The 1153433-nt window shown below is 39.9% G+C and overlaps 6 protein-coding genes, 2 long non-coding RNA genes and 2 pseudogenes across 59 annotated transcripts; 5 read left to right on the top strand and 5 right to left on the bottom strand.

Moving 5' to 3' along the window:
- Positions 1-26030: 26030 nt before the first annotated feature.
- LOC134808084 (uncharacterized) lies at positions 26031-115919 on the bottom strand. Its single transcript, XR_010150282.1, has 4 exons — positions 115889-115919; positions 90475-90564; positions 54103-54160; positions 26031-26633 (listed from the first exon to the last, which is right to left on the bottom strand). It is a non-coding gene; the product is annotated as an uncharacterized LOC134808084 (long non-coding RNA).
- Positions 115920-225308: 109389 nt separating this feature from the next.
- Positions 225309-268727, bottom strand: ARL6IP6 (ADP ribosylation factor like GTPase 6 interacting protein 6). Of its 4 annotated transcripts, none has more exons than XM_063791208.1 (5): positions 268540-268727; positions 266846-267083; positions 265676-265729; positions 251115-251247; positions 225309-226332 (listed from the first exon to the last, which is right to left on the bottom strand). In XM_063791208.1, the coding sequence occupies exons 2-5, from the start codon at positions 266955-266957 to the stop codon at positions 226239-226241; spliced, it is 393 nt and encodes a 130-aa protein (XP_063647278.1). In that variant the 5' UTR covers positions 266958-267083; positions 268540-268727; the 3' UTR covers positions 225309-226238. The 4 variants fall into 4 exon arrangements, with proteins under 4 accessions (XP_063647278.1, XP_024210626.1, XP_054535848.1 ...); XM_024354858.3 differs by having other exon boundaries at positions 268485-268696; XM_054679873.2 differs by lacking the exons at positions 266846-267083; positions 268540-268727 and adding exons at positions 239278-239398; positions 267318-267717.
- Positions 267716-333354, top strand: PRPF40A (pre-mRNA processing factor 40 homolog A). Of its 26 annotated transcripts, XM_063791197.1 has the most exons (28): positions 268395-268519; positions 268723-268992; positions 270222-270353; positions 271725-271804; positions 291731-291811; positions 293285-293315; positions 295363-295379; positions 307694-307804; positions 309252-309372; positions 309614-309667; positions 311245-311269; positions 311940-312314; positions 315029-315137; positions 315689-315753; positions 316110-316274; positions 317349-317457; positions 318346-318496; positions 319448-319581; positions 324419-324533; positions 324704-324795; positions 324900-325016; positions 325518-325655; positions 325994-326089; positions 329328-329414; positions 329496-329592; positions 329676-329737; positions 330665-330796; positions 332287-333354. In XM_063791197.1, the coding sequence occupies exons 4-28, from the start codon at positions 271757-271759 to the stop codon at positions 332377-332379; spliced, it is 2625 nt and encodes an 874-aa protein (XP_063647267.1). In that variant the 5' UTR covers positions 268395-268519; positions 268723-268992; positions 270222-270353; positions 271725-271756; the 3' UTR covers positions 332380-333354. The 26 variants fall into 26 exon arrangements, 25 of the variants coding, with proteins under 25 accessions (XP_054535842.1, XP_024210624.2, XP_016805320.2 ...); XM_054679867.1 differs by lacking the exons at positions 268395-268519; positions 271725-271804 and adding an exon at positions 267716-268357; XM_024354856.2 differs by lacking the exon at positions 271725-271804 and having other exon boundaries at positions 267716-268519.
- A 5483-nt stretch (positions 333355-338837) lies between these two features.
- Positions 338838-813049, bottom strand: FMNL2 (formin like 2). Of its 12 annotated transcripts, XR_010150095.1 has the most exons (29): positions 651901-652140; positions 466427-466510; positions 445888-445968; positions 439586-439662; positions 429860-429943; positions 427650-427802; positions 413449-413557; positions 409721-409797; positions 407634-407727; positions 381335-381409; positions 377128-377238; positions 373744-373893; positions 371551-371652; positions 369585-369897; positions 369022-369234; positions 366183-366203; positions 363172-363296; positions 362012-362214; positions 360207-360441; positions 359015-359083; positions 358834-358914; positions 356604-356733; positions 352094-352257; positions 351011-351112; positions 348629-348727; positions 347771-347894; positions 345125-345250; positions 343138-343231; positions 338838-340869 (listed from the first exon to the last, which is right to left on the bottom strand). XR_010150095.1 is itself a non-coding variant. In XM_054679872.2 (28 exons), the coding sequence occupies exons 3-28, from the start codon at positions 776698-776700 to the stop codon at positions 340760-340762; spliced, it is 3243 nt and encodes a 1080-aa protein (XP_054535847.1). In that variant the 5' UTR covers positions 776701-776715; positions 806157-806277; positions 812498-813049; the 3' UTR covers positions 338838-340759. The 12 variants fall into 12 exon arrangements, 10 of the variants coding, with proteins under 10 accessions (XP_054535847.1, XP_009441771.1, XP_009441774.1 ...); XR_010150096.1 differs by lacking the exon at positions 366183-366203; XM_054679872.2 differs by lacking the exons at positions 343138-343231; positions 345125-345250; positions 366183-366203; positions 651901-652140 and adding exons at positions 776623-776715; positions 806157-806277; positions 812498-813049.
- On the top strand, positions 340869-354239 carry LOC134808044 (uncharacterized). Its single transcript, XR_010150097.1, has 3 exons — positions 340869-342603; positions 351696-351839; positions 353271-354239. It is a non-coding gene; the product is annotated as an uncharacterized LOC134808044 (long non-coding RNA).
- On the bottom strand, positions 598022-599169 carry LOC134808043 (nuclear migration protein nudC-like; annotated as a pseudogene).
- LOC107966142 (histone H3.3A) lies at positions 788501-789573 on the top strand. The gene has a single exon (XM_016949824.4). It carries the CDS (start codon positions 788624-788626, stop codon positions 789032-789034), a length of 411 nt encoding a protein of 136 aa, XP_016805313.1. The 5' UTR covers positions 788501-788623; the 3' UTR covers positions 789035-789573.
- Positions 808322-868714, top strand: STAM2 (signal transducing adaptor molecule 2). 4 transcript variants are annotated; one of them, XM_024354638.3, is made up of 15 exons: positions 808322-808408; positions 810121-810224; positions 838851-838935; positions 840786-840861; positions 840964-841062; positions 841777-841923; positions 844125-844194; positions 845067-845253; positions 853461-853555; positions 855544-855626; positions 855768-855855; positions 856860-856914; positions 862653-862806; positions 865101-865270; positions 868330-868714. In XM_024354638.3, the coding sequence occupies exons 3-15, from the start codon at positions 838898-838900 to the stop codon at positions 868556-868558; spliced, it is 1491 nt and encodes a 496-aa protein (XP_024210406.1). In that variant the 5' UTR covers positions 808322-808408; positions 810121-810224; positions 838851-838897; the 3' UTR covers positions 868559-868714.
- LOC107973795 (large ribosomal subunit protein eL30-like) lies at positions 857080-857550 on the bottom strand (annotated as a pseudogene).
- A 20523-nt stretch (positions 868715-889237) lies between the features above and the next one.
- Positions 889238-1152424, top strand: CACNB4 (calcium voltage-gated channel auxiliary subunit beta 4). 10 transcript variants are annotated; one of them, XM_003309288.7, is made up of 14 exons: positions 889238-890137; positions 890673-890756; positions 1105095-1105214; positions 1107526-1107648; positions 1111871-1112001; positions 1114903-1114979; positions 1116534-1116553; positions 1116776-1116856; positions 1118151-1118209; positions 1126563-1126672; positions 1132020-1132171; positions 1133851-1133946; positions 1145298-1145483; positions 1148006-1152424. In XM_003309288.7, the coding sequence occupies exons 1-14, from the start codon at positions 890075-890077 to the stop codon at positions 1148264-1148266; spliced, it is 1563 nt and encodes a 520-aa protein (XP_003309336.1). In that variant the 5' UTR covers positions 889238-890074; the 3' UTR covers positions 1148267-1152424. The 10 variants fall into 10 exon arrangements, with proteins under 10 accessions (XP_003309336.1, XP_009441766.1, XP_009441769.1 ...); XM_515833.7 differs by lacking the exon at positions 889238-890137 and adding an exon at positions 890185-890445; XM_009443492.5 differs by lacking the exons at positions 889238-890137; positions 890673-890756 and adding exons at positions 1014496-1014805; positions 1016760-1016919.
- Positions 1152425-1153433: the final 1009 nt, after the last annotated feature.

The following is a 1153433-nucleotide window of genomic DNA, read 5'->3' as shown; positions in this document are numbered from 1 at the left end:
TACCTTCACTTACCTATATATGTTTAAATGTCATATTATAGATATTTTGAACATACTCACCCAAATTGTCCCTCCAATTTGATTACTTTTTTTTAAAAAAGTCCACATCACATTATGTTATTTTTTTCTGTAATTCCTTTAGTTTGAAAGCCTAAGGTCTCTTTTTTACAACAACAATAACATTATACCTTATAAAAATGGCAACCTTTAAGACTGCCTTAATGTTATCAAATATCCAAACTAGTCAAATATCCCCCATAAAATGTTTTGGGCTTTCTCTTGTTATTGTTGGTGTCTGTGTGTTTGTTATTAATTATTGCTTTGTTCAAATAAGTTCCATATAATGCATTCCATTGACGTGCTTAATTTTAAAGTTTATAATTTATTGGTTGAGGACATGAAATCACTTGACCTGTAGATTTTCCCAATTTTTATATTTTGCTCGTTGTACCTTCATATTATAATCTAACCTATTTCTCTGTCCTGTATAGTTCACATAAATTGACAGTTAGAATTAGAGGATTGATCAGATTGAGATTGAATTTTTTCAGAAATAGAGTTTTTTATAGGTTATCTTATGTATTGCCCTAGCATCGTATCAGGAAACAAATAATGGCTGATTGTTTCTCTTTGTGATATTTAGATTCTTGACTGAATTCATGTATTGCTAAGCCTAATCCATCCATTATAAAGTTTCCCAACAGTTTCTCACCTCATGATTTTATTATCTGTTAATAATGATTGCCTAGATCCATTAGTTCATCAGTACTGGGAAAATAATAATATTTTAATTCTATCACTCTTTCTACATTTATTAGCTAGAATTATTCTATTAAAAAAAGAATTTTCCCTTGGGTAGTTTGTCCAGGAAAGGTATAAAAGTTTCCAGTTTTCAGAATAATTCACTGGTTCCCTAGCATCCTCCAAAAGTGACCAGCTTTTTTTTAGTATACATATTCATGTATTTTAACATATTTGATATGTTTCAATTTATGGAAGTTTTTATTCTTTTTGGCGATAAAATTCTTTAGCCCATAAAAAGCTCATCATGTTATACCCTAATACTTTTGACCCAAGCCTCTCAGTTTTTGAAAAGTTCCTTGAATTCTTATATAAGATTTTTCAGGCTCATCTCATACATTCTCTTTTCCCAATCTGGAACCAGCTATTTCTCGAAAGATCCATAGTTTCTTTCAGTGAGAAATGGTGTTTAGAGATTACCAGTAGCCTCAAGGAGTACTCACTGCCACTGTTTTTAAGTTTTTCAGTAACTAGAACCATATGAAGCTGAATTTTTTTAAGTGAAAATGCATCATGAGTTTATACTAGTATTTCCAATCCAAATTTGCAATTATATAATTTTTACTTTATTTTTTACTTGTTTATCTTCTTTTCAATAAAAATTTTGGCTACTAATAAGATTACTTATTTGCATTAGCTTATTATAATTACAAAGTAACAATGGCAATATTTTTACTAAAAATATGATAAAACAGGCAAAGATGTATTTACAGTGACTTTACTCTTGGTATATATACCACTATAGATGTACAGACATATTATTTTGTTTTAAAAGTATTTGAAGTAACTCCTCTTTGCTGACTAAATTATCAACTCAATACATAGTTACATTCAATTATTTTATTTGCTTTATATTTTTAGACTTTTTAAAATGTTGTTTTAATTTTATATTATAATAAAATCTTTTCAGGATTCTGGAGTTAAATCTATTTATATAATCATTCATTTGCATTACCTTTGTTTCATATTCCTTTAACTTTTATTTACATTTATTTATTTGATAAATAAATTTAAAGATGACAAAAGAAGGCATCATTCATACATGTTCACGCCAAAACCAACATATTCCCCAATCTAGTATTCTCGTAGCCAGATCCCTCCAACCTCCCCATATACATGTTTTTTCATTTGTTGGTATACATTTTTTCACATAAGCAACAGACAGGTGAGCATGCGTGCATGCACACGCATACACACACATACATTCATAATTTTCCCATTTTAGGTAAAAGGTATTTTGAACACACTGTTCTGATCATTACTTTTGTTTATTTAGCAGTTCCCTTCAGATTCATTCCATGTTGATATAGACACATAATTCACTCTTTTTTATGGCTTCTTAGTACCCCTTCTGTGTGGGCACACCACAAAATATTAAAAGGCTTCAATGAAGAGAATTGGGTTTGCTTTCTCTGCCATTGCTAATTTCTTTCTAATGTTCTTTACAATGTAACAACTAAAATTTCCTCAGTAACCAAAACCTAATACTTAACATATCTGACACTCCTACTAAGTCTCCCAGCCCTTTGAACACCTCATTTTGTTTATATGACAACATTACTACCACAAACACCCATCCTCCCTCACAACTACTATCTTAGAACTTATTCGTCAGTAAACTTTAGAAATTATTTAGTTCAACTACTGTATTTTCCAGGTGAGGAGACCAGTCCCAGAGAGACCATCTGATTGTAATCAAGGTCACACAGCAGGGATGGCTCATCTAAGACCAGGTGACTTACCATGAAGTTAAGAAAGCACATGCTTTAATCTCATTTTCACAGGCCACTTCTAAGACCCAGGAAAAAACACCTAGCAATGTGTTTATGTTATCAGATGTCCTTGTGAAATTTTTAGAAATAACTTATTTTAGCTAAATTAGGACCACTGTCTCTGTTCACTCTGATTTCCCTCCATCATGTTTGGGTCAGGTGGCATTGGAGTGACAGTGGGCATCTTTGAAATCTAGCTAAGAGAATATTTATTAGGTGAGGAATATACTGCTCCTCATCTGAATGGATATGAAGCATGCCTTCCCTTGTCATATTTAAATTCATGTATTAAATAAATGAGATAAAATTTAAACTAAAAATTAAAGGAATATGAAATTTTAAAATGATACAAATGAATGATTAAATCAATAGAAATTATTCAGACACTAAGAAGGACATTATTACCAAAAATTTCAGGTTCTATCAAAAGTAGTAATTCATTAAAAAGAAGAGATAATCTTTAAATTAATTTAAAACAATTCAAGAGTAATTGATAAATTAATGAAGAAGAATGTGTCTCATGAATATATTAGAAAAATACATTTCTTGCTGACTGAACGTGAAATACTGACACTGACCAAGGTAACATAAAACAATAAAACACTGTTACAAGGACATTGATGAAAAACCTGCTCTAATGAGTATCATCAATTCAAAAAGTATTTAAAATTAGTCACTGCCCAAAATCTTTAAACACCCTGGAATGTTGCAACTCATGTGGAAGAAATTTGATCATACTTCTCCAACTTGACAATTTATTAACGTTACATGATCTTAACAATAACAAATTAAGAGCTGAAAGAAAATTTTCTAACTCTAAAAACCAATTTTGATCTATTGTAGGAGTTCTTTTCATTACAGATTACATGATCAATGCTTCTTTAAAATGAGGCAAAAGGAAAAGTTTAACAACAAGCTAGAGTAGGACTTGTCATTCTTGAAGGTAATCCTTATAAGAATAATGGAAGTAAGTAGAGGTACTCTGTGCTAGACACTATGGGATTTATAAGGATAAATAAGACTAGTTTCTGCTGCTGATTTAAGAGAATGTACTATGATAAACAATAAAAGTTTGTGGAAAACAAATTTACTGGAAAAAAAACAACAGCAATTCATTCACATCCATTCAGGAAGGCAAAATTTTTTAATATTTAATGTAGGTGCTGTTTCTTGAAGGATGAAAATGATTTCAATAGATAAGGATGAAAGATAGGGCATTCTAAGCAGAACTAATAAGATGCCAACAAAGATGAAAGCAAAAAATTATGCACTGTGCCAAGAAATCCTGTATGGCCAGTCTATAAACTGTACATTGGAAAGACATATTAGAGAAGGAGTAGGTCAGGATCAGATAGGACATGAAAATTTGAACTTTATTTGGCATTTCTGCAAGCAGAAAAGTACATGGTATATTTTTGATGATGCAGGGTGCAGCATGGAGAATACATTTGAGAAGAAAGACATTTGTGGCAGGGAAAGGAGTTAGAAGGCCTTTACAATATTTCTAACCAGGGCGAATGAAGTTTAACCTATGGTTGCAGATCAAAGCATAAATTTATGATGCACTGTGAGGTAGAAGCCAATAGAACTTTGAGAAAGAAAAAAAAACTTTTATCTGACAAATGCAAGCCCCTTTAAATTATCAGGCCCAGGAAGACATTTAATACATAGGTAGTCACATCTCACTCCCCCTTAAGCTAAATAACAACCTCTTGAAACCACTTGATCTGTGGGCTCTAGACTAACTGATGCCAAGTACACATTAAATGCCATGCATCCTCCAGTTCAGCAACATATAGCCAATCACTAATCAATGTTATTTCTGCAAACCAATGAGAATCCTTGATGAACAACTTTTATAATCACCCCTCTCCTGATTTGTCCCTTTTTCTTTTAAAACAAGGCTTTCTTCCCCAAGGCCCCTTGGAATTGTATCCCAGGCTGCAGTCTCAACCTTTGCGCTTGAATAAACTTTATTTAAACTACATTCTGACTCATTTATTTCAGATTGACAGCTTGACAATGGATTGGGTATTGGAGGTGTAGTAGGAGTAAATAGTCCAGGTTTTCAAATCTAGATGCAAATTTCCAGGGGCAAAATAAAAGCATTCTTTTTCCCTTTCAAAGTAATATAATAGTAAATTGTATGTTTCTTCCTCCAACTGTCGTTTTCAAAATCCTACTATTCATGCCCTGTATTATCTCGGGGAAATACAAAATTTTAAGGAAAGTGAAGGGCTTTCTATCACTGATTGCATCAAAAAGCTACTGAATAAAACATAATCTTATTTGTTGATTTTCATAGGAATTTTATGCTCATTTCATCTTAAATCTCTTGAACTGAAACTTTGCTGTCTTTTCTCAATTTTTATGTCCTTGTTTTTCCATGCGCATATTAAATTGCTTGATTGCAAGAACTCTCATCTGATTATAACAACACAAAGCTGAATGCAACATATTAAAAACTGCAGAGTGCCCTGGTCATAACTGTACTCTAGATTTCCCCTAAATTGGATGTGCAAACACTGTTTTCAAGCAGCCAGGATAACATGGGATGAAGTCACAGGCCTAGTGGACTGCCACTATTCAGATAACAATAACAATGATGTAGCTAGAGTTCACATCATACTTGATTCAGTTAATCAATCAATCCATCACTATGCTAGTCCTCATAATCAGTAAGAGAGAATTTTGAAAAATCATTTTTACCTTCCAGGAACTTTCTGCCCCTTTGAGATGAGAAGAAAAACAGTCTTACTGTTTCAGATAAGAATTTGATTAAACACCACAGTAAGTGGTTCAAACTTAGTTAAATAGCTATTTAGAAAAGAAACCATGTACACTGATTGGAGAAAAGGGAGAAATCTTCATGTAGAAGGAAAGACATAGTTGGTTCTTGAAAGATCAGTCTGCTTAGGACCAGCAGAGAAAAGAGAAAAAAGCACAAGAGCATTGAAGGGACACAAATTCGCAGCACTGACTTGAGCCCAGTATACACACAAAACAGAACCGATGCTGATTTGGATGAAAAGAAGGCAACTATTAAGAAAGAGGAGGATAAAAGATTGCCCAAACAGAAGGACTTTATCGTGGAAGTCTTGTTAGACACAATTCTATGGGTGAGGAAAGTTATTGAAATTAATGACTAAGAAAGTAAGATAATCCAAGTGGAATTTTTAGGAAGATGAGCTGACAGGTGTGTTGACAATCACTTGGATACTAGAGAGACACTAGAAGCAGGAAGGCAGTTAGGAAGCTACTCTAATAAGAGGTACGGACAGCAAAATGATTGGGATACATATGAAATGCAAATGAAAAGAAGGGAAAACTAAGTCCCCCAAAAGAGATTCTGTGACTCTACGAGCTGTTAGGACTGCTATGATTATTCAAAAAATGGAGAATTTTTAAAAAGGCAAATTTTTGGCTGCAGTCAAATGCTAAATTAAAATAGGTTATTTTCTTCACTCTTGAAGTACTATTTTATCCATTTTTTCATTTGGTTTGAGCATACCTTCTTGGTTAGCCATACCAAACAAGAGACACTAAGGCCTAAAATACAAATGTAAAGTTTCAGGGCAAAAAGAAGAAAAAAAATTTCCAGGATTGGAGGAGAAGAGTGTTTCTCTTAAAGTTAATAAAATAGAATGATGGGAAAAGAAAATATGGTAAATTGAAAGATTCTCTAAAAAAGAATAGAAAGAAAATTAATATTATATTTATTGGGCACCTACTTAACTACCTCTTCTTATTTAATTCACTACAACTCAAGAAACTTGTTTTCAAATTAAAGACTGAAATGTTGAAAATGTATCCAGATTTACAGTTTAAATACAGGAGAGGGAGGGTTGAAATCAAACTCAGCTCTATCTAGTTACAGAACCTGCTATGGAATGCAGCCTCGACAATCTAAGTCCTCCATGAAGGAATTAGGCTCCTTTCCCTCTTCCAGTCTCCTTCCTGGGAGCTTAGATGAATGGAAGCCTTTCCAGATATTAATAGGGGAGAGTCCTATGTTCAGGTTATTTAGAGAAGTGCTGACTAGAAACTATGTTCAGGTTATTTAAAGGAAATAAGCCTGTAATATGTTCCTCTCATTGACTATCCAAAGCAAAGATACTCCATACTACATGGTCCAAAATAATTTATCTACAGAAACTTTCTCAAGGTGCATCTTATGGAATTAGTGTTCTAATTAGGTTGGATAATATGATCTGGTACTTCTAGTGAGGAAAAAAGGCTTAAAGGGTAGAAAATAAGAAGGCTAGTGGTATATACTCATTTAAATGTAGAAATAGAAGTGATGAATATACATTCTATTGAATTTTACTATGTAGGAAACCAGATAGCAAGCTTGGGGATAGTTGTAAGAGAGATACTTTCCAGTGTTGCATGGCCTCAGATTTGTGGATAGGAAACCCACCAGAGCTTCTGATATGCAAACTCTTCCCATGACACCATAACAGGGCCTTCACCAAACACAATCTCTGACTTGTTATAACTGTTCCTGTTTCCGATGACTTCATTTTTGGCAAAAAGTGAAAGAGGCTAGCATTTGGAAACACACAAATCAAAAAACAAACATGAGTCAAAAGAAAACAATAGCACATAAAATTATAGAGGAGCTTTCCTCTAATTAGGTAAGATTTAAAATAAAAGAAAGACATTTAATTCTTTTTCTTTCACTTCTCTCTTTGCATATTTAACTATAAAAGTAATGCATGATTTTTTTTAGAAGAAATCATGCACAGGTACTGTATAACTGTATCCATAGAGCTGGGACAGAAATAGAAATAGGTTATTGTTGTTGTCTTTTTTTAAACTTTTTATCCTTTTATACAGACAAAATATTGTATACCAGGTATGTGTCACTCTTTTAATTTTTAAAGAAAAAAAAGAAATTAATTAGATGTCTTTATCCTGAAAAATACATGACCCTCATCTCTATCATGAAGATAGCTATGAAATTTTACTCCTTTTTCTAACAAAATTGTGATCATTTTGTTCTAAAGTTGATGTTTTTATTTATTTTTAACATGTTATTGATACATAATAATTGTGTGATACATATATTTTGATACATGCATACAATATGTAATTATTAAACCAGGGTATTTAGGATATCTATAACCTCAAACATTTATCATTTCTTTTGAAATTTGATTTTTTTTCATTTATTCTGTCTTCCTATGCCCATGTACATATGGGTATACCCCACTATTCTTAATAACTGCAAAGTATGTGACATTATACAATAACTTACTTTATAAAATTTTGTAACATATCAGTTGTTTTCAGCTTTCTACTGCAAGAAACGCTTCTATGAACATCAATCTGGCACCTCTGTGTATTTGTAAGATGAATTCCTAGAAGTAGAGTTGCTGAGTCAAAGGGCATGTAACTGCCTATTAAGTGAGCTGAATTCAGTGAAGTATGAGCACACCACCTTCATTCTGTCTCATGATGGTCTTCCTTCCTTACCCTTCGAGCAGACTGTGCAACTTTCCAGTCATTCTTACTTTCCAACATTAAAAAATCTAAGCTAGTCATATGTTCTTCCAATTTAAATCTTCTTTCTCCCAACTCAGACCTCATCTCGTTTCAAGATTCTCCGGAGGAGAAGGGAAACAAGGACTATTCTTTTAGTATTTATCTCCTCCAACAACCTGAGATTTAGGCAGTTCTCTTGAGGTTTCTTTACTGGGCTTGAGGTAAGGGAAGGGGAGAGAATCCATCTTAGTTTCAGTCTCTTTTCCTGATAATTCTTGCCATTTGGATGATACAGTAAAGATTTCAGAATCAGTTTGCATCCACTTTGGCAATTCTTTCATAGGTGATCTAAAACCTCTTTTTGGAATAAAGAAAAATTATCACCTATTGTTATTAGTTTTAGGACATTAACTCAGACCAGAAAAATGTCCTATTTAATAATTTGTTATACATATTTTAAATTTTAACAGATATTAATAAATAGTAGTAGTTTAACAAATTTTCACTTCCACTAAAATTATATCAAACACAATTTATCCTCATCCAAATTTTGAATCTTTGCCAATCTGGTAGGTGAATAATGTAGTATTTAATCTTTGTTGATTTTCATGTCTAGATGAGCAATTGAACACCTTTTTCTTTTTTATTTATTTATTGGCCATCTATATTTATTTTTCTGTTACCTGTCTACACATATACTTTTCCATTTTTGGCCAGGCGTGGTGGTTCACACCTGTAATCCCAGCACTTTGGGAGGCCAAGGTGGGTGGATCACCTCAGGTCAGGAGTTTGAGACCAGCCTAGCCAACATGGTGAAATCCCGTCTCTACTAAAAATACAAAACTTAGCCGAGCATGGTGGCAGGTGCCTGTAATCCCAGCTATTCGGGAGACTGAGACAGGAGAATCACTTGAACCCGGGAGGCAGAGGTTGCAGTGAGCCGAGATCACTCCATCGCACTCCAGCCTGGTGACAAGAGTGAAACTCTATCTCAAAAAAAAAAAAAAAAGAATTACTTTTCTCTTTGCCTATTATTTTTCCCCCATTTGTATTTTCATTTTTAATCTTGAGTACTTGTCATTTCCTGTTCCTTTTGCCTGCTTAGGCTAGCTAGCTGTTTTCCCAAATAAAGAATGTGTGATTTATTTATCAATTATAGCTTGTTTTCTGTTTTCCAATTTATTAATTTGTACTCTCATGTTTAATTCCTTTATTTGGTCTTCTTAGATGTATTTTGTTTAATTTTTCCTAACTTCTTAGGTTAGGAAATCTTAAATTTTTAATATATTTATTTATGTTTGTTTAATACTGTAATAGTTTCAACCGTAAGTATTCCTCTTAATACCACTTTAACTCATGTGGGGGTATTATTTGATTTCTAGACATTCTGAAATTTTATTTTAAATTTCATCTTTCATAAGAGTTACTTAAGAATGAAGTCAAAGATCATCGCATTGCCCAAGTAGATACCACTGTTTAAATTGTACTCTATTTGAATGTCACTCTACGGAACAGAACTTGGGCCCAATGTGAATGGTGCCCACAGAGCTGCAAAACATGGTGGCCCTGAGATGTGTGTTTCAACCTTTAAGTTCTTGGGTGTAAAAGTTCTGGGTTTTGCTATTAATTACTAGCTTGAGTGCACTGCAGTCAGTAAATGTAGCCTCTAGTGTTTCTAATGTTTAATATAGTAAGGATTTCTTTAGGCCTGATATAATGGTTGACTTTGTAAAAACTTGTCTTTATGGTACAAAGTCCAATATGTAACTATGAGAATATCTATATTAATTTTATTATTCTGATTTTTACAGCATTACTTACTTTTCATCTACTTGATATGTCAGGGGCTGAAAGATGAGACAAAATTTTTTACTAATGCTGAATTGCCAATCATTATTACTATACAATATGTTTTTTGGTACACAAAGTTTTGTAATAATTATATATTTGTTGTGGAATTTACCCTTTATCATTAAACTGAAAATTGCAGTTGCTTCCCTAATATCATTCAATCTTTCTCCAATTACATAGAAGCTATATATAGATGCTACATAGTTTAGGTGGAATTGAGTCACGATCCAGCTCCATGGATGCTACCTGATTAATCTAAATCAGTAATTCTCAGAATTTATGGCATCAGGTCCCCTTTATACTATTAAAAATTATCAAAAACTCCAAAATTATTTTGTTTATGTGAGTTATATCTATCAGTGTTTGCTATATTAGAAATTAAAATTTAAAATTTTTAAACATTTAGTTAAAACTAACAATCATATATATTACAACTAGCATTTTTATTTAAAAATCTATAATTATCATACTAAAATAAATGTAGTGAGAAGAGAAGCATGTTTTACATTTTCACAAATTTCTTTAGTATCTTAATAGAAGATAGATTGTCATATCTGCTTTTGATTTCATTTGTTGTGATATGTTGTTAAAATAAACTATATAGAGAAAAGCCAGCCACATACAGATAGGTAGTTTGAAAAGGGAAGAGTATTTTAGTAATTTTCAGATGATTATAGATATTCTTTTTTGATACTATACTACAGAAACAACTGGTATCTTAAATGTCAGTTGGAATACGGAATCTGAAACCATGTCAATGAATATTTTATAACCTTTAAATATTGTTACATTAAAATTTATTGGCCTATTTTGTAGTTCAATTGGATCTTTTACCAAGCATGATTTTGTAGCATCACACATTGATCATCTGAAAAATATTGATTCTCAAAATGTTACTTTTCTAATTCTGACACACTTTATTATGTTATATCCAAAAAAATCCACATTTGCTAATATTTGCATCAATATAACTGCAAAAGCTTCTCAATATTGGGAAGCTGTTGAGCTCAAGGTGGTAGACTTAAGTTTTCCAAAATTTGAATTTTTGCCTGAAAGCTTGAATTTCATCTTTGGCAAAAAATATTGTCAGTAGTTTCCTTGAAGTGACAGATTCGCTTCATTTGTTTTCAAGAAAATGTCTGTCAAGTACCCAAGTCTGAATAACAATCATTTGTCTGTCAGTGGTTCTCTGGAATAAAATGCTTTTACATGAAAAAAGCAGATAGTTCAGTCATGTCTCACACTACCTCAAAGTGCTTTCTTTGCAATGACCACAATACTCCCAGATGCTGTATTCATGCTGCATGCTTACTTCTCATTTCATCACACAAAATATTAAAAAGACATGTATTCAAGGGTCAAGATTTAATAAAATTAATAGTTTTTACTGCTTTATCAGGGACATTCTTAGGTGAAAATGGCATTTTTTTTTTTTTGGCTGCAAGTAACTGACAGTGAATGCCATGATCCCTGGTGCAGTTTGGTGCCATTGCCTTGAATCACACTGAGGTACCAACAGTCTTATCCCATCAGCTTTTGTATCATCATGGCCAATGTCAACAAAGGAAAAAGGGAAAATAACCTCTTAGTATTACTATAAAAATAGTTGTGCACTTGTGGACCTCTTGAAAGAGTCTTGGGAACTCCTGGAGATCTACAGTTCACCCTTTGAGAATTCTCGTCTAATTTAAACAGCTGACAATCCCTATCTGGTTTTCCAATGGGATTGGTTTAGGATTTGTTGGGGTTGAGGTAGGGAGAAAAGTGATGGCATTGAATGAAGAGTCACATTCCCACAGTTGTTATGGGAAGTCCTCTTGTGACCATGAGGAAGCAAGTCTGAGAATAAGCCATACAAAGCAGGGTGCCGACCAGGAACCTTCACAGAAAAATAAGGCCAAAGACCCCATGGTACCCACTGTTCCACTAGACTTTTTGGTTACATGAGCTAAATGGTCCCTTCATTTTCAAGCCAGTTTGACTTTTTCTGTGTTCTAGGCGTTGCCATGAGCAAAACAAACAAACAAAAAATCTCTGTTCTCACAGAAACTAATCTAAGAATCTTTCTCGTTACAAGTAATTTCTTTCATTTACCTTCATTTTTTAAAAGATATTATTTGTTCTTATTTCTGACATTTATATTTTCTGATTTTAGCACTTGCTTTTTTCCCATTTTTGCAAGGTTGTGTATGCCCTCTTTTAAGAAGTTTAAATTATACATTTAAACTATATTTCTTAACGTATCTACTTTAGAATTATTATCTGATTCCTTGATTTTAGAAAAGCACACTTACATTTCCTTCTACCTCACATTTTTTTCTCCACATGCCCCATTATTTGGCACTTTATTATTTTTATATTGTCTATATTTATAACACTTGGATTTTTCCCAGTAACCACAATTCCCATAATTGTTGAGCCTGAATTCTAATATAAACATATTAACTACCAGTCTGCTAATACCAGCTCCCTTACTTCTGAGATCTGTACCGTAATTCACTTTTTGACTGCCTGATTTTAATCACGTATTGTTTTCAAGGGCTAATTTGTGCTATATTTCCTTTTGCATATTTATCAATCTCTGATTGTAACCTTTATCTTTCATAGAATTAAAAAATCATCTAGTCACACGTCTTCCTCTCAGATATATGATGCTGTTCCATGACACTTTGTTATTGAAAGCCACTATTTCTGATGTCTAAATGTGTTAACTTTTTTTTTCTTTTGCCCTAAGAATTCTTTCTAGAACTTTGAAATTCAGGGTGCACATCCCACATCTTAAGTTATAGATGAACATCCTTAAGATGCACATCCGACATCTTAAGTTCCAATAACCAACAGCCATTGGTAAAAGACATCTACCTCTGGAGCTCCTTGAGAGGACCAATTAGCAGAATCAGCTCTACTGCCACCACCTTTTCATTGTAAGAACCAGACTAGAGAGAAGCCATTGCCTTTAGGGGAATCTGGTGTTCAGGAAGAAAAGCTACTTCTTTCCCCTTGAGTAAAGGAAGAGAGATACTCTGACTACCAAAAGGTTTTTAGTCACCTTGAGTGGGATGGAGATGCCCTTCTAGGACATCCAGGGGGGTGCTTACTTGTAATAGATATTGCAGTGCAAGTCCTTGAGTTCTCATACAAGCAGAGCCTATGTATACATGGCACATATATAAAACTTATTGATTCCATTCCTTTATTTTTTCCAGTTGTTTGTATTACACTTTAGGATATCTGCTTTTATTTGTCTATCCAGGATCTAAACTTTCTTCCTAACTAGAAGGAGCCCCCATTGTGTGAGACTTTATAGAAAGCAAGTTCCCATGCACCCACTATAGCATCAAAGAGGGAGCACCATAGTTCTGCTCCTTACCCCTGTGAGGCAGAAGAATAGGGTCTGAAGGCAGGGAACCTAAGGCCGATTTCAACTGACTTACTAGAACTGAATCAAAAAGAAAACCCCACCTCTCCAAGCCCAAGTAACAAAAGGATCAGAGGCTACTCCCTTTGCAACCACTCCCCTTTCCACTGCCTCACAGATAAAAAATGGAAAGTACCTCTGATTAGTCCCCTCCAGCAACCAATCAGACTGACCACAAGCCAATCCTTCATTTACATAGGGTGTAACAAAGTAACCAATGGAAACCTCTACAGAATATTTAAACCCCAGAAAATTCTGTAACCAGGGCTCTTGAGCTACTTGCTCAAGCCCATTCCTACTCTGTGGAATGCACTTTTGTTTCAATAAATCTGTGATTTAATTGCTTCATTCTTTCATTGCTTTGTTTGTGCATTTTGTCAAATTCACCTGGACAACTTGTAGTCAAGACCCTCCATCGGCAACATATTTTGGTGAGCCGGCCAGGAGGCAAACTCCAAGTCTGGGATTTATTTTTCTCTTTTCCCCTTTTCCCTCGGCTCCATACAGGGGAACCCTTTTTTCTCTCTCTCTCTTTCCCTTTCTAACTTAGGACCCTCAGTGGACAGCGCCTAAGCACAAAGACAACTGCAGGTTTCTGGCTGAGGCCACTCTCCCGTGAAACTGAAAGGTTTTCATGTGGAAACACCTGACCACCACTACCCAGTTTGGGTGAGAGACCTGCGTCCTTTTCCTCTATTTTTTCAGTCTTTCAGTGGCCGTATCCTAGTAGCTCCTTGGTAATTGAGGACAACTGACTGGGGCCACTCTCCACTATTACCTGAAGGCCAAAGAGTGAATGGGGATAGTTGCCGTGCCCATAAGGGGGAAGGACTCTTTTCTATCTTTTCTGGTTATAGTTCCCGATTGTTATGTGTGATACAATTGGCAGCAACAGCTCATCCAGGACAAATTCACAGACGTTTCAGATGACTTAAACCCTCTTTTCTTATGCTAAATTCTTCTTTAGAGTTAGCCCATAAAAGATAATGTCTGTTAGGTGTCTTGACCTCCCTTCTCCTAACTGGTGTATTCAACTGGCTAAGGACAAAAGAAACCCACCTAGCCCCCTATGCAAAGAAGGTTATGAAGAAAAGAGATTTTATATAAGAAAACATCTTGAAGCTAGGCACAGTGGCTCACACCTGTAATCCCAGCACTTTGGGAGGCCAAGGCAGGTGGATCATGAGGTCAGGAGATCAAGACCATCCTGGCTAACATGGTGAAACCCCATCTCTACTAAAAATACAAAAAATTAGCCATGAGTGGTGGCACGCACCTGTAGTCCCAGCTACTTAGGAGGCTGAGGCAGAAGAATTGCTTGAACCCAGGAGGCAGATGTTGCAGTGAGCTGAGATCCTGCCACTGAACTCTAACCTGGTGACAGGGTGAGACTCTGTCACAAAAAAAAAAAAAAAAAAAAAACAGAAAGGATCTTGCATGGTAAATTCTTGTCCTAAACTCAAATGACTGGTTGTTTAAAGATTTTAGGACAAGTCAGAGAGTCCAAGCATGTCATAGATGGTCTGTGTAAGTCATGACAAAGATTCATGAAAGCAAAGTATGCAAGAAATGTAGTAAAATTTAATGTGGATTTCTTTTTTTTTTTTTTTTTTTTGAGATGGAGTCTCACTCTGTCACCCAGGCTGGAGTGCAGCGGCATGATCTCAGCTCACTGCAAGCTCCGCCTCCCAGGTTCACGCCATTCTCCTTCCTCAGCCTCCCAAGTAGCTGGGACTACAGGCACCCACCACCCACACCTGGCTAATTTTTTGTATTTTTTAGTAGAGACGGGGTTTCACCACATTAGCCAGAATGGTCTTGATCTCCTCACCTCGTGCCTAAGATTAGAGGGTTAAAGGATTGTTTTTAGTGAGATAGGAAAAATCCAAAGGTTTGAACAAGTTGCAGTTTATGAAAATTAATTGTAAAAGAGATTCTGTGTATGAACATATTGGCTAAAGTCAGAAGGGAAAGCTTGGTTTATCAAATTATAAGGATGCTAAAAGTTGAGGCCTTCATCCAGTAACAAGAAGGAGAGTTCAAATTGGGTCATCAGTGGTGGAGGAAATTATTCCAAAACAATGCTGGTACCCATCTAAGGTCAGAGATGTCTGACAGACTAAGATGGGGGCCCTAAAGGGGGACCCCAGTCAGGGCCCAGGGTTTTTCCAGGGGGATACCCCGGATAAAATTTGGGTCACCTAATAAACCCTCCACTTTTCAAAGTCCTCTTTTCTGTACCACTATAGGCAACTTCCCATCTATTCCACCTGATTCCCTGCTTGGCTGGATCCTCAACCACTGGAATCAATTTGACCCTAACAATCTAAGGAGAAAACACCTGATTTTTTATTTTAATACTGTCTGGCCACATTGCCAGCTGGAAAGCCAAGAACAATGGGCAGTCAGTGGTAGCCTTAATTATGACACCATCCTGCAATTAGATCTGTTTTGCAAAAGGAAGCGTAAATGATCAGAAATCCCATATGTAGAGGCCTTTATGACCTATACCAAAACCCAAAAATCTGCAAAAATGCCATAACCTGCCCCCCAAAAGGAAAGTCCTAAGTCAGAACTAGATATTGTAAATGACCCCCTTTTACAAGGGCCACCTGTCTGTCAGGGGGAATAGCAACCACCCCCATATAACCCCTTGCTAAGTGCTCCTGAGGCTCAAGCCCAACAGCAAACAGTGGGAACCTTGCTAAGTACCCCTCACACTCAGAGGGGAACACCCTATTCAACTCCCCCTCCAGCCCTGCTACCCTTTAAGGAAGTAGCAGGAGCCAGGGATCCAGTCTGAGTTCAGGCCCCGTTCTCTATGACTAACACACAACAATGTAAATAAAAGCTAGGAAGCTAGAAAATTTGCAGATGGGTTCTAAACTTTGATCTTAGCCTTTGATCTCTCACGGAGAGACGTCCAATTCATGCTAGCAACCTCTTGGACCCCCTTGGAAAAATAATGAATCTTTGAGATTGCCCACTGCAAAGTGGACAATTTATTTGCCCAAAACCCTCAGGGCAATCACTTGGGCCCAGACATAGTCCCCACTACTGATCCTAATTGGGACTATAACACCCCTGTAAGGATGAACAACTGGGCTAAATTTCTTGAGGCTCTCCTTAGAGGAATGAAAAAGGGAATAACTAAGGCAGTAAATTATAATAAAATAAGAGAAGTTGCACAAGGAAAGGAGGAAAATCCAGCCATGTTTTACGGCAGGATGGAGGAGGCCTTTAAAAAATGTATCAGTCTAGACCCTTCCTCTTCTGAAGGTAAAATAATAATGGCACAGCATTTCATTAGCCAATCCACCCAGACATTACACATAAGCACCAAAAGCTAGAGATGGAAACTAATCAAAATCAGTTTCTTGATACTGCCTTTATGGTATATAACAATTGTGACTGGAGGAAGGAAAGGGGAACAGAGTAAAGAAAAACAGCAAGCCAAAATTATGACAGCCATCATTGGTGATGCCCTGAATGCCCAAAGAGATTCCAGGGGAAACCCAAAGGGCCATAAGGAAAATGCCAGCAAAGACTCTTGCTTCAAGTGCAAGAAAAATGGGCATTGGGCAAGGGACTATACTAAGCCCCTGCCAGGCCCCTGCTGTCAACGTGAAGGCACCAGTCATGATGCTTGGCACTGGAGAATTGACTGCCCCCACTCCCACAGAGGGGCTCAGTCAGTCAAAACTCTAGCACTGCAAAAGGAGGAATTAGATGAAGACTGAAGGGGCCTGGGACCTTCCTCACCACCCCTGTCCAGGAACATCATCATTACTACTGAGGAGCCACAGGTAACTCTTGATGTCATGGGCACCCAAATTCAGTCTCTTTTTGATATAGGGACAAATTACTCTGTTCTTACTCCCTATTATGGTTAAAATAGAGGCACTGCTGCAATTTAAGCACCACCACCAATTGAAATTGCTAATAGTCAATAATGCAGACAATGTCCCGGACTACATTAATAAACAGGTTAACATACCAACATGGTATACTGAGAAACTGGGGAAGGCTAAAACAGCAGTGCCAGTCAAAACACAGCTTAAAAACCCCAGCTATTTTTCTAATCAAAAACAATACCAAACTGAGCTTAAAGCAAGAAAAGGCCTATTACCCATAGTTGAGGAATAAATAAATAATAAACAGGTTAACATACCAACATGGTATACTGAGAAACTGGGGAAGGCTAAAACAGCAGTGCCAGTCAAAATACAGCTTAAAAACCCCAGCTATTTTTCTAATCAAAAACAATACCAAATTGAGCTTAAAGCAAGAAAAGGCCTATTACCCATACTTGAGGAATTACTTACCCATAGACTTTTAAAACCGTACAGTTCTCCCTGCAATATTCCCATCTTAGCTGTTCTGAAGCCTTTGGAGGAATACCAGCTAGTACAGGATGTCAGAATAATTAATGAGGTTGTTATCCCTGTCCATTCATTGGTGGTGGGTCCATATACCCTCCTGGCTCAGGTGCCAGGGGATGCAAAATGGTTCTCAGTCCTAGACCTGAACGATGCTTTCTTCTCCATTCCTCTAGCCCCAGGGTCTCAATAACTTTTCGCCTTTGAATGGGAAAATCCTAATACCAGAAAAAAAACAATATACTTGGACAGTACTCCCTCAGGGGTTTCGAGATAGCCCCCATTTCTTTGCCTAAGCCTGAGGGAGGGGTCTGAGGGATCTGCAATTGGAGAATGAGAGTACACTTCAGTATGTGGATGGCCTTCTTATATGTAGCCTGACCCAGAAGGTTTCTGACCAAAATACTATAAAAACTTTGAATTTCCTCAAAGACAGTGGATACACAGTGTCCAAAAAGAAGGCTCAGTAGGTCCGAAAATTAGGGTATGTCTTAACACCCAGAGCCAGCAAATATCCCCAGAATTAGTGCAAGTCATATGCAGTTTGTGACTCCACCACATCAAGCAAAAGCTTCATTCTTTTCCGGAAATGGCTGGATTTTGCAAAATATTGGTACCAAATTTGGGGCTCATATTAAAGACCCCATATGAAGCAACAAGAGGGCCTGAAAATGAGCTAATGAAATAGAACCTGGAAATGAAAGAAGCCTTCGTCAAGCTAAAATAGGCTCTCACCCAGGCTCCTGCTCTTGGCATCGCAGACCTCACCAAGCCCTTCTCCTTGTATGTAGCAGAGAGGAAGGGCATAGCTGTGAGAGTGCTAACCTAGAAAATAGGATCAGAACCCAGACCAACTGCCTACTTTTCAAAGAAGTTGGGCGGAGTAGCCTCAGGATGGCTGAGTTGCCTGCAAACATTTGCAGCCACTGCTATTTTAGTAAAGGAAGCCACTAAAATCACCCTGGCTCAACTATTGGAAGTTCAAACCCCACATCAGGTGAAGTCAGTCTTAGAAATAAAAGGACACATCTGCATGATGGGGGAAAGGTTAACCAAATACCAGGCCATGCTGCTAGACAATCCAGATATAACCCTTAAAACCAGTAACACCTTGAATCCAGCTTCATTGCTACCCACAGGCCCAATAACTGATCATTCCTGCGAGCAGGTTATCGCACACAAACATCTCAGCCAGCCTGATGTAAAAGATCAGCCTCTCCCAGATTCCAGAGGTGACTGGTTCACAGATGGAAGTAGTTTTGTGTCAAATGGGGAGCACTGAGCTAGATACGCAGTAGTGGGTCACAACATCATTACTGAAGCCCAACCACTGCCCGCTGCCACATCAGCACAACAAGCTGAAATCATTGCTTTTACCTGAGCATTAATGTTGGGACAATGAAAAAAGCTTAACACCTATACAGATTCTAAATATGCACTTCTCCTGCTTCACGACTATGCTACAATCTGGAAAGAAAGGGCACTACTTAAATAAAGCATGGTCCTGAACTGCTTCAGCTACTGGAAGCAATGTACCTGCCAAAAACATTCCCTGATAAAGCATGGACCTGAAATTCTTCAGCTATTAGAAGAAATACAGCTGCCAAAGGCTGTAGCTATTATCCATTGTAGGGGGAATCAAAGGGACTTAACCCCCATAACACAAGGTAACAGAAAGGCTGATAGGCCAAAGCTGCAGCCCTCAGGGTGTAAGTTCAACAGATTCTAACAACGATTCCTTTCTATGATTCCCCAATAGAACCTGAATATATACCACAGGAAAAACAGTTAATAAAGGAGCAAGAGGGGGCAAAAACAAGGATCTTGGTGGCATATGGGACTAAAAGTATCTCTCCCTCAAACAGCCCAATGAAGAATTATAAAAACCCTCCATGACTCTTTCCATATGGGGAGAGATGCCTCCCTGGCCTTGGTTAACAGGCTCTTCTTTGGTGGTTAAGCAAGTCTGTCAAGCCTGCTCGCTGTATGCAATTAACAACCCAGGAAACAAAATGTCTCCTCTAATAGAACCAGTCCAGAGGAGAGGAACTTGCCCAGGGGAAGACTGGCAATTGGACTTTACCCATATGCCAGCCTGTAGAAGATAGAAGTTTTTGTTAGTACTAATAGATGCCTTTACTGGTTGAGTCGCAGCTTACCCTACCAGAAAAGGCCAATGAAGTTGTGAAGGTCCTCTTAAAAGAAATAATGCCCTGGTTTGGATTACCTCAGAGCCTCCAAAGTGATAATGGCCTGTCCTTTATCTCCCAAATAACTCAAGCGGTTTCTAAGGCTTTAGGGATCAAATACTATTTACATTCAGCATGGAGTCCTCCAACTTCCGGGAGAGTAGAAAGGCCTAATCAAACTCTAAAATGGGCGTTAGCTAAGCTATGTAAGGAAACATCAGATACTTGGGTCAACTTGCTGCTCATAGCCCTCTTTAAGGATCCATAATTCCCCTAGAGCAAAAACTAATATGAGCCCATATTAAATGTTATATGGGAAGCCATTTTTAACAAATGATATAATTATTGATCCAGATACTGCCAGTTTAGTAAAATACCTAGTTAACCTGGGACAATTTCCGCAGGATTTACAAAAGTTTGTAACTCTAAGGCTCCCCATACTGGGAACTAACCAGCAATCCCAAATGAGGCCAGGGGATAAGGTACTTATTAAAACATGGAAGGAGGGTTCACCTGCTCAACAATTATAACCCATGCAAGGGTTGTAATGGAAGGGACCATTTTCAGTGGTACTGGCCATACCTTCTGTGGTCAAAGTACTAAGATTAGATCATTGGATACATCTTTCCAGAGTCAAGCCTGCGATACCTGAAGCCTTGGACCTGGAATCTGAAGCTCCCATCAGCCACTACACCTGTGAACCTGTGAAAGACCTCAAGTGCCTCTTTAAAAGCCAGCCAAAAAAATAAGTAAATGCCTACAAACTTCCTTGGTGTCTCTGTTGCATAGTTACTGCAGGCTGGATAATAGTAGCCATTTTTATATTTCTGCAATTTAATTGCCTTCTTCCAGGTGGATGGAATCACTTCCTTTGTAATAATTAAGCAGAGAGTTTTAATTCATTTTTATAACAAGAATTCCTGACAGCATAGGTATCCACCCCCTGAAGTTCCCATTCTATAGAACAAAATAACATATAAGTATTTTTTTGTTCTGTCATGGTCACCCACAGCCTGTGTATACTGAGAAGATGCATACCAGGAATCAGCCTTATTTTACAATAGAGCTTCACTTTACCCCTCCGGCTATTAATGGATTCTGGGTATTTATTAAGAACTTTAAATTCAACACAAAGACTATTCAATACCACCGGCTCAGCTCTGAAAAAGGACTCTTGGCTTTCTTTATCTCCATAATCATCCAAATACACTGCCATCCCAATCCCAGCCCAACCTGGGGCCCTTGAAAAAATAACCTATCACCCTAACTACAAGGGAGGAACTCCCTTCAAGTTAATAGGCCTGGATGACTTACATGACTTCAAAATTATGGAAATGACAAGGGCTACAAAGACAGGACAAGCACAGTCCTATCAGAGCAACGTTTCTGGGAATGCATCCCTACAGAAACCCATTTGAGGCCCAATATCAATGCACACAGAGGTAAAATTCCAGGCACCACTTTGTATTAAGAGAAGCCACATTTCTGGTCAGGCCCTGGGAAACTTGAAAAGTCATCAATGTAACTGCACCCTAGAGATTAACCCCTCACATAATCATGTAAGCTACGCAGTTACCCAAACTGCATCATTTAGAAAACCTGTATGGTTTTCATGGAAACCATTCCTAGATAAGGGCACTTTAAAGGATATACAGTATAAGTACTGTCAAAGTAAGCCCACTAGCTACATTCACATTTTGCCTTGGGAAGACTGCACTAATTCTGAGACATCAGTTGCCTTTTGGTTCCCCAGTATGAAAATACCTCTGGGTGGTTGTTAGTGGACTCTAAGTGTAACAACTTCTACTGGGAAAACACGACTGCTGGGGCAACTCAGGATACTTCCCAAAGTCCTTTCCAGTCTTTAACCAGGGCTACCTTAGCAGGGACCTTAACCACTTGGGAAAGTGAAAACAAGCTATCCCATATGTTCACCATAAGAAACGATTTTTGTCTGAAAAACAAGGAGTCTTTTTCCTGTGCAGGATCAGTTCCTACTTATGTTTACCAGCCAGTTAACCTGGAACCTGTACACTTGTTTATTTAGCCTCCGAAATTAATATAGCTCCCAACAACCAATCCCTCATTATGCCTTTAACCTCAACTACCGGACACAAATGTGCCATCCAACTCATACTCCGTTTGGTAGAGCTAGGAATAACAGTGGGAGTAGGAACTAGAGTTAGCAGACTTGCAACTTCCTTATCCTATTGCCAACATTTGTCCAAGGATTTTATGGAAAGCTTGAATGACACGGCCCAAAGTACTGTCACCATACAAAATAAAATAGACTCCTTAGCAGCAGTCACTTTGCAAAATAGAAGTGAACCAGATCTCCTGGCTGCTGAAAAGGGGTGCTTATGTCTTTTTCTAGAGTAAAAATGCTGTTTTTAGGTCAACCAATTAGGATTAGTAGAGATGCCACCCAAAAACTAGCCGATTGGGACTCTAAGATACAACAGCTGTCTGAGTCATGGGCTCCTGATCAAAAATGCTAAGTTGGGTTCATAGCTCCTTCCTCTGGCCAGCCAATTATTAATAATTATACATGCCTCGGTCTTTGGACCATGTTTGTTAAATCTTTTAATCAAATTTATTTTCTCTCGCCTAGAGACCATCAAGCTTCAGATGATCATGTGACAAGGTTTCCAGCCAGTTCCTGGTGAAGCCACCATCACAGCCATCAAGAAGCTACCCTGTCTCCACTAGACAGAACAGGGAAAGAATTCCATGATCTCCAGTAGGTAGGGACTGCACTTCAAGTCAGCATGAAGCAGTTACAGAAGAAAAACATCAGGCCCTCTGCCTCCCATAAAGATTTATGGGGATCACATCTCTCACGGGGAAATGAGGCAGGAGAATAGGGCCTGGAGGCAAGGAACCTAAGGCTGATTCATGCTGACTTCCTAGAACTGAATCAAAAGAAAAACCGCACTTCTCCACACCCAACTCACAAAAAGATCAGAGGCTACACCCTTTGCAAAAATCCCCTTTCCACTGTGTCACAGATGAAAACTGTCAAGTACATCTGACTGGTCCCCTCCCACAACCAATCAGACTGGTCACAGGCCAAGTCTTCATTTGCATAGGGTGTAACTTTGTAACTTCACTTCAGCCTCTGATTGGTTGCCTCCCACCTCTGGAGCAAATAATACAAAAAAAGAGAATGGCTAGAATCATTTGAGGTGGCATCTGTCATCAGCACAAAGTCCAGTGCTGGTCTCCAGCAGGGCTGACTTCTTTTTAGTGTTTAATTAATTAAAAATTAGGCCAGGCACAGTGGCTCACTTCTGCAATACCAGCACTTTGGGAGGCCTAGGTGGGCAGATCACCTGAGGTCAGGAGTTCAAGACCAGCCTGGCCAACATGGTGAAATCCTGTCTCTACTAAAAAAAAAAAAAAAAAAAAAAAAAATTAGCTGGGCATGGTGGCACACACCTGTAGTCCCAGCTACTGAGGCAGGAGAATCGCTTGATCCCAGGAGGCGAAGGTTACAGTGAGCCGAGATTGCACCACTGCATTCCAGCCTAGACGAGACAGCAAGCCTCTGTCTCAAAAAAAACAAAAATTAATTAATTAAAATTTCTTAATTTTAATTTCTATTTCTTACAATCAATACTCTAACTGTTCCACTCACAATTAGGACAAGCCAATGTTTTTTGGTTTTAGTGTACAGTTATCAGATTAACTAAAGAGTGTATGTACTAAATGAAGATTAAAAATACAAACAATAAAGCTGTAAAACCCTCATATATCTTACCTCTTTTCTCATATACTTCTCTTTTCTTGGGATCATAAAAAGAGAATACATATAATTTTTCTTATAACTAATGGATGCCTGGTACAAAGCCAAAATAGCAGAGATCCTTCTTCTGACCAATTTAAATTGGGTGACATGTAAATGAGGTTATATGTTTCCAAATTAGATTTCCTGAAATTTGTTTTATTATCATTAATCTTTGGCTCAGAACACGAGTAGTTGGTTCCAGAAGTCACATAATGAAGCTAGGTGAAAATGACTATATGGATACACTCCTCATACTGCTAAGACTCATTCTGTCAAATCCCTTCATGAATCACTCCCCCCGCCATCATGAGTCACTGAAATCTACTGCTATTTTGTGTCTTTTTCCAGGGAAAAAAAAATCTTTACCAGCTCCTCACAGTTCACACTCTCAAAAGTTCTGCCCCATTATTGTGGGGATATTAAATGCCAAGCTCTTGTTTGAAAATACAGGCTGCTTTCAATAAGGCAGTGAAACTGCAATCGATTCTCTGCCTTCAATGAGATTTAGACACTTTTGCTTCAATAAAGCCTGTTATTAAGACACTTCCTTTTCTAAAGCATTTCCTGACATTTTTTTAAATGAGCCCATTCTCATTTTATAAACCATCTTGAATCCTGTTACCTTGACAACAAGATAACATATTATGTACTTCCTGAAGACCAAGAACTAAAGGCAGGAGAGTCTAATCTAGCCCTTCTCACCATTTAAGAACTCAAATATGGAAAATTTGTGGCATGATGATAAAACATTTACCAATAGCTTCAAGAAGTGTAAAAATTATTGCCTCATTCACATTTTTCAGATACATGAAAGTATTTTATGCAACAATCAATACATATAGAGTGCTTATATGTTTCAGACAGTGTTATAAATCTATAAAATTAATAATTAAATTTTCCTAGCTCTCTGAGTGATATACCCTTATTGCCCCCATTTTAAGGATGAGAAAACTGAAGTATAGAAAGTTTAACTTACTCAAAGTCTCAGGGCAAGTAAATGTCAGAACCTGGTTTCAATTAGTTTTGTTCCTAAGGACCAAACAGAATCTCAAATTGAGTTATTTGTTGTTTGCCTATAACTGAAGATTATTTGTCACTGCACTTGAAATTTAAATCAAATTTAATGTTTGGTGGCAAAAAGTCAAAAATACTTTTTCCACATCACAAAGAGAACTGTCACACCAAAGGCAAGACAAACACTCCCACCTGCGTTACTCAGCTCCAAATACTTTGGTCTTCCTTACCCCATTAGATGTCAAAGAAAGCCAAACAAGAGATGAACAATAGCTAACATTTCTGGAAAGAACCATATTCTTGAGACCCTTTATACACATTGTTTCTTCTTCCTTTTTTTTTTTTTTTTTTTTTTGAGGCCAATTCTCGCTCTGTCACCCAGGCTGGAGTGCAATACTGCAATCTCAGCTCACTGCAACCTCCACCTCCCAGGTTCAAGCGATTCTTGTGCCTCAGCCTCCAGAGTAACTGGGATTATAGGTGCGCACCACCACGCCCGGCTAATTTTTGTATTTTTAGTACAGATAGGGTTTGACCATGTTGGCCAGGCTGGTCTCAAACTCCTGACCTCAAGTGATCCGCCTGCCTCGGCCTCCCAAAGTGCTGGGATTACAGACGTGAGCCACTGAGCCCGGCCTACATTGTCTTATTTTAATACTCCTAAAAAGAAAGGCATTTTTATCTCTGCTTAATGATTAGAAACTGAGGCTCCTAAAACCATTCAGAGGCAGAGCTAGGAAACAAATGTAGCCTGGCTCTGTCATACACCGCTACAGTTCTTACCAAACGTGCTACCACTGAAAACTCGAAAGCCTAAACTGAGGTGGGAATGCTCACTGATCCACATAATTACCTCCCTCTAAGTAAAAACACCAATTCCTCTACCCTTTGGTTCAGATGCTATGCCTTCAATCTGTTGATGTTTCACTTGAATCAGGCAACAGAGTCACATTCCGGAGTCTATTCAATTTCAAAGCTTGTATTGATTTCTGTTTGTTTCCAAAATATCTTCATTTTTAACATCATTAGCATTACATCCTCACAATAGAGTCCCCAAAGTTGAATCTGGAGTTTAAGGAAATAAACTCCTTATTTCCCAGTTTTTGTGGTCTTTAAAACACATTTTAAAATTATTTAACAAAAGAAGTCCTATCAAATTACGTTGCCACCATAAGCTTATGAATGTAATATATAATCTCAAGAATTTTATTGTATCTTTACAAAATTCAACATTTTGCAGTTTTTTTAAAAACCACCATTTTAGCAGAAAATAAAGGCATCTAGTTATCATTCTTTCCTTTTTTTTGTTGTTTTGTTTTGTTTTGTTTGTTTGAGACAGGGTTTCACTCTGGTTATCCAGGCTGGAGAGTAGTGGTGTGATCTCAGCTCACTGCAGCCTCGACCTCCTGGGCTCAAATGATTCTCCCACCTCAGCCTCCCAAGTAGCTGGGATTACAGGCCTATGCCACTATGCCCAGCTAATTTTTTGTATTTTCAGTAGATATGGGGTTTCGCCATGTTGGCCAGGCTGGTCTCAAACTCCTGGAATCAAGCAATCCACCCTCCTTGGCCTCCTAGAGTGCTGAGATTACAGGCATGAACCACCATGCCTGGCCGATTTTTTATTCATTAATATCCATTCTCAACACTCTCAAAGAAGAAAAGAGAAACTACCATTTCAGAAAGATAAAATAATAAAGTAGTTCCTTAATAAGCTAGTAGTTTCTAATAAAACTTCTCCCAATTTCCTATGAAAATATCTACAATACAGAGAACACAGGTGAGAAGTCACAAATGATGTCAAGTTTTCTACACACAATTGGTGGCTAATCCTGTATTGCTTACCCTCAATCACTGCCTCATTGCCAGCGCTGCTGTCTATTAGCTCTGGACCTTGAGCAAGTTACCGGCTTCTGTCTGTCTTAGCTGTCACATCTGTACAAAGGGAACAGAGTAGAACCTATCTCAGAGGTTGTTGTGAGAGCTAAGTTCGCACATGCAGAGTTCCTAGAATAGCACCTGGCAAAGAATGTCTAAATACATATGAACTGGCATTAGCTGGCATTATCATTGCCACTGTTTTTCCAGTGTTTCTGAAAGTGCAGAAAGTGTATCACTGCAGATATACAAGATTAGGGGTGATATTCAAAACTATTGTAGGGTATACCTGTAGGTGTCATTAAATGGCACAAATCACATATAATAAGAAAATTATACCTTCCTTTTTGAATTTTCATTTAGTACTCTGATTACGGCAAGATTAAAGTTTCAATTTGATGCCACAAATGTCTTTATCATCTATCCGACAACTGAAAATCTCCTTCACTACCTAAGAGAGTAGGTCTCAGACTGCAGGGAGTAGTATTCCCCTAAAATTTAATAACAAGTTGATTTGTTTTAAGCAATTTGCTTTCTTAAATATTTTCTATTCCTATCATGTTTTACTAATTTTTCTTTTAGGATAACGTAAAGCTTCTTTTATAAAATATTCTTAACCAAAAAAATGAAGGCTCTATTTAAAGAAAATATGAAATGGGCAGTAAGCAGATGTGGCAAAAATCAAGAAATATACTAAAAGATTTAGTTTGGGAAAGACTCTAATACTGTACTGATACTCCTAACTAGACATCAGCAAACTTTTTTCTGTTAGACAGATAGTTAATATTTTAGGTTTGCAGAACATATAGTCTCTGTCCCAATGACTCAACTCAGCAATCGATAATATGGAGATGAACATGGCTATGTTCCAATAGAAGCTTTATTTATAAAAATGGGTGATGGGCTGGGCACAGTGGCTCATGCCTGTAATCCTAGCACTTTAGGAGGGCTAGGTCAGCAGATCACCTGAGGTTAGGGGTTCAAGACCAGCCTGACCAATGCGGTGAAACCCCATCTCTACTAAAAATACAAAAATTAGCCAGGTGTGGTGGTGCATGCCTGTAATCCCAGCTACTCAGGAGGCTGAGGCAGGAGAATCGCTTGAACCCAAGAGGCAGAGGTTGCAGTGAGCCGAGATTGCACCACTGTACTCCAGCCTGGGCGACAGAGTGAGATTCTGCTTCCAAAAAAAAAAAAAAACAATTGGTGGTGGCTGCTGCATTGGGCCCACAGGCCATAGTGTGCCGATAGTGCTCTAAACTATGAGAGATTAGGATCCTGGAATAAATGTTTGATTATAGTCAAAGTATTCTTTCCAAGGTCTCACTACTGAAACAGAAAATATAATAAAATAGTTCATTTGAGATTGGGAGGTTTTTTTGAATAATGACTCTCTATTAATCTTTCAAAAGGCTGTGGCAGGGATGTCAGATAAAAAACAGCTTCCAAGTTTTAAGAAGAGAGAGAATGGATGAACAGCACCTAAACATCTTTTGCTAATTCGTATGAAAAATACATGTATAACACCAGATCTAGGCACTGTCCTAGCAGTTTACATGTGTTAAAACTCACTTATTCCACATAAAAATTCTTTGAGGTTGGTAGCAGTATATTCCCATCTACAGATAAGGAAAATGAGGCATACAAAACATCTTGGAGAGGCGAATACTGTGGGACAGTATTTGAACGCAGACAGTAGGCTAAGAGTCCATGTTCTCACTCTGCTGATGATGCTGCCCTCAGCATCATGCACAGTGGTTGGTTGTGTTTTCCTGCAAGCTTTAGCTCACCTTAAAATCTGCTTGATACGGCAGGAATTTTTTGCCTTGAGAGAAACTCAAGGTTTTGAACAAGGAAGAACATTCCTTGAGCAGGAAATGAGAGCAACTGAGAGCAATTTCACATAATGAGTTATCACAACTTTGTGAGCCTGCAGTAACTAGCTTTGTGGTAAGTTCTGACATCCATAGCCTCATATAGGTAGGGCCGAGGAGAACCTGCCAAGCTGTTTTCAGTGGTTACACAAACACAGAAGCATGGTGGAGGCTTCATTTTAAGTACTCGCTAGGCAAGAAGGACACCCTATTTCAGGTAAATTAAATATTGATTTAAAAACTTAAAATATTCTTCTCTTCCAAGTTCTGATAGTTATTTTTTTAAGCTAGCTATAAACTGATCTTAATGTTACATATCAACATGGATGGTGCTCATCTTCCCAAATTTTATGTTTATAGTTATGTTTTTGTGAAAACACAATTTCAGAGTGTGTGAAATATATTTCTGATGGCTTTCATACATGTCCCATTGGGACATAAGCCTGAAAGAGAACAATACCTAGCAGTGATTATGGAAATCAAAAATGAAGGTTTACAGCCTAAAACAATCAACATGAAGAAAGGCATGCCTTCTAAGTGTTCCCTACTCCAGCTATGGCAAATATTACACAGATGACAACAATGAAAGTACAAAAACCGCTTCCAAAGCTATTGTTATGAAATATTCCAAAAAATGAAAATATACTTTCATTTAGAAATAAATGTAAAACTTCTGTATCTTTTTGAAATTTAGAATAAAGAAAATGGTATCATTGAGCAACAAAACTGGGGTTTGAAGAAGTTTTCCTGTTGGTTTGCTTGTTTGATTTCAGCAATCATGTGAATAATGAAGAAAATAGAAGATATTTGGGGATATTAACTCATCACCCATTAATCACTGTACAATTGTGCCAGGAGCAGGGGTCGAAGAAGCATCTGGACGTGTTCTAAGAGCAGCAAGAAGGATACTAACAGTCTTGGTCCTTAACATCCTTCACATTCTGCTTTCTGATGCCCCTTTTTAATTATTACTCATCTTCCTTCTCCAGTGTTCTCACTCTCCTTCTCCACACTCTCAGAACTTCCTTCCTTCCACAGGAATGAATGCAACTGCCTTTCCTGGGACTTTTACAAGAGAGCAAAGGGAAGAGATATTAGGAATTTCCATGCATTGCCACATCTTTCTCCTCCTTATCTATTTACAAGGTTGGCCCTGTTACTGTAGCTGCTCTCTATTATCCTCTAGAAAGATGAAACTTTAGAAAACAAAGGACAACTACTCATGAGAATTAAGGAATAACATAGCTTTTAAAATTGGCTTTTTTATAATCACCTTTTTACAAAAATAATTTAAGGAAGTTTTCAGAGACATATTCCAATTAACATTATTAAAACAAGTAGGTGAAGTTTTAGGGCAACAGATTAAATGTAAGTAGGAAAAAAAAGATAAAACTGGATTGAGCTCATATACTCATGAAACATACCCCTGAAATTTCCTCTTCTTATATATGGGCCACAAATTCAGTTTTATAGAGGTCAGTTCAAAAAGGAAAGAACAATTTGTTATATTACTCATGGTAGGCATAAAAAGAAATTATAACAGCTTCTCAGAAGAAGCCCAAGTATTCCTGGAGACCACAGATAGAAGACAATGTTCTCAATAACATTATTACAGGAAGCACAGTAAAAAGTTTTGCAATACATATCACATACTACCTTCCAAATCAAAATTTATAATAAGCTATTCTATTCTACAAAAAAGTTCATAAGGAAGGCATCAAAATACGGGGATTCAAATCAAGAAACAGGCCAAAAAATGTGGCAATTACATAGGAGCTAGTGGCTAGAAACATTCCAGTTCTCTCTTTTTTTTTTTTTTTTTTTTTTGAGTCAGAGTCTTAACTCTGTCACCCAGGCTGGAGTGCAGTGGTGTCATCTTGGCTCACTGCAACTTCTGCTTCCCAGAGTTCAAGCAATTCTTGTGCCTCAGCCTCCTGAGTAGCTAGGATTACAAGCATGCACCACCACACCCAGCTAATTTTTTTTTCTTTTTTTTTTTTTTTTTTTTAGTAGAGATAGGGTTTCGTCATGTTGGCCAGGCTGGTCTCGAACTCCTGACCTCAAGTAATCCACTCACCTTGGGCTCCCAAAGCCCTGGGATTACAGGCATGAGCCACTGTACCTGGCCCCCAGTTCTCTTAATCTTAAAAAAATATTTCTCATACCACCAAAAATTAGATTCACCTAAACTTAGAGGATGCACATGTTAGCCAAGTCTCTGATATAGATCTGATATAGGTCCCAAATCCATAACCATCGACCATTTACCTATTGTCCTGCAGATTTCCAATGCATATCTTCTGCACTGAGAAGGGAAATGAACCCTTCACTCATCACTGGGGCTGAGGCCCCAGAGCCCTACGTGTTCTTCTATCCAGTGAGCCAGGCTGACCACCTATGAGCCACACATGAAAGAGGTGAATACCAAAAGTCCACTGGCTTTTGAAATTGATTTCTTCTAACTCATCAATATTTTATCCCTGAACAAATGTGAAAGCAGAGTGTCACCAAGGTTCAATCTGTATCATTTATTACTCCTTCAAATTAGCCTTTGTAAATATCAGACGCTGCACCACAGCACTAAAAATGAACCACTGCTACGAACAAGAACGGAGCCTGGTTAAACACAGCAGCAGAGTTTGCTCAGATAAAAAACAAACCCCAACTAAGAGAAGGATTCTAGCATTGGAGTCATAATAAGGTAACTCAGGTTGAGTAGACAGCCTCATTATAACCTCCTGGAATTCTGCCATTTGTAACAATAGTGACAAAAAATCCCTTTCAGTATGATATATCTTAGCCAAGTGCTTAACCCAAGGAGATTGTACATTAGTAAATTTTATGTGGCTATTTATACAATACTTAAAGGTAAATAATGCTCCCTCTCACATTTGTATGCACATGTGCCCCCCCCAACCCACACACACACATACACTGCCAAGTATGTTTTAGGGTGATAATGCAGAGTGTGAGAGCATTCTTCATGTCAAGGTTGCTCTGTAAACATTTACAACAAAATTTACAACACTTGCCAACTCCCAGACAAGTGCCTTTAACATGTACTAAAGAAGTTGGTAAAAATTAATGAAAGAAAAAACTATGGGAAAGCAAGTTGGGTCTAGCTCTGTGTCCCCACCCAAATCTTATCTTAAATTGTAATCTGAATTGCAATCACCATGTTGGGGGAGGGAGGAGATTAGATCATGAGGCCAGTTCCCCCATGCTATTCTCGTGATAGTAAGTTCTCCCAAGATCTGACAGTTTTATAAGGGTCTTGTCCCCCTTTCACTCTGCACTTCTCTCTCCTGCCACCCTGTGAAGAGATGCCTTTCACGATGATTTCCTGAGGCTCCCCCCCAGCCTTGTGGAACTGTGAATCAATTAAACCTCTTTTCTTTATAAATTACACAGTCTCAGGTATTTCTTCATAGTAGCATGAGAATGGACTAATACACAGGTTAATAAAAAACTCAATATGTGATGATATGATTAAATACTGAATGTGGTGAGTACCATAGTTTAGACACAAAAATAAACATATTAAATGCATTCATCAACTTTATCTCAGATTCATTCTACTTTTCAATCTATAGCATACTCTAACAGGCCAGAACACATACGGATTAAGGAAAAAACCCAAACATGTTTATAATTCTGCCTACAACTCCAATTTCCGGGGCTTTCTTGCAGGGATTTGTCTCTGAGAGAGCAAGGTCTTTCTCAGCTTCTTTCAGTTTTATTCTAGTTTGATTGAGCTTAGGTGATTCTTTTTTTCACCTTCTTCAGAGTTTTGTTAATTAGTACTGAGCATTAGCAGACCACACAGATAAGCTGACAAATGACCAAAAACATGTTAATGGAATGCTGCTCAAAATTCCCTTGCTGCCTGTCAGAAATAATTGGTACCTTTCTTCAAGCTTTCCTAGGAAAATGACAAATCAAGAGGAAATGCCTTTAATTTCAAAGGGTCTTATTGGCTCTGGATCATAAAGCATGGCAATTTATTTTACCTTTTTTATTATAAAAAATATAACAATACTTCTGAAGGATTACTGATCGAAGTTATGGAGTTTAATATCTGTCAAAGTACAAATCCCAGGGCGTATTTAAAAAATCTGAGGATACAAAGCTGCTAAATGCCTCGGTCTGGTTCCTTCACAGAAGTCACACTGTCTAAGCAAACCAACACTTTTGATATGAAGATGCAGATACACTCCACGCTGGTCAATGAAACAAATGATAATCTATCATCACGTAGAAGTAAATGTATAGGCTACTTTCTGATTACAATCCAGATAAACAAAGGGAAAAATATACTTTCTGCTCATTTAAAAAGTTATAACATGAAGCTATAACCACCTCTGTTTGTTGTCCAAGATAAAGACAAAAGAAGTTTCCATAAAGCTCAGACAAGACTGAGCAAAACACAGCATGGGGCTGACAAAATCTGGGGGATCAGTTTGTTGATAACAATGAAAACATCACTTTAGAATTGGAATCAACCAAAAATATATTCTTAACTTTTTAACTATTCTTTCATCTCCCACTTAATGTTATGATACATGTTTGCCATTTCCTTATTAACTATGATATAAAGTACAATTATTACTATACTTTATTACAGGCTGTGCGGATGTAGCCTGTATGAGGAGTGGGTCTGAGGCAACTGTGATCCACATTGAAGTGAAATCTTCCCTATGCTTTTTTAGATTGTATATGCTTCTTGGAGACCATCAGAACTGTTTCACCATGTCAACCTTTCAACGTCTAATGAGCTACATAAATACAGAAAATTTGAGTTTTAAAAATCATAGCATTAGTACATAAAATGCACATGGAGCCTCATTTCTAAATGTCCATAATTTAATTCAAGAGGTAGGCTGGCGTGGTGGCTCACACCTGTAATCTCAGCAATTTCAGATACTGAGGCAGGTGGGTTGCTTGAGGTCAGGAGTTCGAGACCAGCCTGGCCAACATGGTGAAACCCTGTCTCTACTAAAAATACAAAAAATTAGCTGGGCATGGTGGTGGGCCCTGTAATCCCAGTTACTCAGGAGGCTGAGGCAGGAGAATCGCTTGAACCCTGGGGGGCAGAGGTTGCGGTGAGCTGAGATTGCACCATGGCACTCCAGCCTGGACAACAAGAGTGAACCTCTGTCTCATAAAAGAAAAGGTAGTTGTGGCTATTTGAGCATAATTATGTATATTTTATGCACAGGAAATTAAGCCATCTCAGTTTGGAAATTGAAAGTCACCTACTATTGTATGCAATGCCTCTATTGGCATGGTAAGGTTTTTGTTTTAAAGACATCTAAAATCTTGAGCATATCAGTTTCCTACACTACTGAAGTAACACATCTGATCCTTGTTTTAAATTTCACCAAAGTATGTCTCTGTTTCTTGAGAAAGCTGATGTCCTGCAGTCTATTTATTGCTTTCAGAACCTGGATTTTTCCATCAGGAGAGTGGGATACTTTTCTCTTTTCTTTTTTTTTTTTTTTTGTTTCAGTAGATAAAGGGGGACTCCAAATGAGCAGTTAATACATGCAATTTTTATTACAATGTATGATCTTGTCCACTCTTAATGAAATTTCATACATTTGGGTTTTTCTTAACTCATCTTCATATATATATAGTAATTTCTGAACATTTGTTAGAATTCATCCAACTTTGCATGTAAACAATTAATAAAAAGGCTCTAACAGAATTTTAGCTGTGTGGGGTATAAACCTTACTTTAAAGGAATCCAGTTAATAAATACTCAAGCTTTTAAAAGCAGATTACTTAGAGAATGATTATTCAAAGACTCACTGAAACTTTTTTCCCACGTTTCTTTCAGTAGCAAATTCTCTAAGGGCTTTGAAATCAGTGATTCAGCCAGCATGTGTTGATTTCCTACCTTGTGCCAACTATTCTAATGAGCATGGGGTTAAAAAAGATGAGAAAGTCCCAGGATCTTCTCTCCTGAAGCTCAAGTTTAGTGGTTGAACAAACCCATAAACAAATAATAACAGTTGATACATTTAGACTCTATTTTGTCTCCAAAAGAACCTGAGTCACTAAATTAAAATTATTATAGAGTAACCACAACATTAGAAGTATAAACAAAGCCCAGAAAGTAGCAAATATAATTCAATTTATACTCAGATGTACTAGAATTGGTGATGAATAAGAGTAGAATCCCTATACAGAATCCATAGATTGGAATTGCAGAATGTCAAATCATAACTTTGAATACATTTATATAACTAAATTATATAAATAAGCAAATATCTATCAATCAATAGTTGGCAGATAAGTTGTTTATGCTACTTTGTCATGTCTATTGCCAATCTGAAAGGTTGCTGCTTTATAGATGGCCACACAAATACCTATTTGAAGCAGCACTTTGAGTGGAAGGCGGTTGGGGGAGCCCAGAAAAAAAGTAATAAATTTGCCTGTGTCTTCTCTTTGTTTCCTCATCTAATCTAATTTTTGGTGATTAAAATCCTTTGAGAAATATTAGACTTCTAAATGAATAGCTAAATAAAGCATCGGCCCTGTAAAGATTTGCTGAAATCATTACACTGTAGTTTTAAAACATTAGACCCATGATTCAATCTATATGTAGGACTGAAAAACAAACTTGTTTTATGTTCCACCTACAGTTTCCAGAAAGTTGCAAGCTACTGCTACAGGCATGATATATATAGGAACTTTAGTGGACATGGGTTTATGTTTGGCTAGAATCAGAATCTCTTTGGAAAAAGCAACGCTGCTGTCCTTGGTCCTGATACCCCTAGGTATGGGCATATAATTCAGGCCTGGCCACAGGAATTGAGTCAGGAATGAATTGAGTCAGGAATGACCACATAATCCAAGTCAGTCCAATTAAGGTCATTGGCAAGGCCTTGGCTGAGCTACAAGGAAAGAGATGATAGCTTTAAGAATAATCTATGTCTAGAAATGCTGGTGGCCAGCCTCACCCCTACATTGGAAGACCCTACCTATGAATGAAGCTGGCTCAAAGAAAAGCAGACTCAGGAGACAGAACAAAAGACTCAGATCCTTCATGATGTTAGTTATACTTCTATATACAGCATGCTTGATGCCAGATTCTCCTCTTGAATTTCTTGGTCAACTAAGTCTTGATTAACTAGTTTACATGTATAGTGAGTACTCTATATCCATGGGTTTTGCATCCTTGGGTTCCACCAACTATGGATCAAAAATAGTTGGAAAAAAAAGAATGGTTTCATCTGTACTGAACATGTACAGACTTTTTGTCCTGTCATTATTCCCTAACCAATACAAGAACTATTTACATAGCATTTGCATTGTATTAGGCATTATAAGTAACCTAGAAACTATTTAAAATATAAAGGAAGATTTGCATGGGTTACATGCAAAGACTACACCATTTTATATGAGGGACTTGAGCATCCATGAATTTCAGTACCAGTGTGGAGTCCTAGAATCAATCCCCCATGGATACTGAAGGACGAATGTATATACTGTGTACACATACAAAGTGTGTGTGTGTGTGTGTGCGTGTGTGTGTGTATTTTGACTTGGATTTTGGCATCTGCAACCCAGAGTTCTGATGAACACAGTGCTCAACAAATATGAGTTCCCTCCCCCTCTCTTCTTTCCCCCCTAATTTCTTCATGTCTGACTTAGAAGACTGCCAAAATTGGTACATTAGACTATACAGACTTTTTAACTGTAGACTATTAGATTATACAACAAATGAATTTATGTGAGAAAGAAAATTGTTAAAAAGGAATAAATATTATTGCATCTGAACATCATTTTTTAAAATTACTAATTTTATATCTGATTTGTCATTTCGAGGTAGAAAAATCCCAGTTTCTCTTTGACTAAAAGATAAAGTGACATGAATTTAAAAAAAGAACTCATCGTGGCACAAGAAGACAGATGAATACAAGCTTCACAAGCCTAATTCTAGAAACTCCCCGGAACATTCAAGAGAGCATACACTATAGCAGGGGTCCCCAACCTCCAGGTCATGGACTGGTACTGGTCTGTGGCCTGTTAGGAACCAGGCTGCACAGCAGGAGGTGAGCTGCAGGGGAATGAGCATTACTGCCTGAGCTCCATCTGCCTCCTGTCAAATCAGCAGTGGCATTAGATTCTCATAGGAATACAAACCCTATTGTGAACTGTGCATGCGAGGGATCCAGGTTGCACACTCCTTATGAGAATCTAACTAATGCCTGATGATCTGAGGTGGAACAGTTTCATCCTGAAACCATCCCCCACCAGCCCGTCTGTGGAAAAACTGTCTTCCACAAAACCGGTCTCTGGTACCAAAAAGGTTGGGAGCTGCTGCACTTCAGTATATGTCAGTATTTAATGAAAGCTCTTACCTTACTGAAAGACCTAATTCCAAGAAGATTTATCCATTTTTTTAATTCCTTTGTAGTCTGAAAAGTAAATGTGTGATATCTCACTCTATTCTTCAGAATAAATAAATAAATAAATATCTTAATGCCGTTTTCTTGCTAAACTTAATAGTGGATTAGCTAGACCATGTACAAAATAAGAGACGTCAGAGGGAAGAAAACTGGAATGGTCTTAGTTCTCACAGAATATTCTAAGGAGAAAATACAAAATTGTTTGTTTTTCTATTGATGTTTCCCCAGTGAAAAGCAATGGGTAAAAATTAGGGAACAGGTTATGTTGATGAAAGCCTGCACCCTCATGTCATCAACACTTTAGAGGAAATTAAAAGAAAAAGCACCTCTTTATTTTTGGCCCAGGTGGGCTTTGAGGAGTACTATGTAAAATAAAGCAAATTACTCAAACCCCAAATTACTTTTCAAACCCCTCTCCTTTCCATGATGTCCCTCTTGAAAAGGAATTGTGTGCTTTTCCAAGAGCATGCAACATATATTTGTTTGTATCTAATCAAGTCATTTATCTTCACTTAGTTTTATACCTCCTGTAGGTGCAGTCAACATATCTTATAAACCTACTCACAGTGAAAGCAGAAGAATGCCTATGCAGTCCTAGGATTTGGCACAGGCAATCTAAGCTTTAAATTATGGTATTGGTATCCCAATTAAAGCCAAGATGTGCTTCCAAACACCCTTGGATAAGTAAGCAAATACATGTAATGTCACCTCCTTTCTTAGCTAATTCTTATCCTTTATTTATGTCACTTACTCAGTATGTTTTCTACTTTTTCTTCTTTTTTTAATTGCTACATAAACCATCAGAAAAGACCATGCACAGCCAACCTGCTGCCCAAGCGAAATCTCTGTTTAATATTTCAGTGTTTCCAAAAATGATGTGCCACTGGCTTGGCTCTGCCTGTAATATTGTTTTCAATTTCCATCTGCCTTGGGCATCTTCCTCCTGCCACGTATCCATATGAGCCTAACTGCATCACATGCAGTGCTGGATGCTAGAAATGCCCTGATACCAAAATGTGATACAAGGATAATCTGCTTTTTCCCTTATAATTAAATGAAAAAACTGTGGGTATACTGTCTCCCACTCGGCCCCATCACAAATGCATCCAACAGATGCCACCACACATGACCCAAGTTAAGTACAAAGGAATGATGTAAATATGCCCCTTAAAAAAATTTCACTGAGGACTGAAACCCCATGAGGTTGGTTACCTTGTGAAGGAAAGCAGGTGTTCAGGTAAAAGGAAGGGCATAGCAATATCCAAGTTAACCAGCACTTTGTGGCCTCTGTACAAAGCCAAGTTACACACTTGCCTCATGCTTTAACACACCTGTCATCTCCTATTGTGAGCTATCCAGGCTCTGAGTTGGTGACAAATTAGGATTAAACCCACCGACAACTATTCACTCCATGCCCATCAGCATGTGCTCTGAAAAGCCCTCAGACCCCTTCAGACTCTTTAGCAGCAGCCATTGTTTCCTTTGATAACTGCTACCTTCCAGCAAACAGCATTCAGAAAGACAGCCCATCTGAGAACACATGCTTTCATCTCTGCACTCCCTTGCTGCTAACAAGCTTCCCTATAATAATCATATAAAATCTAACTATGTACATTGGGAAAAAAAGGCATTTTGTCAAAACCAAACCAAGCAGTGCAGATGAGGTCTGCAGCATAAATTAGAGCCACGAGGATACTGTGGATAAATTACTGATGATTCTGGTTACAAAGTGTAATCGTTTGGCTTAAGAGGATTAAGCACAACAAGAAATCTTGAATTTTACAACTTTACCCCCAAATTCAGTCCAAGGTCAGGCTTTTGGTCTTGATTTTACTGATTTATCTTTAATATTATCATCTAACCTCTCCAAAATTTTTTTTTTTCCTAGAGTTGATCCATATACCAAATAATCATCATTTAATACTGCATTATTCTCCAGACATTTTATGCTTAGGCTTGGCATGAGATACTGAAAAATGATCAGAAGATATTAGGCAGCTGCTAACAATTTTTTGATACGTACGCATTCCCTCTAAAAGAAAGTCTCAAATTTTCAAGTGTGAATTCACATTTTCAGGCAATTTATGTGGCCTTTAACATCTTGAGTAACAATGTAATTATATAATAATTAGCCAGACCCACCTCTCCTCATAAATTTTGTCTGAATCCATTTTGGGTTGCTATAAAGCAATATCTGTGGCTAGGTAATTTACAAGGAAAAGAGGTATACTTGGGCTCTGCAGGCTGTACAAGGAGTGTACCACTGGCATCTGCTTCTGGGAGGGCCTCAGGAAGCTTCCAATCATAGCAGAAGGCAAAGGGGGAGCAGGCCATCACATGGCAAGAGAGGGAGTGAGGAAGGGAAGGTGTAACAGGCTTTTTTAAACAACCAGCTCTCACCTGAATTAATAAAGCAATAACTCACTCATTAATCCAAGGAGGGCACCAAGCCATTCATAAAGGATCCTCCACCATGACCCAAATACCTCCCACCAGGCCCCACCTCCAACATTGGGATCACATTTCAACACAAGATTTGCAGGGAACAAATATCCAAAATATATCAAAAGTATATCTGATTTCTCTAAAAATTTTCTGTCATCTGCCATGGGTTCCCATGTGGTTCCCCACTTCCTGTCCCCTACTAAATAATCCTAAAGAAAGAAAATAAAAGAAAGAAGCAAGTCATAACTGTCTTCTACATTTTGGTGCTGTATGGCATTTCCATTTCTCTTTAGTTCCCATTCCCTGCCTTTCTTCAGCCTTTAGCATTTATGTTAATGCCCATCTGGTTTATGGACTTCACAATATGTATTTCCTCTTGGCTTTGATGGCCTCCTTCACAAACCAGCCACAAACACCTCTGAACATCCTCATCATAAAGCCCATCATGAAGCCTATAAAGGCCCACAAGACTGTAAGTTCCATGAGAGCAGAAGCTGTATCTTACTCATTTTTGTACTGCCCACTGCATCTGGCAAAATGACCATCACATAATACACCACTAAGTTTCAAAAAATATTTTTGACTTGAAGGTAATATATCTGAGATCCTTACCTTAGCATTCTCTCCCTCCTGATCACAATCTGGCCATTTGTCTTTATTCTCCCCTCCAATCACATCAGTACTTGATTCTTATAAAAACTTTTTTTCTTCATCTTTTTTTTTTTTGGAGACAGAGTCTCACTTTGTCACCCAGGATGGAATGCAGTGGCATGATCTTGGCTCACTGCAACCTCTGCTTCCTGGGTTCAAGTGATTCTCGTGCCTCAGCCTCCTGAGTAGCTGTGGTTATAGGCACGCACCACCACACCCGGCTAACTATTATATTTTTAGCAGAGATATGGTTTCACCGTGTTGGCGAGGCCGGTCTCAAGCTCCTGACCTCAAGTGACACACCTACCTCGACCTCCCAAAGTGCTGGGATTACAGGCATGAGCCACTGCACCCAACCTGTATAAAGACCTGTAATCACCAAGTCTTTTACATTTCTTCCAGTCTATCATGATCCCATCTCCACTGGCAATATAATCCCAAAGCAGTCCTGGCTGGTATCAAGCCACTTCCCTGCCAGCTCCATCACCACCATCAAAAGCTTCACTCTGTGGCTCATTGGAGAACCCATCACCAAATTAGTTTCCCTTATAGACATACCCTTCCAATCCACTTTCTGTTGCTAGGCTTATTAGGATATATAGAGAAAGGTATAGAAATGGCCCGGTGTAGTCTCATATTGGAGAACATCCAACAGACCTACTTGCTATTCACTATCCATCTCTCATCAACTCTTAGCTTACTCCTAGAAATTTCTCAGGAAGTTTTATTTTTAAGTCCCTAGCTCTTCACACTTCAAACATGTCAGATTTGTTAGTGTTCTACTTCAAGAGGCTGATGTCACATGTAAACTATATAAAATGGATGTTATACATCAATGAAACACATTCCATGCTGTTACAAAGAGAATAAAGGTTTAAATTTCTCACTGTTTGTAAATGTGACAATCCAGTGAAACTTATTTTTGGTAAGAAGGGTTTAGTTATGTAATAAACCCACCCTTTGGTATGTGAATTTATTCCCAACAAATAATTGATTTGAGAAGTTGAACAACTTTGTTACTTTCACTAAAAAAAAAAGGTGTTGACGTATACTGTTATCTATCAAGAGGTGAGACCACCATTCAAACTCTGAAACAAGAATAAAAGCTGCAAAGATTAATTTATTGTTCTCCTTAAGAATGGAGAGCATTACTGATTGGGCAAAGTCTCACAGAACTAAGCAAACTGCTGATATTACATAGAATTTTAATAAAGGAGGATTGGAGAGCAGGGACATTGTGTTAGTTACAGAGGCAATCTGTAACTACATCAATCTTAGAAGGTGACTCATGTTGGATAAAGAAACATACTCATGTTAGTTATAAAAGCAGGAGTTGGTTGACATCACCCTCAGATGCAAGCTCACTGGAATGAACCTATACTGATTGCTTAGGTCTCCAGAAGTATTCTTCGTGACTGTCAGAGTCTACTTAATTTTAATCTGACCCTCCACCCTGCAGTGTTCAGGTTTGGATCATGTTTGAAAATACTGTATCTTGAGTGTTATCTATGTGGCAATAGTTCTTGGTCTCTCTGCTTATCAGGATGTGAAACAAAGCAGAGCTCTTGATGATCCTTCTAGCAAAATGATGATTCTTTTATATTTCAAATAGTTAATTCAAGAGACGTCCATAAGCCCTTATTTCCATAGTCTTCTATAAGCACAGGAAGGAAGAACAATGGGTTGTATAAGGCTGTATTTAAAAGACACAGGTGAGCAAAAACAAACAGAATTTAATATCTATATATTACCAATTGGAAATGTGACAGAGTTTTCCAAAAAAGCAATGTTATTCACTAACTGTGTGACTGAGTAAATTTCTTAGCTTCTCTGAACCTATAATCTGCACTTTAAAAATGGTAACCTCTTTCATTGTGTATTTTTATTATTAAATGTGATCATTCAGTTTGGCCATTTGTCTCCAATACTTGGCACATGACAAATATTAATAAATATGAGTGGACTGGATGTGAAAACCAGGGATGGCTTCCTCAAGATGATGAATTCAAGGTACCTCTCAAAGTAAACTGCAAAGAGGAGAACAGAGTCCATTCTCGGTAAAAACATGACCAGGGAAATGGAAATGAAAATTTTCAAGAACAGCATTTAATGTATCTGAAAAGTATACACTATTGCCTAATTCTGCATGAGACCATATTAACTTTTGTTTTAATAATAACATGGAAACTGAATTGAAAGAGACCTTGAAAGGACAACCTATCTATTACACTGGCTTCAGACGGGCAGGATCATTTCTAAGCTACTTACATGTTACTTACTTGAGATGACAAAGAGAAGAAAAATTATGGCAATTTTCAAAATATAAAACCCTTTACTTGGTTGCCAAGCCTATCTTTCACTTTAAGGCTGAGATAACATCTTCTCTAAGTGCCTGCTGACTGAATTTACTCTACAAGGGCACCAGTGCATTTATAGACCTGCTTCCTTTCTCTAGAGCTGTCAGTTATCATTAATGTTCCTGACAGTCTGCTTCATCCGCGGCACTTGCTCAGGGAGAAGGTGTTATTCTTGAGTGTCCCATTTATAGGTAGAGAACAATATTCAACATGAAAACTTCAACCGAGCAAATGTCTAGAGAAAGTCTCCTTCTACAAACAACTTTTGTCTATTTTAGCTGATGGAGATGCCAAGTGTTTATTAGAGTGCATACATTGTAAGAAATGCAGGGGTCGATCATGAAAAAAAATTATTAAAGAATCAGTATATATTTTTGCAAATAGCCTCCAATCGCGTGAATTAAGACTTCCATACACTTAGTAGTTTTAAAATTTTGTTTTCAAAAGAATTCATATATCAAAAATGAATATGGAAATCCTGCTTATAGCAACAGAATAGTTTTAACAAACCAACACTCTCCCCAAAAGTAACTACAAAAGCTGTATAAAATAGTCTTTAAGGGTTGCCTGAAGAGTTCTGGGGACATTCAGGAATGGAGGGGCCAAGATCTCTGAGAGGAGGGAAATTCTTTGAGGTGAGCCCAATATTCTGCAGACAGTTTTTCCCCTTGGGGCATTTGCTGAGTCTTAAGTAAGAAGGGAGAGGTTGAAGGCAGAGGCTAAAAAGTTTTGCAGAATGCAAATTCTAAGAATCAAAGGAGCCAGCTGAGCTTTCTCATTGAGATAAGAAGAAAAATATTGTACTTTGGACCCACTAAGGCAGCCAGAAGATCTAGGTTTGCCAAGACCACGGACAGAGAAAAAGCACAGAGAAGTAAGTGCAAACTCTTGAGTTTTCCTCTCGTGGCACTGACCAATTCTTAAATTACACAAGGATAAGAAGCTGAGCAAAAAGCTGCAGGAAATCTCAGTAGAGGTTTTCCACTGTCTCATAGTGCTGATGATTAGAGTTCAGGCTAATGATTGGAATGCTAAAATGAGAGTTCGGGACCTGCCAAGTCCTGAAGGCCCTGGTAACTATCCTAGGTTCTCCTGAGGGTTCTTTTGAGTGCTGTCTTCTGAGATGGGAAAAAAAACCTGAGATCTAGACTTCAAAAGTCACAAACATAGCCTAGAGTCACCTTGATCCTACCTAGATTAAGGAGCCTGCCCCTCCCTTAGGTGCCTGACAGAGGATAAGGTGAATCCTCTCTGGAGGAAGATAACATCCTACAGAGCCTCTACAATTTTTCATATACAATGTCAGCATTCAATTAAAAAGAATTTCTAGGCATACAAAGAAACAGAACCAGGAGAAAGGCAGAAAGAAAAATACATTCATAGATGACCCAGTTATCATCTGTATAAATTATGTTTAAGATAATACATGACAAGTTGGAGAATTCTGCCTGAGAATTAAAGTCTATAAAAACAATCAAATTTCAACTGTAGAGCTGAAAAGTACAAAAATCGACATTAAGAAGGCAATTATTATTTCAATACAAAATGAATGCAGGTAGAGGAATAGTGAACAACAAAATAAGTTATTATAAAATACTCAAACCCAAGCACAGGAAAAAAAATGACAGAAAATACAAAAAGAGGGCCGGGCACGGTGGCTCACGCCTGTAATCCCAGCATTTAGGGAGGCCAAGGCGGGCGGATCACGAGGTCAGGTGATCAAGACCATCCTGGCTAACACGGTGAAACCCCATCTCCACTAAAAATACCAAAAATTAGCCAGGCATAGTCACGGGCACCTGTAGTCCCAGCTACTCGGGAGGCTGAGGCAGGAGAATTGCTTGAACCCGGGAGGTGGAGCTTGCAGTGAGCCGAGATAGCGCCACTGCACTCCAGCCTGGGTGACGGAGTGAGACAAAGGAAGGAAGGAAGGAAAGAAGGAAGGAAGGGAGGGAGGGAGGGAGGGAGGGAGGGAGGAAAGGAAGAAAGGAAGGAGGGAAGGAAGGAAATACAAAAAGAGTTTAAGAGACACGGACATAAGGAAAAAGTCATACATTCATAAAAGTGGCCATCTGGGACAAAAGAGACAAGAGAATCAGGCCAAAGCAACATTTGAAAAAGTATGGTTGAAAATGTTTTAAGACTTGTATAAAAAATTAATCTATAAAGTTCTAAGGAGCCAAAAGAGATTAAACAAAAAAAAAAAGCACATCTGAGCATATTATGGCCAAAACTCATGAAAAAGGATAATGATAAAGGAAAAAATATTAAAAGTCATCTAAAGGAGATGATTATATTAGCTTCAAAGGAGCTGTCAAACACTAAGTTCTTCACAGAAGTGATACAAGCTAGAAAACAATAGAATAACTGGTGAAAGATTTCTTTTTAATCCACCCTAGAATTACACATCCAGAGAAAATAACATTCCAAGACAAAGATACAATACCTAAATTTTAGCAAATGGCAATGAAGTAAAAGTTTAAGAGAATTTTAATTACAATTTACTCTAAAACAGTTTAAAAGAAAAACAAATGCATTTATCTATGCATCAGAGAGGATGAATATAAGTAAAAATTGGTGAAATGTTAATATTTAGAAAATCTTACTAAAGGATATACAGAAACTTCTTATATTATTATTGCAACTTTTCTGTTAGTCTGAAATTATTTCAAAACCAAAAGGGTTTTTGGGTTTTCTTTTAACTTTTATTTTAGGTTTGGGGGTACCTGTGAAGGCTTGTTACATAGGTAAACACATGTCATGGGGGTTTGTTGTATCTATTATTTCATCATCCAGGTATTAGACCCAGTACCCAACTGTTGTCTTTTCTGTTCCTCTCCCTCCTTCCACTCTCCGTCCTCAAGTAGACCACAGTGTCTGTTGTTTCCTTCTTTGTGTTCAGAAGTACTGATCATTTAGCTCCCAACTTATAAGTGAAAATGTGTGGTATTTGGTTTTCTCTTCCCGCATTAGTCTGCTAGGGATGACAGCCTCCAACTCTATCTATGTTCCTGCAAAAAACATGAACTCATTCTTTTTTATGGCTGCATAATATTCCATAGTGTATATGAACCACATTTTCATTATCCATTCTGTCTTTGATGGGCATTTAGGTTGATTCCATATCTCTGCTATTGTGAGTAATGCTGCAGTGAACATTCATGTGCAAGTATCTTTATGGTAGAATGCTTTATATTCCTCTGCATATATACTCAGTAGTGGGATCACTAGGTCTAATGGTAGTTCCACTTTCAGCTATTTGAGGAATTGTAATACTGCTTTCCACAATGGTTGAGCTAATTTACACTCCACCAACAGCATACAAGCATTCCCTTTTCTCCTCAATCTCACCAGCATCTATTGCTTTTTGACTTTTTAGTAATAGCCATTCTGACTGGCATGAGATGGCATCTCATTGTGGTTTTGATTTGCATTTCTCTAATGATTCGTTATATTCAGCATATTTTCATATGCTTGTTGGCTGCATGTATGTCTTCTCGCAAAAAAAAAAAAAAAAAAATGTGTTCATGTCCTTTGCCCACTTTTTAACGGGGTTGTTTTTTTCTTGTAAATTTATGTTCCTTGTAGATGCTGGATATTAGACCTTTGTCAAATGCATAGGTTGCAAATATTTTCTCCCATTCTGTAGGCTGTCTGTTTACACTGTTGATAGTTTCTTCTGCTGTGCAGAACCTCTAAAGTTTAATTAGATTCCACTTGTCAACTTTGACTTTTGTTGAGATTGCTTTTAATGTCTTTGTCATAAAATCTTTTCCCGTTCCTATATCCAGGATGGTATTGCCTAGATTGTCTTTCAGGGGTTTGTATAGTTTTGGGTTTTACATTTAAGTCTTTAATCCATCTTGAGTTGATTTTTGTGTATGGTGTAAGGAAGGGATCCAACAGTTTGCAGTGAGCCAAGATCATGCCATTGCACTCCAACCTGGCTGATAGAGTGAGACCCCATCTCAAAAAAAAAAAAAGAAAGAAAGAAAAACAAAAAAAGAAAAAGCAGAGAGAAAAGGGAGCATAGAACAGGTAAAACAAATGAAAACCAAATAGTAAAATGGTAGTTTTAAACGTATTACTATGTTATTACAGTGAGTATGTATGGATTAAATACCATGTACTTTTCATATCAAATTAAAAGTCAAAGATAGAAGGAACATAATAAAAGCTATATATGACAGATCCACAGCTAGTATCATACTGAATGGGGAAAAACTGAAAGCATTTCCTCTAAGATCTGGAACACAAAAAGGATGCTGTATTCGTCCATTTCCATACTGCTATGAAGAAACACCCGAGACTGGATAATTTTTTTAAAAAAAAGAAGCTTGATGGACTCACAGTTCACATGGCTGGGGAGACTTCACAGTCATGGCAGAGGGTGAAGGAGGGCCAAAAGCATGTCTTACATGATGGCAGGCAAGAGCACGTGTGCAGGGAAACTGCCCTTTATAAAACCATCATATCTTGTGAGACTTATTCACTATCACAAGAACAGCACAGGAAAAAGCCGCTCCAAGATGAGATTTAGGTGGGGACACAGCCAAACCATATCCGATACCCACTGTCACGACGGTTATTCAACATAACACTGGAAATCTTAGCTAGAGCAATCAGACAAGAGAAAGAAATAGAGGGCATCCAAATTGAAAGGAAGAAGTCAAATTATCCTTGTTTGCTGATGATATGATCTTATATTTGGAAAAACCTAAAGAATGCACAAAAAAACTACTAGAACTGATAAACAAATTCAGTAAAGTTTCAGAATACAAAATTAACATACAAAAATCAGTAGCAATCCTATATGCCAACAGCGAACACAACAGGAAAAACAAAAAGTAATCCCATTTACAATAGCCACACAAAAAAATTATATACCTAAGTAATTAACCAAAGTAAAAGATCTCTACCATGAAAACTATAAAACACTGATGAAAGAAATTAAAGAAGACACCAAAAAAATGGAAAAATATTCCATGTTTGTGGATTACAAGAATCAATATTGTTAAAATGTTCATACTACTCAAAGCAATCTACAGATTCAATGCAATCCTCATCAAAATACCAATGACATTCTTCAGAGAGATAGAAAAAAAATCCTAAAATGTATAACCACAAAAAAAAAAAACAGAATAGCCAAAGCTATCCTAGTCAAAAAGAAAAAAAATGGAGGAATTACATGACCAAACTCCAAATTATACTGCAGAGCTATAGTCACCAAAACAGCATGGCACTGGCATAAAAACACATAGACAAATGTAATGAAATAGAGAACCCAGAAACAAATCCACACACCTACAATGAACTCATTTTTGACAAAGGTGCCAAGAACATATACTGGGGAAAAGATGATCTTTTCTATAAATGGTGCTGGGAAAACTGAATATTCATATGCAGAAGAATAAAACTAGACCTATATACAAAAAATCAAATCAAAATGGATTAGATCTAAATCTAAGACCTCAAAGTATGAAACTACTACAATAAAGCATTATGGAAAATCTCCAGGACATAGATCTGGGCAACAATGTCTTCAACTCTATAGGAAAAAAAATCTAATAATCCAATCAAAACTGGGCAAAAGATATGAATGGACATTTCTCAAAAGAAGATCTGCAAATGGAAAACAGGCATATGAAAAGGTGCTGAACATCAATGCTTATCAGCGAAATGTAATTCAAAACTACAATGAAATATCATCTCACCACAGTTGAAATGGGGCTTATATCCAAAAGACAGGCAATAGCAAATGCTAGCGAGGATATGGAGAAAAGAAAACCCTTGTACCCTGTTGGTGGGAATTTAAATCAATACAACCACTATGGAAAACACTTTGGAGGTTTCTCAAAAAGCTAAAAATTGAGCTGTCATATGATCCAGTAATCCTACATCTAGGTATATGCCCAAAAGAAAGGAAATCAGTTTATCAAAGAAATATCCACACTTCTATGTTTGTTGCAGCACTGTTTACAATAGCTAAGATTTGGAAGCAACGTAAGTGTGCATCAACAGATGAGTTGATAAAGAAAATGTGGTACATATACACAATGGAGTACTATTCAGCCATAAAAAAAATGAGATCCAGTCATTTGCAACAACATGGATAGAACTGGAGATCATCAGGTTAAGTGAAACAAGCCAGGCACAGACAGACAAAGATTGCATATTCTCACTTGTTTATGGGATCTAAAATTCAAAACAATTGAACTCATGGACATATTTACCCGAAGCTTGGAAGGGTAGTGGGAGGGTTGGGGGTAGGGGGGCAGTGGAGATGATTAATGGGTACCAAAAAATAGAAAGGATGAATAAGACCTACAATTTGATAGCACAACAGAGTAACTACAGTTGGTAATAATTGTACATTTAACATAACTTAAAGAGTGTAATTGGATTGTTTATAACTCAAAGAATTAAATGCTTGAGAGGATGGATACCCCATTCTCCATGACGTGCTTCTTTCACATTACATGACTGTATCAAAACATCCCATGTACCCCGTAAGTATATACACCACTATGTACCCACAAAAATTAGAAATAAAAAATTAAAATGTATATTCTGCTCATAAGAACCACAACTTAAATATAAAAACACATAAATAAAATGGAAAAATTATATAATATGCAAAAACTAATCTTTAAAAAACCTGTTACAGTCATACTATCATAAAAATATACTTTAAGGCAAGATACAAGATGCCAACAAGTAAAGAAGGATTCCCATAATGGTAAAAGAGAATACATAATAAGAGGTAAAGAATGATTTTCATAATGGTGAAAACAGAGATACAACAATTTTACACTTGTATCTTCCTAATAGTACAGCTTTGAAATATATAAAGTAATATTTAACAGAACTAAAGAGAGAAATGGATGCATCCATAATCATAGTGAGAAAATTTAAGACAGCTATCTCAGGAGTAGATAGAATATGCAATAAAAATCTTAATGATACAAATAACTGATTTACCTTATTTTCATGAATATTTGAGCCAAAACAACAGAATAAACATTTTTCGTATGCACAGAAACACTTGCCAAAGTTTACTATATGATGGGCCATAAAGCAAATCTCAACGTCAAAAAATTGGAATCATTGAGATAAATTAACCTAGAGATTGGTAACAAAAAGATAATTTTAAAATCCCCAAGTACTTGGAAACTAAACAACTTAGGAGTCAAAGAAATAACTACAATGGAAATTAGAAAATATTTTAAATTTAATTATAACTAAAATATAATATAATGAATCTTCTGGAGTTCAGCTAAAACTATAATTACAGGAGGCATTTTAGCCTAAAATAAATATTTTAAACAAAAATACAGACTGAAAAGCAATTATCTGAATGTCTATCTCAAGGAGTTAGAAAACAATAGCAAATTAAATTCAAAGAAAAGTAGATGGGAAAAGTTACAAAGATAAGAGCAGAAACAGATGAAGTAAAAAATATGCACCACAGAGAAAATTAACAAATCCAAAATTGAATTTTTAAGAAAACTAATAAAATTATAACCCCTAACAAGAAAAGCCAAAAAAAAAAAAAAAAGACACAAATGACCAATGTCAGGCAAACAAAGGAGGATATCACTATAGACATTATGGACATTAAAAAGAAAAATTAGAAAATACTATAAATGTTTGCCAGTAAATTTGAAAATGCATATAAAATTAATAAATTTCTAGATAGCTACAACTTACAAAAGTAACACAAAAGAAATAGAAAATTAGAAGATTGCTATACTAGAAAAGAAACGGAATCTGTAATCAAAAGTTTACCACAAAAAAAATCTCCAGACCTAGATGGCTTTACTGGCGAATTCCTCCAAACACTTTAAAAGATATAATATGAATTCCACATAAATTCTTCTAGATAACAGGAAAAAAAGAACACTTCCCAATTCATTTTATAAAGCCAGCATTACTGAAACCTGACAAATGCAATTCAGGAAGAAAATGTATAGGCCAATTTCCCTCATGAAAATAGGCAAAAATAATTCTAAACAAAATATTAGGAAATAAGATCCAGTAGTATATAAAAGAAAACATATCATGACCAATTGAGATTTATTCAAAGAATACAATCCCAAATTAATCAGTATAATTTACCACTTCAACGAAGTAAAGGAGAAAAATCATAAAATCACATACATACATACAGTTAAAGGTATTTAATAAAGTTCAACATCCACTTATGATTTTTTGATAGGCTCTTGGCAAACTAGGAATAGATAGAAACTTATCTAATCAAATAAAAGATATTTATAAGAATCTATTGAGAACATAATATTTAATGTTGAAATTTGAAAGATTTCCTTCCCACCCCTACCCCAGATATTAGGAATAAGACAAGAATAGATGCTATTATCATTTTCATTCAACACTATAAATCTTGCAATTGAAAAAAATTAGAACATATATGTGTGCACATATACACACATATATTTATAATTTTAATATGTTACAAATACTGAAAAAGAAAAATAAATTTTTCATTTGAATAAATGATATAGATGATATAACTGCATACATAGAAAATCCAACGGAATGTTCAGATTAATAAGGGGATTTAGCAATGAATCTGTATAAGATCAACATGTAAAAATAAATATACCTCTATATGCTAACAATAAACTATGAAAAATTTTTTAAAATATCATTTTGTAAAGCACCTAAAACATAGGAATAAATTCAACAATATATATGCAAATCCTAAACACAAAAACATTATGAGAACAAATTAAAGAAGATCAATTTAAGTAAAGAAAAATACCATGTTCATAGATTTGAAGACTCAATGCTGTTAAATTGTTGCTTCTCTCAAAATTGATACTTAGACTAAATGCTGTGTCAATCAAAATTCCAGAATGCTTTAAGGAGGAAGCAAGAAACAAGCTGATTTTTAAAATTTATATAAAAATGGAAACAAACAACTAAAGTGTTTTCTTCAAGAATACTGAAGAAAAGCAGAGCTGGAGAACTAACAATATCATTATTAAGACTACAGATAGAAACTTCCAGCAATTAAGATACAGTATTTGGAACATAGATAGGACAAGAGAACAGAATAGAGTCCAAAAAAATACCCACACATATACAGCCACTTCTGGATTGATTTTATTTTGTTTTGTTTTGGTTTGGTTTGGTTTTGGTTTGAGATGGGGTCTCACTCTGTCTCCCATGCTGGAGTGCAGTGGTGCAGTCATAGTTCACTGTAGCCCTGAATTCCTAGACTCAAGTGATCCTCCTGTCTCAGTCTCCTGAGTAGCTAGGACTACAGATGCACATCACCTCACCTGGCTAATTTTTTTTACTTTTTGTAGAAACATGATCTCGCTACGCTGCCCAGGCTGATCTTGAACACCTTGCCTCAAGCGATCCTCCTGCCTTGGCCTCTCGAGTAGCTGAGATATCATGTGGGAGCCACTGTGCCCAAGTAGGGGCATTTTTTTTATAAGGAGACACTATGGTATAGAAAGAAGTATTTTCTTAAATAATGGTGCTCTGTTAATTAGATATCTAGTAATTAAATAATTCTTGATTCCATCTCACTTCATACACAAATATCCATTCTGGATAGACTGTAGATCTAAATTTAAAACATCAAAGAATAAAACTTATAGAAAACAAATTTTTTAAAATCCTTGTGAACCTGTGATAAACAAAGATTTCTTAAATAAGACAATAAAAGCACTAATTATAAATTAAAAGATAAATTAGACTATACTAAAATAGTAAAATTCTCTACATCCAAAGATACCATTACAAGAGTAAAAAAAAATCAAGCAACAAAATGTGGTGAGAAATTTGCAATTGTTTATCTATCAGACAACTCAAATCCAGAATTTAAAAGAATTTCTACAAATCAATAACAGCCTACTACAACAACCTATTAGAACAGTTAACTCTGACAAAAAAACGTTCTGCAAATGGCTAATAAACACATGGAAATTTTCTCAACATCATTTCCCTTCATCGAAATGTAAGTTAGTCTAAAGAAATGTAACTGAGAGTAGTCTTCAAGAAAACGTAAGTTAAAACCACAGTGTCATTTTATTATACACCGGAAGAGTTAATGGTAAATGACAAGTGTTGGCAAGAATAAGAAGCAACCAGAACACACATATGCTGCTGATGAGGAAGTAAACTGGTAAAACAATTTTGAAAAACCATTCAGTGATAATCTACAAAAATTGAACATACATATTCCTTATGGCCTAGCAATTCCACCTTTAGTTACATGTGCATAGATATTCAACAAAAGACATACAAGAATGCCTTATGTGAACATCCATGAATGTTCATAGCAGCAGTCTTCATAATAGTCAAACATTGGAAACACAAATATCCATAATAAATTAGATGGATTAATCATGTTATAGTCATACAATGGAATATTAAACAGCAATGGAAATGAATAAATTACTGCCACAACAACAACATGGGAGAGTTTTACGAACATACTGTTAAGTGAAAGAAGCCAGCCAAAAGGGTGTCCATATTGTATAATTCCATTTATATAAGTTAAGAATTGATAAAACTTACAGACAGTGATAGAAGTCATGATATTGTTACCATTGAGAAAGATAATGAGTGACTAGGAGAAAACAAGAGAAGGTTCTCTGAGGAGCTGGTAATTTTCTTTTCTTGATCTGGGTTACAGTTACACAGTGTATTCACTGCATGAAAAATTACCAAGCTTAGGACTTAACATACTTTTCTATATGTGTGTTGCATTCAAAGATACAGTTTTAAAAAAAAAAGATAAACGTGTCCCCCTGAAGTCTGACATTAAAGAAAGATAGACTCCTATTATCGAGGGACAGGAAAAACAGGCCTACAATGCAATTTAATATTCACAAAAAGAACACCACCATTTTTGGCTACACAGAAAAAGTATTATGTTATAATCAAGGGGAAGAGAGTGCCTCTGTAAAGATTAATGGCAGTACACAAAAAGATTGCATTTAGATTAGGACATCACCATGGCACAAAATGGAGTGCAGACAAAGTTTTTTTTTTTTTTAACGTTCAGAGGAAATACATTTTTGATAAAGGAAATAAAAGTATCAAAGTAATTTTTCTATTGGGAGAAAATCATGTCAATGGAAGAAATAAATTTACTGCAGATAAGAAAAGCATGGATTTATAACCATGAACAATCCTCCTTTTTTTCTGTTTTCTCTCTGGTCCTATCAACCCCCAACAAGTACATCAGCATATTGCCTCCTTTTCCCCCAAAACAACCACCCTTTGAGAAGTTGAAAAACAAAAGTGTTAAATAAGCACAGGATTTGTTTGGTCACAACTTCTCAAAATGGCCCTTTTTTTTGAGACGTTGTCTTGCTCTGTCATCCAGGCTGGAGTGCAGTGGCACGATCTTGGCTCACTGCAACCTCCACATCCCGGGTTCAAGCAATTCCCTGCCTCAGTCTCCCGAGTAGTTGGGATTACAGGCGCCCACCACCATGCCTGGCTAATTTTTGTATTTCTAGTAGAGACAGGGTTTCACCATCTTGGCCAGGCTGGTCTTGAACTCCTGACCTTGTGATCCACCCTCCTCGGCCTCCCAAAGTGCTGGGATTACAGGTTTGAGCGACCATGCCTGGCCTCAAAATGGCCCTTCTTACCAAGACCATATTCATCAAGCAGTTTTTTAGAAAACTGGTTAGAGAATAAGTACATGCACAAAGAGTTTATATTCTTTTCTCTTATAACATGACCTTATCTTCACATCGTGGAGACAAATGTGTCTATACTCTTACACACTCACCTTTCATTGGCCGCAGTATCTGTGTGCCTATGATTATGTTTATATCTCCTATCCTATCCTGAAAAACAAAAGGAAAAAAGAAAAACAATCAAGTAAATAGAGTGGATTCACTTGGAAATCCCCATCTCTTCTTCACTCTGAACACTTTACAATAATAGCTTAAATTTTTTTAATGTCTTTATAAGACACAGCTGTAATAAAAAATGTACAAACATCTTTGTGGTTCAGATATGGCACACCAACATGGCACATGTATACATATGTTACAAACCTGCACGTTCTGCACATGTACCCTAAAACTTAAAATATAATAATAATAAAATTTAAAAAAATACATAATAATAAAAAGTAGGTTGTAGCTCTAAGCATCCTATGCTCCAAGACAAAAAACAAGTGTTGGTCACTGGAAAGTCAGCTGCTGCAAGACAGTAAGGACAAAAGCACCCCATGCACATAGGAGCCTACATTCAGGTTCAATTTTGAAAAATATGAGCTGGAACAAACCTATGTCTCTCTGTGAACAGAGGCTAAAATAAAAGCCTGTTGGGCTTGGATAACAAGTAAGAACAAAGGCTTCCAACATTGGAGAGGCAATATCCCCAAGCCAATATAAGACATCATTCTGAACTGGGAACTCTCAGAATCCAAAGCAAAGCAACTGCCAAATCACTAAGGATTACATCAGGAGAGAGACGAAAATCTCTTACTTAAGATGAGCTTGCAAGTCAAAATTTAAAGTCTTACAAAGACAGCTAATCCATTAAATGAAACTCAACAATAAGAAGAGTTGATTTCTAAGGAGATGCAAACGATAAAGAAATGTGAAAGGTTTTTAAAATAAGCATTTTAATATCCTCAAGCTGATAAAAGAAGGAAAATTTCTTATTTATCTAAACAGGGGATTATGGAACAAATATAGGTACATTTGAAACAAAACAGGTTGCTATGTTAAAAAGTCAATTATAAATGCTAGAAATTACATACATATTTCTAGCATGTTTATATATATTATATATCTAGCATTCATTTATATATCTAACATTCATTTATATATTATATATATAATTTCTAGCATTTAATTGTATATATAATACATCAAGGAAAGAATTCAGATGACAAGATAAACTTTAGGCTGAATCCAGTTAAAGAATTAGTTATTGAACCACTGCTCAGTAATTCATTCTTAAATCTTGGTTCTCCCCAATGTTTCCTCCTTGGGCTCCTGGCCTTCTCATTTTACATGCTCTTATCAATCACTTCTTCTTTAAAAGTCATTAAAGTTCTATATATATCATGTAATATGTAATATGTTACATATTACATATATGTAATATGTTACATATTACATATATGTAATATGTTACATATATGTACTGTGCTATGTCACGTATATGTAATATGTGATGTATTACATATATGTAATATGTGATGTTACATGTATGCAATATGTGATATGTTACATATATGCAATATGTGATGTGTTACATATATGTAAAATGTGACATGTTACATATATGGTGTGTCAAATATATGTGCTGTGTGACATGTTACATATATATGATATGTGGTATGTTACATATATGTAATGTGTGGTGTGTAATGTTACATGTATGTAATATGTGGTATGTAATGTGTTACATATATGTAGTGTGTGATATATGATATGTTACATGTATGTGATATGTAATTTGTGCTATATTACATGTATGTAATATATGTGTAATGCATATGCAATATATTATAAAATATATATAATATATAATACATTATATGTATTATATATAAAATATATATTATAGCATATATTTTATATATACTATAGTGTATATGCTATATATAGTATATACTATATTATATAATTATATATTACAGTATATTATATTCTATATTATATAATATAGTATATATTATATATTACATATATAATATGTAATATATAATATGTAACATGTAATATATTGCATATATAATATGTAATATGTTACATATATGTAATATATATAATATATATTATATAATATATTACATATATTATAGTATATATTAAATACATATTATATATTTAGTATATACATATAATATATATTATATATTAAATATGTATTATATATTAAATATATATTATATTGTATCATATATTATATAATTGTATAGTATATATTATATAATTGTATAGTATATATTATATAATTGTATATTATATATTATATAATTGTATATTATATATAATATATTATATATTATATCATTGTATATTATATATAATATATTATATATTATATCATTGTATATTATATATAATATATTATATATTATATCATTGTATATTATATATAATATATTATATATTATATCATTGTATATTATATATAATATATTATATATTATATCATTGTATATTATATATAATATATTATATATTATATCATTGTATATTATATATAATATATTATATATTATATCATTGTATATTATATATAATATATAATGTATATTATATCATTGTATATTATATATAATATATAATGTATATTATATATAATATATAATATAATTGTATATTGTATATTATATATAATATATATTATATAATTGTATATTATATATTATATATAATTTATATGTAATCTATAATATATATTATACATAATATATCATATATATCATACATCATATATATTATGTATAATATATAAATGTAGCAGATAACATAACCAGTTGTCTCATGGACACATATATCTAGATGGACTTAGGTATCTCAAACTCAACACATTGCAAACTGCTCATTAACTTCTTTCTCCCCCATAGTCTATTTTGCTGTATATTCCCTATCTCAGTAATTGACTCATTGTCACTATTGTTTCCTTATCCAAGTCAAGAGCCTAAGAGTCATCCTTGACTCCCTTCTCTCTACCAACACATAAGACTATCTCTGAGCTGTCCTCATTGCTCCATCTTAATGTGAGCCCTCATCATCTTTTACTGGACCCCTTCAATTTCAGTAGCTCTTTAAGGGTCCCTTGCCTTAAGTTCATGATTCTTTTACCCATCCTCTAGACAGTTGCTAGAGAAGCAACCTCTAAAAAAGTAAAAATATAACATTGATTGTGCTATTTTCCTTCATAAAACTATTCAGTGTCTCTCCATTAACCCAAAATAAATCAAAAGTAAAGACATAGTCAAACGAGGAAAGGTATCCTAAGAGTAAGAAAAGGTATGGCTTAACTTTGATCCTTAAGGGCACCTGAAAGGAACAAATCATTTTTCTTTTGGAGCTGCACAGTTTCTGGCACATCATTAAATGTTGAACGAATAATTGTGTGAGTGAATAAGTGACTGAATATAGAAATAAGCTTAAAATTCAGACAGCTTTGCATTTTGTGGTCCGGCCTATATAAGCTCTACTCCCTGCCTCTCTAGTATTTGAGAAAGACAATTTGAAGTTGACATGACTATAAAAAAAAATGTATCAAATACAACAAAAATATAGAGCTTGTGTTTGGCCGAAGTTTGTTAAGAATTATGAGATTAGGAACTCAGGCTCCAGAGATCAATAGACCTAGGTTTACATTCCACCTTCACCATTAATAGCTGCATGACTTTGAACAAGTGGCTTACACTCTCTTGATTTTGATTTCCTCATCTATAAAAATGGAGACAATGATAGTACCTACCCTGTTATGTGGATAAAACGAAATGATGCATATAAATCATTTAGCAGGTCCAGGTTCCCAATAGGTACTCAATAAATGTTAGCTTCTGTTATTTTTATTATTCACTATTTGCTCAGTATCTCTTCGCAAGTTCTCTCTCAGAACACTGGAATTCACTGGCTGGTACTGGGCAAGGAAGCTCTGCCACGTAAGTGCCTTCAGACAAACTGGCAAGGCTTTAGAATTGCTCTGAGAATGACTATCTTTCAGTTCTTTTGTTAACTTTTTATAATTACTATTAATTGTAATGAATAGTAACTACCATTAATTGTAATTATTAGTAACTTCCAGTGCTTTATAGTTTATGAACTCCTTGTACCCATCTAACCCACAGAAAATGATGTGCCGTCAAGCTTCAGTGAAAATGACTTTTCTTTTAAGGATGACATTGATTCATAGAGACAACTTTAAAAAGTGAGGCATCTGATTATCTGGTCCATCTAATCTTCCTTTTGTGTTGACTCTCTTTCCACACTTGGATTAGTTTTTAATTAAATAAAAAGTTAAATTGTATAAAGACAAAAACCCCATTAGCAAATGTAAATGTTTAGTGAGATGTGTACTCTTTCTTCACTCGCTGCTTGATCTATGAGTCCAGAGTGTACGCTCATCAACTATATCAGAAAGACCCGTAGGGCTGCTTTTCAGTATCAACTTTTGGTATTCAAATCACATAAAACCCAGCATTTGCTTTCCCTAATTTACTTGGTTTCCATGACTTGCTACTGAAATCATATGAAGCCTAGAGTTTGCTTTTCCTAATTTACTTCAAATTATATACTTTAGGCTATTAACCCAATTGAACATTACACAGCAATTCAAAAACAAATAAAGCAATAAACAACAATATATAATAGACAAATTCTAGCAATTAAGTTAAAAAGTAAAAATATTACATACCATATATATCCTTTTCATAAAACTAAAACAACTATAATTAAAATACGTAATTTTTAGGGTTAGGCATGCCTATAAATATAATAAAAACTACATAAAAGGGACAAATAGGGAGTGATAAACATAGGATCAAGGCCACCAATTAGCATTTGTGGGAAGAGGCTGGAAAATGAAATAGGGAGTAAAGGCTATACGGTTAAATAAAGGTCATTTACAAGGACCTGCCTTTAGACCTGGTTTTAGGGTAGCAAATTCATGAGTGCTTCTTACATTATTAAAAATAATTATACAGACCAGGTGCAGTGGCTTATGGCCATAATCCCAGCACTTTGGGAGGCCAAGGGAGGAGGATCACTTGAGCCCAGGAGTTCGAGACCAGCTTGGGCAACACAGTGAGATTCTATCTCTATTGCATAAAAATAAATCAATAATAAAATTTTTTTAAATGTTTAAAAAATAAAAGATAATTATATCAATCTGTGTATCAGCTAGGATCTATGCAAGAATACAGAAACCATACTAATTATTTTAACAGAGATAACATACGGAATGGGTTAAATAAGTCTTTGAGGAATTCAAAAGCAAAAAAAGGAACATGAAGGTAGCATATATATGGTAACAAGAATCAGCTACCACTCTTAGGGCTAGAAAAATGAAAAAGGCCAGGATTATCAGAAACTGGAAACTCAGACAAGGCACCTCATGGAGTCTGAGAGGGGCAGCCTACCCATCTTGCGCTGGTGCCTCTGGCAGGGAACGATAAAACTAGTCCTGAACGTGCCAGAAGAAGCTGGAAACTGGAACCAACTGACACTGTCAGGGTGAGAAGCCATGGATGAAGCAATGCTGACAGGGACAGCAAGCAGAACAGGGAAGAGCCAAGAGCCCCTCCCTTTGCCCTATTCCTGCCTTCTGGTCTCTCTATGTGTGCTGCCCCCTACTGGCGAAACATAACAGGAGCAGCTGGCCAAGGAGGCACGTGAGGAGCAAAATCCCAGCTCCAGACACACGGGATTAGGGAAGGGTGGGTTAGGCACTGAGAAACAATAGCTTATTAACTGGCACAAGCAGGTAGGCGAGGTTATGCCGTCCAACAATTCAAAATCTCAAACACAACATAAGTGCATTTCCTGACCATACTACATGTCCAGTGCAGATCAGCCGGAGGACTCTATTCATCATAGCCACTCAAGGACCCAGGTTGGAAAATGTTTCCATGATCACCATAGCAGGGGGAAGGGTGTATGGCGGATCATACACTTGCTTCAGTGCTTCTGCTCAGAAATGATACACATCACTTCTGCTTACATTTTGTCAGCCCAAGCAAGTCACATGACCATACCAAATTTCAGAGTGTATAGGGAAATGCAGTCCAGCCACATGCCCAGAGGGCCAAGGGGCAGAAATATTTGATGAATAGTCACACTAAGAAAACAAATAAAAATGGTCCATGCATGAACTAATATCGAGAATGTATCATAAACAAAGAACTATAATCCAATTATGGGAACCTAAATATATATATATATTTATATATATATTTATATATATATATTTATATATATTTATATATATATTTATATATATTTATATATATATTTATATATATTTATATATATATTTATATATATTTATATATATTTATATATATTTATATATATATTTATATATATTTATATATATTTATATATATTTATATATATTTATATATATTTATATATATATTTATATATATTTATATATATATTTATATATATATTTATATATATTTATATATATATTTATATATATTTATATATATATTTATATATTTATATATATATTTATATATATATTTATATATATATTTATATATTTATATATATATTTATATATATTTATATATATATTTATATATATTTATATATATATTTATATATATATTTATATATGTTTATATATATATTTATATATATATTTATATATATTTATATATATATTTATATATATATTTATATATGTTTATATATATATTTATATATATATTTATATATGTTTATATATATATTTATATATTTTTTATATATTTTTATATATATTTTTATATATTTATATATATTTATATATATTTATATATATTTATATTTATATATATTTATATATATTTATATTTACATATATTTATATATATTTACATATATATTTATATATGTACATATATATTTATATATGTACATATTTATATATATGTACATATATATTTATATATATGTACATATATATTTATATATATATACACACACACACTCATACACATATACATACTGTATATATATCTATCCTCTTTAACATTTTGGCATGCTAAACATAAGTGTGCCATAGGAGCCACAGCGAGACACACCCAGTCTCCAAGAGAGGTTAATGAACCAGATTGCAGGTCTGCAACATTACCTTTAAAAATTTTGTTCCCCAAACTGAAGAACTAAAGGAAGAACATGTTGATAACTTGAAAGATGCTTTTAGCACCTGAAAGAGAACAATATGACAATGCAAGGAGGATGATCCTAAACATGGAAAATCTGAGCCCCAGTATTGGCCCCCTTGACAGGGCTGCAGTGAACAAGGCTGACTCAGGCCAGTGATTCAAACAGGTTTAATTTCAAGAGCCAATTTCTAATGTTTGGCAGTGGTTGCCAGGTGGTGTGCCAGCCAGCCTCCTTACACAACACTCCGACCTCATTTCCTGCAACTGTGGCCAGGAGTTGCTTCTTGAACCTCTGGGAAGCCACACCTTTCCAATTGGTTATAGCTAGTAATCATGTTTCACATTTACATTTAACAAGGCAAGAGTCACACATTTGAATCTCCAAATCTCTCCCCTATCTGACTAATTTTTTAAGGCATACATTTGCATTTTTCTTCTCTAAACACTTTGCAGTTTGGCCTGTATCCTTGAAGCCGTCAGGTATAAAGAATGGAAGACAGCACATACCTGCCAATTTCACATTTCCTAAAAATAGGTGTCTTGGAAGAGACAGAAAAATATAGAAAGGCTTTCATTTTCCTATCATGGGAGCTACTGTTCCACCCCCTCCTACTTTTTAGCCATCATCTAAATAATAAGACAATCTGGCTGAGCCAAAGTGTAAGCACACTTCAGGCAGGTGCTTATTAGCATAGGACCTGCCAGTGAGCAACCAGGCACTCATGGTGTGCTAAATCATCTCGAAGTGGCCCTCTCACAAGCTCAAAGTGTTAAACCCCCCAATTTCTGTCCTGAACCAATATGTAAACTTAAAAGAGAGGGACAGAGAGAGAGAGAGGACTTGATGCATGAGGGGAGGGATGTTAATGACCAGAGGCACCCTGGTATTTCCTGGCATCAACCCCAAATTTAATAAGGCCAGACCGCCTTAGTTCTTAGGTTTATTTTAGGATGCCCATTTTATAGACATTAATCCCTTGGCATTAGCTCTTCAACTAATCATCTTCCCAATACACCACCAGGAGCTGTGACTTAGGTGCTATGTTTGGCAGGGAACTTCAAGCAGCAGAAACTTAGTTCAAACTCGTTATGAAGAAAAGGTCCATGTGGACTTACAAATCTGAAGCGCATCTGGCACAGCTGGGTCCAAAAGTCCAACACTGTAGTCAGGAATCTGGCTCTTCACCTCTCAGGTCTGCTCTCCTCTGCTTGGCTTCCTTTTCAGGCAGTTTCTTCCAGTGTGGTGGCAAAATTAGCTACTAGCAGCTCCAGCTCCATTCTGCCCAGTTAGGAGTCCCAGCAGAAGAGAGCATACCTATTTCTCACCTTCATCAAAAGTACAAAGCAATAAGTTTCTCATGGCCAAATCCTGTGCCATATGAGAATCCTGGGAGCCAAGGTCAGGGTCAGCCTCACCCCCATGACTTGGACTTAGAGTGATGACAGGGTAGCTGCACAAAGAAAACCCAGGGAATGGGCCAGGCACGGTGGCTCATGCCTGTAATCCCAGCATTTTGGGAGGTTGAGGAGGGAGTATTTCTTGAGCCCAAGAGTTCGAGACCAGCCTGAGCAACATACTGAGACCCTATCTCCACTGGAAAAAAAAAAAATTGCCAGGTATGATGGCATGCACCTGGAATTCCAGCTACTCCAGAGGCTGAGGTGGGAGGATCGCTTGAGCCCAAGAGGCAGATGCTGCAGCGAGCCATGATCACACCATGGCACTCCAGCCTGGGTGACAGAAAAAGACCCTGTAGAGAGGAAGGAAAGAGAGGAATGGAAAGGAATGGAATGGGAAGGGAAGGGAAGAGAAGGGAACGGAAGGGAAGGCAGAGAGAAAGTGAGGCAGGGAGGGAGGGAGGGAAGGAAGGAAGGAAGGAAAGAAGGAAGGAAGGATGGAGAGAGAAAGATGGACAGAAGGAAGGAAAGGAAGAGAAGGGGAAAGGAAGGGGAAGGGGAAGGGAAAGGGGAAGGGAAGGGGCAGAGGAAGGGAAGGGGCAGGGAAGGGGCAGGGAGAGGAAGGGGAAGGGAAGGTAAATATAAGCAAAAAAAAATCAGTATATGCCTAGTTCTTGGATGGCTGATTTAAGGATGCAGCCGACAGAGTTCTCAGGCACTGTTTAGTCTATCCCTGAGGCCCATTCAATAACACAAAAAAATGTAGCAAAAAATTGAAGATGAGGTAAAGAAAAAATAACTATAGTCTACTTTATTTGTAATATCATGGAAACAAGAAAGGGATGGAGGGAGGATGGAATGAGAGGAGAGATGGAGGAAAGGAGCGACACATGGAGGGAAGGAGGAAGGAAGGAACCCAAGCATCACCTTTAGATCTAAATAAAATAGACTCTAAGCTCCATGCCTCAAATTGTAAAAATCCCAATACCTGTTCTAAGATTTCTGTGAATTTCTGGGATGTTTCTGTTTTCATGGCGAAGTCGCTGAGTGGCCTGTGCTTCTTTTGCACACCATGACTTCTACCCCCAGCATCTCTCTACGCACCAACAATGGCATACAGTTTAAGGGAAGCTTCCCAGATCTCAGCGGCCTGTGGATACTGGCTGTTATATTACAAATGGCAGGGTCAAAGAAACTGCCTCTTGGATTTCCAAATCTGTAGCAAGCAGCCAGGATGTCCCTGGAGTCTCAGTGCGCACTCCTCTCCCCTCTGATGCAGTGATGAAAGTGCCCCTTGATTCTCAAGTCTCTCTGGAAAATAATCTTTCCGCTTCTGCCTATAGCCCATCTCTCCACAGGGTTCAAACTCAAGTCCTTCAAACCAGTATGAGGACACAGCTGAGGCAAATACTATACTGTCCTCCACTCCTACCCTAATCCCTTAAGGAAAATTTTCTCCTTTCTTCATGGAGCAAAACCCTTGAAGTCAGTTCATTCAAGCACACCCACCCTCCATTCTCTTACCAGGTGACTAAACATTCCCAGACACATGAACCGCAGCTTGGACCTAGCCAGGAACTCGGCTAAGCACTGACTGATAGCAAAAGGACTCCCTATCTGTACGTGAAAGATGTCTTTAGAGTTGTAATATTTTGATAGAAGGCCTTATCAGGTTTCTTCCCTTGTCTCATCATAAAACACTAATGCTTCTGACTGCTTTCTAAAGTATTCTTACCTTAACTATATGAGGCATCCTTGATTGATCATAAGAAATGCCAGATTGCATTTTGCCATGATAAGTCTTTTATTTGTTGTTGTCATTATTATTATTTTGCCCTTTTTGTTAATTTTAGTTGAGTACATTTTTCTTCTATTTATGTCCACAGCCCCAGTCCAGATTATCACCTTTATTTCTGTATCTCTATATCTTACTCTTCTTCTCCAACTGCTATGGTATGATGTTTGTGTCCCCTCAAAATTATGTTGAAACCTAATCCCAGTGTGATGGTATTAGGAGGTGGGGGCTTTGGGAAGTGATCAGATCATGACGGTGGTGCCCTCATGAATGGGATTAGTATCCTATAAAAGAGGCTCGAGAGAGATCCCTTGCCCCTTCTACCATGTGAGGTTGCAGGGAAAAGACAGCTGTCTGTAAACCAGGAAGTAGGCCCCCACCAGACAGCAAGTCTTGCCAGCACTCTGATCTTGGACTTCCAATTTCTGTTGTTTATAAGCCACCCAGTCTATGACATTTTGTTCCAGCAGCCCAAACAAACAAAGACAGTAACTTAGCTTAGTGTGGCCAATTTCCTCAGCCTGAGTGTTACAGTCCAAATGTTCATCAGGCAAGGAAAAATAAGGCTCAGACTCAAAGGACAAGGAGAGCTTAGAACACCCTATGTAACCTGCACAGAATGAATCAAAGCAAAGGCTGGTACACCGTGGAAGGCATGGTGCTATGGCTCACCCATGAGTCATATGGGATGAGTGGAAAAGCTAGCAGCACAGCACTAAATAAGGAGCAGTGGTGAAAGGAGCTTCAGCATCACCTTGGCAGCCAGACACTGTGCAGAACACAGAGGCACCACTCCTGCTCTGAGCATATTAAAGTCTCCAAAAAACAAATCAGAGAAGCCCTCACCTAAAAGGCACATTGTCCTTTTGAGAAAAAGTGGCAGATAAGGAGCAGAAATTAGAGACCCACTTACTTTCTTTTCTATCCAAGCAAAGCCAGCTGAAGCAAACCAGAAACAGCTTCCCAGAGCTCTCCTTCTCAACCTGAAAGCGTTCTGGAGAAATGTAATGCTACCGTGTCATTTATTGTCAGAATTCACCTGGGAGACTTTACAAGCAAGACTCATACAGCAGATGTCTGGGGGCAGAGAAATACCATTTATTATTGCAATTAGAAATGGAGAGTCTATGAAAAGAAAAATTCAAGAACAGGAACCCAAACCAGAGCTAGATCAGATAATTTGATACGGAAAGTTGCAGAATCCAGATCCTTAACTTGGTAGAGATTAACTGAGACACTCCAATGACCAGAGATTCAAAGCCCTCCCAGGGAGCACCAGAAAGATCTGTATGGGGTGGAAATGTGTGCTGGAGTTAGAGTTCATAGTTCACTCCTTAGAAAGGCTTGGAGAGAATCAACCAGACATGGTCTCCTCACCTGAATTTATTGCCTGCTTTGTGCTTCATTGCTTCTGCTTCTTAATCCTCCCCCATATTTCCTTAATATACAACAAAAGTGAATTTGAAAAATAAACAAACAAGACCCACATTTTGTAGGCACCTGGCATATGTATTTAATAAATAGCTATTGATAGGAATAACAAAAGCAAGAAGGAGAAAGAGAGAGAGAGGAAGAAAGGAAGAGAGGGAGCGGAAGGGAGGGGAGGGGAGGGAATACAAGAAACACAATATTCCTCATATTGCACAGTAAAATACTTTACCACTTTTACTTTCTAAAGGAAAAACCAAATATCAGTATATGTTATCCTGATGTTTGAATTCATTTTTATTTACAATATGCAAAGGTATAGTTTTAGACCACTTTTGTTAACCCTTAATGCACTGCTTTGAGAAAGAACAAAACTATACAAAAACAGAATTGTTCTGGAAAGCTTGGATATGTGATCACAGAACCCAGGAAAACAGAAATGCCTCAGTATTCCATGAGGATATGGCTATAAAGCAGTTATTGTAAAGCCCTTTTCCTAAAGAACGTTTGTGAGAATTTTATGCTCAACTTTCTAGTCCAAGCTAAGACAGGAACTATAATGTGCTTATAGGAACTGACCACCTCTAGCTCCTACACACTCATGTCTTTAAAAGGTTACCCTGTTGTAAGGAGAAAAGGAACGTACTTTGTCAAAGGATTGATTTTATTATAGGCAATCCAACTACTTTTCAAATTTAAAGAAAAAGTTAATTTTTTTTTTTTTTTAGTTTCTGAAAAAGACATTAAGAAGAAATGTGAGTTTCAGACTTCAGAAAATAAAAGTAGCAGTGCAAAACATTCTGACCAGTTCATTTTCTGATTTTGGCTTTAAAAGGTCAGATTTGAAGTTTGTCAGCCATCTGCTGTCTCTATCATGGGCAGATACTAAAATAAATGAAGTCCAAATCATCTAAAATTTTATAGGTTAAGCTTAACATTGTGAAAATATGGAAATAAACTTAGTGAAAAGCAATGTGTTATAAGATATATGTATAAACTTTGTCTCCATTCATTTGGGCTGCTGTAACAAAAATACCTCAGACTATTTGCCTTTGCTTTGTTGATGTGGAAGAAAAAAAACACCTTAGACTGGGTAATTTAGAAACAACAGAAATTTTTGGCTCACAATTCTGCAGGGCACCCAGTCTCTGCTTCCTGGATGACACCTTGTAGCTGTGTCCTCACATGGCAGAAGGGGCAGAAGGGGGAAGCAAGCTTCTCAAATCCTTTAATAAGGGCACTAATGTCATTCATGGGGGCTCCACCCTCATGACCCAATCACCTTTCAAAGGCCCCACCTCTTAATACATCATGTTGGGGATTAATTTCAAACATATAAATTTGGGGTGGGGGGAAACAAACATTCAGACTATAGCATTCTGCCCTGGCCCCCCAAATTGCAAGTTCTTTTCACATGCAAAATATATTTATTCCATCTGAATAGCTCCAAGTGTCACAACTTAAAATCTGAAGTCCGTCTAATCGGATATGGGTGACGCTTAAGGTACAATTTATCTGTAGGCAAACTTCTCTCCACCTGTGAACTTGTGAAATCAAACAAATTATGTGCTTCCAAAATACGATGGGCAGGGATAGGATAGACATTTCCATTCCAAAAGTGAGAAGTAGAAAGAAAGGTGTAACTGGTCCCAAGTAAGTCCAAAGCCCAAAAAGGCAAACATTAAATCCTAAGGTTTAAGAATAACCTTCCTTGACTCTATGTCCTATTTTCCAGATACAATGAGGAGGGAGATTGGGCCCCCAAGGACTCAAACAGCCCTGCCCCCGTGGCTTTGCTGGGCACAGCCCATGTTTCAGCTCTCATGCACTGGAGTCAAATACCTGCAGCTCTCCCAGGCTGAAGTTGCATGCTAATGGCCCTACTAGGCTGGAGTCTCAGAAGCAACCTTCCCCTGACAACTCCATTGAGCATTGCCCTAATTGGGACTCACTGCTGTGGCCTCAACCCCATGGCTCCACTAGGCATTGCCCAGGTGAGAGATCTCTTGGTGCCCTCACCCATGTTTCAGCTCTCTGTCTGGGCTCTGGGGCTCTCTATGGTATCCTTTGACATTTAGGTGGAGGTCTACATCCACCCACAGACCTTACATTCTGTGCACCTGCAGACAATGCACCACCATGTGAATGCTGCTGTGGTTTACCACTTATGGCCTCCAGAAGGAAGACTACTATAGCCCGCATTGCATCTGGGCCCACTGGAGCCACATGTGGGGCAGCCAAAGAGCACTGCATCTGGATAGAGAGCAGAGACTTGAGATGGCACTGGACAGTGAGTCATGATGTCCCCTGGGCATCTGATTTGAAACTGTTCTGCCCTCAAGGCCCTGGAACTCTGGACCTATGATGGGAATGTAGCCCCAACATTCTCCAAAATGCCTTTGGGGTCATTCTTCCATTGTCTTGATTAATAGCATCTGTCTTCCTTATATCCATACTAATCTTATCAAATGTTTGCTTGGCCAAGCCCTTATTGCTTTCTCCCAAACATGCTTTTTTTATCTTTACAACATGGGTAGGCTGAAAATTTTCCAAATCTTTAAACTCTGCTTCCCTTTTGATCATATTTATTAATTAAATTATTATATTAATTTTTATAAATTAAATTAATTTACATGTCTCTTCTTGCACTTTAAGCAGCCAAGAGAAGCCATGCCACACCACCAACACTTTGCTTAGAAATTTATTTGACCAAATATCCTATTGCATCACTTGCAAATTCTACTTTTTACAAAGCACTAGGAAATGAACACAATTTCAGCCCAGTTCTTTGCCACTTTATGACAAGAATGGCCTTTCCTCCGTTATCTAATTACATATTCCTCTCTTCCATCTGAAACCTCATCAGAATGGCTATTAATATTCATATTTCTACCAACATTCTGGTCACAAACACTTTGGTAATCTCTAGGGAGACAGAAGCTTTCTCTATAGCTCTCCTCTTCTTCTGAGCTCTCATTAGAAAAGCCCTTCCTGGTATTTGTGACATCAGCACCCCACTTCTATGTATCAATTTCTGTCTCAGTCCATTCAGGCTACTATAACAAAAAAATACCCAATACAGGGTAACTCATAAGTAATAGAAATTTATTGCTTACAGTAATAGGGGCTGGAAGGTCCAAGATCAAAGAGCCAGCATATTTGGTGTCTGGTAAGAGTCCAGTCTCTGCTTCCAAAATGGCACCTTGTTGCTGCACAGTCACATGGCAAAAAGGAAGAACACGGTGTCCTCACATGGCACCAAAGCCAGCAAGTTCCCTCAACCCTTTTTATAAGAGCATTAATCCCATTCGTGAGGGCTCTGCCTCCATGACTTAATCACTTCCCAAAGGCCCCGCTTCTTAATAGATCACATTGGGAATTAAGTTCCAGCATGTGAATTTCAGACCATAGCAAAGTCATTCACAACTCCTCAACAATTGTTCCACGGCAATCATTAGGAGCTCAGAAGGAATAGAAACTGGGGATTACATATGCCTTTAAAAATAAACAATAAGAAATAAAAGAGCGCCAGCCTAGCATGTAAGGAGCTTAGAAGTCACCACTTCATCCTCACAAGAATCAAACAGCTGAACTAACTGAAAAATTAACAATTCTTCTTAGATGCATCAGAGAAGTGAGGTCACAGGGCAAACCAGCGCCCTCAAAATTGAAGAGACAGACAGATGGATACAGAGAATCACAACTTACCATACCAGAGCTTGGCAGGAACCAGTGCAGGGCTAGGAAAGCCTTAACTATAATTGGTATATTGCTGGAGACTTGGAGTAGACAAACTGAGAGTTAAAAACTCTGGAGTAGGGGAGGAAGGGGTGACCTAGTCATAGTGGGACCCCCATACTTCTCTGAGATTTACCTCAAGGAGTTCTACCAGGTCCTCCCAGTGAATATCAGATTAAAATTCCCTCATTCCTCTAGCAGGGGGAGAGGAAAAGAACCATTTTGAATACCTCAGAGCATTCTGTTCTTTACAAGGTCTGCCCCTCAGGAGAAATTTTTAACCAAAGCCTAACTTGCTGGGATTTTATCTGAGCCTAACTGAGCTGGGGAAAAGAAAATAAGGAAGTCTAGCTGACTCTCACCCTCCACATAGAGGAAGGGAATACTCAACACCAGTCCACTCGATCCTGTCCCACCTACGTGGGGAAGAAGGGGAAATACTGAGAACCGTGTGTGAAGTTCACAGTCCAGATGTACAGAATTAATAAAGACCTAATCACAGGACTACAGAATTCTTTCCCTCCTCTACACCTTATAATCATCTTACTAAAGGCTTATTTACACTTCCTTTTACCCAATAAATCATGTCTAGCTATTAAGAAAAAATTACAATACATACTAAAATAAAAAACACACACACTTCGAAGAGACAGAGCAAGCATCAGAACCAGACCTGACATGGTATGGATGTTGGATTTATCAGACCAGTAATTTAAAACAACCATGATTAATATGCTAAGGGCTCTAATGGATAGAGTAGACAGCATGTGAGAACTGATGGACAATGTAAGGCGAGAGACAAAAATTCTAAAAAGGAAACAAAAAGAAATGGTAGAGATCAAAAGCACTGCAACAGAATGAAAAATGCCTTTGAAAGGCTTTCAGTAGGCTGGACACAGCTGAGGAAAGAATCTCCAAGCTTGTGAATATCTCAGTAGAAACCTCCAAAACTAAAAAAAAAAAAACAAAGAGAAAAAACAGACTTAAAAAATGTATGTGTGTGTGTGTGTGTGTGTGTGTGTGTGTGTGTGTATATATATATATATATGAACTGTGGGACAGCTAAAAAAGATGTAACGTGTAATGGGAATGACAGAAAGAGAGAAAGGAATAGAGGTAACATTTGAAGCAATTATGACTGAGAATTTACCCAAATTAATATGAGATACCAAAACACAGATTCAGGAAGTTCAGAGAACACCAAGCAGGCTACAAGCCAGAAAAACTACACCTAGGCATAACATTTTCAAAATACAAAAAAATCAAAATAAGGAAAAAAAAATCCTGAAGGAAGCTAGAGAGGAAAAAAATACCTCATCTATAGAAGGGCAAAGGTAAGAATTACATCCAACTTCTCCTCAGAAACCATGCAAGCAAGAAGAGAGTGGAGTGAAATATTTAAGTGACTTAAATGTTGAGAAAAAAAACTAACAACAACTTTGAATTCTGTGCCCGAAAAATTATCCTTCAAAAATAAAGAAGAAATAGTCTTTTTCAGGCAAACAAATATTGACGGACTTTATTGCCTGTGGACATGCCTTGTGAGAAATGTTAAGAGAAGTTATTTAGAGAAAAGTAAAATAATGTTGGTCAGAAATTCAGGTCTATGAAAAGAAGGGAAGAGCATCAGAGAAGGAAAAGTAAAGGTAAAATGGAAACTTTTATATTTCTTATTCTCAATTGATCTGACAGATAACATTTTGTTCAAAATAGTATCAACAACTTATTCAAATCTACATGTATAAGTAAAATGAGTGACAGCAATAATGCAAGGGACAGGAAGAAGGAATTAGGATTATCTTATTATTACAAAGCACTTTCCCTACCTGTGAAGTTGTATAGAGTTATTTAAAAGTTAGCTTAAATTAGTTGTAAAGGTATATTGCAAACTCTAGGGCAACCCATAAAGAAAATAAAACAAGAAATATAATTGATATGCTAACAAAGGAGAGAAAAGTATATTAAATGCTCAATTAAAACCATAAAAGGCAGAAAAAGAGTAGAGGACAAAAATAGGGCCAAGAACAAGGGCAACAGATAGAAAACAGTAAAAAAAAAATGGTAGATATTAATCCAATTATATCAGTAATCACTTTGAATATGAATGGTCTAAATGCATCAATTCAAAGACAAATATCTGGGCACAGTGACCTGTAATTATAGCACATTGGGAGGCTGAGGCAAGAGGATCATTTGAGGCCAAAAGTTTGACACAAAGATTGTCAGAGTGATCAAAAAGTGAGGCCCAATTATATGTTGTCTACAAGAAATTTACTATAAAGACACATATACATCAAAGGTAAATAAACAGAGTGCGATATATCATGCGAACAAAAATCAAAATAAACTGGGATTGCTATATTAATTTGAGACAGAGAAGACTTTAAAGCAAATAAATTATCAGGAATCAAGAGATACATTACATAATAATAAAGGGGCCAATTTTCCAAGAAGATGTAGTAATCATTATCATGTATTTGCCTAACAAAAGAGCATCCAAATACATGAGACAAAAATGATTAGAACTTTAAGGAGAAATAGAGTAATCCACTATTATAGTTGGAGACTTCAATATTCCTCTATTAGAAATGGATCGATCCAGTAGGCAGAATATCAGTAAGGATACAGTTGAATTCAACAACACTATCAACTAACTGTATATAATGGACATCTATAGATTACACCTAATAACAGCAGAATTCACACTCTTCTCAAACTCATTTGGAACATTCACCAATACAGATGACATTCTAAGTCATAAAACACATCCTAACAAGCTTAAAGAATAGAAATTATAGAATTTCTGCTCTTAGACTACAATGGAATTAAACTAGAAATTAATAACGGAAAGATGGCTGGAAAATCCTAAAATGCTTAGAGATTAAGCAATGCACTTCTAAATCACAAATGTATGAAAAAAGAAATATCAAGACAAATTTAAAAATATTTTGAATTAAGTAAAAATAAAAATAAAACTTAAAATTTGGGGGATGCAGTGAATACAGTGCTTAGAAGGAAATTCATAGTATTGAAGGCATGTATTTGAAAAGAAGGAAGACCTAAGATCAATAATCTAACCTCCTATTTTAGAAATCTAAAAGCAAGAAAAGAAAATTAAATCCAAAGTAAGCTGAAGAAAAGAAATAACAAAAATTAGAGCAAAAAAAAAAAAAAAAAACCGCAAACAAATCAATAGAGAAAAACACTGAGACCAAAACCTGGTTCTTTTTTTAAAAAACCTTTATTTTCGGCTCAGGGGTACATGTGCAGGTTTGTTATATAGGTAAATTACATGTCGTGTGAGGTTGGTGTACAGATTATTTCACCATCCAAGTAATAAGCACAGTACCCAATAGTTAGTTTTTTTATCTTCAGCTTCCTCCCTCCCTCCACCCTCTAGTAGGCCCCAGTGTATGTTGTTCCTTTACCTCCCAAAAGTGGAAGCTAAACATTCAGTACATATGGACACAAAGGAAAAAAATACTGCATCCTCCCACATGCAGTATTGGTTTTCCGTACCTAAGTTAGTTCACTTAGGATAATGGCCTATAGCTCCATACATGTTGCTGCAAAGGACATGATCTTGTTTTTTTTACGGCTGCATAGTATTCCATGGTGTATATGTACCACATTTCTTTATCCAGTCTATCATTGATGGGCATTTAGGTTGATTCCACGTCTTTGCTATTGTGAATAGTGCTGTAAGGAACATATGCATGCATGTGTCTTTATGGTAGAACAATTTATTTTCCTTTGGGTATAAATCCAATAATGGATTGCTGAGCCAAATTGTAATTCTGCTTTGAGTTCTTTGTGAAATCACCAAACTGCTTTCCATAATGGCTGAACTAATTTACATTCCCACCAGCAGTGTATAAGCATACCCTTTTCTGTGCAACCTCACAAGCATCTGCTATATTTTGACTTTATTATGATAGCCATTCTGACTGGTATAAGATGGTATGTGATTGCGGTTTCAATTTGCATTTCTCTAATAATTAGTGATGTTGAGCATTTTTTTACGTACTTATTGGCTACATATGTCTTTTGAAAAATGTCTGTTCATGTCCTTTGCCCACTTTTTAATGGGGTTGGTTTTTTTTGCTTATTAAGTTCCTTATAGATGCTAGATATTAGACCTTGGTCAGCTGCATAGGATGCAAATATTTTCTCCCGTTCTATAGGTTGTCTGTTTACTTTGTTGATAGTTTCTTTTGCTGTGCAGAGGCTCTTTAGTTTACTTAGATCCCATTTGTCAATATTTGCTATTGTTGCGGCTGGGCACAGTGGCTCATGCCTGTAATCCCAGCACTTTGGGAGGCTGAGGTGGGTGGGTCACGAGGTCAGGAGTTCAAGACCAGTCTGGTCAACACAGTGAAACCCAGTCTCTACTAAAAATACAAAAAATTAGCCGGGTGTGGTGGTATGTGCCTGTAATCCTAGCTACTCCAGAGGCTGAGGCAGCAGAATTGTGTGAACCTGGAAGGCGGAGGTTGCAGTGAGCCAAGATCGTGCCATTGCACTTCAGCCCTGGTGACAGTGTGAGACTCCATCACAAAAAAAAAAAAAAAAAAAAAACTATTGTTGCAATTGCTTTTGGCATCTCTGTTATGAAATCGTCACCAGATCCTATGTCCAGAATGGTATTTCCTAGGTTAACTTCCAGGATTTGTATAGTTTTAGGTTTTAAATTTAGGTCTTTAATCCATCTTGAGTTGATTTTTGTATATGATGTAAGGAAGGGGTCCCATTTCAAACTTTTGCATATGGCTAGCCAGTTATCCCAGCAGCATTTATTGAATGGGTAGTCCTTTCCCCATTGTTTGTTTTTGTTGACTTTGTTGAAGATTAGATGGTTGTAGGAGTGTGGCCTTATGTCTGGGCTCTCTATTCTGTTTCATTGGTCTATATGTCTGTTTTTTGAGCAGTACCATATGGTACTGTTTTGCTTACTGCAGCCTTGTATACTTTGAAGTCAGGCAATGTGATGTCTCCGGCTTTATTTTATTATTATTAATTTTTTTTTTTTTTGCTTAGAATTGCTTTGGCTATTTGAACTCTTTTTTTGTTACATGTGAATTTTAAAATAGCTTTTTTTTTCTAATTCTGTGAAGAATGTCATTGGTAGTTTGATAGGAATAGCACTGAATATTTAAAATTCTTTGGGCAGTATGTCCATTTTAACAATTTTGATTCTTTCTATCCATGAGCATGGAATGTTTTTTCATTTGTTTGTATCATCTCTAATTTCATTGAGCAGTGTTTTGAAATTCTTGTTGTAAAGATTTTTCACCTCCCTGGTTAGCTGTATTCCTAGCTATTTTATTCTTTTTGTGGCTATTGTGAAAAAGATCAACAAAATTGAAAAGACTGTATGTCAGCAAATTCAAGGTTTATTTTTTAAAAAGGAAAGAAAATTGATAAGCCTCTAGCCAGGCTACTTTAAGAGAGAAAGAGATGACACAAATGACTAGTATTAGAAATGATAAAAAGGAACACCACTACATATCCCATTGATATTTAAAAAAAAAAAAGAATATTAGGAATAATTCTACGCTCACAAATTTGATAAACTAGATAAAATGGATTAATTCCTTGAAAAACACAATCTGTATGTAATCCTTACATAAGGAGAAATAAACAATCTGAATAGGTTTATACCTATTAAATAAATTAAATAAATAATTAATAACCTACTAAAATGGAAGGCACTAGGCCCAGGTGGGCTCACTTATGAATTCTGCCAAACACTTAAAAAAGAAATTATACCAATTTTCTACAATCTCTTCCATAAGATAGAAATAGAGGGAATACTCCCTAATTCCTAAGTTTAGCATTAACCCAATACCAAAACCAGACAACTATTATACAAGAAAACTAGAAACCAATATATTCTGCAAATATAAAAACAAAATATTCAACAAAATATTAGCAAATTGAATCAAAAAAAGTAAAAAAAAAATTGCACATCACTATCAAGTGGGATTTATCTCAGGTATGCGAGAAGACTGGTTCAACATTTGAAAATCAATTAATGTAATACATCAACAGGCTAAAGAAGAAAAATCACATGATTATATCAATAGACACAGAAAAAAGCATTTAACATACTCTAACACCCATTACTGATTTAAAACTTTCAGCATATTAGGTATAGAGGGAATCTTCCTCTACTCCATAAAGAACACCTATAAAAGCCTACAGCCAACATCATATTTAATAGTAAGAAAATGGAAGCTTTCCCCTAAGATCAGGAACAAGGCAAGGATGTCCTCTCTAACCACTGCTTAACATCATACTGAAAGTCCTAGCAAATGAAACTGGGGAGGGGGGGGGGAGAAATAAATAAATAAAAGGTATACAGATTAGAAGGAATAAATTAAACTGTTTTTGTTTACCAATGATGATTGCCTATGTAGGAAATTCAAAAGAATCAAGACAAAAACCCTTATAACAATAAGCTATCATGGGAAAATCGCAGGATACAAGGTTAATATGCAAAAATACATTGCTTTCCTGTATACTAGCAATAAACAAGTGGAATTTAAAATTTAAAACATACTAAAATTACATTAGCACTTAAAAATTAAATATCTAAGTATAACAAAATGTACATAAGATCTATACAAGGAAAACTGCAAAATTCCAACAAATGAAATCAAGAGTTCAATAAATCAAGAGATATTCCATTATGATGAATAAAAAGACACAATATGGTCAAGGTATCAGGTCTTCCCAATTTGATCTATAAATTTGATGAAGTACCAATCAAAGTTCCAGCAAGTTACTTTGTGGATATAGACAAATTGATTCTAAGGTTTATGTGGTGTGTTAGGCCATTCTCTCATTGCTATGAAGAAATGCCTGAGATTGGGTAATTTATAAATAAAACAGGTTTAATTTGCTTATGGTACTGCAGGATTTACAGGAAGCATGGCGCTGGCACTTTCTCAGCTTCTAGGGAGGCCTCAGGAAGCTTATAATCATGGCAGAAGGCAAAGCGGGAGCAAGCACATCACATGGTGAAAGCAGGAGCAAGCCAGAGATTGGGGGGAGAAGAGCCACACACATTTTAGTGACCAGATCTCACAAGAATTCGCTATCATGATGGCAGCACCAAACCATGCAGGATCTGCCCTCGTGATCTAAACACCTCCCACCAGGCCCACCTCCAACACTGGAGATTAAAATTCAACATGAGATTTTAGTGGGAACAAATATTCAAACTATATCACGTGGAGGGGAAAAGAGCCAGAATAGCCAATATAATATTAAAGGAGAAGAACAAAGCGGATGACTGAAACTATCCAACCCCAAGACTTAGTATAGTTACAGTAATCAAGATAGTGTGATATTGGTGAAAGAATAAATTAATCAGTAGAACAGAATGGAGAATTGAGAGTAGATACACATAAATATAGTCAACTGATCTTTCACAAAGGATCAAAGGCAATACAAAGGAGCAAAGACAATCACTTCAATGAATGGTGCTGGAACAAGTGGATGTACACATGCAAAAAATTTGAATGTAAATACAGATTTTACATCATTCAAAAAAAAACAACTCAAAATAGATAACAGAATAAATGTAAAATGCAAGACTGTCACAATCCTAGAAGATAACATAGAAGAAAATTCAGATGACCTAGGGTATGGCAAAGACTTTTAAAATATAGAACAAAAGTCATAACCAATGGAAAAAAGATTGATAAGCTAGATTGCATCCTAGCTTATGTTTATGTCTTCTGATCTATAAAAGATAATGCCAAGAGAATGAGAAAACAAGCTGGAGACTGGGAGAAAATAGTTGCTACAGGCACAGCTAATAAAAGACAGTTATCCAAAATACACAAAGAACTCTCAAAACTCAACAATAAGAAAATAAATGACCCAATTTAAAAATTGTCAAAAGACCTAAACAGAAACCTTACCAAAGAAGATATACAGGTGAGGATTAAGTGTATGAAAATATGCATATGTTGATAAGAAATTGCAATTTAAGGGAGGGCAAGGTGAGTGGATCACTTGAGGTCAGGAGTTTGAGACCAGCCTGGCCAATACAGTGAAACCCCATCTCTAGTAAAAGTAGAAAAAAATTAGCTGAATGTGGTGGCACATGCCTATAATCCCAACTACTTGAGAGGCTGAGGCAGGAGAATCCCTTGAACCCGGGAGGTGGAGGTTGCAGTAAGCTGAGATTGTGCACTGTACTCCACCCTGGGAAATAAGAGTGAAACTCCATCAAAAAAAAAAAATGGCAATTTAAAATAACAATAAAATGCTAGCACACACCTATTAGAAAGAACACAATTCAAAACATTGACAACACCAAATGCTGATAAGGATATAGAGCAAACTCTCATTCACTGCTGGTGAGAATGCAAAATGCTATAACCATTTTGGAAGACAGTTTGGCAGATTCTTATAAAACTAAACACAATCTTTCCATTCAATCCAGCAATTGAAGTCCTTAACATTTACCCAAATAAATTTAAAAATTATGCTCACACAAAAACCTGCACATGAATGTTTATAGCATCCTTATTGATAAATTGCCAAAACTTGGAAGCAACCAAGATGTTCTTCAGTAGATGAATGGATAAACTGCCATACATCCAGACAATGGAATATTATTCAGCGCTATTAAAATAAAAGAACTATAAAGCCATGGAAAGCCATGAAGAAAACTTAAATGCATATTGCTAAGTGAAAGAGGCCAACCTGAAAAAAATGCTACATACTGTATAATCCAATTATTACACATTCTGGAAATGACAAAACTATGAAGATAGTAAAAATATTGGTGTCTGCCAGGAGTTAGCATAGAGGGAGAAATGAATAGGCAGAGCACGGGGGATATTTAGATCAGTGAAATTATTCTTCATGATATTACAATGATGAACACATGCCATCATTCATTTATCCAAATCCATAGAATGTGAAAAACCATGAGTGAACCCTGATGTAAATTATGGACTCTAGGTGGTAACATTGCATAAATATAAGGTTCATCAGTTGTAATAAATGTACCACTGTGGTGAGGGATGTTAGTGGGGGAGTTTGTGGGGAAAGGAAGAAGGTTTAAGGGAATACTTTGTTTCTGTTCAATATTGCTGTGAAACTAAAACCGCTTTAAAAATAGTGTATTAATGTTAAGATACGAACAATCATGCAAAAACAATTAAAATCTATTGGGCAAGCATGCATCATCCACAAAGTTTGAAATACAGATCTGTTAATTCAACAACAACAACAAAAAGAGAATCAACCACATTGGAGGCACTGTCCGAGGCACTGTCCAAGGTACTGGTAGTACAAAGTAAATTACACCTATATCTTACCTACAGGGTGAGGATACAATTACGTAATTGTAATATATTGCGAGAAGTGCTATAATAAAGATATGTACAAAGTACTATGGGACACTGAAGTAGGAGTTTCAGCGTTTATCTATTGAGCTATAGAAACTACCATCTCTAAAGATGAGGTACTACTATAACATATGAATGTGTTAATTCATATAAAATTTACAGAAGCTTAACAGTAATATGAGAAGAAAGAAACTAAAGATAAATTAGTGCTTTAAAATTATCCACCTAGCTTCTATTCACCTGCTAGGGACTGAAGAGTTAGTTTAAAGACAATTCATTTGAATGCCTAGATATCTGCATTGTAGACTGTCCTACTGTTTTTTTTCCTTTAATATAGCTCAGTGGCTCTCAATCTCTGGCAAAAATAAGAATTAGCATACAGGGCCATAGACATAAATTATGTATATTATATTTTAAGGCAAGCTACAGAATATTTTAAGCTTCTTTAGAACATACAAATTTGCTGATCTCACATGCTATTCCATTAGCCAACTGCTAACTTCGTTTGGAGTGTATTCCCAGAGGAAGCAACAGTAGAGAAAAATCTAATGAAATCAAATAAATATTTCAAATTTAAAATAAGCTCACTCTTAGATCTTTTAAGATAGGTGATTTCATGCTTAGTTTGGGATTCAATTTTCTCATACAATCTGACTGGCAAAAATGCATAAAATAATGTGACATGTTGTCAAAAATGTTCTCATCATTGAGTGTGCCACTGGCAAAAACCTTTACACACAAAACTGAAACTAGTAAATAAGTAGGCAAAATGGAATTTTGGGATGAGCACAAATGTTAACTGACCATTGACGGAAATCGAAAGTACAATATTACATTCAAGTAACCATTTTCCAAACACTATGATACTGAATACAAAACTGCTAAATTTCACCTATGCTCTGGCATAATTCACCCTTAATCTCTGTACTGGACACCTCAGCCTTAGTTACGTCCACAATTTTTTAAAAATTGCAGTTTGTTCATACTACTTGATTTGTACATCATAATATATCCTATAAACATGGTGAGTTTTACGAATATTTAGATAATGACAAGTTGAAGTTAGGATGTCAACATATAGGCTTGTTTCCACTTGTTCTCAAGGTCAAGGGAGGTAGAGAGGAAGGGAAAGGAAGGAAGGAAGGAAGGAAGGAAGGAAGGAAGGAAGGAAGGAAGGAAGGAAGGAAGGAAGGAAGGGAAGAAACGAGGGAGACAGGATGGTTTATTTACTTCCAAGTCATGCAAAATAGATTGGAATTTCACACAATATGTTTTTAGAATGCCATCTCACCTAGAATTCTGGACAAATGACTTTGGTAAATGATGCACACCATATCCTTTTCTGGGAAATTCACAAGTCACGTTAAAATATTAAAATTCTTAGAGGCGTAATAGTAAAGATATGTGTTTGACTCTGCTTAATCAGTACTTCCCAGACTTAGTTGGTTATGGACTCTACTTACTTAATGCTTATTAGCAACACTGAAAGTGACTATTTTTCAGAATACATGATAGAAAATACTTCGCCAGAGAAAACCATAGAGCTATCCTGAAAAGTGTATTTCTGATTTAAGCAGATATTCCCACTGAACAAAACAGATAATGTAATTATTATTTAGTTTTCATGGCCACTCACCATAGAACTATAACCTTTTAAAGTTTTCCCTTAGACATTTCCAATGAACTAATAAACTTTCAGTTTGTTCTGATTAGTTAACTTATATGCAGTTCATTCTGAAAAATGGTAATTGATGTGGTCTTCTTGAAAGAATTCAATGTCAAAATAATTCTTCCTACCTGCTGTGATCTGAATGTGTGTGTCCCCTCAAAATCTGTATGTTGAAATCTATTCCACAATGTGATAGTATTAAGAGGTAGGGCCTTTAGGAGGTGATTGGATCATGAGAGTTCCATCCTCATGATTGGGATTAGTGCCATTTAAAAAGGACCCACGGGAGCTTGTTAGCCCCTTTAGTCATGTGAGGCCCCATAGAGGGCACCAACTGTGAGGACATAGGCCCTCACCAGACATTAAATCTGCCTGCATCTTGATTTTGGACTTCCCAGCCTCAATAACTGTGAGCAATAACTTTTTGTTGTTTATAAATTATCCAGTCCACGGTATTTTGTTATAGCAGCCTGAGCAGATCTACAAATACATTCAAGTCCCTTCTTCAATTCTTTGAGGCATATATCTAGAAGTGGAATTTCTGGATCATACAGTGTTTTTTTTTTTTCTTTTAAAGAAATGGGGTCTCACTCTGTCACCCAGGCTGGAGTGCAGTGGCACGATCACAGCTCACTGTCACCTTGAACTCATGGACTCAAGCGATCCTCCTACGTCAGCCTCACAAGTAGCTGGGACGACAGGTGTGCAACAACAAGCCTGGCTAAATTTTTTTTTATTTTTTTGTAGAGATGGGTTATTCTTATGTTACCCAGGCTGGTCTTGAATTCCTGGCCTCAAGCCATCCTCTCAACTTGGCCTTTCAAAGCACTGGGATTATAGGCATGAGCCATTGTGCCTGGTTGATATAAGTTAGTTCTATTTTTAATTTTTTGAGGTACCCCTATACTGTTTTCCGGTAGCAGCTATGCCATTTTATATTCTCACCAACAGGGCACAAAGGTTTCAATTTCTCCACACATCCTCACTAACACTTATTCTGTGTGTTTTTTAAAGATAATAGCCATCTTCCTCGGTGTGAAGTAGCATCTAAATGTGGGTTTGATTTGCATTTCCCTGATAACAAGTGAGGTTGAGTATCTTTTCGTGTATGTATTGACCATTTGTATATCTTCTTTAAAGAAATGTCCATCAAGTCCTTTGCCTGTTTTTCAATTGGGTTACTTGGTTTTTGTTGTTGGGCTATAGAAGTTCTTTATATACACTAGATATTAGACCCTTATCAGATATATGATTTGCAAATATTCCCCCCATTCCATTGGTTGTTATCATTGTTTTTATAAGGCTCAGCTTCATATTATCTGCATGATCATATTATCTGCATTTATATTATCTGCATGATCTCTTTAGGAATTTGAATTTCTGACCCCTGCCTAACATTTTCCTAGTTGCAACATCTAACACGCCTCCCTGAAGTTAATACAAGCCACACTGATAAGATTTTGGAAAATTTTCAAATTTGTCAGTTAATATTTGAAGATAATTTATTTTGCTGTACATTTGTACATGTGGCTGAACTCATCCATTACATTTTGAATCTACCTAATTTCATTTCTCCTTACCTTTAACCTGAGGAGTAACTTGCTGTAATCCTCATGCATATGTAATTTCAGCTTTGCTGATCCTATTACACCAGTTCATTTTGTTTTCATTTTTAATCACATGCCTTTATTTTGATCTTTCTATCAGTTCTTCACTCTGGAATGTTCTCAGCTGGGTGGTTCTTCTACTCATCTTCAGGTTACTCAGGCAGCTGCAGTCAACTGCAGGCTCAACTGGGGCTGGATAATCCAAAGTCACTCATGATTGGGAAAGCCAGAACACACTGGTCCTGCCTGGGCCGCTCTCTATAACTGGTTTATTCGGCAGGGGAGCTACAATCCTTACACAGCAGCTGAGAGCTCCAGGTGAGTAAAACCAGAAATTCCTAGACACTTTGAGGCCTGAACCTTTTCTGTTCACTCCTTTCTTACTCATTAGAAAGCTGAAAGTAGAGCATGTTGATAGAATGTACACCTGTGATTTTACTCTCTCTAGAGTAGCTGGACTTGAGAAAATACTATTTAACTTTTGACACATTTAATAAATGACCTCTTTCTTCAGATTCCATGATCAGTCAGCCTCTTCATAGTCTTATGGATTGTTTCAGATGTTCAGTTCCTTTACCAGAAGCTGAATGTCTTCCTCAATAGGCTTTCTCACGATCCATGTTGTAGGCTGTTACCGATTGTCTTTGTTCTTTGTTCTTCCTCTCTGGGCTCAACCTCTCACTGCTGTTCTCTCTTGCTTACACATTTTTAATATTCCATGAGGCAGCCCCCCGTTGTTATGCCTTCAGATACCATTATTTTTGTTAATGCTCTGGTTACAAAATTACATTGGTTTGAAGTGGTCTGCCCTAATTCTATATTCTCACAACCCTGTTATGTTTAGTATATAATTTTCTAAAATAGGAAATTTTCCAGGAACATAAATTTCATGTTCTACCAAAAGCTGCTGCAGTTATAAATTATTCCCTTGAAAGAATGAATGAGTACTATGTTTTGTTGATGCAGGCTGTTGTTTCTCTAACACCAAGGATATTGGAGAAAGGCAAGGAGTTGGGATTTAGTCAGTTAGCTATGCTGCAGTTTGAATGACTTTAATCTCTTCCTCACCTTTCCATTTGCTCTTACTTGTACTTTTTTCCTACTTCTAGAAAATTTCAAGTTCATTCCCACCTGAGAGCCTTTGCAGATATTCTTTGTCTTGCCATTCAAGTCTCAGACCAAATGTCACCCACTCCAGGTCGATCTTTCTTGACCGTCTTACCTAAGACTGTACTCTCCCAAACTTATGTCCTATCAAACATCTCTCTTTCATTTCTTTACTGACACTTAACATTTTGTAATTTTTGTTTACAACTTGTCAGCCCCATAAAAACCTGGACTACACTTGTGTTTTTAACTAGAGAGACAAAACCAGAGACCAGGGTGCTCATAGCCAGAAGAAGGGACACAGGGAAAAGAGCCCACCACCTGTAGTTCACAGCCTAGCCTGTGTCTCCTGCCTTTTGTTTAAACACTGTTTTCCCTAACAGCTTCTCATCACAGTCCTAACAATGACTGAAAATCTAGAAGAAACAAGCAGTCTCCTAGCTTGATCTCAGGCCACACCACACCCCTGCTAGATCACAGATACATTCCAATGTCTATAAAAGGACCTTGCTTCTAGGAGCCACTACAAAAACATTTCTCCAAAGTATGACAATAAGAGAAAAAATACTAATTTAAAAATAAACATTATTTCCCTGCTCACCTAAAACAACACTTTATAGTTGAATCTTTCAACTTTTGTGCTCTCTGGTGCTTTTGTTCTCACTATTTAATTGGCTCCCAATACATACAGATGAACAAAGCTCCCAGAGTTCCAAGTTCTATTTGTTTTCTCTGTCTTCTTACAGCACATTCTTCAGCTGTATTCCCTGTTGGCTTTGATTTTTTTTATATATACATACTTTAAGTTCTGTGATACATGTATAGAACATGCAGGTTTGTTACATAGGTATACATGGGCCATGCTGGTTTGCTGCACCCATCAACCCATCATTAGGTTGAAATAATATTAGGAGAAATAACATTAGGTATTTCTCCTAATGTTATCCCTCCCCTAGCCCCCCACTCCCCAACAGGCCCCAGTGTGTGATGTTCCCCTCCCTGTGTCCATGTTTTCTCATTGCTCAACTCCCACTTATGAGTGAGAACATGCAGTGTTTGGTTTTCTGTTCCTGTGTTAGTTTGCTGAGAATGATGGTTTCCAGCTTCATCCATGTCCCTGCAAAGGACATGAACTCATCTTTTTTAGGGCTACATAGTATTCCATGGTGTATATGTACCACATTTTCTTTATCCAGTCTATCATTGATGGGCATTTGGGTTGGTTGCAAGTCTTTGCTATTGTGAACAGTGCTGCAATAAACATATGTGTGCATGTGTCTTTATAGTAGAATGAATTATAATCCTTTGGGTATACACCCAGTAATGGAAATGCTGGATCAAATGATATTTCTAGTTCCAGATCCTTGAGAAATCGCCACACTGGTTGAACTTCCACAGTGGTTGAGCTAACGCTCCCACCAACACTGTAAAAGTGTTCCTATTTCTTCACAGCCTCGTCAGCATCTGTTGTTTCCTGACTTTGTAATGATCGCCATTCTTACTGGTGTGAGATGGTATCTCACTGTGGTTTTGATTTGCATTTCTCTAATGACCAGTGATAATGAGCTTTTTTTCATGTTTGTTGGCCACATAAATGTCTTCTTTTGAGAAGTGTCTATTCATATCCTTTGCCCACTTTTCAATGGGGTTGTTTTTTTCTTGTAAGTTTGTTTAAGTTCTTTGTAGATTTTGGATATTAGCCCTTTGTCAGATGGATAGATCGCAAAAATTTTCTCCCATTCTGTAGGTTGCCTCTTCACTCTGATGATAGTTTCTTTTGCTGTGCAGAAGCTCTTTAGTTTAATTAGATCCCATATGTCAATTTTGGCTTTTGTTGCCATTGCTTTTGGTGTTTTAGTCATGAAGTCTTTGCCCATGCTTATGTCCTGAATGGTATTACCTAGGTTTTCTTCTAGGGTTTTTATGGCTTTAGGTCCTATGTTTAAGTCTTTAATCCATCTTCATTAATTTTTGTATAAGGTGTAAGGAAAGGGTCCAGTTTCAGTTTTCTGCATATGGCTAGCCAGTTTTCCCAACACCACTTATTAAATAGGGAATCCTTTCCCCATTGCTTGTTTTTGTTAGGTTTGCCAAAGATCAGATGGTTGTAGATGTGTGGTGTTATTTCTGAGGCCCTGTTCTGTTCCATTGGTCTATATATCTGTTTTGGTACACATACCATGCTGTTTTGGTTACTGCAGCCTTGTAGTATAGTTTGAAGTCAGATAGCATGACGCCTCCAGCTTTGTTCTTTTTGCTTAGCATTGTCTTGGCTATATGGGCTCTTTTTTGGTTCCATATGAAATTTAAAGTAGTTTTTTCTAATTCTGTGAAGAAAGTCAATGGTAGCTTGATGAGGATAGCATTGAATTTATAATTACTTTGGGCAGTATGGCCATTTTCACAATATTGATTCTTCCTATCCATGAGCATGGAATATTTTCCATTTGTTTGTGTCCTCTCTTATTACCTTGAGCAGGGGTTTGTAGTTCTCCTTGAAGAGGTCCTTCACATCCCTTGTAAGTGGGTAGTATTCCTAGGTATTTTATTCCCTTTGTAGCAATTGTGAATGGGAGTTCACTCATCATCTGGATCTCTGTTTGTCTATTACTGGTGTATAGGAATGCTTGTGATTTTTGCACATTGATTTTGTATCCTGAGACTTTGCTGAAGTTGCTTATCAGCTTAAGGAGATTTGGGGCTGAGATGATGGGGTTTTCTAAATATACAATCATATCATCTGCAAATAGAGACAATTTGACTTCCTCCCTTCCTATTAGAATACTCTTTATTTCTTTCTCTTGCTTGATTGCCCTGGCCAGAACTTCCAATACTATGTTGAATAGGAGTGGTAAAAAAGGGCATCCTTGCTTTGTGTTGCTTTTCAAAGGGAATGCTTCCAGCTTTTGCTCATTCATTATGATGTTGGCTGTGGGTTTGTCATAAAGAGCTCATATTATTTTGACATACGTTCCATCATTACCTAGTTTATTGAGAGTTTTTAGAATGAAGGGGTGTAGAATTTTATCAAGGGCCTTTTCTGTATCTATTGAGATAATCATGTGGTTTTTGTCATTGGTTCTGTTTATGTGAAGGATTACGTTTATTGACTTGCATATGTTGAACCAGCCTTGCATCCCAGGGATGAAGCCAACTTGATCATGATAGATAAGCTTTTTTATTTGTTGCTGGATTCAGTTTGCCAGTATTTCATTGAGGATTTTAGCATCGATGCTCATCAGTGATATTGGCCTGAAATTTTCTGTTTTTGTTGTGTCTCTGCCAGGTTTTAGTATCAGGATGATGTTGGCCTCATAAAATGAATTAGGGAGGAGTCTCTTTTTTTTCTATTGTTTGGAATAGTTTCAGAAGGAATGGTACCAGCTTCTCTTATTACCTCTGGTAGAATTTGGCTGTGAATCCATCTGGACCCAGGCTTTTTTTGGTTAGTAGACTATTAATTACTACCTCAATTTCAGAACTTGTTACTGGCCTATTCAGGGATTCAACTTCTTCCTGCTTTAGTCTTAGGAGGGTGTATGTGTCCAGGAATTTATTTATTTCTTCTAGATTTTCTAGTTTATTTGCATAAAGGTGTTTATTCTCTGATGGTAGTTTGTATTTATGTGGGATCAGTGCTGATATCTCCTTTATCATTTTTTATTGTCTATTTGATTCTTCTCTCTTTTGTTCTTTATTAGTCTGGCTAGTGGTCTATCTATTTTGTTAGCCTTTTCAAAAGACCAGCTCCTGGATTCATTGATTTTTTGAAGGATTTTTTTTTATCTTTATCTCCTTCAGTTGTGCTCTGATCTTAGTTTTTTTCTTGTCTTCTGCTAGCTTTTGAATTTGTTTGCTCTTGCTTCTCTAGTTGTTTTCATTGTGATGTTAGAGTGTCCATTTTAGATCTTTCCTGCTTTCTTCTGTGGGCATTTAGTGCTACAAATTTCCCTTTAAACAATGCTTTAGCTGTGTCCCAGAGATTCTGGTATGCTGTGTCTTTGTTCTCACTGGTTTCAAAGATCATCTTTATTTCTGCCTTCATTTCATTATTTACCCAGCAGTCATTCAAGAGCAGGTTGTTCAGTTTCCATGTAGTTGTGCAGTTTTGAGTGAGTTTCTTAATCCCAAGTTCTAATTTGATAGCACTGTCGTCTGAGACACTGTTTGCTATGATTTCTGTTCTTTTGCATTTGCTGAGGAGTGTTTTACTTCCAATTATGTGGTCAATTTTAGAATAAGTGCGATGTGGTGCTGAGAAGAATGTATATTCTGTTGATTTGGGGTGGAGAGTTCTGCAGATGTCTATTAGGCCTGCTTGGTTGAGAGCTGAGTTCAAGTCCTGAATATCCTTGTTAATTTTCTGTCACATTGATCTCATATTGACAGTGGGGTGTTAAAGTCTCCCACTATTATGTGGGAGTCTAAGTCTCTTTGTAGGTCTCTAAGAACATGCTTTGTGAATCTGGGTGCTCCTGTATTGGGTGCATATATATTTAGGATAGTTAGCTCTTTTTGTTGCATTGATCCCTTTACTTTCATGTAATGCCCTTCTTTGTCTTTTTTGATCTTTGTTGGTTTAAAGTCTGTTTTATCAGAGGCTAGGATTACACATCCTGCTTTTTTTTTGCTTTCCATTTGTTTGGTAAGTAATCCTCCATCCCTTTATTTTAAGCCTATGTGTGTCTTTGCACGTGAGATGGGTCTCCTGAATACAGCACACTGATGGGTCTTGACTCTTTATACAATTTGTCAGTCTGTGTCTTTTATTTGGGGCATTTAGCCCATTTACATTTAAGGTTAATATTGTTATGTGTGAATTTGATCCTGTCATTATGATGCTCGAAGGTTATTTTGCCCATTAGTTGATGCAGTTTCTTCATAGTGTCTATAGTCTTTACATTTTGGTATGTTTTTGCTGTGACTGGTATTGGTTTTTCCTTTCCATATTTACTGCTTCCTTCAGGAGCTCTTGTAAGGCAGGCCTGGTGGTGACAAAATCTCTCAGCACTTGCTTGTCTATAAAGGATTTTAATTCTCCTTCGCTTATGAAGCTTACTTTGACTGGATATGAAATTCTGGGTTGAAAATTCTTTTAAGAACGTTGAATATTGGCCCCCGACTCTCTTCTGGCTTGTAGGGTTTCTGCAGAGAGATTCGCTGTTAGTCTGATGGGCTTCCCTTTGTGGGTAACCCAACCCTTCTCTCTGGCTGCCCTTAACATTTTTTCCTTCATTTCAACCTTGGTGAATCTGACAATTATGTGTCTTGGGGTTGCTCTTCTAGAGGAGTATTTGTGTTGTCCTCTGTTTTTCTTGAATTTGAATGTTGGCCTGTCTTGCTAGATTGGGGAAGTTCTCCTGGATAATATCCTGAAGAGTGTTTTCCAACTTGGTTCCATTCTCCCCATCACTTTCAGGTACACCAATCAAATGTAGGCTTGGTCTTTTCACATAATCCCATATTTTTTGGAGACTTTGTTCATTTCTTTTCATTCTTTTTTCTCTAATCTGTCTTCATGCTTTATTTCATTAAGTTGATCTTCAATCTCTGATATCCTTTCTTCTGTTTGATCGATTCAGCTATTGATACTTGTGTATGCTTCATGAAGTTCTCATGTTGTGTTTTTCAGCTCCATCAGGTCACTTACATTCTTCTCTAAACTGGTTATTCTAGTTAGCAGTTCCTCTAGCCTTTTCTGAAGGTTCTTAGCTTCCTTGCATTGGGTTAGAACACGCTCCTTTAGCTCGGAGGAGTTGTTATTACCCAGCTTCTGAAGCCTACTTCTGTCAACTCATCAAACTCATTCTCTATCCAATTCTGTTTCCTTGCTGGTGAGGAGTTGTGATCCTTTGGAGGAGAAAAGGCATTCTGGTTTTTAGGATTTTCACCCTTTTTGCACTGGTTTTTCCTCATCATCATGGATTTATCTACCTTTGGTCTTTGATGTTGGTGACCTTTGGATGGGGTTTTTGTGTGGACGTCCTTTTTGTTGATGTTGATTCTATTCCTTTCTGTTTGTTAGTTTTCCTTCTAACAGTCAGCCGCTCTGCTGCAGGTCTGCTGGACTTTGCTGGAGGTCCACTCCAGACCCTGTTTGCCTAGGTATTACCAGCAGAGGCTGCAGAACAGCAAAGATTTCTGCTTGTTCCTTCCTCTGGAAGCTTCGTCCCAGAGGGGCGACCACCAAATGCCAGTGGAGCTCTCCTATATGAGATGCCTGTCAACCCCTACTGGGAATTGTCTTCCAGTCAGGAGGCACAGGGATCACGGACCCACTTGAGGAGGCAGTCTGTACCTTAGCAGAGCTCAAGTGCTGTGCTGGGAGATCCACTGCTCTCTTCAGAGCCAGCAGGCAGGAACATTTAAGTCTGCTGAAGGTGTGCCCATAGCCACCCATTCCCCCAGGTGCTCTGTCCCAGGGAGATCGGAGTTTTATCTATAATCCCTTGACTGGGGCTGCTGGCTTTCATTCAGAGATGCCCTGCCCAGAGAGGAGGAATCTAGAGATGCAGTCTGGCTACAGCAGCTTTGCAGAGCTGCAGTGGGCCCCGCTCAGTTTGAACTTTCCAATGGCTTTGTTTACACTGTGAGGGGAAAACCACCTACTCAAGCCTCAGTAATGGTGGACACCCCTCCCCGCACCAAGCTCAAGCATCCCAGGTCAACTTCAGACTGCTGTGCTGGCAGTGATAATGTCAAGCCAGTGGATCTTAGCTTGCTTAGCTTTGTGAGGGTGGGATCCGTTGAGTTAGACCACCTGGCTCCCCGACTTCAGCCCCCTTTCCAGAGGAGTAAACAGTTCTGCCTCACTGGTGTTCCAGGCGCCACTGGGGTATGAAAAAAACTCTTCAGCTAGTTTGGTGTCTGCCCAAATGGCTGCCCAGCTTTGTGCTTGAAATCCAGGGCCCTGGTGATATAGGCACCTGAGGGAATCTCCTGGTCTGTGGGTTGCAAAGACCATGAGAAAAGCATAGTATCTGGGCTGGAATGCACCATTCCTTATGGCGCAGTCCTTCACTGCTTCCTTTGGCTAGGGGAAGGAGTTCCCCAACCTCTTGCACTTCCTGGGTGGGGCAACGCCCCACCCTGCTTTGGCTACCCCTCAGTGGGCCGCACCCACTGTCTAACCAGTCCCAATGAGATGAGCTGGGTATCCCTATTAGAAATGCAGAAATCACCCACCTTCTGCATTGATCTTGCTGGGAGCTGCAGACTGGAGCTCTTCCTACTCGGCCATCTTTCTCCACTCCAGCTCTGATGTTTTTAAAAAATCTGTATGGTATCAAAACAAGTACAGTTGAGTCAATGGATGCCTTAGTGACTCAAACAATACAGTATGTCTTAGTGGAAACAGTGGCTACAGAATAGGTAACAGGTCACAGATTGAAGAATCTTAATATCCATGATCAGAGGTGTTTCATGTCCACAGAGCCTTATGTCTTTTGTTGGCACAAAATAAAGTAAAATAAGTGAAAGTCACTAGGAATATTCCTTTAACTATTCCATGTAATTCATATTTTTCCTAATTGAAGAACCCATTCTTCAATTTCAAAGAATGATTCTCCAAAAACAGAATTATCTCTACATTAGAACTGTAAAATTGAACCTATAACTTTAGCTGGAAATCACATTTAAATTGTTTTTCCATAACAAAATTACTATTTAAGATATAAAAGCCTGGGTGTGGTGGCTTATGCCTGTAATCCCAGCACTTTGGGAGGCCAAAGAGGGTGGACCTCCTGAGTTCAGCAGTTCCAGACCAACCTGGGAAAGAAGGCAAAACCCTGTCTTTACCAAAATTAGACAAAATTAGCCAATGTGTTGGTGACCAACTGTGTAGTCCCAGCTACTAGGGAGGCTGAGGTGGAAGGATCACTTGAGCCTGGGAGGTGGAAGTTGCAGTGAGCCAAGATAATTCCACTGCACTCTAACCTGTGTGACAGAGTGAAACCCCATCTAAAAAATATAAAAGACATAAAAATTTTAATCAAATAGGTATTTTGGTCTACAAGGAACAATCTGAGATGAATATATATATATTTTTAATATGTTTGTTAAATATATTACTTAGGTTGGTGTCATGTAGCTGCAACCACAGAGCTAGGTTCGGGCATTGATTATAGCTGGTTCTTTTGTTCATTCATCCAATATCACTGAACAATTGGTGATGATTATAATGCTCAATTTAATACAGATAGATGCTTCCATCTATTTAATATACAAAAGTTCAGGTACATGGTACTTTGTTCAACTCAGCAGGGGCTTATGCCCCACCAGCTCCCACTGCTGCATCACTGTCACATTCTAATGGGGACATAAAGTATGTATTACCCTGTACACTGCCTCCAAATTAGGAAGAGCCTTTGCTTCTCCGAATACTAATTTCAAATCTAAACAATACCTTTACAACAAAAATATTCGGAAACTCTGAGTCTAATGCAACTGCAAATAAAAAAGAGGAGGAAATTGAATGTTCCCACTGCAATAACAAATGAATTCACTGTAGATGAAGCTTTTCTATTAACTGGCACCATGGGGGCTAGGTGGCTTAGCTGTCAAGAAATGTCCCATGGGGCTTCTAGGCACAAATCAGTCCAACACTAATGAATGTCATCCTATTTACCTCACTTCTAAAACCATTATATAAATTGGCTCAATTCTGCATGGAGGATAAACACTGTTAGCAGACTCAGGGATAAAAAAAGCATAGGAAGTACTGGTCATTTAAACACACTGGCAGTTGTGCATGGAGAAATTTTCACCAGATTAACTGCATAAATATAAGCTAATAAATAGATATTTATTATTAGTAGCAGTATTCTATTAGTATTATTGTTTGATGGTGATGTTAGGCAATAGTTATTGAGCTCCTAAGATGTATCAGGCTTTGCTCTGATAAGTGGTAAGTGCTGTGCATGTCATCTCATTAAATCCTAACATTCTAATGAGTCAGACACTAGTATAAACTCCACTTTAGATATAAAGAAGCTGGAGCTTAGAGAAGTTAAGTAACTTGTCAGTGATCACAGAACTAGTAAACAGAAGACCCTGAACCCTCTACTCCAACTCCAGAGTCTATCTTGTACACTGTTACAATTTCATAGCCCAAATAAACACTAAAATCCAGTAGAGGCCAGGCGCGGTGGCTCACGCCTGTAATCCCAGCACTTTGGGAGGCCAAGGCGGGTGGATCACCTGAGGTCAGGAGTTCAAGACCAGCCTGACCAACATGGTGAAACACCATCTCTACTAAAACACAGAAATTAGCTAGGCATGGTGGCAGGCCCCTGTAATCTCAGCTACTCAGGAGGCTGAGGCAGGAGAATCACCTGAACCCAGGAGGTGGAGGTTGCAGTGAGCCAAGACTGTGCCATTGCACTGCAGCATGGGCAACAAGAGCAAAACTCCGTCTCAAAAAAAAAAAAAAAAAAAATCCAGTAGAGGTGAAAAGTATTGGTGTCCTTCTAGTGATGCCAGGGCATATGCCTTCTATTCTTCCATCAGTTAAATATCAACAGGCATAATAAATGAAGAGATCTAAAGACAGTAACCTTAATTAAATTATATGTTGCTCATGCTCTTGGAAACATAAGGGTGAGATGATCTCTAAAGTCATTTCCTATTCTCAAATCTTCCTCATCATTCTTGTGTGTTTTGCTACAACCAAGTTCAATTTCTTCAACCACATCGGAAACAGAGAGCGTTCCTCATGCAAACTTCATCGTCCATTGAAATAACTGACTGCTATTGTGAAAATTAGGTCTTCCCCTAACATTTTCTAAAATTCCAGACATTCTAAATTTCTTGTGCTTTCTAAAGTACAGTCTTATCTCCTTGTGTACTTCCAAAGTTCATGGGTCAAACTGTAAGGAAGGTGAAATCTGGCCATTAAAAAAGCCTATGAAAGGATGTCTAGCAAAGCCTAGAGTAGGACTAGATAAGGCCATGGGTCCCAAAAGAGCAAATCAAGGGACATAAAAATGGTAAAGGTCAAAGGCCTATGCAGCAAATTCAGAAAGATTATTTACAGAATGCTCTCAAAGCCTCTGTAGCTCTGTAAATCAAATTTATCTTTAATAACTACTTTAAATCCAATAAATATTCAGTTATTACAGTTGTTATCTCCTAACTGAAAAATCAATTACTCGGTGTAGTGAGGGTGTGTCACTTAGTCTGATTTACCTGAAATATGCAAGGCCAACAAAGTCATGGTCAAGGAGGCAAGCTCTGATTATTGCCTGCTTTCTCCTTCTCTGTAACTAAAAAAAGGTTTTCAAGAAATCAGAGAGATGCTTTTTTTTTGTTTGTTTGTTTTTTGAGACGGAGTCTCGCTCTGTTGCCCACGCTAGATAGAGTACAGTTGTGCAATCTCGGCTCACTGCAACCTCTGCCTCCCAGGTTCAAGCGATTCTCCTGCCTCAGCCTCCCAAGTAGCTAGGACTACAGGCATGTGCCACTATGCCTGGCTAATTTTTTGTATTTTTAGTAGAGACGGGGTTTCACCATGTTAGCCAGGATGGTTTCAATCTCCTAACCTCGTGATCTGCCCGCCTCAGCCTCTCAAAGTGCTGGGATTACAGGCATGAGCCACTGCGCCCGCCCAAGATGGTCAATTTTTAAAATCCAAGTACAACTTACTATGTACAAATCTGAAGTATACACTTCAATAAATTTTTACATAGGTTTAATCCTCTTATACTGACCATCCTTTACAATCACACTGGAGTCTAGGACATCTCCAGCACCACAGAAGTTTCCCCTGCCTCCCTTCCAGGTCAATCCCCATCAAGAATAACCAGTATTCAAACTTTTATTCTAATGGATTAATTTTGCATTTCTTTGAACTTTAAAAAAAGGAACCATACAGATACAGTATGTATTCTTTCATATCTAACTTCCTTTACTTAACATTGGTTTTAAGAGTCTTCTATGTTGTTGCTTGGATCAATACTTTATTCTTTTTTATTGTTATACAGGTATTCCATTCTGTATAAGGATACTTAAGTTGTTTCTAGTTTGGGGCTACTCTGACTAATGCCAATATAAACATTCCAAATCATTTATGTTAGGTAATGCCCAGCAGTGAAATTGCTAGACCACACTGCTGGTATATATTTGCCTTTAATAGATTGCCAAACAGATTTTCAGATTGTTTGTATCAATTTGACTCTCACCAGCAACGTATGAGGGTTCCAATTGTGTCACATATTTGACTGGCATCTTAATTTTTAAATTAGCTGAAGGCAAAAAACATTCTCAAATTTATCTGTCAGCTGGAGTAATGGCTCATACCTGTAATCCCAACACTTTCGGAGGCCAAGGCAGGAGGATCATTTGAGTCCAGAAGTTCAAAACCAGACTGGACAAGAAAGTGAGACTCCCATCTCTATAAAAAGTAAAAAAATTAGCCAGATATGGTGTCACATGCCTGTGGTCCCAGATACTTGGGATGCTGAGGTGGGAAGATCAGTTGAGCCCAGGAGGTCTAGGCTGCAGTGAGCTATGACAGCGCCACTGCACTCCAGCCTGGGTGACAGAGGGAGACCCTGTCTCAAAAAAAAAAGAAAAAGAAAAAAAAAATTACCTGTGACCTCTAAATTTGTAGTCATTCCCTAATTATTATATTTCCCAGAATTAAAGCAATCTGAAATGTTTGTTCAGATAGTTAATTTGAACATCGACAAAAGGTAAATATTCTTTTTTCCTGCAGATCAAATATAAACATTTTCTGATAATGGCAACTGTTCAATGAGGAAAAAAATAAGGTTTCTGTTGGATGTGTATGAAAGAGTTTTACACTTGTTCTCTAAATAAAAGTCTGTGTATTTGAGCAGGCTGGCTGCCAATGGCTTTCAGCAGGAATTAAGCAATTAGATGATTCTATTTTTTTTCCTTTGAAACAAATTTGCCTTCAGCCAACACAGTGGGGAATGAGAGCTCCGTCCTCAAAGCACAGTCCCTGTTTTTCCCCCATTCGTCTTCATTAGCTGTCACAAGGGTGAATATAAGAAAGTTTCACTTGCAGCAATTTATTCTTGAACCAATTTGATTATGAGGCTTGTGCACAGAAGGCCCATTTGTCAAAAATATGGAAAGTACGTGGTTGGGAGACAGAAGATTTTGAGGAGGTGACAGTTAAAAAATAAAACGTTCCCTGAAATTAACATAGAAATGCCCATGTCTTCTCATATTAATTTAAAAGTAAACACACTGCATTTCCCTAAAATTCTTACAGAATAATTTGCTTTTTCCTGATATATGTTATATATGAAGATTAAATACGTGAATAAAATTTTTAAAAATAAAAATAAAAGCTACGTATATTCACGCTATTCAGCTTCAACTACCTATTATTCTTCCCGAGAAGTTTCTTTATGACCTTACTTACTCGAGGTCCAAGTGGGCTCACATCTGAACATTGTTTCATATGCAACATTTTTTTCACATTAAAATTGTGTGCAAGACCATTCTCCTAGATGATCACGCAAGGTGGTTCCCCAGATGTTTGATGTCTCTTCTTTGTCTACTGCTACTTCTGAAGAAATGCTCTGCTTCTGTAACTACAAACACAGCCTCCCTAAGAGCTTCCTCTGTCCATCTTCTCTCATAGTGAGTTTCAGCCCCTGAACTTCATGAAAGCATCTACTGTAAAATGCAGTCACAGAAATTGCTTTCCTTTATCCCAAAGCCCTTTTATCTTCTGAAAGACTGTGTACCAAAATGCCATAGTGGGCTTATTTTGGGCTCCTCATGCTAGAATCCCTAATTTTTCATCTTTTAACTCCAGGGTGTTCTCATGGGCTGCCCTGCTCTCTAATCCAGAGTTCAGGTTCCATCTTCACCTGAACATTATACTATGCAGCCATAAAAAATGATGAGTTCATGTCCTTTGTAGGGACATGGATGAAACTGGAAACCATCATTCTCAGCAAACTATCGCAAGGACAAAAAACCAAACACCACATGTTCTCACTCATAGGTGGGAACTGAACAATGAGAACACATGGACACAGGAAGGGGAACATCACACACCGGGGCTTGTTGTGGGGAGCGGGGAGGGGGAGGGATAGCATCAGGAGATATACCTAATGTTAAATGATGAGTTAATGGGTGCAGCACACCAAAATGGCACGTGTATACATATGTAACAAACCTGCACGTTGTGCACATGTACCCTAGAACTTTAAGTATAATAAATAAATAAAATAAAATAATTTTAAAAAACAAAATTACACAGCCTTTTCCCAAGATTAATCCATCATCATCATCATCATCATCATCATCATCATCATCATCATCCCCATCATTCTCTTTCTCTCATTTTCTCCACCTTGCCTGGATTCCTAAAACAGACTTTTAATGTATCTCCTTAAATTAATTGTCTCCATTTTCCACACCAAAGGGAAACTCCCAAAACACAAATCTGATCAAATAACTCCTGTTTTAAAAATTTGCAATGGTTTCTTATTGTCTTCAGGGGAAAAGTTCAAACTCCTTACCATGGTTTACAAAACCTTCTGTGATTTGGGCCCCTTCAGCATGTCGCTTGCCACTCTTTTTAGCCTATACACCAGCTAAGTCAAACTTGTCTCATGTGCCATGTGCACTCTCCCCACAAGACTATTACACCCAGTTTCCCCTGTAGAAAACACTGCCACACCCACCCTAGCCACCTGACTAGATCCTACATGTTCTTCAGATTGCCACCCACTCCGTGTCCAGCAGACAGGTCAGACTCCCTGGCTACGTGTCCCCACTGCATCCTGTCCTCCCCGTGACTCTCTATTGTAATTGCTTTTTTTTTTTACACTGTCTGCTTTGCTGCTACATTTTAAATTCCTTGAGGACAAAGGTAATGTTCTCCATTTCCATCACATGTTAGTGCATAACACAATGCCTGACACAGAGTATCTATCCAATAAATATGTATTGGATGAATACAAAATTCATTAATTAATGTTTATAACAATTGCTATTATTCTCTTTTTTTTCCTCCAAAAGCAGGTAACCTTCCCCAAAAGTCACTTGTTTCCCTCCAAGAGCAACTTCTAATGTTTAATTTTCCAAATATCCATGCCCTACACAAGACACTGCAAGAGGTACAGAGATACAAAGATAGAGTCCCTGAAAGGAGCTTATAGTTCAGTAAACAATGAGATAAAATCCAAATTAACTGAAGAAAAGAAGAAAATATTATGAAATCCACAATAGTTATGGGAAAGTGTCATTTGACATGAAACTGAAAATGATTAGACTGTCAATAAATGGAGATGGAGGCCGTGGTGCTGAAAGTAAACACAGTCTGAGGAAGACAGTGAAGACATTAAATGAATACGGAGAACACTTGCACGGCAAGGAGCGTGAGGACTATCAGTGGTTTAGCTCTCTAGAGCTTCAACAATGGAATAGATAAACCAGAAATATATTTTGGAGTCCTATCAGGGAGGGCCTTGATACAGAGGGAAGAACTGTACTCATATTCAGTAGTCAATGGAGAGCCAGCACAGAGTCTGAGTGAGAGTGACATGATTGCACTGAGTTTTAGGAAGATCCTCCCCCGCCCCACGGGTGTGTAGAAAGGATTAAGATGCTAGAGGTGGGAAAGTTTCCAGACTTTGCCAAATCAAGTTCAAAAGTCAGTGCTGTGAAGCGCCATTGTTTGATTTCAAATTGAAAAAGAAAACTACATGCCCAAGATAGAGAATGTATTAGGAGACTGAAAGTGGGCAATGTGGTCTCTGCCCTTGAGGAGCTTCTCTTGCAGTAACAGAAGCAGAAAACGTGGCAAAGAATTAAAGTAAAATATGATAGGGGAAATACAGAAGGAAAGAAAGAACAAGAATCTCAAACTTGGCACTGGTCTAGGAAAGAAAACAAATCTTCCCCCCCACCAAAAAAAAAATGAACTACAAAGCAATTCTTAAATAAATTGGTGGTCTGAATCACACTATCAGCGTGAGCCAAAAATCCTCAGGCAGAGAATTTTAAGGAAAGGACAAAAGAGACACTGCAGAGATGGAATTTATACATTTTGGTAGACAATTGGATGTGGTGAGGGATGAAGGAGAAGAAGAGGTCGAGATCAAGCAATTGATCCTCAAGAACTAGGATTATCGACAGCATCTATGGCAGGCAGAAGAAGTCAGGAGGATATGCTAGTTTGGGAAGGAATATGAGTGTACTCTTGTAAAGTCGCACTTTAACCTTCTATTGGGACAACCAAATGAAGTTTTATAACAGAAAAAAAATGAAAATACTGATTAACAGTTTAGGATTAGATTATTTGAAAAAGTCTAATCCTGTATGCTGTGCTGTTGTTTTTGTTGTTGGATACAAACACATAGGAAAAGCTGTACAACGCATGCTTTCCACCCCTGCTCCAGAGAAATAGCAGATACTGTAAACTAGGTATTAGAGAGGAGAAGAATTTTTAAATTTTACTCTGTATATATTTATATTGTTTGAATTTTTATAATGATCATGTTTTTCAGGTATGTAATTTTAAAAGCTTTGATTTTAAATATTTGGCCCTGGAAACATACATGGAGATGTCATTGGCATAAAGGTGATAGTAGCAGATGCAGGAAAGGATATAGTTGGACAAAAACACAAATATAAAGATGTGAAACAGGTGGTCTAAGGATTAAAACTGGCAACATATTCTTAGAGAATGAGAAGAAGCTAAGACCACAGAAAGAGGAAAACGTTTGTTTAAAAGGTGAATGAAAAGCCAATAATGTAAACATACATAAAATAAAAGAGAAGTTAGTGGAGGGAGATAAATAGAAACAAATTATTATGTGCTAGATATTGTGTTAGTAACCATATATATATAGTAGTTGACATAACAGAGATAACTGTCATTTGTTGAAGATTTGTTATAAATCAGAAACACATTGAGAATTTTTTTTTCATCCTAACATTATCTTTTTTATTTTTTTTAATTTATTCATTATTATTATACTTTAAGTTTTAGGGTACATGTGCACATTGTGCAGGTTAGTTACATATGTATACATCTGCCATGCTGGTGCGCTGCACCCACCAACGCGTCATCTAGCATTAGGTATATCTCCCAATGCTATCCCTCCCCCCACACATTGAGAATTTTACAGAAATAATTTTATTTTACCCTCCAAGTTAGCCTAAAGGTATGTATAAAAGTTCTCTTTTTGGAGATGTGGAAACTGAGGCTCAGAGAAGTTAATTTAAAATCTCACAGCTAGTTTAGTTGAAGAGCCCAAGTTCAAAGCCAGTTCTGAATTCAGAGGCCTTGCTCAGAGTTCTGACCACCTTCTTTTACCCAGTAAGGAGGAGGAGGAGAGTGTCAAGTAACACAGTGATTTAATGAAGATAACAACTAATAGAAAGGGATTACACCCAGTGTTTAAAAAATATCTACTGATTTTTTTGAGATCAGCATTTTAGTGAGTGAAAGAAATGAATGCCAAATGCAAGAAATTAAAATGCAATGAAAACCTTGGTAGTTATAGGAGTAAGTATAATTTTTACTGTGTCATGAAAGACAGGATTATTTCTTATTGAATAAATAAGAGAGGCAGCACAGGTAATGGAGTAATGTCCTGGAAGTGGTAGAGCCAAGACCAAAGATGCAAGTCCCAGTCTTGGAAAGATACCACATCCTGAGAGAAAGGAGTTTATTTTTAAAAAAAGAAAAAGAAAAGAAAAAGAAGAGAGAGAGAGAGAGCCTCAGTGTAATGAATTGAGAGACATTCTACTGAGAGGCTTCAACCAAATGTAAATAGCATAGGGTTGGGGGTTTGAGATTGTGCAGAACAACCATCGTGACAAATATCAAAAATCAACAAAATGTGATCAAAAACTTGTTGAGCAGCAGAATGGATCTAAAAAATTGCATGGATTTTACAGATACATTTATCTATATAAGCTTTATTTGGCAATAATATGCAATAGTCCGGTTTTCTAGGGAGTAGCCTAGAGTAGTTAAAAGTTCATCACTACAAAACGGGTAGTGGAGCCAGAGATCGGATAGAGAAATGAAGTTTATCCCGCCTTACATCAAGCTCTGGTTCTGCACCTGCTACCTCTGTAGCCTTGGGAATTTTATGTCATCGCTAAGCTTCAAATTTTTAATCAAGATATAACAGCACCTATTCCCATAATTTGCTTTGAGAAATAAATTTTTACATAGCACAGTATTTAGCACATTCCAAGTTAACAATATATAATAAATATTAAGTAATAAGACAACTGAGAGAAGCATATCAAAGGACTGAAAGAAAAGGTGAGGGCAAAAAGCTTGTTAAGAATGGGTACAAAGGCCGGGCGCGGTAGCTCACGCCTGTAATCCTAGCACTTTGGGAGGCTGAGGCGGGTGGATCACGAGGTAAAGAGATCGAGACCATCCTGGCTAACACGGTGAAACTCCGTCTCTACTAAAAATACAAAAAATTAGCAGGGCGCGGTGGCGGGCGCCTATACTCCCAGCTACTCGGGAGGCTGAGGCAGGAGAATGGTGTGAACCCGGGAGGCGGAGCTTGCAGTGAGCCAAGATCGCGCCACTGCAGTACGGCCTGGGAGAAACAGCGAGATTCCGTCTCAAAAAGAAAAAGAAAAAGAAGAAAAAAAAGGAATGGGTACAAACATAAAGTTTGATAGAAAAGATAAAACCTAGTAGTGTTTCATAAATCAGGAGGTGTTTGATAAATCAGTAAGGTAACTATAGGTTACAATAATCTGTTATATATTTCAATATAGCTTGAAGATAATAATTTGAATGTCTCTAGCATAAATAAAACACAAATATTTAAGACACAAATATTTTTAATAACACAAATATTTAAGATGATGAATAGCCCAATTATACTGATATGATCTTTACAAATTATAAATATAAATATATTAAGTTTATCACATTAACTCCCAAAATATGTACATCTATTATGCATCAATTTTAAAAATAAATAGGAGAGTTAAAGTGAAAGAAACTTCGGAATTTGAGGTCTTGCAGGCAAAACAATTTTGACTGATAAAGTGTAAGTTCAAACCAGGTAATCGAGCAATTTTAAAAATTAGAGGCCACTGGAATTGAGGCATCTGGGAATCCGGGAAAGAAACAGAAAGATATTCCCAAGGGAGGTGTCTCAGGATGGATAGTGAAGAAGACAGAGAGTTTCATAGGCAATGCATGAAATTATTAATAATGGTAGGAGAACGTGTGTGTGTTGTTTATAGGTGACTGAGACAAGGAATAAGAGAAAAATGGTATAAAGGAACTTCAAAATAAGACATTGTTAATACAGAGCAAAGAAAATGTACTCAACTCTCTGAGAATAAAATGTGGGAAAAGCATTGTCAAGAATCGTGAGTCATGTGCACAGATTATTTATACTTTAAAAAGAAGTAAAAGAAAAAGAATTAAGAAAGACAAGACCTAGAAAGGGCCATAAATAGAAGAGACAGGCTGGCGAGATTATGGGTGGAAAGGATTGTGTTCTATTTAGAGTCTGACGGTCTGCTTTCACATTGCTGTGTCATCAAAAAAAAAAAAAACAAAAGAAATGAGTGGTGTGAATTCAGATCCTATTTGTACCTGGTGCTGGGCTGGATGAAGACTGGCTTGACTGTCCCACCCTGCCCTGTTCTCACAGTCCACTGACAGAGCCCTACAATCAGTCCCTTTCCAGACTGTCAGAGGGTCGTGTAGCAAATATGGTCACGGGGTTGCATAGTTTTGTAAAATTTGCAAAAGAAAGTACTTACCACAGTTAGTTAAGATCACTGACTGTCTCTTCCCATTCTGGTTTGCTTGTCTGCACACTTATCCTCACATGGACTGGGGTACAGTTGACAAAGGTGATCAGGGGATCCAGCTCAGGGGAAATTGAGTCAGAGACCCATTTGGTTGGGGTTTAGTGGATATGTGTTCATGGCTGAGAGTCATTTCCACATGCCATGTGATATCCAGGGGTTCTCCCCCTGCCCACTGTACTGGCTCTCTTGGCAACACCACACAAAATCCTCGCATCACACATCAAATCTCATTACAAATGTTCCCAAGATGCCTGCACATCTAGATGTATGCAGTAGTGGAGAAGAAATAAACTTTGAAATGGAGGGAGTCAGAAAATAGTCTGTGGAAAATTCTTCCAATCATCAGATGTGTAAAACTGTAAGTAGAGGACTTAGCTTTCCTTCCTATCTTGTTAGAAATATACTAACTATAAACAGCACATACAATTATAACTCTCATGCATATATATTTAGATATTATATTTCATATGTATTTTTGATGGGAATATTGTGAAATAGAATTTTCTGAATTCATCTGCTCTTAAAACACAAACCTACAGCAGGCTTACAAACTAGGAGTAATCTGTGTGTGAGTCAGAGTTTATACATCCCAATTATTAACACTGAAAAAATTAATTTCCATCAACCATGCTAGAAATTTTCACAACCAAGTGAAATTTTCTTTTCTTTCTTTCTTTCTACAGAAAGAAAAGATTAGGATTACCAAATCCTAATCAAAAGAAAAAATAATCAAAGATTTTTCACCAAAAATATGAGGGGGTCTTCAAAACATTTGCAGAAAATGCATATTATGAAAACACCCATGCATGGATTTAAATTTTTTGCATCAAAATAAACATACCAACTTGTTATAACCTCTCTGCACAGGATCTAGCTTGTGGCACCAAGGATAAGCTATCAGTTTGAAAGGTGTCCCTATCAGAGCAACATGAATGCTGCTAAAATTGAAGCAAGAACAAAAATCTAATTTATAGTCAAGCTTGGGTGGAAGAATGGTGAAAAGTTTTTGATTTATGAAAAGTTTAGGAGAACCATGCCTGAAAGAAACCAGAAGTTTACAAGTGGATAACTTATTTTAAGAAGGGACAAGACAATGTTGAAAATGAAGCCCGAAGCAGCAACCATCCACATCAATTTTCAAGGAAAAAATTCATATTGTTCACGCCCTAATTGAAGAGGACCGATGGTTAACAGCACAAACAATAGCCAATACCATAGACATCCTAGTTGGTTCAGCTTACGTAATTCTGACTGAAAAAATTAAGTCGAGCAAACTTTCCACGCAGCGGGTGCCAAAACCATTGCACCCAGATCTACAGACAAGAGCAGAGCTTTCAATGGAATTTTTAAATAAGTGGGATCAAGATCCTGAAGAATTTCTTCAAAGTATTGTGACAGAAGATAAAGCATGGCTTTGCCAATACAATCCTGAAGACAAAGCACAATCAAAGCAATGGGTACCAAAAAGTGGAAGTGGTCCAATCAAAGCAAAAGCAAATTGATCAAGAGGAAACTTCACGGCAACTGTGTTTTGAGATCTCAAGACGTTTTGCTTGTGGACTCTCTAAAGGACCAAAGGATGATAATATTTGGCTATTAGGAGAATGGTTTGAGATAGCCATCGCTTTAGCAGAAAAACACCCAGGAAAACTTTATCAGAGAGTCCTCCACCATGACAATGCTTCTGCTCATTTCTCTTATCAAACATAGCCAATATTGCAAAAGTTTTGATAGCAAATCATTAGGCACTCATCTTACAGTCCTGATTTGGCTCCTTCTGATTGGTTTTTGTTTCCTAATCTTAAAGGGTATCCATTTTTCTTCAGTTAATAATGTAAAAAGACTGCAGTGACATGGTTAAATTCTCAGGACCCTCAGTTCTTTATAGATGGACTAAATGAAAAAAAAGGGACTAAATGGCTGGTATCATCACTTACAGAAGTGTGTTGACCTTGATGGAGCTTATGTTGAGACATAAAGTTCACAACTTTTATTTGCAGCTCTTAATTCCATTCTTCCACAGACTTTATCAACTCCCCTCATGTGTAGGAAAAGACATATTTTAGAGGTGTATCAGGCAGTTAACAAAAAATATAATGTAACTTTTGTGAGAAAAAGAAGAATCTTGAAGGGTCTGAAATTTTACCCTATTTGCAAACAGGAAATTGGCCTAGCACAGTTTCATGGATACTGGCAGAAGACATAGCCTCCTAGGTCAGAGACAATGGACTTTATTACTCACAGTGATAACAGTAGCCAGAATGTTATCATTTATTTTCTTGTGTCAGTTTGGGTGACCCAGTTTCCCCAGGGGGATGTGAAAGGGGCCAGGGAACACCTGCACATGCAGTGAGTTGAATTATAGGAGAGGGACCCTGAGCTTCAGGAAGCCAAATATTTTATAATGTGCAATAAATCATCAGTGCAGTAAAATGCCTGCCTTTGCTCTGAAGTAAAAATCCATCTCTACCTTCCCAAACTGTAAGCATATCTGCTCTTTTCCTTGCAGGGAGATACTGTCTTTATTGCTATCTTTCAAGGCTGTTTGCTATACAAACATCCTTGAACCAAAAATCTGAAACAAAGGCAACCAGTGCCTCTACTCACAAGATACACAGAAATGCAAGAGACCCGTAGACAGTTATCTCCTGACAAACAGACAATCTTCCAAGATTATCTCTTATGATGTCAGGAGATAACTCTCCATGGGTCTCTACTTTCCAATCTTCTCCCATTAGAAAAAGGTGGAAAAGAAATATTATCAGAGGAAAAAAAAGCTTTCCATTAATGCAAGGAGATTAAAATAGCGTTACCATATTTGTACAAATTTAACCTTATTTAAATGACAATCCCTTCTAGGGATTGTTATTTCTCTAGGCTAGCATGCTAGAGCTTGGAGCTTGATATTGTTTGGATGTTTGTCCCCTCCAAATCTCACGTTGAAATGTGACGCCCAGTGTTGGAGGTTGGGCCTAGTGGGAGGTGTTGGGTCATGGGGACAAACTCCTCATGAATAGCTAGGTGCCCTCCCCCCAGTAATGAGTGGTAATGAGTTCACAAGAGATCTGATTGTTTAAAAGAGAGTGGCACCTTCCCCACATGTGCTGCCTCTATCTTGTGATGTGCCTGCTCCCCTTTCCTTCCACCATGACTAAAAGTTTCCTGAGGCCTCACCAGAAGCCAAGCCAATGCTGGTGCCATGTTTGTACAACCTGCACAACCGTAAGCTGAATAAACTTCTTTTCTTTATAAATTGCCCAGCCTCAGGTATTAGACAGCAACACATAATGTCCTAACACAGGGATTATCCAGCTCTTTGGGGATTTTTACCCTCCATTGCTCCCACACTCATCCTCCCCTGTGGGACCCAGGGTTTTTCAGTCTCCCTGTTTATTTTCTCGGTGACTGTCATCATAAATCATGCACCTTCTAATTGTAGGAAAGTTATTTGCTACTTACAGAACTATGGCATTGTCATGACTCCCTTCCGTTATCTGTTCATTTGTGTATTAAATTGCCCCAAGCTGTGCTCTTAGCCTCTCAGAAGAAACACCATTTCTTGGAAACTTCCAAAACTGACATGGAAATTTTTTCTCTGAGAGTTAAAGGATTAGAACTGAGTTATGTGTATTTCTTCATGCAGTGTAAAATGAGGAATAGTGAAAATTCAGAAAAAAGAAACCTTTATTATAAATCTGAAAAATCACATATTAAAAGCAACCCGCCAGCATCTTCTCTGATCATATACAACATTAAAAATGATTCCACATCAACTTTGTAAATAATTGTTCTCATATGAGCCCATAACTTCACAAGGCACAGCAGTATTTTTCTGTGTGCATGATATTCAGAAAATCCCTGAAGAAGTGAGGGTTTAGCACAAATCCATACTTAATCTGTCTTGAGAAGAAGTCTAGATTTTTACGATCATCTTCTCCTAAGCCCTGAAGGGGCCCAATGTCTGAAAGAATGACAGCGGCTGTTTGTTGCTGTTGTTTTCTTTTTTACCAGCTTTATCGTGGTAGGATTCATAAATAAAAATTGTATATATTTATGGTGTTCAATGTGATGTTTTGTCGTACATATTTATTATAAAGTGATTACCACTATCAAGGTAATTAACATATTCATCACCTCAACTTACATAATTGTCTTCCTTTTTTGTGGTAAGAACATTTAAGATCTACTCTCTTGGCAAATTTCAAGTATTTAATATAGTATTCTCAGCTATAGAAGAGTGGCAGTGTTTCATTTTTTATCTGGAATAACACTTTCAACTCCCGTTCTCTTTTTTACCCTTCCAAAAAGAAAATAAGAATGAAAATTAAGCATTATTCTCCCCTTTAGGGAGGGACAATGTCCTTGTTATGCAAGGCAATAATAATGGTTACTGTTCCCATGGCCCTCTAAGCACTTCATATACATTCACTCAATCCTCACAACCTTAAAGTATATTCTGCTGTTTTCCCATTTTAAAGATGTGGAAACACAGGCAGGTCCTGGGTTCACGGAATTGTGTGTGTATGTGTGTGTGTGTACACACGTGTATGCACATGTACCCACACGTGCATAAACATGTGTCTTTGAGGAAGTGGAGCCAATATGACCACTTGTGGGCCATACACTTAGCTTCACTGAGCCCCTTTCTTCCAGTTCCATTAGCATCTCCAAGTCTCCTCTACCAGATGCAGGCCTGGTTTCAGCTGCCTGAAAGAGCTATTATGCTTTCACTCCCTGACTGTCAATTCCAACTTCCCAGCCTTATACCCAGGCTGTCTTTCCCCATTTGCTTCCTCCAGAAAAATCTCATTCTCTCTTCTTCTGCATCAATCTCCATTGGGCTGGTCCAGAGCTTCTCAATTCCTGTCCAGAGAGCTGTGTCTTATCTCCTCCTTCAGAAAGGGAAACAGGTATCTTCCTCTTTGCCCTGGGAGTCCTAACAGAGCCCATGAAAGAGTACTGGATGAAGTGACCAGAATAGGGGCTGAGGAGCCTGTTTCACTTACCCTTCCTTCAGAGTGTGAATTCTACCACTAATCAGGCTGAGGAGTGGGTGGGCGGTGAGAGGAGGTACAGACAGAGGAAGAAGAGAGTCACCAAAAGTAAACATGAGATGAACAAAACCCTACCTAGTGGTGCAGATGGAAGATCCTGTTTCAGAAAGCTAGATAGTTGGTTCCTTCTTTGATTGTGCCTGCCACTGAGAAATTTGAAGATTGTAAAAGGTGGTGTGGGACAAGGAAGCAGGACCAATCAAAATTGTGAAAAATTTTTAAATAGCTCTGCTCAGGGAGGACGAGGAGAGAAGATTCTGTTAGAGGCGCACAGTAAAACCAAAATGCTCAGACCTACAGGGTTGGGGCTCATGCCTCTAAAGTCACTTCAGCTGTTTGGAGAAGACGAGAGAGAAGAGAGAAGGGACAGAAAACTGCAGAGGATAAGATGTGACAGAGGAACCGAATGCTAGCATCAAGTGAGGGAGAGGCAGGAGGCACAGGCGAAGGGAATAAGAGAGCAGGGAGCTCAGGAGTCTCTCAATAGCTGAGTTGCTGTCTTCTCCTTTGGCAATCAGGGCCTACAGGTTGGCCCCACCATTGAGCTCATGTTGTTGAGCTGCTCCAGTTGCAGTTGCTGCTGAAATTTCGCTTCTGGTGTCTGCACCAGTGAGTTTCCACATCCAGCCAAAAGCTGGGTCATCTACTTCATGAACTACTGCTGGGCATCAGAAGACCCTGTTAGGGAAGTTGTGCCTGGCATGGCTGGGAAAGAGGTGGGAGACTTGGGCACAGACCTGATGCTGCTGTCTGCCAAGGGTGCTGGAGTCTGAAACATCCCAAAGGAATCAAGGCTGGGTACCAGCCAGAAGCCTCAGTCCACTAAGTCTCCAGTCCCTGCTGTATCTACAACAGCATCTGCAAGAATTGACAAAAAGTGAGAGTGACTCCACATTCTGCATCTGTTACAAGACTGAGAGCTGCAGGCAGTGCTGCTCCTGCACCTAGGGGTTCCCCAAAAAAGTGGCATCTAAGCATCAAAGTTAGGGTTTTGGGTAAGCATCTGCATCATGCTATCCATGCAGGGAGCTGAGATCACATTCTGCATCATCTGGGAGTTCTCAAAGATCTGCAGAGGAGGGCCTATATTCCTGGGCTATTGAACATCCCTGACCACAGACTAACTGCATTAATTGCAAAGAAGTTTGACACTGTCAAGTGCATCTGGCTGGCCCCCAATCCTCCAGTGCCCTCCCCACCAGACCCAGGAACCTGGGAGATATGGGGTGAGGGATTCCACAGGTTAGGGAGGGGCTCTCAATTCTCAGTTGGGAGGATGAGCTAGGTCCCTAGACAAGGAAGGGAAGGGATTGTTCCTGGTCAGCACTAAACATGGGCCCCTGTATGTCTGTATACATGCAGTAGAGAGCATTGCAGCCTCTGGGGGTGCTCTCTAAGTTGCTCAGGCCCTGGTCTGGTTCTGCATTATCTCCTGCATCATGCTGGATTCCAAACAAGCTCTATCACCTGCCTCGTGAACTTGAGTTGGGGAGTATAGTAGCTCATCTTGGGGTTCTTCCCCATCAGCTGCCGCATCTGGGTGTTGGCCATGATCTGTGGCACATCAGGCCAGGGATAAACATCATGTCTTGGACCAGAAGGCTCTCTAAGATCTGCAACAGCATCTCAAGTTTGGACATCAGCTGCCTCTGCATCTGCTGTAGCTCTACAAAGTTGATAGAGCCCAAGTCCATGCTGCTGAGCCCCAGGATGCCCCAAAACCAGAGAGTTTGGATGCAGTAGCACTAAAAGGCCCCAACCCAACCCCTAAAAAGGCAACTGCCTCCCCACTGCTCTTCTGGCTTCTACCACCAGCATCCAAAGTGGTACAGCCAGAGATGAAGGGCTTGCAGGATGGTGGGTAGTCACAGTGGAGGATGCTGAGGCAGGGTCTGGAGTTGAGGGTGAGGAAGCAGTAGCAGCAGCCACAACTTGAGCCTTCTGAGACTTCTGGGTGAACAGATAGACAGTGAGCCTGTCCTTGATCCCATGCTGGTTCAGTGTGTCCCCATCCTTGAGGATCTTGTCTGCAAAGATCAGGATCAGCTGATCCTGCTGAGCCTTAAACCTCCAAGAGATTTTGTCTTTGTATTCCTTGAACCAAGGTTTGGTCAAACAGCACAACTTCCTTCTTGTCCTTGGGAGTCCTGGCAGTGATCCAAATGGGGAGCCTTCATCTCAGCCCTGCTCAGCTCTGCCATGCTGCTATGCTGCCTGCCAGCTCACCCTGGTTCGTCCTCTTTGAAAAGCCAGGATTTAAACCCAAAGTATTTTTTCACCCCCCCGAATCCATGTTCCTTTCTGTTCTTGATCATTTTTAATCAACAAATATTTATAGTTTATACCAGGCATTGTGCAAGGCACTGAGGCTATAATGGTAAAAAAAGATCAACCCTCCCTGCCTTCATAGAGCTGAGTCTCTGAGACAGACCAGATGCCTACTGGCAATTGCAACACAATGTGATAAATGCTGCTATGACTAGAATGTGATGAGAGTAGACAGGAGGCACCTAACCCTGAATTGTGGAACTGTGGGAGGTTTCCAGAAGTCACAGAAGGCTTTTAAAGGAAACAACATCTGAGCACAAATCTGTATCCCCGCAGAAACCTGTAGAATGGGCAAGTGTTAGCCAAGAGGACAAAGGGTAAGAAAAAAGTGTTCCAAGCTGAGGGAAGAGCATGTGGAAAGACTCCAGGGCCAGGCAGAGTGGGTGAGTCAGCATGACCAGGGCCCAAAGCAGAGAAGAACACTCAGTGATATGCCTGGAGAGGTCTGAGTGGTCAGGATCATGAAGGGTCTTGTTGGCTAGCTGAAGAAATTCATGCTTAATTCCAAGAGCAGCAAGGAACCCCTGAAGGATTTTATGCAGAATAACATGATTCAACTTGTATACTAGGAACACCACTTGGGCTGTATTGTAAGACCTAGTCTCTGGAAGGAGAACCAGTCTGACTGAAGGAAGGCCAATTATGAGATGGTTGCAGAAATATAAGCAAGAAGGCAAGTGGCAGTCAGGAGCATGAGCAGTGGGTGGATTTGAAAGTGATTTCCAATGTATTTCAAAACTCCCAGGACTTGGTAATTGGTACGGCTGTCAGAGGAGGAATCGGATGACATGCAGATTTCTGGCTTGGAAACCTATTCAAAGAGGAAGGGAATATAAGAGAAACAGCAGGCTTCAGAGGGAAAATAATTATTTCTGCTTAACAAATGCTGAGCTGTATTTGCTCATGAGACACACAGGTGGACAAATTGCTTAAGCAGTTGGTAAGATTGGAGTGCAGAAAGTTCCAGGATAAGAATGTGGGATCAATCTTCATGCAAAGAGTAGCGAAAGCCCTTGGCTTGATGTGATCACCCAGAGAAAGTATGTAGGGTAAGAAGAAAAATAAGTCTGGGAGTGAGCCAGTCTTTAAAGGTCAAAAAGAGAAAGCTCAAAGGAGTTTGAGAAAGATTGGCCTGAGAGGCAGGAGGAAAGTCAAATGTGGGCACAGGGATCTGAAGAAAAAAAGGTTTCAAGGAGAAATGAGTGGCCCTCATGTCAAATGCTGCCAAGAGGACAGGTAGAAGACTACTGAGATTGTGTCCAGTGGGTTTGCCAAAAAGAATAAATTTGTTCAGCATGGAAGAAGCTGCTAGAAGGCAACTTCTCTCCCTGTCTTTTGTAAAGCTTTGAAGATTTATGCTAACATCCTGGGCTTAGGAGGTGGGTGTGGGTGAAGGGAGAGAGGTGGAGTCTTTGGGAGCAATAGGAGAAGAGAGGAAGAGTTTTCACATTAAAAAAGAATTTAGAGAATGGAAGTTGGGAGACAGAACACAGGCACTGCCTTGAAGCAAGCTCAAGTGACTAATAATGTAGTGACTAATAATGGAATATTGTCTAGGTTTGATTCACTGCTTCGCCACTTACAAGTGATGTGACCTTGGTCAGGTTGCTAAACTTCTTAACTCAGTTTCCTCGTTAGTAAAGCGAGGTTGGTATGAGGTTTAAATGAGTTATTCAGTCTAACAGTCTTAAACAATGCCTAGCATACAATAAGCATTTTGTGATAGCGCTTCTTAATATTTCCTTATTTCCTGGGAACTAGGTAAGCCTCAGAATTCTTATGAAATCTTTGAGAATAGGGACCCTCAGTACCAACTGTAATCAGATTCCCTCCAATCTGACAAAAAGAGTGCTTAGAGATAGATTTACTTTGATCTTAAAAAAGGAGGGAAGAGGCAAGGGTGACTGACTGTGTCACCACAGCAGGAAGCAGTGAAGACTGTGAACATAGACCAGGTGCTATGGTCTGAATGTTTGTGTGCCCCCGGAATTTATACACTGAAACTTAATCACCAACGTAATAATATTTGGAGGTGAAGCCTCCGAGAGGTGATTAGGTCATGAGAGTGGAACTCTCATGAATGGAATTAGGGCCCTCATAAAAGAGGCCCCAGAGAGCTGCCTTGCCCCTTCCATCATGTAAGGACTTAAGGAAAAAATAACCCTCAACAGACACCAAATCTACCTTGATGTTGGACTTCTCAGCCTCCAGATCTATGAGAAATAAGCCTCAGCTGTTTATAAGTGGCCCAGTTTATGATATTTTGTTATAGCAGTCTAAAGGGTCTAAGACACCAGAGATCAGAAAATACTGCCCACAGCCTGGTTTTGTAGATAACACAGCCATGCCAATTTCTTTACATAGTGTCTATGGCTGCTTTCACACATATGGCTGTTTTTCAGCAACATTGAGTAGTTGTAACAGAGACTGGAGGACATGAAAAGCCTAAAATATTTAGTATCTGGTCCTTGACAGAAAAAGTTGCCAACCCTTGATATTATATTTTCAAGCATTATGAAAGGACCTAGAGAAAAAAATTAATACTCCTGGGAGTTTTAATTGATCTTAGGTTCAATATGAATTAATGTTATGATTTGACTGCCAAAAAGTAAAATTTGAATTGCTAGAAATATAAGATCTAGAATGATAGATGAAGTAGCTGACCAAGCTGGTAATGTTATGTTGAGTTTGGAGCAGTACTATTACAATCTAGGGCAGCTCAGTCCGAAAAAAACTTTCTGCAATGATGGATATGTTCTGTCTGCACTGTACAATACAATAACTAGCCACTAGCCTGTGGCTAATATTGTTTGACCGAGGAACTGTATTTATATTTTTTTAAGAGACAGTTTCTCACTGTGTTGCCCAGGCTGGTCTTGAACTTCCAGACTCAAGCAACTCTCCTGCTTCAGCTTCCCAATTAGTTGGGACTACAGGTGTGCACCACCATGACCAGCTTTATTTAATTTTAATTAATTTAAACATAACTAGCTACATGTGACTATTGGCTACGATACAGGACAGCATCAGTATGTAGATAGCAACAGACAGATTTCTCAGCATCACAGAAGTAGCTGCATAATAAATATAAAACAATTAAATTCAATAAATCTGTTTAGTGCTTTATTACAGGAATACAAAAGTAAGATTCAATTAAAATTTAAAAAGTAGACAGCCACAAAACTTAAATACAAGGATATAAATGCCATAATGATAGAGAGATAAAAATATTAAGTGTCCACTGTATGCCAGCCTTTCAGGAATGTTCTTGATATTTACTATTTTATTAAACCCTTCAAGAAGTCAGCAAAGTAAATACCCTAAACTTCATATTTTTTTTAAACTGAGCCATAAAAACACTAAGTAAATTGGCCAAGGCAAGTGATAATTGAGCTAGCTTCAAGCATAAATCTACCTAACTCCAAAACCAAAGGTCCCTTCTACATAACAAATTTCTAGGGTAGGGAAGCCCAGAGAAAGAGAGGATAAGTGATATTTGAATCTTTTTTTTTTTTTTTTTTTTTTTTTTTGGAGACGGAGTCTTACTCTGTCACTTAGGCCGAAGTGCAATGACGAAATCTCGGCTCACTGCAACCTCTGCCTCCCGGCTTCAAGCGATTCTCCTGCCTCAGCCTCCCGAGTACCTGGGATTACAGGCACCTGCTACTATGCCCGGCTAATTTTTGTATTTTTAGTACAGACAGGGTTTCACCACGTGGGCTAGGCTGGTCTTGAACTCCTGACCTCAGGTGATCCACCTGCCTTGACCTCCCAAAGTGCTGGGATTTTGAGTTGAATCTTAAAGAAAGGAGTTCTCCATAAAGATAAAAAGAACAGAACAGTCTAGGCAAGGGGAAACTGCATGAGGAAAGATGCAGAGCTGTGGAAGGATACAAGAATTGGTGGCAGAGCATCAGTTCAGGATCTTCAATAGGTTACTTTTCGTGTTCCTTCTATATGCAACACACTGCTACAATACTATTAATACTCATACACATTGCCCTAAGCATTGTGGAAGGTAAAATAAAATAAATGGTCAAGACACAATCCCTGCTCATCATAAACAATCTAGTGGAGGAGGCTAACAATATACAACCAGGCTGGCTGAAATAATAGAGTTACAAATCAGCCCCAAGAGATCAGGGACTGGGCCTCTAATTAATTGGGGATCATGATAAAGCCTCACAGAATAGGTGAACTTTAAGTTTGTATTAAGTATCTGCTAGTATCTATTAGTGTCTCAATAGTAGAGGTAGAAGAAAAACCAACCAGAATCATCAATGGAACTCTATATAGAAGGAATCTGTGAAGATTCTAGGGCTATTTGACCTGAAAAAGGTCAGGACGATGGGACTTCCATCTTTTAACACTTGAAGGAATGTCACAGGGCAAAGGGATTAGTCTTGCTGTGTGACACAACATAGCAGAACTCAGACCAATGGAGGAAAACTCCAGAAGGCAGATTTTGGTTCAGTAGAGTGAAATCTTTGCTTACGGAGCAGTTTGAAAATGGTATGCGTTGCCTCAGGATGACACCACCTCTAGAACAGTTTAAGGAAAGGCTGGATAAAGATGGTGATCATATAGGTTGTCCAAAAATGCTACTCTAGACTCCAAGTTGATATTCTGACCCTGACATCTGAGATTCTGGCAAAGAGCTGGCATTAACATTGCTAGCTTTTCTCATAGTTCAACTTTGATCACTTTTCTGATCAGTTGTGGGGTTTTTTTGTTTTGTTTTTGTTTTTTGTTTTTGTTTTTGTTTTGAGAAGGAGTCTTGCTCTGTCACTCAGGCTGGAGTGCAGTGGCACAATCTTGGCTCACTGCAACCTCTGCCTCCCGGGTTCAAGCGATTCTCCTGCCTCAGCCTCCCGAGTACCTGGGATCACAGGCACATGCCACCACACCCAGCTAATTTTTGCATTTTTAGTAGAGACGGGGTTTCACCATGTTGGCCAGGCTGGTCTGATCAGTTCTTAAAATTGAGTTGAAACTTGTATTTTTGGGGGAAATAATTTAGATGTACAATTAATTATTTAGGGAAGAAATCCATTCTATTCTCCAAATTTATTATCTTGGCAAATCTCATTTTGATACTGAAAAAGGTTGCCCTAACTTGAATGATATCTTTGATGCCATCGATTATATACTACAGAAAGCAGCACCTAGAGTCTCTGGGCATCAAATCCAAAGTCCTGGCCTTTCTTCTTAGGACAACCTCAGAACCCTAAACAAAATGTCTAATATGGTATGCACTTTCAAATAATAAATCCACATTCCTTTTCAAGTATTCTACAATTCTTGAGACTTTTCACTAGTCCATAATGCCAGCCTTCTCTCACGTTCCCATGCTCTTTCATTTGTCTCTAAGATCCATTCAAAACCCTCTTCTACTCTGCGTTACAGGAAACTGATCCATGCAACCATTTCCCAGGCTCCATTGACAACTGGCTTCCTCTTAGGTTTGGTCAATAGGAGGCACTGGTGGAAAACGGGAAAACAAAGGATTAGAGAGTGGAAGGAAGGGAAACAACAGGATATGTGAGTGTGTGTGAGCATGTGTGAGCACGTGTGTGTGTTAAAATATATGTAACATAATATCCCCTTTATTCTTTAGCTTTTCCAGCACCTTTGTAAAATTTCCCTTGTAACTCTTAAGCTACCTCTTTGGTTCCGTTTTCCTTACTGGGCCTGACTGATACCATCCCATTCTCTACTTTAACAGAGGTCTTACGTAATTCTAAAGTGTGGGTTCAAAAAGCAGGTGGAAATCATCAAAAGAAGCTGTATTAATTTAAAGAAAACCTGTTCTTATACTTGGTCTAAATCTTAAGTGACTGCTTTTGTGGCCTCCTTCTCTCACCCTCACCATCTAGTTTTAAGTCCCTCTCCACATAGAAAATAGGCCATCGTGTCATCTTGTACTTGAACACTCATTATACCTCCAAGTGTCAGAGATTTCATTTTGGATTCTCTTATTAGACTTTAAATCCAATTAAATTCATATGAATTCTTCAATAACAAAATCTATTTGGAAAATCACTCACAGAAATCCCTTTACCTCTTTTATTGTATTTTCTCTTCCTATTTTTTCTTCCTGCCTATTGCCCTCTTCTCTTTTTCCCCACGGAAATAAAAGATATGATCAGAGCAACATTTAAACAGCCCACCAACATGACCTCTATCTTCCTTCATGTCATAAGAGGCAGATGTTGCCGTGGCAACTATGGAATAGACATTCGTGACTTCCTGTACTGCAGTCTCCAAAAAGAACTGTCTTTGAGATATTATCCACTCTCAGGTGGAAGGCCTGATATTGTTTTATATAGAATTTTTTTTAATGTGAGACCCACATTTGAAGGACAACAATTATGGCTAGTCCTCAGGCCACAGGCATTTGTCAGATGGGCACTACTCACCTGCAGACCATTTTGTGTTCAGTCGCTTCTCATTCTGCTAATGCTGGGATCATTCTACTGCCTCAAAATTGTGAATTGACAATCATCAATTGTTGAGCCTTTGATATGTAAAATGCTGATAAATAGTGGCCAGTCCAAGGCCCTTTCCCCAAATGGATGTTATTCTCTCATCATTTCCTCTTCTCTAGCCATTGATCTTTTCTGCATTATTTTTTCCACTTTATATTTTCCTAATACTAGACCCCTGTCTCCATGAACTCAACTTTCTGACCCGAATTGAAGTATAGTCATTCATTGGCTCCTGTGTCTAGCAGTTGTATACAGCAGGGGAACTGGATACAGCCAAAGTCAAAGGTCACCAATTTTGGAAATGAAGAAACCAAGAAGAGGGAACAATCCATTTCCTGGCAGAGAAATTATAGCAGCTTCTACATTGGACATACCTGACCCCTCCTTCAAGATTGCTACTATTTCAGGACTCAGAAAGAAACAAGGCAGAAAGGGCAACATCTTTCTTAATGCAACACTGTTTTGGGGGTTGACCTCCCTAGCAAGTTATAAATCCTACATATACCATGTGGTAGACCCATATCCCGGCATCTGCTCGGCCCCTGCCTAATTTCTCATTCTTCCTTTAGTTCTGGACTGGGAACTGAGATATTACACTAGCATGAACCAGCATTATTGTCTTCTGCATATTCTATATCCTCTCATTTTTACAAAATCCCTAAGATATAAATAGTGGTCTAATATTATAGTCATATTACAAATAAGGGCAAGTAACTTGCCCTAGGCCCCTCAAGCAGAAAGTGGCAGAAGCAGTATTTGAACACTGGTAGGGCTGAGCCAAAGAAAGATACTTTCATCTATATTTCATTGTATCCCCAAAGGAGAAACTTGGAAACACAGTATGAAAAGAACCCCTTCTGTCTAATTTCCTGCTGACCTATAAGCAATACGAGTGAAGGGACAATCCACATTCACTTCAGTATCCCCCATACATGGCACATTGTAAATACTCCATTAAGGATTTGTTGAAGGATGAATGAGTTTGTTAATTAATGCCCATCTCTCTCCTCTACCCTGCACCTGAATTACTGCCAAGACCTCTAAAATGGCCTTTTCACCTCTACTCTTGACCACCTCTAACCAAGCTTCCGCAGCCAAGCTTGCACGTGATTAACACTATTACTCTAAAATTACTCAGTAGCCTCCATCAAAAGGATAAAGTACAAGTTTCTCTTCCCTTATCTATCCCTAAAGTGTTGTCTCTTCCCCTTCTATACTCATGGCTTACAACCTACCCCTTCACCCCTTTGTTGAATTAGTGCCCATCTCTCTTCTCTATCCTGCACCTGAATTACTGCCAAGACCTCTAAAATGGCCTTTTCACCTCTACTCTTAACCACCTCTAACCAAGCTTCCACAGCCAAGCTTGCACGTGAGGCCTGGGACATTTCCAGACATAACTAACTTGAGGACTATGTGATAATAACAACAATTAGGAAGGTAGAAAATTAGGGAAGAGTAGAGGCAGCAAAACTAATTTATATATGCAACTTTATCCCAAGCTATCCCTGTCTGAAAGAATCATTCCCAAACCCAGTACTATGGCAACTCTTCTGAAATCATTATTTGTTTTGTACAGGTTCAAAAGTTTTGAGATATAAAATTATTCCTGTTACACAGCATGCGCTAATGTGTTGTCAATTGGTCGGTCTTCATGCCACTAATCAAAGAACTCAAGTACATATTTCTTAAGAGCCTGAAGCACAAAATATTAGATCTAAACAAAGTCAGAGATTTAAAATACTGACACTCTCTGTTTCTAGGGGAAGAGGAATTATATTTTGCCAATTATAGAAGACCTGGCTTATTTTATTATCTCCCATTTATAATGTTTAATATTAAAATAAGGTGTAGTATATACATAACACTAGCAGAAATCTGGTTATACTGAGTGAATAAAAGACAACTTGTAACAGTGGTAAAAGGGGCTTGCTGTGGTAAAATCCAGGCTCTGAGACATTTTTTATGACTGACATTTTTAAGATCAATAATAAAACTAGAAGATGTAATAAATGCAAATTCCTCAATTCCAATGAAGAGAGAAAGAATATGTGACGTCATGAAGGATTTATTACCACTAATTGGATAATAAATATCCTTTGGTCTTTATCAATATTTTAACATGGACATTTATATGGATAATATTTATGTTGAAGGTATTAACACAAGGCTTTTTTTCCTCTTAGTGCTCTGGTCTTTGGGTTGTTTTTTTTTTGTTTTTTTTGTTTTTTTTTGGTGGGAAGGGAATATTGATTACAGCATTTAGTAGAATAGAGGGTATTGTTTTTGGTTAGATGATTATTGTAGTTGTGTGTTAAGAGTCTACCATGTACCAGTCACTTTCCCAATACTATCACCATGACAATTCTTGAAGGGAATTGTTCCGATCATCATCACAATTCCTGAAGGGAAGTACCATCACAGCTCTATGCCATAGATGCGGAAATCAAGGTTCAAGCAGAATGAGTAATTTGCCCATGGTACCAGAGCTCATAAGGAAAGACTTGGAGCTCAGTGTCTCTGACTCTAAGTCCCATGCCTGTCCCATTGTTATTCACTCTGCAATGCTGCCACTGCTCTCAATAGAACATAGAAGAGTGTGGCACCTGCTCAGGAAAATGTGTTTGGAGACAAAAGCCCTTTTGCCTCAGAGAATTGGGTTGCAGAAGCCCATTTTGCAAGTCCAAACAGCTTTTCAAGGAGGAAAAAAGCACTAAAGTTAAGACAAGCTATGTGACATAATTGCTTTATAAACACTATTTTTTTTATTTTCATGAATATGAACAAAGAATGATGAAAGAGACTAAAAAGATTCCCTTGAAACTAAGCACAATCAATGACTCTTTGTAATTAGATCTTGCTTGGACAGGAATGATTGGCAACAAGCTTGCCTTTGCTATCTTTAAAATTAAGAAAGAATATGATGCTCTTTTGAGATGTTGCTTTGCTTTGCTACAGTCCCCTGTTTTTTGGTCCAACAGCAATCTAGATGTTGCTGTGAAGGTATTTTGTGGATATGATTCAAGTCCATAACTAGTTGACTTTAAGCAAGAATGATTATCCTTGATACGTGAGTGGGCCTGACTCAATCACTTGAAAGGCCTAACAGCAGAACTGAGGCTTCTCTGAAAAAGAAGAAATTGCACCTGTGAACAGCAGCTTCGCCCCTTGCTAGAAAGTTTCAGCCTGCAAATTCCTGACCACCTGACCTACAGATTTCAGACTTGCCTAGCCAGACCCCAAAATCACTCAAGCCAATTCCTTGCAATAAATCTTTTAATATATATCTCCTGTGGGTCTCTTTCTCCTATTGAACCCTGATGATACAAGGGATTTGGGGATTACAGCACAGCAAAACAGTATAAAAGAAAAAAAATTGTTTCGAAGGGGTCACTTATTTTGTCATGAACAACTTTTAGGTTCCTCATGATAGGTGAGAGTAGTCTACAAAAAGTCTAGGTAGGCAAAGTATAGTTATATCACAACCACCTCACTAATCTAGTTTTGATGAAAGAAAACCTCAGGCCAAATTTTGCCATATTATAAGCTTTGACTAAACAACATTGATTAGTAAAATAGGGGCAAAACTTTTTACAGTCTGTGCTGTAAACATAATGAAGTTCAGTTCTCTGTCTTTTTAGGTGCTTCATCATCATCCTGCATGAAAGTTCACTCAAGGCAGATGTGATTCCAGTGGCAGGATTTGGTTAGCCCTATCATCAGTATCAGGCTACAGAACTCTCTGACCCAATGGCTGGACACAAGCTATGTAAAGATCAGCGTCAGGTACCATGCCCAGGGCTATAATGCTTGGCAGTTTTCTTATACCTTCTTCATGCAATAGTGGCAACTGTCTCTAAAATATTTTAGCCAAGTCACACAATCCTAAGTACCACTAATTTCTCTAATGAGGGACTAATTGGTCAACCCATTATGCCGATTAACTAGATAGTAATTCCCCCTATGAAAACTGATTTCTAGCATTCGTAACACTTGTTAGGAAAATGTCTAATGTTGACCAAAGGTAGTTGCAGTGCTTGTAGTAGCCATTTATGGAGAGGTCATTTCTATTAAATGTTAACTCTCTTCCCCTGCCCTTAGAACATAGCCTAAACTAACTTAAACCCAAAATCACATTACTACGCTAAAGTATTTTGGAGTAAATTGCAGACATCATAACAAGTATTGTAACCAAATATCTTTCGAAGAAAAAAAAAACAGGTTTTCTGTAATTTATAATGCTGCTTTTGGTATTTTTCAGGTTGTAAAACACATTCCTAACCAGCAAGTTGGCACATTTGGTTAAGCCTATATCTATGTCTAATTTATTTTTTTAATTACTGCTTCTGAACCTTGATAGGCTAAGATAAGCAAGGATAACACAAATGTCTCCCTGAACAATTCAGATGGTCATTTTGGTGGAATTTTTCTTACATTATTAAGTTTGTGAACATTTAAATTTGTGCTTTTTGAGAGAATCTCTTAAAATAATAATTTTCATATGGGCATATATAAACCACTTAAAATTATCTGTTAAATTAGATTCATCTCACATTCTTAGAGAAATATACATATTTAGGATACTCAAAACATACAGTTAATGTGACAACCCTGACCATCAGAAATAGGAATATCTAGAGAAAATGAAAGAAGTACGGGAGCATCCTTTTTGTTCTGAAGAGTGAAAGTAAGATGGATGAAAAAGGGCCAAGCTATACTACTGTGGGTACTGGCAATCTTTCCCTAAATCCTCCATGAAATGCCTCTTTTCTTATCTTTACAAAAGCAAACTTCACAACTGCAGAGTGGAGCTATTCATCAGGCAGAGAGCACAGAATGTGTTACATTTTGGCCAAATGTCTACAAAGCATAATGTTAAATCATGAGCTGCGACACTGTGGAGTCAAACAGCTGACCCTCCTCACTTTCTTTTCATCTGATCATCAAACACGTAATAGGGGCCTACTTGAGTGGGAAATTCCCTGGGGTGAATGACACAGACACTGCTAGCCATTACTTTCACCAGGCTCAAGAACTGCAACCACAATATTTTGGGTAAATATGCAAAGGCCCTGAAGATTTGTTTGCTAATTTTTTTTAGTTGACATTTTTTGAGCATCTGCTATTTGGCAAACTCAGAACTTACAGGTGGGAGTTCAAGCATGTATAAGACGAATTATAGCTACCCTCAAGGATTTCACAGTCAACCACGAAAGATAAGCACAAAATGACATTAAACTAAATGAATAAGCACATTATATGTACATATACAAAAGGAGTGTTTGTGAATGTCAGGCAAAACAGGGCTGGTAAAAGTGATAATTTCTTTACTAGTTTGAAGAATATGGCCCAAAGAATGTGGCTTTGAGTGCCCACAGCCTGTAAAAAATGTGTCTTTGACACCCATTCATCTTCATGGTCCCCCTTTTGTTCCTCTCCTCCAATACTCAATGCCCCGAGGCCATCCCTCTGGCTTCCCAAAGCATTAATCCAACCCATTTCACCACTGCGTCAAACCCTCCAAGATCTTAGGGAAACTAACATCAATCAGTTAAAACAAATCCTCTTACAACGATTCTCACTGAAAAATAAGTTAGTGATGTGGCACGCTAATCCTCCCAGGAAATGAGGACGCACCAAGACAGAAGTATTTTTTAAAATCAATGGAAATACACTCAAGATTTGATTTAGGAAATATTGTTTACCCCATAATCTGAGAGTTTAACATAAATCTTGAGTACCAACAATTTAGTTTTTTCAAAAGCGTGATACACATCTCTCTTGATGTATGCTTGATGTTGCATAAAATTATTTCAGGTTTCACTTACAAAACATTTTTAATAGTTGTGTGTCTCTTTGTGTGTGGGGTGTGTGTGTGGTGTGTGTATGCTTCTGTAGTTACTTACATGTAATTATGTTGAAAATAAAAGTGGTATACTAAATGATACTAGATTTGCATTTAAGGGTAATAAAATTGAAAAACTGAATATACAAATAGACATATATAAAAATACAACTCTGACCCACAAATTGCAGCAACCAGCCCAGAAGCCAACTCATTATCTACAGGAACAAGCCCAAGAGGTTAAACTACTATCTATAAATCAGACTTGCAGGAAGTCAGACCACTATCTCTATCAACCAGTCCAGGAAGTCAAACAACAACTGCTGTAAACACTATTCACAATAGCAGAGACGTGGAATCAACTTAAATGCCCATCAGTGAGAGACTGGATAAAGAAAATGTGATATATATACATAATGGAATACTATGCAGCCATTAAAAGGAACAGTATCACCTCCTTTGCAGGGACATGGATGGAGTGGGAGGCCATTATCCTCAGCAAACTAATGCAGAAACAGAAAACCAAATATGACATGCTCTCATTTATAAGTGGGAGCTAAATGATGAGATCACATGGACACATAGAGGGGAACAACACACACTGGGGCCTATCAGAGCACGGAAGTTGGGAAGAGGGAGAGGATCAGGAAAAGTATCTAATGGGTGCTAGACTTAATACCTGGGTGATGAAATAATCTGTACAACAAACCCACATGACACAAGTTTACCTATGTAACAAACTTGCACATGTACCCTGGAGCTTAAAGTTTAAAAAGTTGATTTATGATATTTTCTCTCCTTTTCTCCCAAGGTCTCTGTATAGATAAAATAATTGAGCATATGGCCAGGTGTGGTGGTTCACACCTATAATCTTAGCACTTTGGGAGGCCTGTAATCCTAGCACTTTGGGAGGCCAGGATTGCTTGAGGCCAGGAGTTCGAGACTACCCTGGTCAACATGGGGAGACCTCATCTCTATTAGAAAAAAAAAAAAATTTGTTGAGACAGAGGCTCACTCTGTTGCCCAGGCTGGAGTGCATGATCTCACGTGACTACATTCTCCACCTCCCAGGCCCAGGTGATTCTCCAGCCTCAGCCTCAGGTAGTTGGGATTACAGGCATCCACCACCATGCCCAGCTAACAGAAAAAAAAATTTTTTAAATCAAATAATAATTGAGCATGTGTAAGAATTGTGTGCAAATTTAAAAAAACCAAAGGAAAGCACTACACAAAAAATAATAAAGAAATAACTGTTGTAAACCATGTCCTCTAAATAGCCAAGATTTGATTAATAACAGATTAATCAACTCTTGGTTACTAACTTCTCTATTTTTTGTCTCCACTTCCAACTTAGGACTAACCAGAGAAAGCCAAATATGCACCCCTAACCAATCATATAGGATGCTCTGCTTCTAGTTAACCTACCTTCAGCTTCCCTACTCCAACAGCCTCCAATCAGGGCATACCTAAGCCTTCCCTTTTTTCTACTATAAAGCTTTCCCACTTCTCTGCCTGCCTTGGAGCCAAACACAAGTGGTAGTGGCTGACTCCTTTACTATAATAAGCTCTGAATAAATAGCCTTTGTGTTTTCTCATTTGGGTGGTCTTTGCTTATTTTCACAAAGTCTCCTAAAATAAATGTACTTAAATATGAAAAGGGCATTTTACTTAAAATCTAATTACATAATAGTATGGATGGTACATGAATATTACAAAAATTATCACAATGGTACATAAATGAGTGAAGTTTGGAAATACTGTATTCTCCGCAAGGCTAGATGTGCTATGCACAAAATCTTTTACAGGAATGCTATGACAAGCATACACTAGGTGTTCTCCAACCTCAGGCTTTTGCACTGGCTGTTTTCTCAGCTTGGAATGATTCCTCCACATGCATAAGATATGCTCCCTCTCCTCTTTGGCTCTTAGCTCAAATGTCCTCTCCTTTGTGAGTATTTCTCTGACTAGTCTGGTTGTTTGGTTTTGTTTTGTTTTGTTTTGTTTGTTTTGAGACAGGGTCTCACTCTGTTGCCCAGGCTGGAGTACAATGGTACGATCACTGCTCACTGCAGCCTTGACCTCCAAGCTCAAGTGATCCTCCCACCTCAGCCTCTCGAGTAGCTGGGACTACAGGCAGGAGCCATCATGCTCAGCTAATTTTTTCACTTTTTGTAGAGACCGGGTCTCACTATGTTGTTCAGGCTGTGACTATTCTGTTTTCAATAACAATACCCTCTATCCTGTCCTCCTACACTCACACAGTCCTTTCCACCTTTTGTATTTTATTTTATTTTCCCCATAGAACTTACCACCATCCAATATACTGTGCATTTTACTTCTTTATTTATGTGTTATCTCCCCCAACACTGCTACAATGTAATTCCCTAAGGATAGTGATTTTTTTTCCCGTTTTTCTTTTCCACTCAATACTGAATCGTTAACACCTAAAACAATGCCTGGCACTAAGAAAGTCTTCAAAAATATTTGCTAACTGAAGAAAAGAAGGAATATTGTCAGCCTTGGAATGAGTAGAACCCAAGCTCAATTTCAGCTCTGTCAGTTACTAGTTGTGCTAGATGTTGAGGTGTGTCACCCAGACTCCCTTCTAGGGGTGACCTGTTGCCCCAGCTGTCAGCATTCAGGGTTTTCCTCAGCTGCAGAGTCACCTTACTGAGGACACACCCTGTAAAGACAGCCAACAACCAGTTGCTGATTGAGACGTTATTGACACAGGGGCATCACAATTTACTCTGATCAACAGAATGTACTCAGGAGCTCCCCCTGGTGTTGACCATAGCTAGTGGCGCCTGTGTCACATTTCAACTTCTTTCTCCGCCCAATCCTGCTTCCTACCTCTTTTCTTCCACAGTTGTTAATCCTTGATAAGTATCCTGCACACCAAATCCCATCTCAGCATTGCGTGGGAAAAACCAACCTGTAACACCAGCTAAGTTCCCAGAATCCCATATGCAATATCAACTAAAACTTCAACTTTCCTCAGCTTCCCTCTTCCCCAAATCTTAGAGGTGCCTCTGAATGGTTATGACATATAATTAGCAGCCAACTCAGGAGCAACTTGAACCTCTCAGGGCATCCACACTCTCCTGCAGATCTATATGTGGGCAGGGCTGAAGAATGGTTCAATGTAGCACAAATTCCTGAGATGAGGCCTGGCATGCCCCAAGGATCCTGCCTTGGGGGGCTCTTAGGAAAGTTTTCTTTCCACCACGGTGAAATAAGGGATCTTTGTTCTGCTGCTATTTATCCTCCTCCATTCTCACACTTCACAGAAACACGTTTGTTTTTATTCACAGTGTTCGTCTCCAGGTCGTAGCCCCCAGAGGCACTCTAATGACTTTATAGCTAACAACCCTCTGAGCCTGGATCAGGACTCTTCAAATAAACAATAGAAAATTGATAACAATAATTACAGCAACTAAACGTTGGCTTTCTAATGTATTCCAACCATTAGTAATGCCACAGACATCATGCTATTACACTGCAGTTAGTCATTTTCCGTATCTAGTTAGCTATACTGAGCTGGGAGGCAAATTACTAGTGACCACTGAATGAGTACAGTATGCAAATGTTGTACAACCCCAAATTCACGACTGTGTACCTAGTGCATAGCTGGAGCCGAACACTAAGATATTGGTTCTTGGAGATGCAGAGATGTATTCAAGTTGGCCAAAGCAAGAAGGCAGGGGAGCAAGAACTCTCAAATTTGTCTGTTTTTTGTTTTTGTTTTTGTTTTTGTTTTTGAGATGGAGTTTTGCACTTGTTGCCCAGGCTGGAGTGCAGTGGCACGATCTCGGCCGACTGCGATCTCGGCCGACTGCAATCTCGGCCTCCTGGGTTCAAGTAGTTCTCCTGCCTCAGCCTCCCGAGTAGCCGGCATAACAGGCATGTGCCACCATGCCCAGCTAATTTTTGTATTTTTTTAGTAGACACGGGGTTTCTCCATGTTGGTCAGGCTGGTCTCGAACTCCCGACCTCAGGTGATCCACCTGCCTTGGCCTCCCAAAGTGCTGGGATTACAGGCGTGAGCCACCATGCCCAGCCTCAAATTTGTCTTAACAGAAAGATGAAACAGAGAGTTTTTATACAGCTAGAGAAAAGGGGGAAGAAGTTTCAGGGAACTAAGAGGAAAAGTCCGTGTTTCCTCAGTCTCAGATAACACCTTATACAACCAGACTTCTGGGTGTCAGCAGCTGATTGCAACATCTTTAAAGGCATACAATCCTCCTCCCAAAATTGTTTGTGTCCCTGAAGTTATCTCTTCCTGCTTGACAAAGAAACAGTACACTGGCAATTTATAATTATATTGTGGGAACAAGGGATGTTTGGCAAAAAGTGAGAAGTTAACATGCACAAGCAGGCAAGGGCCTAATGAGAATTTTCATTATTTCAGCCACTAAAAATGCTGGGGTACTGAAATCTCAAGGGATGAGCTTACACATTCAGTATACAGATTTCTGCCAGGTTCTGTTTAGGTTTAAGTCCAGGTTCAGTACTACCCAGGAGTAAGAGACTTAAATCCCTATTAATGAATCCTCTCAGATATAAAATATCATAGAAAACATAATTTTCTCCATTCAAGGAGACGATTAGATTTTAAATATCTAGTTAGTGGGTACTAAGCTAAATAGAGAAAGGAAAGTACATTTTTTCAATTAAAGTCAAATAATAAAGGTGATGACTTTAAAGACAACTTGATTATCTGACATATCATGACTGTTCTCTTGTCACTAAATTGAGAAAAGATCTGAATAAATCACAAGGTCCAAACAAATAAATCTCATAGCAGAAATATTTTAAAAGAAAAAGAGGCTAAATTACCTGTAAACAACATTGTGTCTTCTCGGAACTCTTTCTTTTTTTGTGCTTTGTATGAAGGTATTAATAGCAGCTTTGCATGTCCAGGAACCTCTGAGCTGACACTGGTTAAGGTTTCAGAAAACCCATTAGGCTAGCCACAGTGTTAAGTATTCTTTAAGTAAGAAATGGGAAACATTGTTTCCATCATAAATATGCATGTTTGGATGTAATCTGTGAGAGAGAGAGAGAGAGAGAGAGAGAGAGTGTGTGTGTATACAGTATTGGGTAACAACGTAAAATGTATTCATTTCTCTGGGTCTTCATTTTTTTTTTTTAAGTTTGAAAGCCACTACTCTAAATCAACTGGTAAAAGCTACTCACCCTCACTCCTTTCTCTCCACACAGATATCAGCTCTTCTCCACAATTCCCAGGGGCAGCCAGCCTCTGTGCCCAGGTGGGGACACCCCAGTGGCAATTAATTTACTGACATTAATGGGCAGAATGTGTTCCCATGGCACTGTCATCACTCCTTCATTTGTGTTCCTTTATTCATTTCTGTCCCCAAGACAGAGAACCTCCTTTTCAGGCACAATTCGAATGCCAACAGCTGCCTGCCCAACACAGCTCTTGTGTGGCACAGTCATGCAGCACCAGCAGGGCGATGTTGCCATGAGCAGGATGTGACTTGACTGTCTAGGGCAGTGACTGAAAGGAATAGGACCCCAATCCACAAAAGACAAGTCATGGCATCCTAGGACAAGTGGCTCTTACATTCTGGAAGCTGTGAGATGACAAACTGGCATACAACAGCAGGAGGACAAAAGATTTAAGGAGTCTACAGTAATGCCAAAACAAATACAAGCATCTGAAGAGCCACTCACCACCAAGAGGAACAAAAGACCTAGTTATTTAATCAAAATGCAGTTTCAGAAAAAGCAAAGACTCTTTGTGTAGGAAGTCATGGTAACATTCTAAAAGCTTAATTAAGACACAGATGGTTGGGTGCGGTGGCTCACGTCTGTAGTCCCAGCACTTTGGGAAGCTAAGGAGGGTGGATTGCTTGAGGCAAGGAGTTCAAGACCAGCCTGGCAAACATGGCAAAATCCCATCTCTACTAAAAATATAAAAATTAGCCAGGTGTGGTGGTGTGTGCCTGTAGTCCCAGCTACTCGGGGGGCTGAGGCAGGACAATCGCTTGAACCCGGGAGGTGGATGTTGCAGTGAGCTGAGATCACACCACTGCACTCCAGCCTGGGCCACAGAGTGAGACGCTGTCAAAAAAAAAAAAAAACACAGCACAAATAAACCATAAAGAAGAGATCTTGAGGTCAATGGGAAAGGAGGAATACTGAATTTTCCATCCAGCTCCCTTTTCTCACATGGGACCAATAATTTTCATGTTGTCAAAAAAAAAGGAATATAGTATATTTGCAATGTAATCCATTTAATTTCAAAGCCTCAGAGTCTGTGCTTTTCAAACTGAGGATTCTAACCCATTATTGGGTCATGAAACCAATTAAGTATCTTTTAATGAAAGAATAGAACTGAATTGAACAGGATAGAATAGAATAGAAAATATCAGAAGGTGTTGGGCATAGTATTAGAACATTGTTTCAGTCATAAGTATTCATGCATGGGTGTAATCTGTGCATATGTGTGTGTGTATACAGTATTGGGTAACACACAGTATTGGTCTTGATTTTATTTTTTTAACTTTGAAAACCACTACTCTAAATCAACTGGGAGCAGCCAATAATCCTCACCCTCCTTTCCCTCCACACAGATATCAGAGGCTGGATTTCATTGTCACAGTTCTCACATAGAGCCCATCAATAAGTGGATTAAGGGTCCCTTGTGGTTTGCACACCTCACAAGGGACAGTGGAGGAAAGGCCTGTGACCAAATCGTTGGAAGATATGGTTCCCCATATTGACATGCATATTTTAAGCATGTCAATTAAAATAAGAAAATAAAATTTCTGTAAGACACCAGACACTCCCCAAGACACACTTGATATTTCAAATACATTAAATTACTCACTGTGTATCTAACATCTGTTTTGACACCCACTGCTCTTGTACAAATCGTATTTATCCTATTTAATACACATAAATCCTATAAATCCTATTTAATACACATTAACAGCACACGTGGAACTGGGGCAATTATCAGGACGTTGTAAAGTTTGTCTGATTTTTAGCCATGTATCCATATGAAGAAAAAACAATCTGTATAAGTACTTTGATCAGAACAGGGCCTGAGTGCAGGGGCTCATGCCTGTGATCCCAGCACTTTGGGAGTCTAAGGCAGGAAGGTTGTTTGAGCCCAGGAGTTTGAGATTAGCTTGGGCAATGTAGCAGGAATCTGTCTCTACAAAAAATTTAAAAATTAGGTGGGCATAGTGGCACACACTTGTGTTACCAACTACTTGAGAGACTGACATAGGATGACCACTTGAGCCCAGAAGTTTGAGGTTACAGTCAGGTATGATTGTGCCACTGCACTCCAGACTCCAGCCTGGGTGACACAGTGAGACCCTGTCTTTAAAAATAAAATAATAAACTAAAACACAATTTTTCAAAAAGAATTCAGGGCCCACAAACTTGGATAGGGAAAAAATTAATCTCTATTTGCATGGATATCTGATTATTTAGCATGTGGCTTCACTCTGAAAGTAGGCAACAAAACACAGTAAAATTAAAAGTACTGTGACTTTGTCAACAACATAAATCATATATATTTTCATAGTATATTACATTTATTGCAGCTATCTGGAAATATTCTGTGTGTTGCTACTTTAAAATTAGCGTACATATTAGAATTTATGCTACATTTTGTTATTAATGTGTTAATTTAAAAGGACATGCATTGTAATCACCTGATTTTGATAACTGCATTTCAGTGTAATTGGCTTCTTTGTAATCTTAGGTATTTTATGTATTTTATAGCATTATTCTGAGGAGTCCATAGGTTTTTCCAGCAACCAAAGGCGTCCATGGCATTAAAAAGAGTTAAGTGGTTGGCGAGGCAAAGAACAAAGCAGAAAGGAACATAATTATCCAGAACAATCAGTCATAGAGGCTGAATTGGTGTAACTTATTGGTGCTATTTAGACTAGAAACACTTGGCTGCCTGGAAGTTCTTAAGAACACCCCTAATTGTCCCTATTTGTAACGCTAATGGGAGACCATGGGGAAGAAACCAACATTTAGAGTCACGTTAGCTATTTGAGACAGTTCTTGGCACTCAAGCACTAGGAGAAGGGGCAAACATCCTAGAGAACAAGACTTGCATCCTGGTTGGCAAACATGCTCCCAAATTGCTAACTCTACAGGGCAACAGCCACAAGCAGGGTAGCTATGATCAACCTGTAAAGTGAGCCAATACCTAGTGAACTGCAGTTTATATGGGAAAGACCTAGAGGCTGCTAGAAACTCAGAGATTGGGGATTCCCTCGGCCACATGATGGGGACTATGCTTCATGTAGAGTATTATTTAATTATCTAAACCATCCTATAAGGAAGTGTCTATGATTAGAGCTTCTATTTCATACCTCGAAGAAACCAAGGTTTTGAAAGGTTACTGAGATGCCCAGAATCGTGAGTTCTCCAGAGGGAAAGTCAGACATGGATCTCTGCTCCCTGCAGACCCTACACTTTTCACATTCTGCTGAACTGTCTTCCCAACTCAAGCAGGGACAGATCTCTGGAATCCAAGGAAGAGAAGTTTCCTGCCCAAGAGATAGAAATAAGAGGCACCCAAATAAGAAAGAGGAAGTCAAACTATCCCTGTTTGCAGATGACATGATACTAAATCTAGAAAAGCCCACAGTCTCTGCCCAAGAGCTCCTTGAGCTGATAAGCAACTTCAGCAAAACTTTGGGATACAGAATCAATGTACAAAACTCAGTAGCATTGCTATACACTAACAGTACCCAAGCAGAGTCAAATCAGGAAAACAATCCCTTTCACAACTGCCAAAAAAAGAAACATACATAGGAATACTGCTAAACCGGGAGGTGAGAGATCTCTACAATAAGAATTACAAAACACTGCTGAAAGAAATCAGAGATGACACAAACAAATGCAAAACCATTCCATGCTCATGATAGAAAGAATCAGTATCATTAAAATGGCCATACTGCCCAAAGCAATTTACAAATTCAATGCTCTTCCTATCAAACTACCAATGAAATTCTTCACAGAATAAGAAAAAAACTATTCTAAAATTAATATGGGACCAAACAAGAGCCTGAATAGCCAAGACAATCCTAAGCAAATGGAACAAAGCTGGAGTAATCACATTGCCTGACTTCGAACTGTACTATAAGGCTACAGTAACGAACACGGCATGGTACTGGTACAAAAACAGACACACAGACCAATGGAACAGAATAGAGAGCCTAGAAAAAAAGCCACACACCTACAACCATCTGATCTTTGACAAAGCTGACAAAAACAAGCAATAGGGAAAGGACTCTCTATTCAACAGATGGTGCTGGAATAACTAGCTAGCTATATGCAGAATATTGATACTGAACCCCTTCCTTACACCATATACAAAAATCAACTCAAGATGGATTAAAGACCTAAATGTAAACCCTAAAAGTATACAAACTCTAGAAAATAACCTAGGAAATACCATTTTGAACATAGAAACTGGCAAAGATTTCATGATGAAAATGCCAAAAGCAATTGCAACAATAGCAAAAATTGATAAATGGGATCTAATTAAACTAAAGAGCTTCTGCCCAGCAAAAGAAACTAGCAACAGAGTAAACAGGCAACCTAAATAATGGGATAAAATATTTGCAAACTATACATCCAACAAAGTCTAATATCCAGAATCTACAATGAACTTAAAGGTACAAGAAAAATAAACAACCCCATTAAAATTGGGCAACCCCAGAAATTAAAATAAAAATGAAAAATTTTTTTAATCTTAAAAGTGGGCAAAGGACATGAACAGACACTTTTTTAAAGAAGACATACATGCAATCAACAAACATACGAAAAATGCTATGAAAAATGCTCAATATAACTAATTATTAGATAAATGCAAACCAAAACCACAATGAGATACTATGTTACACCGTTCAGAATGGCCATTATTACAAAGTCAAAAAACAACAGATGCTGGCAGGGTTGCAGAGAAAAGGGAACGCGTATACATTGCTGATGGGAGTGTAAATTAGTTCAACTATTGTGGAAAGCAGCGTGGTGATTCCTCAAAGAACTAAAAACAGAACTACAATTTGACCCAGCAATCCCATTACTGGATACATACCCAAAGGAATATAAATCATTCTGTTATAAAGACACACGCACATGTATGTTCATTGCAGCACTGTTCACAATAGCAAAGACATGGAATCAACCTGAATGTCCATCAACGGTAGATTGAATAAAGAAAATATAGTACATATACACCATGGAATACTATGCAGCCATAAAAAGAATGAGATCATGTCCTTTGCAGGAACATGGATGGAACTGGAGGCCATTACCCTTAGCAGACTAACACAGAAACAGAAAAGCAAATATTGTATGTTCTCACTTATAAGTAGGAGCTAAATAATGAGAACACATGGACAGAATGAGGGAGACATCAGACACTGGAGCCTACTTGAAGGAGAAGGGTGGGAGGACGGAGAGGTTTAGAAAAAAAAATTGTTGGGTAGTACTATGCTTAGTACCCAAGTGACAAAATAATCTGTGCACGAAACCCCCAAGTCATGAGTTTACCTATATAACAAAGCAGCACATGTACTCCTGAACCTAAAATAAAAGTTAAAATATTTTTTAAAGAAAGAAAAGTTGCCTACCTTTTTCATATGGCGTGAGCATTTCTTGCAAACTATACTCATGCTGGAAATTCAGCCAAGTAAATTTTGCCTGGGAAAAGTCAGAACACAGGAGCTGAGCACTGGACATGTTCTATTCTGACCCTACAAGTAAATAAGCTTAATTTCCAAGTCTGCACCTTCCCCTTAAAGGAGGCAAGAAATTCTGGAGAGGGGAAGATAGAGGAAAGACCATCTACCCAATAATCCTCTCTCTCAATGTGTGATGAGGGTTGGGAGGGGACACAGACATATGGGAGTGGGCCCTGACTAGCACAGAGAGAAGCTAGGGCACTGTTTCCTAATCTTTTCAGTGATTCTTTTTTTGAGTCTTAGGTAGCTCCTTTGCAAAGACCCTGATCAGTACTCTGTTGAATGCTCGAGGGGGACCTTCAGATATCTGGTTCTCTTCTCTGCTATCCTCTCCTGAGAACTCTCATTGCCTTGGACCCCTGGACTCTCAGCTTTGTTTTCCCAGCTCGAGGTATCTGCCAGGCTCCACGTGGTTTCACCCTTTCTGCACCATGGCCTGGAAATTCTCTCAAAACGGTAGACTGGGACAATCACAGGACTCACCATGTTTGTTTTTCATTTCTTGGGAATCACTTTCCTTCACTGCCTGATGATCAATATCTTGAAAACTGTTGTTTCATAGATTTTGTCTGGTTTATATTTGGTGGGAGGATAAATCATGACTCAAAATCTTTAATCAAAGTTTCTTATTAGATACCATTGAAATTTGTGTCTTGTGATTTCACTATAATCTTTACTTAAGTCGAATTTTTAAAAATTGTGGTTAGATACCTCTCCCGCTTCAAAGGACAAAATGGTGTGTAGAGATTCACACTGTAAACTTTTTTTCAAGAAACAACACAGATACTGAACAGGAAATCCAAATGAATCTATGGACCCTTTGAAGGAAGCAGGGGGCTGCAGCCTACACTGTGAGTCAGAGAAGGGCTGCAAGTCCCCAGACTGTGAAAGGGAGTTTGCCTCTGGGATACACACCCCCCCACCAGGGACCCTGAAAGTCCAGGACACAGAGTAAGGCCCTAACCCCACCCAGCACAGGAACCAATTTAGAGAGCATTGTGGAATATCAAAGTAGGAGCGGCAGTGGGAAGACACTTGCATGCACTCCCGGATCCCAGCACAGACCAAGGGTAGCTGTTCCTTACCGTACCTCACAGGGCACCCTGTGGAGGACAGAAAAAAAGTTCAGGCAGTGGTTGCAGGTTGAAAGAAGCCCCCAAGGGGGGTTCACAATAGAAGTCCCTTGGCTAGGGCCAGGACAGGGGAGAGTAAAAAGTGGGCTGTGGGTTCAAGAGTCCTGAGTGCAGGAGCCACAGGTGCAGGAGCCATGGGTCCAGGAGCTGTGGGTGCAGGAGCCAGGTGCTGGCTTTGCCGTGGACAGGGAGGGGCATGGCCTGAAAGCCAAAGTTAGCATTTCCACAAGGAAAGTCTATGACTCCAGGCAGAGGCGAGTTCTGATTACAGGCTGACTGGAATTCATCTTGCTGCTACCAGTAGAACACTGTGGGATTGGATCTGTCTTGCCAAGTACACGGGAACTGTGGGGCTTATCATCACCTGCTATTCCCCACTCCCTGCACAAACCTTTCTGAGCATCAGAGGCAGACACGCTTCCCTCTGGAACATCAACACAGTGGCCTGAGATCTGCTTCTGTCCCCAACACCCACAGGGGCTGCTGCTTACCCTGCACATGGAGAATCAGAGCACAAACCTGCCTGACCTAGACCCAACGCTGCTTTGCCCCACCACCTACCCAGGTAGCTTAACACAAAGGGCAGAATCTCTTGGGAGCTTCCTGGCCCTGCCCATTGCCTGGGAAACCAGAGTACCTCTCCTGGGCAACAAAAGGCAAGCAAAAATCCCACTGCTACTACCACAGCTGGTGCTCTCTCACAAGTGTCACCTCCTGACCGGAGGCCAACCAACACAGTCCATTACAGCATCTCCCGGTATAATAACACTGCATACCTAGGAAGGAGAAAATGGCTGCATGACCTCAGCTATCACCACTGTCTGCAGCACTCTGACTAACCAGGAGGTCATGAGTCTGTCCACGTGATCAGTTCATTACTGCTATAAGCAGCACTCAAGAAAGCCAACATGCTAAGGCTGCCAATAACCAAGGAATTTCACAGAATCTATGTCACTCCCATGCCACCCCCATTTAGAGGTGGTACTGCTAACCCACTGCTAGGAAACTTGAGGACAGGTCACATCACTGGATCCCTTGCAGACATTCCCCAACACCAGTGTGGAATGTGGCAACTTCACTGGGCAGCTAGACCCAGAGGAACAACAACACTTACAGTAGTCTGGCTCCCAGGGACTCCCATTCCTAGGAGAAGGGGGAGTGCATCACATCAAGGGAACATCCTGTGGGACTAAAGAATCTAGACAGCAGCCCCGTAAGCACCAGATCCTTCTACTGGTGGAAAGCTTCCTTCAGCAGAGGCACAGCTGAAGTGCTGGGCTCAGCAGAGAAAGTCTTCATCTCTATTCCAAGAGTCAGCCCTTGTGCACATGAAGGGCCTTGGAGAAGCCCTTGTCCACCACCATAGGCGGAGGTGAAAGAAGAGAAAGAGAAAGAAAGAGGAGAGGAGAAAGAAGAGAAGCAGAAAGTCCTTCGGAAATACAAGGAGGCAACGAGCAACAAGGTGTGCAAGTATTTTGATGAAGGACGTGGGAGCTGCCCATTTGGAGAGAACTGTTTTTACAAGCATGTGTACCCTGATGGCCATAGAGAGAAGCCACAGAGACAAAAAGTGGGAACATCAAGCAGATACTGGGCCCAACGAAGGAACCATTTCTGAGAACTCAATGAAGAGAGAACAGCAACCCCACTGACAATGATGAAGAAGAGGTTGTCACCTTTGAGCTGGGCGAGATATTGCTTATGCTTTTGGCTGCAGGTGGGGATGATGAACTGATAGACTCTGAAGATAAGTAGGACTTGTTTCATGATGAGCTGGAAGATTTTTATGACTTCAATCTATAGCGACCTTGTGTGGCATGTGAACTGGTCTGCTCACCCAGACAGCAGCTGTCCCCTATGGTGGTGTGGCAGTGCCTGTGTTCTCTCCTAGGCAGGCCTATCAACTGTAGGTACTGTCATAAGAATTTTTAACCAGAGCCTGTCTTCTCAACCTCTCACCTTTCTCCGAGGAGTGTGTTGTTTTCCCTTTTGAAAAAAGTTACAAAAATTAAAGTTAGTTTTTTGTAACACGAAAAAATTTGTTTTAAAAATCGAAATCATATCAAGCATCTTCTCAGACTACAGTAGAATAAAACTAGAAATCAACTCCAAAAGGAACCCTCAAAACTATGCAAATACATGGAAATTAAGTAATCCGCTCTTGAATGATATCTGGGTTCACAATGAAATTAAGATGGAAATTTAAAAATTCTTTGAATTGAATGTTAATAATGAGACAATTTATCAAAAATTTCTGGAATACAACAAAAGCAGTATGAGGAGGAAAGTTTATAGCATTAAATGTCTACATCAAAAAGTCTAAAAAAAAAGCACAAATTGACAATCTAATGTCACACCTCAAGGACCTGGAGAAACAAGAACAAACTAAACCTAACACTAGAAGAAGGAAAGACACAACAAAGATCAGAACAGAATTAAATGAAATTCAAAGAAAAAAAATACAGAAGGTCAATAAAACAAAAAGCTGGTTCTTTGAAAAACTAAATAAAATTGATAGACTAGCAGCTAGATTAATCAAGAAGAGAAGAGAAGAGACCCAAATAAGCTCATTTAGAAATGAAACTACAAAGGCCGGGCCTGGTGGCTCACACTTGTGATCCCAGCACTTTGGGAAGCCAAGGCAGGTAGATTATTTGAGGTCAGGAATTAGAGACTAGCCTGGCAAACATGGCAAAACCCTGTCTCTAATAAAAAAAAAAAAAATACAAAAATTAGGCAGGTGTGGTGGTGCATGCCTGTAATCCCAGCTAATCCCAGCTATTTGGGAGGCTGACACATGAGAATTGCTTGAACCCAAGCAATTCCATTTAATTCTGTTTCAGTGACCCGAAATCATACCACTGCACTCCAGCCTGGGTGACAGAGTAAGGTTCTGTATGAAAAAACAAAAACAACAACGACAAAAAAAAAGCAAAAAAGAAATGAAACTGGAGACATTACAACTGACGCCATAGAAATACAAAGATCATTTGAGACTACTATGAAGATCCTTATATGCACAAACTAGAAAAAACCTGGAGAAAATGCACAAATTCCTGGAAACATACAACCCTCCTAGATTAAATCAGGAAGAAAAAGAAACCTTCAAAAAACCAATAACAAGCAGCAAGACTGAATCAGTAATTTTAAAATTGCCACTCAAAAAATAGCACAGGACCAGATAGATTCACAGCTGAATTCTACCAGATATTCAAAGAATTGGTATGAATCCTACTGAAACTTTTCCAAAAGATTGAGAAAGAAGGAATCCTACCTAAATTATTCTTTGAAGCTAGTATCACCCTGATACCAAAACCAGGAGAGGACACAAAAAAAGAAAACTACAGACCAATTTCCCTGATGAACATAAATGCAAAAATCTTCAACAAAATATTAGCTAACCCAATCTAACAGCACATCAAAAAGATAATTCACCACAATCAAGTGGATTTCATCCCAGGGATGCAGGGATGGTTTAACATATGCAAGTCAATAAATGTGATACATCATATAAACAGAATTAGAAACAAAAACTATATGGTCATCTCAATAGGTGCAGAAAAAGCATTTGACAAATTCAGCACCCCATTATGATTAAAAACTCTCAACAAACTAGGCATAGAAGGGACCTACCTAAAAATAATAAAAGCCATATGACAAACTCACAGCCAACATTATACTGAATGGGGAAAAGTTGAAAGCATTTCCCCTGAGAACAGGAGCAAGACAAGGATGTCCACTATCAACACTCCTATTCAACAGAGTTCTGGAATTACCAGCCAGAGCAATTAGGCAAAAGAAAGAAATAAATGATATCCAAATTAGAAAAGACGAAGTAAAACTATTGGTGTTTGCAGATGGTATGATTGTGTATACCTAGAAAATCCTAAAGACTCCTCCAAAAGACTCTTAGATTTGATAAATGAATTCAATAAAGTCTCAGGTTTCGAAATCAATATACACAAATTAGTAGCACTGCTATCCACCAAAATGACCAAACTGAGAATCCAATCAAGAATTCATTCCCTTTTACAACAGCTGCAAAAAATAAAATAAAATACCTAGAAATATACTTAACCAAGGAGGTGAAAGGTCTCTACAAGGAGAACTACAAAACACTGCAGAAAGAAATCATAGGTGACACAAACAAATGGAAACACATCCCATGCTCATGGGTTGGAAAAGTCAATATTGTGAAAAAGGCCATACTGTGCAAAAAATCTACAGACTGAATGCAATTTCTCTCAAAATATCAACATCATTTTTCACAAAATTAGAAAAAACAATTCTATAATTCATATGGAACCAAAAAAGAGCCCAAATAGCCAAAGCTGTCCTAAGCAAAAAGAACAAATCTGAAGGCATCACATTACCAGACTTCAAATTATACTGCAAGGCTATAGTTACCAAAACAGTATGATACTGGTATAAAAATGGGACATAGACCAATGGAACAGAATAGAGAACCGAGAAATAAAGCCAAATACTATGTACTGCCAACTGATCTTCAACAAAGCAAACAAAACATAAAATGGGGAATGGACACCCTATTTAATCAATGGTGGCTTGCCAATTTTCCCAGCACAATTTATTAAATAGGGCGTCCATTCCATCATGGAATACTACTGGGCCATTAAAAGGAACAAAATAATGGCCTTTGTGGCAACCTGGATGGAGCTGGATGCCATTATTCTAAGTGACGTCAAAAAGTGTATGTGCAAACTTTTAAGTGGGAGCTAAGCTGTGAGTATGCATGGGCATATAGAGAGATATAATGGACTTTAGAGATCAGAAGTGGAAGGATGGGAGGGGGCCAGGGATAAAAAAAAATACACATTAGGTATGATGTACACTACTCAGGTGATGGGTACACTAAAATCTCAGAATTCACCACTGCGTAAGTCATCCATGTAACCAAAACCACTGGTACCCCAAAAGCTATTGAAATAAAAAGAAATAATTTTTTTAAATTGTGGTTAATAAGATTTTCTCACTACATATCCTTACATTAAGCTTCCATTACTTAAAATAACCTAAGCAAATGTTCAACGCAGTAGGAATTAAACTGTCACAGGCTGGTGGGGAATGCACACAGCCAGGAATTTTTGCATGCTTGAATCACATTAATTGCATGCACTAGGGTTCAGGAAGGATGACAAATGAAAGAAGACTAACTCCAAAAGGAATATTCCAGCAGTCCACAGGCCTTAACCACTAGCACATGCTGAGTCATGCCAGCTCGCTTTCTCCTTTCAAGGCAGTGGGATTCTATCAGTAGAACAGATACATCTAATTACTTACCAGGGATGCTGAGAAGATTGATCTGGATCAATTAATTCAGTGCTTTTGGAAAGTGCTATATTCTTGCTACATTATGAAAATTACCTAGAAACCACACTAATGATGTGCTGTTGAATTCAGAAAATGAGAATGTCAACAAACAACATAAAAATGAAAGACACTTCTTGGTAAAATGTATCACATCCGTTTATTTTGTCAGGCAAACTTGGGTTCCTCTCATTTAGGACAGACTGCTTTGTGGCAAACTGGCAGAGTATATATTTTATGGTTAGCAATAAAATCTTATTAGTATAAAATCTCATTACAGCTAATGATCCTTAAATCTCTCTTTTGGAGTAGGTCTTGCTTTGAAGGGAGGTGGCAGGTAGACGAATGGATCAAGTGCGGAGAATTCAAAAGGTCAATCACATCAGCAGGCCCTGCCTGGTTCCCGGTCTCTGCAGCCACTCTCCTCAAATCTGCCACCACCGGACCCTTGACCTCAGGTCCCTTCTCTATTCAGGTCAGTGGTTTTCAAACTGGGCCCCAGCGATCAGCCTCAGCTGCATCTAGGAATTTGTTAGAAATGCAGATTCTCAGGTCCCACCACAGAGCCACAGAGTCACAAACTCTGGGGTTGGATCCCAGTAATCTGTTTTAACAAGCCCTGTAAGTGATTCTGACACTCGTGGAAGTTTGAGAACTGCTGCTCTGCCACATCATCTTCTTATGTGTGACAGTTATCACAATTTAACTATAATGTTTCTTGATTCATTTACCATTTATTAACTTCCACTCTGGCTACCTATTAGAAACACCTGTGGAGCAATTTAAAATCCCTATTCCCAAGATGAGAATGAGGCCTAACAATACAAATGGGGAGAGGGGAACAAGTATCAGTATTTTTTTAGCTTTTTTTTTTTTTTAAGAGACAGAGCTCACTTTGTCACTGAGGCTGGAGTGGAGTGGCACAATCATAGCTCATATAACCTTGAACTCCCAGGTTCAAGTGATCCTCCCACCTCAGCCTCCCAAGTAGCTGGAACCACAGGTGTGCGCCACCACACCTGGCTAATTTTTTTTCTCTTTTGTAGAGACAAGTTCTCGCTATGTTGCCCAGGCTGGTCTCAAACTTCTGACCTCAGGCAATCCTCCTGCCTCGGGCCCTGAATGGGCTGGGATTCCAGGCACTAGCCACTGTGCCCAGCCATCAGTATTTTCTCACTCTTCCCGTGGATTCCTAGGTGTAGCCATGAGTAGAAGTAGAACCACTGCCTAAAAGAGGCTTGACCTTCAGCCAGATATAGGTAAGTGACTCTATCCTGCATGCAGGGACTCAGCTACACTGAGTTCTTAGAGACAGACTTTTGGGTCCCAGTTCTGATAACTAGACTACTGCCTTCTTCCTCCATCCACATCCCAGTTTGTGCCTCTATTCTGGTTAATGAGTTTCTGCTTATATCCCTGTGTTGGTAACCGACCATTGCTGTAGTCCTATGGGAAGAGGTACACTGTATGTAAAAGTAGACCGACTTTGAGGTCAAATACATTGAATCCTGGCTCTGCCACTTACCAGCCATGTGACATTAGCTAAGATACTATGAGAGAAACAGTAAAATCACCTGAAATCTCAACACCTTCAGATGATAACCACAGTTAATATTTTATAACCAACCTTAATGCACCTCTTCATACATGTCTATACAGGTATGTACATACACATGTATTAAGTTTCACATAAATGAAATTCTGCAACATGTGTTGTTTTTGTTAGTGTGGAAAACTCCCCTAGTCCTTCGTTTTTCATCACTTCATCCTCTAAATTCCACTTCTTCCCTCTCCTCCAGCCAGGAAACTATTGTTAACAACCTAGTGTAAACTTTCATTGCTTTTCTAGGTTCACAGAACACTCAATACACACATAAGGGTTTTCCCTCAATTTTTGGCTTTTTAATAGGATATTAATATATATATGTACTTTCTGGCATCTTTCATTTCATGCTTAAAAATACATTATATGCTGGGTGCAGTGGTTCACACTTGTAATCCCAGCACTTTGGGAGGTGAAGGCAGGAGGAGTGCTTGAGTCCACGAGTTCAAGACCAGCCTGGGCAACAGACGGAGACACCGTGTCTATTTTTTTTTAAAGTTTAAGATAGAAAAAAATTCATTATGGAACTCTCTCAAAGCAAAACTAGTATAAATCTGTATAGAACTAATACATTATTTTTATTGGTTACATACCTAATTCCATCCTATGAATTGGCAAAATATATTAATATGCATTAACTTATTTCCAGAAAAATACCACAATAAACATTCTTGGGGGTGGTATGTACATACACATCCTTACACACTGAAGCTTGATTTCTCTACAATAGAGTTCTTGGAGTAGGATTTCTGGGTCAAATCGTGTGTTTAATTTGCTTATTGTGGATATTGCCAGATTATTTTCCAAAAAGGCTGTAACAACACACAACACACATGTCCAGAAACAGTGCATGACAGTGCCCTTTCCCACATCCCTGCCAGCAGTAAGTTTATCCATCTTTTTAAGTTTTTGCCAATTCAATAGATGGTTGAGAAAGGAGAACTCAATATTTAATTTGCATTTTTCTTATTAGTACTAACGTTTAAAAACTGTTTCATATGTTCATTACTCATTCTGGATTTGCTCTTCTGTGAGTTACCTAGCTACAACTTTAATAGAAAAACTTCCAAGAGAGTTTGCTATTTGTTTTCTATTTATAACAGTTCTTTGCCCATCATTGATATTTATTCTTTGTCTGTTTTATAGAATGCGTATTTTTCCCAGTGTCTCATTTGTCCTAATTTTGTTTATGAAATTTTTATCCTCTAATTTCCTAATGTAATCATACATGTCTACTTTTATGGTTTTTCACTTCCATGTCTTGCTTAAAGGGCCTCTTCAATCTGGATTTCACTAATTTTCATCTAAGATTTTTATTTTTAAAAAAATTTTAAGTATTTGATGCAGCTATAATTTATGTTTATTATATAAAATAAGGTGTCTCATAGACACTGTCAGCACTTCCCTTCCCCTATATCCTTCAGAATATTCCATGTGCCCTTGTAGATTTCTAGCTGCCAGTGTCTGAATCCCTGGGCCTGAAAGCTTTATAACAAACCTATGAAAGGCCATTAGCACCATGCCCCACAGGTACATAGTACCAGGGAATTAGCAACATCACCATCACCACCAAGCAACCCTCCAAAATGAGTCTCCAGAATTGGAATAAAAATATCCAGTTTCCTTGACTGGAGCCAGCTAAATAATTTGCAGGGCCCAGTGCATAATGAAAATCTGAGGCCTGCCCTGGGAATATGGAAGTCAGTACCTCTTTCCCATATACCCACTGCCCCAACTGGTGGTGGATGGGCTACACTCAAGGGATTGCAACCTCTACATCAAGAGGCACTCAACCTAGATCAAGGGTGGGTGAAAGGCTCTCACTAAATTGCCCACCAAAAGTGCCAATGATGCTGCTAACCCAAGGCAGAGACTCTCAAGTCCAAGTGCAACCACCGCACACCCAACACATTCACCCAGGCCCCTGCTAGTTGTAAAAAGAAACAGCAGAACATGCTCCCGCTTCCTATCACACCCCAACCCACACAACCAGGTTACCACTATAGAGAGAGGGTGGCAGGCATTGCAGGGCAGCCTCTGAGCCCCCAGGTGGTAGAGAGCTAGCAGACAAGAAACTTCCAGAGGAGGTAAGGAGGCAGGAGAGGTGGGGTCTGTGAGCTAAGACTGTAAGCCCCTGGGGTACGCTCTATTGTCCCAGCAGACTTCACTTACTAAAACACAAATTCAAAGATAAAGAATTAAAAATGTTAAGAGGCTACTAGAATATTAAATACCAACAGCAACACCCTTTTGTATATCAGCACAGTGACATTAAACTTACTGAAACAAACAAAAAAGGAGATACAACATATTAAAGCCTTTGGGAAGTAGCAAAGGGAATTCCTCCAAAAGGGAAGTTTATAGCCGTAAATGCCTACATTAAAAAAAAAAAAAGATCTCAAATAAACAATCTAACTTTATACTGCAAGGAACTAGGAAAAGAAAAGCAAACTAAACCCAAAATTAACAGAAGAAAGGAAGTAATAAAGGTCATAGCAGAAATATAGAATACAAAAATTATAGAAAAATACTGCAAAATTAACAATTGAGATTTTTAATAAACAAAATGGACAAATCCTTAGCTAGACAAACTAAGAAAAAAAAGGTTCAAGTAAATAAAATAAAAAATAAAAGTGGAGACATTACAATGAATACTTCAGAAATAAAAAGTATCATAAGGGACTATTATGAACAACTACATGCCAACAAATTGGATAACCTAGAGGAAATGGGTAAATTCCTAGAAACGTACAACTTGCCAAAATTAAATCAAGATAAAATAGAAAGACTGAACAGACCAATAACAAATAAAGTGATTGAAATCATATTTAAAAGCCTCCAAAAAAAGAAGATCCCAGGACCAGATGGCTTCACAGCTGAATTTTACCAAACATTCAAAAAAGAATGAATACCAATCCCTCTTAAACACTTACAAAAAATAAAATTAGAAAGAATGCTTCCAAACTCATTTTATGAGGCCAGCATCACCCTAATAATACCAAAGCCAGGCAAAGACACCACAAGAAAACTACAGAACAATACCTTGGATGAACATAGACGCAAAAATCCTCAATAAAATGCTTGCAAACTGAAGCCAACAACACATCAAAAAGATTATATATCCTGATCAAGTAAGATTTATTCCTAGGGTGCAAGGTTGATTTAACACATGCAAATCAACTACTGTGATACCCAACATTAACAAAATGAATGAGACAAATTGAATGAGCATGTGAATGAGACACATGATCATCTGAATAGATGCAAAAAAAGCATTGGCAAAGTTCAGCATAATTTCATGATAAAAACTCTCAACAAAGTAGGTATAGAAAGAAATTTCCTCAACAAAATAAAGGCCATTTATCCAAAACTCACAGCTAATCAAAGGGGAAAAACTGAAAGATATTTCTTTAAGATCTGGTACAATGCAAGATTGCTCACTTTTGCCACTTACATTCAACATTTTAATGCTGGAAATACTACCAAAGGCAATCAGACAAGAAAAAGAAATAAACGGGATTCACATTGGAAAGGAAGAAGTAAAACTATCCACATTTACAGACAACATGATTCTATACATGGAAAACCCAAAAGACTTCTCAAAAAAATCTGTTGGAACTAATAAATGAATTCAGTAAAGTTGCAGAATACAAAATTAACATAAAAATTAATTGCTTTTCTTTATACCAATAACCTTATCCAAAAACATAAATTCAAAAAAAACCATTTACAATGCCATCAAAAACAATAAAATATTTAGGAATAAATTTAACCAAGGAGATGAAAGATCTCTACACTAAAAGCTATAAACCATGACAAGAGAAATTGAAGATACAAACAAATGGAAAGATATACCATGTTCATGAATTGGAAGAGTTGATATTATTAAAATGTCCATACTTTCCAAAGCAATATACAGATTCAATACAATCCTTACCAAAATTCCAATGGTATTTTTCACTGAAGTAGAAAAAAATTCAAAAATTCATATGGAACCACAAAAGATCCCAAATAGTCAAAGTAATCCTGAGAAAGGAAAACAAAGTTATAGATACCACACTTAGTGACTTCAAATTACATTACAAAGCTATAGTATTCAAAACAGTGTGACACTGTCATAGAAAAACACATAGAAATATGGAACAGAAAAGCTCCAAAATTAATCCAAACACATACAGACAAAAAATTTTTGACAAGAGCACCAAGAAGACACAATGAGAAAAGGATAGTCTCTTTAACAAATGGTATTAGGGAAGCTGAATATCCACATGCAAAAGAATAAAATTGGACCCTTATCTTACATCACACACAAAAATCAACTCAAAGGGAATTAAAGACATAAATATAAGACCTGAAACCATAAAACTCCTAAAAGAAAACATTGGGGAAAATTTTAGATGGGACACCAAAAACACAGGCAACAAAAGAAAAAACAAACAAATGGGACAACATCAAACTAAAACATTTCTACACAGCAAAGAAAACAATAAACAAAAAGAAAAGGCAGCCTAAAGATTGGGAGAAAATATTTGTGAACCGTATATCTGATAAGGTGTCAAAATCCAAAACATCTAAGGAACTCACACAACTCAATGGCAAAAAAAAAGATATAACACTATTTTAAAATGGGCAAATGATCTGAATAGACATTTCTCCAAAGAAGACATACAAATGGCCAACAGGTATATGAAAAGGCATTTAACATCATCCATCATTAAGGAAATGCAAATCAAAACCGCAATGAGATATCACCTAAAACCTGTTAGAATGACTATTATAAATTAAAAAAAGAGACAAGAGATAGCAAGTGTTAGCAAGGGTTAGCAAGGATGTGGAGATTTCTTTTTCTGAAATGCAAGGGTAACAAGTTATAACCCTTTCACAAGGTTATCATGAGACTATGTGGGGATAATGTGTGTGTTAGTTAAAAATCTTAGAAACACCATTCAAGGAATAAAAAGGGGGGCAATAAAAACTACTAGACCTAGAGGTGTAAATGACATCATTATGTCTTCTTTCCACTTTTTTTGCCTCTGATTCTCTGGGCACTAACATCATTTTCTCTTAATACAGAAGAGCCGTCCTCATCTACCTAGAAGACATAGTCACAGGCAGCTGAAGACTTAAATAATTTTAACTCAGCAACCCCAGTAAAAACAGAGATTATCTTTCTCAAGAATTTCTAAATAAATCCCAGTGAAGATGTTTAATTGGCCCTTCAGCAATTGCACGTCCACCTTTTAAGAATCACTAACAACATGGGATATTGTTTAATGTGACCATATCTGTGGCTTGGAGAGGTGAGAAAAAAGCATGTATACAGGAGGAACATTTCCCCAAAGTAAGTTTCCAAGAAGGGAAAGAAATAGTCAAACAAAAAAAAGATTTCCATTACACTTTGTAAAGCCCTTACCACCATGCACAGATATATTAAGGACTTCATTCTAATTGTCCATCTCATCATTACCACATGTTGAAACTTCCTGATGGTATTGGATGCCATGTAATGCCTGTGGCTGCAGACTAAACTTCCCACAGTGCCAGAGCTAGGGTTGTTCCCTTGTCCATGGCCAACTTGTCCCTGAGTCTGGTTCTGATTCTGAGTCCCGTTCAAACTGCTCCGACCCATGCAGCTGAGCCCAGCTGAAAGCATGTGCACTGTTTTTCAAACTGTGCATCTAACAAAGGACTAATATCCAGAATCTACAAGGAGTTCAAATCAGCAAGAAAAAAGCAAACAATCCCATCAAAAAGTGGGCAAATGTTATGAATAGACATTTCTCAAAAGAAGATACACAAATGGCCAAAAACATATGAAAAAGTGCTCAATATCACTAATCATCAGAGAAATGTAAATTAAAACCACCAATGAGATACCACCTTACCCCAGCCAGAATGGCCATTATTAGAAAATCAAAAAACAATAGATGTTTGTGTGGATGTGGGGAAAAGGGAATGCTTATAACACTGCTGGTGGATGCAAGTTAGTACAACCTCCATGGAAAATAGTATGGAGATTTCTTAAAGAACAAAAAATTTATCTACCATTCAATCCAGAAATCCTACTGCTGGGTATCTACCCAAAGAAAAAGAAATCATTATATCAAAAAGACACCTGCAGACATATGTTTATCACAGCACAATTGACAATTGCAAAGATATGAAACCAACCTAAGTACCAATCAACCAATGAGTGGATAAGGAAAATGTGGTACATATATACACGATGGAACACTCAACCATAAAAAAGAATGAAATAATATCTCTTGCAGCAACTTGGATGGAGCTGGAGGCCAATATTCTAAATAAAGTAACTCAGGAATGGAAAACCAAATACTGTGTATTCTCACTTATAAGTAGGAGCTAAGCTGTGAGAACGCAAAGGCATACAGAGTGGTATAACGGGTTTTGGAGACTCAGAAGTGGGGACGGTGGGAGGGGAATGAGGGATTTAAAAAACTGCATATTAGGTACAGTGTACACTACTCGGGTGATGGGTACACTAAAATCTCAGACTTAACCACTCTATAATTCATCCACATAACCAAAAACTGCTTGTACCCCAAAAGCTATGGAAATTAAAAATACATATACTTTTTTAAAAATAATAAAAAATAAAAGAAAGCCTGTCCACTGTTTTTCAAGCACTGCAGGCAGTGCTTTTTTAAAAAGTTTCAAACACACTCTTCTCAAGGCTAAGGAGACATGATGACTAAATGCAGTGTGGTATCCTAGATATATAGGAGGAAAAAAACAACGTAAAAACTGTGAAATCTCTTTTTTTTTTTTTGAGACAGAGTCTTGCTCAGTAGCCCAGGCTAGAGTGCAGTGGCACTATCTGGGCTCACTGCAAGCTCCGCCTCCCGGGTTCACGCCATTCTCCTGCCTCAGCCTCCCCAGTAGCTAGGACTACAGGCGCCCGCCACGATGCCCAGCTAATTTTTTTTGTAATTTTAGTAGAGACGGGGTTTCACCGTGTTCCCCAGGATGGTCTCAATCTCCTGACCTCGTGATCCACCTGCCTTGGCCTCCCAAAGTGCTGGGATTACAGGCGTGAGCCACCGCCTGGCCGAAATCTCTTTTTTTTAAGTTCTGGGATACATGTGCAGGTTTGTTACATAGGTATACACATGCCATGGTGGTTTGCTGCACCCATCAACCCATCAGCTACATTAGGTATTTCGCCTAATGTTATCCCTCCCCTAGTCCCCCAACCCCCGACAGGCCCCAGTATATGATGCTCCCTGTGTCCGTGTGTTCTCATTGTTCAACTCCCACTTATGAGAACATGTGGTGTTTGGTTTTCTGTTCCTTGTTAGTTTGCTGACAGTGATGGTTTTCAGCTTCATCCATGTCCCTGCAAATGACATGAACTCATTCTTTTTATGGCTGCATAGTATTCTATGGTGTATATGTGCCACATTTTCTTTATCCAATCTATCATTGATGGGCATTTGGGTTGGTTCCAAGTCTTTGTTATTTTAAATAGTGCTGCAATAAACATACATGTGCATGTCTCTTTATAGTAGAATGATTTATAATCTTTTGGGTATATACCAGTAATGCGATTGCTGGGTCAAATGGTATTTCTGGCTCTAGATCCTCGAGGAACTACCACACTGTCTTCCATAATGGTTGAACTAATTTACACTCCCACCAACAGTGTAAAAGCAGAACTGTGAAATCTTAATGAAGGCTATAGTTTGGTGAATAGTATACCAATGTTCATTTCTTAGTTTTGATAAGTGTATCAAGGTTATACAAGCAGTTAACATTAGAGGAAACTAAGTGAAGTGTATACAGAAACACTCTGTACTATCTTTGCAACTCTTCTATAGACATAATTTTTATAGACATAAAATTATTTCAAAATAAAACATTTATTTTAAAATGAAAAAAGTTACTAATACTCAATTCTCACCCTAATTCTACTCCAATTAACATTAGACTTAATTATTAAAATTAAATTTAATTCTATCCATGTTAGAATAACTGGTACTAGATTTGTCCTTCCACCATAAAGAATTTAAAAACTGAGCAGAAATAGAAAAAACAGTTGTTTCAGATATTTAAGATAGGCAGCACAGGACTGAGATCATTGATTAAAAAGAAGCAAATAGGTAAGGATCATCCTGGCCTTCTAAAAGTACCTTTCAAATCATTACACAGAAAGGGAAAACCCAAGCAGATCATGGTGGTCATACTAAATTGCAAATTGCTAAGACAGAGTTTGAACTTAAGAAGACCAACACAGCTGAAATATTAGGGACAGAGTACACCGTATAGCGGGGAGGAATGCAAACAAAGTGTCCCAGAAATCTCCATAGGAATCATAGTCTGTCGCTGAATACAAACTCCATCAGATCAGGGAAAGGGCTGCAGGGAAAGGACTGTAGGAAACTGACCCATTCCCAGAACTTACACAGGACTGAGGGATGATCAAGTCACAATCAGCCAGAGTGGGAAAAACCTTGCTGAACACCTGACATATAAGTTAGAAGTTTCTGGAGAGTCATGACTGAGTGCCAAGGAAATCCAGCCCTAATGTAACAACTACTCAGACTTACCCTTAAAAAAAAAAAAAAAAAAAAAAGACTAGAAAAGAATCTGCTAGCTAAAATTCAATATTCTTTAAAGGAACACAAAATTCAAACACTCAATACTGACACTACAATGTCTGGGATCCAATAAAAAATGACTGCAGATTTAAAAAAATAAAAGTTATAACAAAGAGACAAATCATTAGATAATAACAAGCCTCATAATGGTGGAAATGATGGAATGCCAGACCAAAATATTAAAACAGCTATATAAATATACAAAAGGAGTTAGAGAAAAACATGAAAATAAGAAAAAATAGAAGTTATTAAAAAGTAAATGGAATATTTAAAGATGAAAAATATAATATCCAAAAAGAAAAATTCACTGAATGAGCTTAACAACAGATTAGATACTGTGGAAGAAAAAAATCAGCAAACTTGAGTCCATAAAAATAGAAACTATTTGAAATGAAGCATAGAGTAAAAAATATTTTTTTTAAATGAACAAAACTGGCTGTGTGTGGTGGCTCATGCCTGTAATCCCAGCACTTTAGGAGGCCGAGGCAGGTGGATCACCTGAGGGCGGGAGTTCGAGACCAGCCTGACCAACATGAAGAAACCCTGTCTCGATTAAAAATACAAAATTAGCCAGGCATGGTGGCGCATGCCTGTAATCCCTGCTACTTGGGAGGCTGAGGCAGGAGAATTGATTGAACCGGGAGGCAGAGGTTGCAGTGAGCTGAGATCACGCCATTGCACTCCAGCCTAGGCAACAGGAGCAAAACTCCATCTCAAAAAAAAAAAAAAAAAAAAAAATGAACACAACCTCTGCTACCTGTGTGACAAAATCAAAGGGTCTAACAGGGATTTAATTAAAATTCCAGAATGGGGGAAGCAAAAGAGAGGAGTAAAAGAAATATTTAATGATATAAGAAGCAAAAATTTTCCAATCTTGATGACAACTATAAATCCCCAGATCCGAGAAGCTCAATGAACTATAAGCAACAACACAGTAAACCACATCAAGGCACACGATCATTACATTACTGAATCAAGGATGAAAACAGATCATTAAAAGTAGCTGGGGAGGAAAATAGGCATACAACATACAGAAACAAAGATAAGAGTGACAGCAGATTTTTCACCAGAAAATATGTGCGCTCCCACACGGGCAACAGAGTGAGACCCTGTCTCTAAAAGTTTTTTTAAAAGGACATTAAATAAAGATATTTTATTTTCATGTTGAAAAAAAATTCACTCAGCACCTGCACTATAGGAAGTATGCAGGTAGTAGGAAAACAATATCCTATGGCAACACAGATGTACAAAGAGCAATAAAGAGTGCTGGAAATGATTGATAAATAAATATAAAATTTAGTTTTCTCAGTTTTTCACTTTTATTTTTCATTTTTATTTATTTACTTATTTTGAGACAGATTCTTCCTCTGTCACCCAGGCTGGAGTGCAGTGGTGCAATCTTGGCTCACTGCAACCTCTGCCTCCCGAGCCCAAGTGATTCTCATGCCTCAGCCCCCTGAGTAGCTGGAATTATAGGCCAGCACCACCATGCCCAGCTAATTTTTGTATTTTTAGTAAAGAACGGGTTTTGCCATGTTGGCCAGGCTGATCTCAAACTCCTGACCTCAAGTGATCCTCCCACCTCAGCCTCCCAAAGTATTGGGATTACAGGCGTGAGCCACCGTCCCCAGCCTAGTTTTTCACTTTTAAAAAGGTTATTTATTAACTTTAGTAGCAATAATAATAACAAGGTATTTGGGAATGTATAACACGTGGAAGAAAAATGTAAAGAAACAATAATGGCAAGGATGGGAGAGGGAAAATTGAATTATACCTTTGTAAGATTCTTACATTATATATTAAGTGGCATAATATTATTCGAAGGTGAAATGTGACAAGGTGAAGTGGATACTATACATCTTAATTGCCACTTAAAACAATAGAAGAAATATAGCTAATACATTAGCTATAAATAGGGCAAATATAAAAAAGTATCAAGATTACAGGTTTAAACCCAGCTACATTGATAAGTATAATATATGTAAATGGCTAAACACTGCCTTAAAAGACAGATTGTCAGGCAGGATTTTGTAAAGCAGTATCTAATTATACATTATCTATAATAAACTTACTTTAATATAAAGACATAGGTTCAACATAAAAAGACCATAAAACAGATACCATTTTCTCCTAATCATAAGAGAATTAAAGTGATCATATTAACATTAGAAAATCAGGCTCCAAACACAAAATGTTACCAGAAATAAAGAGGGCTGTTTCATAATGATAAAAGGGTTAATTTGTCAAAAAGACATAATAATCCTAAATTTCTTTGCACATAATTACAGAACTTCAAAACACGTGGAGCAAAACTCACATAACTGAAAGGAAGAGCAAACTAATCTATAATTATAGCTGAAAAATCTCAACACTCCTCTCTCATAAGTGATAAAACAAGTAGGCAGAAAATCAGCAAGAATACAGAAAGCTTGAGCAAGACTATCAATCAGCCTAACTTAATTGACAGTCATGGAACACTACATTCAACAACTGGAAAAAAGACTTTTTTTTTTTTTTCCCAGAATTCACCATTCATCCAAATGGCTATATATATAGGCCATTATACAAATCCCAATAAGTTTTAAAAGATTGATATAATAAAAATATGTTTTCTAACCATAGCAGAATTAAATGTAAAAACAGACTGGGTGAGGTGGCTCACGCCTGTAATCCCAGCACTTTGGGAGGCCAAGGAGAACAGATCACTCAAGCTCAGGAGTTTGAGACCAGTCTGGGCAACATGACAAAAACCTGTTTCTACAAAAAATACAAAAAGTAGCCAGGCATGCTGGTGCACGCCTGTAGTCCCAGCTACCCAGGAGGCTGAGGTTGGAGGATTGCTTGAGCCCAGGAGGTTGAGGCTGCAGTGAGCTGAGACTGTACCACTGCACTTCAGCCTGGAAGACAGAGCAAGACTGTCTCAAAAATAAATAAATAAATCTAAAAACAATGGTACATAAAACACCCAACAAACTAGGAATAGAAGGGAATTTTCTCAACATAATCAAGAGCATGTATGAAAAACCCACAGCTGACATTATACCCAATGATGGAAGACTAAATTTCTCCTAAGATTATGAACTAGTGAAGGATTCCCACTTTTGTCAATTCTGTTCAATATTCTACTAAAAGTCCTACCCAGAGAAATTAGCCAAATAAATAAATAAATAAAAACCATCCAAATTGGAAACGAATAAATAAGATTATTTCTACGCTATGGTCTAAAGGTTTGTGTTCTCCCAAAATTCATGTTGAAATTCTAACCCCAAGGTAATGGTATTAGAAGGTTGGGCCATTGGAAGGTAATTTGTTCATGAGGATGATGCCCTCGTGAACCATAAAAGGGGCCTTCTTATAAAAGAGACCCCAGAGTTCTTTTCATCCCTTCCACCACGCAAGAAGAAAAGACAAGAAGGTGCTGTTTGTGAACCAAAAAGCAGATTTTCACCAGACATCAAATCTGCTGGTGTCTTGATCTCAGACGTCCAAGTTTCCAGAACTGTGTTTTTGTAGTTTATAAGCTATCTACCTTACAGTATTTTGTTATAGCAACCCAAACAGAATAAGACATCTTATACGTAGAAAATCTTAAAGACCCTACAAAAAACCTATCAGAGTTAATAAACAGATTTATCAAAGTTGCAGAATGTAGTAATTAAAGAAGATCTAAATAAATAGAAAGACATGGCCGGGCACAGTGGCTCACACCTGTAATCCCAGCACTTTGGGAGGCCAAGGAGTTCAAGACCAGCCTGGCCAACATGGTGGAAACTCATCTCTACTAAAAATACAAAATTTAGCCGATGTGGTGGTGCACGCCTGTAGTCCCAGCTACTCAGGTGGCTGAGACACAGGAATTGCCTGAACCTGGGAAGCAGAGGCTGCAGTGAGCCAAGATCATGACACCACGCTCCAGCCTGGGTGACAGAGTGAGACTCCATCTCTAAATAAATAAATAGAAAGACATTCATGTTCATGGATTGGAAGGCCTAATATTGTTAAGATGGTAATACTCCTCAAAGCAATCTACAAATTCAGTGTAATCTCTATCAAAATCCTAATGGCCTTTTTGCAGAAATGGAAAAGCAGATCCTAAAATTCATATGGAATTTCAAGTGACTCATAATAGCCAAAACAATTTTGAAAAAGAATAATAAATTTGGAGAAGTCACACTTCTGAATTTCAAAACTTATTACAGAGCTACAGTAATAATCAAAACAGTATGATGCTGGTACAAAGATAGATATATAGACCAACAGGATAGAATTAAGGGTCTAGAAATACACCCATACCCTTGTCAACAGATTTTCAACAGCAGTGTCAAGACCATACAATAGGGAAAAACAGCCTCTTCAACAAGAAGAAAATATATGGTAAATCTTTGTGATTGTGGATTTGGCAATGGATTCTTAGATAAGGCACCAAAAGGACAAAAAAGAAAACAGATCACTGAACTTTGACAAAATTAAAAAACATTTGTGCATCCAGGGATACTATCAAGAAAGTGAAAAGACAACCCACAGAGAGGGAGAAAACAATTACAAATCATATCTCTCACAAGGTTCTAGTATCCAAAATACATAAAGGACTCTTACAACTCAACCCGAAGAGACCAAAAACATTTTTTAAATAGGCAAAGAATACAAATAGACATTTTTCCTAAGAAGACATACAAATGGCCAACCAGCACATGAAAAGATGCTCAACATCTTTAGTTAATAGGGAAAATGCAAATCAAAACACAGTGAGATGCCACTCACTCACTCAAATCCACTGGGATGGCTATAATTATTTAAAAATAGAAAATAAAGATTAGCAAGGATGTGAAGAAATTGGAACCCTCATACATTGCTGGTGGAAATATAAAAAAAACAGTGTAGCCATTATGGAAAACCGTTTGGTGGTTCTTAACAAAGTTAATCATTGAATTACCATATGACCCAGCAATTCCACTCCTAGGTACATGCCCAAATTGAAAACAGGTCTTCAAACAAAAACTTGTACACATACGTTCATAGCAGCCTTATTCACAATAGCCAAAAGTTGGAAATAACACAAATTGTCCATCAACAGATGAATGAGTAAACAAAATATAGTATATTCATACAATAGAATATGATTCATTCATAAGAAGAAATGATGTACTGATACATTCTACAACATATATAAGCCTCAAAAAACATTGTGCTAAATAAAAGAAGCCAGACATAAAATGTTACACATTTTAGTACCCAATTTTCATATGAAATATCCAGAATAGACAAATCCATACAAACAGAAAAATATTAGTGGCTGTTAGAAGAGAGAATGTAGAGTGCTTGCTTAAAGAGTACAGGCATTCCTTTCAGGGTGAGGAAAATATTTTGGAACTAAATAGAGGTAATAGTTGCACAAATTTCTGCACGGACTTCAGATGCCAGTGAATTTTACATTTTAAAATGGTTAGTTTCATGTTACATGAATCTTACCTCAATAATAAAATAAATCAATAGCAAAAAGTGGAAAAATCTCCAGTTATTTGGTAATTGAACAAAAGACCTCTAAATAACTCTTGGGTCAAAGAAGAATTCAACAGGAAAATTAGAAGATATTTTAATAGAGTGATAGTAATATCAACATGTATGACATATCAAAATTTATGAGATGCATCTATAACATTGCTTAGATTAATATTTATCATTTTAAGTGCTCATATTTAAAATAATAAGAATCTAAACCAATGATCTAAGCTTCTTTCTTAATAAGCAACATAAGAATAAGAAGAATAATAAATAAAAAGAACATATTAAATCCAGAGTAAGGAGAATAAAGGAAATCACAAAGATAAGAGTGGAAATCAATAAAAGTAAAAAGTGAAAAAATAGAGAAAATCAGTGAAATCTTAACCTGGTTTTTTAGGGGAAAAAAATCAATAAATTTATAAACCTCTAACTAGTCTATTAAAGAAAAAAGAGAAGACACAAATAATCATAACTAAGAATGAAAGAAGTGATATTATTACAGATCCTACTAACATTTTTAAAGTACTAAGAGGCTGTCACAAAAAATTTAATGCCAATAAATCTATTAGATGAAAGGGACACATTTTGGGAAAGATGTTGGCAGACTGTATTTTTCAAAATTGTTTCAACAATAATTCGCATACCAAATGCTGTTTCAGAGCCTTCCTCTGCCCCATTAAGACATGAAGTCTGTATCTCATACCCTTGAAACTCAGCAGGGTTTTGCAACTGTTTCTACCACTATAGGACAACAGGAGTGACACTATGTAACTTCAGAAACAAGATTATAAAAGGTAAAAACAGCTCCAAGCTGACTCTATCAAAATTTAAAAGCTCTGCTCATCAAAACATACCATTAAATCAAACAAAAAGATAAACCACCAACTGGGAGAAAATATTCACAATACATATCTTTGACAAAGGCCTTGTATCCAGAATATTTACAGAACTCTTACAACTCCATGAGAAGGCAATCAACTGTAAAAAATGGGCAAAAGATTTTAACAAACACTACACAAAATAAGATATATAAATGACCAATAAGTACATGAAACAATACTTACCAAAGGATAGATATTGTATTATTCCATGTATATGAAATTCTAAAAAAAAAACAAAAGTCATCTATAATTTCAGAAAACAGATGAGTTATTGCCTGGGGCCAGGAGTAGATTCACCATGGCAATTTACTAGAACATGGTGTAAGTAAACTTTCGCAGAGGATGATAATTTTATATATCTTAAATTCAATATGTGTACATTTTAAAGTGATGCATTTTATGTTAAATTTACCTGAATAAAATTATTTGAAAATGTACATCATTAAAGTCATTTAAAATATTAGATATCTGATGTTTAATTTTTAAAACCTAGTGAACTATTATGTTAAAGTATAGCATTTACTACATATTAATAAAGGTTCACAATGTCCAAACTATTGTTTTCTTAGTGCAAAGCCTATATTTTCCCATAAAATGAAATGGAAAATAATTATCTACAAAGAATTGAAAGACTTTAATTGTGTCCCTGATTCTTCCTTTACATAAAAAATTTGGCACACACCCTAAATAAGGAGTTGGGGAGGAAGTAACTTTCTGTTCCAAGCAGTGAGACATATGTGGGGTCTTCCCCTGACGGTGCAGTACTTCAGATCTCTGAGTAATTGAAGGACTGGCAGGCAGCATGGGTTTCCATTAGGTTCATGTGTCACAAACTTCTAATGCCACTTAAAATCCCATCCTTTCCTTCTTCCACTTTCTTAGAATCTTCCCAGTGGTGCTGACCATGACATAAGCCAGCCTTACATCAAGCCCAGCAATGTCAGAAAGCTGTGCACTGACTCAAGAACAGTGGCTTTGCATTATTTATGTTACTACATGTAAAGGTGACCAAAAAAGGAAGGTCACTAAACTTTTTTTATTTGAATATTGAAAGTATCAAGCATAGTGATTATAGTGTTTTAATATTAGCAATCACTAATTCTAATATGAAACTCATGAGGAAGGCATTATTCTAAGTACTTTATGTATGTTAACTCAGTAATTCTCTTAATAACCATAGAAGGCAGGTACACTCTTCTTACCCCATTTTAGAGATGAGCAAACTGAGACATACAAAGTAATTTGCCCAAGGTTATGCAGCTGATAAACAGCATAGCTGAGATTTATACCCAGATAATGTGGTCCAAAATCTAAGCCCTTAACCTCTACTGTACATTTCCTATCCAGTGATTGTCATACCAGCATTTAACATCTATTAAAAGCAAGGATCTGGATTCTGACCTGTATAATTTTAACCTTTTTTTAAAAACAGTGACAAGCTCTCACTGTATTGCCTAGGCTGGCCTTGAACTCCTGGGTTCAAGCAGTCTTCCTGTATAGCTGGCACTACAGTTGTGTGCCACTATAGCTGGTTCTACTGTCTTGTATAATTTTGAGATGAGTTTTAGATCACTGTTCGGGCCCATTCCCTGTATTTAAGTATGTATAAACAAATATATCTCTATGTCTATACACACACAAACGCATTTGGAAATATATACGTATATTTTGGCTGACTTTACATACATATATAATATATATAATCTTAAATGCAAATAGGTGTATGTTTTAAAGTGATACATTTTATTATGTTAAATTTACCTCAATAAAGCTATTTGAAAGTTTACATCATTAGAGTCATTTAAAATACTAATTTAGGTATTTGATGTTCAGTTTTTAAAATCTAATGAACTATTATAATGCTAACACATAGCATTTACTACATATTAATATATTTACCACATATTATCTATATATGACCTGAAAATATGGGAAGAAAAAACATAAAGGTAAAAGCTGATGACCACGTAGGAGCCACACATTGTAACAGATCTCTTCTTTCTCGTATCTCCTATAGAACTTTCTTTCTACCATGCTCATCGTACATCCACATACTGCATTTAGATTGTAGTTATTTGTATATTTATCTTAATGCTTCTATTCCAGCATAAACTGAGACCCTGTCTAAAGCACGTATCTAATTCATTTCCTTTCATACAACAGCTGCTAATAAACATTTATTGTTGTTTCCTCTGACATTCATAGACCTGATATAGCAGACAGATACCTGAAAATAAAGCTGACTACCAAAAACAGTCAGTATAGAAAGGCAAATACGTGAGTACAAGAGTCCAAGGGCACAATTTTTACCTTGTTATGATCATAGAATAGCAGAAAAGGCCAAAGTAGACCTTGACTTGCTCCTTCCTCTGCCATGAGCTGTGTGACCTTGCTGGGGTTACTCATCCCCTCTGAACGTCAGCATTTCCATCTAGTAAATGTGCTTTGACAGTTTTGAGAGCTTTTTTTGTTCGTTTTTGTGGTTTTTTTTGTTTTTTTTTGAGACGAAGTCTCACTCTTGTCGCCCAGGCTGGAGTACAATGGCACGATCTTGGTTCACTGCAACCTCCACCTCTCCGGTTCAAGCAATTCTCCTGTCTCAGCCTCCCAAGTAGCTGGGATTACAGGCACCTGCCACCACACCCGGCTAATTTTTGTATTTTTAGTAGAGACAAGGTTTCACCACGTTGGCCAGGCTGGTCTTGAACTCCTGACTTTGTGATCCACCCACCTCGGTCTCCCAAAATGCTGGAATTACAGGCATAAGCCACCACACCCAGCCCTGACAGTTTTAAATAAATCAGGAGTATAAAAGTTTCAGCACAGAATAAGCACCTGATAAAGTCAGCCCTCCCACACCCCACTCCTTCATTTTATCCTTCTAGGGTAGGTGTCACAAATTAAATGCAGGTAAATGAGTTAAAATCGCTTGAGAATAAGAGATAGTACAGAATGCCATTTAAGAATATAGACCAAATACTACTATATCTTCTAATGAGAGAGGTGAAGCAGAAATCTGGAATTTAATGTGGAATCTTTCCATGTTTAAATGTTGACAGAGAAGTCAAAATTATTAAAACACTATATTCGCCAATGCTGTAAAGTCAAACAAAATTTGTCTGCTGTCCTGTGCCATCCAATAAACCACAGGTTTGCTGCCTTTACTTGTGGAGAAAGACAAAATACGCTAACAACGGCAATATAGCCTGAATTTGGTACATGTAGACAAATACATCTCTATAGCTAAACATACACACTTTGTGGCATGCATACATTTCTTGGGACATATTGTCAGAAATCACCTACTTCATTTTCTTTCTTTGAACTGATTATTTCCCAACATGATGACATGAATTTAATTCCAGCAGGGGACGTTATCATATTAAGTTTCTCTTCCATTTAGTTAGACAACAATTCTGCAACACAAGGTCAAAGTCATTCAGCCTTAGCCATTTTCCTGTGTTTGTAACAACTGCCTTTGTGCCCAGATGGTCTGAGTCACGGCCTTTGTCAACACACATGTGCTTTGCCATTTCTTTTGGCTTTTTTCTTAAGAGTTGAAGTCACAAGGTAAGTGATAATTTTTAAAGGTTAATTAAGAACCTTTCTGCATATGTCCTACTTAATTAGCTTCTGTCAACCTTGATTATACTCATTTTAAAAATTACATTTTACTTATGTGTATTCTGCTTGTATGAATAATGTGAAATAACAGAGGGCAGCTATTGTTCTGAGCCTTTCCAGTGAATCACTACTACGTTGCAATAACAGAATGATCAAAATAACATAAATGCTAACCTAGAGACTCTTTAATATGAATTTACTTCATGCTGATAAACTCCTATAATCGCTGTGCATGTTTAAGGGTGGGAAGGTATTTTTCTTTGGCGTGATAGCTCCCAGTGACTACTTTGTAATTTCATAATGTGAAGGTGACCCGTAAGGAGGCAAGCCTCTCAAATTCTAATGCTTCTCAAATTCTGGTGTGTATCAGACTTGCCTTTGGAGCCTGTTAAAAATTCAGATCCCCCATACTTACCTGAACCTGTGTCACCCTTATCCTGAATGAATCCTTACCTTATCCTCTCAGACCCTTAGTATTTTCATGTACAAAATGGGAAATCAGTCTACATTAAAGGTAGTCGAGAGTTTAAAACAAAATAATTAGTGCAAAAGTCTTAGCACAATCCAAACCTAGAGTACCTACGTAGTCCTAAAATTCCCAATCATTTTTTTTCTCTTGGAAACTCTTAAGTAAAAGATTCTGATTCCATGAATCTGGTGCTGGGCCTGGCAATCTGTATTTTAAAATCCAGGAGCGGTCTGCCCTGGTAATCCTGTTGCAGGTGATCTGGGAACTCTGGGAATTAAGTAACTATTGAGAAATTCTTAACCCTTGTCTCTAGAGATTGCATCCGAGTCCCTGGCTCTACATCACAATTACCTGCAGAGCTTTTAAGACTATGAATTTCTAGGCTTTACTCCCAGACATTCTAACACTGCGTGTCTGGCAAGGAGCTCAAGAATTAATGAGAGGTTTTTTAATTCCACAAGTGACTTTGATATTAGCCAGAGTTGTGAATCATTACTTAAAAGTCTTCAAATATTTTTGTCCATCTTCATAGAAGAAAAAAATTCAGCACATACATATCTATAGGATATGAGTATCTATTTGATATAGTTTGGACATGTGTCCCCTCTAAATCTCATGCTGAATTGTAATCCCCAGTGTTGGAGGTGGAGCCTGGTGGAAGGTGATTGGATCATAGGGGCAGATTTCTCATGAATGGTTTAGCACCATCCCCTTGGTACTGTCCTTGTGAGAGTGATTTCTCATGAGATCTGGTCACTAAAAAATGTGTAGCACTTCCCCCCACCCCCACCCTCTCTCCTCCTGCTTCCGCCATGTGAGATGCCTGCTTCCCCTTCACCTTCCACCATGATTGGAAGCTTTCTGAGGCCTCCCTAGAAGCTGAGCAGATGCTTCCTGTACAGCATGCAGAACCATGAGCCAGTTAAATGTCCTCTCTTTATGATTTACCCAGTCTCAGGTATTTCTTTACAGCAATGCGAGAACAGCCTAATTATGCAGCCTATATTTATAAAATATTAGGATGGTGAAAAAGTAATTGCAGTTTGCCATTGAAAGTAATGTAGGCATAGCTTCCAGTTTCCCATTAAAAGTAATGGCAAAACCACAGTTACTTTTGCACCAACCTAATATAAGCCATTTTTACTATACTATGTACTATAGATTTAGAAAACATACAAAAATGGAAATTCTTAAAATATAAAACAAAAATAAACTTGTTAAAATTTTTTTGTTTCTACATGGAATCAAACTCTGTCAGTGAAAATATTCTTCTTAATGAAATTCCAGAAGCTTAGTTCTTAAATGTCTGCTAACCTCCTAAGATGACCTCATCATGCCTCTAGTTACACTCTCATGGCATACTACACGCACTTTACATCTCAAAATAGTTCAAGGCACCATACATTTAATATGTAGCTATGTATCTGAAAACATGATTATTACTTTTTTTTTTTTTTTTGAGACGGAGTCTTGCTCTGTTGCCCAGGCTCGAATGGAGTGGCATGATCTCGGCTCACTGCAAGCTCCGCCTCCCGGGCTCACGCCATTCTCCTACCTCAGCCTCCTGAGTAGCTGGGACTACAGGCGCCTGCCACCAGGCCCAGCTAATTCTTTTGTATTTTTAGTAGAGACAAGGTTTCACCATGTTAGCCAGGATGGTCTCGATCTCCTGACCTTGTGATCTGCCCACCTCAGCCTCCCAAAGTGCTGGGATTACAGGCGTGAACCACCACGCCTAGCCAAAAACATGTATTTTTAATGATAGTGGATATAAAGTCATATTTCAAAGACCCTTCTTGATCATTGTAATCTTTTTGGCCGACTGCTTATTAGATCTGATTAGATTGTCACTGTTTTTCCCTTGCAATGTGCCCGATGAAGAGCCTGTACTAGGAGTCAAAGAGGTGTTGACGCTGACATTTTCTTCTTGTCTCCTTGTGTTTGTATTATTAGTATTATTTCTAACTGGCAAGTTTTTTTGCAGGAATCTTTTGGAAGCCATTATGATGCCTCCCAGAGGATCTTAAGGTTCTATGAAATATTCAGACTCTTGGACTATCTTAGGCCACACTTGGCTTCAGATTTATTCAGATAGACATAGGCTAGGAGTCACAGCCTGCCAGAGGACAGAGCTAGGCTTTGCTCTCCTGGAGTCCTTGCTTCAGTTGCGGGGATGGCCTCTGTCCTCCCTGTGTGATAGCTCAGGTTCAAGAATATGACATCCTCCACAGTGGCTTATTTCAGAATCTGCCCTGGTAGCCAACATCTCATGTAACAACTCTGTAGGCATAGCTTCCAGGTTCCCACGGAGACATACTCAGCTCCAAGAGTTACCACACTCAACCAAAAGCTAAGAACGTATAGTTCTTTGAGTCCAGTTGCAGCCTTTTACTCAGTCATTTTCACAGTAAGCAATGTTGCCTAGCAACGTATTTGACACATTACCTTTCTAGGCACTCTGAAGAAAGAGCTTGAAAGCTAACAAAAGGTCAAGTTTTTATGCAGAGGGAGAAAGAGTTTGCTAACCCTTTATTCATACCAATTTTGTGGTGATTTGCTTAGTTAAAACCAGAAGCTATAATCTTTAAATTCATCTAACTGGCACAGGTAGCATACATCTGACTGCAGTTTTCTGAAAGCAAACAAGTAAGAGGGTCACAGTCACTTAGCACCTTAATCCTTACCTCACTGTTCTCATCAGCATTACAATTCAATAACAAAAGGTGTAAATTTATTTTTACTTTCTGCTCCAATTTCCTGTAGAGCAGGGATCATGCCTGACTTGTTCATTGTTCTTGTTCACTATCCCCAGTGCCTAGCATTGTGCCCTGCACATAAGAACTCAATTAACATGTATTAAGTAAATGAATATATGCCTAATATAACCATATATATCTGAGATTGCCAGTATAATGCCAAGCAAACTAGAGAAACATGATACTTACATTTCTAAAGTATATAAGGAATGTGTATCATTATCTAATCCTAAAGATGACATTGTTATCAACATCATTACATTTGTTGAAAATCATATATTAAGCACCTATTTTGTCAGTCAACAGACAATGGAAAAGAAGATAGATAGGATCCAAGACCTAACAAAGACTGTAGTCTAGCGGGCAAGACAGATATTCAAGGGTTTGGAGTTTAAACTTATCCTCAAATCAAAGGAGACCAATGTCAAGAATCCCTCTCTTCTCCATAGTATGAAGGAGGTTGAAAATGACAAGTGTTGCACATTGATCTAAGCCAATTCATATAAATAATTACATCCATTAAATCAAATAATTTCAAATAGGCTAAACAGGGTGTTGTGAAAGCATATGATGAGGGCCCTGAAACCTAGTCTGGGGAGGTAGGAAGTCTTCCCTGAGAAAGACATTGAGACTGAGATCTAAGCAACCGGTTAGCAGGCAAAGGCTGAAGGTCTGGAGGTCTCAGACAGAGGGAACAGCACGTTCAAAGACCTTAAGGCGGGAGCCTAATGAAAAATACCGGAGAACAGAGTCTAGTGGGGCTGGAGCAGACATATGAGATAAGGCTGAGGAAAGAAGCAGGAAGTAGGTCTTGCAAGGCTCTGTAGACAATTTTGAACTTTACCTGGAGTTCAATGGAAGGTCCCTAAGCAGGGGAATTATGTGTTTTGACTAGAGTGCTTCCTGGCTCTAGTAACTACAATTACATTGGAATAAACCACGTAAGCCTTTCCTTCTCTGAATGATTTTTATTTGATTTTTATTTGTAATTTATTTTGCAGTTTTCTGAACCATAAAATATCTCTGCCCTTTGTAAATTACTGAGTGATTCTTCCTGAACCTTGTAAAGTTTAGCTGGAGGCATTCTGACACTTGTGTTCATCAGATTTTCCCTGAATCTAATCAAAAAGCCATAATTCAATGTCTGATTGTTCTCAGTAGGGAGTATTACCTTAAAATATTATTTACTCCTTTTGGTAGCAATTTTTTAATCAAATATTAAAGTTGCAGAAATTAATCTCATCCCTTCCACCATGTGAGGACGCAGCAAGAAGACACCATCTATGAACCGGAAAAAAACAGGCCCTTACCAGGCACGAAATCTGCCAGAGCCCTGATCTTGGTCTCTCCAGTGTCCAGAGTTGTGAGGTCAAGAATGATGAGAAATAAACTTCTGTTGCTTTTAACCAGTCGGTTTACAGTACTTTGTTACAGCAACCCAAATGTACTAAGACACCCCTTTCTCTCCAGGGAACCTGTACTTTGATTAAATCTGGATTTACTTGTAACAAAATAAAGAAATTCTCTTCGTTAGCAGTGTAATTCTTCCCAAAGAAGATTTTTTTTAATTGGGAGAATATTTGTTTAACCATTTGTGTGAGTAGGAATGAGGGTGGGAAGTGTGAGACCCTCTGTCCAAGGAGCATGCTTGTAGGCAGTAGGTAGTTCCTCCTTTGCTACGTCTGTTTTCCACTAAACCAGTGGTTTTAAATTCTATCTAGCCCCATCAACTTCTTCTTAGGATAATTATTAACTAATACTCCTTTAACATTAAGAAATTAAATTATTGGATATTTTCTATCCCCACATATTTCAAACAATTCAACAAAATTCCCTAAATGTACTATAAATAGAATTGCCAGATAAAATAGAAGGACATTGTTTAGGACATATTTACACTAAAAATTTATTGATTTTTTTTTTTTTTTTTTTTTTTTTTTGAGACACAGTCTTGCTCTGTCGCCCAGCCTGGAGTGCAGTGGTATGATCTTGGCTCACTGCAACGTCAGCCTCCCGGGTTCAAGCAATTCTCCTGCCTCAGCCTCCCAGGTAGCTGGGATTATAGGTGCATGCCACCACACCCACCTAATTTTTGTATTTTTAGTAGAGACGGGGTTTCACCGTGTTAGGCTGGTCACGAACCATGAACTCCTGACCTCAAGTGATCCTCCCACCTTGGCCTCCCAAAGTGCTGGGATTACAGGTGTGAGTCATCACACCCGGCCCTGAAATGCAAATTTAACTGGATTTCCTGTCTTGTTATTTGCGAACCTTGTCAACCCTAAATATAGAGGAGAAATAAAAGAAAAGCTATGTACAATCATATAATAGGCATTTGAATGTATAACTGCTCAGCCATATGGTCCATAATGAGGTAGTCAGACGCTTATATCTACAATGGAGTCACCATGATTGTAATAGCTACAAATGCAGATGGATGTTGGTAGGTTTCATTGGCCACTCAAATACCATTAAGTGGTATGGCCACTTCTGATACCATTTTCTGATATAACATTCTCAGAAAATTTTCAGACAAAATAAGCTACCACCTTCTAATTTGCATAGCAGCTGAATTCCTGGAAAATCTAGTATATTAAAACCATGCCAAACACACAGAGACACATAAGTAAGTATGTTTTAGGCCCAGAATAATGACAAACAGAATTTCTCACTTACATGAATATCCAGCAGGATATTCAAGAAACATGGAGAACATGGCACAATTCTTGCTATGTGGGACTTTGCTGCACATTGCAGGACATTAGCTTCTCTGGCTCCAGCTCATGATAACCAGTAGTACCCTCCCTCTATGGTAACAATCAAAAGAGCATGGCCACAGATTTCCCCCAATGGGTGGTAGTAGTTTAATTGAAGCTTTTAGTTTAAACCACACATAAAGGGAGAGTTTTCTAGGACAAATGAGGGAAGAGCTCAAAGAAAAAAAAAACTTTCATCTTTTGATATGTCATGAAACCACTGGCCGGCCTGTAAAATCTTTGGTGGAACATTTGTTTCTGTTTCTGAGAGCTTGGAGTGGGGGAGAAGAAATAGGCTCTGATACATATGTTCCCTTTCCTCTTCTAGGACCTGTAATCCAGAGTATGAGGACAGGAGGACAGATGGGAAGGCAGAGGTCATGAGGAGACTCCTTTAAGTATTAGTGTTATGGACTGAATGTTTCTGTCCCTTCCAAAATTCATATGTTGAAGCCCTAACTCCCACTGTAATGGTATTTGGAGATGGGGCCTTTGGGAGGTAATTAGGTTTCAATGAGGTCATGAGGGTGGAGCCCCATGATGGGATTAGTGTGCCTACAGGAAGAGGAAGAGGCACCAGAGATAGATAGATAGATAGATAGATAGATAGATAGATAGATAGATAGATAGATATGCACACCAAGGAAGCCTATGTGAGCACACAGAGAGAGAGTAGGCTCTACAAAGCCGGAAGAGGTCACGCATCCCCTAACCACATTGGCACCCTGATCTCAGACTGTCAGCCTCCAGAACTGTGAGAAAATAAGTGTCTGCTTTTCAAGCCATCCAGTTTATGATATTTTGTTATAATAACCAGAGCATATGAAGACAATTAGAAGGAGTTCCCCACCCCGCTCTGGTTCTGCCAGGTAGTCTTGATAGCCTTGGATGATATAGTTGCTACTGAACAAACATTGTACATGGTTTTCTTGGAATGGCATAAAACTTCACTCTGGCCCCCTCCACCATGGAGGCCCCTTTTGAAATGACAGCTGAATGGGCCAGGTGCAGTGGCTCATGCCTGTAATTCCAGCACTTTGGGAGGCCAAGGTTGGTGATCACTTGAGGTCAGGTTCAAGACCAGCCTGACCAACTTGGTGAAACCCCATCTCTACTAAAATACAGACAATTAGCTGGACATGGTGGCAGGTGCCTGTAATCCCAGCTACTCAGGAGGCTGAGGCAGGAGAATAGCTTGAACCCAGGAGGCGGAGGTTGCAGTGAGCCAAGATCGTGCCATTGCACTCCAGCCTGGGTGACAAAGTGAGACTCCATCGTTAAAAAAAAAAAAGAAAGAAAAAAGAAATGGCAGCTGTGTCCAAAATAAGGCCTCTCTTGGACCTTCTAGTGATAAAATTTCTACCCCTTCTCTAGCATACAGCCTTGAACTCCTTCACCTCCTGTAATTTTTGGATTCCTTCATGTGGAATCCTTTTCCATACCCTCTAAAGACCTTGGAAAATGGATGTCTTAGCAATTCGTCCTCTGCCCCCACTTCTCAGACACTATAGCATGTTTTTTTTTTCAGGCTTTGGAAGCATTTGTTACTCCACTGGCCTCCCTGTTTCAGAAATCTCCAGGCCCCAGCTGGACACCTGTCTTTAAGTTCAAACATACCCTCAAATCATAGAGGACAAACATCAAGCATCCCTTCTTCTCCATGGTAGGGAGTGGGCTGAAAATGATGTTTCATACACTAGTCTAAGCCAATTCAGAACTTTTTGGAAGATATCTATAGCCCTCTGAAGTTAGAGGTAGGTAAGGACTATATAGCTCCTTCCCCTCATCCTTGCAATCATGTAGCGTATTATGATAAATTTGCCTCCCCTACTAGCAAGTATTGCAGAAGGCAGGCAGTCTTACAACTCGCAGGCTTAAAACAGTCTTACAACCTGTAGGCTTAATAAAATTCTAGCTCTATGCTCATCCGTGCTTGAAAGGATCTCTTGAATCAGACACAACGATGTTCAGTTATCCTTCTGGTCAGAATCAGGAAAAAAAATATTCCATTGGGAAACTGAAAACAGTCTCACAATTTCCTTGGAATCCTAAGCCTAGAAGTCTATTCCAAATAGGATAGGCGCTTGAGTTCCCTAAATACTTATATACACTGTTAATGTAAGAGGGGAAATGCCTGTACAATATTTCTGGCCTATGCATGCATTTGAATAACACTGACTTCACTAATGAAAAATTTCTTATATTTTTGTGATGCTAATTAACAAAGATAACTGAAGCCAATGTCACCTTAGAAGAGGGGGCTTCTGATTAGTCATTCAAATGTTAACTCCTTTGAAAGCATGCATTCTCAATTAGGGTACTTCAAATATTAACTAACCACTTATAGAGTTTGTAGATTAAAACTAACATGCATATATCACACGCTCTGTGATAAAGTATATTAAACTAAATTTGAGATCGAGTAATCAGACAACCTGGTTATCCTTAGAGTGTCCTATTTTGCACTTATTATCCAGAGAAAATTATAGTGTCCCCTTTTACTCTCAAACAATCTAAGTTTGGGTGAAAACTGTGTAATCACCTCATAATAAAAGGGAACATCTAGGTTCACAGTACATTCTCCAGAAATTCTCTCCTCTTACAACTCTGAAGACATTCCAGTTATGCCTGTAGGTTCTACTGCTCATCAAGTATCTTGTAGATAACAAAATTCAGATCTCCCTGCTTGGAGGCTATCCCAGACTATTATGAAGAACTTTCCAGGAGATTCCATCTCTTGGCTTTGGAGAAGAAAGATGGCTGCTCCATAAGAAGAAAGAAAAAGTAAAATGACTCTTTGTGAACCCCCTAAAAGGACATGCCCTCTACCTCCCCTCCCCATCCTCCTCTTACATTGAGTTGGGGTACCAGGGCAGGGCAAAAGGTTAATGGTACTACCAGCTTCTTCTGTGCCATCCAAGAAGACTGGAAAACAAAACTTGGGTGCAGAAGGATCTGAGAAAATCGGAAAAACCCAACTTGACTTGCATAGACCTATAGCTTCCAAAATTTAAGCAGACATTCCAACTCAGTAGATTGCATGTTCATTTCATCCCCAGATTTTGGTGCCTATCCAGGGGGAATGGCCCTAGAGGAATGGAGACTTTGTATCTCTCAAAAATACTTTCCAGAAAGCAGATTTGAATCCACTCTTGGCCTCACCATTGTGATTGAGTCCCCCAGCTCTCTCATTTAGGCTGGAGGTATCCTAACCAAGGATGTGGTATAAATGAGGCTTTGTTGCCTACTCTTTGTCTTATCTCAGGGAGTGATGGCAGTCTGACACCCAATTCCTTTAGCACTATCCCTAAGATTGGTACATTTGATAACAGACTTCTTAGTGACAGAAAGAATTACACAGATCATGTGTTTAACTCTTTCATTTGAGGACCATTGTGATATTTACACAAAAGAATCAGGATCTAACATCAGAAAACTTGAGTTCTGTGACTTTAGGTAAGGCACTCAAGCCAAGTTGCTCCTCTAAACAATGAACAGTATTTACCATACAAAGTTGTCGGAAGAGATGTAAAAGCATATTTCAAAATTATTTTTAAAAAGCCAAACAAATGCATTTGCAGTTGATTAAATATTAACACAAAGAAGTAATGTAAGTTGTCCAAAGTAACACCCTATTTAGGGGAAGTATCTAGGTCTTCTAACTTGAGTAGTGGCAACTGATTGTTGATTGGTTACTGACACTGTTTCAGGCATTGTGATAAGCCCTCAATACGCACATTTAATCTCCTTTATTCTCAATATAGTTATTAATATACTCATTTTCTGATAAAGAAACTAATGTTAAAATGTATAATACACTTGTCAATGCCACCTAGGTAATAAGCAGAAAAGATATATTTCAATTTGAGTTTACCTAATAAAAGGAGCTGAGCTCTTGTAGCTAAGTCAGCAGATCTCAAAATGATGTACTAAAAATCAAATTAAAAATATGAAGTCACATGATTCTTCTTTAAAGTTTGAGAACCATTGTTGGGGGCAATTGGCTTTATTTAATGTGTGTAAAACACCTTAGCACAACATCTGGAACAAAGTACCTTGTTCTTACTTCTTTCTTCCTAATATGGTTTACCGGGGGGAATTATTCTGGGGTCCCAGTGGCTGCAGCATATGAAATGGGGGTAGAGATGGGAGGGATTCCAGGAAGGGACCAGACATAGGGTGAATATTCTGTTAAGTAAAAGTGGTAGGAGAATAGAGGAAATGCAGTGACTTATCTGACAGGGCTGGGGATTGAGGGGTAAGGTAGGAGGACTGCTTGAGCCCAGGAGGCAGAGATTGCAGTAAGCCAAGATGATGCCACTGCACTCCATCCTAGGCAGTAGAGCAAGGCCCTGTCTCAAAAAAAAAAAAAAAAAAAAAAAAAAAGATATATCCTGATAAAGTAAGGTTTTTCCCAACAATGGAAGGCTGATTCAGCATTAACAAATCTATTAGTATAATTCGCTACATTAATATAGCGTGTGTGTGTGTAAAAGCATCTAAGTGCTAAAAATTATTTTATTTTTAAAAATCTGATAAAAAGTAATTACAAGCAATAGCAAACATCCTATTTAAGACTGAAACATTAGAAATATTATTACTAACGTCATGAACAAGCACAGACTTCCTATCTCCAGCACACTACAATACTGTCCTCACCAATGCAATAAAATAAGAAAAATAGTTAAGAGGATTAAATATTAAAAAGTGGGCCAATTCTAGGTCTACCTGCCCTCAGATCCATTCCTGAACCACCCATCCTTTGCTCTCTATTGTAAGTTGGCCAACTCCTACAGACCACATTTACCATGCTTTCTTTTCAGTTGGCATCACTGACTCATACAGGTAGAAAGCACCGGTGGAGGATTCAGAGAGGCAGAAGGAAGAATCTAGGGTATTTCTCCCACTTCCTTTTTGCCTCTGACACCTTCTGTGGCAGAAGCTAAGTCTCCTTTATGACTCCTGCTTTCTCCCAAAGGACAGGTCTACCATGCTTCTGGCTTCTTTTGTGTGCCTGGCTTTTGGCTCCACTAACACTGCCTCCTTCCTTTACTGCTTCAGTCTAGAAGCTGCTATTCAGTCTGCTATTATTAACCCCTGGGTTATCTACTTGTTACTGCTGTGGTTTTTCAAGGGCCTTTTCACCTCTTTAACCACTTTCCTGTTTTAAATTCCCTTTGTGGTAAATACTCAAAGTAGTTTCTATTTTCTCCAGTAAGACTCTGGCTATACAGAAAACTGTGGGTATTTGTAAATTCTACAATTTTCTCCTAGAATCTCCAAAAGAATCAAATGAAAGGCTATTAAAAACCAAGGTGAAAAGTAAGCCAGGTGATACAAGCTTAACACACACAAAAAACGTTTATATATCAACAATCTCTAATCAGAAAATGTAATAGAAACATTTATTCCATTCATCATAATGATAATGAACTCATAAATGCCTGAGAGTAAACTAAAATAAATATGTAAGACCTACATAAAGCAAACTATAAAACTTTAATGAAGGACAGAAAAGTAGACCTAAATTTTTAAAAAGATACATCATGTTCCTGAATATTAAAATTTAATAGTATAAAGTGGTCAATTCTTGCCCAGTTAATCAATATGTTAGATGTAATTCCAATAGAATAGTTTACAGGACTTAAAAATCAGATTCCAGAGGTGCTTCAAGATGACTGACTAGATACATCTGGTACTCACCTCTTCCCCCAAAAAAGAAAACAAATTAGTCAGTAGATAACCACACTTCAAATAGATCATCTAAGAGAAAATACTGGAATTAAACGTAGAAGTGACAGGACACACATAATGCAAGGAAGGGGAAGGAAACAAGGCTAGCTGCTTGGCTGGAATCAGCCAGGAGCGTGGAGAGAATCCTTAGTGTGGGAAAAAGTTAGATGAGATATCCCCAGTCCACATTTCCACCACAACATCCTGCAGTCCTAGCCACAAGAGAGCCCCTTTATAATCACCCAATGAGTTAACCTTGCCCCCTGCCTACACAGAGCATTTATCAAGACAGGGGAATTGCGATAGAGAAAGGGTAATACATGCAGTGCCAGCTGTGTAGGAGACTGGAGTTTTATTATTACCCAAACCAGTCTCCCCTAGCATTCAGGGATCAGAGTTTTTATGGACAACTTGGTGGGTGGGGGAAAGACAGTGAGCCAGGAGTGCTGACTGGTCAGGTAGAAAATGAAATCATAGGGAACTAAAGTCGTCCTCTTGCACTGAGTCAGTTCCTGGGTGGCAGCTACAAGATCAAATGAGCCAGTTTATCAATCTGGGTGGTGCCAGCTGATCTGTGCGAGGTCTGCAAAATATCTCAAGCACTGATCTTAGGAGTAGTTTAGAGAGGGTCAGAATCTTGTTGCCTCCAGCTGCATGATTCCTAAATCATAATTTCTAATCTTGTGGCTAATTTGTTAGTCCTACGAAAGCAGTCTAGTCCCCAGGCAAGGAGGTTTGTTTTGGGAAAGAGCTGTTATCATCTTTAGTTTTGTTTTGTTTTCTTGTCATTGGTTTTGTTTTGAGAGTCTCGCTCTCCCCTAGGCTGGAGTGCAATGGCACAATCTGCTCACTGCAACCTCCACCTCCCGGGTTCAAGCGATTCTCCTGCCTCACCCTCCTGAGTAGCTGGGATTACGGGCATGCACCACCACGCCCAGTTAATTCTTAGTATTTTTCGTAGAGATAGGGTTTCACCATGTTGGCCAGGCTGGTCTGGAATTCCTGACCTCACTGATCCCCTCACCTTGGCCTCCAAAAGGGCTGGGATTATAGGCATATCATCTTTGTTTTAAACTGTAAAACTATAAACTAATTTCCTTCCAAAGTTAGTTTATCCTACGTCCAGGAAGGAAGAAGAACAGCTCAAAGGTTAGAAGCAAGATGGAGTTGGTTAAGTTAGATCTCCTTCACTGTCTCAGTCATAATTTTGCAAATGCAGTTGGTTTCACCTTGACCTTTACAGGTCCTGAAGCTAACATAGGGAGCTTCCTGGAGACTATACAATAGTATTGCTCAGGAGAAGAAGCTCACACTGAGTCCACAAACCCCAGAGTGTTAATCAGCTACAGCACAATCCCATTTTGAAAGCACAGCCCCCACCAGACTGCATCCTTCCCTGGGGGCCCAACAGCCCCTGCATCTACAGCTCCATTGACATTCCCTGCCCACAGCTGCCTCCCTGCTGGCAGCTGCCACCAGGGCCAAGGCAGAGTTGCAGGCAGTAACCTTGTCCACTCAACAGAGAAGCAGCTGTGATGAAAAGCTAACCCACACACAGCCGCCACCAGTGCTGGCTGCTGCTGCTGGCTGCTGCCACCACTGAGGAGGTAGCACAAGCCACAAGCAGCAACTTTCTCCACCCAGCAGAGAGGCAGCTGCAATGAAGGGATACCTCCCTCCTGCAGCTGCCACTGCTCCTGACTGCTGCTGCTGCCAGGGCTGAATCCAGAGCCACTGGCAACAAGCCCACCCCCACCCCTGAGGACAAACCTCACTGCCTTCAGCCCTGTTGCTACAGGCTATACTGTTGCCCCCAGGACCAAAATGCAAGTGAAGCATATACCCCCAGCTGCCTGCCAATGGCTGCTCCCACTGAAAACAGCCCCACCCGCCTCAGCAGCAGGGCCACAGTACAGCCACTGCAGCCACAATCTAAGCATTCTGCTAGTGGCCTAAGGATAACCCTACCACAGCTAGTGCCTGCATGCACCTCCAGGGTGCCTGATGATAGGTCCTCCTAGTCCACTTATTACCCACATACACTGACTGAGGCCTGGGGATCATGCAGACTAGTCCATCACCACTGGCACATGAGGACATCCCCTGTGGGCCTGAGGTCAGAAACACCCAACCTGCCACTACTACCATGGCTGACACTCACTCACACATACCAGTTATTGGCCTGGGGACTGGTCCACACAACCCATCGCAACTACCACCAACGCCAACATGGAACACTTGGGACCCAGAAGGTTGTCCCACCACTGCTACTGCCATCACCCACAGCACACCTGCTGCCCAGGGGCTTGAGAATCCACCTATTCCCCTGGTCCACTGCTGCTATTCCTAGCACCCAAACAAGCCATCTAGAGAACCAAGAATTGGCCTCCCAGGACCCGCTAACTCTGGTGTGCCAGCACACACAGCCCTGGGGCCCAAGGACAGGCACACTCGGCCTAACACTGCTACTTACTGGCATCCAAAGACTGGCCCATCTGTCATCCCAGGCCCCAGTAAAATGTCACCACAACCTGTACTAACAACCACACCCTAAGCCACTGAGGAAATCACAGATGCCACTGATTCTGTTTACAGTTAAAGAAATCATAGAGGCTAGACTACTGCACACACCCAGAATCAAAGCCAAAGTGCTCAACCAATACCATAGATACATCTTTAGAAAAAAGTCCTCTTCTCCAAAAGCAAATTCAAAGAAATTAAAAGAAGCAAGTGTTACACCCAATGGACAGAAATAAAGACACAAGAAACACTAAAAAAGCAAGGAAATATAACATCTCCAGAGGAACACAATAATTTTCTAGCAACATATTCCATTAAAAAATCATAGAATCCCAGAAATAGGATTCAAAATATTGATAATAAAGAAGCTCAGTGAGATACAAGAGAACACAGATAAATAATACAAAGAAATCAGAAAAACACTTCAGGATACAAATGAAAAATTCACCAAACAGACAGATATCAAGGAAAAGAACCAAACCGAAATTCTGGAACTAAAGAATTCATTGAATAAAATACAAAATACATTCAAAAGCTTCAACAATAGCTTAGATCAAGCAGAAAAAAAAAAATCTCATAACTTGAAGACCTAATTCTTTTGAAATAACCCAGTCAAACGAAAACTTTTTAAAAGAAGGGAAAAAAATGAGCAAAGCCTATGTGGTATATAAGACACCATATAGTGACCAAATACTCAAACATTTGGGGTTTTAGAAGGTGAAGAGAAAGCAAAAGGATTAGGAAACATATTTAAAGAATAGTAGATGAAAAATTCTTGAATCTACCAAAAGATTTAGACACTCAGATACAGCAATCTCAGAGACCCTCAAATAGACACAGTTCAAAAAAGTTCTTCTCCGTGGCACACAACAGTCAAAATGCCAAAAGTTAAAGACAAAGGAGAATTTTATAAGCAGCAAAAGAAAAACATCTAGTCACTTATAAAAGAACCCTCTTTACTTAACAGCAAATTCTCAGCAGAAACCTTAAACAGGCCAGGAGAAAATGGGATATGTTCAAAGTATTGAAAGAAACAAAACTGCAAGCCAAGGATAGTATAACCCCAAAAAATTATGCTTCATAAGTGAAAGAAAAATAAAAAAAAAACACTTCCCACACAAGCAAAAACAGGAAATTCATTACCACTAGACAGGCCCTACAAGAAATGCTTAAAGAAGTCCTACATCTGGAATCAAAAGAATAACATCTACCATCATGAAAACACATAAAAGAAAAAAAACTCACTGGTAAAGCAATCACACTAAGGAGGAAGAGAAATGAATCAAATGGTACCACTACAGAATTCCACCAAACCACAGTGACAAACAGTAAGAGAAATATAAAGAAACAAAGAATTTATAAAACAACTAGAAAGCAGCTGGGCACAGTGGCTCATGCCTGCAATCCCAGCACTTTGGAAGGCCGAGGTGCTGGATGGATCACTTGAGCTCACAAGTTCAAGGCCAGCCTGAGCAACACGGTGAAACCCTGTCTCTATCAAAAATACATAAAACTAGCCACGCATGGTGGTGCATGTGGTCCCAGCTACTCAAGAGGCTGAGACAGGAGGATTGCTTGAGCCTGGGAGGTAGAGGTTGCAGTGAGCCAAGACTGTGCCACTACACTCCAGCCTGGGTGACAGAGCAAGATTCTATCTCAAAAAATAAAAAATAGATTTTTTAAAAGCTATGAAAAAACAAGGAACAATATGACAAGCTCAAAACCTCATGTATCAACAGTAACCTTGAATGTAAATACATTAAATGCTTCACTTAAAAGATACTGATTGGGTCGGGCATGGTGGCTCATACCTGTAATCCCAGCACTTTGGGAGGCCAAGGTGAGTGGATCACCCAAAGTCAGGAGTTCGAGACTAGCCTGGCCAACATGGTGAAACCCTGTCTCTACTAAAAATACAAAAAATTAGCCAGGCATTGTGGCAGGCTCCTGTAATCCCAGCTACTCAAGGGGGCTGAGGTAGGAGAATCACTTGAACCTGGGAGGCAGAGGTTGCAATGAACCAAGATCATGCCATTGCACTCCCGCCTGGGCAACAAGAGTGAAACTCATCTCAAAAGAATAAAAAAAGATAAACATTGGCTGAATGGATTTTTTAAAAAGTGACCCAATTACACGCTGCCTACAAGAAACTCACTTCACCTGTGAAGTCATACTGACTAAAAGTAAAGGGATGGAAAAACAAATATTTTATGCAAACAAAAAGCAAAAGTGAGCAAGAGTAGCTATTCTTGTATCAGATAAAACAGGCTATTTTGAATTATATAGACAGCAAGAAGAAAGAGACTTTACATCAAAATGGTAAAAAGAGACAAAGAAAGGGTCAGGCGTGGTGGCTCATACCTGTAATCCCAGCACTTTTGGAGGCCAAGGTGGGCGGATCACGAGGTCAGGAGATCGAGACCATCCTGGCTAACACAGTGAAACCCCGTCTCTACTAATAATACAAAAAATTAGCCGGGTATGGTGGCGGGTGTCTGTAGTCCCAGCTACTCAGGAGGCTGAGGCAGGAGAATGGCCTGAACCCCAGAGGTGGAGCTTGCAGTGAGCCGAGATCGTGCCACTGCACTCCAGTCTGGGCGACAGAGCAAGACTCCATCTCAAAAAAAAAGAGATAAAGAAAGTCATTATCTAATGATAAAGGGATTAATTCAGCAAGAAGATGTAACACCTATGCACCCAATTCTAAATATATATGCACCCAACACCAAAGCACACAGATACATAAAGCAATTATTAAAAGACCTAAAGGGAGACATAGACTCCAATATTATAATAGCTAGGGACTTTATAAACCCTACCCTCAGCATTAGACAGATGATCTAGATAGAAAATCCACAAAGAAACACTGGATTTAATTGCATAGTAGAACAAATGAACCTAACAGACATTTACAGAACATTTCATATAACAGCTACAGAATACACATTCTTCTCATCAGTTTATGAAACATTCTCTAGGACAGACAATATGTTAGGACACAAAATAAGTCTTAACAAATTTTAAAAATTAAAATTATATCAGGTATCTTCTCAGACCACAATGGCATAAAACTAGAAATTGATAACAAGAGGGACTTTGGAAACTGTACAAATACATGGAAATTAAACAATTTGCTCCTGCATGAGCATTGCATCAAGGAAGAAATTAAGGAGGAAATCAAAAAAATTATTGAAACAAATGAAAATTGAAGCACAATTACCAAAACCAAAACCTACACAGCAAAAACAGTGCAAAGAGGAACATTTATAGCAATAAAAACCTACATCAAATAAGTAGAAAACCTTAAACACTCTAACAATGCATGTCAAGGAACTAGAAAAATAAGAATAAGCCAAACTCAAAATCTGCAGAAGAAAAGAAATAATAAAGATCAGAACAAAACTAAATGAAAGAGAGACTAAAAGATAATATAAAGGAGCAGCAAAGCAAAAAGTTGATTTTTTGGAAAAGATAAACAAAATTGAAAAAGTACTTGCTAGGCTAACCAAGAAAAAAAAGGAAAAAAAAACAAGCAAAATTACAAATGAAAACGGAGACATTACAATTCATACCACAGAAATACAAAAGATGATCAGAGATTATTATGAACTATAAACTAACAAACTGAAAAATCTAGAAGAAATGAATAAATCCTGGACACATAAAACCCAATAAGATTTAATCAAGAAGAAATAGAAAACCTGAACAGACTAAGTAACAAGTAATGAGACTGAATCAATAAAAAGTCTCTTAACAATAACTTAAACAAAAGCCCAGGACTAAATGGCCTCACTGCTGAACTCCACCAAACTTTCAAAGAAAAACTAACACCAATTCTCTTCAAACTATCCGAAAAATGGAAAAAGAGGAAATACTTCCTAACTTATTTTATAAAGCAACATTACCCTGATACCAAAACCAGACAAGTATGCAATAAAAAAGAAAACTAGCCAGACACAGTGGCTCATGCCTGTAATCCACACTTTGGGAGGCTGAGGTGGGCATATCACTTCAGGTCAGGAGTCCGAGACCACCTTAACCAACATGGTGAAACTCTACCTCTACTAAAAATACAAAAGTTAGCTGGGTGTGGTGGCAGGTGCCTGTAATCTCAGCTATTTGGGAGGCTGAGGAGGGAGAATTGCTTGAACCTGGGAAGTGGAGGTTGCAGTGAGCCGAGTTCATGCCACTGCACTCCAGCCTGGCAACTGGGCAAGAAAGATTCCCTCTCAAAAAAAAAAAAAAAAACTACAGACAAATATCCCGGATGAAGAGACACAAAAATTCTCAACAAGAGACTAACAAACTAAGTCCAACAGCACATCAAAAGATAATACACTGTGATCAAGTGGGATTAATCCCAAGGATGCAAGGATAGTTCAACATATACAAGTCAATAAACATGATACATCACATCTAGAGAATGAAGGACAAAAAACATATCATCTCAATATGTGCACAAAAGAGTATTTGATCAAATTCAACATCGTTTATTAATAAAAACTCTCAAAAAAACGAGGCATAGAAGAAACATACCTCAAAATAATAAAGTGATGGCATCCAATTATAATCTTCCTCCAAAACACCTAAACTCCTTAAAAATGCCTACATTTTTTCTCTGTGCCAAATTCGAGATGTAAGTTTGTATCCTGTTTTCTCTAAAACTTGGCAAGTGCTTTGGGCTCATGCAACAGATTAACTGTAATCTATTCCATTTACAGAGACAGAGTTTAATCTAACTAGTGAGTTTTACCTGACTCGTGGCTAAAATTTTAAAATCAAAGCTATAAAGTCTTTTTTTTTTTTTTAAGAGACAGTCTCACTCTGTCACCCAGGCTAGAGTGCAGTGGCGCGATCTCAGCTCACTGCAACCTCCACCTCCTGGGTTCAGGAATTCTACTGCCTCAACCTCCCTAACAGCTGGGACTAGAGGCACATGCCACCATGCCCAGCTAATTCTTTTTTTGTATTTTAGTAGAGATGGGGTTTCACTGTGTTGCCCAGGCTGGTCTCAGACTCCTCAGCTCAGGCAGTCCTCCTGCCTCGGCCTCCCAAAGTGCTAGGATTACAGGCGTGAGCCACCATGCCCAGCGGCTATAAAGTCTTTATGTTTGCCTATATTTTATGTGCACATGTGTGTACATGTGTGTTTGTATACTGCCTACATAGTATTACATTAACTTAATAAATAAATAAGTGCTCATAAATTGAGTAAAATAAGTTCAAATGCTTTTCAAATTCATGTGAGTTTTGTAATTTTCGGCAAACAAAAGTAGTTTTACAAGTCAATAACAACAAAAAATAATCCCATTAAAAAGTGGGCAAATGACATGAAGAAACATTTCTCAAAAGAATACATACAAGTGGCCAAAAAAAATGAAAAAAATGCTACATATCAGTAATCATCAGAGAAATCCAAATCAAAACCACAATGAGACACTATCTAACACCAGTCAGAATGACTATGACTAAACCCTCAAGAGATGACATGCTGGCAAGCCTGAAGAGAAAAGGGAACACATACAAACTATTGATGGGAATGAAATTAGTTCAGCCACTGTGGAAAGCAGTTTGGACATTTCTTAAAGAGCTAAAAAAAGGAACTACCATTCAACCCAGTAATTCCATTATTGGATATATACCAAAAGGGAAATAAATCACTCCACTTGAAAGATACATGCACTTTTATGTTCATTGCAGCACTATTCATAATAGCAAAGACATGGAGTAAACCTAAGTGCCTATCAACTGTGGACTGGATAATGAAAATATAGTAAATGTACATCATGGAATACTACACAGTCATAAAAAGGAACAAAATCATGGCCTTTACAACAACATGGATGCAGCTAGAGGCCATTATCCTAGGCAAATTAATACAGAAACAGAAAACCAAATACCACATGTTCTCATTTATAAGTGGGAGCTAAACACTGGAAACACATAGGCATAAAGATGAAAACGGTAGACACTGGGGACTACCAGAAGGGGGAGGAAAGAAAGCGAGTAAATATTGAAAAACTACCTATTGGGTACTATGCGAACTACCTGGATGAAGGGATCAATCATACCCCAAGTGTCAGCATCACACAACATACCCATGTAATGAACTTGCATATGTAGTCCCTCAATCTAAAACAAAAGTTTTAAAATAAAATTTGTAAAAAACAAAAACAAAACCCTAGTTTTTAAATTGTTGATAAAATGAAATTTGAACATCTTCAGAATTGTCAATATTAAATATAGTTCGTACGTTTTTACCTGGATCTATTGGTCAAACAGGTTTGTGCTGTCTGTGTTAGTTGTTTTAAGGCTACAAAATTGTTGCTTCTGTGACATTTTTGATAGTTTGATATTTCTGGAACTTATGTCTTTGGTTTTGAGCCTTTAGATTCTGTGGTGTAGAAAAGTAGCCATGGTGAGACCTACAAACACATGTGTGTCTTCAGCACCTGTGCCTCCTGGCCATGATGAAAGGGAGTAGGATCCCCCAGGAATCCTCCTCACAGCTCTGTTTTCCATCCTGAGCTCTACAACTAATGTTTAAATTCATGACCCAGACAGACCTTGCCTTTCACTGCTGTCCTATGTGTCATGTGACTTGAAAAGATGTTAGGTAGGGAGGGTACCTATGTAATAGTTTCAGAATTATTTTCAGTAATTTAAAATCTTGAAGTCAAATAATTGATAATTATAAAAATGTCTGTTACTTTTAACTAAAACACTGAAACATTTAACATGAGTTTAAGTTCATATAATTTGTCATATTTATATGAGAAAATCTAAATATGTATAGATCTGTCAATTAACAAAAAAATTGAGGAAACATCTTTTTAAAACATGAAATGATTTTCATCTACAAATACTGTTATAAAACAGTTCAAGATTATTTCCTAGATCTTTCACTAGAAATTAGGGTTACTAAGAGTTAATATTATAGTTAACATATGTGGTTAAAAGGACTAGATATAAAAGAAACAATTCTATATAGAGAGTGTATAAAGAAAATAAATGTGTTTTGGTGAAGGTTATTAAAGAAGATATGTCAGTGCAGTTTTGTTACAGGAAAAGTAATTTTTCTTAGTTTAGAGGTATATAAAGGTTGTTTTAAATTGGAGGAATTAAAAAAGGTAGATAAAATGAAATGGATATAGGAATTTGGGGAGAGTAAAGGTTTTTGCTTTATGAAATCTTTTAATTATCACTTTGGCTAAACAAATGACTATTATTTTACAGTGATCTGTGATCCTATTGAGAGGTGACAACATGCTAGCAGCCCTCGCTCGCTCTCGGCATCCACTCTGGCCACACTTGAGGAGCCCTTCAGCCCACCGCTGCACTGTGGGAACTCCTCTCTGGGCTAGCCGAGGCCGGAGCCGGCTCCCTCTGCTTGCGGGGAGGTATGGAGGGAGAGGTGCGGGTGGGAACCAGGGCTGCATGCTCCTGGGCCAGCGCAAGTTCCGGGTGGGCGTGGGCTCAGTGGGCCCCACACTCCGAGGGGTCAGCTGGTGCCGCCGGCCCAGGCAGTGAGGGGCTTAGCACCTGGGCCAGCAGCTGCGGAGGGTGCACTGGGTCCCTCAGCAGTGCCGGCCTGCCGGTGCCACGCTCAAATTCTCGCCGGGCCTCAGCTGACTCCCCGCAGGGCAGGGCTCAGGACCTGCAGCCTGCCATGCCCAAGCCTCCCCCCATCCCCCGTGGGCTCCCGCGTGGCCCAAGCCTCCACAACAGACACCACCCCCTGCTCCGCAACACCCTATCCCACCGACCGCCCAGGGGCTTAGGAGTGCAGGCACACAGTGGCACGGGACTGGCAGGCAGCTTCACCCACAGCCCCAACGCAGTATCCACTAGGTGAAGCCAGCTGGGTTCCTGAGTTGGGTGGGGACTTGGAGAACTTTTATGTCTAGCTAGAGGATTGTAAATGCACCAGTCAGCACTCTGTGTCTAGCTCAGGGATTGTAAACGCACCAATCAGCACCCTGTCAAAACAGACCAATCAGCTCTCTGTAAAACGGACCAATCTGCTCTCTGTAAAATGGACCAATCAGCAGGATGCAGGTAGGGCCAGATAAGAGAATAAAAGCAGGCCACCCCAGCCAGCAGCGGCAACGTGCTCGGGTGAGGAAGGTTTGTTGTTTTGTTCCTTGCAGTAAATCTTGCTGCTGTTCACTCTTTGGGTCTGTGCTGCTCTTAAGAGCTGTAACACTTACCGTGAAGGTCTGCAGCTTCACTCTTGAGGCCAGTGAGACCACGAACGCACTGGGAGGAATGAACAACTCCGGATGGGAGGAACGAACAACTCCAGATGGGAGGAACGCACAACTTCAGACATACTGCCTTAAGAACTGTAACACCACGAAGGTCTGTAGCTTCACTTCTGAAGCCAGTGAAACCACGAACTCACTAGGAGAGAAGAAAAACTCCAAACACATCCGAGTATCAGAAGGAAGAAACTGCGGACACACTATCTTTAAGAACTGTAACACTCACTGTGAGGGTCCATGGCTTCATTCTTGAAGTTGGTGAGATCAAGAACCCACCAATTCCGGGCACAGTATTTTGATCAAGTCTTCTAAATTTTTTTATCTTAATAGCAAGTGTTTTAAACCTTTGGTACTTGAATCAACTTTCCAAAAGGAATTATCAGATTTTTACATTGTCTTTTTTCTTAACCTCAAATTAACTTTCAAACGTTCCATAAAGAACTCCTGAAAGTTCAAAAGGAACATATTAGGCATTAGGCCTATTTTGCTATGTAAAAAATGGGAAGCCTTGCTAAACTTTAAAAAATGGCATTTAACTTTTTTGAGTTAATATTTGTATGAATGTGTTCTGACTATGTGTTCCAAGATTGTATGAGATTTCCTAAAAACTGATATGTCTTGGTATATGTATTCAGTCACAATTATGATTACTATGTTGAATTTTAGTTCACACAAAAAATAACCAAATTTCTTTGTCAGTTGCATTTTTAATCATGGCCATTTTAAGTCTTTTTCCACTCTTTCTTGGGGAATGTTATGGTTTGGTTCTGTGCACCCACCCAAATCTCGTCTCAAATTGTAATCCCCACATGTCGAGGAAGGGAGGTGATTGATTGGATCATGGGAGCAGATTCTCCCATGCTGTTCTTGTCATAGTGAGTATTCAGTTCTCATGAGATCTGACGGTTTTATAAGGGGCTCTTCCCCCTTCACTCCTCTCTCTCCTGACGCCTTGGGAAGAAGGCACCTGCTCGCTCTAATGTCATGATTGTAAGTTTCCTGAGGCCTCCCCAGCTGTGTGGAACTGTTGAGTGAATGAAACCTCTTTCCATTATAAATTATCCAGTCTCGGGTATTTCTTTTATGGCAGTGTGAGAACGAATTTAATACAGGGAAATGTTTCCAAGTTTCACAACAATCAAGGAACCCATTTCACTGGCCAAATAATTCAGTCTATTTGCAACATATGGCTGATTTTTTCAACACTTCATTGTGCATATCACCCTCAACCTTCCAGACTGGTAGAACACACACATGAGATAATACAGATAAACTGGCAAAGCTTATAGCAACTTTTAAACTTCCCTTGCCTAAAACTCTTCCAGTAGTATTGCTTAATTTACATCTACCCCATTTGAAAAACATCAGCTTTCTGTCTTTGAAATAGTAACAGGAAGGCCCATGTCCCTAGATGAAGGAGCCCTACAAACCAGCTCTCCTTAAAGATGATATTCTTCATTATTGTCAAGGCCTATAAAGCTTCTTACTAAAAAAATTTTACGTCGAGTAAAGATTTTTAACAGCAAGCTCCCAGGAGATGAAAACATCCAAGATTATGGCTTCCAACCTGGAGATTTTGTTTTTTGGAAACCCCACCAAATAAAGTACTTCCTCCAACCATGTTGGAAGGGACCCTATCAGGTATTGTTAACCAATCCTTGTGGAGCTAAACTCAAATGCATTGACTCATAAATTCACATTTCCCATTTTTAAAAGACAGCCCTGCCTGAGTGGACATTTTCTATTACCAGAGATCTCCAACTGAAACTGACCTGCCAGCAGTCACCTTGTCCTTCAGACCAGGCCAAGACAGGGAAAATCAGTTAAAAATTACTTGAAAGGCTAAATGGCTGCAAGATGTTAGAAAGACTTCTTACATGATTTATTTGATTGGTTATCTTTGGGAATAAGAACACTTTACAGCTCTAGAATACAAACTTTTGTTAATAATTGACCTTGGGTCATATTTTTTATCCTTAAATTGATTATGCTTTGCATATCTAGATGTCTAATGTCAACAACAAGGACTAAAATAATAGCTAGATGCTTAGAAATAATCCAACATGCAACAGGTCCTTTGTAAGAGGACAGCCTGAGATCCTATTGTTCTGTCCCTTCGTGTTGCCAATCAATTTTGCCTGGAGACCTCATTAAGTTTTTAAGCCATGGTATCTCTCCTCTTTCCCTCTGATGTAAGACTAGACTACCTAAAAATGAGCCTCATCAGAGACATGGGAAAAACTTACATCTGAAATGTTGATCATCAATGCTTTCAAAAAAGAAAGATCACAAGCAAAAGGAAGAAATGAGACCAAAAAGTAGCTCAGAGCAGTCTGAAGAATGTGAGGTATGAAAAATTTAACAGACCCATAGATACATGAGAAGAGTCTTCAATTATTCTTCCCCTACCGCCACACCCATGACTGGGTTTAATTGTTTAAAGGCATTTTGTTCTTTTTTTTCTTCCCTGTAGTTTCTACACTAGCTGATAAATTACCTGAAAGCTATCCCAAGTTGCACAGTGACTATCACCCATTATCTTCATATTCCTTGAATTTGTGGTACAAAAAGCAACGTGACAATCGATAGCTCATGTTCAACTTAGGAACTACCTTTTCTTTTTTCCTTAAAAAACCCACTTGTAAGTAATACTAGTCAGAGCATATATTCAAGGCAACTTGACTCTGTGTCTCTCAAGATGTGCTAGATTCTAATAACAAAACAAAAAGAATCTGTGTCTCCCAGGTTGCAGTCCTCAAATTTGGCCTAAATAAACTGTCTGCTTTATAATTTTGCCTCAGTTTCTTTCTTTAGGTCAACAACTTTATGTCCTTTGTGTTCAACAGTTTAACAGGGGGAGAGAGAGGGAGAGATCATGAGCATAGGAGTAAAGAATAAGCATGCCCAAGTTTGAGAAGATAAAATCTAACAAGTTTTAATTTATAAGATTTATCTGTTTTACAAGAAACTTACACTTTTCTAATGTAAAGGTAGAAACCATATAACTGTATTCAATTTAAGTTAGGAAACCCAAACGCAAAACTCCTACACATGTCCAGAAGTTTGATCAGAGTAGAGAAAGTGGCTTTTCTCCTGGTGCTGCTCACAGGAATGTGTTTAGCTCCTTTATTCTACCTACCAATGCTTCATCACATTGCATGTTAGAAGTTGCTATTGTAGGAGCAAAGAGGAAAAACTTCCCCATTACTTCCTGAAGGCTTGCTGAAAATGAACTGACAAAAGGCAGATTAATAAGAGAAAAAGTTATACAAATGTATTTTAATGTGCCTGAGGGGAAATCACAGAAGAGTGTTTACTCACTAACCTAATGAGGCCCAATTACTCATATCTTTCTTTATAGCAGAGGGGGAAGATTGGAAATGTAGGTAATTCTTTTGAGAATCCATAAATGATTATTAGGGAGAATCAACGGGAGATGGGAGACAGAAATAACCTGTAAATGGCTCTCTTTGAAACTTGAATGAGCCCAAAATACAGATCTTATCTTGTGAAAAGGTCCATCCAGATCTTTTTTTCTGAGATGGATAACAAGATTTCAGGGAGGGGTTGGAAAGCAATTGTTCTCCTTGGCAGGTCATCTTTACACAGATAAGAGAAATGTTTACTCTAGCATCTCCAAGGGCCTTTAATTGAAAATACTTATTATACTAGGGTGCCATATTTTGGGGTGAAATTCCCTGGGCAGGCTCCTTCACTATTGTGGAGTCCTAATAAGGCAAAAGGCATCAGGCAGGCTGGAGCAGAAGAAAGTAAAAAGAAAAAGCAGATAAGCTATAAGTCTGCCCTTCTTCATGGTCCAGGACACACAGCCTTCCTGCACAAATACTCAGAATCTCCCTGTGCCCAACTTATCACTAGACCCTTGGCTCATAGAAAAATGCAAGTTAGCCCCCTGCAACCTTGGCATTATCAGTACTGCCCATAGCCCTCCCCAGCACAAGCATCAACCTATATAATCCCCAGCAAGCCTTTGTCTCTGCAGTCAGCTCCTCTCTTGCTGATCTTCCCATTGCTTTCTTGCAACATAGTTTCATAGTTTTCTACCTTCTCTACTAAATCTGCCTTTCTTTACCTACAACTGTTTTTGGTAAATTCCTTTACTGCCCCTGCTACCTGCCCCAGTTGATTGCTACCCATGACAACTAGCTGGTGTTCACGACTACAAGTGTTGAGATGACATTAACTGTAATGTCTTGCCACCTCCTGGGTCTTTACTTTTGAGTAGTCACAGACCCCTTTGAGAAGCTGATAAAGATGATGAACCCAATCCTGAAAAAAAAATGCACCAGCACAAATATGCCCAAAATCTTGAAAACAATTTTAGGGATTTCCTGAAGTACAAACATGTATCCTGGGCTAAAAATCCCTGTTTAAAATGATAAACCTCCACCCCTAACATTTATATCCAATTTCAGCTCAGGCTGAATTGGATATAACAAATCCAATTTGTTCAGGCTGCTGTAACAAAATACCATAAACTGGGTGGCTTAAAATATGCAACATAAACATATTTCTTATACTTCTGGATGCTGGTAGGTCCAAGATCAAGGCACTGGCTGATTCAGTGTCTGGTGAGGGCCCTCTTCCTGGTTCATAGATTGTGGTCTTCTCATTGTATCCTCACAAGGAGGATTGAAACCATTTTTGCAAAAATTATAAGTGAGAAAATTATATCAGTGAAAGAGATCAGACCTAACTGACTACATCTTGCTTCTAACTTCCAACTTGTCCTTGTTCATTCCTCGGTGTAGGCCAAATTAACTTTGGGAAGAACTTATAGTTTGTACCATAGTTTAACTTTTATAGTTTATCTTAACTTTGAAACAAAGACAATAACAGCCCTTTCCCGAAACAAGCCCTGTTCCTGCCTGGGGACTAGACTGCCTTTGCAGGACTAACAGATTAGCCAAAAGATTAAAAATTATGGTTTAGGAGTCATGCAGCTGGAGGTTGCAAGATTCCGAACCTCCCCAAATTGTTCCTAGGGATAACATCATTATTGTAAAACCTAAGATCAATGCTTCAGATATTTTGCAGATCCAGTATCCAGTGGATCAGCTGACACTGCCCAGATCAATAAACTGGCTCATCTGGTCTTCTGGTTCCCACCAAAGAACTGACTCAGTGGAAGAGGACCGCTTTAACTCCCTATGATTTCATCTCCAAACCAACCATTCAGCACTCCCAACTCACTGGCCCCCTACCACCAGATTATCCTTAAAAATCCTGATCCCTGAGTTTTCAGGGAGACTGATCTGAGTAATAAAAAAACTCCAGTCTCCAATACAACTGGCTCTGCATGAATAAAACTCTCTATTGCAATTCTCCTGTCTTGATAAATTGGCTCTGTCTAGGCAGCAGGCAGAGAGAACCCACTGAGCAGTTACAGGAAGGGACAAGGCAGCTCTCTGGGACCTCTTTTATAGAGGCACTAATTCCATTCATGAGAGATTAGCCCTCATGACCTAATCATCTTTCCAAGGCCCCACTTCTTAATACCGACACATTGGAGACTAGGTTTAACATAAATTTCTATGATACACAAACATTCAGACCATAACATCTTTAAATACCAGCTCAAATATTACCTCCTTCAGGAAGCCTTCCCTGAATACTCCAGTCCATGCTGATTATTCCTTTGTTTGATCTTCTACTGCATTCTTAATATTCACCAATTTAGTATTTTATTTCTTAAATACATAAATGAAATTGAAGGGTCCTCTAAACTTATTGTGCCAAGGGAGAGGTTAAGTCCTGGAGACTGAGGCACATAGCATGTTTACAATTCAGCTGCTTAGGTTATAGCTTAGTTCTCTTCCTCATTGTCCTTGTTCTGTAAATGACTAAGAGAAACCAGAGCACAGACCCTCACCCTTCCAATCACTAGTCTTTCTTAGAGATTAACTGCCTCCTTTTTTGTCCTGTACTTACCTCAGACCAAATGGCACCCAAGACCCCATGACATTGCATCTTCAGCATAGAATGTTAAATATTCCTTTACCAAAAAAAGACCACCTTGACTAATCAGATCATTATAACCACACATTAAGCCTTACATTAAGAGATATTAAAATTCTATTAAACTTCCCTAAACTTTGTCTATATAAATTATCTCAAACTTCTACACTTGGGAATACTCACCTTCATTCCTTGAAATCCATGCTTCCTAGGTGGCCCGCCTTCAAACTTTACCCTTGAATAAACTCTCTTTAAACTACAATTCTGACCCTTGTCATTATCTTAAATTGACATATTGATTTCTGTTTTCTTACACCTTAATTTTCTCTTGCCAACTGGATTGTAAACATGTCTTGTCTTATACATCATAGTACAGGGGAAAAAAACATAATTTCTTTTCTTTCCCTCTAGGTTGTTAGTTGTGACACTCTCCTGAGAACAGACAGACTTACAAGAGAAAAGCCAGCAGAGGTCTATTGACATGTTCTGTACCCATCATGCAGGAGTGGCCTCAGTTCAAAATTATTCCTCTCTCAGGGCAGTGGCTTAGGGGCCTTGCTTAAACAATGCCCCATAAATCCTACAATGACAAGACAAAGAAGTGAGTATCTTCAGGCTTCCCAAATGTGTGGAATTATGGGAAGGTACATTTATGAAAGGAGTAAAGTCTGCTCCTAGATTCCCTAGCGTTACTGTATCTAAGCTGATAAGCAAGTGTGGCAAAGGGGCCTGTCTTGAGGTGGAAAAAGGCAGAAAGGAGACAGGATGACCTTTTGTCTTTGTAAATCACTGCCCTGCCATCAGGCAAGCAGAAGAAGGGGCAGAGTGTCCACCCCTGCGTTTCAACCTTCTTTAGCCCAAGAATCCTCATATTTTAGAGAGGAATATTTTGGTTTCCTCCAATAGCATCTTGCAGAGGCCTCAACATATACTAGGTGCTTAAACGCTTATTGCATGATGACCCACTTGACTAAGACACACCAGAATTCTTCCCATCATTCAGGAAAGAAAAGGGCCTTCATATTTTATTCTGTTAATCTCATAGTTGGCAGCTATGAGATTAATAGAAGACTCAGTTCTATACTTTACAGAATAGGATCTGGCCTATGAAAAAGGAAAAGCAGTTGCAGTGCAAAATGAACCGGTAGCATGCAGTTACCAAGATTACACTTGGGTAAACCCTACTTCCCTGCATCCCCTGCAGAGAAGACAATCAGACTGAAAATGATTGATTAGTGAGAAACTAATTAGAGCAGAAACTTCTTTAACATATTCACTAAGCAGAAAATATGTTTAATCAGTGTGGGAAAATATAGCATGCCATTGAAATAGATGTTCACTTCACTCATTTTGACTAATTGAGTGTACAGGAATTTTGTTTCCTAAGTAATCTTAAAGGACAATTTTTTAAAATAGTAAAACTGTGACTTTCACACAGATATAAAAATGAACACGTTAAAAACTTCCTTTAACTCATCAATGAGAGAATTAATAAGATGTTATAACCAGTAAAAGAAGAATTCAAAGAACAGACATTTATAGATAAGAAATCTTGAAATGAATGTGCAAATGGAGGCAAAACTAACTAAATTCCTCAGTGAGGGGAGGAAAGTCAATTGAATCCTCTACAGAATAGAGTTTGCAGGTCTATAGACAACTATTGTACATTGCTATCAGTTATGTACGCATTTCAGAGTAGTAAAATAGTTCCCATAGAATCATATATGCCAGCTTTTTAAATTTGAAACAGTTAGAAGGATCATCCTGCCCAAAGCACTAACAACTTGTCATTGGTGGCAATTTGGTCTTTACATCTCCTTCTAAAAGCCACATGTAGATGGGCCACATCAAGCATGTTTACCTTTGAATAAGTCCTGTTAAGATAATGAGCCTAATGAGTATGGCTTCCCAGTGAGCTCAGTGATCTATTCAATTTCATAATTATCTACTAAAAATAAACTCTTGAATACTTACAAGAGGGTGTTTCATTGTTCCTATCTTGAATATTGAATATCACTTGATAAGTCATCTTTATAAACATTTTCTTAATTTTAACCTTATGGCCTATTTTGTAGTGTTTAATGTTATACTTTCTCTCTAATTTATATTTTGCTTGCATTTGTTTCAAACCAAGTTTATATAAAACATATGGATCCAAATTATATGTCTTGTCTTCTCTGCTTCATCATCTCTCAATGTTATGAATTCTAAATAAAATGCCCTCAAAGATAAGTTTACTCCTTATTTTAAACAACCTTCAAATGTTATTTTTCACTCAATTTCTATTCATTTGTTCTTAGACCACTCTTTATATTGTTTTGTTAGTATGTAATCACATTTTTTGGATATATTTATAATACTTTACTATCAATACAGTTTCAGTTATTCAATTGCAGTTTCTTAAACTCTTTTCACAAATTATTTGAAAGTAAAAGTATCTATTGGGATGCCTTGAAAGATGAAGAAATTCTCACGCCTGTAATCCCAGCATTTTGGGAGGCTGAGGTGGATGGATCACGAGGTCAGGAGATTGAGACCATCCTGGCTAACACGGTGAAACCCTGTCTCTACTAAAAATATTTTTAAAAAATTAGCCAGGCATGGTGGCGGGCGCCTGTAGTCCCAGCTACTTGGGAGGCTGAGGCAGGAGAATGGCATGAACCTGGGAGGCGGAGCTTGCAGTGAGCCGAGATCACGCCACTGCACTCCAGCCTGGGTGACAGAGCAAGTCTCTGTCTCAAAAAAAAAAAACCAAAAAAAAAAAAACAAAACAAAACAAAAAAGATGAAGAAATGTAGGCACTGGTTTTATAATATTGCTTTATGTTATTTATCCCAAATCAAATCTTAAATTTAACTGATTGACTGTGGGTACCAGCTAAATCTAAATATGGGAGGACAAATCCAGATGTTAGCACATGGAGAAAAAGAAGAAAATCCTATTTCTTTTAACAGTAGAAGTGCCTCCCTCTTTCCTCCCCCATCCTCACCATATATCTTTTTGGATGTTAATATAGTCATGTACCATGTAATGAGATGTTTCAGTTATGACAGACTACATATACGCTGGTGGTCTCATAAGATTATAATACCAAGGCCAGGTGCAGTGGCTCACGCCTGTAATTCCAGCACTTTGGGAGGCCGAGGCGGGCCAATCACAAGGTCAGGAGTTCGAGACCAGCCTGACAAACATGGTGAAACCCTGTCTCTACTAAAAATAAAAAAATCAGCCCGGTGTGGTGGTGCGCGCCTGTAATTCCAGCTACTCAGGAGGCTGAGGCAGGAGAATCGCTTGAACCCGGGAGGCAGAGGTCGCAGTGAGCCGAGATCGTGCCACTGCACTCCAGCCTTGGCGACAGAGGGAGGCTATGTCTCAAAAAAAAAGATTATAATTATAATACCATATTTTTACTGTACTTTTTCTATGTTTAGAACTGTTTAGATACACAAATACCATTGTGTTACAATTGCCTATAGTACTCTGGTACCATGCTGTATGGGTGTGTAGCCTAGGAGTACTGGACTAAAGCTTCAAGGACAGGTTTGAGAAATAATAGATAGTCCCTGAACCTGAATTGATTTCTCAAGGGCATAAGGCTGGCTAGCTATTATGCTTTGTTTTGCAAAATGAGGTATGGAAAGAGCCGAAGGGCTCCAGAAGATAGATGAGGTTTTGAAGGCTGTGGGAAAGATAAGGGTGTGGGCATGAGGATCTGTCAACCAGAAAGCAACTTTGGGAATAGATCAGAGATGTAATATATTTTACTAAGCATTGCTGCAGTATATGTAATTTAAACTCCCTTCTCCATTCCCCATTACATCTTCAGGAAAAATGGACATTACTTTGGGGAGCTGGCCAGTTTCTGCTAAAGTAACATCATGCTAAGAACAATTAGGTGAGCATGAGCAACAGCTGCCCATGAGTCTCAAGGTTTTATACCAGTAAGAAGCTACACTCGGAGGGGACTCACAGCAAGAGTGATACCTGTGACTTTTCTAAAATGCTGGCAAGCCTGACAGGATGCATCGATGTGCACCTGACGTCTATTTTGGGCTTTTGATCAGGTCCTTTGTCATATTCATTTTGCCTACTTAAGAAGATTTCAAGAGATTGATTCATGTCACTATCCAATAACTCTACACTCTATTGAATAATCACAGTGCTTCTGCCTCTTAAAAATACTTTATAAATATTAATCCCCATATCACTCCCATAAATTCCATTTTAAATAAAAGAGAAGAGACAGCTGCTTCCCATTAATTATCATACCAGGAAATGGATTGGACCCTTCCTGAAGTGTTTGACTACAAAAACAGCTTTGACCTCTGGGGGTTGGGAGCCCAAAAGCTGAAAAGCTGCAGAGGTCCAAGCCTTAAGTCACGGTCCTGGGTTCCATTTGACTTGTAGAATTATGAATGAGTTACGGGTTCTAGTCCTGCCTCAGGCACTTATCTAGTTGTGAAATCCGGGGGATGTTGTCTCACTTCTCTAGATGTCAGTCTGTTCCCAGACTAAACCGAGGGTCGGACTGCTTATTCTTGTGGGCCAATAATGAGATGCAGGTGAACTGGGAAAGGAGGGAGTTTTTATTTCTGTAACTGGTTACAGGGAGAAGGCCTGAAAAATATTGCCAGACCAACCCAAAATTACAAAGTTTTCCAGAGCTTATATACCTTCTAAGCCGTATGTCTATGTGTAAGTGTGCCCTAACTTCTTTTAACCTGTAACTAACATCTGAATCCTGAAGACCTTCCTCTGGAGCCTCAGTAGATTTACTTAATCTAAATGGGTTCAGGTGCTGGGGAGATTACCCTTATCTTGTCTCCTGCTAAATCATGGAGGTTTGGGGAGTTCCTTCAGACCCCTAATAAAACTTGTTTGTGGAGGCCTGGGGAGTCTCTTCAGACCCCCAGTAAAACTTGTTTAATCCTAAATAGATCCCGTTAAGAATTCCTTCATTATCTTGCCATGCTTTAAGGCCTGGGCAAAACTCTTGGTGGGCTTTTGTTACATTCCAGCCTTTGTATAAGGGCACTGACTTTCTCAGCTTTTAATATTTAACTTAACCACTCAGTCAGTGCTGAAACAGTTGTTATGGAGGCCTGCCTTAGTGAGACCTGGCCTAACACAAGTCGTCTCATCTTAAATGACCACATCAGACTAATCTCTGGTTCCCAGATGTAATCTGAGGAGATCCTGCAATTCAAGAGCCTCCCTCAAAGAGATGGTCCCTACCCTCTCCTGCAGCAGAGACTTTCCTGTATATTGCTTTCCATTTCATCTAGGCAAAAAGGTGTAGAACAGTGAAACTCGCCAAAATTCCTCTCACAGAGGGAAGTATTTTAATGCTTGAAGTGGCAGTGAGATTCTAAAGTGCACACTTAGGGAATTAGGACTTCCTCTGCATAACAGGAGAAAGAGAAGGGGAAGTTCCCCAGAGAAAATTCACAGGAAGGAGACAGAAGCCCAGGGTCTGAATATTCTCAGGGAAACGGAAGATAAAAAGGAAGAAGATTGTGATGGTTAAACAACTGAACCCTTAAGAGTCTGAGTTGCAAGCCCATCTCTGCTTCTTACTAGCTGTGTGATCTTGGGCCACTTACCTTCTCTGGGCCTTGGCTTCCTCATCTGTAAAATGAGAATGGTAATGGTGTTAGCAGTGGAAGAGATCCAAGTAACCCCAAGTTACTGGCAGCGTATCCTTACGGTCCGTAGCAACTTCGGTCCTTGCCTCCTCAGCAGAAAAAATTTGACTGAAGGACATAAAGCAGAAAAAGAGAAAGGTTTCAGAGCAGAAAGAAGAAGGGCTTAGAACAGGAAAGAAAGGAAAGTGAGCTTGGAAGAGACCTAAACGGGCATGTGAAGGTGAAAGAGAGACGGTCAAGTGCCCCCTTTTAACTGTGAGCTCACCTCTTTTTCATGATTCTTTCCTTACGATGGGCTTCCAGTACATGCAAAGCCCTCCTTACCCTTGGGAAGTGAGCATGCACAGTGTGTTTGGTGAGTTATATGCACGCCCATCTGAGGCTCTCTTTCGTTTTCCAGTGGAGTGTACCCAGAAGATCACACTTCACCATGTTTGTCTCTTAACACGCATGCCCAGGAAGTTGCTTCTCCCTGAGGCCTGCATTCAATTAACATTTTGATGTTAACAGGTGTGGACCATCAGGAAATGGCCTCTCCCTAGCACTGCCAAGTTATTTTTAGAGATAATCGCTGAACCATCACCTGAGATTCCTAATGGGTGTGAGGAGAGCCTTTTCCTGCCCAGCTCATGCCTAACTACCTGTAACAATGAATTTATCTAGTAGAATGAGTTTAGTTAAAAAATACAAAGACCTTAATATGTATCATACAAACCTCTCTGTACATAAACCTCCTTTTTGAGGCCAAACTTAAGTGAGGCCTGAGAGAATAAAATTTTGAAGGCAAATTGTAAATGTATTAGCTGAGAGGACACCCAAATAAGCTTTCTTTCTGTCTCCTCTGTGCAATCCTCTGTGGAGTCCACATAATTCACTTATGGTTTTGTGCATGCTTATTTTATGTTTGTATTTAAAAACGACAGTTATCGTATCACTTCTGAATGTATAGGCCATATTTATTTTATCTGAACACATCCACTTATGGAAAATTTCATTAAGATAAATGTATAATAAAGTACAAGAGATGACTACTGAGACTAAGTTTTACAGGGTGTCTGTCTTTTGCTTTAAAAGTAAAAAAAAAAAATTTAAATTTTAAAAATTACATTTTAAAAGCCGTGAATAGGTCTGAGAAATGATTCCTACTAACTACATTCATAAAAAGCCAATTTAAGAATTACAAAGGCCAGCCTGGGCAACATGGCAGTGAAACGGGAAAAGTTCCCTTGTCCCCCTCGCAGGGCGTGCAATGGGCGTGTGGCTCGCTTCTTCAGGGCCCCGCTGCTCAACCCTCTAGGGGAGTATACAGACAGGCAGGCTGTGGGGCTCCGACCCCACGGCAGTGTCCAGGGGTGAATGTTTACAGCTGAAGCCCCAGTGGGCGTGTGTTACAGTGTGCTCTTTTAGTTTAGCTGTCTGTAGGTGGTTTGTGTTAACTAGCTCAATTAGACCCCTGCCTTATCTCAAGGACAGAGGGCTTTCGGTATCCCGGGGTTCTTGCCTTGGTGTACTGGAAGAATTGGATCACACCTGCGCTTGCAGAATGAGTGCAAGGTTTTATTGAGTGCAAGTAGCTCTCAGCAGACGGGGGAGCCAGAAGAGAGATGGTTTTCCCCTGGGCTCTCCTCCAACTTCCCCAGCCAAACTCCACCGCATTCCGCCAGTAGATAGCCTGCCTGCCTGCTGGCGCTCCTCTCAATGTCCTCTAGACATCCAACTGCTTGTCTCTGCCTGCTAGGGTCTTGGGGTTTTTATAGGCACAGGATGGGGACGTGGCAGGCCAGGGTGGTCTTGGGAAATGCAACATTTGGGCAGGAAAACAAAAATGCCTGTCCTCACCTAGGTCCATAGGCACAGGTGTGGGGCGGCGGGCGGATGGAGACCTAGCCAGGGACCACGCCTCCCCCTTTCATTTAAAGGGACCATGCCCTTCCCTTCCCAGCGCTTCCCTTCCGTATCAGCAGGACCTTTGTTTCTACAAAAAATGCAAAGAATTAGCCGGGCATGGTGGCACACACCTGTAGTCCCAGCTACTTGGGAGGCTGAGGTAGGAGGATCGCTTGAGCCCCAGAGGCTGGGGCTGCAGTGAGCTGTGCTTGTGCCACTGTACTCCAGCCTAGGTGAGAACTTATCTCAAAAAAAACAACAACAATAAAAAATTACAAAGGGAAGTATACTGTTAGAAAAGCCAGCAGTCATATTCACAAGATCCAAGTTCACTCAAAAAACACATTAAAGATAAAAAAAAATATTGATTGAGAGTCCAGAATTAAAGACAAGAAAACTGAATTACCTTTAAAAGGGGTATTTTCAGCAAAGTACAGCAGTCTGCCTAGTGAACTGTTTTATAGGCTCAAAAAAAAATGTAATTTCTTTTTCCACTGGTTGTCAGAACATCAGGCTTCTCCCAAAACCATGCCAGAGACACAAGAATGTGTGCACTTTCTTTGTTTGTTTTTGGGGTTTTTTTGGTTTTTTGTTTGTTTGTTTGTTTTTTGAGACGGAGTCTCGCTCTGTTGACCAGGCTGGAGTGCAGTGGCACGATCTCGGCTGACTGCAAGCTCCGCCTCCCGGGTTCACACCATTCTCCCGCCTCAGCCTCCCGAGTAACTGGGACTATAGGCGCCCACCACCACGCCCGGCTAATTTTGTTTTTGTATTTTTAGTAGAGACGGGGTTTCACTGTGTTAGCCAGGATGGTCTCGATCTCCTGACCTCGTGATCCGCCTGTCTCAGGCTCCCAAAGTGCTGGGATTACAGGCATGAGCCACCCTGCCCGGCCGCACTTCTTTGACTCTGAAGACTCCAGGTTAGAGGAGTATGGGGTAGTGGATACTAATTCACTGCAGTCAGAAATACTTGTATTTGAATCCTGACTCAGCTACTTACTAGTTTTGTGAATGGACAAATATGTAAATATTCCGCCCCTCCATTTTTCATGCGTAAAATGGGAGAGGTAGAGAAGCTACTTTATGTTTTTATTTTATTTTATTTATTTTTGAGATAGGGTCTCTCTCAGTCACCTAGGCTGGAGTGCCGTAACATGATCACAGATCACTGCAGCCTCCAACTCCTGGGTCCAAGTGATACTCCTACCTCAGCCTCCAGAATAGAAGCTACTTTAAAGAGACCGAATAAGACAATAAATGTAGTGCTTTGCACAGTGCACGGTACACATGTTTAAAAAATGTTCATTGCTGTCAATCCACTGCACTCATATTATGAAATATCCTTGGTTGTAATGAAATTAATTGTATTGTGGCCATTATTCTATTATTTACACTTTACTTTTCTTAATGGAATTTGGAAGACTCCTTAGTTCCTTGATGATCACTGGACAACATAAGTGGCATATTTACATTTCATCTATCTTAGATAACTTCAAATAAGTGAACACTCTCATCCATTACACTTTTTTTTCTATGAGCTTCATTCTATTTTAAAATTTAGTTATTATGTCGTTTTTTCAGAACAGTCTTCTCTGACCACCCCTTTTGTCATTCTCAAGTCTTTTGTCTCCAGGAAGGTAAAATCATGATTTTTCTTGTTGCCACTTATCCTCAGTACTTAGCACAGTGCCAAGCACACAGTAGATTCTCAACATATTTTTTCAAGATGAAAACATAGGAGTATTGCTTTTTCCTGATTATGTAAGTAGCCATCCCTTCCTACAAGTCACATATTGAATTTTTTATTTGGAGCATGCTTTTTTATTTCTAGGAAACCTAATTTGTGATTTACTCAAAGCCTTTAAGTGTTCTAATTACTGCTTTGGTCAAGTTCTTGTCTATCTCATCCAGCATCTCTATGTCATTAGAGACCTATTCTGATTGATTATCCCCTTTATCTTTTTCCACTGTTAGGCCTGCTTAGACGTGCTGTGATTTTTTTTTCCTCTGTCCATTGGGACTTTGGTATAACTGCTGACACCTTAAATAAGGACAGTCACAATAAGTGGAAGGACCTGTGTAACAACAGACAGGTTTTCAGTCCTCCTTCAAAGCATAAGCATGAAATCATTTGCTCCCTATTCTTCACCCTCCACCACAATGCAGAGAGGAATCAGCCCACCATTTACTTCCTCCTCCATTTCCTGGAGGCCAAAAAGAATAAGCACAATTCCATGACCAATGTTGACCTTTCCATTGAAGGTCAAGGACCTTTAAGGCCAACTGTCCCCAGGATCTCAACATGGAGTATGCAATGCTGGTCTCAAGACTCTCATTGGCCTCAGAAATTAAAAAGCACTGTAACATTTTCTAGGTGGAACCCTCTGAAGCCCACGACCCCTGCCCTAGAAGCTGCTAGGCTCAGGGAATTGGATAAGACAGAGTTAGAGGTTGTTAAGGTTTGCCTCTGTGTTTCCACCCAAATCTCGTCTCAAAATGTAATCCCCACATGTCAAGGGAGGGAGGTGATTGGATCATGGATGTGGTTTCCTTCATGCTGTTCTCATGACAGTGAGTGAGTTCTGATGGTTTTGTAAGTGTTTGGAAGTTCCTCCTTTGCTCTTCTCTTTCCTGCTGACTTGTGAAGAAGGTGCCTGCTTCCCCTTCCATGGTAATTGTAAGCTTCCTGAGGCCTCCTCAGCCAGGCAGAACTGTTAGTCAATTAAACTTTTTTCCTTTATAAATTACCCAGTCTCAGGAAGTTCTTTATAGCAGTGTGAAAACAGACTAATACAATAAATTGCTACTACAGAGGGTGGGATACTGCTATAAAGGTACCCAAAAATGTGGATGTGCCTTTGGAACTGGATAACAGGCAGAAGTGGAACAGTTTGGAGGACTCAGAAGAAGACAGGAAGATGTGGCAAAATTTAAAACTTCCTAGAGACTTGTTGAATGGTTTTGATCAAAATGCTGATAGTGGTACAGACAATGGAGTCCAGGTGAAAGTGGTCTCAGATGGAGATGAGGAACTTATTGGGAAGTGGAGTAAAGGTCATTCTTGCTATGCTTTAGCAAAGAGACTGACCACGTTGTGCCCCTGCCCTAGAGATCTGTGAAACTTTGAACTTGTGAAAGATAATTTAGGGTATCTGGCAGAAGAAATTTTAAGCGGCAAAGCATTCAAGAGGAAGCAGAGCATAAAAGTTTGGAAAATATTCAGCTTGACCATAAGGTAGAAAAAAATCAATTTTCTGGGGAGGAATTCAACCTGGCTGCAGAAATTTCCACAAGTAAAGTAAAAGGAAAATAAATATTTGGGTCCCAAAATCACTAAGCTAAAGGGAAAAGTCAAACTGGGTACTGCTTAGGGCAAACCTGCCTCTGATTCTATTTAAGTCATCCCTCTGCTCACTGAAATAGATGCATATCTGATTGCCTCCTTTGGAAAGGCTAATAAGAAATGTAAAAGAATGCAACCATTTGTCTCCCATGTACCGGTAACCTGGAAACCCCCTCCGTGCTTCCAGTTGTCCCGCCTTTCTGGAAAAACCAATGTATACCTTACATATATAAACTGAAGTCTGATGTCTCCCTAAATTGTATAAAACCAAGCTATGCCCCAACCACATTGAGCACATGTCGTCAGGACCTCCTGAGGCTGTGTTATGGGTACACATCCTCAACTTGGCAAAATAAACTTTCTAAATTAACTGATACTTGTCTCAGATATTTGGAGTTCACAGTAATGAAGAGCTGAATGTTAATCACCAAGATGATGGGGAAAGTGTCTCCAGAGCATGTCAGAGATCTTCACAGCATCCCCCCTCTTCACAGGTCTGGAGGCCTAGGAGGAAAAAGTGGTTTCTTGGGCCAGGCCCAGGGCCCTCGCTGTTCTGTGCAGCCTTAGGACATAGCGCCCTGTGTCCAAGCTGCTTCAGCTCCAACCATGTCTAAAAGGGGCCAAGGTACACCTCCAGCCTTGCTTCTGAGGGTGCAAGTCCCAAGCCGTGGCAGTTTCCACGTGGTGTTGGTTTTGCAGGTGCACAGAAGTCAAGAATCGAGGTTTGGGAACCTCCGCCTAGATTTCAGAGGAGGTATGGAAATGCCTGGATGTCCAGGCAGAAGTCTGCTGCAGGGGTGGAACCCTTATGGAGAACCTCTGCTAGGGTAGTGGAGTTGGAGCCCCCACACAGAGTCCCCACTGGGGCACTCCCTAGTGGAGCTGTGAGAAGAGGGTCACCATCCTCCAGACCCCAGAATGGTAGATCCACCAACAGCTTGCACCATGCACCTGGAAAAGCCACAGACACTCAATGCCAGCCTGTGAAAGCAGCCAGGAGGGGTGAAGCTGTCAAAGACTGTGGGAGCCCATCTGTTGCATCAATGTGACCTGGATGTGTGACATGGAGTCAAAGGAGATCATTTTGGAGCTGTAAGATTTAATGACTGCCCTGTTCAATTTTGGACTTGCATGGGGCCTGTAGCCCCTTTGTTTTGGCCAATTTCTCCCATCTTAACTGGGAACATTTAGGCAATGCCTTTACCCCCGTTGCATCTAGGAAGTAACTAATTTGCTTTTAGTTTTACAAGCTCATGAGCAGAACACATTTGACTTGTCTCAGCTGAAACTTTTGACTTGGACTTTTAAGTTAATGCTGGAATGAGTTAAGATTTTGGGGGACTGTTGGGAAGGCATGATTGGTTTTGAAATGTATAAAAGACATGAGATTTGGGAGGGACCAGGAGTGGAATGATATGGTTTGGCTCTGTGTCCCCACCCAAATTTCATCTTGAAATGTAATCCCTATGTCTCAAGGGAGGGACCTGTAATCCCCACGTGTCAAGGGAGGGAGGTGACTGGATCAGGGGCAGTTTCCTCCATGCTTTTCTCATGATTGTGAGTGAGTTCTCACAAGATCTGATGGTTTTATAAGTGTTTGGAAGTTCCTCCTTTGCTCATCTCTTTCCTGCTGTCTTGTGGAGAAAGTGACTGCTTCCCCTTCCACCATGATTGCTAAGTTTCCTGAGGCTTCCCCGGCTATGTGGAACGGTGAGTCAATTAAACCTCTTTCCTTTATAAATTACTCAGTCTCAGGGAAGTATCTTTATAGCAGTGTGAAAGCAAACTAATACAGGCGTCAATTTTAATTTTGAAGGGTGATATTTTCTTATCTCTTAGCCAAATTCTCGACATTAACCATATTTTATTTTACTGTTATTGTGACTGCAAACTTGTCAAACATTAATTATTCTCATTGATTTTGTTATCTCAAGAACAAGGGAAGAGAAAACTGTATAAGCTGGAATAAGAGAATAAGAAAGAAACCTTGCAAATTATGTTTGTTTTCTATCACTAGGCATAAATTATTGCATCCAGAACAACCAGCTGTTGGTGCTGTTAAGGAGAGAGACAGAGTCTAAATTATTACTTAGCACATATATTGCTCTAAAATTTTTGTTGAATAAATTAATAAATGAAAGAGCGAATGAATGAATGAATGATGATACACTTGAGAACTAAGACGACTTTGGTCATGTTTATACAATTGGCAGATAATTTTCCAAATTTGTTTTTAGTCTGAAAAGCTATTGCTCAAACAGTACCTTATGAGGAATCTTAGTAGGTAAAAGAGATTAATGACTCTAGTTAAAATGAGAACAGAGGACCCAGACCCTCCTTTTTTGGGTGTCCCTGGCCCCTAAGAGGGCTTCCCAGAAATGCTTTTATTCTGAGGATCACAACACTGCAGTATAGAAACCAGGCTCTGGAATGATTGTTGTACTTCTTTCTGCTATATTTCCTTGCCATGTCAGTCACACCAGTTGAACCACTGGGTTCAATGACTGCATCAGTTATTGAGATGGATAAAATAAATGAATGGGCCATTACTTTTATGAGCAGCCCAAGCCAGTCATTAAGATTAAATGGTTAAAAAGTCAGAAGACCTAATGTAAAATAGGGCAACAATTTAAAAAGAAGTTTAATGTATAATAAGATATCAATTACTATAATTTAACTAATTAGAATCCTTAATAAACCAAATTTTTACCCACTTATTTATTAGGAATGATGCAGATGTTAAGGAGATGTACTAAGAGCAGTCAAAAGTACTTACATGTTATGTCTAACTGTTCAGCACAGTGCTTAAAACTATGCAGGATACAAAGTTGTATAAATATATGGTCCTTAGACTTAACTTGCCTATAATTTAGCTGGGAACACATACTGTTTTCAGGTTTTATCCATGTTGTAGCATGTATCAGTACTTTTACAACTTAATATTACTCAATTGTATGGATATAACATATTTTCTTTATCCAGTTATCATTCCCTAGGCATTTAAGTTGTTTGCATTTTGGCCTAGCACTCCAAAATTTTTAAGTCTAACAATAAATAACAGTGTTGGCAAAAATGGAAAAGAGATGGAAACTTTCATACGTGACTCGTGAGAGGGAAAATTGATACTACCACTGTGTTGAGCAAGTTGCAATACCTAGTAGAGAACATGCATATAATTTTGACTCATCTATTCCTCTTAGGAATATACACCAAAGAAACCCTTGCACATGTGCACCAGTTGCGCACAGGGACATTCTATGCAATGGCTTTTTTAATAAATAAAAATTTGAAGCAATGAGGAAATGGATAAATGAGTTGTGGTACATTTATATAATGAAACACTATGCAGCTGTTAAAATAGATGACCTAGGAATACATGTAACAACATGGATAAATCTCAAAAATACAATGTAGAGTTTAAAAAAAAAAAGCAAACTGAAAATAAAATTGGTGATTCAGGGCCTGTGAGAAGCAGATGCCAAGACGGGATTAGACATGCAAGAAATTTTATAAGGTTTAATGAAAGAAAATACCTGTGAGGGAAAGTAGGGCTGGAGTTCAAGGAGGCCAGGAGTTGTCAAACTATGCTGTAGATCTGACTCTTGTGAAGCAGAGAGGGAAGGAGGAAAGCTCTGGTGGAAGGTTCTTAGACTACAGTGCAATTCTAAGAAAGTTTGGCAAAGAAGACAGGGCATCCTCAAGTCAATGTCACCTGTCACAGGGGTCCCTTGTCTCCCAAGAATAGGCCCACTTCAGTATTCCTGCCATGATCATCACTGGCTAAGCATAGCCCTCAGCAAATGTGGCCTCAATATGAATATGGTTGTGGATTTCAGAGCATAGCAGCTGGGGTACTCAGTCAGTTATACTCTTCATAATCAGAGACCCAGAGGTATACTGTTATGGCTGCCACATGTTATAATATGATCCCATTTATATTAAAATAAAAACACATACAAAATTATACTATGTATTGGCCAGGCTCATGCCTGTAATCCCAGCACTTTGGGAGGCCAAGGCAGGTGGATCACCTGAGGTCAGGAGTTCAAGACCAGCCTGGAAAACATGGCGAAACCATGCCTCTACTAAAAATACAAAAATTAGCTGGGCATGGGGGCACCTGCCTGTAGTCCCAGCTACTTGGGAGGCGGAGGCTGCAGTGAGCTGAGAGCACACCACTGCACTTCAGCCTGGGCAACACAGCAAGACTGTGTCTCAAAAAAATAAAAATTATACTATGTATTATTTATAAATGCACACATATGAATTAAAAATGTAAAAATCAGCCAGGCATGTGGTTTGTGCCTGAAGTCCCAGCTACTCAAGAGGCTAGGCTGGGAGGATCCCTTGACTCCAGGAGTTTGAGTCCAGCTTGGGCAAACACTGTGAGACCCCATCTCTAAAAAAAATTACATTCATATTTATAACTATATATCCACACATATATGAAACAGAAACAAAAGCACTCACAAACCTCAGAATTGTGGCTACTTCTGGACAAGGAGGAAGGGAATGAAATAAAGAGGAGAAATATTGCAGTCTTCAACTGTTTCTGTAATATATATATATATTTTTTTTTTTTTCTTTTTTTTTCTGAGACAGAGTCTCACTGTCACCCAGGCTGGAGTGCAGTGGCGCGATAGCTCACTGCAACCTCCACCTCCCAGGTTCAAGTGATTCTCCTGCCTCAGCCTTCCAAGTAGCTGGGATTACAGGTGCACGCCACCACACCCAGCTAATTTTTGTATTTTTAGTAGAGACGGGGTTTCGCCATGTTGGCCAGGCTGATCTCAAACTTCTGACCTCGGTGGTCCACCCACCTCAGCCTCCCAAAGTGCTGGGATTACAGGTGTGAGCCACCATGCCTGGCCAATATATTTCTTTAAACAAAAAAAGATCGGAAGCATAACATATGGCAAATGTTAACATCTGTGTTGGGAATCCATAAAGCTACCCTGAGGTTCAATGATTCATGAGGGTTCACAAAAGCTGTTATACTCATGGTTATGATTTATCACAGCAACAGGGCACCTAATCAAATCATCAAACAATAAATGTATAGGGCAAAGTCTGGGAGAGACCAGACACATGCTTCCAGTTGGCCTCTTCCAGTGGAGTCATACAGAAAATGCTTAACTCTCCCAGCAACTGTGTGTAACAGAGTTCCCTTTGTTGACAAAGGGAACTCTTCCAAGCCTTGGTGCCTAGGGGCACTCACATAGGCACAGAACAACCACATGATCAACCTTAACTATTCAGTCTCTAGCCTGCCTCCCCGGAAGTCAAACTGATATAGCCATAACACAGGTGAACAAAAACTAGCATTTCCTATAAATCACATTGTTAGCATAAACTATTTGACATGGCCCAAAGCCCCTGGTATACAGATACTTTTATCAGGCAGAATATTCCACAAGCTTATAGGTTATCTCCCAGGAATCAATTAAGGGCCTGGCCTTTCTTTGGAATGTGCAGGGTTTAAACACCACAAGTCCTCTGAGTTAATCCTTTTTAAAAAACCTGGATGGTGAGAATTTATATTATTCTGTTTATTTTTCGTTGTTCAAAATACCTTATAATAAAAAAGAAAGGGAAGAAAGAAGGAAAGAAGGAAGAAGAGGAAGGCAGGCTGAAATTATTGATATGGGCTCACAAGCAGAGATTCTGGACTCAGCAAGTTTGCTTGAGGGGTAAGAAAGGGCTCTGACAGTTTGGGTGACTGAAACATGGACCAAAAGATGTCCTATGCTAAATAAATTGAAATGCCAGAACTGCCTTGGTATATTGTATAGGAAGATATCAAAAGGCTTAAGGGGATTGGGATGTCAGAGTGGATTTATCAAGTAAGACCCGCTCATTCACACTGGGAGGGTCCAGAGGAGAATTGTAATAATCCAGAGGCTATTAAGACCCATTTTATGGCTACCAGCCAGCTTCTTTCCCTAGCCACTACTGTCATTGTCCAGTGGGCTCATGAACAAAATGGCCATCCTGTCAGGGATGGAGATTATACAGGGCTCAGCAGCATGGACTTCCACTCACCAAGGCTGACCTGGCTGCAGCCACTCCTGAGTATCCAACTCCAGCAGCAGAGAACAACACTGAGTCCCCAGTATGGCACCATTCCCTGGAGGGATCCGCCAGCTGCCTGGTGGCAGATTGATTACATTGGACTGCTTCCATCATTGAAGGGAATTGTTCTTACTGGAATAGATACTTACCTTGAATACAAATTTGCCATCTCTGCACACAATGCCTTTGCCAAAACTACCGTCCATGAACTTACAGAATGCCTTAGCAGCATCATGGTGTTCCACCTAGCATTGCTTCTAACTAAGGAACTCATTTCACAGCAAATGAAATGTGGCAATGGGCCCATTCTCCTGGAATTCACTGATCTCACCATGTTTCCCCATCATCCTGAAGCACCTGAGGTGTTTGCTGAGGACAAAGAGAATATAAAACGGGTAGAGAAAAAGGTAGTTATATATCAGCTACAGCCATGTGACCACTTGCTGAAATGAGAACTGTAATAGTTACAAGTATTTCTTGCTTATTTTGTTATGAGTGTAATTGATTGTGTATACATAAAGCAAACATTCCCTCATAACCCCCATCATCTAATACAATATGCATTAATACTAGTGAACTTTACATCACTGTATTTAAGCTACAGATATCAAGAAGGAGAGTGAACATCACCCAAAACAGTATGGAGATGCCATTAAAAATTAAAAATAAAACTACCATACAATCCAGCAATCCCACTTCTGAGTACATATCCAAAGGAAATGAAATAAGTATCTGAAAGAGATATCTGTACCCCTATGTTCACTGCAGAATTATTCACAATAGCCAAGATATGAAAACAACCTAGGTGTCTGATATGGTTTGGCTCTGTGTCCCCACCCAAATCTCATACCCGATTGTAATCCCCATAATCCCCACATGTGGAGGGAGGGACCTGGTGGAAGGTGATTGGATCATGGAGGTGGTTTCTCTCATGCTGTTCTTGTGATAGTGAGTTCTCATGAGATCTGATGGTTTTATAACTGTTTGACAGTTCCTCCTACATGCACTCACATTCTCTCCTACTGCTTTGTGATGAAGATGCCTGCTTCCCCTTTCTCCATGATTGTAATTTTCCTGAGGCCTCCCCAGCCATGTGGAACTGTGAGTCAATTAAACCTTCTTCATTTGTAAATTACCCAGTCTTGTGTATTTCCTTATAGCAGTGTGAGAACAAACTAATACAGTGTCCATCAATGGATGAATGAATAAAGAAAATGATATGTGTGTGTGTGTGTGTGTGTGTGTGATGGAATATTATTCAGCCACAAAAAGAAGAAAATCCTGCCATTTGCAGCAACATGGATGAAACTGGAGGACATTATGCTAAGTGAAATAAGCCACACACAAAAAGTGCTGTATGATCTCACTTATAAATGGAATCTAAAAAAGTCCACCATCTCATAGAAGCAGGATGTGGAACAGGGACTGGAGGAAATGGAAAGATATTGGTCAAAGTATGTAAGCTTTGTGTTGTAAGAAGAATGAGTTCTGGGGACCTAAGATACAGCATGATGACTACAGTTAATAATACAGTATTCTTTATTGAAATTTGCAGAAAGAGTAGAATTTAAGCATCCTCAACCCTGCTCCCCAATACACACAAATAGAATAACTATGTGTGGTGATAGATGTCTTGATTAATTTGATTGTGGTAAACATTACAACAATGTATATGTAAATCAAGCCATCATGTTGTATACCTTGACTATATGTAATTTTTATTTGTCAGTTATATCTCAATAAAGCTGAAAAACGTTACACATAGGATAGGATACATGAGATCCTCTAAGGTAGAAATATAAACTATACTTCTGTTAGGTAGAAATATAACCTATACTTCCGTTAGGTGGAAGTATAACCTATGGTGATTATACTTCCACCTAACAGAAGGTTAACCTTCCAGAAGTATAGGTTAACCTAACAGAAGTATAACCTTCCACCTAACAGAATTTAAAGAAGTGTTGTCTTTATTTTGAAGTTAAGTATGGTTTAAGGAGATGTGGACGGGTACCAAGTTGATGAAGGGTGAACTGTGATGTCAGTGTTATATATCAACTTGCCTAGGCTGTAGTCTCAATTATTCAAACTCTAATCTAGGTGTTGCTGTGAAGATATTTTGCAGACGTGATTAACATCTACAAATCAGTTGACCACCAGTAAAGGAGATTATCTTTGATAATCTGGGTGGGCCTGATCCAATCAGTTGAAAGATAGAAGTGAGATTTCCCTGAGCAAGAAGAAATTCTACTGCATCAGCTGCTGCCCAAGAGTTTCCAGCTTGCCCCTCCTGACAGCATGCCCTATAGATTTGAACTTGCCCACAGTTTTGAACGGCCCCAGAATGGCAAAGCCAATTACTTTCTGAGAGAAATGTTTGTTCTTAGGTTGCTACAAATTAGTTTTATATGCTTCTATTGTAAAGAAGTTAACCTTTTTTTTTTTCTTTTTGAGATGGAGTCTCGCTCTGTCCCCCAGGCTGGAGTGCAGTGGCGCGATCTCCGCTTACTGCAAGCTCTGCCTCCCGGGTTCAGCCATTCTCCTGCCTCAGTCTCCGGAGTAGCTAGGACTACAGGTGCCCGCCACCACACCTGGCTAATTTTTTGTGTTTTTAGTAGAGATGGGGTTTCACCGTGTTTGCCAACCAAGATGGTCTCAATCTCCTGACCTCCTGATCCGCCTGCCTCAGCCTCCCAGAGTGCTGGGATTACAGGCGTGAACCACCGCACCGGACCAAGAAGTTAACTTTTTTAAAGTTTAGATTCACTATTTCAAATCAAAGCAGGGATACCAGGAAAGAGATATTAAATATTATATGTGTATACGTATATTTTTCAACCTCTTTTACTACTGGGAAACCAGGAAGACATCTTTGAATTTATTGGCAATGACTTTTTAAAACATCTTGAAATTATTTCTCAGTTCCTTAAATTAACTTATTTCTTTTACATCTTTTTAATTTCAAAAATACCAGAAAACTCCATGTCTACAGTCACTTATCGCACTGTTCTTTAAAAAGAAAAGTTATATAAAAGTGTGAAAGACTCCTCCTGCTTGCTTCAACCCACTCTCCATTTATAACTACTATTGTGTGTGAATGTTCTAAAATTTTTTAATATGCTTATAAACACACACCATTTTTGTGTGTGTGTCTATAATTTATTTTAAAGTATTTTAGCATTTGCAATGTGATATTACCTATGTGTTTTTTTTATTATACTTTAAGTTTTAGGGTACATGTGCACAACGTGAAGGTTTGTTACATATGTATACATGTGCCATGTTGGTGTGATGCACCCATTAACTCGTCATTTAACATTAGGTATATCTCCTCATGCTATCCCTCCCCGCTTTCCCCACCCCACAACAGGCCCCGGTGAACACACACCATTTTTAAATAAAATATTTTTTAAAACAAACAAACTACGAATACCTAAGAGCATTATAATGATAAAATTTCCAGGGTCATAAGTATGTATCTGATGTACTCTTTGGAAGTTAGAGTCATATCTATTGTAAGAATGTTCCATAAATTAGTCAACCATCTCCATATTGGTACACTCAACCTGTTTTATTTATGTTTGTGATGTTCCCAAGTACAGTGCCCACTACAGAGTGGGCCCACAATAAATACCTGTCACCTGAAGAAACATCAATGAATATAAGTGTGTTTTTTCTGATAGCAGTGATCTTGTGCTAGATAGCATAAAACTGAACAAGTCCCATCTAAAACTGTCCAAAGGTGCTTTAAAAGCTACTTTGACACAGCTATTCTGCCAGAACTACTGTTCCAACCTCATAAAAGCATTATAGAAAACAACTCTGTCCCAAAAAGATCAAAAACCTTATTGTTATTGAAAAATAACTTTCCCTTAAACATAAAACAGTAAGAAATAATAATGTAATGGATAAGAAGAGAAGAATTGAGTTATGAATATGTTGCATGGTAGACTCAGAAATGACAAACAGTGGGAGATAGTAAGAACTTTAAATTTACAGCCCTTATTTAATAAAAGTAGTGCCCTCTATTTCTAATTCAAAAAGCAAGAGAAATAGCTGTGTGTCTTAAAAAAAAAGAGAGAGAGAAGAAAAAAGAAAGAAAGAAAAGAAAAGGGCTGAGAGCGCTAGCTCATGCCTGCAATCCCAGCACTTTGGGAGGCTGAGGGGGGCAGGTCACTTGAGCCCAGGAGTTCAAGACCAGCCTGGCCAACATAGTGAAACCCCATCTCTACCAAAAATACAAAAATAGCTGAGCATGGTAGTAAGTGCCTGTGGTTCCAGCTACACGGGAGGCTGAGGCAGAAGGATTGCCCAAGCCTGGGAGGTGGAGGTTGCAGTGAGCCAAGATTGCACCACTGCACTCCAGCCTGGGTAACAGAGCAAGACCCTGTCTCAAAAAACACAAAATTAAAAAAGAAAGAAAGAAAAGAATATACTGCTGCTGGTCTGGTTTTTGTTTTGTTTTGTTTTGTTTTTATTAATTTAGCCTGTGCATCTCCTTTCCCCTGAGCTATGATCCTCAGAAGCAGTGCTAACCTTGCCTGCCCATTGGATCATCTGCAGAGCCCTAAAACATATTTATACCTGGTCCCACCCTGAAGGATTCTGATTTACTATGTCTGGGGCATGTCCTGGACATTGGACATTTTTTAAGCTCCCAGATGATTCTAACATATAGCCAAGGTTGGGAAGCACTCCTTTACAAAGAGAAGATAAAATGATGCTGCCAGCCCTCACAGGATTCCCTATCATATCACTAGTAGAAGAAAAGAAAGTGGTAAACGGACTTTCAGAGTGACAGGCTAGAAGGAGCATGAGAGAGAAGAAAAATAAATCTACATCACACAGGAGGGAGCAGGTTGAAGCAAGCGGGGACACTCACAACACAGCTTCCTAGCAAACCTGGCCTATGGTGCTCAAATTGAGACACTGATTTTCTCTCTCTCTCTTTTTCTCTCTGTCATTCACTTTCTCTCTCTTCTCTTCCTCTCTCTCTATAGAATGAAAAGGAGGAATCATCATAATCCTGGAATTTTAGATCTTGGAATTGTAGTAGTCCTAGAGGTGTGCCATTCAGTTCTTTCTTCAAGATAGAACCTGCTGTGAGATTTGTAGTAAGTTAACTCATTCCCACCACTAACTTGGGGATCAATCAGTGTTCATGCTGAGGCTACACTCTTCCTGAGCTGCTCCTAGCTCATAATATTAAATACTTCAGGGCAAGAGGTGAAGTCCAGAAGAATCCAGGTGCAAGCTTCCAGGTGTCCCCTCACAGCAGAGTCCCATGGGGACATGCTTAATTCTTCCAGCAATGATGTGTGACAATGTGTGAAGTGTTGCCAAACAGGGAAACTTACCTGAGCCTTGAGATCCAGGGTTTTTATTGGGAATCATTCACATAGGCTCCAGCCCTTCTCACCCCAGAACAAAAGCAGATATTCACCATAGATCACATCCTTGGTATGAACTTACCTTGTCAAAGTGGTACAGCATGATCCAAGACTTAGGGTATACAAAAAGGCTTTGCATTTCAGCCTTTGTTTCTGAGAGATTACACAGCATCTATATAATAAAGTATCCCGAGCACATTTCTTTCATCTGAACCCATATTGTCTTAACAGATACTTTATTATTCTTTTTAAATTTTTTATTTAATAATTCTTTTTATAGAGACAGGGTCTCACTTTTCTGCCCTGGCTGGTCTCAAACTCCTAGGCTCAAGCAATCCTCCAACCTTGACCTCCCAAAGTGCCAAAATTACAGGTAGGAGCCACCCTGCCCATCTCAGATACTTTATTACTCTTAATAAATTACTGACGTCTCGCAGTAATAGAGGTAAAAAACATCTGAAGTATGCTATGCTTTTAAACATTAACATCTTAAAAGTAGTTGGACACTTTGGTATTTTCTCAATTTTTAAATCAGAGATTTAGTCATATATCACCTGTTTAGCCCATTAAAAGAGTACTGTATCAGACCCATGTGTATAACATGTAAGAATTTGTCTTTATTCTGTCTTTGACGAAGCTGGGATTATACAATACATTCTTTTTTAGCAATTTAGCTTTCAAGTACAGCTAAACCATGGATGTTTCTTTTCGATACCTACAGATCTACCTCATTCTTTTGAATGCTGCCTAGTATTCCACCGTGTAGATGAACAAAATAGATTTAATCAGTCCTCTGCTGTGATCATTTAGGTTGTTTCCTGCTGTTTGCTATTAAAACAATTCTTCAATGAATATCCCTGAAAATGTGTATAAATAGAGCTATAGAATTTGATTATATGCAGCATGCAGGGATTAATTTGTGTTACTTTCTTCTGACAGTAATAAAAGCAACTCTGATTGCTAGATAGGAGAGCCACCCCTTCTCTTATTGTTCCTAAGGTAACAGCATGTGCTAGACAATTTCATATTCAGGATCTTATTTAATCCTCACAAGAATTATAAGTAGCTAATTACTATTCCTAATTTTTAAAAATAAGTTTTCTATTTATAGAATATACATTTATAGCAAATTTAGAAAATGTAGAAATCTGTAAAGAAGAAAATTAACATCACCTGTAATTTAATGGCTCACAGAAAACCTCTATTTCAATGAATCTTCTTTACATCTTCTTTCTATGCAGTTATTTTACATGGTTGAAATACAGCTTCATTCTGTATCTTTCTTTTATTTAATGTTATAACATTTCCTACATTATTCCTCTTGACAGCCATTATTTTTAAATGCTGTGCAGTATTCCATTGTGTTTCTGTACTATGTTATTGGTTTTTTAGTTCACTTTCATTATTTTCTACCACAATAAATTATATGCTATAAAGGATATATCTGGTATATAGAATTTTTTTGTGCTCTGTATTATTTAGGATAAAGCCCTAGAAGTGAAATTAGGAGATCAAAGCTCTTAACACATATTGCCAAACCAAAAGAAATTTTCATTAGTCACTCGTTGAATTGTTCCTACAAGGCCTTCAGATATTTAACCAGGAAGGAGCATGTCCTAAACTACAGTTTAATACTCTTATATTCCCCTAGCTTCATGGTATCAACATCAGCCATTTGCTACACATTTTTTCCTTTTTCCTGTATTATAAAAAATGTTCTTAATATAGGAGTACATGAATAAATATATTATAAGAGCCTTGCTATAGTTACTTTTTAAAATTTTCCTTTGATTTCCCAGTTCATATTGCACTGGGGGGCCTGGGAGGGCATATTCTTTATTATATTACCTAAATCATTAAGATTTATTCTTTAAATACCAAGAAATTTCCAATTGCTTAAAATCTTCATTGTTGGTTTGAGGTGTATCTGCCCGTTTTGGGTAGTAACAAGTTACCAAAATAAAATTTCTTTTCTAAGATTTTTTTTCAGCTGGGCACAGTGGCTCATGCCTAATCCCAACACTTTGGGAGGCCAAAGTGTGAGAATCACTTAAGCCCAGGAGTTTGAGACCAGCTCTGTCAACATAGCAAGACCCTGTATCCACAAAATAAAAAAAATTAGCCAGGCGTGGTGACACACACCTGTAGTCCTAGCTAGTCAGGAGGCTGAGGTGGGAGGATCAGTGGATCCTGGAGGTTGAGGCTGCAGTGAACTGTGGTCATGCCACTGCACTCTATTCTGGGTGACAGAGCAGGACCCTGTCTCAAAAAAAAAGATTTTTTTCTATGGAAAACTGCTTATTTTCTTTTACATGTATATGTTTATGGCACTAAAATAAGCTTTTTTTCACTGACCTTATTTCTGAGACATTTCTACAAAATAAAAACTCAGTTCTTACTGGGAGACAGAGAAATAGGATCTACTAATAGTTTTGATTTATACCTGCCATAAGACTAAGTATAAAAATTTGTTTAACAAGAAAGGTTTTCAGGAAATTCACTCTAGTAGGTATTTCAGTTTAAAATAATTTATTCTATTCCATTGATAGCAAGAAACAGGTAAAAAAATTTATTCTATGAATTATATAAAACGTTTCTTATTAGATGCCTACACTATACTTAAGTATGACTCTTACTTTGTTTCTGTGAACCTAATACAAATAGAAATTTGCTCAATTTGAAAGTACAATTTTGTATAAAAACTTATGTAGAATATGTCATGCACTTTATATTTTATATCAATAGGAACTTATAACATCCAACAGTGTAAGCACTACCTGTATTTAATGCAAAGTGGAAAATTATGCTGTCATTACACTTTTAGAGTCAGCATTCTAACCTTCACTTTGGACAGGTTTGTACAGCACTAAGAATTGTGACTGATTATAACTCACCTAGAAGTAGTAATTACTTTTCTGGTATCTAGCTGAAATACAGATTTAAAAAGTCCTATTTTAAAATATATAAATTATGCTCACAGATTTTAAGATGGCAGTTTTTTGTTTTTTGTTTTTGTTTTTATTTGAGACGGAGTCTCACTCTGTCACCCAGGCTGGAGTGCAGTGGCACGATCGTGGCTCACTGCAACCTCTGCCCTCCGAGTTCAAGCGATTCTCCTGCCTCAGCCTCCTGAGTAGCTGGAATCACAGGCGCCTGCCACTGCACCCAGCTAATTTTTTGTATTTTTAGTAGAGACAGGGTATCACCATCTTGGCCAGGCTGGTCTTGAACTCCTGATTTTGTGATCCACCCGCCTCAGCCTCCCAAAATGCTGGGATTACAGGCGTGAGCCACTGCCCCCGGCTGGTAGATTTTTTTAAGGTTAAAATTTCAGCAGCAGTGCTAACACCTACAAAAATTTCGGGGGGATCAGGACTTTGTTTTTAACATTAAACTGGTCTTAGGGATTCCTGTTTTCCCCTTCATATTACACTGAACTGAATACCCAGATCCATTCTGGAGCGGACCCAAAGCCACCAAGTGGCTGCTCTTTAGTCTTCTCTAAAGAGAAGGAAAAGAAGAGCTCAGTGAGTCCAGAATGGGCCCAACTCCACAGTTAATTTCAATAGTAAGTGTAAAACACAGTTGATTTCTGGGAATAGAGGGAGGGGCAAGGAGTACCATGCTGAAAGAAGTGTCAAGAAAACAGTGTTACTAAGTTTTGTTGGAAAGAAAAGGCTGCTAAGGTAAATGTCAGAAAATAATCGTTCATCCATTTCAGTGTTCTTCATAGTGGTAACACAAAACAATTCTTCATTACTTTCCAGAACATTTTTCCTGTAAGATTAATTTTATCTCTGAAACATTCTGCCTTCAAAAGCTGCAGCATTTATTATTCATGGTTCTATAAACCTTTATCAAAACTATCTAGACTTATAACAGCTCATTCTACCTCTAGATAGAAATTATATTTTGTAAGTTTGCAATGCACTGAGAATTTTTTTTCTTCTAAAACTATCAATTAGGAGCTCTGAGGACCCCTTATTATTATATTTTGGGAATATATAATATTTTATATTGGGAATATATAATATTTGCACAAGCCTATTTTAATTCTACTTATGCCCTCTATGATTGAATAAACCACTAATTACTATGGCCCTCCCTCCACATCTGGAAAATACATACAGATGACCCTCCAGAACCCGAAGATTCAACCACCAATGAAAAATATTCAAAAAAGTTAAAAAAAAACCAAATAGCAATACAACAATAAAAATAATACAAATAAAAAATACTATGACAACTATTCATATAGCATGACAACTATTTATATAGCATCTACACTGTGTTAGGTATTATAGGTAATCTAGAGATTATTTAAAGCCTATCGAAGGATATGCATAGGTTATATACAAATACACCATTTTATAAGAGGAACTTGAGCATCCACAGATTTTGGTATCTGTGGGGTTGGGGTTGGGGTTGGGGGAAGTGGAGTCCTGGAATTGAGAACTCTTAAATTTGGTATATCTTTTCAGCAGGGATTTGAAATGTTTTTCTTGAGTACTGGAGGCCAGAACTTTAGTTCAAAGTTATGTATTTCAATTGTTTTTAATGCTTTCCCTGGTGGTTCCTGATGTACAAATTTGGGGGCTTTTTTTCCTCATAATGTTACCAAGTTTTGTCCACTCTCAAACATCTGTCATTTTCCTGCCCATTTGTATGGCTTTCTGAGGTATTCTTATAAAATATTTCCAAATTCCAATAACTAGGAGAGTTTAGTGTCATCTGTAAATTTGGATGTTTCGTTGTGTACAACTTTTTCAGGTTATAAATAAAATTATCATTCTAAGCACTGTTTTTTAATGGACTTTCTCATATTGCTGGATATGTCTTTACACAGAGAAGCGACCTGTAATTTTTTATAATTTGGGCTTTTATTCTAATGACTCAGTATTTAAAAATACTTTATTGTGGAGGCTTGCTCTGATATATTAATTTATAAAAATATGGATAAATCACATTATCTGTCCCTTAATCACATCACTTATCTGCTCAGTCCAATGAAACTGCAAATGGTCAGATCTTAAGAAAATCCGGAAATACACTTGATTTTTAAAACCATACTTATTACTTTTACCTTTTGTTTTTTTTTTTGTTTTTGTTTTTTTTGAGACTGATTCTCACTGTCACCCAGGCTGGAGTGCAGTCGGCTCACTGCACCTTCTGCCTCCCAGGTTCAGGTGATTCTCATGCCTCAGCTCCCAAGTAGCTGGGATTACAAGTGTGCGCCACCATGCCTGGCTAATTTTTGTATTTTTAGTAGAGACGGGGGTTTCACCATGTTGGCAGGGCTGGTCTAGAACTCCTGACATCAGGTGATCTACCTGCCTCAGCCTCCCAAAGTGCTGGAATTACAGGCGTGAGCCACTGCACCTGGCCCCTTTTTTGTGTTTTTGAAAAAAATTTAGTATTGTATAAAGATATTTGTACTACCATAGGAAATACTTGCTTATGTGCTTGTAGTAAGTTTTCTTATTGTCTATTTGTGCATTATAAGATGCTCAGAAAGTGAAGTCATATCTTCCAAAAATTTTTTCATTTTTTCCTTATATGACTTTGTAATTCTATGCACAGACTAGTTCAGTAAATGTCATAAACAGTTACTGAGGGTCAGGAACAGTGGCAGTAACTCATGCCTGTAATCCCAATAATTTGGAAGACGGAGGCAGGAGGACTGTTTGAGCCCAGGAGTTCAAGATTAGACTGGGCAACATAACAAAACCCTGTCTCTACAACAAAATTTAAAAATTGGCTGGGCATGGTGGTGCACGCCTGCAGTCCTAGCTACTCATGAGGCTGAGGTGGGAGGATCACTTGAGCCTGACAGGTTGAGGCTGCAGTAAGCACTAATCGTACCACTACACTCCAGCCTGGGTAACAGAACAAGACCCCAACTGAAAACAAACAAAAACAATTGCTGAGCGCTTGTTGTGTGTAAGCTCCAGGCTGTAGGGAAAAAAAAGAGAAATCAGACTGTTACTGTGTCTATGTAGAAAGGGAAGACATAAGAAATTCCATTTTGACCTGTACCCTGAACAATTGCTTTGCCCTGAGATGCTGTTAATCTATAACTTTGCCCCAGCCTTGAGCTCACAGGAACATGTGTAGTATGGAATCAAGGTTTAAGGGATCTAGGGCTGTGCAAGAAGTGCCTTGTTAACAAAATGTTTACAAGTAATATGCTTGGTAAAACTCATAGCCATTCTCTAGTCTCGATAAACCAGGGGCACAATGCACTGTGGAAAGCCACAGGGACCTCTGTCCTGGAAAGCCAGGTATTGTCCAAGGTTTTTCCCCATGTGATAGTCTGAAATATGGCCTCGTGGGATGAGAAAGATCTGATCGTCCCCCAGCCTGACACCCGTGAAGGGTCTGTGCTGAGGAGGATTAGTAAAAGAGGAAGGCCTCTTGCAGTTGAGGTAGAGGAAGGCCACTGTCTCCTGCCTGCCCCTGTGAACTGAATGTCTCGGTATAAAACCCAATTGTACATTTGTTCAATTCTGAGATAGAAGAAAAACCGCCGTGTGGCAGGAGGCGAGACATGTTGGCAGCAATGCTGCTTTGTTATTCTTTACTCCACTGAGATGTCTGGGCGGAGAGAAACGTAAATCTGGCCTACGTGCACATCCAGGTGTACTACCTCCCCTTGAACTTATTTGTGACACAGATTCCTTTGCTCACATGTTTTCTTGCTGACCTTCTCCCCACTATCACCCTGCTCTCCTGCCGCATTCCTCTTGCTGAGATAGTGAAAATAGTAATTAATAAATACTGGGGGACCTCAGAGACCAGTGCCGGTGCAGGTCCTCTGTATGCTGAGGGCTGGTCCCCTGGGCCCACTTTTCTTTCTCTGTACTTTGTCTCTGTGTCTTATTTCTTTTCTCAGTCTCTCGTCCCACCTGACAAGAAATACCCACAGGTGTGGAGGGGCTGGCCCCCTTCACAGCCTAGGTATTATGCACATAAAAAGGAGTCTAAAAGACTTTAAAAAGATGAGTCATTATAAAATAATAAGAGTAGATAGCATATTATACTTTTTAAAATTAGTATTATAAGAAATGAGTCCAGATGGCAGAAATCGTGGTGGAACAAAGGTTTTTTTAATGGGGCTTTGTGGATAGGTAGTGGTGGAGAGCTGAGATATGATGAATGTTTGGTTCTTGGTTTTAAACATGGAAATCTAACTTTGGCTAGCTTTAGAAGAAAATAATTTTGTTATAAGATTAGGGAGTTGCTCACAGAATTGAAGGAAAGGCCAGAGAACCAGGATCATAAAATGACAAGACACCAAGGAAAGGCTGGTAGCAGAGATTACAGCTAAGGTTTTGCTTTAAAATAGCTTGATTAGGATTCAATTAGTGGCCCAACTGCTGCTAAAGACAGCTAGAAGCCATTGTCACTACCACTGAATGGTACAACTGTGACTGAATCCTCAACTTTTTGTCAGTTACTGTGTCATTCATTCACAATTCAAAGACTTGGGTAGGAGCATAAAATTGGTGGCACCAAGGTTATATACACTAGCAATCAAGTTGGGAGAAAGCAAATATCCAATATTTAGCCTTCTCTAATGCATCCTGAAGACTTGTCTCCCACACTCATATAACAAGGAATTCTCGCAAAATAGAACTGAGTTTTGGGGTTGAGCAGTCAAAAAATGACAAAATATCCAGTAGACTCCACTTGTTTGCCTGTCCAATATTGATATGGTTTGGCTGTATCCCCACCTAAATCTCATCTTGAATTGTAGTTCCCATAATCCCCATGTGTCATGGGAAGGACCAAGTGAGGGGTAATTGAATCATGAGAGTGGTTTCCCCCATGCTGTTCTTGTGATAGTGAGTTTTCATGAGATCTGATGGTTTTATAAGGGGCTTTCCCCTACTTTTGCTCTGCACTTCTTCTTGCTGCTGCCATATGAAGAAGGATGTATTTGCGCTTCCCCTTCCACCATGATTGTAAGTTTCCTGAGGCCTTCCCAGCCCTGCAGAACTATGAGTCGCTTAAACCTCTTTCCTTTATAAATTACCCAGTCTCAGATATTTCTTCATCGTAGTGTGAGAATGGACTAATACCAATATACACAAGCTTGCAGGCTGGGTGCAGTGACTCATGCCTGTAATCCTAGCACTTTGGGAAGCTGAGGCGGGCAGATCACTTGAGGTCAGGAGTTCGAGACCAGCCTGGCCAACATAGTGAAACCCCGTCCCTACTAAAAATACAAAAATAACCAGGCATGGTGGCACACACTTGTAATCCCAGCTACTTGGGAGGCTGAGATGAGAGGATTGCTTGAACCTGGGAGGTGGAGGTTGCAGTGAGCCAAGATCAGGCTGCTGCACTCCAGCCTGGGTGACAGAGTCAGACTCCTTCTAAAATACACACACACACACACACACACACACACACAAACTCACTACTTCCCATGAGAACTCTTCCGCCAAAAAACTATTCCACCTTATACTATACAACAAGTTGTTGTTCATTTGACCCCTTCCTTACAGGAAGACAATCAAGAGCCTCATAGGTTACTATTGTATTCAGTGCCATATCCAGGATCTCAGGAATTGTCCACTGCCCCCCTGTTCTATAGTAATTTCATCACAATATTCTGTAACCTATACCCTACATAAAGTTATAAAGTTAGCCAAATGTTTAAAATCCTACAAAAAATAATGGAAGAAATGAAGAAAAAAAGCAGGAACACACATGCCATACAAAGGAAATGAGTAGAGGTTATGGCTCTTCATTTTTGAAATTGATAAGGCTCTAGTCTAGTATTTGACTTATTTTGTTCAATATCTATTCCATGTTCCCTTGGCTTTCAGCCAAAACTCTAACAAATATAGGGTTTTTTTAATCAAGTAGGCTAACCAAAACTTCATTCCTGAGGGATTTGAGCCTCTGCCAATGTAGGTGTTGTAATATTTCTCTAACTAAACATGAGAGTCTAACATGGAAGCAGCTGGGACCTTTGTCCATATTCCTTCTGGCTTCCACTGTATTGCAGTAACTGGATTTCCCATTGGTAGATGGATTATTAATCACTGCAATCAGTACCAGAATAGCCATTTTGCCTATTGTCTAGTAATATAAGGAACTTTAAATGGCCAAATGTAGTCTCAGCTTCAATTCAATAACAGCACTGTGTGTAACCTTACAGAAGTATTTTTCCTTTGAGAACAAAAATAGGCTGCCTATGGAGATGGGAAGAAAATTTTTTATGGGTTATGTTTTTTGGTTTTGTGAGTAGAATTATTTGGCTAGAGGCTACATTACGTGGGGAACTTTAATAATATACAAGGCCATAGTAGTTAAAAACTTTGGCAGACCTTGCGACGCAAAGGTCTGTAGGGTACTGGCAGAGAGAAGCCTTGTTTAGCTAATAACTCTTTAAAGAAACAGCTCTTTCTACTGGGGCATTTTCGAGAATGAACACCACATCTTAGAACTCCAGGTAACCCTATGACCTCAGCTGTCCATTCTGGACCAGATATTATCCGATTCACTTTGTCATCAACATAGACGAAGGTTTTTCAACCTTGGCACTATTGATATTTTGGACTGAATTATTCTCTCTCCTGGGGAACTGTCCTCTCTGCTGGGGAACTGTAGAATCTTTGGCAATCTGGCCTGTTGACTAGTTGCCAGTAGCAGCCCCCGATTGTAACAATCAAAAACATCTCAAAACATTGCTAAGTAATTAGCTAAATTTCTATGTTTTGCCCCTGGAAGGCAAAATTGCCCTTGCTTAAGAACCACTGACATAGATGCATCGTTTCATTTTCCTCAAGTCCTGAGTAAGTTGTATGATCAGATTCCCATCCTGCTTCCTACTATCATGCAGCCTCTCTTCATTCAGTCCGCAGCCTGGCCTCACGAGGGTTTGGTATAGATAATTGACTGATGTTGAAACTCAAGCCCAATTTATAGATGATTCTGTGTAATATGTTACTACCAGCCAAAAATGAGGTGGCGGGGGGCATAAACCCCCATTCATAGGTGGTAGCAATGTGCAGTGAAAAAGAAATTTTTCCTAGGGAGTTCAATATAAATTTCAAGCAGTTCATACTGTTGTCTCCTTGGCTAGAAGAAGTATGGTATGAAATAAGGATTACGTATATTCAAGGAGAGTGAACTAAGTTTGGCTGGATTGCCAGGGACTTGACAAAGGACTGGTGCCAACTTAAGAAAGGTTGGGAAGAGATATATAGATGGATCTCTTTAAATGGACCCAGAATTGAGAATATTTCTGAGCTATGTGAATGCTCACAACAAAGCCTTCATTGTGAAAGAGGCTCTAAATAATCAGGTGGACAGCATAACCTATACTGTAGATGGTAGTCTCTGTCAAGCCAATGCTTAATGGGAGCATAAAATGCTAGGATGGTGGGGTAGTCAGATGGACCCACACTTTCAGAGGCTTTCCTGGCTGCTGCTGCCTTTCTATCTCTGCTGCCCCACTCCCACCCCACCATCTTCTCTCCCTCTCTCTCTTTATGGCATCATATCTTGGGGGATGAGCCAGCTACCTGATAGCCAATTAATTGCATTAGACGAGGTAGCACTTAGCAGTTTTGTCCCCACTGGTAGATACATTATGGTCTTAGATTTGCTTTCCTTGCCTCTGGCAGCCCTACTATTTACTGCATAATTTATACATTATCATGGATTCCCACCACATTGCTCTGGTCAAGGACCTTACTACCCTGAGGAGGTAAGACAACGTGCTCAATTGCTCAATTCTTTTTTTTCTTTTTTTCTTTTTTGAGACAGAATCTGTCTGGAGTGCAGTAGTGTGATCTCGGCTCACTGCCCTCTGCCTCCTGGGTTCAGGTGATTCTGTCTCAGCCTTCCAAGTAGCTGGGGTTACAGGCATGTACCACCACAACTGGTTTTTGTATCTTTAGTAGTGACGGACTTTCACCATGTTGCCCAGGCTGCTGTTGAACTCTTGGCCTCAAGTGATCTGCCTACCTCAGCCTCCCAAAGTGCTGGGATTACAGGTGTGAGCCACCACACTTGGCCACACTCAATTCTTATTTTGTTGACTTCTCTCTTATAATGCACCTTCAACACTGAAATAATCTATTCAAGAGTTAGTTATTAAGCTAGCTGACAGTTAACACTAACATGGCATCTTTCTGGATGCAATGTATGTTTTTATCCAAGAACTGATTTTTGCTGGTTTCTCCCATGCCCATATTACATGGGTTCAAGAACCAAGACACTGCCGGATGTTTCTATTACACCCAGTGACCCAATAATAAAGTTTTTGCTTTCTGTTCTTCTGACTCTGAACTCTGTTTTAAAGGTTTTAGTACTTAAGGAAGTTCAAAAAGAAAACTGGTTCAGAAGAACCGGAAGTTCAAACTGCCATCTGGTAATTTTAGATTCTGTATGCCATGAATAATCATGCAAAAAAGAGGGTCACTATATTAGTTGGCGTGTTTTAACATTATAATACAAATGCTGCCACATAATAAGCAAGGAAGAATATAGAAGGAAAATATATTTGTTCTCGTACTGCCACATACAGTGGCAAAAGATGAACTAAGAGCTGAAATGTGTCAGAAATAAAGCTTTGGTCGCCATATCAGGGAAGAAACTTAGCCAAGGTAGTAGCCAAAGCAAAGATAAAATAGAATATATGTGTATAGAAGGGAAGGTGTCATAACCAAATGCTTAAATAAGACAGTAACTTCGATCTGTATTTTCTTGCTCTCATATATAAAGTGTATTTTAACAAGTTTCCCATCTTTTTGTCCTTCTTAAAAATATTGTTCTAGTTCACATAAAAAAGCAATGTCTTAATAAGTATTAAAATGACTAGTATAATTTGTAGAATATCAAGAAGAGAATGTGGCAAAACTAGAAGGGACATAATCTGAAGGTCCTGGCTTTGGTATTGGACATAGTATATAATGGCTACACTGTTACATGAGTACTGTTGTAAGCTTAAGGGTGAAAAGAGAAGCTGACCAGCAAAGAGTGTACAGTGATTATTTGTATTTGTGGTTGCTTGATATCCATTCAACCATCCCAAAATAATTTCAGATGCTGCCTTCAACTAGAGAAACCAAAGGAGTAGGCACACAGTCTAATCTTGGCCAACTGGGCACTCTCTGCAAGGATCCATCTATATACATTATCCTGACCAGGCTATTCCCACTATCAGACAGTCCCTTTGCTTCATTTTCCTTGACTCTCTGGCACTTTCTAGGTTCCTCCCCACCAGTCCTGATTCCCTTTTCCTTAGTCAGATGGTGTGACAGTTAATATTAAGTGTCCACTTCATTGAATGATGCAAAGTATTGTTCCCGGGTCTCTCTGTGAGGATGTTGCCAAAGTAGATTAACATTTGAGTCAGTGGACCGGGAGAGGCAGACCCACCCACAATGTGGGTGAGCACCATCCCCTCAACTGCCAGAGAGGCAATAATAAAGCAGGCAGGTGGTGGGAGCAGTGGACTTGGTGAGTCTTCTGGCCTTAATCTTTCTCCAGTGCTGGATGCTTCCTGCCCTCAAACATCAGACTCCAAGTTCTTCAGCTTTTGGACTCTTGGACTTACACCAGTGGTTCTCAGGCCATCGGCCATAGACTGCAGGCTGCACTGTTGGCTTCCCTTCATTTGAGGTTTTGGGACTGGGACTGAGCTTCCTTGCTCAACTTGCATACAGCCTATTGTGGGACTTCACCTTGTGGTCGTGTGAATCAATTCTTCTTAATAAACTCCCTTTCATGTATACATATATCCTATTAGTTCCGTCCATCTACAGAACCCTAATACAGATGGTTTCTGGCAGTTGACATAACCAAGAGCATGGGCAGAAATAGGAAAATAGACAAATATAGAAAATCTCTTTTAAATCTGACTTACCAGAAGTCTGTGAATCGTATCTTTTCCAGGAAACGACTTTTGGTATTGGATATTGTCCCCACTTCTTTGGTGTGAGTCTCCATTGATTGTATCCTTATCTTTCCTATTTCCAATCTTTCTTGTGTGTGTGGTGGGGGCGGGGATGTTACTCTGCTGCTTGTGCTTTTTATCTGCATTCTTAGCTCTTTAGCTTTCAATCGTACTTTCGTCCTGATAAATGTATTTGAAGTTATAAATTACCCTTACACAGTGTTTTATCTAGGTCCTACAAATTCTGACATGTAGTATTTTCACTGTAGTTTAAGTATTTTGTTAAGTATTATTCTTCCCATTCGACAGGTAAGGAAACCGGGAAATGCTAAGATATTAAGTAACAGTTGTAGTTTAAACTCATTACGTTGTATTAACTAAAGAATCATATCTTGATAACTACAGTAATATTCTTTCTGATAACACTTAAGGTAGAACTGAATTTGGGGACATAATAATTTCTTGATGAAACAGCAAGATTAATAATAGTTTAATTTATTCTAAAATGTCTTTTCAAGTCCCTGAGACTAATCACTAGCCACAGGAATACTTACACCCCGTTTATCTTTCACAAGTAACTAAATAGAATGCTGTAAGCTACACATAAAGAGATGAGATCATCTGAGTCAGTTTCACAATAGAGATGGATTCCAGCTGCTAGATAAGCTCATTTTGACTTGTTTTGTTGCAAATGACAAAAGCCAATGTAAACAGCAAAGGCCAAAAGACAGAAATTTATTGACTCACGTATCAAGAATGGCAGGATTGCCACTGGGCTTCAGGGACCAGGGTAATGCCATTAGCAATATACGTTATCAGCCTTACTCTTTCCCACTGAGCCTGGCTGAACTACAGCTGCCAGCATTTCCTGGGCTTGTATTTTCCCAGCTTCGTCACATCTTAATTTCAAGCTGAAAAATCCTGGGAAGAGACATACTTCACTGAAGTCATTTCTCTATTCTATTCATTGTAGCCAGGCAAAATGAGATTAGGATTAGCTCAGCCAGAGTTAGGTGACTATCCTTGCCTAATCATTCTGCATATAGATGATTTATATTTGGACCCTATGTCAGACAGGAGAGAGGAGGGTCATTTCCCAAAAAAGGGGAGTAACAGTCCAGAAGAATTAGGATTCCACAAAAATATCTTACGGATACATCTCTCTCTATATTTATCTATATTAATATACATCTTGTAGGTATATATAGTCATGTTTGGCTTAATGACAGGGATATATTCTGAGAAAAGCGTCATTAGGCAATTTCATCATTGTGTGAACATCAGAGTATACTTACACAAACCTAGATGGTATAGCCTACTACACACCTAGGCTATATGGTATAGCTTATTGCTCCTAGACTATAAACCTGTACTGCATGTTACTGTACTGAATATTGCAGGCAACTGTAACACAATGGTAAATATTTGTGTATCTAAACAGAGAAAAAGTAAAGTAAAAAATGCAGTAGTATAATCTTACGGGGGGATTCACTATCATAAGTACAGTTTGTTGTGACCAAAACGTTGTTATATGGCACATGACTGTCTAGGGTGTACATATCTCTGTCTAGGGCCTACTGTTAATAACTTTCCTAGTCATTAGACACAAACAATCTGGAGGGAGTTACTCACATTGGTGGTGGGTGGGAATACAGAGTGGTGGAGAGAAGATAAATTGATTCTGTTACTTGTGTACATCTTTGCAATGAAAGGGCTCTTTGGAGTCAAAGGGTGAAGAGTTTAAGCGTGCAGGAAGGAAGGCAGGGAGTGAAAATAGACTGATGGCAACCACTCTGGTAGGAATACTTAAGCCATGGGATTGATATTTAGATACACATACACACACACATTTCAGATAATTTAAATTGGAGCAGTATTAGTCATTTCCAACCAAAGAGTTTTGAATAGTAAAAGAAATGCGAGACTTTTAGAAACCTTGTTTAGTCGGTAACAACATTCAGTAGATAATAAGGGAACACACTGCACAAATTCATTTCCCACTTAGCCTGAATAAGCAGTTTGACTACTTAATGGTTTCTTATTGTAAGTTTTCCTACGGCCAGGGAGAACAGCTTTGTAAGTAGTCCATCTTTCTAAAACTGAGGTAACTTTCTAAACATTAAAAGTCTTTAGTAACAGAGGGGAAAAATTAAGGCTTAATTACTTAGAAAACAAAATATCACAATTACAGAAGCACATTTAATTACGAAAATTATAAAATTATATTAACTATATGTAGTTTTTAATATCTAGTATCAAAATGCCTTTTCTACTTTGGTAACTAAATTTTTGAGATTAAGAACAAACTAGTTCAATCATTCTCACACACAAAAATTTCATGTTTATATTTATTAAAAACAAAATAATGCAAGTTCTGTTAAAGTAACAATATATACACCAAGATAAATATTTGGAATTGTGGAAATAGAAATAGTAAAAATTTCAAATTTTTTCTCAATATCTTAATGACTTAAATAATTTAGCTTTTTTCAGGCATTTTTTGTTAAAAATAAACTTACTTAATTTTAAACTTAGGTCAATGTGCTTTTTTGCTTTTTTTAAAGAAAAAAATTAGTAAAAATGGCAGGTACTAGGTTTGCACTAGCTAAAAAAAATAATGTTTACAGTTGTCTAGATGTAATAATTTTAAAAACATACAAATTCAATATGTAGTATGAAAATACATTAAAAAACACATAAGGAACTATGCCCCATAAAAAATATAAATGCAACTTCTATTAATTATATGAATATCAAAAATTAAATATTCTGATTTAAAAGTAGCTTCTATAAAAGTCGGAGTAGTAGGCATTATTTGCTTTCCTAAATGTATAAATAAGAAGTATTTCTAGCTCAACTAAACAGAAATATCAGTATTTCTTAGCAAAAAATGTAGTACATACATGAAAAGGCAAGCATTGTCCTGTATTCAAGTTTTTGAGTTTAAATTCCATTAAAATGTTTCCTACAACTTGAAAGAACTACACACACAAAAGTAAAAAGATGAGGTAAACATCTTATACTCTGAAGAAAGTACTTAAAACTTAATACTCAGATATTCCCAATTAATCTGTATCTTAATACTCAGACATTCTAAAACAATGCTTTAAAAGGTCTTCCATAATGAGGATGATTGTGATAAATATCTGAACTACATAATGAACAGCAGGTTTCTCAGTCTTCTGAGTAGACAGTGATGCTCCTTCTTGTTATTACAAAACAATCATGATTAAGTTTTGCCAACAATATCGCTCCAGTGTGGGTTTACATGAGGCACCATGCTACAGTAAGAGCAGCTACGATGCCATTCAAAATCGCCATGCTATAGCCCATGTGGAAAGAATGTCCAGTCAGTTTCCTAGAAAAAAAGAAAAACACAAATCAAAAAAGAAAAATGTAATGTGGTATAACAAAGACACCAAAAGTTTTCATCGAAAATACTTATGACCTTGGAGTGTATTTCCCAAATGTTCACATATGAATACAAAACTTAAAGAATATTGGACATCTGCAGGATAAATAGTGGATAGATCTTATTAAGTCCTGTGTCAAAACTGTACTGGTTAACAATTATAGTTGTTTCAAATCATTACTGATGAGTAATGCTGAGTTTCATCCCTATTATTTCTTTACTGTGTTTCATTGTCACTGTGTGTAGCCATAACCTAATTCTAAGGTATAAGTTTTGTTATTTTACAAACAGTTCTTTCATTAATTAGCGGTGTGTTTCCGTGCTGTCTGTTCTTACTTTGATTTAACTTAAAATACATATTATTTCAAGTATTTGTTCTGTTTGCACCACTTTTAGGTTATATGAAGGAACTCCCTATGTCTTTCACAGATATTTCAGCCATCATTCTAATAGGTTACTTAATTGAAGTGGTTTTCAATGAGTTCTTAAGAATCAGCAAAGACACATCTCTTTTATGATTGCTAGGAGTGCCAACTAGTTTAATAACTCTTATGTGCATGAATATTCCCTGACATTTGTTTCCTTTATCTTGTAACAATCTTACAACAGTTTTTCCCACTAACTGTATTGCAATAATACTATTTGCTTATCCTAGTAAGAATGAGACATATTAAAAAGAAAAGAAGGTAGTATCCAACTGAGACTCTCTAGAAGGCAGAACAGAATACTCTCCTTTCTGGAGCAAAACAAATTGAGGACACACAGGAAGGTGCACTAGCAGAAGTAAAAGCCAAAAGACAAAAGCAGTAAGGGCCCTGGACTGAGACGGTCATAAATACCCATATCCTCTCCTCCTTTCCTAAGGAGTAGCCAAAGCCAGAGAAGCACTTAGCTGTGAATTAACACTTGAAGAGCAACTCATAGTGATTCCAGTCGCACAATATCTGTGGCAGAGATTGAAGAAGGTACATTCTTCAAAGAAGAGCCCTTTGCATTCATCTGAAGCTACATAGACCCTGATGCTTCCTGACGGTCCCCTGCTCTGTTCCAAGGGAGTTATTATTTACTTTCGACTCAACCTTTCTTTACCCAACTAGGGCTAGTCTAAGATGCTTCTCATGTGTTATTAAGGGTTAATCTACCTACCTATATTACCTATCTACATCGTAAAATAGGTATAATGCTTTGTCCCTTTAAAAAAGAAATTCCTCAAATATATGCTGATGACTAGTGAACAGAAACCTAAAGTTGAACAATCAGCATTATCATTCATCATAAAATATTTAGTGACGATCCAAAAAACTTTTAAATTAATACAGTTCAGTCTTCCATATCAGTGGGTTCCACATCTGCGAAATGAACCAAGCAGGTAGAATATATTTTGAAAAAAAAAAAAAAAATGCATCCGTACAGAACACGTATAGACTTTTTTCCCTTGTCAATCCCTGAACAATACAACAACTATTTATATAACATTTACATTGTATTAGGTATAATATTATAAATAATGTAGAGATGTTTTAAAGTACATGAGAGGATATGCTTAGGTTATATGCAAATACTAAGCCATTTTTGAATGAGACTTCAAGTATCCTCAGATGTTGATACCTGTGTGGAATCCTGGAACCAATCCTTCACAGATAAAGGGGGATGACTGTACTCACCCAATAAAGTTAATCATCAAAAGGTTTCCAGAGTTAATTGTTCTGTCTTAGTAGTTTGTGATCCTCACAATCCCACAAAAATAGAAAAACCTTTAAAGTTCAGTTTACTAAGCCGACAACTACAATGTTGGTAGAATTGAATTTTACTGAGATGTACATGCTCAAATGTTCAGTGACGTCCTTACTAAGCAGGCAAAGCAATGCATTTTAATGGCAATGAAAAAATGCACGGGAGTAGTGGTTCCTAGTCTTTGTCATCTCAAATGTACCATATTCCCACTGGGAACACTGTAGCAATTGTCACAGACTACTGCTAGGTAAAGGACTTAAATCTTTGAAGAATCACTTGCTTTAATTTAAAGCTTCTTTTCAAAATATTCACCATGATTTTCCTCTTTGGAGGAAGACAGACAATCCCTGCAGGCTTTCTCTCTTGTGACTCTCATTTGTGATCTCTAAAGTCTGTTAATAAAGACTGAAGGAATTATGGTTCTCCTTTGTCAAAACTCTATAGAGGACTTATTTAAAATTGACTCAAGTAAAATGAAAATATTATCTTCAATTAATGAGTTTAATATCTTCAATAAATGATAATTAAATACAATGTCTACCTCATCCAATCTATATCTATACATGCATTTCACTTTTTTAATTAAAGCATACCAGTAAAATGCAAATGTCTAACATTTATATACAGTTCAATGCATTTTTACTGTGGTAGACTCTCATATACTCACCAACCATATAAAGATAGAGAACATTTCTGGCATTGCAAAAAGATCCCTTTTAAATATTCAACTTACCTCCTGCAGATCTTGAGGTAACTGCAATACTGAGGGCTGTCACCAAGATTAGTTTCACTTGCTCTTGAAACTACATCTACATGGCATCATACAATAAATATTTTTCTGCGTCTGCCTTCTTTTGCTCAGTACTGTCTTTGTGAGATTCATCCATGTTGTATGTAGTATTAGTTTGTTCTTTTCTACTGCAGTATATAGCAAAATGTATTTACCCATTTTACTACTGATGGGTGTTTCCAGTTTGGGGCTCCTATACATACAGATACTATGAACACATCTTCGGTGGGTGGTGGGAATCTGCACTTATTTCTCTTGGATAGATCCTAGGAGTAGAACTGCTGAGTTACAAGGTAGATATACATTACGCTTTAGTAGAAAGTATGAAACATTTTCCCAAAATAGTTGTACCAATTTACACTTCCACTATCAACGTATGAGTTTAAGTTGTTCCACATCATCATGAACACTTGGTATTATCAGTGTTTTAAATTTTAACCATTTTAGTAGGTCTGCAGAGTATGTTGTAGTGGTTTTAATATTTATTTTTCTGATGATTAATGTACTTACTGATCATTCAGAAAGCCTCTTTTTTGATGTTTGTGTTCAAAACTTTTTCTCATTTTTTTCTATTGGTTTATAGAGTTCTTTACATATTCTAGATACAAATCTTTTGTTAAAGATATGTGTTGTGAATAATGTTTATTATGGTGTGTCTTTTTTTACTCTCTTAATAAGATCTTTTGATGAACAGAAGTTCTTAATTTGAATAAAGTCCAGTTAATATTTTAAAAAATGGCTAGTGCTTTTTTGGTGGCTTTTTCATTAAATCTTTGACTACTCCAAGGTTATGAAGATATTCTGTATCTTAATGAGGTTTTACTTTTCTTCTTTTGATATTTAGATCTATAATTCATCTCAAATTAATGTGTATTTTTTGTGTTATAGGACACTGAACACAAAAGAATGAATTTGGTCCTCTACCTTACACAATATACAAAATATACTCAAAATGGACCAAAGACCTAAATACAAGAACTAAGACTATAAAACTCTTAGAAGGAAACATAGGTATAAATCTTCATGACCTTGAATTAAGCAACAGATTCTTAGATATGACAACAAAAGCACAAGAAACTAAAGAAAAAACATAAATTAGACATCATCTAATTAAAAACCTTTGTGCTTCCAAGGACATTATTAAGTGAAAACCCATAAAATGGAGGTAAATATTTGCAAATCTTATATCTGATAGAGTCTACTAAGATATAAAATAACTCTTATAAGTAAAAAATAAAAAGACAAAAAGACAAATTTTTAAAAGGACAAAGGATTTGAATAGACAATTATCCAAAGATATACACATGTAGGGTCCAGCCCCACAGGGTCGGTGGGTTTTCTCCCCATGTGTGGAGATGAGAGAGTGCAGAAATAAAGACACAAGACAAAGAGATCAAAGAAAAGACAGCTGGGCCTGGGGGACCACTACCACCAATTCACGGAGACCAGTAGTGGCCCCAAATGTCTAGCTGCGCTGTTATTTATTGGATACAAAGCAAAAGGGGCAGGGTATAGAGTGTGACTCATCTCCAATGATATGTAAGGTTACGTGGGTCACGTGTCCACTGGACAGGGGGCCCTTCTCTGCCTGGCAGCCAAGGCAGAGAGAGAGAGGAAGAGAGAGAGACAGGCTTATGCCATTATTTCTGCATATGAGAGACTTTTAGTACTTTCACTAATTTTGCTACTGCTATCTAAAAGGCAGAGCCAGGTGTACAGGATGGAACATGAAAGTGGACCAGGAGCGTGGCCAATGAAGCACAGCATCACAGGGAGATGGTTAGGCCTCCGGATAACTGCGGGCGGGCCTGACGGATGTCAGGCCCTCCACAAGAGGTGGAGGAGTACAGTCTTCTCTAAACTCCCCTGGGGAAAGGGAAACTCCCTTTCCCGGTCTGCTAAGTAGCAGGTGTTTTCCCTTGGCATTGACGCTACCGCTAGACCATGGTCCGCTTGGCAACGCGTGTCTTCGCAGACGCTGGCATTACCGCTAGACCAAGGAGCCCTCTGGTGGCCCTGGCCAGGCATAACAGAAGACTCCCATTCTGTCTTCTGGTTACTTCTCACTATGTCCCCTCAGCTCCTATCTCTGTATGGCCTGGTTTTTCCTAGGTTGTGATTGTAGAGAGAGGATTATTATAATATTGGAATAAAGAGTAATTGCTACAAACTAATGATTAATGATATTCATACATAATCATATCTATGATCTATATCTAGTATAACTATTCTTATTTTATATATTTTATTATACTGGAACAGCTCGTGCCCTCGGTCTCTTGCCTTGGCACCTGGGTGGCTTGCCGCCCACATACATACAAATAGCCAATAAGGACATGAAAAGCTGATGATGCTCAATGTCATTAGTTATACGGAAATGGAAAACAAAAACCACAAGAGATACAGCACATCTTACTCACTACTTGGATGGTTATAATTTAAAAAAAGAAAAAGAAAACAAGTGTTGGTGAGGATGTGGGGAAATCAGAAGTCTTGAACATTGCTGGTGGAAATGTAAAATGATACAGCTGCTGTAGGAAACAGTTTGGAGGCTTCTTAAAAAGTTAAACACAGAGTTAACATACGACCCAACAATTCCACTCTAGGTATATATCCAAGAAAACTGAAAACAAGTCACACAAAAACTTGTACCTGAGTGTTCATAGCAACATTATTCCTAACAGTCAAAAAGTAGAACTACCCAAATGTCCATCAACTGATGAATGAATTTAAAAAATGGTATATCCATATGGAAAACAATGCAGCCTTAAAAAGGAATGAAGTACTGACATATGCCACAATATGGATGAACCTTGAAAACAGTATGCTAAGTGAAAGGAGTAAACACAAAAGACTACATTAAAAAAAAATCTGTACGATTCCATTTATATGAAATGTCCAGAATAGGCAAATCCATAGAGACGAAAAGTAGACTATGGGTTTCCAGGGGATAGAGGCAGGAGGAAATGGTGCAGTGATTGCTAATGGGTATGGGGTTTTCATTTTGGAGTGATAGAAATGTTCTAGCAGTGATGGTTGCTGAATATTGTTGTTCAGTAGTTTTTAGTGAAAATATTAAAAACTACTTAATCATTTTAAGAGTAAAGTTTTATCCTATGTAAATTATATGAAAAAAAAAAAAAACAAAAAAAAAACACTTTACTGTCAGACATTAAAAAGGACCTGGACCGGGCGTAGTGGCTCACGCCTGTAATCCCAGCACTTTGGGAGGCCGAGGCGGGTGGACCACAAGGTCAGGAGATAGAGACCATCTTGGCTAACATGGTGAAACCCCGTCTCTACTAAAAATACAAAAAATTAGCTGGGCGTGGCGTGGTGGCGAGCGCCTGTAGTCCCAGCTACTCGCGAGGCTGAGGCAGAATGGTGTGAACGCAGGAGGCGGAGCTTGCAGTGAGCTGAGATCGCGCCACTGCACTCCAGCTTGGGCAACAGAGCGAGACTCCGTCAAAAAAAAAAAAAAAAAAAAAAAAAAGAGGACCTGAATGAAGGGAGGTCTCCACCATAACCTGGGAATACTCAGCATTGTAAAGGTGTCAATTTCTTTTTTTTTTTAAATAAACACCTATAAATTCAATGAGCTCTCAGTAGCAGTTCAATAGGATTTTTCTTGGTAGAAAATTGGCATTTTGATACTCAGTTCAACTGATACAATAAATATGCAAAAAGAATAAATATTCTAAAATTTCAAATCATAACCTAAAATCAAAGTAATTTTAAAAAGAAGTAAACTGATACAGAAATAAAAAAGGCATCTGAATAGACTACAGCATCTAAAAACAGATCTATGTTTCTGAGCGTATGTATGTGGGTGGTGGTGATGAGATGTTTTACCAATAAGGCATTTTTAGGTCAGAGGAACGAAACCTAAAATTAATTCTTTACAGGTCCCTTCCTCCTTATTCCTAAGAATCAGTTTTTTATTTAGCAGTGTAGAAGTAATCAAGATTCAGCTTATTTTCAAAAGAGCTGTCATATCTACATGGAGTAAAAATGGTGGCTTCCTTTCAGTCTCCTGCTTTTATTTTTTTTTTGAGACAGGGTCTCACTCTGTTACCCAGGCGGGACTGCAGTGGCATGATCATGGCTCGTTGCAGCCTCCACCTCTCAGGGCTCTGGTGATCCTCCCACTCCAGCCTCCCAAGTAGCTGGTGAGGCGGGAGAATAGGGTCTGGAGGCAGGGAATCTAAGGCCAATCTGTGCTAACCTCCTAAAAGAGAAACACCAAGATCTGGGGGCAGGGAATCTAAGGCCAATTTCCTAAAGTTCAATCAAAGGGAAAACACTTGGGTCTAGGGCAGGGAACCTAAAGCCAATTAAGGCACACTTCTTAAAGCTAAACTGAAAGGAAAAGCCCCATCTCCCCACACTGGAGTAACAAAGGATCAAAGACTATTATTCTCCCTACAACCTTCTCGCTTCCACTACATCTCAGATGGAAAGGGCAAACATCCTGCATAGGGTGCCTATTCACCTCAGCCTTTAATTAGCAAAAGACCAAATCCTTCATCCAGATGAGAGGCAGCCAACAGGGACCTCAAAAGGAGTACTTAAAACCCAGAAAACTTTGTAACCAGGCCCTTGAGCCGCTTGCTCAGGCCCAATTCCACCCTGTGGAGCACTTTCTCACTTTAATAAATCCCTGCTGTCGCGGCTTCGTTCATGTATTTTGTTCCTTTGTTACTTTGAGGGTTTTGTTCAATTCTTTGTTCAAAATGCCAATGACCTGGACAACTTACTCAAGGCATTCCTACAAGTAACCCTGGTACTAGAGGCACACACGACCAAACCTGGCTAATTTTTTGTAGAGATATGGTTTTGCCATGTTGCCCAGGCTTGGTTTCAGTTTTGTTCAGTTTCATCATGGAGTCTACTATGGGTTCCAAAATGGTTCTTATTATTGCAGGTCATGACTTTTTATTTCCATACTCTGAAGCAGGAAAACACTGTTAGGCAAATGGTAACAGAAGGGTAGAGGGGTTTGAAAAGACTGAATAGAGAATATGTAATTTTTATTCATTGGTTCTTCTACAATTTCATGAAGAGAAAGATAAGGGAAAGGAAAGGACCTAATCCCAGAAGAATAAGCCTGATCAGAAGCAACTTACCTTTATTATGTAATTTAGATCAATAAAGCAAAATGACTATAATTTCTGAAATCCTGTGTAATAGTCTAACATGGTGATGGGAATACAAATTAATATAGCCATTATGGAAAACAGTATGAAGTTTCTCAAAAATCTAAAAATGAAACTACCATATAATCCAGCAATTCCACTACTGGGTATTTACCCAAATAAAGGACAATCAGTATATTCAAGAGATATGTGTACCCCATGTTTACTGCAGCACCATTCACAATAGTCAAGATATGGACTCAATCTAAGTGTCCATCAACAGATGAATGGATAAAGAAAATGTGGTACATATACACAACAGAATACTATTCAGCCATTAAAAAAAAAATGAAATACTGTCATTCCTGGCAACATGGATGAGTCTGGGGGACATTAAGTGAAATAAGTCAGGCATAAGAAGATAAATATCACATGTTCTCACTCACATGTGTAAGTTTAAAAAAAATGAGCTCATAGAAGTAGAAGGTAGAACTGTGGTTATTCGAGGTTGAGAAGGGTGGTGGGGTAGCCGGGGAAGAAACAGCAGTGGGTGGGGTGAGAGAGGATAGCAGGAGGTTAGTTAACGGATACAAAATTACGATCAGATAGGAGGAATGACTTCTAGTGTTCTATAGCACTTTAGGGTAAATATGGTTAAGAGTAACTTATTGCATATTTTCAGAAAGCTTTAAGAGAAGATTTTGAATGCTCACAATACAAAGAAATGATAAATGTTTTCAGTGATGGATATGCTAATTAGCCTGATTTGATCATTACACATTGTATGGAACTATCATTCATTCTGTATTCCACTAATGAATATGATTATTATGTGTCAACTAAAAATAAAAAAAAAAGTCAAACATGGGAAACTTGATCAGATAAAAATTAAAAAATTTCCATTCAAGTAAAACTACAGCATTATTTATTATTAATACTGCCAAACTTCAAAAGTGGGTAGTAGATAAGACTGCATTACTGAATGAGGTAAAAGAAAAAAACAAGAAAAAAAATCCCACGGTTTCATGGCAACATCATAGAAATGTTTCACTTTGAAGACCTTCCATTTTACTTCAAAATTTACAAGGCTTATATATTTTTTGAAAATGGCATGACTATTTGTGGAGATGTTACTACAATTATTATTTGCATATACGAATGTGACAGGTTAAAACAAATTCACAAAGAAATTCTAAGTTGCTGACATTCTCTCCATGTACTTAAATACATTGTACAGATGAATTTTCCTAAAACATTCCTTTGCTTTAAAATGCTTTTGTGTTAACTGGATATAAAATGTAAACGAGCAGAGCAAACAATATTATTAACAAGGTTAAGTTTCCTTAATGATACAAGTTTTGACCCAGGTTTTAAAAGGTACAGCAATGGATTGACAGACAAGAGGTATCATTGTGTAAAGGGAAAAGAAAAGAACCAGAAGTGGAACTCCAATTTAAGATTTCATGCTTATCAGGAGAAAAACTGGACCAGATGAACCTAAGGTCGCTTCTATTTCCTTCCATTTCCTTCCTTCCCCCCTCCCTCCCTTCCTTTCTCTCTCTCTCTCTTTTTTTTTTTTTTTTTTGGACAGAGTCTTGCTCTGTCACGTGGTGTGGAGTGCAGTGGTGTCATCTTGGCTCACTGCAACCTCCGCCTTTCAGGTTCAAACGATTCTCGTGCCTCAGCCTTCCAAGTAGCTGGGGTCACAAACACACATGTCACCATGCCCAGCTAATTTTTGTATTTTTAGTAGAGTCGGGGTTTCACCATGTTGGTCAGGCTGGTCTGGAACTCCTAACCTCAGGTGATCCACCCAGCACTCCCAAAGTGCTGGGATACAGGCGTGAGCCACTGCGCTCGGTCTCAGTTCTACATTTCTGTAAGTATCCCAGGTAGCAAGAAATAATCCTAAAAAACACCTCAGAAAGATTATATACAGTTTTTTACCTATTAAAACAGGTTATTGGTCAACATTACCTGTAGTTAAAACTAGAACAATGATGCAGAGGATATAAATATTTTAGTCCCAAAGAGTCAATTAAGGAGACCTATCTATGATGAAAATTAATGGATATAATTTAACCTGCTAAATCAACATTGTTAAGATGTGACTCTTCATTTGACCATATGAAAGAATAAGTAGTAAAATAGAGTACCCAATGGCAAAACCAGAATGTTTCTTTAAGTAAAAGTCAGGATTCCTAAATGTGGATTTTATTATGCTGAGATAAAGTTCTTTTATACTGCAAAACATTTCTGAAATAAAAATGAAAATAATTAAAAAATATTATTCAATAAGTCTAAAATGCCAATGGAGATGTAGTTACAGAGAAAGGCTCATTACAACAGATCTACTTCCATATCCTGAAAGATAAGCTATATAGAAGGTATGATCTTTTTCTGGTTCTAGAGAATTCAATAATAAAAAATTCTACAATGAAGTACTTATGTAGTCCCTGATAGTGGTTAAGAGTTCAAGCTCTATGATTAGATAAACACGGGTCTGAGTGCCAGCCTTGCCTCTTACAAGGGGTATGAAGATAGCAACATTGTTTGACCTCTTTGACCTTCAATTTTCTTCTCCATACAATGGAAACAAAAATAGAATCTACCCTTACAAAGCTGTTGTTAATACCAGGTGTCTGGCACATAGTAAATGATCAATACATCTTAGCTATATAGTAAAGAAACTTAGGTACAGAAGAGATTTTTAAAAATTCTTCTGACCATATACTTAGATTCTGCCTTCCAAGTAAAACACCTAAACCTAAGCTTGCTTTAAAACCAAAACAAAGAAACAAACAATAGTAGTATAAAAGCAAACCCAAGAAGTAGATGGAAGAAAGAAATGGGAGAATTAAAGGTCTCTCTCTCGTGCGTGCGTGTGTGTGTGTGTGTGTGTGTGTGTGTGTTTCTGCTTGATATTACCCTCTTCCTACATAACGACTTCTTTTATAATTCACTGGAGAACCCAGACTTCCATTATTTATATCTAGACTTTGTTCTGTGAAAATATAATGTCTAGCAATATATTTAGATTACTATTAAATAGTAACTTGCAAAGTGAATATATTATAAAAGAATTATAATTATTTTCATTTTTCAGGAATGGAATATATTTAAAATATAAGATTCAAATGAATTCAATGACTTTGGCAATTTAAGTGACTACATTCTTATATTCTGAAGCATAAATTAAAGCACTGAATAAGCAACTTCCAAAAATTCCAAATAAATTACCTTAAAAAGAAAGAATAACAGAACTGAGCAGGTCTCTTGTCATGTTTCAGGTGGTTTATTGTTTTTATGCTAGTTTTGGTTGATCTGAACTGAATCTCTATACTACAGTACTAAACACCAGACTCCACTCTGTTAGAATAATTGTTCCATGCCATATTTATTCCTGTATTTTCTTTCCCACACAGGTATTCCCACATGTCAGAGATGCTTTTATGACAGAACTCTTGTAATTTAAAATAATAACTTCATTTCCAGCTGATACTGCTTTAAGCAGAAAGCGCTCTATGCTTGCCAGAATAAGAAGATATGTTAAAGGCTCATATTAAGACCCAACTGGCTATTCGTTTCTGTGTCTGATTGGCTCAGAGGGAGAAGGGATGAGCAAGATGGTACTAATCTATTCCCCTTTCACACATCTGAGCTGCCTTTGATTTCTCATTCTATCCCTAGCCCAGGAATCTCCAATTGCTAAAAGTTTTTAAGCTGTATAAGCTTTGTTTGGAGTAACTATCAGTTAGTTCTTTATCTGGAATCAAAAGATCTTAACACTAAACCTGAAACTTGGAAAACAAAACAAAACAAAAAAACAAGCAACACCATATTTTATTAACTTAAAAAGCATTTCCTTTTTAGAAACATAAAACTACATTAACTTTATTATATCCTTTTGTCCTAAAAATTACTTGTTAGAAATTGCTGAAGAGCAGACAAAGTTGATTTCAATGAACTTGACCATTGTTATTTAAGAAATCAGGGTTGGAATTTTAAAGAGAATGCTTCCCTAATTTCACTTCTTTGCTATGTCTCTCCTTAAGGAAAAAATAACACACATGACTTTGCCTCTTACTTTTTACTCTAAAGTTCTTTATAACTTTCTCAATTCCCTTTTCATTCACCAAGATTTACAGAATACTCAGTATCAGGTATTAAATTACATACAGGAGATAGAGAAATGAGTAGGGCTGGATGCGGTGACTCATGCCAGTAATCCCAACACTTTGGAAGGCTGAGGCAGGAGGATGGCTTGAGGTCAGGGATTCCAGACCAGCCTGAGCATATAGGGAGATATTGTTTCTACAAAAAAATTTTGGCCAGGCATGGTGGCTCATGCCTGCAATCCTAGCACTTTGGGAGGCCAAGGCGGGTGGATCACTTGAAGCCAGGAGTTTGAGACCAGCCTGGCCAACATGGTGAAACCCCATCTCTACTAAAAATACAAAAACTTAGCTGGGTGTGGTGGCCTGTAATCCTAGCTCCTCTGGAGGCTGAGGCAGGAGAATTGCTTGAACCCAGGGGGTAGAGGTTGCAGTGAGCCAAGATCATGCCACTGCACTCCAGCCTGGGTGACAGAGTGAGACTATCTCAAACCAACAAAAGAAGGAAAAAAAAAAGAGAGAGAAATGAGTAAGGAGTCAGTACTGCCTTCGAAGATAACAGAATCTTGTGACGTAGTAGACTGTTTTGCAGGCAGTATTACTGGAACATAAAGGAGCCATTCAGCTTGTAGAAGGGGAGAAAAAATTCCAAAGAAGAGCTAATACCTGAACTAAAATTGAGTATGAGGGATTTAGTGTTCTAAACACCTAACAGTATGCGCAGAAGCAAGAGACAATGGAGAGAATAGGAAGCCCAGTTGTTTAATATGATCAGAATGAAAGACCTGGAAAGCTAGCTCTCTCCTCACTGGAGTTTAGTCATGGCTGTACTAGTCACAGAACTATTTTAACCTACCAGAAAATCTAATTCTCAATCTTTAAAATGAGGATAATAGTTCCTTTCATTAGGTTCTTATTAAAACTAAATGAGATAATATTAACAATTAGTTGTTGGCTGGGCGTGGTGGCTCACGCCTGTAATCCCAGTGCCTTGGGAGACTAAGCCAGGATTGCTTGAGCTCAGGAGTTCAAGACTGTCCTGGGCAACTTAGTGAGACCCTATCTCTACAAAATAAAAATAAAAATAAAAAATTTAGCCAGGCATAGCAGCACTTGCCTGTAGTCCCAGCAACTTGGGAGGCGGAGGCAGGAAGGTTGTTTGAGTCCAGGCAGTTGAGGCTGCAGTGAGCCATGATTGTGCCACTCTGCACTTTGGCCTGGGGCAACAAAGCAAGACCCTGTCTCAAAAAAAAAAAGAAAGGATAAAATCTCAGGATAAATAACAATTATCCAAGAAAAGATAACTGGCAACTTGTGGCAGGCCATGCTCAGACTTCCAGCTCAAAAAACCTTAAGAAAAGAAAACCTCTGACACTATGTCTGCTTTATCATCTGACGTATCTGTTGATTTAGTAAGCTTACACTTACTGCCTATGAGGGTACCATTATTTTTACTCCATTTTAGAGATGAGGAAGTTATAGCTTGGATATACTAACTGACTTGCTCAAATGTCCTTCTGCTAGGGTAGGTTGGATTTGGAAGCTACCTCTCCTGACTTCAAGACCCTTTTTAATTATATCAGGCTGCCTCTGGTAATTTATAGGTTGTTAAATAAACAAAAAGGGTTCCAAGTACAAAATTGGCAAGCACTGTCTCTCAAGTATTTCTTGTCTGTATTGCTCTGGGCATATGGACACTTGTGCCTCTTCAGCTACTCATATATAACACTGTAAATAGCACAAGCAAGAGCAGCTGGGCAAGGTGGCTCATGCCTGTAATCCTAGCACTTTGGGAGGCCGAGGCAGGTGGATCACTTGAACCCAGGAGTTCAAGACCAGCTAGGGCAACATGGCGAAACCCCGTCTCTATAAAAAATACAAAAATTAGCCAGATTAGCCAGATGTGGTGGCGCATGTCTGTGGTCCCAGCTACTCAGCAGTCTAAGGTGGGAGGATCGCTTCAGCCCAGAAGGCAAAGGTTGCAGTCAGCCAAGATCATGCCACTGCTATCTAGCCTAGGCAACAAAGTGAGAACCTGTCTTAAAAAAAAAAAAAAAAAAGGACAAAGCAAGCACTCATTAGCTGTATCACTTTATGAAAACAATAAAACCAATAGTTAATACAATTTCCTAGAGGATTTTGTTATATCTATGCATATCTCCATTCAGAACAGTAATGAAATATATCTTACACGATATGCATGTACTTTAACCCTTTACTTCAAGAAGCTGCAGTGCAATGCCATCAATATATTCATTAATAGTGACAGCACTGTAATTGATGGCTCTGAATAGTCCCCAGATAATGAGATTTCATGACACTCAAATATCAAGGCCAAGTTCCTGAACCATCTCTTTTGTCAGTAGCTTTTCTCTCCTACTGCAATTAGCCATCTGACATCTGTTTCATTAGTTCATGGCAATAAAGAATCTGATTCGACAAAGAGGCAGCTCTCCAAAATCTGTATCAAAGAGTAGTAGAGTCAATTCATTGTGCTCAATGTTAAATCTAGTCTGCGTGGAAAAGAAATTTCTAATTTGAATACTAACTAACCCACTGTTTTTGACCTCCAAGGCTTATATATATGCCCAAGTTAAGAACCTGTAACACTCGTATACTATTTTATACTAAAGATGTCCACATATACTTATTTCCAAGGAGGGAAAGTCAATGCCTGTATTTAGTTATGAGGATAGGCTAACTGTATTAAAGAAAATTGAGTGCTGCTGGAAATTTCAAATTTCAAGCAATTCAAACAAAAATCAACTTGTTCCCTTTTCTTGAATTGCATATTATGATTCAACTGTTTTATTTGTTCTCTATCTTCCTAACCCTCAATGTGAAGACGTCAGAGAAAAACCCTAGTAACAATATTTTAAAGACCCAAACTAATGTTGAATAGAAAAGTAACATTATAATACAGGATGCCAATCCTGAATCCTGAATGTTCCAGGAAATTCTCATGTCAAAGTATTTTACTATCTGCTGCTCCCTACTACAGTTAACAACACACTCTCACAGACAAATGTTAGCATCTAATTACATACAGAACGCTTTACATAGGAAGTAACACATGTAAAAGAGTAATAGATCATGTTACTCTCTAAAATAGTTACTAAAAACAATTTACCAAAAATTAATTCAAACGAAAATTAACTTGTTCCCTTTTCTTTCTCACTTACAATTTATTTTGCAGATTCCAGATTGCATTGTAAGGCAATACAATTTTTTTAAACAAGGATGCATATAAATAATGTTACATTAAATAAAAATTAAATTAAAAGCATGTTTTCTAAAATTGAGTGTCTGGATATTTATCAAATGTTATTTGTGGTTGGAAGAAGAAGAAATGGAAAGATGGATAATTCATAGTGATCAGACAATAAAGATTGATAGCATGAGGAAGGTAGCAGATACCCTCTGATTTGTATATTAACTGTGGAATAATGCAAATTGCCAATCTAATCTCATAGATTATATTTTAGCAGGCATTTGTGAAAAAAAGACACCACTCTTTACCTTGGCATATGCCTAGAAATCATGATATAACACTAATAACTGACGTTTCCCTGCATTTTGGCCATGAACCCTATATCAAATAAGCCATAAATACAACCAATAATATATGTAAAGAGAAGATACCAAACTTCAAACTTCTCTAAAAATGTAAGAGTAAATTTATGCTGACTTCTATAAAATAGACATTCAACTGTGTCTTCCAATCTGCCTAGGAAATGCACAAATGTAATTATTCAAAGGACACCTGAAGAATACTGTAGCTTAAAACTGAGTCTAGTTATGATAAAAATATAATAATTTTGCTTGACTTCTGGTAATTCAAAATGACTATCTGTGAGATGACTTTGAAGGTTTTGGTCTCTTTTAAAAGCTATCTAGGAAAATTTTAAATGATGCCTTTCAAAAATATTTTTAGCATAAACATAGATGTTCGAGGTCATTAAACTGAACAGAGTTATACTCAAGGTGGAGATTTCTTTTCAAAACAATTCAATCTATGCCTCAAAAAGACTCATGTTCACTTGTAAGATTCAGGATAAGAAATCTCTTAGCACAGAAGTCAACTGAAGATTTAAGAACTGAGACATGCTCCAAAAACTACAATGCTGTGACTGCAAGACATACTATTTCTATAGCATTTCTCAAAACAGAGAGAAAATTATTTAAAATCAGTTTCTCACTGGATGATTCAACATTCCAAGCTTTGGATTCAGATATCCAATTCACCAGAAATCTTACTTTTATATACCTTTGATCAACATAAGCTTGCAATTTGAAATTTCCAGCAGTACTTTATTTCCATTTATATAGTTGAACTATCCTCATAACTTTAAATACAAGCATTGATTTTTTTTCCTCCGTGGAAATAAATATCTGTGGATATCTTTAGCATAAAATAATAGTCCTATTAAGGAGCTTCCTTGGCATAGTAACTCCCTTCACAATGATTTCAGCTACGGAAATCATTACATGCTAGGGGCGCTTGCCACTTTACTCTGTATGCTTAGTTTATACAAATTAACTAGATTTAAAATTAATAAACCAACTTTACTTGCCAAAAATGACTTATTTTGGAATCCCCAGGTTGTTTTACATTCCTACAATGTTAATGTCCTACTGTGAAGGTTATTTGAGTATATGCTGTTAAATTTGACGTTTGATCTAAATAGTGAACATTTTTTCATGTCAGCAATACGACCCATCACTCATGTTATCATTTTTCCACTAAGCTTATTACTATAGAGTAACATTTCTATCCTAGATGTGACATTTATTATCAGAGTGGTTTTTATTTCTAGCACACTGAATAACTATTAACCTGCAGCTACATACTTTCACCACTAGATGAAACTTGAGCATAGGTGATGTGAAGTGTGGAGTGCAGTCTTAAAGTGGAATACAGGTACTAGGAGAAAACAATGGAAAAGACAGAGAAAGTCTGATGTTAAGAACAGATTTTGATTTAGCAATATTGTGGGGGCAAAACTGCCACATAGCAAAAGCTCAGAGTGCCTGTTAATTGTCAATAAAATGATGCTGTTTCAATTAGTGAAATTCCTCCTATTGATGATGAATTTCATAATGCAGAGGAGGTAAGTTAGCTAGTATGGTGAATAAAAATAAACAGTCAGTTGCAAACTATGTTACTTGCAAATTACTTGACTTTGTGCAAGTGGCTTAAACTTCTGAGACTTGGTTTCTTCATCTATTAAAAAATGGAAACACCAGACTAATAGTAACACCTACGAGATGGGTGGCTTAGGAGGGCATTAGTTCCCCCATAATGTTTAATAGGACTCTCTTAAGACATCCCTAGAAATCCTAGAATATTAGCTTAAAAGGTAGACTTGTTCAGGAAAATGCACTGTAAGGCACAGCTGGTATCCATAACTAACATTTTCCCAATCAAGAGGACTTTAAAGTTCTGCTGCCAATGGCCAAGCCTAGAATGAACCCCAAAGTTCTTTTTTCTTTTCTTTTTTTTTTTAAAGAGCATATCTTGCTCTGTCACTGAGGCTGGAATGCAGTGGCACGATCATAGCTCACTGCAGCCTTCAACTCCTGGGATCAAACAATCCTTCTGCCTCAGCCTCCCAGTGGCTAGGAATACAGGCTCATTTCACCACACCTGGATACTTTTTAAAATTTTTTGTAGAGGCAGCATCTCACTATGTTGACTAGGATGGTCTCAAACTTCTAGGCTCAAGCCATCCTCCCACCTTGGCCTCCCAAAGTGCTGCGATTACAGGCATAAGCCACCATGCCCAGCCCACGATTATCTTTAGAGTTCTAGCTTTTCTTTGTATGCAGTATTTTTCCATGGGTAGGTAACATAGATGCAATAACTCCTGAAAACTATAATTAAAGCTGATAACCAAAATGTTAAATACTGACTATATATACACTGTTACATTTGTCTCTTGGAAATCACTCACAAAACCCAGACAATGAACAGGGAAAAGTGATGAGAAATGAACTGGAGATGTTGAGTAGGTAGTGCAGAAGAAGCAGGATAATGAATTATAACATAATGAAACATGGGAATGCCTATTTAGATATTCCAAAAAATCTAAACTTACTGCCTCTGCCTCTTGTTCTTTAACACTGTTAACAAATCTTTAATAACAACCAAAACAAGACTTTCCATCCAGTCTACTGGATTAAATACACAAAGAAAAGGATAGCTTACTAATTGACAAGTTTATATATGATATTGCACTATACCTTTTGACTTAGCGAAGTTTACATATACATGGAACCATCTTTCCAAAAAATATGCCTGTTGAAGTCCATTAAGTACCTATCTGGAAATATATCTTGCAAAGTTCTCTATCTTGTATTTCCTAAACATCTTGTGCTTACGTAAAAGTGAAAATTGCTAAGATTTATCTAATATATAACAGTAAACATAAAAAATTTGAATAAAAGAAAATGCTTTTATTTCTAATCTCAACCTCTTCTTATGAATTATTGATCCAAACTGATGATTTCATTAAATATGTCACCTAATATTTACTAAACAGTAATAAATGTTACTTTTTTTCTTCCTCTGAGGGGTTTGTTTCTAGGGAAACACAATTGATAGTCACAGTAAATATGGTCTTCTCAAATGGTTTTCCCACTTCAACTATTCTGTTAAAAAAAAAACAAAACCCAGGTACTTAAGTCTGCAGAGATAGCAAAAGACTACTATTTTAACAAACCAGTTATATATGATTTATTTTACTCTCTTACGAAAAAGTATATACATTGTGATCCCAATTTCAATTTTTAAAATATGCATAAAGAATGGAAAAATATATGTTAAAATGTCAGCAGTAATTTTCCTTGATTATTTCCATTTTTCTTTTTCTTTTTTGGAATTTTCAATAAAGAATCTGAATTACTTTTATATATTTAGGAAAAATGCTTACATTAATATTATTACTTATTTTAGGTGATAAAATACATAACCCATCACAAAGATATTTTTATAAAAGTATGATGTCACATATTGATAAAATATATCAATTTAATTTTGAAGAAAATAAAGTCTGAAGATTTCAACTTTCTCAAAATGTGGAGAAGTTGTTTCCCTGTACAAGGACTCACTCTACTGGTGACATAGAGAATATACTTAATCTGACATTTCTGAAATAACGGCATATTTTCCATAAACACTAGAGGGCAGGGTTTTGACTATAAAACAACTTCATTTGTATTTGTGTGTGTGTGTGTGTGTAAATATTTCACTTCTATTTGGGTATATATATCATTTATATTTGTATACATGTACACATTATTTTGTACAAATACAAAATGTATATACACATTATTTTGTATAATAAACTCCTGGGCTCAAGCAATCCTTTTGCCTCCCAGTAGCTAGGACTACATAATATATACATGCATTATTTTGTATTTATACACATTTATAATGTGTATATATATTCTATTTATATACAAATATATACACATACACAAATATATATACACATCTCCTATATTTTGTATGTATAGAAATGAATGTGTATATTTTATATTTTGTATTCATTTGTGCATACACAACATATATTTTATATAATTTCAAAACCATTTTTAGAGATTTATTAATAAGTACATAATCTAAGGCTCTAATATGACACCATTTCATATTAAAACTGGATCACTAGGCTGGGTGCAGTGGCTCATGCCTGTAATCCCAGCACTTTGAGAGGCCAAGGTGGCCAGGCTGCTTGAACTCAGGGTTTTGGGACCAGCCTGGGCACATGGCAAAATCCTGTCTCTACAAAAAATAAAAAAATTATTTGACATGGTGACACGCCTATAGTCCCAGCTTATTAGAGGGTGGAGGCAGGAGGATCACTTGAGCCTGGGAGGTGGAGGTTGCACTGAGCCAAGATCATGCCACTGCACTCCAGCTTGGATAACAGAACCAAACCAGACCTTGTCTCAAAAAAACCCAAAAACAAAAAATGCTAATTATTAATTGATATGGTTTGACTGGGTCCCCACCCAAATCTCATCCTGAATTGCAGTTCTCATAATCCCCACATCATGGGAGGGACCTGGTGGGAGGTAATTGAATCATGGGGGTGGTTACCCCCATGTGGCTGTTCCACTAATAGTGTGTGAGTCTCTTGACACCTGACGGTTTTATAAAGGGCAGTTCCTCTGCACATGCTCTCTTGCCTGCTGCCATGTAAGATGTGCCTTTGCTCCTCCTTCGCCTTTTGCCATGATTGTTAGGCCTCCCCTGCCATGTGGAACTGTGAGTCAATTAAACCTCTTTCCTTTATAAATTACCCAGTCTCAGGTATATCTTTATTAACAGTGTGAGAACAGATTAATACAGTAAATTGGTACCGGTAGAGTGGGTTGCTGCTGTAAACATACCTGAAAATGTGGGAGTAACTTTGGAACTAGGTAACAGGGAGAGGTTGAAATAGTTTGGAGGGTGCAGAAGAAGACAGGAAAATGTGGGAAAGTTTGCAACTTCCTAGAGACTTGCTGAATGGCTTTGACCAAAATGCCGATATTGATATGGACAATGAAGTCCAGGTTGAGGTGGTCTCCAACAGAGATGAGGAACTTATTGGGAACTGGAGCAGCAAAGGTGATTTTTGCTATGCTTTAGCAAAGAGACTGGGAGCATTCTGCCCCTGCTCTAGAGATCTGTGGAACTTTGAACTTGAGAGAGATGATTTAGGGTATCTGGTGGAATAAATTTCTAAGCAGCAAAGCACTCAAGAGTTGACTTGGGTGCTCTTGAAAGCATTCAGTTTTGGCTGGGTGCGGTGGCTCACGCCTGTAATCCCAGTACTTTGGGAGGCCAAGGTGGGCGGATCACGAGGTCAGGAGATCGAGACCATCCTGGCTAACATGGTGAAACCCCGTCTCTACTAAAAATACAAAAAAAAATTAGCCAGGCGTGGTGGTGGGCGCCTGTAGTCCCAACTACTCAGGAGGCTGAGGCAGGAGAATGGCATGAACCCAGGAGGCGGAGCTTGCAGTGAGCCAAGATCGTGCCACTGCACTCCAGCCTGGGTGACACAGCAAGACTCCATCTCCCAAAAAAAAAAAGCATTCAGTTTTATTCATTCACAAAAACATGGTTTGGAATTGGAACTTATGTTTAAAAGGGAAGAAAAGCATAAAAGCTCAGAAAATTTGCAGCCTGACTATGTGACAGAAAAGAAAAAACAATTTTCTGAGGCGAAATTCAAGCCAGCTGTAGCAATTTGCAGAAATAACGAGGAGCCAAATGTTAATTGCCAAGACAATGGGGAAAATGTCTCCAGGGCATGTCAGAGGTCTTCACAGCAGCCTCTCCCATCACAAGCTGGGAGGCCTACGAGAAAAAAATGGTTTCATGGGCCTTGCTGCTTTGGGCAGTCTCAGGACTTGGTACCCTGTGTCCCAGGCGTGGCTAAAAGGGGTCAATGTACACCCCAGGCTGTTGCTTCAGAGGGTGCAAACCCCAAGCCTTGGTGGCTTACATGTGGTGTTGGGACTGCAGGTGCACAGAAGTCAAGAACTGAGGTCTGGCAACTTCCACCTAGATTTCAGAGGATGTATGGAAACGCCTAGATGTTCAGGTAGAGGTGTGCTGCAGGGGTGGAGCCCTCATGGAGAACCTCTCTGCTAGGGCAGTGCAGAAGGGAAATGTGGGGTGGGAGCCCCCACACAAAGTTCCCACGGGGGAACTACCTAGTGGAGCTGTGAGAAGAGGGCCATCAGAACAGTAGAGATCCACTGACAGCTTGCACTATGTGCCTGGAAAAGCTGCAGACTCTCAATGCCAGCCTGTGAAAGCAGCCAGGAGGGAGGCTGTACCCTGCAAAGCCACAGGGGCAGAGCTGCCCAACATCATGGAAACCCACCTCTTTCATCAGTGTGACCTGGATGTGAGATATGGAGTCAAAGGAGATCACTTTGGAGCTTTAAGATTTGACTGCCCTACTGAATTTCGGACTTGCATGGGCCTGTAGCCCCTTTGTTTTGGCCAATTTATCCCATTTGGAATGGGTGTATTTACAGTGCTTGTACCGCCACTGTTATCTTGGAAGTAATTAACCTGCTTTTAATTTTACAGGCTCATAGGCAGAAGGGACTTTCCTTGCCTCAGATGAGACCTTGGACTGTGGACTTATGAGTTAATGCTGAAATTTGGGGGACTGTTGGGAAGGCATGATTGGTTTTGAAAGGTGAGGACATGAGATTTGGGAGAGGTCAGGGGCAGAATGACATGGTTTGGCTGTGCCCCACCCAAATCTCATCTTGAATTGCAGTTCCCATAATTCCCATGTGTTGTGGGAGGGACCGTGTGGGAGGTAATTAAATTATGGGGGTGGTTACCCCCATGCTGCTGTTCTCATAATAGTGAGTGAGTTTCACAAGATCTGACAGTTTTATAAAGAGCAGTTCCCCTGCACACAGTCTCTTGCCTGCCATCATATAAGATGTGCCTTTGTTCCTCCTTGGCCTTCTACCATAATTTTGAGGCCTCCCCAGCCATGTGGAACTGTGAGTCAATTAAAACTCTTTCCTTTATAAATTACCCAGTCTTGAGTATGTCTTTATTAGACAGCATGAGAACAGACTAATACATTAATAAATACATTGAAAATTGAGGCCCTTTATTAAATTGATTCTAATTTAATACAAAATGCAAAGATAATTTTTTTTAAAATTAGTTAAATGCCCTCAGAATAGCAGATCTTTAACAGAATACTAAAACCTTCTCTAACCCCAGAGGCTTCTTACACTTATAAGGTTAATGAATCGTGACAGTGGTAAAAGACAACGTGAAAGGGAAAATGATAATCCAGGAAGAGAGAACAGCAAGAGTAAAATCATGACTTCTCAAAATTGCATAGTTTATGAGGGGGATGCCAAGCTAATCTGGTATGTGACTACAATACAGGGTGCAGTAGGGAAATAGCTGAGGTTGGAAAAGTAGGGTAGGGTCATTTGGGGAAGGACTGTTCTGCTATACTTAAGAGTTGGACTTTATTCTGAAGGCAACAGGAAAGCTACTGAAGGCTTTTAACCAATAGAGGGCTGTGACTGTATCTCTTTTTGTTAATGGAAAGACAGCAGTTCAGTTGCACCTTGGTATCCACTGGGAGATTGGTTCCAGGATTCCCACAAACACCAAAATCCATGAATGTTCAAGTCCCTTATATAAAATGGCATGGTATTAGCCTATAACGTATGCACATCCTCCCCTATACTTTAAATCATCTCTAGATTACTTATAATGCCTAATATAAAGTAAATGCTGTGTAAATAGTTGTCTATACTGTTTTTTATTTGTATTACTTTTTATTGTTGTATTGCAATTTTTTTCCCAAATATTTTTTATCCATGGTTGGTTGAATTCAAGGATGTGGAGCCCATGGATACAGAGGGCTGACTGTATATAGAGTGAATTAGAAGAGTGAGAACTTAGAGGACAGAAGGCCAAGAAGTCAAGCACACTAGCCTTAAATAGTACAAAAACAGTGAAAATGCAAACAGGAAGCATTCTAATGACATTTAAAAAGTCAGGAAGGACTGGACTTGGTGAATAGACAAATACAATGAATAAGAATTTCAAGCTCTGGTGAGTGAAATGGGTGTATATTGATGGCTTCAAAGCAAAGACAAGAGTTTTAATCACTCTAAGTGCAAAATGCTTTCTGAAATCTGGATAGCAAGCTCTATTAAACAGCGAGAAATGTGTGGCTAGAATTCAGGGAAGTGAGATATAAATAAAACGAAAAAATACGATTACTTTTTTGGTGATTTTTTGAAACGAGTCTCATTACCCTAGACTTATACCTGTTATTAAAGTAAACTTCTAATTGAGTGGTACCCATGTAAACTACGGGATGGCATTGTAATGTTAGGCTTAACTCTTAGTCAATTTAGATTATTATTTATCCACCTCAAAAACACATAACTAAAATTTATTGGAAAGCATATGACTTACATTTCATATACACATAGGGATTAAAACATTAAAAATATATACATATACATAATACACATATATACAAATTCACATTTCATTTGAAGTCGAGCCAAAATTTTAAAAGATATGAGACAAAAAAAATTGGGAGTTTACTAATAATGAAGGCCAGTAGTACGAATGATTATTAATAACTATACTAGTATAATTTTGATTTTATAAAGTCTTTCAAGTAAATGTTTTTATCTCTACAACCTGTCCATGAGGTAGGCTAGAGCTGGTAGTAACAATAGTAAGTATTAGAATAACATACATAAACTTAATATAATTTAGTTTCTTGTCTTCATGTCCTCCCCAAATTTCCAGAATAAACTAGAGATCTTAGATGTTCCTATTTCGGAATTTATATTTAAAATTGGAACTTTCCTGGCATCAATAAACTAGGTTAGAACACTACTGAATTTTCTAAAATTCTCTGAAACATGGAAAGTATAGACCAAAGAAATTTAATACTGTTCCACTATGAAAAGCATCCAATCTGGTCTAGACATATAAATTGGGTACCATAAATGTTTGCTAATTATTACACAAAGTTAAAATCCTAAGGAAAAGTCCAATCCAATTATTATGTTCTTGTAAGTCTGACCATGTGTGAACCTAGTAAAACTTTCAAATTGTTGGTATTAATTTTGCCTTTATAAACTGTTTTAAATCAAATTCTATTCCAAAAGGACAAATAGCCATCAAAGGTTCTTACTTGTGAAATAAGCCCCTGAATTTCAGTTTTTAGAAAACAAAGCATTATCTAGATATAGAATTTAAAATATTATTCTCATGTATCTAAAGGCTGAGCCTACAAGCTGAAAAGTCCTATGTTATTAGTGCTTTATAAAGACTGAAGCCTCAACATACGTCACAATCAGCCTTTTGCTTCTGTGTATTTTAGTATTTTCAAGAGTTGAAATGCATTTAAAAAATAAACAGGAAACAGGAATACTTACTTGAACCTGGCAGGTGAAAGAGGAGTAGGAGGAAACATTCCTGGTTCAAAAGAATCAAAGTAAGTCACTGTCCAAGAAAAGCTGCAACAGGAGAATCCAGCAGTTAGGGATATTATAAGTAGAGTCCAGAATCCTTAACAGGAAAAGAGAGGGGAAAAAGTACATTATTAACACCAAAACAATTTAAATTAAACCAGTATTCTCATGTCCAGATCATGTATATTTCTCATCTTCTAAATTATATGGATCTGATATTTTAAAAGATTTGAACTTATTGCAAGCTAACTTATGTAGAAATAAGTGTACATTACTAAAGCACAACTAGAAGTCATATCATTGAATATTTTAATTAAATGATAATACGTGGGAAAAAAGGGTAAATTCAACAAGAACATAACATCTTCAGTTTTATAAAATTCAACTACAGAAAACATGGTCAAAACATTTCACAAGACTCTTAAGATGTCTTGAGGCCAGACAAGGTGGCTCATGCCTGCAATCACAGTGTTTTGGGAGACTGAGGTGGGAGGATGGTTTGGGGCCAGGAGTTTGAGGTTGCAGTGTGCCTAGATTGCACCACTGCACTCCAGCCTGGGAGACAGAGTGAAACCCTGCTTCGAAAAAGGAAAAAAGTTCATCAGATTTTTCATTTAATTTCATAAATCATACCTTGCTATCTTTATTATTTAGTACTAAGTGATTCCTTTCATTCCACGCCATGCACTTTTGAAATTTGCCTCAATTTGGGGGTATCCCCTCTTTACAGTTTTCTTATGAACATTATAAACCTATTCTGATTCTTTAACCTTGCTCAGTATATGAACAAAAGTTGACTCCTGATTTACAAATGTGTGGGACCTTAGATTTTATTCGCACTGAGTTTGGAACTGTATTTTCTCACAGAAGTCAAGTCAAAAGAACAATATTATAATGGACTTAAGGAAAAACGGTTGAGAAGAATAGGAGGCATAAAGGGAAAAGAAAGGAGTAAGCTAATTTAAAGGTTTTTGGATACTATTCATAACCCATTAATAATAATAAAAGGATAATGACTTCTTCTTGTGGTTATAGGAAGACAGGAAATACTGATATTTAAGTGGTCAACTCCCTTTAGTAAGAAGTACAGCTTTATTTTGATGTCAAGTTTTCAAAAATTTTATAAATTAACTCACTTATTCACCCACTCAATCTATATTGAAGGGCTACTATGTGTTGGTTATTGTGCTAGGTAATGGGGATATAGGGATGAGCAAAATAAAAAAGATTGCTGTCTTCATGAAGTAATTCTAGTGGGATAGGAAGATAATAAAACATGTAAGTAAATTAACAAGATAACTATATATTGTGATAACTATTTTGAATAAATAAGACGTTACCACTTTAAGGAGGTAACATCAGAATTCAGATTGAAAATGTGAGCATATTTTTCTTGGAAGAATAATAGTTAATTCTAAAATTGACATGAAATAATAAGCAAAAATAGAGACTAGTCCAACCAAATATTGAAATAGTATAGGAACTGAATACCTAAAACGGTGTGTACTGATACACAAATAGACGACAGGGCCGGGCGTGGTGGCTCATGCCTGTAATCCCAGCACTTTGGGAGGCTGAAGCAGGAGGATTACTTGAGGCCAAGAGTTTGAGACCAATCTGGCTAACATGGTGAAACCACCTCTACTAAAAATACAAAAATTAGCTGGGCATGGTGGTGCATGACTGTAATCCCAGCTACTTGGGAGACTGAGGCAGGAGAATCACTTGAACCCAGAGGCAGAGGTTACAGTGAGCCAAGACAGCACCACTGCACTCCAGCCTGGGTGACAGAGTGAGACTCTTTCTCAAAAACAAACAAACAAACAACAGAATGAAGCAGAATACAAGATTCAGAAGAAGGCCCAAATAGATTAATAAAAAATGTTACTAATTCAATGGGGTGACCACTTACAAAAAGGAAAAGAAGTTAGATCCATACCAGACACCCTATACCAGACTAAATTCTAAAATGTACCAAATAATCTAAATATAAAGTTGTAGAAGCAATCACTGGAAAAACTGGAAAAGTCATTTATAGCCTTGGAGAGATAAAGACCTTTCTAACCATGATACAAAAATTCAAGACTCATATAAGACACAGAATTTCAACTATATACAGTCAGCCCTTCCTATCCACAAGTTCCGTATCTGGAATTCAACCAACCTTGGATGAAAAATATTTGGAAAAAAAAAAAGTAACAATACAACAATAAAAATAATGCCAATCAAAACCAATACAGTATAACAACTATTTACATAACATTTACATTATATTAGGTATTAGAGAGAGTAAATGGGAGGATGTGCATAGGTCATATACAAATACTATCCAATTTCATATAAAGGACTTGAGGATCCAGATTTTGGTATCCAGAGGGGGTCCTGGAACCAATTCCTCATGGATACTGAGGGACAACTGTATATAGGTAAACACACATATTACTATATATGCATAGCAAAATAAAATGTCAAATTGAATGACAAAAAATTTTTAAACAAAACATACCTTTGCAACTTACAGCATAAGGGAAAATTTCCTGTTAATACAGATAATTCCTAGAAGCCAATAAAAAAAAAGACCAGCAATCCAAAATCCAAATATAAAGTTAAATGCAATTGCAGAATAAAAACTACAAATGTTAAAACACGAACAGATGCTCAATTCAATACCATTAATAATCAGAGAAATTAGGTATCATTTTTTCATCAACTGACAAAAATCAAAAAGTTGGATAACATTCTCTGATGCTGAGGCTGTGAATAAACAGAAACTCTTCATGCATGGCTGTTTTGGAGAGTAAATTGTTTTAATTTCTATGGAGAGCAGTTTGGCAGTATCTGTTAAAATGATGCACATATATGTTCTTTACTCCAGTAATTTTATATGTCTTTAGGACAATATATCTCTGTATATTATAATATACAATTATATATATATATACCTTTGTACATTATACAAACCTGTATAAAATGATGTATATACAAGATTGTTCTCTGTAGCTTTGTTCATAATAACATAGATTGGAAACAACCTAAATAATCAGTAATGAAGGTAAAGGATTGGTTAATTAAGTACATCCATACAATAGAATACTATGCAGCTATAAAAATGAATGAGGAAGCTCTTTAGGTACTGATATGGAAAGATCCTGAAAATATACTGGTGAGCTGAAAAACTGAAAGTTCAGAACAGCTCTATGCATTTGTATAAATAAGGGGAAAATATGTATTATACACATACATACATACATATGTTGTATATATGAAGAAATATATATTGTACTTAGATATTTTAAAAAATTTCTGGAAGGATGTAAGAATTTAACACTGGTTCTCTGAGGAGGGAGGAAAGAGTGGGTGGGAGAAAAGAGTAAGCCTTTTCAGTCTATACTCTTTTACACTTTTTGAATTTTGACCCATATGACTATTCTACCTATTCAAAATAGAACTAAGTAAACTTGTAAAAAAAAAAAAATTCAGTCAGGTAGTACTTTTTGAACAGAGGAGCAGCAAGGAGGTCGTATCAGAATCTTTGTGGACTCATTTTTAAACTGCGTCTTTAAAACAGGTTTCTGAGAGTGTGTTCCATGCCTCAAGAATACAGGAAGAGTTGAGAACACTAGCAGATGACTTACGAATTATCAAATTTCCTGACTATACAAATTATCCACCAGTCTTATTTTAGCAAGAAGCAGGTAAAAAGTACATGCAATGGACTGTTTGTAAATCTTGTGAAGCTCAGTAACAGACTGAAAAAACTGTTAAAGTACAGACTCAGAAGAATTATTAATAGAAAGTGTGGTAAATTATTTCTCCTGATAGTTCCCTCCTCCCATCTCCCACCTGTTAAAGAGCTATTGGGCTCTGTGTTCATTTCTCCAGAAGAGGGATGTGGCAAAGCAGAAAGAAGAAATAGCCTGTTTTTCTACTTTTACATTGCACAATATTTACGGAAACCAGTGTACAGATATAATCAGGGATAGGAGTGTGGATAAACACAACATGTCTTGAATGCACAGCAAAGACAATGAGTTGATTGGAGTACAGATAAAATGTTTGTGTGGAACAGGGAGAGAGTGAGGGGCTTATCGACAAGTGAGAAAGATTTCCTTAGTTTAAATAAAGTATGTTGTATGCATGTTTGCACTTATGTGTGTAAATGGGGAAAGGGAGAAGTGCTACTGGGGCTTCCTGACAAAAGCATCTAGAAAAGCCCATGCAAAACCACACAGGGAGTATAGCTGTGTACAGTATCTTGGTAGGTAGGTACAGAGCCAAGCCTGCAGATGCCTCTGCCCTAAGCCTGGCATAGAAACACCACATGGTCATGTGGCTGAAAGTTGCCACATCTGAAACACCATCCTGACCACAATAAAAGATACTTCAATACTCACTATAGCATATGTCTTGAGGATTAGTCTGCACCTTCACCCCAATATCCTGGCACTGTATCCACCTCTAGCACCTCAACCCAACCTGGAATTGGGTGAACAGAACCTTAGAATAACCTTCCTACCAATCTATCAGGATAGAGGGTAAAAAAAAAAATTATAAGATTTAGTCTACAACTACAACTTAGGGGTTGCTATACTGCCAAATAGCTGTTATTTGCTATTATTTAGATGACTATGTCTAAAGAGGGGAGAAAATAATTGACAAGTTTACTCAAAGTTTAATATACTTCTCCAGAACAAAGATGATAGTTAAGAAAAATAAAGTGTTTGGGGACTGCTATAGAACAATGAAACTTCTAGATAAGTGAGGAAAGACACAAAGTAACATAAAAATAATCAAATGTGAGGCTTTCTAAAGCCTGTTGAACTTTTTCACTTGAGTGCTTTAATAGGGTACCTGTCAAATTTAATACAAGAATATTCTTGAGTTTTTCCAAAATTACTATTCCACAATCTAAGTACTTACTTTGCATTGAGCATTTTTATTATTTTATGTTCATTTTAAACTAATCAGAAGCTGCATCATGGGTAAGTCAGGTCACAATGATAGGGGTAAAAAAAGTACATTGCAATATTGTGGTCTAGAAGTGTTTATGATTCGGGAAATTACCTAATTCATTTGCAAATAAGCAGAAAAGCCACAGAAAATGGTAACTCCCCAACAACTAAATTTTTTACAAGTCAGTACCTGCAGAATCCTCATGCTAAAATTTTGATGTTTTATAAGCCCTTTAGAAAGAATTAACAACTTTAAAAAGAATATAAAAATGAAAGCATATTAAATGAAATTCTTCCTTCCTCAGTTTGCCAATTTTATTCCTAAAAGTGATCAGCTAAGAGTCTGGTGTGCATCTTTCCAAAAATTATATACATATCTAGGTAATACAGGTACATATATAAAGCTAGTTATATATAAAACGTATATATATCTTCTCAGCTTATTTTCCACAAGTGAGATTCTCACCAGAGAAATGGTTCTGCATTTTGCTTTTTTCACATATTCTGGAGACCTTTCCTATCAGTACCCACAGCCACAGTTCTGTTGTGTGTGTGTTTTTTTTTAATTCTAGCTTTTCTCTATTACAAACAATGCTCCAAGGAACATTTTTGTACTTAAGGGTACAGTTGTACAAGGACATAGATGTTACAAATTTCCAGAATAACTGCTACCAAAGGTTGCAGGCTTTTAAATAAATACACACATCCTTCGTTCTTCTCTACAGCTCAATATTCATCAGTTGATGAAATGATGTGAGTGCATATATGTGTGTATACACACACACACACACACACACACACACACACACACACACACACACACACAAAGTCTGGCTCTGCCACCCAGGCAACCTCCACCTCCCGGGTTCAAGCAATTCTCTGGCACAGCCTCCCGAGTAGCTGGGATTACAGGCGCCCGCCACCACACCCAGCTAATTCTTGTATTTTTAGTAGACACAGGGTTTCACCATCTTGACCAGGCTGGTCTTGAACTCCTGACTTCATGTTCTACCCGCCTCAGCCTCCCAAAGTTCTGGGACTACAGGCGTGAGCAACTGTGCCCAGCCAAAGTGATGTATATTAATTTTTTTTTTTTTTGAGAAGGAATCTTGCTGTGTTGCCAGGCTGAGTGCAGTGGCGCGATCTCGGCTCACTGCAACCTCCGCCTCCCAGGTTCAAGCAGTTCTCCTGCCTCAGCCTCCAGAGGAGCTGGACTACAGGTGTGCACCACCACATTCAGCTAATTTCTGTACTTTTAGTAGAGACGAGGTTTCATCATGTTGGCCAGGCTGGTCTTGATCTCTTGACCTCATGATCCGCCTGCCTGGGGCTCTCAAAGTTCTGGGATTTCAGTCAGAAGCCACCACGTCTGGCCAATGAAATGATGTATACTAATCTTTTCCATCAATTGAAACCTCTTAAGACTGTTTTCATCCAAAGCAAAAACAGGGATGGGTAGGAATTTCCTATCCCAATCCCTTTGCTGGAATTTTATAGACACCTATCTAAGGGTATATTTGTTTTGGCTTATTTTTCAAAATAAGCCATTCTGGTGTCAGGGAGCAGTTACTCTTCTAAAAATATGCTAGCAACTTTATTTCTATAAAACCTTCCAGCAAAAGAGGCTGTTATATGCTCTAAATATTTTCATTTTGTTTAACAGTTTTAGCTTACGGGGATGAGGCAACTTTCAAGAAGTTTTATGAAGTCAGACAGAGGCACCAATTTACACATATATAATCAGAATACACCACAAAAAAACAAAACTCTCATGGTTCCTATACTAGGGAAAGGTTTCCTATTAAATAAGTGTTAGGCAATCAATTGCACATACTTCATAAAACTTCATAAGTAAACAATGGGATTAAATGTGACTGTATGCTAGTAATTTCCAAGTCCTGGGTAAGAGTTTCTGACATTTGAAATGTTTAAATAAACTGGTATACTTATATTATGAAATACAATGCAGTCATGAAAAAATGAGGTAGATCTATGTATACTGATACAGAATATACTCCAAAAGGCACTTTAACAAGGCTGCAAAATATACATGATTCCAATTATATTTTTTCTATAACAGTGAAAAAAACATGTATTTTAAATGACTATACATATGTAAACAAAGAGAAAAGATGTAAAAAGACACACAGGTAGATCGGTGAAAGCCTTTGCTTTAATTGTTGGAATCTTTCCTGGTGAGATTAACTTACTTACGTAACTAATGCATTTTATGATACTAACAATGAAAATACAATACAATCATACACTGTTTGATGACAGGGATATGTTCTGAGAAATGCATCATTAGGTGATTTCGTTGTTGTTTGTACATCACAAGGGCGTACTTACAAAAACCTAGGTATATAGCCTACTACACACCTATAAGCTATACAGTTATATCCTATTATTCCAATGCTACAAACCTGTGCGGCATGTTACTATACCAAATACTGCAGGCGACTGTAATACAACAATAAGTACTTGTGTATCTGAACATACTTAAATATAGAAAAGGTACAGTAAAAATACAGTGTAAAAGATAAAATATGGTACACGTGTATAGGGTACTTACAATGAATGGAGCTTACAGGACAAAGAGTTGCTCTGGGTCAATCAGTGAGCGAGTGACTGATGAGTGAAGGTGAAGGCCAAGGACACTACTGTCCTCTACAATAGACTATATTATAAACACTGTACACTTAGATTACGCTAAATAAAAAAAATTTTCTCTTCATTAATAAATTAACCTTAGCTTACTGTAACTTTCTTACTTTATAAACTTTAAAATTTAACTTTACCCTTTTCTACTAACAGTTTAAAACAAAAGGACACTGTACAGCTGTGCAAAAATGTTTTTTCTTTATACCATTACTCTATAAGCTTCTATTTCTAATTTTTTAGTTTTTAAACTTCTTTGTTGAAATCTAAGACACACACACATTAGCCTAGGCCTACATAGGGTCAAGGTAATATCACTGTTTTTCACTGTCACATCTTTTTCCACTGAAAGGTCTTCAAGGGCAACAACATGCATGAAACTGTCATCTCCTATGACAACAATGCCTTCTTCTGGGATACCTCCTGAAGGACCTGCCTGAGGCTGTTTTACAGTCAACTTTTTTTAAGCAGAAGTAATATAATCTAAAACAATAAGAAGCATAGTAAATACATAAACCAGTAACATAATTGTTTATCAAGAATTATGTTATGTACTGCACGTAATTGTGCTGTATTTTTTTTTATGACTGGAAGGTTATATAAAACTAGATTGGTAATAGGTTGGTTTATGCTAGCATCAACACCAACATGTGAGCAATATATTGTACTACCAAGTTAGGACAGTTGCAATGCCACTAAATAGGAATTTTTCAGCTCCACTGTAATCTTATGGGACCACCATCATACAGGCATATATGCAGACCACTATTGACCAAAATGGTATGTGGTGTATGGCTGTACTTAGGTAACTTTAAAAGTTGTAAAAACTATTACCAGCTGGCTACTAATAAAACTTAGATGTATCATATGCATGAAACTAACCATCAATTTTTAAATGTTTATGTAAGCAAATGTTCTCAACTTTATTAGATTCTATAGTTTTCTAACTTGAGAGGATGACCATTATTTTAAATAATTTGGTATCCTCTCTAAATCACATTCTATAGATAGCTCAAGTCTTTAAATCCCTAGAGCAAAGTGTCTCTCTACACGTCAAAGCCAAGTGCAGGAGCAGAGGAAAGTGCTCTCTCCTCTCCTGCCAATGCAACATGAGCATAGTGGGTACACAGAGTGCATGGTAGCTATAGCAGTTACACTGGTTAAGGCCTTCACCCAATTGCCCGACCACCTGCAACCCAGCCTGTAGCACTTCTACATCTTTCTGTTGAAACAGATGAGGAAGGTGATCCTCTGACAGATTAAGTGACTGAAATTTCAAAAATAAATAACACCTGTAGTTCCCAACACTGGTAAATCATTAGATTCACATGGGAAAGTTAAAAAAAAAAAAACCCAACACTTTTATTACAGATCATTTCAAACACAGAAAAAAGTTGAGAGAAGTATATAAAACTCATATACCCATCATCCAGCTTTAAACAATTAATTCATGGGCAATCCTGTTAAATTTATATTCTCCTCTGAAGCTTGTAATCTTCAGTATAACAGGGAAAACAGTCATCAATATTTTTATTTATCATATAAGTCCAAAGAGGCTTTTTTATTTCCTTTATTTTCATGACACTTGAAGAATAATTTAGAGAGCAAAAAGACAGTGGGAAAAAAACTTTGTTAAAAATTTTCATAAGAAATAAATACAGCAAATCCGAATTTCAATTCCCAGTTTCCCTAAAGTCATGTACACCAAAAATGGGCACGACCTGAGTGCAAATAATTGCTTACTAACTTCATGTATGAATCTACAACATATCCATCTTGTAAATACCACTTCCAGATTTCAGATACATCTCAAATTGGTTACAGCTTGTCATTATTCCTGCTTTTTTTTTTTGCACTTGCATCATTAAAACACAATGTTTGAAGGAATTTTTAAGCCTTTCATGGCTTATTTTGATGAAAAGAGGACAACAATCTTCTTTGCTCCATAATTTGTAACATTTTCATTTTTAGATTACAAACAATTCAAATGGTCAACCCAATAATTCTTTTTTGCATTTTTTTTCCCAAATCACCTTTGTATACACATCTGCCCTTAGCATCTGTCCACTTACAAACAGTATCAAATAAATTAGGATGCAGACCTCATAAAAGATGAAAAAATTACTTAAAGTCTTAGGAAAGTCTTACTGGAATCCTAATTCCATCATAATTATTTTATTCTTTTGACCATAGTTGAGAATTGATGAGTAATACTAAAATAATGAAATAGGAAAATGTTTTGAGAAAGAACAATATGTGACCACTAAAATCCTAAAACGTATTTCAAAATTAAAAAATGTCCAATAGACCAATGTGGTAATTTCAAGATCAAATAAACTTTATGAGAAATACAGCTCAGTTTTCTTTATTCTTTTGAAGATCCCTAAGAAAGAATAAGTCATGAAATTTCAATCCTTACAAACAGAACTGCTCGAAATAATTCAGAAATGAAAAATGGTCCAATGAGCCCTGATTGTACAGTGTACACTGACACACACAGCCAATTAAGTTACTTCGATTCAGTAGATAATTATAGGGTCTGAGATTCTGTAAAAGCAAAAAAAGAAAATCTCCAGGGTCTTCGTTTTTTTGTTTTTTTTTTTTATGTCAGGTTTGGGAACTACTAGGCCAGTGGTGTTCAAAGTATATATAGCCCCCTAACTAGCAGCATGCAGAGCATCAACTCAAAACTTGTCAAAAATGAAAATTCTTGGGCTCCATCTCACACTACTGAGTCAGATATTCTGCACCATGTGAAGAGCAGCAAAATTTATCTTTCAGGTGATTCTGATACCAGCTAACTTTTGACTTCATTAGCCTAAGAAACGTCCCTCCCAACCACCAAAGTTGGACTACAGAGTACCACACAATGTCAACCCAATTTATTGAGATTTAGGGGTCCTAATGTCTGGTTCTTATTACTGCTTTTATGTGTTAAGAAGAGTCCTGTAATAATTTCATGACTAATAATTTAGCTGCACATGGCTAATTCTTGCTGATAACCCATTCTTTTTCTGCCTTGCTATACTACCTAGACTATCTATGGTATAAAAATTGTAATACATACTTTCTTGAGTTTTGGTTTAGAAGAAAATAACATTGATGGATACAGTGTAGTTGAGAATACTAGAGGAAATAACACACAAATTAATGGTTTTTGGCATATTGTAAAAGTGCAATAAATGGTGTTATTGTTAATTACTGAAACATATTATTCTCTAAACTTAAATTTGTGCTTTCCCTTAAAGTTTTTCTTATTGCAAGTTACACTTATACATTGTAGAAAATAAAAATAATAAATACAACCAATCAATTCGGAAACCCAGATAAACTAACATTTTGATTATATCCTTCCAGTCCTTTTTGGCTTTCTCTCTTTTTTTTTTTTTTTTGGCCTTAGTCATCATTTCTTGAATAATACAAATAGATAATACAATTTTACAAAAATTGTGCTATAGAATAGGATATTTGTGACTTTTTAGATGAAATATTAGAGCTACCCCACCCAGCCACAGATAGCACTGTAACACTTCCTTAATAGAGTATAGGTTCAAATTATAAAGTCCACACACTGGCTAAAAAGTTCAAGTTCAGAGTTTCAATCAATTTTCATTGTAAGGATGAAACTGAGTTTTACTCAACTTGTGTCTTTTTAAGAGAATGGGCCACCTCCAACACATCCTTTCTCTTGGACATTTTTTAACACTTCTAATGTTCTGTATCACGAAATCATGATGGCCAAAACAAAATCTACAGGTGCTTTTAAAAAAGCAAGTCCCCAAGTGATTGTTACCCATACTAAAATGAGAATTGCTGCTATAATCTGTTCTTACTGACTGCCATGCCAATCTTGGACTAGGATTAAATTGCAATTAAATTCTGCAGTGTACAAAATTTTTGTCAGTCTGTCTAGAAAAAGAAAGAGAACTCTTTCATGGTAGAGCAGTTACTGTGCTCACATTGCTTTTTCTAAAAACCAATCTACTTTCAAACAAAGAATGAGGCAATTTGCAGTAAATTTTAAATATGAGTCATGGAAATATTAAGATAATAGCATGTGTGGGCAATAATAAGTATGCCAAGAAATAAAGAGTAATATACAAAACAATCAAACATTATTACATTTGGCTACGAGGTTCCTAATAAACAGGGCAAAATAAATAGTGAAATATAATAAAATCGTTATCATCTGATAAAAGGCTGCATGGTACTTTTCCCAAACGTAATGGATGACTTCAACAACATTTTCTTATTAAATATTTCAAATTGTTTCTTCACGTGAAAACTGTCTTATTAATTGTAAAAAGGATGTAACTTCATAGGCATCTCCTCAGGGGTAAACTAATGAGGCAATTTTTCTTGATATCTAAGTTAATCAACTCAGCGTTGATTTAGATGGAAGTCAAGTTTGAGAGAACCATCCTACCTTTTCAGCTATCAATTATCTCAAGAGGAGTTTTAACCAGAGGACAGGAGTCAATTCAAAACATTCTGTAAATAGGCTAACTTGTATTTTTCTTGAAAACAGTAGAGAATTGCAGCTTAGAAAAAAAGGCAGGTGTTGCCACAATCACCTCAATCTTTTGTTTTGTTTTGAGTTGGAGTCTTGCTCTGTTGCTGAGGATGGAATGCAGTGGCACAATCTTGGCTCACTGCAACCTCCACCTCCCCGGTTCAAGTGATTCTCCTGCCTCAGCCTCCCGAGTAGGTGGGATTACAGGCCTGTGCCACCATGCCCAGCTAATTTTGTTTTTGTATTTTTAGTAAAGGCGGGGTTTCACCATGTTGTTCAGGTCGGTCTCCAACTCCTGACCTCAAGTGATTCATCCGCCTCGGCCTCCCAAAGTGTTGGGATTACAGGTGTGAGCCACCGCGCGCGGCCGATCACCTCAATCTTATTAAGAGCTTAATCATCTTGGCCCTGTTTCACTGGAACAGATTTTTAAGAATCCTCTTCTGGTAGAGACGACTATTCTCTATCCATATGTTATAATACATACATCTGCTATAACTATTCTTTAAAATTAACCCCCAGGAAACTGATTGAATTAGCCCATTAAATGATATTAACTATTTTTATTCTCCATCTGACCACTGGAGCTCATCTGACCATTGGTATAAAATAATGAGCTTTGTTTTGGCATAGCTGTTGGGTTTTTTTCACCATAAAGATACAACACTTTCTGCTCATTCCTGACTCTTGACAATAAATTCATGCCATTAGCAAAATCTTAATGATTTTCCTATTTGCTGTAAAAATATTAAGTATCTATCATGCATACCTAAAAGCAACATGGGATTATTTAACCCTAAGTGGAAAAGGAAGCAGGACCATCTCAAAAGACCTATCACATTCCTTTTGATATTGAGCAAGCCATTCCTTCAGATAACAACTGCCAGTCATTCTACTCCTAAATGAGAAATCAGGACAACTTTTAAACAGCAAAAGGTTTAGAATTCATGCCTAGTTCACAAGATTCTGTTTCCACTGCATCAAGAGGTGACAGATCAATAAAAGCTCTGAGAAGCCTAATAATCTTGGCTTATTTCTAGAGATAAAACAATGTAAAAACATACACTGATAAAATGAGTAACTAAAAAGTATGTTTTCTCATGCAAGAAGTTGACAACAGACAAAAGTTTCCATGCAATATCTAAGAAACCAACTTCTTTGCAATTTGAAGATAAAGGGTTCATGTTTCCCCTTCTGCCGAAATAAGGTACACTATACTTAGTGTCACCATAATGGTGATTAGCCATAAAGTGGTAGATTAGAGAGTTTAGGAAAGAATGGGAGAGGGGAGGACATGTGTCATAGTATCTCAACCACCTATCTACAGTGATCAAATCAAATGATTTAATTTAAAGCAATCACATCAAATGACTTGATTCATGTGATCGAATGTAGAGTGATTAAGTTTGATCTCCCCTCCCCAATTTAGAGTGATCAAGCAAATAGGAGTAAAATATACTGGACAGGTAAAGTTTTCAACTCTTCAGAATCATTTTGGTGGAGAGAAATATAGAATAACCTTTTTCACTGGAAACCTGTGAACTATAGCATTCTACAGACACTGCAGAAACTGAGGTCTGACTCTCCTAGTCATTTACCTGTGCAAGGATGGTCAATGCTTTAAAAAAAAAAAAAAAGCTGCACATAAAGATATTTGAACTTAAATTCCTCCTGAAGCCTACATAAGACATTATTTACCTTTGCTAAGATAGTGAGGAAGTTCTTTTGTTTTTAAATTCCTGAGAAGAGCTGTGGGAAGCCTCTTCCAGAAGGTAATTAGAAAATGTTAAATATTTCTCTGGACCTGAGTCACATGCAGTTGTGTTTAAAATGTATTACTAGTGTGTGTGGTACATACACATACCAGTACCCATTAAAAAAATTATTATTGTTTCAGACAGGGTCTCACTCTGTCGCCCAGGCTGGAGTGCAGTGTAACAATCACGGTTCACTGCAGCCTTGAACTTCCCAGCTTAAGTGATCCTCCCATATCAGCCTCCCAAGTAGCTGGGACTACAAGCATGAGTGAAACCATGCCTGGCTAATTTTGTTTATTTTTTGTAGAGACAGGGTCTCACTATGTTGCCCAGACTGGTCTGGAACTCCTGGGCTCAAGTGATTCTACTGCCTCAGCTTCCCAAAGTGTTGGGATTACAGATGTGAGCCACTGCACCTGGCCCCATTAAAAAATTATAGCAAACATACCATATTAGGCATACACATACTCCACACATATAAAGGAAATCTAATAACATTTATCACCAACATATGCAAATTAAAAACAAGACTGAATGACTGCACATAGAAATACGTTAAGTATTTTATCCCAAAGTTAGTTCCAACATGATCTGGAAACACAAACGTGAGCTCAAAACCAAAGCAAGCAGCAATTAAGTCCATACCTAATAGTCCAGTGTCTACATCATCTTCATTTTTCAAATTCTCAGCATGCAACTCTGCAAATACAAAGAGGGACTTAGGTAGGAAAGTAATACTATAATTTGAAAAGTAACTCAAGGGCTGTGAAGGCATTGTGGAGCTGTGGAAAGTGCTCTGGAGTCACAAAGAACTGGGTTCAAATTCTGATTCAATTTACCAGCTATGTGACCTTCAGCAAGCAAATTAATGTGTTGACCACTAAGGTAGCCAACAGCTATATACCGTACATAGGATGAGAGTACTGTTTATTCCCTAAGGTAGTGGTAAACACTAAAGGGCATACTCGGTGGAGTTCAGTTCCTTTCTCTATTCTTCAAAATAAGCACAGTTCAATGTCTTCTGCAATGGAATTCCACTTATCATGGTTTTGTGACTTTATGATACAATGGCAATGTCTCCGAGCAAAAGAGAAACCACCTAGGAGACAAAACTATCAGAATTGCAAAAAAGGGCAAAAAAGTGGGGAGGGGAATGATAAATGAAACACTGGCAGCCAATCATTTAAGACTGATAATTTACATTCCATGCACACTCAAAAAAGGGTAAAAAAGGAGGGAGGGGAATGATAAAGAAATGAAACATTGGCAGCCAATCATTTAAGACTGACAGCTTGCATTTTATGCACATTCATTTTACCATTTTATGAAGAGGTAAAACCCACATCAACTGGCCAAAGTGTCTTCTGTATGAAAATCAAGCATTGTAAGGTTTTAGATGCCATGCCATCTGCAGCCCACTAAACGCTAGGAAGCAATGAGGACAAATAAAAACTGGAGTTAAATAGATTTAATTATATTTAATGAAGTACAAAAATAACACTTCAGTGACAATGTTTTGGGTGCTTTTCATACAACAAAGTTCTTTTGGTTTTTTTTTTTTCAGTAACTTGGCAAAGGTCACAAACTAGTGAGAATGGAAATTTAAAGTTAACTCTGCTTCTTTCCACTATAATATACACTAGCCAACTAAATTATACAACCGTATGCCTTGCAATAAACTTCAACCGGCCAATATTTCAACTTCAGACAGAAAAACAAAATTATTAGAGGACGAGTGGACTATACTTTCTGCAACAGAACTCCGTGCACTACACCTGGATACAAACTTAAAAACTGAGAGGCTAATTATTTTACCTATAAAAGAAGAAATTTGGACTATGCGATGAAAATCTTTGTCCCTCAGGATTCTGTGTAGAGGAATTGGTGGACAGCACATCTTTATTTGTGGATGAAGGCCATTGAACATAGCCTATTTTAATTATATGCACTTTTCACTGTCTCCTTTTAATGGTGGGTGTTTCGCATTTTGTTTAATCTTGACAATATTTCATCCCCCGTGTTCAAGGACTTGAAGATATTTCTTCAAGAGTACCTATTTAATCAAACGATCCTTTTTAAAAATACGTCTCCTGATCATGGATCAGGACGCTCCACTTAGAAAAGGCAAAGGGCGGGAGAGCAAAGTAAGATGCAAATGAGGACTCTGGGTGAAAGCAGCTGCCAGCCTGCGGGCTTAGCGCGAGGGAAAGGGAGATGGGTGGAGGCGAGAGCCACACCCTGGCTCAACTTTACTCTGGACAGACTTTCAAGGCCTCGGCTTCAATACCTTTAACGATCAAGTAGGCGATGGCGAGGAGGAAGGCGAGAAGGATGGCGAAGAGCAGCGAGCAGAGAATAGAGAGGACCTGGACCGGCCACCGCCGAGGCTGGGCTCTGCTGCCCGCGGCCGCGAGAAAGATACCATTGCGCTTATCGGGCAGAACGGGCGACCCGTCCCCGTCCGGCGGGAGCACCGAGCGCTTTCTGGGCTCTGACCACGCCCCAGCCGAGAACTCCGCCCGCAGGTCGCGGGCCACTTGGTCGCATCCCTCCTCCTCGTCGACTTCGCCTTCACCCCAGCTGTCCCCCTGAGTAAAGGAGGAATACGATGGCCGAGCCACAGGGCCCGGGGTGCCGGGACCGCGGCGCCGCAGAGCCGACCGCCACCCGCTCTCAGCAAACGACATGGCGCGAAACACAACGAAACCCGCGGAGAACGAGCCTCTCCCACCTGCCCCGCCCCGGGTCCGCAACAGCCAATCCGCGGCAGTGGCCGCTACCACCAGGCCTCAGAGCCCAGGGGTAAACCACGGAGAGCAAGGGTGGGCGGCGGGTTGCAAACGAAGCCGTAGGGCCAAAGGAGAGGCGGAATGCGCTTCGACCAGAGTTCGACCCCAGGGCTGTAGCCGGAAAGGGGAGCAGGAAAGCGCGCAGGGAGAAGCGGGCGGAGGCCGAAGGCTGTCGAGTATCCACTCCCTGCGGGGCTTCGTCCCGGCCGGAGACCTCCGCCACCCCCGCGTCACCAACGGGAGCGCGCGCCCCGACAGCCCGAAAGCCGCATCTTTTCGACGCCGGGTCCTAGCGCCCGCTCGCGCCCTCGGAGACACATTCCCGAACCTATTTGTCTTCTCCCTTCTTCCCCACTACGCTCACACTCTTCTCCAGGTTCCCTCATTAAGGGCAGCTCTCTACCTGGCGGTCTCGCGGTTCCTTAACTGCTCACCCCCATCTCCCTTTAGTGTGGTTCTCCCCACCCGTACCACAACTTCCCTCACGCTACTCGACACGCCTCCTTCGCCCTCCGCCCAGGCGCGCGCTCTCCACCTGGTGCGTACGGAGATCGAACCCTCTCCTCCGAACCCCTCCTTTCGCCTTCCCCGCCCCCTCCCCTCCGCCTCGAGCACCGCGCGCGCGCATTCGGTCCCAGCCACCGCTAACACTAGAAGCTGCTTACCCCCGCCCCCTCCACCCTACTCCTGGCGGCCTCAGGTTTGTGGGGCGTACGTAACTCGGACGGGGAGGGTGAAGGTGGCAGACCCCCACTGCCCCACCCCCTACGGGGTGAGGCGGTCTAAGCTCGGGAAGCTGGGACACTGTTGTCTTCCTTTCCCCTGGGGAAGTTGGTAGAGTTTTCCCGACGGAGGACTCGGCGCAGAAACTTCCTCCGTCCTCCTCCCCCCCACCCCATGCAGGCGACGCCGAGTGAGGCTGAGGCTGGGGGCGAATCGCCGCAGAGCTGCGTGTCGGCGGCGCATTCTGATTGGACAGCGGGGAAGCCCGTCAGCCTGTTGGCCCCGCTGATCCCGCCCCGTAGCGCAGGGCAGCCTTTAACCTTTAGCCCCAGTGGGCGCCAGCCACTCAGATCGCTTCTTGTTGGTATGTGTAGCGGCAGTGGCCGCCGGCGGAGCAGTCTGAGCCCGACGATGAGGCCGGGGACGGGAGCTGAGCGTGGAGGCCTCATGGTGAGTGAAATGGAGAGCCATCCTCCCTCGCAGGGTCCTGGGGACGGGGAGCGGAGATTGTCCGGCTCAAGCCTCTGCTCCGGCTCTTGGGTCTCTGCTGACGGCTTCCTGAGGAGACGGCCCTCGGTAAGGGATCAGTGGGGCAGGGGGAAGGCGGCACAATGAAAAACGGAGTGAGAAACAGGAAGCTTTCTCCGAAAGGAGAAGAAGATAAGAGTGGACGAAGGAAGAACTCGAGATGGTGGGATATGTTCTGAGGGAGAGAAGTGGAGGGTGGAAATGCACAAAGAGAAGGATGTGAGACCCTGGAAGTTCCCCGTGGGCTTGGCCTAGACAGATGCGTGGTGAAGGTGCTGGCTCTTGGGCGGGGTGAGCGTCTTGGAGCTTTAGGCCCGATTTTAGCTGGGAGGGGGAGGCAGGGGCTTGATACTGTAAGACTTTAACAGCGGCTGCCAAAATTTGTTTTCATTAGTCGTCGGGGTGGTCTGCAGGGGGAACTGTTGGGACAATTGGCAGGAGATAATTAGGTGGTTTTAATTTAAAACATAGAACAATGGACTCATCGGTGAAGAAAGTAGTTGTCTTTTTAAACTGCGTTAAAAAGGATGAATTAGTTGTTTGCATTTAGTGTCCGTGAGTGACAGAACCTCAGTCTTTGAAAATGTATTTTTGGCAGAAGGAATTTTACCTGTCTTAAAGGTAATGTTAGGAAATAAGTTTGTTAGGAGTGAATTGTGCCTGGGTAGCCATACTGTTTGTGTTTTATAAGACCGACTCTCACCTGAGTTAATTGGATAGAGCATTTTAAAGTTTAAAATCAGTAGTGTTATAAAATAACAATAGCTGGCTATCTTTTATATCTGCATGAAATAGGAGAGTTGTTGTTTTCACCATAACAGTTTTAAAATTAGTATTCAATGTGTATCCTCCAAGCTTAGCAAGCCAATTAGTAGCTGGTTAAGTCAGTGCTTAAAAAATAGAGAGAGAAAACCTATGATCCAGCGGTCCAGGATTCATCTTAACTTTTCCCATTTTTTTACGGAATTTGCAAGCTCGTTTTAAATACTAGCAGAATGCGTTTTGTTTGAAACAAGGTATAGACTAATCCAATGATGTTATTACACATAAGCTTAATATTATGTCGCTTCAGATAACTGATCTGTTGAAATGAGATTTTTGAGAAGCATTTAGTATTATTTGCTCATTTAAAAATGTTCACTGTTTTTCAGATGGGGCACCCTGGCATGCATTATGCCCCAATGGGAATGCACCCTATGGGTCAGAGAGCGAATATGCCTCCTGTACCTCATGGAATGATGCCGCAGATGATGCCCCCTATGGGAGGGCCACCAATGGGACAAGTAAGACTGTTTTTGTTTTATTTTGCATTTATTTATTTGTTTTTGCCTCAGGTATTCTATCAAGATTTCAAAATCTAGGTCAGTAGTTATAGCTGTTTAATGATTAGTTTATGCCCGAATAATTTCAAATAAGCCAAATGTTAAATCATGTTTGTAACGGAAATTTGAATAATGGAAAAGTCTTCTGAGAAATTTAAATAATGAAAAAGTCTTCTGAGAAATTTACTGATGACCTCAAAACTAAGAATCTTTTTCTTTATTATTTAAAAGTAAAGTGTGGATCCAGGCTTTTATTTTTAATGATTATTTTTTCAAGAATGCCAATTGAAGTTGATGGTCTAAGAGTAAATATTATCTGATACAGCAACATAACTGATTTTGGTAGACCATGTAAATAAATAGAATCTGAAAATAGCTATTGTTTTGGTTTAGAGCGAATTTTATTCCTGAAATATCTTCCTCTTTGTGTGTTGGAGGAGGGTGAGGGAGGGTGGGGAGTTTGTGCTCTATAATTCTGATTCTTCATAGGACAGTGCCAATAGGTAGTTCATTTTCCACTTACACTATTTTTTTTTAATGCTTGTTGCTTCTACACTCCTGCTTATGAGCTGTCCCTTCCATCTCTAGCATAAATTGTAAATGGACATTTTGTAGGAGTGATTTGGATCAAAAGGTTTTAATGCTGATTCAGTGATTTCGGTAGAACTGAGTTTCTAGAGAAGCATCCAAGAAAGGTAACAGGTTCAGTTACCATGAGTAATTTTGTGCTTCATGTTAAGTTCTATAATAGATCTTTAGGTGGCTGGGTTATTTCCATTTGAGTATTTCCATAAATCATCAAAAATTTAGGCTAACAAAATATTTTGGAAGCCAATTTCATGTGATCTTTTGCTAATTAGTACTGTTTGATAATTGTTTAAGCTTTCATGGTTAAAGTTATTGGTGAAATTGCAGTGGGAAAAGGAGCTTGCTATGTGTCTGTCTCTTTTTACTTAACCTTAAGAGTAGAAGGGCTTAATGTCCAGTGATTTTCCTCTTTTTTTTTTTTTAATTTGGAATATTGCCCTTAATTTTGTTAAAAAAAACAAAACAAAACCTTTATTCAAAGGCACCAGCCCCAAAAGATTCTGCTTGCAGGAGTTCTTTAAATAAAAGAGCCTTTTATTCTGTTACTCTAGAATAACACAAATTTTAAAACTCTCTAGGTGATGGAGAAACAACTTTGATTCCTCTTCTGTTTCTTTCCATCTCTAAGCAGCAAGGAGCTCTTCTTGTTTTCTTGGTAGAGCTGCTCTAACTAGATAATGAGCTTTAAAAATATTTATTCTTTAAATGCTCTGGTTCTTATTTAAAATTAGTTTCTTTCCACAGAAAGATAAAATAAAACAATTTGCTACTGCCAGATGCTTCTCTCTTTTCTGGGGCCTTCTGTTTCCATTGGGCCAATCAAGGTAAGTTTTGCAAGGGATTGACCTGCTTACCCTTGCTGTAATGGTGCTATTGCACTACCAAAACCAAGATACCAGCTAGTCATATTTCTAGTTAAAAAAAAAATGCAGATTTTATTTTTTAGAAGTACTTTCATGTATCTCATTGACATAAGCTGGTCACAGTTTGCTTTATGGCCCTTTCTCTTTAGCTGTATCAGTGACCATCTTTCTAGTAAGTTTACTTGCTACTTGGTACACATCCATTCAAATAACTGATTTTTTTGGTGTGGTTTTCTTCTACTTTTTCCTAGGCTAATATATGCCATGTGCCTTTAAGTAGACCTAATTATTTAGATGTTTAGAATTCTTCTCCCTCTGAAGGCTCCTGTTAGTATAATAAATAAATGTTTTAGTAGGAGTTATGCTCTGAAAGTCCCAAAAGAATCTCCGCTGTTTTTGTCAGAATTATATAATTCCCTTTTATCCCCTTAATATTTCACTAACAAATATGGGTCCCAAATCTTGGTAAAACAAATTCTTGTTTTAGCTTTATAACAGACTGGGAGAGCATGGATAATTTGAATTCTCAAATCAGAAATCGTATTTGAAACTCTGTAAACATTGCTTTAAAAATTAAAGGTGATAATAAATAGGACAATTGATCCTTTTTCCTGCATTATTTCTTCTGCCACTCTTGGAAGTACTCAGGAGGAATAAGTGGTCAGAAGATAATTGAGAAGAAGCAGGATGTCTGTCTGTATCATTCACAGTAGTGACAGTTGGGAGGGTTCTGCCATGCAATTTAAAAAAGTCAGTTCACAAATTCTTTAGACTTTGGGACTGAAGGTTATAAAAACCTTCATGTGTTGACTGGTTTGCATGAACATCTCATGCTGGGACTAGCTAAAGACTAAAATTGGTGGCAGTCTTACTTGCCAAATAATTGTGGTCTTTGGAATGTTACCAATATGACATGAAACTGTAAAACTTGTTTGTAAAATAATATGCAGACTGGGTAGCACAATGATGTACGGAAGCCAGGGTTCATAATTTCTCAAATGCATCAAGCTATTTAGCTTAAAGAAATGGTGTGTTCAAATTTTTTTTTTCTTAATTCATGAGATGACCTAGAGTGCCATCTCATGCATTTAGGCTGACTCTTAGTAGTAATAAATATTTGATGATTATCAAATTGAGCTTAATATTCTTTCAGGTTTATTTCAATTTTCTATCTTGTAGATTAAATTTGCCTCTTATTCTATATAACTTTATAGGAAAGTCATACTTTTAGAGTTATAGGTTCTTATAGCTGAAAGGGACCTTACAGGTTGTTTAAGCGTTAAATAATATGTGATTTAAGATGCTTTGAGGATCACTGGTTAAATGTTAGTAAAGAAAGATAAAGAATTTTCCCTGCTGGATGGCAGTACTCAAAAATTTCCCATTGGGAGGCCGAGGCGGGTGCATCGCTTGAGCTCAGGAGTTGGAGACCAGCCTGGGCAACATGGTGAAACCCCATCTCTACAAAAACTATTTAAAAATAAGCTGGGTGTGGTGGCGTGCGTCTGTCGTCCCGGCTACTTAGGGGGCTGAGGCAGAAGGATTGCTTGAACCTGGGAGGTCGAGGCTGCAGTGAGCCAAGATCACGCCCTGCACTCCATCCTGGGTGACAAAGTGAGACCCTATCTCAAAAAAATAAAGATTTTCTGTAGAGATTTCTATCAATAAAATTATGTGTGAGGCTGTCTTCTTCCTCAGTGTCCATAGTAAATGCTGTTTTCATGTCTTTTGTGTTTTCTACACAAAGGACATGCAGGTCCTGCCATCTTTATCACAGATGATTATGCCTTTGCCCCAGAGTCATGCTAGCTGGCTCTTTTTTTTTCTCCCTATTTTGAGTCTTTATTTTCCTCTATCAGTGAGAAGAGTAGAGTAATTGAGTTAAGGTCCCTTTCAGCTCTAACAGCCTATGATTCAGTTCAGATCATTTGATAAGAGTAGATATCAGATTTTATGGGATGATATGGAAATAAAAGAACAGAAAATTCCTTTAGTAATGCCTCCCTAATTTTATTTATTCAGTGCTTTTTTTTTTTGGTCTTTGGTCAGTAAACTGATAAATGAATAATTGCTTTTTACAAATGAGTTTGATTTTCTTGCTCCTATATTGAGTAAGGCTGGCTCTAATAGATCTTATTTTATTTCAGTTCCTGCTACCACATGAGCCCAAGTCGTCACTCTCCCATGCCTAGGTTATTCAACAGTTTTTGAGTTGAGTTGGTTTTCTTGCTTCAAGGATGCCCCCCTGCCCCCACAAATTTTAGATTTCAATGTGTTATCTCCTTGCCCAAGAATCTCCAGTACTTTCAGTGCCTATAACATAGTATCTAAATTCCACAGCTTAACTTTAAAGAACCTCCCATAGTACATGTCAAAGCAGGATTCAAGGCTGCATGTCTTTACACTCCCTAATTTGAACTTAGGCTGGTCTTTTCACGGTGTCTTGAGTGATTATATTAGTTCACAACTTCAAACTTAGGCTGTTCTTCTTACCCTCCTGCCCCCAGCTCAGTATCACCATGAAGTTTGCTTACCTCTGTTGTACTATTTCAAGTCCTGCCTTCTCCAAAAGTTTCTCAAAAATGACTTTTGCCAACATATACCTCCCCTTCAGATTATTAAAGAAAATATATGTAATCTACCCATAACTCTTACCGTTTCACTTATTTTGGCACCTAGTTATTGACTTGTTTTATGGTTTCTTAATTTGCTTTAATTTTCCAACAAGTAATAGATTGTAAGCTCTTAGAGGGCAGGGGCTATGTTCTGTACTTTTTAAGAAGCCTATAGGTGCTGAGCACAGTTCTTGGCACATCATGGGTGCTCAGTAAAATACTTGTTGAATGAATGAAACAAATAACACAGATATTCTTTCCTGCAGTATAAACCCGTAAGTCAGTCAGTGTTAAATGTGACTGTTTCCAGTGGTTACTTGTGACTTTACGTTGTTACTACTTATTCTTGTTTTTAGTGTCTGCCTCTTTACTCTTACTTTTTCATTTGACAAAAATGGAAGATAAATAAGATGAAATAAATAATTTTTGTTTGGAGAATAAAACTAAAATATTTCCATTTGCAGTCGACCCTCTGTATCCAGAGATTCAAGCAACTGCGATGGAAAATAGTCTTTAAAAAAGCAACAACAAAAAAATACAAATTTTAAAAAATAAAGTATAATAATTCTTTTATAGCATTTACATTGTGTAAGGTATTATAAGTAATGTAGAGGTAATGTAGAGGAAAAAATAACAAAGTAGGATATAGGCCTTGCAGAGAAATTTAGTGTATTGGTACCTTAGACTTACCTGACTGATTTGACAAATTTATTTGTTGCTGTTCCTTCTGAATTACCCTTCCTTTTGAGTAGCTACAGGATCCATGCCATTGAATTGGGCATTAGCCAGTGACAAAAAAGAGATAGAATTTTTGTTTTTTAGGTCATCTGCTCATAATTCTTGAATCTGGGTAACTTCTGGGTACATGTGGATGACTCAAGCAAGTACTTTTAAAAAATATCTTAACTCAGACCTAATGTCTGTAAATTCTTGACTCAATGTGTAGATTTTTGACAAATGTTAATAGTGAGACTACAAATATGTTTATTTTCATTATCTTTAGATAGCAGTTCATTTAAATATGAGCTCATCTATTCACAAACTTAGTGTGGAAAGATCTAAGGAGGACCACATCAGTTGAGAAGAATGACCTGCATCCCCTGCTCCCCTTTTGAAATTCACAAGGCATAATATTTACTAAAGTGATGAGAAGTCTTGCAGAAGCCTTTTACAATTTTTACTTAGTATTTCTGTCTTATTTGACCATCTCCCCCATAAATCTCCCACATAAAGCATTTGTTTTGCTTTATGTAGCACATTGTATGAAATGAGCATTTTGTGAGAAATGCTGAATTAGGGCCCTTTATTCTTTTAGTTTGCTCTTTAGGAGAAAAAGGCAACATCAAAATAAGTTAGTGTTAACACACATATGCATAAATGAAACAGCTTGTGTAGTGCAATGAATGTATTCATTAGATAGTGGATCAAAAGAGGAAACAAGTCAATAGATTAACCTTTGATTTTTAAATTAGGCTTGTTGAATATCATGATAAGACTAATAGTAGTATTAATAGATAGTAAAGATTTGAGGCTGGGCACGGTGGCTCATGCCTGTAATCCCAGCACTTTGGGAGCCCGAGGTGGATGGATCGCTTCAGGTCAGAAGTTCGAGACCAGCCTCACCAACATGGTGAAACCCCATCTCTACTAAAAATACAAAAATTAGCGGGACATGGTGGCACACACCTGTCATCTCAGCTACTTGGGAGGCTGAGGCAGGAGAATTGCTTGAACCTGGGAGGTGGAGGTCTCAGTGAGCTGAGATCACGCTATTGCACTCCAGCCTAGGCAACAATAGCAAAACTGTCTCAAAAAAAAAAAAAAAAAAAGATTTGGTACATATGCATACACCATAGCAGTGTACTAGGGATTTTGGGGTTTGTTTGTTTGTTTGTTTTGAGACAGAGTGTCTGTCACCCAGGCTGGAGTGCAATGGTGCAATCTCCACTTATTGCAACCTCATCCTCCCAGGTTCTCCAAGTAGCTGGAATCACAGGTGCGTGCCACCATGCCTAGGTAATTTTTGTATTTTTAGTAGAGTCAGGGTATCGCCATGTTGACCAGGCTAGTCTCGAACTCCAAGGCGCAAGTGATTCTCCTGCCTTGGCCTCCTAAAGTGCTGGGATCACAGGCATGAGCCGCCTTGCCCAACCTGTTTTTAACCTAGAGAAATAGGTCCATGTTGTGAAGGTTTATAAGTAGGAATTAATAGATGACATTCCAAGTAGAAATTATTAGTCTCATTCTTATTTTTTTCCTTACCTTTCTTTTTCTTTTATTCAGTACACATTTAAGTCTGTTGGGTGTGGTACCTAGTGTACAGGTGATGTATGCCCTGCTCTCAAGGAGGTCATTCCTGAGATACCATTTTGAACTCATTTTTGTCTTCTAACTGCTGGTTTGGTTGTTATGGTATTTCCGTATATTTGGAAATCTAGTGGCTATGAATATTTTATACAGGTTGAGTATCTGTAATCTGGAAACCAGAAATGCTCCAAAATCTAAAACTTTGAGTGCCAACATGACACTCGAAATAAATGCTCATTGGAATGTTTCAGGTTTTTGAATTAGGGATGCTCAACCAGTAGGTAAAAAGGCAAATATCTGCAAATCTGAAAAAATCCCAGTCTGGTGTCAAGCATTCTGTATAAAGGCCTCTCAACCTGTATTTGCCTTCTTTCGCTGTCTGGTCAAGTACTTGTACATTATGTATCACTTATTTTAAACAAGTTAGTTGTACTTAGCAGTTATTAGAGATGTAATTGTTGGAAGTGAATGTTCAGTGTTGCAAAGTGGAAATAGCACTCAGGCAAAAGTTTTCTCAGCAAGGCAGTTTACTTCTGTAGAAGGGTGCGTCTTGCAGATGGAGCAATCGTGAGATGGACAAGGGAGGGGAAGAGGTTCTTATTCTTAACACAGCTGGTCCCCACTGTTGTGTCTTTCCCCTACTGGCTAGGGTTGGACCGCACAATCTAAAGTGACCCAGTTGACTAATGTTTGAAATTGAACCCAGCTGTCTAGGCTGGAAGGGAAAGGCTATCCATTATGACACAAGGCATGTCTAGGAGAAGGAAGAGTTTATCTGAATAAGGTGGAGGAGAGCTGAGGAAGGTTTTGGTGAGAGCTCTTTTTATAAGTCTTTGCACTAAACTATAAGTACAGGGTATGATACAGCATCCTGTAAGAATGAGCACACCTATAATGGCTGTAAGAGAAGGATTGAGGCTATGATTCCTTTTCATTTACCGAACTACCTCTCTAGCCATGTTGAGAAAGGGTTATCGACTCCAGAATTTTTAGTTAGTTCATTGGATAAAGCGGTAAGTCTTTGTAAGACGCTTATTATGTTCCCAGTGGGGTCAGTGTTGTTTGGGATAAAGGTACAGCAGTGAATTTTAATCATAACACAAACACCCCCTATTTTGGCTAATATATCTAGGGCCATTCTGTTTTCTCAGGCCATCTGGCTAGTGGGCCCCAATTGTTCTGTTACCCTTTGACAGCATCCGTGGTGTAATTATAAACCGCTGCTGATTATAATAAATGTAATTTATCCAATCTACGTTTTTATTAGTTGTCACTCACAAAAATATTGACTCAAATCCTGCAGCTATTTGATCTCAAGTTTTAAATTTAAGAGCATTCACATCTTGATATCCTGTCTCAGTTGCCAAAGTTTGTTTTAGGTCTTTAACTTCTACAATAGCTACCTTGGTCTTTTAATTAGATGGAGGAGGAGCAATAGTTTTGTTGTGAGAGGTTTTGGAAGAAGGCTTAGGGGAAAGTGTAGGCAGTAGGGGATCAATGCAGCATATTTCAAAGGATCCAATAGGTTCTATTCCTGAAACCTCAGCCCCCATGCCATAAAACTGGCTTAAAGAAGGGAACCGGCTTATAGAAGGGGAAGAACTTGGAGGGTTTGAGATAATAACCTGTATTGGACAGTACTGGTTTAGCTCACAGCTAGGGGAAGCTGTTTCTTTAGTAAAATGAATGTATGGCTTTAGGAAATTACAACTATTGGTTGGGGCAGTTTATCCGTGCTCTTTAGTGGTCTACAGAACGTTTACAACTACTAGTTGGGGCAGTCCATCTGTGCTCTTTATTGGTCTACAGAACATTGGACCAACTGCAGCATAAAAGCTCTGTCTTGGCGGGGTGTGGGGGGCAATACTCCCAGTTGACATTGGGGTCTTTATTGAAACCTTTCCAGACTAAATGATCCTGATTCACTAATGTCCAGTCTGAGCAGAGCCAGGAAGGACAGAGGTACTTTTTTGGAGTGGAGAGCTGTCTTCGACTTGTCAAGTCTCCACAGGGTATAACAAGGCAAGCATCAAATATAATAGTTTGAGGCGAAATTGACTCGGTTACATTAATAATGAGGTGATCAGCAATAGAGAGAGGAAAGAAGAAGGAGTAATAGAATAGATGAAAGAGAGTTAAATTTTCCTTAGCTTTAGTTTGGTAGGGTTTTCCCCAGGGACTATGGCCCATGACTCTGGAGGGGGCGGCACTTTTTTGACTCGGGTGTGATGGGTCCATCCTTTTTTGCTGTCTGGACTGTGGTTTCAGTAGTTAGGTGCACTAGGTATGGTCCTTTCCAGGCCAATTTGAGCTTTTCGTCCTAGTTTTTGATGAGGACGTGATCCCCAGGCTGATGTTGATGTACTGGGAACTCCAGGGACAGTGCCTGTGCTAGGGGAGACCTTTGGTTTTAAGAGGAGAGAAAGTAGAAGATATACCAAGTATATAATTTTTAAGGAATTGGTCTTTTGTTTCAAAGGTAGGAATGTCAGCAATGGAGTGTAAATAAGGCATTCCATAGAGCATCTCATAAGGGGAAAGATGAATATCTTTCCAAGGGGCAGTTTGGATTCTTAACAGGGCAATAGGAAGACATTTGGTCCATGGTAACCAATTCTCCAGAACCAACTTGGTTAAGTGGTTCTTCAAAGTTTGATTCATTCTTTTTACCCTCCGTGATGAAGGTGGGTGTCAAGGAGTATGATATTCCCATCTAATGTCTAGTGTTTGGGGTAGCTTTTTAATGATGTGTGTGGTAAAATGGGTTCCACTGTCTGAGTCAGCATTTTCTATTAACCCAAACCTAGGCACTATATTTTTAATAAAGGCTTTAACTACATTATTGGCTGTTGCATTTGAAAAGGGATAGCTTCGACCCAGTGACTGAGGTGATCTGTCACTAGTATGTATTTTAGATGCCCTATTGGAGGCATCTCTGTGTAATCAATCTGGATACTTTGGAATGGACTGAAGCCTGGACTCCTTCCCATAAGGGGTAATCTTTTTATAGTTTATTAGTTTTCTTACAAACTAAGCAACTATCTGTAACCTGTTTGGCCAGGGTATAAATTTCTGTGCTCCCATAAACTGAGGACTCCATCACACATGGCTTGGGGCCCCCAATGGATCTCTTGATGCAGTTAGGATAAGATTTCCCTCATAAGGGGTTTGGATAACATTTCTCTCTGGTTTGGCGACATCCGTTTTCCTTCTGAATTCTCTTTAGCACCTATTTTTATTAGGGTTTTTTTTTTTTCATTAGAAGAAAAAATGGGGATCACGGTAAGAGGAGGAAGGTAAGGAGTTAAGTGAAAAATAGGTGTTTTAGAGGAACGGCAGCCTGTTTGGCTATCTGATCTGTTAGGTTATTTCCTCGACTTTCGAAAGAAAGGCTTTTCTGGTGTCTGGGGACGTGGACAATAGGTATTTCTTCTGGCAACTGAAGGTTATTCAGTACTTGAGTGGTTAGCTCCTTATGAGCAAGGTCTTGACCTTTACTATTAATGAGGCCTCGTTCAGTCCAAATTTTTCCAAATGTATGAGCCACTCAAAAGGTGTACTTAGAATCTGTACAGATGGGTCTTTTCTGGTTCTGCAAGTACTTTAAGGTTTGGCTGAGTGTGAACAGCTCGCAAGTTTGGGCAGACCAATCACTGGGCAATTTTTTTGGCTCTCTTTCTTTGAGAGTTTTTCTGTCAATTACTGAATACCCATTGTGTCTTTTTCCCTCAATCACCTGGGAGGAACCATTTATAATAAGTGTCCTCCTGTCCTGAAGGGAGTTTCTCCTAGGTCTGGTCAGACATTTGTGTGGTAATCGATTAAATCTAAACCTGTGTGTTTTTTCTTTAGATTTGGATCCCCTGTTAGGAAACCTGCTGGGTTAAGCAAATTATCAGTGGTTAATGTTAAATCAGCTTTTTTTTTTTTTAACGGAATAGCCTCATATACTTTTAAGATTCTTGAGTCAGCAGGCCACCTCCCTGCTTTCTGGTTTAAGATAGTTCTAACTTAGTGGGGCGTGCGTACTGTCAATTTTTCTCCAAAGGTTAAGTTTTTGGTTTCTTTGACCAATACTGCTGTAGCTGTAATGAATTGGATGTATTGAAGCCATCCACAAGTAACTGGATGTAAGACTTTTGGCAGGAAGGCCACGGGCTGCTGACAGCCACTGTGTTCTTGAGTAAGCACTCCCAAAGCTACCGCATTATCCATGTTCACAAAAAGGTGGTACGCTTTTCTAGGGAAGGTAAGGCTAAGACAGGGGCAGTTATGAGCCTTTCGTTCAGCTCTTTGACCTGATCGACTTCCTCAGAAGTCCACAGGAGATGGTCAGGCTTCCCCTGGGGAAGTTTTTGATATGAAAGTTTACTGTGCATATGAGTTAATCCATAAGTGGCAACATCCAGCTAACCCTAAAAATTTCCTGAGTTCTTGTTTAGTTTGAGGCAAGGGTAGGGACACAATTCTCTCAACTTGTTCGGGCCTTAGTCTGTACTTATCAAGTGGGCTAAATATTTAACTTCAGGCTCCACATACTGAAGCTTTTCCTTTGAGACTCGTAACCCCTTGAACTGCAAATGGTTAAGAATATGTGTAGAGAAGCCAGTTACTTTCTGTATGTCCTCACCAGATATAAGAATATCATCAACATATTGGAGTAGGCATATTTGTTTTGGGATGACAACTTTTTCTAATACTTGTTCTAAAATTTGACCAAAAAGGTTAGGGGAGTCTGTGAACCCTTAGAGTAAGACTGTCCGTCGATAATGTTGTTTCCGCCCTGAATGGGGATCTTCCCACTCAAAAGCAAATATATCTCGACTGTCTTCAGCCAGGGGACGTGCCCAAAAAGCATCCTTTAAATCTATTACAGTAAACCATTGATGATTAAATGGAATGTTGCTGAGAATGGTGTAAGAACTGGGGACAACGGGGTGGGTAGTTTGGACTATTTGATTAATAGCTCTAAGATCCTGTACCAGCCGGTATGACCTGTCTGATTTCTTGACTGGCAATATTGGGGTGTTATAAGGGGACATACAGGGCTCAAAAAGCCCATCTTTAATAAGACCTTTAATTATAGGTTTCAACCCTATCCTGTCCTCTGGATATGGGGTATTGTTTCCTCCTTACAACTTCCCCGGGGGGTTTTAGCTTGACGTGGATTGGGGAGACTTGGAGTTTCCCTCAGTTCTCCTCTTTGGACCAGACATTAGGATTAATGTATTTTTCATCTGCAGTGATGAATAGGTTAAAGAGATGAGGAATCCTCTTGGGCTGACTTGTAGGCCTATGCCTAACTTCAGCATTAAATCCCTCCCTAATAAATTAGTCCCTGCCTCAGGGATTAACAAAAACTGAATATGAGCTGATCGATCCTGGTATCTGACTTCTGTGTTTTTTAAAATTTTTCTTTAAATCCTTCTCTTTTTACCCCAGTTACCAAAAGTTCTGTAGGCAATATTAGATGGGGGGAAACAAACAGGAATGAGCCACCCCTGAATTGACCAAAAAGGTGATAAGATCATGCTTAGGTCCCACTTCTAGATTTATCAAGGGCTCCTGGTGGGACTCTAGATAAAAGAGACAGGGCCCCTGACCCCCGTATTCTTCCTCGAAAGTCATGAGTGGAAGGGCTTCTTTCTCCTTTTTAAATTCAGGACATTCTGTCTTGAAGTGGCCTGTTCTTCTACATTTGTAGCACCTATCTTGCCCTTACCCCCTCTCAGTTCTGGGATTCTTTGACTTTGCTTCCCCATACTCTAGAGGGCCTGGTAAACAAGGTCCTTAGTCCTTTAAAGGAGTGTTTGGACCCTTTATGGTTCTGGCCCCTTGAAGCTCTGTTTAGAACTATATGGGTTTGGAGTCATCTGTTGGAAGGTGGATAACATAAGTTTTGTCTTTTGTTTTTGCTTTTCTTCATCTCTTCTCACATATACTTTTTGAGCTTCCCTGAGAAGTTCACTTAGGAGATGGTCTTCCCAATTTTCTACTTTTGTAATTTTTTTTGAGATGTCTGGCCATCTTCTAGTGACAAATTGGAGTTTTAATATTCCTTGCCCAAGGGGATCTTCTAAATTGAGGCCTGCATATTGTCTCATTTGCTCTTTCAGTCTATTTAGGAATCTCATAGGCCCTTCATCCTTTTTTTTTTTGTTGTTGTATATCAAATGCTTTAGAGGGGTTTGGGGTACTGATTCCTGAATTCCTTTTATTATCATCTCCGTTAGGTCCTGCATGTTTTTATTGTCCAACTGGGGGTCTCGGGCGGGGAATTTCTGGTTCACAGTAGGAACTTTTTGACTGGGAGGACACTCATGTTCCCAAATTACCATAGCAGCCCTACGAATCACACTCCTTTCTTTTCCTGAAAAGAGGATGTCCAAGATGGACATTAACTCTACCCAAGTGTATAACTGAGGTCCTAAAAATTGATCAGTTTGATCTGTCACTCCATGAGGGTCATCTTGCAGTGGCTTAAGCTCTTTCTTTAAATTCTGGACCTCTGAACTAAGGGAGCATTCACGGAGCCAATGGCTCCCCCTCTTTATGGCATTTCTCTTAAGGGAAAGAGAGCAGGTGCTGACTCTTGAGTTGTAGAGGGGAAAGGGAAGTTCTGGATATCCTTTTTACATTGCTCTATTTCACACTGGAGTCCCTTTAGGGAGGGGTCCTTAGGCTGATAGGGGACAGGCTCCTGGGATGATAATTTCTAAAAGTCAGGATTGTAAGGAGGAGGAGTAACATGAGTAGGTGAAGGATCTAGAGTGGGATCTGGGGCAGCAGCGGCTGCCTGAGGAGAGGGGTTGGGGTCACTGAGTGGGGGAAGATGGTCTAGGGGATCCCATGTGCTGGAGTCTTTGAGCATTGGAACTAACTTACTTAATTTTTCCTTTTGTGATGCTAGATCAGGTTCTTTCCTAGTTGTCTCAAAGGGAAAAAGGAGGACAGGTCCCTGCCTCCAACAAAGAGCATAGTCCATTTCCTCTTGAGAAGCTGGGCTTTTATCATTGACATATTGAATCAAAAGCTGACACATTGCACTCTCATTTGACCTAAACTTTGGCCAGAAGATTGAGGGTTTGAGGATGGGTCCCTGAGTCCAAATAAAACAGTAATTGCTGCTGCTTATGTTTAGTCTTCTCATTATCTTTCCAGTCTTTTAACATGAGACCTAGGGGACTATCGGGGCAATATCTTTACTGCTACCTTTATCCTTTTTACTCCCTGTCTTGCTTAGGGTATTTCCCATGTCAGGTCCTAGTATTAGAGACTTCTTGCCTATTCTCTGGAGGCTTGTTAAGGCTCAGTCCCTCGTATTAGAGATTTCTTGCCTATCCTTTAGCCCCGCCTCCTGGAGGATCCTTGCATCCTTCTTTTGCTTTGTCCACTCTGGCTACTTCCCTCATGGGAATTTAGGCCCCTCTTGGCATTGGCATGCCGGTATGAAACCCACAGCAGGATCCGCCCTAAGCTGTATGAAGTGACCACAGAACTGCAGATAGGACCCACTCACTCTGCACAGCAGTAGTGCTTGGTACCATTCACACAAGCAGCACTGCAAGCAGTAGTGCTTGTGATCATTCACACACACTTTCATCCTCTAGAATATCCCAACCACCAAGGAAATACTTTGTCACCCCTGCAACATTTCTTACCTTCGTCTGTGCACAGAGTTACCTGGTTGCTGCAGTATGTGAGAATCCTTTCGCCAAGCTGCTGGCCTGTATTTTTTCTTGTTGCCGAGAGTCTGGGTTTATTTGTTGCACTGGATGGGTTCCGATCTCTCACACTGAGGCCACTGCAACAAGGCAATGGGATGCACCTCCCCACGAGAAGTGACCAGAGACCGGTTCCCCGGAGGAGAATGGGAATCCTGGGTGGGCCCCCAAATTGTTGGCAGTAAATGCTTGGTGTCACAAAGTGAAAATATACTCAGGCAAAAGTTTACTCATAAAGGCAATTTACTTCTGTAGAAGGGTGTGTCTCACGGATGGAGCAATGGCAAGAGCACACCGGACAAGGGAGGGAAAGGGGTTCTTATTCCTAATAGCTGGTCCCTACTGTTGTGTCTTTCCCCTATTGGCTAGGGTTGGACTGCACAATCTAAACTGACTCGATTGGCTGCTGTTTGTAATTGAACACAGATATCTAGGCGGGAAGGGGAAGGCTATGCGTTATGGCGTAAGACATGTCTAGGCATGTCAGGGCGCGGCAAGGGCAGGAAGGGTTAGTTACAGCATGGATAACTATAGAAACCAGAGAAACAAAGAACTGGAAGAACTGGGAATTAAAACCTTTTGAAGAGGAATTTATCATCTCTGTCATGATATTTTGCATTGGTGGATTTAAAAGGAAATCCACTTCTGCTTCTTTCTTGCTCAGTGTACTCAAAGTGGGAATCTGAATCTTCTCCCAGTCTGAATGATTCTGTTAGTCATGAAGAACTAGTGAACACTGTCTTGAGTTGAAATTCAGTTTGCTCTGTCTTAGGCTTTGGTTTTTGTTTTTATTTTAATGAAATTCTTACATTTATCTTAGACTTTGAATTTTTTTTTTTTTTTTTTTTGAGACGGAGTCTTGCTTTGTCGCCAGGCTGGAGCGCAGTGGCGCAATCTCAGCTCATTGCAACCTCCACCTCCCGAGTTTAAGCAATTCCTTTGCCTCAGCCTCCCAAGTAGCTGGGACTACAGGTGCGCATCACCATGCCTGGCTGATTTTTTGTATTTTGGTAGAGACGGGGTTTCACCATGTTGGCCAGGATGGTCTCGATTTCTCGTGATCCACCCACCTTGGCCTCCCGAAGTGCTGGGATTACAGGCATGAGCCACCGCGCCTGGCCAACTTTGATCTTTTTAAACAAAATTCACATTACATTGTGAATGGGATCGTTGTCATTAGGTCTTAATCTTAAATTTAGGCTAAGACTTTTAAAACTAGCTTTTGATAAATGAATGAGCATTAAGTTCTTGTTTGCAAACACCCATTTGGCCATGCGGAATCAAGAAAGTTGTTACTTCTTTGAAAGATGATTTTTCAGTAATCTCTAAGTCATCGTGTATTTGTGATCATATATTTCTTAGGTATAGAAAATTAGACCCTTATACTGAAATAAAGTATAAAGATTTAGCTTGATACGCTACTGAATCTAATTTGAGAGACTTGGGGAAGGGGATAATAATGGTCTTGTGTCCTTGTACACTTTTGTCTAAAAGAAGGCTTTGATGACTTTTTAGAGTAAGTTTTAAAGTCATTCTATATGACTTAATTGAGGCAATACAATTTTTGTGTGTCCCCAGTTATGATTAGAGCTTTTTAAAATATAAAGTGATACAGTTCATTGTCATTTAGCTCTATTTCTAAATTGTGTCACATAATTTGTGTCAAGAAGAATTATAACTGTCACCATGCTTATATAAACTTTGAGAGATTCATGTAGCCTATTGAATTTGATCCTCCTGACTGAAAAGTGGATTGGCTAGATGGATTGGATGTCCAATTTACAAATGGGAATAGGAAGGCTCAGAGAGTTTAGTGAGTTATTCAGTGACATTGCAGAGCCAGCACTAAACATGATCTTAATCTGAGATTGACTTATTAACATGGATTGGTTTCTATTGAATATTATCATGGTTTTACAATATTTTCCCTAGATACCTTAAAAGAACTGAAGTACTTGAGAGCTAGATAAGGAATAGATGAGGGAAGGGATGACATAAGATATACCTTGATTAAATGGAGAGCACTGATAATGTCTATTATATTATTTATTAAGCCCGTTTCTAAGTGCCACGTCTGTATTATCCCATTTGTTCTCTATAATAATCTTATCAGATGGGTAATGTTTTTTCTCATTGATGAAGAGTTTGAGGTCCAGAGAGGTCAAATAAATTAGCCCAAGATCGCACCTTTGTTAATTGGGATAGGAATTCTTCCTGTCTTACTTCAGACTGCATTATCTATATATATCAGTATAAGATTATGTGATTGAGTTAATTTCGTTAGACCCTGAAGGGGTTGCTGTACTTCAGCAGTTCTAAATTCTGTAGGTTGAGAAAGTTTAGCAAATTATGAATACTGGCACTTGTTTTATTACATGGTAAGGTTCTATTTTGCATGATAACAATTTGTACAAATATTGTCTACCCTTTATCTAAATATTTCTTATCAAAAAATGATGTTTTGAATTTATATTGCTCTAGATCGGGGTATCCAATCTTTTGGCTCCCCTGGGCCATTTAGAAGAAGAAGAATAGTCTTGGGCCACTCATCAGATACACTAACACTAATAATATCTGATGAGCTTAAAAAAAAAAACAGCCAAAAAAACTGAATGTTTTAATAAAGCTTACAAGTTTGTGTTGAGACACATTCAAAGCTGTCCTGGGCCACATGTGGCCCATGGCCTGCAGGTTGGACAGGCTTGCTTTAGATGAAGAGGAAGTAGGTTAAATGATTTCCACAAAATGCCACCAGTTACTTTTGGTTGCTAAGGATATTTCCATTTATTTCCAATCGAATGAATGTTTAGTTCTCTTTAAAGATTCAGTTTGTGCATTTATTCAGGATTTTTGGTATTTATTTGTATGTTCATAAAATAATTTAGTGGTATATGAGATAGTTGTTTTAAAATACTAAACAGCCTTTGTAGGTTGTACTTATCTTACGGAATTTTACTTTAGCACACTTATGAAGAACCCCAAGTAAAAAGGTAGACATGAAACTTACTTAGATTATCAATTTGCTGCTGCAGGTTTGCAGCAAGAATGGTTTTTAAAAAACCACCAGATTTAGGAGTTAATTTTTTTTTCAGGTGATTTTGTTTGTAATACTAGACAAGAGATACGTCCAATTGTTTGTAATTTCTTTGCGGTAGGAAAAACTTCAGTAAATAACTATGAAGGAAAGAACTTGTGAAGTCCCCATGTGAAGTTCTTCACTTTTAAGGTGCTTTCTTTTCATATCATGGTAAAATTGGACCAACTGAATTTACACTTTGTAAAATTCACTCACTGTAGCATTGATATTGCTTCATTACTACCACTTTTTATTTTCATTTTTTAAAATATGTAGAGTGATAAATGAAATATGTTTGTTTATATCTAACATTAGAAACTTTCTGGGATGCTAAGAATGACTGAACAGGTTGTGTGATGCTCCCTAGTGTTTTGTTCATTTATTTTTTATTTTCCTCAAACTGATGATTCTTCTGAGAACATCTTGGTAATTAGTTTTATACTTATTAAAAGAATAGGAAACAGAAATGGTTTACATAGTATAAATATACATATGGTTGGCCACTTATGAATTGTATAAAATATATCAGCTACGTTTTTTAAAGGTGCCAAATTGTTCATAATATTCAGATGTTTAACATTTTAGGAAATTTAGTTTATGTCTCAAACAACTAAAAATTTTTAATTACAGCACTTTTACATATATACCAAAGTTGTTTAAATGGGAATTTGTAAAGCAGTACATGGTTTTGATTTTATAGTATGCTTCACATTAAGTAAATATGAACTCTACCACTTTGTAGCCTTAAGAATGATGTGGCTCATGGAATTCGTTGTGGCGTTATTGTAGCAACTAAGTTAATAATTTTTCACCTTCAGTATTTTGAAGCAACATCCCATTTTCATTGAACTTAAATGGAGAGACACAATATTACATTTGTGTGCCACATAGTGCCATATTGGTAAATGACAGACTACATACACAATGATGGTGCTGTTAGATCATATACTACCTTATTTTTACTATGTCTTTTCTATGTCTAGATATACAAATACTTAGCATTGTGTTACAGTTGCCTCCAGTATTCAGTACTGTAACATGTTATAAAGGTTTGTAGCCTAGGAGTAATAGGCTATGCCATAATAGCCTAGATGTGTAGTAGACTATAACCATCCAGGTTTGTGTAAATGCATTATATGATACACAATGATGATATCTCCTGATGACACAATTCTCAGAACATACGGTCATTAAATGACACATGACTGTATTTTATGTGCCTCTAAAAGTGGGGGAAAAAAAAAACACCTAAATGGAAAATCTGAAACATTCAACAGATAAAGTTGAGACACCAAAGGGCTATACCCTCCATGGAAAGAAGAAGTATACCTACCATGCCAGAGGAGACAGTAAAGAAATTTGAATGTTTTAACTCTTATTATTGGGATGAGGGAGGAAAAAATCACTTCTGAGGAGTTGAGCCGTAGCCAATTCTCATAAGTTTGCATCCTGTATTCCCATTAACAGTAAGTGTTATAGATAGCTTAGAAACTTTTAATGGTCTCAGATTGATGGTGCTGCCAAAGTGACTGGCATAAATCAACACAAATTCTTTAAAAGATTCAGCTTCAAAGAAAGAGATTATAAAAAGTATCTCTATGTTATGTATATCCTAGAATTAATAGAAAATGGGAATCATAACATTGCCACAAAGTAGATTTTTTAGACTTTGAAAAACAGACTTTTCTGGGATGCTCAGTCCTCTAAAGGAACTCTAAATTTCTCAAATTCTTACAATAGTTTTTCATACAAAATACAGTATTTTGCATATTTGTGGTTTTGTTCTTTGGTTTTATGTAAACATCACAGTTTTGGTTTAAATTACATTAATGAATGATCGATTTACTCTCAGGATATTCAGTTATATTTAATTTAGGACTTGCAGATAGTTTGTTGGGTAAAACAAGATTAACTAGTCTTCACCCCCAGAATTTACAGAGATACCAAGGGAGAATGTAGCTTTTTATTTGACATTAAATCTCATTCTATAATCAATACCATGATTTCCAGTCTGAAAGAACATTTTTGAGGTGTTTAAACATTTTAGGTATGGGAAGAAGAACAATTAAAGAGAGAACTCTGTCAAACTCTATGTTCTTCAGTGATTTTCAAATACTGCCTACTGGAGGTCTCATTGGCCTGGTCTACTAAACTCTTAAATATTTGTTTTTTTGTGGCTTTGGTTTTAAATAAGATTTTATCTTTATGTGTGTGATAAAGTCAGGATATTTCAATTTGAATTTATATTTATTTGTACAGTCTGCTGCTACGATAAGAGAATTTTTTTTTTTTTTTTTTTTGAGACGAAGTCTCTCTCTGTTGCCCAGGCTGGAGTGCAGTGGCGCAATCTCAGCTCACTGCATCCTCCGCATCCCAGGTTCAAGTGATTCTTCTGCCTCAGCCTCCCAAGTAGCTGGGACTACAGGCGTGTGCCACCACGCCTGGCTAATTTTTTGTATTTATAGCAGAGACGGGTTTCACCGTGTTAGCCAGGAAGATCTCGATTTCCTGACCTCATGATCCGCCTGCCTTGGCCTCCCAAAATGTTGGGATTACAGGAGTGAGCCACCACGCCCGGCAAGAGAATGTTCTATTGCATTATGCAGATTTTACTCTACTTTAAAAAATACCTTTAATTCTTCCGAGAAGTTACTTTGATTGCTTTTTCTCTTTAAGTTTTCAGACCTTGATCTCAATTTAGCTTAGAATTCTAGTTTTGGTTATGTTACTAGCTTTTGATTTTATATGTAGGTTACTTAAAGTAGCAGGCTGTTTCCCTGTTGCCTGTCATGCATCTTGGTTGCTTTCCCACACAACCAGTTACCTGATTCAGCGTATTTTACATAGGCCTAAAGCAATATTAATTATGAGGATATATCTGTTGGCGGGAGATGTATGGGCTGGGAGTAAGCCTAGTTGTAGTTCTTTCTCATTTGATTGTTGTATTTTTTCTCCTTACTTTGTAAATTATTTATCTGATTCTCTTAGTCTGGATGATGGAGGCTTGCCAGTGCTTCAGTTTTCAAATTCTATACCTTAGAAAAAAATACATATTATTTGGACCATATTCCAAGTCAGCCACCACATTCTTATAGTCACAATTTTTGTCAAAAAGTTCTTGTTTAATGATGTTTAGACAGTTTATTGGTTGTTTTTAAACCATTAACTCGATGCTACTTTATTTTAATAGGTACTTTAGCCTTGTTTAGCTTCATGGGTTGCTTTCACAAGGAATACAATTCAGTGTATGAATGTTCTTACATATCTTTAGAAGGCTTCAATCTATATGTTCCTGCTGGCCATATGCTTATTCTTTTCTGTTGTTCCTATTTCTCAAAATGTTCATTTACTTTGAAATTGTTTAATAACTGGTTACCTTGTTCCAATACCTGTGATTATTGTATGTAATTTTTGTCCGCTTCTGAATTTCCTTAGATCTTTTTAATGGTCTTTAAAATCAAAATTGGAACGTGGGATTATACTAATATAGATGAACATTGGGTCAAATTCTTGAGAAACTTGTGTTAATTTTCAGGATTTATATTCAAACTTAGTAGAATTAATTCATAGATTTGAATGGTAGTTATTGGTAAACTAGATTGAGCTCCCTAACTAATATCTTCAGATATTTATGTATGTGCCTTAAGTTTTCTGTACATGAGAGGGGATAAATGACTTGTGATTTAAAAAGGGTTTTTTTTAGATTATTTTTTAAGTCATTGTTTGGATATTAAGCACCTTTGATATAGGATTTTGAAATGTGCCACATTGTAAAATTTATTCAGTGCATATATTAAAAATCAAAGGTGAAAAATACAGAAAAAATTTTATCTTAAATTCTCGTGCTCCAAAGAAGTGAGAAAAATATGAATGTTGTGTTATAACTAAAAGGAGATTAATGTTTTTTTAAATTCAGGCTAGAAATAACATAATAGTCCAAACTTTTAAATTTACTTGTTAAAATAATTTTGACCATACATATAAACTGTGACATAAGTATTAAAATAGATTATCGATAAAGTACTTCATTCATTCAACAAGCACTTACTAAGCATACTATTCACATGGTATAGTGTTTAGTGGTTTTAAATCTTAAGTTATGGGATTCTTAAAGTCATATTAAGTGCTTTGGTCTTATGGTAACCTTTTTTTACTTTTATTTTAGATGCCTGGAATGATGTCGTCAGTAATGCCTGGAATGATGATGTCTCATATGTCTCAGGCTTCCATGCAGCCTGCCTTACCGGTAATCATGTGAAAATAACTATTTTCTGTGAAGTAATGTTTTGATTGATTGCTTTTATATATATGGAATAATATCTATGTATTTTATAGGCAATCATGTTAGCTGTTGAAGTGCCTCTGTAGTACTGTAATAAAATACAAGAATTACCGTGGACTTTCAGTTTCAGTTTCTTTTCTTTTCTTTGTTTTTTTGAGACAGAGTCTTGCTCTGTCACCCAGTCTGGAGTGCAGTGAGTGTCATGATAACAGCTCACTACAGCCTCAACCTCGTGGGCTCAAGTAATCCTCTGACCTCAGCCTTCTGAATAGCTGAGACCACAGGCACGTGCCACCACGCCGAGCTAATTTTTAAATTTTTTTTGTAGAGATGAGGTCTTCCTGTGTTGCCCAAGCTGGTGTCAAACTCCTGAGCTCAAATGATCCTCCTGCCTCGGCCTCCCACAGGGATGACAGGCATGAGCCACTGTGCTTGTCCTGGATTTAGTTTCTATAACTACAATGATAGGCGTTTACATTTTTTCCTATATTGATATTATATGTACATCCTTAATTACTAGGTTAATTCTGTATTAAGACCAGAATACTGAAAAGTATACATTGTGAGCCAGAAGCATTTTACTGGTCTGATAACATTGAAGTTTTAAACGGTAAACATTTACTTCACTGAATGCTAATTAAAAATTGGTATCATGTGATTTAATACTAGATTTAGGAATCAATATTTAATTGGAAATCCACATTCTGAGACTTCAGCTGTGGCAAATTAATTAGAAAATCTATTGAACAGCCTTACCACCTCTGTCGGGTAGTATAGCAATATAAATTACTATGAAATTCAAGTTAGTTTAACTTCTTTATTCTTTATGTGGTTGTGGTTGTAATAAACAGATGTGGCATACTCCTTGGGGTGGTAAGTTTGCAGTGTCTTTCCCAAAACCCTAAGACCAGATATATTTCAAAAATTCTTTATAATACTGGAAAGTAACACATTGCATATAATATGTAAACATTTCCTGTGGGGTCCAGGGCAATGCTGTCTAACTTAATAATGTTAATATTTTTGCAGCTAAACTAAACGGATATTCACTCTGAAGTGGGATAAATGAAGATGTGGAGTTTCATGTTCATGTAGGGCAGGTTTTGCCACTATAGTGAGTTTTGGTACCATACTTGAAAAAAGTTGGTTTTCAGAGGGTTTTGGTTTCCAGAATTGTGGGTAAAGGATTGAGGACCTTGTGTACACTTGGTGACCATATAACATTTAAACTACTCCCGAAGTCTCGGTTGCTGATCTCTTTTACAATTTATAGCAAGTTCGGGGAACTGAGACCACTAAAAGTTTTGCTAAGAATCTGAGTCAGAGGCTTGAGGATTATACATAGCAGGTACTGATTTCACTGTGCTTTATGAGGAACTTATATAAAATACACTTTTAAAAAGATGAATAATACTAATTTCATTTTTCTTCTTACAGCCAGGAGTAAATAGTATGGATGTAGCAGCAGGTACGTATACTCTGTATGGTGGTATGTGTTAGACCTCATTTGGACAGTAGCAGCCCTATTATGAGGAGTAAAAGCAGTATCTCTTGGACTTTATATAACCTCCTTTTTCTTTTTTCTGCAATAGGAAATTGGGATAGGATTGATAATTGAATTCTGTTTTTGTTGTTTTTTTGAGACGGAGTCTCACTCTGTCACCCAGGCTGGAGTAAGTGGCGCAATCTCGGCTCACTGCAGCCTCCGCCTCCCAGGTTCAAGCGATTCTCCTACCTCAGCCTCCCAAGTAGCTGGGACTACAGGCACATGCCCGGCTAATTTTTGTATTTTTAGTAGAGACAGGGTTTCACCATATTGGCCAGGCTGGTCTCGAACTCCTGACCTCGTGATCCACCCACCTCGGTCTCCCAAAGTGCTAGGATTACAGGCGTGGCCCACTGCACCCAGCGATAATTGAATTCTTAGGAAATTTTTACAGTTTTAGGTCAGGAGTTCTGGACCCAATTTGGTCTGCAGATATACTTTGGCCCACACAATGTTCTTCAATTTTGTAATTATCACTAACATTTATAGTCTGCAGATTTTGAGTTTGAATTTATTTTGAAAAGTTGGGTGATCTGGCTATTCAATACTTAACAGTAGTCCTGTCAACACAGTAGGTGCTCAGAGAATATACGTTAAATGAACTCTGGTTGAGTTCATATTTGTACTCAGCAAACACTAGAATGACGTAGTGGCTCCATTCTTTAGGTGTTTAGTCTGGGCTCTCCTTGGGGTTCTAGACTACTTCAGAGTTACTTTTCTGTCATCTCCTTGGCCCTTGTATTAATAGCCATTGGAGTAAATATCAGTTCCCAATAACTGGCCATTTTGACTAGTGAGATTTTAATATATAATAGTAATGCCTCCAGTATCATGATTACATAGTTTTCCACATAAATTGATATTCCAGATGCCGAACTTTTTGACACAATTATGACAAGATTTTTTTTGTTATAAACAGTATTGGTCGAAAGGTGTTGAAAATGTACTGTGTGCTTTTCTGTGGGTTCAAATGGGACTAAATTGATTTTTTTAAGATGTTTCACAGATTTCATTATTTAAAATGTTCTGAAATACCTAATACAATTATTTTCTTTTATTTAGATATCTAGAGCTGGGTACTGTTACCCTCAGTAATCTTGGAAAATTACATAATTTTTTTTTTTGTTACTTTTAATATGCTTTGGCTCTACAGTTATTTTCTATAGTAGCTTCTTTTGAGTGTACTCAGTATATATGAACTTTGTTTTGTTTTACATACAATCTCCGTCTTCTTTTTATTTACATGTTTAAATTACTAGTTTCTAAAGTTTGAGATTATTATTAGGAGTTTTGTGACTAAGATGCATTTCAAAATCCCTTGAGTTTTCTGTAGTAGTATAGGACAGTACCATCTAATAGAACTTTCTGCAGTGATGGAAATGTTCTGTAATCTGTACTGCTTAATACAGTAGCCACTAGACACATGTAATTATTGTGTATTTGAAGTGTGGCTGGTGCAGCTGAGGAACTGAATTTTTAAAATTTTATTTAATCTTAATTTAAATTTTAATTTAAAGGGATGTCTGGTGTCTCGCTACTGTATTTTACAGCACAAATCTGGAATTTAGATAAAGTTACCAGGAATCTAAAGCTATAGAATCAGTGGTTAGAGGTGTTATTGTGCTTTGATAATATACTTAGTAGAGAAGGAGGAATAAGAAAGATAGATACCTATTATAGTAGGGAAAAGAGAAACAAAAGGCTAAGTTGAATATTTATCAAACTGCCTCCAAGTGAGTCCAAGTAAGTTTGTGCATTGAAAGTTCAAACTCTGAAAATGTTTTGCACTATAGATGTTTATTTTGTGGGAAAGATAGCAAGCACTTAGGTTATATGAGACAGTCTCAAAATCTTTAGAGAGGATGAGGAGGAGTAAGTACTATGAATATATGAATAAATATTAAAGCTATTATGAAGGAGAGCATGATTTATCATGGTGTAAATATTTTGCCTGTTTTTTATTTTTTAGGTACAGCATCTGGTGCAGTAAGTACTCTTTTAACCTTTGTAATATTTTAATTTTACTATACTTTAACCTACTTTACAGTCATTCTTATTTCTGTTCTAAGGATTATCTGCTAAATCTTTACATTAATCCATAGTTTTCCCCTTTTTTTCTATGACAAGGATTGAAAATTTGATTTATTTTAAAATCTGGTTTTGGTGGGAATTAATGAGAGATGAGAATTACATGTATCAACTTTTAAAAGGATTTAAATTCTTCCCATCACAATTAGAAGGGAAGCAGAACTTGTAGGTACACAGTGCTTAACCTAGTAATTACAAGTTAAGCATTACATTAGGAGATAATCTTTTTTTTTTTTTTTTTTTTGAGACACAGTCTTGCTCTGTCACTAAGACTGGAGTGCAGTGATGAGATCTTAGCTCACTGCAGTCTCCGCCTCCTGGGTTCAAGTGATTCTCATGTCTCAGCCTCCCGAGTAGCTGGGCTACAGGCACCCGCCAGCATGCCCGACTAATTTTTATATTTTTAGTAGAGGTGGGGTTTTGCCATGTTGGCCAGGCTGGTCTTGAACTCCTGGCCTCAAGTGATCTGACCGCCTTAGCCTCCCAAAGTGCTGGGATTACAGGCATGAGCCACAGTGCCCGACAGATGTTAGATGATAATTATATATATATATATATATATATATATGTATATATAAATGAAAATTTATGTACCTTAATTTAAAAAACCCTTTTGTTATACCTTCTTAACACTGTGTTAGAAAGAAAAATGGAATATTCAGAATAGCATTGATTTTTATTTAGGAAAGGAGAGAATAATATTTAAAGATAGCTATTTTATGGCTTCAAGGATTTTTTTTTTTATTTTGCTATTCCTTAAAGATCAGTGAAAGGAAGAGTTTTGTTTATAATCTCATTTAATCATACGTTCCTGAGAGATAGCTGTTATGCTACTGTTACAATTAACGGAATTGATTGCAAATACGTTATTTTTCGCATTTGGGGAGAAAATTTTAAATTAAGAATTTTATTTAAATGTTTTTAAAACATTCTTGTGTCTTTTGCCTTAAAAGTTAAATGGTTGCAAAATATCCATTTGTTTTTTTTTTTTTTTTTTTTTGAGACAGAGTCTCACTCTGTTGCCCAGGCTGGAGTGCAGTGGCTTACTGTAACCTCCGCCTTCCAGGTTCAAGCGATTCTCCTGCCTCAGCCTCTTGAGTAGCTGGGACAACAGGCATGTGCCACCATGCCTGGCTAATTTTTGTGTTTTGTAGAGATGGGGTTTCACCATGTTGCCCAGGATGGTCTTGAACTCCTGTCCTCAAGTGATCCGCCCACCTCGGCCTCCCAAAGTGCTGGGATTACAGGCATGAGCCACTACGCCCAGCCCATTTGGTATTATTCTACTATAAGTACCTGCTTTTATTTTTGAGAAAGGATAACTTAATGGTTTGTTTGTTTGTTTTCTTATTTAAGTAATGCAGGCTCATTGGGAGGAAAACAATGCAGACATAAGTTAAAAAGAAAGTAAAATTCATCCTTAATTTTTTGACCATGAGGGAACCACCACCATTAATATCTTATCTGAAGATCTTTTTGCATGTTACTTAAGCATAGACAAATACATACACATTTTACATAATTGGTTCACATTACATATGCTTAAGTTACTTGTTAAATACACTTTTTCTTGTTTAAAACTTTATTGTGAAAATCTGTGTAAGTTCCTTAATGTAGATGTAATTTTTTAAATGACTTTATAAAGTATTCTTTGCCATAGAGACACATTAAACCATTCACTTATTAATGGAAATTCAGTTTACATGTCGGATCCCCTCCCAATTATGAATTTTTTTTTTTTAACACCTAAGAAGGATTCCAGGAATAACATATTTGGAATGGAGAGTATGTAACTAGTCATGTTGTTTTTCAAGAATGTAAAAGACATATCTAATAATGGTGTAGTAACATGTCTTTTTCTTCAAGAATCTCTAGCAGCAATAGCCAGTATCACTCACTTGAATTTTAGTGAGTGGACATGGGTTTAAAGTGATAGTTCTTCTTTGACTCTTAATGAGATTGAACATTTTATTTGGTATTTGGATTTCTCTTCTGTTAACCTATCCCTGTCCTTTCCTGTTTTTAGGTTGGGTTATTTTTTATTTTTTCTTGTAAATTTCATTTTAAGAGTTTTTTCTAATTTATTGATGTTAACCCTTTAATAATCATGAATTTCAAATATTTTTCTTAGTCTGTCATTGGTCTGTTGATTTTGCTTTTAATGATCTTGCCACACAACCTTTTAGTATGTTAATGTGGTAATTAGGTTATCGTTTTTAGCTAATGCGTTTATTGAAATTTTTACAAAGGTTTCCTCATTCTTACATTTTCTTGGAAGATTCTTATTGCTTTATTTATCATTAAGTGTTTGATTCATCTGGAATATCTGTCTATAAGATGGATAGCCAGTTGTGTCAGCTATCAAACCATTTTTTCTGACTTTAATTGAAAGCTCTTTATTGTCATATCTTTTTTTTTTTTAATATATATAAGTTAGATTTTTTTTTTCTTTTTTTTTTTTTTCTTTTTTATTGATCATTCTTGGGTGTTTCTCGCAGAGGGGGATTTGGCAGGGTCACAGGACAATAGTGGAGGGAAGGTCAGCAGATAAACAAGTGAACAAAGTTCTCTGGTTTTCCTAGGCAGAGGACCCTGCGGCCTTCCACAGTGTTTGTGTCCCTGGGTACTTGAGATTAAGGGTGGTGATGACTCTTAACGAACATGCTGCCTTCAAGCATCTGTTTAACAAAGCACATCTTGCACCGCCCTTAATCCATTCAACCCTGAGTGGATACAGCACATGTTTCAGAGAGCACAGGGTTGGGGGTAAGGTCACAGATCAACAGGATCCCAAGGCAGAAGAATTTTTCTTAGTACAGAACAAAATGAAAAGTCTCCCATGTCTACCTCTTTCTACACAGACACAGCAACCATCCGATTTCTCAATCTTTTCCCCACCTTTCCCCCCTTTCTATTCCACAAAACCGCCATTGTCTTCATGGCCCGTTCTCAATGAGCTGTTGAGTACACCTCCCAGATGGGGTGGTGGCCGGGCAGAGGAGCTCCTCACTTCCCAGTAGGGGCGGCCGGGCAGAAGCGCCCCTCACCTCCCGGACGGGGCGGCTGGCCGGGCGGGGGGCTGACCCCCCACCTCCCTCCCGGACGGGGCGGCTGGCCGGGCAGAGGGGCTCCTCACTTCCCAGTAGGGGCGGCCGGGCAGAGGCGCCCCTCACTTCCCCGACGGGGCGGCTGGCCCGGCGGGGGGCTGACCCCCCCACCTCCCTCCCGGAGGGGGCGGCTGGCCGGGCAGAGGGGCTCCTCACTTCCCGGTAGGGGCGGCCGGGCAGAGGCGCCCCTCACCTCCCGGACAGGGCGGCTGGCCGGGCGGGGGGCTGATCCCCCCACCTCCCTCCCGGACGGGGCGGCTGGCCGGGCGGGGGGCTGACCCCCCACCTCCCTCCCGGATGGGGTGGCTGGCCGGGCGGGGGGCTGACCCCCCCACCTCCCTCCCGGACGGGGCGGCTGGCCGGGCGGGGGGCTGACCCCCCCACCTCCCTCCCGGACGGGGCGGCTGGCCGGGCAGAGGGGCTCCTCACTTCCCAGAAGGGGCGGCCGGGCAGAGGCGCCCCTCACCTCCCGGATGGGGCGGCTGGCCAGGCGGGGAGCTAACCCCCCCACCTCCCTCCCGGACGGGGCGGCTGGCCGGGCCAGGGGCTGACCCCCCCACCTCCCTCCCAGACAGAGCGGCTGGCCGGGCAGAGGGGCTCCTCACTTCCCAGTAGGGGCGGCCGGGCAGAGGCGCCCCCCCCCCCACTTCCTGGACAGGGCGGCTGGCCGGGCAGGGGGTGATCCCCCCACCTCCCTCCCGGACGGGGTGGCTGGCCAGGCGGGGGGCTGATCCCCCGACCTCCCTCCCGGACGGGGCGGCTGGCCGGGCGGGGGGCTGACCCCCCCACCTCCCTCCCGGACGGGGCGGCTGGCCGGGCAGAGGGGCTCCTCACTTCCCAGTAGGGGCGGCCGGGCAGAGGCACCCCTCACCTCCCGGACGGGGCGGCTGGCCAGGCAGGGGGCTGACCCCCCCACCTCCCTCCCGGACGAGGCGGCTGGCCGGGCAGAGGGGCTCCTCACTTCCCGGTAGGGGCAGCCGGGCAGAGGTGCCCCTCACCTCCCGGACGGGGCGGCTGGCCGGGCGGAGGGCTGACCCCCCCACCTCCCTCCCAGACGAGGAGGGAGGACGCTCCTCACTTCTCAGATGGGGTGGCTGCCGGGCGGAGGGGCTCCTCACTTCTCAGACGGGGCGGTTGCCAGGCAGAGGGTCTCCTCACTTCTCAGACAGGGCGGCCGGGCAGAGACACTCCTCACATCCCGGACGGGGCGGCAGGGCAGAGGTGCTCCCCACATCTCAGACGATGGGCGGCCGGGCAGAGACGCTCCTCACTTCCTAGATGTGATGGCGGCCGGGAAGAGGCGCTCCTCACTTCCTAGATGGGATGGCGGCCGGGCAGAGACGCTCCTCACTTTCCAGACTGGGCAGCCAGGCAGAGGGGCTCCTCACATCCCAGACGATGGGCAGTCAGGCGGAGACGCTCCTCACTTCCCAGACGGGGTGGCTGCCAGGCAGAGGCTGCAATCTCGGCACTTAGGGAGGCCAAGGCAGGCGGCTGGGAGGTGGTTGTAGCGAGCCGAGATCACGCCACTGCACTCCAGCCTGGGCGCCATTGAGCACTGAGTTAACGAGACTCCGTCTGCAATCCCGGCACCTTGGGAGGCCGAGGCTGGCGGATCACTCGCGGTTAGGAGCTGGAGACCAGCCCAGCCGACACATCGAAACCCCGTCTCCACCAAAAAAATACGAAAACCAGTCAGGCGTGGCGGCGCACGCCTGCAATCGCAGGCACTCGGCAGGCTGAGGCAGGAGAATCGGGCAGGGAGGTTGCAGTGAGCTGAGATGGCAGCAGTACCGTCCAGCTTCGGCTCGGCATCAGAGAGAGACCGGCATCAGAGGGAGACCGTGGAAAGAGGGGAGAGGGGAGAGGGGGGGGGGGGGGAGGGGGGAGGGGAGAGGGGAGAGGGGAGAGGGAGCTCTATCTACCACACAGTCCTTCTCTGAATCGTTGCAACCTATTTTCAAGTAATTCAGCCAAAAAGCTGGGAGTGGGGGGAAATATCTGTAGGCCGAGCACGATGGCTCCTATTGTCATATCTTAAATTCTCATATATTCTGGGATTTATATCTGTGTTTCCTTTTCCACTGTTTATTTCTGTTTGTGTTTTTCTAAACCAATATTAATACTTTTCCTGGCCAGGTGCAGTGGCTTACACCTGTAACCCTAGCACTTTAGGAGCCAGAAGTGGGAGGATTTCTTGAGCCCTGGAGTTTGAGATCAGCCTGGGTAACATGGTGAAACCCCATCTCTACAAAAATACAAAAATTAGCCAGGCATGGTGGCACACACCTGTAGTCCCAGCTCCTTGGGAGGCTGAGGTGGGAGAATTGCTTGAGCCCAGGAAGATCCAGGCTGCAGTGAGCCGAGATCACGCCACCACCGCACATTAGTAGGGAGACCCCATCTCAAAAAAAATCTTTTTTTTCTTTATTAAGGGGTATGTTTTTCTTGGTTTCCAGACATGGGACTTTTGTTTAAAAAATAGATAACTGTTTTTTTAGAGCAGTTTTAGGTTTATAGCAAAATAAAGTGGACAGTTGAGTTCCCAGATTATAGCCCTCCCCCCCAACAAATAACTTACTGCTCTCCCACACTGTCAGCGTGTCACACCAGATTGGTACATACGTTACAATTGGTCAATATACATTGACAAATTGTTACCATCCAAAGTACAGTTTATATCAGGGTTTACTGTTAATATTGTACATTCTATATATTTTGACAAATGTATAATGAATATGTATGTATCAGCCCTTGCAGTATCACACAGAATAGTTTCATTGCTCTAAAAATTGGTGCTCTGCCTATTCATTTCTTCCTCTTCTACTCCAGCAACCATTGTTTTTGTTTGTTTGTTTGTTTTTCTGCCTCCGTAGTTTTGCTTTTCTAAGAATTTCATATAGTTGGAATCATACAGTATGTAGCCTTTTCAGATTGGCTTGTTTTACTTAGTAATATGCATTTAAGTTTCCTCCATTGTCTTTTTATGGCTTGATACTTCATTTCTTTTTCTCACTGAATAATACTCATTATCTGGATGTACCACACTTTATCCATTCATGTACTGAAGAACGTTTTGGTTGTTCCCAAGATTTGGTCATTATGAGTAAAGCTGCTATAAACATCCATGTGCAGGTTTTCTGTGTGAACGTAAGTTTTCAGCTACTTTGGGTAGATATTAATAACGAGGAGCACTATTGCTGGATTGTGTTGTAAGAATATGTTTAGTTTTGTTAAGAAACCTTGAAATTGTCTTCCAAAGTGGCTGCACTGCTCTGAATTCCTAACAGCAATGAATGAGAATTCCTGGTATACCACACCTTCACCAACATTTGATAATATCAGTGTTTTGGACTTCTGCCATTTTCGTAGGTGTATAATGTATCTTGCTTTAATTTGTGGCTAATTATATGTGATGTGGAGCATCTTTTTATTTGCCATCTTTACATCTTTGGGAAAGTGTTTCTTTGGATCTTTTGCCTATTTTTTAATCAGATTGTTTTATTATTGTAGAGTTTTGAGATAACAGGTTTTTATCATATTAAGTCTTTTGCAACTATTTTCTCCCAGTTTGTGGCTTATCTTCTCATTCTTCAGACTATCTTTAACAGAGCAGAAGTTTCTAACTTTAATGAAAACTAAATCTGTTATTTCAACTTATCAATTATTTCATGGATTGTACCTTTGGGGAACTTTTTTTTTAATGAGCTATCCTTATTGCATTATGATCAGAAAGTACAGTCTCTAAGATGTAAAGTTCTTTACAGTTTATTAAAGCTTCATGTATGTTCTTGTTCAGGGCTAGTTTTTAAGAATATTCTGTGTGCTATATAAAGTTACTTTGTTATTCCTGCATCTTGGCATGTCTTTCATCTGCTTGGATCTACATAAGAAGATAGTGAATTAAAATGTTTAACTAGAAAAGATGAGTCATCTGTTTGTCCCTGTATTTTTCTGTTGCCTGTCTGAATTTCAAGGTTAAATTGCCATATGCATATGTGTTTAGGATAATTTTTGATCTGTTACTTTTTACCAGTATATAGTCTCCCACTTTTCCATTATGATTTTTGTTTTAAATTCTGTTTAGGTAAGGTAAATAGGTACCCTATTTTTAAAGTTTCTGTTTGCTTTGTAAAAATGTATTACAAGCCTGGAAAACAAAGTGAGACCCTGTCTCTACAAAAAATAAAAAATTAGCCCAGCATAGTGGTGTGTATCTGTAGTCCCAGCTACTCAGGAGGCTCAGGAGGGAGGATCTTTTGAGCCCAGAAGCTTGAGGCTGCAGTGAGCTGTGATCTTGCCACTGCACTCCTGCCTGGGCAACAGAATGAGACCCTTTCTCAAAAAAAAAAAAAGAAAAAATTGTTACATTGTGAGTACAGTATTTTTCCTATTTTTATTTTAACCTGGTTATCGTCTATTCAGATTATTTTGTGTATTTGTCTTGTAACCAATGACATTACCAGATTTCCTTATCAATTCAAATAGTATTTTAAAACTGTAACTAGATTTCACTGGAATTTTATATGTATAAAAATAGCAGTAAAGGCAAGAGAACTTTACTTCTCCAAAATTTACACCAGTAATTTCATTTTATTGCTGTGGTATATTTGCTAGAATTTTAGTGATTCCAGGCATGTTTTTGTGATTTTAACGGAAGTGGCTTTAGGGTGATAACTGATTGCCTTTTAATCATTTAGGTTTTTTATTTCTTAAATTATTTCATTTGAGCATTTTGTTTTTATTTTTTTATTTTTTGAATACTTGTGAACTTAGTTTTCTGGGTGTGATTTGATAATACAAGGTTTAATAGTGGGATCATGTTTTTTTTTCATTTGATTAGATAGTGGAAATAATTTCTTCTGTAGATTTTCTAATATTGAACTACTCTTGCACTTCTACAGTAAATTCTGCTTGGTCAGAGTGTGTATGTTGTTAAATTTAAATTCATGATGCTCTTTTGGTATCTTTTCTGCTTCTTGTTAATTAATGGAGAGCATTTCATCTTTTTTTCCCCATAATCTGAAATCATGATGTAACATTGCAATTCTGTGTTCTTTAAAGGTTGTATAACATTCTGCTGTGAAACCATCTGGTTTTGTATCTTTCTGTTGTGTCTGTGTTGTTGGGATGTTCAAGTGTGATGTGCTTTTTCTGGGGTCAATTTTGGTTAAGTGATTTGCTTGGAAATCATTTTCTCTAGGTTTTGATTGGTTGTAAATCTGTATCTGTGATTGTATTTTTCCTCAATTCTGTTTATTATTTGGCTTTTTCTTTTCTTTTCTTTTCTTTTTTTTTTTTTTTTTTTTGAGACAGAGTTTTGCTCATTACCCAAGCTGGAGTGCAATGGTGCGATCTTGGCTCACGGCAACCTCTGCCTCCCGGGTTCAGGTGATTCTCCTGCCTCAGCCTCCTGAGTAGCTGGGATTACAGGATGCACCATGCCTAGCTAATTTTTTGTATTTTCAGTAGAAAACGGGGTTTCACCATGTTAGGCAGGCTGGTCTTGAACTCCTGACCTCAGGTGATTTGCCCATCTCAGCCTCCCAAAGTGCTGGGATTACAGGTGTGAGCCACCATGCCTGAACGGCTTTTTAATATTTTCCTTATTTAGAGTAGTGAGGGGATTTTTCTATTCAGTGTTTGGATTTAGCCATTTTTTCTAAGTTTTCATAAATTCAGTTTATACGTTGTACAAATGTGTGTGTATATGTGTTTGTCTCCATGACACACAGAAGGTTGAGTTTGAGTATATTGAATTTCTTTAAAACTGTTGTGTCTTGTTGACTAGCTTTTTCTGACTCTGAAGAGCTTATTACTTGTGATAGTTACATGTGTATGCTTTTTTCCTTATGCCCAGTTTTCTTTGCATTTCAAATGATTTTTCTGTATAAATTTTTGCCACTGTATCATTTGGCACTGCATTTTAGACATTTTCTATCTTATTACAAATAGGATAATCAGTAATACGAATGGACCATAATTGACCTGTTTTCCTATGGGTGTACATTGAGTTAACTGTTATTTTTCACCATTACACGTAATAATCTTATAAATAACGTCCTTGTACATGTTTGCAACAATATGAATGGAAGTTTTCAGAGTGAAATTTCAGGTTCAAGCGGTGATGTTTGCATTTTTAATATTTGTAAGAACTGCTGAATTGCCTTTATGCTAATTTCATTCCCAACAGTAGCACATGAGAGTGAGAAAAAGTACCCTTTTTCTCACACACCTTTCGCATTGTATATTAATGGTCTTTGTCATTTATCTGATGAGCAAAAAGTTTTTATTAATGTGTGGTTTTTTGATTGGCTAGTGAAGTTGAACATCTAATATAATAACTGTATTCTGTCTGTGGCCATGTTTATTTTTCCATTAGACTGTGTTTTCGTATTGATTGTAGTTATAGTAAGGATAATTTTATCCCTTATTTTGCTGATACACTCCCAGTTTATCTACCTACTCCCCAAAAAAAGTTGTTTTAATTCAGTTCCCAGAACTGCCGTTTCATATCTGATTTTTTATTAGCATAATAACTGTTGGTAATAAAATAATTGTGGTCTTGAAAAGCAGCTCGATGTTCTAGTGTCATTTCCCAAGTCCCTATGAGCAAGTTACCAGCCTTGCTAAACCTTGGTTTTCTTATCTGTAGAAAGATAGTGATTATACCTGCTTTGTAGTGTAATTAGTTATAAGGCTCAAATAAATAGTTAGAGAATATTAAGTTGATTTCTATTTGTTTTATTAGCTTGTGTCTCCTCTCCCTCCTCATCATTTGGTCAACTATACAGTGTCCTTTTCTTTTTTATTCTTTTATCTGCTTGTGGTTTTGCTGATTTTGCTCTTTCCTTGATGCTCCTTAGCAGATGTGACTTGAAAAGTTGAACATAGTCTACACAGTTTTGCAGCTTATGGTAGAACTCTGTTTAGGTGGTGATGGTGCAGTTTTGAGATGCTACTGAGATCATTAGTTGTTTTTAAAAGGAAAAGATAAACCCCTGTATCTGTCTTAACACCATTTAATTTGTGAAATAAAGCATTACCATATAGTTGAAGTTTCCACATTTGTGTTTCTAATTGCACCACCTTTTGATGAAAAGAAGTTAAAGCAGGCTAATAGCAGAAAGCCAGATTATTTTTCCACCACCTGTTTTTATATTTGCTTTGGAGATTTTTCCAGCACCTGTTTTATATTTGCTTTGGAGATATTATGGTGGTTTTATCCATTTTAAAGTGCTAGAATTTAACACAGCTTTGGAATTATCTAATTATCCTGCTACAGCATGCAGAAATTTATTGCAGATGGGACCATCTAGTTGGGAGACAGTGACAGATCATCAGGCATTAGATTCTCATAAGGAGCATGCAGCCTCACATGCACAGTTCACGATAGGGTTTGCACTCCTATGAGAAACTAATGCCACCGCTGATAGGACAGGAGGCAGAGCTCATGAGGTAATGCGAGTGATGGAGAGCGCCTGCAAATACAGATGAAGCTTTGCTCGCTCACCCACTGCTCACCTCCTGCTGTGCGGCCCGGTTCCCAACAGGCCACGGACTGAAACTGCTCCATAGTCCATGGCCTCGGGGTTGGAGACCGCTGCTGTAATCCATAGTGTCTGTGACCTCCGTTGTCAGGGTAGCAGTTGTGCATGAGTAAACAGCAAAAGTGCCCACATCAAAAGAATGGATGTCACTGGTTTCAAAGAAAATTATAAAAGTAATGGCACTCCCTTAGGAGCTAGGAATAAAATGATTATGGTGAAAAAATTGGTAAAGAAATGAATCACATATGTTCAGTCACATTCCCAAAACAGAAGTCAAAACTAGGTCGGCTCTTACTCTTTAAAGTTGATAAGAAAAAAATAAAAAATCAGCGTTTTAAATAGGTACAAAAGACATTAAGAACCAGTACCAGTGATTTTTCACTTGTTTTATGATTTTTTTTAAAGATATACTATATTACCAACATATTTGATGCTAAAGGGCTTATATTTGGAATATAATGGATATCAGCAACTCTGACACAGAAAGTCTCAGTGTGAGGAAATTTAAGGGATCTCTTAAGTACTTTATTTGCCTATTTTTCTCATTATGTACGCATAAAAGTGGTATATGGTAAAATTAATGTGGAAGTAAGACTAACTTTGAATAAGTTTGAAGTAAAATCTGAGTGGTAAAAAAGCATATGATCGTTTGACAGCGATTTTATTTTTTCTTAAGAGGTTTGTACAATAATATGTCTTAGATTTGAGGAAATATTATATAAATCATTTTTGTAACCCTTCAAGCATAGTTAAATTTGTCACCATCTGGAAAATCTGGTGCTTGAAACTAGATTTACTACCTTTGATATCATTTAGTAAATCATTCATTCATGATGCCTTTTAAAACTTAACCAACTTTTATCTGAGGGATGTCTAGTGTTGCCTGAAGTATCATTAGCAACTTCTAGTAGGTTCTTAGTGTGTTCTGTTGACCTTAATAGTGGATTTATATTCTGTAGTTTCATTCATGTAAAATTTTATCTCACCTATCTTGTTTTGAGGCATTCACATACACATTTTATCCCTGTTAAATTTCATCTTGTTGATAGTTAAATTCTGATTGTTGTCCAGAAGCTGTGTTTTGACAGCTGTGTCTTTCTTTATGGAATATCAATTAGAACTTTGTCTAAGTTGATACAAGTATTCCTTGGACTAGAGTAGATGAATAGATGATCACATAGTTCAAATATATTAGCATCTAGTTCCTATATTTTCTTTATCCACTAGGCACAGATTTGTATTCTGAAAGATTGTCTTTTGTATGTAAGCTATAAAGTTACTGTTCTTAGGAGAGTAGTCTTATCTTTGTAATTCAGAGAGATCCTGAAACTTGAATTTACCCTTGCTGCTTTTGAAGTACTCTAAAAACCTTGTTTTTCAGTTCCCTTCCTACTTGTATTGATGAATTATTCTAGATTACTTAAACTGTCAAAATATGCCCAGTTTTTACTTTTGATTGATTTCTTAATATATTTATTGCCTTGGAACTAATGATACTGATATTGTCAATGGCATTGTTACATAATTTACATCTTTTTTAATCTTTATTCTTTAGAAATCAATGTGGACTGAACATAAATCACCTGATGGAAGGACTTACTACTACAACACTGAAACCAAACAGTCTACCTGGGAGAAACCAGATGATCTTAAAACACCTGCTGAGGTAAAAGTTTGAGAGCTGGAATTCAGTGACTGTCAAGTAGACTGGGGCATATTTTTTAGGATTCTATAAGTAGTCGATTATCAACGAGCAGTACTGCTTAAATGTCAGAAGAGGATCTGTAAAGACATTCAGAAAAAAAGAGGGTTAGTATAGTCACACCAATCGGGAAGAAGAGCAATAAAACTCAATAGAATAATTTTATTTACTGATTTTGCCCCTGCTTAGAAAACCTAGTAGAGTGGGATCAATTTTAAAAAGGTGGTTTAAAGGATAAATTGGAAATGGGGAAGACTGTTTCTTTGCCTGCCGCTGGCTTTTTTTTCTAATAGCAAAACTGGGTGATTTTAAATGACTTCTACTGAGTTCTTAAATTTCCAGTAGGGTTAAGGGTAGTGGAGATGAAATTCAGTTACCTACAAATACTTCCTTCTCTTAGAGTGGGAAGTTTTCTCTTTGCAGGAAATGCCCTTTTAAAAAGTGTGTTTTTATTTTGTTTTTTGTTGTAAGTTTTACCATTCAAAATATACAGATATTGAAGAAAAAGTTAAGGTTGAAGGAATAAACTGAATTAAGCAATGTCACATGTTGTTTAATTAGAAACTCTGGGGTGCTAAGTAAGTAAGAGTTGATCTGGCACTCCAGGCTATGCTTAAGTTTCATCCTAGCTGGTGGTATACCTTTTTGTTTTCTTCTCTTCCTAATTAAGGAATTTGAGAAGGTAAAAGTATTTTCCAGGTTGCTGTACTAACATGCACAGCAGTGCTTGGGAGGGGAGGTCGGCCGATTTTTAAAAACATGTATTCCAGTACTGATTTATAGCCAATGATATTAATTACATACTTTGTCCAAGACACTCTGTTTGGATTCACACTTTGAATAGATTTCTCATACTACCCTAACAGGTTTTGTTTATTCGATTTTAAGTATATTATACCTACATGTTTTCTTACATAATAAGTTTATTCGTTCATAAACTGTGAAACTGAAATCTAAGCATGACTAAATTAGATTTTGTTTTTTTTGAACTTTTATGGTTTTCCAACTAATATTAGTATCAGAGAAGTCTGTTAAATGTGGATGATAATCTTGACCTATAATGGGGTGTGAATGGTTACAGTAAATAGGATTTGAAATTCATATAGAACTGGTTTTGAATCTTGTCTCTGCTTTTTAATGAGTATATTACCTTAAACAAGTTACTTTCTGACTTCAAGTAACAGTCCCTAGATACAGAATTATGTTACACATTTTGCAGTGTTATAAAGATTAAATAATGTATTCAAATGGCATCACTCAGTGAATATTCAATAATTGATAGTTTATATTATTACCATCATCTCACGAGTTTTAGAATTGTATCAATTGGTAATTTCTAGTGAAAACAACCATGCAAATGATCAGTGATGTTAAATATATTATTATTAACAAACAGTTTTTTCCTCTTTAGCAACTCTTATCTAAATGCCCCTGGAAGGAATACAAATCAGATTCTGGAAAGCCTTACTATTATAATTCTCAAACAAAAGAATCTCGCTGGGCCAAACCTAAAGAACTTGAGGATCTTGAAGGTAAAATGGGGAAAAGTAGTTTTCAATGTATATGTTTTACATATATATGCCATTCACTTTGAAACAATTCCTCCAGAATAGGATTGTTCAAACAAAGGCCTTTTTTTTTTTTTAATTAAATGATTAGAACATTTAAAATGGCGTATAACAGTTTTTTGGGCTCTTATTTTCTTGTTGCTTTAGATCTCAGTTCTATAGATTTTAAATAGATTTTTATTTGATTTGATTCCACTGAAACTAGGATACCAGAATACCATTGTTGCTGGAAGTCTTATTACAAAATCAAACCTGCATGGTGAGCTGCTTTGATAATTCATTTTCTGTCATACTTAACATTTTTATTAGAGTATGTCACTAATATTCACTAACCATAATTGGATAAATCTGCAGTGAAAAATCTAAGAATTCTTTTCATTAAAGGGTTATATTATAAATGAGCTTGTAGCTTTTAAAGTCGTACTTTGGTTTTTAGAAAAAAGATCGTTTATCATTCAATTGAACAAGGAGTTCATATACAAAATTTCCAAATCCTACTATGAGTGGTGCATACATAGAACATGTGTTTTAACTCATTTCATGGTAATAGATAGTGGAGAACCTTGAATCTGTATCCATTTATATTTTGTTAGTATATTGTCAGACTATATATTTAATGCTAGTTTTGTTTAGCACAGTGTTGCAAAATAGCCTTGATACGTTCTTTATGGAAGGATTAAGGTAAACCAAGTATCATGCCTCACTTATAAAGGGAAAATTTTTCAACATTGGAACTAATCAGAATAACCCTTAAAAATCTAGAAATACTTAATACTAAATATAAAACCTAAGACTTAAAATAGAGATAATAAGTAAGGATTGAAAATCTAGTTTTTATACTCACTTCTAATAGAATCTAGTGTCATAAATTATACAAAATTAGAAGCAGCAGATTGTAGGAGAATGGGGCTAATAAAGTAGATAGTGATGTGGAATGACATCTGGCAGGAAAAGAGAATAAAAATTTCCTAAAAGACTGTCATATTAAGCCCCTTTACCTTTTCCTTGTGCCACCTCATTAGATAGATAGATCATCATTGTATCAGAAAAATGTTAATTTATATTATTAATGATAACTTTGTAAGTATGTTTTTTCAGCCATCCTAAACAGATTTTCAGAAATGTTTTTCTTTAAAGGGTGATAAGTTTTTAAAATATTTTTATAAAGAGTTAGGCTTGTATTATTACTTAATGTGGAGAACCTCATTCCCTAGTAATGTTAAATAAAAGGTATTTTTGTTACATCCAAAGGAAAATGTACTGGAATGAAAAATGAAATTGTGCAGATCTTTAAAGCTCAATTTAAGTTACCTATACTAGCATTGGCTAATAATAATATTGTAGATAGGTAGATTCCCAGTTGATCATTTATGAAGTATCAAGCTCATTTCTGATATAACCCTACTACAAATAGTTGGTGTGCATAACTATCTATCTACTTGTCAATGCTAGTATATATGTGCTGGAATTTTATAATAAATTTGATCCCATTTTGAATTTAGTATCTTAAAAATATATCAAACTAGTCTCATCCCTGAAGAAAATACAGTTTTCATCCAGAATTATGCAGATACTTTCATAGAGTTGTTACAGCAGCCTTTGGGAAAGCAGCAGCATGGAATAAGCTTTCCTAGTAATTACTCTTATTTAAGTTTGTTGTATTCTTTATTTGCTATACTAGACTTTTGGGGCAAGAATTTGTTCTGTAAAAGTGATTTTTTATTTTTTAGGATGGTAAATGAAATCCTATTGTACGATACTTTATCTTCTTTTAAAGTTTGTTTTCAGTGATTATATTTTAAAACTAGTAGATGACTTTTTTTCTCTCTTTAATAGCAATGATCAAAGCTGAAGAAAGCAGGTAAGCAATTTTGGACATCAATTTTTATTTACAAATTTGGTCTCTCCTATGATATCCTTGTGTTTTCTCAATTTTCATAATACAAATAATTAACATGTTAGGCTTGATATTTTGATGTCCTTGTAGCATTTTGTTGAGGAAAACTTAGGGAGGGGGATATTTACTCAATTTGATGTTTTGCTATACAGTAATTATTAGAATTTGGACTGTATCCCTTAACAAATTAAGAAGACTGTGTTACAGAAGAGTCCCAAATTCAGTTTGAGTTGATTAGGGAATGGACGAAATATATCTGTGTATCTCTTCCTTTATAGAGGGTTTCCTCTAAATGGGCAAACTGGAGAAAATTTAAAGTTCTTAGAGAACTTTTTAATACAGGTCATTTTTCATGGTGTAATACAGTCTGATAGGTTGGGTATTTTATAAATGTGAACGCTTACTGAACTTTTGAGTGCCTGTAATACATTACCATGAATGTTAACGGAATTAAAGTAGTACAGTTACATTCTGTGGTTTTAAAATCTTTTTTAATGGGTTTGGCATTTCTTGCCATTTTTTCCTTCAATTATTTTTCTTATTATTTGATTTTATGACCATTTTAAAGCTACCTTTATTTAGCTTTCTGATTACAATAATGAAATGACCAGTGTTCTCTTTTTTTAATGTATAGTAAGCAAGAAGAGTGCACCACAACATCAACAGCCCCAGTCCCTACAACAGAAATTCCGACCACAATGAGCACCATGGCTGCTGCAGAAGCAGCAGCTGCTGTTGTTGCAGCAGCAGCGGCGGCGGCAGCAGCAGCAGCTGCAGCCAATGCTAATGCTTCCACTTCTACTTCTAATACTGTCAGTGGAACTGTTCCAGTTGTTCCTGAGCCTGAAGTTACTTCCATTGTTGCTACTGTTGTAGATAATGAGAATACAGTAACTATTTCAACTGAGGAACAAGCACAACTTACTAGTACCCCTGCTATTCAGGATCAAAGTGTGGAAGTATCCAGTAATACTGGAGAAGAAACATCTAAGCAAGAAACTGTAGCTGAGTAAGTTTAGTAACTTGTCTTCTGAAAATCAGTACCAGATTGCATTAATAAAAGTAATTGCCAGTTTAGTTAGTGGCCATTAATAGTTTAAATAAATTTTTTTGAGAATCGTAATATCAAGCCGTTAAGACAGTTGATCAGTTTTCAGGCCGAATTTTGGAGGGTTATGCCAGCAAACTTGAAAAATAGTTGAGTGAAATTTTAACAAGTAGAGCCAAGGCTAGGGAGTTGGGGCACAAATCTAAAAGATTGCCAAAAACCTTAGTAAGCAAGATACATCATATTTTGATGCAATATTTTACATCAGATCAGTGCAAAAATTCATGATTAACAAACTATCAATATTTTCAATTAAGACAGGTGTATTGTTTCTTCTTTGGTTATTGGTGTTTTGGGTTTCAACCTCCTATAAATCAGTTAAAAAAATACAGCTTTGTAGAAAAATGAATTATGGGGGAAAAAAAAGCAGTTTATGGCTGGGCATGGTGGCTCACACCTGTAATCCCAGCACTTTGGGAGGATGAGGCAGGAGGATCACTTGAGGCCAAGAGTTTAATATCAATGTGGGCAACATAGCAAGACTCTGTCTCTACAAAAAATTTAAAAATTAGCCAGCACTTGTAACCTCAGCTACTGAGGAGGCTGAGGCAGGAGGATCACTTGAGCCTAGGATTTCAAGGCTGCAGTGAGCTATGATTACACCGCTGCACTCCATCCTGGGTGAGACAGCAAGGCCACCCTGTCTCTCTTTTTTTTTTTCTTTTTTCTTTTTGGCACAGGGTCTCCCTCTGTCACCCAGGCTGGAGTGCAGTGACGTGATCAGGGCTCACTGCATCCTCGACCTCCTGGGCTCAAGCGATTCTCCCATCTCAGCCTCCTCCTGAGTAGCTGGGACTACAGGCACACACACCATGCCTAGCTCGTTGGCCTGCCTCAGCGTGCCAAAATGCTGGGATTATAGATGCGAGCCACTCCACCTGGCCAAGGAAAAAAGGCAATTTACAGAGAAAGAAAGTTGTCTAGGAAGTATATGAAAAGCCATTCAGCCATAATAAAGAAATACAAGTTAAAATAATACTGTGATTATTTTTCTAAGTGAAAGTCAAGTAGAGAAACATTTAAAAGATAACACCAGATACAAGAAAACTCTCTTTTCACTCTTAGTGAGACTGCAGTAATACAACTTTTTAATAAAGCAAAGCTGTTATCTGTCAGAGTTCACGGTTTGTGTGTACTTGCATACCCTGTAGTCTAGTACGTTTTATATGGCTATGCTTTATAGAACTTTAGAAAGTGAAGTCAAGCTAAATTTCTTGACTTTAAGGGTGGCCTCATGTTTTAAAAAAAAAATAGTTCACCATAATCTCATTATTGAAACATGATTATCCATCTTAATATTTAAGCATGTTGCCTTCATCCATCCATCCCCTATTTTAAGTGTTCTTTTGTTTTTTCGTATGTTAGTTTCCCAAAGTCAAAATAGATTTTTAACTTTTTCTGATGTTTCAAAAGTTTTAAAAGAAATCTGTATGGTGTATTTGAAGGCATGAAAATGAAATTAACATTTTATTTTATACTTTCTCCCCCTTTTCTCTACATTTAAGATACACGAATATATATCTAATATATCAGAGACATCTTCCACATTGATAGAAATGTGTACCCATCATGTCAAATGATGGGTTATTATCATTTGATTGTGCATAAATGGAAGTGCTCCTCTATCAATAGATATTTAGGCTTTTTGGAATAACTTTATTTTGCGTCTTGTCATACTGAAAGTTTTCTTCAATAATGTTTTCCATAAGTTTAACATTAAACAGTTGTTTCCTGCTTTTTTTCATTCCAGCATTTCCTTGGTATAGTGTCTGAGTCATAATACGCTTTTGATTTTAATTACTATAACAGAGATCATTTTTTGTCAGTATCTACTACAGTGTCTCTTCGCCTAAGCATTCTACTTATTTTTTTTTCATTCCCCGGCCCCCACCCATGCATTCCCTTATTATGTAGAAAGAAATGTAAGGCTTCTACCATTTTTTTCTCATCAGGAAAACCCCCAATTATTAAACAAGTTAGTAATTCTGGGTAGTATTAATTTTTGTTTGACATCAGTATTCAGCAAACTTTCATGAAATATTAGATTGGAAATATTTTTGGATTATTTGTGTCATACAGTCTTTATATGGTGACTCAATTCAGCTGTGGTAGCACAGTCAGCGATAATGTGTGAACAAATGAACGTGGGCATTTTCAAGTAAAACTATAATTACAAAAATGAATAGGCTGAATTTGTCTAGTGGGTTGTAGTTTGTCAATCCTGATTTAGATTGATCCTTACATCTTATTTATCTTCACACTTGCCCAAATCCTTAGAGTTATTATAGCACTAATGTGAAACCACTGAATGAGTTTAATAAGCCATTTAAAACTATTAACCTATGGGCCAGAGGAGCTAGTGTTTTAAGTCAGTTAAATGTTTATTTTATCATTTGTCCAGGGTCTTAAAAACTGATTTAATAACTGAACTTTTAGGAAACGATTATCTTTATTTCTTTGTCTTCAGATAAGTGTGTTTTTAGAGTTCATATAGCTTTTATTCTAAATGTCAAATTTTATTTCAACATCAAACATTTGAACAATTTAGACATTATTTTTCTAAATGAAGCAAAAATTTATTAATTGATAAATACCACATTTGAATTTCTCTCTAGTTTTACTCCCAAAAAAGAAGAGGAGGAGAGCCAACCAGCAAAGAAAACATACACTTGGAATACAAAGGAAGAGGCAAAGCAAGCTTTTAAAGAATTATTGAAAGAAAAGGTATTAATATTGCAGATTTTTATTGTTTCTTAGCTTTTTGACATCAAGCATGTATTATAGATTTTTATGTGATGTGTAATAATTACCCAACAAATGATGTTACTCTTTAATTAAACCTTGATGGTATTGATAATACCAGTCTCATGAACTGTTGTAACTGAAAAGCAACTAAATATGTCTTTTTTTTTTTGAAGTACACTTTTGTGAAACTTTCAACACAAAAACTATTGTGTACAAGGTACTACACAAGCACATTTCTACCCAATATTTAATGTAAGGGTTTTTTTTTAATTCATAATAGTTATCTTTTATCCGTAGTCTAAGAAAAAAGCATTTATGCTCTATTTAAATTTCAGTTAAAGTTTTCATTTTAGTTCATAGGTGTATTACACAGATTTGCCTTCAGTAAAAAACTATTTTTTATAACTTGTTTCAAACTCCTGCAAAGGGAAATGCTTGATGTTTGCAGTTAGTATTATACTCAGTTTCCTATTATGTGACTTAAACTATTCTTGTGTGAAATTTTAATTTTTCATTTAAATTATTTTCAGCGGGTACCATCGAATGCTTCATGGGAGCAGGCTATGAAAATGATTATTAATGATCCACGATACAGGTAGTACTTCAACTTTTTATTTACTTTTCACTTTGAGCATATAGCAGGCCTAGCACATTTAAAGTTGTGTAGAAAGATAAAACATTTAACTGTTGACTTCTGTTTAGGATACCAAGTATAGAGTTGTTTTATGTCTAATAACCAAAAAGTCAAAGGCTTATCAAACAATTTGAGTACTCTGCTACATATAAAATAATAATTTTAAAAGTAGAAATTACTTTCTACAATCATTTGTCTAATAAATTTTTGAAAATTTTTAAATTTATATGTGTAAACAGTTTGTTTTTTTTTTTTTCAAACCACTAATATTTGATTCTTTTGCCTGTGTTTACTCTTACATGGTATTTTTATATTAGTGCTTTGGCAAAGTTAAGTGAAAAAAAGCAAGCCTTTAATGCCTATAAAGTCCAGACAGAAAAAGAAGAAAAAGAAGAAGCAAGATCAAAGTACAAAGAGGCTAAGGAATCCTTTCAGCGTTTTCTTGAAAATCATGAGAAAATGACTTCTACAACCAGATACAAGTAAGATGTTTAGTGTTACATGGCCTATGTTTACTACATTGTTGTTTGTGTCATACTTTTCTGCCATGTGCAGTAGCTGATCCAGAGCTCATTAAATAAAACTAGATGATTATGAATGTGGAAACTTGATGAGGTACAAAATAAATCTGTCGTTAAATGTAGAATTTAACTTGTTGACTTAATAAGTTTTTGAGAGACTGGAAGAAGGGGAGAAAGACTGTATTCAATAATCAAGTTGGAGGCCAGATGTGGTGGCTCACACCTATAATCCCTACCATTTGGGAGGCCAAGGCAAGCAGATGGCTTGAGCCCAGAAGTTCAAGACCAGCCTTGGCAACATGGCAAAACCCTGTCTCTAGGGGAAAAAAAAAAAAAAATACAAAAATTAGCCGAGCATGGTGGCACGTGCCTGTAGTCCCACCTCCTTGGGAGGCTGAGGTGGAAAGATCACTTGAGCCTGGGAATGTCAAGGCTGCAGTGAGCCATAATTGCACTGCACTCCAGGGTGACAGCGAGACCCTGTCTCAAAAAAAAAAGAAAGAAAAATAAAATTTGATTGCCTTTTACTTAAAAACATTGAAATTATTGATATTTGTGGAGTAAAAAGAGGCTATTTTCATTAAGTAGGCATAGCATTTTGAATAATTGTTTTATATAGCATTCTTCATTTTAGATTGCTTTATTATGTAAAATTATGGGTAATATTAAAATATTTTTGATGTGTTATGAAGCCTATTTTCTGTATGTATTTCTTTGATCTCCTCAGTATTCCAGAGAAGTCTGTAATTTAGTTCTGTAGGCAGTTTGGTAGTCTGTGTAGCTGCCCTTAGATATAGAGGTAGTCTAGACTATAAGCAGTGCCTAATGTGAATTATCCCCTCTATCTCTAAGGAGAGAGGGAGGCATGTGTTTTTTGTTTGTTTGTTTTGTTTTGTTTTGTTTTTTCATAATTATCCAGGAGTTTGACTTTAATATATTTATGAACTTTGAATAGGAAGTATTCATTTTGTAGTTTTAAATTTAGTTTAAAAATTGGTTAAAATTAATTTTTATTGTATAATTTTTTTTTAACAGAAAAGCAGAGCAAATGTTTGGAGAGATGGAAGTTTGGAATGCAATATCAGAACGTGATCGTCTTGAAATCTATGAAGATGTTTTGTTCTTTCTTTCAAAAAAAGAAAAGGTATTCTTTATTCTTAGTTATTGGTATTTATAGATAACACAAGATGTTTCCTCATTCGGATGAGGATTGGTTTTATAATATGTACATTTTTCTGGCTTAGTTTATCCAGTTTATGTGGTATAGCAGATTTATTTATTGGAAGTAAAATTTAATGATGGAATGTATAGCTTCTGTAATAATCTTCTTTATCATTCATGTAGCATATTAAGTACTGATGTAGACTCAGTGGGTACTCATTCAACTATTTGTATTGTCATTAGTTGGCTATCTTATGCTTACTTTGAAAAGATGCCTTTTTTGCTCATTAGGTTTAAAAATGCTGGGTTTTTTTGCTTATAACAAGCATGATTGTTACAAGAATGACAGCAATGTGCAGTTGTTTCTACTAAACTTACAACATTTTAAAATACCTATTTTACTCATGTCTCTTTTTCATTGTGCACTATTATATTTTATGTTATTGTTTCCAAGGAACACATACAGATGCAAGTATTGTCAAATTTAAACATAGCTGAAGGTCATTGAAGATTTTAGCATTTACCTGCAATGTGACTTGTCCATAGTAACCTTAGTTTCAGACTGTCTGTAATACATACTGGTAGAAAGGTTTATGTAGTATGGGGGAAAAGCCAAAAACATGGTTCCAGATTCTGGCTTTTAGAAGGAGGTGGAAAATTTGAAGCTAAGTACCAAAGCCAAGCGCTTAGGCAAGAGCATTAGCAAAGTCAGCAGTGTGGCCATTTAAAGTAAATGAAATTTACTTAAAATTTGACTTAACCTTTGAAATTTGGTCATCCGTTAGAATATAAAGAAGCCGTCACTAATTGCAATTTAAATATCTTAATTTCTTGGAACTTTGAAACATACATATTCATACTTTTGCTATAGGAACAAGCAAAGCAGTTGCGAAAGAGAAATTGGGAAGCCTTAAAAAACATACTTGACAACATGGCTAATGTAACATACTCTACCACTTGGTCTGAAGCCCAGCAGTATCTGATGGATAATCCAACTTTTGCAGAAGATGAGGAGTTACAAAGTAAGAATAATGGCTAAGTAAGAGAAATAGTTTTAAACAGCGTCCTCCAGCAGCAAAGAATTATTTTCACTTTTTATATGAGATAACTAATTGAATTTTATGCAGTTGTTTATTTCTGAAAAAGAGTTTTATTTATTTCCAAATAGGATATTTCTTTCTGATTGAGTTTGTGATTCATGACAAAATATTTTTTCAAATTTAAAGTAGCTTTATCAGGTAATCCTTGAAATATTTAAATTATAGGTCAAATTTGAAATTCTGCTTAGCCATTTGTATGTAACTTGGTAAGAACTAAATGAATTACCGCATTTTACTCATGTTGTTTTCTTGAGGTAATAACATTATAGATTTTGTAAAAAGAAAAAAATGTATTAGAATTATCTTACATTAGGCTTCCCTAAGTACTCTTTCTGAGTTAACCAATTGCTTTTTAAATTATAGCTTTATCAGCTACCCCTCTAAAAGTCATGCTTCAGTAGATTTTTTTATAGGGTGTACAGTTCTATACTTTGAAAAGCTCCTGGAATAATTATGATATTGCAAACAGATTTTATCATAACACTTTTCATTAGTTTTGCCATATGCACGTCCTTTGTTTCATCCTATGACATGTTTCAGAATGTCTTTTATTGAGTTCTTTGTGAAATTTTCCTTAAAACTTTCCTATGCAGATGATCACAAATCATATTTGAGTTTAAATACAAGTTTGTTTGTTTGTTTAGAGACGGGGTCTTGCTGTGTTGCCCAGGCTAGTCTTGAACTCCTGGGCTCAAGCAATCCTCCCACCTCAGCCTTCCAAAGTGTTCAGATTACAGGCATGAGCCACCACACCCTAGCCTAACTACAAGTATTTTTGACAGGTGATTTTGAAATTTTGGGGGAGCTAATGCAAATAAACTACTTTACTTGTTGACATTTGACACTCTAAATTTTAACTGGCAAATACTTTAGATATGGACAAAGAAGATGCATTAATTTGCTTTGAAGAACACATTCGGGCTTTAGAAAAGGAGGAAGAAGAAGAAAAACAGAAGAGTTTGCTGAGAGAAAGGAGACGACAGCGAAAAAATAGGGAATCTTTCCAGGTAAAAACTTTGACAGTGATGCAAAGAGTTTTGAGACAACTGTTCCCAGATCATAGACTTAGGCTTTGTGAGGACTCATACACATTTAACTCTTTAAGTTCTTCAGATGAACATTGGTAAATGAGGTTTCGGTTGGGAAAAACAACAGCAGAGATGACTGGAAACGATATGTGTGGTGAGTCAGTAGTAGATGATATTTAGTCTCTGGAGGACAAAGGGACTGCTAAGGTATAGTTTGGGGATGGGCCATAATTTCTTAAACACTAAAAAAAGGACCCGGGATTGCATGTTTTTTAGCTAGTAGTTCATTTTCATCTTGAAGTATCATTTTTATTTTCAGTGATAGAAAATATCATGGAGCAATGAAGTTTTTGCATTTCATATCTCACCTATTTCAATAATTATAATAGCTAATATTCTTTGATTGCTTACTGTCAATACAATTTACATTTGTAATCTCAATTTTTATGACAGTCTTACCTTATAAGGGTACTTACTGTTTTTGTTATATAAGTTTATATAACTAAGGAAATGGAGAGGTGAAGTGACTTGCCCAAGTTCAACAGCTGCTGAATAGTGAAGCCAGAATTTGAATCCATGCAGTTTTGATTACAGGGTCTCTTCCATTAACCATTGTATTAGGATAAATGCTAGGTTACAATGGCTTAAATAAGTTTTTTTCTTGAAGTAACAGTCTTTTTGGTCTAGGGCAGGGCATATTGCCATCCCTTAAGGCAGTGGTTCTCAAAATTCAGTGTATCAGAATGAAGTGGAGGACTTTTAAAAAATTTCTTCTGGCCGGGCACGGTGGCTCATGCCCATAATCCCAGCACTTTGAGAGGCTGAGGCTGGCAACTGCTTGAGTGCAGAAGTTCAAGACCAGCCTGGGTAACATGATGAAACCCGGTCCCTACTAAAAATACAAAAAATAATAATAATAATTAGCCGGGTGTGGTGGTGCATGCCTGTAGTCCCAGCTACTCAGGAGGCTGAGGTGGGAGAACCTGAGCCCAGGAGATCAAGGCTGCAGTGAGCTGCGATGGTGCCACTGCACTCTAGACTGTGCGAAAGAGCGAGATCCTGTCTCCAAAAAAAAAAAAAAAAAAGTATTCGCGCTATGCCAAAGGTTACTGTCTTAAACATCACAGCCAGTAGAAAGATTTCAGTCCTTATTCAATGAAAACTTAACATTTACTACTCTTGATAGGTTCCTTTATCTTAGTGACTTTCTAGACTTGATCATGTTCTACAACGGTTAAAAACACAAATTGTTTAGCCTTACCTGAAGAATTTGAAATAGTAAGTCTGGGGTGGAGTCTGAAAATTTCATTTCTAAATTTCCAGGTGATATTGATACTGTTGGACCATAGTTTGAGAACCAGTGCCCTAGCATGTTAACCTTCTCTGCAGAGTTAGGGGTATGCTGCCCCCATTTCACATTTTAACTTGGAAAAAGTAGAAAGAACAGTTCTTTTTAAAACTAATGATGTAGAAGTTCTGCTCACCTCCTTCATTTGGGTTCAGTTGCTGAGAATTTAGTCACAGGGCCACAACTAGCTACACAAAGGAGGCTAGAAAACTTAGCTTTTAGCTAAGCAGCCATGTGCCCAGAAAGAAGGGGAGGACAGATTCTTAGGAGGGCTATTATACACTCTTCCACAACTTAAGCTTTAATGTCTCTGATGAAGGTTTTGCAGTGGTTTAAAATAAGGAGACATATATGAAAAAATAATAATACAGTGAAAATAAGGTCTGGGTCATAGAAAATACGAGACTATAATGTAAACAATATTGAAGATGGAGACTGTGAGGCAAAATTTTGATGTAAAGGCTGTTATGGTTCCTTAAATAAGCTTAAATGTGGCTTTGAATCAGATTGCTATGTGTCTGGCATAGTTTCTGATTACTACTAATATAATTGGTGTTAAGTATGTTGTATTAATATTCTTTCAGATATTCAGCCTGGTAATTTTCCTGTTCTGCTATTTCAAAAGATTTATTTAGGACTTTAGTGAAATGAATTAAAAGAGAAGATTGGCATTAGACAATAAAAGATCATTAATGGAGAGCTTCTCAGTAGTTATGATTATGATGATGACTATCTTTTTATTTAGTGTTCATTTGCTAACTGTGAATTCATTTGATGAATTCACAGAAAATTCATCACGTCTGTGACAAGGAAACTATGATCCTGTTTTTCTTATGTCTTAAAACTGGTATTTGAAGTCAATTTTGTCTGGAAAGGATTGATGTGAGGCTTTCAAGGAGAACCAGAGGAATGTATAGTGTCTCAGAAGCCAAGAGTTTGGAATTTTAAGATAGAGCATGATCCCCAGATGCACAGAATCAGTATCACCTGGGAAAATATGAAAATGCATATTCTCAAACTCCACGTCAGACTTACAGAATCAGATTCTGGAAATGGGACCTAACAATATGATTTTTTTAAACAGTCCTTCAAATGAGTCTTTGAGAAACCCCTGAGGTAAAGGAATCCACCTAAAGTAACATGTTAAGAAATTTTTATGGAATGAGGACTGAAAGAATACTGTTAAGAGTGGCATTTAAGGTGTTTAGTGACCATTGGCATGGTAGGGAAAGTTAAAGGTCTGCCAAATAGTTGAAAGATATTCAATAAGGTAAAATTCAAATAAGCTTGCGGTTAAGAGAAAGGCTTTTCTTGGGTAAGAGAAAACCAGTTAAGAGGGAGAGAATGAAGGAAGAATTGAAAAATAAGGGTGATTCTCATTAAACAAAATCTCGGAAAGTTGGGAATTCAAGCATATATATGAATACAGTTACATTGAGAACAGTATATAAGAGAACAAAAAGAAGGATGAAGATGGAGAAAAATTAATACCGATTTGGATCTAAGACAGTGGTGCTCAACCAAGAAAGATTTTGTGATTGTCACTATTTGTGGGGAACATGCTACTGGCATCTAGTGTGTAGAGGCGAGAGATGCTGATAAACATCCTGCAATGTACAGGGCTCAAACATACCCCGCCCTCAACCAAGAGAAAGAAAGAAAAAAAAATTACGTCATCCAAGATGTCATTAGTGCCACGGGAAGAAGAAACATCAAGCTCAGCGATCTTTGAAGCAACTTGCTTTCCATAATGTAAAAGGCAAGGCTTTTTCACCCCTAAAATGGGGCAAGTAAAATAGAATAAGAACCATACAGTTTTGTCAGGGTGGTTTTCAAACCTGAATTCACATTGGTCATCTAATATTCCAAATATCTGGATATTAATTCATATTGCTTTAAAAAAATATTCCTCAGGTGATTCTTTCAGGTTAGGGATCCACTATTGAAATAATTTCAGTCTCACAGTTCTTTGACTTTATCAGACATCTCACCAGTCTGGAAGTGTAAGAAACACTAGCAAAACAGGTATGATAGAGTGAGGTAAGTTCTAAGGTACTAGAGCATCACTGAAGATGGTTTCCAAACTATTTTAGATACTCAGGGAGCAAGTGAGGAAGCTGGTGAGCACAACAAGAGTGGTTAAGACAAAATTCCATTTATGTTGAAGGGTAAGGGTAGTTGACAAAAGGGTAGATACAGGCAGGGTTTGAGAAAAGAATTTCAGAGTTGTAAGGGAGTATGGACATATTTAGTCTTGTTTGAAGAGGAGTGAGTGGAGTTGTAAGTGCCTGATGTTACTTTGGGACAGCTCTATCCAATAAAAATGTGACTGCCACAAATGTGATTTTAATTTCCTATTTTAGTAATTTAACCCAATATAACCAGATATTATTTTAACACGTAATCAATATTTTTTTAAATTGCTAATGTTTGTGGTATTAAATCTTCAAGATCATTGTGTGTTTTGTACTTAACAGCACATCACAACTCAGACTAGCTACATTTCATGTACCGAGAAGCTACGTTTGGTCAGTGGCTACCTTATTGAACAGTGCAGGTATAGGAATTGTGGGAACAGAATATAGGGTTACAGTTTCTTTTAGGCACATTTGTGTATAGCAGCAGTCCCCAACCTTTTTGGCACCAGGGACCAGTTTAGTGGAAGACAGTTTTTCTTGGTGGGGTGGGGTGGGGAGTTGGTATCATCAGGCATTAGATTCTCATGAGGACCACACAACCTAGATTCCTGGCATGCTCAGTTCACAATATGGTTTGCAGTCCTATGAGAATCTGATGCCGCCACTGATCTGACAGGAGGTGGAGCTGGGGCGGTAATGCTTGTTCCACCACTCACTTCTTGCTGTGTGGCTTGGTTCCGGTTCCGTGGCCGGGGGTTGGGATCCCCTGGTGTATAGGATTAAACTCCCTAAGGATTGGGTTGGAAGCAGGAAGTGTGGAAATTGAAACTAGATATGGGTTTGAATCCTAGGTCTCCAAACTACTTTGGGAAAATTATACATCCTCCTCTTAAGGCCCCTTGTTTTTTAAAAGTAAATAAAAATACCTAGAACACATTAGGCACTATTTTTAAAGACAGAAAGTATATATTCAAGGAAACATGTATATACATTCTTTAGCCTCATCATTTGAGGTAGATATCCAGTAATTTAACTTTTACCTTTTTTTTTTAAAGCTAAAAATTAGGTTCTATCTTAAAAGGTAGGAAATAGAACCTTAGGAAGATAATGTGCTGTTTCAAAAGTTATTTTCTCTAAAGGACAAAATATTTTTTTGCCTAAAGGCAGTTGTTACTTTGCCCAAATAGCAAATATTCTTTGTGCCCAAACAGGTTTGGGATAACATTGGTAGAAGAGTTTTAACTATGTCAAAGTTTTTGTGTGTTTTCATGTTAGACTCTTATTTCTCATGTACTCGAGATGACTTTCCAAATATAATTTTTCTCCCTAGATATTTTTAGATGAATTACATGAACATGGACAACTACATTCTATGTCATCTTGGATGGAATTGTATCCAACTATTAGTTCTGATATTAGATTCACTAATATGCTTGGTCAGCCTGGTAAGATTATTTTCTTTCCTAATTTACCGTTATGGTAGTAGTTGGAATGGGCCAAATGCAAAGGTGATTGTGTTGGGGGAAAGGGTGCTTTATTTTTGTTTTTTAAACAACAAAGTAATTGCAGCTCTTTGGTTAGAGCTAGCTTTTGACTTCTTTAGTTTTTTCATTAGGATCAACTGCACTTGATCTTTTCAAGTTTTATGTTGAGGATCTTAAAGCACGTTATCATGACGAGAAGAAGATAATAAAAGACATTCTAAAGGTAAATATATTTGTTCTTACCTTTTAACCAATAGTATATCTTAAAAGTTAGTACTGTATTCCTTTGATTTATGCATTATTAATGTTAAGATTTCTTTTTTTTAGGATAAAGGATTTGTAGTTGAAGTAAATACTACTTTTGAAGATTTTGTGGCGATAATCAGTTCAACTAAAAGATCAACTACATTAGATGCTGGAAATATCAAATTGGCTTTCAATAGTGTAAGTTATTTTTTCTGTTGTAAGTAACTAGTTTAGTAGTATAGTTTTTAATTTATTCAGATAAAAGCAGCTAAGTTGCAGAGTGTTGGAATAAGGGAATATGAATAGAATTTTACAGAGTAGTAGCCAGTCTTTCAGGTAAGGTAAAACAAAAAACTTTATTTAGATGATGGATTGATATTAAACTTCCTTTGCTCAAATTAACTGGTATTATACATAAAATGGCCATTATAAATCAGGCCTTGGGCCACACATAGAGTACACTAACGATAGCTGATGAGCTTAAAAAAAAAATTGCAAAAAACCCTTATAATGTTTTAAGAAAGTTTACAAATTTGTGTTGGGCCACATTTCAAAGTGGTCCTGGGCCACATGTGGCCCGTGGGCCACAGGTTGGACAAGCTCGTTTTAAACAATGCGTGATTCCTAAATTAACAATAAATTATTTCAGCTAATAGTTATGATACTGTTATAACTGATTAAATATGATTTTCTTAATAGTTACTAGAAAAGGCAGAAGCCCGTGAACGTGAAAGAGAAAAAGAAGAGGCTCGGAAGATGAAACGAAAAGAATCTGCATTTAAGAGTATGTTAAAACAAGCTGCTCCTCCGATAGAATTGGATGCTGTCTGGGAAGATGTATGTATACTTGTTATTTTTTTCTAATGGAATTCTTTTCTTTACAGTTGAGAAATTTAAAATATTTTTATTTTTCATTTTATAGCCACCAAAATAAGCTAAATTTATTTGTAGAATATATTAAATGTATTTAGAATATAATAAAAGCATTAAATCAGCTGTTGACTCTGTGTTTAGGAATATTTGTAAAGAATGGTTTGGACTTTTGAAGGGAGGAAATAATGGACTTTAAGGGGACTGATTCATCACAGTTTTCACTTGCTGTTATGATTTATTTTAGATGTATTGTTGTACTTTTCTTGGTATTCATATATTTATTTTGTATCTGAATTTTTCAGATCCGTGAGAGATTTGTAAAAGAGCCAGCATTTGAGGACATAACTCTAGAATCTGAAAGAAAACGAATATTTAAAGATTTTATGCATGTGCTTGAGGTAATTTTAGAATTCTCATATACAAAATATATAAAATATAAACAAATTGAAGAACTTTGATGAAAGTATGTTGCTTAATATTCACTGCTTTTATACAAATGTACTTACCTGGATGGTTAGAGAATGGTTTTTTCCTATAAAAACTGCTTTTAAGTAAAAGAAACTATTAAGTTTCCATGGGAATATAAAGATTTGTATGTGAAGACTGTTCTGTATTTTTAGAAAGTTTTAGAAATTGAGCAGTTTGGCAGCCACATGGATTGATTGACTAATAAAGAAAACTTAAAATTTTTCTTGTAAAGCAGATAGAAGACAGCTTTTAGGCACATTTGAGGTATTATACCACATTAGCTGTGTAGAAAAGAAAGTTTCTGGAAAGTAATGGAATAAATGGTAAGTTTTTGTTAAAATAAGCAATGAAACAATAACATCTCAGGTCACTTTAACAGGTAAGGTTCACTGGGCACGGTGGCTCACGCCTGTAAAACAAGCACTTTGGGAGGCCAAGGTGTGTGCTGATCACCTGAGGTCAGGAGTTTGAAACCAGCCTGGCCAACATGGCGAAATCCTGTCTCTACTAAAAATACAAAAAAATTATCAGGGAGTGGTGGCGGGCACCTGTAATCCCAGCCACTCAGGAGGCTGAGGCAAGAGAATTGCTTGAACCCAGGAGGCGGAGGTTGCAGTGAGCCAAGATCATGCCACTGCACTCCAGCCTGGGCAACAGAGCGGGACTCCTTCCCAAAAAAAAAAAAAAAGTATTTTGATGACAGTTTCAGTTAGGCCCTTGTAAGTATGCTGAATTGACCAATAATTATTGAATAATAGTATTCGATGCCTATGTGGGCCAGTGTTCTAATTGCTTTATGTATATTATATTTATGAACTGAATCCTTTCAATAAGCCTGTGAAGTTACTAGGTGAACAAACTAAGGCAGAGAGAAGTAAAGTGACTTACAGGGTTGGAAGCCGGGCATGTTGACCTTGGTCAGTGCTTTTAACAAGTATGCCATGCTGTCAGTTTTAGAGTAGCTAATACTTTATAAGCTAAAAACTAGTATGTGCTTAATATTACAGTGTTGCATTGTAAATGGGCATAGGTCACTAAATTGACTATTTCCTATTTCTTGATTTATTGTTCTTGATTAATATAATGTTAACCACAGTTTTTTCTGTACCATGTACTCACAAAGGCCCTGTATTGTTTCACAGCTGCCTCTAGATGTGGTCCTGTTGGCCTTTTTTTTTTTTTTTTTAAAGCGGGGTCTCTGTCATCCATCCACTCCTAGGCCAGAGTGCAGCGGTGCAGTTATGGGTCACTGCAACCTTGAACTGTTGGGTTCAAACGATCCTCCTAAGTAGCTGGAACTGCAGGCACGTGCCATCACACTTGGCTTTTTGTGGGGGCTTTTTTGGTTTTTGTTTTTATAAAGATGGGATCTTGCTGTGTTGGGCAAGCTGACCTCAAGCAAGTCTCCTGCCTTGGCCTCCTGAAGTACTGTGATTATAGGTGTGAGCAACCATGCTGGGCCTCTAGATCTTTTCTGTGCCAAATGTAGTGCAGACCAGAAGCATCTGCATTACCTAGGAGCTTCTTAGGAATGCAGAACCTTAGGCCCCATGGGGCAGAAATCCTGCGTCTGACTTCATTTTAACCAGATTCCCAAGCATTAAAATATACATTTAATTTTGAGAAGCTCTGCTCTAGATAGTGACTAACCTATTTTCCCCCAGTTCAAGAGTCTACAGATTCATGATCTATACTGGGGGTAAAGTAGTTAGGTGGTAAATGGAGTAAAAATGGTACCATAGGGAAGGGCTGAACACATTCAGATTTTGGGGCCTTAATAATCTGAGGCTTGAGGTATTAAAGAAAGGTAGGTTAGCATTCAGTGAGATCAAAAGGAGAATAGTCCATTCTGAGATCCAGATTTTCCATTTCCACTTCTGTAACTGAGGTAGAATTTATTCTCAAAGCCATAGAAATGTTTAGGGGCAAGGAGCTTGTACTGTAGCACCCCCCATCACTGCTAACCTAGTAATTGTTTTAATAAGTAGAAATCCACAAAGACAGCATATGGATGTCTAACAGTGTCTTGTTTGAGGAGGAAGGAAATGGCTCCTTGGGGGAAATGAAAGAGGGGTAGCAGATTTTGCATTTATTCTGACATCAGCCTTATATATCTCAATTCAAGGATGGCTCTCAGGTTGTTCTTTATCTTAGTGCTTGGCCTAACTTGCTGCCAAAGCCAGATTGATTACAAAAACCATGTCTGAGTGTCATTGTATTTCACTGTCATTAAAAGCAGATGTCACTGCATATTATACTTTTCTTCTAAACCACACCATTCTCTTTCTTAAAAAATACTTTTTCAGGCTGGGCACAGTGGCTCACGCCTGTAATCCCAGCATTTTGGGAGGCCGAGGTGGGCAGATCACAAGGTCAGGAGATCGAGACCATCCTGGCTAACATGGTGAAACCCCATCTCTACTAAAAATACAAAAAATTAGCCGGGCATGGTGGCAGGCGCCTGTAGTCCCAGCTACTCGGGAGGCTGAGGCAGGAGAATGGCGTGAACCCAGGAGGCGGAGCTTGCAGTGAGCTTAGATCACGCCACTGCACTCCAGCCTGGGTGACAGAGCGAGACTCCGTCTCAAAAAAACAAACAAACAAAAACTTTTTCAGCTGGGTGCAGTGGCTCATGGCTGTAATCCCAGCACTTTGAGAGGCCGAGGCAGGTGGATCACCTGAGGTCAGGAGTTTGAGACCAGGCTGGCCAACACGGTGAAACCCTGCCTCTACCAAAAATGCAAAAATTAGCTGGGCGTGGTGGTGTGCACCTGTAATCCCAGCTACTTGGGAGGCTGAGGCAGGAGAATTGCTTGAACCTGGGAAGCGGAGGTTGCATTGAGCCAAAATCGCACCACTGCACTCCAGCCAGGGTGACAGAGCGAGACTTCGTCTCAAAAAAAAACAAAAACAAAAAAAGCCCTACTTTTTCTACTAACAGTTTTTAACATTGTTTTGTTTAGATGTCTAAATGAGTGGGTATAGGATGGGCAAGAAGGAAAAGAAAAAAAAAATTGACAATTCTTCGCAGTTTCAAGGGATTACATTTCTATATATTGTAGAGTTTTACTCTAAGAACTTACTTCCGTAGCTTTTTAAAGATTCTTTACAGTCTGTCTACAGTAAGTGTAAATTCTTGAATTTTTTTTTTTTTTTTTGTCCCCGTAGCATGAATGTCAGCATCATCATTCAAAGAACAAGAAACATTCTAAGAAATCTAAAAAACATCATAGGAAACGTTCCCGCTCTCGATCGGTAAGGGAATTTATTATATGGTGTCATGAGTGTATTAAAGTGTTAGCATTATTATGAATGAAATTTATTTGTGTTTTTTAGGGGTCAGATTCAGATGATGATGATAGCCATTCAAAGAAAAAAAGACAACGATCAGAGTCTCGTTCTGCTTCAGAACATTCTTCTAGTGCAGAGTCTGGTGAGCATTTCTATTTATTTGATTAAATCATTGACACTGATATACTCAAAGTCTGACACTTTTTATCCTTTTGTGCTACTCAGAGAGAAGTTATAAAAAGTCAAAAAAGCATAAGAAGAAAAGTAAGAAGAGGAGACATAAATCTGTAAGCAAGCTTCTAATTTTTACGTTTCACCTAGGCTTTTGCCCTTAACTTCCTCAGAGATCATAGAACCTTTTTCTATCTAGTTCTCTGCAGCCCAGGACAGTTCAGGTGGGCACATAAACTTAGAGTTTTGTTGTTGCTCTTCACCTTAATCTTCCATTAAAATCATTTGGTGAGCTTTGAAAAAATACACACACCAGTGTTAGGATCCCCATCCTGGTCTTTAAAATCAATATTCTAGAAAGAGACTCGTGTGTGTGCATGTGTCTCTGTGTATGTATGTATATTTGTGTGTATGTGTAGATTGCAGCTGTTGTTGAGAACCACAAGTCTAAATGTTAACACAACCACTCTACTCTTGCAGTTCTTATTCTTAGGTATACATTAAGATCCACCTAAGGAGCTTTTTGAAAATCTGAAGGCCTGGGTATCACCACAAACCTGTTGAATTACATTTTTTAAATTTGAATTTGTGCATATCTAATGAATAACCATTTAGGCACTAACGTTAAATTTTAAATAATTCCTACTCAGCAATTTCAAGAAAATAATTTTATTAATACAGCTGTCTGCCTTATGTGTTAAAGCTAACAGCAGTATACTATGTACATATATAAACCAATATTATATTGAGTTGGTGAGAAATGTAGTATCTGTCTGTATTTACATAATAGATACTACACATCTATTATGTGGTAGTAAGTCTCATGAGTGGTATTTTATCCTTCAGAATATTATCCTTCCCAAGGGAAAGCTGTCCCCATGAATCTTGGGTAAATTTTACTAAATCCTTGAGGTTAACAATTCACGTTTTATTTCATCTCTCTAAGAGCACATAACCTGTTATACATAGATGTTCTTAAATATTACCTATATAAGAATGGTATCTTCATCAAAATGCTAACCTGTTATTTTCTATTCATACAGGACTCTCCAGAATCCGATGCTGAGCGAGAGAAGGATAAAAAAGAAAAAGATCGGGAAAGTGAAAAAGACAGAACTAGACAAAGATCAGAATCAAAACACAAATCGCCTAAGAAAAAGACTGGAAAGGATTCTGTAAGTATTTAGAATTGTTTCATGCCTGTATTTTCAAAATGCAAAAATGTATTCTGTGGTTAAACCATGATGGTGTTGAAAGAATAGGCTTTTTTCCAGGTGTGCTACCATTGAAGAAAACAGTGAAAATTCAGTTAAGTACATTTCACACAATATCATAGTTTTTGGTCATGAATGATCCTAGGTTTTATTCTCCTAAATTTGATATTTTTTAAATATAGCATTTCATAACTATAGCCTTATTAACTCACTAAGAAAGGATATGGTCACTAAGAAGTGCCACTGGACATTTTTTACCTAATTTTCAAATTTTTTTTTTAAGTGAGAGACTAAATCTGGGATTCTACAGATGTCTACAGTTGTCACTGTTATTAAATCGTTTGTTTCAAAAGGTAGCAATTCCAGTAACTTTTAGAAATACTGATTTGGGGTGGAGGAAGGGCAAATAAATAGGAGAGGAGAATATAAGCCAAAGTTAGTATTTCAATAACAGATTACATAATTAGTCCTTTTGAAATATATGTATATATGAATGACAGAGCCTAATAACGCAAATGCTGTGGGTTTAGCAAGGGTAAATGCCTATGAATCATCACTGGAGAGCATAAACTATGTAGGTAAAACCCTATTAGGGATCTCTGGATATTCTGATTCGTTGGTATAGGGTGGGTTTTTTTTTAGAGCTGAAACAGGTGAGTCTGAGTCACATCGTAAGTGAAGAGTGAATGCTTCCTTTGTACTTTCTAGCAGCTTATGGTGGGTTAAATGAAATCCCTGGAGTGAATGAAAGAGGACGATATGGGAACTATCCACTTTTCAAAGGTTGTGTCTTACGGTGCAGTATTATTTTTGTTTGTTCAGCCTAAATCTTGTCCTGCTCATAAGTCTTGTGTATTTATTTGGCACAGGAATCCATATGCTTAAAGCATACTACTACTGTTTCTGTGACAATACTTTTGGAACCAGGGGGAAGCTACAAAATTAGCAAGGAATAGGCCAGGTGCAGTGGCTCACACCTGTGATCCTAGCCCTTTGGGAGGCCGAGGTGGGCAGATCACGAGGTCAGGAGTCGAGACCAGCCTGGCCAACATAGCGAAACCCCATCTCTACTAAAAATACAAAAATGAGCCAGGCTTGGTGGCAGGCGCCTGTAATCCCAGCTACTCAGGAGGCTGAGGCAGGAGAATTGCTTGAACCCAGGAGGCAGAGGTTGCAGTGAGCCGAGATCGTGCCACTGCACTCCAGCCTGGGTGACAAGAACAAGACTCCATCTCAACAAAAAAATTAGCAAGGAATATATTATCTAGGAAATGAATACCTGGCTTCCATTAAATGGAAATACTGCTTCATATTCACACAGTCTTTAAACCCTGTGAAATGTGTTTCTTTGGAAGAGAGTTTATATAGATACTGGATTCTTTTTTCAAAGGCTCAGCCCATAAACCTCTGAGTACTGATGTCAACTATAATTGTAATCAATGTCTTTTCAGGGTAATTGGGATACTTCTGGCAGCGAACTGAGTGAAGGGGAATTGGAAAAGCGCAGAAGAACCCTTTTGGAGCAACTGGATGATGATCAATAAATTATACCAAATATATGTTTACAGTATGATTTAAAGTCTGATTCAGACCAGGGACTCTATTTTAAGTTCAACTGAAATAACACTGGGTTTTAATTATATCACAGGAAAAAAAAAAGTGCATTTAAGTATTGTTATCGTGGACTTTATAAAAGCAAAGGAAATTGAAAATAACTTTTGATTCTGTATCAAGAATCATATTTTCATACAGTCATAACTGTCTGTGACCCTTTCACAGGGCACTGTAGGATGGATTAAAGGTGGCAATTTACTGATAACTGCAGATGTCTCTACTTTGTTCTAAAATCTAAGTCATGAGGTGATTTGATTTACTTTATAGAAGCTGGATTTTGAAGATCTAATGAAAAATTTTTTGATAATATAGTAGTACAAAAAAAGCACCAGCAACTGATAAAAACTGCTTTTTTGTGCGCTACCCAACTGGTTAAAGCCAATGTGATCTTTTATGGTGAAACTCCTAAGAAACAGGTGGTTTTGCTGGAAACTTGGTAGACCCTTAATTATAGTGGTGCTAATGAGCACTACTGTAATATAAAGCCACCATTATTTTTTATCAAACATCTGAATACATTTTACAAAGGCTATTGTGAGGGCATTATTTTGAGCATCTATTTTGAGGTGATGTTTTAAAAAACTTTAACATCAAATCAAATTGTAAATTAATTTAAATATATTGCCTTAAGGACCTACTAAAGAATGTGCCACCAGACTTTAAGTGATAGTTGCAATATCCTTGTCTAAAAAAAAAAAAAAGTTGACTTAAACATTTTCTTTAACAGTTGTCTTTTTTTTCTAAATTCAGTCTTTCTCTTGCTTTTTTTTCCCCGCTATTGAGGAAGTATTTTGCCTTCCCTACTCACTGAGAAGTATTGACTTCGTGGTACACATTCTAAAGCATTTCTGATTTGAATATTTTTGTACATTTTTATCAATTATTAAACCTTCTCTTCTAGTGTGTACTAGTATTTATTTCTACTTAAACTGCTCAGCTCTAAAGAAATTGTATGATCATTTTAAAGGTACTAAATCCCTGAAATTTTGCTTCATCTTATCCACACCGCTAGTTTACTTTCCTTTTTTAATATTTAAGAATATTATAAATCAGTGCATTTGAGGTCCCTAGATTTGTTTTTCACCTATGAATTTTTTACAGACTTTTAGAGAGGCTGTGGTTTGAAGACAGAATACTCTTTACATGCTAACTTTTGAAGGTTGGTAATGTAATTTATACTATTTTCCTTCAGTGCAGGAGATTTTTTAAGTAAATAAGTAAATTTTAGCACCTATTCTTCGGTATTATCTGTGTTATTCTTTTAATGTGTACACTTGAAGAGATCCTATTTCAAGTTGGGATTTTGAAGAACAAAAAGTTTTTTTCTTACCCATCCTAGTGAGTTTTGAAAGTGGGCCTGACCAGAATGTCTCTTTCCCATTTTGCCCCCTGTTTGAATTAAATATAATGTCTACTCTTTAAAGGCTGAAGGAGTGGGTGAGGGGATTGTTTCTCATTTTGTCTCCCAAGTCATTTTTCTGCTGTGAAATATGACCAGGCTTGTAGGAAGACTCATCTTGGAGAAAATGTGAAGTAATCAGATTGCTTGAGATTAGTCTCCTGTTGTATATTAGAGCCAAAACACATAATAACTTTGGCAACAGGGAGTTGTCTAGACTCAATTTTCAGAGGTCCCATTGTAGTGAGTTAATATTGCTAATCATGTCAATCACTTGACATGGAAGTCAGTGGCAAATCTTTATGCATTTGATACTGGCAAATATATACTAGTGATGTTTCACAAAAGAATCTTAGAATCTGTAGAAAACATTAATTACTTCCATGAATGATTTCTAAAGTATAACTTTAAAGTTTTGATTTTTCTATTTAAATAAAAAGCTATTGATGTGTTTTAGCATGTCCTCAAAATAGATTCCTGTATTTCTTACAGAGATAATCTTACTATAACCGCAAATCCCTACAACACAATATAAAGTTTCCCTGTAGTTCACCCATGAAAATTATTTGACTTAACAACAACCATAGTAGTAAACCAATTGCAATTCAAAATGCAACATCCTTGCCATAAAAGATGTAACTTAAGTGACTGTGATCCTTTGTCTACCTTTCACGATCCCATCAAATGGGATTTAGTTGCCAGAAAGATACTTGACAGTCTTGAAGGCACAGGTGATAAGATTTTGTTCTCTGTGAATATTTTTAAACTAATAGGTTATGTTTTTAAATCTTCAATTTGGTAAAAAACTGAAACGTCTTGGAATATTGGTTCTATTAGAGTTAAATATGGTAAAACAGGAAAGCGTGTTTATTTTCAGATAAGGGGAATTTATACTTTTCATTAAAGTCTTGGAGTCTTAGGAAAATGTTGAGGGTTTGTCTTCCCCCAGTGTCATTAATACTAATGAACTATTAGATCAAATTCACTTATACATTTAATATCATAGTTATTCAAAATCAGGACTTTAAATATTTTTTTCTCCCAGTTCATATTTCTTTGTGCGAAAATTGAATTTGTATGAAAAGTTAGATAATTAAGCTAATCAAGTATGAAGTATACACTCTTCCTAAGTGAATTTAAATAATGTAATGCTTTTAAATAAAAGCAGTGATCCCACCACATTTTTTTCAGCATAGTAGCTGGCATTTTGTTATTATTAGCCAGAGTAGCTTCAGCATATAAGTTATTGATGTTTTCCAACTTCAAAAGTGCATTTTATGCCTCCCAGTAAATTTGATAATGATTTGTCACAGCTTTGTCATCTTTTGACTTTTGCTTATGGGCCTCACTTCGTACAACTATAACATGAAAAAGGATTGTCCTAAAGTAAGGGAATCAGTTAATGGTAGGATGAAGAAACTGTAAAAACTCCTAGAAAAAAATCTGTGTGCATTTTTCTGGAAAGTTTTCAAACTGTGTAATTCAGTTTTCATTCAATTACATAATTTGGTTATATGCTTTAAAAAACATTTGTCTAAATGTTCCCGGTTTTCTTCTGGTCTTAGAGTCAGCTGAGTGCTGGCTATGCAGCCACTCGTATTTTTGCATCCAGAAAGGAGTAACCCCTTTATATGAAGATTTTTTTTTTTTAAGCTTAGATGCTATGTAAGAGAAAACTATTTGTAATCACATAGTACCCAGGGAGGAGTGATGAATGCTTTTTTAAAAAAGGATATTTAAGTATATTATGTAATTTAAATTATGAAACTAAAAAACTTCAGCTTTTAAAACTTTCTAAACAAAATGAAGCATAGTACATTAATTCCTTCTATCTTAAATCTGAGACTTTTTATTTTCCCTTGGGTATATATTTCTCTCAGTGTTAGGTAGATGTTAATTCAACCATCCTACATTCTCTACATAAAATTACACTCATTTTACACGAAAGCAAAATAATGTCGTTACTTTCATGGAACTGTGTTCTAACAGGCTTATAATCTCATTCTGTGCTTCTGGTAATGGCGTATACCAGTCTGATGATTCTTACCATCCTTATTCTTACATTACTCTTCCAATTGTTTCGACTTTAACTGGTGGTCATGTAAGTTCCTCGGTGGCAGGGATTTATCTGGTTCATTTACTGTTATATATCCTTGTGGAATAGGACAGTGCCTGGCATATAATAGGCACTTTTGGAATGAATGTAAAATACTAGTTGAAATATGTATTCATCTGGCATCCATGGTACCCATCATCTGTATTAAAGGGCTTAAAAAAGCATCATTGCAATAAACCATACTAACCCACCACTAAAGTCACAGTCATAATTGAAGTGCACCCAAAATAAGGTCCAGTGACTGTACCTTAGCTTTTACTTCAGACATGTCCAAAACTTGTGAGAACATACAATTTAAAGTTGAAAACTCATCATTTTGGGCTATTTTTGAATAGGGCTGAAATATGGTGACATGTCAGGCACTCAGTTTTTTGGAGCTGTCTTAAAGGTGAGGTGGAAAGTGAGAGATGATTTTGCTCTAATTACCCACACATTCTCCCTAACTCTCCATTTTAAGACACTTAGCTATAATAGCTTAAGACTATCAAAACTGCTTTTGTGATTCTCAGTAGGATCTAGTTCAAAGCCATCTCAGTGCTAGTGATTGGTAACTGTTAATTTGATGGTAATTACCCTACTTGTAAAGTTGACATTCATACTGGCTAATCCTCCCTGCCCCTAGTCGTGGACAATGAAACAGTGAGTGGCTGGTGAATTAGATCAGATTCAAACTAAGCCATTCCTTGATGCTATTCTTCACTACTGTTCCTTAGGGTATCTAAATGTGTTATTTATAAACATTTTTGGGGGCTCCTGCCTGCAAACTTCGGTAGGTGTTGGTCTTCCCCACCTCTACAACTGAGCCAAGGACTTGTTCTGAAAGGTGAGTAATAAGGGAACAAGGTTTCTATTTTCTGTGTTTGTAATTACCAGATTTTCACCTCTGTTTATATATTATTCTGATGTAAAAGAACCTCATAGTTATATAAAATTAGACCTTTTGTAAATAAATATAATTTATTAGAAAAAATGGTATCTTTTACTAAATTGGATTTGTGTCAGTTTTTTCCTTTAAGCACCACTCAGGCAGCAAGCTCTATGCTGTGAGAGTTGCTGGAGGCCCACGTTGTGTTTTCTCAGTGTAATTCCTCTTTTTCTTGATAAAAAGACTTAAAAAAAAAAAAAACCCCATCACTTATTTCACGTACATGTTTGTTTCTTCAGATTTTTCTTGGGCATAGATGGGCTATTAGTTTAAAAAGAAATGGAAAACAAATCCTTTTGATGAAATCTGATAAATTCATCTTTGGAGACATTTCTGATAAAAATTAGGAAATATATTAGGGTTAAGAAGAGTTATCAAACATTAAAATAGGTATGTGTGGCTGGGCACAATGGTTTGTGCCTGTAATCCCAACACTTGGGGAGGATGAGGCAGGCAGATCACTTGAGCTCAGGAGTTTGAGACCAGCCTGGGCAACACGGCAAAACCCTATTTCTAGAAAAATTAGCCAGGTGTGGTTGTGCGTGTCTACAGTCCCAGCTACTCGGGAGGCTGAAGTGGGAGGATGGCTTGAGCCCAAGAGGCAGAGGTTGCCCTGAGCTGAGATTGTACCACTGCATTCCATCCTAGGTGATTGATAGAGCCAGACCTTGTCTAACAAACAAAATGTGGATTATGGAGCGAGTATAAGAAATGTATCATCTATTTATTTTCCAGTGTAAAATCACCTCATTCTGCAGAGAAGATTCCAGTATGTTGAACCAAAGCAGAGTCAGTGATGGGTATCAAGCCCCATTCTATTGAGAGCAGAGTTGAGTCAGGATGGCCACTGGGCACTGCAGTGAATTTCAGTGTTAGATGATGGGGAGTGGGGAACGTGAGTATTTAATTCAAAGTCATTGGTAAATACCTTTTAAAAGAAAGATGAATGTTACTCTATCTGCCTCATTTGAACTTAACTGCTGTAGTTGAGTTTGAAAACATTCTGAATTTGTGGAATATTAAAAGATTTTTCTTTTACCATTAGGCACCAGTCTGATGGTAAAACAAAGTAGAGATCCTTACTGATCGCAAGACTTTTTCTCTCATAAAATAAAGCTTCTAACACATTGTATAACTGGTTTAGTGGAAAGTGCACTGAATTGCGAACAAAAGACCTAAGGCTTTATTATAGGCATTTATTAGATTGCCCCTGGGCAAGTCAGTTTGCTGAGTCAGTTTCCCAATGTGCACAACAGTGTTAAATACCTCACAGGCTTCTTGTGAGGAATAAAGATTATTGCCTTTAATCTGTAAGCAGTTGTGTGTGACAAATGCAAAGTACACTGTGGTAGTTGTGACAATAATTATATAAATTATAATTCCTTAAATGACTATAATTTATATGCCTCTAAATTTAAGCCACTTGAAAGGTATTCTAAAATTTAAAATTTTTCTTGTTTCCATAAAAAGAACATATGAAATGTTACACATAAACTTTTGATGACTGGGAGTTTTATTACAACTGTTTGTGCAATGGGGGCCAAACTGCTTCTGTACCTTGCCAACTGGTATGGTTATTGGGTGCAGGGTTAACTATGCAGTTAGTTAATATATAGCCTATTATCTTTATTTGTACAACATCCTAATTGTAACATTTGGTGGGGCTGCTGGGGGCGTTGTGGCATTTCACCAAACAAAGGTGCTGTTTACCTAGAAGGTGTATGTTTATAAATGCAATTTTGGAGATGTAGTCTCACTTCCAAGATCCATTGTCTATGTTTTATATAGCAAGCGGTCAAGAGTTCACATAGGGAGGAATCCTTCCTGACGTTTACCAAGTATATTTGGATTCTGAGTTCAAATAGCAAGATATATTTGTTTCTAGAAGGTAAGTCTACATAATATTGCTAAAACCCCCTAAATTGTACCATTGAAAGATTACAACATATTACAGAATAGTAGTGTAAATAGTTTATTATTTGCTCATATGCCATGAAAAGACCAGAAAAGTAACATGAATTGCTTTTATAAAACATTCTAATATTGCTAAGAAGCAGGCCCATTAATAGACAAACAGAAAAGAACATGCCAACGTTGTCTATTTGTAGATTAATAAATAGGCAATTATTTTAATATATATATATGTCAGCATTGAACTTTGGAAAACAGCTGCTTTGTAGTGGAAGTCCAACTTGGTCAAATTGCTATTTTTAATCGAAGTGAATGTTGAGTCCACAGAAAGACAAAATCTTGGCATGTTCTTTTTAAAGTACACATTTATGGGAATGTGCCCGCAGGTGGCAGTTTAATCTTTCTGTAAATAGGTACACTAAAGTGAAATGTGGTAGGTAACTTGTTCCCTAAACTGTCCTTATAGTTAAATATATATATTAAAAAAAACTATAAGTTAAAATAACGTTCAGATTGTATAGCATAGGCTGATGCATTTTAAAACAATATTTACAATATTACCCAGAGGCTTAGGTGGGAATTAAAGAGAAGTGTAAAAACCATAAAAAACTGCACCGATTTTATAGCAAAATATCTGTACATTTAAAAAGATCATATAACTACACATCCAAGGAAAAGGGACCTTCACCAAGGGGTTCACATAAGCACAACATAAAATAGGAACTTCAGCGGTTAAATACTATACAATAAACTTTACAATTAATATATTGATGTACCAAGAAGATAAGCCAGAAGCAGAATGTATATTATGAAAAGTACAAATTTAGCTTCAGTCCAGTTTTTGACTTTGGAATGGATCAAGTGCCCTGCCAGAGAGGAAGGAAAAATAACAGTGGCTTAGTGGGCCATCTAGTCCCATTACGTATTATTTAAGCTTAATACCATGTTAATACTTTTCAGCAACTTAAACTGCAATTCTCCATAAGTAGTCTGGGAAATGCATGAAAAAGTTAGCCTCGATACACGATGCCAAGTGTATCTTCTTGAATTTACAAAAAATAAGAAAAAATTGCGATTGTCAGAGGAGAATAAGGCCAGGTTCCTAACACTACTCTGCTAGCAGATGTAACCTTGAATGCTTGTTGATAGAGCTAGTAAACTTCCTTGCAAGGCACCAATTTCTGTTCTCAGAATTAATAATGGTCCTCAGAAATGCTAATGCTGATTACTGAGATGTTAATTTTAATGCTAATAAATACACTTGCATTATTTTAAAAGCTGCCTCTAGCTGAAGAACACAGTACTGCAAATAAGTCTTATACACTATATCCCCACATTCATACCAGTGAATGCCTCTCACAGAGCATCGTTCTCTAGCACAGAAGTAGTAGAATGTGAAACTGGAAACAAAGGATTGAGTGACCTTTGTGCCACTGCAGTTGCATCCTGTTTGCACTTTGCCAGGGCCTGGTTATAGACAAAAGGAGTTTCATCATGTGACTTTCCTTCTTCCAAATTGCAAGTAAAATACAAAGTTGATGGATATGGCTAAAACAAAATTCCTTCAAAGACATCTCAGCAAAGGACCCACAGCAGATGCATTGATGTTATTTACAACATCAGGAAACCAGGTGGGCCATGATGGGACAATCACAATGGCAGGTAATGAGTTTAATAAGAACTTTACATTTTGGTTAAAAATAACATACTGGTGTAAAAAGATACCTAGTCAAATCAAATCCTATTGCTTTGATTAATCTGAACAGGTACTTCCATTTTTAGGCACTTGTTAAGGGTTGAAAGGAGAGCTCATTTTAAAATTCTTTTGTGTTTGCTAAATCTGAGCCCTTAAGAATATTTTTTTGTGTGTTCAAGGCTGCAGTTAAATGGTAGCACATAAAGTTCATGTGGGCAGTTTCATTCACGCACACCCTGTATTCATGCAGGCCAGTCTCAGGTTCACATTGTTATTTCGGCACCATTAACAGAACGCAAGTTCTGATCATCAAAGCGCCGCCTGACGCTTCTCCTCACCGCATCGGCTCGTCTGTATGGTTGGTTTCTAAGATCTGTAAAGGGGAGAGTGCCAGTGAGAGAATAGCAACCTTTAATAGCATGTGTCTAAGCAAGACAAAGGCCAGCTGGCAGCCAATCAAAGCAGCTTGTGTAGAAAAGTCAGCTAATGGGCCCTTCAAACTCACTGAGCATTGAATCAAAGACATAAAACATTTGCCTTCAATATTTACAGTCAAACAAAACAGGATGTAATACTGGTAGGATTCTAGGACTTGAGAGAAAAATATATAGATTATTTCTGTCACTGGCCAGAGTCTAGCTGAAGTCTTATTTTGAAATGTTTCTTAAATTAGAAGCAGCTGTAGCTTAATTTTTTTGTTTTGTTTTTATTCTGGAAGCCTGAATGAATAAATAGTAACTGCAATAAATTTTAAACTGCAAAATTAATAAAGCAGACTGTCCTGTCCCATCTTTTCCTCGCAGTTTTAACAAGAACCTAAAGACCTTCAGTTTGCAGATAAGGGCTCTATTATTTTCATTCCATTAAGCTAGCTGAGTTTATTATTTTGTAAATTTTAAACAAAATGATGTTCAATTAACCATTAAATCTAAACCAAAATAATAGTCTATTCCCTGGCATCCTTTTCTGCCACCTATTTTTTTTTAAGAAATGGGGTCTTGTTATGTTGTCCAGGCCAGATTTGAACAAGTCTCAAGCAATTCTCCCACCTCAGCCTCCTGAGAAGTGGGGACTACCGAGCTCTACCACCCAATATTTTTTATGTTACGTCAGCAAGAAGTAGTTGTGTGGGCCCTCCTGCATAAGAAAATCCTTGTTAAATGAATGAGTCAATCACTGCGTACCAGTCCAAATAGGCATTGCTCTGTCAGGATGAAGTGGGAGGAGCAGAGGAATTTTATACAAGAACTCAGTATGAAGGCATGCTTTCTTGAGTAAGTCAGGTAGCTAGCCAGCAGGCTAGGCTATGCAGCCTCCCTTTGATGAAGTCAGGGCATAATGAAAAAAGTAAAGCAGGCTTTATACTTTTCCTGTTTAATTAGTATTTACTTCCGTTTCATTAACTTAGTATTGTTGACTTCTGCTAGAATACATGCTATCTTTAGAAAGGGAAATACAAACAAATAACAGAATTAAACCAAATTGAATCTTTTGTATCCCTTTATCTACTCAACAAGTTGAAAATGGAGCTGATGGACCACATTTGACCCACAGAATGTTTGCTCCACTGTGCCCCCCCACCCCCCGCACATGTACAGTTTCCTGATGTTTAAATTGGTAATTAACATAAAGACCAGGGTTTCTGGCTTCTTTTGAAAAACTGGAAGATCTGGCAAAACCGGGCCCCAGTTCCTACACAGCAAAAAGAAGCTGGAGCTAAGATCTGTGCTCTAGGTTCAGCACAGTTCCTACCAGGCCTGTTACCTTCCTGGCTCCTTGACTCATTGGAATTTGTGTGACCCTGCCCTACTCTTTTCTGGGGGGGCGGGGGTTGTGAGGGGAGGACAGTCTCTGTCACTGAGGCTGGAGTGTAGTGGTGGATCTCTGCTCACTGCAGCATCCACCTCCTGGGCTCAAGGGATCCACGCATCTCAGCGTCCCAGGTAGCTGGGCTACAGGAATTTGCCACCATGCCTGGCTAACTTTTGTTTGTTTGTTTGTTTGTTTTTTGTAGAGATGGGGATTTTGCTTCATTGCCCAGGGTGATCTTGAACTCAACAGATTTGCCCACCTCGGCCTCCCAGAGTGCTGGGATTACAGATTATAGGTGTGAGCCACTATGCCCAGCCTCTACTCTTAAATTTAAGGAAAAAATAGTTTTGCATACCCCAATCCTCTCAAGCCTCTGCTTCCTAGCCCACACTGGTAATGAAAGTCCAGAATTACACTTTTGCCTCATATGCAGCTTTGTGGTTCTTCATCCTCTGAGCAATTAGTTCTAAAGATCTTAATCCTTCAAAGGCTGTAATGTTACCTGGCCAGGACCTGCTTTCAGTCGCTTCAGATCAAAATGGGTTTAACTGAGTAACTCAAAGGCCAAGACAGGGGTAAGGGAAGGACAGCCCAACACTCAAAGCAAATACAATCATCAGCAAATACCCTTGCCCAAGCCATCACACTTGAGAACTTTAAAGCAGGCCGAGAAAGAGTCCAACAGAGAGGCTCAATCCCTGCATCATTGGAATGTGAGGTACAAAAACTCCCTGGTCAGATTCTCACCAGTATTACCCTCAGCCATAGATTGAAAACCATTGATCTGCATACAGAGAGAGGAGGAAGCTAAGTAAAAAGTGATGCTTGCCAGCTCTGTGTATCCTCCACCACCGGTGTGCTAGAAGAAATCCTTACCCTCGAGTGAACATTTGGAAATTTAGTGATATTATTCTTCTTTAAGGCTAAACAGAAAAAAACAAAAACACAAAATGATGGTTAAGAAAAAATGGGATGAAAATGGAAAGCAACTCAACTTAGTGCTCAACATTCCCAGGCATGTTAGCCAACAGAGGAAGAGAATGAGAAGCCATTACTACAAGAAATGTTAGATCAAATAAGGGAAGGATGAGTGCATCTTCCCACCCAGCTCTCTGACCACCCAGTTCCAAGCTGCTTTGAAGATTGGCTCCAGAAAGATATAGTCCAACAGCAAAACTGATAGCAAACATCAGCCAAGCAGATGACAGTTTTCTAGCCTGTTAATAAGCACTGGTGGGTAAGTACACTGCAGAGCAGGCAATGACACTCTATGTCCTTTGATATCAGAGATAGAAGAACATACATAAGTGCAATTCATAGAATAGTTATGCCACAAAATAAACACATACCCAATTCCATGTCAATCTCAGCACAGGAGTCAATGGCTACGTCCAATTAGAGTATGTGCTTCCCTTGTCTCTTTTCTAATCAACTAGACACGAGAGAAGTTCGTTTCTTATTAGGCATCAAAAACTGTGCCCAGGAGGTTACTTTGAAAAGTTTGATCCTTTTTTCCCCCCCCAATTTAAAAACAGTGGCATTTTCCAATGATATTTGCTGTTAGTATTTCTGGTGCCATCATCCTGACCAAAGAAGCAGGTCAAGATATGATCTCATCACAGAAGAAATAGCCTGGGTTTGACATGGAACAGAGCTACCGGTGAAGATGCGTGAATGAGATAAGACAGTGGGAGGACCTAAGCCTTTGTATTCATGTCCTGCCTCACAGCTTTGCTCCAACATGGAATTACTGATAGTTGAACATGGGCATGACATTCAGAAGGAATAGAGGTGGCCTACTAAAGTAGGGTGTCATAAAGCTATGGATTGCCTATATCTACATATACAAGCTAGGTTAAAAGGGTTCCCTGTGTTAAGCTCATATTACGAGTTCCATCATGCTATGGACGTATAAGAGAGTTAAGAAAGGCCTGATTTGCAGCTGTGCATAGTTCACAGTTCCTTCTGCAAGTCATTTTGCACTTTAGAGCACTTCGCATTCCTGAGCACTTTCATATGGCAGGTGATTATGCTATCAAAGCATATTAACTGGGTATAGGATAAAAGGGCTAGGTTAATATCTGTAAACCTACTTAGAACAGTATGTTTTGTTTTTTGTTTTTGTTTTTTTGAGACAGGGTCTCACTCTGTTGCCGAGGCTGGAGTGCATTGGTGGGATCTCCACTCACTGCACCCTCCACCTCCTGGGCTCAAGCAATGCTCCCACCTCAGCCTCCCGGGTAGCTGGGACTACAAGTGTGCACCACCATGCCCAGCTGATTTTTGTATTTTTTGTAAAGATGGGGCTTCCCTATGTTACCCAGGCTGGTCTCAAACTCCTGGGCTCAAGTGATCCTTTTGCCTCAGCCTCTCAAAGTACTGGAATTACAGGCATGTGCCACTGCATCCAACCTGAACACAGTAAGTTCTTAATACATGTTAGGTATAGCAGTTATTGTTATTAATGGATATGTTGAAGGACATTAGCTCAAAAATCTTATAAGCAATCTACTTGGTACCAATCCTGATTCTCAAAGAAGTGCTCTTAATATTTTTGCTCTGTTTTTCTGAAAATTTCTGTGAACAATTCTATGAATTCAGCTGTCAAACACACCCAGACTGTTACAGCAATGTGAATACATACATGTATTGAAAGTGGCCAGTGAGTGAGCAATAATAATTGAAATGCAAAACCATGCAGCATGAGAACAACACAAAATATAACATGATGGAGATGGCAATTCCATGCTAGCATGTTGGTGGGCCCTGACAGACACACAGGGGAGGACATAAGACATCAAAAAACCTGTAGCAACCTTTTAAGAGCATCAGGTGAGAAAGAGTAATAGTTTAGTAATGGTATTCCTCAGTGAGAACAGGTTCGCAGAAAAACCGAGAGCCACGCTTGGCGGTGCGAGCAGTAAAGGGCACAGTCTTCAGCACTGCATTGAAAATGACAGCCAAACAACACAAACAGAAGAGAATAAAAAGCCAAGATCTATTGCATTAGTACATGGTTAGTGCATTGTTAATCATACCTGGGGATGGGGGTGGGGGAGATGGGCAGGAAAGGGGGAAGGCAATATATACCCAAGTTAGTTCATAAAGGTACAAAGGAATTTATCTGGGGCTTTGGGGTGGGTCAGAAAATGAAAAATACTCCAAGGAGGATAAAAACTGCCCTATAAACAGATACTCATTCCCCTCTTCTAGTAGATTAATGACTTAGATCAAGCAAATAGAAAATGTACATTCATTTTATAAAGCCAGGTGTAATTGGGATGGAGGACATACTAATGAAAAAGGAACTCCAAGTTCTTTGGTTTTTGTTTGTTTGTTTTGTTTTGTTTTTTTTGAGACAGAGTCCCCCTCTGTTGCCCAGGCCGGAGTGCAGTGGCATGATCTCAGCTCACTGCAACTTCCACCTCCCAGGTTCAAGCAATTCTCCTGTCTTGGCCTCCCAAGTAGCTGGGATTGCAGACACCAGCCACCATGCCTGGCTAAGATTTTTGTATTTTTAGTAGAGATGGTGTTTCACCATGTGGCCAGGCTGGTTTCGAAGTCCTGATCTCAAGTGATCCACCTGCCTCACCCTCCCAAAGTGCTCAGGATTACAGGCATGGGCCACCTCGCCTGGCCAGAACTCCAAGTTCTTAATGAGCAAGGCTGGATGCTTCCCTAACTACAACTTCATTTTATGGCACTGAGACCAAAAAGTGCTTACCTAGGAAGGAGCTCTGCTCCTGGTCTTGCTCAGGGTGGAGTTTCTCCCCCAGCATGGAGGAGGCAAGGAGAGTGCTACAATGAAGGTTTTATCTGGGGGGCATCTATAAGCCACTGCAGTATGTACACTGAGATACCAATAGGCACACCTGTGCAGAGTGTGTGTGCCATGTGTAGAGAATGGCATTTTCATCAGCCACTTACTATCTAAGACCTACACTGCTTTAATCTGGAAGGGAATTCATTATTGACTTCCTTTTTAATCTATCTAATCTACCTAATCACCTAACCTATGTATTTAATTTCCCTGGGTTTGAGCTGTTGAGAAAAAAATTTGTGGTTTTGACCATTTAGGATCCCAATGTACAATGTTCACTAAGCTATAACAAGAAATGAGACAGGCTGGGCATGGTGGCTCACGCCTGTAATCCCAGCACTTTGGGTGGCCGAGGCGGGCAGATCACGAGGTCAGGAGATCGAGCCCATCCTGGCTAACACGGTGAAACCCCATCTCTACTACAAATACAAAAAATCATCCGGGCGTGGTGGCGGGCGCCTGTAGTCCCAGCTACTTGGGAGGCTGAGGCAGAAGAATGGTGTGAACCCAGGAGGCAAAGCTTGCAGTGAGCTGAGATAGCGCCACTGCACTCCAGCCTGGGCAACAGAATGAGACTCCATCAAAAAAAAAAAAAAAAGAAGAAATGAGACATCAAGAGTCTAGCAATTCTATTTTTAAAAATCAGGACAGTTGGGGAAATGTGAACTAATGACTAGATATTTGATATTAAGGGATTCTTAGATGTGATAATGGTGAAAAGTATGTTTTTGTTTTTATTTTTTAAGAGTCCTTATCTTTTGAAGATACATACTGAAATATTTCCAAGTGAAATTCTACGTCTTGGTTGTCAAGGGTTGGATATGGGGGTAGGTAGAGTGTACATGTAACAAGATTGGCCATCAGTTCGTAATTGTTGAAATGGATGAGGGATACATGGGACCTCATCATACTATTTTCAGTACATCTGCATATTATTGGACTGTCCCATTATAAAAAGCTATAAGCATCTGGAAGCTTATAAGCAACATTCATGTGCAACAGACATGAAGGAAAAGTCACTTGCTGCCTCTCCTACTAGTGCCCAAGTTATTACTCTGATCTGTAAAAGGAAGTACAGAAATTTGGGAGAATTGGTTCGAGGAGATAGCATTATGCTAATTTAATCAGACAAGAACCAGGCTGGGTTAACACAATTCTTGGCTGATAAAACCAGTTCCCAACCCTGGGCTGGAAGCCTGTTGGCTCACCCAAATTAAAGTACCTACTGACTTCAGTTACTTTGAATGAGTAAAGAGGCTCTTAAAGAGCATCCATGGACTGTGATTATTAGTACATTGCTGAATGGGTCTTGTCCACGGTGTTTGTTTATTAATCAGGCAGGTGGCTAGGTGTGGCCACGAGGAAAAAAAAAATGGAGCATGATGACATATCAATAACAATGGAAATCCTTTAAATGAAGGAGCTCTGCTGAAACTTACAGGGTTCCAATGCAGAGTATTGGGGCAGTATACATGCTGCTGTAAATAGACTTCAAAGCCTCTCTGCATCACTCTGGGTGTGAATAAAGTCAACTAATGAACTTGACAACCCTGGACAAAAGAAGCTGCAAAATCTGCATGCATCCCAGTCTAGGTGAGGCCAGTGGGATCTCCATGGGCCACAGTGAAGAAATATCTTTTACCTGTGATAATATCTTCAATGGCACCATCTTTTCCCTCATATACATGTCTGTTATCTTTAACTTGTCGTCTTCTTAATTCTGCAATTAACTCTTGCTGCTGCCTCTTTGATTTATGAGAAGGAGACTGAGAAGAAAGAAGAGCAGAGATTAGTGAGGCCAGCACCCATTAGGAGTTTGTGAAAATCCAAAATGTGCCTGAGCATTATGTTACTAATAAGCAGCTTCGGCCAAAAACACACACACATCCCACATTCTGCTCAAATGCAGAAAACTCAAGCTTCTGGGAAGGAAACAAAAACTTTCACTGGCGAACACACAAAACTTCACCTGGCAGCAACAAGAAGGCTGGAGTCTACGGCAACAAGAGACAACTGGTAATGACCATAGATGTCTTAAACTGTGTTGCCAGGGATCACAATGAAGAAAACTTTGGACTGCCAGCCTTTATGCTCTTTACCTACTAACGAGGTTGCCCTCCATGAAATGTTCCCTCCATTCCTGCTAGCAAGTCCCTCCAGCTATCAAGGCCAGCACCAATGGGCATCTGCATAAAGCCTTCTCTGGATGCTAAGCCTTCTGGTCACTGGGTCATCTGGTGTGGCCTCTCTGTACATCCAACTAAGTTCCAGATGTCTATACGCTTGGATATGCTACACAAACATGCTCTTAGCCTCATTCCAGTGGTTGCAGAACAAAGTAATCAATGAGCATATTTTCATTTGCCAAGTGTCCAGGCACCAGAAGGAAGTGGTCAGGATCCTGGGCACACCAGGCTTGCTGGTCCTTCGTATGGCTTGCTCTGAAGAGCCCTCTCAGCCTCTCCTCACGGACCTGTCTCATGAGTGCAGCACTTCTTACCTTTGGATCCTGCTGCTCCATCAGAGCTTCTTGCTCTAGGAGTTTTTCCATGAGAGCTTGTTCCTGCTTTTTCCTCAGCTCATTTTCCTCTTCTGCTTGCTGGGTAAATCAAAAGAACCAGAAAGATCATGTTAATGGAAATGAGAGCAGCCAAGATTTTTTAAAGTCATTCTTCAAGCATCCTTAGTGAGTTGAGAATTACAATAAATGGAAGGTTGAGAAGATCTACACTTTATGCCTGTATTTAGCTCTGCTTCTGGGCTTCGCTATCTGTCACATCTCTTTAAAAGCTGGGAGCTGAGATTCAACTCATCCAGAAGTCCTTTCCTCATGATCGCTCCCTGTTTGAACTTTCTCTTAGTCTCTGTCCCACACACTGGTGGGCACCTACCATCCTGGCAGCTGTGCTCAGTGATTTTGTTTTCCTTTCAGAGACAGTCTGCCTACCTAGAGCTCCTCTGATAGCAGGATCTAAGATTCTTCTGCCTTCTGCCTATTGTTAGGGGAAAACCCTCATTTCTTTTCAGGGCCTCACCAGAATGACACTCTTGGACTCTCCCATGCCTCACTCCTTCCCAAGGAAGGCAGTGTGACTAGTCTGATGAATCTAGAAGAAAGTGAATAGGCTCACCTCAGCTCAGCCCTCTTGGGCACTCTTTCTTTTGAAGCCGGCCTCCCCGAAGAGACCTCTAGTTGTCAAGCTGTGAACTGATGGATAGGTCATCTACCTAATTTGCAGCTGAAGCAGAAGGTCACAGACACCACATCCTCCAGCCCAGCTGTTATCAGTAATAAAGTTTACATTTGGGTCTCCATTGCTTTTGTTTTCATTTTGGTCTATATGAGAGGAATGATGTCCTAAATCCCCAACCTCTGCCTACAAAGTCCCTAGGTGAGTGCCAGGCTAGGAGGCTATTCATCACGTATAGGGCAAGAAAAACATCCTGGCAGTCACATCACTGCCTGGCACATGCTTCACTGAATCAGCTGTGAAAATCACAGGGAGGAACAGTGAGGTGGAAGGAGCACGCTGATGGACAGGCTGGGACCTCCAACACAGCCCAGACCACCAAGGGCAGCTTCTTTTTCCTCTGCTCCACGCATATCCCTGCTGATGCCTCAGGCTTTGAGACAAACCCCAGCCACTTCCCAACCTGTCTTAGCCGATTTTAAAATATATTTTCTCTTTTGACCTTAGACTTACGTGTTTTTATGTGAAAAAAATGGCACAGCACATGACAAGGGCCATCGCAGACTATCTCTACAGCACATAAACACAGCCAGCCAGTGGGCTTGGGCTACCAAGCACTGCAGACGGCAGCAGTTGGTGGCCCGCAGCCTTCTCATCACGAGCAAATCCTCAGAGTCTGGCACACGGAGTTTGTGCTGTGTTTCTGTTCACCCTGACTGCCACAGACGTTCCTTCTACCAGCAGCTTATAGCTCTACTGCTACATTAAGCCATGCTGAGGGAAGATGGGCTAAGAATATTTTGACTTTTTGAGTTTTAGTAAAAGGCCCAATAATGATTTTCCAGAGCCTTCAGCCCCTAGTGGTGTTAGGGAAGTGTCCCCCTATTTCCAACAGGACTTCTCAAAAGTGTGGAGAACCCTGCCACATCCCTCCTCCCCTCTGCAATAAACATTCCTCCTACCTCCACCAATGTTATCAGTGCTACATGCAGATACGCCTGGAGGATATAGATTGAGGTGTTTCCAAGGTCAGCTAAAATCTTCTAACAGCCTTCTTGTAATTTCTCAAATGGACAAATTCTTCTGATACATGTCTCTTTGCGTCATAGGCTTTTTCAAGACCACAGCCCTGGATTATGTCCAAGAGGGCCTCCCATTTAAAGGAAGGGCCACTTACTGATCCACACAAAGAAACAGAGAGTGCCCATCCTTAAAAGCACCATCCTTCAGTCCATACTAGAGAAATGCTGGTCTAAGAGGTCCTAAGCCCTGTGCTATGACTTACACAAGCAGGCTCTCCTTAACTTCAGCTATATCATGCACCTTCACCACAGCCCACAGCTCACTTCTACCCATTAAAGAATTCCACAAGAAGCCTGGATTTTCAAGTCCTTCACCTTCCCTGCCTAGGTGAACAGTCAATGGGGCAGCAATGTCTTTGAGCATCTCCCTTGCCCCAAGCGGGCTGCCAAGAGCTTTGTTTTCTGGCTGAGGCAGAGGACTGGCTAGGTGGAGAAAGGGACCATAATGTCCCTCAGCCTCCACAGAGCTAGGGACTGCTATCTCGTGAATGCCACCCAGATCTGCTGTCCACAGGAACTGGGAGGCCTCTGCAGAGAGCTGGGACTCAGACACATCTCAAGGAGGGCAATTGCTTGAGAAATAAGGGCAAGGAGGGCCTTAACATATACCTTATATGCTTTCACAAACCGGACAAAGACAGGAAAGAAGACAGAGGGTGGTGTTGTCTTGGGGTTTTCTCCAAAATACTTCACAACATCATCAAAGGCATCCTGTGAAGAAGCAGATTTTTCTTGAGTTTCATTAGTTAGGCATTTGAACTGGATGCTCTGGGGGGAACGCTGACGCAAAGCAGCAGCCACGAGACAGAGGCTCCCATGGCCTTGCGTTGCTGCACCTCCCTTACCTCCCAAGATTGCCTAACGCCTCCGTGTTTCCTCCAAACGCCTCAGCAGAGGCAATCCGAGGAATGCAATAGTGGGGCACAGGAATTCATCTGCAGGACCTCCTGCCACTTCTACACACAGGCATACATGCATGCATGCACACGCACACACCCCACATACAAAACAAGGAAACCTTTCTTACAAGAGTTTCCAAAGGCCGTGGCAGAACCCCTTAAAACCAACAAGGTCAAAAGGGATCTTAGTCACTCTGACCCTAAATTCCACTTCCTTGCTTCAACACTCCCTATGACAGCCTCACACAGGGGACACTCAGTCTCTGCCTGAACTCTTCCATGATACAAGATTGCCCCAAACCAGAGGCCCTTCCACTGAATCTGCTTTCTGAGTCCCCATCCCCCAACTTTGCCTCTGCCTCTTCTGATAGCGTACTGTTCATTCTGTTTTGCAGGCCTGCCTATCTATCAGCAACCCCCAGTATAGTGTAAGATTTTCAAGGACAAGATCTACAGAAACCCAATACACAGGAAACACTGCTTTGCCGAGCACAGGCCTGACGCATGTGGGCTGAACTGAATACAGCACCCACACTGGAGTGAGTATTGAAGTGAAAGGGGAGGGGGAGGGGACAGGGTAAAGAGCCCCAGATTAGAAAAGGACAATGAGGACGGGGCCCTTCCAAGAATAACCCTGGGAATGGTCCCCCCGTAATAAATAATAGTTACACAAGAAAGCTACCCTCCACAAACAGAGGGAAATGGAACATTTCTCCCCAAATACAGGGCCTGCACCACAGGCAGCTTTAATGGATGCAGCCTCTTCACAGGTTTCAGGGGCACCGATACTTGCCTGTGCGATCTTGGCATCATCCTGCAGCTTCTTCAGCTTCCCCTCATTGTTGAGGATGAACTCCTTCAGCAGCGTGTTATGGTCATGCATGGTGTACTCTCTCTTGGTCAAGTCCATTCCCCTCTGGAGCTCCTTGACATCCAGCAAAACATTCTCAAGGGAGACTAAAGCAGAGAAAGAACATCCCAGTGAAACTCAACGGGGAAGTCACAACCACAGCGAATCTGGCTGCTGGTCCAAGTTCTCAGGAGATTCTTAGGCTTACTGAAGGGCCCTAAACCTAGCTTCCAGCTTTTGGCACAGAGATCTTTTAATGCAAAGAAGCATTATAAGCACTACATTACATTCTTTGCATGCACTAGTTCATTTGCATCATTAGCTCATTTTGTCAATGAGCAAAAGCAGCATAAAGAGGTTCTGTGGCCTGCCCTTGGTCACACTGCTAGTAAGTGGCAGAGGAGTTCAGGTAACAAATGTGGACTCTAAATCCCACACTTGCACAAAACTATTCCATTTCTCTTACAAGAATAGCCTATGGGTGGGCCCGTAGGCTCAGAGGTCCTTATCTGCAGCAAGCCTAAGGTTTTGTGTGTTTTAGAGACAAGGTTTCACAATGTCATCCAGGCTGGAGTGCAGTGGTTCCATCATAGCTCACTGCACCTTCAAACTCCTGCCCTGACTTTCCAAAGTGTTGGGATTACGGACATGAGCCACTGTCTAGCCTATTATCTTTTAGCCTCTGCCTAACATTTTCAACTCTTTTTGCATTTCTCTGACTCTCCAGCAGGGGGCAGCCTTTTGTCTGTTGACCATAGGTTGTATTGATTACTAGGACCCAAAGCAGCCTTGCACAGCTAACAACCCCTCCCTATTCAGCAAGGTTTAGTGTGAACCTTTCTGTCTGCAGTGTGGCCCCTCCCGGGGCAGGCACTCCCCCACAGCCTCCTGAGCAGCTTCTTTAGGACGTCGGGTACCAGCTCTGGGCCCCCTTGCCTGACTCAACTCTGCACGTGGACAAATTATTGGTGCAAAAGTAACTGCAGTATTTGCTGAAATCTGCTGTTTGATATTGGAATACATTCTTAAATCAATGTGGTTATGTTATACATCATTTTAATGCACACTTCTCACTTTTTTTGCTAATGACGTATTAACTTGCTGTTTGTATTTATTTTAGACTACGGAAATGACGTTAGACAAAAAGCAAATTCAAGCAATTTTCTTATTTGAGTTCAAAACGGGTTGTAAAGCAGTGAAGACAACTCGCAACATCAACAATGCATTTGGCAATGCATTTGGTGGTTCAAGAAGTTTTGCAAAGGACACGAGAGCCTTGAAGATGAAGAGCTTAGTGGCTGGCCATCAGAAGTTGACAATGGCCAACTGACAGCAATCATCGAAGTTGATCCTCTTGGAACCACACAAGAAGCTGCTGAAGAACTCAACATCAACCATTCTACAGTCTTTTAAAGCAAATTTGAAAGGTGAAAAAGCTTGGTAAGTGGGTGCCTTATAAGCTGAGAGAAAACGTTTTAAAAAATCGTTGCTTTCAAGTGTCATCTTCTCCTCTTCTACACAACAACGAACCATTTCTCAATCAGATTATGACATGCAACAAAAAATGGATTTTATATGAGAATCAGCAATGACCAGCTCAGTGGTTGGACCAAGAAGAAGCTCCAAAGCACTTCCCAAAGCCAAACTTGCACCAAAAAAAAAAAGGTCATGGTCACCATTTGGTGGTCTGCTGCTGGTCTGATCCACTACAGCTTTCTGAATCCCAGCGAAACCATGACATCTGAGAAGTATGCTCAGCAAATCAATGAGATGCACCCCAAACAGCAACGCCTGTAGCTAGCATTGGTCAAGAGAAAGGGTCCAGTTCTCCACGACAACACCCAACTGCACATTGCACAACCAACGCTTGAAAAGTTGAACAAATTGGGCTACGAAGCTTTGCCTCATCCGCCATATTCACCTGACCTCTTGCCAACCGACTACCACTTTTTCAAGCATCTCGACAACTTTTTGCAGGGAAAATGCTTCCACAACCAGCAGGATGCGGAAAATGCTTTCCAAGAGTTGTTGAATGTAGAAGCACAGATTTTTTTCACTACAGGAATAAACAAACTTATTTCTCATTGGCAAAAATGTGTTGATCTTAATGGTTCCTATTTTGATTACTAAAGATGTATTTTATTTGTTTGTTTTTGAGACGGAGTCTCGCTCTTTTCACCCAGGCTGGAGTGAAGTGGTACAGTCTCAGCTCACTACAACCTCTGCCTCCCGGGTTCAAGCAATTCTCCTGCCTCAGCCTCCCAAGTAGCTGGGAGTACAGGCATGTGCCACCATGCCCAGCTAATTTTTGTATTTTTAGTAGAGACAGGGTTTCGCTATGTTGGCCACGCTGGTCTCAAACTCCTGACCTCAAGTGATCCGCCCGCCTCAGCCTCCCAAAGTGCTAGGATTACATGAGCTACCACAACCGGCCATAATAAAGATATGTTTGAGCCTAGTTATAATGATTGATAATTCACGGTCCAAAATCACAATTGCTTTTGCACCAACCTACTAAAACAGTGCAGTAGGTTTTTCCCTCAGTAGACTCACACTGTCTTATCATCCTTGATTCTCTAATACTTATGATAGTGCCAAGTACATGGAGGGCACTCAAAGGTGTTCACTGGATAAATGAAGGAGTGAGTGAACACATGAGTGAAGGCATACAGAATCTGTGTCGGGCAACCTGGGCACCAGAGAGCAAACAGAAAGAACAGCTCTGCCAGGGAGCAACCCAGTCTCCCATTTTCCCCACCGATGTTTTTCAAATGACACCATTTGCACCAAACAAAATGAATTAGTACCCATTGGTCAGGTAGAAATTATAATAGCTTTTTAACATTTTTCTTAATTAGAATTGTGAGGTGTAATAACTAATTTAGGCAAAGGGAAACTTAAAAGGAGGAAAATCATTTGGTCAGAACAGAAATTCTGCCTACTGTCTAAGTGAGCCCCGAACTCGCTCTAGGTACCCAGCCTGCGTCATATAGTTCTTCATAGTCAGAGAGTCATCTCCATCTGCCTCTCAGTCTCCACCACAGCTTCTGCAGCATTTATCCCCGTAACAGTGCATCACCTCATTCATTCATTTGTTCACTTGTTCATTCATTTATTTCCAACATCCAATTTTCAGGGGCTGAGAGAAATAGAAAGATAAATAAAACCTGATATACCCTTAAGAAGTGCACAGATTGGCCAGGCATGGTAACTCACACCTGTACTCCCGGCACTTTAGGAGGCTGAGGCGAGAGGATCACTTGAGCCCAGGAATTCAAGACCAGCCTAGGCAACACGGAGACCCCATCTCTACAAAAATTTTAAAAATTAGCTGGGCATAGTGGTGTGTGCCTGTGGTCCCAGCTCCTCAGGAGGCTGAGGTGGGAGGATCGTTTCAGCCTGGGAGGTCAGGACTGCAGTGAGCTGTGATCATGTCACTGCACTGTAGCATGGGCCACAGAGCAAGACCCTGTCTAAAAAAAAAAAAAAAAGAAGCGCACAGATTGCAATGGACATGCAAATTGTTGTAATACAGTATGAGAAATCTTGTAGGAGAGGGTAGACCAGAGTGTTCTTTAGTGAGAACACAGAAGCAGCAGCCATTTACCATGGCTGAGTTAGAGAAGGCCTCACCCTCCAAAATTCCAGATGCCTGAGGTACCCCACAGGAATCTGAATTTATAATAAACACTGGCTGCTTATGGTTCGATATCACAATTTGAGAATCACAGCCTATAAATGACTGTAAGGTCAATCTGCATATCATTCCTTTTGCTAATCGAATATGCTTTTGAGGGAACATGGTACATTGGATAATACACTTCATGAGAAGTAAGACCAGGTTTCTAGTCCTGTTTCTATCACTTTCTACTCATGTGACTTTGGGCAAGACATTTAACCTCGAAAAATCTCAATTTTCTCACCTATAATAATGGAGATACTATTACCTTGTACATCCCAGCTATCTTAGAGTCACAGATGACTTAAATGAGAAAATTTATACCTGTCTTAGCAAAGTAGCAACCAAGAAGTGCTAATAATTTAACTAGTGTCCAGGCAAAGGCAAAATGTTTACAACTACCACACTTGAGCAAGTAGAATGGCACAAAATCAAATTAAAAGTGTTTGTTGGGTGATGATTCTCAGATTCTCATTCTCACATTTCATACAATAGCAGCAGAATAAAAAGGGCAGTGAATAAAAGAGGGAAGGGACATGACGCTCAGTGGCCTGTGTCTTACAGAAAGGACACAGAGATCACCTTTACACCCATGTGCTCTTCAGCTCTCAGGGGTGGACAACACCACGGCCGATGTGTTCCAGCTCAGTGTGTCTGACTTCTTAGCCTTGGCTTTTTAAATGGGTTCTGAAAAGTGTTTAAGCAGGGAATGGCTCCACCACAATTAAAGGCATTAAATACCCAAGACGAACGGTAATAGCTGAAATCAAGTACCTGCAGCAGCTTTTTCCACATAATGAAGCTCATTATAAAACAGGGACACTTGGTGATATTTTTCTTTCACCACATTGGATATATAGTGCAACAGTGTTTGCTTTCTGTCTGTTGACTTTGTATCTAAGAGCTGAAAACAAAAGGGAACATGGGTTAGGTACAAGAGTAAAGGGTAACAAGAGACCTACCCCTCAGGTGACGATTTCCCACCCAGAGTCACTAACTGAGTAACAGTCGCCCAACAGGCTGGAGCATTCCCAGAGGAGGGTCAGGATTCCATTTGTTCCTTAGTGAACCAGTCCATTGATGCTTAACTGGCTCAAGGACTTTCCAACCAGGGCACATGCTTAACTATAGGAATGACTCTAAGCACCTAAGAATGATTCGCAGCTTTCCTCTACAGTAGTTCCTATTTACCCACAGGTTTACTTCCCATGGTTTCAGGAAACCCACAGGTTTCAAGTATCCAAAAATACTAAGTGGAAAATTCCAGAAATAAACAATTCATCAGATTTGAATTGCGCACCACTCTGAGCAGCATGATAAAACCTCGCACGTGCCATTCCCATCCACCCTAGACTGAGAATCACCCCTTTGTCAAGTGGATCCACGCTGTAATCATTACCTGCCATTAATCACTTAGTAGCCATCTGGGTTATCAGGTTAACTGCCGCCTATTGCAGTGTTTGTGTTCAAGTAACGTGTTTTATTTAACTGCTCTATTTTTTTTTTTTTTTTTTGAGATGGAGTCTCACTCTGTCGCCCAGGGTGGAGTGCAGTGGCACAATCTTGGCTCACTACAAACTCCACCTCCCGGGTTCAAGCGATTCTCCTGCCTCAGCCTCCCGAGTAGCTGGGATTACAGGTGCCCGTGACCCAAAAATTAGCCCAGCTAATTTTCCTATTTTTAGTAGAGACAGGGTTTCGCCATGTTGGCCAGGCTGCTCTCAAATTCCTGACCTCAGGTGATCCGCCCGCCTCAGCCTCCCAAAGTGCTGGGATTACAGGTGTGAGCCACCAGGCCTGGGCTATTTTATTTTTTAGTTATTGTGAATCTCTCACTGTGCCTAATTTATAAATTCAACTTTATAACAGATATGCAACTCTAGAAAAAAAACAGTGTATATATAGGATTCAGTACTATCTGAGGTTTCATGCATCCACTCGGGGTCTTGGATCACAGCCCCCATGGATAAGGGGGACACTGATTACTGGACTTACATGAACTCTCCCAGCCCTGCATCTGCTATCCCACCTTCCTTGCCTTAAAAGCAGGACGGCTCTAATTTTAGTGCTCTTCAAAGTAAAGAGCCGGAGGAGAAATGGGGATGTACAGCCAGCAGGTGCATGCAGGTGCCTCCTACACAGCAGGGCTCCTATGCTCCAGTTTTTACATTTAGCTCAGGCCCTCCCTTATTTCCTAGCCTGTGAAGACCTGAAACAGACATGCTTAACTGATCATGATCTGCTGGAGGCCAGAACTGTGACTGACTAGACACTCCTTATTAAATAACTAGCTCCCTGGTCGGGGGACTCAACCCACTGCCCAGCCTTCTCATGTGACAATCACATTAGGCCTGCACAGTCTGGAGGGAGTCCACGGAGGATTTTCTCTAGTCTTGTTCACATTAGTTAGGTGACTCTGAAAATTACAGCACCCTGCATGCAACAACAAAAATTTAAGAAAATATAGAAAAGTACTTACAAAAAGCAGTTTGAAAAAATTCCCTGATTCCATCCAACCTCTGCTAATATTTTAACCTATTTCCATTCAGTCTTTCTCCCCACATAGTTTACTTAGCTGAGATTCAACTGTACATGCAAAGCATACCCTGCTTTCTTTTCTAAACACAAATCTTTCTTGGGACACTCTTCATCAGTATGTTAACGGTGGAAGAATAATAGTTCACTGTATTAACTAGTGTTACAGCACATTTAATCATTCCCACAGTTAGACCTTTAGATTGTTAATTTGCAATTATAAATAAAATACAGGATTCAAAATTCAGACACTTGAGAAAAAATTCCTAGAAATGGAAATACTGAGTCAAAGGGTATGAGTGATTATAGGTTCTATGTGCTCTCTGTCAAATGGTGTTCCAGAAAATTAGTACCAGTTGATCCTCCCATAGCAGAAAATATTCATCAAAACATCCTCCACCACCCTAACTTCATCTCTGCCAGCCATCTGTCCTTCAAACAGCTCTCAAATTTCTTTTAGTCCACTCACCAGATCTAAACTCTGAAGTTTAAATCCATAAACTGCTCCTCTTTTACTGCTATTCATGTAGTTTCCAAGGGCTAAGATGATCTGCAAAAGAAGGTGAAAACAGAAGCCCATCAGTACAGCACATCAGGCACTGAACGCAGCTGAAGTAGTCCTTCATACCTACGAGAAAAACTGCACTTGCCTCCAGAATTTTCTTGAGTTTTTGGGACGACTTTATAGAGACAGATGCTGCTATAATCGCATGTAGTTGCTAGATTCCAATCAAAGAAAGAAAAAGGGGAAAAAAAGACATGTTAAAAATGGGAAACTAATTGGCAAGTAAATATTAACACAGAAGAAAACAGGCCTGCATTTAGAGCATACAGTCTTCATGGTGAGAGTCTACTTTTTCTAAGTATAACAAATTTAATTGTCTTGCTAGGTCTCAGGTAATATTGTTACATGCACGATCTTTACTGAAACTGTTCACAATAGCAAGTAACATAGGAACTTGCTTATCACAAAATCTGTAACCAATCTATAACCACTAAGACTCAGAGTTAAGAGTCCACAGCTTCTTCTGGTAGAACTCAATTTCCTGCCCACCACCTCTAATCATGTCATACAATTAATATTTTTAAATCAATGGAGGAGGCATCAAAAATGAAAAAAAAGGGAGGGGAATATAACACCCTCCAGAAGTTCTCAGAACATGTTTTCAACAGACATACTACTATAAGCAGAAACCAACAAATTTATCTAGAAACAGAATTGGGAAAGAACTGACTACTATAATCAGTAACAAAGTCTATTTAGAAACAGAATTGGGAGAGAACTGAAGTTTATGATATTCATAAATCTCCACCAGATTAACACAAGGGAATGAGAGATGGTTGGCTATTATGTCTATATCACCACAGTTTATTATAACAAACTTTCAAGAAAGAAAACTCTTATGATAAATATAAAGCTTTCAGCAAAAGCTTGTAAGTCTGCTCACTAAAGATGAGGCAACATTTTTAGAAATGAAAGTCTTATTTTCAGTCTTGCCAACACTGCCAGAAAACTAGTATCTTCAGAGAGGAACCAAGTTTGAGAAAAGAACTAAGTTTCTTTGTCCCCTGTCCTTTTGAAATCTAGAGAACATCTGTAGACACAAAAAATGGCATTCTTTTGGAAGAATGGCAATATGGAATATGAACATTCCCCATCTTTTAAATTTACTTTGCATACATAATGTGGAAAAGATGGTTGAAATAAAAATGCAATTTAGAAAGTTCTGGGAAGGAGTCTTTAGAACCCATCACACTCAGTACGATTCTGGGAGAGACTTTAAAAAATAATGATTCCACATTTCTTTGGACCCCCTCCCCTGCCAGAGTCAGTCCACTCACAGGAGTCAGCATCTGAATGCTTTCAGCAAAGTTCCCAATGAAGGCCATGATGGTCATCTTCTGCATGAGCCTCTCGATTTTACTAAACTGCATCATGAACCGATCTTCATCTGACAAGTTTTCCAGAGGCTTCCTTTCCCGCTCGTAGAGCCGAAGCACTTTCACTTCATTCTCAGTTGGCAGGAACCGCATCAAGCATTCCACAAAGTCTACAGGCAGTGTCTTCAAGTCAAATCTAAAGACAGATGTGGAGAGATTAGCATTAGAGAGAAAAACCTCCTACCCCCTTTTCAAGTTAATCCATCTTTTCAGGTTCATCCATCCATCATCCATCTGGTACAGCTCATCAAATACCAAATCAACGAGTCTAAGATTTCTCCAGCTGTCCTGTGAAGTCCCACCCTGGTGCTGGTTCTTGACTATGCCTCAGGTAACTTAACTGGTTCTTCCTGAAAACGTGGACCTTGTCACAACTGCCATCCTCAGTTTTTAGGGTACTGGCATAGCTCTAAGCCTCTGGAATCAGGAGTAAATGAAAATAGGAAGAGGTAGAACCAAGGCCAAAGCATCTGATGGTTTCGTGGTTCAAGCACATAGTTGACAGGCATTGTGAAGTACAGCTAATTCAGGAGATTAACACTGTACACATTATTACAGAATATCTGGTGAATTATGTAAAATATTTCAATTAAACCAATAGTCTGGTAGTATTTTTTCTTCTTTGGAAAAAATGCATCCAAATGCCTGTATTATTGAATGTTTTAGGTTAAGTGCATACATTCCTTGAAGTTCTTTTTGGATATATGCTTAATTTGAACAAATGAAGTATTTGTTACAATCTCTATTCTCTATTATTCTCTGGACAATCTTTGTTCAGCTAAATAATAGAATTACATTTAATCATCATGACAAACAAGATATATAAAGATTTAAAGCCAGGCTGCACTTCAGGATTCAATGACAGAAATCAGAACAGACTGTAGGAGGCACTGGACTACCAGATTATGACCCTGGTTGAGGACACAAAATTGGAACAAAGGATTTCTTAGGGTCATTTACACCTCGAAGCCTCTAACCAAAATGTATAAGATAATCAATTTATAAATAATTAGTTCCTAAAACATTTAATAATGTCTTCATCATATTTGAAAGTCACCATGACCACAAGAAGAATAGAAGGATTCTTCTAATAGAGGAGTAAAACCAATGCCTTCTATGCAGTTCAAGAGTAAAAAATGAACTTTGTTTAAAATGTCCTGAAAGTACTAAAAGCAAAACAATTCACATTCCTGTTGTTATAAATTAAAATATGCATCTGTATCATATTTGCATCTGGCATTGAACTGTATCATTCCACAAATGCCATCAAATTTGTATTCAACAAATCTAGATAAAATCCAGATACTCCAGAGAAAACTGACATTTTCTACCTTTTCTTAACATCTGCCATGCTCAGCTCAACTTTCCTTTTATGTAAGCATTGCTGGAGGCCCGCATAAGAGAGTAGACCCAGATAATAAATGATGTCACAATCCAGATGTTATTCTTCTAAAACAATTAGTTACTTGTTCTAATACAACACTCCCCAGGGTGATTTCTGGTCCACCTCTTTCGTGTTGGCATCATATTCAACTTTGAAGTAGCACACACAGAGTTCGGATCTCTCAAGTGTGGATATCAAAAACTGCTCCAGCTTTTATCTTAGGTCTTGTCTCACTATTGAAATATTTGTCATTTACTAATTCATAACTTTCTCATTTTCATTTTATCATAAACTAACTAGAATATAATTTTCCTGAACTTACACATGAATAGCTTTACATATTTCATCAGCAGTCTTTCCAGCTTTCCTTAAAGTTATGGCAAGATTTTTGGCCCTGTTTGCTTCTAGTAATGTCACTTTGTTTGATCCCTTCTGTGGTATCTTCTGTTTGCTTGAAGAAAGATCAATGGCAGGACCTTGGGCTTTTGTCTTGAATATTTCCTCAAATTCATCCACATTTAAATCCTAAGATAGAGAGGAATGACCATGGAAAATTGGATTATATTTAAAAATGAAGTCCGGAAGCCACCAGTTAGTTTCTTAAGCAAAAACGTTACTTTTTCTATTAAGCACTTGTCTTTGGCCATGGCTTGCTCTATTTTTCTTGTTTTTGTTATAGTACAACTTCTGGCACATACACAAAAGTGAACATAGGTTGGATGTGGTGGCTTATGCCTGTAATCCCAGCACTTTGGGAGGCCAAGGCGGGTGGATCATTTAAGGTCAGGAGTTTGAGACCAGCCTGGCCAACATGATGAAATGCGCTCTCTACTAAAAACACAAAGAATAGCCACACATGGTAGTGTGTGCCTGTAATCCCAGCTACTTGGGAGGCTAAGCCAGAGAATTGCTTGAACCTAGGAGGAAGAGGTTGCAGTGAGCCGAGATTGCGCCACTGCATTCCAGCCTGGGCGACAGAGTGAGACTCCGTCTCAAAAAATAATAATAATAATAATTAAAAAATAAAATAAAAAAATAAGTGAACATTAGACTACCGATTCTAACCCCCTAATTCAATTACTTTTCAATAATTAGCTTGCATAGACAGCTGCCACAGATTAAAATTATCCATCAAATAAGGCAGTGAGTGTGATAATTGAGTTCACTTGCAGTCCAAAAGTTTTTATGTCTTTCTCTCAATTAAGGGAAGGAATTATTATGTCAGATCTATATTCTGTGGCATACACTAAAGATGCTCAAAAGCATTTATTCCAATTTAACATAACTCTTTAAACAGTTTTAGAGCCACCTTACAAAACAGTGTCAAATGTTATTCTCCAATATTACATACATGTTTCTTCTTTACATCAGGGGACTTAAAACACTAGTACTTTATCTCTGACACTTCCAGGTTAACAGAACACTCATGCTGGCTTTGCTGCACAGAGTGCACCTCTAGTTTCTAACCAATGAGAAAAATACCTCCAGAATTCGCTCATCATCAATTTCATTGAAGACTGTGCCATTGATCTGATTGGGCTTCAGAGCAACCCAGTTAAACACTGGCATTCTGAACTTCGTCTTGATTGGCTTCTTAATTTTCACAGCTAAAGACGTCAAAGAGAATGGAATTAAGATCCCACCAAAAGCCTACGACCCTCAGGAACAATCAGACAACAGTCCTTGCAGATGACACTTTGACACTGGAGGAAGGTTGGCAAGAGGCGCGCAAGTAGGTTTTTAAAGCTGGAAAACAACACACGTGGCCTTGGCCAGAGCCATTTGAGGTCATCATTTGGTTGACTAACACATCATTGTATTAAAAGACGTCTTAAGGGCCAAGGGTTGATTTTTTTTTTTTCTTTTAACTCAGGCAACTAATTTGCTGCATTACAGTTACAATATTAGGACAATGGTTGGGACAAATAAAAAGTGTTGGAGAGCAAAGATTATTACTCATGTTACTAGATAGCAGAGAGGGCAAAAACTTGCCATATTTGGACATCCTAAATTCTTGGTTGCAGACCACATGTTTACAAACAAACCTTAGAAGTGGATCAGGGACTGCAGATAGTGGCTGACTAGACTACCAGAAGTACAACGTCATGAAGGCTGACTTCCTGTGGGTGATTCCGATAATGAAGATATATTGGCTGCTGGGTTATTTCAAGCAGACTAAGGGATATGAATGGCCTAAATAAGAAAAATAGGTTTTTGAGGTCTTGCTCTGTCACCCGGGCTGCAGTGCAGTGCCGCAATCATGGCTCGCTGCAGCCGTGACCTCCCAGGCTCGGGCAATCCTCCCACCTCAGCCTCCAAGTAGCTGGAACCACAGCTGTGTGCCACCATGCCTGGCTGATTTTTATATTTATTGTAGAGACAGAGTTTCACATGTTGCCCAGGCTGGTCTCAAACTCCTGAACTCAAGTGAGCTTCCCCACTCGGCCTCCCAGAGTGCTGGGATTACAGGCATGAGCCATCTTGCCCAGCCTAAGAAAATGTTTAAGACAACAGAGCGAACAAAGGGGTACATAAAGACCAAGACTCTGTCTTAAAAATAAATAAATAAAAGGGGCGGGCGGGGAAGGAAAAGAAATTGCTGGGCGTGGTGGCTCAAAGTCCTAGCACTTTGGGAGGCCAAGGCAGGTGGATCACCTGAGGTCAGGAGTTCAAGACCAGCCTAGCCAACATGGTGAAACCCTGTCTCTACTAAAAATACACAAATTAGCCAGTTGTGGTGGTGTGCACCTATAATCCTAGCTACTCGGAAGGCTGAGGCAGGAGAATCGCTTGAACCCGGGAGGCAGAGGTTGCAGTGCACCGAGATCACGCCATAGCACTCTAGCCTGGGCAACAAGAGCGAAACTCCATCTCAAAAAAGAGGAAGGAAGGGAGGAAGGGAGGAAACTCCTCTTTTTTGAGATGGGAGGGAGGGAGGGAGGGAAGAAGGAAGGAAGGAAGGAAGGGAGGGAGGGAGGGAGGGAGGGAGGGAGGGAAGGGAAGGGAAGGGAAGGGAAGGAATTGTATGGATTCTCAGACTCAGAAATAGCCACAGTCCCTTGCCCTTCTTTTTGAAAAGCAAGTTCTTCCCAGGAGTCAGCTGTGTTTGACTAGGAGGTATCTACACACTCATTAAAAATACTGAAAACCTCTTAATAGAGAGAATGGGATGTATCTTTAAGGGACTATGGCGAGTGCCAACTCCTCTCACTGTGAGGGAATATGCCAAAAAAGGTAATCCATTTAAAATTATATTTATCTATTATATATCATAAAGAAGTCTTCCCAAACCATTTAGCCATACACATTCAGCTTCGTCAGTCTGTTCTGGGTAGCCTACCACACTACTTGGGAGCTTCACTATTTGTCATTATTAGCAAGACAGGGAGGAGAACTTCAGCGCTTCAGTGCAGAACAAAATAAAAGCAACACACGACTAAGCTTGTAGCTGGCTGCCTGCCTGCCTGCCTCAGTTGGCGTTAACTGAGACAGACAGTGCCTCTCATTCCTCCAGAGTTACAAAGGCCATTTAAACAGCAGGAATGTCATCTGATAAATCCACACAAAAGCATGCAGAAAAACAGACACAGCTTTAGCCAAACCAGGCCTCTCCACCACCGAACATGACACCTTTGTCCCCACTACGCCACAGTGTCAGATTCCTCGCCATACAGCATTTTGTCTACGCTACCCAGGAAAACGGATGTTCTCGATGGGACAAAGGAACAGACTTTCCTCTAGCACTTGCCCTAGCACTGCCTCTGGCACTTCAGCAATGTTAGGGATCTGGGGAGCAGCAGAAGGGCTGCAGAGGAGTCTTTTCATAACCTGAGGTGACAGGTTGGTGCCAATGGCTTCCTACCTTCCTCTCACAGACATGGTAGGCTCATGACGCTTGCTAGAAGTTTGCCATTTGCAACCACCCTTCTAACTATTTAGCAAGGTCAGGAATAAGCCTGAGATCAGAACACAGGCAAGAAAGTTCTCCTCCTTGGAAAGGTTTTCCTGGCTTTAACCAGGGTGGGAGTGGGAAGAGGAGGAAAGCACATAGGTGACCACTGGACACACTGTGTCCCCATGGCTCGGGCTAAAGGCAGGTGAGTGCTCCCTGGAGTGGGCCAGAGACCAGCATGAGGGAGGGAATGGAAAAGGGGCACCTGGCACCTTTTTTTTGTTCTTAGAGTTGAAGCCTCAGATACAAATATAAAAATTAAAAGAAGAAGAAGAAGAAAAAAACACCTTTTCTCAGAGGAAATGGAAGAGGGCATGTGAATCCAGGATGTCTGCTTCAAGGACAATAGTCTCTTATGTAGATTCAACTAGAATGTGTGGGCAAACCTGGAATCATCATCAGCCACCACCAAGACTTCCCACAGACACAAAGTCAAAATGCAATGGATCAAAGCAAAATGGAGTGGAAAGATGTCAAGGCACAGTGTGACCAACAGAAACACATGGCAAATACTCAACACACTCAGTGAGGAGCAACCTACAGAAAAGCTTGATTGGCCCATCTTTTGTGGAAGCAGAAAGAACAGAGAAAATACAAAAAAAATTAGATATGGTTAGAGTCAAGCGGCTCAGCAGTTCACGCACTCAGCATAGAATTTCATGCTTCTTGGACACATTTCACGAGGCGGCACAGAGCCAAAAATTCATTTCCATTCAGGCCTGCCTCCAAGACTCAACTATTTCATTTTTAAAATTATCCTTTTTAGAAGAGGGAAGAAAAAAATTATTTCATCGTAGTGGTACCAAACAGCAATACTGAACTGTGCTAGGCATTCCATAGGATAGGAATAATTTTTACATGAAAAACAATCAACCAAAGTCCAAATTCGCATTGTGAGGATCCGAGCACATCCTCCCAGACAGACGGCAAAGGTTCCACCTGCTCAGCAGCCTGTCTCAGGTGACCTACCGGGGGAAAGGGAGCCAGGTTGTTCTATCACAGACTTGAGAGGAAGGAAGCCTTATTCTTCAAATGCATATTTCACACTACTACTATTTTCTCTATAAAATACAAAGAAAACTCTCAACTAGATAAACTATGGGGCTCTCCTCTTGGTCTTCTGTCTTGGTCTCCAAGAACACACCTGCCCATTGAAGAGATAAGACCCTCGTGTTGCCTGTGGATCCAGAGGCCAAGTGATGTCATAGCTTTCTGACTTCCCAGGAGGCTTCAGAATATTAGCTCAGCTCTGTCTCTTCATTCTACTGGGCATCCTGATTCTGTCTGGCCTCTTGGTTCCAGAGTGAGAGAGAGAGTTACTGAACACACTAGCAAAACATCTCACCAAATGGGCTTCAATCACTAAGTATTAACAGTCTAAATAAGGATGAATAATAAAGAAAGATTAAAGGCCTTGTAGAAATTGCCTGATCTCGAGCTATCAAAGACTCATAAGGATCTTATAATGCTTCCAAGACATCCCTCACAATCATTTAGTGGACACTTATGGAAATAAAGAGTTCCTGTATTTCCACCTACAGTCCTCTAAATTGCATGAGCCACAACAGGGACCACTTCCAAGTATAGCAAACCCTAAAAGCAGTTGGTTATCAGCCAAGCACAGAGCTCTACACCTTAAAATATTGAGGCAATTGACAGAGCCAACACATTTTTAAAATCAAGTAGTGGGAAGAACCCAAGCAAAACAATTAATAAATAGATCAATCACACAGGACATGGCCCCTTGGAAGGAAGCTCTAGACACATCTCAGCCTCTGGGCTCTCACTTGGCTAAGGCGGTTCTGAGGTCTATGTTAGTGCTCAGGTGCGTGGAAGTGGGTGCTAAATCACACATCAGCGTTTGTCAGAGACAAAGGAAGCAGCCCCAAATGAGATACCACAGCAGACACATCTCACAGCAAGTGCGCCTTGGGGGCTACCAAGAGTGCCTAATCAGGGTGGCCAGGTGCACGGGACGATAATGGGTTTCCACACCCAGTTACTGACAACAGCCTGGTGATGGAACACATTCCCGGGGCTTGATATGAGGTTTCTTGTTTGTCTGTTTATATTCCATAGTCCATCAGTTCCACGATGACTCTGCTCCAACTTTTCTCCTTCAGAAGTAATAAAAGTTCTAGAAGAAAGTGGTAGACGGGGAAGATCTTGAAGGGTAGAAATAAGTCACCGATTTACTGTGGACCTTACTGTGAACTGGAATCTTGTTTCCCTGACAGTTTTATATAGAAGTCGGGGTGGAAGTAAAACCATGGATTTGATGTGGAGTGAATTTATTCTAGGTGACTCTGGGGCATCCAAAAGGGCTCCAGTCATTGGGATGAATGAGCCCCGATGACCAGCTGGCAGAGCTGCAGATGGGATCCTGGAAGGGATGGAGATTGGGAAATCTTTACAGCTAAGACTGGCTTTTAGACTTTGGGCAAAAGGCTCTGAGAACTATCACAGCCTTGGAAATGGAGGCTATTAGAGTGGTAGTTCTTTATTGTAAATAAGAAACCTCATGAACAGGCTGAAGTAAATGAGGAGGCAGAATTACCCCACGTCACAGGGATGGCAAAGCTTAGAGCAATTCCAGATGCCAGGGAAACACTTCAGGACTGGGAAAACGGCTGGTAGCATCATCTTTGTTTCCGTGAGTCAAAACAAAGAGCTTAGATTTCAAGGCATTAGAGTGACTCTTCCTCCTGCTCTAACCCCTACCTCCCATTTTATTTCTGGTGAGGTGAGGATGCTGTTTTCTATCTTCTGGTTGGCAAGAGGACATGAATTATTTGGCAGCATTTTAAGGCATGATAATACGGCTGTTGGCAGCACTTCCTCCTTGAAGTTTAAATCCACTCTAGCAAATTCTGATGTTCTCGAATGCTCAGAAGACATGCCTGGAAGCCTACGTCAGGCAATTACACATAAAAGCATGTTTCCCTTTTATAGATGACATCAAAAATACCATTTAAAAAAAAAAAGATCCAGAAGCACTCAATGTCTGTGCCTAATACTGAGCTTTGAATACTACAGATGTCCAGAAAGTATCTGCTGAACCCACAAAAATGCACTGATCCTCAAGCAGGTAGCTTGTCTCTCTTCCATTCTCTCGGTGGGGCCAGTGGAAGGCAGGAAGATGGTGTAGGAGATCAGAACCTCCCATTGTGGGGTGTGGTTGTGACAAAGACTACTCAGAGCAAAGTGCCTCCCATGCGTGATGATGTTCCCTCTATCGGCTACATCAGCAGGAATTTCTTATACTAGGAAGAGATACACATCATTGCAAGAGACCTGGACTTTGAAAGAATAGCTTCAACTCTCCGAGATAAGACAGCATTTCTGATATGAGTACCTGGGTTTGAATTCTGTGCTCTTACCTGCTAATCCTGAGTTGAAAACCACTGTGGGTGACGATGTTCCAGGCAGCGGAGGTGCAGAGGGAAGGGGAGGTGCTAAGGGAGGAGCTGGTACAGTCTCAGCTGCAGGGCCTGGGAGAGGAGGAGGCGGAGGGGGCGGTGGGGGAGGAGGAGGTGGAGGAGGGGGTGGCGGCGGCGGCGGTGGCATAGGTGGTGTTACTGGACCATTTTGCACTAGCAAAGAAAAAAGAAACAGATGGACTTTGAAAATACGGGAATGGCTTTCCTGCAATAAGCCATGTGCATATAAAGCCATCTGAAAACAACACACTTAAAAGGACAAAGGACTGTTTTCAAAAACCAAAAAATGTCCTCATTGACAAATGGGAAAAATATTTCAACATACGTGAAATGAGGATTTATAAATTTAATCTCAAAATGTAAACAGTTAAGAACTACTCAAGAAAACCAATTCTTAAAGAACATGCCAACAAAAACGGACAAAGGACAGAAGTGGACAGTTGGCAAAAGAAGAAATACAAATATTCCAAAACTTCCTCAGTCCTCCTGCCAAGGCTTCTTACCTGTTTCAGGTGTGTCTGATGAGGGAGGCAGTGGTGGTGGAGGAGGGGGCAAGGGTCCTGAGGAAGCGGCCCCCATTGTGGGTCCCACAGAGTTACCTGCTACCACTTCTGACCCCATGGACAATGTGCCAGAAGCCACAACTGGCAGTATGGCGATATCCCCATCCCCTTTCTTCTGAATTTTAATGGTCCCTTGTTTCTCTAGCTCATGAATCTTTTTTTCCAGGGTAGACTGTCTTTGAATTGCTTCTTCTTTTTCTTTGACCATTTTTCTTAATGTGTGAACTTGAGTATTTGCATCTTTGTAGATTTCCTGCAATAAAGTCCAAGGTCAAGAGTTTATCTTCACATAACATTCATACTTAGTAGCATCAGATTGGCAAACTGAGGATAAAGAGAAAAAAAGATACTCATATGAATGGGAATTCTTTGGAACTCAGCCAGAACCTATAAAGTCCCATTAATTATTAGTTGTATGCTAGTAATGCATGTAATATATTCTAGCTATTGTTGTTGGTAATGAAGTTCTTTCCATTTAATAAATGCAGCTAACTCAATTTTCCCTGCAGGTGGAAAGAAACAGAGCAGAAATGACCCGGAATGCTGACTCTGGAATCTCCTGAGGGTGTTCTGGTGGTGCATGTTTTCCTTCCTTTTATTTTAACATTCATTTGTAACTCTTAGATACACGTATCAGCTAACAATAGACAAAAGGGCCCTAAATCAGACTTGGATACAAATCAGACTGGGATTAAAAATCTGCAAAGCATGGAATAATCTACTCATGAGTAACCAGGGGCTGACTGTTCCTGAATGGCTTTCTCTGGCCCTCACAACGCCCCCTTGACCAAGCTCAGGATAGTGATTGTTGTAACATTTTCCCATCGGTAATGCGGTTAACAAAACAGGCCAAAGCTTCCCTTCACTAATTAGTTATTTCTGTCTAGCTTTTTAGCAGAAAACAAAGAAGTTACAATTTTCAATTCAAAGACTGTCCTGGTTCCTTTTATAAGGGGGGGCCCATAGAGGTTCTAGTGAAAGGGTTTTATGGAACTGAACTTCCTTGCTGGGCCTTGTACAAGCGATCTCTCACCACAAACCTCCAGCAAGCAGGGAAACATTCTTCACACCCTGTCTATTACTAATAATCTAAGAGTCTGAAGTTGAATTGAGTCCATATGCTACAACTCTGTCTCGAAGGCGTGCCAGAAAATAAATTTCCTGGACTGAACTGTAGGACATGTCAGGATATCAGACACACACAGACACGATAACCATCACATAAAAGGTGCCATTTCATTAGCAGTGGTGTAAAGTCAAGCCATTTGCCTTAAAGCTCTCCAGGCATTTTGGTGTTCTTATGTTCAGCACAATTCCAAGCACAGGGATGGCACTCCATAAATACCTGGCATGTAAGGTAAACAATACTAAGGCCAAATAAAATAGCTGGGATTAGCTGATAATAAAATGGATTGGTTTTGCTTTGCACATCCCCCCCCCCTTTTTTTGGTGAATGCCATTAAGCCTAGCCTGTGTTGTATTTCACTGTTTACACAGCAACCACCAAATCTGGTTTTGAGTGGAAGCAAAGCAAAAAAATACAAAGAAGCTCAAGTCCTAATAAAAATAAATAAGTGGCATGAATTAAATCCATGCTGTGTTTTTATTTCCAACCAAATGGGTGTTCCACAGAATTAACTCAGCCTCCTCCAGATGGGAAAACACTGTTGCTCCCAAAATCTGTGATAAGGAAATACTGAACCCCCAGTATCTGATTGCACACACATGTGTATACATACGCTGACTATGTGTAGTTTTCAACTGAGCATCACCTCTCAAAGGTTTCCAATAAATATGCTGCCTCAATGCATTCCTCTGAAATGAAGGTACTCTGCGTTCCACTGGACGAAAGCTGGAGTACATTCCCTACCGTGCCCATCTGGGCAGCTGTCATCATTACACTTACCCGAACGACATCCAGCTCCTTGTTCCTCTGCATGAGTTGCTTTTCCAGTTCCACAATCTTGGACATGGCTTCATTCTCTGTGTCTTGCAGTTTTTCAGATAACTGTAAAATTTTGAAAAGAAAGCTGTCACAATACAGGATCATCTTGATCAGCCCTCAGTTCTCAGAAAGTGCAGCTCCAAGATGATTAGGGACCAGGGCCCTGCATGTGTTCCGCAAGTTGTTTTCTGGAAATGGTAATGTTTATAATATGGTTCTGAATACATATTTGTTTCTACCAGGAATTGATAACTTAGACATGATTCTTAATAAGACCCACATGTCCGCTCCTTAGTGTTCAACATACACAGTGTGCCTCCCTCCATTTCTGCAGGGGCTAGCAAGGGTAGAGGAAAGTAAGGAGAAAGAGGAGGGAAAGTCCACCTCCATCCCCCACTCCATGCCAAGAAAGGGCCATCAGCCTAAAGCTTTTGAAAATTGGTAACACAGTAAACTTGGTTCTTTCAATCTAGGTAGCCAGTTGAAAAACAACTACTGCTTGGTTTGACCAACTATGCAAGTAATAAAAGTTGGTTGCCACGCCTGTAATCCCAGCACTTTGGGAGGCCAAGGTGGGCGGATCACCTGAGGTCAGGAGTTTGAGACCAGCCTGGCCAACATGGTGAAACCCCATCTCTACTAAAAAATACAAAAATTAGCCAGGTGTGGTGGAGTACACCTGTAATCCCAGCTACCAGGGAGGCTGAGGCAGGAGAATCACTTGAACCCAGAAGGCAGAGGTTGCAATGAACCAAGATCGCGCCACTGCACTCCAGCCTGGGTGACAGAGTAAGATTCCATCTCAAAAAAAAAAAAAAAAAAAAAAACCCACAAAAATAATAATAATAATAAAAGTTATTTGGGGGAGGCCATTCAAATAGATTGCTGCTACAAAAGTGGACATGTAAGTATGGTCATGCAATGTTGGCTAAGGCTTCAGGAGAAAGACAGGGTGAGCCATGTGTTAAACAGCTGCTTTTCACATAGGGCTCTAACACTGAGCAACTTCTGATTTCTAACATCTCCTTTAAATCCATTACAAGTAAAGAAAACCAGGGAGGCAAGGTAAGGAGGAAGAGTGGAGATTTACACTGATCGGGTTCAGCATATAACACAAATCTTCTAAGGGAAGATATACTGGGCCTGTAAAATTCTCTTTTTAAGCGGATGCCAGCTGGGTCATAGCGGCACTTTTAAAGGGAGGGTTTTTGGCTCACCAACTTGGCTTACCCACAGCCATGAAGAGACCCATTTTCACAGTGATGGGGAAAGGTGAAGGAAACTGAGCATATGCAGCACTCTTTAAAAAACATGTGGAGAAAAATAAATGAACTGTTCAAAGGAGAAAATAATAATCCTCCAAAAGGAGACACTTCATTTCATAATCAAGGAAAGTGCTCACCAGACTCACCAAAAGAATTTGGTCTTCATAATGCTTGGGTTTTTGAGAAGCACCATTTTTCTGTTAATTCTTTTACTACTGAAATATGTGGTTAATGAATGAACAAATAACCTCTAAAGGCCCTTAGGGTCATATTCAAATCAGTCTATGGCAAGAAAAATCCCTCAAAGAAAAATGAGACCCTGTCCTGTGATAGAGCTGACAACGATACTGAGGACATTCTTCAAAGAACAGGATATATGAGAAAGCACACTGATGTCCTTGAAAATGCCTATTGTTGAAATGACTCTATTAAGAATTTGAGTACCGTAAGACAGGAATGTTCAGACATGCATCACAGAGACACCAGCTAATCCTGTCCATGGGTTTGTGTGGACATAGTTGATAAGAAGATACCTCTTCGCCTCAGGCCAAATTCTCATATTTAATTTCCCTCTAATCATTTACGTAATGCCAATCATCAAACACCCCCACTCTGCTTGAGCCTGTAACCAAGACTGCCAGGAAATGCACCTCAGCAGAAACTGAGCAGGTAAGTGAGCTAAAGCAAAGCAACAGATTCTATTTCATTTTACATAACACATCTGCTTTTTGGAAAAAACACAGAACAGCTTCTGATAGCTCTCTCTTGCAGGGTATGGCCTATTCCTATACTCCAAATCCTTTAATTTACCACCATAAAAGCTGACATTAATTCTGCTTTGCAACCAGCTGAAATGTAAGCAATTTTTCCTTTTCTGAGATATAGTTACATGAGAAATGTTTTCTTCCAGTTCTTCCACCCTCTCCAAGGCAGCATTCTTAGTTTCAGCATCTTCCAGTAGAGCTCCTACATCAAAAACATTGTCCAGGTAAGCCTGGATCTGGACTTGAAGCTTGTCACTCTCAGTGTGTTTCAGCTTCTAAAAACCAGAATAGGAGAGAACATGGTGTTAGCTCATCTATGGAAATAGAACATCATTTCCTAAGAGTCTGTCTTTTTTGTTTTTTGTTTTGTTTTGAGATGGAGTTTCGCTCTGTCACCCAGGCTGGAGTGGAATGGTATGATTTCAGCTCACTGCAACCTTCACCTCCTGGGTTCAAGCGATTCTCGTGTCTCAGCCTCCCAAGTAGCTGGGATTACAGGCACGCACCACCACACCCAGCTAATTTTTGTATTTTTAGTAGAGACGGGGTTTCACCCTGTTGGCCAGGATGGTCTCGATCTCCTGACCTCGTGATCCACCCGGCTCAGCCTCCCAAAGTGCTGGGATTACAGGCGTGAGCCACCACACCCAGCCAGTCTATGTGTTTTCTTTTCGACAAATAGTCCAGCCCTTTCCGAGAGAGCTTAACATGTCATCTTCCTTAAGAGAATTATGGAGTGACTGCCTAAGCAGTATCATCAGATGACTTTCTGGTGAATACCCTCTCCCAAATGCACACACATTTTCCCCCAAATCCTTACTGCCCCATGTAGTTATATTCCTATGTTAAACATTTTGATATACATGAAATTGGGACAACAGAAAAATTAAAAGCAGCTTTAACAGGTTATAGTCATGGCCACATAAAACCTGAGGGGTATCTGTGTAGTGGAAAAGACTGGAGTGTTTGGTATCTTACCTGGTTAGTTACAGTGGTTCCAGTAGGGGAAGAAGGTTAGGCAAGAGGTGGGGCAGACACTGACAGAGTTTATACTTAGCCTTGGGGATTATTTTAGCACAAATTGCTAGAGCCCAACCTCCACACATCCCTCCGTAAATCAGTATACAGCATGAACAGCTCAGGGCTCCCCAAGGCAGATCAGAAAGCTTTCCCCAATTCACTGCCTCCCAAACTAGGCATCCTGCAGGGACTCAGCTAGCTCTGGAAATTAGAGGTCAAATAAATCAGTGAATCTTCCCTACAAGTAACATAAGTCATGACTTTCCCTGGGGAACAGATGAGTGATTAGAATAATACCTGGTGCATGGATGATGCCAATCAACATTTATTGAACAAATCAATGGCTACTTACAAGGCTGGGTTTTTGTAAACTAGTGAAGCATTTATATAGCATACATTTACATTACTCTTCTAACCACCTCTATTAGGTTCCAGAGTCAACACATGATGAAGTTAAAGAAATACAGAGTTTTGACAAAAAATCTTACATTTTTAAGAGAAATTCCACTCTACATAAATTTTCAGAAAAATGGATTTTCCCCTAGGTTTAATCTGGAATTCTACAATACAGCTTATTCTGAAGAGAGAGTGTTCTGTTTTCATTTATGAGTCACAAGTGAGAATGGCTTCTAAATAAGGGCAAAGGCTAGAACAAAAGGAGAAGCAGCTTAATGGGATTTTTCATGAGATTCACAATGAATAACAGGTGTTCAGTGATAAGTGGGTACCTGCCGTTATATTCTAGAGCATAAACAAGCGCTGCTCAGACACCACAAAACCAAACCCAAAACACCGCTAGGAATTTATACATCCAATTTTTGTTCAAATACTGATACTTTTAGAGCATAGGAGAAAAAGGGATAGACAAACCTTGATCTCAAAGTAAGAAAGAGTCTTTCTGTACAATATTCTGCCAGTGATATAAATGAGTCTTTAAATAAAAAGGAAAGCAATTCAAACAACATTTTAATGGAAATCTATTACGCCTCTCCCTGAGTAGTCTTTAGACAACAGTAGGCCCATCTATTCAAGGGCAGCCCAGCCAGTCTAGGAAGCAAGGCCTTCAGGTTGAGAGTAACCACCTCTGTGATTCCGTCTCCTAATAAACTGAGGGTACAGTCTGTGTAATCCCTTGGGTTTATCTCTAACAAAGATGGGCAACTGAATTCCTGAGATGCCCAAAGGAAGTATTCTATATTCTTCACAGCTGGAAACAGGCTTGAAATTCAGGTCGCCGGCTGGGTGCATTACTTGAGGCAGGAGTATGAGACTAGCCTAGCCAACATGGTGAAACCCAGTCTCTACTAAAAATACAAAAATTAGCCAGGCATGGTGCCTGTAATCCCAGCTATTCAGGAGGCTGAGGCATGAGAATCGCTTGAACCCAGGAAGCAGAGGTTGCAGTGAGCCGAGATTGCACCACTGCACTCCAGCCTGGGTGACAAAGTGAAACCCTGTCTCAAAAAAAAGGAAGGAAATTGAGGTCAACAATTCTTGCTCTATCACTAGACCATTCCTATACAAAAGGGAAAACAAAACTGCCTGGGTCCTCAGGTCCACTTCTTTTCCTTTTTAGACACAGGGTCTCGCTCTGCCACCCAAGCTGGAGTGCAGTGGTGCAATCACAGCTTGTTGCAGCCTGGAAATCCTGGACTCCAATGATCCCCCCACTTCAGCTTCCCAAGCAGCCGGGGCCACGGGCACATACCACCACACCTGGCTAATTTTTTGGTTTTTTGTATAGATGGGGTCTCACTATGTTGCCTAGCCTGGTCTTGAACTCCTAGGCTCAAGTGATCCTCCACCTCAGCCTCCCAAAGTGCTGGAATTACAGGTGTGAGCCATCAGCCTTTTCAAGACCATTTCTGATTTTCACAAGTTTCTGTTTCTTAACTGAAGAACTTCAGGGAACTGGCTAAACTCTTCTGCAAGGGAGTGAGAAAAAGGGAAACTTTAAACCTCCTTCTCCTAAGAACTAAAAGTGGAACTTCTAAAGCCACAAACACTTGAAGCAGAATTTAGCAGCTTCAGGAGGAAGTCTCTGATGTCCATTTCCTCATTATTTTTTTTTTATGCTCTAAGCACTGACTCATCACTCTACAGTCTTGGCTTGACTTTCTCTGCCCAGGTGGGGTCCCCGGAGTAACCAAGAACACAAATTGCCCAATAGCCCAGATGAAGGATGCAATGAGACTTGACCCAGACGAAGCTCAAAAGGAGAGGAAAGCTGCAGCAAGGCTGCAAGAGGTTATCTGACTCCCGTACTAAAAGGCTGCTAGCAGAAGATGACCTGAGATCCCAGGAGCCCTGCAAGAATCCAGCATCTCTGGCAGAGTACATCACTCAGCTCAGTTCCCTTTAACTAGCACTACAGTAGTTGACTGCATAGAGCTTTAGGCATTCTTTAGCTGCTATGGAAGCATACCTTTGAGGGCAGGCAATAATAAGTCAATTCTTATATTGGAGCCAAAGGTCACAGCTATACTCACGTCCAAGTATTCGTCCAGGCCTAATTTGGTAAATTCATACTGCAGGTGAACTCTGAAATTCATATCTTCTACTGAATGGACTACAATATTAATAAACTGCATAGAAGCCACCTGAAATGAAATTGTCAAGGGGTTAGATGGGCTCCAAACTTTTTTCTCAGTTTAACTGCAGACATGTGCTTTCAATTTCATAAAAAAGGCTCACTTACCGATTTCCTTTTCCTTCATTTCATTGGTTCTTTAAAAATATATATATGGTTTTTTTTGGAAATGGAGTCTTGCTCTGTCGCCCAGACTGGAGTGCAGTGGCATGATCTCGGCTCACTGCAACCTCCGCCTCCTGGGTTCAGGCGATTCTCCTGCCTCGGCCTCCCGAGTAGCTGGGATTACAGGCAGGTGCCACCACGTCCAGCTAATTTTTGTATTTTTAGTAGAGATGGGGTTTCACCATGCTGGCCAGGCTGGTCTCAAACACCTGACCTCGTGATCTGCCGGCCTGGGCCTCCCAAAGTGCTGGGATTACAGGCATGACCCACCGCGCCCGGCCTCTTTAAAAATATTTTATACTTATTTTTAAATTCAAAAGTCACAGAGGTACCACAATAAGACACCACTTCGCACCCACTCAGATGGCTATAATAAAAAAGAAATACAGTAACAAAAGTTGGGAAGGATATGGAGAAATTAAAACCCTCATCCATTGCTGGTGGTAATGTAAAAAAGGGTGGCCACTTTAAAAAGTGTGACTTTTACTCAAAATGATAAACACAGCATTATCATATGACCCAGCAATTCCGCTTCTAGATATACAGTTAAGAGAAATGAAAATATACGTCCACATAAAAATCTTTACACAGATGTTCAGAGTAACATTAACATCATGTTGTTATTAACATCATTAATAACAACCAAAAAGTAGAAAGAACCCAATGTCCATTAATCGATAAACAAAATGTGGTATATCCAAACAATGGAATATTATGAAACAATAAAAAGCAATAAATTACCAACACATGTTACAACGTGAACTTGAAAACATGTTAAATGATAAAAACCCATTATAGAAGACCACATGTTGTATGATTCCATTCATACAAAACATCCCGAACAGGCTAAACTATTGAGATAGAAAGCAGGTTAGTGGTTGCCTAGGGCTGAGGGTGGGATAAATGGGAGCGACTGCCAATGGGTACAGGACTTTTTTGTGGGGGGGTGACACTGTGTCCTAAATTGTGGTAAGGATTGTACAGCCCTGTGAATAGGCTAAATAGGCACTGGATTATAAATAAATTGGATGAATCTGATGGTATGTTAATTATATCTCAGTGAAAGTCATATAGGTATATAAGATAAACTGTGGAAATTATTATAGTTATGTTGTACAAAATGTGAAAATTATTACAAAGAACATTTTTTAAAGAAGAACATTTAAATCACCTACAATCTCACCACAAGGTAACTACATCTAAAAATTCCCTGTGAACTCTTCCCTATCAACAGGATAGTAACAGATCCTTGACCCATCTTTCCATATAATCAACGAGTTTGCATTCCCTAAAAGCTTGGGATTTACTGCTTTCTCCCCACAACTTCACCACTGGCCCTGAGACCTGCCAAAGAGAAAACCAGTCCCCGGTTTGGTAAATAAAAGGACAGCATTCAACAGATCTATTTTGCTTTCCACAGTGACTATCAGTCTATTTATGGTGGAAACATCTTACTAATGCTTTCCCTTCATGGCTGTCACCCAGGAGAGTCTCTGGCAAGGAGGGAATATGATTGAGGGATGCAGAGTCACACTTATCCTGAGAACCACCTTATTCCTTGTCTCTCTCCAAACCTAATTTCCTTGATCTTTTAAAAAATTTTTTTATCAAGTTAGATTCTTCTTTGAAGATACGGTATACATTGGATATCTTTGGAAGATGTGTAACCTCTCTAGCTTACAAAAGGACTCTACTGCAACTTACTAAAAAAAAATTAAAAAATAAAAATCATCTCGGGTTCTATCACTAAATGAGCTTTAAAAAATATATCTTTACAAAGGCATGTACAAAATACAAACTAGAAAAATATTTTTTAAAGAAACAAAATGGTTTTTGTTTTCTTTTGTCCACAAAAAAATACAGGAAAAGGGTAGAAATGTCTTATACTACATTAGAAAAATTTATATTATATGTTATGAGGAATATGTTGTTTCAGAGGTTGTGCAACCTAATTGCATTCCCAAGGCAGTTTATCAAAAGCCTCATTTTCTGGAGAGAAAACATGGTTAGATTCTGGCATCTTTCCATTTCTCTTCGGAAAACAGGTCTAAATGATCTACTGAGCTTTATGATATGCCTAAGAGGCAACTATCTGAAGGTGACACATGAATCTAGCACATAGAACTTGTGTAACAGCAGCCTCTAAATAAGGTACCTCATTGCATGTATATGTGAATAAACGAACTGACAGAAAATGGAACCTAGTTTGTGTATGGATAGTACAGGTGTTTTAAAGGGCTTTATATAATTGTAATTTCAGCAGAAACTCAAATGGCAAGGAGGTCTGGCACGTATCATAAATGAGCAGGCTGGGCTGTGTGTCACGCAAAGGGAATGGTGTGGACTGTGACAAACTAGAGAGGACATCTTTGGACTAAAGCAATAGGGGCTGCTTGGCTCCAGCAGCTGACACTCTGCAGGAACAGGGGCCTAGTGTTCTCAAATATTTTCAGTTTCCAAGCAAATCAGACGTGTATTTTTTATGCATCATATCCAGATTGTTTAAGTAGGGTCATCACTGTCGGACTGAACTCATAAGCCTGTAGGTTGGCTTTAGCATGAAAGCCTACAGTTTGCAACCTCAACTCTAACAGAATGAATAAGTTCCCCTAAAAAGGCACAAGAAAGAAACTCACATCATGAGACAAGGCACCAATCTCTTTACGTATTTATCACCAGGGCCAGCATTAGCCTTAACTTCTTTAAAAAATCCTAATAACAAGATTTTAAAAGTCAGTGTAAAAATGTCCCTTGTTTCATATATGTGTGTGTATAAAGTATATAGACACATATATATACATATATATGTATATATATAAAGTATATATATATAGACACACACACTTTGAAAAGCAAATAACATGCTTTATGCAACAGAAAATCTTCTCTATAAAGGATTTCATCTTTCTCACTGGTTTTGGAAGGGGCTGAGGGCTAAGACGCATATAAAACTTGAGGACTCCAAACATTTTTTTTTTTTTTCACAAAAAGGGTTAGAAATCTGCGAAGCTATGTTTCATGTTTTATAATCACTGAGGCAATTCAAATGAAAACTTCACTTGGCATCCTAAGCATAGGCTCTGCAAGGTAAGGAGTCATTGGTACGTCTGCTTCAGGTTAGAAGTGATCTGGGAAATTACAGCCCGGTTAGGATCTCCTGGGTCTAGAATTTCCCTAGGGCAACTGGATTGGGTCAACGCCTACAGATCTGGGTGCACTCAAGCGTAAAACTTCTGGAGAAATTCACTATGGTAGATTCTATCTTCCTTCCAGATTAAGATTTACGTGTATGAATGCAGAAGTGCTGCAACTCACTTTGATGTTCTTACCCGAGAATGACAGGACTGCTGTGGAACCGCATGTTCTTGTATGTCACCTAACCTGCCAAGGACAGCCCCAATATGATTACACCCTCACAGAATTACCAAAGCAGGAAAGAGATCAGGGAGGAAAAAAAAAATCACTGCTGCATATTCATTTTGGAGATACATACAGTCAACTCTACAAACCAAAGCACTTTAATTTTTAAGAATATAGTCTGGAGAAGGGCACTGGCAGGGGCCTGCAAAAATAAAAAAGGTCAAGATTGCTTCTACCTTAAGGATTCTTACGCAGCATCATCAACAATTAAACAATGGCAGCATTTGCACCAGGCATGGCTGTTTCCAACTGCACGGCTTCCCCTTTATTTGCTATGATTAGTACTTTTGTCTTTACTATACCGTGTATGTAAGGAATAAAATGGAAATCAAAGAGAAATACAGATTAAGAGGGACATTCTAGATTGGATCTATAGCATATTAATTGCAATTCCCTGTCCTTTGTAATATAAATACGTGTGTGTGTGTGTGTGTGTGTGTGTGTGTGTGTGTGTGTGTGTGTGTATTTAGAAAAAAAGTATTGAAACTGAGTTTGCTTTATTGAATACTGAAATAACTCACCATAAAATCTATGTTATTGTCTTCATTCCTGAAATGTTCCATCAACTTCTCAAAGCGCTGTTTTTCTCCACAAACCTGAAACACACATTTTCATTGTGCATGTGACTTTCTAAACATAAACATTCCAAAATTAGATGCAGAAATTTCAGCTTAATAATGATTTCCAGAATATCTATCTTTTTCTCTCTCATAAACTATTTACTTCCCTTCTAAGCTAGTTAACTCACAAACAGCCATATGAGCTGCAACCAAAAGCTGATCTTGGTTTCCTTTCCAGATTCTCTTGATATTTTGAAATCCATATCAAATGTGTTTTTCTTTCATTGGTTGCCTTTGCAGTCTCACCAATTTTTTAGCATGCATTTGGAATCCAAGAATGCAGTCATGGTAAAAAAAAAAAAAACAAAAAACAAAACAAAAAAAACGACCATAGCTTCCTTTTGTAAAAAGGAAAAAAGATATGCAAAAAGATATGAGTATTTAAATTCTTTAAAAGGCACATTTAAAATGTTCATATGTATAACTGAATCAAAAAATCTCAGTGCATAAACTACAATACAGAAATAGACACCGTGGAAGCTATATTAACCCATTTAAGGTGAGTACAGAAATCTGCAGTAATTTGTGAAGTAGCATCCCAGAATCCTGAAACATATGCATTCAGCTAATTAATGTTTTCATTGATCAGATGAAACAAACATAAAATACCGGTAACTCCAGGGCCCAAAGGTATTTGCATATACATGAAATAAAATACATGGAGCTAAAAAAAAAAAAAAAAAAAAAAGAGTCAAAAAAGATTTCTATCAAATGACTCTCTAGGGACTTTTTTTCTTTCTTTTTTTTAAATTTTAGATTCCAAGCTGGAATGTGGTAGCACGATGATAGCTCACTACAGTCTCAACCTCCTGGGCTCAGGCAATCCTCCTGCCTCAGCTTCCCAAGTAGCTGGGACTACAAGCAGGCACCACCACACCCAGCTCTGAAGACTTATTTTTAAAGTCAAAGGACAAACTTTAATTCTGTCAATGTCCTTGGTTGACTTTTTTGGGGCAAAGTCCTATACCCACTGGTTTATTCATTTCACCTTCAGAAAATATTTCTCCAAACCACTCCTGACTATTTGCTGCATTAGTAAGACACAGTCCCTTGGTTAACATTTTGCTAATTTAATCCAGGTTTCACATGCTAAACTCCAAATTTTCTGATTCCATTTGTGATCTTAGGGATAACTCAGATCAATCCTCAAAAATTCTTCTAAAATGTTATTTCATAATGCAGCCATTTAATTCAGTCGTGTGAAACTCCAAGTGAATATATATATATTTTGGTGAAGAGAAAGTCCCACGAAGGCAGGAATTCTGTTTAGTTCACTACATAGCATCTACATCAATGCTTAGTACATTATAAGTTCCCAATCGTATTTGTTAAATTGCACTGAATAGAAGATAAATGAGTAATTATGTTAAAATTCACTTCACAAAACGATGAATGACTTCCTGTTCTCCATGATGAAGCATTAAACCATGGTAGACAGGCACCACCGGGGGTAAATCCTTAGTGGTGGCCATCTCTAAACCATATGCTGGGAACGTTAAAGTGAACAGCCTTCAGCCTCTGAGGGCCTCCTAGTCTCAAAGCAGTATTTCCAACAGATTCAGACCACCATTTACTGCATTTTCATGACAACTCTCCGTGAAAATTTATTTATACCTGACTTAACAAAAAATAATTTCAGAATGCAGAGGGACAGTGCATGGAAGGTAGAGTCTAAAGTAAAGTCTTTAAAATTGGCCTAACATGGTGGCTCACACCTGTAATCCCAGGGCTTTGAGAGGCCAAAGCGGGAGGATCGCTTGAGCCCCAGAGTTCAAGACTGGCCTGGGCAAAATAATGAAACCATGTCTGTACTGAAAATAAAAATTAAAAAATCAGACAGGTGCAGTGGCACGCACCTGTAGTCCCAGCTACTCAGGAGACTGAGGTGGGAGGATACTTTGAGTCCATGAGGTCGAGGCTGCAGTGAGCCATGATCATGCCATACACCAGCCTGGGCAACAGAGCAAGACCCTGTCTCAAAAATACACACACACACACGCGCACACACACACACACACACACAGATGCACACACATGACCAGTCCCACACTGGAGAGTCTGATTCAATTGGCCCAGGTGGTGCTGGGGGGACACGGGCATGCACAATTTTAAAAGCACTATGGATCATTTTGATGCTCCACAATGGCTGACAACCAGAGATTTAAGGGGTTACCATGTTCTGCCCCCCTCCTCAGCTGGCCCCTCTAGACAATATACAGCAAGTTCCTGGAAATGAAAGGTTTCTTGAAGGGGGTGAGGCAGTACAGGCCCAGCTCCCTAGACTATGACATCAGTCACATCTTATGCCCAAAGAGACAAGCATCTCTTGCCTGCAAAAAGGGATCTGTGGGTAAAAAACCCTGAGGTTTTATACAAAAGGTCAGAACTGCAATGTGAATTTTCTTTAGCAGAAACCCCAATACAGGCTGGGCACAGTGGTTCTCGCCTGTAATCCCAGCACTTTGGGAGGACGAGGTAGGCAGATAACATGAGGTCAGGAGTTTGAGACCAGCCTGGCCAACATGGTGAAACCCCGTCTGTACTAAAAATACAAAAATTAGCCAGGAGTGGTGGCATGCACCTGTAATCCCAGCTACTTGGGAGGCTGTGGAAGGAGAATTGCTTGAACCCAGAAGGCAGAGGTTGCAGTGAGCCGAGATCATACCACTGCATTCCAGCCTGGGTGACAAAGTGAGACTCTGTCTCAAAAAAAAACAGTTTACTTTGGTCTTGTTGTGGGTGGTTGGTAGTGGCAGTAAGAGAAGAGGAAAAGAGGCCATCCTGAATTCGGCGAGAGCTACCAGCTCTCCTGAGAAGCAGACCGTGATTCATGTTTGGTTGAGGGGCTAGGCACACGCTAAACTAAATGAGGCCACAGCTGTTCATGAACAGTGACAACAAAAGCAATTCCTAGGGAGGCAAAGCTCTTCGAAGAATGTTAGAAAGCTGAAAAATGCCTTTTGCATAATCTGATGCTCTCAATTTATGAATTAGACCTACACAGAGATTAGACTTCTCTAACCTGATGAAAGGTTGAGAGAGTGGCAGAACCAAGGCTAGAACCAGGTCCCCGATGGCCAGCCTGAGGTTCCTTCTCCCACATAGCCCAGAATGCCCATATAAACATATTCCATTAAAGAAGGTAGTTAAGGCATTCCAGCAGTATCTGAGACACACAGAGATGAAAAACATTATCACTAAAAGACATAGTCATTATACCATGCATACTTTGACATCCCTGCACCAGAAACTTCCATGGAACCTCTAAAAATGATAGATTCCTAGAGTCTATATTGAGACATACTGAATAAGAATCTCCCCAGATGGGCCTAGAAATCTGTGAATACTTGTGGTTGTTGGACCAGCATCTGGGAACCAATGGCTCATATAATATCACACTGGCTGATTAAACCCTCAGTCTTTCTGATTACCAATTATAAACTGATTAACTAGATCATTAAATCTCCAGCTCATTCAACTTCTAACTGAGCAACACAAACACAGTTACTATAACTGGGTATCATAGGAATGCCGCCGGAATGGACCCACTGCCCCTGCATAAGTGCAATGAATAATAAGGTAACCCAAAAATAATCAAGGGGTGCATGTTGGGTCTTAGAAAAAAAAGCTTTTGAATGGCTGGAAAAGCACATGTGGACGGCAACAAACTACGCATAGCCTGTTACTTTAAAAGATGGCATCAAATATAGAACAAGCAACACTAGATTTCATGGTGGATAAGGATCCCAAAAAACACATCACTAGCCTGGCAGATAGACCTGAAGTAGATGTTAAGAAGAGCCTTGAATATATGTGTTTCTTTAGAGAGCCCTCATTCTGTCAACAGACAAATCCCTGCTGAGAACATGTGCGTTACAAAATAGAGAAATACCTCTAATCTTAAAAAAAAAAAAACAGACTTAAATATCTTCTTATTTACAGCTGCTATGAACTTGGCGAAAATAACCCAAATGCACAAAATGACATTATGAATACAAATGCCGGCTTTGGGAAACCTTGAAAGCAACACAGTGACCACTCTCCATGGTAAGGACTAGAAGGACCCCTACTACCACAGCTCCACCAAACCCAAGGCTGCTTTGCTGCCAATCTCCACTAATGAACTCAGGGTTGTGTTTCCTGACACATTCCACAGGCACAGCAAGGATTCCAGAGCCCCCCTTTGTTTCTGAGGAAGGAAAGGAAGCATGCAGGCCAGATTCACATTTGTTTCTCCATTACTTTAGCAATCATTAAACAAGTGTACCCTACAATCCCACAGGAAACAGGAAGATATGTTTGGGGAAGGTTGGTAAAAGCTGTGTCCCACATCAAAGGAAAGTTGTCTTCGTTCATACTGCTCACATCTGGAGCACCCCCACGCACTGGGTGAAACAGGACCATCATGGTGGAACATGCTCTCTCCTTTGCGGTGGCCTCTTTAGAAAATTGGTGAGGATGAAAGGAACGAGACACTAATTTTCAGTTATTTTCAGAATCCATGCATTGGCCTGCATGGGAATGAACTCGAGCGCTTCATCAAAACGTTTCTAAGAGCCAGGAGCATATTTGCACGTGTACATCATTACACATTCTATATTGATGGGCATCACTTCCATCTGCCCACAAAGGCCAGATAATACACAGTGCAAAAACTTTTTAATAAAAAAGCTATATTCTTGCAGCTGAAACGTGTCATTCTTGACTTTTATATTCACTGGTATATCTCGTTCTCCCACCAGCTTTGATACCAGTTTCCAAATCAATAACATGTACTCTATTAAGTGGGGTGGGGAGAAAGTTTAAGAGCTACAGAAAAACTGAGCCGAGCAGAGTGGCAAGGAGCCCTTCTGTGCACTGGACTGCCCTATCAGGAATTAGACTACTACGGCTAGCAGCTGGGGCTACCAGCAATTAAGTAAACCAGCAGACAAATAAAAGTATATGCCCTGGAAAAGTATGTATCCTACTGAAAACCAAGAGGCATCTTCATTATAAATCATCTATAAACCGGCTGCATGTGAATAAATTCACGATCCCAGTTAATGTAAAAATGATCAGGCTCCAATCCTGGACCACAGACTTCAGTCTGCTAACACAGCCACCTATCTGCCCATCCCTGTGGGGTCCTACCTAATACAACTGCCTCTCTTTGCACCTTCAAGCTCTAAGACTGATGGGGGTAAAGGGCTATAAGGGTAGAAATGGGTCTATGTGGCACATTAGACAAGACTGTAAAACCTGGGTTATAAGTCACAGTTCAGCCACTACCCTGTTGTTAGCTTGGACCATTCAGCAAACATCCCTGGACTTCAGTTTTCACATCTATCAAGTTGAGAGCCTTAGGCCAGGTGCAGTGGCTCACACCTGTACTCCCAGCACTTTGGGAGGCCGAGACAGGTGGATCACCTGAGGTCAGGAGTTTGAGACCAGCCTGGCCAACAGGGTGAAACCCCGTTTCTACTAGAAATACAAAAATTAATTGGGCATGGTGGCGGGCGCCTGTAATCCCAGGTATTAGGAAGGCTGAGGCAGGAGAATCACTTGAACCTGGGAGGTGAAGGTTCCAGTGAGCCAAGGTCACACCATTGCACTCTAGCCTGGGTGACAGAGTGAGACTCCGTCTCAAAAAAAAAGAAAAGAAAAGAGAGCCTTAGATGATACTACTGGTTTGCAAGCCATACTTTAAGAAAGCAATCGGCCGGCGTGGTGGCTCATGCCTGTAATCCCAGCACTTTGGGAGGCCAAGGTGGGCAGATCGCCTGAGGTCAGGAGTTCGAGACTAGCCTGGCCAACGTAGTGAAAACCAGTCTCTACTAAAAATGCAAAAATTAGCTGGGCGTGGTGGCAGGCGCCTGTAATCCCAGCTATTCAGGAGGCTGAGGTAGGAGAATTGCTTGAACCTGGGGGATGGAGGTTGCAGTTAGCCGAGATCGTGCCACTGCACTCCAGCCTGGGTGACAGAGCGAGACTCCATCTCAAAAAAAAAAAAAAAAAAAGAAAAAAGAAAAGAAAGAAAGCAATCAGGGTTACAGAGGAAATAAAGGAGAAGAAACTATATGGGTTACAGAGCTTTGGGAGTAAGGGGGAATTCCAAGTCAGGGGCTTGGCCAAGAAAGGGAAAGCCTAAGTAAGGTTCTTGAGAATTCTACCCTCACTATCCAGATCTTCTTTCTTATACTTACTTAGGTGTCTGATAAGATTGCTTTTGAGGGGAAAAAAAGGTTTCATTGCAAATAAAAAATTTGAAAAAAATTCTCTCCCTCAGTATTCTTGAACGTCTAAAATTCTCATCTAGCATGGCAATAGAACATGATATGGCCAAGCTGACTGGCATGGAAGCTCCACAGAAACAAATTCAGAGGAATGCACTTGGCTGTGCCGGCCCTGAATACCAAACATAAAGGTCAAACCACTCTCTTGCCCCATCTGGTTCACTCCTGATTGTGAAGCTATGAAATCCCACACCCTGCACAGATAACGTGGGCCACTCCCAGGACAAGCAAGATTCATTTTCATGTAAAGGAGAATTGAAGCAAAAGCAAAACTTCTGCCAAAAAAAAAACTCCAACTATGCTCTCCAACATCTGTGAAAGACATTTGTGAACAGTGTCCCAAACCATTTGGATCAATCTGGGACCCTGGAGGCAAAGGTGGCTATAGTTTAAAGCATCTCAAAGGGTGGGCGGCGGTTAGGGGATGCTTTCCCTAAAGGCTAATAGTGGAGAGGAGATGGTTTTACAAAAACCTTGGGTACTATCTTGCCAGCCAGATGTTGAAGTGAACACACTCCCAGACTTCAGCCACCTCTCTGTCCCTCTTCAAGGTGAGTAACAGTCTCTGGCTTTCCCCAGCAACAGCTCCCAGGGAACCATGCAAAGTCTGTAGCCAAATTGAGGCCTGACTCTTATGAGATGGCTATAAAATATGCTTCTGGGTTAGTTATATAAAAATTAAAGGCCCTTTGCTTAAGTGTTTCCTTCTTGCCTTGTTGCCTGGCGCCTGCCTCAATACTTTCTTTTTCTCCTGTTACAATAGGCCCCTGTGATCTGCAAGGCTCCCTGCAGGAAGGCACCGTTTTAGAGGCACACTCTATTATGACTGATTAGACGACCCTTCTCGGGGCCTGCCTGAGAACAAAAGTTCCGTTTTCTTTTCAGGGCCTTGTGAAGTAAACAGTTATTTCATAGTTAGTCCTAGGTGAAAACCATCTTTTACCATCTACTGAGTGCACCAGCAGTCTGAGGGCTATATGAGGGCCATAATGGCCTGACAAAACCACTTTTCTGGGGTGTTCTGTGGCTGTCAATGGTCTGTTATTGTTGTCTCTTGAAGTGATTGGACATTTCATACACATACACCATGCAGCAGCCATGACAGAAGCAGATCACTCCAACCTGCTGCTGGCTCTCATGTCTCCTTGGGATTTAACTGTGAATATGTTCATCCAGCTGAAATGCTCTGAAACTGAACAACCTTATCTCACTCCGCTAAAACAAAAACTAATGAAAGCTAAGCAACTAAATGTATTCTATAACCTAGTCAACCCTCCTCCTTCATAAATACAACATTTGTATCAATCCTGGACCAGGAGATGACTATGAGCCTGAGGTTTCATCTGCATAATGCTAAACACCCTTGTGAAAACTTCAGTAACTTTTCCAGGTGTTTCCAGATATCCAGATGTTTGGCAGGAGGCACACAGAGCAGCCAGATGACTGTCTTACTTTCCACACCCATATTTTGCTGTACTGAATAAAGAACCCAAAGACAGAAGCAAAAGGATAGTAAAATCCCCAAAGGACGACTCATTGACGCATCACCCCTTCAATGAGAAATGTCTTTTTACTACCTCTCTAAAAAAAAAAAAAAAAAAGATGACCTTCAATAAATTCTAGAGAGTAAAACTCCTCCTTACAATAGGTCATAAATGATCTCTTTCCGAAATATGCTTCAAGTCCAGCTTGAACCTCTCTAGCTTCAATGCAAGACTCATATCTCCTGGTCATTAGGAAGGACACATAGAGTCTTTCAAGGCTACTTGTAATGGTTAACTTTATGCATCAATTTGAGACGGTGAAGTGATGTCCAAGAGCTGGTGAAATATTTCTGGGTGTGTCTGTGACAGTGAGTAAAGAAGACGTCCCTCTCCAATGTGGCTGGGCGTCTCCAATCCACTGAGGGCCCAAATAGAACAAAAAGAATTTGGAGGAAGGGTGAATTCTCTCTCATCTTGAGCTGGGACATCCATCTTCTTCCCCTGCCCTTGGACAATGGAGCTCTTGGCTCTCAGGCCTTCAGACTCCATAACTTACACCACTTGCTCTTACTTCTCAGGCCTTCAGACTTGAGCTGAATGACACCCTAGCTTTCCTGGATTTCCAGCTTACAGATGCGTAGCATGGAACTTCTCTACCTCCATGACCACGTGAGCAATTCCCATAATGTTTCCTCTTATATCTTCAGATATATCTATAGATGTCCTGTTGTCTCTGTTTCTCTGGAGAGCCCTAATACACCCCCATTTCTACTAGAAAGCCAAAATACCTTCCATTTCTTCAATAAAGAATGGTATTTACTGATTGACTGATTGAGACAGAGTCTCGCTCTGTCACCCAGGCTGGAGTGCGGTGGTGCAATCTTGGCTCATTGCAATCTCTGCCTCCCGGGTTTCAAGCAATTCTCCTGCCCCAGCCTCCTGAGTAGCTGGGATTAAAGGCACACGCCACCAGGCCTGGGTAATTTTTGTATTTTTAGTAGAAACGGGGTTTCGCCATGTTGGCCAGGCTGGTCTTGAACTCCTGGCCTCAAGTGATCCACCCACTTCAGCCTCCCAAAGTGCTGGGATTACAGGCATGAGCCACTGCACCCAGCCTGAGAATGGTATTTAAATAGCTACCTGAGGATTACATGACAAAGGCCTTCAGTCCTCTCTGGGATGACTTACCAGTCAGACCCCTCAAAGTAGAAGGAGACTAACACTGTTCTTTATTTTCAATCATTTCTCTTCACAGCTTCATCCTTTGAGCATATCCAATTAGGTCAAGCTGAGCAAGGGAAGGGACACAATGACATCTCTAGGGGTCATCGCATGTTCTCTAAACCACAGCAAGAGCACGTGGCTAGAGCTGTCTAAAGCCTGCAGCAATTTCAGATCTTGGGGCCTGCGCAAGAGGCAGCTATCAGCCCATGCTCTCCTCATACCTAAATCACTACAAATCTAATCAGTGCATGGTGTGCCATGAATGCAGAGTCCTTGAAGACAAGGACTCTTGGATAGATCAAATATCTCAGGCCAACAACAGGCAAATGCCTGCAGTTTGTCTACAGCTCGCTTCTCTCATTTCCCAACCCTTCTACTTTCATCTTTGCTTTTCCCAAGTTCACCCTAACACCCACAGTCACCTCTGGGTCTTAAGCAGAAGGACTCTGCGCTTAGCCAATTGGAACCACTTCCACCCAGCCCAAGATGACAGCAGAGAATGGATTTGGGTACCAGTTCTTAAAGTGTGGTCCTTGAACACCAAGGGTACTTTAGGCCCTTTTATGAGGTTTGTGAGGGCAGCATTATTTGTATAATACTACTAAGATGTTACTTAATACTTTCACAGAGTTGGCAGTTGGCACTGGTGGCACAAAAGGAACGAGTGAATACTGCCAGTGCCATAGCATGCATCAAGGCAGTGCACCAAATTATACCAGTAATCCCTGTATTCACCACAGCCACGCATTCTCAGTTTAAAAAAGCCAGTTTCACTTAAGAATATCATTGATGAAGCAGTAAAAGGTATTAATTTTATACATCTCAACCCCTAGATACACATCTTTATGATACTCTAGATGATGAAATGGGGAGTCTGCATAAAGCATTTCTGCCACATATTGAAGTATGGTTGTCTTGAGGAAAAAGCATTTCTGTGATTATTTCAGTTGCAAGATGAACTAGCCACTCTTTGTTCTTACTTGAAAGCATGACTGACAAATTCAGACTTATGCACTTGGCAGGTATTTTCTTGAAAATGAACAAAGTGCACCTTTTAATTTAAAGATAACAGCTGACAATATTTGTTATCAATGATAAAAATTAAGCATTCAAACACATGAAAACTGTACCCACCACGAGGAGTCTGACGGCTTCCCCGTATTTAAAGAATTTTCTAATGAGATTGGAGGTAAAAATAATGCATGTGATTTGTTAAAATAGTATATTAGGAAATGTGCCAATTATTAGAAGATCTAGATAACTCAGTGTACCATTATTTTCCCAATGATCACTGAATGTTGTTACAAATTTATAAATTCATTCAAGGTGCAATATAGGCAAATAGATTTTAATGCAACAGTATGGAAAAAGTTCACTGATACGATTTCGGATTCTACTTTGTAACTAACCTTTAAGAAATTACTACTTGTCTAGTGTTTGTATCGTATCAAAGAAGAATGCCCACTATTATCTGAAAATGCTGTTGACATAATTCTATTTCATCTACATATCTGTGTGAGGCTAAATTTTCTTCGTCTACTTCAACAAAAACAACAGCAGAAGTGACTAAACGCAGAAGCAGATCTAAGAATGCAGCTATCTTCTACAAGTCAATCTCCCTAAGTGCTGAGATTACAAACGTGAGCCACCATGCCTGGCCTGAAATTTTGTTGTAATTTCTAATATGGAAAATATCAACATATAACTTGCATAAACAAAAGCTCTTTAGGGACCTCAGTGATTTTTAAGAATATAAAAAGGGCTCCAGGGGCCAAAAGTTGGAAACTACTGGATTACAGAATAGCCTCTATTTCTACAAAGATGATGAATTCTTAAACCTAAAATCTAAAGAAGCAAATAAATGGATAACTAATAGTAAAATTCCTTGTAAGATTGTTTGGGAATCAACCATACCATACAAAGAACTACTAAATGTACCATCTCTGCATAAAAATGAAGCCACATCACACAGAGACCAATAGTGTCTTCATATAGAAAGGAGCCCTCCACCATTTTCCAAGGTAGAAAAAAAAGACAGCCGGGTTCAGTGGCTCATGCCTGTAATTTCAGCACTTTGGGAGGCCGAGGTGGGCGGATCACTTGAGGTCAGGAGTTCAAGACCAGCCTGGCCAATACGGCAAAACCCCATCTCTACTAAAAATACAAAAATCAGCCAGGCATTGTGGCACATGCCTATAATCCCAGCTGTTCTGGAGGCAGAGGCGGGAGAATCGCTTAAACCTGAGAGGAGGAGGTTGCAGTGAGCCGAGATGGTGCCACTGCACTCCAGATTGGGCAGCAGAGCGAGACTTGGTCTAAAAAAAAAAAAAAAAAAAAAAGACTTCCTTGCAATTCTTCTGTTTAATAAGGCCAGGTACAATCCCTGGTACTTATCAGGTTGGATGGAAACAGCCCCTAACTGTTCTCTGATTATCTCTGGGATGTACCCACTCTGTCACATTAGACTCATTATAAGGCTAGAAGATATTCTTTTCCCAAAGCCAGGTGAATGTTAGATTTCAAGCAAGAATATGGGAAAGGGACAGAAAGAGATCTCCTCCGCATGGGAAAAAAAATATATAGAACACACATTCCTCAAAGTTCAGAAATTCATACTGAATGAATCCACCCAAGTAAACAAATTTGTCTGGGATGCCTGACACCATAATATCAAACAATCATGGGCCAGGCATGGTGGCTCATGCCTGTAATCTTAGCACTTTGGGAGGCCAAGGCAGGCAGATCACTTGAGGTCAGGAGTTCGAGACCAGCCTGGCCAACATGGCAAAACCCCGTCTCTACTAAAAATACAAAAATTAGCTGGGCGTGGTGGCGTGTCTGTAGTCCCAACTACTCAGGAGCCTGAGGCATGAGAACTGCCTGAACTCGGTAAGTGGAGGTTGCAGTGAGCCGAGATTGCGCCACTGCACTCCAGCCTAGGTGACAAGAGCAAGACTCTGCCTCAAAAGCAACAACAATCAAATCAATCAATCAATCATGAACAAATACGCAAGGAACAAAAAGATCATTATCTTTTACCGATGTGCTAAACATGTTCTTGACACGTTCCACATAGAAAGCACCATTTACTAATTTTACACCTATTCCTGGAAAATAGTTGAAAATGAAATGAAAAATTCAGTGTTGTTCTTGGTGGTGAACCAGTAAATCTGGGATATCACATGTGTTGCTAGTACAGTTATTGGCAGGGAAGGAGCCCTTATTTTCCACTGCCAAAACCAAACTGCCAAAACAACACAGAGCCTAAAGCTCATGTTACCATGACTGGCCATTTCCACTCCCCTGTGACGCAGAGTTTGCGGGGAACATCTTGTCAGAGAGCTCAACTGCAAGATGAGGGGTGACTGACAGTGACTGTTGGACCATAAGTAGGAACCACTGGGCTATTTTCTTCTAGTGAGTGTGTTTCAGTCAATTGTGAATGAAAACCGAGTCTGACTATATATTCTTGGCAGACTGATACATAGAATTACAGAGCTGGGCAGTAGCCACATATACCACTGTGTTGAAAGGAATAAAGAATGGCTGTTGAGCTGCAGTGGGCAGAACAGTTTGGGGTAGGACAGGGGAGCTGGGAAACTAAAAGCTTAAATCAAGACTCAAAAGCTCCATCTTTCAAAAGCTACACAAGCCAGGGATGCTTCTTCCGCAGACAAGTCCTCAACAGTACCTCGTGCGGTGGTACTAACAGCATGGCCAGCACAGCCAGCTCACTCTCAGTCTAGGGAAACAGCGACGTCCTTAGACACATGGCAGATTTTTAAAATGAAACTTGAGCCAAGGGATTGACGCAGCCACCTTCCAAGTAGTCATAAAAGGGAACTTAGGCCGGAAGTCACAATACTGTCTGCAGTCATAGTGATCTCTTTTAGGATTGTTGCCCTCCTGCCAACTGGCCTCAAACATGTCAGTTTTTGTTCTTGTTTGAAAAATGAAAGCACCTATCATTTTATTATCTAGGTACCTTGTTTTCATATCTGCAGTCAAAGAAGCACTTAATCTTTCTTAGAGGGAACTATTTGAATATGTACACACAATACATGTTACATACATAGGCATGTGTACACAAAGTTTTATATAGAATCATAAAATTGTAGATTTGGAAGATATATAAAAACCACTTGACTAACTTCTCACCTAAAGCAAAAACTTACATCACAATATACCAGACCCACCAGGAATCCTCTCATCCTCTTGACCACCTTCCCCTTTGTACTGTGCTGGTCTCTTCTGAGCATCCTTCTAGCCCATTCTAACCTTGTCTCTTCACTCTTTTCCTTCTGGACTGGGGTCCCTGTGGGGGAGTTTTCCTCCTTAGTTACTTAGTTACAATCCCCATTTGGCTCGCTCTCTCTCTCTCTCACACACACACACACACACACACACACACACACACACACACACACACTCACTCTCTCTCTCTCTCTCTCTCCCCAGTCACCTCTGTTTAAACTTGTTCTCTCATTCATTACCTTCATTGCACAGCTAAGAATCTGACCTCGGGCATTACACCCCCACTAAAAAAATAAATTAAAAAAAAAAGTTTTATTTTCTTTGCCTGAAAAAAGAAATCCCCAGATTGTATTTGTTCACTATAGTTGGGCTACTTTCCTCTTCATTAAGTGTATATTATTTGAACAGATTCTTATTCTCCTCGTGTCCATTCTCATATTCGGTGGATCACCCTATCTCTTACTGCCTTTTCTTTCATTTTTTGGCTTCATATTCATTGCCATGGCCACAAACTGGGTCCAAGGCTGAGTCATTTGACAACTGAACCACCTGTCTTCCAGACTCCAGCATCTCTCCCCTCTACTGTATTTTCTGCAGAGCTACACAATACTCCTAAAGTTTTATCCAAATTACATAAAAGGCTTTTTGCAGATTTCCACAGAATCAAATGCAATATATTTATAGCATTTTCTAAACTGTAAAGTATTATGTAACTGTGAATTTCTTCCCTTTCTCTTTTTTCCCTTCTATTTGTATCTATCTTCTAGTTGAGGTGTTTGTTTGTTTGTTTGTTTGTTTGTTTTAATCACAGGTTTCCAGTCTCTCCACCACTGTTTCCTCAGAACCTCATTCATGCCTGCCTCTTGCCATGTTTTGTTCTGTAACATGGACCCTGGTCAGATATTTTTCCTGGTTAAAGAACAAATATATTCTGACTTATGCTGCCTTTGAGACAGATTTCATGCCAATCTCTCTGCTCCCAGAATTCTCTCCATCAAATCAGGTCTCTTCCCTTCCTGATCACCCTGCTCAGGACCTACCCACTTCTCCCACTGGGCCCTGTACAAACAGCATGGTCTGTTCTGAATTTTACCAGTAATTTTAAACACCCCAATAATCTATCCAATCTCTAACCATTCCCATTAGGTTTGCTTTTCGGTGGAAAATTGAGGACAATATACGAACATGTGTGGAAAGTGCCTGGAATGTGAGACATGTTATGTAAGGCTGTATATGAACTCTGAGTTAAATGGATCTGTGTAAAAATCCCAGAGTTGCCATTTACTAGAGACGTCAGTAGGCCCATTTGCTCTGAGCTCTCCCTCTATGTTCCTACCTCAGATGGTGCATCTGAGAATTAACAAAATAATATATACTAGTCTGCCAGCACTAAGGAAACAATAAACAAACAATAAATTTTTTATTAAATAGAAAATTAACTAATAGTAGCCTTACTATTTCTGCATATGTATATGCCTTTTTATGTACATGACATAAATACACTAATGTTGACAATAAAGAAGAAAATGGAATTGATTCTGAACTCTGCTCATGCTTTCTTTCTGAAGAGAATTGCTGGTTTAAAAGAAACCAACAAACAAAGCCCTTATTGACGAGAGACCCCACATCAATAAAAAATGTGCTTATGTTTTACAAGAGTTTAAATTTCAAATGAAATTTGAACTTGACTCACATAGAGAGTCAAGCTCAATACACACATTCATTGTCAATAACACCTAACATTTTGGTTTAAATTACAATTAGGTATAAAAATATAAATACATGCACAATTCTTAAAGTTTTAAATTACTGCCCTCCTAGTGTTGACCTTGGTGTATATTTGGTCCTCAACTAAATACCTATTAAAGTCAGTCCTACCTTTCTCAAGGCAATACAAACTTCTGTGGCATGGAAATCATGAGTTATCTTTTCTTTTTTTTTTTTTGAGACGAAGTCTCGCTCTGCCACCAGGCTGGAGTGCAGTGGCGCGATCTAGGCTCACTGCAACCTCTGCCTCCCGGGTTCAAGCGATTCTCCTGCCTCAGCCTCCTGAGTAGCTGGGACTACAGGCACGTGCCACCACACCCGGCTTATTTTTTGTATTTTTAGTAGAGAAGGGGTTTCACCACGTTGGCCAAGATGGTCTCTAACTCCAGACCTTGTGATCACCTGCCTCAGCCTCCCAAAGCGTTGGGATTACAGGCGTTAGCCACCGCGCCTGGCTGCCTTATCTTTTCTTTAGAGACAGGTTCTTGCTGTCGCCCAGGCTGGAGTGCAGCGGTGTGATCACAGCTCACCGCAGTCTTGACCCCCTAGACCCAAGCAATCCTCTGGCTTCAGCCTCCTGAGTACCGGGGACCACAAGTGTGCACCAACATGCCTGGCTAATTTTTGTATTTTCTGTAGAGGCAGAGTCTTACCATGTTGCTCATGCTAATTGTGAACTCCCAGGCTATAGTAGTCCTTCCACCTTGGTGTCCCAGGGCGCTGGGATTACCAGCATGAGCCATTGCGCCTGGCCTGAAACCTTTTATTTTCTAACAAACTCCCCTAACCCTGTAACGGGGTCATTGTAAAAAGTATATTTGCTCAACAGTCTGCTGGCAATTCCAAACAGTTCTGATTCTGTTTCACAGTTTTGAAGAAAAGGTGGTAGTCTGGAGAGATGTTACACAAAAGATAACTGAGCATCTTTAGAAAAGACAAATCTAGCCATATAAAATATTACCAGAGGGAGGCCGGGCGCAGTGGCTCACGCCTGTAATCCTAGCACTTTGGGAAGCCAAGGTGGGCGGATCACGAAGTCAGGAGTTCGAGACCAGTCTGGCCAATATGGTGAAACCCCATCTCTACTAAAAATACAAAAAAATTAGCCAGGCGTGGTGGCACTCGCCTGTAGTCCCAGCTACTCGGGAGCTGAGGCAGGAGAATCGCTTGAACCCGGGAGACGGAGGTTGCAGTGAGCTGAGATCGCGCCACTGCACCCCAGCCTGGGTGGTGACAGAGTGAGATGCTGTCTCAAAAAAAAAAAAAAAAGTTACCAGAGGGAAAATCCAACTCTGCACAAGAGGGATAGTCTAGCCACATGAGGAATTATTACTTACCAAACAGTCCAAGCAACAGAAATAAACACACACAAAAGAGTTGTCCCAGTGCCACTCCAAATCCTTTCATTTGCTTCCTTTTAGGGCTTATTACTGTGCACACATATATCTTTACACTTACTCCTATTATACACACACATATATTTAATGTACAAATATACAGACAAACATGCATACACACTGATACACATATATATTATTTATATATGATTTATCTTATCCTTCTTCCTGGTTAACATATCCAGCACTTCATAACTATTTGAACAGCTATAGTTGAACCTACAGGTTTTTTTTTTAAAGACAGAGTCTTACTCTGTCACCTAGGCTGGAATGCAGTGGTGCGATCTCGACTCACTGCAACCTCTGCCTCCCAGGTTCAAGCGATTCTCCTGCCTCAGCCTCCCGAGTAGCTGGGACTACAGGCACATGCCACCCAGCTAATTTTTTGTATTTTTAGTAGAGACAGGGTTTCACCATCTTGGCCAGGCTGGTCTCGAACTACTGACCTCAGGTGATCCGCCTGCCTTGGCCTCCCAAAGTGCTGGGATTACAGGCATGAGCCACACATGCTTATTTAATAAGACGGTTAATATAACCCTGTGTGTAGGGCTTAGTACTGGACTAAATAACTGCTAAAATAAGCTATAATCAAGAATTCCATGACACATAAAAACAATAATTTTTATTTTTACTCAATATAAAACTACTTTAAAAAGCAGCTAGAAGGCCAGACATGGTGGCTCACAGTTGTAATCCTAGAACTCTGAGAGGTCAAGGTAGGAGGACTGCTTAAGGCCAGGAGTTCAAAATGAGCCTGGGCAACATAGCAAGATCTTGTCTCCACAAGAAATTTTATATATATATATATATATATATATATGCATATGTATATGTATGTATATGTATATATATGTATATGTATATATATATACATATACATATATATACACACACATATATGTGTGTGTGTGTGTGTGTGTGTGTGTGTGTGTATATATATATATATATATATATATATGTATAAAGCCAGGTGTGGTGGTACATGCCTGTAGTCCCAGCTACTCAGGAGGCTGAGGTGGGAGGATCACTTGAGCCCAGGAGGTCCAGGAGTGAGGGAGTAGAAGAGCAGGGAAGTAGCTCCTTTACACAGGAAGAGCAAACCAAGAAGATCCTTAAATAGGCCTTTCACGAAATAAATGCCAGAATGGCAACCAAATCCTGCCCGGAGACTGAAAACTTCCATTCAAATGCTTTTTAGAGTTGGTGATATTGTCAAAGCTGTCATAGTTTTGACTCCGATTTTCTGATCAGCTCACAGCAGAGTGCTTCATAGTGTCCTTCTGTACCTTAAACCAGACAATATCAAAATGTCAAAGAAATACTTCCCAAGTGAAAGCTCATGTTTAGGGAACAGTACCAGTCTCTGTCTCAAGTTCTGCAGGGTTTAAAATAACACTCAGCTCTCACTGCTTTCTCTTGGGGTTCTCCTCGTTATCTTCCAAGAATATGAAATAAGGGCACATATGCCAACTTTTATAGTTGGCAAAGGGCATGCATTTTATAAGCGGCATTTTTATAGGAATAGAAATAACACGGCAGCAACACCCTAACACCCTGTTTTTTTGTTGTTTTTTTTTTGTTTGTTTTTTTAAGTGGCTGCTACATTTAAAATAGAGGATGAGGTTCCCTGTTGCATAAAATTGTACTCAGGCTTGCGTGGAACAGAAGGGGTCTAATTAAAGTCAAGTTGTGAAGCAAAGCATCTCTACATTTGTACAACAGATAATGTGACAATCTGGTCTGGCTCTGGGCACTGTTACCCTGCTGTACTTCCTCTTTTTTTTTTTTTTTTTTTTAAGCTCCCCCAAGACCACCAAAAAAGGGCAGTCCTGAAGACGTGATAAGTAAATGAATATGGCAGCTGATGAAGCAGATGACTCCCGGTGGAGAAAGGAGCCCAAGGAATGAGAAATATGAATGGTAAGATTTCTGAAACAAATCTCAGACCCCAAACACACCCTGCTCTATCAAAGCAACTGCATGCTGAGCCCACTGTTAATTGACTTTCAGAACAAAACATACGAGCAAATTCTTTATTAACAGAGTCAATCTAAACAGCCAATGTGACTGGGGAGCATATTTGCTCCCTTTAGGCTGTGTGGCACTATGAAGAGCCTGGGATAAGCAAGGGGGCCTTTTCTGATCTGCCTTTAATTTCCTATCCCAATTTTTCTCTTCCCATGCCCTAAGCTCTTTAAAACTGGAGATTCGGGGCAAACTAAAGTCCTTGAAGCTTTATTATAACACTACCTTCTTGGTATAAAATGACATCCTCACTCCTTTTTATCTGGTGTGACAGGCTGAATGATGTGTTCCTCCTACCCGCCAGGATGTCCACATGCTAATTCCTGATCCCGTTGACTATGTTGCCTTATACAATAAAAAGATAATCTCCCCATCTGAAGTTCCTTAATTTGATCATATCTGCAAAGGTATGATGATATCTGCAAAGGTATGATCAAATTAAGGGACTTCAGGGGGGAGACTGTCTTAGATTATTATGGATGGGCCCAATGTCATCACAAGGGTCCTTAAAGGAAGAAGGACAGAGAAGTCAGAGAGAAAAGGCAATGTGTCAATAGAAGCAGAGAGACAGAGACAAGATGCTATGTTGTTGGCTTTAAAGCTGGAGGAAGGGGCTGGAAGCCAAAGAATCTAAGTGGCCTCTGGAAGCTGACAAGGCCAAGGAAATGAAATCTCTCCTGGAGCCTTCAGAGATTACCACCCTATACACTCATTTTATTCTTCTGGTCTACAGAACTGTAGAATAATAAACTGGTGTTGGTTTAAGCCACTAAGTTTGTAGTCATTTGTTACAGCAGCAATGGGAAAGGAATACACCTGGTTAACCTTGTTCACCCTAAACTCTGTTCAGGTACCCTCTCCTATAAGGAGCCTCCTTGAGAGCTCTTTCCCCAACTGCCTCCAGCCCTACTTTGTCTTGGTCAGCTGTTCCTCTTCTTTGCAGAGCATCTTGCAATTACCTTTATAAAGCCTGGTATTACAACTGTCGAAGTATTTATCTGCTTCCTCAACTAGCCTGGGAGGCTCTCTTTTAAAGGCAGGGCATATGTCTGATTCATTTTCATATTCCAATATTTATCAATGTTTCTGACACATAGAAGGCACTCACATTTTTTTCAGTAAGTGAGTATGACTCATCCCTTAACAATCAGGAGGATACCAGCCTTCATTCCCTTAACCAGATGTTAAAGACACTAATGGTAAAGAAATAACTAGTTCATTACCAGAAAATAAACTTGGACATCCTATGAAAATGGCTCCTTTCTCTAGGGAAGGCTCTCACAATATCATTTGTCCATAGTAGATTCACATGAAAGAATTAAAAACTATCTTTTTTATCTCCAATCAAAAAGTTTATAAAGTTTTCAGTCAAAAGGAAAAACCAAGTATTGGACTGAGTAAAGAAGAGGGAGAAAATGAAAGACGAATAACAATAAACATTTTGGTAAATCTCATACAGTTACTGAGGTACGAGACTTACTGAGGTATACAGACTACAATGGTATGAGCCCACAGCTCTCTCTCCCACCCCACATGTTCTGCACAGTAACCCGACGCGCCAATCATCAAGAAGAGAAGCCATTGCCTTCCCCTTGCATCCGGGTTGGGCTCAGGGCCTCACTGGGAACCCAGATAACATGGCAGAAGTGACCACTATACGGCTTCTAAGACCAGCTCAGAAGACACTCAGCAGCCTCTGGCTCTTTGAATGGTGGCTCTTCAGATGCTCCTTCCTGGGGCACTCTCCCTCAGAAGCCAGATGCTATGCTGTGAGAAGCCCAAGCCACGTGGAGTTCTACATGGAGGCTCTCTGGTTGATAGTCCCAGCTGGGCCCAGTCCTTGAGAGGTATCATAGCTCAAAAACTAGGTATGTGGGTGAAAGAGCCTCCAGATGGACTGGCATCCCCAGTCAATCAGGTCTTCCCTGATGAGGCCCCAGACACAACAAAGAAGAGACAATCCCTGCCATGCCAGCCTGGCTTCCTGACCCACAGAAGCCAGGAGCCTAAAAAAATGAAGTGTGGGGTACTTTCGTATCCACAGCAAAAAATTGCAACAGTTGATAAACAGACAAAAAAAGTTACTCAGCAGCACTAACACCACATTAAGACTAGGACTTTGCTTCCTAATGCTAAGGAGGAGGACCAGTCAAGAAGAATCTTGGTTAATTATATCAATCTAATTCTGGCCTGATACCATGAAATACATACACGCTCTACGGCTGTGGCTCCTACAGTTTGAGACTTGAGAGAATACATTGCTTATAGTTCAATGAGAGACTGAAAAATGTGAGTACCCTTACTTTACCACTTAGGAAGTTATCTGGATGGTCTCATGCTAGATTTACAATCCTATACCCTCAAATGCTTGAGAGGTTAGATTAGATGGGATTAAACTCAGAGGGATGCTGGAAGCACACCAAAATCTTCACTCTCCTTCCTGCCCAATTTGGTCCACTATAAATAAAACTTGACAGGCTTTCTTAAATCAACTTAATAATGTGTAGCACGAGTGCCTTCAGATGCCCAGTAGCTAAACCACACATCAGCTTTCTTAGGAAGCCTTCTAGCAACAGGCAGAAAAAAGAACAACTACTGCCAAGAGTGCTGTGCACAAGAGTGCTGGTGGCCTCGAGTGACTCATTCAACAAGGCTCCATCTTTCTGTACTGGAAGGTCAAAAGTGGGAGGGAGTTGAGCCTTTAATAACCAAACTCAGGCTTTTTTGCTAAAGCCAGATGCTGTCATTACAGAAGCAGATGAGAATACAGTTATAATTGATCCGAAATCCTGATGAATTCCAGGTGCACCTCCCAGCAGCCTGGGAGAGCTGGTGCCTCAAAGCCCTCAGAGGATTTTATTACTCATGTCATAGTGGCTGTTCCACTGTAGAGTCTACAGGGCCTCAGTACTTTTCCTCTTTGACTTCAGAAGGAAGCTTTTTTTTTTGCCAAACCTTTGGAGACACTTTTTAAAAGCAAGCCATTTTCTCAAATATATCAAAGAATATAATGGAAAAAGTAAAAAGACTAAGAAAAAGTTGAGAGCAAGAGCTAGGTTGAAGACTTCAAGGTTCCCCTTGGTAATGAGATGAAGCGTAGTGTTTAGAAATCTGAAGTGGGGACTGATTGAGGTCCTTAACCAGTAGATAGAGTTTTATGAGCCAGCAGATTGCTAGCTATGGTCCATGTCATTTGGAAGAGAAGAAAAAGCATGACCAGAACCCCAAATGGTATTTCTGGTGGCGCAGCTTCAAAGGCAGAGCCAGAGTATAGCCACATTTTAGGAATGCCTGCCCATTTTCCAAGCCTGGTTCTCCAGGCTCCTTGTCAAGTCTGTGCTTTTCTCAACATCTTTTTGATCAACCCTTTCCTCTATGTGTTAGAGTCAGTTTCTGCTTCTTGCAAAGAAGACTCTGAACTAATATAAATATCCAAAGGGTGGTTTTTACTTCCAAATGTATTTTTTTCTGTTTGGTAGTCTTGGGGCTCAAAAATATACACTGCCACACAACTAAGAAAGAATCAATTTAGGGAAGATGGTCATATGTCCTTCCATGGGGCTATTAATAAATTAGCCAATAAGAAAAAATAGATGACTCCTTTTTCTCACCCTGGTCTTTATTTCAAGACCATAAATTTTCGTTAAGAGATATTTCAACACAAAACCAGATGTGTTAATCCCCTTAAAAAATTGTTTTTTAAGGAAAAATGAATTCAAGGAGCACAATGGTTGACTGTTAATGATTTAGTCTTCATCTACTCAATACACTCATCTTTTCAGGCATGTCACAAACCACGCACAGTATAAGCTTACTATCTGTATTCATGTAATTAAGACTCATTTGTCATCATGTACATTGAAGCCATGTATGTGTTTGCTCAGTGACATCAGGCTCAGACCCCAATCCCACCCCCACCATAAGCAAAGCTTTGGGTTAACATTCTTGCCACCATCACATACCATTAAACTAAAGGTGCTCCCTGCCTTCCTAAAACATGCACTTCAGCTATTACAAGATTTGTAGCAAGATTTTTTAGGGAAAAAAATATAAGATTGGGATTCTAAATATTCATCAAAACATGAGAAAATGATGTAGTCATACATAAAAATCTTTCAACAGCTAAATAATAACTTCCTTTAATTTACATCTGAACTAATTAATTAGTGGTGGTCAAATTAGATAGAATGGATTTATTGGCTCAAGAGATAGAGGGGGAAAAATCCTGCTACATAAACTACTTAAGATACATGGCCTTTTAAATGTCTTTCTAGCGTCTGGTTCCATATTGCGTTAGTACGCTTGGCTATGCTCTAACAGTGATCAAAGCCCAAAGGGTCTGGCTACTCTAAAGCATATTACTTTATTTGCAAAAAATAGATGTTGAACTCCCCTACTTCACCCCTCATTCCTGCCAATAAAAACAAAGATAATCCTTTCATCCTTCTTAGGCAGATGAATGGAATCCCAACTTACTAAAAGAGATGAAAAGCTTTAAAAACAATCTTCTTGAAGGCAAAGACTCTTCTTTGGTCCTCCTTCCTGGTATCCTGGTACCTGGTATGGTACTCTCTCTGCCATATGTGGCTCAAAAGGAATTATTCACTGAACAAAACCCTATCTGCACAGGCATGCCAGAATATAATAATGAATATTATTATAAAACCAGAAGATTCCAATGACATTTTGGTTAAAGAGGTTAAAGAATTCACTTTACTATGATGTGAAAAAAAAAATTCACTCACACAAAGATGGGAGAAAAAGAGGAAGGGATTTAAGAGACTTTGAGCTGTGAGCGGCATTGCATGTTTTAGAAAGCAAGATCAACACAGAATAACACCTTTTGCACCTCAAGATTGGATAAATTGGTTGAGGCTCTTCTGACCTATCTATAACAACTAATTTGTCGGGGGCATGTTGCTACCTTGTCTTCATTCCCATGGCTATTAGGATAATAATCATTTGCTTGGTCTGTCTGTATGGTTTTTAGACAAGAATAATGCAGGATGGCTGCAGCAGAATAAAAAATTCTAGGCAGCAGTTTCACATGACTAAGCAAAAGGAAACTGCTGAAATAGCTGCAGAAGCTTGGGGCTGATAAGACCCTGAAAAACAGGGTGTGGGCCAAGCTGGCAAAGACAAACTGGGTCCAACATGGTGCTGGATTTGATCCAGGTTTCTCCTAGGACCTTACTCTATGCTCATTCACATATTCAGTCATATACCCACCAGCGCCATGACAGTTCCAGAACATCGTTATTTGAGGTAAAAATGGATAGCACCATAGTTCTGAGAAATCTCCAGCTTCTTCCAGGAATCTCCGTGAATATTCCATCCCTTGGTTAAAGAAATCCATAAAGGTAGCAGCCCCAAACCACCTTGTGTGACTCTCTCAAGCATGCCCACACTCCCCTTTCTTGAGTGTGTACTTTTTGCTTTGCAATAAATCTCCACACTTTCACTATTTTCTAACTCATACCTGAATTCATTCTTGTGAGGATGTCAAGCGCCTAGACACCAGCAGGGTTTGGGGTCCCACCAGCATTTGAGGACCTCCCCTAGCCCACTGCTATCACCTTCTATCAGATGCAAATGCCTATGCCAAGGACAGTACCTGAAGACCTACCATCACTCCTAATTAATTACAGAAATGAGGCCAGTTTTGGTTAAAGCTCTAAAAATTCAATGTCAAAAGTAATTTAGTTCTCATTACTATTGTCCAGGTATTAGACTTAGGATTACATTTTTCTTCAATTAAGCACATACTACACCCTAAATAGCTAGAGCATATATAAGTCTGACACCAAAGAGTTAAAACTCAATTCTGCAAGTATCTTTGGGCCTACTATGCATAAGAAAGGTACTCTATCTTACCTAGGAGAAAAAAATATTATCATTCATCTCATGAATTCCTGGCTTTTATTCTTGTTCTGCACAAATATATCTTTAGGATATAATCTGACCTGCAGTATAATCAGATTCCTGTTATAATATGGGTCATTATAACAAGGGCCACTGATAACTATATAGTAAATGTTTCCAATGTGAAAAGTACTCAGCATGCAATATTTTCAAATATGACCTAATGATAAAGATCTGGGCATTATATGAGCTGCACATACTGTTTCTCTTTCATATTAAACCCATCCACCCAAACATACTTCCTTATTTATAAATGTAAAATTTATATATTTATACATGATATATAAAAACATTCAAAGACAAGCATTCATACATTCTTGTCTCTAAAATCTATTTGTCTTGGAAGCCAGAATATGAATTTAAAGATTCACTATTATTCTTCTTCATTCTCTTGGAACCTGGATATTTTTTCACTATCTTTGGGGCTCAATAGAAAGGAAAAAAAAGATAATATTTGGTTGTCTCCACAGTTGGCATTTACAAAATGGATAATATCAAAATCTTAAAGAATGGACTAGCAGTAAGGAGGCAATGCAAATAAAGGAGCAAGAGGAGTGTCTGCCCTGTTCACATCTTTGAAGCTTCCCAGCCTATGCAGAGGCTCACAGGCTGGTGTCTAGAACATTTGGCAGCTGGGCAGTAAATCCAATTAAGGAGGTAGGAGGCAGGGGAAATAGCTCCGAAGTCCTGTCTCATTTCAGTATTTCCCTTATTTCCTTCAAGAGATTCACAAACAATAAGGTCACAACTTCATCACATTTCAAGGAAGTTCAGGATCAGGAGCACCAAGTCCTGTTCCTGGCTCTGTCACTTATCTAGCTATGTGACCACAGGTAAACTATGTATTTCAATTTCGCTGAAATCAAGATATTAATATTTGTCTCAAAGATGTTCTTATAGAACCAAATGATGCCATGCATGTAGCTGGTATAGCCCCGGCATATAGTAGGTTCTCAATAAATACAATCAGAGTTTCTAGTTCAGAACCTTTCAGGAAAGAGGAGAGAAAACAGTCCCTCTGTGACCTGGATTTTAATCCAGCTTGGGTCTTAATCCAAAAGCATTTGGAATTAAATGGGACTTCTAGCATAACACACAACTTGGCGAAGGGTCCTATTGTAACCTGGGCTTCCAACTGTTCTCTAAGGACTACTTTGTAATTTCTCACCTCAAAGTAGCCTCTGATGTCAGGCATATACCAGGGGAACAAACAGGTACTCTTCTTGGTCCTACAACACTGCCCACTACCCCTATGGGAAAGCAGCTACTATCTAGGTGGTGATGTTTTGATACATTGGGGCAGGATCCTCGGTGTCATATTATCTTTGTGTAATCCCTCCTTTTTTTGTGGTCAGTCTCCATTTTCAACCATGCTCATCTGTTGCATTATTGTTTGTCTGTGCCAAGCCCACTTAAGCTTATACACTCCCAGAATCAGTGCCAGTATTTGCCAGGTTTTTCATAGCATCCAGCAAAAATAAAGTAACTATGATGAAAGAGTTCATAAAATTTGCATGGTGGATGATCAAGTGCCAATATCAACCCCAATGAAAACCACATACATGTAACAAAACCGGTTTTCAAACTGGATTATTCCATGTTCTCTAAAAACATAAAAATTAAAACAAAAACAACAACAACAACAAAAGAGTACTGCAATTATTTTTAACTTATCCTAGAAATAAGATACCAAATTTAGATTAAGTTCATTACATTCCTCTCAGTGAGATCTTAGAAATTAACTATTATATTCCTTAGGCCCTAGGATAAATGAAAAGGTAAATAATTCCGTTCAAAGATGTCCAAATGTAAGATGTGTGAGTATTCTTATGAAAACTATAGTGTAGCCTACCTCTTTAAAGTTATCAAATGCTGATAAAATGATTTCATGCCCGCCTCTGACAAGACAAACGGCTGCCAACAGTTCTAAGACAAGGGCTTTTGTTCTGCCAAAACAAGAAGAAAGAAGAAAAACACAAATCAGTGAAAATGGCATGATGAGTCAGCTGTTCCTTCCTTCCAAGATACATGAGAATAAAACATTTGCCCTTACATTTTTAAAAACCTTTACTAAGGTACAGTTTAATCAAAGTACATTTTTAAACCTTTACTGACTACTACATATGTGATTTGTCTAAGATGGCAAATTTGGAAGGTATATTTACCAAAAAGACAAATCACTCACTAATGAAAACTAGTTCTGAGAAGAATAATCTCTTAGACCTATGATCAGGTGACTCAGTACAATACAGATGAAAAATGTTTACTGGTACACTAAAAACAAAGGGAATGGGAATATGCTGAAAAACAAACTATTGATGAAGTATTTTCTCTGGTTTTAGAGACAGTGAGAGAACATTTGCAAAAAAAAAGTTCAAAATCAACTGAAATTCATGTTCTACATTTCAAATCTGCTCATGTAGGGACAGATCCATAAATCTCCCACGAAAATACAAGTTTCTGTCCTTTCTTCTTCCTATGCAGGACAACTGGAAGGAGCTGGATTACAGCTTTACTAGCTTTACTAACACAAGAATATTTTCTTTGACTCAAGAAAATAAAACTCAATCTGAAATATTTTTGGAAGGAGAACATGGAGATACACTCTAAGTTTTCAAATTCAATGTCAAGAAAGAAACAGCATTGTTTCTTCAATCATAAGACCACTTAAGTATTTCATTTTTTTTCTGGAATAACAACTTTCACCAACTTCTAAACAAAAACTGTTCTGATACTCCACAACGTCAATTGTCTTTTAAAAAATAATGTCTTCCCTGTAGTAGAAGGCAGAGACACAGAAGCATGGCTACTTAGGACTCTAGTAAACGAAGGAAGGAATCGCACAGTCGCAAAAGGTTTAATCAGGGGAAGTTTGAAAGAATAATATTCAGTAAAGAGGACTTGATAGTTCGTGTTGCATTTTCCAAATCTGAAATGGCTAATTTATAATCAGATTTTTGAATGAACAGTTTTCAGATATTTTGTCTACAGAGAGGTATTGGATGAAAAGGAATTGCACATTTGAAGTACAGAATACTTCACCAAAATGGAAAGCACATTAAAATAACTACAATTGATGAAGACTGGCTTTTAGGACTAATGTGTGATGTGAATTATATCTGCTGCTAGCCTTTACAGGTGGTGAATATGAAAGGAAATCTGCATATACAATTTTATTTTTCTATTTCTTTCTTTCTTTATTTTTTGAGACAGAGTCTTGCCCTGTCACCCAGGCTGGAGTGCAGTGGTGCGATCTCGGCTCACTGCAACCTCCACTTCCTGGGTTCAAGCCATTCTCCTGCCTCAGCCTCCTGAGTAGCTGGGATTACAGGCATGTGCCACCATGCCTGGCTAATTTTTTGTATTTTTAGTAGAGATGGGGTTTCACCATGTTAGCCAGGCTGGTCGCAACTCCTGACCTCAGGTGATCTGCCTGCCTCGGCCTCCCAAAGTGCTGAGATTACAGGCATGAGCCACTGCGGCTGGCCACTACCATTATTTTTCTATTTTTGTTCAGTAATTAAAGCTACATATGTAAAGTTATCAAGCGAAGTGTAGACGAAGGATGGTGGTTTTAGCTAGCTTCCAGCAATAACTGATATACGTAAATCTTTATCAAGACTCTCCTGGCCCCCGAGTCCTGGCAACCTGATCCTCTCCAAATTTAGCAGCAAGGATGCTGGAAACCAGGCCTCAAAAGAACAAAAGCTTGAGGAGAACAGTGAAGGGCTAGAATTGTCACCAGTTGCTCAACTCTGGCCCATCTAAGAATGCAACTTGGCTAAAAGGAAAAATTCTTACACAGCCAAAGAGTTTATAGCCAATCTTATTTCAGAGATTAACACTTGAAAGTTTCCAAAGTCAAACTTGGTTAAGTGTTGACTAGCCCTCTGTTTTCTCTAGATAGATTTAGACTTGCGTACTACAAAAGCAGCTTACCTGGGATTCTTGTTGTTCAGGCTTAGTGCAATCTCATTGACAGCGTGTGGATGAGACATGACCATGTTGAAACCATACTAAAATTAACATGGAAAAAAAAAGAAACACAAAGCATTGGGAGACAAGTTAGGGAACTGTCAGTATTGATTTAAAACCAAAAACCCGAAGTATCTACCTAATGAAACTTACACCATTATAAATGCACTTATGTCTCTAGTATATCACTGTCAGAGCATATTTCTCTATTAAAAATTTCAAGAATGCCAGATGCAATGATTTGTGCCTCCAGTCCCAGCTACTCAGGAGGCTGAGGCGGGGGGTACAGCTTGAGTCCAGGACAACAAGACCCACATCTCTCAAAAAAAAAAAAAAAAAAAAAATCGGCAATGATGCTATTATCAAAAGATCATCCTCCCATTCTTTATGAATGAACTACATGTTTCTCTTTATTAAAATGATAAAAAGGCTCTAGCCCAGTGATTATTAACCTTGGCTGCTCCTTAAACTCTCCTGGAAGACTAAACAAAACATTTACTCCGAATCTCAATTACAGGGACCTGGCACCTGAGTTTTTAAGCTTCCAGGGTGACTCCACAGTATACAATAGATATAACATACAAAATGTGTGTTAATAGACTTTATGCTACTGGTGAGGTCTCCAGTTATATACAGATTTTTGACTACACCAGGGATCAGTGCCCCTCACACCCCACAAAATTCAAGGGTCAACTATATTCTTTCTCCTCAAAACTCACTCTCAGCTCATCAGAAAAAACATCCAGAAGTTTCTATACCACATCAATCTATCCACACAGATCTGTGGCTTACCTCCTCACCTCCTATTAAAGAGGAACTCTTCTGTGCTCCAAACTAAGGCCAACCCCTCCCATGAGTCCTTCCTCCATCCCATTCCCTCTCATCTGCTCACGAACATCGTATGTTCCAGAAATTCCTCCCTTCCCCCTTATTTTTCCCTCTCTATAGACTCATTGCCATTAGCATAAAAAATGCAAATTATCTTAAGTAACAATAAAAACCTCTCTTGATACCACAACCTGTGTTCAGCCACTGCCTCTCATTTCTCTGCTATCCTTTACAGCAAAACTCCTCCAGACACTCAGTATAAATCCTCACTTCCTGCTCATTCTTGAAACCACTCCAATCAAGCATTTCACCCCCACCATCCCAATGAACTGTTCTTGCCAAGATCACCAAAGACCTGCACTTTGCTGAAGCCAATGGCCAATCCTCACTCCACATCTTACTTGACTTAGCAGCATCTAACAGAGCTGAATATTCCCTTCTCCTTGAAATATGTCCTTCACTTGGCTCCTACTTGGCTATTTTTCAGGCTCTCTAGCCAGCTTTTCTTCATCTCTCTGACATTTAAACAGAGAGCCCTAGAGTTCATATTTTGGACTTCTTTACTTCTCAGTCTACCCCTACTGATCTCATTCACCTTCCTGGCTTCCTATGCCATTTATATGCTAATTACTCTCAAATGTCTAACTCCAGCCTAGACCACTGCCTTGAAATCCAGACTGGCATATCCAACCATGCACCTAAGATCACCATTTGAATGTCTAAGGGGAATCTCAAAGTTAAAATCCCCGAAACAGAATTCCTAATGATCTGCCTCAAATCCATCTATCCTGCAGTCTTCCCATCTTTATAGATAGCAAATATATCTCACAGGTGCCAAGACAAAAGCCCTGGTGCCACCCTCTACTCCTCACCTTCTCCCTCATATCCAATGCTGCTGCCTTTAACATCAAAATAAAACCAGAATCTGACCACCTCTCGTCATCTCCACTCCTATGATCCTAGTCCATATGACCACCAAAGCTCACCTAAATTACTGCTAAAAGCCTCCTAAATGGTCTACCCCCTCTTGCCTTTGCCTGGCCAAGATCAAACCTAAACACAGAAGCCAGAATGGTCTCATGTTAAATCCAAGTGTCAGATTATGTCGTTATAACCATTCAATAGCTTTCCACTCATAGTGAAGTCAATGTCCTCTCAGCGGCCTCTAAAGCTCTACATAATCAAACTCCCTGTCATATCTGACTTCATCTTCTACTCTTCTCCCTCTTACTCATTCTGATCCAGCCAAGCCTCCTTTCTGTGCCTTGGGCAAACCAGACATTCCTGCCTCAGGGTCTCTGCACTTGCCCTTTTCTCTGCCTAGAACCTTCTTCCCCTAATATCCCTCCCTTTGTTCCCTCATTCAAGTTGTTACTAGATGTTACCCTCTCAGTGACCCTTCCCTAGCTGGCCTATTTAAAACTCACACACATTTTCAGCAGTTCCTATTTCCTATTTTTTCTACAGTACTTAGTAATGGTTCTCTGGGTTCAAAGCGTTCCTGGGTCCAAATCTTGACTCCACTACTAACTAGCTATGTGATTTTAGGCAAATTACCAAACTTCTCTGTGTCCCAGCTTCATCAGTAAAATGGGGAGAGTAATATTATTGATCTCACAGGGCTATTTACATGACTTAAGAGGTTTAAAAGCACTAGACCTGAAAAGTGTAACATGTAAGCATTAGCTTTCATTTCATCATTAATATCTGGAACATATACATTTTGCCAATTTATTTGTTGGTCATCTGTCTCCCCTCCCTGGAAAGTAAGTTCCCTGGGCCACAGATTTATTCAATGCTGTATTCTCAGTGCCTATGTGGAACAGGGGCCGTCTGGCAAAGTTCAAAAAAAAATTGAAAGAATAAATGCATGTTTCCCTTCTTAAATTTAACACAGTGCCTTTTGTGTTGGTTTGAACTCTAACACCAACCCTCCACCTATGTATTTATCTCCCACTTCTACTTGGACCCACTGTAGCATCCATATTAATGGAAATCAAATCCTATTTCTATATTTGAATTCCACTTTTCTAAGTGGAACCCCTGTACCCCTGCTTTGCTGACCTAATTAAACTGATGACCCTGCCAGTTCACGCTAGGTACTACAAGCTCTAACTTCCACTTTGTTGTTAAGATTAACCCAGCACACGTGTTCCACCGTAACTTCCAGTGTTTTTACAGTGGGGTCAACCTGCATCTCAATTACCCAAAGGAGGAATCTGCATTTTCAACGATCTTCCAGGTGCTTCTTATAAAGATTAGGAACCACTGAGCCCAACTGCCAATAATTGTAACTTTTCGCCTGTTTGCCATATAACCCTTTGAGAACCACTGTCTCTATCCATTCCTGGTGTTCTAGAGTTGTTTCATTACTACCTGCAACAGCAGCTTATTCAATCTTTAATAGTCACAAGCATTCACCAAGCAATCTAGGTAAGTTTATCTCTATAGGAGGAAAACACCTTTCCTTTAAATACATCACAAATTATATATATTTATTAAAATATGAGAGCAAAGAATTAAACCTTGAGAATTAGAATGAACCAGGCCTTTCTTTTTTAATAGAATCTCGTTAAATCCTGGCATTTACTTCAAATAGAAATAATACAAAGAAACCAAAGAGAACAAAGTCTGAGTCTGTTTTTTTTTGTTTGTTTGTTTGGTTGGTTTTTCTTCTTTTTTAAAAAAATTTCAACAGCTTTAGGGGTATAAGCAGCTTTTGGTAACACAGATAAATTGTAGGATGATGAAGTCTGGGCTTTTATTGTACCCTTCGCCCAAGCGGTGTACACTGCACCCAGCAGTAATTTCTGAGTCTGATTAATTCAGGTTTTTTTTTAAAAGAACCAGAAGCTCCAACATACCTGATAATTCATGATGGCACGTAAACACATGATACAGACATGCACATCATCTTTCTTACTCACTAATCTTGAATTTTTCAGAGTTCTTCTGCTTGGCAATGTATTATATCTACAAACAAAAAGAGAAACTTCTATAAAACAGCAGGTTACTTTCTTAGCATAGGCACATGCACTTAACAGACACTACTCTTTACCAGTACCAAAACAAGGACTGTAGGTTAAAACCACCACCAAATGGCAACAGTAAGATTGATTTCAACCTCTAAAATACAGCTTTATAATGTGCCACTTTGCCATAAGCCCATCTTGGGTATGCTTGTTAACACACTTTTTGGAGGTCTCAGAGACTGGTACAACTTTAAAAACTAATCACACAGCCAATGAGACCCAAGCATATATCATCTTCTTAATCTACATCTGAAGTTCTTCCCCTTCCTCTATCTTTCTTATTTTAACCTCAGTCTTGAATTTCTTTAATGGAATCACTTGTTAAGTACATGACTGTTTACTAGAAAGAGTTTTCATTTTTAGTTGATAGCAATAGCTTCCAGTGTAAAACAAAGTAATCTAAGATTAAGTTTTAAAAAGAAAGAGTAATTTGAATGGAATCAACTGCCTTTTGTTAAATTGTATTCATATGCAGCAATGATTGAGAAGATACACTAATGAAAACCAGTTTCTAAGGAAAATGGGAGAGGTTATTCTCTACAGTGCCATATTTCTGCATCACTTCGAAATATTAATACATTTTCATTATTCCAGCAAGTAGACCAACCTTACACATCTGTTTCTTTTCTTTTCTTTTCTTTTCTTTTCTTTTTTTTTTTTTTTTTTTGAGACAGAGTCTCGCTCTGTCACCAGGCTGGCGTGCAGTGGCACGATCTCAGCTCACTGCAACCTCCACCTCCCAGGTTCAAGCGATTCTCCTGCCTCAGCCTCCCGAGTAACTGGGACTACAGGTGTGTACCACCATGCCCCGCTAATTTTTGTATTTTTAGTAGAGATGGAGTTTCCCCATGTTGGCCAGGATGCTCTCCATCTCTTGATCTCGTGATCCACCTACCTCGGCCTCCCGAAGTGCTGGGGTTACAGGCGTTAGCCACCGTGCCCAGCCTTATTTGTGTTTCTTAAGAGGTGTAAAGTAATGTAGCACATTCTTTCTTTTTATTTACTGATCCAGTTCTTGATCTATATTGCAATAGTCTCTTTCTAAGAAGCTAAAATGTCCCTGTTATTATTTTATGGAGTGTAGAAAGCAACAAAATTAATTAGAATAATATTCTACTTCCCAAACATTAACACAAAGGGCTTCTATTTGTTGCAGTAGATAGCTAATCTCAAATACATTTTCTGGATCAACACTTAAAATACATTTAATATGACATAACACATACATACTTATTAACATTTAAAGACTTTAGAAAATACGCAATATATAAATGTCAATAAAAACAATGAGAAACTTGTTTATTAGTTATATTCTACGCTCAAAAACAATAGAGCTAAAGTTTTTTCTAAAATGTATGGTATTTGGTTTAAAAATTATTTTCTCCAATTATTTGTTTATATAAAAATAGAGTAGTAATAAAAGGTAGTATCTGAACTTGTATGTCTAAAATAATAACATTATAAATTTAAAAACCTCCATCATGACCAATAACAGCAACAACAAAATCATAGCACTGAAGAGCTGTGGTATCATTTACTCTAATCCTTTCTTGATACAGTTAAGAAAACGGAAGCCCAGAGACATTACATCTACATAGCAAATAAGGGATGAGACGAGACCAGGCAAAACCACAAGTCTCCTCACTGCGATTTAGGACAGTCACTTTCCACGAGTTGCTCATCATCAACCTGACTCATCAACAATCTGCTGGGTGATCATGTGAAAAAGCTACCGCCTACAGCTGTCTGTGCTGGCTAGTTCTTTATCAAATGTTCACATCCTGTCATCCTGGCAGCATTTTCTGCTTCAGTCCTAGATAGGTGTCATTTCTCACCCTGAATAATTATTTCATCATGGTGAATTAAGGCTTAGTTTGTCAAAAACAGCAGCATATAGGCATCTCTTACAGAACACAGTGGCCAATACCTTGGTAAGCAAGTTTCTCTTTTTAAATCTTTATTCTATATATGACACTTATTAGGAAAGTGAGGATGTTTTTTGACTTAATAGGAAATTTTGCTCTATATTTTAGAATCATTTTAAAAGGATTTCCTCTCACTAAATAAATGCACCCTGAGAAATGTCATAATTCTTTACCTCTGAAAATTTACTTTCAAAGGACTCAACTTAGGATGATCTTAAACATACAAGACTAGATTTTAGGGACTGTGCCATGGGTTAGCACGTACATTAATCAATTCTTCATCATGCATATTTTATGGAATCTGACAATTTTTGTAACTGGATATTTGGTTTCTTTGCTTTAATTACCATGTGAGTACATGACTACTTTAAAAAAAAAAAACAGGTTTTGAATTCCGCTCCAACGCATGATGTTGACACCATGTATTTTTTGGAGACAAGGGTCTCACTTTGTCACCCAGGCTGAAGTGCAGTACCATGATCACGGCTCCCTGCAGCCTCAGATTCCTGGGCTCAAGAGACAATGCCCAGTTAATTAAAAAAAATTTTTTTTTGTAGAGACAGGGTCTTGCTCTGTTGCCCAGGTGGGTATCGAATTCCCGGCCTCCCAAAGTGCTGGGATTAAAAGCATGAGCCACTGCGCCCTGCAGAAGCTCACACTATCTAATAACCACTTCCCTGAGGCGATGGGTTTACTGACCCTAAAGCAGCAACAGAATGAGGATTTACAAGTTATTAGCCACTTTACCACAACAAGAACACCTAGACAAGGTAAGCAACCTAGAGGAAATGGCCTCTGGTGCTCACCAGCCACAGGAAATCAAACCAAATCTCTTTTTTAAGCCCCAAAGCTGGCTTTATTAAGTACCTATTGTTTATGCTAAACATTACTGAGATGGTCTAGGTTTAGACCTTAAGATAGAGGGCTAACTAGATAAGGGGATCATCACACTCTTCCTCAATCACCCTGTAGGATGGCTCCTAGAAGGCCTTTTTAGATGGAGAGCTGGTTCTGATCTACCCAATGAAGCACATTTGCAGATTTCTGTGATGAGACCAAATCCCTCCACAATACATAGGACCGAAGAACCAAATATCATTAGAAAAACTCGGCTCTGAAAATCTTACTACCTGGTGTTGCAAATGTCCACCTAGATAACAATAAGGCTGAATTCAGTGACAAACAGTTTCCACAGAAAAAAAGATGAGGCTAATTGATTAGTGCCCCAAAACTCTACTAAATATATGTCACACCGATTCACTTAAGGTTGAAAAAAAAAATCACAGCAGTAATCCGTCACCAATTAACATTCAAACCGCTCAAATGAAACTAGTTATAACTATGTAATAATGTATATACATGATGCTGTTGTATACAAATAAATAAACACAAATAAATCAATTCAATATACTATCTTTAAAAGAGAGGATAAGGCAGCCTGCGTCAGGTCCTTTGCCACAGCCCTCTAGGCTAAACTTTCTTCGTTTTCCAAACACTGATCATCCTAGTTTACCTGTTTGAATAAACTTTCTACAAAGGCCTGAGCTTTGCAGGGATTAAGCCAGTGACTCAGTAGGAGGCATGAGCACCTCTGTGGCAAACTAACACCCTTGGCATGTGTTCTGTTACAGAATTACATAAAGTGAAACGGTTACTATAATATTTTCTTCCTGAAGCTATTATGAAACTTCACATAATTTGAGCAGAACCAAATTGGAGAGTGTCCCTCCAATTCACTGTGGTACACTTTAAAAGCTCCAGTGAGAGGCAGCATCAGTTTCTCCATGGACTCCCATGGATAATTGGCGCACATGAGCTCTATTTAGTCCTGTCCCATGTAATACATCTTGCATGATCCCAGACTCTGTCAACAGCTAATGGTGCATGTTCCCTAAACTGAAATTTGAAATCAGTTTCAGCAGCAATGCACTCCCCTGGGCCCTCCTCTCCACCAGCAGTTCTCAAATCTCAGAGGAGGGAGAGCCAGGAGAGGAGAAGGAGGAAAAGGAGGAGGGAGAGGTGCTTTGAAGACACTCCAACGCCATCCTGCCCCTGCCAGAGGCTGCCAGGCTGCTGGTTTTCACTGTGATTGCAGCTACTGGTTTTCAAGGCTACTGTGGAACTGGAGAGGGAGGGATGGGAATGAGAACAAGTTAAAATGCCACAAAACTTCCTGCTCTGAGAATCAGTCCCTTTTCCTGAATAGATGCTCCCTGGGTTACTGCAAGACTTTAATTTCTAGAGTTCTGAAAAAGTTTATTCCAGTAATTTTTGCCAGTTTTCTTATCACTTTCATGGATGAGAACATTTTCAGAGGGCCTTAATTCAACCATTTCACCAGCATTCCATAACAGACATTTAGAGACCTATTCATTCTGAAGTGTAACTTTTCCAACCTATTCATTCTGAAGTGTAACTTTCAAGTTGATGGGAACAGGTCTAAGAAGGTGATGGAACAATCAGGTCTCTCTGGTGACTTGGGGGAGGTTCCCTGAGATGCGAGGATTGGAAAGGACTCCCTCAGATTCCAAAGAGAAAAACAGGAAATGAAATATGGAGAAGTTGTGACCCAATTCCTGGACCACTGAGGCTGATTATCTAAATGCCATCCTGATAGCCTTTCTTCTCCCAGGCTGGCAAGCAGAGCCTTTGGGGCCCTGGATGCTTGCACACAAAAGAAGGGCTTCCCAGAGACAGAAAATAGCTGAGTCTAATTTTTGGAGCTCCTGCCATTTGTAGAAAAATACAATAGGGAAGGGATATCTAGGGCTGATTTTGTAGGGAAACTAACAGCACCAAATTTCCCAGCCCCTCTTCTACATAAACTTAGAGAACTACCTGCTAATTTTCCACTGAACTAAAACTCTAAATGTTACCCTAGCATTCAAAGATGAGATTCTATCTTGGAAGAGTTGCCAGTTAGAATTCACAAAGCTCTGTGAATGCAGAAAGAAGCAGATTACAGATTACAAAACTGACTTAAGATCATAACCAAACGAATTACTCCAAACCCTTTTATTAGTGTTATGCATATCCCAGCAGATACCAATAGTTATATGTACATAAAATATTAATAAAAGAAAAAGTTATAAGTCAATGCTAGTATGAGTGATAGACTTTTAAAAACTAAGCGATTTTTGCAAATATCTTTTCTTTTCTTTTTTTTTTTTTTGAGACAGAGTCTCACTCTGTTGCCCAGGCTGGAGTGCAATGATGCAATCTTGGCTCACTGCAACCTCTGTCTCCTGGGTTCAAGCAATTCTCCTGCTTCAGCCTCCCAAGTAGCTGAGATTACAGGCATGTGCCACCATGCCAAGCTAATTTTTTTGTATTTTTAGTAGAGATGGGGTTTCACCATGTTGGCCAGGCTGGTCTCGAACTCCTGGCCTCAAGTGATCTGCCCGCCTTGGCCTCCCAAATGCTGGGATTACAGATGTGAGCCACCATGCCCAGCCACAAGCATCTTTTTTTTTTTTTTTAATTTCCTTTTTTTTTTTTTGAGACAGGGTCTCACCTTGTCACCTAGGCTGAAGTGCAGTGGCATGATCTCGGCACATTGCAGCCTTGACCTACCATGTTCAAGTGATCCTCCTGCCTCAGCCCCCCAAGGAGCTAAGACCACGGGTGGCACCACCACGCCCGGCTAAGCAAATATCTTTTAAGAAATCTACACAGAACATTTCCTATTTAGTACTCAGGTGACAACTGCACCCAGCCACCTACTTAATGCTCAACAATGAATCTATCAAGGAGCACAAATGGAACACCTCAACCTGCACAGCACCAGCAGCAGGCGCTACAGGGAAAGAAGCTATTTTTGTTAGTGAGCTCCAACCAGCAAGCGAAACCTGAGTTTTTGACAGGAGCGCAAAAAGCAAGCAAGGCCAGCAAAGAAAATCTGGAGAAGCAGCTCTCATGGATCTGCCGAACCACAGATCAGGAATTTCTCTTGCCAGATACATGTTCATAGGCTGAATTATGTATAAAGCTAGTTAGTGTTCTGGTTAAAGTCATGTTTTGCTGTCTTTAAACCACTACCCATCACAAAGGAGTCAAAAAAAAAAAAGATGGGGGGGGAAGCTACAAAATTTTGAGCTAGTCCTTCATGTTTAAAAATATAAAGTAGTACATTCTTAAAAATAATAACAATGGTGGTAAACGTAAGCACTAAGTGGTGTGTCTATGAAAATTCTTGGAGTAGAGGAGAAAGACCTCTACTCATAAGCTAAAAAGCTAGAAGAAATCAAACACTGGATTTACTCAGAGATTTATATCTGTAATGATATGGTTTGGCTGTGTCTGTACCCAAATCACACTTTGAACTGTAGTTCCCATAATCCCCATGTATCATGGGAGGGACCCAGTAAGAGATAATTGAATCTGGGGGTGGTTACCTCCATGCTGTTCTCATGATACTGAGTTCTCAAGAGATCTGATGGTTTCATAAGAGGCATTTCTCCCTTTGCTCAGCACTTCTTGTTGTCACCATGTGATGAAGGACATGTTTGTTTCCCCTTCCACTAGGATTGTAAGTTTCCTGAGGCCTCCAGAGCCATGCTGAGATGTGAGTCAATTAAACCTCTTTCCTTTATAAATTACTCAGTCTCGGGTATGTCCTTATAGCAGTGTGACAACAGGCTAATACATGTAAAGTACCAAGCACTTAGAAAACACTAAAATGGGCCAGATGCGGTGGTTCACGCCTGTAATCTCAGCACTTTGGGAAGCCAAGAGTTCAAGACCACCCTGGCCAATATGGTGAAACCCTGCTCTACTAAAAATACAAAAATTAGCTGGGTGTGGTGGTGAGTGCTTGTAATCCTAGCTACTTGGGAGGGTGAGGCAAAAGAATTGCTTGAACCTGGGAGGTGGAGGTTGCAGTGAGCCGAGATCACGCCACTACATCCCAGCCTGGGTGACACAGTGAGACTCCGTCTCAAAAAAAAAAAAAAAAACCCACCAAAATGGAAGCCGTTGCTCACCCAGTAATGTCCTGAAGTAACTGTGATCACCCATCTATTGTCTCAACAATATACACTTATTTCTAGACATTTAGACTTATTCTAGTATGTGAGTTGTGTATATGTCTGTCTTTCTCCTTGAGCTTCAATACCCAGACTACATAATACCGCAGAACCTTGAAAGAATGTTTCCTGAATTGAACTAACCAGGCTTTCCTGGAGTCTAGCAAAAAGGTTTTCCACAAGCCTTCTATGGAGCTTCCACGCCAACATTTGTGAGATTCATAATATCTAAGCCCTAATGGGAACAAGTAAAAGAAAAGCTATATTTTCTTGCTGACAAAAAGCATTTTTGTAAGGAAAATGCAGTCTGTCACACTATTCAGATCTCAAACTAATATCTACCTATAAATAAAGAATAGTATAGAACTCCTTCGGAAGCTGACATAAGGGTTCAACCCACTGAAATGCAACACCAATGAGGTATGTTACAGAATTTGGCAGAATTGTACCAGTCTTTTATGGTTCCAAGGTCTGGGCTAATAGAACTTTAACCAAGATTTGGGGTTTTAGGTTTCCTCTTTCTTATCCTTCAGACATGACATCACTTGGGCATATTTTTTCTATCAATTAAACTCATAAAATATATGATGCTAAAAAAAGGGGCCAGGCATTTTTCTGACTGTCTCTACAGCCAAAAGAAATAGAGCTGAAACAGCTGAATCCAGATAATTCAAAGGAGAGGTAGAGGAATCAAGAAGAGAAAGAGGGAAAGAAAGAAAAAAGTAAACAAAATTCCTAATGAACTTTTAAATCAGGCATTGGAACGCTGTCTATATGTCCCATTAGAGGACCAGATAAGAGCTAGATCAGAGCCTCTAATCAAAGGTTTCAGTGCATACTTTTTGAATGGAGCAAATGAAAGGGGAGGCTGGCAACCCATCATATGAATGGAGAGTCACTATTAGCCTGATTTTTCTTATTTTTCATTATATTCCATTTGTCAAAGGCATTTGCTATTGGGGGGGGCTAATTACTCAGGACATAGCCCCATGTAAAATGTGTCCAAGGAAACCATCTCACTCCTGTGACCTTTAAATGGAAATATTTCTATGTTCTTCCCATATTATCCCCTCTTTTCAAAAACCAACAAAATCATTGCCAATGAGCTGCAGTGACAATTTCACAGACTAACCTTCAGAATAGTACATAAACTGGCTCTAAACGACTTGCAGCCAGGCTCATCTCTTCACTGTCTCCTAAAGGAAGCATGCGGTCTTACCACTGAACCTCCGCTCGGATCACTCTCCTGACTTCTCCCTTTTCCCAGCCACTCCTCTGGGTCTTACTCATTGATGTTTCACATCCACACCAAGTCTTGTGAATCACTCCCTAGGTTCTGCTGTTTACTCTCGCCTCTACATTTCCGTATTGTTAGAGTTTGTTACACTCACATGACATTTCATATATATGCTCGTGTACACAAGCATGTGGAAACACAAACATATATATACTTAAGTCCCTTGTCAGCCACAAATCATATACAAATATATTATTTAATATATCTTTCTGTATCCTTAACCCTTGGCAAGGCACCCTTTACAAACTAAGTCCATAATCAGTCTTGCCCATGAAGGCACTGGACCACAGCTACAAGAATTTGCTGAGGCCTCTTCAGTGTTTTTTCCAATCCTTGATAAGCCACTTCAATTCAAATCCTGCCTCCTTCACTTACTGTTCGACCCAAGGCAAGTTGTTTCACTACTACTTCAGGCCCCAGTTTCCTCACAGTGGTATAACGGTAGCAATCTCACAGAGGCAGTAAACTGTGAACAGCAAATCCCCCGAGGCCCTTAGTACAGTGGCTGCCACACAACAGACATTTAAGAAAAGGCTTTCTTACCAATAAAAATTACATCAATGCTATCTGTATCTTTGTACCACTGAAAAATACTTTTAATAATTACTTCTATGAAAACCATCGCCAGGAATGGGACTGCAGTGTTAAAAATATATAAACAAGGACCTACATTTGAATTCTTCATCTCTTCACGTAAATCCACTAAGGATACAAGTGGCAAATATTCAGATAAGGACTATTCATGAAATGCCATTCCATTAAAGTAATTATCTTGGCTAGGCATGGTGGCTCACGCTTGTAATCCCAGCACTTTGAGAAGCTGAGCAGGAGGACTGTTTGAGCCCAGGAGTTCGAGAGCAGCCTGGGCAACATAGTGAGACCGTCTCTCTACAGAAAAAATTAAAAATTAGCCAGGCGTGGTGGCACACACCTGTAGGCCCAACTACTTGGGATGCTGAAGGGGGAAGATTTCTTGAGCCCAGAAGGTTGTGGCTGTAGTGAGCTATGATCGTGCCACTGCACTCCACCCTGGGCAACAGAACAAGACCCCATCTCAAAAAATCATCGTCATCATCATCATCATAAGAAAAACAAACTCTTACTCTGGAGGAGTGTAGAAGAAATATTAATGGTAGTTAATGTATTAAAGGCAATGTGGACCTTGGTGTTGTTTTTAAAGAAAAGATATTACTTGAAAATAAACCGTTGCAATGGGAATATGTAAACTATGGGCATATTCAGGAAAGTAAAAGAAGACAAAAAAATTTTAAGGAAAAAATGAGCGGGATTATATAATTATTTTGAAAAGATCATCCTTGGTTACAAAGATCAATAGCAAGGGTGAATCTTGGTTTCTGTCTTATGACTCTCTCTCCACTGAACAGCTCTCTATCTCCATCACAAAGCACCTGTTCCTGAAAGGACAGGTTCTTCCCTCATTCCCTAGCACACCTGATCTTTATATAGGGCTGTGCTCAACTCATGTTCTTTCACTTCCCCTCCACCTGGAGCAACCTTTCCTTACCCTGAGGACCAACTCTGGACATTGCCTAAAGTCCAGTTTAAATTTGTCCCTTCCTCCAAACCCTAAGTTAGTACTCCACCTCTTTCTTTAAAAACTCATTTACTTACTATGTCATTTCTTACTCGAGTTAATAGCATTAACTTGGACCTTCTTAAAAATCAGAAAGTATTTTCTCTTGCATCTGAAATAACATAGCCTTTGTCTTCATAGATGTGCACATATGTGCCTATACGGCATTGTTAAATTTAGCTAGCTCTGTAGCCATACTGACAGAAACCTATCTTAACCGAAGGCACACCACATTCTAATTTTAGAAGACAATACAAACCAGGTCTCTACTGCATCAACAGCAACAGTTTCCCTCTAGCCAAGCTGACAAATACATGGTAATACAGAATCCCATAGCTGATATGACTCAAGGGGTATGTTATGACATAAAATGTTTAACAATCAATTTTGAGTAATTAAAAAGTAAAGTATGACTACAAGGAGGAAAATGTGTGTCAACATTAGAATTTGGTAAAAAACAAAACAATAACAACAAAAAAAAAACCAACCTTGTATTTTAGAACGCAGTGTTTGTCTTTTTTTTTTTCTTCAGATTGAGTCTTGCTCTGTCACCCAGGCTGGAGTGCAGTGGCATGATCTCAGCTCACTGCAACCTCTGCCTCCCAGGTTCAAGCAATTCTCATGCCTCAGCCTCTCAAGTAGCTGTGATTACAGGTGTGCACCACCACACCCAGCTAGTTTTTGTTGTTGTTTTTTAGTAGAGACAGAGTTTCACCATGTTGGCCAGGCTGGTCTCAAACTTCTGACTTCAAGTGATCCTCCCACCTTTGTCTCCCAAAGTGCTGGGATTACAGGCATGAGCCACCGTGCCCAGCTGAACACAGTGTTTTTCATTTTTTTCTTTAATCATGCCCATTTACAATGTGTTTTAAATTTCCTGAAATCTCATTTTTTTTCTTCCAAGATTAACCAATCCTTTTGCCAAGTGGTATCAGATAAGATTAATATGTCTGTCTTATTATCGGGAGATTAAAAAGAAGGAACTAAAATCTGCATTTGGATACAGAAGACATATACTAATTAAACAAAGCTACCAGAATAAATCATTTTCATAGAGCATGAATTTATATATTTTTTCTTTTTCAAAAAAAAAAAACAACCTGTGCTATTAAAATGCAAGATACTGTAAAGGTTCAAATTCTAAAAATGAGGAATCATAATATGATAACAGAGTGTATCAAAGTTTAAAAGGCAGCAGGCTTTATTCTAGTATGGCATGTCAGCACAAAGCCACAAGGTTATCATATTATAACGTGGAGAGCAGTCGGATTGCCCTGCCAGCATGCACTGTGAGCTCGCTTGGATGTCGTTTTCACCCGTGACTTATGAGATTTTCCGGTTTGAAGCCTCATCATCAGTGTGTAAACTGAAGCTGCTCCAGAGGCAAGAGGGGAGAAGCAGCTCTAGTGGCAATGGAACTGAAAATACTCAGGCAGAGAAACCAATCTGGTGGTGGCATGAGAGATTAATGAAACCAGAGAAGAAGGAGACAGCAGGATGAGAAAGGACAAAGTAGAAGAGGAGAAGACAATCAGAAATGAGATGGCGAAAAGAAAAGGGAGGATAGTAAAAAGAAAACCAAAAGTGAAGGCAGTGTGTGGAGAAGAGAAAGAAAGGGGAGAGGAGGAAAAGAAAAAAATGTAAATAATCTTTGGGTATATGAAAAGCAACATGTACCATATGCCTGTACTTCTGATTGCTGTTTTTATGTCACAGATGCTATATCCAATGACCAAATACAGCATTAGAATCCAGACATAAATCCATGAACCACAAGAGCTGGAAAACTTCTGATATACATTGTTTAAAAAACAAAACAAAAATCTAAGCTTCAGGTCCTTAAGTGGCATGAAAGTTACTGCCTTATCAGCTTTCTTGGGCTACTAGAAACCATAAAGCAGAATCAAAGGAAATTTAAATGTTCTGTTCTTGAGCTTGAAAATATTAAAACACAAAACAGAAGAATGTGGTATTGGATTCTTAGCTGGTCATCTTCAAGCACACCTGCCAACCAGAAACATCATATATATAATGCCTGTGTTTTTCCAGATACAATTTCCCTATCTGCATGCTTTTGGTCTGACTTTCCAATTTGAAATTAATTCTAGCAAGATCCACTTTGAAGCAAAACTGTGAAGCAAAATAGGCTGGCCTTGGATGTCCCTCGACCTCCAGCATCCAGGGTTACATCCCTCCCTGAACCTGGGAAGTTTCCCAGATTTTCCTGATTCTTCTGCTCTACTGGAAAAAATACTTTAAAAAGTAAGCATACTGAATTATTAACCAGAAAAACGAATCCTTATTAAGGTGGTAGCTTGGCAATACATGATACTTTCTACGTGTCCAATGATAGAAAACCAAATTACAATGTACTTTGTAAATTAAATCCCTTACAAATAATTACAGTTAAACTAGTGGTGAGAATTTCCATTCCAGTACCAAGGTGATCAGGAAATTCTTCAGACAATTAGCCTTTCTTTATATATCTGCCAAATCAGCCCATATATTCCTGCCCACATGTGAAGCTGATGCAGATTAGCAGGTTGCACAACCTTTGGCCTACTGCAAATATAATAAGGTGAATTGAAACACTGCTCTTAATATTGAATCAATTCATTCCAAACCCATTAACATTTTTTTCCAGTTCTAAACAAGGAAAATCTAAATGATTTACTGGAGGTATCATACTCAAATATCAAATCCTTCAGCAGAACTTAACTTCATTACAGAGAAATGTTTAACTTTCCATGACCAAAAACCAAGTCAAAGGGACAAGAGGTAATTAGACAACCAAATCCAAAGGTCTGAAAGCCACATATTCACTGGCTGCAATCTGACATATGGATTCTACAACAATGACTGAATACCCGGAGTGATCGTAAACACTTAGAGAAGTAATGTCCTCTTGCCAGATCATGCCTGAAATAAGATAGAAACACTTTAAGCTAGAAAGAGTAAGTAATGGGGTAGTGTAGAAAAAAAATGAAAAGAAAGAATAAGCAACATTTTGGAATGAGGGTCTTATTAATACAATTTTATTTTAAAATCATGAACCACAGAAACCGTTACAAACTTGTTCTAGATGATATCTCTGTCCTCATAGGCAGGAGTTTGATTTATCCACCAACATACAATTAGTATTAAGTGTTATGCCTGACAAATAAGAAGCACAAAAATATTTTTCAGTGAATGAATGATTGTAGGTATGAGTGAATGAACAACCTCAGCAATATTAAACCCATTGCTAGTACAGGTGGTCAGCACCAATCCTCCCTTAGCATGGTACTATTTTAGCCAGAAGAGATGAGAAAGGGAATACTTAGGAGAAAATATAAGGTTGACAACTGGCCGGGTGTGGTGGCTGATGCCTGTAATCCCAACACTTTGGGAGGCCAAGGTGGGCAGATCACCTGAGGTCAGGAGTTCGAGACCAGCCTGGCCAACATGGTGAAACCCTGCCTCTACTAAAATTACAAAAAAAAATTAGCTGGGCATGGTGGCAGGTGCCTGTAATCCCAGCCAGTTGGGAGGCTGAGGCAGGAGAATCGCTTGAGCCTGGGAGGTGGAGGCTGCAGTGAGCCAAGATTGTGCCACTGCACTATAGCCTGGATAACAAGAGCGAGATTCCATCTCAAAAAAAAAAAAAAAAAAAGGTTGGCAATTGAAGCATATCTAATCAAAGGAATACTGCTTAATGGCATCTCACTAATAAAAATTATCACTACAGCATTCTGTACCTATGGCTAAGAAAACACCCCACAGCACACAACCTGAGCTACCACTGGAGAAATGAAAGGGAGCGGAAGGACAAAGGGTAACAAGGGGCAGAGATCCCAGATCTCTAAGTGCTGCCTCTACCCTGGAAACAGTACCTCCATCAGGATGTCAACATTCCCCTGGTTTCAAAACCTTATCTGCCTATGAGACTACCCTGTTCTATCACTTGGCAGCAGAATTTTCCCACCTTCTATGCTGAATCAAGGTATGGTGTTTCCAGAAGCTATTTAAAGTTATCAAACATTGCCCAAGGGAAGATCCCATGAACTCCTAAAGAAACTTTCATTTAGAATGATTGCAAATGAAAGTGCTGTGTGGCAATTTATGAGATACAGTGCCCAGAATCATCAAAAGAAGTAGGAGCCTGCTGTCCCAGTGCATCCTGCCAAAGTTGCCTCCTGATTAAACGAACTCACCGCAGTGCAGAATGTCTTCCAGAGCGGGAGACACTGTTGCCCACAGGTGAGGGCAGGTTGCTCCCTCTGTGCAGGTCCTCGATGGACCTACTCCAGGGCTTTGATTTGTCCACCGAGCTCTCCACAGTACTCTCCACACTTTCAAAGTCAAAACTAAAACAAAAGAGAAATGCCATTGAAGACTGAAAAATTCACATTCACATGTATAAACGAACATGTATAACTTGCTGTTCCTACAAGACATCTGCACCTTAGTATGGAAAGTCTTTGCAAACAAAGAAAACTGGAAAGGAAATACAACAGAATTTCTATGGGCTCAGTGTTAGCTTTAAGAATACAGAATGACAAATAATGGTTCTGGCAAAAGAATAATGGAACAATGAGCAGCAAAAATTAAATAGTGATATATTATTTGTATTTTATTTTATAAGGCTTGCTAATATATAAGTCACTAACATTGGTATGATGGAAGGGGGAAAAGATCTTACAGCTGTCTTCATTTTGCTTTAACAAGTCAATATGTTAGGCTTATACTAATTTATTCCTACCCATCAATTTTCACTGAGCATTTTCTCCTAGTGTGTTGGCAAGTGTACTTTTCCAAGCATATGTGATACATTACTAACAAAGTTATGGATTTGCTTTGATTTTGGAATCTCCTCCCAGTGTGGTGCTCTTTAAAGTGAGACTGTTGTTTCTCTGACATTTTTTGAGGTTATTACTCATGTTAACCATGTTAGAATAAATGACAAGTTAACTTGCTCATTCTTGTATAGTTTTAGGAACAAAGTTTTTAAACAGACAGGCTTTTGTGCTCCATGCATTTCCCCCCTCACAAAGTAACTGTGCTTTCTCAAAAGAAAAAAAAAAAAGAAATTGTATTAATTGTTTCTACCCATAGCAACACCTGATCAGACAGTAGAACAATCAGAAGGTAGCTACACTTAATATCCTCAGGAAAATCTTAGAGGATACTGCAGAAGAAAAAACAATAATACATATTGGAAATCAAAGTGTAACTTTTTATAAAAGTATAACTGACAAAATAAAATATTTGGTTAGAACCTTCATCTGAAAATTGGTGATGACTTTCACCTATAAAAGACTAATCAGATAGCAGAGATAGATGCACAAAGTCCATGGAGGCAACTGGTCACAATTCTGTCATGCCTTTGGCTGCAGGAGGTAATACTGAACATAAAAGAGTTAGAATGGGGTAATCTAATAAAATTTTAACTGCTAAAAAGAGAAAGCAATCACTGAGATGAGAGAAGGTAAGACGAGGAGGGCATCCTGAAATCACTCATGGCATTGATGCCCTCGCTAGGCTACTCTACAGCTCCCACGCCATTCAGCGTGTGTTCCTCTCAGCTCATCCTCACTCTCACACAGCAGAAAAAGGAAACACACATAGAAATGAGTGCTTCTAGGTTGGGTGCGGTGGCTCACACCTGAAATCCCAACACTTTGGGGAGGCCGAGGCGGGTGGATCATCTGAAGTCAGGAGTTCGAGAGCAGCTTGCCCAACATGGTGAAACCCCGTCTCTACTAAAAATACAAAAATTAGCCGGGCATGGTGGTGGGTGCCTGTAATCCCAGCTTCTCAGGAGGCTGAGGCAGGAGAATCACTTGATCAGAGGTTGCAGTGAGCCGAGATCATGCCACTGCACTCCAGTTTTTACTCCCCTTCAGCTTATGGGCAGAAAATCAAAACAATACAAATACATATCAAGGAAAAAGGAACAGCCTCCTGTTACCTCTCCCTCCAGTGCCACTACATTTGGTATCTGTTTCTGCAATCATTTTCTATGCACTTACTAGCATATGCAAATATACATGCAGACATCATTTTTAAAAGAAAAAGGGAGTCACTCTTTTGCATCGCCTAGTGATTTATCACATACCTCTTTCACCAACTGTTAGACTATTCTTCCATATATGTAACTTAAGCCCTAAAGAAAGCATTACTTTTGAAAATAAGGGCTCCTTTAAGAGTGATTTTTATTCACCTGTTTTACTTCTGCCTTAAAGGCATTTCTAATACCATTATGTGATTTGTTTTTAGTTACCCAAACAGAAACAAACCTCCCTAAGCCCTAGCACATCTGCTTCTGAGTTTCTGCCCTCTCTGTGGTGTATAATTTTACCACTGAGTAGCATCTGCTGTGACCACATAAAATTCAAATGCAAGCAAGCCAAGTTTTACTTACGTTACCGCGTACTGTGCAAATGAGAGATATTCCACTAGAACATCAAGACCTTTGTTTTCTTCATTCAGAAATTCTCTGACCCATCTGTTGGGGGGAAAAAAAAATCATTGGAGAAATTGATCACATGACCTGCCATGGAACGGACACAATGCAAAGTTTTGTTTTTTCCACCAGAAACTTTCATTGCCTGAAAGGACATAGGGAGGAAGGCCTAGACTACTTCACATGAGGCAGGAGCTTTTCAGATATGGTAACTAAGAAAACCACAACTTTTTAATGTGCAAAAATAAGGGCCAAAAAGTACACGTGGGCCATCTTTGCATTTTACTGCTTAGAGGATTTAAGATAATCTGTAAGAAACTTTCTTTAAAGAAGGCACTTGCTTAATGTACTTTTTCCACCACAATTGATCTACAGCCTGCTTGTGGAAGGAAGCAAGACTATGGACAACGAGGCAGATGGGGGACATGACAACATAACCACAAAAATCCAGGCGGGATTCCAAATCCAAGTTCAAGTCCTTGGCACACTAAGCTACAGAAACCACTAAACTAGCCAATGAGAGACCACTGTTTATGGGCTTCTAGAAATTCAATAGGGATAATGATTTGCTTAACTTTTTCCATGAATGTTAAAACCTTTTTAAAAAGCTGCAGGCACCGCATACTATCATCAAGGCCGGCACATGACAAATATCAGGTTTTTTAAAAATTCATTTTTAAATAATACCGCCTTGCATTTGAATGGTGCTCCACAGTGCATGGAGAATGCTTATACATTCTTATTTGTTCTTCATAATAATCCTGATGGGAGGTCAAACAGAATCTTTAGGGAGGTGGATGTAAAATGTCACCACCCCCTTTTACAGATTTCCTCCAGTGCATTCATCTTCAAACAACATATGGTACCTGATTAAACCTTCACTAAGTTTCAAACTCCAACAAATAATAAGTTAAAAGATCTACTACTATCGCTGAAATGCCACTTGAGGTACATCTGCCACCTGCATTCCACAATGGTTGCTTTCCTCCAGAAACACCAAGCTAAAAAGTCTGACCAGCTATGGACATGATAGTGACTATGGAAGCCAGTTTTGTTAGTTATTAAAATAACAGTAGGACAATTCTACCAAGTATCCCTTAAGCATGAGCAACCCCTTGAGGTCTTTGTCTTAAAAGGCAGAAAACAATCCCATGGAATCAGGATATTTGGTTTTTTGTTTGTTTGTTTTAATTTTTGGCAGGGGGAAGGGGTTCTTTGTTTCATCCTCAAGGTCATTCTTTCTTCTAGTCCTGTCATCTCCATGATGCAAACCCAGCCCAGGTCTGCAGGTAGTTCCAGGAGGCGGCAAAATGGGAAAGTGGAAAGATTGCCTTGTGTTTTCCCCCCAAGCACCTCAGAGAGGCAACTGCAAAACCTATGCACTTGGCATAGCTGCCTGTAAACATATAACATTTAATTTAAGAGAGACCTGGAGTGGCAACGGTGGCAAAGAAAATACCACCTGGTAGGCCTCACAAAGTGGCTTTGTTATGAGACCTAGACAAAACTAACAGGGCTGGCTACTGGTGGAGGCTGAAGTTTCATTTCAAAACAGCCACATACACTATCTCACAGCATCTACTAGGTACTTATTTTTTATTTATTTTAAGTACTTTCTGTGGTGCTAGGTCTCAGGAGACATTGATCACATTTCAATACTAGTAATTAGAAGCTTAGAAATAGTAAAAAGAATTTTTTCTTTTTTGTAACTGGCTGGAGACTTAAAGTCTGGAACTCAATATCAAAATCCGATGATTAGAAAATCTTTAAATTCAAGCCCCTTAGCCTTGCTTAGGCTTTTCCATTGGTCTGGCCTATGGGCTGTGATTGTACAATTTAAACTGGCCCTTGGTGGTGGGTGTCTTTTTAATATGAAAAATAATCACGGCGGGGGGAGGGGGGCAGATTTTTCAGGGCAGTCTCAGTTGAACATATTCTCAGTGGCCCATAAGAACACACTAATTTAGGAGCTAAGAGAAACAGTCATTGTCGTTTCTTCTGGTTGATTTTCCAGATGCAGCCTCTGTAGAGTGCAGGCCATCCAGAATGCACTCAGTGCCTGCCCTTGTGTCAACTACTGGCAGGCACCTCCATCTCACTTGGAAAGTTCAGCCACCAACTGGACAAGAGGCAAGTGACCTATAGAAGAAAAACTAAATTTTTTTAAGGTAGGAAATAGCCAAGTACAGCCAGAGCTACAATTCACTTAACATGCTAATATGCATATGTTTTAATGCAGGGATAAAGAATACTCATTGGCTCCTCTTACTTCACTTCAGAGTCCTTATCCATGCCCCCATCACCACTTCCTGACTTTGAGTGAAAGGGCCTCAAAGACAATTTTCTGAGTAAAAGGTAACAGCCTGCTGCCTACCTCCTAAAAGGTCAGCTAAAGTGTGACATGTTTTACCCCTGATTTAATGTCATGCAGTTAACATCTTTTTCAAAGCTACAAGATCCTCCCTGGGATTTGATCTAGTCCTGACACCCCCGGCTGTTTTAGGAAAGAATGAGATCAGTCTTTCAGGGCTGGCTACCTTCCCCACTTTATCAAATGGTATTAGGTTAGCTTAGCAAAGTCATTTCAGCAATAAGGGTATGGATGACATGAAAAAAGAGCCCCCATTTTTCTAACTATTATCTCAGTCCCTACCCCTTCTTGACTTGGAACTTTCTGTATTGGAGAGAACTGGCCATTTTCAATTGGAGTTGAAAGTGAACTTCTACAGAAATATAAGAGTAAGGAAAGAAAACAGGTAAAGATAAAAAACGGGCAACTTTCAAAGCAGTATTTGGAATCTAAAGGCATTCAAAGAATATGGATGCCTCATTTTGCAGATTTATGTAAATGATCATGCAAGGACTATATCATATATTCAGGGTTCCCATAGCAAATTAGTTCCATTTCACCTCTGTGCATGCTACACACACTTTTTAATATGTTGCCAATAGGCAAACAGTTTCAAATTGGGTGATTATAGGTTTTGGGAAGTTGAATTATTTCTGACTCTGACAGAACGCATAACTTCCTGAGTGCCTCACGGATTCAATGTAATTACCATATGCTGTAAATCTGAATTTAGGCAAATTCTAAATCAGATGCTTAGGAGCTGGAAAAGACAGGGACAATGACAAATAGCTCTGGAAGAAACTGGGTGCAAGGAAGAGATGTAAGTGCCAATGCCAACAGTCACTGTTTTATTGTAGGCTGGTCACAGCTTAATATCAAATCTTTGTTCTGTCTCCCCAAATCTTAGAACCTTATTTCTCTTCATATAGGTCTTAAGAGATGTTCCTGGCTTTCAATTTCTAAGATTAAGCCAAGTGGCCCAAAGTTGCACAACAGAAAGGAAAAAGCAGTTAATTCCTTTTGCCAGCCTCCTCTAGAGAGAGGTCCTACAGACATATGTTGGGAACTGAAGTTGATGAAAAATAATGAAAAGCAAAAGAAAGAAGCGCTGTGTGGATTCAACACTGGTCATCAGATCTACTGTTAGGCAGTGTTGCAAACTGATTCTCAAAGTATAGCCCATATACCACTAGGGGTCCCTGAAACCCTCTCAGGGCATCTGTGAAGGTAAAACTGTTTTCACAAAAATATTAGGACATTAGTTGTTTTCAATCTGTTGACACTGACACTTACAATGCCAAAGAAATACTGTATAAAACTGCTGCAACCAAAGAAGACACCTATTTATTGTATTTGTCACTCCGTGCACTCAGGAGGGGGAAAAGGCCAGCTTCACTTAAGAACGCCCTTAGATAAGCAATAAAAAATATTGATTTTATTAAAGCTTACTCATTTAGTACACATCTTTTTCATTTTCAGTGTGACAAAACAGGAAGCTCACATAAAGTACTTCTGCTACCTGCCCAAGTAGCACAGTTGTCTCAAGGAAAAGCACCTGTGAAATTGTTTGAGTTGCGAGCTGAACTAGCCATTTTTTCATGGAATGTCAATTTACTTGTAAAAATAACTGACAAATTATGGTGATTCAGTTTGGGGTATGTGGCAGACATTTACTCAAATATGAAGTGAGCCCATCCTTTCAGGGACAACACAGTATTTGTTGTTGACGACCAACTTTGAGCTTTCAAACAAAAATTAGAATTCTGGAAAACCTGTATTCACCACCGTCAGTTTGACAGCTTCTCAATACTTACAATATATTCTAACCAGACTGGTGGTTATTAACAAATGTGATTTTTAAAAACATTGTAAAGGGATATGCTTCAACAGTGGAGAAACGTGATTTTACTGAGTTATTCTGATCTTCCAAATGACCAACATTATGTTAACAAATCATGTCACAAGTTCATGTATGGATAAAAAGACCCAATCAAAGTGTAAGACAGCACAAAGGATTTTTTGAGACAGCGTCTTACTTTGTTGCTGAGGCTGAAGTGCAGTGGCACAATCATGGCTTACTGCAGCCTCAACCTCCTGGGCTCAAGTGATCCTCCTACCTCAGCCTCCTGAGTAGCTGGGACTCCAGGATCATGCCACCACACCTGGTTAATTTTTGTATTTTTTGTAGAGACAGGGGTTCACCATGTTACCCAGGCTGGTCTCAAACTCCCAGGCTCAAGCCATCCTGCCCACCTTGGCCTTCCAAAGTTGCTGGGACTGCGGGCCACAGCACCTGGCCAATGGATTTTAATATAACAGAGCACAAAAAGTTCACTGATATGATTTCAGACTCTACATTATAGCTATCTGTAAGAATTAGTTACCAGCCGTTCAATTTTGGGGGTACTACCAAAAAAAGAATATCCCAATTATCTGAAAAGACCATTTAAAAAACTTGTCTCTAAGTGTGTATAAGACCCAATTTTCTACATATACATCAATCAAAACAGATCACGACAAACTGAATGTTGACTCAGGAGAATCTAGCTGCCAACTATTAACCAGATGCTAAGGAGATTTGCAAAAATTAAACCAATGCAGCCTTTGTCACCAATTTTTTTCTGGATTTGAAGAATATTTTTCATAAAACATGTCATTTAATTTATAATGTATTAATATTTATGTTAATACATAACATTTATTTTATATTTATGTATTTAAATTAAATGTTATTAAATATTACATTTTATTAAAGACGTTTAAAATTTATCAGTTTTAATTTCTAATATTATAGACATTAATAGATTTGACACATCTAAACAAAAGCTTATTGGGGTTCAAAAATAAGTTAAAAGTATAAAGGCATTCTAAAACCAAAAAAAAAAAATGTGAGAATTGCTGGTTTAGTAATAAATTTTAGAAGTGACCATATCTAGGCTCAAATCTCGGTGCTTCTAACTTGTGTGGAATTGAGCAAGGTACTTAATAGATGACCCTCAGTATTCTCATCCGTAAAACAGGGATTCAGGGCTAATGGTCAATAAGATTTTTGTAGGAAATACACAGAATAACAAACGTAAAGTACCTAACACCATGCTTAATAAATGACAAAATGATTATAACCTTGATGGTTTCTAAAAAAGTACCATCTAGGAATAAGTTAATCATAAGGCAGCTTGATACACACATACACTCCCATACGTGTTGCATGCATGTTAAAAGCAGCCTTTGTCACTCTCCTGTCTTTCTTCTTTTGGCCTGGCTCACCCAGCACTGATTCATAAAGAAGTCTGGTGGGCAGGAGAGAAGACATTAACTAAGCGGTTCCTCAGCATCTTCCCTTTTCTACAAACCTCCTTCCCCTCCTTGCCAACTTGCCACATTCCTTCTGCCATCTCATGCCTGTTCTCTCTACACCACAATGAGAAAGAGAAATGAGCATCTTTCAGAACTTCTGTGACCTTGCACTGAGGATGAAAAGTAATTTTCTATCATTATAGGCAGCTTTACTACAATAAATTCCCTCCAAGGAGAGACAGTGTACACATCAGTTCCATAGAATAAAGCTGGTAAATCTGTCCAGTTCACCCTCACCACCATTTAAATCCTATCACTCTGACATCTTAAGCACCATGGCATCTGCCTACTCACACTGCATGGCTAGTGTATTCTAACACTATGTGGATCATTTCAAGGGTATTTCAAGTAATTGCAAAAGCTTAGATAAGTCATAATCCAATTCTTCTCTATTATTATAGTTCCTAAGAGTAAGTGAATGGGATTATTTCTAGTCCAATTCTTATTTCAATTTGACTCAAAGAAAATTAATTTTCTTTCTCAGAAGATTGTTCCATTTATAGAGTTTTAGGCTTATATCAAAACTCAGAAGAAGTCCTTTGCTTGACAAAGCTGCAGCTCAGAATGTTATCTTGGGAAAGCTCAAGTCTTTAACGTTGAAAAGCAAGCATGTGCCCAGAACAATTTTTTTTAGGACAAGTAGATTGTAAATGTAATCCCTCCTTTTTAATTTCTGGGTATCATAATCTCCTGGGTGTCAGGATCATTTTAGATAAAGATGATAATACTCTCTGCCTTAGGGAATTCCTTAGAGATATATATAAGAGATGTATATCCTTAGAGATATATAATACTGTTGAATACTGCAGATAATTATTTGCAACAAGCATAACAAACAACTATCATATATTGAGTAACTATTATGTTTCAGACCCTTTATTAGGAATTTACAAGTTATGTCATCTAATCCTTATAATATTCCTGTGATGTAAGTATTATACTAATTTTATCAATGAGAATTTAACTTGGGTCACATAGTAAGTGCAGAAAACTTACATAACTTATCTAAGGTCAAATAACTAGAAAGGGGCATAGCAAAAATTTGAGCAAATGGGCACCGATTTTTTATTTTTAGAGACAGGGTCTCACTCTGTTACTCAGAGAGTGCAATGGCTGCTCACTGCAGCCTCGAACTCATGGGCTCAATTGATCCTTCTGCCTCAGTGTCCCAGGCATTACAGGTACGTGACATTGTGACTGGCTAATATTTTATTTTTTTGTAGACACAAGGTCTCACTATGTTACCCAAGCTGGTCTCAAACTCTTGGGCTCAAGTAATCCTCCTGCCTCAGCCTCCCAAAGTACTGGGAATACAGGCGTGGGTCACCACACTCACTGAATTATCTATCTATTACAGTATTTTAAACAGTACAATAAAATATATGGCTTCCTTATATAGCACCTTGCATTCCAAGAATTCTTCATTTTAGTAACTGATTATTTTCATCATTATTGAGTAATTTTTCAGAAGATATCCCTATCAAGTGAGAGCAAGCCAGTTAGTTTACATAACAAAGAGTGAGTTCAGGTTTGGGTTTTCAGAACAGGCAAGATGGTCACAATCTGGTTGTGTGGTTTTACTTCACGTAAGTTTATGCTAGTGATTGGTTGCATATAATCAGACAATGCATCTCCGTGAATTTTTCTGCTGCTAAAGCCAAAGCTTTCAGAGTTCCTCACATAGATGGTGGGCAAGGGAAAACTTCACCTGGTAAGGATGAAAGAAATCTAAGAATCTTTCAATATGTCTCTAGTATCCTCAACAACAAACCACTCCAATTGCTTGCAGACTGCACTGGCTTCAACCCAACCAAGGTTCTTCTATTCAGCCAAGTTTGTGTTGGAAATGATCATCTTCCTTTTGCATTTGATGGTCAATTTCACATTACTTCGGCAATGCTTAAAGAAATGCTTTTTTTTTTTTTTTTTTTCGGTGAGATGGAGTCTTGTTCTGTCACCCAGGCTGGAGTGCAGTGGAATGATCTCGGCTCACTTGCAACTTCCACCTCCCAGGTTCAAGTGATTCTCCTGCCTCAGCCTCCCAAGCAGCTGGGACTACAAGCACGCACCACCATGCCTGGCTAATTTTTTGTATTTTTAGTAGAGATGGGGTTTCACCATGTTGGCCAGGCTGGTGTCGAACTCCTGACCTCAGGTGATCCACCCACCTCAGCCTCTCAAAGTGCTAGGATTACAGACGTGAACCACCACGCACAGCCTAAGAAATGCTTTTTGACAATTTGTAGAAATCTTGGCTGCAGTTCATTCCACCATTTTCAGTTAAAAGGGCCAAAGGCAAAGGTTTGGACCAAACAAAATCAAATCCAGCTCCTGATTCATAAATATTAGAAAGTATTTAAATGTCCTGAGTCTAAATGCCCAAAAGTATTAAACTACCACCATGTTCATCCCCAGCAGACAAGCCTCATTGCTTTGATCCCAGATCCCTGATAATCTTATTTACTTTCAGGGAAACGGCTGCCAGCATAAGTCATACAGGAAAAACAACAGAGCAACTTGAGCCAAAGCACCTGGCTCTACAGCTGTAGACTTTGTGCAATTCACTCACCTTCTCTTGTCTTTAATTCTTTTAATCTGTAAAATTAGGCATCAGGCAATTCTTAATTTCTCTTCCAGTTCTAAAATCATGACTCTATGATTCTTTGTTCTATAGCTCATTTCCAGGGACAAAGTCTGGAATTAATTCATTTTCTGAATATTTCATTCTCAAGGTGAAAAACCTGCTGGTTATCATTTAAGAAATGCACATTCTTACCCAAGTTCCATCACCTATCAATCACAATAGCATTTCTACAGTTTCTAAAAGTTGATTTTGAAATAACTATGCTAATTAACCATTTGAATGGCTTACAGCAGTCTGAAGTAAACTTTTATCTACATAATAAATCCACATCAAGTCCTTACTTAACCTCAAATAACATTATTTCATTATGACATTGATGAGGGGGGGAAAAGGTTTTATAACAACATTATTTCACTTAAACTCATGGTTTTCAAGAAGAACTATCAACGAGACAGAACTTACTGTATGTTACAGCATACTCTGTAAAACTAAAGTGCAATATATATACATCAAAATTAATTTCCAATAGACTTGCAAAGAATGTCATGGGAAAATTCTAAAAGATCTAAAAGTCGATAGTCCTCTCATTGTAAAGCTCAAAGAATCAAAACCAAAGGGGTTAAATAGCTTGCCCAATGTTACGCAGGTGCTTTGGGCAGAAGGAGGGCTACAAAATAGGATACCTGATATCATTCTACCTTAGAGAGAAGCCATCTTGTTTTAAGACATAGTACAATTAGGCCACCCAGGGGTAAGGGAGAATATAATATTGCTGTTCTTGCCTGAGGCAAAGCACCGTGTCATTGTCTGAAAGAAACTCAGAATGCTTAGTGCATAGATTCCCTGAACTTTATTTTCCCACAGTGGATTTACACTTCATGGTCCTGAGGTTTTGAGATGTATGAAAAAGAGACTGAGAATGTGTCTGAGTGCAATGAGGTGAGTCAAGTGACATTATTCCAGCTTCCGTCCCCTTCTGGCCAGAAACTCTAGAGAATTAACGTAAGGGAAATAAAGCAGCTTCAACCAACCAACTTGGAGAACTACAGTAAAAGCTTAGAGATTTTCCAAGATCTCAGTCTACATGTACTATTGGGGGTTTCTGATTTGCCAGAGAATTGTTATGCACACATGAAACCAAGTGTCCATATTTACTGCACCCGCTCAAAGAAATATAGAATTGTTATGAATTCCACATCAAGGACTATCTGTCTTGCTTCTGCTGATTCTTGGGCAGTAAGTAATTTGAGTACTAACAAGGTTTCATCTACTAAAACCTCAGTCTTTTAATTTATAATGACCCATAAGGAAGCTCAATTCTTTGGATATGATTCAGTTACTTTGTAAAGTGTCCAAAAGCTTTAGAGCTAAGATGTTAAAGGGGTATACTTACCCAATGTGGTTAGTTCTTAAAGAAATTTCCAGTTCTCTTAGCACTTGTGTAGATTCTTGAACACGCCGTCTGAATTTCTATAATTCAAGAACACATATTCTCACAAAATATTTTAGCAACTGCTATAACTGAAGCTTAGTTATAATAAATTTAACACAATATGAAAAATATCTTCACTTCTAAAATGGGCTTCCCTCACTTTTTTTGTTGCAGAGCACACAAATTTTCCTCACCATGAAAATTAACTACTGAGAAAGGACTACAAAAAGTCCTTGTTTTATGTAATGTGCCTTTAGGTAAGTAGGTTTTATTTCCCTACCCCACACACACAGCAGTATTCACCAATATTCCTATGGGTCAGGGACCCCAGTACTACCACCAGTTTCAATGATTCATTAGGAGCACTCAAAGGACTCAGCATACAGTCATACCCGTGGCTATGATGTATTACAGTAAAAGAATACAAAGCAAGATCAGCAAAGAGAAAAGGTGCATAGGAAAAAACGTGCAGGAAACCAGGTGCAATCTTCCAGGAGTCCTCTCCCCGAGGAGACACAAATGACAACATGCATAAAGCTCATTAGAGACTCAGTGGCCAGGTTCTTATTGGGAGCTGGTTTAATAGGCAACTCTCTGCCTAGTACATTACACAAATTCAGACTCCCAGAGGGAAAAGAGGCATTCAGCATAAGCCGTATTGTTTTCATAAACAGTTTAGGCACAGCGAAACAGTCTTATCAGGAAATGGTAGGAACTTTCCCCCGTCAAACACAAGTTCCTAGATGCCAGCCAAGGGCCAACCTTGCAAGCAGGCCCTTTGCTAAGCATAGCAGTCTCAGGCCTGCTATGTTAATTTTTTTTCTGCGTGACCTAACACGTTGCAAAAATAAGCATGCAGAGCTACCTCTGCCCCTTATTCCTCACTTAGAGGGTCCTTCCTCCAGAGCACACCACCCTCCTGACATGAACTGCCCTTCCTCATTCCCTTGCCTGTTAAAATCCCACCTACCCTTCCAGGAATCCCTCGGGGCTTCTTTCTTCACTGAATCCACCTCTGATAGTAAATGTGTTAATATACACCTCTCTAGCCTCTTGACCCTAAATCATTTCCAAGATATCAATGGGCTACATTGCACATCAGTCCTTTGGAACACATTTTCCTACAGAAATATAAAGTGACAGTCTCAGGCCACTTTGAAGGAAGAAAACTTGATGTCAGCGCCTCCTAAGCGGAGTTCCAGACTATCTGTGCTACGAACCTGAACCACCTTTATGTCACACTGTTTACAGGAAAGAGCTTTGAGAATTCTGGCTCAGGATATAAAGGACCTCTCTCCTCTGCTGCCACAATTGCAGCGGACACAGAGTCCTTCAGCTCCAAGGACAGGAAGAAAAGGAAGGAGGATGGAAGTAAGGATTCCAGAATGTGGGGTGGCAAGAGCTACGCCCACACCTGGGACTTGGTGGCTCATGAAGGCCTGAAGCACGGCTCAGCACAGCAGGCTCCTGTTACCCTGTCATCTTCTTCTGAAAGCCCCTGGCTTCCCCACCAGCTGCTTCTAAGCAGAGCCCCCAAGGAAGCAGATAGTCTCACAGTTCCTCCATAAATGCCATTCCCAAGACAATCTAAAAAGACCATGTCAGGTTTCCAGAATCCAGGTATAGTAAGAAGTAGGAAATAAAAATGTCCCCAATGTGATGGAAAAAAGAGAGGCACTCCCCTCTTCTGCCGAAACAGGCCTAACAAATGGTGGCATACTTGAGAGTTTGGAGGACACCCAACCCCAGAGCTTCCTAGACCACTTCCCAGCAATGAGGAGGCTCGGCACAGTACTTGGCTTGAAAAGGGAGTAATGGCCAAGCTCAGTGGCTCACGCCTGTAATCCCAGCACTTTGGGAGGCCAAGGTGGGTGGATCACCTGAGGTCAGGAGTTCAGGACCAGCTTGGCCAACATGGAGAAACCCTGTCACTACTAAAAAGTACAAAAATTAGGCATGGTAGCACAAGCCTGTAATCCCAGCTACTCAGGAAGCTGAGGCACGAGAATTGTTTGCACCTGGGAGGCGGCGGTTGCAGCGAGCCGAAATTGGGCCACTGCACTCCAGCCTGGGTGACAGAGCGAGACTCCATCTCAAAAAAAAAAAAAAAAAAAAAAAAAAAAAGAATGGGGGCAAGTAATGCAGGATGGGCAGCTAAAGGTATTCTCTCTCTTTAAATTCTTCCTTGGAGCTAAAAATTAGGAATAGAGTAGAGGAGAGTCAGTAGAATGGAGCAGGCAGTCTGCTGTGTATATAGAGAAGGGAAGAGAAAGGAGACAAAAAATTCTAGGGTCTCTGGTCACACAGCTAAGGCAACCATTTCCAGATATGCTGGCTGCTCAATGTGGCCACTCCCATGTCAGAGTCCTAAGTCTCGGGCTGCCTGCACAGGTGGTTGTCAGAAAATAACTCAGCCTTCCAAGCTCTGTGTTATGTGCACTTCTGACTCATTCCCTGCAGCCTTTGCTTCTGCTGGGCCCCTGATATACTTTGGATATTTGTCCCTTCCAAATCCCACGTTGAAATAGGACCTCCAATGTTGGTGGTGGGCCTAGTGGGAGGTATTTGGGTCATGGGGGCAGATAGCGCCTGAACTGCTTGGTGCTGTCCTCGTGATAATAAGTGGCTTCTTACTCCTAAGAGTTCCTGTGAGATCTGGCTGTTTAAGAGAGGCTGGTACCTCCTCCCTCTTGCTCACCAAGTGACACGCCTGCTCCCCCTTAGCCTTCCGCCATGATTGTAAACCCCGAGGCCCTCACTAGAAGCAAATGCCAGCACCACACTTCCTGTACAGCCTAAAGAACTGTAGGCCAAAATAAACCTGTTTTCCTCATAAATTACCCAGCCTTAAGTATTTCTTTATAGCAACACAAAGGAACTAACACCCAGCCCCTAATGCCGCCTTCTGCTTCCTCGGGGCAAGGTCATCCCTTACATATGCCATCAGGCACAAGGGCACCCAGCGTAGCACTGAGGACATAGCAGAGTATAAAAGAGGGTCCACTGAAGGACTAAGAGCTATGTATCGAAACCAGGTAACTAAATCAAAACACGATGAGGTAATAATAACAGCAGCAGCGCTGTTTTTGGGCACTGACTATGCTACCTAGGCACTACCCTTCTGCAACTGCCTGATAACGGAGGCAAACTAAACTGACTTTACTCCTGTATTACATTATCTAAGGAACGGCTCAATTTTCAGCTAGATTCTGGGCCACAGAGAAGTCTTGGAGTCCACTTCTCTAATATATACACAATGAGTGCTAACACTTTGCACTTCTAAAATCTATCTAGAGTGCTTTAAAACACTATGAAAAGAAATTATGTGCCCATGGGGAGCCACAGAGGATCGGTGAGCAGTCTGTACTATTCTCCCTTCCCTCCCCCCATCAAGGGAGGCCTGGGATGAGCCCACAGAGGCAGCTGAGCCCAGGATGAGCCCTACAATAGGTTTCATCTCACAACTGCAGCGCCAGCAAAGGACCAGACTCCTTTAAACACAGACTAATCACTTCCTGGTATTAAATAAGGAGGCTGGTTTGGAGAGTTCTGTTCATAGAGATATCTAATTTAGGCTCTTCCTTTTCTGCCCGAGAGGTTTCATTTAAAACTATTTAGAAGAAAATCTAAATAGAAAATGCTTAAAAATTTTTTTTAAAAAAAGCAAATTAAGTATCTTCTATTCAATTTGCACAAAAGATCAACGAATCAAGTATTCGAGGACTCCAGACACAGCTAAAGGAAAACTGCCCAACCTAGACTGTCTGGCTGAAATTTAAAGCCCCGATTTGAAATCTTTTTCTCCCCCACCATAATACAGCTGAGAATTTTAAGCTCATTTTAACTGCAAGCCATGTCTTATTTCAACAAATCTCCTTTTTTTCCAGGCTTTAAGCATTACAATTATGTTGTGTGGAACAGATCATTTCCTCCTGCCAGCTCCTGACAGAATCTTACTAAAGCAGGGGTGGTTAATCCACCACCCATTTTATTTTTTCTGAGCTGAATGACTGATCTTGAAAGATGAAGCACAGACCAAACATGGCCATTCAGGTGAACGCACATGGGCCAGGGCAGAAATGTCGGGAATGAAGGCCCAAACAGACATCTTATGTCCTGCTCCAGTTTATTATTTGTGAGGAAGCAAAACATTTTCTGGGAAGCTTATCTGCTGTTTTGTTTCACTTTGTTCTCTTTGCCTAAACCCAGAAACAGCTGATCTAAAGGAAAATTGGAACTGTGCCAGGAGGAAGCCCACCTCTTCCTTCTAAGCATCTTCCTCCATGTGGGGTATGGAAGTGGGGGCCTAAGCAGCACTCCCTAGGAGTGTGCATATTTTTTCCTTTCTATTCAGAACTGGAAAAATGTGGAAGGAATTTTTTGGAGGTAGGATGAATTCTGCATGAGGAAAGGTCTCAGTCTTCTGTATAAACATCAGCATCTCTGCCACACTCAACTCAGGGTGAGCATTAGGACTCAATGCTGAGGTCTGAGCCATCTAGCCTGAAGGTTACAAGTTTGGAGATTTCAGAAAACCTTTAGAAATCGATTCTAAAACAGAATCTTGCTGTCCCTTTGCAAAGAAATAGTGCAGAAAAACACCTGTCTGGGGATGTATTTTGTGTATATGGGTGTGTCTGTATTTATTTATCTATTTTTCTTTTTGAGACACAGTTTTTTGCTCTTTTTGCCCAGGCTGGAGTGCAATGGCACAATCTCAGCTCACTGCAACCTCCGCCTCCTGGGTTCAAGCGATTCTCCTACCTCAGCCTCCCGAGTAGCTGGGATTACAGGTGCCTGCCACCATGCCTGGCTCATTTTTGTAGTTTTAGTAGAGACAGGGTTTCACCATGTTGGTCAGGCTGGTCTTGAACTCCTGACCTCAGGTGATCCACCCACCTTAGCTTCCCAAAGTGCTGGGATTACAGACGTGAGCCACTGTGCCAGGCCTGGGTGTATCCTCCTTTACAGACCTCTTTAAATGATGAAATTAAGACTGCCACATTCTTAGGGAAAGGGAGAAATGAGAGAAGTTAACAAGAACTGAACAATAGTCTCATTTGCAGGTGTAAGACCTGACAACAGGTCTTTTAGAAAGAAATGTGTGTGCCACATTTACGAGGGGAGAAGTATCATGATACTTTGACAGGTACATTCCTGGATTGAAGGTTGTGTCACATTCAAGTCACATATGACATACAGCCAGTGATGAAGTTCTGCACTACACTGTCATCATCACTACTAGATTTTATTTCCCCTTGTCTACATATTAACCGTAAGAGAAAGGCCTAGGAAACTTCCAAAAGGAAATAATAGCTGTTCTCCTTTGCTGGACTTTTTTTTTTTTTTTTTGGTCGGGGGGTGGGCGGTGAGGGGAGGAAGAGTTAGAGTAGAAGATAAAGAAAAAGATTTTTTTTTAATGCAAGCATCAAGAGCCCTGAGAACAGTGGCTAACTAGGTAAAGTATACCATTCTTTTCTCAAGAATCACACACTGAAACAACAGAGAGAATCAGCCTGAGAGATTTTCGCTGGAGCCTTAAAAGCAGGAGTTGTAGGTCAATGGAAAAACAAATGCTATCTGGTAAAGCACCCCTTCACCCATCTTGAGCAAGGACAGCTCTGCCCTGAGACATCCCAGGACTGATTCAGGCCCACAGGGCCGTGCCAGGCTACATGCTTTACCAAGAGGCATCAGTTTAAACCAATTGTGTGGCTGCACAAAGCAGGGCTTGTTTGTAAAAGGGGAGAGTCTGTTGAGAATGGAATCAGCTATTCTCTACTTACCTTCTCAGGCCAGGGGCAGGGGTTGGGGGGGCAGGCGGGAGCTGCTAAAAGCATCAACACAGGATGTGAGTGCACAGCTGGGATGACAAAGGCCCAGTGATTTTTCAAGGTCTCTGGAAATGCACCAAGGCATAAAAAACTGAAAGGCAAGTATTCCCTTTGCAAAGCCTGCTCTTCTAGGGGCCTGAACACCTCTGGACTGCACTCACTGCCCTATGTAATTGGAAATAGCAGTGACTCAACAACCATCAGAGGTACGTGACTCTCATGTCAGGAAAGAACTTTTATACACATCTTCAAGTGAGAAGGTTGTTTTTTTTCCTTTGTCTTCTTACGTTGTTGGTCTCCCAAGGTTGTTTTTTGTGGAGGCTCTGGCAGAGGCTGTAATGCAGAGGAAGGAAGGTCTCTTCCAATGCAGGAGGATTCTGCTCGCTAATAAGGAAGCAATAACAAAGAGTGGAAACAAATCCATCTTACCTTCCTGGTTACAGCTGGATCCAGATAGCCTTTGAGCTTTTGAATGTATGTATGGGGAGGATTCTTCACCTGGAATCGTTCCTGCAGAAAGCACAAAAGTCCAAAGCATGAAAGGTATGAAGCCATGACAGTCAGCCACATCAGATTATGTTACCAAAATATGACCAAAATGCATCCACAGTATAAATGTGGCCCTGCGAGCAGTCATTTTGTACTAACTGTTTTGCATCTTGGTAGTAGATGTGATCCCCTCTTTGCATAGGAGGAAAACTGAAGCTCAGAGAAATGCAGAACTCTCTTTGATGACACTGCTGGTCACATGTACATGTGGGTTTGAACCCACATCTGCTCAACTCCAGAGTCAGTACTGCTTTCTCTGTAGGGCCCTGCAGCTTCCATTCTAGGAATGGTGTTTTGCCCAACCTGTTTCAGGTCCTCCTTCAGCAGGTCTTCAATCTTTTGCATATTCTTTTGAATATCTTCAATGTTGGCAAATCTTTCTCTTTTGGATATTTATTTTATCTTCGAAAATAACAAAAGATTTGACTCAAACTGATAAAGCTAATTTTTTTCAAATATGAGCAACGAGTCAATTGCTGGAATGTGGGAGTGTTATGTTTGCATGGGTACACATGTGTGTGCCGACATGACTGGATTCCAACCTGGAAGATCCAAAAGTATCCTGAGCAAAGGCAGTCACTGGAATAAGCATAAACATACATAATATACAGTCCAAGGTGATATCTGAATGTAGGTCAGAGGTGGGGCCCAAGAATCAACATTTCTAACACGTTTTATGCTAATGCTGCCAAAAGAGGAACCATACTTTGAAAAATTCATGCCACGTGTATCAGGTTTTATAGACCCTAATGTCCAAAGCAGAACAGGCAACGGTAAAACCCTGGGTAGAAGCCACATGTCCACAAACCATAAAATGAACCAGTACTTATATTTACGTTCATACAATGGTATACTAGATTACAATGAAAACAAGCCATGTACTGCATGCTCCTATGAATGGATCTCACAAACCTGATGCTGAGCCAAGAAGAACACCTGATTTCATTTCTTCACACTTATAAAATAGGTGACATTAAACTTTAATGGTTACAGATACACACTCAAGTGGTAACACTATACATATAGATATATGGTTTTATATTGTGTGTATATATGTGTACTTGGAGATAATCACCCTGAAAGTCATGGTTGGAGGACTGAAGTGGGGAAAGTCATAATCAAAGGGGGAAATATGGCACATTCCTAAGAGGCCAGCAGTTCTATTTCTTGATCCGAGTAGCAGTTACAAAGGTGCTGGCTTTATACTACTTACTATGCTGGTTCTTGGGCTTAACTACCTTTTCTATATAGATGCTATATTTCTCACACACAAAAAAGTTTAAATCAGCTCTAAAGGAAAAACAAAGATTCATCAAGAAATGAGGACAAGCCTGGGTAACATGGTGAAACCCCGTCTCTACAAAAAATACAAAAAATTAGCTGGGTGTGGTGGCGCATGCCTGTAGTCCCAGCTATCCAGGAGACTGAGGTGGAAGAACCACCTGAGCCCGGGAGGTTAAGGCTGCAGTGAGCCCTGATCGTGCCACTGCACTCCAGCCTGGGTAACAGAGCGAGACCCTGTCTAAAACAAAAAAAGAAAAGTAAAGAAAAAAAGAAATGAGGATAATCTTTATCATGTTCTTTTCTACCTACAACCCAAAAGGTATTTTCTTACTTTAATTCTTTATAATCTGGTTATCACTTACTCCACAATGGAATTTTTTGGTATTTCACTCTGACAATTGGCCAGCATGTGCATGCATTTGTTTATCCCATAGAAACTTGTATTTCTCCAACACAGGGAACCACAACATTCTGCATGGTCCACTGAAGCCTTGCTTGCTTGTAGATTTTAAAATGCTAAAGGCCACTGTAATAATACTGAAAAGATAATCTTATTATTTAAAATCTATATTTGTTATTGTTTATCCTTGAAAATAGGGGGAATGGTTTGTAGTAGGACACCTATTAATATTTTCCCTTTATTTAAAAATAATCAGGGTGAATTTTGTAGTATATGAACTCTATCTCAATCAAGCTGCTTTTAAAAAAAGAGCAGCATACTTTTTCTAATTATTCCTTCAAATGTTCTATCTCGAGAGCAATTTCTAAGTAATCACAACTATTCAACATCTCTAGTGCCATCACTGTGTCTGTGTATAAACTACTTTTTTTAAATCACCATCACTTCACCAAGGAATCAGAGGGGATCCTATTGCATTGGGGATTTAGCAGTAGTCCAGCTGAGGGCTAAAATAATCACAAGAAGCTCAGAAAAATGAACTGATGAGCTATCTAGAAGCCAGTCATTATTTCCAACCTTGTGTATGACAACAGCTGATGCCAAACACATATCAGAATATAAATAAATATTATCCTTTTAAATAATATAATTCCAATTATTCAAAAAAAATTTTTTTGAGAGAGTCTCACTCTGTCACCCAGGCTGGAATGCAGTGGCACAATCACAGCTCACTGCAGCCTCGACTTCCCAGGTTCAAGCAATCCTCCTAATTCCACCTCCTAAGAAGTTGGATCTATAGGTGCAGGCCACCACGCCCGGCTAATTTTCTAAAGACAAGGTCTCACCATGTTGCCCAGGCTGGTATCGAACTCCTGGGCTCAATTTTATTTTTACAATAATAAAATTTGGTGGAGTAGCACATGTAACGCAGTAGCATTCACTCATTTAGTGAGCCCTATCTTTGACAGTCAGTAAAGGCAGCTTTTTTTCATTTCCTATTTGGGACTATGGCGACTCAGAAGGCTTACTCAAATACACACATTTGCTGGTCCTGTTGACTGGACTATATTTCCTTAGGACTTGAAATTATGAACAAAGTCTACATGTAATAAACTCATACTTTTTCAAATATGCTTATTTAGCATTTGTCGTTGTATTCCACATATTTTTCATTTGTTTGAGCAGCTTACTGATGTATTTCCAAGAAAGAGAAAATAAGGAAGCCTCATGCTTTAAAACACAGTTGGTCCACATTGCATCCACTTCTAAGAAAACTCAGGTGGGGCCATTTGCCTTGGCATAGTCTGCCCATCTCCTCTTTCTACCTCCACTGCTGCCATGGAACCCGTGAAAAAGCTTGTGGCAAATGAGGAGAAGGAAGACAGAAAAAGAAGGTTCTGAAGTTCACTCTTGATTCCACCCACCCTCTAGAAGATGGAGTCATGGAAGCTGCCAATTTTGAGTGCTTTTTGCAAGAGGATCAAAGTGAACAGAAAAGCTGGGACTCTCAATGGAGGGGTGGTAACTATCAAAAGGAGCAAGATCACCAAGACTTTGGAGGTGCCTTTTCAATTCATTTTGATAGCTCATCATGACTAAAGAATAACATTTCTACACAGTGCAACTCAAGTTGGTAACTTAATAAAGGTACTTATATCATTGATGTCAAGCAAGCAGGCAACGAGGTCCTGAAAATAACATGGGATATGAAGCAGTTTTAAAAGTGTGGGTAATGGAAGACTGCCAACCAAAGCAGTTTCGACTTTTAATACAATATCTAAAATTCTAATATTTAGAGGGAAAAATATATTAATTCAAATAAATAGGATGCCCATAATCCATCTGAAGTCCTTCAAAATAAATGTGTTTGGCAAGGTGCTGGAATTTTCTTATGTATTTTCCCAATGTTTCTGTTGTTCAAACTGGCCACATTGAAACAGAGAGAAAAGGTTTGGCAAATCAGGTGCTGAATTTATAACTCAAACAGTGGTTCCTTTAGATATTAGACAGGCAACCCCAAGTTTTACAAAAACAATTGGGGCTTTGTATTCTTCCTCCATAACACTTTTATTTGGGTCCCTGGATGTAGGCCGAGTTTTCTTTTCTCTTCTCCCTCTCCCTCTTTCCTTCTTTCATGGTTCCCATGAAAGTTTTATATGAGTTTTATTTAAGAACTCATAAAAATACAGCCGGGTGCAGTGGTTCACGCCTGTAATCCCAGCACTTTGGGAGGCTGAGACAGGTGGATCACCTGTGGTCAGGAGATTGAGACCAGCCTGGCCAACGTGGTGAAACCCCACCTCTACTAAAAATACAAAAATTAGTCAGGGGTGGTGGCGCGTGCCTGTAATCCCAGCTACTTGGGAGGCTGAGACAGGAGGATCACTTGAACCCAGGAGGTGGGGCTTGCAGTGAACTGAGATCATGCCACTGCAGTCCAGTCTGGGCGAGTCTCCATCTCAAAAAACAAACAAACAAAAAAAACCTCATATAAAATATTCCAGATAATGAATTTTAATCCTCATCTTCCTCTTCCCTGAACTGGTTAATTTAGAAGTAATGTAATTCGTAACTCCTTGCCTTTAGCAACTATGTGCAATCCATCATGTAGATGATTCTTCAAATATCTTTTAGTGAGATATTTCAAATACAATTAACTTTTCATGTGGGGCAGTACTTTTTGTTTCTCTGATTTGTAACTTATCTTTCAGTGATACTTCACAGTTTATCACATTCTTTAGACCCCTTAGCTCACTCAAGCTTCTATATCTGGCAAGTAGATATTATCTCCATTTTGCAGATGAGGGAACTGAGGCTTAAAGATTAAATGACTTACCTGAAATCATATACTGTGTGTGTGTGTGTGTGTGTGTGTGTGTGTAAGGTCTCTGATGTATTTTCCCAATGTTTCTGTTGTTCAAACACAGTTTTCTGACTTTTTCTGATGCTTGTTCATTTTACTACACTATAATAAGCATGCTCATCTTGAATTTAATAGTATAAACATTTTTTAAAGGGCGGAAACATGTTCTATTCTTCATTGAGTCCCAGTATGTAAAAGAATACTTGGCACACAGTTGATCTTCAACAATGTTCAAAGAATTAAACTTTTTAAAAATGTCACATACAAGTCACTTCTTTCATAAATTAAGGGTAACTTTTAAATGTAAAAGTAAACAAAGAGACTATAAGCACACTCTACAGGATGTACCCCAGCAGGTTCAGTAGACATAAGTTAGTCAAGCTCACGTCAGAGCCAAAGAACATTTGCTGATGAGCCGCAGCTGTGTCTCTCGTAGATCTAAAGCCATCTAATGCCTTTCATAACCATACATTTCCTCATTAACCCAATCCCCTAAGGCGTATGTTAGCTTCCTCTTTCTCTACTGGTTGCCTGGAAGGTTAGGCTGCCTATACACATACCTGCCTTGCAGACAAGGAAAAGACAAAACACTTATTGGACTCCACTTAATGACCAAGTCTACTGCAACCCAAGGTGGGAAACTAGACCATTCTGAAAAGAACTAAGTGACGGGCTGTGACAGGGGTGTAGTAAATTAATTAGGTAAGTCACAGCAAACAGAATTCATCAGCTATGCTACAACATGGCCTTTTCTACTAGACACAGACAGGCAGACTTAAGTTCTTTCTAACAAGCTGAACTGTTTCTTTGGTTCCTCCTCTCCCTACATGTCCTCCTTCTCTTTCTCCACTTAAATCTAATAGAGTTTGTCATTGAAAGCCTTTCTGTGTAAAGGTTTGAAATTGGACATTCCACTCATCTAGCTTAGCATTTCTGATCTTTTACATCCTCTCTATCCAATTACATGAGAAATTAATTGGGGTTAATTTGGTGTGAGCTAGACTCAGAACAAGCATGTTATAAGCATTTCCGCTCCATAAATCACATTTGGATACACAATCAAACAAGAATTCCATTCCAGTTTATCTTACACCTTCATATTCTGAGGCTTAAGGAAAGAAATTATAACATGACATCTGAAAATAGAAATCTCAGGGGATGAATGGCTCTCAGGGCACACACTGTTGAGTTTCTCTCCCGTTTGGTATAGCCACACAGTCACTGGCTCTATTTCAGTGGTGTATTAGCAGAGCTACATAAACTGCTTGAACATCCTCAGGGATGAATTAGATGTCACCATCATTACGTGAGTATTAATGTTTTATTATCTTGATCCTAAAATAATTCATTTTAGATAGTAACAATTTAAAGGGCGTTGTTTTTGTTCACATAATGTCACTACACTTGAATGTTTTCTTCCTGGAAGCTGGAAGTAGTTGGGCATCCTTTCCAAAGGCTGAGTAGGCAAACTGCAGTCTCTAAATGAGCCAATATTACAACCAGCACTATTGCTATTAGTAAGTACTAATTTGTAAGATTTAGCTTAGTGCTAAGTACTCTTCAGAGTTAAGCTGACAGACATAATTCATATCCTCAAGGGTTTTACCCTCTAAAATAGATAATGCTGACACAAGTAACAGGGAGAGGAAAAGATGAAAATAAAATGTTGCAATAATATTGTATATGGACAGAAATGATTTATCCAACATGGAAGAGGCCAAGAACAGTGCACCTGCATGGTGCAGGGTGGGCTAGAAGAGGGGAGAGGGTTGCCAAGACCAATCAGCATCCCTAAACAGGAGGGCCTGAGGTAAGCCCTAACACCTTGCCCTCCCAGGGCTAACCATTTATACAAATAAAAAATGATTTACACAAATAGACCTGGATTCCCAAAGAACTGAGAGAACCAAAGTCCCCAAAAGAATGCATGCTCCTTGTTTCCCCCAAAATAAAAATTCTGAAATTTCAGAGTAGCTGGCGGACTGTCCCCATCTACAGAAAGTATGCGTATGAGCATGTTGGGGATGGTGAGATAGGAGAGGACAATTGACAGAAAATGAAAAAGTATTAAGTCTCTGCCTACTGACTATAATAGATGGCCAAGAAGGCAAGTTCAGATGAGATTCTAATTTGTATAATGACAACCAGAGGAAGCTAGTGCCAGCTGGGCTACTATTTAGAGGGATCCCAGTGGTTATTATTGGATGAAAACATCTTGCTAAACAAGCCCCTGCCTCTGAACATTTTAAATCTTACTAACATGTTTGGATCCCCTGTTTCCAGGCACTAACACAAAAACTTTAAAAAAGGCTTTTTACTCTTTCACCTATCCAGAACACATTACAGAAGACACTGTAAAAAGCACAAAAAGAAATAAATTCAATTGCAAAGTATTAAATCTCATCTCTGAGATGCAACAGACATAGTTGTAATACAAAGTAGAATATGATAAGAGCCATATGTGATCCTCTCAAAGTTCAAAGAAAGGTGAGGCTCTTCCCAACTGAGATGATCAAAGGAACCTCCCTGGAGAAAGTGGCTTTTGAATTGAATTTATGAAGGCAGGCAGTGCACAGATATCCTGGGACGGTATAAGAGGCAGGAGACAGAGGAGTTTTCCAGATCAGGAACATGGGAACAAAAGCAGAGAAAGGAGGGATATGTGGTAGTAACTTCAAGAGGTTTAGCTGAGTTCTAGTAATCCAGTTTATGAAAATTGCACAAAGGATCTAAATGGTAAGTCAGAACAAACGACAGTGGATGTCAAATAATAGGTTAGGAATACAGGACAGACAACAAGGAGTCTTGAATAGTGAAAACGTGCATGATTAATACTGTGTACCTCTTTCCTCCGTTCCCAACTTTTAAAGTTGGCCATTTCTGCGCTAGACTGGACTTGAAAATCAGCACGACAGATTCATTCCACAGCCATAGTTTCTTGGAGAGCCTCAAAACATTCTTCAGCTCTGAATATGAAATCATTTTGCTAGTTGAAGAGGAAAGGACAACTTTCCAAGTGTTCCATTACAGCTCTCAGACTGAAAATAACCTCTGATGAGACTTTTCCAAATGCTTTCTTTTATTTAGACTAGTGAGAATTTATTCTAGTTCAATGAGTCTTTCCTGACCAAAACATCCTATAACTCATTTTCTAATATGTAATATTGAGTAGGTTTCTTTAATCCTACTCCTCTTACTTAGGAATGCCTTTCAAACAAAAAGAAAGTACAGATGATCTTTCAGAGTCCCCAGAGATGGTCATGTATCATACAAATAAAACATTAGGGGTTGGGAGAGAACAGAGTTCAAAATCTGATCAGAAAAAAAAAAAAAAAAAAGACAAAATAAGCCTTAAGAGTTCTTGTAGAAACCATTAGGCAATTCAAGAGCACTAATATTTTCAATTACTCAAGAATTTTTTTTAAATTACAAGCTCCGATTTCAAGAATTGCTTTTCTGACTACAGTTAAATTAATTGGCTTATCTGAAACTCCATTGGCCTCAATTCAAACAGTGTACAAATTGTGGGTATAATTATCATAACTCCAATAGGTGCTAGCTGAATCAAACTGAACTGGAATATTCACTGAGGCGGTTTTATTGTCAGTGAAACTTTAAAGCAAGTAGCATGGGAGGAGCTAAAGAAGCTGCTTTCCACTAAAATCAATAAGTGGTGCGAAGGGTCTGATACGTGCAAAGAAAGCATGCTTGTGAACATAATAATTGAAAATAAGAGAAATTCATCAGATCTTAATCATCCTACCCTTACCACTTGCTTTTATTTAATTTAGGCACAGATTTAAATGTAAGAACCAAGCTCAAAACACCCAACTTCAACTTTTATCCAAGGCAGTTGTTTCTATTACAGAAGCCATAAAATAGTGTTTAATTATAAAACTGGGTTTTGGTAAGTACGATGATGTAACATAAACCATCTCTCTCTACAAAGGCATAAATGAAGTGGTGGGAGGTTGTTCAAAAACAATATTCCTCTAGGAACAAAAAATTGGAAACATTTTAAAAATATATCCCTTAAAATAGCACCCAAAATCATGACATTTAGAGATAAATTTAAAATATGTGTAAGACCTGTATACTACTAGAAATGTCAAAAAATTCCTGCAAGATATTAAAAACACCTAAATCAATAGAGTACCATGTTCATAGATCAGAAGAGTCAATATTGTATAAATGTCAATTCTACTGAAATTGATCTACAGAGTCAGTGCATCTTCTGCCAAACTCCTGGAAGGTTTTTTTTTTTCTTAGAAACTGACAAGCTGATTCTAAAATTTATATTAAAATGCAAAGGAACTAGAATAGCCAAAATAATTTAGCAAAAAAAAAAAAAAAAGTTGGAGAATTGACACCACCTGATTTCAAGGCAGTAATCAAACCAGAGACATATTGGCGTAAGGATAAAAATATAGATGAGTAGAACAGAATAGAGAACACAAAAATAGACCCACATGTATATGGCCAATTGGTTTTCAAAGATACCAAGGTAGTTCATGAATAAAAGAGCAGTCTATTAAATAAATTGTGCTGAAACAGTTGGAGGTACAGTTAGATAAATACAGAAGCATAGATGGATGGATGGATAGACAGACAGATGATAGATAGACAGATGAGGAAAAAGTACAACTCCACCCTTAACTCATCCCACATATCAAAATAGATTATAGACTAAAACATAAGAACCAAAACTGTAAAATTTCCAGAAGAAAACATAAGAGATAATCTCTGTGACCTGAAGGTAGACAAAAAATTTCTTAGGAAACAAAATGCAAGAGCCACTTAAAAAATAAATTCAATTTAATCAGAAAAACTTTTGTTCTTCAGAAAATACTATTATAAATACTAAAAAGTGAGACAAAAACTAATGAAATATTTGCAAAGTATCTGTTTGATAAAGACTTGTATCCAGAATATTGTTTAAAACTTCTGCAGCTCACTAAGACAAATAACCCACTTTTTAAAAACAGGCAAAAGAGGCCGGGCGCAGTGGCTCACATCTGTAATCCCAGCTCTTTGGGAGGCCAAGGCGGGTGGATCACTTGAGGTCAGGAGTTTGAGACCAGCCTGGCCAACGTGGTGAAACCCTGTCTCTACTAAAAATACAAAAATTAGCTGGGCATGGTGGTGCATGCCTGTAATCCCAGCTACTCGGGAGACTGAGGCAGGAGAATCGCTTGAACCCAGGAAACGGAGGTTGCAATGAGCCAAGATCATGCCACTCCACTCCAGCCTGGGCAACAGAGTGAGACTCCATCTCAAAAAAAAAGAAAAAGAAAAAAAATTAAAATAGGCAAAAGATTTGAACAGAGCAGATCCTTCAATAAAGATATACAAATGTCAAACAGGCACATAAAAAGATGCTCAACATCATTAATCATTAGGGAAATGCAAATTAAAACCACAGTAAGATACTGCCATATGCCCATAAAAATGGCTAGAATTTTAAAAGACTGACAATACCAAGGGTTGATTGGATTTGGAGCAACAGGGACACTATTACATCGCTGGTAGGAATGCAAAATGGTCTAGCCACTTTGGAAAACGCAACTGGTGAACATTATTGTATGTAAATTAGACCTCAATAAAAATAATTAAAAACAGTATATCAAAGTAATTTTAGATATTATTTATTTACTTTGTTACTGAGCACAACTCTCTTGAAAAAGTTTATCTTGCCCTAATGAAGAAATGCACCAGAGACAAGCCAAATATTCATCTTTGTCAATTAATACTTTTGCAGGAAATAAAGTACTCCAAGGGATCCTATAAACCTTAGTTTTACTATTTCAAAAACATATCATTCATAATTCTATTTAAAGAATTAAAAATTATGGTAATTGCATCACAATTTTTTAGTCAGGCTAAAAATGTACCTCCATACCACAAACCATTAATAGGACTTCACTGTCATCTCATATTTGCTTAATTCACTAGCTTGATCCAACTTCTGTACCTCACCCTCACCCCTAAACCACATCCCATTCTCCTGGATATATAAATATTCTCCTTCTAAAACATAAAAACTAAAGCAACATGTGCTAATAACATGAAGACCTACATCTTAAACCCAGGCTCCAGTGATCCCACTGTATGCTTTCCCCTTAGATCTTATATCTTAGGCTGGGTACAGTAGTTCACACCTGTAATCCCAGCACTCTGGGATCACTTGAGGTCAGGAGTTCAAAAGCAGCCTGGCCAACATGGTGAAACCCTGTCTTTACTAAAAATACAAAAATTAGCTGGGCGTGGTGTCAGGCGGCTGTAGTCCCAGCTACTCGGGAGGCAGGAGGCAGGAGAATCACTTGAACCTGGGAGGGGGAGGTTGCAATGATCCGACATCGTGCCACTGTACTCCAGCCTGGGTGACAGACCGACACTCTGTCTCAAGAAAAAAAAAGATCTTACATCTTGATTTTACATTTAGCATAATAAACACAAACACCCCTTCAAATTAGCCCCACATTCTTTCTTTTCATCTTCAGATCCCATGATTAAGCAAACAATAGTTTCAATCTGTGACCCACATGGTCAAAATCAGTCATTAAGCCAAACTTTCAAATAGGATCTAAGGATAGGCAGAGAAGGAAAGTAGAAAGGAGGTCCCTCTAAATGGGTCATTGCTGAGGACAAAAATATATAAGCACACACCTAACCTGTTAGATGTGCTCATCTTGTAGGGTTTTAGACTGACTTGAAGTTATACTCTATCTGAAAATATGGGTACATATATCAATAACTAAGTGGCTGTGGTCCAATTGATTGTGAAGAGAACCAACAGTGGTTTTACCGGTAAGAAACATCTGTATAATGATATTTCTAGTACCTGAAGATGCTGCTACAAGCCTTGGACTCATCCACAGCTAGTATCCGCCATGTTGACGGAGGATATACACAGTCTCTGCCCTATGTATAGCTGTTTCTTACAAAACCCAAACCATATTTCTAATTAGTTTTCCTCCAGCCTTGCTGTACTCCCAAATACCTACAGTATCATTAGAAATTTAAACCAATTTACCTTGTATTTCTGCTACCTAAATAAATGTTGTTTTACTACTGCAGCAGGGATAAAGACTGTAGACACCTCAATTTCCTCAATGACTTTAGAAAATGACTTCTTTTAAACTCTTTCTTTCCTTGAAGGTTCATCAAGAACACTGTAGGCAACCAGGAAACAGTATGTATCTGGGCTAAGAGCATTCCATTATATATTTAGTCTTTTACAGTTTACTTTTAAGTGTATGTATCTTTTTTCAACCTTGTTTTGAAACATTCAGCATAATATTTTCTGAAGCATGATGGTCTTAGCATCTAGCACATCACGCTTCACAAGGTGAAGTTAATTATTTAATTGCTTGATGGTGGAGAAGCTACAATTGTATGGTGGTTTTCTCAAAAAACTTTTTTAAACATAAAATTTTTCAGAATCAGGCATCAGTAGACTTCAGTTTTAGTTTCAGCTCAAGCACTTGCTGTACAACTTCTAGAAAGCCCTTTGACTGTGTGTGTGTGTGTGTGTTTGTGTGTGTGTGAAAGGTGAGCAACAACAGCCTTCTACAAACAAAGATTATGAGTTAAATAGTCAAATGTTAAAATGACATAAGGTAGTATCTGTATCACTTGGTAGAAATTCTTAGCTAACCTGCCTTAATAAATCATTTTAATTTGCTTAGCAATGATTTTCTAAAAGATAGTCAAAGATCAACCTCAGTGTCTTCAAGTTTATAAAAGTCATTCATATGATAAACTTTACTTTAAACAAGACAACCACGTAGTCTAAGCCAGCTCAGGCAATTAAGTCATTTTTAAAAGGTGGGGTGGGAGTGGGGGATCTATAATTCCATTTGTATTGCTAGGCAGGAAGGCAGGCACTGTGATATACATTTTGGCAAAATACAGCCTGAAAGTTTCTTTTCTTTTTTTTCCTTCCCCACTTATCTTGCTCCTTCTAAAGCCTAAACATTTCAAACGAGACTAAGCCCTTGATGTCTAGCTCTGGCAACGAATACCAAACAGCATTTCTGACAGAGTATTTCTATCAAGCCACCAAAAAGGATGGTTTTAAAAGGAATAATTGTTTCCTCTCCTCTTTTCACTACCTTTCTCCCTTTTTCTCTCCCCTGACTCCAATCTCTGTAGGGTAGGCCAGCATTTTTCTCTCCCATATGAAAGCTATAGGCCAAAGGAAACCTCTAGAAGAGGAAAGACGTAATGTAAATTCACTTCTAGGTTCAGACCCAACTTTCCAAAACTCCAAAAGCTCAACATACAAAGAGTTGGCATCTGCTATTTGATTGCTTTTCCAGTGTTTTAGAATCAAAGAATCAGAGACCTGGAGTGAGTCTTAAAGGAAAGGAAACTGCTTTTAGGAAGGAAATGAAAAGAAACTTGACTTCTTTTCAACAGCAATTAATTCAGTGCCTTTTCTCAGGTTTGGAGAGCTCAAGAAAATGAAGAGTCCCTTCGAAATCTCAAGCAGAAAGTAGCAAAGATACAAAATGCCCTTTTTTTTCTTCTGGGTGTGGGAAAAATAACCTCGTCCCACAGCCAATTCTTGTCTGGTACATTGCTGGAACTCGGGACAAACAAATTGGTACTACCAACCATTTGGAGCCTTTTCCTTGACTTATAAGGAAAACTCAGATGCACACTCCATGTCTCACCTCACTCTTTCCTTTCCCTCGCCTATAAAACTAAATGCCTAGTCAATGAATAAATTAATGAATACATAAGGGCAAGTTTTAATACTGAATACAACCTAAAACAAATGAACTATAAGACTATCAAAATTGGTAATCGTGGCAGAGACTAGCAGTCGTTGTTTAACAAACATTTTCTTCTCCCCGTGGGTGCTCAGCTAGTCTCCATTTCTCATCCTTTTTTGCAGGTCCTTGTCAACAAGTAAGAGTGCAGGTGATATGTGCCAATTCCAGGCCTGGCCCACAGACTTCCCAGGTGTGCATTTGCATGTTCTTTCTCCCTCTGACTGGAAAGAGATGACTCCCAGGGTGAAGCGGAAGCTGTGTGTTGAAAATAGCCTCACCTGGGTCCCTGATTGTGTAGAATTTGACCCCCAATGGCCAACAATATCCAACCTGATTATGTAAATTAAAACCTTACTATGTGAATCATTATACATCTTAGTGTCTGTAGTGGGTTGAATGGTGGCCCCCAAAAGATATGGCCATGTCCTAACCTCCTCCCCCAACCACCAGTGAGTATAACCATTTGTGGAAAAAAGAGTGTTTGCAGATGTCATGAAGTTAAGGATCTCAAGATGTGATCATCTCAGATTATCCATGTAGGCCCTAAATCCAATAACTGTTCTTATAAAAGACAAGAGAAGACACAGAGACGAGGAGAAGGCCAGGTAAGGATGGAGGCAGAGATTGGATTTACACAGCCACAAGCCAAAGAATGCCCAGAGACACCAGAAGGAAAGAGAGGAAAGGAAGAAATCTCCTTTAGGGCCTTGGGAGGGAACAAGGCCCAGTCAACAGCCTGATTTCAGACTTCTGGTCTCCAGGTCTATGAGAGAACACATTTCTGTTATTGTAAGCCACCAAATGTGCAGTAATTTGTTATGGCAGCCGTAGGACGCTAAGATAGCATCTATTCGTTACCCTATCATTTGGTGCACAGAAAACTACAAAAAACCTTATACTACAGTCAGTAATTTAGTTAGTAATGTTTTAGGTAGTAATGATACTCATATTTGTTTTGAAAGTTTTTATATGATAGAAAAAGGTAAATAATTATATTACTGTTAGGAATCAAACATTTCATTGTAAAAGAAAGGTAACTATAAAATCAAAGAGATTAAGCAAAGTAATGAAAATTGATTTGAAAATATTGAATCCATAAATTCTGGACCTGTATTTTCAAGGTCTAGAAACTTACACTGAGAAGCAAATTGACTCAGCAGCTATAAAAACCTTTTGCATGCACTTCCTCATCTCTAATACTACCTCCCACTAAAAAGAAAAGGGATCATTGGAGAAATGATTTATCCTGGGCCTGGGCAAAGAAGATACAAGTTAAGATACAAAGAAGATATGTTTCATACCATAAAACAAGCTCTCAAGGATTAAGAGGGTCATGTGAAAAGGACACAAGAACCAGCACCAAGGGATTCCCATAGATCAAAGAAGTGATCATATGAGCCTCAAAAATACTATCACATTGATTGAAACATGATGAACCCATGAAAATTCATGAGTTCGTAGTGATATTCAAAAAAGGAGACCAGAGAAAACCCACTGGTCATCTTATGAGGTATCTATTAATCCAAATTCTTACTTAAAAAAATGGCAACTGAGGGGAAAAATTCCAGGAATAATTATATTCCAGGATAAACCAAGTCCCAGTTGAAAGCTCTAGTTACTAGTTTACTGTATTAATAGAAGGAAAGAGAGATTAGAAAATAATCTTTTTCCAGTTTGTAATGAAACTGATTCAACAAAAGATTATCAATTGGTTTCAAACCCATTAGGTACAAGGTTGATAAGTAACTGGACGTATATATGGTGACAAAGTGACACCAAACAGAATTCTCTCCAGGACAAGGGGAAAACAGTTACACAATGGGGCCATCAAGTTGTCACTGGCCAAACTTATTTAATGATGGGACAACCAGACATTATTTTTCTATGATATTCTTCACAAAGATGTTCAACATCAATCTGTAATGACTTCAAGTCTAACTTCTAGTTAACAGGAAACTCAGGAGCTAAGGCACCCCTAGGAAACAGGTAAATGCAAAAAACAAAACTTTCTATAAGAGGGCTTGCCTACTATATTCACCACATGAGCATCATAAACAAAAGTCTACTCCAGTTTAAAGTAATTTAAGGAACACATGGCCAGATACAATATGTGACTGATCCTGTACCAGATTATCATTTGAGCAAACTAGATAGGAAGAACATCTTAAAGGAAAATTGAGAACAATAAACTGGACAACAGGAGATATTAAGAAATTACTATTCGTTTTAATTGTGATGACCTTATTTGAATACAAGAGAAAAATTTTATAAGGTGCATACCGATTTTTTTTAAAAAAAGATGAACTAGAAAACAAATACCAAACAAAAAATCTGACTAATGCACAATCAAAAGAATGAAAGTATAGAGGGGGAAGACTGGATATCAAAATGGTAAGAGAAAACTAAGGGTCAAAAGACAAAATTTGAAAAGAATTAAACAGATCGCAAAAACCTAATAATTTTAAAATAGCATTTAATCATACCACAGTATTGTAAACTTGATAAAAATATAACCAATTTAAAATATTAAGTACAGGAAGCATGTCAGTTAGCCAGAGGATAGGAGGAAGGGAGGAGAAGGAGAGGGAGAAATGGCTGTCTGCTATCCCAACAGCTGGGAGTGAGAAGCCAGAAAGGAGTGAGCATAGCTAAATGTAGAATCAAAGCCTGGAACTTGGGAAACAGGGCTAAAAGGCAGACTAAGTCTGAAGTCTAGGAGCAAAAAGGAGGGAAAGGGGCAGGGAAAGGTTATTGCTGGCATCACCATCTTTTCCTTCAGCTTCTTCGCCACTGTCTCTGCTCTTCCTATGCTTGCTCAAATGACTCTAACATAGCAGCCACCAACATCAAAATAGGCTATAAAAATGCCACCACTGTCACTACTCATTTATCACCTCTGGTGCTCCAAGGACAAGTCCTCCTTACCTGGAATGGCCCACAGGAAATAATTTATCAGGATTCTGTAGTACTTGTTTACTAGGCAGGAAAGAGCTTTAACTGGCTCACAAAAACATGAACACGTTCAAAAAAAATAACCAACACTAAAAACCATGGAGATATATTTGCTCTTTAATGTTTTAGAAAATTTAATTCCAATGGCAAATTGGCTTAAATATTGATGCACGTTCTCCAGTAAAAAACCTGCCCTTCTTTTTTAAAGAAATAGTATTTGACCACAAGTAAAGGGTTTAAAAAAAATTATATTCTTAATGATTAAATACATGTATATGGTATGGGTCAGCTGTGTTGAAAAAGACAAGAGATCACCTCTCACAATGAGAGTAATGAGGCTTCTTAGTGCCACTGGCCTGACTCTGCTCTGGCTGAGTGGCAGCAGAGGGCTTCCCCTTCCCTAGATCAGGACCCATGCCAAGCCTGGAGAGATGCAGTCTGACCTCCCTGAAACGCTTAGCACAGGAAGCTGAGTCTAAGTGGCTACAATTTCCTGCTACCTCTTCACGCTCATCTTTTGTTTTGTTTTTTAATCTGCTTCTCTCCATCGCTTTATATAAGTAAAGAAAGGGGAGATTTTCCATGTCTGACCCTTCCGTTGGGCCCTTGCCCCAAGGCTACTATGCAAAGCAACAGCCAGCTATCAGGAGGCAAGGCCCACTCATGCCAAATCACCACAGAAAATAACCAATCACACCCTCAGCAACAGCAAACACAGAAGGAAGCTTTTATAACCCAGCATAGGGATGGCACCTCTAACAGCTTCTGGACTGGATTATATGTTGGTGGAATCTACACCCATCTGCATTAGTCATCTCCAATGTCCTGAATTCTTTGACTAACCACTTCCACTTGATCATCCAGCAGGGGCACAGTTATGAATCCACAACCTGTAAGTTCTATAGGCACCCCCTAAATCATTTGAGCAGCCACAAACAAAACTTCGGTAAGAAACCCTTACCTACTATAATTTTTGCTTCAATGGCTTGTTTCCAGATCCCTGGTATAACAGGCAACAAATGAAAAACTTGTGAGTAGAGTTTGGAAACAGATGTTCTCGTTTCACTATCTGGGTGACCTTGGCATTGGCCTACTCATTTAGGCTCTATGAACCTCAGTTTCATCATCTATAAAATAAGGGGCTTGGGAAACATAGGAAAGGCGAAGGGACTCGCACTTCACTCCACATGCTCCTCCACAAGCTTTCTTGGACAAGCATGTGTTAACTTTTTCAATAGAAAAAGTAAAGTCAGAGTGGCTTGGGATAAATGGTCTCTAACAGCCCTTCTAGATATAAATGATCTAAAAGTCTAAATTCATCCAGGATCTCTAAACCCCCTAAACCAGCGTTTATCCACAGTACCCACTGTGCTAAGAGCTCTAAACTTACGGGAAATGGCCAAAGCTCCAAAACCAAAACGTGCAGCACAGGGTCTGCACCAAAAACTGAGGCACAAGTGAGATTAAGGGGCTTTCTCTCTTTCCATAAGTGTAAATACCACTGAAAGAGCTCTTACAGCTAAGTAGCTTCAGGGGTTTTATTTGCAGTTATCAAAGAAACCTGACATTTCTAGCTTTCTACGCTCACACTACAAAATTTGCCTCTGTGTCCCCACAGAGTCGTTAAATTAATAATGTCTTCATGGGAACTCTGTTCACCTACTATAACACAGAAATGGGTACGCTGGGATACACCTCACTGCACCCAAAATCCAGCAGAGATGTCTCTCTTCCGTGGCTTCCGTAGCCCCACTCCCTCCAGAATTAGTTAGACACGTCTCCCATGTTACTTTCACCTTTGAGACCCACAGAAGCTCAGGTCATCTTTGTATTTATGCAATAAGCCAGGAAAGGACCAAGAGGCATTTCTGCAATATTGTTACTATAGAAAGCTCTTTGGGATTTAATCTTAATTTGGTTAAATTTGGGACAGAATTTCTGGAATTTATTCTCTATTCCTATCAGCATCTGTCATATTAAGAAATATTTATCTTCAACATGAATGTATTTAGTACCACTGAATTATTACACTTAAAAATGTTATCCTTCTTTCTTTAAAGTAATTCCTAAAAATGAGCAGTGAATTGCTTTCCTTTACCAAAAGCAAACCACACTGACAGGTAGAGGAAGGTGAGAAGGATATGGAAACAGCAAACGTCTGCTTAGTCTTCCAGGCCACCTCTTTCAACTGCTTTTTCCCTTCTGCCCTCTCTGCCAATAATGCAAGCTTCCTCTCCACTGTCTTCCATATTAGCCATTATTTCTTTCATTCAACATGTTTTCAATAAGCACGTTTCAAGCACTAAGCAAGTTGTTAGAGGCCCGTATCCTAAAGGAACTTACTCTTGAGGGAGACACACTTAAATAAATACTTACAAAACAAAGTGATAGACTAATGCAATCATATAGAAGTATGAAAAAGTTGATGCCCCAAATTAAATAATGAACGGCCACTTCATGATAAAGTCAAGTCATGAGAAAGCATTTATTGTGACACTCCATATTTGCTTCCTTAGAGAGAAGCAGAACAGATTCAATGCACTAATTTGTACAATGCCTATAGCATAGAGAACATTTCAGTTTAGTTATCAATGCAAGAATAATCTTTGTTCACCAGTAATGCTGATATATTTAAATATATCTTGTTCAAAATGATAATTTACAAAAGTTTACAACTTCATGTAAGTTTTTTTCAGTGAGGAAATCAGTGTGGAGGGAAAATGCAGGCAGGAATAATGAGATGAAGCCATGGATGAGGTTGGTAAAACACGTCATTGAAGTACTGTGTAGTTGGTATAAATGGTCTCTTATAAGCATTTATACCAAATTTGTGGCTCAGGCCACAAATCTGTCTCTGAGCATCTTAGCAGCCAAGGCAAACAATGACCAGTTCCATGATTCACCATGTCCATATGGTAATTTTTCATGAAACTGAAACCTGAAATAATTTCTCCGTAAGTCCTCACACACATATTTATATAGTTTCTTTTGGAAATCAATTTATTTAACATTATCTATCACTTTGTGTACCTTTCCTGTTAACATGTATCCTAAATAACATATACTATGTCCATGCTATATGCTTAAGTAAAATTAATATTTGTATCCAAGAAGTAAAATTAATATTTGTATTAATATTTGCGTGCACACGGCATCGGGGCCCGGGGGTGTCCTCTATGTTGGATATCAACACCACCCCACAGTCATAATTTTAAGGCTTCACAAATAAGATTGGTAGTAATATTTTTAGACTGGAAATCTATAGCTGAGGCTTTTTCTGACAGCATCATATAACAGCTATTCAAACCATAAAGTATGTTTGGATAACAGATACTGATATATTTGTCTATTAGTCTGTTTTTGCACTGCTGATAAAGACATACCTGAGACTGGGCAATTTTCAAAGGAAAGATATTTAATGGAGAACTCACAGTTCCATGTGGCTGGGGAAGCCTCACAATCATGGCGGAAGGTGAAAGGCATGTCTCATATGGAGGCAGACAAGAGCAAAGAGTTTGTGCAGGGAAACTCCCCCTTATGATAACCATCAGATCTCATGAGACTTACTCACTATCACAAGAACAGCATGGGAAAGACCTGCCCCCATAATTCAATTACCTCCCACCAGGTTCCTCTCATAACATGTGGGAATTCAAGATGAGATTTGGGTGGGGACACAGCCAAACCATATCAACTTGATATAACTTTCTCTGAATCTTTTAAGGACAAGTTGAAAATAAAAACAGTAACGGTCACAATATTTAATATCTGGGCCCTTCAGCAGCAACAGAGGCAGCCACACAAGTTTAGAGGCACCTACTATGTGCCCAGTATTATTCTATGTACTTTACGATCAAACAAAATCAACAATAATTTCTTGGAAGCATCTCAGTCACTAATCAAATATTCCCAATTTTCTCAAGAAGTCTTTTTAATAATTAGCTTGTTCAAACTGGGATCCAAAGAAGATCCACACAAACATATTGTTATTTCTCTGAAGTTCTCTTCTTTTTTCCTATCTCTGTTGCAGAAGCAAATATCTTGTTTTTCAATCATGATATAATTGACATACCATAAAATTCACACTGGATCTCTTCTTTCATTACTTTTTTCATAAAAGAAAGTGTCACTGTTTCTTACCTGATCACAAATCAGTTCCCATTTTTTCTCATTGTCATACTGCCGCAGTAACCTGGCTTTGTCAGGAGGTAGGTTCATAGCATTCTGTTTAAAAAAAATAGAGAAAAGATGTCACATTCCACAGCAGGCTTCCAAATTGGTAACTTGCAGGCAGACCAAATAATACCACTATGGTTTTTTCATGACTTTCTCTCAATTCCTAGTATCTGATTAAACCAAAACACCCACAGAAGTCACTTAAACATCAAATCGGTTAGATGAGAGGCGGGAAATTCTGAAGTTCTATGGTGGGACATGTGAGATGATCTGCTTTGAACAATCAGACTTGCATTTTAGCAAAGGTGATGCCTTGTCGCTTTGGCAGACTCCCTTTCTACCCAACAAAAAGGTCACAAGGTATCCAATTTCTTTGTAAAGCACTGTAGCCCCACCAGACACAAAACAGAAAACACCAAAAGAGAACACAATGATCAGAATCACTGATAGATTCAAATTATACTCACTTTGATAAACAACTATGAGGAAAAGAATTAAAAAAAAAAAAAGACAACGATGCAACTATTTTTTGTCCCCTCTGTGAGATGACAGTATTCCTTGAGGACATATGTTAACATTTATGTCAACATTAATAACCACAATTCTCAGTTGAGCTATATTGGTTTATGAAGGTGAGTTTGCAGTAGGAAATTAATCATGAGCCAAAAGAGATGTCCAGACATCAGCACTCGTATAAACCCTCCTCTTAACACAGCACACCTTCTGTAGTGCTGGTCATGGATTTTTTCCCAGGTACTTTCACATGTCATGAATCTAATGTCCCAAATGACCAATCACACACATTTTTAAGATACTAGGTTTGGATGCAAAGTGAGATCTTTGGCAAAAGACCATGGCAGAGTAAGAGAGCCTCAGAAAGAATTCAGATCTATTCTTTTGGCCTCCCCAAAGTTCTCACGTGCTAAACAACTGAGCTAAGTAGTCAATTAAAGTATTATACCTATTTATCATCCTGTCTATCCCCTGGCATCAGCACTCTAAGTCATACCTATTCCTAAATAAACAATGTAGTCCCTTATCTGGGTCAATATTCATGCAGACAAATGCAAAGGTCTTGAACTTTTAATACTCAAGCTCCCAGCTCTCTGAAGGACTTGGCTTAGGGAGAAACAATTCCCCTGGTCATGGTTATTGTCTTGTGTTATAGGGTGAAACAAGTTTAACAGAGGCAAAGGTGAGTATGCTGTCCTGACTTAATGATAGAAAATCAACCACTGATTATGATAAATTAACCCAAGCATTTTCCCTTAAACTCATTCTAACATCTAGATTGTTATGCCTTAAGTATATCTGCCACCTATTTGAGTCTAATCCATCAGATTTTACAATAACCTGTCTTTAAAATATTTAATTTAATTTTTTTTTTTTTTTGAGATGGGGTTTCACTCCTGTTGCCCAGGCTGTAGTGCAATAGCACGATCTCGGCTCACTGCAACCTCCGCTTCCTGGGTTCGAGCAATTGTCCTGCCTCAGCCTCCTAAGTAGCTGGGATTACAGGAGCTTGCCACCATGTCTGGCTAATTTTTGTATTCTTAATAGAGACGGGGTTTCACCATGTTGGCCAGGCTGGTCTTGAACTCCTGACCCCTGGATGATCCGCCCGCCTCGGCCTCCCAAAGTGCGGGGATTACAGGCATGAGCCACCATGCCTGGCCTAAAATATTTAATATTTTAATCACCCCCCCCTCAAAGCTGACAATTACTTTGAAGAGCTTTGGACTTTATAAAGAGTTTTCAATGGTACTGCCAAAGCTTCTTAGATATAGAAACATCTAATATGGGAAAATGTTTTCATATGGCCTGTCTTCATGGAATATCTACTTGAACTACAATGGAAAAAGTCTATTTGTAATTATTAGTTATTACAATTTGACAATGTTAAAAAATAACTCCTGGGATAAGGCAAAGGAGAATTTCATGTGTATCTTTCTGAGGAAGTCTAATGTTATTTACTGGTAAATGGTCAGTCCATCATTGCTTATTTGCACTCCAGAGAAGGAGGTTTTCCTCTTAAACTGGTGTTGACCTTCATGTTAGCACCCCAGGTATAATTATGCATTAAGTAAGAACAATAAGATTATAAATTAAATGAGTTCTTTTCCTCTTGAGTCCTCATTAATCTCGAGATATAAAGGGAATAAGAAAAAGAATGCCTGAACTCCTACAAGGTGCCAAGCACTCCATTCAACACTTTGCATATGTAATCTCAGTTAATACTCATAATAAGCATGTGGGATAGACATAATCTTCTCCATTTAATATAGGGAAATAGACCTGGGAGAATTTGGTTAACTTGCTCAAGGTTGCACAGCTTTACAGGAACAAAGACACGACCTAAACTTAGTCTGTTAGGCTCCCAAGGATAAATTCTGAATATGCCACCAAGCTTTTTTTGCAGGAGAGCAAAACGGCAATAGCTTATGACCTTCTATTAGTACTCTACTAGACATTCCCGTGGAAGCACTTGGCAAACATCGCCACAGGAATTACACACAGGCTCTGTCGTTTTCTGCAAAGAGAAAGGCAAGATGCCCCTTCCAGACTAACTCTTATTTTGATTAAAGAGTCTTTCGTTCAACAAATGTTTATGGAGCACTGCCCCTGTACAAGCCCTGTGCAACATGCTGGGTGGCACGGTGGGAATCCAAACAGACGCGATGCCCAGAGAGCACTGTGTTATGGTGGGGAGACACATATGAAACAAACAAAGCTTTTTAAACTCTGGTAAGGCTTGAGAAAGGTTATCAGAGGGTAGTCTTAGATTAGACAGTCTGGAAAAACCTCTCAGGAAAAAGTAACAAATGAGTCCCAATAAATGAGAAGGATTGGCCAGGCAGAGGGTGGACGAAAGCACACTGGGCACAGTGAACAAGGGAAGCCTCAAAGGCAGGAATTAGCTTTCCGCATTTAAGGAGCTGAAAAAAGTCAGAACAGCCAGAGAGAAAGAAAAAGAGAAGGAATGACAAAAAGATGAAGTTGGAAATGTGAGTCAAAGCCATATCATGCCTAGACATGCAGACCAGGGTCAATATATTTTATCTGAAGTGCCACGGGAAGCCATTGAAGGCTTTTAAGCAGATAAATAACATAATGACGTTGTTTTTCAAAGATAACAATAGGTGCTATGAGGAGAACGGATTAGAAACAGCAAAAGCAGAGAGCCAGTAGGAGGCCAGGACTAAGCAGTTCAAGTGAATGATGGCAGCTTAGATGGGGTCGATGGCACGTTGAACGAAGAAAGGTGGACAAATGTCAGAAATATTAAGTGAAACTGACTGGTTAGACTTAAGGGCTGGGGAGGATTTGTACCTTGTTTCTAGCTTGAGTCACTAAGTGAATGGGGTACAGTTAATAAGAGGGGCACGTAACAAAAGGCAAAATAAATCTGGAGGAGTTGGTGAAGAATAAGATTTATAAATGACCCTGTTTAGGCCTGAGATAGCTATGAGATAACCAAGAGAGCACTCAAGTGGGCAGGTAGATACATGATTCTAGAGGTCAAAAGAAAGGTCTGAATCTCTGAACAAGAAGAGACTTAAGAAGTCTTTTTGAGCATGATTAGTTATTGTCAGAAGTAGCAGTGCAACATCAATACACCCAAACTAAAGCTCCACTGGGTAATCATTCACCAAGCATCTAAAATAACCCCTTCCATGAGCCAAGCCTCTGAGCTACTCAGACATACATTGTACAGCTTAATAATTCCATAAGGACCATGAGGAAGCAGTTCTATTTAAAATCAGACACTCTACAGACGTCTGGTTAAAGTTCAGGGATGTTGTGATTAGCTGGTAATAACTGCCTTTAAACTTCTTTCGAGTGAACTCATTCCTCTTGTGCTGTTCAGGGCAAGACTCTGGAGTCCAAGCTAAATGTTTGAGCAGGTAATTCATGAGTCCAAGTTACTGTGTGAGGAAAATATTGGCTCTATCTCCAGGTCCCTTTGCTGCCTTTATAAAAATGGACTGCTCATCTATTTGGCTGAAAATATCAATCCATTTCCGAGTTTTCCTAACACGGTGACAACTCTACCTCACCCACTCTTAGTGATATCTGTGACATAAGGCTCTCCTTTCATTCTTTTCATCCATTGTTCCATCCAACATATTTCCTGGGCTTTAACCATATACCAGAATGTCCGCACTGTAGGCACCTGAGACAACTTAATCACCAAGTAACTGCCTGCAAGTATCGCCAAAGGTCGATGAAAGACATATGATATTTGAATTGAAAAGTTCAGTGGATGCTAATTATTGTTTTTCTAGATTGTACAAGTTCCTAGCTAAAATAAATTAGATCATCCAAGAGTATTATTTCTGTAAAATTGTTCCTTTCTTTCCACTCTCAACCTGGCAAACTTTAAGAATCAATTCAAATGTCATTTATCATTAGAACCTTCCCCCCACTACTCCAGGAAGACATACCCTCTCACTGGGCTCTAACAGCACTGTTTACATGTCTCTAATATAACACCTAGTACACTGTACCCTAACAATCTGTTTGCTTACCTAAATTTCCCACTGGACTGAGTGCTTCAAGAACAATTTTTGATGTTCTTCTTAATCACCAACGTATGGCACAGTATGGCAAACGGTAGGCATTAAGCGGGTTGTTGAATACTGAAGAGCAAACAAAATCAGCCATACTGCCCAGCCTGCAAATATCCTTAATGAATTAGGATTTATATTATAGCTATTAACAATGTCTACACACTGAACAGTATTTCAGTTTCTTGTAAAACATCATTCCATGATAATATCTGTTGCTTATTATTTTCCAAAAAAAATTCACGGGGGAAAAAAATCTTCAATTCTAGCAATATTTTCCTGAAAAGAAAAATGAGCGTCTTCTGCCACATACAATAAACCATGAAACCATGAATCTGAACTTTGTTTCAGTGCCAGTTAATTCAGATTGGTATCTATTCCAAGTGGTAGTTACATGTATGGTCTCTACTTTGGTTTTATCCATATTGTACAATCTTAATTTGTTTTTAAATGTGTTTTCCGTCTCAGAACCTTTTGAAAATAGAAATTATAACTACAAAATAAAGAAAAATAGAATATCCCAAAATTCCTAAGTACTTTATAAAGAAAGTAATTATGGTGAAGAAGAATCTATGGTAGCCTATACATCTCAAGTTATACCCACAGATTATCATACACAACACAGAACAGAATGATGGTGCCGAAATCATTCACAACCAAATAGACCTATGTGGTAGCAAAACAGAGTTTTCTGATATCAGCTCCTGACCTGGTTTCATGGTATTAATGCAAACTTGTAAAATCCTTCTTTTACACAAATATCCTCAAGGCTCATACTTAGAAACCCACAGTGATATGGAGACACACAGGAGGGAAACTGAACAGTATGAAATACACCTTATGTAATATATCTTTGTCCTTGTAATCTCTAAATTAAAACTCACAAGCATTCAGTCACCAGATTTTATAACAGGAACTCTTCTACTATATAACCACTTGCTTAGAGAGAAAAAACATGGACTTTGCAAGTAGTGCTTCTTATGGAAGCAGGGAAAATCATGTCACAAAAGAAATGGCTTAGACAATCTTTTAGAGCTCTTAAATAATAGAGATACAGAAGTTTACAGGAACTCGAAAGAAGGAGTCATTACTTTAAAAAATTTTTCAGTTATGGTAGAAAACGTAATATAAAATTTACCTCATAACCATTTTTAAGTTTATACTTTAAGTAGTGTTTATAACTATATTAATATTATTGTGCAACAGATCTCTAGAACTTTTCCATTTTGCAAAACAAACTCTGTACCCATCAAACAACAACTCCCCATGTTCCCTTCCCCGGAGCCATTACTTGTCGCTACAAAAAAGGAAATGGGATGGATTGCAACTGGATGGCGGGTAGCACAATGTATTCTAATGAGACGGTGCAAGCAAGGATTTACTCATTTATTAGTTTTTGCTAGTTGGGCTCTGGAATTAGACTAGCTAGATTCTAATCCTGACTCTACTAATTACTGGTGATCTTAAACCACACTATTTGAATCCTAAAGCAAATGAAATTAGTAAACACCCCACAGTCGAAAAAGCCAGTAAATGTAATTCAAAATTGAAGAATCGAAATCAAGGGTCAAAAACAACAAGATGTACCATTTATTGACGGACTGGTATGTCTCAGGCACTTAGGCTCTTTGCATGCATTATCCAATTTAGTCTGTCTTATAATCCTGACAAGTAGTTATTATCTTTTCTATTTAACAGAGAAGGAAATCGGAGGACAAGGAGGTTAAGTAATTCCTCCATGCATGAGGTAGGTGGCAAAGCCAGGACTCAGAATAGAGGTCTGTATGATCATCCCCCTTCCATGACATTTAAACTACAATGTTTCTAAAATATGACTTATTTGAACTAAGCAATCTCACAATTCCACTTAAATAACCAGACACAGTCATTAGCATGAAAAGTGAAGGTGGAAATGCATGATATTAATATTTTCATATAAGATACTGGCATTTTAATTGAAGTATTTTAAGATGTTGAAAAATGTAAACTGGAGCCAAAAAACTGACTGGGCTGAATACAGATAGCAAGGTACGGTGTCAAATCAATATATACTTAATAAACTCTGCCAAATAACAAATCAAGGTGAGGATACAAATACATGGTAAACTCAGGCTTTGACAAGGCATCAATGAAGCAGAAGGAAAGAAGATGAATACACAAATATAAAACGGAGCATGTCAAATAATACGACAGAACCTCAGAGAAGGAGCCATTACTTTTTGCTACGGAAAGTAGAAAATACTATGCATTGAGCCTGGATGTGTGGGGAGGATGGGAAAGAATGGCATTAAATGACACAATATGGTTTCTAATGTGTGGGCTTTGGAGATGGGCCACCTGGGCTGCAATCATGACTCTACCACTCATTTAGAGTGTCATCTCAGCTAAGTTATTTATACTAAATCTCAGCTTCCTCACTTGTGACATGGAAATGATCACCATGGTAGTGATAAGCATCATGATGGTGATGAGGATGGTGGTAATGTTACTACCTGCATCATAGAGTTTGGGCAAAATTAAATTCGATAATGTATGTACAGTAGCCTCACCCACATCTATGATTTTGCTTTCTGTTATTTCGCTATTTCAGTTCCCTGAGTTCAACCATGGCCCCAAAATAGGTTCGTGGAGAACAATAAGATATTTTGTGAGAGAGAGAGAGAACACATTCACATAAACTTTTATTATAGTATATTGTTACAATAGTTCTATTTTATGATTACTTATTGCTAATTTCTCACTGTGCCCAATTTATAAATTAAACTTTATCATAGGTATGTATATGTAGGAAAAACAATAGTATATATTAGTTTCAGTACTATTTAAGGTTCCAGATATCCACTGAGGGTCTTGACAAGTATCCCCCACGGATATGGGAGGATTACTATAAAATAGTACAAAAGTAAGTACACGGAAAGTACTCAGTATGTTAAATGATATTATTCATATTATCCTCATTATTTTAGGTAAAAGGAAAGATATGAACAAAGGCATGAACACAGGAGAAGGCAAAGAGCTGTGCATCACACAGAATAAACCAGGAGGTAAGGAGTGGGTAGCGTGAGACCAAGTTCATGTGGACATCAAACCAGATGATTTCAAACTTACTCTATGGCAGTGAGAAGTCATCGGCCAAAGAAATATCTAGGAAAAGTAAGTCTTCAAGGGGTCTTCAAATCAAATGAGGTAAATGATGCCTCCTGCTCTGTTAACTCTTCCTACATTGACATTTTTCCTTATACCATTATTGGGACATCAAATTAAGTCACTTGGAACTGAGTAATGTACCAATTCTCCTGAGTTCACTTGAAAATTACAACAGCTGAGGGCCTCAGCAGGGTGGCTGCAAATTCAGCACATGGCCTGCCCATCAATTCCCCTCACCTAAAATCCATTTCCTTCCATGACCTATATTCATGGTCCAAACAACTACCTGGCATCCTAAATTTTATTATCTTCCTAGCCTAGAGGATGCTGCTAAAATCTATTCAGCTTCTTTCCTGGCACAGGTCTCAGGCAGCCAGCCAAATAGTTCCCCAAAGTGAATCACCAGTCAGTCATTTTTCATTGTCATTGTTATTTTTATTGAATCATTGAGGGTACTAATATCACCGCCGTAGCCAGTGAAGCTCACAAAGGGAGAAATTAGGCTCTCCCTAATCTAGTAACATCTTGGAAATAAAAGCTGACTAGAAAGCTGTCCTTTCTGGGGAAACTGTGGTAATGAGACATACCTCTAATCTCTCAATCACAATCTTAGGTACAGTCTATTTTCTTAGAAGGCTTGCTTTCTTATGACTCCTCCATAACTTTTTTATAATCAAAAAGTACAGAGCTACAAGAGAAGCTTGTGATACATTCATTCTGTTCTGTCTTTTATAGGTGACCAAAACAGACTAAAAAGGTGAAAGCATTTGTCCAAGTTCACAGAACTGGTTATTACCAATGGTAGAGCAAAGACTTCAGGCTCAGGGGGACATGAAGAGATGTTGGTCAAGTTTCAATTAGGCAGGATGAATAAATTCTGAAGATCTAATGTACAGCATGGTGACTCTAGTTAACAATACTGTATTGTATAGTTAACATTCGCTAAGAGGGTAAATCTTAAGTCCTCACCACACACACTAAAAAAGGAGGAAACGGTAACTTGAGAGATGATGGATATATTAATTAGTCTGACTCTCGCGATCATGTCTCTAGGTGGTTATCATTTCTCTGTGGTGTTCACACAACGATGAAATTGCCTAATGATGTATTTCTCAGAACCTGTCTCCATTGTTAAGCAACACAAAACTGTATATCAATATATCAGGTTATGCAGTTTAAAATATACCATTTTTATGTATCCATTATATCTCAATGAAGCTGTTAAAGAGAACTCAGGCCAACATGTCTGCTATTATTTCTCTTTTATCATGAAAGAAGGATCACTTACATCTGTTGGAGGGTGTTTGTGCACGTGTGTGAATACACATACAGAAGTTTGAGAAGATCAAATCAGATAACGCATGTAAAGTAGTTGGAACACTTGAAATTTGCTACTTTAATGCACCTCCATCTTTTCCTGACTATAGTTTTCTTATAACAGAAGTGCCAGCGCTTGCCACTGTCTTCATTCCTCCTTGATTTTGGGCTCCATCCACATAAAACAACCCATTTTGTTAATTTATGAACCTCTAGAAAATTATCCATTTTTTAAACCAGTAAACACAACCTAACAGACAAAAATGAATTCCCCAAATCTCATGTGAATTATCTACTGTTTTAAAGTAGTCACACTGTTGCCATCCTTTTTAAATGTAAATAAACAGAAGTTCATTAAAAAAGGAGCTCACTATGTACATATTTATGTTTATGGTATTTATTTAATTGCAAGGCCAGATTATCATCAATACAGACCAAGCTAGGTGGGAGAGCCAATCTTGTCCACAAGACAAAAGGGTGCAGCTATAGCAGTCAAGGACAAGCTCTCCCGCAGCCCATCTTCCTACTACTCCCCATATCATTGGCTTAGATTCAACATCTAATAGATGGAAAAACCACACAGCCCTCCCCTGGCCAAAGTGCCAGCCCCTAAAATACAGATTCCTATTGCATTTAAACACAAAGAGAATAATGGAAAGAATCACTCATGCAATTTTTTTCAAACTTCATGTCTGATTTTCATTAGAGTTCTGCTGTCTAACGATTCTTGACATGTTCTGGATTTCAAAGAACTCTTCACCTACCTACCGTCTGCTAACTGCTGTGCCAGGAGCTGTGTCTGAATCCACACATTTGTGTGCTGAATGAGGGAGTTACACAAGAGGCCACACTTGAGATGCTAGAAAACTCCTTCATGGGCAATGATTAGACAACATGAGGCCAAATATATTTAGGTACTAGGCTTGCTGGCACAGACCAAAATGCATCGAAATCCAGAGAAAGTGTTCTTATTCTACTGTTGAATGTCAACTTTCTATGTGATAAGATCTGAAGAGTAAACTCAATTTGATAACTGAAGATACCAAATTCAAATTGTAATGTATTAGATATCAAGATTCTACCACAAGAAAGCCATGAGACTGCAGTCTGTATCACCTGCTGATCTGAAGCAGTATATAATTTCACCTGTCCCACTGCGCTGAAACCCTGGCCTCACTCTCCCCCAGCCCTTTCCCAGCAACATATCTGTAATTCCCTTCTCAGGACATTAAGATTATCGCTAGTCTCCCTCTCCTCTTTCACAGCAGTCACTCTGGAAATGATTACTGAACCTGGATTCCATACTCAAGCTTGGCCCAGGTTACAGCCTCATACTATTCAATCTTATGATGGGGATCACCAAAGGAGGAAAAGAGTTCAAGTTTATGTTCAACTAAGGTCACATCTTCTGAAATAACAAGAGAAAGATTATGCTTTTGTCTTAAAAATGAATATTTTTGCCATAACCATGATCGAAATTATAGCCTCAAATTCATGGCTCCTCATTTGCAAACAGCTGCAACTTCAAAGGTAGACTTGCTGTCATAGGCAGAATAATGGCCCCCAAAGATTTCCTCATCTCTATCCCAGGAACCTGTGAATATTCCTTACATATTAAAATGTGATTTGCAGATATGATTAAGAACCTTGCGATGGGAAGATTATCCTGGATTACCTTGGTGGGAACCAGTATAATCACAGGGCCCTTAAAAGTGAAAGAGTAATTTTAAAAGGTGAGGGCGGAATAAGTGTTGGCAGGGATTTGGAAAAACTGGTACCCTTGTTTATTGTTATTGGGAATATAAAATGGTACACCTACTATGGAAATCAGTGTGGTGGTTCCTCAAAATGTTGACCACACACTCAACAGAGGACCCCACATTCCTGCAATGAGGTATATATACAAAGGAATTAAAAACACAGACTCAGATACCTGAAGTTATGATGTCCTAAGATTAAATTACCAAAAAAATTAAAAATAAAACTATCAACTCATGAAGGAGCCATGTTCTGAAGTAAAGCTCTGCACTATCCAAACACACAGTAACACTGAGACAACTTAAGGTTTCACCACAACACGTGTTTATCAGTCTTGATGGTCTCGTTTCCAGAAACCCACAGTGTCTCTCCAGACAAGCCCAGCCAAGATAGGCAGGAAAGCTGGAAAGTCTTGCGTGGCAGGTCTTCTGGTGTATGACAAGTGGATTAATTTTTCTGCTCTTAGTTTTCTCCTCCTTTGCACTCCTTTAGCCTGCCACTTAGCTTTTGGCTCTTACCCCTCGTGGTAGCGGAAAAGACCATGAAGTAAGTGTTTGCATCTGTGTGTACAACATCCTGGTATTAAAGTAATACTTTAATGTTGCTGGTATTTTTATGGTCAACACCAACAATCAACAAGTTAATTCACACATAATGTCTAAGGGAACACTTTCATAATTTTTTAAACTGCTAAACTCCTTAAGATGTCATAAAAATAGAAGAATTCCCAAAACAACTGACATAAGAGCAACTCAACAACATCAAGATCTTTTTGAGGGGACCACCAATCACATTCTATTTTACTGATTTCTCTTTCTATCCTTACAAAACTCCAAGTCCCTGGAAGGAAAAATAATTTGTTAGTCCTCTTTACAGCCACAGTACCCCAATAAAGTATCTTGTATTCAGATGGTGCATAATTATTGTCTAACAGAATTCTGCTCAGCCACACAAGCTGCATTTCAATAAACAAAACGCATTCTGCTCCAAGATCTTTAATCTCCTTTTAAACAAATAAGTAATTAGGAACAGAAAAGCAAGTGTCAAATTTAGTCATTATCTATTTGTACGTGGTTGTTAAATATTATACAAATACTAAGAGAGTTTACTTCAACTCTGTAAAGTTAAAAAATATATATTTAAAAGCTCCAGATAGGCCGAGCATCATGGCTCATGCCTGTAATCCCAGTACTTTGGAAGGCTAAGGTGGGAGGATCATTTGGGCCCAGGAGTTGGAGAGCAGCCTGGGCAACATAGTGAGATCCCATCTCTACAAAGAGAAACTTTTTTAATTAGCCAGGTGTGGCTGCATGTGCTTATAGTCCCAGCTACTCAGGAGGCTGGGGCAGGAGGATCACTTGAGCCATGAGCTCGAGGCTGCACTGACTCATGATTGTGCCACTGCACTCCAGCCTGGGCAACAGAGGAAGACCCTCTCTCAAAAAAAAAAAGGTCCAGAGTACAGATATACCTTCTCTTATACTCCACGCCTGGACCTGACCTGCCTCTCCTACCATCCCACTCACCTTCTCTCCATCAAACCTACATCTCAACCCAAGACCTGAGTCTTCTATATACCATGTTTGGGGTCACCTTTTCCTTGTATTATCTCTAATAGCACTTGTTCAAGGGACCAAATGTGACCGTATTGGTTGCCATTTCACATGTGTACACTTTTTATCCAATGAGAGGGAAAGTTCTCTGGCATATTTTGATGCTTTCTATAATACTCAGAACATGGACAGATACACGATACACATCTAACAGTTATGAGTTGAGCAAAAAAAAAAATCCCATAATAAAATTAATTCTGATGTGTGGTACATGGAAATTTAGAATTTATACATACAATGCACAACAACTATAACATTAAATAATAGATTATTTATTAAATATGGCTGACCTAAATCATATTATAAACAGGTACCCTTAGATACCTCAATAAGAAGTACCTCTTTCTTGTTGGGGCATAAGGTTTTCAATGTTTGTCTATTTGGAGATAAAAAGGTTCATGTGAAATAAAATCCATGTCATTTGAGTTATGCCTGGTTTTATATTCTCACACCACAGTGGTACATTCTAGATGTAAAGTGCTACCCAAGTGTATGGTCTGGTTTCAGCCTAAAACAAGGAAGCATGGTGACATGTGCACTGCATGCACCAAGCAAGGCAATAAGAAGAAAGCATTTTCCAGGGTGGGCGCACACCTACATTTACAGACAAAGAATTTCTGGGAAGCAGGCCCTAGAGTGTGCACTATTCCATTTTAAGTGCTGGACTTGGTTGTGGGCAAGAAAAAGGAAAAAGAAAGCATGCATGCAAGACAGAGATGAAAATGGGCGGGGGGTGGCAGGATGCAGAAATCTGACTGTATTGACCCTCTGCGCGTCTCAGCTGGGTAAACCACAACAGTAGGCCTGGGGGACACGACCCTGGCTGCTGAACTCAGTACACCCACTCAATATGTTCTGGATGTAAACACTTTTCTCTTTCCTACAAAGCAGTGTTATGCTTCTCCAAAAGAGCTACAAGGATTTGGAAGAATGCCAAAATACCACATTGACCATTCAATCTTTGCATTCTTACATTCTATAACAACTCCGCCCCCGTCACTCAAGGGATGAACCATAGCTAGCTCACATGAACCAATCTATCCTTCTGCAAATTACACCTCAAGTCCTAAGGAGCCCAGGGCTAATGCAACGCACTTCATCCAGTACCTAATGTTGCCTCCCACCCAAAGTGTTTGCCAACTTGAAGCATACCTCTGATTTAGATCTGTCTTCTTCCAGAGGGAAATGCAACTCCAAGTGCAAATGAATCCCTGTTTGATTATTAGGTTTTATAGAGAAGTGACAGGATCAAGAGATTCCTAATTTTCAACTTGAGAAACTACTTAGCACTTACACACCTCCCTAAACAAGCCTTTAAAATCTGATCCTCCACACACCATCCTATCTCGGGGGTCTGTCGTTTCAGCGTTGCTGCAGTGTTCCATCCCAGTCAGCTGCCCACTGACAAATAGGTCCATTCATTGTCTCTGTCTTCTATACATATATTTATAAATGATAAGCACAATATATTTTCTGTTATTGCACATGGTTGGGCAACAGGCACACTGTTTAACAGAGAGGTGCCACACATACCATGCATGATTTCTAAGTGAATATGATTTATCAAATTAACACAAAAGCCATATTATCGTAACATAATCTTTCTTTAATGACTCTGAAATAACTCCAGAATTTTAGAAAACGTCTTCTGGTCATCACAATAAATTACAATTACAACCTTTGGAATTACTCATACCTGGGTTCAAATTCCAATTGCTAGCTGTTCACTCTGGCAAGTAACTAAATTTCTCTGAGTCTTGGTGTTTCTATTTGAAAATGAGAAAAAAAAAGATCTCCCTGTTAGGACCACCATGAAACACAAAAAGTACCTATCAAAACAGTAGTAGACACATGGACGGTAGCACAGTGTCCACAGAAGAGGCTGTGGCTGCAGACAAAGATTCTAGTCTTCAGGTAAAATAAAAAAATTTAAGTTTATATCACAGAACTGAAACTACTTGCTCGATGTTCATAGGCAAATCACTTAAATTACTTGAACTTTAGTCTCCTCATCTGTAAAATAAGGACAGTATCTACTCCAAGCGGATTTCAGGAGGAGCCTGATAGAAGAAGCTTTATACAGCAGGATTGTTATGAAAATCAAAAAGAAAATGAGAGAACACATGCAAAGTGTTTCATCAAGCTCAGTGCCTAAGTGTTCAATAAACTTTAGCTATTCAGTACCAGAATATGATACAACCTAATTCAAAAAAGGGAGGGGTAAAGTGCTGGAGCATCTTAGTTTCTTTAACATAATGGCTTTGAGAGCTTCTCACATACAGACATAAAAATTTCTGGTGCCATAAACACAATGGATGTTTAGCTAACAGCCAAATAATGAACTAAATAGAAATGTCTAGATCTGTGGTTCTCAAATTGAGTGCCAAGGCACCCCCAAGCACTACAGTGAAATGAATGGAAGCTATGGGATTATTTCCAAAGGAAGCAACAAGACTCAAAATCAGAGACCGCACAAGCCACTAGCCTGAGGTGGTTCAAGTTTCTACCCTGAGTCACGCAACATTTCCTTTCCATAACATCTTACCTTTGCGAAACTGTTTTTTTAGCAGTTGCTGTGATAAAAGCAAGTAACAAGAGAAAATGAAAACTGAACAGGAAAGGGAGTGTGTGTACAATCTGAATTCAACCTGTGAAAGCTGTGCAGTGCCCTATAGCTACACACATATTTATAAGTAATTATGCTTTTAGAAGAATAAAATGAAAGTTTTTTCCTCACAATTTATATGTAATATTTTCTCAAACAGCCACTAAATTAGTAGAACATAAATAGTTGTTTAGACCTAAGTACTTAATAAATGGAATGGTTGGGTTTTTCTTTTGGTCTAGGAGGCACCATGAAAATTATTGAGACACTAAAGATGCTATGACTGAAAAAGTTTGGAAACCTGTAGTCTAGATACTATCTACCTCCACCCCCATCACACCTGATATTACTACTTTCCCGCAGCACAGTACATTTTCCGTGTCCATGGGTTCCACATCTGTGGATTCAACCAACCATGGATCAAAAATACTTGAAAAAAAATGCATCTGTACTGAACATGTACAGACTTTCTTGCCACTATTCAGTAAACAATATAGTATAACAACTATTTACATAACATTTATACTATATTAGGTATTGTAAGTAATCTAGACATGATTTAAAGTATAAGGGAGGATATACATAGGTTTTAGGCAAATACATTGTATCAGGGACTTGAGCATTCATTGATTTTGGTATCCATGGGGAGGGGGTCCCAGAATCAGTCCTCCAGAGATACCAAGGAAAGACCATATTCTAAAATAAAAGGCCCTCTATGAAGAATTTTAATCTTAAGCTGCATATGAGAAATTATTAAAACAGTTGGACATTGATTTGAGAAATAAATGCACAAATTTTTCAACTAAAGAAATTTTTATCATAAAAACGAGATATTTCCCTAGGGGTTCCATGTAACCAGGGTATCACATAGTACGCAGCACCCTAGTTACCTTGGTAAATAAACTTCAATCTAGGTAAGTTTTTTTCACATGTAACTTCTAAAGAAATCTTTCAGACTAAACACGGTTTCAAAACCATTTGCTAGAACTTAGCTTTGTGATAGAGTACAAATCTAAAATGCCTGCTGTCCTGGCATAATTATTAACAATGCCCCCTTTCACTCTAAAAGTACTCCAATCTGGATGATCAATTATATGGCCGCCCTGATTTACAAGCCAATTACATGTTGAAGAAATCAAGGTATGAATGTCTGCTTGTATTACTAGCTAAGCAAGAATGAGAGGTGTGATTCTGGGTTTCAGTTTTTTAAATAACTCATTATCAGACACTCGAAGACACGGCTGGAGCCGGCTGGAGCCCGATGACCCTTAGTATCCTTCTTCTAACCCACAGTCCTGTGACTCTGAAGTCACAATGGGTAGACAGTGAATCAGCACATCTACTGCCAAAGCTACTGAAGAATTAGGCTCTGTACCTTACAGATTTCATGCATGTTTTACTAAGTTGTTGATAACTTGTAATAATAAGCCAAGTAATGACTTGGGTTTCCTTATTTAAAGAAATAAGAAGAAATGAGTAAAGAAAATATTACGGCCAGGCGCGGTGGCTCACGCCTGTAATCCCAGCACTTTGGGAGGCCGAGGCGGGCGGATCACGAGGTCAGGAGATCGAGACCATCCTGGCTAACACGGTGAAACCCCGTCTCTACCAAAAATACAAAAAATTAGCCGGGCGTGGTAGCGGGCGCCTGTAGTCCCAGCTACTCGGGAGGCTGAGGCAGGAGAATGGCGTGAACCCGGGAGGCGGAGCTTGCAGTGAGCCGAGATCGCGCCACTGCCCTCCAGCCTGGGCGACAGAGCGAGACTCCGTCTCAAAAAAAAAAAAAGAAAGAAAAAAAAGAAAATATTACAAGAAAAGCAATTCATTAATTCTAAATTCTCCTTTGTTCAATTGTAACAAATTTAATATTTCATTTTAAAATAGTCACAGTTGGAATTTTTTCTAATTCTATCCATTTTTTTCCTTGTAACTCAACCTGCCCTTAGATAAATTTTAATATCTTTCTTCATACAAAACAACATTTCTTACTCATTAACACTGTATTTTTTCTTCCCAAGAAACCCAGTGGCTGGTTTTCACACTTGACTCTACTGTTCCTTTCTCTAAAAATGGAAGGTGCAAAGATTTTCTTTCTCACAAAATCTCTCATGCTTCAGGGTTAAAAAAAAAAAAATCTTCTGACTTAGTAAATATAGACTCTCAAAGAATGAGCATACTCGTGTGTGACTTTTCATAACATACACAGGACAGAAATACTACAAGTAACTTTAGATAAATAGAGGGAAATATCATGCAATATCCTTCTAACTTGATTTCTGAAGAACTGTGCTTTAAATGTGATGGCATTTCAAGACAAAATTAACTTGCTGGTTTCACCTTTGCTTTTCCTTACACGTCAGTATTTTCTACATTTAAGGCCTAAGATGAACATGAATGACAGCATTCACCTTCTAGAACTCTGCGTGTCTTCAGAGTATTAATACACAGATATGCACATTCCTAAGCCCCCGCCTGACAGTAATGATTCAGGAATTCTGAGATCTGGGCCCAGGAATCTACATCTCTTACAAGCCTCTGAGATGAGATCCGTATGTACATAATTTCTTAGGTCTACTGATAAACAAGTGCCTCAGTGCATAAGAGATAGAAGCTTACATTCAGTAAACAACCCATTTACTCATTTCTCAAAATTTTGAGCATGAATATATTAAAACACACACACACACAATGAGATGCGGCTATGGAGAGACACTAGACAGGTTTTTAAGAAGCCTCTCTGCAGCTGAGCGAAGTGGCTCATGCCTGTAATCCCAGCACTTTGGGAGGCTGAAGCAGGCGGATCACGAGGTCAGGAATTCGAGACCAGCCTGACCAACATGGTGAAACCCCATCTCTACGAAAAATAAAAAGATTAGCCGGTCGTGGTGGTGCATGCCTGTAATCCCAGCTACTCAGGAGGCTGAGACAGGAGAATCTCTTGAACCTAGGAGGCAGAGGTTGCAGTGAGCCGAGATTGGCCTGGGCGACACAGCAAGACTCCGTCTCGAAGAAAAGAAAAAAAAAAAAGCCTCCCTGCATGTGGGTAGGAGTCATCTTAGCAAAGGACATACTGATTGTTCTTTTTTGTTATTGTTGAGCCGGAGTCTCGCTCTGTTGCCCAGGCTGGAGTGCAGTGGCACGATCTTGGCTTGCTGCAACCTCCGCCTCCCATGTTCAAGCAATTCTCATGCCCCAGCCTCCCACGTAGCTGGGACTACAGGTGCGTGCCACCACGCCCGGCTAATTTTTGTATTTTTAGTAGAGAACGGAATTTTGTTATGTTGACCAGGCTGGTCTCAAACTCCTGATCTCAAGTGACCCACCCGCCTCGACCTCCCAAAGTGCAGAGGTTACAAGCATGTGCTACAATGCCCAGCTTGATTGTTCTTCATTGTGGAATGTGTAAACAGTTCCCCCACCTGAAGCAAGGGTGGAAATGCAGTTGTGAGAGAACATACTGGCTCTTGTCCTAACAATTTTTTTCCCCACTGCAATACCTTCCCCAAATTTGTCTGACCCTTAGTAAAGAACTCCCATCAGCTCACTCTTTTCTGCAGTTCCCTCCTTACCCAACTTAGAATCCATGGCCCAGGTAAATAATGTTCTTGATCTTGCACCAGTGTTTCTTGCTCCTCTAGCTGTCTTTTTAGCACAGCCCCCAACACACCCCCAAACCTAGACAAACTCACTGACCAGTGATAAAGATTTTTTGCTTGACCAAACTTTGGTCAGGCTCCTGTACATTCTCCTACATCCATGTATACACTTCCTTATAAAATCTGGTTTTGGCAAGAACTCTGCTAAGTCAGTTTATCCAGAATTCCCCACCCTCTATGTCTAATCACCCCCACTAACTAATTGGGTTCCTCATCCTCTCCCATTCCCCAGATGGTATCTGATCACCCTGGCCTGCCTTCAACAAGAATCCTATAATAGGTCAGGATCACTTTAACCAGAATTCTCTCCCTTTCTTCCCCTACTTCACTCCTATGGCCCTGATGTTTCCTCCTAGTAATTTTCCATCCACTGACCTCCACTCCACTCCTTGGCTATAAATTCCTATTTGTCCATGCTCTGTTCAGAATTGAGCTCAATCTCTCTCCCTCACTGCAAAAATCCCATTGCAGTGGTCCCTACACCTATCGTGATGGTACTAAATAAAGTCTGCCTTACCATCTTGAACAAGTGTCATGAGTAATTCCTCTTTAATACCATTTTGTCCCTCCTGATACAGAAGCACCTGAGACTGCAGAGAGTGCCATGCAACAGGAAGATCAGTCAACCACAGAGCACCAACTACCACTTGCCCGGAAAACATCTACCCTCAACACTGCCCAGGGAACATCTACCTTCTTCTGGTCAACCATTTACAATCTCTTCCAACCTCCAACCTCCATACCCTCTCCTTACCCCCTTCTCTCAATATAGCCTCACCCCTTGTATGTCATGAAGGAAATAAACCCCCCTTATACAAGAACTCGCTCCCTTTCCTGCTACTAAACTCACAAACCCACCATACTTCTGTACCTTCCTCTCCCACTCTCCACACAATGAAATAAAGATGGTACTTATTTTGTTGTTTTTGGGTTTTCTGGGTTTTTTTGAGTCGGAGTCTTGCTCTGTTGCCCAGGCTGGAGTGCAGTGGCACGACCTTGGCTCACTGCAATCTCTGCCTCCCAGGTTCAAGCAATTCTCGTGCCTCAGCCTCCTGAGTAGCTGACACTACAGATGCCCGCCATCACACCTGGCTAATTTTTGTATTTTTAGTAGAGACAGGGTTTCACCATTTTGGCCAGGCTGGTCTCGGACTCCTGACCTCAGGTGATCCACCCACCTTGGCCTCCCAAAGTGCTGGAATTACAGGCATGAGCCACCACGCCCAGCCCAAAGGCGGTATTTTTTCCTATCTTGGAGACCATCCCTCTTATATTCTTCTCTCATAGACCATTGTGAAAAATAAATGTTATAACCTGTGTTTCACAAAGCACAGTTTCTGACACATTAAAAAGAATTCAATGAATAGACGCTGCTTTCACCATTAAGGTTTCCAACAGGGTTGTACCTAGTGGGTGCTCCAAGGATGAAAACAATCAATCCTATATTTGAATAGGAAGAGAGAATCAGGTAAGCACATCCTCAAGCAAAACTCTGTTAGCGCCGCCTCGCCCAAAATAACACAAGTGTTTTCCACAAGAAGAACTTACCCTATAGACTCGTACAAAGAACAAGGGGTTAAAAAGTTAAGGCATCAACATTTTCTTGCTTTTGATTTAAAAACTACTGAAAGCTACTGTTAAATGACAGGGCACAACAGTGAAAACTAGGTTCCTTTCCATACTTGCTACCATGCAGTTACAGTTTCTCCTTCAGGAAACTATAACTTATGAAATTTAAATGAACTAGAACGTTTGGATCACATTCAAAGTGTACACTGGACCTTCTGCCAATATGTAAATCGCAGGGGGTTCACAGGACCCCATTAGAGAAACAGTACAGTATGGACTTTCACAAGATTCATTCTCATCATCGTCTTCCTTCTAAATGGAGTCTTGGCAATTAATTACTCAAAATTTAAAAAAAAAAAGTCACACAAATTTACACAGATGGAAACAGAATATCTTTACTTGTTAAAGCCAGGAACACAATCAGGCTCTTTGCTCCCTTCTGTGTAAATATTCCTGAGACCCTCTCACCCAAAACCGTGGACAGCCTGGGGGATTTTGCTTTCCAGCATCAGGGCAAGCTGGCTAGTTTGGTTTGGAGCCTCTGTACTGGCGGCTCATTGAAGATAAACTTAAAAATTGAATAGAGCCTTCATTAGCATTTCCATCAACCCATTGGGAGCTCTCAATATCAGCTCATAAAGAATTATGCTTTTAAGTTACATGTCTTTTAGAAGAGTCAGATACATTTTCTGAGTTCCCTTTTGGGAAGGTCATCCTTCAAGTTTCGCTGAATGCAGGTAAAAGCTAACCCTATCCCCGAGTCACTTTAGAAAAGCAATTACATTCTTACATCAACAATATAGCAAGGATAAAAATATCAAAATAAAGAGATAATCCTTAAATACATTTAGTTTTAAGGAAAGCATATTAGGTTGAGGACTCTATTCGGGAATTACTGGCCCACAGGGTTTGATTTCAGGGCATAAGGGCACAAAGAATTGTTTTTACTGCCTGTAAAACTTTTAAAACCGTCATGAAAAATGTGAAAGATTTCATAGAAGAATCAAAATTTTCATCTTCTCATGAAAATTTGGAAGCCCTCACAGCACCGGCCTGCCTTGCCAGTATGGGCTAAAGCCGAGTGGCGCCTGCCTCGGTCAGGGACTTAACTCACAGGCTTGCCAAGGTTCCACCACTCCCTTCTGTCTCAAATCCAGGCAGATTTTACAAATTTAAGAGACCTAACTGACTCCCGTAGACATCCGAGTTTTGATGCCTGGTTTTTTTGTTTGTTTTACCCAGGCTGGAGTGAAGTGGTGTGATCTCGGCTCACTGCAACCTCTGCCTCGCTGGGGTTCAAGTGATTCCCCTGCCTCAGTCTCCCGAGTAGCTAGAATTACAGGCACCCACCACCACACCCAGCTAATTTTTGTATTTTTAGTAGAAACAGGGTTTCGCCATGTTGGCCAGGCTGGTCTAGAACTCCTGACCTCAGGTGATCCACCGACTTCGACCTCCCAAAGTGCTAGGATTACAGGCGTGAGCCATCGCACCCGGCTTGATGCTCATTTTAAGGCATTGTTAGGATACTGGGATATGGTAGAGGGTAGGGGATCTATTTGCTGCGGTTGACAGCTGTTGATTCTTTAGCTGAACGAATCTCAGGTGCTTCTAAGAAAAAGGTTCTGAGCCAGTAGATGGCAGAGTTTTAATTAACCAGGTGCTGGGGGGCTAAGCAGAGAGGAGGAGGAGATAGAACACGACATTTTTCCCACCAATAAATTTTGCCTGGGATCAGTCCTGTTTTTCTTTCTGATGAATGTTATGAAATGAACATCAGACTGATTTCTTAATCTAAGTGTATTTCAGAGGATGATTTAGTTCTCACCCTCCTGCTCTCTTGGTGGGGCAGAAATATCCAATGATTCTTACTGTGATTTGTCAATTTTCCCCTGGGTGTTGCCTATAACAACATGTTCTCTTCACAGATTCCCCCACCCAAGTTGTTCTGCTCTGAAGTCAGCACTAATTCACTGTTCTGCTTTCATTAACATCTGTGGGTGAGCTCTAATAAAGTAAATCCAGCATTGCTTCAAGGGTCAATGCTCTATCTCCAGACTGCAAAAGAGAAAGCAGACAGACTTCCTCCAGGCTAGAGGAAAAAGAGAAAGAAACTCAGAAGAATTATTTAGTGCATCCAGAGTCAGGTTTTAGCCAACACAGTACAACTTATTTCTCCATGAACCAGTATTAGGAAAACCAAAAGCACCAGATCATCAAAATCACAAAAACAAGAACTCAGTGTACTGCTAATATGTGCATAAATGAATGTATTTATATGGATCATACTTATTCTAGGCTTGTGCCACAGAACAGAATTTTGTTAGAATCCCAAGTCTGGAAGGCTGATGGTTGAGCCTGCCAACCATCTGCCAGCAGAAACCTATTCACACACAAGCTTTCTCATATAGCTTGGAACCGATTCAGTCCTAAAAGACACCTACCTTGAAAAAAGCCTACACTAAGCCTTGAGTGACCTATCACAAAGTTGGGAAATCGTTTCACGCATCAGGCCCTTTTTCACTTCTCTCTAGTCATTTCTTTGATTTAGATTTTAGGTGGCCTTGAATAACTTATAGTCATGAGTACAAGACCTTCCAGAGCTATGTTATATGAAATCCCCAACAGCAGCAATCACAACAACCCAAACACTCAGCTTCCTCCAAAAGCAACCAGCAAGAGGCCTGCAGAGAGAGGGGAGCCAGGCCTCAAGGCTGGAACTCTCAGGACTTTTGACCATCATCAGGAACATCACATCCAGGCAAATTCTGATTCATTCATTCCTTTGTGCCTTTCCTTTTTCTGAAGCCTCAACAGCTTTTTAGCTGTGAAGCTGGATGAGCTTAAAAGGAGGTTCGAAATATTGATCCTCTAGAATCTGCCTTCTCATCAATACTTTTCCACTGGGACTTTGACTCCCCAATCAGGCTTCACAGAAAACATAGCTGACCAAGCTCCCGGAGAAGAAAAGCTCTTTACTAACACTTGGTTCTTCTACGTTAAAATGCCATTGACCCCTCCCATCCTACTCAAGTTATAATTAAGGGCCCCTTTGCCCTTCATGGTTATTGCCTTACAGAAAGATACATGAACCACATAGGCCCTTTATGTTTACAAAGATGCCAAATTCCTTCACTAATTAAGTTGAAGGGGGACTAATTCTGCCTCTTTCTGAAGTAGGAACCATTTGCCATGTTTTCAATAATGCACATGAATGGTGAGGTCTCTGAACATTCAGGTAAGTACATTTGTTTGTCTTCAATTTTATTTTCTTTGATGATCTCTCAAATCTCAGTATTCTCAAGGTTTTAAAGAAAAAGGGTGGTGGTAGAGAGATTCCTGATATAAGACAGCAACAATACATGTTACACAAAAACATTATCGTCAGTAAAATCTGCCAGAAGATTGAAATGCAGAGCTGAAAGAACAATGTGACAATATTATATGTTGTGACAACATAGAAGTAATACGACTTAAACAAATGGAAGAAGGAAGAGTAAAACTGGAAATTTGACTGAGTTCATGGATTGGTGTACAGGAAATAGGTAAGGGTTCAAGAATATCCTTAAAAACTGACAACCCAGATAATATAAAGTTAAATAAGAAACCTGTGGCTGTGGGCATTTTTTTTTTTTAAAATGGTAAAATACAAACATAACACTAGAACAGAAATTCAAACCCTAACTGCCAAAATTAGTATTTTTAATAAATTGAACAAAAACTCTACATCTCATGGAGAAAAAGCATAGACAATATAACAATACTTTTTCAAATGTTTGCACTTGGAGGCTATCTTGCAATTCTACCTATAGTATGCTACATGGTAAAAGGTGAATTTTAAGATAGCCTCCAAGATTCCTGCTTTCTGGGGCACATGTCATATATTATCATCTCCTCCTAACTGTAGATAGGTTATGAGTATGACATGACTTCACTCCCATGATTAGGTTACATTATATGGCAAAGGTGAAAGGGGATTATCCTGGGTGGGTCTGACCTTAAGAAGTATACCCTTTAAAGATAGTCTAGGGCTAGAGAAAATATTAGAAAAATCCAAAGCAGCAGAGCCACTACTAAGAGACAAACCACGGAGAGGTCATGTGGGCAGCTTCTTGGAGATAAGGGCTTCAGTGCAACCACCGCAAGCAATGGAATTCTGCCAACAACCAGTTAGTTTGGAAAAGGACTCCCAAGCCTCAGATGATATCGAAACCCTGGCCAACACCTGAATTTCAGCCTGGTGAGTCTGAGCAGAAAAGCAGAAAACCCGACTAACCCATGTCCAAACTCCTGACCCACAGAAACTATGAGCTAATACATTTGTGTTGTTTTAAGCCACTAAGTTTGTGGCAATTTTTGTGCAACAACAAAAAATACCACCTTTCAAGTATAAAAAAAGGAAATAAGAAAATACAGTATGCATCTGCTGATGTGTGTAAAAAATATATATACAGGAAGGATAAACCAAGAAGTAATGAGATTATCTACAGAAAGAGGACAGGAATGAGTCAGAAAGAATGAGGAAGAAATGACACCTTCTGAGCATACTTTTCATGTATTTTTAAGTCTTAGAACTGTGACAATATTTGACATCACCTAAAAATAAATAAAACCAACATGATTTTAATCAAAATGAAATAAGAGAACCTAATGTATTACAAATGAACAAAAGCACAAAGTAGGTAGAGAAGAACCTAAATAACTTTAGAAAACAGTACTCTATTCTAATACTAAAAACAAAAAAAAAATGCACACAAATGTTACATTCTAGTTAGCAAATTTCTCATGGGGTATGTGTTAGCATTCTGAAAACTACCATGTGTGTAGCTTAGAATTGCACAAATAAGTAAACACATTGTGGATAATGACAACCAGGTTTCTCACATTCAGATAAAAGAGTTACATATAAGGGGGAAAGTGAGAATGAACCCTAAGGTTTTTAATATATAGATACAAACGTGTACATATGTATATGTATACACATACACTTCCTAGCTCTATCTGTTGAGAAGGGCTAGAAGTACTGACATCTTAGGAACAATAAGCACATCTAGCACCAAATTTTGGTTTCTATATACCTTTCTCTAATAAGGCGAACTAGAGCTTCTTAGAAAAATGACTGATTCCAGGGCTGGAGCAGGAAAAGAAAAAAAAATCCAAGATAAGCTTGGAACATCTTATGGTACCAAAAGTAAGAAATTGGTCCAAAAATTGGAACATGTCAAAAGAACATTACAAGCCAAATTTAAGGACCTCACAATAGCCAAATCTGGAACAATTTGAGCAATATAATAAATAATCATAGGAAGAGATTGTAACCCATAACCAAATATCCATGAATCCATACAGATATAAATAACTGAATAAATAATAAGAGGAGAAGGAATAGCTCATCCTCACAGAATTCTAACTCATATGACGGGATGACAGAAATTTAAAAATCACTATTTGGCAAACACCACAGTGATAATTGATGCAGCCAGGAAATCAACAAACGCTAAAATTAATTAGCAAATGTAGGATGTGAAACAAGATATTTGCAGAGTTGCAAAGTATCTCCCCACAAGACACTAATTACAAAGAGAAAAATCATAGCTTTACTGTGGTGACATCTGGCAGGCCCCACCTTAACCAAGTGATCAAGTTAGCAAAGTAACGAGACATGCAGATACCATGGGCATGTGATGATAATGCACTAATATGTACAACACAAGATCACTTCCACGATATTCTTGCCAAAAATGCCCAGCCTGAATCAAATCCACAAACCCAAATTGAGGAATAGTCTATGAAATAACTGGTCAGTAATCCCCAAAATTATCAAAATCGTAAAGAACAAAGACAGACTGACTGTTCCAAATTAGAAGAAACTGGAGAGACATAACAACTAAATGCAATGTAGGAACCGGCCCTAGATCCTGGACCCAGAAAAGGGCATCAGCAGGACAATGATTAATAGTATTGTGTCCCTGTTAATTTCCTAGTTTTGATCATCACACTATGATTATGTAAGACATTATTTGGGGAAAGTAAGAAAGATTATATAGCAACTAGTACTCCTTGTACTAGTTTGCAACTTTTTTTTTTTAAGTCTGAAATTCTTTTAAAATTCATCTTGCCACCTATAAGGTATGGGCTGATAGAAGATACACAAGCTTAATGCTGGGGTAAACATGGGGAATTACTATTGCCAACCTAATAGTGAAATGACTAGGGTAAGAAAGAAGCTAAGAAATACTAACGTAGAATCAGAACAGCTATCCACGTCATTCTCTAGTTCTTAACACTAAACAAGGCATCCTAGTTGATTGGCATTTCATATATGCTTCCTGGAGGCAGGCAGGCAGGTAGCGAAGTGTGTGTGTATGTGTATCCTGTCCTCTCAACTAGGAGGTGTAAAAGCTTTTAGGGCATGAAAAAAATCTTTTTTTTTTGTTTTTTTTTTGTTTTTTTGGTGAGACGGAGTCTCACTCTGTCACCTAGGCTGGTGTGCAATGGCACGATCTCGGCTCATTGCAACCTCTGCCTCCCAGGGTTCAACGGATTTTCGTGCCTCAGCCTCCCAAGTAGCTGGGATTATAGTAATGTGCCACCACACCCAGCTAATTTTTATATTTTTATTACAGACGGTGTTTTGCCATGTTGGCCAGGCTGGTTTCGAACTCCTGACCTCAAGTGATCCGCCCATCTCAACCTCCCAAAGTGCTGGGATTACAGGCATGAGTCACCACACTTGGCCCAGCATGAACATCTTAATCTATCTTTACATTCTATCTGATAATATGATCTACGTAGAATAGGAACACAACAAAACTTACTGATAATATGTACTTAATACTTCAAAGAAAGTACCTGAAATAACAGAACTCCAAGAATTCTTGTAGCTCCTGAATTCCTTAGTGTTATTCCTCTTAGTATATTTCCAGTAAATTTTTTTCCTAAAAGACCATTGAACTGCCATTTACATATTCAGGCTTTGTAATATATAGAATAATAGGAGTAGTAAGCAAGCATCATAGACAAATCGGGTGTTCCAACACTGCGTTTCCAGGTGTTATGTGTATTCCCCAACGCAAAGTTCTTCCTTCTGTTAATTAAACTGAGCTATAACAAAAGAGTTGACTGTGTGTGTTGCAAGTGTTAGTAGTTCTATTTTCTACTCTACTTGTCCTCTGCATAACAGGGCCTGGCACATAATAGGTGCACAGTAAGTATCTGTCAAATGAATAAAATCCACATGGTCCTCCTGATGATAAGATTTCAGAGCCAAGAGTCAAAAAGCGTACCAGGTCACTTCTTCTAAACAGGCTGATAACCCAGGGCTTTCTCTGACAATAGTCAAGGCACATGAGAAAGGACCACTACACCTAACTTTTTATTTTGAGGCACATTTCAAGAGTAATCTAAAATTATCATGCAATTGTTAGGATAAAAATCAATTCACCACGATGATTTTTAACATCCTTCAAACAACTGTTAATTAAACCAAAATGACAATTCTCAAATCAAATGAATATCCTTTCTCTCTGGAAGGAGATAAACTCGTAGCAGTTTATGAAATTTTAATTTGATACCCGTATTTTTTAGACCAAACTTAAAAACAATCAAGACAGGAAAAACACAATCACATATCAGCTCTGAAAACACTGCAGCATTATTATTGTGGTGGTAGTTTCCCTACTAATTTTGCTCTTTGTGTAGTTTATAATCCTTCTTTTACAATGAGACTCCTTCTGAATTTGACTGCCTTTTGTCAGCTCTGTCCCAAGTTACTGAAAAGATATGTGTTATTTTGGGTCAGATGCTGAGGTTGAAACACAAAATACAATAACAGAGGTCAAATGCCTTCTACAACTTTAGTCTAACAAAACACTCTCCATACAAAAGGAAAAGCTCACAGCTTCCTGAAGATAGTCTCCCTTCCTCTGGCCTCACACTTGGGTGACCCTCGTTTATCATACCGTCTTCCAGAGGAACTGCCCCACTCTGCCCTAACCAGCACTGCAGACATTCCTGGGGTGGATGGTTAAAGGGATTCACCAGGGGATGCTGCTGGCTTTATTTTCTTCCAAACTGTATTTGCTTTTGTTTTTAATCCAGCCTGTGTACACACCAAGCAAATAAGATATGTAAGCCAAATGCTTTATTAATATCTGAAATGAGCTTTCATGGTTTTAAAAGCAAAATCACAGGGTCCTAAACACTGGCTATCCTACAAACCCAAATTAAAGGTGACTATTTGTCTTAGTCCATTTGTGTTGCTATAAAGGGATACCCAAGGCTGCGTAATTTCTAAAGAAAAGGTTTATTTGGCTCATGGTTCTCTGGGCTGTACACAAAGCATTGTGCCAGCATCTGCTCCTGGTGAGAGCCTCAGGCTGCTTCCACTTATGGCAGAAGGGGAAGAGGAACTGCTGTGTGCAGAGATCACATGGCAACAGAGGTGCCAGGCTCTTTTAACAAACATATTTTGCATGAACTAATAGGGGTAGAACTCACTCATTACCACCAGTGATAACACCAGGAAGACTCATTAGGACACCAAGCCATTCATGAAGGATCCACCCCCATCACCCAAATCACCTCCCACTAGGCTCCACCTCCCAACATTGGGGATCACATTTCAACATGAGGTTTAGAGGGTTAAATACCCAAACTACAACACCGCTCATATTAACAGCACCTTGATTTGTGCCCTTCCATAGTACCACATTCTTCTATAAAGTTAGGACATTTGAGATTTGAATGAATCAGTATCTTTCCTTTTCAGAATTCTGAGGTTCATTTTGTTAACAGGAAAGAAGAAATTAAACACTGGAAGCCTACCTATCAAATGCTGAATCTAAAATGAGGAGAAGTTTGATGAGAAAACAATTTGAACTCTCAAATTCCTCTACCTCAAGAACATTTTCCATAATTGCATAAGAATCTCTTGCTTCTTTAAATTCCAATAGCTCTTATAGGCTGCCCCATACCACCTAGAACTTATTCTTACACTGCCAATTTGAATCATTCATTGCTTTATGATGTACCCCTTGGGATTTCACTTGCTAACTAAATTATACATTCTTTAAGGCTAGGAAGTAGGAGTCTACTATTTCTATCCACAATTATGGTTGGCTTCATGTTGGGCAGTGTTAGGTACTTCCTTGTTGACGGTTTCCATGAAAATCACTACAAAGGCAATGAAATAACCTTACATAACAAGGTGACATAGAAGAAAAAAAAAGTAGTAATATATCGGCTATTTTCTTTTTATCACCAACACATAAACAGTGCCTCTTGGTTAAAACAAATTTCACTTAGGGAGTTCAATAAAGCAAAGTAGAGGAACGATAACCGACCTGCTTAGTTCCTGAGAAAAATTTAGTGTCAAAAGAAAAAAGGGGTGATTAAACAAAACAAAATACTGAAACACCAGATCTTTTAAAATGCTAGTTTTTTTGTTTGAATCAAAGCTAATTAATTCAAAACAAACATGGAAAATTATGAAAGATAAGGAAAAGAAGATTCTGGTTCCACGCTGTACTTGAACACCCCCCTTACAAAGCCTTAGATAAAAATGCAACAAAAAAAAATTTCAAAGCACTTACATAAAATCATTCTCCAGTTGAGAAAAGCCACAACTGTAATGACAACAGAGTACAGCTATTATTGAGAACTGAGTTGACAAAGCCAAAAATATTGAACTAATTTCCTTGCCGAAAAGCATTACAGAAATATTTCTGATACTATGCTATTTTAGAAAACGATCTTACAAAAATCTTACCCGAAATGAAGTTCCTGTTTTTATAGGCTGTGTATGAGCCTTGATTTAATCTATTCCAGTTGCTTTTGGAGATAGAGACTGATCTAACAAGAAATTACATAAAGCAAGGTAATTGTTCTGGGGGCAGAGGGTGGGGGACGGAATGAAGAGATGTCATTATACCATGACCGTGAGTTCAACAGACAGGACCATATCTAAATCAGGGGGTAACAAATTTCTGAAACCCACAAACTCCTTCCACTGGAACAATGCTGTGTTCATGCCAGTACTTTTTATTTTTACAAAAGCAATTTACTATTTTTCATAGTACATAAATGATTAAAATGTATACTTTAGCTAAGTATAACTCTATTTTACAATATATAGTTTGTTGTTGTTGTTGTTGTTGTTGAGATGAAGTCTCACTCTGTCGCCCAGGCTGGAGTGCAGTAGCACAATCTCAGCTTACTGCAACCTCCGCCTCCCGAGTTCAGGCGATTCTCCTGCCTCAGCCCCCCGAGTAGCTGGGATTCCAGGTGCGCGCCACCATGCCAGGCTAATTTTTGTATTTTTAGTAGAGACGAGGTTTCACCATGTTGGCCAGGCTGGCCTCAAACTCCTGACCTTAAGTGATCCTCTCGCCTCAGCCTCCCAAAATGCTGGGATTACAGGCATGAGCCATCACACCCTGGCTGATCTATAGTTCAGTTTTAAAACCATCTTTAAGTAGTCATTATGAAGATAAAATATACTATGCAATGTTAAACTAATTTCAAGGAAAGAGACAAATAAGGCAAAATTTGGGGAGTTGGCTGGTGGGATTTAAAACAGTGAAATTTCTTGTGGTCAATTTAGCTAAGCTTATTTCTGGTTAGTGATCCAGAGACCCAGCCAACAATTCACACCCACTGTCCTTTCACAAAACTGAATCAGGATAGAAAATAGCAGCATCCTGGCAGGCCGGCAGCCATTCAGCTGATGCACAGTGTTTTTCCAGCCTAGGCAGCAACCCCAGAGCTTCCACTCACCCTACCCGACCCCTGCCTGGCCCCGCTGACCCTGATAACTGTGTAGCAAGACCTCACTCCTCAGATAGTGGCCAGTTTATACTTGAGTTACAAAGGAAGATCATAAATCTAGCAAACTTCCTCCTTAAATTGGGACAGTTTCTTTGCCAGATGTTCATTTTTACTGGCTTTTTTCACATAACAATGGGAGTGGGGAGAGGATACATTCATTATACAAGTGATTTTCAAATAGCAACACCAAAAGAGGGCAGGAGGAAAGCACAGGCATCACCCAACTACCTGGGCTGTGTCCCCACCAACAGCACAATGGAGCAAAGCTGGCGAGGGAGTAGGACACAGAGGGCTTAATAGACAGCAGCATTATCCAAGGCACATGGCAGGCAAGATGGAAGGAATACAAATAATGTAACTCATTGAAGATGATGTTTTTTCCCGTTTTTTGACACAACCAGATACTACTTGGCCAGCTACACAACACATTTGCCTTTCCATCCCCACCCATCTGTAATTTTTTCTTTTTTCAATCAGATGTTCTGTTCACACACTGGTCCATAAATAACTTGCTTGGAGTCTGATAATTTTCCTTTTTTTTTTTTTCCTTAAACTCCATAAACTGTTTCCTGTAGAGTTTTAGCCAATGTGGAAGGTGAGGCTGACCATGAGTCCCAAGTTGTGTGGGCCGTTGCATGGAAGCAACAGGTTTTTTAAGTTTATCCAACACACACACACACACACACACACACACACACACACACACACACACACAGTGGATACCAAAAGCTGAAGAGAAGCATCTGCAGCCTGCACATACAACAGAGCTGTTAAATTCCTGGCTCACAAGCAACAGAGAAGAACTCAGCTCAGAGGCCAAAGATTTCCAGGAACGTCGATGTTTAGGGAAGATCATAAACTGTAGCAGTCAACTCAAGTCCTCCCAGACTCTGCCCGAGAATGATGCTGTACACTTACGATTTTCAAAGACAAAATGAACACAAATAGCATATCCCTGCATTTTCTTTTCCCTTGTCTTCCCAGCCCCCAAACCTCTCCCACACCCCCCAACCACTCTCACACCTTATTGTAAACTCATTCCCTACTGCTGGCCTCATGCTCACTTCTATGCACCCAATTCCCTCCTCTTTCCCCTGTTTTTGCAAGTTTCCCCGTCACCTCTACCATGGCAAAATTAACATTTTAGTACAAGTTTTAAATATCCCCCAGGCACAGGCAAAACTAGAGATGCAGCATCTGTTTTTCTATATTACAGAGAACTGAAAGATCAGCTACAAATTTTCTTTGCTAATACTTAAGTGGCTGCATGATGCTAATTAAAAACTCATTTTATTCTTTGTGGTTTATCACTAAAATACAGGTAGTATCTTTTATATCCCCTAGTGGCAACAGTTTCAGATCAGTTAATACGACTAAGAAACTCTCAGTATATTTTCGCTGACACATTTTTTTTATTAAAACTATCAGTCATACAAACTTTGTGGATGTGAAATCTTTGGCAGGTCATCTCTATCTCCTCAGCTCAAGATGAATTTTTCTCAGACTTGTTTCAGTCTATAAAGTGTTCACTATAATCAATGAAGTAACATCAATGTATAAGGTAGGAAGTTTACATTCTACGTCCCACATCGACCACCCCCACACAAGGAAAATACTGTCGACTATAGGTAGTCCACAGCCTCCTCCAAGCCTTTTGCTTTTTCCTTACAAGTATTACATTGTGTATATAAGCACAGAGGACCATCCAGTGCCTAGCAGCTCTAGGTCAGCTGTTCTGTTAATCTTGCTCCTTCTTTCATGTTATTCTTGTCCCTCAAACAAACAACAACATTTCCTGAGCTAATCCCATCTTACTGGTACAGGTAGCTGGTGAGGTCTCCTCCACTGTAGTGTGAGGCATTTCTACATCTGGCCCCTCCCTGAAAGGGGAAAGTTGAAATGCATACTGTTAAGTGGCACACAGAGGGAATGAAGAGAAAGGCAGCCAAGCTTGGGCCTCAGAATAAGACAGGCTCAGCCCCAGATGGAGTATTTCCTTCCTATTATAGGTGTTGCCTTTCCCATTCCACCTCTTTGGATGGCTAGGAATTACTTTGTTCTTGTTTTACCCTTTCTGCTAACCTCAATTCTTCCCCACTGTAGGGAACACTTCTTTTGTTGACAGCACTCTTCTCATGGGTTTAGCCTGGGAGCAGGAGGATGGATGCTGAACAGATTCTCCCATTCCACAGGCATCCTTTGCACTCCACCCTGCTGGACAGGGTCTCGCTGTTGCTCAGGCTGGAGTGCAGTGGTACCATCGTGGCTCACTGCAGCCTCAACCTCCTGGGCTCAAGGTATCCTCCTGCCTCAGCCTCCCAAATAGCTAGGACTGTAGGCACATGCTACCACACCTGGCTAAATTTTTATTTTTTTGTAGATGGAGTCTATGTTGCACAGACTGGTCTCAAACTCCTAGCCTCAAGTGATCCTCCCGCCTCAGCCTCCCAAAGTGCAGGGATTATAGGCATGAGCCACCACACCTGGCTTGTGTCCTAGTTGACACCAAAACCATTTACCAGGATCTTGCCAACTGATTCCAGCCAGTCTAACTTAACTCAAAGGCATTAATGTGGCCATTAGTTTTGGAGGCAAATTAATTAAGTACTGTGATTTTAATTATATATGTGTGTGTGTGCATATATATATACACACAGGTATATATATGTGTGCATATGTCTGTTTACAGACAGATATAGATATGCAATCTGGATCCAAAGTGGATACACAGTAACTAAATTATACGTTACCTCAGTTTTTCTTTTGTGATCAGCATGTCTTGGAAAAATAAATTATATGTTATCTCAGTTTTTCTTGTGTGACCAGCATGTCTTGGAAAAATAGAACTTTTGATTGTGCGAGTATTGCTCGTGTGTCTTGGGCTTCAATGCCAATAAAACACCTAGGCTTAAGTAGCTAAAAAGCTTATTTGCGGACTTGCTTGCACTAAGGGTTTCACCAATGGTCTGACCTCTCTCTTGCCCTCAATTGTCAAATAATAAGAAGACACTTGCTACAACCACCCACAGGCAAGCTCTTTATATAGAGGTAGATTGCTTCATCTTGTAAGTGTGAAATGTATTTTACCATCTATAAATCACAAACCCCAACAGGACCCAGCATAGGGCCTATTCATTTCACAGTACTAAAATGAAACACTTTTGCAGATACATAGAAAATAATTTCTAAAGGAAGTAATTCATCTAGCCAGGCGTTGTGGCTCACACCTGTAATCCCAGCACTTTGAGAGGCCGAGATGGGCGTATCACTTGAGGTCAGGAGTTCAACACCAGCCATGGCAAAACCCCGTCTCCTACTAAAAATACAAAAATTAGCTGGTGTGGTGGTGTGCGCCTGTAATCCCAGCTACTCCAGAGGCTGAGGCACATGCATCACTTGAACCCAGGAGGTGGAGGTTGCAGTGAGCCAAGATCACACCACTGCACTCCAGCCTGGGCAACAGAGTGAGACTGTGTCTCAAAAAGGAAAAAAAAAAAAAAAAGAAAGAATTCATCTAAAAGTGTTTTATTATATTTCAAACACACACAACTATAAGGACTATAATGCATTCCCTATAAACCTAGACCCATTTCTTATCAAATCTTACCCTTTGCCACATTTTCTTCAGGTTTTTTCACATACATTTTAAAGATGTTTTTTTAATGGTCACAGTATGGCTAACTCAAGAACTAAGGGAAGAAACCATTGGAAATTGGTTCCAATTTTAAGTTAAAAATCTAGACTATAAATTATTCTTAGCTTACTTCCTAATAATTTTAGTTTTCACCGATATCATTGATAGATAATGTAAAATTTCTACCTTTACTTGGAGACACTAAACTCTTAGCAACATATTTGTAAGTCAGTATTAGGTTTTATCTTTTAGATGGAATTAAAGCAGTCCTTTCACCTAAGTTCCCTACCTATGTTCAAGAAAAATTTCTGAGTTTTTGTTATCTATAACTTATGATTGATGAAAATAATAGTACTTTTACTTCTGGCATTAAATTTATTTTTAAGTACTGAGTGCAAAACAAAGAAGTTGGAAAGTTTACAAAAATTTCAAACAAGGAAATCAGAACTGCTGTGACCACAAAGTCCCTTAGGGACAAGTTTCCATTGCTGTAGAATATAAGATTTATGTGAAGGTTATCAGAGGTTAATACACTTATGCTGGTCTCATTACTGATATTACAAAACTGCCTAACATGGTATATGAAGAGCACAGAGTATATACTCAATAAATATTTGTGGGATCCATATATTGTCTGGATTATGCAAAAGAGCCAACCCAACTGCCTATTAAATTAATATAACTTGACTTCAACACACACAGAAGAAAACTAAATATTTTAAGTTAAGCAATTTACTAATGGCTCATTTCTGTTATATTTTGCTAGAATATTCCTAAACCCTCAAATAGTAGGATTACGTAACTAACAAGGCCTACTGATGCAGGGCATGTTACGATAGCTTTTTTATTCTGAATCTGATAAAGATACAAGAAAACAAAATTACACAGAAAAATTTATTCTTCCCCCCAGAAAACAACTTAGAGAATTTAGCAGCCACGTTCAAGCCTCTTAATCCTCTGAAGAAAGTAAAGCCTGAATAACAAGCTTCATAACTCAAGGATGTTCCAAAGCACTGTTACGGACTAACTCAATGAAACATTAACTTATTTTCAAGATCTTAACATCTGAATTCCAAAAGCCAAAGGAAGAATAAGAAGGGTTGAGAAAAGTAAACTGTTTAACCTTCCATTTAAAAGAAAATTCAACCAGAAACTGTCTTTTCTCCAAGTAATCCTAGTTAATTGAGGTTTTATTGTACAGTAGTTCACATAACCCCAAAGAAATATTTCCAGGTCAAAATGCTTATAGCCCAGTCCCCAGTTGTCTATTAACCAACCCAGCTATGTAAATAGCTCCTGAAAGAATCGAATATTGTTAGGAACATAAAAAGTTCTCCTTTAACAGAGGGTAGCAGGAAGCTTAAGTCTTGTGACACACAAAAGCATGCAGTGTGGCACGGGAACTTCCCGTAAATTACATTAACTTTACAGCGATTTCTTTTGCTGATTCAAGAAAGAGAGCAAATACCAAAGAGCTGAAAGGTGACAAGAATATCCTGACACAGACTTGTTCAGGATAACAATCCACTTGAGCTCAGTTCCCAGTAACCATGGGGACCAGCATGATCCGTTGCTATCTATTTATCTTAGGCCTCAAGATACCCAAGTTCTGGTCCTTTCCATGAAATCAAGCAATTATTCTCGGAGATGAGAAGTTTGCCAATTATACAATAAAATCCTCCTCTAAATATTCTTTTTCAGAAACTGCACGCTCCTCCCATGTCCCTGCACAGCCTGAGGTGTGGTTTAATAAGCAATTTTGTTAAAAGCTTTCTTTTGGCAGTGAAATCACTAAGCTTTCTCTTCAAACTATTCTTTACCTGTAGAATGAGAGGGGATGCAGTCTCTATTCTGCTACAATTGCTAGGCGAAATGGAGATGCCGCTAGCACAGAACAATACCCTTCTTCAAGGAGAATCACTGGCTTTCACCTTCATGGAGTACTCCTCCCATATTTATGTTAAAACATTCGATTTTTTAAATGTATAACGTTGGAATGAAGGACACATTTTCAGTTTTCAAAGAACCATCAGATAAATTGTCAACACACACACACACACAAAACCAGTTAGAGATTGAAAACTATATCTATCTATCTATCTATGACAGGCAGAGAGTCTTACTCTGTCCCCCAGGCTGGAGTGCAGTGGCACAATCACGGCTCGACCTCCTGGGCTCAAGCGATCCTCCCACTTCAGCCTCCCGAGTAGCTGGGACCACAGGTGTGCGCCACCAGGTTCAAGCGATTCTCCTGCCTCAGCCTTCCAAGTAGCTGGGACTACAGGTGCACACACCATGCCTGGCTAATTTGTGTATTTTTAGTAGAGACAGGGTTTCATCATGTTGGCCAGGATGGTCTTGATCTCTTGACCTCGTGATCTGCCCGCCTTGGCCTCCCAAAGTGCTGGGATTACAGGCATGAGCCACCGTGCCCGGCCACGCATGGCTAATTTTTAACATTATTTTGTAGACATCAGGTCTCACTGTGTTGCCCAGAATGATCTCAAACATCTAAGCTCATGCAATCCTCCCACCTTGGACTCCCAAAGTGCTGGGAGCCACCATGCCCAGCCCCAGAATATTTTTAAATTACAGAATAATTTTAAAAGTTAAAAGTATAAAATAACAAGCATCAAATGCCATCTATTCTTCTACCACTGGTGAACAACCTTGAAAATGACCACGTCTCATATACAAGAGCTACTGTGAACACCCAAGAACATTGCTACACACAGCTTTTTCCCAAGACAGGAACCATTAATGCACCAGACACTCCCCAATCCCTAAGAGCATCTTTTATTCTTTCGCAAAGTACATCTCTTCTGTGTCACTGTTTACAGCCCAAATCCTAAAGCCATTGATAGCTCTCTTTTCATTTTATGTTTTAGAGACAGGGTCTCACTCTGTCACCCAGGCTGGAGTGCAGGGGCACCATCATGGCTCACTGTAATCTCAAACTCCTGGGTTCAAGTGATCCTCCCATCTCAGCCTCCTGAGTAGCTGGGACTACCCACCATGCTCGGCTAATTTTTTAAGTTTTTTATAGAGATGAGGTCTCATGCTGCCCAGGATGGTCTCAAACTCCTGGGCTCAACTGATACTTCTGCCTCAGCCTCCTGTGTAGCTAGAACTTTGAGTAGGCACCACCACTTCCAGCTATTTTTTTTTTTTCAAGAGACACAGTCTTGCTGTATTGGCCAGGCCGCTCTCAAACTCATGGCCTCAAGTGATCCTCCTACCTCAGCCTCCCAAAGTGCTGGAATTACAGGCAAAGCTATTGCACTTGGCCCAATATCTCTCTTTTAAACTAGTCTTGTTCATTGAGAAAATGGCAACATAGACTTTTTAAATTACGTAAGCAAGAAAAAAGGTGCTGAGTCCCAAGACCTTGGACTGAGGCAAATATTTAAAGTAATTTTGTAAATGTCAGGTATCTGATGGAAAAACTGAGACATTCTGGAATTGCACACCAGTGACTCTGTTATAATTCAGCATGGGAGGGAGGAAAGGCCAAAAGAAACCATATGCAAAGGGATCAGGGCCATTACCGTTGGAAACTACTTCCTCAGGACCTTCCAGCAATAGCTTGATTCAACACCACTGACCAGTGTAGAGGGTCCATTAGCTGGTCCCATCTCAGCATACATTAAGCACTAGTGACTAACATCTGCACCCTATACAAATACATCTTAAGAGTCTTGCTCAAGCAAACTGCATTCCTTAGACAAAAACAGGATCCTGGATCGTAGGTTGTTTTTTTCCCCCTCTCCATGGAAACTGTGTGTGCATTTCTCTGGTTCTCAAGAGGTAACAAATGCTAGCTATTAGCTACAAATAAATAGCTTCAAGAGATGAGCAATTCATACAGTCTAGAAACATGTGTAGTTGCAGTGCTGGCGCCTTGGCAGGCTCACTGCTAGTAAAGGAAAGCTGGAGAGCGTGGACACAGTAATGAGCTATTAAACACAAATAATGTCAACATGGAATCTTTTCCTGGGGCTTAGCATCAGGGAAGGAGGGCACAAAGGAGACAACATGAGAAGTCACTGTCATTTGCTGTTCAGATCCTGATGACATTTTTTAAGGGCTCATACCTGGGAAGAGTTCCGAGTTTCCATCGCCAGGTCTAGAAAGTCTACCATGCATTGTTATGTGCCAAGTCCAGGGACAGAATCCAATTGTAGTTAGCTGAACTGGGCCAAAAACCTCTTGAACACACAAGGAAAAACTAGTAGATTTCTGTCACTTTATTTTTTTTTTAATGTGCCTGTAATTCTGGTTATGGAAATAGTTGGTTCTAATTTTAACCAACACCTACTACTGTTTCAGCACATTCCTCTAGGTTCAAGGAAATGATGACTTTCCAGTCAGGGTCTACAGTGACACAGACATGAACTTGGAAATTTAAGCTTCCAATTTTCAGCCACTCCACCATGTTTCTGTTTGCGTGTGTGTTTTTTTAAAGAGTCAAAATACCATGAAAAACAATGTCCAGTCTTTATGGAATTCTTACAGCAATAAGACTATTCATAAGATTCATATTAATAGCCACAAGTATTCAATACAGCTGATAAACAAAAATTTTACATGGGAAGGGATTGGATTTATTTATTTATCTAGGTAAAATAAAATAGATGCCTGCCCCCAGTGAGCCTGTAATCACAGAGAGATAAGCCTCTGACTCATGAAACAGAAGACCCCAGGAGAGACTGCCTAAAAGAGGCCTAGGAAAAAAAAGTTGATCCTTTTTCTTAATTCACCAGTAACCTGTGTTTACTTGATGTTTTATAATTATGTCAAAGAGTAATACTGGGGACAGTATCAGGCAGTTACACCAGTAATTAGAAGGGTAGGTAGCAGCAGCAGCTAACATTTACAGAATGCCAGAAGCTGTTTCCAAGGCTTGAAAGACCTCATTTGAGTCTCACTACTGCCCTATGAGATAGGTAGCAATGATTATTCCCATTTTGTAGATGGAGAAAATATGGTTTAGAGAAGTCTTTTAAAAACTAAGTCCTTCAGTTATTAAGTGGAAAAGCCAGAATTCAAATCCAAAAAGTTTGAGTCTAGAACCTTAAGCACACTGCCTCACACGCAAAACCCATCGCAGCCAGTCTTAAGAAACTGATCATAAACTTCCATGGAAGCTGATGAGGATCCTAGAAGAGCAAGAATGAATCAAAAAGACTCAGTGCATCCTATTATGAGTAATATACTAGTATGAGTCTTGCTGGCTAGTGGAAAAAAATGTGCTATTTCACATATGAATGGAAAGGAATCCATGCAGTATATGCAGCTGGTCTATATGTCCAAAAGATAAATATTTACTGGCTAGGGGAGAAAGAAAATCCCCTCTTCTAAAAAAGATTCATGTGGTAGAAAAAAATACACAGTTCCAGTAGACTTAAGTATTTTTTAATTTAAGTACACATGCTAAGGCTTTGTATTTCTTCCTTGGAAAACTTGGTTTTCATTTAGGAATTTGAAACTTTTATAGCGACCTGTCATTGACTATTTACATAGTCATCTGCAGAGAAAGGTAAGACTGCTGCCTCCTGGGTCCCTAACAAGGCTCTACTGTGCTGAGTGTGACTGAGGTCACCAGAGCAAATCCACTGGGCTCCTCTCCATGACGGAGGAAAGTTCACCACTATTTAAATCCATTTCCATAAAGTTGACTGAGGCAGTGTGATTTAAGAGGCAACTTTGAGTACTACCTAAATAGCTGGAGTCATAAAGGAAGGTAGTTATCCCCAGGCTAGCATTAAGGTTTTATTTATGCAACTAATTTTCCCGATCAGCCTTCCAAGAATGGCCCCAAAGTACGTTGAAAATAGGAGATAAATAACGCTGCAAACATGACACCAATTTCCTAGAAGATCTGACATTATCAGGTTGATCTGAACACTGGAGAGGACCTATCACGACAATCCTACACGTAAAACAAATTTCAACCTGAATTGCTTAGTTTCAATAATAAAGTTTACAAAAACGCTGTAGCTGTAGCTGTAGCTGTAGCTGTGGCTGTCAATTCTGACTACAAGTTAGACTCACCTGGGAGGCTTTAAAAAACTACCAGTGCCTGGGCTCCACCCCAAACAAATTAAATCAGAATCTTGGGGGAAAAGACTGGGCAGCACTATTTTTTAAAGCTCCCCACGTGAGTCTCACGTGAAATACCAGGGTAGAAAAGTACTAAAAAGGCCAAAACGTTGTTTTTTGGCTGTTGAAAGTGCTATATCGAAGTCATAATCAAGTTAATTATTTGAATGAAAATGGATAATAAGAACAGGTGGGTCAAACTTCAATCAGTTAAGTGTATTTTAGGAAGACATCACACAAACTGGAGAGTTTCAATTAAATGATCTATTTTGGCGAGTAAACTAGGTAAGCAGTAGATAAATGGAGGCATCACTAGACATGTTTTATCTCAAACTCTTCTGCTTAGAAGAAATTTTCTAAAATGTAAAGCTGAACTTTTTGTTCAGTTAAGTGTTTACTTTCCTTTAGAGAGCCATAAAAGAGTCCATGCAATAAATTTAGTGAAACATGCGCAGAGGCAGAATGACTATGCACAAGCACACACATATGCTTCAAATCTGCAGACTAAGATGGGAGCCACTTGTGTATATATACAGACATATCTTGCAAAATCCAATGAATGTGTAGAGAGAGACTCTGAAATTATGCCTAACAGAAAGGCCAAAATTTTGTTCTTAGTGTACTCAAGAATGAGTCCTTGAAGAGGAAAACACCAGGCTTCATTTCACAGACCCTTTGAAGGTCTCACTGGAAAAATGAATAGTGCACTCAAGGCTGGTGATACATTTTTTACTGCATGCATCTGGTTTCCATGTATACTGTATTCTTGAAAATGCCTACTGCCAAGAATCCCAAGTTACTGCATAGCCCTTGGTAGATGGGCATTATCCCCAAAGTTGTTTTTGTTTTGTTTGTTTGTTTTGAGGCTGATTTTCACTTTTTTTTTTTTTTTTTTTTTGAGACAGAGTCTTGCTCTGTCGCCCAGGCTGGAGTGCAATGACATGATCTCGGCTCCCTGCAACCTCCGCCTCCCAGGTTCAAGCAATTCTCCTGTCTCAGCCTCCCAAGTATCTAGGATTACAGGCACCTGCCACTCCGCCCTGCTAGTTTTTGTAGTTTTAGTAGAGACGGGGTTTCATTCCATCATGTCGGCCAGGCTGGTTCTGGACTCCGACCGCAGGTGATCCATCCGCCTCGGCCTCCCAAAGTGCTGGGATTACAGGCGTGAGCCACTGCGCTTGGCCCAGAGTTATTTTTAATTTAGAAATTACCTAACCTATCTTAAGTGTAACTTCTGGTTCTGCTAATTCAGACAAAAAAAATGCAAGATTATTATTAGATTTGTGAGTTGTAGTGGTCAAATTAGATCTGATAGACCAACAGGTAGTTGCTGTGTGATGTATCCTAAAGATTTTCAGCCTGCCTGCTAAGGCTAAGAATCAGGTCTGCTACACCACCTATGTCATTCTGGTGTCCAGGCTGAAGAGGTAGCAGGTAGCTGGGGCATAGTTTCTCATGATACTCACATTAGCACAAAATCCCAATTACATGTAAGGCATCCCATTTAAGTATATGCTTGCATCACATTCATTTATGTTCTTCCGCCGAACGAGTTATAGGCCAAGGCCAATACCTGTAAAGCAGGACATATACTCCCATGCAACGTAAGTCACATGGCCAAAAAACCCCATCTCTACTAAAAAAAAAAAAAACAAAAACAAAAAATTAACCAGGTGCGGTGGCACGTGCCTGTAGTGCCAGCTACTTGGGAGGCTGAGGCAAGAGAATCGCTTGAACCCTGGAGGCGGAGGTTGCAGTGAGCCAAGATCGCGACACTGCACTCCAGCCTGGATGACAGAGTAAAAAAAAAAAAAACAACCCACAACATCCATGAATCCATCAATCTCCCAGTTATATATATTTTAAAGCCAATGCACTTAAGCTTTTTCTTTCCAAGTAATTATTTTTGACATCATGTAGATAATTTAGAATGTAAAAACATCAAAGTCGAGGTGCTAATGCAAAATTGATATCATACAGACTTAGAAATAAAGATGACATACTCAAACTATAGAAGGAGCCAAAAAGTGGTTCTGGTGATGAAGTAATGTTGAAGCACATGTAGGGTTTAAATAAAACTGCTTCACTAGGCCGGAAGCAGTGGCTCACTCCTGTAATCCCAGAACTTTAGGAGGCCAACGCAGGAGGATGACTTGAGCCCAGGAATTCAGGACCAGCCTAGGCAACATGGTGACACCTCATCCCTCCTAAAAACTTGTTTTTAATTAGCCAGGTGTGGTGGTGCATGCCTGTAGTTCCAGTTACTCAGGAAGCTGAGGCAGGAGGATTGGCTGAGGCAGGAGGATTGGTTGAGCCCAGGAGTTCGAGGCTGCAGTGAGCCATGATCACATCAGTGAACTCGAGCCTGGGCAACAGAGTGAGACACCGTCTCAAAACAAAACAAACCACCACCAACAACAAAAAACTGTTTCATGAAAACTTGGAGTGGGAAAATGAAGGTTTTCTAAAATTTATCTCATATTTTATATGTGTAACTAAATATTAACATACTTTCAATTATTTCACCTATATCCCAAGAAGTTTATACATTCAGAACTTATTTGTTATTCTTCTTGAGAATGTGGGACATCACCTCATTTGAGAGTTGCCTTATAATCAAGCATATACTGTAGTTTTAATATACTTATTTGAAATTCACCAGGTCACAAAGTTTCATCTTTATTCTACTTAATTTCATCCATATAAGCTTTTTAGTAAAACTCATCTTTGTCTTTATAATACTTTTAAATACTTTTTTCAGTGAATTTATACTCACTGAACCTTCCTGAAATTCGGCTCTCATCCTACATTAGTCTTTATATTATGAACATTTTTCTACACCACTCAACATTAAACACAAATGATTTTCAATGTATAGAACTGCTTCCTACTAAAATAAAAACACAATCAGATCACCACCATAATACCTGAATGGTGTTTTGCAATTTTGTTATTTGGTACACTTTGCCTTTTTGTAACAATAACTAAAAAAATTTTCAGGCCGGGCACAGTAGCCCACACCTATAATCCCAGCACTTTGGGAGGCCAAGGCCGGCAAATCACGAGGTCAGGAGTTTGAGACCAGCCTGACCAACATGGTAAAACCGCGTCTCTACTAAAAATACAAAAATTAGCTGGGCACGTTGGCGCGTGCCTGTAATCCCAGCTACTTAGGAGGCTGACGCAGGAGAATCACTTGAACCCGGGAGTGAGCCAAGATCATGCCACTGTACTCCAGTCTGGGTGACACAGTAAGACTCTGTCTCAAAAAAAAAAAAAAAAAATATATATATATATATATGTATATATGTATACGTATATTAAGTATATACATTTTTCAAACAATGTAACCGAAGTTCTCAAAGTCCCCTGGAGGCCCCAGGGAGCCCAGGAACAAGGCAGTGTTTGGCTTTTAACTGTTTTATATACTGTGGTTCTGTGTAACTTTTAATTTGGGTAACAAAGATTCTGCTATTTAAAAAAAAATTTAACCACTACTTGTGAATGATCAATAATAGTGTTTAGATGAGTTTTAAAAAGGCTCTCGGTGCCAGAAGCTTGGTTTAGCAGGCTGTGCTGACTCATTAAAATCTACATGTAGTATGAAGCAATGCTGGGGCATTAAATTTAGCAGCTGCTATGTTCATGTGTCTATAGTTTGTGGGTATATATATACACCACGTATTACCTAATTTAACCAAAGACACCTTTACTGGAACCATGTCAGACCATAATTATAAAGAATCCAAACCACTTTTCTATCGTTATTGTCCAACCTATACTCAATGTCCATCTCCCGCTTCCCTCCACTGTTTTGTTTTGTTCTAATTTGCCAGTGTAAAATTATATAAGAACCTCACCTATTTGTATTGGCTAGGACCTGAGAAGCTGCAAATAGACCAAAAACCCAAACAACAAATCAACGGACAGCCTGCTTGAGGCTCCTGTCTTGTTTGCTCCTTACTCTGAGATACCAATTTGTCATCATCCAGGATCTACAGCAATCAGAGCTGACAGGAAATCAAGGAAGAAGAAACAAGTTTGGGATGGGGGTAAAACAGCACCAAAACCTAGACACTGTGGGGTTTTTTGGAAGATTTTTCAAAAGTCATTTATTTCCAACATCCTCATTTTATAGATGAAGAATCTGAGCATCTGAGACTTCCCCAGTTTGTAGGAGTATTCCTTTACTAATGAAATTAACTAATAAAAACTCTAGCTCCAAAAGTGAAGGCTAATGATGAGTAAGCTCGTCTCTAAATAAGTTTTTATAGATTTCAGCAGCTAGCTGTCTGCTGTGGCTTACTGCACTATAATTCTTGGTAATCCTCATGGAAACTAACTTTTTGCTTCATTGTGCCAGATCTCTATGGTAAACTTTCCAAATAGGGCGGTTCCAAGCTACTTGCCCTATCTTTTCAGTAAAGTTAAGATTCCCATACTTTTTGTTTATTTCTAACCAAGGGCATTTTCATGCATTGAAAACCAAGTGCTTATAATCCTGCTTTGAAGCTTGAGACGATAAATAAGATCTTACACAAATGATCATTCTAACTTCCCAGATAGGAATTTCTGCCCCTAAATGAATCAGAAAATGGACTCAACCTCACAGCTTAGAACTCTTCCTATGAGCTATTTCTCAGATTTGAGAACTGCACATCTGAGAAATTAATATAATATAATCTGAGAATATAATAATTATTAATATTTTTTAAACCCTAGAAACAATACCAAGTTTACACAAGGTGTTCCGCCCACTATGGGGGGTTCTCATGAGGACTGCCAAACTATCTCTCATCTACAATTTTTTCTTTTTTTTTTTTTTTTAAGACAGGGTCTCCTTCTGTCATCCAGGCTGGAGTGTAATGGTATAATCACTGCTCACTGCAGCCTCAACCTCCAGGGTTCAAATGATCCTCCCAGGCTCAACTGATCTTCCCCCTTCAGCCTCCTGACTAGCTGGGACAACAGGCAAGCGTCACCATGCCCGACTAATTTTTTCATTTTTTAAATAGAGACAGGGTCTCGCTATGAAGCCTAGGCTGGTCTCACACTCTTGGGCTCAAGAAATCCTCCTACCTTGGCCTCCCAAAATGCTGGGATTACAGGAGTGAGCCACTATGCCCAGCCTTCTACAAAATGTTGGTACTACTAGCTTTTCCTTTACTGAACAATAAATAGAAACCAAACATAAATGGTTAAAGCATATAATCAAATAGTAAACATAGCTGGTGCTTTAAGTAATAAAAATATATCATCAAATGGTAAACAGAGCTGGTGTTTTAAAGCCATTCCTAGAATAGTGCAATCTTGGTGCATTTTGATGCCAACCAGACTCTCTGAAAGGAAGCCACACTGCTGACATCATCCAAGGCTCCTCAGGATACCATCTGAGACAGGAATTTTGAAATGAATAGTCATTGTATTCATAAAAGAGGAGAAGGTGAAGTGCATCAAGGGGCACCCTCACCCTAAAACCATACCACCCTACTCAGGGATACCTGGACTCACTAGAAACATAATTGCTCAAAGTGCTAAATCTATGCTGGAGCAGAATTTTCCTATTTTTAAACTGGCAATCATTGTGTCTATTTATGGGGTACAATGTCATTTTAGATCTATGTATACACTGTAGAAAGATTAAATAAAGCAAATTAACAAATTCATCACCTCACCAACTTGCCTTTTTTTTTGTAGTAAGAATGTTAAAAATCTATTCTTGGCCAGGCGCGGTGGCTCATGCCTGTAACCCCAGCACTTTGGGAGGCTGAGGCAGGCAGATCACTTGAGGTCAGGTGTTCAACACCAGCCTGGCCAACATGGCAAAACCCCATCTCTACTAAATTAAAAATAAAAAAAGTAGCCAGTGTGGTGGTGTGCACCTGTAATCCCAGCGACTCAGGAAGCTGAGACAGGAGAATGGCGGGAACCTGGGAGGTGGAGGTTGCAGTGAGCCGAGATCACACTACTGTACTCCAGCCTGGATGACAGAGCGAGACCCTGTCTCAAACAAAACAAAACAAAACAAAACAAAACAAAAAACAAAATGAAACCCAAAAAAAACTATTCTTTTAGCAATTTTGAAATACACAATACATTACTATTAACCGTGATGAGTCCCATATTCTGTGTCAAGAACTTGGTCTAAGAGGTTGAACATCTATCTCCATCCTCTCCATATTCACATCTAAATATCAAAAAGGGAAATAAAACTAACAGCTTTCAGTCATCCACAGGCAAACTAACTTCCAGAATTTAATGAACTGCTACAAAGCATGTTAGCTATATTTTTATGGGTCCAAAGATAAACTAGATACAGATCCTATTCTCAGAAATTTTCCAGTATTCTATCACCACTCATTTTTATATTTGAATAGCAGTTACCAGTTTCCAATAATGGTTTTACACATACTTCACTTATTTTTTGCATAATTCTTCAAGGTGAGTTCTGTACCCACATTTTCCTCCTTTATAGATAAGCAAACAGGTTTTGGAAGATGAAATGACTTGCCCACAGTCACTTAGACCTTGGAGAGCAAGCTATAGGGGTGCAACTGAAGTTTTTATTCCAGTCACTATGTTGTATAGCCTCCAAAAAGACAAAAACCTTGCAATCAACTTAGTGATATAAATAAGACAACATTATGCCTTTAAACGGCTCTGTGACTCTGTTCTCCTCTGCTTCCCAGACATCAGATAAAGAATTGTTAAATAAAAGCTCCATGGCTCCATAGGTCCATTCAGACCCAACTAATGCCTATCAATCATTGGCAACTAAGCACAGTCTAAACAGGTACGTGAAATAAGTGCTGACTGCATCTGTTTTTTGTTTTTTGTTTTTTTTTAGACAGAGTCTTGCTCCATCACCCAGGCTGGAGTGCAGTGGTACAATCTCAGCTCACTGCAAACTCCACCTCCTGGGTTCAAGCAATTCTCATGCCTCAGCCTCCCAAGTAGCTGGGACTACAGGCATGCGCCACCACGCCCGGCTAATTTTTTGTATTTTTAGTAGAGATGAGGTTTCACTGTGTTGGCCAGGCTGGTCTTGAATTCCTGACTTCAGGTGATCTAACTGCCTCAGCCTCCCAAAATGCTGGGATTACAGGCGTGAGCCACTGCACCCAGCTCTGACTGCATCTTAATTATATAAAGTAAGTGAAGCTCATTTTCCATTTAATTAAAAAGCTTTACATTTAGAGGTAAAATTTCTCTTCAGCCAATACTCAAAAGGGAACTGTGAATCACAGAGCTAGTGGCTTTCCTGATGTCAGTATCACAGGAACAGGATGAGCAGGTAACACTGGGTAAGCAAGTGAGATGGGACAAGGAAAAGTTTGGTTTTAAGTAAATTTGGGCCAGGTGCAGTGGCTCATGCCCTTAATCTCAGCATCTTGGGAGGCTGAGGCAGGCAGATCACTTGAGGCCAGGAGTTTGAGACCAGCCTGGCCAATATAGCAAAACGCTATCTCTACTAAAAATACAAAAAAATTAGCTGGGTGTGGTGTTGCACTCCTGTAATCCTAGCTACTCAGGTGGCTGAGGCAGGAAAATTGTTTGAACCTGGGACGTGGAGGTTGCAGTGAGCCAAGATTGCGTCACTGCACTCCAGCCTGGGCGACAGGGCGAGACTCTAAGTAAGTAAATAAATAAATAAATTTGACTTACGATTAAACAAACTCCAAGGGGCACAAAATTCCAAATGTGATAAACTACACAAATACTCCATGGTCCAAGATATTCATTGTACATATTTCTTATGCTAAGACTGTCCTAACAGAAGGATATTGTCAATATTTTCTATGAAGACTTTTCAATACTGGGTCTGCATATGCAATATGAAATAAAGAGTGAAGGCAACTATTCAGATCATTTGAATCAATATGAAATCTTGGGCCTTGATTTTTTGGACAGTATATGCAAAAGGAACTTTTGACTAATATCAGCCCCATGATTTTCTCAATTATCTGAATCACCATGTGAGTATTACTTGTGTATTAGACCATCTCAGTACACTAAAAATAAGTGGACCACGAAAAACAGAGATCTATATTCCCTGGAAAGAGTGAACAGAATAATTCTGTTATTATTAATAAAAATCTACTCCAACCTCTTTTTGTTTGTCTCTCCCACAACACTAGGATCATGACTCAGAACAAACATATAAAAGCCAGGTACAGTAACTCATGTGTGTAATCCCAGCAACTTGGGAGGCTGGGGCGGGAGAATGGCTTGAGCCCAGGAGTTGGAGGCTGCAGTGAACAATGGCACCACTGCACTCCAGCCTGGGAGACAGAGTGAGACCCCAACTCTTAAAAAGATATGTATCATACATATACAAATGTGCAAGTATTGAAAAAAAGATTGCCTTTCTTTGATGAAATGCACAAATACTTTTTATTCTATTACTGTATTTCTTTTCCATATAGAATGATCTCAAGGTCACAACCTAATAAACAGATTCCAAAACCCAATCTTGGCCCACAGCTTGAAAACAACACTTTACTGTGTATCACTGTAATTCAAGGTGGACCTCTCACTTACTAAAAGGAACCTATATTTCAGGGTTTACCATGTGCCATCACAGTGCCCAAAGGAAGAACTTGTATTCACGAGTTCCTTAAACTTCTATTTTTAAAACACTCTGTGCACATTATTTCTCTTAATCTTCACAATACCCTTAAGACAGATTATCATCATTTGCACCACTTTACAGACAGGGAAACTTAGGCTCAAAAAGGTCAAGTTACTTGCCCAAGGTCACACAGTGGCAGAGGGCTGGAATGAGCAGGAAAACTATGTGATTGCAAATGAGACCCTGGAATTGGCCTGATGACAACACAGGTCCACAGTCCCTTATCTGAATTGCCTGGAGCCTGATGTCTTTCGCAATTCACAATTCTTTGGGAATTTGGAAAGGTAATAAAGATAATGCATACGCCTTGTACTCCTTAAGGCAGCCATATCTGGGGCAGTATCCCATAGTCAAAACATTAGGATGTTTGTACTCAAACACAACTGGGATAAAGACTATAAGTAGCTTCCCTTTAGCTGAGGTCAGGTTGGCTGCCAGGTGAGCTCAGGTCTGGCCAGGCTTTGTAAATAAAATGAGTTCTTTTAAAAGAAAAAAATCTTTTTTGAAGCTTTTCAATCAAAAATATTAACATAGGGTTGTGGACCTGCACAAAAAAGCACAAACTGAGACATAAGTGACCAGGATAATTTCGTACACACTAATTGGATATCTAAAACCTGTTGATCTTTTATTAATGGTAATTAGAAGGTACTACCTCAAGGTACTTAAAGACCCTTCAGGACACTGCTGGGAGGTTTCTATTTCAATAAAGGATAATTATGATATGCTTGGTTCATCAAGCCTGTGCTATTATAATGTAGAAAGACTATATTAATCGAAGCAATGAAATCACTCTGTTTGATTATAGTATCACAATAAGAACACTTCTGTTATGCCATCATTTTGCATTTGAAAGGAAGCTTCTTATGGCTAGTGCACAGTCCAGTCTCAGATTAGAGCAGATGTGATCAGCTGTTAGTGTTGGGTTATTGCTGGAATGAGGAGCTTTAAAAAATACTGCTACCGGAGTCGCACTACTGAAACTGTGATCCAGGCAGTACAGGGTATAGCTTGGAATTTGAAATTTTCAAAAGCTTTCATTATGCTTCTACACCTGAGAAACACTGGGTTAAAAAAACACACCAAGGTGGACTTCCGTTTCCAAAGAAAAGTCTTGGCAGTGTTATTAGCAAACACCACCATTTCCCAAACATCACCATCATCCAGAACCTCAAACGAACTCGTAACAGGCCTCCAAGCCATCTAGTATATGAAGAGGTTCCTATTTATAAAGTTCAGGGAGTGTGAGAAGCCAAGGTTAAAAGTTTCTAAATGTAACCACAAGGAAACAAATGTTGGCTCCAGTTCTGGAGTGGGGCTGCTACCGAACCAGGCGCCGGACGCCCACCCCCACGTGGACTATACTGAGAGCTCATTCTTTTGCTTATTTTTGGTCCCTTGCTTTTTTAAGGCACCCTGCAGTCAAGTGCTAGGTACAGGAAACTAAAAGAGCTTTCTGGTAAATAATTTGGCTTTCTTTGTCAAGAAGAATAAATACATCTTACTTTCTCAATCTAAACAGCCTCACTCCTCAGAGGATCAAAATGAAGGGCTGAACAGCCTCACTTTGTTTTGTAAAAAACTGATTTGTAACTGCATTTTCCAAAAGACAAAACGTGGTCCCAAATTACCTAGGAGTTAAACTAATATTCCTTGGCTGTTCAAACGGTACAAAGAGCAAAATGTAAGGGCAGCTCAGATAAGACTAAGCAAACGACAGCCTAGGGGACTTTTCTGCTTTTTTTTTTTTTTCTTTAAATCACACAGCTTTGAAAATTAGATCTTCCAAACAACCTAAAATTACATTCCTTGCCTCTTTAGACATGAAAGGGAGGTCTCTTATGTGAAGCCAAACATTCTGCAACACTTCCACAGAACAGGGCTTGGTCATACTAACAGAAATGAACAGCAATGACAGTTAGCTGGTGGTAGGAGGCCAATTCTTTTTTTTAAAACTAAATTAATAGCCTTTATTAAAAGAACACACAACTACAAAGTTCCTGCTCTGCTCCCACTTTCAAATGAGAACCATATTTAATCTCTTAGCCACAGTACCTTTGACTAGATGTTAAATTGGCTAACTGAGCTCTTAGGTCTCTCATTCATGTAATAACCAGAACATACGATTCACTCCTTCCTGGAACTGTATATCACCATGACAATCTCTGTGATTCCATAATACAATTCAAATCTGGCATTTGATCCAAAATTAAGCCTACAAGTGGATCTAGAAGTGGCAATATGAGAACGCTATATTGTCAACCTTTATTGATGCGACTATGTACTAATTATGGCCATAAGAGGAAAATGGGTTGATTAAGCGTATTTTTTCTCATAGGGTATAATATCTACTGTCATTTTGTAATCTAGAAGAAATAAATTTTCAATATCTTTCTATAGATGAGCTTTTCATCTTTATCAGCTTCTTCTCTACTTTCCCACGTCCTAGTTGTCAGCCACGGTTGACAAATCATAGACAGCAATCTTCCAAATACTTTCATCTAAATCTTCAAGTGATATTCTCAGAAGACAACCAATAATAATGGTTAATATTTATTGAGCAATTACTAGAGAACAGGCCCTGTGCTAAGGGACATACACATCACCTGAGATTACGGGACTTGCTCAGCTCACAAAATGATTGAAAAGGCAGAAATGGAACCAGAACCCAGGTCTTCCCACTTCCTGTGTATGCCGTAAACATTGCATTATTCAGCCTCAAATATCACCCACCTCTAAAATAGCCACCTTTGTCCTTTATTAGGGAGGGGAGAGGCTATCTTTTAAGCTAAGTTATTCAAATCTATTTGAAATTTTAAAAGAAATAACACAGACACAAAGCAGGGAGGGTATGGTCAGGAAAGGGGAAACCAACAAACACTTAAAGGAGACATTCATTTTTAAAAAGGTTTCCTAGGAATAAATTACCCTCATTAATAAATGCAGTGTTTCAGTTTCATGTACTATTTCAAATCCAATGGTAGTTAACTACTCTAAAATGCAGTATACAGCCAAATATGGCACGCCATAGAATTACTGTGTTTCTCTATGACGGCACAATGCTTCTTCAGACTAGCCTTAGGATGCACATACTGCTCCCATTTTACAAGGTGGGAAAACTAAAGGACGGAGACATTATTTTCTTTTAAAAAAAATTATAACCAGAAAACATAGCAGAAGAAAAAGATCAGAACATGTATTTCCTTACTCTTAATTGCATGCTCAATTAAGCAAAGAATTTTCAATTGATGACCTCTCCAAGCGGAGCATAAGGACACAGGAGGTTCAGCATTTCCACCCCAATTTGACAACCACTGGACAGGCCACGCAAGGGGGAGCAGAAGTCCTGAGAGTGAATAGGAAGGCTCAGGCAACATGCAGAATAACAAAGAAATGGCATGAGTCAGAAGACGGGTGCAGCTGTGGGTGCAAACAAACATTTAGGGAGCATGTGGGAAAAGGGATACTAGCCAAGGAGGCTAGAGAAAAGTAGTCAGAAGTAGGTGGATAATGAGAGGTGTTGACAATAGCTGTGTCACTTCTCAAGGCATGGGGTGTCCCAAGGCAATGCAGAGACTTAATTCTGATTCCAGAGGCACTGACTTCCTCCTCGGTGTTACACATGATATCAGGAAGAGCTGAAATGACACGTATGCAAAGGTTCTCAGATGACAAGGGAAGTGGTGAGCAGCAGACAAGAAGGCAAAAGAAGCCAGGAGGAGGCCTGTCCTGGAGGGCTTCATATGCTTAATTGCAAAATCCAACCAAAAGGAAGAAAAACGAATCAACAGCGTCAGTGTATTCCAGCTCATGGCAGAAACAGGAAACTCAACCTGAACAAGAGTAATTGGCTCATGTTAATTTTCTCCACTTTCATTTTATCAGGTTGTGAGTCAAAGAGGTAATTTACAGAAAGGGCTATAAAGCATTGTGTATGTTATGTGGAGTCTATTATGCATCATTATTACTTCATTTATATCCTAAAGTACCAATTTCAACAAAGTAATCAGGTTCCATTATCTCTCCCCACTGAATGAGTTCTCTAGCCAGCTCCCACCCTCAAATCACCTATTCAATAATTATCTTTTGAGCACTTGCTTCAGTAAGGTATTGTTGTATAGGGGAGTATTCACATCTATGCTCTAAAACAGCATTGTCTAAAAGAATTAAAATGAGAAGCACATATGGAATTAAATTTTCTAGTAGCTACATTAAAAAGTAAAAAGAAGAAACTGATTTCAATAATGTTTTGGATATATTGGCTTAAATAAGGTATATCATTTCAATATGTAACCAACATAAAATTATTAATGAAGTAGGGGAAAAAATGCAAAATAAGCTTTTGAAATCTTGTGTATTTTTACTTACAGCACATTCTAATTCACATGCTAAATTTTCAGCAGATACACTTATGTTTAGATTTCATAAAATATACAAATAAAAAAAACAGGTTCACATACCCAAGTTGTTCCAAATACAGAAAAAGTTTTCCAATAACTGAAGTGTTTTTAAATGTAAATTAATTGAACTGAAATAAACTTAAACTGTTTGCTCCTAGGTTACACTAGCCACATTTCAAGTGCTCCACAACCTCAAAGGCTGGTGGTTCCTGTATTGGACGGCACAGCCCTAGATCTATACACACTCACTTTTGAGGAAACAAGAGAGAAATCTCATTATGTATCAGGGGAATTAGTTTCTTAATCAAAGGCCTCAAGGGCTGTAATAAAGTCAGAATTCTTCAGAATCCCTCAAATAAAGGTATCAGTGCTACACTGAAGCCATGACTACTCTATGCTTTGTCATTCAGGGGCTAATCCAATTCCTGGTTCAATCATTTGCCTTAGCAATTTAGGAGCAGTGATTTAGAAAGGGGTAAGAGCCTGAGCTCTGGAGGCCAACTGCCCAGCTTGAAAAATCCAGATCTTCTGATCACTTGCAAGTAGCTTAACAACTCCATGCTTCAGGTCCTCCTAAAATGGGGTGATGATGACAACAGTACCTCCTAACCAAGTTATTTTGACAATTAAATGAGCTAAAACACACATAGCTTAGCACAGTGCCTGGCAGATTAAGAACTCAATAAACAAATGTTGTTGCTTGCATCAACAGTTGACCAGGCCTGCTCTCGGAAGAAAGAAGCACTCCATGGCAAAACCTATTGTGTGCACACATGCATATGCTGTGTACATACTGATAAAGTCCACAGCGAGCTCACTATGAAGATGGCAATCAGAATTAACCCTATATCATTTACATCCTCCACAAACAAAATAACACAAGCACAGACAGTTCCTTAAACAGCATATACTATCCAAACGAGTGCACGGCATCAAAAGATGCAGCATAACTACACAGGATGAGCTGCCGGTAAAGTCAGCAGCATTCACAGGGGAAAAGCTCTGTCAGCCTTCGATTTGTAGGAAACAGGGGCCGAGGGAAGAAGCAGGAGGCAGGAGAGTGGGGTGAAGTACCCGTTAACAAACGGGACAAGCAAGATTCCTAGTGTAAGCACATACGGTATTTATTAAGTTTGAGGAGTCTGGTTACATCTATTTTGAGATTTGTGTGTTTCATTTCAGTTTGCCAAAGGAATGACAATCCAACAAGAATTACTGAACAGGTTCAGCACGTAGAGGAATATGTTGGCACTGCCAAGAAAAAAGAATAAGGTGCTGGGGTAGATGGTAAACAAGCAAGATCCAGCTCTTGTCAGAAAAAAAAGAGCCAAATGACCAGCAAGAAAGGAGAAGTGAGATTCTGCCCAGGAAACGGGGCTTACTCAAGGGTTAAGGTAAGGCAGTGTCAGAAACACAGTGAAGCAAGCCAAGAACACTAAGGCTTGCCTCATTGTAGGAGTAGCTGTACCTCACTCAGCCCTCTGGCTATAAGTGAAGCTTCCCAGACTGGAGGAGGCAGGAAGAAGGAAGAATATTTCACAGCCTCAAATCTTCAGGGACAAAATCGGTGCAGGCTTATTAGGAAGAGAAGCGGCAAGCCTTAGAACACCAACCAAAAATCCATAGAAAGACATGATTTTATTGCTGGCATCCCACTCACAGCACTTCACAGGGACTGCAAAGGCTGCCATGTTTCTTTGGATCTAGTTGAGAGAGGAAGACAACTCACTTGATAAAGTACAAGGAGAGCTAAGTTCAGAAATGCCATATTTAAAGGGCAGTATATGCCACCGTCTTCTCCCCCTGCTCCTTAATACTAAGGAAAGCCTGAGGGATCTTATGAAGGAAGAAAAGGAAGGCCAGTGTTAATAGGATGGTCTTTTGCCATTTTTGTTTCATGAGATGACTTCAGCTCAACTCTCCTTCAAACCCAATTACTAGCCAGGCTCTGATTTTGACTACTCAAATCCAAAGTGGCCCACATTATATCCACCAACAATTAGAGATACTACAATGATGACTGGGGATAAGGGGGCTATAAGTGGTTAAGGAGGAAGAAGAGAATTCCAGATACTTCTTTGAAGTTAGCTCAGTTTAAGAAAACTTTAAAGAGAAACAAATAAAGACAGAAAAGAAAGAAATTTTACTAGTAGTGGAAAACATTTTCTTCAAAGATCAGGTGGTTTACAAAACGCCAATGAGTCACCCAGAGGCCAGTGCAGCCCAGACCCATCAGGAGCATGTCCTCCCCCGCAGCGGGCAGGAGGGCACACGTGGTGTCCGGATGGAAGCGCCAAGTGACAGGGTTCAGACAGTCCTCACACTATAAAGTGCTGCATGGTTTACCACACCTGCTACATGCTCTCTTGAGTCTCCTAACCAGTCTCCTTATTTGCCTGTTAGGAAACCATGGCTCAGAAAGATCAAGATCATCTTATTAGTTAAGGTAAAATCAAGATTAGACCTCAAATTTCCCAAATCCTAGTCCAGTGCTTCTTCCCACAACATTAAGTTGCTTCCTGAAAATAACCAACCATAATTCTCCACTTAGCAACCTTTCTAGCAACTTTCTGGTCCTGGTCATAAACTCTCGCCTCCACCATAAACTGATGCTTTTATCAGGGATATTCTATCACATCTCCATGTTCCCAAAACAGAAAGGAAGTTTTAGGGAACCCCTTTCCTTTGCTCTAGGCGCAAGCCCATAGGTGCCCTCGAGGCAAGGTGCTAAGATAAGTGTGTTGACATCATTTTCCCATGGAAGAAACCTGATCTCTCCAAAGAAAAGCCGAGTACTTCCAGTGGACAATTCTGAGCCTTCTGTTCACCTACTTATGCCAACTGCTTAGCTTGAGCCAGATGGGGGGTGGGGATATATCCACTAACAAAATCTGGAATAATTACTGGGGTTTAAGTGCAATGTATCCTTAAAGAAACAGAAGCAAAAGCAATTAAACTATAGCACTGTACCTGGACTCACATCCAAAAGCCTCATTCAGGATACTAAAGGAGCCATTTCTCCCCTTCCCTCCATGCATTCCTTCCCTGTGCCTTTGTCCCACTTTAACCACTTTGCCCAAATAGCCCACTGACCAGGAACATCCCAGCCAAGTATTTCCAAATCTGGCTTGGTCAGCCTTCCTGCTCTCAGGCTCCTTTGAACCTCCTGCCTGCAACACACAAAATAGCACTGAATTGAGGTCTGACACGGCTCTTGTGGAGCACTCACCAACACACCAGGCTGCTTCACACCTCAGTGCCTTCGCACAGGGTGTTCTTGCCTGCACGAATGCCCTGTCCCACTAGTCGGAGGGGAGTCTTTTCAGAACTCTGCTCAACTCCCCTTCTCTATGAAGCCTCTCCGACTTCGCTGGTAGTTCACTACTTGCTCAGGGCTATGAGATCGCACTTGTTTCTTGTTGATGCTGCCATGGTAGTACTGATCCCACTGATTACAAGTCATGGCTGAGTTCCCTGCTAAGCTGTAAGCCAAGAAGTTAGCATTCATGGCTCTTTTTAAACCTTTGTACATCTCGTGCCTAGCAGAGGGAAGCTAGATGGATGTCTAGCAATCAGGTCATCTCCCCTTCTCAATAAGATTCCTGAGGACAGAGATTAGGGCAATTTTTTGGTATCCCCCACAGAACCCTCCACTTCGCTAAGCACAAATGTCAAAGGCATCAACAGCAACAACATGCACACAGTAGCTTATTTCTCTGAGAAATAGGACAAGCATTCCCAGGGAGGCTCTGAGGAAAATGCTTTCAACTTTACCCAACTAGAGGATTTAGCGTCTGAGCCTCCTCCTCACACACTGATCTGTTTCCACTTCATTTGTGCTAACTCATTTTACACTCAATCTAGTCTACACTGAGATCCAAGGTTATCCTCTGGGGCAAGGACAGTGAAATGGAAATTACAAAAGCTCATCAACAGACAAATACTGGGAGAAAACATCTTGAACGTGTACTCTGCTCTCTGCTCCCTTCTCCCCCAAACAATTTCACTGGAGTGGACAAATTTCAGTCCATCAGGGGGGTACATTCCTGAGGAGCTAGAGAGAGACCTTGGGAATTATCACACCCTGAAGAATGGGAGCCAAACAAGAAATTTCTGCACTAAGCTTTTAGAAAAATAAGGCTAAAAAGAGAACATGTTTAAAGCCAGCCAAAGGAGTTAAGAATAACAAACAAACCCACCATTCTATTTGTTGGCACCCACAGAAAAGCAGAGGAGGAAGATACATTTGAAAATTAACCATCAGTGGCTGAGTGCAGGGGCTCACACCTGTAATCCCAGCACTTCGGGAGGCCAAGGTGGGCGGATCACCTGAGGTCAGGAGTTCAAGACCAGATTGGTCAACGTGGTGAAACCCTGTCTCTACTAAAAATACCAAAAAAAATTAAAAATTAGCCAGGCATTGTTGCACATGCCTGTAAACCCAGCTACTCAGGAGACTGAGGCAGGAGAATCGCTTGAACCTGCGAGTCAGAGGTTGCAGTGAGCCAAGACTGCACCATTGCACTCCAGCTTGGGTGATAGAGCGAGACTCCATCTCAAAACACACACATACACACACACAAAGGAAGAAAGAAAATTAACCATCAAACAAAGCAGATACCTGTTCTAGGTTTGAAGTGTTTTTCTCCAAATGGGAAAAGCCAGGGAGAAAAAAAAACAACATTCAATTCATTATAAACTAACTCATTTCAAATTAAATCCTGGCTGAGTAGTACCGGGAGCTCTAGGATACCTATTAGAAAAACTAGGGGAGAGGGAAAGGGGATGGTCTGAAAGCTACCTTTGCATGGCAAGCTCACTGCTCCTAAATTTGAGACACATGAGCAGCAATATTTTCTGAAGATGCTTTTATTTTATCTAAGACTGAGGAAATATCCACCATCTATTATAAGTCTAAGAGGGGAACTTCAAAGTCACTAGTGAAATCTTGCCACCCCTTGGTACCAGTAATGCAGAAGGCAGTAAACATCCTATTAAAGGCAAATTGCACTCAGGCCACAAGGGTATGATTTAGTTCTCTGGAGCAGATAATACCATAGGCTTTGAAGTAAAACCACCTTGGTTCTAATCCCAGCTCTGTCTCTAATAAGATGTGTGACCTTCAGCAAGTCACTGAACCTTGATTTCTTCATCACCAAGAGAAGGGTAATAGGCCCTATCTCCCAGGGCTGTTGTGAGGGTTGAATTAATTCATGTCTAACATATGAAAATGGCTCAATTTTAAAAACTATTATTTCAAAAAGGTAAGAAAAAAATTTATTTCAGGAGCAAGTATAACTGCAGAAGTATAAATGTTGGTCTCCATTACAAGGCAATGATATTTTTTGACAACAATCTTTTAAGAGATAGAACAGACAGGTTTGATAACTCCTGTTCTAACAACTAGAAATCCGACGTGCTGACTGGCTAACTCAAGGTCACCAAGATCATATGTTGTACCAGGAAGAGAGCAGAGAACTGCTAACACCCAACACAGTGCCTCTTAGAGGATAACGAATCTGTTGGACTACAAACATCCAATTGTTAATGAGATTTTTTCCCCCTAAATATCAAAAGAAACATTCTTTATAAATCCAAGCACAAGGGCTCTATTATGAATAGAGAGAAAACAAGCCACGAATTGGAGGAAGCTGGATACGCTACATTTCTCTGCTTATGTGGTGGCAGAAACATGAGATCCAGGTTTAAGACAGGACTCCATCACCCCCCAGCTATGTGACCTTCAGCAAGTCAACTAACCTTTGAATCTCTTTTTGTTAGCCAAGTGGGATCATTTCTACCCCATCTAATGCACAGGGTATGATCAATTAAGAGTATATATGTAGTAGTCTTAGGAATCTAGCAAACACAAGGTATTGATGTGGTTCCTTCTTTATTTGTTCTTGTTCCTAGCAAACTTACATATAATATGAATAGCAAGGAAATAGATTTGTGGAGAATTTATAATACAAGCATAGATCTGTTCCCAAATTTGTTATACATCACAATCACCTGGGGAGCTTTGTAAACTCCGAATGACTAGGTCATCTCCATCAATTAAACCAGAATGTGTGGGAGTGGCAGACAATCAGAGGTTTTTTTTAAAATCCCCCTATAATTCCAGTGTGCAGTAATGTTTGAAAACCACTGGTCTAAGCTATTCTCCTAATGTCTTAATCATTTTCTCACTGCCTAAACTAATTCAAATTGTGGCTCCTTTATGAGTCTCTAGTTCAGTACGACAGCCACTAGCCCTATGTAGCTACTCACACTTGAAATAAACAAGATTAAAATTCAGTTCCTAGTTGTACTTGCCACATTTCAAGTCTTCAAAAGCTACGTAGGTGGCCAGGCCCAAGGGCTCCCACATGTAATCCCAACACTTTGGGAGGTTGAGGCAGGAGGATTAATTAAGCAAAATCCTATCTCTACAAAAAATTTAAAAATTAGCAGGGCACGATGGTACACACCTCTAGTCCCAGTTACTTGGGAGACTGAGGTGGGAGGATCGCTTGAGACTTGGAAGTTGAGGCTGCAGTGAGCAGTGATTGCACATCACACTCCACGCTGGGCAACAAAGAGAGATCTTGTCTCAAAAAAATTAAAAAAAAAAAAAAAGCTATGTAGGGCTAGTGACTGCCTTTACTGGACTGGACTGTGCCAACATTGCACATTTTCATCACAGAAAGTTCTATTAGACAGTGAAGCTCTAGCTAGTCTGTAGCACAAAACCATCCTATACAAAAGCAGAACAAAATTCTTTTTGTAATTACATATCACCTTGATTATTTAAGTATTAAAGGTAGAAAAGTCTTCTCTCAACATCCATATCTGTGCTGTTAAATACAGTAGCTGCCAGCCGCACAAGGCTATTGGCATTTGAAATATGGTTAGGGTGAAGAAAGAATTGAATTTTTAACATTAATTTACATTAATTTTTAATTCAGATTTTAAAACATGTTTGACTCAGTTATTGAAAAACTTTTAAGTACAACTGGAACAAATGTGGTATGTGAATCTACTTTTTTGACTCTAAATTTTATAATCTAAATACAGATCAAATATTTCCAACAAAAATTCAACATCAAATTGAGATGTGCATTAGGAGTAAATCATACACCAGATCTCAAAGACTTCATATGTTAAAAAAAAGTAAAATATCTCATTAGTAATCTTTATATTGATTACATGTTGGAATGAAATTTTAATATACTGGGTTAAATAAAATACATTAAAAATAATTCCGAAATCTGTTCTTTTCTCATTTTCTTCACCATCTATCTAACCAGGTGAACTGTTTCTTTCTTATCTCCTAACGTAGCTACTGGGAAATTTAAAGTTCATCATATGGTTCACATATTTCTATTGTTCAGCTCTGTTCCAAATTATCAATTCTTTGAAGGCAGAGGTCATATTACTCTTTTCTTATCCTCTACAGCAGCAGCCCCCAACCTTTCTGGTACCAGGAACCAGGGACCGGTTTCATGGAAGATCATTTTTCCATGGACCAGGTAGTGGGGAGGCAAGGGGGAGATGGTTTGGGGATGATTCAAGTACATTACATTTATTGTGTGCTTTATTTCTATTATTATTACATTGTAATATATAACGAAATAATTATACAATTCACTATAATGTAGAATCAATGGGAGCCCTGAGCTTGTGTTCCTGCAACTAGACAGTCCCATCCAGGGGTGATGGGAGACGGTAACAGATCATCAGGCATTGGATTCTCATAAGGAGCATATAACCTAGATCCCTCACACGTGCAGTTCACAATAGGATTCACACTCCTATGAGAATCTAATGCTGCTGCTGATCTGACAGGAGGCAGGGCTCAAGCAGTAATGCAAGTGATGGGGAGCACTGTAAACACAAACAAAGCTTTGCTCACTTGCCCCTTGTGCGGCCTGGTTCCTAACAGGTCCGTGGCCCGGGGGTTGGGGACCCCTGCTCTATGAAGAGGGCAGTTGTGGGAAAGAAAGACATTCAACAAATACTGGCTCAATTCATTACAAGGCCAAAATACTTTGACCACTCTCAAGTTTGTTAAAATTACACTGTAGTGAATTTTAACTGAGCTTTGTGACAAATCAGTTTTCATCCAGAAGCAAGGCATACGGTAAGAACTTGGATGATAACTTTCTTCAGTCTTTTATCTGGCAGGACACAGTACCATATAATGGCTGCTAAAAACAAATTCAAACATATGAAACCAAATAAACACATTAATTACCAATATTTCAATTTAGTTCTACATGGATAGAACATGCTATTCTTTGTCCCTATTGGTCCCATTTGGGTTATTTCAATCAGGTATCATCAGACCACCAAATGAACATAATATGCCCACTACGTATATAAATGAGCCCACTGCGAAAAGGACATAAATTTTCACAGCCTACTTGATTCACAGAATATTTATATTTAATAGTTAAATAGAGAACTGACTTAAATTGAATCAAACACTGTTATTAAAGTGCCTAGCATGATTTATCTTAGAATAGCTCTTCTTTCAACAAAAAATAATATGAAAAAATTTCCTATGTTTATTTGGTGACTAGGGACTCAAACGAAAATTTTGGTGATTTCTAAAACAAGTGTCTCACCACTGTGACAGCTTCCAAGAGCTCACAGAAACATCTGGGGTTTTTTTCTTTTCCATTTTATCTATTTATGTTTTTTTTTTTTTTTTGCAGCTTTGTTGAGATATATTTCACATACCATACAAAGCACCCATTTAAAGTATGCAACTCAATAGATTTTAGTGTATTCACATAGTTATCTGTTATTTTTAATACCTCATCTGGCCCAGATTAACTTCTTTTATTTACAATAGGTAGAACCCTATTATAATAGGAACTCCGGAATAGCTCGTTTTTTAAAAGATCTTCTCTCAATGAAAACAGATGTCTTCCCTTTCAACGTCTATAAAGTTGATACGAAAAGTAATAAAAGGCACAAAATTGAAAGAAACAAAAAACATTTTGCTTAATATGCCTATTAGTAAGTTTTATTTTATGCTATAAGATCCCAAAATAACGTAAAAAGGCAAAATCAATTTTGTATATAAATCAATCACTTAGACTTAACTCTTCAGGGAATCTAGAACTCTTCAGGGAATCAAGAAAATAACAAAGGCTCCATTGCAATCTTAACAAAAGCAGAAATCAAAATCATGGCATATTCATGAAAGACCTCATTCCAAAAATGCTTGGTTCAGTGGGAATTCAGATCTTTGGGTGTTCTTTGCATTCCAGTCATCAAGAAGAACTAGTTATCACAATGAGCACTGAAAGCAGAGAGTTCTCTCCATATGTTCTCAAAAATGGGCCATCTTCCATTTTTTCAAATCTTTTCCATGACAAAATTTCTGCTTTTGATAATCTGCATAAAGTCCCTGAAACACAGAAAAAGTAAACAAAAAAAATCTAGAGTTTTGGTGATTTTGCCATTATAATGGTTATTACCAATTCTCAACTGTACTGTCTTACCATGTCCACTCTGGGACATAAGACTGGCTCTCTGTACACCTTTGAATTTTCACACTCAGCAGTTGGTTCCAAAAAGATGGTGTACAGTTTGGTGCCCTTAACTCTATTACACACTTCCCACAAGACACACTCTCTTCATTAAAACTTGCCTTCAGAAAACTGGTATCATTTCCCAGAAATATAATAACCTCCACCTACATGTAAAGCATGATGCCTATCACTCTGGGTGAAAGGTCAATTATCCTCCCTCAAGGAGTTTCCCGCACAGCATCACGTGGGGCCGCCTATACCAGCATCACCCACAGAGGCCGTTTCATGCCAAACTTCTTGACCCCATACCAGAACATGTAATCAGTGTCTCTGAGGGTAAATCCCAAGACTGACTTTTTACCAAGTATTTTAGGATGGTGGTATAGATGGAAAGAGCAAATGCATTCTTGTGAAAGTTAAATAACAGTACTAGGTAATTATGATAAACTCCAAATGTGGAGTGAGGATGGCCAATGTCACAGGATTTCATAGAAAGAATGGGCAGAAATAAGAGAAGGGCACATTCTGGTTTGGAAGGAACGACCCAGGCAGGGAGTCAGAAATGTGCAGTCAACAGAACAGGGAATAAAGGGCAACAGTGAGTAAACACATCCAACCAGAACAGAGTTATTGCTCTGGACTAAGATAAGAAGGGGTAAGGACCCCACTATGGAGTTCTCTGAGTGCCAAGCCAAGGAGTATTTCTGAGTCAGGGAATAATATATCAAATGGGGCTGTCTAGCAATTATGGTACAGGTATAGAAATCTGAAGGAAAATTAATTTAGAGGCCCATTCAACTGGGTTAGAGAGCCACAGGCAGTACAGAAAGGGCCAAGCCCCCCTTCTTTGATAGGCAGAATAATGGTCCCTAAAGATATACCCGTCCCAATCCCCGGAACCTATGAATATGTTACCGCACATGGCAAAGGAGACTTTGCAGATATGATTCAAGTTAAAGACCTTGTGAAAGTGAGATTATCCTGGATTATCTGGGTGGGCCCAATCTAATCACATGAATGCTCATAGATGGAGAACCTTCTGAGGTTGTAGCCAAAAAACTGGGGACATGCAAGCATGAGAAGGTCTTGCCCTGACATTATTTGCATTGAATATGGAGGAAGGGGGCCACAAGCCAAAGAAGGTGGTGGCTTCTAAAAGCTGGATATAGCCAGGAAACAGATTGTCCCCTAGAGCCCTCCAGAAGGAACACAGCCCTGCCAACACCTTGGTTTTAGCCCAGTGGGACCCATGTTGGACTTCTGACTGCCAGAACTATAAAATGATAAATCTGAGTTATTTCATGCCATTAAATGTGTGGTAATTTGTTCCAGTAGCAATAGAAAACATACATCTTTTGGTCATTTTTTTCTTACAAAGGACTTCTCTGCTATACACTGTGATCTCAGATCCACATCCACCCACCACAAAGAGTTGAGAGAGATTTCTTAAGTTGAATGTGGACCCTGAACTCTGTGTGGTAAGTGTCACTACTTTGGAGACCTAAAGTCACAAGTGTGAAGAAGGGATAGTTAGGCACCAGTCTAGTTAGCGCATCTTCATCTAACATCAGCTTCAAAGACTTCTCTCCCAGCCTCATTTATCTTGAAAAACAAGGGAAGTCTTAGAGCAAATCCATATCATCACAATGATGGGAATGTTTAAAAGCCACCTGTTCATGTTAGTCACTCCATTCTGAGTTCCATGGAGAAGTGTTGTATTCATCTTTATTTTGCTAGATCCTACCATAGTAGACACTCAATAAACTAACAAACAAATCTTAATTTCTCAACTTTTTTTTTTTACCGTCTCCCTCTGAGCTCTCCAAATTCCTTATCCAACTCTGATAACTTTCTTTACTTCTTGTCCACAACTCTAATTTATTTCCAATATTTACCAGACTGTTTAACAGTCAACTCCATTCTTCGGGCACTAAAAGCTACACATTATCATAACCAGAATTGGTAGCAAGTATAGTGTCACTCATAAATATTTTAATCATGAAACTCCCCCAAAGGGGATTCCTTTGTAGCAATTTTTTTTTTTTTTTTTTTTTTTTTTTTTTGAGAGGGAGTCTCGCTCTGTCACCAGGCTGGAGTGTAGTGGCGCAATCTTGGCTCACTGCAACCTCCACCTCCCAGGTTCAAGCGATTCTCCTGCCTCAGCCTCCTGAGTAGCTGGGATTACAGGTGCCACGCCTGGTTAATTTTTGTATTTTTTTTTAGTAGAGACAGGGTTTCACCATGTTGGTCAGGCTGGTCTCAAACTCCTGACCTCGTGATTCGCCCCCCTCAGTCTCCCAAAGTGCTGGGATTACAGGCGTGAGCTACCGCGCCCGGCCCCAAATGTTTTCAAAATACACCACTTCTCTCCATATTGTAACAAAGAAGAGTAAACTGAAGGGCATATTATAAATCAGTCTTGAATCAAGCAGCACATCATATTCTTCAGAAGCAAGAAACCACTCATTTAGTTTTCAGACAATGTGTTAAATTCAACATTCTTGGGCACAGTGACTCATGCCTATATTCCCAGCACTTTGGGAGGCCAAGGCAGGAAGACCGCTTGAGGTCAGGAATTCAAGACCAGCCTAGGCAACATGGCGAAACCCTGTCTCCACAAAACAATCAATCAACATTCTAGCACTCTTCTTGCTTCTGACTCACTAAAACAGGTAAGAGATCAAGGTGATCACTTATTTACCTTTTCAACCTCATCTACCAAATCCACAATTCTAAGAAATTGAGTTAACACAAAGTCTTCTTCCTCTTTCTAGTGAGAGGATAGTTGGAAAGAAAATTTGATCAAAATAAGAGCTTGTCAAATAAATTTACACCTTTAGGGAGCTTAGAGAAAGGACAAAATTTCTGACTCAAACCTTCCCTTCTTGCATTTATCTAATGTTCTACCTTTATATTCAAATGCATTAGTCAAGACATACATTGCACTGAAACTTTGTGGGCATCATCCAATGAAGAAAAATATGAAGCCAGGTGCAGCAGCTCATGCCTGTAATCCCAACACTTCGGGAGGCCGAGGTGGGAGGATCAATTGAGGCTAGGAGTTAAAAGACCACACTGGGCAACGTAGTGAGACCCCGTCTCTACAAAAATTTAAAAAATAAGCCAAGTGTGGTGGCACCTGCCTCTGGTCTCAGCTACTCAGGGGGCTGAGGTGGGAGGATCACTCGGGCCCAGGAGGTCAAGGTTGCAGTGAGCTGTGATCACACCACTACACTCTAGGCGGGGTGACAGAACAAGGCTCATTCTCGAAAAATATGATATGACATGAAATATATATCCATATCACTACAATTATGGTAATGTTTAAAAGCTACCTGCTTATGTTTGTCATCCATTATGAGTCCCATGAAGAACTGTGTTGTATTCATCTTTATTTTGTTAAGTCTTAGTACAGCACCCAGCCTGTGGTAGGTGCTCAGTAAACAAATGGAAGCTTCGGTGGCCCCCATATCTAAATGTTGCTCCAACCCCTGAATGCTCCTTTAGAGCATCAGCTTCCATTTCAAACAAGAGCTTTCCTCCCTCCTGTGTGCTGGCTGGAACTTTCCTCTGGTGGTTTCACCCGTGCCTTTCCTCATTCTGTTGATTTGTTTGTTTCGTTCACATCATCCTTCCCCTAAAAGGACTTCATCTGATTTGATTCCATTTCCTTCTTTATTTGCTTTTTCTCCTCGAGGCCTTGATCCTCTTGCCTTTTAAGTAGCCAGCCCCTACCCTATTCCCACCCTTTCTAAGTGTACTTCCCATCTGCTTCATTTTTTTCTTTTCTGTCTGCCTTCTGGTGCTGGTGTTCCCCTTGCCCTCCCTGCCTGACCTCCCCTTCTCAGCTTCTGTAGGAAAGAAGAGCTGTCTCCCAGTTCCAGGGATGCTCATTTGAAAAGAAAACCTCTGAGGCCAGCTTTGAACATCCCCAGGACTTCTGTGTGGCATAGTTTCTTCCTCCATCCAGGACTCCTCACAAAGGCCTGGGGACCCTCTCAATCACATGTCTACTTCAAAGTAAGGTATCAGGATGGGCTTTTCCCACCCTGACGCAGCACTGATGCAAGCTTCCCCTCAGTATCTGGAGCTCCTCCAGGAATGCCCTGAGAATCAGAGTAAGAACAGCTACAGGCAGTCAGTGCTCTTCTCTGAGGTTATTGCCCCTTCTTTGGCCCTTTCTCTGACCAATTAAATCAATGGCATGAACAGACACTCTCAATCCCTTCCTCTTGTATGCTGATGAAAGGTCCAATCATTCAGTAGTCCTTGAAGAACTAGGCCTCGATCTTAATGAAGAGCTCCCAGCATCCCTTTCTGCCCACATTCCTTCACAGCAAGCCAACAATGGAGCAAATACTCCAGGAAGGTGGCAGAAATAGACAAAGTTTGTCACCTGACATAGGCTCTAAAACTCCTTCAGTAAAAATGAGCTTTTTCTGTGCCTTTGCACCCTATGCTACCCGTGATCCAGCAGGATTTTAACAGTTCTTTCACAAGTGAAACATTACACCCACCCAAAGAGATATTTTCAACTTAATGTGTGAAGATTTTCACCTTAGTGTCTCCAAGATCTAGTGGGAAGTCTACAGTCTTAAATTTAATACAAGAGAAAAAATAAAGATTAAGAAAATAATCAAATGAGCCATATTTGTCACTTTATTTCATATTCTTTTCCCAACTGCAAAGAAAAAACCCACTTTTTTTCTTTATTTGAGACAGAGTCTTGCTCTGTGGCCCAGGCTGGAATGCGGTGGTATGCTATTGGCTCACTTCAACCGCTGCCTCCCGAATTCAAGTGATTCTCCTGTGTCAGCCTCCCAAGTAGCTGAGATTACAGGCATCTGCCACCATGCCCAGATAAATTTTTTTGTATTTTTAGCAGAGACAGGGTTTCACCATGTTGGCCAGGCTGGTCTCGAACTCCTGACCCTCAAGTGATCCGCCCACCTCAGCCTCCCAAAGTGCTGGGGTTATAGGCGTGACCTACTGCGCCCAGCCAGAAAACATATAAATCTAATACTTAATTTTTCATTTCCCCCACAATACAATACCTGAGGTATCTAAGCTTTCTAAAGTGTTTTTCATTTCATTATCCTTATTTCTCATGTTTTTGAAACCATGTTCTTGGCTAGGACACGAGAGCACATTTGGGGCATGTATTGTTTCCAATTAGGCTCTAACGCCTTGGCTTTCTGTTATACACAATCTCCCTTTTCACTCTCTGCTTATAATGGCTGTGCCCTCGCAGACAGCATGCAAGGGACAGAATGGCATACAATCTAAATTAGTCAATAACCTTAACAGATAGCTCAGTCTTTACCTTTGCCTCTCCTCTCTTATTCAGCTAAACTTCAACCAAAGCTGCTAACCCAAAAACAAAAGCAGGCATTGAATCTGAACTCCTTTTGTTTCTTCCTCTAACAAAGAGGCAAATAAGCAGTAATACAGCCAGAAGGCTGGGCAGCAGGGGAGGAAGGGAACAAAACAAGCATCCTGGCAATCCACAAACTGGATCGTCCCCTCCTCTAAGATGAAGGGCTGAGGATTCTTTGTTCCTTCCCTTCCCCACCAAGTGTTAATAATCCCCAATAAGTCACAGTTCAAACATGACACAGAAAGCTCTTTTAAATATATACGCAAAGGGTATTTCTGAGCAGACTGCTCCTAATGAAGGAGTCTGTGAATCACACTGGGTCAGTCAGGGCCCAGAATCCACTCCTGACCTTTCATTCAGCCGTATTTTCTTTCTTTCTGTAACCCCCAACCCCACCCCCACCCCCTGACGCCAAGACAGAGTCTTGCTCTGTCACCCTGGCTGGAGTGTACTGGCGCGATCTTGGCTTGCTGCAACCTCTGCCTCCAGGGTTCAAGTGATTCTCCTGCCTCAGCTTCCCAAGTAGCTGGGGTTACAGGTGCTGACCACCATGCCCAGCTAATTTTTGTATTTTTAGTAGAGACAGGGTTTCACCATGTTGGCCAGGCTGGTCTGGAACTCCTGACCTCATGATCCACCCACCTTGGCCTCCCAAAGTGCTGGGATTACAGGCATAAGCCACCACGCCCGGCCATTCAGCCATATTTCCTTTCTAATCCAGCACCACACTGAGGCTTAACTCTGGTTTATACCTGGACTGAGAGCTGGAGATCCAAACACTGCTGCTTCCATGGCTAACTGCATCTCACCTGGTACGACAGCCCTCCCCATCGGGCCCTCGACAAAGGTATGCAAAGGAATCCCTTGGCCCATGGCATCCCCTCCCACAAGCAAAGGAGTTGCTCGGTTACTGCTCCCCACCAACACACACACATACTTAATAGCCCCTCACTTCCCACAGATGGGGGAATATGAAAATATTCCAAAAGGCCCCTGTGGTAACTTCTGAGCAGTCACATTTGTCCCATTACAAGAGTGTTTTTAAGAAAACTGGGGGGGTAGGAGTGCAAATTCCTACCAACCCACATTGATTCGCCTTTGCAAAGAAGTTTCTGCTCCTTCAACCCACTGCGTAGTGGTTTCTGCCTACAACAGTAAGGTGACAACCCTGACTAGACTTCCAATGGCGACTCCAGGACCAAAACTCGTGTGAGAAAAGATCCAGGCAAGCTTCTGTTGTTCTGAAATGCTAGCAGAGGCAGGAAGGAGTCAACAGGCGAGGAGGCTGCCTTCTGCCCAGCTTCTCAGAGTTAGATAAGTCATATTCCTGAAAATCTAATTTAAATGATTCCCAGATTTTTCTTCACAATCTATCACGCAAGTCCCTCAACTGTCTTTCGGGGCGCAAGTCCCTCAACTGTCTTTCAGGGATGGGGAAAGAAAAAAGATTCTAACACCTCGAGTTGCCAAAGCAACAAATGTATTCACTTTGATGAAAAGAGTGAAGGGAACAGGGGAGCCATACAATTAGGTCAAAGTGACTGTGGCATTGTCCTGGCATGAGAAATGAAATGGGCATACAAATCAATGGCTCCCAGACTTCAGATCAAGGCCAGGGAGCCCAAGGGCCTGGGTTCTTTTGGGTTTGGGGAAAATGACCTCTTTCCTCTCTTTTCTCTACAGTGTATTCTCTCCTGCTCTAATTCTTTTCCCTCCAAACTTACCCCACACAGGCCTAGGCTTATCAAAATGTGAGGGCACATTCAGCCCACAATCGAAACTGAAGTCTGTAGAAAGAGGAATCCAGTGGCTGTACTTCTTCCACTCAAAAGTCTGGAAAAGCCACCTAATTATGTTAATGTATTCAGTTTGTTTCGAGAGTCTAGTGTTTCAGAGTGTGGACTCCGGAGCAAGCGGGCTGACCTCCGACCTCTGAATCCTAACTTGGCCACTGACTGACTATAGAACCCTGGGCAAGGTGGTTTATCTCTGTGCCTCAGTCTCCTCATCCATAAAACGGTGCTGATATTAGTACCTATGTCAATCAGGTACAGATTAAACAAATTAGTATACATAAAAACACTGGTCACAATAAGGATCCAATTAGCATGGACCCCTCAAGCTGAAGAAGTGTCAGAAATGTGAACACAGGCAGGATGCAGTAGCTCATGCCTGTAATCCCAGCACTTTGGGAGGCCGAGGTGGGCAGATCACGAGGTCAGGAGTTCGAGACCAGCCTGGCCAACATGGTGAAACCCCGTATCTACTAAAGATACAAAAAATTAGCCGGGCATAGTGGCACACACCTGTAGTCCCAGCTACTTGGGAGGCTGAGGCAGGAAGAATCGCTTGAACCTGGGAGGAGCAGGTTGCAGTGAACCAAGATGGTGCCACCGCACTCCAGCCTGGGCAACAGAGCGAGACTCCATCTCAACAACAACAAAAAAAAACTGAAGTCCAAGAGTTCAAAGTTAGCACCTCCAACAGAATACAGGGAAAGACACAGCATTTTAGCAGTTATCTCCTCCCATGGTTTTCAAACTTTTCTACAACCTGGAATGTTTTATTCAACAAAATCTTACTCCAAGCATAGAAGGCAGAACAAAAGTAGAGCTGTGCCAACTGAGGATGGGGTAAGGACATGACCTGGAGACCCAGCGACCTGCCACATCCCAGAAGAACCTTCAAAATCCACCGCCATGGGTAATGGACACATGGAGCAGGGACATCACCTCATGATCTTGTCCTGTTTGTAAAGATGACAACCGTCAATGATTTTAAGGAACGAGTGGACAGGTAAGAGGCTATGAGCTTTTGTAAGAGCTTGGGCAGGAGATAGTGAAGTCAGGCAGAGGAGACTGCGATGGGAGGTCAGACAGCAGGAGGAGATGCCACATGGGGCTGACTTAAGTGAGAAGGGAGGAGTAGGGAGGAGCTGAGGATGGCTCTGCTCCTGGCCCCTCTAACTATGGCAACTTCTGGCTGTGCGTGGTATATGCAGCAGTCTGGATAATGAAGATGAGCCAATCTTTTTTTAAACAAAAATGTTAGGAGAATGAATGGTTTTTCAAATAAACAATCTAATTAAAATCAGAAAAGCTTTTTAGTTTTCATCTTTAAGTATAACACTGAAATGTCTTACTAAATTTCTAACTGCTGTAATTACAAAACATGAAAAGCCTGTAGTACCTGAAGGTACTGTTGTCTCCACGCTCCACGAAACACTGCAAAAGGAGAGAACTGAGCTGGCTCTGTCCTCACCTCGTTATGTTAATCAGAAGGGAAACTGGTGTTGATTTGTTAAATCCTTCAGTTTTTCTTGTGTCTTGCCTCTTTCTGATTAATGTAAAGCAAAGAAAAAAACAAGGCTTAACTACAAGTTCTGATTAATACAGGCTTTATGCATTTGGTCTAGAAATGTGTATAATTTTCTGCAATATATTTGTCTAATTGTTTTGCTAATGCAAATATTAAAATTAGTTTTTATTCCGTAAGCTTGAAACTCCTTGTAGGCCTATTTCAAAAACTGGAATATTTCTATGTCGGTGACAGAAAGAGCCGTTGTTACAGAGGACTTAAAAGTGGAAGAGAGTATAGAAGAGGCAACAGGTAGATTTGGAATAGGGTATGACCTTTTTCCTTGAAATCTGTTTGAATGAGGAAAGGTTTCTATGTAGGATGGAATGTATAAAGGTGGTGATAACTCATTAGACTACTCTGGGAAAATGTAGGAAGGTTATGCAGTCTGTCAAACATGTAGCCACATTAATGCTTTAGCAAAGCTGTTTGACACCAGTATCTGAGAAGCTTCTTCTACAAGCAAATTCCATTTTCTAAAGTCTTTGGATTTTTTTGACGACTGTCTGTATTCTAAAAAGCCATAACTCTTACAGTAATCTGTTTGCACTAGGTAACCAAGCAGTGAAAACAAGACCACAAGTAGGAACATTTAGCCTATTCAACCCCAAATTTCCTCTCAAATGATATGGACCTAAAGGGAAGGTTTTCCCTCCTCTCTGGAAGCTAAAAGCATGTAATTTTAAACCTCTCAAAGAGGCACTTACCATGAGAACCTTGATCGGTGCTTCCCTGCAAGGATGAGAGCCCCCCAAGTCCTGCCATAAAACTACAGACTATTTTAAGGGGAGAGGTCAGGAAAAAAATTTGAGAAACTTTACGCTGTTAATTAATTTTGCAGAAATCCATCAGATGGTAGAAAAATCCTGAAAAGGAATCTCATACACCAAGGCCTATGAGTGGAGAAAAAAAGGAAAAAAGTAGTCCCAGAATCTATTCCCTGCATATCACTGCATATTAAGCATGAAGATCACACATCTAAGAGGCTATCATGCAACAAAAATCCCATAGTTCCGGAAAGAGAAACTAAAGAGAGAGAAACCAGAGGGAGAAAGAAGGAAGAAGTGTGCCTAAAACAGACATCATCTAGTCCTTTCTAGTAACTAAGAGGCACAAAAGCATTTACAAAAAGAGAAATACTGAACACCCCTTCTGGTGTGCTTGCTTGGTGAGTTCAGTGTTTTGGGTCTTGACTACTGAGTGCCATCTTAACCAACAGACAATTAGACATTAGAGGCTTCAACATGGCTTTGCCAGGCACAGGTCTTTTGGTTTCTTCTCGACAAACACAAAGTGCATGGCTTAAAAGCACTAAACAGTTCTGTATTTCAGAGACTCTTCAAGGGACAAGAGCATGAGAGATGTAGGAAATCCGGACACACGCATGTAATCAGCTATCTGAGGGAAAGCTTAAACGTCTTATCAAAGCAGCACTCTCCAAGGATTTTCTTTTTGCAAAAAATGTTTTTCTTACCTCACTGTGGTCACTGACCTACTTTTAAATTCAATGCTGAAAATGGTGCAAGGCTTTATGAGAATTACAAAGCCTAATGCATAGGAGTTCAACAAATGCTTTGATGAGTGCATCTGGTTTCAGATAGTATTCAAGTTACAGAAGGTTTCCTTTTATGCCATACTGACAGTCCAAAAAAGAGAAAACCCCGAGGAGTTTTACTCCACATTTAGTCTGTCTTTCCAAGTCAAAGAAGAGAGTTTTATGAACAAGTTCCTCAGTCTGTTGGTTTGAACTGAGAGGACAGTCTATGCTTATCCCGACAATTAACAATTTCAGATCACTGGAGGATTATTTTATGTTACTCTTGTTTGAACATTACTCAAACTCCATCAAGAGTCAAAGGTACCCTTTGAACACACTCTTAGAAGCAACTCCCTAAAAGTTGCTTCTAAGCAACTTTTATCCAATACTTTTATCCAAAAATTTAAAATTAAGCAATAAATACTGAAACACTCAGCAGTGCTGAAATAGATACAGAACAGCCTTCTGTTGTTATGTTTTGTTGTTGTTGTTTTTTTTTAAAGAAATCAGCAAATGCTAGGTGCAAAAACCTATACTGCCAAAATCTTTAAGCAGCTCCCTTACACATACAGTCAGGTATGTTTTGATGAATTCAGTGGGTATAGGAGAAAATATGTGGAAACTCATCTATGACCATGAGTTCAACCTGCAGGCTTGTGAGTAATACATCAATGAAGATGCCACCTTTGGAAAATTTATTTTCTATCAAATTACAGTTAAGTATTAAAAACTAAAGAGACTAGTGGTCTTGTTACATTTTACAAATATTTTCAACTGAAGACCAGCACTGTTATATACCTACTGTCATATCATATGGTAATACACAGGCATACTTTTTATGTAACTGGCAAACAAAAAGCTACACACAAGGAAGAACAAATGGATGCTAAGTTGTTTGGTCCAAACGACAGTCAAAGAAAAGGAAAATCACTGGAGGAAAGGGCAGGGAAAGGGCACTTCTTGAGGGAAGACTATCCAGTAAGGAAGTTATTAGCAGCAGTAATCCAGGCAGAGGGAGGTAGGGATTGCACTAGGGGGTGAAGGTGATGTAAGATAGAAATGGGGTGAAAATGCATTTAAAGAGACATTTCAAAGTGGAAAAAGATGGTAACAAATTGACTACATCAAAAGGAAAACATGGGTCTCGGTTACATACTGTAAAATGGCATGAAGCTCACTGCTATTTAATAAAACCACTTCTTTGCTTCCTGTAATTGTCAAAGAAATTTAAAATACTCAACTTCAATTACCATCTAGCTGAAGAAAATCTGAAATTATTTTCTAAATCAAAAATAAGTTGATGACTGACCACAGTGACTCACACCAATAATCCCAAAACTTTGGGAAGCCAAGGTGGGAGGATGGCTTGAGCTCAGGAGTTCAAGATCGGCCTGGGCAACACAGTGAGACTTCATCTCTGCAAAAACTTTAAAAATCAGCCAGGTGTGGTGGTGCATGCCTATAATCCCGACTACTGGAGAAGCTGAGGCAGCAGGATTGCTAGAACCTGGGAGATCAAGGCTGCAGTGAGCTATTATCTCACCACTCTACCCTACAGCCTGGGCAACAAAGTAAGAAACTTGTCTCAAAAAAAAAAAAAAAGTGAGTTTATTCACACAACCTTCAGAAGATTGACAGAGTCTCTTTTTTTTAAACTCTTCTATTTCAGGGTAAATATCATCTCTTTACTAAAAAAATCTAAACTGGGCCACCCAGAAAAGTTTAGCTGCCTATGAACTCCAGTGGTATGACTTACCACTTCCTTCCCTCCTTCCTGCCTCTTTATTAAATTTATAAAATCTTTGCCTTTGTCCAAATCAAATAAAACTTTGACACATCACAGTGAGCACCAGTTGTGTTGCGAGCTGTTAAGAAGAGATATCTATAATGGTATACAGAAAAATCAGTAGGGGTGTATTTCCCCTACTTAAACACCATACACACATATGAAGTCCTTTGCATATCTGCAGATTCTCCTTAACAATGGTCTATAATCTATTACATTTACACAATTGCTATTCTCTTCCATTTCCTTTAGATCATCGATTACATTCTTTATCCAGTTGAATTCCCTAAAACAAAACCAACAAACTACTTTTCATTTTTAATGTCAATTATTTACCTGGTACTTCACAAAGATGCTGTATTTAGTCTCTCTAAGAGCATGCTTTTTTTTAACCTATTATGTAAAATTTCAAACAATCACAAAAGTTGAAAGAATAGTATACTGCACCTCCATGTATACTTCAACAATCATCAACATTCTGCAATCTGGTTTCAGCTACCCTCCCCCAACCAGGCCTTTAAAGTGAATCTCAGACAGCATGTCATTTCATCTGTAAATATTCCAATACGCTTTTGAGAAAGACCTTGTATAAACAATCACCCATAAGACAGTGCTCTGTTATTCTAAAAAATATTTATTAGACCGTATTTGTAAGTATTAAAAATGACTTTGCCATTGGGTTAAAAAGCTACTCATTAAAAAATGATTTTAGGGACAGTCCCTCTGAGCCCAGGCTAGCCAGCATGGACACAGAAATCACTGACTATAATGCCAAGTATGAGCTTGGCAAAGATAAAATTACTCACAGCCTACATGTGCCACACACATGGTCTAATTTCTTGTAAGATTAGGGAACAAATTAATAAAACTGGAATGAAAACCAAAGTCTGTTCAAGGCTGGAATTTCCCCAGTAGCCCAATGTTTCAGCTACTGTGGCTGTTTAGAAAGTATCATGAATCACCCTTAAAGATGAGCTGTAATGTTTTTGGAAAAAAGAAGCCAGTGTGGTTTAGGGATGGGAAAGGAGGGGAGGTACTAGGCTGCTTGTCAACCAGCTGACCCGGAACCCTGACGACTGGCTGATGGCAATTCTATCTGTGTGAGTTAGCATATTAATTAAATACTAGAACAAAGTCTACAGTGGTGATTCCCAAATGTGGCTTCCTCCAGGCTAGCAGCATCACCTGGGAACTTGTTAGAAATGTAGATTTTCAACCCCTGATCCAGACCAACTGAATCAGAAACTTTGGGGAGGACAGGGCCCAGCAATCTATGTTTTAACAAGTCCTCCAGTTGATTCTGATGCATGATAAAATTTCAAAACCACTGGTCTAGAGCTACACTGTCTAACCACCTGTGACTATTAAACTCTAAAGTAATTAAAATTAAGTAAAATTTAAAATTCAGTTCCCCAGTGACACTAGCCACATTTCAACACTCACTAACTCAGCAGCTAGTGGTTACTCGGCACGGATTATAAAATGTTCCATTGGACAATAGTGGTCTAGGACATTTAAACTGAAGTTTAATTTACAGAATACAAGGCTTCTCTTATTCTGGGAGGAGGGGAGTACTCACCAAAAGTGAGATTCTTTCTTTGGCTGAATCTCAAGGGCCTTTCCCAGGTGTCCACTGCATGACTCAGTTTCCACAGGGAAAAGCATCACAGAATTGGGGAAGACAGTGGAAGAAGAAGACACTGTTGCCCACGTTAGCCACACAGGTGAAACACAGACTGGAGTGTAAAAGACTCCATTTCTTTAAAGAATTGAGACTCTGATGTAGTCAGGATCAATAGTATCAGCACAAACTGGCTCTTTGAAAGTTCTGCAACTTGGGATTCAAGGAGACTCCTGGGCAGATGCTTTCCATCTTTATGGAAAACCACAGTGCCAACAGCAAGATACCTCCTCCAAGTGGCTTTGCCAGAGGAGAACGACAGAACTGTTTGTGAACCATGTATGATGCCCTCAGAGAGAACCAAGAGGGGTCACGAAGAGGACTGAGATCCTGCCTACCACCTAAGCGGGTGCAATTACTGGCAACATTTTAATATTGATGGTCATATGACCTCATTTGTAACCTCACACATGGTGGAGCAGGGGACACTGAGTTACCCATAGGCTTGCTGAACATTCAATCGACTCTATCATATTTTAATACCATTATTGAACTGATCTCAAGGAAACAGCTGCCAAAACTGTGTTAAAATCATACAGGGCCTTTTGTCTCCAATAAATCAGAACTGAAACTAGGCAGGCTAGGACAGACTCCAGGATTCAGTCTCTTCCTCCTGAGCACGCAAGCTCACTACCTCCCATTAGGATAAAGGGGAGCTAAGTATTTACTTGCTCGTTAGAGTCTATTTCTGTAATGTGTTATCCTGCCTGCCCCAGGAATATCTTGCATATCTCTAAAGGAAAGTAGTCCAAAGGAATAAATCTTTCATGCTGGAAATTAAGGCTATGTGGCACCTAAGTGAGGCAAACCCGAATGGGGCCTTTAAGCACCCTCAAATCAGACTAAATTTCAAGCTGGTTCTTGTGGGATAGTCATGCAGACCACCCATGCAGGGTCTGGGCGGTGGTCTCCTTCCCATCCCATACTCCCATGGACATGCCTCTATCCAGCTTTTCTCTCCCTTCCAAATCTTCAATCTCTCCCTCTGAATCTTCCTATTACATTTAAACACTCTCAAGTCTCTTCCATCATCATCATCATCGTGAAAATCCCCCAGCTACCCCACCCTCTACTCGGCTGCCCTCTCTCCTTCCAGTCTTCTGGAACTTACTGCTTAAATAGTCAGTTTCTGTCCTGACCCTCCTAACCCATTGCTGGCTGCCTTCTGCTTCTTCCAAGCCACTGGAAGAAAATCTCAGTCATGGTTGAACCCTCAGTGTCTAGCGTAGAGCCTGGCCCAAAGCAGGCTGAGTCAGCACTGTGTGAATGCACGATGGACTTCCATGTTGTGAACTCAACTGAACCCTCTTTAGTACTTAATTTCCTGGCATTCCCCAGCAGCAACTGATGCTGTTTCTCTCCTCTCCTTCTTTTTCTTTTTCTCTTTTTGGATGGAGTCTCTCGCTCTGTTGCCGAGGCTGGAGTGCAATGATGTGATCTTGGGTCACTCCATCCTCTGCCTCCCGGGTTCAAGCAATTCTCCTGCCTCAGCTTCCCAAGTACCTGGGATTACAGACGCCGGCCACCACGCCCGGCTAACTTTTGTATTTTTCGTAGAGACGGGGTTTCACTGTGTTGGTTAGCCTGGTCTTGAACTCCTGACCTCAAGTGATCCGCCCGCCTCAGCCTCCCAGAGTGCTAGGATTATAGGCGTGAGCCACCACGCCCAGCTCTACTCTCCTCCCTTCTAAACACATCTTCCTCTTAGTCTCCACAATAGCACTGTACACTTCTGGTGTTGTGACCCTCTCTAACAATTCCTTCTCCTCTTCCTCTAGCTTCCCTTAATGAGTTGTGACCCTTGGCATTCTGTCCCAGGTGCTCTTCTCACCTACCTTTCTAGCTAATCCCATCTACTCCAATGGGTTAACTATCAATCCCAAACTGATGATTCCCAAAGTGGTAGAAGCCTCTCCCCACTGAGGTGAAGGCTAGTGCACCGACAGACTTGCAGGTCTCCACACACACCATCACATCACTATCCTGCTTCCTGACCTCTCTCAGAAAATCTGCTCATTGAGTGTTCCCTATTTCAGTGAATGGCACCACCACCCATCTGGTTCCCCAGGCCAGAAACCCGGGCTTCACCTCCTTCGTTTCTCGTCTCTAATCAACTACCGTCTATAAGTATCTCTGGACAGACTCACTTTTCTCCATCATTATTTCTTACCTGAAATAGTGATACATTTTTCAGGTCATTTGCCCTGCTCCTGTCCTGCCCAACCACCCACAAATGCCCATTCATTCCTGCTGCGGCCCGAGCGATCCCTCTAAATGAGTATGATCTTCAGACTGCACCTGGGAACTTGTTAGAAATGCAAATTCTCAGGCTCTAGCCCAGACCTACTGAATCATAAACTGAGCGTGGAACCCAGTAATTAGTGTTTTAACAAGCCCTTCAGACAATTCTGATGCAACATAAAGCTTGGGAACCACTGCTTTTAAATATAAATCTGCTCACATCACTCTCCTGATTGGAAAGCCTTCAGTGGTTTGTCATTGTTCCTACATTAAAGGTCAAATTTGTAGATATCTTTTATGTATTATAGAAACAACCATCCTAAAATGAAGGGTGAATAATGTCTAAACACACAAATGAACAGACAATAACTCAAGCTTTGGGTGGGGGTACGGAGAAAGGTATTATCAGTAAATGAAATAGCATATGAAAAAGGACAGAAGTGAGCCGGGTGTGGTGGCTCACGCCTGTAATCCCAGCACTTAGGGAGGCCGAGGTGGGTGGATCACCTGAGGTCAGGCTTTTCAGACCAGCCTGGACAACATGGTGAAACATCTCTCATAAAAATACAAAAATTAGCTGGGCATGGTGGCAGGCACCTGTAATCCCAGCTACTAGGGAGGTTGAGGCAGGAGAATCACTTAAACCCGGGAGAAGGAGGTTGCAGTAGGCCAAGATCACGCCATTGCACTCCAGCCTGGGCAACAAGAGCAAAACTCCGTCTCAAAAAAAAAAAAAAAAAGAAAAAGAAAGAAAAAAAGAAAAAGGACAGAAGTGAGAAGCATGGCTCATTAAGGGAACTGATAACATTCAGAAGGACCAGTAGGTGACGCTGAGGAGGTTAACTACCTGAGAATATGTTAGTCCATTTCCTCCCTTTCTTTCTCAGGTGTCTAAATTTTGTCGGTTCCTCATCTGGTCACCCTGGCCCCCCTCACCAACCAAAAACTCTCCAACAACACAGATTTAACACAAAAAACTCCCCTAGCCACCATTTCCTATTTTAAAAAACAAACACACACAGACACACACTGGTAGGAACTCCCACTCTCAATATCTGATCCCACAAATTATCACACACCACCAATTCTCATTTCCTATTGCAGTTCTCATCTATTTTAACTCTACTGCTCCAAGTCCCTCTCTCAATTTTTTTTTTTGAGACGAAGTGTCGCTCTGTTGCCCAGGCTGGAGTGCAGTGGCATGATCTTAGCTCACTGCAAACTCCGCCTCCCTGGTTCAAGCAATTCTCTGCCTCAGCCTCCTGAGTAGCTGGGATTACAGACACGTGCCACCATGCCCAACTAATTTTGTATTTTTAGTAGAGATGGGGTTTCTCCATGTTGGTCAGGCTGCTCTCGAACTCCCGACCTCAGGTGATTCCCCTGCCCCAGCCTCCCAAAGTGCTGGGATTACAGGCGTGAACCACCACGCCTGGCCTCCTGTCCCCCATTTTTAAGACAGGGTCTTGCTCTGTGTCACCCAGGCTGGAGTGCAGTGGCATGATTATAGCCTACTGCAGCCTCAAACTCATGGGCTCAAGAATCCTCCTGCCTCAGCCTCCCAAGTAGCTAGCACTACATGCATGCACTACCACTCTGTCTTTCCTCCCCTTTTTACTAAAATTGGTTCAAATCCCACCTCTTCCTAGAAAATGTATCACTATTATCTAGCGAACTTGTTAATGCTCTGTAGATCCTCTGTATTTGAATGTGCTGGGTGTGCTTGTGAGTATCAATCACTTGCTACATCATAAAACTCAAAAATATTTATAAAGATGTGTAGCTGTTTAACTTCCTAAAGAGGCAGTAAACTTCCTCTTAATTGTCTCATTTTCAAAATAAGCAGGTTGAATAAAATTACAATTAAGGTCAACTCCAAGTATAAAATTTCATTACCTATAAACCCATTTAGTGCTCTGCACATATTACGTGGTCTACAAATGTTGTTAAGACTATAGAAATCACCCTTCCAAAAAGTCATGAAGAGGATCTTGCCTTCCCTACATCCCCTTCTTTGAAAAAGACAAGGGGAAGGCAGTTTTTCTTTCATTCCCACAGTTTTGCAGAGGTTCCCATTTCAACTGCATCTGATAGGCTGGCAAGATTTAGTCATATTTCAGACTCAAATAAGAACTTAACAATCTTTCATAAGTAGTGTTTTCATCATTCCCACAAAAGTCCTCCCTCATTTTGATGTGAAAAGATTAAGAAAATGCTTCAAAGAAAAAGAATGAAATTCACCTCTGTGTTCTGCATGCAGACTCTTGGATAAGGACTTCCGGCACTAATAAGAATGTGTTCTCTACATGCCTCTACCTGTAACAACTTACTCTTCTTTGTTTTTTAACCACAGTTACTCACTGTTGTGAACTACCCATATACATCAAGGAGGGCTTCTAGAACTGATGTCACAGAAATTGAATCTGGTGAAGGCACTTTCAATCTTAACGTTCCAAGAAAACACTATTTTTTATTCTAAGGCAAAGGGAAGAATTCCTGACCCTAAACACAGTCAAGCGGGCCATTTCCCTTGTCCTTATCAGCAATGCATTTGTCAAGAAGCAGAAGTAGATGTTAGCATTTATGGCTGTACTGACAACTGTGAGATTTTGGTTTTTTGCAAGCATAAAGTCACAGCATGCACATTTATCAAACTTTTCTCTTGCCCATGTCTTCCCAACAAGCAAGCAACTTCCCAGCTGAGTTGGCTGCTGAAACGCCAAATTAACATGCAGTAAAGGCCAGACATTGTGGCTCACGCCTCTAATCCAACACTGTGAGAGGCTGAGTCAAGAGGATCACTTGAGACCAGGGATTTTAGACCAGCCTGGGCAACATAGCGAGACCTGGTGCCTACCAAAAATAAAATAATAATAAACATGCAGTAAAGCCCCAATTCTTCCATTTAGTTAAGGCAGGCTGATCCAAAGGGGTTTCACGTCCACTTCTCATTTTGTGGCTTATCCTTAGATGTTCTCAGTAGAGAGGTCACTTGGCAGTACACACAAGTTCATTACCTGCTTTCTACTGGTGGTTAAGGTCCTGACTTTTCTGTCCAGAATCTACAAATGTGATTTAAAAATGTATTAACGGTGAGACCACTCTAAGCACCTGCTATATGGCTATAATTTCAGAGAGTTTCATAAAACGGGTAAATGCTGATGCCCAAGAACCATAGACACGGCATACTAGACCAAATTAACTTAAATATGACCCCAAAACAAAAGTAGCCCAAGCTATATTCTTTCCCCAGCTAGGATCAGTATGGGGAGTCAGCACCCTCCTTGATGTCTTCGGGGTCAAAGAGAGCAAAGAAAGGAATGAGTCCCTATTACGTGGAAGTATTGCAACAGGCACATTACACAGATATTCATTTAATGCTAAAGAACAATCTGCAAGATAGAGGAAACTGTTCCCAATTTATGGATGAAGGTTCAGAAAAAAGATGGTGACTTACAAAGGTCACTTTCAGGTTTCAACAAATCTTTTAGGTAAAAATTGTCTTTTTAATCTGTTTTCTTATTTAATTACCATATATCCATTACTTAAAAGTAAGAAAATGAAACCTGGCTTGATTAAAAAACCAAAACACACACATATCCAACAAAACTTGTCTTCTCTTGGGAAAAATAAACCTTGAACCTTGAAAATAATAACCTGTCTTATTTTCAAAGGTTAAGTTTGATAAATTTTCAATAAAACTAGCAGTTTTTTAAAGACATGCAAAACTATTAACAGCTCCCCCTGATTATATTTCATTTTTGACCATTTTCATATATGACATAATTATTTTCTACACCAAGGAACTTTTTTCTCCAAAAGCCAAACCTACCAAAAAGATAGGGACATTAAACCTGCATTAAAATTAGCTATTGCCACACACACACACACCCCCCCACACAATTAAACTGAATTCCTTCCACTTCACAGGCCAGCCAAGAATCTGAATGCCTTTTATTTCTACTTTCTTTTCAAGTAACTAAAGAGATCTTAAATTGGTTATGTTTCCAATCCCAAATAAACCATTTTTGTTGATTTCCTAATCTCGGGTACTAGAAACATAAGTGCCGGCAACTGATGATTATGGCATTTTTATAAAGTAAATAAAATTTTAGTTTATGAAAGAGTATCAAGTAACAGTAGGTTCTCCATATAGCCCCTAGAGCTTTATAAGTGATTAAAAATGGCATCAGCCCCCTGACGCTATGACTGCAAAAATGTAGCCTGATTGTTTACTCAGAGAATATGTTGCTAAACCAAAGAGCCCTCCCTGTCCATCCCGCGCCAAGAAGCAAATCTGCTTTCCCTGGCCACTAAAATAGATGCCACAGACAGGTAGCTCTCAGGAAAATTAAGACTAGCAGACAATTTTTCACTGACCTACACAGTACCTCAAAACACCTGAGCTGACATTAAAAGTCATATGTCTCAAAAAATAAAAAATAAAAAAACCACCTATATTTCAGTCTCCTTTAAAAGTCTGAAGACGTAACAACACTGGTCCTGTATTTCTGCATTAAGCTTCAATATCTACTTTCTCCCTCTTCCTCCAGGGACTTGCTCTGTCCATTCGCCACTCTAATTTAGAACCTGCATCACCCACTTAAGGTTACCTGCGTGGCCCTTGAGGGCATCTGAATTTGCCATGCTTTTACTTCTAGCTACCAGGTGAAGCTGACCAATTGATTTTGATTCTGGAATGACTGTCCCTAGAAAAACAGTGAGTAAATAATGCATTACACCATTTCCTAATTATTCCCTATTTAAACCCAATGCTGAACAGGCCTTCTTATATTCTCTAATGCTTGTATAGAGAAATTTGAACATATTCTTCACTTTTTATCCAATTTTTCCTTTTCTTCACATGTCAAATGCTAACATTTGGGCATTCTGCCTCATCATTTTGGAATAAGACAAGACCTTAAGGGCAAATTTCACTAAAACAGCTTCCAAAGTTTCCATGTAAGTCTCTTATTTATCATGTCCAAATTTAAGACAAACATCTCTCATTTCAAGCGCACATTTCATAAAGGCTCTGTTTTTTCCTCACTCCACAGATTCTAATGCCTTTTACAACAGATGTGAGTGATACAGTACTGAGTGAATGGCTTCAAATTGGCCGCTTTTACATAAATCGAAGAAACAGCCAAAAGGCAGTGATATTCAAAGACCAACTATATAACTCTTCAAGATGTGCTTGAAGACTGCCCAAGAGGGGGACTACTGGGTCACTTTTGTTTCTGTTGTTTGAATCTGGAATTCTTATCAAGGTACCATGGTATCCTAGCCATGAGAGTCACCAGGGTTGCTCTCAGTTTCACACAAACCGATAGACTGTAAAATATAGTCAGTTTCACACAAACTGATAGACTGTAAAAAGGCATAATCAAGGCTTGTTTCCAAAAAAAAGCAGCACTAAATCAATCCAGCAATCTGCCGCAGGTCAGAAGTGGTTTCATGAAGTCAATATCATTATTGCTGGGCTAGGGCATCTTTTTCACCACAGGGGGGGTGCATTGTTATTCTTCTACCACTGCTTTGCAGTTACAGTAAGTTTCTCTGCTCAATATACTATCAGACATTCTTTCTCAATTAATCTTGACAACAAGCTATGCAAACAGGCATGGCCAGTGGTGAAATATACCCCAAGAGGTATATTTGCTCCATGTCAGGTACAGAGCAGCAAATCAAATGTCTAGCTCCACAGTATCCATATCATCTGCTATGGAGTGAATGTTTTTGTCCCTCTTCCCCACCCCACAAATTCATATGGTGATCTCTAAATCTCCAATGTGATGGTATTTTGAGATGGGGCCTCTGGGAAATAATTAATTCATATGGGTGAAGCCCTTATGAATGGGATTAGTGCCCTTATAAAAGGATGAAGAAACCAGTGGTCTCTCTTTCCACCATGTGAGGAGACAATAAGGCAGCTATCTGCAAACCATGAAGCATACCTTCACCAGACACCAGATCTGCCAGTGCCTTGATGCTGGACTTCCACTCTCCAGGACTGTGAGAAATGTGTTGTTGAAGCCACCAAGTCTATGGTATTTTTGTTATTTCAGCCCAAACTAAGACACTGCCCAATCTAGATTCTTGGAACATATAAATATCATGGACAGAGGGGTCTACTTGTCCACCAAAATTCCCACTTCCCCCTTCATACTATGAACTTGTCACTGGAGAGGAGCTTTCCGCCAAGGACTACATTTACCAGGCCATTTCTATCAATTACTAGATGGGTTACTGAGACTATTTCTCACTACCAGAAACACTGGAGGAAGTGATATATGTCACTTCCAGGCAAAGGTGGCAAAATGGAGAGTTTTCATCCTCTCTTTTTCATAGGCCAGCTAGATTCAGAGGACTCCAAAGCCCCAGGGAATAGTAAGGCACAAAAAGAGAGAAATATGCAACCCACCTGCCAAGAACATCTATGCTGAGCTTTTAGGTCAGAGTCACAATAGGCCACTGACATTTTGAGATGTGTTATAGTAGATACCATGTAGTTCCCAACTTTTACATTAGTATGTGTAGGTCAGGAGAGATGGCTCACATCTGTAATTCCAGCACCTTGGGAGGCTGAGGTCAGCGGATTGCTTGAGTTCAGGAGTTCAACCTGGGCAGCATAGTGAGACCCTCATTTCTACAAAATTGGAAAAAATAGCCAAGCATAGTAGTGTGCACCAGTAGTCCCAGCTAGTCAGCAGGCTTGAGCCTGGGAGGTGGAGGCTGCAGTGAGCCAAGATAGTGCCACTGCACTCCAGCCTGGGTGATAAAGCCAGACCCTGTCTCAAAAAAAAAAAGAAAAATAAAAAAAGCAATGGGGTGAGGAAGTTGGAAAAGGCCCGAACTTATCAAGCACGGGATTGCAATACCGCATGGTGTTTTGCATTTGAGGTATCTTCAGTGAATGAAATGAGAGAAAAAAAAAAACTAAGCACGTCTTTTAGTGGTATAAACAACGTTTTATGTATACATGCTATAGCACCATAGAGGAAACCTAAAATGAAGGGAACAATCTTTGGGGCTCTAACCAGCAGTCCAGGCTGGGTCAAGGTAGTATTGTGGTGGGGGCCACCTCGTAAAGTCTCTGCACCCTGACTTTTTTCTAGAAAGGGACAGTCAAGATCCCTCTAACTCCTATAAAATATCACACAATAAAACACCAGAATATTACAGCAATTCGCTGAGAACATAATTAGCAATTTGGTTTGTTAAACTATTTTTCTATTACTTCCTGAAAATTCAACTAGCTATATCTGTCAATCCCACCTTGAACAAAATTAAAATGCTAGAATCTCTATATTCAAGAGAGATGTTCTAGAGACCTTCTCATCTCTTTTTACCACTTTTACCAATACGCCATCACTTGTGAGGGCTTTTTTTTTTCAGCCATTTATACTTGGTCTGAGGTTCTTCCTAATATCCTAATATCAGTGTACATCCCACTAACTATGTGGAAAGCCATCTCATAAGTAATGGTATGCAGGTATTTACCATACGTGAAGACAAATCTTAAGTGTAAGTGACAGAAGAAAAAGATACCCAAGTATAATAACCAATATGGGATATCTAAATATGTTAATTTTGCTGCATACAAATTATTTTCTGAATGATTTTTACATAATCTGTCCCATTTGCCCTTTAGATTTTTTGGAAAGACAGAGTTTTGCTATGTTGCCCACTCAGGTCTCAAACTCCTGGCCTCAAGTGACCCACCCACTTCAGCCTCCCAAAGTGCTGGAATTACAGCAGTGAGCCACCATGCCTGGCCTCATTTTCCCTTAAACAAGTGTGTGAAGAGAGCAAGGTGAGGGGTGTACATGTATGTACAGGTATCTGAGTCAAAAAATTTAGGCCATATGAGTCCAATGCCTCCAGAGAGAGATTAAATATAAGAATACCTTCTAGACTGTATCTCTGATCTCTCTGCTTGAGACTTTGACCAATGCTCCAAAGCTCCTTGGCCATAAACCATGCCATCTAGATGTTGAGTGCTAGAGCCTGCTGGACATTACTGAGCACATGTTTGTGGACCCTAGATGTGAAAAACAAACATTTGGGTACACTGCTCTGAGGGGCCATCCCAGGGATTAGTATCACATTAATGCTAATTCTGCAGCTGGCCCTGCCAAAGAATTCCCACCCAAGTCCTGGCCCTGGAACTCTGAATAAGTAGCTTAAGCTTCCGCAAAGTAGCATGAATAATTAAAGGAGCTAAGCCTACCTGCCTAATTAGAGCCAATAACAAACAAATCAGCTATCTAAAAACCAATTCTCAGCCCTCTGGGGCAAGCAGGAGTAGGCCGGTTAAAAAACTTACTGCTGTGTTCTGCAGGGGCCCTTCTGCATGGGGGGAAGACCCTGCCACCACAGCACCCTGCCTTACCATGGTGCCACCTAATCACTAATCACTTCACAGAAACTAAAATCAGGGGCCAGCTGGGATCCAGCTTATGTCCAAGCCAAGGAAGCACTCAAGTTTTTGTGTGCTGGATAAGATGCATGAGATCAAATGTCTAATTCTTAGACCTAGCTTGGTTCAAAAGGATTAAAACCTCAAATTCAGATTTAGCTGCAACTAGAAACATAAACCCCAAACACAGTTTTCAAAGGGCCACCAGGTCATATGCAATGCTAATGCCTTTATTCCTCCATACCCCCTGCCATTTGTAAATTTTACATGGGCCTGACCTAACGTGGAAATTCACCGTGCATACTTTCCTGCTGTAGCTGACAGTCTGCACAAAACTTGTCTCTCTGACTCCCTTCCCTGTTGCTCTAGGTCAGAGTGTATTTTGTAAATGGTTACTATGCTAATTACTAAGCAACTTTCAATAATTTGAAGAGTCCTTCTAAAAAAATTCAATGGAATAATTACAGTTAAATTTTCTACTACTCAGTTTTGCCCTACCCAGCCAACTTTCCCCTCATAAATGTCCTTCTGTTTCTACTCAAAATGGGCTTTCTCCTTACATGACATTAATAGTACCAGTTTCCTCTATCACGTTAATAATAATTCGTTGTTTGGCCTTGCATTTGAGATTTTCAAAGCTACAGGAAAACAGGGCAGGACAAAGATTTTCTCCAGACTACATCAGACTGATTTTCCCCCACTGCTGTCTACAGAGCCTTTTCTTTAGAGGGTTGGGGCCAATTATGGGGGAAGAACTAGAAGAAAGCAGTAATAAGAAGAAAAGGAAATGTTGGCCTGCTTTATCCCTCAGCCTCTGATCACAGCTCATATTAGTAAATAGTCACAGCCAACTTAAGGTGGTGACAAGTTTTCCCCAAGGACCTCCAGGCCATTATTCTCACCCCATTTACTTTGTCCAGCTGTTCCTCTGTCATCTCTCACCCAAGCACTGTGTCCAGGGGCATGCAACTTTACATTCAGACCAACCCTGATATCCACAGTAGACTACATTAAGAGTTGACTCACTAGGCAACAGAAAAGACTTCCCATTCTCAAGCTCACCCAGAGTCCAGTGGTGGGAAGAGAAGAGAAGTTGGGTTGATTTTCTATCCTCCAGAATAATGCCAACTTCCTTTGTCCACTTTTAAGTCTTCTGCTCTACAAACACATGGTAACCTAGATGACTTCTCCCCTAAAATGAGCTGCCACAAACAAGAGCACATCATTTCTGTAAGACAACCTACACTCTTGCATACTGTTATTTTGCAATAGTTGAAACGCAGTGAATTGTAAGTGCTAATAAAATTATTCTCATATTCTTTTTCTGATCCTCTGCTTGATGGCACACAGCAATTTCCCTTTCCTTCATTAGTTAGTTCCAGGGCCTCTTGTCCTTGAATAAAGATTTAAGAATGTGCTCTTGTGATATAAAATTAAGTGGCCTACCATTTATTCAGCGCCTATTAGGTCCTGGATCAGTTCTGGGAAATGACAGATAGATAAATACCTCCTCATTTAATGCTAACAGCTCCATGAGGTAAGCGCTGCTAGTATAGAGCAGAGGCAGAACTCAAGCCCGGGTCTGCCTGACTCCAAAGTCCATGTCAATGCCTGCCATGCAACCTGAAAACTTCTTTTGAAGCCAGCTCTCAGGAAATGAATCCTGGAGCTTCTCCTGTATTATCCTACGCTGCAAAGCCAGCTCTCAGGAGATGGATCCTGGAGCTTCTCCTGTATTATCCTACACTGCAGGAGTATCAGGGAGTACCTCCAATGTTGTCTTACTCATCTTTAAAATTTGTTAGAGTCCCGAGAAAGGCTACAGTTTAATTAATGGCCACCTATGCCAATTCAACCTCAGAAGGAACATCCAAAGACTTGAGTTTATTTATAACAACTGACAGAAGGTCTACTTGCAATGGCAGGGAAGTCTATCCTCAGAATAAATTTGCCTTTCTCCAGGCTAAAGGTCACACAAGGTACAAATTTAGAGCTTTGGACGGCCATCTGCTGATGCATCTGGAAACAAAGGGAGGAGACAGGAAAGGAACGGGAGGCAGCCAAATCCCCTCAGATGTCTCACTAGGGTGTGTGTGTGCGTGCATGTGTGTTTCCTGGTGCATCTTTAGAACAATACTGTAAATTAGGATGGGTGTATCAGACCTTAAGAAAACTGGCATGATTCTTTCACAATGCTTCCGCTCTGCTTTGAATTATTGCAAAATCAGAGAATGATTGAATCATGATGTCAAGCTTTCACATGCTCAATCCACACAAGCAATGCCAGAATGGGAGCAAAGTGGAAATGAAGACAGAATCATCTGAGACTGTTAAAAAAAAAAGAAACGCAACCAACCACCAGTCCCCTATTTATGAGGAGAAAACACATATTCAGCATGTGGGCCCATTTTTCTTTTACATAGATATTAGCCAAATACTGAAAACAATCACATAAACCACATTTCATAAAATTGTATGTGTATATACATATACACACAGATATCAGAGAGAGGAATAAAATATTTTCTCAAAAATCTTCAGAATCCTTCTCAAGATTTAAATTTTCAAATCTTTTTTTTTTTTTTTTTTTTTTTTTTAAAGATAGGGTTTCACTCTGTTGCCCAGACCAGGAGGGCAGTGGTGTGATCACAGCTCACTGCAGCCTTGACCTCTCAGGCTCAAGCAATTGTCCCAGCTCAGCCTCCCAAGAAGCTGGGACTATACGCATGTGCCACCATGTCCGTCTATTTTTTATTTTTTGTAGAGATGAGGTCTCCCTATGTTGCCCGGGCTGGTCTCCAACTCCTGGACTCAAGCAATCTTCCTGCCTCAGCCTCCCAAAGTGCTGGGATTACAGGCATGAGCCTCACACTGGGCTCAGATTTCATCTTTAAAACAGACACGCGGCACATTAATTTCTTCTATTTGGTCAAGGTACTCCAAGTTTTATGTAACAACACAAATTAGGGCACTTTAACATAAAAATGATATATTTGATGTTTTAGTGACTGCAATACAAAATCACAATGGTTTCAAAAACATGTTGCTATTTTTTCAGCAGCTAGAATGAAATGTGTTTCATCTCATAATGTGATCCATAAAGAAGTTAATCTTTTTCCATTTGCTGAAAAGCTGAGCCTTTTGGATTAACCATGTACATGCAACCAGTTGGTAGACAAAACACATTTTAAACTTTTGGTTACTAAGACATTGATAAATAATCCCAGATTAACTCAATTTCTCTGAAGTCTAATTTTCAAAGTTTTCACACCATTATCATAATTGAGCCTTATAATAAGCCTGTGAGGGTAGGGATTATTTTCTCCATTTTTGGAGGAAGCAACAGAGAATTAATATTCAAGGAAGATGATTTAAAGCAGTGTTTCCTAAAGATAGTCTCTTTTTTCCTTTGTGTGAGAAAGAAAGTAACAATTGGCCTTAAAAAGAACCATTATTCTCAAGATTCCTGCAGAAAACAGCGAACAAAAAGTCAGCTGAGCATTTGGCCCCAAAAGTCATTCTGCCCCTTGTAAAGCAAAACACAATCATTCAAAACAGATGCAAGGCAATCTTGGAATTACATTTTTTAAAGGTCCACTTTTACACATCAATCAGCAAAAATAAAAAGGGGGGAGGGGAGGGCATAATTCCAGAATTTGCTGAAATAAACATATATATATATATTTTCGAGACCGAGTCTCACTCTGTCACCCAGGCTGGAGTGCAGTGGCATGATCTTGGCTCACTGCAACCTCCACCTCCCGAGTTCAAGCAATTCTCGTGCCTCAGCCTCCCCAGTATCTGGGACTACAGGCACGTGCCACCATGCCCCGCTAATTTTTTGTATTTCAGTAGAGACGAGGTTTCACCATGTTGCCCAGAGTGGTCTCGAACTCCTGAGCTCAGGCAATCCACCCACCTCGGCCTCCCAAAATGCTAGGATTACAGGCGTGAGCCACCGTGCATGGCCTGAAATAAATCTTTAATCAACCTTTAAAGAAAGAGATGAATGGAAGTGAAAGTAGGTATATAAACATTAACTTGCATTACAATGTTCACGTCTTCAACGTACCCCATAGGCCTGGGCTCTAAGGCATGCAGAAGGCCATTAGAAAATGATATTTTACTCATCCCCAATTAAATGAGTTAACACATCTTCAGCACAATGTTCATTTTGCCTATAACAGAACATTAATAAAGAGAAGAAAAAAGGTGAGTGTGCACACAAGGGCACGTTGGCAACCCACTGCTGTCTGTCAAGGAAGAGACAAAGGATAGCCTGGTCTCAAGTTCTAAAATGGACTAACGTGAGAACTCATTTCCAAAACTCAAGCACAGTACAGTCTCTTGACTTCCACAAAGAAAATGCAAACCACTTTATTTTGCAAGTGAAGGGATAATTAGTCATAATTTGATAAAACCAGTATTATAAAAATTTCAATATAACCAACTGCTCAAAGCACACATCTGCTGCCACTGCTTTTTTTGTTTGTTGGTTTGTTTTTTGTTTTTAAGTTCAGGGGTACATGTGCAGGATGTGCAGGTTTGTTACGTAAGTAAACGACGTATGCCATGGTGGTTTGCTGCACCTATCAACCCATCACCTATGCCACATCTTTTAAAAATCCAAGATAGATGTGTAAATGCAATATATGCACAGAATTGTTGAGCTGAATAAGCAAGATGTCAGATTATTTATCCCAGCACCTTCATACTACAGCACAGAAATTTCGACTGCTTAGTGTAACGTTCATGGCTCCCAGGCACAAAAGCAGGTCTTAGATCCCCATCATACTGTGTCAATTCAGACATATCTGAGAGCATCAATTTCTAAAAACTTAGAAATTAAAAAAGAAAGAGCATTTCCCCAAAATTGAAGACAAATTGAAGATAGATGCCACAGAAGTCTTAGAAGGGAAAAGAAAACAAAAAAAAAAAAGACAAAAGAAGTGGGCTATCTAAGGGATCTGTCAGTAAATACCAACCACATTAATTCGGCAACAGTTCTTTACTGCAAGTCAGCAATAGCTGGCACATTGAAATACTAAGCTTTTAGCCTTTCTCTCTTTAAATTTCAGTAAAGCCTCTATCGCTGAAATGGTGCTGAAAAGAAAAATGAATCGCTAGAGGCAGGAAGTTATTTCTAGTTCATGCTCCACTTCCCACAGCTAGACCCTTCACTAGGCTCTAGAAAAGGATCAAGAGTTTACACACAACGTAAGGCAGGGGCACCGGCCTAGAAAGGGACAGCTTTGCATGGACACATTTGGTCGGACACTGCGTGCTGTCTTCAGCTTTAACCATTTTCTTTTTTTTTTTTTTTTTCTGTTCCTCTAAGGTTTTTTTAAATTTCCAACTTCTATTTTAAGTTCAGGGGTACATGTGCAGGATGTGCAGGTTTATTACATAGGTAAATATGGTGATTTGCTGCACAGATCATCCCATCACCCAGGTATTAAGCCTAGAATCCATTAGCTATTCTTCCTGATGCTCTCCCTCCTCCCACCTGCCTCCTCCCTCCTCACACACAACAGGCCCCAGTGTGTGTTGCTCCCCACCATGCTCCCATGTGTTCTCATCATTTAGCTCCCACTTGTAAGTGAGAACATGCAAGCTTTAACTATTTTCATGCAGCAGTGTTAGATGAATCTCTAGCCAGACCAGAAAAATGGCATCAGACATTAGACTAGACCTTGAGGCATATGACATATTATAACTAGAAACACTTTCTACCCCACCACTCGAACTATCTCTATCCAAAGTCACTAATGACTTATGACCAATAGCCACATCACAGAATTATAGAACACAATTAGTCAAAACACAGGGTTTGCTATAAATTCTTATTTCAAAATACTAGAAACTTCTCAACCTCCCTAGATATTCTATAGAAGTCTTTACAAAAAGAATAAAATGGTATCATTTCAGGAAGGTTTTTAAAAGAGAGTCCTTAAAAAGTTGGCTATCTACCATATATTTGATGCATCAAAAGGAAAAAGGCTCTTAAATTATGCAATAAGCTAACCTAGAAGACATCAAGAAACTAAATGGAAAATATATTTACAAATGAGAAGAAAAATACTGCAGGCAACACAAAGAGCAATAACCCATATTTCTATGGCATTTTAAACTTTACATTAAACTATAATGGCTTACTACAGCTGCCCCTTTGTTTCCATGATAAATCTGTACATAAAATAATTGTAAATTGTGGTTTGCTTGTTTTTTGTCCCTCACTGCCATTAAACCACAGACATCTAGAAAAGAAGAAAGCACGGTTCTGATTTGCTTTTGTTTTGCAGGATAGAGCAAGAAGCCTTGCACACAGAAGTCACTTAAAACATTTTTGGAATGAATATGTTACCAATCAGCAAACATTTTTCAAGTTTGATAAAATGCAAAGTTGGCAAGAATGGGTTGAGACAGGTACTCTCATACACCACTGGTAATTTAAATAGGTGTTGCCTTTTACAAAGGGGGAATGTGGCAATTTGGCAGTGTGACAATATCCTTTGAAGACAATGGCAAAGTTTCCATTATATACTGTTAATTGAAAAAGGCAAGGTATAGCACAGTACACTGAATGTAATCCTATTTTGTATTGTTTTAAAAGTAGAGTATACTCTGCATATAGGGTGACCACGTGTGGCCAAGGGTATGTGCACTGCACAAACCCAGGGGGAGTCATTCCTACTATAATCTAAATACAATCCATATATCTAATCCCAGGGGCCCTGCTTGACTGCATACACGATTCTGGAAGGATTTATAAGAAGCTTCATAGAGGTTATCTCAAACATTAATATTGGGGGATAGAATTTACATGAAGAGGAGGAAGTCTTATCTTCCCATGTTCTACCCTTTTGAAATGTTTTCATTTCACACATTACCTTGAAAGTTTTAGTCTCATTTTTAAGAGAGATGTTATGTTGAAAAAAAAAGACAATAATGGAAATTAAAACAACAAAAAATGATTTCATTTTATTTATTTATTTTTTAAGAAGGAGTCTCACTCTATCGCCTAGGCTGGAGTGCAGTGGCATGATCTTGACTCACTGCAACCTGTCTCCAGGGTTCAAGCGATTCTCCTGCCTCAGCCTCTCGAGTAGCTGGGACTACAGGAGCACAACACTATGCCTGGCTAATTTTTTTATTTTTAGTAGAGACTGGGTTTCACCATGTTGGCCAGGCTGGTCTCGAACTCCTGACCTCAAGTGATCCACCCATCTCAGCCTCCCAAAGTGCTGGTATTGCAGGTGTGAGCCACCACACCCAGCCAAACAATGATTTTAAAGCATTAACTTCTCCTGCTTTTAAACTTCCCATCTGGTTTCCCTCTTTCCTGTAAGTTATCTTTTAGGACTCAGGGGTTACTAGCACTGATTTTCATTTTATGCTAGTTTGGGACCTAATCAGAATGATTTCCTGCTCCTAACCGTTCCAACATCAGAGTAGGAGAAACAAACCAGGTTGATACAATCCTCTCCTACAAGGAGTTGGAAGAGGATTTTGTAATACAAAAACACTGACTCGCTATTACATGCCATCTGAGCCATGAGGTAGAGACCAACAGGCATGGCAGGAAGAGTATGGGCCACAAATGCTTGATTTTTTATGTATTTCTTTAGATGGATGAGTTGTGCTTAAAATTTACTTTTCTTACAAATACCTGTTAGGCTTCTTAGAGACCACTGCCTAATGCAAACAGGTGATAAGGCTAAACTTTAAATATATTTCCTTATGGTAATTCAAGTTGACAATAGGAATAGGCTATAAACAGCTTTTCTAAATACCAAGTACTGCATATATGCAAAACAGATTGTAATGTTTTATATGCTTCTGTGTTTCTCAAAAAAAAAAAAAAATCTCAGTATCAGCTGCCCATCAGAATCATCTGGGGAGCTTTGAAAAAACATCAGTATCTGGGCCCCACCTCTGACTAATGAAGTCAGAACCACTGTGTCTGCACTGATGATCAAAAGAAAGCATTTCACATCAAGTCTGAGTACGTATTCATCTTGTGACCTGACAAAGTGAGATGAATTTTCAAGAACTATACATACAAACAATGCTTGAGGCACTGAAAGTGCACGGCCACATGACTCCTGCCTTTGGAACAAAACTCTAAGCAAGTGATAAAACATACTAAGGGCTATGGCAACCACAACCGAGGGGCCACTGTCTTATGTCTCTACCGGCTGCTTGTCTAGGCTGCTACCAGTGCTTAAAAGGTCTTCTAAATACACAAGTACCCTGTCTGACTTACTCCTAATAACAGCTGTTATTCCTACAGCTATTCTGGAGAGCATTTCAGCCACAGACACACAAAAATAAATAGCCAATGACACACAGCTCAAGGTCCATCGTGGCCTAAAGAACCCTGAGCTTCTCTTCCTCACTCCCTTTCTCCCTGTCACCCATCTCCATTTATTCAGATGCCATAACACTTAAATATTTTTATATAACACAATGAGGTAGATGTTAAAACTTCTTCATCATCCTGGAAATGATTTATCCCTACCATAAATCTATCATAACGTATACCCAAAGGCTAACAGAGGAGATATTCAACCTACCAGGTCAGAGAATCCTCCACAGAAAATTGCTAAAAGGTCCTGCAACCCTCTCTGTGTATTCTGGCCAAAGTTAATACAGTTTGTTTCCTGAAGTGCTCATACCAGAGAGATGGGATGGGGGAAGTCGTTTGGAAACCGCTAAGAACTATTGATTAGAAACACATGGGAAACCACAAAGGCATTACACCTTGACTTCAATTAACCAAAGGAGGGTTCATATCTCTTTCCAATGTTATAGACAAGACATACTTAAAGCTCCACTCAAGATGTGTTTGGGGCATGTTTCACAATAAAAATACCTGGTATAAACACGACTGTAGAACTTTAAGTGGTTCTGGCATATTAAGATATATGGCTGTTTTGTTAAAATACTTTTTTGATCATTAAAAAGCAGTATAATTAGAACAAGTATTAGAAGGACTACCAATCATTTATTTTTATTTTTGGTTTTTGTTAAGCCAAAGAAATTTAAGAACAGAATTGTCAGAAAAAGATTATGTAATAAACAAGTTTCTATAACTGCCATGTACAGAGATTTTACTAACATTTTTATCACACTGAACTGAGAATTCTGAAGTCCAATTTAGGATTAATCACCAGGACAGAATGGAGGGAAATTATAAGACTACTTGGCAGTTACTCCATCTCAAATAACTCGGTCTCCAATTCCTTTACTGAAATAGCACATAGCACTCTTACCTAGAAAGATCTCATAGACCCGTCTATAGCTTTATAATAAGGCCCATATTGGATTTTCAGGATGCAAAAGCACCAGAAAATTAACCCAGAAAACTGGACTGCTCCTTTCATCTAACTCTTTACAGGGGTTTGGAAAACTGACTTGACCATTCTTAGGTTTCAATGCCTACTTATGTAAAATAAGCAGGTTGATTTTGAAGGTTTGCTAAAGTTCCTTTCAGCTCCAAAAATTTCTTCCAGTTTACAACTAGAACAAAAATGATACATGAAGAGTTAAAAGTGAATTAACAACACAAACTCAGCGCCCTTGTATCAATGCCATCATTTGATCAAAATGTTCCTATGGGCAACTAATGTGTTATACCAGACATAGTGTTTCAAGCTTTGGCTTTTCCAATTTTTAATATATTCTAACAGTTTTGACAGAATACCCTGCATTCCACATACTCACTTTGATTCCCTCTTGAGCATCTTCTTGCAACCTTTGATAAGTTAAAAGGGTCTTGAACTGGATGAAAGTCTGCCAGAAGCAAATGGAGGGGCATAACTTGGTAGAATAAAAAGATGGTAGGCCCGGGCTAGGAGTGGTGGCTTATGCCTGTAATCCCAGCACTTTGGGAGGCCGAGATGGGCGAATCACAAGGTCAGGAGTTCGAGACCAGCCGGCCAACATGGTGAAGCCCTGTCTCTGTTAAAAATATAAAAATTAGCCGCGCATGGTGGCGCACGCCTGTAATCCCAGCTATTCAGGAGGCTGAGGCAGGAGAATCACTTGAACCCAGGAGGTGGAGGTTGCAGTGAGCCAAGATCATGCCACTGCACTGCAGCCTGGGTGACAGAATGAGACTACATCTCAAAAAGAAAAAAAGATGGTAGGCCCAAAAAACACAAGCAGCAAATCAATCAATTAATAAATCCCAAGTACATTACACATTAAGTATGAAGAGTCAAATTTTCCTCCCACCAAAACGTGCTAATCCGTTATATTTACTAAATACAAAGGTGGACAGACACCCAGCACGGGTTCCTTCATATGTACCACCAAATACTTCCACAAGGTTTTTGTGCCCTAAGGACAGGGGAATGCTAAACAAAAACTAGAGGGGTCATTTTCCCTTTGAGGCCGAGAGGGAATTACTATCATGGTTGCTATCTTCCAAATTCAGAGAAAGGTAATTTTTAGTGAACAGCTGAACTTAATGACTATACCAGCCTCATGAGCTTCCCTCCCCAGAATCCTAGCACACTAGGAGATCAAAAGGCCTTCCCCCTAAACAAAGAAAAGGTCCCAGGCTTCAAAATAGGCAAGGTTAATGGGCAGACCCACCAACTATAATACAACCATTTGCAAAAGAAGAGGAAGGAGGTGTGCTAAGGATATGGGGCAATGGGCCCAGTTCCTCCCACAGATCATTCCAGACCAGGCTTTTCAGACCCTCACCAAGGACCTTTTGACCAGAACACAGACACCCCCAACCCCCAACTCCCTCAGGTAAGGGACCTCAAAAGCACATCACTCTAGCTCTCTGAGGTCCAATATAGAAAGCAAAAGTCCATCAAAGCATGTTTTGCTCCCTATGATACCAAGGCAAAGAAGAGGAGGGTAAATGGACAGAGGAATCCTAGATTACTGACAAATGCCATGCAGACCACCAGGATGGATTTATCGGATCTTATTTTATTCTGTACTAAGGCATCTGAGACCCAGGGCTATCTGAAGCTCTGGCTGTTCCCTAGAAGGTACTGGCTTACTCTTCCTGATGCCTTCCATCCATCTAGTTAGCTACTGCTTCCCCCATTCTTTCTGGTCTCATCAGGTGCTTTAGAGTGCTTAGAATAACACGTTTTGATTCCCAACTCCATCATTACCAGCTCTGTGACACTGGCCAATCTATTTACCTTTTCTATGCTTCTGTTTCTCTATCTGTAAAATACAAATATTAAGAGTACCTTTCTCAAAGTGTGTCAAGAGGAATCAACGAATTCAATGAGTTAATCTTCACAAAGCACTTAGAACACTGCCTGACATATGGTGAGTGCTATATTGTTTGATTAAAATTAAATAATATAACTGGACTGTTTTTAACACAAAAAATAAATGTTTCAGGGAATAGATATCCCATTTTACATTATGTGATTAGTACACATTCCATGCCTGTACCAAAACATCTCACGCACCCCATAAATATATATGCCTACTATGTACCCACAAAAATTAAAATAAAAAAATTTTACTTAACTAATTTTCAAAGATGATTTCTTCCTCTTCATAGCCAGCTAGAGAATCTAATAGCACATCAGAGAAGGGTACCTTAAAAGAGCAGTTTAAAACTGACACAATTGTTGCAAAGTTTCTTTTGGGGCAATGGAAGTATTTCCAAATTAGATTGTGGCAATGGTGGCACCACTCTGTAAATCTACTAAAAATCATTCAAGGCCGGTTGCGGTGGCTCACGCCTGTAATCCCAGTACTTTAGGAGCCTAGGCGGGTGAATTGCTTGAGCTCAGGAGTTCAAGACCAGCCTGGGAAACATGGCAAAATCAAGTCTCTACAAAAAATACAAAAATTAGCCGGGCATGATGGTGCATGCCTGTAGTCCCAGCTCCTGGGGAGGCTGAGATAGGAGGATGGCTTGAGGTGAGCCCGGAGGCAGAAGATGCAGTGAGCCAAGATGGTGTCATTACACTTCAGCTTGGGTGACAGTGCAAGACCCTGTCTCCCAAGGAAAACTAAATCATTTCAGTCTATACTTTAAAATGCGTGAATTTTATGGTATTTAAAGTATACCTCAATAAAGCCATTAATAAAAAAAGAATGAGACAACCATTTATCCAATGAATCAACTATTAAGTCACAAAATCCAGGATGCCAATCTATTCCTGGTCCCCTTTCAGGCAACAGCATGGCAATGATGTTCACGGGGCCTCATGAACATATGTGATCTCTTCACATTGGGCATCCATGACTTAAAGAATGGGCAAAACACAGAACGAGGGAATCCCTAGGAGGCTTTCAGCTTCTGGGAAGAATGTTTCACATACCCACAAAACAATTTAAGCCCTTTGTAACTAAGAAAACATGCCTCAACAGGCAAGTACTTTCACTGAACTTCTTAAGCCTATTCCCCTAAACATGGGAGGCAGCAGGTTTGACCTAAAGAGCTCAGGCCCTGTCAGATTTACAAAGGTGATTAGATGATTTCAAATTCAGCCTGCATGGCCTAAAACAGTTTATTTTGACCTATCCACACCAGTTTCCTCATCAATAAAACTACCTAGCTTGAAGGCATTACCTAGGATTGGAGATAATAAACGTAAAACACCTAATGTTTGACACAGGGTAGGCATCAAACACAGTAGTGCAGTAATAGCAATTACTTCATAGTTAAATATAAACATAATAAAATGCACAGTGAGAGATCATCATGCAAAATAAGGGAACCAAACCTTTTCTCTACACTTACGCAATTTCTATAACATCACTCCCTGGTCATATCTCTCTGAGTGCACATGACTCAGTACAAAGGAAATGAGCTCCCGGGTAGCCAGTAATCAGTAACAGGAAAGGCACTGCTGCCAACAGAATTGAATCATCTCACATTTCTCGAAGTTCCTAGGTGAATTCAGTGTCCTCTGAGAAGGCTTTGGAGAAAGCCACATGAGGAGGAGTTTTGGGAGGCAGAATATACAACTCTCTACTCTTAGTCATGTCTGTGCATTTCACATAGTAAGTAGCCACTCCTATATTTCCCCCTTTGCAGAGCCTGTGGATGGAGATTTACATCTCACAATTGCACCTGAGTTTCCCCAGAGAGGTTAGCACTGATTTGTTGTCCCAACACGGTTGCACGTTATTAATTGTCCAGAAACAGAATGATACGGCAATGGTGCTTAGGTTGTACCTGTAACCCTAACACTGCTGCAAATATAGTAGGATAATTAATTTGTGGTTGGTTCAAATACCTCACATTACCGGCTTTGGGATAAAACAAATTACTGCCCACAATAAGCCATGAATTTATTTTTCAAAGACTTGAAGTCATTCATTCCACTGACTTCCTCAGAGCCAAAGATACTGACAGAAGTGTTGTACCCACTGACAAGAAAATGCCTAAAGGGGAAATGAGTTGTTAGGGTGGCGGGGCTGGGCAGGGCGTTGTTGCATTTCAGTTTTACCATTTTACCTACTAATAACAATGCTTACACAGTACTATGTGTTTCCAAAATGTCCCCACATACAAGATGCGTTGGACGGTACCCTACAATCCTTGCAGAAAGGCAAGCAACCAACGCCAGACATCTCAGGCGAATAACAGGCAAATCTGAGTCCGAAACCCAGTTCTTCCTACTCCTAGTCTTTCCTGTGCTCAATTTCATGCTGCTTCTACAACTGGGATTCAGAGTGGAACTCAGTCAAGGTTTTTCCACCAGTAGGTTTGTAATAACTTACAAAGGTACCATCACAGAAGGCACCCCCTGCAACCTCATAGTGGAGGATAAAGTCCCTCAGGTCCATTCAAATCACTTTTCTCTTTGCTCTAGTCTGCAGGTCTCCACATTAATCAGTTGGGATGACCTGGGAGGCAGCTCAGTGCTGCATCTATCTGGCAATTTTTGGAATGAGATGTCACTCGCTGGTCAGCTCCTTCCTGAAACAGAGATGAGCTCACCATTGATACCCAATGCCCCAGTGCTGAGTACCATCCTTGTCACTTCTGCCTTGTAAGATAAGCATCAATTCTCAGAGAAAGACCTTATTAAAGCCAGTACTTTCAGATCATACTCAGAAACCGATGCTTCTTTCCAAAAACTTCAGGTTCAAAAAGCAGTTACTAGGAAAGGGGTGTGACTTTTTTTCCTACTGGCATTTTAAGTAATATTCAGCTTGTACTCTTAAAAATCATGTTTACAAATGAAACTCTATAGAAAACACTTTTTAACTCAGTTCTACCAACAGTTCCATTTGGCTTATAGGCATTCTCTGTATATTCTGAAAGTTTCTATAATTTGTGGTGACCAAATTCGTCTTTTCACAAGGCATTCATTTCTGTGTCACTACTCTCTTTTAAATACTCTGGTGTTTACTAACCATACCCTGTAATCTCTGTTAATGGGGTAGTTCAAGATTCCTTTTCAAAGGCTTTTTGCTTTAATTACTGCTTTAGCCTTTTGGTAAAACTCGGCTTTTAGCAAACTGGCCTGCAGGGGACAAGTTTTTAAATTATTCTCAAGCTTTCCCTATCCCTTTCCAAGTTTTTCCAAACTACTTAAAAACCTCTCAGCCTTGAGGGAAGGATGATAAATTGGATGATTTTGCTGTCTCTGATGCCTGGCATTAGTCTTGGTTTAAGCCATTTTTGTCTCATCAGAAACTTGCCTGTTACAATCGGAGTCTCTCCCATATTCTGCAGCTTCCAGCAAGTGTATTCCCTGATAAAGCTCCCCCAGAGTTCCAAAACAGGTCACAGGGAGCCCAACAGTCCTCCTGGGGTGGTCTCAGGGGCGCCTAGACACAGTTTTGCCCTGTGCTTCTCCTTTCTGTAGTGAAGCCCACATTTGGATTCTTGGTTCAAATGCTTTTCTTCAGAAAACTGGTAACTTCAGGATGGATCCCAGAAAAAAGCAATTAAAATTAGTCATTTTAGATCTCAAAAATAAATTAATTTACTCCTCCTGAGGCTTGGTACCCTTTGAGCATCATGTTACCATTTCCCCCAGCCCCTGGTAACCACTAATCTACTTTCTGCCTCTATGAATTCGATTGTTTTGATCCCACATATGTAAGAACATGTGGTGTCTTTCTGTGTTTTGCTTACTTCACTTAGCACGTTTTCTAATTCCACTCATGTTGTCGCAAATGACAGAATTTCTTCCTTTTTTGAGAGCTATTCCACAGCATGGTAAATACAATAATAGCATATTGTACATTTCAATATCACTAGGAGAAAATCTCAAATGTTATAAAAAAGTTAAATATTTGAGGTGAATAGGTTAAGTAGCTTGATTTAATCATTCCACATTGAGTTCAAACATCATTACATCACTTTGTACCCCCTTAAGTATTTACAACTATAATTTGTCCATATATAATAAAAAACAAAAAAAGTCCTTTGAAAGGCAAAAAGAGAACATGACAAAATATTAACTGATCAAGGATGAAAAATAAGTACACTCTGTTTAAACATAGTTTTAAAAAACCTATGCATAAGTACAAATCAAAACCACAATGAGATGCTATTTCACATTCATCAGAATATTATCAAAAAAAAAAAAAAGGAAAAGACACATATCCTTTGCAAGCATATAAGGATATGGAGGGCTCGGAACCCTCGTGCATTGCTAGGGTGCAGCAGACACTGTGGAAACAGTATGATGCTTCCTCAAAAAGCTAAACATAGAATTACTATATGATTCAGCAACTCCACTTCCAGTTACATACTCAAAAGTACTGAAAGCAGAAACTTAAACAGATACTTGTAACCAATGTTCATAGTAGCATTATGAAGAATAACCTAAAGGTAGAAACAACTCATATGTCCATCAATAGATGAACAGATAAACAAAATGAGGTTTCTATCCATGCAATGGAGTATTACTGTTCAGCCTTAAAAAAGAATGAAATTCTGACAAATGCTACAACAAGAATGAACCTTACCAACATTATACTAAGTGAAATCAACCAGACACAAAAGGACACAACTTCCCTGATTCCACTTATGAGTTACATTGAATAGGTATATTCATGGGGACTGAGAAGGAGAACAGTGGTTACCAGGGGAAGGGGTGGGGGGAATGAAGAGTTACTGTTTAATGGGTAGAGAGTTTCAGTTTGGGAACATGAAAAGTTCTGGACACAGACGGTGAAGATCATTGCACCACCAACAATACAAATGTACTTAATGCCACTGAACCGTATGCTTAAAAATGGCAAGGATGGTAAATTTTATCTTACATTTTACCACAGCAAAAAATAAAAATTAAAAATGTGGCCAAAAAATGAAATGAAAAAGAAAATCACCATGTAAATGCAATGGACTAAGGGGTAATTTTTCTATGTTTCAATTCTTCCAAAAGAGCTGCTATAATTTTTAAAAATTAATGCATTCGCTGGGTGCAGTGGCTTATGCCTGTAATCCTAGCAGTTTGGGAGTCTAAGGCAGGCAGATTATCTGAGCTCAGGAGTTCGAGACCACCCTGGGCAACATGGTGAAACCCCATCTCTACTAAAATACAAAAAATTAGCCAGGCGTGGTGGCAAGCACCTGTAGTCCCACCTACTCGGGAGGCTGAGGCATGAGAATTGCTTAAACCCAGAAGGCAGAGGTTCAATCAGCGAGATCAGTGAGCCAAGATCATGACACTGCACTCCAGCCTGGGCAAACAGAGCGAGACTCTGTCTCAAAAGAAAAAATAATAATAAAAATAATGCATTTACTCACACACTCACTGGTGCACAAATAAATAGGCAGGGCAGGTCAAAATAACAGTCTGGGTTCAGTGGGAAATTTAGCTCTAACAATATGAGGCACAGAGGAGGTGAGTTACATGTCAGAGGAGCAGGCAGCAACCGTAGATGGAAGCAGAGCAAAAGGGGATATACATCAGGTACTAGCATGTTTTCTTCCTTCTGATCTTTTGCCTCGAAAGCCAGCCTTTCAGCCTAAGCCTCAAGGCCCTGATCACCTTGGGTGATGTGCACAGATCACAGGAACACCTCAATGTAAGCAAATCCAGCCTCGCAATGCCCTAGACTATTTTCTGATCCCCGCTTGGTCCCACTGTCAGCACAGCACAACAACCAACAAGGCTGTTAACCTGCCCCAAGAGTCTTACAAATCAGCAGATTCAGCTGACAGAAAGCCAAGGAATTTTCTGTCCACATCGATGTCATTCAACGAAGACTTCTGGTTAAACCAGAACCGTGAAGTTTTGTATCCGGAGACTTCAAGCACAAGTTCAACACCAACCTCCAACAGACACCTCTCAATCACTGGCCCTAAAGGAGCAGAAGGGCATCCATTCACAGATAAATGTGTGTATTTTCTAATTAGCCTAAGGAACTTTGCACATGTCACATTTGAAGGTCTATTCTACCTTATGGTTTGTTCAGGTAATTTCGTGTTCCCTAATGAGACTAGGATAAGTAATAGTGTAGAAGTTAACACAGAATTGTAATTCACTACAGATACCCACAGAGGACAACCTATGCCTGTATTGTTAAGGTTTGACTATCCAGATCTACAAATTCAAGTTGAAACTTATTTCAGTCCTCCTTGGAACAGTCCACTAATCTAGAAAACACTGGGACTATTCTTCCCGAGCAGTGAAACATCCACACAGGTTAGTAACTACAGGCTGATCTAATTAATTACCTGAGACACAATTGGTGGATGTTAGAGTTTGTTATGTTGTTGTATTTTTAATTCCATTTGCCTACTTGACCCACATTTTCACGCCTTGGCTGTGACACTTTAGAAATTAAAACATCCCAATAGTGTATAATTAAAAGTTAAATATAGCAGCTACGATCTAATTTCACTGAAAGTCTCCTCCAAATCACAGAAGTGCCACTGGCCTGGCCTGGCTAGAAGTCAGCATGGACAACTCTAGATTCAGGCACTTTCAACTGTGATGCATTTGTAAAAGCTGCAACTGGGCAATGGAAAGAAGTAACATGTTTGATTCTAGCTTTGGTCTTTTACTTCAAATGTTAGAGAAACTGAGATGTTATGGAAGCTTTGCCAACCATCTAAGCAGCCCTCTCCAGTGGGGGATAAACTCTGGTGCAGTTTCTTATAGAAATTAGAAAGTCAGTTCATTCTTCATAAAAGCTGAACACACACACAAAAAAATGAGTCAGTAGTTACTATTAGTTACTAGTTTTGCTTTGATAAAAGAAGTGGACACCACTTCCCAAGTCAATTCCAGAAATGTGGTAAGTACACCACACTCCCTGCCCTGTCTCTGGAGGTATCTTTGTATCCTCTTTCACCAGCAACCTCCAGCTCTCATAGGCAACCTGGTAAGATGAGAAGACTTCTGCCTCTTCCCTTATGGTTACCGAAGAAAGTTTCAATAGTACCTCTGGAAAATGAGCAGTATGTCCATAATACTATCCCTCTACTCACCAGTCTCTCTAGAAGTAGTTTTGCAATCCTGAAAAGCCCTCCTCCATCCATGCTTGGCAGATGCTCCAATAAGTGGGGTTTTTCCAAAACTCAGTGAGGCCAACACTGAACATCCATTTCCTGCATGCCAAACTTCACATGAGCTGGCAGCCCTAGGAAGGGGCATCTGAATTCAGCTTCTGCACTTGTCTGGATAAAGACGGCTGCCATTGTTGCCCTGGTGACCACATTCACTTTGGCAGAAGCAGCAATGGTAAATATTTCTTCAGAGAATCAATTCACATCAACCGTGTCCCTTTGGTGAAGAAACTACTTGCTAATTTATCTTGGGAAAACTTTTCTCTGAAAGTTTACAATGTTTAGAGGCGGCACTATCTCTCCTCTGACTTCTATGGCATAGCATGGAGCCCAAAACTGGCTTATTTGGAACAAACTTAATATCCTAGGAGTAGATACCAACTATAGCATAGTTCAGAGGGGGGAAAAATTCTCTTGAACTCAATATTAGTATTACCCACCTCAAAAATAAACCAGTGTCAGCAAGCTCTACCTGAGGTATGCCTAGATTCTAAGTTGCCAAAATGGAAAACATCAGGCAGGAGAAAACAGAAGACACAAATCATATCTGTAGAGTGAGTCACTGTTTTCAAAAACAGGTTTAGGAAACAATATATAACCTTCTCCCTACAACAAACCTGTGAAGTAAGCTGAGTGTTATCATCCCTATTGTACAGATAAGGCTGAAGAGGTGAGGTCATTTACCCACAGGTACTCAAAATGCAGCAGAGCTGGGTGGTGAACTGAGGTCTTGACAAATCCAAGCTGCTTCTGTATAGACCATGCTGTCTCTGAGCCAAGAACCTGCATGATTCAAAAACTCCTCCATCACTGAGAGGTGGGTGTTCACATTAACATGATCAATCCCTGGGGTTTTTTTGTTTTTTTTTTTTAATGTATCAGAACTGACATAAAGTTGCCATAGGGAAGAAGATTCACACCTCTGCTGTAGGCTTCTGCACCACAGCTTAAAATGACCCAAGTATTAGTGACCCACAGCACAGCTGAATCTGTGGAAAGATACTTTGTACTGGAATTTTGTGATATTTTGATAAGTCCAAGAGGAACTCAGGGACCTCTCCACACATATATCTCACATTCCCCTGACAAACAATGGCAGTTGCTAGACACCCAAGGTCTCCATCACTTCATTAAATCTTTTGTAAGAGTTATTACAGGCAGCAACCAGTGAGTGTTGAGGTACACAGGTATGGCTGACAGTTAATGTGAATGCACATGAAAGAGGGCAACCTCAGAGTTAGGAAAAGAAGAATCATCTTCATCCAAAAGAAACAGCTAGGAAGGACTGGTAGAAGGTGCAGAGTTGTAAAGACTTGAGCTTACCTAAAATGGCCTCGAACTCTCCAGCTCGAACTCTCCAGCTAAAATGGCCTCAAACTCTCCAGATGCCAGGGCCATCTGGTTTAGGTGGACCTGGTCATTCAAATCTCCACTTGAGGGGCTACTGTGGGCCAGATGTCATACTAGAAAGAGACAGGATAGTCCTTGCTATGAAAGAGCTTTCAGCCTCAACGGGAGACCAGAAAGCTTCCATCTTTATTCTAGGGAGCTCACAGCTCAGCGGTGAGGATATCCCCTTCTGACTAACACATGTCCACGGAGAAGTGATACTGGGCAATAACTTTAATGAAAGTTACAAACAGGTTCAGCAAGTAAGAGCTACTATGAGAGAGATTCAAGTAGGAAATAAGGGTAACATCACTCCACCCCCAGTGAGATTCATTAAGAATCATGAGCTTTTCCAAAGGAAAGCAATATACAAAAAACAAAGAGGTGAAAGAGTCTGTATTAGACTGTAGTAAATCAAAGATGTATCCTATAATCTGTAGGATAACCACAAGAAGAGTAAAATACTGTGTAGTTAGCAGGTTCAGAAATAGGAAAAATGGACTGAAAATTTGTGCCTAATCCAAAGTCAAAAAGGAGAAAAAAACATAAAACAGGTAGATCAAATAGAAAACAAACTGTAAGACAGCAAACATAAGCTCGTGTACATCAATAATCACATTTATGGTAAACAGATGCATTACTCCAAATAACCTAAAAACAAAAATCCTTTTTAAATGGACAAAGACAGTGAGGAAGAACAACTCAAGTACATCACAAAAAGCATGCAAGAGGATAAAAGTCACCACATGGGTCTGTCTTGTTGCCCACAAGGAGGAGTCTGCCAAGCCTATCATGGTGCTGTGTCCATCGGTATCCGTATCTTTCACAACTCATTTGTTTGCCTCCATGCAGTGTTAGGAAAGCAAATCACTTTATTGGAGAAGGCCATAGAAAACTCTGCTGTCTTGCTGATTCTTTATTTAGAAAGCCCTTGTTCCTCCCTGTTAGGGCTAATTCATTTAGTGCATCCTTGCATATGCACATTAGACCCTGCATTGTATCTAGATTATCACATTGTTTTATTGGAAACTGCCTAACTACTTTTCTGGGGGACACCATTAATCATGGAAAGGGATCCACTAGTCCTACCCACATTCCTTGCCCCACCTTTTCCTCCTCCCCCATGCCCCAGCCTCCAAGTACCAGGCTCCATTAGTATAGTAATAAAACCACTACTGTTTGGTTAGCAGTAATGAGTTCTAAAAGTATCAATGGAGTGTTTCACGGATAAAGACCATTGTTAGGTGCAGCAAACTTTCCCGGCATCAATCAACTACATACAGTAGATTGTAGCAGCATTTTTTTTTTTTAAGCATGTCAGGAATGCAATGAAAAATAGCACAATTCTTACTGCTCAAGGACAATACAATGTAGCTCAGACAACTAAACACAATGACTGGTGAATAAATACACTAATTTCTACAGAGGCTGGCTCTATTGTATCCTTGTTTCAAAATCTGGGTTTCATTGTCCTGGTGTCCTAGTGTCTGTTGCTGCCTGCCCACCCCCAAAAACTGTCACCTCGACTTGCCAATTTCCTACAATGATATCTTCTATGTTATCTGTTAACTCCACAAGATGAGGAAGATAAGAAGGAAGGAAAGTAGAGTCAAATAGTTTTGTCATAGTTTTCTATCTGCTGGGTTAGAAAGGGGCTAGCTGATTAGCCCTCCTGGGGTTAATGGTTCAACAGGTTGAGCCATGAGATTGCTGCTATTCAACCATTTCTGACCTATAACAGCAACAAGTTCATATGGTCCAAACTAATGGCAACAGAAATACTTGACTACTTGGTTAAGAAAAGATATGGAAATAATTTCCATTTCAGTTTAGCTTTTTTTTTTTTTTTTTTTGAGACAGGGTCTCGCTGTGTCACCCAGGTTGGAGTGCAGCAGCACAATCATGGCTCACTGCAGCCTCACCTCCTGAGTTCAAGTGATCCTCCCACCTCAGCCTCCCAAGTAGCTGGGAGTACAGGTGCACACAACCACACCTGGCTAATTTTTGTATTTTTTTAAGAGATGGGGTCTTGCTATGTTGCCCAGGCTGGTCTTCAATGCCTGGGCTAAAGCGATCTGCCCACCTCTGCCTTCCAAAGTGCTGGGATTATAAGCTTGAGTCACCACACCTGGCCCTGTTTCAATTTTTTTCTAATTTATATATATATAAAATATACAGAAGAAAGGAAGAGGAAATATAAGACTGAAGGGAGAAGAGACAGAATCAGAAAATATTCCCTCTAAACGGCATTCCACCAAAATTCATATATGAACTGCAAATTTTTGATCCTCCTTTTTCCTCCTACCCTAGGGAAAAAGTCTATCTTTTGGTATTCTTTCTGTGCCTCTCATTTAGCTTATAAAAACAATACACAAGGGCAACCTTCAGCAGGCTCTGGCTCCAAATGCCACCTGCCAAGTGCTCGAAGACAATACTAAGAGGAAAAAGCCAGTCTCATTTATACAGGTCAGAGAAGGCTTTAATGAGTGATAACACAGGAAAGGAAATAAAAGCTTATAGTTAGCAGCATTCAAGGAGATGAAGTAGCTTAGGGAGAGGGAGATTAACCCAAAATGAGTTTGTAACCTACTGTTTGGCTTCCAAATGACACTTGGGATGCTTTTATGATCTCAGCTATGGGAATACCACAATGGGGTCACACCTCCCTGGATCACAAAAGCTACACAGTAGGGCTAACACACAGCCCCACCCACTTAAATGTTCATCAGAGAATTAGCTATAACCTCGAAGGAAAGCTGAATGTCCAAAGGGTACCAAGGTTACCTCATGGCACCCAATAAAAGGGTACCATGTGCTCAGCTCCCAGAAGTCTGGCCCCATGGGAATTATTCAAGTAAAATACACTGTTCAGAGTGCTAGGAATTTGCTGAGATTTAATGGGAGTGAAATGGAAGTGGTGCTAGAGACAGTGACAACACCTGGCCCTAGCTAATAGAATGAACAAATGATCAGGACTTTTCCCCAATATTTAAGGTGAGCTGTAATCCTACTTACAGTGATGGGCAAAAATAACTGGCTGGCTGTTGAGTTAGCCCAAAGTGGGTTAACTTTCTCTTAGGAAGGAGATGGGAGGAGTGGATTTTAGGACCAACTTCATACACCACTTCTCACTCCAGGAGAGCACTGCCAATGAAATGCATGGATAATATAAGCAAAGATGGCCTATGGGCAGATTCCTAAGGGAAGTGGTATATTTCCTGTCTTGAGCAAGCACCTACTTCTCTTTTTTCAGCATTCTTCCTCCCACTGGTGGTATGCAGAATACACAGCACTTCACTGACACACACACCCCCAAATACACAACCAATTACGCCTGCTGTTTGTTCGGGCTTTTATTAGGGAGTATAATTTACCTTCCCTTCCCAGAATTTCTCTTCAACTCTTATCAAAAATCTTATCTGCTTCTATCAAATTCTCTCAGGACAGCATATTTAGCTGACTATCCCTTAGGAAGGGAAGTGAAAACTAACCAATGGCTTCATATGTTTTTCCTAATAGGAAATATTTTGCTGGGGGGCAAAGAAGGAGGGAAAGGAGGATGTTTCTTTTAAAGAGTATTGCGCTAATTAATTCAGAGACCAGGTGGCTTGCTCTTCTTTAACTAGAAGTAATTAAGAGCTATCAGTACACTTAGTGATTCTGTAGCAAGCACAGAGGGGAAATAATTTGGGGCAAAGGGAACTAGCAGGGCTCTCCTCCCACAACGACCCCTCTAGGAAGTCAGCAAGCTACCGTAAGGCCACTCCGCTCACAACATTTATACTTCTCTCCCAAGGAGGGGTCTCATTTCAATCAAGCAAATCCTTCATGGGGATAGGATTCACTTTTTTACCCAGAAAAATAAGTTTATGTTAAGGGAATAAAAAGGTTCAAGCATTCACCATGAGTCCAAAAAGCCAAGCACAGACAGACATTGGTGGGGTGGGGGTGAAGGGATGGTGGTCCACCAGGCGTGAGCCCCTTGACTGGTCCACTATTGAAGTCACAGTACCAAATTCAAGATTTAGCTAGCATTCCTCCTGAGTCAGTGAGAAATCGGATCAGTTACATGTTGCTCAGCCAGGTCTGAGAATCCTGGGGCCTTGGCACAATAGCTTTCAGAATACTACATCGACTCAGCAAGAACTCTGACCATGAACGGACTTCCTCTCCTGGTTCTAAAGGTCTGATCTGGAGAAATCAGAATAAACGTAGTCCTTCCCAGAGAAGGTCTTGTCAATCAGTGACTATCACTGTACTACTGCAGTGAGACGCCAATCATTTCACTGGCTAAGTGAGAAGACAATGTGATGGTGTGATGTGTGAACCTGAGCTCCACTGGGAGTAGGTACTGGTCTGCTGCTAGAGTCAACACCTGTACATGTGACCAAAGCCTGGCACAAAGGCACTGTGTTCACAACCTGTGCTCCATATCGACAGCAAGCACTTGGATTGACAGCTGTTTTCTGAAGGCTGAAGGATGAAATCAACACTGATGAAAGACTATTGGCTGTTCTCTAGGAAGAAGAGTCCATAAACATGACCGAGACAGAACTGTATTGTTCATTCTTGCCACCCCCGTTGCTTCTTTTCCAAAACTGTCACTTAAAAACCATCTTTTTCCTACTCGTTTTGTCTCGAGTTCACACACCTAGACTATTACTAAGCTATTATTGTTTCTGCCTCTAAAATATATCTTTGGGTCAATTTTTCTTTATTTTGATAACCCTGACTACATCCACCAGGTGCAGTATTGCATCATGGTTACAAATCCCAGCTTTGCCCCTAAGCAATATGACCCTGGGAAAATTATCTACTACTCCCAGCTACCATCTGAAAATGGTGACTGTAAGGATTAAATGGGGGAAAAACACATACAAAGTTCTCCATAAAGTATCAATGCCATCATCAGCATCATCGTTAATCAGGGTCCGATTACTGCATAACTACTACTATGCCATGTCCTCTGTACCCAGAGTCACCATTAGCAGTCATGTTGGTGGCAACTCCATTTGATGTAACTCTCAACTATATCCCATATCAAATGGGAAACTTATCCACAAGACTGTGAAACTTCACCATGCCTTCTCCATGACCTCACTCACACTCCTTTCCTTAACTTCCCCCAGTCAGGGAAACTAACTCTCTGCTCCTGACCTCCTTTTTAAACTTCTGAAAAAAGCAGCAGGGGAGGGGCTCTCAAACTAGTTTTACCCACAGCAGAGACCATGATTTTATTACCTTTCTCCATATCCTCACCAAAAAAAACCACTGCTTATATAAAGAATTAATAAGTGGTGTCTTATCATCTTTACACTGAAGGCATTTTTGCCAGCTGCCATTTTTCTAATCCCTCACAGCAATTGAGAATTTTTTTTAAGCCTTGAATGTGGCAGTCGGATTTGAGCTAATCATTTGGAATTATACTGTCTTTATTTCTTTGGAGCATCTTTGAAGTATCTTGTTATATAAATGAAATATGGGGTGAGGAAGGAAAGGATGCACCTACGAACACTGCTTCGAAGGTTCTTGACTCATAACTTTAAAAGCCTGAGAAGAAATTTATGAAGCCAACTGCAAACCCTTCTTCCCTCTTAACCAGGAAACTTCTAGTTCTTTGTTGTTTTAAAGTATCTGCTAAGGATTGACTTTAGAAATCAATGCACTGCACAGCAAGCATTTCACCCATACTGACAGAACTACAGATGGTCCCTGACTTACAATTTTTCAATTTTACAATGGTGCAAAAGCGATATATATTCAGTAGAAACGATAATTCCAGTACCCATATGACCATTCTGTTTTTTCAATTTCAGTACAGTATTCAATAAATTACATGAGATATTCAACACTTTATTATAATAGGCTTTGTGTTAGATGGTTTTGCCAACTATAGGCTAATGTTAGTGTTCTGAGCATGTTTAAGGTAGTCTAGGCTAGGATGTTTCATAGGGTAGCTATATTAAATGCATTTTTGACTTACAATATTGTCAATATTTTCAACTTACAATGGGTTTATCAGGGCAAAAAAAAACCCGTAAGTCTAGGAGCATCTGTATTTCAAGGAGAAACAAAATCTCACACACAATTCCTAAATTTCATTTAATCTCTGCTATAGCTTGGGAAAAACAGACAAGAGGGAAGAAAATGCTAAGCCAGCAGTTTGCCAGCAAATATGAAGCCCCAGATACTGTAATTTCAATTCTCACTCCCTGGAAGCTTTAAATGCATAAATGTTTTATAAACCAATTGACAAAGCTTACTCACTTGTCCTAAGAAACATAATACGACAAAGACACAGAAGAGAACATTAGGGCTACAATAAAGATACAAGGTAGAATTCATTGTGTTTAAAAGTGTTTTTTTAAAAAAGTTCTTTGAAGATAAAAAGAGCTAAGTGCTACATATGATTACTTATCACAACTACTCAATATCTATTATCCTACAGGCAGAATCCAAGGCTCTGTGTTAAGTAACTTTCAAATATGTACCTTATTCTGAGCTGGGAACAACACTAATCCACCTATCAGAGAAACTCTCCAACCCTGTTCTCTGCCACCTTCCAGCCCCCATATGTCACTCAGAAGGCAGGGTGACTTTTCCAACCCAAGTTACTTAAGCTAATTCTCGTCTTTTACAAACAGATCCTTCAGCAGCCCCCAGCCTATCTGCACAAAATGCTGGATACCTTGGAAGAGCTACAGGAACTGTTTCTTTCAGCTACTGAGTACCTACTGTGTGCCAGGTACTGCAATGGTGATTGTTTTTTATTAGACACCACTATGATTAATTTGCTCAGCCTAGAAAATCCATTTCTCCCTGGAAGATGAAGAAAAGGGAAGACAAAGAGGTTTGTTTCTAATTAAGATGAAACCAACAAACAAGCCTGACCCAGGCCATGAAATTGTACTCTCATTGGTTTATGAACACCAGAAAGAGGGCTTGGTACAGCAGCAGCCAGAGCCAACAGACTCAATGGGGCAGATAAAAATTCAAAATTCAGCCAAAATGCTGAAAAGAGAAGAAACATAGGTTCCTCTTCGTTTAATGCACGAGCCACTCTGGCTACTAGGCCACAACTGAGCAGACAAAAAGATCTGGGGACTTTTCCAGTGAACCGAGAAATGTGAGCAGGAGGGGCAGGCATGAAGAGCTCCACCCACACCTCTGAAGGGAGGCGCTGTCAGGAGTTGGCAGAAAGGCAGACGCTGACACACCGCATCGCCCAGGGCTGGAAGAGTTTCTCCCAAATGACTGTAAAAAAAGAAATGAAAAGGGAAACAAATAGTATCTGCTAATAGTAACTCCTCATATTCCATTGATGTTATGTTCACCCTATTACTAGAACTCCCTGAGGGTGGCAGGCATTTAGAGGAAATGACATTCTGAAGCCTCAGGGGGAAAGAAAAAAAAAACAAAAACAGAAAGTGAAAAATATTTTAGAGTTCTTTAAGATGTTAATTTAACATCAACATAAGTATAATGACAAACACTCGTTAATTACCTTAAGCACTATGCAAAGAGTTTTCAGATGCTCTGTTTCTAATTGTCCCAGCAACCCAGTATAGAAAATAATATTTTCCTGACTTTTTCAGGTAGGAAAACTGATGCTTAGAGAAGTTAATCTTTCCCCTCAAGATTACAAAGTGACAGAGCCAGGATGAAGTCTGGGTGACTCAGGAAGCTTTTTTCTTCTTTTCCAGTTCATCACATTCAATACCTTTAAATCATTTATAAAAATGTTTCAGTTATAGTCCTATGCCAGGCACCAGGAAGTAATGTGAGAAAATGAAAACAATAAACTTTTCTAAATCAGTAAGAACAAAATGTAAATGAAACGTCTCAGACTTAAAGTGGAACAGTACGTGGTGCCTGGAAGGTCACATGGTTAAGAGTAGGAACTCTGAAGCCAGAAAGACGCGTTTGAGATTCTTATGCCAGCTATAAGATTAGGGGCAAGTAACCTAAATTCTCTCAGACTAAATTTGTTCATCTGTAAAATGGAGGTGATAATATCAAAAGCAATGACTCAACTCAGATAAAAGGTATACTTCCACACAAACACCATTTGTCAAAAATTATGCTACCATCATAACAATTCAAATCTAGGAGGAGAAAGTGTGGGCTGTAGAAGGAATTGAGACTATCATCTTGATGGAGCTATCAAATATCTTCAATCACATCATTTAAGTCACTCAAAAGGGGAAGAAGCCCATAACAAAATAATGGGCCATAGCTCCCACACACCAGTCTCTTTCCTCCTCTTCCTCTGATTCTTTTCTCTACTGTTAACACCAACTGTAACCTAACAGAGTGCTAATGTCTGCTCAAGTTCAAGCTTACACTATAGCTCTCTCTCCCCACTCAAAATGCTACTGAACACAGTAGATAACTATCTCAGTTCCCTCTTTGACAAGAAAAACAACATGAATGTAAATTACATGAAACCCATATTCTATAATACTGGAATTAAAGAATAAGGATTTAACCACATTGCAGACATTCTCTACTACTGAAGGAAAAAAAAAATGTGCAGCATACACTTATAGACATAGGGAATCATAACATTTCAGAGCCTGAAACAACAAATGAAACTAATCTAATCCAGCCTCCTTTTGAGTAGTCACAAGAGATATATATACCTTGCCCAAAATCTGTCTTAAGGCTAAATTATGACAGAATGTCCTGAAAATCAGAAGAATTCTTACTCTTCTACATCCACCTAGCTTCTGAATAACAACTCAATGTATATCATGTATTCTTAAAGACTTTTCTATGTTATAATATATGTAGTTTTAAATATCCACCCATATCAATATCATTCTGCATAGATAGAACTTCCAATAAGGCAGCCGAGTGAACTGTTCAAAAACCTACTGCAAACCATAAAAATCAAAGACCCAGAACCAGGAATCAGGAGACCCAGGCACTAATTAGTCTTGATTATCACTGACCAGTTTCTAGATCTCAAGTCACTTTACTTCAACTTGGCCTTTGTTTCTAAAACCATAAAGAGGAGTTGGACCAGTTGGTCTCTAGGGTCCTTTCCAACACCTAAAGCTCCCTAATTCTCAATCACCTGGCACGCAAGGTAGACACAGGAAAACCAACACTTTCATTACAAAAAGTCACAAGGAAAAAAAATCACAAGACATCACAAGAGCTTTAAGGAAAACTGTGTTGAAGCTATGCTTGCTTTGGGGTTTTTCCAGAGGTAAGCACTGTGTTTTCCAAAGGCAAACAGTTCCCTTTCTCCAGAACAAGGACAGGATGTTGGGGACATGAGTCATTCTGTTGACATTCTAGGTACTGGTCAGTTGGAGGACAGGAACCACATCAGCTTCCTAGAGAGCACAGAAGAAAAATCTGCTCCAAAAAAGACCAGAAAGGAAGATGCGTTGAATGTCAGAAGGACCTTTGCTTCCCAAACCTTTCCAATCCAGCCTTCTAGTTAATGATAATGCCCAGCTCATTATAGCCAAAGGAGTAAAAACTTATTTCTAGAACCCCAGCGTCCATACAAGCAGCTAGATGCCAGGGACAAAACAGCCTCCCAATACTAGTAAGACCACCAACAATTTACAGCCTCAACTTCTGTTCCCAAGCATGTATCCTTTCTTTCTCAACATGTCAGAATACGGATGTGCCTTTACCAACCATTCTTTCCAGAGACAGGAATTAACAAAGACTGGTAAGAACCCCTGTCAGTTTTTCAAACTGGAGGAAGGTGATGCAGTACTCAGGGCCTGTTGTAGGGAGGCTCTGCTTATCTTAAGACAAAAATCAACTTGTAGATAGACATCAACACACAATGTTCTCCATCTCATGTTATTTTAACATGGGAGAAAATGCCACATGTGACCAGCTCATCCTCCTCTTCTCAAAAAAATTTTATACATATAATTTATTCCACACCCACTCTAGGATGGTAGCTAACGGCACCCACTGGATTGAATGATGCAAATAAGGATCTGTTCTGCCTTTGTTGTGTTTAATGCTGCTGCCACTGCCACCGCCACCACCACCAATTTTTGATTAGGACTCTGCTGGAGAACTCTGCAGAAAAATTAATCTAAACATAATCCTTCTGAATCCCTTACCTACATCAGAATTCCAGGTCACTCCAAATATGCATTCACTCACTCAGCCATCATTGGCAATCAGATGACACAAACACCCCATTACGAGTAATTCTGAGGGCTCAAGTTGTAGGAAGAAACAGAAAATGACATTATCCCCAAAGATGATGTATATTTCATTATTTTTTCTATTTAAATTCAGCTTGGTGTCCCCTTTCTCTGTTAAGTGCCTGTGAACCACTGCAATGCTATGGGATGTGAGGAGATACAAGATAACCAAAAAACAAAATGTTTATGTAGGAAAGGAAAAGCTTGTCCATTGATATGTACTTAACTGAACAAACTGATGATACACAGTAGTAACAGTTACATTCATTGAAGATGCATTAATTCATTCAATAAACATGTTCTGGGGCTGCAGGAAGACCCAGAGATGGAAGTCTGAAGATGTGCTTCAATGTCCAAAAAAAAAGGTGGGGGGGGTATGGATTGATAACCAATGTGTGAAGTCCTTTTACATTTATTTATTTATTTATTGAGATGGAGTCTCGCTCTGTCACCAGGCTGCAGTGCAGTGGCGTGATCTCGGCTCACGGCAACCTCCGCCTCCTGGGTTCAAGCAATTCTCCTGCCTCAGCCTCCCAAGAAGCTGGGACTACAGGGGCTCACCACCATGTCCAACTAATTTTTGCATTTTTAGTAGAGAGGGGGTTTCACCATGTTGGCCAGGATGGTCTCAATCTCTTGGCCTCATGATCTACCCACCTTGGCATCCCAAAGTGCTGGGATTACAGGCGTGAGCCACTGTGCCCGGCCCTACATTTATTTCTTATAATTCTGTTAGCTAAAGATCATTTTAGAGACAACAGGGTCACAAAGGTGACGTGAATTGGGCAGCAGAGCTGAGACCAAAACCTTAGCTTTCAGGCCACCAAGTATGTGATCTGTCACTACTCCAACACCAGGCAGAAAGCATTACAAAGGCACATAAAAAGTCAAAGAGGAATTCTGTAGTGCCAGAAAGGAAGTACTTAAAAAAAAAAAAAAAAATGAGTGTATGCCAAGAAAGGGACACAGAAGCCAAGTAAGGAGCTCCCAATGGTCAAAGCTGAAACGATTCAAACAAAATAAAGCAGTATTAGATTCTAACCCAAAGGATAAAAACATCCATGAGTCCACACTGATACAAATGACTGAATACATAAATGGGGAAGAAGAGACAAATCTCCCAGGCAGAAGAATTCCAAATAAGTTAGATAGATCCTCCTCTCTCAACGTCCCACTCCTCAAGTGTACGCTGTACACAGTGACGTCCTTCTGAAGATGACAGAGCTGTTTGGGTTTTTGGTTGTTGTTTTTACAGTTTTGTGGGTTTTTTTTTTTTTTCAGTTTACAGTACAGAAACTTGGCAAACGCTACCTCCGCCAAGTGATAAGGATCAGCATGTGATAAGTCACATTCATATGTGATGAAAATGGCACTTTACCTCTGTCATCCTCCCCCTCGAAATCCACAACCCCAGTTGAATCGCCACAGAAAAACAACAGACAAATCTCAATTGAGGGGTATTCTACAAAACACCTGACCAGTACTCCTCGAAACTGTCAAGGTCATCAAAAACAAGGAAAGTCTGGGACACTGTCACAACCAAAAATAGCCTGGGGCTCCACGACAACTAAATGTGACACCGCATCCTGGATGGGATCCCCGGACCGAAAAAGAACATTAAGTATCAACTGAGGAAAGGTGAATAAAGCACAGACTTTAGCTAATTATAAGGTAACTGTATTGGCTCATTAAGTGTGATGAACATACCATTCTAACTTAAGATAATAATGGGGGAAACTAGATACAGGATAAGTGGGAATTCTCTGTATTATAGCCTCATTTTTCCCATACATCTGAAACTATACTACAACAAAAAGTTTATTTTTAAAAAAGTCAAAGAGGAAGGAATGAGAGAGCTGTGTGCAAGGGAGAGCAGATGAATGAACCTGGCCAAATTCATTTTGGCAGCAACTATCTGTCCTTGCACCTTCCTACCCTCACTTTCCTGTCTTCGTGGACCTGTAAACATCACAAAAGATCTTCAAGGCAGAATTCGGTTGAGGTCTCAATTTGCTCCTGTTAAGAGCTGGGCCACACTCAGAGGGTAGATCAGTTTTATTCAGTGACCAGAGATCCAATTGGCACTTTCTGCTCTTTTCCAAGAGGGAAAGGATCCTGGAGCCCGCTCCCCAAAAACAGCAGGGAATGTGCCTGGCCTGCTAAGGAAAGATACTTCATGCAGGTTCCCCTCCACTCCGCCCTCTGACTTAGAGCACACCTGTTCATACCTTCATGTTTCACCACTATTTACAGATGAGAACAACGCTTAGCATTTATGGGCTTTTAAAAGATTAAACACGGCCGGGCGTAGTGGCTCACGCCTGTAATCTCAGCACTTTGGGAGGCCAAGGCGGGCGGATCATGAGGTCAGGAGATCGAGACCATCCTGGCTAACATGGTGAAACCCTGTCTCTACTAAAAATACAAAAAATTAGCTGGGTGGCATGTGCCTGTAGTCCCAGCTACTCAGGAGGCTGAGGCAGGAGAATGGCGTGTGAGCCCGGGAGGCGGAGGTTGCAGTGAGCTGAGATCGCGCCACTGCATTCCAGCCTGGGTGACAGAAAGAGACTCCGTCTCAAAAAAAAAAAAAAAAAAAAAAAAAGATTAAACACAACATCTGAAACTACCTAAAAATAGTTCAGTTTTTTTCTCTGCCTCTCTCTTTTTGGTCAATTTTCAAGTTTTATGAATAGCATATTAGGCCAAACTGATTATAATAACCACTTCATCAAGCACCTGTCAGAAATGAACTTTAGGCTCAAAGGCAGGAGAGGAGCACCTGGAGAACTCTAAGAAATGGAAAAAAGCCCCAACCTGAATCAACAGCCTCCCCTCCACTGACCTAACAAGCACACCCAAATCCAAGGCCAATCTCTAAATAAAGATTTCAAATGAAACTGTGAATGCCGCTGACATAGTCATGAACTTATTCTTTGATATTCTGCACAGATTAAAGCTTTTTGCCTCCAAGCACTTCTCCTTCCCCTTTCAAGATCAAAAAGGAAGAATTCTTCAAGCATAAATGACAGGTGGGATTTCAATTCAACTCAACTAACTCATGGGCATCTACCAGGTGAAAAGGCAGTGTGCCAGGTATGCAGAAACCACTAGAACTGTGTATGCCTCCTGTGTCACTTCATTTGGAGGGGTGAGATGTCCAACGTGAACTTTTAGGGACCTTTATTAGGACACACATTTATTTTCTTTGACAGGACACATTTAAATTAATAGCTTCTCCTAAAAGCATTGAAGCACTACATAGGGACTTCTGTAAAATAATACTTTTTGAAACTGATAAATTCCCCAAACTTTCAGAGCTAAAATTCCCTCCACTCCATCCCACCCCAGTGTCCATAAATGCACTCATATCACAGGCCCAGGCCTGTTGAGAGCTACAATGAAACAGTCTTAGCAGTTCACACTTCTCCTAGTACATGAAACTGTTTCACAGGATAATTCCCAACATCTTCCTACATGTAACTTTATTGAGAACTGAGTCACATACTGCTTGCAGCCAAATGAAGGTTCAACCCTTTTGCTGGCATCGCCTGCCTCCAATTCCTCCCTGGCTGTGGTTTGGGCAGAATACACGTGGGAAGAAAAAAGAAAGAAAACTACAAAATCATTACCCCTAAAGCAGTGGGGCTCAACTATGGGTGACTGCCCCCCAGGGCATATTCAGCAGTCTACAGACATTTTTGGTTGACATAATTGGGAAGAGGCAGTGCTACTCAGTGGCCTATAGTGGGCAGGGACCAGGGTGCCGCTCAGCATCCTACAAAGCACAGGACACACCTATGACATAACAGTTATCTGGTCCCAAATGCATAAATAGTGTTAAGGTTAAGAAACCTTGTTCTAAAGCCATAAAGGAAACAAACTGCACAAGAAAACAGGTAGGTAGAAATATACAAGTTATACTGATTCCTCCTCCATACTCTTTGCAGCATCTTCCTTCTGCCCCCTAAAATTTAAGTTTTGCTCATAAGGCCATATCCTCTGCCTGCTTCCCTTGAATCTCTAAAAGAGCATTCTTTATTTTTTTTATTTTTTTATTTTTTTGAGACCGAGTCTGGCTCTGTCACCCAGGCCTGGAGTGCAGTGGTGTGATCTCAGCTCACTGCAACCTCCTCCACCTCCTGGATTCAAGCGATTCTTCTGCCTCAGCCCACAGAGTAGCTGGGACTGCAGGCGTGTGCCACCACATCCAGCTGCTTTTTGTATTTTTTATTAGAGACGGAGTTTCGCCATGTTGGCCAGGCTAGTCTTAAACCCCGACCTCAAGTGATCCGCCTGCCTCGGCTTCCCAAAGTGCTGGGACCACAGGCATGAGCCACTGCGCCCGGCTCATTCTTTGTTTTTCAACCCACTTTCTATCTGTTGCCATCTCCAATCTCTGTCCAAGATGTCTAATTTTATGATTGATCACTTGCTGTGATCAACCTCAAACTCAACTCACCAAAACAAAATGCATCATCAGGGCTTCTAAGCCGACTCCTCTGCTGCCTGTCCTGTTTCAGTAAATGTCACACCACTTTCCCCAGGACCCAGGTTCAAACCCCAAGAGCCACTTTCATTCTACTTCCTCCCCACCTATCTACTCACACAGTTTTGCTCAGCACTCTTCATCCAGTAGCTAGCACTCCACCTGCCACACAGAACTCACCCAAGTATCTAATACATATAGAAACACTATTAAAGACATTAAGGTCATCTTTAACTGCTTCCTCATTTCCCAGTCTCTCAATCGAATCGATTGCAAAGCCTTACGAATTCTGCCCCAAGGTGTAAAGGCACCAATACAAGTTCCCTCCCTAAAGTCTAAATGACCTAATCCATCCCCATACAAATGGCAGATCAATCTTCCTCAAGCATAATCCCCATTATGTCACTACTTCACTGCCAACCTCAGAAAAAAAACTGGTCAACAGCCTAGCAAATCCTTCCACCTCTACCTTGACACTGGCAGGTAGGTTCCATGTGTCCAACACCCCACCTCAGGTTCCCCATCCAGGCTTTTGTCTCCTACTTCCTTTCAATACTATGAAGAAAATACTTAATAAGCTGCTCCTCACCCACGTCCAGAGGGACCAGCATCTATTAAAAAGGCACAGCAGAGACCATCCGGGGCTCACAAACTTCTCTAGGCTTCCCCCTTTCAACCATCATTTCAAACATCCTCCCTCATCCTGTGCTGCCACCTTCTACTCCTCCACCCTCAGATCCACAACTTTTATTTGGATTAGTCACCTACCTTCTGATTTCACATCTCTGTCAATGTTCAGCCTCCACCACTGCCACGTGGCAACCCTGGGCAGAGGAAGCCTCACTCTCAAACCCGACCTCAGGTCTGGGATCCCAGCACCAGCTCAGGGTCCAGGGGCAGCTTCTGGGATTCTTTATCACACATCCAGTATTCTTCAGAAAGCCAGTGAAGCTGTCTGCTGCTCTGGGGCAGCACCCAAGTGTTCCTGTCTCCGTGGCCACCACATTCTTCTCTCTTTGGCTCCCATGTTTGTCTCTCCACAACACACTCAATTCCTTCTATGCCCAGCTCAAATGACATCCTCTCCCTGAAGCCTGTCCTAATTTTCCTACCCAAACCAAATACAATTGCCTTCTCTTCTCAATCATCTGGTCATGTTCACCCTTTTTAAAAATAAGTACCATGTTATGCCTTGTATTACATGTATCAGTTTCTCTCTTTATGCCTCAGCGAACTGTACCACTTACTAGCTGTGTGGTCTCAGATAAATCAATCCTCTATATATTTCTTTATCAATAAACTGGAGATAATGGTGCATATCTCATAACTGTGTATAGAAGATAAAGCCAGATAAAATGTACACATGGCTTAAAACAGTGCCTGTGCATGCAAATGCTACCTATCATTCATGTTTTACCTCCCTCAGGACTTAGAAAAGCCTTACATATTAATTGCTCAAAAAATCAGTTGAATGTTAATCATCCAAAAACCATCAGTTTGAATGTTTAGTCATCCAAAACTCCAATTACTAGAGACCTAGCAGAAAAGAAACAAACATTTCTTGAGGACCTACCAAGTATACCAAGCAATATATAAAGCATCTTACATAGGAGAATTTATAATTCTCGCATCTCTTTGAACTAGATATTATTCTTATTTTACAGATGAGGACTTACAAATTAGGTACTTAGCCTCAAGTCGTGTAACTCATCATATAAAAAATCTGTGCTCTTTTCACACAGCCCACTACCTCCATAATATGGAATTTGCCTTATTCACAGGCTAGACAGCAACATAGCCTGGGGGATACAACAAGGAATAATACTTCAGCAAGTTTGCAGGCCAGAGGACAACATGCTGAGGCTTTTATTTTATTTATTTATTTTTTGAGATGGAGTCTCACTCTGTTGCCCAGGCTGGAGTGCAGCGGCTCAATCTCGGCTCACTGCAAAACCTCCACCTCCCAGGTTCAAGCAATTCTCCTGCCTCAGCCTCCCAAGGCTGGGATTACAGGCACCTGCCACCACACCCAGATAGTTTTTGTATTTTTTAGTAGAGATGAGGTTTTGCCATGTTGGCCAGGCTGGTCTTGAACTCCTGACCTCAGGTGATCCGCCTGCCTTGGTCTCCCAAACTGCTGGAATTACAGGTGTGAGCCACTGCACCCAGCCAAAGCTTTTATTTTTTTTAAACCAGTGACAACGCTGGCTCACAGAGAAGAATGACATACAAATCAGAAGTTTACAGATTTAGTGGTATTGTGTCCACTTATCTTGAAAGACCTGACCCTGATGGATAGAAGGACCAAAAGAAGGAAAGGTCCATGCTTCTGGGTGTGCAAATAAAAGAAAAAAAAAAGGAGGAAGAGAGGGAGAAAAGTAAAGTAGAACGGAGGAGAGAAGGAGAAAGAGGGAAAACTCCAAGCCACCTGTCTTAGCCAGGAAACTCCCTGAGGTTCACAACCTGAAAGTGTCCTATCACTTTCCCCAGCATGTCTCATTTTGTTTATTTTCTTAAATCATACTGGAAAATTTAACTTCTCTCTTTTGACGTTTTTTATTCTGAAAAGTGCATGAAAAATTCCAGCAGGTAATTCTGACATCCAAAAACCTCATTTTTTTTTTTTCCCCCTAACTGGCTCAGACAGATAAAAGGAAAGGAACTGAACTATCCGAATAATTTCCCTAAGTCTTCCCCACCTACATTATGCTCATCCAGTTTCCTTGCAAATTACCCAGGTGAACCATCTGTGCTTGGGACTTTTTTAAATTCTTCACATTGAAGTTCTTTCATTTATTAATGGGGAAAAAAAAGATTTCTTCTCAATTTTCCTCCCTGCATATCCCAAGCAAAGCAGGATTTGGTGAACCCTAACATCCTTAGGTAAAGCAACATTAAATCCAAAATACACGTAACCTTAATAGATCTTTTTCCATCAACGAATTTTACAATAATGCTAATTGCAATTTTAAAGGATGACAACATCTTCTGGATGAGCCACAGAAATAACATATTTAGTCTACAAATTCATGGAATAGTGAACAACATGCCAAGTGCATTCCACTTCCATAGTCTTATGATTCTTTAAGCAAGACAGGCATTTAGAGAGCTTTAAAAATAATGATGAGGGGTGAAGGAGCAGAGCAGGGGCATAAGTTTTTTTCTTAATGATGGAATTTAGGTAATGCTCTTTGAATAACTGTTACTCTAAATGGCAAGTGGAAAGTCACATGAGCATGAATTTCAGACAAAAGAACATCTATACAAAAAGTAATTTCCCACTTAATTTAAATCTTCCTTGAGGAGGGGAGAGAGGGGAGAGTTAAAGCCTGACTTAAACAAAAACATACTTGTTAACTGGATAAGAAAAAGAAATAAGACAATGTCTGAAATGTGAAAGATGTCCAGAGGCATGGAAGTTTGCCCTGATATGCAGGACTCATCTAAGCCAGGACCTCACAGGCTCTCTGGATACATGTTATCTTCAGAAATGAGCAGGAGAAGTAGAAATGAACTACCAGAGCTATAGAGGGTTAAGCAGCAGCCTTGGATTTCATTCTAGGTTTGGCAAACACTGAAATAAATAACTGGTCAATGACAAGACTGCCCACTGTATTAGATCAAGAAATTACGAATCAGTTCTCTAAATTTAGTAGCTAGACTCATTCCTGTTTGACTTTTCAAGTCAGTTCAGCCCAAATAGCAAGTATAGTATATGACTTCTAAGGCAGAAAACGGAAAACTAATTCCCTCCCATGAAAATCAGAATTCTATCCAGCCAAGTTCTTCTAGTTCCCCCAATGTGGAAACACTTAGCAATGACTGTTCAAATGCTTAGCTGAGTTCTAAGACACTAAAATAAAGGAGAGGGGGAGGGATGTGGGTACAGGAGTTCATTTTTGCAGAAATGCCGTGATTAAACAACAAGACTTACATTTACAGAACCACGTTAAAGACTTCAGAATCCCATTCACTCTCTATAGTGACAAATACACTTAAGCAAGGACTTTCTGACTCTGTCGAAAGACAGCAGCTCTTAAGAATTATTTTAAAAACGAAACAAAAGATTCCACATGACTGTTTTGCCTGCCGCCGCCCCGCCCCCTGGCCCACCCACCCCCACCACTCTACAACTCCCAACTTCATTTATCCTATTCATCTCACAGTTGGGTATTTGGTTGAAGCATATTTGAAAGAGGAGGATAAAGCCTGGGCCAATTATCCAAAGAACAAACTGTCTTCCGTTAAAGGCTTATAAAAATAAATTTGGCTTACAAAAAGAAATTCAAGGAGATTTCCAAACCGTCCTCTCAATTTCATGTGAGCCTGCTGATTTTTTAGTCATTCTTGTTTTTCTCCAAATTCATATTGGGTGGGGAAGTTGAACAAAAATTCTAAGTGTACCATTGTAGTCTAGCTAAATAAAAACACAGGTTTCAAATTTCAAATCACATCACATCTAATTTAACTTTTAATTTTAAGGGACTGGTCCAGATAGTAGCTGAGAACCATTGTGGAGATACAAAATGGGAAAAAGTTTCCTAAGAAAGCTAACAGGCCATCTGGGGCATAATCTAACAATGAATCTCATCTAAACCCAATGTCCCTTGGAATGAAGTTTTTCCTCTTAGGATTAAGACATTTAGTTCTATCTCTTGCTTAGAACTTGATGGCAAGCTGTACTTTCTGTAATCTGTATCCTAAGCACTACTCATCTCTTTAACTCTTGTGTAGGGTTTGCCACCTCATGTCCCACAGCACCATGGCAACCCAGCTGAACATACAGACATTTCCAGTTCTGAAAGAACACTCTCACTGGAAATACGGGCTGACCGGAGCAGGACTTCTGCAGTGGGACTGTCTACTGTGAACCAAAGAATTACAAAGAAATGTTAACAGATTTTTTTTAAATTACAGCTTTGTGGAAAAATAAGTTAAGGCAAATCCATCCTTGACACTCTAACAGCATTCCTGGTTCAGCAGGAATAACTCTTAGTGCTGTCAGAAAATAAAAGCATGCTATCTATTCTTTATAGTCAACTGAATTGGGAGCAGACAAATTTTTCAGTCTCAGGAGCAAGAAAGCCATGCCTACAAATTTGGTTTTGTAATTTTCAGCAGATCAGGGTTTTGCTTATCCTCAAATTACATTTTAGGTCACTCCAACAACCTAAAAGACTAGAAATAAAAGATCGTTCTTGTCCAATCTTATATGGTAACCTATGATAAATAAGTCATTTTACTTATCACAAATTTGAGTGTATCTTCCAAAGGCCAAAAAAAAAAAAAAACCCAACAGTTAATGTTATGTAATATAAACTATTAATTGCACTTTTCTTTCCTAGTGTGGGAGATCAAGTTGTCATTCTTCATTAAAAAAAAAAAAGTCAAAATTTTTTTTTCAGAGAACAACTCTTTCCACATGTATCTATTAATATTATGCCTGTAAGAGTTCTGAATTTCCTGTGAATGCCAGCTCATATGGAAACAGAAGAGCCAAGAAGAACTAAGAGGAACTCATGTCACAGTTTGGTACCATACTTCCTGAACATAAATGAAAAGTGGGAAAATTATCATGCTGTAAATCTAGAATCAAAGGTACCCAAAGCACAGTTAGTGAACCCAGTACTAACCAGGAGGATTCAAAAACAACCCACAATTGGTTTGCTGCTTGCAAAAAAATTAAATTTAGACCTCCAAATCACACTATACACAACTAGACTCCACATGAATAAAAGCGAATTCTTTAAAAAACATTGTCTCCGAAGCTAAAATTAAGTCGTGTATTTTTGGATATGATCGTTAGTAAGAACATTCTAACTTTCAGAATCATGACAAAAATGGCCAGAAATTTAAAATTTGATGTTGTAAGAAATTCAAACTTCTGTAGGCCTAAAATATTTATCTAAAAAAGGAAGTGAGGAAAATAGTCAAAATAAATTAAATGAGCTATCATCTATTACAAGGGTCAGCAAACTATGGCCCGCTAATCAAATCCAGCCCACCGCCTGTTCTTCTACAGCCCATGAGCTAAGAATGGTTTTTACATTTTTAAATGGCTAAAAAAATAAAGAGGAATGATACTCCAGGGCATATAAAAAACTATATAATACTCACATCTCAGCGTCCATATGGGAGCACAGCCATCCTCATTAGTTGCCTATTGTCTAAGGCTGCTTTCACCCTACAGAAGCTGTATGGCCCACAAAGCCTGAAGTGTCTATTATCTGGTCCTTTATAGAAAAAGTTAGCTAACCTCTGACCTACTACACAAAGAGCTCATGCATATGAAAAACAGTAAAACCCAATAAATAAATAGGCAAAAGAGATTTTTTTAAAGTAAAAGAAAAATACAACCTGTTAATAAAATAGAAAATGTTCACTTCCAAATGGAAAGACTCTCTTTGGCCTATCAGATTAGGAAAGATTTGTGGAAAAGTCAACACACATTGCTGTCAGGGGGACAGTCAAACAAGAGCTAAGAAGCTGCAGGTGGCACTCTAAATATGTTTTACCCTTTTAGAATGCAATGCGGCAAAAAGAAACAAGTCTTAGAAAATGTCCATAACTCTCTTCTCATCTATCCTACGGACATAATCTCAAATATAGGCAAGTTTATAAATAAAGACATTTATTATGGTATCTTTAACACAATGAAAAACCAGTAGCAATTTCATAGGTTTCCCTCTGTTTTAAGAGTCATGGGTGTTGTTTCTAAGTATTAATGTATCTGAAATTAAGACATATCTTATAATCATGTACGTTTAATGTGCTATGTGTTTCCTCATATTAAAGTGTTGATACCACAGTGTCTTACCTGTACTTTTAATTAACAGTGTCTTACATGTACTACATAGAGGCAACTCACATAGTTTCAGTGAAGACATCTGATTGAAGGACTATTTACAAAGATGAGGGAAGGGTGAAGGGTACCACAAGGGGCATTCAGGTAGAAAGTGACTCGAAGCATCAAGGAGAGGAAAGTAACCTGCTGGAGGCCTGAAAGAGGACCCACCAGGCAAGAGTGGTTTCTTGGTGGGACACAGTCACTGACAAAACTGCAGCAGAGAGGCAGGCAGAGAGAAGAGATATGGCGACTGGCAGCTCTCTCCCCTCCCACTCTTAGCTCTCCTTAAGTTCCCCCTTGGCCAATCCAGTTAGAAGCCAGAGGGCAAGGAAGCCTGGAGGATCCATCTGTCAGTCAGCACCACTGCCCACTCCCAAAAGGAGGGCAGACAATAGGTGACAGGGGGTGTTATGGTTTGAATGTGTCCCTTCCAAAATTTAGGTGTTGCCAAAGTGATGGTATTTACAAGTGGAGCCTTTAAAGGTGATTAAGCCATGATGGCTTCTCCCTCTCAATGGGATTAAGGCTCTTATAAAAGAGGCTTCACTCCGCATTTGGATGACTTGCCTCTATGCCTTCTGCCAGATGAGGATGCGGCAAGAGGGCCCTCACCAAATGCTCCCTAAACCAAATGCTGGCACCTTGATCGTGGACTTCCCAGTCACCTCCAGAACAGTGAGAAATAAAATTCTGTTCCTTATAAATTACCCAGTCTCAAGTATTCTGTCACTACAGCACAAAACAGACTGAAACAGGAGGAAAAAAGGAATAACCATCTCAGTCATTCTCCAAATCACCCCACAGAAAAGATGAAAAATGCATTCCCACTGTGATGAGTGGGGGGAGAGAAAAGTCAATCCCAAAGTCTTAATTTCACTGAAATCATCCACTAAATCAGGATCCAAGTGGCTTTGGTCACCTCAAACAGAACTCTGACAAAGGAAGATGAGAAAACAGGGGTTTGAAAAGCCAAACATTTTAAATTTATAAAAGAAACTACCTTCCACAATGTTTAGGTACAACTAAGATATTAGGCAAATAGCTACCATGTTGGGTAGGTAGAGAACCTCATTTAAACAATATGAAAATAGCACAAAAATTTGAAATTAAAGAATGAATTATTGTAAATAGCAAGGAGGGTGGCAATCTTGCAAATGAATCAAGGAGTTGGCACGTGAATAAGGATGTGAATAGATCCTAAGGTAGATGTTTTCGAGAAAATATGGGTTTGAGAAAAAAAAAATTTCTAGCTCCCAGTCTTCTGTATCTTTTAATTCACTGTTTCTGGTCAGGGTTTGGTAAGGGCTCTAGCCAGCGTTATTTCATTAAGAACATATAGAGTTTAGGAGTCTAGAAAAAGGCCAATTTTAAGGGCTCAAAGAGCAACATTATTATTAATGAATAATGTGACCTTCAGGAAATCTGATACCATAGTTCCAATAATGTTCTTGCTTCAAGTCACTATATTCAAAACCCCTATCGGGAAATATGGGAAAGTCGGTGTCTCATTCAGAACAAAAACTAACTCTGTCTAACTACAGTAAGACAAACTCTTGGTACCAACCAACAGAGTCAACTTGCCACCCCTGGCACACAGCTCTATTCCTATCACATGACTTCCTGCATGCTGCCCTTCCTTTCTCCATCCCAATTACACCTCCCAGCCAGGTACACAAGACACATTTGCTGGTGAACTCCACTCCTCCCAGCTCTCTATGCATTTCCACTCAACTACCTCTACTGCCTTCAGTTATGCTTTACTTACTCAGTTCCTTCGCCATTGTCTTCTGAAAAATTGTCTTTTATCTGTGTTTGTTGCGAAACCTCAATCTGTCAGAATCTCCAAGAAGGTCATTACCAGTTGCCAGGGTGTTTATTTGGCATTCTCTAAGTCATCCTTTGAGGATTCAAAGTGAAGTCACCCAAAAGGCATATGTGACTGCATCAAATTTAAGGCACTAACTTCCACCTCTAGAATCAATTCAGCAAGACACAGTGCTATGATTCAAGTTGGAAGTTCGGGAAGCTCTGCTTTAGCTAAAAGCTGCAACAACAGATGGTAATTGAAGTAATAAAATACAACAAAGGTGTGGTTACTATTGCTATAGTATTTATTCATGCCTCAGCACAGCCAAGAAAGGCCAGTACCTTTCAAACTAGGGTGTGAAGGTTGCCAATATCCTATCTGCCTCTGTCTCTTATAAGTCATTTATTTTCATACCTTAACAGAAAAATTACCTTAATCTTTACAATTTGGCATCACAAATGAGGAAATAAATCAGTACTTATTTCTGTTTTTGCTGGGCAAATCGCTTTAATGCCTAACAGTAGGCCAACTGGGGAAGACAAGACCCCAAGCCCCAGCCTTTCTCCTGATGCCCTGGGATCTGTGTGCCTAGGCCAGTCCCATGCCTACCCCAAGCCCTGAGGCTCACAAGGGCCAGAGAAGAGTGGGAAAGAAAGTTGGATGGTTGTAGCTCAGCCCCAAGAGTTCAGGGAGGAAAAAGCACGGGCTAGTTGAATTTGGCCTTGGAAAAATCCATCTCCAGATGCTGATCCATGAACTTCTTCAGAATCTCCTGTTTCTTCTGTTCGTCTGAGATTGGCAGCCCCATGGACTTCTGTCTCTGGTCATACATCATCTTTTCCACCATGCTGCGAGTCTCATTGTCCAGGTCTGACAGCTTGGAATTCTCAGGGTTAATCATCTTGGTATTGATCTCAGGGTCACTGGACACCAAGCAGCTCCACCACTCCATCTTATTGATCTTCTCAAGATGCACAGTCACCACCTTGCCGTCCTCAATGAGCCACAAGCTCTCCCCTACCTTCACTTCGTTGTAGAGCTCCCCATCGATGATCGCTGGCTGCCCCTTGAGCCCCACCCAGAGGTGCTGCACCTGGATGTCCACCACCATGTCCTTCCCTTTCAGCCGGAAGTTTACACAGAAAGGGACCACCAGGTCCAGCTCCGACAGGCTCTGGGTCCAGCGGTAATTGGGCAGGTCTGCCCCGTTGCCTAGGTTGGGCTTCAGTTTTCCTTTGTCCTTCTCATCTTCCTCCTTCTTCTCCTGCTTTCCTGGGGAGTCAAGGCTGCCGTTCTTGAGCTGGGCCTCATGATTCTCTGCATCCTTTTTCTGGTCAATCTCTAGCTGCAGCCTCTCTGTCTGTCTGCCTTTATCTGGGGCCCCGAGGTCTCTGACTTGGCTTCCTTGGCCAGCCTGGCCACCCTCTCCACCTTCCCCCAGGCTCTCTTCTCCCACCGGGCCTTCTGTGCCAGCTGATTGTTGTGGCTGAAAGTCTGTATGATAAGCTTCTTTGCCATCCCCTCTTCTCCTGCAGTGAAAAAGTCTGTTTTGCGTCGAAGGAAGCTGAAGAAGGTGTTCACGAGCTCCTGCACGCCGCCCTCGTGCTGCTGAGCCATGGCCAGCAACATGCCATCGAACCGCTCCTCCTCCTGCTCTCCGCCCATCGTGCCGGCTCGGATCCATGTCCTGAGGTCTGCGCTCTAGTCCTGTGCTCTCTCCACTACTTCGGGTCACACCGGGCCCAACGACTCTAGTCTAAATCAGTCCTTATTTATAAAAGGTACATAAGAATTCAGAGTTAAAGATCTAACTATGTGAAGACAAAGTATCTCCCACTGCCATAAACTGAATGTGTCTCCTCAAAATTCATAGGTTGAAACCTAACCCCTAAATGTAATGGTTTTAGGAGATGGGGCTCTTGGGAGGTGATTAGATCATGAAGGTGGAGTCCTCGTAAATGCGATTAGTGCCCCTAAAAAAGAGGTCCCAGAGAGCTTACTTATCCTTTCTGCTATATGAAGATACAGCAGAAGGATGGCTGTCTCCGAACCAGGAGGCAGGTCCTCCCCTCAAATTTGCTGATGCCTTGATCTTGGACTTCCCAGTCTCCAGAACCATGAGAAATAAGTTTCTGTTCTTTAGAAGCTACCTAATTTATAGTACTCTGTTACTGTACAGCAGCCCAAATGGACTAAGACACCCTAACACTGTGTGAGCCTTTATAGAAAAAAAAATGCTCCTTTCATTTGCAGCACCCTCCCTGTTAAGTCCAAATTGAAAAACAGCATTTAGACTTTAACCAAAAAGAAGCCTTGACATTAATACTTTTACTCATGACTCCATTTATCTGGTATTTATTGCCTCATTCTGCTAGCCACCTTAAATTTTATATTTTTAACAATCATTGTTTTTAGTGAGGACTGAGGTGACTGTTTTCATTTAAATAGTCATGAGTTCTATAAACAAAAAGTAGACAGTCATAGACATCCACAGATGTGACCTCAGTAATTTTTAATCACTGGTTCTAATGTCACTTTAGTTGATGAATTTCTCTTAAAAAGAGACACTAACTTCTTTTTGAAAACTTGTGCACAAACTATCAATCAGAAGGTCCTGCAATGGTATTAGAAAATCACCAATTAAAAGAAGAATCTGTGGTGACATTAGGCACTTGAATAATTAAGCTGTGATTAGAGATAGGCTTCTAATTTAGGCAGAATATGGTTGATACGGTTTGGCTGTGTCCCCACCCAAATGTCATCTTGAATTGTAGTTCCCATAATCCCCACATGTCATGGGAGGGGCTCGGTGGAAGGTAAGTGAATCACGGGGGTAGTTAGGCTCATGCTGTTCTCAAGATAGCAAGTTCTCATGAGATCTGATGGTTTTGTAAGGGCTTTTCTCCCACTCCGTTCATACTTCTCCTTCCTGCCGACATGTGAAGAAAGACGTGTTTGCTTCCCCTTCCACCATGATTGTAAATATCCTGAGGCCTCCCCAGCCATGCTGAACTGTGAGTCAATTAAACCTCTTCCTTTATAAATACCCAGTCTAACATATGTCTTTATTAGCAATGTGAGAACAGACCAATACAATGGTAAAGATAACACTTCTTTGATTGCTTTTCTTGAGTCATTTAAACTTATCCTTAGTACACAAGTATTTTCCTCCTCTGTGAGAGCTAACCTCAATTATGTCTTTTCAGATCTAAACTACATTACCCAGAAGTACAAAATAAACACAGCAAGAATTGCCAAGAATCTTTGTCATCTAAGAACAGGTGATAAAGAAGAATCTTCCTAATTCTTATTATATTAGCCTAATTATCAGCAGGACAATGAAGCCTTTCAACAAAGGACAGAAAAAACCGTGGAAAGAAAACGTGCAGCCAAGCACAGTGGCCCACACCTGTAATCCCAGTGCTTCGGTAGGTTGAGTCAGGAGGATTGTGTGAGCCCAGGAGATCAAGACCAGCCTGGGCAACATAGTGAGACACCATCTCTACAAAAAAAAAAATTTTTTTTTTTTAATTAGCCAGGTGTGATGACACCTAGCTACTCAGGAGGCTGAGGCAGGAGGATGGCTTGAGTCCAAAAGTTTGAGGCTGCAGTCAGCTATCATTGCACTACTGCACTCTAGCCCGTATGACAGAGAGACCCCAACTCCAATTCCCACCAAAAAAAAAAGTAAAAACACACACATTTAAAAAACAACCAGATATGGAGTTCAAACTCAAATGTGGAAATGCACTGAACCTCAGCTACTGAATGCAGTATAAGCAGGGCTTGATAAGTCACAATTTTCCCCGTGATAAGTCATAATTATTTTATAACTTTTATATTTCATACATTTATAGAAAAAAATTAAATTTGTTTTGTGACTGATAGTTCTTAATTACAACATATTAGTTTTAATCTAATCACACTCCGTACTCAACAAGTCAGCAAGCAATTAAATCTAACAAACATTTATCAAAGGCCTACTACAAAGCAAGGCCCTGGGCTGGTGTCTGTCATTAAGAAAAGCATCTGTCTACCGTGGAAACAGGCTAGCCACTCATCCAATAGGGATAACACAAAATTATCATTATCAGCCACAATGTGGTCTGTTAAACTAAAACTTTACTGGGAGCTTGGCAACAGCACACTATAGATAACAGCTTGGGCTTTGGTTTTTAACCCAGATCTTCTACAGTATTTATATATTGTGGTTGCCTACAAAGCAATGAAGAGCTCATTTCTACTTCCCAGGAACGGTTTAATCCCAAGACAAGCCACACTTTTTCATGAAATATCTATGAGCCAGTCCTCCCTCATGACCTTTTTCTTTTAAATCATCATTCCTCAAGCGTCTTGGAGGAATGGTGAAGGGGAAGGGGAATCTGGGAAGAAAAAACAGCAAACTTTGCCCAGGGGAGTCTCCTAGACTCCTAAAGCAACAAAGGTTTTCTCTACCTTTGTTGAGAGAAATTAAAACCATTTTGAAAGCAGAATCTACTTCTTCCGGCATTGCTACTTAACATATTTAATTAGACTATGGTGAATAACACATAAATGGGGAGGCGGGATGCCAAAAGACAGTGATGACTTGTTTCTGAGTTTATCCAGGTCAATGAAAAACACCTCTGTGTAAGAAATCTCCAGGCCTCAAGGTAATAACATCAAATCAGACAGACAATGAATTGCTGAAAATGTAGGGTCATAAAAGTCCTAGAGGGAAAACAGATAGACACATATAAGGTGAAAAGCATGAAAATCAAAGTAAAATAACAAGCAAAGAAAGCTGCTAATGAAAAAGTTGTCAGCTAAAGCCTAGAGTTTGTTGAATGAGTTAATGAATGGTCAAAGGACTTACCACAGGCACTGACTCCTCCAAGTGAAGAGGTATTTAAAATCACATAACTTATTAACTGCTATGAAAATCAAAGTAAAATAACAAGCAAAGAAAGCTGCTAATGAAAAAGTTGTCAGCTAAAGCCTAGAGTTTGTTGAATGAGTTAATGAATGGTCAAAGGACTTACCACAGGCACTGACTCCTCCAAGTGAAGAGGTATTTAAAATCACATAACTTATTAACTGCTATGGTAAAACATTCTCAGGGAGAAGATGACAAGACAAGTGGCAACAGCAGAAATTCCCTTTAAAAAATCAGGGTCTCTATAAGAGCTTTACATTGAATGAGGTCTGGACCACACTCCCACTTACAGATCAAGAATCCAAGTGTGCATCCGGGATTACAGTGAAAGGATAAGACTCTGTACTTTGTAATTCTCCCTTTCACTGAGAGCACTGGGGATTGCATTCTACAATAGCCCCCTTGAAGGTGCTGGGAATAAATCTCAGCAGGGTATGCTAGGAGAAAGAGAAGCTCATTTCATTTCCTCGTTTGCCCAAAACTAACCTATCTTCTATTGTCACCAACCATGGAACCTTTCCTGATACTCTTATGTTTAAAGCTCCCAAGAAAGGCAGGGAACCTGATGCAGAAGCACAGATGTTGTCTGCAGGACTGAGTATATCCCACTTAGACTTAGGAAGCAGACAGCATATCCAGGAGAGGTGAAAGAAAGATAAATCAAGGCATTGCTGACAGCCTTTCATTACAATTTGGCAGCCAACCTGCTCAAGCATTTTCACATGGGTAAGTTGATCATCTGAAAAAAAATCCATGGCATAAGAACATAATTTAAGCCTTCAGAGCAAACATTTTGATAGTTCTCCTAAGTCATTTAAATAAAAACTCCATGAACAAACCACAAAGCATGTGACTAAAACCCCAATTAATAGTAAAAAGCAGTACACACTGACAGATTTCTATGGCAAACTTCTGCAGAGACCAAATCAGTTGAATGCAACTTTGCCCCTCAAGCAGATATACTTTTGCCTTATCTTACCTCTTCTCAGCCAAGATTTCCCCAGCTCCCTAATTCAAACTCACCAGGACAGTGAGCATTAAATGACCATCTGGTCGACAACATATTACACATTCACAGGGCATGGTTCTAATCACAGCACAGTTTAAACCACCACCATAGATCTCAGCAAGGTCCTCCTAAATGGAAGAATTTTATATTTTGCCTTTTAAATGGTTTTTATTGGAAGCATATTTGTGAGAACACTAAGACGTAAAAGGCCTCTGAGCCTGAGCTCATTTTCCCATCCCCAGCCTCCCTCCCTACAAACTGCCTTCTATGAATGGGATTCTATTTCATCTTTACTCTCTGCGAGAGAATGTACCTGCCAACTGATGTCAAGAACAAATCACTTCATCCCCAGTTTCGATGCTGCTGCATTCTTGGACACTTGTGCTCTTTTAGCACCAAAAAGAGTTGCTTCATGGTTCAAGGGTCACTGTTAACTCTTTTAACAAATAGGCATTAACAGAATACAGGAGCAATCCCACACTTTGTGGGGAGGGTGTCTCCCTGGAGCCTCTAGATTAAAATTCTCATTACTAAAGTCACCAAGGAGTTAGACAAAGATAGGGAGCATGGCCTCGGAGTTTCTTGCTAAAAAAGAATTCTTCCTCTAATACATTTATGGATATTAGCTACACTAACATGGGTTAGTTTACTAGGTTAGTTGATTACTGTGTTAGGATGAGGAGACAAAGTGTCATTGAAGAAACAAGAAACCAAATCTAGAGTGTAGCTATTTTTTCTTACTTTAATGAAGCAGCAGAGAGTTTGAAAAAGATTTTAGAAAAGTGTGCAGGCTCTGAACCAGGGAAGGCCAATCTTAGTTGAAAATATAATGGCCCCCACCAGAAGCCCTTGCATTCCAAAATTCAGATACAAGCTTCCTAAATCCCAAGATGCCCCAGGATGAAGGCGCACTCAAGGGACCCAGGCAGGCTGCCTCCACTGAACCGAGGAGAAGAGTCCACCTTTCAGCACGATGTTTGAAGGATGCTTTTTCACTCAGGAAGCCTGAGGGAAGGCTTTGCTTCTGTCCTGGGAAACCAATCACTGATCAAGAGTACTCTCCTGCCCTCTCACTAATGTCAGCCATCAAATGGACCATATCTCCCCACCAGCTGAGTTCTACCCACAGTCATTCCATGGCCTAGCCCCTATCCTGGCCAGCAATATTGATGTCTACACCCCAATGCCCAAGCCCTACCTCAACATCCCAAACTTCTGCTAGACCACAGGGGCTGGTAATCCAGACTCTGGAGTGAGGACAAGTCATGAGAAAAATAAATTCAGGAAAATGTGTAAGTACAACTTAAGTAATAAAGAGAAAATGGACTTTGGAGTCAGCCAATTCTTGGTTCCAACCTGAGTACTGCCACTATCACAAAACTTTGAGCAAATTATTTTACCCCTCAGAATCAGTTTCCTCACCTGGAAAATAAAGATAAAATGCCTACTTTGAAGAGCTGCTACGAAAACTTAAAAAGATAAATACACACAAAGTAAGCATTCAGAAAAATAGAAATCAGTACCCTATTTCTTTATTATATGAAAGGGTAATTCCAAATGCATATAAGCCAAGAGTGAGATTTTTACTAGACATAGTTCCTATAGTACAACTCTAGAAATGTAAGGGATGAGATCTGTATAACATATGGTAGCTCCCCAGATGTAGAAAAATATGCACATACAGTTTTACAAATTCCTAGTTTATGATGTCAAAATTCTCTAAATAAAACAGATGCTAATCATCAAACTGATGATGACTTCTCCTCATTTCTTCGCCATAAATAAAACTCTTGAAGATTAAATAAATGCCTTAACTTATTTTCTCTAAGTTTGGGGATGGCTAGGATTTCCTCAACGGCTTTCTTTGGTTTCCAGGGTTAGCTGCTGTGGTAATTTTCAAAGAGCACCAAGTTTGCTATAACCATTCTGGATATATAATAACAGTAAGATATTATTATAATTATGCCTTTATTAATAGCAGCTACCTTTTGTGAAATATTTTTTGGTTTTTTGTTTTGAGACAGGGTCTTATTATGTTGCCCAGGCTGGTCTCGAACTCCTGTGTTCAAGCTATCATCCCATCTCAGCCTCCCTAGTAGCTAGGACTACAGACATGCACCACCACGCCAGGTTACTCTTACGGAACATTTTAAGCTTACAACATGCTACATGAAGACAATTAGCATTACAATAAACAATTAAACTCCAAAAAAGAAAACTAAATTTATCTTATAAAAGGAAATCACAAAACCCAAAGTTAGAGCCTAATACACTATTGCCCCCTAAACTACAAAAAAAAAAAAAAAAAAAAAAGGATTAACGGAAGTATCCACACCTAAAAAGTTTCCACTAGATTTCCAGAGCCCTCTTGCTTTATCCTCCTTCCAGGGTTTCCAAGGGAGGTAAATTTAATATCCGCATCTCTCCCAGAAATTAAAACTACCTCTCTCTCTGCCCTATTTGTTGGTCTCTCCCTCACCACACTCCTATTTTTTTAAGCCAGTAACTTAGTCGTTTATGATCATTATCAAGTATTATATACTGAACATAATTGTATGTGCTCTCCATTTGCAGCACAGTAGGTTTGTTTACACCAACATCACTACAAACACGTGGGTAATGCATTGCCCTATGTTAAGGCAGCTACAATGTCACTGGATGATAGGAATTCTCAGCTCTATTATAATCTTGTGGGATCAGTTTGTTGTCCGTTTTTGATGGAAATGTTATGTGGCTCATGACTGTATTATTTATTGAATATTATGGACACACTTCTATTTTTCCCCAGCTTTATTGAGGTATGACTGACAAGAATTATATATATAATAAAGGTGTATGTGATTTTTTATATAGGTTTATATTGTGGAATGATTACCACAATCAAGCTAATTAGCATTATCTATCACCTCACATCGTTTCCTTTCTTGGTGTGGGTGTGTATGGTGAGACCACTTGAGATCTACTCTCACTGCAAATTTCCAGTCCATAATACATTAAGAGCCCTAAGAAGGCAGTTAAAAGTTGAAGCCAAAAGTGACTCTTTAGCCTCTATTAGCATCAGGATCTTTGTGGAGGCAAGTGGACCCTCTCTCAGCCCTTCCTGAGATCTGCTTTTCTCACCAGGAAGCACTGAAAATTAGAAAAGACCTCCCACACTTGATTATCAAAAACCTCCCAGAATCTTCTACTGAAGAAGCCAGGCTCTCTCACATCAGAACACCCAGAGGAAACAAAGACACATGCACTTTCCTTAATGACGCCTCTCCTTTGACCCAATGAAGAGAAATCTACCACAGAAGCAAATGTAATTGGCTGGCACAAAAACTTCCGCACAAAAATGGAGCACAATCTACGAGGGAGTTGGTTCTTTGGGTACCATTAATGTGTGTTTCTATTAAGTATGTAACTTTCAAAAGTATATTTACCTCCTATTAAGTGCTTCAAAAAGTGAAACAACATGGTTAAAACCGGTATGTAAAGATTCTAGGCCAGGCATGGCGGCTCACTCCTGTAATCCCAGCACTTTGGGAGGCTGAGGCGGGCAAATCACTTGAACCCAGAAGTTCAAGACCCGCCTGGGCAACATGGTGAAACCCCATCTCTACAAAAAATACAAAAATTAGCTGGGTGTGATGATGCCTGCTTGTAGTTCCAGCCTCCTCAGGAGGCTGAGGTGGGCAGATCTATTGAGCCTGGCTGCAGTGAGCCGTGATTGTGCCACTGTACTCCAGCCTGGGCTGGAGGAGACCCTATCTCAAAAAGAAAAAAAAAAAAGTTCTGCTTTGCTGTTTGTTATGCTAACTAATCAAGAGTTATCGAGTTTCTTGAAGCAGTACATTTAAAGCATTACTGCATTTTAATTTCTTTTTAAAAACTGCCACAGCAACTGCGTTTAGTACAGCAGGCAGGAAGTTCACAGGAACAATTCTCTATTTCCCTGTGAGATGCATTTTTAAAAGTAAAACAAACCATCATTTCAGAATTCAGAATAAAGACTGTGACTCTCATGACCCCACACAGAGCGGAAACCCTAACGACAGGAATATTAAACCATTTTCCATTCTGCTCTTTTTGCTGAAGAGAAGAACTTCAAATATGATCTCTGCTGTGAACAAAGATATTCAAACAAGAAGCTCCTCTCATTGTCTCCCCAACAGTTAGCATCCCTGGAGATCTGGCTTTCCCTTCTGGAAGAGGGCACAGGCAAGTATATTTATGAGCTCGTATGTCACAAACTCGTCTGTTCAGGGAAACCCTGGACACCAAGCTGAAATGTATGAAATACGCCATGGCAGAAATTTTCAAAAGTCTTTTGCTCTCATAATTTCGACCTCTCAGGCTATCCATCTTTTGTCAACTAAAACCTTAGATAATACCAGTCTCACATGCTTAAATAAATCCCAAAGCAATACAAAAAATTAGTCAGGTGTTACCAAACTCTGATAACAAATATGTTGTGATCAATATCCTTTCATGAAATTTGGTCAGATTAACAACTCTTGGTTTCAGAACAAGGCTTCTTTTACATCATTTGAAACAAAGAGAAGAAAAGGAAACTCTACTTATTAGGCACCTAGCAAAAGCCATTCCTAGGCATTATATACATTTTCCTACTTAGTCATACTAAGTTCCCATTTTGCTTATGAGAAAATTAAGGCTCAGTTTAAGTCACCTGCCATAAGCTGAACTGCCATAAACTGATATAGCCAGTCTCATCTCACTGTCGCCACCCTGCATGCTCTTAAACTAGAACGGTCTTACAGACACTAGCTATAATGGAGCTCTAGCCCAACAGGCACTGTATAAATCAAACTCCACAGACACCTGCAAACCAACTATACTGGGTGTATAGAGCAGGAAAATAAGGGTTTTCTCAACTGATTCAAATGTTAGATTACATATGCTAGCTATGAGCTCAGCCTAGAAGGGTGGGTACAGCGAGTAATCCATTAGGAGACAGCCAAAGCCAAGGAAAAAGGGCATTCTAGCTAAAGGGGAAAACCTGAGCCAAGGTGCAGAGGTGGGAGAACCCAGAGTGTATGGAGAACAATGAGCAACTCCTTCACTTCGCTCTGGCTTCTCAGTGCCAAAATTGTGAAACATTTTAAGGACACAAACATGGCAAGAACTTGTAAGAATTGACTACACACAATTAGGAATGTGTGGATACAACACTGCTGTCTTAATAAAGATCAGAAAGAGATAAATCATTTGAAGGTATTTTCACTTTTTACAAAATATTTCAGTTGCTACGTCACCACAAGCAAAAAGCTTTCCAAGGCTCGCCAAGGTTAACAATAGGCTGCCTTTGGTTCAAACACATTTGTAAAAAATGTTTCATTCAATCAGTACAGTATTTATTGAATGCTTTCTATGTGCCAGGTACCATGCTAGATGCAAGAGATACAAAGATGAACTAACCTTATTCTTGGCTGCTCAAAGCCCAGGAGGAGATGGCCACAAAAATTAAAATGTGATGAATGCTATAAAAATAGCAGTAGAGAATGACTAGTATCAATTAACCAGATAGATCCATGTTGAAAGAGTAGCCCCAGAAACTATTCACTATTCCATCCACATCTAGGCCTATCTTTGATATAACTGAATCTATTTCTAGTTTATATGTTTGAAGGCACCTTAATAAATTCTCACCCACCTCTCCATTTCTACAGCTTTCTATAGCTTTCACTACTATTTTCTATGACTATAGAAAGCAGACTACAGAAATTAGTCTCATAGAAACTGGAAGCAGAAGTTAACTTAAAATTTTGAAGTCGGAACACATTATAATCTCCCAAGCATTTAAGACTTCAGTTTCTAATAAGTTTTCTTAGCATTGTGTTTGCCATACATAATAAAGCTATTGACAGGGCACCCACCCAACTTGGGAACAGAGTATTCTTTCATAAACTGATTCAAACCATTCCCTTCTTCATGTTGAGCAGCTTGTTAAAGTATTTAGGTTTTAAAATTAGGGAAAAATGATATATATAACACTCTTAAAAACATTAGGTACTTGCAAATTTAAGAGCAAATTAAAGCAAAATTGAAGGATGAAGAAATAATGGAATAGTAACCACATTCTGACATAACACTTTGCTTAGTTAAACACTGGCCTATATCAAGACAGCCCAGATCTCTGAGACCAGTTAAAAGCAATAATACAATTTGAAAATAAATTTTTTTCACCACAAACCACCGTAGTTTTAAAGGAAGTTACTGCAAGAAGACTATCCAGCAGTCATATCAGAGGTCACTAACGAAGTAGAAGCACTCATGATGAGGTGGCCAATAAACCAACACAGAGCTGTAACTTTGCATCCCTAGCTTCCACATCCCAGCACCTGTCCTAAAGCAGGAAAGTGGCTTCTGACTTAAATGGCACCTGCGTAGCACACAGACACACTGCATGCACCTTTAAAGTATCATTATCGGTCTCTAAACAAATCTCCCTTCCTCATCAGCAGGGCTCAGCATCTCTGCTGATCTCAAAGTTTTCAAAGAATATTAGAAAATACACAGTACAGTCATCAGAAAGATACCTGGCATTCACCCCCTTCCTCTGCCCTGGGCTTTTTTTTTTTTTTTTTTTTTTTTTTGCAGCTGGTCTATTCAGTCCTTCTCTAGCCATCCCTCTCAATATCTGGAGTAGGTTCTCCTACTTACCTGCTTCAAGGCACACCTCTTCTCACTCTTGAAAAATCCCGCCAGAAAACTCACGCCATGAAGAATCTCATTCATAGCCCACACCTCCATCTACCTCATTAAAAAGGATGCTAATAATACAGATGTTGTGTAACAATGAGCTGTCTACACAGCATTTCACACTTAACCTTCTATCAAACCCATCAACAAAGCAATAAGGCAGACAGGTCATGGACCACTTCACATGAGCCCCTCCTAAGCCAAAACCACATTGTGATCATTTTTTGTATCCTAAGCAAATCACACAGACAATGCTTAATAAGTAAGAAAGCAAGAAGGGGATTTGGAAGAGAATAAACATTAGTTCTTCTGATTGCTAACTCAATGCTCTGAAAACAAAATACAGAGGAAAAACAGAAAAGTAAGTTAAACATGAAATCAAGTACCTATTACAAATATGTAGTCATTTGTATCCAGATGAAGCCAGCCAAACGGATTTATTTAAGTTAAGTCTACATTGGGATCTAAAGATATAGTTCTTCCAGAGCTAAGAAAACCACTGGTATTCTGAAAATAAAGTATAAATGCTGTTAGCTTATATTCCCATAAATAGAAAAGGATATTAAAGTGTTAAACATTACTTAGAGCAAACTCAATTCAAACATATTCTTTCTAAATGGTCCTACTTAAAAAGACACTTGCATATAAACTTTCACCTCAAAGCAAGGCAGTCCCTATGACTTGGTAGAGGTCTGGAGAGCTGGTGAGATTGTTTGCAGAGTAAACACAGGCTGAATTTATCTTTTAACTTTTTTTTTTTTTTAAGACAGGGTCTCACTCTGTCACCTAGGCTGGAGTGCAGTGGTGCAATCTTGGCTCACTGCAACCTCCACCTCCCGGGTTCAAGCAATCCTACCACCTCAGCCTCCCTAGTAGCTGGGACTACAGGCATGCGCCACCATGCCTGGCTAATTTTTGTGTTTTTAGTCCAAAATCAAATACATACCAACAGTTACAAGGGAGGCTTGCCCTCCATCCCAGTCTCTCTGTAAGATGGCAGTTTTGCCTAGAAGTTCAGCAATGAACCAGATGAAAAAGGAAATGAATAATCACAAATAATCTACAGTATGTCAGCCACTGTGACAGGTTCTTTACAATTGCTGTCATATTTCATCCCTGCCACAATTCTGACAAGTGGTCATCACTATTCCTATTCAGTAACTCCAGAGAGATTGGTAAAACCAGGCTTCCATCCCAGATCTATGTGACTCCACAAAGCAGGTTGTTTCCACACCACCATACTGCCTCCTTCCAGGTGAACCCTTCACAGGGTCTCTATCAGTCCTCTAATCCTCAAAGTTTTGTTGTTTGCTTGATCACATGCCCTCAAAGTTTCCAAGATCTGATTACCTCCACTGAGAATGCTGGAAACTAACTGGTATCCTAACCAAACACAAGATAACCCTTAATTCCCAAAAAAGCAATGACAAGGTGGGTTTCTCTGGCTTTTTCTGACAGATCTTACTACCTTCAGCCCTAAAAAGCAGGGCTGCCTCTGAGAATAAAGAAGAGCCAAAGGAAAAGCTTAGCTTAGCACAGCCAACATTTACTAATTAATCCTCACCACTGGTGTCTGGAGGAGGTCACAATTTTCAGTAGTAACATCACCCTTTCCCTACAGGTAAGGCAGCTGGCAAGTTGCCCAAGGCCACACTGCACAGCTGTGCTTCAACTCTCACATTCCTGAGACATCCCTGGCTCAAAGCTCCTTCCTCGGCCCCAATGAGTCCATCCAACTCCTTGCAGAATTCTCCAGGGAGGATATTTCTGACTTCAGAGGAATCCTCCTCTCCTCCAAGAGTATTATAGGTACATGCAGTGTTTGAAGGATCCCAGTCCTAGAAGCCTCAGCTAGCAACAAAGTAAGAGTAGCTCCTAAGAAAACATATGTCCACACAAAAACGTGTATAAGAAGGCTCACAGCAGCATTATTCATAATAGCCAGAAAGTAGAAGCAATTTAAACGTCCACCAACTGATGAATCGAAAAATAAAATGCTGTATATTCCACAGAATTTACTAAAAATCAATTATAGTGGCTGGACACAGTGGCTCATGCCTGTAATCCCAGCACTTTGGGAGGTCAAGGGGGGTTGACTCCCTTGACCTCCAAGGGATCACTTGAGGCCAGGAGTTCAAGACCAGCCTGGCCAACATGGTGAAACCCCATCTCTACTAAAAATACAAAACTTAGCTGGGCGTGGTGGTACATGCCTGTAATCCCAGCTACTTGGGAGGCTGAGGCACGAGAATCGCTTGAACCTGGGAAGCGGAGGTTGGGGTGAGCAGAGATCACGTCACTGCACTACAGCCTGGAGGACTAAGCAAGACTGTCTCAAAAAATAATAATAATTATATATATATATATATAGAGAGAGAGAGAGCACTTCAATGGCTAAATGTTATAGTACTTGAAATGTCAATAAAGTCACATTTTAAAAAAATAAGAAAACTCCTAGATAATCATAACAAAGCAATGGCAGGAGGATACAACTGTCCATTTGTATTCCAAATGAGAAAGCCAACTGATGATGTTTTCAAGGAGTCTTCCCTAAATTCAGCTGCAGATTTCACTGTCTTTCATCGTAACCTTAAAACAGAAAAGCCAAGATCATCTCCAATTTATAGAAATTTTAGATGATCTACACAGAGTAGAATACTATATGTATAGATGAGGTATCAGAAAGACCTTTTAGTAAGTCTTGTCATCTGAATTAAACTTAACATTGCTACCATTTTTTCATCCTAAATATGAATGAATTAGACCAGATCAAAATCAAGGAGTACTTGTTCTATGCCAACTCCTATTTTAAGCACATACAATCCTATGTAACTTAATCCTCATAACCTACCAGGCATGAGCATTCAAGGTTGGCAGGGCCCTACTCCAGGCCTCCGCCATGCCTTCAGAGGCTGAAGAGCCACTGCTGGTAGAGAAGGTACTCAGCAGGGAATGGTGGACAGGGCTTGAATCCTCTGGCCCCCAACACCTGTTCAGTGCTCCAGAGAGGATACTGCTTCTGTAACTGCAAACTCTTATAGTTTCAATGATCTTCCTCCATGAAAAGGTAGTAGTATTCTTAGGCGCTAAAAGTAAACTCAATCCTCTAAGGCTTTAACTCACTGGAGAAACAATAAATGTAAAAAATTAAAATATATGTATGTGAAATATACATGTATGTGAAAAACTGTAGTAACAACATCTCACCAATGGGAAACTATAGTTCCAGGTCAATAGCACCAGTGAAAAGCAGTGACCACCTCAGTCTAAATGCATCAGGACAGCCTAGCAGGGAGCAGGTACAAAATACATACCACGAACTCATACCTCTCTGATTTCCACTGGCTGAGCCCACCTGAAAGTGAGACCTAGGGACCCTCTCATATAGTCTATAAGGGTGAGCAGGATGGAGAGTGGTTCTAGGACCAAAGGGAAAATAATCTTCATGTGGGATCACAGGCCCATTAGACGATGATCTAGCAGCCAGTTGGCCTTATCTAAATGCATATTCAAATGGAAAGCATGTTTCACCAAATGCTGGTGACAGGGTTCCACAGAAAATCATTTGTAAAGCAGTTTCTCATAGTACCTCCCAGCTGGTCTATGTCTCTAGTTTTTCGGGTTTAATGCAAAATTTTTTTAAGCCATTAAAATTAAGACTTTTCCATAATCTGCGTCATTTTCATTTGATGTATACCTCTTTTTCAAACATCTTGACTGAAATAACCCACTGGTTCAATATCACCTTCCAAACACATATTTACAACTGACACAAGATTAGCAGTCACTTGTCTGGAGTTGTCAAGGTATTATCTGATCAAGAAAATCTGCGTGCTAAAGGCCACAATTAATGACATTCTTCTACACATTTGTAACAAAAATATTACCCAACCCTAATAACCATGACCCTCTCCCACAGGCCAAGCAGGATAGTTCATATCTCCCTTTTAGCACTTGAGAAAATAACACTCCCACCCCAGAGTGGTTATTCTTCCACGCTAGTCTTTGGAATTTAGGGTGAAGGATTCCCCTTTGCAGCCTCTCTTTTAACGCTACACCTGTTATTAAGTCTCTTTATTCATTTGGGAACATTCATTTAATGATTATTACATACATAACTGAGATGTTTCCTACCCTTAAGAGCAGTCTGAAGGCGAAAAGTACCTAAAGGCAAAGCCTCCATATGCCTAGAATTACACAGATCAATCATAGTTTCAAATATTCTTTTCCTCTGCCCATATAACCAACCACGACATACAGGAAAATCTACTGTTTTGTATGCAAAGAACACCTCCTAGCCTCTTCTCAAAGCCAAAAAACCTTCAACCATTAATGTGTTCTGATTTCTAGTGCAAAAAAAAAATAGTAATAAATTATGCTTCATGAATCGAGTTGAACTCTTATATCCCAGATTTCTGAGAGTTTAAAAAAAAATATATAGTCAGCCTTCTGTATCCATGGGTTCCACATCTGTGGATTCAACAAAGCAGGGATACAAAATATTCAGGAAAAAAAAAAAATTTCCACAAGGTTCCAGAAACCAAAACTTGAATTTGCCACATGCCAAGTACTACGTTGAATCCACAAGAATGAAGTGATGTGTAGACATTGCGTTAGGAATTATAGATAATCTATAGGTGATTTAAAGTATAAGGGCGGATGTGCATGGGTCAGATGCAAACAGTATGCCACTTTATATCAGAGACTTGAACACCCATGGATTTTGGTATCCACAGGAGGTCCTGAGACCAATCCCCCAGAACCCAAGGGACGACTATAATCTCTATCCAGGGATTTCCTTCAAAATCTCATTGAACTAAAGGGCTTCAGAAACACCAAACCCAAATCTACACTTTTATCTACATTCTGGCACAAACTAAAACTCTCCCCAACTGTTCATGGAGAAAATATCCCAGTAACTAAACCAATCATCAGGGACCACCAGACTTCACCCATACCATTAAATGCCCAAAAAAATTTATTTTAAAAAACTGATTCTTAAAATCTCAAGTTAAAGAATTAACCTTGAATAGTCTCATAATATTTCATATCATTTATAAGAACAGTAACCAATTTTTAGCAAAATTTTAGACACAGAAGGGACAATCAAGATAACTTTGTTTAAACCCAGTAAACTGGTATAGGGAGAGATGAAATGATTAGTTCCAAGTTACACAACCTGTTAGTGTTAAGGCTGGAACTAGAACCCTGATCTCTGACATGGGTCCAGGACTGTTTGATTTCACCATGTTCCCTTATATGCCCACCTAACCCAAAGACACTCACGGTAAGAACAGAGCACTCATCTTCCAACTCCCAGATACCTCTTCTTGGGGTCAGAATACTCTTCCTATTCCAAATCAGTATGTGCCTCTCAGATTTTTATCAGCCAACCAAAACAGAGAGCTAAAGTAGCCTTCAATGAAACCAGAGGAAGCTGCTCTGTCTCAGATTACTGGAACACGGGCTATAATTAATAGCAATCCACTGAGAGGAACAGCCCTTGCTTTTAATTGGTATTAAACAGCCAATGTTCAGGCCGCCCAAAGGGAACTGCAGAGAAGTTCTCAGAAGTGCAAGGTCAGCCATACAGACCCTGCCAAGGTTAAAGCACAAAGGAGGAGTTCAAGGCCCTTCATGAGCACAATGCAGTGAAAACCCTCCATTAACACACAGAAAGCATCCCAAGAATAAATGGGTGAGATGAAGATGCATCACCAAGAGGATCTTTTCCCAGATGCAGTAACAAACTTTCTCCCAAAGAACCCTACGTCAAACTCTAAAAATAAACCAAATCCTCCCATGAACCATATAAAGAATGCACCCATGGTGCCTGCTGTGCAATTTATGTAGCTATCTGAAGGCAGGCAACTAACCAAATTTCCAAAAGAACCTTCCATATAATCAACACATTAGGAAACATAAATCTGACCCAAATGCTAAATTAGACTCTCCTTAGATGGACCTCTAACTATAGTTTACCTACCTACAGAGTACTCTTAGTGCTCAACAAAGGTAACAGGCTAATAATGCATGCCAAATAGTACTTGTATTTATATTGACTAAAATACCTTTATTAGCAACGGAAAAATCCTTACCCTGAGATGTATGATTTCTCCCCACCAAATTGAGGACTCTTATCTTCCATATACTACACCCGACATGTGAGCTTAAAGAAGCTGTAGTGTCACCTGGCTCCATTTATTTTCTGTTGCTCATAATAAGATATCTGAAACTGGGTAATTTATAAAGAAAGGGAATTTATTTCTTGTAGTTATGGAGGCTGGGAAGTTCAAGGTGGAGGGCCCACATCTGGTGAGGGCTTTCTTGCTGGTGGGGACTTTCTACAGAGTCCTGAGGTGGTGCAGGCCATCGCAAGGTGAGGGGGCTAAGTCTGCTAGCTCATGTCTCTCTTCCTCTTCCTAGAAAACCACCAGTCTCACTCCCATGATAACCCATTAATTCATGAATGGATTAATTCATGAATGGATCAATTCATGCATGAAGGCAAAACCCTCAGGACCCCACTTATCAATACCACCACATTAGGGATTACATTTCTTTCTTTCTTTTTTTTTTTTTTTTTTTTGAGACAGAGTCTCACTCTGTCACCCAGGCTGGAGTGCAGTGGCGCAATCTCGGCTCACTGCAACCTCTGCCTCCCAGGTTCAAGCGATTCTCCTGCCTCAGCTTCCCAAGTAGCTGGGACTACAGGCACATGGCACCACGCCCAGCTAATTTTTGTACTTTTAGTAGAGACAGAGATTCACCATGTTGGCCAGGATGGTTTCAATCTCCTGAACTCATGATCCGCCCGCCTCAGCCTCCCAAAGTACTGGGATTACAGGCATGAGCCACCGTGCCCAGCAGGGATTACATTTCGACATGAGTTTTGGAAGGAACAAATATTCAAACCATAGCACTGACAACATTAGAGAAAGCAACTGAGATAAAAAGCCAATCAAGTGTCCTTTGTGGCACAACCAGCCTCCAATGATCCTAGCCAATTGATATTCATGCCCTTGTCCAGTCCCCCCATGATAAATAGGGCTGACTTGTGTTATCAGCAGAATATTGGAAAGTGATGGTAAAGAACTTCCTAAGCTAGGGAATAAAAACCACTGCAGTTTCCATCTTGCTGTCTCTCAGATTGCTCCCAGATGCCATGTTGTGTTAACATGCAAACAGTCTGTAGAAACTCCTTTATGGAGTGGCACTTAGGCTTCACATCATTAGGCAACAGCAACTTACCAACTACATCAGCGAGACACCTCTGAAGTAAATCCCCGTGGCCTGGTCAAGCCATCATATGATTGCGACCTCGTGAGAGGCCCTAAGGCAGAACCACCCAAATTCCTGACCCATAGACACTGGGAGATAATAAATATTTACCATAGTTTTAAGCCTCTAGCTTTGCAGTAGTTTGTTATTGTTTACACAACAAGAGATAACTATTACATCTTTCCTGATGAACTCAATCCTCAGGAAATAAAAGTGTGGCATTTCCTGTTTTGGGATGATTCTTTACTTTGTCCTTCACAAAGGTTCAAGTAACAGGACTCACCTTGATCAACTCTTCTCTGCAAAGAATGCATCATTCCTAAGGGACCAACACAGGTCCTGTCAATAATGAAATACCACCCTGTTTATAGTATCAATAGATAACTGGAAGTCATTTCTGAAAATCTACTTCCAATCAACTCAATCAATGTAGTCCTCCTAATGGTAATAAAAGCTCATATTATTTGAAGGGATGCATGGACTGAATGTTTGTGTCCCACTGCCAAATTCATTTGTTGAAATCCTAGCCCCCAACTTGATGGTATTAAAAGGTGGGGCCTTTGGGAGGAAACAGGTCATGAGAGCAGAGTCTTCATTAATGGGATTAGTGCCCTTATAAAAAGAGACCCCAGGGAGCTTCCTAGTTCTCTTTCTGCCATTTGAGGATACAAGAAATCAGCAGCACACAACCCAGAATAAGCCACTCACCAGAGCCCAACCATACTGGGTGGCACCCTGATCTTGAACTTACAACCTCCAGAACCGTGAGAAATCAAAGTTTGTTGTTCAAGCCACTTCATCTACACTAATTTGTTATACCAGCCTGAACTAAGACAAAAGGTATGAAGCCATAACTACATGTTCACAAATTATCTTTAGTCATCAGAATTTTTTCTTGTTAAAATAAGTCAAATCCCTGTACTTTTAGTGCCTCTCCATCCACCCTTCTTCCCTATAGGCTTTATACCCTATTCCCCACACAATACACAGCAAATACACATACCCTATTCCCCACAATACACAGCAAAGAACAAATCAACACAACTCTAAAAGCAAAAAGACCCAAGGAAATGCATATAAATAATCAAACAATACTCCATTATGCTATAAATGCCTTCCCCATATTAAAAAGAAAGAAGAAAAGTCAATGGCTGTTTTCCGGGAAACACAGCAGCAGTAAGAACAACGCTGAGGTTCAAATTTCCACATCCTTGCATTCTTTCACACTAACTCAGACCCCATGGTCCTGTCTAGGGAAAGAGAGAAATGCTTTACTGTTAACTATGTACATGTCCAGCCACAGAGGCTAAGTTGCATGTGTCAGTGGCCTAGACAATCGGCACGCAGTAAGTGCACCAATAAACCTCTACCCTCTTCATTCAGCCAACAGCCTTACCAGACCCACAAATTTTGAGGATTAGCAGGGATTCAGGCAAACTCAATAAAATGAAATACCAAAGGCAGGGCATCAAGCAAGTACATTACTGTTTAATGAAAGCCATACTTAAGGTCAATAGACTGTAATTTAACTGCGTAGCAAGCACTTGCCCAAGTTTTATTTGCCAATCAGCCATGTGACTAATCTGGATTTAAGATAAAGAAACCTTTTGGGCTCATTAAATTACAACCCAGCAAGGTAATGCTGACCCTACAACCTTGTGTAAATGTGATAGGAAGCAATTAGTGAATTAGCCACTATTGTCTCCTCCTGTTGTGACAAGATGATACAGTGAATGCTGAATATGCCAAGGTTTCTCCAGCTCTTTTAATGTTTTGACACTGCACAAACATTCTTCCTTTAAAACAAAGTGGGAAGTATGATTTTAAGAATCACTTTAGAAGATCCTACACCCAGACTACTCTCCCTTTCTCAGGTGGATGCTTTATTGCAGAAAACTAAGGAGCATCTCATTCAGAGCTACAACTTGCACTGAATTAAAAGATGTCCAGACTAAAAACATGCAAAAGATGATGATTCAGATATAACCCTGATGCCTTAAAAAACACACACACAAAAACCACAAATGTAATTCCATGCAAAATTGAACTATTCCTATAAGCAAAAGGTGGATAAAAGTCTGACCTTCAAAAGTCAGGAGGAAAAAAATGTTAATAGTTCAAAGAATTCTCCTTCACATCCCAAAACCAAAACATTTGTAAAGCAGTCACCAAAAATAAACCTCTCATTTCCCACCTGAGTGACTTTTAATAGTCTCTTCTGCTTTGAATTATTAATCTGGTTCCCTTCGCTCCCCCTTTCTCTCCCTCCTTCTTTCCTTTCTCTCTTTACTTCTTTCCCTCTTTCCATCATTCCTTCCTCTATTGTAAAATTAGCCTGAAGTACCAACCCAAAAGAATGCCAAAGACCATTGGTCAACTTATTCCATCCTTCAGAAAAGAGAGGAGGTACTTTTTGGGTTTGAAGTTCCCTCAAGGAAGAATTAGTTGCTATTTTTACTGCTTAAAAAAAAAACTTTTAAAATAAAACAAAAAAATTAGCCAAATGCCCCTAGATCTTAAAAAATACATGGGTTGGGTTATTTTGCTTATTTAGTAGCAACCACACTCTGATAAGAGTATTCTGCCCATTTCAGAAATGACATTTTTTAAAAACTTATCTAGGAAACAGAGACCAAAGGCAATAAAGGATGAAAGGCTAAAAGATCATCTTCTCTATGAAGAAAGAGATCACACAAACTTCAGTTATTAAGCTTGAAGAAGAGACAGCTTAGAGGCACCTAAATCATTATCTTTAATTCCATGAAAATGTATACTGCATGAAAGATGGTGACCAGATGTTTCTCATCACTTCTGAGGAGAAAATAAACAGAAAAAGCCTTGAACTTCAGCAAAAGGGCTCTGAGAGGCCATGTTCCTGAGCTAGTCCAGTAAGTCTCAGACTTTAATGCACACGTGAGTCACGTGTGAGATCTTGTTAATACGTAGACTGGCTCAGTAGGTCAAGAACATGAACTAAGAATCTTCATTTCTAACAATTTCCCAGATGAAGCCAACATTTACAAAGGGCAAAACCGCAGAGTGGTGTGGCGTGATACATATTAGTTGTCAATTCAGTTGAACATGGTCACAACAGGACTGCATGACTACAGCCATTGATATTGATGAGGAAGCTTGCCCAAAGAGAGCAAATCCTATAAGCCCTTCTCAACAAATTAGCTTAAAGATGAAAATCACAAGAAAACACTGAAAAATACCAGAATGCAAAATTTCTTTGGACTACGTGCTCAGTCAGCTTCCTGGAGCCCTGAGGTATGGTTTTAACCTGGTGGAGAGGAAGCGAGACAAGATGACCTCACACACCTAAGACTGACTATTTTCACAATTCCCTTTCAACCTGTTCTACAAATTACCAGTGTTCATGGGGATCCAAGAAATTATCTAAGTGACTTCTCTGATGCCAAAATTATTGCTTAAGAACGCTGTCAACTAAAATATCAAACATTTCAGTGCAAAAGCATTAAGTATACAGAAACAGGGCCCTCTTAAATGTGATAATCCCACATTTTTTCAGCCTTATTCGGAGTATTCTCCAGCTATTTCCACTCAAAGATTAACACTGTCAATGCCTACTAAATGTGCACTTTGGAAGGCTAAGGTGGGCGGATCACTTGAGGTCAGGAGTTCAAGACCAGCCTGGTCAACATGGTGAAACCCCATCTTTACCACAAATACAAAAATTAGCTGGGAGTGGCAGCAGGCACCTGTAATCCCAGCTACTCGAGAGGCTAAGGTAGGAGAATTGCTTGAACCCGGGAGGCGGAGGTTGCAGTGAGCCGGGATCGCGCTACTGCATTCCAGCCTGTGAGACAGAGCAAGACCCCATCTGGGAAAAAAAAAAAACACACACACACACACACACACACACACACAATAACAGGGTAGCCTCCTAAACTAAAGAAGCAAAATAAAACCATTGCTCAGAGCATTTAATTTAATTTATTTATTGAGACAGGGTCTCACTCTGCTGCCCTGGCTGGAATACAGTGGTGCAATCAAGGCTCACCTCCATCCTTCAGATGAAGGCCTCAACCTCCGAGGCTCAAGCAATCCTCCACTTCAGCCCCCTACCCTGAGTAGCTGAGACTACAGGTACACACCACCAAGCCTGGCTAATTTTTGTATTTGTTCTAGAGATGGGGTTTCACCGTGTTGCCCAGGCTGGTCTTGTACTCCTGGGCTCAAGCCATCCACCCACCTCGGCCTCCCAAAGTACTGGGATTTCAGACGTGAGCCACTGTGCCTGGCCATTTACAGCATTTTAAACCAGGGTACACTACATTTCAAGCTACAGCTCTAGTAGGATTAATATTTATTTTTGCTTATCTAGACCCTGCATCTGGTCAAGTGTATGTTATTATAATTAATCCAGCATCAGGAGATCTTTAGCACAGGTGTTCAATAAGCACTTCAACAGAGGCAAATGCACTGTTCTCATTCTTTTTGTTGTTGTTGTTGGCAAACATTTTAAATTTTATTTTTTTTTATTATTATTATACTTTAAGTTTTAGGGTTCATGTGCACAACGTGCAGGTTTGTTACATATGTATACATGTGCCATGTTGCTGTGCTGCACCCATTAACTCGTCATTTAGCATTAGGTATATCTCCTAATGCTATCCCTCCCCCCTCCCCCTACCCCACAACAGTCCCCGGTGTGTGATGTTCCCCTTCCTGTGTCCATGTGTTCTCACTGTTCAATTCACTGTTCTCATTCTTATGGGGAAATCTCAATACATCCAAAATTGTACTCATCTTGCCTGCTATGACCCAACTGGCCCAATCTGTCGGCTGCACCGTAATCTTCCAAATTTCTGGGCTCTAGTAAACATGGAGGTTACTGACTCTTTTCTCTCCATCATTCTACAGATCAAGGGCTCTAAACCTGGGATCCATGACCTCTGAAAGCCTGTGAATGGGTTTCTGCTACTACATGTTAATTTTTACATGGGTATACGCATATGCACTTGGCTATGGTTTTCATAAGAATCTCAGGAGTCCCTGATGCAAACAAGGATCAATTTGAATCCAAGTCCTGTCCTTTCTTTTGAGGCACCAACTCTCGGTCTCCCTTTCTTCATTCTTCCAGACACCTATCTTATCTATTCTCATAGCTGCTGACTGTCTGATTATGGCAGGAGACTTTGTTGTTGTTTTGAGACAGAGTTTTGCTCTGTCCCCCAGGCTGGAGTGCAGTGGCGTGATCTCGGCTCACTGCAACCTCCGCCTCCCAGGTTCAAGCGATTCTCCTGCCTCAGCCTCCCTAATAGCTGGGATTATAGGCGTCCACCACCACACCCAGCTAATTTTTTGTATTTGTTGTAGAGATGGGGTTTCACCATGTTGGCCAAGCTGGTGTCGAACTCCTGACCTCAGGTGATCCTCCCACCTCAGCCTCCGAAAGTGCTAGGATTACAGACATGAGCCACCACGCCCGGTCATGGCAGGAGACTTTTGATTGGGCTGTCTTTGTCCACTCTAAGCCATCCCAGCATTACTCCTAAATAACATTTCTAAAACATAAGTTTGACCACCACTTCTCTTGCCATATCCACAGAGAGTATGTTCTTCTAGCCATAGCAACTATATGCAGTCTTTCAAAACACACCATACCACCGTGCCTTTCCCTAGAATGACTTCCTCCCAAAACTGCTCCCCACCTCTCAATTCCAAGCCATTACATTCATCTTCCACTCTCCAATTCAAGTCAACTCTCCTTAAGTTCCTTTTCTAATTCCTCGTCAATCGCTGCCTCCAAAGAGCATATATCACCTCTAGGCTCCCATTTAATACATATTCCTATTATAGCATTAACTATATAAAGACATTGTCTTTTCATCTCTTTATACTCTAATACAGTACCCAGCACACCACAGTCACCCAATACATTGTCACTAAATGGATAATCATATATTATGTGCTGGGCACATAGGTGTGCAATACATAGGTGGATTGAAAAGACTTCAAAAATACTTTTACTTCATGTTATATCTCAATTTTCCGAATCTTCAGCTTAACTAAGGCATTATTTAGGGTTTGCAGGAGGGGTGTTCTAGACAGAAGGACAGGACCTCTCAATCTCTCAAGAACTTATTAACAAATTTCACTCATGAGAGAGAATTCTGAATTCTCAGTATCAATACAGAAGATAGTCCAGCTAAAAGCTCTCTTGAAAAAAGCTGGATTTCAGATACTAAACAAAAACTTTACTGAGCAAACTTATTTATGTAAGATCAAAGTCACAGGCTAATTCCAAGATCTGAGTTAATCGCCAGTTGCACAATTTACCATTTTGCCAGGAAAAGTACCCAAAGCATATCTAAATAGATTAATGTATTGGAAATATTGGTCATGGAATTGCTTCAGAAATTCTGCCAAATTTGCTCTTGTTGCACTAGATTGTCTCAAGATATGTTTTACGGTTTACTAATGTTTGGGTTTAAAAGCCTGGTTCTCTGGTTAATATCATGACAACATGCAAAGGCAGGCAAGAAAGACTTAAGATAGAACTGCCAACACTTTTCTTTTCATTTACCCCTTAGGTTTAATAACTCCATGTGTATCCTATAGGTCTCTGTAAATAAAAAACAAAATTTGTTGATTAAATTTTAACCTTAATATCTAAGGATCTGGTAAAAAAAAAAAAACAAAAAACAAAAAAACACAAACCTCCTAACGGATGTGAAACTCCTAAAGGATGTGAAAATTTCATTGAAAATGACCAAATGTAGTCTGGATTTCCAAGAGACTCAATTCTTAACCCTACTTCTGCTTTCTCTGGCTCAACTCACTTGTCTGTAATTGATATATCTAAGAGAAGAAGTGTCCCAATAGAGGAGTATCTGAGGCTCTCAGGCAACTACCTCATGAGCAACTCAAGAATACACTCGGGCAAATAAAACAAAACTCAGTGCCATGAATTCCAATATAAACACCACCAACAACAACAAAAAAATCAAATTAACTCTAAGTTATTTGGGGTCTGCTATAGCAAAAAATGTTCATGTACAGTATTGTCTAGCAGGTGCCAGACACCAAGTAGAAAACTCAGCCTACTGCAGTCGGGCACAGTGGCTCACATCTGTAATCCCAGCAACTTTGGGAGGCCAAGGTGGGCAGATCACCTGAGGTCAGGAGTTCGAGACCAGGCTGGCCAACATGGTGAAACTCCATCTCTACTAAAAACACAAAAATTAGCCAGGCATGTTGGCAGGCGCCTGTAATCCCAGCTACCTGGGAGGCTGGGGCAGGAGAATCACTTGAACCCAGGAAGCGGAAGTTGCAGTGAGCCAAGATCACACCACTGCACCCCAGCCTGGGCGACAGAGCGAGACTCTGTCTTGGGGGGGAAAAAAAAAAAAGAAAAGAAAAAAACTCACTGAGCCTGCCATTGAAGATACCAAAATCCGATTATTCTACAAAGCACTTCAGAAACACTGAGAAACGAGAAAGACAGATCATAAATTGTTGCAATTAGCAAGTATCTTAGTAAAAGTCCCCAAAGGAAACTCCAAACGAAAATAGAATTCAGTCATCCTCATACACTGGGATTTAAACTAAGATTTTCAGGAAACAAACTAACAACATATAAGGAGTTTAATATGACCAGTTTCCATTTAGTTATAATCCAAACATCTAGAAACTTGAAACAAAAGGTTTTCAGAATCATTTGCAGTGTGATTATTTGGGGATTATTTTTTGTTTTGGGGGGACAACAGCTTTATTGAGTTATCCCTATAGCATATGATTCACCCATGTAATGCACACAATTGGACAGTTTTTAGTATATTCACAGAGTTATGCAACCATCACCAACAATTTTAGAACATTTTCATCGCTTCAGTGAGAAACCTTGAACCCTTCAGCTATCAACCACTCCAATCCTCACAGGGTCTCTAGCCCTAGGCAACCACTAATCTACTTTCCCTCTATATAGTTTTGCCTGTTATGGACATTTCACATAAATGGAATCATGTAATATGTAATCTTTTGTGACTGGCTTCTTTGACATAGCGTAGTTTGCTAGATTCACCGTGTTGTAGCATGCATCAGCACTTCATTCCTTTCTGTGGCCAAATAATATCCCATTGTATGAATATATACTACATTTGGTTTATCTAGTCATCAGTTGCTGGGACTCCTGATTTTGAAGGAAACAGTTAAAGTTAATAAGGTATTAAGTGATATTTTGTCCATAAAAGGGTCTCCTTAAGTCAAAATAGAATCAGCTTCAGACACCATTAATCAATAATCAATGATTATGGATGATTATGACCATGACTCTAAAGAACCACAAGGCACTCAGGACCTTCTGCACTACCACAAAAAAAAAAAAAGCAAGCAAGGGGTGGGGGACTGGGGCGATAAAACCTTCAAACATAGAGAAAGAGACACTCGAGTCCTTTTCAGTCCTAGTTTCCTTATCCGTAAAATATCCCAAATGGTTTGCAGTCAGAATTAAATCCTCTACAGGGGTTACTCCATTTTACCTCTGTTACTAGGAAGGGAAATGAAGCCCAGCGAAGAAAGTGATTTAAAAGTTTCAGCAACAATTAAAGGCAAAGTTAAAACTTACATCTAATTCTCCTAGTGCCCATTTTGTTATTTTTCGCCACTCTTTACACTGTACTTGATATCATCCTAAGAAATGATTTAGAATGTATGTCAAGACTCAGTTACAAGTATGTTCAGAACACAAGTGTGCGACCATCCCGAGAGTCAAACAATAAGGAACTAGTTAAACTGAAATGCTCATTAGTGTAACACTTTGCAAACACTCAAAAGTTCTAATTAAAGATATGAAAGTATGTTCATGATGTGGATGCATGTAGCTAAACAAAACCATACTGGAAGAATACATACCAAAATATTAACAGTGCTTATAGCTGGGCATTGTAATTAGAAATGTTCTTGTCTTCCATTCCTAATTGTTTTCTAATATTCTACAATGAGAATATATTATGTGTACTAATGGGAAAAAAGTATTTATAGGTATGGTTGGCATTAGCATTGAGTGTAACTTGTCATATTCTATTTGATAACTTTATAGTAACAAGACTAAAATGAGTGTAATTCCTCATATTCCTCATCCCACATTATTACATATAAAACATTTCCCTCAAAAGCCCTTTGGAGGATTTATCCCATATCAATGCTCTAAGACGGTAACAGTGATAGTTAATCTAGTTTGCGGATGGTGGGGTTAAAATGCAGGGGATCTTAAGGACGTGGCTGGCAAAGCTGGATTAAAACCCCTGAGTTTAAGTCATTCCAGCTTTCATAGTTAAACTGTTAATCAGAAAGCTAAAACCAAGAAAATGGATGATTTTATGAGAATGATGCTATCTTGTGTGGCCTACCATGTAAAATGTAGACACCTAGAAACAAAATATCAAACCACCTTCTGTTGTGATATTATTTTGCCACTGAAGTCAAGAGGCGCAGATGTAGGTAGAAACAGACAATAAACAAGGATAATTATCTATAAAGTTATTAGCAAGGTGAAAGAGTATATTGAAACAATACAAAAAGCCCCAGAAATAAGCCACAATTTAGAACACACACCCCAAAAGGCTGCCCTGTGTTTTCGGTTTTCATGTATATTTTACTGGAAGTTTTCAAGTGAGTAAAAATTAAGTTGACCATATCAAACTAAATTTCAAACAGAAGTTTGTAAAAATTGATTATTATCATTATCCAAGTTCTCACAACATACGCAAAACTCAAGAGATATACATCAGAAGTTATCAAAGAATAAAAAAAATCCTTTTACAAATGTAGTATTTTCCATATAAATGCTTTTACCTGGAAAAAAATGAGACTATAGACCCAAATATATTAGTATGCCTGCTAAAATTTAGCCCTTTTCTCAGTATCCTCTTGAGTCTTAATTATTCCCCACTGTTTATTATGCAGTCAAAAATTTGAAAAAGCAAATGTTTCCAATCTTAGCAATTACTACAAGGAATAGATATTGGCAACTCAGCAAGACTTAAGAAGTCTTATAAACAAATCCAAAGAGTAAACCCTTTCTTCAGTGTGAGCTTTATGAGCAAAGAGTTTAAATTATATCTGACCAGGTTGCTTCAATATTGTATTACAAATAAATTCTGGAATTTAATTATCATGTAGTACATCTTTTCCACCTAAAATAAGTCAGACCAACATGTTTTAAAAGAATAGAATGGTATAGAAAATGCAATACCATTCACATATAAAGATAAGAATTGTTTTATGAAGCTTGTTTTGATTTCCTTTGAATATACAGAACTTATATATACTGGGCCATAAATGTAAAATATATTTTAGCACCAGTCGCCGTCAATTATTCAAAGAATAATCTTAATTCCTTCAGAGTAGGCCATGAGTATTTACTTTCAGAAGACAGCATACAGACCATCTGTTAATAGGGAAACAAACAAACAAAAAAAAGCGTAGCTGGTCGTGGTGGTGGGTACCTGTAGTCCCAGCTACTCAGGAGGCGGAGGTGGGAAGACCACATAAGCCAGGAGGTAGAGGCTGCAGTGAGCTATAATTCCACCACTGCACTCCAGCCTGGGCAACAGAGTGAGACTCTGTCAAAAAAGAAAAAGAAGAGAAGAGAAGAGGAAAAGAAGAAAGAAAAAGAGAGGAAAAAAGAAAAAGAAGCAACTGATTCTAAAAAATGGAGAAACAATTGTTCTCAGTCATCTTACTATGAACATTTCATAAATCTCATTCACTTACTATTCAACAAGTAAGACACATCTGAAGAGCAAAGATGTGGTTTGTGGCTTCGAAAACCCCCTTTATTATGCTTTAGTTGCAATTTCTCTTTTCTGACAGGATAATGAGAAATTAATAGTGATATTCCATTTCGATAAGCCATCCTTTGTGGTTTACAGCCTACAAGCTTGTTATTGAAGGATGTCACTTTCCCAAGTTGTATCTACTCCAGGCCCTCCACTCTCACTATCTTCGACAAAAGAGAAGAGGACAGAGTAGTTGAATGTGTGCCTAGTTCAAATGACGTCAGAGTGGCCAGCCAAAATCCCTCAACTACTTGCTAAGTAAATACTAAAATACCGTAGGATTGTTCTGAGAAATACACATGAAACATCGCACAGTAAAAGCCCTCAAAAAGTAGTGTAGATTAAAACAACTCTTGTAGAAGTAGAGAAACCCCCATTTGAGCAAATAAACCAGGACAAACAGAATACACAAATTTTCCCCTTCTTCCAAAATTGCTCAATGGCTTTGTAAAGGGTGGTGAAAAACACAGGGATACTAAGAATCTCTCCCACCAAAAGATCAAAGACAGACTGAATAATCAGTATAGAAGCCAAGATGATCCTCTGTATGTTCTGTCTCACCACTGCCCCAGCTTAAAAAAATCAACTCCACACTTAACTTCCTAATGCCTGACTCTCCCTACTTCCTTTAGTTGTTTTTACCTGTTATGTAAAAAAAAAAAAAAAAAAAAAAAAAAAAAAAAAAAAGGCTATCTCTTAGATAACGGCTACAACTGTGAAATTAAATGATGAATATATAGCACAACAATTAAGATTGGGCACTTAGGAGCCAGAGGACTCAAATTCAAATCCTGACTCTGTCATTTATTGTGCAACTTTAGGCAAGTTGCTCAAACTCTGCACCTAAATTTCCTCTTAGGTTACATGGAATTAATTACAGTTATCTCCTTGGGTTGTTGTTAAGATTAAATACATTAAAAGCACAAAAAAAAGACTCTATAAATATTAGCTGCTATTATATTAAGCTTTCCACAAACAATCCGAATCTATATTCATCTCAAAGGTAAAGTTTAAAATGGATGGCAACTATTAATAATTTTATTTATGTTTGCAAAACTTATCACTGGAAATACATTGTAAGCTCCTAGATGGCAGCTCACTGTTAGTACTCACATCTAGTGCCATGTAGGTGCTAAAAAATTTTTGCTAATTTCATAATATGTAGGTACAATCTGTGTACACTGTGGGGATGAATTTCTCTAACACCAACTTCATCAAGGAAATATAGCCACTTTAGAAAGCACTTCAATACTAATCACTTAAGTTGAATATGCCCAAGACCCAACAATTGTACTTCTAAGTGTTAATATATAACCTTAAGAAATTTATACCTGTGCATCAGGTGACATAGACAAGGATTTTGATTGTAACGTTACTTGTAATAACCTCATATGTCCATCAATATGACAAGAGATAGTTGACTCCCATTATTTGCAGTAGTTATTGTATTCATCAGGGTTCTCTAAAGGAACAGAACAGGATATATGTATACATGAAGGAAGTTTATTCACAGAATTTTTTTTTTTTTTTGAGATGCAGTCTTGCTCTGTCACCCAGGCACAATCTCGGCTTACTGCAACCTCCACCTCGCAGGTTCAAGCAATTCTTCTGCCTCAGCCTCCCAAGTAGCTGGGACTACAGGTGTGCACCACCATGCCCAGCTAATTTTTGTACTTTTAGTAGACAGGGATTTTTCACCATGTTGGCCAGGGTGGTCTCAAACTCCTGACCTCAGGTGATCCACCCGCCTCAGCCTCCCAAAGTGCTGGGATTACAGGTGTGAGCCACCACGCCTGGCCTTATTAGCAGAATTGACTCACAGGATCACAAGGTGAAGTCCAACAATAGGCCATCTGCAAACTGAGGAGCAAGGAAGCCAGTCCCAGTCCCAAAACCTCTAAAGTAGGGAAGCTGATAGTGCAGCCCTCAGTCTGTGGCCAAATGCCCGAGAGCCCCTGGCAAATCACTGGTGTAAATCTAAGAGTCCAAAAGCTGAAGAACTTGGAGTCTGATGTTCGAGGGCAGGAAGCACTGGGCACAAGAGAAAGATGAAGGCTGGCAGACTCGGCAGACTCAGCAGACTCAGTGAATCAGCTCTTCCATCTTCTTCTGTCTGCTTTATTCTAGCCACACTGGCAGCTGATTGGATGGTGCCCACCCAGATTGAGGGTGGATCTGCCTCTCCCAGTTGACTGACTCAAATGTTAATCTCCTTTGGCAGCACCCTCACAGACTCACCTAGAAACAACACTTTGCATCCTTCAATCCAATCAAGTTGACACTCGATATTAACCATCACAGTTATGGTCTATAAAGTCACCATGGACACTGAATTATTGACCATTGAACCATTAGTTCTAGCGGAAATACACGGTTAGGCTCCCCAGAGCCTCTGGTTGCAACATTTTTGTCAACTGATCAATACATAAAACTGTGCTATGTATGTTTCTTATTTGTTTTTATACATTAAACTTATTTAATATATAGTTATACATTAAACTTATTTAATATTTATCGTTATACATTAAACTTATGTAATATTTATCGTTATACATTAAACTTATGTAATATTTATCGTTATACATTAAACTTATGTAATATTTATCGTTATACATTAAACTTATGTAATATTTATCGTTATACATTAAACTTATGTAATATTTATCGTTATACATTAAACTTATGTAATATTTATCGTTATATATTAAACTTATGTAATATTTATCGTTATACATTAAACTTATTTAATATTTATCGTTATATATTAAACTTATTTAATATTTATCGTTATATATTAAACTTATTTAATATTTATTGTTATATATTAAACTTATTTAATATTTATTGTTATATATATTAAACTTATTTAATATATATTATTGATTCATTAACACTGAACTCACAGCCTCACAGCCAACAGCTCTCTAAATGCATGCATGAAAGAAGCTTACCAATATACATATCTTCTCCATAAGGCACATCTCAGCCTTCCTGCACTTAGTTAACACTGGACAGCACTTCAACATTATGCTTGAAGTCTGTTTTAAATAGCAAAATCACCAAAAAAAAAAAAAAGCACAAAAGTGCAAAAAGTGTGGCACTAAATAGAAAGCAAAAAGGACACACGTGTACAGTATGCATGCTGAAACAAAAAAGCAGAGTCACCTTGTTCAACCTCAGCTGAGAATCTGCACATCTGGTGACAAATTTTTCACCACTTTGTGGTCTGTGAGTGACCATAAAAGCACTGTATTAACTTTGGGGTTACAGATACATTTTTATCAAATAGGCAAATTTGCAAATCCAGAATTCACAACTAATGAGGATCAACTGTAATTTATGGCACATTCATTCAATGAACATAATTCAAAAATTAAATGACCTCTAGCCAGGCTGGGTGTGGTGGCTCACGCCTGTAATCCCAGCACTTTGGGAGGCTGAGGTGGGTGGATCACTCGAGGTCAGGAGTTCGAGACCAGCCTCACCAACATGGTGAAACCCTGTCTACACAAAAATACAAAAATATTAGCCAGGCGTGGTGGCGCACACCTGTAATCCCACCTACTCGGAAGGCTGAGACAGAAGAATTGCTTGAACCCAGGAGGCAGAGGTTGCCATGTGCCATTGCACTCCAGCCTGGGTGACAGAGCGAGACTTCATCTCAAAAAAATAAACAAAATAAAATAAATGACCTAAAGCCACATGCATCAACATAAATACTTCTCAAATCAAATGTATAAAGATTCAAAAGTACATATGGATTATAGTGCCATTTCTATAAATTCAGAAGCAAACTATAAGTTATTTTTAACAAGAGTGCATAGGAATGAGATGTGCCAATTCGGGGTAATTTTCCTCTGTAGCGGGAGAAAGGAAGTCAGGAGAGAACGAGCTTGGACTGTGTCTGTAACATTCTATTTCTTTGGGTATGTATTCTAACCTAGTATTCTGTAATGCTGGGACTATTTTGTTAAGAATATGTCCATTAGAACTACCACTCAGTAGTGAAATACACGTGCTACACAGCAACATGTTGTAGAAAAGGAAACTACTCCCTGAAATTACAGCACATCATAGAGCAGTGCTGGAAATCATTTAACAGCGTGACGGACTATGACTATGACAAGGGTCTGTTTGCACAGAAGGAAAGAAGGCCTGTACAAAAGAGAGATGAAAAGGAGAGGGACAAAGGGTCAAATTTTCATTTCTAGATGCACCCTGCATATCTGCTGCTCCTTTGAACTTCATGGGAGTTTCTTCCCAGAAGGACTACATGCAGCACAGAGAACCACCCAAAAGCAAGCTTAGTCACTGGGACATGAGAAAAACCTAAAGCCCTAAAAAAATTACTCCTAAAGCAGGGGACAAGGTTTGGGAAGGAAAGCTCCTGAATGGAAACCAAGACAAGACGAATAGTTTCTACTGCCAAAGACCGGGGATGACCCATCAAGGTCTTATTTTCATTGGAATAAAGCAGTGGTTTTCTTGGGGCAATGAAAAAGATATCATCTAACTCCCAATTTTGTTTCTGCTCAAGAAAAAATAAATGTCTGTGATGCTGTTAGGTTTCATTTATAATTCTCCTCTTTGTTCACTTTTGGCAGTTACCATCATGAGCATTAGAGTAAAGTCTAGCACCCCGCCAAAAATACCAGCATTGTGATTGATGTGTGATTCAAAAAAGCTGTCAAAAGGAATACTCCAAAAGAAATGAGTCACATGGCTGGGCCAGGCATGCTATTATTTTTGTACCATATTATAATCCTTTTCATCTGGACCTTCTTAGAGTTGGCTTATTACTTCCTTTCATGCTATTCTAAGCTGACTAAAGGCTACAATAAACGGCATAAGAAGCCTGACAGAATGGGTTCATACCTTCATTACTAAAATACAAAAATTAAGGCTATTTGATATGGAAATAGGGCACCAAGAAAAACATGCACACAGCTTCCGCCCACGCAATTTAAGAACCCTTAAGGGTCTGAGAACACAGAGAATTTTATCTCAGACTAGTCTGACAGTGCTATCAAATATTCTTTTATCTCACTAACTTAAAAAAGTAGATTGCCACTATAAAAATTTAGGGCAAAAGTGATATTTATCAGCTGAGAGAAAAATGAGCAATTTTCCTCACCAGATAGTAAGAAAGATGTGTGCATCTTTAGAAAATTCTAGGCTCTCATTTCTGGATGGTGGTGTGTTTTTATTTGATTTGGGACTGGCCTTTGTTTCATAAGCTTAGCTCTGTCTGACTCAGCAAGATCACGTAGGACGCAACCCAAACAGATTAATATAGAACCTTCTGGAAAAAATAACGCAGGGGTTTACTGGGGAATGTAATCTATAATGTCTTCTTTCTGTGCCTCATAGATCAAGTCAGATGGCACTGTATTCTTGATTTAAAACAATGCATCTTTTATTGAACAATGCTGTTAATCAAACAGAAAACCATCTATATACAAGTTACACAATTTTTTTTTTGCCACTACTGGAATTCAGAATAATTCCAAATGACTCCATCCATTCCAGGATGGAGCTGGAGCCAAACAAAACTTCAACAGCAGTTTCTTCAAGGCTCAAATGGTCACAACTTCAATGTATTTTCTCATTGTGAACAAGCTGCTCAGTGGTCACAGCATCATATGTAGCATGGCAGTTGTCTGTTCCAATTATGAAAACACTAGCACTTCCATTAGGCTCTGAAATGGAATAGCCCAATGCCCTGAAACACCTGGGTCTCTTTTTCTAGAAAGAACAAAATATACAAGAGTCAACATAAAATATCCAAGTGGAGCTGCATGCATGGACCAGAACTTTGAAAACACTGATGTATCACAGAAGGTCAGTAGGTACAATCTTACGGCAAGAGTAGCAAACACAAGCCACCATCAATTCAATTCTGGGGGTTCTGGGGCCCTGCTTCACTTGTTCTTCACATTTGAGGTTGATGATGATTTAACTAAAGTTACCTGTGAAATATACTAGAATCCAGTTAAAGTCCACAGCTTGGACCCTAAAGCCAGTGCTTTAATAAAGTCAAATTTTAAAAGAGTACAAAATAATCAGAACTACCACTTCTTGTGAGGTGCTTACCTGACTGCCACAACTTGACTGTACTAAGCAATATCACTTAATATCCATAACAAGTCAAAAAGGTAGCTGTTGAGCTCATGACGGATGTGGCTACCAAGGCTTAGAAAGGTCAATCAATTAGTAAGCAGCAAAATCCTGATTCAAACTCAGGTTTAGTCCAAAGTCCAAGATCATAAACAAGCTTTGTTAAATAGACTTTGCAGAAAAGACTGTGGGCTTTCTAACAAAGTGAGTATAGGGGCATATACTTACTTTCTGATGCTTGCAACCTAGAGAAGTAAGGCTTAGAGTCGACTGCCTTTGGGGTAGATTCTCTTACCACCTAAAAGGCTGATCCTGGTATTAATACTTTTTACCAGATTCTTCCAAGTTGTTTGCACAGATATACCTAGACACACACTCAAATCTCTAAGCATTCAGGCACAGAGCAGAATTCATGCAATTATGTATTATAACCTTCAGCCAAAGTAAGTTGTCTAGATTTATCAGCTTAATCTAAAATATTAGAAACTTTAACTTTAATATGTCCTTCTATAGCACATTATAAACATAACACATATATGTATGATAAATGCCTTTAAATATCCTATAATCTTCATTCTCTTGCCTCCAGTATCTCATCTACTAGGCAGTTAACTACTCAAAGGCAAAAGGGAAAATAAAATTCACCTTTGTGTCCCAGCATCTTAAGAGGCCTTGCTTGGTACACTCAAGCAAAACATTGGTTAAACAGAAATAAGATCACATGGCATTTGTTTTTTTAAAAATAAGCAATCTCCAACACAAGGCCTACTAACACAATATAATAATGGTTGTTCTTCTCACATGGAAGTCCAAGTCTATGGGTTATCACTGAGGGCTGAGCAAAAGGCTTACCACACAGCCTTCAAGCTGTAACAACACAGCCATTTTACTAGGGGCATTTAAAAAAACAAAGGTTCAGAGACAGTTGTCTGAAAGAGAGCCTTCAGAAAGCCTTCAGAGGACAACTGTTCCTAGAAAAACAAAATGATTTGATCACAAGCTTATTTGGCCTTTACTATTTCAATAGTGAACAGTGGCTTTATTCATCCAGTTCTCATTTTATCTGTAATTTTTCTGAAGGATATGTAGTTACTGTTGGTTCTGGGTATATAACAAAATGAACACAGACTGAAAAGATGATGAGCTTGCCATCACAACGTTTTCAATTTACTTTGAAACATTTATATTTATTCTACATATAGCTTATATTTACATAATATTTTTGCATTGGGAGTCAAAACAGAATGTTAGGAGCACAGCTTTTGAGTCGAGAAATTTGATTTTCAGCTTTATTACCTACTAGAAATATGTGTTCTCAGGTAAGATTTTTAACTTCCCTAATCCTGAGTTTCTCATATATGAGACAGGGATATACCTACCTTTCAGGTTTCCTGAGCTACCATTCATGTTTACTGAAACGATTAAAGAAATACACAAGTGACCTATATTGTATTATTACTGAACATGCATGAAATCCACATTTAAACCCACATTAGGGCTGCCTTAAAATCCTCACAATAAACAAAGCCACTAATATGTATTTAAAGACTTATTCTGATATCGAATTGTGTAAACCTACTGGCAAGCAGGAAGATACCAAAATTCCCACCCATCCTCCAGTCACTGCTAGAGGTCTGAGAGTTCTAAGTCAGAATTGCCCACTTTTCTTTTGTGGCTTCTCTTTTAATCATGCTTAAAGGTTCTCAAACTTTAACACGCATAAGAATTGCTTTCTAGGAGCTCATGATCACTAGTCATTAGAGAAATGCAAATCAAAACCACGATGAGATACCACCACATGCCAGTTAGAATGGTGATTATTAAAGTCAGGAAACAACAGATGCTGGTGAGGCTGTGGAGAAATAGGAATGCTTTTACACTGTTGGTGGGAGTGTAAATTAGTTCCACCACTGTGGAAGACAGTGTGGTGATTCCTCCAGGATCTAGAACCAGAAATACCATTTGACCCAGCAATCCCATTATGGGTATATACCCAAAAGATTATAAATCATTCTACTATAAAGACACATGCACACGTATGTCTACTGCAACACTATTTACAATAGCAAAGACTTGGAACCAACCCAAATGCCCATCAATGATAGACTGGATAAAGAAAATGTGGCACATATACACCATGGAATACTATGCAGCCATAAAAAAGGATGAGTTCATGGCCTTTGCAGGGACATGGATGAAGCTGAAAACCATCATTCTCAGCAAACTAACACAGGAACAGAAAACCAAATGCCACATGTTCTCACTCATAAGTGGGGGTTGAACAATGAGAACACATGGACACCGGGAGGGGAACGTCACACAATGGAACCTGCTGGGATTGGTGGGAAAGGGGAGGGAGAGCATTAGGACAAATACCTAATGTATGCAGGGCTTAAAACCTAGATGACAGGTTGATAGGTACAGCAAACCATGGCATGTATACCTATGTAACAAACCTGCACATTCTGCACATGTATCTCAGAACTTAAAGTAAAATTTAAAAGAAATAATAATTGCTTTCTAGGGTTGTTTCACTACAGAATTGAACATGTACTTTCATGGGCAACTTCAGGTATTTTTGGGATAATTTTAACTATACACAACTTTCACCTTATTTTTATCTTTAGAATTGCACCTCTTCATAAAATTCTTTTTGAGAAAGAGTCTCACTCTGTTACCCAGGCTGGAGTGCAGTGGTGTGATCTCAGCTCACTGCAGCCTCCGCCTCCCAGGTTCAAGTGATTCTCCTGCCTCAGCCTCCCAAGTAGCTGGGACTACAAGTGCGTGCCACCATACCCGGCTGATTTTTGTATTTATAATAGAGACAGGGCTTCACCGTGTTGGCCAGGCGGGTCTCGAAGTCCTGACCTCAAGTGATCTGCCCACCTCGGCCTCTCAAAGTGATGGGATTACAGGCGTGAGCCACCGTGCCCAGCCTTCTTTGTAAAATTCTTGTATGCCCCTTAAAATACAATAATGTTGTAAAGGAAATATAAAAAAGAAAAAGAGGGAAAGAATCTGAGCTACAAGCTAGTAGCAAGTTAACAGCAATAAAGTAATTCTCTTCCGTAATACCTTGCCTGCCCCAGGTCAACCTATAGCTTCAAGCAGACAAAGAAAGCCATTCTAAGTACTGGCCTTCAGAGTGCCTGCATTTAGGGCACAGCTCACACTGATCAAACAGTCCATTCTCAAACAGTCTGTCCCATGGGTCTAGAACAATGGCAATTCTGAAATACTCATTTCTTTGAAAATCACCTGAATTTAACAAGAGGCAGAACTCTGGCTACACAAAACCACCTACAAGAAATGGCTCTGTTACCGACAACAGAGTGAGGGGACAGACTCCTGAGCCTCCACCTTGAGGCTGTCCCATGGGCACGGTCTGAAGCTGTCTGGGCTGAGTATATCCCATATGCTGTGGAATGACCCTTCACTTGCTCCAGGGTCCCTGGAAACTGCTCCTGAACCAGCAAACGGAGAAACAAATCGCACTCTGGCTACTCCTCCCTCCCGAGGGCTCTTACCTGATCACACTAGCTGCCTGCTCCTCCTCACTCAGACCTTATCGGGATGACACCACTTCACATATCCCATTTTATTCTCCTCATGGCACTTTCCACCATCGAAACGCTCCATTTCTGTACCTGTGCATCCCCTTCAGGTCTGGCTTCCCCCTCTACGCCCTCCCATTAAAATGTAAATTCCTTGGGAGCAGACGTTCAATCGATCCCACCTCAGTACAGCATCCTCCAGTGCCTACAACACTGCCTGGCACACAGTAAGCGCTCAATAAATATTTTTTGGACTGTCTGAATAAAGCATATAAGCACCAAAGGAGCAAAAACGCACAATGTAGAATGAAAAGTGCAGCCCAGCAGCGGTTGGGACTGAGCTAGAATCTCACCTACTTCCTATTCCAAGGAAACATTTTCTGAACACTCAGAATTCAGAAAAGGCACCTTCCCTCCAAACCCTTAGCATATCTACATCTACACTGATTATGAAGCTCTCTGGGTTGCTTATTGTTGCTTGTTTCCCCAGCTACATCCTGAGTCCCTTGAGATTAAGGTCAGATTTTGCAGCATATAACACAAGTTGGACTCATTCAAAGCAGCTATTGTATGAATTAATGAGTTTAGTACAGAGGGTATGTGAAGAACGAACAAGAAGCATACATTTAATGACATCTTATAGCTAACTCAGAAAACATAATAGTGTAGTGCAGTAGAAAGAAGCAGGCTGTCTCAGGCAGGCCTGGATTCAAACTCTGCCCTCAGGATTGGGTAGTGGCCACGTTAACACCCTCAGCCCATTGTCTCATTAGTAAAAGGAAGACAATACCTCCCTGGAAAAGTTGTCATGAGCATCAACGATAATGCATATAAAGCACCTAACAGAACTCGAGAGAATTCATAAACATCATTAGTTTACAGTGGAATGCACCCCGGAGTTTTAGTATGAAGACCTAGGACTGGACCACAAACTTCACCACCTTCTTATATAACTTCAAGCCATCCAGTCTCATGCCCTATTTGTCTCATTTATTTAAAACCCTTAGAAGCACAGAAGACAATTGGAGAGCACTCTGCAAACAGCAAAGCACTAACATGCCAAAACAAAGAACGCTGCCCATTTAAACTTACCTCACTCCAACAAAAAAGAAAATATAAACTGCCCTCCTCCTCTTCTGCTAATTCACAAGGAGTCGGGGAAGCATGATGCCAACTTGTTGTCTCTGAATGTTTCGTATTCTTGGACACCTACCACAGTCAAGTGATAAGGGGAATACCAAGATGAATAAGAATCTATGACCAAGTGTCATTTCAACACAAAGGCAAGTTATGTGCAATTAATAGTCAGCCTAGTACGTTCAGTTAAATAGGTATCCAGAGCAGCCACTCCAATTCCCAGTCCTCTTTCAGTGGGCACTGTTCCCTGATCAAGTCAGCAATCATTTGCTGGGACCCTTCCCAAGGCTAAGGCAAGTAAAAGCTGTCAGACCCCGTAAGACATGATCCTTGCCTTTCAGGAGCCCACAGTGTGAATTGGCAGGTGAAACAAAGACCCAAACAAATGGCTAAGAATGTAATGAGCAACTACAAAGCTACACATGAAAGCATCTCCCTATTTTACAATCAGAACTTATACAAAGTGATATTTAATCAAGTGCCTCATGAGTTAAGAGATAATTCATACCACAACGCGATCAAAGTAAGGAGAGTTGTTTTTCTGATCACCCCCATGCTGACGTGGGTCTGTAAGGACCCTCGGAAAAAGTGGGACTGTAGAAAACTTTGAAGGCTGGTATAGTTTCAGTAAGCAGAGAAGCGAAGAGAGCCCATCCTATGCAGGGGAATCACCGGGGGGAAAAAAATACCCAGGAGAGAAAGCACAGGCCTAATCTGGGGACAGGGATTAAAAAATGAAAAAGAAAAAAAAAAAAACTTCCAAGTTAGGGACTTGTAAAGAAACAGAAGAGGAGATGGGTCTGGCCACGTCGTAGCTGGCTTCAGGAAGAAGGCTGTGAGGGATACAGGAGTTACAAAGGAGAGAAAAGAAGAGAGATCAACAAACGTGGCCATGAGCCCCTCAAATTTTATCTATTAATAATGTCTGGAATAACACAATAGGGCTGTGATGGGAAATTGAACCAGAACATGAAATTCACAATCTTATACCTTTTAATATTTCAAGAGTCATCAAGAAAGATAACAAAAGCTAAAGGCCAGAACTTACACTTGAGAAGGAGTACGTAAATTTTGTACCTACATATCCGTAATTCCAAGTATTAATGCCCAAAATTTCAAATGCTCATTTTCTCTGTGGCCATCCCTCCCCATTCATGCTTTACTTTGGGAACACAAATCAAAATATCCTCTTCTCAGTATTATGAAAAGCAAGGATACTATACACACAAACAAAAATACCATTAAGGTGATCAATGATGATATAACTGAAAGCAACAAGAAAATGCTGCAGTGTCAATATTTCCTAATGCTCAGGCCTACTTGGACTAGGAATGCTCTCAAAGGAAGTGGTGGAAACCTCATGGTTAGAGTCACTTGGAGTCAGACCACAAGGCACAATCCTGTGGCCTACTCTCTTCCACGTGAAGTGTGACCGCTGAGAAAGTAAGTTCAGGTGAGCAATAACTGTGGCTGGGAGACCAGAAGCCAAGTCTCACCACTCCTGAAGAACAAGAGGGAGGGAGAGATTCTGATTCCTGATCTGGGAGTTGGTTGCAACCGTCTCTGGTTTGTGAAAAAAAAATTTTTTTTTTTTTTGAGACGGAATATCGCCTTGTCACCCAGACTGGAGTGCTGTGGCAGGATCTCGGCTCACTGCAACCTCCGCTTCCCAGGTTCAAGCGATTCTCCTGCCTCAGCCTCCCAAGTAGCTGGGACTACAGGTGTGTGCCACTATGCCCAGCTAATTTTTTGTATCTTTAGTAGATACGGGGTTTCACCATGTTGGCCAGGCTGGTCTCGAACTCCTGACCTCGTGATCTGCCCACCTCAGCCTCCCAAAGTGCTGGGATTATAGGCATAAGCCATGGCGCCCAGTCTGAGCCACTGTGCCTGGCCATGAAAAGATTTTTTTAAAAGAGGATCAGGTAATATCCTTCTAAAAAATGACCAAGAAAGAATTTTTAAATTTCTCCATTATCATTAGAAACATCAGAGGAAATCAATCGTGGAACTTTTTTTGTTGTTAGAGATAGGGTATCTTACTTTGTCACCCAGGCTGTAGTACAGTGGCATGATTACAGCTCACTTCAGCCTCGAACTGCTGGGCTCAAGCAATTCTCCCACCTCAGCCTCCCAAGTAGCTAGGACTACAGGGAGTGTGCCACTAAGCCAGTTTTTTTGTGTGTGGTTTCTTTTTTTAATTTTCATAGGCACAGGATCTTGCTGTTGCCCAGGCTGGTCTCAAACTCCAGGCTTCAGGCAGTTCTCCCACCTCAGCCTCCCAAAGCACTGGAATTACAGATGTGAGCCACCACACCCTGCCAGAACTTCTGATAATTACTGGTGAAATAATAAAAGTATAGGCCAGGTGCAGTGGCTCACACCTGTAATCCCAGCACTTTGGGAGGCTGAGGTGGGCGGATCACCTGAGGTTGGGAGTTCAAGAGCAGCTTGGGCAACATGGTGAAACCCCGTCTCTACTACAAATACAAAAATTAGCCGGGCACAGAGGCATGCACCTGTAATCCCAGCCACTCTGGAGGCTGAGGCAGGAGAATCGCTTGAACCCAGGAGGTGGAGGTTGCAGTGAGCCAAGATTGTGCCACTGCACTCCAGCGTGGGCAACAGAGTGAGACTCCATCTAAAAAGAAGAAAAAGAAAAAAAAACTATAGGTGTTTAATGTTAAAGACTTGTTTAATTAAATGAGAAATGAGACCTGGTAAATTCACAAATTATCTGGAGATTTCTAAGCCAAACAATGCTTTCCAAAAAGTGGACCCTGAGAACCAAACCAAACATTCTGCTATAAAAGGCCACTGGAGGGTGTAAACACTGGCAAGGGGAAGGGCTGCACAAGCCCAGGAGGCCACAGAGTTCTAAATGGCTTCTCCAGGTTCGCATCTGGATGGCCAAATTAGTTGGCGTAGAGTGACTTTATGGTAAGGCCCTGGGAATCCAAGTTTATGGCATCCTGGTCCCAAAACATTTGGCTTCCTAGGTTCACCAGGCAGAAGTCCTTGGGAATAAAGAACCCTGATTAGTCAAGATACTCCATTGTCACCAAAGAGAAAATTTCTTTGGAAGAACAACAAAGGTGACCATATCAGGGAATGAAAGGGCCAGAACTGAACCTAACAAAGCTATTCACCCAATTCACTGCCTTTGCATTTTAGGTTCTCTAGCTTTCACAAATAAGACATTTAGCAGTACTGAACTCACTGGGCAAAACTGAGTGTTGCCATGGTGCAAATCTGATCATGACATATCCAACTTCTCCTGCTATTAGTTATCATAATGCTTCCTTCTATGCCAATAAAAAAAAGAATGTTATTCCTTTTTTATTCAATTTATTCAATGAGGGCAGATGAGACTATTTTCAATCTTTCTGCCACTGTAAAATTGTCATCTTCTTTACCTTCCCCACCAAAATAAAACTATTATTATCCTTTACTATTCCCATTTAAATCCATACCCTCTCTTGCCCTGTTCCCTATTATTAGAAAGTTTTATCTAGTCATAAATCAACTACCTACAGTTCCTTATAAGATTGATTTATATTTCTAAATCAAAATGAAACAATAATTGCTACTATCCTCTCAGTTCCAGAAAACCACATATGCTGTCCTCAAACCCCAAACCACAAATGCTAAAAATTATGAATAAGAGGAATGTCTATTTGCTTACATTATAATGAATAAAGAAATAACTAGAGTCTTGCATTGAGAACAATCAGCTCATTCTTGACCTAGCATCCTATTTATCTTTCTATTCTCAAGGCTAATTGCTTATATAAGCATGCCAATTTGCCTTGATTATAGGATTCTTAATAAATGAATGTTGTTTACATTTCACAAGTGTATTTGAATTTCACTACAGGAAGCCAAGCTCATCAAGTCTTTGTAAATGGTAAAACCAGAGATCAAAGCAAAAGGCCTGCATTGAACCAACAAACAATTAGGCTACAGAATGGAGGCCTAAGCAAAAATGCAATTGATTTATTGATCGTTCTACTCCAGAAGTATACTTCTGGGTCATTGCTTAATCTTACACCATATGTATAGAATTTTCTCACAAATTTTCATTATGATAATTTGGTGGTCATTTCTTAAATAGTTAAATAAAGTCTCTCTACCATTCAACAGGATTTATCCTTTTCTTCTGTATTTTTTCATCTTGTTGCTTTTAGTTGAATCAAATATCTTTCATTTTTTTAACTCTTCTCAACCTTCTCAATTTTGCCTAATCTATCCAAAATTTTGTTTAACTTCTTAAACAATCCCTTTTCTATTACACTCGTTATCTTGTTTTCTGCTGGTTTTAACTCATAGGCAAATTGGCTTGGTCTTTGGGGTAGGAAGAAAAAGGGGGAAAACATCTAGCACAGTGGCTGTCAACCTTGGCTGCACATTCAAACCTTCTAGGGAGCTTTTAAAAATTCTGATGCCCAGGTCACATTCCAGACAAATTTATCAGAATTTCTGGGAGTGGAACCCAGGCATTTGTGGGTTTTTGTTTTTGTTTTTGTTTTAGAGATAGTCTTGCTCTGTTGCCCAGACTAGAGTGCAGTGGCATGATCATAGCTCACTGCAACCTCAAACTTCTGGGCTCAAGCAATCCTCCTGCCTCAGCCTCCCAGGTAAGCTGTGACTACAGGCATGCACCACCACACCTGCTAATTTTCATTAGTAGTAGAAATGAGGTCTCCCTATGTTGCTCCACACTGGTCTAGGACTCCTGGCCTCAAGTGATCCTCCTGTCTTGGCCTCCCAAAGTGCTGGGATTACAGGCGTGAGCCACTGTACCTGGCCCACTTGTACTTTCTGAGTATCGCCAAGTGATGTCAATGCACAACCAAGTTTGAGAACCACTACTTTAACTTACCAATACCCTTATTCTAGCTTAAATAAGGTATTCTGCCAAACTTCCACGGAGAGAAAAAAAACAAGGAAGGGAAGTCAGGTTCCTGAGCAAACCCTCAACCAAGACAGGTCTTGAGACTAGTGAGATGTGTTATTTAAAAGCACCATCGGTCACACGTTAGTGTCCCAGCACCAGGCACATGGTCAAAAATGTGAACTATTTAAGCCGGGTGTGGTGGCTTATGCCTGTAATCCCAGCACTTTGAGATGCCAAGACTGGTGGATCACTTGAGGTCAGGAGTTCAAGACCAGCCTGGCCAATGTGGTGAAACCTTGTCTCTACTAAAAGTACAAAAACTAGCTGGGTGTGGTGGTGCGTGCCTGTAATCCCAGCTACTCAGGAGGCTGAGGCAGGAGGATCGCTTGAACCCAGGAGGCAGAGGTTGTAGTGAGCTGAGATCACGCCACTGTACGCCAGCCCGGATGACAGAAGGAGAATCCATCTCAAAACAAAAAAATATGAACTATTTGATATTTGACATCATTCCCAAAACCAAGCCACGGGCATCTTCTATGCACAGAAGTCAGTCAAGTGAGATTACTTCTGGGGATAGCAGGGTCTAAACACCTCAAGGCTTTCAGCTTCTGTGGCAATGGTTACAGGGGCTTACAAATGCATCAGAACTTCTGCAAAGAAAAAAGTAGACTAAGGTTACATGTGAAATGAGAGTCACCAAAGTCAATTACAGGCTAAACAAGAACACTGAAGATCATGGAATCACAGAAACTATATGAAGTTTGTCCTAGAAACTATACAAGACTAGAAATCATAGAGAGTTTGTGATAATTGCCTACCAGTGAACACTGATGGTCATGTTTTTCTGTTTGTTTTTTCAGAGAGTGAAAAGAATGTACATTTTTATCTGTCAGCATCAAATACCATCATACCTGGTAAATAGGGCTAAATGTTGCCCAATTTCAGAATTCCAAGCCCGTCTGGTCCACATCTGCGGGCCTTGGTTAAGATCACAGTTCAAGAGGCAGCTCTCCAACCTAACAGCTCTTCCCTTAGACATTGCTTCCAAATTATATGCTATCAGTTGGAAACTGCATAGTCCTTGGCATTTATGTTGAAAGACAGGTTTCTGGAAAGGAGGAAGGGGTCACTGGGGAGGAGGGAGGAAGATCACCCTGCAGTATGAACAGATGGAATTCTAAAGGGAAGACAAGCAATGAGCTATCTCTGTCCCCAGTGTTCAAGTAGGTGAGAACTAAGAAGGTACATGAAGGCTTTCTAAGGAACCATGACTCCAAAGCCTAGGGACACACTTCTTATTTGCAGGGATGGGGGTGGCACTCCATAAAGAGCCGCTCTACAAGATGAGATCTGCCAAGCAACTGTATAGCTTGTAACTCACCTTCCCTCCTAAGTTCCTCTAGGCTGTTCCTTCTTTTATAAGGACTCAATGCTTTGTTCCTAAAAGTACTCCAGTTACAGCGTCCTCTTGCAAAGGAGGGGCAATCATCTATAATCAGCGCTTCTTGTATTAGCTACTTTTTTGACATCTATTACTTGCTTAAACCTGAGGGCTGGAGAGCCCACTTTACCTTGTCCCTGTTCCCCAAGCTCTAAATATGAAAAAGAAGAGCACTGTTCATTAAGACCAAACCCTTTAAGCAACAGTTCTCATAAAGTCAAATGAATTTCCAGAACAAACATCAGCCCATACGTATCTTTTTCTTCTTTGAGCCCAGGAAGCACCTACCAGGAGATCTTTCCCCACTCTCAGGTGTTATAATTCTATGTCTAGAACCTGCAAGTGGCAGACTCACCTCAAAGAGGGTAACTTCCGAGCCAATAATGTACTTCCTATCTTCTTGGGCTGCAAAGGGCCTTCCAATCACCAGTGTTTGTCACACAGATTATCTGAATAACTTTAACGGAGAACTCACCATCCATTTTCAACAACTCTACATGTTAGAATATTTTTCCCTATGCTCATATGACTTTCAGTCACTGACCCTGGGGAATTCTACTCTTTAGACCATACAGAACACCCCTACACACATTTCCACCTGAAAGCTCTTCAAAAGCCAACGTCAACTAATGAATCACAATGTATTATGTTCTGGAAATTTTATGTTTTCAAGTGGTATGATTTCCATCATCTCACGACTATGTTAACAATTGTGCCAAATTTTATTCCCATTCACAAAGGAGGAAAACCAAGGGCCAGAGGAAAGAGTTTCACTTGTCCAAGTTGGTGCAGCAAATATGATTCTAGAAACTAGGTCTCCTGCCTCCCAGGCCAATGCTAAATGACAGGCCACAAGCCAAAGTACTTCTTATCACTTACGGATTTAAGGCCACGCATACCATCTCTCCCCAAATTTCATCACTTTACACTGTTGCCAGTCTCTTCCTGGAGCCAAACATTTGCATTTGATCAACTTCTATCCTAGATACCCCAATATATTGTCACAGTTTTTACTGGTATTGTTAGGAGGAAAAAATGCATCCTGATAATGATAACAGCCCTAACCATATATTCCCACTTTGGAGAATAAAACAGCTCAGGGACTTACTGCCTAGGGTGAAACTGTAATGGTTCAAAGTGCCAACACTCCACCACCCCTCTTCCACACTCTCTTCCCCTCACAACAGGAGAAAGAATGTGAGAATACAAATCAGCAGCATCTGATGGCCTCACTACACTCCCACCCGCCCATCTGCTTAACAGACTTTATGGCAAGTGCTTTCCTTGGAAGTGGCTGAAAGGGAGCAACACCTTGCAGTGGGAAGTAAACTTAAATGTTAAAACTTGACCTTCCGGCCGGGCACAGTGGTTCACACCTGTAATCCCAGCACTTTGGGAGGCTGAGGCAGGTGGATCACGAGGTCAGGAGTTCAAGACCAGCCTGGCCAAGATGCTGAAACCCCATCTCTACTAAAAATACAAAAATCAGCCGGGCATGGTGGCACACACCTGTAATCCCAGCTACTCAGGAGGCTGAGGCAGGAGAATCACTTGAACCCGGGTAGCGGAGGTTGCAGTGAGCCAATATTGCACCACTGCACTCCAGCCTGGGCGACAGAGCAAGAATCCATCTCAAAAAGAAAAACAAACAAAAAAAACAACAACTTGACCTTCCTTTCCTTTTCACAGGTTTCGCATTTGGAGTATATGCGTTGCACTGACAGGTTGCCTATTCCTTCTGATTTGGAGAACAAACTTTTCAACCAAGGTATTTCAAATCTGCCTTGAAAAGAAAAACTGCAGAGCACCTTTTTGGACCAGATCAATTTTTAACTCCATGCTTGAAAATAGAAGAGCACAGTGAAGATGCCAAAAGGCTTGACATCTAAAGAGAAGAAACTTCAAATGCACCTCACTTCAGTCACTTCTGAAGAATTTCTGCCAACTTTATCCAGTCTGAAATTTGCACTAACCAGACAGGAATTTTTTTACTGCTAGTCGCAGGCCCTTTTTTTCTTCCCAGTTCTAAGCCTAAGGAAGCATAATATAGAAGAAAGGCCAGGGGGAGTAGGGAACAGATCCAAATCTCTGCTGAAAGACCAGATTGGTTATTTAATAACTGTATAATTTTAGGCAACTTAGATATCTTTTTCTTTTTTGAGACCTGGTCTTACTTTGTCACCCAGGCTGGAATGCAATGGTACGAACACAGCTCACTTCAGCCTCGACCTCCAGGACTCAAATGATCCTCCCACCTCAGCCTCTTGTGTAGGTGGGACTACAGGTGCAAGCCACCACACCTGGCTAATCTTTTTTTTTTCTTTTTTCATAGAGACAGGATCTCACTATGTTGCCCAGGCTGGTCTCGAATTCCTGGGCTCAAGCGATCCTCTCACCTCAGCCTCCCAAAGTGCTGGGATTATAGGGGTGAGCCACTGTGCCCAGCCTAAATAATCATTACTTATGCATCTATAATATTGCTGATAGCATTAGTTACTGTGAGCATTAAATGAGAACATGTAAAAGGCCTACTCATAGTAGATACTCAGAAAATGTTCCCACTCCTTCCTAAAACAAAATGACCACATTCAATCTCAGGACATGCAGAAAAAAAAAATGAGAAGGAAATGGACTCAAATTAATCAGATACCAAAGCAGTTCCTGATACCAAATATAATACTGCCCTAAACCATTACTTCCTAATAATTTTAAATCTGTTTGCAGTGCTGCCTGACACCTGATATTGCATAAGATACAGCAGCTAAGACACAGACTTCAAATTGTCCTTTCCTCTGAAACTCAACAAAAGAATTTTAAGGATAGCTCTTCAACAAAGGCATCCAAGGGTGTGCCTTTTAAGTTGTAAACAGTGACTGCAAGCCAAAAATGAGTGAATAATATTATGCAGTGTCTAATGTAAAAACAGGTATTCTCGGACAAAAACCATCAGTTGTTCACCACATCCACCAAGAACCACCTTCTTATCATCATCTTTAAAGATAAAGGACATGGGAGTATTTGTGGATGTGTGTATGTAACCCAGGATGTCCAATCTTTTGGCTTCCCTGGGCCACACTGGAAGAAGAAGAATTGTCTTGGGCCACACATAAAATACACTAACACGAACGATAGCCGATGAGCTTAAAAAAAAAATCATGAAATACATCTCATAATGTTTTAAGAAAGTTTATGAATTTGCGTTGGGCCCATGAGGCCCACAGGCAGTGGCTGACAAGCTTGATGTAACGCCCAAAATTAGACAATGGTTAATAAATACAATGGAGGGCCACATGGCTATTACAGATATGAAGAACCCCCAAAAAACACAGGCTAACATTACCTATGAAATATATACATCCTTACATCCTAAAAGAACAAAAATTGAAGTACGTGGCTGACTTTATAATTTATGAAACACTTCCATATAAATTATACATAGGTTAGAGTATAACAGAAACATTGCACATACACACAAAGGCATATGCATATATGTGTGTGTGTGTGTCTGTGTGTGTGTGTGTGTGTATCTCACCTTCCAGCTGTACCTGTAAGGTCAATACAGGGAAGCAAATGGTTTAAATGTATACACTAAGACAGTAATTTTTTCCCTTAAATATAAGTTTTATAACTATTACTATAATGATACTGAAGATACCTATCCTTGGGAGGATTAAACTCCTAACACTGGGATCCAATTTTTGCTAGTCACTAACTCCATTTTTTTCTATTAAAAAGATTACTTTTCAAAGTTCACCCCTCTACTCTTAATTCATTAGTCTTTTATTCTCTCATTTCCATTCATACCCACTAATTTTTTATATTCGCACAATTTAACCCATATAAACTGATGGGGAGGGAGGGTATAGTCATTGAATAGATTTGTTCTCTCTTAAGGCTTTCCTAACAAGAAATAAAATGGACTTTTGTCATTTTAATTTTTATTTACTTCTCCCTGAGGCCTTAAATATTCTAGAGCTGGAAGTTGGGAGGAACTGTTCTCCTAGCTTGAAACAGTCTGTTAATTATTGATGTAAGCCATACTTACAATGAGGTGCTTAGACACTTTTCTATACAGTATTACTATCTGGTTTTCCTCCCAAAACACCCGTATGATCTTTATTATACAAGAAAGTTGAACTGGTATCAATAATGCCAACACAATTTCCATTGCCCTCCACATACATGCTTAAAAATCTGCCACTTAAAACTTGTCCTTCAAGATTGATGTCCACAATTAAATGGTTTGAACCGATTTCTTAAGCAACTCATGAAGAAAAGCAAAGTTGAGATTATCACACACACAACTCCAGGAAAAAAAAAAAAAACAGAGAAATCACCAACACTGCGCACTTCTATTGGCCCACGGAGATGATCTGGAAGGTTTCAACTCCTCTCACAGATTGTCAAAGAGCAAGTGGAGCTGACCTGGGACAAGGAACGCATCAATGGTCCAAATGCGTCCCTAGGAAGAGGGTTCCCAAGCTGACCTGGTCCCCCAAAAGCTTTGTCTCTACTCAATAAAAGGTCAGCCTGGTATTGTTTTTGTTTCTTGATTGAGAGGCTTAGAATATTGTAAACAATTTTAAAAGGAATTGCACCCAGTAACTGTGACACACAGTAGTGTAAAAGTAGCCACAACAACACTGCCCCAAGAAGCTTGGGATGTACAATCATAATTGTCTAAATACTATATTTGCAACTGCTAGCCTTAACAAGAACACAAATCCACCATGTTAATGATGGGACATTATTTTTCTAAAGATTAATTCACACCATGTGTTATTAATCAGCAGGGTAAATGAAAGCTCAAGCAAAAAAAAAATGCTATCCTAGTCAAGCAGAACTTAATTGCATTATTGTTATTATTATGGCTGCTGCACTGGTTTCCCTGTGTTACTGGCTCCTCCACCACAAGTATTCAGAGACACACACACACACACACACACACACACACACAGAGCACCACAGCGTGGATGGAAAAACAAAAAAGCCAGAGCCAGGAGGAAAAAAAGCCAGAGCCAGGAGGTAAGAACCATATGTCTAGTAGGAAGAGGGTTTTGAAGAAAAACGTTTGTCTCTGGAAAAGCAGGTCAAGTATGCACCCAGGCCGCCTTGAGAGTTATGCCTAGGCCGTTTCATTTCAGTGTCCCATCTTGCACAACGGTGGGAGCAGCTGTGGGAGATCACAGGAGATGCAAAGCAACACAAGCAACCTCATCTGTCTCCCCGACGGCCACACCAGAGTTTCCAGGTGGCGGGAGAGAGAGCTCAGCTCTCCCAAAGAGCACACAGCTAACCTGCCATCCAGAACATCACTTCCCATACCAAACCATTCCTTTTTCAAGGCCTGAAGGCAGGCAATTTGAACGTCCTGTAGCTGAGCACACCTCAGAAAACCGATTTTTGATCTAGAACTCGAGTCCTCTGCCAAAGTTATAAGTTTTCATGAAAACAAAAGAAGAAAAGAAAACCCGCAGGCAGGCACAATCGTTGGCTGCCCGGATCACGAGTTTCCCTTGCTGCCTAGTCTTGTGGAGTTTAGAGGTAACCAACTAGGAAAAGAGAAGTGTCCAAGTGTCAGGAGTAGGAATGCGCCCAATCTCGCCTGTGTGTGTCCCTCCCAACATCCCTTAGAAGAGGCTGGGACACTAAAACTGGTAGTCTGGGGGACCAACAGCAGTCCAGATCCTGGCTGGGGCAAGCCGCCACACCCTCTGCAGCTCACAGCACAAGCCTCGGCTGGGAGGGGCCCAGACACTGTCCCAGCAGGAAAGGGAGAAAGAGGGGAGTTTTCAGAGTCCTGGATTTGAGGAGCTGGAAAGCTGGGAGAAGCGGAATGCAGGAGGGAGCGGGGGACCTGGCTGGGCGTGCAAGAGGAGGGGAGGGGTCGCCCGTGCAGTCAGGACAGCTCGCAACACGTCCCCGCAAAACTCCACATTTTTGTGGTTTAAGATTTAAGTCTAGAGGGAACGCGCTGAGGTTCTCCCCGGCCTGGGTTTCAGATGCCCCTGCTCCTCGCCAAGGGCCGGGGCGCCGCACTGCTGTGGGTCTCCGCTTTCCCTTTCGGGGAAGCTCCCCTTGGCCAAGCCGCGACGTGAGCCCTCCAAGTTCGCCTCCGCTCACCGCCCGGCGCGGCGCCCGCGGCCGGCCACATGCGCCCCATCTGCCGGGGACTTCGCAGGTCCCGGGCTGGCCGCCCGAGGGATGGTCCGCAGGGGCTCAGGGTTTTTTGTTTTGTTTTGTTTTGTTTTTTTAAAAAAAAAGCCTAAGCGGCTCGCCACCTCCTCCTCCCAGCCCGCGCCACCTTCTCTTCACGCCCACGCCGCACCTCCCGGGCACACGCGCCGTGAGGTGCCTCTCTCCAGCCAGACAATGGGTTCGAGGCTGGTTGGGCAGCCGGCCCCGAGCCCCCATCCCCATCCCGGGACCCCGAGAGGCTGAGCGCGGGGGGCTGCCAGGGGGGTGAAGAGGAGTGCTGGGGGGCCACAAAGGGGAAAGCGGGAGCCTCCCCCTCGGGAATGGAGGCTCGCTCCCGGCACGGGGTGAAGGGGAGGGGCGGGGGTCAGCTGCGCCGCCCGGCCGGGGGCCCCGGGTCCCCGCGCCCGACCGCCGCCGCGCACTCACCAGCACGATGGCAAATCGCTCCTCCAGTTCACCTGGCTCTGGCATCGGCAGCTTCAAAGGCACGTTGTGCGCCCTGAAATCGGTCTGCTGCGAATCCATGCTCCCTGCGTTGCCCATGTCGGCGGCGCGCCGGGGCCGGGGGGCTGCTCCGGGCCCCTAGCGTGCGCGTCGGAAATCAGAACAGCTCCCGGCGGTCGGCTGCCGCCCGCAGGCGCGACCTGCCCGGCTCCCCGCCCTCCGCCGCGCCCAGGCGGGTGTGCGGCGCGCACCGCTCCCTAGCAGCGCTCCAAGCCGAGCCGTCCCCCGGCCTCCCTCATGCTCTCCGCCGCCCCAGCGCGGCCCCGGCCTCTTTTCCTCGGGAGGGGTAGTCGGGGCGCTGGGCGCCTATGTGCATGGTGCTCCGCTGGCACACCGCCCCCTGCCAGAGATCGCGGCCCCCGGCGCGTGGTCCCTCCTACTCGGCCTTCTGCCGGGCCCGCGGCCGCCGCTGACACTTCCAGCCCTAGCCGGCCCCGGATGTGCCTGCCTGGCTAGCACCTCGAGCAGACAAATGCAGCTCCGCGCTCCCCTACACAATGCCCCCTCTCGCCCGGCGCCCGGCCCCCGCCCCCGGCCCGGCTCCGCCCACTCGCCCCGCGGACTGCCGGGACGCGTAGTTTCTCTCCAAAGTGTCCGCGCGCAGAAACCACGCCTGCTCTAGAGCGCCAGGCCGGGTTGGGACCATTTGCAGCAAAGGCGATCCGTAGTCTCTGGAGATGGCATATTGTCACTTTTGACCCTCCTCACCCCAACAGTGGAATACTTACATCGTGTATATCATGTTGACACTTGGTAGGCGGGTCTGACCATGACGGAATCGAATCAATGAATGAAGGAATGCATGCCTTCTGATTAAAATTCAGAAAATCGTTGCTGTTTTTAAAAGATCTAGTTCAGTAAGGAACTTCGAAAGCACTGGCAAAGTTCTGTTTCATAAACGGGGGGGTGGGTCCATGGGTGCTTGTTTATCGTTCTTTCTTCCATATATATGTTCTTTGGTGTGATTGAAATGTTTTATAAACAGATGTATAATTTATGGGTATATATAGTCAGACCCTAGGAGCTAGGTAAGGATTCAATTCAATTTAAAAAAAAACCTGTCAAACACCTATTATGTATGGGATATTGTGTTCCTTGGTGGGAGAAAAAAAAAAAGAGATTTGCCCTGCGCTGGAATACTTGCCAATCTAGTAAAGGAGAAAATGTACACATCCATATTTCATGTGAGATGGATATAATGATAGAGTGTTCTGGGAGGCTTTGGGATGATCTTTGGCTGCAGCTCTCTTATTCCTTCACAGCAGTCTTGAGCAAGGTGTCTTACAGAAAAGATTGGACCTGACTCTGTCCTCTGGGGTGTATTTCAGACTATAACTACCCGTTCTGAAACCTCGGAAATAGAAATAGCCTTATAAGAGACTTTAGCCAACTGCTCATGTGAATGTTAAGGGCATACATCTGGTTGACTTGTGGCTGAACTTCTGCAGTTAGTCCTTTCTTAGTTTAAAGCAGTGTTTCTTAATCCTAGATGTGTATCAGATTCGCTTGGGAAGCTTTTTGTTAAAACTACACACAGCTTGGGCTCTGCGTATTATCAGAATCTCCCTAAGCTGAGAGCCGGAGCCTGGGCCGGTGTATTTTCAACAAGCTCCCCAGGTGATTTTGATATGCAGGTAAGGTTGTTATCCTTTTAGTAAATAACAAGTGTTTCTGGACAAGGTAGTACACCAAGATTCAATCAAGGACATTTCATTCATCTTTATAAACTTCAAGATACTTTAAACATAGTAGACGCCCAAGAACTATTTGTGGAATTGACAAGTGACTTTTTCCAAAAGCATATGACACAAATACACACAAATACATCATGTATGTTCTATTAAACCACTTCTAGTCTTTAAAGAATGGAGACAGTATAAATAAATTCAACTTAAAATTCTGAATAACTGTAACCTGTATTTCTAAAGCAGTGTTGTATCAAAGTTAATAGCAAATGTGTTACTGATCTGAGAGAAAAGCAGGGAGGTTTAGATATACACACACCCCAAACTAATGAAAATGAGAGAGAAAGCAAGCAGTTCAGACCAGGTGAAACATTTCTGACCCACAAATATATTTATTTCCTTGTAATCTCTAGACATATACTTTGGATGTGATTGACTCACAAAATCAGCCCACCCAGAGGGTTGCCCATCTGGATAAAAAAGGCTGGAATTCTTTTCTGCAGTTGAGAAAGCCTTTTTGATTACATTTATGGTTCCCTGCGGCTATATTTCTGCCAGGAACCAAGACCTTTTTCTCCCCTTAAGTCTTATCACATCTAGTCTCTCTCATAAGCTCACACTTTGAGGGAAGCCAAGGAAAAAGTGTGCAAATCTATGAACCAAAAGAACTTTCCTGCCATTTCAATGTTTGGAATCTCTAATATTTGGTTGTTATTTGTGATTATTAAGAGGAGAAATAAACACTCCATAGGATTGTACAATTTCTATAAGAATCCATCAGAATCTTAGGAAATTCTTTGAGGGGAGACGGCATGGAGGGAAAGGAAAGAAAAGACATTTCTATTACCTTAATTGTAGCACTCTTCCTCCCCACAGAATTAAAATCAAGCAATCATTTAAAAATGTATATTCCATTTATTATTATTATTATATATGATTTGTTACAGCTCATGTGCAAAATATTGGCAAAAAAGAAAATGTCTGGGCCGGGAATAGTGGCTCACACCTGTAAGCCCAGCAGTTTGGGAGGCCAAGGCAGGAGTATTGCTTGAGCCCAGGAGTTTAAGACCAGCCTGGCAACATGGAGAAACTCCATCTCTAAGAAAAATGCAAAATTATTAAGAGACAAAAATGGCGAAGTATGATCTTCCAGGTACACTCCACTGGAAAAAAAAAAAAAAAAAGAAAAAGCCAGTTGTATGGGCATGCATACAACTTCCTAAACACACTGTGTGTGCTCAATTCCCCAGGGTAAGAAGAGCACCATGCATGCAGAACGCCTACCCTAAGGGAAGAATCATGGGAAAGAGAGATGGGATCTCACTGTTGCCCAGGCTGGTCTCAAATTCCTGGCCGCCAGCTATCCTCTTGCCTTGGCCTCCCAAAGTGTTGGGTTTACAGGTGTGAGCCACTGTGCCAGTTTGATATTCTTTATAACAAAGCCTGCAAGATTTCTTCCCATACAGAATTTTCTGAAGACAACAAAGAAGCTAATTATTAATAATTGGATGCATACTATGAGATGAGAATTATATACCTTCTTCTAGACTGTCAACTTAGAACAGAATTCAGAAAACTATGCCTGTAAACCAAATCCATTCATCTGCCTACTCTTATAAATAGTTTAATCGGAACACAGTAAAACCATTTATTTACCTACTATCTGTAGCTGCTTTTGCACTGCAAGGATGGAGTTGAGTTGATATGACATAGACCATATGGCCCTCAAAGCCTGAAGTTTTTACTATCAGGCCCTTTACAGAAAATGTTTGCTGATCCCTGACTCAGAAGATACTATATTTTGCAAACCGTAAGTACTATAAAGTGATATTTTTACCTATTATCTATGTGATGTAACAAAACTACCTTTAAAACCTAATGGCTTAAAATGCTTAAAAATATGCAAAAATTTTTTTAAATTTTTGGTGTGTGACACACACCTGTCTTCCTAGCTGCTGCTAGGGAGGCTGAGGTGGAAGGATTGCTTGAGCCTGGGTGGTTGAGGCTGCAGTGAGCCATAGGTGTGCCATTCCACTCCAGCCTGGGCAACAGAGCAAGATCAAGGTCCTATCTTAAAAAGAAAGAAAAAAAGGAAAATGTCTATTAAAACTGTACTTAGCTTCCGTGGACACTGAAATGTTAGAACATTTATCTTCTATGTGCATTTCCAAGCTATGCCAGGGATGGCTTGGTCTGGGATTCCTCTACAATGGTGTGATTGCTTTCAAAGAAGCTTTTCCATTATTCAGGACAAATACTTCTACAAGATCAGCTGTTTGAGGGATTGGAGCTAAGTTTTACTGGTATCTCCTCAGGTTCTAAATGTAAGGAACAGCTCTGCAGGTAAGTTCACTTAGTGTCTTAGAAAGGCTAACTGAACTTGGCTACAGAGTAGTAACCCTAAGATTCTCCTTGTGTGTGTAATTATGTACAAATGAGGTCAGTGCTCTGTGAAAAATACAACCATTGATAGTCCTGAATCAAAATTGTGAAGTAGAACTAGCTGGGATTTTAGAGGGATTGCTATTTGTCAATTTACATCTACAACAGTTCTGCAAGATTGACATATTCACCTACATTTATTTGAAGAATATTTATTGAGCACTTACTATGTGCCAGGCACTGCTCTTGATTTGTAAACAAATTTTAAACATGAATTTTTTCCCTTTTGCTTTATACAGCCTTCTTTAAACAGTTAACTTACCAAGATGTAACTTAACTCTCCAGTTCCCCTCCTCCTCCTGAATCAATTAGGAATGCTTTCACCACCCAACTAATAATGTCTTAAATAATATATTTTTCTCATATGACAAGAAATATGGAGAAAGGTAGCTGCCAAATATTTTTGGCAATTCAGTAAGGCTACAGCCAGTATCTGTAGGATGGCCTGGTCCTTTCCCACGTACTTACAAAATAACAGTCAGGGTGCTATGAATCAGTCAGGGTGCTATGAATCAAGTCTGCCTGTATTCCAGGCAGAAAGCAGGGGGGAAGGGGCAATGTCAGTGTCATGGCCAGACCCCTATTTGACTTCAGTAGGAAGGGCACCACGTTCAAGAGGCCGAAGAAGAAACCCAGAGAATGACCCAGAGCCAGAGAATGAGATATATATATGGGGCTTATTGGGGGGACTTGCACACAGGGTAATCCAGTGGTGGTGGGCTGGACAGGAGAAACACAACTGCTTGTAAAAAGCATGAAGTTTATATAGAATTTCAGTTAGCACCTTCCCTGTAGCAACCTCCACCTGACAACCTCCATCTGACTCAAAACAAAGGGCATCCATCCCCTACACAGCATGGGGGCCCAGATGTTCCACAGATATAAGGAATGAATGAGATAGGTCACTTCCAGATCCCTTAGCTCAGAACTCCAAACACACGTTCTTCTTAAGCCACAGGGTCATTTTCAGAATGTGTTTAAGTTATGGCTGACAGGTACATCTCCTCTCCTATACACTCAGTTAAGCCTGTTCCTTTTATCAGGAAAGCAGGGGCTTGCTAGTGGTACATCAAACCACTAGCAGACTGCCAATTATTCCTCATTTTCCGCAGCTGAGTAATATGCCCATTCCTAGCTGCAAGAAGAGCGGGCAGAGCCAAGTATAACCTGTGGCTTGACATATTCCTCACCTGGATAAAATCAAGAGTCTAATAGCAAGGAGGCAATAGATGTGAGTAAACAACAATTATCTTCTAACTTCTTCCCCACATATTTTGTACCTTTGAATAATACTTTACATTTGTATATGACTTCATATTTTACTAAATGCCTTTATGTTATTTTATCCTATCAATACAACAGTAAGGAAGCATAGACTCAACAAAGTAATTTTTTTCTAGTTTATACAAGTGAGAGATTTGGAAATTAGGTATTTTGATTCACAAATCAGTATTCTATATTGCCTTAAAATTTTTCTCTGAAATTATCACGTATTTTTGTTTTTGTTTTTGTTTTTAGACAGGGTCTCACTCTGTCACCCAGGCTGCAATGCAGTGGTGAGATTATGGCTCACTGCAGCCTCGGCCTCCCGGGCTCCAGTGATCCTCCCACATCAGCCTCCTGGGTAACTGGAACTACAGGCACATGCTGCTACACCCAGCTAATTATTTTATTTTTTCCAGAGATGGGGCTTCTCCATGTTGTACAGGCTGGTCTTGAACTTCTGGCCTCAAGTGATCCTCCATCCTTGGCCTCCCAAAGTTTTGGGATTAAAGGCAAGAGCCACCGTGTCTGGCCCATCTATTCTTATATATAAAAGCATAATGTGACTTCTGCTTTTGATCAAGATGGAATATAAGGACCACATTTATACTCACACATGAAACTAATAAAAAACACTGGACAAATATATACGAAACAACAACCCTCAAGACAGTAACCATCAGGCAATGAAGAATAGTGATACCTGAGAGATGAGAAATGAACATAGAAAGCCCTAGGACTACCCCAGCTTACTGCCTGGAGAAAGTTCCTAGGGCACAGTGCAAAGAAGGGGAACCCAGACTGAGCCTGGGGGCATCCTTGACTGGCGAGGCACAGCTGCTTGTTCAGTGAACCCAAGGAGCTAGTGTTCTCAGGACAGAGTACCAAAAAAGAGAGAGCTGCGAGAAGAGCAATCTCCAGAGATCTTCAGAGGTGGCCATTCCAGTATTCAATTGAGTACAGATCAGTACATGCATGTGAGGAAAAAACCCACAGCTAGTCATTTAATAATAAAGAGGTGAATTCATCAGAAGAACATAACACTCAATAACAGCGTTTCAAAATACATGAACTCCGGCCGGGCATGGTGGCTCATGCCTGTAATCCCAGCACTTTGGGAGGCCGAGGCAGGTGGATCACTTGAGGTCAGGTGTTTAAGACCAGCCTGGCCAGCATGGTGAAACCCCATCTCTACTAAAAATACAAAAATTAGCCAGGCGCAGTGGTGCGTGCCTGTAATCCCAGCTACTTGGTAGGCTGAGGCAGGAGAATCACTTGAACCCAGGAGGTGGAAGTTCAGTGAGCTGAGATGATGCCACTGCACTCCAGCCTGGACAACAGAGTGAGATGCCATCTCAAAACAACAACAACAACAAAAATACATGAACTCTAAGGAGAAATAGATCCACAATTATAGTCAGCAATTTCAACGACCCTCTCTATTACAAAGTCTATTCCTTTACCACAATGGAATTAAATTAGAAGTCAAGAACAGAAAGATCAATGGAAAATCTGAAAACTAAATAACTAAAATTCGGGAACCAAATAATGTACTTCCAAGAACCATGGACCAATTTTTAAAAATTAAGGGGAAATTATAATGTATTTTGAATCAAATGTAAGTGAAAACACAACATATTAAAATTTGTGGGATGCAGCTAAAATGGCAGTTAGGAATTTAGAACACTAAATCCCTATGTTAGGAAAGAACAGGCGAGGTGCCATGCCTGCAATCCCAGCACTTTGGGAGAACAAATTAAGAGGATCGCTTGAGGCCTGGAGTTCAAGACCAGCCTGGGTATCATAGCAAGTCCTTGTCTGTAAAAAAAAAATTGTAAAATGAACTGACTGTGATGATGTGTACCTATAGTCCCAGCTACTTGGGAGGCTGAGACAGAATGATTGCTTGAGCCCAGGAGCTTGAGGCTGCAGTGAGTTAATTGCACTGCTGCACTCCAGCCTGGGTGACAGGCCCTGCCTTTCTTTAAAGTAAATAAATAAATAAATAAATAAATAAATAAATAAATAGAAAAGAACAAAGATTTAAAATCAATGTTCTCAATGTCTAACTTAAGAAACTAGAAAAAAAGAAAAGTGAAAACCAAACGAAGCAGAAAGAATAATGAAGATTAGAGCAAAAAATCAATGAAATGGAGAACAGAAAAACAATAGGAAAATTGATGAAACCAAAAACTAGTTCCTTAAGAATATTATACCAATACCAATGTTATCAACATCTGTTCAGATTTACCAGGAAAAAAAGAAAAAAGACACAAATAACCAGCATCATGAATGACAAAGTTAACTACAAATTCCACACATCCTGAAAGGATAATCAGGGAATGTTTTGAACAACTATATGTCAATAAATTCTACAATGTGAATGAAATGGATATGTTCATTCCTTAAAAGACACAATCTACCAAAGCTGATTCAAGAAGAAACAGATAACCTGAATTGCCATATATCTATTAAAGAAATGGAATCTATAGTTAAAAATCTTCCCACAAAGGGCCAGGTGCAGTGGCTCATGCCTATAAGCCCAGCACATTGGGAGGTCAAGACGAGTGGATTGTTTGAGTCCAGGAATTGGAGAGCAGCCTGGGCAACATGGTAATACCCCACCTCTACTGAAAAAATAAAATAAAATCCTCCCACAAAGAAAACAATAGGGGCAGATAGCTATATTGGGAATTTTACCACCCACTTATGGTAGAAAGGTTACCAATGCTACCTAAACAAACACTTCCAGAAAATTGAAGATGGATGAATATTTCCCAACTCATAGGTCAATATTACCCTGATACCAAAACTGATTAAAGATATTACAAGAAAGAAAACTATAGCCAACATAAAATTCAAAATTTTAGCAAATATAAACCAATAATATATAACAAGAATAATACATCCTGACCAAGCGGGGTCCATTCTAGGAAGGCAAGGTTGTTTTAGCATTTAAAAAAATCAAATAATATAATTCACAATAATAACAGACTAAAAAAGGAAAGCCATATAATTATATCACTAGATGGAGAATAAGTATTTGACAAATTCAACATCCATTCCTGATACGAGCCCTCAACTGACTAGGAATAGAAGGGAACTTGCTCAACTTGACAAAAGCTATCTACAAAAAAACCTACTTATATCATACTTAACAGTGAAAGGCTGTGATGGTTAATTTTATGTGTTAACTTGGCTGGGACAAGTAGATATTTGGTCAAACATTATTCTGGGGGTTTCTGTGAGTGTTTTTGTGGATGGCATGAACATTTAATTCAGTGGACATTCAGTAAAGCAGATTTTTCTCCGTAAGGTAAGTGGGCCATATCCAATCAGTTGAAGGCCTTAGTAAAACAAAGATTGATCTTTCCATGTAAGAAGAAATTCTGCCAGCAGACAGCCCTTGGATTTGAATCACAATGGGCTCATCTCCAGCCTGCCAGCCCACTCTGCAGATTTTGCTTTCGTTTTTTTGAGACAGGGTCTCACTCCGTCGCGCAGGCTGGAGTGCAGTGGCGCGATCTCGGCTCACTGCAACCTCCACCTCCCGGGTTCAAGTGATCATCCTGCCTCAACCTGCCAAGTAGCTGGGACTACAGGCATGTGCCACCATGCCCGACTAATTTTAGTATTTTTAGTTGAGACAGGGTTTCACCATGTTGGCCAGGCTGGTCTTGCACTCCTGACCTCAGGCGATCCACCCGCCTCGGCCTCCCAAAGTGTTGGGATTACAGGCATGAGCCACTGTACCTGGCCACCCTGCAGATTTTGAACCTGCCAGTCTCCACAATCATGTGAGCCAAATATATATATAGTAGACCCTTGAACAATTCAGGGTTTGGGGTGCTGACCATCCCCCCAGTGTAGCTGAAAATCCACGTATAACTTTTGATACCTCCAAAACTTAACTACTAATAGCCTACTATTGACAAAAATCTTATTGATAATATAGTTCATTGACACATATTTTGTATATGTATTATATATTGTATTTTTACAATAAAGTAAGCTAGAGAAAAGAAAATGTTATTAAGAATTATAAGGAAGAGAAAATACTATTTATTAAGTGGGAGTGATCATCATAAAGGTCTTTACCCTTGTCTTCATGTGGAGTAGGCTGAGGAAGAGGAGGAAGAGAAGGGGTTGGACTTGCTATCTTACAGATGGCAGAGGTGGAAGAAAATATGTGTAGAAATGGATACATGCAATTCAAACCCACACTGTTCAAGGGTCACAGTGTATACAGGCTGAACACTGGCTCACGCATGTTATCCCAGCACTTTGAGAGGCTGAGGCAGGTGGATCACTTGAGGTCAGGAGTTGGAGACCAGCCTGACCAACACGGTGAAATCCCATCTCTACTAAAATACAAAAATTAGCCGGGCATGGTGGTGCCTGCCTGTAGTCCCAGCTACTCAGGAGGCTGAACAAGGATCACTTGAACCGGGGAGGTGGAGGTTGCAGTGAGCCGAGATCGTGCCACTGAACTCCAGCCTGGGCAACAAAGCGAGACTGTCTCAAAAGGAAAAAATAAAACCAACAACTGTGTGTGTATGTGTGTGTGTGTGTGTGTGTGTGTTTCTGTTTCTCTGGAGAACTCCAAGAAATACAAAGACTAAATTCTTTCTTCCTAAAATCAGGCATAAGGCAGGAATATCCAATCTCACCCTTTTTATTCAACATTGTCCTAAAGGTTCTGGCCATTACAGTAAGTTGAGAAAACAAAATAAAATGCATCAGGTTTGGCCCAGGTATGGTGGCTCATGCTTGCGATCCCAGCACTTTGGGAGGCCGAGGCGGGTGGATTGCCTGAGCTCAGGAGTTCAAGACAAGCCTAGGAAACATGGTGAAACCGTCTCTATTGAAAAAAGAAAAAGGCCAGGCATGGTGGCTCACGCCTGTAATCCTAGCACTTTGGGAGGCTGAGGTGGGTGAATTGCCTGAGGTCAGGAGTTGGAGACTAGCCTGGCTAACATGGTGAAACACCGTCTCTACTAAAAATACAAAAATTAGCTGGATTGCCTGAGCTCAGGAGTTCAAGACCAGCCTAGGAAACATGGAGAAACCCTGTCTCTATTGAAAAAAGAAAAAGGCCAGTCGTGGTGGCTTACGCCTGTAATCCCAGCAGTTTGTGAGGCCAAGGCGGGCAGATTACCTGAGGTCAAGAGTTCGAGACCAGCCTGGCTAACATGATGAAACCGCATCTCTACTAAAATACAAAAATTAGTCAGGCATGGTGATGCATGCCTGTAGTCCCAGCTACTTGGGAGGCTGAGGCAGAAGAATTGCTTGAACCTGGAGAGGTGGAGGTTGCAGTGAGCCGAGGTCACGCCACTACACTCCAGCCTGGGTGACAGAGCAAGACTCTGTAAAAAAAAAAAAAAAAAAAACGGAAAAAAAAAGTGCCAGATGCAGTGGCTCATGCCTGTAATCCCAGCACTTTGGGAGGCTGAGATGGGTGGACCACCTGAGTTCAGGAGTTCGAGACCAGCCTGGCCAGCCTGGCCAACATGGTGAAACCCCATCTCTACCCAAAATACAAAAAATAAGCTGGGCGTGGTGGCAGGCACCTGTAATCCCAGCTACTCGGGAGGCTGAGGCAGGAGAATCGCTTGAACCCAGGAGGCAGAGGTTGCAGTGAGCCAAGATCGCACCACTGCACTCCAGACTGGGCAACAAGAGCAAGACTCCATCTCCAAGAAAAAAAGGAAAAGAAAGAAAGGGAAAAAAAAAGTATCTGGTCTGGAATGAAGAAGCCAACTGTCTTTATTAACAAATGGCATGATCTTTTACGTAGAAAACATAATGGAATCTATTAAAGTTACTAGAACTAATATGTGAATTTAACAAGGTTTCAGGATAGAAGATTGATATACAAAATTCAAATGTGTTACTCTATAGTAAAAATAAACTTAAAAAAATTAAAATTAAAAATACCATTTATGGTAGCATCAAAAATATGAAATACTTAGGTATAAATCTGGCAAAAGATATGCAAAACCTGTACACTGAAAATTACAATATATGGTGTCCAAACTCAGAAAACTTATTATTTTTAAGACATCAATTCCCTCCAAATAGATCTATAGATTTCTTGTATTCCAAAATGAAATTCCATAAGACTTTTTTTTGTAGAAATCGATAAGATAATTCTAAAATTCATGTGGAACTGCAAGGACCTGGAATAGGAAAAACAACTTGGAAAAAAAAATACAAGGCCAGGCTTGGTGGCTCACGCCTGTAATCCCAGCACTTTGGGGGGCTGAGGCAGGCAGATCACAAGGTCAGGAGATGGAGACCATCCTGGCTAACACGGTGAAACTCAGTCTCTACTGAAAATACAAAAAAATAGCCAGATGTGGTGACACGCGCCTGTAGTCCCAGCTACTCGGGAGGCTGAGGCAGGAGAATCGCTTGAACCCGGGAGGTGGAGGTTGCAGTGAGCCGAGATCGCGCCACTGCACTCCAGCCTGGGAGATAAAGTGAGACTCCATCTCAAAAAAAAAAAAAAGGACAAAATGGGAGGACAAATTCTACCTGATTTCAAGACTTATTATAAAGCCACACTAATTAAGAGAGTATGATATTGATATAAAGATAGAGTGATCAATAGAATAGAATGGTGAATCCAGAGGTGAGACCACAGATATATGGACAATGGGTTTTGACAAAGGTGCAATGGCATTTCAGTGGAGAAAGGATAGTCTTTTCAGCAAATGATTGTTAACAATAGTTGTACAGAAATTGGATATCCACATGCAACAAATGAACGTTTATCTATACCCACACCATTTACAACACAACTCAAAGCAATTGTAGAAATAAGTGCAAATTCCAAAACTATACAACTTCAGAAAAAAAATAGGAAAAAATCTTTGTTACCTTGGGTTAGGCAAAGATGTCTTAGGTATGCCAGCAAGAAAAAAAATGATAAATTGGACTTCATCCAACTAAAAACATCTACTATGCTAAAGACATGGTTAATAGAATGAAAAGATCCACTGCAGACTAAGAAAAAGTATTTACAAATTATATGTTTGATAAAGGACTTGTACCCAGAGTGCATAAAGAACTCTCAAAACTAAGTAAGAGTACAACAGACAAAAGACTTGAACAGATGCTTCGCCCAGGGAAATATATCCATGGCTAATAAACACATGAAAAGATGCTCCACATCATTCATCATTAGGACAATGCAAATTAAAACTACGATGAGGCCAGGCACCCTGGCTCATGCCTGTAATCTAGCACTTTGGGAGGCCAAGGCAGGAGGATGGCCCTAGCCCAGGATTTCAAGCTTGCAATGAGCTCTGATTCTACCACTGCACTCCAGTCTGGGTGACAGAGCAAGATCCTGTCTTTAAAAAATTAAAAACCTACAATGAGATATATTCCTTACAGTTCTGGTGTCTCGGAAGTTCAAGATTAAGGCACAAGCATCTGATGAGAACTTTTTTTTGCATCATCCCATGGTGAAAGGACAGAGAGGGCAACAGAGAGCAAAAGGGGGCTGAACTTCCATAAGGAACTCATTTTCATATAACAACATTAATCCATTCACTCCACCCTCATGGCCTAATTACCTCACGTTAGACCTCAGCTCCCAACACATGTTGCACGTGGCCATACAAAGACATTTACATGATATTCACAGAAGCTTAACTTGACCAAAAACTAAAACAACTCAAGTGTTATCAACAAATGAAGAGATATGTGAATTGTGGTGTATATATAAACAGTGGAATTTTAGTAATAAAAAGGTATGCACCACTGATATACTCAACATGGTGGAATCTTAACTATGCAGGGCTGGGCACAGTGGCTAACAATTATAATTGAAACACTTTGGAAGGCTGAGGAGAGTAGATCGCTTGTGCCCCCGAATTTGAGACCAGCCTGGGCAGCATGGCAAAACCCCATTTCTACAAAAAGTACAAAAATTAGCCGGGTATAATGGCATGCACATGTAGTCCCAGCTACTCAGGAGACTGAGATGGAAGGATCAATTGAGCCCAGGGGGCCGAGGCTGTAGTGAGCTGTGAATATGCCACTGCACTCACTCCAGCCTGGGCAACAAAGTGAGACCTTGTCTCAAAACAAAACAAAACAAAAAAAACTATGTGGAATGAGAAAAGCCAGACAAAAAAAGTGTATGTACTGTATGATTCCATTTATATAAAATTCTAAAGAATACAAACCAATCTATAGGAACAGAAAGCAGATCAGTGATGGTTTGGGGAGGTGGGAAAAGTTGGGAGGCAAGAATTCCAAAGGTCGTGAGGACACTTTTAGGGATGGTAGGTATGATCATTTACTTGATTATGGTGATGGTTTCACAAGTGTATACATATGTCATTCTTATCACATTGCACGATTTAAATATGTTTGGTTTATTGTTGATTAATAATACCTCAATAAGGCTGTTACAAAAAATAAATAAGTCAAAAATTAAACATTTTTTCTATTATCTTTCTTCAAGGAACTTAGAACACTAACTCAAATTTCTCCCCTCCTTTCTTCCATGTTAATGTTTTCTATTCTTTTCATTCCTCTTTGTTTCTACCTTCTATTAACACTAGCCATTAGTAGTGGTAGTAGTAGTAGCAGCAGCATAGCAAATCCTTATTTAGAGTTACCAAATGGTTACAAATTCATTTGTTTCTTTCATGCTATTTTTTTCTTCTGGATTTATTTTTCTTCTTACTGAAATGCATTATTTAGCGTTTCTGTCACTTAGAGTTCTTTCACTGAGAGTCATATATGCAAACTTATATGACAATGTCTTTTTGCCCTCAGTCTTGAATATAGCTTATTTGATTATAGAATTCTAAGCTGAAGTGTCCTTTCCCTCCCCATTCTGAAACTATTATTTCATTATCTCCTAACCCTTATTGTTGGTAATGAGAGGTCTGTCAGTCTAATGGTCATTTTTTAAAATACAGATGGTCCCTAATTTACAACGGTTCAACTTATGCTTTTTCTACTTCATGATGGTGTGAAAGCGATATGCGTTCAGCAGAAACCATACTTCAGTGATCCGAGCTTGAGTTCCCACAAACCTCACCACTGTGTGCTAAGGTACTCTGGGGTCCAAAATAAACTTGAAAGGCAGGCTAAGCCACAAGGACTGCAATGCCTAGGTGAGTCCTAATGCTGAACTGGTCCCAGAGACAGTGGATTGCGAGGGCATGCAATCTACTGAGACAGCAGGTGGGGGAGTTAAGGGAGTGCTGGCCTCACCCCTCCCCTACTTCCAGGCTGCACAGATTGTAGCTCCAAAAGGGACTCTCCCTCCACTTGATGGGAGCAGCCAGAAGAGTTTGGAGGACTTTTTCTTGCATCTTGGATACCAGCTCAGCCATGGAAGGATAGGGAACCGGTCAGAGTCATGGGTCCCTCTTTCCAGGCCCTAGTTCCCAGATGACATGTCTAGACACATTAGAAAGGAACCTACTGCCTTGAAGGGAAGGACCCAGTCCTGGCAGGATTCATCATCTGCTAACTGAAGAGCCTTTGGGCCCTGAACAACCAGCAGTGATACCCAGATACTATGTCAAGGGCTTGGGTAAGACTCTGAGATTTGGTGGCTTCAGATGAGACTCAGCACATTTCCAGATATGCTGGCTATGGGATGAGTCTCCTTCCCGTAAGAGGAGACTTGAGAAAAGTGGAGGGAAAAACAAAGGGGACTTTGTCTTGTACCTTAGGTACCAGCTTGGCCACACAGGGTAGAGCACCAAGAGGGCTTTTGGGTGGCATTTCTGGACCTGCGTTGTGTCAGAGGGAAGTCCACTGCCCTAAATAGTGAGTCACAGGCCAGGAAGCATTCACCACAGGCTGACATACGAGACCTTGGGCTTTAAGGGAACATCAGTGGTAGTCTGGCAATAACTCCCATGGGCCTGTGGTGGTGACCACAGGATGAGGCTCCTCTGCCTTTGGAAAGGAGAAGGAGAAGTGGGAAGGACTACATCTTGTGGTTTGAGTGCAAACTCAGCCACAGTACAATAGAACATCAGGTAGACTTCTAAGGTTTTAAACTCTACCCTTGCTCCCAGATAGCTCCTCTGGACATGATTGGGGCCCATGGAAACTTGCCACCTTGTGGGAAGGACATAGGCCTAGCTGGCTTTGCCACCTACTGACTATAGAGCCTCAGGGCCTTCAGTAAATATGGGCCATCCCTAGGGAGTGGTTAGAGCAGGCCTTGGGCAAGACCCAGTGCTGTGCTGGCTTCAGGTCTGACCCAGTGCAGTCCTTGTGGTGGTGGCCACAGGGGTGCATGTGTCACACCACCCCAGCTCCAGGGTGTTCAGAACAGAAAGGCTCCATTTGTTTAGGAGAAAATAAGAGAAGAGAACAAGAGCCTCTGCCTGGTAATCCAGAAAATTCTCCGGGATCTTGTCTAAGACCATCAAGGTGGTACCTTTATGAAACTGCAAGAGCCACAGCAGTACTGGGCTTGGGGTGCCCCCTAAAGCAGATACAGCTTAAATCACAACACCCAAGTCCTTTCAGATATCTGGAAAGCCTTCCCAAGAAGGGTGGGTACAAACAAGCCCAGACTGAGAAGACTACAATAAATATCTAACTCTTCAAAGCCCAGACACTGAAGAATATCAGCACCATCCAGGAAAACATGACCTCACATCAACTAAATAAGGCACTAGGGAGCAATCCTGGAGAAACAGAGCTATATGACCCTTTAGACAGATAATTCAAAATAGCTGTGTTGAGGAAATGCAAAGAAATTCAAGATAACACAAAAGAAATTCAGAATTTCATCAGATACACTTAATAAAGAGATGGAGATAATTTAAAAGAATGAAGCAGGAATTCTGGAGCTGAAAAATGAAATTGGCATACTGAAGAATGCATCAATTTTGTTGCTTTTTCATTTTTTTCAGACAGACTCTCGCTCTGTCACCCAGGCTGGAGTGCACTGGTGTGATCTTGGCTCACTGAAACCTCTGCCTCCCGGGTTCAAGCAATTATTTTGCCTCACCCTCCCAAGTAGCTGGGACTACAGATGAGCACCACCATACTTGGGTAATTTTTGTATTTTTAGTAGAGACAGGGTTTGATCATGTTATCCAGGCTGAACTTGAACTCCTGACCTTAGGTGATCTGCCAGCCTCAGCCTCCCAACGTGCTGGGATTACAGGTGTGAGCCACTGTGCACAATGCATCAGTCATTTTTTTTCTTTTCTTTTTTTTTTTCTGAAATGGAGTCTCACTCTGTGGATCAGGTTGGAGTGCAGTGGTACAGTCTCTGCAGTGATTCTCCTGCCTCAGCCTCCCGAGTAGCTGGGATTATAGGTGCCTGCACCATGCCCAGCTAATTTTTGTATTTTTAGTAGAGCTGGGGTTTCACCATGTTAGCCAGGCTGGTCTTGAACTCTTGACCTCAGATGATGCACCCGCCTCGGCCTCCCAAAGTACTGGGATTACAGGCGTGAGCCACCATGCCCGGCCTCAACATCAGTCTTTTAATAGAAGAATTGATCAAATAGAAGAAAGAATTAGTGAGCTTGAAGGCAGGCTATTTAACAATACACAGTCAGAGGAGGAGACAGAAGAAAAAGAATTAAAAACAATGAAGCACACCTACAGGATCTAGAAAATAACCTAAAAGGGCAAATCTAATAGTTATTGGCCTTAAAGTGAACGTAGAGAAAGAGATAGGAGTAGAAAGTTTATTCAAAGGCATAATAACAGAGAATTTCCCCAACTTAGAGAATGATATCAATATCCAAGTATAAGAAGGTTATACACACAAAGCAGATTTAACCCAAAGAAGACTACCTCAAGAAATTTAATAACCAAACTCCCAAAAGTCAAGGACAAAGAAAGTATCCTAAAAGCAGTAAGAGAAAAGAAACAAATAACACACAATGGAGCTCCAATACATCTAGCAGCAGATTTTGCAGTGGAAACCTTACAGGCCAAGTGAGAGTGGCAAGACATATTTAAAGTGCTGAAGGAAAAAACTTCTGTCTCAGAATAGTATATCTGGTGAAAACATCCTTCAAACATGATAAAGACTTTCCCAGACAAACAAAAACTGAGGGATTTCATCAACACTAGACATATCCTACAAGAAATGCTAAAAGGAGTGCTTCAATCAAAAAGAAAAGGATGTTAATGAGCAACAAGAAATTATGTGAATGTACAAAACTCACTGATAATAGTAAGTACACAGAAAAACCTGGAATATTATAACACTGTAACTGTGGTATGTAAATTACTCTTATCTTCAGTAGAAAAACAAAATGATGAACCAACAAAAAATAATAACTACCACAACTTTTCAAGACATAGTCAATACAATAAATTATAAATAGAAACAACAAAAAGTTAAAAGGCTGGAGGATGAAGTTAAGGCATAGTCCTTATTAATTTTCTTTTTGCTTCTCTTCTTATTTATGCAAACAGTTTTGTTATCAGCTTAAAATAATGGGTTATATTTTTTGCAAGCCTCATGGTAACCACAAACCAGTAAACACATAATGGATACACAAAAAACAAAAAGTAAAAAACCAATTCATATCACCAGAGAAAATCACCTTCACTAAGAGGAAGACAAGAAGGAAAGAAAGAAGGAAGAAAAGACCACAAAACAACCAGAAGACAAATAACAAAATGTCAGGAGCATGTTTTTACTTATTAATAATAACATTTAATGTAAATGGACTAAAATAGAGTGAGCCGGGTGCAGTAGCTCATGCCTGTAATCACAGCACTTTGGGATGCCAAGGTGGTCAGATCACCTGAGGTCAGGAGTTTGAGAACAGCCTGGCCAACATAGTAAAACCCTGTCTCTACCAAAAATACAAAAATTAGTCAGGTGTGGTGGCACGTGCCTATAGTCCCAGCTACTCAGGAGGCTGAGTCAGGAGAATTGCTCGAACCCAGGAGGCGGAGATTGGGCGACAGAGTGAGACTCCATCTCAAAAAAAAGAAAAAAAAAAAAAGAAAAAAGACATAGAGTGGCTGAATGGATAAAAAAGAAGACCCAGTGATCTGTTGCCTGCAAGAAACACACTTCATCTGTAAAGATACACACAGACTGGAAATAAGTGAATGGAAAACAATATTCCATGCTGATGAAAGCCAAAAAAGAGCAGGAATATTTTCTCTTATATAAGACAAAATAGATTTCAAGACAAAAACTATAAGAACAGACAAAGAAGGTCACCATATAATGATAAAGTGGTCAATTCAGCAACAAGATATAACAATTTTAAATATATGTGCACCCAACACAGGACCACCCAGATATATAGAGCAAATACTGTTAGAGCTAAAGAGGGAGAGAGGATTCAATGCAACAATAGCTGGAGACCTCAGCACCCTATTTTCAGGATTGGACAGGTCTTTCAGACAGACAATCAGCAAAGAAACATTGGACTTAATCTGCACTATAGACCAAATGAACCTAATAGATATTTACAGAACATTTCATCCAACAGCTGCAGAATACACATTATTTTCCTCAGCACATGCATCATTCTCACAGATAGACCAAATATTAGGTCACAAAACAAGTCTTAAGACATTCCAAAAAAACTGAAATAATATCAAGCATCTTCTCTGACCACAATTAAATAAAAGTAGAAATCAAGAAGAAGAGAAACTTTGGAAATGATACAAACACACAGAAGTTAAACAATATGCTCCTGAATGACCAGTGGGTCAATAAAGAAATTAAAAAGGAAATCGAATTTTTTCTTAAAACAAATGATAATGGAAACACAATATACCAAAACCTATGGGATACAGCAAAAGCAATACTAAGAGGGAAATTTGTAGTTGTAAGTGCCTACATAAAAAAAAGAAAGAAAAACTTCAAATAAACAACTTAACAATGCATCTTTAAAAATTGGAAGAGCAAGAACAAGCCAAACCCAAAATCATTAGTAGAAAAAATGAAATAATAAAGATTAGAGCAGAAATAAAAAAAATCAAAATGGAGAAAACAATACAAAAGATCAATGAAACTATAAGTTGGTTCTTCGAAAAGTTAAACAAAACTAACAAACCTTTAGCAGACTAAGAACAAAAAGGAGAAGATCCAAGTAAATAAAATCAGGGATGAAAAAGGAGACATTTCAACTGATACAGCAGAAATTCAAATATCATTAGTGGCTACTATGAGCAACTATATGCCAATACATTGGAAAACTAGAAGAAACGGACAAATCCCTAGATACATACAACCTATCAAGGTTGAATCATGAAGAAATCCAAAACCTGGACACACCAATAGCAAATAATGAGATTGAAGCCATAATTTAAAAGTCTTCAAGTAAAGAAAAGCCCATGACCCAATGGCTTCACTGCTGAATTCTACCAAACATTTGAAGAACTAATATCAATCCTACTCAAACTACTCTAAAAAATGGAGGAGGAGGGAATACTTCCGAACTCATTCTATGAAGTCAGTATTACCCTAATACCAAAACCAGAAAAAGACATATAAAAAAAGAAAACTACAGGCCAAATTTTCTGATAAATATTGATGCAAAAATCCCCAACAAAATACTAGCAAACTGAATTCAACAATACATTAAAAAGATAACTTATCATGTCCAAGTGGGATTTATCCCTGGGATGCAAGGATGGTTCAACATATGCAAATCAATGTGCTATATCATATCAACAGAATGAAAGACAAAAAGATGCTGGAAAAGCATTTGATAAAATTCAACATCCCTTCATGATAAAAACCATCAAAAAAACTGCATATGGAAGGAACATACCTCAACTTAATTAAAGCCATATATTACAGACCCACAGCTAGTATATCATTCTGAATGGGGAAAAACTGAAAGCCTTTCCTCTGGAACATGACAAGGATGCCCACTTTCACCACTATTATTCAACATAGCACTGGAAGTCCTAGCCAGAGCAATCTGAAAAAAGAAAGAAAGGGCATCCAAATTGGAAAGGAAGAAGTCAAATTATCCTTGTTTGCAGACAATATAATCTTATATTTAGAAAAACCTAAAGATTCCGTAAAAAAACTATTAGAACTGATTGGCTGGGCACCGTGTCTCATGCCTGTAATCCCAGCAATTTGGGAGGCCAAGGTGGGTGGATCACCTGAGGTCAGGAGTTTAAGATCAGGCTGGCCAACATGGTGAAACTCCATCTCTACTAAAAATACAAAAATTAACCAGGTGTGGTGGTGTGCACCTGTAATCCCAGGCTGAGGCAATAGAATCACTTGAATCTGGGAGGCAGAGGTTGCAGTGAGCCAAGATTGCACCATTGCACTCCAGCCTGGGTGACAGAGTAAGGCTCTGTCTCAAAAAAAAAAAAAAAAAAAAAAAAAAAAAGACCAGGCCTGGTGGATCACACCTGTAATCCCGATATTTGGGAGCCCAAAGCAAGTGGATCACTTGAGGTCAGGATTTTGAGATCAGGAGTTTGAGACCAGCCTGGCCAACATGGTGAAGCCCGTCTCTACTAAAAATACAAAATTAGCTGGATGTGGTGGCATAGGCCTGTAGTCCCAGCTACTCAGGAGGCTGAGGCAGAAAAATCACTTGAACCCAGGATGCGGAGGCTGCAGTGAGCCAAGATCATGCCACTGCACTCCAGCAAGAGTGCAGCAGATGGATAGAGCAAGAGTCCATCTAGAAAAAAAAAAAAAACTATTAGAACTGATAAATTCAGTAAAGTTGCAGGATGCAAAATCAACATACAAAAAACATGGCATAAACATAAAACATACAAAAAATGGCATTTCTGTATGCCAACAGTGAATGTGATAAAACCAACAAAAAAAGTGGTCCCATTTACGATAGCCACAAATAAAATTAAATACCTAGGAATTAACCAAAAAAGTGAAAGATCTCTATAATGAAAATTATAAAACACTGATGAGAGAAATTGAGAGGACACCAGAAAGTGAAAAGATATTCCATATTCATGGATTGGAAGAATGAATATTGTTAAAATGTTCATACTACCCAAAGCAATCTACAGATTCAATTAAATCCCTATCAAAATACCAATGACATTCTTCACAGAAATAGAAAAAACAATTCAAATATTTATATGGAAGCACAACAAAAGCAAAATATCCAAAGCTATTCTAAGCAAAAAGGACAAAACTGGAGGAATCACATTACCTGACTTCAAATTATTTTACAGAGCTATAGTAACCAAAACAGCATGGTACTGGCATAAAAACAAACACATGGACCAACAGAACAGAATGGAGAATCCAGATATAAATCCACACACCTACAGTGAACTTATTTTTGACAAGGTTTCAAAAACATACACTGGGAAAAAAGACAATCTGTTCAACACATGATGCTGGGAAAACTTAATATCCATATGCAGAAGAATGAAACAAGATCTTTATCTCTCACTATACACAAAAATCAAATTAAAATGGACTAAAGACTCAAATCTAAGACCTCAAACTATGAAACTACTATCAAAACACATTGGGGAAACTCTCCAGGACATTGGTCTGGGCCAAAATTTCTTGAATAATACCCCATAAGCACAGGCAACTAAAGCAAAAATGGATAAATGGGATCACATCAAGTTAAAAACCTTCTGCACAGCAAAGGGAATGATTAACTAAGTGAAGCGACAACCCATAGAATGGGAGAAAATATTTGCAAACTACTCATGTGACAAGCGATTAATAACCAGAATATATAAGAGGTGCAAACAACTTTACAGGAAAAAGTCTAATAATCTGATTAAAAATGGACAAAAGATTTGAACAGACATTTCTCAAAAGAAGACATACAAATGGGAAACGTATGAAACATATGAAAAAGTACTCAACATCACTGATCATCAGAGAAATGAAAATCAAAGCTACAATGAGATATCATCTCACCCCATTTAAGATGGCTTATATCCAAAAAACAGGCAATAACAAATGGTGTGAGGCTATAGAGAAAAGGGAACTCCCATACATTGTTGGTGGGAATGTTAATTAATACAACCACTGTGGAGAACGGTTTGAAGGTTCCTCAAAAAACTAAAACAAAGCTACCATATGATCCAGTAATCCCACTGCTGGGTATATACTCCAAAAAAAGGAAATCAGTATATCAAAGAGATACGTGCACTCCCATGTTTGTTGCAGCACTATTAACAATAGCCATAATTTGGAAGCACCCTAAGTGTCCATCAACAGATGAATGGATAAAGAAAATATGGTACATATACACAATGGAGTGCTATTCAGAGATGAAAAAAAAAAGAATGAGATCCTATCATTTGCAACAACATGGATGGAACCGGAGGTCACTATGCTAAGTGAAATAAGCCAGGCACAAAAATACTAACATTGCATGTTCTCACTTATTTGTGGGATCTAAAAATCAAAACAATTGAACTCATGGAGATATAAAGCAGAAGGAGGATTACCAGAGGCTGGGAACGGTAGTGGAAGTGTGAGGGGCTGGTCAATGAAAAAAAAAAAAAGAAAGAAAGAAAGGAGAGAGAGAGAGAAAGAAAAGAAAGAAAGAATTTGATAGCACAATAGGGTGTCTACAGTCAATAATAATTTAATTGTACATTTTAAAATAAAGAGTATAGGCTGGGAGCAGTGGCTCATGCCTGTAATCCCAGCACTTTGGGAGGCCGAGGCAGGGGAATCACCTGAGGTCAGGAGTTCAAGACGAGCCTGGCCAACATGGTGAAACCTTGTCACTACTAAAAATACAAAAATTAGCTGGGTGTGGTATGCATGCCTGTAATCCCAGCTACTCGGGAGGCTGAGGGAGGAGAATCGCTTGAAGCCGGGAGGCAGAGGATGCAGTAAGCAGAGATCGTGCCATTGCACTCCAGCTTGGGCAACAGAGCGATACTTCGTCTCAAAAATAACAAAATAAAGTAAAATACAGAGTATAATTGGATTATTTGTAACTCAAATGATAAATGCTTAGGGAATGGATACCCCATTTTACATGATGTGATTATTATGCATTGCATGCCTGTATCAAAACATCTCATGTACCCCATAAATATATACACCTACTATGTACCCACAAAAATTAAAAATTACCTTTTCCTCATTTTCTTTTTTTCTCCTTCTGAAGCTTACACATTGATTTTCTAATTCTATTTATATTGTCTTAATTATTCTTTCATATTTTTCATATCTTTATCCCTTTGCTGCATTCCATCTGATTTCCTTAGACCTCCCAATACAGAAACTCTTTAGACATGTTCAATCTAGCATTTTTCCTTTTCATTGAGATTTAAATTTCACTGATGCTATTTTGGTAGAAGTTCTAGGTGAGAGAGTTCTAGTAAAAGTTCCCATTCTTTTTTTTTTTTTTTTTTTTTTTTTTTTTGAGACGGAGTGTTGCTCTGTTGCCAGGCTGGAGTGCAGTGGCTCTCAGCTCACTGCAACCTCTACCTCCCGGGTTCAAGCGATTCTCCTGCCTCAGCCTTCTGAGTAGCTGGGACTACAGGCGCACACCACCATGCATGGCTAATTTTTGGCATTAATATTTTTGGTATAGATGGGGTTTCACCATGATGGACAGGCTGGTCTGGAACTCCTGACCACAAGTGATCCACCTGTCTTGGCCTCTCAAAGTCCTGGGATTACAGGTGTGAATCCTAGCTGGCCATCACTGTGAATTTTAATTACATCTTAACTAAATAATGCTACCTTCATAATTTAAAAAATATTGGTAGATTCCAACCTCTCCAACACCATTGCAGAAAATTATTAACTATTTGTAAATTTTAAAATTCCAGCTCTTATCTAACCTATATCTCTGAGATACCATCTTCTTTAGGCCAATTTGGCAAAATTCCATCTGGGTCATTTTTTAATGACATGAAAATAGTAACATAGAAACCATTTTATTTATGTAAGTTTAATATATGTGTAAATACACACATATAAAAAATGTATTAAAGCTTGTTTTAAAATGGCTTATATACTAAATATATACTAAATAGGCATGTCTCTGTTGGAATCCAGACACATCAAGAATTATAAACCAATGGTAAAGGAGGAAAAAATAGGTGAAAAATTGAGGTCTTCTGAATGGGCTGTTAAATATTGGTACCCATCCCCTGCCTTGCTCCAACAATTGGCCAGTTTAAAAGCAGCTGAATTTGTGAATTTGTGAAGACTGTATGAGTTATCATCTAGAAGTCATATGAGATGCTCTGGATGCAACTCGTGCAAAAACAAGACAACATAAAACAAAGACATATCACAAAACGAAAACAATGTTATCACCTATTCTCATCTTCTCCTTCATCCTGCAGTTGTGTACTGTTTTGCCTCCCCAAAAATCCTCCTTAACATCCTACCTTATAAATAATTGAATGGGAAAGTCTTATAGCCTATGATATCAACAACAATGGCAGCAAAAAAGGAATATACTGCTGACTTGTGGTGTCTGCTTTTGTTTTGTTTTGTTTTTTGGGGGTTTTTTTTGTTTGTTTTTGTTTTTTAGATGAAATCTCACTCTGTCACCCAGGCTGCAGCGAGTGCAGTGCAATGGCGTGATCTCGGCTCACTGCAACCTCCGCCTCCCGGGTTCAAGCGATCCTCCTGTCTCAGACTCCCAAGAAGCTGGGACTACAAGCATGTGCCACCACACCCAGGTAATTTTTGTATTTTTAGTAGAGACAGGGTTTCACCATATTGGCCAGGCTGGTCTCGAACTCCTGACCTTGTAATCCACCTGCCTCGGCCTCCTAAAGTGCTGAGCTTACAGGCGTGAGCCACCGCGCCTGGCTGCTTTTTTTTTTTTTTTCTTTTTAAGAAAGGGTTTTGCTCTGTCACCGAGGCTGAAGTGCAGTGGCACAACCTCGGCTCACTGCAACCTCTGGCTCCTAGGCTCAAGCAATCCTTCTGCCTCAGCCTCCAGAGTAGCTAGAAATACAGGTTCAAACCACCACTGCACAGCTAATTTTTGTATTTCTGTAGAGATGAGGTTTCTCCATGTTGCCCAGGCTGGTCTCGAACTCCTGGGCTCAAGTGATCCACCAGCCTTGGCCTTCCAAAGTGTTGGGATTACAGCCGTGAGCCACTGAGCCCGGCCAGTATTTGCTCTTATTTGAGGGTGTCCTCCCAACTTCCCAACTGAATATTAACTTTTGTCCAGGAGGGCAAGAGTTCCTAAGTTGGGCTGCACGGGATGCCCAGGATATCCTATCCACACCTAACCTCCTCTGCAGATAAACACAGGACTCACAATCTCCAGAGCTATCCATCTGGCACCTTTCAACACCTTCCAAGTCTAAGAAAACAAACGCTTTGAAAAAAAGATTTTTTAAAACAAGAAAGCCCAAACGGGGCCTTTTTGTTTCTGGCTGCATCCACTTCAACGAGAAAAAAACTACTCGAGGGGAACAAGAAAGAGAATAAGTTGGAGTAAAATGTAATTCCACAGATACATATTACACATATTACATATCTGACTCAACAATTTTATTTACTTTTCTTATTTGTTCTTTGGGAGAGTTGATTTTTAGGGGACAACTGTAAATTTCTTTCTTTTCACAGGAAGAAAAGAGGCTTGCCATCCTATGTGAGTTAATCAAACTTTCTGAAATCTCCCATCCTTTCTTCCCTCTGTTGTTTAACTCTAATATATGAGAAATTGCCTCTTCCCCGCCCCCGACACAGGGTCTTGTTCTGTCACCCAGGCTGGAGTGCAGTGGTGGCATCATAGCTCACTGCAGCCTTGGTCTACAGGCATGAGCCACTGCTGCACCTGGCCACCTTCTTCTTCTTCCCTGTTTTTTTTTGTTTGTTTGTTTGGCTTCCAGAGAAAAAAATTTCTCAAACGCATGATCCCATAATTATTCTGTTCAGTGAATTTGAATTCCTCGACTTACAATTTATACTCTTAAGGCTAGTATCCTCGTAAGATCATGTGCTTGGTGGATTAAAGTCCTGTCTCTCTTACTTACTGAGTGATCTAGGGAAAATTTATTAACTTCTTCAAGTCTCAGTTTCTACATGTGTAAAATGGAAATAAATACTTATGCCATGAGTTAATTTTTTTTTTTTTTTTTTATTTTTGAGACAGAGTCTCGCTCTGTCGCCCAGGCAGGAGTACAGTGGCATGATCTGTGCTCACTGCAACCTTTGCCTCCCAGGTTTAAGCTATTCTCCTGCCTCAGCCTCCTGACTAGCTGCGATTACAGGCACCCACCACCACGCTTGGTTAATTTTTCTATTTTTAGTATAGGCAGGGTTTCACCATGTTGGCCACGCTGGACTTGAACTCCTGACCTCAAGTGATCCACCTGCCTCGGCCTCCCAAAGTGCTGGGATTACAGGCATGAGCCACCTCACCCGGCCTGAGTTAATTGTTAAGATTAAGGAAAATAATTTATGTAAACCAACCATCAGGATCATGCCTCATGCATGAAAAGAGAGTTTTCCTTCCTCCTTATGTTCTTTTTTCAAGGTGGTAATGGATTTAATCTTGGACCTATTATTGAAGGAATATATATATATATATATTTTTTTTTTAGATAAAGTCACTCTGTTGCCCAGGCTGGAGTGTAGTGTAGTTGTGTGATCTCAGCTCACTGCAACCTTCACCTCCTGGGTTCAAGCAATCCTCATGCCTCAACCTCCCAAGAAGCTGGGATTACAGGCATGTGCCACTACGCCCAGCTAATTTTTGTATTTTTAGTAGAGATGGCGTTTCACCATGTTGGCCAGGCTGGTCTCGTACTCCCCACCTCAGGTGATCCGCCCACCTCGGCCTCCCAAAGTGCTGGGATTACCAGTGTGAGCCACCACGCCCAGCCTGAAGGAATAAAATTTTCTGCAGTACCTGAATGGATAAAGGGAGAACACAAAGTAATTGTTTTAAATAACAGGAAGATATATTTACATAAAATAGAACATGCATTGGTTCATAGTCAAGAGTGCTTCCTAATGTCCTGGTTCTTCCAATGACGAAACTTCATTCTGGTCACTCAGTGTAATAGTAACCACGAAGCTAATGCCACTGTCAAAGAAATCCAAACGGTGTTTCCCAATCTGCCTGATAATAAGATCCACCTAGATACTTGTTGAACATACAGATTCCCATATGCCTTCCCTAGAAATTCCAATTCAGTAGGTCTTGGGTGAGCCCTGGAATTTGTATGTTTAACAAAAATTCCAGGTGGTTCCCATTTCAGACAAGTTTAGGAAACACTGATTAATTGCTTGGGATTGGGAAGTGACTCATCTGCAATTAAACAATAATGCCTCTACTTATGGAGCAATGCCAAGTTATTTTAAAGCTATTGAAATAATTATAGCATATACACTGCTCTAAAGATTGTATTTGCTGTTATTTCAGCCAAAGAAATTGTTCATTTTAAAATATGTTATGCAATTTTTTAAAAGTTCTTAAAAATGTCACCAGTTCTCACATTTGCATTTTCTATGCTTTTTAGGTTTTGGAGAATAAGGCATAATTGATTCAATTATGTAAGTTGTGCAGTTACATAATTACTGGTTAGGGGGCAGCTTTGTCAGGTGTCCAAATATTGAGGTGGAATTTTGGTTGTGCAAGTTTTTTTTTCCTGACCCCTCAATTCATACTTATATCCAAAAATAGACAATAGATGCCAAAGATTACATTTCTGCATAGAATAAATTAAATTGTCCAGAGCTACTGAGTGTTACTTAGATCATTTTGATTTTATCAGATTAATTTTACTAACAAATGTTTATTGCATTCTGTCATTCTAGTTGCAATCATTTTCCATACACAATTAAGATCAAAGAAAAGTTCACTGATGGAAGGAAGCTGGGGAGGGCTGGGCAATTAATTAGTAGAACTAAAAGATCTCTCTCAAAGGATCAAGCCCTTTGCCTGCACTGTAATCACTAGTCACAAACATCTGCAGAGCGCATCCTCTCTCAAGAGAGTGACCTCCACTAACCTCATGCATCTATCTATACAGTACTAGAAAAGTGCTGACAATAGGGGCCAGACAGTCCTGTCTTCTCTCCAATTCTCATTGCCTCTTTGCTTTGTTCTGTTGAGTTTAGGGTAGGAGGTCTTTGTTAAGACTCTTTTTTTTTTTTTTTTTTTTTGAGACAGAGTCTCACTCTGTTGCCCAGGCTGGAGTACAGTGGCACAATCTCGGCTCACTGCAACCTCTGCCTCCCGGGCTCAAGTGATCCTCCTGCCTCAGACTCCTTAGTATCTGGGATTACAGGTGTGCGCCACCACGCCTGGCTAATTTTTGTATTTTTAGTAGAGACAGGGTTTCACCAGGTTGGCCAGGCTGGTCTCGAATTCCCAACCTCAAGTGATCCACCCGCCTCAGTCTCCCAAAGTGCTGGGATTACAGGTGTGAGCTACCACACCTGGCCTGTTAAGACTCTTAAAGAAACCATTCAAAATATTGAATTGAAATCCATGAGAAAGAAGCAAGCCCCCAAAGCAAAAAGAAAAATACATATATAATTATATGTGTGTATATATATATATATATAATTTTTTTCTTAAATCTCTATTGCACTGATAATGATTAAAAGTGGGAGTTCAGGCTAGATAGGCTTATACCTGTAATCCCAGTACTTTAGGAGGCTGAGGCAGGAGGATCAAATTTTTTTTTTTTGAGACAGAGTCTCACTCTGTCACCCAGGCTGGAATGCAGTGGCGTGATTTTGGCTCACTGCAACCTCCACCTCCAGGATTCACGCCATTCTCCTGCCTCAGCCTCTTGAGTAGCTGGGACTACAGGCGCCTGCCACCACACCCAGCTAATTTTTAGTATTTTCAGTAGAGACGGAATTTCACCATGTTAGCCAGGATGGTCTTGATCTCCTGACCTTGTGATCCGCCCGGCTCGGCCTCCCAAAGTGCTGGGATTACAGGCATGAGCCACCATGCCCAGCCAGAAGGATCAAATTTTTTAATTAGCCAGGGCTGGGCACAGTGGCTCATGCTTGTAGTTCCCAGCTCTTTGAGAGGCTGAGGCAGGAGGATGCCTTGAGCCCATAAGTTCAAGACCAGACTGGGCAACATAGCAAGACCCGGTCTCTATAAAAATAATATTAAAAAATAATATTAGCTGGGCGTGGTGGCACACAACTGTGGTCTCAGCTACTTAGCACTGTTTATTGGAAAGACATCCCAAAATTAAATTGACAGCTAACAGAGTTTTGTTTTGCTTTGTTTTGCTTTTTTGAGATAGGGTCTCCCTCTGTTTCGCAGGCTGGAGTGCAGTGGCGCAACCTTGGCTCACTGCAGCCTCAATATCACAGGCTCAGGCGATCTTCCCATCTTGTCTTTGCCAGTATCTGGGACTATGGGCACAAGCCACTGTGCCTGGCTAACTTAAAATTTTTTTTTTTATAGAGATGAGGTCTCACTATGTTGCTCAGGCTAGTCTGAAACTCCTAGGCTCAAGCAATCCTCCCACCTCAGCCTTTCAAAGTGCTAGGATTACAGGCATGAGCCACCGTGTCCAGCCCTAGAATTTTAACAAAAGTATCAGAAAGACCCCAAGTAGTGGCCTATGATTGCTTAGGTCCCAAAGAAAACACCAGGCCAAGGTTAATAATGACAATAATAATAAATAATTTACCTTGAGTGCTAACTGTGGGCAAGCCAGGAAATTAAGTGGTTTATATATGATATATTTAATGCTACCACCGTATCAGTTAGGTATTATTCTTACTGCTACCTTGCAGATGAGGAAACTGACGCCTAATGTTGAAATCTGCCTTCACGGAGAATGTCCACTGAGAGCCCAGTGTTTCTGGTGCCTCTGGAGTGACTGGCTGGTATATTGGAAAGAAGTGGTTGTTTCTTACCTTTCATCATTACCCCTGTCTTTGGCTGACTATCAGTTGCTAAGTCAGTGAAATGGATATTACCACACCAAAGGAGTTAGGACATTACCACACTCAGGCCAGAGCAGCATATTTTACATTCCCAGGCCTCTTGCTCTCCAAGTGTGGGCACGCTCCCTGGTTCCATTTCAGTCCTCCACTTTCTCCCTACACCACTCCCTGCTTCTGCTTGCAAGCCACACCCTCGGACTGCTTCTATCTCAATAGGAAATATGTAGGGAACTTTTGGATAAAACAGAATTACCACCAGAATCAGGATCTCTTTCTTTCTAGTCATATTTTTTATCTGCAATTCTTGACTGTCCTTGATTACCGTGGGCTTCTGCTCAGTCTCAGTCACTGCTTTGCCTCAACTTGTGGAATTATTCTGTTTTGTTATTGGGACTGTGTACTTGTCTAGCTCTAGTTTCCTATGATCACAGCTTCCTAGGAAACCCCAGGTCCATCTGCTCCCCAGACCAGCATATTTTGGTTTCCTACCTCTGCCTTGGCACCCTTCATCCCGGTCTGTCACCCTGTATACTTGACCTATTGCCACTTATGGTCCTGGCATCAACAGCCCCCTCATGACTTTCCCCAATATGGCAAATGGTATCATTCTCCTCTCATTTACCAAAGCTCACACCTTGGAATTGTGCTCGACTCTATCTCTTTTGTAAGCCTCTTAGCTTTTCTTCCTTGTTTTCACATGTTCTAGACCATCTTGCCTTGGTCTGGGTTATAGATACAGCTTCCTGCTTTTGTTACCAGAAAGGAGTCCCAAAGCAGCCTCCAGGAGAGGGTTCTTAGGTATCATGCAAGAAAGAATTCAAGGCAAATCCATAAAGTGAAAGCTAGTTTATTAAGAAAGTAAAGAAACAAAAGAATGTCTACTCCATAGGCTGAGCAAGGGCATGGGCTGCTCAGCTGCTTATACTTATTGTTACTTCTTTATTATATACTAAACAAGAGGTGGATTATTCATGAGTTTTCTGGAAAAGGGGTGGGCAATTCCCAGAACTGAGGGTTCTTCCCCTTTTTAGACCATATAGGATAACTTCCTGATATTGCTACAGCATTTGTAAACTGTCATGACACTGGTGGGTGTGTCTTTTAGCATGCTAATACATTATAATTAGCATATAATGAGCAGTGAGAACCACCAGAGGTCACTTGCATCACCATCTTGGTTTCGGTGGGATTTGGTCGACTTCTTTACTGCATGCTGTTTTATCAGCAAGGTCTTTGTGACCTGTATCTTATACTGACCTCCTATCTCATCCTGGGACTAAGAATTCATACCCTCCTGGGAATGCAGCCAAGTAGGTCCCAGCCTTATTTTACCCAGCCCCTATTCAAGATGGAGTTGCTCTGGTTCGAATGTCCCTGACACTTTGAATCTCTTCTCATTCCAGAACACCCCAATTGGAGGCTCTAGGGTAAGAAATCTCAGCTCACATTGTCATTATGCCAGTTGTTTTCTTAAGCTTCTGTTGAATCAGAGCTAAACTCTTCAAGATTCAAGGCAATATGTTAACTGGTTTCCCTTTTCCTCAACCTTAGCTAACTCTTCTTCCCAGGTGTAGCTGTCTCCTGCTGATCTCTTGGCAAGTATCCAGGCTCCTATTCATCTTGGAGTTCAACCTTAACTATTCAGCAAAGTCTTTCTTGATAAAACTCCTCTCTTCCTCCCACTTCATACACCCCCCTAATTTCCAAGCAAAGAAACTCATTATTTTGCATTACCTTGAACATGTTTATGTTATCTAGATGTCATACACACACACACATGCGCGCGCGCACACACACACACACACACACATATTTTAAATCTTTCAGACTAGTTTATAAGTTCTAGCTGTAGAATAATGTGCTTTACAGTGTGGTTCACATCCATATGCATTTGAATCATCTAAAGTGCTTTATGAGAATGCAGATTATTAGCCTCACCCTCAGCATTTATATGGTAAGCCCAAGAAATATGCATTGTTTTTTTTTGAGATGGAGTCTTGCTCTGTCGCCCAGGCTGGAATGCAGTGGTGCAATGTTGGCTCACTGCAACCTCTGCCTCCCAGGTTCAAGCGATTCTCCTGCCTCAGCCTCCCGAGTAGCTGAGATTACAGGTGTGAGTCACCACACCCGGCTGATTTTTGTATTTTTAGTAGAGACAGGGTTTCACCATTTTGGCCAAGCTGGTCTCCAATTCCTGACCTCAGGCGATCCACTCACCTTGGCCTCCTAAAGTGCTGGAATTACAGGCATTAGCCACTGCGCCCGGCCAGAAGTATGCATTTTTTAAAAGCTACCTATGTAGTTCTTGCACATACAGAGTTTGGGACCCATTGCACTGGAAGAATAGGTACTAGAATGGTAGTGTTGTGGGTTTTTTTAATACTCCAGATACTTTCAGTTCTATGCTTGGCACGTGGAAGATTCTCACTAGTTGCTTGTTGGATTAAGGAATGAATAGATCTAACTTTGGAAGGAAATCCAGTCATAGGAAATCTTTCCTACTGTATAGAAATATTTGCAATTTTCACCAAACGTGCCCCTAATACCAACTTCAATTAGTATAATCCACATACCCTCATAAGTTAAACTACATAAATCTCCTTTGTATTTTGCTTCTTCCTAAACTAATATAATTTTAATTTACTTTGGTTGTGATGAACTATCATATCAGATTGGTTCAACACTCTCAAGGTGTTTGTTCTTTAATTCATTTTAGACCTCTTCTTGGGTGGAAGCTAGAAAAATTCCCTCCAGTTATAACTGGAAGCAAATACTAAAATGATTTTATAAGCCAAGTAAATATTGTTATAGGGACACCTAAAGAGATTTAGTGTTCTAACATATTGTTAGTTCAACAAATATTTACTGTAAACATTCAGGTTATTATTGCCAGCAGTACAAAGAAGATGCCAGTAATTCTGTATTTCTGCCTGGGAATATTAATATCTTGACTTCTTTATTCAATTAGGTTTGGAGGGGTTTTTTGCTCCCTAGCCTTGACCCATTTAAGGGTGGTCAAATCCAGGTAGATACTTTTGATTGCTGACTTTTTTTTTTCTTTGAGACAGAGTCTCACTCTGTCACCCAGGCTGGAGTGCAGTGGCACGATCTCGGCTCACTGCAACCTCCCCCTCTGGGTTCAAACAATTCTTCTGCCTCAGCCTCCCGAGTAGCTGGGATTACAGGCATCTGCCACCTTGCCCAGCTAGTTTTTGTATTTTTAATAGAGATAGGGTTTCACCATGTTGGCCAGGCTGGTTTCGAACTCCTGACCTCAAGTGTTCCACCCAACTTGCCCTCCCAACGTGCTGGGATTACAGGCATGAGCCACCGCACCCAGCCTGATTGCTGACTTTAAAAGACCTCTAATTCACAGAGCTTCTATCAGTGTAACTCACTAACACCTAAGCTTCACTCCAATTTATGTCTTTCTTACAGATGTTGCCTTGATCTCTTTGCTAACCTTACTTTGACTTTGAGTATGTGAAAAGGGCAATGGAACAAAGGCGTATGACTGTGGGCTTTAAATATAGTACATTATTGCTTTTAATTTTTACACTGACTTTATGAGGCAGACAATTTTTCTCCCCATATTATAGAAGAGATATCTGAGGCCAATAGTAGTGGAATAATTTCACCAAGTCATACATCCAAGAAGAAGTGGCAGAATTAGGGCTCAATTTCCCATTTCTTTGGCCCCTAGAGTCATCTACTTTGTACTACATTATGTTGCTTCATCACTATATTTTGCCATTTCTCGAATACTTTTCCACCTTCTCCCTGGGATGTGGGTCTTGCCCTTGGCCATGTGTTGATCTCCCTATTCGGAACTGGTCTTACTGGGAGGTTTCCTAGCAATCAGATGCTCTGTTCGTGTCACTCAACAACCCTCCCTTCCAGCCCCTGCCAACTACACTTTCCTAGTCAGTCTTATCTAAGCTTAGGCACTAGAGCACCACTTGCAGAACCAAAGCAATAACATGCTCTTCTTTGATGACTTCCATGTGTCTTATTGTGGAAATGACAGATGTATTTGTTAAAAACAAGTGTGGCTACGTTTAACATAAAACCCAACTACAGTGGCTTAAACAAAATGGGGTTTATTTTTCTCATACAGCAAGATGTCTAGAGGTAGATATTTGCTAACAACACCGCAGTGATTTTACGGCTAATGTCTCTGCAATTCTTCTAGCCTTTTCCTCCCTCATAATGGCAAGATAGCTGCTGTATCTCCAGTGATTGTATCCACATTCAAGACCAAATTAAAGAGAGAGGCCAAGTGCTGGTTGTATTCCCTCCTGTTTATCAAGAAAGGGAAATCTTTCCCAGAACATATCCACTTACACATACCCAGCGGACTTTATTTAAGACCTTGTTGAATAGACTGGGTCACAAGGCCCACACCCAGCCATTAAAAATGCAGAGAAAGCATGTGAAAATCAATTAATGTAATCCATCATATCAACAGGCTAAAGAAGAAAAATCACAATGATGTAAAACGTTTGACAAAATCTAACACCCACTCATGATAAAAACTCTCAGCAAACTACGAATCAAGGAAAACTTCCCAACTGGACAAAGAACATTATCTACAAAAACCCTACAGCTAACATCGTTCTTAATAGTGAGATATTAGAAGGTTTCCTGATAAGATCAGGAACGAGACAAAGATACATGTTTTCGCCACTCCTTTTCAACACTGGAAGTCCTACCTAATGCAGTAAGACAAGAAGGGGCAATAAAAGGTATACATACTGGCAAAAAATAACGCAGTCTTCGTTTGCAGGTGATATCACCATCTGTGGAAAATCTGAGAGAATTGACAAAAATACTCCTGGAACTAATAAGTAATTATATCAAGGTTACAGGATACAAAGTTTATATGCAAAAGTCAATTGTTTTCCTATACATGAAATGAATATAGGATATGAACAAGTAACTCAATAGTAATGAACAAGTAGAATTTGAAGTTAAAAACACAATATTATTTACATTAGCACCACAAAAAATTAAGTACCTAGGTATAAATCTAACAAAATGTGTACAGTATTATGAGGAAAATTACAAAACTCTGATGAAAGAGATCAAAGAAGATCTAAATAGAGAGATATTCCATTTTCATGGATAGAAAGACTCAACAGATGTCAGTTCTTTCCAACTTGATTTATAGGTTCCATGCATTCCTAATCAAAATCCCAACAAATTATTTTACAACTATTGATAAACTGATTACAAAGTTCATACAGAGAGGCAAAAGACCCAGAATAGCCAACACAGTATTAAAGGAGAAGAACAGTCAGTGGACTGACATTACCCAATTTCAATACTTACTATACAGCTATAACAATCAAGACAGTGTGATATTAGTGAAAGAACAGACAAATAGATCATGGAACAGAATTGAGAGCCCATAAATAGTCCCATGTAAATATAGTCAACTGATTTTTGACAAAGAAGGAAAGGCAATACAATAAAGAACAGGTAGTCTTTTCAACAAATGGTGCTGGAACAACTGGACATCTGTATGCAATAGATAAATATAGACACAGACCTTATACCCTTTACAACAGTTAACTCAAAATTGGCACCATACTTAGATGTGAAACACAAAAGTTTCAAGCTCCTAGAAGATAACATAGGAAAAAATATAGATGACCTTGGGTATGGTGGTGACTTTTTAGATGCAACACTAACGACATGATCCATGAAAGAAATAATTGATAAGCTGAACTTCATTCATATTAAAAACTTCTGCTTTGTGAAAGCAAAGAGAATAAGAAGAGAAGCCACAGACTGGGAGAAAATATTTGCAAAAGATGTATCTGATAAAGGAAGAACATAACTTGTATATGTTATCCAAGATATACAAAAAACTTGTAAAACTCAACAATAAGAAAATGAACAATTTGATTTTTAAACTGGGCAAAATACTTGAATACCTCACCAAAGAAGGTATACAGATGGCAAGTAAGCATATGAAAAGATAAACAACATCATATATCATTAGGGATATGCCAATTAGAACAATAAGATGTCCCTACACTTCTATTTAAACAATCAAAACCCCAAACACTAACAATACCAAATGCCAGCAAGGATATGGAACAATGGGAACTCTCATTCACAGCTGATGGGAATGCAAAATGGTACAGTCACTTTGGAAGACAGTTTGGCAATTTCTTAAAAGCTGAGTTATCCAATTCAGCGGTCACACTCCTTGGTATTTATTCAAATGAACTGAAATCTTTTGTCTACACAAACACCTGCATGCAAATGTGTATAGCAGCTTTATTCATAATTGCCAAAACTTGGAAGCAATTAAGATGTCCTTTAGTAGGTAAATGGATAAATAAATAAACTGTGGTACATCCAGACAATGAAATATTTATTATTCAGTGCCACAATAAATGAACTCTTAAGCCAGGAAAAGACATGGGAGAAACTTAAACAGATATTACTAAGTGAAAGAAACCATTCTAAAAAGTCTACATCCTGTTCGTTACCAAGTATATAACATTCTGGAAAAGGCAAAATCATGGAAATAGTAAAAAGATTAGTGATTGTCAGGGGTTGTGAGGAGGGAGGGTTAAATAAGCAGGACACAGAATTCTCAGGACAGTGAAATACTCTGTATGACACTGCAATGGTGGATACACGACATTGTACGTTTGTCAAAACCTACAGAATTTATAACACCAAGAGTGAACATTAATGTAAGCTATGGACTGTGGGTGATAAGGATGTGTCAATGTAGGTTCATCAGTTGGAACAAATGTACCACTGTGGTGTGGGATGTGATATGGTTGGGGAGAAGGAGTGTATAAGAATGCTCTCTACCTTTGCTCAGTTTTGCTGTGAACCTAAAACTACTCTAAAAAGTAAAATCTATTTTTTAAAAGGCTGAGAAAGAATGATCATGATTGACATTGACCAATCATCATTATTTGGCCTAGGTTTGGGATCACTGAAGCCCTGAACTAAATTGGAATTTTGTTAGCAAGGAAGAAGAGGCATTTCCTCCTTGTTGTTATTTTCTAACTCAGACTTTTTTGGGATATAACTATGCTACCTGACAATGCTGTTGTAATCCCTGTTGTTTCACTGGATATTTTAGAGGAAACTAACAGCCTGTGTCTGCCGTACAAATGCTTCTCGGTGATTTCCAATTCTTATACTGAATGGACAGCCAAGGGGTGCTATCCTGGCCTCCCTGCCACCTGCTCTGACCCAGCCTCTCTCTGCTTCATTTTTGTGGACAGTCAGGGTTTCAGGTTCAGTCTGCAGTTATGGGACCACAACCATAGGTGAGAATAGGAGGGGTGGGGATTGGAAGGCCTTGCTCTTAATAGCACTGGGACATAAAAACCTGTTTTTATCTTTGTTGAATGAAATCTTACAAGGAAGTTTAAACAAATCAGATACCATCAGAGCTGCTTGCCTGAATCTAGGGTGAGGGATGAGTAGAGCAGCTCCCCCAAACTGTTCTAGAACAGTTAAAACACCTGGCTGGAAACAAAGGCTTGACAGAGCTGACTTTTCATAAGTCTGAGAGAGTTAAAATGGGCCGGGCACGGTGGCTCATGCCTGTAATTGCAGCACTTTGGGAGGCCAAGGTGGGTGGATCACTTGGGGTCAGGAGTTCGAGACCAGCCTGGCCAACATGGTGAAACCTCATCTCTACTAAAAACACAAAGATTAGCTGGTCATGGTGGCAAGCACCTGTAGTCCCAGCTATTCGGGAGGCTGAGTCAGGTGAATCACTTGAACCCAGGAGACAGAGGTTGCAGATCACACCATTGCATGCCAGCCTGGGCAACAAGAGCAAAACTTCATCTCAAAAAAAAAAAAAGAGAGTTAAAATAGATGTTATTCCTGCCCTCTGGTAGTTATGGAATGACCAGCAATGTTGCTGGAAATAGAAATATATATGGTGATTACATTAAAATGTTCATGTATGTGGATTATGTTTGGTTGAAGTTAGAACTTAAGCCAACATCCTTTAAAAGGAAAGAACAGCATCATACTAATTAATGAAAATTTATGCATACACTCTTATTATATAACAAGGCCTGACTGCTTGTCTAAACCAATCGTATAGGTTTATTACAGCGATCAGAGTAATGTGTTGGAATTTCACATGTGAATGTGTGAATAACACAAGTTTTAACATTCCTTAGCAGAGTCCTATTCTTCAGTAGTACTTTTACAGAATGGCAATTTTCACAAAGGCATAGCATTTCTTTCAACAGAGAAACACAAATTGAGCTAGAATCTTTGGCAGACCTAATATTCCTTCTTTATTTGACATTAGTCTAAGTTCATGCTTTCTTGTTAAATTTTTTATCAGGCAGCCCCCTGAATCACAGTGGATTCAGAGACTCCATAAGTTCATGCTTTAATCTACATGTTTTAATTATGTTTAAACCAACTTGTAAACCTGATATTGCTTCCCTCATCTCTGTGGTAGATAATGGACCATCACAAACTGCACACTAGAGTGTTATATTCTCTCTATGTCCCATTTCTGTTTCCCATTTTCCTACTTTCTTCATTTCCTCATGCCTCTAAAAAGATCCAAATAGAATTAAAGCCATGTAAGAAACTTTTTCCTTGGTGATTTTTCCTAATTATGACTTTTTCTTCTGGATATAAATATGCTTCATCACGATATTATTGTAATCTCTATTTTTTTTCTTTTTTTTAGATGGAGTCTCACTCTGCAGCCCAGGCTGGAGTGCAGTGGCATGATCTTGGCTCACTGCAACCTCTGCCTCCTGGGTTCAAGCGATTCTCATGCCTCAGCCTCCAGAGTAGCTAGGACTACAGGTGCGTGCCACCACATCCGGCTAATTTTTGTCTTTTTAGTAGAGACAGGGTTTCACCATGTTGGCCAGGCTAGTCTCGAATTCCTGACCTCAAGTGATCTGCCTGCCTCAGCCTCCCAAAGTGCTAGGATTACAGGCCTGAGCTGTCATGCCTGGCCAGTAATCTCTATTATAAGTATTGTTTCTAATAAAGATATAGTTCTTAAAACAAGAACAACCAAAAACTTATATATGGGCTGCTGTCAGAGGAGTCCTTTGCAGTGCATGGTTAATTTTTTCAGTTATCCACAGGCACTGGGTTGAATGTTCACTAAGTTCCAGGCACTGTGGGAGCTCAACTCTTATCCTTAGAAGTTCACAAGACAACAGAAGACACAGATTGTAAATTACATGCTCTGACTTGACATATGCCATGATAGACGTCTAACACAATATGCAAACCCTCATGAGGGACAAGCATGCCTCACAGGAGATGCTATTCGAACTAAATTTTGAAGACTGCTTAGCAAAGCCCTATCTCCTAGCTGGGATTTAGGAGCAGAGGTTCAGTTCTTGGGTAGTAGAAGAGCTCACTTGAGTTCCAGTCCTAGTGGGAAGCTGAGATGCCAAACTTAGAGAAACAAGAACTTAGAATGGGGCATAGATAGTATCTCTATATTACACTATTTAGCCATCAAAAAAATATGTCCTCTAATCATTCATTTAAGAAATATTTATTGAGTCTGTTTATTTATTGAACACTGTTTGCAGCAGTGTTCTATGTGCCAGGAATACAGCATTGAACAAAACAGATATAAATCCTCACACTAGTGGAACTTAAAATAAGGAGGAAAATAGTATTAAATACTTGAGAAAATGTCATGTGAAAAAGAGCTGGCTATAGAATAGTATATAGATTCATCAGTCACTGGCTGTGGAATAAAAAAAAGAATAGTAGATACAGTATAATGTTGATTTTGTTATATATAAAAAGGCTAAAGGATTATTGTACCAATTAGCTTTTGCTACATAAAAGCTTAGTGGGGGCCAGGCATGTGGTGGCTTAAGCCCGTAATCCCAGCACTTTGGGAGGCTGAAGCAGGCAGAGGTCAGGAGTTCAAGACCAGCCTGGCCAACATGGTGAAACCCCATCTCTACTAAAAATACAAAAATTAGGCCAGGCATGGTGGCTCATGCCTATAATCCCAGCACTTTGGGAGGCCAAGGTGTGTGGATCACCTGAAGTTAGGAATTTGAGACCAGTCTGGCAAACATAGTGAAACCCCATCTCTACTAAAAATGCAAAAAATTAGCCGGGTGTGGTGGTGGGCACTTGTAATCCCAGCTACTCAGGAGGCTGAGGCAGGAGAATCGTTTGAACCTGGGAGGTGGAAATTGCAGTGAGCCAAGATCACTCCATTGCACTCCAGCCTGGGCGACAGTGTGAGACTCCATCTCAAAAAACAAAACAAAACAAAAATTAGCTGGGCGTGGTGGCATGCGCCTGTAGTCCCAGCTACTTGGGAGGCTGAGGCAGGAGGATCACTTGAACCTGGGAGGCGGAGGTTGAAGTGAGCCAAGATCCCACCACTGCACTCCAGCCTGGGTGACAAAGCGAGACTCCTTCTCAAAAAAAAAAAAAAAAGAAAAAGAAAAAGAAAAAGAAAAGAGAAAGCTTAGTGGTATAAGCAATACCATGTATTTAGCTTAGTGGTTTAAACAATACCATTTACTTAGCTCAGGATTCAGTGGGTTGGCACTCTGCGTTGGGCTTAGCTGTGGTTCTGCTGGTCTCGATTAGGTTCACTCACATGTCTGTGTTCAGCTACCATCGCCTGAGGCTTTGTCTGATCACCTCAGATGATCACCTGAGCTGCCATCACCTGAGGTGTTGGCTGATGTGATGGGGTTACATATCTCTCTTCATTCAACAGGCTTTCAGAGGCTTGTTTACATGGTGGCAGTATATTCCAAGAGCAGCAAGAAAGGGCAAGCCCAACCACAACCATTTTAAAAGTCTGCTGTGATATCTTTGCTGTTGTCCCATTGGCCAAACCCAGAGTCAGAGAAGAAGAATATTCGAGGATACGGCTACAGGGAGGTGCTGCAACAATTTATCACAGATGTACCCAAAAAGTTTAAGGTGGTTGTCTGGGTAGTGGAATTATTATATATTGTTTCTTCTCTGTTTCTTAATTTTCAAATCTCCTTTCATGATCATGTAGAACTTTAATAATAAGAAAGTGGAACAATATATAGGGAGAAGCCTGAAGCCCAGTGATTTGGCCTAGGGTAGAGAGGAGGAGTCAGGAGAAGAAACTTAAAAGCCAGTTATCAGAGCATGAGAATATGGAGGAACCTGCAACTTGGAGCATAGCAAAGCATCCAGTGCTTGGCACAGGGCACCACATCCTGGCTCTTAGGGAGTGTATCATAATTCCTCAAGTCTGACTGAACTGGAGATGAGGGGTTTTTGCAACTTGCTTCTTGGCTCAGAAATAAACCAGATTATTATATAATCTGTATATATAAGAAATTAGAAGAGCCAATTTGGTGTGCAGGAGCAAGGATAGGCAGGAGCATAATGATAAAGGGAGCTCTCTTAGGGAAATGCAAACCTTCTACTGGAGTGGGATGAGCTAGAGAAAGATAGAAACTATGAGCCTCTTTAATAATCTTGGAATTATATACTAGAATATTGTATGCTGGCAGAAACTCCAACACCATTTTATTCAAGCTCTTCATTACATCAAACGGAGTCTCAGAGAAGTCCCAGGGCTTGACAGGGTCACCAACATCTTGTGGCAGTGGTAGAACGAGAACCCAGGTCTTCTTAGAGCAAGTCTGGTGTTCTTTCACCTTGCTCACAGCTGCTGTGAAGGCACTGGTCCATTCATGAACAATGGAATGTTGGCGTGGTGGCATGTTTCTCTCTCTCTCTCTCTCTCTCTCTCTCTCACACACACACACACACACATACACACACAGTCCCCTTATGTGTTAAGATGATCCAAGTGTTACCATTATTAATGGCCACCATTTCTCTTGCTGTGCCCTTAAACCTATGCCTGCAAGTTATCAGCTAAAATGCACTAAGCAAGCAATTTTTAAAAAGACATACAATTAATAAGCACTTGAAACATCCAGGCTAATTTGCCAAGTCAACACTGGTGTCAGACCTGGGATTTTGCCAGGGGAATAATTATCTACTACAATGATGGAACTTCCTTGGCTTTACTTGACTTGAGCCTGTTAGTACACCCAAAGCTCTTGCCTTAAAAGAAGCACTGAGAATAAAATTTACTGTTGATTAGATGGGTGTTTTATTATTTATCAAGACCATGATATTCCTTTCTATAATGGTCAAAACTAGATATTTTATTATTAAAGGAATATATACAATTACTTCACAACAATAAGCCCAGTTATTGCTTCTATCTAAATATATTTAAGCTAAGGGGGCAAATTCAACAATGAGGCATAAGGGAACAAGAAAAAGTGAGAGGGAGAGATGGATAAGTCCCTGTATTCCAGGGGTTACAGAATTCCAAGAAGGGGTTATGATTTGTATCTCATTAAAATAGGTACACATAGGAATCAGAGTTCCCTGCAAAGTGTTAGGATTTACCCATTTCTACCACACATAGATGGGGGAATTTGTTTTGTTGTTGTTTAGACAGAATTTTGCTTTGTCACCCAGGCTGGAGTGCAGTGGCAATGGCATGATCTCAGCTCATTCCCAAGTAGCTGGGACTACAGGTGTGCACCACCACACCTGGCTAATTTTTGTATTTTTTGTAGAGATGAGGTTTTGCCACGTTGCTCACACTGGTTTTGAATTCTTGGACTCAAGTGATCCACCCACCTCGGCCTCCCAAAGTTCTGGGATTACAGGCATGAACCACCCCGCCTAGTCCAATTATTTCTGTGTCAAGTCAAAAATGATTTAGGCTGAATGACTTGGTTTTTTGACTGACTGACTTGGATCATAACTTTATTTTCTCTTAGATGTGGACTTGATGGTTTTCCTAATCCCATCCCTTTCCTCTCATTCTCATTGAGAGCTCATTCAGCTTTTATCCTTGCCACTATGGGTTTAGGCCATCTGGAAAGCATATCATCTGTATCAGCAGTCCCCAACCTTTTTGGCACCAGGGACTGGTTTCATGGAAGACAATTTTTCCATGGATGGTGGTGGGGTGGGGGTGAGGAGATGGTTTTGGAATAAAACTGTTCCACCTCAGATCATCAGGCATTAGATTCTCATAAGGGGTGTACAACCTAGATCCCTCGCATGGCAGTTCACAATAGGGTGTGTGATCCTGTGAGAATCTAACACTGCCACTGATCTGACAAGAGGCAGAGCTCGGGTGGTAATACTAGCTTACCCCTCACCTCCCTTTGTGCCACCTGGTTCCTAACAGGCCATGGACTGATGCCAGTCCAAGGCCCTGGGGTTGGGGACCCCTGATCTATTTGGTGATAATACATTCAAGAAATTTCTACTCAATTATTATTAAGTCCAAAAGTCCTAAAATTGTCCAGGTGAGGTGGCTCACCCCTGTAATCCCAGCACTTTGGGAGGCCAATGCAGGTGGATCACCTAAGGTCAGGAGTTCGAGACCAGCCTGGCCAACACGGTGAAACCCTGTCTCTACTAAAATACAAAAATTAGCCGAGCGTGGTGGTGCACACCTGTAGTCCCAGCTACTCGGAAGGCTGAGACAGGAGAATTGCTTGAACCCAGGAGGCAGGGATTGCAGTGAGCCAAGACCGTGCCACTGCACTCCAGTCTGGGTGACAAAGTGAGACTCTGTCTCAAAAACAACAACAACAACAAAAACAACCAAAAAAACCAAAAGTCCTAAAGTCTCTTCAAGAGGTGAGGGCATGGTGACTGCTCTCAGCAGCCCTAGGATTGCTCTGCATTGGCTTTGTCGCCACTGCCATTTGCATTTTCCCATGTAGGTCATACAATGTGCATAATTCATCTAAGTTTGTTGCAGCTAACGAAACTTTAATCAATGAGCATCTCCAAATGTAGGGCATTTAGTTGAAGTAGGTTTGGCTCTCAACTCAATGTTGCATGGGGCTTAAGGGTCACTAAATGACAAATGACCCTCTGTTTTATACACAGTGCAATCTGGAAGGCAGATGAAGCTGCTGGTCACTGGAATCACTCTACCTTTAGGCCCCTGAGGCATAACTAAAACTCTCACACATGGGTATAATCATGATGCACAAGCTCTTGCTTTTCCACTTGGCTCTTCTCTGATTGCAAGCAGTGCCATAGAGTGAGAAGAACCCAGGGTTCAGAGACATTAAGAACCCAAATCCCAACTCCAACACTACCTTTGGTATTGTGCCTGTGCAGAGGTCTTCCAAAGGAAATGGACAGATAATTTAGGGGAAAATTAATCTATTCTTGGACATTTCTGAATCTTTTCTATTCACAAGGAATTTAAAAGTAATTTGAATAACTTATTTATTGATTTTTTTTCAGTTCTTAATTTAATTTACTTATTTATTTTTGAGACAGGGGTTTGCTCTGTCACCCAGGCTGGAGTGCAGTGGCACAAACACAGTTCACTGCAGTCTCAATCTCCTGGGCTCAAGTGATCCTCCCACCTAGGCCCCTCAAGTATCTGGGACCACAGGTGTGCATCACCATGCATGGGTAATTTTTTTTTTTTTTTTTTTTTGTAGAGGCAGGTCTCACCATGTTGCCCAGTCTGATCTCAAACTCCTGGGCTCAAGGGATTCTCCTGCCTTGGCCTCCCAAAGTGCTAGAATTACAGGTGTGAGCCACCATACCTAGCCAATTTGAATGATTTATTAACAAATATTTATTAAATATCTACTCTGAGCCAGTCTTGTGATGCCCACAGCCTAAAAGGGGAGCTACATCTATAAACAGATTAACGATAACATGTGCTAAGCACAACAGTAAAACTGAGTGGAGGGTATAGCAGCAGCACAGAGGGATAGTGATAAACTTTACCTTGGGGCAGAGATGCTCAGAGAAGGCCTCTAACATTTTACTCAGTAAAGCAGGCTTAGCCGATCTTTTAAGGATCCATGAGACCTATGTAAGGTACATGGAATTGGAGAATATTTGGACCAAAAAGTATCTTTAGAAACCACAATAGTCTTATCTTTCTACATTTAGTTAACACCAGATTTATAGGCCAGGCACAGTGGCTCACTCCTGTAATCCCAGCACTTTTGGAAGACCGAGATGGGTGGATCACATGAGGCCAGGAGTTCAAGACCAGCTTGGCCAACATGGTGAAAACCCCATCCCTACAAAAATTACAACAATCAGCTGATCGTGGTGGTACACACCTGTAGTCCCAGATATTCGGGAGGCTGAGGAAAGAGAAGCGCTTGAATCCTGGAGGCGGAGGTTGCAGTGAGCTGAGATCATGCCACTACACTCCAGTCTGGGCAACAGAGTAAGACTCTGCCTCAAAACAAACACACAAACAACCCTCCCCATCCCGCCAACATTTATAGACCATTCCTGCAAACAGGGCAGGCTACATAATTTGTGGAATGCTTTGTTCAAAAAGCAGGGAATAAAATGGTGTAAAAGGCATTAAAATTTAAAGGATTTTCCCTTTCTTCTGTGATCTCTCTTTTGACCTGTGATGGTTTTTATTTGCAATTTATTGTTGTTCTAAGTAAAATTCTTTTTTAATTGTTAGCATGAATCTTACTGTTCATTTTTACATTTTTCAATGCCAGTTTTCATTGCAAACATAAAAGCATTAACTTGTGTGTGGAATCAGAAATGACACAATTTTTATTTTGTAGCTTGTACACACATATGTATTTTGTTCTTACCAGAACAATGGAAATGCTGCACAAAACTAACTCAATCTTTTTATTTCACTTCTTGATATGAGTACCTTCTACCAACACTCTATCTTTGGCTTACTGATGAGAAAGGAAGATCAAAAAGTAAAAGAAACTGTGGGTTGCCCTATCTTGCCTTTCCTTCTGTCCTTTTCAATGTAAATGGCTGGATAATCCAGGGTAGTAATATGAGTTTGAAAGGATATAAAACGTTCTTTGGTCTTCATGTTTCTTAGAATGCCACTGCCTTCTTTCTGCATTCTAAACAAGTTCCGGTTCAAGTAGAAAGCCTAGCCTCTTGAGGCCTGTCGGCACCTCCACTTGCGCTATGATGTAACACTTAGCATCCACTTGTTTAGAGTCTCACTGCAGGTTCACCAGAATTCTGTGTTCATCTGGTATTGGAAACACCATATGCAAATGGGGCATCAAGAAACAATGAAGGCCAGATGCAGTGGCTCACGCCTGTAATCTCAGCACTTTGGGAGGCTGAGGTGGGCGGATCACCTGAGGTCAGGAGTTCGAGACCAGCCTGGCCAACATGGTGAGACCCCAACTCTACTAAAAATTAGCCAGGCGTGGTGGCAGGTGCCTGTATCCCAGCTACTTGGGAGGCTGAGACAGGAGAATCACTTGAACCCAGGAGGCAGAGGTTGCAGTGAGCCACACCATTGCATTCCAACCTGGGTGACGGAGCAAGATTCTGTCTCAAAAAAAAAAGATAGAAAGAAACAGTGAACATGTGTTGTGCATTTCTCCTCTGCTCATGTGCATGCCCCACTGTCAGATCAGACTTCACTTTATACAACATAAGTTCAAAGACAAAGTAATTAAAACTTTCATGATAGACATTCAACTAAGTACAGGGCCCATGAAGTCAGTTCTGTACACGAGTAAAGGCTAAAACTGTATTGGGGCTCAGAAAAAATATGTTGAATTATTGCCTTTTATGACTTTATAATATACCACCGTTGCAGCTTCTAGATAAAATTCCCATAGGTAACAAATTTATACATTTATGATCTTGGTTCACATTCCTCAAAAATACAATGTTACTACCATCATTTTTACACCAGAACATTTTGTTCAGCTACAGAAAAGAGCAATTTAGGCTGGGCACAGTGGTTCACGTCTGTAATTGGGAGACTGAAGCGGGAAGATCTCTTGAGGCCAGGAGTTTGAGACCAGCCTGGGCAACATGGTGAAACCCTATCTTTACTAAAAATACAAAAATTAGTCAAATGTGGTGGTGCACACCTGTAATCCCAGCCACTTGGGAAGCTGAGGCAGGAGAATTGCTTGAACCTGGGAGGCAGAGGTTGCAGTGAGTCGAGATTGTGCCAATGCACTCCAGCCTGGGCAATAGAGAGATACTCTGTCTCAAAAAGGAAAAGAAAAGAGCAACTTCATCAGCTAGGTCTTCTCCCCTTCGTGGGTTTACAATCTAATATAGGCCACATTGACAGGGATAAATGTATAAAGTACACAAGACAATAGTGTAATACTGGCCGGGTGTGGTGGCTCACGCCTGTAATCCCAGCACTTTGGGAGGCCAAGGTGGGAGGATCACAAGGTCAGGAGATCAAGACCGTCCTGGCTAACATGGTGAAACCCCGTCTCTACTAAAAATACAAAAAATTAGCCGGGCGTGGTTACAGGTGCCTGTAGTCCCAGCTACTCGGGAGGCTGAGGCAGGAGAATCGCGTGAACCCGGGAGGCGGAGTTTGCAGTGAGCTGAGGTCATGCCACTGTACTCTAGCCTGGGCAACAGAGCGAGACTCTGTCTCAAAAAAAAAAAAAAAAATAGCGTAATACTGCACAACATTCCTCATTAATAAATTACATACCTTATATGACCTCAGATGGATAAGTTTTCAATTGTATAATAAAAGGCGAGACATTAAGATCACATGTTTAGAGGTCAAAACACACAACTTGTCACCAATCATATAACTTTGCAGTAGAGAGTACTGTAAGTTTTCTGTGCCTGTACCATGAAATACTTTACCATTTTTTACTTTATTTTTGTTTTTTGTTGGTTTTTGAATAGACTTTAGAGCAGTTTTAAGTTCATAGCCAAATTGATTAGAAAGTACAGAAAATACTCCCTGCCCTCCCCTGCTATTCTTATTTATTATTTTTCACAGCATCCCTAGAAAATAGATGAGCCTCTTACTCCTTATAATGCTTTTAGAGAAACCATGGCACAAAATTTTACTACTTTGAGCAAAAGAATCTTAAAGATCAAGTTGATATTCCCTAAGTTTCAGCCAGTTGGGTTCTACCTGACAGATTCAGTGATATACATATGTCATACCTACTTCATAATTTCAGTGTTTTTTTTCCCAAACTAACCCACCTTTTTTACTTAAATACATTTATTTAAAAAAGAAACTTTGTCTATTCCATAACTAAGAAGGCAATCATAAACATAGATGCAGAAGTATTACAGTTTGAAATGTCTGAGGCCAGGTGCGGTGGCTCATGCCTATAATCTAAGCACTTTGGGAAGCTGAGGCAGAAGGATCACTGGAGCTCAGGAGTTCAAGACCAGCCTGGCCAACATGGCAAATCCCCCTCTCTACAAAAAGTAAAAAAATTAGCCGGGAGTGCTGGCATGTGCCTGTGGTTCCAGCAGCTTGGGGAAATGTGGTGGGAGGATCACTTGAGCCTAGGAGGTTGAGGATGCAGTGAGCCGTGATTACATCACACCACTGCACTCCAGCCTAGGTGACAAAGCGAGACCCTGTCTTGAAAAATAAAAACAATAAATTAAATAAAATGTTTGCATATGTCTAACACCTCAAATCAATTTGCAGAAGTATGCCTGTCACAGTTTAGGAAGAATTTGGTTCAGCATTCCCTGAAGTTTTTCTGCTACAATAACTAGATAGGTGGTGTTCCCAGTGTGGCACTTTGCCATGGTTATATGCAGCTGTTTTAAAGGCTTTGATATAGATCAAGCAGAATACAGGTGAGGCCCAATTTCTTCATCCCCTATCTGTGAATTCACCTCTTTTTCTCCCACTGATCATGCTACCTGATTTATAGACAACACAACTGAAGCTGGGAAGGTTGAGCATCTGTTCAATTTACGCAACCTGAATTTATGTGGGCCTCCCCTACTTCTCTCCCAGTAGTTTTTATGGTTTACCATAAGACCTCTCCAACACTGAAACTGAGATAATCAAATAATATGTTCATTAAAGGGAGCAGAAGATTAAAATTTAAAGTTGGAGTTCTCTCCTGCAAATGAGCACCAGCGTACAAACTGATCACTGCCTTCCCAAATGTCCACCCCTGTGGACAGCAAGAATGTAGGCCAGTGCTTCCCAGACTCTAGGAGATGCACACGAGACAGCTTGGGGGAGTACAGAGACAACCTTGAAAAGCATGGACAACTGTATGAGAAAATCATTCCCTTTTTTATTCTATTTTAATCCTTCTGATTATGTCAGGGAGAAAAAGCTCTTCAAGGCTTATATGTTGTTGTTGTTGTTCTTGTTTTGTAGAGACTGGGTTTCGCCATGTCACCCAGGCTGGTCTCGAACCCGTGGACTCAAGCGATCCACCCACCTTGGCCTCCCAAAGTGCTGGGATTATAGGTGTGAGCCACTGCGCCCCAAGGCTCATATTTTTAAAAATCTTTCCAACAGTTGCTAATCTACTTTTTTTTAAAACAAAGTGAGAGCAGAAATCACCCTTAAGATAGGCATTTATCAGGTATTTCTCAAATTAGTATTTAATTAATAAATTGTTTTGTTATATATGTTTTGCAATTATTCCCTATTTAGACAGGTGATTCAAAAAGTTTTATTTGTGGTAGGTATATACATTTTAATGTTTTAATAAACCTATTTAGGTAAAAATAAAGGTGATTTAAAGAAAACTCGGAGGTAAATAATAGATCTAATGGATATAAATATGTGAAAATTATACAGGAGTGGCTGAAGTTTGAGAAACACTGGCAAAATGAAACAGAATTGGTATTTATTGGTAGAACTGGTATGTGTCAAGTTCTCTCCCATACACTTGGCATTTTTTATGAAAATGGGAAAAGACAATTAAAACCCAAATTAACCATCAGTGCTTTTTCCTTCTGGTGGAGGTGTCGTAATTCACATCAGTGGAGAAATGAATCTCTGCTCATTTCCACAAGCAGAATCTTGTGGGAGAGAGAAGAAAATGGAAAGAAGGGAACTTCAGTCCCTCTGGGCGGGAGGTAATTCGACCATTGTTGGGAGGAGCATGTTACAGGCTGTGGAAGTGGAACAGTTGGCCAAAGAGCGAACTGGGGGAGGAAACATTAATTACTTTTCAATTAATGAGAGGAGCCCCCAGAAAACGGGCAGAGAAGACAAAAAAGGTGTGGATGCATCTTCCTATTCCCCCCAGCGTTAGTAATGTCGACCATGTGCGAACACTTTCTATTTTACTGCTGTTAATCAGGATGGAGCATAGTTGTGGGAGGGAGGGGAGGCTAGAAGGCATTGAAGAATGCCTGTCATCTCCCACTCATGTTGTTATTGACTGTTGTCACCTATTATGTGCAAGGTGCAAGTGCCAGGCCCTGGGAACAGAAAGGGGCAAAGACACAAAGTCCTGACAGCATAGAACTTGCAGTCAAATAGAGGAGTGGGTATATAAATAAAATACTGATATAAATAAATACATAATTACAAACTGTGATAAATGTTGTGGGAAAACATAACTGGGTGCTGTGGACAGTCCAGGAGGGCTTTATCAGATTCCTGCCTGCCACTTCAAATCCCTTTGGCCTCTTTTCCTATTCCAGGGATGCTATGGCAACCAGATCTAGTGCCAGCTTCCACCAGTTTCCCACAAGTGCAATCTGACTTCACCTCAAGCCTCCAGTTCCCAGGCTCCTATCCCAGAGGAAATCCACTTGCACACATGCAACTCAGAGCATGGAAGAGCTAATACCCTAGGAGGAGCCACTGCATAAATGCTTACTTCTTTTTGAAGTCAGCTGGCCGAAGGTAGTGAGTTATCTCAATTGATTGTTCGCTTTCAGTTACAGATTAAGCTCCTTTTTCTACTCTTTCTCCCCTTCTCATACTGCATTTGACTAGTCTTAGAATAAATAAATAAAATTCATAAATTATATTAAAACAACAGTAATAAATACTTAAGATTCATCACTTCCTAATTATTTTACTCCATTATCTGTACTCTTGAAGCTATTTACATCTATTGTGTCTGTTTGGTGGAGATGCTTTTTAATGGTGGGCTATGTTGCATCTCTTCCCAAGTCCACATTCAGTAACACCACATTAATAGCTTGACATTAGCCATGGTGGGAGTATTTACATCACAAAAATAGGCAAATGCTACAAATTAGGATCTAATTGTGTTGTGGATTGTCGAAGCTTAAGAAAATGATAGAAAAAATGTTAATAAAATAGATTAAACTTCAAGGTATGTTATGTCTATAGCAGTTATGAATAGCACAAAAAAGCATGTCTAAACTATTATTTGACTCAGAAAAAAAACACACATCATTGATGAACGAGTAAAGTCAACACACATCATCCTATTTTCACTTTCATCTTATTAGTGTAGATGAATCAACATTTATATTGTAATTGTACTTGCTGTCAATCACAAACATAGGTTAGCTATGAATACAAGACCAGCAAAAATCAATGAAAGCATTCTGTGAACATCAATCAGCTACATAGAATATACCATAAAAAGCAATATACATTTTGTTATTTGGAAATTATGCACTATACATAATCTATGTCAGTAAAATTTATAATAAACTTTTGTACATGTACATACATGCCTGCGTTTTTTCCTGAAGAACAGGTTGCTAAACATTAATCAATACCCCACTGCTTCTTACTCATATAAGTCTTTGTTTCAGAGACTCTGCTTTGAGGTCAACCCAGGATGAGACCATTGTAATCAGGTGTGGCTGTAGAAAGTCGACCCTCAGAATAGGAAATTGGAGCTAGATCACTCACCAAAAAGATAGCAGTAGGGAGGGTGTTTATAAACCTTGGTGTGCAGTAGCATCACAGTTACTAAGACTCTTACCTGAGTGACTGCAATGAGATGCAAATGGAAGATGAAGCATTGCGTTATGTGGTGGGTGTAATGCTTGAATGGTAGGGGCTATGATAATTATACGGATTATAAGGATTGCTATGATAAATACAAGGAGTATGGAGCTTGCAGATCTTGATTCTACCCATTTGCTAGGGCTTTGGCTGTATTTCAGGGGCTCAAAGGTGAGGGAGTGCCCAGAGACCAACAGCTTCATTTGTTTTCAAGGTTGTACTATATTAAAAAAAAAAAGTGTGTCATCTAGGGAACTTTAAACCTCATATAACATTGAGCTGACAGCCAAACCTCTTTTAACCAAATGCCCTATAAGAGCAAATGGATAAATGGCCAAAAGGCTCTGGGATACATTTCATAAGATTCTCAGAAGGTCCTGGGTGATCAAGCAACTAGTAGCCCATAGCAGAGGTCAACTCAATAATGCATCCTTATGTTGGCTCATCTTTCTTCCTCTTTCACTCCCCTGTTCTCGCTCTTGCTATATAGTCACAAGAAAGCCTTTGTCTCAGGCTCTGCTTTGGGGAACACTTGACCTAAGTCAGACATGGGTCTTATTTGGATTGAGAAGCAGAGACATGTCATTGAAAACCTTAATAATCAGGGGAGGGAAACTGAGTGGGTAAAGAAATGGTCCAAGTCAAAAGGAGATTTTCTGTGAAAGTCCGGAAGTGGGGGAAGAATGTAATCTACTCCAGGTATAGAAGAAGGCTAGTGGGGCTGGAGTAGAAAAAGCACATGGGGAGAATGGCATGAGACAAAGCTGAAGAGTGGGCAGCACTTTGTATTTCCTTCTCACTTAAATTTTCTTTGTCACTAGAAAAAACATCATTACCTTTTTCACTAAGCTACCTTATTTTCTCCATTATTCCTACTTGAAATGTCCTTAAAATTAGGATTGTGATGAGAAAAAACAGTGAAATTGAAGAAATCTTAGCTCATATTTTGGTTCTGCCATTGAGTTTAATGTGTTACTTGGACAAATGACAAAATCTCTATGTTAAAGTAACATGAGGACAATAAATATGTATAAATGCTCTATGTAAAATACATGATATTACTATTATCACCACAAGCTATGAAGCATGGGAGGGCATGACCATAGTCCATGTTTTACAGATAAATGAAGACCTAGAAGCATTGTCCAAAGCAAAAAGAGAACAAGATAGCTCCCTAAAGCTCCACCTTTGCTTGCAGCAAAATCGCAGAATTAATGATGGGATTTGAAAGCAGTCATTCATGATTAAGCATCTGCTCAAAGCTGAAGGAACCCCAGCCCAAAGCCACAGAAAGGGAAAAGGCTTTGACTTCTTTATATAGATAAAGCCAGAACAGGTAACGATAAGAATTTTCCTTCAGAGAATTAAATTATCTCCCTGTTATCAGTTACTCTAAGTGGGATTTTTTAAAAAAAATCAGATGCAGTGGCTCACACCTGTAATCCCAGCACCTTGGGAGGCCAAAGCAGGAGGATCACTTGAGGCTAGGAGTTTGAGACCAACCTGGGCAACATAGCAAGACCCCATCTTTATTTTTAAAAAATCCCAGCATTTATAATGCTATATTTAAGCAATTCCCACCTACACAATAAGCGTTAAGCAATTGGTAGTTATGACCTCCTGTATGTATACCATGGTATGGTATAACTTTATTATTTAAAAGGCTGTTTTTCTAGTTTATATTTCAATGGTAGAAACTAATTGTGGCTTGACGTGTGATGCCAACTAGCACTACCTAGAAGGTCTGTTTCAGAAGGTATTGTCATATGCACGGGTTCATGTAATGCAATCAGGTCCATTCTATTCCATAGTCTTTGATTCCTTCTCCAGTGAGTACAAATTATTGGAAGAGACTTTGAGAATTTGTTCCATCTAGGCTGCTCTGCCTATAGAGTAGCCATTCTTTTATTTCTTTACTTTCTCAATTAAAAAAAAAGAATTTGTCCCATCTAGACAGAGTCTTGCTTCTAAGCAAGTGCTCACCTATGATGAACGATTCTACTTGTCATATCTCTATCCCATGCCTGGAGACTATATTAGAAACTTGGAATGAAAATATGGAGATTTATATAAAGGTTCCCAAGGCATTACTCTTTCACAATTTTCCTTCTGGGTTAGAAGTATATCAAAATTATCTTGTAGTCCTATACTCCACCAGATATTGCAAGTTTTTGTTTTTGTTTCATCTTTACTTTTTGGAAGCTTGACTCTACTGTGTTTTGGTGTGGATGTCTTTGGGTTTATCCCGTTTTGGGTTCATTCAGCTTCTTGAATCTGTAGGTTTTTCTTTTGTCAAATGTGGGCAGTTTTCAACCATATTTCTTTGAGTACTTTTTCAGCCTGTCCTCCTTCTCCTCTCTCTGAGTCATCAATGGTATGCGTGTTGGATCTTTTGTTATACTCCCACAGGTTCCTGAAACTCACTTTTCTTTTAGTCTATTTTCTCTCTGTTGTTCAGTTTGGGTGATTTCTATTATTCTATCTTCAAGTTCACTGATTCTTTCCTCTGTCCTTTCTATTCTGCTGTTAAGCCCGTTCAATGAGTTTTTAACTGTGGTTATTATATTTTTTAGTTCTAAATGTTTCAAGTATTCTTCTTTATGTCTTCTTTTTCTTTGCTAAGACTTTTTAATTTTTGGTTGAGATGCTATTTTTTCCACTTGTTTCAAGCATATTTATAATCGCTTGTTAAGGCATTTTTATGATGTCTACTGTAAAATATTTGTCAGATAATTCTAATATCCTGTTATCTTGATATGGTAGCTATTGATTTTTTTAAAAAATTCAGTTTGAATTTTTCCTGTTTCTTCTTTTTACTAGAAAAATGAGGAAATATAAACATATAAGACTCCAGATTTTATTTAAGTTGTCTGTTTAGCTGACTTCCTCTCATACCATTTCAGCAGGGGAGGGGATGGCTAATGCCTTGTTACTGGCAAATATAGATAGAATTACATGTTCTCCATTCAGCCTTATTACTGCTGGGCAGGGGTGAGAGCTCTGGCCCATCACTGTGGCCTCCACAGACACCATGGGAGAGGGGTCCCTTTTAGCACTGGGATATGGCAAAAGTCCTAACTCTCCACCAGACATTCTCTGATATAACAGTGGAAGGGGAGAGGGACACTTCATTACTGCTGTGTGGAGGTAAACATCCAGGCTCCCCAGGTGATCTCTATTGATATTCCAGGGGAAAAGGTGACTTCTTTCTACCCCAGTGGGGATGAAGGTCTCAGTTCTGCATTTGGCCTCCGGGATCACCCCAGCAGTGGCATTGGGGCAGTGCACTATAATCTGGCAAGGGTACAAGTCTAGGCTCTCCATGCAGCCTTTGTTGGCAGGAGTAGGGGTAGGGCCACAGTTTTGTCGTTGTTTGTTTTTTGTTTGGTTGGTTTTTGTTTTTTTGTGGTGTTTGGCTGCAATAGAGCAGTTATTGCCTAAAAATTTTCTGTCTTAGCAAGATTCCCCCTTCCTGATCCTTTTGCAAGTGTAGTAGTCAGGGTTCTTCAGGGAAATAGAACCAGTGGGATACATAGAGATATACAGAAAGAAATTTATTATGAGGGATTGACTCACACGATTATGGAGGCTAAGAAGTCCTGTTGGAAGCAGGCCCCCCAAAATCTGGCCATAAACTGGCCCCAAAACTGGCCATAAACAAAATCTCTGCAGCACTGTAACATGTTCATAATGGCCCTAAAGCCCACGCTGGAAGGTTGTGGGTTTACTGGAATGAGGGCAAGGAACACCTGGCCTGCCCAGGGTGGAAAACCACTTAAAGGCATTCTTAAGCCACAAACAATAGCATCAGCAATCTGTGCCTTAAGGATATGCTCCTGCTGCAGTTAACTAGCCCAACCTATTCCTTTAATTCAGCCCATCCCTTCATTTCCCATAAGGGATACTTTTAGTTAATTTAATATCTATAGAAACAATGCTAATGACTGGTTTGCTGTTAATAAATACGTGGGTAAATCTCTCTTCAGGGCTCTCAGCTCTGAAGGCTGTAAGACCCCTGATTTCCCTCTTCACACCTCTATATTTCTGTGTGTGTGTCTTTAATTCCTCTGGCACCACTGGGTTAGGGTCTCCCCAACTGAGCTGGTCTTGGCAAGTGAAGTCCATCGTGGGGGCTTGAATCCAGGTTGAAGGGTCACCAGAGCAACGGTTGGAATGGAAAACTAGCTGGGGGACCCCCGAGAACTCTTAAAGCAATCCCCATGGTGAGGAAGAAGGGGAGCTCAGAAGCGTCAGGGTAACAATGGGACAAGTGTGGAGTCTGGTTCGTTTCACCTTGGAACTTTTTCCCACTGATGAGGAGGAGGAATGAGAGTATAATGAAGTAACAGAAGAGGTTACAGACCAGGTTTATTTGCCAGCTAAAGCTAAAGCAGCAAAGGAGGGAGAGGTTCATCCCTACCCTTCTGGACCCCCTCCTTATTTTTTGAAGAAAAAGACCCTCCAGGTCTTTCTTTTCCAGAGGACATTGGGCGAAAAGTAGTTGCCCTAGTGACTGTTTGAGCAGCACCTCGAGCAACCGCTCTTATTTCTATTCAGGTAGGAATTCAGCAGCTAGACAAGAGGATGATTTAGAGGCTTGGCAGTCCCTGTTAGAATACACCCCCCAGATCAACAGGGAAATATTTCAGCTACATTTGAGCCTTTTCCTTTTAAATTACTCAAAGAATTTAAACAAGCTATAAGTCAGTATGGACCAGGTTCGCCTTTTGTAGTGGGACTGTTAAAGAATGCTGCTGTTTCCAGTTGGATGATTCCTACTGACTGGGACGCTCTTACTCGATCTTGTCTAACTTCTGCTCATTTCTTACAATTTAAAACTTGGTGGGCAGATGAAGCTTCCATTCAGGCTGCTCACAATGCCCAGGCCCAACCTCAAATTAATATAACTGCAGACCAACTTTTGGGGGTTGGCAGCTGGGCTGGTTTAGATGCCCAACTGGTCATGCAGGAAGATGCTATAGAACAGCTTAGAGGAGTGTGCATTAGAGCTTGGGAAAAAATCACTTCAGGTGGGGAAAAATACCCTTCCTTTAGTGCTATAAAACAGGGACCAAGAGAACCATACATTGATTTTATAGCTCGGTTACAGGAGTCTCTTAAAAAGATGATTGCAGATTCAGCTGCTCAGGATATAGTGTTGCAGTTATTAGCTTTCGACAATGCTAATCCTGATTGCCAGGCTGCTCTGCAACCTATTAGAGGGAAAGCACATTTAGTTGATTATATCAAGGCCTGTGATGGTATCGGAGGTAATCTGCATAAAGCTACCTTGTTGGCACTGGCAGTGGCAGGGCTGATTGTGGATAAAGGAAATACTCCATTTCCTGGAGCTTGTTTTAACTGTGGGAAGCATGGTCATACTAAAAATGAATGTAGAAAAAATCAGCGAGTCAGGCCATCAGATAGGGGAAACAAGAAAACTGTTGAGCCTGAAATATGTCCAAAATGTAAAAAAGGAAAACATTGGGCTAGGCTGTGTCACTCTAAGTTTGAAAAAGATGGGAACCTGATTTTGGGAAATGCCATGAGGGGCCCGTCCCAGGCCCTGTTCTAAACCAGGGCATTTCCAGCTCAGGCATTCCCTCACCCCTGTACAATGTCTGTCCCCCGCCACAGCCAGTAGTGCTGCAGTAGATTTATGCTGCACGAAAGCTGTGAGCGTTCTGCCTGGAGAACACCCGCAAAAGGTCCCAACAGGACTCTGTGGATCTTTGCCAATGGGGACAATAGGATTACTTTTAGGAAAGTCTAGTTTAAGTTTAAAAGGGGTACAAATATATACAGTAGTCATTGATTCGGATTACAATGGGGAAATTCAAATTGTAATATTTACTTCTGTTCCCTGGAAAGCAGAGCCAGGAGACTGCATAGCACAGCTCCTGATCGTGCCGTATGTGGGAATGGGAAAAAGTGAAATTAAACGAACAGGAGGATTTGGAAGCACAAATAAACAAGGCAAAGCAGCTTATTGGGTAAATCAAATTACTGATAAACATCCTACCTGTGAAATAACTATTCAGGGAAAGAAATTTAAAGGTTTGGTAGATACAGAAGCAGACATTACAATCATTTCTCTACAGCACTGGCCATCCGTGTGGCCAATTCAACCCGCTCAATTTAACATAGTTGGAGTTGGTAAAGTTGCTGAAGTATATCAAAGTAGCTATATTTTGCATTGTGAAGGGACCGATGGACAACCTGGGACTATTCAATCAATTATAACTTCTGCACCTATAAATTTATGGGGAAGAGATTTATTACAATGATGGGGAGCACAAGTTCTAATTCCAGAACAATTACATAGCCCTCAAAGTCAACATACGATGCATGAAATGAGGTATGTCCCTGGTATGGGACTAGAAAAAAAAAATCGCAAGCTTTGCAAGAACTGCTTCAAGCAGAAAGACAAAATTCCTGCCAAAGATTAGGATATGATTTTTGATGGTGGCCATTGTTAAGCCTCCAGAACCTATATCTTTAAAATGGTTAACAGATAAGCCAATTTGGATAGAACAATGGCCACTAAGTAAAGAGAAACTGGAGGCTTTAGAGACGTTAGTTACTGAACAATTAAAAAATGGGCACATAGCTCCAACATTTTCCCCTTGGAATTCTCCAGTTTTCATAATTAAGAAAAAAATCAGGTAAATGGAGAATGTTAACTGACTTAAGAGCCATCAATTCAGTTATACAACCTATGGGAGTATTACGGCTGGGATTGCCTTCCAGTGCTATAATTCCAAAAAATTGGCCTTTAATAGTCATAGATTTAAAAGACTGTTTCTTTACTATCCCTTTAGCTGAGCAAGACTGTGAACGGTTTGCATTTACAATTCCTGCAGTAAACAACCTGCAGCCTGCTAAGCATTATCATTGGAAAGTGTTGCCACAGGGCATGTTAAACAGTCCAACAATTTGCCAGATGTATGTGGGGCAAGCAATTGAACCTAGACGTAAAAAATTTTCACAGTGTTACATTATTCACTATATGGATGATACACTTTGTTCTGCCCCCACTTGAGAAATATTACTCCAATGTTATGATCACTTGCAAAATTCAATTTCTCGCACTGGTTTAATTATAGCTCCTGACAAAATTCAGACTACTACTCCTTACTCCTACTTGGGGATCTTAGTAAATGACACTACCATTGTGCCACAGAAAGTAACCATACGTAGGGATCAATTAAAAACATTAAATGACTTTCAAAAATTACTAGGGGACATTAATTGGATATGACCTGCTCTAGGCATTCCTACCTATGCCATGAGTAATCTGTTTTCTGTCCTTAGAGGAAATCCTAGTCTCATTAGCCCTCGGCAATTAACAAAGGAGGCTGAGGCAGAGTTACAACTAATTGAGAAGCAAGTCCACAAAGCTCAAATAAGTAGAATAGATCCAGAGAAGACTCTAGATTTGCTAATTTTTTCAACTCAGTATTCACCTACTGGTGTTATTGTCCAAGAACAGGACTTAGTAGAGTGGCTTTTTCTTCCACATACTAATTCACGGACTCTAACTCCTTATTTAGATCAAATCGCTACTATGATAGGGATTGGCAGAACTTGGATTGTTAAATTACATGGATATGATCCTGGAAAAATTATTATCCCTCTCACGAAGGCACAAATACAGCAAGCTTTTATAAATAGCTTACTTGGCAAACCCATTTAGCTGACTTTGTGGGTATTCTCGATAATCATTTTCCTAAAATGAAGCTGTTTCAGTTTTTGAAATTAACTAATTGGATTCTCCCCAAAATAACTAAGTTTAAACCAATTGAAGGTGCTGAGAATGTTTTTACAGATGGGTCTAGTAATGGTAAAGCTCCTTATTTTAGCTCAAAAAGTAAAGTTTTCCAGACATCCTATACTTCAGCTCAAAAAGCGGAGCTTGTAGTGGTAATTGAGGTATTGACTGCTTTTGATATGCCTATTAATGTGATTTCTGATTCTTCATACGTGGTTCATTCCACACAGTTAATTGAAAATGCTCAGTTATGATTTCATACAGATGAACAACTGGTGACTTTATTTACCCAATTGCAAACAGCAGTTAGAAGTAGAATGCACCCTTTTTACATCACTCACATCAGGGCTCATACACCTCTTCCAGGACCTTTGACTGAAGGGAATCAAATGGCTGATCACCTAGTTGCTAATGCAATATCTAATGCTAGACATTTTCATAATTTAACCCGTGTTAATGCCTCTGGTCGCAAACACAGATACAGCATTACCTGGAAAGAAGCTAAAGCTATTATCCAGTGATGCCCAACTTGCCAAATGGTACATTCCTCATCTTTTACAAGAGGAGTTAATCCTCGAGGATTGGAACCTAACTCTCTTTGGCAAATGGATGTCACACATGTTCCCTCATTTGGGAGACTAGCTTATGTACATGTATGTGTGGACACCTTTTCTCACTTTGTCTAGGCTACATGCCAAACAAGAGAGTCTCCTACCTGTGTTAAACGTCATCTTTTGCAGTGTTTTGTGGTGATGGGCATTCCAGCTTCTATTAAAACAGATAATGCCCCAGGCTATACTAGCCAAGCTCTAGCTACATTTTTCTCTACGTGGAATATTAAACACATTACTGGTATCCCATGCAATTCTCAAGGACAAGCCATAGTGGAAAGAATGAATCTCTCCCTAAAACAGCAGTTGCAAAAGCGGAAAGTGGGAGACAGAGAATATGGAACACCGCAGATACAACTGAATCTAGTATTATTAACTTTAAATTTTTTGAGCCTGCCCAAAGGCCAGATGTTATCAGCAGCTGAACAGCATCTACAAAAACCAGCTGCAAAGACAGAAGCAGAACAACTGATTTGGTGGAGAGATCCGATAACAAAAAGTTGGGAAATAGGTAAAATAATAACTTGGGGTAGAGGTTATGCTTGTGTTTCTCCAGGCCAAAATCAACAGCCGAGTTGGATACCATCAAGATACCTGAAACATTATAATGAGCCAGATGCCAAGGAAGAGATTCCAGGAGGATCCCAAAGACACCTCAATTGCAGCCATGTCAAGACTGACACTGAGGAGGACCCCAATTGTCACGAGCAACACCCGTTGAACACAGCCACCTACCTGGGGACAGATCAAGAAGCTATCACAGATGGTGGAAGAAAACCTGGGGAAAGCAGGACAACCAGTCAAAACGAGTAATTTAATGGTAGCTATGGCAGCGGTTATCACCACTGCCATGAATATTCCTTCAACAAGGGCTGATACAGAGAACAATTACACTTATTGGGCATATTTATCAATCTTGGCTGGTAATAATGCCTGGATGCAATCACTCTATGACATAGTTACACATGCTTTCTGATTTCAGTATTTGCCATAATAAATCTGCCTCTATAATTGAGGCATACCGCCCTCAAAAACCTATTTGTAAACAAAATTGAACCTGGCTAGAAAAAATGAATGTACTTGTTTAGGAAGATTACATTGCAGAACAGGCAGAGGTGCTGCACAATGATTCCTATGAAATCATTATTAATTGGTCCCCTAAGGGGATGTTTAGCTTAAATTGCACTTCTCAGTCTGTGTGCCACAGCCACACTATGTTCAGATGATCTGAACAAAATGGTCAGATGGTAGATATAAGAAGAAGTACGTCAGAAGTTCCTTTTATCTGGAACCATGGCGGTATAGTGGCACCTCAACCTCAAATGATATGGCTTGCTCTAGAAGCTTAACATAAGGATTTAAAATTAAAAGAACAAACACTTAAAGCATCCCAGGCACACCTGACCTTAATGCCAGGAACTGGAGTGCTTAAAGGAACTGAAAATGGATAAAAACACTTGGAAGCTCTGGGATTTCAATGATAATTGTGCTTTTGATCTGTGTTGTTTGTCTTTGCATAGACTGCAGATGTGGATCCTGACTCCTGCAAGAAGTAGCTCACTGTGACAAAGCTGCCTTTGTGTTTATCATTTGCAAATCAAAGAAGGGGGACATGTTGGGAGCAGGCCCCCCCAAAATCTGACTGTAAACTGGCCCCAAAACTGGCCATAAACAAAATCTCTGCAGCACTGTAACATATTCATAATGGCCCTAAAGCCCACGCTGGAAGGTTGTGGGTTTACTGGAATGAGGGCAAGGAACACCTGGCCTGCCCAGGGCAGAAAACTGCTTAAAGGCATTCTTAAGCCACAAACAATAGCATTCGCAATCTGTGCCTTAAGGACATGCTCCTGTTGCAGTTAACTAGCCCAACCTATTCCTTTAATTCAGCCCATCCCTTCATTTCCCATAAGAGATACTTTTAGTTAATTTAATATCTATAGAAACAATGCTAATGACTGGTTTGCTGTTAATAAATACGTGGGTAAATCTCTGCTCAGGGCTCTCAGCTCTGAAGGCTGTGAGACCCCTGATTTCCCACTTCACACCTCTATATTTCTGTGTGTGTGTCTTTAATTCCTCTGGCACCGCTGGGTTAGGGTCTCCCTGACCAAGCTGGCCTCGGCAGTCCCACAGCCTGACAACTGCAAGCTGGAGACCCAGGAAAGCCAGTGTTATGGTTCCAGTCCAAGTCCAAAGCCTGAGAACTAGTGGAGCCAGTGTTGAAAGCCCCAGTCTCAGTCTGAATGCCCAAGAGCTGTGGAAGCTGTTGGCGAACCTCCTGGTCCAAGTCCAAAGGCCCAAGAACCAAGAGTGCTAATGTCCAAAGACTGAGAAGATGGATATCCCAGCTCGGGAACAGACAGTGAATTCACCATTCTTCTCCCTTTTTGTTGTTCCATTCAGGACCTCAATGGATGTGGTGGTGCTCACTCACTTTGGTGAGGGCAGATCTTTACTCAGTCTACTGATTCAAATGCTCATCTCTCCAAGAAACACTCCCACAGACACACCCAGAAATAATGTTTTACCAGCTATCTGGGCATCCCTTAGCCCATTCAAGTTGACACATAAAATTAGCCATCATAGCTAGTGAGAACAAGCTTTTCTTAAGGCTTTTTAAAATCTGCACGTATTGGCATTTCTGTGTTACTGGCTTCTCCAGCATCCAATCTGGAATATATAAAGCAATTTTTAAAACCCCAGGAAACTCACTGCCACATCAGAGCCAAGGTCTTTAGTCAGTCTGTCTTCTTCCCACCTTTCAGAGTCTTTTCATGTTTGTTTCATATGCATTGTTCAGGGAGGTTTGCTGAACAAAAATGGGAAGAATAGGGGAAAAAAATGCCTACTCTATCTCTTCAGACTAGAATGGCTTTTTAGGAAATTGTCAAGCTTCTTTCCAAAGTGGTGACTACACATTCCAGTAGCATATGGGACTTTCAGTTACTCCAGAGCCTCACAACATTTGATATCATCAGCTTTTTAATTACGGACATTCTAAAATTTGTGTAGTGGGTCCTCATTGTGGTGTTAACTCACATTAGCCCCATGAAAAATTATGTTGGGCATCTTTTCATGTGCTTATTTACTATCCATACATATCTTTTGGTGAAGTTTTTATTCAATGTTTTAGCCATTTAAAAAATTGGGGGTTTTTTGATTATTAAAATAGTCGTGGCCAGACATGGTGGCTCATGCCTATAATCCCACTTTGGGAAGCCAAGGCGGGAGGATCACTTGAACCCAGGAGTTTGAGACCAGCCTGAGCAACGTGGCAAGACCCCATCACTATAAAAAAATTAAAAATTAGCCAGCATGGTGGTGCATGCCTGTTGTCTCACTTGCTCAGGAGGCTGAGGCAGAAAGATCACTTGAGCACAGGAGGTTGAAGCTGCAGTGAGCTGTGATCGCACCACTGCACTCCAGCCTGGGTGACAGAGCAAGATTGTCTCTGAAAATATAGTTCCAAGAGCTTTTTTTACATTCCGGGTTCAAGTCTTTTTTTAAAATTTGTGATTTGCAAGTATTTTTTACCAGTCTGTGGCTTGTCTTTTCACTCTCTCAAGAGTGTGTTTTAAAAAGCAGAATTTTTTAACTTTGGTAAAATCTAATTTATTTTTTCCTTTATGAATCATGCTTTAGATCACAGTTTGCCTAACTCAAGATTACAAACATTTTCTGGTATTTCTCTAAAAATTTTTATCATTTTAAGTTTTACCTCTGGGCCTATTATCCATTTTGGATTAATTTTCATATATGGTATAAGTTATGAATTAAAGTTCATTGTTTTGCATATGGATGTTCAGTTGTTCCAGTACCATTTGTTGAAAAGACTTTTGTTTTCTTAAATATGCCTTTGCATCTTTGTCAAAAGTCAACTGACCACACATATAAATATCAGTCTATTTCTAAACTCTATATTCTGTTCCACTGATTTATTAAAAATATCTTTATGTCAATACTGCGTTGTCTTGATTGCTGTAGCTTTACAATAAATCTTACCATCAAGTATTGCAAATCCTTCAACTTTGTTCCTTTTTTTCAAAGATTTTTTGGTTGGTTTATTTGGGCTATTATTGGTCCTTTGCATTTCCTTTTTTCAATTTTTGCTTTTATTTAATTAAACCATTTTTAAAATGTTACTTTATTGTGGTAAGAACACAGCGTGAGAGATACCCTTAGAACAAAGTTTTAAATGTATTGTTGACTGTAGATATAATATATAGATCTCTAAGCCTTATTCTTTTGCTTAATCTATTATTTTGCATTATGCCTAATGATAAGTAACTCCTCAATTCTCCCTCTCCTCAGCCCCTAACAACCACCATTCTATTCTTTGATGCTATGAATTTGACTATTTTAGATAGCTCATATAAGTGGAAATATGCAGTATTTGTCTTTCTTTGACCGAGTTAGTTATTTCATTTAACATAATGTCCTCAAGGTTCACAGATATTATCACATATTGCAGAATTTCCTTCATTTTTTAAGGCTGAATAGTATGCCATTGTATGTATATAGCACATTATATTTTTCTTTCTTTTTTGGAGACAGGGTCTCACTCTGTTATACAGGCTGGAGTGCCGTGGCACAATTACAGCTCACTGCAGCCTCCATCTAATGGGCTCAAACAATCCTCCCACCTCAGCCCCTGCAAGTAGCTGGGACTACAGGCTTATGCCATCACACCCAACTGATTTTTGTATTTTTTGTAGAGATGGGGTTTCACCATGTTGCCCAGGCTGATCTCAAACTCCTTGGCTCAAGTGATCTGCCTGCCTTGGCCTCCCAAAGTGTTGGGATTACAGGTGTGAGTCACTGCACTCAGCCTATAACACATTATCTTCATCCATGTATCTGTCAGTGAATATTTAGGTTGTGTCCATATCTTGGATATTGTGGATAGTGCTGCAATAAATATGAACATGTTTTTTCTCTGGTGTTTTGCTGCAATAAAGCATATCTCTTCAAGAACTTCATTTCAATTGTTTTGGATTAATACCCAGAAGTGGGATTACTGGATCATATAGCAGTTCTATTTTTTAATTTTTTGAGGAATCTACATACTGTTTTCTACAGGGGCTGCACCATTTTGCACTCCCACCAACAATGTGCAAGAGTTCTAATTTCTCCACATCCTTGCCAGCACTTACGGTCTTTTATTTATTTGTTTGTTTGTTTATTTATTTTATAGAGACGGGGTCTCACTATGTTGCCCAGGCTGTTCTCAAACTCCTGAGCTCAAGTGACCCTCAACTTCGGCCTCCCAAAGTGGAGGATTTCAGGTGTTCAATACTACCCCTGGCCGTTGTATTTCGTTTTGTTTTGTTTTCAGAATAGCCATCTTGACAAGCGTGAGTTAATATCTCATTGTGGTTTTGACTTGCATTTCCCTGATGACTTGTGACCTTGAGCATTTTTTCATATACCTGTTGGCCATTTGTATGGCTTCTTTGGATAAGTGTCTGTTCAAGTCCTTAGCCCATTTTTAAATCCGATGGTTTTTTTTTTCTTTTCTTTTTTTTTTACTACTCAGTTGCATGAGTTCTGTACATATTTTGGAGATAAACTCCTTATCAGATATACGGCTAGCAAAAACCATTCTGAAGTTGCCTTTTCACTATGTTGATAGTTTCTTTGCTGCACAAAAACTTTAGTTTGATTTAGTCCTATTTGTTTACTTTTGCTTTTGTTGTCTGTGCTTTGGTATTGTTTCTATGAAATCATTGCCAAGACCAATGTCATGAAGCTTTTCTGCTATTCTTCCATTTTTTTCTAGTAGTTTTGCAGTTTCAAGTCTTACATTTATATCTTTCATCCATTTTCAGTAGATTTTTGTGTATGGAGTAAGAGTCCAATTTCATTCTTTTGCATGTGAACACCCAGTTTTTAAAACAACATTCATTGAATAGACTATTCTTTCTCCATTGTCTGTTCTTGGCACCCTTATTGAAAACCAGTTTACTGTATATGTGGGTTTATTTGTGGGCTCTCTTTTCTGTCCCATTGGTCTATATGTTTGTCTTTATGCCAGTACCATACTGTTGTGGTGATAATAGATTTGTAATATATTTTGAAATCAGGAAGTCTGATGCCTCCAGCTTTGTTTTTCCTCAAAATTGATTTGACTGTTTGTGGTCTTTTGTGGTTCCATATGAATTATAAATCTTTTTTTTAATTTTGCAGAGAATGCTGTTGGGATTTTAACAGGAACTTCATTGAATCTGTAGATCACTTTGCATAGTATGAACGTTTTAACAATATTGTCTTTCAAGCCATAAACACAGGATGTCTTTTGTTTTGTTTGTGTTTTTCTTAATGTCTTTAATTAGTATTTTGTAGCTTTCGGTATACAAATCTTTCAGTTCCTTAGCTGAGTTTATTCATTAATATTTTATTTTTTTGGTGCTTTATATATGAGATTGTTTTCCTAATTTCCTTTTCAGATAGTTCATTGTTAGTGTGTTAAAGTGCATCTGATTTTTCTATGTTGATTTCGTATCGGGCAAATTTACTTAATTAGGTTATTGGTTCTAATCATTTTTGTTTATGGGGTCTTTGGGTTTTCTCTCCTTCTCTTTCTCTATGTATATAAAATATTACGTAGTCTGCAAGCAGGGACAATTTTACTTCTTTCTTTCCAACTTGGATGCCTTTTATTTCTTTTTCTTGTCTGATTGCTCTGGCTAGGACCTCAAGGACTATGTTGAAAAGAACTAGGCCAAGCGCGGTGGCTCATGCCTGTAATCCCAGCAGTTTGGGAGGCTGAGGTGGGCAGATCACTTGAGGTTAGGAGTTCAAGACCAGCCTGGCCAACAAGGTGAAACCCCATCTCTACTAAAAATAAAAAATTAGCCAGGCATGGTGGTTCCCACCTATAATCTCAGCTACTTGGGGGTCTGAGGTAGGAGAATTGCTTGACTCTGGGAGGTGGAGATTGCAGTGAGCCAATACTGTGCCATTGCATTCCAGCCTGGGCAACAGAGCGAGACTCCATCTCAATAAAAAAAAAAAAAAAAGAAAGAAAGAAAACAAAGAAAGAAAAAAAGAACTAGTCCAACTGCAGTGGCTCATGCCTATAATCCCAGCACTTTGGGAGGCTGAGGAGGGCAGATGGCTTGAGCCCAGAAGTTTGACACCAGCCTGGGTAACATGGTGAAACCTTGCCTCTACAAAAAATACAAAAATTAGCCAGATGTGGGGGCATGCGCCTGTAGTCCCAGCTACTCAGGAGGCTGTGGTGAGAAAACTGCTTGAGCCTGGGAGGCTGAGGTTACAGTGAGCCATGATTGTGCCACTGCACTCCAGCCTGAGTGACAGAGTGATACCCTGTCTCAAAAAAAAAAAGAAAAAAAAGAAAAAAAAAATGAAAGAAAAGAAGTGATAAGAATAGGCATCCTTGTTTTGTTCTTGATCTTGGAAGAAAAGATTTTAGCTTTCACCATTGAGATAATCTTAGCTGTGGGCTTTTAATATATGGCCTTCATTATGTTCAGATACTTTTCTTCTATTCCTAGTTTGTTAAGAGTTTTGATCATGAAAGAGTGCTTAATTTTGTCAAATGATCTTTGTGCATGTATTGAGATACTCATGGAATTTTGACCCTTTACTGTGTTCATGTGGTATATCACCATATTAGTCCATTTTCACTCATGCTTCTGATAAACACATACCTGAGACTGGGCAATTTACAAAAGAAAGAGGTTTAATGGACTCACAGTTCTATATGGCTGGGGAGGCCTCACATTATGGTGGAAGGCAAAAGACACATCTCACATGGTGGCAGACAAGAGAAGAGAATGAGAGCCAAGCGAAAGGGGTTTCCCCTTATAAAACCATCAGATCTCATGAGACTTATTCATACCATGAGAACAGTATGGGGGAACCGCCCCCATGATTCAGTTATCTCTCACTGGGTTGTTCTCACAACATGAGGGAATTATGGGAGCTACAATTCAAGAGGAGTTTTGGGTGGGGACATAGCCAACCATATCAATCACATTAATTGATTTTTGTGTGTCAAACCATCCTTTCATCCCAGGGATAAATCCCACTTTGTCATGGCATATGATACCTTGAATGTACTGTTGGAGTTGGTTTGCTATTTTGTTGAAAATTTTTGCATTTCTATTTATCAAGGATATTGGCCTGTAGTTTTCGTGTATTGCCTTGTCTGGCTTTAGTATCGGGCTTTATTTCATGGCCTCATGAAACAAGTTTTAAGGTGTTTCCTCTTATTCAATTTTTTGTAAGAATTTAAGAAGGATTGCCGTTAATGCTTCTTTAAATCTTTGGTGTTTAAATATTTGGTATCAGTTAAGCCATCTGTTCTCTCTCTCTCTCTCTCTCTCTCTCTCTCTCTCCATATATATATAATATAAAGAATATATTCTTTAAATATTTGGTATCAGTTAAGTCATCTGTTCCTGGTTGGGGGAGGTTTTTGATTATTGATTCAATTTTCACACTACTTATATGTCTGTTCAGATTTTCTGTGTCTTTTTATGTCTTCTAGTCTTTCTCTGTCTTTCTATATCTTCTAGTTTTAGTAGGTTATATGTTTCCAGAAATTTATCTGTTTCCTCTAGGTTATTCAGTTTGTTGGTATATAATTGTTCATAGTAGTCTCTTATGATCCTTTTTATTTCTGTGGTATCGATTGTAATGTCTACTCTTTCATTTCTGATTTACTTGATTCTCCTCATCTTTTTTCTTAATTGGTCTAGCTAAGGGTATGTCAATTTTGTTTATCTCTTCAAAAACCAATTCAGTGGTTTTGTAGATTTTTTTGTTTTTTGTTTTTCCAATTTTCAATTCCAGCCAGGTGCAGTGGCTCACACCTGTAATCCCAGCACTTTGGGAGGCTGAGGCAGGTAGATCACCTGAGGTCAGGAGTTCGAGACCAGCCTGGCCAACATGGTGAAACCCCGTCTCTACTAAAAATACAAAAATTAGCCAGGCTTGGTGGTGCATGGCTGTAATCCCAGCTACTTGGGAGGCTGAGGCAGGAGAATCACTTGAACCTGGGAGCTGGAGGTTGTAGTGAGTGAGATGGCACCATTGCACTCCAGCCTGGGTGACAGAGCAAGGCTCTGTGTCAAAAAAAAAAAAATTCAATTATGTTTAATTCTGCCCTAATCTTTGCTATTTTCTTCTTTCTGCTAACTTTGGGCTTGGTTTATTCATTTTCTAACTCCCTGAGGTGTAAAAATAGGTTTTTTATTTGACATCTTTATTTGAGATCTTTCTTCTTTTTAATGTAGACATTTATCACAATAAACTTTGTTCTTAGTATTGCTTTTGCTGTATCCCATAAGTTTTGGTATGTTGTGTTTTCATTTTTACTTATCTTAAGGTATTTTCTAATTTCCTTTTGGATTTCTTCTTTGACCCAGTGGTTATTTAAGAGTATATTGTTTAATTTCCACATATTAGTACATTTTTCAGTTTTCCTCCTGTTATTGATTTCTAGTTTCATACCATTGTGATCACAAAAGATATATGATATCTCAGTCTTCCTAAGTTTATGAAGACATTTTTTTGTGACCTAATGTGATCTTTCCTGAAGGAAATTCTGTGTGCACTTGAGAAGAATGTATATTCTGTTGCTGATGGATGGAATGTTTTATATATGTCTGTTAGGCCCCTTTGGTCTATAATGTTGTTCAAGTTCTCTGTTTCCTTAATGATCTTCTATCTGGATGTCCTATCCATTACTGCAAGTAAAGTATTAAGGTCTCCTACTATTATTAATATGTTGTCAATATTTGCTTTACATATTTAGGTACTCTGATGTTGGGTGTACATGTATTTATTTATTTATTTATTTTGAGACGGAGTCTTGCTCTGTTGCCCAGGCTTATATGTATCCTTAAATCCAAAGTGAGTTCCTTGTAGATAGCATAGAGTTGGGTATTTTTTTTTAAAATCCATTCAGCCACTTTATGTCTTTTGATTGGATAGTTATTCCATTGACATTTAAAGTACTCATTGACAGGGAAAGATTTACTGTTGCCATTTTGTTAATTGTTTCCTGTTAGTCTTGTAGTTTTTTTTTTTTTTTGTCTGTCTTCCTCTCTTGCTGTCATCCTTTTGTGTTTTGTTGATTTTTTGTATCGATATGCTTTGATTCCTTTCTCTTTTTCTCTTGTGTTACTTTTATAGATATGTTGTTGGGGATTAACTTGGGATTTACATAAAATATCTTGTAATTATAACAGTCTAATTTAAGCTGATAACAACTTAAGTTGAATTGCACACAAAAACTTTAACTTCTCCTCCCTGCTGCCCTCAGTACCTTGTGTTACTGTTGTCTGCATTTCCTTTAGAATTTTATTTTTAAAGACATGTTCTCACTCTGTTGCCCAGGCTGGAGTGCAGTGGCAAGATCATTGCTCTCTGCAGCCTCTAACTTCTGAGCTCAGCGATCCTCTTGCCTCGGCCTGCCGAGTAGCAAGGACTACAGGCATGAGCCACCATGCCTCGCTAATTTTTTTAAAAATTTATTTATTTGAGGGGCTGGGTCTTGCTATGTTGTCCAGGCTGGTCTCGTTCTCCTAGGCTCAAACAATCCTCCTGCCTCAGCCTCCCAAAGTGCTGGGGTTATAGATGCAACCCACAATGTCCAGCCTCCTTTAGAATTTTGGAATTGACTTGTCAACTTCTATAAAAACTGCTGCTGAGATTTTGATTGAGATTGCTTTGAATCTATAGGTCAAATTCGGGAGAATTAATGTCTTTTCAATATTGACTTTTGATCCATGAGCGTGGTATATCTCTCCATTTATGTTTTTTCTTTATCTTACAACATTCTGTAATTTGCAGATTCTTATGCATTTTATATTTTTGATGCTATTGTATGTGATATAATTTTCATTTATTTCCATTTCCGATTTTCTTTTCTTTTTTTTTTTGAGATGGAGTCTCACTCTGTCGCCCAGGCTGGAGTGCAGTGGCATGATCTCAGCTCACTGCAAGCTCTGCCTCCCGGATGCACGCCATTCTCCTGCCTCAGCCTCCCGAGTAGCTGGGACTACAGGTGCCCGCTATCACACCTGGCTAATTTTTTGTATTTTTAGTAGAGACAGGGTTTCTCCGTGTTAGCCAGGATGGTCTCAATCTCCTGAACTCATGATCTGCCCGCCTCGGCCTCCCAAAGTGCTGGGATTATAGGCATGAGCCACTATGCCCGGCCCCCATTTCTGATTTTCAATGCTAGTGTATAGAAGTATAATTTTTATGTACTAATCTCACATCCTGCAATCTTTATTGCTTATTTTATACATATTAAGATGATCATATTGTTTTTCTTTTGTCTGTTGTTATGGTCAATAACATTGATTGAATTTGAATGTTAAATATACCCTGCATTCATAATAATAGACAATAATTATCATTTATCTATGGTAGATGTCTGAAGTGTGTTTTTTCAGAACATTAGCTCTGTGACATGTTAGTGGATATTATGCAAACAGAGCAAATAAAATTAATTTGGCAAATAGTAGGTTAATTAAGTTTCTTTGCTTGAGGACTTCTCAGAGGCTTGAATATCCTGGAGTGAATTGCAAATCTACACATAAATTTCCACATACTTATTTGACTATGGACTTATCTTTTCTTAGATTATTCCTCAAGGCTAGAGTTTCCATGGAACACATTCTGGGAAATACAGTGTTATATTAGGTAGATAACATATGTTTAATCTTCTGGTTAAACTGTGAACTTGTCAATGGAAGCCATCATATTGAAATCATAACATCTAGTACCTGCCTGGCATTCTTTTATTTATTCATTCTTTTTTATTTCAATAAATATTATTTGACTCCTTTGTATACTGGACTTCATATGTGGGGAGAGAGAGATGAAAGGTATTTTTTTCTGCTCTTAAGGAGCTTAAATTCAAAAAGAGTCTTCAATAAACATTAGTTGAAGCAATGTGCAAATGAAAGAACATCTAGTCATTTCACTATCAACATAATTGTAAGCTATATAGCACTCTATGGGGAAAATAAAAAGATATTAATAATTCTTAAATGAAACCCAATTGCCTATGAGTTTCTCCAAAACAAAGACCATCTTCCCCAACGTATTCCCTACACTAGCAGAGTTTGACACTTAGTAAGTGGCCAATAAATACATATGGAATCTAACCAAATTAATGATACAGGAGTCCTTATTCTCCCCACCAAGTTCCTGAGAAACTTCAGCCAAATAATTGACATAAAATGTCAGTATTCTTTGTACAAAACATGTATTCAGCATTAAGTTGTGCTGTTGGGAGGATCCAGCACCCTTGGGAAAGATAATTACTAATATCTTGGACTGTGCTTTCTATCCATTATGGTAGTCAATACCCACATGTGACTATTTAAATTTTAAATCAAAATTAATTAAATTTAAATAAAATCGAGTTATGCAGTCACCCCAGCTACATTTCAAGTGCTTAGTAGTCACATGTGGCTAGTGGCTATTGTGTAGATAGCTTGGAATGAACTTTTCCTTTTTTTTTTTTTTTTTTGAGACAGTCTCGCTCTGTCACCCAGGCTGGAGTGCAATGGCACAATCTCAGTTCACTGCAACCTCCACCTCCCAGGTTCAAGCGATTCTCCTGCCTCAGCCTCCTGAGTAGCTGGGATTACAGGTGCGCACCACTATGCCCAGCTAATTTTTATATTTTTAGTAGAGACGGGGTTTCACCATGTTGGTCAGGCTGGTCTCGAACTCCTGACCTTGTGATCCATCAGCCTCAGCCTCCCAAAGTGTTGGGATTACAGGCATGAGCCACCGCGCCCAGCCCAGAATGAACATTTCTATCACTGCAAAATGTTCTTTTGGGCAGCATTTGTCCAGAGCACAGGAAATAAAACCCACAACCTTTCAGTAATTAAAAAATAATTCAAGGTTGTTTTGTAAACCCAATACCCACACTGCTTTTCAGAGGGTATTTTAGCAAGTCAGTTTCTGGCTTCATATAAAACCCAGGTGCTAAAGCTAGTTTCAGAAAAACAATAAAAAGCCCAAGCACTATGTTTATAGAACACTGAACCAAGTTGATTGTGAGACCACTTTAAATTATCCCATGATCTGACAACTGTCATTAAACGTACCCATCCACATCTTTGTTGCTAATGTCTACAATTTGAAACCCCATCAATTTACTTAAGAAACATTTTCCAAATTCTTTGAGTTCCTTAATGTGCCTGACATACAGAAGATACTTAAATACGTGTTGGTTGAATGAAGAGCTTCTCTGGGAAACAATCTTAACTCTTACATCCAGATATCCCTGGAATTTAACTCTGTGAGATGAATCCACACATCACAAACTGGTTTCACAGATTTAATATGCAAGAATTTAGGTAACTGAAAATATTGTTTATTAAAGAGAATAACTTTAAATAAAAAATCTAAGGTACACAGTTATTTAAAAATTTGAGGCCGGGTGTGGTGGCTCACGCCTGTAATCCCAGCACTTTGGGAGGCCGAAGTGGGCAGATCACGTGAAGTCAGGAATTCGAGACCAGCCTGGCCAACATGGTGAAACCCCGTCTCTACTTAAAACACAAAAAATTAGCTGGGTGTGGTGGTACGCACCTGTAATCCCAGCTACTCAGGAGGCTGAGGCAGGAGAATCGCTTGAGCCTGGGAGGCAGATGTTGCAGCGAGCCAAGATTGTGCCACTGCACTCCAGCCTGGGGGACAAGAGCGAGACTTCATCTAAAAAAAAAAAAATGTGATTAAGCTTTATCAAACCCTAGTACTTTGGTTTGATTAAAGTATACCATATTTTTTTTCTTATGGCGTTCAGTAAATAGTTACCAGAAATTTTGATCTCTATAGTAACTAATTTGCAAAATAATCATCAAAAAATCATTAAAAAATATTTTACAATTTGAGTTTCATTATTCATGACTGCAACCATAAATTCAGTTCCACAAACCTATTACGCTAAGTATGTATTGTCTTTCTTTTTTATTTGAGATGGAATTTCACTCTTATTGCCCAGGCTGGAGTGGAGTGGTGCAATCTCGGCTCACTGCAACCCTCACCTCCCAGGTTCAAATGATTCTCCTGCCTCAGCCTCCCAAGTAGCTGGGATTACAGGTGTTCGCCACCATGCCTGGCTAATTTTTGTATTTTTAGTAGAGACGGGGTTTCACCATGTTGGCCAAGCTGGTCTTGAACTCCTGACCTCAGGTGATTCACCTGCCTCGGCCTCCCAAAGTGCTGGGATTACAGGCGTGAGCCACTGTGCCCAGCCTATTTTTTAATAGTTTATTTCTTTTAACTTTTACTTAAGGTTCAGAGGTACATGCGCAAAGTTTGTTATGCAGATATACTCGTGTCATGGGGATTTGATATACAAATTATTTTATCACCCAGTAATAAGCATAGTACCCAATAAGTATTCTTCCTGATTCTTTCTCTCCTCCCACCCTCTCCCCTGAAGTAGCCCCCAGTATCTGTTGTTTCCTTCTTTGTGTTCATAGTTCTTATCATTTAACTCCCACTTATAAGTGAGAACATGCGGTAATTGGTTTTCTGTTCCCGTGTTAGTTTGCTAAGGATAATGGCCTTCAGCTCCATCTATGTTGCTGCAAAGGACATGTGCTCATTCTTTTTCATGGCTGTGTAGTATTCCACAGTATATAAGTACCACTTTTTTTTTTAAATCCAGTCTATTGTTGACAGCCATTTCAGTTGAATCAATGTCTTTGCTATTGTGAATAGTGCTGCAACAAGCATACATGTGCACGTGTCTTTATGGCAGAATGATTTATATTCCTTTGGGTATATACCCAACAATGGAGTTGCTGGGTTGAATGTTAGTTTTGTTTTTAGTTATTTGAGGTATTGCCACACTGCTTTCCACAATGGTTGAACTAATTTGCATTCCCACTAGCAGTGTATAAGCATTCTCTTTTACCTCCAACCTTGCCAGCATTGGTTATGGTTTGACTTTTTAATAAAAGCAATTTTGGAGTGAGATGGTATCTCACTGTGGTTTTGACTTACATTTCTCTAATGATTGGTGATGTCGAGACTTTTTTTATATGCTTGTTGGTAGCATATATGTCTTCTTTTGAAAGTGTCATGTCTTTTGCCCACTTTTTAATGGGGCTGTTTGGTTTTTTCTTGTAAATTTGTTTGTGTTCCTTAGAGATGCTGGATATCTGACCTTTGTCAGGTGCATAGTTTGCAAATATTTTCTCCTGTTCTGTAGATTGCCTGTTTTTTATTGAGATGGTTTCTTTGTCATTTATTGTTTTCCAAATATAAAAGCAAATATAAACACAAGGGATACTTATGCTATGTATGAATATAGAAATGGTAACATTTTGCCTTTATGTAGCTTCTATTGACCACATTCCAGGTTTAGAAGTCTTTAGAAGACCAATATCATTGCCTGTTTCTTTGGATTTCCATAAACCTCAGACATTTTTGCCATTCAGGTTCCAAACCAGTTTCTTATTGTTTCGAACTTCCCAACTCAGACCAGCTCCTAAAGTCTAAAGTGTTATGTGAAACCTTGCAGGAAGGGCATGCTGAAAAATTATAAAGTGTGTTCTGCCATATGTTGCTTCCCACTAAACTGCAGTGAGAATTGATGGGAGATACCTCTATGGAGGAATTCTCTGAAGATCCTGGTCAGTGTCCATTTTGAGAGAAGCAGAGCATCTGAAAGGAGGAGCACTGTGCATGTTCAGAAAGCTTGGATATATCTTCTCTGGAGTTGAAAGGCGTGGACAGGTATTTGATTTTTACAGGCCAGTTCTAATGAAGTCTGATTGAGTTGAGCTCCTGCATTGGTCTCGCTGGGAGCTGCAGACCAGAGCTGTTCCTGTTTGGCCATCTTGGCCCCTCCTCTCATGCTCATCTTTTATTTTTCACTAAAGAGCTAATTCTTTTCTTTTCTTTCTTTTTCTTGTTCTTTTCTTTCTTTCTTTTTTCTTTTTCTTTTTTTTCTTTTTTTCTTTTTTTTTTTTTTTGAGATGGGGTCTTGTTCTGTTGCCCAGGCTGGAGTAGTGCAGTGACGCAATCACAGCTCACTGCAGCCTCAACCTCCTGGGCTCAAGTGATCTTCCCACCTCAGCCTCCCAAGTAACTAGGACAGGCGCAGGCCACCATGCCTGACTAATTTTTTTATTTTTCATTTTGTAGAGATGGAGTCTCACCGTGTTGCCCAGGCTATTCTCTAGATCCTAGGCTCAAGCAATTCTCCTGCCTTGGCCTCCCAAAGTGCTGGAATTACAGATATGAGCCACCATGCCTGGTCTCTTTTGATTTTTTTGGTAAAGACTTTTATTGATATATAATGTACACACAGAAAATTGAATAAATCATAAGTCAATAGCTTGATTTTTAAAAAATAAATTGAACACATCTATATTATAACCATGAAGATCAGTCACACAGCCCTTCAGAGGCTTCCTTTAATTTTCCTCTTTGTCATTGCTTTAAAAGGTCATCATTATTCTGACACAGCATAGATTAATTTCATCTGCTTTTATACATCATATAATAGAATTGGTGTACTCTTTTATATCACTAACTAGACTGGAAATTATTTAAGACAGAGTCTGTGTCATATTTGTTGTTATATCTCAAAGTTTTGACTACAGTCTTGTTTAGAGTGAGAATTAGATATTTATTGAGTCAAATTGCCTACGATGTGGCACAGCAAGTTATTAGAAGGAAAGAATCAGGCTGGGTGTGGTGGTTCATGACTGTAATCCCAGCATTTTTGGAGGCCCAGGCCAGGGGATTGTTTGAGCCCAGGAGTTCAAGACCAGCCTGGGCAACATGGCGAAACCCATATCTACAAAAAATACAACAATTAGCCAGTTGTGGTGCCACGGGCCGATAGTCCCAGCTACTTGGGAGGCTGAGGCAGTAGGATTGCTTGAGCCCAGGAGGTGGAGGATGCAGTGAACTGAGAGCATGCCACTGCTTTCCAGCCTGGGTGACAGAGAGGGACCCTGTCTCAAAAAAAAAGGAAGAATTAACAGAGTAACAGCCAAATGAAGGTAAAAGTGAGGATTAAGCCAAACCATGAGCAGGGAAGGCTTCTCAGGTAAGAAAAATGGCACTGTTGATAATAGTGAACAAAGGACAGAAATGGATTGGCTCTTATTTCTTTCAAAAGTGCTGTTTGTTGAGCTCCTTCCATGTGCCAGTGCTTACCTAAGTGATTTCACTTGATCCCAATATAGCAACACTGAAAGTAGGGAACATTATTTCTCTCATTTTGAAGAAACTAAGGTTTAGAGAGGTTAAATAACTGGCTGTGGCTGGGCGCGGTGGCTCACGCCTGTAATTCCAGCTCCGAGGTAGGTGGATCGCTTGAGCCCATGAGTTCAAGACCAGCCTGGACATATGGGGGAGAACTCATTTCCATACACACACACGCACACACACAAAATTAGCAGAGTGTGGTGGCTCTCCCATGTAGCGTTAGCTACTAGGGAAGTTGAGGTATGAGGATAACTTGAACCCAGGAGGTTGAGACTGCAGTGAGCTGTGATGGTGCCACTGCACTTCAGCCTGGGTGACAGAGTTAGACCCTGTCTCAAAGCAAAAAACAACCAAAAAAAAGAAAAAGAAGGAAAGAAAGAAACAGAAAGAGAGAGAGAGAGAAAGAAAGAAAGAGAAAGAAAGAAAGAAAACTAAACTGGCCTTCTCAATGTTCTTGGGAATAAATGCAGAATTACTGACTGCTTGAGACTAGTAGTCTACTCTCTTGTATGTGTGCACATTTCTGCTTCTACCAATTAAATTCAAATTCTCAATAAGTCATTGTGTTTATTATTTTTGTTGTTGTTATTGTTATGAACAAATTAAAGGAATGAAGGATGGCTACTCCATAGGCAGAGCAGCCAATTGTGTTTATTCTTAAAACTGTTTATGCCCATTGTACTTGTTATTATAATTAGTTCATTTAATTAAAGAGAAGAAAATGCATGCAAACGTATAAAAAATAGCCTGAACTGCTTTAGAAAAACTCAGAAAAGGGCCAGGCACAGTGGCTTATGCCTGTAATCTCGGCACTTTGGGAGGCCAAGGCAGGTGGATCACCTGAGGTCAGGAGTTTGAGACCAGCCTGGCCAACATCTTGAAATCCCGACTCTACTAAAAATACAAAAATTAGCCAGGCATGGTGGCAGGTGCCTGTAATCCCAGCTACTTGGGAGGCTGAGGCACAAGAATCACTTGAACCTGGGAGACAGAGTTTGCAGTGAGCTGAGATCGTGCCACTGCATGCCAGCCTGGGTGGTAGAGCTAAACTCAGTCTCGGAAAACTTCAGAAAAGGCAAATCATTGAAAAGTAATTGTGTGAATTAGATGAATGGAAAAGATCGTGGAAACAGTAATAAAAATCTAGAAAGCTTTTGCATTCAAGATGCATCCCAAGTGTACTAAAGTTGCTGCTGCTCTTTCAAGAAAGGAAATGTGGAAATTTTTGACTGCTAATTATGGGTGTGGCTTATGAAAGGCAAAAACAAAACAAAATAAAAAACAAAGCAGAACTCCACTCAGCAAATCTATACTAGAAGAAAAGATCTTGGCTAAACATCAAAATGTTGGCAGATAAATATACATTTACATGTTTTAAGGTATATGTGCATCACTTTCTTGGGATTTTCACTTTACTCAACCCTCCTTGATTAGAAGATCCACAACCAATCTCAGGTCAACCTCGTTAAACCTGCCATTCACTTACATTAACAGTACAAATTAGACTGCTTGCTCAGCAAGCAACCAGTGCATAATAAGAGCTCAATAAACCTTAGCTGTTATTTTTACTAGCCATACATGATGTAAACTATAGTGAACTAGTAACTGCTGGGACCAACTTTGACAAAGAAGGGTAAAATGACACTTACTAGCCATCCCAATTAATTCAAACTGGATGCAGATCTCAGATTCTTGCCAAAATATGCTGATGTTAACTGGGTATTGGCTTTTCCCTCATCCAGTATTATAGTCTAGGAATGCTTCCCTTGAACAGAGGAAATTTTTTTTACTTTTCAAAAGAAATCTCATAGAGTGTAATGTGGACTGGTTTACATCAGGTCCTGGCAGAGTTAATTCGGGGGTGGCAGGCAGGAACTTCTTGAAATAGGTGACTTCAGTGAGAAACTGCAGCCCAGGCATGCCTTTGTTAGAAATGCTGTTCTAAGGACAATGTGTTTCATTTCTGCCTCTCCTTACAGTTCATTTTTAATTATTGATGTCACTCTTTCCTTCTGTCTCTGCCCAAACTAATATAACATTTAAACATTAAAGAGACTAAAGAGTCAGTGACTGAATTTTTAAAAAGAATGAACAATTAAAATAAATTCATTATTAAACTTGGTTACCTCCTGAGCTACAACTTACTCCCTCCCTTTCCTTGTGGGCAGGGATTTTAGAGACTGTCATATCAGAATACTATTCATCCTCCATCCAAGCCAGCTCTAAGGGCCACAGCAATGGAGAGCAGCAAAAGGAAATGTGAATGTTGGTGAGTATGTCCTTGGGCAACTTGTCCCAGTTCATCTATTTCCCTCATGTTACCCATCTGTGCTATATGTGTTTTCTTATAGAGCCAGAGCTAAGGTTTACCTTTAAATGCATGACATCATCAAGATTTCCCTGGGGAATATATGGAATAGTCCAGCATTTGTATGTGTGTCTGGCAGTGAGGAAAATGGTAAGAATTTTATATGCACATGACATTGATGGATCGTTAAGTTCCTATGTTACTTTTTAAAGCAGAAAGCTACCCTAGCAAGTGTTTACCAAAATATTAGATCTCTAGATCAAATACTTTGATTAAATTTTGCAGACATTCACACACAAACTTCAAAACAGTTACAGAAGTAATATCACGGACTGGGCTCTGCCGATCATCTTGCCCCCTCCCACACCTAGGCACACAGATGTATTAACTCGGGATTCCTTGGCAGTACTCAGATAACACAGAAAAGTAAATTAGCCCATCAGCTAACTAGGCCAGGTTCCTGTGCTTCTAACTATTCTGTTTGCCTTCTTCTCTGAACACTTACTACCTCGCACAACCTAACACCTGACTGTGCAGCATGTCCCCAACTTAGAGTACGTGCCTTTGAGAATCTCTTACATAGCCAGGCTAAGCTTTTTGAAGACAGGACAATGTCTTATACTTGGCTTATATATTCTTTCGTGCCTAGCACAAAACTCAACAAGAGGTAGAATGTTAAGAGGAGGACATATCAGATGAACATAGATGACTGTTCTACCCTGAACTCAAACAGCACCAAAGCCCTTCTTGGTTCAGGTCACCAGCTGTGTCACCTTCCCAAGGTTTTGACTGGCCAGTTGTAGAAATCACTGTCCTCCCCAGAAGTTGTATTTGTGTTTGTAAAACAGATTACCTTGATGTAAAATGAAAGTAATTCCACCACTGCCAAAGTAGGGCCAATTGCCTACATGCTTTTTCAAAATGCAATTCACTTCAACCAATTTTATTATCCCCTAAGCCAGCTGCCAGTGATGCCAACTGAAAAACCCAGGCAACCTGACTCTAGAGCTGGTCCTCCCAACAATTAGCTTTTTGCTGCCTTGATTGGCTACCCCCCACTGAATACAAAGGAGCCTCATTTGTTTCTTTCCCCCCACCCTCACTGTCAGCATTCTCTATCAGGGTAAATTTCAAATAACTTTGGGGCCTTCTACACTTAGTCAAACTTCCTAGTCTCCAGAAATTCCTTGCCATATCCTGAGAGTGGGATAGGGAATCTATTAGAGGATCTTGGCCTATTTACATGGGCACCACTCATGTGCTTAGCGTTATTAAGGATATAAAAGGGGCATGGGCCAATGGGCTCCTGCCCACAAGTCATTTATAACTTGAAAAAACTCTCAAATAACTGGGGATCAAGCCAATAAACAATCACAAGACAACATGATATAGATGTCTAGGAGAATGGAAGAGTGAATGGAATAGGGACCTAAGAAAAGATTGTCAAGCAGAACCCACTTGAGGCTAGTGATCATGTATTCAAAATGAGACCAGGTGTCATGGTGACATTTTCTTTCAGTCAGTCATGCTCAGCTACGTAAAGGCGGTTGCACCATAGGCAGAAAGTTGAAACTGCTTGGATCAGGGTTTTGTTAAGCACGTATTATAAGCAAGAGTTGAAAATATAGTCAAAGGAATGATTCTAATGATCAACCATGGAGGTCACTTACACCAGGTACAGAGGGAAGATGAGAGATGTGAGGACAATGAAAAGTTGTCATTCGATTGTAGACCACAACAGGCATAAAGGAGTGTTGGAGTCAGGGTACAAGAGGAGCCATGTGAGTAGCGTCTATGTGTGTGTGGTAGAAAATCAGAAAAGGCACAGTTCATATGGGCCAGGTAGTTAGGGGAGGCTTCTTTGAAGGCAGGATTTAGGCTGAGAATAAAGAACATAGAAGAACTAAAGTTGATTAGACTAAAGATAGGACATAGAATATTCTAAATCAGAGGATACATGAGTAAGGATGTGGAATCTGTACTAAAAATAATGAATTTAGAAAAGACTAAGGAAACCAGCCTTACTAGGATATAAAGTTCAATTTCCTTAGTGGTAGAGCATAAATTTTGATAAGTGTTGCTAAACTATGTACTCTGACTCAGGTACAGGGAGTTCAAGGACTGTTTCATCTTCCAAATATTCCAAAATGAGTTGCAATCTTTTTCCTTTGTATTTTGGTGAGTGTGAATAAGGTCTCTGCAATTTAAATTAACAATATTGCCTCTGTTTGAAAACCTTGTCACATTTTATCAGTAACTTTCCTCCTGTTTCTAACACCTTTTATTGGCTCCCTATGGTGAATTTATGTGTTTGCCTTACAGTGTTCTGTGTTGAAGAATTTAGTGCTGTTACAGTTAACTGGAGCAGAGATTCAATATATATTTCAAAGTTTCTAACAACCTAACCAAAAATGTCCAACTCAATAAATTCACACAAGGACCTAGAGTTGGTCAGAGCCATTGTCAATTGAAAATCAAACTCCTGCCAAGTGCTGTGGCCCACACCTGTAATCCCAGCACTTTGGCAGGCCAAGTTGCATGGATCACTGTGGTCAGGAGTTCAAGACCAGCCTGGCCAACATGGTGAAACCCCATTTCTACTACAAATACAAAAATTACCTAGGCGTGGTGGCGCACGCATGCAATCCCAGCTATTTGGGTGGCTGAGGCACGAGAATTGCTTGAACCCGGGAGGTGGAAGTTGCAGTGAGCCAAGATCGCATCACTACAGAAAGAAAAGAAAAGAAAAGAAAAGAAAGCCCCCCAAATGCTTAAACTTTATATAACCACAATCAGTTCTCCATATTCTACATTGTTCATTCATTCACTCAACATTTGGGCACCAACTATAAGTTGAGAACCATGGTAGGTGATGGAAATGTGGAAATGAAAGGCCCAACTCTTCCCAGGTGTATAGGTAAGACAAACAAGTAAAAGATAATAATATTAGTGCTACGATGGAGGACAGCATAGGGGGCAAATAGGCAAATGTTCCTTGCTTGGATGCAGATGGGAAGTCACAAAAGATGTCTGGTATCTGGGCTAAGTTTCGAAATTCCAGCAGCAGTTATTTAACCAGCTACGAATTGGCAGAGTGGGTTACTGGAGGAGGTAACAGCATATGCAAAGGTTCAAATGAAAGAAAGACCCACACGGGACAGTAAGAGAATCCCCAAGTGATTTGGCATCTTGGAGCATCAAATGGGAAGAGTGACAGAGTTGAGGCAGGAGGGATTAGCAGGGACAGATTCAAAAGACTGAGTTCTGCAGTGCACTGGAGGCACCTTGGAGACACTGATAAAATTTAAGCATCTTATGGCAGGGCGGAAGATTTGGTTAAGGAAATTAGTTAGGTAACTTTTTCAGTCATTCAGGTGAGAAATTATAGGACTTTGAACAGATGGGGAGGTAAAAGAGGAAACAAACACTACAATTGCTTAGGAAGTAGTGTCTGTTAGGTTTGGTAATTGGCTATCTAAGAACTTATGGAGGAAAGAAACCAGGTGATCCTTTTCTTTTTCCTAAAAGACCAAAGATCTCACTGGAGGTATAAAGTCAATTTTTACCTTTGACAGGTCACTTTATAAGTGTGAAATTCAAGTAAAAAGTTGAGCCATTAAGCTTCTCTTTTATCCAGGGCAGGGTGAGGTTCCCTAGGTTTGTGCTATTGGGCTTGTAGTTTACAGAAGAAAGTTTAGACAGGCTGTCTTTTAAAGGAATCTAAATTTATTTACTAAACGTATTCTTTTTATGATAATGAAAAATGAATTGCCAATCATCTTATACAGCCATATACTGAAGCTTTAGCTTCCTTCTTTTTGTCAGATCTTAAAAAATGCTATATGGCTAGAGCTACTCCACCTATATCCCAGCTCCTATAATATCTACCTTATCTGATCAACGTGAGGCAAGAGTAAGCTCAGTCTTTGCAGCTTCATCAGGATAAGGAAATAAGAGTAAGTAGAGCATTCCAACATGTTTTTAGTATAATGAGATCACATTTGTCCTCAACACAGAAAAATACTGTTGCCATCTTTAAAGTTAGTTTTTTTTTTTAACTTAAAAATCATCCATATGTGCTCAGATTCCAAATGACAAAAGCCATTCATTTTTGTCTACTTCAAGTGAAATGGAGTCATTGTTTGAAGAAAAGATTACAGGATTATAGCTAAGTCTTTTCCCCTGGGGAGTGAGTGGCAGTTTAGTAGCAACCGTGTGGTTCTGCCACATGGCTGGATCACAGCACCACATCCTCAAACCAAGGGCGGGGCGGACACACAGTGGGGACTGGAAATCATAAGGGACAAAGGAAAGGAGAAATCTGTCATTTGAAAGGAAACAAGAATAAAGAACAGAAAGAAGTCTCCTGAAATTCCAAGTTTTTAGGTTTAAAGAGACAATGTGACATGCACAGCTGTAAGAAAAGCTGCTTCATGTCCCACATTTCTGGTCACACACAGTTGCCGGTTGAGTCCTGCTGACTGTTTCTCTTTGCCTCACTTTTCTTTGCTAATGCTTTTCTTTGCAAGATGCTGCAGTGAACAACTGGAAGAGTGACCTCCATCCCGGTACCAAACAGGTGACTAAAACAAGCCTAGAGAACCAAATCATTGTCTTTGGACTAAAACACTTATTTCGTTCATTTGAGGCTTCTGACTTCCTTTTGGATCACTATCTTGAGATGCCCACATGTGGCCTCCAAAGCTCTTTCTTAAATAAGTTTATTTTCCAAAAAGTGATATATGCCATATGTTCAAGTGTTTAATAACAGTTCTTTTTCTTGGCTGCAAGCTAGGGGATGAATAGAAGTGCAGCATAGGAAAATACGATAAAGAACACAGTTGCATCTCTTGAGGAATTGAAGTTGTTTTAAAACATGTGCTAAGAATTCCTTGCCTGATCTTTGGGAGGAGTAGTTTGAAAGTTTCAGTGTTGTTGTCACCATTTTTCAGATATGGAAAGGAGGCAGACTAGTTAAGCAAGCCTGGCATGCGATGTAAAAATGTATCAGGGTCCAAGGAAATGTTTTTTAACCATTACTGACCCTTCAACTTTTTCATGAAGTTCTCACTTAAAGTTCATAGTTATTATCTTTGCCTCATCCCACTATATTAGGCTAAGAATTACAGCACCTAAGCCTCCCCAAGAATATAAAAGCCATCTAAGGTCCAGCTGTATCAGTTATTCTTTTGATTAAAAGAGTCAGAAATACATTTCAAATTGGTTTAAGCAAAAAGAAGTTATTGGTTCATATAGCTAAAGCCAAGGAGTATATCCAGCTTCAGGCATGGCTGGATCAAGGTGCTTACATGATAATGCATGGAATCTGTCTTTTTCTCCAAGTCACAGATCTGCTTTCCTTTATGTTGGATTCATTTTCTGATATGGTGGCAAGATGATTATTAGCAGCCCCAGGTTTGGTAATACTAGTAGAAAGAGATTCAATTTCTACGTAATCCTTTTAGCAATTTTAGGCAAGGCTCTCATTGGCCTGACTTAGGTCCTATGCCCATTCTCGAACCAGCCACAGTGTCAAGGGCTTGAAATATGTTTAACTGGCCCTCATGGGAGCCAAAGATGGATCCGACCTCACTCAAACCACAAGGACAGTTTGAACAGCTGCAAAGTTGCCCAAAAGACAGTCGTTACTGATACCAAAATGGTAATGGATGTTTGTAGTAGGCACTGTTGGCTGCCTATCCAAAATCTACTTTCCTCTTCTTCCTTGCTAACTGAACCCTGACTATGTTTAATTATCTACTCTCCTCCATGTGGCTATGGGCTTAGATAAGGGATAAGAGAGTAGAGTGGCAGCCAGGTACAAAGTGTCAGAGCCTAAGTAGGATGTCGGGGGGCATCCTGTTCACAGGACAACACTGACAACATGTCGCAGCTCAAGTGTATTGAGTGCAGAGGGCATCCATGCAAAGAAGGGGTTGGTGATGGCCTGTGAGAGGATGATTACCTTCAGGGCAATGATCAAAGACCTAATATATTACAAACCAGGCGCGATGGCTCATCCCTGTAATCCCACTACTTTAGGAGGCTGAGGTGGGCGATCACCTGAGGTCGGGAGTTCGAGACCTGCCTGGACAACATGGTGAAACCCCGTCTCTACTAAAAATACAAAAATTAGCCAGGCATGGTGGTGAGCACCTGTAATTTCAGCTACTCAGGAGGTTGAGGCAGGAGAATCACTTGAACCCGGGAGGTGGAGGTTCCAGTGAGCTGAGATCATGCCACTGCACTTCAGCCTGGTGACACAGCAAGCCTCCATCTCAAAAAAAAAAAGTAATATATTACAAATAACAGGATCCAAGTTTATTATTGTTGAAGAGAGCTATAGATATGGAAAAGGAGAAAACTAGTGAACCCTATGGTGTTGATTGGAATTGAAGGCGTTGTGAATTCATGGTTTTCCACTTATATAGAAATATAGAGAAATAAATATAGATATAAATATGAGTGTGTGTGTGCATATACATACATGCATACATATGTACATATGCTATCTGGATCTGTTCACAGAAAGGTTCTGGGAACAGTAATATCTCATGGTAATGAGCACACCTACTGTTCAATGGTTGTCTTCTAAACGCCATTCTCTATCAAATGGAACTGGTGTTCTTTATCAATGGCTGGTTCCAGGTCTGGGCAAAGAAAATACAAGATGAGCCTAGAATAACGTGTAGTGCCAAAAACTTAGGAAGTGCTCTTGGATAAGGGCATCTTGAAGGGACACATGAACCAACTTTAAGGGTCTCCAAATGGCTAATCTGGGACGATTTGAGCAACAAAATATATAATCTTAGGAATGATTTACAACCCATTGAATAAAGTAAGAATTTGAGTTCAAACTATTATAAATAAACAAATGAGGAAGAAGCAAAAGTTCTCCCTTACAACAGAATTTTAACTAATAAATGTAGAAGCAATGGTAAAAATAGAAAATGACCATTTGGCGAACACTGCAGTAATAATTGTTTCAGGCAAGACTCATCAGCAGATGCTAAAATTCGAGGACAAAAGTATAATAAGCCATTTGCCTACAATGTCTCAAAGTATCTCTCCACAAATCAGTTACTCCAAGAAAGACACAACAGCACTTCTGCAGTTTTTCAGCCCAAAATACATAACTTCAATCTAATCACGAGAAAACTCACACAAACCCAAATTATGAGATATCTACAAAATAATTGAGCAAGACTCTTAAGAAATGTCAAGGTCAGGAAAATCAAAGACTGATAAATGGTTCCAGACTAAAGGAAACTCTAGTCTGGTAGTCCGGATCTTGGACTAGAGAAAATTAATTGGTGGGACAATTGGTGACATTTGAATAAGATCCATAGATTATTTGGACTATATTAGGTTAAGAATAATCTATTAAAATTAACTTTACCTGTTGTTTTAAAAACCTTTAAACAAGGTTACTAGAAAATTTTAAATTACAGCAGTCCCCCTTATCCAAGGGAATACATTCCAAGACCCACAGTGACTGCCTGAAACCATACATAGTACCAAACCTGAGTGCCATCAATCAGAACATGTTTCTGTTCCTGTCCTCCACCCATAAATTTAATGAGTTTTATATCTTAACTAAGCTCTTGTCATACACTGTGGCTGTAACTTTTGCAGTTTGAGATGTGACAGCAAAACTAGCACAAATTTATTTTTCCTTCTTCACAATTCACGGATAAAAGACTCATTCTAACTGCAGATTTTAGCAACTTCAGCATATGAATTTTTTTTCTTTTTTTCTTTTCTTATGTTGAGACAGAGTCTCATGCTGTTGCCCAGCCTGGAGTGCAGTGGGGTGATGTCGGCTCACTGCAACCTCCACCTCCTGGGTTCAAGCGATCCTCCTGCTCAGCCTCCCAAGTAGCTGAGATTACAGGCGCCCGCCATCACGCCTCGCTAATATTTGTATTTTTATTAGAGATGGGGTTTCCTATGTTGGCCAGGCTGGTCTCAAACTCCTGACTTCAAGTGGTCTGGCCACCTTGGCCTCCCAAAGTGCTGGGATTACAGGCATGAGCCACTGCACTAGCTGATTTTTTTCTTTTATTTTCTTTTATTTATTTATTTTTGAGATGGAGTTTCACTCTTGTTGCCCAGGCTGGAATGCAATGGCACAATCTTGGCTCACTGCAACCTCCACCTCTCGGGTTCCAGCAATTGTCCTGCCTCAGCCTCCCGAGTAGCTGGGATTACAGGTGCTCGCCACCACGCCCTGCTCATTTTTGTATTTTTAGTAGAGAAGGGGTTTTACCATGTTGGCCAGGCTGGTCTCGAACTCCTGACCTCAGGTGATCCACACACCTCAGCCTGCCAAATTCCTGGGATTACAGGTGCTCGCCACCACGCCCTGCTCATTTTTGTATTTTTAGTAGAGAAGGGGTTTTACCATGTTGGCCAGGCTGGTCTCGAACTCCTGACCTCAGGTGATCCACACGCCTCAGCCTCCCAAATTGCTGGGATTACAGGTTTGAGCCACCCTGCGCAGCCAATTTTTTTTCTTAAGTCAAGAACTTTCACCTTTTCACTGAAAGGAAGCCCTTTGTGAATTCTCTTGGGCTTTTCTGAATTACCGGGATCACTCCTCTTGAGCTTTAGGGCCACTATTAAGTAAATTAAGGGTTTCTTGAACACAAGCACTGGATACCAGGACTGCCAACATCATAACCGAGATGACTACCAAGTGACTAACAGGCTGGGAGTGTGGACAGCTTGGAGACACTGGACAAAGGGATAATTCATATTCTGGGTAGGACAGAGCAGGACAGCATGAGATTTCATCACTACTCCAAACAGTGCACAACTTAAAATTTATGAATTGCTTCCAAAATTTACCATTTAATATTTTCAGACCACAGTTACCTGTGGGTAACTGAAATCACAGAAACTGTGGATAAGGGGGACCACTGTGCATATGTGACTTGCATTTCTATTGGACAGCATAAATCTAGATCTTTAATGTCTTTCTAGGACTCTGGGTCATTCAGTCTGAACAGCCTCCTAGTTAACCTACTAACTGCAATTGCCTAGAATACACTGTGCAGGGGGCAGGGTGGGGGGGTTTGGGGGAATGGGCTTTACAGTGAGGGAGTCCTGAGCAAGATCAACAGGCTAGTATTTGTCAGAGGAATGAATCTCAGTAGCCCTTGAAGTAATATATACTTTTTGTAAATGGTGATGCTTGTTGTTTATTTAGAAGGAGGATGAAATATCAGTGGGACTGATAGAGATGCCACACCCCACAATTGTAGCCAGAGGGCCAGGACTCCTCCTCACTCATCTGATCCATTTGCCCCAGACAGTACTACCATAGCGGAGGAAGGAGACTTGAAGAATTAAAGAGTTTCTGCTGCTGGCTGCGGTGGCTCACACCTGTAATCCTAGCACTTTGGGAGGCCAAGGTGGGCACATTACCTGAGCTCAGGAGCTTGAGACGAGCCTGGCCAACATGGTGAAACCCAGTCTTTACTAAAAATACAAAAATTAGCCGGGCATGGTGGCGCATGCCTGTAATCCCAGCTACTCGGGAGGCTGAGGCAGGAGAATTACTTGAACCCGGGAGGCAGAGGTTGCAGTGAGCTGAGAGCACACCACTGCACTCCAGCCTGGGCGACAGAGCGAGACTCTGTCTCAAAAAAGAAAAAAAAAAAAAAAAGTTTCTGCAGCAGGGCCTCAGAAGCATGAGTTCCTCAGAGACGGTAGGGGCAGCGTGTGGTTCAGGCTGTTTTCTCCAGAAAAGGAAAACACTGCTAGCTTACTTCAAATAACGTGCCAGCACTCACTAAAACAGTTATTTTTGTGCCTTTGGAGAATACACTCTCCGTGATATGTCCGAAAGCCAAATTGTTGTGATCCTCAAGAGAAATGAAAGCTTTCTAGATTTTATCATTTTGAAAGGTGAAGTACATCTGCTAGAATCAACATTTTTTTAGGATGTTAGTCTCACCACTTGGCTTCAGAAACACATCTCCCTTTTCTTTGACTTTATTTATTAGAATTTTAATGTCAGTTTGTTGAACAAAGGTTCTGGTGATGCCTGTGTTATGCTATGGAATTCTTATAGGAAGAGATAGTTTTGGAGGCAAAAAAATAAATAAATAAATAACACTGGTCCAGCTGCTTAGCTGCCAACACTTCCAGAAAATTCCTTTGTGCTATATTTATGTAAACTTTGTATTCAGAATTAAAGGAACAACTAAAGTGTATTCCTTGTATTGCTAATTATGTCCTACATTATAGGCATTCATACAGATCAAATAAATGATATCTACTACAATATGATTGCAGTATTTCTGTATAATATAGTACAACATAATAAAATGTAAGAACCCCAAAGTTGGAATATTTGTGAAATACCTTAGTTTGCCAGAGATCTTTCTCCCTCTCCCTCTCTTTTCCCTTCCTTCCCTCCCTCCCCTCCCTCCCTCTCTCTCTCTCTTTCTTTCTTTCTCCCTTTCTCCCTTTTTTTCTTTCCCCTTCTTCCCCCTTCTTTCTTTCTTTTTTGGAGACAGGATCTCACTCTTGCTCTGTTGCCCAGGATGGAGTGCAGTGATACGATCGTAGCTCACTGCGAGCTTAATTCCTGGGCTCAAGCAATCCTCTCACCTCAGTTTCTCAACGTGCTGGGATTATAGGCATGAGCCACTACACCTGGCTGCAAATTCTTTGTGTTCAGCAGTAACAGTGATTCAACATGCCAGGGCATTAAGAGTTAAACCAAGGTCCAACTTTCCTTTCTTGAGTTTCTCAATTGGTGTAGGGATAGAGAATCTGGGTGGAAAGAGCTGATAAACTCACCCAGGCGTAAAGACCAGACAAATAAATTACAAAGGAAAATGGGGGTCCAGGTTTAGAAAATGCCAGCCTAGATTTAGAAAAGATTTGGCAATTCTTTTGCTGCATATATCATTAACCCTGGGGAATTCCAATTTTATTATCAAAAAGTACTCATGAATGCTCTTTGAGTTTATGGTCCTATTCAAATTTACTCCAACACCTAATGGTGCTTTGAATCATGTTCGTTTCAAGTGTTTGATGAGCTTAATTTAAATAAACAATCAGTGGGGGTGGTGGCTCACACCTGTAATCTCAGCAATTTGGGAGGCCAAAGCAGGCGGATCACTTGCAGTCAGGAGTTCAAGACCAGCCTGGCCAATATTGTGAAACCCCATCTCTACTAAAAAAAATACAAAAAATTAGCCTGTAGTTCCAGCTATTTGGGAGGCTGAGGCAGGAGAATCGCTTGAACCCAGGAGGTGGAGGTTGCAGTGAGTCAAGATCGTGCCACTGCACTCCACCTTGGGTGACAAAGGGAGACTCCATCTCAAAAAACAAAACAAAAAACAAACAATCAATCACAAACTAGAGAGTTTCTCTGGTTACAATCTCCAGATATGAGATGTTATCTTCGTTGTGTTTCTGTGTGTCTGAATATCATGATTGAGATAAATGACCCTGTGCTCAATATGATCATTAAATTTGGTCATTTGATGAAAGGCTTTGGGCTGTTTTAAAATATTTTGCCATGGGCCACACATATCAAACTTCTTACACCTAGAACTCTTCTGGATAGAGGAAAAATCCATTCACGATTTTCATTTGGAAATTTTCGGAAATCAAACTATACGGATTTTTAACTAATGATGACCAGCTAAAGGTGTAGTCTTGGAATCCATTAGACATTTAAGTACTTTTCTACTTTCACCTGAATCCAGACCATGCATTCCTGTCGGTCCAAAACCTGAGCAAAAATGCCCCAGGGAAATTGCTCCCATTTTGTCCTGAGAGGAAAAACTATTCATTTCATAATGTCACTGCCACTTCAAAAGAAAAGCTGTGTGTGATCTTTTTCCCATCGAAATCATTGAGAGCCTCCTGTCTGTTTATTCATCCTGCTCCTGCCTTCCTGTCCTTTCGTCCTTGGCACGGTGGGCACAGAATGCCCTAGACCTATGCCTGCCAGACCACCCTAGGATCCTGGAGTGAGTTGCTGGCTGGGTTCAACAGTAAGCTCTCAGTGAAGCAAAGTCACAGGGCAAGGGCTCCTCAGACAATTTGTAGGACCCAGGGCCATTGTCTAAATATAATCTCATTTTGGCCCAAAAACTATGGGGTAGATTGGTTTCTTTTTTGTGTGCTTTTCTGTAAGATCTGTATCATCTGGCAAAATCCAAAGAGAAAATTTTGCCTTGTGGGATTTCTTTTCTGTTTTGTTTGCTGGGAGATGTGCCAGACTGAAGTCCTCTCTTCCAGAGTGGACTCAGTGCAGGCAGCAGCAAGCTGACCTTTCCCACCCTTTTCATTCACACAGTTCTAAGGAGAGAACCTACTTTTGTTCTTTTATTCAACCCTTAGCCTCTCTGCTGAGCCTACCAATTAGTGTTCGTAATTGTGGCCAGGGTTTAAGGTCTGGACCCAGGAACACAACTGAGAAGATGGATTCATTTCAGGAACTAGACTACTAAGAAGGCATCTGCTAGAACATGGAGGAAGCAATTTGCAAGACTAAATACTCAGGGGGTTAGAGCTTCACGGTTGGAAGCTATCAAAGCCTTTTCATGTTACATCCATCAACTCATTCGATTTGCCTCAAATCTTACTTGCAACAACTGAAATAGCATAACAAAGTTAGAATTTGTTTATAAGTTTTCAACCAATTGATAGGTTTATCTTAAGATATTAAAAAAATACTTGCAGACAATTAAAATTATATATTGAATCAGGGTAAAAACTTTGAGAAACTCAAGGTCCATTTCATTTGTTCTCATCCCACTACTGGAATGGGTTTAGTAAATAGCTATAAATCAATCTTCTTTTAAAGAGGGAGACTGGAAGGCCCAGAGGGTTAAGGGAGCAGTAGGATCACTAGGACTAGAATGCTATTGGGTATCACATACTCAGGCTGGAGGGAGGGAGGTGGAGTGACTGTATGCCTGACCTTTAGCACCAGCCTTGTCTGCATTCAAGTCTCAGCTGGCTGACCTTAGACAACCTGCTTAACTTCGCTATGCCTCAATCCCCCCAACCCCAACCGACAATATGGGAATAATAGTAGTTTCTAACTTACAGATTTGCTATGAGGGCTAGATGAGCTCATCTATTTCAAGTTCCTAGAACAATATCTGATCAGTACTATGTAAGTGTTTATTAAACATAAAATACAATGGGATGGTAAAGATCTTATGTTTTGCTCCTTATCTACTCACACGATCTTTTAAAAATGTTTCTCAGAAACTAATTTGCACAAAATTCCTGGGATGTTGGGTAAATACAGTAGACCCAGGGTAGGGTCTGGCTGCTTGTCAGACAGTGCTGAGGTGGTGTTATGACTTGTAAAGCCCATTGCATAGTTCTCTGTGCCCACCACCAGAACTTATTGCGCACCATAATTACAATATGTTTTTCATTTGTCAGTGTTAATGAGTATCTTATTGCATGCTTTGATCAGTGTTTTTGCTTCTAGAGGTGGATTAGTATTTTTGAAATTTTAATTCAAAAGGAAAAGAAGCTGTCTATTCAGCACATATATTATGTAGATGTGACAATTATAGAGCTATAAAGAAGCATACATACTTGTTTAATGTGCAAATTACATGTGAGAAATAGCTCAAAGGCAACACACAGGGGTCCAAACCTCCAGTCTCAAACCTCATAACAGAAATCAATGAAATACTTATGTCAGGAAAGCACAGGCAACACATTTACATATGCATATTCTGCCATGAACAGACAATTTACATACATATTCACGCACACACCTATTCATATATCTAGATAAAAACATATGAAACTTACTCCTACTTCATTTGTACTATACAATAACAAATAGTTCTTCAAATGAAACATGATGGGAAGAAAACTGTGAATTACTAGGTCATAGTGAAGGGTCTCATCAGACTCTGGATCTTGTCCCTAAATTCAAAGCTGTGTTTATCCTTATCTTTCTACCTCACTTATGTAGGTGTGGTTTTATTTGGTAATTACAATGGTATTTTTGAAACAGTATAAAAAAAGATTCAGAGGTAGGTGAACGTACTAATGGCATGCCTAATTCAGGATGTCTGGCATGCCGCCACAGGCCAACAGCCCTCCTGGCAATGAGAGGCACGAATGTTGGGAATTTCAGAGTGCTGTGTGCTTCTTCCCTAACATCCCTGGGCAGAGAGATGTCCTAGGACTCAATAGAGAAAAACATATATTCACCTCTCCTAATGTTTTCCATGAAGGGATGAGTAGAAGAGGATCGCTTTCAGCCTCCTTCCACTCTTCACTTACTCTACCCCATGAGAGAAATGACTTGTCTGACTGGGTGAATTTTGAAGGACATGTTTGGCTGGGCTTGGGTCACCTCTTCTGGGATCTTTTGAGGAGCCAGCCTGGACACACGACTCTGTCATTCCAGTTTGTTCTCCAAGAGGTGATAACCTTAGCAGGAAGTTTTCTGCAGTAGGAAGTTCAATTTCTGGGGAAAAAGCCAGAAGGTTGTTTACAATCTCTTTCAGCCACAAATCTAAAACTATGGGTGTAAATTAGTAATGAAGCTAACTTTTCAATCTTCATCTTCTTATCTCTGTGCCTTCATTTTCATGTGATTCAAACTCAGCAATCTTAATTTAAACCCCTAAAATGCCCAGCATCACAGAATGATGAGTTAGGATCAACAAAGTTGCACATTTGCTGCCTCCCAGGCCCCCAATAATTCTCACTCACTGCACCTCTTTAAAGAGATCTTGAGTTAAGCAGTGAAGTATATATAGAGTCAAGAGAGGAATCCCCAGGAAACAGAGGCTGCTCGTTCAAGCTGGGGAATTGAAAGATAAATCTGAATGTGTCTTTGAGTGATGCCACCAAATTCCCTTTGACCTGGAGGAATTGAATAAAATACAGATAAAATTATCCTAAGATTTTTGAGGAAACTAAACTACACTTTTGGGAATCAAATAAAATATCTGTAACACTGATACAGAAGGAAAGACTCCTCCAAGTAAATCAGAGGGCTGTCACACCTCAAGGAGAAGCAGTAAGACTGATATCATTCAAATAGCAAGGTCAGACTTCAGCAATAATATCAAGGTCATATTCTGAGATAACAGAAGAAGCAGTTGCTAAATAAAGTTAACAGATGGCAGAAAACAGCATTAACATTTGAAGCAGAAAAACTTGGGACATATTCTGGAAACCAGCCAAAGGATGCGAGCGAACTTGAAAAGCTACTTCTATTAGCATTCGAAGTCTTAGTCATATCCTTGTCTGAATTCCCTTCAGTTGGGGTGGCCTGAGGGAAAACAGTTATAGGTCTAGACTGTGTGGTAGCTATTCTCTAAAAATGGTCTCTATCTTAGTCTTTTTACTGAGGCTGTAACAGAATATCACAGGCTGGGTAATTTATAAACAATAGAGGTTTATTTGGCTCACAGTTCTAGAGGCTGGGAAGTCTAAGAGCATGGCACCAGCATCTGGCAAGGGTCATCCCAGGGCAAAAGACAAAAGGCAGAAGTGTGAGCACTAGCAAGAGCAGAGATTGACCCCAACTTACCCTTATGTCAGGAGCCCACTCCCCTCAATAATGAACCCACCTTTGTGATAATGACATTAATCCATTCATAGGGCAGAGCCTTCATGATATAATCACCTCTTAAAGGTTCCACCTTTCAACACAGCTGCACTGGGGATTTATTTCTAACACATAGACTTGGGGGGCCATATTCAAACCATAGCAGTTTCCTAATGAACCATGCCTCCCAGTATTCATTCCTCTTTGTAGTCTGTTCTCTTAAAATCCATTAGTTATCACAGGATCAACAGAATGCAGTGAGAGTGATTTTGCATGGTTTCCAATGCAGGGTCAGAAGAAGGCTTGCAGTTTTCACCTTGGTCTCTTGGAATGTTCACTCCAGGGAAAGACAGCTACTATATATGGACTCTCACTACCCTGAAATTTCCATGCTGTAAGGAAACCCAACCTAGCCACATGGAGAGGCCACATGGAGAGACCACATGGAGAGATATGCCCAGGCCGCCCCCAGCTATTCAAGCCATCTCAGCCCAGGTACGAGACATGAGTGAAGAACCTCTCTTGTACTGCCAATTGTGTTCTTGGATGACTCCAGCCTCAGCCAACATCTAATATGAACTGCATAAGAGACTCCAAGTTAGAATTGCCCAGCTGAACCCCTAAAATCCACAAAATTGAAGATATGAGAATAAAGTATTTTTTAAGTCATTGACTGTTTAGGTAGTTATCTATAGTGGCAAATAATTAGAACAGGCTTCATCACATAGGGTATGAAATTGTTTATAATAATATCCCAGAATTTCTATAGCCAGATGTCTTAGTCTGTTTGGGCTGCTATAACAAAAGACCACAGACTAGATAGCTTATAAACAATAGAAATTTACTTCTCAGAGTTCTGGAGGTTGGGAAGGCCCAGATCAGAGTGCCAACATGGTCGGGTTCTGGTGAGGATTCACCTTCTCATAGATGGCACATTCTCCCTGTGTCCTCACATACCGGAAGGGACTAGCTGGTTCTCTGTAGTCTCTTTTATAAAGGCCCTAACCCAATCATGAAGGCTGTGCTTTCACAATGTAATCACCTCCTAGAGGTCCCTACCTCCTAATACCATCACTTTGGGGGCTGGGATGTCAACAAATGAATTTTGGGGGAACATCAACATTCAGACCATAGCACTAGGTCTATGGAACACCTAGGAAGATTCCAAATGGGATTGCAGTAAAGTAGTATCGATATTTTACCCAATGGGGGATCCATTTTCAGCTCAGATTTCAATCATGAACTTACTTTTCCCTCCAGAAGGAACAAAAACAAACTCCAGTTCCATCAGCAATATAAACAGAATGAAAATGCTGTTGGCCAGAAAACACAGGGCCCTCATTATTGATAGGCAAATAGAGGTAATTACCGGGAAGGTAAGTGATTTGTGAGAGATGTTTCAGGAAAACCTGGAAATTGAAACAAACAGAAATTGAAAAAAAAAAAAAAAAAACCCTGCAAAAAGTAGTAAGAGTCTGATATACCTTAGCACAGACCACACTGCAATAGAAAGCAAGCAAAAGAGAGATGCAGGCAGAATGTTGACTTCAAGAGCTTAGCCTTTGCAATTACAGATCTGGGTTTGAATCTTGTCACTGCCACTTACTAAGCTTGACTCTTGATATTCAAAATTTTGTTTTTGGATTAAAAACAATCCACAAAACAACACTTCTTTTTCTCTGATTCTCTTTCATGCAACTAAAAAATGCTTTGGCTTTTAGACTATTGTTTCTATTATGTATTTATAACAACTTCTTAAAACCTGAAAACCAGGAATTCCACTAATTGCTGTGACACCTCAATCTAGAGAAGAGTCCATATAGATATAGGGTGTTCTTTTTTTTTTTTTTTTTCTAGACAGGTTCTCATTCTGTTGCCCAGCCTGGGGTACAGTGGCATGATCATGGCTCACTACAGCCTCAATCTCCTGGGCTCAACTGATCTTCCCCCACCTCAGCCTCCCAAGTAGCTGGGACTACAGGTATGAGTCACCACATCCTACTAATTTCTTTTTTCTTTTTTTTTTTTAGTAGAGACAAAGTCTCACTATGGTGCCCAGGCTGGTTTCAAACTCCTGACCTCAAGCGATCCTTCCTCCTTGTCCTCCCAAAGTGCTGGGATTACAGGCCTGAGCCACTGCACTCAGCCTTATAGAGTGTTCTTGATACTATTAATACTTGGATGATATGGAAAAAGCAGGGGTAAATGAGATTTTCCAAATACATGATTTAATATTAAAATATTTTTCTCTAATTGAAAAGAATGAACCGACATTAAGTTGGAACTGTCCTAGAAAATCCAATTGTGTAGTTGCCATAGGTTGCATCGTATATATGAAAATATTGAGGGAATTTACTATTTGGGAAAGATCACCAGTAGCCAGAGAAAGCTATATGATTAGGCACCTAGTTAGGTATCCTGTGCCAATGGACAGATGGGCCTTTGTGCTTTCTTTAAATTTCATAAGCAATGTGTCTGCATGCATTATCCAATTAATGTCAAATCAATGGTTCTTAAATATAGTGCTCAGAAGAATCAGCCTGAGAACTTGTTTAAAAAGGTATCTTGGGCCAGGTGCAGTGGCTCGGGCCTGTAATCTCAGCACTTTGGGAGGCCGAGGCGGGCAGATCACAAGGTCAGGAGTTTCAGACCAGCCTGGCCAACATAGTGAAAAACTGTCTCTACTAAAAGTACAAAAAAAATTGGCCAGGTGCAGTGGCTCACGCCTGTAATCCCAGCGCTTTCGGAGGCTGAGGCGGGCGGATCACCTGAGGGCAGGAGTTTGAGACCAGCCTGACCAACATGGACAAACCCTGTCTCTACTAAAGATACAAAAATATTAGCTGGGCATGGTGGCGCATGCCTGTAATCCCAGCTACTCGGGAGGCTGAGGCAGGAGAATTGCTTGAACCCGGGAGGCAGAGGTTGCGGTGAGCCGAGATTGTGCCATTGCGCTCCAACTTGGGCAACAAGAGCAAAACTCTGTCTCAAAACAAAACAAAACAAACAAAACAGACAAACGAACAAAAAACAAAAACAAAAAAATTAGCTGGGTGTGGTGGCAGTCGCCTGTAATCCCAGTTACTCCGGAGGCTGAGGCAGGAGAATCACTTGAACCTGAGAGGCAGAGGTTGCAGTGAGTGGAGATGGCACCACGGCACTCCAGTCCAGGTGACAGTGCGAGACTCCGTCTCAAAAAAAAAAAAAAAAAGTGTATCTTGGCCGTACACGGTGGCTCACGCTTGTAATCCCAGCACTTTGGGAGGCCGAGGTGGGTAGATCGCTTGAGTCCAAGAGTTTGAGACCAGCATGGACAACATGATGAAACCCCCTCTCTACAAAAATTTAAAAATTAGCCAAGCGTGGGGGCATGTGCCTGTAGTCCCAGCTACTCCAGGGGCTGAGGCAGGAGAATCACTTGAGCCTGGGAGGTCCAGGCTGCATTGAGCCAAGATCACAACACTGCACTCCAACCTGGGTGACAGAGTGAGACCCTGTCTCAAAAAAACAAACAAACAAACAAACAAAAAAATGATCTTGCTAAGAAATGCAGACTCCTGAACTGTATCTGTAAAAATTGATTAAGTCAGAAATAGGACCGGACTCACCTAGCAATTTTAATAGGCACCCAGATTATAACAATTCAGGTGGTCCATAGACCACACCTTGAGAAACATTATCTCAGATCAGGGAAGGAAAGTGTCTCTTCACTCAGTTGCCTTGTTCCTTACCCAAGGATCCCCTAATTCAGCATCATCTATCACCACCCACACATGGATAGCAATGACTCTATGGGTTGCCAGGGTTCACTTAGAGAGCCTACCTGCTGTGGAAGGTGGGTGCTCACCCACAATCTCCCATGCATAATCAGCATCTCAACACCACCTGTGCTTTAAGGATTTGCTTGGCGTTTTGGCCATCTGGACACAAATACACACAGCAGGTAGTGATAGGACTGCCAACTAAACTGCCTACACAGCAGCCAGCTTTTGTTCAGCAATTGGCTAGCTTTTTTGCCTTGACAATGAGTTCTCATATTTAGAGATCTGATTTTTTTTCTTGTAGGAAAATATTATTTATCAATTCCCTCTTTAAAAATTAGCTATATGTGAAATATTCTTGCTGCTACTAAGATACACTGAAAATTACACTGGCTTCATTTGAATAGAAAGCCTAATAGGAAGATTATATTTGTCTTCATCAGCAAAAGCAGGACAGCTGGCCAGGTGTGGTGGCTCACACCTATAATCCAAGCACTCTGGGAGGCCGAGGCGGGCAGATCACTTGAGGTCAGGAATTTGAGACCAGCATGGACAAGATGGTGAAACTGTGTCTCTACTAAAAATATAAAAATTAGCAGGGCATGGTGGTACATGCCTGTAGTGCCAACTACTCAGAAGGCCGAGGCACAAGAATCACTTGAACCCTGCAGTGAGCTGAGATTGTACCACTGCACTGCAAAAAAAAAAAAAAAAAAAAAAAAAAGACAGCCAGGCCAATTAATTTTCTGGGAGCATGTTTAAAAAATTTTTATTGTTGTTATTGCTGTTGGCATTTTTTTAAAGAGTCAAAATTCACTAGAACTCTCCCATTTCTGAACATGCATAAAAACATGTTAAATACAGATGTTTTTCCTCATTTACAACACCAATAATTCCAAAGATATTCAAAGGGCTTTTTATTATATTCTAAAGGTGAGACATTTACAAACATTCATCTAGGTAGAACAGATAGTGAGGGCTGAAGTATGTTATGCTGACTCAAATTGGTTGTAATAATTGGAACCAGGAGAGATTGTACGTAAAATATGGGACTGGAACACAATAGAAAATCTTACCGAGCTTTGTCAAAATACGATAGTGCTTATTTCAAAGTACCATGCTGGGAGAGGAATTATTTACTATTATGAGTTACAAGTAATGAAGTGAAACAAAATGGGAAAATGTAGGGAGCCTATCTGACTTCCTAGTAGTGAGACTTATTTAATAGTAAGGTATCTTCTGCCAGGGAAAATAAATCCATATTAAATGAAGCATTGAAAACCAGCCTGGACAATGCACTAGAAACTGTATACTGAAATATTCACCAGACAATGGGGAAATGAAAGGACTAACCAAACTTCATACACCCTCAGTACTCAAGGGCCCCATTTTACCCCTTTTCAGCATTCACCCCATTTCAGAATTCTAGGACTGAATGTTCCTAAGGAGATCATTTCTTCATATACATAGCTCAGCACAAGAAACTGTTACATCCTGCAAAAATTAATTATAAAATTGCTCCAGCCCATAGTGAAGGCTGAGGTGATAGAAAACATTGGGGCAGACTGTGATGAATCTCCAGGCTTGGCCATTGTTAGACTCCACCTCATTTCTCTCTGCCTTCATCCCTCAGCTTTCTGTAGATTGGTCCACAATTTGCTTAGGCCTTGTCTCGGTTCTTAAGCAAATTAAAAAAAAAAAATCCTGCCCCCCTCTACTTCTTCCCTGCCCCCAGTCTGTTAGGACTTAATATTATTAAGTTCATTACCAGCCTAGGGTTCTAGAGACTCAATTACTACTGTTGCAGCTCTGGGTTCCTTTTCCAGCATCTGAGATCTCTATTTCTTATGACCATAAGTACAACCATGATTGTGCATGCCTTATGCCCAAGTCCCCAGCAATGACTACCTTTGCTGACATCTCCTACTGTCACCACCCACGGCCCTATGGCTTTGTACTCATGGGCTAAGATGCTAAAAACAGAACCCTTCCCCCAATGCCTCCCAGGTCCCTTCTTAAAAGAGAATGTACTATTTCTTTGCAAGAACACCACCTTATTCAAGACTGAGGGTCTACTAGGGTACATTTATGAATATCTAGGTCCAAGTTTGTCCAAATGGGCAAGATCTTAGTGGTCCTTGGTATTAGATTTACTTGCCCAATTTCCTCAATCCAAGCTTTTCAGATCTGGGTTCTATATTGTCTTACTGCCCAACAATTCTACTTTCTCTTTCTAATTCCATCTTATGTCTGTGCTCTACATTCTCCTAGCCACTGAAGAAATAAGGGCCCTACAAAGTTCTTAAGGTGCTATCAAGATCTCCGGAACACTTTGCTCAAGATCTTTTATACCATCAGATCCTACCTTGGCTCCAGTCTTACAAGACTCTGCTCATTCCTACTCTGACTCATCCCTTTCTCTGATTCTCCCTTTAATTTGTTGCATCCTTCTCATTTGGATGCCCAGAACCCACCTGTCTTTCACTGGCACCTAACCTCTCCTAGCTGTATAGAGCATGACTGCCAAAGTAGCATATAGTTTACAGCACAGAAATTTCCAAACAAGGAGCATTCAGTATGTCACATGCAAACTGGAGAGTTAGATAGGAGGAAAGCATTCCCCAAATAAACACATTTAATTTAGGCCTAAAATGTCTGGTATGAACCTGAGCTAATATAATTAAATTTTTCCAAAATGTAGGTGCTCAAGAAGAAAAAATGCAAATGACGATTTACTAAAGTGGTGAAATCAAACAGAATGCCAATGTACAGGACTGGTGGGAATGAGAGGAAATGAGTGTTTTCATAAATGATTAATGGAAATGTAAAGCAGTACACATTTGGGAGAAAGTAATTTGGCAATGTCTATTGAAATTTAAAAGGCACATACCTTTGACCTAACAATCCCACTTTAACAAATACTTATCAAGTTAAAAACCAGAAAAACCATATTGAGCAAGGAGATTGGTCCAGACCCTCATGGAGCAAGTTTTCATGAAGGAGATAGAAAAACGAATCAAATCACCAAAGAGACTGATGTTACTAAACTACAATTGTGATGTATTTTATGAAGGAAAATGCATAATACATGCACATGAGGGGACTGATCAAGTCTGCAGAGTCAGGAAAGAATTCCCTGTGGAAGTGCGATCAAAGAATGAGTAGGAATAAGCAGAGCAAAAGGGAAAAGTGTAGGAGTAAAGTGGGTGTAAAGGAGGGGAAACATACATTCCAGACAGAAAGAACAGCATATAGAAGCATTTCCTCGATCTCACCACATCCACTACACAGGTCCAGCAAGCCAAGCTTATTCCCATATGAGAGTCTGCATTTTCTGTTCCCTTTGTCTGAATGCTCTTCCCCATCATCTCTGCATGGCTGGCTACTTTTTCATAAGATATTATAACAAATTATAAGAAATCCCACCTCTGCCAACTTAATAAGGAGCCAGTTAATCATTTTCCTTTTTTTTTTTTTTTTTTGAGACATAGTCTCACTCTGTCGCCCAGGCTTGAGTGCAGTGGCGCGATCTCGGCTCACTGCAAGCTCCGCCTCCCGGGTTCACACCATTCTCCTGCCTCAGCCTCCCAAGTAGCTGGGATTACAGGCGCCTGCCACCACGCCCGGCTAATTTTTTGTATTTTTAGTAGAGACAGGGTTTCACCGTGTTAGCCAGGATGGTCTCAATCTCCTGACCTCGTGATCCGCCAGCATTGGCCTCCCAAAGTGCTGGGATTACAGGCATGAGCCACCGCGCCCAGCCAATCATTTTCTCTTATATCAGCTTCAATATATTCTCAGCATAGTAATTTACAGTGATCACTATCTGATACTTGTCTTGCATATTTTTGTGTTTGTCTTTTGTATGTCTTCTCCTGCTCCACTAGAAGTAAGCACCATTCAGAACAGAAGCCTTGCCTGTATTTTCATTGATATTACTTGAACCTTGAAGTAAACAATGATGTTCTGCAGATGGAGGGAGCGTGGGAGAACATTGGAGGAATTGAAAGAAAGCTGGTGTGGCTGAAAAGCAGAAAGTAAGGTGGGAAAGTCAATCTGGCTATAGATGGAAACTCTATTAGAGTAGATAAGAGTGAGTGACAGAGCTCAACTAGGGAGATATTACAATGGTGAGTGATGGTAACAGCATGACTTAGTTGGGTAGCAGTGGAGATGGGGAAAGTGGATGGACCAAAGAAATATTTAGGGGTGCCAGGCGCCCTGGCTCATGCCTGTAATCCCAGCACTTTGGGAGGCCGAGGCGGGAGGATCACGAGGTCACGAGATCAAGACCATCCTGGCTAACAGGGTGAAACCCTGTCTCTACTAAAAATACAAAAAAAAAAAATTAGCCAGGCATGGTGGCAGGCGCCTCTAGTCCCAGCTACTCGGGAGACTGAGGCAGGAGAATGGTGTGAACCTGGGAGGCGGAGCTTGCAGTGAGCCAAGATCACACCACTGCACTCCAGCCTGGGCGACAGAGCAAGACTCCGTCTCAAAAAGAAAAAAAAAAAAAAGAAATATTTAGGGGGTAAAACTATGCTGGGTGATTAATTTTATAAGGGTATTTATTTTTGCCTGTACAACTGTTTGAATGGCAGTACCACTGACTAAGATAGAAATACTGAGGAGGACTGGGTTTGATGGTATTATGAGTTTAGTTTTAGATATAATGAGTTTGTGGCAGGAGGATTTATGGGTCAGGGGTCATGAAGAGAGGTATGGAGTGGAAAAACAAATCAAAAGTAATTTTAAAAGTTAACAGATGTGTTTCACTCTTCATGGTTGTGGAATCCAGAGTCTTCGTGTATGTATTAGTCTGTTCTCATGCTGCTAATAAAGACATACCTGAGACTGGGTAATTTATAAAGAAAAAGAGATTTTATGGACTCACATTTCCACATGGCTAAGAAGGCCTCACAATCATAGCAGAAGGTGAAGGAGAAGCAAAGGCACATCTTCCATGGCAGTGGGCAAGACAGCATGTGTAGAACTGCCCTTTATAAAACCATCAGATCTCTTGAGACTTATTCACTATCATGAGAACAGCATGGGAAAAACCCACCCCCACAATTCAATTACCTCCCATGAGGTCCCTCTCATGGCATATGCAGATTATGGGAGCTACAATTCAAGATGAGAGTTGGGTGGGGACACAACCAAAGCATATCAGTCTAGGATGAAGATACAAATATATGTGCCATTCTAGTTTACATGGTAACTGAAGCCTCAGGCATTGATGAGGTTGTCTAGAGTTAGAATATAATATGCAAAGAGAAGAGTGCTGAGGCAAAACTGGAGGAAGTTGCATTGTGGAAGAGGTGGGAGCAAAGTAGACTGAGAAGCAGCAGCAAAAACGGTATGAGGAAAAGCAGAGGATTCCAAGGAACAGAGAGGATGGTCAAGTATGTGTTAAAGATAAGAAATGTCCCATTGGCTTTAACATGCTGATCATGGTGACCTTAGCAAGAACTTGTCTCTGGAGGAATCTGTCTTATATAAATGTTACCACAAACACATAAAGCCACATAATGCTCCCTCAAACAGTGTTGTCAGTAGCGTGAAAGAAAAAAAAAAAAAAAGGCCGGGTGTGGTGGCTCACAAACTGTAATCCCAGCATTTTGGGGGGCTGAGGCGGAAGGATTGCTTAAGCCCAGGAGTTCCAGACCAACTGGGCAATGTGGTGAAACCCCATCTCTATAAAAAATACAAAATTAGCTGGGCATGGTAGTGCATGCCTGTAGTCCCAGCTACTAAGGAGGCTGAGATGGGAGAATCGCTTGAGCCTGGGAAGCTGAGGATGCAGTGACCTGTGATCGGGCCACTGCACTCCAGCTTGGGTGACAAAGCAATACCGTGTCCAAAAAAAAAAGAAAAAGAAAAAGGAAAAAGAAAAAATAAATCTACCTAAAACGATTTAAATATCAATGGAGGATGCCTGCGTAAATTACAATACAGCCACATAGTGGGACGCTATGCAGTCATTGAAAGTGAGGAAATCTATGTATGATGATATAGAAAGATGTTCAGATGTATAAGGGGGAAAAGTGTGTCACAGATCAGTATGGATAGCCTGATCCATTTTTGTAGAAATTGTATATATAGATTGATTAGCTGTGTAAATGGAGAAAATGGAAAAGAATTTGTATGCACCAAAGTTTTTAACAGTGGGTTCTTCTTGAGAATACTGCTAAATGATGAGAGGAGGACAGAGAGGGGTGAAATCTAAATGGTGAGATTATAGACACTAAATTTCTTTGTGCCTCAAATTAAGAAACAAAGAGCGGTCATGTGCTAAATGTCCCTTTTATTTTGTGGAGCAAAAACAGTGTATAAGAACCTAGCCCAATATAAGAGCTGAATGAATAAAATAACTGCTTTCAGAAAGATGTCAGGCAAATGGATAATGTCACAACAGGCCAAGAAAGTTCAACTGGCACATTCACTAATTGGAACTCTTTTGATATACAAAATAATTAGTTTATGATTTTAAGTCAAATGCTAGACCTACTCAAAGTGGTAGCCTTCCTTAATAAATACTTTTACATCTAATTTGAATTCCCACATTTTGTACATAGTTAACAGGGATTTATGCTCACTGAGCACTTCTTGGATTAATAGTTTTGTTTTAATTTTTTAATTGATGAATGAGTTCTATTTTAAAGCAAGTATTGTTGAAAAATAGTCCAGGATTCATGGGCCTATTAATTTTTCTTTACTTTGGCAGATTTGTGGTGTGTGTATCTGTATGTTTTGGGGAGGACGAATATACATACAAATATATACTATATATTGACATTTTGTATATATATATAAAAATAATATTTACTCTTCCCTGTCGGGGACTGTAGTATGTCAACATCATGTGCAAACTGAGACTGTTTTTAAAAAATCTTTATACATATATATCTACATAGTTATATATGGAATTATAAATTGATTAGTGTATACATTATCAAACAGAATTCTCAACATTTGCTTACTCATACAAAAATAGAATCACCTCATCTATTTTAATATTTTTAGCCACTAAAGTTCTTACCATTTTCTAAATATGTTATCAAATACACACTATAAAATTTTAGGAGATATGACATGCAAGATATCTTAAGAAGTTGTTTTTTTTTGTTTGTTTGTTTTTTTGTCACCCAGGCTGGAGTGCAATGGCACGATCTTGGCTCACTGCAACCTCCGCTTCTCAGGTTCAAGTGATTCTCCTGCCTCAGCCTCCTGAGTAGCTGGGATTACAGGTGTCTGGCACCACAACTGGCTAATTTTTGTATTTTTAGTAGGGAGACGGGGTTTCACCATATTGGCCAAGCTGGTCTCGAACTCCTGACCTCAGGTGATCTGCCCACCTCAGCCTCCCAAAGTGCTGGCATGCAGGCATGAGCCACCATGCCTGGCCTAAGACGTTTCTTTTAACACTTAATCACCTTACATTTAATTTTAATAAATAGCAATGTCATTAATTGTATATTGTTGTTTGCTATTTTAATTAATTTGATTCAAAAAATCAGGACGAAGCTTGGCTCAATGGTGCACTCCTGTAGTCCCTGTTACTTGGGAGGCTAAGATGGGAGGATGGGTTGAGCACAGGTATTTAAGACCAGCCTGGGTAACATAGCAAGAACCCACTTCAAAAAAAAACAAACAAAAAAACCTCCACCAGACTGAATGCATTACAGAATATTCTTAAAGTTATAGGAAGGCATTTGACATATGTAAAAAATATGTTTTCCATAATAAGTTGTTTTTAGTCTCATAAAGTGGATCAAGTTTATAAAACGTATAAAACAGCCTTGATCAAAGTCTGCTAAATTTGCATACTTTGTAATTTAAGAGTAACTTATTAACTTGAGTCTCTTTCCATAGGTAAATTAAAGCATCTACAACCTGAAACAAATGAATGTAAGAAAGAACTTAAACGGCAAAGAAATTTAAGAATATTTTCCCTTATTTATGTATAATTCATTAAGATTCCATCCTTCTCTGTCATATGACACTCATACTTTAGAAATAAATTATATTTATAATCCTAAAACACATAAAAAACACACAAAGAGTAATTGGATTTTTAAAAAGACATAAAAGGAAATCTTGATTTCTAATAAGAATCATCTTGAATGTACAAATATACTTGTTTTATTAAGTGTTCTTACACTGTAGCTCTTGCAAACCAAACTACTAATTCAAATACAAAATTTGAAAGACACTTTCGTGAAACTGTAGAATGTTTAGGAACTCGACGCTAAAGCCTCATTTTAAACATAAACATTGCGTTTATCTATGTGAGTTGCTGGGCGGAGGTACTTAAACACTGTTTTGGTCTGTCATTCTGCTTTTAGACAGTGTCTATCTAACCATCTCAAAGGCCTTGGATGCTATTTTATTTTTAAATATTTCAGTTATGTTGATTTCACAACCTTCCTTGTGACCCATTCCAGCATTTAAAATTCCTTTTTTTTTTTTTTAGAAAGTCTTTCTCTAGGGTAACCCAGGAAGAAACAGTAAAAAGGGACTAAAAGACTCTGAAATATTCATTCCTCTGTTTGAAAAGACAGATATTCTCTTAAGGAATCTCACTGTCCTAAGTCAATTAAGAGAGTGGTGGCTTAAATATGAAGATCAAAGTCTTATAGGATTGCACCTTGGGGATAGCACTTTCCTTTGTGAATGCAGACTTATGTTCACAGTTGCTCCCAAGCTGGGCAAACACCCCAAAGAGCTCTCCTGGACAGAATCCCAAGGAAAGGTTTCTTCAAATTTTCACTGTGTCTCTTCGGCCAGGCTCAAACCCTCCCCTCTCAGAGGCTCTTCCTGCTTCTTTCTGTCTCCCCCAGCCTCATTACCTCATCACCATAAGAACAAGCAAGGGAAAACAATCTGAAACGGTAAAGTACTATAGAACTATATTGTCTTTTTTGTTACCATCGGCAGGTATGCCCCCAAACTTTCATCTTTTTTCTTTTTCTTTTTTTCCTTGAGACAGAGTCTCTCTCTGCCACCCAGGCTGGAGTGCAGTGGCATGATCTCGACTCACTGCAACCTCCATCTCCCAGGTTCAAGCAATTCTCCTGTCTAACATCATGAGTAGCTGGAAGTACTGGTGCCCACCACCATGCCCAGGTAATTTTTGTGTGTTTTGTAGAGACAGGGTTTCACTATGTTGGCCAGGCTAGTCTCGAACTCCTGGGCTCAAGTGATCCACCCACCTGGGCCTCCCAAAGTGCTGGGATTACAGGCGTGAGCCATCCGGCCCAGCCTCACCTGATATTTCTTAATGCAGATTCTGATTCAGTAGCTCTGGCGTGGGTGGAGCAGGGGTGTGGGGGAGTGCCTGAGGTCCCGCGTTTCTAACAAACATGTCCTGATGAAGCTGGTCCTCAGACCACACTTACAGCAGCAAGTTCTTAAGACATCTAACTCATATGTGTTTTACTTAAGATATTAGTACTTCACTTTTGAAACAAACCCAGTGTGAAAATTCAACTTTGCAAAACCGATCAAATAAGAAATAATTTACATTTCTTGATGATTCTTTGCTTTATAAGAGATATCAGGATGACATTTCTGCAGTTATTGAGATACCCTAGTATACTTAAGATGATTCAGTATTTCAAAATTACATGAGTACATGGCTTCTCACAAGCACAAATACCATATAAAGCTCCGTATGCTGGCAATTTACTACGAACTTAAGTGATCTTGGACTCTATTTAATACGTAGATGATCATTCCGTTTTTGTCTATCTGAGATAAAGTCTTAATTGAACTCAATTCGAAGAACTAATTTAAGTGTTTTTCCCCACTGAGTGAGAGTCGCAGCTGCAGCACTTTGTGTAAGTAAAAAGCACGCATTTATGATTGGACTGAAAGAATTAACACTAGACTGGGAATGGTGGCTCATGCCTGTAATCCCAACACTTTGGGAGGCCAAGACGAGCATATCGCTTGAGCTCTGGAGTTTGAAACCAGCCTGGGAAACACGGCGAAACCCTGTCTCTACTAAAAATAGAGAAATTAGCCGGGGATGGTGGCATGCACCTGTAATCCCAGCTACTCAGGAGGCTGAGGCACGAGAATCGTTTGAACCCAGGAAGAGGAGGTTGCAGTGAGCTGAGATCACACCACTGCACTCCAGCATGGGCAACGAAGCAAGACACTGTCTCAAATAATAATAATAATAATAATTTTAAAAAAGAAAAAAGAATTTACACTACCCAGAGCAGCGAATTGTACTATACTAGAAATAATGGAGTCTATTATTTTAGAAAAGTAGAAAGGTCTTAGTGACTCACAAAGGCAATCCTCTTTGTCAGTTTGCAAAATTTCTCTTTATCATTTTTAAGCCTGCACCTAGTCCAAGTCAGAATTTACTCAGAGTTATTTAAAAGAAATTGTTCTAAAGTAGCAAACCACATGAAGCCAAAATCTTTAGATTGATGAAGACAATAGAAAAGAGAACACTGAATATGTGTGTGTGTATATATGTGTGTTAATGTGACAACTGGTTTTGGCCAACCACTGTAGTTCTTGCAAATGTACATTGAGCCAATGAACCTAAGAATGGAAGCAGTACACAGATAATTTAGGATGGATAAGCAAAGAAACTGGAATAGAATCACAGATGTCTTAGATATTGAGCAGCAGGAATTGGCATGAAGCTTTTTCTGAAAATTATACCAACCTTTAGAGTGATTTTGCAACAGGGCTGCTGGACACAACAACAAAAATAATGTGGAAAAAACAGTTTTTATTATATTATTACATACTGAAGAAGAGAAATGATCCCCACCATTGCAATTCAAAGAAGAAAAATATTTACATGTTTGTTACCCTAACTGATCTGAATAGCCTGGCACTTTCACCCTACTTTTCTTCCCAGTAAGTAATTGATCAGTTGGAAACATTTTGTAAAACACAGTCTTTTCTCTTTCTGATGTTAATGGTTCCTTAAGTGACTGAATGTGACATTGACTATAAAGACTTTGTCAGATTTTAGTTTTATACTTATATGGTTACAGGAACACAGCAAGGATTAGGAGATACTCCATATACTTTCTCAATTTATTGAGTAGTAAAACTAGAAACAAAGACATAAACGAAGTCAGAGATTAGACAACAGTGTAGTGGTCTTGATTGAATCCAGCTCAGGAAGATAGTTAACTGCTTCCAAAAGTATTTATAAGCATTCTGGCCATAAACTATATTTGAGCCATATTTGACTAGATATTAAAAAGAGTTTGGTGTACACACAAGTTCACAGCAGCACTATTCACAACAGCAAAAAAGTGGAAACAGCCAGATGTCTTATCAATAGAAGAATGGATAAACAGATTGTAATATAGACATATCATGGAATATTATTCAGCCATAAAAAGGAAGAAAGTTACTGAAACATGCTACAATATGGATGACTCTCAAAACATTGTGTTAAGAGAAAGAAGAAAGACAAAAAAGGTCACATATCATATGGATCCATCTACATGAAATATCCATAACAGGTAAACCCACAGAGACAGAAAGCATATTTGTGGTTAGCAGGGGCAGAGAGAGGGGAGAATGGGAATTGATGGCTTAGCAAGTATGGGATTTCCTTTTAGAGTGGTGAAAATGTTTTGGAACCAGATAGAGGTGGTGTTAGCCAGTTAGCCAAACATGACGGCATACGCCTGTAGTCCCAGCTACTCAGGAGGCTGAGGATAGAGGATCATTTGAGCCCAGGAGGCAAAGGTTGCAGTGAGCCAAGATCACGCCACTGCACTCCCGCCTGGGTGATAGAGTGAGACTCCATCGCAAGAAAAAATAAAATATTGGCTGGGTGCAGTGGCTCAGGCCTGTAATCCTGGCACTTTGGGAGGCCGAGGCGGGGACATCCCAAGGTCAGCAATTCAAGACCAGCCTGGCCAATATGGCGAAACTCTGTCTCTACTAAAAATACAAAGATTAGCCAGGCATGGTGTCAGTCACCTGTAATCCCAACTACTCGGGAGGCTGAGGCAGGAGAATCAATTTAACTCCGGAGGTGGAGGTTGCAGTGAGCCGACAGAGTAAGACTCCATCTAAAAAAAAAAAAAAAAAAAAATTTAAAATATTAAAAACTGAAAACAGATAGAGGTGGGTATGTACAACATTGTGAATGTACAAAATGCACTGAATTGTTTACTTCAAAATGGTAATTTTATGTTATATGAATTTTACCTCAATAAAAATAACAGTTTGAGAATGAACAACAGTAAGTGCAATTAACATTCAATGCCTAGTTAGCATAGTGCCAGGAGGACAGTCGGTGTTCAACAAACATTTGTTGAATAATGAATTAATTACAGAGGTCTCTTGCTACATAGTCTCTGTTCAGAAAGGCATCTTTCAGATTTTTGGACTATTTCCCCCCTCTTCTAGAAACAGTGGAACTAGAAAGCAATATTAAAATCACTGAATTTAGAAAGGGAAGACATGTTAGATAATAAGTAGTCTAACCTCATGATTCTATGGCTGAGAAAGCTGAGGCCCACAGATGTGACCAAGCTTAACTGGAAAACACAGCCAGTCAGTCTCATCAGTAGACTAAAATCTGAGGCTCCGGATTTCCAGCACTCTTTTTACTATTCCTCACTGCTTCAGCCATGACCCAGGGTCCCTGGAAAGGAAAGAGCCTGGTGGAGGAGGAAAGAGTTGGCCAGACAACAGCCGTAATGAAGTTAGTTTATTCTTGTGAATCAGGACTCAGGCCATATTTGGGTGTGGAGGGAACACAGCTGTATTAAGAGGAGGGAAAACAAAGTGGGTGGTAAATAAAGTATCAAAAGTATAAAATGCAAATATCCCAACTGTGGATGCAATTCTATTCCCAATAGACAAATATCTAGAATCATATCTCTTTTTCATTAAGGAGGTTATTTAGCTTGAAAGAAGAAAGATGAAGGTAGGTCCCATTTAAAGCCAAGGCAAATAAGTACATGTACCGCTTGTATAAATTTAAATTTTATAGAATTTTAAGATAAAGGTCTATTTCAGAAGAAATTTGGCTGACAGTAGTGCTTATAGTCTCCAATTCTGTAGTAACACAGTTTGCCTGAAAGTGAGTTGTTTTTTGATCTCTCACAAAGATACTACTTTAAAATTTCCATTTTTAAAAAATCCATCATAAGAAGGCTTTTCCTATAAGATATCTCAGTGGTAAGAGATCATTAAAAAAAATACTGAGGACTTCTCTTTTTTTAATGCAAAACAATTGTGAACTGAACTTTTGAATTGCCTGTGTATGTGTGTGTGCGCGCGTGTGTTTTAAAGTTCAGTGCTGATGGAAATGTGCCAAGGACTGTAATACTAAGAACTGGATGACAGCCAAGTGCCTTTGGTTTTGGAGAAGGCAAGTAGGAGCCAGAGAATGCTCTCAGTATTGGTGGGAGGTTATTTGAAGTTGAGGGGGGTCAGCATATTTGATGCCCAGGAGCAGAAAGAAACAATGGTTCTCTGATAATTAGGATAGTAATCCCAGCAAGGGAGCCCATCATCTTTGTTTCTGGCAGACACAAGTGTCTCCCGGCTATGGCTTAATCTTTCAAGGACTTTAACTTTGAGAAATCATGATATCTTTGTTAGTATGCTCCAAGCGGACCCTGCATGCTTACTTAGCAAACTCCTTCCATAAACAGACATTATAGAAGGTGAAATTCCAGGATATGATCATTGTTCAAGGCATCTTGTAAATCACAGCAGCCAAAGCACTGCAAAATCACTAAGAATGTACACTTCTCATCAGTATACTTATGTGTGTTTAAATCTCTTTTTTTGTCCTTTCTCTCTTCATATCTTTCTCTTTTTATTATTATTTACTTATTTATTTAATTTGAGACAGGATCTCACCCTATCGCCTAGGCTGCAATGCAGTAGTGTGATCACGGTCACTGCAGCCTGCGGCTCAAGTAATCCTCCCACCTCAGCTTTCCAAGTAGCTGGGACTACAGACACGTGCCGCCATGCCTGGCTAATTTAAAAAAAAAAAATTTACAGACAAAGTCTCACTATGTTTCCCAGGCTGGTCTCAAACTCCTGGGTTCAAGTGATGCTCCCACCTTGGCCTCCCAAAGTGCTGGAATTACAGGCATGAACTACCGTACCCAGCCTTTCTCTTTTTATATACTGTCCATTGATTCTGTTTTCTATTTCCTCAAACCCTTTTTTCTTCTCCATTCTCACTATTAGAGCACTTTTGTGACCTAATCCTTCAAATGTATGTACAATATTTCTTATCCTGGCACTTTCGAAAGTCTCACTTTTGGAATTCTTTTTGGTTTTTTTTTTAATCCCCTACATGCTCATAGGACAGATTTGACCTTTTCCTAGACCTAATGCCTATGGTGCTTTTTTATTTATTTATTTTATTTACAGTGCTGTTGCAGTGACCTTTATTGACCTGGCCCTCTCTTTTTCATCGAGAAAAATTCAACAGTTTTTACTATTAAAAATTCTTTTGACAGTGACTATAAAACTCAAATTTTAGTGATTTACATATGTTCCTAATCTAGTGGTATTATTTGAATTAATCTATTTTTAGCATTTAGTTTACTTCTTGGTTCTGCAAGTTTCACTCTTGTGCAGAGCCTGACTCCTTGATTGCGCAGGTAGAAGTCACCTAAGTCTTTGGACATAATAAAATATACATTGACGTTGTTTAGCAGCTACTCATGTCTAGGCTTTGCTCATTCCAGAATTTCCTTGGCACTTCAGCTCTTGGCCTGAAGTTTCTAGTGGGATAAACTAAGTTCTCTATTGTAGATGCTTTTCTGACTCACAATAAACAAAATGCTGGGTGGAAAGATGCCATGACAGCAGAAAGAAATGTTAGCAGGGAATGCTGGAAAAGCAGCCTCTTACAGACACGCTCAGGAAACAATGAACAATAAGACGACAAACTTCACAGGCTCACTCAACTATTTTGAGAGGCTTTTGGGCTCTGCATATGCTTTATGTTGAGGCCTGAATTTGTGGGGAGGCTCTTAATATGCTCAGGGAAACACTTGGGCTCTTTTTCAGCCAAAACTTTTAGATATGAGTATTCCAATGAAGAAGAAGAATAATACTTTGGAGTCACCAAAATCCTTTTCAACAAGAGACCAAATTACTCATTATAGGCAAGGACAATTTGCAAAGAGGAAAACTAAAAAGCCTAGAGAAGTAAATTGAGTTGACAAAAGCAAGTCAAACTGAAATCAAGATCAAACTGAAATTTAGGTCTACCTATTTCAGAGAGTTGACAATTATCTGGTGAATATATGCAGTCTAGACTATCAGTAAAATGTCCCATTTCCCTCAGATCATCCTAGCTAATGATTGAGGCCTCCAACTATATGCATAAAATTAACTGGCTAGACACGGATTCAGAACAAATGAAAATAACCAAGCTGTGTTATGTGTCCACCTGACTGGGTTAAGTGATATCCGGATAGCTGATAAAACATTATCCTGCGGCCAGGCATGGTGGCTCCTGCCTGTAATCCCAGCACTTTGGGAGGCCGAGGCAGGCGGATCACCTAAGGTCAGGAGTTTGAGACCAGCCTGGCCAACATGGCGAAAACCCCTCTCTACTAAATATACAAAAAAATTAGTCGGGCATGGTGGCATGCGCCTGTAATCCCAGCTGAGGCAGGGAGGCTCAGGCCTGTAATTGGGAGGCTGAGGCAAGAGAATCGCTTGAACCTGGGAGGCAGAGGTTGCAGTGAGCTGAGATCACACCACTGCACTCCAGTCTGGGCGACAGAGCGGGACTCTGTCTCAAAAAACAACATTATTATTTATTTCTAGATGTGTCTGTGAGGGTGTTTCCAGAATTTGAATCTATAGACTGAATAAGGAAGATCTGCCTTGCCCGGTGTGGTGAGGTATTATCCAAACCACCTAGGGCCAAGTGGAACACAACGGTAGAGGAAGGACACATTTGCTCTCTCTTCTTGAGCTGGGACATCCATCTTCTCTCGGAGTTCCTGGTTCTCATTTAAACTCAGACGGAATTACACCACTGGCTTTCCTGGTTCTCCAGCTTGCACATGGCAGATTGTGGGGCTTCTCCGCCTCCATAATTGCATGAGCCAATTCCCCAAATAAATCTCCTCTAATACAGGTTAAGCATCCCTAATCTGAAAATCTGAAATCCAAAATGTTCCAAAATCTGACATTTTTTGAGTGTTCACATGACACCACAAGTGGAAAATTCACACCTGACCTCATGTGACAAGTCACAGTCAAAACACAGTCAAAATATTACACAAAATTATTTAAAATATTGTAGAAAATTACCTTTAGGTGATGTGTATAAGGTCTTTATGAAACATAAATGAATTTTATGTTTAGACTTGGGTTTCATGCCCAAGGTATCACATTATGTATATGTAAATGTTCCAAAATCAGAAAAAATCTGAGACACTTGTGTTCCCAAGCATTTCAAGTAAGGGATATTCAACCTGTATATCTACCTTTCAATCTATATATATCCTGTTGGTTCTGTTTCTTTGGAAAACACTGATTAATACACAAGTCAATGTTTACTCTCTGCAATATAGGGAAAAAAGAATGCAACATACTTCACAAATATTTTACTATTAAGATTACAATTCCAACCTGGGCAACATGGTGAAACTCCATCTGTACTAAAAATACAAAAAATTAGCCAGTGACAGTGGCACCTCCTTGTACTCCCAGCTACTCAGAAGGCTGAGGTGGGAGGATAACTTAAGCCCAGGAGGCAGAGGTTGCAGTGAGCCAAGATTGCGCCATTGCATTCCAGCCTGGGTGACAAAGTGATGCCCTGTCAAAAAAAATTTTTTTTTTATTAGGAAGATTTTATAAAAACAAAATTACACTAAAAAGATATAAAACTTTAGAAAGCATAACAGCCTATTTATATTTTAAAACTAAATATATCACAGTGGATGTCTAATCTTTAATATATACAGTCTGCCCTCCATGTCTCTAGGTTCTGAATGTGTGAATTCAACCAACTGTGGATGGAAATTTTTATTTTAATTGCATCTGTGCTGACCATGTACAGACTTTATTTCTTGTCATTATTTCCTAAACAACATAGTATAGCAACCATTTACATGGTGTTTACATTGAATTAGGTATTATAAGTAACCTAGAGATGATTTAAAGTATATGAGAGGACGTGCATAGGTTATTCCAAATACTACACCATTTTACATAAGGGACTTGAGCATCAGCAGATTTTGGTATCTGTGGGAGGTCCTGGAACCCATTCCCCATGAATACCGAAGGATGACTGTAATTTTATGCAGAATATCACACATATTGTTGAAGCCAAGGGAATCCTATGTGTTTTTAGTACTTATTTAATTTTTAAGTTGAATATTCTCCCAACTACAATGCCAGCAAATGTATAATGAAAATGACGTTAGATGGATTACTCTAAGAGGCTAATAGTGCGAAAAATGAAAACTTAAGATAATAATAACATTTACAAAGAAGAATGAGACATTTATGTCATTATGTAAATGTATAACATAAGATAATCTTTCTTTAATTAACATAAATTGCAGACTGTTTGAACAAATTACTAATTCAGTGTAAATGAGCTGGCTGCATAACTGGTTACTTGGCATTCAGTTACTTTGCACATGTTTAATTCCATTTTATTTTTGGTTGCGAATAAAATGCATGAAGTTAGATATTTTTAAACAAATCTTTTGGGAAACAGTTGACTTCTCAGAAATTATAATGAAAAGGTGAAATAGCCATAAATGAAAAGTAGAATGCTAAATAAGTGCCAGTTATTCAAGATTTTGATTACCTAAAATGAGTTCGTGTCTTCTGAAATATGTATTTTTCATTAAAATTTCTCTTGCTTAATCATATTTCTAGTTATTAGATAAACCTAATCTCCCTATTCTTGACCCATGATTAACTAAAAAAGTATTTGCTATTTTATTATGTTTTTAGTGGTTACCATAATTATTATAACAGGCATTTGTGATTTAACAAAATCTGATGTTTATTAATATGTTTACCCTTTTTCCAGAAAGTGTTAGAACCTTTGAACACTTTAACAATATTTATCTTTCTCCTAATATACTATTGTTCTGTATTTTTCCATATTTTAAAGACTGAATGTCATTATTATTACTGTTTGTGCAGGAAATACTCATTTAGATTTATCCAAATGTTTTAATTTTACTGCTTTCACTCCAATTGGGATCATTATTTTTCTACCTACAGAATATCCTGGGACAGGCACAGTGGCTCATGCCTTTGGTAATTCCAGCAGTTTGGGAGGCAAGGCAGGAGAATCACTTGGGGCCAGGGGTCTGAGACCAGCCTGGGCAACATAGTAAGATTCTGTCTCTACAAAAAACTTAAAAATCAGTCAGGCTCGGTGGTGAGTGCCTGTAGTCCCAGCTGCAAAGGAAGCTGAGGCAGGAGGATCACTTGAACCCAGGAGCTGGAAGCTGCAGTGAGCTATGATCACACAACTGCACTCTAGCCTGGAAGACACAGTGAGACCCTCTTTTAAAACAACAACAACAAAAAACCTCTGTGGTATTCCCTTTAATGTAGATGTGCAAGTTACTAATTCTCCCAGTTTTTATTTGTCTGAAATGTCTTTATTTCCCCTTCATTCTTGAAGAATACTTTGACTGCGTACAGATTTCTACTTGGTCATTATTATTTTTTTAACTGCCTTCATTACCATTGTCTTCGGGCTTCTACTGTTTCTGTTGGGAGGTTAGCTGTTGGCTCTTAATGTAATTATTGCTCCTTTGAAGGTAATCTATTTTTCCCTCTGGCTGCTTCTCCTCATCCCACTTGATTTTTAATATTTTCTACTTATATGTTTATAAATTTTACTGTGATGGGCCTAAGGGTAGATTTTTTTTTTATTTATCCTGTTTAGAGCTTTTAGAGATTCTTGAATTTTTAACTTATTTTTCATCAGTTTTGGGACAATTCTCAGCTATTATCTATTCAGATACTAACCCTCAGTCTCTCTCCTCTTCTTCTGGGACTTCATCTATACCTATGTTATCCTTTATCACTCTTAACCATTTGCCCTATATTTTCCATCCTTTTGTCTTTTTGTGCTTCATTCTCAGTAGTTTCTTTTATGTAATATGTCGAATCTAAGTTTTAATTTTAATTATTCACTTTTCATTTATAGGATTATATTTGGTAAGATTTTCAAGTCTTTTATTTTCTATAGCTCCCAAAGCTACCAATCGTGTCTTTTTACCTTCTTGAGCATGGTAAACATACTTATTCTAAAATCCACTTCTGGCAGGGCATTGTGGCTCATGACTGTAATCCCAGCACTTTGGGAGGCCAAGGCAGGTGGATCACTTGAGGCCAGGAGTTAGAGATCAGCCTGGCCAACATGGCAAAACCCCATCTGTACTAAAAATATGAAAATTAGCCAGGCATGGTGGTGCACACCTGTAATCCCAGTTATTCGGGAAGCTGAGGCACAAGAATCACTTGAGCCTGGGAGGTGGACGTTGCAGTGAACCAAGCAAGACTCTGTCTCAAAAAATAAAAAATAAAAAAATTCTATTTCTGATAACTCTAATAAACCTTGAGAGTCTGTTTCTGTTGTTTATTGTTTCTGCTGGTTCTCAATTGTATTGTCATGTCTCTTTGGGTACCTGGTTCTTTTATTGTATACTGGACATTGTATCTGAAAATGTTTATAAAAATAATTTGATGTCTAGGATAATACCACCATACTGTGGCTGGGCGCGGTGGCTCAGGCCTGTAATCCCAGCACTTTGGGAGGTGAGGCAGGCGGATCACTTGAGGTCAGGAGCTGGAGACCAGCCTGGCCAACATGGCGAAACCCCATCTCTACTAAAAATACAAAAATTAGCTGGGCATGGTGGCATGCGAGTAATCCCAGCTACTCGGGAAGCTGAGGCAGGAGAATCGCCTGAACCCAGGAGCTGGAGGTTGCAGTAAGCCAAGATTGCGTCACTGCACTCCAGCCCGGACAACAGAACACAACTCCGTCTCAAAAAAAAAACAAAAACAAAAAACAAATCATCTTACTGCATAGTGTATTTATTTACCTTCAGGCAAGCTGTGAGACGCTAGCAACTATGAATAAACAATCACATTCTGCAGATTGGGACTACGTAAAACTAGTTCCTGTGAGAACTAATCTATTTCCTGTTCACCAGTGTTTCCATGGCTCAGCCTTTTGGGGTTCATAGGTTTACCATAGCTACTCTGCTACTTGCAGGTCTTAGACTTCAACTTTTACTATCCTAACTCCATGAGGTTATTGAAAGCACTCATCAGACTCTTGGCTTCTCTTCTCTAATTAGCAAATGTCCCTGGGGGAAAAGTCACTGTAAAAAGAGACAAGCTGGCCGGGTGCGGTGGCTCAAGCCTGTAATCCTAGCACTTTGGGAGGCCGATGTGGGCGGATCACGAGGTCAGGAGATCAAGACCATCCTGGCTAACATGTCTCTACTAGAAATCCAAAACATTAGCCGGGCATGGTGGCGGGTGCCTGTAGTCCCAGCTACTTGGGAGGCTGAGGCAGGAGAATGGCGTGAAGCTGGGAGGTGAGCTTGCAGTGAGCCGAGATCGCACCACTGCACTCCATCCTGGGAGACACAGCGAGATTCCATCTCAAAAAAAAAAAAAAGAGACAAGCTTACATTTCTGGATTTTCCACTTCTCTCAAATATTGCCCTAAAAGTCTTATTTTATTTGATCTTTGATGTCTTCAAGCAAAATTTTTAAAGTTTGGTTTGGTTTGGGCATTTGTCCAGCCTTTCAGGTTGTCCTCAGAAGAGCTGGTCCAAATTACTTGGTTCCTAATTACTGGTTGTAGAAGTTGATCTGGGAGTTAGGCATTTTAGATGTAGTCAGCTAAAGATAAATACAGAAGTTTTGGAGATTGCTAACCATCACCTTATCCTCAATCTAATACTTTTTTCTGCAAACTCCCAATTATTCAGGAATGTAAGCCAACTGAGGGCCAATCAGGGACTTTGATTCTGCTCTAGAATGAATAAATTGGAAGTGGAATGTCAGTTCTCATGATCACTGTGAAATTGGGTATTCTGCAGTGTCTCTATATGTTTGACAGGCATCCTTTAGGCTAAAATTGGCCTCTAGCAATGGATAGACTCTCCCTAGGTGTTTGCCTCATAAAATTAAAGCCTAAATTGATTCTTGATTTGCACATTGTAATTATACCACAATCGGTGGAAGGAAGTTTCTCTTTAAAGAAATATTCAAGCTAATATATGACAAAGGAATGATAAAACTAATATATCACCATTTACATCCATCATGAACTAACAGAAGAAGCCTACCTAAAAAATATAGAACCTCAGTCTGATCAAACCTTCAATACAGCTACTATTTTACAGGAAATAAGAATGACACTGTTCAAGTTAACAATCTTAGACAGAACTCCTTGTTTTCTGAAAAAGTATACATTTAATCACAGAGAAGTGTTCTTAGCCTTGCTTGTGTCCTATACCTATCACTTGGACCAAACTATCATATGTGCATCCCTACATCCAGTCCTGGTGGTGGCAAAATGATTGGCAGCTACACCAGAATTTGGTGGAAAATGAAGGAGCAGTTCTTTAAAGGAAATAAGGAAGAAAACATCAGATATGTACCACCAACAATATGATGGAGACACACACCTTTTTACATGTACTTTATTACATGATGAAAGAGGGAAAAGGAAGAATTATCTGGGATAGTTGCTTAGCAATTTGAAAAAAAAATTCATTACTTTTGACAAAACATTAAAATGAATTCTGGGGATCAGAGTTAATGGTGGAAATAATTGGCCAGGCATGGTGGCTCAAACCTGTAATCCTAGCACTTTGGGAGGCTGGGGGGAGAATCAATTGAGCCCAGGAATTTGAGGCTGCCATGAGCTAGGATTGTGCTACTGCTCTCCAGCCTGGGTGACAGAGTGAGACCCTGTCTCTTTAAAATAAAAAAGGTGGAAATAATTAAATCATAGTAATCTAAAAGAAAATATATCTGAATATTTTTCTGAATTCTCAGTAGGAAATTCAGAGAAAACCACAAAACATTAAACACGTTCTTTTCTTCTAAATTCTTCACCTAACAGATTTAAAAGCAATTATATAGTTGTGCCCATAAACATACATAAAATGCATAAATACATATTTAATTGTATGTGTATATGTAAAGTGTATGTATAAAATATGTCATTGGGCCTATACATATAAAATTATAATATACTTTCCAATATCCCTTATAAATAAAGAGAAAAAAATCTTCAGTAAAAACTAGAAAACTGTATTCAGCAGCATATAAAAAGGATTATATACCACGACCAAGTGGAATTTATCCCAGGGATATAAGGTTGGTTCAACATATGAAAATTAGCCAATGTAATATACCATATAAATAGAATAAAGAGGAAAAAATTGTCATCTCAATAAATACAGAAATAATATTTATCAAATTCAACACCATTTCATGATTTTAAAAAAACAACCTAATAAACTGGGAATAGAAGAAAACCTTTTTTTTTTTTTTTTTTGAGATGGGGTCTCACTGTGTCACCCAAGCTGGAGTGCAGTGGCACAATCATAACTCACTGCAGCCTTGACTGCTTGGGCTCAAGCAATCCTCCTGCCTCAGCCTCCTGAGTAACTGGGACCATAGGCACATGCCACCATGCCCAGATAACTTTTGTATTATTTGTAGAGACAAGGTCTCACTTTGTTGCCCAGGTTGGTCTCAAACTCCTGGGCTCAAGCAATCTTTTTACCTTGGCCTCCCAAAGTGCTAGGATTACAGGCGTGAGCCACTGCACCAAGCCGAAGGGAACTTCCTTAACCTCACAAAGGGCATCAGTGAAAAATCCACAGCTGGCTGGGGACAATGGCTCATGCCTGTAATCCCAGCACTTTAGGAGGTGGAGGCAGGTGGATCACATGAGGTCAGGAGTTCAAGACCATCCTGGACAACACAGCGAAACCCCGTCTCTATGAAAAATACAAAAAAATTAGCCAGATGTGGTGGCCCCCACCCTGTAATCCCAGCTACTTGGGAGGCTGAGGCATAAGAATAGCTTGAAACTGGGAGGCGGAGGTTGCAGTGAGCCAAGATGGTGCCACTGCACTCCAACCTGGGCCACAGAGCAAGACCCCGCCTCAAAAAAAAAAAAAAAAAAAACCAAAAGAAATATCCACAGCTAGCATTGTATTTAATGGTAAAAGACTAGATGATTTTACCATAAGATTAGCAACAAGGCAAGGATATCCACTCTTGCCACTTTTATTCAACATTGTACTAGAGATTCTAGCCGGGGCAGATTGGAAAAGAAGTAAAACTAAATCTATTCTCAGATAACAAGATATTGTATATAGAAAGTCCTAAAATTTTCACTAAAAAACTATTGGACTTAATAAATGAGTTCAGCAAGTTTGCAGGATGTAAGATCGATATGCAAAAATCAATTGTATTTCTTCTAACTTGCAGTAAGCAATCTGAAAATGAAATTAAGAAAACAATCCCATCATAATAGCATTGAAAATAATAACATACTTAGGAATGAATTTAATGAAAGAAGTGAAAAACTTAAATTCTGAAACCTATAAAACTGTTGAAATTAATTAAAGAAGATTTAAGTGAGTGGAAAAACAACCCATATTCACGGATCAGGAGATTTAATATTGTTAAGATGGTGCTATGGTTTGGATGTGGCAATCCTGACAAAACTCAAGTTTAAATTTGATTTCCAGTGTGCAGTGTTGGCAGGCAGGACCTAGTGGAGGTGTTTGGGTCACAGGGGAAGATCCCTCATGAATAGATTAATGCCCTCTCATAAGAATGAGTGAATTCTCACTCTCCCAGGAATGGAATGGTTCCTAGGAAAGCAGGTTGTTAAAAAGAGTCTGGCTTCCTCCGTTTATCTTTTGCTTCGTCTCTTGCCACATGATCTCTTTGCACATACCTATGCCCCTTCTGTTTCCTACCATGAGTTGAAGCAGCATGAGGCCCTCACCAGATGCAGTTGCCAAATCTTGAACTTTTCATCCACCAGAATCATAAGCCAAATAAATCTCTTTTCAAGTTACCCAGCATTCAGTGATAGCAACACTAAACAGGACTAAGAAAAATGGCAATAATCTCCAAACCGATCTACAGATTTAATGCAATTACTCTCAGCATCCAGCTGGCATCTTTGTGGAAATTAACAAACTGACCCTAAAATTTATATGGAAACTCAAGGGACCCAGAATAGCTGGAACAATCTTTTAAGAAGAACAAAGTTGGGGGACTTCCCAATTTCAAAACTTACTACAAAGCAACAGTAATCAAGACAACGTGCGGCCAGGCATGGTAGCTCACTCCTGTAACCCTAACACTTTGGGAGTCTGAGGGGGGCGGATCACTTGAGGTCAGGAGTTTGTGACCAGCCTGGCCAACATGGTGAAACCCACCTCTACCAAAAAATACAAAAATTAGGTGGTCATGGTGGTATGCACCTGTAGTCCTAGCTACTCAGGAGGCTGAGGTGGGAGAATTGCTTGAACCCAGGAGATGGAGGTTGCAGTGAGCTGAGATTACACCACTGCACTCCAGCCTGGGTGACAGAGTAAGACCCCCCCAAAAAAAGTGTGATGCTGGCATAAGGACAGACAGAGAGATCAATGGAATAGAACTGAGAATTTACTCTAAACCCTCTCATTTACAGTTATTACCTGCCTGCAAGGATCCCAAAACAATTTAATGGAGAAAAATAGTCTTTTCAACAAACAACAATGGGACAACTGTATAGCCACAGGCAAAAGAATTATTTTCGACTCCTACCTCATACTATACAAAACTTAACTAAAAATGGATCAAACACCTAAACATTAATGTCAAAATTATAAAATGTAAGAGCTAAAATCTTCTCTGTTTTTGAGACGGAGTTTTGCTCTTGTTGCCCAGGCTGGAGTGCAATGGCACGATCTCCGCTCACCACAACCTCCGCCTCCTGGGTTCAAGCAATTCTCCTGCCTCAGCCTCCCGAGTAGCTGGGATTACAGGCATGTGCTACCACACCCAGCTAATTTTGTATTTTTAGTAGAGATGGCATTTCACCATGTTGGTCAGGCTGGTCTTGAACTCCCGACCTCAGGTGATCCGCCCACCTCGGCCTCCCAAAGTGCTGGGATTATAGGCATAAGCCACCAGGCCTGGCCTAAGAGCTAAAATCTCCTAATCTTAGAGGAGAAGATAGGAGTAAATCTTCATGACCTTGGATTCTGCAACATTTTCTTAGATACGACACTAAAGGCATGAGCAAGAAAAATAACAAAAATAGATAAATTGAGCTTTGTCAAAATTAAATACATTGGTATGTCAAAGGATACTGCCAAGAAAGTGAGCCAAGGGCAATGATTCATACCTGTAATCCTAGCACTTTTGGAGACCATGGCAGGAGGATCGTTTGAGCCCAGGAGTTCAAGACCAGCCCAGGAAGCATAGTGAGATCCCAGCTCTAAAAAAAAAAAAAAAAAAAAATTAGTTGGGCTTGGTGGTGTGTGCCTGTAGTCCCAGCTGCTTGGGAGGCTAAGGTGGGAGGATCACTTGAGCCCAGGAGGTCAAGGCTGCAGTCAGCTGTGATTGTGCCACTGAACTCCAGCCTGGGTGACAGTAAGACCCTGTCTCAAGAAAAAGTGCAAAGACAACTCACGGAATGGGAGAAAATACTAACAATTCATACATTGGACAAGATTGGACAAGGGCTTGTATCTAGAATATATAAAGTACTCCTATAATTAAATAATAAAAAGATAAGTAATCCAATTTAAAAATGGACAAAGGATCTTAAGACAATTCTCCAAAGAGGATATACAAACAACCAATAAACATTTGAAAAAATGCTTGACATCATTAGTTGGCAAAACCACAATGACATACCACTTCATACTCACTAGAACGGTTACAATCAAAACGACAGATAAATACAAGTTTTGGTGAGGATGTAGGGAAATCAGAACCCTCATACACTGCTGGTGAGAATGTGATTGTTCTGTTACTTTGAAAAACAGCCTGGCTCGAAAGCTACCATGAAGCAGTTCCACTCCTAGGTATACAATAAATGAAAATAAAAACATATGTCCACACAAAAACTTGTACCTGAATGTTTATAGCAGCGATTTTCATAATGGCCAAAAGGTAGAAACAACTCAAATGTCCAACAATTAATGAATGAATAAACAAAACATGATGTATCCACACAATTAAATATTATTTGGCCATAAAAAAGAATACTGATACATATGACAACATAGATGAACCTTGAAAATATTATGCTGGCTGGGCACAGTGGCTCAGGCCTGTAATTCCAGCACTCTGGGAAGCCCAAGGGGGATGATTGTTTGAGGCCTAGAGTTTGAGACCAGCCTGGGCAACATAGCAAGACCCCTCTTCAAAAAAAAATTAAAAATTAGCCAGGCATGGTGGCATGAGCCTGTAGTCCCAGCTACTCAGGAGGCTGAGGCAGGAGCATCACTTGCACCTGGGAGGTTGAGGCTGCAGTAAGTATGATTGTACCACTGCACTCCAGCCTGGGCAACAGAGCAAGACCTTGTCTTAAAAAAAAAGAGAGGGAGAGAGAGAAAGAAAACATTATGTCAAGTGAAAGAAGCCAGTCACAAAAGACCACATATTATATGATTCCATTTATATGAAATATCCAGAATAGGCAAATCTATAGAGATAGAAAGTAGATTAGTGGTTATCTATTGTGGGAGCAAGGAGTGGGAAGATTGAGGGGTAAAAGCTAAAGGGTACAGGGTCTTCTTAGGGTGATAAAAATGTTCAAAAATTGATTGTGGTGATAGTTGCATGTATCTGTGATATATCCAGCTGTATGCTGTAGATTTAAAAACCATTTAATTGTATACTTTAAGTAGGTAGATTGTATGTGATTATATCTTAATATTTACCAAAAACATTTAAATGTTAAAAAGTGAGCCCTTTTCATCAAATATATCACTGTCAGATCAATAACATTAGTGCAGAAAGTGCACTATGTAATCTTGAGTGCAAATGTAATCTTGAAAGTCTAAATAAAGCAAAATCTGGGGAGAAAGTGAAGGAGTCTGAACTTACTTGGGATTACACTTAAGGAAAGGGGAATACATGTAATTTCAGTTAAAAAAGAAAAGCTTTAACTTACTTTATTGCCTTAATACTTAGTGATAGAAAATGAGTTGGTGATTTTGCTACTTACTTACAATTTAGTTTAGCTGAATGTATCATGAGAACCTGAATCCAGAAAATAAGATAGTCCCAGAAGTTTGGAAACATATTATGTCTCTCTGATAACTAGGGTCAGAATCAGCTTGTGGTAGGTATGGACATTGAGAGATATTCCCCTGTTAATGCATTCGGACTTTGTTCCAAGTTAGCTATGAAGCTAGCATGAAATAATGAAACTTATGTTTTCAATATTATGACTTGCTGTGGATAGGTCAAATTGTAAGCTTTGAATTTTTTGTTTTGAATGCAATATAAAAATGGATGTGAACTCTTTTTTGAAAATGACAGATGGTTTAACTTTGATTCGTCGGTGTATATTATGGAATAAATATGGAACCCTAGGATTACTTTTGATGATATATGATCCCGGTCTGATCCTTAATATCCAGTTGTGTGCTGTAGGTTTGATATTTTAAAATAAAATTGCAAAATGAAAACCAACCCACTTACCATTTGCAGAAAACTGGTATATATGCAAGAAAGCAACTTGCTTTGAGAGCCAGAACAAAAGACCAGGGTGTACAGGGACTTGAGAGTCTATAATCAGGATACCTTGCTCTATCAGGAATAATCTCTTCTGAGCAACCTGACCTAAGGTTCTGTTTCAAAGTCTTAATGTATCATCATGTGCACATGCCACTAGAATTATGATGTAACATCAGGAAGAGGTTTCTCCGTAGAAGAGAATTTGGCTAATGAAGACTAGGATTTGTTCTCATTGAGAAAACTGGTGTGCTACATGACTAAACACAAAATATTATCCAAAAGTTTGCAAAACAATAATGCCTGGAGATTCCAGCATCCTCCCCCAAGAAGAAGTCATATCCTGGCAACCTACCTCTGTTTTCCCAAATAAAATTAACACTTAAATGTCTTTTAACTTATTTCATCTGTAATATTTTCATAGGGATTATTAGGAGAGACAATACAATGCACCACCTGACCATAAGACTCGACAGTAGGGCTAAGCAAATGGTGAAGCTTGTGCTCTGCTGTGCTTCCCACACTTGCTTCTTGATTCTCTTTCCCTCATTTTACTACCCACACCTCCTTTACCTTGATTCCATTTCAGACTCCACGCTGCCATACTTTCTGTTTGGGAAGAGAATTGCTTAATAAACGAATTCAAATTAAGATGCCAGTGACCTGAAGTTGTCCCTCTATGAAACTTCGTTGTATTTATTTATTTATTTATTTATTTATTTATTTATTTATTTATTTATTTCGAGATGGAGTCTCCCTCTGTCACCCAGGCTGGAGTACAGTGGCGCGATCTTGGCTCACTGCAACCTCCGCCTCCCGGGTTCAAGTGATTCTCCTGCCTCAGCCTCCCCGGTAGGTGGGATTACAGGCATCTGCCACCATGCCCAGCTAGTTTTTTGTATTCTTAGTAGAAATGGGTTTCACCATGTTGGCCAGGCTGGTCTCAAACACCTGACCTCAAGTTATCTGCCCTCCTTGGCTTCCTAAAGTGCTGGGATTCACATGGTCTGGTTAGTCTCCCAAAACTCTAGTTGAAATTTGATTTCCAATGTGGTTAGTCTCCCAGCATATTAGAAAAAATTACAACTAAACAATAAACCTAACTTTATTAGGTGCTCATTGTTAATATAGCTGTAAGTGCTTAAATAAGAAAATGCCATCAACATAGAAATAAGTGCGGTGCAAAGATATGGCTGAAAAGTAGAAAGAAAACAGGCCAGGCACCCTCGCTCATGCCCTGTAATTCCAGCACTTTGGGAAACCAAGGCAGGCGGATCACCTGAGGTCAGGAGTTCGAGACTAGACCAGCCAACATGGTAAAACCCCATCTCTACTAAAAATACAAAAATTAGCCGGGCGTGGTGGCACATGCCTGTAATCCCAGCTACCCAGGAGGCTGAGGCAGGAGAGTCACTTGAAGCCAGGAGATGGAGGCTTCAGTGAGTAGAGATGGTGCCACTGCACTCCAGCCTGGGCAACAGAGCCAGACTCTGTGTGGAGAAAAAAAAAAAAAAAGTAGAAAGAAAAGGCATCATGGTGCATTGGCCACACTTTTTCCATTTAGCAATCAAGAAGAGCTATAAACAGGGAAGGCAGCTAGGATCATTCTATGAAGTGAATTTCTTCCCACCTATATATGAGGAAGGGAATCGAAGACAATGTTGAATTTTTAATGAAAATCAAAGCAGTTGCATCACAAGGAATGAATCTGGGGAGGAAATATATTTGGTTAGTGAATTTGTTTTTTGATCTGGTTTGTGAAATGGTTTCATAATGCTTTTATTTTAAATGTCCATGATGATATCCAAAAGATTAAACACTTTTCATAGGTTTATGGGCCATTTCTGTTTCCGTTTGGTGAAATTTCTGGTCATTTCTTTTGACTGTCTTGCTATTGGAGTGTTTGTATTTTTCTTATTAAAATCACAGGAATTCAGCCAGGCACAGTGCCTCATGCCTGTAATCCCAGCACTTTGGAACGCCAAGGTGGGCAGGTCACTGAGGTCAGGAGTTTGAGACCAGCCTGACCAACATGGTGAAACCCCCTCTCTACTAAAAATACAAAAAATAGCCTGTAATTCCAGCTACTTGGGAGGCTGAGGCAGGAGAATCGCTTGAAGCGGGAGGCAGAGGCTGCACTGAGCCAAGATTGTGCCACTGCACTACAGCCTGGGAGACAGAACAAAACTCTGTCTCAAAAATAAAAATTAAAAATAAATAAATAAATTTTTAAAATCACAAAAATTCTCTATACATTTTGGACTAATCCTTTATTGGTTATACGTGCTGCAATTATCTTCTCCCAGTTTATGGTTTGTCTTTTCACTGTCTTCATGGTGTCCTTTGAGGAATAAAAGCTCTAAACTTAAATGTAGTTGATTCACCATTTTCCCCTTATTTTTTACACTTCTCTGTTTTAAGAAATCTTTCCCCATTATGATGTTATAAAGATAACCAATTTTGCCTTCTGAAAACTCAATTGTATTGTTATTCCATTAGGTCTCTAATCTGTCTTTCTTGTGTGTATGGTGTGAAGGGGTGCAATTTCTTTTTTTCCCATATGTTTATCTATTTGTGGCAAGACCACTCTTTCCTTGTTCATTTGCAAGATAATCTCATTCATGTATCAAATATCCGTATTTGCAAGGGTCTATTTCTAGGCTCTCAGTTCTGCCCCTTAGTCTTTTTTTCCTGTCACTGTACAAACACCACATAATTTTTTTTTTTTTTGAGACCGAGTCTTACTTCGTTGCCCAAGCTGGAGTGCAGTGGCATGATCTCGGCTCACTGCAACCTCCGCCTCCCAAGTTCAAGTGATTCTCCTGTCTCAGCCTCCTGAGTAGCTGGGATTACCGGTGCCCACCAGCACCCCTGGCTAATTTTTGTATTTTAACTAAAGACAGGGTTTCATCATGTTGGCCAGGCTGGTCTAGAACTCCTGATCTCAGGTCATCTGCCCGCCTCAGACTCCCAAAATACTGGGATTACAGGTACGAACCACCACGCCCAGCCAACACCACACCATTTTAATTGCTACAACTTTATAAAATGATTTTATAACTGATAGGTTAAGTATGCTCCTTCTTATTTATTTTCTTTAAGAGGGTGTTGGTTATTACTGGCCTTTGCTCTTCCACATAAAGTTTAGGATTAGTTTGTTCAAATTTAACAAAGTAAATACTCTGGGATATTGATTGGAATTATATAAAACCTATAGAGCAATTTGGGGAGAAATGGCATCTTTACAATATTGAGTCTTTCAACCAGGAACATGGCATCTCTCCATTAATTTAGTTGTTTTTTTGTTTGTTTTGTTGTTGTTGTTTGTTTTTTGTTTTTTGTTTTTGTTTTTTTAACCAGGCTCATGGCTTCAAGGTCTTTTAAAAATATGTCTTTAAATTAAATTGTATTATTTTATTTCATTTTTACTTGTGTATTTATTTATTTATTTATTTTTAAGAGATGGGGTCTTGCTCTGTAGCACTTTGGGAGGCTGAGGTAGGAGGATCTCTTTGAGCCTAGGAGTTCAAGACCAGCCTGGCCAACATGGTGGGGTCCTTTCTCTAAAAAACATTTGTTAAAATTAGCTAGGCATGGTGGTGTGTGCCTGTAGTCCCAGCTACATGGGAGGACAAAGTGGGAAGATCATTTGAGGCTGCAGTGTGCTGTGTTCTCACCACTGCATTCAGGCTGGGTGACAGGGTGAGACCCTATCTTAAAAAAAAAACAAGATTTTATAACACTCTTCTTATATTTATTCCTAAGTATTTAATATCTTTAATGCTGTTATAAATATTATTTTAAATATTTTTTATTTTTGAAGCATTTGTTGATGGTTTACAAAAATGCAATGTATACATTTTTTTTTCAACTAACACTTTGCTCATGGAAACAATGTATAAATATTGATGTGGCTAGCAACCTTGCTTAATTTTTAAAGGTAATTCCAATCAGTAATCCGTAGATTACTTTGGGTTTTTTATGTCGACAATCATATCACCTGCAAAATAGTGGGCTTTCTGTTTCTTCCTTTTAATCTCGATTCCTTTTCTTTCTGCCTTTCTGCTTTGCCTAGGATGGCCAGTACATTGTTGAATAGCAATAATTACTGTGGCTAACCTTGTCATTTTCCTGATCTAGAAAGTGTACTTTCATTGTTTCACAAATAACATTTGATGTCTTATTTTATATATAACCCTTGTCAAATTTAGAAAGTTCTCTTCTCTTCCTAGTTTTCTAAGAGTTTTACCATAAATAAATGTTATTAGCAAATACATTTTCTGCATTTATGAAGATAATCATATATCTCCATTAAGTTGTTAAAAATATAAATTAAATATTATATTTCGTTAAACCCAATTTGGTAAGGAGATATCCCCTGTCTCTCTTTTTTTCTTTTTTAACCAAGTTCCCAAGAGCTAAAAAAGGATACATCCTCTTTTTTAGCTGGATTCAATTTGCAAATAGTTTGTTTAGGGTTTTTGCATTTCAATTCATGAATGATATTGCCTTATAAATTTCCCTTTTTATACTGTCCTCTTGCGTTTTTCTTTCCTTTTTTTTCTTTCTTTCTTTTTTTTTTTTTTTTTTTTTTTTGAGACGGAGTCTTGCTCTATCGCCCAGGCTGGAGTGCAATGCAATGGCAAGATCTCATCTCACTGCACCCTCCACCTCCTGGGCTCAAGCGATTCTCCTGCCTCAGCCTCCCAAGTAGCTGGGATTACAGGTGTCCACCACCATGCCCGGCTAAATTTTGTACTTTTAGTAGAGATGTTGGCCAGGCTGGTTTTGAACTCCTGACCTCAGGTGATCTGCCTGCCTTGGCCTTCCAAAGTGCTGGGATTACAGGTGTGAGCCACCACGCCCTGCCTTTCTGAGATTTCTGTCTCACTCTCTGGAAGTCCTTGATACCCCAAGTTCTGTCCCCTGATTGCTCATGCCAGAAAATGGTTGACTTTCTGTCAGTCTTAGCTGCTTTGTCTGCAGTCTAGGCTTGAAGCCACACCACAAGAAAACAGGAAATTCACCCCATGCTGGTCACATCTTCCAAGTTTTAATTTCCCTCCAAAATGTGCTGCCTTTTGTTCACTCTTCAGAACTCTCAGGTAGTTAGTTGGTTTTTATGTTTTTATCTGAGGGAGTTTCAGTCTGTTAGGAGCTTATGCCACTATGCTAAAAGAGGAACTTTTCCATATCTTCAGTTTCAAAGTCATATTTAAGAAGCAATGTTAGCTGAACAGATGCTTACAATTTATTGACAGTTGACATAAATAAAGTATGCCCTGGCACACCATTACACGTTTATTGGTGAGATAGTGAAAGAGCTTTCTCCCGTTATTATAGCTATGCCGTAGCCGGACTAACCTACTTGCAGTCGTTTTAGGGTTGTTCCTAAAGGCAATAAGGGTTGTGAATAAGCTGGGGATGATTCTGTCATAAGCCTTTTGGATGTCCCTTATAGCATAGTCCCCTGTAAATCGCTGATTGTCAGCATGAAGAACTAGCCCCTTTGAGACTGTTCAGAACCTCTTGCTTTTTCACGGTCACCAATCACTAATGGATTTACAATGTTGTGGCAACAATTTCCCAGAGCAGACATCACTTTAATAGTGCTTTCTAGATGGCAGAGGTCATTTACCTCAGAGACACTTCAAAAGTGTTCATTGCTGTATTTAAAAAAAAAAAAAAAAAAGGATGGAAGGCGAATTGCCTGAAGGCTGCACAAATCACTGTGGTTAATGTATGATGGGATAACCAAGGTCCGTAGGAGTCCTAATAGCATGTTAGAAGGCGACTAATGACAGATCGTATAGGATGTTGGACATATATTTAAATGCCGACTTGTCATAAACATTATGTTTTTCATTGTTCCCAAGTTTACTAACAAAGTAATCTCAATAAAATCTGGCAAGTTTGAAAATGTTCTAAGATCCTTATTTTGGCCTGTAATTCTGGTAATAATAGTTATAGGTAGGAGATGGTGAGAGAAGGCTATGCCCTTTAGATCTCAGATCTTCTCGTTGTGTTGCTTGAAATAGGTATCTCATGTCATGTTTAAGTATATTTTATAACAATGTGTTATATATAAAGTTTTGGTGCCACAAAAGAAATAGCACTAGAATATAAAATTTTCTTTTTAATTCTCAGCAAGGCAAGGTACTTCTATAGAAGGGTGCGCCCTTACAGATGGAGCAATGGTGAACACACATTTGGACAAGGGAGGGGAAGGGGTTCTTATCCCTGACGCACGTGGCCCCTGCTTCTGTGTCGTTCCCCTATTGGCTAGGGTTAGACTGCACAGGGTAAACTAATTCCAATTGGCTAATTTAAAGAGAATGACAGGGTGAGTGCTTTGGTGGGAGTCAAGGCAGAGCAGGTAGCAGGTAATCAGAATGAGTTAGGGTGGAGCAGGTGATCGGAATGAATTAGGGTGGAGCAGGTGATCGGAATGAGTTAGGGTGGAGCAGGTGATCGAAAAAGGTTGCTTTATGAGGAAGTTAAGTTTAAAAGTAGAAGGCAAAGAATTGAACATACTGACATATTAACTCTTTGAAAAGAAATTTAGAACTCATATCTAACAACTGTTTCTCAAAATGTGGCCCAATTATTTTAATGCATTAAAATCTCCTGTGGTGTTGCTAAAAATGCACATTCCTAACCTTACCTCAGCCCTGCAATATCAAGACCCCGAATAGGAGGGGTAGAAGGGATGGGACCTTTCTACTTGAGTTTTGTCACATTCTTCTAGGTGAGTCTCACTCACATGAAGGAAAATAATTATATTAGATTCTCAGAAAGATTTCTTCAGTATTGAGATCATACAAGAAAGAAATGTCAAGCCATGAAAACGACACAGCCAATCTCAGAAGGCTGTACATACTGCATGATTCCAATTATATGATATTCTGGAAAAGGCTAAACTGTAGAGGCAGCAAAAGATCAGTGGTTGTTGGCTGGGTGTGGTGGTTCACGCCTGTAATCCCAGCACTTTGGGAGGCTGAGGCGGGCAGATCATGAGGTCAGGAGATCGAACCATCCTGGCTAACATGGTGAAACTCCGTCTCTACTAAAAATACAAAAAAATAGCTGGGCATGGTGGCAGGCACCTGTAGTTCCAGCTACTTGGGAGGCTGAGACAGGAGAATGGCATGAACCCGGGAGGCGGAGCTTGCAGTGAGCCGAGATCACGCCACTGCACTCCAGCCTGGGCGACAGAGTGAGATTCCGTCTCAAAAAAAAGATCAGTGGTTGTCAGGGGTTGGTGGAGGAAGGGATGAATAGGTGGAATACAGAAGATTTTTACAGCCATGAAAACATTTTATATGATATTACACAGAGTACACTACATGGTGGATCCATGCCATTATACATTTGTCCAAACCCACAGAGTGTGCAACACCAAGAGTGCACCGTAATGTCAACTATGGACTTTGGATGATAATGATGTGTTCATGTAAGTTCATCAATTGTAAAAAATGTATCACTCTGGTGGGATATTTTGATAGTTGGGAGTTTGTGTGTGTGATGGCAGGAGGTATATGGGAAATTTCTGACCTTCTGTTCAATTTTGCCATGAACCTAGAACTAGTCTAAAAAATGTCTTTTTAAAAAATCATGGTAAAATGATTTAGTAAGTTCTGAAGGTTTTTTTCTTTTTATTTAATACATTTACTATATGCCTCCAAAGTTCAGAACATTATGCTAGGTGCTGAGGAAATAAAAAGATGACTAATATGGAGGTTTCTGTAGTCAAAGTGATTCTGTTCTGCTAAGGGAAGAGTAGAGTGCCCAGAATGGCTTGATTAAGAAAAAAAATAAAGTACTCAAGGTTCTAACTGCAGTTATGACTTGGAATGAATTTAAAACCCCCACCTCATATCTAATGAGTTTCTCAAGAGATCCAGATTCCAAAAATGTTAATGAGTGACCACATTATAGATCCATCTCAGAGATAGCTATAAAAGCTGAGACCAAAAAAAGGAATTCCGAAAGATATTTTAAAACAGAATTTTCAGTGTCTTAGTTGGGTTCCTAGAAGCGGAGCTTAGACAGGAATTCATGTGCAAGTGATTTACTGAGAGAGTGCTTTCCTGAGACATTGTAAGGGAGTGAGGGAAGGGGAAGAAGCGAGTCAAAGGTGTGGTTTCAGGAGATGTCTAGGCTCAGCTTCAGCCTGCGTAGGTACAGAGAGCGCCAGAGCATGGAGCAAGTAGAGCACTTCACACAGAGGTTTTCCTGCCTGGAGGCAAGAGGGCTGGGCTAGTATACACTCGCACAGTGACTCATTGGCCATGGGCCACCACCAGCCGCCTTCCAGGCTTTCTAATCATATCCTGTCAGCCAAGGGTAACGCCCCTCACTCCCTCAAAGGGTGCAGCTGTGAGTCAGGAGCAGCCAGTACTCACAGTGGCTGGGGTTGGGTGCACTGCCCAGTAAGGGGATCAGGGAGGACACTGAAGGCATCTGTCACATAAAGAAATGAACTGTCACATAAAGTTCAATGAAAAGGTTCTTCATTGCCTTTCCAGTTTTAACTGTTCTTATTCCTTTTTATCAGCTGTTTTCATAATTTTAGTCTCAGGAATTATCTTCGTTTCTAAGAATTATTGAGGCCCCCAAAGAGCTTTCTTTTATGTTGATTTCATCTGTTGATATTTACCATAATTGAAATTAAAACTGAGAAACACTGAAAAGATTGATTCATTTAAAAATCAGCGGTGTCTGAAATGATTCATCCTCTATGCTGGACACTCTTCTGTCCAGGCTCTGCAGTCAGGCTGTGCGGCTTCAAATCTTAGTTTCATCCCTTACCTGCTATCTTCCATTAGCATCTTTGTGCTTTAGTATCTTCATCTTTAAAATGCACTTTGTAAAAGTTAATTATTAGATTGTTGAGAAGATAATGAGATAATCCACACCAAGTGCCTGACACATAGTAAGCACTTCACAAATTTTAGCAAATACTAGCTAATATTTTCATTCCCTCACTATACCTTTCATTAAGACCTCAATTACCTTGTGTCTACAGAGTTCCATCAGTTTCCTGCCTGGCTTCTCCAGTTTCTCACCATGTCTCCCTCCATCAAAACATAGTAAACAGACTTATACACATACTTTTTCAAATGATTCCACACATATATACATATATACTAGAGTTTTTGTCCTAAAAAGTTTTTTCATCATATTATCTCTCTGCTCAAAGTCATTATTTCCATGATTTAAAACAAAAATCCCTATGTTAGCTTGCAATTCAAGTGGTTTCACAGCTTGGCTCTTCCTAGTCTTTCCAGTTGTGACTGTTGTTATTCCTTTGTATCAACTGCTCTCATAATTTTGCTCTCAGAACTTCTCTTTGTTTGTAAGAATTATTGAGGCCCCCAAAGGGCTTTCTTTTACGTTGATCATATCTGTTGATATTTACCATATTTGAAATTAAAACTGAGAAACGTTGAAAAGATTGATTCATTCAAAAATAAACATATTACATATTATCATGAACACCATAGGTTTTATTAAAAAATAAAGATGTTGAGCCATCTTTCAATTGTGTTCGCAGCCGCCGCCGCGCCGCCGTCGCTCTCCAACGCCAGCGCCGCCTCTCGCTCGCCGAGCTCCAGCCGAAGGAGAAGGGGGGTAAGTAAGGAGGTCTCTGTACCATGGCTCGTACAAAGCAGACTGCCCGCAAATCGACCGGTGGTAAAGCACCCAGGAAGCAACTGGCTACAAAAGCCGCTCGCAAGAGTGCGCCCTCTACTGGAGGGGTGAAGAAACCTCATCGTTACAGGCCTGGTACTGTGGCGCTCCGTGAAATTAGACGTTATCAGAAGTCCACTGAACTTCTGATTCGCAAACTTCCCTTCCAGCGTCTGGTGCGAGAAATTGCTCAGGACTTTAAAACAGATCTGCGCTTCCAGAGCGCAGCTATCGGTGCTTTGCAGGAGGCAAGTGAGGCCTATCTGGTTGGCCTTTTTGAAGACACCAACCTGTGTGCTATCCATGCCAAACGTGTAACAATTATGCCAAAAGACATCCAGCTAGCACGCCGCATACGTGGAGAACGTGCTTAAGAATCCACTATGATGGGAAACATTTCATTCTCAAAAAAAAAAAAAAATTCTCTTCTTCCTGTTATTGGTAGTTCTGAACGTTAGATATTTTTTTTCCATGGGGTCAAAAGGTACCTAAGTATATGATTGCGAGTGGAAAAATAGGGGACAGAAATCAGGTATTGGCAGTTTTTCCATTTTCATTTGTGTGTGAATTTTTAATATAAATGCGGAGACGTAAAGCATTAATGCAAGTTAAAATGTTTCAGTGAACAAGTTTCAGCGGTTCAACTTTATAATAATTATAAATAAACCTGTTAAATTTTTCTGGACAATGCCAGCATTTGGATTTTTTTAAAACAAGTAAATTTCTTATTGATGGCAACTAAATGGTGTTTGTAGCATTTTTATCATACAGTAGATTCCATCCATTCACTATACTTTTCTAACTGAGTTGTCCTACATGCAAGTACATGTTTTTAATGTTGTCTGTCTTCTGTGCTGTTCCTGTAAGTTTGCTATTAAAATACATTAAACTATAAAAAAAAAATAAAAATAAAGATGTTTTCCAAATTCAACAAATTTCATGAAAAGAGCATCACTTTCACATTTGCAAATCTCTTTAATATTTGGCTTAATAAAATACAGCTGCATTCTCATATCTGCTTCTGCATTCAATATGTTACAAATATGTTGTTTTGGTTCAAGTATATGAAGAAAATCTGGCCTCTCACAGATAAGTAGTTGGAACAGGGAGAGAAGTAGTTTAAATCTTTATGGTTAGCTATAGATATTTTTCTACGATACAACACTAATATTCAAAAAATGGTAGTTTCTCAAAGGTTAGCTGCAATGAGGAATCTGTAACCGTATCAATGGTCTTTCCATGCTCTGTTATATTAAAATCCGTTTGGCTATTTTGCATTGTGTGAGGATACTTGTGCATGATTTTGATCTTACAGACTCCCTGACGGGTCTCAGGCATCCCAGGGTTCCTCAGACTGCATTTCAAGAACCACTGCTCTATACGAACTCTCTGTACTTCTCGTTCTAAAATGTACCTGGGATTTTGTTTTTATTCAGGTATGGTGAGGTCAACAGGTCAGGCAGGAGACAATTGTCACTGAAAAAGATAATTTGTTATTCACAGCTCTCAAGAGAAGGGGGCACTCCATTCCATGCAGAGCCACATGGGGAAGCCACCAGGGTCAGTTAGGCAGCAGAAGATGCAAGGAGGAGGCATGGGCAAAAGCCTTTATTGTGGTTTTCATGTGAAGGAATGTGCAAGGCAGGATAAGGAGCTGGGCAGGCTTAGGATTGGATAGCTTGAATAATTTGGGCGGGCTCTGGACTATAGGGGTGGTCTCTAGTTGTCCAGTACCTGGCCCTAGGGTGGCTGAGGTCAGGAGGACACTGCAGGAGTCTGATGGAAGGAGGAGCTGGGGGTGTGGTTGGTTTGTATATCAAAGGCATTCTCAAAGCCAAGCTGTTTGCTATCTCTAGGAATTTGCTATCCCTGAGAGGGGCAGTCCCTCCCTGAATCCACAAAACCCCAATATGTCAAAGCCTCACAAAATATAGAAAATGAAAGACATGATTAATACACCTCTCAGGTTGGTTTAATTACTTTCCCATAATATACCAGATATATTTTTTTTTTCACTTTTTTAAAAATTATACTTTAAGTTCTGGGATACATGCGCAGAACGTGCAGGTTTGATACATAGGTATACACATCCCATGATGGTTTGCTGCACCCATCAACCTGTCATCTACATTAGGTATTTCTCCTAATGCTATCCCTTCCCTAGACCCCCACCTCACAACATGCCTCAGTGTGTGATATTCCCCTCCCTGTGTCCATGTGTTCTCATTGTTCAACTCCCACTTATGAGTGAGAACATGCAGTGTTTGGTTTTCTGTTCCTGTGTTAGTTTGCTGAAAATGATGGTCTCCAGCTTCATCCATGTCCCTGCAAAGGACATGAACTCATCCTTTTTCATGGCTGCATAGTATTTCATGGTGTATGTGTGCCACATTTTCTTTATCCAGTCTATGATTGATGGGCATTTGGATTGGTTCCAAGTCTTTGCTATTGTGAAGAGTGCTGCAATAAACATACGTGTGCATGTGTCTTTATAGAATGATTTATAATCCTTTGGGTATATACCCAGTAATGGAATTGCTGGGTCAAATGGTATTTGTGGTTCTAGATCCTTGAGGAATTGCCATACTGTCTTCCACAATGGTTGAACTAATTTACACTCCCACCAACAGTGTAAAAGCATTCCTATTTCTCCACATCCTCTCCAGCATCTGTTGTTTCCTGACTTTTTAATGATGGACATTCTAACTGGCATGAGATGGTGTCTCATTGTGGTTTTGTTTGCATTTCTCTAATGACCAGTGATGATGAGCTTTTTTATGATTCATATGTTTGTTGGCCACATTAATGTCTTCTTTTGAGAAGTGTCTGTTCATATCCTTTGCCCACTTTTTGATGGGGTTGTTTGTTTTTTTCTTGTAAATTTGTTTAAGTTCTTTGTAGATTCTGGATATTAGCCCTTTGTCAGATGAATAGATTGCAAAAATTTTCTCCCATTCAGTAGGTTGCCTGTTCACTCTGATGACAGTTTCTTTTGCTGTGCAAAAGCTCCTTAGTTTAATTAGATTCCATTTGTCAATTTTGCTTTTTGTTGCTATTGCTTTTGGTGTTTCAATCATGAAATCTTTGCCCATGTCTATGTCCTGAATGGTATTGTCTAGGTTTTCTTCTAGGGTTTTTATGTTTTTAAGTCTCACGTTTAAGTCCTTAATCCATCTTGAGTTAAGTTTCATATAAAGTGTAAGGCAGGGGTCCAGTTTCAGTCTTCTGAATATGGTTAGCCTGTTTTCCCAACACCATTTATTAAATAGGGAATCCTTTCCCTATTGCTTGTTTTTGTAAGGTTTGTCTAAGATCAGATGGTTGTAGATGTGTGGCATTATTTCTGAGGCCTCTGTTCTGTTCCATTGGTTTATATATCTGTTTTGGTACCAGTACCATGCTGTTTTGGTTTCTGTAGCCTTGTAGTATAGTTTGAAGTCAGGTAGTGTGATGCCTCCAGCTTTGGTCTTTTTGCTTAGGATTGTCTTGGCTATATGGGTTCTTTTTTGGTTCCATATGAAATTTAAAGTAGTTTTTTCTAATTCTGTGAAGAAAGTCAGTGGTAGCTTGATGAGGATAGCATTGAATCTATAAATTACTTTGGGCAGTATGGCCATTTTCACAATATTGATTCTTCTTATCCATGAGCATGGAATGTTTTTCCATTTGTTTGTGTCCTCTCTTATTTCCTTGAGCAGTGGTTTGTAGTTCTCCTTGAAAAGATCCTTCATATCCCTTGTAAGTTATATTCCTAGGTATCTTATTCTCTTTTTAGCAATTGTGAATTGGAGTTCACTCATGATTTGGCTCTGTTTGTCGATTATTGGTGTATAGGAATGCTTGTGATTTTTGCACATTGATTTTGTATCCTGAGACTTTGCTGAAGTTGCTTATCAGCTTAAGGAGTTTTTGGGCTGAGACAATGGGGTTTTCTAAATATACAATCATGTCATCTGCAAACAGAGACAATTTGACTTCCTCTCTTCCTATGAATACCCTTTATTTCTTTCTCTCACCTGAATGTCCTGGCCAGAACTTCCAATACTATGTTGAATAGGAGTGGTGAGAGAGGGCATCCTTGTCTTGTGCCAGTTTTCAAAGGGAATGCTTCTAGCTTTTGCTCATTCAGTATGATATTGGCTGTGGGTTTGTCATAAATAGCTCTTATTATTTTGAGATACATTCCATCAATACCTAGTTTATTGAGAGTTTTTAGCATGAAGCGCTGTTGAATTTTGTTGAAGGCCTTTTCTGCATCTATTGAGATAATCATGTGGTTTTTGTCATTGGTTCTGTTTATGTGATGGATTATGCTTATTGATTTGCGTATGTTGAACCAACCTTGCATCCCAGAGATGAAGTTGACTTGATCATGGTGGATAAGCTTTTTGATGTGCTGCTGGATTTGGTTTACCAGTATTTTATTGAGGATTTTCGCATCGATGTTCATCAGGGATATTGACCTGAAATTTTCTTTTTTTGTTGTGTCTCTGCCAGTTTTTGGTATCAGGATGATGCTGGCCTCATAAAATGAGTTAGGGAGGAGTCACTCTTTTTCTATTGTTTGGAACAGTTTCAGAAGGAATAGTACCAGCTCCTCTTCGTACCTCTGGTAGAATTCAGCTGTGAATCCGACTGGTACCGGGCTTTTTTTGGCTGGTAGGCTATTAATTACTGCCTCAATTTCAGAACTTGTTATTGACCTATTCATGGATTCAACTTCTTCCTGGTTTAGTATTTGGAGGGTGTAGGTGTCCAGGAATTTATCCATTTCTTCTAGATTTTCTAGTTTATTTGGATAGAGGTGTTTATAATATTCTCTGATGGTTGTTTGTATTTCTTTGGGATCAGTGGTGATATCCCCTTTATCATTTTTTATTGTGTCTATTTGATTCTTCTCTCTTTTCTTCATTAGTCTGGCTAGTGGTCTATCTATTTTGTTAATCTTTTCAAAAACCCAGCTCCTGTATTCATTGATTTTTTGTAGGTTTTTTTTTTTTTTTTGTCTCTATCTCCTTCAGTTCTGCTCTGATCTTAGTTATTTCTTGTCTTCTGCTAGCTTTTGAATTTGTTTGCTCTTGCTTCTCTAGTTCTTTTAATTGTGATGTTAGGGTGTCAATTTCAGATCTTTTCCACTTTCTCTTGTGGGCATTTAGTGCCATAAATTTCCCTCTAAACACTGCTTTAGCTGTGTACTCGAGATTCTGGTATGTTGCGTCTTTGTTCTCATTGGCTTCAAAGAACTTATTTCTGCCTTAATTTCTTCAGTTACCCAGTAGACATTCAGGAGCAGGTTGTTCAGTTTCCATGTAGTTGTGAGGTTTTGAGTGAGTTTCTTAATCCTGAGTTCTAATTTGATTGCGCTGTGGTCTGAGAGACTGTTATGATTTCAGTTCTTCTGCATTTGCTGAGGAGTGTTTTCCTTCCAATTATGTGGTCAATTTTAGAATAAGTGCGGTGTGGTGCTGAGAATGTATATTCTGTTGATTTGGGGTGGAGAGTTCTGTAGATGTCTATTAGGTCCGCTTGGTCCAGAACTGAGTTCAATTTCTGAATATCTTTGTTAATTTTCTGTCTTGTTGGTCTGTCTAATATTGACAGTGGGTGTTAAAGTCTCCCACTATTATTGTGTGGGAGTCTAAGTCTCTTTGTAGGTCTCTAATAACTCACTTTATGAATCTGGGTGCTCCTGTATTGGGTGCATATATATTTAGGATAGTTAGCTCTTCTTGTTGCGTTGATCCCTTTACCATTATGTAATGCCCTTCTTTGTCTTTTTTGATCTTTGTTGGTTTAAGGTCTGTTTTATCAGAGACTAGGATTACAACCTCTGCTTTTTTTAACTTTCCATTTGCTTGGTAAATATTCCTCCATCCTTTATTTTGAGCCTATGTGTGTCTTTGCACATGAGATGGGTCTCCTGAATACAGCATACCAGTTGGTCTTGACTCTATCTAGTTTGCCAGTCCATGTCTTTTAATTGGGGCATTAAGCCCATTTACATTTAAGGTTAATATTGTTATGTGTGAATTTGATCCTGTCATTATAATGCTAGCTGGTTATTTTGCCCATTAGTTGATGCAGTTTCTTCATAGTGTCGATGGTCTTTACAATTTGGTATGTTTTTGTAGTGGCTGGTACCAGTTTTTCCTTTCCATATTTAGTGCTTCCTTCAGAGCTCTTGTAAGGCTGGCCTGGTGGTGACAAAATCTCTCAGCATTTGCTTGTCTGTAAATGATTTTATTTCTCCTTCGCTTATGAAGCTTAGTCTGGCTGGATATGAAATTCTGGGTTGAAAATTATTTTCTTTAAGAATGTTGAGGCTGAGCGTGATGGCTCACACCTGTAATCCCAGCACTTTGGGAGGCTGAGGCAGGTGGATCACGAAGTCAGGGGCTCGAGACCAGCCTGGCCAATATGGTGAAACCCCGTCTCTACTAAAAATAGAAAAATTAGCCAGGCAGGGTGTTGCATGCCTGTAGTCCCAGCTACTCGGGAGGCTGAGGCAGAAGAATCGCTTGAACCCAGGAGGTGGAGGTTCAGTGAGCTGAGATCACGCCACTGTACTACAGCCTGGGTGACAGGGTGAGCCTCTGCCTCAAATAAAAAAAAGAAGGTTGAATATTGGCCCCCACTCTCTTCTGGCTTGTAGGGTTTCTGCTAAGAGATCCACTGTTAGTTTGACAGGCTTCCCTTTGTGGGTAACCTGACCTTTCTCTCTGGCTGCCCTTAACATTTTTTCCTCCATTTCAACCTTGGTGAATCTGACGATTGTGTGTCTTGGGGTTGCTCTTCTCGAGGAGTATATTTGTGGTGTTCTCTGTATTTCCTGAATTTGAATGTTGGTCTGTCTTGCTAGGTTGGGGAAGTTCTCCTGGATAATATCCTGAAGAGTGTTTTCCAACTTGGTTCCATTCTCCCCGTCACTGAGGTTAGGTCTTTTCACATAGTCCCATATTTCTTGGAGGCTTTGTTCATTCCTTTTCATTCTGTTTTTTCTAATCTTGTCTTCATGCTTTATTTCATTTAGTTGATCTTATACCAGATATATTTCAAACCCCTTCCTTTTATTAACTCTGTTAATCCCCGTATTTGTTTTACCTCTTTGAACTCTTCTCATTCATCAAAGACTGAACTCAAAGCTCCTCTCTACTTTGAAGCCTTCCCTGACTAATAATTTGGTATTTAACTAATCATACAAGGTTTTGCAACACCACTTGAATTATTGTTCGGTGTTATTTCTCTTTCCATTGGTGTAAACCCTGTCTCTCCAACTATAGTGTCCATTTCTTAAGATCAGCAACCTCATTTTATACTGTTTGATGCTATTCTTATCTTCCAGAGTGTCTGTCTTTACTCTCTGCAGGTGTATAAACCTGCAGCATCCCTCCGGAAAAAGCCTCTAGTTTCTTGCCCTGTCTTTCTCATACTAGTTTGCCAGCCTGCTCTTTGTCTCCTTGCTCTTGACTTGTTGACCGGTCTTCTTTCTGTAGTCTTTCCCTCTGGACTAGACAGATGCCTACTTTTGCTTCTTTGGTGCTGCCCTTGCCTCTACTTCTCAGCAAGAGTCTGCACTTGTTCCTCAGATCACATTTCTACTGGCTCCTGCACATCTCCTAAGATCTTTCCTCAACTTTCCTTTGAGTTGTGGGAAGGGTAAAACAGACACAAGGCTCTGATTATTGTAGACCTTGTATACATGTCTGTAAAATTATAGCTTCAAAGTCCTTTGAGTCATATTGTTTCCAGTGATTCGAAATCATTTATACTTGATTGTGTTGCTTAAAAAATCAGGCCGGGCACACACCTGTAATCCCAGGACTTTGGGAGGCCAAGGCAGGAGGATCACTTGAGCCTAGGAGTTCCAAAACCAGCCTGAGCAACACAGTGAGAACGTATCTCCACACACACACAAAAAAAAGTTTAAAATTAATTGACCAGCCATGGTGGCACATGCCAGTAGTCCCAGACACACAGGAAGCTGAGGTGGGAGGACTGCTTGAGCCCAGGAGGTTGAGGCTGCAGTGACCCATGATCATGTCACTGCACTCCAGTCCTGATGACAGAGCAAGAGCCTGTCTCAAAAAAAAAAAAAAAAGTTAAATGCTCTAAAGAGCCTCTTCTGTGTTCCACTCTCTTTGCATGTCTTAAGAACATTAAGATAATTTGTGAAAAATATCTAAACACTTTGTTTTCATTGTCTTGCATGTCATGCAAATCTTTGCATAAAAAAACCTGAAAAGCCATCTCAATGTTGTTTGATTTGGCTAAATGAGTGGTACTGGACAGATTATTATGAAACAGATATTAACACCTCATGTCGTCATAACTAAAAAGTGTCAACTACAGATTATGGTGGAGTACTTTAAAACTATCCTTTTCTTAGCTCTGGCCCAATATCACAGCCTGATTTGTATTATAGTTAGATTAGATGTAGTCAAAAGGCTTTTGAAAAAAGGTATTTGGGAACTAGCTAAAGCAGAGATATATTTTTCATTTGTCTTGTTTGTTTGTTTTGTTCCGTTTTGTTTTCAAGACACAGTCTTGCTCTGACACCGTTGCTTGAGTGCAGTGGCATGATCTTGGCTCACTACAACCTCCTGGGTTCAAATGATTCTTATGCTTCAGCCACCCCAGTAGCTGGGACTACAGGCACATACCATCCCACCTGGCTAATTTTTATATTTTTAGTAGAGACGGGTTTTCACCATGTTGGCTAGGCTGGTCTCGAACTCCTGGCCTCAAAGGATCCTCCCATCTTGGCTTCCCAAAGTGCTGGGATTACAGGCATTAGCCATTGTGCAGGGCCCATTTTTCTTTTTTTTTAAGCCTCCAGATCCCTTTATGAACACAAAAATCACAAACATTTTATTTTCTAACTGAAGCCAGAACAGGGAATACATGTGTTGAGTATTTGTGTGGTAAAGTCATTCATTTGTTACACTTAGGGTTTCATTTTGCCATTTCTCTAACCAGGGATGGGCCTGGATTCTACTAAGGTGCTAATGAATTTACAAAGCAATGGTTGTTCTCATTTTGAGTAAGTGGAATAAGGAAGATGGAATATGGAATCTTATGACTGAAGGTTAGTCCTAATGGAGTAATTTTGTTGTGTATTAAGATTCACAAACAGGATATTTAGGTGAATACAGCAATGTACTTAATTCCATGTGACATCTGCTTTCAGCATCTAAGGTTTGGCTCTACCACAGACCATGGAGATGCTTTGTTGAAAAACACTGTCCTCTATTTTTTCCTAGCAACTCATTACGTATATATCATCTATACATTGATCTTAATATTCTTTGAAATTAGCTGGATGCAGTGGCTCACACCTGTAATCCCAACACTTTGGGAGGTCAAGACAGGAGGATTGCTGGAGCCCAGGAGTTTCAGACCAGCCTGGACAACATAGTGAGATGTTGTCTCTACCAAAAAATTAAAAAATTGTCTATTTAGTATATATTTAGTATATAAGCCATTTTAAAAGAAGCTTTAGGCCGGGCACGGTGGCTCGCGCCTGTAATCCCAGCACTTTGGGATTACATGATCTGAGGTGGGCAGATCATGAGGTCAGGAGTTCGAGACCAGCCTGGCTGATATGGTGAAACCCTGTCTCTACTAAAAATACAAAAATTAGCCGGACGTGATGACATGTGCCTGTAATTCCAGCTACTCCAAAGGCTGAGGCAGGAGAATCGCTTGAACTTGGGAGGTGGAGGTTGCAGTGAGCTGAGATAGCGCCACTGCACTCCAGCCTGGGTGACAGAACAAGACTCCATCTCAAAAAAAAAAAAAAAGAGGTAAATGTTAGGATAACTAAAATTTACTACTCTATAGCATATATTGCCTTAAAGTGATGTTTTAAATGTCAACTTACGTTGTGCAATTTGGATTATATCTGTCTTTAGTGCACCACCCAGATAACTGCTTTTCTCTGCACATGTGCAGAAATTAAGTTCTTGTCATAGTAGACATAATAAACATTTGCTGAATGACCAGCACGCGTGAAATTAAGTAGAAATAAATACCTACCTTTACATTAAACTATAAAGGAGATAATTTATTATATTATGATAAGAAAGATTAAGTGAATATTAATTTTTAAGATAGCACATCCTGGTTTATTGACATTCACTGGCAAAATGAATTATTCAACACATGAATTTTTACTAAACACTAAATGTAGAATATATAACAATTTGGCACATAATTGGCATATTATAATGGCATATTACTGACATGACCTTATAAGGCAATGCTTTTATTTTTGGCCAAATTAGGATCCTGAAATTTGTTTCAATGTTTGCCTCTGTTTTGTACTTCTAGGCCATTCAGTCGATTCTGGGAGTGAAGCACTGTTGCCACCTACTGTGCAGAGTGCGGTAATGATGATGACAAAGGAAAATGAACAGAGAGTAATAATAGAGTTTTAAATAAATTATGAAGTAAAAATTAAGCGGATCCATCCATACAAGTTACAGTACTCTTGAACTGAATTGCCAGTAAAAATAGTTACTGAATAGAATGAACCAGGTCTGCTAGGAGTCCTGTGAAGCCAGGCCTTTGGAGCTGTGGGAATTTTTTTTTTTTTTAATAGATGGGGTCTTACTATGTAGCCCAGGCTAGGCTCAAACTCTTGGGCTCAGTGATCCTCCCCTGTAGCTGAGACTACAAGAATGCACCACCATGCCTGGCTAAGGATCTATGGGCTTTTAAGATAGCCTTCCTTGAAGTTTTTGGTTTAGGGATCTTTTTATTTTTTATTTTTTTTTGAGACAGGGTCTCGCTGTATGGCCCATGCTGGAGTGCAGTTGCGTGATCACAGTTCACTGCAGACTTGACCTCCTGCAGGCGATCTTCCCACCTCAGCATCCAGAATAGCTAGGACCACAGGTATAGGTTACCATGCCTAGCTGAAGGTTTTTGGGTTTTTTTAAATACACACGTGTACACACAATTTCCTGAATTTGTACATTTTTTTCCCTTCAACTCTTTTCACCTAACTAATCAATTTTACTATCATTTCTGCTTATGTTTTACTTTCCCATATTACCTTTTTCATAAGCTGATTTCCAAAATGACTTTTTTCTAGATGGTCTATACATAGCTTCTCTCTCTCTCTTTTTCTTTCTAAAGATTCAAACTCCAATTTGTAACAATTTCGTTTGAGATAATAGTTCTCAATTACAATCAGAAGTATTCCCAACATCAAATTTGTTGGACTAACTACCCTCAACTGGGCACTAAAATAAAATTTCCAGTGGGTACAAAGCAAAATACCATTACTCTACACTTGGCCTCCACATGGAATTCCCCTTATTCCTATGTATTCTCTTCCATTAACTACTTTTATAAATCATTTTCTCCTTGCCTGAATATGAGTCACTGAGGGCAGTGATTATGTTATTTTCATGCCTCCCCTCTAATCAACCCTTGCCCCTACTGCTAGTATTTTGGACATGGTAGGTACCCAATATTTACTAAATAAAGTGTGAAAAGCGTAATGCCTCTGAAAAAAATGATTTTATTCATCATGCAGGAGTGAGAGAGATAAAGTAACACAATGTAGGAAATAAAAAAGTAATAAATGTTATTAGATAACTGATCAGGTGCTCTTTGTTCCTTTCAGCCAACTTCTAGAGAATGGTAGCAGGAATTGGAAGGCAAGAGGAACGGATAAGAGAAGTAAAGGACAGGTAATCACTCAAACATTGGGTTATTCAGTGTGTTTTAGTCATGTTAGGCTGCTATAACAAAGTACCACAGACTGGGTGTCTTATAAATAACAGCAATTTATTTCTCACAGTTCTGGAGGCTGGAAGTCGTAGATTGCTGTGTCAGCCTGGTCAGATTCTAGAGAGGACACTCTTTTGGTTGCAAACTGCTGACTTCTCATTGTGTCCTAACATGAAGTAAAGAGAGCAAGAGAGGTTTCTGGCCTCTTCTTATAAGGGCACTAATTCTATTCATGAGGATTCCACTCTCATGACCTAATTACCTCCCCCAAATCCCACTTTCAAATACTATCTTACTGGGAATTGGATTTCAACATGTGAGTGTTGGGGAGACACAAATCAGTGTTTAAGTATTCTAAGTAATGGGCTAATTGGTCTTGAAAGGGAGGACACAGAATTAAAAGCCACGGAGATCCTGATACTGTGCTCTTGGGAAGTTCCAACAATCACACAAGATAGGTTAGAAGAATATTAAGTGCTAACCAGTGCAATGTTGACCCATGTTCAATAAAAGTTTCAGAAACGTGAAAAACATGTAGATTGGGATCAACTGAGGAATATTTCTGGAGAAGATGGGCTGTTGAATGGATTCTTAAATTTCCAGATGTGAAAAATGAAAAGAGATAAAAGATGAAGATAGGTGAAAGAAGTAAGCATGCATTTTTGGAAAGTGAAATATCATAAAGCAAATAACAGAGATGGAAGACACTCCTATTTCTCCTTGAACTGATTTTCGAGTACGGTGTAGAGCACTCTATTACACTAGCTACTAGGCAGCCACATGTGGGTATTTGCATTTAAAATGAAATAAAATTAAAAATTAAGTTCCTCAGTTGCAATAGTTACATTTCAAGTGATCAACAGTCACATGTGCCTGTTGGTATTTGTATTGAGCAATGCAAATATAAAACATATCCGGCCGGGCACGGTGGCTCATGCCTGTAATCCCAGCACTTTGGGAGGCCAAGGTGGGTGGATCCCAAGGCCAAGAGATCGAGACCATCCTGGCCAACCTGGTGAAAGCCCATCTCTACTAAAAATATAAAAAATTAGCTGGGCATGGTGGTACGTGCCTGTGGTGCCAGCTACTCGGGAGGCTGAGGCAGGAGAAGTGCTTGAATCCGGGAGGAAGAGGTTGCAGTGAGCTGAGATCGCACCACTGCACTTCAGCCTGGCAACAGAGCAAGACTCCTTCTCAAAAAAAAAAAAAAAAAAAAAAACAAAGAACAAAAAACACATCCATCATCGCAAAAAAGTTCTATTGTACTATAGTGAGTGCTATTGAGTATTTACTATACAAAAAGCTCTCATAATCCCATTTAATTTTCACAGCAACCTTATAAAGTATATAGTAGTCAGGTGTGGTGGCTCATGCCTGTAATCCCAGCACTTTGGGAGGTTAAGGCGGGCAGATTGCTTGAGCCCAGGAATGCAAGACCAGCTGGACAACATAGTGAGACCCCATCTCTACAAAAAATACAAAAATTAGCCAGGCATGGTGGTATGTGCCTGTAGTCCCAGCTACTTGGAGGTCTGAGGTGGGGGGATCACTTAAGCCCCGGAGGTCAAAGCTGCAGTGAGCTGAGATCACACCACTGGGTGTGACAGAATGGGTGACAGAATAAGACTATCTCAAAAGATAAATAAATAAATAAATTATTTTTAAATTTAATATATTTTATTTATATTAAATGTTTTATATTTTGAGACTCTGTCTCCAAACACAAAATAAATAAATAAATAATAACATATATAGTTAAAGGGCCAGGCGCGGTGGCTCACGCCTGTAATCCCAGTACTTTAGAAGGCCGAGGCAGGTGGATCACCTGAGGTCAGGAGTTCAAGACCAGCCTGGCCAACATGGTGAAACCCTGTCTCTACTAAAAATACAAAAAGTTAGCTGGGCGTGGTGGCGGGCGCCTGTAATCCCAGCTACTCAGGAGGCTAAGGCAGGAGAATTGCTTGAACCCAGGAGGCAGAGGTTGCAGTGAGCTGAGATCACGCCATTGCACTCCAGCCTAGGTGACAAGAGCGAAACTCTGTCAAAAAAAAAAAAAAAAGAAAGAAAGAAAAGAAAGAAAACTGAAGTCCCTAAAACTTAAGTATTTGTTCAAAGTTACATAGTCAGTAATACAGCTGTGATTTGAAATTTTATGTGACTCCAAAAACTGAAGCTTTAAGCTATAGAAAATAAGCCTGTTAGATAGGGAAAAATGAGTCATTTACCAGAGACAGTGACACCCCAGCTTGACCTTTTTATGGCATGCAAAATCCAGTAGACTCTCAAGGAAGAGAACAAAATTACAAAAGTGGTATTTCAGGATATTAAGTAGACTGTTGTGTGCAGGGGTAGGCTAGCCCACATGATTTCTTTCGACGACTAGAAAAAAAGCCTCCCTGTCTAGGAAGGATGCAGCCTTATGGGTATTTAACTTAGTTAACAGAGCACGAAGTAGACTCCAGCCTCTTCTCACTCCCAAGTTTGGGCACTCTCTTTTAAAACGAAGAAATTGGAAGGCATGGAGGAAATGGAAGCCTGTGCTATAATGGAGGCAATGCCAAAAGAAAGAGAAAAAACAGCAAAAACAAAATTTGAAAAAAGAAATCTAAAAAATTTTTAAAATGGCAAAATCAGAGCAAAGTCAGAGTTTATTCCAAGGTTTCCAGTATGCTGGTCTAACACACTGTGGCACTTATAATAGAAAAGGCTGGGTGTGGTAGTGCATGCCTGCAGTCCTAGCACTTTGGGAGGCCAAGGGGGGCAGATCACTTGAGCCTAGGAGCTCAAGACCAGCCTGTCCAACATGGTGAAACCCTGTCTTTACTAAAAATACAAAAATTAGCTGGGCGTGATGGCATACGCCTGTAGTCCCAGCTACTTGGGAGGCTGAGGCAGGAGGATCACTTGAGCCAGGGAGGCAGAGGTTGCAGTGAGCCAAGATCGTGCCACTGCACTCCAGCCTGGGCAACAGAGCAAGACTCCATCTCAAAAAAAACGAAAAGCAAAAAAAACCACACACACAAAAATTAGCAGGGCATGGTGGTGCATGCCTGCAGTGCCAGCTACTCAGGAGGCTGAGGTAGGAGGATCTCTTGAACTCGGGAGGTTGAGATTGCGGCGAGCTGAGATTGTGCCACACTGCACTCCAGCCTGGGTGACAGAGTGAGATCCCATCTTAAAAAAAAAAAAAGAGAGAGAGATAGAAGAAAGGGAGCTGATTTCTGGGTTCTAATCGGGCATGGAAGCTTAGAAGTCACCACTCCTATCCACACAAGGAAAACAACTGAACAAAGTAAAAATCAATAACTCTTTTTAGATCCATCAGAGAATGTAAGATACAATAAATCTTTCTGAGTTTCTCTTCAAGGGTTTAGCCTGTTAACTTCCTTATCCTTTGTTCTCAAACTCAACTTTCTTGTTCTTCCTTGCCCCTAGTTACCGTAAACAGCCTACCCACTTCCCGTCAGCTCTAATCAATAACTCACATCTGTTCCCTTGTTACCTGTACCAATTGTTCCCCCAAAACTGCACATCCCACATGCTCCACCTCTGTACCTCACATCCCCCTCCCCTTCTATATTTAGGAAAATATGTACAAGTAACCAATCGGGTCAGCTCAGATTGTGCAGTCTGACCTCAGCCCATGGAGGAGTGACACAGAGATAGGGACTGCATTAAGGATAAAAACCCCCTGGTCTCCTTTGTTCTCTGTGCTCCTGTGATCTTGATTGACCCAAGTGGCACCCTTCTGCAGAAGTAAATTGCCTTGCTGAGAGAATTAAACTTTTGCCTGAGTGCTGGTTTTACTTCATGGCACCAAGCGTTTATTTCTGGAGCATTTTATACCCAGTAGAGAGCTAAGGTCACAGGGCAAACTACTGCCCTCAAAATTGGAGAGAGAGATAGATACAGAGGATCACAACTTATTGGAGGAAACCCACGAGCAGAAACGTCCTTGGGGACCAGTGGCTGGGGTAGGAAAACCTGAACTGCCATTGACAGATTGCTGTCAATGTAGACAAGTCTGAGAGTTAAAAACTCCATGGGGGCCTAGTTATTGGAGGGTCCCCACACTTTTGTGAGTTTTACCTCCAGGAATTCAATCTGGTTCACAGTAAGAGAAATCACTGTGTGTTTCTGGAAGGGGGAGAGGAAAAGAAATTATTCTGAATTATCCCACAGAATTATGTTCTTAAAGAACATCCTCAAGAGAAACTATCTGACCCGACCCTAAGCAATTAGGGTTTTACCAGAGCCTAACCTAGCCGGTGGAAGGGAAATTCTCAACTCTAGCTTCCCCTAAGCCTTCTTGTCTCACCAAAACTGGAGACTGGGGATGGGGAGGTAGGTAGGGGGAGAGGGACAGAAAGCACCTGTGTTTTTGTTGTGGTGGTGGTGGTTGTTTTGTTTTAGATAGGGTCTCACTGTGTCACTCAGGCTGGAGTGTAGGTGGTGCGATCACGGCTCACTACAGCCCTCATCTCCCTAGCTCAAGTGATCATCACACCTCAGCTTCCCAAGTAGCTAGGACTGCAGGTGTGCACCACCATACCCAGCTTTTTTTTTTTTGAATTTATTGTAGAGACAGGGTCTTGCTATGTTGCCCAGGCTGGTCTTGAACTCTTGAGCTCAAGTGATCCTCCCACCTCAGTCTCCCAAAGTGCTGAAATTACAGGCATGAGTCACCACACATGGCCAGAAAGCACTTGTGAAGTTCATAGCAGAGGCACAGGCTCACTAAAGAATTGAGACCTACTCTCAGACCTTATTTAAGTATCAAGAACCCAAAGACAACAGAGGAGACAAAAACAAGGAAATCAGCCTTTGACACTTAATGCTACAGCAAGCAGTAAACACAGCCTAATCCCTAGCCAGATAAACATAAAACCTCATACTAAAGGCCTGTTTGCTTCAGTTCCTTTTACCCAGTAAATGTTGTCCTGTTTTCACAAAAAGACAACACTTAACAAAAGACAAAAAATGCAGTTTGAAAAGACAGAGCAAACATCAGAATCAGAATCAGGTATAGCAAGAATGTTATTAGAATATGTATAATAGAATTATCATACAAGGAATTTAAATTAACTATGATTGATATGTTAAGGGCTGTAATGGAAAAAAATCAACATTATGCAAGAACAGATGGGTAGTGTAAGCAGAATGATAGAAACTCTAAGAAAGAATCAAAAGGAAATGCTAGAGATAAAAAACACTAACAGAAAGGAAGAATGTCTTTGATGGGCTCCATCAATAAACTTCAGAGACAAAGAATCTGAGCCTGAAAAAATGTCACAAGAAACTTCTAAAACTGAAAAAAAAAAAAAACTTCTAAAACTGAAATGCACAGAGAAAAAAAGGAAAAATCAGATATCCAAAAAATGGGAGGAGAATTACAAAAGATGTAACATATACATAACAGAAATACCAGAGGGAGAAGAAAAGAAGAAAATTTGAAGCAACAATGACTGAGAATTTCCCCAAATTAACGAAGGATACAAAACCACAGATCCAGGAAGCTCAGAGTACACTAAACAGTATAAATACCAAAAAATCTGCACCTAACCATAATCATGTTCAATCTGTAGAAAATTGAAGACAGAAAATCTTGAAAGAAGCAAAAAGGAGAAAAAAAAACCACAATTTGCCTACAGAGGAGTAAGCATAAGAATTACATTAGACTTCTCTTCAGAAATTGTGCAAGCAAGAGAAGAGAAAAGTGAAATATTTAAGGTATTGAAAGAAAAAAAAACCACTCACCTAGAATTCTGTATCCAGTGAAATTATCCTTCAACAGTGAGGGAGAAAGACTTTCTCAGGCAAACAAAATTTGAGGGAATTTGTCACCAGTAGACTTGCCTTGCAAGGAATTTTAAAAGTCCTTGAGAGAGAAAGAATATGATGCAGGTCAGAAACTTGGATCAACATTTTAAAAACGAAGAGCATTAGAGAAGGAATCAATAAAGGTAAACAGCCTGGGCAACATAGTGAGACCCTGTCTCTACAAAAAAAAAAAAAATGAGCTAGGGTCAGTGGTGCGTACCTGTAGTCCCAACTACTTTGGAGGCTGAGGCAGGAAGACTGCTTGAGTTCAGGAGTTTGAGGCTGCAATGAGGTATAATTGTGCCACTGCACTCCAGCCGAGGTGACACAGAGAGACAGACGTTGTCTCCAAAAAAAAAAAAAAAAAAGATAAATAAAGGTAAATAAAATATTTTCTTTTTCTTTTTCTTCTTCTTCTTCTTTTTTTGCTTCTTTTTGAGACAGGGTCTCCCTCTGTCATCCAGGCTGGGGTGCAGTGACATGATCATGGCTCACTACAGCCTTGACTGCCCTAGCTCAAGCAATCCTTCTGCCTCATCCTCCAAAGTAGCTGATGCTACAGGTGCATGCCACCAAGCCTCTAGATTTTTTTTTTTTTTTTTTTGTAAACTGCTTTTCAAATTCTTTGCACACCACAATTTTTAGACTGCCACTGAAATATTTTTTAATTGCCCAATTACTTCCTAAGATGAAGCAACAGTGAACAATTATTGTATCCTCTTGTTTCTAACACAGGGTCTGCTCCCGGTAACTATTAAAAATGTTGTTAATTACAAAAGATGAAAAAAAAACTTTGTTAATTAGAGGAACTCACTGAGGAACTGAGTATATACATAGAAAAAAAATACCTATAGATCCTTGAGTATACTTGCTTTTAAACAGGAGGAATTAAAAGAGTCTTTTTAAAACACGAATGTGGCTGGGAGCGGTGGTTCACACCTGTAATCCCAGCACTTTCGGAGGCCGAGGCGGATAGATCACTTTGAGGTCAGGAGTTTGAGACCAGCCTGGACAACATGGTTAAACTCCATCTCTACCAAATATAGAAAAATTAGACAGGCATGGTGGCCCGCGCCTGTAGTCCCAGCTACATGGGAAGCTGAGGCAGGAGAATTGCTTGAACTTGGGAGGCAGAGGGTGCAGTGAGCCAAGATCGCGCCACTGCACTCCAGCCTGGGTGACAGAGCAAGAACTTGTCTCAAGAATAATAATAATAATAATAATAATAATAATAATAATAATAATAAATAAAAATGAATGCTTTCCAAAGGCAAATCCTCAGCTTTCTGCTCTTTATAAAAAATTACTTCTTTTTTTTTTTTTGCAACAGGGTCTCACTCTTTCACCCAGGCTGCAGTGCAGTGGCACAATCATAGCTCACTGTAACCCTGAAATCCTGGGCTCAGGTGATCTTCCCACCTCTGTTGGGAACAGGCCCCCAAAATCTGGCCATAAACTGGCCCCAAAACTGGCCATAAACAAAATCTCTGCAGCACTGTGACATGTTCATGATGGCCAAAATGACCACACTGGAAGGTTGTGGGTTTACTGGAATGAGAGCAAGGAACACCTGGCCCACCCAGGACGGAAAACCGCTTAAAGGCATTCTTAAGCCACAAACAATAGCATGAGCGATCTGTGCCTTAAGGACATGCTCCTGCTGCAGTTAACTAGCCCAACCTATTCCTTTAATTCAGCCCATCCCTTCGTTTCCCTTAAGGGATACTTTTAGTTAATTTAATATCTATAGAAACAATGCTAATGACTGGCTTGCTGTTAATAAATACGTGGGTAAATCTCTGTTTGGGGCTCTCACCTCTGAAGGCTGTGAGACCCTGATTTCCCACTTTACACCTCTATATTTCTATGTGTGTGTCTTTAATTCCTCTAGCACCACTGGGTTAGGGTCTCCCTGACCAAGCTGGTCTCGGCAAGTGGCATCCATTGTGGGGGGCTCGAATCCAGGTTGAAGGGTCGCCAGAGTGACAGTTGGAAAACATGGAACTAGCTGGAGGACACCCAAGTACTCTTAAAGCAATCCCCGTGGTGAGTAAGAAGGGGAGCTCGGAAGCGTCAGGGTAACAATGGGACAAGTGCGGGGTGTGGTTCATTCCATCTTGGAACTTTTTCACACTGATGATGAGGAGGAAGGAGAGTATAACAAAATAACAGAAGAGGTTACAGAGCAGGTTTGTTTGCCACCTAAAGCTAAAGCGGCAAAGCAGAGAGAGGTTCATCCCCACTCTTCTGCACCCCCTCCCTATTATTTTGAAGAAAATGACCCTCCAGATCTTTCTTTCCTGGAAGACACTGGGCGAAAAGTAGTTGCCCCAGTGACTGTTCAAGAAGTGCCTTAAGCGACTGCTCTCAGTTCTATTCAAGCAGGAATTTAGCAAGCTACACAAGAGGTTGATTTAGAGGCTTGGCAGTTTGCTGTTAGAATACACCCCCCAGATCAACAGGGAAATATTATAGCTACATTTGAGCCTTTTCCTTTTAAATTACTAAAAAAATTTAAACAAGCTATTAATACTAAAAAAGCATATAGAAATAATGAGTGAGTCAGGCTGCCATATAGGGGATTCCAGAATGGCTCATGCCATTCCCTCACCCCTGTACAATGTCTGTCCCCTGCCACAGCTGGTAGTGCCACAGTAGACTTATGCTGCACAAAAGCTGTGCGCCTTCTGCCTGGGGAATCCCCGCAAAAGGTTCCAACAGGAGTCTGTGGATCTTTGCCAATGGGAACAATAGGATTACTTTTAGGAAGGTCTAATTTAAGTTTAAAAGGGGTACAAATACAGGAGTCATTGATTCAGATTACAATGGGGAAATTCAAATTGTTATATTTACTTCTGTTCCCTGGAAAGCAGAGCCAGGAGAGTGCATAGCACAGCTCCTGATCATGCCGTATGTGGGAATGGGAAAAAGTGAAATTAAACGAACAGGAGGACTTGGAAGCACAAATAAACAAGGCAAAGCAGCTTATTGGGTAAATCAAATTACTGATAAATGTCCTACCTGTGAAATAACTATTCAGGGAAAGAAATTTAAAGGTTTGGTAGATACAGGAGCGGACATTTCAATCATTTTTCTACAGCAGTGGCCGTCTGTGTGGCCAATTCAACCCGCTCAATTTAACATAGTTGGAGTTGGTAAAGCCCCTGAAGTATATCAAAGTAGTTATATTTTGCATTGTGAAGGGCCTGATGGACAACCTGGGACTATTCAATCAATTATAACTTCTGCACCTACAAATTTATGGGGAAGAGATTTGTTACAACAATGAGGAGCACAAGTTCTAATTCCAGAACAATTATATAGCCCTCAAAGTCAACATACAATGCATGAAATGGGGTATGTCCCTGGTATGGGACTAGAAAAAAAAAATTTGCAAGGTTTGCAAGAACTGCTTCAAGCAGAAAGACAAAATTCCTGCCAAAGATTAGGATATCATCTCTGATGGCCATTGTTAAGCCTCCAGAACCTATACCTTTAAAATGGTTAACAGATAAGCCAATTTGGATAGAACAATGGCCGCTAAGTAAAGAGAAACTGGAGGCTTTAGAGAAATTACTTACTAAACAATTAGAAAATGGGCACATAGCTCTAACATTTTCCCCTTGGAATTCTCCAGTTTTTGTAATTAAGAAAAAATCAGGTAAATGGAGAATGTTAACTGACTTAAGGGCCATCAATTCAGTTATACAACCTAAGGGAGCATTACAGCCAGGATTGCCTTCTCCTGCTATAATTCCAAAAAATTGGCCTCTAATAGTCATAGATTTAAAAGACTATTTCTTTACTATCCCTTTAGCTGAGCAAGACTGTGAACGGTTTGCATTTACAATTCCTGCAGTAAACAACCTGCAGCCTGCTAAGTGTTTTCCTTGTTTCACAGATGGGTCTAGTAATGGCAAAGCTTCTTATTCTGGATCAAAAGGTAAAGTTTTCCAGACGCCCTATACTTCAGCTCAAAAAGCGGAGCTTGTAGCTGTAATTGAGGTATGGACTGCTTTTAATATGCCTATTAATGTGATTTCTGCTGCTTCATATGTGGTTCATTCCACACAATTAAAAATGCTGTTACTATTTCATACAGATAAACAACTAATGACAAAAACAAAAAAGGGGGAGAAATAGGGATTATGGGACAGCCCATACACAATTGAATCTAGCATTATTAACTTTAAATGTTTTGAGCCTGCCCAAAGAAGGCCAGATGTTATCAGCAGCTGAACAGCATCTACAGAAACCAGATGCAAAGACAGAAGCAGAACAACTGATTTGGTGGAGAGATCCGGTAACAAAAAGTTGGGAAATAGGTAAAATAATAACTTGGGGTAGAGGTTATGCTTGTATTTCTCCAGGCCAAAATCAATAGCTGATTTGGATACCATCAAGACACCCGAAACCTTATCATTAGCCAGATGCCAAGGAAGAGATTCTGGGAGGATCCCAAGGATCCCCCCCGGTTGCAGCCATGTTGAGACTGACACTGAGAAGGACCCCAACTGTCGCGAGCAACACCCGTCAAACACAAGAAGCTGTCACAGATGGCAGAAGAAAACCTGAGGAAAGCGGGACAACCAATCACAACGAGTAATTTAATGGTAGCTACCATAGCGGTGATCACCATTGCCATAAGTATTCCTTCAGCAAGGGCTGCCGAGACCAGCTCTGTCGGGGAGAGCCTAACCTAGCGGCGCTAGAGGAATTAAAGACACACACATAGAAATATAGAGGTGTGAAGTGGGAAATCAGGGGTCTCACAGCCTTCAGAGCTGAGAGCCCCGAACAGAGATTTACCCACGTATTTATTAACAGCAAGCCAGTCATTAGCATTGTTTCTACAGATATTAAATTAACTAAAACTATCCCTTATGGGAAACGAAGGGATGGGCCGAATTAAAGGAATAGGTTGGGCTAGTTAACTGCAGCAGGAGCATGTCCTTAAGGCACAGATCACTCATGCTATTGTTTGTGGCATAAGAAGGCCTTTAAGTGGTTTTCCGCCCTGGAAGGGCCAGGGGTTCCTTGCCCTCATTCCAGTAAACCCACAACCTTCCAGCGTGGTCATTATGGCCATCATGAACATGTCACAGTGCTGCAGAGATTTTGTTTATGGCCAGTTTTGGCCATTCTCCTGAGGCAGCAGAATGGTGTGAACCCAGGAGGCAGAGCTTGCAGTGAGCCCAAATCGCGCCACTGCACTCCAGTCTGGGTAACAGAGTGAGACTTCATCTCAAAAAAAAATTTTTTTTTACTATTCTGCTACCCAATATCCTTAAATAATTATTGAGTGCCTTAATCAAAATAAAAAATTCCCAGCTTGCCCTTTAAAATTCTTGTCAATCTGTTTCCTCTTATACCTAGTCAGCCTTGTTTTCCATTCCAACACTAAGTCTTAGACAAAAAGTCTTTATCTGTCCAAAAAATCTCTAAGTCTTTTTTTTTTCTTTTTTCGAGACAGAGTCTTGCTCTGTTGCCCAGGCTGGAGTGCAGTTGCCTGATCTTGGCTCACTGTAACCTCTACCTCCTGGGCTCAAGTGATTCTCGTGCCTCAGCCTCCCAAGAAGTTGGCATTACAGGCTTGCGCCACCATGCCTGGCTAATTTTTGTATTTTTAGTAGAGACGGTTTTTCGCCATGTTAGCCAGTCTGGTCTTGAACTCCTGGCCTCAAGCAGTCTGCCCGCCTCGGCCTCCCAAAGTGCTGGGATTACATGCGTGAGCCACCATGCCCGGCCTCCCAATTTATCTTGAACATCCCTAGGTTCAACGTTCTATGAAAAACAGCCCCTTCTGCACGATTCCTTCTCATTTGTGCCCCTAACTCTATAAAATGCAACCACCTTTCTGAATGTGTATGAGCTCTCTATAGCATCAGGTCTTTATACTAGAGTTTGTAAAATGGTTTTGATTAATCCATTATTTAAAATGTTGGAGTAATTCTCAACATTTAAACATCATTGAAAAATTGCAAACTCTAGTAGGACCCACATTTCAACAAATGGCTGCAATTTACCAATGGTTGACATCTTTAGATACGCACTGTTCAGTTAGAAAGTTACAGCTTCATTCGAAAAGTATTGAGCGTCTATTACTTGGGACACTGTTTTAGACGCTGGGGATATATAGTGACCAAAACTTATCAGGGAGTTTATAATCTAATGAGGAGGAGAGAGACAGGCAACATAATCATTACTACAGTTTTCTAAGAGGAACAGAGAATATGTGGGTGGGAAGGGTGCTTGGGCTTTTGCATTCATTTAAATACCTGGCTGGATGCTGTTGGAATTTGAGTTTATGACTCGTACTACCATCCGAATCGTCATACACCATCATGTACGTTATGCACTGCCCCTATAAAACTCTCAGCAAGTCTAAGGCAGGGAGTGTGCCTCCTTCGCCTTTGGATTCCGGGGGCCCAGCAGTGTTTTTATGGAGGGGACACGATGGAAAGCGAAAAGTTAGGCGTAGTTACTTCGACCACCGCTGTCCCGGGTGGTTATTCTGACGGGGTTTGGACTGGGCGCCTGGGAGGGTGCAACACAATAAGTGTTGAAGAGCAGTCAGGTCTTTCGCAGAATCTCAAAGCCACCTCCGCGCCGGCAGCTCCGTTTCTAGGGAAACAGGACTGTAACGCGTACGCATCGTGGGTCCTCGTTCTCTAGCTACGAGTCCTGCCGCTCTGAAACAAACTAAATTCGTGACAAGAACTTGGCCCTCAGAGCCCGTCGTCCAACGCGAAAAACCACGGGTACCGCGCCCCCTGCCGCGCCGCCGCTAGCACTGCAGCTTCCGGGGTCGTCCAGTTCCAGGCGGGACTACTTCCGGCTCCGAAGGTCCCCGGCTTCGTGGCTAGCCGGGGTCCTAGCGCTGGAAAGGTGGCCGTAGCGGCCGCCTGACCCCTACAAAAGTCTGGGACAGGGGCAGCGACAAAGGCCTTAGGAGGACGCCCATGGTCGGAGGGATCTCGCCCCGGGAGAAAAGTTGGGACAGGAGCGCGGGATCGAAGGGTGGACTCCGAGCCGGCCTGTCAGGCAAGAGCCGGGCAGGTGCGGTGGCGGAAGTGCAGGGACGGAGGCCGAAGCGGAGCGGTCTAGGGAGCCGCGGCCGCGGGTCACCCGGCGGGTAGCAGTTGCTGAGTGTTAGCTAGACAGCAGCGACTAGGGCTCGGGCGCCGGCGAGATGCCTTTGTTCACCGCCAACCCCTTCGAGCAAGACGTGGGTGAGTGCTGTGCCCGGTCCTGGACTGCTGTGTGCCTGGCCCTGGACTGCTGTTTGTCCGGCTAGAAAGTGGGCGGTAGCGACTCCGGGGACTAGGAAGCAAAGCGAAGGGAGGGGAGGGGCGGTGCCGCCCGCTCCTTCGACGTTGGGATTTTTCTGGGGGCAACCTCGGCGCGTCGCTAGCGGTCTGGGGAGTGCTTCCTGCCGCCTGAGTTTGGGGACCCTCAAAGGGCCGTTCTCCTTGCCAGGCGTAGGATTTGGGAAGAGCCTAGGGCTCGCTGGAGACTGGACTGATTAAGTAGTTGTAGAGTTGGTGATTAAAAACTTCCTGCTCGTTCGACAGCTGGTTACCTCCGTCTCTGCCCCATCGTTTTCTGAAGATGATGCAGCAGTGGAGATCCTACTGTCTAGAGAAGCCCAACACTAGACACTTGACACCTAGACAACCGCATTGAATAGGAAGAACTTACTTCCCCATTATTTATATTACTCATGCATTCAATCCCTGATAGGGTAGCTTTAAGATTTATTACAATTGTAAAGGTGTTGCTCTTCATCCCCGGATTGCAAAGATTGCGCGGGTGCTAGGAGATGTTCGGTTTTAGAGTATGAAAAGGAAATCTCCAGTCTCAAAACACTCCAGAACAACAAGTATTTTACTTGTTGCAGTCATAAAGCGCTGGTCTCTCAGTGACTATAGAATGAGAAAAACATGGATAAGATATATACGAAATTATTTAGGAAATTTGAGTAACACTAAAACAAACTGAGAAATATATGTATGTATTCTCGAAAGTCTGGGTCTCACTATGTTGCCCAGGTGCGACTAGAATTCCTCCCACCTCGGCCTCCACCTCCGTTTCCCCTTCCCGAGTAGCTGGGACTACAGGTTTGTTTTTTGTTTGTTTTTGTAGCAGTAGTTAACAGAACCCTAGGTAAATTTTTAGAACTTGGAAATGGGGTTGGGGCGGGGAGACTCAGAAGAATACTGCACATCTCAGCAGTAATTCCCCTGTTTCATAGTTAACATTTGGTTATTAGGAGACTGTAGAAAGTGCCCTATTCTGGTATGTTGTGTAATCCCCTAAGCCATTTTAAAAAACATGTTTGAGTCAAATAATATATGTAAATAGTTCAAATATGTATGTTCCTTACTTCATTAAACTTTTTTTTTGGTGGATGAATACAGGTGACTGGCGTAAATCTGGGAAACATCACTCTTAAGGCTCACTGTTTCCTTTTGGAACGTCTCATTGCAGTATTCTTTTGTTTGAATCATACAACCTTTGTGCAACCTGTACTTTTAAAAAATTGCTATTATGAACACTTTGATTCTGTTCTAATGAAATAAAACAGAAGGCGCAAAATAGAATTAGACAAATGATTTTAAAACTTAAAAACCGTGAATTCTTTTCTTCAATATAAATTTTTCTTGGAAGTTCATTGTTTTCTGATGGAAAAATTCTCTGGTACAAGTAGGCAGAGTTGCTCTGCCTGTTCTGTTCTAAACCTTTCCCTGCCTGGCTCCCGAGGCCCCAGCATTGGTTTAGTGGATCACAGTTTAGTCCTACAGTTGTAAAGGAGGCACTGCTGTTGAGATTAAAAAAACAAACAAACAAACAAAAAAACTGTGTCTAGATTATTTTATGGCCAGTGCCATAAGCCAGAGGTTCAAGTAGTTACATATTAGCTTAAGCATGACTGAATTCAGAACCCCAAAGGCATTTTAAGGGTGAAAGAATGAATTTGAGGCCCTCCTGTAACTTCTGGACAAGAGAATGGAATTAGAAAAAGTAGAATGAAATACTAAAGAGCTCAAATTGGACTTGCACGTATATCATAGAAGAAAAAGTATATATTACGTTTTTCATATCTTCAAACTTTTCATTTCAAATCGTTAATACAAAGCAAGGGTCAGGCGCAGCGGCTCACGCCTGTAATCCCAGCACTTTGGGAGGCCGAGGCGGGCAAATCACCGGAGGTCGGGAGTTTGAGACCAGCCTGACCAACATGGTGAAACCCCGTTTCTACCAAAATACAAAAAATTAGCCAGGCATGGTGGCGCGTGCCTGTAGTCCCTGCTACTGGGGAGGCTGAGGCAGGAGAATCACTTGAACCCAGGAGGCGGAGGTTGCAGTGAGCCGATATCTCGCCACTGCCCTCCAGCCTGGCGACAGAGCAAGACTCTGTCTCGAAAAAAAAAAAATATATATATATATATATATATATGTATATATATGTGTGTATATACATACGCCCACAGACACACACACACACACACAAAGCAAGTCATTATTTGACTTGAGATGTCTACAGGAAATGTTACTTTACATTGTCATTGTCTTTTTCACTTTTCTCTTTGATTCAGTCAGATTTTTGTTACCTTTTTTTTTTTTTTTTGGTCATTCCTTTGTTCACTCTTCATTCAGCAGGCATACATTGAATAATTACTGTGTGTCAAGCATTGTGTTAATCTATGGACACAAAATGAGTAAATAGACTGTGAGTTCCTGCCTTCAAGGAACTCTCAATCTAATGGAGGAAACATAGAGACATAAGACTTGTAATTTAGTACGATAAGTATAGTACTACAAATATACAAGAAGCTTTAATCCTCTTTTATTTAAAACAGTCATAGTCCCTGAAGAAAAGACAAGGACCTTCAGATAGGAGCTTTCTCTGTAAAGGTGTTGACACTATCCTCTCCTTCCCACCTTTTCTTTTTTCTTTTTCTTTCTTTTTTTTTTTTGAGACGAATCTGTCTCTAAGGCTGGAATGAAGTGGCCTGATCTTGGCTTACTGCAACCCCGCCTCCCGGGTTCAAGCGATTTTCCTGCCTCAGCCTCCCGAGTAGCTAGGACTACAGGTGCGCACCACCACACCTGGCTAATTTTTTGTATTTTTAATAGAGATGGAGGTTTCACCATGTTGGCCAGGCTGGTCTTGAACTCCTGCCCTCAAGTGATCTGCCTGCCTCGGCCTCCCAAAGTGTTGAGATTACAGGCGTGAGCCACTGTGCCCAGCCTCCTTCCCCCCTTCTTTGATAGCACTTTTCCCAACAGGAAGTAACCACCTTTTGCTAATGTATGATATGGTCATTTTATGATTAAAGGCCTTTAAAGATTAATCTCTTTTGGTAGGTGAAGAGTCTTGCAGGAGGGTGAGCAGTCTTTCTGACAGTCATATGAGGAAGGAATCCTTTTCTCAGGGGCTGAGAAAAGGATGGGTCAAGATGTCTTAGGAAGGCACTCATGAATTGATGATGATATGTGACTTGTCAAATGGAAGCAGGCCAAAGGCTAGGAAGTAGGGAACTCTGGCAAATTCCTGTCTTTTCTTGGCATCAGAACCTACAAGCCCTGAAGGATATACTAGATTTGGTAGTATTAGAACTCTTTAAACATTTTATCTAGATTCATTTTTTGTTTTGTTTAATAAGATTTCTTTGATGTGTTCTGAGGGGAAAAAATAAAATATCCTTAGGTCCCACCTCTTCTCCCCAGCTGGGCCTCAAGTGTTAGAGGGGTACAGGGATCTTGAGGTAGAGCCTGGTTGAAGTAGCCATTCTTGTAGAATTCCAAGGGGAAAGTGAAACATGGGGGACGGGGCCACAGTGGTTAGTGTTAACAGAGAAGATGTCATTTCCTTATTCATTGATTTCCAAGTCATGACTTGTCTGTTCTGAGCCTTAACTCCGGTTCTTGTTTGCATATCTTTTTTCCCTTTACTCAAGCCAGGCAATCTTTCTTGCCAGTTTTCTGCCTCTGTGCTATTTACCATTCATTGCTAAATGTTTGCTCTTTTCAACCTTGGTATTTCCTTTAAAGATACGCTTGTGTCCCACAAAGCTGAGCTCAAATTCTACCTCTACAAAACTCTGTGGACGCAGCGGTTTGAATTGTTAGCTTTTAAGAGAATACATTTCCAAGTGACATTTTAATGTGTGTATTGCTGTGTTTTTGACTTTTGCTGTGTTAGAAGAAGTTGACCAGGAAGTAGCTTGGGACTTTCTCCAGTGAAATGCAGTCATGCAGTCCTTTTCTCCAGTGAAATTTTATAAGAAAAACCAATATAAAAATAGATATTGATAGCATAAGAATAATATAAATTCATAACATACGCACAAATTTATAACATTTACTTAACTGGGCCACTCTTTGTACAATAAGTTAAAATCTTTGTAAAAAGGTAAAAATTTTTTTAAAAAGTTTTTTGGTTTTGAATAAGAATAGTAGACTTAACAGCCAGTTTTTTTTCTAATATATTTTGTAGCTTTTTAAACTATGAAATATTTTCAGCATAAAATACAAAATATGAACTCCCATTCCTGCCAGGCAATTATGTCAAGTGCTAATATTTTGATATACTTGATTCTTTTTTTTTAAGAAAGGAACATTCAAGATGCAATGAAATACTTTAGTATTTTTAGCAGCTACCTGATCCCATTCTTCCTCCTTTCTCCGAGTTAAACACTCTATAAATAGATAGAAATTCTCTTTAATAGTATAATACTACACTTACAAATATACTATATATTGTTTGGATGTTTTTAAACTTCTTAAAAATGGTGTCTTTTTGTCATTCTGCAACTTTTGTCATCCAGCATTTCTTCTTTTTTGAGACGGAGTCTTGCTCTGTCGCCCAGGCTGGAGTGCAGTGGTGTAATCTCAGCTCACTGCAACCTCTGCTTCCCAGGTTCAAGCAATTCTTGTGCCTCAGCCTCCCGAGTAGCTGGGGTTACAGGTGCGCACCACCATGCTCGGCTAATTTTGCATTTTTTAGCAGAGATGGGATTTCGCCATGTTGGCCAGGCCAGTCTCGAACTCCTGACCTTAGGTGATCTGCCTGCCTTGGCCTCCCAAAGTGCTGGGATTACAGGCGTGAGCCACCGTGCCTGGCCCATTCAGCATTTCTTCGTGAGAGTTATTCATGTTGATGTTTGTAGCTCTAGGTTATAAATTTTAATGGCTGTGTGATACTATACTACTATATGAATATGCATTATCTGTTGTCCTATTGACGAACATGACTTTGTTTTCAATTTCTTGCACCTACAGACAGCTCTGTATTGAAAGTTTTTATCTATGTTTTCTTGTGTTTATGGGTGCAAGATTCTTTTTTTTTTTTTTTTGAGACGGAGTCTTGCCCTGTCACCCAGGCTGGAGTGCAATGGCGCGATCTCAGCTCACTGCAACCTCCATCTCCCAGGTTCAAATGATTTTCCTGCCTCAGCCTCCCAAGTAGCTGGGATTACAGACGCCTGCTACCATGCCCAGGTAATTTTTTTTTGTATTTTTAGTAGAGACGGGGTTTCACATGTTGGCCAGGCTGGTCTCGAACTCCTGACCTCGTGATCCGCCCGTCTTGGCCTCCCAAAGTGCTGGGATTACAGATATGAGCCACCGTGCCCAGTGGAGTGCAAAATTCTTAAAGGTTGTCGTCTTGAAGGGGAATTCTTCAGTAGAAGTGTAGCTCTTGGCCTGGTGTGGTGGCTCATGCCTGTAATCCCAGCACTTTGGGAGGCTGAGGTGGACAAATCTTCTGAGGTCAGGAGTTTGAGACCAGCCTGGCCAACATGATGAAACCTGTCTCTACTGAAAATACAAAACTTAGCTGAGTGTGGTGGTGAATGCCTGTCATCTCAGCTACTCGGGAGGCTGAGGTAGAAGAATCACTTGAACCTGGGAGGCGGAGATTGTGCCACTGCACTCCAGCTGGGGCAACAGAGTGAGACTCCATCTCAAAAAAAAAAAAAAAAAAGTGTAGCTCTTGCAAAGTTGCCCTTCCAAGTGTTTGTTGATTTCCCTCCTGTCAGCAGTGAAATTCCTGTTGTTCCACATCCTCACTAATGCTGAGCATTGTCAGATTTTCTAATTTATGCCTATCTGATGAATATGAAGTAAGACATTGTTTTCATTTCATTTTCTATTTCTACTTCATTGCCAGTGAAGATGAGCATTTTTTCATATGTTTCTTCATCATTCTGTTTTCTTTTTCTATAAATTGCCTGCTCATTACTTTTATTATTCTGTTGGGTTACTTTTTTAAAATTGATGGCAGGGTGCAGTGACTCACACCTGCAATCCAAACACTTGGTGGATTGCTTGATCTCAGGAGTTCGAGATCAGTCAGGGCAACATGATGAAACCCCATCTCTACAAAAAATACAAAAATTAGCTGAGCATGGTGGCGTGCACCTGTAGTCCGAGCTACTTGGGAGATGGAGGTGGGAGGATGGCTTGAGCTAGGGAGGTTGAGGCTGCAGTGAGCCATGATTGCGTCACTGCACTCCAGCCTGGGTGACAGAGCCAGATCCTGTCTCCCAAACAAAACAAAGAAATGAAACCAAAAACCAACACCAAAAAATAAAACAAAATTGATTTTTAGAGTTCCAGATACATTTCTTACTAATCTTTAGTTGGGTATGTATGTTACAAATCTGTATTCTAGTTCTGTTTGTTTCTGGTGTCTTTTATTGTAAAGAAAATGTGGGTTTTCATTTAGTGATATTTGTCATTCTCCCTTAATTTTATTTTTCTTAAGAAAGGCTTCAGGGCTGAGTGTGGTGGCTCACACCTGTAGTAAAGAAAAGAAACCCTTCTCCACCCTGAGGTTATACAGATATTTTCATATTTTCTTCTGCAAGTTTTACTAAACTTTTGATTTTCACATTTAGGTCTTTGATCCACCAGGAATTAATTTTTGTATAAGGTCTGCGGAGGAATTGAATTGGATAACCCGTTGACAATAGACAATAATCAATTGTCTAATCACTATGGATTGAATTGTCTGTTTTTTCCCCACTGTTTTATAATTGTCTTAGCTATTTTGGGCATTTCAAATGGATTATATGACAGATTGGTTAAAATCATTATACAAGGGAATTTCTTGTAGGTTTTTAGGATGTAAGAGAAAAGACATTATAATTTTATTTTTGTTTCACATCAGCTGATATTAATGGTTTAAAATATATTTTTATTCCTTAATAACATTTAATGATAAGCTTATGTATAATTTGTAAGTAAGTCAAGAAGAGAATGATTTTCTGCCAGTGAATATACAACATAATACTATAGCAGTGTAGTTAGGTGGATGTGTCTCTAGCATGGCTTTTTTTTAAATAAAGGACCTCAGAGGTGTTGCGTGTAATAGGCCTTGTGGCTGGGCGCGGTGGCTCATGCCTATAATCCCAGCACTTTGGGAGGTCGAGGTGGGCGGATTACAAGGTCAGGAGTTCAAGACCAGCCTGACCAACATGGTGACACCCCATCTTTACTAAAAATACAAAAATTAGCCGGACATGTGGTGCATGCCTGTAATCCCAGCTACTCGGGAGGCTGAGGCAGGAGAATCACTTGAACCCGGGAGGCAGAGGTTGCAGTGAGCCAAGATCGTGCCACTGCACTCCAGCCCGGACGACAGAGAGAGACTCCATCTCAAAAGAAAAAAAAAAATAGGCCTTGTATATAAGTATGTAGGGTAGGATATCAAACTCTGGTTACTTGACAAGTGATGGTTCTAACCAACTATTACCCAGGTATCAAAATGAAACTTAAGGATATATCATTTCTTTATCTCGTTATTTTTTTCCTCCTTGGTTGTCTATTGTCCTTTAATCTGACCACTTTTCTTCTCCCCCTTCCTTGATTTTTCATTTTGTCTTAAGTTAAAAAGCTTTTATTTTATTTTATTTTTTCTTCTTTTTTGAGACACAGCCTCACTCAGTCGCCCAGGCTGAAGTGCAGTGGTACAATCTCAGCTCACTGCAGCCTCTGTCTCCTGGGTTCAAGCAATTCTCCTACCTCAGCCTCCTGAGTAGCTGGGATTACAGGCACCCACCACCATGCCTGGCTAATTTTTAATTATTTATTTATTTATTTATTTTCTAGAAATGAGGTTTCACCATGTTGTCCAGGCTGGTCTTGGACTCCTGACCTCAAGTGATTCTCCTGCCTCGGCCTCCCAAAGTGCTGGGATTATAGGAGTGAGCCACCATGCCTGGCCTAAGTTACAAAGTTTTTAAAAGTGTTTTGCTTACAGTCTTTTTCCTGTTATAAAAATATCAGCTAATTGGCAATATTTGTCCAACACCATGGGTGAGAAGGATATTAGTTCCTGAGGCATTTTGGTATTGTTGAAACATTCTTTTCCCTCATCCTTTGTTTTTCAGGATTAAGTTTCACATTGACTTATTGGCATCTGCTATCTTTTTTGGTGTAGTAAGTGTTGCTCCCAGCTTTTAGACTTCCTTTAGCGTTATTTTCTTAATGGGTCTGTGGCTGCTATGCTTAAAGGACAAGCACCTCTCTGTCCCTATAGCACCTTGTGGAACATTTACAGTTCTTCACCATGGAGACCTGTTATGGCGATCTCTGTTGCATTCAGGGAGGTCTTTCTTTAGTTTCCTCCAGTTAAGAAATGTTGAAAATGAAGTGCCTTGTAAAGTAGTTCCAGTTCTTACTGACTTTTAATGCAAGCTCAGAACTGTGTTTAATCTCATATTTAAAAAAAGCATGAAGGGAAATGATGAAGGATTTAAAAATTTTTATTATGTACAGTCTCCCTCATATTTAGTGTAATTTTTAAATGATAGCAGTTGGATGAAAAATCTGTTATTCAGTGAAATTGTTATTGTATCTGAAAACTCACAAACTATTTTCTTGGTCGGTAAACGTACCCTTAGTAAGCACTTGTTTATTTTCATTTGCAATATGAGAATTGTAGTGACTCAGAATTTTACTTCTCATTTGTACTAAAAGTTTTTTTTATTCTTATCTGGAGCAGCAGCTTTTACTTTCATTTGTCATGGGATGAATTATCTTAACCTTCTCTTCTAAAAAAAGATCTGCTTAAAGAAATCTAGCATGTCCAGTGTTTTGGTTTGTCCCCAGCAGTACTAAGTCCTTGAGGTGGAGGGTTGAAGGGGAAGAACTTTTTTTTTTTCAAACATTAATACCTTATTAGATTCTGTTAAGTTACCTGATAATGCATAAACCTTTATATTTAATGGAGAGATTGAACCTAAGAAGGTCATTGTGGCAGATATCTGGGAATGGCCATTGTCCCCTGAAAATTATTGACATTCTGAAGTGGCCACCTGCTTATAGGTGTTAAGAATAGGCTGTGTATATATGTATGTAGGGTAGGATATCAAACTCTGGTTACTTGACAACTATCAGTTCTAACCATCTATCACCCAGATATCAAAATAAAACTTAAGGATATATCATTTCTTTATCTCTTGTTATTTTTTTCCTACTTGGTTGTTTTTTGTCTCTGAATCTGACCACTTCTCTTCTTCCCCTGCCTTGATTTTTCATTTTGTCATATTACTCCAGTTTTATGTCAGAAATTTGTCAGTACATGATGATGTAGTCTTAAAATTTTTAGCTATTCTAGTGGGTATGTCATTGTGGGCTTTGTCGTTGTTGTTGTTGTTTTTGAGACAGAGCCTTGCTCTGTCCCCCAGCCTGGAATGCAGTGGCGTGATCTGGGCTCACTGCACCCTCCACCTCCCAGGTTCAATCTGGGACTACAGATGTGCACCACCATGCCTGGCTAGTTTTTGTATTTTCAGTAGAGACAGAGTTTCGCTGTGTTGGCCAGGCTGGTCTGCAACTCCTGGCCTTATGTGATCCGCCCGCCTTGACCTCCCGAAGTGCTGGAGTTACAGGCATAAGCCACTGTGCCCGGCCTTCATTGTAGTTTTAATATGCATTTACTTAATAACTCTTGATTTTGGGCACGTTTAAATATATTTATTTGCTAAATGAATGTTCTCTTTTTCAAAGTACTACTTGTTTAAATATTTTGTCCATTTTTCTTTTCACTTAATTTTCACAACTCTTTTAAGCACGGCAGCTATTTTAATCTCCATTTGACAAATGAGAACATGGATTTGGGTTTGAGTCAGAATGGAGGTGAACTACTCCAAAGCTTATAAGCTAGTAAGAAAGCTTCAGAGATGGATGTAGGCAAGGCAGGTCCTCGTTGTTTTATTGGTGGTTTGTATCCTGCGCCACCCCCCTGAAGCCTGACAGTACTCCACAGGTGCATACAGAGTGTGCATAATGGTTTTCTCAGTCTGCAGAGGTAATGTAATCATCTGCCTGGCCTGTTTGCTTTTGATTCTCTATCTGTAACTTTTTGGCATGTTAGTGGCTGCCTTGGAGACTTTTTTTTTTTGAGACAGAGTCTCGTTCTGTTGCCCAGGCTGGAGTGCAGTGGCGCTATCTCGGCTCACTGCAACCTCTGCCTCCTGGGTTCAAGCAATTCTCCTGCCACAGCCTCCTGAGGAGTTGGGACTACAGATGCATGCCACCATGCTCAGGTATTTTTTTGTATTTTTTTTTTTTTAATAGAGACGAGGTTTCGCTGTGTTAGCCAGGCTCGTCTTGATCTCCTGACCTCATGATCTGCCCGCCTCGGCCTCCCAAAGTGCTGGGATTACAGGCATGAGCCACCGCGCCCGACCGACTCATTTTTCCTTTATCCCAGCCACTAGAAAATGTCTAGCACATTATGCTTCCTAATAGGCCTATTACAATGGAAATTATAACATGTATGCTTCTGCCCTGTCTCCTGAGTAAGGGTGTATGTAAATGAGTGTGCTCGTTTTGTGGAGTTAGGGGGACGTGGTTCTCACCTAACAGGATTACAGAGGGTATTTTGGAAATATCAGCCAAGAAGAAAGTGAACTTGTAGGAAAATAAAGGCTGGCCCCAGGATTTTTGCCTTTTTAATAGATGGTTTAAAATATTAAAGGACAGTAAAAGGTAATTTTTATGTGTTTTTCCCCCTTCTTTTCGTCCTGGCTCCCCTTATGCTCAATTCTCTCAACTCCTCCTAGTCGCCCCAGAAATGTTGGTGGTGACATGAGAAATGAATAGAATGGCAATGACTGATCTGTATTCCATCAGAGGAAGCAGCTCTTAAATATATTGTATTATTATATGGTTTAGTAAATGGAGTTAATCAGCTGGGCGCAATGGCTCACGCTTTTAATCCCAGCAGTTTGGGAGGCCAAGGTGGGCAGATCACCTGAGGTCGGGAATTTGAGACCAGCCTGACCAACATGGAAAAACCCTGTCCCTACTAAAAATACAAAATTAGCCCGGCGTGGTGGCGCATGCCTGTAATCCCGGCTAGTCAAGAGGCTGAGGCAGGAGAGTCGTTTGAACTCGGGAGGCAGAGGTTTGCATTGAGCCAAGATCGTGCCATTGCACTCCAGCCTGGGCAACAAGAGTGAAACTGCATCTCAAAAAAAAAAAAAAAAAAAGTTAATCATGACATTCTGCCTGATTCTTTGCTTGTAAACGAGAGTTGAATTTGCATGTTTCCTATTCAGTGTGTTTAAGATATGTATTATCGGGGAACCCACCCCCAATATTTCAACATAGGTTCTATTTTTCCTAAGTGTTGGCCAGTCTGAGAAATAAAGAGAAAGAGTACAAAGAGAAGAATTTTACAGCTGGGCCACCAGGTCATTACGGGCCGTAGGTCCGTAATGCCCCACCAGAGCCGCAAAATCAGCAAGTTTTTATTAAGGATTTCAAAAGGGGAGGGGGTGTACGAACAGGGAGTAGGTCATAAAGATCACATGCTTCTGAGGCCAATAAAGATCACAAGGCAAAGGGCAAAGCAAAGATCACAAGGCAAAGGGCAGAATTAGAATTACTGATGAGGGTCTATGTTCAGCTGTGCACATATTGTCTTGATAAACATCTTAACAGAAAACAGAGTTCAAGAGCAGAGAACCAGTCTGACCAAAATTTACCAGGCTGGAGTTTCCCAATCCTAGTAAGCCTGAGGGTACTGCAGGAGACCAGGGCGTATTTCAGTCCTTATCTCAACCGCATAAGACACACACTCTCAGAGCGGCCGTTTATAGACCTCTTCCCAGGAATGCAATTCTTTTCCTAGGGTCTTAATATTTAGTATTCCTTGCTAGAAGAAGAATTTAGCAATATCTCTCCTACTTGCACATCTGTTTATAGACTCTCTGCAAGAAGAAAAATATGGCTCTTTTTGCCCTACCCCGCAGGCAGTCAGATCTTATGGTTATCTTCCCTTGTTCCCTAAAATCGCTGTTATTCTGTTCTTTTTTAAGGTGCACCGATTTCATGTTGTTCAAACACACGTGTTTTACAATCAGATTTCTTATTCAAACACACGTCTTTTACAATCAATTTGTACAGTTAATGCAATCATCACAGGGTCTTGAGTTGACATACATTCTCAGCTTACGAAGATAACAGGATTAAGAAATTAAAGACAGGCATAAGAAATTATAAAAGTATTATTTGGGAACTGATAAATGTCCGTGAAATCTTCATAATTTATGTTCAGAGATTGCAGTAAAGACAGTCATAAGAAATGATAAAAGTATTAATTTTGGGAGCTGATAAATATCCATGAAATCTTCACAATTTATGTTCCTCTGCTACGGCTCCAGCCAGTCCCTCCATTCGTTCTGGGTCCCTGACTTCTTGCAACAATGTATATACATACATAGGGAAACAGAAAAACTATGTTAATTTGGCAATTTTGAACAAAAATTCCTCTCAAGAGGCAGTTTAATATAGTGATTTGAACCTGGAGCACACACCCTGAGCCAGATGGCACAAATTGAAATCTCTATTTTATTGCTTACTAGCTGTATAACCTTGTGCTAGTTATTTAATAATTTTCTGGACCAGGCGCAGTGGCTCATGCCTGTAATCCCAGCACTTTGGGAGGCTGAGGCGGGCAGATCACCTGAGGTCAGGAGGAGTTCGAAACCAGTGTGACCAACATGGTGAAACCTTGTCTCTACTAAAAATACAAAATTAAAAAAAAAAAAAAATTACCCAGGCATGGTGGCATGCGCCTATATCCCAGCTACTTGGGATGCTGAGGCGGGAGAATCACTTGAACCAGGGAGGCATAGGTTGCAGTGAGCCGAGATCGCGCCACTATACTCCAACCTGGGCAACAGAGTGAGACTGTATCTCAAATTATAATAATAAGAATAATTTTCTGTATCTCAGCTTCCCCATTTATATATTTTTTATTTTTATTTATTTATTTTACATGCAAGGTTGTAAAATAACCCAGCCCAGGCTGGAGTACAGTGGCACAATCATAGCTCACTGTAACCTCAAACTCCTGGGCTCATGTATTCTCCCGCCTCAGCCTTCTGAGTACCTAGAACTATAGGTGCGCATCACCGTACCAGACTACTATTTCAATTTTTTTTTTTTAAGAGGTGAGGGATCTCACTATGTTGCCCAGGCTGGTCTTGAACTCCTGGACTCTCAAGTGATCCTCCTGCCTTGGCCTCCCAAAGTGCTAGGATTACAGCTGTGAGCCACTGGGCCCAGTCCCCACTTATGGGGATCCTTCATTTGATTGAGGAGCAAGTGATTTAGCTTATGTAAAATGCTCAGGAGTTATTGCTTAATTGCTATTATTGTTTTTAATTAAATTGCTATCTGTCATTCAGTACTCAGAGCTGTAAGTAGGTTTTCATTTTAGAAGGCATGCAGATTGGGCTGGGCACAGTGGTTCACACCTGTAATCCCAGCACTTTGGGAGGCCAAGATGGGTGGATCACCTGAGATCAGGAGTTCTACCCCCAGCCTGGCCAACATGGTGAAATCCCATCTCTACTAAGAATACAGAATTAACCAGGTGTGGTGGCACATGCCTGTAATCCCAGCAACTCCAGAGGCTGAGGCAGGAGAATCGTTTGAACCCAGGAGGCAGAGGTTGCAGTGAGCCGAGATCGTGCCATTTCACTCCAGCCTGGGCAGCTAAGAGTGAAACTCCATCTCAAAAAAAAAAGAAGAAAAAATGGTATGCAGAATGTATTTTTAAGAACTATGTGTATTGCTGCTTTCCCCAGGGTAAAGATTTGCATCGATAAACATTAACCCAAACAGAACATTAAATGGGGTGGAAAATTAAGTGAGAAAATTTATGGTAAACCTAAGTTTAACTATAAAATGCTAAATAGAGTCATTGTCATTTAAGGGAGAGAAGGAGTAGAATTATTTACAGTCTATCAGGTTGAGGTATTGGGCATTTAAATATTTTAATCTAAATTTCACTACACAAGAATTGTGTAGTCTAGAAACCTAGTAAGTATATATAATGATTTTTTTTTTTTTTTAATCATTCTTGGGTGTTTCTTGCAGAGGGGGATTTGGCAGGGTCACAGGACAATAGTGGAGGGAAGGTCAGCAGATAAACAAGTGAACAAAGGTCTCTGGTTTTCCTAGGCAGAGGACCCTGCGGCCTTCCACAGTGTTTGTGTCCCTGGGTACTTGAGATTAGGGAGTGGTGATGACTCTTAACGAGCATGCTGCCTTCAAGCATCTGTTTAACAAAGCACATCTTGCACTGCCCTTAATCCATTCAACCCTGAGTGGACACAGCACATGTTTCAGAGAGCACAGGGTTGGGGGTAAGGTCACAGATCAACAGGATCCCAAGGCAGAAGAATTTTTCTTAGTACAGAACAAAATGAAAAGTCTCCCATGTCTACCTCTTTCTACACAGACACAGCAACCATCCGATTTCTCAATCTTTTCCCCACCTTTCCCCCCTTTCCATTCCACAAAACCGCCACCGTCATCATGGCCCGCTCTCAATGAGCTGTTGGGTACACCTCCCAGACGGGGTGGTGGCTGGGCAGAGGGGCTCCTCACTTCCCAGTAGGGGTGGCCGGGCAGAGGCGCCCCTCACCTCCCGGATGGGGCGGCTGGCCAGGCGGGGGGCTGACCCCCCCACCTCCCTCCCGGACGGGGCGGCTGGCCGGGCAGAGGGGCTCCTCACTTCCCAGTAGGGGCGGCCAGGCAGAGGCGCCCCTCACCTCCCGGACGGGGCGGCTGGCCGGGTGGGGGGCTGACCCCCCCACCTCCCTCCCGGACAGGGTGGCTGGCCGGGCGGGGGGCTGACCCCCCCCCACCTCCCTCCCGGACGAGGCGGCTGGCCAGGTGGGGGGCTGACCCCCCCCACCTCCCTCCCGGATGGGGCAGCTGGCCGGGCGGGGGGCTGACCCCCACCGCCCTCCCGGACGGGGCGGCTGCCCTGGCGGGGGCTGACCCCCCCACCTCCCTCCCGGACGGGGCGGCTGGCCTGGCGGGAGCTGACCCCCACCTCCCTCCCGGACGGGGTGGCTGCCGGGTGGAGGGGCTCCTCACTTCTCAGACGGGGCGGCCGGGCAGAGACGCTCCTCACATCCCGATGGGGCGGCAGGGCAGAGGCGCTCCCCACATCTCAGACGATGGGCGGCCAGGCAGAGACGCTCCTCACTTGCTAGATGGGATGGCGGCCGGGCAGAGACGCTCCTCACTTTCCAGACTGGGCAGCCAGGCGGAGGGGCTCCTCACATCCCAGACGATGGGCGGCCAGGCAGAGACGCTCCTCACTTCCCAGACGGGGTGGCGGCCGGGCAGAGGCTGCAATCTCGGCACTTTGGGAGGCCAAGGCAGGCGGCTGGGAGGTGGAGGTTGTAGCGAGCCGAGATCACGCCACTGCACTCCAGCCTGGGCACCATTGAGCACTGAGTGAAGGAGCCTCCGTCTGCAATCCCGGCACCTCGGGAGGCCGAGGCTGGCGGATCACTTGCGGTTAGGAGCTGGAGACCAGCCCGGCCAACACAGCGAAACCCCATCTCCACCAAAAAAATACGAAAACCAGTCAGGCGTGGCGGCGCGCGCCTGCAGTCGCAGGCACTGGGCAGGCTGAGGCAGGAGAATCAGGCAGGGAGGTTGCAGTGAGCAGAGATGGCGGCAGTACAGTCCAGCTTTGGCTTGTCATCAGAGGGAGACCATGGAAAGAGAGGGAGAGGGAGACCATGGGGAGAGGGAGAGGGAGAGGGAGACCGTGGGGAGAGGGAGAGGGAGAGGGAGACCGTGGGGAGAGGGAGAGGGAGACCGTGGGGAGAGGGAGAGGGAGAGGGAGCAATCCTGTTCTTTTAACGAGGAAAACTTTCAATAACCACACTTTTCCAGTGGGAAAAATATGCCCCCAGTGGGTGAGCTCTCCATGCGGGAGGACTCAGAAGTGATCACTCATGAGGGACGCTTAGGAGATGATAGAGGATTAGGCTCTATATAATGATTTTAATAGTCTAAACATATACCATTTATTCATAGACTAGAAAAAAAGTGGCTTTTCTACATTTTTGAAGAATTTAGTTTTTTAATGAATTAGTCCAAAGAAAGAATGTTTCTATCTTTTGTAAAAGCTATCATTGTGGTTTCCTGCAATGTATGCAAATTAATTCTACTCATTTACTTGTTTTTCATTTTCTGGTTTTTTTCTTTTTCCTTTTTCTTTTCTTTTTTTGTTTTAGAGACAAGTGTTTCACCCTGTCACCCAGGGTGTGGGTGGAGTGTATTGGCTTGATCATAGCTTACTGCAGCTTTAAACTCCTGGGCACAAGGAATCCTCCCACCCCAGCCTCTCAAGTAGTGGGGACTACAGGTGTGCACCACCATGGTGCCCAGCTTCTTGTTTCTGCTTTAGAAAAAAATTATATATATCTGTGTGTGTATATATATATATGTTTTTTTTTTTGGCTAGCTTTTCTTGGTTCTTAATACTGCAATTTTAAGGTGTAGAAGCAATTGAGGTTTTTTTTCCTCCTATTAATAGATAAAAGGCAATTTTTTTCCCTAAGATTGCTATGGTCAGAATGTATCCCCCAAAATTTACGAGTTGGAGACAGTCCCCAGTGCAACAGTGTTGGGGGATGGGGACTTTTGGGAAGTGTTTACGTCATGAGAGTACCTCCTTCGTGAATGGATTAATGCTGCAATAAAAAGGGCTTACAGGGGTGGGTTCACTCTCCCTTGTCCTTCTACCTTCTGCCATGTAAGGACACAGTAAGAAGGCCCTGACCAGATGCCAGTGCTTTGATCTTTGATTTTCCAGCCTCCAGAACTGTGAGAAATAAATTTCTGTTCTTTACGAACTACCCAGTTTCAGGTATTCTGTTAAATAGCAGTGTAAAACAGACTAAGACAAAGTTCTAAATTGCTTTAGTCATGTCCAAAGGTATTAATATGTAATATCTTAATCATAATACATTTTTATGTTGCCTTCTGTTTACTCTAAATTATCCACATGTCCTGATTGTTAAGTTTCCACGTGATCGGGTATTACAATTATTATTATTATTTTTTTGAGATGGAGTCTTGCTATGTCGCCCAGGTTGGAGTGTAGTGATGTAATCTTGGCTCACTGCAACCTCCGCTTCCTAGGTTCAAGTGATTCTCCTGCCTCAGCCTCCTGAGTAGCTGGGACTATAGGCGCCCACCACCACACCCAGCTAATTTTTTGTATTTTTAGTGGAAACGGGGCTTCACCATGTTGGCCAGATGGTCTCGGATCTCTTGACCTCGTGATCCACCCCCCTTGGCTTCCCAAAGTGCTGGGATTACAGGTATAAGCCACCACGCCCAGCCCATTTAATGACTTTTTTAAATTGAGATATTGTACTTTTCAGTTCAGACATTCCATTTTTATAGTTTTCATTTCTCTGCTGAGCATTCACCAATGTTTGCATTCTTGAAAATATAATAATGTCTCTAAAGTTCTTTCTTGCCAAATCTAACATTTGGGTTATGCTGACATCTATTTTTATTGACTAATCTTGATTTTGGGACACTTGTTTGCTTATTTAGTAATTTTTTATATTATGGTGGACATTGTGATTATTCTTTGTAGGGAGGCTAAATTACATTGTCTTCCTTTAAATGGTGTTGAGTTTTGTTCTGTCAGGTTGTAATATTATTGGGGGGATCTTTTACGTTTTGACAGGCTTGGTTTTATTCTTTGTGAGGGAGGACTATTTTGGTTTTGAACTAAATTCTAGAGGGCTTTTCCTCCTAAGGTGTGCCCTTTTTGGATTTTCAACTAAATGCATGAAGTGTTCTCTTGCTTTGGGCAGTGTTAATGAGCCTGCTTGGGCTGCCATAACAATACCATAGACTAGGTAGCTTATGCAACAGAAATTTATTTTCTCACAGTTCTGGGGCCTGCAAGTCCAAGATCAAAGTGCCAGCAGAGGTGCTGTCTGGTGAGAGCTCACCCCTTGGGTTATATACAGCCCCCTTATTGCTGTGCCCTCATATGGCTTTTCCTTGCTGTGTGTACACAAAGAGAGTGCTAGCTCTCTGGTGTATCTTCTTAAAAGGACACTAATCCTATTGCATCAGGGTCCCATCCTTTTGTCCTCATTTAACAACAATTACTTCCTTAGAGGCCTCATCTGCAAATACAGCCACACTGGGGATTACGGCTTCAACATAAGAATTTTGGGAGGAACACAAACATTCCATGCATAATAGGGAGGATGACTCCCAGTGCTGCTTGACCTTTCAGCCCCATAGCAGGTAATCTCTGCTAGACCCCATAGAGACTCATCTCAAGTGTGTTTGTGTAGCCCAGCCTTTGGCCAAGGGCCTCTGGTTAATCACTGTGCTTAGAAACCTGGTCTCCGTCTCTCGCTCTTCTTGGGCTAGTCCTTCTCTACTTGGGCTAGTCCTCCTTGTGCTGGACGGGAAAGTATTCCAAGGCAGAAAGCTGAGGCCATCGTGAGGCTCACTACATATTTCCCTTCCCTCAAAGATCTGGGACCTGCTCTGCCTGCTATTCATTCCCTGAAAACAGTTGCCTCATTGATTTTGGCCTGTTTTATCATTGTTTTTGGTAGGATCGCAAGTCTGGTACTAGATATTCTATCATGTTTGGAAGCAGAAGACTAGTCATGAATTGTTATTTGCAAACATAATAGGAGGAGCTTTAAAGCTTTCTTGCAGCATTCTTATTTTATGTAGTTAAGTTTTTTATTACTGATAGAGCCTATTTTATTAAAAGTTTTATGGGTAGAGCTAGATTCTTTTTAAAGCTGTACTTTGAACATAATGACTGTAAGGGGGGGAGCCTTTTTGTTCCTTGTAGGTAGGTATTGATGGAATTATTCTTTATCATATTGTTAGAATCTTTCTAAGCTATTTCACATTGTATTTGAGGCTCTTTTTATACAGTAATCAAAGCCTGGTGATGAAATGTTATGACTTACACCCACCAAATGCCGGCGATTTAGCATTTAGGCCCCAGGAGGGCTCTTTTAACTTTCTACCTCTCTATGCGTTTGACACAGAATAATGTGATATAGGGCCCCAACATTGGGCAAAGTGACATGCTATAAAAGAATGGTTTCTTAATTATAATATTTAAATTTTTCCAGGGGTTTAAAATACTCCTAAGTGCATAATTTAAATGTTATTTAGCTCCCTTGAAAAACAAAGTCCTTTTTGGCAGGCCATTATGAAGTCTTCAGATTTTATATTTTTAAAAAGAGTAATTGTGAGTCTTATATTTGTAGAGACTAAACTATGCTTGATAGAGTATTCAAATCAGGAATTTCCCATTTTCTATGGAAATTAAATAAACAATAGTCTAATTAGATATTTTAAAAATTGTTGGGCGGCTTTAGAAGGCATGAGATAGGCTTCATATTTAATGTATTACATGACCAGAATTGGAAAAATATCATGAAAAGTTGAGTTCTAGCTGGACTAGGTAGGTTATTAGATGGTCTAAAATCAGATTCACATGATTATGTGTGTGTCTTTGTACTCATACATATCCATACTCATAAAATTTGATAATTGATGATACTGGCTTCTCAAATCAGTGAAGAAAGGATAGATTCTTAAATAATAGAACTGACAAAAAATTCGTAAAAATATTTTTCTGTTCCTGCCTCACACCACGTGTGAGGTTCCAGATATACTGAATGAAGTTCTAAATACATTAAAGATTTACACGTGAAAGGGGAATAATATACAGAAAAGAATGTGGGTAGATATTTAATCTTCAGGTAATTCAAACAGTACGCTAAATGACACTATAAAAAGAAAAATGGTAGATTCTGTTATAGCAAAAACTGCATCATAAACAAATAGGAAAGATTAGCATGAAGCTGTAATATATATGATTTGCTTTTCAGACTCAGTATATAAAGTTAGTTACCTATCTAAGAAGCTTTTGAAGCATTGCCTTCCCCACTTACCCTGTCTCCTTGTTGAGACTCCCAAACGGAGAGTTACTTCTCTTCAGTAAACAAGAGGAGAACTAGAACTTCATAAGCTCACTAGTGCTGTTACGTTTTGTTGCCATGTGGTGTTGTTATTGAAGTTTGATCCTATGTAGCCCGTTGAATATTTGTATGCTCAGCAGTGAAGCTTTGGTTGGTCCAGAACTTTGCACACATCAGCCAAACTATGTCCACAGATGGGCATCAGAGTTAAAGCCTTTTTAGTTCGTGTACTCAAAAGCTCTGCTGTTGTTTCCCACCTTACACATTGTACCAGGCTAATGGGATGTGGAGGAGCAACCAACATCATTCATTCACTCATGAAACAAATATTTATGGATCACCTACTTCGTGCCCTAAATACTGTTTATGTACTAAGAATAATAATAGTGAACAAAACAAACAAAAATTTGTGCCATGATGGTTACATTCATTCTGGGGGTGGAATGTGGTGAAAGGTTGTGGCAAAGACAGATGCTAAACAAAAAAATGCTATGAAACATCTTTAGAAAGGACTATGCACAAAATCCTGCCTTCCTAATTATTTTATATTTAGTCTATGTGAGTCACCAATATGAAAGATACCAATAAGTATAACAAAGAAGACAGATTGAGTACCTAATGGATTTACAACCAGTTTGCTGATAACTTTTCTCTAGCTTGTTTTGGGACTTTGTGGCCACTCTGTATGTAATGGTACATTATGCAGGTACTAAAAATACTGGTATAGACATATATTTCTGAATGTGGGAAGATGTTTATGAGTAGAAATGCATGTTAAGAACTGATATATTTAGTATGATCACAATGTTAGTGGGGAATATTTTTTCTCTACCCCTGTGGTTTCCTTTGTGAGAAGGGAGTTCCATTAGTGTCACCCTGAGCCTGCCCTTTGTTTTGTTTTGTTTTGTTTTGTAGAGACAGGGGCTCACTCTGTTGTCCACGTTGGAGTGCAGTGGTGCGATCTTGTCTCACTGCAACCTCGACCTCCCAGGCTCAAGCCATCCTCCTACCTCAGCCTCCCAAGTAGCTGGGACTACAGGCGCGTGCCACCACGCCCAGCTAACTTTTTTGTGTTTTTTGTAGAGACAGGGTTTTACCATGTTGCCCAGGCTGGTCTTGAACTCCTGACTCAACTGATCTGCCCACCTTGGCCTCTCAAATGCTGGGATGATAGGTGTGTGCCACCTCACCTGGTTTGCCCTTGCTTTTTTATTCACTTCGTCTCTGGTGTGATGACACCTGATTGGTAAGTTTGAGAGTAACTGGTCTTACATATGCCCTTCTGTGTAGGACTAGCTAGTCTTTCCACCACCACTGAGTGATTTTTCATTTGCTTCTCCATGAAATAAGTTATGCAGAGCCTTACCCCTGCAGGGAGAGGCCTTCCCCTCTCTAGTGCTAAGGCATGCCTACTTCCGGGGTTCACTATTAACAAATTCATTTGGCTAGTGTATCTAAAGCTTCCGTTAATAACAAAAGTGTTATTTTATTCTGTTTTGTTTCTCGTCTTGTTCATAGCTTAACCAAGGAAGGAGTTGTCTGTTTTTGGGTGCTGCCTTTATACACCTTATACTATTTTATTTAATTTTGCATTAACTTTTATTATTTTTGCGTGTGTGTGTGTGTGTGTGTGTGTATGTAATGTCTGGAAGGATATGCATCATAGTTTTAAAAGGGATTGGAAAAAGGATTCGTAGAATTAGGAGGTTTTTCCTTGTCTGTACTTCTAAATTCATGAAATTTATTAGATATGTAGTTCAGAAATAGTTAGGCCTTTTAAGCCTCTAAAACAGTATAGTCTGCTCTGACTTTCCAAAGCAATAGTCTTTTTGGCACAAGAGAAGAAGGTGAAAACCTGAGTAGGTATGTTTTGCCTGCGTAGCATTTGGTGCCTGGATTTAGAACTTTCAGTAGGCAAAAATGTATTACTTTTCTAAAACCCCTGGTTTGTCATTTCATCACATGTCAAAACAATTGCTTTCCATCCATAAGTAGTAGGCAATTTGCATGGCTTTTTAAAGCGAGTTCCAGTATTTAACTGAGGTTAACTGCATTGGTGTGTTTCTCTTTACTCACGAAGTATAGTTGTTTGCTAAGCCTGTTCATTTTTTGGCTTCTTTTGATTATTCCTTGCTATTAAAAAAAAAAAGAAATTACTCTGGATTCCTACCATCTTTCCTGATGATCACTGTGATATTACCTGTCATTCATATGTATATATATGTATGTTTTGCTAGATTATTCTATATTTGAAATTACAAGGTATATATAATAAAGAGGAAAAGACATAAAATGTGATACAGTGTTTCTAAAGTGGTACTTTTTATATCTCCACCTCTCCATACTAGCAGAAAAAATTGTATTCTTTGATATTGAAATTTTTGTAAAAGTTAATAAAGTAAAAATGCTCTATAACTCAATCATTATATTCTGATCATGCTTTTTAACAGTTTACCTTTATTTAATTTATTTTATTTCTCACAATGCAGGTTAATTACTTGTCAGTTTTTACTTTGATCATGTAATATTTCAGACCACAAAAAAAGATATTGAAAATATTTTCTAGATACATACTGTACAACTTAATAAACCTTTATAAATACAATGAAGCCCCTGTCTTCTTTTGAACCCCCCTCAAGTTTGATGTTTATCATTCTCCTGCATTCTAATATTTTTACTACCTGTGTATATATCCCTAAAGAATATGGTGTATTTTTTGGATGTTGTGAAACTTCAGGTGAAACATTCACATATTGCTGGTGGGAATGTACCATAGTATAGTTCCTTTGGGAAACTGCCCATTCCTAAAAAAATTAAACTTAGAGTTACCATATGATGCAGGATTTCTACTCCTAGATATACACCAAAGGACAATGAAGGCGTAATGTCCACACAGAGACTTGTACATGAATGTTCGTCGCATCATTGCATTACTTATATTAGCCAAAAAGTTTTTTTGTTGTTGTTGTTTTTTTGAGACAGAGTCTCACTCTGTCACCCAGGCTAGAGTGCAGTGGCGCGATCTTGGCTCACTGCAAGCTCTGCCTCCCGGGTTCACGCCATTCTCCTGCTTCAGCCTTCCGAGTAGCTGGGACTACAGGCGCCTGCCACCACACCCGGCTGATTTTTTGTATTTTTAGTAGTGATGGGGTTTCACCGTGTTAGCCAGGATAGTCTTGATCTCCTGACCTCGTGATCTGCCCACCTCGGCCTCCCAAAGTGCTGGATTACAGGTGTGAGCCACCGCTCCTGGCCCAAAAACATTTTTAAAAATCCAAATGTTGACTGGGCATGATGGCTCAAACTTGTAATCTCAGCACTTTGGGAGGCCGAGGTGGGCAGATCATTTGAGCCCAGCAGTTTGAGACGAACCTGGGCAACATGGCAAAACCCCGTCTCCACAAAAAATACAAAACTTAGTTGGACGTGATGGTGCACACCTGTAGTCCTAGCTACTCGGGAAGCTGAGGTGGGAGGATCACGTGAGCCCCGGGAGATAAAGGCTGCAGTGAGTTGTGATCACACCACTGCACACCAGCCTGGGCAACAGAGTGAGACCCTGTCTCAGTAAGCCAACCAACCAACCAACCAACCCAGATGTTCATGAACTGGTGAATGAATAAATGTGGTATATCTATACAATGGAATATTATTTAGCCATAAGAAGAAATGAAGTACTGGTACATGCTACAACGTGGATGACCCTTGCAAACATTATGCCAAATAACAGAAGCCAGTCAGAAAAGAACATATATTGTGTGGTTCTATTTATATGAAAAATCCGGAATAGGTAAATCTTTGGAGACAGAAAGTAGACAAGTGGTTGCCTAGGGCTGGGAATATGTGGGGAGAATGAACAGTGACTGCCAATGGGTATGGATTTCTTTTGGAAGTGATTAAATGTTCTCAAATTAGATACTGGTGTTAGTTGTACAACTCTATGAATATAGTCAAAACATTGAATTGTACATTTTAAATGTGTAAATTGTATTGATACATGAATTATAGCAATAAAGCTGTCTTAAAAAACTCATATAGCTGGGTGCGGTGGCTTATGTCTGTAATCAGTCCCAGCACTTTGGGAGGCTGAGGTGGGCGGATCACAAGGTCAGGAGTTTGAGACCAGCCTGACCAATATGGTGAAACCCCATCTCTACTAAAAATATAAAAATTAGCCGAGTGTGGTGGCAGGCGCCTGTAGTCTCAGCTACTCAGGCGGCTGAGGCAGGAGAATTGCTTGAACCTGGGAGGCGGAGGTTGCAGTGAGCTGAGATCGTGCCATTGCACTCCAGCCAGCCTGGGCAACAGAGCAAGACTCTGTCAAAAAAAAAAAAAAAAAAAAAAAAAAAAAAAAAACTCATGTAAATATTATAAATTCTTCTGCTGTTAGCTTTTTTGACTCAGCGTTATAAGCCCAAGCAAATCATATTTTGAGATTCATAAATTTTTGTTCATTTAATTTTGTATTCCTCATTTCATATTTCATTGTATGAATTTATTAATCAATTTTCCTTTTTGCTATTGAAAACAGTGCTTCAGGCTGGGTGCAGTGGCCTGTAATCCCAACATTTGGGAGCCAAGGAGGATTCCATGAGCCCAGGAGTTCAAGACCAGCCTGGGCAACATAGTGAGACCCCTTATCTATTAAAAAAATTTACAAAATCAATGCTTTATTGGACAGTTTAGTGCATATTTACTTGTATGATATACTTTCTAATTTTTTTAAGAGGTAGAGTCTCACCCTGTCATCGAGGCTGGAGTGCGGTAGCATGATAATAGCTCACTGCAGCCTTGAAGTCATAGGCTCAAGCAGTCCTCCCATTTCAGCCTCCCAAGTAGCTAAGATTACAGGCATTTGCCACCATGCCTGGCTAATTTTTAAAATTTATTTTTCGTAGAAACAGGGTCTATCTATATTGCCCAGGCTGGTCTCGAACTCCTGGCCTCAAACGATCTTCCTGCCTTGGCCTCCCATGCCTGGGATTACAGGCATGAGCCACCATGCCTGGCCCGGATTATACATCTTTAAAACTTTCTTCCAAATTAGAATTTGATGGGATTATTGATACTTAGTAATTTGTTTATTTAGAAGGCATTTTATTGCTTTACCTCAAGATATTTAGTTCATTTAATTATACAATTTAAAATTGAAGTTAGTAGAAGTACTTTTGTCTTCTGAAGGTCATCTGTAGTATCTTCGGCAATAGAAAAGGTAGGATTTCTTAACTGTTGGACCTTTACTGGTATTTTAGTGTTATATGAGATGTGTCCTCATTGTTGTGTATGCCAATATATTTTATAGAAAAAGCCACAAATGAGTACAACACTACAGAAGATTGGAGTCTTATTATGGACATATGTGACAAAGTTGGAAGTACTCCTAATGGGTAAGATGTCCAGTCATGCTCAGTGAATGTCTAGGAACTTGATAACCAGTGTCTCTTTTTGTGATGTAACTTTGAGAGGAAAATGAGACTTTATCACAGTTGACCCTTGAACAACACAGATTTAAACTGCGAGGGTTCACTTATACATAGGTTTTCTTCCACCTCTGCTACCTCTAAAACAGCAAGACCAACCCCTCTTCCTCCAACTCATGATTTCCTTAACAACATTTTTTTTTCTCTAGCTTACCTTATTGTAAGAATACAGTATATTATGTATATACAAAATACATGTCCATCTACTGTTTATGGTATTGATGAGGCTTCTGGTCAAGAGTAGGCTGTTAGTTGGCTGGGCGCAGTGGCTCACGCCTATAATCCCAGAACTTTGAGAGGCCGAGGTGAGCAGATCACTTGAGGTCAGGAGTTCGAAACCAGCCTGGCCAACATGGTGAAACCCCATCTCTACTAAAAATACAAAACTTAGCTGGACATAATGGTGTGCGCCTGTAATCCCAGCTACTTGAGATGCTGAGACAGGAAAATCGCTTTAACCCAGGAGGCGGAGCTTGCAGTGAGCCGAGATGGCACCACTGCACTCCAGCCTGGACGGTAGAGCGAGACTCTGTCTCAAAAAAAAAAAAAAAAAGAGTAGACTATTAATAGTGAAGATTTTGGGGAATCAAAAGTTATACACAGATTTTCGGCTGCGTGGGGTGTTGGTGTCCCTAACTTTCATGTAGTTAAAGGGTCAGTTGTTTTACTTTTGGGACATAAAAGTTAAAAAAGCCTGAATGCTGGATTTATGGGATTAACTTACATGAAAAAGAGTTCAACTGAAAATCTGCTATAGTAACACACATAATTAAAGCCTTGACACAATAGGATACATGATAACAATGTATAGGTGAGTTATTTAAGGAATTCCTCTGGGACTTCTATATGTATGGGAACTTTTAAATAATGAAGTAGATAACACAGTAGATAATATAACAAAAAAGTCTTCAAATAATATACATATAAATATAATAGATTAACAAAATGAAAAAAGCGAATATAAAAAAGTGCTTTTGGGGAGATGTGGCAATTAGCTGAACTGTATGTTAGAAATTTAGAAGAGTGATGAAAGCATTTGTTTTAACATTAAAGCTTTTCATAGTACATTCACATGTTTATACTTGAACCTCTTAAAATTGTATATCATGTTAGATTTTTTTCAAGATAAGCTTTTGCTGTTTGAAAGCTAAACCTGTCTTGAAGAAATAGAAAGATCTGGTATACGTCTCTTGTGTTGACAGATCTTTTGTGAAATGGTTTGTCTCTTGATTTTGGAATACACAACATTTGCAACATGCTTTTTTTTTTTTAGAGTTCTATGAGCCTATAAACAAAATATTGTGTAAAATCATTTTATAGATTTATTCCTTTAACAACATGAAATTTCCAGGATTTTAGTTTAGTTTATTTTTATTTTATACTTTCTTTATTTTGAGACATGGTCTCTCTCTGTCATCCAGGCTGGAGTATAGTGGCATGACACAGCTCACAGCAGCTTCCTGGGCTCAAGCAGTCCTCTTGCCTCAGCCTCCTGAATAGCTAGGAGTACAGACACATGCCACCATGCCCAGCTAATTTTTAAGTTTTTTATAGAGATGAGATCTTACTTTTTTTTTCCAGGCTGGTCTCAAATTCATGGGCTCAAGTGATCCTCCCGCCTTGGCTTCCCGAAGTGTTGGAATTACAGGCATGAGCCATTAAATATAAAATTATTTGGTAATAGAATAATACCTTAATGTTTGAATTAAATTTATCAGTAAATACTTAACTGTCTCTCTCTCTCTTTTTTTTTTTAGAGCGAAAGATTGCCTAAAAGCCATAATGAAAAGGGTAAATCATAAGGTTCCACATGTTGCTCTGCAAGCACTAACTGTGAGTACAAGTCATGTTATTATTTGACGCAAATTTTAAATGTGTTTTTAATTACAGTAAGTTAATATTTCAATATGCGTATATTTTTATTTCAATTAATAGCTTCTTGGGGCTTGTGTGGCAAACTGTGGAAAGATATTTCATTTAGAAGTATGTTCCCGTGATTTTGCAACAGAAGTACGTGCTGTGATTAAAAATAAGGTAAATTTTAAAAACAGAAGAACTTTAAGTCATTAAAAAATGTAGATTGTGTGTCATTATAACTATATGTGGCATTACTAAAATATTATAAATGAAGTCATTTTTAGATCATTGAAATGAAATAAACTGTTCTGAAATTTGATTTTTTAATTTGTAGCACCAAAAACTATTCTCCCCAAAGTATATATACTGTAAATAATAGCCAATCCTTTTTGAGGGCTAGTAAGTAGTCATTACTTTAAGCATTTTACATATACTGTCTTGTTGAATGCTCTTAACTACCCTTGGAGCATTAGATTGTTGGAAGTTAGATTCCCTTATCATTCTTATTTTATAAATGCAAAAACTGAGACTTAGAAGTAACTTGTCCAAGGTCATGCAGCTGGTAACTGGAATAGCCATGATTTACATCCAGGTTTCTCTGGCTCCATTCTCCGAAACATGGAGGAAATAATCTCTGAATATAAAAGATTTGTTGTCATTATAGTAAGACTTAGGAATTGGTGTTAAAAACAGTCATTTTGTATGAAACAACTATATCACAACACGTAAATAGGCATCTATCAATTACTCAACTAGGCTAGAAATTTCAGGACTTTTGTTGATGTTCATATAATTAAAGAGAATTTTGATGGTAATTCTCCTTGTTAAATAATTTAAGTACTTATTTTAACCGTAGATTTTTGTTTATTTTCCTTTCCTTTTCCTTAAAAGGCACATCCTAAAGTATGTGAAAAACTGAAATCTTTAATGGTGGAGTGGTCAGAAGAATTTCAGAAGGACCCTCAGTTTAGTCTGATATCTGCAACTATTAAATCTATGAAAGAAGAAGGAATTACTTTTCCTCCAGCAGGTTCTCAGGTGAGAGATTCATTCAGACCCATGGTTGACCCTATAATATTTTGAAGGTATGTATGTTATGTAAAGACTAGGCAAGGTATGTCTAGATTATCATTTTCCACCTTTACTTCCCAAATGACTCTCTAGCATAGTGCCTTCCTTACGTTTAGTAGACATTCTAGTTTTTATGTGTATTTCTTCCACATATCAGAACCTTGTGAAGTTAATCAGACATAGTGTATTTAATGTTCCTCTAAGTCTACAGTCATGCAAAAGGCATAGGTATATGACATAGCCCTTATATTCAAGAAATTTGTAGCAAATTTGAATGATAGCTTTATACATGTGAAAAATAACTAATTTAGATTGTAAGTGACAAATACAGGATGAGGGGAATAGACTGCATACTGTCTATCTTAATACCAAAGAGAGAAAGAGGTGACTACAGATTGGAATGGTGAAGAAGGTAAAGAGGTAGAATTTTGGGACTTGAATGTATTAATATTTTGTTAGAGAGAAGTGAAGAGGTCATATCAGGAGGTAAGTGAAATGAACAAATTCATGGAATCGAGAGGCTCAAGACTTGTTTGTTGAAGAGTGAATATGCCTAGAGTGAATGCTTCACATACAAGATGGATGGAAATGTAAGACTAGAAATTTATTTGCTGGGAGAAGGGATAGCTTTAGTAGAACTGGGGTGTAGAGGCAGGGATGTTGACTCATGGAGTGGGCTGGTTTTTTTAGGTTTAGGGGAGAAAAATACTATTCCTTGGGTTTTGCTCTCAGTACCTTATTCCTTCCCATTAATATTAGGATATGGGCTAGGGAAAGAGACTATGAGAAGTACTATATTTTCTTTTATTTTAGATCATAGATTAAAGAGAAAAATATATATATATATATATTTTTTGAGATGGAGTTTTGCTCTTGTTGCCCAGGCTGGAGTGCAGTGGCGCAACTTCAGCTCACTGCAATCTCTGTCTCCCGGGTTTAAGCAATTCTGCCTCCGCCTCTAGAGTAGCTGGGATTGCAGGTGCCTACCACCATGCCCGGCTAATTTTTTGTATTTTTAGTAGAGACGGGGTTTCACCATGTTGGCCAGGCTGGTCTCAAACTTCTGACCTCAGGTGATCCACCTGCCTCGACCTCTCAAAGTGCTGGGATTACAGGCATGAGCCACCACGCTGGCCGAAAAAAGATTCTTTATAGCTTACCAGACCTAAGGGTACGAGGTAGAGTTTTGAGATAAGAGTCTTATAAGTAATAAAAAGGAAACATTTTCCTGTTCTGTCCTTTCTGCATATTTTTCTGAAAAATCTATGTAAAGAACCGGTTGATGGATCAGAGTCCTGGATACCTGTCTTACATGCTGTTTATTAAATTCAAGCATGACCTTCCTTACTTCTCTGCTATGTCTGGCAGACCACTGCCACCCAGCCACAATAACTAGTAAAAGGACTTCACACATATTCCTAGAACTGCACCTCTTGTCTCTGTCCCCACTCCTCTCTCTTCAGTGATGATCATGACTTCTTGCTGGCACTCCTCGTGTAGCTGTACTCCTATAGCAGAGCTCCTCTCACTAACAGACCTTGGACAATTGAGATCGGGAATACAATCAGAAAAGAGTCTTTTTAAAATTCTATTAATATTTAAGTACTTTCTGTATGCCAAGTTCTGTGTTACATTTATGCAAAATCTAAGCCAGTTTGATCCCTGTGTGAGTTTATAATGTTTTCTTGAAAAATCTGATGTTTTATTTTAGTATTTGAAAACAATTATTTAAAATTATTATAAAGAACTTCACTTTTAGACCAGTGATGGTGGCTCATGCCTGTAATCTTGGCACTTTGGTAGGCTGAGACAGGAGAATCACTTGAGGCTAAGAGTTGCAGATCAGCCCAGGAAACATAGTGAGACCCTGTCTCTACAAAAAATAAAAATTAGCCGGGTGTGGATGCATACACCTGTAGTTCCGGCTTCCCAGGAGGCTGAGGCAAGAGGATCACTTGAGCCCAGGAGTTGGAGGTTACAGTGAGCTATGACTGTGCCATGCACTGCAACCTGGCTGACAGAGTGAGACCCTGTCTCAAAAAAGAACTTCACTTTTAAATGAAACTCAGTTATATCAGTATTTTTTAAATTTACCATCTGCAAGTAATTATAGAGCTTGTGTTTTGTTTGAAAAGATAGTTGTGTTCATTTTACTCATACATTTACAGACTGTCTCAGCTGCTGCCAAGAATGGTACGTCATCGAACAAAAACAAAGAGGAAGAAGACATAGCTAAAGGTAAATGATCAAGCACATGTAATTTAGTGTTGCTTAAAATATCTTTGCCAGGGCTGGGCGCGGTGGCTCACGCCTGTAATCCCAGCACTTTGGGAGGCCGAGGTGGGCAGATCATGAGGTCAAGAGATCGAGACCAGCCTGACCAACAAGGTGAAACCCCATCTCTACTAAAAATACAAAAATTAGCTGGGCGTGGTGGCGGGCGCCTGTAGTCCCAACTACTCGGGAGGCTGAGGCAGGAGAATCACTTGAACCCAGGAGGCGGAGGTTGCAGTGAGCCGAGATGTCACCACTGTGCTCCAGCCTGGCGACGGAGTGAGACTCCATCTCAAAAAATATATATGTGTATCTGCCAGAACATTTTTTGAAATAAAAATGATAATAAAACTAGTATACTTTTATTTTTACCTCAAATCTAAAACTAGTAGCATCCAAAAAGTAAGGAAAACAAATGACATGCTATCAAATGAATTTAATTCATTATCTTTTTTCAATAATATGTATTTGATGTGCTACCTTTGGAGAGATTACATTTCACCTTTTTTTAATGCCAAAGTTATGAGTCAAGCACAGAAATATGTTCATGGCTTATCCTATATGGAAAGCTACCCATATTATAATGTCACAATCTGTTTGCTATAAAAATAATTGCTGCTGTATATGACAGACCGTGATAATAAAGAATGAGCAAAAACTTTATTTTAAAAATGTCATGGTTCCCTGCCCTGCCCCACCCTCCCGAAAGTTAACTGTAGCATGTAATTAGACAAATAAAATGCTTGATTTATTCTTATTAAATTTTACATTGTCATCTAATGTTTATTTTATCAAAATTAATTCCAGTTTCTTTGCATTTTAATTTTTGAAACTAGCTATTGAATTATCGCTGCAAGAACAGAAACAGCAACACACAGAAACAAAATCCTTATATCCATCTTCAGAAATTCAGTTAAATAATAAGGTTGCACGGAAAGTGAGAGCTTTATATGATTTTGAAGCTGTTGAGGACAATGAACTCACCTTTAAACATGGTGAAATAATTATTGTTTTGGATGACAGGTATGTTTTAAATCTTTATGGGAAGGTTTAAAGTGTAATGCCCTTAATTTAGAATCCAGAGTATTCAGTTCTTTGACTTTTAGTGTATTTAAATCATAATAGAACCATTTCATACCTTGTTTTTTCAGGCAGATAATGTGAGCCTCTTCTCGTTATATTTGATAATTTATGTTTGTTATATTTGATAATTTATATCTTGGATGAAAAATGTATTAAATAATATTGTTGATGACCACAATTGGGAAACATGTAAATACTCAGTTACTTGAATATGTTTACGTTGGCAGTTGTGTGTACTGAAATTATTGGCAGAAAAACTTTAGGAAGAAATATAGCAATATACCCTTGATCAGAGCACCAAAAGCTATACTTGGCTCCTCCCCAATTCTTAATCTACTACTGTATTCTCCTCAGAATTTCTCTACCATTTAAAGCTGTCATAAAAAATAGATCAATCTCTGTAGAGCTTAATACTGTTCTGTACTTTTAAAAGAAATTCATGAAATTTAGCAAGAGTGAGAAGTAAGCTTGTTGCTGTGAGCACAGATTGCAGATGTATTTGGTATCCATTATAAATAACTTATTTATAACACACTAGTCTAATATATTTCTAGTATTTTTTAAATAAAGGGTAGATAAGTAATGGTTTTACTTTACTGTGGTAAATATTTATTGAGAAAATGTTATGTAATCAACTATTTATAATTAATAACAAATGAGGACACAGTTCTGTCTTCATAAAACCTAGAATAAAATAAGGGAGTTAAAATTACCATATAGACAATTGTATGGAAGGCAGAATGTGGTGAATATCATAAAAGAGGTGCTGTTGGAGCCCAGATAGCAGATTTACACTTGGTGCAAGCATCTGGCAAAGAAGGCTTGTCCTGCAGCTCCATTTCAGGTGTGTATCTTGATTGGTTTTGATAAGATAAAAAATTTTGCAAGAAATTGAGGATGAGAAAAGGAAGGTCTCTTAGGCAATCAAGATAGTACCATCTTCACTTAGAAAATCTTTTTTCCATAAAGAAAAATTTTTTAAATAATCATTTGGAGTGGAACACCATGATCCCTGAAGGAGAATAGATAGAAATACAGATGTTTCTCAACTTATATTAGCCTACAGTTGGGCAAAATCATCTAACACAAAACCTATTTATTATAATGAAGTATTGAATATCTCATGTAACTTATTGAATACTGTACTGAAAGTAAAAACCAGAATGGTTTATGGGTATCTGAGTGTGTATCACTTTTGCACCATCGTAAGTCATGCCATCATGAGTTTGACACTGTCTGTAAAGATGGAGAGATAGTGTGGGCTCTGAACACTGACAGTCTGAAATGTCAGGCTTATGAGTGTCTTTTAGTTAGAGTACTTACAAAAGAACTTAGGTTTACCGTTTTGATACTCTTATACAACTATGAAGTTAAAGATATTTATAAAATAAAAACAAAATGAGTGGTTTTATCTAAGATTTTAATTTAGAGCAATACTTTATATAACAAAATTTTCTAAAATAAATTGCTGCTCACAAAACAATTTTCAGTTAAGAACTTTTTTATTTGTAACTGTTAAGAGAATTCAACATGAATGTGATGGAATTTGTAGGTCAATTGCTGTCATTTTGACGATAGGACACCCTACTTTTATAGTTGCTGTAAGCATGCTTATGGGTAAAATATTGTCATTTTAGGTGATTGGTAATCGCTGGTAGACAAATGCAAACTTGCATGCTAAAGTTAAATGACAGTCTTCAGTTAAAAGGAAGTCATCCAGAAAATGACTCTATTCATTGTTTTTATACTTTTGTGGAATTTGAAGCATAAAATTTTCACACACAGAAGTCCCTTGAAGTCCCTTGAAAATATATCATTCTTGGATCTCTGTTTAAGAACCATGGAGCTGGCAGGGCGTGGTGGCTCACACCTGTAATCCCAGCACTTTGGGAGGCTGAGGCGGGCAGATCACGAGGTCAGGAGTTTGAGACCACCCTGGTCAATATGGTGAAACCCCGTCTCTACTAAAAATACAAAAATTAGCTGTGCATGGTGGCTCACGCCTGTAGTCCCAGCTACCTGGGAGGCTGAGGCAGGAGAATCGCTTTAACCCGGGAGGCGGAGGTTGCAGTGAGCCGAGATCGCGCCATTGCACTCCAGCCTGGGTGACAGAGCGAGACTCTGTCTCAAACAAACAAACAAACAAACAAACAAAAACATTGAGCTGATAGAAAAGGTGCACATTTCTTATTTATTTATTTGAGACAGAGTCTTGCTTTGTCGCCCAGGCTGGAGTGCAGTGGTGCCATCTCAGCTCACTGCAACCCCCGCCCACTGTGTTCAAGTGATTCTCCTGCCTCAGCCTCCCCAGGAGCTGGGATTACAGGCATGCGCCACCATGCCCAGCTAATTTTTGTATTTTTAGTAGAGAGGGTTTCGCCATGTTGGCCAGGCTGATCTCAAACTCCTGACCTCAGGTAATCTGCCCACCTCGGCCTCCCAAAGTGCTGGGATTACAGGCGTGAGCCACTGTGCCGGCCCAAAGGCGCACATTTTTTATTAATGGAGTATATCAAGAAAAGCGTTTTACTTTCTACACTTTTAGCTTTATCTTACCACTCCATGTTTCTTTTCTTTTCTTTTCTTTTTTTTTTTTTTTTTTTGAGACAGGGTCTCACTCTGTCGCCCAGGCTGGAGTGCAATGGCGTGATCTTGGCTCACTGCAACCTCTACCTCCCGGGTTCAAGCAATTCTCCCACCTCAACCTCCTGAGTAGCTGGGAATTCAGGTGTGCACCACCATGCCCGGCTAATTTTTTGTATTTTTAGGGGTAGAGACAGGGTTTAATCATGTTGGCCAGGCTGGTCTCAAACTCCTGGCCTCAAGTGATCCACCCGCCTCAGACTCCCACAGTGCCGGGATTACAGGCGTGAGCCACTGTGCCTGGCCCACTCCATGTTTGTTTTCTGTGTACCATTTCAAATAATCAAGTGGAATTCTTGCAGTTCCAAAAATGCCGTTTTCTGCTTAGTCCTCTGTAGCATTGCACCTTTGGTTCTGTCTGCCTGGAAAGCCCTGCTGAAGGAGGTAAAAGCATTTAGAAAAGGAAGAGAACTTTACTTTCAAGGACAGTTTGCAAGGGAGTCCAGGCTTTAGAAAAGTTGCCTCCCCATGTTAAAAAGTAAAACAGGTATTTTAAGGAAAAGACCCCCACAAGGTTACCAGGTTTTTCCAGGTTTGCTATTTATATGTTCATGGTAGAAATAGCAGTTTTCTCACGTGATAATTATATCCATAAAGGACATCACTACCTTCAGTCATTGTCGTTGCAAAAGTTAGCAGGTGAGTACTTTTTGTTAAGAAATCAGTAGTTAAAAGGAAAGGCTCAAGTTTTTATGTACTTTGAGACCTGAAACTAAATATGGTAGCATTTTTTGTTTTATCTCAGAGTGCAGAGTTTTTTGTTTGTTTGTGCCTTGTTTTCTTGCTTATCAATAATGGCAGGAGGGCAAAATGTCATTTTTATTTCCACAGACTTAATTTTCTTTTCCTCCTGGCAAGTGCCTACTTAACCTTCAAAACCCATGTCAGATTTTATATCCTCTGAGAAGCCTTTCAACCTTTCTCTGCTTTTTAGCTCCCACTGGAGTTAAGAGTTCTCTTCTTTGAGCTATAGCTCTCTGAACATATGTAACAGCATTTCTCATACTGTATTTTAAATAGAGTCATTTCTCAGTTCCTTAGAGAGTTGGTTCCAGAACCCCTGTTGATACCAAAATCCACAGATGCAAGTCTTCGATATAAAATGGCATCATATTTGCATATAACTTACACACATCTTCCTGTATACTTTAAATTATCTCTAGATAACTTATAGTACCTGATACAATGTAAATGCTATGCAAATCATTATATTGTATTTTTAAATACAATATATTGTATTAAAATTTTTTTTTGTTGTTCTATTGTCATTTTTGTTTTTCTTTCATGAATACTTTTGATTTGGGGTTTGTTGAGTCCATGGATGTAGCACTTGCCAGATACAGAGGGCAAACTGCGCTTCTTTACATATGTCTCTCTACTAAATCAGTTGATTCTGAAGAGGCTCATGACTTCCTTGGGTGGGACGAAGGAGAAGGGAGAAAAATTCTGAAGGTAAAGCAAGATAACATATTTTTAGTCAGTTCTGTAGGAGAGATTGTAAAACACTGCTAGATTTTTTTTTCTTGTTTTTATAGATAGGGTATGACTGGGTTACCGAGGCTGGAGTGCAGTGGTTATTCACAGGCATGAGCATAGCACGCTACAGCCTGGACTCCTGGGCTCAAGCAGGCCTCCTCCCTCAGCCTCCTGGGTAGCTGGGACTACAGCTTTGTGCTAGATTTTAAACTTCTTGAGGGCACAAATGGTGTTTTAATTATCTTTGTAATTTCAGTGCTTAGCCTAAAGGTACTGTTTTCTCCATGGTAGGTTTTCATAAATGTTAGCTGAATAATGTTTGTTGAAGGTGAGGTTTATGTTCTTTACACTTGTATCATTTTTCGTTTTTCACTCAGTTGTGATTTATTCTTTTTTTAATATAAAAAGCTCTAAATATAAATGCTACATTAAAATTTTCTTTAATTATTAAATGGTTTGTGTAAAATTAGAGTGCCAATTTCTTTAATTTGAGAATTTAAGCTTGAACAATGTTTTTTTGCTATCAACATTCCATAGAATCAACTTGTAGTCAGTGGAGAGAATATAGAGCTGGATGAGGGCTGGGAAGGAGTGGTCAATTTGGTTGCTTTGCCTACTTTTATGCTTCATCAAAGAGCTTGTAGTAGTGGCTGGGAGGAAAATTATCCTATATTGGTAGGACCACTGAGGAAGGGTACACACATACAGTTGTTGGTAGGTTCATATAAAACGCTTGCATCCATTTCACAGGTTTGGGTTTTCTCGTTTTATACAAAAATTTCTCAAGTTCAGCTCTCCTTTTCAAAATGAAAAGTTAACTTAAAAATGTGTTTGTAAGAGAAAGAAAATTTTTCCTATCTTCCATAGATATTTGCAGATATGATATCTTAGAACTGTCAGTACATCAATACATCAGTTATTTTCTGGCTTTAAGAACTTGGATGATATATAACTCTTTCATCTCTTTCTAGTGCTCATAAATGAAATGATGTTTCATAATCATAGACATTAATTCATCCATAAGACTCATACTTAAGAATGTCTATTCAATAAGTCAGATTTTTGGAAAGGAATAGATAAAATTATCATTATTTCCAGATACTATGATTTTCCATATAGAAAGTTCAAGAGTCCAATGGATAAACTATTACAAGTGGTAGGAGTTCATAAAGGTTGTTGGATACAAGCTCAACATACAAAACTCAGTAGTATGCTTTAATTACAACTTTTTAGAAACTGTAGTAAAAAAAAAGTCATTCTCAGTAGTAACAAAAATTATATAAATGATCTAGAAATGAATAAGCCTAACAAAGATATGTAAGGTCTTTATGGATTAAATTATAAAATTATTTGAAAGCTATAAAAGAATATAAATATATATTTACATATTATGTTTTACATAAATGTAAATGGAGAAGGATACCATGTTCATAGGGAAGAAACCTTAATATTGCAAAGATTTCTTTTTTCTTATATTATTGCATAATTTCAGTGCATTTCCAGTTCAAATCCCAACAGGACTTTTTCCCCAGAGAACTTGAAAAGTAATTTAATATTAATGTGGAAATTTGAAGGTGTGCAATAAATGAGAAAGAGTAACATAGAAAGGGTATTTTCCCTGGCAGATATTAAGGTACATTAACAAGATGTGTAAACAGATACATGGACTATTGCAACAGAATGGAGTCTAGAAATAGGCTCATGAATAGATTACTGTTTGAAAGGTAGGGTATTATAAATTACTAGAAAAAATGAAGGACTATTTAATAAATTTTGCTGTGATGAATGGCTCTTTTTATACTACAGATAAAATTTTGATCAGTTTCACATAGTACATTAAAATTTCATTCCAAATGAATTAAAGACCTAAACATGGGAGAGGGAAAAAAAAATCAAAAAACTAAAACTACAGTTAAGTATATAGAAGAATAGATTTAGGAGTTTAAGGGTAGAAAAAGGTAAAAGCATAAGCCATGAAAGAAAAGATTGCCAAATTTGATTGCATAGGGGAAAAAACCACCGTACAGTTAAAGAAACCATAAACATATGCTGAAAAGACAGCGACAGCCTAGAAGAAGTTCTCTGCATAATTCAGACAAACAACTGCTTCCAAAAATGTAAAGAACTTCTACAGATCCATGAAAAAAGACAAATGATCCAGTAGAATAAGAAAAGTGGGCAAAAATACGAAAAAAAAGGCAGTTTACAGAAAAGGCAATCTGAATAGCTAGCAAGCACAAGTAGATGCTTGGGAAATGCAAGTGCATACAATGAAATACGATTTCTCCCGTCTGATTATCAAGAGTTAGTTGGGAAAATTATCACATATAAGGGAAGATGACATTGTTACATGCAACCGGGGGAAGGAGAAAGGTGAATTTTCACAGCCATTCTAGGGAACATTTGGCAATATCTAGTAAAATGAAGTGCTTATGGCCGGGTGCAGTGGCTCACACCTGTAATCCCAGCACTTTGGGAGGCTGAGGCAGGCGGATCACTTAAGATAAAGTTTGAGACCAGCCTGGCCAACGTGACAAAACCCCATCTCTACTAAAAATACAAAAATAGGTGTGGTGCTGCATACCTGTAGTCCCAGCTACTTGGGAGACTGTGACAGGAGAATTTCTTGAATCTGGGAGGGAGAGGTTGCAGTGAGCCAAGATCGTGCCACTGCACTCCAGCTTGGGTGACACAGCAAGACCTCGTCTCAAAAAAAAAAAAAAAAGAAAAAGAAAAATGTTTATATTCTTAAATCCCAGCAAGTTCACGTCTGTGAATAAGCGCAGAGAAATTGTTGCATGGGTGTCCTCAAGTCTAGGATGATCATTACCTTATCTTTATAATGGTGAAAGACTGGAATCAACCTAAATGTCCATCTCTACAGGAATGGATAAATATGGCCTATTCGTGTGTTGGAATTTTAATTTAAAAGGAATAAGCAAAATTGGAAAGTATTAATATATAAAATTAAAAAGATCTGTATGGATTAGCATCTATGTCTGTCTGTTTCTATATGGACTTGGCTATAGATATGTGTAAAAGAACAAAAAACAGACTGACAAGAAGGCTACCAACTTTATTGTGGCAGTGTGGTAAGATGGATGTGGTGCTGGGATTTGGGGTCATTACTAAAGGGCACTTGTGTTTCCTGTTTACTTTTTAATTTTTTAATTTAATTTTTTTTTTTTTTGAGACAGAGTCTCACTCTATCCTCCAGGCTGGAGTGCAGTGACGTGATTTCAGCTCACTGCAACCTCTGCCTTCTTGGTTCAAGCGATTCTCCTGCGTCAGCCTCCCAAGTTGCTGGGATTACAGGCACCTGCCACCACACCCGGCTAATTTTTGTATTTTTAATAGAGACAGGGTTTTGCCATGTTGGCCAGGCTAGTCTCGAACTCCTGACCTCAGGTGATCCACTCGCCTCGGCCTCCCAAAGTGCTGGGATTACAGGCATGACCTACTGCATCCGGCCTTACTTTTTTAAAGTCCAGAATAAAAAATGATTAATTGCTAATTGGTTCTAATTTTTTTTTTTTTTTTTTTGAGACGAGTCTTGCTGTGTCACCCAGGCTGGAGTGCAGTGGTGCCATCTTGGCTCACTGCAACCTCCTCCTCCCGGGTTTAAGCGATTCTTCTGCCTCAGCCTCCCAAGTAGCTGGGACTACAGGTGTGTGCCACCATGCCTGCCTAATTTTTGTATTTTTAGTAGAGATGAGGTTTCACCATGTTGGACAGGCTGATCTCAAACTCCTGACCTCAGGTGATCTGTCCACCTTGGCCTCCCAAAGTGTTGGGATTATAGGCGTGAGCCACTGCGCCTGGCTGGTTCTAAGTTTAGATATAGGGATGTGGATATTTGTTTTACTTGTACTTTTTAATATCGTTTATTAAATTTAAGAAAAATGACTTAATTATAGCTGCTTGTAAACGGATATATTCAAAGGAGGCTAAATTTAATTTTTAATTCCTCTTTGCTTATTGTATTAAAATGTGGGGAACAAATGATATTTTTTGCACTGTATTTTTAGTGATGCCAATTGGTGGAAAGGAGAAAATCACAGAGGAATAGGACTTTTCCCATCCAATTTTGTAACAACTAATTTAAACATAGAGACTGAGGCAGGTAAGTTAAATCTTAGAGAACATTAGATCTATTTAAGTTTTTTTCACTTAAATTTTATGTTTCAGTTTTGGATGTAAAGTAGATTGGCATTTAACTTTTGTTTTAAATCATTTCTTTATAGGCATGACAATCTAACCTACTTTTTAACCAAATTAAGGGGTTAATTTAGCCTGTGTCAATCCCAAGAATTGACATAGTTAAATGTCAGGCATAAAATCATATGTGACCATGCAGGTATTTAAATCAACCTAACTATGTAGTGTAAGAGGCAGTTCATATCTATTCTGTACAAAGAGTGTTTTGATTCATCAGTGAACCACAGAGGCAAAGCGGGAGTGGTGTGGGGAGGTTGTGGTTGGCAAGTGCCGAATATGATTACTGGGGTTAGGAGTACTCCTAAATTTTAGACCTTTCCTCACCTTGATTTGATCCTAGGGAGCTTGAAACAATAATAACAAAGTAATGTAATCAAGCCACTAAGCTTCCTATTTCAGATCTGCTGAACTTTAGTCAGTCTGCAGCCACAGACAGTTCCATTTTAGTCACTTTAGCCATTGTCAACCATGCTGAGAAAGCATTCCATTTGTTATTCAGGTAGGGAGGTGGGGGGATCTGAGTGTAAAGGAACAGCTCGTAATAGTACTAATGATGGTAATCAGAAATAGTTACTGGTTTTTGAGCATTCATTATTTGTCAGGCATTGTGCTAAGTCATCTGTACTATTGCATTTCAATCTCACGGTTCTGTGAGATAGCTACTTTTGTTGCCCTGTCTTACAGATAAGGACACTGAGGCTGAGGGATTATGTGTCTAGTAAGTGATTGAGCCAGGATTCTAAAGTCAGTCAGTTTGACCTTAACACTGACTCACTGAGGGATATATCAGTGCTAGTCCTTGCCAGTTCAGGAGAAAGAACTTCAAATGAAAGCATTATGCATGTGTAACATCGTCTTTGTATGTGTAGAGTGATACATTCAGAAAAATGAAGTCGTGAGAGGTTGATACTCACTGATTTGAATATAGAGTACTTTGCCATTATTTATAATTTTATTCCTCTTAACTGACTCTCTAAGTAGATAGGAATATTGGAGATACCTTTAAAAAATAACTTTATAGATCATGCTCAGGGGATTCTATATAGCAATTTCTCCTTGACATAGGCTGGAGAGTATTAAGAGGAAAAAATATTGTGGATTTTCAGTTTATCCTTGTGTTATGCTGACTTCTGTTCTTTGAAAGTTAGCCAAATATTTGAAATAAATGACTAACAGTTGGGATTTAAAATTGTTTGGCTACATAGGTTTTTATTGTAGTTTTATTTTTACCAAAATTTACTTTGTTAAAATATGGTACATTCTAGCAATACTCCAGGGAACATTTAAATAGTTTTCTGGGTTTATGTATTTGTAAGTTTTTTTTCAACCTTCTCTTCATGAAAAACTTTTGTGTTTAGTGTTGTTTTAACTATTATCGAAGTTAGCTTAAAATAAGTTTTATTTTTTGTTCATATAGGAAATAGTTTTTTTAAATAGAAGGGAAGAGTGTAGAAGGAACTCGTAGATGTAACTATGAAATTAGCTAGTTAATAATCTGCTAGATAATAATCTGCTGTCATATATTTATTCACCCCAGTGGTAACACTCAGTTTTCAGGAAAATGCCTAAAATGTCAGCTGCTGTTTATATTGTACACTTGTTCCACTAAAATTTTAAGTTCCAAGAGGTTAGGGATTCTTGTCTGTTTTATTCACCGGTGTCTGTATAAATGCCTAGAACAATGCCTGGCACATAATGAGTACTAAATAAATGTTTGTGAAATAAATGACCAAACGTATGTAATAAACGTATGTAATATTGATTATAAAATGTGGTGAATATTTGAAGGACTTTTATTTTTTTTCTTATGGACAATCATAGGCCACTTATAAATTAATGACTAAAATTACTGAAGTAAATGCTGAGGAACTTAAAATTACTTTGTTTCTATAGCGGCTGTGGACAAATTGAATGTAATTGATGATGATGTGGAGGAAATTAAGAAATCAGAGCCTGAGCCTGTTTATATAGATGAGGTAGGGTCCCTCTTTTGTTTAATAGTTAAACTATCAAGACATTTAAATGTACTATCTTTGAGAATGCTTGGAAAGAGTAATTTCATATTTACTGAAGTTAAAACTCTTGAGTTTTTGAAAAGTGTCCTGTTACTTTTTTAGGATAAGATGGATAGAGCCCTGCAGGTACTTCAGAGTATAGATCCAACAGATTCAAAACCAGACTCCCAAGACCTTTTGGATTTAGAAGGTACTTAGTGAATATTTTATATTATTTTAATATTATTTAATATTTTAGCTATTCATGATGTCTTCAGTTTCTTCTGCCTTGTATTTGCCTCTAGAGGTTAGAAATCTCTGGTGGGGAACAGACTAGTACAGTAAAATAGTAAAAGTATTACTTGGAAGGCATTGTCATAAACCTGCAAATCCTTTTCATAAAGCAAGTATTTGTATTTCTTTAAGCCCACTAGTAAAATTGGCTGAAGATTTTTGCAGTCCAAAAAAGGACAGAATTAAAAATAACAGTACATCAAATTGAGTCAAAATGTTTAAAATGCTTATTGCTGTTTAATGTTCTTGTATTATGAATTTAAAGGACAAAATTATACATGATAATTGTTAACTTCATAACATAGTCAATTGATGCATGTTGATGTGTCTTTTAGTCTCTAAGAAATGTGAGAACAATTAAAACGTGTTTTTTATGCTTTAAAAAAAATCCTTTGGGATAAGAATCTCTGGTAAATAATTCTTCTTAAATCTTTTTATAGAAGAAACATCTGGTTATGAATATAGAATACAGCGTTGTGCTCTTTATTGTGTCAGTGTTCACATTGGGAAATACACAGTATGTTTAATCTTGAAATGTCTTAAGTAAATGAAAAATCTTCATATCTGATGGGCAAAGGTTACATAGTTTATATACTGTGGCTTAAGTTTGTTTTAGTTAACTAATCATAGTTTTCTAGATGTCTTTAAGACTTTGGGATAACTCCAGATTTCACAGTCTGTCAACTTAGTTAATAGTTTCAAGAAAATATAATGAGGTTTTTATTTTAAAGTTGACCTTGCTTTTAGTCACATGATAGTAATATGTAGTAGTAGTGCTGAATAGTAGTCTTTCTCTAGCATGAGCTTAATCTGTGTGTATTATGCATAGTGTTGTATATTGGTGCTATATTGTTAAAAATTGTTGAAATGGGCTTAAACTGGATTAAGTTTCTATATTTGTAAGTATTTTTGTATTTACAGATATCTGCCAACAGATGGGTCCAATGATAGATGAAAAACTTGAAGAAATTGATAGGTGAGATTTTTCGTGCAAGGAATAAAAAGTATAGTTTTGGGGGGTTCACTTGTGTTTTGGCAAACAGTAAAGTAGGGAAAGTTTTTGTGAAACTGTACAATTCATGGAAATTGTTTTTCAGTTTCCCAGGCTCTTACAAATTTATAGCAAGGTGGTGCTTTTTATTTTGTTTTTGTTTTTCTAAAAAACAAGCTCTGACAAGTTTTATTAAATAAAAATTTTACATGGCTTACTTTTAACCAGTCTGTTCTAGCATGCTTCTAGTGATATTAGAACTGCCTGGATCAGTGATAGCCAGTGTGCGTACTCTCTAGTATTTTCTGCATGCCGTGCCCATCATTGCCACTGTAGTGATGGACAGCAGTTTTGGCCAACATTGTATAGCACTCTATTTCAGATTTCCTCAAAGCTGGACAGTTTTAGTGAGGATGACCAATTTTGCTTTGCCTTTTCTGATCATCTTCAGAGTCTACTTTTACCCCAGCACATACTTTCCACTTTTCATAAGTTGGAGCCTAGAGTTAATCAACTCCACTGACTTTTTCCTCTTTGAGACCATCCTGCCTTAAGTCCAGGAGGGTCCCCAACTAAGAGCAGCTGCCAAGATGGCTGGGGAGCCTGGTGTTTTTTATTTAGGTAACAGTTTTCTGGGGGTTTTTTGGAGATGGACTTTTGCTCTGATGCCCAGGCTGGAGTGCAGTGGCATGATCTCGGCTCACTGCAACCTCTGCCTCCCCAGTTCAAGCAATTCTTCTGCCTCAGCCTCCTGAGTAGCTAGGATTACAGGCGTGCACCACCACACCTGGCTAATTTTTGTATTTTCGGTAGAAACAGGGTTTCACCATGTTGGCCAGGCTGGTCTCGAACTCCTGACCTTGTAATCTGCCCAACTTGGCCTCCCAAAGTGCTGGAATTACAGGCATGAACCACTGTGCCTGGCCAAGAATTGAATTCTTATGAGAAGTGGTACTTATAAAAATTTTAAATGAAATTTCTCTAGTGTTTGAAGCTAAATCACACCTTCTCTTTTCATTTCTTGTCCTTGTATTTGTTTCTATTGCTCTTTTAATTTTATCCTACATAGTTTTGTTTTTCTTTTTTTCTTTTTTTTTTTTTTTTTTGAGATGGAGTCTTGCCCTGTCACCCAGGCTGGAGTGCAGTGGTGCGATCTCGGCTCACTGCAACCTCCACCTCCAGGGTTCAAGCCATTCTCTGGCTCATCCTCCCAAGTAGCTAGGATTACAGGTGCCTGCCACCATGCCCGGCTAATTTTTGTATTTTTAGTAGAAATGTGGTTTCACCATATTAGCCAGGCTGATCTCGAACTCCTGACCTCGTGATCCGCTCACCTCAGCCTCCCAAAGTGTTGGGATTACAGGTATGAGCCACTGCACCCAGCCTTATGCCCAGCTTTTTTTTTTTTTTTTTAAAGACAGGGTCTTGCTGTGCTGCCCAGGCTGGTCTCAAACTCTTGGCCTCAAGTGATCTTCCTGCCTCAGCTTCCCAAAGTGCTGGGATTATAGGCATGAGCCACTGGGCCTGGCCCTTATTGTCCTTTAAAAATAGGAGCGGCCAGGCGCAGTGGCTCAAGCCTGTAATCCCAGCACTTTGGGAGGCCGAGGCGGGTGGATCATGAGGTGAGGAGATCGAGACCATCCTGGCTAACATGGTGAAACCCCGTCTCTACTAAAAATACAAAAAATTAGCCGGGCATGGTGGTGGTGGCCTGTAGTCCCAGCTACTCGGGAGGCTGAGGCAGGAGAATGGCGTTAACCCAGGAGGCGGAGCTTGCAGTGAGCCGAGATCTCGCCACTGCACTCCAGCCTGGGCGAAAGAGCAAGACACGGTCTCAAAAAATAAATAAATAAATAAAAATAAAATAGGAGCAACACTGGGGGGGGTAGACTTTCCGGGTTTTGAGCTTTTAACTTGGTTCTGCTCCCTTATTTCTCAGCTCTCTATCTGAAGTCATAGGGAGAACCTGTAGTGAAAGGAAAACAAGGGATAGGGCTTAGTATTCCATCATCATCCCTTTCTAGTGGTATTTATTGAATTAATATATAAACAGCACAAGAAGAAAAGATTAGATAGGACCAAAATAAGAAGGAGAATATAAACTACTTCTTTTCTGCCTCTGCCAGAGAAGTGCAGTAGCAGCAGGACTTTTCCTAGTCACCAGAGATTGTCGTCTTTGTTCCAGGGACATTTTAAAAATAAATTTGTTGTGTTTTCTAAAGAAATGAAAAATCTGTGTGGCAATTAGCAGTAGTTTTGCCATATTTTAGAGAAAGCATTAAATATCTCGTTACACATCTACTTTGTTTCAATGCAGCATGTTAATGTTCAGTGAATAATCAAACTGGAAAAGATTAAAAAGTATTATGATAGATGTGGCTGTATGTTTAGTTCAGACACAATTTTTTTTAATTTTTTGTATTTTCAATTTGAAGTTGGTTCAGTGCACGGATGCAGAACCCATGGACATGGAGGGCTGAGTATATGTCCACACATTCTACAATGGAAATCATTGTCCTTGATAATTATCCCTTGATATGAGCAGATATTATATAATGAAAAAAGGCAGAAACTATGACAATTTAATCTTATTTTTGGTTCATAAAAAGAATTTTGTTAAAGGAAAAGATCTAGAAGAATTAGAAGTCAGATTGAGGCCAGTGTGGGGGCTCACACCTATAATCCCAGCATTTCAGGAGGCTGAAGTGGGAGAATCATCTGAGCCCAGGAATTTGAGACTAACTTGGGTAATACAGTGAGACCCCATCTCTACAAAAAAATTTTTTAATGATTAGCTGGGCTTGGTGGTGTGCGCCTGTAGTCCCAGCTCCTCAAGAAGCTGAGGTGGGAAGATCACTTGAGCCTGGGAGGTCAAGGAGGCTGCAGTGAGCCACGGTTGCACCACTGCACTCCAGTCTGGGTGACACAGTGAGATCCGCTCTCAAAAGAAAAAAAAACAAAGTGACCATTCTGATATTAGTTAATTTTTTGAGTGAGAACTCAACCATTAACCAGTTTTCTTACCAGTTTCAGTTTTTGAATAGGCCAACTGGCATTTTTTCTTGTTCTATGGCCACAGCTGCAGATGCAGCTCCTGTTCTGGGAATGTTTCTTGTTCTTCAACAAATTCTTATTGACTATTATTTACCCTTGTCAAGTATTCAAAGATGAATAAAATATCCTTTTTTCCCTTGAATGGATCATCATGTTTGTTATTCCTACTAAGAAAAACAACTCTACTGTTAGAAAGTTAAATTGTACATTTCATTTTTGTCATTGTACAGAATGAAATTTTGTAGCATTTTATCAGCCTAAGAAATTATATTGAGTAAACATGTAAATTGACTCCATAAAAGTTTAGGTAGATTTGTTGAAGAGAGATTCATAGTCTGGACTTAACTATGTTCCAGACTATTCTAATCTTATTTCCTCCTGTCCTCCAAAGGTAATTTTCTACCACCTGATCAAGTTGTTCTTTTGCCTTATTACTCTGGGATTGTGTCTCAAATCTTTAAGGGGATTTCAAACACAGTGATCATGTCTTTCTACTGCATTTTCCTGGTGTTTCATCAGCATGCTGGGTTTTGTGGATCAAATTCCTACGGTTACATTTTAGTTATGCATTTGTTAGCATGGCACTAATTTCTGTAGCTTTCTGGGTGACTTGTAACTGATTTTTTTTTTTTTTTAATTTGAGACAGAGTCTCGCTCTGTTGCCCAGGCTGGAGTGCAGTGGTGCAATCTCGGCTCACTGTAACCTCCGCCTCCTGGGTTCACACCATTCTCTTGCCTCAGCCTCAGCCTCCCATGTAGCTGGGACTACAGGTGCCCGCCACCACACCTGGCTAATTTTTTGTATTTTTAGTAGAGACGGGGTTTCACCGTGTTAGCCAGGATGGTCTCGATCTCCTGACCTCATGATCTGCCTGCCTCGGCCTCCCAAAGTGCTGGGATTACAGGCATAAGCCACCGCGCCCGGCCTGATATTTTTGATAATAGAGTTTGACCTGCTTAATGCAGTCATTCTTACCAGAGAGAGAAGACTTTTCGTTGTTATAGTTCAGACATAACAGACTCTAGTAGAAGAAAAGTGACAAATCTTGATAGGACTCAGTCCAGGCTATTTACTTGGTAGTCCTGTGTCTGTCTGTGTGCCTCTGCTTGTTGCCTCTCTGTGTTTATGTAGAAAGAACCACATTCAGTAAAAAGGCTTGTGGATGTTTCAGGCCAGATGAAAAGTGGTTGCTTAGCTTTTGTAAATTTGACAGTGCAAAGAGAGTTCTTTATTACTCCCAGGGGAACTATCAAGTAGAAAGAGTTTGCTCTGAAGCTTCTTGGGCAAATTTGAAGATGCTTTTATTTGGGTTTGTTGTTATTACATAATAAAGCATTGGTTTACTTTCTCAAAATAAACCAACCAACAAATGAGCTGTAGAGATTAGTCTTACTTACACATTGTTTTTACTTGGATTTTCAAGGATAATTATTTAAGTAGGTTTTTTTTTTTTTCAGTTGACACTTTCATGGATATAAACAAATGAAAATGTGTGTGTGTGGTTTTTTTTTTAACAGTGTTTTTAAATTTCCATCATATTGTACTTCATAGAGGTTCTGAGCCTTGCCTGGGTACTTTCTTTTATTGAGATTTTTAATTAAGGCCCAGATTCTTACCCAAATTGAGAATTTTCTTTTTAATAATTGAATTCTCAACAAAAACCTAGAATGTGTGAAAGTAAATTCTCTCAGCACCGAAATTATGAATTGATTGCATTTTATGAGGTGTGGAAGGACTTTTCCCTAATATTATAAAGTCATATTGTCACCAGTAGAGGATTGTGACTGCAAGTTGTCCATGTTCTCAGCATTTTGAACAAAGAATTGGACAAAATGCCCAGCAAAGCAAGGAAAAATGGAAGCAACAAAAGAACAAAAGCAGGGTTTTATTGAAAACGAAAGTACACCCCACAGTGTGGGAGTGGGCCTGAGCAGCAGCTCAAGGGCCAGGATACAGAATCTTCTTGGGTCCAAGTACCCCCTTGAAGTTTCCCATTGGCCTTTTCGTGCTCACCTCATGTAAATGAAGTGGAAGCTCACAATCAGTCTGATTGGTTGCAGAAAGCAGCCAACCAGAGGCTGAAATGAAGTTACAAAGGTAACACTGCTGTGCAAACATCTGATTGGTTGCAAAAAGCAACCAATCAGAGGCTAGGGTGAAGTTACAAAGTTATATTTCTTTGCAAATGAAGACTCCGCCCACAGTCAGTCTGATTGGTTGTGGACAGCAACCATTCAGAGGCTGAAGTTACAAAGTTGCAAACGAAGACTGGACCTGTAATCAGTCTGATTTTTTTCGGACACCCAATTTCCCGTCTGCTGCACAGAAAACGGGGGTGGTTTGCAAAGGAAGTAGCCTCTGGTCCTTTTGTTACTTAGGTGTGGAAAGTTAGGGTTGGTTTTCCTTTCAATTTAGTTATAAGAAGTCAGCTTGAAAATCAGCCTTAGATTCTCTGCCTCCAGACCCTATTCTCCTGCCTCAATATCAGCCTATTACAAGGATTAAGCAGTTCTTCCTCTTAGTTTCCCTTTGTGAATATTCTTTCATTAAATATAAAAGAGCCTTTTAATATATTAATAGAAATTGTGCTAAATTAAAAAAATAATTTATATTACTAAATACATGCTAAAAACTAGAAGAGTATTATAATACTTTTCTTCTACATCAGGAAGCATTCAGAATTGTCTGAATTGAATGTTAAAGTCCTGGAAGCTCTGGAACTATATAACAAATTGGTGAATGAAGCACCAGTGTACTCAGTCTATTCAAAGCTCCACCCTCCAGCACATTACCCACCTGCATCATCTGGGGTTCCAATGCAGGTGAGCATGTTTTTTGAGAACATTTTCTAAATTATAAACAACTTTTAAAAGTAAAAGAAAATGTTTTATAGCATAGTATTAAGATTTCTTTTGTCTGTGAATAAAATTATAAAATTTATCTTTGATTGTTTCAGTAACTATTGGCTAAACAATTAACATTCACCAGAGCAAATTAGACAGATACTGATATTTCACAAATACATTTTAGTTCAGTTTTAACATGGATGAAAAGACCATTAAATATGTGAGGGTAGTTCTGGTTCTTCATATGCTTTTGTAAGTATAAAGCATAAATCTTTTATGTAAACATAAATCCTTTTTGTAAATGTGGAGTATAAATCTTTTGATTTAGGACAATACCTGACATATCAGAAGTTCCCCAGGTGAGGTACTAACGCTTTCCTGCTGCTCAACAAGATTTAACATTTCTTTACAAATTTCCATAAAGATTTATTTGACTTACATGATTATTAACAGGCACAATGAACTTCTAGAGTATGCTTTATACTTCCTTTACTTAGCTGCATGACTTACATTGTTAAAAATCTGTGCATAGCAAAGATATGATACATGTCTAGGAGGTACAGACTCCGTAAGCCATCCATGAACATCCATAAGCCATCTTTTTCCAGTATTTTTCACCTTTTTTGTGTGCTTGCCATGTGAAGCGAATACTTACATTTGTCAGTATCCCCATTCGGAAGCGTTTTTTGAAATTTCAGCCAATTAGCCAATTGAATTCAGAATGAGCTTGGATGAGCAAAATTCATGTTAATTTATGAAAACTGGTATGTAAAGGTGCATGTGAAGGAGACACCAAGGAGAAAGGGTAGAATGTGGGTGCATAATTTAGATGACTTGACACAACATAATTGTTAAGTAAAAAAAGAATAGTCACTATGGTAACTGTCACGTCAGACAAGATACATTTATCAAATATGCCATGCCTTGATCTTTTTGAAAATTAGGAGGGTAGGAAAGATTTTTCTGGCTGCAAAAGACATTTGGGATTTATTCAGTTTGCTTCTGTTTTCAGAGTTGTTCGCTGCTGCTGTGAAAGTGGAACAAAACAGCAGTGTCTGCATCATTGTATGATAAAACTTTATGTTTGCTTTTTTGTGTGTCTGTAAAGGGTTATTTGCCATTCTGTGTCAGGTTTTGGTGTTTAGTTGCATTCTACTTACTGCGTTTTGCCAAGCACAACTCATGTCTCTAAAAAGTTAACTTTCTTTCTGTTTGATTCCTCACATAATCTGTATCTACACTGTTCACTCAAGAGCATTTGAAATATTCAAAAGTTTCTATTCTAATTTGACAAAAATATATCTCTACTAGAAGCAGTTGGGGTAACACATTAGTTGTATTGTGTAGGCTACTCAGGAACCCTAAACTGCAGAAGAAGCTGATTCTCACAGTCTCAGCCTATTGTCAGTAGATTGTTACATGTCTACTAAGGAGGTAATGTGATTGTACTTAATATAGCTTATTTGGCATTTCTAGCATTCTAAATTTTCAGATGAATGGTATTTACTTTAAAAATAGCTTAATTTAAAACTGGATTGATGATCATTATGGTATGATATGATATTAAATGTATGCATTGTTTTGATGCTATATTTAGTAGACAGGTGGTAGACCCTGTCCTTAAGGAGCTGTTGTCCTGAAAATAAGTAGGGCACATATAAATGTCCAAAGAGACCTAAACCATTTTTGCTGTTTCCTGAGGATACATGTCTTTTGCCCATAACTCTTCTTTACTTTTGTCCTGTTTGTCTTAAAGGTAGGAAATAAGGTAGACATTGCCAGGGAAGCCCTGGCACCCTTATACCATTTCTTTTTCAGCTTTTTCTCTCAAGTTTCTTTCTTAGGAAGGAGTTGGATGAGTCATCCTGGGATGAGGGTAAAGAAGGTTATCATTCTTATAGTGACTTTAAGTGATGGTGGGCTTCCCTTCAAGGGAGTGTATAGTTTTCTGTGGCTCTACAGCAAGACATCTTTACTGAGTAATAGGCAACCTGGATAGATTGCAATCCACTACTTAAAAGTACACCACCTGTCTTTCTCCCAGCTCTCTGTAAAAATAAAAGAACAGCCAAACAAATCAAATTTCCATAGATTTGGCACTGTGATTTGACAGCTCTCCACTTTTAGTTCTAAGATGGATAGATTGGTAGAATCAGATTGCTTCCCAAAGAAGTATAGTTTCTTTCTTTTAAGTCTTTTAACATTTTAAATATATTATTAGGCACATGTTTGGGAGATTAGTGAATCAACTTTTTCTTTCTGATTAATAGACATATCCAGTTCAATCACATGGTGGAAACTATATGGGTCAGAGCATTCACCAAGTAACTGTTGCCCAAAGCTATAGCCTAGGACCCGATCACATTGGTCCACTGAGATCTCTGCCTCCAAATGTGAATTCCTCAGTGACAGCACAGCCTGCTCAAACTTCATATTTAAGGTAAGTTTTGGGAGCTGTGTTAATTTTATAATTATATGTGTTAATTTTCCTAGATTTTCAGAATGAGAATATATAGACCCTTATTAAGATGAAGTTACAGAACTGTTTATTCATAATCCTGTGAAGTGGAATGGTGTTACCTTAGCTTTGCTACCCATACTGAGATTATTGCCCGCCCTTAAGCTTACAGTGTGCATCCTTGGGGCAAAAGCTAATTGTCCTTTATGAGACTAAGCCCATGATGTGCTTAGCACTGTGCTATAATCAGCCTGTGAAGTAGTCCCAGACTTATTTATCTGCATGCACTCCTAAAAATTAGAAAACTGTTGTTACTTTGACCCTTAAGAAGGGCGTTTGAACTGTGGAATTTGTAGTTCAGGTTTTTTTGTTTTGTTTTTTTGAGACAGAGTCTCCCTCTGTCACCCAGGCTGGAGTGCAGTGGCTAGATCTCTGCTTACTGCAACCTCCGTCTTCCAGGTTCAAGCGATTCTCCTGCCTCAGCCCCCTAAGTAGCTGGGATTACAGGCACGCGCCACCACGCCCAGCTAATTTTTTTGTATTTTTAGTAGAGACGGGGTTTCAGCATGTTGGTCAGGCTGATCTCGAACTCCTGACCTCGTGATGTTCCACCCGCCTCGGCCTCCCAAAGTGCTGGGATTATAGGTGTGAGCCACCACGCCTGGCCAAGTTTTTTTTTTTTTAAGACAAGGTCTCACTCAGTCGCCCAGAATAGAGTGCAGTGGCATGATCTCAGCTCACTACAGTCTTGACCTCCCGGTCTCAAGCTATCCACCCACCCTCATCAGCCTCTCCAGTAGCTGGGACTACAGGCGAGCACCACCATGTTCTGCTAATTTTTGTATTTTTTTGTCAAGGTGGGGTTTCGCCATGTTGCCCAGGCTGGTCTCAAACTCCTGAGCTCAAGGGATCTGCCTGCTGTGGCTGCTCAAAGTGCTAGGATTACAGGCATGCACCACCGCACCCAGCCCTATAGTTCTTTTTTTAAATAAAAACACTTTTACTCTAAGAGTTGTATTTAAATCTTTCTTTCTATTCATTTTGCTTAACCATACAAAATGTTCATTCAATATAATCATATGTAGATGATCTATAAGGTCTCTTCTCACCCTCAAACTGCATGAGTATGAATTTTAGATATTATATGAATATTAAATAAATCTGTTCATATTAGTGTTCAGTTAGAATAAAATATAAAATTTTGCTATGTTTGGTAACACTAGGAACTATAGAGAAAAAACTGGTGTAGTTTTGAAACTAATTCTCTTTATTGCAAGCAGTATATTTGGTGGAATTTAAAATTACATAATTTTTTTTATTGAAACTTTTTTTTATAGATGGGGTTTTATCACCCAGGCTGAAGTACAGTAGTGTGATCATAGTTCATTGCAGCCTCCAACTCCCGGGCTTAAGGGATCTTCCAACCTCTGACTCCTGAGTAGCTGAGACCACAGGCGCATACTACACCCAGCTAATGTTATTAATTTTTTGTAGAGATGGGTATTGCCATGTTGCCTGGGCTGGTCTCAAAGCAGGCTGACCTCAAGCAGTCCTCTCCCCTTGGCCTCCCAAAATGCTGGGATTAAAGCCATGAGCCTCCAAGCTCAGCCCTAAAACCGCTGGGCATAGTATGTATATATATGCGTATATATATGTATATATATATACGCATATATATACACATATATGTGTATATATATGTATATATACGCATATATATACACATATATGTGTATACACACACACACACACACACACACACATATATATATATATATATATTTTTTTTTTTTTTGGGACGGAGTCTCACTCTGTCACCCAGGCTGGAGTGCAGCAGCATGATCTTGGGTCACTGCAAGCCCCACCTCCCAGTGCCATTCTCTTGCCTCAGCCTCCTGAGTAGCTGGGACTACAGGCGCGTGCCACCACACCCAGCTAATTTTGTTTTTGTATTTGTAGTAGAGACGGAGTTTCACTGTGTTAGCCAGGATGGTCTCGATCTCCTGACCTCGTGATCCGCCCTCCTCGGCCTCCCAAAGTGCTAGGATTACAGGTGTGAGCCACCGCGTCCAGCCAAAAGTATATGTATTTTAAGAGAAATGTATGCCACAGTAGTTATAGGAACAAACAAGTCTTGCAATTTGGTGTGATTTTTCAGCTTAGTTTGTGAAGTGTCAATAAAGAAACTATAGTTTCCGACTATCCTGAGGGTTGATTTTGGGCCCTATACAGACTATGCTGTTTTCCTTTTAAAAGTAGAAAGTCCTTACTGAAGGAAAGCTTGAAGGATGTTTACAGAGAAGAGGTGGACTTCTTTGTGCTGGATTGGGAGATGGGGAAGGGAGAATATGGGCTGAAAGTGGCATCTTGAGCCAGGGCTCCATTCTCATTGCAAATGGCCAAGGGTACTTCTGTCAGGAACAGTTTGCATCTCCTCAGGTGGTTTCTGAATGTTTTTAGTTAGAGATTCTGGAGAAGGGAAGTTAAATTGGCCTTAGAATCTTACATTTTGTTTGTTTTCAAGTACCTCTCTCTTCTTACCAAATATAAAAATTACATTAACAAGCTCGGCATGGTGGCTCATGCCTGTAATCCCAACGCTTTGAGAGGCCAAGGCCAGAGGATCACTTGAGCCCAGTAGTTTGAGACCATCCTGGGCAACATAGCAAGACCCAGTCTCTACAAAAAAAATTTTTTTTTAATTAGTTGGGACTAATTTAAATTTTTTTTAAATAGTCCCAGCTACTCAGGAGGCTTAAGGCAGGAGGATTGCTTGAGCCCAGGAGTTTGAGAATGCAATGAGCTATGATCTGCACCCCAGCCTGGGCAACAGAGCAAGATCCCATCTCAAAAATAAGAAGAAGAAAATTTGATTAACAGTATTCAATGGCTGGAATGATTAAATTGTAATCAGAACAGCAGAGCTACATAAGCTTAAAAAGAAGATGGAAAAGGCATTTTTGTCATCATGATTGATCTCTAACTGTAACCTTATATATTGCAAAGTAAATATGGTTTTCTTTTTAAAATTTTGTTTGTAGCACTGGACAAGACACTGTTTCCAATCCTACTTATATGAACCAGAACTCTAACCTACAGTCAGCTACTGGTACAACTGCTTACACACAGCAAATGGGGATGTCTGTGGATATGTCATCTTATCAGAACACTACTTCCAATTTGCCTCAACTGGCAGGCTTTCCGGTGACAGTTCCAGCTCATCCAGTTGCACAGCAGCACACAAATTACCATCAGCAGCCTCTCCTTTAGAAACAAAGCAAGCATTTTCTTGAAAGCCTTCATAAGTGTATTATTCAGTCCTTGTGATACCAACCTGAAAATATTAAAACTTTTTTCCCTCTCAACTCAAAAGGACCATGAATAAATAAAGCACAAAAACCTCTCTTATTCTACAAGGCCATAAAAGGTTTTTTTTTTTTTTTTCAGTCCAGTTTGTTTGAAGTCAATCTTTTCATCAGAGGCAGCTTAAAGATGCTTTCAGTTAGTTTTGTCTTACTTTCAGATTTCTCTACATAAATCTAGATACTCATTAAATAGCCTTATGACAAACAGTATGAGATACTTATGACAAACTCGCTCTGTCACCCAGGCTGGAGTGCAGTAGCATGATCGACAGAGTGAGTTGTCATAAGTATCTCATACTTATAAACAGTATGAGATACGAGGATTAAAATATTATTTTAAAGAAACCACTGTTTCCCCCTAAAATGTCATAAGAGCACTGAAGAACTTGAAATATTTTTTTCAGAGTTTCTCACACACTTTAAAAGTCTAACTTTTTTGTGTGTAAGCATTTAGCTTGCCAGCATATTTCTTTTTTGCTCCTTAAATTGCGGTTGTGTTTGCAGTATTGTCACTTTTGCTCTCACTGTTATGTTGAATAATAATTAGCATATAATAGTCTACAGAAGCAAGAGCAATCTGGAAGGAACAAAAATGTTTTCTGTGATTAACAGTGAAGACCTTGTAAATGCAGATGTGTGATAAAGCATTTAGTCAGTCCCCCAAACAGTCATGCCAACTGTGAAGGAATGTCCCACAAAACATTTCCATTCCCTGAGGAAAAACATTTTCTTTCCTACATGTATCTCTGGTATTTAGAATTGTCACTAATAACCTTTTCAAGTGACTTTGGCTATTCTCTAATGAAGATATGGTCCATTTGTTTTTCTTCCTGCAATGTGGTGTGCAGAGATGCTGCATATCCTTTTTATGGGATTGCGTGTGAATTTGAACCATGAGACATTCCTAATAATTTGTTGTGAGATATACCAAGCATGGATGATAAGTGTGTTTTTAGTGATGTCTTGTTTTTTTAAAGAGGTGATTCAAGTACTGTTGCTAAGCTGTCAACATACCAAGCTGTTGAAAAAATTGTCCATTTCTTTCAGAAGTAATTCTCAGCCTGTGGAATAATAGCAGGTGAAGACTTCATAGAAGGTGACAGATTGATAGGGAGGCTATTGAAGCAGTTTTTCTGAAGCCTGCATTTTGAGTTAGTTTATAGTGCTAATAGATTCTATATAACTGTGAGAGTTTGGTAGTAAACCAGTAGGGATTGTTTTCTCTCCTAAAAATTTGCACACTACTTCATTGTCTACCAACTTTTTACATATTGGAAAATAGAAATTGCAAATACATACATGTATGGAAACATATTCAGATTGGGAAAAACAATGGACATTAGTTTTTAAAAAGTTACATGGAAGCAAGATTTCTATATTTGTTTTTTTAAAGGAAGCAGTCATTCTTTCTACTAAATCCATTTCAAGCTAGTTCTCTGAAAATTTTGCCATTTATCTACAGAAATTTGATTATAAATATGTTCCTTTTTCAAAGAAACTTTATTCTAGAACAAAATAGTCTATATGGTACTTGATCTACATTTAAGTGGAAAAATTAGCAGTATTTGAAAGCTCAGTTTATGTCATTGTCTTAACTTCAGATACAAATAACTGAACAGAAAGTTTTAACCTTTAATATCTCATGTTCTGTTTTTTATTCAGTATTTTCCTTTATGTTAATTCAATTATATACTTCTGAATGGCACCTTACTTTTTGGAAACAAATCTTCTGTTCTTTACAAAATAATAATTTTTAAAAAACGTTTAAAAAAATCCAAAGCTGCTCTCGATAATAGTCAACATTTGCATATATATGGAATTTCTTACTTTTTTTCTCCCAAACTCTATTTAATAAACTTATTTTAATGTTTGTGTATTTCATGTATAATTGTGATCTCAATTATAAAAGTTTAATTCAGCATGTCTTTGAGCCAATATAATTACTGCACACCCACTAAATTGGGATCAGCCATTATAAATAATGTAGTTTTAGAATAATAAAACATGACATATATATATATTATATATATAGTATATATGGGCACATCGGTGAAAGTTTATATGTGCAGAAGTTTTTTTCTTTCTCTTAAGTTAAAAATTATTTTTTGCCATATGTAATAAATTTTGTGTTGCAGGCTGTCGAGAGATAAAAATGATTTTAAATCTGTGTACTGATGATTCTTTTGGTGTTAAGAAACACAGGGTTGTGTACTTTCCTTTTTATGAGCTTATGGATTCTATTTATATTAAGACCTGTTTATAATTGTTTTCTGCCAAAGGGAATTGTCTAACTTCAGATTTCTACATTGGGTTCATACTTACTGTTTTATATCAGAAATAAAAAAATAGCTTCTGCTTTTTCATATGAAATCTTGGTACATCAGAAAGAATTCCTGAAAATTTATAATAGAATGAATTTTATTAATGCAGAAAAATACCCCAGGGTGTTAAAATATATGAAGTGTGGGATATATTCTTATAGTTTGTAAAATGTAGTCAACCAATACTGTCTTCTAATTTGGTAATTTATTTATAAAATTACTTAAACATTAGGTAATTATATTTGTTAGGATTTGAAATTATTTGTAGTTAAATTGTCATGCTGTTTGAAATAATTGATACTTGTCTACGTAATACATTTTACTGTATGTTTTGAAGATGGTTATAATTTCACTTTCAAAATTTAAAAAATCAATTTTAAATGTTTTAAAAACATATAGCTTAGGGATTTTTTTAAAAAAGATTTTCTTAGTAAAAACATAAATTTAAAAGCCCCTGAGTTCTAGGAGAGGGCTTATTGAATTGTTATAAGAAAGCTGGAGTTACTTTGATAAGTAATAAATTATAAATAGCACTGATCTATAATGCTTTATTTCTATCGGAAGGTACTTTTTCTTCTTTCATCATCAGTTTTAGCCAATTAGTAAATGGGAATACTCAGTTTTAGGGATTTGATTTTTGTTTGGTTTAATTTTCTTTCAAAAATTAAAAGTATATTTCTAAAAGTTTTCCCCAGAGGCCAGATACAGTGGCTCATGCCTATAATCCCAGCACTTTGGGAGCCTGAGATAGGAGTATTGCTTGAGGCTAGGAGTTTGAGACCAACCTGGCAACATGGCAAGACCCTATCTCTACAAAAATTTTAAAACTTAGCCAGGTGTGGTAGTGCACCTGTAGTCCCAGCTAGTCAGTAGGCTGAGGTGAGAGTATGGCTTGAGGCTGCAGTGAGGTGTGATCACGCCACTGCACTCCGGCCTGACAGAATGAGATCCTGTCTCAAAAAAAATTCCCCAGAAGAAGAATTCTAATTTTATCAAGCTGAATTAAAATTTGAGAGTCTTTTTTTTTAAATCTTACTGTGTCAAAAGAGGCATTATGTTGCTTGTGTGATATAGTGAATAGTGTCCCTCCAAATTTCATGTACACCTGGAATGTCACAATGTGACTTAACAGTAGCCACCCCCCACCCCCGCCCTTATCTGTGGTGGATACATTTGCAAGATCCCCAGTGGATGCCTGAAACTGCAGATAGTACTGAACCTTATATATACTGTTTGTTTTCCTATGCATACATATCCCTATGATAAAGTTTATGAATTTGGCACTTAACAGCAGAACTAATAAGATGAAAGAGTTGTAACAATATACTCTAATAAAAGTTATTTAAAATGTATGTATTGTTATCTGTAATTTTGCATTTAATATTTTTGGACCATGGTTTAATCTGGGTAACTGAAAACACAGAAAGTGAAATCATGGGCCGGGCGTGGTGGCTCACGCCTGTAATTCCAGTACTTTGGGAGGCCGAGGCAGGTGGATCACCTGAGGTCAGGAGTCTGAGACCAGCCTGGCCAACATAGTGAAACCCTGTCTCTTACTAAAAATACAACATTAGCTGTGCGTAGTGGCGCATAACTGATCACAGCTACTTGGGAAGCTGAGGCAGGAGAATAGCTTGAACCTGGGAGGCGGAGGTTGCAGTCAGCCAAGATCATGCCATTGCACTCCAGCCTGGGCAACAAGAACAAAACTCCATCTCAAAAAAAAAAAAAGTGGAATCATGGTTAAGGGCTGACTACTGTATTTGGAAATAGGGTCTTTGCAGATACAATTATTTAAGGATCTTGAGGCGAATTTATCCTGGATTTAGGGTGGGCCCTAAATCCAATGCCTACTGTCCTTATCAGAAGAGGAGAAGACACACATAGATGAAAAGAGGCCATGTGAAGATGGCAGTGAAAGTTGCAGTTATGCTGCCAGAGGGCAAGGACTACCTGGGATCACCAGAAGTTGGAAGAGGCAAAGGATTCCTCCATAGATCCTGCAGAGGGAGCATGGCCTTGCTAACATCTTGATTTCAGACTCCAGAAATGTGAGAGAACAAATTTCTGTTGTTTGTTACAGCAGTCCTGGGGAACTCAGACATGGGTAAAAGTGTACAGTGAAATCTGAGTACCAAGTACTCAAGACTTTGATAAGATTGCTTAAAATTGACGGAGGAATTCTGAGAAAGATGTCTGTAGTCCAGTGACAGTCTTTTTATCTTTGCTAAACTATAAGGATATTGCATGGATAGATGAAACTAAGACCTCTATTAATCCCATAATCCTATTTCTTGATTTTTAAATAGCACATCTACATTTCAATAATTGATTTCATTATGCCAGAGGTGTTTACAGTTAGCAAGATTATAACTGATTTGCATTTTTATCTACTCCTCTGCTCCTCTTGAGCAGTAGTTATTGAATGACAGGAGAAATGTTCAAAGCCAAACAGATGAAGAAGAAACAAAAAACTGGAGGATATTCCCCCTCAAAAGCTACTCAAGAATGGAGGTTTGGTTTTGTTCTTAGCTTTATACCATTTAATATCCTAATAAAGGCTTTCCAGTTGGCTGGGCATGGTGGCTCACACTTCTAATCCCAGCACTTTGGGAGGCCAAGATGGGAGGATTGCTTGAGGTCTGGAGTTCGAGGTCTGCCTGCTCAACATAGCGAGACCCCATCTCTTTAAAAAAAAAAAAAAAAAGTTTTCCAGTACCCTTACACTAAGTCAGTGACATACTGATTACATTTTGGTCTCAGGAGCTGACTACTTTAAAAAAAATGAGGTGAAATTCACATAAAATTAACCATTTTAAAGTGAACTGGTCAGGGGCATTTTGCCATTAAAAGTAATGGCAAAAACTGCAATTACTTTTGCACCAACCTAATTATATATTCACAGTGTTGGGCAGGCACAACTGCCTTTTTTTTTTTTTAATGTTTTTGCAGTTTTTTGTGTGTCTGGCTTTTATTTAGTGTTTTTGCAGTTCATTTTTATTGTAGCATATATCAATACTTCATTTCTTTTTATGACTGAATAATATGCCATTATATATATCACAATTTGTTTATTCATCTTTTGGTGAACACTTGTGCTATTTTTACTTTTTTTTTTTTTTTTTTTTTTTTTTGAGATGGAGTCTCACTCTCTCACCCAGGCTGGGGTGCAGTGGCATCATCTCAGCTCACTGCAATCTCTGCCTCCTGGATTCAAGTGATTCCCCTGCCTTAGCCTCCCGAAAAGCTGGGATTACAGGTGTGTGCCACCACGCCTGGCTAATTTTTGTATTTTTAGTAGAGATGGGGTTTCGCCATGTTGGCCAGGCTGGTCTGGAACTCCTGACCTCAGGTGATCTGCCTGCCTCAGCCTCCTGAAGTGCTAGGATTACAGGCATAAGCCACCACACCTGGCCTATTTTTACTTTCTGTTGTGAATGCTGCTATGAACGTGTGTGTACATGTATATGAATACCAGTTTCCAATTCTTTTAGATACATAAGAGTAGAAGTACTGGGTCATATGGTAATTATACATTTAACTTTTTGAGGAACTACCAAACTTTCCCACAGCGGAACCATTTTACATTTCCACCAGCAATGCACAAGGCTTCCAATTTCTCCACATCCTCACTGACATTTGTTAATTTCCTTTTTTTTTTTTTTTTTTTTATTATAGCCATGCTGCTGGGTGTGAAGTTGTTGGTACCTCATTATGGGTTTTTTTTTTTGCATTTTCCTAATGACCAGTGATGTTGAGCATCTTTTCATATGTTATTAGCCACTTAGATATCTTTCTTTTTTTTTTTTTGAGACAGCTCTGTCGCCCAGGCTGGAGTGCAGTGGTGTGATCTCGGCTCACTGCAAATTCCATCTCCCAGGTTCACGCCATTCTCCTGCCTCAGCCTCCCGAGTAGCTGGGACTATAAACACCTGTCACCACGCCCGACTAATTTTTTTTTGTAGTTTTAGTAGAGACGGGGTTTCACTGTGTTAGCCAGGATGGTCTCGATCTCCTGACCTTGTGATTCGCCCACCTCGGCCTCCCAAAGTGCTGGGATTACAGGCGTAAGCCACTGCGCCTGGTCTGCTATCTTCTTTAGAGAAATGTCTAAGTCCTTTGCCCATTGCTTTTGTTGTGTTTTGAAGTGGAGTCTTGCTGTGTTGCCCAGCCTGGCCTCATCTCCTGGGCTAAAGTGATCCTTCTGCCTCAGCCTCCCCAGGAGCTGCCTTTGCTCATTTTTTAATCAAGTTTTTTGTCTCTGTTGTTGAGTTGTTTTGATAATGTTCTTTGACACACCAAAGCTTGAAATTTTGGTTAGGTCTAATTTATTTCCTCTTTTTTTTTTTCTTTTTTTTTTTCTTTTTTTATTGCTCTTGCTTTTCGTGTGATATCTAAGAATCCATTGCCAAATCTAAGGCCATGAAAATTTCCTCCTTTGTTTTCTTCTAAGACTATTATGGTTTTAGCTCTTATAATTAGGTTGTGGATCCACTTGAGTTAATTTTTGTACATGGTATGAGGTATAGGGTCCAACTTCATTTTTTGCATATTGGTATCGAGTTGTCCCAGCATCATTTGTTGAAGAGACTATTGTTTTACCAGCTACTTTTTGACACTGCTATAACATACCCTAGTGGTGGTCAATTCTAGGACCTAAGTTCTCCAGCTGTGATGCATCAAACCCATAGCTGTATAATTTGCACTTCTAAGAGAGGACAGCTTCGTCCTAATCTGATTACTTCTATCATATACCTAAAGGGGAGACAATGCTATCTTGTTAGGACATAGCTTTCCGTGATGTCTAGGAACAGATATGTTAGGTGTCAGTGTAGAGATAGTTCTTAACTGTCACATAGATTTGTTCTCCAAGCAACTTCAGACATGTACTGTATGGTGAAAAGTGCATTGTCTAAATAGAAAAAAGAGACTTAGACTTTGTGCCCTAGCCAAAAATAATCTTCATCATACTTCTGTCCTGGGAAACCCTCTCCAGAGACTTTCATCTACATGTTATTAGTCAGAACTGTATGAAAGGACACTTAGCTGCACATGCCTTTGGGAAGGTGAGAATTTTGCTGTCCGTCCTGTATATAGAGAGGGCAAAGGAGATGATGATTGGGGAAATGTAGAGTGAAACAATTGTTGATAGTAATCTGCCACAGGGACAGACCTGTTGAAATGTGTTTACACCATGGTGTTACTATTTTGTGTGACTGGTAAATAAATTTGAAGTTGCATTGGTTGTGGCAATTCCATGACCAAATAAACTCTTGTTAAGATTCTCTAATAAAAGCATACCATACCATAGTTTTTAGTCAGTGGAGGCTAGAAATAACGTATTTACATCTGACCTCATATAACCGGGACTTTTTTTTTTAAACACTTTCTTGGGAGACACAGAGAAAGCCCTGGAAGTGAAGAGGGAGATAAAAGCTTCAAACTGCCCCTGTCTCTCTATTTTGAAACAGATGGAAAAGTTAAAGATTTATTAGCATTCATTAATTTATTCAATAACATAATTATTGTACACTGGGGATGCTAAGAATTTGCATTTCCGGCCAGGCGCGGTGGCTTATGCCTGTAATCCCAGCACTTTGGGAGGCTGAGGCGGGCGGATCACAAGGTCAGGAGATGGAGACCATCCTGGCTAACACAGTGAAACCCCGTCTCTACTAAAAATACAAAAAATTAGCCGGGCGTGGTGGCGGGCGCCTGTAGTCCCAGCTACTCGGGAGGCTGAGGCAGGAGAATGGCGTGAACCCAGGAGGCGGAGCTTGCAGTGAGCCGAGATCGCGCTACTGCACTCCAGCCTGGGCGACAGAGCGAGACTCCGTCTCAATTTAAAAAAAAAAAAAAAAAAAAAAATTTGCATTTCCAAGCTAAAGTTATATTTGCGGTTTCACCATGCACTAACTAGTTGCATAACATCAGACATTACTCTTTGATTTTCAAACCACTTTCATATACATTACCTTTGAATTCTCATAGTTCCTGTAGGTAGAAAAGTAGGTGAAGAAGTTAAATAGCTTTCACATGGTCCCATGCGGCGACAAAGCGGGAATTACAACCGAGGCTCTATTTGATGCTAAGAATGTGTCCTCACTGTACTAATGTGACTGTTAACTAGAAATAATTATCTTTATTAAGGTTGTCAGAATCTTTCAGCTCCCTTTCCCACAACTCACTGAGATGGATGGAGCTGCAGAGGGCTCATATAGGTATAGAATGCCTTCAGATATGAGAATGCTAATGCAAGGAAGAGCATTAGAGTAGATGGATCTATTTAATGTGTACATTGTAGTACAGTTAGCTCTGTCACAGATGGCTGATGAGACCAAAGCTTGATGCAAACAGACTGACTCTTTCTGAGAATCCATGTGGTTCTGTCACACAGGATGGGTCCAACATCTGGCAAATGGACAAAGGTTTCAGAGTACTGTTTTCTGAACAGAAGAGAGCTAAATTCAAGGAGTTGCTGTGAGGAAAAAGCAGGTGACTACTTGAGGCTAATTTGGCTGTGAGGACAGTAGTTCTAAGTTGAAGCCCACACACATAGCCTGGTTTCTCCAAGAACCAAGAACCAAGAACCAAGATTGCTGAGAAAACAATTCTAGCCTTCGCCAGGGTTCTGTTATATTCTGGATGATGGCTAAACTCTAGAATCACATGTTCGGGTCTTCATGAGCTCCCGTTGGCAGCTTTTCTAACCTCTTCTTCACTCTCACATACTCTCCAGACTCTAGCCACCAAACCCAAAATACCACAGGTGACAATTTGGCTTTTTTTGTGCCTGTTTGGCCCTGTTATTTTTTTTCTGCCTGGAATACTTTTGTCCACCTAATAAATTATCCTTTCAAGTGTCAGCCCAAATTTCACTGATCCCAAAACCATGCTGTGATTCTGAAGTATCTTGTAATAGTGTTATAGTGGTTGCCCTGTGGCATTGGAATGTAGTTTGGCTCACTCAGCATGCATTTCCATCCATCCCCTTACTTAGATTTCTCTGCAAGGAAGTCAGTAGGCAAGATAATAGTACTTGCCTTCCCAGACTCTTGCAGCCAAGGGTGGCCACATAACATGGTTATGGCCAATGAGATTTAGCTCAGAGTTCCTGGGGAGGACTCCCTAGGATGAAAGAAAAAACTTTTAAAGGAAAGGCTCTTTCCACTTCTGGATTAGAAAGCAGGTGTAATCCCAGGAGATATAGCAACCATTGACTATCAGAAAGAAAGTTATGATGGCTCAGAAACACTGAAGGTGTCTGGCTCCTTGATGACATCCTTGAGTGACTATTTCATTCTAGATTGTCTTCCTCTGGACTTCTTCATATGTGACAAGGGAAGAGAAGCCCCTATCATCTGTTACCCTTATTGGTCTAAACTATGGTTGGTACAGTTTTGCTATTTGTATCTGAAAGCATTTCTACCCCCGCTAGGCCTAAAAAAGCCTTCAGACTTTTACTAATTGTAGTTCCTGGGCCTAGCACGGATACATAAAACATTTGTGGAATAAAGAATGAAAATGGATTTAGCACCTCACGGTGCCTGCTATTTAGTAAATTTGAGTTTTCTTTGACCTTATCTTTGTGCTTATCATCATTCTATTTTAACATTGCTGAAATCAAGATTTGGCTGGGTGTGGTGGCTCACGCCTGTAATCCCAGCACTTTGGGAGGCCGAGACAGGCAGATCACCTGAGGGCAGGAGTTCGAGACCAGCCTGGCCAACATGATGAAACCCCGTCTCTACTAAAAATACAAAAATTAGCTGGGCATGGTGGCGGGAGCCTGTAATCCTAGCTACTCAGGAGGCTGAGGCAGGAGAATCGCTTGAACCCAGGAGGCAGAGATTGCAGTGAGCCAAGATCATGCCACTGTACTCCAGCCTGGGCAACAAGAGCAAAACTTTGTCTCAAAAAAAAAAAAAAAAAGAAAAGAAAAATCAAGATTTATTTTACAGTGGATAAGCATGTTTTACAGGACTTCATTGTATTCTCTTAAAGCTATTTCATTGATACATCTGAAAATCCATGGTCTTTTAGAATCAAAGGAATATGGCATTACTTTAACTATCAAGAAACAAAGTGGGGCCCGGGTGTGGTGGCTCACGCCTGAAATTCCAGCACTTTGGGAACTGAAGTTGGCGGATCACTTGAGGTCAGGAGTTCAAGACCAGCCTGGCCAACATGGCAAAACTGCATATCTACTAAAAACACAAAAATTAGCCGGGCATGGTGGCGCACGCCTATAATCCCAGCTACTTGCGGGGAGGCTAAGACATGAAAATCACTTGAACCTGGGAGGCAGTGAGCCAAGATCATGCCACTGTCCTCCAGCCTGGGTGACAGAGTGAGACTCTGTCTCAACAAGAAAAGAAACAAAGGAGGTTAGGGTCCAGCCTAAGGGTCAGGAAACCCAATGGCTTTGCTTTGTTTTTTAAATATCTTAGGTGTTGTAGTGCACAACTATAATCCCAGCACTTTGAGAGGCCAAGGAAGATCTCTTGAGCCCAGGAGTTCAAGACCAGCCTGGGCAACATAGGGATATTAAAAAAAAAAAAAAAAAAGCCAGGTCTGGTGGCACAGCTATAGTCCCAGCTACTTGGGAGGATGAAGTGGGAGGATCACTTGAGCCTGAGAGGTTAAGGCTGCAGTGAACCATGATCATGCCACTGCACTCCAGCCTGGACAAGACTCTGTCTCAAAAAAATAAAAATAAATATCGTGTCTCTAGTGCTCATCAAATAATGCTCCTTTCTGCATTCTGAGTCCAGAGATTGCAGCAGAGGCAGAAGCACAGTGAACATTTCTTCCTGACATGTGACAGAAAACTATATCATGGCAAAATAGGACAAGAATTTTAATATTTGGAACCCACATATTTCGGTACCTTAATTTGAACCTTTAGAGGAATACTTCCTTTAAACTTTATAGAAAACTGCATAATTTATGACAACCACCCAAAATGGCAGAATGAAGATGAAAGATAGAGGTGATTATATTTTATAGTTGTCTGTTTTAAGCAAGTTATCCTTCGGGTGGAAGATTGTATTGTTGTTTGCAGTTTTTTACTCTCCCATTTTTCTGTAAGAGGACTGTTTGTATTTGCCCATGCACTTGACTTCTGGAGTATTATGTCCTCATTCAGTGATTTTGGAATTGGTTGTATGTCTATGTCATACATTGGCCAAAGGGATATGAGCAGATGCAACAGATGCCTACATCTAAGCAGAAGCTTAAGAGGCATCATGAACTTCCTGTAGCTCTCTAGCTTCTGCTCTCTTCAGAGCCAGTATGTTCCAGATTGTGGCTGCTTCTTCAACCTGGGAAATGGAAGACAAGGGGAACAGAGCTGCAGTGTGGACCAGAGCAACAGGCTATATGGTGGTGTAATCCACTGAGATTTTAGATTTGTTACCATAGCAAAGATGGCAAATATGCCTGGTAAAATAAATGTAGGTTTTAAAATGTAAATTAAATTTAAATTAGCTAGTAGGTAGCATCTTAATATAATTCACCACTTAAAAGATGTGTATGATTCATCTTCACAGTGACTATACTTACAACTTAGATTTTGGATTTTATTTCCATTACCAATCTGAATCATTTGTACCTTTCAAAGTTGTATGGCTGGTTGTGGTGGCTCACATCTCCAGCCTTTGGGAGGCTGAGGCAGGAGGATCACTTGAGGCCAGGAGTTCAAGACCAGCTTGGGCAACACAGCGAGACCTATCTCTACAAAAAATTTAAAAATTAGCTAGGTGTGGTGGTGCACATGTGTAGTCCCAGCTACTTAGAAGGCTGAGGTGGGAAGATGGTTTGAGTCCAGGAGATTGAGGCTTCAGCGAGCCGTGACTGCACCACTGCACTCTTGCATGGGCGACAGAGTGAGACTCTGTCTAAACAATAACAACAACAACAAATTGTACCAAGAGAATAGCATTTTCACTTTTTTGTTGTTGTTGTTCGTTTTCTGTTTGTGTTTTTGTTTTTGTTTTTTTTAAAGACCAGGTCTCACTCTGTCACCCAGGCTGGAGTGCAGTGGCACAACCATAGCTCATTGCAGACTTGAACACCTGGGTTCAAGAGATCCTCCCACCTCAGCCTCTCGAGTAGCTGGGACTACAGGCACACACCACCATGCCAAGGATTCACTGGGTTTTATAGCATGTAAATTTTTTAGGGTTAGGAAAGTAAACATTTTAAATCCAATTCTTGAAAACTTAACCTTTAATATCCTGAAAGTACGTGGCTTATGTGCCTTTTGAACAGATTTTCAGTTTGGACCAGAACACAGGGGAAGGGGGAGAGGTAATTCTGGAGAAATTCTTTAGAACAAGAGAAAATAGAACCTGTAAGATGAAAACTCTGAAACTTTATGCCATGGTTAGTTGGACATAAATGTAAGAGGTTAATTACACAAATCCATAATATGTAACTAAGCACATGTGCCACTATTGTGATTTTTGTATGCTCCGAGATTAAAAATACAACACTCTAGATATGCATGGACCCTAGACAAAATGTATTTTAACTTAATTTTTTTTTTTTTTTTGAGACAGAGTTTCCCTCTGTTGCCCAGGCTGGAGTGCAGTGGTGCCATCTTGGCTCACTGCAACCTCTGCCTCCTGGGTTCAAGCGATTCTCCTACCTCAGCCTCTTGAGTAGCTGGGATTACAGGCACCCGCCACCACGCCCGGCTAATTTTTTGTATTTTTGGTAGAGACGGGGTTTCGCCATGTTGGCCAGGCTGGCCTCGAACTCCCGCCCTCAGGTGATCTGCCTGCCTTGGCCTCCCAAACTGCTGGGATTACAGGTGTGAGCCACCACATCCGGACGATTTAATTTTTAATTAAGAAACACATTGTCATCTTATATTCCTGAGCTCTGTGAGTTCTGCAAATCATTTTTTTTTAAATGGCTCTTTGGACAAGACTTTGACTTTAGGAAGCACTTAACGAAAGTATTTATTAAGTGACAATAAAGTTTATGAAGAGAGAATCTGTAGCTGACAAAGTGATTCAGCCGTATTGAATGTTTTAGGAAAGAAGCAGAGTCTAATAGCAGCCACTTGCTCTTGAACAGTTCGTTCTCTTGAGCTCAGCTTCTTAATTTGCTAAATGTGGAGTTTCTTCTAAACAGTTACTAAATTCCCTTCCAGCTCTAAAATTTTAGAATTTTAAAAATAAATTTTTATTTTGGAATAGTTTTAGATTTATTCACAAACAATCGCTAAGTTGGTACAGAGAATTCTACACCTAGTTTCCTTGATTATTAACACCTTCTCCTGGTAAATTTGTCATAATTAATGGGCCAGTATTATACATTATTATTAATTAAATTTCATACTGTATTCAGGTTTCTGTAGCTTTCACCTAATGTCCTTTTTCTGTTCCAGGATCCCATCCAGGGTATACATCACATTTAGTCATATCCCCTTAGGCTCCTTTTGGCTCTGACAGTTTCTCAGACTTTCCTTGTTTTTGATGACCTTGACAATTTTGAGGAGTACTAGTCATATATTTTGTAGAATGTTCTCAATTGGGATTTGTCTGACATTTTCCTCATGATTAGGCTGAGGTTGTGGATTTTCACCCCAGAAGTGCGATTCTCGTCGCATTCTATCAAGGGCACATACTATCACCCCGACATTGCTGTTGATGTTGATCTTGATCACCTGGCTCAGGCAGCGTTTGTGGAGTTTCTGCACTCCTCCCTTTCCTGCTATACTCTTTGGAAGAAAGTCACTATATGCAGCCCACACTTTACAGGGTGAGAAGTTATTCTTCTCTTTCTTGAGGGTAGAGTTTCTACATAAATTATGTGGAATTTTCCACATGGGAGGTTTGTCTCTTTTCTCCCACGTATTTATTTGTTTGATCATTTATTTTTATCACTATGAACTCATGGGTATTTCTTTTATACTTTGGGTTTTAATTCAATACTACTTTTATTACTCAAATTGTTCGAGCTTTGGCCATTAGGAGCTCTTTCAGTTTGCTCCTATTGCCCTTTGACATACCCATCATTGTGGTTTTGATTCTGGGGTTCTTTTTTAAAGCACTTACCTTACTTTCTGACACTATTAAGATGCTCCAGACTCCTCTTGTATATTTCCTGCCCCAGTCCTAGAATTAGCCATTTGTCCAAGGTTGCCCTGATTTCTTCTATTAAAGGATAGTATTAGAAACCAACGTCTTGGTACTAGATGTGTTTGTTGCTACTAAGGGGTCATTGCTTCTAGGCCCTCAGCTGAAAGCAAGAGAATATATATATGTATGCTAACTCATGTATATACAGCTATCTATAAATATTTATTTTCTTTTCCTTTTTTTTGAGACGGAGTCTTGCTCTGTCGCCCAGGCTGGAGTGCCGTGGCGCAATCTCAGCTCACTGCAAGCTCCGCCTCCCAGGTTCACGCCATTCTCCTACCTCAGCCTCCCCAGTAGCTAGGACTACAGGCTCCCGCCACCACGCCGGGCTCATTTTCTGTATTTTTAGTAGAGACGGGGTTTCACTGTGTTAGCCAGGATGGTCTCCATCTCCTGACCTTGTGATCCGCCCGCCTCGGCCTCCCAAAGTGCTGGGATTACAGGCTTGAGCCACCGCGCCGGGTCTTTTTTTTTTTTTTTTGAGACGGAGTCCTACTCTGTCGCCGAGGCTTGAGTGCAGTGGCATGATTTTGACTCACTGCAACCTCTACCTCCTGGGTTCAAGTGATTCTTGTGCCTCAGCCTCCCGAATAGCTGTGATTACAGGCAAGAGCCACCACGCCCAGCTAATTTTTGTATTTTTAGTAGAGACATGGTTTCGCCATGTTGGCCAGGCTGGTCTGCAACTGCTGACCTTAGGTGATCCACCCGCCTCAGCCTCCCAAAGTGCTAGGATTACAGGCATGAGCCACCGTGTCCGGCAAATATTTCTTTTTAAAAAGTTAATTTTTTTTTTTTTTTTTTGAGACAAGGTCTCACTCTTTTGCCCAGGCTGGAGTGCAGTGGCACAATCACAGCTCACTGCAGCCTCAACCTCCCGGGCTCTAGTGATCTCTCACCTCAGCCTCCCAATTTGCTGGGACTACAGGCACACACCACCATGCCCTGGTAATTTAGAAAAAAGTTTTTTGTAGGGATGGGTCTCACTATGTTGCCCAGTCTGGCCTTGAATTACTCGGCTCAATTGAGCCTCCTGCCTCAGCCTCCCAAAGTGCTGGGATTACAGGCGTGACCCTTGGCATGGGGCCCTATAAATATTTCTGTATATAACCATCTGTATCTTTTAAGTTACCCTCGAGTTCATGCAGATTCTCTGACTCCAGTCCATTACCACATGGATCATTTTAGTCTCCTCCCCTTGCTTCTATGTAACCTTCCACTCCAACAGTGGGAAACCTGGCCCCCATCATTTGCCATCTATGTAATGAATTGTTCAGTTCCAGTGTATACATATAGTGATTTCAGAATAGTTAACCCACACTCCTCAGAAACAATGTATCAACTGTAGTACAATGCTTATGCACAGTTCCTTTTAGTCTTACAGGCGCCACTCATTTCCAGGGTTACTTAGGCCAGCAGCCATTTTCTCCACATTCTTCAGTGACATTGTTTAATATATTTGTAATACAGTTATATTCTTTTGTCACATTCTGCATTCCATCCTGATCTCTCAACCTCTTCAATGATTTTCTTTTAAATTCACCCACATTAAGGCTTACTTTATGCTGTGAAGTTCTATAGTTTTGACAGATCCATGTTAGGTATCCATCATTACAGTATCATACAGAACAGTTTCATCACCCTTAAAAACCCCCATGCTCCACCTATTCAACCTGCCGTCTTCATCACCCCCTCCAGAACCACTGATCTGTTTATTGTCTTTATAGCTTTGCCTTTTCTAGAATCCCAAATAGTATATAGACTCAGACTGGCTTTTTTCATTTACCAATATGCATTTAAGGTTTCTCCCTTTTTTATGACTTGATAGCTGAATAGTATTTTATCATTTTATCATATGATTAGACCATGCTTTGTTTATTCATTTACCCATTAATGGACACCTTGGTTGCTTCCAGTGTTGGGTTATTGTGAATAAACCTATTAAACATTTGCATGGTCTTTGTGTGGATGCAAATTTTCAGATCAGTTGCATAAATACTTAGGTTCTCGATTGCTGGATTGTATAAGATGGTTTAGCTTGTTAAGAAACTGCTAAGAAACTGCTCAAGTATGTTCCTAAGTGGCTGTACCATTTAGCATTACCATCAGCAATGAATGAGAGTTCTTATTGTTCCTTATCCTTACTAGCCATTGCTATTATCATTTTTATGTTTAGTCATCCTTATAGGTGTATAGCGGCATTGCATTGTTGTTTTAATCTGCGTTTCCCCTAAAGTAAATGGTGTTGAACATCTTGTCATGTGCCTATTTGCTATCTATGTGTCTTCTTTGGTAAAGTATCCATTAAAATATTTTGTTCATTTAAATACATTTTTTTTTTTCCAAATTTTAGAGATGGGTCTCCTGTGTCTGAGGCTGGAGTAGAGTAGTGAGATGATGGCTCCCAGCAGCCTCAAACTCCTGGGCTCAAGGGATCCTCCCACCTCAGCCTCCCAAATAGCTGGGATTATAGGCGCATGCCACCCACTGGGCATGGCTAATTTTTTTTTTTTTTTTTTTTGTAGAGATGAAGTCCTGCTTTGTTGCTCAGAATGGTATTCATCTCCTGGCTTCTTGGGCAATTCTCTCCTCAGCCTCCCAAAGTGCTGGGGTTACAGGCATGAGCCACAACCCCCTGCTACTTTTGTCCATTTTTTATTTGAATTGTTTATTATAGTTGAATTTTTTTTTTTTTTTTTTTGAGATGGAGTCTCGCTCTCTCACCCAGGCTGCAGTGCAGTGATGTGATCTTGGCTCACTGCAAGCTTTGCCTTCCAGCTTCATGCCATTCTCCTGCCTCAGCCTCCCGAGTAGCTGGGACTACAGGCACCTGCCACCACGCCCGGCTAGTTTTTTTGTGTTTTCAGTAGAGACGGGGTTTCACCATGTTAGCCAGGATGGTTTCAATCTCCTGACCTTGTGATCCACCCGCCTCAGCCTCCCAAAGTGCTGGGATTACAAGCGTGAGCCACCGAGCCTGGCCTATTATAGTTGAGTTTTAAGAGTTATTTGTATATTTTGTTTACAAGTTCTTTGTCTTTTTATTATCTTAACAGAGTTTTTCACAGAGCAGAAATTTTTTATTTTAATTAAACCCAGAATATCAGTTTTTATTTTCTTGCATCATGCTTTTGGTGGTGATGTAAAATCTCAACACCAAACTCAGACTCACGGAGATTTTGTCTTCTGTTTTCCCCTAGAGGTTTCGTAGTTTTGCATTTACACTTAGGTCTGTAATCCATTTTGAGTTAATTTTTCTGTAAGATCTGAAGATTAAAAAAATAATAACTTTATTGACATATAATTCACATACCATACAATTCACCCACTCAAAGTATACAATTTGGCAGGGTGCAGTGGCTCACACCTGTAATCCCAGCACTTTGGGTCACCAAGGTGGGAGGATGGCTTGAGCCCAGGAGTTCAAGACCAGCCTGGACAACACAAGGAGACTACAATTCTATAAAAAATAAAAAATTAGCTAGGCATGGTAGTGCCCACCTGTGGTCTCAGCTACTCAGAAGACTGAGGTATTGCTTGAGCCGGAGATGGAGTCTCACTGTGGTGCCCAGGTTGGAGTACAGTGACGTGTCACAGCTCACTGCAGCCTCAACCTCCTGGGCTTAAGCGATCCTCCCACCTCAGCTTCTTGGTTAGCTGGGACCACAGACACGCACCACCATGCCTGTCTAACATTTTTTTCTTTTCCTACTCATGCTTTTGGTGTCATGTCTAAGAATTTATTGCCAAATCTAAGGTCATGAAGATTTACCCTTATCTTCTAATAGTTTTATATTTTTAACTCTTTTAAGTCTTTGATTAATTTTGAGTTAATTTTTGTATATGATGTAAGGCAGCAATCCCCAATCTTTTTGGCACTAGGGATTGGTTTCATGGAAGATCAATTTTCTATGGGATGGGGATGGAGGATGGTTTGGGGCTGATTCAAGCACATTACATTTATTGTGCACTTTATTTCTATTATTATTACATACTCACCATAATGTAGAATCAGTGGGAGACTTGAGCTTGTTTTCCTGTAACTAGATGGTCTCATCTGGGGGTGATGGGAGATAGTGACAGATAATCAGGCATTAGATTCTCATAAGAAGCCCACAACCTAGATCCCGTGCATGTGCAGTTCACAATAGAGTTTGCACTCCTATGAGAATGTAATGCCACCCCTGATCTGACAGGAGGCGGAGCTCAGGCCATAATGCTCACTTGCCCCACCGCTCACTCCCTGCTGTGTGGCCCAGTTCCTAACAGGCCACAGACTGGTACTAGTCTGTGGCCTGGGGGTTGGGGATCCTTGATGTAAGGTCAGGGTTCAACATCATTTTTTCCACTCTGGTGTCAGAGGTAGGGACAATGATGCACCCCTCTCTGAGTGACATCACCATGTTAGATGCTGAATGTTTCTGGCAGAAGCACTCAAAGCAGTCCCACGTTTCCTGACTTCTTTCTCGATGAGCCAGAAGCAAAGGTGATCAAGGCCCAAGTACACTCAGTGCTGCTGTGGCCAAGGTACAGCCTCCAGGTACAACTGGGCAGAAGAAGGGAGCCCCCACCTCTGCCATACTTGCTTAGAACTTAGTCTCAATAACAGGTAGCTGCGGGGAGGATGACAAATGCTGATGTTTTGTCCCTCCTAGGAAGCTGACCCTCCAACTGGGAGCTGAAGGGTGAGGGAGCCCTGTGTTCTTGGCTGCACCAGTATAGCGTGGAGCCCTCTCTGAGTTGGAAGCACGAAAAGAGTGAGTAGGTCTTGGTTCAAATACCTCAAGCTCACTTTTCTTACTGGGTTTCAGTAGGTTTTCTTGAATAAATGTTCCTTCATTTGTTGTGCACCTTTAGGACCATTTTTAGAAATTTAAATGGTTGCGTATATATAAAACATATAATTTTCACCAGTTTTGCTTTGAGCTGGGTGTACAGGGCTTCTCATGTTGTTATGCCTCTGTGGGTTCTGTTTCAATAACTTAAAGTCAGTGAGAATGTGGACAGTGGAAAACCACACAATTCAAAGTCCAGTGCTCACATAGTAATTTAATATGCACACACGTATCAACTATGAAAATGGCTCAGAACTAAATACGGATTCGGTTGACAGTAACTAAAGTAGGGAGTCCTGCATGGTTAGACCTCCATTCCCCATAAATTCATGGAGTATCTACTATATGGAAGGTATAGGAATAGAAGATAAACCGCTAAAAATTCTGAAAATTAGGAGATCTTCACAAAAACAGAACTAACAAACTAATAAGCTAAGGCAGCCTATTCTAAGTGCCCAGAGAATACATGCTCCAGTTTTTCAGAAGCACAAGAATTATGTGGGACTGAAGTAGTCAGATAGGATTTCTGTGGAGGAAGCGTGAGCTGAGTCCCATTTAGAAGAAAGGTAGGATTCAGCCGGGTGTGTAGGTTGTTGGGAGGGCATATTCCAAGGAGGCATTCCAAAGCAGAAGCGCTCAAATGTGATTGTATTTGGAATACTTGGGTATTGATGACTAGACCTGCCTGCTTGCTGGAAGGTTTGTATAGAGAGATCAAGATGGAGAAATGAGATGGAGAGTGATCAGAAATGCAGGAGAGGCTGAGTTGTTGGACCATGGAGTTTGGACTTTATCTTAGAGAACAGTGACTTGGGCAAGATATTTTAGGAAAATGGTTTTGCCTGTAGTGTGTAGATGGAATGAAATCTCTGCGTGTGTATGTGTGCATGTGCATACGTGCACATGCACCAGGAAGCCTGGAGGCAAGGACATTAGTTATAAGATTGTTACAGAGGTTTGGATTAAGTGAAGGGATTAGGAATGGAAAGGAAGTGTCTGGTGGATGGTAAGATATAACCAGGACCTCAATAAAGCCAAGCAATTATTAAAACAAGCATGGTAGTTGTGTCCATAAACATAAAGTCCTAGAATGCAAGCTGATTTAGCGATTTGAGATAGTAAGTATATTTTAATTTAAACGGAGTCTATTTTTGAATTTGCATATACTTTTCTTCCCTCTTCTTATTCCTCTGTCAATACCTCGCACTTATTCTTCCTTTCCGCAATCCCTCTCTTTTAATTTGATCACAAATTAATCTCTTGTATGTATTTACAGGAGGAAACCAATGGCAAACGTTGTGTATGGTTGCAAGGATGAGTTTCTCCCCCTTGAAAATATCCATTCGCATAGAAATGGGAGGCACAGTGACCAACTCTTGCTTCTTAGCTGGTCTAACATGACCTTCAAAACTCCTTAGGACATACTGGTCTTTGGCGTGGCAGCATCTCGCGTCAGACTCAGGGTGGCTGGGTTTCTCACAGCTGCCTGGATGTGTGTGACTCGCAGCTCTAAGGACAGAATTGCCAAAGCAATACAAAAACACGGACGAAAAGCAAGCCACAAAACCCCATGCCTTACACATTAGGCTGATGAGTGAAGTCGCGGAAGGTGGGTCTGCTCTTGCCCTTTTAAAATTCCAGTGCAGCAAACACACACACACACACCCGCTCGGTTCTTCCCACTCCCGCCACACTGCACCAGCTTCCGTCCCCAAGTCCTGATTCATGAACCGTGCCACCTTTGTCTCATTTTAAACTGTGCAGACTATTTTAATCTTGCCACCCCCATCCCAGATTTCCCCCTCCCTTCATCCTCTGGAAGCTCTGATGTAAAGCGCTTGCTAGGTGGGAGAGCGCTTCTCCCAATCCGCTCGGGTAAGCGAGTTTCCGAGAAGCCCCCTCCCCGGGACCCCGCCGCAAGCGCGGGGGAAGCGCCTCGGTCCCTTTAAGGTGCCGCGCTCTCCGAAGTGCGGGCAGGGAGCCTGGGCGCCGGCGCGGGTCCTGGAGCCGGGTGGGGAAGTCCTGCGCCCTCCCCCTCCGTCCGCAGCCCAGCCTCGGGGGCCAGCCCCCTCCGCCCACCGCACACGGGCTGGCCATGCGGTGGCTCTGAACGATGTCCTCCTCCTCCTACGCCAAGAACGGGACCGCGGACGGGCCGCACTCCCCCACCTCGCAGGTACCGCCCCCTCCTCCCCCCCCTCCTCTTCCTCCTCTTCCTTCCTCACACCTCCTCCGCCGCCCTAGCGCGCCCCGCCTTCGTGCCGGGCGTGCGGGGCCCCAGTCCCGGGAGTCGGCGGCCCCGCTCCCCCCACCCTTCCTCCACGTCCCTTTCTCCTCCCGCTCCTCCTCTTTCTCCTCCTTCTCTTCCTCCTCCTCCTCACCCTCCTTCGGGTGTCTGCGCTCCCGCTCCGGAGCCCGCAGCCTCCCCCAGCGGATGCCGGGGACTCGGACCCCGCACCCTGAGAGTCTTTGTTAATGGATGTGGTGGGTGCTTGCGGGCTGCTCTTCTCGAGCATCTTTTCAGCAGTCGAGGCTTGCAGTGGGTGGGTGGGGGTGGGGGCTGTATTTGGGAGTCGCGGAGGAGACTTGGGTGCGGGCTCTAGGGGACCCCAGGGAGCGGGTCCGGAGGCGGACTCCAGCCGGGGGTGGTCGCCCCGCTCTGCGTTGCGGTCCTCACCGGCTTCTCTCTGGCCCCCGTGTGTCGAGTCCAGGTGGCCCGAGGCACCACAACCCGGAGGAGCAGGTTGAAAAGATCCGATGGCAGCACCACTTCGACCAGCTTCATCCTCAGACAGGTATGAGAAGGAGGCGGGAGACCAGGATGGGGAGGAGGCCGAGCGCGGCGCGGGGGTCCTGGAGCCGGCCGTGGCCCACACGTGCGGGAGCTGCGGGTCAAGCCCGCGCGCGTCTCTTCCCGGCCTCGGCCGGTGCTTGGGCTCAGTCCCTCTCCCTCTAGCCTGGGCTCTTGACGTCTTCGCGTCCCGGCGTCTCCGCACCGCCCCGGGAAGTTAGTTTGTGCATGTGTGTGGACAGTTCGGTGGGGACCTGGCTTAAGTCAGGGACGTTGAATTTAAGAGCTGGAAATATGTCTGGTTGTACCTTTGGTGCGTGGAGAAATGTCTTTAATTCGTATAACTCGACCTAGAGTAACCAGACCCCTCGGGGCCGGGGACCTGGTTTGATTCGAGTTGAGAGTTAGTGGTTTCTTCTGTTTTGTCCTAATTTGAATACTCTTATCTGTCTGGATCTTGGGAGAGATCGTCAAGCTCCGGTCAAAAGAAAGACACTGAGCAGAAAGTTTACTCTCACTTTAGGACCGCTTCTTGGATTCGCTTTAATTAGGGAAAGACAGCTGTATCTGGTTAAATAGGAATTAACGAAGGCCGGCACTCAGCTCCGGGTCTGGGTGCGCCTTCACTTCGTGTTTGTTTTCTTAGTGCTTGCTTTCTCCTGCGTGGTTCTAGTGCGAGTTGTCTGTGCTCGGGATCTCCGGATCGCTGGTAATGCTCAATGCTTAGGTGCCTTTCACCTTGGCACAGGAAATTGGTCCTCAGTTTTCCAACTGTCCATGTGCTGTTAATGAAACCACCCCTGGCTGCTGGGTGCTAGAGAGATCATGCAACAGTGAGTCACCTTGATCTTTCTTTGGAACAGAAATTGTCGGGGTGTGTCCTATGTTTCGGGTGACCTAGGAAGACATTGGTCATCGCACCAAGAGGCTTTTATCCCAGGTCTTCCTGTGGGCTGCTGGAGTGACCTTGAGAAGTTCTTTTCCCTCTAGGTTACTCAGTATTGTGTAATGTGTTTTCTAACCTATGATGGCAGCTCTGGTGTTTCTTTAGTGATTATCATCAATTTAAACATATCAACGAGGAATGGGCTTTAGCCTCAAAATTGAACTCAGACCTCTCCTAAAAGGGTCTATAAAGCATATTTAGATGATATTTATTATGCAGAATTTCACTTTCTGCAGAAGCGGAAATTTTGACTACCCTTTAATTCAGTGAGCACTAAGCATGTACATTATGGAAATAAATGCATTTTGGATTCCGAATTCATTCTAAAAGTGCATTCTATCCCCTTTGCAGTATTTAGATTCTGTATTTGATAAGGCAAACACATTGTTTATCTTAAAAACATTTTTCTGTTATGCAACTGTTTGAGGTCTTGCTGGTGTTTATTTTGTAGGTGCCTATTTTTAGTGGTGTTTCATTGTTGCAAATTCTTGGAAATACTAATTACACAGCAGTTCTTTCCATAAGCTGTTTGACTAAAACTTTTGAGTTCATCTACATAACTGCACTAATGCTTTATTCTTCCTTCCAAGCACAAACAAAATAATATTCTAATATTCTTACTCTTTTCTCAATTTATGCCCATAACTGATTGAGATGATGTATATATAAGTTCTTGTAAAGCGTGCTGCTATGTGCTGGCTTAAGAAATGTTAAAAGTATTGCATGCTAAATAATTTTGGGAATAATTTAAAGCAAAATAGATTTTTTAAAATAAATATATTTCATCTATGAAATGGGAATTCATTGGTTTGATTAAATGGTCTAATTTAAATTCAGGAGTTAATTGTAATTGTATTATATATACAATCTTATTTTTCGGCACAAAAATAGTACTTAATTTTTTTTTTTTTTTCAGACGGAGTCTCGCTCTGTCGCCCAGGCTGGGATGCAGTGACGCAGTCTCGGCTTACTGCAAGCTCTGCCTCCTGGGTTCACGCCATTCTCCTGCCTCAGCCTCCCGAGTAGCTGGGACTACAGGCACCCGCCACCACGCCTGGCTAACTTTTTTGTATTTTTAGTGGAGACAGGGTTTCACCGTGTCAGCCAGGATGGTCTTTATCTCCTGACCTCGTGATCTGCCCACCTCATCCTCCCAAAGTGCTGGGATTACAGGCGTGAGCCACTGCGGCCGGGCTACTTAATTTTTATGAGCACTTTACAACTCACTAAGTATACTACACATGATCTCATTCAAATGACATCATACAGACTTCTGTATTGGCTACAATAAAAATAACTGAGGGATTTACATTTCTTTGATGAGATAAAGATAAAGAAAATGATTACAAATGCAGTTTAACAATAACTTTCGGATAAAATTGAAATCACCCCAATGCCAAAAAATATTTTTTATGAAAGCATAACAGCTGCTTATGTTAACAGAGCCTTGGGCTGGTCACAGTGGCTCACGCCTGTAATCCCAGCACTTTGGGAGGCTGAGGTGGGTGAATCACTTGAGGTCAGGAGTTTCAAACCAGCCGGTAGCATGGTGAAACCCCGACTGTACTAAAAATACAAAGAAATTTGCCAAGCGTGGTGGTGTGTGCTTGTAATCCCAGCTACTCGGGAGGCTGAGGCAGGAGAATTTTTTGAACCTAGGCGGTGGAGGTTGCAGTGAGCCAGTATTGCTCCACAGCATTCCAGCCAGGCGACAGAGCAGGACTCCATCAAACAAACAAACAAACAAAAACAGAGTCTCATTATTTGTAGAATGACCAGTGATTTATTGATATTTGAATTCTTGATACATTGGAGTGATGAAATTTCTTGGTGCTGTTTCACAGTCTGTGTGATGCCTTTGAAGAAGATAGTGGAATACCAAAAAAATATATATTGCTAATTTCTTTATCATATTATTTACAAAAATATGGAGAAAAGCTTTCATTAAAAAAAAATCGATGTGTTACATTGGATGGGGAAGACTGGGCTGTTGGTGAAGCAGAGAAGGCAGTTGGCAACTCACCCAATAAGACAATATTTGTTCTTTGAGCTTGTTAAAAAGTTTCAGTGTTTCTGAGACTATATATGCACATATGCGTGCATGCACACACATGAACATTTGAATTGGCTGGAAAACAAGCAGACTGAGAAAGAGAGCCTGCTTCCACTCTGAGGACTGCTCATGAAGCCCCTCAGGAATCTTTGACCTTGTTTCTGGTCTACAAGATTGCTGGCTTCCACCATTTAGGAGGGATGGAGGTTTTGGAATGAATCCAGGGAGCAAATAAATGGCTTCTTTGAGGAAAGGTGAGAAGATGAAGTACTTTGCCACTGAAAGGAAAGAAAGCTAGGAGTGACCCAGAAATGATCTTCAAAGTATACACAAAGGCTTTCTTTGGAAATGTGATGAAGTGTTCTCACTCTTCATTGGGGATGAAACTCAAGAACTGGCCCAAATTAGAAAGGAATGATGTTTTACAGCAAGACCTTCCTAAGAGTGTTGCCATCATTGGAGTGGCTTTCCAAATGAGGCCGTAGAATTTTCTTTCAGGAGAGCCCTTCTTACAGGCTATTTATGAATGGATTATCTAGTCATGTTTTAAAGTTTTAGGAAACACTTAAGTATTTGCTATGTGCCTAGCACTGTGTTAGATATTGTAGGGGAGGAATGAAAAGATGGACGAGACACAGCCCCTGTACTCAAAGATTTTTATAATCTAGCAATGGAGACAGAGATGTCTACAAACAGTACGGTGACATGTAACAAGGAATGAGAGGGCGGGCTCAATGACCATGTACCCCGAGTATCTCTTGTATATCCATAAGTATATCTACCCATGGGTGTCCCTACACATACAGTTTATATGGCTGAGTACTCCAAGTTAGTCCTCTTCCCACTGGGGTTTGAAGAGAATATCTGATCAGAGTGGGAATAGTTTGTTGACTTTTCCTTGTTAAGTCTGCTCTTATGAGGCCAGCAAAGTCATACCTGGCCTGGCCCCTGCCTGCTTCCAGCCTCATCTTGAGCCATGATCTCTTAGCTCTGGACACAGAGTTTGAACACACTATCTTCCCTCTTGCCACTGGTCCTTTGCATATGCTGAGCCCTCTGTGTGGCAGGTTGTTGTCCTTCCTTCTGCCTAGTTAACTTTTAATCTTCCCTGAGATCTGGGAGTTTAGTCTTCACTTCCTCTTCTAACCTTCCTGATAAAGTCAGTTCCCCAACAAGGGGCTCCCAGAGGGCCTTGTGCCAGTTTTCATTAGCACCACCACTTTTATTTAACATGTACTTAGATTTCTCTCTTACATTCTGTCTCCCCATCCGTATGAGTTCCACAAGGACAGGGACATGTCTGCATTTGATCTTTGTGTCCTCAGCATCTAGCATAGTATATGTTCAATAAACACACACTTGAATGAATGAAGCAGTGGATGGATGGAGAACTAACTTGATATATTTTAGGCATGAGGTTCTGCTCCAACATTAAATGCTTTGTTTAGTGGGGAGAAATTGCCTCCTAACCTCCCCCAAAACTCTGTGGCTTGAAACAACAACAATTTTTTATTTCTGTGTACTAACCAGACAGTTCTGCATTGTATGATGTTATATGGGCACTGGGATGGCTGGAAGGTCCAGAGTAGCCTCACACATGTGGTTGGCAGTTGGTGCTGGCTGCTGACTGAGAACTCAACTAGAGCTTTTGGCAGGGGCTCAGTTTTTCTCCACCTGGGCCTCTCAACATGGTTGCTTGAGCTTCCTGATAATATGGTGGCTAGGTTCCAAGAAGTGAAGGCTGAAGCCACAGCTCTCCTAAGACCCAGTTTTGAAAGCTACACTGTATCACTTGTCTTGCAAACTCAAGTCAAAACAGGTCCAAGAGCCTGCCCAGTTGCAACAAAAGAGAAAACAGACTATCTTTTGACGGGGTGCAACAAGGTCACGTTATAAAAGAGCATATGGGTAAAAATACACACACACACACACACCCCCCAAAAAACAGCAAGTCAAATTCAGTGCCAATAGTATAAACAGGAATTTAAAGATTATTCAATTTATATAACAAATTAAAGAAAAATATATGTTGATTTCAGTAGGTGCCAAAAAAGTATTTGATAAATTTTGTAAGTTAAGAATAGAGCATATCTAGAGGCACATGATTTTAAAAAAAGAAGAGAAGGCAGCTCCCTAAATCTAATAAAAATTATCTACTAAAATCCACAGCAAACATCACATTGAGCAGAGAAACTAGAAACAATATATGTATGCAGCAGTCAGTAAATGAGCAAATAATGTACATTGGGGCCCTCATCCATATTTTTGCATTCCCTGGTTTCAGTTACCCACGGTCAACTGAGGTCTGAATGTAGGTGAGTACAGTACAGTAGCTATTTTGAGAGTGAGAAGGAGACTACATTTCATATAACTTTTATTATGGCATATTGTTAACATTGTTCTGTTTTATTATGAGTTGTTATTAATCTCTTACTGTGCCTAATTTACAAATTAGACTTCATCTTAGGTATATATGTATAGGAAAAAACATTATATATATATGTATATATATGTAAATGTATATATGGTTTGTTACTATCTGTAGTTCCAGGCATCCACTGGGGTCTTGGAATGTATCCCCCATGGTTAAGGGTGGACTACTATATATTATACTACAGAGTACTATTCAGCCATCAAAGAAAAAAATGAAGCCACCCTGCATGTAATGATATGGAAATGCATTTAAGACATTCATTTGAAATGCATTCAAGTGAAAAAAGTAAGTTACAGAATAATGTATAATAATATTTCATTAAAAAAAGAGCATATGGAATAGAAGATATGGTTGCAGCCATTGTTGGAACCATCTACCTTGGAGCAAGGAACCTCGTATTTTTTAAGGTATGCTAATCAGATGATCGTTACAATAATTCAATGAACCACACTGTATTTAGAGATCTAAAACATTCAGATTTTTAGGTTGATACTAGAATAAAACAAGTTGGCAAACAAATTCTTGGGTTTATAATTTGAGCACCAGTTATAGATATGTTTCTCTGATGAAATGCAAATTTATCAACAGAAGGTATATGCTTTGCGCATAGCTCTAAGAATAATCATATGCCTACAGGCATGTATATATGCAAAATTTATCCATAAACTTAGAATCACAGAATTTTAGAACAGGAAGAGATTTCAGAAAGAAAATACTTCAGTCTCTTTTTTCAGATGAATAAAACATAGGCCCAAGGACATAAAGGTCATACCAATAGATAATGGTAGAACAGATGCAAGGGATCCTGGCTCAGACTCTACTGTTTTTTTCACCACAATCCACTTTATCCCTGAATAAACAAGCCAAACACACAAACTCACATAGGTGTGGATACATGCAAGGACATATGGAGCTTATTTCTCTCAGATCCTGGAAACGTTCTGAATCTGCGTGGTTGCTGTGAAGAACCATAGCATCAGTTGAAGAATTTAGAGACTGTGATTTCTTCCCAATTCTATCATGGATGGAATTTTTGTTTGCTTGGTTAGCTTCTTGTAGGATTATTCCTTCCACCCTCCAGTCTTCTACCAGTTCCTCCCATTGGCTGAGCCTCTCTGGAAGCCCACTGACCTGGGATTCTGGGAAACAAGCTGCAGGCAGTGGCCCTCTGAGATAGAAAGTAGAGCAGCGGAGTGGGAGGAGTGGATCTGAGGGAAACAGCCAAGGAGGGGCACAACCAGTTACGTTTATGTTTATTTTTGTTTGAGAAGGAGTCTCACTCTGTTGCCCAGGCTGGAGTGCAGTGGTACAATCTCGGCTCACTGCAAGCTCTGCCTCCTGGGTTCTTGGGAGGCTGGTCCTGCCTCAGCCTCCCAAGTAGCTGGGACTACAGGTGCATGCCACCGCATCTGGCTAATTTTTGTATTTTTAGTAGAGACCGGGTTTCACCATGTTGGCTAAGCTGGGGCACAACCATTTTTATATTTTAGCTGCATGGTAGACAGTAGTGAATCATTTTCATCTGCAAAGTTGGAAGTTTTTACTTGCTCTGTAAGTAGACCTTCCTTGCTAAATGGTGTAATCCAGTTACAATGAACTTTAAAAAGTTCGCACTTATTTCCTTTGTGAGTTTTTTGTGCAATGAATCTTCCCTTGCTCTGATAGAGCAAGAAAGAACTCTGTCGCTCTTGGCAAACTGTGCTTCTTCTTGTTTTGGGGCTTAAATAAATTGAACTGAGCTTACGAAGAAATAAATCTAATTACTGGGTAGCTAACCCGTTAACCAGTCATTTTTACTTATGTCTGAGTCTCTGTTCCTGATGGATAGAATTGCCTAAATTTCATTTTTTTTTTTTTTTGAGATGGAGTCACACTCTGTTGCTCAGGCTGGAGTGCAGTGGCCCAATCTCAGCTCACTGAAATCTCTCCCTCCCAGGTTCAAGCAATTCTCCTGCCTCAGCCTCCCGAGTATCTGGGATAACAGGCGACCACCAACATGCCTGGCTAATGTTTGTATTTTTAGTAGAGATGGGGCTTCACCATGTTGGCCAGGCTGGTCTTGAACGCCTGACTTGAAGTGATCCACCTGCCTCAGCCACCCAAAGTGCTGGGATTACAGGTGTGAGCCATCATGCCCAACCCTAAATTTCATTTCTGTAGAATAAATATTTATCCTTTAGTTTAGAATGGTACAATTTTATTGAAACTTAGATAAGTTCTGATTCAAGTTTTTATCTTTCTTTTTTTCTTTTTTTTTGAGATGGAGTTTTGCTGTTGTTGCCCAGGCTGGAGTGCAGTGGCGCGATCTTGGCTCACTGCAACCTCCACCTCCCAGGTTCAAGCAATTCTCCTGCCTCAGCCTCCCAAGTAGCTGGGATTACAGGCATGTGTCACCACACCCGGCTAATTTTGTATTTTTAGACAAGACCATGTTGGTCAGGCTGGTCTCGAACTCCTGAGCTCAAGTGATCCGCCCGCCTCGGCCTCCCAAAGTGCTGGGATTATAGGCATGAGCCACTGTGCCCAGCTTCAAGTTTTAATTTTTCTAGAAAATTATAGGAAGCTGTGTGGAAATGTAAGCTGAAAATGACTTTGGTTCTGGCCCTCTCCCCTTAATTGCTCCACCTGCTGCCCCAGACAGGGTCAACCCTGGATATTAAGGAAGCAGAGACTGCCCTTTCAAACAAGGTTTAAACAAAAGGCAATGCTATTTAATGGCCTTCCTTTGGCCACTCAAATCTGGGTCTGACCCATCTTTTCTGGGTGTGGTCTTGGCATTGTCCATACTCATCTTCCTCAAAGCTTGGCCCGTTTTTGGTCTCATTTCTGAAGCTCTGACTCAGAATAAAGCATAAATCCTAACCAGGATGAACAGCTTGCAACTCACTCACATTCATGAAGACTCTACAGACATGTGGAGAGTGGGGCATGCAGGTCCCATTCTGCTCAGTAACCCTCTGTGTTTGGCCTCTGCTTTCTGTCTTTCTTTTTTTCTTTTTGAGACAGGGTCGTGTTCCCTGCAGCCTCAACCTCCTGTGCTCACGGGATCCTCCCACCTCAGCCTACAAGTAGCTGGGACTACAGGTGTGCACTACCAAGCCTGGCTTTTTTTTTCTTTTTTTTTACTTTTAGTAGAGATGGGGTCTCACCATATTGCCTAGGCTGGTCTCAAACTGCTGGGCGCAAGCAGTCCTTTCACCTCAGCCTCCCAAAGTGTTGGGATTACAGGCATGAGCCACTGCGCTTGGCTTTGCATGCTTTTTAAGCCACATTTTGGAAGAGAGAGCTTCCTAGAACAGTGCCATCTCTCTATTTGCTCTCCCTTTGCTGGAGCTTTCTTCCCTGCAGAGTGTGTGGGCAGAGAATGGGTGACAGGCCTCAAAACATGTATCCTCTGAGATGATCCTTCAGTGGGGTGAGCCTGGTGTAGGCTGAGCTTCTGGACTGTTTTTCACTTCCACTGAATCCGGTGTGTTGCACAATTATTTCCTTTGTGGGCCATGGCAAGACAAAGCTTGCAAAGCACTCTGACCACCCCCGGGAACACACTCTGCTCTACCTCTGCATCTTAGAATACATCAATGGGTAAGTCTCAAGAAGAGCTGAGCTGTTATCCCCAACGAACCCCAATCCAAACACACTCTGGTTGAAGCAGTCAGTATTGTCCTGCTTTTGCACAGTTGTCCTTGTACTTCATGAACCAGGAAAACAATGAGGTGAATCCAGTGCTCTTAATTCTATAAGAGTGTCAGTTCTGAACTTGACTACATGGACACATCAGGAATTTCACATGGATTTAACTATGTGTACTGTGAGGAGAGAGTAGGGCACTCAGGGAGGTAGGACTGGAAGTAGAAGCCGAAATTCATGAAAAAGCTGAATTATACATTCAATTTTAAGGGAATACTGTAGCTTTACTGCTTTCAAGTAACAATAATGACAAGCTGTGTGCTAGGGCACCCTGCCTTCAGAAATAGATGAGGCTGATATATTATCATCTAGCTTGAATATAAACAGTGCTTTGGAATTCCTTAAAGATAGTTCTCATTTCTAGTAGAGTAAACATGTGCCTTTGTAAACTTCCCTATTTTCTTTAACGTGTCTTTTCTTATTACACACATAAATAGAGCAGAGGTAATTACTTGAATCTGAAGGGATGGCATTCACGATCTGAAAGCATTAGTTAGGTAAGGGCTGTAAAACTTATTCGACGGCTACTGAATTTTTCTGATCATCTCACTGTAATCATTTGGATGACAAATCGTGTCTATTTCATTTCTCATTTTCTGTTCTATGTTGATGGATGTATCTTTCTCCAAGGTTGCAGTTTAATTGCTGTTGTAGTATTTGTTTTGGGAGTAAATATTTTGTAAACATAAACTTGAAAAGAATATGCATTTCTGGGTTGTAGGATCACTAGAGGTGGTTAACTTTTATAGTGCTTACTGTGTCCATATATTATGATGAGATTTTAAAATTCCTTATGGAAAATTTTTTTAGCAGTTTCATTGATAACATATGGAAAATCTAGCAGTAATGGAAATGCATAGTAACTTGTGCAGATAAATATATCATCTTCCTTTTTTTCTTCTTAAATGGCCCAATGCTATTGCTAACAATTTAATGCTGATTATTGTTTAGAATAGAACAGGTGGGTAAAATGATCATTGTTACCAGTAGAATGTTCCTTAGTCACTGCTTTTTAATTTGCTGTGTGTGTGTGTGTGTGTGTGTGTGTGTGTGTGTGTGTGTGTGTTAAGTGGGGAAGGCATTCTTTTTTTCAGGCATGTCATAATCTAATATTTTCATGACCTGGAGAAGAAACCTATCCCTGTTAGCAGTCATTCTGCATCCTCTTCCCCACCTCCCAGCCCTAGGCATCCACTAATCTATTCTCTATCTTTTTGGATTTGCTCACTCTGGACATTTTATATAAATGGAACCATAAATTAACATGTGGTCTTTTGTGACTGGCTTCAGATTTTTTCTTTTTCTCTGTCTCTTTCTTTTTTTAGACAGGGTCTCGCTCTGTCACCCAGGCTGGAGTGCAGTGGCACAATCACAACTCACTGCAGCCTCGAACTCCTGGGCCCAAGAAGCTGGGCCCAAGCTGCCTCAGTCTCCCAAGTAGCTGGGACTGCAGGCGTGCACCATCATGCCTGGCTATTTTTCTTATTTTTTGGTAGAGATGGGGTCTTGCTATGTTGCCAAGGCTCAAATCTTTTCATTAACATATTGTTCACACCAGCCCGAGAAGTTTCAGTTATAGCCCCTGGTCTAAATGTGTAGATGCTGGCGTGAGGATAGAAATGGACTTGCCTTTCCTTAAGTCAGTGTCAGAGATGGCTTTTCCAGTCACAGTATTGAATAGGATGGATCATATTCTTATTTATTTTGGAGCTTCAGTCTCAGCTCATAAAGCTGAATGTGTTTTTTTGGCAAAATTCTTTTTCTTTCTTTTTTTTTTTTGAGATGGGGTCCCGCTCTGTTGCCCAGGCTGGAGTGCAGTTGCACAATCTCAGCTCACCGCAACCTCCGCCTCCCAGGTTCAAACGATTCTCCTGCCTCAGCCTGCCAAGTAGCTGGGATTACAGGTACGTGCCACCATGCCTGGCTAATTTTTGTATTTTTAGTAGAGAAGGGGTTTCACCATGTTGATGAAACCACCAGGCTGGTCTTGAATTCCTAGGTGATCAGGCCTTGGCCTCCCGAAGTGCTGGGATTATAGGCATGAGCCACCGTGCCTAGCGTTTTTTTTTTATTTTTTCAGTTAGAGTCTTGCTCTTGTTGCCCAGGCTGAAGTGCAACGGTGCAATCTTGGCTCACCGCAACCTCCATCTCCCCAGTTCAAGCAATTCTCCTGCCTCAGCCTCCCGAGTAGCTGGGATTACAGGCATGTGCCAGCATGCCCGGCTAATTTTGTATTTTTAGTAGAGATGTGGGTTTCTCCATGTTGGTCAGGCTGGTCTCGAACTCCCGATCTCAGGTGATCCGCCCACCTCAGCCTCCTAAAGTGTTGGGATTATAGGCGTGAGCCACCGCGCCCGGCCACAAAACTCTTTAACCTGCATGGAAATCAAACCCCTGACCCTGGACTTCTTGTCTTCCTGGAGTGGCTCCCATCTATAGAGGGGGGTGGTTTTTATAATAGGATGTGATCGACAGGATTAAAGAAAAGTATATGAACAATAGAAATGGTTATTGTCATCGTTTTCAATAATTTCTAGTAATAGAAATATCTTGGGTACTTACAATTCAAAATGCTTCCTTTAGTTTGTCTAGATGTTCATAGTAACTCTGCTTTGGTAATTATAACATTTCCTTCTTGAGAAATACAATTAAGGAGAAAGCAGAGTGCTTGAGTTCCAAGCTAAATACAATATTTAAGGGAATTATTAGGTATATAAAACTGTACTCTATGTGGCAGGTGCTTCTCAATTATATTTGAGTACTTCCCAGGGGGACAAAAGTCAATTATCAACACAGTTGTGTGGGAGAGAAATAGGTCAGCTGCAAACATTCTTTGCTAATTTCAGAAAGCTTGAGGGGTGATTTAGTTTGAGGATGTGTTTTATTCTTTCTGTTTCTTTGTTGAGGACTCTGATAGGGAAGGCTCTGTTTTTCATATAGTATTGATTGTCATATTCATTTACTTTATTACAATATACATATTTCTCTTGATCATGCAAAATGAAAATTAAACTATATCTAATATCTTTTTTAAAACTCTGTCAAATTGATATTGTAAGGGAAATGTGTACCATGGATATTACTGTTATGACTGTTTGTACATTAGTAGAGACACCGAGGGTGTAAACCAACCCAATCAAAGGTAAATGTCATATTTACAAGTATTTTATTTATTTATTTATTTCCCCTCTTTAGTAAGAAGACACCAAAGAGTGCTAATTGTTGAATAAAAAACAAGGACCTTGGTATGTTTTCTAACAATTGTTTTATTTATTTATTTTTTATTGTGGTATAATAAATGTAATATAAAATTTGCTATTTTATTTTAAAGTATAGGTGCAGTAACATTCACTGCTGTTTTTTGTTTGTTTGTTTGTTTGTTTGTTTTTAATGGCTGCAGCAGGTTATCAAAAAGACAGTGCAGGCAGGCAAAACGTATGTCCAACATACACGTATGTTAAAAACATCCGCCATTATTGTGGCGTCCCTCCACAACTGTGGTCTTATTTAAAGCAACAACAGCAACACAAAGCCAGACCTTGGAGTGCCACACCCAAGTGTGGGTTTGGGAGCTGAGAAGGGAACAAGCTGAAAGGAAGCCGGAAGAGCTGTGGAGACCAGCCGGGACCCTCATGGTGGGGATGGGAAGGTAGGAGTGGGAGGATGAGGCCGCCCAGGGGTAGTTCTGCCCCCAGATACTTGTTTTCACACTGCCTGACTGCTTTTCTTTTTCCTCCACTGTCTGAAGTTCAGACAGTTCCAAGATGATTTGGGTTAACGAGCAGCCTATTTTAAAAAGATAAATGTTCCCAGGAGTCTTTGGAGGCTCTATTCATTCATACATTATGGTAATTTGACTTATTGCTTACAAGTATGCTCATTTTACCATCTTAACAAAGCCCACCCCAACAAAGCAGCCGTGCTCCCATCTCCCTGGATCTGTTTGCCCTTTCATGCCAGTGTGTTCCCCTTCCCTCCCCTCTGCCTGTACTTGCATGGCGGCCGCAGGTACCTAGACTTGGACGTAATCCCTGCTTTCATCCCTCCACTCCCTTGATCATGCCATTCCTTCACCTTAAAGTGCTTTCCCCATTTCCACTTGATAATCTTCCCACTTGTCAAAATCCGTCTTCAGTATTCTCTGTGAATCTCTTTAATGTGGCACTAGGTCTCCTTCTCTGTCATGGCCCTTATACTGTGTTTTGGCTGTTCACTTATTAAATTCTCCTTTGTATAATCTAAATGTCCCTATGTCCCACTAGCCTGTGGGTATACATTGACATTATGCCCGTAATCACGCCTGTAATCCCAGCACTTTGGGAAGCTGAGGTGGGAGGATTGTTTGTGCCCAGGAGTTTGAGACCAGCCTGGGCAACATATCAAGATCCTGTCTCTACAAAACAAAACAAAAACAAAACAAATTAAAAAAAAAAAACATTAGCCAGGCATGGTGGCATGCACCTGTGGTCCCAGATACTCTGGAGGCTGAGGCAGGCGGATTGCTTGAGCCTAGGAGGTTGAGGCTGCAGTGAGCTATGATTGTGCCACTGCACTCCAGCCTGGTTGACACAGTGAGACCCTGCCTCAAAAAACAAAAAACAAAGGAAGCAGAAGCAGCAGCAGAAGTTGTCATGTATCCACATTAATAGTCCATATATTGCTTGCTCACATTTCTCACCTAGAGACATAGGACCTTAACACCTTCCCCCTAACCTGTTGCCCATTTTTTCTGAGTCCAGTAAGTGTCTTAACGTGTGCTCACAGCTCCCCTGCTCATTGATGTCTACTGCCACCAGCCTTTGAAGAGGCTTCTGCTGCAGGAGCTGTGCCTTCCTCAGTGAGAACACAGCTTCTTCCTTCTAAGGTGCTGTTTTTCAGCACTGTACTCTTCAGCCTCCCTGGACAACCTGTGTTCCAGACTTTCGCAACTTTGGGTCACTCTGTGTCCCCTGGGTCCTCGAGTGACTCTTCTTGTGCCCAGTGTCTCCTAGATTCTTTTGTAAAGCCAGCTTCTGCAGCATGACCTGCATCTCTCTGTGGGGAACAGACATCATTCAGCCTCTGCCCCGAACTGCACCTAAAACCTGCTTCTAGCAGTGACTTTTGTACTCATTCATGTCGACCCACACGAACTGATGTAGACACAAACTCTTCGTCCTCTTTTAGGCTCAGTTACACCATACTCATAGTAATTTATATATTTAAAATATTTTTGTTTTATGCATTTGTACTTGTGGTGGAGGTGGAGCAGGGAGTAAAAGAAGGAGGAGGAAAGGAGAAGGTGATGTCAGGGCCTGAAGCGTTTTCAAAGTTAGTGCAGGCCTGAGTAGGATATCGGAATGGGATCCTTGGGACAGAGGAGGGCACTGGTGCCTGGGCAGAAAGAGAGTGACTTGTGGAAGATGCTTTCAGAAAGGTAAGCGGATGAGGATCAAACTTGGTCTATTTCAAACTTTATTCTTGAAGTGTATCTGATAAGAATCTTTTCATTGCAAGTAAACAGAAAGCCAGCACAAATTGGCTACCGCAAAATATGGAATTATTGACTCATGCAAGTGAAAGCTCAGAGGCAAACTTTATACTTCAGATATTGTATGTTCCAAAGTTCGTGGCTTCATCAGCAGCTCTACTCTTTCTGTGCGGTTCATTTAACACTGTGTGTTCTTCTGTGTGCTGGTCTAGGCCTCAGTTTAGCACCCGTTATGGTGGTAGCAGTGGCCACAGTGATTCAGGATCTCCCATTTATCCACGATCCTGTCCAGTTAGGCTTCCTTATAATAGTTCCAGCAGAATAAAAAAGGAGAGGTGCCTTCTTTCCTCCCTCCTTCCCTCCCTCCCTTCCCTCCTCCCTTCCTTCCTTCCTTCCTTGCTTTCCTTGCTTGCTTGCTTTTTGCAGCTAATGGGGCTTTAAATACCGTCCCTGGCAGCACACACACACATGTGTACACGTGCTTGTGTGCATGTGTACACACATACGCATATACACACATACATATACACATTTCTTGAATCTCATTGAACTGAAATGGCTCATAAACCAACACTATGGCCGGGGGACTGTCTTAAGGCAGCAGTTGGCTACCTAGAGATGAGATTGAGGTCAGCCCCACAGTGGCTGAGATTGGGGAGGGCAGTTTCCTAAGGGAATTTTGGACCCAGGCAGGATCGTGGGAACTTCTTCCTTCTGCTCCTCCTTCCTCTGGTACCACAACTTTCAGTCACTTCATGAGTTAGATATTGTTTTAAGTGTGGTAAAATAAATATAACAGAAAATTTACCATCTTTACCATTTTTTAGTGTACAGTTCAGTGACATTTAAGTACATTCACATGGTCGTGCCTACCAACATCACCACCATCTATCTTAAATAGGATTTTGTGGACTAATCTGGGAGCCTAGCTTTCTGTTGTAACAATTTATTTTAATGGGAAAATATGTAGCAAGTTTCAAATAACTGACTGAACAGTGAAGTTCTGGGACACCACGTAACTATTGATACAGGGGAGACTGCCTGAATGAATACTTCTTAAGGCCTCTGTTTTCCTTGTTGCAAAATGGGGGTGAGAATGGGGAGGACTAGGTAACCTCTAAGATTCCATCACGTTCTAGTATTATAGGACTTTATGGCTGTGTCCACAGATGTATGTGGTCAACTCATTCATTTTGGTAGAATATACTGTACAGTTAGCTCTCAGGTCTGAGGGTTCTGCAGGCTGACTGCGGGACTCAAGCATCAAGGACTTTGGTATCCATGGAGGGTCCTGGATCCAATTCCCTACTGATTCTGAGGAATGACTGTATTTTGCAGCTTTGGTAGAAAGCCTTTGTCACTTAAGTGCTGAGATGAACTCATACAACATACGGCCATTCAGTATCAAATATTGGAAACTTCAGATAAGGACATTCTTTTATAATGTAGCAAAGAGATGATGTGGAGTTTACAGGAGGAAAGATAATTTGGGATAGAGCTGGAATTTATAACTCTTTCAAGTATATGCATGCAGCATGAAAGGATGTGCAAAGAATAGAGTGGGCTGTCAAGGATGAAGTATTTGTGAAATGTGGTGAGATGGTTCTCAGATAAGCATCCTGGAAGCTATTAAGAGGAAGTCTGCTGAGGAATAGTATAGCTCCTGCTATTATAATTATTATAGCCACCAGGAAGAACAAGTAGCTAATGGGGCTTTAAATCTATAATAAAGAATAACACAAGTTGCCCTGTTGGAACTTTGCTGAAGGTGAGTGGAACCACAAGGTTGATTCTCATCATTTGAAAACACTGCATTAGGGGCTTTTAATACTGACTTTCCTGCTTACTCCGTGTTTGCCACGGGCCTGATATTTGCACATATAGTTCAGCAAAGTTGCCTTTATTGCAAAGATGAGGTAGGAATTTCTGTTTTTAAGTAACATTAACTATTTAATAAGTAGATTCTGGTGGATATATTTTTTTAAATCATATGTCGAAGCACTAACTAATGTGATAGTATTTGGAGGTGCGGCCTTTGGGAGGTAATTAGGTTTAGATGAGATTTTGAGGGTAGGGCCCCTATGAGGGAATTAGTGCTCTTGTAAGAAGAAGAAGAGGGACCAGAGCTCTCTCTGTCTCCACAATGTGAGAATATAGCTAGAGGGTGGCTGTCTGCAAGCCAGGAAAAGGGCCCTTACTAAGAACCAAATCTGTCAGGATCTTTTTTTTTTTTCTTTTTCTTTTTTATTGACAGGGTCTTGCTGTGTTACCCAGGCTGAACTTGAACTCCTGGCTCAAGTAATCCTCCCACCTCAGCCTCCAAAGTAGCTAGGATTACAGGCATGCACACTGAGCCCAGCTCTCTGTCAGTATCTTGATCTTGGACTTCCTAGCCTCTGGGACTGTGAGAAATAAACTCACATTGTTTAAGTTACCCATTCTGTGGTATTTTGTTACAGCAGCTCAAGCTGACTAATTCACTTGGTAAGCTGGTGCACTTGACTATTTTCCTTCTCATCCTTCTAGTCAGTAGCACATGCTCCTTATTCATTATGTAAACATTATATTTATATCCTGCTTTATTCTGGAAATGACTTAAGTTAGCTTGTGTATGATATCACAAGAGTGTTAGACTGTTGGCATTGCTATAAAAGAATACCTGAGACTGGGTAACTTATAAAGAAAATAGGTTTATTTTGGCTCACATATTTTGGCTTGCAGTTCTGCAAGCTGTCCAGGAAGCATGGTGCCCACATCTGCTCCTGGTGAGGGCCTCAGCAAGCTTCCAGTCATGGTGGAAGGTGAAGGGGGAGCAGACATATCACATGGCGAGATTGGGAGCAAGAGGGGGAAGGTGCCACACTCTTTTAAAAAACCAGATCTCGCATGAACTCAAAGCATGAAATCACTCATTACCCTGAGCAGGGCACCAAGACATTCATGAGGGATATGCCTCATGACCCAAGCACCTCCTACTAGGTAAGCCCTGCCTCTAACATTGGGGATCACATTTCAACATGAGATTTGGAGGGGACAAAACATCCAAACCAGTAGGTGAATACAATGAACTGATGGAAAAAATACAGGTAAGACAGAGTACACAAAATATATGCCACTAATCTTATTCACTGATTTGAGTCTGAACTTTCTAGAAACTACCTAGAGAGGAAAGCAAGGTCATTTATGAGATTTTTCAATGTCCAAGGGTAAAAGTAAACTTGTTTAAGAAAACTACACAAATTTCCCACCCTGAAACTAGAGAGAAACTTCTCCCATGTTCTCATAGAGTTGACACTGTATAAGACAGTAAATTGGCCAGGTGCAGTGGCTCATACCTGTAATCCCAGCACTTTGGGAGGTCGAGGCAGGGGGATCACGAGGTCAGGAGTTCAAGACCATCCTGACTAACATAGTGAAACCCTGTCTCTACTAAAAATGCAAAAAATTAGCCGGGTGTGGTGGTGTGCGCCTGTAATCCCAGCTAGTCAGGCGGCTGAGGCAGGAGAATCGCTTGAACCCAGGAGGCAGAGGTTGTAGTGAACCAAGATTATGCCACTGCACTCCAGCCTGGGTGACAGAGCGAGACTCCGCCTCAAAAAAAAAAAAAGACAGTAAATTAAACCCTGAATAATTAAACCTTATAATTCTAGAGTTGTTTCTTATCATATACTTCAATATATAGATTATACTTCTCATCATGCTGGAGTACAATTCAATAAAAGCAATTATGTAGGAGCTATTGCCGTATGGTTCAGAAATGTCTGTGATTCTCAACCTTGGCTGTACATTAGAATTCCCATGTCCAAGCCACATCCCAGCCTAATGATATCTGGATTTCTTAGGGGTGGGACTCAGACATCAGCCTTTTTCAGAACTCTAGGTGATGGATGTACTTTTCTGGTCTGATGTAATTCAGGGGGAGATTTTACTTTTATTTTTTTATTTTTTTGAGACAGGATATCGCTCTGTTACCCAGGCTGGAGCACAGTGGCGCCATCACCGCCCATTGCGGCCTTAACCTCCTGGGCTCAAGCGATCCTTCCACTTTGGTTTCCAAGGTACCTGGGACTATAGGCACACACCACTGCGCCCAGCTAATTTTACAATATTTTGTAGAGACAGGGTTTCACTATGTTGCCCAGGCTGGTCTCAAACTCCTAGACTCAAGTGATCCCGCTGCCTTGGCCTCTTAAAGTGCTGGGATTACAGGTGTGTGCCACCATGCCCAGCCAAGCAGGGAGATTTTAGAGCAGCTCTTTTCAGCCAGGATTTATCAGTCAGGATACATTAGGTGATGTTGCAATAATAAATACTTCTCTAAAACAATAACAACAACAACAACAACAACACGGCCGGGCGTGGTGGCTCACGCCTGTAATCCCAGCACTTTGGGAGGCTGAGGCAGGCGGATCACGAGGTCAGGAGATCGAGACCATCCTGGCTAACACGGTGAAACCCCATCTCTACTAAAAATACAAAAAATCAGCTGGGCGTGGTGGCGGGTGCCTGTAGTCTCAGCTACTCGGGAGGCTGAGGCAGGAGAATGGCGTGAATCTGGGAGGCGGAGCTTACAGTGAGCTTAGATCGCGCCACTGCACTCCAGCCTGGGCGACAGAGTGAGACTGTGTCTCAAAACAACAACAACAATAACAACAACAACACAACACAGGTTTATTTTGCACTCACTCTGCATGCCTCTTGGTGGGTTAGCTGGGGTTTACTCACTGTTCTTTCTCCAGTAGAGCAGGTACCATGTAGAACATTACTGTTTGCTGCAGAAGAGGGTGTGAGAGACATGGTGGACCACACACTGGCTTGTGAAACTCTGCCTGGGTCTATGCTAAGCTGCTGTAATACTGAAACCAAAAGATCAATATATATTTCTTTGTCACTTAACAGTCTACAAGAAGGTGGGCAGTTCAGCATGGGTGGTTGGCTGTATTCCAAGAGATCAGTGGTCCAAGGACGTAGGCTGTTGGGTGGCTTTGCCATTTTCAACATTTAGATTCCATCTTTGGATCCAGTGTGACCCCTACAGTCATTACCATTTTCTAGGTAGCTCAAAAGGGAAAAAGGAGGATAAGCAGCTTCCTTTTTAAAGGGATGACCCAGAAGTTAAACAGATTTCTTCAGCTCATAATCCATTGGCCTGAACTTTGTCATGAGGCGACATCTAGCTTCAAAGGAGGCTGAGAAATGCAGTCTCTAGCTGAGTTGCCATGTGAAGGCTAAAAATTGGGACAGCTCTATTTCTGGAAGGAAGGAGAGAATGGATGTTGGAGCCAGTTATGCAGACTATGCCTCATGATGATAATAGTTTCAAAGTTTGGTTTTCACGTAGAAGCATTTCCTTCAAATGAAATTGTGGATGTTGTTTTGGTAGTCGACATATTTGGAGATGCTTTGATGAGGTGAGGGGATCTGTGTGGACCGCCCTCCCAGTTTCCTCCTCATACTCTCTGCAGCAGTTCTAGAGGCATCTCCAGGGACCCTGAGGGCTCTATGAAAATCATGGATGCAGATGAAGTGATGATTTACATATGCAGCAGAACATCCCCCCAGAATATTGTTCCTCGCAGAAGGACTTTGGATTGATATTGAAAATGGAACTGCATCCTTCTAGTCAGTTCTATCGCAAAAAGCCATCCCAAGCCCAGCCACCTCCCTCCATCGCTCCTCCTGCTGCCCTAGTTCTCAGCTTGCGCCACCGCCGTCTCTCTTCTGACCTACTGAAAGAATCTCCCTCTGTCCATATGCCAGCAAGTCCATTCTCTACGCAGCTGCCAGAGTTATCTTTTTAAAAAGGAAATCAGATCAGGCCATTTTTCTGTTTTAAAACCCTCTAATGGATTTCAGTTGGGTTTAAAATATAATCTAAATTCATTATTGTGGCCTCCAAGGCTCTGCAGTGATATAACTCCTGTCAGACTCTCTTACTTCATCTTCGTTTTTCAGCTTACTAACCCTTCTCCTCTCAGTCTCGGGTTTTCTTTATGTTCTTTTTTTGAGAGGGAGTGTCCCTCTGTCGCCCAGGCTGGAATGCAATGGCACGATCTTGGCTCACTGCAATCTCCGCCTCTCAGGTTCAGGCGTTTCTCCTGCCTCCAGCCTCCCGAGTAGCTGGGACTACAGGTGTGCACCACCATGTGTGACTCATTTTTGTATTTTTTTGTTTGTTTGTTTAAAAACAGAGTCTTGCTCTGTCACCCAGGCTGGAGTGCAGTGGCGCGATCTTGGCTTACTGCAACCTCTGCCTCCTGGGTTCAAGCGATTCTCCTGCCTCAGCCTCCTGAGTAGCTGGGATTACAGGCACGTGCCACCACACCCAGCTAATTTTTGTATTTTTAGTAGAGACGGGATTTCACCATATTGGTCAGGCTGGTCTCGAACTCTTGACCTCGTGATCCATGTGCCTCGGCCTCCCAAAGTGTTGTGATTACGGGCATGAGCCGCCGTGCCTGGCCAGTTTTTATATTTTAGTAGAGACAAGGTTTCACCATTTTGGCCAGGCCGGTCTTGAACTCCTAACCTCAGGTGATCCACCCACCTCGGCCTCCCAAAGTGCTGGGATTACAGGCATGAGCCACTGTGCTCGGCTCTTTATGTTCTTTTAATAAGCCAAGATTAGTCCTGCCTCCAGGCCTTTGCACTTCTGCTCTCCTTCTGGAATGCTCCTTCCCGAGCTCTCTAGATGGCTGGCTCTTTCATTCCCCAACCCAAACATTGCCTTTTTAGAGAGACCTCCCCTGGCTGCTCAGTCCATGGCGGCCAGCCCCCCTCCCTGCTTACTCTCTGTCACATTCCGTTACTATCAGAATTTACCTTCTGTAGTTTTCTTTTCACTTACTCATTTCTGTCAATTCTCACTGGAATGTAAGCTCCAAAGAGGCAAAGAACTGGTACATCCTTGTCATTGCACTTTCCAGGTTGACAGAATAGGCATCAGGAACGCCATATAAGTTTAGTAAATATTAACTGAAAATTGAACAGAATGACAGTGACTTTTGAGATTCAGTATCTGGGTAGGTCCTAGTCTTTATTATCAGCTGAGTGAGGTATTACACAAGGATAGACAGGATGTCTTCCTTTAGGAATTAAGATATCTTTTAATATGTGTGCCTGAAAAGAAGGCTTAGAGATGATTCAAGGGCTGAGGGTCTTCTCAGAAAGTAATTTGGAGTTTACCTGAAACTATGTAAAGAGATGTCCATGGACCCATAGTTTCGAGCCCAAACACAAACTACAGTGACTTTTTGCATGGACAAAAATGAAAAGCGGCCAGGCGCAGTAGCTCATGCCTATAATCCCAGCACTTTGGGAGGCCGAGGCGGGTGGATCACAAGGTCAGGAGTTCAAGACCAGCCTGACCAACATGGTGAAACCCCATCTCTACAAAAAAATACAAAAACAAAAAACCAAAAACCCAAAAAATTAGCCAGGTGTGGTGGCAGGAGCCTGTAATCTCAGCTACTCGGGAGGCTGAGGCAGAGAATTGCTTGTACCCGGGAGGCAGAGGTTGCAGTGAGCCGAGAGTGCACCACTGCACTCCAGCCTGGGCGACAGAACAAGACTCTGTCTCAAAAAAAAAAAAAAAAAAAGAGGTTGTAATCACATGTCCTCCTTATTAGCTCCTGCCAAGGCCTACTAGCTTTCAGCAAGTTCCTTCCTAATCTACTTTGCAAAAAGACCTTATGACAAAATGCATACCCCACACACTGAGTTAGGTGACAGGATTTCAGGGATATTAGCTACAGTTTGGTGAAATGCAGGTGAGCAAATATTTTACTCTCGTTTTGTTTGGATGCCTCATCCTTGACCTGCTTCAGGACAGTTTCCACCCTAATAGAGAGCATCCAGGGAGACTGTGGGCAGCACTGACTTTGGCCTCAGCTCTTAATCTTCTGGTGGCTGATGCTTTGGTCTGGGGCCCAGTATTCGATGCCTGAGTTCCTGTAGATGAGATCTTTTAGTCCCAGACCTCCTCAGGAGGCAAAGACTTATTGGGCTCTGGAATTTGAGCTGGAGGCAGGGCAAGGCTAGGCTTAGCAGGAGTCTGTGTGTGTGGCTGAGGGGTGTATGGCTCAGCTGACCAGACCTGAGGCTCTCAGGCCAAGTCAAACGTGGGAAAGTCAGCAGAGCCAGCAACAGTGAGTCCACACTGCCCGTGTCCTTCAGGTTGGCTGGTCTCCACCTGGAATGCTCTCCCTTCTGTTGCTTTTTCTGGTGACTCTTAACTCCTTTTCTTCATGATTGCATATATGTCACAGCCTCTGTACAGCCTCATCCGACACTCCTGGGCAGGATTTGTTTCTTCCTCCCTTAATACGCTCAGAGTAACTCTCACATTGTTTTGCAGTGATATGTTTACAGGTCTCTCTCCCATTGACAGTGAACCTCCCAAGGACTTGGTTGTGACTTAATTTTCTTCAGAAGCAACACCAGCAGAGCTGTTGATGGAATCAGTTGTGGCATCAGGTGAATGGACTGAGTCCATGTTCTATCACTTTCTATTTGTGTGACCTTAGGCAAGTAATAATGTGAAATAAGGATGATAATGCCTGCCTTGTAGGATGGTGTCAGAATTTTGAAAAATGAAATAATATATGTAGATATTGGATGCAAATTATTCTATTTAAAAGGACATCTCACTGTAGCTCTTCTTTTCAAGCAAGGTGGTGGCCATAATATGTATCGGTATTTGCCTTCCACTTTCAGAGACTGGTGGGAAGTCTGACATTTTAAAGCCTCTGCCCGTTTCTCTGTTTGTTGGGGGAACATCCTAGAGTGATGATGGTAATACTGGTGATGGCAGTGAGGGTGGTTGTGGTGATCACGGTGATATTAGTGGTTATGATGGTGCTGTTGATGGTCCTGGGTGTCAGGGCAGGGGTGGTGATGATGAAGATGGGGCAATAGTGGTGACTGTAGGATGGTGATGGTGCTTGGTAAGGGTTGGGTGGAGGTGAAGGTGATGGTGATGATAGAGGTGGTAATGGTGAGGGGGTGATGGTGATGGTGGAGAGGAGGGTGGGGACGGTAGTAGTGATTATGCTGTGGTGACAGTGGTGACGGTTGTGGTGGTGCTGCTGGTGGTGATGGTGGTGGCAGTAGCGGTAATGGTGGTGATGGCGGAGAGGAGGGTGGGGACAGTAGTAGTGATAGTAGTGATTATGCCACGATGGCTTGGTGATGGTTATGGTGGTGGTGCTGCTGGTGGTGATGATGGTGATGTTGGTGATGGCGGAGAGGAGGGTGGGAATGGTAGTAGTGATTATGCCATGATGGTAGTGGTGAGGGTGCTGGTGGCGGCGATGGTGGTAAAGCGGTGATGGTGGTGATGTTGGTAATGGTGATGGTGGTATTGGTATAAATGGGGGGGTGCTGATGGTAGCTGTGGTGGAGATGGCAATGATGGTGGTGGTGATGGTGATAGTGTTGGTGGTTCTTACCCTGGGTTCCTCACCTCTGTTGCTCAGCCTGCCTGTTGGGATTCATAGCCTCCTGGAGTGATGACTGCATAGCATTGTTTTCTTTTGTTTTGCCATTCCTCCCCTGCCTGCCTGCCTTATTCTGAACTCAGTCCCCTTCACATGGGCTTACCTAGGACTCTTCAGCTGATTCTCAGCCTTTGACCCTGGACAATAGCTTTGGATCCAGCACAGCATCCTATCCTGCCTGCCCCTATCCCCTGCCTCTTACAGTCCTGCCTCTTCTGGTCCTACATCACTGCTTTTCACCTAGAAGCTAGGGACATTTCCTCATTAGATGAGGCCGTTGCATTGTTGTTAAATAAGAGCCTTTAATGCTAGAGGATTGCATTTGTTATTGAAGGGAATGCTCCAAGTTCTGAGAGCCCTGCTCTTGGAGAACACAGCTGGCAGTGGAGAATGGACTTTCTTTTAAGAGTGAAAGCAGATTGACAAATCTGCCCACCATTATCTCTTTTGTTCCATTTTTAAAATGTGTTTTTAATTATTTTTGTAGATTGTTTTCATTATCCTGCACTGTTTTCCAATCCCTTAACATTACTTAACCTGTTTATTTAAATACTTAGCAATCTCCGCTTGTTCCAATTCATAATCATCCCATTCTTATGCTAACTTGTGCCAGCCTTGGGGATGGCACTAGAATCTGGGGGTGGTGGCTAAATTCTCATGTAAACATAGCAAAGCACGATTGCCAGTTTACTACACAGGCGAATGGCATTGAGCTAAAGCATTCACTTCAAAGAGGAGGATGCTTCTAGGTATATTGAATTTGGCATGGGGTGATGGGTGAGGGTTGGAGAGGGAGATGTGTTTGGACCTTGGATGACAAGGAAGATGGTCTTTCCTTCTCGACTGGCTCCCTTCATTAAGGAAATCATTATGCTGGATTTGAGATGTTTCAGTTTGCTGATAGCTGACTTCCGTCTGCTCTCCTGGACCTTATTCTCTCTGCCAACTGCACAAGTAAATCTATATAGATTTCTTCCGGATGCCATTTGTGATATATTGCTCCCTGAAAGCATTTTCCTGATATTTTATGAAAATCCTTGAATTGGCCCTAAATTCTGGTAGTAGAAAGAGCATGATATTTTCAGCAAAAGCGTAAGTTCAAGGTCTAGCTTAACCATATACTAGACCAAGCCACTGAACTTGAATTTTAGTTTCCAACCCTGTAAAACAGAGGTAATTGGCCAGGCATGGTGGCTCACGCCTGTAATCCCAGCACTTTGGGAGGCTGAGGCGGGCGGATCCTGAGGTCAGGAGATTGAGACCATCCTGGCTGACACGGTGAAACCCCATCTCTACTAAAAATACAAAAAAAAAAAAAAAAAAAAAAAATTAGCCAGGCCTGGTGGTGGATGCCTGTAGTCCCAGCTACTTGGGAGACTGAGACAGGAGAATGGTGTGAAACTGGGAGGCGGAGCTTGCAGTGAGCCGAGACCATGCCACTGCACTCCAACCTGGGCGACAGAACAAGACTCTGGCTCAAAAAAAAAAAGAAAAAGAAAAAGAAATGGAGGTAATCAACTGCTGTGCCTCATCATAAGGTTTTCGTAAGCCTTGTTTGAGATATTACCTGCGAAAAAGGTTTATAACGTTAAAAGATTACTATAACTGTTACTAAATTTGACTTATGATATTATCTTGAGGCATGAATGCTCTTTAACTAGGAATTTTGTTGTTTAGGAAGAGTAAGTATTACAGATCTTTGTGAAAATAATTATACTCTTAAATTGCTTTTCATACACACATTTCCCTAAAATTTAATATTCATTAAGCTCCCCTAGCCACATTGGATCTCTCAAGTTGTCTTGGAGCCAGCTCCGTGATAGACATTCCCCCAGATCTGTGCCTCCACACTGTGCTCCCTTGGTCTGGAATGATGGTCCCCATTCTTGGCTGGTGTCCTACTGCTCATCTCTCAAGCCCTAGCTCAAAAGTCACTTCTCTGGAATCTTGAACTAACTGCTCCTGGCAAAAGGAGTCATTCTGACATCTTACAGCTCCTTGTTCTTATCTCTAAACTGCCCCTCTCAATTATTGTCATCTAACTGTAAATTAAACCTGATTGCAAGCTTCAGGAAGGCAAGAATTTTTGTTGCATTTCATCACTGCAATTCCCAATGCCTAGAACTGTGTCTGGCACATAGTGGGTGCTCATTGTAAACCCTTATGGAATAAATGAATGAATGGATGAATGAATGAAATTAAATCACCTCTACCAGTTCCTAAATGGCAGGAGTGGTTTACATTGATGTTTCTTACACATTCATCTTGGTCAAGGCCTGGCTCTGGTATATTTGCACTATGTTTGTTGAATGAATAAATTTCTGGATTAGGAAATATTAGATACCTTTAGAAAATAGAAGGAAAAGGCTAAATATTATAAGGTACTAAAGATACCATTGTACTTCCACACTATAATTGCTTACATTGCATAATTCTAATTTTGTTTTCGGGTTACTATAGGCCCAATTGCTATTTTTATAAAAACCTGCAATAAACATCTGGAGCAGTTTTTAAAAACCAAACCAACCAAATCTTAGGTTTCCCTTGACTAGTTTTTAATGTAAATTCTTAATTTTTTTCCCTAAAAATTGGCATAACCATCATTAACATAGAACATGCCAAGAGGTTTCATGTCTTTAGCAGCCTAATGTGTAGATATTAAAAGCTTCCCCTTAATAAGAATTACTGCAAATTCATGTTTAGTATCAAAATAATGATAGCCCCAAATTTTGCAAATGGCTGTTTGCCAGATCTTCTGTAACTCTCTCACCCCTGCTATGTTTGAGGAAGTGTTTCTCATAGTAAGGTTTTAAAAATTCTACTTACAAAATTATATATCCTCTTCAGCAGACGGGCTGACCGGCTTACAGTCTCCATGGTAACAAGGTTTCTGTATTTTTTCCCCCTTTTTAAAATAGCCTAAAGTCACAGAAGAGAACTTAGATATTAATAGCCTAAGAAATTTCAGTGTGAACAACAGTTATTAAGTATACAGCCTTTGATTACTTGTTTCTTCATCCAGCATCATTTCTGATATATAGCAACTGTGATTAAGCATGTATGAATATAAGTTGGCTGGGTACAGTGGCTCACGCCTGTAATCTCAGCACTCTGGGAAGCCGAGGCAGGCAGATGCTTGAGGTCAGGAGTTTGAGACCAGCCAAGCCAACATGGCGAAACCCTGTTTCTACAAAAATACAAAAATTAGCCGGGTGTGATGGTGTGTGCCTGTAGTCCCAGCTACTCAGGAGGCTGAGGCAGGAGTCTCGCTTGAACTCGGGAGGCGGAGGTTGCAGTGAGCCAAGAGTGTGCCACTGCACTCCAGCCTGGGCAATAGAGTGAGACTCTGCCTCAAAATAAAAAAGCATATATGAATATAATTTTAATATTCATGCAGATTAGGATGTGCCAATTGGTTTGCTGAAATGATTAACTATTGGATACCTGTTTAAATTAGCCTCTCTTTCCCAACTTCCTTTTTGCTAGCCAAATCAGATTATGTACTACACTTCACTTAGGAGTCAACAGCATAGTAATAGTGCATTGCATTATTTCATTATCGATGTGAAAGACAAAACCAAGCCTGTCTTCTTCTTGTGTGGTTTCCGTGAACACCCATTTTTGTGTTAAGTGTAGTGTTTTTGCCAACTATAAAAAAAGCATGTATGATTTCATGGGGCCACAGCCCATGTTGACTTGATTGGGTTCTAGTATCTTTGATATGCATAAAGAATTACAACCCCAAACCAGCTAATACATAAATGATTCTCTAAGGCAAGTACACTAGTAAAGCATGAAAAGATATTTTAAAGAGAGGGGTATGTTTGGTTTGCTAAAATTCTTGCATTTTCCTAAGAAGTGCCCTGTTCTTGATACAGTGTGGTTTGTAGCTCCCACAGAAAAATCAATTCTTATTTTTGGATTGACTTTTAAATGTTTGTTTTTGTGAAGTCATGACATACTCTTGCTTGTTTAGCTGTAAATATTGATGAAGTTGGCCAGGCGTGGTGGCTCACGCCTGTAATCCCAGCACTTTGGGAGGCCAAGACGGGCGGATCACGAGGTCAGGAGATCGAGACCATCCTGGCTAACACGGTGAAACCCTGTCTCTACTAAAAATACAAAAAAATTAGCCAGGCATAGTGGCAGGTGCCTGTAGTCACAGCTACTCAGGAGGCTGAGGCAGGAGAATGGTGTGAACCTGGGAGGCAGAGCTTGCAGTGAGCCGAGATCGTGCCACTGCCCTCCAGCCTGGGTGACTGAGCGAGACTCCGTCTCCAAAAAAAAAAGATTGATGAAGTCGTTGTTCTATCAAAAGATCTAGAATAAAGGAGAATATTTTCTGTCCAACAGCAGAAAATTAAGAAAATTAAGCAGACCTGGAGTGCCTGGCCCTGCAATGGGCTCTTTTTAATATGTGATTGGAGCTGAAATCCTATGACAAGATCACCTGAGAGTTTCATTTATATATCTGTTAAAACTTTTTCACCTCGTTTTCCCACTGTTGTGTCTCTATATTTATTTACTTTGCTGTCAGCTGATCAGGCTGAGCTATAAAAGACCCAGTGTGGAGGGTACGTGTGAAGGAAGAATTTGATTCTACTGAAAAAAAAAAAAAAAGGCGTGTTGTTTATGTGCTTGTGATGAGATTCAGTGGGAGGTTGGTTGGGGGTGAGTATCTGGTGATGATGCTCTTATCACTGCCACTTCTGCTGCAAGATCAATTTCCTAGGAGGCTTTGAGGTCTTGACCCACATAAAAATACTCCTCCCCTGCCCTCCAAACTATTGGGCTTTGTTTTATCCCATGTTCCTGTGATAGCACGTGTGCAGGTATTTATTTGGGAAGTGATTCCATGGAGTGGGATTGGAGCGGGTGAAGAGCTAATATCAGAATATATTAACAAGTTGGCCAGTGCTGGGAGCAATTAGTGATTGGTGATACCATGCCTCTCTGTGAAGCCCCATGAAATGTGGATCAGAAATGTCTACCCTGGACAGCGGTAGGGGGAAGCATTTATTCACCGGCATCTGTTCCCCATTGACCGAGAGTAGCCTCACAGGGGTTAGCTCCCTCATACTACCTAGTTGCACATGCGTGAGTGCCAAGCATCCGGCACCTCGTTGTGGCCAGAAAGCCAAAGGTCACTGCCTCAGTGTGAAGCTGGTCAAAGCCTGTGTGGGCCTGATTATTGCCAGTGGCTAGAGGGATAGGGCCTAGAGGACATGACGTGGTTCCCAAAGGGACCAACTGTGCATCTCAAAGATATCAACATCTTTCATCAGTTCACTTCTTTATAGACTCTGTGAAAGGAGAATTCTCCCTTCCATCCTTCCAGAAAACATAGGTGTGGATTCTTTGGTCTCATATAATAAATCCATACTAATGATCTTACCACCCTGACCCTTCTAATCACCTCCTCAGATCCAGCATCTCCACCTCATTAACAGGAAACCATCTTCCTGTCCAGGCTTCTTGGAGCCATTCCATCTGGGTGTTAGGACTGGTTTCAGGTGTCCTTGTCAGGAGTTTGAACCCAGAGTCATGGAAGAGTACCCCCATATCAATAAATTATTCTTTATCCAGCTTAGCATTTTGTAGCCCCTGGTCTAAAACCACTCCCAATGATCTTCCTCTGGTTCCCACCGATACATATTCCTTTGATGAATAAGCAGTTTACTTCTGCAGCAGGAACTATATTTCCCTGCTTGGGCTGTGCTGGGACCTGACTGTAGTTACTGGCTCAGAGGCAAAGAGATTAACTGGCAGCAGATCTTAAAAAGGACAAGAATTTCCTTGTTAGGCAGCTACCTCATGTGAAGACTTTGCAGGGTCTCTAGGCAAGGGGATATTGCTCTCCTCTAGCAAGAGGAAGGGAGAGTTGCTAATGGTTTGGAGAATTCAAAGGAACCTGAGGATTAAAGATTCTCAGATGTCTGCCCAGATGCCCTGATTCCAGGTCTTGGAATCCTCTCTTTTCCTATGAGGGCTCTGACTTTGACATGAGAGACGTACTGAGACTGCGCCTTCATTTTCCTTTGCAGGTCTTTCAGCTTTATAGTTAGTTCCTGAGCCTGATTTTCAGCCCCATGGCTGCAGGCAATGAGTCAACCTAAACACTGTCAAGGAGGCCTTTCACAATCCTCTTTGAATTAATAGTTAATGCACCTAAACATATAATTTTAATATTACCTCTTCAAGGCTTCCAAAGCAGTTAATAAAAGCCATACAACTCCATGATTCTGATAATTACCATTGACCCTATGTCATTCAAGTACCACAACTACCACTTAATTCAGTATTTCCCTTTCCATATGTACCTCATCCCAGTTCACCACAGGTAAGAGTTTTAGTAGATGTGTTGCTACTGTATGCCTGCGATGATTGCTATCCTACTTACCACCAGCAATAGGGCGGGTGATCTAGCTCCATGATCCAGAGGGGCTGCTTTCTAAGGCCACTTGCTTATCATCTTTATAGCTCAAGTCCCTGCAAAAACAGAGCCTGAGATAATTGCTTGCATTCAGGTAGTTTATTTGGGATGAGATCCCAATTGGAGTAAAGGACCTAGGAAGAGAAAAGGGAAGGAGAAAAAGCCAGTACAAGAATACATTATCAGGCTGGGCGCATTGGCTCATACCTGTAATCCCAGCACTTTGGGAAGCTGAGGTGGGAGGATTGCTTGAGTCCAGCCTGGGCAACACAGTGAGAGGCACCCCCCACCACACACACATCTCTATAAAAAACAAAAAAGAATACATTATCAAACTGACCACTGCTGAGAATACTGGGTACTTGATCTCAGGCACTTTTGAGGAGCCATATAAAATATATCTCAGAACTGTCTGCCTTGGGGCTGACATGCAGAAGCAAGTGTCCATTTGCTTCTGTCCCCATTGGCCAAGAGTGGCCCACAGGCATTTACTCCCCTGCACTTCTTTTTTTAAATTAATTTATTTATTATTATACTTTAAGTTTTAGGGTACATGTGCACAATGTGCAGGTTAGTTACATATGTATACATGTGCCATGCTGGTGCGCTGCACCCACTAACTCGTCATCTAGCATTAGGTATATCTCCCAGTGCTATCCCTCCCCCCTCCCCCCACCCCACAACAGTCCCCAGAGTGTGATGTTCCCCTTCCTGTGTCCGTGTGTTCTCATTGTTCAATTCCCACCTATGAGTGAGAATATGCGGTGTTTGGTTTTTTGTTCTTGCGATAGTTTACTGAGAATGATGATTTCCAATTTCATCCATGTCCCTACAAAGGACATGAACTCATCATTTTTTATGGCTGCATAGTATTCCATGGTGTATATGTGCCACATTTTCTTAATCCACTCTATCATTGTTGGACATTTGGGTTGGTTCCAAGTCTTTGCTATTGCGAATAATGCCGCAATAAACATACGTGTGCATGTGTCTTTATAGCAGCATGATTTATAGTCCTTTGGGTATATACCCAGTAATGGGATGGCTGGGTCAAATGGTATTTCTAGTTCTAGATCCCTGAGGAATCGCCACACTGACTTCCACAATGGTTGAATTAGTTTACAGTCCCACCAACAGTGTAAAAGTGTTCCTGTTTCTCCACATGCTCTCCAGCACCTGTTGTTTCCTGACTTTTTAATGATTGCCATTCTAACTGGTGTGAAATGGTATCTCATTGTGGTTTTGATTTGCATTTCTCTGATGGCCAGTGATAGTGAGCATTTTTTCATGTGTTTTTTGGCTGCATAAATGTCTTCTTTTGAGAAGTGTCTGTTTATGTCCTTTGCCCACTTTTTGATGGGGTTGTTTGTTTTTCTTCTGGGTTGCACATGCATGAGTGTGGAGCTGCTCCTAAGCCTTAGTTGGCATTAGAAAGCTCTGGAGGTGAAAGGTATGTGGAAGGGGGAGAGGGAGGCAGAGGCAAGGTGCTGTCTGATTATACCTGTTTGAATCTGGTTGAGCCTGCATGTACGTGGCCACGTCAGCAGAGGCTGGAGTAAGATGTGGGGCTGAGAGGTTGCGAAGTACTTGAAGGGCTTCCTGTATAGGCTTTATTCCACTTGGTTGATTTAAGATGCATTCATTTATTATGCTGACTAAACGTATCTGCTTTTCTTCTTTGTTTTCTATTATTTCTGATATAAATATATTTAACTTTTATAACCAAGAATAGTGTTACTTTAAAAATATTATACCCCCTTAGGCCAGATGTGGTAGCAAACATCTGTAGTCCCAGCTACTTGGGAGTCTGAGACAGGAGGATCGTTTAAGCCCAGGAATTGGAGGTTGCAGTGATTGCACCAGTGCATTCCAGCCTGAGCAACAGAGTGACAACCCATCTTAAAAAAATTACCCCCTTACATAAAGATTTTAGGCTTAGTGTGAGGACATATAGGACAACCCAAGGAAAGGACAAGTGGAGAATGTAGAAGAGAGAGAATCAATGATGTAAGTAAATTTCTGCTTGCTGTTACTTTCCAAGTAGAATGTAGGAAAGTTAAACACTATAGCCAAGAGCCTGAATTTGTCCTGTGTGAAGTCCTTCAAGACCTAGTCAAAGTAGCACATTGCTAAAACCTTTTCTTCCCAGCACTCTTTCTTTCCCTCATACTTCAGTGGGCGGGGGTGATCCATGTGACTTTAGCAGATCTAACCAAGCCCTAAGTGAAGTTCCCTGGGGAAAAAGCGTGTAACCTCTCTCTCTCTTTTTTTTTTTTTTTCTTTTGAGATGGAGTCTTGCTCTGCCACCCAGGTTGGAGTGCAGTGGCACAATCTTGGCTCACTGCAACCTCTGGCTCCGGGTTCAAGTGATTCTCCTGCCTCAGCCTCCCGAGTAGTTGGGGTTACAGGTGTGCATCACCACACCCAGCTAATTTTTGGTATTGTTAGTAGAGACAAGGTTTCACCATGTTAGCTAGGCTGGTATCGAACTCCTGACCTCAAATGATCTGCCCACCTCGGTCTGCCAAAGTGCTAACTTCTCTTAAAGTTGGAACTATTCTGGGTTTGGGTTGGGGGACAGACATGCAAGTAAATCACATTTACCACACAAGCAACAGTATGCATGGAAAGGTGAATAAGAATCAGTCCTTGCCCTAAAGAGCCATTCCTTTTGCTGGTCTTGAAGTTTCATAGGAGCGCTGCTGTGTAGCAGCTGCTTGTGGACTCAAGGGTCAAGCTTCTCTGGATTTAATATTGGGGGTCTAGTTTCTCTCTATCACAGGTAGAGAGGATTTCTTGGATTTTATGACAATCTAGACAGAATTTCTTAGATTTTATGGTCTAGTTTCTTTGCCTGGATATATTTTGATACCAGTTTTTGGGTAACTGTCTTAGCTGATAATTATGAAAAAGTCTGTTTTCTTTCTTACCTGTATTTATTATTTGAAGAATATATGTATGTACTACTTTAAAGTACATTATAGGGCCGGGCGTGGTGGCTCATGCCTGTAATCCCAGCACTTTGGGAGGCCAAGGCGGGCGGATCACCTGAGGTCAGGAGTTTGAGACCAGCCTGGCCAACATGGTGAAACCCTGTCTCTACTAAAAAAAATACAAAAATTAGCTGGGCGTGGTGTGGCGTGCCTGTAATCCCAGCTACTTGGGAGGCTGAGGCAGGAGAATCGCTTGAACCTGGGAGGCAGAGGTTGCAGTGAGCTGAGATTGCAACACTGCACTCCAGCCTGTGTGACAGAGCGAGACTCCGTCTCAAAAATAAGTAAATAAAGTACATTATAAACATTCTGGTGCATATACAAAAATGAAATATTAAAGAATAAAATATAGATTTGAATATGGAAATAGAGACTTGAATATTTTCTTCCTGCACTCCAGCAAATGTTTTTGCCTTCTCCCTGGGCTGCCACAGTCCACGTGGGAGACATCCGATTCAGATGTCCATGGCTCCCTTCATTCACTTCAACAATGTGAATTTTAAGAGATGTTTGGACCCATGTACTCACCATTAGACATAGCTAGACCTAAACTAACCTTTGTGTGTAGTTATATATTGAAGACTGTCTTCCTAACATTTCAGAACTTCTATTAATTTCCAGTATTCTATCATTCACAAGACTGTTATTACATTGTCTGCTGAGAATTACAATGAATTTAGAACAGGGGTGTCAGCCTGTGTTGGCAGATAGGTTTTGTTTGGCTCATCATTCAGAAAAAAATAATTTTGAATGACTGCCAAGATTTGAAAGTTGGGGGATTTTGTACACGAGTCTGAATTTTCAACTTTTCTGGAAAAATTGTGAGGAATGGCAAAACTGGCTTTTCATTCTTCTAGGAAGACATTCGGAGCTGATGGGTGGCTGCCTCTTTTAGGTAGGCATCTGCCCTCTTGGTCCTCATTAACCCTGCCCCCCGCCTCACAGCCAGTGTGCTTCACTCACTTATATTACTTATGTGTCTTCTGTAGAATTTAAGTTGTTTGCTTTGGTCTAAATTTTGCAAGTGTTAATATTAACACAGGCTTCTTGAAATTATGTAATATGCAGAAAACTCTTCAAACCTCAATCTGTGAGGAGTGCTGTTTACCTGGTTTATTTGCTGAGAGCCCCAGGAGCTTGATTGCATGCACAGGCTGGAGCTGGCTTGGTGCAGTGTGATTTTCCAAACAGCCTCTAGAGCAAGATTGCCTGGGTTCAGGTTCCGACTCTGCTGTTTTCTAACTGTGGGACCCTGGGCACATTAATCACTCTCTGCCTCAGTTTCTTTATCTGTATAATGGAGATAATAAATGAATAGATGTAAAATAACAGGCTAATAACATTGCTTGGCACATAGTAAGCATTTAGTATGTGTTGGCTGTTATATTATCTTTAATTTACCAATTCCTATAATTGGGTATTTTGTAATGATTTTGAACAGATTTGGAACTGTTAGAGGCTATCTAAACTGGTTGAGAATAACTAAATTTACACTGTAGAATCATCTATGTACAGTTCACTGAACAGTTAACTGATTACCAATATATGTGCAATAAACTCCCAGTGACATTGCGATATGTCTGGAATGGAATCTAATCCCTTCTCCCTAAGAGGTTAGTGAATTCCTTAGTATGGAGCAGCTGAGGGAATTGTCTCTGTCCAAGTCCATCTGGATGCTTCTGACTCATCTGCTGATCCTCCTCTGCGTGGATGTCTGGCCCACACCCTAAAGCTAATCTGAGTCCCAAGGGGCATTTTTTGTCCAAAAGTTGATATGCTAATTTCAGAGAAGTGCTAGCCTTTCTGTCTAAAATTGCTCACAGTTCACACCTCATGTCTTGTCTTCTGCTCTGTTTCCTTCCTAATTTGGCATTACACAGGTCTGTGCAAAGCCAGACTTTAAGGAAGTTCCCTCTCCTCCCGTGTCCTCTGCCAAATGCTTCCCGTCTGTCATTGGCAAAGGCTCTGTCTTGCCATGATGGGAGAGGCCAGGAGCTGCTCCAAAGCTGGTGGAAAGAGAGTCGTTCCACGTTCAGTGCTCCGTGAAGAGCTGCTTCCACTATTGAGATGGGGAGGTGATTAGGTCTAGGTGGTTTCCAGTTTGGCTTAGCCACAGAGATCTTGCCCATTCTGTGTATGTACCCCCTTGGCTTGCTTTAGGAATGCATGTATCTGTCAGAAGTGCTGTTTTTCTGGAAATTTCTTTGTTCTGGTGGTTTAAAGCAACTATCCTTATGCAACTGACACAGTACATAGAGAGACTGGATCAAAAATGAAATAAAATGATTTAGAAGAGTGGTCAGTGAAGTGTTGGTCTCAACTCAATGGCGGTGTCAACTCAGTGGTGTGATTGGACTGGCCTCTGGCTGAGGGGATGTTCACAGTCTTTGCTGCCTGAATACTGTTTTTCCTAAACTCTCTAGCTAGTTTTTTTTTTCTATCTATCTGTTGTAATGCATTAGGAATTCCATGTATTAGCATGTGTTTATTCACTGAATTAATGAGTAGTTAACCAAAAATTAGGGGAAATTTTCACAATAAGGTACATAGAAAGTGAATTTATCTAGTAATCTTAAGTATTTGCTGAAAAAGAATTACTCAGGGTATCAGGAAATCCAGAAAGCATTCCTAATCATTATTATTATTATTATTATTATTTTGAGATGGAATCTCACTCTGTCACCCAGGCTGGAGTACAGTGGCGCGATCTCCGCTCACTGCAACCTCTGCCTCCTGGGTTCATGTGATTCTCCTCTCTCAGCCTCCCGAGTAGCTGGGATTACAGGTGTGTGCCACCACACCCAGCTAATTTTTGTATTTTTAGTAGCGACAGGGTTTCACCATGTTGGCCAGACTGGTCTTGGACTCCTGATCTCTGGTGATCCGCCTGCCTCGGCCTCCCGGAGTGCTGGGATTACAGGTGTGAGCCACTGCACCTGGCCCCTAATCATTATTTACATGATCATTCTTTATTCTACTGTTTGAGATGACAGTCATATCTGGAAACATTCATAACTTTTTTTTTTTTTTGCTTTGAGAAGCAGAAATCATAGTGGCTAGATTTGGATTTTTGAATTTACATGGTTTATGACTTGAGCAAGTCATTTAAGATCTATGAAATTGATGTAATATGCTCTTTTTACTTCACAAAGTTTTCGGAGGCTCAAATAAGCCTACTTACTTAAAGCTGTTTTTAAAAGTAAAATGTGATAGATTACATGAGTTATTTTTGCAGTCTAGATGTTACTATAGTAAATATTCAATTAGTAATCATTTGCTAAATTTGGACAATACTAATTACCTCTTTTCTCTATTTTAAAAATTTCAGATATTTTAAAAAACTAAATTAATTTTTTTTAAGAGACGGGATCTTGCTCTGTCACCCAAGCTGGAGTTCAATGGCACGATCATAGCTCACAGCAACCTCCAACCCCTGGGCTCAAGCAATCCTTCTACCCTAGCCTCCCGAGTAGCTGGGAGGCTACAGGCATGTGCCACCATGCCTAGCTAATTGACAAAATTTTTTTGTGGAGACGGGATCTCCTTATGTTGACCAGGCTGGTCTCAAACTCCTGGCCTCAAGAGATCCTCCCACCTGAGCCTCCCAAAATGTTGGGATTATAGGCATGAACTATCTTGCCCAGCCAGTTTTAAATATTTTTGATTAAAAAGAAATATATGTTCATTGCAAAACATCTGTGAAACACAGAAAAGTATAAAGATCACCTATAATATGGCAACTGCTATATATTAACATTTGGTTACATCTTTTCATATTTTCTGTGTATATGTATGCATAGATATAGACAATGCTTTTTTTTTACAAAAATTTATGTATTGTTTTGTTATTTGCTGTTTTCATGTAAGACTGTATTGTAGACATCTTTTCCAGTTAATAAGATCTAGTTCATCACTGTTAATCCGATGTGTAGATGTACCGTGATGTATTTAACTTGCCCCTGTTGCTGGAGATTTGGTTTTCCAATATCTTATATTTTCTTGATGCTGATGTTTTATTTTCTTATGATAAATGTATAGAGTTGGAGTTCCTGGGCAGTTGTTTTCTAAGTTGAAAATCTAATGTACACTGCTCCCTCACCCCTTGACATGAGTTGTGGAATAGCTAATAATGTAGATTGTATGCTTTTTTACAGTCCTTGATACATTTTGAGCCTCATAGCATGCTATAACATTGGATTTATCAGAGCAGTAGTTTTTCTTGAACCTATTCAAAGGAGGTATGCTTAATTAAAAAAATCTGAAGACCTCATTATAGCATAGTTTTACTTGTAGCTCAGCAGTGGTTCTCCTGTGAATTAATAATGCATTAATAATTTTTAATCTTTTAATGTAATGGTATGAAATGAATCAACATTCAGCAAACATTTACTGAATCCCGACTGTTGATTAACTTTTTACTACACACCAAAGGCTATAAAGATGAATAAAACTCAAGTCATTTTCCTTGAAAAACAGTCTAGTGTGGGAGATAGACGTGTAAGCAATTAATTATATAACATTGTATTAGTCCATTTTCACACTGCTATAAAGAAACACCCAAGACTGGGTAATTTATAAAGGAAAGAGGTTTAATTGACTCACAGTTCCATATGTCTTGGGAGGCCTCAGGAAACTTACAAACATGGCAGAAGGTGAAAGGGAAGTGAGGACCTTCTTCACATGGTGGCAGGAGAGAAAAGAGTGAGGAGTGAAGAGGGAAGAGCCCCTTATAAAACCATCAGATCTTGTGAGAACTCACTCACTATCATGAGAACAGCATGGGGGAACCACCCCCAAGATCCAATCACCTCCCTCCTTGTCACTCCCTAGACACGTGTGGATTACAATTCAAAATGAGATTTGGGTAGAGACACAGAGCCAAACCATATCATTCTGCCCCTGGCCTCTCCCAAATTTCATGTCCTCACATTGCAAAACACAAATCATGCCTTTCCAACAGTCCCCCAAAGCCTTAATTCATTTCAGTATTAACCCAAAAGTCCAAAGTCCAGTCTCATCTGAGACAATGCAAGTCCCTTCTGCCTATGAGCCTGTAAAATCAAAAGCAAGTTAGTTCCTTCCAAGATACAATGTTGATACAGGCGTTGGATAAATGTTCCCATTTCAAATGGGAGAAATTGGCCATAACAGGGGCTACAAGCCCCATGCAAATCCAAAATCCAACAGGGCAGTCATTAAATCTTGAAGCTCCAAAATGATCTCCTTTGACTTCATGTTTCACATCCAGGTGATATTATTGCAAGAGGTGGGCTCCCACAGTCTTGGACAGCTCTACCCCTGTGGCTTTGCAGGGTACAGCCCCTGCCCCAACCCTGGCTGCTTTCACGGCTGCCGTTGAGGGTCTGCAGCTTTTCCAGGCACACACACAGTGCAGGCTGTCAGTGGATCTATCATTCTGGGGTCTGGAGAATGGTGGTCCTCTTCTCACCGCTCCACTATACAGTGCCCCAGTGGGGGACTCTGTGTGGGGGGCTCCAACCCCACATTCCCCTTCCGCACTGTCCTAGCAGAGGTTCTTCATGAGGGCTCCACTCCTGCAGCACACAAGTGCCTGGACATCCAGGCATTTCCACACATCCTCTGAAATCCAGGCAGAAGTTTCCAAACCTCAATTCCTGTCTTCTGCACAGCCACAGGACAAACACTACATGGAAGCTGCCAAGGCTTGGGACTTGCACCCTCTGAAGCAATGGCCCAAGCTGTACCTTCGCCCCTTTTAGCCACAGCTAGAGTGACTGGGACAAAAGGCACCAAGAGGCTACATACAGCAGGGGGGTCCTGGGCACAGCCCATGAAACCATTTTTCCCTCCTAGGCCTCTGGGTCTGTGATGGGAGGGGCCACTGTGAAGGTCTCTGACATACCCTGGAGACATTTTCCACATTCTCTTGATATTAACACTGGACTCCTGGTTACTTATGCCAATTTCTGCAGCCAGCTTGAATTTCTCCCCAGAAAATGGGTTTTTCTTCTCTACCACATCATCAGGCTGCAAATTTTCCAAACTTTTATGCTCTGCTTCCCTTTTAAACATAAGTTCCAATTTCAGATTATCTCTCTCAAGTTCACAGTTCCACAGATCTCTAGGGCAGGGGCAAAATGCTGCCAGTCTCTTTGCTAAAGCACAGCAAGAGTTACCTTTGCTCTAGCTCCCAATAAATTCTTCATCTTCATCTGAGACCACCTCAGCCTATACTTCACTGCCCATATCACTATCAGCATTTTGTCAAAACCATTCAACAAGTTTCTAGGAAGTTTCAAATCTTTCCACATCTTCCTGTCTTCTTTGGAGCCCTCCAAACTATTCCAACCTCTGCCCATTACCCAGTTCCAAAGTTGTTTCCACATTTTTGGGTGTTTTATAGCAGTACTCCCCTCTTTGCAGTACCAATTTACTGTATTAGTCTGTTTTCATACTGCTGTAAAGAAATACTTGAGACTGGGTAATTTATAAAGGATAGAGGTTTAATTGACTCACAGTTCTGCATGGCTGAGGAGGCCTCAGGAAACTTTACAGTCATGGAGGAAGGCAAAGGGAAAGTGAGGACGTGAGGACCTTTTCTACATGGTGGCAGGAGAGAGAAGAGTGAGGAGCAAAGTGGGAAGAGCCCTTTATAAAACCATCAGACCTTGTGAGAACTCACTTATTATCATGAGAATAGCATGAGGGAAACTGCCTCCATGATCTAATCACCTCCTACCAGCTCCCTCCCATGACATATGGGGATTATGCAGATTATGATTCAAGATGAGATTTGGGTGGGGACACAGCCAAACCATATCAAACATCATGGTAAGTTGTATTATACTATGTCCTTGGAAAAATAAAAGTTTCCTTCCCTCTGCCTGCCATAGGCAGAGACTAGAGAGAAGAATGGGACTTTGTCAGTGTACCTCATTAGGACCTTTCAGGGGTCAGTTCAATTCAAAGTCTCTGCTGAAGATCTGTGCGTGTGCACATGCCTCTGTGTGTGCATGTATGTATGTATATACATATTTTAAAACCTGGAATGGGTGTCATGGAATAGAAGGGGAGTGAGAGGGAGAGACTGAGTAATACAATCTAGTGGCCAAAGGATTCTCACAGACTAAATGTCCGGTATTCAGTTTTATGCTTTTAGGATTTTTGTAATGTAAAGCCTCCCTGTCTCCCTAGCCCATGAATAAAGTCTTCTGTATACACAGAAGTCACAAGTGAAGGGGCAGTTTGTTTATTTTTAGGTTTTTGTATTCCTTAATTATTGTTGCATGAATAACACACATTTGTTTTCTCCTAATTTTTGTGGCTTAGGAATCTAAGCATGGCTTAGCTGTGTCCTCTGTATCACCTGTAGTCACAAGGCTGCAATGAGGGTGTCACCTAGACCTGGGGTCTCATCTGAGGATTTGTGGGAAGGATCTGCTTCTCAGCTCATTTGCATGGATTTTGACAGCATTCAGTTCCTTAAGGTGTGTTGGACTGAGGGTCTCGGTTCCTTGCTGGCTGTTGACAGGAGACCACTCTAAGTTCCTTACTATTAATACATGGACCTCCAGCCAGTGAGAGAGAGTCTGCTATTAATAACAAGATGACAATCACTATCTTTTGTATTGATTAGGGGAGTGACATCCCTCAATGTTGCCGTATTCTGTTGGTTACTCATGAGAAGAGGATTGTACATGACTAGGAATACTGGGAGGTGGGGATCTTTGGGGGCCATCTTAGAGGCTTGCTATCAGAGCTTTCAGTGGAAATCAGCATAAGGAGTTGAGGTCTATGTTTGTAAAAGTAAGGGATAGTCACAAGACACATAGCAGAGAACAAGAAGTCAATGAGGGCAGAAAGTTGGAGGTAACAGTATCCATAGGATAATCACCATTCTTGCCTTATTGTCTAGGGATTTCAGACATCCTGAATGGGTACTAAATTTTCCACAGGATGCGGAGTTGTGGTGCAAGCAGTGGTAACTGGAGCATAAAGAGCAGCATGATTCCAGTTGCCATCTGGGTTATAATAATAATAGAACTATGAAGAAAATGCCAAGGGCATCACACACAGGTAGAGTCTATTAATTGCCTAGCAAAGCTGGGAAGACGTCACTAGGGGGTGGCATGTCTAGGTCTTCCCGTGTGAGCAGCAGAAGGAAGGTACCTTCCAGAGCAAAGGAGTTTCTAGTGGTGCAGTGGTTTTAGTAAACCTGGAGAAAGTTGATGAGGCTTGAGTGTGTGAAACATGGGAGATAATTGTAGCAGATAAACTGACGAAGCATTTGGGGACACGATATTTCTGAAAATTTCTAATTTCTTTTTTTTTCTTGTTCTTTTTTTTTTTGAGACAGAGTCTCACTCTGTCACCCAGGCTGGAGTGCAGTGGCGTGATTTTGGCTCACTGCAAGCTCTGCCTCCTGGGTTCACGCCATTCTCCTGCCTCAGCCTCCCAAGTAGCTTGGACTACAGGCCCTGCCACCATGCCTGGCTAATTTTTTGTATTTTTAGTAGAGACGGGGTTTCACCGTGTTAGCCAGGATGGTCTTGATCTCCTGACCTCGTGATCCACCTGCCTCGGCATCCTAAAGTGCTGGGATTACAGGGGTGAGCCACCGCGCCCAGCGGAAAATATCTAATTTCTAAAAAATCTTGCGGGTATTGATGAACCAATTGGTATAACCAGATTTTTAAATATGGTCCTTCTGGCTTCAGTGTGGTGGGTAGTCACAGGGGCGTGGTGGTGAGTAGAAACCATGTGAGGAGGTGATGATAGTAACAGGCGAGTGAGGATATAAATATACTGAGCTTCGGTCGCCACTCACTTGCTGTGCCTCGACTGCTCTTTGTCACGCTTTGCCCAGTTTCTGTCTCCTTCCTCCTTAGTAGTCAAAGTTTGAAAATTTCAGAGGTTAGAGTTCCTCCGAAAAAAGTTATTTGTCTTGGCAATAGCTTCTTAATTATCTTCTTAGAATCAGGGGGGCAATCAGCCTTCAAAGCTATTTTAAGGATTAATTAACAATTCTGAAAGGCTCCAGAAGCTTAAAAGCCTTATCTAGACTTTGCAATGTTCAGTAATAATCAAAGTGATAATCAGAGCACAGCAGGACTCAGTGGGGTGTGCAAATCCATTCATGTCTTGCATTGCCTGTGGGCTGTGTGGTCTGCCATGTCTCCGTAAGTGAGTGAGTCAGGGTAAGGAGAGGTCCTGCTGCTAAAATGGAAAAGAATCAATGCCTACAACTGACAATACAAGCTGAAAAAAGCTTGTTTAAAGTTGATCTTAAGATATGGCACTGAAGCACAAGTAACCAAAGAAAAAAATGGATAATTTGGAGCTCATCAAAATTAAAAACTTCTGTGCTTCAAAGGTTACTATCAAGAAAGTAAGAAGAAGACCAGGCATGGTGGCTCACGCCTGTAATCCCAGCACTTTGGGAGGCCAAGGCGGGCCGATCACTTGAGGTCAGGAGTTCCAGACCAGCCTGGCCAACATGGTGAAACCCTGTCTCTACTAAAAATACAAAAATTAGCCAAGTGTGGTGGCATGTGCCTATAGTCCCAGCTACTCGGGAGGCTGAGGCATGAGAATCCCTTGAACCTGGGAGGCAGTGGTTACAGTGAGCTGAGATCGTGCCACTGCATTGCAGCTTGGGTGACAGAACAAGGCTCTGTCTTAAAAGAAAAAAGAAGACAACCCACAGACTGGGAGGAAATATTTGCAACTCTTATATCTGATAAGGGACTTGTGTCTAGGATATATAAAGAACTCTTAGACTCAGTAGAAAAGACATTTCAAAAATAGGCAATGGATAGGAATAGACATTTGTCCAAAGAAGACATACCAGTGGCCAATAATCACATAAAAAAAAAGTGCTCCGTATCATTAGTCACCAGGGGGAAATGCAATTCAAAACCACAATGAGATGCCACTTTACACCCACTAGGATGGCTATAATAAAAAAGACAGATAATTTTTGGCAAGATTATGGGGAAATTGGAATCCTCATACACTGCTGGTAGGAATGTAAAATGGTGCAACTACCATGGAAAAGTTTGGCAGTTTCTGAAAAGGTTAAGTATAGAGTTATCTTATGACCCAGCAAGTCCACTACTAGGTACATATGCAAGATAAATGAAGGCATGTGTCCACACAAAAGCCTATACAAGAATGTTTTTTGCAGCATTATTCGTAATAGACAAAAAAGGAAACAACCCAAATGGTCATCAATTGATGAGTGGATAAGTAAAATATGGTCTGAAGAAAAAATAAACAATTTTTCTCCTCTACTGTCATACAGTCACTCAACACAATACTTCTTAAGTGTAGAGGGTTTTTTCCACACACCAAACAATCCTCCAGCAGATGCAAACTGGGTATCCTATAATTTTACTCAATTCTGACACTAGCTACTTGAAGACAGGATCAGATCCCACATGTTGAGGGCTCAGTCAGCACCTCTCCCCCAGTTTCAGATGCCAATCGCAAGTAATAGATTGTTACCTATACTTCTAACTGAGGGATTCCCATGACCCTCTTTTTGGGTTCAGTTAATTTGCTGGAGCAGGGCCAGGTGTGATGACTCAAGCCTGTAATCCCAGCACTTTTGGGAGGCTGAGGCAGGAGGATTGCTTGAGCCCAGGAGTTGGAGACAGGCCTGGGCAACATAGTGAGACTCTATCTCTACAAAAAATTGAAAAATTAGCTGAGCATGGTAGCATGTGCCTGTAGTGCCACCTAGTCTGGAGGTTCAGGTGGGAGGATCTCTTGAGCTCAGGAGGTCGAGGCTGCAGTGAGCTGTGACCACACCACTGCACTCTAGCCTGGTGACAGAGCAAGACCTTGTTTCAAAAAAAAAGAAAAAAAAAATTCCTAGAGCAGATCACAGAACCCAGGGAAACACTTACATTTACTGATTAATTATAAAGAATATTTTAAGGATACAATCGAACAGCTAGTTGGATGGGTGGGGAACATGGGGCTTCCATGCCCTCTCCAGGCGTGTCACCCTCTAGGCACAAACTCAGCAATCCACAAGCTCTCCAAACCCTGCCCTTTGGTTTTTTATGGAGCTTCATTAAGTAGGTATGATTGATTACATCACTGTCCATTAGTGATCAACTCAACTTACAGCTCCTGTTCCCTTCCCAGAGGTTGAGGGTGAGGTTGAAAGTTACAGGCCTCTAGACATGTCCTGGTCTTTCCTGACCAGCCCCCTTCTTGAAGCTACCTAGGGGTTCTCAGCCATCAGATATTCACTTTTGAATATCTTTTTTATATTCAAAACTATAGTTCCAGAGTTCTAGAGATTCCAAGGGCTTTAGGAACTATGTGCCAGGAATTAGAGGCAGAGACAAAATATATGTCTCTTATTATATCTCACTATCACATATGATATTTCTTTTTATTTTTAGACAGAGTCTTGCTATGTCACCGAGGCTGGAGTGCAGTGGCGTGATCTCGGCTCACTGCAACCTCCACCTCCCGGGTTCAAGTGATTCTCCTGCCTCAGCCTCCCAAGTAGCTGAGACTACAGGTGCCTGCCACCACGCCCAGCCAATTTTTTTTTTGTATTTTTAGTAGAGATGGGGTTTTACTATGTTGGCCAGGGTAATCTTGAATTCCAGACCTTGGGATCCACCTGCCTCAGCCCCCCAAAGTGCTGGAATTACAGGCGTGAGCCACCGCTCCTGGCCCACATATGGTATTTCTATACAATAGAATATTATTTGGCAATAACAAGGAATGAAGTACAGAGGGTCCTTGACTTAAGATGGTTTAACTTTAAGATGATGTGAACAGCCAGGTGTGGTGGCTCATGCATGTAATCCCAACACTGTGGAAGGCCGAGGCGGGCGGATCACCTGAGGTCAGGAGTTCAAGACCAGCCTGGCCAACGTGGCAAAACCCTGTCTCTACTTAGAATACAAAAATTAGTCAGGCGTGGTGCGCCTGTAGTCCCAGCTACTTAGGCTGTGGCATGAGAATTGCTTGAACCCGGGAGGTGGAGGTTACAGTGAGCTGAGATCACGCCACTGTACTCCAGCCTAGGCAACAGAGTGAGACTCTGTCTCAAAAAACAAAAAGAGATAATGTGAATGATCTGATTTTCACTTTTAGTACAGTATTCAATGAATTACATGAGACATTCAATACTTTATTATAAAATAGGCTTCGTGTTAAAATGATTTTGCCCAACTGTAGGCTAACATATGTATTCTGAGCACACTTAAGGTAGGCTAGACTAAGCTATGATGTTCAGTAGGCTGGATGTGTTAAATGCAATTTCAATTTATGGTATTTTCAATGGGATGTAACCCCGCCATAAGCGGAGGAGCAGCTGTACTGATGATGTGCTACAATATGTGTGAACCTTGAAAATATTATGCTAACACTATGTCTGAAAGAAGCCAGATACAAGAGGGCTTCATATTATGAAAAACTACATATTATATGTACTTTAATGCTACATAAACTACAAAAACTACATATTTTATGTTACCATTTATAGGAAAAGTCCAGTATAGGCACATTTAGAGAGACAGAATGGTTAGTGATTGCCAAGGTAGGGGGAATGGAGGGATTGGGGAGTGACTGCTAAAGGGAACAGAGTTGTTTTAGTTTGCTGTGGCTGCCATGACAAATTACCATAGATGGGTGGCTTAAACAACAGAAAGTTACTTTTCAAAGTTCTGGAGGCTGAAAGTCCATGATACTGGTACCAGCATGGTTGGGTTCTTGTTGAAAACCCTCTCTCAGTTTGCAGACAACTGTCTTCTTCTTGTACTTTCACATCCTCACATGGCTGAGAGCAGAGAGAGAGGAAGCAAGCCCTCTCCTGTCTCTTCTTAGAAGGACACTAACCCCATCAGGAGGGCTTCACCCTCATGATCTGATCACCTCCTGAGCGCTCCATCTCCAAATGCCATCACACTGGAGATTAGGGCTTAACGTATGTATTTTGTGGGGACATATTCAGTCCATACCAAGTATTTCTCTTTGGGGTAATTAAAATAATCTAAAACTGGTTGTGGTGATAGTTGCAGCACAACTCTGAATATACTAAACTGTTGATTGTGCACTTTAAATGGGTGAATTGAATGGTATGTGAATTATATTTCAATAATACTGTTCAAAAAAAAAGTTGATAGTAAAAAGCCAAAGGGAAAGCTGGGCCGCTGGGTAGGGATGGGGGGCGGTCAAGGAAAAGGACCTCCCTGGGTAAATTTCTTCACCAGTCACCTGTCTCTCCATTAGGTCATTGTATGTGGTTTTTGAGGGTTTTTTTCTGTGGTTGGTGGTGGTGTTTTAGAAAAAGTGGATGTGGGCTGGGCCCAGCGGCTCACACCTGTAATCCCAGCACTTGGGAGGCCGAGGTGCGCAGATCACTTAAGCTCAGGGGTTCAAGACCAGCCTGGGCAACATGGTGAAACCCTGTGTCAATAAAAAAAATTAGCTGGATGTGGTGACGTGCACCTGTAGTCCCAGCTACCTGGGGACCTGAGGCAGAAGGATCACTTGAACCCGGTAGATCGAGATCGAGGCTGCAGTGAGCCAAGATTGTGCCACTGCACTCCAGCCTGGGTGACAAAGTGAGACCCTGTCTCAAAACAAACAAACAAACAGAAAAACCCCCACAAGTGGATATGCCTGCATTTAAAAAAAATTTTTTTTTAGAGACAGAGTCTTGCTCTGTCACACAGGCCGGAGTGCAATGGCACAATCATGGCTCACTGCAGCCTCAAGCTTCAGGGGTTAAGTGATCCTCCTACCTCGGCTTCCCAAAGAGCTGGGATTGCAGGTGTGAGCCGCTGCACTGGTCTTGCATTTTCCTTTCCTCTACCAAACCTGGCTCCATTTGCTTGTTAAAAAAGCAGTGAGCATTAGTGGAATGTTAATGGTCTGAACGACTTTAACTTTCCATCTGGCTGTTACTCTCCAGGAAGTCTCTTTTCATTTGATTGCAACTGATTAGAGGTTCTTGTTCATGTTGCATTTGATGTGGCTCATTTAGAGTAAATCTAGTGGGTGATTTTCTCTCCTCTTATGTCCAGCATTCCAAAGAGCTCTCTTTTAGAGGTTGTGTCCGCTTCATCAATAGCAGATGATCACATTTCTGACCAGCCAGCGTGCCAAAAGTATGGAAGGCAAAGTGAGGGCTGAATTGGGTGTGGGAGAACCCGGAAACTTTCTTTACGTGACAGGCAGTGGGCCCAGCACAGTATGTTACTTTGGAAAGTCATCTGTCCAGGGCAGCTGTGATAATGGTATTTCACAAAAAACCTGGGGCTTTCACCCAACATGCTAGATGCCAGCTTGGCCAAGACACATCCACTCAGCAGACTGACCCATGCTGGGATTCTGCAGACCAGATTAAAACATTTGGGCGTCCCATCTCCATACTGTGGTCTGGTTGGTTGAGATGCAGTTGCCTTGCAGACAAGTTGACACATTTGGCCCTCAGTAGAATTTCCTCACTGTAGGTTAATGACAGTCACCAGTCAAACCAACATAGTCTTAACTTGAACCCTCTAAAAGGAATAAAATGGTTTCTTTTATTGGTTGATCAATTCATAGCCTAAAAGAGGAAGTTAGCTTGTCGCCTGGGCACCTGTGTAAGCCCTTGCTGCTCCATGTGGAAGATTCATCCTTTAGAACACAGCCTTTCTTTCTTTCTGTAGATTCGGATATTATAGGGAGACAGAATCTAGGGCTGTGGCTGGTGACCTACTTCCTTCTTATGGTGAAGAAGGTCAGGGAGAGAGAGAAAATGAGGGAGGGAGAAGAAAAAAAGGAAAGAAGGAAAGAGAGAGAGTGAGCAAGAGAGCCACAGAAAAATAATCATTATAATGAATGAGAAGAAATAAAGGGATCTGAAAAAAGAATGAGAAGGAGAAATACGGTTGTGAAACGAGAGGGAAAGAGAATGCAGGCCGGGTGCAGTGGCTCACGCCTGTAATCCCAGCTCTTTGGGAGGCTGAGGCGGGCACATCACTTGAGGTCAGGAGTTCCAACATGGCAAAACCCCATCTCTACTGAAAATAAAAAAATTAGCCAGTACTGGTGGCATGCACCTGTAATCCCAGCTACCTGGGTGGCTGAGGCAAGAGAATCGCTTGAACCTGGGAGGTGGAGGTTGCAGTGAGCCGAGATTGTGCCACTGCACTCCAGCCTGGGCAACAGAGTGAGACTCAAAACAAAAAAAAGTTTAAAAAAAAAAAGAGAATGCAAATGGAGGAGAGAATGGTATCAAGGTATGAACAGGAAAACAAGTTATGATGGGTAAAGATATAGGGAGTGCTGAAAAACATACAAGGCTACCGCTTATGAATTCTTCCTTCTTTATCCTAGAAATTGCAGTTGATTGTTACCAATGGCCTGGAGCTTGCAGATTTCTCTTAAAAACCTAGCTCATGCCCTCTCTTGTGCACACCATACAGTCACCTGAGAGTATTCCAGTGCTTTCTTTGGTTCTTCTGCCTCCATCTGCTCTCTTCTTTCTTTTACCCTCCCCAACAGTTGGTCCCTAAAATAGTAGTACTTTAGATCTAGAAGCAACCTCAGAGAAGGGCTAAGATTTGGCTCTTTCACTTTACAGCTGAAGAAAAAGAAATCCAGCAAAATTAAATGACTTGCCCAAGGTCCTATAACCAGTGGACTGCAAGGCTGGACTAGAGGGCAGAGTTTCCATCCCATGGGTGCAGGCCAGGTCACACACTTCTCTCTGTAGAGAGCTGTCTCTCCTGCTCACATCCTGGGTAAATCCTTATTGGCAAAGAAGAAGGTGGGAGAGAAGGTGGCCAACAAAGTGCTAGCTCTGCCAACTTCTGTCATCATCAGGAGACAAGTGTTGCAGGTACTTTTTATTCTCTCCCTTTTAGTGTGGGGATGAAGTGGAGGCCAGTTGGTTTCCTATTGGACAGATTCTCTTTCTCCCTTGGATTCTGCCTGGCCGTCTGCTGATGGCCCCTTCTGGATATAACACATGTTATCTGGAATAGCGCAGGTGGGGATGGGTGAAGAGCATTCAGATAGAAGTTTCTGATGGCAGTGGGCAGCAGGGTGGAATCTCACTTTAACCCACTGGTTCTCAGCTGGGGTGATTTTGCCCCCCAGGGAACTTTTGGTAATGTCTACAGGCATTTTTTGTTGTTACATCTAGGGGGTGCTAGTGAGTAGTACATCTGGTGAGTAGAGACCAGGGATGCTGTCAGACATTCTCCAATGCACAGACAGCCCCCCATAACAAAGAGTCATCTGGTCCACGATGTCAGCAGTGTTACCCAACTGAACTTGAGTCCTCTCACCCAGCATGCACAAAAATCCAAACACTGATACTGGGATTTGCAGGGAGAGAAAGTTAGGCGTTTGTGGCAGGGTGCCAAACAGAGAATTGAGCAGCGAATGCTGAAGACCCGAACTCTCCAATAGCTTACAAGCAAGAGATGTTTTGTTTTATTTTTGAAACAGAGTCTTGCCTTGTCACCCAGGCTGGAGTGGAGTGGCTCAATCTCAGCTCACTGCAACCTCCACTTCCCAGGTTCAAGCAATTCACCTGCCTCAGACTCCTGAGTAGCTGAGATTACAGGTGCCTGCCACCATGCCCAGCTCATTTTTGTATTTTTAGTAGAGATAGGGTTTTACTATGTTGGTCACACTGGTCTCAAACTCCTGACCTCAAGTGATCAGACTTCCTTGGCCTCTCAAAGTGCTGGGATTACAGGCGTGAGCCACCGTGCCTGGCTACAACTGAGGGGTTTTAAAGGCAGGGGTTCATTTCAAGAAAGCAGAAGTTACAAGCATAATCGTAAATCAATACATGGGGATTATACACTGGTTTGGCCCAAAAAGATGGGATATCTTGAAGTGAAGGTTACAGGTCGTATGTGGATTCAAAGATTTTTTGATTTGCAATTGGTTAAGGAAGTAAGAATTCATCTGAAAACTTGGGGTCAGCAGGAAGGAATGTCAGGGTTTGGCCTGTGGGCATAACTCTCTCTAGGCCCCTCAGGAAGAAATTGACAACAAAGAACTGTCCTCAGGGTTCAGTCTTCATTTCCCCCTTATTTGAGGTCTGTGTGACAGCGGTTGACATTTTCCATCTGGTAAGGGTTTGGGTTTCTGAAAAACGACTCAGGGACATATGCCAAGATGTTATTTTTAGTTTCTATAGGGAACCAAGCATCTCGTGAGTCTAATGTACTTGGGTGACTATTGTTACGCTATTTTTACCTTCTTGCTTAGCAGGTTATTTATTCATTTCCTTAGTTGCTGGCTGCATGGCTAGCTAGGTACCCAGAATTTCCCTTGAAGGGACTCAAATTTTTCTTTATTTTCAGGCTGAGAGGAAGCTGGGGAGGCCCCTAAGAGGGATCCCTACTCCATCTCAATAATGTTGAGGTGAAGAAATTTCACTTTGCCTGAATCTTTTCTTAGCAGAAGTTCAGTGCTCGTAGCCCAGGATAGTCAGAGACCCTTTTTCCTAACTGGGTGGTAGCGCCTGGAGACAGTTTAGTGCAGATACTTGAGCTTGGACAAGCTGCCTGTGATGATAACTCTGTGATGAATTTCAGGGTTAATTAATTTAAAAAGTCAAGGTTTGCTGAAAACCAGGCAGAATTCTCATCTCCTTTCCCCTGGCTACAGCTCAACAGGCAGAGCTTACCTGCTTCTCCTCTGCTTAGGGCGACATCTTAAAAGGGCAGAAATAAGGACTCTCTTAGGTGTGGACTTCAAGTGGTCAAAGTGTAGTGCTGAATAGAACTCTGTGAGTAGTCATGGTGGAGAATTAAACCAGAAAGGAAATGAGCATGAGATGGAAGGAGGAGAGACAGATTTTATAAAAGGCAAAATAGATTCTCCTGTTTGCAGCAGTCAAGTTGAAACCAGCCATAGCTGTAGGGAAGAAATTATAGAGAGATTATCATCTTAGTGATTGTTCTGTAAAATTGCTCTAGGCCAAAGGTGCTGCTTTCACATTTTTGTAATTTAACCTCTTTTTACCTTCCTGAGCCACAGTGTGCATTTGTGTTTCTAATAAGCTGTCTTTTTCCAGGAAGGAATTTTGGTGATGTTTCTGCCTGTGCTCACATATAGAAAAGAGGTGCTACGTGTTCTGGGCCGTTCTAGCCTCCCCTGAATGGACAATCCATATGATATAAAAATATACTGTTATATAATCAGTTTCCAGGTAAAATAATTGCCACTTCCTTCTTAATAACTCATTTTTGTTCTTGTTTATCTAAAAAGCTAACTAATGTTGATTTTATTTCTATATGATCAATTTATTTTTCTCTTATTATAATAGAGGTTGTTATTAAAGAAAAAGTTTTCCATCCTTCCATTGATTCTCAGTTACTCTAAGGACCAAGACTTGTTGATTTCCAATCTGCCTACATTCTAGCTCATTTATCAGAACTTTTCATCCCCTCTATTTCAAGCTATGTTCTAAAAAAATCTTTCCAACTGTTCATTACTTGTGTTTTTTTCCTTTTCATTGAATCTGCAAATGTTTAATGAATCCCTGCTAGCTGCGAGTCACTGTATTTAGAGCTGCGGGATGCACAGCTATGCCTAAGGTACCGTCTGAACTCTCTTGGAACTGTAGGACTGGGAATTCCAGTCTGTGCTCTTGGAGGTTGTGTGAGGGAGAGGGAGAAGAGGCTACTTATAAGACTTTGAGGGTGTACTTTGATCCACCTTTTCATTCCTTGTCTTTTTAAAAAAAATGTGGTAAAATATCCATAACATTTACCATTTTCACCATTTTTAAGTATACATTCAATGGCACTAAGTACATTAGATGCAGAATTTTTGCTCCTCCTCCCAGCTCCTGGTGACCACTCTTCTACTTTCTGTCTCCATAAATTTGACTACTGTAGGTAGCTCATATAAATGGAATCACACAATATTTGTCCTTTTGTGACTGCTTATTTCACGTAGCATGATATCCTCAAGGTTCATCCATGTCACAGCATGAGACAGGATTTCCTTCCTTTTTAAGGCTAGATAATATTCTGTTGTATGTATATACCACATTGTCTTTAGCTACTCCTCTGTTGATGGACACTTGGACTGTTTCTACCTTTTGGCTACTGTGACTAATGCTGCTGTAAACACTGGTATATTCCCAGTCCTTATCTTTAAAAGCATGTCTGCATGTGAAAGCACTGAAAAAAAATTGGCCAATGATGCCTCTCCATATCCATACATATGTACATGTATTTATGTAGTTGTATGTGCTAGGCATAGTTATGTGGTGGCAATCATTTTTTTTCTGGCTTGAAATTGTAAGCCAGACCAATATCATCTCATGCCGTCGCTTCACATCCTCCTTTCTCTCCACTAAATCTCTCTCCTCCGCCCCGCCAACCCCCCACCGTCTCTTCCCCATCTTCTCTTTCCCCTGCTTCAATTCAGTTTAGCACACTTTTATTATTGTTAACTTTTTGGGTGCAAAGTGCTCTGGAAATTTTGAAGAATGAAACTGGCCTTGGGTTTTTCATGGTCTCTTATTGGAGACGAGACCCACGGTAGCAGTTGAGTGAGTCAGGCTGTGGACCTGCCATGGTGGCCAGGCTCATGAAAGGATGGCAAAGATGAGGGAAAACTCATTCCAGCCAGAGAAAATGACCAAAGGGTGTGGGATGGAAAATGTTGGACATATTTCATTTTAAGTAGTTTTTATTTGTATGTGGCCTTTAAATGTTTTTAATTATTAGGATGTGCTTGATAAATTCCCTACCTGGGAGTAATAGTGATTTCTCCACCCTGTGTTGTAGATTTTATATAGAAAATTTCCCTTTAATAATTTGCTTTAAGGCCGGGTGCGGTGGCTCACGCCTGTAATCCCAGCACTTTGGGAGGCTGAGGCAGGCGGATCACAAGGTCAGGAGTTCCAGACCAGCCTGACCAACATGGTGAAACCCCATCTCTACTAAAATACAAAAATCAGCCATGCATGGTGGTGTGCACCTGTAATCCCAGCTACTCAGGAGACTGAGGCAGGAGAATTGCTTGAACCTGGGAGGCGGAGCTTGTAGTGAGCCAAGATTGCTCCACTGCACTCCAACCTGGGCGACAGAGCAAGACTCCGTCTCAGAAAAATAAAATAAAAATAAAAATAAATAAAATCTGTTTTAAAAGAAGTGCATTTGTGTTTGATGTAATCTTAGATATTCTCCATGCTTCAGAGAAAGAAGCATGTTTTGTTTTTAGTATATTTTACATCAGTAATTTAGTTTGATTTTTTTTCTTGTAATTCTATTGGTTTTTGAAAGATTTTGAAAAAAATGTTTAAGAGACAGGGTCTTGCTGAGTTGCCCAGGCCAGCCTTGAACTCCTTGCCCCAAGTGATCCTCTCACCTTAGTCTCCTGAGTAACTGGGACTATAAGTATGTGCCATCAAGCCCGGCTCTTTTGGTTTTTTTAATTAACTGAAATCTGATAGAATCAAATGTTTGTGAAGCCTGGAAAAGAAGCCCTCTCAATTTAACAGTTTAACATTTGAAGAATGATGTTGCTCAGTTGAGCAATTTAATACTTGAAAAGTGGTTTCTATCAGTCAATTTATTTAACAAAAGAAATAAGTGAATTTGAGATATCTTGCCACAAATATGTTACAAAACCCCAGTAGGTGTACATATGTGTATGTATGTATGTATACATGTATACACGCACATAGTCCCTCTCACTTTAAGTGTGAAGGTAAAAAAAACTGGGACAAGCACGGTGGCTCACACATGTAATCCCAGCACTTTGGGAGGTTGAGGCAGGAGGATCATTTGAGACCAGGAGTTTGAGACCAGCCTGGAGATGGCAAGACCTCATCTCTACAAAAAATTTTAAAAATTATGCAGGTATGGTGGTGTGTGCCTGTAGTCCCAGCCATTCTGGAGGCTGAGGTGGGAGGATCCCTGAGCCCAGGAATTTGAGGTGGCAGTGAGCTATGATCATGCCACTGCATTCCAGCCTGGATAACAAAGTGAGACCTCATTGTTATTGGAAAGGGGTCCCAATGCAGACCCCAAGAGAACGTTCTTGGATCCTGCACAAGAAATAATTAGAAGCGAATCCATAAAGTGAAAGCAAGTTTATTAAGAAAGTAAAGGAATAAAAGAATGTCTGCTCCATAGGCGAGCAGTGGCACGGGCTGCTCAGCTGCTTATACTTATTGTTACTTCTTGATTACATGCTGAACAAGGGGTGGATTATTCATGAGTTTTCTGGGAAAGGAGTGGGCAATTCCCTTGAACTGAAGGTTCCTCCTTTTTTTAGACCATACAGGGTAACTTCCTGACGTTGCCATGGCATCTGTAAACTGTTGTGCTGCTGGTGGGTGTGTCTTTTAGCATGCTAATGCATTGTAATTAGCATATAATGAGCTGTGAGACCGAGCAGAGGTCACGCTCCTCTCCATCTTGGTTTTGGTGGGTTTTAGCTGGCTTCGTTACTTCGTGCTGTTTTATCAGCAAGGTCTTTGTGACCTGTATCTTGTGCCGACCTCCTATCTTATCCTGTAACTAAGAATGCCTTCCCTCCTGGGAATGCAGCCCAGTAGGTCTCAGCCTTATTTTACGCAGCTCCTATTCAAGATGGAGTTGCTCTGGTTCAAACGCTTCTGAAAACATCTCTAAAAAAATAAAAATAAATAAAATTAACAACACTTTCAGCCAGAAGGGGGAACATAAGATATAAAGTGCCATTTTTCTTTTTTTGATCTTTTTTTTAATGATTATCTGCTATCAGCAGATGGCCACACAATATGAGCAGTAAATAATGTAGTAAATTTAGCCGGTGATTTGGGTCAATGGTACTGCTAGTCTAGCTGTTTTGACTTCAACCTGACTTCCAAGAGTAGCTTGCCAGGTCTGTAAGACTCACTCAGGGATCCTCAGAGGCCCGAGAGGTCCAGACCTTTGTTAAGCAGGAGCCTGAAGAAGTAGAGGCTCCAAGAAATATGGTCCAACCCCCTGGCAAGCTACGACATATAAGAACCAGGCCTGGGGAGGGAGCAGATGGATGAAAGGAAATGGAATTGGAAAGCGTTCCTAGGGTTATGCGGGAAGAGGAGCAAGATGCTGTTTGAGGCCTTGCTGGTGACCCTAGATTAGTTAGTAGGGGAACCTAAAAAATGGCATTATGGCTTTCTCTCCATGCTTAGTAGCAATTAGTTTGGAAGCTTCTGGGACTTAGTCCCTTACAGAGTCATTTACCTGGCCCTAGGCACTGGGGAGGTAGAGTATTGTTTCCCGGCATGGCCCATTCTGGCTCTGCATTTAGGGTGAGGTTTGGCTAGAAGTGTGGCAGACTGAACAGATCACATAGTTTGCTCTTCCTTTCACTCCTTCAACTATTTATTGAACACCTCCTATGTGCTGGGCATTATTCCAAGTGCTGGGAATGATGGCGTGAGCAGGACAGAGGCTCTGCCCTGTTTGGGTTTGTGTTCTGGTGGAAGTAACAGGGGAATTAGTGCTCACGCAGGGTCTTCTGACTTCTATGTGGATGTTACTTGCAATAGTGCTAGACAGAACACTATCTTTTAATCACTTGCAAGATATCTCCCTTTTTGATGGTTTTGGAAGAAGAAAGAGAAGTCATACCCAAAGCTGTTTTTTTAATTCAGTTTTCCTTAGAAAATCAGAGGACTTCTGAAGATGTCTCCGACAATATAATCTTCATGTCTTTTGGTGATGAACTGATTTGTCCAGATGCTTCTTTCTTCCTGCAGTTTCTGTGCCCCAGTCTCCTATCAAAACTCAGAACTTTCATGGTAATGATTTTAGTAAACTCTCATAACCAGCAATAATATCCCTTGAGCCCCTGGCCTGGCCAACTGCCTACCTTCATGTTTCTTCCTACTGTCATATTATTATTTTAACTGGATTTAATAACTCGTGGCAAATTTAAACAGAAATTTATAGCCCCCATTACAGATTGCCCTTTACCTTCTTCCAGAAATGTTTCCCATAAGTACTGAGCTTATGCAACTAAAACATGATGAAGACTTCTAAATTCATAGTTTATTAAACAGATTCTTGAGCTTAAGAACACAGATCTCTCTATACACAAAGGATTCTGCAGTGAACAGTTCCAAAGGGGAATAAAGTAATACTTTGGGATTAGCAAATGGGAGAGAGAAAAATCATTTGTCTTTCTTAGTGTCTCACAATCATTATATTGAGTGCCAAAAGTTTGTGGGGAGAAACAGGAGGAAGAGCTTTATCCGAGGTTGAAATCCTAATGGCCTAATGGTGTTTCTCCCATGGAGTGTGGGGAGTCTGCTCCCAAAGGGCCCAAAAGGCTGAGGTCAGGAGTTGCAGTCGTGGCTGTTTTGCCATGGTCTTTGAGGGCTTTGCCAAGATGACCAACATGGGGATTTGATCAAAATGCAATTTTGTTTATGTGGACATTTTCTCACTAGGAAATTGTCTTGAAAATACCAATTTGTTTCACAGAAAATATCAGCCAGGGGTTAATCACCATCATTTGGCACCGGCAGCATATGCATTTAGATGTGAACAAAGGACTAGATTTTTAGATGAGTTCTAAAGGTTTTGCTAATCTTGAAAACTTCTTTTTAAATTTAATTAGCTGGCTGGAAACGGTGGCTCACGCCTGTAATCCTAGCACTTTGGGAGGCCGAGGCGAGTGGATCACCTGAGGTCAGGAGTTCAAACCAGCCTGGTCAACATGGTGAAACCTCGTCTCTACTAAAAATACAAAAATTAGCTGGGCATGGTGGTGTGCGCCTGTAATTCCAGTTACTCAGGAAGCTGAGGCAGTAGAATCACTTGAACCCAGGGGACAGAGGTTGCAGTGAGCCGAGAATGTGCCACTGCACTCCAGCCTGGGTGACAGAGCAAGACTGTGTCTCAAAAAAATTATGAATAAATAAAATGAAATAATACAAATAGATAAATAAAATTAATTAGCTGAAGAAAGTATCAGTGAAATGTGAGGGCGTGAATAGACATGGCATTATATGCTTTGGTTCAATTATTATCTGAGCCAGATTTAATGATAGATATTTATAAATTTAAAGATTCTAGATGTCATTGAATTCTTTATAAAATGTAGGAGTTAAATACTGTGAGATAGGAGAATCATGAGCCTTCAGATTCAGCAGATATATAAAATTCTACTTTTTAACTAGTATATGGGTTAGACCTCTTGGTATTTTTGATACTTAAAAAAACTCCCAGCTAATTTATTCAGAATAGCCCATAAATGAGACATTCCCATTTAGCCGCAATGAAAACAGGGGGCCATCACTTATCAGCCAGTACAATTTTTGTAGAAATAGAAGGTGGAATTAAAATTCTTATTCTTTTTGGATGTAAAGTATAGTCATTGCCTTAAGACCATTAAGTGACTTTAATCTTTGTCAACAAATTATGTCTTCGGTGTACACAAGAATCATATTGCCATAAACTTCTTCTTTTGTTCTGCATTCTCTATTTTAAATTCTTTTGAAAAATAGATGTTATTTTCCATATGGTCTGCTTCAGTGCTTACTTCATGCCTTCGACTATGTTTCTGAGGACTTACGTAGTTTTCCCTGAGCTTCGCTCTACTTGTCCAGGGTTGGAAGGAATACCTGCATTTCTGTGATCAGTGCTTGGTCCCACCCTACTCCCTTGCCTTGCCTGCCTGCCATGCACAGAGTGATCACTCATGTTTTATCAGATGTTTTCATTAAGACATAGAGCATATAACAAGGCTCTTATCCTCATAGAACAAATAATGTAGTTGGAAATGTAAGATAAAACCTATATGAAAACAAGAATATTCTAGGGCTCCATATGCTGCTTGGCAAGTGAACAGAGTAGGAGAAGTGTAGGCTTCCTCCAAAAGACTGGTCAGGGGAAGGTTTAGGTTCAGCATTGAGGGAATAGTAAGATTCTTTTTTTTTTTTTTGAGACAGAGTCTCGCTCTGTCGCCCAGGCTGGAGTGCAGTGTCGAGATCTCAGCTCACTGCAACCTCCGCCTCCCGGGTTCAAGCAGTTCTCTGCCTCAGCCTCCCGAGTAGCTAGGATTACAGGCACCCACCACCACACCTGGCTAATTTTTGTATTTTTAGTAGAGATGGGGTTTCACCATCTTGGCCAGTCTGGTCTTGAACTCCTGACCTCGTGATCCATCGGCCTCAGCCTCCCAGAGTGCTGGGATTACAGGTGTGAGCCACCGCGCTCGGCCCAATAATAAGATTCTTAAGTAGAGACCTCAGAAAACTATGTTTCTTGCTTTTTTTTAAATACAAGGAAATGTTTGCTTATACAGCTAAACCATTTTCTTTAAATGCTGTTTAATTATCCCTATATTAACTAAGCAAGCAATGACCTCAGTTCTGAATTACTTTATTATCTTTCCTCTATATCCGTCCAGAGCTCTAGCCAATGGGCCAGCAGGGAACATGAGGAAGTGTCGCACCCTCTTGGGGTGGGGACATACAGGGCTGGGAAGAGAGGGGGAGATTTCCTGTCCAGAGTGTCCTGGGCTGGGAGGTGGAAGGCCTGAGGGAACTGTCCCTCTCCACCACTAACGTGTGTAACTACAGCCAAGTCCTAGCACCAGTCAGGGCCTCTGTCCCCATCTCTGTGGCCACAGCTGGTCACCCTCCTCCCAATCTCGCATGCCATGAGTCTTTGAAAATGGCTGAGTTTGCAGCCTGTCCTGCTTTTATTGCCATGTCTTTTGTGGAAAGAGGAAAAGGAAGTCTCAGCCTCTGCTGTTAATGAGCTGTTATACGAGCCAGCAGGCTGCAGCAGAGTAGTGGGCCTTTCCTCTTCTGTGCCTCCAGCTGCTCACGCACACCTATCCTCTTCCATCTCCCAGCCAGACTCGGTGCTGAGGTAGAAGCCTGTGTCCCAAGTGCTCATCATCTCTGCTGAACACACTCATTATCTGCAATCAAGCTGCATTCCAGCTTCTTGCCAAACCCTTGTCTGTCAGTAGAAGCTGCATTGGGGATATACAGTCTGAATTTGGCTCATTAGGCCAAAGGCAAGCAGCAGAACTTGGAAAAGGCCAGGGAGGGCTGTTGCGTGGTTCTCAGCAACTTGTGCACACTCTGGTGTGAGAATTACCAAACCCCAGAATTACAAGCTCACCAACCCCTTACTTTACAAGACTTTTTGTTCTGCATTCCCATTGCAGGCCAGCATCCTTGATGCTTTGAAGAATTTAGGAACTTTGCCATTGGCAGGATTTATGAAAGCTACCCCCACCTCCTGCCTCCAAATACAGCATGGTAGATCCCAGTAGGTTCCTGACATGCATTTCTTTGGGGGCCCTCTGATCCTCCCCAGTTTTCCTGGCCAGATGAATGCTGAAGATTCCCTGGGCCCTACGTTTTGTCACGGCCTCCTTGGGGGTGGTTCCCTTCTGCATCCAGCTGTTGCAGCCTGGCTCTGTGTTCACTGCAGGCTGGGGCCCGGCCAGCTCCCTGCTGTAGCAGTTGGTGAGCAGCTCCAAAGATGAAGGGGGAGCAGCAGTGCTGCAGGCCTGCTGAGGTCTTGGCTCATGGTGGCTCACCTGGCTGACTTTCGACCAAATGGGAGAAGAAAAATCTTCCCTCCTCCCTTTAGGTCTCAGAGGGAGGCCATGTCTCCCTAGAGCATTTCTTTCTCTCCCTCCCATCCTTAGGAAAAGAAGAGTGTCATCCTAAATGCTGTGCCTTCACCTGAGAGGGGATATGTGCTTTTGGTCTAAGCAAGAAGAATGAGAAAAATTTAGGCTCACTGGGAGTCAGAAGGTCACATTATTCAGTTGTTCATGGAATACTTCAAAATGTGTGAGCATTTATTTCTTGCCTCTCTTTTGGCTTTGAAATACCTTAAAACAAGTCAGATACGTAAGCATTTGCAGCAGCAGGGTGTAAGTAGATTTAAGAATGGCACGATTCCTCTGTAATGTCCACAGACATATTCCTTTAGCAAAGATTGACATTTGGGCCAAAGCAGGATTTATTTATTCTTGCAATCACTCAGTTTGTAAATTGACGGGATATAGATTGCCACAGAAGCACTTCCCTGATTCATATTCAAAGGAGAGTCTTGTAATATTATTAGGTATGGCAAGTGTGTTATTGTAATATCCACCTTTGAGTACTTGTTCAAAGGAGGTAAGCAGGATATTATATTACTTCTAACCAAACCAAGCTTCTCGGACATGACTCATTGAGAAGGTAACAAAACAGAAGCCCAGGGAAGAATACCCTACATAAGCGCTTGGGAACCTATGCCCCCGCAAGAATCAACTGGCCTGAGCCGCAAGTGTGGAAATGGTCTACATGCGCCATCTTGTGGCTAAGGCCATCAAGAACGTTTGGAGATAGAAACACCCAAATAAGGGTTCTGCTCAGGTTCACTGCCTTTTTGAAGCTGAAGTTCATGATAGCTGCTTTCTAGCATCTAGTGCACTTCCTGGCATTCTCAATTAATATTTGTCAGGTGAAACTTTTCGAAGGAATCTCATGTCATGGCAGAGTATACTTGTTCTATGTTACACTAGAAGGCATAGCCAAGACTGACATGTCTTCCAGCCATGGTCCAAGGCCGTTGTGTACAAAATAAGACAGAATACTCTAAACATGGTCTGAGTAGCCTAAAGTACCCCAGAAATATTACTTCCAAGACTCTGGAAACTCTGCTTCTAGAGGTCGACATCCTCACTGAAATCTGCCTTTCACCACACTTAACACTTAAAAAAAATTAATGTGGTAAAAAACATGTAACATAAAATTTACTGGCCAGGCACAGTGGTTCCTGCCTATAATCCCAGCACTGTGGAAGTCTAGGAGAGCAGATCACCTAAGGTCAGGAGTTCGAGACCAGCCTGGCCAACATGGTGAAATCCTGTCTCTACTTAAAGTACAAAAATTAGCCAGGCATGGTGGCGCGCGCCTGTAATCCCAGCTACTTGGGAGGCGGAGGCAAGAGCATTGCTTGAACCTGGAAAGCAGAGGTTGCAGTGAGCCAAGATTCTGCCACTGCCCTCCTGCCTGGGAGACAGAGCAAGACTCTCAAAACAAAAGAAAACATAAAATTTAGCATTTTAACCATTTTTAAGTGTACAGTACAGCAGTGTTAACTATATGCAGTCCATTATGCAACAGATCCCTGGAACTTTTTCATCTTGCAAAACTGAAATTCTATATCCATTGAACAACAACTACCTGTTACCGCCTCCTCCCGGCGCTTGGCAACCACATTATATTTTCTACTTCTAAGAGTTTTACTGCTTTGGATACCCCATATAAGTGGAATCATGCAGTATCTTTTTTGTGACTGGCTTATTTCACTTAACGTCTTCAAGTTTCATCCACGTTACATATGGCAGGATTTCCTCCTTTTTTAAGGCTGAATAATATTGTCTGCATACGCCACATTTTGTTTATCCATTCATGCATAGATGGACATTTAGGTTGCTTCCACATCTTGGCTATTGTGAATAATGCTGCGGTGAACACAGTGTGCACATTTAACAGTTTTATTCTCAATGATATGATGGAGTTTAAAAATCTTATGGAGAATTTAATTTATTCTTGAAGTTTTAAACTCAAATGCTTGAGGGGTAAAAGCTTGAGAAATGTCTGTTGGTTAATCTGAGCTATTCTTGCGGTTTGTCTAACAAGGACAATCTTAATCCATATCAGGTGCATCTTAATACATACATACATACATATATATATATATATAGAGAGAGAGAGAGAGAGAGAGAGAGAGAAAGAGAGAGAGAGAGATGGAGTTTCGCTCTGTTGCCCAGGCTGGAGTGCAATGGCACGATCTCAGCTCACCGCAACCTCCGCCTCCCGGGTTCAAGCGATTCTCCTGCCTCAGTCTCCTGAGTAGTTGGGATTACAGGCATGTGCCACCAAGTCTGGCTAATTTTGTATTTTTAGTAGAGATGGGGTTTCTCCATGTTGGCCAGGTTGGTCTTGAACTCCCGACCTCAGGTGTACTGCCTGCCTTGGCCTCCCAAAGTGCTGGGATTATAGGCATGAGCCACTGCTCCCAGCCTGTGAATATATTTTTTAAAGTTGCCTTGAATCATTTTTGGAGCAAGACAGCAAATAAATATACAAAAGAAAATCATCCGTTTAAGAAAGTGCTTGCTTTCTGTGAAGCATCTGGATATTGCTTGTAACATGGTGGAGTCGATGTCAGACATTTTGTCTCTCACTGAACGTCACTTTCCTTCTCCTGCCCGGAGGTTTGGGATTTTGAAGGGCATTGGATTATAAAGTGCACTTGCCAATTTGTGGTTAGGTCTGGAAATGGGGAATTTGTTCATTTAACAACAGGTGCCACTTGATCAACCACTGCCAATACTTTTGCCGCGGACTTCCCAGGACTCCAGCTGCACTCACGGTTCCTCTGGTCAACTGTTCTGCCTCAAGCCTGCTGTAGATGCCACTGAGAATAGAAAGTTGAAACCAGTTGATCCCAGTGAAGCAGCACCACACAGTACTTATTAGAGACTAAGAAGCCAGGGAACACTTTTCCTCATAATTTTTTTTCCTTACCCCAGGGGTTAGTGTGTTTAAAAGAGCACTGTGGGGCTGCTGTTGTAGAAAGCAGCAGCTCTGTATCGGATGCCATCCCCTGGTGTTTTAAAGGCAGGACTACAAACATCTAGAGAGGAAAACAAAAAACAAAAACAAAACCCACATTCTCTAATTCATATACAGATCGTTAAGTGAGAATGGAATTTATGTGATGCTTTTCATGATGGGGGATTTTCTGCAAGGGAAGCTGCTTGCCCATTTTGTGGTAACGACTTGAAATAAAGGAGAGGCTGGAGCAGGCAGCAAGGTTAGCTTGCTCTTGCAGGATAAGCGTTGTCCTTGCTCTCAGTTCCCCTGCTGTGTGGCCTGGTCGCTTCCTTGTTATCACCCTTCACCAGAGCCCTGTGTGAGGGCCCTAATGGAGACTTCAAGAGCTTTTAGTTCACTAGGTACTGCCACCTGCATCCACTCTCTGCGTTTCCTTCCCCTGCAGGTCTCATCTGTCCAGCATAGAAGTATTTTTAAGACCTACTTTGCAAGACATGACTTCTGTTGGGATTTTAATTTGAAATGAAATTTAAATGTACCAACCCTGGGCATTTAATAGCCCTGTTGGGAGACAAGTAATGAGGAGAAAGCCACTCCGAGTCCATCTTGCTCTTAAGCCTGACAGGTTTTATTTGGAAGTGCTGCCTGTTAGTGAGGGAGAAATGCTCATTTCTTTTTTTTCCTGTGTAAGGAACTGTTGAACTTAATTTTTCCCCCCAGGTGTTAGGAGACAGGAATTAAAAATAGTATGTGACCCAGACACACCAAGCAATACAAAGTTCTTGCTTCTATTATGTTGCTAACTACCTGCATCTTGTTAATAAGGAAGGGAAATGTCTGTTACCTACAAACTGAAGGAGTGAATAATTTGATTCAGGGAAATCTGAAATACCACGAGAATTAGAGAAGTCCTCACAAAAGGGCAAAAGCTTACATTTTTCATTTTTCTCTTTATTTCATGTGACTTGCCTTAAAGTCCTCCTTCCCACTTTCTCACACCCCCACTAGCTGAATGTTGTGTCAGATTATTTAGAACTTTCTAAATAGGGGAGAAAATTTTTTTTCCCCAAGTTTGGCTCCTACGTCCTTTGAGACTATACCGTCTGTGCAGGAGAATTTATAAAAAGATGGGAGGTTTGGGTGCCGGTTTCCTTTTTGGAAATGGTATTTACCCAGATCACAGTGAATCTGCCTCTCGCCTTAAATGGCAGAGGATGATAGGGTAGAATCTTCACGTGCTAGAAAGGCAGCTGGAAGCCATGTGGAGACCTCAGGAGACCTGAACTACAAGGGTATCCAAGCAACTGTGGCTGCTGGAGTTGAAGGAGGGAGTCTGAAGTTGCTCTTCTAGGATGCTGGTCGCATCCCCTCAGTCCCCTCCCTGTTGTTTTCAGTCACTTCAGAGAGGTGGTGGCAGCCCGTCTACACCACCAAGCGGGGATTTAATGGAAGCATTTCATTTGCTTCAGCAAGTCAAAAGCTGCCCTTTTGTAAAAACGTGTAAGCATGCCTCTTCATCCTCATTCCCCCACCCCGCTTCTCCTCGTTCATTATTTAACCAGCCGCCCGGGTCTTCTTTCTGCTCTCAAGCATGCCAGTCCCTTCCCCACCTGGGGACCTTGGCCCTGTCTGTTCCTCTTGTCTGGCATGCTGTTCTCCAGGGCCTTGCCTGGCTGCCACTGCCTCACTTAGGCCTGAAGCAGAACCTCTGCAGGGGAACCTGTCTACACCAAACTAGTTCATTTTTCTACCTTTTTATTTATTTATTTTTTTTAAGAGACAGGGTCTTGCTCTATTGCCCAGGCTGGAGTGCAGTGGCATAATCATAGCTCACTGCAGCCTTGAACTCCAGGGCTTAATCAATTCTCTTGCCTCAGTCTCCTGAGTAGCCAGGACTATAGGCATGTGCCAACATACCCAGCTAATTTTTTTGTTTTTGTAGAGATGGGGGGGTCTCACTGTATTGCCCTGGGTGGTCTTGAAGTAATCTTCCTGCCTCAACCTCCCAAAGTGCTGAGATTATAGGCATGAGCCACCACACCCTGCCTAAAAAATCTTTTTAAGATGGAAACATATAAAGTATATTGAGACTTTCTTTGGAGAGAGAAAATGCATTAAGCAAAAAAGCATTTAGATTTTTTTGAATTCCCTATTATTAAAAATAAAGTTGTATTAAAATGTCTCGGTAATATATGGTTAAACCATAGTCTGTATTTGTGTTTTTTAAGGAATTTGTAATTAATTGTGGCTTTCTTAGAATCATGACCCACTGAGTTAGATGTGCCACCATCAATAGTTGATAGCTAAAATTAGTAGCAAGTTAACAATTTACTTGTTCATTTCCATGGGCTGCTAAGTAGGTTTTGGTCCAATGTATTTTAGGGGAAAAAATGTTACACTGAGAGTCAGGAGACATGGCTGTTGCCCCTTCCTGGCTGTGTGGCCTGGGTCAGTCCCTTCCCTTCTCAGGCCAATTTCTTATCCGTGGAGCAAAGATAATGGACGGGGGGAAGGGGATTCCTTCCAGCTCTCCACAGTCTCTGGTTCTATATTTTGAAACCATCTGTGGGGCAGTTTTAACAGAAGGTCTGAAAAAATCAGACTTGGTCATGTGCCTCCTATGCCTTTTTTCTCTCTCTTTATTTGCCACATCCTTTCCCCACACTAGAAGGATCCAGACACTCGAATCATCAAGGTTCTGTTGCTCTCCGCTCTTGCCTGAATATGAAATGAAGGAGTTTGCTGTCCCCTGATGGAGCCTTCGTTCAAGCAAGCCACGGGCTGTGAGGCTTTCACCCTTGGCTTGGCAAGACTGTCAGCACGGTGCTTCCCTTTTAGAGAGCCTAATGCCAACAGAAAGGGCAGTTTTCTAGTAATGGAGGAAAATATCAGTTTTCAAAAATATGGATAATTTTTAAAACCTCCTCTTTTTCCTGTTGCCTAGTTCTCTACCATTAACTCCAGGTCTCTCTTCAGGGTCTAGCAGAGACCCTGCTGACTGTCCTCTCACTCCCTAGAGGCCATCAGGACTCTGAAATCCGAGGATGAGTGGCTGCCAGGAGGGGCTGATGGGCAGGGGAGAAAGCCTAGGATTAAGGATGAGGAGACCTGAGCTCCATCTGTGGATCATCCTCTGCCTGGTCCCAGGCCTTTGAGCAAGCCCCTGGCTGTGTCTGACCTGCCTTCCTCCCTCAGGTTGTGCTGCAGAGGGGCCACAGTACAGATAACACAGCACCCGTCAACAGTGGGATATTAGGAGGAGAAGAAGTCTCCGCTCACCTGCGTGTGCTCTCTCATCCTCAGAGTCCCATGTTTCCAGTTTCTGGAAGGTCCTCCTACCAGCCTGAACTACATGCATTGTATAACACGTAACTGCAATTTAAATCTTGATTTACCCTCAGAGGCTTATTCTGTCATTAAGTCATCATCATAGTATCTTGTACCTGTTACTTGTTCAGATTTAATAATTTGTGAAGTGTCCTTTGTGGGGTGACCAACAGTCCTGGGGACTGAGGGGTTTCCCAGGATGTACAATATTAGGTGCTAAAACTGAAAGAGTTCTGGGCACACCAGGATGATGGTCATTCTTCTCTTGGGTCCTCTTTTTCTTTCTGGAAGGAAGTTTCTCTGTAAATTGTAATTTCTTCATCTGTAAAATATCTTGCTAGTCCCGTGGCAATACCACCTGTCTACCCCAAATACCCTTTCTCCTGGACTGCTTGTATCCACTTCCCTGTTACTGCTGTGTTTTCTGCCCAGGGCTGAGGCTGTGCAGTGAATGAATCATCTTTCCCCAACCTTGCTTGACATCAGTATCAATTTTAGAAGGTGAGAGTGCCACATTTTCTTAATCCAGTCTATCATTGATGGATGTTTGGGTTGGTTCCAACTGGATTAAGAAAATGTGGCACATATACACCATGGAATACTATGCAGCCATAAAAAAGGATGAGTTCACGTCCTTTGTAGGGACATGGAGGCAGCTGGAAACCATCATTCTCAGCAAACTATTGCAGGGACAAAAAACCAAACACCACATGTTCTCACTCATAGGTGGGAATTGAACAATGAGAACACTTGGACACAGGAAGGGGAACATCACACACCGGGGCCTGTCAAGTGGGGAGGGATAGCATTAGGAAATATACCTAATGTAAATGACAAGTTAATGGGTGCAGCACACGAACATGGCACATGTATACATACGTAACAAACCTGCACGTTGTGCACACGTACCCTAGAACTTAAAGTATAATAAAAATAAATAAATACATAAAACTCTTTTCAATAACAATGGAAACAAAATTTTCTAAAATTATGAGATCATATCTGTAAAAATTAATGATGATCTTGTGTAAAATTTCATCTATACATAGTGAATCATACTATTAATATTGATGAAAAAATGTAAACATAAATCTAGTGTCTTAGAAGCATGAAAAATGTCCAAGTATTTTCAATGTTGTGTTCCTTTTGTCTTAACAAACATGTCCTACAGTGTTATTTGACTATGTGTGAATTTTATTTTTTCAAGACTGTGTTAATATAATCCTCAAACTATTTTAGAAGTAACGAAATAGTGAATAAAATGAAGAGTAGAAATGTAATTAGAAAAAAGAAAGAAGGTAAGAGTGCTCACAATTGCCTCAAAAAGAAAATGAGGCTTCTTGAACTTGCACTTCAGCATTCTCTACTCAGTGCACCTGTTTGTGTAATTTGCTCTTTTCTTGTTATCATGATGCATGACTGTATTAGTCAGCTCAGGATGCCATAACAAAATACCGTAGAACAGGTGGCTTAAACAACAGGAATTTATTTCTCACAGTTCTAGAGGCTGGGAAGTCCGAGATCAAGGTGTTGGTAGATTTGGTGTCTGCTGAAGGCCAACGTTCTGGTTCATGGATGGTGCCTTCTTCTCACTGTGTCCTCAAATGGTAGAAGGGGCAAGGGGTCAATCCAGGGCTTCTTTCATAAAGGCACTAATCACTTTCATGAGGCTCTGCCCTCATGACCTAAGCACCTCCTAAAGGCCTCACCTCCTAATACCATCACCGTGGGGGTTAGGATTTCAGTCTGTGAATTTTGAGGGGACACAAACATTCAGACCATAGCAGACCCTCTTCCTAATCTGCAGGTGGTTGTCTTCCTGCTGTGTCTTCATGTGGCAGAGAGCAAACTCTGGGCTCTTTATTTTCTTTTCTTTTCTTTTTTTTTGAGATCGAGTCTCGCTCTGTTGCCCAGGCTAGAGTGCAGTGGCGTGGTCTTGGCTCACTGCAACCTCTGCCTCCTGGGTTCAAGCGATTCTCCTGCCTCAACCTCCTGAGTAGCTGGGATTACAGGCGCACAACACCACACCTGGCTAATTTTTTGTATTTTTAGTAGAGACGGGGCTTCACCATGTTGGCCAGGCTGGTCTCGAACTCCTGACCTTGTGATCCGCCCACCTCAGCCTCCCAAAGTGCTGGGATTACAGGCGTGAGCCACCACGCCTAGCCCTGGGCTCTTTCTTTTCTTATAAGAACCCTCATCTCATCATGGGATTAGTGTCCTTAGAAGACCCTCCTGACCTCATCTAAATCTAATTACCTCCCAAATACATTCAAACACCATCATATTGGAGGTTAGGGCTTTAACATATGAATTTGTCAGGGGACGCAGTTCAGTCCATAACATGCCTTTGTTTCCATGTCACCAACACACTCTATCTTCTTGGCCTTAATCCATTTCTTCTGGATGGAATGTCTTCCCAAGCTACTTGGATTTTTCTTCTTCAAAGCTACTCAGAAGTGCCATCCTTTATGAAGCTTTCTTGGACAAATACTTTCTTTAGTTTTCCATCCCTAGCACTTGTACACAACAAAAATAGCTGGAGCATTTGTATATATTTATCATGTTTTGGCTAATACCCACTTGTGTGAGCTCCTTGTTGCTTATTAGATTTTAAACACTGTATGCAAGGATCTGCTCCTCCTTTCCTTGTGACTCTCCCAAATCTCACTGCAAGCTGTTCACCACGTGGTTATAAATGAAATGTTTTTGACCAACAGATTGCTCATTTGGTCTCAGCCTTGGTCAGATTCCAAGGAAAACAAATTAAAATAATACTCCCTTCTTCTTTCGCAGAAAGACAAATATAAATGATATGGTTATATATAATCATTGTGATAACATGATTACATGATTATATCATTATCTAGAAATCATATAGGTTAAGTATTGAAAGGTGCAGTTATGGAGAGATTTGTCCACAGGCTATAGTAGAACTAGTTAGGCTTGTGCTGTTACACACGAAGGTATCAGTGGGTGTCGGGAGAATTCATGTTGACTCATTCAGGGCACGTGTAAATCTGGGCCCTGATGAAGTACTTGTTCATGTTCCACTTCCATATTTTAGGTATTTTAAATTTTGTAGTGCAGCTTTTCCCAGTTGTGTCCTTTGCTGGTCTGGAGATGGCAGTAATCATGAACAAATCCACAACCCTTTGGTTCAGTATCCATCATCTGAATTCCTGGGGTTCCCAGTCCTAAATTGTTGCTTTTAGTTTAGAGGGGATTGTAGGTCATGCCCTCTTTGCTCTTTCCTCATCCCCTCATTTGATTAGGTTTCTGCTCAGGCGATCCTTGTCTTGTGATTGCCCTTGTAGAAGGGAGCAGGTGTCAACCTCTGACCTAAAATTTAGTTGTGATATTGAGGCTGAGGGTGCCACCTGTGCACTAAGAAGGTGTAAAAAGATCTGTTACTCACAAATCGAAGCTCTCTGAGGAGAGCTGGGCAGGCTCTCAGGCAGGTTAGAAAATGACTTGAGAGCCTCAAGGGCAACTGGCTTTGGCTTTTTTTTTTTTTTTTTGACACAGAGTCTCACTCTGTTGCCCAGGCTGGAGTGCAGTGGCAACAATCTCAGCTCACTGCAACCTCCGCCTCCCGGGTTCAAGCGATTCTCCTGACTCAGCCTCCTGAGTAGCTGGAATTATAGGCGTGCACCACCAAGCCCAGGTAATTTTTGTATTTTTAGTAGAGACTGGGTTTCACCGTGTGGGTCAGGCTGGTCTCGATCTCCTGACCTCGTGATCCGCCCGCCTTGGCTTTGGCTTTTATGGTGGTCAGTGGTTTGGGCTGGGGCCAAAGCTTGTGTGGTTTTAGCTTCCCACTGGAGCCAAAGAGGTAGCACATGGCTTTCCTGTCACTTCCCTTGGTGTGAGTCAGGAGGGGAGGTGGCAGGGGAGGAGCTTGAAAACTCAGGGAGGCTTTCCTGACCATAACTTGTGAATACCTGATTTTATATTTAAAATCTATCTAATTACAGTTTCTTCTGCTAGATTGTAAGCTCTTTGATTTGTTCAGCATCCAATTTCCACAGCTGAGAACTGCCCCAGGCAGTGAGAGGCTCTCAGTAGATATTTGCTGAAACAATACAAAGGAGATGAAGGAGTGGCCAGAAAAATGGGAGGAGGTGCCTGAAAGCCAATAGAAGAAATGATTCTAAGAAAGGAGGAATGTGGCTGGGAGCCCTGGCTCACGCCTGTAATCTCAACACTTTGGGAGGCTGAGGTGAGCGGACCACCTGAGGCCAGGAGTTTGAGACCAGCCTGGCCAACGTGGACCCTGTCTCTACTAAAAATACGAAAATTAGCCGGGCATGGTGGCATGTGCCTGTAATCCCAGCTACTGAGGAGGCTGGGGTAGAAGAATCGCTTGAACCCAGGAGGTGGAGGTTGCAGTGAGCTGAGATTACACCACTGCACTCCAGCCTGGGTGACAGAGTGAAACTCCATATCAAAAAAAAAAAAAAAAAAAAAAAAGAAAGATAATTGTGTCAAATGCTGTCAATGGGTCAAGTTAGATGAGTCCAAGATTCCCCAATGGACTTAACAATATGGATACCATTGGTGACCTCAGTAAGACCAGTTTTGGTTTGGAGTAGTGAGCAGAAAAGCCTTATTGGAATGGGTTCAAGAGAGAATGGAAAGATTGAAGTTAGAGTCAGTTAATATGGACAATTCTTCTAAGTACTATAGCAGTAAAAGGGAGTGGAGGCCGAGTGCAGTGGCTCATGGCTGTAATCTCAGCACTTTGGGAGGCTGAGGCAGGCAGATCACCTGAGGTCAGGAGTTCGAGCCCGGCCAACATGGAGAAACCTCATCTCTGCTAAAAGTACAAAAATTAGCTGCGCGTGGTGGCATGCACCTGTATTCCCAGCTATTCAGGGGGCTGAGGCATGAGAATCGCTTGAGCCCAGGAGGCAGAGGTTGCAGTGAGCAGAGATGGCACCACTGCACTCCAGCCTGGGTGACAGAGCGAGAACCTGTCTCAAAGAAGAAGAAGAAAAAAAAAGGACTAGAGAAGTGGAGCCCAGAGAGGGTTTTTATTAATATGATAGCATGTTTATATGTTGACGCTGATGGAAACAGTCCAGTGGAAAGGAAGACACTGAAGATTCAGGAGGGAAGGAGGAAAATTGCTGGGGCCCTGTCCTGGAGTAAGATCCAGTGCTCGAGTGGAAGGGCCGGTCTGTAAGGGATTTGGTCAGTTTGTTCACAACAACGAGAAAAGGCAGAGTGTGTGAACCCACTGCAGGTAAGAGGGGAGATGTGGTTCACTTCTGGTAGCTCCTAGGAAGCTCTGTGGACATTCATGCCAAGTGACTTGTGGTGGCCTCGGCCCTGCGCCTCCAGAGGTGTCGGCTGCATCAGCACCTGCAGGGGGCGCCCTGTGCACATCCTGTCCTCACAGCCTCTTTACTAAACACGGAGATAGATGGAGCAACCCTCCCGCTGCAAACACAGCTCTTCACAGCTCTGACGTTTTTCTACTATACTGCAAACACATCTGTAATCACATTTAAAAATAAATCCACACAAGAAAAATTCACTGTTTCTTGTATAACAAGTGTGACTGTGACTTCTGAGACAACGCTGAACATTTTCTGAAATCTTGTCAAAAACCACACGGGGGCACTATTCCTTTAAAATACACAGCACGGTATGTCCAATTTTGATGACTGAAACAGTGGCATCTTTGAAGTTCAATTTCCTGAAGTTTATTTTCCTTTTAGAAGAGAGGCTGTTGTGTCACAATAACAAAATATTTTCTGTACTTCATAGATGATTTGAGATATTCCAAACTCCTAGATTTTTTATTTAATCTGGCCCCTGGGCAATCATTCTTTTAGTGTTACAGCCACTTCCTTTGCATTTAAGGCACAATGCATATTTGTCTCATTTCTGCTCTTTCTTATGCTTACAATAGAGGCTGTGAGCTAGCAGCGAGTCTAGTTTGTGCTCATATCTGGAATAAGGTTGTCTGAAGTAGACAGTTCGAGAGAAAATGTCCTTGTCTTTCTTGGTTCTCATTCCACCGTTCCCCAGCTCTCGCCTCTGAAGCTTGAGCTATTACACTTTTTATGACAGGAAAGAAAAAATTAAGTCTTTTGAACAATTTCCTGTTTTCAGGAAAGCTATCAAACTTAATTTACACATGTGAAAGAAGAGGTTTCAGAGGTAGTGTAGGATTAGGAGAATAGAATTTGCTCACTGTCTAGCAATAGATAAGCTAGTATTTGCAAATAATTTAGCCAAAATGACAAATTAGTTGAAAGTTAATATCAGGCCTCAGATTTCTGGTTTTGCAAAATTTATTTATTTATTATTTTTATTTTTTTGAGACAGAGTCTCACTCTGTTGCCCAGGCTGGAAGTACAGTGGTGTGATCTCGGCTCACTGCAACCTCTGCCTCCCAAGTTCAAGTGATTCTCCTGCCTCAGCCTCCCGAGTACCTGGGATTACAGGCACGTGCCACCACGCCTGGCTAATTTTTGTATTTTTAGTAGAGATGGAGTGTCGCCATGTTGGCCAGGCTGGTCTTGAACTCCTGACCTCAGGTGATCTGCCCGCCTTGGCTTCCCAAAGTGCTAGGATTACAGGCGTGAGCCACCACGCCTAGCCCTGGTTTTGCAATATTTAAATGTGTGATGCCCACCATATTGTTGCAAACAATGGCAAGTCCCTAAGGGTGTAGCAGCCTTCCATTGTGTAATGATTTGCTTGTGGGGAAAGATACAATGATGCTGTGGATCCCTATCGTAGTTGGTATGCTATGTTAGTAAGCAACTATTGGGGCAAGTATTTCTTACTGCTTTGTTTCACAATTCAAAGCCAAAGTAATACATAATCTTTTAGTGCCATTTTTTAGGGCTATCCAATAAGAAAATTACGTTGTTGTCTATGCAAAGGCTTTATGGAAGCTACTTAAATATAAAAGAAACAGACAAACAGAAATGATCAAGAGTAGCCATTGTCAGCTAAATAATTACAAAATCAGTCTGCATATATTCATTTTTTAACCACTTTGTATTTTGCTCAATTTACCTTGAACTGGTAAACAATTAGTTCTTTTTTTGAGACAGCTCTGTTGCCCAGGCACACAGGTACAGTGGCACGCATTCATAGCTCACTGCAACCTTAAACTCCTGGGCTTAGTTTGTCCTTCCATCTCAGCCTCCTGAGTAGCTAGGACTACAGGCACGTGACACCATACCTGGCTAATTTTTATTTGTATTTTTTTGTAGAGACAGGTCTCATTATATTACCCAGGCTGGTCTTGACCTCCTGGCCTCAAGCAATCCTCCTCCTTCAGCCTCCCAAAATGTTGGGTTTGCAGGCGTGAGCCACCGTGCCCAGCCAACACTGGTTCTTAAACTAAACATGTTAGGGTGCTCCTGATATTTTAAGCACTCCTACCACAATCCATTCATTGTGCTTCTTCATCTTAAATGTAAATTGTCACCATGGTAAACAGATATGTGCCTCCAGGACACAGTTCTAATTGATCTGTGCTTTTAGAGTTTCTTGTTTTGACTTTGTGATAACATAAATGTTTTCAATTCGTTGAGTTGTACACCTAAGTTGTTTTCACACATTGCTTCGGTGGAGGAAAGCTATTTAAAATGTAAGTCCAGAAATTCATATTAAATGCTATTACTGGCTGGGTGTGGTGGCTCACGCCTGTAATCCCAGCACTTTGGGAGGCTGAGGCAGGCGGATCACCTGAGATGAGGAGTTGGAGACCAGCCTGGCCAACATGGTGATACCCCGTCTCTACTTAAAATACAAAAATTAGCTGGGCGTGGTGGCAGGCGCCTGTAATCCCAGCTACTTGGGAGGCTGAGGCAGGAGAATTGCTTGAACCCGGGAGGCAGAGGTTGCAGTGAGCTGAGATCGCGCCATTGCATTCCAGCCTGGGGGACAAGAGTGAGACTTCATCTGACCAAAAAAAAAAGCACCTCTCACTTTTACGGTGGCCTTTATCCAGAGCCCATTCTCTTTGTCCAAACTTATTTCAGTTTTATTTTTCTTGGGCCTCCTTGATATGGTTTGGCTATGTGTCCCCACCCAAATCTCATCTCGAATTGTAATCCCCATAATCCCCACGTGTTGAGGGCAGGGCCTGGTGGGAGGTGATTGGATCATGGGGGCAGTATCCCCCATGCTGTTCTCCTGATAGTGAGTTATCACGAGATCTGATGGTTTTATAAGGGGCTCTTACCCTTTCACTTGTTTGCGCTTGCTCATGCTCTCTCTCTTCCCCCTTCCTTTCTCTCACCCCCTCATGGACCCCCTGCACCTGTCACCATGTAAGACATGCCTCTTCCCCTTCCACCATGATTGTAAGTTTCCTGAGGTTTTCCCAGTCTTGCAGAACTGTGAGTCAATGACACCTCTTTTCTTTATAAATTACCCAGTCTTGGGTATGTCTTTGTAGCAGTGTGAAAACAGACTAATATGTTCCTTAACTTTTCCAAGTGTAAATATTGTCAAACAACCTCAAAACAACCCTAAATTCCTTTACCCTGATCATCTGGGTTTGAATGATTACAGTTTTGAGTCCTCTACATGATCCAGTAGGAGAGTTGTGGCAACAACATTGTAGGTGATGGGGGTGCTGTGGATCCCAGTAGAATATTATGCTTTCTATGATTCTTTGCTTTATGTTATTTCATTAAGGAAAAATCATACCAAGAGTCTAAGTGTAGGAGGTAAACATGCATATTGCATGGAGGACTGAAACAAATGTAGAGATTGCAGGTCATTAAAATAAAGCCCATGCTTTCATATATGCAAATCAAGCATATTTTAAAAATAGAGATCTGTGACATGCTGGTATCTCTTTGAAAGGAATATTGCACTTCTTGTCCAACTTAAAACCAGGGAATTTTAGAAAAATTGTAGCAATAGGGATTATTCTTGATTACTGCTGATGTTTTTATATTGTGTTTGACTAAATTAGTTGCTTTTTGCAAAGCACTCTGAAGCACTTCACTTTTATATCATTGGAGACATGGATTGTGTCCTTTGTGAAATAGTTATTGGTTTCACATTCCCTCCACCACTTCTCCTTGATGGCTACGGGCTGAGTATGATTCATCTCTGTCCTTCACTCATGGTATAATGAATGGTGAACAGTAAACAAACAGGGCTTATTTGTAGGAGTGAAATTAAGGGTAGCAGTTTGAGTGGTGTATATTTGGTTGAAGACGATGCAGAGGTGGTTGAAGGGGAGAGATGCAAGTAATAGGCAATAAGCTGATTGCCAAAGAGAGGAGGAGAGAGGTTCTTTGTTTCCCCAAGGCTTACTTGATGAGCTCATGTGCAGTCACTACAACTGTGAAGGAACTTATCTGTAAATGTGCTTTTTAATACAACTTTGGATGCTGGATCAAAATGACATGTTTAAAGATTAGACGCTTATACTTCTTGAATGTATATAGCCTTGACTTTAAATACCTATTCTAGTAGAGAAAATCTTTTCAAGAAGATAAAACGTAAAAAGCCAATGTTCAGCAAGATAAAAGAATAAGCTGTATCCTTTCTTAAGAGTTAGATGTGAGAGTTGAATTAAGAAAGAAAAAAAGAAACATCAAATTACTTTTAGCTTTTCAGTTTTCTTCCTTTCATGTTTAAGATTCAGTGTCTAGTTCCTTGTGAGTTGTCTCCAATTCTGTGAAGTCTAAATCTAATGTTATTTTTATCCTTGATAAAGCATCATTGAGTTACATACGTATGAGAAGGGGAAAAAGAGACATTGTTTTATTATTTAGAATGAATGTCAAATATTTATGCAAGTTTTGACAGTATTTTCAAAAGCAAAATATTTTCATATGAAGAGATTTTTCACCATGTTTTCACCAATAGTCTACTGAAATTTTGAGGCAAATCAAATGTTAAGAGATTATGGGTTGATGCAATGAATATGCCTGTTTTTATTGAGTCGAACTTTGGCTGCCAGACCCTTTGAGTATCTGACCTATAATTTTTTTAAATTTGAAATCATTCTAAAATGGATTACGTGTTTTTCTGCTTGCTTAAATATAAGGTAGAGAATATAGTTTGAAAAAAATTGTTTTAATGTTTCAGAGTTATGTATTTATTTATTTTGAGATGGAGTCTTGCTGTGTCACCAGGCTGGAGCGCAGTGATGCAATCTCTGCTCACTGCAACCTCCGCCTCCCAGGTTCAAGCGATTCCCCTGCCTCGGCCTCCAGAATAGCTGGGACTACAGGCGCTCGCCACCACACCTGGTGTGGTGTATTTTAGTAGAAACGGGGTTTCACCACGTTGGCCAGGATGGTCTCAATCTCCTGACCTCGTGATCCACCCGCCTCAGCCTCCCAAAGTGCTGGGATTACAGGTGTGAACCACCGCAATCAGCTAGAGTTATTTTTTTCTTCAGTCTCTGTGCTAGTAGTTTCCGAGTTATTTTAAGCATTGATTTTGGGGATAAGCCTCGAATGCAGGTGGAGGATATTAAATATTTACATTTATGTAAAGCACAATTTAGGTGCCCGAGGTTAGGTTTTTGCCTGCTTCCAGCAGTGTTTCAGACAAGGGAATGCCTTGTGCTTTCCTTTCCCCGGCCTCCTCCTCTGGGTGTGCTCTCAATTCTAACCCCGTTACCAGCATCGCCACCTGTTAATTATCACTGTTGGTTATGCTCTTCAAGTTCAGTCTTTCCCTGTCCTCTGAGAACTTCTCCTGTGGCTTCATGGCACCAAAGTACATCCCATTCTGAAATCAAAAGAATAGTAAACACAAAAACCTACTAACTCCCCACAATTTCCTTCTCAAACTACTGCTGGATCTTTCTTTTCTTTCTTTATCATCAGACTTCACAAAAGAGCAATCTTCTACCCACTTCCTTTATTTCCTCACGTCCAATTCACTTCTCAGACAGGAGCACTTGGCTTCTTGCCCCCTCACCCTATACTGAAATGCTCTCTGAAGCATCATCACAACTTCATTGCCAAATTGGAAGCCTTTAGAGAATGGCACTTATCCAGTTCTCACCCAGGAGCCATTAATGGGAGAAATCCTGGAAGAATAGGGGAAGAATGCCACCCACGATCTTGATCCCATCAAAACCCAAATGGACATAGAAATGCATGACAGCCTCTTTCAATTAAACTGTCATGGCCCCAGCATCTCAAATCGATGCTGTTGGGTACTTCTTAGTCTGCAAAGGCTCTCCTTTCCTTAAAGGGTAGAGCCCACAATAAACAGGACTGGACCAGGATCTCTAGGTTCCAGAGACATTGGTTTGGGAATGTACACATAGGCTGCAGGGTGAAAATCCTGGAAGTGGAGGCATAGAAACACAGTGGTTTTTCCTTGAGTTTTTAAGAGCTTCATCTGCTTCTGGGCCTTCTTTGCCCTCTCACTCTCATTCTGACTGCCTCTCAATCTAAAGATTCCTCTTGCTCTTTTGGCAACCATAGGTACAGCTGACTTGCCCATATACCCACTGCACAGTCCTCCTGCCTGTCTCAGCTGTGTGAGTTGTTTGACATTTCCAGAATAATTAATAAAAGAAAGAGAAAACTAATTTCATTGAGGAGCACCTCTGTCCCTGAGCCTTTGTACACAATTATGTGTATGCACACACACATTTGGTGGTCATCTTAACTCTGTTCAGTCCACTTGCCATTTAACCTCTTTTAACCTTTATTTCCATCTTTTGGGGAGATATCATCTTTCTTGTTATCAGAAAACACTTTTATTCACTTATTTTTTCCATTAGTCTTTCCAGTCATCCACCTGTTCATGTATCCACTTATCCATCCATCCACCATCCACCCACTCATTCATCCATCTGACTGCCCACCCATCCACCCATCATTCACCAATGAAACATGTACTGAGTAGCTATGATGTGCCATTACTGCCAGATATAGGGAGCTCAAAATCTGAGAATAATTTCCCTTCATTTTGCTATCTCATCTATCTTACACTCATATACATCTAACTTTTTGAATTAGTGCTGACTGACCATCAAAAGTAGAAGTGGGATTGAAAAGATGCTTATATATAAGATCATATTCCTGAGGCATAGAGGTAATCAGAAATGATCTGAAATAACTTCTATCATCCAATTTTACTGAAGGAAAAGAAGTGTGGTTGAAAATTACTATCTGGGTAACTGTCCTGAAAGGCCTGTGCTCAAGTCAAAAATACTCTCAGGTGCAAGCACTAATGCAATACTGGTCTTTATTCAACATGAAAGCCTGGGCACTGTGCCATTGTGAATGCAACCTACATTTTCCAAGCAGCAGAGGACAAAACACACTGTGGTGTGTGAATTCCCCTCTCCTGGCCCCCAGATACTAATCACTAACCAAACCTTTCCCCCTTGACTTCACCCACCCCCATCAATAAATTTCTTAGCATCTCTCTTGCCTAAGAGAGAATGACCTCATACTAGCTTTTCAGCACTCCAGTTTTTGTAGTATCAATTATTTAAATGGAAAGTTTCCTCAAATATTTGATACCTTTGTGTGTGTGTGTGTGTGTGTGTGTGTGTGTTTTGAGACAGGGTCTTACTATGTTGCCCAGGGTGGAGTGCAGTGGTGCAATTATGGGTCACTGCAGCCTGGCTCTCCCGGGCTCAAAGTGATTCTCCTATCTCAGCCTCCAAAGTAGCTAGGACTACAGGTGCTTGCCACCACGCTCAGATAATTTTTGTATTTTCTGTAGCAATGGGGTTTCACTATGTTGCCAGGGCTGGTCTCGAACTCTTGGGCTCAAGTAACTCTCCTGCCTCAGCTTCCCAAAGTGCTGGGACTGCAGGCATGAACCACTGTGCTTGACCTTTTTATTTGTCTTTTGAAAATAGTCTGCAAAATATAATAAATATTTGACTACCCCTTCTTTTTGTTTTTGGATGGTGCAACATCAGGAATATTATTATTATTATTATTTTTACCACGTTATGAGAAATAGTCCTTTTCTTCAGGTGTGTAGAGGGCTCAGGGTCTCAACCCTGATGCTCCCGGGTCTTAGTGCTTCTTTCAATGTTGGTATTTTAAAACTTTCTTCTCTTGCCTCCTCCCTCCCTTTTCTACCTGCTTTCTTTCATTGCTGGCTGTGTTTCTGCCTGAGGTCCCTAATTCCTCCAGCCCATTTCACCTTTTATTTATTTTTGCTTCTAATCTTCTGTGATTTTGAAAACTAAATAGCTTCTTAGAATTGTGTGTAAAAAAGGCCGGGCATGGTGGCTCACACTTGTAATCCCAGCACTTTGGGAGGCTGAAGCGGGTGGATCACCTGAGGTCAGGAGTTCAAGACCAGCCTGGCCAACATGGTGAAACCCCGTCTCTACTAAAATTACAAAAATTAGCTGGGCATGGTGGTGAGCACCTGTAATCCCGGCTACTCTGGAGGCTGAGGCAGGAGAATCGCTTGAACCCAGGAGGCAGAGGTTGCAGTGAGCCAAGACCATGCCATTGCACTCCAGCCTGGGCAAAAGAGCGAAATTCCATAAAAAAAAAAAAAAAGAATTGTGTGTAAAATTAAAAGAAACAGTCTTTGATCAAAGGTCTGAGGAAATTCTAAGGAATACAGTATATGAGAGCTTTATTGTTTTAGGACTTTTATTTTCTGCTTTTCTCTTTTTTTTTTTTTTTTTTTTTTGAGACGGAGTCTCACTCTGTCACCCAGGCTGGAGTGCAGTGGCATAATCTCGGCTCACTGCAACCTCTGCCTCCTGGGTTCAAGTGATTCACCTGCCTCAGCCTCCCAAGTAGCTGGGACTACAGGCACCTGCCACCATGCCCGGCTGATTTTTTGTATTTTTAGTAGAGATGGGGTTTCACTGTCTTAGCCAGGATGGTCTCGATCTCCTGACCTCGTGATCCGCCCGCCTCAGCCTCCCAAAGTGCTGGGATTACAGGCGTGAGCCACCGCGCCTGGCCCATCTCATTTTTTTAAGGCTTCCTTCTGTTTCTCAGGTTTTCTCTGGATCAGTGAAGTTGATTTATCTATCTGCAATGACTCATTAGCTGAGTTTGAATAAATTGTTATTTTTCAAATGTGGTCTGCAGAACTACTTGTGTCAGAACCACTAGGGGTGCTGTTAAAATCCAGGTGCACAGGTCCCTTCTCAGATACGTTGAATCAGAATATCTGGATGGAAGACCCAGGAATATACATTTTCATTAAACAGCCTTAGTTATAAGTATGCCCTAGAGCTTGATAACTATTGGAGTGGGTGCTGTGCCTGTGTTCTTAATCTGGGCTAAGCTTGTCTCATGTTTGTAGTTGTAAATTAAGATGAAATGCCTGGAGAAGGAAGCCTAGTGGTTAAAAGTGCAAACTCTAAAGAGCGACACCTGGGTTAAACTTGCAGTTCTACCTTTAACAACTAAATGATATTGGGCAATCTATGAAAACTCTCTTTGCCTCATTTCCCCTGTGTATAAAAGGAAGATGATAATAAAGCCTGATTCATAGGGCTGTTGCATTAATATAGAAAAATAATTTAAAACAGTAAGCACACAGAATGGCAGCTATTATTACTATGAATATTATATTTTTGTATAGTGGCTGTACCATACATTTTGTGGCTTATCCGAAGCACAGTTATTGTGGCTCTACATAAAGATATCCTCCTAGCCACATTTGTGCCTGAGCGTGCAAACGTAGACATGCATGCCTGGAACGGTGAGTGATGTATCGTGACCTGGCTTCAGATAACGAGACTGTGGGTCATGGTCATGTCAACATTGCTCCTATCTCTTGGAAAGCAAAATGTCTAAATTCAAAGGAATATCACTGTCATGAGCCTTAATTTTTTTTAATAGATTGGTTTAGCCTCAAACAATGAGACTCGTCAAAGGATTCAAACCAGAGTAGTGGCTTTGTTTTAAGTTGAGACAGTGAGACAGGGTTCTTCTGTGTGCATCAAATTATACAGTAATTTTGATGGAATCCCATACAGAAGTCTACTGGTTTCTATGGCAACCTGAATTCAAAATAGGATGTTAGAAGGCTCTTCAGAGTAGAAAAAGCAAGTTTCATTCTTTCTGTAGTTATGGAACATATAGTTTGTACAAAGTATTTTCTAAATGGAACTTTTGTCTTTTTACTTTCTTGCCATTAATAATTTTAACAATTTTGTAGTACTACATTCCTACATTCTTTCTGTATCTCTGAATGAGAATCTCAAGCCACCCTAAAGTGCTTGTTTTGCTATGAATAGCTGATGTTTCACTTTGTCGTTTATAGCAGATGCACTACATAGTTTTTACTTTTCTAATACTATAGCAATTGGTAATAGGAGAGAAAACCTGTTACAGAATTCCTAGGTTAGCAAGTCAGCCTATTTTTAGTGGCAACTACAAAAAAAAAAGCTTTTGCGTAAATACCTAATTTTTGTAAATGATGTATTTTTAGCACATATCTGTCTGGAAATATTTTAAAATTGGATCTCGTAATCCTGAAGACAGAGTCTGTTGCAGATATTGACTAACTGGGTGGGCAGTTCCAAGTATAAAGGCTATGTTGGGCTGTGGTAACAAACACAGTGGAAAGTCTCAGTGGCTTATGACAACCAGAGTTTATTTCTCATTTGTTGCTTCTGCCCGTGCAGGTTTACTGTAGTTGCTCTCTCTGTCATCTTCGCTCTGGGACCTGGGCTGACAGAACAGCCCCTATCTGGAACACTGCCCGGCAAAGGGAGAAGAGTGCAATGAAGCAACTACTGACTCTTAAAGCTTCCATCCAGAAGTAACGTACATTTTTGCTCACAATTCATTTTCCAAAGCAAATCCCATGTCTTGCCTGAATCCATTGGTTAGGTAAATAGAATCCCTCTGCAAGGCAGTGTGTCCCCAGTTGTGCTAAGAAGATGTGCCATAGGGGGACACTAGAACTTACAGATGATATATTTTTAGTTAATAAAAATTGTTTTGGCTGGGCATGGTGGCTCACGCCTGTAATCTCAGCACTTTGGGAAGCTGAGGTGGGTGGATCATGAGGTCAGGAGTTCGAGACCAGCCTGGCCAACATAGTGAAACCCCGTCTCTACTAAAAATCCAAAAATTAGCTGGGCATGGTGGCGGGTGCTTGTAATCCCAGCTACTCAGGAGGCTGAGGCAGGAGAATCGCTTGAACCCTGGAGGCGGAGGTTGTGGTGAGCCGAGATCGTGCCACTGCACTCCAGCCTGGGCAACAGAGCGAGACTCCATCTCAAAAAAAAAAGAAATTGTTTTAGAGGTGCTGGTTGAGGGGAGTAATGGTGGAATCACAGAATTTTAGAGCTGGAGGAAATGGTTCATGAAGGTTTTGGGGCTTACATTCTTTTCTTTCTAGAATTAGGAAGCTTGGTTTCATGGTTTTGACAAATGAGCACTTTGTACAAGAGAGCACATTCAGCCTTGGTTTACAGCGACTTGCCTTCCATTTGTTTTTGTCCTTTTGATTAACATTCCTTTGGATAATTAAATTAAGTTAAACATTTAAATTTCTAATAGTGGAACACAGTGACTGCATAAATGTTTTCATAATTGGTTCTCTGAGGCACAAAACTTACAAGAAATGAAAATGGCCAACAAGACTTTTTTTTAAGACAGTTTTTCCATATTAATTTAAAATTATGATTTTTTTTTTTTTTTTTGAGACAGAGTTGCGCTCTGTCACCCAGGCTGGAGTGCAGTGGTGCAATCTCAGCTTACTGCAACTCCACTTCCTGGGTTCAAGCGATTCTCCTGCCTCAACCTCCTGAGTAGCTGGGATTACAGGTGCCTGCCGCCACACCCAGCTAATTTTTGTATTTTTAGTAGAGATGGGGTTTCACCATGTTGGCCAGGCTGATCTCGAACTTCTGGCCTCAAGTGATGTGCCCACCTCAGCCTCCCAAAGTGCTAGGATTACAGGTGAGAGCCACCATGTCCAGCCAAAAATTATGATTCTTTAGATTCTACGCAAATTATCTGTAAGAAGAAAGCTTTAGAAAGAGGCCTGTACTGGACCAAGAATGACTCTTTTGTTTTTGTTTTTGTTTTTGTTTTTGTTTTTGAGATGGAGTCTGGCTTTGTCACCCAGGCTGGAGCCCAGTGGTGCGATCTTGGCTCACTACAATCTCTGTCCCCTGGGTTTGAGTGACTCTCCTGTCTCAGCCTCTGGAGTAGCTGGGATTACAGGCGTCCGTCACCATGCCCAGCTGATTTTTGTAATTTTAGTAGAGATGGGGTTTCACCATGTTGGCCAGGCTGGTTTCAAACTCCTGAGCTCAAGTAAGTGATCCTCCTGCCTCGGTCTCCCAAAGTGCTGGGATTACAGGCATGAGCCACCGCATCAGGCTAAGAAGGACTCTTTTGGACCATGGAGTGTTGCTCACTACATCCCATCATGTAACGGGGTAGTGTCATTGTTTTCCCAGCCAGCTAGGAAAGGCGTGACTTGCTTAACCAGTGAACTGACCTGCAGAACAGATGGAACTGCTAAGTGGAAGAGCCGTGTTGGCTCTGGAGACCTAGAAGCATTTCATCCATATGGAGCAAAGCTGGGAAGTCTGTAAAAGGTATGCTGGGAAGATTACATTCTTCCGAAGGAAGGCACTATCCCATCCCATAATGAGTAGTAGCAGAGTGAGCCTCCTTACCAGAGTTACCAGGTCTTTGCGATTATAACACAACAGCTTTCACATTCTTGCTGATTCCTTGGTAATGGTTGCATGAAGAGGTTCAAAGAGGACCTCTCTATATGCTGGGGGAAGGGTCCTTTGCACGGGGCATGCTTTTGTGCAGGATCTCGTGCTCAATTTGGCCCCCTCCCTATCCCCTCTGCAGAGCCTCTCTGCTATGTGAACCCCAGGATTCCATCATGGGACTCACAAGGACACATGCTAATGGACTCCAGCAGGTCTAAAGGCACCTCTCCTGCCCTCCCTCCGAGCAACCTAGTACTCTCTTTCATGGGCATTTCTGTGTACCTACTGCTTGATGGCATTCCGTATTCATAATGATATCCTTGAAGTGCTGACAAAGACTTCTGTATGTTTGGTGTGAATTAGACATGTTTATAATTTGCTGTCTTGAAATTGTGTAATCCTCATATGGCCTGTGTATATTCTGTCCAAATGAGTTATGTGATAAAACTCTGTACAGTCATGTACCACTTAATGATGGGGAGACGTTCTGAAAAACACATCATTATAGGTGATTTGGTCATTGTGTGAACATCACAAAATGCACTTACACAAACCTAGATGGTGTAGCCTACCACACACCTAGGCTATGTGGTATAGCCTGTTGCTCCTAGCTACAAACCTGTGCAGCATGTGAGCTACTGGATATTGTAGCCAATTGTAACACAATAGTAAGTGTTTGTATATTTAAATGTATCTACACATAGAAAAGGTACAGTTAAGGTATGGTGTAAGAGATTAAAATGGTACACTTGTCTAGGGCATTTATTGCAAATGGAGCTTGCAGGATTGGAAGTTGCTCTGGGTGAGTCAGTGAGTGAGTCCTGAGTGAACGTGAATGCCAGGGACATTACTGTCCACTACTGTAGACTTTATCCCTGTACAATTAGGCTACACTACATTTTTAAGAATTTTTTTCTTCAATAATAAATCAACCTTAGCTTAGTATAACTTTTTTACTTTATAAACTTTAACTTCTTTTTAACCTTTTGACTGTTTTGGAATAACACTTAGCTTAAAACACAAACACATTATACTTCTGTGTAAATATATTTTCTATTTATCCTTATATGAACTTTTTTCTTTTACTTTTTACACTTTTTTTTTTTTTTTGAGATGGAGTGTCGCTCTGTCTTCCAGGCTGCAGCACAGTGACACGATCTTGGCTCACTGCAACCTCCGCCTCCCGGGTTCAAGCAATTCTCCAGCCTCAGCCTCCTGAGTAGCTGGGACTACAGGCGCCCTCCACCATGCCCGGCTAATTTTTGTATTTTTAGTAGAGGCTGGGTTTCACCATGTTGGTCAGGCTGGTCTGGAACTCCTGACTTCAGGCGCTCCACCTGCCTCGGCCTCCCAAAGTGCTGGGATTACAGGCGTGAGCCACCACGCCTTTTAATTAAAAACTAACACACAAGCATGCACATTAGCCTCGGTCTCCACAGGGTGAGGCTCATCAGTCTCGCTGTCTTCCATCTCCACATCTTTTCGCACTGGAAGGATCTCAGGGGCAGTAACCTACATGGAGCTGTCATCTGCTATGACAATGATGCCTTCTTCTGGGATACCTCCAGAAGGACCTGCCTGAGGCTGTTTTACAGTTAACTTTTTTTTTTTTAATAAATAGAAGGAGTATACTCTAAAATAAAAATAAAAAGCCTAGTTTAGTAAATATATAAACCAGAAACACAGTTGTTTATTGTCAATATGATGTACTGTACATAACTATCTGTGCTATACTTTTATATGACTGACAGCACAGTAGGTTTGTTTACACTAACATCGCCACAAAAACCTGAGTAATGCCTCATGCTATGAAGTTAGGACAGCTACAAAGTCACTAGGTGACAGGAATTCTTCAGCCCCATTACAGTCTTATGGGACCACTGTCATATATTTGGTCCATGGTTGACCAAAATGTTGAAACATCATTATGTGGCGCATGACTGTATTAGGATGTTCTGTCCGCTGAACCTGCCCTGGAGTCACCCCAAAAGTGGCAGCAGGGGAATTCCTGCAAGGGACTGTCTCAGACCAGAAATGGGACCGTTTGGGATTCCAAAGAAAGAAGCATCAAACACCAGGGTGATCAGTCAAAAACATTTGTTAGGGGGAACTTAGGGAGCTTTAGCATCTTTGTGACAGACAGTGAGAAAAGAGATGTTCTACCCAGGTATGTCGCTACTGGGACGGCAGGGTTCTATGAGGGTTCAAAGAATTTGGCTCAGGGTCAGGGATAATTTCTGTGTTTAGCAACATAGTTGATTTCTCCGTGCTTCAAGCAACAACCTCAACAACTTTATCAGTGCCTGGGAATGTTCAAGACCCCAGCTTGGGTTCGAGCCCAGAGTGGAAAACATGCAGGTGTCCAGGTCACAGAGTGATCAAGGCACCGTGTTTCTTGGTCAGGACCTCAAAGGAAGAAGGTGGAGGGACCTGGGGGTTACTGGAGGGTTCTATACCAGATAACTGAGCCTGGAGTTTCAGTTAGAAGGGAGCTGAAAGTTTTTCTTGAATTCTAGATGACCTCATCTCAATGATAGGTGGGCTCTCACCTGTACAGATGCAGACCTTGCTACCTCATGAGACAGTGACTCTTCTGGAATAATTGTTCTGTGTTCTTCATTGTATTGAACCTACCTCTGTCTCCCTCTAGTTTTGATTTTCTTCGACCCTATTTCTGTTTTCTTTGATCACCCAAGGGTGTCTGTTCCTTTTTCTACCTTGGGAGCTCTTAAATATGAGGGGAGCAGTCATATCTCCCTGTAACATCTCATCTCTGGGCCACGTTTTCTCCCTCACCATCTCTTACAGGAAACGTTTTAGTTTTGCCTCCCTGCTGGTTGCTGTCCTTGAGGTGTGTTCCCACAGATCCCCAGCCTCCACCCTATACAGTGCTGGGCTGGGAACAGATGCAGGACCCCAGTGCCAAACACCGCCGGGCCATCATTGACCCTGGTTGGGCAGGGTGGCCCTCATGGAAGGGACCCAGGCTTTGCCCTCAGATGCACCTGGGCTCAAGATCCAGCTCTGCCACTTGCTAGCAGAGTGACCCATGCACCGTTTATCTGTTCTTCGAATCTCAAGTTTATTCATCTTGTAGAGAGGGAACAATAATTCCTCCACTTAAGGGGTGCTATACACAATAAGGCAATGACATGTGTGAAGTCTCTAATATCAGTGTATGGCAAATAATCTTTTCTCAGTAAATGTTTGCCTTCCCATTGCCCTAGTCATTATATTTTTATTAGTTCAGTATAATATTATGTCAGCTTTTTGGTTAGCCATATCTCCCTTGTGCCACACCGAACTTGTAATGATCTCAAGTCCCAAAGCCTTCCACGTTAAACCCGTCTCTTCTATCCTGCCAGTGTAGCAAGTATTCCATGGAGATAATAACACGCTTGCGACGTCTAGAACATAGTACAAAGAAGAAATGCTAGCTGTAAAACTTTATTATGACTACCTGTTTTAGTGCAGATTGATTTTAATGGTGCTTACTTCCCTAACATCTATATTTTGATATCAACAAAGTGTGTCATATTCAACGAAGAAGCTTATTGGAGAAATTAAGAGAGAAAGAAGTCACCCCAGTTAGAATGAGCTTAGTTAAAGGTTAGCGCAACATCTGGAGGAAGGTAGTGGCCTCCCAATAAAACTTAGCTCCCTATGGCCCTTGACTTTGGTTGTGACTCAGTATTAATGTTTTCTTTTAAGAACAGATATAACTTAAATGTTAATCTCAAGAAAGTACATTTCAACACAGGAAAGGCAGAGAAGAGAGTGCTGGAAGATTTCTCACTGTTGCCGTGTCCCCAGCCCCAGTTTCTTGATGCCTTTTTAGCAGGTGGCTCCCTCCTCTAGGGAAAAGGGTGAGGAGCCAGTTAGAAACCAGAGGCCCATCCCCCCAGAGGGAGGCCAAACTGACCTCGGATTCAGAGACAGCCAGCTGTGGACCGTCTTTCCTCAGAGCTACAAATGTGTCATTTTGATTCCATAGGGTCCTGGAGGCACCCGTGCATTGCACTGCAGGAAATTAATGGCACAAAGGTTACTTCCTGCACATTTGCTGCTGAGGGTCATCTTGATACCTGCCTCTTCTCTGTCTCCCCTTCTTAAATAAACTTTGTATTTCAGAGTTGTTTTAGATATACAACCAACTGTGACAGTGGTACAGAGAGTTCCTCTATACCCTGCACCGAGTTTCCCCCGTTAGTAACATCTTACCTTACTATGGTACATTTGTCACCATCAGTAAACTGATATTGATATGTTCTTATGAAATAAGTCCATTCTTTGTTCAGATTTCCCTACCTTTTACCTAATGACCTTTTTTCTGTCCCATGATCTCATCCAGAATACCACATGACAGTCTCACCCAGGATACCACATGACATTTTGTCATTATGTCTCCTTAGGCTCCTCTTGACTGTGACAGTTTTCTGTGCCCTATTTTTCAATCTGCTTTGAGCTACTTTGCAAGAGATGCTTTTTCCTTTCTTTCTTTTTTTTTTTTTTTTTGAGACAGGGTCTCACTGTTTCCCAGGCTAGAGTGCAGGGGCACAAACACAGCTAACTGCAGCCTTGACCTGGGCTCAAGTGATCCTCCCACCTCAGCCTCCCAAAGTGCTGGGATTAAAGGTGTGAGCCACCATGCCTGGTCCTTTTTCACATTTTTGATAAAGGCCTGATGGTGGTGGTTAAAAGGGCTGTTCATTTTCTTCATTAATCCTCCAGTCAGCAAACATTTGCAGAGTACTTACCAGATGAGGTCACTGAACCTAATGACAGAACCAAGGGAAGTTGCCTTTCCCTGTGCTGGTGCTGCCCAGCGCTTCCCTGGAGATCTTGTTAAAATGCAGATTCTTGTTCAGTAGTTCCAGGGCAGGGCCTGAGATTTTGCATTCCCAACAAGCTCCCTGCTGCACCCAGGCTGCAAGAGATCATGCTTGGAGGATCAAGACCCTAGACTTGGGCCAGACTCCATATTAAGTGGCAGTGAGAGCAAGGGGGCCAGGTGGGAGATGAGAGAAGAGTTGGATAAATTATATATCACAGTTTCTGCCTTCAGGAAGTTCGTGGTTCTATCAGAAAAATAAAGAAGACTGGCTGGGCATGGTGGCTCATGCTTGTAATCCCGGCACTTTGGGAGGCCAAGGTGGGTGAATCACTTGAGGCCAGGAGTTCGAGACCAGCCTGGCCAACATATTTAGTAGAGACAGTGAAACTCTGTCTCTACTAAAAATACAAAAATTAGCTGAGCGTGGTGGTGCATGACTGTAATTTTAGCTACTTGGGAGGCTGAGGCAGGAGAATCACTTGAACCCGGGAGGCGGAGGTTGCAGTGAGCTGAGATTGCACCACTGCACTCCAGCCTGGGCGACAGAGTGAGACTTCATCTCAAGAAAAAGAAAGAAGACTGAACAAAGCAAGGGAGTAAAAGTAAATTGCAAAATGGAGATGAAGACAATAGATAGTAGACAGTTCACACCACTGTGATGGCTTAAAAAAAAAAAAGAACAAGTGTTAGAAAGGATGTGGAGAAATGGGAACTCTTATGCATTGCTTGTGGAAATGTAAAATGGTGCAGCCACTGTGGAAAAGAGTACAGGAGTTCCTCAGAAAATTATGTAGAATTGGCAGGGCATGGTGGCTGGCACCTAATCCCAGCACTTTGGGAGGCTGAGGCAGGCAGATCACTTGAGGCCAGGAGTTCAAGACCAGCCTGGCCAACATGGTGAAACCCTGTCTCTACTAAAAATACAAAAATTAGCTGGGCATGGTGGCAGGTGCCTGTAATCCTAGCTGCTCAGGAGACTGAAGCAGGAGAACCACTTGAACCCGGGAGGTGGAGGTTGCAGTAAGCCAAGATGGTGCCACTGCACTCCAGCCTGGGTGACAGAGCGAGACTCCGTCTCAAAAAAAAAAAATTACGTAGAATTACCATATGATCCAGCAATTCCACTTCTGAATATATGCCCATAAGGACTGAAAGCAGGAATTTGAACAGATATCTGTACAACTATGTTCACAGCAGCATTCTTCACAATAGCCAAAATGTGGAAGTAACCCAAGTGTCCATCCACAGACGGATGGCTAAAGAAAATGTAGGATACACATACAACAGAATACTATCCAGCCTTGAAAATGAGGGAAAAGTTTGACTCGTGCTGCAACATAGGTGAACCTTGAAGACATTACGCTAAGTGAAATAAGCCAGGCCCCAAAGGAAGAATGTTTTATGGTTCCACTTATATGAAATATCTAGAGTAGTCAACTTCAGAGACACAAATTCTAATAGTGGTTGCCAGGGTTTGGGGGAGGACAGAATGGGGAGTTAGTGTTAAATGGGTACAGAGTTTCTTTTTGAAAAGTTGAAATGGAAGATGGAAAAGTTCTAGAGATGGATAGTGATGATGGTTGCACATCAATTTGAATGTAGTTAATATCACTGAACTGCACACTTACGGATGGTTAAAATGCTACATTTTGTTATGCATATTTTCCCATGATTTGAAAAATGGTTAAAAAAAGGCACATACACAAAAATATAATAGGTGGTAGAGTTGTCAGCGGAGAGGGATAAAATGGTAACAGTAAGGCCTTATTGACAGACCAGGTGTGACTTGCCGGCACAAAGTACTTATTAACTCATCTAACTTATTGCTCATCTCCAGCAACCCTCTGAAACAGGTACTTATTAGCCCTGCTTTATAGATGACACAACTGAGAAAGGGAAGATTACTTAAGGCTCTACTAGTCAATGGGAAGTTTCTAAGGTAGCCGTGGAATTGAAGGTGGACCTTGGAGGAGAGGCAGGATTGGGGTGGAAAGAGGATAGGAGGTATTCTAGATAGATAGGAGCTGGCTAAGGAAAGATCCAGAAACTGGTGGGAACTTAAATATTCAGCTGCCATGATGATGGCTGGTATGTAGGGTTCGTATGAATGAAACGTGACTACCAGGGCAGATAATGAAAGGCTTTCAATCCCAGAGTAAGAGATATAGAGCCAGGCGTGGTATCTCATGCCTGTAATCCCAGCACTTTGGGAGGCCAAGGCAGGTGGATCACTTGAGGTCAGGAGTTTGAGACCCGCCTGACCAACATGTCAAAACCCTACCAAAAAGTACAAAAATTAGCCAGATGTGGTGGCTCACACCTGTAGTCCCAGCTACTTGGGAGGCTGAGGCATGAATTGCTTGAACCCAGGAGGCAGAGGTTTCAGTGAGCCGAGACTGCATCACTGCACTCCGGCCTGGACAACAGAGTGAGACTCCATCTCAAAAAAAAAAAAAAAAAAAAAAAAAGAAAAGAAAAGAAAAAAGGGAGATATGGAACGGGGGCATCAAACTCAAACTCAAGTGTTTTCAGAGGCCAGCAGGTAACTAATGTGAGACAAGTGGCTTAGTACAGGTGACAGGGAGTAGTATGGACTGTGGCAAGCTGAATAGAGCACATCCCACCTGAGACATTCAGATCTCAAACATAAATCCTGGGCAATGTGGGCCACTGATGGGCTTGGATGACATTGAACTTCTGATGGTGAGGTTGCTGTGCCCTTTGAAGGCATGCAGAGTGGTGTCGAGGGCATATGCAAGACCACATGGTATATGAGGCATATCTTCCTGGCTGTGTCAATAGCACTAGAAGATTATGGGTAAAAATTGATGCACTTTCACTAAGTACTTAAAAAATGATTTTTATGGTATGACAAAGACAGGTGGAGTAGAATACTAATGATAGCTAACATTGTTGAATGCTGACTATGTGCCAGGCACCGTTCTGAGCACTTTGCATATATTATCTCCTTCAGTCCTCCAAACAGCCCATGTACTTGGTTCCGTTGTTATCCCTAGTTACAAATAAGGAAATGGAGGTGCAGAAAGGAGAAGTAACTTGCCCGAAATGGTTGTGACAGAAATCTGGGATACAGTGGTGGTTGCACTTGCACTTAGAATTAACTCTGAGTTTCCTGAAAGCTGTTTCTCATTTATTTTGTCATGGCACTGTAGTCCAAGAGTAATTTAAGAAATGTTTCCATTTTTATTGTAGATTTAGAAATACATGTGCAGGTTTGTTCCAAGGACGAGGCTGTGTGGTGCTGAGGTTTGTGTTTCTATGGATCCCTTCACCCAGATCATGAACATAGTACCAAATAGGAAGTTTTTCAGCCCTCCTCACTCCCTCCTTTTGAAGTCTCCATTGTCTCTTGTTCCCATCTTTATGTCTGTGTGACCCCAAATTTTAGCTCTCACTTATAAGTGAGAACATTCAGTTCTTGATTTTCCATTTCTGCATTAGTTCTCTTAGGATGACAGCCTCCAGCTGCATCCACATTGCTGCAAAGAACCTGATTTTGTTCTTTTTATGACTGCCTAGTATTCCCTGATGTATATGTCCCACGTTTTCTTTGTCTGATCCACCACTGATGGGCATGTAGGTTGAGTCCATGTCTTTGCTACTGTGAATAGTACTGCGATGAACATACACATGCATGTGTCTTTATGGCAGAAAGATTCATTCTCCTTTGAGTAGATACCCAGTAATGGAACTGCTGGGTTGAATGGTAGTTCTATTTTTAGTTCTTTGCAAAATTTCCAAAGTGCTTTCCACAGGGGCTGAACTAATTTGCATTCCCACCAACAGTTTATAAGCATTTCTTTTTTGCCACGACCTCACCAGCATCTGTTATTTTTTGACTTTTTAATAATAGCAATTCTGACTGGTGTGAGATGGTGTCTCATTGTGGTTTTGATTTGCATCTAAGAGTAATTTAAATAGGGACCACTAGATGTCACTACCCCGTGCTCCTTAAGAAAGAGAAACAGACAAGAAACGCCGCTGTGGCTCTGCCTTGAAGAAACAGAAAAACTGCTTAACCACTGATATTTATGGTCTTCCTATTGAAGAATGCTGATGTGACCTGGTTGCCACAGTGCCTCTGACTCCTCCCCTATCCCCATTGTCCAGCCCAGCTAAGTGGTGCTGCGGGAGCCCTATTCTGCTGGTAGATTTTGTAATTTCAGGAAAACTAGAAGGGACTCTGTCATTTCATAAGTCAACTCCTTCCTGCATCAGCTGCCCACTCCACTGAAGGCAGGAGGGGCAGGATTGACCGAAGGAGGTTTTGGTTGTTAGCATGTGTGTATGTGTGTGTGTGTGTGTGTGTGTGTGTGTGTATGTATGTATGTAAAGTAGGGGGGACACGGGGGTTGTTTCCAGTTTTGAATAACTCAGGACCTGCTCTTGCTCATTGGTCTAGTGCTTTCAACTAAGACCTTCCTTAACATGGGGCTTGCACAGGGCAGAAGTGTGACCAATATATGCTAAATTAAGTTGCACAGAAGGGCAGGAATGGGGCTTCTGCACAGAACATCAAAAAGGAGAGGAGGATCTTGGAAGGGACTAGGTAGTGCCTGAACCTCTCAGGGCAGGGGGTAGGTAGAGGAGAGTTGGCCAGGGGCTCATTCAGAGGGAAATAAAGGAAGGCATATGGTGCCCTCCTCACAGATACCCGACTTACTTATTCAGGATATAGCTATGGAATGTACATGTTCTTCAGGTACCTACAAAGATTTGTCAAAGTTGAGCAAATCAACCAGGCACAGTGGCTCAAGCCTATAGTCCCAGCGCTTTTGGAGACTGAGGCAGGAGGATCACTTGAGCCCAGGAGTTCAAGACCAGCCTGGGTAACAATGAGATCCTGTCACCAGACATGGTGGCATGTGCCTGTGGTCCGAGTACTTGGGAGGCAGAGGTGAGAGGATTGCTTGACCCCAGAAGTTTAAGGCTGCAGTGAGCCTTAATGGCACCATTGCACTCCAGCCTGGGTGACAGAGACCATGTTTGTTTGTTTGTTTTTTTTAAGTAAGGTTTTTTAAAATTAATTTCTCTTTAAAATATTCCTTTTCCTCCATCCCAGCATCCTCAACTAACTTAAAAATCTTTCTTCTTTACTGTAAATATTACAAGAATTCTGTATATCTAAATATAGTCAATACAATGATGAATTACATTTTTATCCAGTTACCTTGAGGCTGGAAAACGAAGAGAGGTTTCTCTAGAACACGGTGAAAGGTAACCCATACCAAAATAGAGCAGAGAAGGGGGAGGAGGGAACTGCTGCAGAAAAACCTTAAAGCTTTCACTGAAATGTGTCTCCTTTCTTTTGGAGAGGAGGTCAAAATATAATAAGCGCATCAAGAGCTGTTTTGAAAAATGGGGCTGTGTAAGTTATGAGAACAGCTGGAGAGATTTTTTTTTTTTTTTTTTTTTTAGATGGAATCTCGCTCTGTTGCCCAGGCTGGAGTGCAGTGGCACAATCTTGGCTCACTGCAACCTCCACCTCCCTGGTTGAAGCAATTCCCCTGCCTCAGCCTCCCAAGTAGCTGGGATTATAGGTGCATGCCACCAGGCCCGGCTAATTTTTTTTGTATTTTTAATAGAGACAGGGTTTCACCATATTGGCCAGACTGGTCTTGAACTCCTGACCTCAGGCAATCTGCCTGCCTCAGCCTCCCAAAGTGCTGGGATTACAGGTGTGAGGCACCGTGCCCGGCCGAGATATTTTTTTAAAATCTGGATAATAAAGCAAATGGTATAGATGAATGTCTTTAAATTACAGGAAGAAAATGGTATCAGGCAAAACTTTATATTTTCCATGCGCCCTGGAGATGGAAATTCATTTGCTTGGGAGTGGAAAGCATGCTTTGCATGATGTTCATTGATGGAATGTATTTTAAAAATGCAGAACCTAATTGGGGCTCTCAAATTTTCTACCCTTATTAATTCAAATGGAGACTTTCTGCTAAACTCAAAAATGCAAATACTAAGTTATTTCAAATAGGAATCCTGCTAACACTAGTACCTCTTTATTGCATGTAACCACAGATGCTTCCTTTTGAGTCCTTGGTCATCACTAACACCACATAGAATGGTATCAAGCTCATTTTGATGCTGCTGTATCTATTTGGTGTGAATGATAATAGCCATACTGCACATTTGAATCACACTATCACATGTGGTTACATTGAATTTTTACAGCAACTCTGTGTGGTATAAGGTACACATTGTTAAATATATTTGATAGATGATAGAACCAAGTCTCAGAGAGGTTAATTAACTTGACCAAGGCAACAATTAGTTAGTTGGATAAGTTGCATATTTGATCTCAGAAGAATTCTTATTAAAATGAATAGATTCCAATAACATTTTGCTTTGGGGAAGTATCTGCAAAATCTTCCACTGCAGCTATTTAGGCCCTGGTCGCTGTATAACCTCGACAGTATTTGCTGTATATATGAACAGAGAAAGACCCACACAGATACATCTTTGATTTATATCAGCTCCACATGATTTGGTATTAAAAAAATTGTCTTCCTAAAAAAATCATATTCCCAATTCATTGAATCAAGAAGTGCCATCACATGTGTGTGTATATGTATGTATGTGTGTGTTTCAAGTAAGAGGAAGAAAGAGGACAGAGGAACAAAAAAAGCCTCTTCTCTTTAAAAATGTTGCTGTACTGCAAGTCAGCCACTGCTGAAACTCTGAGATGGCTTTTGTTTTAAAATCTCCTGGGACTTGCAGATCGTGGAGGTGCGGCATTGCTGTTCATATCCATGATCATGCCTGAAGCACACACGGAAAGGTTGTGAGCAGTCCCTCTTGTAGGGGTGTGTGGCATGTGAAGACTTTGGTGTGCTGTGGATCACTCCTTGGAGAAATGCTCGTTGTTAGCACAGTTAGGTTTTTGCTGGCAGAATGGCAGAAGCCAGCTTTCTAAAATGACTACCTCTCCCGCATCTCCCTGCTATTTTTGCATTGGCATCCTCCTGATGAGGATAGCTCTCGCTGACCATTTACACTTATTTACATTCTATTCCACAGCCCATAAGAGCCAGCTTTCCTAAGCTCCTTCCCTGACATCCCAGACTCATGTAAACATCATCCTCCGGAAGCACTTGTTACCCGTAAAACTCATTCTTTTTTTTTTTTTCTTTCGAGACAGAGTTTTGCTCTTGTTGCCCAGGCTGAAGTGCAGTGGCATGATCTCAGCTCACTGCAACCTCCGCCTCCCAGGTTCAAGCGATTCTCCTGCCTCAGCCTCCTGAGTAGTTGGGATTATAGCCATGTGCCACCATGCCCGGCTAATTTTGTATTTTTTTTTTTTTTTAGTAGAGATGGGGTTTCACCATGTTGGTCAGGCTGGTCTCGAACTCCTGACCTCAGGTGATCCACCTGTCTTGGCCTCCTAAAGTGCTGGGATTACAGGCATGCGCCACCGTGCCTGGCCGACTCGTTCTTTAACTGATGGATGCTACCCTGCCAGATGGTGGTTTTATTCAGGTACATACACATTTCATCTCCCTGCCTTTAGTGTGAATTTCCAGAGGGCAGGGCCTGAGTCTCAGGCCCCATTCTTGCTGCCCTCTCCTTCCACCACCCCTTGGCACTCAGCCTTTGGCCAGGCCCAGTTTGTTGAGAGGCAAGAGGCAGGAGGCTGTGGTTAAGGCCATATGCTCTGATCCCGACCTCCTAGGTTTGAATCCTGACTGCTACTTACTGACCGTGACCTTTGGTAGCTCAGCCTCTTAATCTGTACAATGGAAATCCTAATGGTATCTGCCTCGTAGGGTTGTTGAAAAGATTCGGTGAGATTTGATGTGAAAACTGCTTAGCATGGTGTCTGGTATGCAGTAGGCATGATAAAAGCCATACCTATTGTTATGCTTCAGGAAGAATCTGCTGGAGGTGGGAGGCTGGAGGCCCATGAGGAGGCCTCTGGGGCGGTGACGGTGGAAGAGCCACATCTGCCCTGGCTCAAGAGCCCGCGCACTTTTCTGCACATCCTCCGCCCAGGCCATGAGCATCAGTCCTCGCTGCAGCCTTGTCCCAGCCCAAGAGGTCAGGGGCGTGTGAGTGCTGGGAGGGGAGAGTAGGTACAGAGTGCTGTCACTGGGAGGGAGGATTTGGTGGCTGATTGGATATATGAAAAGTAAATGGGGAGTTAAGGATTCCTTTCAGGTTTCCAGCTTGGACAACTGGGTTGACATGGATGCTATTAACTGAGAAAGGAACCAAGAGTTGGAACAGGTTTAGAGGGGCTGGTAATGAATTTAGTTACAGACGTCTTGGGTTTGCAGGATCCGGGATGCATCTAGATGGAGCCATCCAGTTGTAATGACAACAGAGAACATATATGGAATATCATGTTCCAGTGTCTGTTCCAAGCCCTTCACAGGTTTGAATCCACTTATTCTCACAACAACCTTATGAAGGAGGTACAATTCTTATTCCCATTTTACAGATGAGAAGACTAGATGCAGGGTGCTTTAGTTACTTGTGTAAGGCCACACTGCTAACAAGAGACGGTGCAGAGATTGGGACCCAGGTAGTCTGGTCCCAGATAGCCCCCACATTTTGCTGCTACTCTACACAGACCCTGCATCTCGTTTCGGGGAGGATAGGTCTGGACATGTAGGTGTGGTGAAGCCTTGGCAGGGAGGACATAGCTCGAAAGCCCCTGAAGAGTGAGGTGGGTGGTGGTGGAAAGAAACTCAATTTGCTGATGCAAATGGGCATCATTGTTGAAAATTCAGGATCAATAAAAGGTATGACTGGGAGGAAAGGTCAAGTCGGAGTATGATATTCTTGTTAATATCTCTAAGTAAAGGCTATAGGATTGATGACACAATGCTTTGATACAATACTTATGTGTCCATTTCAGTCAACAAAGTTTGCTCAGATGGCTTTCAAATTCCTTCGATTAACACTCTTGTGAGGTAAGTAGGTGGGAAGTGTTATTACTGAGGGTACACAGGAAGAAATGAATTTGGGAATAGAATCCTAGCCAGACACTCCCCGCCAAGAGTTTTATTTAACAAAGCACACACTGATAGAAGGTGTAGATTGCAAAGTACTAGTTATGTCCTGGAGTTGGGTTAGTAATTTTCAATTAACTTTTAGGGTGGCATAGCCTTGGTACCTAAACAAAATGAAGTGGCTGCTAATGATTTATTTTTACTCTACAAGCTGCCTTAATTATACCAAGAAGAGGATTAACACATTGGCTCTCGGCTCTGGCTGTGCGTCAGAATCACCCAAGGGGCTTTAAGAAACTGCATTCTTAGGCCCCACCTCTGCAAATTTCCGTTGGGTATATTGGGTTAGAGGTAAAGGAGTGGACTGGGGCTGTTGTTGTGCATTTTAAAAATAGGTGCTCCTTTGTCAAGATGCTGGAATGACATAAGTATTTATTTCCTTTTCATCCCACAATCTCACTGAAATGATTCCCCCAAAGGGTATAAGAAGAAAAAAAAAAAAACCCATAACAGGGCTGGCAGACAGAATAAGGTACCATCAACTGGAAGGAAATTCTGAGGATTGTCCCGAAGATACCAGCAGATGGGACTGGGGACTGGATTTTAAAAGATAGAGCAAAAAACCCAGAGGGAGCGGACACGAACTGTCCAAGGGGAGCACCGTTCTGGGCTGGAGCTGGGAAGAAGCACCACCAGCGCCATCTAGTGGAGGTCATGAATAGGCCATGGAGTGAGTGAGTGATTATCTGGATAATTAATTAAAAGACACCCTGTTCCTACTGATTCCTTATGCCAAGCAGCTGACAGCCGCATTTGTTCTCAGGCTAAAGCTGCAAGAACTGTTCTCCAAATAAAATTCAGGCTCGGCCCCGGGGTGTGAGTCCCTACATTGGCACCAAGGTGACAGAGAAGCAGAAGGTACTTTTGCATCTTCGTGAGGGTGAAGCTCACCAAGCTCCAGGGGAAAGCTTTTCACACTTTGGTGGAGAGGTGGGTCACCCTCTTGCTCACTGCTCAGACATCCACTGGGAGACCTGGCTGCCCACCGATGTCCCTATTCTCATAGACTAGGGTAGACAGCCCTCGAACGCAGGGGAGAGAGGCTCACTGTGAAAATAGATTTTCTGGGGGGTGTGCTGAATACAGCATTCCAATGATGCAGATGTGGGATGACCAGCCTATTATTGGCTGTATGCATCGCTGGTCCTGCTAGATGGACTTAGTGCCCCCGTGGAGGGGAGACAGAATACTGAGAGGAAGGATAATAAGCACCGTGGATTTCTGTACAGGCCTTATCATTTCCACATCTTTCATCTGAGCCTCATAACAATCTTGTGAGGCAAATGGCACTTATGTTTTCATTTTACCAATAAGACAGCTGAGGTTCTGAGAAGTTAAGGAAGTTCAGGGACTTGTTCAAGTTCATTCAGGTAACATGTAGCAGAGTAAGGAACCAAAACTGGGTTTTGCGACCTCAGATGATGTTCTCTTTCTACTTATCGCATAGTTTCCAGTTTACATAATTTACTTAATTTCAACTTTTTTTTTTTTTTTTTTTTTGGAGATGGAGTTGCCCAGGCTGGATTGCAGTGGCACCATCTCCACTCACCACAACCTACGCCTCCCGAGTTCAAGCGATTCTCTTGTCTGAGCCTCCTGAGTAGCTGGGACTACAGGTGTGCAACACCATGCCCAGCTAATTTTTTTGTATTTTTAGTAGACACAGGGGTTCACCATGTTGGCCAGGCTGGTCTTGAACTCCTGACCTCAGGCGATCCCCCCACCTTGGCCTCCCAAAGTGCTGGGATTACAGACATGAGCCACCATGCCCAGCCTATTTCAACTTTTTGATAAACATTCATTTCTGGAAGGTAGAGTAGACTTCGGGATCTGTAGATAAATTTGTGCCAGTGTAATAGAGTAATGAGGCTGAAAAACATTGAGAAATATTCTCAAATGATGGCTCCCACGAAAGTGAAAAAGATAGTATCATGTATTAAAAAGGGATTAATTTAGGAATTTGACTGTGGTTGGGTTTAGGACATACTTGTTTCCTGAGGTTGCTGCAACAAAGTACTACAAAGCCGGTGGTGTAAAATAGCACACATTTATTTTCTCACAGTTGTAGGGGTCAGAAGTTGGAAATCAAGGTGTCAGCAGGGTTGCCTTCCTCGGAAGGCTCTGGGGGAGAATTTCGTTCCTTGACCTTCCAGCGTCTGGTGGCCGTTAGCATTCCGTGACTTCTTGGCTCATGGTTGCATCACTCCAATCTCAGCATTCATCTTCATGTCACCTTGTCCTCTGTGTCTTCTCCCCTTTGTCCCCTTCATCTCTTTTTTTTTGAGACGGAGTCTCACTCTGTCTCCCAGGCTGGAGTGCAGTGGCGCGATCTCAGCTCACTGCAAGCTCTGCCTCCTGGGTTCACGCCATTCTCCTGCCTCAGCCTCCTGAGCAGCTGGGACTAGAGGCGCCCGCCACCACCCCTGGCTAATTTTTTGTATTTTTAGTAGAGACGGGGTTTCACCGTGTTGGCCAGGATGGTCTCGATCTCCTGACCTCGTGATCCGCCTGCCTCGACCTCCCAAAGTGCTGGGATTACAGGCGTGAGCCACTGCGCCCGGCCCCCTTTGTCTCTTATAAGGACACTTGCCATTGGATTTAGGACCCATTCAAGTAATCCAGGATGATCTCATTGCAACATCCTTAACTTAAATTTGCAAAGGCCCTTTTTCCAAATGAGGTCACATTTAGAGGTTCCAGGGATTTGAATGCAGGTGTATCTTTTGGTGCGGGGTCATCACTCAGCTCACTACAGGGTGTATTTATTTACTTAACTTTTTCATAGTGAAATGAAAAAACCCCTTGGCCCTTATACCCTGTGGTGTATATTTATACAACCATTGGAACACCTCATCCCTAGGGACTAGGTTTGTGTTATTTTTTTTCTTAAACACCAACAGGTAACAGCTGCCAGTTTGAAAGCAGGAGTTTCTCTTGAGCCTTTCCTGTGTCTGTCTGTGATGACATTTCTGTGACTCCATCTCTGCTTCCTTTTCTTTAGTTTCCTGGGCAAGACACTTGGATTTTAGAAACTGGTATTCAAAAGGTAGGAAATCAAGTGACAGAAAATAAGAAAAATATTCTGAGGTTTCTGCCTTCTTTAATCATGGAAAGGAATGGCAGGTTTACTCAGCCCAGATTGGAAAGAAAGGTAAAAACCTTGGGACAGGAGGGGATATTGGGCTATTTATTTTTGAGTCACTCACATTCTTCAGTTTGAAAATGGAAAAAACTGAAAGCCAGAAGGATTATGTAAGGTCACTTGGCAAGTTGTGGGCTGACCTAGCATTAAGACTAAAAGCTTCTGAGTTCTCTATTCTTTTTTTTTTTTTTTTTAAGAGACAGGGTCTTGCTCTGTTGCCCAGGCTGGAGTGCAGCAGCGTGATCACAGCTCACTGCAGCCCCGATGAGTTCTCTGTTCTGAGCTTCTGAATCACAGCGACTCTCGAGGGGGTCTCACTCTATTAATCTTTGGTTGCTAAGCAGTATATGAGGGTCTTGACACTCACAGCCAAATGAGCACATAGGAGAGGTTAAGCCTTGACTTTGCTGTGTTTGATCTTCATTCAATAAATGAGTAAAAGAAATGAATGCTGTGGTTGTATTCAACTTGTTTCCAAGCTAGCCAGTAGTGAGAAGCCTGTAAGCAAATGGATTTTTAAAATTTCATACTAGTATCTATTACGGGCAATACCGTTCTTGAATCCAAGTGAATTGTCTGAAGGATTACCATGTCTGGTGCTGGTGTTTGTAGACTTATATAGGAAAAATAACAACAAACAGAAGCCAGCCTTTCTTCTTCATAAGGACTTGCTCCGACCATTCATCTAAAAGTAGATTTTCTCTTTGCAGACTTTGAACTGCTTTGAACTTGTTTGCAAGGTCAGCCCTCCACTAGTTCAGGAGAATGAAAGCTATTTGGAGAGCTGGAGTAAATATTGAAGTAAACCAGCCCAAAGAGCAGTTTGCCTTGTCTCAGGAGAAGTTGATAGCTTTACCAGGTACTGGTAGGTAGTTTCCCAACATAGGGCTCAACTGCCAGGCAATGTTGGTAGGCTCTGCAGACTTCTAAATGACAGACTTTATTTTATTTTATTTTATTTTTGAGACGGAGTCTCGCTTTGTCACCCAGGCTGGGGTGCAGTGGCGTGATCTCGGCTCACTGCAAGCTCCACCTTCTGGGTTCACGCCACTCTCCTGCCTCAGCCTCCCGAGTAGCTGGGACTACAGGTGCCCGCCACCATGCCAGGCTAATTGTTTTTGCATTTTTAGTAGAGACGGGGTTTCACTGTCTTAGCCAGGATGGTACAGACTTTAATAAAGCACATCTGTTAAGTGATATTATGCTTTGAATCATTTTGTGTATGAACTTACTTCCTTTTTTTTTGGCTAATGCCTATTAAATCTAATGTATTCTGCTTCTTTTTGTGCTAAGCACATGACTGAAAGGCTATGAGCCATAAATCTTACACTCAAAAAATTCACATGATGTTTTCTCATTTTACCTTGTAATGACTTTGGCCTTGTGGTTTATTGTTATGGTCTGGGAGTGTTTTTGAGGTACATTTTTATTTTTGTCATATAAAGTACCCAAAACACTCCTGGTGTGTGTCTAAGGGATAGCCTTGGGCAGGGGGAGGGGGGCAGTTACTTTGGCATTTATGCTTGCAACCTTTTTGGCACTTATATTTGCCAACTGAGTAGGCCAGTAATAATTTGGAATATGTCTTATTGAGTATAAACTTCTGAGAGATGTGAAAACCAAAGTTTCTGCAAATTTATTTAATTCCTTGTTTGATCAGCATCAAACTGGACCTCAAGTTTAAATTTAATTTCTATTTTCACTTGGGCACAAAAATTATTGCAGGAATTGACAAGGCAGCTAGATATGGTGGCTCACACTTGTGATCTCAGTACTTTGGGAGGCTGAGGCAGAAGGATCACTTGAGGCCAGGAGTTCAAGACCAGCATGGGCAAGACTCTGTCTCTAAAGAAAAAAGGAAAGAAAGAAAAGAAAAATGCATTTGCAAGGCTAATAGAAATCAGGAGGCTAAAAGGAAAACCTGGCCTAAATGATGTATCTCCTAGATGTAGGTGGGGCAGGCAGTCATATTTGCTTAAGGAGCCTATGAGGCAGCCTGTAGAAAAGGGACAGGCGCCTCTAATCCCAGCTCCTTGGGAAGCTGAGGCACGAGAATTGCTTGAACCCAGGAGGTGGAGGTTGCAGTGAGCCAAGATTGCACCACTGAACTCCAGCCTGGGCGACAGAGTGAGACTGTGCCTCAAAAAAAAAGGGGGGGACCCTTTTGGCTGGGAATGGTGGCTCACGCCTGTAATCTCAGCACTTTGGGAGGCCAAGGTGGGCAGATCACTTGAGGCCAGGAGTTTGAGACCAGCCCGGCAACATGCTGAAACCCCGTCTCTACTAAAAATACAAAATTAGCTGGGTGTGGTGGCACACGCCTTTAATCCCAGCTACTTGGGAGGCTGAGGCAGAAGAATTGCTTTGTAAAGCATGATCATGCCACTGCACTCCAGCCTGGGCGACAGAGTGAGACTGTGTCTGAAAAAAAAAAAAAAAGGCACCCTTTTTTTCTGGATTCCAGACAGGAAAATTTAATCCTCGGTGGTGTTTTTTTTAAGAAACAGAGTCTTTCTCTCTTACTTAGGCTGGAGTGTAGTGATTCCAGCATAGCTCACTGCAGCCTCAAACTCCTGGGCTAAAGCAATTCTCCTACCTCAGCCTCCCAAGTAGCTGAGACTACAGGCACACACCACCATACTCAGCTAATTTTTTAATTTTTTGTAGAGATGGGGTCTTGCCATGTTATCCAGGCTGGTCTCAAACTCCTGGGCTCAAGCAATCCTCCTGCCTTGACCTCCCAAAGTGCTGGGATTACAGGCATGAGCCACTGTGCCTGGCCACTTTTTCAACTTTAAAAGTGGTCCCCGGCTGGGCACAGTGGCTCACGCCTGTAATCCCAGCACTTTGGGAGGCCGAGGTGGGCGGATCACAAGGTCAGGAGTTCGAGACCAGCCTGACCAACATGGTGAAACCCCGTCTCTACTAAAAATACAAAAATTAGCCCGGTGTGGTGGCACACACCTGTAATCCCAGCTACTTGGGAGGCTGAGGCAGGAGAATCGCTTGAACCTGGGAGGCAGAGGTTGCAGTGAGCCAAGACTGTGCTACTGCACTCCAGCCTGGGCTATAGAGCAAGACTCCATCTCAAAAAAAAAAAAAAAAAAAAAAAAAAAAGTGCTCCCCAACCTATGCCTCCTTGTTCAGAGAAGTAGTCTCTGGCACTATCCTGTTTTTCTGGTTCCTTACCTGGCCCCTCTTGTAATTTGTGTGCCTCATCTGGCCTATGAATTCTCACTGCTGTGTGTTTCATCCTTGCTTTGGCACTTTGCCCTGTGTACCTTCTCGTCCAATTCCACTTTCATTGGCTACCATGAATATCATTTCTCCTGGGCCCCAGGCTCCTATTTCCTGTCCCCGAAAGTAGGTCTGGGCTTCTTGGGTCAACAAAAATGGTATCTACAAATTACTTTGTCTCAAGGAGTGTTTCTAGATATAGTTAGTGATCAAAAATGTGCTTCCAAACAAGGAGGAAAGCTTGTGGGTAAAAGCCTTGATAGTAAAAAAGATGTTTAAAAAAAAACACAAAAAACGTGGCTTACTGTCTCTGACCTTATTCAAGATGTTTTCTTGTCCCTTCTTCCCACACCTACCAAAAAAGACACCAGAGCTGAGAACCTTGTGAGATCCACTCAATTTCAGTCCTTTTCGTGGGTGTGAGGAAGACAATAATTACCAGATTTGGAAGCTGATGAAGGTGTCATTTTGACAGTCCTGAGAACTTAAATGTTCTGTTTGCATTGCTTGCAGAACTATTTGCAATTTAGGAAGCGGAATATTTCCAAAGCATCTTTAGTGACATGGCTTAACCTTGACTTTGGAGGAGTAAGAGTCAGTCAAAGGATGTGAAATACTCAGCTTACATTGGCTAAGTGCTCATAGCATCAAGTTTCTCTAGGGGTGACTGAATGGGTCCCAGTTGGAATGAGGTGAGAAATGGGACTAAGGATTGCTTCCTGATTGCAATGGTGGCTAGCTTGTAGCTTTCCCAGAAACTTAAATTTGTTCTGCTCCCCCGGGTGCTGGTTTGCATTCACATATCTCAGCAACTGTCATAATGACACATGCAACAGCCATGCCATTTACAGAAAAAGCTAGAACTCTGTGTTGGTAAGTAAAAGCCCTCCAGCATAGGTATACACTTAGTTGTTCCTTCCAGTGGTTATCATACTTCTTTTCTTGCCACAGTTACATGCTAACAACGTCCCAAAGCTATAGTTGCTCTTGCATTTTGTTCTTAATTCTTGTAAGATAAACTAATAATACAGGGAGTAAATGTGCACCGTTTATTAATTAAAATCCCCGGGACACGGGATAAACTGAAGGAAATCGTGCTTTTTGAAAAGTAGATGTAGCTTGCCATGCTGCATAGTCTTATACCCACACATAACTCTGGCTGGCACTTTTTGGGTGCCAGGCTGCATGCATCTCCCTGACTCACTGTAGGCTTCAGCTGCAGCTGTGGTGGACAGTGCTTATGCATCCAGCCTGTTTGCCTTCTCTCTTCTGCCTCAGGGTTCTCCCTTGAAGGAGTTTACTCCATCCAGGCTTGTCTCCAAATAGAGGAAACTTAATGCCCTCTCCACCAATGGTGAAGGGGGGTCGAGGATTAAGTACTCTAGCTCTTTGTCCTTCAGGGGGGCCATTCTGGAGAGCATTTTACTCTCGCTTAGAAGTTCTCAGTGGGACTGAGTCCCAGTTACCTCTCTGCAATCGGAAACCAGTTATGTATTCTTCATTGACTTTTCCTCCTTCCTGGATTCGCTCTTTTGTTTCCCTCATTCCTGCTTCCTAAGATCCCCTCTGAAAGTCGTTATCTTAGGTTCTGCTTTGAGGGAGGCCAAATTAAGACAATCGCCATTACAGAATGATAAATAAATCACTAGAAGCATCTCTTTTAGCATCTCCTTTTGACTCCCTGTAGAGAAAGATAGTTTTTCACGATTTTTTTAAAAAATGGAAGCCAGAAAAATAGACAGATGAAGAAAAAGATTGTTTGTTTCTTATTGTCATGTTAAGAAAAAGAAGACATTCAGAAGCCCTGCATTCCTATGGTTATGCTTTAGAAAGCAAGAAGCACATTCTTCACACCCCATTTTTCAGTTTTTGGCATGTCATTTAGCCCATTTTCAGAATTTGTCACCTAATGGCTACTCCCAGTTCAAAACCACATGTGGAAAATTATAACAAGAGACAATGAAAAGTCATCTGGCTCAGTGCTCCATCTTCAGGTGAGAGGAGGACTCAGGTTAGAGAAAAACATGTAAAGAGATTTCACAGTGAGCTTAGCAGAACTGTGCAGACCAGCTTCTGGGAAAACTGGTTCTTCAGGATGGGTTCCAGAATTTGGATTTTGGATTAAATGTTATTGATTAATAAGAACTAAATTGGATCTCCGAAATGGAACTACTGTACTCAGAGTCCTAAGACTAGTCTGGAGCCGAACTCTGAGTTAGAAGGTGATGAGCTGCTCACCTCCAGTGTTCAGAGTCCAAGCCTTCTCTCTAAAGAGAGTTCACCACTGCTAGCTTGATGGGAGCATGCTAGAGAGAATCTGAGCTTCATCAGGAGCAGGCTCCTCTGAGATATTTTCAAATGTAACCAAAGGTCTAAGATAAATAGGACTTAGACATGCAATTTTTGTTGAAAGAAATTTAGTATAATTTGTATTCCATATGTAACACACTGCAAATTTGTTCCTGCTGGATAATGCCATTTTATATAGCCACACAATTCACCATCTCCCAATCAGAAGACAACATTTTAAAATGACCTTTCAAACAGATATTAGCAAGGTTTTGAATGGGCTTATCTGTCATCTTATTAAACTAATTTTTGAATATTCTCTCATTCCTTGGGAGAGTCTCTGCCTACAGACATCTCTTTCTTTCTAAGGTAATCAACTGACTGCTTCCTTGTCCTGTTTGCTCACTCAGTTGAAATTGTGACTTCTGGTCAGAGTTGTGCCCATGGTGTATTAGATAGAATCAGAAGGTAAAAGGGATCAGAATGTGTTCACTGATCATGAGATTAATCCCAGAATTTGCAGAACTCTTTGTTAAAAGATTGGGGGGCACTTTCTATGTCACAGGCACTATGGTAATTGTTAAGAAAGCAACAGTGCACAAGACCCAGTCCCTGTTCCTCCTGGAGCTCACATTGTTGCCTGAGTGAGGAGGGCGAACCGTGGGAAATGCTGTGATGTGGTGGCACCTGAGAGACCCCACAGCAGGGATGTGTAATCTCTAACTGGAGAGGGTTGTGCTTTTGGTAGGGAAGTGAGGAGATGTCTGGGCTGACTTTTGAATAACCAGTAGGAGGAAGTTATGCACAGGGAATTAGGTGGTGAAATAGTTTTTGAGGAGCAAGGTTCAATGTGCTCAGAAGCCTAGGACAAGAAGTGCAAGAATTTGATACAATGTGATATGGCTGGAGCATGTGTGAGGAAATTATGGCAAGAGATGAGGCTGGACACACCAGAAGTGGCTTGTAATTTTTTCCTGAAAGAATTCAAATTTTATCTTAAAGAAAGGGAGGTGTCATGGATGTTGTGTCAACAGAGTCATCTGATTGGACTTGTAGAATATTTTGGTATTCAAATGGAAAGCTATATGGGACTTGAGGGGTGGGCACAGTTGGATGCAGAAGACTGGTAAGGAGGCTGTCACAGGGAACAAATTGGGAGAGCCTCAACTGTAGAGACTGAAAAAAGAGGAGAGTTTCAAAAGGTGTTAGGGGGAATACCAACAGAACATAAAGTCAGTGGAGAGGGGGAAGGGAAGCATCAAGGATGATTCCTAGATTTCCAAATTGGACAACTGGGTGGGTAGTCACTCTGTTTTAGAATATAAGGACTTGATTTTCAAAGGAGATGGAGGTGAGTTCACTATTGCACATGTTGAGTCTAATATATGTGGACCATGGGACATCTGAGGAGAGGTATCTGGTAGGCAGTTGAATATGTGGTTGTTGAACTTCGGACCTGTATTTGAACTGGATGTATTTATTTATGAATCATCAGAAGATGGAACGTAGTTGAAGCTAAGGGAGAGGAGGTGAAACTGTGAAATTTGAGAGGTGGCCAGAGGGTGAAGAACCCATGAAGGAAATCAAGAAAGAATGACCAGAGTAGAAGAGAAACCATGGAGAGCCATACCATAGAAACCAAGGAGCAGGAGAGTTTCCAACGGGAGAAAGGTCAATAGTGTCAGAGGTCACATAAGATGAGATTCTATTAGAAATTGCAACAAAGAGGTCACTGGCAACCTTGGCAAATACAGTTTGAGTCAGAGATAGAGATAAAGGCCAGATTATTGAAACATGAATAATGGAGAAGAAATGAAGACAGAGTGTAGAAGCACTCTTTGGATGTTGGCTATGAAGGACAGATAGAAGTAAGTTGATAGCTGGAAGAGGCAAGGCCAGGGAAGTGTTGTTATTCTTTGAAGTGTTTGTGTGTTAAGGCTAACAGCTCAAAGAGAGGTGTGGGTTGAAGTTATAGTCAAGAGAGCATATGGAACCAGATTCATACTGAGGCCAGAGAAATTGGGATTCCGAACACAGGTGAGAAGATCAATCTTAGAAGAAGAAGGGATACTTCTTCCACTGAAATGGAATGAAAAGAGGTATTTGTGGGGTGGAACAGGATATTGAGGAATTGTCAGTTTCTCTATTCACCTCTGCTAATGGTAAAAGAAGAGAGATGAGGTAAGAGTCTTGAGGCGATTGGTGAAGACTTTTGTGGATTGAGGGAAAAAACTCATAATAGATATGGAAGGGGTGCTGGGCAATTGCTATCAACTACATGTTTATGCCTCCCTCTCCCCAGTTCATAGGTTGAAATCTTAATGCTCAAAGTGATGGTAGTGGGAGGTGGGGCCTTTGGGAGGTGATTGGGCCAGGAGGGTGGAGCCCCCATGATGGGATTAGTGTCCTTATAGAAGAAGAGGAGAAACCAGAGCCTCCTCTCTCTACCACTCAAGGATATGGCAGGGAGGTGGCCTTCTGCAAACCAGGAACTGGGACCTCCCCAGACCCCGACTCTACTACCTTGGTCTTGGACTTCTCAGCCTCCAAAATTCAGAGAAATAAATCTTTGTTGTTTAAGCCACTCAGTGCTTGATTTTTTTTATAGCAGCTCGAGCTAACTAAAACAGCAGTATTGAGAGACTAGTAGAGGCCCAAGGTTATGAGGCTGCACTGCATGATTTTATTATATATATTTATTATTTGATTACCCACTCTCATGCAGGGTGGGGAAGGTTTTTAGAATCCGCCAGGATGTGGGTGAAGTAAGCACAGGAAAGGCAGATGTATGAGGTAAAATTGGAGGCATTTAGGGCCTAGAGAGCTCAGTGGGTCCAGAATGTAAGTGAATATGAACAACTGAGAGAGAAATTTAGAGGGATTAGTAGTGGAAGTCACGTCCTTGGGTAAGGAGACTGGTTTGTCTAACCCTTTGCCGCAACCGTTGTCCACTTTGACTTTTCTTTAGAAAAAAAAATACAGTAGCAGTAATTTACAGCTAATCACTTGTAACAACTTCCCATTAGGATTTTAATTTACTTTGATTTCTAGATCATTTTAACAATGTGTTTTCATCTTAAGCTTCAGATCTTAAAAAAAGTATTTCTGTTGGCGATAAATTACTTGGTAAGAAAATGGGAGTGTAAAAATTATTTAATGGAATCATTTTCAAAAGGAAAGTTACAGTTTCTAATGAATATATGTAGAGATTTTTCAGGCAAATTCATGCAGATGCATACATCCTCAAGAATGAACACCAGAAAATGATACATGGTGAAGGAGATATTGTCATTGGAAATGGAAATATACAAAGGGAAGACATTTAAATTGGTGGGTCGCATCGAAACTGTGATTCATTCTCCCTGTGCCTAGGTACTAAGTTATCTGAGTTAGCAGCATTTGTAATGACTCCAAATTTAGAAAAATAAAATAAAATGAAGAGGAGGGAAAGTGCTGGCATGGCGATTTACAGTGACACACAGCTAATGCTGAGATGTGAATGTGTGACCTTGTGATTACACTTTTGGCTATATGTGCTGTTTTGCTAATTCCAGTCACCAAGTTTGGTACACTTGTTAATGCTTTTTTCTTTGACTTAATTCAAAACATCAACAAAGTGCCTTTCTTTTGGATCCATCATCCCGATTTATTATGCTCAGGAATGTCCAGGCTTTTCTGTCCTGAGGCTTTTTTGAGGATGATGTCTGCGGTAGAGACCATCCAAAGGCAGGCAAAATAGCCCATGGAGAGAGAGAAACAGAATGGAACAGAGTGTTCTCTGAACTCAACCAAGCCCAGAGATTGTAGTGCTGCCCCCACTGAGCTACGGGAGTATACTGTAAAGAATATCATTGCCATATTAAGACTTAATTTTTGAAGTTCAGGTAGCCTATCCATCATTGTCAATTAATTTGTACCAAGAGCTCAAGGTGGTTGGTGTAGTAGTGCTCATATGTTGCGGAGGTTGTCTGCAGAGCAAATAGAATAATTCATTTGGATTCATACTTTACCTAATTTTGAAAACCCATCCCTTACTTTTCATGTTGGAAAATTGGAATGAATTTCCCACTAATGGATTTGTTGAGGAATTCAGTTTCTTCTTTGCATTTGACCCAACAGCGTACTGGTTGTCAGCACTTGGTGTTCCTCCATCTCTTCCTTCCAGAAGGGTCTCTGTATGGTGGTAGGAGATGACCACTTTGAGCACCTGAGAGGGAAAAAAACAATCTCTGAAGCAACTCTTGCTGAACTTCTTATACCGGTGATTTGTAACAATTCAATGTGTGACTCCCCCCAACCCCAGTAAGGGATTAGTCAGGAGGTGGCACTCAGTCCAAGCAATGCTAGGAGAATCAGACTGGGCCAGGCTGCTCTTATGCTAGCATATCCCCGTCAGATGGCATTGTACCAAAGTCTGATATGAAGGGAACTTTTCTCTCTAATACCAGGCCTTTGTTTTTCTTTATGTATTTTTTCTTCATTAGAATGTTAACTAACCTAGCTCTGAAAGTAAGTCAAGGGTACTTCCTAAGTCCAGGTTATATGAGGTTGCTGAGTATGCTAAATGTGACCCCAATATCAATAGCTATAGATGATTCTAGTATGGTGCTTAATAATATGGAGTGGAATAATTGGTGGCTTAGAGATGGGAGTGGGATTGGGAGTGGGTTGAAGGGTTAGCTGAGATTTCACATCTTGGTAAACCTCATCATAAATCGGTAAATAATATGAACACATATCACTGACCCATAAAATACAGACAGAGGCTCTTCTTGAGTTGGAAGGAGCCATTTTGGAAATTCAAACCAGACGCTTATTCTATCTACTGTATAAATATTTCCTCCAGGTGTTGGGTATATAAGTGAAAGGCATATCAGTGTTTAGATTACTTTTTTTTATATGAAGCAAGAGCATTCTTAGAAATGAGACTAACAGCAATGGGCACTATTGTGCCACCTTGTGAAAGTAGATCACACAAGGTAAATAAGTGCTTTATTGGATGTAAGGTCAGTACCATAGAACAAGATGATAGCTTAGGGAATAATGCTCTTCTTCATATGCCTAAGGAAGTGCATGTAGTAGCTTTTTCATCCACCAGATATGATACCTAACTAGGGTAGTCTTAGCTCAGTCGTCTCATTCATTTGCCTAATAGAACGACTTTGGAATTTTTAGAAAATGTAGATACTAGAACCTTTACTGAGCTTGAGTTTCTGGAGTGTAAATGGATTTTTCAAAAGCTCCAGAGATGATTCAGATTTTCTGCCGTTGTTGAGAGCCATTACCTTAGGTGCCAATGTCATAAGACTTTCCAAAAAGAGATTAGAGACATGAACACCACAGTCTCTGTTATTTAGATGTGGATGGACGTTCCTCACTCAGAGACAGTAGGTTAAATATACTTATGAAAATATGTAGCATTATATATACTCACATTCTTGCTCATTGGCAAAAAAAAAAAAAAAAGAAAATTAAGGCAGCGGTGGATTTCTACTATTGGCATATCAAATTAACAGATTAAAAAATTAGACCCTTAGGTCCCTGTTTGTCGTATTGTTGGTGATAAAGCTGAGAGTTGGTACTTCACATTGCGCTAATAAGTATGTAAATTGGCAGAGTTTTTCTGTACAACCTTTGGCAATGTGATCAAGAGGCTTAAAAGCATTCATATACTTTGACCCAAGAAAATATGGGAATCTGGCCCAAGAAAATAATCTGAATTGCAGACTAATTGAATTCCAGCATTATTTACATGAGTGAAACAATGAGAACTGCATAGGACATCTATATGGTGCAATAGTTTGTAATTGTAATAAATTATGTTTTGAGGAGTTTTTAGTAATGTGGGGAACACTTATGTTGTTACTGCTAAGAGAATGCAAAAGTTTACATATAGCATATTCTGGATGTAAAACAAATGCCTACAAAGATAGAAAAAGACCAAAATATTAACAGTAATAATATTTTAGTAGTAAGACTACAAATTTTAATTCTTGTCTTCTTACTCTTTTGAATTTTCCAAGTTTTCTGCAATACCACTTTTTAAAAAACATATTTTACTTTTGTAATCAGCAAAAAAATACACTCATGGGAAATGCTTTAAAGGCAAATATTTTGTGGAAGAATTGGCTGTGGAAGATCTCATAAATTGGGGAATCGATCTGTGAAGGGAAGAGATTTGAGGAAAAATTTCAGTAGACCAGAAAAATGCTTAAGTTGTTTTCCAGCATAAGAAGAAACAGGAAGCTGGATCATAAGCATGTGTTTTGAGGAAAGTATAATGAGTGGCTAAAATACGAAATATGAGAAGTATGTTGTAGAAATGGCAGGAGGCAAGTTGATGCTGGGTGGATATAATGAAAAATACATTTCATTCTCTTCTTTTATGTCTTCAGAGTTGTGTGATGTTAGGAAACTTTCCTAACCCTTTGGATCTTCATGATTTGTTTATGTTCATCAAGTATATGGTTAAATGAAGTAAACACAACCATCAAAGGCTGAATGTGAAAGGAAGCAGATGACTCTACTGGTTCTGAAATGACTTTCTTCTTCTAGGCCTTTTATTCTTCTCCCCAAACTTTAAGAAGTTGATAGGCTTGGTTGGGGATAGGATAACGATTCCCAAAGTTGCTGGTTGGTTAATATGTTAGTATTCTAGAAGATATCTCTTTCAAAAGTGAACCTGTATTAGTTGAGGCTCACAGGCCATCTGTCTGACGTTGTCTTTTTTAGTCAATACTTTGATGGAAAGCTCTAAAGGTACCTGGTTGAGAAAAGCTCATAATTTCTTATTAAGTTAGGTAAATCTGATCATTTACTGACAATAGCCCTTTTCCTAGAGCCTACTAAGAGCCATAACAATGTATTTATGAATTTTCCCTGGGTTTTTGGAATGGACTATTTGTGTTTGTTAGTATCTCTTTCGTTGCATGTCAACATTTCCAAAGCATGTTAAAACAATTGCTCCAATGTTCAAGCAATTCGTAGGTTTAAATGGCTGGTTAGGGGAGCCCAATAAATGCAGGGGGCATTATGATTCGATAGAGCTTCTGGACCGACTAGTTATTACTTTACTATCTTGTGATATTGCACATTTATTTAAAGCTAATTTGATATTAAAAGAGTAACGAGCTATTAGAAATAATTTTTTTAAAACTAATGTTTTTGAAAATTATGATACTATTGCCTTTCTTAGTTTAAAAGATAATGGATTTCTGAGGTACACAAGACCAGAGGGTCAGGTAGTATTTATAGCTTGCTCTCCCACACAAAGTTCAGAAATCCAGTGACTACAGGGGTGCCGTGAGATACATGGCTGCGAAAGATTTATTTGGATCTTGCTATTTTAAGTTTTTCAATCTATCTTAAAAATTTGAGAGTTCATTTTCTGTTATGAAGAAAAATGCATTACTAAATAACTTGCAAAGCCCTGTGTGTGTGTGTGTGTGTGTGTGTGTGTGTGTGTGTGTATGTGACCAAAGTTTATGGCTTGTTTATACTTTTGGACTTACGAGACATACCTACAAATATAAGAGGTCCTTGAGTTTTTTTACATTCTCCTCTACTTTCTATCAGTTCCAATGTACATTATTTTTATTATTTGGCTCCAAATTTGTACTGTTTTCTATGTAGATGAATGTTATTTTCCTTAAATATTTGATGCAAGAATCACTTCTGAGAATTGGCATTTAGATCAAGTAATTCAGTTTGTTTCCATTTGCGCCTCTTGGGGAAAGGCTTTGGACTTAGTGCTCCAACTAATTTTCCATCCAATACTGCAAAGGAAATGACCAATCAGACTGAGAACTAAGAGAAATTATATCAAAAATCCAAATCTTCATGAGGAATTACTTATGGACTTGGCTAAAAGGTGGCGGATATTTTTCTCTTTGTAATGATCTACTTAAGCTCAAAAACTCAATAGAGTTGAAGATTTTTCTTTGAATTCATTTGGGCTTTGAAAAAGCTGTGTAAAATTGGCAATTTATCTGTGTATGTGTTTTTAGCTCACAAACATTTTGTTTTGGCCCATAGTCTTTGGTTTCAGAAAGTAAGCAGGCTAACATGTGCATAGCACTGTTCTGTTTTTAATGGGGATGATGGGTTTAGGTGGAGATTTGCAGTCACTGACTACCATCTTGGGCTTGTCAGCATTTCATGAAAGGAGAATTAGAAGAAACAATATAACCTAGTGAGGTCTTTTTTTCTGAGTCCAGTTCTTACTTTCTGTATGTATTTTTCTGGTTGTCTTTATTCCTATTCTACTGACCTCAATATTTTTACTTTTGCAGCTGGAATTAGTCAGGTTGAGCCGCTCAACAAGAGACCCCTAAATAAAGTTGCCTCAATAAGATGGAAATGCCTTTCTCTTTCATCTAACAATGCAGAAGCTTCTTTATCCTATTAAATTTTCTTCCCTAAGGTGAGGTCCTCATCTGTATGCTGGAAGTTGTTTCATCAGCACCACATCCAAAGGAATGGGAAGGCAGTCAGTATCTTTTTTTTTTTTTTCTGAGACGGAGTCTCGCTCTGTCGTCCAGGCTGGAGTGCAGTGGTGCAATCTCAGCTCACTGCAAGCTCCGCCTCCGGGTTCAGGCCATTCTCCTGCCTCAGCCTCCCGAGTAGCTGGGACTACAGGTGCCAGCCACCACGCCTGGCTAATTTTTTTGTATTTTTAGTAGAGACAGGGTTTCACTGTGTTAGCCAGGATGGTCTCAATCTCCTGACCTCGTGATCTGCCCGCCTTGGCCTCCCAAAGTGCCGGGATTACAGGTGTGAGCCACTGTGCCCGGCTGGCAGTCAGTATCTTTTTAAGGGTGTAATGTGTAAGTTGGACACATGACTTTCACTCCTATTGTATTGGCAAGAACACAGTCACATCTAGTTGCAAGGGAGGCTGTGAGGTATAATTTCTAGTTGAAAAACCTTGCTAAATTTTAGCCTTGCTAAAATTGAAGGTGGAATGGCTTAATGCTAAATGGGGGAAATGGAGAAAGAATACTGGAGCTTTTAGTCATCTCTGCTACCTAGAATAATGAGAGGTCAAAGTTCAGCAGTGTGCACCCAAACCTCCATTTTCTTCATACCTGACACCACGTTGCAGAAACTGAAAGCTTGCAACCTGAGGGCTAAGACTAATCCATTGCTTGAGATAATTCTATCCATGTTTAGCAGTACTTTAAAAGCTTTAGATCTGCTTGCAGGAGGGATCTAGAATGAGTGTCACTACTCTAAGCTCAGTATTTTAGAGTCAGCTAGATTTTTCTACTCCATTGTTGAGGTTTTAGCACGCTTGGTGCCTGGTGCTTGAGACATGTGGTTCCTTCAGTGAATGCTCTACTGTGAAGATTATCTATATTATACCAGCTTCGTTGGCTTTTTGCAATGTAGTTATTAAACTTTAACTATTTTTAAGTTGTAATAGGCACTGCATCAAAGAGGGGTATATCAACAAGCTGAGTAAAACATAGTTCCTGCCTTTAAGGGATACATGCTCTGGCACACTTTTTCAAAGGTAAATAAGTGTTTCTCCAAAAATATGTTCTGAGGAAAATACCCCAGGACCTTGTTGCTACCATCTATCCATTATCTACCAATATCCCCTCTTCCCATAGATTCCACCCAAGGAGAGCCCCTACCACCGACACGAGTTCCGCTCAGACCTGAATTCCTGGCATCAGTTTCCATTTTGTATCTGTTTTCTAAATCTGCAGCGGCTCTGAAATTGACCTCACAGATTCCTTGGCTCATTGACTGACTTTAAGGCCTCAAATATCTACTAGACTAGGCTGCATGCATTATGATGGAGGCAACGACATCAAGGCTCACGGTGTGAATTTTGTTTTCATGTTTGCTGTTCAGTTCCTTAACCAATATTTGTTGAGGATCTTCTATGGAATGAAGCATGTGGGGTGTGAAGCTGAGTAAGACATGGTTCTTGCTCTTGAGCTGTTCATCTTGTAATCAAAGAATTACACTATTATGTGATTCGCCCACTGGTAGAGGTGTGGGAGATAGAGTGTTATGGAAGTATGGGAGAAGGACTGGCTAATGTCTGAGGGGGTTGGAGAAGTTAGTGACATTTACATTTGACCTTAAAGAAGGAATGAGTTCACCAAATAGAAGCAGTCAGGGGTAGGGGACAGAGTGAAGGTGGCCTCCCTGACAGAGGGGACAGCTTGTGCAAAGGGTGAAGTGTGAAAGATCATGGGTTCTTGTCCTCAACACTAAAAAAACCAAGAACCAAAACCAAAAACTCCATCAACGCACTATAAATGATGTTTCCCTTGAAATAAAGACTCTGTTAAAACAACTCTATGTCACACCTAGATTATTTAGTTCGTGAACAGGACCATTGTGTCCCAATCAGGACATGAAGACAGTTTGGTAAGGACCCTTTAGGGATGCTCATGTTCTGGGTTTTCTTAGCTCTAAAAAATACCCATATTTCACTTTGTGAGCTCTTTTGCCAGTCACTGCACTGTTTTGTCAACCAAAGTGCAAAGGTAGCCAAGGAGCTCAGGGCCATCATTAACTATTCACGTATTTGTGGAAAGCCTATGTGCTAGGCAGTGGGGTTATAATGGTGTGTAAAAAGATATCCTGGTCTGTCTGCCCACAGAACTCACATTTAAAAGACAGCTATTAATTCACCAATTGCACTAATGCAAACTAATGGGGGCAGATTGAGAGGAGGTGTGGGGTTCTAGGCAAGGGGCTCAGAAGCAACAAAGCCCAGTGGTGGGAAGGGGTGTGATGTGTCCAAGAAGGCCAACTTGGAGAGAGTGAAGGGGAAAGGCGTGCAAAATGAGGGCTGTTGGAAGAGAAGTGTTGGGGCCACACTACACACTAGACCTTGTTAAGGATTTGGGTTTTTCGATGGGAAGCCACCGAAAGATTTTGAAATGGAGCTGACTGATTTTTGTTTAGAGGAAATATTAGATGCTAAACAAGCATTTATGGATGCTTATTATTAATCGTGTTATCAAATCAAAGAGAAAAACTCCTGGGAGGCAAAAACATAAATTGTTACCTAAAAGCAGTAACAAAATAGAAAATAAAGTTTTACTAATTTTACGTTAAACAGTTTTGTTTACTCTTTATAGCAAATCTGGAATCATGGAACTGAAGGAGTCCCACCTTTTAGGGAGGTGGTTTGCGCAAGGCTGAGTAGTAAGTTGGTGGCTGATTCATTTCTGCCCTGCTCCATGAGTGACACTGTTCCTTTCCTTCCCCCTTTCCTGCCTCCCACTCCTGCTGAAGCTTTGCAGATAAGGAATCAAATTACTCTCTGGCTCTCATCAGAGCTTCTCAAAATGTGAGAGCTTTGATTGCAACCATCTCCTTGGTTCAATTTCTGTCTTCAGGATCTTCAGTGTTGCTGCCACGCCATCCCTGTCTGTCCCCAGGGAGATGCCATCATTTCTCATTGATCTTCACATTCCAGTCTCTCCAGTAGTGTGGACCAGTCAACAATTCGAAGCTGTAATTGGTAGATTAGCACTGATAATAATATCAGCTAAACAATATATAGGCAATGGGAAGGTGACCAGCTGAACTAATCTCCTAGATTCATTTTGGAGAATAGTGGAAAGTAAAGTTGTGTAGCATTCATGAAAATTGTGGCTTTATGGAATGTATTTTCTAAGAGATTGGCTCTTTTTTTTTTTTAACTGAAATTTTAGAAAGAGCTTTCTGAGTAATAAGTCAATCACAGAGAGGGATCTGTCATTTTCTGGCAAGTTGAATAGGCCATGGGAATTTTTTTTTACCTTGCCTACACTCACTCTCTTATGAATTATGAAGTATTATTTTTCCTGAAGCCATCAAGAATGGCAGGGAGGAGGGGAGCTAGTCCATATATTCACTTTTCCTCTGCATGTCTCTAGGGTTTTCTGTCTCTGCCTCTTTATCCCTGTCTCCGCTTGTTTCTCTCTGCTGTTCTTCCTCTTCTTTTGCCTCTTTGGCATGAACTAGCAGTAGCATTTGTTACAGGATTTTCATGAGGACTGTCTTCTGGGCAGTGTTTTGTGACGGGGGGGGGTGGTCCAGGAGTGGCTGGTGGGGATGATGGAGCAAGATTCCAGACAATTGAGGAGGCCAGTGGGAGAGCGCTGGGTACACCCAGGTACAGAGGAAACACACAGCGTTCAGTGGGGCGGCTGAGGGCGGGGGTGCTGTCACTAGGTGGAGGAGGTCTGGGCAAGCATGACAGCCTTGGCACGAGGAGCAGTCAGCCTGGCCAGATAGAGCAGGTAGGCTGCCGGCAGGAGCTGGCATGAAGGTATGAGGGCAGCAGGAGGCTGGGCTCAGCTCTGGCGGCTGAGACCTGAGACTCTAGTGGGATTGAGAGGACCAGGCCGGCATCAGGGGCAAGGTTTAGGAATCCCACCCTAGAGGCAAGGGCTTCAGGGCTTTAGGCCAGAACCCAGGCGGAGAACGATGAGAACTACCATAGCAGCCCTGTGCTTGCTTGTGGAGCACTGTTGGTGCCAGGTACCCATCCGAACGTTTTATTAGACCAAGGCTTTTAATTTGCACAATCTTCTTGATAGAATCCTCATTTTGTAAGTGAGGAAATGGAGGCACAGGAAGGTAGAGTAGCTTACTGAGCGTTACCCTGCTGGGAAGTGGCACAGCTGGGATATGCAGGCAGTCTGGCTCCAGGGTCCCTGCTCATAAGCACTTTGCTTCATGGTATTCTTGTTACATATCACAGGGAGGACCATTCACATGGGGTGCATGGGGCCCTTGGAGCTGGGCAATGTGGGCTGCCCTGATTCCATACTACTTCTCTTAAAAAAATTAAAAAGGCCAATTCTTCCATGCTGCCTCCTATGTATCTTTCATATCTTAACTCATTAATTTCAAAACTATTATCTCCATGGTCTTCTTGGGGCCTGGAGAGACTCTGGACATGCCTGCCTAGTTGGTAAGGTCTGAGTTCCGCCTCAGAGAACTACAGCAGAGGACTAATAGAAGTGGAATCTATTGTCTGTAGTTTTTTTGTTTGTTTGTTTTGTTTTCATTCCCTTGTCTGCCCTGTTGCTACCACCTATCTGATGGGCTCCAGGGAGGAAACAGGGGTATGATATTCATTCTTGCAATGCCACACAGATTTCTAGAGGCAAAGGAGTGGAGTACTATTACTTGCAGAGCAGAAGATGAGAAAATTCATCTAGCACACTGTAGTCACTTAGTAAAATTTAAACAAAAACAAACAACAAAATAATTCCCAAGGCTGAATTGGCAAACAGAGATCTTGGGCTTGTGTTCTAGCCCGTGGAGCCAACAGGAGGGCTAGCCTTGGCTGAGTCCCAACATTATTCCTTTGTCTGTTCTCTGAGTTCTTGCAGTTCTGCTATAGAACACATAACTACACTGGCTTTGAAAAGTTAAATTCCCGAGAAATTTAGGTGGAAAATTAGAATCAGAATTGCCTTTTGCTTCTAAATCTGCACCAGTTTGTCTTGATCATGGCTATTTAAATCTCATAGCTAATCTTCTCACTTTGGCTTTTCTCTCCTTCTCTCTGTCCAAACAAGTGGAAAACAGAAATACCTGTCCTTTGTACTCTACTGTCAATTTCATGGGTTCACCACTCTACGATAAAGCCCAGCACTGGGTAAGGAAAAGGGACTTAATATCCCTAAGTTTGAAGCCCATGAAAAAGAACTGAAAATAATGTTTCCTTGTGATACAAAATAGAGCTGTCCTAATTTGTTGAGGGCCATGCCATTTCCTCCACTTAATTTAGCTCAGTGGAGGCATTTGTCAAATTGCAAGGATACCTTCCCCATCATGAATCACGTGGCATTTATAAACAGAATCATAGAGATGATGCTTTTTCATAGGGCTTTTTTTTGACTTTGAACTGTTGATCAAATGAGAGATAACTGGAAAAGAGTTGAGTCAGAAACACATTTGACAGAGCATTCTCAGAATCGGAGGCAGCCTCCTTGAGGCTATGCAGTTTTGGAGGCTACTCAGTAATGAGAGGTAGGTGGGTTCCTGGGAAGCACCAGCACAAGATGAGCCCCAAGGTTTTCAAACTTGTTCTCACTGTAACCTCAGGTGGGAGAAGTAGGCCAGAAACGGGGTGGTTTCTCTTTCATCTTCTTGACCATCATTCAGCTGGAGAACTGTTAAAGTCAAAACCAAGAAGGTGCCAGTGTCTTGGTTGCTTTTCACCACCTGCTGCAGTGAAGTGTGAAATTTGGCCCTAGGAACTTGAACTTGCTGGAATCCATAGACCCTTTTACTAAAAGCTGGGGAGTGGAGCTGATCTGAAACAGGCTCGGGAAGCTCCCAGGGACGTCTCACTACTTCTCAGCCTGGTTTCAGTTTAAAGAATCTTGGGGCAGAGATAGTCAGTTCTAAGATCTTTCTAGAGTTCTGAGCTCACTCTTCTGGAACTCCTTAGAGTTCCTCTGGGGAGGTTCAGAGCTGAGCGTCTCACTGGGGTTCCTCTGGAACTCTGGGATCAGCCCGAGTATTGGGTTGAAACCCTTAGGTGACTCACAGGTGTGGTGCTGATTCTGTGTAGATCCAGACCCTAGGGGAAGACTCCCCAACCTGTGATCTGATTTTTAATTATCAGCTGTGGGTGAACAAAATGACTTCTGATGGGATAATTTTTTAGAATGGAAGGCGTGGGAAAAATAGGAATTTCCCCAAAAAAGTGACTTCTCTCTATTTCACCAAATTCCTCTTGGGAACACGCCTACTGCCCCTCATCTTGAAAACTCTTATCACAGAGGAAGTGGGGGAAGGAACACTCCAGTATAGAGCATATGGCTTTGAATAAAGTAATTGAACCTTTGTAGGCACTAAAAGGCCAGATAAGGCAACTCCTGGTGTTTTCCCACCTCTTACAGTTTATGATTCTGAGCCCAGCACATTTCTGACTTCCTGGAAAGCAGGCAGAGCCAGGCTGCCCCTGCTTCACATCTCTTCTTAGTTAGAGGGGTTGGGTGCAGGAGCAACCACAGGCTGCTATATGTGATCCAGTGCCTCCCTGCTAACATCCCGCCCTGGTCAGACTCGCTGACTGCATGCATTAGGGTACCGTAAAGTGCGCCCCTGCTCTTTAAAACTTCCTTTAGGCCCTCACATTGGCTATAGGGAGTGCTCCACGGCAGCCATCCACAGAAGAGCCGAGCTATGTACAGTTTATCCAGTTGGGAACAATTTGTCTCATCTTGGTGAATTGTGAAAGTGGGCTGCCTCTGTCTTCTCTCCTTAATTTAGATGTGCATTTTAACACAATCGGGGAATATCTATACTTGCAATTGAAGTGGTAAAGTCGGGAAATGATCTGGAGAATTTAAGAGAAAAAAAGACCCTCTTGTCTCAGTTTTCTGTTGATTCTGGTTGAAATACCGTATGGCTGTAATTAGAGAGTTAATAATTAAAATAAGAGTCTGACACAGGAATTTGAGCACAGCAGCCCTTTGATCCGGTCCTCTTGGTGTATGGGGGAGGGAACCGAGGTTCCACCTGGCCAGGGACTTTCTCCAACATGCATCCTTGTCGACAGGTAGAGCCAGCACTGGGTTTCTCTCTATGGAATCCCGTTGACTGCACTCATCCCCTGCTGCTGTCCTCCCTCCATGGGGGCACAACCTCAGAGCCGACAATCTGTTCAAACCCTACCATTTTAGGATTCTGAAGGACAGCAATATCTTCTTGCTATCATTTATATTTGACAGTGGACTAGGTATTGATGCCACTCCCAAGATGTGCGACTGTGATTGAAAGACATGAACGGGTCAGCACACACCTGGAAGAACTATGCTCTGCTCAGCTGTTGTAGCCCTTGTGTTATTATTTTGACTCAGGTTTGTTTCTTTAAGAGTTACGCTTTTCAGAGATACTGGCTGGAAGGACAGGCCTCCTTTCCTAGGTCCAGGGCCAGCCAGTTACTCTTGTGCTGAGCTCCCATGAACTGCAGCCAGTGCCTTCCGGCTGACAAAGCAGCTTCTCAATGGTAAGTGTTTATGTTGCACTTTAGATTTGCAGAGTTCTTTCCCTAAGTTATTTCTTACCTCATTTTGGCGGGTGAAGAAACCAGAGCCCATCGAGATGGTGACTGACTGGTCCAGAGTCATCTGACCAATTAGTGGCAAAGCTGATACAGGGGACTTAGAGCCTCTGAGTTTCTGGGTCATTACTTACCCAGTCAGTCACGCAGCTTCTCTAAAATATGTTCTGTGCTCCTCACCAGCTTCTTTGTCCTCCTGAATTTAGCTGGCTACTTTTAGAGTGGGCCATAAAGCTCTCCTGTTTCAAAGCTGCAGCTTTTTTTTTTTTTTTTTTTTTTTGGTTGACCAGAAAGTTCTAAGTACCTAGAGAAACTCATCCCAGGCTGCTGCAATGTGGGACCTGTCCTAGGTCACCTGAGTTGTGGTGTGGAGCAGCAGGCGGAGGGAGTCTGACGTTTCTATTTGGGTTTTGGGGAAAAGACCAATGCCACTTCAGGATTATTAAAGATTTGTGCATGGGAAGGGGATGAAGAATTTACGTGAAGACATTGGCTGTTGCTTAAAGTTGATTTAAAAACATTCAACTAAAGAGCATTAAACATTTCACATCTAAAAGTTGAGAAGTTTTTGGCTTCCTTTTCAAACTTTACCAGTTGGGACACAGAGCTCTTTTCTTGCCAGTGAGGCAGAGAGACTTCAATGAGAATATTGAAAACTTTTACTATAGAAATTCCCACAAGAAATCTTACCATCTGTTTATTCTAGTCATTTTTTTCTTCACCTTGGGTGTAAAGATTTTTTTTATGACTCATTGCCCTTTTGACTTAAATGCATCTGTTAGGTACAGATGTTGGATGAGATTAGTATCTGTTTACCTGTCTTTACATGATATTCTCTGAAAATAAAATCTTTCCTTTGCTCCCTTCTCCAATTGTGAATTTAATTAAGAAGATGAGCAGTTGTGTTTGGAGTATTCAATAGTTTGCCTTTTCAAACATTCCACGCAGCCTTTTGGATATTGATAAGTGTTTATTGTAGAACTAACAATACAGGCGAAACAGGAAGCAGCTCTTTGCTGGGTAGGATGCTCCGAGGCGCCCTCCACTCTCCGAGGGAACGCTCTTCAGCTGACTGAAGCAGGGAAGCCGAGCCAATCAGAGGCCGCTTTCCTAGCTCAGTCACCAGTCTGTGGTTGAGGAAGGGTTTTGCTTTTTGTGCTCTGTATTGGGAAGGCAGATAAAATGCCAGGTCTGGACTGCCTCTGGGCATAACCTCACCCTGTGGGATGTGAATGAATAGCATCTTGCCTGGTAAATCCACAGGAATTGATAAGGCAGGCGCAGTTCTCCCAAACAGGCCTTTTCTCTTTAAGCTGTAGCTGTGGTTTCTGCAGCAATTTTGTTTTTGCCTTGAAAGAGGTGCTCTGGATTATCAGACCTCCATGTATGACAATTTGTACCTGCATGGAATTGAAGACTCGGAGGCTGTAAGTATTTTCATAGATAGCTAATTCCCTCTCCCCTCCTCTTCCTCCTCCCACTATCCCCTCCACCCCCCCGCTTCTTATTTCTTAGGCAACGCAGGGAACATGGAGCAGAAAGCTAATATCATTCTGGGGCTTGCTGGCTGCTGTGTAAATGTTCTCTGTGTAGTTTATAGGTAACTAAAATTATTTATTGTCAAGCAAAAAAGAAATTAGGGTGATGGCAAAGCATTCAAGAGTGTAGGCTGTTTGAATTTATACATTACCGGGTCCACGTTTGATCTCACCAGGGGTAACTGCTCCTTGCAGACTGGTTTAAACTATGCAGAAAGTGCCTATGTTTTCCAATAGCAGGGTTCATAGAAAAGCCTCATTCATTATATAATACACATTGTTTGTTGAGCTAGCATGAATGGAAGTTCCTAAGCTGTGGCTGTATTATTATGTGCTTTCTGGCCAAACAAGCAGTGCAGATATACTGCTTCTTTGTTAAGGAAATCAGATGCTAGGCTTGTGGCCATACAGCACCCCAGTGCAGAGGCAGTGGGCAGTGTTCCTATACTCTACCTTGGAAGAGCGAAGCAGACTCACGTGTGTTTTGGGTTAGAGAACTGGACTCCTTCTCCCCCCTAGGTCAGGCTCATGCAATCTGTTAAAATCAGGATGAAATAATTTCCTGAAATCCCTGAAATCATACCACAGAGTGCTAGCTCTTAAATATAAGGTAAAGCTGATAATTGAATCTTTCTTTTGACTCTTGCTGGTGGTAGTTCCTATTTTTTTCATCAATACACAGAAACCTCGCAAGGTAGAATGGCTGGGGGTGGTTAATGGGAAGTGCTGTGGGGAGTCTGAATTTTATGTGAGTGCAGTGCCAATACATGTTGCTACATTTGAAACAGGAGTGTGTTATATAAGATTCTCTGGCTAAACCACCAAATAAACAGGTTATAACAACAACAACAAAAAAAACCCCTGTGGTATACGTCAATGCAGACGTATATGTCTAATGATGTGCTATCCATGAAAGATAGAAATCCTCAGTTCTGTTAAGGCATTCCATTTTTCCTTCCTGTCTGTGTGTTTGCTCTAACTCTAACTCTGTTTCCGCAAAGTCTCTCTGCGTGTTGCCCAACGTGCTCATAAATGATCAGACTGTCAGTGTATTGCAAGGGACTGTAGTCTGAAACATTGGTGGCTGAAATCAAGAAGGTCCACACTTGCAGGTGGGGTGGGGGAATGGCAAAGGCAATTACAGGAGTTCAGTAAGCCAGCTTCCTGGGCTGGGTTCTTCAGAAGGCCTGATCACTTCTTCTACCCCTTCTCTGCTCACTCAGTTATGAAACCTATGATGCCTTGTGAATTGTAAGTTTTATTTTCGGCCATTGATTTTAAACTTGGGCAGGCAGAGAATTGCACCGAAGTGGACTGGAGTCATTTTAGAAATGCCTGTAGGAACTGGCTGCTGTGAAGAGTTGGCTAGGAACTAATAAATCCAGCTCCTTGTTCTCCAGAACTGTATACATTTCAGATGCACTGGTTCAGAGGGGAGCCATTATAAGTATGAAAACATTTTTTTTTTTTTTTTTTGCCTTTGGGTCCAGTGTCACAGGACAGCTGAGTTTTTCTGTAAGATGGGAAGTGAAGAGTGCAGTGACTTGACTCAGTGTCGGTAGTTGATGGCGGGTAGTGCTAGGTACTGCAGTGGTGTACTCCTGGTGACTCAGTGGTGGCCAGCAGGCTGAGATCCTCTGGGCTGTGCACATCCGTGGAGGTGAGGAAGGTGGGAAACGTGAGGAGTGGAGTTGGGCATCTGGCCAATCCTCAGTTGAGAGTGTGGGAGGCTTTCAGGTGGGCGGGATTGAAACCGTGTCACATAAATCAGAGGGGAAGACAGAGATGTTCGGAGGGGTGAACTGACTCTGAATGCTTATTTGAGTTTATTTGTTTTTATAAGGAAGAATAATGTGATGTGTTACCCAAGATGGTGTGAACAGAGCTTCAAGCCAATGGAGAAGACTAGGCCTAAATAGCTGACCTGGTGAAGTGACACATAAAGCCACACCTGGAGTGCCACCTCCTCAGCAGTCTTTCTCAGTGCCAATGCATTTATGGCTGTAAGTGTGGGGGGTTGTCCAGATGGAAGCAGAGCTCTCGGAACAGGTCTGGTGGATAGGCGTGGAAAGGCTTTTCTCAGATGGCCAGCTGCAGTCCGAGAATATATAGGCACTAAAAGCTGAGTACGGCACTTCGGTTGGGGGTGGGGGTTGGGGAACCATCCGCATATGTCCTACCGTTCTGTGCTGTTGAAAATGTCTTTGTGGGGTGTGTGGGGGTTAACTTGTGATAAGTGATTATTTTCAATGTTTTCACACAGTAAGCTTGTAATAAGATCATCTTGCCTAGGGACTATTTTATTCCGAATAAGAATAAAACATTATTATACACTGTTAGCACCTCACATCCCCACAGTAGGAGAGAGATGTTGGTACTGTGATGCAAGGCCTTTCTTAAGAGTTTGGTCCAAAAGTAGATGTTATGCTCCCAGTGCCCTAGATTTTAGTTTGTAACCTCCGTGTTTCACATACTCTATATGTGAAGAGAGAGGAAAAAGAAACATGCCGAAACACACTTGAGTCAGGCATTTTAGATTCTTGAGTCCTGTGGAGCCTTTTTGGGCAAGTCCATTAACTTCTGCTTTGGTGTCCAGGAGGGTAGTTAAGAATCTGGATTACAAGGAAGTGCAAAAGATCATTCAGTGCCCCACAGCAGGGCCCCGCTTCCGAATAGGAGATTTCACACAGAATGTCACCTTACTTCTTGTATTACCTTGACATAGATGATGGAGTGTGTGCTTCCAGATGAACCCATACCTAGCCCAGGCTGGTTCCAGTGGATCATGCACATCGACTCTTCCTACATTAGCTGCTATATAAGAGCTGCCTATTCTACCTTCACTGTCCCCACTGTGTGTTAATACAAGTTCTAGTGGCCAAGATTTTTTTCATGGACTGAGCCCCCCATGTACACTATACTATGTGTTTTCATCTGATTTGCAGTAGATTTCATTAGACCTGCTCTTTAGTGTGTACGTGTATTTCATAAATGGATTCATTGTGTATTTTGATGTTTGTGGAATTATTCTGGAAATAGATTTATTTTTTCATTCATCAGGTTTATTACACAAACTGAGGGATATTCTTATGGGGATCCATGGACGCAGCAGAGAAAGTTACCAAAAACCTACCACCCAGAAATAGTCACTGTTAATATATTGCTACACACCCTTTCAGATGGTCAATCCACATATATGTAAATAGGTCAGTTTCAACCTGCTACTGTGTGTTGCACCCTATTCTGTCAAATGCTGTTCTTACTTGAGAAAATGTTGAGCATACTAGGACTAGAACTGGCCTGCACAGGAGACACTTTGCAAAATTTAAAGCTCCTACGTGGACCTTCTGGAATTGTGAGTAGCTTGAAATACGGATTCTTAGGGTATATTGTACAGTGATGCTGGGGTTAGTTGCACATAGGAGTAATAGTTCATTTCTCTGACACAATTGCTTCCATTTCCAAATGCTTAAATTCTAAAGCATTTAGAAAGAGGGACCTGATCTTTTCCTGTGAAAAAGATGATCAGATCATCATTCAGGGCAATTTCCAGAGAGGAAAATATAGGCTTTAAGTGTTTTCAATCATAGAAAGGAATCATAATATATTGATTAATACTGTTAGAAATTTTATGTATGTAAAAGTTACAGCAAAGTAAATTTTACAAACTTAATATGTATGTATAACAATATCTGAGTGTATATATAAAAGCACATATTTAAATTTACATGTACGTACACATTATTATAAGAATAGCTTTGTGTTAAACTATTTATTTTCTATAAGCTGTGGAACTATGTATGTTTGTCTCAATGTCTGTGCACCTCTGCATGCATGCGTACTGTTCACCCTCGTACCTTCACCTACATTCATATACAGATATGTTCCATGCATCGCTAATTGATGGTTAATGCTAAGTGGGAGATTTCTACTGTGGAGCTTTTGGAGACGGAAAATTAGCTGCTTTTGATGTGAACAAAGATACCCAAGAGAGTTGAAAGGCAAAGCAGCCTCAAGAGAATAAAGGATTGCTCCTTTCAAAGATATAGTAAAGTTATTTTAAATATGAAGATATATCCTTGTGCTTGCTAGGGAGGCGGATAGACTTCAGACAGAAGGATTAATATGTTTAGGGGCCTTCAGAAGACACTTTAGGGATTTAAGGATTAGATTTCTTTTGGAAACAAGAAGGCCAGAGGTCTCTATGGTTTGGTGGATCAGAGCATCTCTTCTGGAGTCAAAAAGTCTTTCTGGCCTATTTATAGAGAATGAGGACTCATCTGTAAGAGAATCCAAGGACTGGATGTTGGCATCTCTGACCACAGAAGAAAACCAAATGTTGCTCCTGGTTTGTGTAAGGAATTTGACTGAGAAAAATCAAGTTGTTTTACTCAGCTGAGCTATGTTGGTGTTTGGCTAGGGTGTGTTAAGTAAATGACAAACAGGGCTTTCTCTTCAATCAGCAATGATGGTTTTCTAAAATATATATTGAAATTATTTCTAGATATAATTGGCATGGAGCCAAAGAGAGAAATTCCTTGAATCGATCAGATCCCATGAATTTGCTGTTCCAGCTTGTCAGTCTTGCTGCTTTCTTGTTAATTTTCTATTTTTGAGTCACAGAGGCAAGAATTCGGATCAATCCTCGCCAGGTACTTCCATGTCTCCTTTTCTGCTGCTGTTATTATTATTATTAGATTATGATGAGTCAATCCAGGATTTTAGAATATGGCCTTGTGACTCCCTTTGTATGTACTCAATGGACATTCCATTATTCTGTGGTGCAAGACATTCTGTAAAAGGGTCAGCAATAACCGTGAAAAACCATTATTTTAGGGTGAAGGTGGGGAGGCTTCCCATTGCCTTAGCTCTTCTCTTTCTGTGGGGTTCAGCTTGGACCTTATTTCTATGTCAACAGTTCTCCCATTCTGGTCACTGTCTCCCCTTTACTGTCTCTTACTCAGGTGAACAAGGCCACTTAAGGAGGACAAGAGGATATAACCGGACTGGTTATCATTGTTCATTCTCTTCTCTTCCCTCTCCCACTAGTCCTTTAAAATAATCATGAAGCCATGAACTCAGATATCCATGACATTAAGTTAAAAATTGTACCAAGGAAGCGCTACAGATATAGGCTATGTGTTCTCATCTACATCGGCTGATTTAGGGGCCTTTCATGTGTTTGCATCAGGCTCTGGCGGCTGTGAAAACAGCAACAGCTGTAACCTGCCACACTAGAAAAAATACATTCATTGGGTGGATCCCCGAGTTCTCACAGGAGGCTGGGGCACTGCCGTGTAAAGCTAGCGCCCGGTCCTCAGAACAACTTAGTGTGTAAAACCTAAGGGAGCTTACAGTTCATATAAAATAATGACAACTTTGAGCTTTTTAAGACTTTGAAGGGCGTGAGTCTAAGATAAAACTGTGTGGCTATTTTTACAGCATGTATTGGTATGCCAAAAGAAGGTAGCCCAGATAGCTCACGTGACAATTTTTGAGATCTAAATAGACCACTACTTGCTCTTGCTCTGCATTTTATATTCTTTTATAACATAACTATATAGTTTTAGTTATAAATATTTTCCTCTCTTTTTAAATGGTGCCACATTATCAGTACTTCCTGTGTCCTTTTTTTTCTTTTGTGTCTGTCATGAGAAATATTGAAAAGTCTTATATTTAAAACAGGATGTTTTCAATTTGCTTTTAGCTTTTTCATTCAGAGGAGTTGATCCAAGGGATCCACTCGGACACGGAGATTGGCAACTGTCAAGTACTCAGGAGCTTGTCTGTGTAGTTTGTGGAAAAAAAAAAACAAGTTCTCTTATTTTGCCTTTCTTATGCCTGTTATTCCTTAATCTCTCTTTTCTTTTTAGCCTGAGCATCATATAGGAAAAAGATTCTGACCTTCTACGTTATTACTCTATTGGCAGCTTTGTTGAAAAGTTTGGTGAGTGATAAGGTTGTAGCTGAAATTGTTTCTAGATCTTTTTAAATTTCCATAAGACTTAAATTTTGCCTTCTATTGGGCATATCTATCAGCCAGGAAAATTTCTGTTTTACTTTTTGTACTTTGTATTATGAAAAAATGTTGTAGTATAATAGTGTCATGATTGAAAGTGGAGACAGACCAGGCGCGGTGGCTCACACCTGTAATCTCAGCACTTTAGGAGGCACAGATGGGCAGATTGCTTGAGCTCAGGAGTTTGAGACCAGTCTGGGAAACATGGCAAAACCCCACCTTTGCAAAAAAATAAAAAAGATTAGTGGGGCATGGTGGCATGTGCCTGTAGTCCTAGCTACTCAGGAAGCTGAGGCAGGAGGATCGCTTGAGCCCAGGAGGTTGAGGCTTCAGTGAGGCGTGATCATGCCACTGCACTTCAGGCTTGGTGACAGAATGAGACCCTGTCTCAAAAAAAAAAAAAAAAAAAAAATGTGGAGACAGCGCCATATTGCCAGGGATTGAATCCTGACTTTCCTTTTCCTACTACGTGGCCATGGGCATATTTCTTAAACTTTCTGTGCCTTGGTTTCCTCATCCCTGTCAATAATAATATAACTTACTTTTTGGGTGGTTTTGAAGATTAAGTTAGTTAATGTGTATAAAGCCCTTAAAATCAGATATATATTATCTACCATTATTGTTATACATATAATGAATATACTTACAGTTTCAGTAACTAAATATGCTCCTTCTTCTATAGGTTCTGATAGTCCCACTAAGTTTTTTGGTTTATTTTCAGAGCCCTTGCATGGTTTTTGACAGTGATTTCCAACAATCTTATAGTGGTTGACAGGTGAAAGAATTCAGTAATCCCCAAAGGCCTTATGATTAGTTCATTGTATTTTGTTTTAGAAAAGCATGTGGTAAAGTGTAATTGAAATAATGCTGGGAGGCCGGGCGCAGTGGCTCACACCTGTAATCCCAGCACTTTGGGAGGCTGAGGTGGGTGGATCGTGAGGTCAGGAGTTTGAGACCAGCCTGGCCAAGATGGTGAAACCCCATCTGTACTAAAAATATAAAAATTAGTTGGGCGTGGTGGTGCGTGCCTGTAATCCCAGGTACCCAGGAGACTGAGGCAGGAGAATCACTTGAACCCTGGGAGGCAGAGGTTGCAGTAAGCCAAGATCACGCCATTACACTCCAGCCTGGGCGACAAAAGCAAAACTCCATCTTAAAAAATAAATAAATAAAAGAAAAAAGAAAGAAAGAAAGAACGCTGGGAGTTGGGAATCTTGGTCTTTGCCACTTCTTAACAGTGACCGTGGGCAAGTCACTTAATCTCTGACTCTGTAATCCTCAGTTTTTCCCTGGTATAAAATGAAGACATTTGAGTAGATCATTTTCTAAGGTTTCTTCACATGTAAAATTTTGTACTTTTTGCTGATAAGCAGTTTCTTCAGTTAAGATAAAAATGTCACCATATGCCATTTGCTTTTTAAAATGATCAATTACCACGGTGTTTTGTACATACTGAGTAAGGTATCAGTGTTCGGACCTTGAGTCTGGATGTTTGGCCTTTTCAGAATCTTTGAAGGAAGCAGGTATGTGTGGTACATATCTTTGAGTAGAGTAGATGTTTGAAAAGGAAAATGTTTTAAGACTTTTAATTCTAGAAGCCAAAAAGGATGCTTTGTCTATTGCTTGTTCGCTTGCCAGTACCCATGGTGCACTTCCAGCCCACAGTGATTTGAGCTTGGAAACACTTGAATCTCATCTCTAAGAAAAAAAAATCAAAAGCAAAAGCTTTCTGAGAAGTAAATTTCTCCTAACTCTTACTAGTGATTGAGGAAAGGTAATTTTGCTTTAAATTATTTTTGCTTCTTGGCTAAGGTATCTGAGCTCTACACTACCAGAGTATTGATATAAAAATATTTTAAATTATTGTTTTGTGATTATCCTGCCTAATCATCAAGAATATTTGTTGTTCAGTGTTTTCTTGCTTTACAGAATTTTCTTCAGCTCATTATTATTATCCTTTGGGATATCCTAAAACCAATAATTCATCAGTTGAAAAACCCCAGGAATACAATCAATTCTAGGAGACAGTCATTAATTTTAAAAGTCATTCATTACTTTTAAAAGGAATAATTGTGCCTCACCTGGTTAAGTTCCCTCTATGATAAAGTGAAAGGATGCAAAGATGAGAGAGAAAAAGTCAGTCCTGACTTGAGCCCAATCTCTCAAACATCCCTTTAAATAATGTTTGCATGAAGTAAGGGCTGGAGGCAAGTATTTGTCAAGCTAAAAAACTATGGTGAATGTCATGCTAAAATGGTTAGTGCATAAACAGATTAGTTCCCTAGCTTATTTCCAAAGAGTTATTATTGATAGCTTAATATCATCTAACTTCAAATGGTGTCCTGGAGATTAATGTCTTGGGGTTTACTTGATTCAATGGTTCTGTTGATCCAAGTGATAGAATTAAGAACCTGTTGATCAAATTTTCAAATCATCTCACTTGATCATGTTGTTAACGCTTCGAATATAGGAACGGAACCAAGGTGAAGTTGATAAGGTAGGGGAGCACAGAAAATTTAATTATGATGCACAGGGCCCTTTGTGAAGTGCTAGGATATTGCAGAGCAGGGTAAGGAATGAAAGCACACAGATCAAGGAAGGCTGGGTAGACATTGGATTTCAAAAAGAAAAGACCACATGATAGTCACATTTCATATTTAGTTAACTAAAACCCAAAAATTTGGTACATAAAACATAATGCATATTCCTAGAGTGCCAATGGCGGTATTTTTCTGTATTGTAAAAATCCCTAAAGTCATATTTTGTACTTTATTGATCCAAAGGCACACTTTTCCTCCCATGTTTAACATGTCTAACACAGGGCTACATCTTAAAACTAATGTTGTCTTGCAGTTTTATTGGCAGCTTTTTCCCCTTAGTGGTACATAATCTAATGTTGAATCTTAAAAATATTGATATCTCAAATTCAGTGAAATGGGAATATTTGGGGGAAAAATCTTTAAACAATACAAAACCATAGAGTGTAAAAAATTAGTCTTCCTTGATGACATCCTAATCTGCTGTCCTCCCCACTGGTAGCCATTCTTAACAATTCAGTGGATATCCATTTCTATGCATTGACAAACAGGAATATTTAGAAAAATGTACTTACAAGCAAACATGTCATATTTGTAATCTTTAAAAATGCAAATAAGATCATAATAAATATTATTATTCTGACTTGCTTTCTTTACCTGAAAATGTACTGTGGATTTTTTTTTTTCATATCAATTGATCCTTCTTAATAAAAAGTGACATAATTGCTGTGCAGCGTGGTTTAGCCATGATGAATTTTTCCCACTGATAGAGATTTAGACTATTTTTCATTTTTCAGTCCTACAGTTAAATGCTACAGTTAACATTCTTTTTTTTTTTTTTTTTTTCTGTGAGACAGAGTCTTGCTCTGTTGGCCAGGTTGGAGTGCAGTGGCACGATCTTGGCTCGCTGCGACCTCCGTCTCCCGGGCTCAAGCAATTCTCCTGCCTCAGCCTCCTGAGTAGCTGGGATTACAGGTGTGTGCCACCACGCCCAGCTAATTTTTGTATTTTTAGTAGAGATAAGGTTTCACCATGTTGGTCAGGCTGGTCTCGAACTCCTGACCTCAGGTAATCCACCTGCCTCGGCCTCCCAAAGTGCTGGGATTACAGGCGTAAACCACTGCGCCTGGCCCAACATTCTTTTACATGAATCTTTGTGTACACATGGAACATTTCTCCAAAACAGCTTCTTAGAAGCAAAATTACTGGATCAAAGGATTAACACATTTTAAGATGTATATATATTGGTGAGCATTGTAAAACATTTTTACATTATACATTCTTTTTTGGTTCAGAAAAAAAACAATTTAGTTCAACCTTTTTAACTTGAAATGTAAGACTTCAAAGAAGTTTCTTGATTGTGGAGAGCAACTTTAGGATATGACCTCCAGATTCTATAGGAAGAATTTATTTACTCTCTGTTGTAATAATTTGTTTTGGTTTAAAAATAACACACAAAAACTTGGGAAGTTTCATATGCCCGCATCATATCAAAGATGAAACAGTTGAGGCCCAGAGAGATTAGGCCACTTGTTTAGAATGACGCAATCTGTAGTAGAAGTGGACCTAGAGCCTTCCTCACATTTTTTTTTTTTTTTTTTTTTTTTTTTTTTTTTTTTTTTTTGAGACGGTGTCTTTCTCTGTCGCCCAGGCTGGAGTGCAGTGGCGCAGTCTCGGCTCACTACAAGCTCCGTCTCCCAGGTTCACGCCATTCTCCTGCCTTAGCCTCCCATGTAGCTGGGACTACAGGTGCCCGTCACCACGCCTGGCTAATTTTTTGTATTTTTAGTAGAGACGGGGTTTCACTGTGTTAGCCAGGATGGTCTCGATCTCCTGACCTTGTGATCTGCCCGCATTGGCCTCCCAAAGTACTGGGATTACAGACGTGAGCCACCGCGCCCAGCCCACGTTTCTTTCTAGAGCAATATTCTTTTTATGATGCCAAATTCCAAGGTTAGTACTATAAAAAAATGGAATAAACCTGAAGAGTGGTATAATAGTATAATTTGTATGGTGCTTGACAGCTTACAAAACAGTTGGGAGTTGGGAGAATCTCCAAAACAGAGATTGGATTGCTCTCTGACCCAAATGGTGAGAACTTTATCTACTTATAGACCAGATTTGCTTCCCAATTTCTTTCAAGCGTTTGTTTGATGTTGCTTTATGATATGGTTTGAAGTCCCAAGTCGCTGATGGATTAGAATGATAATACACCCATAAAACTTAAATGAACATAAAATTTCAATGCTAGAGAATGTCACAGGGAAATGTTAGTGTTCTCATGATTTGTATGCAGGTCTTGATGACAGTTGCAAGTTACTGCTACATTTGGCCTTAGCCATGAGCATCCGAATTTCATTTTTATTCTCTGCCTTTCTCATTTATGATTCATCTCCATGAGCTTCCAATTCAAAGAAACATTTGCATGATTCAGTAGCAATATTTTTTAAAAGGTAAAAGGAACAGCAGTATTTGTAAAAGGTACGAGGAACTGTAAGTTCTGGGGGTGGGGGTGGAGAGTGTCCCTGACAACATGCTCAAATTAGGATAAATTGAGAGGGTTTAATAAAATGAAAAGGTATTGGTAGGGTGCAAGGAAACCACAAGGGATAGTGCTGTACCCCCATGGCTAGTAAGTGCACTCCCAGAAAGGGTGTGGTTATAGGAACCTGGGAGGACTGAGTTGCATCCAGAAAGCTACCTTGAGAAGGATGCAGCTTTCCCTGTGGATGGATACAGCCAGCTTTGAAGCATCCCACAAGGAGGAAGCCAGAGAATAAATACCCTAATCTTAGTCTCCCTTACTCTGATCCCTGCTAGGGTGCCTTTTGGCCAAACTCAGCCAGAAGCCAAAGAGCAGAGCTTACCGGTTAGCCATGCAGTGCAATAGCAGAGTGGGGAAGGATGAAGGGTGGTTTAGAGAGGTGATTTGGTTCCATCTGTATTACTGTATTGTCTGAGTGTATATTCACATAAGTTGATGAAAGCATGCAATTGGGAGACATTCTTTTTTTATTTTTTTTGAGACAGGGTCTTCCTCTGTTGCCCAGTCTGGAGAGCAGTGGCGCAATCATGGCTCACTGCAGCCTTGGACCTCCTGGGCTGAAGTGATCCTCCCACCTCATTCTCTTGAGTAGCTGGGACTACAGGTGCATGCCATCATGCCTGGCTAATTTTTTATTTTTTTGTAGAGGTAGGGTCTCACTGTGTTGCCCAGGCGGATCTTGTACTCCTGGGCTCAAGCAGTCCTCCTGCCTCGGCTTCCCAAAGTGCTAAGATTACAGCCATAAGCCACTGCACTCAGCCTGAAGCCATTCTTAAAGCACACCTCTGAAGACGCTGGTGAGGCTCTGAAGGAGCTCTTGTTGGTCATCTTCCTTTGGAGATGTGTGTTGGCTTTCATATGTGGGAATAGTTTCACTGCAATCAGTCTCCTGGGTTTTAATTCCTGTACTGTTGCTTTGATGAAGACCTTGAGCACTTCAACAAAATGTCTAGCAATAGGAGCAAATAAAAGATTTAAATGTTAGTTTTGTGGAGAAAGCTTGAGAAGCTAAGCTAAGAGGGCTTCCATGACTGCCTTCAAATACCCAGAGGTCTCTGTGGAGAATGAGAAGATAAAGGAAAGTGCGAATGAGACCAACTTGTGGCTTAGATGTGCTCCATTGTCATGGCCAGGCCAGAATAATTTTTGGGATCTCTCCAAATGTCATCACGTTGTGATTCCCACCACATATAATAGTGAGAGAAGTGGTGGGAACAGGGATTAGCAATGTGAGATTTTTACAGTTCTGATGACAGCCTCCTTATTAAAAGATATATTGACCGGGCAGGGGTGGGAATGCTAAGAGGAGCATTTCCTTTACATGGATGATAATAGCTTGGAGGCCAAGTCTTGCCATTTTTAGTCAAGCTAAAACAGACCCCATGTGTCTGTATTTAAAAATCAACTTTGGCTACTGGTTTTACGGTGTGTAAAATATGTGAAAATCCATTGATTTACATGTATGATATGTGCACATTTCTATACATGTGTTATACTTTAATTAGAAATTTTGGGAGTGTCTTTTGGGGAAACAAGTGAAACTAATGGAATTCTGAAAGCTGTGATCAGGATTAAGATGGATATAATGAAGGCCCTTACTTTCCATTGCTAAGACTTACAAAATGTGGAAGGGAGTAGATTCATGCCCTCACTAGATGCTGGAATCCTGAGTGCAGAAAGAGCACTAACCCTTGACTGGTGGACCAGTTGGCCAAGGATTGGGACATGTAACCCATCACTGGGATATGGTAAGAGCATGCCCCTCCAGTCTCTGGAACAGAAGGTGCTCTCATTGGTGATGTTCACGGTGGCCTTTTGCTTCACTGCCCTCCCTGGGACCAATCGCGATAGTGGTGGTTATGTGCCCAAGCCAGCAGATACCTCCCCTCTCTGAATAGCCATGATTCTTAAGATAAGGTGAACTCGGGGGAAGTAGATTTTCTCCTTGCTTTTAGCGGTGTCTGCAGGGTCAAAGCCAGGCTGTTCTCAGTGGTGAGAGCTGGTCCTTAGGCTTACAGAACCGTGCCAATGGCCACAGGAGAGAGTCAATTCCAGCAATAAGGAATAAAATGATTGCCATGAGTCTCAGTTGTGGTTTATTTTGATAAGATTCTAAGGTTCAGATGTTTACTCCTGGAAGGGTGTGTGCCTGGCATATGGTATACAGAGACACTCACTAGAGAGGTACTGCATATGTCTTTAAATATACGTAAGGGGCTTTCTGAAAGCTAAGCTAGCATACATATTATATGAAGACTGCTTGGATTGTTTCATTTTCACAGTTTAAGGACTTAAAATAATCTACTTAAAATTGATTTCTAATTTTTATAACTCAAATTCTTAAATTATTACTAGTGTAGAGTGCAGTGTTATAAGAACGGTGAGGCAGATCTTGTAACTGAAGTACACTGTTACCATTTGTTATGGGTGCTTTTCATCAGTTCAGCTGTAATATTTTGAATAACTATGTGTGTGTGTGAAACTCCTTGAATCAGAGCTACAATATAAAGAACTATGCAAATTATGCAAGATATTATAACACAACTTTATTAAGATTGAATAGTATGTTGATAAATATGATATTGTTCTGCTTTGGTTTTGAAATTACACAGGTATAAAAATAGCTAAAAAAACTGTTCCTCCCACATTCCAAATATAAAGTAGGTAAATTTACCCCTAAAATTTAAGAGCAAGAAAAAAAAGAGTCGGATACAAATAAGATAGAAAAAGGATGAGAAATGCATAATGTAGATTCTATGAATGTTTTGATTTATATTGCTTTTAACTAAAATATGTTCTGGCTGTAAGATGTACAACTAGTTGTTACATTTTTCATTTGAGTGCTGCATTTACATAGAGAAGCTGGCTTTCAAAATGCCAGCCAGCAGCCAACTCAAATGTGGAATATTTGAGTCTAACTTAGTGACTAGTTTTGTAAGATGTCTTGAGGAGGTTGGGGGAAGGGTACGCATGGGACACCTTGTTCTGGAAACTCAGCCAGAATTTTGTCAGCTGTGATTCATCTGATTCTTAGGGTATTTGAATTTCCAGTTCCTAATTTAGAGCTTGCAAAGATACTGTGAACCCGAAGCCTCACCTCCATGTATTTAATGGAAGATGTATAGTTTTGAAGTTCCAGATTGCCTTCCGGCAGAAAATGAGGACATTCAGCAGGCTCTGGCTATAAACTATATCATTTCTTTAGAAGTATAAAAAGTGTCCATTATCCTATCAGCATTTGTGTTAAATGACTTCTGAGATTCTCTAATCAAGGATGTTGATAGACTTTGGAAGCATTTCCCAGATTACTGATTGGGCCTTCCTCGAGGTCCTTAGACTCCAAGGAATTATTGGACCTGTCTGCTATACTGGGAACAGAACAGACACGGATAGGTAGTTGTTATCATTGTACCTACATTTAAAAATACCTAGCCTCCCATTTGAAAGGAGCCCTTTTTCTGTGATCACATACTGTATTGATGTTTCGCAGAACATACTGTGAGAGAAATTATTTGCAGTAGGTAATTGGGAGCCGTTGACAGATTTTTAAACTGGAAAGTGGTTTGATCAGCTGTGCATTGGTCAGGGTAGAAGATGGATTTGAGGAGAGGAAGAATTCAGGCAGGGAGTCCGAATAAAAAGCTGTGGAAATAGTACAGGTGTGAGCTGATGGAAGCCTGAACTAGGGCAGCAGTAGTGGGGATAGAGAGGAGGAGGTGAACTGAAAAAATATTTTAAGTCATAAATGCAGCAGGTTTAATGGCTAATTAGCTTATGAAGGAAGAGGAACTCCCACTTTTGGCTTAGGTGACTGACTGGTTGGACAGTGATGCCACTGAGATTGGGAAACTAGGCCATTTCTTCTGATATCTTTTCCACTGACCCTGGGGATCTCGGGTTAGAAGCCAGGTCCAGGATTGAAGGCCTCAACCCTTTAGCCATTGGTTTCTGGCTAAGAAAGTTACTGACTTCATCCCAAGATCATGAAATAGTTTCGTTCTAGACAGCTGGGACTCCCGGTTACCAGGAACTTGCTGCCAAATAATCGGTTACGGCTCTATCTGTTCTGGGTCTGTACCTATCCTTATATACCCTATTATGCCATGTTTGGAAACTATAGAGGAAGCTTGCCATATATTATCCTTTTACATTAAATATTTCTTTTTCTATTTAGAAGTAGATTGTAACATTTTCCAGAGTCTCTCATACTTCCTATATGTGGTAGATGAGTTTCTAGCCATTAATTTATGCGCCTGTTGATACATGTGAAAAAAACAGGTCCCTAGTCAAATAAGCTTGATAATCACCATACTCCGTCCCTTTCTCAAAAGATTCGCAGCACCCAGTAGCCCACTAATATCTCTTAGCATTCCACAATAAATAAACCAATTAAATTTTATTTAACCCAAAGATATTCCAAACTTACTTGATCTCAGAATCCATTTTTTTCCGTAAAGAATACCTATTAAGTACTTGAATAACTAGTATACTACAGAATACAATTAGGGAAATGCTGGTTTAGTTATTTACACCAGGCCTCATAATCACTGCAAACCATCTCAGTGTTGTAGACTGGAAGGATTTTGTGGGACAGAGTAAAGTTAACGTTAAATAGATACAGTATATATATTTCTGGGGCCTCCCTCTTAGGAGACTTTGATTCAGTTAGTTTGGAGTAAGGCTTAGGATTCATATTTTTGGCAAATGCTCCCCAAATCACTTTCATGTAAATTCTTTGAGAAATACTGGGTCAAATTATTGTCTTGGTCAGCTCGAGAGTTTGTGACAGTGCACACAGCACTTAGTTTCCCTGTTCTTTTAGCTTCTTGTCCACTTATTTGGGGTGGTAAGCACTTTGAAGTATGAATGTCTTTCTTTAAATAAAATGTAATTGGTTTATTCATCTCCCTATCCTTACCCTACCCTTGCTTGCCTCAAGACGGGCACTCAATAAATGGCTGTTGGAATGAATTGAAATTCAATAACTTTAATTCCTCCAGGAATCAAGAGGAATCTAGGGAATGGTCAGAAATGATTGAACACAATATATTTTATCAGGGATTCCCAAGGGACACACACACACACACACACACACACACACACACACACACACACACACACGCCCAGTCACTCTACTTTTTTTTTCTTTGAAAAAATCAAAGTGAATTTAAAATTGGGGGTTAGCAGGTTTAGGAAATTAAAAGGCCTATATTCTTTTTTTTTTTTTTGAGATGGAGTCTGACTCTGTTGCCCAGGCTGGAGTGCAGTGGCACGATCTCGGCTCACTGCAACCTCCATTTCCCAGGTTCAAGTGATTCTCCTGCCTCAGCCTCCCAAGTAGCTGGGATTACAAGCATGCATCACCACACCCAGCTAACGGCTAATTTTTGTATTTTTAATAGAGACTGGGTTTCACCTTGTTGGTCAGGCTGGTCTTGAACTCCTGACCTCAGGTGATCCACCGCCTTGGTCTCCCACAGTGCTAGGATTACAGGCATGAGCCACTGTGCCCGGCTGGAAATTAAAAGGTCTATATTCTTAAAAGAGCCAGAATATGATGAGACACTCAGCTATATTGATTGTAAAAATAATTGGTGGTAGTGTTAGTCTCCCTCCTCGCCTACAATCCTAGACCCTATTCCCTAGAGTAAACACTTGATAGTTTGTTTCTTTAATAACAGCTTCACTGCATATAATTCACATACCAAGGAATTCAGCCATTTAAAGTGTACAATTCAGGGGTTTTACTGTATTCAGAGTGGTACAACTACAATCATCACCACGACCAATTTAGAACATTTTAATCACCCCAAAAAGAAAACTCATACCTATTAGCAGCCACTCCCCATCTCCTTCCAACTCTCTCAGCCCTAGGGTGTGTTTGTGCATTTGCCTCTTCTGGATATTTCGTACATTGGGAACCACACAATAGACAGCCTTTTGTAGGCTTCTTTCACTTAGCATAATGTTTTCAGGATCCATCCATGTTGCAGCTTTTATCAGCATTTCATTTCTTTGTATTGCCAAATATTATTCCATTACATGGATATATCACATTTTATCTATTCATTCATCCATTGATGGACATTTGGGCTGTTTCCACTTTGTGGCTGTTATGAATAATGCTGCTGTGAACATTCATGCACAAGTTCTTGGGTATGTGTGGATCATAAGTTTCTTCACCAGTCACATCAAAATGCATCATCTTTAATAATTTGATGTATACTACAAGTATATCGAAGATTCAAGGTGTTTTAGAATCCCACTCCACTGGCCTGAATGGCCATATCTCAGCTATTTCCATATAATCCTGCTCTTGTCAGTTTGTACGAGTAAGCAATGCTCAGTCTCAAGTACAAAAATTGTGGACATTACTCCCTCCTTTTGAGAATCTCTCTTCTCCCACATCCTCTTTATAGACTTTATAGACTTTGAATTGCTCAAAGTCTAATTCTTTTTTTTTTCTATTTTTTATTTTTGAGACCGTGCCTTGCTCTGTTGGCCCAGGATGGAGGGCAGTAGTGCAATCATGGCTCACTGCAGCCTTGACATCTTGGGCTCAAGCAATCCTCCCACCTTAGCTTCCTGGGTAGCTGAGACTGCAGGCGTGTACCACCACACCTGGCTAATTTTTTATTTTGTGGAGATGGGGTCTCACTATGTTGCCGAGCCTGGTTCAAATTCCTGGGCTCAAGCAAGCCTCCCACCTCAGCCTCCCGCCTCAGCCTCCCAAAGTGCTGGGATTACAGATGTGAGCCACTGCACCCAATCAAAGTCCAACTCTTATTCCACTTCTTCTATGAGGTTCCTCCGCTTTTCCAGCCTCTTCTGAATTCCCGTAGCAGCATCTTCCCCATTCACCTGGGCGTTAGCCACCTGCAGTCTTGGATGGCTTCTTCACCATTTCATGTGTCTCCATCTTATTTCTGCAAACATAGGACTCTAGAGGGCAAGGATCAAGTCTTACCATTCTTTTCTGCCTTCCTTCCCTCAACTCCAACTATGCAAGAGTAGAGAATGAATTAAAAAAGACATAGCACAATGATACACAATAAGTTAATATCGAATGACTGAATGAATGCTATAGCTCTATGATATTGATGTTCTCAGTGCATAGTAAGATGGGAATGGTTTGCACCAACCAGTGAGGAAATGACGAGTGTAATTAATTAAACCAGGTGCAGCTCTGAAATTGTGAGGTGCTTATTTAAAAGTTGCTGACTTGTTGGCTGGGCACGGTGGCTCACGCCTGTAATCCCAGCACTTTGGGAGGCCGAGGTGGGCGGATCACAAGGTCAGGAGATCGAGACCATCCTGGCTAACACAGTGAAACCCTGTCTCTACTAAAAATACAAAAAAAATTAGCTGGGCATCGTGGCGGATGCCTGTAGTCCCAGCTACTCGGGAGGCTGAGGCAGGAGAATGGCATGAACCTGGGAGGCGGAGCTTGCAGTGAGCTGAGATCGCCCCACTGCACTGCAGCCCAGACAACAGAGCGAGACTCCATCTCAAAAAAAAAAAAAAAAAAAGTGCTGACTTGTCACAGTAAATGCTGAAAGGCATTCTATTTAGAAATAATCTTGTCTGTGTATCATAGTTCCTTTATTTCTTCTTGTTCTCATTTGCAAGGACATATTCAGATATATTGTCTTGAAAATAGGATTCTTTCAACTTCTTCTCTTTTATTTCCAAGTTCAGATCATAATTTAGCGACTGTATTATTATCAGAGTTACTATGTCTGTGATGGCCATATCCGAAATCTCTGTGACTTTTCAGGCAAGGTTAGTTATTTGAATGAACCCCGCAAATGAACTTTCTCATGTTAATCTCTAAAGCCAAATGGAAACAAACAAACAACAAATTTCAGGAAATCAGACACATAAAGGTACAATAATTTGAAACAGAACAAAGATATTTTGTTTTTCTCACTCTTGGCAATGAAAATTTCTCTATAAAATCTGCTCTTCAGACATTTCCCCATGGTTGACAGAATTAAGCAAATCATCCCAGTTTGTTCTTTATGAGCTGCTTATGAAACATTCCTTGGAAATAATTCTGCCTAAATAAAATTACTCTATTAATTCATAGCCTTAATTTTTGTGTGATGTTGAAAAGAACTAAGGAATAGGACGGTCTCCTTTGGTAGTAATAAACCATGCCACTCTGGTTTAGAACGAGGAGCTTGCTGAAGGTTGGAGAGGCAGAGTGTACATTAAAGTGAAGCTGCGGTTGTTGCTTCAGGGACACACTGATAACCCTGGTCACAGTTGCAAGAGGTAGATGGCAGATCCCTTCCACAGGTATGTGTCCTTGTATCCCCATGGTCATTCATGTTAAGATGGGAGGCATCTGGGTGACTTCCTTAAGTTCTTACTGTGAAAATATGTTGACATATTTGTTCAAAAGACAGATAGAATTTGTTGTAAAGACATCTGAGTTTTGTAAATTAATCCTGGATGTATCTATTGATGGCCTTCATGTGGGGTGAACACGTTTGTCAGAGTGTTACCAAAGGACTGTTTACAGATGCATTCTTTTCTGAGCATCTAAATGAAAAGTTCACAAGTACCTATGGAACTTCCAACACTGTGCTAGAGATGATAACTCTTAAAAGAGTCATAGAAATAGAAAATATTCCTAGTAGAAAATTCTTAGAGTGAAATCAGGAGGAGATCTGTGCATTTGAAACCACCAGGAGGGAGCATAGAGTAAGAGGATGGACTTTGTGTTTGTAAAAAGAACTGGACTTACAATGCTTTCCGTTTACTAACTGTTTGGATTTGGACAATTGTGCTCCACACAAATTCTTTCCCTTAATTTTCACAATGACCTTATAATGTAGATATTTTTGTCACACATTTTCTAGGCATAAAAAAAAGTCATATGATTTGTCCAGGGTCATACAGCCAGAAGACGAGCCAGGATTTGAACCCAAGTGTCCTACTCTAGACTCTCTTCCTAAAACAGGGAAGGGAGGAGTTGGAGGGCTTGAAAGGAGAGCATGGCAGGCTGAATGAGGAAACAGAACAAGAGAAGGAGTAAACAAGGTACAGGCACATGAGTAAGGATGGGGACCTGCTGGTGTCGGACATGGCCGTGGGACCCACACCAGCAGGTATTGGACAGATCCCGTAAGCAGGAGGGAGCTTCCTTTGCACTGGAAGAATCCTGAGAACATGTTGGTCTCACATTACTGCCTCCATTTCCTTTTTGAATTCCTACTGATGATGACTGAGCCACTTCATATTCATTTTCTGTGTCAGGATAAAATCGCTCCTCTCAGCTCAGTCATCCCTAATTTTCTTAGGTTTATGACAGAAATTGCACTCCTAATACCCCACCTTGTATTCAATTTCCTCTCCGTAAACATATACCCAGTCTTCTTTTCTCCACAAGTCATTCTGACTTATTCATCTATTCATTCAGCCCAGTCTGAACGCTTGAAGACCGTGCTAGCAAAACAATGAGCAAAGTCAGCTAGAAACCGGTTTTCATCCTTCTCACATGATTCCCTGAAATTCACCCCTCTTCCCAGGAATATAAGTGTTTCAAATGTTTTTGAGTAATGGTGCCAGAACGTGAATCAATTACATCATAAAACAGGCTTTTAGTTCAGCTGACATTTTTTCCCCTGTCACAATCCTTTCTCGATGAAGGAATCAGGGCGTTGATTTGCCTTCTGGTGCATTCGCTCCTGTTTCCTTCTGGGGCAGCCCATTAAGTTCTGGACTAGCTGCTTCTCGGGTCCCGTTATTTGGAGCCTCTAGCGTTCTAAGGCATATTATTAGTTTTAAATATACCTCAGTCATATTTACATTTTCTTTGCGCATTCCTTTTAACCATCTGGGAAACAGGATCCATTCTGCCACCCTTCCTGGAGATCACCTCTCTACAGAGGCGGAGTATGGTAAAGCGACAGAGAAAGAGGAGACCCCCAGTAAGAGGGACCTTCAGAGTCTTTTCTAGATTGTGCATGGCTCTGTCTGTCTGTCTTAGAGCTATCAAAGAGTAGTCTGTATTTTGCAGAAATAATAACCCTCAGAATCCTATTTCTAGCTGTCTCTTCAAAATCATTACTCCCCATTGTAGGCTTTCTATGAGCCGTGGACTGTTTCAGGGCTGCTTTGTATGTTATTTATACATCTCATAGGTAGGACGTGGCTGATTCCATTCTGAGTGGATGGTTTAGATCGTTGTTTACTCTGATTAGTTGATATTTGTATCACAGTAGTTATTAAATAATGTGAATAGTGCCCTTCACTATTCTGAATACCCTAGATGGCGTATATACATATATCATTTAATTCTCAAAAGAGCAGTTGAGGTAGGTGTTATTATTCCCTGTTTTACAGTTGAGGAAACTGAGGCACAGAGAAGGTAAATGACACACAGTCTATGGCAGAATTGATGTTCATACCCAGAGCTTCCAGGCCATTCAATTATGCCTTGCTACTTTCCAAGCCCTACAAAGCCCTTTTTCAGTTCTCAGTATGCCTAAGGAATTTTTTTGCAGCTTCGTTTACTAGAAAGTTCTCTCAGAAAGCCTTCTTCTTGAAGACCAGAGGAAGGAGGTTTAATCAGCTTCCTTGTTCAGAGGACTCCAGCTTCCTCATTAGTCTTTTATGTTAGGAAGAAACAGAGGTGCATCCGTGGCAGAAGTCAACTGCTGCAGTCTGCAGGCATCTTTCAAGATGCCTTTCCTTGAAGCCTGTGGGCCGGCCTCTGTGATGGGAGCTAAGCTGCAGTGGGAGCTAAGCTTTCTTCCCATGTCTCCCCTTGCCTGGACCTCATCTTATTGCCCTGACTTATGATATATCTCATTCTCTTAACTATCAGGTTCCATCACTCAAAGGAGCACACCGAAACCTATTCTCACTGACCTTTCTGATGCTGCTGGCTCCTTTAAATTCTTAGCATCCTTAAAAGAAATTGGAAAATGTGGTCATCTGGGGCTGTGTGCCGGCTCTGGAGGGCTTCCTCAGTCAATGTCAGCCATCTAGCACTTCAGTCATCAGAGATCGATTAGAGGGGGAATTGGGTAAGGGAAAGAAGAGGGTGACATTTGGTTATTAGTTGTTTTTTTTTTAATTTTTAGAAATTGAAGTGAGATTCACAAACCATGCAATTAACCATTTTAAAATGAACAGTTCAGGCAGGATGCAGTGGCCCATGCTTGTAATGCTAGCACTTTGGGAGGCTGAGGTGGGTGGATCACTTGAGGTCAGTAGTTCAAGACTAGTCTGGCCAACATGGCGAAACCCCGTCTCTACTGAAAATACAAAAATTAGCCTGTAGTCCCAGGTACTCGGGAGGCTGAGGCAGGAGAATTGCTTGAACCCAGGTGACGGAGGCTGCAGGGAGGTGAAATTGTGCCACTGCACTCCAGCCTCCAGCCAGGGTGACAGAGCAAGACTCCGTCTCAAAAAAATAATAAATGAACAATTCAGTGGCATTTAGTACATTTAGAATATTGTCTGACCACCACCTCTATCTAGTTCGGAAGCATTTTCATCACTCCAAAGTAAAACCGTGTGCCCATTAAGCAGTTACTGCCCACTCCCTTCTCTTTCTACTCGGCAATCACCAATCTGCTTTCTGTTTCTGTAGATTTACTTATTTTGGATATTTCACATAAATGAAATCATACAATATGTGACCTTTTAGTCAGACATTCATGTAGTGTAATGTTTCAAGGTTCATCCATGTCAGAGTATGTATTAGTACTTCATTCCTTTTTTATGACTGAGTAATATTCCATTTATGGATAGATAGCCCACATTCATCTGCTGATGAGCATCTAGGTTTGTTCAACCTTTTGGTGATTGTGAATAGTGCTGCTGGGAACATTCATGGACAAGTATTCGTTTGAGTTCCTGTTTTCAGTTATTTTGGGGATATACCTAGGAGTCAAGTGGCTGGGACATATGGTTATTCTCTGTTTAACTTTTTGTGAAACTGCCAAAAGACTTTCCATAGGGCCTGAAGCATGGGCCATTAGTTTTGATAGAGATCTTTAGAGCAGGCATCAATGAAGTCAGGAAAGGACATATGACTGTCTCTATAGAAACTCTGTGCATCTTGGAACAAGGCTAAAAATGTACATTAGGATGCCTTTATTGAGAAATAAAAATATGGCTCTGTATGTGTAGGGGCAGAGGTTTTTTTAAATGTCTCCCCAGGTCCATCTCCCACTAGGATGATGGAAATAACCTCTTCTTTCATCTCTGTCTCTCTGGCCTTGTCCCTTTCTTTCCAGTCCTTCTCTTGGGGTGGTTTCCTCTCAGAAGACTATTTTCTATTTTTATTTTATTTTTTATTTATTTATTTTTTGAGATGGAGTCTTGCTCTGTTGCCCAGGCTGGAATGCCATCTCAGCTCACTGCAACCTCCACCTCCCAGGTTCAAGTGATTATCTTGCCTCAGCCTCCCAAGTAGCTGGGGCTACAGGCGCGTGCCACCATGCCAGGCTAATTTTTGTATTTTTAGTAGAAACAGAGTTTCTCCATGTTGGCCATGTTGGTCTCGAACTCCTGACCTTAAGTGATCCACCGCCTCAGCCTCCCAAAGTGCCAGTATTACAGGTGTGAGCTACCGCACCTGGCCAGAATACTGTCTCTTTAAAATGCAAATCTGATCATGTTATTTACCTATATGAAACCCTTCAGTAGTCCTCCATGGCCTTCAGAACCCATTGCAGATGCCTTTCCTTGGCACATCAGGACCTTGACATCATGGCCCTTGCTAGGACCTCAGCCTCGGCTTCTCCCTCTTTCTCACAGCCATCCTTGCATATCAGCCACATCACCTACTTGGTAGGTCCCTGAACGGACCATGCTCTTTTATACCTTCTTGCCTTTGCATATGTGTCTTCTTTTGGCTACCGAACTAACTGTTCCATCTCCTTCAAGGCCTGACTCAACATCACATCCTGCCAGAAGCCTCTCATAATTCCCTAATCTGAACTTTTGGTACTTTCCTCTGCATTTTAACTCCTTGTTTGCCTCTCTGTATCTTTTACTAGGCTCCGTAAGGGCAGGGATGCTTACTCTGTTTAGTCCATCATGTGTCTGAAATACCTGCAGCCTTGCTTGGCAAAAAGAAGCTCACAAAGTAGTTGTTGACTGAATTGAGTGTCAGTCCTCTTAGGTCAGGATGGCACTTTTCTTTTCTTTTTTTTTTTTTGTTATCTATTTATTTTGATACCTATTTGAAAGCAATAGGTATCATACGTGTTAATTGAATTAAAGTATGGAAGGAAAGAGGAAGGGACAAAGAAGGAGGAAGTCAGGGAGAAAAGGTAGGGAGAGAAGAAGAGGAAAGAAGAAAGCAGGTCAGGCAAAGAAAAAGACCAAAAACCAAAAAAGAGAGCAAGCAGAAAGAGGTAGGGGAATGAATGAAACTGGGAAAGACAGGAAGTAGATACCAATGACATCTACCTTTAAACAAATGTGCTATCATTCCATTTATTCTCTAGATCTCATAATTATTACATTAAACTGTGTGCTTGCAGAGTAGAAGGGTGGAGGAGAGAAGCTGGAGAAGTGGAGGGCTTAAATCCCAGGAATGAATGCCTCCCAGTCCCACCTTATTCCACTTACACTCGGTACTGTAGCCAGGGGCAGGGGAACTAGTAGTTTCAAAATACCCAAAGGTACAGGGCACTTGGCAGGAACTGCTGCTTCCATTACATCTGTCATTTTAGACTTTTTTTTTTTTTTTTTTTGACAGGATCTCACTCTGTTGCCCAGGCTGGAGTGCAGTGGTGCGATCTTGGCTCACTGCAGCCTCGACTTGCTAGGCTCAGATGATTCTCCCACCTCAGCTTCCTGAGTAGCTGGGACTACAGGCATGCATCACTATGCCTGGCTAATTTTTATATTTTTTATAGAGACAGGAGTCTCCCTGTGTTGCCCAGGCTGGTCTCAAACTCCTGGGCTCAACCAATCCACCCTCCTTGGCCTCCAAAGTGTTGGGATTACAGGCATGAACCACTGCACCTGGTCTGGACTGTTTTTAGGACCTTCAGGTCAGAGCACAGAAAGGGACATTCAAGACTGAAGTGGGAGTGGCTGTCTTCTGCCTTTTGCTTACCTGTTCCAGGTTATATAATTTGCACCTTTGCTAGTGATGCCACTCACTGCCTTTTGATTGCAGCTAAACTGCAAGGCTCATTTAGGAAATGCTGGCTTTGGGGTAGGAAAGCTTTTTAAATGTAGATCTCTAAGAAAAAAATGACACCCGGTTTGTTCCTAGTTTCTCATGAGAGATTTTAAGGCGACCAATCCAAATGCAATAAATACACCAATGAGACTATCATCCATACCCACATTGCCTTATGCATGCCAAAAACTGAAAGCCCAAGAAAGCCGCCAAGTGAGTCATTGGCCTCTTGAAGGCCTGAGCTCCTCAGTGGAGCACCAGAATGCCCTCGCCTACCTCCGGCAGCCTCAGCCAAGACTCCTCAGTATGCCATTTCTGCACTCTGGTTTGCTTTCTCTTCCCTTTTTAAGCTACTGCTGCTTGTTTTTTATAAACCAGGGACTTATTAGCCAACAAATAGACATTCTCATAATAGTGAGTGAAATCTGATCTTATCTGTCTTTCTGCTGGGCTCCGGGGCAGGTTCCTGCAGGAAGTGCTGGGTGGTCTCAGAAGAGGCAAGTGGAACTGGCAGTGTCCATTCCCAAATAGAAGCCTTGCTGCCAGACCCGGACGACCTCGCAGCTTTTTGCAAATGAAAGAACCTTCTCCCTACCAAGGGAGCCGTGCAGTAAACGTTTCTGGCAGCGCTTTTGAAAAGTGCATAGACATTCTCAGGCCACTTGGGACCTGTTTCTGAAGTTACTTAGTCTATGTGTGACGCGGAATTCCTATAGCAGCGACTCTTAAAGTGTGGTCCACAGGCCACTCTGCAGTAGAATCCCGCCCCCCACTCCCCCTGCCTAGGGAAACTGGTTAGGAATGCAGTTTCTAGAACTCCACTCAGAATGCGCTAGGGGCAGCAGGGAGCAGTATATTTAATAAGTACCCCACGTGATTCTTCTTTGCCCCTAAGTTCCAGAACCACTGTTTTGCAGGTTTACAGAACAGCAGATCTTGAAAGGCAAGCAAGCCCTGGACATCTTCTGTTTCCATCTTCTGTTGTCTGCATAGCCCCATCCCTGTTGTTTCACCTGGGTGACCCTGTGTTACAGGATGACACTACCAACCATGAAGTGCCTTCTGCAGGCTGCGGAGGGCTCTCCTTCTGGGGATCCGGTTTAATCCATTCTTTTCATGGGGTTGCTTTTTCTGAGGACTGCTCTTTTTTTTCACATTGACCATACACAGAATGTTTTTCATCTGGTGTCTCTCCTTGGGGAATTGGACTGAAATCAAATTTCAGGCTGTGAGCACATGTCACACCAGGATTTATGGCACAGGACACCAGAATTTACTCAGATTTTGTTTTCTAAAGGACTCAGAATCACCGTCCTTCAGAGTCATAATATTCCTTCCATAAGGATCTATTGAAGAGATTGATGAAATTGTATTGATGAAATTTCATCACTGAAATTTGTATGAAATTTGATGAAATTATAAGAGAGAAACAGCTTATATCCCTGGGACGGTGTTTTCTTTTTTCTTTCTCTCCTCCCCATGGAACATGCTGGCGCTGCTTTCCACCCCATTGTACCAGGTGCCTCGTGCCCTGCTGGAGCCCTGGGGTGCTCAGGACACACCCTGAAGCTCTGATCTTTCTCTGCTGGTTGTCCATCAGAATGTATCTGTCATGTGGCTCACGTTCTCAGAATTTTGCTAAATTGATGATCTCATTATATATTGTTAAGGAATGCTAATGGTTTAAAGTGCATCCAACAGCCTTCTGATAACATTTGCATCTCAGTAACAACCTTTAGTGGAGTGAGTAATGTAGGATTTTGAGGCCCCTTAGGGTGACTAGCCATCAGGGTTTGCCTGGGACTGTCCTGTGTCCTGGGAAACACTGAAGTCCCAGGCAAACCAGGAAGGTTGGTTACTGAAGCCTCATTGGGAGCCTTTTTTTTTTTTTTTTGCGACAGAGTTTTACTCTTATTGCCCAGGCTGGAGTGCAATGGCGCAATCTTGGCTCACTGCAACCTCCACCTCCCGGGTTCAAGTGATTCTCCTGCCTCAGCCTTCTGAGTAGCTGGGATTACAGCCACCCACCACCATGCCTGGCTAATTTTTGTATTTTTAGTAGAGACAGGGTTTTGCCATGTTGGCCAGGCTGGTCTTGAACTCCTGACCTCCTGTGATCTACCAGCCTTCGCCTTCCAAAGTGCTAGGATTACAGCCGTGAGTCACCGCACCTGGCCTTGGGAGGCATTTTATAATAATAATAATAATAACAACAACAATAGCAGCAGCAGCAGTAGTAATAATAATAGCTAACATTTATGTAGTGCTTTGTGCCAGTGCTGTTCTAACTTCTTTGTATATACACACACGCGCACACACACGTAATTCTTTTTTTTTTTTTTTTTTTTTTTAAAGACAGGGACATCTTGCTTCATCACACAGGCTGAAGTGCAATAATCTTAGCTCACTGCAGCCTTGAACTCCTGGGCTCAGCTCCCGCCTCCTAAGTAGCTATGACTACAGGCGCGTACTATTGCTACTTTACATATATTAACTCATTTGTTCCTCTCAACAACCCTACGGGCTATGTACTAACATTATTGCCATTTTAAATTTAAATTTAAATTTATTTATTTGAAACAGGGTTTCACTCTGTCGCCTAGGCTGGCGTGCGGTGGTGCAATCACAGCTCACTGGAGCCTCTACTTCCGGGGACCAGGTGATCCTCCCACCTCAGCCTCCTGAGTAGCTATGACTATGGCACACACCACCACACCCAGCTAATCTTTATAATTTTTGTAGAGACAAAGTTTCACCACCTTGAACTCCCGGGCTCAAGCAGTCCCCACCTCAGCCTCTCAAAGTGCTGGGATTACAGGCATGAGCCATCATGCCCGGCCTATCCCCCATTGTTGAGATGAGGAAACAGAGATAGAGACACCCCTGGGCAAGTGCAGGCAGGAGAGGAGGATTTCTGGACTTTCTAAAGTTGGCAGGAGTCTGCCTGTTCTACCTGTGTGTAAGGCTGCTGTGCAAGAGGTAGTCCTGGGATAAAACTATCTTCAAAACCTGAGTATTTTCCACTATCCCAGATAGCTTTCCTTTTGATGAACTTTTTGTTTGTTTGGAAATCATTTTAACAAACAAATACATTGAGACACCGAGTGTCTCAGTCACTTATTGGGACTAAGTTGAATATTTACTGGAAGTTCTACTGAGAACAGAGAAACCCAGACTGCAAGCGAAGCTTACACCCCTATGCCATCTCCTGTGAATAGCTAATGAGGAAATCCTGACATTTTATGTTATGTTAATGTATTATGCCATTTTCTTCCTATTCCTATTAATATTGGCCCAATCTAGACCCTATTGTCTCACAACTGGATTACTGCTACAGCCTCATTTTTGACTTCCTGGGTTCTAGTCCTTCTCCTCCTCTTCTATTCAAGAAGACAGTTTCTGCTAAAACTGTCTTCAGTTGTAACTTTTTTTGTTGTTGAAACAGAGTCTTGCTCTGTCACCCAGCCTGGAGTGCAGTGGCAGGATCTCGGCTCACTGCAACCTCCATGTCCCGGGTTCAAGCAATTCTTCTGCCTCACCCTCCTGAGTATCTGGGATTACAGGCGTGTGCCATGACACCTGGCTAATTTTTATATTTTAAGTTGAGATGGAGTTTCTCCATGTTGGCCAGGCTGGTCTCGAACTCCTGACCTCAGGTGATCCGCCTGCCTTGGCCTCCTCTAGTGCTGGGATTATAGGTGTAAGCCACCACACCCGGCCTTCAGTTGTAACTTTTATCATGTGTCTCTCCTGTTTAATACCTATACTCTCTTTTTCTTCCAGATCAGACCCAAATAACTCAAGACTAATTTTTTCTGTCTACTATATTCTCCTGTATTTCTCATCATAGGAGCTCAGCACTGTAAAGGACTTTAGAAAGTACAATCCCAGGCCGGACGTGGTGGCTTATACCTGTAATCCCAGCGCTTTGGGAGGCTGAGGTGGGAGGATCACTTGAGGCCAGGAATTTGAGACAAGCCTGGGCAACAAAGCGAAACTCCATCTCTACAAAAAAAGTTAAAAACAAAATTAGCCAGGTGTGGTGGCGTGTGCTTGTTGTCTCATCTCAGCTACTCGGGAGACTGAGGCAGGAGGATAACATGAGTCCAGGTGTTTGAAGCTATAGTGAGCTGTGGTCACTCCATTGCACTCCAGCCTGGGCAACAGAACAAGACCCTTTCTCTAAAAAAAAAAAAAAAAAGAAAAGAAAGAAAGTATAATCCTGTATCTGATAATCAGTGTTCCACACAAACCATCATTCAGGGGCAATTTTTAACACCTCCAATGACAGACAACTTATGGAAACACATTTCATTTACACATTTTGTCAGAAAGTTCTTTCTTGAATGTAGGTAAAATTGGAGTCTCTATAATAATTGTTCATCAGCCTTTGTTCTGTCCTTTTTTCATCTGCCAGCCTCTGAATATTTGCACATGGCTATCATGTGTTGTCTTCTCCAAATGATGCATAATCAGTTTCTTCAAATGATGATCAAAAATCCTTTACCCTCCTGGCTATTTTCTGGAGGCTTTCCCAGTTGATGGAGCTCCTCCTAATATGAGGCACCTAGAACTGGACGAACCCCTTATTAGCCCTTGGAAGTGGGATGACATGATTAATATTAGTCAAGTAAAACCACATTCCCTTTCAATGAATATTTGTACTGCTTTTAAGCCATGCCTTTCATGACTGTACTTGGATAGTTTTTTTTTCTTCCAGAAATAAGTGCATTAATCTGTACTTACTCCATCTTATCCAATCTGGCCAACATTTTAGCCAGAAGACCTCTTTATAGATTTTCCATCTGTCATCTTATGTGTGAGTGTTCTCTTCCAGTGTCATGGTCAACCCTAAATTTGATCATGGATTCCATTTATGTTTTCAGCAAAGCTTGTGATAATGACAATTTGGGCAGCACACATTTCAGAACCAGCAGCACTATTGGGGGAACCCTCCCCCAATATTTCAACGTAGGTTCTTTCTATTTTCCATAAGTGTCAGCTGGCTGAGAAATAAAGAGAAAGAGTACAAAGAGAGGAATTTTACGGCTGGGCCGCCGGAGGTGACATCACATATCAGTAGGACCGTGATGCCCACCTGAGCCTCAAACCAGCACGTTTTTTATTAAGGGTTTCAAAAGGGGAGGGGGTGTAATAACAGAGAGTAGGTACAAAGATCTCATGCTTCAAAGGGCAAAAAGCAGAACAAAGATCACATGCTTCTAAGGGAATAGGACAAAGGGCAAAAACAGAACTACTGATAAGGGTCCAACAAAGATCACAAGGCAAAGGGAAAAAGCAGAACTACTGATAAGGGTCTATGTTCAGCGGTGCACATATTGTCTTAATAAACATCTTAAACAACAGAAAACAGGGTTCGAGAGCAGAGAACCGGTCTGACCATAAATTTACCAGGGCAGAGTTTTTCCCCACCCTATTAAGCCTGAGAGTACTGCAGGAGATCATGGCATATCTCAGTCCTTATCTCAACTGCATAGGACAGACATTCCCAGAGTGGCCGTTTATAGACCTCCCCCCAGGAATGCATTCCTTTCCCATGGTATTAATATTAATATTCCTTGCTAGGAAAAGAATTTAGCAATATCTTCCATACTTGCATGTCCATTTATAGGCTCTCTGCGAGAAGAAAAATATGGCTCTTTTTGCCGGACCCTGCAGGCAGTCAGACCTTATGGTTGTCTTCCTTCGTTCCCTAAAAATCACTGTTATTTTGTTCTTTTTCAAGGTGCACTGATTTCATATTGTTCAAACACACATGTTTTACAATCAATTTGTACAGTTAACACAATTATCACAGTGGTCCTGAGGTGACGTACATCCTCAGCTTACGAAGACAACAGGATTAGGAGATTAAAGTAAGACAGGCATAAGAAATTATAAAAGTATTATTTGGGAACTGATAAATGTCCATATTAAAATGAAATCTTCACAATTTATGTTCCTCTGCCACGGCTCCAGCCAGTCCCTCCATTTGGGGTCCCTGACTTCCTGCAACACAGCACGGTTCTAGATAACTATGGATCTAGATCTATCTAGATCCTCCTAGATAGCCTGGTATTTGTTACAGTGGTAGGCATCCTGTGATTGTTCAGGCACTGGAGAATCTATCTGTTCACACAGTTTGTGTTTTACCGTCTTGTGAATGACTCTGTTAAATGTCTTGATGAGTTCTAGATAGCATTTCTTATAGCTGACTTAGAAAAGAAGAGCATTGAAATCATGGTGGAGTCCTTGCTGCCTAGCATCCCCTCCATGTTAGGGTTACTTTGGGGACTTTTTTCATCCTTTCTGTCTAAAGGCTCTCTTTTTTTCATTTTTTATTTACAATCATAGTATTATCTTCCATGGCCAGAACAGCTGTATCTCCTTCAAGAAGCCAGCATTCACTCCTATCCATTAATTCTAGGCATTAATTTTTGGTACATAACACAATTTAGCACATAACCTTAAGGTGCTTTGCATTGTTTGTACATTACTTGGTATTATGTGTATGTCCAGGATGAAATGCACACTTGGTAAATACCTGTTGGATGAATGAAAGTAAGTCTTATCATCTTGATCAGACCATAGCAATAAGATTCTTGAGGGGAGATGCTAGTCTTACAATTCTTTTTTTTTTCCCTTTTTAAAAATTGAGACGAAGTTGGGCACGGTGGCTCATGCCTGTAATCCCAGCACTTTGGGAGGCTGAGGTAGGCGGATCACCTGAGGTCAGGAGTTCAAGACCAGCCTGGTCAACATGGTGAAACCCTGTCTCCACTAAAAATACAAAAATTAGCCAGGCATGGTGGCAGGCATCTGTAATCCCAGCTACTCGGGTTGCTGAGGCAGGAGAATTGCTTGAACCCAGGAGGCTGAAGTTGCAGTAAGCCAAGATCACGCCACTACATTTCAGCCTGGGCGACAGAGCAAGACTCCAGCTAAAAAAAAAAAAAAAAAAAAATTAACCATTTTAAACTGAAGAATTCAGTGCTTATAATTTAAACTTTTACACAATGCATGACAACTGGACAGAAGATGCTCAAATAGGCATTTGCTAACAATTACCTGATGGTTCCTCCATAGCATGCTGTGACTAGTTAGTAACTAATAACTAATTACCCAGATCCTTTGAAATGGATTTATAAACATAGCCAGTTTTTTACTTTTAGAAACTCTAAGTTGTAGACTCTAGGAAGCCTTATTCTGAAAGTATTAGACACTCCCATGCCATAGAGACAGAGAGTTCTTCTGGATGAGGAAGTAGCACTTAGAAGGTACATTCCCATTTACTACCTGCAAGGAAATGTCAAAAATGAACCCAGCCAGACCAGGACTGAGTTGGACAAGAGATACTCTGTTTCGGCTGTTTTCCTAGTCTATTTGGACAGCCTAAAAGAAGAGCACTATAGCCCTGGTGACAATATATTCATGCATCTCTATTCCAAGATCCTTTATAATCATACCACCATTTGGCAAAGGTATTTTTGCCCACCATAGACAGTTAATATCGCATAACCCTCCCTTGTATTCCTTAATGCCTTATAGTTGACAAAAGATCTTCCCCTCAAAGATCACCCCCATTTTATACATGAAGAAATTGAAGTTCCGATAGGACAAATTTCTTGCCCAGAGCCCAACTGTTAGTATATGTTGAACCTGAGACTTAATTTCAATCCTGAACCTCCCAAGTCTGTGGATGTCCTGATGAAACTACTAGCACTCAGATGTGCCCAAGCCATGAGGGGTCAGAAATATGGCTTCCTACTCCAGAATACTGTTTTGGAGAAGCAGTTTTAGCAACAATTTTCTATTTCCTCAACACTTAACCCTTTCCTGCCTTTTTACCTTTGCTCATGTCATTTCTCTCTTCTGGTACCACTTACCCATTTTCTGTATAAATCCTACTGAAGTTCAGAGGTTCCTCTTTGGGGGAGATTCTAGAAATTCAAGGAGGCTCCTGTGTCATGCTGTTTGGTTTGAAGTTAGCACCTTGTACCTCATGTCTCCAGTATATAGAGTAAGGACTCAGAACATGATCTGTTTATAAATGTTACATTAACTAGAAAGAGCCATACCTCTTAAGAAAACTTGATTCCATTATTATTAATCTGCTTTTTGCTTGTGCACATATATTTATGTTAACACTTGCCAATCATGTAGATAAACTAAGAATCATTTTTTGGGCAAATTTTATTAGGCTAGAACAATTTTTTTAGATTGATTTCAAAACTAACGAGTAAAATTTAGAAATTAGGCAGATTTTTGGATATAAAATTTTATATACTTCTCAGCCAGGCTCTTATAAAAGCCAAAGAGGCTAGGTTTTTTTTTCTTTAAGAAATATGAAATCATTTTTTTTCCATATTTGTTTCTTAATTCCTTCCATTTGTATAGCTTTTGTTTTTGCTTTCCTAAGAACTTTCATAACAGGGTGAATTTCACCATTGTCTAGACTAATCAGTTTTTTGGGTAGTGTGGGGTGCTAGTAAATAAGTGCCTTGGGTCACTGCAAAGAGAGGGGTATTCACATGGAGCAGTTTGGAAGGCACTCAGCAAATTGTTGGGTCATGGGTAGTCACTTTGGTGGGCTCATTCCAGCATGCAGTGCCCGTAACTATGGGTGCAAGTTCCTCACCTGCCAGAGAGAAGAGCACAGCCCAGAGACAGAGGGAGATTACAGAAATGGTCACGGGTGATGCCTTGTCTGGAGACTTCCAGACCTTTTCTTTTAAGGAAAGTCCTTGGCCATTTTCATTTATTTTGCATGGACCCTCAGGTCTGATCCCCTTGTCTGGGGCCTCCTGCAAACCTCCTCCAAGGTCAGGCCTTGTTTCACCTCCACTCCTCCTGACTCTCAACGGTAGGTGACTGTCCTCTGCTTTGCTCTTTGAACATCTTCCTGTTGATTTTCAAGGGCACTTTATTCTCTCAACCAAACCCACTGCTTTAAAACAAGCATTTTGGCTTTCAGAGCTGTTGTTCGTGGTGAACAAAAACACATGGTGTATAAAAACACAATCATTTTGGAAGTCAAAACTGAGGGTAGACTCTTTTCTTCTCCCTGCCTTCCTGCTTTTTGGATGCCAGTAATAATTCCTCTTGAAGCACTGTGGGTGCTGCTGACTGAGGAGGAGCATCTCCAACAAAGAAGGGCAAAAAAGAAAAGCCAAAAGGTTAATGTCTTGCAACAATATCCACTAGCTTTTTTTGATTCTCATAGGAGTACACAGGGAAGGTATTATATCTGCAGATAGAGAAAGGAGTTGTGAGATCTGACAGAGGTCCCAGAGCCAACATGGCAGAGCTGATAGAACTTAAATTTCCTGATTCCCAATGTATCTCTCCTTTCAACAGAAATCCATGCCAGTTCGAATCCTTGAACCTTTCCATTGTATTTACAACAAAATCAGACATCTGATGCTGTGTTTGCAACTATGTTACCATCCCTTCCCCCCATGCTCCAAAAACAAGAGAATTGCTGATTATTCTTATTTTTGTGTATTGGGGGTAGGAGGGTTGGTGAGGAGACGAAGAATAGCAGTTTAGCCTTTCTCATATTTCAAATGACTCATTGGTTTTTTAAAAAAATCTTGTATTCTCGATGACATTCTGACATCCAGGTAAAACTTTGAAATGACACGAAAGGTCTTACTTACAGAAATCCAGCCTAGGTGAAAGTAGAAATGAATGAATTTCCAAGCACCAATGATACCCTGTGCTCATCTGTATGCAAGTGGAGCAGGGTCCATTCCTTCCTGACACCACCTCTACACCCAGATACAACACTACTCTGGAAAGACACAGATGGGCAATGGAAACTTTGATTGGGGAGGGTGTCATATAACTCGTCAGAGGCTAAGTAAGTAGGTCCAAGATTTCACAATGTTCTATTTCATATTCATTCTAAATAGCAGATGTAAATAGCTATATTCCCATGTCTGCTGGACAGAGTTGACATAGTTGGCCAGGTGGCTCTATTAGCACATTACACTTTAAGAGAAGACCTCTAGCAAGATTTTTACTCTCCTTATTAACTAACAGTTGCTGAGAATGTGCTACAGTTTCTTTAAGTCAAAAGCAGTGTGTTTATTATTCACCATTTCTGGTACATGAAAGACTCAGGGGACATGATAGCTATCTTCAGCTCTTTGAATAATTGTCATGTGTAAAGGGTGTCTAGCTTATTATGTGGGAACTCAAGATATTGGGTTAGGACCAATGGATAGAAGTCTTAGGGAGGCAGATTTTTGTAAAATATAAGAATAAAATTTCAGAACGTTCTGAAAATGGAATGGGTGGGTTCCTCAGCCCTGCAGATGTTCCAGCAAAAGCTGGAAGACCACTTGGCTTTTATTATATAGATGGAATTCAGTTCTTTAATTGGCAGATGAACTCTCTAAAGTGCCCTCTAACCTTGAAATTAGTGATCATGTGTGCCAATTAGAAGTCAGACTTTGGAATTTGACCATTACATTGGTGGCCATTTAGCAGCCATCAAATATGGCACCATGACATGAGATTTCATTGTTCCATTGCAAATCTGCCAGTCACCACTTATCCACTGTCTACAGAAATGGGGAGCATGAATGACCCCCAGCCGTACATTCCCCAGATTGTAGATGTAGATGTGATGCATGGGTTCCTTAGAAACCTTGCCAGCTTTTTCTGATTTCTGAGCTGGTACCATTCCAGAATATCCTGTTTATCCATAATATGCAAAAGCACATGTCAAATATAAATAAACTGAGAAGGGCTTCCTTCTTTTTGGGAGGCCTTGGCATCTCAGATCCCTCCTTTTATCTCCAGGTAGCCAGGAAGTAATCTCTGAGTTAATAGCTGAAAAAAAGCTTAATATAATACCTCTCCCAGAGTTCTTTGCATTTTCATAGTGTAAGGCAGCATTAAATGAAACTCTAACACTTAAAAAGAATACTTCACCAATGGTAGAGCTTGACCCTGGGACTGGCAGAAAGAGATTTGATGGAGAGGGGGATTGGAAAGGAGAAGAGCCTTCCTGGCATATAGTTATTACACCCAGCCACTTACAAGGCCTGCTCGGATAGGAATTCATTGAAATGTGTTAATTTCAGTGGTTTCCGATGAGAAAACAATGAATATGGAGTGGTACTTATTTGTTGCTGAAACTGGGTTGAAATGTAATTTGTGCCTTTTCCATGACTACTGAATGTCTCCTCTGAGAAGGTCTCTCTGAGTCCTTCAAAGAAAACTTATTCAGTGAGATGCATAAAAATACCAAATACATTCTCATGTAATGGCCACCATAAATCAACTAAAGCATCTTCAATGGTTTATGCTTTGAGAGCCCAGAGAGCATTTATAATCTTGAAACATAGGAGGGTTTTTCGAAGGTTTGTAGTGGCAGTTCTGGTTCATGTTAGACAGAATCATAGTGGTCTGCAGGGAGAGAATCTCATTTTTACTGATGATGTAATAGGCATTTTGTTTTCCTAATGCGAGGTGGTCTGGGCCCTAGGGCATTCCCAACCACGTATTACTGGGAGAGAAAGATGAGGAGGAGGCTTTCACCTTTGTGAAAGCCTGCTCCCTGCAAGGCTGCCTTTTATCCCTGAAGGAAGCAGGTGATAGGCAAATGACCAAGGAATTAAATACCACAGGACATCCGAGGCACAGAACACATTCATACACAGAGCTGAAATTAAACAACATGATTTCATTTTCAGCAATCATTTTCACAACATGACACAGCCTTTTACTATTCTTTGTAGGGTGGGAACCATTTAAGCAAAGTTATTTGTACAAAATTTCTTTGGAGTTCTGACTACCATTTCATGCTTCTTTGGCCAAGGTCTTTGACTGAGATTCCCTAAGGAAGTGGCAAAGAAGCAGAATGTGCTATGATCTCTGAATGTTCCTGGGAGCCTAAACATGATCTTTCCTTGCAAGAAAGTCACAGTTCTCTGTGTAATAAGCAGAGTTGGCTGCTCCCCAGAATTCTCCAGTCAAGGATTACTATCTGCGAGCTGTTTGAACTTCTGCTCCTTGGGAAATTAAGGTGGGCTTTCTGGCACTCTGCACTATGCAAAAGCTGTTTACATTTCTGTTTCAAATAGCACAGAAAAATCCGTGAATTGCACTTTACAACTTAAATTTGTTATAGACTGAGTTGCTTAGTTGACCAAATCTTGGGAATCTTAAAGTTGATATAGTTTTGTTTGTTAGTTTTGTTTTTGACAGCTGGTTTAAGACTTCCTTCATTCACCAGCACCTGAAAACTAAATCTATACTAGTTTGGGAATTTGAAAACTGGGTAGATTCAGTTATAAGGAAAATTATAACAAAAGGATTTAGTCTTTCAGAAAGCAATCCAGATCTCCTTTGTCTAGGCATTTTATATTCCTTGAAGGGAAAGCTTTTTGAAAAGTTGATACTTCAGTTGAATAAAAGAACACATCCGAACTTGAAGAATATCTAATAGCCTTATCAATGCTATTTCTTCAAATGTTATCAGAAGTCTCATGTTTATATTGACATCGCATGTTTTGATAATTTGTAGTATAATGTAAACACAGAATAACTTGAATTTTCTTGAGTGAGTTCAGCATCTGCATTCAAGTAAAGTGGATTTCTATCCGCATATGGATTTGTCTGTAACTACTGTAATGATTGTTTCTAAAAGTTTAGTTATAGTAACACAGCGTGCTTCGCTAGGTTCAGATAACCAGGTTGTATTTAGGCTGTTTTTGTGTTAAAAATAGGAAAAACTACACAGGCTAAAAATCAAAGCCTAAATTTCACATATTCAGAGACAACATGATAATTTCCATTAATTCGGCCTCATGCTAAGGGCTTTGATGCATTGTCGCACTTTTACTCAAGAAATCCTTTGTGGTATATAAGTGTAATAGGAGTTGCCTTGTTACGAATGAAGAAACTGAGGCTTAGAAAATTAGTCAGATATCCAAAGGCAAAGTTAATAAGTAGCAGTCAAGGATTTAAATCAAGGTCTCTGATTCCAAAACCTGTCACTCTTCAGTTTAAGAAGCTTCCTTCCATCTGCACAAGAAAGCCTTGTTTGAAGCTGTATAATACTATGCAAGGAAGTCATTATTTTGAAGTACTAATGGTTCTAAGAGTTCTACCTTAGTTAATCAGCCAATCAACAGATATTTATTTTTCACTCACTTGTGATGTTCCAGGTGAGTTCTAGGAAGGTACACAGATCTCTGTATTAACTATACAAAGAAAACATCACTGCTACCTTTACTTGGAAAGCGTGGAGCAAATATGTGTGGCATATTCATAGTGGATGTGTGTGTTTAGTCATAACATGAATTAATCAACAGTTAATCAATGCATATTATTGAATTTCTATATGGAATGTGGATCATAGAAATGGTAAATAAGGATTTTTTTCTTTTTTCTGAGACGGAGTCTCGCTCTGTTGCCAGGCTGGAGTGCAGTGGTGCGATCTCGGCTTACTGCAACCTCCGCCTCCCGGGTTCAAGCAGTTCTCTTGCCTCAGCCTCCCAAGTAGCTGGGACTACAGGTGTGCACCACCATGCCCAGCTAATTTGTGTATTTTTGGTAGAGACGGGGTTTCACCATGTTGGCCAGGTTGGTCTCCATCTCTTGATCTCGTGATCGGCCCACCTCGGCCTCCCAAAGTGCCGGGATTACAGGCATGAGCCACCGTGCCCAGCCGTAAATAAGAATTTTAACAGAGTCTCACGTCTGTCATTCTTCAGTTCTGGACTTTAGCTGAGTTACTTATGTCTTTGAACCTTTGTAAAGTGGAATGAGACAAACAAGACAATGCTGTTAAGCACCTAGAACGGTATCTGGTAGGTGGTTGGCTGAAAAATAAAGCACTCCGCCATACTTTGCCCACTTCACCTGTGTATCCAACTGGATGTGTATCTGTCTGTAGGCATAGCCTCCCCTGAACTCCCACTGGCCTCTAAATCTGACCAAGCGGCAACATTCACTTCCTTGGACATTTTTACATTTCCCAAGTTTACAAAGTTTACATGACATAGGAAGAGAGCAGAATAGTCTTGGTTTCACATAGGTAATACTCCCTTTCCCTTTTGTCCCCTGTGATCACACTGGTGGAGACAGTGACCTCAAGTTCTCATTATTCAACCTACCAAGCAGCTAGCTGGTCTTTCCCTCAGGGCCAGAAAACTTTTCTGTCTGCATTTTGCAAACTTTATATAGCTCTGCTGTTCCTTCCTTCTCAGGCACCTTATAACTCTCTTCAGAGTAGGACAGGAGTGTCGTCAGGGTGTTGTCCTCCTCAGGCTTCTGATTCTATAGCCATGAGACTGCAGATTTCGTATTCCAAGCAGCTCCTGCTTTAATGAATTTGATCACTGAAATTTTATATATTGAGTTGCTATGTCTTAGGAATAGCTGCCTTAGAAAATCTTATCCATCATTTAAAAAATTGCTTCAATAGTTTCTTTAATGTGACCCTACAATTTTTTTTAAAACCCTCAAAATATATAGAGTTTGATATCAAGTGCCAGTACAACTTGATTAAAGAATGAAAATATTGCAAAACTGTGCTTTACTGACCATGGCACCACCTTCTGGGCCTGTGAGGGGGAGCCTGAGTAGAAGTAGTAGGGTCTGGTGGTTCACACAGAAGACTTGATGTTGCTCAGACCCAGCTTTGAGTCCAGGCTTCTAGTTGTATGATCTTGAATACATTGCTTGGTCTTTTTGAGCCACAGTTTTTCTGCCTGTCAAAAGAGGGATGACAGTTACAATAAAACCAACACCCTCGAGGGTTGTGGTGAGGCATACATAAAATAATGCATGTACAGCTCAATGTTGATTATTTAGTAAATAATCAAAATACTAGCTCATTGTAAAGTGAGACATGGTCAGGATGCCTTACTGTCTTTTGAAGAGATAGCATGTGTCCACAGAACAAGCAGAGACTATCCTGTTAATAACATGCTAAATTATGTAAAATATCTAATAAGGCCAATATCGAGACACTAAGATTTCTAGTTTACCTTATTGGATACTATTAGTTTGGTGTAAAAGTAATTATGGTTTTTGCTTTTTTGTTGTTTTAAATGGCAAAAACAGCAATTACTTTTGCACCAACCTAATATATCAGTTTCTTGGAACTGCCATAACAAAGTACCACCAACTGAGTGGTTTTGAAAACAGAAATTTATTGTCTCACAGTTCTGAAAGCTACAAGTCCAAAATCAAGGTGTTGGCAGGGCCATGTTCCTTCTAAAACCTGCAAGGGAAGGAGCCTGCCTTTGTTCTTATAGCTTCTCATAGCCCAGGTATTCTTGGCTTGTGGCAGCATAATGATGTTCTTTCTGTGCCTCTTTACATTCTCTTCCTGCTAATGTCTGTCCCTGTGTCCAAATTCCTCAACCCCCTACCTTTTTTTTTTTTTTTTTTTAGATCCAGTCTCTGTTGCCCAGGCTGGAGTGCAATGGTGCAATCTCAGCTCACTGCAACCTCCGCCTCCCAGGTTCAAGCGATTCTTGTGCCTCAGCCTCCTAAGTGGCTGAAATTACAGTTGCACGCCACCACGCTAATTTTTGTAGTTTTAGTAGAGACATTTTGTCATGTTGGCCAGGTGGGTCAAATTTTCCCTTTTAATAGACACCAGTACTGGTTTAGAGCGCACCCCAATGACTGCATTTCAACACTGATTATCTTTATAGGGACCCTGTTTCCAAATCAGATCACATCTGAGATACTGGAGGTTAGGACTTCAACATATCTTTTTCAGGGGACATAATTCAACTCATATCAGATATGTGTTCTCTAGCATTGTCTATAACCTTGAGCTCCACTGGTGAAGCTCCTTCCCTCTTGTGGGGTATATCGACTGCTATTAACTGGATATTTCAGAGTTTATGGGTCATGTTTCATCTGTAGCCTTGAGATCTGGTAAAAATTTGTCATCCTGGCACAGATTCTTTCTTCCAAGATGTGTTACTTTCTCAGTGGCCCATTTTACTGAGTTCCCCCACTCTTATTTTATAATTTTTAATTTTAGTTATATTTTAAAATATATATTTTATTACAATTTATAAAAATTATTTAAAATGTTTTTATATTTTATGTGCTTATTGTAACAACTCAGTGATATATAAAAGCAAAAGTTAGCTGTCTCTCCCCAGCTTCCTTCCATTTTTATCTTCTCCAATATTAAAGTCAACATTAACAGCCTGGTGTCTCTCCTTCTGTATGTTTCTTCATGCTCAATCATGTGCAAATACCTCTTGTCATATTTTTGGTTGTTTGTTTTTACAGAAAATGGTATTGTGTCATATTCATACTTCGCTTGCTTCCACGTCAATAGAGGGAGAGTTATCTCTCTTTTTAATAGTTGCATAATATACTGGTATACTATAGTTTTTTTAGTCGTTCACTTACTAATGGAAATTTAGATTGCCATTTTTCCATTTTGAGCTGTATGAAATGTTGAGAAGAGGTAGAACTCATCTTTTTTGTTTGCTTACTGTGCAACTTGAACAATATTATTTTTAAAGAAAAAAAATCCTGAAATGTCAGTTCTTAACAGTTACAGGAATATCTAGAAGGATTTCTTAGAGCGATGAAAGAGGTCACCCCCCCATTGCCACTTGGTTGCCTTATGCCTTCATAAAAATGACAGAGAGTTCCTGGGACCAAGGGGGAGCTTCCAAATGTGCTTTGGGAGCTTCTTTGAGCCTGTAATTTAATGATGTCTGAATGTCATGAATTTGATGTTGCCATGTTCCTTTTGTGAGCCTGAAAGTAAGCCTTTATGTGTCACATACTACACATGCTGTTGCCAACTAGACTGGATAAGCAGGCCATTCAGGAAAAATAATTAGAAAACAGTAAACAGACCCTGGATTTTAAAGCTAAGCTTAACCAAATGTTACTTGCCACTTTAGGGCAACTTCAGGGCTTAGTTTGTCTATAGAAATATCAGTAATAGGCTTCCAGATACTGTATTCCAGTGACTAGTTAGCATTACTCATATAAACTGGTTCTATTTTTGGAGCAAGCACAGGACAGATTCCTTAGCAATTCTTGATCAATAGCCAGCTGGTATACTGCGGTGACCTGGGATAACCTGAGAATTCAACCACAGGAAATGGGTTTATAGGTTTATACATTTTAACTGCTGAAACAGAAAATGGGGGAAGAGGGAGTATGCCTTACTTAGATATGGTTCTGGCATGTTTTGTGTTTTCTGCTTTTTAAAAGATCATGATAAAAACAAACTTCAAATAGTGTAGAAGGATATGAACTATCAAGTAAAGATCTAGAGTCCCATAATTCTAATTCCCATAAGTAGTTGATAACAACCACTTCCTATCTTCATGATGTATTAAGTGGGCAAATGTATGTTGTAGAATATTATAGAGAGTATTATGCTACATATATTACATAATGAACTATATGTAAATATTACATATATACTGTATGTAAATATATGCATGTACATATACATATATATGTAAAAATGAATGGGTTTAAAAAATAAAGGAGTATAGAGTGTTCTGGAACTTTTCCTTTTCACTAAACAATATTACCTTTAACCCATTTCCATATCAGTACTTCTAGATCTACCCCATTGTTATCAACTTCTGCCTAGCAATCCTCTGCTGGGTTGTGTCATAATATTTGTTTCACCAGTCCCCTACTAATGAGCAGGTATGCAGTTCTCAGTGCTTTGCAATTACAACCAATATTGCAGATAACATCCTTACACAACTATCTTTGTGCAGTCATGTGTATTAAATTTTATATTGACAAATTCATTCATGATTTTTATGACTTCAAGGATTTGGATCATGCTTTAATACTCCCCATATAAAAAAATTTTAGTTTTATATACTTTATTCTGACACTATTTTAGTTTAATTTTTTTACCCTTTAAGTCTTTAGGAGAATAACAAAGTAGGAATCCACCCTAACTTTTTCGCCCCAAAAGCCAGCCAGCTTTTGCAACATCTATCATTAATCTGTCATCTCCTTATCCCACTCCAGTTTTGAAGAGCTTCATTTACCATATTCAAACACCCATATATGACACGTAGAACTTTCTCTGAACTCTGTTTAGGGTTATTTTGTCTGTTTCTGGGTTAGTATTAAACTGTTTCAATTACTGTAGCTTTATAATACATTTTCATATTTGGCAGGGTTAGTTCTCCCATTCACTTATTTTTTCCTGACAGTTTTCCTGGTCTTTATCACGAATTTATTTTTCTGTATAAATCTGTGTATGATTTTGTGAAAATGTTCCCCAAATCTTGTTTGTATTTTGATTATGATTATATTAAATTTAATATGGGAAAGATTATATTTTTATTATATTGAGTCTTCTCACCCTAGAACAAAGCATGACCTTCTATTCAATTATTTTATGATTATCAGGGGAGATTTGTTTTTCTTCATATAGAGCCTGGAAATTTCTCCCCAAGTATTCTACCTATTTTGTTTTTATCCTAAATGGTTGCTGTTTTTTTCTCTTTGTCCTCTGTCAGGTTATTAGTTGGATAAAAGGAAACTATTCGTTTTAACATATTAATGTAGTAATCAATTTATGCAGTTCTTAGTTTTTTTAGTTGATGCTCTTGGAATTCCCAGGTATACAGTCATATTATCTGCAAATAATGGTAATTGTTGCCCCTTCCTTTCCACTATGGAGATTTATTTTCCATGTTGATAAATGTTGTGTGCTATTACAGAACAAAGACAATGGTATCTTTTGTTTCCTAATTCACATAGGCTAATGATTTCAAACTGCAGGTTATAACCCATTTGTGGGTCATTAAAGCCTTCTAGTATATTATGACCAGAGTTTTTTTAAAATGAGGTAAAAGTAGAATAGAAAAATATCAGAGAACATTACATATAGTAAGGGTTATGAGTCTTACCTTTTAGTTTTATGTATGTGTGTGCATTTACTGGGTCATATGGTAAAATTTCTTACTGTAAGTGGCAGTAAAAATATGTTTGAAATGTACTCATATCAGTGATTTTTTTTTTTTTTTGGAAGTTACAGATACTTTTCCTGATCTTCTGGAAGTTAGAGGATAGTGTCTCCTCTTGGTTCCATCTCTCCTTGCTTCCCCCTGAGTAGCAGGAGGACTGAGTAGAATTATGTAAGCACTGTGATGGCTTTTCAGCCTTAGATGGAATGACAGCAGGTAGCCAAAGCTCTGGGTTGGAATGCGATATCTTCAGCAGAATCTCCACGAGTTAGAGACCAAAGCCAGCTTGCTGAAAAGAGGCAGAAAGTGAAGAACTATTTGTTGAGTTCAGACAGTATAGTGAGTGAGTCCATTTGCATTATGTTTTTTTTTTTTTTCTTTTTGAGACAGGGTCTCACTCTGTCACTCAGCCTGGAGCACAGTAGCACAATCTCAGCTCATTGCAACCTCTGCCTCCCAGGTTCAAGCGATTCTCCAGCCTCAGCTGGGACCACCGGCACATACCACCATGCCCTGCTAATTTTTGTATTTTTTTAGAGACAGGGTTTCACCATGTTGCCCAGGCTGGTCTCAAACTCCTGAACTCAAAGTGATGTGCCTACCTTGGCCTCTCAGAGTGCTAGAATTACAAGCATGAGTCACTGCACCCAGCCTTTTTGTTTGTTTGTTTGGAACTATTTACCAAACGAAGCACAGAGATTGCATATCCACAGCTTGATTTTGCAACTACCTTTCTGACTACTTGGGCAACTCAGTTTCTCAAGGAGGTAGAAATGGGTGAGATATAATCAGGGTGTAATCCCTTGAGAGTTATCACACCTGTCCCTTTAGGGACTGCCTACCAAACACAAAGGGATGTCCTAGGAGGCACAGGAATAAATGAGGCATGGTCCTTGCCTTTATGGGGCTGCTTTTGGTTCTGTTACATTAGAGTTATTCAGACACTTCTATTTAGTATTCAGGTATCTACAATTTAACACAAAATGTAGAAAGCGCTGTAAAAGGGAGCATCAAACTGGTCAAAAGCTCCTGTTTGTAAGTCGATAGTCATTCAGTAATAGAAAGGTATTCTTTTAAAATTAGGCAATACATGACTATCATTTGCTTTTATACTCTTTAATGGAAACAGATAGCTGTTCATACTTAGAGTTCAAAGCAGCCCCAGGAACTAGGTTCTCTGCCATGCCCTGAGCAGCCGGAGCTGATGGAGCTTCTCTCTGATGTGCAGCCCTTCACATGACCAAGTCTGCTGCTGGTTCTGCTGCCTCATACCCAGCTCCAGCTTGTGCTTACTCACAGCCCACTCCTGCCTCTCCATTCTGTGGCCTTTCAGTTTCTGCTGCTGCCTGCGCAAAGATTTTCCTTTTTCTTATGTTTGACTCTCAAGAAAGAAGGAGTGAGGGGAAAAGCAGAAAGCAGAAATAAATCTGTCTGGTCAAGCTCACCGCTACTGTGCCAGAGCTTTTTATTTTCCAGCCCATCAGCCTCTCTTTGCAGTCTTGCTGTTCTGTTGCATTGTCTTCACTTGCACAACCCTGATTATATCCAACCCTCCACCTACTCAGCACCTGCGTTGCTGCAGCTGGATAAGACTTGGGTGAAGCACACAATTGCGCTGACTCACCTGCAGTTCGTGATCATTGATCTGAAGTGAGTTTTCAGTGCTGTTCACCAGTTGTGTTACCCCTCACCAGTCCATTCACTGTGCTACTTTTCTAGACAACCAATTTGTTCATACCTTCTGCTCTTTCCCCAAACTCCAGCACCTCTTCCCCCATCCTCAGTCTCAGCTGATGACCTTGCTTCTTATTTTAATGAGAAGATGGGAGCAATCAGAATAGAGCCCACATAGGGTCTTTCCACCACATCTTCCCAGCGAGTGGCTCTGCCCATATTCTCTGCCTTCTCTCCTATAACTGCACGAGTGGTCCACATACCTATCTTAGCCCAGCCTCTCCCCTTGTGTGTTAGATTCATCTCCTTGTGCCTACTCAAGAGCATTGCTTTAGCAGTTTTCCCTACTCCTGCATCACCAATTTCCCCTCTCTGTACTGAATCATTCTTATCTGCAATACAAATATTCTCTTATTTCTCCCATGTTAGAAAATCCTCTGTGGATGTTTCTTTCTCCTTCTCCTATCCATTTCTGCCTTACATTTTCAGAAACATTTCCAAAAAAATTCCTAACTTTTTTGTGCCATAAAGACCTTTAATGGTCTGGTGAAGCCGTGGACTCCTTCTCAGAATAATGTTTTAAAGTGCTTAAAGTGAAACATAAGGCTAAAAAAGAAACACAGGATATTAATATACTGATCAAAATAACTTTCCACTGTTGTGATATGGTAGCATGTTACAAATGAAGAAACTGAGGCTTAGAGAGTTAGACACCCAAAGGCAAAGTTAGTAAGTAGCAGTCAAGGATTTAAATCAAGGTTTCTGATTCCAAAACCTGTCACTCTTCAGTATAAGAAGTTTCCTTCCATCGGAGCACTTGTAGAGCGGAAGAGCACAGTCACATGAGACCCAGTGATGGGTACAGTAATTACTGTAAATTTGAAATAGTAATGAGCATGATGTTTTGAGATATTTGTAACAACTATAATGTAATATGAAAATATCCACAATTTCTATAGGCTATGAAGTAACAGATGCTGCTATTATATTATTAGTTGAAGAAAATGCTGCATTAGGGAGGAGTCAAAATACAGATGTAATTTTTTTTCCATCAAAATCCCTGAGCTCTCTGAATTCTATCCATAGATTCTTTGGGGACCCTCATTTTAGAGACTCTGCTTTTTATAGCAAAATTCCATTTCAGAGTTTTTCTATTCCCTGCCTTCTACTTCTCTTCACCCTTTATTGAGTCTGCTCTGATCAGGCTTTTGCCCCCATAATCTAGTGAAACTGTTCTTGTCAGGGTTGCCAATGACTTCCATATTGCTGTGGCCCATGATTTGCTTGCCTTATGAGCAGTATTTGAGACAACTGATCATTCTTCTTTACTTTTCTTCACTTGTCTTCAAGGACACACACTCTCTTGGTTTTCCTCTGTCTTTTTTGGCAACTAGTTCTCAGATACCTATACTGATTCCTCGTCTTCTGACTGCTAGATTTTGGAGACCCAGCACTCAGTCCTTCAATGTCTTCTCTTTCTGCCTATATACATTCTTTTATTTATCTCATCCATCCTTGAGGCTTTAAAATATCCAATGTATTCTAACATTCCTCCCAAAATTATAACTTTGGCCCTAACCTATCTCCTGAATTCCAACTGCCTACTCAATACCTCCATTTGGTTGTTTAATAGGCAAACAAATTAATCATGTCCAGGTCTGGGTTCACGTGCTTTTCCTGTGGTCTTTCACATCCCAGCAAGTGGTATGTCGATTCTTCTAGTTGCTTGGGTCAAACACCTTGGATTCAGGTTTAACTCTCCTTCTCACATCCTGCATCCAATCCATCAGCAAGTCCTGTGAGTTCTGTCTTCACAGTATATTCTGAATGTTACCCTTCTCAACCACCTTGCTCTTGCCCCCTACACCAGCCTCTAAGGCCCTTCCCCTGGAATTTCACCCTAGCTCCCCCACCCTCCCCACCCCCTCCCTGCTCCTCTTTTCTATCCCTAAATTTGGATGGTTGCAAATCCTACAAACAACCTATCCACCCTGCTCCTTTGAATTCAGAAGAAATATGCACAGTTGCCAAACAAAATTGAAAATTCTTCCAGGTACCAGGGATTGCTAATGTACATGATTCCAAAATGATAGATGTTTTCCTAGAAGTGACTTATGGAATTCATTCAGCAGCAAAAACATTAACTTGATAGGATTTTAAATGCAGCTCTGTAGGTTTGGTACCCATAGAAAGACAGTTTCAAAAGCATGGTACTTCAACTTTAGGACCTTACTTTTAAAGGACGTTCAGAAATTGTTTCACGTGTTCAAATGAAATTGGGACGTACATCCTCCAAATATAAAGGAATTATTTCTGATATGTGACTACCAAATAATACAAAATGTGTTAGCTAATAGCTGTATTCTTCTACTGCTCATTCTCTGTTATAAAATCAGAAAATAATAGAAATGCTTCAAGTAGCTTAGAGTGCAGGTAACTTTCCTTAACAATTAATTAAGTCATTTGTTCACTAACCACTGTTTAATGGCTTTTATGTGCCAGGTACTCCACTGGGTGCTGGGGATACAAAGAAGAATAAAATCCAATGGATATTCTTAAAGAGATCACAGATAAGTGGGAGAGACAGAGGAATAAACAGCTGAGTACAATACAAATATGATCCATATCATAATAGAGGTGATAAGAATGGAATTATCAGCTCTGTTTAAATAGGTCAGAAAGTTTCATCCGGAAGCATTGCGTGGGATTCCTTGAAAAAAAACGATAGAATCATTGTCACAATGTGTAAAGGGTACCTATCCTTACCACACCTCAACCGTGTTACAAAAAGGAGTTGGCTTGGAATTCTAAGGATGAAAAACAGATATCATATGTGTTATAAACACCCTGTGTTGAAAAAATGCCAGTCTGGCATTCCAGGAAGTAGAATCTGTTCTGAAACTTCCTAAAACTTTCTAAGGTAAATATATTCCGGAACTTCTCTTATTCATCCAGGGATTGAGAATGCTTCTTAGGGATTCCTAATATAAGTAATTCACCTTCATCATGTTACAACTTTTCTCTGTGGTGGTGTAATATATACATATTATATGATGTAATTATATATATATACTATAGCAGCCATGATGGCACACACCTATAGTCCCAGCTACTCAGTATGCAGAGGTAAGAAGATCCCTCCATATATTATTATATGTATATAATACAAATTATATTATATAGTGGCAATATAAATTATATTTGTATAGTAGTAATAGCTGCAATGTAAGAGATTTCAGAATCAATTTTCTATAATCTACTTTAAGAGATTTCAGAATACACTTTGGGAGGGCGAGGCGGGCAGATCACGAGGTCAGGAGATCGAGACCATCCTGGCTAACACGGTGAAACCCCGTCTCTACTAAAAATACAAATAATCAGCCGGGAGTGGTAGTGGGCGCCTGTAGTCCCAGCTACTCGGGAGGCTGAGGCAGGAGAATGGCATGAACCCGGGAGGTGGAGCTTGCAGTGAGCCGAGATTGTGCCACTGCACTCCAGCCTGGGCGACAGAGCGAGACTTTGTCTCAAAAAAAAAAAAAAAAAAAAAGATTTCAGAATAGATTACACACACGTATGTATGTATGCATGTATATATGCATGTATCTATGTATGTATATAATGTATCATAGAGTCACATTTAAAAACCAGTCCCTCTGAATGGAGATGAGATGGAAACTCATGGAGAATTACTAGAAATTACCGAATTATACTGCCTGAGTATGTGAAAATATTACCTTGCTTTAATTTTACTTTACTTAGTGTTGGGTCCATGAAATCAGGAAACAATTTCCCAGTCTTCCACATTTTAGTCGTGAGGAAACAGATCAATTTTTAGAGGTGAGGAACTTTCCTAGGGTTACCCAGCCAATCTGCAAGAGGGTTAGGAATAGAATCCAAGTTTCCTTAGTCTTATGGTTCTTCTTGCATTTTGTAAATGAGCTTTTATTGGCTGATGCTTAGCAAAAACGTTTCCCATTAGAATTCTGTAGGCCAGTCTGAAATTATCTGGCCAAGACTGATATTTTGTACTTGAAGAATGGAATGTCAGCTAGATGCCATCCGGGCCTCCAACCAGGCTTCCTCCGGCTCCCCGCACTTAGTTGCTACGACAGCAAGTCATGTGCTTAGCAAGGGGCTACACGGGGTCATGGGCCTGCTGCCAAGACTGGGGAGCAAAGCACGGAAGTTCAAGTCTAGACAGCAATGTGTTGAAAGCCAAGCTAGCAGGTGAGAGATCCAGTACATAAATAAAGACCAAGATGGGATGGCAGAGTCTTTAAGGACAGCCTGCCCTATGCAATTGAGAGGGCAAATGAGGTGAGGTCTAAAAGCAAAGTAGTGGAGTCCTCTGGAGTTTAGGTGTTGGACCCAGTTTCAGAATAGAAGCAATAGCTAGGAGGAGGAGCCACCACATAGCCTGGAGGCTAACTCTGACTTGCAGTTGCTTTTGTTTGGTTGAGCATAGTTGTTATTATTTCTTAAAATAATGCTTACCTGAAATACTTTCATGTGCTCTCCGTTTCACCATGGTTCCACCTGTTGTCTCACACCCATTCAGACAAGTCTGCAATGAGCCCAACCTTGCTATTTCTTCAGAGTTCTGGGTATTGCACAACTGGGCAGGGAGTGAGCACAGTTCCTTAAGACAAGCTGGCAATCCTCATAGACTCACAAATATGAATGTGGAGAGATTCCAACTTGAGGTTCTTTTGCAGTAGGCAAAATCAACAAACCCTCAGTATTGACTACATTTGATCTTTTAGGAATCAACTCAATGTTTTATGAAACTGACTTGCAAAATTCAAAAGGTCTAAAAAATATTAGAATGAAAACAGGATTTGTGAGTTTTACCAGCTGCTGGAGTCCACAAACTGCAACTGTCTTGGTAAATATCTTTTGGAAAGTTCTGATTGTCAGAAAACTCCAGACTATACATGCCAAAGATCTGATACTGGAAATGTCATGAATCATATAAGCCCCTGCCTCACACAGGGCAAATTTCATTTAAACTCCTCATGCTGGGCATAACAATGGCTGCCCAAAGATGTCCACATACTAATTCCTGGAATCTGTGAATATGTTGGGTTTCATGAGAAATGGGAGTTAAAGTTGCTTATTAACTGGGTATCATAGTTCACGCTTTTAATCCCAGCACTTTGGGAGGTGGAGCCAGCAGGATTGCTTGAGGCCAGGAGTTCGAGACCAGCCTGGGCAACACAGCAAGACTCCATCCCTACAAAAAATTATAAAATTAGCCAGCCAAGGCAGCACACGCCTATAGTCCCAGTTACTCAGGATGCAGAGGTGAGAAGATCTCTTGAGCCCAGGAGGATGAGGCTGCAATGAGCTATGATCATGTCATTGACTCTAACCTGGGCAATAGAGGGAGACCCCCATCTCAAAAATAAAATAAATAAAAAGGTAAGTTTACTTATCAGTTGACCTTGAGATGGGAAGATTGTACAGGATTATCCCAGTGAGTCTTATGTAATCACTTGGGTTCTTGTGAGTGGAAGAGGGAGGCAGAAGAGAGAGAACAAGAGAGATGGCATTGTGAGGATGACTCAGTCTGACATTACTTTTTTGAATATTGTATTAGTCCATTCTCACACTGCTATAAAGAACTACGTGAGACTGGGTAGTTTATGAAGAAAAGAGGTTTGACTTACAGTTCTGAAGGCCGTACAGGAAGCATGGCTGGGAGGCCTCAGGAAACTTAGAATCATGGCGGAAGGCGAAGGGGAAGGGGAGGCAGGCACATCTTAACCATGGTGGAGCAGGAGAGAGAGAGAAAAGGGCGAAGTGCCACACACTTTTAAACAACCAGATCTCGTGAGAACTCACTATCACGAGAACAGCAAGGGAAAAATCAGCCCCATAATCCAATCACCCTCCACCAGAACCCTCCCTCAACACTGGGAATAACAATTCAACATGAAATTTGGGTAGGGAAACAGAGCCAAACCATATCAAATATGGAGGAAGGGGCCTATGAGCCAAGGGAGGTGGCTGGCTTTAGAAGCTGGAAAAGGCCAGGAAACAGATCCTCCCTTAGAGCCTCCAGAAGGAACACAGTCCTGCTGACACCTTGATTTTAGGCCAGTGAGATACATTTTGGACTTCTGACATCCAGAACTACAAAATATTAAACTTGTGTTGGCTTAAGCCATTAAGTTTGTGGTCATTCTTACAGCAGCAATAGGTAAGTAATAAACTCTTAGATGAAGAAAGGTCAGTGAGGCATGACTAGATCAGTGTGGCTCATCTGCTGTCGTTCATGTTGTTTTAAACCAAGATTCACCGTTTGATATTCATTATTTGGCATTTGCAGCTGTCATCATTTTTTAGATGATGAAACTATGGCTTGTTTTCATGGGATAATGTTTGTGAAGCTCTCAATTTCGTAAACCGATCAAGTAAGGTGTTTTTTTTTTTTTTAACTTATTTATTTATTTTTGAGATGGAGTCTTGCTCTGTTGCTCAGGCTGGAGTGCAGTGGCACGATCTTGGCTCACTGCAAGCTCCACCTCCCGGGTTCACGCCATTCTCCTGCGTCAGCCTCCCGAGTAGCTGGGACTACAGGTGCCCACCACCATGCCCAGCTAATTTCTTTTTGTATTTTTAGTAGAGACAGGGTTTCACTGTGTTAGCCAGGATGGTCTTGATCTCCTGACCTCGTGATCCGTCCGCCTTGGCCTCCCAAAGTGCTAGGATTACAGGCGTGAGTCACCGTGCCTGGCCTCAAGTAAGTTTTAAGATGGTAAAAGCTAAGGATTCTAAGGCAGCTCTCAAAATCCTGAAGATGCATTATGACCTTGCCACTTAACACTGTCTTACTTGTCAATTATGATCCTCATCACAAAATATGGTTGCATGTTTAGATGGAAATTCTTCTTTGGTAAAGAGGGAACCAAATTACAAAGTACAATAGACTGATACATGCTGAGGTTACTACAAAGACTCTAGACTGGGCCTGGCATGGTGGTCATGCCTGTAACCCCAGCACTTTGGGAGGACAAGGTGGGAGGATTGCTTGAGGCCAGGACTAGCCAGGGAAACATAGCAAGAGCCTGTCTCTACAAAAAAATAAATAAATAAATAAATGAGATACAAAAATTAACCAGGTGTGGTGGCACGTGCCTGTAGTCCCAGCTACTCAAGAGGCTGAGGCGGGAGGATCACTTGAGCCCAAGAGGTCGAGGCTGCAGTGAGCCAACATTGTGCCACTGTACCTCTGTTGTGGACAACAGAGCAAGACCCTGTCTCAAAAAAAAAAAAAAAAAAAAAAGAAGAAGAAGAAGAAAAGACTCTAGACTGGTAAAATAAAAAATAAACATAAAATGAAATCATTTTACTATTGTTCTATTCCTATTACAATAGAAATAGAAATTGTTCTATTCCTATTACAATAGAAATAGAAATTGTTCTATTCCTATTACAATAGAAATAGAAATTGTTCTATTCCTATTACAATAGAAATAGAAATTGTTCTATTCCTATTACAATAGAAATAGAAATTGTTCTATTTCTATTTACAAAGGAAAAACACATTCTGACACCTAATAATTTCTAAATTGGTGTGACACTTATTAGGATTAACAAACATATAGGAGGAGCTAATTGCAAGGCATTTAACTTGGAAATCACAACCATTGCCAAATGGCTTTATAGTTGGCTTTTGTGGTTGTCATGGACAGGAAGAAAAATGAGCTATTTAGGAAGTGAGTCTCGTCTGAACTTTCCAAGATATATTCTAGTTTTTGTGTGAGGAAATAATTCAGGTTTTTTGTTGTTGTTGTTGTTTGTTTGTTTGTTTTCCAAACTTGCACTTAAGTCATACCTCTTTTAAGGTGGATCCAGTCTTAATGATTTCTTTTGGCATGGCATGGTTATTAAAAGTGTACATGGAGGAATGATGTACAAATTAAGGGGGGCGTCAAGGTAGGAGGGAGGAAAAAAAGGAGAGGTAAACAGGGCTGGGAGTATGGCGAGGCAGTGAGGAGCCTAAGTAGACATTTGAGGAGGCGCTCTCTCTCTGGACTATCACAAGCCACCCCTATACTTGCAGGACCCTGAGGGGGAGTGCCCCCTTAAGAGTGAGGTAGGAGTGCCCTGTTACATTTTGCATCTTAGACCTCTCTTGCCTCAATCTCACCCTGGAGGTGACAGCATGGCTGGTGATGGCTGTAATGAGGGATATAAGCCTGCCTGTAGCTTGGAAAGCATGTTTTGTCCTCAGAATCCTCATACAGGCTGGGCGCGGTGGCTAACATCTCTAATCCCAACACTTTGGGAGGCCAAGGCAGGAGGATCACTTGAGCCCAGGAGTGTGAGGCTGCAGTGAGCTATGATTGTGCCACAGTACTCCAGCCTGGATGAATGAGTGAGACCTTGTCTCACTCAAAGAAAAGAAAAGTAAAAAGAGAAGAGAAGACAATCCTCATGCCATCCCTCTTTGGCAAAACCTGGACTGTTAGAGAGAATTCCCAGAAGGCCTAACTTAGTATGGCCCCAGATCAATGTAGAACTGAACATGATCTCTCCTTTGAAACACCCCTCCTGAGGCTACCCTGGTCAAGGTTCAAGGCTCACCCCTAAAGAGAACTTGCCCCTGTGGTTGGCTCTAGGCGAAATCACACCTTCCATATATTATGGAACTTCAGAGAACAGGGATTCATTCAGCCCTCCTACATACCTTTTGATTTAGGAGGGCTTTCAGTGAATGATTATCCAAATTTGTACTATACAAATGGAAACATTTAAAATTTTATAAAATCTGTATGAAGTCGGAATGTTGATATGGTGAACATGATATTTGCATCTCTGGATGTGCTGCCTTTGTCAGTTCTGCCTATGTGCGAGGGGTTGCTTGCATGCAGTGCTAATGCTACACAATGCAGATATAGGTTTGATTTGGAGGAGAATTCATAAGCAGCCATGTAGCAGTACGCACACAATCCCTTGAACTCTCAACCTGCATCCTAGGCTAGGCATGGATATCTGTATGCACCATAGCCACAGCTCTGGTAGATAATGCTCTACTATTTATAGGGTCAGTAGGCAGGGAGCATCTATGTGCTTGTGTAACAGTGGAGGCTCTCTGATCAGGGAAGTGCCCTTATTGGAGAAGGAAAGCCCCTGGAGCCCAGTGGTTGGTATCAGCCTATTTTTTTGTTCATTTGTTTAGCTGAGCCAGCTTTCTGCTAAGCTAGCAAAAGAGGGAAGGAAATGAGTCTCTGGAGCCACCCAGATTTGTCTCTTGCTAACCACAGATTAACTGTTCTCTTTACCTGATTGTAAGCAATTTGGGAGGAAAGACAAAATTGTATAGATCTTTGCAACTCCCATGGTGTCCTACCTGTAGTTGAATGCTTAGTACGTACTTGTTGACTGAGCAAATGATATAATAGACTTCAATCAATGCTGAATGACTACTGTAATAAAAAATAAATATTAATATATGCTTTGTGGCAACTTGAAAGCATGGGCAATGCCTTCATAATGGCCAACTACATATTTTGGCAGATAACAAACCAGTACATATGGTTGAGGGTGGCTGTTGTATCTTAATGTGGAACTCAGTAGCACCCATTTTCCCCCCAGCCCTTTTCACTTTTGTTTCAAAACATTTGTTTCTGCCATATTGAGAGGGGGAGTTAGGATAAAAGACCTCCTTTAGTTGTCAGTGCACTGGGGTTTCCAGCCAACTTTCTCCTTAATGCCTTTCTAGTAGTGCATAGCCAAAGCATATGGAAGGAGAAGTTTAGGGGTAAACTACAGTGTTCATTTCAGAAATGTTCTTTTTTTTTTTTTTTTTTTTTTGAGACGGTGTCTCACTTTGTCGCCTAGGCTGGAGTGCAGTGGTGCGATCTCAGCTCACTGCACTTCCACCTCCTGGGTTCAAGCAATTCTCCTGCCTCAGCCTCCCAAGTAGTTGGGATTACAGGCACCTGCCACCATGCCTTGCTAATTTTGTATTTTTAGTAGAGATGGGGTTTCACCATGTTGGCCAGGCTGGTCTCGAACTCCTGACCTCAGGTGATCCACCTGCCTCAGCCTCCCAAAGTGCTGAGATTACAGGCATGAGCCACTGCACCTGGCCAGAAATCTTCTTGTGTATATCTGGTATTCATCATCATCCTCACTGTAGCAAATATATTTTTGAACATTTACTGGGTCTGCCCTGTGCGGAGCTCTTTACGTGGATTGCCTTACTTAGTCCACAATCCTGTGTGGCAGTACGCTTTATTAACCCACATGTCTAGACCCGAGCTCACCTTGGGAAGAGTCCTTCCAGGTGTTTGTTCTATATTCCTTATACTCCAGAACCTGTCTTATGTAGGGATTATACTAAGAGCCAAACAGATTTTGCTTGAGTTTTCCCAGTGCCTTCCAAACTGGCAGTCATCTTTTTATCCATTATGATTTCATTCTTTCATAGCAGGGATATGATATTCAAGGGGCATATGACCCAAACTCAGCTTATACGTATTGTTTAACATTGTATTAATACCCCCACATCCTAGCTGCCTTCTTATTGAAGCATTTGTTTTAAAGGAAAGCTATATTTGTTTGGTTGGTAAATAGTTTCTTGTTAATGAGAAAAACACAAACATGTTTCTAAATATATCCATTTAATTTTGAAAAAGCAAACCGCATATTAAGGAGACCTAGTGGTTTTATACCAGAGTGTCTGAACTTTGGCACCACTGACATTTCCGACTAGATAATGATTGGTTGGGGAGACCTGTCCTGTGCATTGCAGGGTGTTTCGTACCATTCCTGGCTTCTGCCCACCAACTCCTCCTCCCAATTGTGAGAATGAAAAATGTCTCTGGACGTTGTGAAATGTCCCTTGGGGGAACAAAATTGCCTCCAGCTGGGAACCACTGTTCTAAACCCATAGTTTAAAAAGCTTTGCTTTGCACCAGAATAGTAGTCTGATGTTTCCTCTTGTGGCTCTGCAGTCAGGTATTGTATGTAGTTTCAATATTTTGGCTTTCTGTTTGGGTGATCAAGTACTTCACAGTCCTTATATCAATATAAATATGCATAATTCCTTCCCTTCAACAATTTGTAATCAAGATGAGATTTAACATTTTTCAGTCGACTATTTTAAAACTGGTGATACTTTATTCCACTATAAGACATTCTCTTTTTTTTCATAAATGGAAACCTTTTAAAATAGGCATGAATAATTTTATGCCTCAAGCACTTTCATTCTTCCAAGTGTTTATGTAAATACGGAGTAAACTGGTTCAATTTATATCTTTTTTGATATCTCATGTATTTATTTGTTTTCTCTATAACAAAGAGAGGGGTTTTATCAGGAAATCACACACAAGAGGACCGTAAGTCTCTAATTTTATGCATAAAAAAGGAGATAAGAGAATATAATCATTTAAAGAGGCTGAAAAACCTTAAGAAAGGATCCAGGAATAGGGGTGGGGCCAAGATGGCTGACTAGAAGCAGCGGCTTTTGGAGGCTCCCATGGAAAAAACCCATAATAAGCGTGTGAATCCTTCACTGGCAACCAGGTATCCAGGTTCTCTCATCAAAGTTGACTAGAGGGCTGGTGTGACCCACGGAGAGAAGGAAGAACAGTGTAGTACCGCAGCCCAGCTGAGAGCCACACAGGGCAGGGGAACCCCCTCCCCCCAGCCAAGGGAGGTGGTGAGTGAGTGCACTATCCCCCCAGAGAAAACTGTGCTTTTCCACTCACGAACCCAAGCCACCCACCAGGGCCTAGCATCCCAACCCCAGAATGTGCACATTCTTTTTTTTGAGATGGAGCTTCGCTCTTGTTGCCCAAGCTGGAGTGCTATGGCGCAATCTCAGCTCACTGCAACCTCTGCCTCCCAGGTTCAAGCGATTCTCCTGCCTCAGTTTCCTGAGTAGCTGGGATTACAGGCACCTGCCACCATGCCCAGCTGATTTTTTTTGTATTTTTTAGTAGAGATGTGGTTTCACTATGTTGGCCAGGCTGGTCTCGAACTCCTGACCTCAGGCAATCCACCCGCCTCGGCCTCCCAAAGTGCCGGGATTATATGCGTGAGCCACTGCGCCTGGCCACGAGCACATTCTTACAGCCTCTCAGCTGGAGTCAGCTTAAGCCTACAGAACCCCCGCAGGGGAGGGACAGCCAGCACCCGCTGTGGCTGCCTGCTGTCTAAGCTGTTTGAGCTCCTTGCGGGAGGGACAGCAGCCTGCATTGGGATTCGCACTGCCTAACACACTGAGCTCCCTGGGCAGGGGAAGGGCGGCACCCATTTCTATACCTCCAGGCTGTACTTTTTCCCTGCTGGAGCCAGGGAGGCTGGACAGCTTGGTCCCAAGACTTGTCCCCACAGCCCAACAGACTGGCTGTGTTAGTTTGTGGCCAGTGCCCCTTCAGGCCTGACCCTGACCCATCCTTACTCATTGGGTGAGGCTTCCCTGCAGGAACTCCAATAACTTCAGCCAGAGGCTTAGGGACAGAATCTGGATGTCCCTGGGCCTGAGCCTCTAGGGGGAGGTGTGGCCGCAGTCTCTGTGGACCAGCAGACTTAGCCTCTCCTCTTGGTAGTTCTGAGGAATCTAGGTAGCCCAGATGAGTGGGTTTCCCCCAGCAAAGCACACCCCCTCCACCAAGGGACAAAGTGCTTTGTTAAATGGGTCCTGCTCCCCGTGCCACTCAACTGGGTGAGACCCTCCAACAGGGGTTGTCAGACACCCTATACAGGAGGGATCCTGCTGGCATCAGGTTGGTGCCTCTTGAGGTCAGAGGTCCCAGAAGAAGGACCAGGCATCCATCTTTGCTGTTCTCCAGCCTCCTTGAGTGACATCTCCAGGCACTGGAGTGAATCAGATGAATAGGGCCTGAAGTGAACCCCCGCAAACTGCAGCAGCCCTGCAGAAGAGGGACCTGACTATTGAAAGAAAAACAAACAAGCAGAAAGCCACAACAATGCATCATCAACAACAACAAAAGGCCCCCACAAAAAACCCATCCAAGGGTCAGCAGCCTCAAAGACTGAGACTAGACAAACTCACAAAGAAGAGAAAGAATCAATGAAAAATGCTGAAAACCCAAAAGGCAAGAGTGCCTCTTCCCTTCCAAACGATCGCACCATCTCTCTGTCAAGGGCACAGAACTGGACAGAGGGTCAGATGGATGAATTGACAGAAGTAGGCTTCAGAAGATGGGTAATAAAAAACTACACTGAGCTAAAGGAGCATGTTCTAACCCAATGCAAAGAAGCTAAGAGCCTTGATAAAAGGTAAGAGGAACTGCTAACTAGGATAACCAGTTTAGAGGAACATAAATTACCTAATGGAGCTGAAAAACACAGCACGAGAACTTGGTGAAGCATACGCAAGTATCAATAGCTGAATCGACCAAGCAGAAAAAAGGATATCAGAATTTGAAAACCACCTTACTGAAATAAGACATGCAGACAAGAATAGAGAGGATGAAAAGGAATGAACAAAGCCTCCAAGAAATATGGGAATTCATAAAAAGACCAAACTTACAATTGATTGGGATACCAGAAGGAGACGGAGAGAATGGAAACAAGCTGGAAAACACACTTCAGGATATTATCCAGGAGAACTTCCCCAACCTAGCAAGACAGGCCAACGTGCAAATTCAGGAAATACAGAGAACATCATTAAGATACTCCATGAGAATATCAACCCCAAGACACATAATCATCAGATTCTCCAAGGTTGAAATGAAGGAAAAACTGTTAAGGGCAGCCAGAGAGTAAGGCCAGGTCACCTGCAAAGGGAAGCCCATCAGACTAACATGGATCTCTCAGCAGAAACTCTACAAGCCAGAAGAGACTGGGGGCCAATATTCAATATTCTCTTTTTTTTTTTTTTTTTTTTTTTGAGATGGAGTCTCGCTCTGTCGCCCAGGCTGGAGTGCAGTGGCGCGATCTCGGCTCAGTGCAAGCTCCGCCTCCTGGGTTCATGCCATTCGCCTGCCTCAGCCTCCTGAGTAGCTGGGACTACAGATACCCATCACCACCCCCGGCGATTGTTTTGCATTTTTTAATAGAGATGGGTTTTCACCATGTCAGCCAGGATGGTCTCGATCTCCTGACCTCATGATCCACCCTCCTCTGCCTCCCAAAGTCCTGGGATTACAGGCGTGAGCCACCACGCCTGGCCTATTCAATATTCTTAAAAGAATTTTCAACCCAGAATTTCATATCCAGCCAAACTAAGGTTCATAAGCGAAGGAGAAATAAAATCCTTTTCAGACAAGCAAATGCTGAGGGATTTTGTTGCCCCCAGTCCTGCCCTGTAAGAGTTCCTGAAAGAAGCACTAAATATGGAAAGGAAAAACCAGTACCAGGCACTGCAAAAACACACCAAAATATAAAGACCAATGACATTATGAAGAAACTGCATCAACTATTGTGCAAAATAACCAAATAGCATCATGATGACAGGATCAGATTCACACATAGCAGTACTAACCTTAAGTGTAAATGGGCTAAATGCCCCAATTAAAAGACACAGTGTGGCAAATTGGTTAGAGTCAAGTGTATTCAGGAGATCCATCTTACATGCAAAGACATGTAAAGCTCAAAATAAAAGGATGGAGAAAAATTTACCAATCAAATGGAAAGAAAAAAAAAGCAGGGGTTGCAATTCTAGTCTCTGACAAAACAGACTTTAAACCAACAAAGATCAAAAAAGACAAAGAAGGACATTACATAATGGTAAAGGGAACAATTCAACAAGAAGAGCTAACTATTCTAAATATATATGCACCCAGTACAGGAGCACCCAGATTCATAAAACAAGTTCTTAGAGACCTACAAAGAGGCTTAGACTCCCACACAATAATAGTGGGAGACTTTAACACCCCACTGTCAGTATTATTAGACAGATCAACGAGACAGAAAATTAACAAGGATATTCAGGACTTGAACTCAGCTCTGGATCAAGTGGACCTAGTAGACATCTACAGAACTCTCTACTCCAAATCAACAGAATATGTATTCTTCTCAGTGCCACCTGGCATTTATTCTAAAATTGACCACATAATTGGAAGTAAAACACTTCAGCAAATGCAAAAGAACTGAAATCATAAGAAACAGTCTCTCAGACCACAGTGCAATCAAATTAGAACTCAGGATTAAGAAACTCACTCAAAACCACACAATTACATGGAAATTGAGCAACCTGCTCCTGAATGACTCCTGGGTAAATAATGAAATTAAGGCAGAAATCAAGAAGTTCTTTGAAACCAATGAGAACAAAGAGACAACGTACCAGAATCTCTGGGACACAGCTAAAGCAGTGTTAAGACGGAAATGTATAGCACTAAATGCCTACATCAGAAAGCTAGAAATATCTCACATCAACACCCTAACATCACAATTAAAAGAGCTAGAGAGGCAAGAGCAAGCTAATCCAAAAGCTAGTAGAAGACAAGAAATAACTAAGATCAGAGAAGAGTTGACGGAGATAGAGGCACAAAAAACACTCCAAAAAATCACCGAATCCAGGAGCTGTTTTTTTGAAAAAATTAACAAATAGATTGCTAGCTAGACTAATAAAGAAGAAGAAAAGAGAGAAGAATCAAATAGACACAATAAAAAATGGTAAAGGGGATATCCCCACTGACCCCAAGAAATACAAATTACCATCAGAGAATACTAAAAACACATCTATGCAAAAATAAACTAGAAAATCTAGAAGAAATGGATGAATTCCTGGACACATACACCCCACCAAGATTAAACCAGGAAGAGGTCAAATCCCTGAATAGACCAATAACAAGCTCTGAAATTGGGTAATTAATAGCCTACCAACAAAAGCCCAGGACCAGACGGATTCACAGCTGAATTCTACCAGAAATGCAAGGAGGAGCTGGTACCATTTCTTCTGAAACTATTCCAAACAATTGAAAAAGAGGGACTCTTCCCTAACTCATTTTATGAAGCCAGCATTATCCTGATACCAAAACCAGGAAGAGGTATAACAAAAAAAAGAAAACTTCAGGCCAATATCCCTGATGAACATCAATTTGAAAATCCTCAATAAAATACTGGCAAACTGAATCCAGCAGCACATCAAAAAACTTATCCACCATGATCAAGACGGCTTCATTCCTGGGATGCAAGGCTGGTTCAACATACGCAAGTCATTGATAGAACACATCTCAAAATAATAAGAGCTATTTATAACAAACCCGCAGCCAATATCACACTGAATGAACAAAAGCTGGAAGTATTCCCTTTGAAAAGTGGTACAAGACAAGGATGCCCCCTCTTACCACTCTTATTCAACATAGTATTTGAAGTTCTGGCCAGGGCAATCAGGCAAGAGAAAGAAAGAAAGGGTATTCAAATAGGAAGAGGGGAAGTCAAGTTGTGTCTGTTCACAGATGGCATGATTTAATATGTAGGAAACCCCATCACCTCAGTCCCAAAACTCCTTAAACTGATAAGCAACTTCAGCAAAGTCTTGGGACACAAAAGCAATGTGCAAAAATCACAAGCATTCCTTTACACCAACAGTAGGCAAGCAGAGCCAAATCATGAATGAACTCCCATTCACAATCACTGCAAAGAGAATAAAATACCTACCTAGGAATACAGCTGACAAGGGATGTGAAGAACCTCTTCAAGGAGAACTACAAACTACTGCTTAAGGAAATAAGACAGAACACAAACAAATGGAAAAACATTCCATCCTCATGGATAGGAAGAATCAATATTGTGAAAATGGCCATACTGTCCAAAGTAATTTATAGATTCAATGCTAGTCCCATCAAACTACCATTGACATTCATCACAGAATTAGAAAAAACTATTTTAAATTTCATATGGAATCAAAGAAGACACCGTATAGCCAAGACAATCTTAAGCAAAAAGAACAAAGCTGGAGGCATCATGCTACCTGACTTCAAACTATACTACAAGGCTACAGTAACCAAAACAGCATGGTACTGGTACCAAAACAGACATATAGACTAATGGGGCAAGAACCTCAGAAATAACACCACACATCTACAGCCATCTGATCTTCAACAAACCTGACAAAAACAAGCAATGGGGAAAGGATCTCCTATTCATTAAGTGGTGCTGGGAAAACTAGCTAGCCATATACAGAAAACTGACACTGGACCCCTTCCTTATGCCTTACACAAAAATTAACTCAAGATGGATTAAAGACTTAAATGTAAAACCCAAAACCATAAAAACCCTAGAAGAAAACCCAGGCAGTTCCATTCAGGACATAGGCATAGGTAGTTAAAGAGCTTCTGCACAGCAAAAGAAACTATCATCAGAGTGAACAGGCAACCTACAGAATGGGAGAAAATTGTTGCAATCTACCCATCTGACAAAGGTCTAATGTCCAGAATTTACAAGGAACTTAAACATATTTACAAGAAAAACCCCATGAAAAAGTGGGCAAAGGATAGGAACAGACACTTCTCAAAAGGACATTTATGCGGCCAAGAAACATATGAAAAAAAAAACACAACATCACTGATCATCAGAGAGATGCAAATCAAAACCACAATGAGATACCATCTCATGCCAGTCAGAATGGCAATTATTAAAAAGTTAGGAAACAATAGATGCTGGCGAGGCTGTGGAGAAATAGGAATGCTTTTACAATGTTGGTGGGAATGTAAATTAGTTCAACCATTGTGGAAGACAGTATGGCGATTCCTCAAGGATCTAGAACCAGAAATACCATTTGATATACCCCCCAAAATAAATAAATCGTTCTACTATAAAGACACATGCACATGTATGTTTATTGCAGCACGATTTACAATAGCAAAGACATGGAACCAACCCAAATGCCCATCAATCATAGACTGGATAAAAGAAAATGTGGTACGTATCCACCATGGGATACTATGCAGCCATAAAAAGGAATGAGATCATATCCTTGAAGCTAGAAGCCATCATCCTCAGCAAACTAACACAAGAACGAAAACCAAATACCACTTTTTCACTCACAAGTGGGAGTTGAACATTGAGAACACATGGACACAGAAGGGGGAACGGGAACAACACACACAGGGCCTGCTGGGGGTTGGGGAGTGAGGGGAGGGAACTTAGAGGGTGGGTCAGTAGGTGCAGCAAACGACCATGGCACACATATACCTGTGTAACGAACCTGCATAATCTGCACTTGTATCCCGTTTTTTGTTTTTTTCCTCCCTGAGATGGAGTCTCGCTGTGTCACCCAGGCTGGAGTGCAGTGGCATGATCTCGGCTCACTGCAACTTCCACCTCCCGGGTTCAAGCAATTCTCCCTGCCTCAGCCTCCTGAGTAACTGGGATTACAGGCGCCCGCCACCATGCCCTGCTGATTTTTTTTTGTATTTTTAATAGAGACGGGGTTTCACCACGTTGGCCAGGCTGGTCTTGAACTCCTGACCTCAGGTTATCCGCCTACCCTTGGCCTCCCAAAGTGCTGGGAATACAGGCGTGAGCCACTGTGCCCACCAGCCCCCCCTTTTTTTAAGAAGAAATTATATATATATAAATATATATATATTTATAAATATATTTATATATATATAGGATTCAGGGATAAATAGTCAATGGTAAAAACTTACCTAAAGTTTTTTTTCTTTCTAAATTTATCCAATTAATATTTTTCAAGCATAACACCTGTTCCCTTTCTTAAAAAAAATTAAATCCTTTGTCACCTTTGCACCTCAAAGAAAATGCGGAAATATCTAAAATACCAGCTTACTTCCATTTAAATATGCCCCAAATGAAGGGAATTTGAGAAAACACTTAGGGCATGGGATTTTATAACCTGCTTCAGAAACCTAGTCCTGTGCCTGATAACCTTTACTGTCTTAGTCAGAAAATGTATTCCTATGTCTGACTTAAATCTCTCAAGCTGCAGCAAGGCATGTTTTCTTTCACTCTGCCCTCACTGCGAAATGGCTGTCTCCCAGCCCTTGAGTTTGAGCCTTTCAAATTCTTAAAGTATGTTATCTAAAGTCTTCCCTTGGCTTTTTATCTACAGATGAGTTGGTCCAGATTTTTTGCCATGACTTTCATAACTCTTTCATCATCTGCAGCTTCCCCCATGCTTCCTTCAGGATCTTCTTCACTTTTCTTTGAGTTGCAGATTCCTAAAACCAAGCAGGGTTGACAATGCCAGGAAAGTACCTTAGCTAACGGCCTACACTCACAGCACCTGTTCAGGTACCCTGATTGGCCTTAAGTGACTGTTCTAACTGGAATAAAATCCTCTCTTTATCATCAAGCAAAATGGTCAGCTTTTCTTTGCCTTCAGAATAGTCTCTGCATGGTGTCTGCTTTCAAACTTTCCAAAGTGCTTAGTTTACCACCTCTCCCTAAATATACCACTCTCTATCTTATAAGGCCCGGGAACACAGAAATTAGCAGCAAATGATCTCCTTATTTTCTGTTTTTAATGCCTGTGCACCTTAACAGGTTCTTTGGCTGGAATCAGACTCCCTCCTGGCGTCTTTGTTCCTTTTCCCTGGGCCCTGCCTCTCTGACTGGGCTTTGACAGCAGCAGAGACTCTTACCATCCTCACGGTCTCCTCCTGCAGCTCTTTTTTTCTAACCCATGGCAGCAAGCTAGGCTTCAGGACAAAAGCCTCTTGGAGAATATTTGAGAACTTTCAATCCACCTGTGACCCTTTTGAAACACCAGCTCACGATGCTTTTTATTGCTGGTTGTTATCTTTGCAATGATCTCTACTCTACCTCAGTTTCTTTTCTTTAGAAGCTGTGTGCTGACCTGATTGAAATATTCTCAGCCCACATGAGGAACAGCTATGACAGCCAGTGAAGAGGACTTTCCTTGCTGTGCTCTTCCTGGCTGAGACCAGGAAAGGAGGGCCGGCCTATCCATCACATGTCAGAGGAAGAAAACGGGAAAAATGGCCAAGATGTTTAATCACTTTTTGAAGCTGTTTTTCTTATTCAAAATCAAGTCAATATTTGATTTTAAAAAACACACACTAAATACAATATGGTATTCTGAATTGCAATGCTCCTGGAACAGAAAAAGAACATTAGTAGAAAACCAGTGAAATCTGATAAAGACTGGCGTTTTATTAATAATAATGTGCCAATGTTACTTTCTTATTTATGACAAATGCACCTTGGTTATGTAAGGTGTTAACATTAGGGGAAACTGGGTGAAGGGTATATGGGAACTCTCTGTACTATCTTTGCAACTTTTCTGTAAATCTAAAATTATTCCAAAATAAGATTATTTTAAAAGATAGCCTATATTTTTTCTTTCCAGTAATTTGGGTTATTCACCTCTATTTCTTTACTGGTTAGTATATTAAGGACCTGATTCAGGAAAAAATATGAACATAAACTAAAGCTTTTATATGCAGAAAAGAATGGTTAAGTCTATAGCTAGCTCATCTAGGTCCCTAAATGAAAATACCTGAACATATATTAGGGTCCTTGCTTGTTCTGTTTTCCCTACCTCTGTTCTCTGATTACCTGTAAATTATTTAGTCATTTCCATGTTTTCTCATTCAGTAAACATTTATAAAACTGGGTACTGAGTTTAACTCAAGGAAAAAAAAAAGAGATGGATAAAATGTGGTTTTCACCTCAGAGTACACAAGCTAGTGGGGAATAAACATATAGAGATAACTGCTGAATAATGTAAGTGCAGTGATAACAAATGTACACAGTAATTTTAATGGGAACTAAGCAAGCCTGAAAAGGGTTATCAGAAAAAACATCCTAAAGGTGACACACCTCCGCCTTCAGGACGAGTAGGAGTTAGGATGAATGTACCAAAGAGACACGTCAGGGTAGCAATCTACATGATGTGTTCAGGGAGCTAGGGAGTGACAAGCTTTTCAGCATAGCATGAGGGAAGACTGATAGGATGTGGAGGGAGATGAAGCTGGACAAAGAGACAAGAGCCTGACTTAGGGCCATCAGAATTAGGAAGGCCTTCTGTTGCTGGACAAGACTGTAGTTTCACCCTTTAAATCATAAGCAGATGAAAGTAGGACAGCAAAAGATAAAGACCAGAGAGTTTCATCTCACCTTTATTCTCCATCAGTTACAGTGGCTCAGGCATTTTCTGAAAATATGGCTAACCCCAAAGGAGCTATTCTTGCCATGAAGGAAGTTAGTGGCTTCATAGATAGAGTAACTGCTCTTAGGCTCTTACCCTCTTCCCTAGCAGTGGGGAACAGTGGTTTATTTTTAAAGTTTATATAGGTACTAATGCTCAATGATTGCTACTTACAAATAATGCATAAGACAGTGATTTTCACCCCTGCAAAAGAAATGTTTTGCTTTTACTCATAGGGCAACCAGTGGCTTCAACTGCTTTCTATTTTTGAAAACTCATGTGATGAAACATGAGAAGTTCTTATTTAAAGGGGTTGGTGAGTTGCTTCTTTTAAATGCTGTCACACTGTTGATCATGCTTGAATTGGAGCTAAGAATAAAAATTCAACTGAGTAATTTCTGTTGATGTAGCGTCCCTCAACTTTTTGGAGAAAAATGTCAAGTTTTACATTCTGGTTTCATTGCAGTTCCTGGAGGCTACTGAGTAGGAAGAGGATAGCATGATGTGTGTGCGTGCATGTGCTCATGTATAGAAAGACAGGATGAGGTAGCCGCTTATACAGAGCTAGAAGGAACTCTATCTAACTTAGAGTTTTGACTAAACACTCTTTTTACTTAAAGGTAATCTGGCTGTATCAGGGTTTACTCCCATTGAGTTGAATATGAACTTGATAGACGAAGTGGAGAATTCTTTCAGTTTTGTGAAAAGTTTAATTATGAAATTGTTTTAGACAGTAAATGACAATTCCCATTTCTTGTCAGTGAATATTTATTGAAATCTAGCCCTTCTTGCCTTGCCTTTCTGGTTGATCTCTTTAGCTGTCAAGCCCGCTGGTCATCTTTCCCTTGCTGGGCCTTACATGTCATGTTTTCTTGAGTTGTGAAGAATAACCATTTGTTAGCTAAAGACCTTTCTCTGATCTAAAGCAACTGATACTTGAAAGAGTAAATAAACGGAACCTGATCCCTACTTTATATTTCCAGGTACAAAATACATTTGTGGCTATTCTATCATATTATTTTTTTTAGGTCTCTGAATTAAAGAGAGCAAGGCTTCTTTCTACTCAAGACTTGCAAACACTTGGTTTTGACAATCAAATTATCTCGTTCTTAAGTTTATGAATCGTTGTCTTCTGCTGCAGAGAGAATTGGATTTTTAGTTCAAAAGATGAGTGCACATTGGGAAGATGTGTTTTAGGGGGAAGCAATATGTATTTTGCATTATCTGTACGATGTGAGAAACTGTAAATTGATAATACAATATGTTAGTAAATGAAATGGCAATGAGTAGCAAGCAATGGGCTGGAGAGAACTCCAGGTTGGGGGTAGAAAATGATTATTATAGGCATCCTAGGCATAGTGGCTGAACTTTCTGTTTTCTCCTTCTTTGGGAAATGGGTTTAATATTTTAGGTTCATCTGCAGGCCTGGGCTACATTTAAGAGTACAGTATCCTGGCACGCACTTGAACCATGCTGAGAGGCTGACAGCCAAAATGAGCTGGACCTTGTTCTCACTTTGTTATTTGATTGCAGGCGATGAGGGGAAATGATAGCATTCTAGTTCTTCTTTTTGAAAAACTATGCATTACATTTCAGAATGTTTCACTGCCCAATAGTGCACAGTTTTCAAGTGTAGTTCCTCTCTTACCACACAGCTAAGTAATCCTGGAAGCCAAATAAATGGACTGTATTTATTTCAAATTCAGTTCTTAAAAGATGTCTCAGCTGGGCGCGGTAACTCCTGCCTGTAATCCCAGCACTTTGGGAGGCCGAGGCAGGCAGATCACCTGAGGTCAGGAGTTTGAGACCAGCCTGGCCAACATGGTGAAACCCTGTCTCTACTAAAAATACATAAATTAGCTGGGTGTGGTGGTATGTGCCTGTAGTCCCAGCTACTTGAGAGGCTGAGGCAGGAGAATTGCTTGAACCCGGGAGGTAGAGGTTGCAGTGAGCCGAGGTCGCACCACTGCACTCTAGCCTGGGCAACAGTGAGACTCTGTCTCAAAAAAAAAAGAAAAAGTTATCTCTAATTGTTACTGTCTTTATGTTGAGTATGTTAGGGTTCACTAATTTATGGTGTATATCTGGATTTTTTCCCACCTGGTTAGTGGAATAAAATAGGAAGTTGAATAACATGGCATTTATTATGATAGTAACCAACAGGGCAACTGGAGTTAGCATACTTGTAGCTTTTGTAAATTACTCAATTGTCACTCAATAACAGGACAGTTATTTACTTGATTGTGATTGGCCGAGGAATAATAGTGGCTCCATTTCAGCAGATAAATAGTGAGGATTTGAATCTTTAGTAAAATTAATGACAGCTGGAGGAATTCCCAGCTGCACATGTAACTAGAAGTGCTTAACTACCCAATTAATCATGAATGGATAGATTCAGTGAAACACAAAATTCAATCTGCTTTTGCAGCGGTGGTTTTGAAAAATTGGAGGCAAGTGTTTTTTTCTCTATTGAACGCAACTCTGAGTGTCTAGGAAAATGCCATACATTTTTTAGGATGAATGCAAAGAAATATGAGTCCCATCCTTCTTTTTTGCCCTTCTTCCCTCCCTTCTTTCCTATACATACTTATTATACACCTACCATATGCCAAGCCCACAATGGGGACACAAAGATGAAAAAGATACATTACCTGCCCTTGAGGAGTTATTGTCAGAAAGGTAAAATAGCCACACGTACTGTTGTAACACAACGGATGGATGAAATGGAGTTTGCCAGATGGGCAAGGAGAAAAGGGGCTTTTTAAATAAGAGTCAGTCTCCTGTGCAAGAGCAGGGAGCTTTCAGAGTATGTACCTACCTTATACAACAAGTATTTTACCTGGGTACCTACTATGTGCCACACAGTGTGGATGAGATATGTTTGGAAAAGTGTGAGAAGCATGTTATTGGCCAGAGCATGTTGGAGGAGAAAGATAAAAGATGGGCCTGGAGGTTGACAGGGACAATTTCAAATGTCACTTTAATAGTGTCATTCCCAGTTTTATTCTTCTTTTCAAAGTAAATGACAATCTTTGTCAGAGAGAGATTTTTTAAGACAATCTCTCTCTGCTGCTCAGGCTAGAGTGCTATGGTGCAGTCTTGGCTCACTGCAGCCTCCACCTCTTGGGTTCAAGTGATTCTCCTGCCTTAGCCTCCTGTGTAGCTGGGATTACAGGCGTGCGCCACCACACCCGGCTAATTTTTTTTTTTGTATTTTTAGTAGAGACGCGATTTTGCTCTGTTGGCCAAGCTGGTCTGGAACTCCAGCCCTCCAGTTATCCACCCGCCTCAGCCCCTCAAACTGCTGGGATTACAGGCGTGAGCCACCATGCCCGGCCTCAAAGTAAATGAATATTTTCTTATTTTTGTTCTAGCTTAATGTTGATGAAATAAAAGGTAGTCAGAACAAAGATTTTGAGTAGATTTAGTATTAATACATATTTATACCTAATCTTAGTAAATATACAAACATACCAAATGAATCACAAACTCAGCATTCAAGAGCAGAGCTAGGCTGACACATAGCACAGTAAAGTACTTAATTTCTTATCTGGAAACTTCCAAATTGCTAGGAGAAATTGGCTAGCAATCCTTCAAGAGAGAGATTGAAAACTTCCTGTCTGAAAACAGAAACTATTAGCAATTATTTTAACCCGATAGTAGCAACCCAGGGTTCAAAAGAATTCTGTATAGACATCTGTATGATGGAGGAAATTTTCATTCATTGCACAAAATAGGGTACAATTTGATGAAAACTAGGGGGATTTTTTTTTTTTAATTTCTACCCTCAACTCATTCCACAAGTTTTTCAGGCAGCTTAGAAGACTATATGAAGCCACAAAAAAGTTAGTAACCAGCAAAATATCAAGATCAGAGAAAATATAAATTAAGACAGAAAATTTTATACCAAGAAGAAAGCTAGAACTGAGCTCTCATCTTCCTGGTGGCTGATGTAAAAACCAAAATATAATTAATCATAGGCTCCTCATTGTTCATAGAGAATATGTCAAGACAGATATGATTTAATTTTTATTATCCATAATGAAAAATTCTAATAATCGTGAAGAGCCCTTTTTCATTCAGTCGTTTAGGTATAAGTAGACTCAGCCTTCCATGTTTTGAGGAACATTTTCGCTAGGGGACTTTGCCAGTGGGTTAATAAAGTGCTTCCAGTGTCTTTCATGTACAAGGCATTTTGCTATAGAGTTCTCATGCAGGCATTCCATCAAAAGATGGGTGAAGGCTGAGTGCACTGGCTCATTCCTGTAATCCCGATACTTTGGGATGCTGAATGGGGAGGATCACTTGAGTCCAGGAGTTTGAGACCAGCCTCAGCCACATAGGGAGACCCTGTCTCTACAAAAAATAATAAGTTAGTCATGCATGGTGGCGTGCGCCTGTGATCCCAGCTTGAAAAGTTTAGGTGAGAGGATCACTTGAGCCAGGGAGGTCAAAGCTGCAATGAACTATGATCGTGCTACTGCTCTCCAGCCTGGGTGACAGAGCAAGATCCTGTCAAAAAAAAAAAAAAAAAAAAAAAAGGTGATGTTGTGTTACCCACTAGGAAGAACGTTGCCAGCTTCAGCTGCATCTACTTATTCTCACAAGGACTGTTCTTCTTGGACAATAACTCAAAACGACTTATTTTTCTGGCAGTTTGTTCTGCAAGGTGATAGATTCCACTGTATTCCAATTTTGTAATGAAGTAATAGAATTTGCAGTAAAACCAAGTTCTCTGGAATTCTTTGGTAAAACAATGATTGCTTAAAATGGGAAAGGCTTGTTTTTCAAATTCTCATTCTCAATATAAGCCTCAACCTCTACCCAGGGAGGCATTGTGCTTGCCCATCATTGTCAATTTTTATGTTCTTTGGTTATAAATAACTTCTGGAACAAGCACCAGACCACATTTCAATAGCAATTTTCAAAACGGAATGCACATTTTTAAAAACTCCTTCGTGATCTTTTCTAGTAAGGAGTTTTTGTTTGTTTGTTTGTTTTGTTTTTTTTTCTAATTGTAATTTTGTAGTATTGTAGATGGTATTGTATTGTCTTGGACCTGCATAGCTAAAATTGGTGAAGAACCTTTCCACAAAATATTAAGGTTACTAATGATTTCCTGGACTTTTCAGTAAATAACTCAATATATTAAAAAACCTCCCCACCTCTACTACATTTTATTTTTCAGCTCTGATATTAGTTTCTCCTTGTCTCAGCTGAACATCAGAAGATAGACAAACTGCTGATGGTTTGTTGATAAATTTAACACGGTTACCAAAAAAATCATGAAAAGGCCAGGCACGGTGGCTCATACCTGTAATTCTAACACTGCAAGGCTGAGGTGGGTGGATCTCTTGAGCTCAGGAGTTCGGGACCAGCCTGGGCAACATGGCAAAACCCTGTCTCTACAAAAATTAGCCAGGTGTGGTGGCACACACCTGTAGTTCCATCTACTTGGGAGGCTGAAGTGAGAGGATTGCTTGAGCCCAGGAGGTCAAGGCTGCAATGAGTGGTGATTGCACCACTGCATTTCAGCCTAGACGACAGAATGAGACCCTATCTCAAAAAAAAAAAAAAAAAAAAAAAAAAAGAAAGAAAAGAAAAGAAAATCATGAAAAATACCAAAGTCTTCAAGTTGAAAATGGTTAAATTAAAAGATGTTTTTTCCCCTTTAGTCAATGTCTAATGCTGTGCTTAGTGTCTGTTAAGCAGTAGGTAAATTGTGTATATCCCCTATATCCTGTTGATCATTTTTAGACCTTTTTGGAATAGGTTTCTGGTTTACTTCTTGCTCTCTTTTCCCACTGTTACTATCCTATCAGTCTCCCAGTCAGTCTCTCTGACTGCAGTTTTTCACACTTTCAGGCAGATCTTCCCAGTGCATCCTTTTCGATCTGAAACTCTCATTCACTTACTTTAGTGCAGCATCAGCCATCTACTCACAACCATATGGCTGCAAACACTTCCTCCCGGCTTTCCTGATTTGCTGTGATCTGCATTTATTCTACTCTACAATTTTATTTCCAGCTACTCCTCAACATGAACCTCTGAACTTCTCATTCCCCGACTCATAAGGCAAGGCACCACTTTCATGCCTTTGTTCATGCTGCCCCCACCTTTTCTTGAAATGCCTTCGCAACGTTTTCTCTGCCCCCAGCAGATCATGATGATGCTTATGGCACAGTTCCAGCGCTGACTTCTCCATGCACCTTTCTTGGCCTCATCACCTCAGACTGACCTCTGCCATTTTGCAACTCCAAAGTCAGTAACCTTCATTTCTTTTTTTAAATGACATAGTTCAGCACTGAACTGCCTTGTTTCATGAACACAGATCTTATTTCTCCAACTTGTTTGAAAGCTCTTTAAAGGCAAGAACCATGCCTTTTACTTCTTAGCATCCACTGCAACTCCTACCCCCATACTGACTACAGAGTTGTCCAAATTCATCACTCTACAAACATTGCCTTTATTTTCCTGCCCTTTAGCTTTGCTGTCTGCCATTCCTGATAATTCTGCTTAAGCCTCCCTCACCTTCTCCCTGAGGTTTTCTATTCCCCTAAAACAGAATTAATCTGTCCTCTTCTAGTCACTGATTGGATTTGTATTTTTGTTATGGTACTTTTATGGTACTTTTTGTACTCTCCTTCATAATGTGGTTATTTACATAGCTGTCAGCCCTATTAGGTTATAAGCCCTTATTAGGCAAGGACCATGTCTTATTTATCTTTTTGCCTGCCATTGTACTAAGGTACAGGCCTCATACATACTAATTTTTCAACAAGCGTTTGTCAATTTGAATTGCATATTAGATAGTAGACAATCAGACATGACCTAGTGTTGTTAGGGCACCGAGTATGGTTGGTATATGGAAGTCCACTTACCCCCCCTGTCCTCTTGGGGTACCTAGTACCTAGCGACAGTTCACCTGGTTCACATATGACCACCTGAAGGGATTCTTTCATTTAGAACTTAATAAAGACAATAAAATGCTTGGTAAAAATGACTAAAGCTATACTGTGAAGTTAAAACTAAACAATTAAGCATAGTTTCTCTACTATGTGTACAGAAAGCTGCAAAGATTCTGCAAGAATGTTGAGTACTAACTTGTAGTCCCTTGTCTTTGGGAGTTGGTAGCATATTTGCCCTGGGGAAGTTATATAAGGGAAGTATCTCTGAGGCCCCTTTATTCCAGGGACCTTCCTTCTGCAGTACTGGATAGTTCACAGATCCAGTACTGTTTTATTTCTCAGGCCACTTTGCTGGAATGTTTCTTCCTCATCTAAGACCATTTATTCAAGAGCAGAGAGTTCTTGGTCTTTGTGTCTGCATTTTCCCCTAAACTCTCCGTTAAAGTACTGAGTGTGAATTTCTTGAACTCGTCTCTCTTGTTCCCACTAGCCAGTGCATAGGTGCATGCAACACCAGCTAGAAGAAGGGCCTCCTCTCTCCTCCAGTTCAACCTGCTGAATGCTACCTGTCATCCTCAGGACTGTCCTCTTCTGCACTGTGGGTCTCTCTGATCTTTGCTGTGCAGCATTGAAGGAGTTTGATCAATATTGGTGGGAGAAGAAGAGCTTTCAGGATGATTCTGGGAGGAAAAAATTTTCCCACTGAATGGACATCCTGCCTGCCTCTTGTATTTTTCTCTGAACTCTTTACCTCTGTCCTCAGGCCCTTGCCTTCATCTGGACTTGGATTTCACTCTATGCCCATCATCACACCCAGCCATAGACAGTATAGGTCTATGTTACTCAAACATTTGTTAATTTATTTCAAATCCAGCCATTTGGATAATATATGCATATGGTTTGTGAATTTATCTATAATGATGCAGCATGAGAATGATAACAAAAGACCTATTTTTAATAAATTTGTCTTAGCTTTAAAATAGGAATTATTCCTTTTAAGGCATGCATTTCATAGAAAAGCAAAGATAATGAGAAAATAGAATTTTAAAAAAATAGCTAAGTAAAAGGAATAGCTGCCTTATTTTCCTCGTTGAAACAACAAAAGGGCATCCTTTGGCCAGAGAGCTCATATTCAGCTTTTGGGAGGGAATAGAGTGTTTTGTCTCTGAGAGGTGACTTTTCACACCTGTTTAGGATTCTAAAAGTTCGTGGTGGGTTGGCTTGTTTTGTTGAGAGTGCCGGCCTTGAATTTTGGTATGTGGGTAGGCTAGCAGAGGTTGCGACAGTGCTCTGTGAAGGGTGACCGTCCCTAGCCCTGGCCGTCTTGAAGTGGGTACTGGGTCATAAAGAGGAGGGGCAACCCACAGCCATCCCAGCTGATGCGAGTTCAGAGCCACGCAGCCCAGAGGAGAGAGCAGGTCAGGAGTGTCAGCCTCATATGCAAAGGACAGCAGTCTTATTCATGCTGCTGTCTGACCAAGAAAACCAGAACTGACTGTCTTCTTGTTATTCCCAAACAAGGTGATGCCTCTGAGTAAACACACTTCTTGCAGGCAGAAGAAATATGGAGGAATCAACCAACATGATTCCTATATTTCATTTCAGCCAACACCTTTAGTTGTCCCAAAGTTCTTACTAGAGCATTTAATTCCTACTCACTTGAATTAATTAAGTTTTGTATCTCTATCCCTTTTTGAAGAGAGGGATTACAACAGCAAATTGGCCTCACCCAAAAAACAAAGGGCCAGGACAATTCCATATACTGAAGTGTTCTCATTAACCTGCATTGTGTGATTCCTTGGCTGAGTGCTTGCACATTCTGAGTGCATAATCTTCATGGCAGCTCCATGAGTTAGGTTATTATACTCGCTTTCAGAAAGGAAACTGAGCCCAGAAAGAATAAGTATTGTGCTTGAAAGCAAATGTCTAGTAAGGAGCAGCCCTAGAATTCCAGCCCAGGTAGTCAAGCTTCACGGCACCACTCAGAACTGCTTATTGTATGCCAGCTCTCGTATGAGTAACCACCTCCTCTCCTTATATTCCCTAATGAAGAATCAAGGTAATGATCAGAATAAATTAATTTACAGCTTCTCTGTCAGACTTATTTAAATCAAGGCTTCATCTAGTTACTTTTTTTTCTATTTGTTTGGTCCAAAAAAGTTTCCAACAAATTGGTGAGCAGACTTTGCTTCTCTCTTTGACCACTTTGGATCTATTGATGAGCTAATTCACTGGAGGAAGGGAAGAGAAAATCCAAGGTTTGGTAGTCACTGCTTTAGTAATAGTTGATTGTATGTGTTTTGATGTCAATTCAAATGACCGATTCCATCACCAAGCACTTGAAGACCTAATTCCTGGCACTAGGCTGACATCTTTAACAACAGACCTCAGAGGAATCTTAGAGATCATCCAAGAGATGTTCTTGCTTGAAATGCAAATCTCAGCTTCGCCAGTGGATCATGGCCCAGTGACTTTGAGCATGTGGCCTGACTTCTCTCATAGGACCTCGAAAGAGCTTTGGAGAGAAATCAAGATAATGTGCTGGAGAGAACCTAGCATTCTCAGTAATTTTTAGTTCAATCTAAATGCAGAGACAGAAAGAGAGATTCTTTTTTTAATGTCTTCAACCTCAGTGATCTGCTTATCCAACAGTGCCTACCAACACTTCTGCTGGGCATGATTATTAGTTAATTAGCAAGGGCTTTAGAGCCAGTCCGACCAGGGTTCACCACACTTTACCAGCTGCATGACCTTGGGCATCTTATTTAGTGTCTCTAAGCCTTGTTTACTTCAGTGTGGATAATGAAATCTACCTCTTAAGTTTTTATTGTGACTAAATTAGATAACATCAGTAAAGTGCTGTTTTATTCCAATCAAAACCCTATTTCCAAAGGTTAAACTAAGAATAAATTCTTTTCCTCTGCCATAATGACCTCTAACACACAGAACACAGAATTAGCAGATAGGAATCAAAAAAGCAAGCCTTGCTGTCATCTCCTGCCCTGTGAACTGATTGGAGAGGAAGGGCACTACCCCAGGAAAGAGTATGGGCCTGTACCACTCCAAACTCCAAATGGGGTTGTTCCATGCTGATGGGAGGGGTGGGTATCGTGTGGTCACCATCAAGGCCACAAAAGTCAAACGAGGAAAGCAGTGCTGTAAGGAGTAGCACAACCTAGGGTGCATGTGTTGTGACAATAAGCTTCTTCTGTGGAGGAAGCTAGGGGTAGGCATAGCTCTTACCTAGAGCCCTGGGTGTTTGCTGGTGAGGCAGCATGTGCACAAGGGGCCCACCATACCTTCAGAAACTTCCAACCATTCGTCATCTTCTAATTCAAAAACAGCATTTGTACCTGAAGTTAAATTACTGCACAAGGCGATATCACCTAGAAGGCCTACGGGCTTCACAAATTTAGGAGAGTGGTGATCAAAGAGAAAAACTCATACTAATATAGTCTCTGTTGGGGCCCCTGGGCCTCTCACAGGAAATATTCTTTTTGAAAGAACACAGTTGGCTGGGCGTGGTATCTCACCCCTGAAATCCCAGCATTTTGGGAGGCCGAGGCAGGCGGATCACCTGAGGTCAGGAGTTCAGAGCAGCCCGGCCAACATGGTGAAACCCTGTCTCTACAAAAAATACAAAAAATTAGCTGGATATCATGGCATGCACCTGTAATTCCAACTACTGGGGAGGCTGATGCAGGAGAATTGCTTGAACCCAGGAGGCGGAGGAGCATGTGAGCTGAGATTGCGCCATTTGCACTCCAGCCTGGACGACAAGAGCGAAACTCCATCTAAAAAAAAAAAAAAAGTACACAATTAATAAAAGTACTTAACACTAATCATGGGACATAGTAAGTGCTCAATAAATAATAGTGGTTATTATTGGTTTTGATAGTGATTATTAATATTTAATGTCACCTATCAAATCATTATTTTAGGGTTAATGCAGGTAATCTTAAGCTGTATAACTCTGTAAAAATATGCATATTTTTATATATTTATTTACAAATATATATAGGTATATATAGGTATATAGAGATTTATAATGTTTTTGTTTTTAAAAATTCTGAAGGTAAAAATTCAAGCTGTATGGTAGGGTTTAAAATGAACTTAAATCTGTTTCCTTCCTCTAGTATATTTAGGTATATTGATGCATAATAGATTCTCAGTAAATTTAACACAATTTCAAATAACATACTAGATTATTGTACAATGTGATCTTCTGACTTAATGATTTCACATTTTATTAGTTGGAGGTCTGTGCCATGCTCCTGGGCTCAAGAAATTCTCTTGTCTCAGACTCCAGAGTAGCAGAGACTATAGGCATGTGCCATGGTGCCTGGCTACATGCTCTTCTATTTTACAAATGAGGCATGCTTTTTAAAAACATGTCTTCCGTGGATAACATGTATCTGTTTTTATACCAATACCATGCTGTTTTAGGTACTGTAACTTTGTAGTATATTTTAAAGTCAGGTTTTGTGATGCCTCCAGCTTTGTTCATTTTGCTCAGGATTTGTGTGTGTGTGTGTGTGTGTGTGTGTGTGTGTGTGTGTGTGTGTGTGGCTATTTGAGGTCTGGTTCCATATGAATTTTAGATTTTTTTTCTATTTCTTTGAAGAATGTTATTGGTATTTTGACAGGGATTACAGTGAATCTGGAGATTGCTTTGGGTAATATGGTCATTTTAATGATATTAATTCTTCTCATCCATGAACATGGGATGTCTTTCCATTTGTGTTTTCTTCTATTTCTTTCATCAGTGTCTTGTAGTTTTTGTTGTAAAGGTCTTTCACCTCCTTGATTAAAAGTATTCATAGATATTTTATTATTATTATTATCTTGTAACTATTATAAATGGGATTGCTTTCTTGATTCCTTTTTCAGCGAGTCTATTATTGGTGTATAGAAACACTGCTGATTTTGTATGTTTATTTTGTATCCTGCAACATTACTGAATTTGTTTATCAGTTCTAAGAGTTTTTTGGTGGAGTCTTTAGGTTTCTATATATTTAAGATCATGTCGTCTGTAAAGAGGGACAGTTTGACTTTCTGATTTCCATCTGGATGCCTTTTATTTCTTTCTCTTGCTTGATGGCTCTGGCTAAATCTTTCAGTATATGTTGAATAACAGTAGCAAAAGTGGGCATCTTTGTTCCAGTTCTTAGAGGATTCAGTATGATGTTAGCTGTGGGCTTGTCATACATGGGCTTTATTACATTGATATATGTTCCTTTTATCCCTAATTTGTTGAGAGTTTCTATCATGAAGGGTGTTGAATTTTGTCAAATGAGTCTTCTGCATCTGTTGAAATGATCATATGGCTTTTGTCTTTCAGTCTGTTGATGCAATGTGTCACGTTTATTGACTGGCATATGTTGAATCATCCTTGCATCCCTGGGATAAATCCCACTTGATAAATCCCACGTGATATTTGATATGTTGGATTCCATTTGCTAGTATTTTGTTGAGATTTTAAAATTATTTTTATCTTTTTTAGAGACAGAGTTTTGATCTGTTGCCCAAGCTGGAGTGCAGTGGCATGATCATAGCTCACTACAGCCTTGAACTCCTAAGCTGAGGTAATTCTCCTGCCTCAGCCTCCCTAAGTGCTGGGATTACAGGCATGTGCCACCACTCTTAGCCTTGTTGAGGATTTTTGTGTCTTGTTCATCAGCGATATTGGCATTGGCCTGTAGTTTTCTTTTTTTGCTTTGTCCTTGTTTCTATTTTTACTCCTTTCTCATATTAATGAGTGAAGAGATAGGTTGTTCATCTTTTTCTTATTAACTTATTAGAGTTCTTTGGATATGAAGGATATTAAACCCAAGTCACCTATGTGACAGTGTTTTCTTTTTGTCATTTTCATTTTGACTGATTATTGTATTTTTTTCCCAGACAAATGTTTAAGATTTTTATGTAGTCAGATTTATCAATCTTTTTTTTTCATGGCTTCTGAACTTTTTGGCATGCTGTTTTAAAACTTTAGCATAGTTTCTGTTAGTGGTAGTAGAGGTGTGTATATACATATATATCTTTTAAAATATATGTGTGTTATATATATAATATTGCCTTTAAATCTCTTCATCTATAATTTATTTTTATATAAGCTATAAGACTGAGTGCGATGGCTCATACCTGTAATCTCGGCACTTTGGGAGGCTGAGGTGGGTAGATTGCTTGAGTTCAGGAGTTCGAGATCAGTCTGGTCATCATGGCAAAACCCCATCTTTATGAAAAATATAAAAATTAGCTTTGCATGATGGCACATGCCTACAGTCCCAGCTATTAAGGAGGCTGAGGCACGAGAATTGCTTGAGCCTGGGAGGCAGATGTTGCAGTGAGCCAAGATCGTACCTCTGCACTCCAGCCTGGGCAACAGAACAAGCCTCTGTCTCAAAAAAAAAAGATATAAAATAGGGATCTATTTTTTTTTCCAGTTGGCTAGCTCAGTTTCCCAACACTATTAACTGGACAATCATTCTTTTCCCATTGATTTGCAGTGTTTCCTATATCATGCATTAATCTCCCATACAGAGCTCAGTTTGTGGTCTCCTTGTAATTTCATTGATCTGCACCAGTACCAAACATGTTTAACTTTTGTAGTTTTATATATTTTCATATCTATTAAAAAGGCTAATTCTCTTTTATTCTTCCTTTAACATTTTTTTCTAAACAGTTTCTGGATTTTAATTTTTTCAGTCAACTTGCGTATCATTCTGTCAAGTTAAAATTGATTTTATTCTTCACTGGTCTTTCCTACATAATTTCCAGCAACCGCTGGAGGCAGGAAGAGCGTACACCCTTTGGGTGAAGTCTGGGCAGTATTGGGGTCTCCATTTAAGGTTCTCTTCTTCCCCCTGAAGCCATCTCATTGATTCTTTCATTCAGCAAATAGTTTTGAGCTCCTATGAAGCTTTGTGCTAGGAACTCTGAGGACCACAAAACTGGTAAGACATGACTCCTGCCTGAAATGAAGTGTAGATGCTTTACTGTGGTTTCCATTGTGTCTTCAGCCACCTCTGGGGGATCTCCTTCTGTTTTTGATGGCATACCTGGATTCAGTTAGCCATGCATGCACATTCCCTTAATGAGAAACTTTAGCCAGTTTTTTTAAAAAATCATTCCAAAGAGTTATTTAAAGATATTTTTTCATCACACAGTTCCTGGGACTACAGAAATGACATGGGCGAGGCTCAAGTCTTTTCCCTGCTTTCTTCCTGTCTTCTAAACCAAGCTATATTATTCTTTTTTATGTGACAGAAGGAAGTCTTTTCTTTTTTTTTTTTAAGACACAAGTGATTGCCTGAAGCTACTTTTAGGGGAAACATATATCCTGTTGTCGTATCTCTCTCTCAAGAATCTGACTCTCAAGAAAACAGACCACAGTGTAAAAGTAGCGTTGGGTGTGCTGCTTTGTAAACCACTCTGGGGGCCATGTGAGAAGAAAGCGTCTCTCAGTCAATCACTTTTCCAGAAAAGTCACAGAAGTCCGTGTTTTCAGGCAACGATCAGCGCCTCATCAGTATGCAGCACTGCTTCTACCAGCAGCATATTCAGGATTTCCTGAACAAATACTGTGATTTCCTTTTAATATCTCTGCTGAAACTAGATTAGTGCAGCTTGAGCAGCCACCCTGGAATGAAGACCTTGTGCCGGGTCTAATGCTGCCAAGTGCAACTGCCGGGATCAGCCAGCGGGAGCCACCCTGTCACACACCTGTCATGTAGGTTGATCAGAAGCTCTCATGAAGTTTTGACTAGGCAGGGTGGGTTTCTAGATCAGCTGCTCAGTGTCCCATGTTGTTATTCTGTGACCTGTATATAGTAAAGCTTGGTTGCTGGAGGCCACCTTCTCCCAGTAGTTGATCACTTTTGCTTTCCCAGAAGGAAAGTGAGCTCCACAATCTCACTGTCCCTACTGTTACAATAAAGTTCTTGTTGGATGCAAAAATGATCATGGGTGTTTTCAACTTCTGTTACTCCTTAGTCTCACAGAAGGTTTTTGATTTATTGCTAATTGTGCTTATTGATATAGCACTTCTTACATACATGTAAAATATTATGTGCTGATTATCACAGCAGTTTTTGCCCAAAAGCATCCATATCAAGTAATCTTTGTTTTTTGTTCTTTCCCAATGTATATGTTGAACCACGTGAAATTACAATTACAATGTTTGCAATTTCATGATTCAACCTAACATAAAAGGAATCTACCCTCTTGCTACCATCATTACCACTGGTTTAACTTGCAAATCTGCTTGTAGCTCACATCTCAGTTTCTCCTTTCTCAGAAGTGGCTAAATGGCCATGGCTGGTACAGATTTCCTTTCCATCTCTATCTGGGCCTTTTTGTCACCTCTCTCCTTGTACTTGTGGGGTCAATTAAAATTCTTCTGCTGTTATCTCCATTCATGGGTCTCCTCAGACTAGCAATTAAAAGAAACCTGTCTGAAATCAGGGCAATTATAGCAAAAACTAGCCAGTACAACAGGAAGGGTGAGATTGGCCAACTTTTATAAATTAATATTACTTCCTGTTAAATCAATTATGTAAAATAGTTGTAATAGAACCCATTAATTTGTATTCCATTTGTGAGATTATTCAGACAAAGCCTGTGCTTTAGTTTGAACTATACTGTATATTTATATATAGTTATAATTTAATTACAAGAAATAATCTGTAAATAAGTGGTGTGAACATAATCGGAGGCATTATCATTTTAGAGAAAAAGAAAACTCTCAGTGGTACCTTAGAATCACCTACCAAGAACTAAAATGCTGAAGAAAAATTTTGTGATTAGAGCAGAAACTCAAAGAAATTCACAAACCAAAACCTTGGTAGCCTACAGATACCATGTGAATGCAGAAATAGTGAACATGTCTTTTGAAAAGCAGTCTGCCATTCACTTCCCATGATCTCAGACTGGCATTTTAAAAAATACGTCTATCATTGTAAATTAGTGAGATTCTGGTATTTGATTAACATTAACAAAATACTGAGGAATGTTATTTTGTTTTACTGAAGGCAGCTAAAATGTTTGATGTTTTAATGTAAGTTTTTGCACCAGATTTTATAGGGGAAATTTTAAAAAATGAATCTACCACACCCTTGCTCCCCATGTAGTAACCTATGAGAGTGTGTGGAATGGTGTGTGAGGATGTTCTTGTTGCCTGTCTGAGCCTCAGAGGCCTCATCCGTACAGGGTGGATAATCATAACTTACTTCTTAGGGTTGATGTGTTAATAATATCTATAAGTTAGTAAGGGATGAGCAAACATTCATTCTCTTCCGCTTCCCTTTAACAGCCTCTTATGAACATGCCCCTTTGCTACCCTTGACGACTCTTTGAAACCTAAAAAGGAGCTTTAGTCAGATTAACAGCTGGGGCTGAATTTTAGGTCTTCCATCCAATAAGAGTGAGCTGCTGTGAGTGTAAGCAGAACTTGTCTTATTTTTTCAACCAACATTTTTGAAAACCTATTTGTGAGAATCCATGCAAGATACCTTAGAGAAAAGTTATCTCGGCGATGTAATTTCAAGAGTTCCTCACTCCACCAACGTGCTGGGAATGTATACTTATCAAGCGCTCTGGATTAAGGCATTGAAGACTGTAATTAAAAAAAGAACAAAACAAAACAAAACAAAAAAACTCATGAGGGTGAGGTTGCTAACAATTAGCATCACACCAAGTAAACACAACAACCTTGGTCAATTAACCACCCGAGAAGAACTTAAAATCGTGGAACAAAGAAGAGAGAGATTCTGATGGGAGTGACTGTGTCTTTCTTTGAACAAACTCAAGGTCCTGCCATGCCAGGCACTGTAGGGCCTATGTACTTGGAGACGCAGCCTGGACCCTGCTAGGCTAGGTGCCCTAGCAAAGAGTTCTGGGCATGTTTAATAAAGGGGGTGAAGGAAAAGGAAGCACATTTGCAAGAAAGGGAGGGGCCAGCCTGTCAAGATAAAGATAGCCTAATGGCAACCTTGTGAGTGAGTTATATTCACTCATCTACCCAGGGAAATCTGGGAAAGTCACCAAGAATGGGCTGTGTTCCTTCTGCAATGTGGAAAAATGCATTGTCAAGTCATTACAAACAAGAGAGAAAAATGGGCACAAACCCACTGGGAGTGATATATTTCTCTGAATATTCCATGATCGCTTAGTCCACTTAATGCAACTTTTTTTTTTTTTTTTTGAGACAGAGTCTCACTCTGTTGCCCAGGCTGGAGTGCAGTGGCACAATCTCGGCTCACTGCAACCTCCTTCTCCTGGGTTCAAACAATTCTCCTGTCTCAGCCTCCCAAGTAGCTGAGATTACAGGCATCTGCCACCACACCTGGCTGATTTTTGTATTTTTGTAGAGACGGTTTCACCACGTTGGCCAGGCTGGTCTTGAACTCCTGACCTCAGGTGATCTGTCTGCCTTGGCCTCCCAAAATGCTGGGATTACAGGCATGAGCCACCACACCTGGCCCAATGCAACTCTTAAAATGCCAAATTTACACCAAGATTAGCGTTCGTTTATCTAATCCAGAAGGGAAACTGACATTTTGAATGTCTACTACCGCACAGCCCAATATGGTAGCCACTAGCTACAGGTAGAATTTAAATTTAAAATAATTAAAAGACAGTAACACTTTAAAATTCTAAAAATTAAATTAAAAATTCAGCATAGTAGTCTCTCTAGTCACATTTCAAGTGCTCAATAACCACATGTGGCTTGTGGCTGCCATATTAGACAGCGTCCATGTCCATCATTACAGTAAAAGTTCCATTGGACAGCACTGGTTTAGTAGTGTCAGCATTATTCTTGTACACTATGTTGTACATGTGTTATCTTATTGATTCCCAAATCTATCCCAAAGAAGGACTTCATTCTCATTTTGCAGATGAGGCAAGAATCCCCAGAAAAATAAGCAGTTCTCTTTCATGTAGTGGCCACTCCAGTATCTGACTGATGCTCAGCGTTCTGTGAATGGACAGCTAAGCTAGGTTGTGAGAGACTGGGGTTGTTGGACTAGGAAGCCCAGCACTTCCAACAGTGGCAAGATTCTGTTCCAGTATGATCACATTTTATTTTATTTATTTATTTTTTTGAGACAGGGTCTTGTTCTGTGTTTCAGGCAGAGTGCCGTGGCATCATCATGGCTCACTGGAGCCTCGACCTCCCGGGCTCAAGCAATCCTCCCACCTCAGCCTCCCAAGTAGTGGGGCTATAAGTACACACTATCATGCCTAATTTTTTTTTTTAATTTATTTTTTGTAGATATGGGGCCTTACTATGTGACCTAGGCTGGTCTCAAACTCCTGGGCTCAAGCAATTCTCCTGCCTCAGCCTCCGAAAGTGCTGGGATTTCAGGCATGAGCTACCATGCCCAGCCTGGTTGCATTTTAAAATCAAACCTTTGTAGACCCTTGCTTCTCCTTGCTGTAATTTAACGATTTGCCTAAATACTAAAATTACTTATACAATGAGAAAGTCTATTTCAGTTTTAAAAGGACAAGGTAAGTAAGTAGATGCCTAGTCCTGAGCTGGGAACGGAGAATGGCTGCAAATAGACACAAGGTTTCTTTTGAGGTATTGGAAATGTTCTATTAGATTGTGGTATAAATTGTGTTCTGTAAATTTATTAAAAATCACTGAATTGTCACTTAAAATGTGTGAATTTTACATATGTAAGTTATACCTCAATAAAGCCATTTTTTAAAAAAAAAGAACGATATATAAATCCTAAAACTCTAGGGCAGCCAAAAATTTAATGTGAAAAAGCTGCCAAACCTTTAATTAGTGGGTCAAAGTTTAATTGCTGGTATTTTCCGAATTTCCCCCATGATGTTGAAAAAGAAATGATGTTTCATCTGGAGCCAAGCACCAGGAAACTCTACAAGGTATACATTATTATCTACATTTTCTAACGGAGGAAATTAGGACGCAGAAGGTTAAATAACTTGCTTAAGATTCACAGCCAACTAGAACTGGTGACAGTGTCAAACCTAATACTGTCTGGATCCAACAGCCACGGCTGCTGTCGTGTTGATATTATGCACCCTCTCTGTGTGAATGAGAAGAAGCCCTTACATTGTTTCACTTGAGATCACCTTCCTTCTCTCAGAAGACAGCAGCTAGCTGATTTTCCAGTGTTACTATCTGCATTTTGCATTTTGTACTCGAGAAGATTCCCTAAAGGGAAAAAAGAGTCTAGACCAAAATACCTTTCTTTTTTTTTTTTTTTTTTTTTTTTTTTTTTTTTTTTTTTTGAGACAGGGTCTGGCTCTGTCACCCAGGCTGGAGTGCTGTGGTGTGACCTTGGCTTACTGCAATATGACTTTATCACTATATGGTATGACTTGCAGAGGTGTCTGCATAAGAGCTTTTGAGGGACTAGTCACTGTCATGTTTCTTACACATGGGTTAACAGCTCAGTTTTAGATCATTTGATAAATTGGGTAGCTCGCTCCTACCTGTTTTATGAAATAGAATGCTAGAAAATTATAAGCTGATGGGGCTTCCATCAGGTCTTTTCAGCTTTGGCCAGGCCTAGTAACCTTTACGTCTTCAGTTATGTTCTCTTAGCATCTAACATTCTTTCCTTCTTGCCATCTCTCTCTCTTTTTGATCATTAACTATTTAGCCAGATATCTGGGTGACGCCTCTCCAACCTGTCCTGGTCTTACTAAGCCTCGCATGGCCACTTGCCCTTCCTGGATACTTCCAGTGGTCAGGCCCAGGGAGTTTCCTTCTGGCCTCTCTAGCTCACTTGCTCTTCCCTCTGTGCCTTTGTAAATAACACAGATCATTTCCTTTATCTTTTCCTTCCTTTTTTTCTGGGATATGTTCATACTCCCTTTCAACTAGTTGAAACAAAATAAACCAAACCAAACCAAAAATAAATAAAAACAAGAAACCAAGCCAGTACCAAGCCAGCAGAACATGTCTATGGGCCACATGTGGGCTCTCGAATGTTGGACTTCTGCTTTTTCATATACAAAGCAATGTAGATGACATTAAAAAAAAACAACAACAAAGTAAATGTTGTAATGATATAAACTAATTATGAAAATGGGTATCACAGTGCTTTATTTTTCCCTCTACCAATATCCTTAGAAACAGGGAGTAAACAGGAACTTCTGCTTCTACATATTTGGCCAGAGTAGAGTTTTTTAGATTTGAGATTCTTACAATGTCATTCACATTTCAACATAAAGTTCATTTGTAGGAGTCCCTGAGTCACTTCTTGTGTACTCAGAGATAATTGAATCCCAGGATTTGAAAAGTCGTTAAGATACTTTCAGGAAATCAGCTGTCTTCTAGTGGCAGTAGTGGAGTGTGTATTCAGCTGCTTGACTCACTACCTCAGCAGGCAGCTTGCTTTTTTTGTGAACTGTAGGCACTAACCATCCCCAGGACATGTTTTCAAAACCAGGCAAGTGCCTTCTTCCTGACTTACGTACCATAGTCTCACTTGGGGTCCTGATGTCTTCACAGCAGCCAGTTCAGCTCCCTTAGAATGGTCCATCACACATCACATTTACAGCAAAGCATTGCCTAGGACTAACTCCAAACTGTTTTTGTAGATATTTTAGAAACACTGGGTCAGGCACAGCGGTTCACACCTGTAATCCCAGCACTTTGGGAGGCCGAGGCAGGAAGATCACCTGAGCCTAGGAGTTTGAGACCAGCCTGGGCAACATGACAAGGCCCTCTCTCTACAAAAAAAAGAAAAAATGAATAAAAATGGAAACATTGTGTTTTTTTTCTCTTACTCTGGATTTTATGCAGCTATACCTAAACTCAGACAAAAGATGTATTCTGAGAGAACTCTCTGCTTTAAAGGACTTCAAGATAGCTCTCTTTTTAGGCAATGAATACGTCTATGAAAGTCACCCTGCACTTACTCGTTTTGTAGGTCCAAAGTTTTTCCCTAGTAGATTTGCACAGAAGAATTTGATTATAATTCGGTTAACAAATACATTTCCTCTATAAAGGGCACTTTCAGAAGCACTATATAAAGTTCATGGATTTGGACACATTGCGGTTATCAGGTTTATAGTACATCTTCTATGCAGTAAATACAGTAAGAAAAATGGCTACATTTCAAGATGGGTTATTGTGCATATATAATCATTGAGAAATTAATGCTTTTTGTTTTTATCAATGTGAAAATGTCAGCACTAGGAAATGAGGATGAAAAGTTGATTTATTGTGTGCCTATTATGTGCCAGGTCCTGGAGTAGGTATTTTAATGTCAAATGCAGCTCAGTGTGGGATGTGAATCTGCTGGCTCTAAGGCTGAACTACCTGAGTTTGAATCTCAGCCTTCCCACTGCTGCAAGGATTCAGTGAGATAAAGTGTCCAAAACATCTAGCCCATGCTGGTGTGATAGCAAGAACTCAGTAAATATTACTGCTCATTATATCTTGTTCCATTTAGTCCTGTGAAGTAGGCACTGTCCCTCTTTAATAGACAAGAAGACTGTCTCAGAGTGGTCCAGTAACTTCTATAAAGTTTTCTGCAGTATGTTGCAGAGGCAAAATTTAGAACCAGGACTTGACTGGGCACTCTGATAAAACCGCTAACCAGGAGTTCTTGTTCTAGGCTGCCAGGAAAATCTATGCTACCCTTGCTAGAATGATGGCCTCTACTGAGAGACAAAGTTGCCCTTAAAGGCAACAAATTCACAAGTCAACATTTCTACATGTAGAAAAACTTTCAAAGGACCAGATTCAGCAGTCAACTATTTCTTAAAGCTTTTTCCCCCCTCAGTGGACAGCAGATTCTCAGCTATATGGATAGGTCTATGTTTTTCAAAACCTGTGCATGATTTATGAAACATAATCAAATACACCAGTCCTCCCAATACCTCTGCTGTGTAAATGTTACCATCTATGCAAATATCAACTTTTAATGCCAGCTTAAGGAAACTGTAAGGGTGATGTTCCTGTAGCAGCCATAAGACAAACCTCCAGGGTTTTTTGCGGCGGGGGAGGCAAGGAAGGGGTTGACTTTTTAACTTCGCCACATCAGTCAGACTGGATTTCAGAACTTTTTTTTTTTTTTTTTTTTTGAGACGGAGTCTCGCTCTGTCGCCCAGGCTGGAGTGCAGTGGTGCAATCTCAGCTCACTGCAAGCTCCGCCTCCCGGGTTCACGCCATTCTCCTGCCTCAGCCTCCTGAGTAGGTGGGGACTACAGGTGCACGCCACCACGCCTGGCTAATTTTTTTTTTTTTTTTTGTATTTTTAGTAGAGACGGGGTTTCACCATGTTAGCCAGGCTGGTGTCGAACTCCTGACCTCGTGATCCTCCCACCTCGGCCTCCCAAAGTGCTGAGATTACAGGCGTGAGCCACTGCGCCTGGCCTTTTTTTTTTTTTTTTTTTTGAGATGGAGTCTTGCTGTGTCATCCAGGCTGGAGTGCAATGGTGCCATCTCGGCTCACTGCAACCTCTGCCTCCCAGGTTCAAACGATTCTCCTGCCTCAGCCTCCCGAGTAGCTGGGATTACAGGCGCCCCCCACCATGCCCAGCTAATTTTTGTATTTTTAGTAGAGATGGGGTTTCACCATGTTAGCCAGGCTGGTCTCAAACTCCTGACCTGGTGATCCACCCACCTTGGCCTCCCAAAGTGCTGGGATTACAGGCGTGAGCCACCGTGCCCAGCCTTCAGTGCTGTTTAAATAGCTCTTCTAGTGTGGGCTTCAACTGAGAACATCCCTGTTTTCATCCTCAAGGTTGTTTTTCTGCTCAGTGTTCTTGTTGACCACGTCTGGGCTGCTGCAGGACAATGATTGAAGTTTTAGTAGTGAAAGAGTTCAATAGTGTTGACATTGAAACTGGAAAATCATTTTACTAATGTAAGATGATGCTTTACTATATTGAAATCTTAGACAAATAGATGACCCATAGCCCAAATACAGGTAGGATTTATCTTTTGTAATAAGCCGAGTCTCTTTTTCCTTTAGATGTATATGCAAAAGAGAAGATGGATGAAAACTAACGTTTCGCAAGTGATATGGGCTTAATATAGCACAAAACAAGAAGAATTGGTGCTGAGTATCACATAATTTTCATTGCAGTTTACTTCCTAGCACTTAATCTAGTCAAAATATTTTTCTTCACAACATTGCTACTTTCCGAATAACTCAGATGCTTAACTATATTCTGCCATCTAAATTTATATCTGCAATAAGGCATGGAGTGTGTGCATCAAATTTTAGGCAAATGAAAAAGAACTCGCCCCAGGATACTCTTATGGATGTGACAATTTAAGAAGCTACACATCATCTGAAACTATTCTGTTTTCTTTGCCAGGGTTCAGCGGATTCCTACACAAGCAGGCCGTCTGACTCCGATGTCTCTTTGGAAGAGGACCGGGAAGCAATTCGACAGGAGAGAGAACAGCAAGCAGCTATCCAGCTTGAGAGAGCAAAGGTGAGTCTCTTTCCTTCTCTTTGGCTCAAAAGTGGGTCGTTGCTCAGTGGCTACCAGCTGCTCTTCCCTTACCTCACATTTCTGGAATAATCATTTTGTGATTATTCTAACAAGGCTCCAGATTGGGAAGCTCTCTGATCCTTTCACCTCTAAGTGAGGTTAGTAACATCTCCAAAGAGGCATTTCCTCAGAACCTTCACCTTTTTGTATTTGGTTTGGTGGTGAATTATTGGTCGTCTTCCAACTTAGCAATATCAAGCCTCCCATGCCCAGTGTTGGCAGACAGCCCCCCAGGTACCAGCTGGCCCTGCCTATTCCTGGCCCCTCCTCATCCATTACTTCAGCCTTTATTACAGGCCACACGTGTGCTGTTGTTCTGTGGATCGCCCTGTTTGTTTCTCTACTCTTCTCTCTCGCTTTCAGTATCCCACCTCAAGTTCAGTGTGAAGTTCAGGACTTTGAACAACTCTGAGAAGTGTAGCAAAGATGAGCAATAAAGGCCATTGCCAAAATAGACCTTCAGATATTCCACAAGAAGAGGCCTCCATAGAAATCGCTGCATCCACAGGAAGCAGCAAGGAACCAACTGCATGGTTGAAAGTTAGAACCAGAAGAGTCACTAGGGATCTCCCATTCCATGTGCTTCCAACTTTGTTTTGTTTGTTTGTTTGCTTTTTGATTTTTTGAAGCACGACCCTTTTTGTCCAATGAAATTTTATGCACAATAGCAAAATACAAGACAAGGTCATGGCCGGTCTGTCCTCTTTCCCCTACGTGACAGACTCCTAAAGTATATTGGTTCAGTCTTCTGATTTTTAGAAGAAGAAAAAACAGAAGCCCAAATAAAGTGAATTCCTTCCCTTTTCTATTTTTATTGTAAAATATTTAGAGGTGCGAGGCTGTGCATGGTGGCTCACATCTGTAATTCCAGCTACTTGGGAAGCTAAGGTTGGAGGATCACCTAGGCCCAGGAAATAAAGGCTGCAGTGAACTGAGATCACACCAGTGCACTCCAGCTTGGGCAACAGAGCAAAACCCTACCAAAAAAAAAAAGAGGGGCCGGTGCAGTGGCTTACGCCTGTAATCCCAGCACTTTGGGAGGCCGAGGTGGGCAGATCATGAGGTCAGGAGTTAGAGACCAGCCTGGCCAACATGGTGAAACCCCACCTCTACTAAATATACAAAAAATAGCTGGGCGTGGTGGTGTGCACCTGTAATCCCAGCTACTCGGGAGGCTGAGGCAAGAGAATCACTTGAACCCAGGAGGCAGAGGTTGCAGTCAGCTGAGATCACACCATTGCATTCCAGCCTGGGCAACAGGGTGAGACTCCGTCTCAAAAAAAAAAAAAAAAAGATGGGAGGAGAATGATGCAGTCAAATTAGGTGTCTTCATTTGCCTCAACACCTATGATGTCTGTACTCTGTTGGTGGAAGGGGCTTTTCTTGCAGTACATGTGAAGGGACATCAGTGAGGTTTCAGCCTTAACTGCTGTTCCCCAGTCAGATTCCCAGCACAAATACATAAGCTGGTAACAAAGCAGCTCGGAATATCAGGAATCTTGTGTCTCACTGTGGCTAATTTTTGTTATAAAATTTTCTTTCAGAATCTGTTTTGTGACCAGTGTGGTCACCCGAATTTGGGTGGCAGCACCGTTTGCTTAGGCTGGTGGTTTACGTGTCCCCACAGGGCTGTGCCAGCCTGAGAGCACTTTGCTGAGAGGCATTTGTGTAAAAAGAGTTTCAAAACCAGCTTCGTTAGCTAGAGAGAAGATGATCTGTGAAGAGCCCTGCCCATCAGCTTTGACGCTGACTAACCCTTCTTTTCCCCGGCAGGACCAGATATTCTGTTGTATAGAATCCCACACGTTTTCAGATCTGGACTATTTAAAAAATACTATTTTATCCTCTTCCCACCTTTTTTTTTTTCTTTTTAAAAAGACCTTGCACACATTTCCTGTATTCCAAGGAAAGAAGCTATTGGTTATCATTTAAAATAAACACAGATTTTAAGATTAGAGAAGAGACTGTCCTCCCCTGCCTTTGTCTATCCCTCTTAATACTTTAGAGCACATTTTAAATTTTGGAGTATTGGAAAGTATTGCAGGAGAGGAAAAATGGTTGGGCTGATAGGACCAAATCATTTTCAGAGTCATCTCTGCAGGTTTCTTGATATTGCCTGAGAATGTAAAACTCATTTGAGATCCCTCTTTGGAAAGTTATTTCTCACTACCTGGTACTATCAGAGTTTCAATATGAAAAATGCTCCTCTCTCCTCCCTTCCTCATTCCTTATTCCATGGTTCTGTCCCTAGTCCAAACCTGTAGCATTTGCCGTGAAGACAAATGTGAGCTACTGCGGCGCCCTGGATGAGGATGTGCCTGTTCCAAGCACAGCTATCTCCTTTGATGCTAAAGACTTTCTACATATTAAAGAGGTAAATGTAGAACATACTGCATCCCTTCACCTGCCAAAAAGCTGAAGCCAGGAATCAGCTCTGAGCCAAACTAGCCAGAGAGGAGACCCAAGGAGCTGCCAGTGCAGTACCTCATTTAATTTGCTGAGCCTTCCAAATCTAGTCATTCTCATTAAGATTGAGAAGTCTGAGATCATTGCTTGCATTATCACACACTGACAACATTAAATCACAGTCAACCTTAAAATTATAGCATAGATTTCTGACAGACCTCTGTGGTCCTCTGGGCACCTTTAAATCCCCTTCTGTGACTGCAGAGCCATAAATATATGGATCCAGCTTTGGAAAATGTAAGTTTGGTGGCACGGCACCTACCCAGAAGGGACTGTTTACAGGGGATGTTGTAATTATAGACATGTAGACTATAGTGCTGTGCACCTTGACCATGGAACCAACACTAGAGTGTATAATCATTCAAAGAAAGATTTACAGCTAAGAAAAGGGCAGAGGACTCTGGGAAACAGAAAGGCAAAAGGGTAAAGTGTTTGAGTAGGCAAGAAGGGTGGGATCCAAGACCCCTAGTGGAGGGACAGACCTTTGATAGAAAGAAGAATGCTAATTCATTGTGACATGCAGGGAAAAGATGAGTGCAGGCACAGACACTTCAGGGCCTTGGGAATAGGAAACTGAGGACCCATCAACTTCAACCGTGGCCTCTACTTTCTTGATGGTATATGAGGTGAGGATGTCTACATTTGTCTAGAAGACAAGAACTCTTGACCTGAAACATGTGCCCTGGCATCTGAATGGTTAAGTTGATTATGTCTCACCATTTCCATCAAAAATGCCCAAGCCATATTCATTAGTTGCTAATACCCACTGTGTCCAAGGAGAAGCACCACTTGAAAAGGTAAGAGATGTTCTTACATGTGACATGCACACTCACTCACACCAACATTCCAACCTTGTATTTGATTGCTTTCCTGCATTGTATCAAGGTCTCAATTTGTCCTGGCTGCTGTTTGAGCTATGTGCTTGTTGATCAGTGATTTTCTCTTCAGTCTGGCAGTTTGATGTGACATTGAGCTGGTAATCTTACGTGGACCAGAGCCGCTTGTTTTCATGTCTTGAAATTATCAGATAAGAAAACATCTTTGAAATAGAAAGTGCTAATCATTTTAGGGAAATCCAAATAGAGAAGGGTTGGAACAACACCGAGGTGACCTCTGTAGAGAGCTGGCACAAGCTCCCAGAACATCAACACAAATGAACACATTTCTATAATCAAGTTATAGCCTTTCCTCTCATCCATCACTTAGAAGGCCATCTATTATGCACCATGTTAAGTACTTTCTCAGTAATAAAAAAAAAAAGCTTAAATGCAGAGAAAAGCTACAACTATGCTTGTCACATAAGCCAAATGATGATCAAATTAAGCTCTTGATTTTACATAGTGACTTTCTCCCAAGTAACTCAAAAAACTCATTCCCTCTGAGTCAGATTCTCACTGTGCTTTCGCTGTTTCCTACAACTAAGTTAAAACATTTTGGGAAGTTGAATTAACCATTTCAGCAAGCCCTTTAAAGTCATTTGGGTGCCATTTAACAAATGAGCGTTCCAGTGGGCTATGCCACTTCATTTCAGGAAGTAACTTAAGCCCTAGGAAACTATGACTCATGGTCTGTTTTGTCCTCAACACAGGAAAATTTAAATTCCAGACCTATGCACCCAAGATTCTAAAAGGGTCCCTTTGCCCTTTGTTAATTCCAAAATAAACAGACCTATTATTTTAGGCCTGTTATACTAAAAGACAGGAAAGTGGGGAAAAACAACTAAGAAGACCTAGATTGTTTAAGGTTTTTATATCAGGTCAATTTTATATCAGGTCAATTCACATTTTTTTCTTTTCTTTTCTTTTTTATTTTTTTGGAGACAGGTTCTCACCCTGTTTTCCAGGCTGGGTTGCAGTGATGCAATCACAGCTCACTGCAGTCTTGAACTCCTGGGCTCAAGTGATCCTCCCACCTCAGCCTCAGCCTCCCAAGTAGCTAGGACTACAGGTGCACTACTACACCCAGCTAATTGTGTAGTCTAGTATAGTGCACTACACTAGCTAATTGTGTAGTACACTAGGTAATTAGTAGTACACTACTATACTAGCTAATTGTGTAGTACACTACACTAACTAATTGTATAGCTAGCTAATGGTGTAGTACACTACACTAGCTAATTGTGTAGTACACTAGGACTACAGGTGCACTACTATACCCAGCTAATTGTGTGTGTGTGTGTGTGTGTGTGTGTGTGTGTGTGTGTGTAGACAGGGTCTTGCTATGTTACCCTGGCTGATTAAACTCCTGGCCTCAACTGATCCTCTTACCTCAGACTCCAAAAGTGCCGGGATTACAGGAATGTGCCACCATGCCCAGCCCTCAATTTACATTTATTTCAATGCAATCTCATACTATATGCCACTCATATAGTATGCATGGAGAAGCTGTGTGCATAACAAAGGCCAAATTCTTACCAGACCGTATTTCTCATGAGTGTGAAGCTGTTACTCAGAATAATTTAAAGTTTACCCAGAACTTCATGGTGTGATTATTCAATGAAACCTTCCATTCCTCCTTCATAATGTATCAGAATCATATATATATATATATATATACAGACATATATATAAATTTCACTTTTCTATGAGCTCAGCAAAATATACTACATATCATTGTTACATTTTGAAAAAAGTATATGTTTATAAATATGTATATTTTGGGTCAAAATAGGAGAGAATTATCTTGCCCCAACACTGATAAAAACAGTAAAGGAAGTTTTTAGAATCATGTCCAGAGAGTTTAAACAATAGAGCTGGTATCTATTTTGTAGAAGTGACCTAGCTGAAACCTTTCCTTGAGGCAGGGAGCTTGAACTAAATTGCTTTCTGCTGTATAATTCAGCAAATGTATAATTAGAAATGCAATTTTGCCAATCCACCAAATAAGCCCACATTGACAGACTCTCACCCCACACTGGTTGAAGCCTTCTCATAGACTTGGGTCTTGAGTTTACATGTCATGGAACTTAACTTAAATGGAAATTCTGGAGTTCCTCTTGGGCTTCAGAGCATTTGGAAGTTACTTGCAAAATTTCACATACAAATATATAATATGCTCAGACTTTGTAAGTGTAGGCATCTTTTTCTTCAAGTAGTAAGATGGACCTTAATTTGCAAATCTGTATTTGAAAGATCATGACACTTCCCCAGTGAGATTAGACCACAGATAGTATCGTGGAATTTTTAACTGAAAGCTTTCGACAAATTATGGACTATTAAATGTATTTCATCTCAGACATATCCGTCTTGCCTTCCAGAGTTCCAGTTACATTGGTGCATATTTATCCTTATAAAATATGTTCTTTAAGAATTGGTTAGAGCTTCTTGACAAAGACCAAAAGAATCCAAAGGTTAGGACCAGACACTAGTCCAGGGATTCACAAACTATAGCCCACAGGTCCAGTCTGACCCACTCTCTTTTTTGTAAAGAAAAGTTTTATTGAAGCACAGCCATGCTCACTTGTTGATGTTTGTCTGTGGCTGCTTTCACACAAGGACAGCAGATTCAACTAATTGTTACAGAGACCACGTGGTCTGCAAAGCCTGAAATATTTACTACTTGGACCTTTACAGAAAAAGTTTGCAGAACCCTGCTTTAGTCTATGCATCTACCTCAGATATATGTGTGTATATATATATATATATGTATGTATCTATAGATATCTATGTATATATAGATATCTATGTGTATATATAGCTATCTATGTGTATATATAGATATCTATGTGTATATATATCTATATGTATATATAGATATATATACACACGCATATACATATACAATATACTTTATATTAATATATAGTATAGGTATATATACACATATATACATACACAATATAGTTTATATAAATATAGTATAGATATATAGATATATACACATATACATATACAATATAGTTTATATAAAATATAGTATAGTATAATATAGTATAGTTTATATAAAATATAGTATATAGTATAGTATATAAAATATAGTATACACACATATACATATAAAATATAGTTTATATAAAATATAGTATATCATATCATATAAATAGCATTTTATTCTTCTTGTCCCCTAAGATTAATAAACAACGTGAAGATAAGTGAATTACTATTGATAGCAATTTTATTTCTGAATTCCAGAAATATAACAATGATTGGTGGATAGGAAGGCTGGTGAAAGAGGGCTGTGAAATTGGCTTCATTCCAAGTCCACTCAGATTGGAGAACATACGGATTCAGCAAGAACAAAAAAGAGGACGTTTTCACGGAGGGTACGTTCCCATCTTTTCTATGCACTTTTTTTTGGTCAGAAAATTGGGTGATATTTTCAAGGGTGTATGCTTTCAAAGTAGAAGATACTTTTCTGTGTGCAAGGTGTTTCCGAAACTGACACAGAAGAGTTCCAGATAGTTCTCTATCCTCTGTGCATGCTGAAGCCTAACACCACTGGAGACCATATAAATTCCATGGCAGAGACTGTTTTCTGTGGCCTCAGCAAGCCCTCCTTGGAACCCAAGCTTTCCTCTAGGAGAGTCACTTCGGGCATTCTTTCTCCACACAGTGAGCGGGAGCTGACCTGAACCAGCAGTATGGCTCCTCTTGGTTCGCTTACAGAGACTCTCCCTTAAGTGGGCACAAAATATGATGGTATGTGCAGGTCCCGGCACTGATAGTACCTTCTCCACCCCAGGCTTTTTGTGGCATCTCTTGTCTCCTGGTATTTGGATGAAGGCAGCTTCAGGTGAATCAACCTCTAGTGAGCTACTGAAGTAGGCATGTAGATCTCAGAGTGCAGGTATTTAAAGGTCCCAGGAACACAAGCACAGCTTGACAGAAGAGAAACCAAATCATCCTGAGTCTGCATGTATTGTGTCGCAGCCTGCACTGAAGCATTGATTTGATATGTGTTACAATTTTTTGAAAGTTCTAAAATAGAAGCAGCTCTTTCTCTTGACCCTCAACCTCTGTTTTCTGTTGAATGCTTTTCTATTTCAAAAAACTCCTGTGTTCTTTAGGCACCTACCTTTGTCATAATAAGAACCGCACCAACTGTAATAGGAGATCACAAAAGTATAGTTACCCCACTTTTAATTATCAATCTTTTTTAGCATATAACTTGCCAATACTATTATTAATATTAATCCCTCTTGTCCCTTGTATTAGTTTGTTCTCATACTTCTTCTTCTTCTTTTTTTTTTTTTCTTAGCATCTCGCTCTGTCGCCCAGGCTGGAGTGCAGTGGCGCAATTTTGGCTCACTGCAACCTCCGCCTCCCAGGTTCAAGCGATTCTCCTGACTCAGCCTCCTGAGTAGCTGGGGTTACAGGCATGCACCATTGCGCCTGGCTAATTTTTGTATTTTTGGTAGAGGTGGGGTTTCATCATATTGGTCAGGCTGGTCTCGAACTCTTGACCTCGTGATTTGCCTGCCTCGGCCTCCCAAAGTGTTGGGATTACAGGTGTGAGCCACCGTGCCCGGCCTGTTCTCACACTTCTATAAAACTGGATAACTTATGAAGAAAAGAGCTTTAATTGTCATGGTTCTGTAGACTGTAAAGGAAGCATGGCAGCATCTGCTTCTGGGGAGGTCTCAGGGAGATTTTACTGGTAGCAGAAGGCCAAGCGGGAGCAGGTGTCTTACGTGCCTGGAGCAGGAGGAAGAGACGGGGAGGTGCCACACACTTCTAAACAATCAGATCTCACTATAACTCACTCATTGTCACAGGAACAGCACAAGGAGATGGTGCCAAACCATTCATGAGGGACTGCCCCTATGGTCCAGTCACCTCTCACCAGTCCCCACCTCCATCACTAGGGATTACATCTCAACATGAGATTTGCGGGGGACACAGATCCAAACCATATTATCCCTTTTTTTCTAAAATTTTGTCTTCCATGCCCCTTTTTAGACACATGGGGAGCATGTGTTCCTGTCTTGGGGTCTTTGCATTTGCTGTTTTTTCTTACTGGAACCTTTTTCTTCACTCTTACACCAGGCCACTCCATCTGCTTTATATCTTTGTTAGGTATCACCCTTTCAGTGACCCCTTTCCTGCCAACTGTATTTAAAATTGTACCCACTCCCCTTCCCTGTACTTCCCATCCCTTCCCTGACTTAGTTTTGTCTGTTGCACTTATTACTGTCAGAAATATTATATATTTACCTATCTATCTTGTTTGGTATAAGCTGAGCATCCATAATCTGAAAAGCTGAAATCCAGAATGCTCCAAAATTTGAAACTTTTTGAGGACTGACATGATGCTCAAAGGAGATGCTCATTAGAGCATTTTCGATTTCAGACATTTGGATTAGGGATGTTCAACTAAGTATATAGTGCAAATTTCCGAAATCTGAAAACAATGGAAATCCAAAACATTTCTGCTCCCAAGCATTTTGGATAAGGGATATTCAACCTGTACTGATATGTCCTACTAGTATATGACTCAATAAGGGAAAGGATTTTGTCTCCCCAATGCCGCTGTCATATTTCTACTTTCTAAAACAGGGATGTACAATCAATATTTGTTGAATAAAATAACTGAATTATTATCATTTTCAAAGTTTTATTGTTATTATTATTTCTTAATTGTTACAGTCATGGGCCATATAACTTTTTTGTCAAAGACAAAAAGTAGGAAGGTGGCAGCTCCCGATGGCATTTGTGGGCTTCAGGGAAGCTTCCAGAGCACACCTGAGGAGACCAGAGTTGAGGATCTTCTATTTAAATAAATAATATTTTTCGTGACCAATTCCCTACGATCAGTTCTTAATTCTGATGCCCACATAATCATCTTGTAAGAAGAAATGATTTCTCCGGGTCTGACTGCTTGTTTTGAGCTGTGTTTGACATCTGACTGGCACATTGTGCCTGGTGTTAGGTTAACAAGCAGTTCATAAGACCATTCCCGTCAGTGACGGTTTTGCCTGATTTCCGCACTGAGTAACTAGAAGAGATGCTTTTGCAAAGTATTCCAGGTCTCGGCTAGTTCTCCACATTCTCTTAGAAATGAGGTCAAAGAAAACATTTGGATAGATTCTTAAAGTTCTTTATAGCAGAATTTGGTGTGTTTTGAGTTATTTAATAGGATGAGGGCCAAAGAAAGCTTTGTACTCTCAAGTTCTATTTTCAAAGAATCTGGGGAGTGAGTCTTTAGTTCCTTTTCTATATCCTAGGAAATCAAGTGGAAATTCTTCTTCAAGTCTTGGAGAAATGGTATCTGGGACATTTCGAGCAACTCCCACGTCAACAGGTGAGGGTTGTAGTTAAACTCTTTTTCATACACTGTATTCCTTTTAAAAATATTTGAACACACATGCAAGTATTTTTGCTAATTTGGAAACAATTTGAAGGCTTAATTTAAAGATTTCTCTAATTAATATTTCATTTCTCATTTGTTTTCTATGGTAATTTGATTTCATTTAAAATGGTATTAAAAATTCATGTCATTAGAATATAATTTTGAAAAATCTTATTTACCCCTCAGAGTTAATAACTGTCCATTGTGTAAATTGATATTCAAAAAATTCATTATTTTACCTAAGAAGCGGACAGAGTTTAAGATGGTGAAGGCCAATAAAAAAAGGAAAAAAATTATGCAGACTCTCAAGAAAATGCTGTTTTCAGTCTCCATGTGGAATTTCAGGATGTATTAGTACAGCCCGAGCTGAAAGGGTTGAAGCAGAGAGTAAGGCAGGGCCCAAAGGAGGGAGGGTCTCATTTACATTTGGACAGCAGACAGCCAAGCCCTGGAATTAATGGTAATGAAGAGATATTGGTGGCCTAATAGGGAGTTGTGGTACATTTGGAAACGATGGAGTTATTCATGTAGGAATTTTTCTTCTACCACATTCCCTGATTCCTATCAGCTAATTTCATTCTGGCCTAGAACTGCTGTTGCATTAGGGCATCCAGTGTCCTAGTTACCAATTCCAATTGTATTACCAATTTGGAATGGCAAGTCCAAGGCCCTATTCTGGCCTACCAAAACTGGAGGCAACTGGATTGGTTCTGGAGTGGTTCTAAGTGTCTGGGTCCTTGTTCATGTGAAGCCCTCTTATCTACAGGACACTGAACCAAACCAGGTTTCTGAGTTGTACCCAACTAGACTGGAGCTGCTTGGATGTCCACAGAATCGCTTTAAATCAGTTATTGAGTATATTTTGCTTCGTTCCCATTTGTTGGACATTCAGGACATTGAACACTTTAGCTATTACAAACAGGAAAGAACAGGAATAACTCATTATAAAAATCTGAGGAATAACTGGTTATAAATGTATTTGAAATTTAAAAGCAAGATAGTAGGGAAAATGTGCCAATATTCTAGAAAATGGGCAAAAATGCCCAAGGGACTGCAGAATTATGAGTTAACAAATATAAAAATAACTATTGATTGAGGTGATAGTCATTTTTGCCCAAGTGGTTATTCTGTTTCCTTTTATGAAATTGCATTTGTCTACCTTGTTCCCAGCAACACTGTGCTGTGTCCAGCACGGGAACAACCCATGGTGAATGGCTGGCCCGGAACTTCCAGTGTTGCTCTCAACTCCTGTACCCAACTCCCACCCAGTGAGAAATCAGGATATAAGGTCATTTGTACCAGGGAGGAAGCTGTCTGTTTTTCATACATCTTCAAAATTGACGTGTCCAGAATGAAATCATAAGGCAGGTTCTCCAAAGTGGGCGATAGGAAGGTGGTGAAGATAATTACAGGGACAAATGGGTACATTCTTCCATCTTTTAAACTCATGTACTGTCATTTGCAGAGATTACATATTTTGATATGGCTCTCATTATTGTCTTTTAGCAAAACAGAAGCAAAAAGTGGTAAGTTGTGTTTCCTTTTTAAATCTACTGTTAAGGTTCCTATATATACATGCCTGCAATGCTCCATTTCAGTGACCCAAGTGGCTATAAAATAAGGGAAGAGCCTCCTCGGTGGGGACTTCGATAATCATTTGTCGTTCAACCTGAGAATTATGAATGTTGTGGCTGTGGAGAGGCATGCTCAACCTCACCTTGTCACGCGTGTCGAATCATCTTTTTCAGACGGAGCACATTCCTCCTTACGATGTTGTGCCGTCAATGCGTCCGGTGGTGTTAGTGGGGCCGTCACTGAAAGGTTACGAGGTACAAATATCATCTGTTACTCTTCAGTTCTTGATCGAGCACCCAGGAGACAGTCATGTTGACGCTTGCTCCTCAAGGGTCTGTTTCCACGTGGGTCCTGATGGAAGCCAGTGCTCAGCACGGGAAGGCAGGGGGTACCGTGTGGGGCTCATGAGGCCCTCTGCCCTTTCTTTCCTCTGTTGCACACTTCTCATCTTTTATGTATTACATTGTTTAGAAATACCTCCCTCAAAATATTTACAATGGGAAGATCTGGTCAAAGATTTGCTGTACATTAAATGCAAAGAAAAGGACTTTATCTATCTTGACCATTCTCATTATTATTAGAAGTAATAGAGAATGAACAGCACAAGAGGACAAACAATCAATCTTCCAGCAAACCCAAACCTTTAAAGCCCAAACAGAGTTCACCCTGCTGGGTTTTTAAGATGATGGCATATGCCACCAAATCCTTCTCTGCTTATTTATTTTAAAGGGCACATGTTTTAAAAGACCACTAAAAACATTAGTGAACTTTGGAGATTAAACAAAACCATGTGACAAGGAAAAGAGTAGAGACTTCGTTTCAGATGTTTGTTTTGACTTTGTGCTAGCTTGGATTAAAAAATAGGTAGACGTGACATTAAACTCTGAAGGTGAGCAGCCTCCAGGGCACCATTCCCATCGAGCTAGGACAATGTGTGGCACATAGTAGGCACTCAGTACACATTTGCTGAATGAATTAATGAATCGCTTTCAGGCAGATCTAAGAATCCTGGCTCTATCCGCCTCTCTTTCTCTCTTGTCTTTCTCAGAGTTGGGAATGTCAGAGGGATGAGCAGGAGAGTGGTCTACAAAAATCCAGCCATGGGCATGGAGAATTTCTGCCAACATACACAAACTAGCAGGAAGGCTGAGTCCAGTGCTGGCCTCAGTTCTCTAGCTGCTCCTCACTGGAGGCAGGCACAACTCAGGCGTGCCAAGGATACCCGGCACCTGTGTACAAAGCCAGCCTGTTGTCTCCTGGCAGCAGTTCTATCCCCTAACGAGGGAAGAGGGAAGAGGGAAGAGGGTCTGGTGAACACTGCTGGTTTATTCCTCAACACCCTGGAGGAGAACCAAGGGGGGTGGAAATTAGCAATTGCACATGGTTAAGCATGAAAAACACCTTCCATGGTAACCTCCCCCTAGGAGACGAATGGCTACAATAAGGTCTTGGCTCATAGTGCCCTTCCCTCCCTCCTCTCTCCCTTTTGACTTCTCTCTCTCTCTCTCTGTGTGTTTGCCTCATTCTTTTTTTCTCACCTCTGCAAAGGTAACAGACATGATGCAGAAAGCCCTCTTTGATTTCCTGAAGCACAGGTTTGATGGGAGGTGAGAAATATAGATGTTTTTGTATTTTTATTTTCCTTTAACCAAACTTGTGTGATAAATTGAATTGTAGATCTATGTTTCCAGAGATTTCAGAAGTTCTCTAGTTAAAAGTTAACTCAGTATTCTTGGGAAGAATATAATAAAAGAACTCTGAAAATATGAAGTATAACATTGAGTCCCCAGTGAAGAAAGGACCATGAGAAGAAAAATAAGCCATTTGTTTTATTTAAATGTATATATCTTTATTTTCTCAGTTATTAATAATTTCATACCAAAATGTTTTTTATGAAAAAATATTAATTAAAATATATAATATTTCTCATGAGTATAGTGGCTTGCTGGTCAAACTAGGCAGTATTTGGGAATTGTGTGTGTGTGTGTGTGTGTGTGTGTGTGTGTGTCATATGAAAGCATAAATGTCAAGTACTGAATTTCCTCAAAAGAAGAGAGTGAGAATTATTTTAATCATAAGCCTCCCAAAGTGATCATTTTGTAGGGAATAGTACTTATTTGGATATTTATTATAGTTGTGGGTTGTTTTTATTAGAAATGTCCTTGTTATTTTATTGATCTTTTTTTAATGTATTTTACTATGATCCATCAACAATATGGCTCAGGCATTAGCCATTAAATAATTTTATCATTTAAGTTTTGTGAAAAATTCTAAAGAAAGTTTCTCTGTTTTGCAGAGAAATGGTAAAAAGCCTGTATTGACTCAATTCTAAATATTAAGCTCTTTCACAGTGCTGAATGCAGTCCATGTAAAAATAACCACATGAAAAAACCTGAGATTTATCAGAAATGTAGGAAATTTAAATGGGGTGCATCAAAAAGTATGGGCAAATGCATCCAATTTATTACTGTAGGATTGAAGAAAAACATCACATTCTTTATTTTTGAAGGCAGTAATTAAGCCACTCACTTTCTCTTTGCTAAATTATGAGAATCCACTAAATGCACGAAATAATTTTAAAATGTAAAAAAACTTCAGATAGATTTTAATAAATTGGTATATTAAGAACAAAAACAAGCATGGTATTGCTTTAAATATAAATTGTATGCATTTGTTAAAATAAAAGCTTTCTGGATAATTGGGTAAAATATTCATTAGTTTCTGGAACAATATAGAAAGTTAGTAAACAGATTTTAGTTTAAGAAATAAGAATGCTTCTAGGTACATTAGTATATAGGTCAGGCTGCCTTAATAAATAGACCCCAAAATGTGTAGTGATTCAAACACAATGGAAGCTTATTATTGCTCACTTAACAGTCTGAAGCAGGTGTTCCTTGGCTGGGAGGGAGGATAGAGTTGGGGGAGGGGAGAATTGGGCAGAAAGTTTGTTCCCTCTGTCATTTGGGGCCCTTAGCCCAGGTACGATGTCTCTAGTCAGCTTGCCCGGCCTGGAGGTAGCGCAACTGACATTTCACTGGTTAGAACTTGGTTATGTGGTCATACTTAATTGCAGCGGAGGCACTCTTGCAGTCCAGGAGGAAGAGGAGATAGAATTTGTTGAATCAATAATAGCCTTCATCACATTCATCTACTGGACAAAGGCTTAATAAGAAAGATGTATTTGTTCCATTTCACTCTCTTTAAAAAAGAAATAGGCAGATAATGAAGTAGCTTCAAAGAAAATAAGTTAAAAGCCCTGAATCCTAGAGCATTGGAGTTGGAAGGATACATAAAATGTCTTTTAGACTAATCTCATTTCTCCAATAACCACAATCAGATAGACAACCTGCTTCTGTTTGAAACGTTTGGTTATTGGGATTACACTTTCTAAAAAAGCATTGCAAAAAAATAGCTGAACTCTGACTTTGTAACTTAATAGGGCTGGTCTTGGTCTTGCTGTCTGATGCTCTGGCCTTAACCCTAACCCTCATGCAGGTCCCTGTGGATTGAAGGCAGCCAGCATGCCTTGGTCGCACGTGCATAGTTCCTTCAGATATGTATGGAGTCACATGGTTTCAACCTGTGGAGCTGTTACCTAAGGCAGTTCTGAGCAGTGCCGAATCCACTGGCCCCATAACAGCCCTATCTGAACAAATCCCATCCCATAAGACAGTGTTAGATTATTTTGGTCTATAACATACTTATACACAACAGTGCTGTTAAAGGTTTGCCTTCAAGAATGAAGAATCTGATGTTCTTCCTCAATCCTGAGGCCCAGAAAAAGGGAATTTATTTAATTATAACAGCAGAGATTTGTCTTGAATCAAGTAGAATTGTTTGCATCCGTTACTGTACACATACTACTGAAGTTGGTTTTAATAGAAATTGAATGCTCAATCTCAAGTATTCATGGGGTCTGATGACATGGCAGAGGGTCTGGAGGAAGAGCCCAGCAGTAGCAAAAGTAATAGCTGAAGAGAGAGACTTAGCCCTGGAGAAATCTGATATATTTCTCCAGCAGGAGAAAGATAGGTAGATATTAAAGGCGTGAGGGGTGAGAGAATGGACTTGATTTCAAATATTAAGAGGCCAGGCAGCAGAATGAACAATAAGGAGTTCCTTGGTTGAGTGTATGTGGAGACTTTGATAAGAAAGAAATTCGCTGGTAGCGTCACACTGACTCTGACATGTCTTCTTCGTGGGGAATATCGTTAGGTTTTGAGCTATAACATCATGCTGCATTATGTTTTACCAATTGATACAAGGAGAGAAAAAAACAAATAGTCTTTAATTGAAACCAGCCAAGAGAACAATGACAAGGAAGGCTTTAGCACAGTGACACGGCATAAACAATATGTTCTAATGGAAACCTACTCTGTGTTTCATGGGCTATGAATGCAGTACGTTAGACAAAATAGGAGAAAGTCCTATTTTTTTCAGAAAGTACAAAGAAGGGATCTGTTGGCTACGAGGCTTTCTTCTTTAATCTGCTTTTCAGATCTTAGTAGAAAATAATTCAACAAATTGGATGAAAGTCCAACAGTTTGACTATTGCAGAATCGTAAACTTGGGATTTTTTTGATACCTTAGAAATTATTTGAGTCAGTTTAGAGCTACTTATTATACAATTTTATTGCTATAGCTGCTATTGTGGGGCCTAACTGTAATACATGTAAGAAAAACAGAATACTAGGCTGGGCGCAGTGGCTCATGCCTATAATCCCAGCACTTTGGGAGGCCCAGGTGGGCAGATCACCTGAGGTCGGGAGTTCGAGACCAGCCTGACCAACATGGAGAAACCTCATCTCTAATAAAAATACAAAATTAGCCGGGTGTGGTGGCGCATGCCTGTAATTCCAGCCACTCGGGAGGCTGAGGCAGGAAAATCACTTGAACCTGGGAGGCAGAGGTTGCGGTGAGCCAAGATCATGCCATTGCACTTCAGCCTGGGCAATAGGAGCAAAATTCTGTCTCAATAAAAAAAAAAAAAAGAAAGAAAGAAAGAAAAAGAAAAACACAATACTAAACAGTTCCTGAGCGCCCTCTGTATTTTTGAATATCTACATGAAGCAATGATTCCTGTGCTGACGACAACACAGTGGATACACAATGGGCATGGAGCTTCTCTCTTCATTTCACACCACAAATATTAATTGGGGATTACCCATTTGGATGAGGTTTGTTCAGCTGGCTGAATCTACCATTCACAGGCTGAACAGCCAGCAGTCAAACCAGTTGCAGTTTGTTGACCTATGCCAATCATTTCAAATCCCCCAAAAAGTTGTTACTTTAGGCTTTTGACAACTGGATCAGATCAACTCTGTGATATTTATTGGACAATTTGTAACTGATAATGATCATGGCCAAAAATCTTAGATGAACATCATGTAACCTACACAGATAGGATCTCAAGCTAAAGGATGCTTTTAGCCTAAGAACACATAAAGGGAAAAAAAGGGCTTGAGAAAGAATTTGAAAGAAAAGAAGCTAAACATACAACTTAGGGAGACTCAAAGCGATCGTATTTATTAATAAAAAGAAATGGGAACAATTGGTGCTGTCACAAGGCAACCAAGCCATATAAGAATGAAGATAATTTCTAATTGCAGTCAACAAATGGAAAAAGAACAGCAGCAACTTCTGTTTCGTAATCAATTTCATTCTCCTATGCATTCTTCCTACTGTTTTCTATTCAAATGCAGACTCATAAACAGCCACTCAAACACCAGTAATAATTAATTGAACACTTGAGTGTCAAACTTGAATATTTAAATTAGTAGGTTTTGAGTACAATGTATCTGACCTGATTCTCTCACCCACATTTCACGGACTCTGGGAATGAGAGGGGTCATGGTAGACTGCCCACTTTTGAGAGTAGGACATAAGGAAACTATCTCCTTCGAGTCTTTAAATCTCCAATAATTGTTTGCCTTGTGTACATTATATATGTGTTTATTAACAGAGGACACTATGAATAATTATTTAAGAATGCACTTTTATATATAACCTTATTTGCTCTTAATGGCAACCCCATGAGATAGTTATGGCAAAGCTACTATTGCCATTTTATTGATTAGGATACTGAGGTCAAAAGATGGAATGACTCATGCAACTACCAAGACAAAGATCCAGGAAGATACTCGGGTCTCCTGTGCCTTTCCATTCTCCTGAAAGTGCACTGTTGCATTCTTCGGAACACTCTTCCCTACTAATACCAGAAGTTTTCAAAAATTATTATACTGTCTGGGCTGCATATTGGATGTAGCAAGGATAGAATATAGACAGATCTTACAGCTGTTACATTACCAGCGTGGAAATACAAATTATTTTTTAATGAATCTGTCATAACTGAAAGTAATATCTTTCCACAGAAAATCACAGAAAACTAATACAACTCATGATGGATTGCAGAAGTTAGGATGAATTCTAAAGTGGAAATAAGCAACAATTGGGGTTCAGATTTACTATATTTAGGGAATGATGTTTGCTAGTTTTCAGGAACATTCGCTGCTACATCCAGTCTGCTGGGGAACTAAACTCCTATTAGTCTTTTACCTACTGGCCAGCAAGTCACAGAAAGTTTTCCAAGGGAACTTTTTAGAGATGTATACCAAACAAGGTACATGGGAATGCTGAAACTAGGGGGACTAGCTGAGACTAGGGGGTCTCAGCATAGCAAGAAAAGAAGTAGAAAGGATACCACTTTAAGTTTAAAAAAGTATATAAGCTAGATAGTATTCAGTTGTGAATGTGATTGCTTTTCTGGAGAGCCTTTTATAAAAAAGAATTTTGGGTTTGGTGTCTGGTTTTGATAATAATAAGCATCTATGCACAGAAAAGGGAAACTCCTATTTTGTCTTACTGAAGGTTTTCTAGGGCTGTGCATGTCTTCTTCTGAGCTCTGTTTTATGCATGTGTATTTTTATTAATCAATAACTTGTATTAGCAAACTAACTTGTATTAGCAAATAAAATGAGAAAACGTGCCCTTTATTGTCTGCATCTTTCCCTGTATTGGAACACATGAAAAGGTTTTTTTCTGAATTTTTTCAAACTTTGGTCGTGTTTGAAAATAGCTTTGTAAAGGTACTTTTATAACTCAGAAAAAAAAAAGTGTGAATCTGATGATAATCCCTTCAGATTTGAAGAACCAAGAGTCTCTTGTTTGTATAGAACTAGAAAATTTTATTTTCACTTAAGGAGACTGGAATTCAACTTTCTGGGTTGTTGGGCCCTCCAAACATCATTAGTCCAAAAATCATTGGTCTAGAAAGTTGAATTCTGTCCCTAAACCCACTGACTTGTCTCTCGTCATATATTTGGATTGCTCTGAAACATGCCTGTATGTTTCTATCCAGCAGCTCCATTCTTAAATAAACCAGAAACCCAAAAACACAAAAATAAACACACATCGCTGAGCATGGTGGCTCACACCTGTAATCCCAGTGCTTTGGAAGGCTGAGGTGGGTAGATCACCTGAGGTCAGGAGTTTGAGACCAGCCTGGCCAATGTGGTGAAACCTCATCTGTAGTAAAAATACAAAAATTAGCCATGTGTGGTGGCACATGCTTGCAATCCCAGCTACTTGGGAGGCTGAGGTGGGAGGATCACTTGAAACTGGGAGGTGGAGGTTGCAGTGAGCTAAGATTGCACCACTGCACTCCAGCCTGGGTGACAGAGCAAGACGCTGACTCAAAAAAATTAAATTAAAAAAAAAAAAAAACCACACAAACCCTATTCTGGAGAGGAAAGGAGCTGCCTATGAGACTTCATGCTGAAAGCTGCAGTGGGCAACTGGAGTAATAGAAAGTCAGGTGTGGGTTTACTCTACCTCAACTTGATTTAAATTCTCACTATCTCAGAGCAAGGCGAAGACTTGACTGTGCATCCGTGCTTGACCACTTGACTCATAGCTGGAGATTCGGGCTTATAGAACACTGAACTGTAAGAGAATGGTGGAGTCAGGTGACTTGGCACTGGCCGGATGCCCAGGGGCTAGTTTAGACCTGAGCTGTAACTAACCATGTGCAGCTTTCTGTGTGTGTCTCAGTTTCCCTCTTGGTAAGATGAAAAAGTTGTTACACCAGTGTTTTCCAGTGTCTTTTAGCAGTTGAACAGCTTTTTATAGTGAAATCATATATAAAGCCCCAATGCAGAAAACAGAAATGCAGACATGTTTACCTGGCACTGAGGATAGTGAAGCTGGAGCCCACTGAACCTCCCTTTAGTCCTCAGAACAGTCCCTGAGGTGTATCTGCAAAACCTCTTGGTTTCTGCGGGAGACAATTTTGAAGATGCATCAAATAATGAAAAGGGTCTAATAGTTCTAAAAATTTAAGAATTGAAAACTTCCTGACAACCCACAGCATATAAACATAATGACACAGGCAAGCAGTGCTTTGCTTAAAATGGCACCAGAACTTTTGCACAGACTGTTGTTTTAAAGAATGATTTCCAAACATCTGAGGAAAGGACTATTTTAAATTCTCTCCAAGGCTTTAGGTCACTGAAATCAGGTACAGTCTCCTGACATAGCTGGCAGTGTTGTCCCCAGACAGGTATGAGATGACATATGATTCAGTAATTGATAATTCTACCCTCCTTCCTGCTTCAATCCCCAAAGAGTTTGAAAACAGAAGAGAATGGGTGTACTAACTGAGTATAAAAGGGGAGGGGTGCTACTTTCCTTGTCTCCTTTCTGGGAACCATGCTGTGAAGATGAGAATGGAGAAAGGCCCATGGTAACAGTAACTGGCCTAAAGAGGCAAGCTTTGAATTCTACTGGTAGATAATTGGAAGTTGAGCAATCTCAGTTTAAAATCGTCTTTAAATTCTAAGTTGCAGATATTCTCATTTGATAAATCATATGCAAATAGATGCCCCTCTGCATTTATTTGCAATGTCTTTGCTTTATTCTTCACTTTTTTTTTTTTTTTTTTGAGACAGGGTCTCACCCTGTCTCCCAGGCTGGAGTGCAGTGGCGTGATCTCGGCTCACTGCGGCCTCTGCCCCCCGGGCTCAGATGACCTCCCCCACCTCAGCCTCCCAAGTAGCTGGGACTACAGGCATGTGCCACTGTGCCTGGCTAGTTTTTGTATTTTAGTAGAGACGGAGGTTCACCTTGTTGGCCAGGCTGGTCTTGAACTCCTGACCTCAAATGATCCACCCATGTCGGCCTCCCAAAGTGCTGGGATTACAGGCATGAGCCACCATGCCAGGCCCTGCTTTATTCTTCTCTTGCATGACCGAAGGATACTTTCTAACGTAGCAAATCCTGGCACAATACTCACATTACTCTCAACTAGAGTGCCTTATGACTGCCCACCATATGCATTCAAAGTCATATGCAAATATGCTGAAGAATCTTATGCATGCAGAAAAAATAAAACCATTTTTTCACGTTCTTACAAATGAAGTATCCCTTTGGGCCTGTGGAGAATCACGTGTGTATCACAAAAGAATGCAACTTAGCCACAGACTGGTAGATTGTCTTTGATAATCAAAATGAAGAGGGTTTCCCAGCTTTGACCGGCATCATTAAATGCCAGAGCAAAGCATTTGTAGTTCCTGAAGGTCTTGTTCAAGAGCAAATCAACTATGAATTGTGGCAAATTGTATTGCTGCTTCCTAGAAAGAGCATGGTTTATTTATATGTCTTGATTCCTTCCTGGTATGGTGTATATTATAAAGGAAATTCAGCAAGGCAGGCCATAATGGAGGAAGAACATTTTTACTGGAGTAGGTTTTTTTGTGTGTGAAACAGTTTAAACCTTCCTCCATTCTGCTCTGCTTGCATTCTGATACTAGCCAGAGCCTGTTTAAAATACTTGTGGCCAATGTTTATTATACTGTGGTTCCCCTGTAGTATGTAAATTGGTTATTAAGTACTGTGGTTATAAATCACTTGGAGAGCCCCATAACATTTTTACTGGCTTGTTCTGTTCTGTGTTCCTATTCATAGGATATCAATAACGAGAGTGACAGCTGACATTTCTCTTGCTAAGAGGTCTGTCCTAAATAATCCCAGCAAGAGAGCAATAATTGAACGTTCGAACACCCGGTCCAGCTTAGGTAAGATGTTCAAATGTGGTACTTCTTCAAGCTGTGCTTACAGACCGGGCTGACACATGGTGCATTTGTGAATGTCTTTTTCAATTTGTTCCCCATTCTGAACGGGGGAGCACTGAGTACCTAAAAAGAATGCTAGCTATGGACAAGAAGGCAGCAGAGTCTTGCAGTAGCGAGAGCTTGCTGTCTCTCAGCTTTAGTCAATTAGCTAATTAGTAGTCTGGTGGAAAGAATCCTCAATGGGCTCTCCTAGTCTTTTCCTGCCTAACTACATGAAACCAGTCATCTCCACTTTGCTCAGCTTCTCAACAAGGCTAATGATATCTGTCATACCTGAGTCACAGCTGACATAAAAGGAAATGAGGTGTTCAGCCTTCTGAGATCTTTAGAAGAAAAGCTAGATAACGGTGTTCTTGGTGTTGTGAATGGCAATGACCATTAGTAACATGCAGGGACTTTAAACATGTCTTTCCTGGGGTACCAGTTGGAAAGCATCCTAAAATTCCCCATGATGGAGAAGAATAAAGGCTGTAAGTGAGTAGCTCCATCAAGCCATAGGTGAGCAGGGCTGTGGAGGATGGATCATCACCCACAGAAGCGAGTCCATAGTGCTGGTGAATTACATCGTTCATCTGGAAAGCCTGTTCATGGTCTCCACGATTGCCAAGGGTGGTGTAGTCCACTCATGACTTCCTAGGATTCTCTTTACATTCATATTCTGAGGGCAACTTGTTTTAACTAGGAAGGATAAATAGGGCTCTTCCATGCCTTACATTTTTTAAACTGTTGAAATTAGCTCTATAGATAATAGAAAAATAAACAAAATTAAGATTTCCAAGACAGAGTGCATGCCCTAACATCACATTAAGAACCCACTGACCTTGAGCCAAAGATCGTGCAATTTGTAAAGAAGGTACAAAATATTATCTGTGTGTTCCTGACATGGGATTGGCATGTGATAATTGCTAATAAATGTTGGATGGTTGCTTTGTGAAGGATTACTAAACATACCAAATAGAGTAGTGGTCAGTGCTTGTGAGGGGAAGATCCCAGCGGTTAGTGGTCCCTTTTTTTGTCTTGTATTTAGAGCCTTCCACATGCAGAGGGAAACATGCTCAAAGGCAAAGTATTTTGACCTTGAAGAGGTACAATGGCAGTGTTGATGGTGAATCCTATTAGGTAATGACTAAAGTTAAATATCATGGGTGACAGGGACATTAAGTTAGGTTGAAGTTTCTCAAACAAACATCAATTCTCTGCTCTCCTGTTTTCTACCCATTTTGTAACTCCTTATAGTGTCTTTGGCTTTTAAGTACTCCTTCTAATGTATGGTGAGAGGCTAAAAGATAATTAAAAGCTTAAGCCGAGTTGTCTGACTCCTTTAACCATTGACACCTGCCAAGGGCTTCATGTGTATTCACTGAAGTCATTCCTTACAATCCATTCACCTGCTGTCAGAGTCAGTGGGGTGGATGGGGGGCATGTTAGTGTAAACAAGAAGAAACAAAGTATATCTCACCTCATGGTTTTTACCTTTACTCTGTAAAGTCATAAACCCACAACCATTGGAATTAATTTCATGGCAATCTATTAATTTTATAATAACCACAATGTGATCCATTTGTGTGCTTGTTAATGCACATTTGTAGATTCCTTCATCAAATGTTTATTGAACACTTGTTATGTGCCATGCATTGTGCTAGACTTAGGAAATAAAGACATAACCCACACACAGTATCTTACCCATGGGCAAAGAGACAGAAGAGACAGATGGTTAGAATACCTGTGACAGTGGAATTATGAACAAGGAACTAGGGGTATAAAGAAGAGTAGGGGTTAAGAGATGTGTGAGAAGACTTCTCAGAAGTTATATTTGAGCTGGTTCTTCAAGGCAGGCAGGAATGTACAAAGACATTGACATGTAAACAAAAATATGTTGTTGAGAAACAAGTAGATTTGTGTATAGCATGCTTAGAACAGGGAAGTTGGGGGTGTGATTTGAGAGGAACAGAAGAGATTGAAAAAGATTGAGGCCAATGTGTTGGGGTTCTAATGCACCTTGCTAAAGAGATCTCCCAAATAGATCCCATGCAATGTTAATTTTACAACATAGTAACAGTTGTTACATTCATAATGTTTTCCATTGTCAAATAAGTTTGGAAATGATGAATTAAACTGACAGGTTTCTTCTCTGCAAGACTTAGAGCCTTGAAGATATGAAGGATAATGCATGTTTGAAATTCTAAAGAGAAGCTATTATAGTATGCAATATAACCCTTACACAAAACCCCCTTCTTCCCATAGGATACCTTATGAGATTATTGTTCCAGAGTACTCACTTTGGGAAATGTTGCTTTGGACCCTGGGGAGCCATTGAAGTGTTTTAAGCATGGGAGAAATATGAACATGTTTGAGTATAAGGGATATAATTTGTGACAGGGATCCTGGAGAGAGGTGGGCCCAAATCATCATGGTCAGTTTATAGAAGTGTTCATCGAGGTCCTCCAGCATCATAGTCCATGAATCCCCAGGGCTCCATTTGACTGGAATAGGATTATGAGGAAAACTTATTTGGAACCCCTCTGAGAATCAGTCCAGGTAGCCAAGATTTTTTGATTTGGCTGAGATCTTTTTCTTAAAAAAAAAAAAAAAAAAAAAAAGAGCTATATAGATAAATATGCCTCACAGATAAAATGTATTTATTACATTCTGTATACATATTATCCAAACATTGGGCTCACCCCAGTATTTAATGTGGCCTTCTCCAGCATCCCTGCTGGCTTGTTCTGCCCAAGCACCTCTCTTCCTCTGCCCAAGTGCCCGTTGCCTAAGAGTTTTGTGTTGGTTAAGCAGTAGGTATGGCTGCCCTTGCTCCTGGCAGAAACCACACTTAACCTCATTGCTGGTGCAGAGTAAATAAGGCCCAGGTATTTCTGAGTCATTTCCACAGAAACTCAGAGTGCCTTGAGGGTTATTTGTACCAAGGCAGTCCAGTTCACATCAATGTCTTTCTGCTGCTTCTGAAAATATTGTATTCATATTTGAAGCTTAAGAAAACATAGGCTTGCTCACATGTAGTCCTGGCCAGGAGCTCCCATAAGCCAGTGACAGTTTAATGAAAACAGCAAATGGAAAACATACCCTGACATCCTGAGGCTGAAATTTACTACAGTAAAAATTGACTTTATTTTCCAAACTTCCTTCTGAAGAAAATTTCTTTTAAAACTGTTTCTGACATGTGAGAGAAAAGGGGACAAATATGCTACATTACTAACAAATGTAGAATATGATTTCAGAAGAATTTGACAAATAAGCCCACTTGTTTTCATTAATATCCTGAAAGCTAGTCACCTTTCCAAGCAATGTGAAGTCTTTCAGGCCATTGGTATTGGATAACATGAAAAGTGATATGTTGATTCTTCAAATTAATCCTTTTTAATACAGATCATGCCTTAAACTTCAGTGATTCTATGGGAAATAAGAATTTTATGCAATCATGCAAAACATAAGAAAATAGATTTTCATGATAGTCTTGAGTATTCATGACCCTGCACACCTTGTCAATCCTTTTGGTTAAGGAAGAGAGAATTTTTTGGTGGGCTATGTGAACTTGAATTTATACTAAATAAGCAAAGCAAATCACAAACACTTTTCAATGAGGATATTTAGAGCAACCTTTTTCCCTAGGCCATCTTTAGGGTCGTTTAAGGCCGGGTACAATGGCTCACACCTGTGATGCCAACACTTCAGGAGGCCAAGGCAGGAGGATTGCTTGGACTTTGGAGTTCAAGACCAACCTGGGAAACTTAGTGAGACCCAGTCTCTACAAAAAATAAAAAATTTAGCCAGGCACAGTGATGTGCACCTGTAGTCCCAGCTACTCGGCAAGCTGAGGTGGGAGGATCACTTGAGCCCAGAAGGTTGAGGCTGCAGTGAGCTGTGATTGTACCACTGCACTCCAGCATGGGACACAGAGTGAGACCCTGTCTCTAAAAATTAATAATAATAATTTAAATTAGATAGTTTTGTGTACTGTATGTACTTTGGACCAGATTACAGCATTGTTTGGTCACATCTATAGCCAAAAAATAAAAATAAAAAAATCAGCTGGGCACAGTGGCTCATGCCTGTAGTCCCACCACTTTGGGAGACCAAGGTGGGTGCATCACTTGAGGTCAAGAGTTCAAGAGTTCAAGACCAGCCTGGCCAACATGGCTAAATCTCGCCTCTACTAATAATACAAAAGTTAGCCAGGCATGGTGGCGTGTGCCTATAATCCCATTTATGTGGGAGGCTGAGGTACAAGAATCGCTTGAACCCGGGAGGTAGAGGTTACAGTGAGCCAAGATCATGCCACTGTACTCCAGCCTAGGCAACAGAGTGAAACTGTGTCTCAAAAACGAAAACAAATTAATTTCTCTGAAAATCAAATAGTATAATTCAGACTTTGGGCATGATCCAATAAGTCAGGTAATTTATAAAATATATATATATATATATATATATATAACTTTTTTATATTTCAGAAAGCCATGTCCTATGTTGATTATCTGTTTTCCTTAAAAAAAAAAAAACTGGATTGCTTCAGACATTTGAAAAGAGTAGATTTTTCATTTGACTAGACTCATGCACAGATTTGGGTCACTTGGCTATTACAGCCAGCCAGATAGATTTGCATCTAGATGCATTGCAGCGTTTTAATATAATTGGCCTTACTTTTTTTTTTTTAATACTGAAGCTAATTATGCCTTAGAACAAGTACATTGGCTTTCATACTTAAATCTAACTAGACTTAGTAATATGATTAGTTTTAAGGGTAGACTCAGAACAATTAACCAGTGGTACAAAAATGTGCATATCAGTCAAAACAGATGAGTTGTGGGGTTTTTTTAAAAGAAGCATGTCCACAAAGTATTAGTTTATACTTCGTTGATAGAAATATTTCAGTGTAATTTGCTTTCCATGTGATGTTGCTTTGCACATATATTTCAGTTGTTTTCTAAATGTGCTTTTAGCTTCTATGGCTAACATTAAAGTTCTTTAGAACAAAACAACAATCAAAAACAACATAAAATGATCATCGTAGTTATATAAACAGCTAAATATTATATTGACTAGAAGAAGAAAATTAAGAGAGCCATCTCAGACTTTTCTACCAACTGGTTGTATGCAAAACTCAACCCATCTCTGTCTATATTTAGAAAATGTCTTAAATTAGACAGGACTATGAAAATTTAAAATGTTTTATTTTGTAATGTAGACCAACATATCTGAAAATATACTATATCTTTCTAATGTAAGAACTAATTCATAACAATAACCGGGATCTATTTATTATTTTTCCTTTAAGCGGAAGTACAAAGTGAAATTGAAAGAATCTTTGAGTTGGCAAGATCTTTGCAACTGGTCGTTCTTGATGCAGACACCATCAATCACCCAGCACAACTTATAAAGACTTCCTTAGCACCAATTATTGTTCATGTAAAAGTCTCATCTCCAAAGGTAATTAGCTCCTTTCTGCCTTAAGGTTTAGAAGTGTATCTTTTAAAAATGTGTTTTGCTCTGTGGTTTTTTTGTTAGTGGACAAAGGAGAACGTCTTGCTGATTATTAATAAGCACATTTAAAATCTTTCCACAGTGTACAGCTTCTATGAATTTTCAGATAGTGAAGAATATAATAGTTCATTTCTTCTAAAAGCTACTATTGTAGATCCCAAACAAGGCAGTTATGCAAGTGTATAATAGAAACAAAACATTAAGACAGATGTGGAAAAGCAGACTCTGGCTTATCATAGACTATGAATTCTATATTGGTAAATTTCTTGGATCCTGTTGATTCCTGTGTCATCCATACTCTGTACCTAGTTGAGAGAGTACATCTATATTGATCAAAAAAGGCATCTATGTTGATCATATATAAAATAGAATATCACTGTTTAAACATCTCCTATGGAAGCATTATAGACCCTGACATTTGTGCTTAGGTTGAGTTCTTGAAAGAATGTGGTTATTCTATGATAAGCACAATGGGAAATTTGCTTTGTATCTTTATGCCATTGTGGGAGGTAAAAATAAAAGTGAAATAGCCCCAAATTGGTTTCTTTTGATTTGGGTGTTCTTTCATTTTTAAAAAAGGATGTTGTTCTTAAAAAGTTAACGTGAAATGGTTACCCTTGGGAAGTACTATCTTAATAATCAGTTTCTTCTCTATGCCTCCTAGTGTATTTTGGTGCCTAAATACAAATTCAACTGCCAACCAGCATGGCAGTCTTCTCTCATGGGTGGAGAATGTCTAAAGAAGCTGTACTCTCCTCCAGATGTTCTGAGATCCTAGCCTTCCATCTATCTCTGCAGACGCTGCTTTGGTGCAGTGGACTTGGGAATCCTGAACAAACTAGGGCCTTTTGAGAATCAGTAGAATGGATTGAAAGAGCTGCTGGGGGTTCAAGCACTTCACTGCAGTGCAGGAGAGTTCAGCCCTTCCCACTGCCCATGACACTGTGGTGTCCTTAAGTGCAAGAACAAGAGTTCCCAGACACCTATGTCCTGGGGTATTATAGAGCTCATAGATTAGCACTGTTTGCAGGGGAAGGGCCATGGGAGATGGCAGTATATGGCCAAATGCAGTTACAGCAGTGGCCAAAAGACATAGATATATCACTGGTTTACATGTAGCAATATACTAATACAAATGTTTTGCCTGGGTCTCCAATCACAGAATAGTCTGATTAATTTAAAATTAAACTGAAATGTCCCATTAATAATCGGTGACAAAAATAACCAGAAAATGACTCTGACATTTATCTGACATGGAGATAGTGAGCTAAAACATTATTCAGGTGAATAATATTAAAGTATTACTTAACATAAATGACCTGGTACAGTCCACTCCCTCCATTTTTACAGGTCTCTCTGAAATCTCTGGGAAAAATCTAGGATGGGAACTCAGGCTCCTCCTGAGACTTCACACAGAGTTAGAATAGGATGAACATATCAAATCCATGGAACTGAGAGCCAATGTAAGCAGATGACATCATTACAGGTTTAAATATATGATTTCTCACACTGCATTTCCTCTCTGATAATACTCAGGGCCAAGCAGAGCATTAAAAAGATCCTGGCTTATTTGATTTTCTTTCAACTCATCTACAATACCTCAGGTTCATGTCTTCTTCTATCAGGTTTTACAGCGGTTGATTAAATCTAGAGGAAAGTCACAAAGTAAACACTTGAATGTTCAACTGGTGGCAGCTGATAAACTTGCACAATGCCCCCCAGTAAGTATGATCATTTTTTGTCTTCATCATTCTTGACTAGTTAGAAGAGGGTGGGGTTTTTTTTCTTCATATTGTTGTTTTCATTCTAAAATGATGGTGATGATGGTATGTTGTCATCTAAAAGATTTCTTGGAACAAACTGCTGCTGTTATGTTGCTTGTATTCAGGCATCCAGATGTGGATGGTGTTTGCCTTGTAATAAGAAATGAACTTAGTGTCCGGGGTCTGTTCTTCTCACTGCTACCTTGTTTGCTTTGCAAACATGCAGCAAACCACTTAGCATTCAGCCTCCAGTCACATGGATATGCTTAAGAAAAGAACGAAAGAAAACATACCAATTTGATCTTCCTTTAACTTTTCTGCAAGAAAATTCCAGCAGGCATAAAAGATTATGACACTGAAGGTCAAGAATTGATTGGAACTAGAGAGGCCCTGTGGTTATAGTAGATGAAAGAGTCAGGGCTGAGTCAGATGAAAAACGAAATTATAGCAACTCTTCTTCTAGTGCCATTGCCAGAAAACAGCTGCTGGGTTAGAAGGTGAGCAATGGTGGGATGGGGTGGGAGATGGAACTGCTATCACATGGCACTGGGTCCCCAGTGGCCAGTCTCTCCACTTTTCCCACTGACTTACTATTTCTGTGCCTATGTTTCTGTAAAGGAAATAACTGTCCTTCTTACTCAATGGATTCACTAGACTGTTTTATACAGTTGTGTAGGATTGTTTAAGCTCTATGGAAGCATGAAATCTGATTCAAATGTTTAGAGAGGGCAACACAGCATAACCTGTAAAAGCACAGACTCTGGAGCCAGATATTTGGGTTTTGAATCCACACTGACTAGTTATGTAATCTTGGGCAAGTACCTATCTCATGGGATTGGTGTAAGGATTGAGTGAGTGAATATGTGGTAAAGCTGTTAGAACAGCGCCAGGAACATAAGAAGCACCGTCTAAGTTTTCTTATTATAATTACTGGATACACTTTGTGTGACGTCATGTCTGGTCCAGTAGACTCTGTAAGAACCTGTGCCCCTCTGGCTCACTGTTGTATGTCAGTTCCCTATCATAGTAGACCCATAATATATATTTGTGGAATGAGTGAATAAATGAAAGGATGTTCAGACGATAAGAGTAATAATGCATCCTTTCATTAGATGCTTACAATGGGCCACACAGTGTGCTAGATACTTTACATAGATTATCTCTAATCTTCACAGTTACCTGGTGAGATAGGCCATATTATCTCCATTTTATAGTTTAGGCAACTGAAAACAGAGACATTAAACGATTTCCCTAAGGTGTCATAGCAAATTAGGATTCAATCTATTCTAGATCTATCTGGCTCCAAAGACAATTTCCTACCCCCTAACCCATCCACCCATACACACATGTACCTGGTTACCTACCCTGAAGATAATTTGATAGCTTGGAGCATGGCGTGCTCTGTTAAGTTTCACTTCACGCTGCCTGTTAGTGAAGCCCAATTACACAGTGGAATGTATGATTAAGGCACTGAACAGACACAGAAGAATGTATTGCCCAGCCCTGACCTTCTAATGTTTCACAGTTGAAGGAAGATAATCTTTGTTGTCTAGCTATCAAAAGCTGGGAACTATGTTATTATTTCCAATTTTTGGAACAATCTTATAAGGATAGTTATATCAGTTTGGTCTTCTGGGAAGCAGACACCTAAATGGAATTACAAATGCAAGAGATTTATTGGAGAAATTTTATTTTTATGAAAATAAGTTTATTAACATTTATTCTAATAATTACTAGAGAAAATTCTTGTGTCCTATTAAATTTGAGGGATTTTAGCTGCTGAGAGGGTTGATCATTGAGTAGTTGTACATATAATATGGTTTGTTACATCTGAAATAGCTGGAATCAAGAAAAGATATTTGCATCTGTAAAAGCAAGTAATATAATGAGCTACCTTAGGACTTGTACCCAGGTCAGAGATTTCAAACAGCTCCATGACTGGAAAGACAGCCTTGCCTTACCATTATCTCAGTAGGATAAACACTTTATCTTTTTATATAATTGGTAAGATAACCTGGAATTTTAAACAGGCAGTCTGGATGGATAAGGTTACCTTGTACTTAACATTTTCTAAACACTGTTTACTTTATTAAACATGTTCAATTGATACTGCACAGATGTAGTAATGCTGAGGAGGAATAGTATCCTCTATTTTGGCATGTGCGAAGAAATCTTTGGATTATAAAAACCAGTAGTAACCTTAAAATGTGTCTGCATTTGCCCCTGCTTTACTTCAAGACCATAATTGTAATTGTCATCCAAAGATTGGTGATCACTGTGTCATTTTAATTCCTTTAGGAGAATTTGCGACTTACTTAATTGGCCACTGTATCTCCAGTATGAAAAGTCAGCAAATTACATTGGCAGAGTATCACATTGCTAAGAAATGAAAGGCAACAGTTTTTGGAAAGGGAAGCCTATAAGAGCTCTGAAAAAAGTTAACGCTGTAGCCAGAATTAATCCTAGATCCAGGGACTGTTGAAGCAAAAGGGGACCTTAAAGAGCACCCAATATAGTATTTCCTAGACTATATTATTTATAATATGGGTCCTATGTGATATCAGTAAGTGTTATGGGAAAATAATCCTGATACCAAAAATGTTTGAGAAAACAATTAGGTGAACAAAGGTAGTCTGGTTTCTTTACTACAGAACCCTGAATATGCCAATGTGTATTTTATATCTCCAATAGGACAAATAGTATGCACAGCTTCCCCTAAAATTGTGACTGCAGATCTGCTTTTCCATTGAGCATCCTATGGGTCCAGTGGAACATGTCTAGGGAAAGACTTAGTCCAATCTCCTCATTTTACAAATGATGGAACTGAGACCAAGAAAACTGGCTTTTCAAAGGTTATATGCCTGGGCCAAAGTCAGCTTAAGATCTCTTTCTCCTAGTCTAGCAAGACTAGATGATGAATGGCAACAGATCAGTTATATATTCTCCTGGAAAGAAAAGTATGGGTTTTGGCCAGGTGCAGTGGCTCATGCCTGTAATCCTAGCACTTTGGGAGGCCAAGGCGGGTGGATCATGAGGTCAGGAGTTTGAGACCAGCCTGACCAACATGGTGAATCCCCGTCTCTACTAAAAATACAAAAATTAGCCGGGCGTGGTGGCGCGCACCTGTAATCCCAGCTACTCAGGAGGTTGAGGCAGAATTGCTTGAACCTGGGAGGTGGAGGTTGCAGTGAGCTGAGACCATGCCACTGCACTCCAGCCTGGGCGACAGAGCAAGACTCTGTCTCAAAAAAAAAAAAAAAGAAAGAAAGAAAAGAAAAAGAAAAGATAAGTATGTATTTCATGGGTAAGGATTTTTCTAGGAGAGAGATCGGTGAACTTTTTAAGTAAAGGGCCAGATAGTAATATCTTAGGCTTTGTGGGGTATATAGACTCCTTTGCAAAACTACTCATCTCTGCTCTCGAGCAGGAAAGCAAACATAGACAGTGTGTAAACAAATGAGTGTAGCTGTGTTCCGATCAAACTTTGTAGAGGCATGAGACAGGCCTGATTTAGCTGGCAAACTGAACTTGCCCCCTTGTTCTGGGACCAAGCTATGGTTATCTATTACTCTGCAATAAAATAATCCCCAAAACTCAGTCACTTCAAACAATGGCCACTTGTAGTATTCAGCTGGCGGCTGACCCTGGTACCTTAGCAGAAATGGCTGAAGGCTGGGCTCAGCCAGCTCTTTTTGAATACAGGCTCTTACGTGGCAGCTCCCAGGCTCCATGAGCAAAGATTCCAGTCTTTTACAGCCTGGGCATAGATACCAGACCACATCATTTCCACAGCATTCTGTTTATCAAAATACTCACAAAGAGCTGGGTGCATGGTGAGTGCCTGTAGTCCCAGCTACTCAGGAGGTTGAAACAGGAAGGTGGCTTGAGCCTAGGAGTTCAAGGCTGCACTGAGCTGTGATTGTGCCACTGCCCTTTAGCCTGGGAGACATACTGAGACCTTGTCTCTAAAAGGAAATTTTTAAAAATTAGCTGGGCATAGTCCTAGCTACTTGGTAGGCTGAGGTGAGAGAATTGCTTGAACCCAGGAGTTTGGAGCTGCAGTGAGCCAGGATTATGCCACTGCGCTCTACCCGACAGAGTGAGACATTGTCTCTTAAAAGAAAAAAAAATCACAGAGGCTGCCTAAATTCAAGGAGAGGGGATCTAACTCTTCATCTCCATGAGGGAATGTCAAGGAATTTGTGACCATTTAAAATCTGTCATAGACAGTAAGATGAGTGGGGAAAATGGGCTACTGGATAGTTCTACTTTGGAAGAGGAAGGACTTTCCTCTCGTTGCCCATTCGGAATTCACAGAAGAAAAGATGGGATGCAGACAAAAGGGGACCTATGGGAACAGGACCTGCAAACCCATCTCATTTTTTTTTTAAATATGACCAGCCTGATTTTGTATTGCCATTATACATCTATACACTACATTTTTTTATTTCTTTTTGCTTCTACCAAGTATTGATATTCTTTTTCTCTTCAGATAAGTTGAAAATAGTATGTTTTTTAAGAAGGCCAAGTGTAAACTTCCCCAGTACTATGGTAATAAGAAGAAAAGCTGAGAGACAGACAATTGAACATATAAATGAAATGTAATCCTTTAATCCTACTTAGTTACAATCTGGCTTGTGTTACCCAAAGCTGACCCTGTGGCTGTTTGAGCTGTGTAATGTTTTTTTGTGTGTAAAATGACATTGATCACTCTTTCTGGGAGAGGGGAACTCATCTCCTCAGTAGAGTCTTGCAAACCTCTAATGTTACAGTAACCATGGTCACTCTCTTCTGTCGCCCTTTATTTTCCACTGCTGAATGGACTCAGATTTATCCTATGAAACACAAGAATTCTGGAGCGAATGATAGTGCCCAGTTATCCTTGATCATATTGCTCTCACGGTAGTAATTTTCCACTGCCCTCTTCCAGTCATTTTATTTGAATTATTTAGAATCGTGTGGATTTACCTGTCTATTTGAAGTGCTCTCCTCATTGGTGCATTCATTATTCACAGCCCCTGGATGTCCACAGTTTAATTCCTAACATTGCTTTTAAAAAGGGGGGTAATCAATTTCAGATGTTTGCTTCATGAAATAAGACCACATGGGATCCAATTTCTCTCAGCCCAAAGGGGACTACACCTTTTCCAGGGATTTCAGCCACTGGACTTGGGTATATCGAGTTAGGGGTAGTTCATTCCCACCAATGCTATGATCTAGCACATCCAATTAATCTGACTTTAACAGAAGCATGGGATGCCTTTTCTGTAGGCACTAATGTTGGTAGATGGTATTATCTTTGAAGAATACGAATGGACAGATGGAGGGTTGTGGGGAGGAAAACATGTTTGGGTTCACATCAAGTGTCACAAATTATCAAGAGAGAGGAAGTCAAAAGAATCAAAGTTATATATTTTTTGCCCTCATTTTAACCTCACCAATTACTGGCAAGAATTATGATTATCTTTCCTGTTTAGCTCATTAAAGTGGAAACTACCTGGAACTAACTGCTAGAGCCCAGTAATATTGTCACCCCGGTTGGAGTGCAGTGGCGCGATCGGAGCTCACTGCAGCCTCTGCCTTCTGGGTTCAAGCGATTCTCCTGCCTCAGCCTCCCAAGTAGCTGGGACTACAGGCATGTGCCACCACACCCAGCTAATTTTTGTATTTTTTAAAAGAGATTTTTGTATTTTTTAAAAGAGATGGTCTCAAACTCCTGACCTCAGGTGACCTGCGCACCTTGTTCTCCCAAAGTGCTGGGATTACAGGTATGAGCCACCGCACCCATCATAGATCTTTTAAAAGCCCTTCAACTTAGAGTCTAATTTCCCATCATTAGTTGACCAGTGAGTTAAATACTCAGAATCTCAAAAGCTTTAATAATGTAAAGAATGGAGTTTTGATATGAAAGAAACATTGGGTTGATTATTTTTATAATTAGCATTACATGTTGTACCATTCAGCCGTTTGATTTTACTGAACAGTACTTGCCAGTCTTTTTTTGTGCATGGTTTGTTTTGTTTTGTTTTGTTTTGTTGAGACAGGGTCTTGCTCTGTTGTTCAGGCTGGAGTGCAGTGGTGCAATCATGACCTCCCCAGCTCAAGCAATCCTTCCACCTCAGCCTCCCCAGTAGCTGGGTCCATAGGAATATGCCACTAAGCCCAGCTCATTTTTTGATTTTTTGTAGAGACAGGGTTTTGCCATGTTGCCTAGGCTGGTCTTGAACCTCTGGGCTCAACTAATCCTCCTGCCTTGGCCTCCCAAAGTGCTGCCCCAATCTTTTTTTTTTTTTTTTTTTTTTTTTGGTGTCAGTTTCAGGGTCTCTATATTTTACAATAGCAAGGAAATAAAAGTGTGCTCACCCATATTATTTCTTTTTACCACTTAGAAATAAGAAAAATGCCCAACATGCAGTTTTATCTATGTACAACAAATAAATGTAAAGCAATGCATATCATTATAATTATTATTATATGCATGGGAGAGTTTTGTTACATTTAATCCCCTGTCTAGCTAATATTCAGTAATGAGCCAACTTTAAAAAGTGAAGTTCAGGCACAGTGGCTCATGCCTGTAATCCCAGCACTTTGGGAGGCTGAGGCAGGTGGATCGCTTGAGCCCATGAGTTCAATATTAGCCTGGGCAACATGGGGAAAACCCATCCCTACCAAAAACTACAAAAAATTAGCTGGATGTGGTGGTGCATATTTGTAGTCCCAGTTACTCAGGAGGCTGAGGTGGGACAATCACCCGAGCCCCAGAGATTAAGGCTTCAGTGATCGGAGATTACGCCACTGCACTCCAGCCTGGGCGTTGGAGTGAGACCCTATCTCCAAAAAACAAAACAAAACAAAACAAAAAACAAACAAACAAAAGTTAAAATTAAACTGCAAAATTAGTTTCTACATTTTATAAACTTTTTATTAAAAATATTCAATAGCTTCCTAGATTTAAAAAAACAGACAATATACATTAGTTTTAATGAGATTCTCCCCTCCATGCTAGAAAATATGTATTTTATAGTCATTAAGGAAGACTTACCCAGTGTCTTTATATATCTTCCCTCCAAAAAGAATTGAAAAGAAATAAATGGAATATGCTTCATTTCCTCCAGGTAGGACCCGGAGAGCACTGTATCTTCTGTAAAAAGTAGGGTGACCCACCATTTGCTCAGAATTTTCAAGGTTTAGCAGTGATAGTCTCATGTCTCCTGAAACACTGAGATCCCCAGCAACCACAATCCTTGGTCACCTTAATTCAGGTGGCTTCCCTAGTAAAGAGCGTTACTTCTTACTCTGTAAATGGAGTACCAAACAGATGGTTAAATACTTTTTTTTTAAGACCTTGCAAGTATTCATTTCCATTTTATTCAGTTTCAGTCTTTCTTCCCCTTTCTTTCTTCTCTGCCATTTTAGCTTTCATACCCACTAAATGAGCTAGAGGCATGTTTTTCACTCTTGGTTATTTACAATGCTTTTCTTTTTAATTTTCTTGAAGGAGCTTATCCAGAAAGGGGGCCTAATGTGCCTGATTTTTTTGATGGTTTGTTTTGATTCCCCTATTCACTACTTATTTACTTTGGCAGCCACACCATTCTGCCTACCTCAGCTGAAGAGAATATCCCATCATACAAGGGCAAAGGTGTTCCCTGTGGCCATGCTTTGAAAACAGCTCAGCGTTGCCCTTCTCTTGGGCTGCACCAAGGGCATGGTATCACCGAGTGGGTAACTGTTCGCTGCCCAGGACCTGCTGATTAGGAGCTCTCTGCATCCATAGCCCATGCTGCAGGCCACATATTGCATAGTAAGGAGCTGAACTACACTTGAACCTTTAAATTTATGAAAAATTGGCATAGCTGGTTTGCATAATTCATTGGGTTGCTTCTTTTTGCATTTCTTGTATGATTTTTAAAAATTGTTTTCCCTGATACTGAGTTTCTATCACTCTGATCTACTCAGCTGTGTTATTTCCTAAACAGCTAAAGAGAAAAATTGTCACAGATATACAGGCTGTGAAATTCCTCCTAGATGAAAATAAGCCACATATGTCAGTATTCATTCAGAAGCAGAAATTTGCTTTTCTCTGTGTTTTTTGAAAGCCTAAAAGCAGTTTCAAGTCATCTTCCAACCTATATCTGTCTTTTAGCAGTGCAAAAGCAGTTTCCTAGAAATGACTGAGGCTTATACCATGTGCTGATATATACAAATTCTATCCATTCATTGGCAAAGAGAAGTGCTTTATTAAACTTACGGCAATTAAATGTGCCACTAATTATGTCTACAACCGTGACAATGTAACAAGTAGAACGGCCAAGTAGATATAAACCTCATTCAAATAACATTCTGCCATAGGTGCTGCTTAGCCTCCTTGGGCTTTGCAATCCTGGCTGTGAATGTCAGGACCCATCCGGCCCAGGTATCCTTGGAAGGTTTTTCAGTTTGGCACTTTAAGAAACAGCAAGAAAATGACTTGTTGAGACTAATCAAACCCATATTATAGAATGAGACCCATGTAATCAAATTTTATGGTTCACATAAATAAAATGATATAAACAACCAACTCCAAGTCACATAAAATGTAGAACTTGCAGCACACTTTAGCCTGGAATGGCGGAGAGACTGGTCCTTTGTTCTGGTGCTGCCTCGTTTCCTCTTTCTTCCTCCTGTGCCATCTGAGTCTGTGGATGTCCTTTGGGGTGTAGCTGTCCTTGTCTCACTCAAGTCAGCACCTCGATGCCTCTATTTATGTCAAAGCATCATGGACAGTTCTGAGATTCTATATTTGTAACTGTTGAACTTTTACATGAGGTGGGGAGGGGCTTTTGATTGCAAGAGACAAGGAATTCCCTTGGGTTACTTTAGTGGAAAAGGGGATTTATTGTAAGCATATATGTTGACAGAAACTCTAGGCAGTAGCTGCTTTCCTTGGCACTCATGGCCATATGATCTCTTTCTTCCATTGTGCCTCTGCTTCTCTTTTTTTTGTTTTATTTTCGTCCCTCTACAGATAACATTCTTTGGCTTACTCGTAACTTCCCCTTCCTCGTAAGTTCAGTTTTCACACATCTCTCCAAGCCTGCTTCCAAATCCAGAACTTTATGCTGCAGCTTCAAACGTTAACTGGCTCAGTCTCTTTATTTTTCTGAATTAAAGTCCCAGTGTGACATAGATTATTATGGATTTTAATACTTATCTCTCCCACCACACTTTATGCTTCTTGAGCATAAGATGTCTGTTTTCCTTGCCACTGTATACCCACAGTGCCTAGAAGAAAATAGGTACTGAGTATTTTATGAATGAATAAAATATGCAAAATAATCTGAAATCTACTAATAACTGTTCTTGGTTGGGGGGAATTTTCTACATGAGTTGAACTGGCTAAGTCTTCTCAAACATGAGTCCATTTGGACTGAAGTCATCTTATTCTTTTCCTAGTCTTGTTCCAAGAACCCCAAATGGCTTTCCAATTTAAGGCCAAAATTTTCCATAAAAATTGATGTGATGAAACATTTAAATAGTAAATGTTGGGAGAGAGATTGTTTCCATGGTGACTTCTGCTTCAGAGTCCTTGTTCTAAGCACAGAAGAGAATGACTGAACTGAGACACCACTAACTTCACATCATCCAGTTGCCATTAACCTAAATTCAGCCAGCTTTATCAGTGCCGATGGCAGTGACCCTGTCTTTGATTCATTCCTGGGAGGTTCTTATTTTGGTAAAATGAGTTCATAAAAGCAGATGAAGGTGGTGGGAAAGGTCAATCCTACTATTGAAAGTTGAGATGTGAGCCGGGTGTGGTGACTCACGTCTGTAATCCCAGCACTTTGGGAGGCCGAGGCAGGAGGATCGCTGGAGCCCAGGAGTTCGAGACTAGCCTGGGCAACATGGTGAGATCTCATCTCTACAAAAAGTTAAAAAAGTTAGCCAGGCACAGTGGTGCATGCCTGTGGTCCCAGCTACTCAGGAAGCCGAGGTGGGAGGATCGCTAGAGCCCAGGTGTTCCAGGCTGCAGTGAGTTGTGTTTGCTCCAGTGCACCCCGGCCTGGGCCACAGAGCAACACTGTCTCAAAGAAAAAGAAAGAAAGAAAGAAAGAAAGTTGAGATGTGCTAACACTTACCTGTGGAATGACTTTTCTCTTTGTGTGGTGCCAAAGTTTTCTGGTTTCCCTCTGAAGAGTATATGTCTGGGGTATATCCTGTCTGTGTTCCCAGCCACACTGCAATGACAGGGGGGCCACCCTGCTCCTCTGGAACAGAACAACTTCCTGAGTACAGACCAGATGTTGAACAATGGCCTTACTGTCCGAAACGTGGACAGTAGATACTTCTTTTGTGACCCCCTGCTTTCCCTAATTAAACACCCCTTGTTCTTTTTTAACCATTTCACAAAATGATCTTGTGGTAGCAGAAACCACTGCCATGTGGTTTTCTGTTATTAATCCTAAACTTTCTTTCCTTATCGTTTTATCATAAAACAGATAACGTTATTTTCACAAGCATTCTGAAAATTACCTAAGTAAATGTTATTCCCTTCAACATAGTTACCTTAGGAGAAAAAATGTTTATTCCATTGATGTGGTCATTGCCCAAAACATGTCTAGAACTCCCTTCTCAGTGCCACAAACTTGCTTCTCTCATATTCCAAAGCGTGTAGAGTGCAGCTCTATAGGAATACATGGCTAAAGATGTGAATACACGTGGGTTTTCATCATATTTTACCTGTAACACATTTACGCTTACTTCATCTTTTTCTTTCTAAATAATGAAAAATCCGGCTGGGCGCTGTGGCTCATGCCTGTAATCCCAGCACTTTGGGAGCCAAGGCGGGTGGATCACTAGGTCAAGAGTTCAAGACCAGCCTGGCCAAGATGGTGAAACCCCATCTCTTCTAAAAAAAATACAAAAAAATTAGCTGGACGCAGTGGCAGGTGCCTGTAATCCCAGCTACTTGGGAGGCTGAGGCAGGAGAATTGCTTGAACTCAGTGGACAGAGGTTGCATTGAGCCGAGATCGTGCCATTGCATTTCAGCCTGGGCAACAGAATGAGACTCCGTCTTAAAAAAAAAAAAAAAAAAAAGATCCAAATATTGAATGAACACTTTCATTTTTATATTAATGTCCACATTCGTTCATGGATAACTGTGTAACTCTTCACTTGACCCTAACTTTAGAAACTGCCCATATAGCACCTCAAATTTGATTTTAGCTAATAGCTATTAAAAATGCTATTATCTGTGTTAAGTGGAATTTTAGGTTTCATTGCCTAAAACCTAAAATGGAAGTAAAGTGGATTTTCTTGTCATCTACAGGAAATGTTTGATGTTATATTGGATGAAAATCAGCTTGAGGATGCGTGTGAACATCTAGGGGAGTACCTGGAGGCGTACTGGCGTGCCACCCACACAACCAGTAGCACACCCATGACCCCGCTGCTGGGAAGGAATTTGGGCTCCACGGCACTCTCACCATATCCCACAGCAATTTCTGGGTTACAGGTATTGTCACTTTTTCACTCATGCTTTTTACAACCTTACAAGTAAAATTCTATGGGAACTTGATTAGGATGGAGACTGGAGTCATCCTTAATCTGAAGAGGGAACACTATGTGCACATTATATTTAAAAATCTTAAATATTATCTAATTATGATCTATCCTAGAGAAAACTACCCAGAGACTGACAATTTCCTGAGAATTATGCTGTCTGTGAATTTATAGTGGATTTTATTTAGGTAAATTAACTCCTCCTATGTCTAAACTCTGCTGACAAACGTAATGCCTACTCAATGCACCTGCCCATTACTTTTTTTAGAGACATAGTCTCACTCTGTTGTTCAGGCTGGAATGCAGTGATATGATCATAGCTCACTGCAGCCTCAAATTCCTGGACTCATGGGCTCATGCAATCCTGCTGCCTTAGCCTCCCAAATAGCTGGGACTACAGGCACATACCACACACATGGATAATTTAAAAAAAAAAATTGTAGAGACAGTGTCAGTGTCTCACTTTGTTGCCCAGGATGGTCTCAAACTCCTGGCTTCAAGCAATCTTCCTGCCTTGGCCTCCCAAAATGTTGAAATTACCATCATGAGCCACCACTCCTGGCCCCTCCATTACTTCTTAATGCCACTTCTTAAGGATTACACAATAGCTAAGTAAGATATATAGGTGCAGATAGGCCTTTCAGCTGCCCTTAATTAATCCTGCCGCACCCAGGTTGCTAGGCCTGCTCTCTACCTTGCACAAGACAATGTGGATATAAGTAGAGCTGCTCTGTTCAGAAACAATAACTGATCCCTGAGTTTTCTTGGGGCTGTGCAGGTGCCCACCTTTGTAAGTGGCTGTGGCACGTGTCCTTTAGGGAAGCTGGTGACGAACACAGGATCAAGAGGTTCTCCCTTCTGCTGTTCTGGTGCTGCACTCAGAGGTAGAGATAGGGAGCCAGAGACCTTATGGTACAAAATGAGCCTGCCTTTCTACATCAATTATTATTTACCATTCATCAAGTAGCTGCTGGAATGTGGCCAAACCCGCAGCAAACTGAGGAACATGTAGTCAATTGAGCCCTCTTGTATCATGATGAGTTTTGTTTTAATGGATTATAATGATAGTCTTAATTGTCGATCATACAGAGTTAACTCTGAGATAAATGGCACTCTCTGAAATGCTATTATAGCTGTATTACTCTGTTACAAAATTGCATCTTTGTAAGCAGAAAAACTGTCATGCAAATGAATAGCTTTTGAAACTAGAAATGAACATGAAAAATGTACTGTGGTAATGTACAGCACATACGCATGCATTAGGACTATTTCATGCCTTGTTTCACTTCCCATGGGCTGATCTGAGTGTACATTACCATTGACTAGTGTGGATTGGCTCTGAATTGTACATTACAGAATGAGAAATAGATGCATGAAGCAATACACTTCTGTAATGTAGGTAGAAATGCAATGTTGCACTTTTATATTGAATACAACAATCTTGACTCATCACTGCTAAGACATCCACCTAGAGTGGTTCTCCCTGTTTCACTAATGAGTTAATGTGTTGCCCTTTATTCTGTGGCCTATTTCTTCTCCCAGTAACAATTGACACTTCATTGTGAGGCACCTGAGGTTAAAGGCACAGTCTGTGACCTGTCAAATGAATTTCCTTCTGCCTGAATCTGAGTGTACTTTAGATGAGATGTGTCTGGGCCCATGGTTTCAGCAGGATCCTGTGCCTTAACTGATGTGACCTACCTAAACCAGTAGACACAAGTAGATAAATGTTTTCTCATAGTGGAGAAAAATGTTGAATAACATTTTCTGAGCCTTCAAATAAGTATCTTAAGATACTAATTTCAATTAATGGTATTAGAGGAATTTCGTTTATATTGGAAGATTATTTTGCAGGACATTTTAGTTGAGGAAGCAAGATTTATAAATGTATCAATTAGCTGGCTTCATAATTATTGTATACACCCTTGGAAAGATTATTACATTTATGTAGGATGCAGAAACACTTTATTTTATGAACAGCACAAATAATAATTTTATTAAAATGTTTTTAAAAGGTATAAGGAATATTCAGTTAGATCAAGGTGAGGTGTGTTACTTTAGAAGGAGAAAGATTATATCAATTCAAGAGAGAAATAATAAATGCTATTCTGAACTTTATTTCCCAATAGTAAAATAATTTTCATTTTTGCAATAGAAATGGAATTATTAGAACTTCCTAAATATATTAAATTCCATTTAACAGTTAGCTTTCAATTCTACATTTGTAATAGGAAGCATAGTCATTCAGCACTGTGGAATTAAACTCATAAACTATCAACACTCTGGCATCTTTTCATGTTGTGTCCCAAATAAATAAGACCAGATATTCTAAGCAGATCATTGGTGCATCAGGATGCCTTATTAAGTCAGATATTTAGCATCTTATTGTACAGAGCCTATGATTTTACATACATTTACATGTTTAGATGAATGAAGCTGACATTATTTAATCAATGAACTATCTGATATTTTTAGAGTCAGCGAATGAGGCACAGCAACCACTCCACAGAGAACTCTCCAATTGAAAGACGAAGTCTAATGACCTCTGATGAAAATTATCACAATGAAAGGGCTCGGAAGAGTAGGAACCGCTTGTCTTCCAGTTCTCAGCATAGCCGAGATCATTACCCTCTTGTGGAAGAAGATTACCCTGACTCATACCAGGACACTTACAAACCCCATAGGAACCGAGGATCACCTGGGGGATATAGCCATGACTCCCGACATAGGCTTTGAGTCTAATGAAACAAAAAATATTCATCTGTTGACAATTTGCCATAGCAGTGCTAGGATAAACCAATCATCTTAACTTGGCTAACATAGCACAGTATTTACTGTGCTAATGGGCTGCTGTCATTTTATGCTAAGTAAGGGGCAAAAAAAAAATTACATTATGCCCTTGAGTCTAGATGGATATTAGATGCCCGATCATATAGATATTTTTAAGTGCAACATTTACATGATAACAGTACATTTTGTTTTCTTCATAGATTTAGACACATCAATTTGTAATTTAGGGTACTTACAAGGCACATATAAAATAATTTCCCATGCCGGAAATTCCAAATGACCAGTTCCAGTTGGAACCAATTTATAAACCAATTCCTGTTGGAATTTGGGTGAATTGACTAGAAAGTCTACTTGAGCATGTTGTAATCAACTGAAAAATCTGGGGGAAAAAAAAAAAAACTAATAAGAAAATCGAAATACCAATAGAAGCCAAATCCAGCTTTGGTATTTATTTGCTGGAAGCTAAATTTACACTTAAAGTTGGAGTGTATAAACATTTTAATATATGTTAATGTTGCCAGAATGACTTTTCAAACTTACCAAATGTATTGATAGTGCCAAAAAAAATCTCAGAAATCTTAATGCAGAAATTATATAGTCTCCTCAGATTTTAATATTTTTCTTTCTTTCCTGGCACAGCTGTTGTATTCAAAGTGTTTTGCTTTTTGTTTGGTCAGTACTGTTAGCTCATTTGAAGTTGGCAAAAACAAATACAAACAAGCAAAAAACCTCAAATTTTTTTCAGCAGTGAGAGAGAATAGTAAAGAGAGGCCCAAGCATAGCTGTTATGTGAAATATAAAATGGGGTGTTGTTCTCCCTTTAATCAATCTGAGCACAACTACATACATCCAGGAATCTGAAGTCAGATAGTAAGGATGTGGTACCAATCCTCCCGAGTGCAATGCTAAACACTTCCAGGTGGGAATTCATCTATTTCACTTAACACAAACGCAGGGTCTGTATTTCCTGCCAACAAGATTGAGTATCTTTCCATTGCTTCTCTCAGTCTCTGTCTTTGAATATCTGAATGTTCTGGCCCTTCAACAAATTCTTTAAATCATGCTAAGGAATTTCGTTTTATGTGGACACACTCAACTTTGATATTCAGGAGGTGTTTTTACAAAATGACTGATTGAAAAAAGTTGAAACAAATGATTTTAAAAGCTTGCAGTAAAAAATAAACTCATAGATTCAGCAAATATTTGTTGACTAAAATTATAGCATTTTTAATGCAGAAAATTATAAAGAATTTGGAGATTGAGCTGCCTTATTTCTAATGAACACTCCTCTTCATCTTATTAAGTCTTCACAGTTTTTCCAGTGGCTATAATTATGGAATTGGTGACCTATATTTTATATTATCAAGGAAGCCTTAGATTCACTCTGATCCAAGAAATTATTGAAATTGACCCTTTTTACACAAATGTCTTTAAAAAAAAAACTTATTTCTAAACGTCCATAGTGCATGCATTTTCTAAAACCCCAATAAGTCCAGCCATAAAAGTTCTTTTCTGCTAGTACATGTCATGAAGCCTATTTTTGAAAATAATGATAATTAATTTTATAGTATCTTCTTTTCTCCCCAAGCCTTTCAGTATTCAGGCACTCAAAGCATGCACCAGTTCAGTAATCTTCTTGACCATGGAAATAAGTTCCACATTACTGATGAGTTATATATATATCTTGAACCCCATTACAACCTCACCACATCCCCCTGCATTTATGTTCAGTGTTTGTACCCCATTATGAACCTGTTTAGCTGATAATGAGGATACCTATAATTCTGTAAGTCATTTCAAATATTTGATACAATTAAAAAATATGGGCTTAGTAAATTTTAAAAGTTAACATGTGATACTGGCTTGTGAGATTCTTCTGTCATCTAGTGAAGCTTATAAAACTTTCAGTTAAGACATTTTAAAAGAGTTATATCCATTAGGCACTTTAATAAACATATAACCTGCCATTACTGAATACTTTGTTAGAACACAGAAGAGCATCTTCCAGCAAACAAAAATATATTTATTACATGTACAGCATATACTTGCATGAGAAAGAAAACATTAGCCAAAACATTTTTTTATATGCTTTACTGGTTTCTTGTTTGTGCGCATTAAAGTATTTAATTGCAAAGAGTGCACCAAGGTGTACAAATTTAGACTAGACAGCTGTTCAGCTTTTTCTGTAGTAGCATTAGCAGTTTGGTCATTTAACTACTTTAAGATACTTACATTTTATGGCAGGTAGCTGTAACAGCATTTAAATATATTTCCTAGTCATCAAGATTACCATCTTCTTTCAACTTTTTAAAAGTCACTTGTTTTTAAAGGTTTTTCAAAGCCTTGTTTTTAGTCTTCCATGTCATGCCGATAAAGAGAGTCTCATTCAATATCTGTGCACAAAACCAATCTATCAATTACCATCAGATGTCCATACCTGTTTTGCTTTGCATTCTTATTCAAAAGCTGACAATCTTGGAAAGGGTATAATGTATATTTTATTGATGGATATATTTAAATGTTTACTTTAATTTGGAATATTCTTTCCCCTTCCTTCTGTAATAAGTTTATCTTCCTCAAATAAGGGGATATACATCTTATTTTTTTTAAAGACTTAAGAGTTTATTGTGTAAATGATACTTAAAATCTAGATATATACTAAATGAAAAGTTTTATTTTTGCCAAGCACACCAAGAACCTTTGAAAAATACATACTCCATAAATACTTTGTTTTTAATTAATTTCATTTAAAGATAGCAAATGATTATAAGCAAGAGAAACAAGTCTTTTACTGTTTTGAGACTGTTTTAACTTACAGTATAAGCCACATACTAGAATTCTGTAATTTCAGTCACAGACATATAATAATGTGGACTCATGTGACAATGTGGAAATGTAGTTCTGGAAAAAAACGAATGCAATTTGTCAATCCTGATGTTAATTCTCAAGGGTATAATGTCACTCTAATATTATAGCCAACAACATTATCTTGTTTAATATTTAAAGCAACATTTAGAAATGTTTATAAATGATGATTCTCTCTTATCTTTATACAGTTCTATTGGAGAGAAGGTTGAAATTGTTCACAATTTAGATGATGGTCTTTCCTAATAAGAGTCTTAATTTTGTGACTATATAAGTCATTGCAGTTAGTCTTTAATGAAATGAATTTTATTAATGTAAAACAAATTCTGAGACAATTATTTGTTTCCTTTAAATAATTTGCTATTTAATTATTATTGTCATTGTTTGCAAAATGTATTTTTGGAATGTTAACCTCTTTTCATACCTGCATACTTGAACTTGTCTTTTGTGTGGGGGCCTTAAAATTCATAATAGGAAGTGGAGGCAGTGAAAGGAAGTAAGAAAAGGAAATTATGCTAAAAGATGGTTTGCAAATTTAAACTCTTTAAATGAACATATCACAAAATGTTGTTAAGACCCAGGATGTCTGTTAAGAATGTGTCTTGGCAACCTTAATTTGCATGTTAGTATATATTTTCTTAGTTACACAGTTTTATTTTGGTATTTGCTTAAAAAAATGTAATACCATTGTAGAAATTACCCTATGTACTGATATATTTACTACCTCTTCTCTAGAGAAGACAATCTGTCTTTAAAGGGAAAAACACTGGTCAATAAGTAGTGATCAAAATTATCACTATTCTGGCTAACCTTGCTGCAAAGCTAAATGCATAGATTATTAAAATATGCCTTCCCTTTAGATTTTAAAATGTTTCCAAAATGCTCTTTGGCACCCTTTCATTTCTTCCACGTTAGTGAAGTTTTCTTTGAATTGGTTCAGTTTATCATGAGGCAAGGTTAATTTAACAAATAAGTCATCATAGGGAACAAAACAAACTGCAAGGGAATTGCCTTTGTGTGCAACTTGTTATAATATCTAGTTCTAAGTCTAAAGGAGTAAAAGTCCAAAGACTTTATGTTTAAGAGCAGCTGGTTTGCAAATTCACATTTTGTTGGTCCTTGACTTCCACAGAGCATGACTTAGCCATTTACTGGGTAAGGATATGCATTATCTTGGACTCCCATGTAATTGGAATAAACTTCATATCAATGTTTCAAATAAATGCTATGTACCCCTTATTCCTTTTATATTTCTGCCTTTGTCTTTTATGACAATGTTGCATGTTGTGTTTTTTTAAATTATATAAAACTCATCCTTGAATGACTATATGAATGAAAAATTTATAGGAAATTATGTAATAAAATCTGTTTTATTAGTTTCTCATACCTTTAAATACTGTCAATACTATAACTGTTAGTAAGTTACTTACTCAAGCTGTGTCTGTGGGGCAGAGAACAGTCCTCTTCTTTAAAATAATCATGATCAAACCAGTCAAGTCAATCCAATTAGCTGTTAGACAGACAATAAGGATAACCTTCTTTTTGACTTAAGCAGTCAAGTTAGTCAAAATAGAAAAATTGGCTTATATGGGCACCCAGAACTACAGCATTCAAAAATTACTTTTAAAGGTTTCTTCTTTTATTAAAATGGACTTTCTTAAATAAAATACATCCTCTGATAGCAGCTATCTCTTTTTACTTGTAATGATTAATTCTAAATGCTTCATGTAATTGAGAGACATTATGAGAAGACTAGAAAGTATCTCATCAGATAATCCTAAGGGCTGTAACTTCTACTTGCCATAAACAAAGTATAATTAAGAGTGAGTAGCAATTGGTTTGGGGAGTCGTAGTTATATATGAAACTTTCTTTTGTTTCTCATGATGTATGTAAAATGTTTGCAGAAGGATGGTAGAAAATGTTACTAATGAATTTAGAGTGGTTTGGGAGAATACACTGATACTTCCTCATTTGAAAATTATAAGGAGTTACAAGGGGAACTAAGAACCAGAAGTGGCTGGCCTCTAGCTTTTCAATACTTGATAAGTGTTCTTGGTTATGTTTTGAACACTTAAATTTCTCAACAAATGGCTACGTCTATATTTATGTAGGGGCCACCCTTGCCCTACTTGCATGCCACTTTGACTTTTAACTGAAATCAGTGTGAATTCTGTATGCATAAGGGATGTAATAAAGAGGCGGGATCATTAACGCTATATCGTTGCATACTATTTTTCATATGCCTTA

This window comes from Pan troglodytes, chromosome 13 (genome assembly GCF_028858775.2).
Source record: "Pan troglodytes isolate AG18354 chromosome 13, NHGRI_mPanTro3-v2.0_pri, whole genome shotgun sequence".
Classification (NCBI taxonomy): Eukaryota; Metazoa; Chordata; class Mammalia; order Primates; family Hominidae; genus Pan; species Pan troglodytes.
Note: the sequence above shows the minus strand (reverse complement) of the source record. Positions and strands in the feature narration are given on the sequence as shown.

Bases quoted from the DNA above. Each gene is read 5' to 3' on its own strand.
- PRPF40A (XM_016949828.4), top strand. From the start codon at position 267,716: ATGGCGCGAAACACAACGAAACCCGCGGAGAACGAGCCTCTCCCACCT. The intron at 309,668-311,244 runs GTGAGCTGCTTT...TCTCTTTAATAG, and splicing joins TACAAAATCAAACCTGCATG to CAATGATCAAAGCTGAAGAA. The intron at 330,797-332,286 runs GTAAGTATTTAG...ATGTCTTTTCAG, and splicing joins AAAAGACTGGAAAGGATTCT to GGTAATTGGGATACTTCTGG.
- ARL6IP6 (XM_054679873.2), bottom strand. From the start codon at position 267,717: ATGTCGTTTGCTGAGAGCGGGTGGCGGTCGGCTCTGCGGCGCCGCGGT. The intron at 265,730-267,317 runs GTATTGAAGCCG...TTGTATTTGCAG, and splicing joins CGCCTACTTGATCGTTAAAG to AGTTGCATGCTGAGAATTTG. The intron at 226,333-239,277 runs GCAAGTGCTGCT...CTTTTTTTCTAG, and splicing joins CCAAGTTGCTGGGACTACAG to GAAACTGACTGGACATTCTT.
- FMNL2 (XM_009443495.5), bottom strand. From the start codon at position 652,017: ATGGGCAACGCAGGGAGCATGGATTCGCAGCAGACCGATTTCAGGGCG. The intron at 466,511-651,900 runs GTGAGTGCGCGG...TTTTTTAAACAG, and splicing joins AGCGATTTGCCATCGTGCTG to AATGCTATGAACCTACCTCC. The intron at 363,297-366,182 runs GTAGGTTGCTCC...TGACGTCTTTAG, and splicing joins TGGGCCAATCAAGCTTTTCT to CTGTGAAAATTAAGAAGCCA.
- LOC107966142 (XM_016949824.4), top strand. From the start codon at position 788,624: ATGGCTCGTACAAAGCAGACTGCCCGCAAATCGACCGGTGGTAAAGCA.
- STAM2 (XM_024354638.3), top strand. From the start codon at position 838,898: ATGGACATATGTGACAAAGTTGGAAGTACTCCTAATGG. The intron at 845,254-853,460 runs GTATGTTTTAAA...CTGTATTTTTAG, and splicing joins ATTATTGTTTTGGATGACAG to TGATGCCAATTGGTGGAAAG. The intron at 862,807-865,100 runs GTGAGCATGTTT...TCTGATTAATAG, and splicing joins CATCTGGGGTTCCAATGCAG to ACATATCCAGTTCAATCACA.
- CACNB4 (XM_003309288.7), top strand. From the start codon at position 890,075: ATGTCCTCCTCCTCCTACGCCAAGAACGGGACCGCGGACGGGCCGCAC. The intron at 890,138-890,672 runs GTACCGCCCCCT...TGTCGAGTCCAG, and splicing joins CGCACTCCCCCACCTCGCAG to GTGGCCCGAGGCACCACAAC. The intron at 1,116,857-1,118,150 runs GTACAAATATCA...ACCTCTGCAAAG, and splicing joins CGTCACTGAAAGGTTACGAG to GTAACAGACATGATGCAGAA.